Here is a 952,073-nt window from a genome sequence, read left to right on the forward strand (position 1 = left end):
GGGCAGGGGGGGCTTTTACAGTCCGTGGCTTGGAGAGGAGGTGAGTGGGTTATTTGACTCCTTGGTGGAGATATCAGGGCATCCTGGGGTGGGAGGCAAGGCAGCAGTAGTGCATGCACCCATATCTGCAGCGGGGAGTGCTGGGGCTGGGATTTTGGCCCAGGGAAGGGGCTGGAGGTAGTGGGTTGTGGGGGGGGGGGGGTAAATCTCCCAGCCCAAGCATGGCCCCTGCCAGCTGTGCCTTCCTGGGCCAGGAGATCCCCTTCCAGATGGATAACTCTATTGTTGATGGTGAAAAGAGTCCATTAGTCAGGATTAGGAATGGGGCCTTTGGGGATTAGCCCTGCACCTCCCACCCAGCCCTCCCCTGCTTCCCGTGGGTGCTGGGCTGGGGGGGGACCCATCTCTGCCTCCTTGGGGCACTGTTGTGTCCCCCCCCCTTCTGTTTTTGGATGGGGTTCTGGTTGAGCTGTGGGGTCGAGAAATGGGGGAGCGGGTGGAAAGAAGTAAATTGGGTCCTTGAGCGATTTGATATCCTGCTCCCCATTGCTTTTTCTCATGTGCTTGCAAACCCCCCCCCCAGCAGCAGCCCTGGGTGCACGGGACCGTGCTGCCTTGGCCACTGTCCCGCTGGTGGGCAACGGCTGCTGGAAGGGCAGAGGGACCCTTTGGGGCAAGCAAAAACCTTCCTGCTCTTGCTCGGGGCAGGCTGTGCTTTTGGGGGTGGCTGGGGGTGCTCAGGGCTGCCGGAGGGAAGGGAGTATTGTCCCAGACCAGGATTTTTGGCTCTTGGACAGCCTGGGAGTCCTTGCAGCCTCTCATTTCTCTCCTTAGGTACATCCATGCCCATCTCCCTTTAGTATCTGGGCTTCCTATGCATCCTTATAGGGCCCCAGTGAGGCTGGAGGGAGTTTTGCACATGGGGAAACTGAGGCAGGGAGATCCCAGCTGTGCTTGCCACCTGGCATGTGGAAAACCACATCTGGGATGACAACAGAGGCCGCCCTTTCTGTGGGGCCTGCAAGGAGGGGCGGTTGCGGGGGGATGACGCCCCGAATTTGGAGCCCCTTGTTGAATTGAGCGTGACTCCCCACATGCTCTGCAAAGAGGTGCCGGATCCAACCTCTGGCTCAGCAAACTTGGGGGCTCCTGGTGTGAAACCGGTGGCAATGGGAGCCGAGGGGGGGGCTTTTGCCTCCCCTACCCCTCCATCCCACCGCTGCCTTCGCTTCCCATTTCGGGGGGGCTGTCAAACCAGCTTTACCCACGGGCGAAGGGCTATGGGGAGACATGGGGGGGATGCTGCTGCTTCTCCGTAAGCCTGCGGCCGGGCTGGCTGCAGGGAGGCCCCCCCGGGAAGGCAGGAATGCGGAGCGGGGGGGGGCTGCCACTGAAACCCAAAACCTCCACGCAGGGGCCCCCGGTCTCGGTATCCGGACCAGCGGCGGCTGCAGGCGGGAGGCCCCTCGGAATTGGGGTGGGAAGGGGCTGCTGTGGGGCTCGGTGCCTGTGGGGGTGTCAGGGATGGGGTGGGGGGGTCTGGTTCGCCTGTGAAGCCCCCCCCCTTTTAGTGAAGGTGCTGGTAACCCCCTCCCCAGCCCCATTTCTGCGGTGCGTTGGTCGCTGGGGTTGAGTCGAGCGAGAGCTTCCCGGCTGGAAATGGAGGCAAGAAAGGGAATAAACCCCGGCTGATGTGGGGCTGGGGGTCCGGGGGGAGCGGGGCCTTTCCCTGGGCATGGGTGCGCGCCCCAAAAACTGGGCTGGAGATTGGGTTTCCTGCGCTCTGGGGAAGGCACTGGGTGCCCAGTGCAGGGCCACCCTGAGGGTCACTGGAGGGGATGGGACAGGGACTGGTGTTGCTTTGCAGGACAAAGCAAAGGCCTTTGGTGGGGAGCGGAGACCGTGTGTCGGGGGGGGCTGGAGCTGGATGAGGTCCTTGGTCAGTGTGCAAGCCCACCTGCGGCGTGCGCCTCAGTGCGTGCGAGTCCTTGTGCAGTGTGTGCGTTGGCATGCAAAATCTCACCTTTAGCGTTCACCTTGGTGTGTGCAATTCCTTGTGCAACAAGCGTGTTGGTATGTGTGATCCCATGTGCAGCGTGCACCTTGGTGTGTGTGATCCCCTGGGCGGTGTGTGCTCCCATGTGCGGTGAGCATGGTGGTGCGTGCAATCCCATGTGCTGTGTGCGTGCAGTTCCTTGTGCAACATGCATGTTGGTGCGTGCAATCCCATGTGCTGCGTGCAGTTCCTTGTGCAACATGCATGTTGGGGCGTGCAATCCCATGTGCTGCGTGCGTGCAGTTCCTTGTGCAACATGCATGTTGGGGCGTGCAATCCCATGTACAGTGTGCGTGCAGTTCCTTGTGCAACATGCATGTTGGGGCGTGCAATCCCATGTGCTGCATGCGTGTAGTTCCTTGTGCAACATGCATGTTGGTGCGTGCAATCCCATGTACAGTGTGCACCTTGGTACATGCGATCCCATGTGCAGCATGCACTTGGCTATGTTCAATCCCCTGCACAGCATGCACCTCGGTCCGTGCAGTTCCTTGTGCAACATGCATGTTGGTGCATGCAATCCCATGTGCTGCGTGCGTGCAGTTCCTTGTGCAACATGCATGTTGGTGCATGCAATCCCATGTGCTGCGTGCGTGCAGTTCCTTGTGCAACATGCATGTTGGTGTGTGCAATCCCATGCGCACATTGGTACATGCGACTCCGTGTGTGTTGGGATCACGCACACCGAGGTGCATGCAATCCCGTGTGCATCTTGTCACGCGTGCATCTTGGCGTGCGCAGTCCTGCATGCAGCGGGCGTCCGGGCGTGCAGGGCCCTGCGTGCAGCTCTGCGCAGTGCAGTGTGCATCCCAACACTGCCACCCAGCAGCCCGGCTGTGCTTTGCAGTGGGTTGCACGGGTGTTGCAGTTTCTGGAAATCCTTGGCAGGGTGGACAATATGGAGACGAACAAAGCGGCTAAGGGGAGTGAGGGTGGTGGCTTTGCTGCCTGCTCGGGTCCCCACAGGAGTGTCTGTGATCCCCTCTGGGCATGCTGCATCTCTCCAGGAGCAGATCCCTTGCTCTTGTGCATCACTTCCAAACACAAACGAGGATTCTGCAGCAATCCAGCAGCTGGTGCTGCAGGATTTGAGCCCAGGGTGGGAGTGAGCATGGCAGCAAGGGGAACTGGGTGCCCCAGTACTGGCCGATGTGTGCCAGTGAAGCTGGGGGCTTGGTGCCACTGTCGGCAGACTCCAACCACATTGCTCGGGCTGGTTCATCTCGTGCTGTGATTTCACGAAGTGATGGTGTAACCGCTATTTCATCACAGCCTGATCCAGATTGTGATACCCAGCGCAGGGACAAGAGAGGCTGTGGGTCCCCGGACCCCTGCCCCACATGATACTCTCAGGATCATCCCTGCTGGTGGGACTGGGGAGGGACCTGGCCTCAGCACAGACCCAATCACCCTTCACCAAAGCATGCAGGAAAACTGCGCTAGAAAAGCACAAACTACCCCAAAGCAGCCCTGGTCATCCCTCGGAGCTCCCTTCATCCCCGGGATGCTGTGTACCCCATGGCCCCGCATGCGCCTTCGATGCTGTGGGATGTCACAGAACATTTCCCCAGTCATTTATCGCTGGGGTGAATCATTTACTGGGGCGGGCAGGCTGCCTACAAAAGCCTCGTAACAGCCGGTGCCAGCTGAGCACGGCCAGGCCGGGGGGGTTCTCGCTCCCCGAGTAAAGCTGTGAGCTCAGGGGTCATCGGCGGTTCCTCTGCCCCATGCGGGGAACTGGTTGCACGAGGGGAATTTAGGGGACAGGGTGGACAGTCAGCGTGCGGACAAGATCGCTGCCTGCTGGGGCTGCCCATCCAGGCTGGGTTTGTTTAGCCAGGATTTGGGAAAGCTTGGAGTGAGAACCCAGCTGACATCCCACTGCTGGGGCGATTGCGGGGTTGGCAGTTGTCCTTTTGCTGCTTTGGCTTCCCCGTGAGTATTTTGGGGTGTTTGCCCCGTTGTGCAGGTGGGGATGCCACCACCCTGATCCCCTCCCAACCCTGTGGTCGGGAGAAGTCTCTCCGAACCACCGGGCACTGCCACGTCCCTGTGGCAAGGTGACAAGGGAGGTGACGGGGCCACCTGGACCAACACCCCAGCTGTCTCCCCCGGGGCGATGGGAGAAAATACCTTTTCCTCACACCCCGGGGCATTTAGTCCCGGGTGAACGCATCACGCGGGGAATCCCTTGCAGGAATGAGCTGAGCCCCGGCGGTGCTGAGCCCCGGTTGCTTCTCAAGGGTTCGTTAAACCACCCCGGGGCGGAGCGGGCGATCAGCCCTGCTTCCTGCACGGGGAAATGGAGGCAGAGCTGGGGCTGGAGGAGCTGGCGTGGGGGGGACCCAGGGATGCCCCGTGTCCCGCTCTGGGTATGGCTGGGGAAGGATGGGCCGGCTCAGGGGTCACCCTTGGAGTCAGCCCAGCACTAGGATGGGACCGGGATCCAGTCCCTGTGCTCCGGATGGGCTGGAGGTCCTTTATATTAATGATGGGCTCTGTGATGCTTGTCCCACGGGCAGCGAGCAAAACCTACCAAACTCCAGGTGCTTCAAGGTGCTCCCAGGTGCATTTACACTTCTGTGCCTCTAGACCAATTTTTTCTGGAAAAAGTGAGATTTCGGTGCCTGACCGACTGTGGTACCACTGTACCTGATGCCAAGCTTTCTGCTCGCCCCAGGGCGTGCAGTTCCCCCTTGGATCTCGTGCGGGACCACGGCAGCATCTCCCCAAGCCCACCGAGTCCGGCAGCAGCCTTCGGCCAAGCCCGGTGCATCGCAGCCGGCACAGGGTGCTTTCGGCACGGCGTTCGCCGAGGCAAAACCGTTCCTCCCTGTCCCCCCCCGCACGGAGGGGAACGCGGAGAGGAAATTGCTGCTGACGGAGCTGTGAGCGCTGCCGGACTGGGGATGACTAAGTTTGGCAGTGCTACCTGCCGGCTGTTTTTCCTTTTATGGAGGATTTGAGCGAACCACTGGAGCAATTCCCCGAGAGAACCCAAAGGGATCCACCCTGACCTTGGGGACGGGCACCGCCGGGTTGGGGACAGGGTGGCTGGGGACTAGGGTGGGTGGCGAGACGCTGGGACAGCGTGCGGCCGGTGGTGGCGGGGATGGACTCCCCCCTTCTCCCCATCCGGACGGGGCACCCGAATGTTTTCGCTTTCTATTTTAAGGAGCTGGACGCTGGCCCCGAGCGGAGGCCTGGCCCGCGGTGCCAGCCAGGGTGCATGGGTGCTGGCACCCTCCGTGTCACCCACCTTTAAGGTTACCTCTCTGTCCCACGTCCGTCGCAGCGTGGCTTTCCCGCAGGCTGGGGGTCCTGTGGGCACAGGGGTGAAGGGGACAGAGGCCGTGGGGAGACACGTCTCTGCAGGGGGATGCATCGCTGCAAGGGGATGCTGCTGCAGGGGCGGGGGGCATCATCTGCACAGGGACATGTTGCTGCAATATGATGGCATTGCAGGGGACACATCGCTGCAAAGGGGCACCCTGGGGTGGAGGGGGGGCCCACTGCTCAGCACCCCGGGGCTGTTCCATGGGGCTGAGGTGAAAACGGGGCAGCCTAGCTTCGGAAAGTCCCCAGCTGGTGAGAAATGCAGAGAAAGAGAAACAAAAATAGCACCTTTCCTTCCAGCGGCCGGGGTGACTTATGGGGCCAGGCTTTGGCCGGGCTCCCCCAGCACCCGGGGTGGCCACCCCCATAGCCCCCAGCCCGCGCTGGGGGGCCGGGACCGGGCTCCTCATGTTGTGTCCTGCATTCTTGGCATTATTCTCCTTTTTTTTCCTCCTTCTCCACCCCGGGGACGGGCTCTCAAACCTCTCCATTTATGGACAGGAGGTTAGGTCAAGTGGGAGGGTGAGGGGACGCTGGGGTCCCTGGGGAGGGACGGGGGTCCCGTGTGGGGGCCGGGGGCCGCGGCCACCCCTGGGGGCTCACAGCAGTGATGGTGTGTGGAAAGTTGGGGGACACCCAGGCATTGCCTCTGGGACCCCCATCGTGATGCCCTGTGCCACTGGGACCCCCACCCAGGGTGGTGGTTGGGGTCACCCTCGGCCCCCCTAGGGTGCTGGAGCACCCTGAGGTGCTGCAAGGAGCTGGGGAGAAAACAGCCCCTGTGGGTGGGGAGGGGTTTTTCCTCTTGTTTTATCATTTTATTTTGAAGACAAACGCTGCCGGCTTAGGGGTGAGGCTGCAGCAGCCAGTCGTCCCCCCCCGGAGGGGGGGAGGCTGGATGTGTCCCCAGCCCCAGGCCACCAAGGAGTCACTGGGCAGGGTTAGATGACTCCAAAGCAGCTCCGGATGATGAAATGTCCTGATTCATTCGAATCATTAATATTAAAAAAAAAAAAAAGAAAATAATAAAGAAGTGACTCAGGCAGTGGTACCCTGCCATTTGGTGGTGACGGAGCGGCTGCTTGGGGTTAGGCTTTTGGGGTGGATTTTCCCCCGGCCTATAATAACACCTCAGGGCGTTGCTGAAGGCAATGAGCCGGGGTAGAGGCAAATACCCAAGGAAATGTGCTGCTGGGGACAGTCCTCTTGCTCTGCTGTGCGAGGCAGGGCTGGGGAGCAAGGATGCTTTAAAGGGCAGCACATTCAAGCCCCCCCCCCCCAGCCCGGCGATGTCCCAGGTTGTCTCCCGGCTGGAGAAGGACTCAGCACCTCCTTGGGAAGGGCGAGATGGATGAGCCTTGGCTGTCCTTTGGTGTATTAACCAGCCATGCAGCCCCCCCCCCCGGGCAAAACCTCATCCCCGTGGGCTGGGGGGCAGAGGGAGGGACCCCAGAGACTCATCCCTGCACCCCGCGGGGGCCCATCGTCCCCTCCCCGGCTCCCGGCTGACTCAGCTGGACGGGATTCCCACAGTTTCCGTCAGGTGCTGCCTGGAGTAAATGGGGAAGAGGTTTCACAAGCCCCAGTAATTAATGCTAATTACAGAGCAGCAACATGGGAATCATTTCTTCCCCAGGTGCCCTTCCAAAAATGGCTTTCTGCAGGTGTGGCACCATCCTTCGCTTGTCATTAGGTGCTGCTCCGCCTCAGAAAAGGTGAAACCTTCGAAGGCTGGGACTGTGGGAACGGTGTGACGAGGGACGGTCCCCACAGCCCCGCGGGCACCCGGCCCGGCTGCGGCTGCTGGCAGCTGGGTTTGGCTGGAGGGCAGGGCTCACTCAACCCTGGGTCAAGACAACCCATGGGGAAAAAATACCGTCCGACCTCCTTGAGCAGCATGACTGCTCCTGGCAGCTGCCGGCAGAAGAATAAATTTATGGAGAAGGGGCTCAGAGTCCTTTTTTTTTTATGGCTTGGTTCTGCTGTCTGCGTTGGAGGGACAATGAGGTCCTCCCAGGACCAAGAGCTCACGCTGAGAGGGGCTGAGCTCCTCTGAGGCTTGAAAAAGATAGGGTGAAGGGGCTTAAAAAGCTTTTTCATCTTTGTTTTTCTTCTCCTTGCTGAGCTGGTCATGCTCAGACCCGCTGTGTGTGAAATATTAGAAATGAGGCAGGGTGGAGGTGGGCTGGGACACCTGAGCTCCAGACCCAGCTGCGATGGGCTGGAGGTGGCCCGGTGATGCAGGACAACAGCCAACTGCTGGTGGTGGCATCACTTCTAATGGTGAAAATCAACCACCCTGCACAGCAAAGTGCTGGATGGCTGCAGGGATCGGTCGCTCTGCTGGTCCCCCGGAGCCCCGTTTTGTTGTTTAAAATTGGGCTTAGAATTATGGGATTTAGGTCTCTACCCAACAGGGATGCTTGTGTCCTATTTAACTTAAGCCTCCGGACTTCTGTAGCAGAAGGAGATGAAGGGGCTGGTGCCTCCCTATTTGATGAAGAAGAGCGTATCCCATGCTGGAAACATCTCTTATTATTTAGGAGTGGAAAGAATTTCAAAAGACATGGTTGAAGCTCACAGAAGAGGAAATCAGACGGGATTAAATCCACCCAGAGCCAGTTTCCAGGTCGTTTCCATACTTCTTCTCCAGGAGGAAACGCTCCCGGTCCAGGGCCTGTGGGTGCTGCGACTCCCCGTCCCCAAGCCGGCCGGGGTGGGGACCCTGCAACAGAGTGGGGCTGGCGGGCGAAGCTCCATCCACACTGGGCTGGCGAGCTCAGAAACTGGTCCTGGCGCAGGAGAAACCCATCTCCTCTGCAGGCTCAGTGAGAGCTGTAGGGAGGTGACTGTCTGTGTGGTTTTTAAATAATCGTGACTTTGCTGAGATTATTTCTTTTTGATGTGTGCAGACTTCTCCCTCTGACTTTCCCTTTGCAGATTTTCCCTTGCAGCAAGGGGAGTTGCTGCGCGTATCCCAACAGATGGGTCTTCTCCCACCGCTCGGTCCTCGCTCCCGTCTGAAGGTGGGGAGGAAAAGGGCAACACCAAAACCAGTGCTCCTGTGTGCAAGCCAATTCCCCCAAGGAGGGTTGCTTTAATGAGATGTCACAGCTAACGAGTCTGCTGGCAGAGCGCTCATGGAGAAACGTGCTGGGAAATGGTAACGCAGCAAGTCTTGGCGTTGGGATCGCGCGGCTTTCCGGGCTGTCTGTCCCATCCCAGAGATGTGAATCCATGGGAGCAGCTGGGCAAAGAACCTTGCTCTCCACCCCAGCATCAGCTGGGAGCAGCTTGCTGACAGCCCCCTGCCCGCTTGCTATCAGGATGTGATTAGACCAAGCGCAAGAAAGATGCTTATCCAAAAAAAAAAAAAGGGATGGCCAATAAACTGGCCAAAGCAAATATTGGAAGCTCCCAACACGCCGGTCACCAGCGCAGGGTTCATTAGGTAGGACTGGTGATTTATGGGAGGAAATTCATGATGCTGGTGGGCTTGTCCTGCACTGCGAGACCCCCCCCTTGCCCGCAACCCAATGGAGAACATCAGCCTTGCAGAAGGGCTCAGGCTGCTGGCAGATCGGTGGCTCTCCTTTAAGGGCAGCTGGATTTGAAGGGGCACCTCAAAATCCCCAGGGGACGAGTGAGCATCCAAGGTCCTTTCCATCCCAGTACACGGAGACTTTGGGAGCTCAGAAAAGTTTTCACTGCTGAGCGTGGAGAGTTATCTGTCTTGGAAGTAAGCACAGGCTTCCAGCACTTCAGCAACTCGTGCCCTGGCATCTGCTGGAAGTTAATAAGCAAAACTAACAACAGAGCGTGTTGGGGCTGGGGGGGGGGTTTGTCTGTCATTGCTCCTCGAGCTGATGCACAAGGGACGGGAAATACAGAGACCTTTTTCCCTTCCCGTGCCTGCCCCAGGTATGGGGTGCAGGATGATCCGGGGCACCCATCCTGCTGGAGGGCACCCCCACCGCTCGATGGGGCGGAGGAGGGAGGGGATCATTTCTAAGGAGTATTCCTGGTGAATTTAGGGTTTATGAAGCGATGCTGGGGGGGAGCAGTGGGCCTCAGCTGTTCTCTGGTTTTTGGTTTCCACTGCCTCTTTCTCCGGCTGGTTACCCAGAGGCAGGGCCAGGTTTTGCCATTTAAGGCTTAAGTCCCCAGGTCGGCGGCTGTGCTGAGAGCTGCTGGGTAGGTCGGTCCCTCGGTCACTCTGCGTTCATTAAAACGTGTGCCCAGAGAGGGGTGGGTGCTCGTGGGCGAGGAGGGGGGACCCACGCCATCCCGACCTCCCTCCTTCCCGTGTCTTCTCCTTTCACCGACCTCTGCGTCAGAGGGAAAAGCTGAGGGGTCTGGGTTTGGTTGTAGAATGATGTGCCCCCACGCTGGATGGGCAGGAGAAAAACTTTCCTGGTCCGAGGCTGCAGAGTCCGGGCAGGGGGCTCTGGTCCCATGGGGCTGGGTGAGCAGCCCCCCCTGCCCGTCGAGCCAGCCCCGAGCGAGGGACCCAAGCCGGGTGATGCCAGGGCAAAGCAGGGACACTCCTGCCCTGCCAGGCTGTCACCAGGACTGAGCCCTGGCTGTGCCGGAGCTGGAGCTGCCCTGTGCTCGAGGCTTCCTCATTCCCAGCACCGCAGCTGGTCGCTGAGTGTTCCTCTTGCTTGTCCCTCCCTCCGAGCTCTTGCAAAACAAGAACAAGGGCTCCCAGAGAGTGAAAGGTGCCATGCAGCTATCTCACAGCCATGGGTAGTGGTATTGGGACCAAGGGGGCTCCTGCAAAGCCCCCGTAGGAAAATCACTCCCTTGTTTTCTGCTTGCTGGCTTGCCTCTTCCTTGGGCCGAGAAGCTGTAGAGACAGCAGCCACCCTTCATGTCTCAGCCCGTTTTCCGTCTGAGCCCCACCGTGGCCCTGGTGGCCCCCGTGTCTGCTTGGCTTCCTCTGCTGCCCATGGAGCTCCAGCGACGGAGGAGATCTGGAAGCCACTTCTGCAACCCCGCACGGCTCCGGCTCTGGTGTGGGGAAGGGAAGAGAGCAGGAATAGGGATATCTTAACCCCATTTTTTTGAAAGGGGCCAGAAGAGGGAGGGATGTATTCATACACACCTGCACAAGGCACCCCGGGCTCCCTTGGGGGTGCCTGGGCCAGGGCAGGCGGGGGTTCCCCAGGGCAGTGCCATTGCTCTGGTGAGTGCCACCTGCGAGCCGCGAGCCCTCGAGGTTTTAATGGCACTTCAGTGCATTTTTCAAATTTTCTCAGAGCCGATAACACCTCCACCACCCCAGAGGGGCTCAATGCCCGCCCGGGCACACATCACCCCCATGGGACAGCAGAGAGGGCACCCAAGGGTGGCAAAAGGATCCTGGTGCCAGGGGAGAGCAGAGGTTTGCCATCCTCTTCCTCGGGAGCAGGACTGACCTGACAACTCACAAAACGACCCAAGTCCCATCACACTTTCTCCTTCCAGCTCTCCATCCCACGGACCAGCCCGCGGTGGGATGAACATCGGGGTGTCCTTGCTGGTCCCAGGTCAGAGCTGGTGAGGAGTGGGCAAGGTACCTTAATGCGTCAGGGGGAGGGACAGTCAGCACATGACACCCACGGCTTTCGTTTGCCTTTCTCTTGAGATCTTATCTCCTGCCAGCAGGAATGTGTGAAATGAGCCAAACAAAGCACACACGGAAATACTGTCTCGAGTGAGGGATGGAAACTTCGGGGACAATGGGCTGAGAGGGTAATAAAATGCAGCGGGGATCGGTGCCTCTGCACACAGGCTTTGTGGCGGTGGTTTCCTTTCATCCCCAGTTTGTGTGCGGAGTGGTTGCTGGATGATATCGGAGGGATGATATCGTTGCAAGGTCGCCGGCTTGCACCCCGGTTTGCTGCAGATTTTGGCGAAAGCTGGACCAGAGGGGCTGGTTGGGAGCGGCATCACCCCGCTCTTACTGCTGCCATGGGGACCAGAAACAAGCCCGCTCTGCCTGGCACCAGGCAAAAACCTCCCGGTCCTCCTCCCCTGCACCCGCTCCCCAGCAGGGAGCCATGGTGGGGGGAGATGGGTGGCAGCTGGGTTTCATTTCTGGGGGCTCTTGTGGGAGGCTGAATCACCCCTGAGGGTTTATTTTAACCTGGAGGAGCACGGGGAGCGGATGGGGCATTGACAAGAGCAGGTCCCACTCCTCCATCGCCGACTCCCCGCCTGGGGCGAGCCGATTGCGTCAGGGCTCAGCACCGGCTGTGCAAACAGAGCCGGGGGCCAGCCCGGGCAGGGATGGAGCTGGGACGGGGCCCAGAACGGCTCCAGCGGATGCCTCCACATCCCTCTTTCTAGGAACGGGCAAACCCTGCCTCACCCGTCCGTTCCCCGAGCATCCCTGCGCCCGCCGGCGGAGGAGCTGGGTGCAGGTCTGGGGCTGCCGGAGAGGTGGGGGTCCCCGTCTGCGGGCGCTCAGGGCTGCCCCAGCAACAGCAACACAGCACGTCTGTCTCAGACCCCTCTCTTCCACTTAACAGCTAAGCCAACGTGATCCCCATCGCTGGAGGTAAAGGGCGATTACACCCCCAACCCCAAAGCAGAATTCCCTGCAGAGTCAGAAGTGCTTTATATTACCTGGCACGGGTGAGAGCGCCCTCCGGAGCGGGGGCAACGGGTATCCCCGCTCTCTGCTCCTCCGCTTCCCACACCGAAAACAAAGGCAGCGCTCCTCCCTCCCTCCCCGAGATGGGACAGGTGACCCCTGCCAAAGGCTTGAAGCCCCCAGATGGAAAGTGCCATTAGCCCAGCAGAGATCAAAGCGAATTTCCCGGCGTGCTTGGGTAGGCCAGGGTCTGTTTCATTTCCTAGGTACAGTATGAGCAGAAAACTCCATCCAGCTGCCTCCCTGCCTTTATCAGCGACCGAGAAAAATCAATTCTCAAAGTAATTAAGAAGCAGTTGAAAATACACCGTACGGCTCGGCATAGCACCGTGTAACACGCGTGGGAGCCTTTTGCCAGGACCGGTAACCAAAACGCGGGGAGCATCCTTTGCAGGAAAGTCCCTCCCGGGGCTGCATCGCGGCAGAGGGGTCGTTCAGTGGTGTTTGGGAGGTGATGCAGCTGGGGCCAGAGAGTTTAGACTTGCAGAGAAAGCCCAGGGAGAATCAGCTTTTTCACTTCCCCTTCTGTTTTTAGCTGGAGGAAATATCCCCCCGAAGTTGATGCCAGGCCTGGCTGGAGGGGCAGGGCTGCTCCGCTGCTCTCAATCCCTGCGGAGAAACTCTTCGCCCAGGGAAAGAGCCCAGCGTAGGGCTTAGTTTATACCCGTCCCATCGCCGTGAGAGAAGTGGACCCCAAAAGCTGCACAGGCTGGCCGGGAGGGCTGAAGCTGGGAGCCTGTCCGGCATTGCCCCGGGGGGGTCTGGCTGTGCCGGTGTAATCGTGCTGCGCTGGGGAATGACCTTGGGCTAATAACAATTCAACGCTTGGGCCTCACCAGCTCCTGCTGTCAAGGTCAACCAAGACAACACCAGCAGCACGTTAAGCGGTGGAGGAAGGGAGGGCTTTGCTCTGCTCCGGCCGAGCCAGCTCAGCCCAGGGAGGGTGGGAGGGCGGCACGGCTGCTGGGGACCAGTATGGAGCTGGGCAGGGGATATCCAGCCCAGGTACCGGCTGATGGGTTCTTACCCGGCCGCCTGCAAGGCTGGGAACGAAGCCCTGGTCTCCTGCCACCAGCGTGGACTGGGGGACTCTGGGGCCAGCATCATGATCTGGAAATGTTGGTGCGGGGGTCAGCTCAGGGGTACATAATGAAGGGGCTAGGAAAGGCACGGAGCGATGGGGCTGGAGGCAGCGAGGACAGGCACGGCTGGGGAAATGGGTGAAGAAAAACCACTGCTCAGGGCTTCAGCCCCTCCAGCAAAGTCTTGTTATCAGGTACAGCAGGCTGTAAACCAGGCACATGTCCCCTTCTACCACCTCTGCTACCTGGGCAGGGCTGTGCCCTTTCCAACAGCCTCAGCAAAACCTGGCACAGGTTGGCTATCGGTGCCCTGAAGATGGAAAGCGGTGAATTTATACAGTTTTCCAGCGTGATCCAATATAATGATTTACCTTGGGTGTGGATAGGTGTGGATGCACCGTTAGCCCATCCATGCGGATGCAGCAGATCAGGGGAGAATGGTCTCTTGCACATGGAGGTCTGCAGAGGGAAAGGTTTTCATCTCTCTCTGCAAAAGGCACTGATAAATCAGAGAGCTTGAGGATCAATACAAAGGAGCAGGAACGTCGGGGAGGGATGCACGAGAGTGGAGAGTGATGCTTAAAGGGGGAGAGGAGAATCTGCAGCTTGTTGGAGTCAGGAAAATGTCAGGGGCTGTTTTGCTTCAGGTTTTAACGCTGAAGGTGTCCCCATAAAGGGAGGGGTGGGGGCTGTGGTGAGGCCCCTGATCAGCTCCAAAGAGGGAGATGGGCTTGGGGTTCCCGATTAGATTTTACGTCCTGCAAATTCCCATTGCAGCTGCAAGGAGTGAATTGAAAAAGAGGAAGGTTCTGGGATGGTCCCTGTGCCTGCAAAATAGGGGATGTGGCCAGCACCTTTCCCTGTTCCCCTTGGGAAGTGGGAAGGGAGGCGAAAGGCAGCGCTCTGAAAAATCTCCGTGATTTTTGCGGGAGGGTGATTTAAATCAACTGGGCTGGTTTCAGAAGTTTCCACCTCTTTTCTCATTGTCACGACAGCAGGAGGGAGAGAACGGAGGCCTGAGTGCATGGTGAGGACAGCGATGGAGGAACTGAAGGGGATGTGCAGAAATTCAAGCCAGCCCCAAAAGCTGCTGGGATTATTTCCCCCCCCCTTGACCTTCCTCTCTCCAAATGTGCAGCAGACACCATCCCTGCCTGAGCAAAGGGCTCCTGCTGTAGGGAAAGGGCTGGAAGAAGCGAGTGGAAAGGAGAGCTCACATGTTGTCCCAAAAGTGCAGAAATTCAAGCCCGGCTATATCAGCCAGCGAAGGGCAGGAGAATCCTCCCCCGGATAGTTTTGTCCGGAGCTGGGGCGAGCCAAGCGCCAAGGACAAGCAGGGAGAAGTGAAGCAAAACAGAGAAACTCAGGAGCCTGCGATGTCTGTCCAAGGGTCACACGACAGCCGGGGGGGACTTCTTTCCTCGGTTCCCTTTTCTCTCCTCCTGGCTTTTGCAACAGCCCGGGAGCGGACGGGAGGAGAGCCCCGAGCCGTGGCCGGCGGAGCCGGCTCTGTCCGTCACAGCGTGCATGGTCTGGGCGGTGAACACGGTGACTGGCTAGTGGCTTTGCTATCAAAGTGTCTTCAGGCTGGGAGGAAGCGGTGGTGCCTGACCGTGTGCTGCGGGCCACATCCTGCCATCCCCACCGAGGCCAAATCCCACCGCCCCTGAAAGCCGGGAGACGCGGGGCCGGTGTTACTGCCCGCCGGATGCTGGTGGATCGATTGCTTTCTGATTCAGTCCAATAATCAAGAGATGCTAATTGCCCAGTAATTCCCCTCCCTGCCTAATGGGCTGTCTTGCATCCGTGGCTCCTCAGCCCCGCTCCACCCAACCGCCTCACCGGAATGCAGCGGAGAGGAGCATCCCGTCCCTCTGTTGCGCTCCCATCCAGCTGACCAAGACCCCCGTGAGTCACAGTGGCCTCCCCACCCGGTCCTGACCTCCTGCTGACGTTCCCCATCCCAAACCCATCACCCTGGTGCTATCGTACGACTTTTTCCCGCTGCTGTTTCCCGCGGACCCCTTATCAGCGCGTTTGTGGACCACGGTTTACACCCGCAAGGGCCATCAGCTGTACCCATGCCTTGTGGCTCCCCTTATTTGACGTATAATCTTCTAATTAATAATCAGCCTTTTCAAAGCGGAGCGCAAACATTAATTAATTCCCCGTGAGGTAGGTAATTAACAGCGATGACTCCCATTTTACTGCAAGGGAAGCTGCAATACAGAGATCTTCCACGATTCACCCGAGGTGGCAGGGAAACGACCGTGGAGGGGATGGCATGGTCCCAAGGTGGCCTGGCAGGGCAGGTCCATCACCACGGCCACCTCTGCCCTGAGGGATGAGGCACGGTCCTGGGGTGGCCCAGCAGAGCCCACAGGGCTCCTGGCTCTCCTCTCCACAGCATCCCCCCCGCAGCACCCATCTGGGAGCAGCCACGGTGCTGGGTTTTGGGGCACTTCCACCCAACTCCTGGGTAAGGTGCTCCCGGGGAAGGAGATGCTCTCCCATGGAAAAGGGCTGCTCCTCGTGTTCCCAGCCATGCCCGGTGTCCCAACTCTTCCCATCCCCCTCCATCCCCCCCCCAGGTAGTTGCAAATCTCCATTTCAGCAGGCTTTTGCAGGTTTCTCCTTGCTGTTCTCCTCCTTTGTTTGTCCCGCAGCAGGGAGCAATGCTTGGGGGGGGGGAGAAATCACGCCTGGGTCCTCCCCTCAGCCAGACCCCACGCTGGGGAGGGCAGCTGGTGGTTTGGGGAGGGACCCCCATCCTCCAGGCCCCATCCTCATCCTCATCCTCACTGTGGTCTCTGTGGCTCCCCAGTGACAAAGAGCTTGCTGGTGTGGGCTGCAAGACCCTGATGGCAGAGCTGGCTCCCCCCACCGTGATGCCGGGCGAGGGGTGTCCCGTGGAGGACAGGCATTTTTAGCATTTTTTTTTTTCTTCCAGGGGATTTTAATTTTTTTTTTCCCCTGTCATTGCTGTTTTCAAACCGCAGAGATTAGACATTCAAGGTCCCCACACCGAAGTCTGCGTGCTTCCAACCGGCAACAGATTGCGAGTGGCTGCTGCTACTTTACTTACAGGGCTGCTTAATTAACTTGATTAATCAGCCCGCGTTCGTACAACGCTCTGGAGACGCAAAGCCCTCTTGTCGCTGCTGCCTGCCGCTCCGCGGATGCTGCCCTCGCCTTTATTTCTAACCAATATTTGATCGTAACAGCCAAAGAGGGAATTGCAGAAAGGCAGCCCAGGCGGGAGCAGCCACGTCTCCCGCTCCTGCAAGCTTTCGATCAAAGAGGACAGAAACAAAATATTGCCCAAATCTGACCAAATCGCTGCTCCGGCGGTCACCCCCCCCCGCCAACCCCGGGGCAGGATGGGGAGCAGGAACCGGGACCCCTCGCTCGACTCGGGATCCGAGCGGGAGCCGGTGGAACGTTTCCTTCTCCCAGGTATCGCCGCCGCCGTAGGGACACGGCCTTTAACGGTGCCCGGAGGCGGCCACGATGTTCCCCGGGTGGGTTCAAGGGCCGAAGGCCTGGCAGGAGCCGTGTCGTGTCACCGCTGCCTGCTGACATCAGCACCGAACTTGGCCCCGCATCCCACTCCAAGCTGGGACACGCTGGGGGGGGGGGGGGTACTGGTGTTTGCCCCGTGTCTGGGGGTGCAGATGACCGGCCCTCCCCGTGGCCTGGGTGATGGGCAGCACTGTAGGCAGGAGCAGGCAGGAGCCAAACCCCCCCAAAACCCCTGGGGGGGGGCAGCGGGGTCCTGCAGCACCTTGCCCCCACGGTTACCCCCTTCCCCTCCCGGGGGGGGGGGGGGGGCTGCAGCTGCCTACCCGGCTCCCAAACAGCCCGGGGGCGAACGGGCCGCCCCCCCCCTCCTCCTCCTCCTCCTCCTCCAGCAACGGGGCTTTGTGTGAGGCTTACGGCGGTTCCCCTCCCGGGGGGGGGGCTGCCGGACCACCGCGACCCCCGGAGGGGGGGGGGGGGCGAGCACAGCGGCAACAGGCCCCTTCCCCAGCAAAGCAGAGTGAAACTATGGGGGATTGCACCCACAACACCCGCACCCCATCCCTGCCCGAATTTGCTTTGCCCCCCCCTCCAATTTTTTTTTTTTTTTTTTTTTTTTTTTGCAGGGCGGGCGGGGGGGGCGCTGCCGCGCGCGCCGCGCCGGGCGGGGCGGTGCGCGCGCGGGCGCGCCGCGCCGGGGAGGCGGGGCCGGCGCGAGGCGGGGAGGCGCGGCGGCACCCAATCAGAGGCGCGCTTTCCGAAAGTTTCCTTTTATGGCGAGGCGGCGGCGGCGGCGGCCCGATAAAAACAGAGCCGGGCAACGGGCGGGAGCCGCTGCGAGCTCTGCCTGCCTCCCGCGCGCGCGCGCCCCGTTCCCGCCGCCGCTCTCGCTCCGACCGCGCAACTCCCCGAAGGTGAGCGGGACCGGGGGAGGGAAAGGGGGGGGGGGTGGGGGTGTCTCCTCTCCGAGCTCCACCGTTAAATCGTTGTTATTATCGGTATTAGTTTAATTAAGCTTGTTGGAAGATGGCGTGCTCGCTCCCGGCGCTCCCTTTGTTTGCTGGGGGGGGGGGGGGAGTCCGGTCCGCTGTAAATGTTTTAAGGGATGTAGAAGGAGATGGCGCTTTAATAATAGTTTGGGGGTGCTGCTTGCGTGGGAGGGGGGGGTCGCCGCCCCCCCCCCCCCCCCGCTATCCGTGGGGCTAATCCGCCTCGGTAAGAGGATTGGTGGCGGCCGTGCACGGGGTTGGGGGGAGCGGGCGGTTCGGCTATTGTGTCCCCGGGAGCGACGCGGGGCGGGGGGGTGAATGGGGCTCGGGGCTTTGTCTGCTCCGCGCTGCACCCCCGCCCCCAACCGTCGGTGGGGGGGCTTGGGGGGGGTCCGCGGTCGGGCCTGGGGGCGTTGTCCCCCGTTGGGGAGGGGCGCAGCCCCCCCCAGGCACATGCAAAGAGCCCCGGTGGCTTTTTCTTGCAGGGGAAGGGGGGCGGCACCCCCTCCCGAGGGCGAGGTTGTTGCATCGGAACAAAAGCTGCACGCAAAGCGGGGGGGGGGGAGAAGGGGAAAAGCCCCCGTGTGCCCGGGTAGTGGCAGTGCCCTTGTGCAGGCAGGCTGCCCCGTGCGGGGCTGGGACATGTGCCGGCAGCTGCCGCCGTCCCCCCCCGCCCCCTTCCCCGTCCCCCCCCGCCATGCCAGCGGATTAAATCGGAGGTGGCGGAGCTGAGCTCGCCCTCCTCGGGGCAGGCGGCAATTGCATAAGACCCTGGCTTTAATCCCACCCGTGCTGCCGCCGCGCGGTGGGGCAGAGCCCCTTTCACCTTTGGCTAGCGGATGGGGCGAGGTGGCTACCGCTCCCCCCCCACCCCCGAGGCTGCAGGAGCCCCTGAGCACCGGGCACGACCCACGGGTGCTGCGTGGAAGCGCGGAGCCCAGGCGAGGCGTCAAGCCCCGCTGGCTGGGCACACGGCGGGGCGCTGGGGCGTGGCAGCCACGCCCTGCCGGGGGGGGAAGAGGGGCGTGGCCACCGGCATACCCCCCCCAAAAAAACTGGTGGCGGGCGAGGCCGGCGAGGCGTGGCGCTCTCCATCTATTGCCTTTTATGGTAATAATGCGAGAGGGCGCAGGGACTTCCTTTGTCCCAAATCCGTGCAGCGCCGAAATCTGGTCAGGCGTCGCACCCTCTAGCGGGCGCCGGGCGAAGCGGTGCCTCGCCGGCAGGAAGGAAATGGGTGGGGGGGGAAGAAGGTCCAGGGCGGCATCGCCTTCCCTTCCCCGCCCGCCGCGGCGGGGACCGGGCTCGGTGACTGGTGGGTGACCCGGTGATGCTCACGTCTCTTCTTCTTCTTCTTCTGCAGCCAGCCATGGATGATGATATTGCCGCGCTCGTTGTTGACAATGGTTCCGGTATGTGCAAGGCCGGTTTCGCTGGGGACGATGCCCCCCGTGCTGTCTTCCCATCCATCGTGGGTCGCCCCAGACATCAGGTAGGTGGCTGGGGTGCCCGTTAATGGGACAAAGGAGAGGAGTTCTCGGTGGAAGCGGTTCCCCTAGAGGGCATTGAGCTTCAAGAAGCCCTTTTATTTGGCTTTATAACACAAGAGGCTTCTGTGCTGCAACACAACTGGTGGGGAATAAGGCTTCCTGCGGAGCTTTTGTGCAGCGTGTGCTGGAGCAGTTGGCCAAATGCCTTTCTTGATAGGGTGGGGGCAGTAATTGGAGACCCGGTTTTGGGAAAAGCAGGTTATCCATCTCGTGGGGCTTGCCCTTCAGCTGTACTTACTGCTTATTCTTTGTTGTGCAGGGTGTGATGGTTGGTATGGGCCAGAAAGACAGCTATGTTGGTGACGAAGCCCAGAGCAAAAGAGGTATCCTGACCCTGAAGTACCCCATTGAACACGGTATTGTCACCAACTGGGATGACATGGAGAAGATCTGGCACCACACTTTCTACAACGAGCTGAGAGTAGCCCCTGAGGAGCACCCTGTGCTGCTCACAGAGGCTCCCCTGAACCCCAAAGCCAACAGAGAGAAGATGACACAGGTGTGTAAAGGTCTGGAGCTTGGAGCTACAGCAGATGTTGCTGCAGGCCAGCTCTCCTCTTCCATGTTGTCCTCTCTCCTCCTTCACCACTATTCTCCCTTTTTGCCATCTTTACAGGGTTTTCCTTTCCTGACCTGAGTCTCCTCTTTGCTGGACCTTGACAGGTTTTGTTTGCTCTTCTAAGCTGGCTTTCTCTGAGACTGAACTAGCAACTTGTCTAACTGCTGTTTCTGACTAGACACACTAATCCATTTACCAGCCTTGAGTGACTGTACTGTAGTTTACTTGGCATTTGTTTCATTCCTTGCTGTGACATGCGGATGGGTCTGTTGTGGTGGTGTCCCTGCTCAGGCTCTGACCTGGCAGGTGTGGGTGGAGACCAGGCAAGTTGAGCATGGACTTCGAGGGGGAGTGAAGTCTTATCTAGGGACAAAAGTAAAACCGCTTGCATGGACTTGGTGTAGACCTGTAGCGAGAACCCTGTTTTTTGCCATTGACTCAACCCCTTCTTTTCTCTCCCTAGATCATGTTCGAGACCTTCAACACCCCAGCCATGTATGTAGCCATCCAGGCTGTGTTGTCCCTGTATGCCTCTGGTCGTACCACTGGTATTGTGATGGACTCTGGTGATGGTGTTACCCACACTGTGCCCATCTACGAAGGTTATGCCCTTCCCCATGCCATTCTCCGTCTGGATCTGGCTGGCCGTGACCTGACGGACTACCTCATGAAGATCCTGACAGAGAGAGGCTACAGCTTCACCACCACAGCCGAGAGAGAAATTGTGCGTGACATCAAGGAGAAGCTGTGCTATGTTGCCCTGGATTTTGAGCAGGAGATGGCCACAGCTGCCTCTAGCTCTTCCCTGGAGAAGAGCTATGAACTCCCTGATGGCCAGGTCATCACCATTGGCAATGAGAGGTTCAGGTGCCCTGAGGCTCTCTTCCAGCCATCTTTCTTGGGTAAGTCCAACTCCTCTAGGACACCCTGTGCCCCTCAATGTTCCTTTCTGTAAAGGGTGGCCTGGAGACCATGGCAGCCAGTTACTGTATTGTTGCTGGTCCATAGCAAGCTCTGTGCTGTCCCACCAATTAGTCTCGCTTTCCACACAGCCTGAAGCTGTTTGTTTGAGGGACTTGGGACAGTAGAACAGGAGGTTGAGCCTGTCAGAACTGTGGCTATGTAGTGCCTTCCCACTGAAGGGGCTGCTGGTTTCTCAGTTGCCCATAGTAGCTCCTCAGGCCTCCTTGGCTGTGTCTGAGCCCTTGCTGACTGGGGACTTGCTTCTTCCTCACAGGTATGGAGTCCTGTGGTATCCATGAAACTACCTTCAATTCCATCATGAAGTGCGACGTGGATATCCGTAAGGACCTGTATGCCAACACAGTGCTGTCTGGTGGTACCACAATGTACCCTGGCATTGCTGACAGGATGCAGAAGGAGATCACAGCCCTGGCACCCAGCACAATGAAAATCAAGGTAGGATGGAGTCAGGGTAACCTCTCGGCACCCCCGTTAATGCTGAAATGCAGAGTGGGTGGAGGGGGGTAAGCTAAATTCCTGCTAAAAAAGATAGAAACCATACTTCTGTGTCTGGTGCGGCCTTAATGGCCTTGCTCTGGACAAGATGGCATCTACCCAACCATAGGAATAATGGGATTAGTGTAAATACTGGCTGCAAAGGTGGGACGAGGGAGGTGGATGTGTGAGGTGTCTTAAGCGTGTTCGGACTTCAGGGTATCTTGAGCAAGGCTAGATAAGGGAATTAGGCAGCTCCGTCTTGCAGGGCCATGCATGGGCAGTGAGTGTAGTATGACACTGTGTGTCTGACCGATTCCTCCTCTTCCCTTGCAGATCATTGCCCCACCTGAGCGCAAGTACTCTGTCTGGATCGGAGGCTCCATCCTGGCCTCCCTGTCCACCTTCCAGCAGATGTGGATCAGCAAGCAGGAGTATGATGAATCCGGACCCTCCATTGTCCACCGCAAATGCTTCTAAACTGGACTGTTACCAACACCCACACCCTTGTGATGAAATGAAACCCATAAATGCGCATAAAACAAGATGAGATTGGCATGGCTTTATTTGTTTTTTTTTTGGCGCTTGACTCAGGATTAAAAAACTGGAATGGTGAAGGTGTCAGCAGCAGTCTTAAAATGAAACATGTTGGAGCGAACGCCCCCAAAGTTCTACAATGCATCTGAGGACTTTGATTGTACATTTGTTTCTTTTTTTAATAGTCATTCCAAATATTGTTATAATGCATTGTTACAGGAAGTTACTCGCCTCTGTGAAGGCAGCAGCTGAGCTCGGAGGGAGCCCATGCCAGTTACTGGTGTTAGGTTATAATTGCTTGTCTGTAAATTATGTAACCCAACAAGTGTCTTTTTGTATCTTTCCGCCTTAAAAACAAAACACACTTGATCCTTTTTCTCTTCAATTTGTCAAGCAAGCAGGCTGTGTTCCCCAGTGATAGATGTGAATGAAGGCTTTACAGTCCCCCGCAGGGTCTAGGAGAAGTGGTGCCAGTATGTGGGGGAGGGAGGGGCTACCTGTACACTGACTTAAGACCAGTTCAAATAAAAGTGCACACCATAGAGGCTTGACTGGTGTTGATTGTTCATTTTCTTTCTTCTGTGCCACTTCTTGATAGTTACTACATGCTCTGATCTAGCCTTGCCAGGCTGCACAGGTCAGCTATCTGACTGGGGGTGGATGCTGGTGCTGCGGGCGGTCTGGTGTGCGAGCCAGATGGCTCATGGCGATACAGCAGGGAAGAACTGAGCCTGCCAAACCTGCACAGGTCTCCGCGGCTGCCCTGGCTGGAGCTCTCTGGATGCTGCTGGAGGAGCTGGGCTTAGTGGGGATCCAACTGCACCTTCTGAAATGCTGACTTGTGTGTGTCTCCTTAGCAGGGCAGTATGACTAGCTTTGGCTTGAAAGCAAGTGGGAGGGTGGTGGTGGTGCCATAAACATCGTGCAAAGCAGCTGGCTTTTCCCTTAGCCAAGGGTCCTTTGGCTAGTCTGCAGACCCTGCAATGGGGCAGTGTCCCCTCTTCTCCTTGCACCAGGTACCTGAGCTTTCTTTGTCCTGCTCCTGGTTTTCCCTGGGAGGGAGTCCTGTGTTCAGGCTGGGAGACTCATGCTCTCTGGCAGGCTGCTTGCTGGGTGGAGCAGCTTTCAGGTGAAAGCAAGAGAAAGTATCTTGTGAAGTGGAAAAAACTGACTTCAGAGAGCAGAGCCACTGGGCTGTTACACATGGCTGGGCAGGGCTGGGGCTGGGAAAAGGGCGTGGGGAGGGAGGAAGCTCTTGCGTGGTGAGTGACCCTTACAGCTCCAGGACTTGCTGTGGGCAGTGCAGCTCTAGCCCAGCCTCTGCCAGCAGGCAGGTTTGCACGGCTTCTTGGCTCTGTCCTGATCCTCTGGGCTTTTGAACCGTTGGTGAAGCTTCAGCCTTGTTTGATGGATCAAATTCTCCAGTTTCATGAAAAGGAGCAGCCATGGCGGGGACTCTCACAAAGCCGTGCAGGGAGCTGAGACCCTGTTGGGCACAGCAAAGCCTGCGAGCCCCAGGAGCTGGAGCCACTGCTGTGGAAGGAAGGAGACAGGGAGGACCAAGGCTGCCAGGTCAGGGACCAGGTGACACTGTGCGTTGCCAACTCGGGCAGACCAGACCTTGGAGCCTTGCTTGCAGGCGTGCTGGCTTCCCAAGGCTCCTCCAACCTGCCTGTCTTTGAAGAGCTAATGGCTGTGATTGTGTCATGCTCACAGCAGATGAAAGGCAGGGAACAGGCTCCGTTGGCTCTTTAATCCTCTGCCTGGCCTGATCCTGCTCCGGCATCATGCTGTGTTCAGGGTGGACCTGCTGGTTTCTGCCCTTCGTCATCTCCCCAGCCTCCCTCCTGGCTGCCCCGGGTGCAGTAGGAGCCTGGCAGGGCTGTAGGTGCAGACACTGGGCTGTGAGCAGACGAGTTACTGGAAGCACCAGTTTGCAACAGGGGAGGTGAAACAGGTTGGAGCAAGGCCCAAACTGGGCTTATAACCTGAGGTCTTGGGGAAATGGGGTGAGGAGGCAGCAATGGCAGCTTCTGGGGAGGGAGCTGGTGGGAGCAGGGCAGGAAAAAGGCCAGGAGGCAAGAAAAGATGATGACAATAGGGAAATGGGGTGCCTTTCTTCAGCCCTCCCTGAAATGGTCACTGATCGCTGTGGAAAAATGTGTTGAGACGCAAAGAACAGAAGAGATGATGGTGGCGGTGAGGGAAAAACCACAGAGCAGCAAAACGCCAGGGACCGAGAGCAGCTCAGGCAGGCAGAGGTGTGGGCACAGGGAGAGCGATGGGCTGGTGCAGAGCCGCTGGGCACAGGGGAGCCGGGCTCGTTTTCATGCTCCAGAGCACAGCAGGCGAGGCTTTCTGTTAGTTAACACTTTGCAGGGTGTTTTCTCTCCTTTCTTGCTATGTCACTTGCTGTTTCAGGCAACCAGCCCCCCAATAAAATGAGGCTGAGCCTTTCACAGCCCTTCCTGATGCCTCTCCGGCGGGAGGCTGCAGCATGCACGGCTACTCTGCAGGCTGCTCCAGCAAGGCTCAGTTTATTCCTCCTCTGGGCCATTACATGCTGGAGAAAAGAATGTGGCGTCGGGCAGGGAAGCCTGTGAGCATTACTCACTGCTCCCGACTCGGACGAGCAGGGGGGAGCCCAGGGTGGTTTCCTCTCAGGAACGCCAGGCGCTGGAAGAGGGGGGATTATTTTTTTTTTAACTGCAGTTTCTCCATCATTGTGTTTCGCAGGGCTTGGTTCACCCCTCGCTGTTTCACAGAGGTGGGGAAATGCCGAGGGGCCTGTCACGGGAAGGGTGGTAGAGGAGTTGGTTTAGCCATGTCCTGGTGCTTGAAGCCACCAGCCATGGGCAAGACTCAAAGGAGAAGATGTGTAGGGAATAATCAGTCCCCTGGCTACCTCCTCCTCCTCTCCAGCACACAAATAGCTGGGGTTGTGGGGGGACCAGGAGGTTTAAAACAGCCATCCATGGGCCAGGCTGAGTGCATCCCAGTCTGGCTCAGTGGTGGTGATGTACTGGGATTTCTCAGGCCGCAGAGACGGCGGGACTCAGCTGTAGATCCTTGCAAGCCACCCAGCCCTTTCTCGCCTCCCTTTAGCTGCCCGCGGGGAGCTGGCTCAGCTCAAGGGAGCTGAGCAAACACATTTTACGCCCTTTCTTTCCCCAGAGCTCCCAACTTTCGCTCCTGCTGGAGACAGTCACTGGCACTTCACCTGCAATTAGCTGGTGACCTGGAAAGTCACCTCGCTGAGCTGCTTATGGAATCAAGCCACCGCCAGGAATTAGTGCTGTCCTTGGCAAAGACGACAGTTGCAGCTCTCAGGATTTAGCCCTGAAGGGCCTCATTGTCTCTTAGCTGTGTCACGGAGTGTTGACTAGAAACGGTCCCTGGCTGGGGGGGTTCCATTCTCTCGTTAGGGAGCGTGTGCTGCTTCAGGAGAGGAGCCAGCTGGCTGCATGCAAAAGTCCCAGGAAATCCCAGAGCATTCAAACAAAACTGGCCTCCTCACAGAAGTCCCCTCCGAGGGAGCAAAGCGTCAGCTTCAGAAAATGGGCTTTCCGAGGTATCGGTTCAGGGATGGGACTGTGGGTATCGGCTGTGCTTGGGGCAGGAGGAGTCCTGGTCTTTGAAGCTGGTCTTTGCAGAGGGATTGCTGACCTGGAGTCTGCCCTGACTTGTATTATACCCATCTGTAAGCTACTTTAGGAGGCCTTACAGTATTAAACTGTATCAAGTATTGAAAATCACTTACAACAGTGGAGCTAGCAGTTCACCCAAGCATACCAAGAGCTCTGGCCACTGTAGTCCAGCTGGGCTTTAGTCATGCTGACAAAAAGATGAGCTGTCCAGACCATATCAGTCTTAAGAAGAATCAGAGGAGAGAAATGACCCAAGACTTTCCAGAGGGAAAACTATAAAATCCCCTGGCCAGTCTGGCCTTGAAGAGTTAAGAGATTTTTGTCTTATACAGAACAAAATATCTTGATACTAGCATTAATTTGTTTGTTTGCCCTCCTGGACTGGGACAGCATGGTATGTGCCTGCCTTCTTTGGGCTAAGAAAACTGTGTATTACTCCTAAGATGAACAAAGTCTGCCCTGAGACGGCCCAGCCCCGAACTGAACCCATCTTCACAGAAGGCTCCCAAGGGCCCACACTGAGAAGAGTGTTCCTGAAGCGAGGTACAGCAGGGAGGGTTTCTCCTCTCACTGGCTGGCCACCTCCCAGTGACCTTCACGTGAAATGCCGGAGTTTGGTGTAGCTGTTCATTTCCTTTCTCCTTTACTGCCCATCTGACGCCCTGCCGCTGCCTTGTGTTTAACCTCCGTGTCTTATCTATACCACCACATTGCTCTTTTATTTGGTGGATCATGAGTCCAAGTGCAGCTCCTCTTATGAACTGCTGGGAGCCTGGTTTCTCCTTGGGAGGTTCTTATACCTATCTCTGTTCCCAGTTCTTATTTGGGGTTGTCAACTGCTGTCTGGTCCATGTACGCCCCAGGGCTGGAGGGAACCTGTGGCTAGCCCTAATGCAGGCTGCTCCAGCCGATCTGGCTCTCTGGGCAGGGCTTTTACTCTGCTTATGGGCCTTGCTGATGATTTTATTTAACATTTGCATTGGAAATGCAGGTCTCCTCCACCCCGGTCTCTGCTTTCTCTGCTGACTGCAAATATGGTAGGTTGGTATTTTTCCCAGATGTCAAACAAGTCGGTCTTGACTGAAGAGCCTCCGGATTTAATTTGTCATTACCTTCTATTTAAGTGAAACACATGACAAACAAAGCAGGTACAGATTCTCTAACCGAGGCTCTCCCTCATCTGAGGGCTGAGGGGTTTTCCTCTTCAACTCCAGAGCCTTCTCACAGGCCTAGAAGCAAAATAGGTAATGAAGACTTGAGGCACTTGCTATTTCTAAGTGAAACCCCCAATCTACCCCTAATCTAATTCATGGCCTTAAATGGCAACAATCAAGCAGGAAGAAAGCAGCAACCTATTCATCTTCCTTTGTGGGTCATCTTTAAAACACATTTTCTATGAACAAAATTCCCGAAGCATACACGTAACTGGAAATTCCAGCGCTCTGGTCCTGTCTGTACTTGAGATTTGGGATGAGGAGCTGCTAGTAACAGTGCTGAGCCAGCTGCTCCCCTTGGACGTTGCTGTGTGCAATGGCTGCGCTCACAGCAGCCCTGGATGACTTTTGCACGGCCCTCTCCGCATCGGTGAAGCGAAGGATCGTATCTCATGCCCACAGCCCAAGTTAGAATATTTAGCCTGGTTAGAGCCCAGATTGATGATCATCGCACACATGACCAGCGAACCTGAAACCGACAGGTTTATATTTAGGGTTTTCCTGGGAGGAAGAGGCTGGTACCTGCAGCCCCCTTGTTAGCACCAAGCCGTTCAGTGCTCATGGGTATCCCGTCTTCCACACCCCGGCTGCTTCCAACCCACAGCATGAACCGGGAGAGGGTTCTTCTCCCAAATGCCCCGCCGCCTCCCCAGAAAACCAGGGTGCTAACGCAGCCAGCGCCCCGGGGGCCGCACAACAGCCCGGGGTGGGGGTGTCCCGCCAAACCGGCGGGGCTCCCTCTGCTCCCCGCTGAGTCACTGCTGTGCCCCGTGGCTCCTTGCAGGGCGGATTTACATTTTCAGAGCCGACTCAGGGCTTTGCGGAGCTCGGACCTGGCGTGAGTCAGCTGCCGGGGTGGCAGAGGGCCCGTGGCTGGGAGCTGCTGCTGCTGAGGGCGGAGGAGGCCGAGCGGGGGCTCGCCTGGCTCCTGCCATCCCCGACGCCTCAGCACTGGTGTCCTTGGGGCAGAGGCGAGGCAGCCAGGCTGCTGCCCGCTGAACAGTTCGGATTTCGCCTCCGCAGAGACCTGCCGCCCTCAAGATGAGGGCGTCCTCAGAGACAACCGAGGCGAGCGTCCCAACATGGACCCGCCACTCCCATCATGGCGGCGGCGCCGCTCTCAAGATGGCGCCGAACACCGGCTGGTACCTCCCCTCCCTCCCGCCGCACGCCAGGCCACGCTCAAGATGGCGGCGCGGGGCGGCCGTGGGGACGGCGGGGGTGTGGCGAGCCGCGGAAGCCGGGTCATGGCAGCGCCGGAAGAACCGTGCGGCGGCCGGGCCGGCGGGGAGCCAGGCCGGGACGCGGCCGGTTTGAGCGGTGCCCGGGGGAGGCGGCGGCGGCGGCGGGACCGCGCGGCCGCCGCCATGTTCCGCTGTGGAGAGGTGAGCCGGGGCGGGAAGGGGCTCTTCTTCCGCCCCGGCCCCTCGGAGGGCCGTTAACCGGGGCTGTAGCGGGGCTCGTCCCCTGCCGCCGTCTCCCTGGGCTGCGGCTGGCGGGGAGCCGGGCTCCCCCCTCAGGGATGGGGGCGAGGCGAGAGGGGCTGGAGCCGGCCCCGCGGGCGGTGAAGGGGCTCCAATGGCGGCGGCGGTGCCGGCGGCCCCTCTCCCCGCGGGGCCCGGCCCGGGCTGCCCGGCGGGGAGGGGAGGCCCCGGGGAGCCGGTTCCTGAGGCGGGCCCGCCGCCGTCTAACGGCGCTGGGTACGGGCGCCGAAATCGCCCTCCCCTGGGGTGCTTCTGTGGGGGTTTTACAGGGGCTGTGATGTGGGACCAGCTCCCTCCTTCCCTTCAGGGGATGCCGTGGCATTAATGCCAATTTGAGCTTTATTAAAGATGATGCTAAAGTCCCAGCCGCCCCCCAAAACCACCGTCATCGCGGTGGGGTGGGCTGGGGGGGGTCCCTGCACCGCGCAAGGCCGTGTGCGCCCTGTTGCCTTCTTGTCAGGCGGTCCTGGTGGGTTTGGGGTGCCTCTTGTCACCCCAGTGTCGAAGGAAGGGAGCGTGGGGTGGAGGAGCAAAGGGGTTCTCGTGTCCCCTTTGGAGCCCAGCTGTCAGTTGTGTGGTTTCGTGTGGTTAAGGTGTAAGCGTGTTGCACAAGAGCTATGGGTGATCCGGTACTGGACTGCAGTTTCCTTTGTGTGTATTTATCTATGGATCTCTCTCTCTATATGGTTATATAACTCTTAAGGTTATTGCAATGGATGGCACTTAGAGGAAAGGTGTAGAAAGAGACCGCTGCGTTATATTTAGAAAGAATCAGGGACAGTCACTTTTCCCATTGCAAAGTAAGGCGCAAAAGTGGAATGAACGTAAACATTTTTTTTCCTCATTCTAGAGCAGCCAACAGTGAAAGAGCAAGTGAAGGTACTGGGGCTTTGTGTGAGGTTTTGCACTACCTCCATATTGTCTTCTAAGGGAAAGCTTTTGGTTTCTTCACGCAGATGGAAGTACTTAAAGATCCAAGCATTTCTGTTTTGTCTCACTTTGTAAATCCTTATGAGACTCAGGGTATCTGTTTTCTCACAAGCTTTGCTGAAGTTTCTGAGCTCGTAGCTTTTCTTTCTTCTTTTTTCTTTTTTTTTTTTTTTTTTTTTTTTTTACCCCCAGGAGATCATAAGTGGGGAGAGCGAGGAGGAAAGTAATGGTGTCAACTTGATGGAGTTCTCAGATGAGATCCTTTTGCACATCCTCAGCTACGTCCCTTGCACAGACCTTGTCCTGAACGTCAGGAGAACCTGCAGGAAACTCGCAACGCTTTGCCTTGACAAAAGTCTAACCCATACAGTTATACTTCAGAAAGACTATAAGGTGGGGAGAGTAGCTTGTTTCTTCTGTTAGCTATGAAGACAAATCTGGCTTCTGAAAAAATGCCAAGAAGTAGAACTTTCCAATGTGTCTGCTTAAATGAAATGCTCTTGAACTCTGAAATCAAATAAACAATAAACTGTTTTATAAAAGCATTTGTTTTCCAGAATGCTTTGTTAGAACAGCTCTGTGCTCCCTTAGTTATATAAAATACGTTCAGTGAAAACTATCTTCTCTGTGTTTCTGGAAGCTAAAATTAAAGTAAATGTGACTTTCCATTTGTAGCTGTGGTTGTGTGCAGTTATCATTTTCTCAAAATACATTTTCCGTGTTGTTGTGCAAAAAAATCTTGTGCATACTGCTGTCAGGCATGCAGTCAGCTAAGCCAGAAATTGTATATATGTTACAACAAAAATAAAGCTTGGGAATGAAGGGTGATACGTTTTATGAGGACTGTATCACCAAGTGCAGGCAAGGGGAAGCCTCTCTCACTCATTTCCAAAAGAGGAAACTGGATGAAGGAGAATGGAAACATTCTTCTTTCAATTTGAGTTTCCGTAGATAGCTAGTTCTGCTGAAATAGCTTTGCTTTTAGAAAATGGAGATGGTCCTCCATTCCACTATCAGTTGCTGAACAGATTTGGCCTCACAGTCAGTAATGCAGAACTGCCCAGACTGAGAAGCTAAAGGAGGTGTAATCTTGAGTCCAAAGCATGGCAGACCAAGCCAGCTACCAGCAGTATAATAATTCTTAGACTGTGCTAGCATCCTGAGACCTTTGGATGAGCCACGTAATCTAAGTGCTAACCACTGTTATCCCCATCATCAGATGGGAAACTGAGTCAGTACACACCATTGCTGTATATCTCATTGAATCTGGTTTTGTTTGAGTACAGGTAAACAAAGACAAAGTGAAGCAACTGATGAGGGATATCGGAAAAGAGATTTACCAGCTGAACATGGCTGGTTGCTATTGGCTGCCCAGCTCCACTATTGATCATGTAACACGGTGCAAGAACCTGGTAAAACTGAACTTGTCTGGGTGCCACATCACCTCTCTCCGTCTCTCAAAGATGCTGTCCACGCTCCAGCACCTGCGCTCCCTGGCGATAGATGTAAATCCGGGTTTCGATGCCAGTCAGCTAAGCAGTGAGTGTAAAGCCACTCTTAGCCGTGTCTTGGAATTGAAGCAAACTCTTTACACGCCGTCATATGGTGTCGTTCCATGCTGCACTAGCCTTGAGAAACTGCTGCTTTATTTTGAGATCCTTGATCGCTCACGAGAAGGTTTTATGCTCTCTGGGCAGCTAATGGTAGGTGAGAGCAATGTGCCCCATTACCAGAACCTCCGCGTCTTCTATGCCAGGCTGGCTCCTGGCTACGTTAATCAGGAGGTGGTGAGGCTGTACTTGGCGGTGCTAAGTGATCGGACACCTGAGAACCTTCACGCCTTCCTTATTTCTGCCCCTGGTAGCTTTGCGGAGACGGGAGCCACTAAAAACCTCCTGGACTCTATGGCTCGAAATGTACGTCTGGATGCTTTACAATTGCCCAAAGCCTGGATTAATGGCTCTGGGCTCCTGCAACACTTGAAGTTCAACAACCCTTTCTACTTCAGCTTTAGCCGATGCACCTTATCTGGTGGTCACCTGATCCAGAGGGTTATTAATGGTGGGAAGGATCTTAAAAGCTTGACCAGTTTGAATCTCAGTGGCTGCGTTCACTGTCTGGCTCCGGAGTCCTTGTTTCGAAAAGCGGAAGATGACATTGACAGTAGCATTCTGGAAAGCCTGGTAGTGTCTTGCTGCAACCTGAGACACCTCAACCTCTCTGCAGCTCACCATCACAGCTCAGAAAGCATAGGGAATCACTTGTGCCAGCTTCTGTCCAGGCTAAAGCACCTGCTCTCATTAGCGTTACCGGTTTGCTCCATCACAGATGTTGCTGCAAATGCGGAAAAGCCTCCCACAGCATCTAATTTGGTGCCCCAGACGTTTGGAAGGAAAGTTCGGATTGGGATACAGACATATCCAAGGAACTTAGCAGACCAGGCAAATCGGAAGATAGAGTCTTCAGTATTCTGGGCTCTGATGGGAAGCCTCCGATTTTTGGAAACCTTGGAAATAATTGGGTCCAGTTTTTCCTCTGCGATGCCCCGCAACGAGCCAGCAATTCGGAACTCGTTGCCTCCTTGTGTCCGGGCACAAAGCGTGGGGGATTCAGAGGTGGCTGCCATTAGCCAATTGACTTACTTGCAGAGCCTCACCTTAGCACAACTGCCAAATATTCTTACTGGCTCTGGGCTTATTAACATTGGATTGCAGTGCCAGCATTTGCGGACTCTTTCGTTGGCCAACCTGGGCATGATGGGGAAGATGGTCTATATGTCTGCTCTCATGGACATGCTGAAACACTGCAAGTGTTTGAGAGATCTCAGGTGAGGGGCTGCTGTTGAACATCTCCATTTTGTTTGCAGATCTCCAGAAATGTAGTGCGTGGTTGGTTGTGGCTAGTCTTAAAACTGTGAGTGTTCCTGTTCTGGTCAAAAGTAGCTGCAAGGACTTGAAAACTGGGTATTTTCCTTCCTGACTTGTGGAGAATGGGAAGGCATCGCATGCTGTCCTTGAGGGCTCAGGATATGCCCTTTAACCAGTGTTTTAAGAGCAAAAAGTCTCTATGCTGCAACTGCCTTCCTTTTAGATAAGGAAGAGTGGATGCTGCATATTTGGGAGCTAGCAGCCTGTCAGGGCCAGGTTAAATAATACATGCCTTTGCTGACTTTTTGGCTTTGCGTACACGCACATCTCTTAAATTTCCAGGAAGGGACTCCTACAATGTCTAGGTAATGTAGAGTTCTCCTCAGATTTCCCAATGAGATATTTTTCTGCCTTTGGTTCGTATTAAAGTCTTGCCTTTTTATTTTTTTATTTCTTTTTCTTTTCTTGATAATATATTGAAAACATTCCAAATTTAGAGTTTGTTCTGTTGGCATTCCTCTCCTGGTAGGATTTAAAGGGTCCTACCAAGGATCTGATCCTAAAGGGTGCACAAAGGAGCTTCACGGTAGCCCAAATGTGCTTATGAAGGCAAGGGGCACGAACCATGATGGTTTCCTTGTGCCAGTCTATATGAACACAAATGTTATTACTTTAGAAACATGCTTTTTTCCTTCTTTTTTCCCTAAATCATCTTCTGTTGGTGAAACTGCTAGACCTGTCAGTCCCATTGTCATCCTCTGTTCACAAATGGGTGTAAAATGGCTAACAGTAGTAACAGCAAGGTCACTCCTGTGATCACAAAGACAGTGTGACTAAAATTATTGCTCATCAGCTGAGACTGGTGTTTGTGTGCATGTTCCTGATGCATTGCAATAGTGAAGGGAGCCAGGGTGGCTACAACACCTCAGGAGGGTTTTAATTTTCCACCACTTCCCATTTCTAGCAGGCAAGGAGCGTGTTGGTCTCTCATCTAAGGGATGGCAGCTTAATGGCTTGGGTCATGTGAATGTATCTTTAACCTTCAGGAGACTAAACAGCCACGGAAGAGCTAAGATCTGGCACAGGAGGTTTGGGTGTGCAGTGTTGCTTCACTCTGTCTAGGCCCTGTAGTTTCCAGAGACTTTGAAATGGAGGCCAAGAGCAATAAAGATGGGAGGCAGCGTAGAGCCTTGAATAAAGGACGAACAAGGGTGTCTCCTTGTAACAGCCAGGCTTTTCGATGTAAGCTGTCATTGTTCTTTCCTGAGTAAAGTCTAAGGTTTTATATAGGTTTAAGAGGATTTTAATGTTTAGCACTTCCTCCTGATAATGTAGTTTCCTTTTCATTTGGCTAATGCTCTGCTGCTTCTACCCTTTTTTCCCCTCCCCATTTTCCGGGCTGAGAAACTAGTTTAAGGGGATATTCCAAAGCAACATTGTCATCTAGCGAGTGAAAGGCAGTATTGCAAGTATGGTTGTCGCATCACAGAGATTAACCTAGAAACTTGCTGTAAGGTTGCAGGAGATTCAGTGCTTTTTGTCCTGAATTTACAGTGGACCAATAACGCAGTTGAAAAACTCAAGAGGCTTCCCATCTCCTTAATATTAATTTTAAGCTATTACCCAACGTGCTTATGGGCTGTTAGGATCTCTTCAGGCAATGCTACCTGACGGGCAGTCACTGGCTGAGTCTCTAAAGCAGAATTTATCAATTAACAGGATTAAGTTGCTGAGATATCCCTGCGTACTACAAAAGCCCATGCAGAGATTATCCAGATCAGGTTGGGACCGACAGCTTGTTATCACCTAATGGATTAACCTTCTTGGAGCTCTTGGCCTTGCTGACCCAATGACTGGGATTCCCAAGTGCTCTGTCTTGTAGTAAATCTGCACTAAGCAGATGTACTCTCCTGGTGACACCAACCCTGAGCAGGTTCTGCTTCCTGCAGACTGGTTTCTGTGAAGGAGTCATCCAGTTATGCTGCTGGTTAAAACATAGACGCCTTGTTGGTCAGGTATGGCTTCACCATGTCGTTTTGTTGTCCTGCTCTGGGCTGTGACGTAAGGTTGCAGATAGTCGTGATAGAGGATCCCATCTCTCTTCTCTGGGCCAAGTGTTTAAGATAAAGGTTGGATTGATGATGGTTATTCTTCCTGTGGGAGAGCAGTAGCTTTGATCCTTTGCCATCCTCTTACCGGAGAGCGCTGGTTGTGGTCACTCTCTTGGCTCAGAGGCCCAAGTTGTGCATCAGCATGCGTTCATTGTGGATTTCTCATGCCTGCTTCTCTCTAGGCAGTAAACTGAAGATGACTAGTTTGATCAGTGTTTGGTGCACTGGAGCAGTTAAGTCCTTAAATCCACATCAACTGCTCTGTGGATATCAGGTAGCAAAAACCAGGCTGTGCTTGTCATAAGACCAGAATGGATCTGCTGGTCAGACCTAAGGCCCATCTTACCCAACATGCTTTGTGGAAAACTTGCAAAACCAGGGTTACTCCCTGCGGGTGCTGGAATTCTGCAGTTTAGGGCCTTTCTGCCTATTTGTGTCCTTGTCCTTGAGCACACAGTGTTCAAGAGTAACTAGCAAGCAAGAGCTCTGAGCTTGCAATGTCGGGTTTGTTATGCCATACCGCTAGCGCAAGCAGGTAGAAGGTTATCGCATGTGTAAGTGAAACAGACGGTGGGGGACACTGGTTGCTCCATTTGCCAGCCCCCCATGAATGTGTTGTCTTCCCTCTTGTCTGAAAGCGGCCCAGGCATGAATTGCCCATTGACTTGTTTTTGTTTATTCTTGCAGGCTGGAACAGCCATACTTCTGTGCCGGCGCCCAGTTCTTCCAGGCACTGAGTCATTGCTCCTCTCTCCAGCGGCTTTGCATCGTCTCCCGGAGTGGGACTCTGCAGTCTGACGCAGTGATGTCATTCATGGCCAACTGCCTTGAGGTCATCATGTGCCACATGTTTATGGGAGAATCTCTTACCGTTTGCAAAAATCTCCAGCAATCTATTGTCCGGAGGTGAGTGCAGAAAGAGGTTGATGTGGGATTTCTGGAGCTGTTGAAGATTTATCTCCATTTCTTTGCTTGCCAAGGTTTATATGGCTTGGAGCACTTGTTCCAAGAAGCTAATAGGTACTGTGTAACTGCTTGGCACATGAACTAGCCTCTTATTTTAATAAGAGTGAATCAGTGAAATATTTGAAGGTATTATATGAATTTTTGATTCCATTCCCACCCATGTTCTCTGCAGTTCCGTTGGCTGAGTTGAAGTTCTGGATGTAAAGCTCCATCATAAATCAAATGACACTTTTTGTGTAAACAAAACATCTGCCGACATTTTAAGTACTGAAAGATTTGACCTTGAAGCTTTCCTCCTTTCCCACAAGTGACTAAGATAATTCTCTGTCCTCTAATCACTTGTAAATGTCACTTACTGATAATCCCCTGGCAGCGCAATTCAAAGCCTTTAAAGGGTTGTTGTGAAGCGTTTTTCTTTGTGGGGGGATGTGGGGTTGGGGGGGAGAATTGGTACAAACTGCCTTTGCACGTTTGGCAGTTCTTAAATGCATTTTGCTTGGCCCCTTGCAGTGTTCTGAGGCTCACGTGGTGGGAAACGTTTGTGTGTGAGCCGTGAACTGCATTTGAAAAGAGAGCCTTTAATTATGCTTGGCATTTTGAAATCTTCTGATAGTGGCAGTCATCTTACAAAATATTTCCCATGCAACAGACTTTCCATTATAATTTTTTTTTCTATAAGGCTTTTTCTCCGCCTTCAGTCTGTTTTCTTTGTCACCTACTGTTGCTTTGCCCTGTTAAGCTCTAATAAAAATTTCAAATCACATGGCATTATTACTGCATCCTAAAGGGTGCTCCTCCCCCCCAGCCTTTCTCCAGCTTCAAGCTGACTTATTACACTTGGCTTGTTTCCGCAGATCAAATCCAGAAGAGCCTATGACTATATTAGCTACCTACCAAACTGCACACGAGATTGTTCGTTACTGCCTCTAAAAGGCTCTGTGTCCTTCTGGGATAGTGATTGTTGGAAACATCCAAGTAAATTCCTTGTGATGTGACAAGGATTCTTTGAGTTTGTTTTTCACAGGGCTTCATATCTGTAAAAACATTTCATGGTTGATTTCAGTTGTGCTTTGGGGTATCCTTAGAAAGGACCAAAAATCTGCAGTTCCCATTTTTTATTTTGCCCTCCCCTCTGAGATGCCATTGCAGCACTGGCCAAAATTTTAATGTTCACTTACTGAGCAGAAATATGCTGTTCTGCAGTCTTTTCTCCCTCTTTTTCTCTCTTGTGGACAGATTCTCACTACATTCTGTGCCTCTTAATAATTTAAACCCTGGGAACTTTCTAAAGAGCAGCTGATGCCTTGTGGAAATGTTAAAAAATATTTTTATATTTAGCAACAGTTCTGGCTGTCATACTATATTTCTTCTTTTGTATTTTATTAATAGAGAAGTTTGTATGAAAACAGGATTTTTTGAAGTGTTGGTTTTTTTTTTTTCTCTGAAGAGAGCATCTGCTCCCACTGCAAATTCTACACCTGAAGTCATAATCCTCTGTGACATTGTAATTGGTGGCTCTGGAAATGATTTTGATGTCACGTAAGATTATGACTTCAGGAGGAGGATAAGCAGTGGGAGCAGATGCTCTCCTAAGCAACAAAGATCCCGTTCTCATGCAACTGTCTCTAGTAATAAAATGGAAGGAAAAAAATACAGAAAATGATTTGTAAGCAAAGCCTGGAGTCTTCCATGAGCCATCAGTGGGTCCTTAACCACGTGACTTTTCCAGTGTTCCCATTCTCATCCTTGCACAAATGTGCCTTCAGATGGGGTCAGAAATTGACTTTCTTTTGACTGCGTTTTGTCTGCTACTCCAAGGGCAAAGAGACGTGCAGTAAAATCCATGTGTGAGCTAGTTCATTGCTTAAACCTGTGGATAAGGCTCTAATTCACACAGCATGGCTTCCTCTAAAAATGTGCTGCTAGTGTCTCTTTAATCCAAGTTTCAAATTGGAAGAGCCCATTGGGTAGCAAGTTTGAAGTTATATATCCTTGTGCCAGAATGAAATAAGGTGATTTATCCTTTTTTTTTTATTATTATTATTTGTTTGTTTGGAGTATGTGCAGATGCTGCGTGTGTGGGCAAAACATGGAGAGTGGGTGGGAAGGAGGAGGCGAGAGGAGGGAAGGCAAGGCTGTGAGCCTTTCTTTGTTTGCTCCCTTTCTTGAGCCGGGGGAATTGATCCATATTCCTCAGGTCCCATTAAGGGTTAGAGTTCCTGTTTTAGGGCTATGGAGATGCTCTTGTTTAGGCTGAGAGCTGCCAAGCGATTGCTGGTCTTGAACAGGGAGATGGGGCCAAAGTGACTCTCATTGTCCCAATGCTTCTAAAAAGAGAAGAAAAGCGAGTGAGAACTGGAAAGGCCTAGGGCTGGGCATGCAACACTAGCTTGCTGCAGGTGGTAGAGCTGGGAGGGCTTGAAAACGCAATCTAGTCCGGTGCAATCCTTTTTCAGATGTGGATGTACAGGAGGGTTTGGATCACAGAAGAGGTTGGGACCGATTCAGGGAGAACAGACTGGTTTCAGCTGCGCAGTTGTACTGGAAGATGGTGTATATACAGGGTGTGGTGATGGGAGCTTGGGTATTAAATCTCCTGCATCACACTGATGGCTTAAAGCCTGAACTGATTCACAAACTCTTCCCTTTGACTGTAAAATAAGGTTAGTATTATGTATTTCTGTTCTACTGGCCCGAAAAGAGAGTTGTTCTCGTGTCTGTTAGTCTTGTGACAGCTCTAAACCAGGCTCTGTGGTGTCCATCTTTCTTGTGGGCAGTTTTCTGGTTGAAGTTTGCTGCTATTCGGGACAAATTAGTTTATGCATTTAAGTCATTAAAAGCCTCTGATTCAGTTCTGCCTCTTTTGCAATGAAACACACTAAGCAGAACAGCACTCATCTTGGAGCCCTCATCAGCAAACAAGAGGCTTGCAAGGGCAAGGTCTCCTCTGAGCTTTAGAGAAGACTGTTTCCCTCTGGGCAGATAAATCATTGCAGTGTTTTTCTTTATTCTTTTTTCTTCTATGTGAATGGGAGGGGTAATCTCCTTTATGGTTCAGGGAGATACTCTGTGCACATAAGAAGGGCCTAGTGGTTAGAGTGGGAGATGTGGCTTGAGTGATCCATATCCACTTCCCTGATCTTCCTCAGATTTCACATGTGACAGTGGTCTAGTCTCAGTTTCTCTGTAAAATGACATTTTTTTTCCTATCACATGGTGCTCAGCTGCTGCCGCCGCCACACTTCAGATAGTAGCAGATCTAACGAACACAATGTTTTCCCTTTTATGCTTGGACCCTAACTTTGCCAAAGTGCTTAGCTCCAAGCGCGTGTTGTCTTTGTTTAAGTAACTCTTCTGTTAAAACCACTGCAGTGGTAATTCCAGAAACACTAAAATACCACAATTCGAGGACCCACGGTTGTATGTAGGTTCAAGCGTGACCCCGGACGTGTTGCTGTGCAAAGAGGCTTCTCTGCAGAAAAGGGAGATTTGCTTGTCCCTTTTGGGCTGAGTTGCTGTGCTGGGATTCTTTCTAAATGCTTGCAAAGAGCCGTGTATGCAAAGCCCGGTCCGGGGGGGACCGGGCTTGCTTCGAACAGCTTTCCCCGAGGGTTTCCACACTGTTATTTTGTGAAATAGTCAGTAGATGGAGCTGTGACCTATGGAAGGTGTCCCACTGCTTACTGATGTGTTGCATGCTAAATAATCGTATTTATACGCCTGTATTTCTCTGCCCCAGAAATCTTGCGGGCAAGGAATTTGGATGACTTCAGGATTGCACAGCTACATAGCGTGGTTAGTGGGTACTTCACAAATGTGCAGGAGAAGTTGCTTTCCTGGTGAAGCTTACCAGCAGAAAACAGGCTGGGAGAGGGGATGGGAAATGCTTTGGCAAATATCCCCCTGGCCTCGAAGACAGGTTTTGTTTCCAGTGTGTTCCATTAGAATTTTGTTGGTTTTAGCTTAAGTGTTTAGATAGCTCCTATCATTGTAATGATTTCAAGGACTCTACAACACCAGACAATACAATCCTGTGAAAAGTCCTTGAAAACACACCTTGGAAAAGATCAAGAAAGCAACAATAAAAAAACCCCAAACAAAGCAAAACAAAAAAATCTCTGAGAGCACGGTGTCATTAGGGATTCTTCATACGTGGGGGGAAAGTGTCAAGGCATAGAGGCGAGTTGTGATTTATAGAAATGCAATCCAAGTTAAGCCACGGTAGAGAGCGTGGTCAGCAAGCGAAAGATCGTGGTGCAGCTGAAGTGTGTTTTGGGGAGGTGGGTGGGTAGCTGGGCTCAGCTGCTCATGTCTCCCAAAAGCGTTATTGTAATCTCCTGGGGTCTGATAGCTGCTGGGAGAAGGTGCAGAGGGCTGGGGCTGGCAGGGGTCCTGGTACAGCATCCCCCAAGAGCTGTGGGGTCGGAGTGGGGAATGGGCAGTCCTAGCTCAAGCTCTCTGCCCCTGCTCCCCTAGCCATGCTGGCTACCTGTCTCCAGCAAATGGCTTTGCAAAGCGAGTGTGCAACTTGGGTGACTCTGAGGGTTAACCAGTGCTAGAAAGTGCAGAGGATTTTACAATTTCAGGACAACCTGCCTGTTCTGGAGATCCAAGACCCGGAGAAAGAGAAACACTAACTTAACCTTCCTTCTGCCTGTGTCAGGTATGAGCACTGCTTAGTTTGAAGTGACATTCACAATAGGACTCCTGCCACTTTCCAGGAATAGCTATTTCAGTCTGCATTAGATCTTACTATTCAAGCTTCTGTAGCATTACCTAAATTTTCCCCAGCTTGTTATTGTCCTTTTTGAACATGAAAGTCTTGGCTGGATCTTACCTTTTCTTAAACTGCTGATTCCAGTGGCCCCGTGTGGCTGTGAGAGCCATGATGCTCGCTGAAGGGATGAAGCACCCTCCTGGGATTCAGTTGCAGAAATAGGGCTTCCAGGTGGGAGCATGGGGGTGAAACTGAGTATTTGGAAAGGGTTGAGTGAGCCAGTCCCTCTCCTGGCATTTAGCACAGGACTGAACTATCACAAATAAATTTTCGCTCACCTCGGAGCTAAGTGTTCCCCCCTCCCTTGTTGCTATTGCCCTGGATATCCCTGCAGTATTCCTCTTGCCTGGATTCTCATTGCGGGCTTGGCCTCAGAAAAGCCCTTTTGGGTAATCCTTTTTACTGTTAGATTGGGTGAGAGGCGGCTGTTAGGACAGTAAGCGAATGCAAGATCATCTTTGAATTCAGCAGAGTCCTCCAGCGTCCCTCCTGCACTGCCCACCTGACTGCTGCAATTGTATTGACACTGCAAAAAGCTGGTATTACCACCTAGGGCTTATTTGAGATTTTCAAGCTGTTTTTGCATCCCTTCACCACCTTCTCTTCCTTCTGACCTTGAAAAAGTCCCTCTCAGTACACTGCTGGCTTTCCTGGATCCCAGAGCCAGCACGGTAGCTGCCAATCCCACTCCGCTAGCCTAAGCATGTTGTGGGCTCAGGCCCTGCGTCTGATTGCAGAAGACTTAATGTATCGCTAGGCTGGTGTAGTGAATCATTAGCATCCTGTTCCAGCTTTCATTGTCTGTTTCATTTCCTGCTCTTGGAAACCCCTGAATCATTCTGTCACAGACTGAATAACAAACTGCATCCTTGTCAGCTTGCGTTACCCAAGAATTCCTCGGCGGGCTTGGCAAAGGCTGACTCTGCTTGAGGTGTGGCCCGGACACCTTTGGTCTACCAGGGTTGTTGTTTATGGGTGGGTTCAAATACTTTACAAGCCAGCACGGCTTGTGGGACCATCCCCAGTTTGGCATATTAATGTATCTTCTTTTGGGGGTACTAACATACCCCCTTCTTAAATGCATTCCTGCGGTTGACCCAAATGGCTTGTTCTAACTGCTAGCTCATGGGTTTTGAAGGGAATTCAGTCCTGAAACCTTCCTTAGTGGGTAGATTGGTTTGTGCATGAAATAGGTTTCAAGAAGTGTCCTCCTCTCTTTCTTGGCTGAGAAATAATATTGGAATAGCACTGTTGTGCTTTCTCTTCATGAGGGTGTAAAAGGCTGAACGGAAGCATTAACTGCAGCTTTAAAGCATTTCCATAGTAAAATAAATCTAATTGAGCCGTTATTGCAGTAGCTTTTTAATTTGTGGAAGAGATTAGGAAATAACTTTCAGCTTGCTCTGGCAGAGCACTCCCCTAGGACGTGTCCTGGGCGCTCTGGCATTGCTCTTTGGGTTCTTATTCCCTCCCCCTCTAATTGTCCGGTCACATTTGACTGATGCAGAGTTCAGCTGGCAAAATAATGCAAGAACCTCGATCTGCAAGCGTGTTTGATATAAACCTCAGTTCACAGGAGAAGTAGCGGAGTGTCATTCATGCCTTACAGAGAGAAACCACAGTAGAGAGATGTAATTTGCCTCTACTTGGGATGAGTCTGACATGTATTGCTCCTTCCCCATGGCACGATGCAGTGGCAGAGGATGCTGCATTGAAGATAATGGGAGAGTTGGCAGTGCTGTCTGCGAATGACTTCCAGAGTCCCATCTATACCCCTTTGTCTCAGATTGGAGGCTGTAGTGATGGGACTTAAGGTGAGGGGAAATCGCAGGCCTTGGGAGAATGCCAGTTTGTCCATGTAGACATGAGGGGATGGAAGACACCCTTAAAGGAAAACACTTTACGGAAGAAATATCTCATTGTGTGGAGTTAAGAGCAACCTGATGAATCACAACAGCTTTCCTCTGGAACTTTTGAAGTCCGTTTCTGAGGTTAGAAAATGAAGTCTGCTCAGCACTGGTACTCTGGCAGGGTTGGAAGTGAGAATGGCACTAAGGAATGGGTCTGCTTTAGAGTCAGTGTGTGGAGGCTTTGGACCCCTCTTGAGAGGCTTCTGAGGGATGAGCGGGGGGCAAAGGTCCTCCCTGCTCACAGAGGAATGGGCCTGGGGGAATCCCACCTGCAGTTTCTTTGGCATGGCTGGAAGATGCTCTGGAGAAGCTTCATTTTACACTATTGGCAGTCACTGTAAGCAAGGAGAGCTTTTGCAGTTCCCCGGTACTGGGTTCAGGGCACGGCCAGTGGAACAAATTTTAAGTGTATGTCTGGCCTTCCCTTAAAAGATGAGAAAAGTGTGTGTTTGTATGTTGGGTCATGCCACTTGTCAGCTGCTCCAGCTTGTCCTGGCATTTCCTCTGTTCTACCGTGCCATGCTTCAGGGACGGGAGTTTCCAGCCTGGCTCAGGTATGCTGGCTGAAGCTTTCAAGACAGATGCCATATTTGAACTTTCAGATGTGAGCAAGTCTTCCAGTGAAAACAGACTTCTGCTGTGCCTGGTGGAGGATTAACAGAGTTTTTGTGCATGTGGGCAAAAGAGCTGTGTACATGGCAGAAAGTGACTTGGTCTGAATGCCCTTCTCTTGAGAAACTCGGGCCTCTCCAGAAGCAGCTCACCAGCCTGGGGGGGAAGTCTAAGTGGAGGGGGGAGAAGGTGTGCAACTGCAGCAGAGACTGCGTTGCTACTGTGAGAGTCATGCAAACCACTGTCTACATCTGCTCTGTTCCCCCAAATCAAGCTTCTCCTGGTTTCCTTCCTTGCTTTTCTTCTTTAGAGCTACTTTTCCCATAAGCTCATCGCAGCTTGTGGAGTTAAAAAACGTGGCCTTGATCCACTCCTGATATGCCGTATTTCCTCATTTTATCTGGTGTGTGCTGCTTTTGTTGCCAGTTCTTAATTATACCACCTCGTGTGCCCTTATTCCCGCTTGCCAGCATTTGTGAAGTGGGATGTGCTGAAATGTCTGAATTTGGCATAGGGCTTTTCTTAGGTTTCTCTGGAAATCTCAAGGGGAAATACATTCAGCAGTCCCAAATACTGTCTTGTCCTTTCCTTTCCCCGTAAGGGAAGGTAAGTCTGAGCAGCACCTAACACAGTGGAGCTGTCATCTTCTGGGGTCTGTGGTGCAGAGAGTTGCAGGGGGAGCATAATCCATCGCTACAGGCTGGCTGGTGAGATTCTCCTCTGGCTTTGGGCTGCCCTTTAGCTCTATCAGCAAGTGGAGTCCTGGGGACTCACTGGCCTCTCTGGAGAGGTATGTCTGAAAACACACACTGCTAGAGTTTGCCGGGAGATAACTGCATTCCAGGGAGTGACTCTTTTGTCTTGCTAAAATCGAGGAAATCTGATCAAAGTGCAGCCTTGCTTTAGACTTTTTCTCTTTCTTTTTGACTTTGTCCCTGACCTACATATTGGATCCTGCCACGCTGGTTGGAAGTAATTGAGACGGTAGTGTTAGGCTATTTACCAAGCTGTTCACTTGAAAATAACCTTACTGCAGCCAGTCCACACCTGTTCTGGGATAATTTTGGAGACAAATAACAAAGTGTCATTAACCCTTTCAGTCACATGCAACCTGTTCAAGGTCTAACTGTAGAGTGAGGTTATACCTCTGCTGATGCTAGGAGGAATTTGTGACACAAGGTGCGCTTTGCTGTTTGTTTCCCAGCTCCATGGATGATTCTGGCCAGCTGCTGAAGTCAGGGCCACTATGTGTCCACATCTAAATGAGGACACTTCAGAGACCTCCTTGCTGCTGGGTGGTTGTTGGTTTGGTGTTGAGTCTGCTGGACCAGAGGCTATGCTGGAAAATATGTGCGTGTGGGGGTATTTTCTTTGTTATCCCAGTGGTTGTTTCTGATTAAAGGATCTGTTTTGAAGGGGCTGCTAGTCTGTTGCCTAGAAAACTTGCTTTCATTTAATTAATCATGATGAGTTTAGTCTGGAGGTTTTGTAGGGGAGAGCAAGCAAGCATATCCTTGGCTTTTCTCCCTTGGAAGAAAAGCAGGGTTTCATGTCTGAAACTGCAGCTCTTTTGTCTCCCCAGGTTGACATCCTTCTCTGTCCTTCGGGTTTTAATTTTACAAGCCATGTGCTTGCAGAGGTAGATCCAGTTTGAAGTCCATCCAGGTGTGGAATGAGGAAAGAACCGTCAAGAAGATTACAGGAGCTATTCTGCAACTCATTAACTCAATCTCTTCCCCTTCTTGTTATCTCCTCCCCATGCCTGGGGCCTTTCGAACTAGTGCTCTAAGTGCTTCTCACTTAATCTAGCCCACCTGGACAGGTGTATGAAGAAAGGAATTGCCTTCCGGGGAAGGACTAAAGGAGCATAGATTGCGGAGGGAGTCTGCTTTTGGGAACTGCTAATCCCAGTTTAACATTATGACAGCTGCTCGTTAAAATCAGGGTGTTTTTTAACAGGCAGTTAAAGGAGAGGCTTTGCACGCACATTTAGCTGAGAATAATAGTGAACCATGTGCATTTGATTTTTTTTTTTTTTCTTAAATCACGCAAATTGTACATGGAAAGAATTCTCCGGCGTCAACTTGCTGGGGTATGGAATTTACAAGGTTTGCAGTAACATACAGTTTCCTGTTGAGGGGGGGAGAAAATGACAAAGCTTTCTTTTTCTTTTTCTCTTTTTCTTTCTCTCTCTTTTTTTTTTTTAAGGTCAAGTTCAAACCTCTCATATAAATCCAGCCTCTTTGGAAGGTGTACTTACTGTGTGGGGGTTTTTCAGTTGTCTTGGTGGCAGATTGTCATGTAAACTTGTCTAGGTTCTCATTTTTATAGCTACATGTAAAGGCTGCTTATAAACTACAATTTTGTATACGGTGAGAAGGCAGCATGCAGATCTAATTTGGGAGAGTCTATATACAAAGAAAGAAGCAGAGGTTTCTTTGCCTTGGGGAGATGGCTGTTTCTTCCTAGCTGAACTTCAGTAAACTTGGTCTATTAACATGATTTTCTCTGCAGGACTGTGGTGTTGGATAAGAAACACGAAGAGCTGAGGCAGAGGTGGGACTATCAAAGAGACATTTGCTGTATTTTATGTAATTTCACTGCAGACTTTACCAACCGCCTCCCAGATCAGCGGTTATTTGCTGGTTGATTTCTTGTAGGCAGTGCTGTGGAAGTAAGAAACTGCGCAGCTCCTACACAAGCCCCCAGATCCACTCAAGGAGTGGTGTCCTTTTCTGCCAGCCCTTAGGCGTGAGGCATGAAGGGCAGGTCTGTGATGCAGAAAGATATAAAATTGCCCCAGGTAGCTTTGTTGCTGGAAATCCTTACTCCTGCAGCTACTTAGGTTCAGGCAAATTAATTCAACCCACCAGGACTGAGCAACTAGCCTTGGAATGGGAATTTCTCTGCTACAGATTTGCTCTACTCCAAATCATTTGTGGATGGGAATATCCTTTCTGTCTCCCAGGAAATGTCAGTCTCTCATGGCCTTTTCTTCAGCTGGCCGTATTGCTACCTGGGATTTTCATGTGTGTTTCCAGCAGCCAAATCTGCAGCCGTTCCCTTTCTGTTTGACAGAAATCTGGCTGTTTCAGAGCTAGAGATGAGCTGGGAATTTTCCAGACACACATCTGTTTAAGAGAAGTTTGAGCAGTGAACTCCTCTTTTGACCCAACACAACTTGGTTCAGCCTCAAGGGTCTGGTGCTGCCAGTTTGACTCTGCCTCCTTTAGAGTGATAATGAACTGGCCCTTGTCACACAGTTTGGAGGAAGCATCTTGGTGGCATGGGGCCAATAGTCACAAGTCTTTTAATCTTAAGGGTGTAACTCTTAAGCTGTAGCATAACTTCCCTTTACCCCCCAGCTTTAAAAGACAGAATTCTTGTTATGCAATGTTATCCCCCATGTTTTCTTACTCACCAGGTTGCTATCATGTAGAGCACTTGCTGATGGGGACCTGAGCTTTTTTTTTATGGTTCTTTTTACATTGTATAAATGGCTTTAATTTTTGCTGTTCTCTTCCTCTGCTCTGTAGTTACAACCCTGCTGCTTCTCTCTCATGTTGTCGTATCAGGCCTCTTGTTTGCAAGGTCTGGGATGTGTGCTAGAAGGGAGACCCAGTGGTGTGATGTTGGCAAGAAGAGCTGGGAGGGCAGGAGGAGAGTGGAGATTTCTCTGAGAGGGGACCAAAAGACTGAGGCTGTAGATTCAGAAACTGGAACCTAAAATTCAAGTGGCAAACAGGGATACTTGCTTGTGTTTCTGTTAGGGCAAATTCCTGTGGTGCCAAGACAGGTTTTCTGCAACTCGGATTAAAAAGGAGGCTGCAGTTCGTGCGCGCGCGTGTGTGTGCGCGCGCACACTTAAATGCTTATCTGCAGATTTGAGCTTTCTAAACTTGTCTGTGCTCTAATTGCAGAGTGTAGACTCTGCATGCAGAACAACCCAGCCTGAAGTGATAATCCCAGGCTCAACCCCGAGAGAATGCCTGGCACTACTCTGGCCTGATTTTCTTAATGGCTCTGCAACTTGCCACTGGTTTGTAGGTGGTTTAAATTGTTATCTCTGAGCACCTTGCCCAGCTCAGGCAGAGTGCTTAGGATCTCTGGTCTTCTAAGAATACCTATATGTTGTGATTTATTTATTAATTTTTTAAAACTTCTTCCTCCTTCCCCATGTTAGGCCTAATTTGGGCTTGCGTCAGCTCAACAGACTTGCTGAAAAGGAGTACAAGCCCAGCCTGCACTCCCTGCTGACACATGGAGAGGGGAGTGGGAGACCTTGACTTCCAGCTGCCCCTCCTGCCTCCTCTGAGCAAGCCTTCCTTGCCCCCACCACTGCATGATCTATATCCATGCAATCCCCTCCTCTTGCACTGGAGAATTCGTATTTTTCCTCAGCTAATAACCTGTGTCTGATTTAGCTTCCAGGCGGACCGCCCTGCATTAAATGTCGTCATTTTCCCTCTGCTTCATGAGGACTTGACAGAGGTCATCAGAGATGTCCCCATGCGGCACTTGGATGAAATTACCTTGTTTAAAAGCAGAGTGGCCGAGGAACCTCCCAACTTGTGGTGGTGACTGTCACAGCATGGAAAGGACAGTCAGCGTGAGCACACAAATAGCTTCTTATTGGCCTGGATTCCCCATCTTCAGCTCCTGGCCACCTCACTGGATGCTGTACAATCACTTTAAATAGGTGCAATTGCAAATTAAAAACAGCTGGTCCTTTGCAGTGGGGAAACACCTATTGGATATTGCTTGCATCTGAAAATCCTGTCTCAAAGGCTTCTGGAATCTGATGAGTATTTCCTTGTGGTTAATATGAATTGTTTTGTTATTTTACTGAAGTTAACGGTAAGAGAAACTGACTTAACGATGCTCTTTCCCCTGTGTCGCCTGGTGTATTTCCTAAGGGCCCCCATGTACTTTGGCAGTGTGCTTTGTGATATTGGTGGAAATCATTCTTTGCTTCTGTCTATTTTTGGCAAAGTAGAAAGCCTAAGCCAGCTAAGAGGCACAAAAATGTGTTGCTCAGTTAAAGTGCATCGCATCTTTTCTATGTTACAAATACGCATTTGTAGTCACACACATGCAATCAGAGATATTTAAAGAATTTTTTTTTTTATTGAGAAGTACCACAAGGACTCTTTTTTATTTTTGAATAACAAATTAAGGTCATTAGCACCTTGACCATGGTATGTTCTTGCTGATGCTGTTTCCATCAGTCTGGTGGAATAATTTCTCAGCTCTTTTGGAAATCCTTGTCCTAGGGTGGATGGTGCCTACAGTGAATAAGTTGAGGCTCAGATCTGATTTAAATGCAGTCTGTCTTGCAGTGTAGATGGGAATGCAGTGTTCCAGTTCTGTCCTTAGATCCCATGCCTTGAGCTCATGCTAATTTTAGAGATGTTATGAAGTATTTTCACAGTGTGATTTCAGTCGGCTTCTCTGCTCCACAGAACTTCCTCAGGCATCAGTAGTGGTCTGGATCACTTTCATATTGCCTTATTTACTGAGCACTTTTGAAAGCATCAGACAGCTGTACCAAAAGCCAAGTTACAAATTCCTGGAGCTACGTTTCTGGGTGGCAGTCGGATTTCCCTTCTGCTGGAGTATTTTGTGGTAGCACACTGGGTCTGTCTTCTGCAAAACAGCTATCAGCCAGGACTGTCTAACTTCTCCACCTAAACACTCCCTAAAGTGTTGAGCAGTGCTTTTCTGGGGAGGCCCAGTGTTGTCCAAAGATGATGTCCCCATCTCCTTGTTGGCATTTTCTACACAAGATGCTATCTCCCAAATGGTGTTCTGCCATCAGTCGTTCGTAGGAAGCCTGGACTGATGGGATGGATTTGAGAGCAAAATGCATCTCAGCTTTGGAGGACTTTCCCTCTTTACTTTCCCATCAGTCAGGTGTGAACCTGCCTGGAAATCTGTCTTGCAGGTGTAAATCTTGAGACAGACTGTGGTAACCCTTGTGCTCCGGTAGGTTATGGTGTTAACGAGCAGGTTAATGTTAGCCTTCTACTAGCACAGGTCTGTGCATTGCTAAAACTAACCCCTGCATGTGTTTGCTGTCTGCCCTGAGTTTCTCTCCCTTCCCTGCTCAGGACAGGGTGCCAGCAGCGGTCGCTGGTTTGCGGCCGGTAACAAGGTGGTGAGGCCAGCTCGTGCTCCTCTGGGAACGGCTGCAGCTGAGCTGCGATCACCTCCGAAGTATTTGAGACTCTGCCTCAGGTTAGACACCGTGCGGGTGAGTGCAAGGAGCTGGTGCCCTGTTCTTGGCATCCTGCCACTGTTTTCTCTCCCACTCTCCCAACGAGGTCGTTTTTTCTACCTCTTGTCATATTACTTGCCTGTTTGAATCCCTCTCTCCCTCTCCAACAGCTTCTTCTCTCCTTCTCCCTCACTTCAGCAAATCAGATGTACTTTTTGGCAGGAACACGAGCCACTGCTCTGTCCAGTTCTGGCCACTTCAGCTCTGCCTAGTTTTTGTCCGGGTTTCTTTCCTAGAATAAATAGCCAGGGTTAGGCAGCGAGTGTTTGCAAAGCTGCTTTCTCCTCCTTGTGCTTCTAGCCTCAGGGCAGGGTAGAGGGAAGGCTGAGGGTAGGGATCCAGCTCTCTGATGCCTAAGGGGACCTGTTTGGTCCTGTGGAGGAATCCCAATGTTTGGTACGTCCTACAGTAGCGAGGCCATTGCCATCCTCAGCAGGGATTTCCCCTCCACATACATGCTGTGGCACTGGCAAGAGTTTGGCAAAACCGCCAGCTTGCCTGTTCCTGTCCTGCTGGAAAACTCAAAAAACACCTGTTGCTTAATGGTGGTGTTAACCCTTTGGTCTTGGGGGTTAGAGTAACCTGATGAAACATGCTGTACCTTTTGCTTGGCAAAGCGATACCCATCTGCCTCGTGTCTTGCTAGATGGGGGCAGGCAATCAGGCATGTTTTATAATGCCATTATTCTGTTGCCTGGAGTATGATGTTTAGACATCTGTATTCATGCAAGCAGGTCAGAAGTCCTGATGCAAACGCTACCAGTTATAATCGGGGCTAGGAAAAGTCACCTACAGGCAATAAAGATAGCACCACAAATAGCGATAAAGAGCTAAAAACTCCTTCCACCCCCGACTCCCCAACTCTGGGCCAATGCTCGATATCTCTACTACAAATCCTCTTATGGTGAGTGAGAATTTCCGCTGCTTCTGCACTCCAGGCAGGATTCACCAGATGTTAATAATGTGCTTATTTTCTCTAAGTGCTATTTTGGCATCGGTGTTAATTACAATTTATATTCTGCAACATTTACACTGGGAAAAGAACCCACCCTAATAGTCCCCAATTGGCAGAGCCGGGCTATTAAACATAGCACCATATGTTCTGAGCAGAGCAATATATGGGACTCGGAGCCCACTCAGCGCTGAGACTCTGGCGTACAGCATTAGAGGAGGAGAGGAGAACGGAGAGATGGGTGTTTTGTTCCTAGCTTTTATTTAATATGAAATCCCCCCTCCTTTTCTCTGGTCTCTATCCCCTCTCTCCAGAAATCTCTCTCCCTCCCTCCAGAAATCTCCCTCCCGCTATCTGTGAGCATCTAATGAGGTGATCTCCGAGCCTGCTGATGCCACTGTCCGTAGTCTAAAATAAATGAATTCAATTACGGAAGGTGCCCTTCTTGCAAGGAGTGCCTCTGCAGGATTCCCAGTCCCTGCTGGCGTGTCTCTTGCTGCGCTCCAAATCAGACCTCTGATCTTTGGGGACTGCAGAAGAAATCTTAGCTTTGACCACCAACGAGGTGTCTGCGCTTCTTTGGGAGAAGGATAGTCTGGGACAAGTGCCATTAGCGTGTAAAATCAGAAGTTGTTTGCTGCTCTGCTAGTCTTGTTTAGCAAAGTAGCATTTGGTTCCTGCAGGCTGGGAGGGTCTAGACCTGAACAGTGACAGTGGTTTTGGTGGGGGGAATTGGGTAGGGCTAAGTCATCGGTGTTTCGGTAGGTTTCTTAGAAGGACTGTGGGTTAAAGGACTGCCTCCTCGGCCGTTTTACAAAGCTGATTTCATGGTTGCTTTAGAAAACGGCAGTGTATCCACTGCTCAGTTGGGAAAGGGGGCTGTGTGGCAACTGCCTCATCCTTCAGGAGAGCTTGGACTGCAGTCGCTCGTCTGTTGGGGAGGTGGTTCGGCAGGAGGAGAAGAGATGGGAGTGAAAGGAGGCAGGGCAGGACCGCGTCCCGGACCTCCAACTGGAAGCCAGACACACACCGTGAGACTTGGCCTCAGTTTCCCCACTTGTGAAAGGGGAGGGCTCACCCGCCTCGTGCAAGGGAGCTTGCAGGGGTGCAAAACGCTTTCCCCTCCAGACGAGGTGGTGCTGCCTTGGGGGGAGAGGGCAGGGCTGGGGTTGCTAATGCAGGCTGACGGGTAGCAGAGCAGCAACCCTGCTCGCTTTAATTCGCATGACTACCTCCTCCTCTGCTGAGGCGTGTGAGACTCCCAGGGGAGCAGAGCAGGATCTGTCCCTTTGCCTTGCTGATCTTCAGAGGCATGAAAGTCCTCGGGCGACGTACTGTGCATTGTGAGGTGCTGGGTACTTTCTCCCAGCAGCCCTTTTTTAGGACGGGGTATCCCCCCACAGCTGCAGAAATGTGGGACTTTTCCGTTTGCAGAGTTAATCGGTGCAGAAGGGTTATTTTGTCTGTTTAAGTGAGATGCGATCCCCCCTTGGCTGGTCCCAGCAGAGAGTGTCCATCCAAAGCTCCTCTTCCCTATCTGCAGGGAGACCTGCGCAGGGAACCATGCGAGCCATGCTGGGTATTGCAGAGGCAAATCTCCTTCCACTGCAGCTCTCCTGCCTCTTTGATTAGATGCGCAGGCAGCCGGGGTACTCTAGCAGGAGAATCATTTCCATAGAAACCAATTGGGATGTTGTACGGGGAATAATGATTAATAGTGAAGAGATGTTGCCTCAGGCCCTTTTCATTTTTTAGGGGGCAGCGAGGGACAAACCGGAGCACAGGTGGGGGGACAGGCAGGCTCGAAAACTAATGGAAACCATCCCTTCCATTAATTTCCAGGGCACCTTCCCCTCTTTTCCTCCTACCCTGCCCCCCACTGCTGCTTCCCAGCTTTCGTCAAATTTTCAAAATGGCTAACCTGGTTAGAAATAATCATAATAATAAAAAAGGATGGATGAGGTCTGACTACTAACATTGTTGCTGTTAGCAGCAGGATTTCAGCCATAAAACATGAAGCAAGGGAGGCATTGACCTTTCCGCTGTTTGAAATGAATGGAGACATCAATATCTATTGTTTTGTGGCATTGACCTCTGACGCTCTCGTTTCGCCCTCCCCTTTCTTTTTTTTTAATTTCCCCCTGACACTCGAGGAAAGGGGTCAGTTTGTACCATCTATTGATCCTGATCTTACTTGGTGATAGGGAAATAATTAGAATTTTAAAGATCTCTGCTGCACACTGGCAAAATACATACACAGACGCGCACGCTAAGCCCCCGCTTCCTGCGTTGCGTTCTCCCCCCTTCCTTGCAGAGATTCAAAGCTCTGAGATCTGAAGGAAGACAGATCAATATAGGTTTAATCATGATGGGGTTTTTATTTCAGTTTTTTAAATGGTAAAGTGTAACGTTTTATGTTAATGTTGTCGGAGTCTGGCTGCCTGGTGCCTTGTTTTATTTATTGTTTTAAGTAGCCCCTTCTTTTGTGAACTTCATCTATGTACAGAGAATGTGAAATCAGGCATTGCTAATTAGCTGTATGACAATTAAGTAATGTAGCACAAAACCATTAGGACACTGGATTTGTTTTTGAAGTTTGTCCTTTGAAGTGGAAGCTGCAACTCCCTGCCCAAGGCTGCTGGGGAAAATGTTTTTCTATCAAAACTTTCTTTGAAAATGAAATGTCAGTGTAAGAGTCCCTATTTCTGTCGTCTCTCCCTATAAACAGCGGGTGGAAATTGTTTCTCATTGTAAAAACTGCTGGCATTGATAGAAAGGGGAATTCAGAAAAGCATTAAATGGGCAGTTGGTCTCCAAACACCCTCGGTTCTGGTAGAGATGTTACCAGAACTGCTTTTTTAGCTTGTTTAAAGAGAACGGTGCTGCTTTAGGAGAGAAGACCCAGGTCACAACCAACGCCCTGGAGATGGCAAAGGGAGGTGGCCTTCAGAACTGTGGGTTCGCCTCTGATGCCTCAAGTGCCATCAGGATGCGGCGCAGCCTGGTCACAAATACCGACAAGCTCCTCGGTTCGGGCTCCTCCATCTGTGCGCTCGTTTGACACTTGTGTTTGCATCTGGCCTTTTGTTCTAGTAGTGAGTCGAATTCAGAATGTGCAACTTTCATGTACACTGGTGGCATGTAAAACTTCAAATAAAGAGTGAAACTGATTTTGAACCAGGTCTCTCTCATTGCCTCCTGCCTTTTACTTCCCTTTAAAACCAAAGCCCAAAGCCATCCTCCTAGGAAGCATGCTTTGGTGTCGCATTTTAAGTTCAAGCAATGTGAAGTGAGTTGCTGCGGTGAGGTGTACGTGGGCAGGGATGTGCCTGGGTGTAGCCCCACTCTGGACTGGGAGCTGTGGAAGTGTCACCCGCTGGGAGTGCTGGGGTGAGTGGTGCTGATGGGGTTTAGAGCCTTGTTCCCCCAGGTCTGAGGGTTGCGGATGCTGCTCTGTGCACCTTGGTGCTTATGGCTGTGGGCTCAGCTGCACGTTGAAGAAGGAGCTAGTTTGTGTTTAGGAAATGCTTTTCCTCCATGGATCTCCGAGCACTCAACTGCTGAGCTGTGTTGCTGTGGGACAAAACAACCGTTATCCCTGGGTAAGTGAACCAAAGTGACTTGCAGAAGGTCCGCTACTCTGAGAAACCCCAGGCTACAACATACGCCTTGCTCCGACCACTCCAACCCTCGGGCAGCAGTCTGGACCTGCACTGCTTCTTTGCGTGAAGCCAAGAGCTGAAATCAAGGGTCTGGTTAAATGTGAACTGGCGTGGCCAAAGTCCCATTAATGCCACCATGACTGCGTGGACGTAGTTGAGTTGGGATGGCTGAGGCTGTGGGAAGGGGAAGCCGGTGTGGTGGAAGCGGACAGCATGAGCTGCTTGTGATGATGGAAACTGCAGGCATTAACCTACCCTGGCAGCAGCAGTTCTGCCCTTGCAGCCACGGCAGACGTGTGGTCCCTGGATCCTGGGGGCCTGCAGTGGTGGCTGAAAACGTTATTGCCACCAAATATTGAAGGGGTGGAAGGGAGTGGGATGGATGTGCTGGACCACAGCCCTGTGCACGATACAGCTGGGGCAGTGCCAGCCTCTGGGCTTGCCTGCGCAGAAAGGCTGGTCAATGCTAAAGAAAATATACATCCTATTGAGCTGTCTGTTGTGTTGCTGTTTCTAGGGCACAGGATAGTGATACACGGGGAAACCTGGCTTCAGGTACTTGCAGCACCTACTTTGGATTAAAAAAATCCACAAAGCAAACATGCAGGAGGCACAGCTTGGTGGAAAATGGTGCAGCTCATGTAACCACATGCTTAAATCAACTCACCCCAGGTAGGTGAAGCAGTAGGAGATCACTCAAAATTGATGTGTGATCAGTTTTTAAAAGGTGAGTGCATCCGTGCAGGACTTGTGGTGGGACTGCAGGAGAGCACGTGTGCTGTGGTCTCTCCACAGTGATCCAAGGTACTGCACCAGGTTTTATTTCTGAGGGGATCATGGGCTCTCCTCTGTTGTTTTTCTGTTCTGGCAGGTCTGCTCACCAGGGCATGGAGCGGAGACCCTCCCTTCACCCCTCCTGCACTTGTGTTTTAAGTTATGGATTTTATTGTTCCAATAACTTTTATCTAAATGTGTTTTTTGGGGGAGGGAGGAAAGAGATAAGGAGGGAGGAGGCTGAGGAAAGAATGTGCTTTTGGACTCTGCTAAGCCTCCAGCTTATCTCCGGGGCTTGCCACGGGGTTTCAGCATTAACGATCCCAGAGGAGGACTTAAGGGGGAAATGGCTGAAAGGGACGTGGTCGATACGATACCTTGGTGGGAGGAAACCCGGGGAAGGCCCGTGCAGAGCAACCCTCTCCCCTTTCGGTACTGATCTTGTGCCCTCTGCCAGCTCGGCAGGGAGAGACATGACTCAGTCTCCAGAAGGGGGAACTGGAGCGGAGGTGTGAAAAGTCTGAGGGTTGAAGAGCTCAGCTTGGTAGGGGGAGAGATCTCCTGCGACCGCTTGGATGTCTTGGTGTGCTTCTGGTTTTGCCCTCACCTATACAGCCATTATTTGGGCAAATGGGGTATTGATCTCTGCGAGGGAGAGTCAGCAAGAGGCAATTCTGCTTGCTGTGGGGAAGGAGGAGGCTGGGCAAGTGCCTCAGACTAGATCATGGCAATCCAGGATGTGTTTAAAGAGAAGGAAAAATAAAATTGGGAAGGCTACTGGCTTGTTCTGTGGGTTTTCTCTCTCCTTTCCTGCCTGTCTCCCAATGGGGATGGGTGACTGCAGGGCTGGAGCCCTGCACCTCCAGAGATGCTCGATAGCCCCTGGGCTGTCAGAGACCTTTGGGCTCATGGCAGTGTGTGGATGTGCAGAAGACAGTTCCCAGATCCTTGTCGTCCTCCAGACCCAGCTGTGTGAAGAGGGTAGGGTGGGACCTGCTGGTGGAGAACAAGGCTGTGCCTGCTTTTGCTTGCTGTGTGAATGGGAAAGGAGACCTTATACTTGCAGGTCTGGGTCGTTAATGATTTCCCCCGCTTGCCAAAGTGCCATGCAGTGGGGCAGTGGCTGTCCCCTGCTGCCTTCCCCACCTCTCTGCCTCTGTTTTCTGCCCAGCTGGCTTTTTGCTGCCTGGTTTAACTGGGCTTGCTGGGCAGCAAGTACCAGCCTGCTGGGAAAGCAGCAGGCTACCACTAACATCGCAGCTCTGCAGCCTGCGCGTGTTGGGCAGAGGAGGGTCGGCGTTGGGGGGGCTGATGCACTCAGGGTGTGAAGAAGTCCTGGAGATTCAGCGAGGAGGCAGGGGAGAAGCATCTTTAACAATATTTCTAGCTGTGGAAAGAAGCTGGCTGGTAATTGTAGTTTTAAGGGTTTGGGGAGGACATTCAAATGGACCAGACGATCCAGTTCTCTTCTGCCTGGAGATCTGGTCCTCCTCACTTTGCAGAGTCTCTTGCTACTGGGTACCTGAGCACTGCAGGTCAAAATGGGAAGCGTGGATGAGCACTAATGCTGCTCTCTGGGCTGGTCCAGCTGATGTATTTTTCATAGCCCTTATCTCCCACCAGCTGCTCTTCAGCATTTGATGCGTCTTGGGTGACAGCACCTCGGGGGGGCTGGTCTGCAGGGTGCTGGCTAAAACACCTCCCAGACCCTCACTCTCAGCCTACAGCAGCGAACGCTTGTTTTTCCATCTGCTGGGACCTTGTCCGGGAGGTCTCTAGGCCTGGGATGGGAGGAGGAGATGTCCTTTGGGTCTGTGCTCTGAGTGCGACTTCTCACCCCCTGGATCAATTTGGGAGCGGCTTGTGCATCGCTGGCTCCAGGATGGAGGCAAGGGAGAAGGCAGCATGGAGGAGAAAAGCCAAATAGCTCCATCTCCCAGAGGCTTTGTCTGTGGCCGCAGGATGCAGCTGACAATTTGCAAGGTGCTAATTTTGTGCTTGCCACTTCCCAGACCCTAGAGACAGCCTTTCCCCGGGGGCTGACAGGTGAGGCAGAGGTGGAGGATGCGTGCACGAGTGAGAACCTGCTTGTGAGCAACATTCTGACCACAGGGATAGGTGGAAAGTCTTGGGAGAGACCAGGAGAGGAGAAATGGTGTTGTCAGGGCATGGACAAGCCGTAACCCTGGTTCAGTCCCCATGATCCAGCCCTTTTTGTGCTGTCCCGGTGGGACACGTGATGGTTCTCGTGGTGGTGTGGACTGTCCCATCAAGCAGAGATTTGGAATGGGGTGGTCCTGTAGTGCCATCCTTTGGTGCTGGGGCCCATGGTGGCTTTCTGGTTGGCATCAAAGTGGACTCCAGTGTCCCATTCCCATTTCACCGTGCTTGAATTTGCTTTCTGGTGTGGCGGTGAAGGCTTGCATGGAGAGGGAGAGCCACAGCGAGTGGAGAAGAGGAGGAAAAGGATGAGCTTTCTCTCTCCTATGAAGCACAAATGGATGGAGAAGTATTTCTGAACAAACAAGTCTCTCATCCCTGTCTCCTGGAAGCTGCATTATCAGAGTACCATCGCTGTCCTCTCTTCTCCTCCCCCCCGATGAATGGGAATTAAAAATACAACTAATAAAACCCTTCTACTTTCTCCAGGAGGAGGAAAAAAAAAGAAAAAAAAGCCTTGAAAATGCTAAAGGACATAAAGGGCATTCATGAAAGGGTTGGATGGTAGTTATTGCAGCAGGGGGAAAAACAACATTATTTCACTGTGCAGATAAAAGGAAGTGGAAAAGCAGCATATTTATAGCTAGGGAGCCTGGATTCCTTGTTAAGCCGCTATTATCAAATTAATGTCAAAATGCATCAAACAGGCACGAGTGTTCTGGGCCCCTTATGCAAAGTGCTTGCAAATTGGTTACAAATACATTTGTTTACAGGGTACGAGGCAGGAGCGAGCTAATTAGTCATTGTAGCAGGGTTGTTTTGTGTCTTTTTTTTTTTTTTAATTTTTTTGGCAATTACACAAACAAGCTGTTTTGAAGTATAAATACGCGCTGCGTTACAGCCCCTTTAAAAGGGAATCAAATAGAAATCGTGGGATGTGGAGGGCTTGACGTGAGCGGTGTGGAGCATCGTTGCCTCTCCTCCCTGGCCTCCGTGCGGACACAGCAGCCCTTGCTGGGAGCTCGGCTCCGGGAAGCGGTGTGAAAACCCATCCGAGAGCATCGGGAGGAAAATACGTGGGTGGAAAGGGAACGGCTGGTGTTTTTGGGTCCTCTGGGGGGCCTGATAGCTGCCCCTCGTGTGGGGCACGGTGCCGGGATGGGGATGGCTGTAGCTGCTCCAGCTAGCTGAGTACTTTGGATGCCATGAGGTTGCAGCCACGTCCCGTGCTGGGGACTGGCCCTTTTGGTACAGGACCTGTTAAGGATTCAGCTGCCCACCGGTATCGTGGGAATTCACTTTGAGCCTGGGATGTTTTGGGGCGCTTTGGCTATCAGCAGCAGCAGCTGCCAGCTCGGGTTATGAAGCAGCTTGTGCCCAGCTAGTGGTACCAACGCGGTTTCGAGGGATGCTTGGACTTAGAGAGCATCCCCTGGATGGGTGATGGCATCCACTTTGCATAAAGAAAGGAGTCCGGTGTGAGCTCCCCCAAGTGAACGTTGTCTTTGGGGCTTTAACCAAACCATGGGCTGTGCCTCCCAAACCACGTGAAGCAGGAAAGCTTCTCTGATCCTCAGCGGTGGGAATGGCTGGGGAGGGGAAATTGGTTGAGGGGCAAATGGAAACTTCCCGCTGCCCCACATCTTAATGAGTCCCGTTCTGGGAGTAAATCACACCTCTGCCACTCAGGGAAGCTGCTAATCGAATCTGCTCTGGTGGGGAAGGATAAAGCCAAGGGGAGTTTACTACCATTATTATTATTTTTAATTTACTAGGAAAAAGAAAGGAGAGAGGAAGAAACAAGTTATTGCCCCTCTCATGCTGGAGGCCCTAGCATTTCTTGGCAGAAGGTGTGCAAACAGCCCCGCGGCTGCTTCTCTGTTTGGATTCATTTCTGGTAAAACTGCCCTTCAGGCTGGAATAACCCTTCTGAGCAGGTCCTGCAATACCAGAGGTGCTGGGAACATTGAGTTTAATGCCGTCATAAAACCCTGCTGTGGTTTCCATTCCCTCGAGGGGGGCAGTGACCGTGCAGGACAGCTGTGCTCAGCACGGCTTTCATACCAGCGCTTCCCAGCCAGCAAAGCCTGGGGTGCATCAGCTCTTGCCATGGTGTGGATGGAGCTGGATGGCTTCCTGAGGTCCCTTCTGGGGTTGGAGCTTTCTTCTCAGAAGCCCCTGGGCTTGGTGCAGCTGAAGGGACACGAGCCCGGTTGAGCTCCACAAACCCCGTTCATGATGGTAGTTAATAGTCCCGAGTGTGATGAAGAAGTATTTTGTGTCTCCAGCCTCCCAGCTCTTCCATGGTTTGCAGATGTTGGGTGCAGCACATCACCGAGCTCATCTGGGTGGGAAGTGAGGACCACCGAGAGCGGTGGGAGAGGGCAGGGCTTTCACCAGCCCCCTGCAGATGCTGTGATGTTTGCACCAGGTTTTATTCTTTTAAAACTCAGGGTAACGTTTCTCTGCACCTAGGACCTGCTTTTTTAGTGGTACCTTCAAACTCCAAATCTCTCATTACCATTTTCTTTCTTGTCCCGTTGACTTTTGCAGGCTCATTTGCCACAGGGAGGGTGACCAACTCCGTCAGGATCAGGGTGTATGATTTTGAGGAATGTTCCTATTTCCAGCGTAATCCTACCCCTGCCCTACAAGCTCTGCAAGAGCACGGCTCAGCTGGTCAACAAATGTGTGAGCAGCCTATTGCAATCAGGCTTTAACTAAGTGCCCAGTTGTTTTAATCAGAATGTGTCTCTCTTCATTTATAGCAGGGTTAAGGCTCCGGTTTGACTGTCATCTCCTGTTATTGTTGGTGACCGTGTCAGGGGAAGGGATCTTGCTCTGTTTTGAGCAGTTGGGTGTTTCACGCCTGCTTTTCTCATGCAGGGTTGTGCCAGCATCTTCTTGCTCTGACGGTCAGGAGCAGACCTCAAATTCCCACCCTCTTTAAGTTACGCTGGTTTGTACCCTTCCTCTTGGATCAGTGCTGACCTTCAGCTGGTTGAGGTCTGCTGTCCTTCTCAATATTTTACTCCCCTTGAAATATTTGCCTTTCAAATGAAGTTCCCCCAGTGTCTGGTCTAATGGCACTGGTATTCATCTGCCTTTACTGAAAACGCTTCTCAAATTTAAAATTGCATTTGCCTTTTCACCCATCGGTGGCTCTCAATCACCTCCTGATGTCCCAACACACCTGGGTCCATTCTTGCCTCACTACTTTCCATACAGGCTGCCGCCTTATACCCAAAATTTGTCCTCGCTGAATGCATCACCTTCCCCATTGTGCTGCTGGTGGGAACCTCCCTTCCATCGTGCTGCTCCTCAGGGCCACCCAGTTCCCAGGGGAAACCAGCTCCTCCCCGACCCGCTGCCACAGGCGTTTCCTTTGTGCCAGGATTAGTTGTGATCCCAGGACTGATCTTCCTTTCTCAAAAAAGTCAGGTGGTGCTGGGGAAATCCAATATGATCTTACTCTCTTTAGGTGTAGGTGACAAAATGTTGGTCCCACATATATTTTTGCTTTACACAACATCTCTCTAAATGGCTTTTAGAGCCTCAATTTACTGCTGACGTTGGCCTAGCAGTCTTTCATTTCTCCCTTGAGTTGCTTTCCCCTTTCCTAATGCTGGGGACACCGTTTGCCTTCTTCCTGTGCTGTGACACCGCTCACATCTTGCTAACGCTGGCTACCCAAATCCTGCAGTTCCTTGAACTGCCTCCTTCGACGTTCTGCGCTGGAGGTTGAGGTGGTCAGATCTTCCGCACGTGTCCCTTACCAAGGAGGGTCTGTATGGACCTTCTGGGTCTGTATCACCTTTCCTGGGCTGCAAGATGCATGTAGTGAGAGCCAGCTCCTCCTGATGACCAACATGCAACTTGCAGCTCATCCCAGTGAGTGATGTGGAGGTGGTGGTCACCAGATAACTCAATGGAGCTGTGTTAGCTGGTGTGCTTACTGCATGAACCCTGTGCTGGGTTAACCACAGGAATCCAGCTCCATTTACAGTCTTGGATTAAAAAAGAAATCATCAAAAGACTTGAAGAAAGCTTTAAGGGTACGCAACTCGAAGGGCTTATAAGTTACAGCAGACCAGAGCGAAGGTGGTGCGGGCAGCCCTCCTCACCTCCTGGCAGTAGGACGCAATTTCTCCTTGCATTGCCAGGAGCCGCTTCTTTTTTAAGAAGACCAAGATGCTCAGGGTCTCCCCACTGCACCGGTCCTCTGGGAATGCCACGTGACTCCCGGTTTGCATTCTCTTTCCCTGCCTGCAGCCCTGCCGATGCCAGCATCGCCCAGTGCCTGGATCAGGCCAACTCAAGAACGATGAACAGCCATGCGGTGGTGAGCCTGGTGTACTGGTGCTGGCTGGGGCAGCACGGAGAGCTGGGCTGGAGGGTCGTGCTGTGGCGCGAGGGGTATCGCTTGGTCTCCTGGATGCCGCGCTGCACAGATTTGGGCGTTTACAAATGCTCTGTGGTGACGCTGATGGTGATGTTTCTTTGGTGAGGAAGAGCACAAACCGCCTTGGGATCACAGACCACGGCCAAGTCAGTGCCTTCTGCTCTCGGGGCAAGACGCCGTCTTTGATGCGAACACCTCGCAAAACCTTGATTTACACTGAAATGAGCCAATGGCTTTAACCTGGGGCTTCTGCGTTGGCATGTTGAAGGGTGCGTGTACACGCATGCAGGCGCTTTCCTGCCTCTGGGCAAGGATGAGAGAGCAAACGTGACAGATGTTAGTCACTGCTGGCGGTGGGGATGCTGCGGTGATGAGCACGCCAGGAGGACCTGAGCAGAATAGCAGCCGGGTAATGAGTGCAGGAGGAAGGATGGGAGTGGAGACAAGGGGAGAGCTTTTCAGAGCGGGTGAATTTTGGTTGCTTTCTGGTGAAACCTGTGGATTCCTTGGGATGGGGAAGGCTGGGAAGTGGCTCCAGGCAGCTGGAGCTGCAGAGTGTGATGGTTTTGCCTTGCTGGGATGGGATGATGGGGCAGGGCACAGACTCGTGCTCGATTTTTCTTCTGTGCTGTTAATTAATGTAGCAAAGGTGAACCCTTTCTTGGAGAGACAGGCGCTGGTGTTGTGTGAGAGCAGATCAGTGTGGCAGTGACTTCCAGGCTGCCTGGTGAACTGAAAGCCTTCAGTTTCCAAACGTGCCCAAAATACACAAGGACCATACTTGGTGTGTCCTTGGGTGTGTTCCTCGACGGTCTCCTCTCCCATGTCGGGAGGGGATGGCAGCGCTGCCCTTTGGTTCTGGCTCCTGTACCCACTGGAGAGAACAGGAGGTTCCCGTAGGATTGAGTTGCCCAAGGTTTCTTAAACTCTTGCCACAAAGAGGGAAACATTACAGTTGTCCAGTCCTTGTGCTTGTTGAGCAAATGGTCAAAGAATGAAGAGGTTTCCTCCAGGCTGAGGGACTGGGCTTGGGTCCTGGCTGTCGTCTGCCCAAAAGTGGCAGGAAAGGTGTGGACATATGGAGACAGTCACAACACCGGGGCTGGGGGACAGCACGGGCACACGGAGGGCTTGAGGACGCGCCGAGGGTTTGCTCGGCTCCGTTCACGGCTCGTGGTTCCCATACGGGGACCATGGAGGCGGCGATTACCCCGAACGTGGGAGCGAGTGTCGGGTGGTGCGAAGCTCGGCAGATGCAGGGTGCCTGCTGCCTGTCTGATAAGGCTGCGAGCGCTGCTGGCAGTTAATATTAACCGAGCATCCTCTTCCTCTGCCCGGGGAGGTCTGGGGGGACCCACGTGGCCTCACGAGGGCTGAGCCGGGCTGGGGCAGCGGTGTGGCCTCTCCCGATAAGCCACATCGGTTTCTGCTCCTGCAGATTTACAGCCGGGGAGCGGGGCGGTGGGTGCCGCGCTTTGCGGTGCGGTGATTTATAGTGGCTCAGGGCGGCAGCTGCTTTCCTCTCCGGCAAGGTCTTGGCAATTGCACTGGGTTTTACGGCTGCCGTGACTAAGCCGTGGGCGAGTTAAAGGCTCAGCCAAGGTCACTGTGTGGTGGGACACAGGTGGGAGCAGGTCCCTTTCAGCTGTGGCTTGGAGAATGTCCCCGTCTCGGCGTGGGGAGGGCTGGGGCCGTTAGCATCCCCATGGAGGGGGCTGCCTCGGCTCTGCCGCTGTGAAGGGCTGGTTTCACGGCAGCGGGGATGATTTCAGCCCTCTGATCCCTGACCCTGCATGCTGGAGCCTGCTGAAGACACAAGTGAGATGAGTTTGAGGTTCTCAGCTCCCAGACCCACGTGGGAGGTGAGACCCCCACCACGAGCATCACTGGCCCCACTAAGCAATGCCTGCACTGCCCAGTTGCTTTTCCATGTGTCCCTTTGACGCAGACCGAGCAATGCCGGCAGGGATGAGCTGCGGCAGGCGAGGAGAGGGAGGATGATGAGGAAGGAAAGGTCAGATGCTATCGCTGCGCTCCCTTCCATGCGCCAGCTCCTGCTCGGGTGAGCTTCCCAGCTCTTCTGTTTTGTTTTAGAGGCAGCACGGGGGCCCCAGAGCCCTGGAAACTCTTTGCGCTTGGGGTTTTATTGGCATGTGGAAATAGTTTTGTCTGGTTTCAGATCTGGCTGATCACTAACCTTCCCGCTGCCCTCCCCCAGAAAAGGGCTGACAACCACGGGCGGCTCAACTGTGCTCGTCTTCCTCCCTCTTTCTTTTTTCTCCCCACATTGTTCTCCAAAATCCCAGCTGCTGCTTTTCTGCCCCCTCCCTTTCCTATCCTTGCACATCAGCTGGGATGGAAGTATCTGTTTTTTGTATAAAAGCTCTTTTTTTTTCATTTGTACTTCTCCCCCCATCCTGGGGGTCTCGGCCTCCACCCTGGGGTTGTGCAGGGACAGGAGCAAGAAGGCAGCTCTGGGCACCCTTGCTGTCACCCCTGGGCTGGCAGTGGCAGAGGGGGAGCCTTGGCAGGGGCAAGGGCACCAGCATCTCCAGAGCCCTCTTTTTTCCTTTCCAATGGAGAAGCCTGGCAGATCCCGGCGACCAGAGCTGCCACATTCCTCCCTTATTTATCGCTGGCAAAGCGCTGATGTGGGACATTCCTGGCAAGCCGTCTCCCACGGGACGGGATGGGACGGGATGGGACGGGGCAGGTCTCCTCGTGGCCGTGGGTTGCTCTGCGATACACCGCGGGCTCCTTCCAGGACCGTGTATTTATGTGCCAGTGCCTGGCTGCAGCTCCTGCGCTCAGCAGAAGAGCAGCCGGGTGCCAAACCCCATCCCGACTGTGTTCAGGCGGCCGAGCGGATCCCTCGGGACCCCCCGGCATCGATGGGAGCCTCCACCCTGGAGGGGTCTGCAGGGGGTACCCCAGCCCCGGGAAAGGGCTGCGCTGGGCTGCCCCTGGTTCAGGTGGTGAGGCGGTGGGGTGGATGCCAAGGTTGCTTCTGTGGTTGCTTTGGGTCTTGTCCTCAACCCTCTCCCCAGGCAGATGTCCCCACGACCACAGCTTGTGACACGGCCTTGTCCTCGCTCCTGGGCAGCCTTCCCGGCAGCCAGCGTCCTTCGCAGAGCCAGCACCAGAGCAAAACAACCAACCCTGCAGGAGGGGTTCAGGTGAAGACGTTCAGGCTCCGGCTCCCCGGGTTGGTGTTGCAGCCCCGGTGCGCACCGGGAGCCTCTGCAGGTGCAATGGGAGCCTTGCAGAGAGGAAGAGGAGGAACGGTAGTTTTGGGGGAAAAGAGGTGGATCGCATTTGGGTAGTGGAGGAAGGAAGAGTTGGTTAAGTGGGAAGGACCCTGAGCAAGTGTGATCCACGTGAGACGGAGGTAGGAAGAATCTTTGGAATTGGTTATCCGTCATCTTGCTGTTGAGAAAGCCTCCTCCTGCCATCCGCCTGGAAGGTCCTGCTGAGCGCACGGGTTGACCACGCGCTTTGGGCCTTCCTGCTTTGTCAGCAGTAGACGTGTAGGACACGGAGCTCTGGACACCTCCGTGGCGTGGTAGGATGTGATCTCAGGAGCTGGCGGCCATCGTATGGGATGACACACCAGGAAAGAGGGAGGGCCCTGCTCATCCCGCAATGGGCTCCGGTAAGGAAGACTAGTGAGATAAATCCATGCCGATCCTTTCATTGTCCTTCAAAGAGTACCCTCGGAAAGGGGATACAGCCAAGGCAGTGGACAGCGAGACCAAGCAAGCACTGGAGAGGCATGACCCACTTGATACCTAAAGAGATGCTTGGTGTGAGCTGCTCAGGGGGTCCCCAATGTCCCCATCCACCCTTCCTGGCTGCTGGCTCTCCTTCCCATTGCCCAATGGCTTTTTCCACCTCCAGTCTTCCCACCCAGCCCACAAAGGCGCCTGGGCAGCCTCAGCAGGGAGGAGGAAACTTTCCCGGACTCCCAACCTCAGCCCCAGGATCGTTCCCTGTGCCCAAGCCTCTGCCCGCATCTCCCCTCCTGCCAGGGATGCTGCCTGCCGCTCCTGCCTGCTTACTGCCACCCCTGCCAGTTTGCGGCGTGTAATAAATTGCTCCCTCATCAAATTTGGGCAAAATCATGTGGATTAACTCACCAGGACCATCTGTCTGGGCTGTCCCAGCTGAGGTGGAGGTGGTTGCAGGCTGAGGATCGCTTGCCTGAATGTTCTGGGAGCTGGCAGGAGCCAGGTGAGGGTGAGGAGCAAGAAGTGGAGGAAGGCAGCGTGTGACACCCGCAAGCAAGTCCCTTCTAGGCAGTGGGAAAAAACTCCTGTGGGCTTTGTTCTCCTTTGGGTGGGCTCTGGCAGCTCAGAAAGCAGCTTAGATTGGTCTGGTACCTCCTTCTTCCCCGTATGCCTCTCCACGGGACCGTGCCTCCGAGTTAGCATCTCCCTGGGTGATCGCTCTTTTTTTCTTTTTTTAAAAATAATTTTAACTGTATGATGAGCAATTCAAGGGAAAATAGAAGAAATGCTTATTATTGCTGAGGATCTCAACCCAGCCTGAGGAGATGTGTTCCTTTTGTGTAACGAAACATCCGTCAGGGAACAGTCATGCAAATTCTTTTCTCTTTTCTTCTTTTTACCTCTTTCATTGGTCTGGAGCCTGTAGCAGTTGGCTCAGGGAAAGAGAGGTTTGTTAATTCAGGAATCTTGCAAAGCCTTGGTCGGTGGAGGACGCTTGCTGAAGATCCTGGCTCGGGGCGATCCTTTGAGGGGGACCGTGGCAGCGTGGGAACTGGGAGAGGTGTTTGCTCTGGTCCCTGGGCACTGTGTGGTGCCCAGAGCGGCTCTGGGAAGGCAGGAAAGCGGTCGCCAGCTCTGCCAAAGCTGTTCTCCGCCGTGAAAAGGGACAAGGACCCTTGGTCACGCTGCTGGGACAGTCACCACCAGCGCCGCGTTCCTGGGTTGCTAGCCCTGAGGAGCCAGTAAATGTGAGTTAAACCCTTAAAATCACAAGATGGGCTTAAAAAAATCCAACTATGAGATTGTATTCATTTTTGTTGTTATTATTAGACTCTTCGGTACGTCTGGGTGTTTTCAGGAGTCACCTGCCAAGTTTTTCTCTGCAGCTGGGAGGTTTAAGGTCCTGTAGCTTGCAGTGGGGTGGGTTATTGCTGTTTCTTGTTAGAGAGAGGTGACTCCAGCCTGACCACGGCTGTGCCTTGGGAAAGGTGGCAGGCTGCCTTGCGTGGTTTGAGTCTTCTTCACCAGTCTGTTCTTCTGGGAACAAAAAGTAGACAGAGCTGCCTGGGCAAGAGCCAGAAGCCGGTGCTGTTGCTGCTGTGGAGGATCTTCTGCTCCCGTCAAGGGGAAGAGCCAAACCTCCCCGGGAGCAGGAGCAGGTCCAGCAGCCAGAGCCTGAGGAGCCACAGCATGAGGTTGTTGCCGCTCTCATTCCCTGCGTCCCTGCAACGCCGCTTCTCTTCTTTTCTGCTGGAAGCATTGCTTTGTCCTTCAAGAAAATTTCTTTTTTGCCTGAATTGAGTATATTGGGTTTTTTCCCCCCAAAGCCCGTCTCTCTGTGTCTCTGCAGGCCAGCTCTGGTTTGTGTGCGGCAGGCAGGGCGCAAGCCCTCGGGCTGATGACTCCAAATGAGTTAAGACAAGTGTGGGTGTCCCCACCACATGGGCTTGTGTGGCTGTAGAAAAGCCACCGAGCAGTCCTGCTGCTGAGCGAACCGGGGAGACACCTCATTAAAACAATTTTGAAGATATTCATCCAAACAGAAATGTGAATTTATTTTGCTCACGCTGTCTTTCCTTCGGCGTTCTCTTCTACGAATCTCCCAGCAGATGAATTTGCTGGTAGGAAACAGAAAACCCGGGCATGTCCAGGGGCTCTTGGTTGGAAATGGAGCTGGGTGGTGGAAACCCAACAATCCGGTGCCTCTTCTGCATCCATCCGCTCGCTTCTGCATCGCCTCCGGCCGCGGGGCCCGTTGCAGCTCTGGGTATTTCTTGCGCTACAGATGCTTAAATAGTCATAACAACACCGTGTCTTCCCGAGCCGTGGACTCATCCTGACGATGATTTTTCCTGTCGTTTCAGGTATTGCCTCCTTTCCCCGGGCTTTTCCTCAGCCCAGCAACGACTTGTCTGAATAATTCAACTAAAAATTCAGGATCGCAAATAAATAAGGGATAATTGCTAACAGCTCGCAGACAATCCGCTGCCAGAGGAAGGCTAAACTCCTGGTGAATTATTTATCCGCTATGAATTATTCGCTCGGCCCTGTTACAGAAGAAAAGCTCCTTCCCAACCTTTGCCTGCCAAACGGCCTGGCTGGGGGCAACTCTCCTAGTGCTGACTCAGTTCTTTCCCCACGGCTCCCGGCTCCCGCTGCCTGCCTGCCTGCAGCTCCCGTTGCCTGCAGCTCCTGTTGCCTGCACCACCCGGGGCTTGTCGGGATCCGAGCCCTCTTTTTCAGCCACGCTGGAGCGGTCCCGCTTCCCCGTGGTGTGGCCAAGCCCTGGCATGAGTCCCATCAGGAGGTGAAGGCATCTTTCTGATGGGGTCTTGCACCCTGTGCAGGCAGGAGTCCCTCTGAAGCAGCTTGCCTGCAGGATCGGTGTTCCCATTACACTCCCTGCCTGCGGGCTTTGCCTGCGCCTTAGGGAGAAGGTCTGGAAGTTATCAAGTCCTTGGGGAAAAAGGCAGCTCGGCTCCAGAGCGCTGCAGCCCATGGCTGAGCAGGACCCCGTCCTCCGGTGGTAGCATCAAGGAGGTGCTCATCTCTGTGTCTGGGGTCACATACGGTGCCACTGAGTGTTTTTGGCACGTGGAAAAGCTCTGAGCAAGCTTCTCTCCTTCGGGGGGCAATTTGGGGGTACCCCAAGGCAGCTCCAGCCATGCTGCTGGGTGCCTGGGTGTCTCCTAAAGCTCCGGGTCACACTTCAGGGCAGGTACGAGGGTCGTACTCCCAAACCATCCTCTGGCTGCTGAAATACGTCTCTCCACGGCAATCACATGCTCCCTTACAACGGGAGCCTGAGTGGCTCTAGTTGGGGGAGGTGGAAAGGGCTCCCTGGGGGCTCTTCCCACCTATGAGCCCTGGAAAGAGCAGCCGGTGCAGGGATGGAGTCAGGGATGGAGTCAGAACAGGGGTGTGGGCTGGAGGTTTCCTGCAGGATGCTCGCTAGCTTAAATGCGGTAACACTGTGAAACAGTCCGTGACGATGTCTCTCTCAGCCTGCTCCGGAGCAAGTGCCTCCGGGCCGAACCAGGTGCCTGGGAGCTCTCTCTTGGCCATGGGTGATGGCCTCTGTGGAGCAGGACTCACGGGCATCCCGCTGCTCATTCCTTCCTCCGGGAACACAGCTAGAAATTGCCCTCAGAGGTGAGGAGCCGCCCACCTGGGCTCATCAATCTCCGTTTGCATCCAAAAGAAGAAAAAAAAAGATTTAGGAGAAAGATCAATATTCAAAGAGCTTTTTTTTTTTTTTTTTTACACGTTCCTCTGGGGTTAGGAAACTCGAGGCAGGTACTGGGAATAAATCCTCCCAGCTACCTTGATGTAAATCAGGAGGAAGATGATGGATTTATGGGAGTCGTGTCTGATTTACGCTCCTGTGTCTGGTCCCTGCAGGTCGGTGCGTGCCCCTGGGGAGGCGAAGAGCCGGATGGGGACCGGAGCTGCCGCCGCTCCTTCCGCCACCAGTCCCCCGCACCGGCATCCTGCTACAGCCGCGGTGGGACTGGGGCTGGTGTGGTGTGTCCGGGTGAGTTTTCTTTGCTTTTTAAGCCCAGTTCAGGGAATTTAGGTATTTTTGCTTTGCCTCTTTCTGCTGGTCTTCAGCAAAGCACGTCCGCTTGGGCACCAGTCCCAAAGCGTAGCGATGCCCTGCTGGGGGCTGACTTTCTGACTTGGTGGAGAAAAAGGCTTTCGAGTCACTCCCAGTGATGCTCTCCCCCTCCATCTCTCCCATCCCAAGAGCCGGTGAGGACTTATGCCGGCAGGGTTGGTGTCTCCATGGAAGAAGGGGAGACTCTTCCTTGGGAAAGTTCTTCTCCGAGGACTTTGAAAGGCTCCTGGGGGGGTGGCGATGGGGGGGCTTTATCCAACTCTGGGGCTCCCCTTATCAAATCATCCCGGGTTCCCGGCCGTGGCGGGGCTGGGGAGCTGTTGTTATTCCTCTCATGTAGCAGGAAGGATTTCTGCGAGTGCCATAAACCTGTCACGTGGGCAGAGCCTGGGTGAGCTCTAATTGCTTCTATTTGCATAATGAGGCGAGGCTCAGCATCCTGCTGATATTTGAAAGAAGAAAATCAAAATCAGCTCTAGATAAACAACTCCCCCCCCCCATCCCTACCCCCACTCCTAATTTGCACATTTTCTCCCTTAATGCAGGTTTTTCAGCTCTTTGGTCTTCTCGGGAGCACCAGGACCCCCCTGGGACCCCTCCCCAGAGAGCATGGGTGCTGGGGGGTGTGTGTGGGGGGGTGCTGCCCCTTTCCTCTGTCTGAAGTGGTTTGGGGGCTTTGCCCGGGGCTGGCGGTGGGGGACGTGGTATGGAGGTGTCTGAATGGGAGCTGGAGAGGATTTGGGTGCTCTTGGGGCTGGAAATGTGGAGCCCCGGCTGGAGCTGGGAGCCCCCGGGCTCTGTGCGTGAGTGGGGCTTGCTCATGGCGTGGGGCTGTCCGGTGCCGGAGGGTCTGTGACCAGCCCAGGGCTGGCGGGTTTCCCTGAGTGGGAGCCCAGCAGATGTCACTGCATCCCAGTGTCACTGCATCCCGGCATCACTGCATCCCAGTGTCGCTGCATCCCGGTGTCACTCCATCCCGGTATCACTGCATCCCAGTGTCACTCCATCCCAGTGTCACTGCATCCCGGCGTCACTGCATCCCAGTGTCACTCCATCCCAGTGTCACTGCATCCCGGCGTCACTGCATCCCAGTGTCACTCCATCCCAGTGTCACTCCATCCCGGTATCACTGCATCCCAGTGTCACTGCATCCCGGCATCACAGCATCCCGGTGTCACTGCAGTCCCTGTGGGGACCGTCCCACCTAGGGGACAAGGGCCAGCTGGGGTGCAGCCCTGCTCACACACCCCATGCTGGCCCCAAGTGTCCTGCTGGCTTCTGGGGACCTGCCAGGGATGGGGTGGGATGGGACGGGACGAGACAGGACCCTTCCTCACCTGCGAGCCCCCCGGGGTGGCAGGAAGGGCTTCGCTTGCACCCCAGGTGTTGCTGGCTGGGGGGATGCTCCTGCCCTGGGGCCCTTAGAGGACCTGGAAGAAGGTCCAGAAGGACTTTGAAGAAGGGATGATGACCCCTGGCTGGGCTGTGACACCAGCCCGTGTCCCCAGATGTGCTGCGCCTCTGTAAGCCCTTTTCCCCACTCACCCACAGCCCAGGGGACCAGGAGCATCCCTGCTCCTCCTGTCCCCAGGGTCTTTCCCAGCGGCCAAACCTGGGTGTCCCCTTGGCGCTGGGGGGACCTCGGGCATCGCCAAGACCTGCTTGGTGCCCATGGCTTCTGGGACCCGGAGGGGCTGTTCTCCTGGTCGGGGTGCCGGGGGGATTTGCACTCTTCGCCCCAGGAGGGACAGTGCCTTGCTCGCTTGAGGCCAGGTAGCAGACACTGCACAGGAACATGCTGTGTCCCTTCCCTGGGGGACGGGGTGAATCGTCTCCTTCCTCCTCCTCTTCCTCCCCGGCACATGGGCTGGTATCCTCTGAACCCTTTGCTGCCCTTCAGGGGAGAAGTGCTGACTCCAGATGTTTCCCTAAATGAGAACCTTCTGCAAACAGTGCCGGTTTATTTTCATACCGAAAGAAAATGAAAGGGCTGTTATGATGACGATCATTAATGTTTTTGCAGCCCGTGTTTGTAGCGGGGGCTGCTGTGCCGATGGGATAGTGGATGGAGAGACAGACAGACAGATGCGTGGGGAAGCCGTGTCCCCCCTCCATCCTCTGCTCTCCGGGTGCATCGTTGGGCTGGTTCGCTCTGGCCAGCTCCATCTTATCCCAGCTCTCCGGATTGGGGATGGAGAGTGAGCCCTGTGCCTGTGGTCTCCGCTCCCTCCCCCAGCCCTGGTGGTCCAGGGATGAGCTGAGGGGGGAGGACCGGGACCCCCGGGAGCAGGGACTTCATCTCCGTGGCAGCAGGAGCACGAAGCGCCCATGCTCAGAGATGTGCAAGGGTAAAAGGACAGAGGTCAGAGAAGAAATCTCCACATACGAGTGTTACCAAGAGTGAGCCCTTGTCTGAACGCCCGCCAGGGCTCAGCCACTCGCTCCAGGTGTGGCCGAGGGTCCCCGAATCGCTGCTGTGGCCCAGGACCCTGCCTGGTGTGGAAGGTCAGCACCAGCCCTCTCCTCATCCAGCTCCTGTTTCTGTCTAAGCCCAGTCTCTGGCTGGGATGCTTTTGCTGCTCCCATGGTCCCCTCCAACATGAGCCGTTACCTCCCCCTAACACCCATGTTACTTGGGCTGCTGATAGCCCACGGCTCAGACAAAATCAGCCGGATCTGATTGAACATTTGCTCTGCTCCTCCAAATCCACCAGCATCCCACCTGCTGAGCCCAGCCCATGGACCGGCGCCTGCTCTCATCCTTTTTGCTTTCTCGGCCCGTCGGTCTTCAGTGACCTTCAGCCCGCGGCAGGGCTAGAAGGACAGGGGAGATCCGGCTGCCAGCGCTCGCTGCTCCCTCTGCTCTCCTGCCCGTGCCAAACCCGCGGCCGGGGCTGCTGCCAGCATCCCCATCCCGGACCGCGGAGGTCCCCCATTCCCTTGGCCCTCATGGTATGCGAAAGTCCCTCCTCGGGCTGGTGTGCCAAATGGGAAAGAAGCAGCAATGCTTCCCCCTCATCCCCTCTCCCCATCCCCTCCTCATCCTCTGGCCCCTGGTGAAGCCGAGCGGGGCAGGATGGAGAAAAGGAGGAGTACCCTCAAAGGTGGAAAGAAATCCTCCCCGGCAGCTCTTAACAGGGGGGAAGGAGGGAACAAGATGGGAGGAGAGGTTGCGAGCACGACATAGCCCATGCTTGCAGCAAGCGAGCGTGTGTGTGTATGCACGCCGGCTTTCCATCAGGCTGATAAAAGGACTGGGAGCTCTTGAAGCCGAAGCCAAGGTGAGTAACCTGTGGCTGTCCTGGGGGACATGGGGGGGGGGAAGGCCTGTTTACTCAAGAGCAGCAGGGATGCTCTGGCAGGAGCTGGGGCTGTCGGTTCTGCGGTGGTAACAGCTTGCTGAGGAGGGGTTGGGTTTCAGCATCCCAGCCCGTGCCGTGAGGAGGGACGCCGGCTGGGCAGCTTGGCTGTCACCCCCCAAATCGGTGGTCCGGGGGGATGCATTGGCTGGAAGTGCAGGATGGATGGGGGTCTGCCTTCTCCCCGGGTCCCCGCGGCTGAGCGGGGGGTGCTGGGGCTGGTCCCCGCCGTGGTGGGGCTCCCCCCGGCTTTGGTGGAGCAAACACAGCCCAGACACCAGCTGGGAAGCGGTGGCTTCATGCTGACCTGGGTGAGGGGTCTCTACCCCAGGTGAGGGGTCTTTGGTCCCTCTTGCCCTACCAGCAAGCGGGTTTTTTCCTCCTCCCATGCAGACAAGAAGCTCCCATTGCCATTGCACAGCTCTTTTTGCCCTGCCTAGGGTCTCGCTTGCACCCTGCCTGCAAATTTCCAAGGGTTTCCTGGGCTCCCTCATCACCCCCATGTTACATTTGGGATTTGTATTTAATTCTTATTTATTTCTTCATAGGTTTGTTCCTGTCATTGCTGCTGTTCCTGGCCCGGCTTTCCAGCAGGTTTGCTCTGCAGAGAGCTGCAGGTTGGCTATGAAATATGACAAAGCGTTCATTTAAATGCACACCATGATGTCGGCGAGTCCATTAGGGGAATTAATTTGAATGGTTGGCATTTAATAAACAGCCTCGTCCCTCCTCTCCCTCCCCCCCCGTCGCCATCTCAGAAGGGTTAAAAAGAAACCACATGTGGATATTGGAGGGAGGGGGGGAGCAGGTATCTGGGTCTGGGGAGGTGGGGAATAATAAAAGAGAGCTGGTGTTCTAGGAGGAATTGCAGTTTGTTTTGTTCACGGTAAAAAAAAGCACATGTGGAAGGGGGCCGAGCAGAGCAGTTTGGGTTCATGGGGGGTTTGGTGCGTGGAGAAAATGGGGGGATGAAACAGCGATGGGAGCCAGGGAGGACGCGCTCCGGCCGGAGGGTCCCAGCCTGCCTCCAAACAGGCTGGGCTGGGGGGAGGCGAGGGGCTTCGAAGGACGTTTCTCCCCATATGGTGTGTATTACAAGCTCCTTTCTAGTTGTAAAGATTAATTTAAAGCCTTTCTCACCTCCCCCCCATCCCTCTTTCATTGACAAATGAACATCTGGGTTGAATGCTGCCCAGATCCTAATCAAAGCATTTTTTCAGGGCCGTTGTCTGCCTTTATGGCTATCTGCTTTTCGGATTCTTTGCAGTTTCAATGCACTTGGCAATTCAGCCTGTAAATACCCCTCTCCGGGATTTATGATTCGGGCTAATGTGATTTTTCTCTTTGCCTCTTGATTCGTTTGTTTGGTTTAGTTTAACGACATTTTCTTGTCTGTGCATAAGTTAGGGCATGAAGGGATTTTTTTTTTTCCCCTCCCCTCTTTGCAGTGGGTTATTAACAATTAGCAAAAATGGCTTTTTTTAGGGGGGGCTACGCTGGCTGATGGGGGCACCGGGGAGCCAAAGGCAGCCCTGAATCCCTGACGAGCATCCCCCGGTCATCCCAAACCATCTATTTTTCTTACAGAAAGCTTGTTTTTTGAGGTTTTGCCGAGAAAGCAGCTTTTCGTCAAAGCGAAGCCGAGCCCCTTCCACGATGCTCAAGGGCTTCTCTGGCGGGGAGAGGCAGCGCAAGCCACAGCCCAATATGGAAAAGCCATTCGCTCCCTGAAACGATGCTCGAGCTGCTGACCGAGATGCCTGAAAAATAGGGAGTGTTGTGACTGGGATCCCATTCCCATCAAACTTGATTTTTCCCCTGCAAGCTCCAGTTTGGGAGTTAAAGGATTAATATTTAAAACCTAGCTGGGATGTTGAGTAATGTTCGTTGTGTCCCAGGTGCTATAGGAAAGGATAGTGCTTGAGCCGGGGCAAAAAGGCAGAAAATTCCCTTTAAGGCAAATACAGGGACTCGCAGGGGACGTGACATGGGGTGCCCTGTGTTGGTCCCCATCCCTGAATGAGAAGAGAGCTGGGAAACAAAAAGACAGTGTTTTTTGGGATATATTCAGAGCATATTCATTCCTGCAGCAAACCTTCCTCCTCGCCCTGGGCTTCCCCTTCCTCTGGCAGAACGGTGAGGCCAGTTATTTACCCCGATGGACGCCTTAATTAAGGTGTATGATTTCAGGCCATTTAAACCATCAAGGAGAGATCTTGTTTATAAAGCAAGTGCACGGGGTAATGGCAATATTAATTAAAAATGTTCTCCTAAGTGAGATAAAAATACACCATGGTGGAAAGCGCTTTGCTGCTCTTCCTCGGCTCTCCAGGACGAGGGGTCACCCAAATCCCGGAGCCTCCTCCGGTGCTGCAGGGATGGGTACCATCCACCACCCTGACCCTCTCCACCGAGGATGTCGCTGGGGAAGCCGAGCTTTGGCTGGGAAACTGGAGCGGGTTAGGAATGGTGGTGGTTTACACCGATTTCCAGCTTGAAGCTGGTGTGGCTGTTCCCCCGCACGGCCAAAAACGCATCTTGGTTATTGCAGGGAGAGCTGCGGCTGCGGAGAGCATCCTTGCACAGGGTGGGGAGCGGTTTTGAGCAGATATGGGTAATCCCCCATCACAGGCGCGGGGCCTGTTTTTCCCAAGAAACTCTGAATTTCCCAGAAATACAACGAGCCAGGATGCAGCAGGCAGGTCCCTGGCAGTGGATTTGGGGGCATGAAGAGCCAGAGCCGCACTCCTGATGGGTATGGGGCTGAGGTGCTCCCCGTGCAGAGCTCCGGAGGTAGGGAAGTGCCTTCCTGAGCACCCGGAGGAGGCTCTGGGGTGATTTTTAATTTCTTTGCGTTTTTGCTCCTCGTTTTTAGAGCGCTCGGCACCTCCTGCCTCTTTTTCATCCCTTTCCTCCTCGACACTCGCCAAATAAGCAGCGAGCGCGGCCACCGACCATGGGTCTTCCCAGCAATGCCATCGCCGCCCCGTCAATCTCAAGGTCAGGGTGAAGCCTGACGTCGGTCCGCAGCTGAGCCAGCACATCCGTGGGGCGAGAGCGGCCACCGGCAGCCCCGGGGCGAAGGTGAGGTGGATTTATGGGGTTTCATATCAGCGCTATCGATCGGTGGGGCCGTCTCGGCGGGGGGGGGGGGTTTGGATGCTGAGGTGCGTCGTGGCCGAGGAGGCTTTTTGGGGAGGGGGAGGAGGGAGGCGGTGGTGTCTGGGGGTGCTGGGGAGCCCTTCTCGATGTCCCCCCATGGAGGAGGACGCGGTACCCGGCAGCCGCGTCTCCAACCTCATCCCTAACCCCATGTGTCGGGAAGAGCGGGAGAGGGCGGCCGCGGCCCCGCTCTGAGCTGCTGCCGAGCAGAGATTTGCAGCTGAACTCTGCTCAGAAAGTTGCTCTCAGCCTTTTCTCATTTCTTTCTGGATTTAAGGAAGCTTCCAAATTCCTGCACAGCCAAATCCTGGCTGGGGCTGCCAGGAAACCCGGCCAGCAACAAGTACGTGCCGTTTCTGTACCCACAACACAGCCAGTATTGCTGTTATTCTGCGGGTGACGATGACGGGACGGAGCTCCAGCCCTCCCAAGGATGTGATCCCGTCCCCTCCGGGGCTTCGGCCGGCACCCTGCCCTGGGTGCTGCCCCGGGGAGGGCGGTCAGGGCTGCGGCGTTGCCTCCCCTTCATCGCCACCTTTTTATAAACAAACAAAAAAAACCCCCCCACCCCACCCCAGATTCCCTAAACTTTACCCGCCCACCCTCCCTGTAACCTCCCGCTTTCCCAGTGCATGGAAGCACATCGCCTTTATCCATTCCCGCCGGGATTTACGATCCCCGGGACTTCCTGCGCTGCCTTTCAACGCGCTCGCCTCCTTCCCGCCACCGATAAATCAAACCTGTTTGTTTCGGGTTGCTCCTTCCCCATTTCTTTATTTATTTTTATTTCTTCCCCTGCCACTGCCTCCCTCAGTCCCCGAGGGTTTGGGGGGACACCGGAGGCGCGGGGGACAGCGGCAGAGCAGTGAAGCAGCCCTGAGGCCACGGTGAGGGTACACATTGGATCTCCAGGTGAAATGTTGGTGGCCGGGAAAAGGGGGATTGGGAAAATCCCGCACCGCTGGTACAGGCTAAACATCGCTCCCCATGTCTAAACACCACCAGGATGCGGCCCCGCGCCCGGAGGTCCTCAAAGCTTGGGGCTTTCCATTGAATCCATCCCAGCATGATCCCAAAGCAATTTTACTGGCAGTCTCGGGAAAGCCCCCCAGCAGGGTCAGGCATCCCGAGCCGGCGCCGAGAGCGGCGCAGCGAAGGTGCACGGGGCTGCACACGCAGTATCCCCCCAGCCGAGCATCCTCCCGGCCGTGGCGGGGACGGGGAACCGGCTCCGGCCGAGCCCACCCGCGGGACGCCTGATCTGGTCTTTCCACTGGTGACTCACGGAAAAATACTTGTTTTGCAGCGACCGCTCGGCATGATGGGTGTTTCTGCCTTCGTGCCTCGCTCTCTTTTTTTTTTTTTTTTTTGAAAGATCTTTGGTATGAAAACATCTGGGATCCTGACCTTCCTGCGGAGCTTGCCTCACCTGAAGGCATTTTTCCCCCCCCACATGTGTGCAGGGCTGGCTGTGCAAACCACGCTCCGGCGGCTGCCTGGGAAGCAGCCCGGTTGCGCTCCCAGGTTTCAATTTTGGGGGGTTTATTATTTTTGAGTGGCTCTTATACAACAGCGGAGGAAGCTTGGAGGGTTTCCACCGCCCTGCGCCAGTTCCTTGCGTGCTGGTTTCGGCACGCCTGCCAGTGCCGCCGGCTGTACCGGGACCCCCCCAGGGCTCTCCGCAAGGTTTGAGGCACAACCTGGGGTGATGGGGCTGGGGACTCAGCCCAGCACTTTCTGGGTGTCCCCACTGTCCCCAAGGCCAGGCAGGACGGGGTGAAGTGGGACCTCGCTGCGTGGCTCGGCACCTTGCTGCCTTGTAGTGAGCAAGCAGGATCCGCCAGTAGAATTGGGTTAAAACACTCAAAATGGTGAATGATGCTGATTTACGCTTCAGGTTTCCAGCACTGCGCTGCTTCCCAAATACTTGCCTTTCACCTCTTTTTCCCCCCCATCCTTTGGAGGGCAGGGATGGAGCACAGCCCCTTCCCAGTGGGACCAGCCCATCCCAGCCCCGGCCAGTTGCAGAGGGAGCCCGGGGCAGCTCTATATTTAACTGAATTGGCTTTTGTAAATGTTTTTTCTTGGAAACAGGAGTGGAGAGGGATGCTCCTCAGTGCTCGCCGCCGCGAGCTTTCCCGCCTGACTTACCACATCTTCACCCTTTTCTCACAGAGCACCGACCCTGCCGCTGCTCTCTGGAAAGCAGATTAGTATTTTTTTGGGGGGGGGTGGGGGGGAGTTTAGTTTGGAAGCTGGGATGGAAAATTATTTCCAACCCCCAAATTAGAAACAGAATAATAATAAAGCGCCTTGTTTTGGAGGGGACGGTGTGTGTCATCCCGCAGCAATGAGAAGCTCGTGCTGAAGAGGAGCAAAGAGCTGTGATTTATTTTTTAATGCTACCCAAAGGACTGACTTGGCTCCGGGATGTTGCTCTCGCTCCCTTGTACCCGTCGACGGGGATGGCTGAGCTGCCATGGGCAGGGGACACCCACAGGTGGGTACCCTTCCAGTGGGGGGGGGACACCTATCACCCAATTTAGTTGTCCTTACACTTGTTTTTGTGGAGAAAAGGGGAATGTGCCGTGCGGTTTTCTGCCCTGCTCTTCCGGAGGGGGTTCAGATGGAGAGCTGATGTTAAGTGATGGGACAGGAGCCAATATTTTGCCGTGCTGGGCTGGAGGGAGGCGTGAGCAGGCGATGGTTTCTCCTTGGGATTTTTTTTTTCAATGCAGTGGATTAGAACGATTTCACTGTGGGTTGCTCTCTCTATGGTCCCTATCCCCCCAAAACCATCAGGTCCTATGAAAACTGGGTCAGACTCTTGGAAAAAGAAGTCACGCTGGGACAGTGGCTGGTCCTGCCTGGGATGGGCTCATCCCTGTGATCACCAGCCACCACAGCATTGCCAGAAAACCCTTAAAAATAATACATTTTTAAAAATTGCAAGGGATTCTCCCCATGTGCGGGGGTGGTGGCTGCTCAGGGGCTCAGAGACCCAGTTTAAAGTCTGAATTCCTGCTGCAGAGGAGCCTTCACCCCACTATATTTCTCTCCCCATCAGGTATAACACGTTGTGCACCCAAAAGCGATGCCCAACTCGGGGTGCCCCGTCTGCCTTCGGGGTGCCCCCAGAGTGGGTTTGGGGGGGAGCAGTCTGCGTGGAGCCAGTCACTGCGATTTAATAAGACACTTATTGTATGTTAAATATCAACAGCTGATAGGAAACATGTGTCCCAAGGATTAACAGCCATGTAAAAGATAAAGCAGTGAGTTAAACCTCCAAACAGCATGTTTCAAATAACCCACCACTGGTGCAATGTGCAATAACGGGGGTAATAAGGCTTGGGACGGGGAAGGTAAAACGTGTATCGCAGATCACCATGTCCTGATAACCTTGGGACGGGGCTGAAGCCGGGTTTTCTCCCAGCGAGGTGATGCCCAGGGATGCCGGATGGCACAGGAGCGACGTCAGCTCCTTCTTCCCCCATTTCTTCCTCCCTTTCCACCTCTCCCCCTTCTTCTTACTTTTTTTTTCTTCCCAGGCCCCAATTTCTCCCCTGCCGAGGCAAATGCTTTGGCTAATTAGCAAAACGTGTCAAAGAAAATGATTAATGTCCCGCGAGGAGGTTTAGCTGCCTTTGTGCCGGCGTTGCCTGACTTCTGCTCTTAAAGGTTTTATTAAAAGATAAGGGAGCTTGTGATGGGCGAGAGAAGCATGTGCTCTCCTGGGTGTTAAAGGGTCGGAGAAGGGGGGGATGCGGGGCGGATTGGGGTCACCCTCGGAGGGAGAGGTGAGGGCTCATGTTTCTCTGCCTCTGTGAGCGACCGTCACCGTGGTGTCTGGCCTTGGCAGGGGAAAAGACATTAAAAAAACGGCTGAATGCCTCCTTTATTCTTCCAGGGGCAGGTAATTTAATCTCATCAGCCAGGTTATGAACGTTTCTGTGTTACGGGGTTTTGCACGGGTGCGTGCTCCGGGAGCGATGCTTTAGGGGGTCTCGGGAAGGGGATGCTCGGGGTGGGCGCCCCAGGTCGGTGCCGAGCCCTGTCGGCTCCTGTCCCGCCTGCCAAGGGCAGCGGTGGCAGCAGGGACAGAGGTGCTCGGGCACGGGTTTGCCGGACCCTGTGGGCACAGGGGTGCCCGTGGTCGGGCTCGAGCCCTGTGGGACATCCCTGACGCTGTTTGCTGTGGGCTGAAACCCTCCACCCCAGCTCCATCCCCGGGGCTGGGTGGGCAGCAGAGGCGCAGGCAGGGAAACTGAGGCACGGTCCCACTAGGCTCCTGCCAGGACCACCGTATGCAGCATCTGACTGTCCTCATCTCTCATGGGTTCAGGCATGTTTTCATCAACGCCTAAAGCACGACCAATCCAGCAATCCCTGAAACGCATATTCCCTGCAACCCAAACCTCTGCAAAACCCCCAAACCAGCAGCCTTTGCCGTGGGGTCTTGCAAAAAGCAAAAGTTACGTGGCAGCTGCCACTGCGGGAACACATGAACCGGAGCTGGCAGTGCCACAGCATCCCCGTGCTGTGCCGAAATCCCAGCCAGGACATCGGCCCTGGGAGCCCGGAGAGGATGAGGGTGGTGGGAGCGCCATCACCAGCACACTTCTTATTTTTTTAAATAGTGAGCGATTCCAAAACCTGTCAGACACCGATATCTGCAACTGCAGAGGCCTGAGCCACTCGATGCATGTCAGAGGGGTCGGTGGGGGTTGGGGCTGGCTGGCAGGAGCCTCAGTGGGGGCTGTGGGGGCTGCTCCGCAAGGTTCTCCTCCAGCAAACAGACCTCTGGGCTTAATAAGCTATTTGTAAAACTCACTCTGGATAAACAAGAGGCCGTGTGTCAGGCTGAAGGCGGCCTCGCAGGGCTCCGCCGTGCGGGGTGGGACCTCAGCGCAGAAATATTTTCAAGATAAACAGAGGAAAATGAGTCCTGGAGGAGGCCGGAGCCACTGGCAGCAGCACGCCGCTCCTCTCGGAGATATTTCGGGGCAGGAACTTGGCTTTCTGCATGCCGCGGCTGAAAGATGCTTTTTTTCTTTTGCCTCCAAAGGGAACCTCGCGTGCTTCTGACTCAAAAATAAACCCGAGGAGCGGTTGGCATTGAAGACAGTGGTGGGGAGAGGTGCAAAGCCTGGAGCTTGCAGGGGAGTTTTGGGGTGAGGGATGCAGCCGGGATGCACGGCTGCTGGTGCAGGTCCCCCTCGGGCAGAGCTGCCCTCCCTGGGGAACCCCCATGGGGCAGCCCCCGAGGCCGAGGTGGCAATATCGGTAATATCGGCAATACGGGCAGCAGAGCCGCCTTGCCGGGCTGTTGGTGCCTCCTGCCCTCCGTCGACTCCTCCGTTCCCCCATGCAGGTAGAGGCAACGTAGTGGTGCGCAGGGTGGGATACGGGCATCGCCCTGCCCTCTGCCTGGCCTTGGCCAGAGCTCGGGAAACGAGCTGGGGTCCATCCTTCCATCTCCTCCATCCCTCCATCCCCTCTGTCTCCCCTCCATCCCTCGCTGTCCACCTGGAGCAGCAGCAGAGGTGATGCTCTGGCAAGGTGGGACAGGGGACAGGCCGAGTGCCCCGGGAGCCCGATGGGCTCTCGCCGCAGCATCCCTGCATCTCGATGGCGATGGCTGAAACGCAGCATCCGTGCTCGAGGCCGGGGATGGCCCAGCGGCGGCTGGGGCAGCGCGGTCCCGTCTGGATGGTGGCAATCTGGCCCCCTGGGAATGCTAAAGTGGGCAAACTGGGGTGGGGGGGAAGCTGTCCCTTCTCCTTGTCCTGCAAACCTTGCAAACCTGCCTTTGGCCATGGGGCTCGGTGACGGTTTCCTTCTCCCCTGTTATGGTCTGGAAACTCTGCAACCGTGGGGCGATGCTCGGCTTGGGGCACCACGGCTGGGACCCGCCGGCAGCCCTGGCAGCTGAGATCTCCCAGCGTGTCTCTCCCTCTCTTCCCCACCCCCAGCAAATTTAATTAAAAGTCATTCAGATTCCTTTGAAAGAAAATGTCATCCGTCGACACAATTACACTTTAACTAACCAAAGCTGTTACAGTTCCTATATATATTGGAATCAGCCTGTCGTTATTAGTTCTAAGTAAGTAATTTATTCCCATTATTGTGTTCAAATTACAGGATATTACCCCCTGGGGAAATAATCCTGTTATTTGAAATGTAAAAAAGAATTCACATGGACAACAATGGGTTCCTAAATGAACCCAACAACAGTCCCCAATCCAAGTGCGGCATCACTTGCCTTGGATAGAAAAATATAAAGTTGCTTTTAAAAATGCTCTTTTCTCCTCTCTTTCCTCCTCTTACCCCAATAGAGGTAAATAGGGCTCCTCCTCTTCTTCAAAAGCCTCTTATTTATTGAGGGAATTCTGGATGTGCAGGAATTTGATGGGGAGCACGGGGTGGGGGGCGGACGACAGATGTATATGTGTGTGTCCCCTTATTGTGGCAGTGGGAGGGGAACCCTGGGATGGTGGGATGCGAGTGCCCGGCACAGCCCGGCGGGTTTCTGCCGGAGCTGGGAACCGTCGTTTTTCTCTGGCAAAGAGCTGCTGAGCCTCTTTGGAAACACTGTTCCCTTGATCAAGATCTTCAGCGAAGCCAAATAACAGCTCGTCTCTGCAACACCCAAACATAAGCAACTAATTTGGACCACCGAAAGGAAAAAGGGGGAGGAAAAAAAAAAAGAAAAGAAAGAGAAAGAGGAGGAAGAGGGAGGGGAGGGAAGAAAATCAGATACACTTGTAACCTGATTACAACAGCCAGCTATGTGTGCAAAATCACAATGCAGCTCTATAATTAAATCTCTCTTTCCCCCTCCTGCCGAGCTCTTTCCTCTAACAGGCACGGTACAAAAACAGTCGTTAGGACATCAAATTCCAGCTCCGACAAGAGGGGACTTTTTTTGTCTATAGCTGCTCGGCTCGTCTTTAAGGAAATAGTAATTATAAGCCCAGTGCTGCCGGCTGACGAGCTTTGTGGAGCAGAAAGGGCTCGTCTCGTCCAACCGCTCCTTCCCCCTTGGCTTCACTTGGGGCCGTGCAGAGGACTGGGGTGATGGGAAAAGCGAGGGGATAGCCCTGGGAGCCAGCCATGGACACCCCCCCTCCTTGGGTTGGTGTTTGGGGTGAGAGGAAACACTGGGGTCTAATAAGATGCTCGAGGGCTTGGAACCACAGGTATTTCTTCCCCTCTTGCACCGCTGAACCCATCTCACGTGTTTAGCATCAGCAGTTTGGTACCCGGCGTAGGCTGTGGCAGGGGACTGCCAGGCGGGTGTGATCGTTGGATGGACGTATAAAATACCCAAGAGGGATGCGAGGAGCCAGCGCCTTCGTGGACACGGGGAAAACTCCTGCTGCACGGGTTTCCCAAGGGTTTCTTCCCTGCCCGGCGCTCGGTTTCTCCGTATGGCGGTGGCGGATCCTGGGCCACGAGGTGATGGAGGGATGCTGCGGATGGGGCCGGCTTGATGGACCCCAAAGGGAGCGGGGAAAGGAGCCTCCGGCACGGTGGCTGCAGGGAGGGCAGGACTGGCAGCCTTCCCTCCCAGCCCTGCCTGTTAATGACTTTGATTTACTCCACGTTCGTCACAGCGGGCTATTCCCATCCCTGTGACACCCAGCACGTGCTTTTGCTGGCAGCTGCAGGCCGGATTCAGCCTTAGGGACCCATTTCCTCGCGGGCAGGTTCCTGCTTGCTTCTTCGGGGTATTTTTGGGAACAGGTTTTGCATCCCGTCTTTTTTTCTGCTAGCAAGTCTCGGGGGGGGGGTTGAGCTTCTTGCAATGACAACACGTCTGGTGCAACGACTTGCAGCATGGTGGGGAGGGAGAAGGAAAAAGCCTGGCAGCAGGGGACCCAAAAATGGGTCCCAGTATGCAAGATAACTACCACCGAGGTAGGATTTAGCGAGCGCACCTCGTCGTGGCAGGCTGGCACGTGCAAGAAAGCAAGACCAAGCACACACGCAGGCTCTGCAACGCACGGCGTGCGACATGGAAATTCAGATGCTGTTCCAATAAAGCTGTGGATGTTTGGTTTTAATGGCAATTAACAGCTGTTAAAAGGCGAAAGATCTATTCTAATAATACCTAGAGCTTCTGGTGCCTTTCATGAAGGGATTTGAAAATACGTTTGTGAGTGTTAATTTTAAGCCACTATAACGTACCCCGGGGAGGTGGATGGGTTTACCTTGTTTTCAGGCAGGGAAGACGAAGCAGGCCAGGGCACGGAGCGGGGTCGAGCATTTAATGCCGGCAGCGGTGGTGAAATCCCTGCCTGGCTCTGGAAGAGGGACAGGACCAAGCCAGGGCCCAGCCGGCAACATCGAGGCAGTTTTCACTGGCATTTCCCTGGTCTTTTATTTTTTGGGGGGGGGGGAGATTAACTTGGTGCAAAAGCAGAGGCACTTGCGAGTTTAACCTTCAGCAGGACCCTCGTGCTGGGGGGGCACGTAGCAAAACGTCTTTCCCTGGGAGATGCTGCAAATCTGGATTTTCCAGTTCCTGGAGGGCTCTGCTTGTTTAAATTAGAAGCAGATAGGAGAGGTGAATTTTAAGAAGGACAGAGCAAAGGCACACAAGTATGCAGTTAACTTCTAAACTTCTTTCTCTGGATCTCCCGCTGAGTAAATGCTTTAGGAGCTTCAAACCACAGCTTTTAATATCTCCTTAACATGCCCCGCGATTCCTTTCCCCCTGTCAAAACGGCAAGAGCAGCTGTGAATATTTTCCATTTTAAAATGTTTTGTATGCATACGAAAGTACCTGCAGCTCCTGTGGGCCGGGCTACGGAGAAATGCTGAAGCCAAGGGTATCTATTTTATATCAAACCTCAAAATAGCACATGCTACTGCCTCTCGCTCGCTCGTGTCCTGCATCCAGGAGGGTATTTTTGATTTAACTGACAGATCAAGGGAAAAATCCCTATTTCACTCTGTTGATGTAGAAGATCTTGTCATTCGGAGCTCAGTATTCCTGTTCACCTGGACGTGGGATTGTTTTAAACTCACAAATGCAGAATCTGTAATACTGGGTTGTTATATAGGGATTGCAGATTTGGGGAGGTTTCCCATGCACGTTTCTCTGCTAAACCACATTTTTTCCGCTGAAAGGTGTAACTGCCGTTTCCGCGCCTTACAACCAATTTAGCGGCCGGTCCGTAGCCGAAAAACGCAGGCAGTAATTACAGCTTTGGGATTCGTGCTCCTCTCAAAGCTCTCTATGGGTTGTGCATGTCAGCCCTCCTCCCTGCCTATTTTTTCCTGGTCTTGGATGAAAAAAGCTTATTATTGGGTAAAAGGGAAAAAAAAAAAAAGAAAATAAACCACCCCAATCTATCAAAGATGCAGTCTAGCTGTGACAAAAGCCCAGTACTAGGGGCTTCGTGGAGGGTGTGAGAAGCACGGGGCACCCAGCATGGGGCAGATCCTGACATGGGGGGGGTCCCAGCTCGGGGTTTGGGGGGGGACAAGCAAGCGCACAGGTGGCAGAGCGGGAAAGCAGGGAGGATTTGTGCATATGCACCCGCCGTCCTGTGCCGGGCAGGGAAAAAAATCCAGCAGGCTTTATTTGGACTTGAAAACCAGACTGCGGTTTGGGAGACGTTTGGCTTTCCAAACCCTGGAGCTGCGGGATCGGAACTGCTGTGAATGGGGCGGTGGGGGGGGGCGGTGGGGGGCACCACCCGTGTCCCTGTGTGTCACCCCCCCAAGTCCTTGTCCCACGCCGGCGGGGCGGTGGGTCAGCGGGGCCGGGATGGTACAAGGATGCTGCAGCCTTCAGCTGCGGCTGGGCATTGGGTATGGCCCCTGGGGGGGACGGGGGGGTGGATTTCTTGGGTACCCCCCCTGTCCCATGCAAAGCCCACAGCCAGGCTGAGCGCAGGGTTTATAATCAGCCAGGATTTATGGAGAAAAACGAAATCCCGAGCTGTTCTGATCATTAATCAGGAATTCTTTGCTGGGTTCCCAAGCTGTTTTCCCAGGGATCTCCCCATGGGGACCCCCCAACCCGCAGCCCCCTCCCCATGGACGGCAGCTCTTTCCTTGCAGGCAAGGGGGCGGGGGGGGGGGACGGCGACCCCGGGCTTTTGAATTAACCAACCCCCCCCATCGATGAATAAGTCCCCCAGGATTCATCGGAATAAATCCCAGCAGGGACCCCCTTGCCTTCAAATACCCACCTCTGGTTTTATTTGGGGGGGACGGGACCCCGCTGTCGGTCTCGGTTCTGCTTTTAAGATTGGGAGGGGGGGCAATGAAATCAGGGCAAAGCTTTGCCGACGCGTTGGGATCGTCCCCGTCCGTGTTTTAATGTGATTTATGCCTGGGTTTCTAAATCCAGCCACTGACTGCACGCTTTAAATATAGCTCCAAAACCAGCCTGAAAACGTGTAGTAAGCACGTTAAAAACGGAGATCGCTGGGGGGGGAGTTATTGGGGGGGGATGTGGGGGGGGTCCCAGCAGATGGCTGGGGATGGGATGGGGTTCCAGCGGGGCCTGCTCCCAGCCCGCCGGTGCAAAGTTGAGCGCTGGGTTTGCAATGAACGGGTGAGTCGTCGTGTGTCCCCCCCCCAAAAAACCTTGGCAGCCCCCCAAACCTTGGCAGCTCCCCAAAACGGGGGAAGATGCATTAGGGATGGGGGGGGGCATCTGTTTGCTTTGCCTCCCACGTCTCCAGACAGGTCTCCCCCCAAATCCCAGCCCACCCCCCCCACCTTCCAGTCCTACCTGTATCCCGGGATTGGGGGGGGGTGCGTGGGGGGGTGGGCTGTGAGCTCCTGCCCGCTCCAACGCCTGGAGACAATTTCGTATTCGACCGGGGGCGCGGGGGGAGAGGGGAAAAAAAAAAAGGGAAAAAAGAAGGGAAAAAAGAAGGGAAAAAAGAAAAAAAGGGAAAAAAAAGGAAAAATGGGAGAAAAAGGGACAAAAAAAGAAAAAGAAGGGAAAAGAACGTAAGGGGAGAGGTGTGAGGGCGAGGACGCGGGCGCGCAGGGGGGGGCGGGGGTGCCCCCTCCCCGGGGCGGGGGGCGGCCCGGGGGCGGGCGGCACCGTGGGAACCTGCCGGGAGCCCGGGGCACCGGCACGGGGGGGGGCAACGCGGTGCTGAGCAAGGGGCTGCTGGCGGCCCCCCCCCCAGTAATTTTTTAATAAAAATGGGTATTTTTAGAGACAGCGGGGTTTGCGGTAAAGCTTTGCGGGGAAAATGTTGAGAGCGGCCGCCACCCCCTAATTTCCCCGGGACCTTCGCGGCCCCAGCCCGGCGCCCCCCCCCCCCGAAGGGGGGGGGGCAGCTGCAGCTGGGGGGGGTCGGCTATTCGGGAAAATAACCGGGAGAAAAGAGGGGGAGAGGCGTTAATGTGGAAAATGATGGGAAAATGGTGCCCGCCCCCCCAGGGCAGAACCACCACCGCGCCTCGGAGGGAAAAATAATAATAATAATAATGATGATAAAAATGTGTATATCTAGATTTAAGGGGGGGCGGTTTTTTGGGGGGGGGGGAGGCCGCTCGGTGCTTTGCAGCAGCTTTGCCCCAGCCCGGAGCTGCTGCTACAAGATGGCTCCCGGCCGGGGGGGGAGGAGGAGGAGGAGAGGAGGAAGGGCCGGAGCCGCGGGGGGAAAGGGGGGGGACGACACGGCCCCCCCCCCCCCGCCACGCCCGGGCCGGGGTTTTTATTAGCATTTTCCTGATTTATGGCATGCCAACCCCCCGTCCCGGGGACAGCGGCGGGGAGGTCCGGGCGTGAAGGCATTAAACATTTATAAAATATGCTTTTAAAGCCACATAAAAGCGATCAAGCCATTAATATCTCTCTCCCCCACTCCCCAATTCCCCCCTTTTTGGTTTACTAAAGGAAAAAAAAAAAAAAAAGCCCTCCCCCTGGCAGCATCGGGGTTTGAGCCCTCGCCTCTGACGCAGCCGGGTTTTGCTCTTAGATATAAATAAAAACATGTATTTTTATTTTTTTTTTCTCTCTCGCGTTAAACCCAGCGCCTTTCGGAGCGTGAGAGCTTTTCGAGGAACGCGGCTCCGCTTTTCTTCAAACGATTAAAAATAAGCAGGAAAGTGCCGGGGGGGGGTGGTGGGTGTCGCGGCGGGGAAGGGGGGAGTCCGGGGGGGGCCCGCTCCTCTCCCGCCTCCGCTTTTGGGGCCATTTCTCCCGTTTTCTGGCCACTGCCCCGGCGGGCGCCTCGAAACTCTCCTGCCCGGGCGTGCGGGGGGGCGGCTTTATTATTATTATTGTTATTATTATTATTTTAATATACACCGGGATTAAATTAGATTTGCCCCTCCCCCCCTTTTTCGTTATAAAACCCGATTTTAAAAAAGTGTTAATTAAAGAAGCGGGACGGTAGATCGGGCTGTATGGGGGGGGGGCCATTGGCACCGATGGGGTGTCCGCTACCCCCCCCCGGGGGGGGGCGCTCGGTGTTGCACAGGGCTGGGCGGAGAAGGGAAAAATAAAAAAAAATAAAAAAAAAAAGAAAAGTAAAAGTTGGGCTGGACGGCGGGGAAGAACCAAAACCCGGGCGGGCAGCGGAGCGGGGGGGGACGACGACGGGGACGGTCCCCCCCCCGCGGGCAGCGCCGCTTCTCCCGCCCGTTTCTCGCGCTAAACCCAGCTGGAAAAAAACGGAGTTTTGGTGAAATCGGAGGGAGGCGGGGGGTGTCTCCTCCCCCGGCCTTCCTTTTCACCCTATTTTTAAATTTTTGGGGGGGGGCGGGGCCCGCAGGGAGGGAAGGAGACCCTCTCCCCCCCCCCCCCCAGCCTCTCCCGCTCTCCCTCAAAGGCCGCTTTGTCCGCGGCGGGGCCGTGGGAGAGGGCCCGGGCGGCACTTCCCCCTCAGACCTTCCCGGGGGGGGGGCGGCGGCCCTCACGTCCCTCAGCCGAGGCTTGGCGGAGGGGGGGGGGGGGAACGATTTAAACCCCACAGATAATAAAGGGTAGGGGGGTCGTGGGGCGGGACCCCCACCTCCCCGGCAGCTTCCCCAGAGCGGGGTGCGGGGGCCAGAACGGGGACCCGAGGCTGCTTCCCCCGCCAACCGCCGCCAGCCCCGAGCGGGAGAGTGAGGAGAGGAGGGGGGGGGGGCCTGGAAACGGCGGCGGGGAGCGCCTCACCGTGAGGGGCGGGGGGGGGCAGCGGGGAGCCTGGAAACTGCCGCCTGTTTACCCGGCGATGAGTGGCAGGCCGGCCGACCAATGGGACGGGCGCGAACGGGCGGCGGGCCCGCCCCGGTCGCGCCGAGAACAATGCGTGTTTCATGGCCCCGGCGCCGCCGTTTTCCACCCCCCGCCTTTTTTTTTTTTTTTTTTCTTCTTCTTTCCCCTCCCTCCCGCCCCGCGCTCGCGCTCTCTTTTTTTTTTTTTAATTTTTTTTAATTTTTTTTTTTTTTAACCTCCTTTTTTTTTAAGCGCCGCTGAGCCGCGCGCGGGGCCGGCCAGGAGCGGGGGGGGTGTGTGTGTGTGTGTGGGGGGGGGTGTGTGGAGGCGATGCAGCAGCTCGGCGGGGCCCCGCCGCTCCATGGCGCGGCCACCGCGTCGCTCCCGCGTTAGCCCTGAGGAGCGGAACGGAGCGGAGCCGGGCGGCGGGCAGGGCGGCGAGCCGGCACCCCCCCGCCCCAGCCCCGCACCGCCGCCATGCCCCGCGACCAGGCGGCCTGACCGCGCCGAGGTAGGACCCGGTTCCCTCCCCCGGAGCGGAGCGGGGGCGTCCCCTGTCCCGTCCCCGTCTTCCCCCACCCCCGCCCCCCCCCCATCCCGCCCTGCTTTTTGCCCCTTTTTAGCCTTTTAAAAATTTTTTTCCCCCTTCGTTTTAGTAGTTACAAGCCGGGATCCGGCCGCTCCCGCAGCCCCGGGGTGAGACTCGCCCCGCTCAGCCACGCAGGCAGGATTTAATTTAATTTTTTAATTCCACCCAAATAAAAAAAAAAAACCCAACCAACAACCAAAAACAAGGCGGTGGGATTTTTCTTATTATTTTGCATTTTTCCTCCCTTTTTTTTTTTTTCTTCTTTTTTTTTTTTGTTAATCATTTCTTGGCCCGGCACCCCCCCCCTCCCCCGCGCTGGCAGCGGCCGGCGAGGAGCCGGGAAGGGCGGCGGAGCCGGGGCGGAGCGGAGCGGCGGCTCCCGGGGCTCCGGGAGCGCTGGGGAAGGGGGGGGGGGAGAGAAGAACCCACTTTATTCCCCGCAGTGTTTATTATTTCTCGGTATCCCGGTGCAAAACCCGACGGGCGGGGGGATCGTTTCATCAGGCTGCAAGTACAAATATATATATTTTTTAATATATATATATATATTTTTCACTCTGTCGGGAAATAATAATACGTGTTTTGTTTTCCCGAGCGGGAGCGGCGCTGGGAAAAACGAGAGGGGGGGAAAAAAAAAAAACCAAAACCCACCCAAGCGGCGGTTTGGAGCTTTGGGAATGGGGGAAAAGAAGCGAGAAACGGAGCTGGGGAAGCGATGCCGCCGCCGGAGCCCCTTCCCCGGCGGGAGCTGCCTCCCGCTGCCCGGGGCGGCTTTCGGCGGGCTAAAGCAGCCCCACGGAAAAAAACAAAAACAAAACAAAAAAAAAAGGAATTTTTTTGTTGTTTTGGGGTTTGTTTTGGTTTTTTTTTTGTGTTTGTTTTCTTCCCCTCCGCGGAGAGAAATGCCATGCCGATTCCCCGCCGGGTCGGTCCCGCCGGAGCCGGGCTGCGGGCGCTGCGGCGGGGCGCTCCCCGGCTTTGGGGGTGACAAATTTAATACTTTTTTTGAAAAAATTAAATACTTAAGGTTGTTTTTTTTTTTCCCGCCCTTTGCCACAAGTTTTCCTTGGATTATTATTCCCTCTCCACTCCCCCCTCCCCCCCAGGTCGGGAAGGTGAGGGTGGGTTTTTGGGGGGTATTTATTGGGGGTGGCTGGGATCGGGGGTCGGGGCAGGTTGGCTCACCGCACCCCCCTTCTCTCTTGCAGGCAGCGCCGAGACCGCCGCGCCGGGGCTGGCTCCCTGCACCGCGCCATGGGACGCTTGGACGCCTTATTTTTGAAAACCATCTGATTTTTTGGGGGAGGAGGAGGAGGAGGAGGAGGGGGGGTGGGGGGGCGGGGGGGGGGGAAGGCGGTGGCGGGGCACCGACAGCGATCCGGGAGACTCCTTGAAGCCGGCGAGTGGATGATGGATGGCCGAGATTTCGGGCCCCCCCGCTCGGTACACGGTCCCCCTCCGCTGCTCTCCGGGCTGGCCATGGAGAGCCACCGCCTGGGAGCCACCGGCCGCCTGGCCCCCGCCGCCGGTCCCATGGCCGCCGGGCTCCCCGCCGCCCTCCAGCCCGGCAAGTTCCTCGCATCGGGCATCAGCCTCCACTCCCACCCGGGTAAGGCTCCGCGGATCCCCCCCCCCACCTTCCACCGGCAGACCCCCTATCTTCCCTCCTCTGCGGGCAGCGGCCGGTGCTGCGGACCCCCGGGGCCGGCAGCCGGCGGGCTTTAAGGGCAGAAAAATATAATAATAATCATAATATAGAGATGTACGCTTGCAGCTTTTTCGCATGTTTTCCCTTAGGGTTTTTTTGCTTCGCCTGGCTTTGGTTTGGAAAAAAAATAGGGGAATGGGGAAAAAAAATAGGGGAATGCGGGAAAAAAAAAAGGGAATGGGAAAAAAAAAAAAAGGGAACGGGGACAAAAATCGCTCCTAACCGATAAAAATATTCCCCCCCCCGCCCAGCGCACGGTTTTGTTGGCACCGAGGAAAATCCCCGCCGAGGCGGCTGCGAGTGTTTTGTGGAATAAATCCGAGGAATAAAGCCGATTTTCGGGAAAGCTGGGAGAGAAGCAGATCGGGGTGCGGAGGGGACGGGGCTGCGCTGGCCCGCCGGGTGCTTCACGGCCGGGCAAAAAAACACCCTCGGGCTGGAGAAAGGGGCAAAACGGCGCAGTTTTGGTAATTTCCCTCCGCGCCGGCGCTCGGGAAGGGCGGGCGGTGCAGCCCGAGCCCAGCCGCGGTCCCTGCCTCCCCCGGGCACCGCTGCCGGCAGTGCGGGTTTTGGTGTTTTTTTGTGTTTTTTTTTTTTTTCCTTGGTAATTATTATTTTTTAAACCTGCAAACAAAACTTCCATCCAGGGGCTGCTCCCTCCTTGTATTTTTTCCCCTTCTCGACCCACTCCATCCCCGGGCAGCTCCGCGACTGCCTCTGCATTAAAAAAAAAAAAAAAAGCAGACGTTGAAATGTACAGGCTTTATTTTTTTTTCCCCACTCAGCTTTTTATTTATTTGCTTAAATTCCTTTTTTTTTTTTGAGGGATTTTTATTTTTTCCCCCTTTGCGAGCTCCCTTTCCCAGCGACTCGCAGGGGGGGATAACGCGGGGTCCGGCAGCCGCCGGGAGGACGCTGCCTGCACCCTCCTGCCCGCACTGCTGCCCGTTGTTTTGCCGAGCTGCCGCCGAGCTTGCCCTGGGAGGACGCGAGGGATTTCTGACCGTTTGATTTCCGTCTCTGGCTCTATTTTTTTTTTTTTTTTTTTCCCCTTTCTTTCCCCTGGGCGTGGAGAGGTGACTCGGAGTTTACTTTAGGCGTTGGGAGGGTGACAGGTTTTGCAATAATAAACCTGCTTTTCTCCCAGCCGCCCGGGATGAATGACTTTGAAATTTGCAAACCTGATTGCCAACATCTGCAGAGAAGGAAGCAGCCCGAATCGAGGGAAAAAGATTTATTAGTTTTAGACTAGGTGGCAGTGCCAATTTCCCAGGTGCTAAGAGGAGAGGTGTAAAGCGAACGGCTATGAAGCCAAGCACATGGGCAAACACCTTTTTTCCTTCCCTTTTGTCTGTTTTTTTTTTTTCCCTCCCTTTTTTTGTTCTCGGTATTTCCCCCCCCCCCCCCGCCTCCACCTCCTGCTAAAGCAGAATACAATCTCTGCAAAAATTTGTCTGGACAATCTCAAGCCAAACTGAGTGCGGCTTGTTTCTTTTTTTTGTTGTTGTTTGGTGGTTTTTTTTATTGGGTGATTTTTTCTTTTTTTCTTTTTTTTTGTTTTCTTTTATTTCCCCTCCCAAAGTTTCCTTTTCTGGTGCTTCCCTGAAATCCAGGCAGCCCGGGAGGGAGGTGCTGAGCTCCGGCTGAGCCGACAAAGCATTGCTCCCTGCCGCCGTCCACAAGCTTTCCCACTGCGCCGCAAGCCCTTGGGCTGGGAGCGAGCCTTGGATTTGGGGCCCTTCACAGAGGGAATGGGTTTTGTGATCCCTCCAATGTTTTTGGTTTTTTTTTTTTAATGTATTCTTGGTATTTTTATTTTCCTTTCTCTGAATTATTTGAAAATCTCCCCCATTCCCGCCTGCACCTCCGAGGTGCCCAGCTCTCCCCCGTGCGCTCCCCGGGATGATTGCTCGCAAAGCTTGCTCTGTGAGATCGGCTTCTCCACAGCATGGCAATTCACAACCAGACTAAACTGCATTAAAAAGATACGTACAATTAACAGTTGAAACTTCCATTATACCACAGCAGTGGGATAGGCAGGGATTATTATTTTTTTTTTTTACGGCTTTAACAGTATCGTTTGAAATGATGATTGCTTCCTGCTTCGGAGGGGCCCTTTGTAGGTTTGTGTTTGCAGTGTTGATGTTGGTGTGTGTGTTTTTTTTTGTTATTGTGGGTTTTTTTTTGGTTTGTTTTGTTTTTAGGAGGGGTTTGGAAGGGTGGAAAGCAAAGGCTTGTGCAAGGGGTTAAGAAAAGTGGGCAGGAGGCAAAGCCTTTAAATAGAGCCAGTTCAAACCGATCTTTAAATACCGCCAGGCTGAAGAAAGAGACTGTTGAATCCGTCCCAGCGTCCTCCTAAAATAAATACGCCCCTGTAAAAATAGCGCGATTGGCCATATTTGAGAATCCAGTTATCGCCGGCACCGACTCCTTATTTTTTCTCATACCCTCTGCTCGTTACGGCAGTCCGGGCTCTGCCCCAGCACCAAAATATGGGCGCCTGGGCTGTGTGCAGTGACCCCTGGACCCTTGGCTCTTTCCCTGGGGGGTTTCTCTTCCATGGTAGCGTTTCGGCCGCTGCCATGCGTGCAGGCAGGGGGGACGGGGACAGAAGCCCCTTTGTTGGAAGCACACGGAGGGAGCAGTGAGCTGGAGGCTGAGGCGGGAGGTGAGCCAGCCTTCGGCTGCGGGGCTGCCGTCCCGTGTCCCCCCTTATGCTCTTGGGCATCGCCATCTCCCCGTCCCCAAGGAGGGCAGGGGGGGTTACGGGGGCCAAAGAGCAGCGGGGTGCTCCCGACGGGCCCTGCCGAGGGCTGGGGGAGGAAGGTGACTGTTTGCAATGGAATTTTATCCCTGGCAGCGGCCGAGCTTGTCGGGAAGACCTTGCATAAAAAGAGGCTGCAATCGATGGAGTCGGGCGGCCGAGTCCGTTAAAGCAGTAACTCGCTCTGCTCTGCAGTCTGCGGCTCAAAACGTGGAGGGGTTTATAGGTTTGCTGCTTCCCTACCCCACCGTCTTCGGGTCGAAGCGAGGGTCCTGGTCTCGGCTCCATCCCGCGGTGGGCGCGTTGTCCTTGGCAGCTTCTGTGTTTTGGGGGAGGTTGGAAAAGGCTCCCTTGGACTCGATTGCGAAGGGCTGCTCTGGGACTGCGTCCCTGCCGAGCAGCAGGTCTGTGTGCGAGCAAATATGCACATGCAAAAAAGACTCTCTGAGTTTAAAATAATAAAAATCTGCTTTTTGCCATGTATTCAGGTATCCTTTCTTGGGTGGGATGCGTATGGGGGGGGCTACCGGAGCAGATCTGTGTTTGTATAAAAGGATGCCCAGCCTCTTCCATTAAAATATGCTTCAGAAACACTTTCCAGTGCCCGGGAAAAGGGACACACCTGTATGAGCAGAGCTGACTTTGTGCTAAGTCCAGCTCGAAAGCAATGGCTGAAAGGAAGGTGGTCAGGCGAGGGGAGCGATTTTGGTTTGCTTGCTTTCCTACTTCCACATTAGCATATGCATTCAAATGCAGGGATTTAAGGTGGATTGGAGACCATCCCTGCTTCCAGGCCTGTTGTGCCCAGGGAGAAGTTTTCCAGACAGCTGGGCCAGGTCGGAGCATAGGGAAAAAAAAAAAAATACCCTCCCCCCCCAGGATAGCTTTGCTGTGCCAGCAAAATCCCACTGTAGCCATCCTTATAATGGCAAAATTGTGCTTCTGCTGAGCCCGCAGATTTTGCAGAGGAGGCCTTGCCGTCGGCGGTGCCAGCAGAAGCACAATTTGCTCATCTAAACTGCATCCATGCTAAAATCGCTTCGCTGATAGGAGACGCAGGGATAGCACCGATGCGGTGCTGGACCGAGCCGTGCCCACCTCCTCCCCATAGCTGGGCTGGGAAGGAGCGGGCTCCCGGACCAGCAGTGGAATTTTTTCGGTTTTGATGCTCCAAGGAAAATACTGTCGGTGTTTAATGGCCCTTGAAATCGCGGTTCCCCCTCCCTGCCCGCCCAGGGGGTGGTGCGAGGGGCTGAGCGTGGGGGGCTCCTTGGGACGGGGGCTTGTGGTGTAACACTGGGAGGAATGTGGACTGGCTGGAGACCTGCCTGGGGAGATGTTTCTCCTCCCTTGGGCCCCCGGTGAAATTAGATGCTTTTTGATATGTGTTTTCAGGCAGAGCAGTGAGCGTGCTTGTCCCGATAGGGTTCGGGGAGGTGATGCTGGCCTGCGCGGGGCAGGGATGTTGTGCTCAGACCCGTCGCACTTTCCCATTTACACCCGGCATTCCCGGGGGCGGAGGAAGGGCTCGGCCATTAAATGATGCCCCTGCAGCTCCCTTGGGCCTGCCGCCAACTCGTAGGCCGTGAGCAAGGCAGGAGCGGTCTCCGGTTTTGCAGTGGGGATGAAATGGGAAGAAAAAAAGGGACTTCTGCATTTTTGCAGTCTCCCACCATGCGTTCCTGGGGTGCTGGGGATGTGTTTCTCTGATGTCCCCGAGGTTTCCCCGAGGTTTCCCCGAGGTCCTGGTGGTTGGGTGCGTTGTGGGGTGGCATCTCTGTCCTTCAGGAGGGGTGGGAAGGACTGTCCACCCTGTCCTCCAGCCCCAGTTGAAGTTCCCATCCCAAGTGGCAGTAGCTGGTGGTAGGGATGTTGGGCTTGGACCATGGACGAAAGCCCAAGAGCCAACGTGGTGACGTAAACTTGCTCGGAGCGAGGTCCTGCGGGATCCTCCGCTGTGTTAGGGTTTCTAATACCTTCCCCAGCTGAATGGGCAGGAGCCTGGCCCTGCCTCTGATACAGCGTGCTGGTAGAGATGTGCTTTATTAGCGTGGTTTCTAGCAGCCCTTCTCCCACACCCGGCAAGCCTTGCCCCCCACCCAGCACCGAGTCTCCTTGGCGGGGTTGGACAACCACTGGTCCCAGCCCCAGCTGATGGTGTGCCAGTGAAAATGTGATCTGGAAGATGTGCCGGTGTTAGAAATCCTAGCCGGGGATGGCATGGGGCACCAGGCAGGTCCCTGGCATTGGGGACAGGCTCCTGCTCTTTCCCAGCACAACAGCTGTTGGAGAAATGGAAATCGCCAGGAATTAATCTCGCTGCAGACATGGTTAGCAGAGCAGGGCTTTCGTAAGGGAAATTTTAGATCTCTTTCCTAGGATAACCCAGGGTAAAGCTGAAATTAGTTTATAATTATATAGTAAATAACCCCCCATCTTGTCATTTCACCATCTTCTGATGAATATGGAAATGAACATCGTTAAGGGGAATTAACATCGTTACGGCAGCCTTCCAGGTGAGCGCCTTGCGGCTCGGCCGCGGCTGCGACTGGCGGGAGGGTGTCGGATCACCTCCTTTAGCTGGGGTTAGTGCCCGACGAGTTGAAACAAGGCCCCGTGTGTTTTCGGCGTGTACTAAACTGGTCCAGTTAAAGCTTCGGGCGGGAGGTGGTGCAGGGAATCGGGGCCAGCCTGGCATGTGCTGACACGAAAGCTGCCTTGCCGGGACGAGGAGATGTTGGTCTGGGTTAGGTAACGTGATCCAGCATCGCCTGCTCGAGGTGCTGAGGACAAGGGAGTGCTTTGTTCTGCCTCGCTGCTGAAACGGAGAGCACGGTGGGCCCTGAACCGACCCGAAAATGCAGGCGGGGTTGGGGAAGGCGGGGGGGAGCCGAGGGCAGCTCCGAGCTCCCTGCCGGCAGGGCCGGGGTGAGGGAGCAGCACCGCATCCAGCTGTGGCAGCCCCTCGCTGGCTTTTCCAGCTGGGGATGCTCTTTAAAAAGGAAAGTTTGGGAGGGGAGCACTCCGGCCCGGCTGCCCTGCAGGGTGCTGCCTCTCCTTGGCCATGAGGATTTGGGGTTTTTCTTCTCCCCGCGTTTCTGGCTGGCTTCACTCTGGGATGGCACAACTGGATGTCTGCAGGCATCGCGACGCACCCACCGGCTGGGGAAAACCACCATCTCTCTCTCCTATTTATTTGCGTTGCTTATCGTTCGCTTCTCTCCAGCTTTTTAACACCAAGGGGATGGCAACCGCACAAACTCTTTATACCCATCCCCGTCCACGCTGGCTGGGGAGGACGGTGCGGCAGGAGCCCTGCCGTGCGGCAGCGCTGCGGCGGTGACAGTTGGGCTCTCTCCCCACGCCGTGAGGATCAGCTGTTGGGTGCACAATATGCTCCGGTTTTCCTCTCCAGCTGTTCTTGCTGACGGTTATGGGAAGCGAAAGGTAGTTGAGAGTTTGGTATCTCTAAATCAGGGAGGTGATGGGCAGAAAGGAGGGGGTGAGGGAGGGCTCGGTATATCTGAGGCTGTTTTTTGTTTAAATCCAGCGAGACTTGAAATAGTGGCAAAAGGATTGAAGTGACCTTGGGAATAAATTTTATTGCCAGCGTAGCAGTGGCCAAAGAGCCATTTTGAAGGAGCTGGATACAGGCAGGCAAGCTGAACATGGTGGGCTCGGAGCAAGGGAAGGAGTGATGCGGTATGTTTGGGAGAGAACGTGCCTTTTTAGGGGAATAACGGAGATTCCAAGGCACTCGGCCCCGTCTCTCTGGATCTGTATCCCCAGCAACTTCTGCAAAGGTTGCTCTTGCTTCTGCTGTCATCCATCTTACCCTGCCACGTTACTGCGAGCAAAGATCCCTTTTTATGTTTGGTGGTTAGATGCATTGCCCGTGCTTCCCTTTCTGCCCTTGATCCCTTCTCAGCAGAATTCCCTGTGGCTTGAACATGCCTTTAATACATTTGGTTTAATTGCTTTTAATTAAAAAAAAATAAAAATAATAATTGAAATGGCCAGTGTGTTTGGGAGGAAGGGTTTTGAAGGGATTTGGCTCTTTGCTGCTTGCAGGCAGTGCCCGTAGCAGCATGTGAATGAAATAGCCCCCGTATTACCACCGTGCAGAGTGTGTAAGTCTGGTGTTTTGTGTCCTCATCTGCTAGGTGGGGAGGCATCCTACATGCCACGTCGCACGCAAGCCAAGCAGGTAGTACTCCGGCAAGTAAAGATCCAGGCAGGCGAGTAAAGATGGGTGCAGGCAGCTTGCCGGAGTGCCGGTGAAAGCCCAGCACGCCTTTGCCCTGGCTGTGCTTTGCCGGGCAGGCACACCGCGCCGGGCTCCAGGCGTGCGCAGCGTGCCGGGGTTTCCCTTTGCAATCCCAGCGCTACAGCGGGGCTTTCTCCCTAATGAGATTAGCGACACAAAGCGGCGATTCTTCTGCTGCTTTTAATGGGTGTTGGGGGTTTGTGTGGGATCGGAAATTCCTAGTTTCATCAGATGAGCCCTCTCTGTGACTATTTTGTGGACAGTTCTTCCTTTCCTTGGCTTCAGGGCTGACATTCACATTGGCACAAGCTTTTTAGGCTTTCCCGTCCTGCCCCCCTCTGCCTCCCCTCCTTCCCAGCCCCAGCCATGGTGAATTTTATCTTCTTTCCTGCTTTGAATCTCACCGTCAACCCAAGCCGCTTCCATCTTGTGGAGGACACGAAAGCTCGGTGGCCTTCCCTGGCCAGGCTAAACGCAGCTGGAAGAAAGGAGAAATGCAAAAGTCACTCTTGAATCGTTCTTGCAGGTGCTTCTTGGTCTCCCTGGTTGAGATGTGCAAACACATATGCGCGTGTATATATACATATATAGGACATCCATCTAGCGCTTCACCTGACGGAGGGCTGGCTGTCCCTGCCTTGTGACATCAGGGCCAGGTTGGCAATTTGTCAAGAGCCCAAGGGCTGTGCTTCAATTTGAATATGGATTTGCATAATTCATCAGGAATTAAACTGCACCACCATAATATTTGCCTCTGCGTTTATCTCGCATTATCAGCGACGGGGAGGTGCGCGGTGTTGGGCGTTTGCCGGCCGCAAAGACCCCTTTGCTTCACGGTTCAGCGCTTTTTCAGTGCAGAAAAGGTGGTGTGGGCTGATGTTCGGGAGGATGTGGGGGAGGGCAGGAGCCTCTGGAAGGAAAAAGGGCTGAATGTGGGGTCAGGAGGAGAGGCTGGGAGACGCTGGAGAGCCTGAGCTTTTGAGCCTGGTTTCCTAAGGAAAAGAGGCTTATGGGATTGTGCTCCATCTGTGGATCTTCTTCTACCCCCAGATGTCTGCAGCCCGTTGCTGAATTTCTCCCGGGGTGGTTTTGGTCCCTGCAGATGCCGTGGAGGTCAGCGCTGGGCTCTGGCAGAGGGATGAGTTCACCCCCATGGCACACGGAGCAGTACATGTGGGCGTCTCTGGCTTCACCTTGCGCTTATCCCATCCTGGCCATGCCGTATCCAAGCAGGAGTCACGAAGCCGGAGCTGACTGAACACAGCTGGCTCATTGGCGATGTCCTCGTTCCAGCCCTGGGATGTTTCTTGGTGCCAGTCCCCTCTTGCTGCTGGGACCCCCGTGTCATGCGGTGGTTGCTGGCTGTTTGCTGAGCACTCACACGTTGGTGTTGCGGCGTTCAGGTCTGGTCGGGCTGCTGTGCCGCTTTGTGCCTCAGTTTCCCCTTGCAGTGCCACCCCCCTTTGCCAGGCGCTGAGCCACGGCAGCTGCTTTGCAAACAAGGTTTAAAATAAGCAGCGACGGAGGCTGCGTCTCCCAGGGCTTTGAGTCATCCCGGCTCGTGCTGACTGCGCCTGGCAGGGGCCTGGGAGGCAAAACAAACCCGCATCCAGCTGCTGCATCCCCGCCAGATGTTAGCGGTGGGGTGGCTGGTTGGGTTTTGGTGGTGGTCCTCCCGGCAAAGCGGATTGAGCTGCCGTGGGGAGATGCCAGCTCTCTGGTGGCCCTGGTGAAACCTTGGTGAAACCGGTGGCTTGGGGCAGTCCCCAGCTTGGGGACTTGCGGTCAGGCCACCTGATTTCTGGAGGAAAGGGCGAGATGAGCAGCCCTGGTCTTGGCACCGTGCGGGCTTAGGTTTGCAGAATGGGGGGTGCTGAGGCTCCTTCCAGCACGCCTGGGCTTGGGCATGGTGGGAACCGTCCTGGCTGTGAGCCCTTGCCGTGCTGGACAGGAGGACAGGCAGGGACGAACGCAGGGGTGATCCCACTGTGGCCCCCCACCCACCACCCCACACAGGGAAGGCAGCCGGAGCAGCGGGTGGCCACGGCCGGCAATGGGAAGCCGAGGGGTGGGGAGGGCAGGTGGCATTTACCTTTTGGTGGGCACCCCGGCTTGCGTCCGCAGGGCTGGCTGCTGCCCATCACGCAGCAGTGTTTAATTTCTCAATGGGAGAGCAGGGAGATAATGCTGCACAGTCCCATTTAACCTGCTGGTGACCTGGTCTTAAGTCATTGTGGCTGAAAATAGACCATGTTCCCTCCAGGGCACAGCTAATGGTGCTGGGAAAGCTGGGATCTCACTTTGAAGGCTGATTTAATTGCTGCTGGCAGGCACTCGGTGCAGGTGATGTGGGGACCGGCACCCGTGCCATCCCACAATAACCTCCCCCCACCGAGCTTCTGTAGCTCTCCCGGCTCTGGCAGCGAAGGGTAACGAGCTCTTTTCTAACGAAGGCATGGGACAGCGGCTCAGCCAGCGCATGGGTGTTGCTGGGTTAATTGCGCAGGCAGGGCTTGGCTTACCGGGAGCGGGGGCTCACTTGTTTGCGTCGCATCTTCTGCACTGAGTCTGGGTGATATAAAAAAAAAATTAAAAAAATGGAGTGGGTTAAATTTCTGTGCTTAGGAAGGAGGGGGAGCACCTGCAATGAAGGTGCGCGCCCGGTGCTGGGAGCAGAATCAGCCCTAGGGCCCCTGTGCCACCCACCAGTGGCTGGAGGGTCTTCACCGTGATGAGGGATGGACTAGAGCAAAGACATTTTGATGCTGTTCTAGAAAATCAGGAGAGGAAGGCGAGACTACAATCTAGCAGCCAGGTTCTGCATTCCTGGGGATTCTGCTAATCAGTTTGAGCGTTAAAATTATTATTTTTTAATTTCCATACAGCATCTTAGTAAATGCGGAGCTGAAGACCCCACTGAGTCGCTGCTTGCTATTTGAGGAAAGCTGTGTGGTTGCATAGTGAGAACCTGGAGGTTTTGGTCACCCCCGTTGGGGTGTCAGGTTTAATTATGCCAGCGGAAAAGGAGACTCATCCGACGTGGTGGGGGATTTCAGGCTGGGGGCGCAGAGAAGAAGCTTCTGCTGTAGCAGCCGACAGTGACCCAGGAGCGTTGACACTGCTTCGAGTGTTTGTGTGTCAGGACTAATGTGGGACCAGGTCAGTGCTCCCCACACCACGTGTTTCAGGCTCTGCAGACCGTCTGCGTGTCATGTCAAGGGTCCCAGGGGGTGGTTTCTGTCCTGGCCCCTCCAGCGGGAGGAAAAGCCACCTTCCCTCTGCCAGAGGGATTTGGGTCCCCACCAGGATGGCTTCTCACTGCCCCCCATGAAGACGCTGTCAGCAGGGAGCTGGTGGGTGACCTTGTGGGAGATCTTCAGGGCATCTTGTCGGTGTCCTTCTCTTGCGGCCCCAAGCCCTGAAGCGCCGGTATGCCTCGGATTGCATTTGCTTTGTTGCACGGTGGAAACTGAGTCTGCAGGATGCCGGGGGCAGAGCTGGGGTGTGAGCACCGAGCCTTTGAGCCCTTGCAGCCACTTCTTCCCATATTCTCCTCCTCTGCCGTCTCTGAGGCGTTGGGGCTGTTCCAGCTCCTCGGGGAGGAGGAGGTGAGCTGTAGGGCTCAGCCTGATGATATTTATTTCCACAGAGGCAGGGAACCCCCTCCATGCCCTGTGCACGCACCCTGCCCTTTGGTGTGCCTTGGCTGCGGGAGGCCCAGCAGCGCGCTGATTCACCGCGAGGGTAGCACGGCACTAAAATCGTGGCACGGCATCGGCACGGGGTAATGGCTGCAGGGGGGCTCCTCGGAAACCCGGCGGGAGCGCGTGGTGTTCCTGTGCTGACGCAGCTGCGAGCAATAGTAAATATTGAGCAAGAGCCACTTAAAAATAAAGCAGCCTGGACACAGATTACCATGTGGAATAAAATAAAATTAAAAGAAACAATAGAGGGTTTTGCTGAGCTGGGGGGAAACTCGCCTTGGCTTTTAAGGTAGTGATTTTTGCAGCTGAAGGAAAGTGGCGCAGCGGTGTTCAAGCCGGCAAAGGCCAGGAGCACGGACCCCCCGCCGGAGGATGCTGTCTCTGAGCTTGCCAGGGCCCTTAGAAGATTAAACGGGGAGTTAAATTGATCTGGCTGTTCTGGATCTGGGGGATGAGATTGAAGGCCTTCAGGGGATGTGAAGAATTGAGGCTGTAAATTAAGGCTTTGAAGCAACTGCCAGCCCTGTGGCATGGGGTGTAAATATGGCAGGGTCGGGTTTTGGGGCAGAGGGTGGTGGGTTGTGATGGCGGCAGCAGCTTGGGGCTGCGGGGACGGGGATGGGGACCGGCTGCTGCTGCAGTCCACGTGCATCTGATCTGGGGGCTTTGGTTTCAGCCCGGTGTGTTCGGGCGCTTGTACCGCTGGCGTCTCGTGTGTGGCACAGAGTCAAGGCGGCTCCGGTGCCTCGGGTGTCACTGGAGCTGCCCTGGCAGACAGGGGAGGAGGCGGCAAAGATTTACACTGTCAGCACTCCTGGCTCTCAGCTGTTTGCAGCCATAAATGTGTGCATGAGAAATAGCTGCGGCCGTGCCTCGCCGTGCTGTGTGCCGCTGTGTCGTGGAGCAGAGATGGGGAAGTGTGTGCTGGAGGGGGGAGCCCTAAGAAAGTCACCCCCGGGAAGCTGCTGCTTCTGCAGGGAGAGGATCGAGGATGCATTGATGATGGTGAGCATGGGCAGCTGGTGCTGGTACGGCAGCCATCCTGCCGGCGGTGGGAAGGGGCCCCGTGTGGTCTGGCAGCCAGCGGGTACTCGCTGTGCTTGGACTTCTCCTGGTTCCCCTCCCTCCCTGCGGGGGAAAGGAGATTCAGGAGGACGTAAGTGTTTATCCAGCTGTTTGTGGCGTGGACTGGTGTCCCAGTTGGCTGCTTGTGAGGCGCTGCAAGCCGGACTGGGGAAGAGGTGACCGTGCTCCCGGCCAAGGGCGGCTGTGGCTTCTGCTCCGTGCCAGAGCCCAGCAGCCAGCTGAGACCCCGGCTGCAAATCTCCCTCGGGTGCCCAGAGTTGAAAACATCCCATGGAAATAAACCCAAAGCCTTGCTGCTGTGTTTCCCAGCCCCTCTGGGCTTGGATCAGAGGGACCGTGGGGCCAGGCTTTTCGGCTTGGGCTCCTCTGTGGCCACAGCCCCTTGCGCAGCGCTGTGTGGTGCCAGCCTGCTTCCTGGCAGTGTGTCTGTCCATCATGGCCCGGGAGGATGGGGCAAGATGCCGGCGGTTGGAAATATTTCATAAGTGGCAGACACCCGTAACGGGCAGATGAGGCCGATGGGAGAGAGTTACTTCACTTCTCCCGGGGTACTGGAGGCCGCTGGCTTTCCGGTGACAGGGCTGTGGCTTTTTGGGCAAAGATGGCTCGTGCCCGGGGCTTGGCTTTGGGGTGCGCTTTGCGACCTGCATCGCATGTGGCTGCCTGCTTGCCTGTCCAGGCCACCGGGGCTGTCACACAGTTGTGTCCTGTTGCGTGATTCCCTTTGAGGTGACAGCAGGGTCGGGAGAGCCATTCCTGGGCGCTAGCAGAGGCTTTGCGGATGCTACTTCTCCCTGGTGCATCGGTGCTGCCAGCTGGTTTGGAAAACTGGACCAGGGGAGTAAATTCCCCATTGAGTGGTGTTTCTGTGTCACTCCTGTTTGCTCTCCGTGACCCTTCGTGGGTGCCTGAGTGAGCCGTCACCTCTGCGCTGGGTCAGCAGCCACGTGGAGGGCAGCGCAGGGATGCTGTGAAGGTGCCGTCCCGTTGCTTGTAGTCAGACTGGGGTGGAGCAGCTTTCCCAGCACTGGCGCGCACATGTCACATCAGGCATATAGCCTGGCTCGTCGGCCAGAGCCGTGTCCATGGGGGAGATGCGTTCAGCTCCAGCGTGTCCCCACCAGCATATCCCCATCCTGCCTGGCTCTTTCACAACCCGGGCTTGGCCAGCTTGGCCAGCTGGGGATGAATTTCAGGCCTGGGGACTGGCGGGGCCAAGGTGGAGAGAGCCTGCAGGTTAAAAACTCTGGGCGACCCGTGGCATGCGGCAGCCCGCTCTGCTGCGGGCACGTCCGCCCGCCCGCCCGCATTCGCCACCTCTGCCAGACGATGTTTTCTGGCGGCTTCCTCCTCCCGGGGAGCTTTGGGCAAACCCCGAGCGGGCTGAGCACGTGGGGCCCATTTCCCTCCCGCTTCCCCCGGCACGACCTCCGGCCTCCAGACGTTTGGTGTGCGGTTTGTGCGGTTGCTGGTATCTCATCTCTCCATCAGTCACATCCCCTCTTGGTGGTGAGTCACCCGGCCATGCCTCTTCCCCCTGCTCCCCATGCCGTTTTGGAGAGCTGAGCAAAGATGAAGAAGATGTTTTCAACTGGGCTGATACATCTGCACCCGCCAAGTTCCTCTAATAACAGCCCTTAGTGATTTACGTCTCAGTCATGCAAAGCAGGTATGTTTTATCATCTTGGAGCTGGGAAAGAGGAGGAAGGGTGTGTGTCCCCCCTCCATGCCCATCCACTACACCCACTGGAGCATGACAGGGGGAGCTCAGCAGGGACATGCATTTTGGCTGCTGGCTGTCGCCTTCCTGCAGGGTTAAGGTGGCTTGAGGACAATCTCTGTGCCCCTTAAACCCTTTTACCCTCTGAGCCGGGCTGCTTTGGATCGTGCATGCCCACACTGGCAAAGCACCCGTGTGGGATTCTTGTTGGTGGTGCCTTTCCCAGGCGGCCAGAGGCCGTGCTGATGGGCACGCGCGTTTGGCTTGGCATGGCGTGGCAGGGGAAGGGAAGGGGGGCACAGCCAGTCTGGTGCTGGCAGCGCTGCCGACTCTCACCTCCCTGCCTGTGCCGTGGTGCCAGCCCGCCTCTGGGCGAGCAGTTGGCTGGAGGAGCGTGGCTTAGCCTGCTGAGACCTGTCGGCGTGTCCCTGGGCGAAGCGGATCTTGCGCTGGTTCAGCAAACGCTCTGGCCGCGGGCAGATGGAGATGGTTGTGGTTTCCCCCTTTCCCCTCCCTTTCTCCTGGCAGAAGCCCATGGTTGGGGTGAGCTGTGCGTTGCTCACTGCGGTAGAGTTTCTCCCCTTGGCATCACTTTTTGGCACGGAGATCCAAGGAGGGAGTGACTTGCCCGCAGCCGCCTCCTGCAAATGCAGCTACTTAGCACATGGAGGAGCAGCTTCACCTCCAGGTCCTGCCCCGGGGAGTGGGGCAGCAAGTTTCGGGCTGTGTGCGAGTCTTACGCCAGCCCGTCAGCGTTGCTGCTGGCGGGCTGTACGGAGGAAGGGATGCTCTGGCAGTGCCTTGAGGTTGGATTTGCATTGGGTTCATCCCCAGGAAGGCTGTGGCTCGGATCCCTCTTCCCTGCCCCGGCTCTGGTTCTTGGCAGGGAACAGGCCAGGTAAATACAGCCTGGGCAGCTTCTCCTCTGGGCGCTTAGAAAGGGAAAACAGTGTTGCTGGTAAACCCAAGGCTGGGGTTCAGGTGGCTCTCTGGTTTTGCTACTCGTCAGCTGGGTGATGCAGGCAAGTCTTTGCACCTGCCCGTGCCTCAGTTTCTCCACCTGCAAAGCTTTGGGATGTGCATTGAGCCCCTGTGCTGGGCTTATGCCTCTCCTAGGAGCAGCGCTGCTCCCATGGTTTGCAGGAGGTGCTGGGAAGGGCTGCCCAGTACAAGGTGGCTTTGGGGCTTGGCTGGTGGCATCAGCTCAGTTCTGCTGCTGCTTCCCAAGCTGGGGTGGTGAGACTGCCTTGCAGGGTCCCCAGCCTGTCCACCTGAACCAGTCCCCAGCTCGGACTGCACGTGAAGCCACTTGTTAGCGCTCGTGCTCCCTGCTTCAGCACAGTGGCTAGAGAACCTCTGTGACAGCTTGTCAGGCTGGGCAGGTGGAAGGGATTTCATCCGTCCTTCAGCCACTGCCATCCCAGTTTCTCATCCCCTCGTTCTTTCGGCTGACCTTTCCACTACTGCTCCTCCTCCTGCAACCCCGGGCTGAGGCTGGGTCCCTGTGGTGTGATGTGATAATGCTGGTTGCGGAGGAAGCCCCAGAGCATTTGGGGCTGAGGCTGACCCTTATCCCTGGGTAGGATAAGATGCCGCAGGCAGGGAGCTGCCCCAGTAGGACCAGGAATGTAACCGGTACCAAAATGCCTCTTTGGGTACCAGTAGCTTAAGCTGTGTGCAAGTGTCCCTGTGCTGGATGGCAGGGATGGATCACGTCCCTTTCCTGGAGCGCTGCAGGTGGCTTCATGTCCTTGCACCATGTGCAAGTGGGGCCGTGCCATGGGCATCTGTGCATGGCGGTGTCTACAGCGTGGGATGCGTCTCGCCACGATCTCCGTGCTGGTGCTCTTGGTTGCTGGAGCGGCTGCAGCCGGGATCGAGGTCTGGCTGCAAGAAGGGGCTCATGTGGGGATGTCTGGGGCCGGGGCTGCTGGGCTGGTGTGGCATGGGGTGCTCCAGGGGGTTTGCCGTGCTGCAACCATGTGCTGTGCCAGATGGGACTCGCGTTCCCTCAGAAATGTGTTGCTCCTGCTCCAGATGCTGGCTTGTCGCCAGCCCAGCCGTGCCGGAGCGGTGCGGTGGAGGTGGCGCGGCGGAGGCAAACATGCTGTGGAGTGGAGCTGCTCACAGCTAAGCTGGGGTAGGCGCTCCTGGGTGCTACCCAGTGATCTCCAGCCCTGGAATAAGAAAAGGTGTTTGGAAATGCTCCAATGCGAAGGTTTTGGGGTTACCAAGGAGAGGCGTGAATGTGTGTGCATGCTCAGTGCCTTTACAGCACCCAGCACAAGATTAAACAGCAAGTTTTGCCTGCTGGGAATGGGCTCTGTGTTGAACTTTGTGGGCACAGCAGGTCCCCTGGTCCTGCCACTGGAGGGTTGGCATGTGCGGGTGATGCCGCTGGGAGCTGTCGGGCGATGGATCTGGGCCAGGAGCTGTGCGGAGCACCGTGTCGGTGAAGCACATATGCCGGGATGCAAACATGTATGCGAAAGAGATCCTGGCTGTCTAAATAATGTGAAATATTGACTAGCTCTCGCAGATGGTGCTCCACGTGCAGCTTCGGGGACTGAACTTCTCTGTCTCCTCTTGGGTTTCGGTGTGATGTTGTTTTGATCCAGTTGGATGCTGGACTCTTGACAAACTTGTTGCCTTGTTGCTTTCAGTGAGATTGTTGAATTTTGGGGAAGTTGGTTGCTAATGGGGTCTGAGGGGAAGGGAGGAGGCTTGCAGAGGGCTTGACTGGCTCCTTCAGACTCTCCTGATGGCTTTTTTTTGTTTTTTGAAATGATTGCACCAACTGCCATGCTGGTTTTAGCAGAGCGTTGGGGTTTGTAGTATTGCGCAGATGCCGTTTGGTGGCAGTGTTGTAGAGGAATTGCTGCCTGTAGCCAAGAGCTTGTGTTATTACCACTGTTATGGTGATTGTATTCATTGATGAAATGCTGATGATGATTATTTGCGTGAGGATGTTGCTGGGGGGCCCACTCTTGGAGGAGGCCCCAGTGTCCAGGACATAATCCAGACTGCTGGCAGCAGGGCCTTGGGGACATGCTGCTTTCCTATCAGCTCGTGGATGCGTGGCAGCTTTTCTGCTCTGTTTTGCCTTCCTCTGGGATAAGATGCTGGTTTTGGATACATGAAACTATGCTTTGTGTGAGCTGCTGTGGAGGATGCTCTTGCGTTTTCCCGAAGCCCGTACCTGGTGCTGGGCAGCTGCAGCGGGGACGGGCTGTGTTGGCAAAGCTGTGCTGGCAGGAGGGTCTTATCGCTGCTCAGGAAGCATGTTGCGGAGTGCCCTCACCCACAGGTCGCAGTACTTGTGATAAAACAGCTTATCGGCCAGGCAGTTTGGTCGTTCAGCCTGCAGATTTAAGGCTCTGCTCAGAAAGCAGCACGCTCCATTTGCAGCTCACCGGTTGCAAAGTTAGAGCCTTGCAGAGGTGCAAGGGGCGAGCTGGGGGACCCGCAGTGGGGGGTTGGTACCTTAAGTGGGGGCCCCGAGCAGCGCTCCCCACCATGGGCTGTGCGCGGTGTGCATTGCCGCATGTGTCCTCGCCGCCGCCGCTCCTGGCGTGCGAGGGACCGACAGCCACAACAGTCTGTGCTCCTGCGGGGCTCGTTCCAAGGCGGCGTGCCGCTTGGGCTGAAACATGTTTCTCTCTTCTGTTTCCCATTTTCTGCAGGCTTTTCCCATCTGCCTAATGGGCTCTACCCGTCGTACATTCCCCTGAGCCACCTCGAGCCCCCCAGCGCTGGCAGTCCTCTCCTGGCCCAGCTGGGTCAGCACAGCCTCTTCGAGTCGCAGAAAGGTGAGTCTGGGGCCCCGTGTGCTGTTCCCCTCGGTCACCCCTGGGTGCTCACCCTGTCCTTTGGGCTGGCTTGGCTGCTGGAGCTGCTGGATGCTGGGATGTTGAAGGTGAAGAGCAGGAGTCCCCCGGGGTTATCATCCAGGGGTGTTTCCTGGTCTTAGCAGTAGCAAGGTCTTGGATGTGGCTGTGCTGTAGGGAACCCAGCCAGGTCCCTCCATGAAGCCCCCACGTGCTGCTGCATTGCAAGGCTCAGCCTGCATCGGAGACAGGGCTGCTCTGCATCCCATCTGGGCCACGTGGAGGTACCTGCCTGGTCTCCTCTGCTCTGGTCCTTCCTGGCCATTTCTGAAACATCCTTGAAACCCATTCCCTCCTGGTTTGCCACCTCTCGCCTGTCTCTGTGTAGGACTGAAGGGGCTAGAGGCCCGTGGTAATTTTGTTGGCTTTTTCTCTGCAGATGGGTTCTACCTGTCCAGCCACGCGGGCCAGTCTGCTTTGCACCCACAGCCTCCCCTCTCGAGGACCGCAGGCAACCACACGTCGAGCACTTTGCTCCGGGAGAAGGACCTTGGGCAGCTGCACAAGAGCTCGAAAGAAGGCCTTAAAGACCCTGGTGGGAAGGAGCGGGCATGCCGGAGCGATCTGTCCCTGCCGTTTGCCAAGAAGGAGGGTAAGCCGAAGGAGGAGCCCCGGCCCCGCAGCGTGGTAGACCTTACGCAGGACACCAAGCCCGACAGCGACCGGAAAGTGAGCGTGGTGGAGAAGGTAGTGAAGGTCGGTGAGCGTCTTTCGCCGTTCCTGGCTGAGCACATGCCAAATCGGGGCGCCGGCGGCGGGGAACCCAAGTCCAAGAACCCGCTGCAGAGCTCTTCCCTCAGCAACTGCAACGGCGGCGGGGACCCCATGCTGAAGGTCCTGGGTGCCGAGCAGGACCGCTGTGCCAAGGATCCCGCTCGGCACGATGAGAACATGAGGCCTTCTGCGCACGCCCACGCTGAGCGGCTGAAGCGGGGGGAGCCCCTCCTGCCCTCCGTGGGCGCTTTGCACGTCTCCTGCAGCTGCCCGTCCCCACACCCCTCGCAGCCGGGGAAGATGACGCCGGCCACGACATTCCCTCCGCAGCCCGTCCATTCCAGCATGTACACCATCTTCCCGCCGGCCAAGGAGCTGGGGAGGGAGCACAAAGTCATCGCCCCCACCTTCGTGCCTTCGGTCGAAGCCTACGATGAGAGGAGCGGGCCCATCCAAATCGCCTCGCAGGCCCGTGACAACAAGGCGAAGGACAAGGACCTCGGGAAGGTGGGGGTGTTGCAGTCGCCCACGGAGCGGTGCCTCGCGGACGCCTCCCGCACGCTCTTGTCCCAGGACTTTTCTTGCCACAGTGATGCCAAAAGGATGGAGGCTCTGAGGGAGAAGGGCTCGGTGATCAGGGCAAACTCCATGGCGCTGAAGAGACAGGTCACTTCTGAGCCCTTCCTCAACCGGCCAGGGCTGGGCTCTCCAGAGAGCAGGGAGTTCCTGACCTCCAAGGACTTGCTGAAGCCGAGTCCGGAGGCAGAGCATCGCCCCTGCGAGCGGGACCGCTTCCAGAGATCCAGCTCCAAAGAAGCGGCGAAGGTCTACGGCACTTTGGACTCCTCCCGGCAGCACCTGGACCATGGTCAGCTGAAACCGCCTGAGCAGAAGTGGAAACCCTTTGAGATGGGCAACTTTGCCACCACGCAGATGGCAGTGCTGGCCGCGCAGCACAACCACGTCACCCGGGCGGAAGAGGAAGCCAAGAAGGTCTACCTTGACCCCAGCGGCTTGCCACGGTCCTCGGTGGTGGGCTCACGGGGTGCTGCGGACGTCCTCCACCCCGCGTCGCATGGCGAAGGGTCAGCCATGCAGAGCCTCATCAAGTACAGCGGCAGCTTTGCCAAGGAGACCGCGTCTCGGCAGAGCTGCGGCAAGAAGAGCCCCTTTGGTGGCTTGGGCAACGTGAAGTTGGACTCTTCGCAGCTGGGCGCCTCCAAAGTGCAGCAGCTGCTGCTGCAGCAGCCAGCGAAGCAGCTGAAGAGGGACCCCGAGAGACCCGAGAGTGCCAAATCCTTTGGTCGTGAGAGCATCGGCTCCCAGGGCGAGGTGGAGGTGAGGCACTTGCCCGTTGGCATCGCCGTGGCTGTGGCCCGGCAGAAGGACAACAGCAGCAGCAGCAGCAGCAGCAAACTGGGACCCAGCTTGGCAGACCGGGATCGCTCGCTGTCTCTCAGCAGCATCAAAGGTAGGTTGCCCAGACCCGTCTCAGGATTTCCCTGTAGGATCTGTTCCCTGGGGAGGGCAGCCACCCAGTGCAGGCTGTGTGGCATGAGCTGAGTTTGGCATCCTCAGCTCCCTTTGCCTCCCCTTCCCAGCCAAGAGCATGTTGTAAACCACAGCAGGGAGCAAGACTTCCCGTGCAAGAGGGAGTCCCCTTTCCCCCCTTCCATCCCCTCAGCCCACATCCAAGGACAACCCCTCTCCGTGTGTTTGATCCCTGTTAGCAAAGGGAGTGACAGAGAAACCCCTTAACGCGCTTCTGTGCTGGTGTTTTAATCTCATGGTTTTGATTTAAGCCATGGTGCTGGCAGGAGGGGGATGGCTCCAGCAAGCTTTTTGGTGCTCTGTTTGGCTCGTGTAGCAAGATAACGCCTGGGGGCTGCCCAGCATGGGGAGAGCTTGACTCTGGCGTGCCAAGGAGCGATGCCAAAGCAAGCGGCCGGCGAGCAATGGTTGGCTTTCCATTTTTAGCCTTCTCCTTTCCCAGTTTTCTGCCTTTGCCCCCCTCTCCTGAACCTCAGTGGTGAGAGGCAGTTTCTCCCAGTCAGCAGCCCCTCTCCCCATTCCCATCGCCTCCCGTCACCCTCCCCATGGCCAGGCGGGAGCCGACCGAGGACCTCGTGGGCAGCACAGGGAGCTGTTTGTTCAGCCGTTCAATCGTCGCAGACCCTCCCAGCTTGCGTTAAATGTAATTTACTGAGCCGAACTAAAAGGCTGCAAACAAGGGTTGAATTCTGGCAGGCCTCCGGGCTCGTTGCTAAGTGATGCAGTTGGCTTTCAGACAGAAAACAAGACTGCTTTTCTCCTCCTCTCGCCCCCCAAATGCTGCCCCCCCTTTGTGTGCCAGGAGATATTCGTCTAATAACATTAGCTTGCTTGCACTGAGTGGACGGTGCTTGAATGTTTAGACCTTTTAAGAAGGAGAAAGCAGGCTTTAGTTGGCTAATCTGTAGTATTTGGCAAGTAAAATGCAAGTATTTAGTGCTGGGCATGGGTTGTCAAGGAAACGGACCTAAGCCTTTCCTCCATGCATAACTGATTGAATTTTTCTATGCGGTCTGTGCGTCATGTTCATATATATAGACAAAATGATCATTCACTGTCCGGACAATCATTGGTCTGTACAGAAAAGTGACCGTCCTGTTGGCAGGGTGGGGGCTAGGAGGGAATTAGAGGAATAAGAAAGTGTGTGTGTTTGGATGGAGGATGAGAAAAAGATGATAAACCCATCTATAAATAACAGAGTGCAAGTAATGTGGATGGGAGAGGGAGGAGCAGAGATAAAATAACAAAATAATGTGTTTCTAATAAAAGGCTGGGGGCGGGTGTCAACTCACCTTGTGCCAAGGAGTGGAGGGAGGCTGCGAGTTAACCAAGGGCTTGCTCCATATTGCTGACACCGAACAGGCAGTTGGGCATCGATTGGGGAAAAGAAATAGGAAAAGGGGCTTCAAGGGGGGAAAACCTGGGCTAGGAGGTGGAAGGGGATTTGTGTGCAAGTGGGGATGCTGGCAGAGAGGCAGGGAGGGATGCTGGGGCTCCAGAGGGATTCACGAGCCCCTGTGCCTCATGCCGTGGAGGCTGGGTAGTAAAACTGAGCGACGGAGACTGCATGGGGCATCGTTCAGTGAGGCAAGGAGGGGCTGGTTGGGGACAGCCACTGCACGCAGTGTCCTGGCAGGGTGCAAGGGCAATGTGGTGACCTTGGAAAGTCCTTCGGGAGGGAGAGGTGTGTGCCTGGTTTTAAAGCATCTTTGCTTTCTGCCTGAAGCCCATGGAAGCAGCCGTGGGGAGAGGAGCTGGGAGAGATGTTGTCTTGTTCCTGGATTCCTTCTGACAGTAAAAGCTGAGGGAATTGGAGACTTGACAGCAAAAAACCCATGGGCTGTCCAGGTTTGTGGAAATACACAGCGGAGCCCTCCTTGAAAAGACTGCCTGTCAGCAGAATAGACTTGATGTTCAGAAATGTTTTCCCGTGTGCCAAACCTTATCCAGACAGGAGAGCGAGGACCCTGGAAAGGGCTGCCAGGGAGCCAGGGTGCAGCAGTGCAAGGCTGTGCTGCACCGCTGAGCCCTGCGGGGTGCAGAGCATCGCTCAGGCGGGGGATGTTCTGGCAGGGAGCACCGGGAGCAGGGGGGAAGCAAACACCTTCCTCCTGGCCCCGTTAGACTGGCTGGCTGCTCACTGAAAGCAGGGCTGGGATTTAGGAGTGTGTGGTATCACCAAAGCATAATACAGAGAGGGGCAACAGGGAATTGTGGAAAAAATGCATGTGCAAGAAAGAAGCTAGGGAAAAAAAAGGGGAAGAGCAAGCCTAAAATCAGGCAGCTGGGGTGAAGACCTTGGGTAACATAAGAGAAGGGTGGTCCCACTACCTGGTCCTGGCAGGGCCAAGCGACGCACTGCTTTTTGCTCCTGTGAAGGTGCTTCCTAACTTCTTGCAGATGCAGCTGCTACCATGCCAGGCTGTATTTGCCAGAGCTGTTCTGATTCTGGACAAGCTATTTCTCCAGCCAAACATCCAGCCCCCCTTTTTGGACTCTTACCCTCATCTGCCATATGTGTCCCTGCCTTGCCAGACCCTTTCTTGTTGCATGGCTCGGGGAGGATGCAGATTCCTGTTAATGGGTTGAATTGCAGAGCAGAACACACTGGTTTTGTGAGGGTCCGTAGTGTTGGTTCTGCCTGTTGCAGAAGGACAGGGATTCGGAGCATACTCTGTGCTCCCATGCTGGTTTACAGGAGCAGAAGATGCTTCAGAAGGTGCAGAGATAAAATCCCCTCCCCCCCGTGAGATGTGCTAAGCAGGACTGTGTGGTTTGATGCAGGGATTTATCTGGGCCTCGTCTCCTTCTGAGATGGGAAATCTTCCACTGTCCTTCAGCGAAAACGGTCCCCTTGGTCCTGTTGCTCTCAGGCTGGTGGCTGTCCTGTCCTGGGAGACTGGCCTGGCCTGGCGAGTGGGTCCGTTGATGGCTTGGAGACGCAAACCTCAAACCACATGCACCTCGCTGCTATCAGGAGCCACCTTAGTGAGAATATCCTGATCACATAGATAGCCTTGCCCAGTCCTTTAGGACTTGAACCTGATGTAGTCTTGGGGACAGTGGCATTTGGGTGTGCTGGCTCCCAGGGTACTGCCTCTCCATGCCCAGAGGAGCGGGGACAGCTTTCCCCAGACTGTTCCTTGTGTCTGATGGTGCTGGGTTCTCTCTTAAGGGCATGGACGCTCAGAAGATGACTGTGGGGATGAGAGGAGCCGCCACCGGGACAGCCACCTCCTGGCAGGGCGCTTGGAGCGGGATCAGGAGAAGCTGCTCAGGTGAGGGTTGAAGGGAGATGGGGTCTCTTGCTACAGTGCCACATGCCGTGCTTGGGGACAGCCTGTCCGGAGAGGGGACAGGGTGCATCCATTCTGGCGAGGCCGCTGGCACTAGCCTTGCTGGTGCTGAGAGTAGTGCTAAGTGAGGTACCATGGGGTTATAGGCAGATCCTAAATACGCAGCAGAGCAATCCTAATAGACTGCTGCAAATCCATGCCTGCTCCAAAGGGATGGAGACGTGGGATGTTTTATTGTGGACGTGATGTTAACCACCTCCATCACAGCTCTCCTTGGGTGTCTGTCCCTGGTTTGCAAACACGCTTGTTCTGCAGACTGATCCATACCCCTGGGCTCCTCCAGCCACACAGTAACCTGCAGCACTTGGGCACTCTCTCACTCTCTCTCTTGCCTCCTCCATCACCAGAGAGAGCAAGGAGCTGGCAGATTTTGCCCGGATACACCCCTCCGGCTGTGCCACGAACGGTTTGAACTCCAACCTCATGGTGACGGGAGGCCCAGCCTTGACAGGCTCCGGGCGCTGGTCTGCAGACCCGGCTTCGCACTTGGCAGCCCACCCCTGGCTCCCCAGGACGGGGAGCCCCTCCATGTGGCTGGCCGGCCATCCCTACGGTGAGTGCTCTGGGAGGGAGCGATGTGTCCATGGGGTGTTCACACCGATGCAGTTCAGAGAGAGGTGTTGCTAAGTGCCCGGTGAAGCTGCTGTCTTATCACGGGGGAAAGGGAAGAAGGTATTTTTGAGCAATCAAATGGTAGATGACTTCTCGCATGGGTAGGAGCTGCCTGCATCCCCTGAGTTGTGACTGTGGTGTTTCTTCTTCCAGGACTTGGTCACCCTTCCCTGCACCAGGGCATGACTCCAGGCTTCCCCCCTGCCATGGGGGGAGCTCTCCCTTCTGCCTACCAGTTTGCCAGAGACCCACAGTCGGGACAGCTTGTTGTGATCCCCAGCGAGCACTTGCCACACTTCGGTAAGGATGTGAGCGCGTCCCTGAGGACCGTGCTGTGACAGCTGTGGAGGAAACAGGCTTTGGAGAGGGCTAGATAGGACCATGGGGACCAGCAGCCGCAGCTCTAGGTTGGGCATGAGCTGGCCTCTTGTTAGGTGTGTTTCGGAGGTGGAAATCTGTAATCTTCAGCAGTGGCTCTTCGTCATCTGCAGGACCCCATAGAGTTTGAGTCCTTGGTTAGGAGAATCTACTCATGGGCTCAGCCAGGGAACGTCAAACCAAGGGTGCCTGGAGAGCAAAGCGAGTCAGACGGCGCCAGGACCCATGGGGTGGTGGGAGTGGGACTGCCGTGGGGAAGTCAGCATGCTTTCCCCTCTGCATTTCTGGTTGCGTTTCTGCATAGCCCAGTGTTTGGCATCCCTCACGCCCTGGGACTGTGGTAGAAACTTGTCCTGAGCAATCCTGAATCCTCTAGTCATCCCCATCCTCCTGCCTCCCTGACTGCATCTCTGCTCATTCCCCAGCGGAGCTGATGGACCGGGCACCTCCACTGTGGCCCGCCATGTACCCCCCGACCAGGAGCTCCCTCCAGCACGCTCACCAGCTCCAGCTCCTCTCTCATCAGCAGCTGCTGCGGCAGCACGAGCTGTACATCCTGCAGCAGCAAGCGGCCCACGCCATGGAGCTACAGAGGAGTGCCCAGCTCGTGGTACGTGTTCAAGAGCTTCTTGCTTGGGTGTGAAATGAGCCTGAAGTTGGAGTGTCTGAGGGGAAAAAGCAGCTGTGCCTGTGTTGCAAGTGTGTCTCAAGGGTACGGATGCATTGAGTGATCCTGCCCTGGTCCCTGGGATATGAGGTGTTCAGTGCATCCTGCACAGTTAGGGTGGGTTTTGGAGGGGTTTGGTGTAGAGCCATTGAGCAGTGCTGTCAGGAGGGCTGCCCAGCAGCAGCGCGGCCTTGACTCCTTCCCTAGGGATGTCTCTGTTTAGTTGAGTGGTTTCATCCCTGGTCACCTCCAAACAAACCTCCTGAGCGGCTCCGAGAAGCAGCTGCAATACTGACAGCAATCACACTGGGTCCTGGAGCCAGCTCCCATTCACCAAATGATTTTGGAAGTTGTGAGCTTTCGTTTGGGTGTTTTACACCCATTTAATTTTTGTAGCGGTCATCAGGTTTTCAGCCTTCATTTTACATGTGTGCTTGCTAGGCTGGAGGCTTAGAAGTAGAAGTGGTTTGCTTGGGTTGCAAGTGAAAGCTGAGACACCCTTCACATGGCTCCCAGAGCTGGGAAATTGTAAAGAAAGCTATGCCACATCAGTGTCACCCTCCATCAGGTTGGTCTTAAAATGGTGCTGCACTGGGGAACGTGTGTTTTATTCCAGTGCATATTTGATAAGACCATGTTTTGGTCTTGCTTGGTGGTAGGTCTGTGCCGCTTTCCAGGAGCAGGTAGAGATGCCTTGCTGAGTTTCTCTCTGTTCTTGTCGCAGGAGAGGTTGAAGGCGAATGAGCAGCGTGCGGATATGGAAGAGAAGGTGACGAAGCGGAGCCTGGACAGTGCCAAATCAGGCCTTTCCTCCTCTGCCCCGGGACTGGTGCACCGAAAACCACCCGTGCTGTCTCCCAGCGCCTCCACGTCCTACAGCAAGGCTGTGAGTCCACCTCCCCTCTCTCCCAGGGCCTCACCCGTGTCTGTGCTCAAAGCTGAGGTGATCCAAAAGATGGAGGAGCCACCTTCGCAGCCAGCCTACTCCTACCCCGCCACCCCCAGCTCCCATCCTTCCAGCCCGCCCCCCGCCTCTCCACCCCCTGCCCCTGCCATCCCTCCAAAGGAAGAGGCACCCGAGACCGTGGAGAAGAAAGACCTGGAGCTGGAAAAAGAGGCTGCCGGTCCATATCAGGCCTTGTTCCCAGGTAAGAGAGCCCTGCTTTGGCAGAGTCCCGTTGTGTTTGTGCCTGCTTCCCTTTTTCTCCTCGGCTCTTTCCTGCTTCCATCCCTTCCCCTAGAGAAAACCATGTAGCTCCTCTACAAGGCAGGGGAGAGGCAAGGACCAGGGGTGGTGTGATAGACTGGGATTGATGCCGGGGTCGTAGGGGCACCTGGGGCTGTCTTCTTCCCTTGGGTTGAGCCTGGGTTGATTCCCCCAGGGCTGAAGTCTCAGTGGGGGAAGGATGCAAGAGGCAGATCTCTCTCCAGTTGCAGGAGAGTGCTGGGAAGGTGCAGAAGGGACCTCTGGGGTGCTGCTGCCTGTGGCACCTTGGCCAGGAGAGAGGTGCCCAAAGCAGCTACTGCTTGAGAACAGGAAGAGACGAGAGATGATGAAAGCAAAGGGAACCCGTCTCTATGCCTTAGTGAGAGAGAAGGTGCTTTGGAGACCCGGCCATTACACAGCCTGTCCCTTCTGATATCTTGCAGAGATCCCCCCGGGATATCCATTCCAGTCCCTGCCTCCCTCCTTTGGAAGACACTATCCCTACCTCCTCCAGCCCACCGCAGCATCTGATGCAGATGGCCTGGCTCCTGACGTCCCGCTGCCTGCTGAAGGCTCTGAGCACATGGAGCTTTCCCCAGAGGTCAAGCCCATCCACCTGTCTCCGTCCAAAATGCTAGAGCCCATCCAAGCAGCAGCAGAAGAGGAGTCCTTGGAAGAGAGGGTGAAATCAGAGGTGCAGATGGAGGAAAGCCAAGAAAGCATCTGTGAGCAGGACATGGGCACTCTGAACATCACCACCTCTGCAGCCGTCCCAGTGCAGAATGTGGACAATTGCAATCTCTTGCTGCATCAAGGTGAAGCCCTGGGTGCTATGGAGCAGGACCAGGAAGACCTCCAGAGCTGCCCACCTCCTTACCAGGTTGTGGCGTGCCCTGCAGAAGCAGAGGCTCAGGCAGAGACCGGGAGCGGAGCAGAAACCTGCTCCATGCACATGGACTATGACGGTTCGCTCGTGCACGCGGAGAACGAGCCGCCTGAGATGGACTTGACACCCCAGCGGGAGGAGGCCTCCGTAGCCATGGATCTGCAGAGTGCCGATGTGCCCCGGGGGAGGGAGTTTCCCAACCTGCCCCCTGAGGAGGGGGAGCAGGGGCCAGAGATCCCTTCCTACACGGAAGAGGCAATCTCTTGTCAAATCCCAGCTCTGGACATCAAGCCAGGCGACCCGCTGGCTGGGATGAACGCTTTGGTAGCTGCCACAGAAATGCCTCAGGCTTGTTCCTTGTTGACTACCACCAGTGTCACTCCATCCCAGATGAAGGTGGAGGTGTTACCTGACCAGGCCTTGGAGCACTCCTTCCTGCAAGGGATCACTTTGCTGAGTGAAATTGCAGAGATGGAGCTGGAGAAACGGAAGCAAGAAATGCAGAGTAAGTCATGAGTGCAGAGTCTGGCCAGCCTTGGGCTAGGTTGGGTTTCTCTGCATATGGTCTTCCTGCGAGCAGAAGAGCAGAGGCACAGGTGGGATCTCTTGCAACCTCAGCCAGGCAGCAAGCGGCTGGTACTTTCGATGGGGTTGGAGCAGGGTTTTGTTGCAGTAGGCTGAGCTACGTGTGGCTTTTGTACTGCTCTCCCCTTCCAAAGGCCCTCGCCATGTCTAGACAGTTTGTGGTATGTGTAGCGGAAACAGAGCCCCACTTGCCGAGAGCTGCCAGGGTAACACCCTTCTGGCAGGCACTGAGTCTACAGTCTGTTGGGGTTTGGCACAAGAGGCCCCAGTAGCTCCAGATGATGCTTTCCAAGAGTTTGGCAGGTCCTGAAAAGATCTCACCTTCCAGTAACTTCCTGAGGTGAGACGTGATGGGAACTGCCAGTTGTGCCATGGCTGGGTACAACAGATCTCAAGTGGGGGCCAAGGGTGGCTGGGAGGCTCCTTGGGAGCTGCCGTGGTCCAGGAAAGGACATAAGCCTCTCCTTGTGCCTGCTGGAGGAGCAATCTTGGAATGTGAACCTCTATAGCTTTTTTTTCTGTCCTTCCTAGCAGGTCCAGAGAGTTTCCCTGTCCGGCCAACACTGGAGAGTTTGCTGGCTGCCAGCACCCACATGCTCATGGAAGTACTTTCCACCCCCTTTATGGAAAGTCTGAAAACCATCCGGCTGCCTCGAGAACTGAATCCCAACAAAAAGTACAGCTGGATGCAGAAGAAAGATGAACCCGTAAGTAGCTCTTAGTGTGGCTGAGCCTGAAAAGCCACAGTGCATCCACTCACTGCAGCTTGCTCTTCCAGCCAGTTTGCCACCTGGCTTGTGCTGCCCTTCTGCATTGAAAAAGCGACTCGGCGCTTCCCTCACGTCACGTTTGTAGCTGCACAGGAGTCGATGTGGTGCGATTTACCTTCCTCCCTTGTTTGTGAATCAACACCATTGAATTCAGCAGGACCCTCGGCAGCCCTGGAAGGGGTGTTTGTAATACAAAGCCAGCAGGAACTTGTATGTTACTGCTTTGGCAGGAGGGGATAAAAATAGTGTCAGGAGGGTTCGTTCTTGTTTTTTTTCGTTGCTGACTCTTCCCCATGGGAGAGACTGACAAATTATTTTGTACCCAGCAAGTAAGTGTTCCAAGACAGGGAATATTTTGATCGGTCTTTTTAAATAAGGGAAAAGAGACTCCATTTGTGTATTTTATCCTGCAGGTTCTTTTCCAGGGTTGCTCTCCCTCAAAGCTGATACCATCCCATGCACAAGCCACAGAACATCTTCGTTCGGCTGGTTTTGCTTGGGTACTGCTCTAGGGCTGTGCTTGTTGTGGGCAAGGGTGCTCTGCTCCACTGTAAGCATGAAGGGCTTCCCTGCCAGGCTGCGGATCTCGGCCATTGCAAGGGCACCCCAGCGTGCACCAGTCTAGTTGAGGGCCTGGACGTGTCCTGACCTTTTTGCCCCCTCTTGCCTCCCCACCCTAGATGTACTCCATCAAATCGGCCATCGAGAACATGGACGCGATGGAGCTGGACTACAGGATGAGGCTGGCGGAGCTGCAGCGGCGGTACAAGGAGAAGCAGCGGGAGCTGGTGAAGCTGCAGCGCCGCAGGGACTCTGAGTAAGTCGCAGGCTGCTCACTCGGTCTTTTTTTTTCCAGCTGGGCACTTTCACTGCCTCTCGGTCCGGGAGAGAAAACAGCCCTCCATCCCTCCCTGTCTTCTCTCCTCTCCTCCTGGTACGGCCCGCCAGAGCTTTGCACAACACACTCCTAGATTATGTGACACGACAACCTGATCACTGGTGAATGCAGCTGGGAGACCGTATTAGAGACAACCTTGGCTTCAGCAGCTCAGTTTAGCAGTTTGGTGGCAGGCGAAGGTTCTGGGTTGGCTCCCGTTCTTGCTTGCTTTCTTTTAATTTTTTTCCCTTTTTCTTCTTTTTGGATTTATTTGCTTTATTTTTTTCCCTGTTTGTTTTGCTTTTTGGTTGCAAAATTTGATTTTGCTTTTTTTTTCTTTGCTTTTTTTTTTGTTGCCTTGGTTAACAGTGAAGCGTATGGTTTTTTTAAAGGGAAAAGCATGACGAGAAAAGTAGAAGCTTGGCGAGAAGAGGCCCTGGAAGGCCCAGGAAGAGGAAACTTGGATCAAGCGCTCTGTCACCCATTAAGGAGAGAGGGAAGAGTGACAGCAAGAGTGGAAAGTAAGGCTGGAATTTGGGGAAGACGGGAAAATGACAGGGTCGCTGCACCAGGGTCTTACTTGGGGAGAGCATCTTGGATGCAGCGGGGGCTTGCTGTGGCGTTGTGTTGGCAGGCCGGTCTCTGGCAGCAGTGGTGTTGTGGAAGCGTGTGCATTTAATGTGAGTGTGTCCTTACAGTGGGAATACGGTGCCAGCGTCCTCCCTCCCCGCTGGTAGAGCACGTGTCTGTGGTGCTGGGTGCAAGTAGGACAGGCTGAGTTGAGCAGCAGTGAGATGATATGGAGCAGATGGCTGGGCAGGGACCTGTAGGTGAGCTCTTGGTGTTGGGGAGCGTGTCCTCGTGTGTTTTCAGGAGAGCGGACGGTGCAAGCGGGTGCCGTAGAGCTAATTGCAGGGATGTCGATGTAAAAAACTGCAAGGACAGGGCTCTTCCAGATTATCTACTTTGTAGGGCCTTTCTGCTGTGTTTCTGCTGTCTTCATCTCTGTTCCCTTAATCAGTGGGAGTTGGTTTCGCCTGACCTCTCTCTTTCAAGTGTCTGGATCATTCTCTCTTCTGCTTTTTTCTCTTTTGCAAGTCCAGCTGCTCTTGTTTGGACGCCTGGATCTCGCCACTGTTGGCCATCTAACCATCCATAGATGGCCACGTCTCTGCAATGGGAAGGCACTTCCAAGCTGCCTTCCTGCGTGCTATGTATTTTTGCAAATATCCTTTCAAGACTACAAATTAGATTCAGGTGCCCAGCTCCCACTGACCATGCGCTTCTGAAAATCTGTCCTCTTGGTGGCTCTGTGTTTTGCTTTTCGTGTTTGGGTGGCTGGACAGGCTGGAGGCATCCAGAGGTGGCTGGAGTTGTGCATGTGTGCGTGCGTGATCGTGCTGCGTATGCATGTCCCCGCATCACAGGAATGCTTGAGCAGCCTGGCGTGGGAGACGGAGATGCACCCTCAGCCAATGTCCAGGGCCTGAGGTGTTGGTTTAGCTGTCTGCGGAGGTCAGCAGAGAGGACGGAGGGGAGGGGAAACGCCTGGAAGCTGAGGAGGCTGCCCTGTGTCAGTGGCTTTGTGGTGATGGTATGACCTGGGCCAGCAGGCTGAGCGTGAAGGAGGCGGCGTATGAGAGCTTTTAGTGGAGGCTTGGTACAGCTCTTGAGGTGTCGACTGATCATCCATCAAGTAGTTACTGGAGACAGCTGGGGAGCAGTGAAAGTTGTGCTTATAGTCTCACCTACTTTATTTTTTGGTTTTTTTAATGATTTATTTACCCTCTCCTTTCCCCCCAAATCCCAAAGCGAGACCAAAGACGTAGATCGCAAATGCCTCTTGCAGAGGGGCCAGGCTTGTAAAGCAGATTGCCTGTCCTTTGAGCAAGCCGGTCCCTGCGGTGCCCTTGTCCCTCCATGTCACCTTGCGTGGCAGTTCCTTTCCAGCTCCTTGCTCATAGCCGAGCAACCAGAGCAAGTGTGTGGGCAGTGAGGCATTTCCCTGGGCCTTGGGAATCTTTCTCTGCACCTACAGAGTCCATGAAAGTAGAGGTGGGAAGAGACTTACAGGGCCAGCTCAGCTGCCTATCCTTCCCTCTGCTACTCTGTACCAAATCAGGCACTTTTCAGTGGCTGTTACTCAAGACACCAAATACTTCATTTCAGAGACCATCTTGCGGGTCTCTGATTTCAGGCACTCTCATCAGTGCTGGTGGCCAAGAGTGTGCAAGAAGGGCTCCTTGGCTCTCCTGTTTGGTGGAAAACCTTGTCCAAACTGCTGTCACTTCACAGTGGACTTGGCTCCTGCTGAGGATCCCCACTGTCCTAGGAGGCATTTAACTTCACTTTTGAGCTTGGTGGGGATCACAGGGAGGAAAGCCCCCCCACCTTGACCCATCCTGTACTTGGCTTGCAGACTGAGCAAGTCCTTGCTGCTCTCCGAAGACTCTGAGACTGGCGAGGGCATGAAGAAGAGGCACAAAGGGGCCCTCCCGGAGGAGGACGAGGATGTGGAGAGCGGCAGTGGCAAGATGAAAGGGAGGAACCAGAGCTGGGAAGAGCATGATGTGGCTCCCAGCTTCTCAAATGAGGTCAGTGCCCTCATGGGGAATATAGAGCCACAGGCCAAAAGCAGATCTCTTTCCTGTTTTGCTAGTGTTAGCTTGCAGTGGATAACTCCTCCTGATCTTAGAACGTCTGTTCTCAGTTCACGTGGGTTTAGAAGCTCTCCATGAGAGGACTGTGCAGCGGAGGGGTGTTTGCAAAGGCTAACATTGGCTTATGGAGGTTGGACCTCTTTGGTAGGCAGCAGAGAGGCAAGCGCCTTCAAGCCAGCCAGAGCATCGCAGTGTTGCACTAGCTCTGAATCCAGAGCAGTGCTTGTCTTACCCCTTTGCCTGTCGAGATAGTGGAGGGGAATGGACTTCCTGAAACGAGGGAGCAAAGGGAGCACAACCTTGCTATTTTAAATGCAGGGTTTTCTTCTGCTCCTGTTGAGGCAATGAGATATTTACTGGAGCTTTAAGCTTCTGATGAAATCCAAAATGCATACAGGCGAAGTACTGAGTTACAGCTGCTGTTATCTAGCTGTAGCACATGTAAAGTATATTTACTTTTTTCAAGAAGCAAGAAAATACTGAAGAGGATGTAACAGCGCTGGCTGTAATGCAGTGGTGCTGATGCTCTTGCTCAGAGGTATTTGGGTCTTTTTGGCATCCCAGCCTCTGGAGCTGGTTGATTATGTGGAAATCCATATTTATTTGGCTGGGGTTTTGGGTAAAGAAGATTTTTAATCCTCGTGATATGGAGAAAAGCTTGTAAAACCAACCCAAACATATCCTAAAAACCAGGAGGTGTTGAGAAAAAAGAACTCCAAAACATGTTGTTCTGTGAACATACTTCTTTTGGAAGAAAATTCAATTTCTCTAAGTTAATCTTGCAATTTTGTAGTGCTTGATAACGGTAAAGCTGTGCTGTTTGCTGACATCTTCCTCTTCTTCCTCCTTAGCACCATGGTGGGTTATGGCAACTGGGGCTTAAGACCATCATTTTGAGGCCTTATTAACTAGCGTGCATGAGAGACTGTTATGAGGGCTAGTAAAATCCCTCAGGCCTGTCATGATATCTGCTCTGTATTCACCTGTGTCTCTTCCTTTCACCTCAGCAGTTAAAGCTCAAAAAGAAGAAGGTGCCATCGGATCAGGAGCAGCTGGCCAGCAAGCTTGACAAGGCCCTGTCGCTCACCAAACAAGACAAGCTCAAATCCCCCTTCAAGTTTGCTGACAGCTCTGGGGGAAAGCCGAAAACTAGTGGAGGTGGCAGCAGGTACCTCCCACCCCACGAGGCTCTGCCGAGCAAGGAGGAGAAGAAGAGCCTGGCCAAGAACCTGGGCCTGTCACTGAAAACCACCAAGGAAGGTAAAAACAAAGTGGCTGCCAAAATGAAGAAGATGGAGGTGGGGTTAAAAGTCAAAAATCAGCTCAAGGTTTCCCATTCACCAGCAATATCTGAAGTTAGCAGCTACTCCTATAGTAAGTAACCCCTCATTTATCTCTTCTTACAGCGTACTCTTTTGTGGGGGCTTGCGGTGGGCGTTTCTGGCCTCTTGGAAGGGGTCTTGGAGATGGGTCTGGTTTTGCTCAGGAGTGAAAGGTGACCTCCTCCCTGGCTAATCAACGCTGCTGCATCTTTGGGGTCAGCATGCATTGTCCGCCCAACTTGCTGTCCAAGAGGTGGCCAATATCAGCGTGTCTCTTCCTGGCCTGTGTTGTACTGATGGTCAACAGGGAAAAATGCTTTAAAAAAGAAGTTGACCTACATTCTTGCTTTCGGTGGGAGTAGACACTCTCCTTCTACCTGTCAGATGAGTACTCATAGCCTCTGCTCCAGGAGGTGGTTAACGGTTCACTTCTGAAGTCTTGTTGAGTTGGGTGGGATTGGCTTTAGGATTATGTCATGGAGTCAGTTGGAGAAGGCAAAGTTTGCCAGGGGGCTCTGATGTTCTTGAGCATCCTCCTGCCCTTCAATGTCGTGGCTTGGTTCCTGGCTGACTGTGCTCAGCCTTCCCATCTGTCTCATCAGTGTTTGTCTCCACCCCAGCATCCTGTGTACGGATTGCTATTTCTGAACCCAAAGTGCACCTGAGGCAAAGGTTCCTGCAACTGAGCAGACCTAGGGACCCCAGTTACAGAAGGAAAAATCTGAATTGCAGATAGTGTTGGGAAGACAGTAGAACCAGAGGCAGAAGAGTCTTTAATGGTTCAGGCAGACAGTGGGGCAGAGAGCATGTGAGGGACTTGGAGTTTATGGTCTGAGGCCTGGTTGTGTAATTGTCTTAGCTCACTTGCGTACACATCTTTTCCTTTGCTTGCAGCTATTTAAGTCCCATGTTAAAACCCTTATGGGGTGTTTGTATGCATAACAAATATATCTCTCAGTGCAACACTGGTTTCGAAATTTCACTAATGAGGAAGATGATGAGCTAGTGATTCTCCAACGGAACAAATGTTTGGCATGAAATTAGCCATTTACGTGGCAAAATAGGAGCCATTGTGTCCAGTGGACTTGAACACAGCCTTTGGCTGATCGTGCTGTACGCACCACCCAACAGTTCTGTTCTTGAATGTGCTTCACTCCCATGGACAGACACATGGCTCCTAAGCTGGGAGCTCTGGAGCTAATGGGGAGAGGAGGCATGGGCTGTTGCTGGAGCTAAAAGCCTTGGCTCGTGGCAGAGGGAGCTTTTGCTGTGCCCTTGCACTTGGTACTGGGATTTCATGAACAAAAACTCTCTCCCGGACCTAATGGAGCTTCTGTCTAAGCCCTCCCCTCTCCAGCAAGTCTCCTGGTGTAGGAGTGTGCCCCTTCGCTACACAAATCTCAGCTCAGGAGGATTTTTGTCACTGAGGAACCGACTCTGAAATGGCTCAGCTTTGTTGTGTGGTTTTTCAACTGTGTGCAGGTTCAAGGAAAGGGCTTTAGCCTGTCATTTGGTCACTCAGGCGTGATGGATTTGGGGAGGCAGGTCGAGCATATGGCAGCACCTCCCATGACTGGTGGGCTGCTCTTGTGGAGGAGGAGAAGTGGGACTGGCGCCAAGTCCTTCTGCCTCCTAACCTCATGATTTTCTAGCTGGAGTCCTGAAAACCTTGGGCATAGATCCAAAGGGCGAGCTGAGCATCCAATTCCCACAGATTTTAACAGAAGTCAGATGCCCAAAATCATTTGCATATTTGGGCTTTGGGCCTCCTAAACTTGCTATCCCTCGTTTCTTCCTCTCCGCAACCAATGCAATGGAGGTGGGGAGCGATGCCTGACCTGGGCTGACGCTGGAGAGCATCTGCTGCTGCTCACAGGCTGGAACGGTCCCCGCCGCAATGTCTGTAACGTTGTGGAGCCGATGGTGCGTTCGCAAGCGGGGAGGTGACAATTTATACCCACTTTTATTGCATCCAGGGGTACTGTACGCTTTTTGTTCCACTCATCAGATGCCAGAGGGGACCGCTGGATAACTTCTCACCGCCCACGGGGCTTGGCAGCTTTGTAAAGCTGTGGTTCATGGACCGAGGAGCGGCTTGGTCCCTGCTCCGTTTCGGCGTACTTTATATTGCACACCGCAGAGTGTCTGCGGTGGCGTGTTCAGAGTTAGACATTTGGAGTAGACGCGTTGCCCGTTTGGCAGCTGGGCTCGCTCCGGCTGCCCATGTTGAAAACCCTCTGGGAGAGTTGGTTCATGTAGAAAAGTAGATTTAGGTCAGAGTGTTGAACATTACCATGGTTAAGACTAATTCAGATCGATGGCCCGGTTGTTGGCGTTGCTGTGCGGTGGACATCTTCATAGCGGAAATTTCTACCTCAGTTTTCTGCTCCTGAGCTAAAAATACTCCTTGGATCTTGTCTTCAGGGAGGACAGGAGTCATTTGGCCTAGGTGGAGAGTGTCTATTTCTGACCGAAAGAAGGAAATACGTATTTCTGTGTTATTCAGCTCCCGCTTGCTGAGCCTGAGACTTAGGATGGAGGGACCTGGCAGGGGTGGAAAACGGTGGCACGCGGCCCCTCCTGCAGCCACTTTCCCCTCCTGGTCTACAGCCTCTTTACAAAGAAACGCACCAAAGCACCCCCCAAAAACCCCCACCCCGAAAACCCCAAACCCCCATTCTCCGATGTAACGCTCTTCCCACCCGCTTTGACCACAGATACGGACTCAGAGGAGGAGGGATCCCTGAGGGACGAGTGGCCGGCGCAGCCCCCGTCTGCCCCCAAGCCGCGGCCGCCCGGTCTCTACAGCGCGGCGGCCAGGAAGGGTGGCCGGGCGGCCGGTGGCCCCAAGGCGGCCCCCCGCAGCGCGGCGGCCGGGCGGCCACTGAAGCCAAAGGCGGTGGCGGGCCGGAAGCAGCCATTCTGCCTGCTGCTGCGGGAGGCCGAGGCGGGATCTTCCTTCAGCGACTCCTCGGAGGACTCGTTCGATCAAGGTTACTAGCTTATAGCAAACACAACCCCAAACGCACCCCTCTGCCATGTCTGTGTGGGAGCGGGCGGGGCGGGGGGCGAGGGCGAGCGAGGGGCCTAGCGGGCCGGGGTCAGCCATTTTGATGGTCGGAGCCAGGGCGGCCATCTTTGTTCTTGGCAGCGTAGCCTGCTTTATCAGCCCGACGTTTATTTTTTATCCTTTTTGTACCTGTATCATTGTGATATTATTACTGGCTGGCTCTTTTAGAGCTTTTATATCAACTGGGTTTTAGTGTCCACCTCTCCCTGCTTTCCTGTTCCCTTCCTCCCTTCAGTTTTTCCCTCACTTTCTTCCTTGCTGCCACCACCACCATTATATTATTATTATTATTATTATTACTATTATTATTATTTTATTTCTTATTATTTTATTTTGGCATGAGCCTTGTAGAGGTTTGGAAGGAGCTTTCTTTTTTTTTTTAAATTACATTCCTTTTTGTTTTTTCCTTTTTTCTTTTTCCTTTTTTTTTTTTTTTTAATACCGGGATACTGTTGTGTGGCCGTGTGACTTGATGTTTGTACTGCAATTTGGTATACCAAGCTTTATTAAACATATCGAGTTCATTTTTAACTAAACCTGTGTACCTTGTCTCTCTTGCTGTGTCTCTTATCAGGCGATTAGGTTGCCGCTTCACTTCATCCTGCTCTGCATCCCCCTCCTGCTCCCACTCCCCATGAGTAGAACTGGAATTAACCTAGTCTGGGGTACTCTCTATTATTCAAATATCCCTGCTGCCTTTGTCCAGATAAAGCCTAGGCCTTTACCCCCCCCAACCCCTTTAATTTAATTCTTATTTTGTTCACCCAGTTTTGTTTTTTTCTTTTTCAGTTTGTTTCCTCTGTTGATAGACTCTCTCGAGGCAGGCAGTTAAAATGTGGAGGCGCTTGGTCCTTGTTGCTGCTGCAGGAGGGTGCTGGGTGTAAGGTCCCCATTATTTAACAGCCAGAAGTTTATCTTTTTCACTTTTTAAAATGTATACGGCAAGTTTTTGCCTCTCTTTTTGGGTGGTAATTTTTTTCAGATGCCCAGACGTAACCCATGGTGTTCAAGGATATGGCAATTACTGCATTAAATTTGACTCTGCAGTTTCCCTCCCTCACCCTCACCCCAATTTTTTTCTTGCAGCTTTTTTTTGTCAGCCTGTCATTAGTACTTCAGTAGGAAAAGAGATTACTTGAGGCTTTTCCTCCAGAGACACAAGGGGTTTCTGTTTTAGAGCGCACTCATTAAATAATAATCATGGGGAAAGGTCATTTTAATGAGCCCTCAGCTCCCAAAAGAAAATAGCTCGTCTGGGCTGAATGCTAAGCAAGAGCATCCCCAGTTGTTATCATCTAAGTTACACGGCAGATCTGGATGTAGTGCAGCAAAAGCCTTTTAGTATTTCACACTGCTCAGACGGCTGTTAATTGAAAACGGGGCTAGATAGTTTTGCTTTTGTTTTGTTTTTTCTTAGTTTTTTGATGTTAATTTCCTCCATGCACCTGTTTGTTTTTTCTTCCCTCCAAACCCAACCTCCAAAGAAAGATAATTTAAGCTAAAAAAAATTATCAAACACAGCAGAAAGATACAGAACGCTGATTTGGTTTGATGTGGCGCTGGGCTGGACCCACCAATGCATTTCAAAGAAAACCCAAAAAGAGAAATACACATTTCAGAAAAAAAATATTATTCTTTAGAGAACCCCAAGAGTTCTGGGGATAGTGGATTTTATGTAAGGGTGAGATTGCCACATTTCCATGAAGCATCTGCGTTAACTTCCACTCCTCCCTTCCCTGTTCCTTCCTGCATCTTTTCTTTGTTTATTTTGCTGCTGTTGTAAATTTTGAGGATATCAATCCCTTTTAGGTGCCAAGTTCTTGAGGGTTTTTTGGGTTTGCTTTTTGGTTTTGCTCCGGGTAAGCAGATAGGTAACTTGTCCCTAATTGGCTTTGTCTATTTTTCAAGTAACCTGTCTGCTTTAAAAAAAAAAAAAAAAAAAAATCCCAGTTTTATGGGATAAAATCCGGGGAGGGGAGAGGATATGGGAGGAGGTTGGGGAATCTGGAGCAAATGGGGAAAGGCATTGTAAATCCCTCTGGGGTGTCATTTAATGGTGGGGAAACCAAAGATGCAAAACCTCCTGGGGTGGGAGGTGGGCATGGACGGGGAGGTGGGGAGGGTTTATTGGTTACAGTTTTGTTTCTTTCTGCAAATGATTTTTTTTTGGTTGTTCTTTCTCAGAAGCATTACTTGAAGGGATATTTGGGTAATAGGGTTTCTAATGGCTTTCCCTGATACTAAACCGATTAATAACCTCAGCTTTTCTAGAAGTGCTCGCTTTCTCCTTGCAGCTGCTTGACCAACCCTTTCACCCCTGCCCCTATCCATGATGCTTTGAATGTCTGTGTCGGTCTCTTGCATTTGCTCTCACGCTGCACTAAAGAAGCAAAGTGGTTGGCTGGTTGTAGGGCAGACACTTCTCAGCGAGGGTCACTAGCCATGAACCCGAACCTTGACCATTGTTATGTAGGTAGGCAAAATAACTTTTCTTTATGTCATCTGTCAGCCTCAGATGTTTCGATGTTGCCTCCATGAATAATGACACGTAGCTCTTTGCATTCTCTTGGTTATTTTAATTTTTAAGATGATTGCTGTCCACTTTTGACTTTCCTCTGTCCACAAAGAGTCTTGCATGGAAGGTTTGCTTATGTGTATGTGTTCGAGGACTCCAGAAATGCTTTACCGTTTGCAGGCCTTCTTTTGGAGAACCCCTTAACCCAGCAAAGGGAAGGATTTGCAGATGGGTCCTAGATGAGAAGCCATGGGTGCTGCCTGCAAAGGCTCTGCCACTGTCCTTAGAGGTTTCTGGGCCACAATGCAGACTGTTCTAGTATCAGGGTAATTGCCTGGCCCTGCCAATATCTATGTCAGAGGTAGGAGTAGCTGCAGGAAGACCTGTTTGTGTCTGGTTTGAGGTAGAAGAGGTAGGGACACACTGCTTTCTTACAGACCAACCACCATGTTGCCATTCTGGTAACAGGCAAAGCTTGTGGTTTTTCATCCAGTGACCTTGGAGAGGAAACTGCTAATGTGGGCTAAAGCCATGTGGGACTTTTGAAAACCATCAGGATAGGTAATATCTTGAGCTTTCTGAGACCGAAGACCCATACTTCTTCCTCCTCCATACTCTGTTTTCCTTAAGAAATTAGTACCTACTTCGCTGCTCTCCTTTCCCTGACTTGGAGGAAGATTTTATGCCCGATGAAAAATAAAACGCAGCGAGGGATAACCGGTTCCCTTTACAGTCATTCCCATGTGATAGTTGTAATATTTTTAATTTTTTATAAGTACTTCTGGAGTCAGCAGCACAGCACATGGGGGGGGAAATATCTTCCAATTATGAGAATTGGCTTGTTTGGAAGAAAAAAAAAAAAAAAAAGGTACAGTCTTAAATTGGACATTCAAAAATAAGTAACTTCCAGAATTTGGACAGATCACACAAATCAGATGTCAATGACCCAGTAGCTGTCTAAAGTCTGCCTGTACTTAGCCTGCTTTGTATGCTGTAGGCCTGCTTGGTGTTATGAGAAAATCATGCTATTTTTTTTACAATGTGAAATGACTCTTTTAAGTGTGTGTTTTTACTCCCCCCTTCCCAAGCCTTTCCTCTCCACACCCCCCTCAATCTGTCTTGTTACATCAGTCTTTAAAAACCAAATTGCTTAACCAATTTCTGTTCATCATTAACAAATCTTCGTTTACTGCTCTCCAACAGCAAAATACCACAGCAGCTTAGCTGTTAAAAGCAATGAGAAAATTTAGTATTTTTAATTGGGTTTGGTTTTTAATTTAATGCAGGTAAAAATTTTAGAAAAAAATAATCTTCTGCAGTTTCAGTTTATCTGGCATCAGTAGCATTTAAATATGAATTTATTGTTTGTTTTGACTGTGGAGTTGTATGTACACGTGTGGTTGCGTGTGTGGGTATATACACACATATACATGCTCTTAAAAATGTCAGTTAGAAAAGATATTTTTAACTTGGAATATTTTTTCCCTTGCCTTTGCCCAGTGTTAACAGAATTACCGGTGAGGGAAAAAATGATTTTTTGAATGTCTTTTTCCCCATTGTTAACTAAAAATCACCTTTTCAGGAGAAAAAATTGAGGTTTCAATTGTGTAAAGGCATCTGTGCATGCTTCATTTTAAGCCCACACATAGTTTGGGTACAGTAGGAGTAAAACTCCTGCTTCACATTAAATACAGGCACCATGAGTCTCTCCAAGAAGCCATGCAGATGGCCATAGAGCACCAGCAACTTATTTTCACCGTGACCATAAATTTGGGGACTTAGTTTAGAAGCATGTGGGTTTGGAGCAGAGCCCCAAATGTGTTCTTTTTATTTCATTTGTTAGGTTTTGTACCTTGGAAAATCAGGAGGAAGAGAAGCAGGGATTGTGCTGTGCATGTAGAGTGGAGTTAGCAAGATCTGCCCTCGCCATGAGAAGTGGAGGAGGATAGATCTGTGCTGTGAATGTGTTAAAATGTGTTTATTTTCAGGCTGAAAATTGTATCTCATGCAGATAAAAATATAAGTGTTATGGTAAAAATGCTGACAAGAGACTATCTTCAGTTGTCTTTCCATAGTGTGACACTCTATATTTGAAAGAGGTTAGAATAACTGCCAGGTACGCTATTGTATCGTATGTTTTCTGTAGCGTGAGTAATAGCCACTTTCATCCTGGCTTTTAAATCTGCTTTACCTAGGTGCATTTGAAATACTGTAGCTGCTGGGCACCCTTATGCCCTCGCACGTGCAGAGTCTTTAAGTGCCGAAGAGGTGGTGCTGCCTGTGCTCGGCACAGCTCCTGGGCAGTCGGTGCAGCTGAGCCAAGGGTGCTGCAGGGGATTCCCGTGGGACAGGTCATGGAGGGATTTTCCTGCAAACTTTCCCCTTTTTTTGCCTGTTTTCCTCCCCACTGTCAGCTTGGCTGACTCTCTGACACGTGGGGCTGTATGGGTTGATTTGTTTCAATTTTTTTCTGGTTTTGCTGAGAACTGCTGAATTGCGGAGCCAAATGGGATGTGTGGAGGGGGTCTCAATACCCCATCGTGTGTCACTGAACTCGGGCATGGTTTTGCTGCTTTTCAGGCAGGTGGTTTCCACGTCTCAGAATAGCCGAGTTCATCTGGATTTGTTTTCTTTTTGGCAAAACGTGCTAGAAAAACAGCAGTTGTGCCCCCTTTTCTGGTAGGGGAAGGAATCTGATCCTAATTTGCTGCGGACTTTTTTTTTGCATGCGGTTTATATGCAAGGAGAGAGCAGGGCTGTGGCTTTCTTGGTATTTACTGCAGAACTGTAGGTATATCACAAGGAACCAGCCTAAGCAACTGAAATGGGGAAGGGATTTTTATGCAGTTAAAAATTAGTATTCTGTGACCATCTGATGTATGTTATGGAGATAAGCTCTCCTTGTTTAAAAAAAAAAAAAAATAGCTGGCCATTACTTCAGTTGATAAAATGCAAGGATGATAATACTGTTTTCTGACACTCCTGTTGCATGGAAGAATAATCCAAAGTGGAAAAATAACACTTGTGTTACTGTATTTTTTTTTTTTTGAACAATCAAGTGTTGAGGACGTTTTTATCTATCCCAGAGGGCGTACGTGAAAAGAAAAGGATTTTCATGTTCATTCCAGCTCATTTTGAAGGGATCTCGTTTCTCATTTGGCTGGCTTTCAGACGCAGGGATAGCGGCTGGCGGGGAGCTGGTGAGTGGGCTCAGGCGGGGAGAGCAGGGCTCCTGCTAGTGGTGGAAATTTTCCAGCAACCTTGATGATCCTACTTAAGCCCTCAATTTCAAGAGAAATGAAATCGCTTTTCCAGACCCACTTTTTGCAGTTAAATATATATATATATATTTATGGGTATATGTGCTCATATATGTGTGTGTATATGTATGTGTGTGGTATATGTGCATTTATGTAGTGACTTTTGCTCACCAGCACTAAATGGATGAGATGCTGTTAAAATTAATTGCCTTTGAGCTGATGACAGACTCTTGGGAAGTGCTGTGGGAAGGGAGAGGTGCCACTCTCAGAGCATCTGCCCCCAAAATACCTGCTGTATATACACCGTAAAGGAAAACCCCAGCCCACTGCTCTCTGCGGGTGTCAGCCGAGGCAGGCAGCAAGGCTGATTTCTTTGCCAGAATTAGATTTTGGCTGTGGGCAGCTCTTCCTGCCTGTTCTGAGCTGGGCTTCCCTAGCCTGAGCTGTAGAGAGGGAAATGAAAGGCACGGAGAGTTTTGAGGCAGAGTGTTTAGACACTCCTCCTTGTCTGCAACACTACCTACACTTTTCCCCCTTATGCATTCCAAATCCATTGCTTTCAAATTATTATTTCCCTCCCTCCCTTTGCATTTTTGCCTCCTGCCCCTTCTCTCTGTGTCCTCCTTGCCTCCCGCCGTGGCGCAGGCTGATCTCTGGTATTCCCCTTCCCTGCTGATATCTGATTCTGATTACGCTAATGGATTTCGTTATGGAGGAAGAGGTGGTGGGTGGGAGGGGAATACCACAGCTCCGAGGTTGGGATTTTCAAAGGAATTAAGCTTTTAATTCCTCCTGAAAGCTGCAGGGAAGGGGTGCATGGCATCCTTTTCAAATCTCTTCCAACACCCTGAATAGGTCCTCTTTGCCGTACCCTGTATTGCTGTGTCCTTCAAGGGTGGTGGTAGGCTTGGTGATACCGGCTGTATGGCTGCAAAGACACGTGTGTGTCCGTGGCCAACGTTTTCTGGCTCAGCTCATGGCTGGCTCAGTGCTACTTAGGTGAGCACAGAGCAGCATGAGAGTTATCGGTTCGGGGTGGAAATGCGGCTGATGCACAACTCCATGAGATTTGTAATGGACTCCCTCTTTTCTGCGTGCTAGATTCTAGCTCAGAGGAGGAGGAAGAGGAGGATGAAGAGGAAGAGGAGGAAGCAGAGGACTATGGGACGGATGGCACCGACAGGCTTGCATCGCCTGCCCTTGACGAGAGTGGCCTGGGCCTTCTAGCGAGGTTTGCCGCCAGTGCAATGCCCAGCCCCATTGTTCCCCCTCCACTTTCCATCATCCAGCTGGAGGCCAAGCAGAAGGCGAAGAAGAAGGAGGAGCGGCAGAGCCTGATGGGTGAGTTGCATGGTTAGGGTTGGTGCCATGGGGGCAAGGTGGAAGGTTCAGGAGGTCCCAGCTGTGCTGCAAGAGAGCAGGTTGTTACCCAGACACTGTCTTGCCCTTTCTTTGCTTTTGGCTGCTTGGTGCTGATGCTGAAGGCAGGGGGAATCGCCTGGCAGGAAAACAAGAACCAGTCATGGGTATGGCAGGTTTAGCAGCTGCAGCCATGGCTTCTGTAGGGGCAGTTGCCTGTGGCTTTCTCAAAGTTTCCTGTTTTCCTACCTGGCAAATCCTTAACAGTCATGCTGCAAAGGCAAGCGATGGGATACTGTGTCCCCTTGGACAGAGTGCTGAAGGCAGTGAAGTGCTGTTACATTTTAGGGAAGGAAGCATGTGCTAAATGCAGCTGATGTTAGATACGCAAGAGAAGCAGAGACACCCAAGCAGAAGAAAAACCTCTTCAATCAGCCCATCCCATCAGCTTCCTCATAGAAACTGGCCAGCGAGACTTGAAACAAGCATTTCTTCCTCTGCTCATGTGTTTGCATTGCCAGACCCTGTGTTTCTGTCCCTGTCTCTGTCTCAGTTTCAGTGTGTTACACACAATTGGGAGTTTAATTTCTTCCCCTACCCATGCCCTGCTGCACAAGTGCCCATTGGTGACATTGTTCCCGGTCAGACAGATCTATATGGGCTCCATTTATAAATTCTCTATTAATATTTATTAAGTGATAATGGAATTTATAGCATGCTTCAGAATGGAAAATGATGTCTTCCTTGGGAGCCTGGCTTGTTTTAGCACTGTTTCCATGCTATATTAGGCTTTTGCCAACTTGTTCCAACAGCCTCTGTTAAGAATTCATTGTCTTGTAACCTGTCCTCCTTGAAGGTGGAAGCATCTAGAAATTGCCTCATTCGGCAGTGAGAGAGGAGAAGGAGTGTTGTAATTTCCAATGGGTTTTTCATTTTGAGCCTTGCCAGCTTTAATTTTGACAGGCTTGCTCTTTTCCTGTTCGTGCTGGGGCTGTCTCAGGGGATGAGGTTTGGATAGAAGATGAGAGCAGGTTCCTGCAGACTGAATTTGCCCAGGAAACTAAGCATATTTGAGAGAGAAGGACTGAGAGAAGATGCTCTGCATGCTTGAGCCTCATGCGTTTTCATTTTCCCACATGAATGTTGTTCAGTCCCTTGTGTCCTTTCTCAAGGGTCTCCTGCATGCAGTGGTTATCACAGCAGGGGATGTTCGCTGTTGGGCTTGAGAACAGCTTCTGCCAACCTCCCTGGCATGAAGCGAGGCCTGATTTCAGACCTTCCTGGTGTGAAGGCAAAGTCATGCAGATGTGTGTGCAGAGAGGGGAGACCCACAGCAGGTTGGAGGAGGATACAAGAGAGACCTTTGGCTGATGCTGGTTTTTTGAAGAGGGAGAACCAGGTTCTGCTCATGTTTGTACACATCTTCCACATCTTCAGAGGTGCTGTGCCACCCCATGAGGTCCAGTGTCCTGGGAAATAAATGGATTTGGAAAATCTGGGCTCAGTCTCTTGTTCCAACATAGACTTACGGCATGATCTTGGCCAAGTTTCTTCCTGGCTGTTTATATCTCTCTGACGGCACAGTGCCTGTGCAGCCACAGTGCTTTGCCTACCTCCTGCCCATGTTGCTGGGTGTGTAGGTGCTGCCTCAGTTTCCCTTCTGCCCCTGGAAGTGTATGATCTTGCTCTCCTTTATGAAGTTCTGGGGAACACACTGAAGGTGGTGAACATCTTGGCATTACTACAGTATTTCAGGCCTCTGGGTACTGCTGTGCCTGTGATGCTGAGCAGAGGCCAATGTGAGGGGATTTCCATTTGCCACAGACAAAAGATCATTTACCTCTCTTGACTTTAAGGCGATTACCTGAGCCAATAAAAAGATCTGTGGTGTCTGTTGGCCCATGGCAAAAAATAAGCTTGAAATACGGGTTTATTCAATTTGTTAAAGAGATTGTTCTCCTGAAATGAAGGTGAGACTGGAGAGGACTCCCACTGGGTAGGGAGAAAGGCTCAGCTTGCGGGGTTCGTGCTTGGCTTCAGCTGAGCAACTCATTTTTGTAGAGGGGCAAATGTTAGAGTGTCTTTTCTCTTACGAACTTCCCTGCAGGGTTTTGGCTGTGGGAGAAGGGAGAAAATGGAGGCAAGGAACATACTGAACCACACTGCCTGAATGGGTGGGCTCTCGTTTGGGGCAGGGGAGACTTATTTTCAGGGAAATCAGTGTTTTATGGGACAGAAATGCAGATCTGAGGGATGTGGGTTGGAAAGGGGAACAAGTAAGGGCTCTGTTGAACAGGCACGGCATCTCTCATGGAGCCCAAAAGCTTCAAGCGGGATGTGGCCCCTCTTGGCTCAGCCAGGGCTTTGACTGATGGTTAAATCCTTTGCATCTAGGGACAGAGTTTGAATACACTGACTCGGAGAGTGAGATCAAGATCAGGAAGAAGTCGCCTTCAGGGCTGCTTCGGGGAAAAAAGGGGCCACTGGAGGCAAGCAGCATCCCGCCAAGCCAGGCCCCCAGCAGCCTCGACTCTGGATCTGGAAGCGCTGACAAGGCCAAGCTTGGGTCTGAGAAAGGCCGCAAGCTGAAGAAATTCAAGTCCCCCAAGGACTTGAGCTTTGAGTTTGGACTGGAGGCCAGTGACGATGACCTGTGGAACCGGCGCCGGAGTGAGCGGATCTTCCTCCACGACGCCACTATGTCCTCGGCCATGCTGACCCCCGCGGCGCCTGCCAGCTCCACTCCTGTCTCCAAGCCTGGGCGCTGTGGCAAAGGGGCACCCCTGAGCCCCAAAAAGGAGGGCAGCAAGGGGAAGGAGAGGAAGGAGCTAAGCAAGGTGAGGAATGCGCTGGCAGAATTGGTGTGGCACCCTTGGGAGCTGAGGGCGAGGGGAGAGCGATTAACTCCACTGGGGCAGAGGAGAGTTGAATCGTGTCGCAGCTGTTGCCCCAGTGCTGTTTGGCTGCCCCTTGTCACCTCTGCCAGCCCCACATACGCCCATAGGAGCTGTCAGGCTTGGGTCTGACTCGCAGGGAGTAAAAGCTTGTTGTGTTTAAACAGGGCAGGTTACTTGTGTCACCCTCCCTGTCCCAAATCCATCCTGCTTGGATTGGCCAGAGTGGACAATCCTGCATCAAAACATTTGTGAAATCTCTCTCCCGCTCTCTGCACAATCTTACTCGCTTGGTGAGCTGTGGCCCCCATGCTGGCCTTTAAGGCTCTTCAGCTTTTATACGGTATCTTCTGAGGGCTGTCCGTGGCTGGTGGTGGCAGTGATCTCTGGGTTGCTGGCTCTTCATCTTGGCTGAAAGCTGGGCTCTCTCTGGCTCCAGTTCAGTTCACAGCAGCATTATGGAGGAGCACTGATTGTGGGGACAGTTAAAGTTAGTTGTGACATGAGGCCAGTTAGGATCTTCTTGGAGCTCTTTGGTGGGCAGGACTTGCTCTCCAGGGTGATGAAAAGCTCTTCCCAAAATGCGTGAAGCCTGAAAGCTGAGCTGGGAGATGTAGGACATAGTGCGGTCAGTGAACTAGCTGCTGGCTGAACGTCATCCTACCTGTGCACAGCCTGCTTTGCTCCACCTTTCCCCTCTCCCTGGGCCCAGATCTTTACCAATCGGAGTGTCTTCTTTATTTCTAGCAGCGGAAGAAGGGTAAAGAAACACCCTGCTGCTCCTCTTCCTCATCCATGTCTCCTCCTGGGATCCCTAGCTCGCCATCTGATGTTCGTGTCACCCTGGCGAATGCCCTGAGCTCCACCAAGAAGAGCAAAGCCAAGGTGAAAGCCAAGGAGGTGAAAAAAGAGGTGAGGGGCTGGTTCTAGTCTGGGTGAACTGGGTGGCTGGCAGAGCCCTGCTCTTTTCCTGGACTGTTGCAGTGTGAGGGAGGGAAAACAGACATGCAGGTTTTGCTGGGTGTGTTACAGGCAAAATGCTCATTGGAGAAGCCTAAAATCCAAGAAAGACTATCAGGTAGTACCTGCTGCTACCATCTGGCGTTCATTTGCCTTCACCCCCCAAATTAATGAGCAGGCAGGATTTTCTCTAAGGCCACCACAGGGTGGAGGGAGAGCCTTCATGGATAGTGAGGACCAAGGAGACGGTGATGGAGTTGCCTTGCTCAGCACTGGGTGAGCCGGGTCACAACTGGTTTGTGCTCCATTGTTGTAGCCTGTCTTCTCTCATTACACACCTTACTGCATCTTCTCATGTGATTTCTGAGTGTAATGCTTATGGTCTGTGTGTAACGGATCGTGGGGCTTTGAGAAGAAACAGGAACAGTGCCTGCTGCCTGCTTAGTGAAGACAGGGTCTCAGGAGCGCTGTGCAGAGATACGGTGAATGGAGAGCAAAGCTACAGCTGTCTTTTCCACAGCATCTCTCCTAACCTTCAGGAGTGAGATGTGGCTAGGATGCGTGAAATAGCTTTTGGTCAGCTGTCAATGATGCTTGGGGATAAACCCAGAAAAGCAAAGGTCTTTGTTCAACCAAAAAGCAAGTTTGGGTACATCCACTTAACTCTCTGTGTGATTAACATTGCTGAGGATGGAGACAAGTTGGTCCCAATATCCTCAGGTTATTTGTTGCTGGAGGAAGGTGAGATGGGATCAGACCGTTGCCTGTTGTCATCCAGCTGATGTGCTGCTTGCTCTCCTGCAGAACCGAGGGAAAGGAGGAGCTGTCAGCAAGCTCATGGAGAGCATGGCAGCAGAGGAGGATTTTGAACCCAACCAAGACAGCAGCTTCTCAGAGGATGAGAACATCCCACTGAGCATGCTGGTCGAGCGACCTCCCACACCAGGTGAGGGCAGGAGGGGCCAGGGACCTAATTGTACAGGTAGAAGAGCTGGGCGAGTTTCCTAAGGCTGCTCAGAAGAGGACTGTGCTGCTTTCACACGTTCCTCATCCAAAGCCGTGAGTCCTTGGGGTGGAGATACCACTTTTCCAGTCAGTTTGGCTTGCCAAAACCAAGCCTTATCAGAGTGGCCCACTGTGACATCTCGATGAAGCCCACTCTCTGAGCTTCCCTATTTTCATTTACTGGTATATTATTATTATTACCAAGAGGGAGGACTTTTTATTATTACCAACAGGGCAAAATGTTTCTCTGCCAGGAGCTAGCCAGAGAGAGAGCCCTTTCTGCAAAGGGCTTACTGGCCTTTTCCTAGGGGAGGGTGATGCTGGGAGTACGAGCTTTCCCTCTCCCCTTGCTGTTGCTTTTTCATTTATGGTGCTCTCTAATCCCCACCTTGCTCCAACACCTCACAGCTCCCCGCTCCTGCATAATTGACAAGGATGAGCTGAAGGATGGTCTGCGTGTCCTCATCCCCATGGATGACAAGCTGCTCTATGCCGGGCATGTCAAGACAGTGCATTCACCAGACATGTGAGTTGAGGGGCTACCGTATCCGCCCAGGCTCTGCTGGTGAATGGGGATGTAGCTGATGCAGGGGTCAGTTTGGGGGTTGTGTAGAGCTGGCTGGAGAGAGACTGACAGAGTCTGGCGGGGGGGAAGGAGAGTTCACTCTGGTTTATCAGTGCTGAGGAAAATCCAATTACCTCTCATTAAATGCTCTCACATATACTGGTGGTACGGCTCAGAGGGAGGTGTTAGCTGGTTGGGGTGATGTCTTCCATGTGCCGTGTCTGACCTGGCCTTTGTGTTTCAGATACCGTGTAGTGGTGGAAGGTGAGAGGGGAAACCGTCCCCACATTTACTGCCTGGAGCAGCTCTTGCAGGAAGCGGTATGTGAGGCCAAAGGGTGCCTGTTCTTGGTGCCTGAGCCCTGTTTTGGGGTGGAGGACACTTCCAGCTAGCCTCCTCCTCCCCTAGCTGGGGCTGCAGGGATGCCCTGGTCCTTCCTCTGTGGCCAGCCTGGGCAGAGCTCCCCTTGGTGTGGGTCGCTGCCCCGTGGCTGAGCTCCCCCACTGGCAGTGGGCACTAGGCCTGTATGCCAGCAGGGATAGTCCTTCACGCTGCCCTGTGAGCAGCAAAGAAGCTGTCCCTTGCCTTCTCCAGAGCTGCTTTGCTACACACCAAGTGTGGTGGGATGGTCTGTGCTGGTTCCAGGAACATCAGTAATTGCCTTCCTCTTGCCCCGAGCAGATCATCGACGTGAAACCACCTTCAGTGCGATTCCTGCCTGAGGGCACGAGGATTGCAGCCTACTGGAGCCAGCAGTACCGCTGCCTCTACCCAGGGACAGTTGTCCGAGGTAAGGACACCCTGACTGCTCTGCACTGTGAACCAGGGATGTCTCAGTCCTACATGTCCTGAGGGATGTCAGGCTTGTCTGGGGAAGCACCTGAAATGTGCTGTGAGTGTCCTGGAGGTCAGAGCCTGGCCCATTCCTCTTCTCCAGGTCATGCCCAACTCAGTCATGGTGCTGGTTTAGTAACATCCTGTTAGTCCAGGAGGTGTGCTCTCATAGGAAGAGGTCTGAGCAATTTAGGAGCTTAAAATATCAGAGAAATTTAACACACTTCAAAAAGTCACAGTTAACTCCAGGCACCAAAGATATCGGAGGTTGTGGAGGTTTCTAAATCACCTGCGCTCTCATAGCTTTGCTTCTGATCAACTCTCCCATCTGGTCCTGCTAAAAAGCCAGTGAAGAGCTCTGGACAATTCTACCATGACTGGTCTTGCTTTTGGGCTCTTGGTCACACTACATGTGTATAAGGGAAGAATTACTTATGAGTTACAGACCAGTGATGCTGATGCAAGAAGAGAGGATGGGAACATGGCTTACTTCTCTTGGAGAGAAGGTGAAAGCACCAGCTTGTGATTGCTGAGAGTAGTTACAAAATGCAGGTCAAAAAAAAAAAAAAAAGATACTGCAGTGAAAACAGAGAAGTGGATTTCTGCAAGAATAGAGGAAGATAAGGAAAAGAGGTGGGAAGTCAAACTGGAATGGTTGTTATGTTCTGGAGCAGTGCTGCTGACTGGGAAATTTTACACTGGGTGGGCTGGTTTAGTATTATCAGGGACTTTCTGTTGCAGTCTGAGCCTTCTGTGCTCTCCCTGCACAGCCTAGGAAAGGTGAGGACGGGATGCTTTGGAGCTGGTGCAGGATCCCTGTCTTCCCCCACGTCCCCACTTCCCTGGCAAGGGGGTTGTGCTCTGATGTTTGTCCCTAATCCCATCTTCTGCTCCCCCAACAGGAGCCCTGGATCTGGAGGAAGATGGTGATCTCATCACAGTAGAGTTTGATGATGGGGACACAGGACGTATCCCGCTCTCTCACATTCGGCTTCTCCCACCTGACTACAAGATCCAATGTGAGTCTTGCTGTTCAGTTTTTTTGCATGGCACTTCCCACTGTGAAAAGTAGGGAGTTTCGGTCCACCTGCCTCTGAGATTTTGGGACGAGTTCACAGACTTGCAATCACAAAGATTGCACCATCAATTATGGGCATGCAGAGCTGGTGTGGGATATAACCCACAGGGAAAAAAGACCCAGTCCGTATTGCAGAATTGGTAGGGATACGTTCCCTGTATTGCATCTCTGTTTCATGTGTTATCTGACTGCATTTGACTGTGTCTTTGACCTATTCCAGGCGCTGAGCCTTCCCCAGCCCTTTTGGTACCCAGCACCAAGCGCCGTAGCCGTAAATCCAGCAAAGACACTGGAGAAGGAAAAGAGGGAGCTACACTGGGGTCAGAGGAGCCTGTCTCAAAGGGCAAAGGGCGAGGAAGAAAACCAAGTGTCAAGGCGAAAGCTGGTAGGTTATCACCCCTGCCAGACCTGGAGTTGAGAGAGTCCTTGCACAGTTCCCCACCGCTCTCCCCACATTAGAGCTGTTGCTTGGGGCAAGATTTGGAGGGGAATGGATGCACTGCTTGAGTGCAGAGCATCCATGCATCAGCTTGCTCTGCTGTGGCTAGTTTGCAGGAGGTTGGCTCAGAAGCTGGCTTGTGCTCTGAGAGCTTCCTCCTGTCAGTCAAGGCTGCAGAGCAGGGTCCCTTTTTCAGCTGAGCATCTCAGCAGCCATCAGTAGGGCCAAAGATGCAGGAGATCTGCAGTTTGGTTCCCCTGCAGTTGAAGCAGCATCGCTTGGCATTGCTCATCAGCTACTCACAGGCGATGGCATCAGGCCAGGCTGCTTAGTAAGGCTGTTCAGTGAGCAGTGAGGACCTGTGCCTCTGTACCTAAGCAGTCAGGAACAAGCCACCCTTGGCCAGAGACTGGTCAGCACTGGTGTCTGGTTGTGTCTGAGTTAATAAAGCCTATCTGGATGGATACCATCATGCCTTTGTGTTTCCTCCCCTCTGCAGAAGAGGCTGCCTTGCCAGAAGAGAAGGATCAGGTTGAGTCTTCACCTGTTACCTCTTCAGTCCCAGAGAAACCAGCTTGCTTGGGCAAGCCAAGCATGAAGGGGTCGCGAAAATCGCAACCGCTGCCAACTGGAGGCTCTCCGGCCCCCACAGAGGAAAAGAGGTCCAAAGCCAGCAAAATGAAGATCTCCACTAAGCTGCATAGCCCCCCGCAACCCGCTTACCAGCCTGCTGTGTTCGGCAGCATCCTTGGCACGGAACCTTACAGCGACCTCCCAGGGACGCTGGCGGCCTTCGGCTCTAGCGATGCTTCGGCGTCAAAAACCAAGGCCAAGAAAGGGCGGCCCACAGAAGAGACACAGGAGTTTGGTACCATGGTCAAGGCTCAGAGGAAGCATGACAACGAAATCCTGATCAAGCTGGACCATGAGGGCGTGATGTCTCCAAAGACAAAGAAGATGAAGGAGGCAATGAGGATGCTGGAGGACTCGAACCTGGCCAGTCGCAGAGACGGCAAGAGTCTCTTGGGGCTGGGCTATCCCCCTGCAGTGGGTGCGGAGGGCAAGCAGAAATCTTCCCGAGCCAAAGCAGCTGAGGGAGACCCTTCCCCTGCCAGCTTCGGAGGAAAGTTCGATGGCTCAGCAGAGAGCCTCACTGCTTCGAAGGACCAGGAAGAAAAGGCAGCAGCTCCAGCAGCCGTGGAGGAGTCTGAGAGCAACAGCAGCGACAGCAGCTCGGAGTCAGAGGGAGAAGAGGAGGCTGAGAAGAACCGAGGGGAGGCCCAGGACAGCAGCTCAGCCAGCTCGAGAGCATCCACCCCTCTGTCTTCCTCCAATTCCTCCTCCTCTTCCTCTTCTAGCAGCAGCTCGTCTTCATCCTCCTCTTCCTCTTCTTCCTCGGCCTCATCAACCTCTTCTTCATCGAGCTCCAGCTCTTCTTCCTCCTCCACTACGGATGAAGACTCCTCCTGTAGCTCTGATGACGAAGTAGCTGAGGCCCAGCCAAGTTCCTCGGTGCAGCAAACCCTCCCACCCAAGCAAACCAAACAGGCAGGGAAATCCCGCGCGTCTTCCCACCCCCAGAGCCAGAAACAGCCGGCGCAGCAGCCGGTGCAACAGCCGGCACCGCAGCAGAGCGGCAACAAGAGCAGGCCCAAAAAGCGTGAGGGCATCCACCTGCCCACCACCAAGGAGCTGGCCAAGCGCCAGCGGCTGCCGTCAGTGGAGAACAGGCCCAAGATTGCTGCTTTCCTCCCTGCACGGCAGCTGTGGAAGTGGTTTGGGAAACCCACGCAGGTAAACAGAGCCTCTCCCACCGCTCCGTAGTGCTCGGCACTGGTGTTTGCCTTGTGGTGCCTCTTACCCATGCCCTTTGCCTTCTCCTGGGGTGGTGAAACTCTGGTGGCATGGTGTGTCCCCGGCCAAGGTCTCCAGTTTGCAAGGAGATTGGGGTTGGTATTTGCTGTGTCTGGGGGAGCCATCCTGCATGGTGTGTCACTCTGCCCCGTTTCCTGTGGGAATGCCTGTGGATGCTGTGGCTCTGCCGACAGCGAAGGGTGGGATGCGGGACAAGGCAAGCAGTGGTGGGTGGGGAAAACCTGGGTGATCCCTGGCTGCTCACCTGCGCGATCCTCTCTTGGCAGAGACGAGGAATGAAAGGGAAGGCCAGGAAGCTCTTCTACAAGGCCATTGTCCGGGGCAAGGAGATAATCCGCATTGGAGACTGTGCAGTCTTCCTCTCAGCTGGCCGCCCCAACCTGCCCTACATTGGCCGGATCCAGAGCATGTGGGAGTCATGGGGGAACAACATGGTGGTCCGAGTCAAATGGTTTTATCACCCAGAAGAAACCAACCCTGGGAAGAAACTCAACGAAGGCAAGGTAGGCTGGTCTCCTTTGCCGAGAGGGCTGCAAAGCTCCTTGTTTCCTTTTGTTTCCCAGTATGAGGAAAACACCCATGGCCCAGTTCGTTACTGGTACTGTAATGGGGGTGGCCTCATCGTTTCACGTTTTGGGGTCTGCCTGTGGTGTGGAGAAGCGTGGTGTTTAACCCTTGAGCAGGGGAAGGGTGGGTTTTATCGTACTAGGAAATAAAGACTTTTGTGTCAGTTCAAAGAGTGACAAGAGCCAGATCAAGTTTTACATGTAAGAATGACTGGCCTGGTGCTCAGAAACACTAAATTCTGCACATGTGTGCAGTGTGGTTTACAGTAGGCTCTTAGTATTTATTACCAGTAGCTGTGGACAGGGGTTGAGGTTGTAAAGGCACGTGTGGTGGGCAGGAGATGATAGCATGGAAAAAAAACTAATTCACCTGCTTTTCCTTTTTGTTTTCTCTTCCTCTTGGGCACAGCGCTGGGATCAGAAATCGGGCAGGAGTCTGTCCACAGCTTTGCAGGCATCCAACCAGAGGAAGGACTTTATGGAGGTTGGTGAGGCTGGGGGAGGGCTGGGAGGGGATGTGGGGGACTCTGTAACAAATGCTGCTGGGGAAATGCCCCACGAGCTTCTCTGGCTCTTGCTTTTTGCCTCAGCTGCTGAGTCTGCAGTGCCCAGGACTTTGGATGGGTGTTTCTGGGAGGGTGGGAGTAGCTGCTGGTGTTGGGAGGAACAGAGGGCTGGTATCCAGCACCCGTCTTTGCATTTGCATCTTTGAAGTGAGGATGACAACCTCCTGGCCTCCGTATTCCCCTGTCTGTGCGCTCGGCAGTCACAGCATTCCCATCAGTGGGAGCTGAGTGAAAGCGAGAACTCAGGTTTAGTGCACTGGATGGAGTGTGTCCGCACTGCCCGGGGGCCTGTGCAGATTCCCAGTGTCCGTCCCCTGGGCGGGCAGTGGAGATGAGTGGGGTGTTCTGCTCGAGTGCGAGCACAAGCCCTGGCCAGTTGTGATGGACATTTTTCCTGCATATTGAAGATGATGCTGTAAATGCTGTGAGATCTAATTGCTCCTTTTCTTTCTGTCTCCCTCCTTTTGTTCCTGTAATGCAGCGAGCCCTCTACCAGTCCTCTCACGTGGATGAAAACGATGTCCAGACCATCTCACACAAGTGTCTTGTTGTTGGTCTGGATCAATATGAGCAGATGCTAAAGACGAAGAAATATCAAGACAGTGAGGACCTCTACTACCTTGCAGGGACCTACGAGCCCACTACGGGCATGATCTTCAACACCGACGGGGTCCCTGTCATCTGCTGACCGCCCAGGGGACATGTGCCACCCCCTGGGAAGGGACGGGACAAACCTGAGGACGTGCCTGTTCAGACGACATGATTGTTTCTTTCAATGCTCATGACTTCTGTGTCACACTACAGACAGGAGAGCGCGAGAGACACGAGGAGGAAGGAGAGGGCTGAAGAAAGGGGTTGGGGAAGCAGTTACAGGACTTGAGGAAGATGCCGTTGGGGGGTGGTGGTGGTGGTGCTTGAACCCCAAGGCTCTTCTGGAAGTGGCTTTAAGTAAGGTGACACTGACCAACTTCTCCCTTCCTCCTTTTGGTCCAGGAAAGCACATGGGTCTCGTGATCATTTCACCAGCGGGACCCCCCCGGCAGGAGGGATCCCTTTTGTGTCATTTGCCCCCATCAGTAACTCGGCAGCCGCATGTACGTGGAAGGACAGCCGCTAGCCTTCTGCGTACGCTCCTCTCCGTCCTTATATTCCCTTTCCTGCTTAGTTTCGCATGACCCTTTAGGAAGGACAGGGTGAAAGAGAAAGGAGATGAGTCTCTCTCAGCGCCTCGTCTCGATCCTCTCAGCGCCTTTTTGCGGTTCCCTTTCCCTGGAGGCCCCCGGCCAGCAGCGTAGAGCACGAAGGGGCAGAGCTGGCCCCAGCACGGAGATGGCAGCAGAAGTCCTCTGGGCTGGGAGGAGCCGGGTGGAAGACGAGCCAACATCCAGTCTGGGATACTGCCTCGAACAAACAGTCTGAACCCACTTTCCCTGTTGCTCTGTGTCCCTTCTGCCCTGGAAAGGTGCCGGGGGGAGCAAGCGCATGGCGATGGGGTGACACTTGGCGAACAAAGAACTCGTCTTGGAGTGTGCAGTGAAGGGGGGCAGGAAACGACTGGGAAAAGCTGCTGCTCGGTGCTTGGAGCAGAGGAGACCACAGGCCATTGGATTTCGGCATCCCTCACCTGGCTTTACCCCCCATGCCTTGCCTGAGCAGAGACGTGGAGCTGCTGGAAAGCCCTTGACCATCATTTGAAGGGAATGGGGATAGAGTGTGAAGCCCGGCCATGCCCACCTGCGGCGTTTCCACAGCCAGAGCCCCACTGCCACCTTGGGCTCAGGGAGGGGACCGTTCAGCTTGCTCCATCCAGCCGGCCAAACTCCCCATGGCTCCCGGAGAGCCGCCACCATTGCCTCCTCACTCCCTCTGCGGAGCTGACCCACTGTCTCGTGGGCACACGCCGGAGCCGTGGCATCACCGCTGCCACACCAGGGATGCACCTGGCCGGAGGGGACGCCGGAGGAGAACCACGCAATGATGCAACATCCTTGCACTTAAAACAAAAAAAAACCTCCAAGAGACGCACTGATCTTTGCAACTACCGACTCGCACTACAGATTGCTAGGACACGGAGCGGGGCCCGGCTCGGCCGGGAGTGACGGCCCAGGCTCTGGTGGGGAGACGCTTAAGACAAGGACAGATTGGAAACTATCCGCCCTGGTACCGGCTGCGTACCAGAGACTGGAGGCCGGGGCTCAGGGGAGAGGGACGCCCCTGCAAAGTTACTCCTCGTCCTTTAAATGAACCACATGGTGCTGAGCTCGTACCATCTCCAACCCAGGCCACCGGTGCCTCGGCGCAGCGGATAGTGACGGTTCTAGCCTGTACAGTTTTAATGTACCAAAAGACTCTTTAGCCCTCCTGTATTATAAGTCTTTAAATGGATTCAACTTTTTAATTATAAATATAAATATAAATATATATATATAAATATAAACTTTTTAAAACTGTGAAAAAAATTATGAAATTATAAAAAAAAGAAAAAAAACAACGACAGAAATGAACACAGTCTGACGTTTAGAATATTATTTTTTATTTCCTGTTGGATTGTGATTGTAAATGATCTGGGAACAGGCACACCCCCCACGCTCAAAGTGTACTGTACTTCTAGAAGCAAATTGTGTGAGCATATTTTAAAGAGCGAGAGAGAGAGCGCGCGAGAGAGATTTTATGCTAATGTTAAATAGAAAGCACTTAAAACCCACTGCCTTCTATGGAACACAAGGATATTTCAGACAATCGAGAGGAAAGGAGAGCCAGGTTTTTGTCTTTTTTTTTTTGTTTTGTTTTGTTTATGTTTTGTTTAAAAATTTTTTTGGCATTCTGTTTGTTGGAGAACTCCGTGTGATCTTTTTTCATAAAAAAAAAAAAAAATTAATTGAAAAAAAGCAAACCAACGAAGCATCTTTCTTTGTCTCGCTCGTCCTGACTGCGGGGTTTCTCTCCACCTTGGTGGCAATGATCGCTTTTTGGCTGAGCCCCTGCCTTGTGGTTGGGGAAAGACCCAACCAAGGCGTCGCGTGGCTCTTCGGGGAGACCCCGTCCGTCTTACAGTTCCCCTGTGGGGTGGCACCGATGGACAGGATCGGACCCCGGAGCAGTCGTCTCTGCTCACAGGGACCTGTGGGGCAGGAGGTGCGAGTCCTTCCCCTGCGACCACTCTCACGGCAACTCCCGTACCCCCGAGCCCTGCAGGGACGATGTGTTGAGGATGAAACGCTGGATTTGCTCTTTTTGGTGTGAGCTGCACTTCCACCAGCCGAGGGCTTGGCATGGCGAGACCCTCTGGTGCTGGTGGGGCCGGGTCGAGGGTCCGAAGCCTGGTGCTTGCTTCCTCCTGCTCCTGCTGCTTCCAGCCCTTGGGCTTTGCTTCCCTGGGAGGTGCCACCCGCCGACTCCCGGCACAGCGAGGTGCCGCCGGTCCCAAAAAGCGGCAGCCTCTGCTGTTCGCTCCTTCTCTAGATGGTTTCTGCTCCGCTCAGCCCATTCTCTCTCCCTCTTGCTGCCCGTAAAGGTGTTGCACTTCAGCAGCAGTTTGCAGGCTGGCACAGGTTCGATGGGACCCGGTGACAGGTCCAGCCACCCCAGGTGACAGAGGGGACCCTGGAGATGGGGAGCAGCACAAGGGGCACCCCGAGACCCCACAGGACAGGCAGCAGGCATCACCCTGTGTGTGTTTGCCAGCCCAGCCCATCACCAGCAGCCAAGTGCCTACAGTGCCAGGGCCGTGCCAGTGCCAGTGGCACGGCTAACAACCAGGTATCGGTGCAAAGACATTTAATTTGGCGTCGGCTTCATTTATGTCCTTTGCACTAAATCTTGAAGCTCAGCAGTGGCAGTGCTGGGGCCTCGAGAGACCCCCCCCCGCTTCTGCCCCATTGTGATGGGGCAGCATGGGGTACGGGGAGGCAAGACCCTGCCTCTCGCAGTTAGGGGGGCAAAACCAAGACACAACCAAAAAAAAAAAAAAAAAAAAAAAAAGATTTTTTTTCCAACCAGCAGAAGTGAATTTGGTCTTTTACACAGCGATTGGTGTATGAGGGGAGGGATCATGATTTCAAGCCATTCTTGGTGAAAACCTGCAGCACCATCAATGAAAGCCAAGACCCACCTTCCCAAAGCCACCAGGGACTGAAGGAGCATTTCCTTCCTCTCTTGTTCCTCCTCTTCCTCACCAGCCCTCCATCACCCTTCTCCCCAGTGCTGGTCCTATTCCCTTTGGGATTTGGCAGTATTTTCTTCCTCCTGGCAAGGGCTTGGCTCAAACAGAAGACACCCTCCCCACACCTCCACTGGAGAGCTGCACATCGCTGATGGGGAGCCCCCCAAGAGCAATGGGACCGTCCCCCAGGCTGGGGGGAATGTCACCCCAAGAAGTGGCCCTGCACAGCGCCTGGCTGGGCAGCACGGGCCGTTTCGGGATGCCACAACCCCATGCCAACGGGATGCCTGTCCCTGTCCGCCCTGGGACAGCTTTCTGGCTCCAGGCTCCCTCCCTGAGGAGGGACACGGACCAAGCGGGGCGGTGGGGACCATTGTGGGAAGCAGGTCCCATCTTGTCCCCATCGCCCCACCCCGGGGCTCAGTACCCCGACGTAAAGGAGCCGTTGGAGGTTTCGGTGTAGAAACAGGTACTGTGGGACGTACTGGTGAGGCTGTAGGCAAAATACGCCACAGCTGAGCCCAGCGTCAAGCCTGTCATGTAGGACACGGTCATGGTGTTCCCTGTGGAAAGGGACACAGGGCGTCAAGGCGCTTTGGCCGCCCTGCATGGGATTCCCAGGAGGGCTCGGTCTTACCTGCCAGCTCCCGCTGCTCGGGGCTCACTTTGCCGGCAGCCAGGATCATGGGGACGCTGCCGAAGTAGCCGTTGGTGATGCCCATGAGGAGGGAGAAGATGCAGGGCCAGGCGGGGTGGCTGAAGGTGGGCTTCCCGTTGGGGTAGACGCACATGATGAAGAGGGGGATGAAGACCACACGGAGGCAGGAGTAGACGAGGAGATGGGTCCCTCTCCAGTCGTAGGGCAGGGCAGCCAGGATCTGCAGCGAGGGGCAGAGATCGTGCTGGGGGGGGGGGGCTTGAGGAGGCTGGGGAGGGCAACACGGTGCCCAAAATGGGGCAGCAAGGAGGAGACGAGATGGTGGAAAGCCCAACGGCTGCAGGAGCTCAACCTCGGCCATGCCAGTGAGCTGCCTTGCACTGGTTAGCTACCCATGGGGTGGAGATGACCCTTGGTGGAGCCAAGCGGCTTTGAAAGAGGACACAAAAATGAGGCAGGCCCTCACCGCACTGGTGTTGGCCTCTCTCCTACCTTGCCGACGAAGTCGGAGAGGTTGAAGATGGCCATGATGAGGATGGGGAGCCATTCCCCCAGCGTGCAGTTGTGGATCTCCGACTCCAGCCCGGGAAAGAGGCACAGCGTGATGAAGTAGGTCATGGCGATGGAGAGCATGTAGGCCCAGATGAGCCGGGACACGACGTAGCGGTGGAGCAGCATGTCTGGCAAGGACAGGCAGCACAGCTCAGCCAAAACTCGCAGCCCTCCCCTTGCAGAGCCCGAAAATCTTGCCTGCACCCCAAGGGTAGCTTCCAAAGCTGAGATTGCCCCATGGTTTTGGGCACGTTGAGAAAGGGGTGACCCTTCCCCAAAGCCCCAGGCCACCAGTCACTCATTCTGCCCCACAAAATGCTGCAAAACCACCCGGTTGGCTCGTCCACCACCCACCTCTGAAGCTGGGCCAGCTCCTCTTGATTTTGGGCCGAGGGACATCAAAGCGCATGTAGGTGCCGCTGCCGGCCAGCTCAGCTTCGGGGCCCGGGCTGCCCCGGGGGGAGCTCGACGGCCCCCGGTGCCGGTTCTCCTGGGTGGGGGGAAGAGGGGACGCCAGCGCTGAGCTCCGGCGGTGAGAGGGACCCAGGGGCCAGCGGGGAAACCCACCCTTGGCTTACAAATCGGACATCCTCGGCGGTGACATCGTGGTGGACACGGTAGCCTGTCCCGCGGTCGCCGGCCCCCCGGGTCTCGGGGAGACCCTTGTGGGAGCAGGCTGTGTAGTAGCGGACGAAGCGGGTGCGCTTCACCAGGAGGTGGAGGATGAAGCATGTCAGCTCCATGCCAATGGATATGAAGAAGAAGATGACCGTGTTCTCCTTCTCATCTGACAGCAGCAGCTTGGTGAAGATACGGCTGAGCGAGATGATGACCCCAGCGGTGCCTGGTGGCATGGAAGAGCTATCGGCACCGGGTCCCGCTGAACCTCGCGGCTCAGGGACCCCCGTCAGCCCCCCACCGTGTGGATGTGATGCCTCCAGGTGTGGAGGAGCTACCAGCGGTGATTTTTGGGGTGATGAAGCCAGCTCCTGGCAGACATCCCCAACCCCAGCTTGGCATGGCACTGCAGTGGGTCTTGCAAGTGACTTTTAGAAACCATTAAACATCCCGGTTTGCTGGGGAGCACCCTGGGGTGCCCGTGATCTGCTGGCAACCCGGCTGGGCTGCGCTGGGGAGAGTGGGGCCCCGGGTGCGACTCACTGGGACCCCAGGAGAAGGCGCAGGAGGGTCCCCCCGAGCAAGCCCATGCGGTCGGAGGTGGACGCGGGGCAGCAGAGCGGGTACTTACTCTCGCCCGTCATCACTCCCTGCGTGTAGCGCTTGGGCAGGAGCCCCGTGTAGCCGTAGAAGCTGGATTGCTGCACTTCAGGAGAGATGCGCCGAGGGGAGAAGGAGGGATTATTGCTGCAGCCGAAATGCCAGGTAGGGGAAAGAAACCCAGGTGGGAGCCCATCTGCTGTGCCATCCGGGAGCCGCATCCTTCCTGAATAGCCGCCGCAGTGCCCGAAGCCTCCTTGCCCCAAAAGCGGGGGGTTTTGTTTTTTTTTTGCCCTCCCTGGATGCCCCACCATGGCTGTTCCCACCAAGAGTGGCCACGGGTGCAGGGGCTTGGGAAGCCACCATGGGGGCTCAGAGAGCAAAACCGTCACGGTAGCCCACATTGGTGGTGTTGGGGACCAATGCACGACTTGGTGCTGGTGCCCCTGGCCGGTTCCGCGGTGCCTGAACAGAGGTGGAGGGGATGGAGCAGGGACACGAGGGTCAGCTTATAGCAATCAGAGCAAGAGGTTGTCCCAGGAGACCACGGCTCTTGGGGATGGGGCTGTTTTCCCACCCCATCTGAAGGGCTGTGCTTGCCAGCCGCTGTCCCGCATACCTGTGCAGCCAAAGGCCACCACCCCGACAGCGACCAGGTTGATGGCGTAGGCTTGCCTGCGGGTGAAGAGCTCCAGCCAGACGTCGCAGATGCTGACAAAAAGCAGGGGCCCCAGGGCGAAGAGATAGCCTGCGGGTGGGAGACGGAGGCGGGTGGTGGGGGGACAGCACAGGGCCGGCACTGCCGAGGGGCGCGGGGACCCCCACTCACCCACGGAGATCCGGGTGTGCAAGCTCAGCAGCTCCACCAGCGCGTTGTTGAGGATGACGGCCACCAAGGCCACCAGGATGTAGGTGAGGCTCATGTCGAAGACGATGGAGGTCCCTGCAGAGAGGCAGGTGATGATGGGGGATCATAGAATCATAGAATCATAGGATCATTTCAGTTGGAAAAGACCTTCAAGATCATCGAGTCCAACCATTAACCATGCCCCCTAAACCATGCCCTGGAGTACCTGTCCACTCGCTTTTTGAATACCTCCAGGGATGGTGACTCAACCACTTCCCTGGGCAGCCCATTCCAATGTTTGACAACCCTCTCAGTAAAAAAATTTTTCCTAATATCTAACCCAAATCTCCCTTGCCTCAACTTGAGGCCATTTCCTCTTGTCCTATCTCCAGACACCTGACAGAAGAGACCAACACCCACCTCACTACAACCCCCTTTCAGGTAGTTGTAGAGAGCGATAAGGTCTCCCCTCAGCCTCCTCTTTTCTAGACTGAACAACCCCAGATCCCTCAGCCGCTCCTCATAAGACTTGTGCTCAAGACCCCTCACCAGCTTGGTTGCTCTCCTCTGGACACGCTCTAGCAGCTCAATGTCAATGGCAGGGGTCCAGCTCCCCTGGAAGCGGGGCCAAGCTCTCCCCAGGTTTGGGGGGGCCGGGAAGTGCTGCAGCTGCTGGAGACCTACCTGGGTATTTATGGTGCAGGTAGTCCACATCGGTGATAAAGCTGTTGTACGGCAGGAGAAATCCCACCCCGGCCAGCAGCATGGCAAAGTAAATCCCATGGTATCGATCCTGGGGCTCGGGATCCTCAGAAACTGCCCCAGAAGGGGAAAGAAAAAGACATGACAGTGCCACTGCTGCACCCATGGGACCTGCAGCAGACCCCAGCACGGAGGCAATGAATGGTGCTTTCACATCCTTTATGGCAAATGAGGGGACGTCCCACCCACAGCAAGCAGCCCAGCGCCCCACAGATCTCACAAACAAACAGCCCCAGCCCTGAGAAACTCCTTCCTAAATAGAGGCGTTTCAATGAGAGACCCAGGAGGCAGGAAAACACCCGGGCTTTGGGGGCTGATGAGTTTTAATTGCAGTCTAATAACCTGAGAGCCAGGCAGTGTAGGTAACAGCCAAAATCAAGGTGCAGGAGGGGTTGGGGGGGGGTGTGGAGGCAGACAGGGCTGCCCCGGGATGTGGAGCAGGGCTGGGGTAAATCCTGGGAGCATCCCTGAGCCCTACACTGGGAAGGGTGAAGCTGCAGGCTGGGGGAGAGCCAGGGTGTGAACCCTCAGCTCCCTGCCAACCTGCAGAGCCCACTGCCGCGGCATGCTGTGGTGGCTCACATGGGTACAAACAGGTCTGAAAAAAGGCATTAGGCATTTTGATGGCATTTCAGGCCGTTTGTGGCTATTAAACCTGTCCCAGGAAGGTCCGAAATGGGTGGGAAACCAGCAGGGAACTCCTGCCATGCCATGCCTGCCCTCACCCGGCTCCATGAAGGTGAGGATGCCCTTGGCCTGGCTGCCCCGCTGCAGCTCGTCCTCCTCCAGCTGGTAACTGTCGAAGCTGAAGCTCATCACCACGTTGCCCTCCGGCGTTCCCGCCGGGCTCAGCTCCTTGAAGCGCTCGGCTCCCACCGAGCCCATCGTGGCCCACCTGGGGAGGGGGGGAGAGCAGTGACACCCCCGGGGCACACAGGTGGGTCGTGGCTTCTGTGTGTCCCCATCGTCCGGGTGATGCCAGGGGTCTGTAAGGGATGGATGGCATGTGGGTGGCCCTGAGCCTTCCCCACCCCACTGTATTGCTGTGGATCCTATGTTTTTTCCACCTGGAAAGATGTTTTCCTGGAGGAGAGCGGGGTCCCTCGACCCACCGGGCAGGAGTTTAGATTTGGGATGGTGAGCGGTAATTGGGGGGATCCACGTGAGCCACCCCTGAGGCACAGCGCTCGCCCCAGCCTGGTTCAGCACCTCACTGGGATGCCACCAATGCCAAACGCTGCTGCGATTTCCAAAAGCAATTAGAGAAATTAATGGGTGAAAACCACTCATGGAGGGTGGCTGCCGGGGAAGATCCCGGCTGCCTTGGGAAGCCCTTGCTCTCTGCAGGCAGCACGTGCTTACTCTGGTTTATGCTCTTTTTCAGCATCTCTGCTGCCTGGGGCTGGGGCAGAGCCACCGACCTGGGCAGACACACTCCTGCAGCCTTTTCAGGGAGAGGATAGGATACGACCCGGCTTTTAAGGCCAGCATTTCGGATCTGCTTCTCCGAGGGACCATGGCAGAGCAGGGAGACGCTCAGAAAGCTGCCGGCGAGACCCCAGCAGCATGCCCGAGACGGTCCGCACCAAATGCATCCCCAAACGAGCCCCCAAAACCCCTGGGCATCCTCCAGCGACCCTACCAGAGCCATCCAAAATACGGTTCATCCCTCTGGGGCCATCCCAGCCCAGGCCTTGGGGAGCAACCCAGGGCAGCGAGGGGGGCTGCTCTGTATTACCGATGCCAGTCGCTAGATGCCAGCCTGCCTCCGCGCCCGCCGCCCGCAGACCACCCAGCTGGCTTGGGGGGGGTGGGAAAAAAAAATAATAATCTCCTCCAAGACAGCAGGTTGAGGCAGGCAAAGGAGGGAAAAAAATCAATGAGTGATTTCTCTGGTTTCCCTGGCAGATGTGGCGTTTGCAGGAGCAGAGAGGATTTCCAGCATCTCCCGGCTGCCAGGATGGGTCAGATGCTGGGGGGGGGCCCTGGGGTGGGTGGCAAATGTGGTACCCACAGACCCCGTGAGCGCAATCGTAGAGCCTCAAATGCATCTGCTCGCTGCAGGGACTGGTGGCACAGAGCAGCGCTGCCACGGCCCCGAGGCCGTGCGGAGGCCTGGATGGGGCCAGGCTGGGGTCCCCACCCTGCACCACACCAGGGTGGGCCCCAAGACCCCCCCATCCCAGAGCCCCGCGGGCAGGACAACCCAGCGGGGCACGTTTCGGCTGGGCACACCGCTGTGTCCCATTGCTCACCCAGGAGCTGGCTGTGATCCCCTCCACCGAGCATCCTCCTATGCCTGCTGCTACTCCAGGCAATAAAGCCCAGTGGGAAGCAACTCCCGGGATGCCGGGAAAGCCTGTTGCAGGGTTTTTCCATAGCAGAGATCCCAGCTGGAGAACACGTCGACTGGAAACACCCCATACCTACTGTGGCCCAAACTTCTTGGGGCTGGGAGCAGAGCGGGATGCGCTGCACAGCCACGGTGCTGGACCAGCCCTCCAGCACCCGTCCGCCTCGCTTCCTCCGAGCATCCCTGTGCCGCAATAAATCGGATTTTCCCCTCCCTTTGGATTTACACCCATGTCCATGGGAGGGGACTTGGGCCCTGCCGTCCCTCTGGACCCAAGGTGGGAGGGCAGGGGGTCCTCCATCACCACCCAGGGGTGGGGGGTCTCACCCGGGGACAGGGCACCCGTAGGACCGGGTGAGCAGGGGACACATACCCCACTGCACCCCAGTGCCGGGTGACCCCCCCCAGCTACCGCAGAACCCCCCCTTGCCCCGTCAGGGCAGAGAAACGATTTTTTACTCTGGCAAAAGGGTTCCCCCCCCCCCCCCCCAGCGACATCTTGCAAGCAGCAAAGTTGCAATAAACAGAGGGAATTCAATAACACCCCCCCCCCGGTCCTCGGGCTGAAGGAGAAGGTCCTTGCTGGAGAGAGAAGGAGGATAAGGAGAAGGAGAAGGAGGAGAAGGAGGAGAAGGAGAAGAAGGAGAAGAAGGAGAAGGAGAAGGAGGAGAAGGAGAAGGAGGAGAAGGAGGAGGAGGAGGAGGAATCCCGTCCCCGGCCGCGCCCGGGGGAAGGATGCTCGGGAGCCGGGGAGGGCAGGGGGGTTCGGGGGAAGGCGGGGGGGGTCAGGGGAGACATCTCCCCGTACCTCACCCCCCCTGTCCTCACGCAGGCGGTCCCGGCCGTACCCAACAGGTCGGCGGCTGCTCTTACCTCCCTCCGCCGCGGCGGCTCTGCGGCATCCGCGCCGCTCCCGCCCCGCTCAGCACCGGCGGCCGCCGGTCCCCGGCCCCGCCATACCGGCGCGTCCTCCGGGGGAGCGTGGAGTGTGTGTGGGGGGGTCACCAGGACGAGTGCGGCGGCTGCGAGAGAAAAGCAGAGGCGGCCCAGGCCCTGCCTCCCGCCTCCCCTTCACTCCTCCTCCGCTCCCCCCCCCCGGTTTCCCCCCCCACCCTCCCCCGGGGTGCGCACCGGGAGCGGGGGTGCCCCGAGCATCGACCCCCCCCGCCAGCCCCGGGCCGCCGGGTGAGGGCTAGGGGGCCCCCGGGGGCCACGGGAAAGGTTTTTTTACCCCGTAGGCATTGCCTATAGGTGCTTTAAGGGGGATTTCGGAGGCCTGGAGGTAATTGGGAAGAGAGATTAATTAGGAAGAAAGGCCTGGTAATTTCATTTAGGACCTGAGCTTTGCAGGGGCAGGGTCCTTCCCACCCTGCAAATGGTTTTGGCATGAGAGGGGCCGAGAGGGTCAGCGTGAGCTGTGCCATGGATGGACGGACAGATAGGATGGGTGGATGGATAGAGGGACAGACAGAAGAGTAGATGGATGGACAGAAGGACAGACAGATGGATGGATGGATGGATGGATGGATGGATTGCAGCTCTGGCTAGCAGAACACAGCAATCACCCAGCTTTTTGGGGAAGCAAGTGGGGGGGGGGTCTCTGCTCCCCAGCATAACCAGTGGGTGGAAGCAGAGAAGGAAGGGAACTAACAGCGTGGGGTGGTGGGGACATCTGTCCAGGGAGAGGACACGTGTCCCCAAGGAGGGTGCTCCAGGCAGGGACACGGCGGTGTCCCCACCCCTCCTGAGCTGGGTGAACCGGCCAAGGCTGCAGGCACCATCACGGGGATTTGATGCTAGCGGGTTTTCTCGCAGGAGCAGCAAGGCACAGGGTGGGGGACACAGCAGGTGCCCCCTCCCACCGAGCTGGGTGAGAGCCCTGGGGGACCAGCCCTTGCTGCGTTCTCCCCACCCGGAGCGTGGGAGGATGGCGGCAGCGGGAAGGAGAAGAAGTACCATCCCCGCTCACACGCCATGGCTGCAACGCGCCGGGCTGTGAATTACAATCTTCTCACAGTCAATAAACGCTGCGTTGTATAAATCAGAGTGCGGGGCCGGCGGGATGCGCTGCTGCCACTCACGCCAGTGGAAATTAGAGGCAAAACCGGCTGTGCCTCCTCAGCCGCCCTTCGGCCGGGAGCAGGGCTGAGCAAAGGGGCTCCCGCGAATTCATCGCATGGAGGAAAACAGGCCAGGTGGAAATTTCCATCTTTTCTCCTTGGCTGAAATAGCCGGAGTTTGGCTCAGACCAAACCAGACTGCTGCGCCAAGCTCTGCCTGGAGCCAAGGGCTCAGCTTTCCCTGCTCTCACCTTGGCTGAGCACCTGCACAGCTCAGTGCATGAGTGCAAGGGGGGATTTTTCAGGCTGCTTGCTCCGGATGGGTTTGTTCAGCTCTGATTTGATAGTGCCATTGTAAAACATCAAAGAACCTCACTCCTCTTGGGGTTTGTCCCCTTGCCCTACACCAGACCCCATCACTCCCTGCCAGGTACCCTGGAAATTTAAGAAAAGGGGGGGACTGGGGCGGGGGGGGGGGTCCCTGGTCACACCTGCCACTGGTTGGCACACAGATGGTGTGAGTACTCTACAAAAAGAGCAGGATGAGCTGAAGCATATGTGCGCTCGCCTTTTCACGGCACTTGCCAGGCAGAATTACTCACCGCCTTCCGCAGGGATTCTCTCCACAAGCTGGTTTTCCCCATCCCGAAGCCCCAGGTACAGAGTTGGGGGGGGGGGTCCTATAAAAGCAACTGAGCTCAGGGGAGCATCTCAAAAAGCACTTGCTGTTCTCTGAGCCGCAGGGAGATGCTGCGACCAAACACCTCGTGGCAAATAACAAGCCCCTGACTTTTACCGTCCTGTCTAAAATCATGCGACCTCTTGATCCCCATTTTGGGTGACAAGGGGGTTCCCTTTCTGCTTTTTGTACTATGGGCGCAATGGGGCTGTGCTGGGGTACCCAAAGCTACAGCTTGGCGGGTTATGGGGGACCCCAGGGAGATGAATCCGTCAGGGTGAACTTCTCCGAGTGCTTTCTCTCTGCTTTTCCCACCCTCAAGGGCAGTGTTAGACCCAAACAACGCTGTCCACCCTCCCAAAATGCCCAAGCTGCCTCCCGAGCATGGGCAGGCTGAGCCACCTCTGCCCGACGGGGGCACGGGGGGGGGGTTGATCCTGTGAGCTGGGCTCTCCCTGAGTTTTGCTGGGCTCTTCAATTTTTTAAGCTGGCCCTGAATAATTCAGCTTTGATATAGCTGGCTTGAGGTTGGTGAGCTCGGATGCTCCTTGGGTTTCTGCTTGACCCACTTTAACAGCCAGAAAAACCTGCCAGGTTCTGAGTACGATGGGGCAAAGCTGGCCCAGACACCCCAATCCCCATGGCAGGAGGGACATCCCCCGCCCCAGCCCCATCCTGGATTCTCCCCTGCACCCCCACATCCAACAACATGAGCCACAGAGCATTCCTCACTCGCACCACAGCTTTTTAGAGGTATTTTTGCCGCCTTCCCTTTTCCTGCCTCTCCTCGCTGTGCAACAGCTCCCGGCACGAGCGGGTGCATCTCGGTGGCGTTTGCCGGATTACGAGGAGGGATTTGCTCGGCTCCGTGAACCAGCTAACACCCTGCAGCCACCTCGCCACAGGTCCGTGCTATTCAGAGCCTCACCTCGCTTTCCTGGAGCCTGGTCGAACACCGATTAATCCCGCCGGGTGGAATAAGACGCTGCTGATTCATTTGGCTCAGAGAGGTTGGATTAGGATGGTCTCCAGAAATCCCCTATATTGCAGTTTTTTCTTGCCCTTCCAGCGGAGTCAGGTTTTTTTAATCATTGCTGTTGCGGAGATGAGAGCAAGGAGAGACCTTTCAGGTGTCTGCATCCCACCGCACTGCCAAAAACCTCAAGCCACAGCTTTAAACCCTTGGGGAGTGCGGGAAGTGGTTGTCCCTGCTGTCCCCATCCCCGTGGGCGCAGCCACGAGCCGTCCTTTGGTTAAGGAGCACCAAAACCCGGCTCCTTAACCAAGCCGTGCTCACCCTGCCAGGGTGCCCTGGGCATTCTGTCCCCAATGCCGTGTCCCCTCTGCACCAGCCGGGGTGGGTGACACCGTATCTGTGATATTGCTGAGCGGGGGGGAACCAGGCAAAGGGATGAAACATCTGAGCCCCCCCGCCCTGCTCCAACACCCCCACGCTCAGTGCTCCCTGGAGCGCTGCGCATCTATTTCACTTCCCGGGAAGGGGAGGCCGTTCCCAAGCCTGCAATCCCTTCTTGGAAAATCTCCTTTAAATAGCATCGCAGCCTTCACATCCTTCCCTGGGGTCTGCTCCCAACGCCAGCCGAGCGTGCCGTGCCGGCGCTGGGAACATCCTTGGCAGCACCGGCTTTTCACGGAGACGGTGGAGATTAATCAGGGATGTTGTCTCTTGGCCAGAGTCACACTTGGGGGATTATCGGGGCCTGCGAGAAGCGGGGAGTAGCCAGGGAATTTGTTCAATGCAAGTGGAGGGGTTTGTTGCAATCCGATTGTAGGCGAATAGAAATCCCCGGTGCTGGCGGGAGCTCGGCACTGGAGGCTGCGGGGATTAACTGGGTTTTCTCCAAGCTTTGCAACAGGACTGGGGTGGGAGGAGGACTTGCTCTAAGCCCAAAGCACTAGGTTTAAATGCTCCAGGGAGATGCAGGGGCTGACCTGAGCATCAGCTTTTGGGCACCCAGCCCTCCTCCCAAGGCCACGGACCAACTTCTTCCACACGGATGCTCCAATTCTCCTGCAAGGCGTTACTCTGTGTATCCCTCCCGTCCCCGTCAGCTACACCAGCCTGGGAGAGCTGGAGAAACCCAGAGAGGATACCCACAGCTTTTGCATTCCCACCCCCCCTTCTTTGTTGAAAGAGATTTGCATCCATCACTAATTAATCCAAGATGAGCTGCTAATTCAGCTCCTTGATTGCAACTTTGCATAATTGCAGCACGCACAGGCAGAGCAGCAGGACGGAATAAAAAAGGAGACAATCAGTGGTGGGTGCAGAGGAAAGAAGGGCCGAGAAGGGCCGGTTCAGCTCGCTCCCACTCACCGGGCTATTTAAAGACTCAGGTTGAGAGAAGAGATTTTTCTCTGGAAGGAGAAAATGGTGACAGCCATCCTTGGATGGGTTTTTTTTTCCCCCGTGCCAGGCTCACAAAGAGCCTCGCCAGCAGCCACAAAGCCTGAGCCCCTCTGGCGATGGGGAAACCACGAGTTACAGGCAGTACAGTCCCTTTGGCTATTCCTATCGTGCTAGCACATGCTGCCCTCCTCCCCATGCTTCCCTTTTTCCAGTGTCCAAGCGGTTGTCCCTAGGTTTCAGAGTGAACGCTCCACCAAGGTGAGCAGGGCAAATGCATCCCCCGGAGCCAGTGCTCCAGGCTTCTCCCCCCACACTGGGTACCTTAGACCCCCGTGGCCACGAGGGCTGTTAAAACCTCCCCCAAAACAAGACCCAGACGAGAGCGAGCTGGGCCTGCCAGCAAGGTGCCACCTCCTCAGAAAGCAAACCAGCGGCGCAAGAGGGGCCGGGCAGCACTGCCCAGCACCATGGCAATGGGCAGAGCCACCAGCTGAGCCGACCTAAGCCCTTGGCGGCACAATTAGTGGGAAAAAAATCTGCTTTTCCTGCCAGTGATGCGCAAAGCTGTTCCCACAGGGCTCCAGGGCACGGGTGGGCACCCAAGGGTGGTGCGCCTGCTGCCATGCGGGCAGGCGATATGCAAGCAAACCGATGCTGATATTGGCTCGTGGGTTATTTTGCCACCCGCCTCTTCCTCCTGTGCTCACATCTCACCCACAGACATTTCCCCCCACCAGCTTAACACCTCCACACACCCCTTCAGCACCCCGAAAGCTGAGCGACAGGGCAGCAAACGGCGGCAGACAGGTCAGCCCCACGCTCCCTATTCATGTTTCGCCCTGCAAAAGAAAAGAGCTACTTTCAGCTCCAGCCTTTTCTCTAGAAAAATGCAGCTCCCAGCCCAGGGGCCCCTTCCCTGGCCCCATGGCGAAGGCTGAAAGGGGGCTTGGGCAGCCAGGCTGGCCCCACTGCCCCTCTTAATCAGCCAGGGCATGCATGAAGCCTAATGCCGTCGCAAAGATTTCGGCACTATTGACACACACGGCGCGTTAAACGCCTTACGGGGGATTTGCATAAGCTTGGGGAGGGAGGAAGAGCGCGGAGAAAAGTGTCGACAATGGGAAAGTAAATGCATTAAAGTGCTTAGGAAAAAAAATCTGATAAAGGAATAAACCAGTTAAGGGAATATATTACTCGTAGCCCAGTTATTCAAATCCTGCCTTATAGGAAATCCTCTTAAAGCGATCACCTGATTGTGTGTTAAATTCCTAATTGAATAATAAAAGAATTATGTATTTCTTCCATAAAGGCACAAAGATGGGAGCCCACGTGGATGTTCGCTTTGCAAGGGGAGCTGGTGGTAGAGGAGATGAGGGGAGAGGGGTCCTGGGGCAGCAGCACCATCCAGGAGGGATGTGGTGGGAGATCTGGGGACGAGGAAGGATATGGGGTAGGGAAGAATGCCTGGGGAAGGGGAAGGCTGCAGCACCGAGCGCTTTTGAGGGCAGCGGAGGAAAGCTTTACTAGGAAGGGTTGAGGAGTGATGGTGCCCAGGGGGAGGAGAAGGACCCGATGGATCTCCAGGGCTGCAGCAGCGTGGGGCTCCCAAAGGATGAAAACGCACCAAACGTGACTCCTGCCCCGGAGCCGCGGGGAGCACAGCAACTGCAACCACCCAGGATCCTGGCGAAGGGAACTTTGGGGGGGTTACAGCAGCCCCTGAAGCTGCTAAGGAGCAAACGGGGGCCCACGTCCAGCTCTGGGGTAACCCCACTGGTGACACAGGTCCTGCAGCAGAGACACGGTCCCCGCCGCCCACCCTGCCCCACAGTTTTCCCAACCAGGGCTGAGGGCGATGCCTGCACGGCCTCTCCTGCTTGCTGCTGCTCTTCCCCCTGCCTCCACGCTATAAATAAGATGCAGTTAAAAAAAAAAAAAAAACAAACCAACCAAAAAAGGCATCACTGACACTCAAGAGGTGAGGGAGAACAGTGGGACTGACATGCACCAAACCCACGGCCTGCATGGGGTGGGGAGGGGGCGGGGGGGGTGACAAAAAGAAACAAAAGGGCTAAAAATAGCCCTGGGAGCTGCTTTCTTCCCGGAGATCATTTTTCTACCCGGCTGTTTCATTTCATAAACAGAATTATTTATTTATTTCTCCCCCTCTTTACTCCACTTTTTTTTTTTTTTTTTAAATTCAATACCACCACTTTACCCATCCCCACATCTCTTTTAAAAGCAAGTTAAAAAAAAAAACCCCAACACCCAAAACCAAGACAAAAACCCCCAACCCTCTTGATCGCTCCAGCAAAGGCTTGCGTTGCTACAGCTCTTTATAGGTAATTGAATATCCCAGAGTGCATCTGCTAATGCAAACTCCAATATAAATAAGTGGCAGCGGTGAGCTCGGGGAGGGCAGAGACAGCAGCTGAGAAAACAAAGCGAGCAGCGCCCAGAAAACCCCAGCCAAGCTCGGTGCTGCCAGAGGCTTTTTATTAGGCAGAATTGAATTGCCAGGGCCAGGCTGAGGTCCCACTCCTGGGCGAGCGCAGGAGCTGGCAGCAAGCGGGGAGGCAGGGTTTGCAGAGAAATGGTTCTGGAGTTATCCTCGCCGCAGCACCCTTTCTAGAGCCAAGCTTGTGCACGGCTCCGGGGTGCAAAGCCCCCCGATTCCCAGAGGGGACCCCCTGTCCCCCTTAGCCCAGCAGGTCCCCCACAGCCGGAGCAGCTCCAGCTCATGGTTTTGCACCATTTGCAGCTCCGGCAGTGCCTGTACCTCCTCGATTCAGCATCCTCCAGCAGCACAGGGAAATCAGGGACGGCAGGAGGAGTTAATTTGAGCCTGCAGAGGCCATCTTTCTGTGCATGCGTTGTTTTGTTTCCAAATAGACTTTTCATAACTAATTTCAGATGGTAAAAAGAAATAGCTACGTCTTGACCTCTTGAAATGCAAATTGCCTTTTGCCCTAGGAGAGATGAAAGGCTGTTTCCTATCTGAAACGGTAAAAAGGAGCGAGATAACGTCTCCTAGCTCTGCCTCCCTGCTTTCATTTTCAAAATTGTTTTCGGGTGAAGAGAGAAGAGATATTCTCTGCGATTTCACTGTGCTTGTTGCCCATACAGAGCAAGCACGGGGTGCTGAAGGGCCGGGGGGCACCTGGAGCAGAACCCCCTGTACCCCAACAGTGCGTAGGGAAGGGTCGCGGCGTAGGGTTTGTATTTCCCTACAAACCAGACCTACTCCAGACTTCAGACAACAGCCACGGTTGTGGGACCAGGTGAAGCCCAGAGCTTTGCCCCCCTCCTGCCAGGGCTCAATTTTTGGGATCCCATTCCAACAGCCGCAATACAATTTGTTCAGGGAAACACGGCAGAGTAGTAGTACAGTCACTGGCTTAAAGACACAGCTAAAACCACCACCGCTCTGCTATGGCCTGGCCCCACCACAGTCCCCCCAGCCCAGCCCAGGCGCAGATAAGCTCCTTCTCCATCCTCCCAGCAGCTTTCCCACGCAGGAGGCTTGTGGCACACACAGCAGCCAAGAGCTCTCTGCCTCCTGGAGCAGCTTAAGCTCAATGGGTGAGGGCAGACACAGACCTTTAGGGGTTGATTTTTTTTTTTTTTTTTTCCTATCTTGTTCTGCTCTGAGTCATGGAGCACCAGTGCAGAGAAGGTGCCCTGAGCACGCACTGAAGGTTGTTTCTGCTCTGAGAAGGATCAAGGGAAGGAGCAGGGATGCAGCAGGGAGGAAAGGCTGGGATGCTGCTGGGGGAAGGAGCAGGGATGTGCCAGGTGGAGAAGGCTAGGATGCTCCCAGGGAAGGGAGAAAAGAGCAGGGATGCTCCGGAGGGTGGAAAAGGCTGGGATGCTGCCAGTGAAGGAGCAGGGATGCTCCTGGCCGGGGGGGAGGAAAGGCTAGGATGCTGCCGGGGAAAGAGCAGGGATGCCCCGGGGGCAGAAAGCCGGGACGTTCCCAGGGAAGGGAGGAAAGGACATGGATGTTCTCGGGGAATAAGGCTGGGATGCTGCCGGGGAAGGAGCAGGGATGCTCCTAGGGGTGTGGGGGGGGAAGTTTGGGATGCTGCCAGAGAAGGAGCAGGGATGCTCCTGGGGGGGGAAAGGCTGGGGTGCTGCCGGGAAAAGAGCAGGGACGCCCCGGGGGCAGAAGGCTGGGACGTTCCCAGGGAAGGGAGGAAAGGACATGGATGTTCCCGGGGAAGAAGGCTGGGATGCTGCCGGGGAAGGAGCAGGGACGCCCCGCACCACCATCTAGCGGCTGCGCAGCGGCAGAGCGCGGCCCCCCCCGCCCCAATCAGAATCAGAAGGCCCAGGCTTCCGAGTGCCCTCCCCAGATAAAATATCAGTCCTGATCCGGAGCTGCCGAGAAACCAGCCGGTGAAGTGCCAAGAAGGGTTTTGGAAGCACAGCTTGCCTGCCCGGGGGGGTAGGAGGGGAAGGCAGCAACAAGGGGGGGCTGCCTGCAGGTGGGGCACCCAGGAGAGGAGACGCTAAGCAGGTACGTGCCGTGCCGGCACCCAAAGGTGACAGTCCGTACCCACTGTGCGGACAAGGTGGGTCCGTCGCCCTGCGTCACTCCATGCTCCCCGGCATAGCCCCCCACCCGGACCTGTGCAAACACAAGCCTCCCTCTCCCAGGGCCTTCCTCATCCCTGCAAGAGAGTTTCCAGAATATCAAAATACTGTCAAAAGCCTCTAGCCTGTTTTAGAGACTTACCTGGACTTAGAGATCTTCGAATGCTTTATTGCAACCTGTAATTTGTAAAACTCGCTGCTAAAAAACCAAAACGTAACAAGGTGCTTGGAACAGCAGGCATCAGATTTCCTCAACTCCAGCAGGTTGGGCAGAAAGGCCTCATTAGCTCACACTGCACCATTAATTAGCTAAAGAAGTCTCTGCCAAGGGCCTGGCCGAGTCTTGTCTGGGGCTAGGTTAGACGCGGTACGCCAAAGGTGCGTGCTCAGGGACGGGCGAGCACGCAGCCGGGAGCGGGTGCTTCAGAGGGACAAGCTGCTCCCAGACGAGGGCAGGATCAGAGCAGCGCTGGTGCTCGCCTCTGCCTGCCGCTCCCCCAGCACCACCCCAGCATCTGCTTTCTACCCGCTTGCTCTAAAAAACAGCGATGCTGCATCAAAGGGGGTTTACTGCAAACCAGCATGGCTGAGGTCGGCGCGAGCCTGCCAGGGCCGTTCTGCCCGGTACCTCTGCTCCCAGCAGCACGCTCAGCACAGCCACAGCCCATGAAGTTAGGCTGTTTATACCAAAATTGTGCTCTTGCTCAGAGTTCTTTCGTCTTGGAGTCGAGTCCTGCGTAGCAAAGGGTCTCAGTGCCTGATCACGCGGTAGACCACGGCAGCACAGCTAAACCCAAAAGCCTACTCACTACCAAGAGAAAGCGTGCTGGGAAGGAACACAGGCACGAGTCCACATCTACCATTGTAATAAGATAAATAATTGGAGATGAGATTTCTTAGTCCCTTCCCTGGGTATTCATGCTTAATGGGCCAGACTCAGTAACAGCAGACAGACACAAGACTGCCAATCTGAACGCAACCACGGCTGCCTAGTTCAGGGCTGTGTTTTGACCCATTATTTACAGTTTTTCCCATGCTTACTGGAGAATATTCTGCTTTGCTCTCCTACGGCAGGAGCAGAGGGGCAGTCAGACCTCCCAAAACATCAGTGGGTCTGGACGACCACATCCATGCGGGGCGTGGGGGACAGAGGAGCTGTTGGTATCACCACTGTGGCTGGAAGTTGCTGCCACTTACTGAATCCACCAGCGGCTTCTCTCAGATCTTCAGTTTGCTCCAGGCAGAAGACGGGAAACGTCACCAACAGCTGAATGAACAGTTTAGAAACACTCATCTAAGCTAACATAGCCTACTTTGCCCGAAGCAAAAGGAGGCACACAAACAGCACTGACAGGACAGCATTGCCCTCCAGAGCTAGATCAGGAGAGGAGACATCTGCAGCTTCACAGCTGAGGCCTCGCTATGAAACAGTCATGCAGGAGAACAAGGAGAGTCTCATCGTTGCGTGCTCCACCATTGCTAGCGAGAGCAGAAAGGCTTTTTCTCCTTTTGTCGACCCTGATCAAAGTGTTTGTCGTGGCTTTGCAAAAGGAAGGATACATACAGAAGCAGGAGATGCCTCCTCACCCACCTGCATGGGCTCGCTCCAGATCTTCCTCCTGGGCTTGAAGGCGAGAAGCAACAAGCTTGGAGTGACAGCACAGTGAGCAGGGTGCATATTTGAAAGCACTGCTTCAGATGCAACCCATAAAAGAAAGAATAAAGGAAGTTATCTAAACTCACCTGAGGAACGTGAGAAAAACACGAGTGCAAGTCCCGAGAAGAGCAGCTTTAAGGAGGAATAAGAGGGAAAATTACATTTGCAAGCAAAACATGCCAGGAGAAACTCAGCTTGCCCTTTTCCAGTCCCTGCAAAACCCAAGCTGACGGTGTCTTTCGAGAGTGGCTACAAAGCACAGCTAGGACTCAGGGCTTATTACTGCTGGTGTTTTGGTTTGGGCCACAGAGTACAGAACACATGTAGCGTCACCCTGATCTTATCTGGCCCCATCTCCAAGCAGCAAACAAAAGGAAGAAGACACAGAATACTTATCACAACACAGATTTAATTTCTTAGGCAGTTATAAAATTACAAAGAGCGATGGGCTAGCAGTGAGAGCCAGACACTTGGTGAGGCGGAATGTTAGACAGATTTTTCCACTTATCGACACAGATACCGAACACATTAAGTGAGCACTGCAGGATGCAGGGTTTTTTCCAGGTGAGGAAGCAAACGCAAGAGCAAATAGATCCAAGTAGACAAAGGGTTGAGTCAACGCCCCATAGAAACCCAGAGCTACAGGTTCAGGAATAACTCCCCACTCCTGAGAAATGAGTCGGACACACGCAAAGGCAGCGCAAGGGGAGTCAGCATACAGATCGCTGCAGCTGCATGGTCAAAGCCACAGCACTGGGACATCTGTAACGAGCACAACTGTAGCTATTTGCAAGCCAGAATAAAAACTTCTTGTCCGTTATTTTCAAGGCAGTGTCAGATGAGATTTGCCAATTTGAAGAGTGTTAAAATGAAGGCATGTCATGGTTAGAAAAATAGGAATTTGCTGAATTCCTTTGGTTGTGCAACTGGAATCTGAAAGGATTTATTTATAGTCAGAGCCATGCTTCCTTCATTGCAAGCCTTTCACAGTGCAGCACAGATTCCAGAAAAAGAAAGGCCTGCTCTGCACATGTGGAAAAGGCACTCTGCCTTGCTCTCAGATGTTAACAGGTTAAGTCAAGGTGACTGTTAGCCAGGACAGCTGGAGCACAGAATAAAACTTTCCAAACCTTGGCAGTGATCAATCCCCATCAATGCTTTGGACAAAGACTTCTGTCACTCTGCAAACAGCAGCAGAGCATCTGCACACACAAGTGGTATACCGAATAGCTCGGCAACCTACAAAGAAAGAAATTCTACCCTCTTGCTGCATGTTGCTTTGGTGCTAATGCCATTATTAGAGCCAAGAAAGCACAGCATGGGATGTAACAAAGACTGCTCTGCTGATCGGTTTCTCAGGGCTCTAAGCTAACCTACTCACCGAGCTACTGGCTGTTCAGTTCATTCCTCCCTTTTTACTATTACACATAGGTCAGATGCGAGTTTCCTCTGTGGAGACACCTGTTGCTGTATTAAGAGTCTTCTCAGATACTTATTTGCGTTCAGGCAGACTTGAAAAGCCACCACCTCTACCCCCACCCTCTGCAGAAAGAGGCCCAAGAAACTCACTTGCGTAGGACCTGAAGCAGCAAGGTACGCACACACATCTGATCCCACAGGGAGCACTCGCACAAATGTCTTGCTGAACAAGGCCGCAGAAGAAACAGCTTTTACTAACCTCTTTATGCTTTTTACTTCCTCCTCCTCTGCCAGGCCCAGCCTTTCAACTGCTAGATTTGTATCTATCACTTGTATTTTGGAAACAGTGACATAAGAAGAGACCGGAGCAGATAAAAGCTTTCTGCCTCAGAACTTGAAATACTAAGTAGGGTAAACAGACAGATGTCGAGACAGCAGCAGAGTATGTACACTCGCTACCTATTTGCACATCAAGAGAAACAGCTCCTTCCCTACGGTACTCACTGGGAACAGATCCCACTGCAATCTAAGACCTGAGTTTAGGATTCCAAGTTTGTAAGTGTTCCCCCCTCCCCAGCTTTGGTTGTTTCAGTTGTCTATCTCTGCCCCCAATCCTCTACTGACTTAAAAAGCTATCAAGAAGTGCAGTCTGTATCTAGAGAGTGACACAGAACAAACACCTTCCAAGGAAGGTCAGTCTAAAACGAGAGGGGCTGTATAGGTGTTCCCATATTGCATGGCTAGAAGCCCATGGCCACAGCACAGGGGTAGAGCCTCCTTGGCTTACCCTGGGGAACCCAGGGCTGTTAGACCATCAGAACAGAAATGTTTAGACACCACCTGATCCACAGAGCATAACAGTGCAATCACATGCTCTGTACTCAGGTGAGGATGCAGCTGCAAACAGCATTTCTAGTATGTTTAAGAAAAAAAGCCCCATACATCTTTGTGTCATTGGGATAAAACCCCAACCTGAAAGGCTTCTAACTTTGGTAGCATACCACAACAGGGTGGTTACTGAGGGCCAAAGGCCATCAGAGGGAAATGATATTAGTCATATTTTATCTGAGAAAAAGTTTATATCCTTATAAAATAAAGACAAACTACTGTCACCACTCAAATACACTGTCAGTGGGGACCAGAAACCACCTACTCCACCCTACTAGCTCCATGCTGGCTGATCACTAACCCCAGAATATTAATACTTTTGCTCTCTAAAAAGATTCTCCCAGTTACAACAACAACAAAAAAGACAGATACTTTAACTGGCTTCCAGCTTCTACTTAAGAATGAACCAAGCAGGGCACAGCGATTCAACAGTCAGTGTGTGGCTCAGGAGCAGGAGCACACTACAGCATATGGAAGACACAAATACAGTGAATATGGGATCTCCAACTCACCTGTGGAAGATAAGGTGTGAAAGTTAAGAAGAGGGTAAAATTAGTACAATAAGTGTTCTCATTTTTTAGCAGTAAAAGTTAGTAAATACATTAAAGGGTATCTTACTATGTAACATGGCCTTCGTTACACTCAAGAGTTGTAAAAATTGTGTGCTTAGGAGACCTGTGTTGCTTATGCCTGTTTACTGCTAACTCTACTTGTGGAGTCTATGCCACGCCTCCAAGTATGTTATCAGGAATGTTACCAGCTTTAGTCTGGAAGGAAAAGACATCTGACAGTTCCTGGGCGGTTCAGTTTGCCAGCAAATCTCACTGAGCTTATTTATATTTACTTCAAGACTTGTATTTAACTCTGCAGTTATGAGCTCCACAGCAAAACTGATAGCACTTGCAGTAAAAAAAAAAAAAAATTCCAGACCATGGAATTTAGTTGTCAGCCAAAGCTTAAAGTCAAAAGACTAAGTGAGATTTCAGCATGGTTCAGTGGTTTGCTTTGAACATGCTGGGTTCTGGAGAGGACACCACAAGTCACACCAGCCAACTACTTAGGACAGTCAAGGATTTTCCGTGAATAAACAAGCCTGATCCCTTCTCTCCCACACGTGCTCATACAAGAACATCTTCCACTCACACAAACTAACAGTAGCCTTGCTGATACAGGCAGCTCTCTTGGTAGGGGCTACCATCATCTTCTGCACTTTTAGAGGAAGGGAAAGCCCACCTGCCCACACAGGGCTTTAGGGACAAAGACCACTGCCTGCTATTGCTTGAGAGAAGACTTGTTAACAGTACCAAATCCTAAAAGCACACCACTGTCTAGTTGTGGTAGGGAGTTCACACATAGCTGGAGTACTCAGCTTCTCTCCTTCCCTCAAGATCTGCAACTTCCTTGTCTTGTTTTTATTTTATTTCTTTGCAAGCAGTCAGTAGAGGGAAAGGAAGCAACCCACACTGCTACACAAAAGGCAAAGCAGGCTCATTTTGGCAAAGGAAAGTAACACTCACCAAGTACTTTGCTAATCACTTGCTCACTAACTGTTATCCAAGACTTAAGAGAAGGCACATTACAACCCTAAAAATAGTCTGCAGCACTGCTCAGCCTTGGAAAGCCCTAGCTGGGGTCAGGGCAGTTAAGGATTTATTCCAAACCTGCCAAAGAGACAACCAGTCCTTGGAGTGTATCACAAAAGGTACTCTGATGAAAGAGGGGGAGGGAAAGAAAAAAGAAAAAAAAAAAAAAAAAAAAGAGAGCAGCACTGTTATCTAGCAGAAGAAAATTAATCTTTCAAAATCATTTATATTTACATTAGTATCTGGAAAAAAATCGTGAACCTTCAACTATTGGAGCCATACACTCAGGCCCAGACTGAAGAGAAGCAAGAATTGAGAGCTATGCCTTCCAGCTGAAAACCTTAAGGCTGTTTAAAGAGCAGGACTGCCATGCTCTGCAGGGACTTCCCTCCAGCCTGACAGATTCCTTGCTTTGGATAATTTAAAAAAAAGTATAAAAAAAGGTTATTGCTACTCTGCCAAGGAAATAAGACAATCTACAGGAGAGAAAGAAAGTGCATTCCAAGTCTTCTCTAAAAAAATCCACAAGCTTATCAGCCACTAGGGGCTGTAGACACCCCAGTACTAAAGGTGTACAAACAAGAGTCTCTAGCAATTCCTGCATTCTAGCTTTCTTCCTGCAGCAATTCCTTTTCTTCCCTGTAAAGGCACTTTCTATATTCTATATCCTTACGCAGGGAAACACTTCCAGTTTTCCAGCCCAACAAACAGAACAGTCCCACAAATACACAACATTCAGAAGGAATTTTAATTAACAAAATGGTCCAGGAAAGGGGAGGGAGAACCCAAAAAACCAGGCCATTGCATTTGAAAGGTTGCATGTCAGTCACTAGGTATGCCTGCAAGCCCATGCACAGGAAACCATTTGGACCTTTGTCAGTGCAGAACTAGTCTCAGCTTCCAGAACCACTTCTCTACTCCTTCCTTATATAAGCTAAATATTATATACATATATAAAAAAAATACAAACTTGAGTTTGTTATAAAGTGGCTTCTCTCTCTCCCCCTCCTATGCTTGCTTGGCACATGAACGCATGCAAAGCTAGTAGGCTCTGAGGGCTGCACAAACAGCAGGTTTTGGCAACAAAAAAATAAACACAGCTAAAATAGATAAGCAAGATTAAAAGCCACTGAATTGAAAACCATATATTTTTCCAATTGTATAGAATTAGAACTACAGCTACGACTTAAAACTGTAAGAGTCTGTCATCCTCTCTCCCAACTCATGTCAAAGTTCATAGCAGCATAACACGAGATTCCTCAAGAAACATCAAGCCAGTGTTCTCTGCTTCAGGAGTGAGTTCACAGGTCAAAGTTTAGTCCGTCCGAAGGATCATGGGAGGATGCTCACTGTCTTCATCCAATCTAAGTGAGTTGGTTTCATCTTCCAGGCAAACTCCACCCACGGCACCCAGGTCATCCGTATAGGCTGGAGAGAAAGGAACAAGTAGTTGGGGGATCAGCAGCACAAACTAAGGCTTGGATCTAAAGTGAATGATTGGAGCTGAAATACCAGACATTACTTGCAACAGTTTCACTGCTACCCTATGTTTGCTTTCATCATGATTGTGTTTCTCCAAGCCAAGTGCAGTTTATAATCAAAATTAAACTACTCTGCGTGGGCGCAACACGTACTTGTGCTTTGGGCAGGCTGATGTTCTTAATCTCCACCCATGCATTACAGCTGCAACTGCAGTCTTGAGGCTATACATGCAGACAGTCCTTCCTCTGCAGCTGAAGCACTGACCTGAGTGCCAAAGATGGTAGAAGCTCCACTCGAGCTGCAGCATTAAGCAAATTCTCATTCTCTCAACTTAACAGAGCAGCAAATCAGGCTAAAAGGTCACTGTTCCCATAAAGGAATGGTAAGTGCTCCTATCAACCTTGTTAAAAAAAAGGGGGGGGGCGGGGCTATAGTTCAGATACATTGCATGAGGTCTGGATGCAGGACTCCTGTACGAAATAGTTATGTTAGGGCATCTCTAGAACCATTTGGCAAGTGCTGCAACTATCACTAATCAACCACAATTCAAGACAAAGCTCTACGCAAAGTAGCAAAGATGACTGATCCATCTATAGGAGGCTACTGTACAAGTGCTCTTTTCCTACTGCTCACCAATGCTCCACATCACACCCACAGTTATGAGAAGCTCAGTGTCGAAGTAGACGAGCTCACAGCCATCTAGAGAGAAGCAATACGCAGAGGTGCTCTCTGCTCCATTTCCAGCCTTCTCCTTACCATGCCTTGTGGGTGAGGAAGGCACATATGTACCTTTAGTCACAGCAGCACTGTACGTCTGCGCTACCAACGGCCGGTCATGGGATGCAGACTCCAGAATTTCGTTGGCTGGCTCCATACTGCCATCAAGCCTACCAAGCAGAGAGAGGTTAGCTGGAGAGGTGATCTACCTGTGCATAATACAGCTTTAGTCGACAGCTACAGAAGAATATCTCATTAGATATGCAAGAATAATACATATATATATGTAACAGGAAGAACTTGGTCCCTCCATTCCAGAGGACTGTCAAGATGGCACTTGACAACATTTCATATTTAATACTGAAGATGCATCAGTGACATGCTTGCCTCTGACATGGCATCAGAATCTAAATCCTAGTAGTCGATGCTGTGAAAAAAAGACTCAAAACAAGAGCGCATGATTAAAAAAAAAACCACACAGTAACCATTCCAATCAGCAATATTACAGATTGTCTTTTGAGCTCTGTCCACAACATAAGTGGTTGCTTCATACACATATACTAGAAAACCCTATAGTGAAGGTATTAAAGTATTTCAGAGATTAAGAACTTGATAAAAACTTCCCTCTGAGACTTTATTTCATCTACAAGTGAAACCAGAGGTCATACCTTAAAATGATCAGATAAAGGTATGATTTTTGACCAGTATTATAGATTGACCAAAGCTGCAAACCTGAATTATCTTCACAAGTTATCAGCGGCTTTAATCCTATGATTGATCATGTAACTAATCCGACTATATTACCCTAGCTTTTCCTGCCAAACATTATTAAAAAAATAACAATGCTGGGTCGTATTTTCCTTAAGTGTTCTACAGCACTGCTACCGAACTTTAGTTGGCTGGCCTACATGCAATGAAGTTTAATAAGGACACTGGTAAAGACAGAATACAGAAAAATTCATAGGCCAGATTCCCCTCTGTGAAGTCAGAGCAACATCTCTTTCTCATCTCTGTAACCGCTTCATTTATTGATGAAAAGGATTGTGTCAGACGTTTCAAGCTCTTGTTTAAGTAACTCGACTCAAACTGCCAAGAGGAAACAGGATCATACAGCTAACAGCGATTGAACCTTCACTGCGATCGGACAGTGTTAAGTTTCTGCTGGTAAAACGGTGCTTAATGTAGTAGATACTAGGAAGGAAGGCGCAGGGGGATTCTGAAGTTACTCATTCATGTCAGAGGTCTGGAAAAAGATTAGTTTAAAGAAATGAGCTGTTCCAAGTTAGACTTTTGTACAACAGAACTAAGTTTAAGAACAAACTGGATTTTGTGAACAAATAAAATACAACAGTCCTCAGCTAATGTGGACTTACTTGTGCTGCTTCATTAGTGTGCACTCTCCTCCTTCTTGAGGATCTAGGTTGTACATGTAGAGATACCCATCAGCAGCTCCCACTAATAAACGAGGGATCTTCTGGATTCTAGAAAGGTTTAGGGGAGAGCAACAGATTAATAAGAACTTAAGAAAGCACACTCTCCTCCCCTCCCATGATTTTATGCCATTACTTCCCACACTCTTACTCGTAGACAGAGAACACTAAGTTAGACAGAGCACCTAGGAAAAAACTGTGTGTAAAAAAAGGTAAGGCATAACCACACTTCGGGGCTAATGGGATGCCACAGAAATTGAGCAACTTCTATATAACCCAGTAAAACAGATTCAGAAGTTACCACCCTGTTACCAAGCTTTGTGCAGCTCCAGAGACAAATATTCTAACAGGAAGTATTTACTTATTTCAGAAATGTTACAAGGCTTAACTATTCCTTAAAGGGTGCTTTGAGATCAGAGGAGTGGGAGTACAGACGTGAAGTCAATTTAGCATAAAAACTGTAAAACCCCCACAAAATAAGCTTACTACCGCTCAGCTTATTGCTTTGGTAGCTGTGCCAAATGGCACCTGCCTTTGGTGAAGACAGATTAAAGATTCTATTTACCCCTCAAAATTAACTTTAATGAATGCTATGCTGTTTCAGAGACAAGAACAACATGAACTTGCTTTCAAAGACATCTTTAATGGTTAGTCTGGATTGCCTAATTTTGCAATTCACTAACACAACACAGAGTATCACTCCCCATAGCACTAACGGAAGCAAATGCTGTAAGCCCATGGGTCTGTTCTCAACACTCTTCTTTCAAAATTAAAAGACATCTTTAAACAACACTTAGAAATAGTCTATTCTCATCCAAATAGTATGCCTTTTCCTCCTCCTCCTCTCATAGGACTGTGAGGTGTTAGCTCTAACACATTGCTCTTGAATGGGAAGAGGATTTGAAATGATTACAGGCGATCCATTGCTGTGTGTACTACCCGCTCTGCTGGAGAGGAGGTTATGTCCTACGGTGTCAGCCTCTCCATAGCCCAACGCGGCAATCCAGTGGGTGATGAGTGCAGGCTCAATTTCTTTACTCACGTGGCAAGTGCACAGATGTTTTTGTGCCCACAGAATGGCAGGCGGACTGTAGCAAAGGCTCTACCCTGGTTGAACATTTCTGTTACTTGAGAGGGCAGATAGCTTGTTGAGGCCATCAACACTTTTCCAAAGTAACCTGTCCAGGTTGTAGGCTCTTCCTGAGGTCTACAAATCAGGAGAAAAAAAGTGACTGACTTCGCTTTCACATTAGAAAGAAAGGTGTGTAAACACTTTTGAAACATTTTTCTAAGATATTAAGCAGCTATTTGTTTCTCTTCAGAAATAACTAACACCCCTGAGAACTCTAATGCACTCCATTTATGCTACAGGGCACAATGTATCCTACAGTACCCTCAACCTGTTATTTAAGCATGTTTGACTGTAAACTGATACTTCTGCTTATAAAACTGCATTTCCTAAGGTTCATTATACAAAAGCAAGATCTACCAGAAAGTGCTACACTTCCAAGATTTTATTCAACTGTCTATCACTAAGCAAATCATTGTTTCCAACAACTTCCGCAGAAATGCAAGTTAAGACTGTCCACTCAAATCACAAATAGGAACATTTTACAAGCTGATGCCCTTTAAAGCCCTATAGGCAGTTAGAAGGCATTGCTGAGATAGCTCTTCCCATATGGATGTGAGAAGAGGTGAAACACAAATGTAACTGAAAATATTACAACTGCTCCACATTCCTCTGCCAAAGATGGCCAATTTCTCTTCAGCAGAAATACCTTTTCTGTTCACCAGGAGAACAGTACAGAGCTCAGCTACAGTTGCTGATTCATAAGTGACTTCTTAAGCCCTTTACTTAACAGAAGTGTTCAAAAGAAGTCTGTCCACACTTTGGAGAACTCATCCTGTTGCGTATAATTTATTTTAAGGCCTTTTCCTTGAAAAATCTAAGGCAACTCTGAAACATACTTTTCTTTCACAGTCTCAAGTTTGAAGATATGCACCGTCTCTGTGTTACTGGATGCAGACAGAAACATGCCATCCATGCTGAAAGCCAACGAACAGATGCTCACACACCTAGGGGGCAAAAAAAAGGAAAAACAATGAAGCATTATTTTTGACATTCAGTACTGTACCAAATGGTGTAAGAAGAAAGCTAGTGTTAACTAACTCATGCGAATTGACTTAAATGAGAATATTACTTCTCCATTTTGGTAGGTAGGAGTCTTTCTGAACATTCACCACTAAAGAGCTCCATAATGTTCACACAAGCTGTACTGTGAGAGCTTGGAGGAACTGTGGCTGCATGGTAGACTCACCTGCTCTTCCTCTCCTGTCAGAGATTGCAGGTGACTCGCAATTAAGCTGGAGTATTTGGCTTAATTAATAATTAAGCAGATTTCTCAAGTCACCACTGCTTCGCAAATAAGAAAAAAAGAACATTTCCATAGTAAGTATTCTGAATGCTCTGATACCTTCTTAAAGCCCTTCAAGAGCAAGATCCCCATTAAAGATGTTCAACTCTGATGTACACCAGATATGGGGGGTTAATTAGTAACAATCTGAACTCAGTCTTACCTCTGTATAAAGTACAGTAGAACTAGAGTTGCTAGTTACCACAAATCATAGTACCATTTCACAATGGCTATCAATGATCACAGCACTAGCAGGATTTAGAAGAGAGAGAGATTATTAGATGTACTGCCTCCAATCGCCATTAAGAATACAATTTATCTTACAAAAGGTGACCCACTTTAAACAAGTTCCCTCACCAATAAATTTTTAAAAGGCAAGAGGGAGTACAGTTCTGACAGGGTTGATTTATGGAATAGCCAAGTCCAAAGGAGTGAAATTGGAAGACATTCAAGCTGAAACTGTTATAAGTGTACAGGCAGGGATGAATAAAGATGAAAACAGGCAAAAATCAGGATGCCAGCTCAATTGCAGAACATACTGGAGATCTACCATACGGAATGAGCTTCAGATAATTAGCCCAGTTGAACTTTACCTCTTCACTCCCCTTCGGAATTCAAAGAGTTTCTGTCCCTCTGGAATGGAAAACACTCTTATTACCGTCCCCTGTAAAGAAAAAAAAAAAATTATTTGTTTCACGTTCGTTCATTGTGTATTAGCTCTAGTGAGCAGAGTACAACTACAAGCAGCAAACCATTTTGCTGTTAACTTATTGCCGTTGATGCACACCACATACTAGCATGAAATATTTATGGAGCTTGTTCGTAGGATGTGTTTGAAGAGCAGAGAAACAACAAGAGGTGGGAGCTACTAATGTAGAGAACAAGCTATGCATCAAGAACAGCCCTTCTTATCATATTTGATCATGAAAACGACCACCCTAGATGAGTACCACAAGCACAGTCACCTGGATGTCTTTGTGTCTTTATCAGACGCAATCAGTTACACTTTTATATTCTAAGCTTATTACCCAAAGAGCAGAGGCTTCAGACTTTTTAGATGGACAATTTGTCATTGTGTGCCAAAGACTGGCAAGATACTTCTCTCTGTTCTGACTTTAGCCGTCTTGTTTTCATTAGGAAGACAGCATCAAGACAAGACAACTAATTTCTAGTAAGTATCCTGCACTAAAGGGAGAAACACTTAGAGGATTGCCCTGATTACAGCCAGATTAAAATGTATTTATTTAAATAACCTTATTATCCAACATTTCACAGCATGGAAATTGTGTCAAATATCATTAACAGTTCTTAACTTAGATTTGCCATTATAACTGTAAGCCTTTTTTGGCACTCGCGCATGGAATTCTGCATGCTTAAACTTACTTAAAATGCTTAGAAACAAATTTCATTTTTATCACTGTTGGCAAGTCAATAAAAAACCACCTTACCTTTTCTGATGCAGTGGCAAGTTTAGTACCACTTGCGTCAAATGCCAAAGCAGCCAAGGGACTATCATGAGCTGGGATCATATTAGCAGCTCTCTGCAGGAGTGAATCAATAAAGTATAACCTTAGTACAGTACAGGTTAAAAGCTACATGTTTGCAGCTTGAGACTGCATATTTAAGAGCATTCAAGGCAAATACGGGTCTTAAATATTGAAGCTGTTGTCCATAAAGTGTTTCAGTAATTGCTAAGTAAAAGTACATAAAATTATCACTGAAGCATGTGCATAGAGAGTACAAGCAGTAGGATACTTAAAAGACAATTAAAACAGAAATTACTTCACTTCGCTCCGCCCATTTGCCCAACTCTACTCAAATCTAATATTAGCGTCTGTGTTTTCTTTGCTGACGTTCTGCGAAGCCTAGCTATGAGAGATACTTCAAACTGATGTAGGGGAACCTAACTGAGTGTCTAGTAATTCCTCTCCAAGCGAGTTAAATCGTTTCCAAAAACTGCATCTTTAGAAGTGGAAACAGCATTCACAAAGATCCTTACCAGATTGATGGTGTCAAAGACTTGTACTTCTCCAATAGTTGCACTTCCTGGATAGGCCAGGTAGCAGTTATCATTATTTATTGATAAAGCGCACAACCCTAAAAGGGATGCAGAAACAGAATTAGAAAGAGGCAAATTCCAAGACTTATGCAGCAAAACTTTCTGATTCTGCATTTGAATATTACAAAGATAAATCAAGTTATCCTCACAAGGTATCAACAGAAACAGAACAAGGATGAGTAATCTCAGAGTCAGCCTGCAACATACTCAACTATTTAACGTAAGTTAAAATTTAATATAAAGTAGAAAAGGAAGAATACCAACAGAGCTACAGTAACTGATTAAGCAGTAGAATTTTCCATGTCTGCCATGACACCTAAAGGATTAACCTGATAAAGCCTTTAACCATACCAAGTGCTGGCAAAATCCAGTTTGTATCTCTACTACTTCTTTCTAACATTTCAACACATCCACTCTAGGAGACTAAAATACTGGGAAGATGCAGTTTAAGGCAGAGTCTGCTATTTGTTCTCAAAAAGCTCACCTGGATTAAATGGGTAGGCTTTAAGACAACACTCATGTATTTAATTTGTTACTTTTATTTGGAAGTGGAATTAACAATGCTACAGTTCCCTCTAGGAAACGTTGTACGTTGACACAGAATGCACTTTTCAGAGTTATGCTATCTTCTAACAACATACTTACCGGCAGGATTGGGAGGTGTCTCCCTGATTGTATGTAATACCTTCATGTCTCGTATGTTGTGTATATAAAGAGACTCTTCCAGGCATACTATCAGCCTCTAGACAGGGGAAAGAGGATGAAATGCTGATATCAAACTGGAGTTTACATTAATTTATCAATCCTAAAAAATTGTATCCAAAAAAGCAGTAGGTACCTTCCAATAGAGAAAAGGTTGTACCCACCTGATGGGAAGAAATAAGAGTCTGACAGAAGATACGCAAGTTACACCTCTTGACAAGGTTTCAACAGCGCAATACTACACTCGGTCACTTGAACTGACCAGTGCACTTGACTTTCCTCAACCATGCTAGTACAAATTGATTTAAATGAAAATTATTTACATTACTAGTTTAAGTCAGCAAGCCAGAAACCTTCATTTAAAGCTATTTTAATTCTTATTCTGTACCTGCCCTTATGTATTTCCCCCCCTCAAGAGGCCAATTCACATGTGGAAATAATTTTCTATTTTGGCTAAACAGAAAAAAAAGAGAAGACTTTTTTTAACCATTTATAGAGCCTATTACTTATAATCATTTGTGAGGGGCTTTTTTTTTTTTTTTTAAACTTTGATTAAATTCTTCAACATCTCATTTACACTTTCATAGACTACATCTGGATGACTAACAAGATGTTACTCATTTAATGCTACCTCACTATGCCAAAAATCAAATTAACCAGTGTTTCCCCTTACAGTTTTAAAGAGGAATCCCATCCTCCCACACCTGATCTTTGGGGGCAGGAACGGACACTAAGAAAATTTCCTCCTCCCAATGCCATTCTCTCTAATTTGAATGAAATGGTCGAAGACGGAGAAGTCTGTCTTTGCAGAAGAGCCTACTAATGATTTAGCAATACAGCAAACTATGGTTCCAGGTACTTAAGTCAAAAACTTCACCAGTTCAGTTGGTTGGGTTTTTTTTTTATTTTTTAAAAGAATTCAGCAAACTATATTTAAAAACATAAAAAGTGAATAGATAACAATTTTAAGTTTAGGCCTGAACAGAAATTGTCAGTTTCACATACTTCCATCATGAGATGATTCACACTGGGAGGGATCTCAGGAGGTCTCTAGTCCAACCTCCTACTCAAAGCATGCCCAGCTTACTCAGGGCATTTTCCTAAGTAAATACATAAACATAGAACCAAAAATACTTAACAAAATACGAGTACTGAGATGCCATACAGAAGCTACAATTGGAAAAGTACAAGTTAATTTCAAATAGCAATTCTGTCACCAAAGGAAGAGACATCAATCAGCAGAGGAAGTGCCAGAATAAGATCCACAACCCCTTCCCGTGTTTTCACCTAGTCAAAATTACTACTCACCTGTCTATTGAGTTTGACAGCCAAGATGGTGTTGGAGTAACTGTAGTTGCAAATCTCTGTCCCCTTCTTAAAGTGACAAACTTTCAGCTTGCGTGGAGCTTTAAGGCTAACTATGGCCACCAGACTACTGGAGAACAGCCTCTCCACAATGCACACATCTTCTGTGTCAGCTGAGGAATCACAATAATGAGGGAGAAATACAGAGGGAGATTTCAGGGAAGAAGAATGATGCACATCAACAGGAAATACTGCCTAAGAAAATACAGTTTAACACCACAAACATTCTGCCACAACAGCTCAGAGTCAAGGTGGGATGCAGGACAGGCTTTTAAAGCAGAAAATCTACATGGTGAATGCTGATTTACACCGATTTCCTCCCTGCTCCCCACCCCGAGGTGTCATACAAGTTTATGTTTCAGAGCAGAGTATCTACTCCCCCCCCGCCCCAAAATGAGAAATACAAAAAATGGCAAATTGTCAAATTCTGGAATTCTACAATCTTCTCTTATCTCTGTAGAAACCTAGGTAAGCAAAGGTTTTTGTTTGGGTTTTTTTGGTGTGCTTTTTGTTTTGCTTTTAGAGCTGTATTATGCATGGAAGGGTTTTTGATGACCAAAACCATTGGAGTTTCTGCACACCTCTCCATGAGGAAAGAAAGGTTATTGTACTCAAAGAAACTAGTAAACTCATTTGTTATAAGACTGCCTCAGCCACTGATTAGTATTTTTACACATACCATCTTTTACGTGACAGTCCCTAAAAACAATTGGTACAGGAATCACCAAAGCCCAGCATGTATGCATAGCCATAAAACAGCATTACTTATGTCAAGCGTTTACTATGGAAGCACTGGAGGCAAAGGAGGAACACAAGACACCATTCAAAATATGGGGAAGTCAGCAGGAAGGAAGAGAGTCCAGGATCTCCGGCAAAGAAACCCCTTCAGAGCATTCGGTTATAGTACAGTATTGGACCAAGCTGGTTAGGAGTCCAAGTCCCACCACCAGTTAACCTGGCATGTGTGCCTCCCCCTCCCATCCCCTGAAGCTCCCCTCCAAAAGCCCCAGAGACACAGTAGACATGGTTTTCACAGCAGGAGAAAGCTGGAGTTTTACCACTCTCTGCAGCTCTCCCACAGCTACCAGCTGCTACTGGCTACACCTGCCCTTCCACTGCAGAACTGAATCAAGACAAGCAACTTGAGCCTTTAGCCTTGATTCATCAAAACAACCAAATTTTTCAGAAGTCAGTATCTGGATTAGCTCAATGTTTAACACATTCCAAACTGTAAAACTGCCAGTAGAAAAAAAAAAACCAAAATCAAAAAACAAAAAAGCTTTTTTTCTGTAGGCTTCTGTTTTGGCCAAGAGGCACATTAAATAATTAATTGGCACTGTTCTCACCACCAATGACAGAAATTCCCTGAAAAACGTTCTGTCCAACATTCTCAGCATATGACAATGTCATCACTGTGTGACATGTCTGCTTTGAAAGTGCTTTTTCTGGGCAGTTATTTCAAGAAAAAGAACAGAAAATATTTAATGCTCTACATTCTTTTGAGGGAGAGAGAAAAGTAGCCTTCTTATGGAAGAGGAGCAGGTTTATGCTAAGCATTTTCAGTATTCTTTGCAACATAATTGACTTTTATCTAAATCTCGTATTTAATATGGTACTTTTCCAGAGAAGAGAAAACAGCTCGCAGAGGCTTTGAAAATTCAATTTCCTCAAGCAACAGGGGATAATGCACTTTAGCAACGACTTTGTTTTCAAGGAATTGTTGCCCATTTTCCTGATGCCACACACAACACATGAAAAAGATATTCAAAAATCTGCTTCAATAAATTTACACATAGACTTTCAAATGCAGAGGTCCATGTTCCTTGAATCAGACTAGTAACAGAAAAGATTCTCAAATATTTTACAGCATAGGTTTTCAGGTTTCTATCTAAGCCTGGAGTCCTTCATGATGATGGCATCCTTTTACAAGAGTCAGAAGACCAGCACCCAGGTGACCCAAACCCCACAATCTGACTGCTCCCTGCTCCGGGGCAAGCACAGCTTCTTTCCCCATTCAGGGGCAACTGTGTTAAGACACAGCTTCTGGGATTTATTACTCTCCCAGGCAGGCAAAACTGGTATTTCAGAGGAGGAACAGCAGCACAGATTCAGATGGAAAAAGTGCTGTCCTATGCTGCGCTGGTGGGAAGCGTAGGCAGCAGGGAAGGCACACAGGGAAGAGCACTATCAAGAACTAAGCAGTCACAGACAGAATAAAAAACTTTCAACAAGGAAAACGCTTCAAAGGTATAGACAATCCTTCAGTCTCACCGTAAAAAGATTTGCTATAATACAGATAGTTACCTTTAGAGAAAAGCTTTGTGATGGGCTTTTAATTAAATTCACTTTAAAAATACAGGATGCACCTCTGTTCCTTTGTCTTCTCCTAACAGGAAGAAGTGATAAAATCTCTTCACAGCTGCCAAGTCATGTATGCTTCCTAACAAGCAACCATTCAAGTAGAGTACCAGGCTATACTGCACATCCTACATTCAGCTGACCTGAATTAATCATATGTTTAGAAGCACTAGTTAAGTCCTATAGCAATGCTGTTAATGACAGGGTTTTTTCTATTTTTCTATACACTACACAAGTGAGCATTGCCAGAAACTCAGATTCAAAATACAGTATGAACATAAAGAAGAACTGCAAGACGGTTTAAGTATCAGCAGTGAGGGGAGAACAAGCAAATACATAACAAGAGCAAATACATAACAAGATTACAGTTTCATAAACACAAGCATGTAGCATCACAGACAAGAGCTGGTTAGAACCAGCTAGATTATGATCAGCCATGCTTTTTATTCCATTTTTAATCCAAGAACATGAAGCATGTTATAAGCATTCATTAAGCCTTAAAGCACCCTTCAACCTAATACTTATTTTTACAGGGGGTCAACTGAGCAGGGAGTTAGGCGATTTGTACAGAATCACAGTAGAAGTCAGTGATGGGAGCAGACAAAGAAACCTCCCATTCCTTTCAGTTGTTCTCTCAAACACAAGACAGCTGGGGCACATTCTGTAGTTTACTTTAGACACCTACACAAGAACTGGCAGATCAAATATTACAGAAGAGAGGGAGGGGTCCTTAAAAGTGCTCACTCAAAACAACACAAAGTCTTAGACCCACTTAAACTAAATTGGGAGGCAGGAGGCACACGTCTGGGAGGCCTCAAGCTACCTTTCCCTGCAGAAAGGAGGCACCCAATACACCGGAAGCCCTCCAACCAGTTATTAAGTTTTAAACAGGCATGGTTTGCAAGCCCAAGACTGAAAATTATTTAACTGCAATCACAAAATGAAGATCTCAAATATTTCGATCTGCTGCAGACATTGCATGCCCTACGAGCAAAGGTCAGGACAGGCTGGCTTACACAGCTCAAACCTTCCCATTTTCTACTAAATGTTACCTCACACTCTGTGCTCTGTATTTACAGACTTAACACTCATGGAAGAAAGCTTACAATATCGAAGAGGTTAAGCCAATACAGGCATCCCAGAACAGTCTGAAGACAAGACTGGAATCAGCAGGTTTAAATTCTAATCCCAGCTTCTTTATCAGTTTATTGCAATATTGTGAGCAAGGCACTTTATCCAATTTGTAATTTTTCTTTCAAGGACTACCTTGAAGAAGCAGTCCTGCAAAGTTCAGTTCAGTCTCTCTCAGTGTGTTTATTCAGTGTCTCGTGTAACAGGAGTCATCTTCACCGAGTCTCCTGGGTTGATATCAGGCCAGATACTGTAAGTGCCTAACATACTACTGAGGTCAGGTACATAAACTCAACAGCATAAAATGGAATTCAAGCCACCGATTAACCAGTACAACCAGACCATGACTCAAACAGGCAGGTGTAGCTGCAACACAGTTTAACCTGACCACAGGTGCCTAATTTGAACCTCAGAATTACTTCTCTCCATTGACTGTATACAGAATCAGGCTGTCACCACAGATAATAGGTGATCTGAATCACACACCATCTTCAAACTTAAGATGCCACAGGGTCAGTTCACTTAGGGTATGGAGTCTGAAGACGAGTCTGTTGTGTAGCATGGTACATCAGGATCCTAGTATAAATGCTGACATCATAGCTACTGGTACCATCTGTTCACATGGAGTTTACAAGCAAGCAAGGATACTCATGCATAGCGCTCATTTTACTTATTAGCACCTCAAAAAAGGGAAGTCTACGAACTGCTGGTAAAACAGGGGTTACCACTTCTCCCCCACACCTCCCTCCATTTCATCTCATATCCTACTCAACTGTGACCAGCATTGAGAAGTTATGGGAATTTGGATTATTCACCCTTTTGGATGAGTAAACCTGCAGCTATCACGTTAAAAATTATTTTTCCAACAGCAAATATCAGGATTAAAGAAAAAGATAATCAAGGCTTTGTTTTCTTATTTGATAAAGGTATATTAGTGGTTGCCTGCCTCAATAGCCAGCATAAAGACCCAAAAGACACTCTCCCACACCAGTAAATTCTCTTTTTTTTAATGCCCAGCTGCTACACAACCTGGCTATTGGACATAAAATTAGAAAAGCAAAGAGTTCTCCTCATAGCTATTACCAAATTTCACAAAATACCAGCTAAATTTAAATACAGAACACTGATATATAGTTTTACCCTGCCAGCAATCATTTTGTATTTATGTGATATTTCATCAGATACTTAAGGTTCCTCTTATGTCAATTTCAAACAACCTGTGAAAAAATGAAACATGTCTTATTCTTCCCAAATTCAGCCAACTGAGGGGATAAAAAAAAGAAAAAAAGAAGATACTCACTGCATTCATAGATCTGCTCTAATTTGTCCACAGAAGAAAGAGAGAAGAATTTGTAGCCTGATTTACTGCCAACTGCAAGGGATCTGAAAAAGAAACAAGCCAGTTAAGAACATAAACTAAATCAGCTGTGATTACCCTTGGACAGATTCCTACCCTATTCTAAAACTCCAGTTGGGTTAGCTCAGTACAAAGAGCAATAAAAAGCTTGACCGAAAAAGCCACGATAGACACAGATAGCTTCCTCAACTCTGAAAAGGCCAAATAGCTTCAGAATTACCCCAGGTGTGGAATCCTGCTTCACATTTTATGAAATGAGAGTTCACAGCTTAATGTAAGCCTACTGCCCAATTCATATTGGTGATTCCTCCACACAAACTAAAAGCTTTAGCGTGGAAGAAAGATGATGACTTGAATAATGTAATGCAAACCAATTACATCATTGCCTCATCATTAGAGGTGACCTCCAAGACCTTTTAAACTGAGCTGTCTGGGGATTTTTTGCTTTTGATACTGTAACCTTCCCCAACCACCCCAAAAGAGCTTTCATATTAAAAAAAAAAAAAAAGGAATTAAAGACTGCCAACTCTAATTTTCTCTGGTTTTATTTGATGACATTCTAGCACCTCCAAAGAACATTGTTAGGTCTCAGTCTTACAAATACTCATGCCGAATCTTTGATCAGAGGAGCCCTCTTAAAAATCCTAGTCACTGATGTTAAACAGATTTTAACAATAGTAGAACATTAAAAAGTGACTACAAACCCTTCTTTCCTCCATTAGTCAATTTTCACACTTAGCTCACAGACCATTTAATTGCTTTTCCAGTCAGACTCAAAGACAGGTCTTAAATTTTAAGCTAGAAAAACCTTTAGGCTTGTCTTGCAGGTCTTTACATATCAAGGCAGCAGAAAATGGCACATTCTTATTTTCCCCTCCCCATGCAGAGGATGATTTTATGCCACAGAATAAGAAAATTAACAGTCAATACAGTTGTGCAGAAATGTATTAGTATGCTTATAGTTCATATATTTCTTACTGCCAGGACACATGGAGAAAGACTAATTAAATTCCAATAAAATGTATTTTGATATGCCAAACTGTGGCAAGTCATTCAATACAAGGCTCAAACCCCAACGCTGCCAGTCAGCCTGCCAAAATGCCCTTCTGAACTCAGCAAGAGGATTCTCTATAATTCAGATGCACTAACAATTAGCTCTGCATTTAGAACACAATACAGATTCCTAGATTTCTTGCTCTTTCCGCATTTTCCTCTCATGGCTCCAAAGTGAGCCCTTTTTAAATTTCAAGGTACTCAGAAGATTAAAAATTGTTCCTCAAATGGCTTGCCCTCTGAAATTAAGATCCCAAGCTATAAAATCAACTTCTGTATGATGGTATGACCTTCTCTTCTACAAAAAAGTACAACTGGCACAGTCTGGCTAAGAAATTATATTTGAGAAGGTTTAAACCTTCAAATTAAAATATGCACCATCCAGGCAAGAGAAGTAAACCTCCTCAGATTCAATAACCAAGATATGAAAAAAGCATATTAGGCTTAGAGACAAAGAAGCAACCATAAAACAAATTTTTGTTGCTGCTCCTCTAAGTCACCTTAGAAATAGTGAATTTAATTTTACTTCAGACAAAATCGGTATGTTCAGCAGACTATATCTGATTAGTTGCCAAAGACGCTTCAGTGTTTTTCCTCAACTACTTTTGTACAACTCAATGAAAATCCAAATTCTGTGAAAAAAATATGAAACTGTAATTTGGGGGAAAAAAAAAAAAAGTAATGAGTTAGCTTTTCCTAGATCATCTACTGCTTCCCTCAAAAGAAAGTTTAACAAAAGAATGACATTAAAACTGTCACTTCACAAAGGTAAACAAGCACTCAGTTGAGTTAAAAATAAATGGAGTCACAAGACTCCTTGCAATATAAACGATCTACAAAAGACATAGGATGATTTCCTCACAAAGAATTCCACAAAGCAGCTATTTGTGCGTGTATTACTAGGCAGAATTGATTCCTGTATCGTACTTGCAGCTTTAAATACAGAATATTGCTGTATCTATGTCTTACTGACAGTATCACTGAAACCAGCAAGGAAGCCCATTTTTCTTGTCCTACCAACTACCTATACCTCATTTAAACAAGCTTTAGACAACAGCGAAAGCAAGCTGCATACACGATAAAAATCATTAGACTGAGTAGAAGCCAAAATGAAGATGCACAGAACGGACCTTTCCATCCATGGCAACTGCTTTTTGTTATTTCTTTCGGGATCAAGGTGATGAAGTCACAAATCATTTGCTTACACAGAACAGTTCCACTCGGTATAATTAAACCTGTTTCAGTATACAAGTGTAACTGCAGAACAACCCATTTTTCTTCTAGAACAGCATTCTTGGTTTTGGAGGGATTGAGTTTGTTTTGGTTTTCTTTTTTTCTTTTTTTTTTTTAAATGTACTCTCAAATTACTTCTTATGAAACTATTGGAAAAAGGCTTTTTATATGTAATAAGAGAACTCACTAGGCTGTTATACCAGCATAATCATAATGATTTAAATCCCCCATCTTCCCCCGCACTGATATTACACTTAAGCCCTTAAGACACCTGATAGCTATCTAAATGACCAAATCCACAAAACAAGTATCAAGCCAAAATTACCTCGCCTCCAAAAAAACGTGCAACCATACGGGGAAGAAATATGATCAATAAGCCATTCAGCTATTGCTCAAATAGACAGTGGCCAACAAGAAGCTACTGTAGTTTATCAGCAGCTCTTTTTTACAACATGGGTGTTATGCTTTATTATCACCAATTTTCAGAAGCTGATGAGACTGAAATTGAAAATAAAATAAATACAAAAAAATTGCCTTTTTTCTAACATTATGCTACACACAGGTGTTTTTTTAGCTTTATTATGTGTAGCCTCTATTACACACCTTAGACTGTAGACTTTGAGCTATTCCATCAACAAGGTTGTCTACTCAGTACAAAATTACCAATATAGCCATGATTTATGAAACTGTGTTTACCCACTTTTTTCAAAGATAATACTGTAGTCTGATTCAAGACTACATAAATCTTGAGAGTATTTTCAAGAGCAGCTGTCATAAATAATTAAAACTAACCTCATCAAGCAAACAGTGTTATGAGATCTTTCACATACTCATTTCAAGATGCTGACATTCTCTCTAAGTGCACTCACCTAGAGTGGGAAATCAGCTGGTTCAATCTCTCTGGCTCTTTAGAAACAAGTTTTTCAGATGGGTTAGAATCACATAGGTTTTCTCTTACTTCTTTAATATACACACAGAAGGAAGAAAACCAGTTTTTCCCCTTCCATATCATAGAGGACCTTAACTATTAATCAGAAATATTCTACATTAATCAGAAAGATCCTACTAAGGGCAGCTCTCTCAAAGATTAAAATCAATTGCAGCTGCAGTATAAACACAACTCCATAAGTCATTACTATTTTAAAAAACTGGTTAATTAAACCTACTTTCATTATGATACAGTCACATTATACTAATGCTCCACCTCATTTCAAAACCAATGTAAATTTCCAAAGACAAAACATTTTGTGAACAAAGGCGTATGATGAAAAGGGGGAAAATAATAATAATAATAAAACAAAAATCAGTGAAATGACATAAGAAAAGAATTACTAAGGAAACTTACTTTGCTTTATTACTAAGGAAACTTACTTTGCTTTATTTCCCCCTCCCAAATGTCTGCTGAAACCAAAGTCGTAACATCTCACAAACATGTCTTAATAGAAGGGTCAAGAATGTCATTATTTTGGACAAGAGCTAGATATAGAAACTCATACGTTCAACAGATTTGTCAGCAACACTCTGACAACCCACAGGAGATTTTCCCATTGTTCTTCCATTCAAAGAAAACCAACACAAACTTAAATCTGCTACAGCTAAAGGAGACCAGACTTGCTCATCACTTAACATGCAGCAATAGGCTGGGACAGCAGAAAGTTCATAATCCAAGTAAACATCACTACTCTCAGGCCAAATTCCCATCCAAATTGTCACACACTGAGGAACAGTTCATCCAGCAAGCCCACCTCCGCTGCTATCTCCACTGCAACAACAGCAAGTAACACAACATACGATTGCTTCTCTCAGCTATCTTCCCTGAGCATGAGCTACGTGACTGCTCCTTCCTTCCTTTTTTTAATTTACTTTAAAGCGTCCTTGGAATAAAGAGCTCTCCTGTCCTCAAGGATCATGGGTGAATGACACCTGAACCTAGGAGAAACAAAGGCAGAGGAGTGAATGCTCAGCGCCTAACTCTTGTTCCTTTCACCACAAGCAGTTTACTACAGATATCCAAACATCACATAGTAAGGGAACTAGAATACAACTTCTGCAACATGAGGCATGCTATACAATTTTAGAGCTACAAGCATTTGCTCAGAACATAGAATGAAATTGACTTATTTGGGAAAAAAAGGGCAGAATTAAATCAGAAAGAACAGATATATGGACTGATACCTGTCACATGTAGCTCCAAACATAAATGAAAGCAGAGACTAAGGAAGACCTTGCAAATAAGGCATACACCAGTGTTTTCATTAGAAGTCCAAATGAAAGGCTTCCTTTTGTCCTTTCATCAGGAGTCTATTTTCAAAACTACAGCAACTATTTTGTTTCCAAGTGCTGTCACGTGATTACTTATTTTTAAAAAAGGCAACTAAAACTTCTCTACAGTCTGTTGACTTGCATTATTTCACAAGCAGGTTCTTTGGGGTTTTTTTCTTTGGTGTTTTGTTGTTTGTTTGTTTTTTCTTTTTTTTTGTAAATTGAGTCTGAACACCATATAAGTTAATTTTTAAGTTCTTCCAAAGGCATTTCTCTGGGAATATTTGTGTTACAACTTAAAGACTGAAACTTTTACCTATTTTATAGATACATATAAGCTTTGAGATCTTGAAGTTATGCTTTGCTTAAAAAGTTATGAACTTCTATTACATTACCCATTTCCCTTATGAGTTTTAAAGCTTTTATGAGTTTGTGAGGTGAGTTTAATTTTTCATAAATGCATCCATGCTCAGTTTTAGTAGTTATCCCAGAAGCAATACAAACAGCAGTCAGGTTTAAACGGTTCTTCTTACCAAATATATATCACTAAAGATCTCCAGCTGCTAAAACATACCTAGCACTGAGATCACCCACAAGCTTCTACTGCATGGTTTTGCTAGGATACCTGAATTCTGATCGGTTACTTCACTTTCATCTGCAAGCTGGAGCTTCTGCCTCTCAATCAGAGAATGCCAGTCATGCTGAGTTGTGCAATGATTGATTCACTGGGGAAAAGGGCTAGGTCCAAAACAAGCACACTAACATCTTCTGAAAATTACCTTCTGCATATTTTTTACTTAATGAAAACATATTATATCAAAGAGAAGCCACAAACCAACCGCTTCTGCCGCATTATAGGTAGAGTGTTTTCAGGCAGAGTTCCAGTCCCAGCCAATAATTCAAAACTCTCATGTAAATAAAGCTTAGGGCAATATGGAATAAAGAGGCAAGACAACACTTGCAATAACATAGATACTATTCCAAGAGACAATGTTACTACATACAGGACCCATGAATGAACACTAAAAAAAGTGTGGGAAAAACAAACAACTAAAAGCAAGACAGAGGATATCTGCATCAGTCACCAGGGGCTGCAACAAGTGGGAAAAGCAACAGCAACTTTTATGTTGCCAACATTCTTCAAACTACCAGCAATGCGATTTCCCAAGACTAAAAGCCATCATGAAGCTCATCCCCTTCCTACAAGAGACAATAATTAATTACCAACCCTTCATAAAGTCTAGGAAAAGTTAGCCTGACACCTATTTTTACCAGCAACAACTACCATCTTTTTCCTAATACAAGGCAATTGGCTCTGCTGTCTAGGTAAGCAAGACATATTTGAGCATGAGTGGAACTGACACCTTGTTCAGTTGAAGGTAAAAGCTTTAATTCTAATAACAACAATGCGCCCATGTCATTTATTTTCCAGCTTTGTCTGTCAGCAATTTTTCTAATTACTGAAGCACACCTTAAAACATGATGCGAGCTCTACTGACTGTGAAGATGTAAACAAAGCTTGTCTTTCATATACTGGCTGAAAGAATATGCATTTGTTTACCTTGCCCGTCTGGAGAAGGACTCCAGTTACTTGTAATATAAGTTGAAAATAAGCAAGCTTTCCAAGGCCCAGCATGAGAAAGTGTAATTCATTCCTACTAAGTTTTTTTCAGCTCTTCTCACCCGGTAAACGGTGATCTTCCACATATATAGAATAACATACTAATAAACCCAGAGAGTTGACTTCTTGTTTCTCTATTCAAACAAGAAACTAAGAGAAATCACAAGTAGGGAAAAATTAAAAAAAAAAACAACCCAAACAAAAAACAGCCAACCCCCAAAAACCCCAAACACTTCAGTTTAAAGAACTTATACAACCACTAAATTCTACTCAGTTTAAGAACTAGAATGTAACTTGGTTATTTGGGTCACTTACCACATCAGACAAGTGTTTTACGAAGAAGCTGCGCTGCTCGCAGACATCTGCAAAACTTGTTTTATACTTACTACTTTTCTTAGAGAGGTGTCTTTGAGACATTATTAGAAAGAAGGGATACTTACTCAACATCATCCAGCCATCTCATTTGTCTCAAAGTAAGTGGCCTTTTAAATTATTCTCACGATTTTGAGACAAGAATATGAAACAGGAGCCTTTTTATATTTATGTCATTTCTATAGTAGACGTGGCACTTCGGGACATGGCTGAGTGGTGGACTTGGCAGTGTTAGGTTTACGCTGCACTCGATCTTAAGAGTCTTTTCCAACCTAAACAATTCTGTGATTGTATAATGGATATCTGAAAATGCAAAAATATTCAAAAATGACGCAAAAGACCTAGTAATCCAATACTTTGAATTGCAAAGATATATGGGCCAGGTCTGGATCACATAAAAAGATACATCACCAAAATTCTCATCAGCTAATCTCAAGGTGCTTTACACATATAAATAATATTAAAAAAAATTAATCTACCTGCACAATGGACATTAGCATGCTGAATACCAAAAAAAAAAAAATCAGCTATAGCACAGAAACTGAAGAATACTTTTTGGATATTTAGAAAAACAAAATAGGAAAAGTAGTGAAGTAGCATACACAGTTGAGGAAAGAAATCATTAGACAGTTGTCGTCCGCCCCCCCCCCCCCCCCCCCCAAACTCAAAGTTAAAAAGGAATCACACTTTACTCTTCCTGGAAGAAAGATTCCAAGGTGTACAAGCCAAAGAAGACCTAGATAAGCTTATATTACATTTGCTATCTTTTTATTTCTGTCTTGGGTTTGTTATCAAGTCAAGCCTGCAGCTCTCTTGTTCAAAAGAAGTTTTTTGACACAACTCAGTGATCTTTAAATGTATACAGCTCTCCACAAAGCTAAGCTGCAACTGAAAACAGGCAGTTGCTTTAAGGAAGGAGAAATACTAATGCTTTTAGATCACCAACGTTGGACAGCACAGTTTAACTTTAAAAACTTATATAATGACCTTTATAAACTGCGAAAGAAAGAGGTGACAGATTTCCTAGTTATTGTGACTTGTTTTATCCAGTAATAGGTAAAAAATGGATGGTATTGGAGCAAAACATGGGCATGTTTTATATGCACAATGACAGAGCAAGCTCTGTATGGTACTTGATGAAAACACGTGAAAAGTAGGAGCAGAAGTCTTTGGCTTGAATCCATATACAGATAATGATTTACTTACTAATACATAGAAGAATACTGCTCCCCCCCCATCATTTATCATAAGTTATTTACTGTTAAAGTCTCTCATCTCAAGTCTATCCAGCTCCACTTGTTCACCTCTTCACCCCCAACAAAACCTACAAAAGCAAACAGAGTATTTCCTTCTGTCATGTGACCTTTCTCCTCAATCTTGGCAGTCACCATAAAAAAAAAAAAAATCTTCTCGCCTTCACAATTCCCATGTGCTACAGTACATGCTGAAGACAGTCAGAGATCTCTCTTGTAAGGACAAGATATCATTGCTCGTAAAACGAACAAATAAACTGTTAAAAGAAAAAAACACCACTGCACACGTGGATTACGCTCTGTGATGCCAACCTGAGATCATTTCCTCTTACTCACTTCCTAAAACAAAACTCCTCCTTTCTCAAGCACAAGTTCTTTCGGTTATTGCTCCCCAGTTTCATCTCTTAGGTATTTCAGACAGTCGAATCCTTCTTTAAAGGATCTTTAGTGCTCCAATTCCAACTACTAGGGATTTCTTAAATTGAAAAATATTACTTTTTCATACCCCATATAAAAATTATTATGCATTAATCCAAATATGCTGCAGCAGTTAAATAATTTGCAAGATGTGCAGCATGAACCACCTGACTGTTTCTAGAATTGAAACACGAATAAGTACAACTTCAAGGACTACATGAGAAAGGCCTCTTTTTCAAAATCAAAACCAAAAGAAGCATGGGATCATAAAAATACTTCTAAGCCTAAGGCATACTGCTTCAACACTGACAGCAAGTGAAAATAAAAAAGCCTTATGAAAAGATAGCTATAACAAGCTTTCAGATAAAGTCTTTGCACCTCCTGGAAGACTTGGGTCTTCACGTTATCTCAGGCCCTCCTCAAAGCTGGGCATCAGGAAGCAGAAGCAGCCCTCCCTCCCTTTCCCAACGCAACAACGAGCAATGCCTCACAAGTACCAGAAACAAAACCTCCCCAGGTTGTTGACCTGGGGGAGGGAGAAGGCGATATGCTGCAACCACAGCTCAAGCAGCCCATTAGCCCTCCGCTGCGTGTCCCTACGAGGGCAGCCTCACACCCTGCAGCTCCGCACACGAGCCGGGGCGGGGGGGGGTGGCTGTGGTGGGGTTGTTTCCACCCCTCCTCGCTGCAGGGAGGAGGGGGACCTCGGCCCCACTCCGTGGCAGAGAGGCCAGAGCCTGCAGCGGGGCTCCCTGTCATGGGAAGGGGGGGCACCAGGGAAGGGGGGACCCCGCCACGCCCCCCCCCCCCAACAGCCAGGCCTCCTCAGCGTCCCCCGGCCGCAGCCCCCCCTCAGGAGCCCCCTCCCCACGCCCGGCCGCGTCCCCCCCCCCCAAGTTCAGGCCGGGCTCTCCCCCCCCCACCTCAGGCCGGGCGCCGCCCCCTTACGTGTTGTCCTGGTTGAAGTTGGCGAAGAGCAGATGGCCGCTGCCGGCGTCGCCGCTCTGACTGGCCAAATTCATGGCGGGATGACCCTCGCCACCCCCGTCCGGCGGGGGCAGGGGAGGGCTGGGGAGGGGTAAACGCCTCCAGCAGGCAGAACACCTCAACCCCGGCGACCCCGGCCCCCACCGCGGACCCGCGGCCTCCTCATCCCCGCCGGCCCCTTGTTTACGCTGCGGGCGGCGGAGCGGCCCCGCGCCTGCGCCGACCCGCCCCCGCCGCCCGCCTCTCCTCCCGGCCACCGTACTGCCACCGCGCATGCACCCGGCCCGCCAGGAGAGGGGGGGGCGGGCGGGAGGAGCCGCGCATGCGCTCGGGTGGTGGCGCCGAACTTGGTTGGGGAAAAGGCTGGAGGGGGTGGTGGGCGGGCAGCAGCTTTCTAAAGCTAAGCAGGGCCCGCGGGGGTCGGCGGCTGGATGGGAGACGCATAACGCTGCCGGCGGTCCCCACCTCCGGCGTGTCCCCGCTGTCCCGCAGCCTTGACCGCGGCCGCCACGTTACTGTCACGGTCCTGCAGGGTCAAACCCTCTGCAGTTCTGCTTCGTGCCACGGGAGGTCCCCAAGGCTCAGCAGATGGGACGGGGGCTCTGCTCCTGGGGGCAGCCCCTTCTCTGGAACTCACAACTGAGTGCAATGGCCTTGTCCTGGCCAGGGGTGCATCTGTTTTTGGGGGTCCCCAGCTTGCAGGGCAGCCAGGGGTGGGCAGGAGGCAATTTCAGAGCAAGGGGAAGTCGGGGGCTGCCGGATCCAGGGAGCGGCTCGTCAGGAGATAATAGAAATTGCGGGCAAAAAAACCCCAGGCAACTGAACTATAGGAATGTCTGGAAACCGGATCGAAATCAAGGGCTTGGTCCTGAAAAGAGCTAATCTCGGGGAAATGAGCCACACTGGGGAGCGCAGGGTGTTGGGGTTCGTGCCTCTGGGGCCAGCTCCTCCGGGAGGGTCCGTGAGTGATGCACGTGCAGCGGCGAGGGGTGATGGAGCCATCTCCTCCACCGGTGCGGCCAGCCCCCGATGTGTAAGGGACCCTCCGGGCTCCCCCACATTCAACTGCCCTCCAGATGCTGGTGAGGAGACTCCTCCAAACGGCTTAAACCCAAGCGGCCCTGTCCCAGCACCCCGCTGCTCTGTGTCCCCCCTGCCACAGCCACCCCCCGAGCCAGTCCTGCCCCCCCCATCGCCCCCCACGCTCGCCTCTGCCTCCGCTACGGCTGCTGCCAACCCATCCGTGTTGGTCCTGTAATTCCTTCTACTCATCCAAAGTTTCTTCTCCTGCGGGGAGGCTTTTCCTGCTAAGAGATGGCAGATTTTAATCTCAAATTGTCTTTTTTCTTACCTGCTGGTTCCAGCAGCTTAATGTGCAGGAAAACCTTCCTCCCCGGGAAAATGCGATTATAGCGTGCGCTGCCAGGAGAGCCTGATGCCACCGTTGTAGCACCCAAAGGCGCAGATATTCACACCGTTCACACCTGGGATCCCGCTGGGACCCAGCATCAGGAGCAAGGGACAACACACAGAGGTGTCTCCAGCTATGAGACTCCTGCAGGGTTTGGGGTTTTGCATATTTTGGGGAGCAAGCAACCCTGGTCTTCACGACCCATTCCTTCTCTAAAGGAAAACTATGCAAGACCCCTCCCCTGTTTTGGTGACATTACAAAAATGTCACTGCATTCAGGTGTACCTGAATCTTGGAAACTCTCCTTAACATCATTACAATTACTCAGATCCTTGCAGCAGGGATGGAGGAAGAAAGAAAAGCAGGGTGGTCTCGTGGCCAGCCAATACGTGAGGGGAGCTGCCATACGGCGAGTGGACACGTCCCGACGGGGTATAGGTGGTGTGAGCGTGGACATCTCCACATCCCACCATCGAGCTGCTCCTGGCTGCCTGCGATTCTCCAGCCGCCAGGTTTGGAGGCAGCGCTGGGGCTGGAGCCATTCCCCAGCATGATGCGTGAGGCTTTGGTTGCCATAACAACTGGATTCAGGCTTCAAAAATAGTAACTTATTTTTCATTCAATTTGCCTTTTGCCCTCTGAGACAGATCTATTTCGGGACTGATGGTTCACTTCAGGTGTCCCTTGCCAGCACCCCGGCTGCGGGCTGGGGGCTTTGGGGATGGGGGTTATTCTGTTAAACGTGATTTATCACCGTTTTCTCTCCCTCCCCTATTCAGGCCCAGAGAAAAGGTAGAACAGGGCACAGGCACCATGAAATAGCCTTTGCCAAAGCCTCGTCATCTAGAAGGCTGGGAAAGGAACTTGAAAAAAATCTTCCCGGCTAAGTGGCAGAGCGTGGGAGAGGTTTTTGGAGATGATCTCACTCTGCATCTCAGCTTGGACCTGTCAGTCTCAGCCAGGGCTTGGCTGTCCCAGATACTCTGGGAAGGTCCTACCAAAGATGGGGCTTATTTTGTTCCCTCTGCACCTCTTGGATCCCGGTATCACCAGCCTGGTCCCCAGTGGTGTCTTCCATTCATGATGGGAAACATGCAGGAAGGTTAACCCCGCTGCTGGCTCCCGGCAGTGGGGAACTGGGGTGCTGCTTCTGTGCGTTGAGGACACTCCACAAGGCAGCATGCATCTGGAGCATCACCCCTTTTGCATGCCCTGGGGAGACGAGCTGCTTTTGGAAGGGGTTGCGGAGGGTGTCAGGATTAATTCGTGCCTTGAGTTAAGGGTTCCCTTAATTTTTGTCTGTTTTGGCTTTTGGAAGATGTGTGTGTGCTTCATTTCCCATGGAAATGGCCATACAAGCATAATCCTTCATGTTGAGATGTCCTCAGCTGTTCCACCTTCCTCCCATCAACGTTATTACAGCATCAGCAAGGAAAATTTGCGCTGGGGAGACCAGGACTCTCCTCCTCCAGTTACTGCTGACCTTATATCACCTTTCTTGTCCCTTAGCTGCTGGCTTGAAGGTGCCTGCAGTCTCTGGCCCAGGTTGGGCACAGATGATGCCCATCTGCCCCCAGACAAGACCCCATCACATTTTACATCCCCTTTCTGAGCTGCCCAACCTCAGATGTATGTTGGGCGTTCAGCTCCTGTGAGACCCTCCCCGGGTGCTGTAGAGAGTGGAAGGGTGGAGGCTTAGGATGAAGATGGGTTGAGGATCCTGGGCTCTCCAGTCCTTGCCTTGCTGTCGTGCTGCTTTGTCCCCCTTCTCCCGAGCAGAGAGGGATGGCTGGTGGGAGTCGTGTCCCCACCACGGACACCCTGCAGTGATGGGGCTGGGGCCGAGCTGCCCACCCCTGCCTGGGCCCCTGGAAAAGAATAGAAAAAAAAAAAATCATTACAAACAAATAAATAAAAGCAAAGCCAAACAAAGCAGCTCCCTGGGGATGCCGGGGTGGGCTAGCCCTGCCCTGGGGCAGGCAGAATGCAGGCAGGGATTGCTCCGTGCCCCTCCGGGGGGACCCGGCCGTGGGCAGCGTGGCCGGGGGAGCGGGCAGGCTGCCTGCACTCGCCGCTCCCCCCCCCCCCCTCCCCCGATGCTTTAATCACATTTTCAATTCAAATCTGCTGCTATTTGATCCTCTGGGGGTGGCGGCGGGGAGCGGGGGGGGGGGAATATTTTTAGCTGTGCTTAAAGCTGCCGGGGCGGCTAAGGGAGATCGTGCAGGTTGCAGTGGCCGGGCAGAGTTGGACGGGATCTCCCCCCCCTCCCTTTTTTCTTCCTCCTCCTCTTTGCACATCTGAGGGCGGCCGCGGGGCTGGCTTCCCCCTCCCGGAGGTCGCCTTTGTTTTCCCGGTGTCGCTCTCCCGAGCAGCCGGGGGGGGCGGGAGGGGACCGGGGCCGGGCTGGACCGGCCGCCCCTTCTCCTCCTCGCCCCGCCGGAGCCCGCGGAGTTGGTGCGGTTCCCCGGGGGCCGCACTTTCCCCCCCCCCCCCCCGGCCCGGGAACTGAGCACCCGCCGCCCCCCCCGGCCCGGGACCCCCCATGGCACCGCCGCGATGTTCGCGTCCCGGGTCCTGGATTTCCAGAAGACGCGCTACGCCAGGTAAAGCCGTCGGTGCGGCGGTCCCCGACCCCCGGGTACTTGCGGAGCCCCAGGACATCCCCAGCCCCTTGGCCGGGCTCGGCTCAGGCAGGGAGGGAGCCCGAAGGGACCTTCAAAAGCTGCTGGGTACCCCAAAGTCCAGGGCAGGCGCGGGCTGGTCTTTTGGGAGAAGGCTACCCGCTTTTCTGCATCCCTAAGGGATTCAGAGCATCCTTGGGAGCCCTCGCTGCCTTTTGCTGGGTTTAACTTCGCCGTTGTTCTCTCGCTGCTGGGGAAACCAGGAGCCCGGCTCCCCACGGGGACAGACCCCACTGCTGGCTGCAAACCCTGCGTGGAGGGACCAGCGTTGCCCAGGGTCCCGCTGCACCCAGGTGAAGTCCCCCAGCCTGGACCTGGGGGCTCCACGGGACTCCCATGGGATGCACCGGTGGTGGATCCTTCTCCCTCTCCATGAAATACCCAGGGAGGTTTTCCAGCAGCAGCAGGCACTTGTTTCAAAAGCTCAGGTGTGTTAGGAAACCTCATGGCATTACCTGTGTGGGGGGAAACCTGAGGACTGCTGGGCTCAGGTCAGAGGGCACTCGGCCACACATGCTGCTGCAGGATCAGATGTGGCCTTTTGGAGGGAGCTAGTGGGTGACACGGGGACAGCGGCTGCCTGCAGCCCTCCAGCACGCCGGGTGGCCGAGGATGAGTCAGATCACACAGCGCTGGGTGCTGCACGGCCAGATGGGGCTCAGAGGGGTGCTCAGTTTTGCACCGAGGACAGGCTTTGCTCCCAGCTCCCCGTGACTGCGGTGGGGATGTTTTCATGGCTGCGGAGGGTCCCATGGGCCGGCACGGTTCCTGGGGGCACTCAGCTCTGCTGCTGCCACTGCCAGACTCCCAATGGTCTTGTTAGAGGCAGATACCAGAGAAAAACTTGTCTGGAAAGAAGCAGTGATGGCGTTTCTTGCCTGCTCCAGGCAGTAGCATCCCTGAGGGATGTTTGCCTGGGCTGGGTAAGGGCAGGAGACCTCCCTCCCACCCCTCCAAGCCACCAACTCCTCTCCTTCCAGGTGTCCCACTGGGAAAATCCACACTTGCACCTCCAAAAGCTGCCTGAAACCTGTGGGCACTCAACCATTTTGATGCTGTAGCTGCCTCCTAACTTTGCCTGGGGGAGATGCAGCAGGTCAGTCCAACGCATCTGGTACAGAACTCCTTATGAAAACAGAGAATTCAAAACTTTTTTTCCCAGCTGGCATGCAGAGGACAGGGCCAGGGGGAGATGGAGCCAAGTGAAACTCTCTATCCCCAGAGCAGGAGGAAAACCGTACCTTTGCCCCATGGCAGTGGTGCAGAGGCTCGCTGGGAGCTGAGCAGTAGAGCAGGGGCTGCCCCCTCTTCCCAGTCCCCCCCCAGCAGAACCCATCTGCCAACCTGTTGCTTGATTTATCAAAAAATCAGCATGCTTAAGCCTTGTCATGGTCCTTTCTGGTGACAACTTGTTACAGAATGCCTTGCAGGGATAGAGCCGATGTACAGGGCAGGGGCTGTGGGGCAGGGAAGGGTTAGGTCTGCTGGGCATCCTCCACCTCTCGCTGGGTGCCAGGGCTGGAGAGGGAGCAGGAGGAGATGGGTGCTTCCTTGGCTTTCACCCCAGGACACACCAAGGCGGTCTCCAGCGCGCGATGCTAACCCAGAGCTTCCTACATCGCCACAGAGATCCTCTTAGCCTAGTGCTTAAAAATAACAGTTGGCTAATCCCCATCCCCCCCTGCGCTCCACGCACAACAGTTCTCCTCTCTGCAGAAACGCTCTGCTGTGGCATATCCCAAAAGTAACCCTGAAAGCTGTTCGTTCCTTTGTGCTGGGGATGCTCTTCCAGCTTCCCTGGGCTGCAAGTAACATGGACCACGCTCTCTGATGGGGATTGGGGTGAGCAGGAGCCACAGGGCTTACAGCAGCATATGGCCTTCAAGGCATCAGAAGCATCTTGCAACATGTTTTCAGAGGATGAGAAATTCTTGCTTGTGACCTTCCTTAAAAAAAAAAAACCACCAAAAAACAAAACCACAAAAAACCCCAGCAGAAAGTTTTCCTTGTGGTGGAAAAGCCTGGAACAGCTTCATTTTTAATGTCGTTTTATCTAATTTCAAGTGAGGACCAAGAAAGGAGGAACTTGGCCATTGATGCACCCGCCAAAAGGAATAAATAAAATACAGCGTGGTGATGAAAGACCTGTTGTGTGAAAGCTGCAGCGAAGGCACCAGGCTTTGAACAAAGAGATGAAAGGCAGCAATCAATGTGGGAGCATTTTGTGAACTGCCAGGAGAAAACTCGGGGCTGGAGGGGCACCGGGGTGTCCCCAAATCTTTCCTGGCTGGGCTTCAGAGACAGAGCATCACAGCTGGGGCAGAGGGGAAGAAAGCAAAGGGAGGGGGCCATCACCATGGTGGGAATAGGGATGCATGGCAATGCTGTTTGAGCAGGTTGTGGTTATAAATGAGGCTCTCCGTGGTTTCTGCTCTGCTGTGGGGTCCAGGGGGCTCTTCTGTTGTCTGCCACTGTGCGGAAAGGGAGTTAAAAAGCACGGCTGCTGCAAGGCTTTCCCTCTCGCTCACAGCCTGCTCTGTGGCAAGTGATATCCACCTCCTGCTCGAGAGGCCGAATTCAACCATGAGACCGGCAGCAGCACACGGTGACAGGGTGCAAGCAGATGCAATTCCTCCTGCTTTATCCATCCACGGGATAGTTATTCCCCGACTCTCCCTCCACCCTTTCCTCTCCTCCTCCCAGCTCACTGAAATGGTGCTGGTTTCCCCCCAGAGCAACAGATCGGTGCAAGTCGCATCTTCATCACTTAAACTCATCGCCCAGGTTACACTGAGCCAGTAACCGATCCCTCCCTCCGCCTCACCGCCAGCTTTGACCCTGTTTTGGCCCACTTTTTACTCAGACATAGTCCAGTGCCTCCTGCTCACCTAGCTGCCATGGGACTGCATCTCATCCCCAATCTCCCCACAGGGACGCAAAACACTTCCCGGATTTTAGCCATCCAGAGCTGTAATTGAAAGGAAACACAATTAAGCAGGGAGCTGCTGTATCTAACCAGCTTCAGCAGCTCTGAAGCAGCTGGCAGAGAGGGGTTTGCTGGGAACTGCAGGCTACGCAGGGCACTGAATCATCCTAATAAACTGATAGCAGTTCACGATTTGATTTGCTCATGTAAAAAGCTTTAAATCTTATTGCATTTGCTTGTCTTGCCCTGCACAGAGTAACACAGCCAGGAAAATCCACATTAATTTCTCAGCCCAGAAGCAGGAGGTTAGGGAAAGCAGGGGCCTCTGTAGGTCTGTGGTCCAGACTTGTCCTCACCCGCCCGGCATCCACAATGTAGACACTGCCATCTCCTCACCGGCACGAGGGGATGGAGATCTGAACTCTACACTTGCTCAAAAGCAAATTCTCTGAGTTTGGGGAAAAGCAGATGGGAAGACCTTTGTTGCTCCCTGCGCCTGTAATTACTGAGCAAGGAGCCATTCACCAACTCCTCCTCCAGCATCTCCAGGCAAGAGAGGGAGAGGAGAACCAGCAGGAATAGGAGGGAGAAAAAAACCATCAGGGTGCTCAGACCCCAACCACGAGAAAAACAATGCCACTCTGACAGCCTGAACAGAGCTACCACATTGGGAAGATCTGGTCTCTGTTTGCTTTGCAATGAAAGCGCGAGCAGCCCTCACCTGCTCCCACACACTGCCAAGATGCTTTCCAAGAGCTCTGCTTCCCCCACAGTCCGTGTGGGATGAAGCAGTGAGAAGGAAAATACTTTCAGCATCGGTATCGCTGCTCAAGAGGCAGGGGCTCCTCACCATGCAAGCACCAGCTCCATCCCACCATCCCCAGCAAGACCTGCCAGGCTGCCCCCAGCTGAGCAGATCCCCTTGCTGCAAAAGGCACTGCTCCAAGAGATGGGGAGGCCCCCAAAATACCTAGGGAAACCAGGATCACCTGATGTCACTGACCAATTCCATATTGGTTGCTCTGTGGGGCCAGGTTGACTCAGGTACTCTCTTAAGATAGCACTGGTAGGATTCATCTCATGTAAGTTTAGGTGCCCAGGGTGCAGTTATCATTGGAGCCAGGTATTTGGAAGGCAACAAGTACTCAGAGCATCATTTGCAATGGGATATTCCCTCAAACTGCCCCATTCCCTCCTTTGGGAGAATCAGTGGACCCAACAGGACAGGCTCAGGTAGGGATCACGGCACTGGAGATGTGCAGCAGCAGGCAAGCCAAGTGCTGTGCTTTTGGGGATGGACAGTCTCTTGGCTGCCTGGGAAACAGATGCAAGATAGTCTTTTCCCTCCTTAGCTGGTGTTGGATATCAGCTTGATGTGATTCTTTGACACAGCTCGCTACGGCCAGCTTCACGAGGTAGCGGCCAAAAAGATGCATGGGAAATTCAAGCCACTGCCCAGCGCAGCAGGTCAGTGAATGTGAGAAACAGGGCTCTGCCAAGACTGCTCCCAGGCTCGCCTTCCCCTCCTCCTCCCTTCCCACACCCCCAGCTCCACAGTGAGACAAAGCAATGCAAACCAACTACAACTCCTGTGGAAAGGAAGGGAAAAAGAGCACAACTGTTATTCCAATTCATTGCTCTTAAGGGGTGCTTGGCTGCAGCTGCAAAAGGAAATCAGTTGAGTACCCAGAGAGATGCTGCAAGGGAATAGATGCTCAGAGCAGGGGCTAAGCAAGGCAGAGGAGACACGACCAAAGACACAGAGCTCAGGTCTCCCTTTGGGGGTTCTCCAGGTGTAATTGAACCTCAACATTTTCATGCAGTGAAAATCCAGAGTCCAACAGGCTCGATGTGATACACTACAATTTCTTATGATAACATGATACCACAAGCATCATATTCCTGATGTTTGCTTCAGATGCCAATTAGTTGAGCTGAGCAGTGCTGACCTTTGGGAGAGTTTGGATCCAAGTCTGTGCTACTGTTCAAGTTTATAGTCCAGGCTTGCTGCTGCCAAGGAAAGGATTTTATGCAGGGACGGATCAGCAGGTCAGGGGCAAGGAATTACCTCCTCTGCTGTGCTGTGCTGAGCAGCACTGGCTGGTACCATAGCATTAGACACAGCCCTGCCCTCTGTTGCAAATAACGCCAATAGAAATCCTAGTATCTGCTTGCCTGGCTGGTGAAATGCATGATTCTCCTTCCATGCCTTCGTTGTCCAGAGGCATTTGCTGAATAATTTACAGATATCATTTGTACTTGAGTAGCATCCAGGAATCCTCAATGAGAGCCAGGCTCTGTCTCTTGGGGGGTGCTATGGGGAGACCCTATGGACCTCAGAAACCACGACCTGCCCATGTAATTGCACAGTCACAGCAGCAGCCAGGGTTAGAGGCTGGGAAGGCTCCAGCCCCCAAACTGCCCAAATCCTTTGCCAGCAGGCAGAGGGGCCAGTGGTCACACTCACTCCTGCCCACCTTGGGCTGTTGCAGAATTTAAGCAGGCAGAGCCAGCTGAGGATTTGTCCCACTCAATTCTGTGCTCAGGCCAATGCAGGCAAGGCAGCAAGGAACACGCACAATGACTTTCCAAACAAGCAAAGAGTGAATAATAGAGAATTTTCAGTTCTGGAAACAGTCCTCCTAACATTCACGAAACACCTGGGACATCAGAGTCATTTTGTGACTAATCAGCTGTTGTTGGAGGTCTCACGAGTACCAAATGAAACAAGAAGTCCCAGCTCAGAAAGTAATTTGGGAAACACTCACCAATCCCATCTGTTGTGAATAAACAAACAGCTCTGCTGTAGTTGCAGGGTCATGAATTGCCTTGGAAGAGTTAGAGATACCATCTACATAAAGAGCAGAAAGCCTGCCGGAGAGAAAAATAAATATCCCTGCACAGAGGACGGGAATATGGATAGTTATGGCCCTGCTGGGAATTACCTGCTGAGTTTCCACCCACCAACCAAGCCCTGCTAGGTATATATGGGCTCTTATGGGTGCAGAAATGGTCTATGTCTGCATCCAGCCTGGCTTGGAACCTCCTGTGCTTGTCTCTGCTAGGATGAGGAGCAAGGAATAGGAATCAGATATACCCTTGGTGTGATTCCTGGTGCGTTCAGGGAAACAGCAGCATATTCCCTCCTGCCAGCCTCAGCCCCTCATGTACCCACTGCCGTGGCAGCAGGAGGTGCTGGGGGGTGTGTGCGTGTCTTCCCTGTCCCTTCGCAGGGAATATCTGTGCCTGTGGTTCGGAGCCAGGTACAGCACTGACATGGCTGAGCACATGGTCCCTGGGAGCATCCCTAAGTCAGCAAGCAGACTTGTTCAGCGTTTCTCATGGCATGCAGGCTATATAGTGCCAGGGGATGGTCTACAGCCAGCCCAGGATGTTACCACATGTCAGAGTGCTGGGAACAAGCAAAATTGGGATGAGGTTAATCAGAGGTGATGAATGACAATTCAATCTGCAGCCCACTTTGACTTGCTTTGTGGAAGCAAGGCTTGCACCAGGGGCATCCGGGCAGGTTACTCCAGAAATCTGGTCATCCGCTAATTTACCCATAAGAAAGGTTGAGAAATGCTCATCTGGATGAAAAGTCTTTCATTTTCTGCTCCCTACCCAAGCTGCCAGCTCTTTGCACGATGCCAGGAAGCAGTACAAAAGAGAATGTTGCGCTGCCTTGCTCCGTCAGCCTTCCTGCCCCTTCTCACATGGGATGGGCTGGAGTCAAAGGAGTAGCCCACGGAGCAGGCTTGTCCCAGCTGCCCCTTCTCCCCTGGCCCAGGGAGCCGACCTGCAAGCTCACAGCACACACAGCTCAGCTTTCCAAATCAGGAGTGCCATATGTTCGCATAGGAGCATGCAAGCACTGAGGAGTAGGCATGGAAATAGAGGTTTGAGCTCTTAACGGGGGTGCCACACAGCCGTGCACATGCCCGTGTGGGTGGCTCTGCAGATGGCAACACTGGGCAGCATCAGCCTGAGACTTTGCATTTCTGCTTCCCAGCGGCAAATGCTCCCATGTCAATGGGTAGGAAGGAAAAGCAGGATTTTTCAAGTGCTCCTGGGCTGCATAAAGCAGCTTTGGGGTACTGGAGAGTCTGGGGGCTCTGCACTGGGAGCTGCAACCACAGGCGAGAAGGGAGGGCTGCTGAGCCTTTCCCACATCACCGAGTTGCAGAATTGATGTCCTGGAATCGAGAGGGGGCCCTGAGCACATCCCTGCTGTCCTGCTCCGTCTCCTGCATCCCGGGACCATGCCCTGTGCGTGAGCAGCACTCGGGGCCGTACGCTGCACTAACACACACAGCTCCCCAGGACTAAGCTAATTACGAACCACAGAGGAGCTCAAGGGGATGAAGCCTCTTACCAGGGACTGCAGCTGGAACATTACCAGATTACAGGTCAGAAGCAGAGCACACGCCAAGCCCCAGCTTACAGGAATGCTGCTGCAGCTCACATGTGAACACAAGCCTGAGGACTAAGCCCCGGCATCTGGACTGGTTGTGCAGCCTCCGGGCTCATTAGGGCAAATCCAGACCACACACTGAAGAGGGATCTGGGGCCAGTCTGCCCTACAGGGACACATCTGCTCCATCGCTGTCACCTCAGGCATCACAACACTTGCTCTACCAAGGGACAACCCAAGGGGCCCCAGCAGGACTTACCACCACTTCTGGTCAGCATCCAGCAAATGCTTTCTCCATCCTTCCTCTCTGACAAGATACCACCATCAGGATACAATCCTCTTCTGTTACTCTAAAAGCAGTTGCAATACCTGGTCACAAGGTGAAGGAGAAATCCCCTCCCTTTGCAGTCAAATCCCCAAGAACTGCCCAGCAGGGAACACAGCCGGGGAATACCCCAGCTCCCAGAGCAGGAGGACAGATTGACAGCAAACTAACACCCCACCCTCAAAGACATTAGACCAAATCCTGAGCAAGCCCAGCCCTTTTATAAGCCATTTGCAGGTGAAACCTGTAGACATTAGCTGGTTTGGGGAGATTCACATCACCTGGGAGCAACCTTGGACACACCGGCTGCTCCTTTGTCCCTGCAGCACCCAGCCCACGGTGCAAGACACGGCTCTGGCATTTAGTGCTTCATGGGTTGTGAAGGGGATGTCTTGGCTTTTCAAGTGTCACGGCCATGGCTGCGGCTTCAGCAATGTGCAGGGGGAGCCCAGCTCCTCAATGCATAGATGCACAGCCACGTGTCTTGTAAATAGCCTGATTTATAGCAGGGTTAGGGGTGTCAGGTGTTGGACTGGCTGCTTCCAAGAGCAGGGATGAGCTGCTCAATGGGAGTAGAGGCAACCCCCAGCTTACATCTCCCCATCAGCGTCTGAGTCGTGATTTTACACCCTCCTCACATTATCCTTCCACCAGCTCACCTAAAGCATGTCAAAATTATTATCCTCATTTGGAGAGGGGGGAAAGGGGGGTGAGAAGGAAATGAAGTGACGTGGCAGAGGCCAGCCAGAGAGTCAGTGTCAAAGGCAGGACTAAATGCCCCCTCTCCCAAATCGCAGCCTGGCCTGGGTCTCTGTTAGGGCTGTGCCCCCCGTGTTTGTAGGGGACAGCTTTCCTGCAAAGTGTCCCATGGCTCTGCCCGCATGAGTCGGAGGTGCCCATGGAGTGGCTGATGCAGGTTGTCTTGGTGCCCCCAGGAGAGGTCAGATGCCCAAATGCTCACAGATAAGCCCTCCCAAGGAATAATTTAATTTAATCCTCTTTTTACCTTCTTCTCCCCCACCCTGGCAAAGCAAGAGCAAAGCAAATCTGCATGATTTTTGAGCTCAGAACTTTGTCCTTGGATAAAAGTCTTTAAAACACTCACTGCCACCCCCCCCAAAGCCACAAAAAAACAGAGTAGAAGAAAGAGAAGGAGAAAGAAACAAGCCTGGGAAGCCGGCTCTGCACTTTGCCCCGGCTGCCTGGGACAAGGGGCTCTTTGTTTCCCTGGCCGGAGCCTGCTGTACTGGCCCTTTTCAGTCTTCCTCCCTGGGAAAGGGGCCAGGGGGAAGCAGGCACAAGCAGGGCAGGCAAAAAACCTGCGGCTGCAGTGAATAAACCCTGCTCGGACCCCCACCAGGTCCCCCCATCTTCATATAGCTGGTCCGTATAGTGTCTGCCAGAAACAGTACCGGGGGAAAAAGGTGCCCGGGTGACCCTTGGGTCTCTGCTTCCCACTCACTACCCCTGAAAATGAACATGCTTGTGTTCCTACCACGCAGGAGGTTTTAAACTTCTCTGTGTCTTTTGGATTTTGCAATCCTAAAGCACCTGCTAAAATGCAATGAAGCACTCAGCTGGTGTATAATCACCTGCCTGCAGCTTCCCGGACCTGCCATGCTGAGCAAGTCACATTGTTGTGGCTTTGCTGGGTCCCCAAGCACGTGGCAGCATAGGCTGGGAGCTACTGGGGACAAGTCGCTCTCGTCTCCTCCCACCCTGGGGATACTGCCAGGGTGTCCCCAAGTCTACGGGCGCAATGACACGGAGCTGGCGATGATTGTGGATTCAGCCAGCTGGGCAGCACACTTGCTGCAGGGATCAGATCTAAGCTTGGAGAGGTGTTTCTTCTCTTCTTCTTATATTCTTGCATTGAAAAATCCCAGAGCTCTGCCTCACTGCTAGCAATTCCCCTTCTCCCAACCCCAGTCGCACAGAGCTGGGGCTCTTGGCTGTTCTGCACTTTCATCAGCTCTAACAAGAGTCGCAGATGCCCTCTCCAAGCGTGTCTGTCCATCTGTCTGGGCTGGAGCTCAGCTTTGAGGCTGGTTTTGCACACCAGTATGGCAACTTTCTGCAGGCTGGGAATGGTGCAGGGCTCTCCGTGCCCTGCTCTGTACCCATGCCGGTGTGCACAGGGGTGACATGAACTGGGTGGATGCTTGGCATCCTGGGATGGGACTCATCCTGCCCTGCCAGGAGACATGCAAACACTGGCTGCTACTGTGCTTGTTTGCACAGCTCTGCTCCTGAGCAAGGAGTACCACAAAAATATGCCCAACTAGCCCCAAAATGCAATGCTGGCTGCTCCAGGAGGACCACGCTGCACCCAGGCTGGCCCAGCACTTTGCAGCCAGGTCCCACATCCGCAATGCTCTGTTTCCCATCCTTCACAGATGATGCTTATTAGAAAGCAGGGCAGGAAAACAAGAGCAATCTCTCCCCAGGTCAGAAAAAAAGTTCCTCCTCAAGGCTATTTCTCCCTCCGGGAAAAGCAGGCGTTTGCAGTGTGCTGCACCAGCATGGCTTTGGGCTCCAGGGACACACACACTGTTCGACCTCATCCCGTGGGGATGGTCCTTCCCGGCCTCTCCATCCCTGTACCAGAGCTAGGGAGGATATTTTCACCCCAGGGATCCCTTCCCAAAGGGTCCAGGCACCCCTTGGCCCTGGAGGAGGGGGCTGTGGGAACCGGTCCCACCGTTGCTCCCCATTACTGCTCTGAACAGCAACCACCAGAATGGAGGGGAGACGGTGTGGGGCTTTGTTAAAATAAATAAATTCAAGGAAAAGGCCTCAAATGTGTTTCCTCAGCAACCGCGACGTCACACGGGATGTCTCGCCTCCTCCCTATCCTGCCTTCTTATTATTAAAAGGGAAAAGAAAGCAAGGCAGAAAGTGAAGGGGAGCTGGGGACAGTCTCCTGGCAACACTGGGGACAGTAATGTCCTCCTGCCAGGGGGACATGGCTCCAGCATGGGGAGCCCGGCCAGCCCTTGTGGCTGGAGCGGCAGGATGGGGACGGCATCCCTGGTGTCCCCTGGGATGGAGGCGACAGCACGCTGGGCACTACCATGTCCCCAGGGATGCTCGGCTGCTTCCCAGCCACGGTAGCCTTCTTAAACCCTGATTTACCCAGTGCGGGTCCTTGATTTGCAGAGCAGTGGGAGCTTAGCCCCTCCATTTCCCCCTCTTAATTCAAGAAATTTTTTGGTGACGATGACCGCCACACTCCCCCAACACTCAAACTCTCATCATTTGAGCTATTTAATCCATCCTGGCTCGGTTTTAACACACAGCAGTGAGCGGCTCAGGCAGTGGGACTGAGCAGGCAGGAGCTGGCAAAGGAGTCTGCGCGGGCATGGGTGGCTCGGGGACGGGGAGAGGGGACTTCTACTGCCTTTCCCAGTGCCCTGGACCAAGGGGTCATCCTGTGCCCAGCGGCAAGGTCCTGCCAGCCCCCTCGCCCCCTCGCTGGGCACAGCTCAGCTGTGAAACGTGCCGCAGATGGTGCTGGAGCCGAGAGCAAACGGGGTCAGAAAGCAATTAGCCCAGGTCCTGCAGGGCAGCCCCACCGGTGCCAGCGCAGCTCGGCCATCCTGGAAAAGTCTTTAAAACCCTGATTACCAGGAGCAGCCAGGGAAGGGTCCCTCTCTATTTGCCCGTTTCTTATGCCCTTTTGCTAAGCCTCCACTGCTGGCCTCTGCCAGAAGAGGACACTGAGAAAAGCAGCACTTTGCTCTGACCTGTTATCATGGATGCACATTTAATTTGCCTCTCAGTACAGTGTTATGTACCTAGCAATGGACTAGCCAAATCCAACACTATTTTTTATCGCCGTGCGTTGATCCGACAGGGGAAATCGATATGTTCCTCTGACCGCCAAGAGCAATCTGATACCTCAGACTAAAAGAAACAGAAATAAAGATACAGGTTTCCAAGGGAGCGCAGCGCGGTTTCCCCCTGCAGCAATCTGTGCTGGGACGTGCGGCCCCCCCGGCTTGGAGGTAGATGCAGGTGGTACCCAGAAACCAAAGGCATCATGGGGATACCCTCATCGGAGCTGAGCATGCTGCTGTGACATGAGGGTGTCACCGCTGGAGGGGGTCGAGGACCCGCAGCATGTCCCCCCACTACCCCGTGTGCCTTTTCCACTGCTGAGGCTCTGCCCACCACTGCCGCTGTCTGCCCTCTCCTGCCCGCAGCAGCAGGCAGAGCTGGCTCCTGCCTTCTGCTCTCCAAGCAACAGCAGCTACTGGGAAATGCTTCAGCCTGAGCTGCAGCCGAGCAAGACCTGGGGTCCTGGCGTTTGGGGCCAGCCAGATGGACAAGCCATGCCCAGTGCCAGGGTCACTTCTGCAGGGCAGCTGGAGCAAAGCTGAGCCGAGGTGGGGCTCCAGGTTGGGGGGCTGGTGGGTGTCCCTGTGCAGACCCCTCCAAAAGGGCTTTCCCCCAAACCATGTCCCCTGAGCGTGTTTCTCTCCCTGCTTCTCGCCGCAGGTTCATGAATCACCGCGTCCCGTCCAACCGCAGGTACCAGCCGACGGAGTACGAGCACGCGGCAAACTGTGCCACCCACGCAGTGAGTTCCTGTCCCTGTCCCAGGGTGAGGGAGGACGGTGCTCAGCTGTCCAGGGATCCCCTGAGGAACCTCAAGGAACACCTAAAAATGTCTGTGTTAAGCCCTGGAGCAGCTCCTGAGGGTCTCGGGGCTGTGATGAGGCAGATATGCTCCAGGTGCTCACAGGGAGCAGGGGTACTCTCCCTCTTTCTGCCCTGGGAAGCTGGTGTACATCTCCCTTGCTCTCCCCCACCATGTCCCCAGGGAAGCTGGCTGTGGGCTCAGTGAAGCAGGAGTATTTTGCAAAGCTCCCTGAAAATGGAGTGTTTTTCACAGCGGGAACGGTGACAGGCACCCCATGGGGCTGCCTACGCGGCAGCGGGAGCGAGCGCTCCCCACATCAGGGTTTCCCTCGGGAGCTGGCAGCTCCCACTCTGAGCCCTGGGAGATGATTCAGAGGTAGCCATCCTCCTTGTGCCTTCCTCCTTGTCCCCACCTCCACCTGGAGAAGCTATTTTGGAGCTGCACCACACAGGGAGAGACCCTGCCTGGCCCTTGCGGGTGGCCAGCCTGCCCCTTATGGGTGGTAGCTTTCACCAGAAGCAAAAGAAACACCTAAAAGGAAAAGCAGAGACTGTATTGTAGCTGCTCAATGGAAACACAGAGAGTCGACAACAGGCTTGCTTCTCCCTTCCAGTTCTGGATTCTGCCCAGCATCCTCGGCAGCTCCATCCTCTACATCCTCTCTGACGACCAGTGGGAAACCATCTCAGCCTGGATCTATGGCTTTGGCTTGTCCAGCCTCTTCATCGTCTCCACCATCTTCCACACCATCTCCTGGAAGAAGAGGCATCTCAGGTACCAGCCGTGATTGCCTGGGGCTCGGGAAGGGGGAGAGAGTCCGGAGGCCCCCAGTGCTGCAGGCTGTGACCCGTCTGTCTGTCTGTCTGTCCCGCAGGACCATGGAGCACTGCTTGCACATGTTCGACAGGATGGTGATCTACTTCTTCATCGCGGCATCGTACGCTCCCTGGTGAGTTGCCGGGGGGTGGGGGCCATCGCTTGGCCCCACTGAAGGGGAGAAAATCAGCCTGGCTCCAACAAATTGGATTTCGTTCTCTGGCTTTGGCTCTGCTCGAGGCTGTACCCTACCCTTTTCCACAAAACCTTCCTATCCTATAGATTTCAACCCCTTTAAGTTGAAGTTACAAGTTGGGGACACCCTTTGGTGGGACAGCCATGGGGGTGAGGGTGGCATTTCCCTGGCACCTCGCTGCCCGGACCGGGGTGCTGCCCTAGACCCGCCTCACCGCAGACCTGGGTCTTGCAGGCTGAACCTGAGGGAATTGGGTCCCTGGGCCTCCCACATGCGCTGGATCATCTGGATCATGGCATCTATCGGGACCATCTATGTTTTCTTCTTCCACGAGCGGTGAGTGCCTTTACCTGGTATCGCAGAGCCCACCTCAGCTCTGCCAGCCCCTCTTAATGCCCTGACAGTAGTCAAGCTGCAGGGGAGAGCAAGAAGGATGGAGATAGACACAGACAGACAGACAGACAGATAGGTACAGGGTCCCTGGGCAGCCTCCTGGTCAACTGGCAGTGGAGAGCTTCCTTGGACCACGTCCTTCCCCATCTGCACCTTGGTTTTAGGAGCTTTGGTGGCAGGGATGTGGGAGCAGGGATGTGGGAGCAGGGATGTGCTGCCATGAGTTGCTTCTCCCACATGGTGGCACCAAATAGAAAGCAAAAGGCCCCCGATGTCTCCCCGAAGTCCCAAGCTCCTGGCCCTGAGCTGGCAGCTCCCAAGCCAGGGTGGGGGTCCATCACCCCCGGAGCAGGGTGCCAGCCCCTCTGCGGTGGTGTGGCTCACACATGAGGACATGGGACCTGCCGCGATGGCACCTCCACCCCTTTTCCCGTAGCACGGCAGTGGACATTACAGGCGTCAAACTCACTCAACGCTCCCTCTGCACCTACCTCCAAGCAGCTTCTCTGTCGGTCGCAGGTACAAGCTGGTGGAGCTGGTGTGCTACGTCATCATGGGCTTCTTCCCTGCCTTGGTCATCCTCTCCATGGTAAGCCACTGCTGGGAAGTACGCGGGCTCAGTGCGAGGGACAGATCCCAGTGGGGCTGGTTTGTCTCCGGTGGGTTGGCATGGTCCAGGCTGCGTGACGGATAAAGCCATCCCCAAACGCGATGTGGCCTGGCGTGGTTTTACAAGTGCTTTGAGTGCCCAGCAGATACCACGTCCATCTCCAGCGGACCTCCTGCCCGGGCTCCGTTGCGTTGAAATCCTCCCAGCAAAGCAGGGCTGCTGGGTTCCCGCTGCCTTGCTGGAGGGGAGGGTGTAGCAGAAGTCAGAGCGAGGGTCCTGCCTGCACCCTGCAGCTGGGGCCACGCTTTTGGTCTTGATGGAGCGGTGGCCATCACTGAGCCCTGCCTCCCTGCTTGCTCCCAGCCCAACAGGGATGGCCTCCCGGAGCTGGTGGCCGGTGGACTCTCCTACTGCCTGGGCATGGTCTTCTTCAAAAGCGACGGTCGCATCCCCTTCGCCCATGCCATCTGGCACCTCTTCGTGGCCATTGGAGCTGGCATCCACTACTATGCCATTTGGAGGTACCTCTACCGGCCTGGCGCGCTGGAGACTAAAACGTCCCGGTAGACACCTTAAAGACATCGTTTGCACCAACTGGCACGTGGGGGCGTGGAGGGGAGCGGGGAGGCAGCCTGCACCGTGGGCTCGCCCCAAATCACCCGCTCGCCCCATGGGCAGCAGCTGCCGGTGCCCTTCCTGCAGGGACAGGAGAGCCTGGAGGTTGATTTTAAACAGATTTTTCTTTTTTAACCTCCGGAACTGTTTATTTTTTTAGACAAAGGTTTTGTAACATGGTGACCGACCGCCGGGCTGCGGGCGATAGGGAAGCGACCCCTCCCTCACCCGCCTGACCCTGAGCATCCCGTGGGAGCAGAGGCCCTGTCCCTACATGCCCCTGGCTAGTGACACCCTGGGTTTGGCTACTGGAACCCTTAGCACGGGCCACCCAGGGGACTGGAGGGGTTGGAATGGAGGGAGAGACCCAGCCTCTTTCCCCTGGGAGGGGGGCACGTCAGCACCCCTGCACCATCGGGGCTCGGCTCCTAAATGGTCCTAAGTCATGTCAGCATTAACCGCCCCCTCCCAAGTTCTTGACGGGAAGGTCCGGAGTCAACAAAGCCTTACATGAGACTGAAATTTGAATCTCTTCCAGAGTCCCTGAGCACTGGAAAACCCTTTCTCTAAGCCAGTATTAAGTGCACAACTTGGTACATGCCCCCAGATGGGCCCTGGGTCATTCTCTCCCTGGGGTGCTTTGTTTTCCTCTCCTGTCTCAGTGCCGGTGGCAGCCCTGAAGCACGGCCCTGCTCCCGGGCTCTGCCACGCACGTGCCTTCGGTGCGGAGCAGAGGGGGGATCCAGCTCCCGGCATCCACCTGGCTGGGGTCAGCCCATCCGCATCAGGGGATTTTTCTTTCTCCTCAAGAGAGGGAAGCGAACCTCCTTGGATTGGGATCACGGGGCTGCCTGCCTTCTCTGCTCCCGTTTTGATGATGAGCCTATTGCTCATCATCAGATTTAATTCCGCTTTTGGGAGGATTTCCGACATTCCCAGGAATGCTGCAGGGAAGGGACGCATCCATGTGGTGCTTGGAGGTGAGCTGTGACGGGGACATCCTAGTGATGCTTGGTTTTTAAATGCCTAACCACAGCTCCACACTGCTCTCCAAGGCAGGATAATGAGACATGGAGCACCCATCCAGCCGTCAGGAGCATCCCCGACGGTGCTGGAATGGGAAAACCATACCCGGTCCTACTCCCCAAACACACCGGCAGAGGTGCTGGAGCCAGGAGGGTCTGGGACATGCTGGGCTCTGGTCCGTGCCGGGCTCTGGTGTGTGCTGGGGTCTGTGCTGGGAGCGGGCGGGCAGAGCAGCGCTGCTCTCAGTCCTGCCTGCACCTTCCCCAGGAGCCCCCGAAGGCATCGATTTCCCATCACATCTTTTTGGCCTCTGGATTAATCGCAACTGCGGCAGCCTTGGCACGATGTGGCAAGCGAAGGAGATTTATGGCCACTGTCCCACATCTCCTGTTTCTCCGGCAGCATGCCGAGGAGCTGAGCTCCCAGCTCTGCCCCACCACCCGCAGAACTTAGAATCCCCCCAGCCTGTGCCGCTCCAGGACCGGCTCTCCAGGGCCGTGCCATCTTGCAGCAGATTACCAAAGAGAAAGCATCTGGATACTCATCCCCTCCTGACGTGGTGGCTGTGGTCACCAGGTCAGCAAAAAAATCTGGTGGGTTTTCACCTCCATAGGCAGAAGGTTCCTAGAAGGGGCTCTGGGTGCTGTGCCCAGCACCCCAGCCTGGCATGAGGCTGCTGGGGGGGTCTCTGCCCGGGGCACCCCAAAGCAGCCTTTGGGCTGGGCTGCCTCTCAGGGTGACGGGTGGTCTTAGGGACGGGGGGTGAATGACTCGATGTGAGCCCGGTCTCTGCTGCTGCCTCTCCCAGGCCCCCAGGACGCAGCCCTTGCTCTGTCACCTACCGCAGATGGAGGGGTGGAGAAGGACGAGCTGTGAGTAACCAGCAGTTGGTGGAGCATGTCTGGGGTTGGAATAGTGGGATATGGGGGCCCAGAGTGGGAGCTGCCATTTTTGCTGTCTGGCAAGTCATTACCCTTCTCCGTGCCTCAGTTTCCCCATCTGTAAAATGGGGGCAAAGACACCGACCTACCTCACAGGGCTCATGTGAGGACCCCGTGAAGCACTTGGAGGACAACTAGTGCTTTACAAACACGTGCTTCAATTTTCACTGAGTCTGGGGGCCCGGATTTCCAGAGCCACCGTGGGGCACGGTGACAACTGTGGCTCAGTGTGCCCAGGTCTCCTGCTCCGTCACTAAATCCCACGGGGGAACCACCCTGGGGACAAACCGTGCACACAGCAGTCCCAGATGCCGGGCAAACATCCCTTGGCAGGGGCTGAGGATGCCCAGGGACCACCATTCTGTTTCGTCTGCGGGTGTCATCCCACGGGATTTATCTCGGAAGCTGTTTTGCCACTGGGGGCTTTTGGCCCTAAATTTGTCCCGGGGGCTCCCGAGGCCCAGGGAGGTGACAGAAGGACTTTTCCGAGGCTACTTCATCTCAGCCTCCTGCTGAAAACCCAGGGCAGATGCCTGGGTGGGAATGGGTGGCCAGGCTCCATCGGGGACATTGCTTCCTAAATCCTTCCCTTGCAAAGCAGGGTGGGGGGCACAGAGCAGGTTATCGGATTGTCCTCCTATTTTATACTAATTTTAAATGACTCGTAATATTCAGGATGCCTGTGGAGGAGGCTTCGAGGGATCTTTTTAGCATCTCGTGTTTTTCACCATCCATTCTTGTTCAATCAGTATTTTATATTTAACGCAGTATTGGGTCAAATAAAATATAAGGAAGATAACGCTAGTGAATATTGTTTCCTGTGGAGTAGGATTGAAATAAAAACTCAAGATACCTCACTATTGTCTGCTTGTTAAATCAAAATTAGTTTCCCTGCAGCATCTGGAAATAAACCCATTTTCTATCTGACTTGCCCTGCATGGCATCGCCTCCCAGTGAGCAGAGGAGCTACTCAACCAGCTGCAGCGAGGTCCCGCTCATGGCAATGGAGCGCTGAGCACCCGCTCATGGCAATGGAGCGCTGAGCACCAGCTCACCTTGGTGCATGGATGGTGTGGCCATCTGCTGGCTCGACTTGCCGGGGGGGCCAGCGTGGCTTTGCCCTTCACACCAGCTGCACGGGGAAATTTGGAAGGCTGGCGACGGGTTGAACTCCAAGCTGCAGAGTTTCCTTAAAATAAAATAAATTAATGAGTTTGCTGACAGCGGCCCTGTGCTCGACGGTGTTGGCTGAAGGCCTTGCCAGCATCTCACCAAAGTGGTTTCAGCGTAACCACTCTGCACGCCCGCTCTGGCTCTGTCATTTCCCCTCCTGTGGTGGCCGAGTCTGCGGTTGACGTATGTCGAGCCCAGGGGCTGCCACCGCAGGGGAGGAAGGGTGCCAGATCTGGGGAGGAGGAAAATCTGTGGCAGACCAGGCAGAGGGTAAGCACTGCTCGCTGCGGACCCCAGAGGGGACCACCCCCCCCATCACCCACCAGCTCCCACCAGCCTCTCCCATGGGCACCGGCTCCTCTTGGAGAGGGAGAATTTGTCCCCATCCAGGGAGCCTCCCAGCTGGTGCTGCCTGCCCCGGGCTCCGCACATCCAGTGCCTGCCCTGTCGCTTGTACCTCTCCATCGTAATTATGCCGGGGCTGGATCCCCCAGAGGCTGCGACGCTCAGCAGCTTTCCCAGAGAGCTGGGGAGGGTTGCCTGCTTCCAAGGGCAGCTGAACTCACCCCAAAACCTGGCCCACAACTTCCACCTTGCCCATAATTTCTTTGCTGCTGGCGATCGGGCTGGACTGGGAGGCCTCCTGGCTTTGCTTTGCTTTCATGCTGTCATTCCCAGAGGGTGTCTGGGTGGCAGACCCACCTTCCCACCCAAAGCGTAACCCCTGCACCACCGAGCAGCGAAACACCCCTTTAACCAAAAAGAGAATTTTTAACCGAGGGAGGCAGAGCATCGGCGACCACCTCCTCTCGAACAACTCAGCGCAGTCGCCATCCGTCCCTTCCCCATTTCAACCACCAGCCTGTGCTCAGCCACAGCACTCTCCAGGGCGACTTTGGAGCTCGTTTGATAAAACCTGTTTAGCCAAAGCCGGCAGCTGCCCACGCCGCCTTGCCTGTCTCGCTCCCCGGCATTTTAATCGGGCGCCGTGCCCAGGCACCGGCGGGCAGAACCGGCCACCGTCAAGCCGCGCCTTGGCCGTTTATAACACCCGGCCGAAAAGCTGCAACCCTTCCACCCGCGCCCGCTCCACGCGTGTCACCTCGTCCCGGGATGTGCTCGGCGCTGCGCGGCGGGCGGTGGCACAGAGCGGCCGCAAGGGGGCGCCGCAGTGCCGCTCCGCTCCGCTCCGCCGCGCTCCGCCCCGGCGGCGGGACGCGCCGCTCAGCCCCGGCGGCTCCGGGCGCTGCTGCCGCCGCCGCCGGGGGCCGCGCCGAGGCTGCCCCGCCGAGCCCCGCACGGTGAGTATCGGGGGTGGGGGGGGGTGGGCTGGAGAAGGCAGACCCTACCCGAGGTACCCCCCCTTTTTTTTGGGGGGGGGTGGTGGGGGTAGGTCTCTCCTGTAGCATCCCCGAGACGCCCCCTCCGCGCTGACCCACCGCACCCGGGAGCCTCTTCCCGGCCGGTGGGTCCCCCCCCGCCCCGCTTGCTCGGATGGGAATGTTTGTTTCTTGTCCCCTTGGAAAGTGGAGGCGGGAGGAAAGCGGCGGGCGAGGGTTGAGGCTTGTCCGGTTGCCGTTGGAGACCCGACCTGCCCTGCTGCCAGCCCAAGAGCACCGGGCAGCGGGCAGGCAGGGAGGGCTGTGCTGGGGAGAAGCAGCACCTTGGGATCCTTGTCCCATTGCCAGGCACCTGGGGATCCTTCTCCCCATCGCACATCCCTTGGGATTCGTGTCCCATGGCACACCCCTTGGGATCCGTGTCCCATTGCACATCCCTTGGGATCCTTGACCCGTTGCACAGCCCTGGGGGTCCTTGTCCCATTGCACACCCCTTGGGATCCTTCTTCCCACTGCACACCCCTTGGGATCCTTCTCCCCATTGCATAGCCCTTGGGATCCTTCTCCCCATTGCATGCCCCTTGGGATCCTTGTCCCTTTGCACACTCCTTGGGATCCCACTGCTATTCCACGCACGCTGTTTCACCTGTATTGAGCTGCTTGGGACTGTTGTGGCATCCCAGGCCTTGGCAGGGAGGTGCCAGGATGGTCTGTGTCCCCAGGAGGCTGGAGCAGTTTCATGCTGAGTTGTAACTTTAACAGAGAAAGCTCAGGGGAATTTGCTACTTGCTTGGGAAGTGCTTATTTTCAGCGCTCTCCAGGATCAGTTAATTATTGCTGGAAAAAAATTATTGCTAAGATCTTATAATTAGGCAGCCTACCGAGACTCTGCTGCTTGGAAGGCAGCAGAAAGCAAATGCTCTTTGTGAAACGTTTCTTGCGTGTGTGTGTGAATAGAGCTGCCCGGGCAGAGGGCTGGCATTTGTACTTGCGCATTACCGGAGAGCTGATGCACGTTGGCGGCTCAAAAGACCCTGCAAAATAATGAAAAAAAAAAAAAAAAAAAAAAGGCAAGAAAAGAAAACCTGCTAAAAGGCCTCCTGTTGTCCTTATAGAATCGGGTCCCAAATCATTATAATCTATTTGTGGAGCTATAGCTGCCTTTAGGACAAACTGTTAGTTCATCTTTTGCAGGACCAGGACTGCCTTTATATCCTGTTTGAACAGTCCCTGGGCCGTGGGGTCCAGGGTGCTACCGCAGAGTGCCTGCTGCTAATAATAACACGGTAAGGAGTTTACCCGCTCTGATCCGGCTAAAGACGGCACCGAGGCTGGCATCGACATTATCAGCCTCCTATCTGTCCCGAGATTAGACGGATAAAACTCACACAAGAAAAGGTTGGGCTCTGAAGCGGAGACTTGATCCAGAATGGAAGGGAGCGGGGGCTCTGATTCAGAACGGAGGGGTTTGGGCTCTGCCCTGGCAGCCTCGGCTGTAGGGACGGGATCTGCAGAGGGGCAGGATTTGGAGCCGAGGAGCGCACGTCAAAGCCGCCGCGTTCAGGGTGTTCTCATTTCCTTTGCTCTCTGAGTTATAATTTGTTCCACATTGCAGTGCCGGGGCGGCCTCTCCCTCCGCTCGCAGCATCCAGGCTGCAGTCGTTGCCATTAGACCGAGGCTGTGACTCGAGTGGTTTCCGTCCAAAAGGGAAAAAAAAAAAAGAAAGAAAAAAAAAAAAGGGAAATTTTTCAAATAGAGATCTGAGGAAATAGCTTTTCTGGTTGCTGTTCTGGGATGGTTATAGCTGAAATCTCACCGCCCATCCGTGCAGAGCTGCGTCTGTGCCGGGAGGAGCCCCGGGGAAATTCCAGGAGATTAAAAAGTGTTTTAATAGTGTTGCTGCTCTTCCCAAAAGGTAGTAAGATGACCTGGTAGCTACAGGTTGATTGGCTTGATAGCATCCCCCCGGGGAGAAGAGGGAGAAACCTGGCTCAGGCTTTAATTGATTAAAGACTTCAGCACTAGGAATAAATTCCTGCCATCCAACGTGGCTGTATGGAAAATAACTCCTGGCAAGTAGAAATGATTTCAGTCTCCAACACAAGAGGTGACTCTCTGGCTGTAATACACTTTTGCGATGCATTTGAGTTATGCGAGGTGATACTCTTGTAAAAATCTGCACTTTCCAGTATTAAAAAAGTCAGTCCAGTCCAGTATTTAGAGCTGACATTACACAGCGTCAAGAAAGCCAGTATTAAATAAACCTGATCCATTTCAAAGGCAGTTATCAGAGGAGATTATCACTGCTGGGCACTGCTAGCTGGTAGCATACCCTCTGCATTTCAGTACTTTTATTCTGGAAGGAGACAGAAATGATTTCTGGAAAAACCTGGGGCTGACCCAGAGCAGCACAGTGTTAATAGTTTGTACAAATCCGGACGGTAAACCGGGCGAGCGAAAGGCATCCTAATTGGAGTGGAATGGAAAATGGAAATCTTTTTGCACCCAAAAATAATAACCGGAGTTGTTTTCCTGTCCCTAATCTGGATGATAAATTTTCAGCAGGAGCTGCTTGCAGATGCTGAGAGAGGCAGCTCAAGGGCTCACCGGCTCCTTCCTCCAACGGGAGCTGCCTGGGGGGTGGCTGTGCATCTGTCCCGATTTCTATGCTGGAGAATTGAAAATTTTCAGGGTAATGGGAAATTTTGCTCTGGAAAAAATAGCAGTTATTTGCATTTTCGGTCAGGGCACTATCGGAACCGAATTTGGGCTTATGACGGCCAAACCCAGTCTCTCCACCTCAGTGGAAGGGACTGAGGGGCTGCAGAAAATGCCTTGCAGTGAGAGACAAGACCACTATTGGGTTAGTCTATTCAAAGGGAATCAAATCAAAGGGAAGGAGGGGGCTTGACTAAAGCATCTAAATACTCTCACAGAGGAGAAAATACATGGTAGCCAAAAGCTCGTTAATTGAGCAGAGAAAAGCATGACAAGAATCAATGTCTGGCAGCTGAAGCCAGACACATTGGAAATAAGGCATAAATATTTAACCAGCGGGAGCGATTAATCATCGGAAGAAACTGCGAGCAGCAGAGGTGGGTTCAGCATCTCTTTGCCTTTCACATCACGACCCATCACCTTGTGGAAAGTTTCTCCTGTAGCCCCAGTGGTGGACCAGCAAGAGGGGCTGGATCGAACCCATATAGAGGCTTGGAGTGATTTAATTTGATGGTGCATTTGTCTTATTCACGGTGGAGCCACAGAAAAGAGTATTTCTTGTGCCCTGCTGGCTCTTTCTGAGAAACACCCATGAAATCACTGCAGGCACTTTGCAGGTGCTTCTTTTCTCTTTCTTTTTCAATTACCAGTGGTCGTTTTTCCACAGATCTGTGGTGGGAGGGCGAGGGGATGGTGTTTGGTGGCTCTCCTCAATGTCCAGCAAAATAGACAGGAAAAAACAATCTCGGTGAGCATCCCAGCATGCTGTGGCTACTGGGGGAAGGAGCTGGTCCAGAACTCGTCGTTCACCCATGGGCGAGAGGGTCCCCAGCCTGGTGTCCCTGGGGACACATGTGCTTGGGAGAAGGAGATAAAGGTCACGGGGTTGTTGCTGGTCCCATCTCCTCCCCTTCGCCTTTCCTTTCTGATAGGGTTTCTTTTCCTCTGGCTGTTCTCTCCCTGCCTCTTTGCGATGGGGTAGATGCTGTCGGTGGGCATCGCCGTGGCTGGGTTTGCTCCATCTGCCCCCCAAGGCTGCCGTGTTCCTGCTGCGATGGAGCCTGAGCTTGGGGCTGGGCTGGTCTTCCCCATCTGCGGGCTGTGGCTGGATGAACATGTGCAAACACACGTGTCACCAGCCACGCGTGCCCCACGGCTGATGTGCCCCCTCCATCCCAGGTGTCAGCTGCTCTTACGTGCAGCAAGCGCTTGGGCTGTTTGATTTGAGGCAGGGGGAACATAGCGAGATGCTGAGCTATAGGGGATATATATGTGGCTCAGTAGCCTGCATTGCAAACGCGATGCACACCGGGAGCGGAGTTGCAGCATCTCCGAGCCCTCCAAAGCCACCGCACTGTGAGCAGCCCAGGACCGCTCCTCCTCTTCCTCTTGCAGAGGTGTGACGGACACTCGCCCGGGACGATGCACGACAGGGGGGAAGGCCCGTTTTGAGGAAGATGATGAATGGAAGGAGAAAAGGCATGTGAGAAGGATGGCAAGGTAAGGGGAGGCTTTGCGTGGGTGCTGGGTGGGGGCAGTGGGAAGGAGCTGCTCACCCGTGGTGGGAGCAGGAACCTCAGAGCCTGCAGGAAAGTCCCCCGTGGTTGCAGAGTCGGTTGTGCTGGTGGAAGGACATGTGGTGGCCATGTGAATACCAAAAGCATTTGTCATAGCTCTGCAGAATAAATACAGACAGTGCTGGCTGGGGAAAATAGCAGGTTTTGGTGTGGCCAGGCACAGCGTGCAAGGAGGTGGAGGATACCTGGTAGAGATCCCGCTGGGAGGCAATCACAGGCTTTTGGCTGATTACTGTAGAGTTGTTAGCAGAGATGTCATTGAATGCTGAAGAAAGGGACTCTTTGGAAAGTCTGGGTCACACTTCTGTAGCTGCAGGCGCGTGTCCTCCAACAGCGCACGGCTGCGACGCTGCGGCTGGGGAACCAGGCTGCCTGCAGCGAGGAGGGGGCCCACCTGGGCTGGGGAGGTCCATGAGCACGAGTCCCACCAACCTTTGGAAAGATGTGCCCAAACAGTTAACGCCATTGCTGGCTTGTCCCCAGGTAGCTGGGTCCAGCTGGAACATCCCTGCTCTCACAGCAGAACCCAACAGCATCACACGTACCACAGTTTTCTCTTTAGCCTCCTTGGAGATGCCCGTGACCAGCATGCCTGAGCGCACGGATGCGAGAAGAGCCCATTTCATTATCATCTTATCATGTCCGTTAGAGTCCTCAGGGGGATTAAGACCATGTGTTACGCCGTCTTTGGGAGAAGGCTGCGATTTCTCAGGTGACCTGGGCTGGTGCCTGGTGAAAGTACACCAGTGTTGCTCCAGATGTTGTTGAAAAATAGGGTGGCCAGGCTGGAAGCTTCTTCTGATCCAGGCTTCTTATTTTTTCCCCTGTGAAATGCCTTTGCCCCTGCACTCTGTAGAAGCTGTGTTTGATAGAAAGAGGAGGAAAATAGCTGAGCTATAAATAACATATTCAAAACCAGGCAGGGACCTGCGAGAAGTGAGGATGCTGCCTCTGTCTGTGATGTGGGCTTGGAGGAAGGACTGTACCGCCAGCAGATGTTAAAAGGTTTCCCTTTGTGCTGGAGGTAGTTCAGGGTAGAGGAGATTAAATCCACAAATTGAAAACAGTGGTTTGATGACAAAGTTTTGACTTTTGCATCCTTGATGGCAAGGACTCGTAGGGACACAGGGGTATTTTTTCTTCTGGTCGATGTTAATGAGGGCTGGCAGGGCTGTGCTAACAGCCTGGGGCAGCGGTTCTTCAACCCGACCGTCTGCCAGTGCCCTGACCTGCTCCCCAGGTCGGGTCTGCCCTGGCACTCCTGGGAGATGTCACACAGCAGACGCCAAGGGATGTCCCCAGGGATGTCCCCAGCAGGAGCAGCAGCTCTGGGCTCGGCTGGAGGAGGAGCAGCGGCATGGGGGGAGCCATAGCTCTGACCCCATCCCTGCCTCAGTTTCCCCAGTTGCAAGGTGGGAGCAGGAACAGCCTTCCCCAAACCCAGCAAGTTGCAGTGAAGCTGTTGGGGCCAATGCTCGGTTGGTGAGGTACAAAACACAAGATGCTAAGCTCTGCTCTCCAGGCTGATTGCTAAGCCTGGTTTCGGCGAGCCAGGGCCGGAGCGGCTGCCGCCTTCCCTCCCTGCCCCACAGCACCCGGACGGCCGCTGTGTCCTCGCTTTCAGAGCCAGTGGGTTGGGAAGAAAGACAAACCCCAGCATTTTCACGGTCCTGGTTGGGGGGAAAAAGGGGTGACGCAGGGTATAGCAGCATCGCACAGCTCCCAGCCACGTCCTGCAGCCTTAGTGCTTGCTGGTGCCTCAGTTTCCCCATCTGCAGCGTTCAACGGGTCTCTGGTCCTGGGATGGGGAGATGTACACCCTGCAGAAATCCTCCGTGCACAGCAAGGAGGTTGTTTCTGGGTTAGAAGGTGACCTCTTCCATTAGCAGCAGGGACGCTTTTTCTCCCTGAATTAGATAGTGGTTTGGAGGCTTTCCAGGGCCGACATCATTCTGCCTGATAGCGCTGGGTTTGCTCTGGCGGCGAGATCCTGCCGGAGCGAGATGGGGCTGCAGATGCAGCAAGCTGCCGGTACCCCGCATCTCCCTGGCCGTGCACAGCTGGATCACGCCAACTGCTGCATCAAAGCGCTCCGTTAGCTGCAGATGGGATGTTTTGGGGGTCCTCTGTGTGTGCACCGAGTCCCTGCCCGTGCCTGTTCCCTGCACGCGGGCTGCACGTTATGAATCTGGAGGTGAGGGAAATCCCTGTCCTGTCTGAATCAGAAATGCTCAAATTCTCTTTCCGGACCTTCGCTGCCAGCAGTCTGCGGTGCAGCCGGTGGCGTTATCAGTGCCGTGCAAGGGCCGGCTGTTTGTGCATCCAGGATGCGATTTCAAAGCCGGCCCCAGATGTCGGCAGTGACATCGGGCAGGACCGCTATCTGCCTAAAGCCAGAAGAGCATCACGGTTTCCAGCGCGTTCCTGGGGACCGAGGCGCACCGGGAGCTGTCGCATGGCTGTGGCCGCATCTCCTCCGGTCGTTGCCCACCCAGGGCTGCCCCGAGCAGCCCTGCCCCGGCTAACGTGACAAGGGCAGCCTTGTCAGTGATGCCACCGCATGCTTTAACATCCTCCGCAAACTAGCAACAGCCAAGAGATTTGTCAGAGTCAGGACATTTTTAGAAAGGCTAATTAAAGCCCGTTTTCACCCTTGTGCCTCTCGGTGAGCAAAAAGCATTTAGTGGTGACCTCAGAGTGACTGAATTTGCACTTGAGCTTTCTGTTTCACCTCTAAAAAAATGGGATTGCTCCGTAAACTCATTAGTGAAAGTAACTCCTGACGCCTTGGCTCCTGACCAGGATGGGCCCCGCCAAGTTCCACTGGGCTCGGCTCTCCTCCCACTGCATTTTGCTTGGGCAAGAGGGACCTCTTAATACACACGAAGGAGAAATTTGGGGCCGCTCCAGGCTACGTTTTCAGGGACGAATCCATCCTGGGGTAACGGTGCTGATGCCAAGAAGCCCTGCTGAGCTTGGCCGCTGGTGTTTTGGGTTGCACAAGGGAAATGGCCCTCCCTTGCCGCTGTCCCTTTGCCACCCTTGGAGGTGACAGCGGCTCCTCCACGGCCACCAGTTCGTTCCTGCTCTCTCTTCCCTGCTGCACATCTGGCCTGCAAACCTCTGACTTTCCCCTTTTTCCTCTTCCCTGCCCAGCTGCGGCCCATGACGACCTCACGCGCGATGTTTTATGGGTCCTCCTCCACCATGACTCCACCATCCAAGAACCGGCTGAAGCGCCAGAGCCGGATTTTCTCCCAAGTCTTATACCGGACGCTGAGCTACAAGGACCGGGGCTCAGCCTCCGCTTCCCCGGCAGCCGGTGAGGATGACCCGGCCGAACTCTCCACCCAGCTCTCAGCCCCCGGCGTCCTGAAGATCTTCGGGGGCAACATCTGCGCGGGCACCAACTACAAGAGCGTGCTGGCGACGGGCAGCTCGGGCGCGCGGGAGCTGGTGAAGGAAGCCCTGGAACGCTACGGACTGAGCCAGCTCAGCGCCGGGCAGTACGCCCTGTGCGATGTCATCGGGAGGTTCGAGGGCCCTGAGAAGCAGTGGCAGACGGAGGGGCTGAGGGTCCTGGGTGACCACGAGAAGCCGCTGCTCATCCAGGACCTCTGGAAGCCCAGGGAGGGTTTCTCGCGGCGGCTGGAGCTGCGCAAGAGGGCGGAGGTGGAGGAGCTGGCAGCCAGGGATGTGGACACCACCACCGCAGGTCAGAGCTGGGTGCGGGGCAGGGAGAGGGTCTGGGGAGCTGTGACCACCCCCCGAGCTGCCTGCGGGAGATGCACCCCACACCAGCAGCTTTTACCCGTGTTTTGGGCATGGGAGGGGGTGGTGCAAGTGGGAGGATAGCCCCATTTTAGCTGCAAGGCTCCTGGGTAGAGTTGGTACTCCGTGCGTAAAGGGAAATGTGACCTCAAATATTTACCCCAGCCAGTCTAGGCGTTCATACCAAATTCCCCATCGCGGCTGGGCAGCAGCAGGCAAGACCATCGGTGTTGCCCGCTCTTCCCATCACTGTGAACCAGCGTCATGGTGTCCCATGCCTTGGCACAGCTCTGTGCCTCGCAGAGCACTGCCCTGCTCCCCCATCTCCCCGTGAGCATCCCCCAGGCTGGACACCCTGGGCAAATCTGCAGGAACAATTAAGCAAAATGAAAAGCTAATGAAGAGAGAGCAATGTAGGGCAGGAGAACCCCCCCGGAGATGCCAGATCAAGTCCAGGGCTGGCAGGAGGAGATAAGTGCATCATTAGGAACCAGCAGGTTAATAAGTGACCCCAGTGCAGAGTAATGAAGTTTTCCTCCTCCCACCCTCAGATAAAAACCCCATGAGGATGAGGGCGGAAAGGCTTAAAATCAGATTTTTAATTGCACAATGCCCTTGGTGGGTCTGACCTGCTGACGGAGGGGTCCGGATCAGGGTCTGGAGGTGTCGGCCAGGGGGTTTTGCTGGGATGGGCACCGAGCGCTTCCTCACACCTGTAGGAAAGGGTTGCGATTGTCAGAAATAACCTAAAAATGGCGTAGGATTACCCCAGGCGTTCAGCAAACGAGAGCCAAGGTTCCCCCACCAGCAGTGGAACAAATGGCCCAACCTGTCCCACGCCAGCGGGGACAGGGCTCCTTTCCCCATCTGCTCTAACGAGGGCTGGAAGGAGCCCAGGCACAGGGCACGAAGGAAACCAGCCGTGCGCGTTTCGGGGGAGTACAGATGCTGCTGGGGTCCCACCAACTGCGGTTTGCAATTGCGATTTTGCCTGGGTGCCCCAAAATCTGAACGTGGGGTTTGCAGCTTTGCGGGTTGCTTGTGTTGTGGGCAGGTGCCCATCAGCACGAGGAGCCGGGGATGGGCTCACGTCCTGCCTTGAAACGAGAAGGACAGAGGAACAGTGGAAAATAACCCAAAGCCCTCATATTAATGCTATGCAGGGTGGTCTGCTGGCACCCGATGGTGAGACAGGGCTCCCTCCATCCCTCGCCGTGTCCAGTCCTTGTGTCTGCTCAGGGAGGGGATGCTACAGGATCGGTCCCAGCTCGCTGCACGTGTGATGCAAACAGAGAGAAAGAAGCTGCTGCTGCCGGTGCCCAGGCCAGGGAGGGGGCTGCAGAGGTAGATGTTCTGCTCTTCTCTTCGGCTCTTTCTCCAGCCAGGATCAGAGAGATATTATGTGCTTTGGGAGAGCAGTGACTCTAAAAACAGCTTCTTTTGAAGCGAGGAAAGGGCAAGAGCCAAGCGCAATGGTTATAGCACACGGCAGGGAGGGCCACGTGGCAGCTCCCTGCCTGAGCCCAAGGTCACATCAACTCTTGGCCTCAAATTCTCCCCCTCGGCTGCAGCAAGCAGCGTTCCCACCCATGACCTGGATCCTGGGTGGGCTGGCAGCTGTGGGGAGGGTAAGGCTCCCATGCAGCCCAGGGGAGAAGCAGGCAGCGGGCTGTCCGGTGCGGGAGCGGGCAGCACGGAGCTGGCCTGGGCTCAGCACCCTTCGGTGGTTTCCCATGGAGGAGCAGTTCCTGACTGGATCGCGTGCCCTGGATCTGGAAATAAGCCCATTACACTTTCAATGTAGATATCGCTTCATTTGTCTCAGCACTTCTGGGTGGGGTGGTGGAAATTCTCCATTTTTTAACCTTCAGGCATTTTCCATAGCTGACCAAGCTCTTCCGAGACAGAAAACCTACACCCACGTTTGTTTAGGCTGTCTGCTCTGCAGACTACGCAGCTCTTATTTGTCTTACCTGTTAAAAATCTCACTCCTGCAGCCCTTTCTTTCGGTGGCACCAGGGCATCTGTCACCGGTCTCACCCCATGCTGGTGGCACTGCCCGAAGGGATGCTGCGGGGATGGGACCACGCTTTCCCACCGCATCCGCAAGCTGCCGGGGATGAATGGGAGTGATGCAGCATGTCTGGGGGAGGCATCTGCTTCCCCCTCAACCAGCACTCCAAAAAGACACAAAACTCCTCGTGTGATGGGGACTGACTGCGAGTGCCCTCAACCGGGGTCACCCTTGTCACCAGCCTCAAGCTGGCAGAAGTCCCCTTGCCAAGCATTAGCTGCCTGCCCAGGGTCATGGGGCACTGGTGTGGAAAATGCAGCATCTGGCAAAAAATAAAGGGACTTTGGGCTTGCAGCTCCCTGGGGAAACAAACAAACAAACAAACAAACAAACAAAACTGGGATGCTGCAAAGCAGGTTCCCCAGAGAAATACCTGCAGCGCCCTTCCCCATGCAGGGCATCACTGGAGCGGCAGGACTGGGACCACTGGTGTCACACAGGCTGGAGCATCACTACCCACCCTGCAGCTGAGCTGGTAGCTGGGGGAAAGGCTCCACACCCATCTGTGACCTATTAGCAAATAGCTTAAGAGTTTTATCTGCTCAGTTATCCATTATCCTAATTAGTTTATTAGCTGCTTCCCCCTGGAGAGGAAGGTGCTCACTCCTCACGCCACTAATTAGCAGCCCAGGTAGAGCGTCTCTGCAGTAAACGAGGCTGACGCCCTCTCTCACTGCTACCTCCAGCCCCACTGCTTTTGGGGAGTGATGAGGCAGCGGTTAGGGAGCATCTGGGGAAAACACCCACAAACTGGAGGGCACTGGGACAGAGGTGCAGTACTTGGCATCTTTTCGGCAGTCATCTTCCAAAACCGCCCCATTTTGCACCACGTCCTGAGCTTGCTGGAGCTTTCCTGGGAGACTGGAGGCTGAATTGCGTGCACGCCTCAAGAAACTTAGGAGTTAAGCCTGTTGTATTAAAAGATGCTCTGCCAGCTACCTCTGAGGAGCTGGCTTTGATATACTTTAGCACGACTGCATCCAGGGAGGATTCCCTGCAGGGTCTGTGTAGCAATTACATTAGGAAGGACTAGCCTGGCGTTAGCCCCTCCTGGGTAAATTCAAAGCATTACTTCTTTCCTGGGGCCTGTGGAGTTATTTATTGACTGATTTATTTCTCAGCCAGGAAAAGGGAACCTCTTTCCTAGGCTGAAAGAGAGGCAGATCCCAGCTAAGATCCCAGGAAGGTTTCCCCTCGGGATGCAGGACGGGTTTAGAGGCAGCAGTCTGGCGGGGTCTGGTGGATGCTGGCCGGGGGGTGCGCGGTGTCCCTGCCTGGGGTGCCCAGCTCTCCCTAAGGGACAGGGTGCCATCCTGCCCCGTTCCCATCCGCATCACCCTGTGGCTTCAGGAGCTGCCGGCTCTGCCCCGGCCATGCTGTGTGGGGGATGCTCGTGCAGCGTTTTGAGCGGGATAACCTGCACGCGCTCGGGAGGAGAGAACGGTACCAGAGGATCGAAAAAAACTAACCGGGTTTATGGAGGGACTTTGTTATGCTCAGGAAAAGAGCTGTGTTTATCTTTCCAGCGCAGCTCCGGGGTTAGCGGGGAGCCTGTAACGGGGGCTCTATCGGCAGTAAAAAAGCAGCTTTTTCCTACGCAAAATAAATACAGAAGCTTCCTTTCCCCTAGATAAGGGACCGGTGATGGCGTGTCTCTCCAGGCAGTGGGACCCCAGTCCCAGCAGCCCCCACTCCCTCCCGGCGCAATGAGCTCCAGCAATAGCTGCTCCCGAGGATCCGGCCCTTCTCCTCCTCCACTCCCACGGGCCAGGCTGGGACCTGCATCGCCCCAGTCGTGCTTCATCCCTTTGGCCCATTTCCATGCTGCGGGTTGGAGACGGGGCTCCTGGGGGGAGCCAAGGCCTCCTGCGGACACGTTTGGGGTGGCCTTCGGCATCCCCAGCGGCACAGCTTGGGCTGTGCTCCTGCCCAGGCAGGCTTGTTGCACCCCCCCGGATTTCACATCTGCGGGACGCAGGCGTCCCGTGCTGTGCCGCTGGCCATGATGGGGACGTGAGCAGGGCTGATGATTGCCTTTTTAAGAAGGACACAGGGCACTGGACGGCCAGGGGTGGCTTGGCCATGCCTTGCCCTAATCCCAAGGCATGTAAACAGCAGGGGCTATTTTCTCCCTCTCCCCATCCCCATCTCTTTCATTTTCCCAGCAAAGGAGCGCTCGATTTAAAACAAACAAACAAAAAAATGTCTTTCAGAACCGGCAGCCCATTCCTCACCAAATAAGGCAGATGACATTTTTTTGGGGTCTGAGCTTGTGAGTGTCCCTTTAAGCAGTGCTGGGCACTAGGCTCTCCGCTCTGCCACCCCCAAATCTCGCCGGCTGTCCCCAAATCTCGCTGGCCGAAGCCTGCTCGCAGGTCAGCCGAGCCGTGAGTGGGGCTCTGGCTCCGTGCTGCACCGATGCCGCTGCAGTGCTGCTCCCACAAGCAAATCCTTTAGGTTTTTTTTTTTTTTTCCCTTCTCTTCGTCCTCCCCGAATGCCAGCGACCTGCTCCCAGGAGGCTGCCCACCCGAGGTACGAGCATCGCCCATCGGACCTGCAACTTCTTCTTATTTCTCCTGCAGAGCTCGAGCCACGCTTGCAACACAGAGGGGGCCCACGGGGACCCCCCCCAGGGCTGGGGACCATGCGAGGGACTGCTTTTGCGGCTAGGCCAGGCCTATTCATTTGCTCTGGCTCCCATTCGTCTTGTGGACAGCTCTGTCTGAATTGATGCTTGGGAGAAGTTAATTACAGCTTGCTCCTGCGGCAGGCAGGCGGGCAGGCTCCACTGCAGCTCACAGCTCCCATGCCTGGCTGGTGCTTGGGGGGGGACCCTGGGGCTCCCCACAGCTCCTGCTTGCTGCTGGCCCCCGACTGCTGAAGGTCTGAAGGCAGCATCCAGGCTCTTTTTTCTGCAAAGATTGAGCTCAATTTCTTTTTAGCACAGATTTTTTTCTCCTCCCTGAGCCCTGGCAGCGTGGCCGGGGCGGGTGGGGGATGCTGCGGACGCTGAGCCCGGCCCGGCTGCCCCCCCCGGTCAGTGTGGGCTTTGGGGGCCGGGGAGGGCTGGGGCATCCCCTTTTCGGTGATGGCATTGGGGCACGAAACTCTCCACCTTGGATGTCCCGGCGTCACCCTTCGGGGAGGGTGAAGAACCAAGGGACATCAGCCCAGGGAGGGTGCGCGGTCCTGGAGGCGGCGGGGGGGGCTTTCAGCCTCTCCATCCCCTCTCCCACGCTGCAGCATCCCTCCAGCCGTGGGGTACTGCGCCTGCGGGGGGTCCCGGCGAGGTGGCGAGGACTGAACGCCGCTTTTCTCCCCCTCACCCCCCCTCCCACCCTCCCAATTCCCCGCAGGCATCAACGCCCAAGCGCGGAAACTGCAGCGGCACCGGGCGCGGGGGGCCCGGCGGCCGCCGGCGGGGGCTGAGCGGTGCGGTCCCCCCCCGGCCCTGCGGCGCAGCCTCAGCGAAACCAGCCTGGGCAACCCGGTTCGAAGGACCGGGACGGGGACCGGGATCGGGATCGGGCCCGGGATCGGGGAGAGGCTCCAGCGGCACTGTTCCACCCTGCCCGGGAGCCCGGCGGCGGCGCGGAGCGGCGGCAGCATGCGGTACTCCCTCTACCAGTCCCCGCACCTCCTGCTCCTGCAGGGCTACAGCCAGCAGCATGTAAGCACCGCACAGGCTCTCCCCGCACCCCCCCGCACCCCCCCATCCTCTGCTTTCCTCCCCCAACCCACCCAAATCCCGGGGAAGAGGGGCGGGGGGGGGGGGGGGCTGCTTGCATGGCCGGAGCTGCTGGGGTAAGGAGGGGGGGGTGGTGGCGAGGAAGAGCATCCTTCAGAAAACGAGCCGGGCCGGCTTGGGACTTTGCAGTCTTGTCCCCAAGCTTTGTCCCCGAGCGCGGAGCCAGGACCCGCGACCCCCCCCCCCACCCCCGGTTAAAGCCGCAGAGGGAGGCAGGGAAAGCCCCGGAGCAGCATCCCCCTTGCCCCGGCACAAGGGAGGCCCGGTGTTGCGGGTGATGGCTGAGCTGCCCCGTCCCCTGTCTGGCTGCTTCATTAGTGGCAAACGTAATGAGAGGCAGCAAGGAGACAGCCCGTCTGGGAGCCTCTGCTCCCCAGCGCTGGAGGCACTTGGAGAACTGGAAAGGACTGGGACGGCTCTTGTAGTTAATGGCTACTTCGTCCCCGTTGACTATCTGGCTGGTCCAATCTTTCTGGCAGGGTGACACTGGCACTGCAGCCCTCACCCGTCTGCACCCATCCCGTTAGTACAGCTGGGGAAACTGAGGCACGGGGTGGTTATGCGAGCTGCCTCGGGGTGTGCGGGCAGGCTGGGGGAGAAGCCGGGGCAGGGAGCGGCTGCTCTGACCGGGGTCTCGCTGTCCTCCCCCGGGCAGAGGGATGCAGGCATCCCTGCAGTCTGGGGGGAGAAGGTGGGAAGGAAAAGCAGCTGTGGGGGTGAGAGGTGGAGGGAGGGCTCCCTCTGCCCAAAGCAGCTCCATTTACTGCGTGCCCAAAGTTATCGTGCCCATTTATTAGCGTACCCAAAGCAGGGATCACTGCTGTCCTGCTCGACAGCGAGGAAAATAAAGAGAGAAACATGTTTCTGCCATGCAAAGGTGCAGCAGGCGGGGGGATGGCCGGGGACAGTGGGAGGCTGCAGCACCCACCGCACTGCAGGGAGGAGGGTCCCTTCTCCCCACCCTCCGGTTCATGCCGCGTCTCCCCGTTTGGCAGGACAGCTTGGTTTACCTGCTGAACCGCGAGCAGCACACGGTGGGCCAGAGGACGCAGGCGAGCAAGCCCAGCATCAGCCTGTCAGCCCCCGACATCTTGCCCCTGCACTGCACCATCAGGAAGCTCCGACCTTCCCGGCATCGCTCAGAGGAGAAGCTGGTGCTGGAGCCCATCGCAGGTGCCGGCATCTCCGTCAACTTCGCCAAGGTGGCCCGGACGGTCGTGCTGCGGCACGGGGACCTCCTCTCCCTCGGTCTCTACTACCTGCTCCTCTACAAGGACCCCATGAAAGCACAGCCGCTGCCGGCGCAGACCCTGCTGAGGCTGCGAGCCCTGCACCCCACCGTCCCTGAGGGTCCCCCCGTCTGCGGGGCGTGCGGCAGCCTGCTGAAGGAGAGGGACCCTGTCACCAAAAAGCGGGGTCCCTCGCCTGCCGGCGGCCCCAGGGTGCCCCGCAGAAAGCTGCTGCTGGAGTTCGAGCCGGCGGCCGAGGACGTGCTCCTTCGGCGCATCATGACCCTGATTGAGCCGGGGGGGGACGACCACAAGCTGACACCCGCCTTCCTGCTCTGCCTCTGCATCCAGCACTCAGCCACCAGCTTCGAGCCGGGTGACTTCGGGCAGCTGCTGCTCAAAGCGGCCAAAATGATCCAGAGGACGGTGTGGGTCAGTCGGCGGTGGGACAGGGGTGTTGGTGGGGTGGGGGTGTTGCTGGACCCCCCCCAGGGGCTTCCCCCGGCCCGGCCCCCAGCAGCAGCGAGTGCTGATCGGGGTGATGCTCGTGCCGCCCCGTCCCGCTGGTTTTCATTTTGCTTTCCCCTTCTCTCCCTGCCCAGGAGCGGACACGGGAGCTGGCTGAGAAGCAGTCCCAGCAGTAAGTGCAGCCCCCTGCCCCTCCTTGTTTTGCCCTGAAAGGGGGAGAATTCAACTCGGTTCTTCCTCCCTGAGCACAAGGAGTCCGTGTCTGGCTAAAACCACCCTCCCAGCCTGGCAGCACCGGTGCACGCTGAGTTTTCCTGCTCAATCCCACTCATTTGGTGCTCTGGTCCTTTCACCACAGTGCTTGCAAGGCCCCTGGCTTGGGAATGTGTGGGGCTGGAAAAGCAGGTGAACTCGGGGGAGAATAGGACCTGCAGCAGCTCTGGGGTCTTCTCCAATCCAAGACCTGGCCAAGGCTTTGCACGTGGCTTCAGCATCCCTGAGGGATGTGGTGGGGATGGCCCCGGCCCGGGGTCTCACCCCGTTCACACTGGAGACCCCTCTGTGGTGCAGGGAAGGGGCTGGCATTGCGTGTGTACATCCAGGGATGGTGTCCCAGGGTGGGGAGCACCACTTTGGGGCTATCACAGCGGTGCGGGGGGCTGGCTTCCCAGCCATTTCCAAAATCCAGGCTCCAAAGCAGCATCTGGAGAAACTGTTGGTGCTTGCTGTGAGCTCTCCTTTAGGACAAGCTCCGAGGATGCTTCCCAGGCCTTTTCTATAGCAGGAAAAAGCAGTTCAGCAGTTGAGAAACTTGCCAGATGCTTTTTATTTATTTTGTTTTATTTTTGAACAGCCCAGTGCAGGCGGGCTGGGTTTAACCGTCCAGAGCTGGCAGGAACAGCACATACTTCTTGGGGAGAGCTGTTTTTCAGCCATGAGTATTTACTGCAATTCAGCTGTATTAGGGGGAGTCTCCCCCAAAAGTGGCACCCCACAAAGACCAGGTGGCTCTCGGCCAGCCCAGTCCCTGCAGGGTCCCCTTTGCCATTCCGCAGAGCAGGAACCACCAGATTTTGGTTGTAAAGGGTCTTCCTAAGGGAGGTGCTGGGCTTGGGGGTGAGGGATGGAAAAAGCTCTTCAGCTGTCCGGCATTGCCCCAGGCTGGCTGTTTTCTCCCCAAAAACTTGAGTGGGGATGTCGAGGAGTGGCAGCCGTAACGCTTGCTGTGTCTCCCCAGCCAGGACCCTGCTGCCCTGTCCCGCTTCACCATCACGGACCTTCTCCCAGACCTGCAACACATCCTCTTCTGGATGGCCAACGCCATCGAGGTCCTCTACTTCATCCAGCAGAAATCGCCCACCTACATCCAGAGCATGGAGGAGGAGCTGGACGTCAGAGGTAAGGCTGGACGCAGCATCCTGCTTGCTTCTCCGGCCGGAGCGACTTTGCTTTGCTAATCCCCGGTCGCAAGCGATGGTCAGTGCCCCTGAGATGCTGCTTTAACCCCCCCGTAATCCTCATCGGCAGGGATGTCTCCGCGGTGCAGGCTGGGGTAATCTGTGCGGGAGGAGCAGCCTTGCATCGTGCCGTGGTGCTGCTCGGTTTCAGGACCAGGGTGTGTTGCATTTGCAGCTGAGCCTCCCCTTTCCACCACAGCGGCTTGTGGTTAATGCCTCGGGGGTGGCTTTCTGCCCCCCCCCCCCCGCTGCTGTGGGGGCACCTGGATTTGCAGGCAGCCCTGCAGAATTGCTCACTGGTGAGCCTGTGTTAATACCAACAAAAAAAAAAAGAAAGAAAAAAAGGAAAAAGGGATTAAATCAATCAGCCTCAGAAACCTTCTGCTCTATGCAGCAAGTTAAAATATCCGTAGGCCAGGCAGGGTCTTGGAGGGACAGGGCAGAGGCCACCGTGCTGCAGCACCGGGCTGTGCTGCCAGCGGCGTTGTGAGCCGTGGGAGACGGCAAGTGGGCGCTCCGGGATGAGAGGAGCCTCTTTGCCCCTTGGGAGGATGCCAGGGTGGTGATGCCAGCCCGGGAGCACTAATAACGCCCACCCCGGGGATTCGGGGAGCAATGAATTCAGCCTGCCTTGCTGCTGCAGGTTTGCTCCCCCATCCTCCTCTCCATCCCGTAGGCTCCAAGGAGTCTCTGTTCTCCTCGACCATCACAGCCAGCGAGGAGGCGATGACGGTGCTGGAGGAGGTGATCATGTACACCTTCCAGCAGTGCGTCTACTACATCTCCAAGGTACGTGCTCCCCGGGGAGGGCAGCAGTGTCCCATGGGGCCCGCACGAGCATCCCCAGCAGCTCTCGGGCTGCACAGGAGGGTTTTTTAAGCTTTCACTCTTTGGCAGTTGCATCATGCCGAGGTGTTTTCCTTTGGGCTGAAATGCCCTGATTTTTTGGTCGCGGCCCAGGAGAAGTATTGAATTACTGCGGTGTGTTTCCCTGCCTGCAGTGCAGCGGCTCGGGGGAGGCATTTGGGGAGAGCTGCTTGGCTCCGGCCAGCGCGGCATAATGGTGCGATTCAGGGCGTGATGGAAAGGGGCCCCTGGACCGTCGCCGTTGGACCGCGAGAGCCGGGCAGCATCGGAGCGGGGAACAGAGCGGGCAGTGTGAGGCAGGAGAAAGGCTGCTGTGTGCGGGACGGCCCTGCCTGTCCGCTGGCATCGGCACACGGGGATGCAGGGGTTGCTCCTGCTCCGCTCTGCCGGAGCGGCACCCTCCTCCCCAGGACCCTCGCCTCCCCCTTAGTCTCGGCAGAGGTGGGTGCTAGGTGCTGCTCTCCCGTTTAAGCAATAGGGAAAGGTCATCCTCATCAGTCACCGTTTTTCTTTCACCCTCGTGCCCAGCTGATCGGCTGCTGCCCTGGTTCAGATCGGTTTTCAGATCCTTTTAGCTCAGCCGTCCCACGCTGTCACCTCCAACTGCTAAAAGCAACAGACACGTTCATTTTAATTTTTTTTTAAACACTTGCACAACACCGGAGCACGTCGAAGCAGGGGGTAAGCAGGATCAGCCCCTTGCCGGAGCAGTGCCAGTGGGGTTTGCTCAGCTTGTGGAGGTGAGGGGGTCGGAAGGGTTTGGCTCATTGGGAGAAAAAAAAAAAAAGAAACAAAATCAGTCTGCTGTGAACTTGCTGCTCTCTCTGCAGTGTCTGTACGTGTCGCTCCCTGCCCTGCTGGAGTGCAACCCCTTCCAGAACGAGTGCCGGGAGAGCTGGCGGACATCCCCGCCGCTGCCCGAGGAGCTCCGCAGGGTCGTGCTCATCTACCAGGCGGCACTGGACCTGCTCCGCCAGTACGAAGTGCACCCGGAGATCACCTCCCAGATGTTCGCCTACCTCTTCTTCTTCTCCAACACCCTGCTCTTCAACCAGCTCCTGGATAAGGGTCAGTCCTCCTTGAACACCCAGCCTGAACTGGGTAATCCGTAGGGGACCAGCCCTTTGGGAGACTCTCCAGTCCATCCCAGTGCCACCTCGGGGGGTACAGGAGGCAGGGGGCTTCAAGCAGCTTGAGGGGGCTGGAGACGGGCAGGTCTCAGCACTGTTATGGGAGGCCAAGCACGGACCCAGCTGCTATCTCCAGGGTCCCCATTCCCAGGAGGGGTTTAATCCCACGAGTGCCCCATCCTCACCCCTGCAAGAGCGCTGCCCTTTTAGCCTGAGCAGAGGAGGCTGACAGCAGTTCAGAGGGGCAGCTCATTAATAAACTACTGCAGTCTGCTTTGTAACTGAGGTGCTCGTTAGCCCTCATTAACACAGCAGCCTCGTTGCCTGCTGTTAGTGCCAGGCGAGGTCCAGCCACCACCCGGCGTTACAGCTCTGGGATGCTGGGGACATCAACCTGGATTTATTTTGCTGACCGGGGGCAGCTCTACCCCTGGGGCAGAGGCTGGGCTCCGGCCAAAGGCTGGGGGACCGGGGGGGGGGCCGTGTCCCCGACACGTGCTGACGGATGCTCTGCCTCCGCAGGCTCCTCTCTCGGCTGCTTCCACTGGTCGCAGGGGGTGAAGCTGCGGGCCAGCGTGCGGCTGCTCCTGGAGTGGCTGCGCGGTGCCGGCTTCGAGCAGCTCGCCCAGCAGTTCTTCGCCAAACTCGCCAGCGTGGCCAACCTGCTGGCCATGCCTGGCTCCCAGCTGGTCCAGGTGAGGGATGCCCGGCCGGGGGCTCGCGGCATCGGGATGGGCACGGGCAGGAGAGACCCCGCTCGGCATTTGGGGGTCCTTGCAGTGATACGTCCCTTCTGCAACCTGTCACCAGCTGCCCCTTCCTGGGGTGGTGGGTCTGTGGGTAGGCAGTACCGAGGAGGGGATGCTCAGGTTCACTTCGTCTTGCCCAGCCTCTCCCTCCCACCCCCCTCGTGAGCCCCTGCTCCTCGGAGAAAGCGGCTCCTCACCTCTGCCGTTCGCCCCGCGCTCTGTCTCCTCGCTCAGATGACCTGGCCGTCCCTGCGAGCCGAGTTCCCGGCGCTGAGCCCCGCGCAGCTCCACCGGGTGCTGAGCCAGTGCCAGGCGGTGATGGATGTGGGCTGCATCGCAGCATGGCAGCCCGGCGAGGAGGAGAACCCGGCCACCTTCCAGCCCGGTGAGCCCCTGGCTTCGTGCTCAGCGCTGCTCCGGTCACCATGCTCTGGTCACCCACAGGCTCCCTCCAAGGTTTTTATGGACAAACCGAACAGGCAATTCCCTTCCCCTCCCTGGGGCTCCTGTAGTAACTGCAGCGTTCAGGAACAACCACGGCCCTGCAATTCAGATATTGCAAAGGATGCCAAGCTCACTCAGAAGGCCTTGGGGCTCTTTCTGTGCTCCCAAGCGAGGGATGCTGCTGCCTCGCAGCTCGCTGTGTCCCCGATCCCAGCTGGGATGGCCGAGAGCCGGGAGTTGGGGTTCAGCCCGGGCCAGTGCTAGCCTCCCTCCTTCCACCTTTCAGATGACATGCTGGAGTCCTTCGACAACCACCCGCCCATCGTCCTGCCCAGCGGGGGCTTCAAAGTGGACCTGGAGGTGGAGACGTTGGACGACAACATCTACCGGCACCTCCTTTACATCCGCCACTTCCTCTGGAGCCTGCGGAGCAAAAGCCCCCACGCCAGTGAGGGGCCAGGCTCAGCACCCCCAAAGGTAGCCTGTACCCCACGGAGGGGCTCTTTCTCTCCAGGGTGGGCAGGAGAGTCTTGGGTCCCTCTGGAGATCCCTCCGAGCCCAGCGCCAAGGGCTTGCTGCCCTCACCTGCAGCCCGGAGCTGCGGCAATGCCCTCACGTAGAGCTGCTGGAAGGATTAGTGCTGCTAATCCCCCAGCATGGGGGCTGTGGGAAGGTGAGCTGGAAGGACAGGCTCGTCCCAGCAATCTTGTTAGTGGGGAGGAGGGAGGAAGGGGGATGTCTGCAGGCAGCGCTCCCCTTCTCCCGGCGTGTTCCCCTGTCCTCCCTGCCCTGCACCCTGCCTGTCCCCAGGTAGCCAGGCGGACTTGCACAAAAGCGCTAATTAGCTAATGCCTATAAAGCACGGGGGGGTGAGACGTGCTGCGGGTGCTAAGCTCAGCTGCCATTCATCTCCAGCTCCCCGGGGATGATGATGTCCGTCCAGCAGGTCCCCTTCTGCTCTCCCACCCTGTCCCCATCGACTGCAGGACCCACAGGCACCGCTACCTCCTCCCATCACCCTGGGGCCACATCACCCAGTTCTGGGGCCACAGGAGGAGCCATGCTCCACTGGTGTGTCCCCCTCCGGTGAGATCCCCCAGCAGGGACATGACCAGAGTCCCCTCCTGGCTGGCTGTGAACATCCCCAGCATGGCCCTGGCCACAAAACTGGGGTGTGGGAGCTCTGCTGGGAAGCCCGGACAAGCCCTGGCCGTGTCCGAATTGCCAAGGCTTTGGCTGGAGCCGGCAGCCGTCCTGCCTGCAAAGCAGACAGGGTAGTGGGGTGCAGGTAAGGTGTGAAAAGCACATGCAAGGGATCCCACAGAGCATTTTTCTCCTTCTTAAGAAAGAGGCATGCACGACGCCAGATGTCCTGGAGGTGAGCGAAAGCCCGGCTGCTGCTGCCCTGGGGAACACCATCACCCAGGAGGACTACTGCTCCCTGGGGGGCTGCGCCGAGCCGGAGGGGAACCCCCTGCTCAGCCTGGCCACCAACGGCTGCCCCTGCGAGCACCCCGCCGGTGAGCCCCAGCTCCAGGAGAAGCTCAAGCAGCTGCAGCTGGGCAGGGGTCCGGCCCCCAAGGCTGGCGGGGCACCCACGGACCCCTCCTGCCTGCTGACGCCACCCACCACCCCCCTGAACTTCGACTCCGGGAGCCCGGAGTCCCCGCAGGGCACCGGCAAGGGGCTGCAGGACCCCCGGAGGAACGGGATGAATGGCACCAAAGGCAGCACCCCCGAAGGTACCGAAAGCTGGCGTTGCCCTGCTTTGGGGGTGCAGGATTGGGGCACGAGGGTGTTTGCTGCCATTCCGCTGCGCAGCCCCTCCCCGCACACGCGGTTCCTGCGGGGACTTGTCAGTGCTTGGACAAGGCAGGTGAGAGCAAATGAAGCATCTCATCCAGCTCCTGCCTTGGCAGAAAACCAGCCCTGGGGCTACGTGAGGTCGGCTTTGATGGGGTTTTGGGGGGCAGCTTTCTGCGGGAGATGATTGTGAGGCTGGGTTTGGGTGATGCTAGAGGGGTAAGCTGGCCTCTCCACTGCCAGGATGCTCACCGACCCCCTATGACTACCCCACGCCAGAGTCTTCCAGCCGCAGCTCTGCCACCGATGATTTCTGCTACGTCTTCGTGGTGGAGCTGGAGAGAGGACCCATTGGGCTGGGGATGGGGCTGATTGACGGCTTGGTGAGTTCTCACCGATCGCGGGACAGGGCTGATGCTCCTCCAAATAGCTGGAGTGGGACATGTGGGACATGTTTTATACCCCAAGAAAAACCAGCAAAGAAGCTAATGGCTTCCCACGGGAGCTAGTCTGCTTCTCCTGGGGAAAATGAGACACAGAGTGATTTATCAGGAAGAGCAGATCTCTGGTCCTGGGTTGCTGTGCCGTGCATGCAAAGTCCATCACAGCTGTCCTGCAGCTGGAGAGAGCAAACGGGCTCAGCGCTCTTGTAGAAGGAAAATGACTCAGCCGAGGTCTTTCCTCCACCCTTCAGCGGGTGGCAAGGCAAGCGGAGGGGAGCAGGGAGGCTCGTGGGGTGCCAGAACAGAACTCATTGCATAAGGTGGCGTTGCAGTCTGGCTTAGGGCAGTGGATCATCTTACTAAGTGGCCTTTCACGGCAGTGCATTAGTCAGTAGGAAACAGGGCATCACCGAGCCCCTGGGACAGCCGTGAGCAAAGAGCTCCAATCCCAAGACAGCTGCAGGTTAACGATGCTTTGCTCTTAATTAAATTGAACAAGAAAATATTGCCCCCACCTCTCCTTTCTGTGTATAAATTGATATAAAACTGAAGGCTCGCATTTCCTTCCTGTTACTGTTAGTGACACCGTCCCCAGCACCCATCCATCAAGTTCCCCAGAGCCTTCAGGGTCCCACCTGGCATCAGGCACCCGCTTGGCTGTGAGCCACGGGGGAGAGTCACCCTGTTTGGGGAGCTCAGCCCTTTGGGACCACAAATCTTTTGTGTCCCCTCTGCCCTGGCTGGACGCTCACCGCCTTTCCCTGCCAACAGCACACCCCTCTCTGCTCCCCGGGGATCTACATCCGTACCCTCATCGAGGACAGCCCCGCGGCCGCCGACGGCAGGCTCTCCATCGGGGACCGCATCCTGGCTGTCAACGGCACCAGTCTCATCGGGGCAGACTACCAAAGGTGAGTTGCATCCCGCCGGAGGGCCCGGTCCGGTATCGGCACCGTGGGAGTTACTGCTTAAATCCAGGTTTTCAGCTGTTTTGCTGCAAAGAACCGAACGGGGTCTCTGAGTGCCTGGTGCTACGGTCCTGGCCAACAACGCAGAGGATGCTGCGGTATGGGCGAGCTGCAGCGAGAGGAGCGAACTGCCCAGGACACTGGAAAGGGGGCAAGGCATCTGGGTGACAGGGGTTTGGAAGAGGGATCAGGAGCCTATTTGGGAAACAAATGCGAGCTCCAGAGGTGGATCTCAGCAATGCGGAGTTGCTCCCCCCGCCTCGAAGGCAGCGGGATGGGGCAGCTCGCACCCTGCCTGCCTGCCTGAGGCAGAGCCCAAGGTGCCCACGGGGCAGAGCAGCTCAGGGCTCATTCCCCCTTGTCCTGGCAGCACTTGTGTGGAGGCCAGGCTCTCTGTAAAGCTACAGGCAGCAGAGAAACAGACTCTGCTTGTAGCACCGAGCAGGCACAGAGCAGAGGGTGCAGGTGTTTTGCAGATGCTGGGTGTTTTGCAAATGTCCGTGACCTGGCAGGCTCCTGGGGGGGCTGCCAGCCTGCAGGGAGCCAGAATTCACCTCCTTCCCTGTTGCTGCTCTCTGCAGTGCGGTGGACCTCATTCGCTCCGGAGGGAAAAAGCTGCGGTTTCTAGTTGCCAAGTCGGACACGGAAATAGCCAAAAAAATCAGTTCCAGCTCCTCTTCCTCCTAGTCCTTGTGGTACAAGGGTTCTTCTGCAGCAGCTTGCGGGTGGAGCTCTGGTTAAGGCTGACCTCGGGGAGCCTGGAATGCGAGAGGGAGGACCAAGACTCCACAACTGCCCTCGATTTGCTTTTCGACACCTTGCCCCTGCGCCGCAGCAGATGCAAGGATATGCAAGGGTGGTGCACGCTTCTCCCACTGGGAGCATCATTCCTGATCCATTGCCTGTCCTCACCTTATACCCTGTGTCATCCTTCTCGGGAGCCTTCCTGGTCCTTTGTCCCCTCTGGCAGGGGGCAGGAAGGGGGTGCTCCCCCCACGGGGGCTGTAGGCAGGCTCTTCTGGTCCTCTAGGCTGGCAGCCCTGCGTGATCTTTCATGCTGGTAGGCAGAAGGCTTGAAACACCTTTGGGATTTAAAGATTAGCATGTGGGGCAGGCCTCGGCTTCGCTGTGGCAGTGGCCGCCTGAGGTGCTGGCGCGTCAGGCTGGAAAACGGTGCCCAGCTCTGGGGGTGGTAAAGGCAGCACAAGCACCCAGGAGCAGGATTCCAAGCAGGATGCATTGCTAGGAGTTAAGTTCCCTGGTGCCATACCCTAAGTCAGGTGCCTTTGTGCTGCTGGGCTACAATCACGCTGTCCCCAGCCCTGCTTCGGGGTGGGAAGCAGCTACAGCAAAGGGCTGACACCACCAGCAGTTCCCCGTGAGTCCTGGGGAGAGCCCCTTGAAGAAAAGGACTCTCTCGCCCTTGCTCATGCAGCTTTATTGCCCAGCTCTGGCACCACAATCCTGGCAGAAGGCCCGCAGGACTGACCCAGCAGCGTGGGGCATTCACAGCAGAAAACTTCCCCACGCGGGAGCTGTTGCCCTCTCCGAGGGGCTACGGCCAGGTTAGTGCTTCTGTGCCTGCCCCTGGTCCCCGAGAGCCAGGAACGGTGGGTTTGTGCCACCAGGAACCCGAGCGAGCCCAGCAGCGTGCCGTGCCAGACCCCAGCTGTGGCTGACGCTGGCCCAGGCAGACAAACGACATCTTGGCACCGTGTCCTGGCCCTCTCCCTCCGGCTTTGCCAGCCCATTGTAAGGCCGCCCTGTTCCCTGCCCAGCTCAGAGCACCTCAGAAGTGTGTGCTGCTGGCATGCCGCCGGGTGATGATGGGCAGGAAAGGCTCCCTTTGGAAGGTCAGTCTTGAATGTCCCAGAAACAGCTCTGCTATCTGCTGACAACAGCAACGGTGTCAGCAAAGCTGAAGTGGCAGCTCCACCGTGCGGCTGGCCAGTCCCCTGCACACCCGGCCTCCTGCCTGCCAAGTCCTCCCTGTGCTTTTAGCAACATTAACGGGATAAACCCGACCTGATTTCCACATATAGACAGATACCAAGACCTAGTTTAGCTGAACCCTATTAAAACAGCCTGCCGCAAAGCCCTACATCACACCCTGCGCTTAAACCAGCATGGTCTAGGCTCTGGCAAATCAGATATTCACACGGCATCTCGCAACAGTGCTCTGAGGATTGTGATGCTAAAAAGGGGATGCTTAACAGGGTTGGCCTTAATTAAACCTCACTGCTGTAGTTTTGGTTTCTGTGCTTCTTGCACTTTGCAAAAGGAGACAGATGTCAAAATAATCCACGCAGGGGAAACACTCCACTACTGGACTTCAATGCAGCTGCCGTTTCTAGGGCAAGATGGACAAAGCACCTTCACCGAGACACTAGTGCCTTGCTTCTCTGCTAGGCCATGCTCGTGCCAACTGGCCTGGGGTGCTGCCCCAGCAGGCACTGGGAACAATGCATCCCTCCTGCCACTGACTCAGCTGTACCAGGCAGGCGAGCAAAGGCTCAGAGCCCCACCGGGCTCCTGGTGATTCACTCGACTTTAAATCAAGTAGGTATCTTGGCCTGTCATCCTCCATGGAGCTCAGCAGGTTTGTAGGGCAGGAAAAGGGCTGCCTAGAGCCCCTGGGCAAACCGCATGTACTCCTTACTCCTCCCTGCCCAGGAGCCAGGGCTTGGGGGAAGCTTGGTTTGCACTAGACAGTACTGGGGCTGCACCCTGGTGAGTTCCAGCAGTACCAATGCAACCCTCTGCTCCCCACTGAGCCTGACCCTCCAGGCACCCCTGGAGATGGGAAACAGCCCCAGAGCTGTATGTTGCTCACAGCGCAGTCAGGTATTGAAACAGACCGTAAATAAACCCTATTTACTAGTGTGCATGAGGGCTTGCTTCTCCTGGGTGGAGCAGTGGAACTTATTTACTTCCCCCATTTGTTAATACTGTACAGCTCGAATGTGTATAAACTTCTCATACAGAACACAGCATGGCGCCTGTTTGACACGGGGCTGATGTATATTAAGAAATGCTCTTGGTGTCAACAATAAACTGGATCAATAAATCTCTCTAAGCTCCTGTCTGGTAGCTGTCTCTTGGATCTTGACACGTTCACTCTGATGGTAAGACAGAAAAGCAGCAAGGGCTGGCAGCAGACTTAATGGAGTCACTTCTGCTTTCTCCATCTTGCACAGGCCTTTGCTTGGCTGATCTGCTGCAAGCGGAGAGGCAATAAAAGAACCAAATGCATAGCCAGGGTGTAGCGAGGGCAAAGGGGAGGGAGAAAAAAGTCAGAGGAGGGGAGGGAAGAAGAAGTACATCTCCAAAGGGGCACGGTGTGCTGGAAGGGTATTAATGCATGCATTCACTCTCCTGCCACATTCACACAAATCCACTGGGATTTTCAATCCATACCGGCCAGGGAGAGAAAAAACAAGGTTAGGAGACGGAAATACAAACAGCCTCAGACCAGAAGAGCAGCCTCAGTTCTACTTATTCCTGTTTTCTGTCTCATTCACAATCATTTGTTCCTCATTTCCAGTTCAGAGCAGGGCCTTGGCCTTGAGTGTCAGCAGTGTCCGATGAGTTACAACAGAGGCTGGAGCCTCTCAGATACCTCATGCCCTCACCCTGGCATGAAGCCAGGTGTTGGCTCTAGGAGACGGGTGACTATCCTCAGGGCAAAAGGGAGGGAGTCATTCACCTCTCTCTGAAACCGTGTACTGGCCACGTCTACAGGGGGCGTGAACACAAACTGTGCCACACTTGGCATTTTCAGTAGGTTCATGAGCTCAGTTGCGCGGATAAGGATCGCCTCAAGGTCCTCCTCGCAGTAAACAGAGGTGACAGCAGGGCTCTGCACAAATGTCCTCATCTTGGACAGGAACATGGACACTCTGCAGGAGAGAAGGACACGGACATCAGCTGACAGGACCTTTGCACCCAGCAAGGTCACTACTTAAGCCTGTGTACTCCAAAAGATTTTGCTGCAGGTGAACACCAGATGATACCCCAACCCCTCCTCCTGATGCAGAGCGTTAGTCAGCAGATGAATCCCACTTCCCCAAACTGTGCTCCTCCACAGCTTGCTTCCTCTGTCCTGTTTCAGTTTCAGGTTCCATCAGCTGCCAAGCTTGATTATTTAGCACTCGCGAACATCTGTGTTTGGACCCATGAGATCTGCATGTTTCAGCCCTTTGCCCTTCCCTGCCATCCCTCCTCACCTGGGGATCAAGTCCTGACTGCGAGCTGCCAACTTGGTCAAGGTGGCCATAAGGACACTGATGGCACGAGGTGCGTAGCTGGGGGTGCTGGCCAGTGGTCGGAGCTGGGTGATTTCAAATAGCACGGCCTCTAGAGTCTCAAAGAACCGGTTGATTTGCTCCACAGTGCAGCGCTTGTCATAGGACACAGACATGTACTCTCCAATAGCCCAGACCTGAAGCAAAGGCAGATGTGCTCAGAGCAAGCAGAAGGAAAGGGAATCGAATGATTTTTAGAGAATAGCAAATCAGATTAGCTAATGCTAGGACAGAGGAGAGGAGGAAAGGGAAAGTGACCAACAGACTGCACCGCAGTTGGAACAACCTGTGGCAGAAGCAGGAAGGCCCTGCTTACCATGTGGGTGAAGATAGCCTCCTTGTTCTGGATGTTGCTGACTGTTCCTGAGAACTCCAGAATCTCCGTGGACAGTTCCACGACGAGTGCAGGGCGCAGCTTGCAGAGCATCACCAGCTGCGAGCTCAACACCCTGGAGGAGAGAGATGGGCAGAGCTCAGACCACGGGCAAGGCGGTCATCACCAAACCGAGGAGGTGCTGGCAGCACCCAGCCACTGGCAAAGTGGCTGTACACTCAGGATGTTTCCAGCAGGGCTGAAGGTGCAGTCCCCATTTTGTACCCTCCAAAGATGTGTCACAGCAGGGACTGGGGCACAACTGAAAAGGCTCCTGGGCTGCCCTGGGATGCCAGGCTGCAGCCAGCAGAAGGGCTGGGAGCTTGGCTGGGCCTCCTGTCCCATCTCACCTGTACACATCATCTTTAAATGCTGGGATCTCATAAAGCTGGTCACTCCTATGCAGCAGCAGCACCACCAGCTGGTTTATCAGCGGCCCATCTGCAAACTGGAAAACAGCCCTTGTTTCAGCAATACCAGTGAATTCCAGAAGCCAAAACCCAAACTAACCAGCCAGATAAGACAGGTGGCACAGAAACAGCCTGATCTAGCAGGAGGGCAGCAGTGCACAAAGCAGGTATCAGGCAGTCATTCTGCTCTTGCCCACCTCCATTATAGCTGGCTGAGAGAACAGTGTGGAGCCTGATACTGCTCCATGGAACTTTTCTGCTTCTCCAGATGAAGTAGCTAGCTCAGTGCTGCTTCATGCCAGTATTAGACCATCCCACCCTTCCCTCATGCACCCCTCTGTTGAAGCTGCAGCGTCTTAACAATTTTGCTTCTACAACTGCTCTTCACATAACAAGAGATCCCCGCGGCACGACTGGGAGCCAAATTCCCCTAGGAGGGCCTACCTCTGCCACCTCCCTGAAAAAGAGCTCCAGTAAGACAGGGACAGTCTCTGCACATTGCACGACTCTTGGGCTGCTGGCCAGGGATCCCAGCAGCTGCCGAAGTGGAATCAGCCTGTGGGCAACAGAAGAGTTACTGTTGAAGGCTTGTTCCCAGCTACTCTCCTGGCTGCCCTTCCCTGTACCCCTACACAGCCTTTGAGTGCTTGCCAAAGCTAACACAGGGGAGATCAAATCCACCTCACCCCAGCTGAAAGCAGCTATGCCTTTCCCAGTAAACCCAGTGCTGCCTCCCAGAGCTGGATGGCTGAATCAAACCCTCATGGCAGCCTCCTACAGCAGCCTCCTACCTCTCTGGGGCATCCTCGGGAGCAGACTTGGTGCGGAGGAGATACTGGAACATGCTCTTGTAGAGGGGATGGCGAAAGGCTTCCAGACAGGTGGCCGGCTTCACAGCTGGGTCGATGGCAGCCCTCTCAGAGGTAGGAAGAGCACCTGACCTAGCAGAAGACACACACAGAATGTGCTGCGTTATGAGAATGGGCCAGGCCATAGCTGGAATCTTGAACAATGGAATAACTCCCTTTCCACTGAAACAGAGACAGCAACTTGGTCTAATCCAGGCCCTCTGGAAGCCAGAGAACCAGGATGACAGAAAATGATGAGCTTAGACCCCACCGGGGCTCAGCCAATAGTTCCAGAATTGCTTCTCTATCACTCCTGGGAAAGGGGAAAATGGCGCTCTGTATCCCTCAGCCATCAAAGCCCACCATCTTGCCTCTAGGATGATTCCCTTTTCTAAGCACTCCAGAAAGAGCTGCTAATGTCAGGGAACACAAGGAAGAGCAGAAGTACAGCAGTGAGAGCCAGTCCCAGTCCTATCCCATCTTGCTGGGGACTCACAGTTCCTAATGACCTCAGGAAGAAACCTCTGTATGCCTCCAGGAGAACAAAGCCAGAAAAGAAGGGTAAGAGCAGGGAGGGAAGACCAGGTAGCCCACACCTCTGTGTTGAGGTGGTGGCTCACGGCAGACACTCCACATGTGGCAACCATTTGGAGCTGGGTATGGAGAGGGGAATGACAACAGCTCCCTGAGCCCCAAAGACAGTCCAGTACTGAAGTGTAAGAGCTGGTCACCTTCTCTTCCTATGCACAGCACACGACTAGGAAAACCAGGCTGACATCTGTGCAGCTTTGTGTTAACCCAGCTGTAGCAGATGCCTCTTGTTCTGTGACAGCAGCAGCCAGAGGGCAGCTGAGGCTCAGAGAAGCATGTACTAGGCTATGGTCAATGTCAAGACCTTGATTAGCAAGCGACAGGAAGGGAACGTAGCATTACCTCAGCTGGATGTCCAGAGCTGCTGTCAAACAGGGCAGGTCAAGCAGCAAATGGAAGATCTCAATGGCTGTGCCTGCATCCAGCAGAAATGGGAGAAGGTCCACAAACTCAGAGATAAGGGGTGGGCTGTTCCATGCCAGGAACTGCAAGGAACAAGCACAAACTGCTGCACTATCCCTGCTACTCCATCACACACCCAGACGATTCTCACACTGTGACCAAAAGGGACAAGGAAGGGAAAGTCACTTCTGAAAAGCAAAACCAGAGAAGTCTGAGGGTTTAGTCAAAACCTGGGAGGCTGCTGGAAGCTCAACACAGGCATCTGGCAGCTGGTTCAGTGGCTGCCAAGCTGCAGCTTATTAAAGTTTTCCAGAAGCCAAGTGCTGTATCCTAACTGTGTCCACTGCGCTTCCCAACCCACTGGCAGTAATACTAACGCAGACTCTCCTCTACTGGCAGTGCTAATCACACCCAGAACCTTCTTCCCTCTTCAAACCCACACTTGCTTTTATAACAGTCCTTCTTGCCTGTGCTCTTCCTAGCACTGCCACGGAGGCACACGGAGGGCTCTGGGGTGCGAACAGAAAGTTCTGGGGCACAGAAAATAACGTGCAGCAGGCTCTCTCCTGTGCTGCTCCAGCAAGTTGTACCTTGAAGAGATTTGGGAAGCTCTGCCTGAATATGCTGGAGGTCTCGGTGAAGAGCTGGCTGTTGTCTTTGCAGAACTGGACAAATTCGAAGGCCAGTGATGGGTTGTGGAAGAGCTGAGCCGGGATATCAGTGAATAAGTGTTTGTAGATTGCATCAGAGTCCACAGCTGCCATTTTGCCTGGGAGGACACAGCACGTTGCTGAGCACAGCCCACCTGGCAGCCCTGCCAACACGGGCTCCAGGGGCTAAGCTAAATCCGAGTTACGTTTTCCTAAGGAGCACAGGACACCCCAGTTCCTGGGTCTCCTGGAGTGGGATCATCCATCCCAGAGTACAGCCAAGGCTGAATTACCAACTCTGGCAGCCAGCAAACTGCCAGGACAAAAGGCTGTGCTGAGTATGCAAGACCGGATCGTGGAGGAGGGGGTGAGAGCTGATGACTCACTGTGGTTCAGGAAGAACTGGGCAATGGGCAGTAGTGCCCTGGCGTAAGTGGCATCCCCACAGATTCTGCCGTGCAGGATTTTCAGGAAGGAGACTGCGCGGTACACATAGGAGGAGTCCTGTTTGCAGATGATGTCCATGATTGTCACCGCCTCAATAAGACACTGCAGGAGAGCAGAGAGCCAGATCAGAGTGGGCAAAGCCACAAGCCCCAGAGCTTCAGCCCCACCTCTGTGTACTTACAGCTTTCTGCAGGTCTCCATCATCTTTCTTCAGGGGTCCTGCCAGAGAAAGGAGTCCACGTTAAACTCTGAGTCCAAACAGGAACACTAGGTGGTCAGTTTGAGCACTAACTCAGATTTCAGGACAGGTGGGAACACATACTGATCCCGATTCTAGGCTAACAAGAACCAAGTTCCACAGCTCCCCCTGCAAATGAAGGGTAGGAGGCAGAACATGGCCATTGCCTCCAAATCCCTCCCAACACCCCAGTGCAGGGCTGGTCAATGACTTGCACCAGGAGCTGCAACAGGTCCCATGCCTAGAGCCTGACTGCGGACTCTAGGGAGTGAGATCCCAGCCCAAAGAGGCAGTGAATCAGAAACATTTTCAACACTACCAAGAGAACTCCAAGGAGGGATCATGGCAAGACTCACGGCGGTTGCTCTGCTCAATAAGCCGCTGGCAGTACTCAAAGGCTTTCTCCCGCAGACGCTCCTTTGGGGGAAGCAGGCGACTAGATGTGGACATAGTTGAGACCATGGACATAACAGACCTGTCCATTCCTGATTTGTCTTCTACAGAATAAAGGTTACCACGTATCAGCTCACGTCATGGGCAATGTAACCCACACAGCTGCCCAGCAAGAGCAAGGGAGCTGTCTGTCCCCAGGTGAACTACAAAGAAAAGGAGGCTGGGGAAGAAGGGAGTGTTACAAGAACACTAAGGAGATGCTGTCTCCCACCACCCAGGCCTTTTTTCTCAGGGACCCGTGGGGTTTTGCCTGAAACCAGGGGACTCACTGAACGAATAATTCCTCGTAGAAGGGTCAGCAAGGATCAGTCAGGAGGTTTTGTGATATTCCTTCCCAAAGTTTCTCTGCTCCTAGTCCAGGAGCTCTAAACTCTTGCCCACATTCCTGCCACTTGCTGGGTTGCTGGTACAGCCACCTAATCATCTCAGAGCACACGCCCTCTTGGGGGTGCAACCCACATTGGCCTGCAGCCCTTCAGTTCGTACCTGAATTAGGAGTCTTGCCCCCATAGCACAGCAGCCAATTTCTCAGCATGGAGAAGGCTTGCACATTGAGCCACTGGTCCTGTGTGTAGTACTGACCCACTGAGAGCACCGTGAAGAAGTCTGTGGCAATGGCACCATCCACCTCTGTGACAGGACCAGGCTGCGAGAAAAGATGCAGCAGGTCAGATCCCCAGAGAGAGGCTAAGTGAGAAGGCAGGGAAAACTCCACTGAGCCCACGGAGACAAGTAGCCCTCATTTATATGCACTATGGGGCCTGCAGGGGAGCAGTTATCCAGAGAGAGAAAAGCCAACTGTGTTGGATCCTTTTCCCTAGCTGAAACACTCCAAACTTTCCCACTCTCTGACACAGGCCTCATTAGCAATCAACTTTTACTCTGAGGTACATGGTCACTGAAAGACTCTCCCCTCAAAACTACTTCAAGCATCAAAGCTCTGGCTCTACAGCAGAACTCCTAAATCCTAGACCTATAAATCCCCCTACTTCGCTTTCCTATGCGTCTTGACCACTTACCCCACAAAAAGTGACAAAGAACAGCAGCACTTCTAGGTTACCATTTCCCAAAAGCAGCTGATTCTGGGAACCTGAAACAGCAGGTAACTAACAAATGCCCCTGTGAGATGACCATGGCAAGTCAGCACTTACCTGTCTGGTTCTGGGATTGGAGAAGAAGCCTCCAGAGGGTTGAGCGACTCCTTGATGAATACTCGCATACCTCAGCCAGTCGGCCATCTTTTTACTGACTACATTGGTCTGCTCTGTACAAGAAAAGTCACGGGGTCATTGCTAAGTCGGGCAGAGAAGCAGCCTCTGCAACATACCCCTGCTACCCCTCAATTGCTGTGCTTTTCCTCCAGCTTAGATCACTGTCTCTCTGATCCAGCAATCAGTAAAGAAACTGGTACCCCAGGGTGGATGCCCTATACTCCTCCTCATACTACTTCAGAGTCCAGGATCGCTCACACTCATTTCAGAGCTCTGTGTCCTTTTCTCACTCCTAGCCACTGGGTCAGTCTCATTATTGTTTTGCCTGCTTCCTCAGACAAAAAGTCAGGGAGTGAGTGCTGGAATCAAGGACTTCTGATACCGGATCAGTCAAGAGGTACTTGCTCCTTTGTCTCCATCCACAGCTGCTATTAGGAGGAAGGTGCAAAGATACTGTCAAATCTATTCAGGCGGCGGCTGGCTTCAGCTCTGCAGAGAAAGGCACAAATGCCTCACAAAGAACACGCAGAAGCTAAGGCAGCAGTCCTGCCTGCTCAGCCAGCCCATACACCCCGGCCCAGCGTCCTCCCCAAAGCTTCTCCTGCATACTGCACGACGTGCGCAAACCTCACAGGAAACTCCCAGAAACAGACTCTTGCTCACAACACAGCTTCTCACCGTTTCAAGCCTGGAATGCTCTCCTTCGGTTTACTCACCAGGGCATATCGCTCACCACTACCCATACAGTCCTGCCTCTCCTATGAAGAGTACCCCTAGTTGTTTTTGCTGCTCTCTTGCACAGATACACAGGCACATCTCTGTTTCTGTCTCTCACTTTGCTTGATGCTCTTCAGGATAGCTACAACTTCACACCCCTACTGCACCTGGAGACCTTAGCTAGGGAACATGTTACTGTGCTAGAAATCCGTAGAGAACAGAGGCTTTGGCACCCAGAAGGGGCCAAAGCAGCTGAAGGCCCAGTCCCATTTTTGAGTGGTGGAATACATCTCGCCCAGTTAGTTCACTTTCCCTGTGACAGAGATGTCACTTTTAACAGCAGTTTCCAGTCTTACTCCTAGCCAAAGCCTTCAGAGAGCCTTCTGATCACTACACAGATCACAGCCAGATGGTAATCTCAGGCCTTCCTGTACATTTACCTTCAGTTAGAGATTCTGGTGAAAGACTGATGACATTTGACAGGACAGGAAGAAGGTACCGAGCACTCTGACCCTCAGGCAGCCTTCTTTCGAGGACTTTTACAATACGCTGCCCCACAGCAGACACTTCAGCCTTCTTATTTCCCTTAAAAATAAAGCACAGGTAAAGCCAGGCAGATAATCTTCTACTAGTGCTAGAGACCAATACCATTCAAATTCTTCCATCAGGCATTAATATCAATGTCAAACATAAAAAGAACTCACAGCACAGGCTATTTCACCACTTTTTACAGAGCTCTCCTGCAATGTGAATTCACAGATCCCAGGAGGGGAGGGTACTTTGATGGAACAACAGGTTTGTGGACAACCATCACCTGAAGTGGAAATTAACAACTGCAACGGATGTCTTCAAATTAAACACTGTGATCCATCAACTCTAGAGCAGAGAGTACTAGCACTAACTACTCCCCATGCGGTCAGTTTGTGAGTTCAACTGTTAAATTAGAAATTTACGAACAGAAAATGGACTGTTTTAACATGTCCTAGGACTCTCTGGTTAGTCCATATTCTCACAATGTGGAAAATAAAGCAGCTTCCTCTTTTGGAGGCTGTTATAGCTGTGGGTCTGAGATGCCGTCAAACCCTTCTGCCCAAGACAACTTTGTTAAAGATGACAGGCGGACCCAGACTTCTGACAGGTTTTCTTTCTCCATGAATGTCATCATGCCAACAAAAAGTAAACCTTCTCTGCTGCTCAGGGTCTCGGACAGCTGGCTGCTGAAGGCAGTGAACAAACACCAATCTCTGACGCTCCTCACCTAATAGTCAGATTTGTACCAGATCACTAGAAGGAATAGGAAACCGCAGGTGAGCTTCCAGTGAGGAATTTCATGGGGGAACCTCACCCATGACAAGGGCTCATTTCTGTGCTTCTCTCATGAATAGACGTGAATAAATCAACCAAAGCAACACACAGACAAGGAAGTTTTAAGGTTCAGGGATGGGGATCTATGCAGTGAAGGAAAATGGAAGAGACAAACCCACTCCTCCCGCAGATACACTGCTGCAGTCCACTGCAAATGATGGGGCTACTTATGTGTGTTGCTGACGCATGTCTTATTGCTCAGAGGAAAACCTGACTGAGCTCAAATCAATGGCAGGTTTCCAGCTCCTAGTGCAACACCAGAGGCTGTGTTTTCTGGAAAGCCAAAAGCTTTACTAAAAGAACATCAGCTTTGCAGACCCAAGGGGGGCAGGGGGACAAAGAGAAGGAGGATGGTTTCCACCCAAAGCAGTGACAAATGAAAACATGCAGAAGATGTTTTTAAAGGCTCTGCTGAAGTGTGGCCATTTTCACGAGTGAGGCCGCTGCTCACTGCACCCCATGTTAGAGAAGTGATACTGAAATGGCTAAAATATAGTAAGTTTTAGTAACATCAAAAATAGATGAAAACCTCTTCATGGTTTTAGTTGTAATCTAACAAAAATTAACACACAGGGTATGTTTTTACACTGTAGAACTGCAGGACACTCTCAAGGCTGGATATGGGAGAGAGGTGCTTTGTAAGGCAGCACATAAGTAATACATCACTGTTTTCTGTTTCTATGTTTTCATTTCCTCTAGCTAAGTAAGAGTCAGAGGAGTGATCAGAAATGGAGGAGGCATTTCGAAGCACACAGTGAAACTCAGAATGAGAAGTTTCAGAAAAATATTTTATCTTTAATAGGCGCAATAATAGTAAAAGAAGAAGTAGAAGAAGATAAAAAAGTTTCCAGCTTATTCCCCAGAGGGCAGTCAATGCAAGCAGCACTCAAAACAGGAGGGTCCTCATGTTTTCTTCTCCATGGAGAATCTAGATCTTTGAAGTGCCATCCACATTTATAGCCCTATGTCGTTTATAGGTTCTACGTATATTTTTTTTTTTTTTACATTTGAACATGAAAGCCGGTACCAGTAGTAAAAAGAAAAAGTAGTAGTAATAAATTCACTCTCAGATGTTTTGCTCTACAGGTTCAAGCAGCCCTGACCTGAAGTCTATTACAGCAGCTAGCACCAAAGTGTTCCTTTTTGCTTCCAGTTAGTTACAAGTCTGCTTGAGGTCCTCAGTCTCTATACGTCACAATTTTAAGCAGTCTTTGTTATCAAATACTGAACACAAAAAAAGTTGCTGTTTTTTCCTACACAAAGCAGAATAATTAGGTTCCTTAAATGAACGCAGAAATGCTTCTACTTTTTCCTAGATGCTTTCAACTGATTTTCACTGTCCTTAAGCTCAGCAAACAGGGAACAATCAGAGAGCAAATCCATAGTGACAAAAGAAGATTTCTGACTTGAAAGGTCATTTACCTGAGCCAAAAGAACGGAGGATACCAGGCTCAAGAGCTTTGTATCTTGAATCTCATCACAGGAGAGGATCAGATCATTGCAAGGTGACATCTCTCTCAGGATGGCTGCACATAACACCTGAATCTGCTCAGGGCACTTGGACGAACACAGCACTGTCTGCAACAGTTCCACAAACTTGCCATCGAGCCTGCAAGAGTCACAGTAAAGCATCACTGCAAGGCAAGGAAAGATTCAGACGTTTATTTCCTGCATATTCTTGCTCTTGGGATGATCTCCCTTAACAGTGACCCTGCCTAATGCCATCTTATCATCTTCCCTTCTGAATTTTGTTCTTTAGCGCAGCTTGAAAGAGCGCTCAGAGACACAAACGCTTGTTACTCTCACTGCAAAAGGAAGTAAGCACCTTCTGCTTAACAACAGGGAAAAAAACCCTTTACGCTTATATCGAGCTCGGTGTTTTCAAAACAGAGTGCTTTCTTTAAAGCACTAAGCCACCCCCCCGCCTTTTTTTTTTTTTTTTTTTTGTCAAGAAAATAACGCTTTGCTTCTTGCGAACGACGGAGAGACACAAGGCCACTCACTTGCGGGGGTACTTGGTGGCGGCGACGGCGAGGTGCAGCCTCTGGAGGCAGTCCGCGGCCTCGGGGCCCAGCTCCGGGCCCTGCAGGACGGCGGCGACGCGGGAGGCGAATCTCTGCAGTTCCTCCTCCTGGATCTCCCTGGCGGGGCAGCGGCCGTCGGGACCCCGGCCGCGGCCGGTTCCTGGCCCTCCTCGGGAGCCCGGGGCTGGAGGAGCGGACCCCCCCCACACCCCCCACACCCCCCCGCCACGGTGAGGCAGCGCCGGGGCCCGGCTCCCCCCTCAGCCCCGGCCCCAGGCCCCGCACCTCCGGCGGGACCCCGGCCCGCCCTCCCCCGGTACCTCAGCCCCGCCACCGCGGGTACCTCGCCTGCTTGAGGAAACTCTCGGCCGCCGCCGTGAACATGCCCGATGCTCCAAAGCTCCCCCGCCGCCTCGGTACGCGGCCAAAGCGGCCCCCCTTCAGAGGCGGGCGGTCCGGGCTGGCCAGCTCCGGGGGGAACGCGGCTGCCGCTGCGCGAAGGTTCCGCTTGGCGGGGAAGTTCCGGCGGGGCCGGGTCCCGCCGGCGGAGAGGAGGGAGGGGGGATATCCCGCACTGATAGCGTGTGTCCATACTTTTCGTGTGGTTTGTTCTAACTTTCATGGTTTCGATATTTTCTACCTGCTATGAAGACTGGTTTGCTGCTAGATGACTGTCTAAGGGAGATTTGATAAATGATCATATATTAACGTTACGGTTGGAACAACAGACAAAGGGTAACCGGGGAGATAATTACAAAAGTGTAGTCAAGTGATTAACTAGTAATTATTCATAAGTTTTACAGTTCTTTGCTCTTATGACTAGATGTTCCTGTACGCTAGATGAGAACAACATTGAAAGTGACCACGTATGATTGAAACTGTGTTAAGCTTCAAGATCAAAGAACAAAGACAAGAATAAAGACCTCAAGGACAGCCAACAAGAACTTCAAATGGGTCAGTGGTCGCAAAAGCAGCCCTTCGACTCAAATGGATCCTTCACTGCGCATGATCGGATGTAGGCAGTACTATGATAATCAGTTGCAATCATTTTTATGTATATGTATACTAGTCTGATTAATATGCAATTAGTTTCTCTATATAACCTGTTTGTGCTACAGCTATGTTATGCACACTAGGTGGAACTATCCCCTGTGCATCTAGCGCTGCAATAAAGAATGCCTGCTTTCTAAAACTCCAAAACGAGTCGTAGAGAGTTTCTTCGACCGGCTTTTCGGTATCAGCATGGCATGAAGGAGAGCAGCTCTCGGGACTCAGACCTCTGGGGAGCAGCACTGCATGGCAGAGACACGGCAGAGTTTGGGGTCTCAAGAGCGTGATGGTAAAGATGCCTTATTAGCCTTTCTGGCAACCCATTCAAAAAACCGATGCTTTCCAAAAAGGGCAAGAGGTGTTTAAAATAGCTCCTCAGCAGGTGGTCTGCAGAGCTTCCAAAAAGGTTAAAAAGGTATTAACATTTCTCCATTAGAAACATCTCTCTCCTCCTGACTGCTAATAAGGCCGAAGCTCTGGCTGCCATGCTGTGCATCACCCTGCAGGGAGGAGAAGATGTCACAGGAGGAAGCTTGGCTCCTTGCCCTTTGGTACTTCCCTGCTCTACACCCCCCTGGCATTACAGTTCATTAACAGCATGCCTTGGCAATTAGCCAGCAGAGCATCAGGTCCCTTCTGCCCCTCCAAAGATGCTGCAGCATCCGTCACCCCAGCCATTAACAGCCAGAGCTACTGCAGGCACCAGGCTGACATGCAGAGGCAGGCAAGCATGAGCATTCCCATTTTTCCCTGCACACCTTCTCAGCCGGCTGCATCAGAAAACATCCCTGATGCACGTGGGGAGCACAAAGATAACAAAAATTTTAAAAGGTGCCAAAAACTGGCTCTGGCTGAGTATCTTTGCTACACTGTGCACAATTTATTAAAAAAACAAAAACAAAACCCAACCCAAACATTAGTCAAATACAGCTACTTTATATCAACTGAGGTCTTAAAATACATTCCTATTCAATTTTGAAGCTCAGAATGACTTTGCTTAGTCAAAATAAACCCTGAACTTAAACTGTAGCTCCGTTAGGAGGGAGGAAAAACTTAACTATAAGGTAGGTGGAAAAGAACTATTGTCTGACCTCATATGCTTAAATGAAACAATTATTATAAGTTACAAGGAAGTACAGTGAAATAGTTTATCTTTCAAAATAACAATGTTTCACTTCATGACAAAATGAAAGCTAGAGCTGGAGGAATGTTTATAATCCCCAGGGGAAGCATTACAGCTCTCAAACACACACACATACAGATGTTCACTCTGCTGCGAGTTAACAGCTTCCCAAATAACTGACACAGGATCAAAAGTAGGGTATCTGTTAACTCTAAAACAGTGCAAGGTGTCCAGACATATACGTCCCTCCTACAGCATCTAATGAAAAGAATAAAAGGAAAAAACTAAAACAGTCTGTCCCCTCACATTGTAAGAAGGGGTAGACTGTACAACACAAACTGCTGCAGGAATCTTAACTCCCCTACGGTACTACACTGGAAGGATGCAAGTCTGTCACTCAAAAGCAGCAAGCAATTTCAGGGAATTTTCTCTTTCATATATAATTTTATTTCTGGTTATAGAAACAAATGCTAAGAGGAGAAGCAACATTCCCCAACCACATACATCAAATTAAGGTAACAGAACAGAACAGTTAAAATAAATGAAAAAAAAAAATAGTAGAAATTTAAAACTTTGTTATAGCTTTAAAATATTAACGTTCTTGATACATTAGAAATCACATTCAGATCTCAAATTACTTAAAAAATGTATGGCTCCATATTAAAAAAACCAAAACCACTGTATCCCATTTGATGTGGAAATGCAGGTCCTGCTCCTCGGATGCTCATATTTGCCGTCTCCCCTGGTGAGCAGCAGCCTCCTCAGCACGACCAGGACACTCTCCCACCCCTCGTGGGTGCCACAGTCTGCCTGTGCAGTTAAGCATCTCACAGGAGCAGTGCTGCAACATGGCCAGATAAAGATGAACTTCACATCCATTGCCCCAGATGGAGCTTTCTTCCCCCATGGGATACACACCTGCTTTTTAAAAAGCACTGATAACAAAAACAAGTCACAAAAAATACTTTTGATATCAGCTGTAAAAAAAACCCCACAAACCCCAAAACATCTGGCTGGAGGTGTCTTGTACAGGCAACACAAGGAACTGAAACGCAAGCATGGCTTTAGTTACCCCATCCATTCCCATCTTTAAATTAAGTGCCAAATCTAGGTGAAAGGGGTAAGGCTCCCCCAGATCTCCATCGCAAAACACTTCTGTCAAGCCAGTGAAGTATTTCAGGTCCTCGTCTCACTGCAGCCTTCCCCTAAGGACTCAGTGGGAATGCAGATCTGCAGAACAGGGGGAGATTCAGATTTTTCTGATTTTTTTTTTTTAAAGTAAATATTCAGAGTTGGATCTGAATTTCCAGCTTTACCATCCATTGCTCACATACATCTTCTGATTTATCTCTAAACAGCTTTTAACAGTCCTTTGGATAACAGTCCTTTGGATAGCTACAGACTCTTAAATGCTCTTTTTGGCTACACAGAGGCTGGCTGGCAGGCTGGACAAGGCCAGTCTCATTGCAGTACAAATGGCATGTCCAGAACCCAAGACAATATACAGTCTTGTAAGATTTTTGTATTTTAAAGCCATTCCATTTTCTGTAGCAGTATATTTGAATGAGTTTTTTTTTTTTTTGTGAGGTCCCCCCCCTTCTCCATTTTCTTTCCCATTAAAGCAAAAAGATCTTACAAACAATACTCTGATTCCTTCTACTTCAAGCCCATTTGGCGGGGGGTGGTGGTGGTGGTGGTGGAGAGAGATAAAGCCAGTTTAGGTTTACAGTAATTAATTTGCTACAGAGCCAACTTGCCTACTTAGCAGCCCGTCCACCTCCAAAGAGTGGCATATAAATCAGCAGAACATTAGGATGTTCTGCACCAGACTTTTAGCAGCAAGGCAGTGAAACAGAAGGAAATCTCGCTTTTTCTGCTCCATTTAAATCTCATTTGTCTTCAGCGAACAGACATTTCTCCCCAATGCTGCTGTTCACTTTAAGGAAGGCTCTGTTTCAGACTGCTTTAAGTGAAACCGAGGTGGGGCAGAAGCAGGGCTGAAAGGTCTAAATCACAGCAAAGGTGCATTGCTTAACTCAGTGGTAGACACTAAGCAGTAACGCAATACTAGGGGAAGTCTGGTTTTCACATGGGCTGTTTTCTGCTGAGGAGGAAAGCTGTTTCCTTTCACTGCTCCTATTCTGGTTACTATTCTTACCACCAATCCTGTCCTCCCTTAAGTATCAAAGCCCGATCACCAGACAGTAAGCACTGTGGTGAAGCGTTCACTCAGGTCCTTACAGAGAAAGGAATTTCTATTTCTGGAAGAGCAATTAGGATTAGTAAGCCAAGTATCTCACCTGCTTCTAAGAATAATTCTCAAAAGGCCCAAGTGGGTCAAAACACACACTTCTGTGAATTTAGTGATCCTTGTGGAGTTAAACTATGACTGAAATTTGGCCAGTTAGGTAAAATTTACTCCCTGTGAATGGGAACACTAGAAAAACTCTCATGCATTTGTTTTTAAGGGGATATACACACACACCTCACGTCCCATGAAAAATTAGAAGCATCATAAAAGGAGAATAATCTCACCACAGAGCAAGAGAAACTACTTCATAGTGCCTCAGTGTTAGCTTAGCCACCTGACAAACAGACAGGGAGGAATTCCTCAACCTTACAGAACCCTCATGGACCCTCCCATTAATTTCCACCGTTAGAAATAAGGTCCCATTACTTACAGAGCAGAATCTGTAAAGAACTCCCCAATACCGCATCTAGAGATAATTCGAGACAAGAAAGGAGTCCAGCTTTCATTAGTGCCATTTGGGGGATTTTTTTTTTTGCCAAAAGAGCAGCAAGGACTGGGGTTGCTAAAAGCATGACAAAGCCAGAAGCAAGGCTCCTACACAAGGAAGATGCAAGTACCAAGTCATCTCTTCTGCTCTGCGAGAGGAATGAAAGCAATCACTGAAGTAAAGCTGCTTCTACTGGCTGCTCACATTTGTTACAAAAATAGGTACATCATTCTTTTAGAATCAGTGCCTGGTGCAGGAATTTACCAACATACTGTATAAAAGTCTGTGTAAAGTACCATTTAAGGGAAAGAAATAGTCATGGACCATTTATATATCTATATTGACACACACACTCACCCACACACACATTAATAAATATAAATTTTATGTTTACACAGATCTAATTTAATATTCTCTGAAAAAAATATTTAAAGGGTTTCTTCCTTAGCTGCCACCCATGAATTGTCAATGTTTTTTTTCTATCTTGAGAGCGAAGGGGTAGACTTGGCACAACTACCCTCAGGCTCTGAAAATTAAAGTGACACGTAAGGAGAGGACCAGCCATACATTCTGAAGGATTTTAATTCAGTGTTGGTAAATTGAAAAGGTATCAAAAGAATTTTCTGAACATATAAATACAAAGGTTAAAAGTTGATTAAAAATTTGGAATTTAAATATAGTGCTCCAACAAAACCAAGTATTTTTCAACATGTCTTGCTCAGGCCAAAGTAAAATGCTCACTGCTGTATTACTGCCCCATGAAAGACATCCTAACAGAGAAAGCCCACCATCACAGCTAGGTATTTTCCACTGCTGATTATTATATATGCATATATCCACACACGTGTACACAAACACAGGCATTGTCCTGTAAATAACCCACCTAGCAGAGAGAGATGCTGATCTAACTCATCACAGCCAAACAGCCGCTAGGCAGCCAGAGAGAGGGGCTCCAGCATGAAGTCACAGCTACATTTTTATCAGGTGCAGATCAAAATGCAAGGAGGTATCACTTCCCAATCCCATCAGTTCCAGCAATCCAGATGACCTTGTAGTGTAACTGTTTTCTGCAGCACAGCTGGCTCCATTGTAAGCTACACTTTACAACAGTAGTGTATGCTATAGTAGTAGCAGCTTTGGCATAATTTTTCACCCAGAAGGAAACAGAAGAGTTACATGACTGAACAATCTGTTGTATAATTGCGACCTAATACACGGATTTTCACCAGATGCAGACCTTCAAGCAATGGCATTAAATTAGGAGCTGGATTAAAGGACTCTGGAGTTGACAGAAACAACTACAAATAGAGGGGAAAAACTGTGATGGGGAGCAGAAACAGGAGCTGCCCGAGAGACCAGCTGGCAAGGGAAGACAAATCATTTGCTGCAGGATGGCATCTGCAAACTCAAAAGCTCAGTGTGCAGCAAAGGCAAAATTATGAAGCCACTCATGTTCCTTTAGAGGTTCATGTTCCTTTAGAGGTTCATTCTTAATGCCCTAGTCCATCTTATTAGCAGCAGAACTGAAAAACCTGGAAGATTTTGCATCAGGGTAGAAACTCAAGGCAAGTTCCACATTGGATTGAAACTACCATTTGATAAGGTAAAGCACAGATATTTTTAAAAGTCATCAGGATCCTTCAGTGCTGCCTCCTGTTCAAAAAGCTCCAAGACCCAAGCTGGCACTCTTCCTTGGAAGAGAGGGACAAGATGGTTGCATATGTACAAATGCAATCCAGAATATTTCCAGTTCACTCTGCAACTCTTGTTTCTTACACTTGTCTTCCAGCAACAGACGAAAGAGGTACTGGGCTGTACTCGCAAAAGTGTAGCTAGCAGGCCGAGGCAAGTGATTCTTCTTCCATTCCACCTAGCATTTCTCAGATCAGATCTGCAGTACTGTGCCCAGTTTTGGGCTCCCCAGTACAAGACAGACAGGGACCTTCTGCAGCTATTCAACCTGATGCCCCGGGGGCTTGAGCACGTGATGTAAGAGAGACGGAGACAACCAGGTTGGTTCAGCCTTAAGAAAAGGAAGCAAATGGGGAAAATCTTACTGGTGTCTTCAAATACCTATTTGGAAGATGCAGAGAAGGCAGAGCTAGGCTCTTCTCAGAGGTGCAATGTGATAGGACAAGAGACAAAGAACACATGCTGCTGCACGGGAAATTCTTCTCAGATAGCCGAGAAAAAGTTTACACCTCATGGGTGGTCAGAGTAGAACAGGGACCAGAGTCATGGAACCTCTACCTCTGGAGACATTCAAACCTCAGCTGGACAATGTCACAGCAACGTGATCTAGCTGGACCTGCTCTCAACAGGAGCTTATAGCAGAGACCTCCAAAGGTTTCTACCAAACCCAAGTTATTCTATATTTCTACACAGCTACAAGTGGCCAAAGGCAGAGACAACAAAAAGACATTTGATCTTCCCTAATACTGCAGTTCTATGTGATCTCTGTTTATCACAGTCATAAACTATAATTTATAAGTCATAGTTTAAACGTCAGAAGCAAGGATGGAACAACCAACCAGTTGGAATTTAATCCTTAGATGCAATAAGCTTGAAGAAACAGCATTTGATCCTCTATGGAAAGGTACAGAACTATTGCTAGATTAAATCCTTGTCATCCAAGATCCCCAAACCTAGGTAAAGCAGAAAAATGTTTCTCCTTTCACCCTACATTCTGACATTCATTTACATGCTAGCATGCATCAGAGTGATACCAAATACCTCACTGGGAAACCCCCTTGTCAGAGATGAAAAGTTCCAACACCAATTTAACATCCCCAGTGGTCAGTGAAAAGTGTCCCACACCACACTGTATGAAAGTTCAGGTCAGATGCTCTCACTTGCTTAGATATAGGTCCCTAACCTTCTGTGCTTCAATTTTTATTTTACTGCTGGCATGTCCCTACTGAAAAAGGGGAAAAAATGCAGAAGTTAACTCTGAATGACAGTTCTAAGTCAGTACACAAGACAGATGTCTAAAACATGCAAACCAAGTTTACTCCCCCAAAACCTGAAGCCAGACTGTGACATTGATTGCAAAAGCACTGTAAAGGCTTCAGCTGTTATTTAACTATTTCTTACCTCTTACGAAGCTTTAACATGTCTCTGAAAACACACTCCTGAACAAGCTGTGCCCAAGAGTAACATGTCTAAAACACAGCATGAAAATTAAATACAGGGTGACCAAATTGACCTCTCAACCTGCTCTGGAACACCATGTATCCCACAGGTATTTTCATCCTTGAGTCCTTGGGCAGAGCTTAACGCAAGGTGCTGTTCCTGCCAGTGGATAAAAATGACTAGATATGCTACAGGGGACAGTGTTAATGGTATGGGGGAGGGAGGAATATGGGAAGAAAAAGGAGTTGAAAAGAATATATGAGCTAATCATGAACTTCAATTTTGTGCTCAGCACTGCGTTGTGTTATCACTAAGTCAGATTAAATTGATCTCACTGTAAAAAGCTTCCTGTATCACAAGAGCCAAGGTCAAGACAAAACAATAACTAAGGAATTCCAGTGCAATAGAACCAAGAACAACTGCATTCAGCTTTTACAAATGGAGGCAAAAATTGCTATAAACTGACCACAATCAAAGTAAAGTTAGTCTTTGTCATTGCCCAAGGTAAAAAAAAAAAAAACCCAAAGAACAATAGGGAATGGTGAAAAGTGAATTCACACATTAACAACTCGGTTTTAAAGTCTAAGTTATAGCAGGTTAAATATTCAACATGCCTTGACCTTTGTTATACAGACAGCAGAAGATGCAGTGAAGCCTCCTACTCCTCTTCCCCTCAAACCTCCCTCAGTTAATATAATTAATTGAGGACATGAGATGCAACTTTTTACACAATAAAAACAAGTTAGACTATTAACTTAAAATAATCCGAGTACTGCGTATAACCATTAAGGTAAACATTTTCTTTATAGTTGAAGACTTAATTCTACCCTCACGTTAATTTTCATTCCTCTGCAATGCTCAAAACTGAAAGCCTGGGGAATCAGGAATGATATGTAAAGAGTGGTGCTGTCTTCCAGACAGAGCAGTGTGTTGAAAGAATTAATCTGGAGGCCTGAAACAAGATGTCACCATCTCATGTGTTCCAGATGAGGACTACATTTTTTCCACAGCTCTCAACGGGATTTAGTAAGGACTGTTATTTTACCTTGTATCAGGCAACAATATAGGCAACACATAGGCAAACCTACAAAAAAAAAAATTTCAAGTGGCATGGCTGCTTCCTACAGTAGCAAGGGAGATGCAGCAGACAAAGCAAAAATCCTCTGATAGGATGAACTGACAAGCTCCAGACACTTCAAGCAGAATGGGTGAACAGATCAAAGATATTTGCTTGTCCTCAACTCACATTTTAACCAGCAGGCATTGTAAGCCACAAACAGAAGAGTGAGAAAGTGTTATTCTGTTCCAAATACATACAAGGCAGATCTATACCTGCAACCTGAGGAAGGACTTTCAAGAGGTATCTAGAAAGCAGCACCTGGTGTATGAAAACACTGTCATTCAGCTGATGTATTTCTATGGTGCTGGACTAGTTTACAGAAGCTTAGGGCCTAGCTGTTTAGACTTTCCAAGAGAAAAGAAGCAGTAAAGAAAAATCCACGAAACTTTGGCAGCCTTACATCCTGAACAGTATTCTGTTGGTCGCTCATCTTGCGCTGACTCACCCAAAGTACTGGAAACCTAAAGGCTCCTCCGCTTCAGGAAAGCTCCCTAGCCTCAGGGCTGTTTGAGGCATGCCTGTATCTAAACCAGCAGTCATCTGAAAGTAATGATTAATCACAGATAAACTATGCTGCACTCTCACTTGTGCGTTCTTCCTTGAAGTCCATTACATTGATTTCTGGCTTTGAAAAGGCTACAGAAAACAGAGCTAATCTGTGTGCTTTTCCGCTATGCCACACCTAGCCTTCCTAGCAGGAAAAGTGACAGCTGGAGGCCGGCCTGCTTCAATTACTTTGTGGCCTGTAACAATCCTCCTTCACAAAATCATTTCAAAGTACTAAAAACTTGTCACTAAAGGCACACACCCAAATTATGAAAGCCTAGCTGTAGATAAATGAACTGTCCTGAATATTTTGTGTGTCTCTAACTGCAGAAAGTAACTGCAGATCACGAGACCAAGAAATTCTTTCCTTCTTTCAGAAGTATTTCTCACAAAACAATTGGCTTGAGAATAAAACATGGCTGGGTTTTGTTCAAGCGGTGGGACTTGGCTATTGAATAGGATTTGGCAAAGAGAAAGGAAACCTAGAAGGGAACAAATGATGCCAGCTGTTACCTTGCGGATTTCCTCCCCCTCCCCAGATTCCAGCAGACATTGAACGGTTGTGTCTTGCCCCCTAATCCCCGTGGACATACTGACAGTATCATTTACTGCACACTGGGGAAATCTTTTTGCAACATGTTTATGCAGTGGGCTTGCCTCTCTGCTCTGCAATAGCATTGTCAGACTGTACGAGACAGCAACATGACAATAAATCAGTACAGATAGGGGGATAACCTACCAAAGGCATATCCCATCCCTCTTAAGTCTCTTTTGCCATTACCAAAGCCATTTTCTAATTTATAAGATCTCTGCTGTGCTGCCAGAAGACACATTAGCCAAGGGGATTGCAAACAGGCATAAAACCAAAGGGGTTAGTTGGAGGCTACGCAGGGGTTGATTTCTTTGCCAGTCACAGGGCATCACATGCACCCACTGTTCCACATGGCTGAAGTGACTCAAGTCTGCTTTACTTGTAAGACGTACTTGTACTACACGAAGAGAGCATGGAATACAGTTTGAGTAAAAGCCTCCTCCTACTGGCCAACCCAAATGGTCCTCAAGGGAGGAGAGATGGGAGAGGGAGCCAGGCAATGAAAGGAAACCTCCAAATTCCTTTTGGAAAAACCTGTTTAAGACATCCAGTGATTTCTGCCACATGGAAAACAATAGGCCTCTTTTGCCTTGGTCTCTTACACCCTTACAGAATTTGTAATAAACACTGTATGAACTCTGCTGCCTCTCACCCCAGCTCTCAACTTCCCTCTCAGAAGAATAATGCAGGAGCTTTGCTGTTAGCCATGGCAGAGGGTCAGTGACAGACTCCTACCCAGCCCTGGCCTCCTGACCATCATCCATCTAGCTGAGGACCATGCTACCAGCAGGAGGTGAAAGCAGACTGTTTTAGTGCAGAAGACCAACCAGTATTTTCTCAAGTTCAGAGACAGTGGCAATGTCTTCGCCTACAGTGCTATTTTGAACAAAACCTGGTGCTCCAGCACAGGATGTGATCAAATGCACACAGAACCTTTTGGAGACACCCTTCCCCATGTGATCCTCAGTCATCAAGGTACTTTGGCTGTTGTCCAGAGCAAGTGATGAATAATTGTAAGAAATCATTGAAGGTACAAAACCCTTTGTTTTTAATATCTTTACAGGAACCAAATTAATACAGTTCCTCTGTCATCTTATTCTCCCTCAGAGGGAACGGAGAGAAATTGCATCTGGAAATCCAGGTGGCTGAGCCCTGTAACTCTTCCTCCTGAATCCCCACATAAATAAACATTCGTTCATATTCAGAATTTTTCTGTTCTAAAAAACAAAATCATTTGCCTTTTTCTTTAAGCTTGGTACCATGTTTCTTTAATGTTGTTGTGAGATACTGCACCCATCTTTCAGCATCTGATTGCCTTAGGTGGCCTTTTAAAAATGGTCCTATGGTTCAAAGCTCTGAGAAGCACAGTATTAAGGCATAGAAAATGAGGAGTTTTCTTTCCAGGGAGCAGACTGTATTTGTGTTACATTCCTTTAGATGCTGAACTGCAAATTCCATCCCCTTGGAGCCAAAAGGGGAAAAGACAGTTAAAAATATCCCAGCAGTCATACAATCAGTTGTCTGTATTTTTTTTGAATCTTTTTAAAAAAAAACAAAAAGGAAAAAATATCCCATAGGTAAAGACAGAACAGACTTCCAGATATGGGTTCTTGGGAGGGGTTTTCCATTCTTTTTGGCACCTTGTGATTCTAACAGCTGTTGTCCTCCCATTTAAAAATCTGACTTTAAAAAGAGCTCTTTATCTGCTATGTTTTGAGCTGTTACAGTTGTGATTTGTTTTCTTTGAAAGCTGCTTTAGGGCTCCTGCCATCCCATGCCCACCCCGCATCACTCCAGCTCCTCCCACCGGTTCTTCATTCACTGGTTGCCTGTCCTTGTGGCATTGTAGACGTGATGACTCCAGTTTGGGCTGGGACTGCTCCGCTGGACTCTTCTATCCGGGGTCTTTTGACTTCAGGCTCATTGGAAGAGGCTGCTGCTGTCTCTTCGGTCCCTGTCTCACATACCCGGCTGACTACAACAGGAGTGGATGAGCTGGCCTGGGCTGCAAGAAGCTGCAATGGATTTGTAAGAGCTGGGAAGTAGGACAAGAGAGAGAAAGAGAATTAATGTGATAAAGTAGCACAAGTGTTTGCTATTCCAGAAAGCAAGAAAACAAAACACCACAGTCAAATGCAATAGCTGGCACATATTCAAGTGTTGTTTTCAAGTCCATTTTGAAAGGCTTGCTAGCCTTGCCTCTCCCTCTCCACCCAGTATCTCAGCTTTGTGCAAGTTTACCAAACTGGTAATAACCCCTTTCACAGAACTTCCTTCTTCCTATCTGTTGTCAAACAAGGCATTGCCAGCTAAGCATTCATCTCAGAAGCAGAGGATCAATCCCCTGTTAAAATTACAACACACGTCCTCTTTGAAAGGTATGTTTTCTGGCCACCTACAATCAGAACTTCCTGCAAGCAACGACATCTGTGTCCTGTGCCTTCAATTTAGAGGGCTCCCTTTAGCCCTGCTTGCACAGTAAGAACAGCCAGTCTCTTGGGAAACTAGATTAGAATCCAAATATTGAGTATACTAACATCTCAATTGTAAAAGGGGCAGGAGACAGCTTACCCCAGACAACCAAACGCGTTCCCGTCAGAACTGGGATCAGAGCGTAGGAATTTCTGGCTCCCAATCTTGTATTCCAGTACTGACAAAAGATCTCACACTCCCATTAATAAAAGTGGTGAGAAAAAAAGATGATTTAAGTAGCAACCCTCTGTAAAAATGTCTACAGTTCCTAGTTCCAGACAGAGAATGTGCTTACACACTGGCTTTGGCACACAACACTGCTTGGAAAACAAAACACATGCAGCTTTTGGACTCTGCATCAATCGGAGAGGCAGCCAAAGGGGACTCAGGAGACAGAACATCCTCTGCCCTCCAGACTGATTTGCAAAGGATGGAATGACAGAACATTAGTGGTGTGTTCACTGCTAAGTGCATCAAAAAAGGAGCCCTAGGATAAATAAACAAAGCAAACAGAACAAAGGCCCTCAAAGCCCAGCAACTTCTACCAAGGCATGGGAAGGAGGCTGTAGAGTATCAAGAGGATGAAGGAAAAACCATAGGGTAAGGATGAGGGCAGTCACCAATTACAGTTCAGCAACTTAGAGAACCTAAACCATGCAGTTGAAGAGAAATCAACTTCATACAGGCAAGAGTCAAGAGACTCAGACTCTGTTTCGTGAAGCAGAAAATTCACTACCACTTACAAAAACCCATGAGGCAACTGGAATACTTTCCAGTGTGATGAGAGCGCTAGAAAAATTTTGGTGAGATTAGAATATTTTAACATAAAGGTGTTAAATAAAAAAACTTGTCTGATTCTACATTAGACAAACACTACTGCTGGGTAGCAGCAACTCCACCTATCTGATCTATTTAATATTTTAATAGCCCAGTTGCATAAAAACCTTATCACTATCGTTTTTTCATTGCTCCAATAAGATTCCTGCAATTCAAGTGCAAGCCAGGTGATACTGAGAATAGATGTGGCAGAAAATTCTGTAGAAACATTCCTACCTTCATGAAAGCCATCAAAATCCCACCAGTGCCCTTCATTTCAAACTCCCCATAAGCACCAGCCTGGGACAGCAGAGGTGCTTAGTATCTCATTAAAAGGGCTGTAAGAAACCTGGATATTACCATCCCCAGTCATCACCCTTAATTGAACAAAACCTAAAGTGCTGAGCAAGCAATAAGAGGAGGCTGCCAAGACATAGCTAGTATGGGATTTTAAAGATCAGGCTTGACAGATAACTAGAACACATCTTGTATATAAAAAAGTCCTACATTCATTCACCTGATGGAATAGATCTTACTTCTTTCAGGCTCTAAGACCTTAAGATGGGAAAGCATGTTATTTTCTTAATACTCTATGGAGTCATATTTCACAAGATCTAAAAAGCACCATGGAAATTTTATTATTTGGCATGCTGAAAGCAAAGCCTGTTTGTCAGAAGAAAACAAATGAAAACAGGCTCTACAGAAGAATCACTAACGCTTTCAACAAGTAACCCTCAAAAGGTAGAGAGTGTAAGTAGAAATAAATGCACAGCCAAGGACAAAGGAAAGACACTGGACTTTTCAGAAGCAATGCTAGATAGCAAAACTTTTCCACTAGGGAAGGTGGACAGAAGGATATCTACCACTGACATACACAGCCTCAGAAGCTGAAGAACTGGAATACCTTTGAATTGGACACATGGAATAACTTGATATATACTAAGAAGAGAAAACCCTTACAGCTTTACAACCTAACTGCTAAGCTCAGAGAGCAATCAAAAAACCAGAAAGCAATGGAAACAAAGCCTACCATAAGCGCTGCCAGTGATGCTGTTGGTGGGGATGGCATGCTTCCCGTTCTGAGTGACTGCCCGCACAGGGAGCTGATGCTGTCCAATGGTCACTGGAGCTGCCTGCTGAAGGATCGTGACTGTCTGTCCTGGAACACCCTGTGCCATTTGACTGGCGACTGTCTGAATAACACGGCTGGCTGTAGGTATTGTGGCAAATGCAATCGTTGGCTTTTCATCCATGCCTGCTTAAGAGTAGAACAGACAACAATCATTTACTACCCTGGCTTAGGAGCAAGCTTTATTCTCATTAACATTTTAGCAGTGATACATACCCCAGGCTTACAGAGGTGAAATACCTCAGCACCACAGAAGGTCAGGGATGAGTATTTGAAAACACTAGAATATTCTCTATTGCACATATACTCTCTCAATATTAAGAACATTTTTCTTATAGCATAACCCACTCAGCCCCACCCCCCCAAAAAATCAAGATTATAAACTTGACCCTTTGTCCTAAAAAGGCATCATCTCCCTTATTGTCCATATCACAGCTATAATGTGCCAGCAGTCACTGCAAATCTCATAGCTTACTTTGTAATTACAGCCAAATTGGCCTTATTCTCAATACCACACAGCAGGAGAAGGCATTAAGATATTAAACAATGCCTGGAGCCCAAAGTCTGCAACAGCTTGCTGTCAGGCCTGCACATAGGTTGATTTACAAGGAGGTCTTCCCACAACTGCAAGCTTTTGCCAGCTATGGAAGTATAGGCAGAAACCAGGAGGGAGGAGGAGAAAAAAAAAAAATAAAAAGGAGGGCTGAGTTCCTGGATAGAGATAACTGTTTGAGAGCACTCAACCACTTATCTCACTTCCCAGGAGAAGTAAGGGGTCAATTCAGCAGGTATGCAACAGATACAGGACAACCTCCTGCTGGGCATGCAGGAAAGGAGAGCCACTCTTCTCTTCCAGGGGCTCTGTGGGTCTCAAAGCAGAGAAGGCAGGCAGGAAGCACAAACTCATTAGTCCTGTAAGAAGAGAAGACTTCTCCCATTTTAACATTAGTAGACAACAAGAGTGGAGTTAGATGGGACATAAGCATTGAGCTGAGACCTGCAGGCAGGCTGATGAGAAGTGGGGAGAGAAAAGGCAAGGAAAGCAGGGAAATTAGGAAGGGAAATGGAGCAACCAGGAAAAACAAAGGGAAGGTAGAGACTAGAAAAGGATATGAGTGGGAATAAGAGAGGGACAAGTAGAGAAAAAACAAGTGACAGCAAGAACTGGTGAATGAAAGAAGGGAGCAGGTGACAGACAGGCAGCTGCAACTGTTAGCACTTCAGGAACATGTATGGTATTCAGACAGGAATCTCTAGAGAATGCAAGTGAAACTCAAGCGGGATAACCAGCGCTGAACTAAAAATGCCAGTGGTCCTGCTATTGCAGTAGGGGGAGACCTTTGTAATTTTTTTCTTTCCCTTAGAGAAGAACCATTGCCCCACTGCCCACATAAAAGCAATCAGAGTAACTAGTCTTGCTGCTGGTACAACACACATCTATCTTGTAGCACTAAGCCCTTCTGAAATGGCAAGCAGACAAGGTGGTGTCTAGATCACAGCAAGAGAACATTTAACTCACTAAATCCCCCAAGGCTGGAATTTCCAGCTTAGGAAAAGACAGGCCTTTGTTGTAACTGGTTTTTGAAGATTGCTTTAATGGGGCACTGCCTGCACTTCCAGAAGCACATGCTTTCCTCTAGGAATCCAGGCCTGCAGAAAAGAAGGGCTCAGTCATTTATTTACAGGGCAATCCTGAAGCAGAGAGTTTCAGCCTTTCCCAGGCCACGTCTTTTGGCCAGAAAAAGCACACATTTCCATAGCACATCCAGCTGACCAATACACAGGCATAGTATTGTTATTGGGGATAATATACATATTTAAAGCACTGCATGTTTTTTCAGCCTCCAAAGTCTGTTAGATTTGTTCCCCACAGGAGACAAGGGAACACAGTTGTCCTGCTCACTGGTGGAGACAAATGGATGAGCTTATTTGGTTTAAGAGAAACATCTTTTATTAAGGGCTAAGCACACAGTGAGTGAAACAGTTTCACCACCCACCCCCCCAAGCCTGCTCAAGACTTATTAGCAAAATAGCAAGGGAGGTGAAAAGCTACCTCGGTGGTCACCAGCTAAGTCCAACACTGCTCCTGCAGCTTCATGAGCTCCTCCTGCTGTGCCCTGATTTGTGAGGATGTATCCATTTGCAGAGTTTGCAGAGGAGGTCACAACTCGGACCATTGTAACAGTGGGAGCTTGTTGAACTACGTGAATTGCATGGCATGAAGGCTGTTGAGAAGTCACTATTGATGCTGGCATATATGCGACTGGTTTTGCCACCAGAGTAGATGGTCGGGGAGGAACAGCCATTATCACTGGCTGGGCACTGACTGGAGATCCTAAAGAGAAGAGAGAAGCATACATTAATAGGAGAGGCAAAAAGGCCTCCATTCCTTTCACCTATGCACTTCTAATCTGCAATACTCAGTCCTTCAGCACTGGCAAGAGTTGGGGTAGGGAACAAAAAATAAGGCTTCAAAAATACCACCTTCAATCTTCTCTTTCCTAACTTACAAAAACCTTACTTGCCATCTGAGCACATTTCTGTGAACAAAAGCCACAATAAGCAAAAAAAAAAAAAAAAAGCTTTACTTAACAAGCTTTGCCTTCCAACTTCACCAGGAACACATCACACCAGTTACAGCACAGCTGACAAGCAGTGACAAGCAGATACTTACCAGGGGTTAACAAGTTACCAAGGCCCTGGCCACAGCACCACAGAGCTCTGCATAGCCAAGCCAATCTTATCCAGAAGTAAATTAGTGTGAGCGAGCTACACACTACCATGGCTACTCTACTGTCAGCTCTTCAGAGCCACCTAGTTCAAGGTTAGCTCATGTGTTTCTACACATTCCTTTATCTCCTGCCCTCATCCAAAGGCTAGTAAGAAAATGGTCTGAAGTTGCATATGCATCATCAGTTTCTAACAATGAAGTGGAAAGAGAGACCTAGATCCTTCAGTAACACACTTGCAGAAGCATTCCTGCGGTGTCCTCAGTGTGGCACCTGGTACAATTGAACAGTCACCCTCTGTGAAACAAGAGCTACTCACCAGGTGCACTCTGTGAATACCGATACTCTGGAACTGAGGCTAACTTTGACCCAAAGTCGTGATCATGTGGAATGGGTGAGCCCTCCCGTGACAGGCACTCTGGAGTCTGTAGGCCACTAGAGTGAGGGGACAGCAGGCCAGGGTGAGTAGGGGAGGCAGGAGCACTCCTGAAACACCAGAACATAGTGTTGGCAAGTGTAGATGCATTTCGACCACAAGACAGCAGCAGAGACCAAGAATTATCTCCAGTACAGGATTCTCTAGCAGAAAGACAGCCTTTCTTCCACACTACCCACTGCAGTCTTTGTGGGAAGAGTTGAAAGGTACACAGTAACCTCACAAATGCTCTAGCACCAAATACTGTCATATTGTTCCCCGCTGAAGGAAACTGGACCCTTCAGAGTATGCTTAACATTTCATTTTAAGACCCACTGCTGACAGAGAAGCTGTAAGTGCCTCATGTTCAGATCAGTTTTATGATTTCAGGCCATTCTCAAAGGATATTTGTCAGTTTTTGATGGGGAGAAGAAGAAAGATGCAATGTAGAATATAACGTAGATGCAAGTATCTGGCCCTGCATATGCTTACAGAGCAGTTGCTCCCCCTTCTCCCCGTTGTCTCCCTCCCCAGCCACTTGGTTCCCCACCTCTCGTTCCACATGGCCAAACACATTAGGAATTGAACATTTCTTTAATGACAAACAAGACAGAGCAGCTGATCAGCTGAAAACCTTTCCTCCTGTTTCCCCATTTTAACAGAGAAAAGAAAAGGGGTGGGAGGAACATTACATGAAACTGCTCCTGTTAGTGTCGAATTGCAAGTCTTATCCTCACAGCTTCAGGGCTCAGAGAAAGATGTCATTGCACACAGCTCCTCTTTTGCAGTTACACCGCTGACTAGAGCAGCTACACAGAACACCCCACATTGCTTCACTGCTGTCAACCATCACCAACCTGATCTTCCCTATAGGAGAGTGTTTTAAATACCACAAAAGTGATTCCCACTATGATCTAATCTACATCTAAACACAGCTTTCCTGAAATGAGAGATTGGCGTCTGAAAACACTCACTCCAGTGATAAGTGCATTGAATTTCTTTGAAATGATGCCAAAACAGATATGTTATTTGATGCATTTTTGTAGTTTGGTTCTGGATTTTTTTTTTTTTGGTAAACACTTAAGAAGTCAGAACAATTTTCAGATTATGCCTCAGGACTATCTAACTATGTTACTTCAACTATAAACAGGAGTAAAGTTTGCTCACTGTACTTCAGGAGAAGTTTTTGGTTTTTTGTAATGAGTTTGGCACAGAGATTAGAGGAAGTTGAAGTTACCTGGAGGAGAGAGGCCCAAAAGGTGTTCGGAAGCAGGACACTCCTCTTTGCCTTCGTTTTCTGAATGCTTGCTCTACTAGTTTGCCTTCAGAGGCAGGGTCAATTCGCCAAAAGGAGCCTTTTCCAGGCTCCTCCTGGGAGCGTGGGACTTTAATAAAGTAACGGTTCAAAGAGAGGTTGTGCCGAATGGAATTCTGCAGGAAGCAGAAGAATGAGATGATTATTTTACCATGAGGAAGCATATAACAAAGACAAATGGATTTTGCCACACAGCTTGGAAAAACAAAATCCACACTGCCAGAATCAGTGTTGAAGACAGAAACAAGTCAACTCACATAGCTCCAAAGGCACAGGAGAACTGCAAGAGAAAACCTGGGGAAATGTGTCAGTTTCTACCAACCATGCTGAAAGATGGGTTTGCTTGGTACTACACCATCACTTAAATACATCTGGAGCAAGGCAGTGCAGTGATTTTTCTGTGGAAAGCAATGAAAGCAGAGCTTTTGCTGAGGCATGGGGAAATCACTGTAAACCACATCAGAACTCTCTGAAAAGACAGGCTTATTCTAGGCAAGCAGAAAAAAAATAATGCCTGAGCCTGTGCTAACTGCTTACCTGCCAAATGATCACTGGGGTGCCCAAACATGCCCTAAAGGACACTGCATCTCATGGTAATCATAATGCAAGCCAGCCAACATGCGCTCAGACAGCTGTCTCTTAAGGAGAATCCATTATCTATGTGGCACTAGTCTAGCACTGTACGGGTCTCCAGATGTTGACAAAACTATTTATCCTTTTCATTGCAAAAGCCCACCTCTCACTGGGTGTAGCACTGTCTTTTGGGCTAGGGGAAACGCTCAGTAAGGCCAGGTATGCACAAGCTCATTCCTTTTCCACTTTCAAAACAAAACAAGAGCTTTTGTAGCAGCTTTAGACAAGCTCTTCACAAGCGAATGAAGCCTTACAATGCCACTGGTATGGGAGGGGAAAAGACAACTTCAGCCTCCACTGAAATGCAGCTCTCTTTGAAGCAGGACGCAGCAAGTGGTTCGCAAAGTACAACTCTGCCGAGCAGGTTAAGGCAGGAAGTGAATTCCACAATTAATTAGAACTGCAGGGAAAAGCCAGGGAGTCAGAAATGTATTTATTCCAACTGTACTCAAAGTGCACCAAGCAGTACTGCTCCTGCCAGTTGAACACAATGAAATCAGCAGCTGCAAGAGTCTTTCCAGCTGTATTAGTATATTATATTCAAATGACAACACCCATTTCAGAGGTGCGATGCCAAGAAAAAGTCTGAAAGCAGGTGGAGCTGAGGTTTCTGGAACTCAGAAAGCAGCCCTCAAGTGAACATTTAAGCTTGATTTAGCATGTGTTAACTAAATCCAAACTCTCCTACGAAGCTGGTCAGATTTCCTTTAATACCACAAGGAAGGCACAGACTCGAAATTCCCCAAGTTCCCATTCTGAGATTCAAAACTTGCGAACTGTGACTTAGGCAATGCAGTCGATACAATGGGAAAACAAAACATCTGTGATGATTTAAGGTGTTATAATTAAAAACTGGAACCTCAGTTTTACGCTGGCATCTTCTGCTTGGACAGATCACACCAGAGACAAGGTGAAGGATTAAGCAAGATTCAGGCAAGTATCTGGGCAGAGGAATGACTGACAGCAAGGATGTGGAAGAATAAAAAACAAAAACCAAAGACACATGACTACAGCATCAAAAGGGTTTCAGAAAGCAGTGAGCCCAATAGTAACACACTACATTGCCCTAGAAAGTATTTAAAAAAACCTAATCACCCACAAACTAGTTATCTTACATTAAACAAATTCACTCTGGGAATAGTCAAAGCAGCTCTATTCCCAGTGCCCCAAATCTTTAATAAATGCATTTCAAAGCAGATAAGCCCTGTCAAAGTAGTTTAAAAGCTTGTCAGTGTCAAGAACTCACCTGCCAGCCTTTGTCAGCAGTCCTGTAATATGGATAATGCTTGGTAATGTGGGCATAGATCCCACTTAGTGTTAATTGCCTATCCTGTGCTGAAGATATAGCCTGCACAATTAGCTGAGCATAAGAATAGGGTGGCTTGGACTCATCCTAAGGAAAAAAAACAAACAGAAATGTAGTCATTAACAAATAATTCCTACACTGGAGCGTACCAACCACCCAAACTAAAAAAGCACATTGGGCTGTAGTTTTCACAGATGTTAAGAGAGCATCAGGGGCAACTAGGAGCAGCATCACCCTCTTCCCTTTCACTCCTGTTTTATACTGCCACCTCCCAATTTAGCACAAGCATTTTTGTGCAAACAGGACTATAGGACTGAGCCAGATTAAAGTATCTCCTTCCCTCTCCCCATAAACACACACATAAAAGCTAACTTTAATCTGATTCCATTCCCCACTGAATTTATCACATGTGCTTATATCAGGCACAAGGAACTGGATCAGGACAAGCAATTGGAAGCAAAGAGTTAAGAGGGTGTAGGGTACGTTCACTGCTTTCAGTGTTCATGAAACTAAAGCCTTCAATTCCACCCAGCTACAACTACACTTTGTTAGAAAGGTCTCATGGAAGTATGCTATCAGCTCTCCTCCCAGCAACAAGCCCAACATGAAACTTGATCTTGTCCCTTCCCCTCTCCAGCAAGATTTGTTTCATTCTAGGAACTTTAATCTGTTTGCCAGATCTCATATTCCCAGCTCTTCATATTACTCCATCAAGAACAGCCCTTCTTGTCTCAAGGGAGAATTCAATCTACAAAAAAAAAAGCCATCTAGTATTGTGCTTCTCCACCCAATCCCAAATCAGGTGGTTTTGGATATAGACTTTTAACTTTGATCTGAAGATCAGCTCACCAAAATTAAATTCTATCATTATAACCAAGTTATTTTTTAATCTAAATTCCACTTGCTACTCTCCTCATTTAACGCTTGCTCAACAGGCCTTCGTGTTTGTTTTAAAGTCAGACTACAGATTTCTCATGGCAAGGATCTGGTTTCTTTCCCTGCTTCTCCTTTCTCCAACTGTGTTTTGAAAAATACCATTAATTAAAAGGAGAAAACAAGACTCTGAATTTTAATGCACTTCTTTACGTGTTCTTGATTTATCAAACAAGCAAAAAAGTTCTTCTCGCCTAACCATTTTAGTGAATGACTTGAATACATTTGGGGCAGCTAAGCAAGCAGATCTATCATCTACCACTACTAATAAGACGCTGGTTGGAAGGCATGGTCTCAAAACCCTGGAGGATGCTGTATACAGCTCCCTTATGGCCAGGGTATTCTTAGACCCCTTTTAACTATATCTAGCACTGGCAATAAACTGCCAGGTCTTAATAAGCCTCCTAGTGAGCACTGCTGGGTAAAGTAATGTTTCTCTGAACCTTTGGGCTGTCCCCGCCAGATGCATCTGCCTGCTGTTCTGATGCTGCTTTTGCGGCATACTCTGCTGCCAGCTGCAGATCCGAGGTAATGTTGTGAACAAAACGATATCCTGAGGATCCAGCACCACGTGGACTGGCTGGGCAAGAGTTGGGAACACTGGAGAGGCAAAAAGGAAATACAGTTATTCATTACTTCATTTATTAACAAGACACATAGTTCTTATTCTCTAAGGTACAGTAAAGTTCCCAGGTCACTGAGAAGCGGATATGCACTGGACTTATTTTTGCCTGTGGCTTACCCAAAGCACAGACAGATTGAGAAAAGCAACTGTCAGACATAAAACTGGTTTATCTACAAAATCCTGACACCACCTCCACAACACACACTTTCTGCAATCACAAGACAGCAGAGTCTCAAAGTATTAAACAACTCTGTGTTTAAAGAAGCACTTAAAACAATGAGGAACTTAAAACAACATACACTGTATCAGGGATGAATACTTAACTGAATAATAGCTTGCTTTTCTAACTTGTGAATGAACAACACACCACTCTCCTTATAAGACAAGTAATATTTAATCAATCCTTCTAACAGATATGGGCTATGTTCTTTTACAGTATCACAGTTAAAGTATCCAGTGCAGGCATCTGCCATGAAGGTCCCCGTCTAACGCAACACCCGAGCTTCAGAAAAATCATACCCTAATCAGTGCCACACAGCTAGAGACAGGCATTTCCTTGATTCAACAGCAAGCAAATGCAGCTAACAAAAGGGAGCTGCAATCACTAGTATACAACACTGAAGGTAGCTCACTCATCAGCTTTGGCTAGCACGGGGAAAAGACACATTTAGGGTCCCAGGGCCACCACAAGATGGCATTACAGGACCAACTACTGAGCAGGAAAGCCATGCTAAAGCTGATAAAAAGCTACAAACAAATAAAAGGTGGCTATAATTTGCAGCACCACTCAGCACACAGAAGTGAGTGCTACAAGATGAGAACTAATCAGAAAGGCTTGTCTAGGGATCACATATCCTTGATTTGTGGGGTTGGAAGGACAAGAGGAGAAGGATGAGTCTGGGAATCTGAAGTTCCCTTTCTCCGTCTTTCCTCTGTTCTGTGCTCTCTGGCATTAAGGGGTGCAATGACAGAGCAGCATGACGCATAGCCAAATCCCAGGATTACATATGTCTTCTACATAAGAGCAAAGAAACAGTGAACAAAAAAGCAAAACAATACACAGAAGATTTACATAGCAAAACAAGCAGTTCAGATTGTATGAAAAGATGCAAACTGAAGCCCACAGCTGGGAACCAGAATTCAGTAAAACTGGCATAAACAATCCTCTTACCAGTCAAATGCCCAACAGCAGTGCTAACCCTGACACAAATAAATGCAGTAACTGACACTCATCAGAGCACTGTGCTAAATGCTGCACAAAAACCACAGAACATGGTCCCTTCCTCGAAAAGGTGACTGTCTAAACAGCTTCCCACACACACATGTACACATGCAGACAGAAGGGAAACAGTGCGACAACCCTTGTTTGCTCAACGGGCAGTACCTTCGGTGCATAAGCAATCTGACAGTGTAAGGAATGACTGTTTCCTACCACAGTCCAGCCTGTAAATGAGAAGTGCTGCTTCTCCTTGTGGTGTCTTTGCAAATGGCTGCAGTGCTGAACTCAGCACAACCGAGACTGATTTCTTTTAAAAGTGAATTACAGGATGGGGGGGGGGGGGGGGCAGAGAAGAGGGAAAGGGCCACAGAAATACTCAACCACAACAGAAGTTTGCAATAGGAAACCCAGCCTCACCCATCTCCCATATACTAGCCAAAGTGTTGCACAGCACCTGGTAACCCTTTCAGCACTCATTGATAGTCCTTGGCATGAATGGGTGATGCTGTTCAGAAGCGCAGCAGGAGGTGCAGCTTTCAGGAGGTGCAAAGTATATGATGTTCATGAGTCAATATGTATAAATCTCCCTTTGCCAGAAATAAAGGCATTTCTTACCTAGTCTTTCAAAAAGCAGAGACCTGTTTGTGCAGGAAAATGAATCAAAGTTCATTATTCCATGCTTTGAGCCCACTTGGGAAGTGGATAATGCTAAACCACAGAAGACACTCTTGATGTCTTCATATTCACATGGGGAGCTGGTGTGATTTAATTATTCTGCTGTCATTTTTCAATAGCTTCTCCACATACATTGCCTATAATGTGTAGATAATTACAAACAAAAGCCATTTTCATACACGAAACAATGACAAACCAAAAACACAGCAATTCTTTTTATCTTTATGTTTGGCACCCGAACAATTATTGTAACACACGGATGAGGTATGGAATAGGATGAAACAGAGTTTTCTGATTTTGTTCTTTGTCTGCAGAAATACATGAACAGCAAGCCACAGAGGCAGTACCCAAAACTCAGGTCAAAGATATAGAAGAGAGAAAAGTTCTTCAGTAAATCCATGCTCTGCACAGAGCTGAGAGAAAAGTTCTCCAGTAAATCCATGCTCTGCACAGAGCTGTATTTCTTCACTTTTAAAAAAAACAAAAAAAACCCAAAACCAAAAAAACTAGTATGGCTTCAAAGATCGTCCCATCCAGTTCAGATACAAGAATGGATTAGCTTCTTCAAGATCAGCAGAGCAAGTAGTCCAGCTTTTGCTGTTCAAATTTTAGCTTCTGAGGTTGATAATGAGTTGATAATGAGTTTTAAGCACGATCTCTTGCTTTAAAAAAAAAAAAAAAAGGAAAAAAAAAGAAAAAAAAGAAAAACAAACAACAAAGGGAGAAACCCTTACCCTGCAGGGCTGTGATCTCCAACCTAAAGTGTTGTTAACTTTTAGAAAAGCCAGCCTCTCCCAGTAGGTAGTCACTGAAGAACACGATAGTCCCCTAAAGAAGCATCTATTGCTTGGGACAGCCACAGCAGTAACTCAGGATTTGGAAGAGGTATTATTCTTTTACCAGAATGGAACATTTGTCCAGGTAGACCTGCTTCCTTTCAGCCTGGATCAATGTTCAAATCAAGAAACATGGGTACAGATCAAACAACAGGAACTTTTAGCTGCTCCATGCAAAGAGACAGGGTAACACACAGTGCTAAGCATTCAAGCTCTCAGTCAATCATAAGAGAGCTTTTCAGAGGGAAGGGAGAAAGAGCTGACTACTGGAAAAAAAGCAAGGAGACACAATCTGTTATCCCCCCAACATGGGACAGAAAGAGTGAAGAAACAGGTTTACTAAAAATACCCCTCTGAGGGTTAAGTTAAAATTAAACATTAGTGCAGTCAAAAGAAAACAAGCAAACACAATGCAGTGACATCAGTTTCCTGGAGTTCCTGGAATTCTCCTCACCACCCAGAGCCGGGGGCCGGCCAGGGATGCTTGCATGCACTCACACCCCCTTTAAAAATATTAGGGAACAAAGAGACTTCTCCCTACAAACACCTGTTTGTGCTATAAAACAAAAATCAAGTGTGGGGACAGTGATTACGATTTGCTGGATATTAATATTGCATCAATACTTGGCAATAACTTGATCCACTTCGATACTATAACCTTTTACTGAAAAAAGTATAGCTAGGTCTGCAATTTCACCCAGCTCTCAGACATCCTAACTTACTGCTGTGATCCATGCTTACTGTCCATGCAGGCAATCTTAGCTTACAAGCAACCCAAGCTTATTTGGGTTAAGCTTGTCTGTTACAGAAGAGAACATTCTGGAGAGGAAGCAAGTGTTTTATACCATTGAAAAGACACACAGAGCACATAAGCAAACCAGCTGCAGTTACCCAGTCTTAATCCCGTAGCACCATGGTTAATGCCCCCAGTCCCAAAGATGTTTGATACCACTGAGGATTCAGCATCTCAACTTGAAACACTGACTACAGGCAGCCATTGAGCTGCAGTTCCCCAAATACCATGCTGGGAGTCAGCTTCAGAATCAGACTACAACCACGTGCTGAATCATATCGGTCCTTTGCAGCATGTTTTCCATTTAATGTTTAACCCTTCTTCAGCTGGAATGCCAGAAAGATGAGGGCTGAATGCAGTGCCTGCAATACATTCACCCATGTAACACGCAGAATGCCTTTTAAACACAGGGCTTAACTTCTGGCTATTAAGAACGTAACAGGTCTTTGTAGCATCATGATTCACTTTCAACTCCTGCCAACAAGAATCTAGCTTCTCAAGTTCACAGCACTTTCTAGCAACAATTAAGTCTTTAAACACCAGCTATTAGCGAATACATACAACTTACTGCATTTGTGCTGGAATGTCCAAAATCAGTTTGCTTTAACTAAAGAATCAGAGTGCAAAAAATAGGATGTACCACTGTGTGCATGGGGCGTCCATACCCAGGATGCTGTGTGTCATTTGTCTCTTCTCATTTCAAAAAAAGGATACAGCAGATCCAGAGAAGGTACTGACAGGGACAACTAGGATGATCAGAGATACAGAACAGATTCCATAAAGGAGACAAATAGTTTAAGACAGAAGCTGAGGTGCAAGGTGACAGAGCCTATAAAAATAAAGCCAAGAGGACGTGTTCAGCTCCTGGCCTCTTCCAATAGAAGAGATGGTGAACACGAAATGAAACTAAGTAGCATGTCCAAAACAAGAGAAAGTGCTTTTATGTTTGTAGTTACACTGTGGAACCACATGCTGTAGGACAGGGCTGATGCTAAAAGTTTATGTGAATGCAAAAGGCCATTATACAAATTCTTGGGCAAAAGAGGAAGACGGGGAATCCATCAAGGGCTTTATTAGATAGATGGTCAGGAAGTCCCTGCTCTGAGGCAGTCCCTGATCCAAGAAAAAGGTGGAGGCAGACTGCACTTAAGTTAGCATTACTCTATTTTCTGTGTTCTTATATTACCCCAAAGATACCCATCTGAGGCAGAATACCGGGCTAGAAGGATCTGGTGCCTGAGCACATATAGAGATTCTTATGCAAAAGCTTCCAGACTCTCTCAATACTAGCTACATTCTACAAACTGGGAAGAAAAAAATAAAAATGAAGCAACAAGTGGTTAAATGATTTATTTACAGTCATATTACAAGTCTATGAACAAACTGGGAACAGAAACACTCCCAAACTGCAGTGCCAATCTCTCCAGAAGGAGGGGCAGTAGGAAAATGCAGGGAAGTTGCCCTATTACTTAATTTGATTCTTTTCTGCAAGAATGGTATCTGTAGGGATCAAGTTATAGGGGCTTAATTTAAGCCAGGTATATGGATAAAGCACATACCCCTCTATGACAAAGAGGAAAGATTACCTGGGATCCCACATAAAATTGTTCACCTGACTTGGCATCTGCATTGCTAAGGAGGAAAAATCCCATCTCTTCGACTTTGTCGTTTAGGATATGGTATGCACATAGGCAGTGCCTTTGAAAAACACTTAAGTGCGCATTTGTGAAGCAGGTACAAGAGACATAGCAGTGATAGAGTTAAAACCTTGGCAACGTTGCCAACATACAGATTCCTGTCTGAATAAGCAATTTTTTTTAAGCCCCTATTGAATACAAAGGGAGAGTCCCTGTTTCTTAAAATCTTCCTCAGTCTCCTCAAATGCAAATTGCAGGTGCATTGCCCTGCACACAAGGACTATGGTTTGACAAATGCCACAAACCTCAGACTACCCCTGTATTCCATTTCATGAGTCTGCAAGAAGGGGCACCAAAAGACACAGGGACACTTTTTACACGCAATAAGCGAGAATCAGGTCAAAGTACAGCACTTCAGCTTGCGAAATGAGCATTTCCATGATACACCAATCAGTGATAATGGGTGAGAATCCTCTGCCGCTCTCTCCTTCCCCAGTCTAGCCCCAACATTGTAACTCAAAGAAAGGCAAGTCCTTGCACGTTGCATGTTTCAGACAGGTTTCAGAAACAATCACAAGTGGTGAGACTGCCAAACCAAGCTGGATTTTGATGTGAAAGGAAAAAATCTGAGAGCTACCCTGCCTGCTTAACACCGAAGAAAAACAAAGCTGTTGAACAAGCCACAGTGAAAGTCAGCTACCCGCAAAGGTTGAAATTCTTATTACTTGTCTGTGCTCCAGTGGTTCCCCTCTTCAAAAGGAAGTGAGCTCACTCCGACCGTGAATTCAGTGAACATTTTCAGGGGAAGAGGAAGTACTCATATAGCTGGTGACATCTGCAACCTTTCCTCCAGCACATGGCTTGGCACATCTCCTCTAGCACATGGTCCATTATCTGAAATAAACATGCGTAGGAACTCCCAAGCCCAGTACAGATTGTTGCTTTTCTTATGTGATGTATATGCATCACACTAGTTGGCTTGTGGTTTGGAGACAAGGGTGATTAAAAATAATCACCAGTCTGTCCAATTGTGGGAGTTACCCGAGCTGTATATTCTGCCCGAATGCAGGAAGTAATGGATAACCGAGACAATGCAAAAGAGCCTGCAAAAAGCCTGCCTTGGAGCTCTTCACCGGCTCTTCAGTTAAATGGCTAATAGTGCTATAGGAAGAAGGAAAGCCTGAATGAAATAGAGCAGGCAATATTTATGCATCCTGTTCCAGTGAGTGAACGCATCCACTGAAGTCAGGGTTCATTCAGCTTCCCACTACATACCTTTAGAGGAAATGTGCAAGTTCAGATTAAATCCAATCCCAAGTGTTCTGAAACAGTGTCGTACGGCTGTCCTAGAGCCTATTAGAAAGCACTCCCTTTTTCCAAGCCAAGTCTGAATCAAAGCATAGCCAGCATTTGCATGTCATCTATAACACAGCTCACACCCACACAGTCTTCTATCATGCTTTATGGAATAAAAGCTCGATACATAATTTATCTACTACACACTCTTGGAAAGTAGTAATTACATTATACATGCATAAAAATCAGACAATGAATTTAAATGACCTGTTAAAGGCCACAAAACAAGTTGGTGGCTAAGCCAAGATAAGTGCAGTTCCTGGAGTGCAGGCCTCAGTAATTCCACTATCAGAGCATGCAACATGTTACTGAACTAAATTTGCCTAGTGAAAATAAGGAAAAAAGGTTTAAAGAATATAGCTTATGAAACCATGGCAATTCAGCTCACATCAAACTTATAAAATAGAAGATGCAGAAGGATACCAGCTGATCTTTCATTATTCATACCATTAAATTAATTGTAAACTATGTATCGACCCTTCTAGCAACCGCCAAACATGGGCAGGCACATAAGTACTAACAATTAAAGTACAAATTGGGGTCCACACACAAGTATGTACCAGTTTAGCTATTAGCACAGAACCTCACCAGACACTTTCCAAACAATGGTTCTCACAGAGCTCTGAGGGCTCTTCCTCCTCCATGTCAAAGAATTTTTTTTTTTTTTTACTGATAAAGACCATGTGTGTGAGCTAACTATCCATGCCCTTTCAGTGAAAAAACAAACAAAACAAAGTGTTCAAGCCCAGTCATTCTGGTGCAGAGATAAGCCAGAAGTAGCAGCTGTAAAATATGAATAACGATACTAACCTCCATAGTACAGCATTTAATATTTCTTTATTGTAGCTTTTTTAAATATTTATCAGTGAGAACATAATTGCTGTTTAGAATAGGGAAGCATGTACAGAGAAATAATTTCATCTTCATCAATACTAAAAAAAACCAACCCTGCGGGGCAGTGCTGGAAAGAGATGCTATTTGGAAAACTGAGTTAAGTTAATACTACAGGGTCATTAACACCAACTGGAAGATAATAAAAGGAAAACTAAATACTGTAAACCTAAACTCCAACTTGGCATGACTCTGAGACCAGGAATAGGCTCCTACATCACACCTTGTCCCTGTGGATCTGTTTATAATCCAAGCACAAGCCACTCTGGGGACTAGATTGCAACACGTTTATGGAGTCACATTCATACACATATCATGGACATAACAGCAAAACCAGGCAAAGCTAAGTGTTTGTAGCACAGGTGAGGAACTTCGTATCACCAGTGTCACCCAGAGAGGATCCTCCAAATGCAAGCTGCAGAACCTTAACACCATGTACCAGAAGACCGTCCCTTAACTCCTTAAGTTGTGAATCAGTTGTATCTCCCAGCAGGCAGAGCTGAATTTAACCAAACTACACATGGCTTTCACACAGCTTTTCAATGCCTTGAATCTACTGAGAAGAGATTTGGTGCTACTCTGCCCTTTCTTACGTGGTGTAAAATGGCAGGCTGTTTCTATCAATTTCTTACAACCACAGTGGCCTTTTCCTTTTTGGAACATGCAAGTCTGACTTTTTTAAAAGGAATTTTGAACTCAAAGCAGGAAGAAATAAGCCATGCCTGTGTGTAAGCCTCACAGCATGCTGCCAACCAACATGTTCCCTTAAAGCTGTACAACAGCATTCAAAACACATCTACAAACGGCCCCTCCCGGAGATAAAATACCTAGCTAAGAAAACAGTGGACACATTTCTCCCTAGGAGTAAGCAGGAATCTTGCTTTGCAAAGCTGCTGAGGGTGGCAGGTTTGGTTTTAACTAAAGCTCATTCCCTCTCTAGGCGGTGCACTTTGCAGAGGGAAAATAAATAGGCTGGAACAAACCCAGAAGCTCGCAGGGGGGGAACCTGCAGGGAAGCAAGCTGCAATGTAAACAGGGAGGCAGAGCAGGGCCGGGGGTCAGGAGGGCAGGGCTGGATCTGGCAGTGGGAGCGCAGGTACAGCCCCTGCCCTGCACCGGGACAGAGGCAGGAAAAGGGGGCCAGGAGCCACTTTCCAGAAAGGAAATTTCACCCTGCCCAGGATTTCCAAACTGCAATAATTTTCCATGGGCCAATCAGGGAGGAGCGAGGCAAACACACCAAATTAGGAAAGTAAATACTAGAAGGGGGAGAGGGAGGAGGAGAGCCCAGCTCATGCAACCACCTCCCAAAGCCAGAGATGGGAGCGGGGTGTGGGTCCCATGCTGTGCCCCTGCCAGCCCTCCCAGCCCTGCCCTTGGGACGGGGGAGAGGACACTGTGCCAGCCTCACCCACCACTGTGAAGCCACCAAGATAGCAGAGCTGCCCTGAAAGCCAGATGGCCAGAATGCATAGCTACATGCCCCCCAAAGAGCATTCCCTTCTTTCTCAGGCAGAAACACCCAAATCACTTCCCAAAGCCTGGCCCACAGGGTATGAGAGCTGCAAGACCCTTCCAGGGGTGAGGGGAAGGTTGAAGGGGCTCATCAGGGATGTTTACAAACGTGTCAGCCCCTCCTTTGTAAGAGGAACTCGGAAACGAAAGGGGTTTGGCAAGTGAAACCTCAGATGTCTTTTGAGGTTTTCTGAAGACTTGGCTGGATTAGCTTCTGCTCAAGACAAACGGATGCAATCATTAATCATCCTTAGTAAACACACTGTTAGGGGCAGAGCACAATTCAATGCTACTATTTCCACTTTCTCCTTATGCAAAAGAAACATTCTCGGGGAGTCAAATATCAGTTGCAGGCATATGCCAGAGTCAAAAGATACAGCCTCTGTTAGTAACACAAACCACACTGTGCTGCTTTGCGCAAGATGACTGAATGGAAACTAACTACCATATGTTGGCAAAGAAACCATTCCCCTCCCCTCCCAGCAACAAGCTTCATCTAAAAAGGGAAGGTTAAATATAAACTAAAAGCAGGGCCTGAACAGAGGGCTAAAACCACAGCTACCTCCAGCCCCCTCTTTCTAGAGTATCTGCACTGCACATCTGTGCAGCTCTGCAAGACTGGCGGAAAAACCCCAACAAGCAAGCGCCTCCAGACCTACGCAAAACAAAACTGGCTTCATTGTGACACTGAAGTAATTCTCAGCCATGTACATTTGAATACTACTCACTGAATTAGTGCTATCAGAAGATGTTTGTGTATTATACCTTTTTACAAATGTACAGACAAGAAAACAAACCAAAGGCTATTACTATTACCAGGTACACTCTTGCTATTCTGAGGCCCTGCATGCTTTAAAACTCTAATACATCATCCTATACCACGAGTCTACTTTACTTTATAAAATTTACTGTACTTCAAGTAACAGCTTTAATGTTAAAAGAGATTACACTGCAACTCCATAACATCAACTCTTTGCCGAGAAAGAAAGAAAGAAAACACTCCAGACAGTAACTTCATGTTCAGGTTATTTCTATTGCACATTCATGAATCAGGTAATTTACAAAACCAGATACTCACAGATGTACATTCAGGTTGCTACAGCCCCTCAGTACGTGGTCAGCATCCTACCCCAATTTCCTTCTATTCCCAGGAAACCACGTGCCAATGGCCACCCTTGTGCCCAAGTTCAGATAACACCAGCACTACCCAGAAACAACAGAATATTTTTGACATAAAAATAAAACAGGCAGGCTTAACATAGAAAGTATTTGCTTGCTTTCTTTTCTCAATGCATATAGGTAGCTCTTCATAGATATTTCTAATTCCACTGCCAGACTAGTAACTCTATAGCGTGAAACTAACACTCAAGTTCCCCCCTGAACCCTTTGAGCTCTTAAACAAAACTCTTCTGCCCAACTTCCAGCCACCATAACAGTTTTTAGCAGCCTTCCATAATTTTGAACACCAGCTATTTAACTAGCTATTTTTAATAGGGCATTTCATACGCACCAAGTATACCAAACAAAACATGGCTGACAGACTGATGCCAGAAAACACAGATGGAGTTTCCAGAAAGCACACTTTGGATAGTTAACATCTTACCTGATAGTGCCTGTGGGGGATGGGAGGGGACTGACCACACTCCGGAGATCCGGCTCCGGGATGTGAATCTTCAGAGGCGATATTTGAGGGTAAAGTGGCCGAAGGGGAGGCGATGAGGCTTCCTCTTTTGCTTCCTCTTTATGGTATAAAGATGTGAACTGGATCTTTATAACCGTGCTAGGGAATCGGAAAGTACATCTGTAAGGGAAAGAAAGGGAAAAGTCAGTTTCACACACGATACTAAACATATTTAAGTGTTTTTGTATGCAACTGGTGAATCATTAATTCATTCATAGCACAGAAGTCCACCATTCTCTAGGGCATATTTCTGCCCAGTGTCCTGTGCAGAATTACTGATCATTCATAAATCTCTGTAAATGTATCATAGTGTATCATGTATCACCTAGTGATCAGATGCAAGCTGAAGGTTTGGGTAAGTTAAGTGATTTCCCCAAGGCCATGTATTCAATCAATGACTAAGCAAGATGCAGAACCATAATGACAAACTCTTGGGTTCCTGCTATATCAAGGACTCAGATTTATCTTTTATTAGCTCCTTGCACATAACTCAGGAAGATAGAAGTTACTAGAAAGAATCAAACAACAAGCAACATGGAGGAAGAAAGCCATAAAATCCAGACAGAGCAACAAACAGCCTCCAGGTAAGAAGAAAGTGCTATTTAAAGACTTGCCTCTACATATTGTATAACTAATACCCATTTATATCTCTGCATATGATGCTAAAGGATCATGTAGCAGGTTTCAGATTAAAATACATTCATTTAGCAGTGCCTCCCTTTGGACAACATGGGTTATTGCTAGCAGGGTCAGAACAAGGCCCTTGCAAGCCTACAGTGCCTCATTTCTTCTCTAAATAACACTTCTTTCCCGTTGTTATTTAGGAAGGGGGTGGGGTGGGGAAATCACACATCTACAACTATTGCCTCTAGGAGATGCTGGGAAATTCAAAAGGAAGCAAGCACTGACATTTTCCATATTTGAACAGAAAGCTTTCTAATTTATAGTATCTACAATAGGCACAGGGCTGTAAGAGTGAGTGTTCTGCAATTCTTCTTATTGTGCTTTAATTAGACAATAATGTGCAATCAATACAAGCTTTCCAGGGATCATTTCACTGATACTAAGGTTAAAGCAGCAGGAAATAAAAAACAGGTTTCACCGTGGGAAAGGCCAGCACAGCACAGTAATTGTGCTGGCTTCCAGCATCTTGCCTATAGAAGGAAACGAAGGGACTCGGGCAGTGTTATTCTAGTACTGTAAGTGCTGGCGTAGGCTGAACATAATTCTTTTAACCAGTGCATTATTGAATCCTGCCAGGTAATAGAACAAGGTGGCAAGCAAGTAAATCTGTATTTGTGACCACCTTATCTTAATGCTGCTATCAATAGAAATGCAGAGAAACATCCTGTTACAGCTCTAAAAACATACTCTCTTGCTCTTGGTTCTTCTGCACAAGCTAGTTCTGCTGTAATGTTCAGAAACCTGCCGTGAAGAGTATAAAATTATCATTCAGGCATGGGAAGCTCATTCCCATCTCCCACCTCATCTCTCAAATGAGCTGGCTCAGCATTCAGCAGCTTGGACTTACAATGGCTCTGCTACATACAGCAGGAGTTTGCACTGCATTTAATTCACTTCAGAGGTCCTGCCACCTGCACTCATTAATGCATTAAATAAGAACATCATTGCTGGCAATGCAGCCTAATTGTGTTTATCTAACCCTTCTAAACAGGATTCCCTGCAGACTCAATACAAACACACAATTCAAAACAGCAGAGTGTCTGTGCCTTGCAATGTCTGCCAGCAGCAGGCACACAGCTTACTGAGATGGACCTGAAGCAAGGCAGTTGAACCACTACTCTGGATTTAAAGCTTTCATACTGCCACATGGATTTTCTTGTAGGAAAAAAAAAAACCAAACCCAGAGAATACATAAATTCGCAGTGAGCGTCACATGAACTAAGTAAGGCTCAATACCAGTATGAGCAAAACTTCATCATTTCTCAAGCCCTTACAGGGAAAAGCTGAGCTTTCTTTCACAGAGCAATGGAATTCTTTGCTGTAACACCAGGTGCTCAGCATTTTTCAACATCTGAGTCAAGGACAAATCAGTCCTTGTTTAACAGTGTTCAGTGCAATCCCAACCTGCTGCTGATCTCAACAGGCCTGACTGCACAGAGCCCTAAGGCAGTTATGCAGCACTGTTGAGGCCAGAAGATCCCCACTGCAGCTGCATACCAGTAAGAAGCTCTATCCTGCTGCCACGTAAGTCTTCCCTTTCAGAAGGGTCCAGTAATGCAAGATCCACATCTCCTACATGTTACTGCTTCCAGATGATGGTGCAACTAACCCCTCAATTCTACTATACTCACTGATGCTGTAACACTGTTACACAAGGCAGCAATACCTGCACCCAAAACACTGCAGTTCCATCAGTCTGCAGGTATGGGCAATCTTAAGAAAACCTGTTACTTTTCCAAAACCATGAGTCAACCTGAAATATGAAGTCTAAACTAACCCAGTAAACGTGTGCTGAAAAGGCCCATTTAACAATGCTTTTCCCTGAAAGCCTCCCCAAAGCCACCCGACGCAGCCACGTGACTTACCCGCATCTCAGATTGGAAAGAGGGAAGAGAAACAGAGAGGCTGGGTTGGGCTGACTACACAAGCAAACAATTTGTAGGCTGCTGTGATTTCGTTTTTAGAAAGACAGGCTTCCCAATCCACTAAAGCAGAACCCAGGACATACAACTAGCTTTCACAGAATATGCTAGCTAGCATGTACATGGCCATTTTGTAAGGAACCAGTCCCAGAAAAATCAGAGAGTGGATATATGCAAGGGTGCTCACAGCTTTAGAAGGCTTCTGCAGCCTGGTCTGTGCTGGCTTCCAGTATTGACGCTGCCTGCAAAGCCAAGGTGCCAGTAATTTATCCGAATTTATGCTTTTAGTGCTGTAAAAACCTGGGACCCAAGAAATGGAAATGCAATGCAAAATAGATTGTAAATTCCTGCAAAACTCCTCCCCTCCCTCAGGGGTGAGAAAGTGCCTGGGATTAACATTATTGTTCCAGTCTCTATCACAACCACCACAGTAATGCAAACAGTGACAACAGCACAGCCCAAGACATTACTTCAAATCAGCATCAGCATACACACACTAATACTGGGGAACTGTGTCAATGAGAAATGGGAAAAGCATGATTTCTGAATCATCTTGTCACAGGAAGCTCACTTTTCATTACACTGAACCTGAATGCAGTTTTAATGAGCTTTTCTAATTGTTCCCTTAATTAACCTCTTTCCAACCAAAAGAGGATAAACTCAAATTGTATCAGGTAGTCCTATTTAGGAGTGAGGCACATTAACGCAGGATTTAAGCCTATGAGAATTATACTTCTACAGAAGATAAGCAGGACAAGACAGCCCAAGCAGAACAGAGCATGCATTCCTTAAGATTACTGTATATATTTCAAGTTATTTAAACTGAATTATACTATTTGAGCCATGTTACATGATTCTTATCAAAGATGCATAGCAATTACTACTACTGCTTAACATTTCCATCATGAGAAGATCAATCTGAAAGCACAGATTAGACTCAACATAAAAAGCATAATGAAGTTAACTGGTATTTCCAAGGGTGCCCAAGAGGCAACTCTTTTAAGCACCTTTGAAATTTCCAGCTGATTAGAGGGGTACATTAATGGTCTGCAAAATCTCTTGGTCTTGGTACAGGCAGGAAGCAACCTGCACCAGTTCCAGAGCTGCTGAGTTTTACTCAATAACCTGTTACAGACAGGTACATCCTGCAGTCCCTGGCCATATAAACCATATGTATTGTACTCATACAGAGCCATAGTATGTTGCATACATCAATTCCTTGTGGGAAAGAATTCCCATTTCTCTAGGATGCCTTGCAAGACAGTGAGAATAGAAAGGGTTTTTTTTGTTTGTGTTAAAACTAAAAACAAACACACACACCCCAACCTCCATAACCTCCATAAGCTGCATAGAAACAATTCTTGCCTTATTAGATTACAGGCAGGAGAAAGTCAAAGAAAATGGATTGCTGGCTCCCTGCTGCATGCTTGAGTTCACAGACTCCATAGCACTCGCTGAATGCATGCTATATATACATTGGAGACCAAGGGGAAGAGAAGGAGTGCACATGCCACACATGGTTACAGTGATATAAAAGATGTTGCTAGAATTGTTTTAAACAAGACAGATTTTCCAAAAGTTTCCTGGACAAGCTCTTCACACTGACAACACAGCACCCATGCTATTAGGCATCCTTCATGTGGTGAACCAGTGACAGTGACCACAAGCATTTCATCTACATAAGGTCTGAAAATAAAGTGCTAAGAAACACTAGACTTTACATAAACAGTCACCCCTAAAGCAGACTTCAGGAAAAATGGTTACGTAAAAAACCGAACAAAATTACTCCATACCCTGCATGACTCTAAGAAGCAGACATACTCTCCCCCTCCTCAAAGAACCTTTTACTCACGGATGCAAAGGAAGTGGAGATGCATTTGCCAAAACATAGTACCAGGTTCAATAGAAGCTATTACAGTCACCAATTTCTTTGTTAGAGCACCCTGAGTGCTGTTCAACACCAAATGACTTCTGCTAAGATCTGCTGCATAAAAGCAAGAAAAGGCTATTTAAAGATTTTAAAAAGAGACAGGAAAGTGTGCTGGATTTATGTTTTTACATTTACAACATGGAAAACACAGTGACAAAATGCAGAAGACAAATAATGAAAAAGCCAAAGTGAAACATATATATAAAGTATATATATACACAAATATATATATAAACCCTGGAATGATATTTTTATATATTATGTAATATATAAAAGCATGTGTTATGTTATATATAAACATCATTCCAGTTTATTATGCAAAAGGGAATAACCAGAAAAGTAAGTTGGAAGACTGCTACACATGCATTGTCATCAGCAAGTACCATCTTTGTCTACTTTATCTTGCCATAATTTATGAAATCCTGTTATTCCTGAATGTTGCAGATATAAAAGCACCAGTAGCATGTGTTACAAACAGTGCCGAGGTGCAGGTCAAGCGAGAAACACTGTAGGAAGTGCTTTGTTAAAAATAACACTTTTCACAATTTGAATCAGAACAGTAACACAGACCCAAGGTTCCATTCAAAAACATAGTTAAGCATCATTGTCTCCCTTTGCCACAACTGCCACTTTTTCTTTTTAAACTTGCAGATACTATTACCATACCAGCGACTCTCACTATCTAAATCTTTCCCTCTGCCACTCTGACTTTATCAGAAATTGTGTGGCCAGCAGGACCAGGGCAGTGATTGTCCCCCTGTACTTGGCACTGGTGAGGCTGCACCTCGAATACTGTGTTCAGTTTTGGGCCCCTCGCTACAAGACAGACATTGAGGGGCTGGAGCGTGTCCAGAGAAGGGCAACGAAGCTGGTGAAGGGTCTAGAGCACAAGTCTTATGAGGAGCGGCTGAGGGAACTGGGGTTGTTTAGCCTGGAGAAAAGGAGGCTGAGGGGAGACCTTATCGCTCTCTACAGCTACCTGAAAGAAGGTTGTAGTAAGGTGGGGGTCAGTCTCTTCTCCCAAGTAAGAAACGATAGGACAAGAGGAAATAGCCTCAAGTTGTGCTGGGGAGGTTTCGACTGGATATTAGGAAAATTTCTTCACCTAAAGGGTTGTCAAGCATTGGAACAGGCTGCCCAGGGAACGGGTGGAGTCACCATCCCTGGAGGTATTTAAAAGACGTGTAGATGTGGCACTTCTGGGACATGGTTTAGTGGTGGACTTGGCAGTGCTAGAGTAATGGTTGGGCTTGATGATCTTAAAGGTCTTTTCCAACCTAAACGATTCTGTGATTCTATGATGCGAGGGGACAGTAGCCCAATGCTTAAGGATGAGGCAGTTATCTCTACAATCAGTAAATACCTTGGATTCAGCAAAGGTGATCAGCCAGAGCTCTAATTACAGCAGCACATGTCTTGAGGAAACAGAACTATGTCATTACTAGCTGAAGTTTGACCAAGGATGTCCACAAACACCCTTGTAAAAAAAAAAAATTCCTAAACAAGACCCACACAACAGCTGTTTCTGTCCCCTGTAACTTCTCTGAAACCAATTTGTTTTGTGTCAATTACATATAGTTCACCCAGAAGAATACGGTATTATTTCCATGCACAAAGTTCCAAAAACAAGTTGGGTTTCTCAGCACAAGTGAGAACTTCCCATCAGTCATCTTTGTCAGGCTATTACCATTACCAGTTATTTCAAGGTACCTGACATGATTTTACCAGAGGGCAAGGTGGATTCTTCGCACACCTTCAGTCAACATGTAGGATAAATACCAAAATTTCAGGCCACAATCCATGTGCAGGTACTGTACATAGCAGCCATAACAGAGAAGTGCCCCAATTACCTCCTGTAACTAGTTTTCTTCATCTTCCGTAATCAGCTAAGGGAAGAACCACATGCCTGCGTCTATGAAAATCAAGTTCCCATTAAGGCATAAATCCACTCCCTATTCCCATAATACTTTGAAGCAGTCTGAAAGGAGGTGCCTTGGACAACATAAAAGACTCACTGGGAAAGTTTAGACACCAGTTCACCCAATATCAAACTAAATTTGGTTAGAAAAAGATAAGAGTTTGCTTCACTTAACTAAACATGTCTCTAAGCCCTCAAGGTCTGCCCCCAGAGAGATAAGCAGACTGAGACAAGAACTACCTCAGATTCACATTTCTTCAAAAATAAGGCTCTGATAATTGCTGTGACCACTGCAAAACAGCTGAGCTGGGAACATTTATCGACCAAGATTCATTGCTTTGTGCTAACTGCACTCTGCCCAGGGAGAGCAATGCTCTTCGAAACTTCAGCTTTTCTACAGCAAGCCTCGCTGCATTAACCAGCAAAACCCAAAACACTTCACCTGCAGAGTATTTAGAAGAGTTTTGCCCCATTTCAGGAACTAAAATAACCAAATTAATTTTCTGCCTTCACAAAAATAAACTAGACCCTTACTCCCCAATAGCAATAATCATCAGAAGTATTGTGCTCAAAATTATTACTTTGCTGGAACTACAGCTGTTTGAAGCAGCAAGGTGGGCAAAACACAAGTAACAAAACCACCTTTCAATCACAAGTGAATTAAAATTAGTATTAGTTTGAATGAATGTCATAAAACCATACAACAAGCTCTGAAAGCTGTCTGAGCTGTCACAGGAGATTAGGTACTATTCACCCCTCCTTTATAATTGAATAATAATAATAAAATCATCCAACATTTCCTGTTCCACTCCCTACCCTAGATTTCCCCCCCCCCCCGCTAAATAACACTTTGTAAGCAATACCAATGAGAAACCAGTTATATCATCCACTTGGCTAGTGCTATCTGCATTCCAAATGAAAAAGTTAATTGCACTGAGACTACAGAAAGAGATCTGGAGGAACGAAGACAAATACATTTTATTCTCTTAAGTCTAAATACACATTACAAAACAAGCATGTACCTATCACCATGGTAATTTAAGAGTCATTATAATTCTTTTCTTTACACATCTCTTTAGGCTAGGGGACACAGGCAGCATAACTGCCAGGTTTTTAAGAGTGCTTGGTTCATTTTGGAGGTTACTGCAGTCTTAATGAGTTTTCAGCATCTGTTATTTCCCTTTCAATTGCTCTACTGATCTGACCAGATTTAACATAGAAGTCCTACTGAAGGCCTACCTAAAGTCCTTTATCAAACACACATCAGAGAAATATCTGTAACATGGTGGTTGGTAAAATCATTTGTTGCATTCATGAAGAGATAAGCAAAGGGTCTGCAAGAAATGGTGAAGCCCAGAATCGACATTTGTTCCTCCTGTAATGAATCGCTCAATCTGAAGAGAAGCAAGACAAGCACATTGCCAGACAGCAGCAGCAAAAGGAAATAAACTGCAGAGCTCCCTGCAAAAACGCCTCTGGTACTATCCACTATTGTTTAATTAGAGGAAAAGCTATAAAAGTCACCATCAGTGTTTTTAACATAACTGAAGGAAAACTAGATTTAGAAAGTACTGAGATTATCCACAAATAAAGGAGTATACCATTCTCCATCACCGCTGAAAACAACAGAGCAACCCATTGAAATGTTTGGTCATAATTATTCTGTAAGTCACAACATGAGTTTAGGTCAGGAGGACTGGTTTCTAACCCCACAGTTACCCTGCGCTCACAAATCACTTGCCTGGCATGCTTTGTAACACAATCGCTTTATTTAATATATACTGTCATGCTTAACATTGCAGATATGCAAAGTACATATATCAGCTGAGACTGAACTAAATTTGTCTGTGCATATGTGAGTGAGCTCAGGTTTAAACTAATTAGTTGAATTAAAGAGAGAGTGGTCTTACTTCTACTTCATGAATTTTAAATTTTCTTCTGTTGGGAACTTTTTCCAGAAAGTACCAGCAACTATTTCCACTGCCCTGTTACACCAGACACACAAGTAGCTCAACTTCAGTGTACTGGGGTCCCTGGCATTAACCACTTAGGTATCATTCCTATACTAAAGCTAATGTAAACCTAGTTTTAGTAAAGGCAGACTCACACTGAAGTAATCAATTCCTCATACCTGAATCCAGTGGAATTAGTATCAACCAGCCTGAAATTCCAGCTTACTGGAAGGATTTTCTGTCCTTCCCCTGAAATGCATCTGAGTTAGCTGGAAATTCTCCTCTTTCCATGGTCACCCCTGGACTCGCTGGGATGAGTAACCAGACAACTGGGTAAAAGCCTGCAGCTCAGGAGGACAGCCCACTGGTTTCCTCTGCCTTAAAAATAATATTCTCCCCAAAGAGGTACCAATTATGCCACTCAATCTCATGCAGATTTATTTTAACACAATCTAAATCTGTTTCTCAGCTTTAAGAGGCATTTTCTTTACCCCCCCCCACCATTCCTCCCCCTCAGCCATTTCCTCTCAGTGTCACCCTTGTGCCAATACTACCATCCAAACCACTGCACAGCAACTCAAATCAGGTAGCTGAAATAATTGATTTCTTTTTTTGTTGGGAGTAAGGTGCCAGGCAGATCAGATCCCTTATCTTGCCTTCCACATGGCAACACAGGCACCAACACCAACAGAGTCAGTGGAGTGGACAAGTATCAAGCGGAAGAAGGAAAGGAGGAGGTACCAGCAAAAATGTTGCAGATTTATAACAGACTATAAAAAAATGAAGCATGTAACCACAGACTCAGATTTAAGCATCACATGATCTAAACACTGCCTTCTCATTTCACAAAACGAAACGCAATTCATTCATTTTGAGAAAAGCTCTGGTCTTTACCAGGTAAATCACATCAGCCACCATGCTGATGCTCTAAGGCTGGAAATTTTCAAAAGTTCCTGAAACAGAAAAGTCACGATTTTTTGATTCAGCTTAATTATTTCAAACTCAAAGTCACTCAGCTGTATGCAAGAGGACCAAACAAAGACTGAAAATGTTTTCTGCATTCCAACAAGTGCTTCCCGTGGCCCTGTACCCATGGCAATTCTCCCGTAGCAACCAGCAGGTCACATCTACAGGAGCAGGAGTGGCTTTGTGGTTGTCTCAAATGGGATATGCAGGCTCTGCATGCTGCAAAATAAGTGCTTTTTAGTACCTTCATGCTTCCAGAGTTTATTCGCTAATTGTCCTTGAGAAAAACAGGTGCAGTAAGATGGCTGAACACGGACAATGCTTCAGAAAAAAATTAAAATTGCCATTTCTCTTTGTCACAGACAAGATCTTTTCCCTATGCTACTGTTTACCTGGAAGCATACACACAGTAAAGGATTTTTTGTCTTAATGGGAGGGCACCACTGCTTACACTGGTATTTGCCTACCACTGCATACTACCATGTTTAAAACGAGGTTTCCAACACAGCCAGACAAGATTTCAGATGGGCAAAGAGCGTGTGCAGGCAAGTGTATCTATTTAAAACAAATACTACCAGCAGCATCAGGCAAAACCACAACTTATGAATAGCTACGTCTCTTAAAAGCACCCAGTAAATTAGCTGTAATGAATGTTTCTATTGAGCTCAGTTGCACAGGGCTTCCCTTTATGCCATTTCATCAAGGTTCAAACACATTGAGAAACACTTCCACGCAGAGGCAGATTTTCAAATACGTATTTTAGCAAACTCCTTTGAAGACAGCAATGTTCACAGGAAAGTTTGGGCAAACTCTGGGATTCCTCCCACTGCCAGCACCATGCACACACAGACATACACAAAAATTATTTTTGTTTCTTCAGTCCCTCCAGACTCCGCAGACATCCCACTTCACTGTGCTGATGAACAGCAAGGTCTCACCCACTGCCCATCCCGGGAAAAAGCAGCAAGTGAAACTGAGCCAAGCAGGTGGTGGAGGGGAAACAGTATAAACACCCCTAGACTGATCAGGAAGGCTAAAAAGGAAAAGACATACCAGAAGCCTAACCCAAAGAACATTAAAATGCTGGTTTGGTTCATACGTATCATCTTTAAAAGTCCACGGGAGAAAACAAGCACTTTTTTTTTTTTTTTTTTTTTTGAGGCTGCAACAACTAGATGTTAAAAGCAAAACCTTCAGGAGAGTTTGCACTATAATACCATGCTGTGACACTTCAATAATAATTTTATTCTACACATCTTCCCTACAATTTCTTATCTAGCAAACCTTTTAATTGCTGTCACAGAGCAAACTGATAAATCAAGCAACACCACTGACAAATAGTTAATTTTTCATTCAAGTGAGAACATTCGAGGCTGTTTCACACTGAAGAATTAGTAGTGAAGAATCAAGAGCTGTATTTTTTTTTTTTTTTTACATCCCTTACATCTCTTTAATAACGTTCTGATTTTACTCTTTGAGAATTATTTGAGACATCAAGCGCAGCTTCACTTCCAGATACTCCCCTTTGAGGAGTACAGTACAGGAAAGGAAAAAACCCACATAAGATATTGTAGCTGACGTTTTTTCAGTGTAATGAAATACCACAACAAGGTCAGGGAATAAATTCACAGGGTATCAAAATAGCATCTCATAGAAGAACAGGAAAGAAATCACCGAAACTGCTGAGAACAGTGTTTCAATCAGCTAATGGAGAGCCAGCAGGAATAGTAGGAGGTTCCCTCTGAAGTCACCACCCCGCCTGGGAAATTCACATTATGGACAGGTCTTTTCCAGATCCTATCTGCAGCTTTGCGGGATGGGTCTTATAGCAATCCTGCTCAGTCCAATGCCAAAAAACCTCCACCAGAAGCTGCTCCAATCTCCTCCAGAAAGCTATTAGAGTGCAAAGGGCCAGGAATGCAAGTTTCAAAAGTGACCTTTCTGAAACTTTTCCAGCAGAAAAGCTGAAAAAGAACACCTTTCCACTGTAAGCCAGCTAGCAGTGTCTTTTATTCACTTTAATGCCTGCAAAAAAAGCTGAAGGATATTCCTGAAACACCATCATTATCACCACTTATTTACAAATTCAGTGGAACACCGGTCAATCCACACCTGACTAGGGATTAATTCACTTACTTATCTATTTAAAACATAGAAAACCCCAATCATAAACACGTTAAATTAATCCAGAAAAATCTTGACAATTATTTCTAGATGGATTATAAACATGTAAGACAATCTCAGAAATGAAGCCTTGGTATAATTAAAAGAATATCATTAACAGGCTTTTATACCAAATACCATTAAGGCAGAGTTTTGGTACTTTGATCAGGGAGTCTGTCAAAACCCACCACAAAGACCGCCTTTTAAATATGCACGCCAAGACAACATGATAGTTACTTGGTGTCCATCCACCAGGCACAGAGAAACAAAGAGGTGGTGCTATAATTGTACCTCACTTAGCTTCACATTTCAAAACATTGGAGTCAGTTTCAAAATATGCCATTCACTCCAAACCAGGGCACAGGGCTTGCTATCAGAAGACAAATTCCTCTTCCCCTCCCAAGCACTCCTATTCCTTTAAAAACAAGCAAGCTGCAGTTCAGCAGCACATAGGGCAGATTACATTGGAGTACAGCGAGTCTGAAGCATCGCAAGATCCAACTCAAGTCTGCCGACGTGCTAAATGCATGAGCCTAGAAGGTCTTACCTACAGCCACAAAAATCAGACATGATTTTACATTAATATAAATTAATCTGCAGCCTCAACAGTGACATCTGTCTTTTAATCAATATTGACTGGGGGTTTTCCTTTGTCTTTTTATTATTAAAGCCCCCCAAAGGCAAATTCTGGCCTCATTTCCACCATGCTGTTACAGAGCTGCTCTGTTCCCCTGTGTAGTCCTTCCTGTAACAACTTCATGTCTCTGAGCAAACTGTTAAGATACAGTGAACTTTTTTCCATGTGTCATATGGTAAGCCATGTCTTAACCCAACACCACTCTGCCAGTCAATTAAAGTCTATCTCATTTATCATGCCTCTCAGCGTAACGACAGTGGGGAAAAATTTTGCAGTTGCATTCCCAGGGATGTCAACAGCTAGCTACCTGTGGAAAACATTTAGTAAGCTGCCCTTAAAGTCTAAAATTAACCATAAAGCTACTGTTTAATTTGAAGCTTGGGAATAGGAAGGTGTTTTAAGTGTCAGAATGAGTGGCCTGACATCAAAAACTTGGTATGAAAGTTTGCCACCGAAGAAGTGGGCTGGCACAAAGAGCAGACGATGCTTTTGTTTAAATGAGGTTGGCTGCCAGCACCAGAAAGTTTCACTATCAGCACTGCAGACACCTGATATCATCTGTAACATACAGCAAGCCTATTATGTTATTTTGTTGTGTGTATGGTTGTATACATAAAAATAACGATAGTTAAGAGACTCTATAACACTCAACAGCCTGTGTACCACTGCTGCTCTAATCAGGTAGTCTAGCCTGTAGAGGTCTAGATCCTATCTTAACCATTTCTTCACTAGCCAATAAATATTTGATCTTCAGAGAAAATGTATATTACATGCAACATTTTTGTGTGTGTGTATCTCACTTTTATCATCAAGTCTTACAACTGCAAAAATCTCTTTCCATGTTAGGCTGATCAATCTGTTAATTTTTTTAGTACATTGTCAGCATTGTGTTTTAAGTTTTTTCTTAAAGCCTGAAAAATATCAATATCTGTGATTTTAAAATAAACAAACAAAACCCAACATGCTAAATACAGACTCCTTCAAAAGCTAAACAGCTATTTAACACCTCTGGTTTGTATGTAGCTAAGAGGGGCCAGGAAACAAATTGGTTTAGCTTTAGAAAAGATTTTTTTTTTAATGAACTTACCTTCTTTCTAACCCTGATATTTTTCTATTTTCATTTGAATTTATTTTCCTAAATAGAACTCATCTTCCCGTCTTCTGTTCTGAACCTCCTTGCCTTCCATATAACAGCATTGGCTTTTAAGGGGTAGGCGTCTTTTTTTAAAAGGATCCCTGCTTAAAACTCTTGTAGGTCATAACCCTATTAGCATGTTTCAAATCCTGGTCTCTCTCCTCAGTGGTGTGCAAGCCTCTCCCACTGACAGAAAAATAGTGGTCCCCTGCTCAAGAGCCATGGGATGTTTTCAGAATCCCAAGCTCCAAAGGAAGGAGTGCATCACCTACATACACTCCCTTGCTTGAGCTTTTACTGTACAAAGGAAAAAAGACTGTGCTGACAGGTATCAGTCCCTAGCCACCATGCTTTTGAACAGCAGCCTGTCTGACACACCACAGCTATTGCACAGATATGTGTACAACTTCAGTAACATCACTATCAGCTGGAAGTAGACACAGATGACCAGCCAGCCACTCCCTCCTCCCAGCCTCCTTTATGTCAATAAATCTTAACCTGGCTGTTTGAGCAATGTTTAATCATAAACAGTTTTGAACATGCTCCAGAATATAAACAAAGGTGAGTAGGAGAAAACCCGAGAGTCCAATACCGAGAATCGCTTGCAACTTGCTCCTGAACCAGGTAACAGAGAGCAAAGAAACAAGGAACTGTTGAGGAACAGACTACAAGCACCTGGTGTTCATTTAAAACAACCACCATGCAACAACAATAAAGTGTCCAGAATTGCAACCACAGAAGGATTTCAAGGACTAAATGCATTAACATTCTTGGTTCTCTTAAACAAGGAAAGAAAGAAAAATTAAATTGCTTAGAACACCCACTTAGATGCATGGAAATAAACTACCCTCACTGATCTCATCCCACTGCCACTTCCAATGCAGTCATCTTGATTCCCTTCTGTGTTGCTAATCAAGCTAAAATTAACTCCTCTCCTCCTGCTTACCGCACATACTAGCACCACAAAAATCAACACCGGGGCAGCACCAATTGTCTCTCTCCACAAGTGCAGCCCACCTTGCTTATGTGGTAAATGTATATTTAGGACCTACAGGACCTGTCGTGGGATTTTAACTGCATTCATTGTGGGGCTGGATGGCTGTTTAGACTGGGCGACAGCAAGTAGCTCTTACAAACCTGGTTCAAATACTTCTGAACACCTTCTAGTCATTATTGGCCTCTACGGACCTCTGTAGAATGGGCTGCATGAAAATGGGGATTTCAGTCCTGTTTAAGCCAATGTACATCTTAGAAGAATCAACCTCATACTCGTCGCTCCTGCTTTGACAGAGTGTGAAGATGTGTCTTAAGCCAGCGTTTCCACAAAGCCCTGGAGGACTCTTCATCAGCATGGCACTTAGTTAAACTGTTTGGGACATATACAGAGGACACAAATTCATTTTACATGGTTGCCACTCGGACAACATTGGCAAAAATGTACATACCGTATCCTAGTGTTCAGTTTTAAAGCAGCTCCATTTTAGATCTCAATGTGACATTTCAAAGGCAAAAAAGCCAAATCAAAACAAAATCCCGATCCTACCAGGTAATACCCGTTAAACAAAGCTAAACTACCGATCAAATTGGCAGAACTATGGAGTAGAACAGAAGCTTAAAAGAAAAAAGCACTCTGTGGAGATAAATGTTCTTCAAGTGTGTGTCTGACAGCAGCCAAGGTTTTATGCTATTAAAAAAATACAATACACACCACAGTGACAAACGAGGTTACTCCATCCACCCCCATGCTAACGTGCTGTCCCACTAAGTTAATTCAAATGCACAATGAAAGGCAACTTGTATGAAACAAAGTAGGATGAGACTTATTTCTATATTCTGCTGTTACCACCCTTGTCCTACATCTATCCTTCATGAGACGGTGGCAAACTCTCCACTGTAGGGCTGAAATGGCAGACGCTGCATACAGTCTTGGATCAGGAGTAAGTTTTGCTCAGCCCTTGCCAAGGGCTCACAGGTACGACGCTTCTCAGCTTCCTGTAGGACTTGTAACATCCCACTTTCCCCAGTCCTAGGCCAGTACTGCCAAACCACAGCTCTCAGCCCCAATGATGACACACAGCCCCTGGCTGCTTCAGGACCCCTGGACCATGGCTATTCTGGCAGCATCAGGCAGTGAGTAGCCAGTCTGACATTGTTTGTTTTCCAGAGATGTCACAGAAATGGCAAATACTAGCTCTGTAACACACACATTTGCCCACAGTGTTTCTGCACCAGCTGCACCAGAAAAGGCTGCCTAGCCCCCATTCATGACATGCTGAGTTCTCCCCTCATCCAAGACAAACCTTAAGATAAGAGCCTAAGTCTGACTTCCATTCTACCACAGCAGAGACCACAAGAAGTGACTCAGCAGAGCGTGGTCACCACCAGCATCTCTCACTCCTTCCCTGCTTCTGTGAAATTCAAGAGCCCTTCTGAGAGACTTTCCAAGCCTCTGCTGCTCACACTGATCTTGGTTAAAACGAAAAAGGTCAATATTAACTATTTTCCTTCTTTGCTCATCTTGGCAGAAACACTCAACTAAGTATGTTTCTCCCTCAATCATAAACCTCAATTAACACCTACCTCAGTGCCAAAAAAAGCCCCACCTGCACCCACGCTCTGGGGAACTTCCCTATAACAGCTTCTACAAAGAGTTCTGTTCTCAATAAGAAATTAAGCAGTACACCAAGAATTAAATACGTAGTGACAGCATGGAACTAACTGCAGTGCCACAGCTGGCCTCTACAAGTAGCACTGCTTATTCATTTCCATACCTAACTCAGCACCAAGCATTTTAAAACTTTGCTCTACTGCTGGGGAATTTCCAGCTTGCCACAGATGCTGCCCCTTTCACCACAGAAATCTGGCCACGGCTGCCACAGGCAACATGCAACTTTGATTCTACCCCTATTTGCATCCTACCTCCCATCTTCTTGGGAAGACTCTTCCTTTATTACAACAAGTATCCAGATCCTTGGGAAATTTTTATGCCCTGGAGAAGGAGGAGAAACTAACCATTTGAAAAGTTCAGTTCATAAAATCTCCTAATAACCATCAGAGAGAGGCACTTGTTTCAGCATCTTTGTTGGATACACTACAGCAGTTTAATTCTCCTGTAAATCTCATTTGCAACGCCATCAACTTTCTTCTAATGGGCCATTCACCATTGTAGGGTTTGCTTTCAAGGAGCCAGCCCACCTCCTTGAAAGTTCTCACAAGCCGTCTAGAAGACTTTCCCTTCCAAATCTAAGGAACTACCTATAAACACATTAGCAAAGGCTGTGCAAAACAAAATAACCTCTGTAAAGCTCAGGAAAAGATCCTAATTCCCACATACATATGCCAGAAAAAGCTTGCATGTGGGATGTTACTAACCTTTGAATTCAATCAGACTCTCTAAGAAGGCTCTACCACGCAGAGCATGACTATGATATATTTTCCTTTGAGGCTGGTTCAGTTCATTTAGAAAGTGATTTGAAAGAGCTAATGTACTATTTATGTACATTATAAAAAACGATCCATATGGAGTCAGACTTTTTGCAAAATGTTCGCTCAAGTCCTTTCCACTCCCTCTGAAGACATTTCACAATCCATTCGATACCCAGTAGAGGAAGCCAGCATTACTGTTTTAAAAGCAGCTCTGAGGGTAATTTAAATGTTTTAAAATCTGACATCTTCTGGACTCGCAGCCAAATAAACATTTGGGGCAACACAGAGCATCTCTCACACAAATGTCTACAAAGTGACATCCACCTGCAGCCTCCAAAATACTGACATTGAAAGTAAAGGTTAGAAGACCATCCTAGGCACAACCTTCCTTCCTGTTAAAGAGGAGGAAAAGAAAATTTTACTGTGATTCAGGAGGAGATGATGTACTGGACTGGCTTGTGAAAGACAACCTAGCGGGATATGGCTGAGATTGCAAACAACGTAAAACAATCCCAAGATTATTAAAGTATTTTAAATCCTGCCAGCATATACGACTGTGCTGAGGGGTTTCTTCCTTGAAAGGAGTTTAACCAACTAAAGTGACAATGACTCTTGCAAAACAACAGCACGTACGTAAGTTGCTGCCGCAGGGGTTTCATTATTTTTAAATTGGGAAATTTCAGAGAGTTAACTTGTCATATTACTGGCATATTCTAAATGCTCCCCTTCCTTTGCTTCAGTATAGTATACAGAATTAGGGAAATATTTTACTTTAACAGATGTATCTTACCTGGAAGCTTCATACAAACTTCATAGTTTGCAATATCAGCTTTTTGAGGAACAGGATTCTAGCCCTTCTCTGCTACAGGTTTGTTTAATAAGAATTGTCATGCTTGCAATACTATCTGGTGGAGCACAAAGCAGGATGAAATTGAGAAGAAACTGTGAACCACTTCGAGAAGAGGATATACCCACTTGTCACCGAGAGACCTCACATTTGGAATCACTGTCCATCAAAACAATTTTGTTTCCCAAATTCATTCTGTGGCTCTGTTTGCAGTGAAGCACTGATCTGGGACACTCAACTGTAAACAGATCATGTGCAAGTCTAAACTACTTGATTGCGCCTATTTCTAACAGCCAGTTTGCATAGGCCTTGTTTACACAAAATACAAGAAATGCTAGCAACACTTTTATCAAACCACTACACAGTAGAAATTTTCTCCTAAGAATTCCTACGCCTGAAGAAAACTTCAGTGCTTGCCTTAATATTTCATAAAGAAAGACATTAGCAGCAAAACATGTGCCAGCCTTTCCTTTGCAGGTCTTCCCAGTGCAAAAAGTTTTATTATGGCTTGTCTCTAGACTGTCTGATGGAGATGCAGTGGAAGAGAGTGATTATACAGCTAAATGGACAAGACAGAAGGAGGCAAAGCCACCCAATTTTCAGGCTTGTTGACAGTCAACACCCCTTTACGCACGGTGGGCAGGCAGCCAATCCAAGGTACACCATGTTACGCAAGCCATGAAACAATTAAGAAAAGAAAAAGATCAATAAATAAATAGCAGTTGGCACATCTCCCACACCAAAAGTCTACCTTTACTAGTTTGGGCTACACCTCAAACTGAATATGAAAAGAAAAAACATTTTTGGTCTACCCATCAGGTGGAAACAAAATTTGCTTTCTGTGTCTAGTCCTTTTCTCCTCCCACACAATCAGGATTTTGAGTGTTTAAGAGTCCATAGTTCTTATGCCCTCGAGAGAGGAAAGGCCTTAAGTTGCTCAAGAGCAATTCCTTTAGCAAGTGCACAAACTGGCTCTGCAGGGAGTCCAGTACTGCTTAGTCAAAATGTTGGTGGCTTCTGTATGTGGCCTTAAGGGAGATAGAAGATTAAAACAGTTTGTGTGGGAAGACTTCCCAAGGCTCTCTTTAAAGTGGCACAAAGCAGAAAAAAGGGGTACAGCTATAACATTGTATTTCAGAGAAAAGGGGAGGGAAGTCCTTTTCCACAGTGCTTAGACCACCTCTGCAAAGTTTTTTGTCTCCTCATTCTGTTCTAAAAGATGGAGTGGATTGTACTTGTACATGAAAAGAGTCTCTTATACTAGAAGATTCTTGAAACAGGATAATAAGTAGTAACAATGTGCTTAAAGTTTTATTCCACTTACCCTCCTATCCTAATCACACAATATATATTAACAGAACCAAAGACTGTCCATATTTGCTCCCTCAGCTAAGGCAGAGCTCCCAATTAATTTCTACATTATTTCTCCCAAACTGTCAAAATGTCCTCAAACAACGTGAAAATTACATATCTGGTACATTTAAAGTAGGGAGGAAAGCCACCATAGTAAATCGCACATAGACAACAAATGACAACCCAAGAAATTAAACTCACTTTTAAATTACTAAAAATAGATTGGGTAGGGAGGGAAGGGACTATCAATCAAATCTTACTTAAGAGCTGCTGAATATTCAAAGAACAGGCTTCTAATAGACTGCTCTCTCAAGACTGCTTGAAATTTTTATGATAAAAAATGCACGAGGACATGAAAAAAGGAGCCGTAGGATAACGAAGAGGAAAATACACAACACAGAAGTGGATACAGAGTATTAATTAGGCCATTAAGATCCTTAAATGTTTTACTGTCCAATAAAATATGTATTTCATAAAAATTAAGTGCCATGCAGAAGGAATGCACACATGCATTTTATTGAGCTGTTCTGAAGAAACTGAAAGCGTGAATTACTAGCACAAAACTATTTGTGAACAAGAGTGAATAGACATTAGTAAAATTGTATCTGTGCTATGAAAACAAAGAATATACGATTGGATAAAAATTTTTACTCACATTTACCTAAGTGGGAGATTCAGCTGCTCTATAAGCATCTCGTCAATCTGCTTTTATAAGGAGTCTGCAGTCAACTGAAATAGGGAGACTTATAAATACTTGAAAAAACTATTCAGTGATTAATACTGAATTATTGACTGAAGTGAATGCATTACGACAACACAATAATTTGTACTCACAATTAGTCAATTAACCAAGTCTGGAAGTACATTAAGATGTCTTTTCATAGCCCACATTCAGGAGACAAAAAAATGCTTCAACTTTTTCATCTTACAGATTTGTCAAAAAAAAAAAAGTAACTGCAAAATGACACACAGATCTCCAGCTCTCTCTGTTTCTTCGTGTCAATCTTGCAGTCTGTTACATCAGGGCCCACCAGCCACTCCCGATGCATAAACCAACGTTTAAAAGCTACCTAAGTTTACTAGTCACAAAGCACCACACATTTGCTGCCTGTCCTAGACATACGCAATTTTAAGACAACAAAGACCTTAACCACCCAATACACTATGGACTAAGCTCTACAGAGTATTTAGCTTTCATACTTTTCTTTCTTTAAAGTAGGAATCCTGAAGTGGATATCCTAGCCATGAGTCTGCAACCTCAGGAAACTCTTAAATGCACGGGGACTGAACCAAAGACACATACCATAAAACAAAGCTGGTGTTAGGTATGGCTACGTGGGAGAGAGGCTTCTGTGCTCTGCACTGCTGTTAAGAAAAAGGAAAGGAAAGAATCTGTACTAAGAGCAAATGAGATAACTCCTCTCCCTTTTCATTAACATCGCCAGCTCAAAAGCACATGATTTTTCTTTTTTAAACCACATTTCCCCTTGGATTGGGAAGGGAAAGCTGGCTCACCACATTTAACCAGCAGTAAGGTGAAGCTTGGTTGTTAAGCATTTCTGGTTATGGTGCCCCTTGGCTCTGACTGCAGAACGCTCAGACACTTATTAGAGCTAGAAGGAGCTCAAAGTAAATTAGCACGTCAGAAGACCGGGTATGGAGCTGAGTGCTAGTAGAGATCCACCTTGAATAAGAAAGCCAGCTGGAGCTAACTGTCATATCTCAAACAGTGGTTTAACAAGCATGTAATGAGCTTGTGTCCCCTTTGTTACCCCAGAGTATCAGAGTGCAGCCCCCCCAAAGCACACAACACAGTCACTGACCTCCACACTGCCACTGCTGCAAAAATTGTCAATAGCAGACACTAATTACTACACATGGGCCAGTAATAAGACTCTATTTGCATGGCATAAGTAGCAAATTCAAGTAGTTTCCTGTTCTTTACCAACATCCTGTTGCCACATCTACTCCTCCAGGAAACTGCAACACTGAGCAAGAGAATTTGGCATCCCACAGAACAGCTCTGACGCCAAATGGCTATCAGAGCACAGTTACTAAGAGCTTGCTTACAAAGAAAACAATCACATTAACCTTGTTGTCATTTATGTGTTCAGTTATTTGGTGCAAGACTGCGTGTCCCGTTTTCAGGGGGACAAATTTTCATTTGTTACCAGAAGTCAAAACAGACACTCTGCAGTCAGTATGCTCACACAGCTGGCACCAAAATAAGACAGACATTACTACAGATTTCATCATTTTTATTCCCGTTTTTGTAAAAGCAAAGACTCTCACGCTCATTCATCCCCTAGATTTGTATAAAAACACAACAGTAGCAACTGGAAGAATCCCCCAGTCAGCTAAGCATACGTGTCATGATTGAGAGTTTGTTAACACGAAGAAGTTACACCAGCATAACTTGAAACTACATTTAAACCTTTATAGCTGAGACTCTGCACAAGAATGTACAAGACAAGTGTGGCATGTTCTGGTTAGATTAATCTTTTCATAATCAACACATCGGCTAAACTGAACCAAGCTTGGTTTAAAAGAATACATAAGAGAACATACACTGAGTTTTGCATAGCCTTAGTTTATATTCACAATCTGATTTACAGCACAGCTATTTTTGAATCAACAAATAGAGCAGTAGTTTCACCAGAGAAACTCTCCTTAAACATATAAAATAACCCATGACAAATTGAGCTGCTTAGCCAAAAATTATTACTTGACATAAATTCATACTTAAAATCAAGTAATCCTTTATCACCATCTTGCTGTGCAACAAAAAAACCTGTTCTTAAATACAGTCTTTGAAATCAAATGAGAGCATGAAAAAATATAAGACAAAACACTAAGACAGCAAATCTTTAAAGAGTTTCTAGCGAGAGTAAAACCACCATCCACAAGCGGTAGCAAACGATGCAATTCAAACAAAGAACAAAAAAATGGTTGCAAATGCAGATTACGCAATATTTAAGAAGTAAAACTACATGAGGAGTTATCAGAGTCAACATACATATGCAGCATTTCAGAAACAACTAGTTCTGTAGTCGTGGTTATGTGGTCAAAGCATTTCCTTAGTATGTGTATGTACAGCTTGCAGTTCCCTCCGAGATGTAAGGATACCCGCACTCATACACACCATGATGGCATTGTTCTAACCACAAGAATGGAGGCTGAGTGGTTAGTGAGGTCATCAAAACACTGCAATACGTTGTATGTTTCTCCATTTTTCTAGATTATGACAATTTTTTGAACCTTTATCAGTGCCTCGAGTTACTGGCTAACAGACTGTACCACCCCCCTTATAAAGGGAAATGAAAAGACTGTTGATCTAGCTTTCAATTTTCCGTTTGGTTACTAAACCCCAATGGCGGAGGCACCCCCACTACCCAAACGCCGAAGTGAACTTGTGTACTCACAATACAGAAAGATTAATGCATGCATAAAATTTTGCGGGATCAGCACCTTGATATGTGCTCAGAGTATTGGACTATTTATTTTTATTTTTGTCAAGTTTATTAAGTACCTAGGAAAACACCATTACAAATAAGGCAGCATGCTCTTAATTCACATGCACAGTAAGTTTTCAATTTATAATGGGGCTTATATAAATTTTTTTTCATTTTAACTCCATGTTTTAATTTAATTTCATACATCCATGTATTTACTTCCCTTGTATTTTATGCTCAAACTAAAAAAAATCCTCCATTTATTTCTTCCATTTCCTAAATGCTAAAAGAACTACAGGTTTAAAAAGCTTATTTTTACGCTTAGAAATCTCATACTGAAAGTATCCATTTACAATGGAAAACACAAACTTCAGGCTCCATTAATAGCGCTACTGCAAAAATACAAAACGGTCACAGAAGCAATAAGTAAATATCCCACAAAATATTCCCAGACAAGCACCATTTTCCAATCTACTGAGCTCCCAGCTCAGAAAGCTCAAGTGCTATTATCAGGCTACGCTCAATCAACACTTGCAATTTTTAGTCAATAGAACTTTTGTATGTGGGAGCATTTGAAAACCTGACCCATAGCTGCTTAAAATTCAGGTTAGCAAGCTTAACTTTCAACTGTTTCAGTTCCTTTGGTTCTGGGGGCAGGGTGTGTGTGTCTATCAAATAAGTGCTTATTTTAGTTACTGGAAGTCTCTAACTTGTTGTCACTTCTTTCAAAAACTGAGTCAATTTTGAAGATAACAAAGAAAAAGTTAATAATTCAGAATTAACCCGATCCTGTAAACATCTGATTACACTGTAAATTTGAAAAAAATACAGTCTTCAGCAGGAAAAAGTACTCCAGCTAATGGTTCCTGCTCTATCTTATGTTTTTACTCGTATCAATAGTTTTAAAATCTAGTGCATATCCTACTGATAGTCTTGAGTTTCTCTCTTTTTTTAATAGAAAAATACCCAGATATTTATCCACAGATTTCCAGCTTCCACTAGCACAGCTAAAAAAGTTTCTAGCAATCCTTAATTTGATTTAAAACACTTATTTTTTTTAACATAAGTACTTCCATAATTTCATCTTATTTGTAATGCCTGCTGTAGTGTGGCACTTGTGTTAATTAAATAGATTAAGGGGTCTTCAGCTGTAGTGCGAGCCCTTCCACCCACTTTGTTTCTAACTGTCATTAACCTCTAGGAAATGCCCTCCTTGTTGGTCATCATTGTTTAATTATACTTCATAGTTATGTCATCACAACTGTGAAATATAATCTTCCATAACAACACAGCTGTGAAATACGATACTCCTGCCCAGCAGTGAAATTCTCGTTACAGCAGATTATACATACACATGATGTCGATGGAGGAAGTGATACGAAACTTTTCAAAGGCCCTTGATTTTGAACAGGTCTATTGTGTTAGGAGGGACGTACAGTCTTCGAGAAAGGTCTCAAACTCTTCCTCTTTCCTCCCTTCCCCACCCCTCCTGACAAAACTTTCCATTATTTTTAGGAATAACTACTTCTAAACTTAGAAGAGGGCTTATAACAGAGAAGTCTTAGGCAGAAAAAGTGAAGTGAGAAGATACCTCAGAAATATAATCTATGAGTCCAGGATCTATTTTTTAACAAATAGTATGAATTACATCTGAAAGACACTTTTTTTCCTGGAACTCTCTGCTTCCATTCATGATCTCATGATGCACAAGCATCTCCTTTTCTTGTAACATAACAGCAGCAGTGACTGCATTGATCCGAACAAAATAGGATGTGCATGTTTCTGCTATCCTTCACAAGTGGGGGAAAAAAAAAGGGGAGGGGACAACTATTCAAACAACTGGTTCTTAGAAGATTACCAGCAAGAGCTCCCCACATCACAAGGACCTCCCATCTAAATCGTTGAATGGAATGGCCATTAATTCCTGAAATTTAACATAAACCATACATTCTGCGGGTACATGGAGAAGGCGCGGCTGTATCAAACAGGGCAGTAGTGTTACCATAAAATAATATTCAGAAAAAATTGTGGTTTGTACCATAAAACCTGTGTGGTACAAACTATCTTCACTTTGTCCTACTTTTGACAATATTAGTTGGCTAGCAGTAAGCATACAGGCTTCTCTACAGATGAGAAACGGCACCAACCAGTGCTTTGTTTTGTTTACTGGGGGAGGAGGTATGTGTACTTGTGTGCATGTGGAGGGGGGTGACTGGGAGAGAATTGTCTGATTTTTCAAGAGTGGATATAACAGCGGACAGGAGAACAGTTTAAAGGCTCAATCATGACTGTGTATACAAAGCTTCAACAGATTTTTTTTTTTTTTTTTTTTTTCCCCCTGGTCTGGGTTACAATCCCTTGACTGGCCAGTAGAAGGCAAGGAGTTGTTTACCTGTTAGAAGCAAGGGGGCAAATTCCTTTAGATTGATGCAAAACGTTTTCCTACTCTGGAAGAAAGGAGGAGCATCAAGTTTATTTATGTAGCTCAAACAGCAGCCAAGCAAAGAGGATGCCTTATTGTGCAGAGTTCATAACTGCAATTAAACTCCTCCCTTTAAAGCGACAAAGAAGGAAAATTGCCATTCCCATTCCAGGAGTCATGAGCAAATGGAAGGGGAGAGAAACAAGCAACCAAGTCACTGCTTGAGAGAGTTTTTGAGCACAATGCTTATGATTAATCAACTGAAGAAACAGAATGACAGGGAGGAGAGAGCTCACACAGATAAACTCAGAGCCAGAGGGAGCAACAACAGAAATGCCCTGGGCTTCCGGTGGTCTTGTTTTACAAAGCAAGATTAATTAAACAGACACTAAAGGACATCTCTTTTAGAAAATGGAACACGTTACAAACCAAAACGCCTCAGAGAGCAAGTAGCTAGGGAGTTATAACTAAATTACTAAGTACAAAATGAAGCAGCCTGCAGAGGAAATGAGTAATTAAAAAACCCTCCCCTGAGCAACAGGCTGGTGAGAGAGGGATAACTCCAGGACCCTGGTGCTGGAGGTAAACGGTACTGAAGCCAAAAACTGCCAGATGAAAACAGCGTTTTATACAAACAACAACAAAAAAGCCTAGTGGAACATCATAAAAACCCAATCTCCTGCCTTTACAGCGTGTTTTCACTTAGAGATGGCATTAGACACAGTCCGTCTGGTACAACCTGAAGAGATGCACGCAGGAATTACATCACCCACCACTACCACGCTGCTGCCCCTGGGGTGAAAGCACTGCAGTCGTTGGACAGTGCTCAGCAACCATAAACAATGTTTTCAGAGGAAGAAATAGATTAACGTCAACCTCATTCTTCTTTCTGCAAGACAGTTTATCTAAAACACAGCACAGACAACTACCTCCCTGCGAGCACAGAAAACCTTCCACATCCCTCTCCCCTTCCTCAACCAAGCAAAGACACCCTGACCGCCTCCTCTCCAGGGCTCCTGGTGAGCAACATCACCCCTGGCCTGGCCTGACTCCCTCTTTTTTCTGTTAGCCCAGAGAGACACCAGGAACAACACCCAACTTGCCAACCCTAAAAATAAGCACTCTGGCAAAGTGGTTTTCCAACTTTTTCCACTAGATCTTTTCCAGGGAAGACAAGCCCTGGGTGTAGCAAGTTTTAGCCCACTGACAAGAGTCCTTCTTCTCTCATTTATCTTTTGGAAACCCCTTAAGGGCCACCAGTTGAATATGAGTCTGCTGGCAGGCAGGCATGGAGGACAATGACCACAGGGCACAGCCTGCTGGAGGGGCACCCTGCGGTGAGGGGCTCACACTTTTTCCCCAGCCATGGCTCCCTCAGAGAGAGCAGCCCCAGCCCTGACAAACATCATCCCCTTTCTCAGTCGCGGACGGCAACAAGGCCAGGAAGGTGAGGAGATCCCTTGTTGATGTTGAGGTGGATGTCGAGCGGATCCACTGGCAGGTCACCAGGCAGACATCCCTCAACGCCACCTCGGGCCCTCCATCAGGGCAGGGTCCCTCACCCACCGTGACCAACTTCAAGCGAGGGGCCCCTCACCATCCCCTCAGGCTCTCTGCGGTCTGGGGAGGGCCTCAAGGCCACCTTCTTCAGAGGCAGCCCCTCACCGTCCCCTCAGGCCCTCTGTGGGCAGGGGGGGATCCCTCACTGTCCCCTTCATCCGCGGTGGCCCCTCGCCATCACCTCAGGCCCTTCTCCTGGCAGACCCACGTCCCCTCCGCGGGGCGGAGGCACCTCACCGTCCCCTTCTTCTTCTTCGGAGGTCGCTCTCCGCCCCCTCAGCCCCTCTCCACCCAGACCCGGGTCCTTCTCCGCCCCCTCAGGCCCTTCCCCGGGTCCCTCCCCGCAGGCCGCGGGGCTCTCCCTCCGGAGCGGGCCCAGCCCCGCGGGCCCCCGCCGCCCCCGGCCCGGCCCGGCGCCCGCCTCGGCGGCACTCACTGCGGCGGCAGCTGTAGGGCCGGGCCGCCGCGGCGCTGGAAGGCGCCGTCCACGAAGACGCCGTTCTTGCCGAGGCAGCGCAGGTAGAAGTGCGGCTCCTGGAAGCTGAGCTGCAGGTGCCGCCGGGAGATGAAGCTGGAGTGCCCCATGTTGACGTCCACCGAGCCCTGCGAGGAGTTGCGGCCTATGGTGACGGCCGGCTGCCGCATGAGGAACTCGAACTCGCGGCCCTGCAGCCTCGCCAGCACCGGGCCGGCGGCGGCGGCGGCGGGCGGCGCGGCCGGGGGCGGCGGCCCGGGAGGGGGCGCCGCGGCGGGGCTGCAGGGCGCCGAGCGCAGCGCCAGCAGAGCCCGCGCCCCGCTGCTGTCCTCCCCGACTTCGGCCATGTTCCCAGGCAGGGAGCGAGCCAGCGTGCCGGCCTCCGGGGCGGAGCCGGCGGGGCGGGAGGGGGGGAGAAGCGGGGCGGAGCGGGAGCGGGAGCCGAACCCGCCGCTGCCGCCGCCGCCTTCCCCTGCCTCCCCGGCAGCACCGCCGGGCCCGGCCGCCCAGCAGCGATTTATGGCGCGGGGCGGGGGCGGGCAGCGCCGGGCTCGGCGGGGACGCGGCGCCGCCTGCAGGCCCGGGCGGGCCGGCTGCGCCGGGCCCCGGGCCCCGTTCGTCGGGCAGGTGCTGAGGGAGAGACCCCCTCTGAGGGGACTGCGGCCACCTCGCCCCCGACCCTGGCAGAAAAATCGCTTTCTGCCGGGTCCGTGAGTTGAATCGCCTCAGAAACCGTCCGTCCCCCGCCCCGCCGCGCTGCGCTGGAGAGGTGCCCCCACCCCAAAAACTGTCCCCGCTCGGGGGTTTCTGTGGGGCAGGGACACATCCAGCCCCACGGCCGGGCCCCGGGGCATCGCCCGCCTTTCGGCACAGAGCTGCCGTGGGTTCAGACCGACTTAGGCCGAGTGGAGCGGCGCGTTTTTGCCTCTTCGTGTCATGGCACCGAAACCCCTCCGCGCTCTTAGGGGGGGATTTAATGGCAACGCGATTTTAATATCCCTGGACTGCTTGCAAAGGCTTGCTGAACGGGGACATTCATCCCCGATACAGAAAGGTGTGAGTTTAAAACACCTTAACACGCTTTTATAGAGGTTTTTTATATATATACGCACACACCCATATATATATATGTATATACTCATATAGCGTTTTTAAAATATACGGCTTTAATCTCGTATAGTTTTTCATTATAAGGGAGCGTGTGTAGGTTGCTTAGCTCGCATTACACTATTTATTACTTCAAATTACTTTTTATATTTTTTTACATTATACGAGTTACTTGTATGAATGGCAAAGGTCATGCTTTTTGCAACAGCAGCATGTATTTGGATCACGTATACTCTATACTGGTTAGATTATCCAGATTAAACAGGTGAAACTTTTCTGTATAGGTGAGCCAGTGATACTTTGCAGAATCCCGAATTGTTAAGTAACCAGAAAATACAATGAATTTGACAATCTTGGGAGAGGGAGCAGCCGTAATTGCTTATTGCTTCGGCTCCTGTGGGGAATGTGGCAGCTCGTAGCAAGGCTGCTTGACAGTTTAGAGGAGATGGGGAAAAAAAAAAATCCCCTAACTGGTCAAAAGTGCAGAGCAAATTTCAGCTATGAAGACTGCAATTAAATGAGCTGGAATCTGTCCAGGACCACAAGGTTAACATCCCTGTTCCTGGAACATCTTCCCTGAGATGTTTAATGACTGCTGAGCAGTCGGGACCTGAGTTAGACATCTCACCCGAGACATCATCTTCAGTAAGAGTGCTCTTTGCCACTACAGTTCAATACCAACCGAGAGGAAGAAAGAAAAGGACCGTCTTACAAAACACCAATACCGCTTCCTATGCAGCAGAGTCTGCTCTCCAGCAAGGCTCAGCCGAGCCAGGCACAGCAAAAGGTTGCAGTCCCCAGGGCAGGAGAGGGAGAAAAGGAATCCCCAGAAGGGGCATGGGGAGGAGGGAGGTGATCGCAAGAAATGGCCATCCTGCAGGCCTGGAGTTAAATTGCAGCCGAAATAGTGCTCTCAGACGGCAAGGAACAACTAAGCGGGGTCACGGCACAAAGCAGCGGCATAACCTGGACGCCGGTGCAGAGCTGCTCCGCTCGCACCCATCTGCCTGAGCATCTCTCCTGCTCCAAACTGCTCAGCATCAGCAAACGCTCATGGCCAGAAAGTAAAACGTGGCCATCTGGTAGGTGAGAGCCAGTTGCACACTGCCTGATGGGAGAGCTAGCTCAAGCCTTTTGCCTGTTCACACCAGGACAAGAGTGCTGCTAAGTGTGCTTAAAAAAGGGACTCAAGCTGGTAGGCAGGTGTGTGGGAGCAGGCAAGGCGAGACCTCATATCACAGCAGCGTTTGACCTTTCAAAAAAAAGAGAGACCAGCTCCGGAGAGATTTTAGTTCAAGTCTAAAGCTTTTCTAAAACCCCAAATGGTGACATTTGACCAGAAGGACCCTGAAAGGATCAGAAATAGGGTGAGGCTGTTACCAGATGTTGTCAGTAAATGTTTCCACGGCTGCATGGGAAAACGCGTTGTGGGCAGGCCAGCTGGCAAGGCAGGAGCCAACCCTGGCATGGGCAGGAGTGGGGTGGTGGTTCTAAATACAGGAGTTGCAGGCAGCCCTGTGGACCCGTCTGATGTGGGGCCAAGAGGCGTGTCGCTGCCAGGGCTGGGCGTCATTACCCATCCCACATTGGATACAGGCTACGGATTTCTGCAGCTCCAGTCGGGGAATAACCCCAGGGCTGGCACGTGAGGCTGGCTGCGAAGATCCTCGCGCTGCTCAGAGGCTTCTCGGGCTCCCGGCGCAGACCCAGTGCAGCCTCGCTGCTCCAGGGCTGCCGAACTGGGGACGCCGATGGGCACGTCCGCACGTGTCACGGTCATTCTGCAGCCACCAAGACACTCCCACCGCACCAATCAGTGAGATTCTTTTCCTAACAAGTCTTTTTCTTTCTGCCTGGACATTTCTTCTGAGTGGAATTTGCTGCTTAAGCCAGCACCGCCGCCGAGATAAACCCCAGCTTCATGCAAAATGTGATCAAGCGGTGTACAGAAACAGGATTCCTCCGAGCTGCTTGATGGGTTGGTGCTTAGCATCGTGTCTCACCAGCCCATCTGCCTGTGGCATCCGTTCCCTAAGCTCCTTGCACTGTGAGGAACAGAGCGCTCTGCTCGGCTCTAATCCACCCTGCAACGGCATCAAACCAAGGGCCCTTCAGACAAGGAAACGCTTTGCGCTTCTCCAGTCAACTAATCCTGCTTAAAGTCAAGCCGGCTGCCCCACTGTAAATGCCTGACGTAAATGCACTCCAAATTGTTTGAATTAAATTAATCTCATCCCGTATGGCTGGATTGACTTTAAAGTGGTTCATTTTCCTCGGCAGGGTTTTAGATGGGTATGTCTGCAGGTGTGGCTGAACTTCCTGACTCTACAAGTTGCCTACCAAAATATTCAGGTGGCCGGGAGCTGCCAGCCAGGTACCGTGAGCTGCGGGGAGCCGAGGGGAGGGAGCAGCCCCGGCAGGAGCTGGGGAACAGTACAGTCCTTGTGCCACCCCTGTGATGTGCCAGGCACTGGTGCAACGCTCGGATGCGGGAACGGCACCTTGGCCATCCCCAGCCATCTGAACTGGCCAGCTGTGGGCTCGCTCCAGCCAGGACTGTGCTCGGGCACTAGCATGGTGCGACACCAAGACCCTGTACAAGCATGACTGCTTGTGCACATGCAGAAATAATCCCTTCTGGCACTTAGTTTGTAGAGACACCTTGAGCCATTTTGAGATGCTGCCCTGCTCCGCCACGTCTATGCAATAGGGCAACCTGAACCAGGAGGAGAAATTAAACATTCAAACGAAGCAGCTGGGAAGGGGACAGCGAGAGCAGAAAGTAGCTGGGATAGAGTCGACGTTAATCAGACAGCGGTGCAAAACCTGACTGTCCTTTGTCAAATATTTGTCTGGCAGTGTGTCATCGCTGACTGTCTCAATACAGCGATATATGGCAGCAATCTGTTCTGCGCTATCAGTTGTGGGCAAATGAATGTAATGGGTTGTTATGGTCACCCAGATACCACCACATTGGGCAAACACAAATCTTGCAAAAACAGTGATAAAGGGGTACATTTCTGCATTTATCTGCTGCATGGCGTCTGCTTAAAAACACTTAGTTTCTGTAAGTGAAATGCTGCATTTCTATAGCAATTCTGATGCATGAGACTGAATACATATTTATCAAGCCCCAATTCAGCAAAGAAGCTGCCTGGCTTCGACACTGCAGGAAATCTCCTCTACCCCCAGACCAAAGTATAATTGAAAAGCAGCTTCGACAGAAAGGAACGATGTGAGCTGCACGCTGGGCGTGAGCTGCTTAATATATTTACCCAGTAGCTAGACAACACATTGATGCTCACAATGAAAGCTAGCCTAATGCGCACAGTCTTGACCCAGGGAAGGAGGAGGAGAAGAGTGAAAGAAACCAATTACTCTAAGGAAAAGAGACGCTGCTGTCTCCAGGCTAGCCCATTCCAGCATTTCTCCTGAGCGCGGTGCCAATCTGATGGGGTTAAGGGCGATAGGGCTTCCACTGATGTAAAGTGTGCATCATTAGCAAGCGAGCAGAGAATTCAGGACCCGCACCACACAAATACTTCGATAAAATACAAAAGAAGAGGGCAGTGTTCCCTCAAATTCCTGCCCAGCTCCCCGCAGCGCTTTTCCCTTTCCCTTCCCTCAGCCATCAAGTAGGTTTTGAACACTGTTGTGGTTTTTGTCCATACTGATTTGAAGTAACGTAAGTGATAAACAATGTGCCCTGTATCTGTGGAGCTACTTTCTCCAATGCATCTGCACTCGGGAGCAGCCTCGCTTCTTTCTCCAGCTGGGTGGGTTTTAATTCTGCTTTGTGTCTCAGGGAAATCACAGTGCTGTAACACTGGAGCAAAAAAGGGTTTGCACTTATACACGCCTGGTAGGATTTTCTTAACCAAGCGGCTGCAAGAATTTAAATAAAATTCATTGTTTTGAAACATATTCAGGTGCATGATAGTATCTGTCTCTCACACACACACACTCTTGCACAGCGTCTAACCCAGCCTCCCATGGGCTTTCTACCTGTTTTCTCAATTCTGTTGCATGATCTGTGCTTTTTACCCCGATCCTTATGTCTCTCCAGTGACGACCCTTGGTCCTGATTTGGGGCAACCGGTATAAATCTGCCTGCCTGCAGAGGCTGCATCCACAACACGGATCTCTGACCAGGAGGGCACCTGCGAGGCTCGCAGTGGCATCAAGGGTGTGACCTGCCACTGAGGGTCTGGGGAGCACAGCGGAGCCCTCATCCCATCTGGGACACCCGTAAATACCCCTCCTCAATTAGAACAGCTTTACAAATCTTTCACAGCAGCTCTGAGCCAGGTTTTAATCCAGATGGCCTGATAAGAAAGGGTTGGCCTGTGGAGGAGGTGATACACTGGCAGAGGAATTCTTTCTTCTCCCCGCACAGCTTTTAATCAGCAGAAGGTTGAAGAAAACAACACCAGTGAGCCAGAAATGTGGTTGGGAGCACTCATGGTCCCGAAAGCTCACAAAGGATGCAAACCCACCATTTTTTTCCTAATGCCAATAGGCTGCTATGCTGAAGGGAGCAGCATCAGAGACAGAAAAAGGCATGCAAACAGCGGGACGTAGTGCAAGGGGGGCATCACTTAAAACCTGCTCGGTCAGGGCTGCTTCCTGCAAGGTGCTGTGTGCTTCGCGCTGGGTGCTGAGCAGTGGCCTTGGTGCCTGGTGACATGGGGCTAAATGAGATGCTGCATCTGTTAGCTCCCTCCCAAGAGCAGCACAGCCTGGAAAGATTGTTCTTTCCATAGTAATGAATTTTTTCATTTTTAAATCAGCTGTGATCCTGTTTACTGTAAACTCCAGTATGCTGGAAATGTTTCTATCACAGTTTATTTAGGTTTCACAGGGATTTTTTTCAAATCACACTTATCAAGAATGTATTTTCACAGCAAGTTCTCTGAAATACAATAAAGTCCTAGGAACATCTGATGCCCAGACTCTGCCATTCCCTAAGATATTATATGATCTGCTCATTCCCCATGCAGAAATGCTGTCGCTTTTCTAGAATCCAAGCCAGAGCCTGTCTGATGTATGATAGCCCATTTTGGAAAGCCTTGAACAAGACCATTTGTTGTCGAGATAATTTTACAAAAGCAATACCATTTCATGGGTTGCAGTTAAAATAATTCGTGAAATTTACACTGGCCTGTGCGCTTTGAGCTTTAAACCCGCTTAGCTAACTTACTTTCATTTTGGCTTGAAACTTAGACCTTGGTGAAATACACAACACAAGCCAGGTCTGAATTATTTGCTTTAGTCATTTTTGAACGATCTCATTTTCTCACTTTCCATCAAAGTGAACAGAGGAAAAAAAACCCCACAATACTTTTCAACAGCTAAAAACAACTGAACCAATAAGTATAAAATCTGATACCAAACATGAAGCATTTCAGCCCCAAATGACTATGGTTTTGGACTTTTATGAGCAACTGTAGCATAAACTGCCTGTCGCTGCTGAAAACAAGCTCCATGCATTGTCTGGAGGGTTGGAAGCAGCCGCTCTTAAATATCTTGTTTTAACAACCTGCCCGAGAAAGTAGAGGAGCCAGTAAAGCTACAGAATTTGCCCTGTTTTATTACAAAACATTTAAACAAAAAGCACAGGACCTGCACATTTACTGTCCCAAACCTTATATCATGATTCACACTTACGAGGATGTATATATCATGATACGCAGCCAGCGTAACATGCTGCCAAAACCGCAGTGGTCACGCCTGATCCCGACTTCCTTCCCATATTTTTACAGGCATAAACCACACAGGCAATCTGGAATCAGATCCATAACCAGCAGGTTATGTGTATAAATGGCCTCCTTGCTATGTCATCTCTATGCTGCGACCCAGCAGCCTGGACCCTGCATTATCCCGGGCATCGGAGGTGGCTGCGTTCAAGTGCTTCTTCAACAAATTCCCCCTCCAGAAATGGACAGTGTCCTTTTCTCTTTTAATCAGCTATCACCTATCAACAAGCTGGATACCGAAAACTTTCCTTCTGAATGGGAAAAAAACCCACTGGGCCAAGCCATGCCAGGAAAAAAGGAAAAGGTCTGGATTCAGCCTTTCTTGCCCTGCTCAGGGCTCCTAGCCTGGAGCATCCCGGGGCTGCACGTACATGGTGGACACCCTCCTGCCTGGGCTAGACCTAGAGGAAGGATGTGGTGGCCAGTCTTCATGTGGCTTTGGTTTTTCTCAAGTAAGGGACAGTGGACCGAGGGCAGAGGTGAAGGGTACAGTGCCCTGACATGGACCCAACCAAGGTGTCCAGGGACCCATGTGGGAATAGCCCTGGACTTCAGCTGCTGCATAGCATCCCAGTAGAGGAAATTTGAAGTTGCTGTGACCTATTCTTGGCTTTGGCCGTTAATGGGTTATCCTTGAAGTAGGAACTAACAAAGGCACTCGTAAACCATATTTGCTTTCAGTGGGTCCTGAGCATCCTTTGGGATCACTGGAGCCTCTCAGCAGGGAGCAGGTGCTGGAGGAAGGACTTCTGCAAATGTCCTGCTGTTTTGCGGACACCTCTAAAGCACTGAGCAAACCTAACCTTTGATTATATTTCCAGCACTAACGCTGGTTCCCAGCAAAATCCTGGGTTAAGTGTGAAACTCTCTCCTTTTCCCATTCTGCGCTCCCCTTTTCAGTTGGTTGCATTAGTTAAATATGTTAGTGCAATGAGGGCATTTGCCGTAAGTGCTGGAAACCCCTGGATTTACAATCATCATGCGTCACTTTAAGGGCACACTGTCAACTTTAGAAAAACATCTGCTATAAACAGTTTTACTTACTTACATTACTAATAATAACCATAGAGTATTAAAAGTGAAAGGATTTTAAAAATCCAATTTACTTGTCCTTCAGCTTGGCCAGTGAAAAAATCAATGAAATGCATCTCACTTTAGTTTAGAGTAATTTTCACTTACCAGTTTCCTCATGCTAATGCCTTGCTTTACAGGCAGGAGGGGACATGTTTACCTGCTTAGAAAAAAACCCTGTGCACCCTGGAAATTGAAAAAAATAAAACCCCTCCAAAAACAGGGAGAGAGAAATAAGGCGGCATGTAAACATGTCTATTGATTTTTTTTTATAAATACATGTTTTATAGAAATGAAACGGTTGCTGAATTTAACCAAAGGTCATTTCTTTATCAACAGAATAATAATCATGTAAGAGTTCAATCGTTGAATCGAATTCAGTTTGTGTTCACAAGAGATTACTATTAGGGAGTAATATTTGATGAAACTAAGGGTGTTATTTTTCTTTTAAAAGGTAGGATTTAAAACCCCCAACAGTTAAAAGTAACTTATAGAAAGTTTGGGTCTTGGACAAAGTTTGAATTAGCCAAACTAAAAGATAAAAATAGGAGCTCTGTAGCCTTCAGAAACATTGACTGTAACCCCAAGGGCTTGTTTATGCTAGGGTTATATGTTCGCTTGGGGCTAGAGAGGGAGAAACCAAGGGAATGTGATTTGAAACAGATTTATGCATTTTGGTATCCTTATTTTCTGTACAGCTCAGAGCAGAAAGTAATTTGGTGGATGTCATCTCCCAGCAGCCTCCTTCTACCTGCCCGTCGCTCCACCAGCAGACTGTCCCCATCCCGTCCCCGCTCAGCATCTGAACTTTGCCGGCGTGCAGAGATGCGAACCAGCCGCCCAGGCGAGACTCAGCAGTGCCACAGCCCAGCCGGGGTGAGTTTTACCGACCATCCAGGTCGTGCCAGTTTAATGCGTCACCTCGACAAGCGCAGACCCCAGGGTCTGCTGCTGCAGGACCTGGGACCCCACAACCCTGAACCCACTGATTCTGGGGAGCTGCACATGTGCCAAGGGCCTTGCCAGGGTGGAGCTGAGCGACCAGCCCAGGCAGCGGGGGACCGGGGGTCGCAGGTCCCCCCAGGCTCTCTGAGCCATGCTGGAGCCCACGGTCCCTTCAGCCCTTTTAATTCCCAGCATCAGTCACCCTGGGGCGCAACCCTGGGCGATGGAGGCAGCCTTCCCTGGAGGCACCCAACATTAGGATGGCAACATCTGGTTGTATTGAATCCTTTCTGTCCCATTCATCTAGAAGTTGCTTTCCCTCATCATTTCTTTCCGTTAGATGTTTGCTCAGAAGCCTGCCGTAGGCACGCTGGCCGCCAGCAGCCAGTTCCTTTTGGAGGTGCCTGTTTGGAGCCTCGGCACGTTCACAGATAAGCGTTTGTGTTGCTACAGCTGTCTGATGGCACGGAGACCACCCCTGGCAGCGCGCTGGCTCACGGGGTACGATGCAAGAGCTTATTGCTAAATGCCCATCATGATAATTTGGTATTTCCCCCCCCTCCCCGTATCCTGGCTATAGTAAATTGGAGTGTTGCTATCTCAGGCTTCCTCCGTGCTTCTCCTGGAGCTTCTAGCTAAAATTTAGCATTAGCAAAATGTGCCTCTGGAATAAGGCCTCGTAAAATATTGTTAGGATTGCTAGGCAACCCGGAGGCATGTTGGGAGCTGAAAGGAGCCTAAGTGGGCGTAGCGAGCCTGCACTGGAGTCTCAGATGAAAAAGAGGATATTCTTTGTTTCTCCATGCTAGCAACACTTTGCCTTTGATTTTCTTTTGGAAAGAGGTTGAGATACACTGCTTCCACATGCACAAAGGTATGTATCTGTGTAATTGTTGGTGCGGTGGCCTCTAACCTCAGATTAATCAGCTAGATGAGAAATGCACCTATCCGGGGCTTTTCAATAGCAATAAAAGTAAAATGAAGTTTTTATGGTCACGAAAATATCCATATTCCAGCTGCTTGCATCTTCCAAGGGCTCCTTTTGCAAGAAAGAGGGGCCATGCTCAATAATAACGTGTTTTATGTGGCCACCAAGGCGTTGCCTGAACCCCTTCTGCACGCTGCAGTGGTGCTTAATGCAAACTGACTCCGGAAGGAAGGGAAACGAATAAAAAGCATACAATTTATTGGCAAGGTCTAACACGAGTAATCGGCTATTTGCAGATACATGCACAAGAATAAAAAGAAAATTGAAGTAGGCTTGCAAGAACAAGGGGAATAATCACTGTAGGTGTAAACAGGGAAGGTTTACTGCTGATATTGTTAGCTAGGAGGCTAAAGTGACTTTCTGGTTTACCCACTCCTGCCTGCAGCACAAGAGCAGGGGATGCTGCCCCTTCATGAGGGCACATGAATCTGCATCTCATCCCTCCAGGAACACCTTGGCTTGCCCAAAGAGCTTTAGCCAGGCAGGTTCCAGCCTTTCCCTGGGCAAGCCTCCTGCTTTGCTTCCACCCCAAGCCAAGCCTCCAGCAGGCAGCTCTACGCCATACTTTCCTTAGTGGAAAACTGGGAAAAATACACACACTTTGGCAGCAAACACAGCACCCACGTGCTTAAGCTGCCCTTGCAACTCCTGCTTTTGTCCCATCCGTCCAGCATTGCTAAAGGCAAATCCTGGCAGCAGGTCCCGCAGGAGGTGGACGTGCCTCCGCTGAGAAAAGCTGTACATGCCAGAGGCTGGCCTTCCAGCCAAGCTGAGTGTGCAATTTGTTTCCCAGTGCTTGATTTAGCATATAATTTTCTGTTAAAACAGCTAGTGGCCAAGCTGACTAATGCATCTATCTGCAGAGAGCCTGTCCGGCTCCTCCGCACGAAGGGCTGCTCTCACCAAATCCTTTTGAGAGGTCACGAACAGCTCCCCCTCAATCTCCAGCGTTTTTGGGTGGCTGAAATCCCTTATTCAGGAAAGCCCACCCCACTTTCCTCCCATACTCACACAGGGCTTCGTCTGCTCTGTGCTCAGACCGGGAGTAGTTACTCATGCAAGACACTGCATACTCATCACCGCAAATGGGGGTCACTAAAAATTAATGGTGAGAGTAGGAGCCGATGATTCTGGCCCACCTTTTGTCAATGAAAACATTTCCCAAGCATCCAACCCTCCTAGATATTCCCATACAATATAGAAAGGGACTGCAATAAGCTAGATATGCATTTCCCAAGACCATTAATGAATATTACAATAATGCTCTTGTTGGGATCAGGCATCCCACACGGCCTTTCTGTTGGAAGCTGCTCTTGAGCTTGATCTTGAAAAACAGAGAACTGATGGGAACAAAACTCGGATTTCCACAGTATTACAAGGTTTCTTAGATAACTACATATGGCATGCATATGATATCACTACATCTTTTATTTCTCATATCCCTTTCTAGCTACATTCAGGTCAGGAAAGCTGCCTGTGAGGTATTTATCCATTGCTGGCAGTGAACTGGCTGTGCTAGTTTTCTGCTCTGTTAGCATCGCAAGTCTCATGGTACATATTTCAATACCAGATGGCCGAGGCCAAAGCACTTGACACTGCCGCACAGTTCCTCTGCCCCTCCTGCCAAAGGATGCTGGTGGGCCACGAGGAGCACAGGGGGGTTTCTCCGGATTTAGGGCTCCCCACCTCCTCCGACCTCCATCTCCTTCCCCAATTTCACAGGTCAATTTTGAATGCACGTGAGATTGGGCCAAACCTGGGCTTTCTCTTAGTTTTCTCAGCAAAGGTCCCTCTTCAGACTGTGCCAGAGATGAGCTGGTCCTCAGCATTATTTTAGTGGTAATTTTAATAAAAAGTGTGGCAGCTGGAAGTGTAAGAAGAATGGGAGCCAGGCACCTTAAGCGATGATAATTGCAGACTTGGAGCAGTGCTAAGAGTTAACAGAGGGACGTTTAATCCAATTCTCAGCTTCTATTTTAGGATCCTTTTAACTTTCCAAATCAAAAAAAGGAAGAGGGGAGGGGAAAAAAAATAATCCCCATCACAGTGCAATTTCTTAAGGTTGTTCACAGCCCAAAGGTGAATTTTTGTGCGTGTGAGGAGTTTGAAGAAAATCCATTCAGCTGTTTCGGAGCTTTCAGAGCATGAAAGCAACATCTGGTTTAAAAATCAAAAATAAAGAGAAATTCCCTTTGCTCATCAGAGTCAAAATGGGTTTTGGTTTCATGCCTCTGATATAGTATATCTTGAGCTGTCCCCTGGAGAAAGCTGGCCATTTCTGTATTGATTTGGAGGGGATGAAATTCTATTGCAAACCCCCTAAAATTAGGGACGCCCAGACAGGAGGGCAGGTGGGACTCACACCCCAAGCTCCTCCGCTCCCATCCAGTCCAACACAACACGGGCCACGGTCCCTAAATTGCCAATTTAATTCATTGTACTAAGGTTTCTCCCAGCCTGCTGCCTCAGTTGGTTTTTTTTTTTTTGGCTTCTGGTTTGATTTTTGCAGTGCTGTTTGCTGTGCGCAGCGCTGCGCTATAGATGGCAGTGCAGGATGGAAATTGCAGACCCTTCGCTCTTTAATAACAACCCTGGGCTGCGATGGCTCCTACAGCTTGTCCCGGCAGCGGAGGCCAACCTCAGATCCCTATTTTCTGCAGATCTGCCTGCGAATCTCACTCAATTTTTTAATCTGGTTATTAATAACAACACAAACGCGAGCCCCAGAATTTACCGTAGGCAAAAGTGACAAGGAAGCTCTCCTCAAATTAACTGCTGCTTCTAAGAAAAAACACAAATGCTCAAAATCCACTGGCAAATTTGGCCCTGATGTTGCAACACAGGAATATTTTGCATTTCAAAGGCGGCAGGCAGCTGATTTCTCTGTGCGTTTCTCAGTGCAAGATCACATCTATGAAAAGACTCTGCTCATACTGGAGTTCTGCTGCTGTAAATGAAAGCATGCACCTTCTCATCATCTCATTGGTTATTTATAAGGACACTAAAATCTACCCAAATGTAACCATTTTCAGCAAATTTTGCCCATTTTGTTCTCCCTTTTTACAGTTCCCTGGAGTTCTGGGACTAAAAGTAAGAAAAGAAGCAGAATCCAACTCAGTTCTGCAATAGGACATATAATGCTGGCAGGAATAGGGATGCTACCAAAGAGATCATGATGGGAAGTGAAGAATATCATAAACAATTACAGCAACACGCTTTTGAAAAATCCCTCCAGGTACCCAGCTGCATCTGTTGATGCTTAAACACCTTCAGAAATCTGGCCAACAGCCCACTGCTCAAGATGTTAAAAAAAAAAAAAAAAAAATCAGCAAAGGGTAAAAGGCATAAGAAAGACAAATTCCTTTTGCCATTGGCAAGATGAAAGGAAACCCCCAACTTTTTTAATGAGTGGGGTGGAGAAAACTGCAAACAATAAATGCCATGACAGTTGTCCTTCTCTTCCTTCGGAAAATGGAGCTGGATCGGTATTAGGTACCAGCAGACTTTTTTCTTTCACCTTCGATGAACGGTCCGACAAAGAGTTCCCCTTCACCTGCGCTGTCCCAGAGCTGGATGGATGAACTGGCATAGCCCTCTCTGACAAGGAGATATGCAGCACTTTTCTCTTACAAGATTTTAATGGGATCTTACACATCAAGAGGATTCAAATGACAAGAATGAATGGCAGTAGTCAACCTCATGGCTTGATATTCTGATGAAATGATGCCCTGGCATATCCATCACACTGTTCTGTTGTCAAGAGAACTCCCAACTCTGGAAGATGAGTGTGTTTTTCTTTTACAGTGTTAAAAAAAAAGAAAGAGGGGTGGTCGGGGGGAAAGCATCTATCCTCAAGCCTAACTACTACATAAATGTAACTGAGACAAGACATGGCCAGATGCACAGGATCTATGGTTCAGCTCCAAACAGGGAGGGCACAACTGCGCCTGGCTCCATCTGAAGGCATGTGCGTGGGGTGAAACCCGCACGGCGTGCAAGCGCAGACCTGGGACTTTGCAGAGCACAGCAGGTGAGACAAGCCGCAAGACTGAAGGAAGATTCATTTCTTGCCGGCGGCATATGTAGACTTCTTGTGCCAATCCCTGTACATTCACCTTGGAGAAGCAGATGCGGACGCGAGTGAGAGGGAGCAAGATGTAAGCCTGAGCGTGCACGGAAGAACCACGGTGAGGATATTTGCTAAGCACGGGGCTGGGGAGATGCAGGGATGCAGATCCTGATGTTGCCCAGGCAACACTCACTTTTGCAAGGTGCCCCTTTGTCTCTCCTGATTTTTAAGTACGTGTCTCACTCTAAAATGCAGATTCTCCAAGCTGTAAATAAGACTTATTATCTCCTAGTGCTCTTTCCCCGTATCTTTTCAGAGCTTGTTACCAGCAGCACTGCTTGTGGCTAGGTAATGCAGGAAATTAAAAGCAGTTCCACAACTGCGGCTTTTGCAGGGTGGGAGAGCAGATCTCCAGAGAGAAGCACAGGTAAGACGTGGTGCCTGGGACGGTGGGTGCAGGACACCCTGAGCTGCATTGCCCACCCCGCCGAGCGAACGCACCGGCTGCAGAGTTAGCAGGATTTAAGGGAAGGACGAGCCTTTACAAAAAGCCTTGAGTTTATCCTGCATAAAGTCCTTTCAGAGCCCCCGATAAAGTCGCGTATCGTGTTGCTGTTATTGCTCTGCGCTGACTGCAGGGCTTCATACCCAGAGCATAAGGTTTAGTGCTGGACTTCCCGCAGGTTACATTTGTGTGCAATAACCAGCGTTTGCCCCCTCCAGACTGCTTTAGAACTTTAGGGTTGATGTCTCCCAGGAAGCGTTGGGGACAGTCAGTGTTTTCCCACCATGTCTCATTTCCCAGGATGTAGCACCGTGGTTCGCACTAATTATGGGACACTGATCCCATTATTGTGGAGCAAAATTACCAAGTGCTGGAAAGAGCACAACAAAAACCGGTGGAGTGGGAAACTTGAAATGAGGTGGAAGTAATATCTGCTGCATACGGGAGGCCCAGATTTGCTAATTGGACATTGCTGAGGTCAGTAAGGTGGAGTGAGGAAAGGAAGACATCGTGAGTGAGATGAAATTACCCTTCCTGATGAAGAGGCAGGCAGGAGATATACTGGGATAAACTGTCACTCTGCATCTCCCAGCCAGAAAACGGGATTCAAACACAGCGAGAGAGGAATCACGGCAAGTAAGAAACGTCTTCTCTGAGCGCGGAGGTGGCACAGGAGGAAGTGGGGCAGCTGGAGAGATGTATTTGCATTTGAAGGAGTGGGGAAGGAGGAATGCAGAGCAAAGGCATGAGCTCTGCTGCCTTGTTTAAAGCCCTGGAATGTCCTCTTCACCCCAGCCCAGGCGGCTGCCACAGTCCCTGTGAGTCCAACAGCCCCTGCGGGCAACGTGACCTGCCCCGAGCGCGGGGCAAAGCAGGCAGCAGCCAACTCATTTTCGTTGTACATAGCATTTGGTCGCCCTATTTTGCTGCTTTCCCTTTGATGCAATGAGCCTGTGGGGAATAAAGCTCAGTGGGAGATTGCTTACGTGGTTTCTAACCCATTAGTTTCTTTTATTGGCTGTTGCCTCAATAAAAAAAAAAAGCAAAAAAAAAAGAAAATCAAGGAAAAGTAGTTCAAGGTGTGAAGAATTCGTATGGCAGGAAAATATATAAAATGTTATTGGCTCTGTCCCCCTTGGCTTCAACCTCAATCATCTCACCATGCTGTGCATTTATCCTTCTATTATTACAAATAATGACAGGGAAATTTTAGCTAGTCGTATGCAAAAAGCCAGCCTGCTCCTCTCCCCTCCCCAACGAGAACCATCCTGGCTTGAGCTCACATCGCTTGGCATCTGATTTCAGCCTAGCAGGGTGTTTCAATACCAATAAACATCTTGTTTTCATGTGAAGAGCTGTTTCAGCTACATTCTTTCCCATCTTTTGTGAGCATCCAAGGCTCTGTGTAAAACTTTTTATTGATCACATAAATAGCAGCTCTGCTTCCCTACAGGCCCCGACTTCACAAAGTGTTTTGATATCTGGAGAATGAAAGGTTCAATAGAAAACTAATTCCCTTGGCTTCCTGGGACTGTAAACCCAGGGCTGCTAGTTTCTCCTCTCCTTGGCAGAGTATGGTCCGGGGAGGAGAGTAGGGGAGGAAGGAGATGAAATTTTATTTTGTCCCGGGTGTGTTTAAGGTGGTTTAGACATGGGCACACAGCTAGTCTGCAACAAAGGCAGAAGCGAAGCCACCGCGCAGAGCGCTGAGAGGCGATCATTAAAGATTTAATTGGTCTGAAAGCATCCTGAAATGCAAAGGAGAGACCTAAACCACACAGCTTTGAGCAGGAAGCCTCCCAAGCTGGTGAGCACGGGTGGCTTTGCTGCTTACAGACACTGGTATCGGCGTGGTGGGCAGTCATTTGCACTGCCCTCGTGCCAAGAAATTCTCCAGGGATGGGATGCTCTGGCCCCACTGGTGAGAAGCAGCTCCCTTCACCCCTGGAGAAGCTGTCTTGAGCCACCATGTCTCACGAGCACAGACCGAGACCTCTCCTTGCATCTGCATTTCTCCAAGGCACTGCTGAGACATGACAAAGGACCGCCGTGAAATCCGTGGCCTGAAACCCAGACGAGATCCTTCCCGTCCGTGTCCTGGCTGTCAGACCCATTGCACCGTCACCGTCATTTGTGCAAATGAGTGAGAGCAAACACAAAACCTCTTCAACTGCAGCCATGCGGAGCTCGCGGGGAAGAAGATTAATGGGAGCTACCAGGGAGCCTCATCAGTCCTTGTTCAGGAATCAGAAATCCCAATCGAAACCTGCCGTGACTCATAGCTATGTGCTGGCACAAATTCGACCTCGTTTGGATAACAAAGGGCAGATCCTGTTCTGAGCTGTATTATAAAACCTTTGTGACTGTGTGTTTATCGCAGCAGGCTAAAAGGGCACCAGCAACTTTGCTGACCTTGCTGCTTGCAGATGACAGTGCACGACAGCCCCAGAGCCGACAGGGCTGTGGCAGTGGGTTTTGGAAGACGCGATGCCAGAGGTAACGCCTGAACCCCTCTGCGGCTGGAGGGTCCCAGCCCAGCCCGCCAGCCTGGTGCTGAGCCACCAACAGATGCCCCAAATCAGCACAGCCCTTGGGTAAAACAAAGCTGCCTTCCTCCGTTGAAGGTCTGGCCGGCGATGGCAGCAACGGAGGGCACGAGTGGAGCGATGGCGAGTGCCCCGTGAGATGGATGGGAGAAAGCGTCCTTCACAGGTATAAAGTCTCCCCTCATCTCAAATGCTACACTGTCAATTAATGACAGCGATTTGAATAGCAGCAATTACTTGAGACCCACATGCCTTCGGAGAAGGGAAGATTTGAGGTGTCTGTGTTCAGCTCTTGGGGCCAAAGAACGGACTTGTCTCTATCTCTCGAGGTCCTACCAGGTCCTCTGTGGGGACCTACTATTAAGCTGTCCTTGTCCATGGAGAAAAAGATACAGAATAATTTGCAGGCTGGAATTTGGTGGCCAAGCCGAAATCCAACACCTGTTTCACCTAAAGTACCTACTCAGATAACTGCTTTTTAAAGCCTCACCTACAGGAGGTGATGATGGTGGGTTATGGTTTTTTTTTGTTTTCTTTTGCATTAGTGATTTTTGAGATTTTCAATAGATTTTCTTACAAGGAAAATCCACTCACAAATGTAAAGGCAAAGCCTATTTCCGCACCAACGTTTTCCCTTCTCTGCTTCTCATACAACTTTATTTGTAGGTTGGTGATAATGAGAAGTCTGCTGCTATTGATTTTTTAAAAAACATATATAACTTTGAAACACTGTAGATATTGCATGGACTTTGGAACAAGATAAAAAGAGGTAATCACATTCGCAGCCTCTCCAGCCCTTTAATTAATCTGGACAGCAAAGTCTAGCTGTATTCCTAGAACAAACTGACTACCTCTCCTGAATATTCTCATTTTCTAGAGAGATGTAAAGATACTTGAGGTAAATCAGCACCCCACAGGGATCTAACTTCTGACACAATGTTTTTATAACAGACAGGAGAATTGACGTGACCCTGCTTCTTTGAGACCAACCGCTGCACAGCGCTGTGGAATGGGCTGGAAAACAGAGAAATATTGGTTTAACTTCTGCTAAAATAGCGAACAGTCTCCCTTTCTCAGAACAACCTTAAGATGGAGCAAAACAGTTAAGCTGTAAGAATGTACCACAGAGAGAGAATAATAGAAATCAGAAAATGAGAGGGTTACAGTCCAGCTTCCTAGTGACCTGATTTTGGGCAAAATCTTTTATTCTGGAAGAGCTTGTCCCTACATGTTGGTCCTCAGGTTTGCACAAGACGCTGGGGCCCCAAATCCCCCCAAATTCTCCTGGGGATGGTGCAGAGAGGATGAGGGGGTCGAGCCAAGCCGGTGCTCGGGGCTGTGGTCTGCAGAGCCCGGTGCTGCCTTCCTCCTCACCCTTAGCTCCGATGAAATCAATGGGATTAAATGAGCACAAATGAGAACGGAGCTGGCTCCTTCGCTGCTGCGGTAAGTCAGCGTGGAAGCTGGCCTCGATACATCTATCTAAAGCTCTCTATTGAATCTCAGCTGACAGCGCCAATAATGATAATAGATATGGCCAAAGCCGCTTCGCATTTTCTTTGGAGGAGGCCAGGTTCCTCCTCCCTGCTTACAGACAGGCTAACCACGCTGCCAGCTCTTGTCTCTCAGGCATTTTGAGGGTTCGATGAGCAAACCGCGCTCCTCACGCTGCCAAAGCCCAAAGGGATGACAACGGATGACCTAGGTACCCCGCACAGTTAACCCAAGCCCTTACTGGGGTTTTTGCAGGATCCCCTCTGGGTTCAGAGGCTCGCTAGGACCCAGGGGCATCCCAAGCTTCACCTTTAATTTAATCTGAAACTTCCCCAGCTTGGATTAATAAAAGAAATGGTACCGCTGGGATGCCACAAATGCATCCCGTGAAGGTCTTCTCCAGGAGAAGGCTGCTGCTGTAGGTCCAGCCAGCTCCCAGCCCACAGAGCCAAGGACAGAAGCGCCAAGGACACGGTGTGAGTACAAGGACACGGTGCGGGCATGGCTATGGCTGAAGACACAAAGCCAGGCTAAGCTAACCCAAAGCTTCGTAACGTAAAGTCAAGCCACATCAACACGAAAGGCCTCAAGAAAAAAAAAAAATGCAGGAAAGTTAAAGTAACTGGACTTCATTATGACATTATCCACACACACACGCTGAAAATCACTTCTGACACTTTGACCCTGCAGCCAGCTATGCCAAGTTAACCGTGCCCAAGCACCACAGCCCCGGCGGTGGGGTTTAGCAAGGCTCAGGTTTTACCCCATCTCACAGCCCCTGCTGAGCTCAGCTCTGCTGGGGATGTGTCACTAAACAAGCTGGGTCAGGTAGCAATAGAGTAGCTCAGGGATGTTTATAAAACCAGGGGAGATGAACCCTAAAGGAGAGGGCATCCCATGTGTTTGGGGAGCTAAGTCAGCAGGGAATAAATTGGGCTGCCTGCAGTAAGTGATGCTTCAGGGAGGCATAAAGCAGGGAAGCAGCTGGGGCACGCGCGGCCATCCCCGCGCAGGGTCTCCGGCACGTTCCGTCTTCCCTGTGTTTATGCTGGTGACTGCGAGCTCTCCAGAGCATCATCAGGTTTTATGGCGTGTACGCATTATTAGTGCTTCACAAGTAAATAATGTCATATTTCACTGTTTATTGCTGAAAATGCACAGTAAAAAGCTAAAGCCTGAAAAGTGCAGAAAATAATTTATGTGGGAGGAATGAATTTCCCATCATGTCAAACCGCTGCCAGAATTTATCACAGTGCCCTTCAATTTGGGTCTTTGTCCAACGTTTTAAAGGTCTGTCTTTGTCATACATATAGGCTTGGGGAAGCTGAAGGTTATTGGGAAGAGCAGGAATTGCTGCTGGTGCTGGAGTGAGAGGGAGAAAAGCGTATGGTGGGGGGCTCCAAAGAGCCCTTTCCTCAGTTAATACAGAAAATTAACGGCACGGTGGCCACCAGGAACCATCCTGGTGAAGGATGAAATGGCAGGAGGTTCAGCATCAGCTCCGAGAGCGGCTGAACTTCGCATTATATCTGCAATTCTTGAAATGCATAAATCAGCACAGAGGTGGACAAGGGCTGCTGGCCGGACTGTTTGTAATGATCAATATCTCTTAATTAGGGTCTGATTCTCACTCTTCACTCAGACACTCAACACCTGTAACTCAGCTCACAGATGTAAGGATTTCTCGGGAGTATAAGGATTACAGGATGAGGCCGTGAAACTTCAGAAAAAGGTTTTGAAACTGCTTTCCCTGCCACTGCTTTTTCCTTGAGAACCTGCCACACTGCTGGGCAGGAGCATCAGCCTAAGGGAATAATTGTGTTTTAAAGCTACTATTTCTGTCCTTGCCATTTATACATGCCTTGTCAGATTTGCACCTGAAGTCACCTCCGAGGCAGCGGTACCAGCCAGCGTGGAACCACAGCCGGAGCTCTCGGGTTAGAGCATGCCGAGCTATTTTCCAAAATACACTTGTCTCTAGATTAAAAGAGCAGCAAGAACAGCCTACAAAGCTGGGGGCAGCGCAAGTGTCCTTGCTGCGGAGATAAGCTCTCTGCTTCTCAAAGCTCCCGAAAGATTTGGGGCTTTGGGGCTGGAGATGCCCTCATCGGCCAAGCCAGGCATTCTGCATACAGCCAGGGTGCCTCCTGCCAGGGAATGGGAGCTGGTACGGATAGGTCAAAAGCTAGAGGGGCACAAAATTGCATAAAAGCACAGAAGGCTCAAATAGAAGTCCCCTGGTTTGGAGAAAGTAAATGCCTAGTTTCTTGGGACTGGTGGAAATTTTTCTGGTGGGACCCATCCTCTCCCACCCCTCTGTTTGGGATTTCCAGGCTCAGGGATTTGAATACCCTCACACAGACTAGTAACTGGTTAAATACTCAACAAGGTAAACTGCATGGGCAAATTGGGCAGAGAGAGATGTTTCTACATGCAGACCTGAGATCAGAACTTGTGACATCCCAAAGGACTTATTCGCAGGAGTTCCTGAGTTCAGATAAGCCAGTTCCAAGGACTGTTTGACCTTGGTCCATGCTACTGGATACTTAAGACTAATTTGCCCTCTCAGACTTGTTTCCAATCTGCAATAGAGATGATACAACTTTTTTTCTTGTTTTCTTTCTTTCTTTTCTTTTTTTTTTTTTTTTTAGAGCGTAACTATCTTAACACAAATGCATACTAAAAAGGACTTATCACAGAGTGATTCAAACAACAGCCTGTATAGCTGAGGTGACCTAAATGCCCAGGTATTTTGCTCACGTAAGATAATTTTAGGGACTGGTTCTCAAAATAATCCCATTTACTTTTAACAAAAAAAAGGTCTGACTTAAAGCTGAAACTTTAGACCCTGAGGAAATGCTATTTAGAAAACAGAAGAGAAAAAGGATATATCAGGGTGCACTGACATGTGATAGGAAAATAACCTTAAGATAATCCTTTTCTAGCATTACAGGTAGCTGGGCGCATATCAGGTAGCTGACCAGAGGGAGTGGGGATGAGGGAGCAGCAATTTGGAAACACTCCTATTCAAGTGAAAAGCGTTAAAAACCAACCATCTTTGTTATTGTGTACAGCCCTTTCCATGAACATCCACGCATGACAGCCCTGACATCGACCGCTTTCGCACATCTTCATCGTGAGAGGCTGCCTCATCTATCCCAGTCCACCAAAGAGCGATGAAGAAAGCAAATCCCCCCCGGTCAGATGATGGAGAGGCAAGTGATCTGTGATCTAAAAGCACACTGAGAAAGGATTACTGGTTTCTTTTATTACAAATGCTGGAGTCTGATGATCCTTACTAACTAGTGTAACTACAACCACAGTGGAGCTGAACCTGCTGAGATACAGTCAGAGCAGGTCACCCTGTGGAAAGCTGCAGTGGTGACAGGGACACTGACCGAAGACATTACGTTATTCCTGCTTTAGGCACAATCTTACGCAGTGCTTTGCATAACAAAATCCTTATGCTCCGGATGAACAGTCTGATTTGTCACCCTTTAAAAGATCCATCGCTCTGAATGAGTCAAGTGCGCTGACTTCACCAGGCTGTGACATACCAATGCAGAAGTCTGACTTTGCCAAAATTATGGTGTAACAAAGCAGCACTTGCACGCAACTGCCCCATCAAAGTGTCCTCCCCCAAAATATCCAGGAAAGATCGTGATCTTACACCTTGTATTGGAAATACATCTCTTCTAGTTTGCATTTGTCCAGGACTGTTGTTGCTGCTCCCCTGTGGGACGTAACCTTGTCTTTCATTGCATGGTAGGTAAGAAGTCATGTGCGGAGCTAGCAGGCTACTTCATTTTTTTCTTAACTCATTTTATGAGGTTAAAGTGAGAGAACCTCAAATAGACATTTGTTTTGGATTGGGCAAAAGAATGCAGTGCTCAGAGTTAATTAGCTATCCAGATATCATAGAGCTTTTGTAGCTGTCATTTCTTAGAATGAAAAGGAATACAATGATATATTGTAAAGATTATGTAGGAAGATCGGTATGTATCAGGGATATTACTTTAACTGAAAAAACATCAGAAAAATGTCCTAGTTTCTGTGTAGTTCCAAAGCTCAGTATATGGAACAAAACATCCAGGGGAATTAATTACTTTTTTGTTGAGGTTTTTTGTGAGCTTTTTAAATCCCAAGGAAATCTATGTGCAGGAGGGTATCAGTCATCTATACAAAGAACTACATAAAGTATCATTAGAGACCCCTCCAAATACATTGATTTTTTTTATCCAGAAGTAGTGTATCAATATTTCAGCCATTGACAACAAAATGTAGCCTTCATTATGAAGTATTTTCCTATGGGCAACTAAACCACTGTGTATCAGGGAAAATAAATAGTTGCTTCCCTACATCTTCTACCTATGCAGAAAGTGAACTCCTCACACTGCTCTGGCAGAAAAGCGTTGGTAAATTTAATGTATTGGTCCCTCCTCCCACCAGCAGCTGTCTTATCTAGCCCCATTGTACGTTATCTGAGTTTTTTTCTTTCTTTTAACCTCATGTTGGGAAGACTTCTGAGCTTTCCAGGCCAGGACTGTGCTCATTTCCAGCCTAGCATTTATTTGTGGCTGGGTTATACCCATTTGTCTCTGCGCCAACATCGTTATTTGATTAAATAGCTCTTCTACCTGGCATTTATCTCATAGCAACCACTTTCCAGCCCAGCTATCACTTAGCTAGACTAAACAAACAAAGGATTTGGGGGGCACATCTCCAAGGGAGCAAGAAGTGCCACTGATAAGCTGGACCCCCCCCTAATTGGACCCCAGTGAGCTGGTATGTTCAGCACTGGGCTGCTCTGAGGCAGGCACAGAAACGAGCTCCCATCCCAGAAGACCTTATGGCCAGAATGTATAATAGTATACCTTGAACTACAAAATCATTGCTTTTTTTTTTTTTTCTCTCCGCCTCCTACCTGGTTGGTTTATTCCAAGAATCCTTTTTAATGTAGCTGTTCAGGCAATTGGGTGTAAAGCCCATTCGTGCGAGTCTCTTGGCATACAACTGGCTGATAATATTAGCATCGTTGACTTAAAAAGGAGGTTAAACACAGTCTGCATCAAAGGCCCTGAGATCTTCCACTGGTTTGTTTCATTAATTTGTCCTCTTGAAAAAGAGAGCCTTAGCTATAAGCTTATTTTTGTTTATACTTCCACTTATGTTAAACTAAACGAATGTGTTTCGTTCAGCTCAAGGTAATTTTACTCTTAACTGTTCTTCTAGAATATCTTAAATTACTTATCAACACCAAAGCTAAACCAGTTCCACTGCTTGCCAGTTTGGTGTTTCTCCAGTGCAGAAATCTGCCATCTCCCATACAGATTATTTTCTGAGCTCTGCATGATTAGTAGCATTTTTTATGATCTGTATCTAGAGAGTTTAAAGTACTCCGTAATGATACAACTCCCCAGCAATATTTATATCCCAAGTAGCACTGCAGAGTCTCTACCGCAATGGGTCCAGCACTGGGAATCTAAAACAAATTCCCCAAAGTATCTCAGGAGAATGTCTTTCATGATCATACTCAAAAGTGAGTTAGACCTAAAGATTCAGGCTTATCCTGGCCCTCCTTATTCCTGTGCACTTCTTTTCATCATGAACACAAATGCTACCTGCTGTGGCTTTTTTTTCTTTTTTTCCCAATAGCTCTTTCTCTTCTGAACTGCTCTTTCTTCTCCACACCTGTGCCCCAGCCATAATTGCTATTCTACAGTGTTTTTTTTTTTACCCTACATCATTTGGTTTCACAGCTTGTGGAAGAAATACATGTTCTTCCATGTTACTGCCCAGCCCCCTGTGATTATTATACAAGAAATCCCTCCTGCTCATCACACCTTGTTCACAACCTGGATTAGGAGCACTCCTTTCATTACACTGCAAATAACAACGCGGTGTTATTCGGCTTTCCCGAAAGCCATTAATCCATTAATCTGAGCTACTTAGGGGCATTAGAAATGGAAAAGCAGCTCAGTTCTCTTCTGAATTTGCTGCAAACTTTGGCTTTTTAAACCTCTCACCCTCAGCCTGTGGCTGTCCTGGGAGCACGGTGGCAACATGGGAGTCACCATATGGTGCAGCAGCCGAAACGACGAGGGTGAGCATTGCATATCCACCGTGCGCTGCACCTCGTGTGTGACATTGTCACCCATGAATGAGACTAGCTGTGTCACTAGCAGGGTGTTCTCCCACCGGTATAATTGTACCTTCTCCCGCCGCCGAGCAGCGTGCCTCTGCTCCAGGCGCCCGGGGCGGTGGGCTCACCAAAACCTGTGATGGGATGCAGCGCACTTCAAAATGTCCAGGAGAAGCAGAGGACGGGTCTAAAAGCCTGTGGTAGTAAGTACTAAAGATGCCTTTAGTAAGGCATCTAAAGGACTAGGATAGGGTGAAGGGAGAGTCGTGCTGGCTCAGCGCAGCTGCATCCAGGTGGGCAGAGACCTCGGCTGGGAAGGGAGAGGGTAGGCTGGGGCTTGGCCATGCGGTTCTCCTCCTTCCCACCATTTCTGGGAGGTGGGGGTCAGCCTTGGCTGAAGACGATGCCAAACAGCTGAGGTTTTTCATCCCTCCCAGAGATGGAGGGCAGGAGGAGAAGTCTTCCCCGGACTCCCCTCTGAAGGTGCCCAAGCCACCTCTCACGTACGACTTCCCGGCTGGCTTGCCATAGCCCTACCAGTTTAGGGGACACCACAGCCTAGAGTTGGAGGTTTACGGTTTTAATATAGGGCAAGTCAGGGCATAAATCCATCTCTGAGCTGGACTTACACATCACGTGAAAATTCGTCATTTGTTCCCGGGTCATTGACTTTCCTCTGGCATGGATTAATCACATGAGGTTGGTTTTTTTTTGTTTATCTATCAGCTTTCTCAGCAGGATGGTGGGTTTTTGTTTATTTGAAGTCAATAAGCACAGTCCATTTGGCAGAGACCATAAGACCGCAATGCAAAACCAGCAACAAGACTTTGCCCCTATCTGGTTTTTTTAGCAAGTTTTTCCAGAGACTATTCTTACCCTTAAAAATGACCCAAACAGGACAAGAATCAAAGGTTATTTTTACTGAGGATGGAGAGCCCTACAGCAGTCCTATTTCATGAATAAACTGTATTAACCTGTTTCCCAACACGGTGAGTCAGGAACATTTGGTGCCCAGTAAATTCAGATTTCAAGGCTATGTCAAAATGCACAAAGCGGAAGCCTGGAAAAACAATCACTGCTTTGACAAGGTCCTGAATGGGAAAGCATCTATTTAATCACATGCTCTTTCAACATCTCTGAATCAAGCAAGGTAGGATGTGACACAGGCTTGTATAACTATGCCATGAACTTGCCTCTTCATGTCAAACTAAAGCAGCCTGTGTTTATTACAGAATAATCTGCAACTGAGTTGTCTCTGAAGGTCAGAGCAAAGGCCAGGCAAAGGTGAAATGAGATACAAATGCTGCTGAGCTAAGTCAGATGATGACTTTCAGAATATGTCTTGTATCACCATGTGGACTAAGGTGCACTTATCAGTCAACCCAGCATGAATCACAGCAACATCCTTGGAGACACGAGGCATTTGATGTGCCAAATATTTATAACATCCAGCTATTTGCACCCAGTGCAGTCAGTAAACTGCCTTTTGAAGATGGCAGCTCTGCCAATAGGAAGGGAATTGCTCATTTTAGAGTTCTGATGAAGCCCTAAAAATGCTGTAGTACACATCTGTGCAAACCACATAGCCTCCTGCCCTAACATTATGGCCACTAACAAACACCATCCAAATAGCCCAGTAATCTTCTCTTAGCACATCCATACCTCTAGGATGCTATCACTTTTCTGCACCATCCTTACAGGAGAACCATTATAAAATTTGTGTTTTCTTTTTGCCAGCTGCTGCAGAAGGGTGGGTGCTGTTTTTATTCATGACCCATGAGCTGGTGTTTTGGAAATGGTGGTACTTTAACTGCTTACAGTTGTGGTACGACAGTATTTCTCTTACAAAACACTTGGCCACAAAGCAGCAAACAAGGTGGACTTCTAAAGCCTTTATAAGGGGCAAATTCCTGCCTTTGTTAGAAGCTGCTTCTGACCCATGGCAGGCAGAAGCAGGCAGCACTTGCTCTTCACAACACAGAAAGACAGACATTTTAAACAAAATCTTGAATTCTGCCAAAGTTAATTCAGCTGCCAGAAGAGATCTTGTCATATATTGTATGAATAACCTTTTCACTTCTCTTTCCCTTTTGTAAACCAACTCTGACACCTGCTTTGGGATTAGGCTTTTCATTGTAACTTGATTTTATTTATTTTGGTGTAGGAGCCCAGGAGCATTACTCAGTAAGAAGTCAGTTATTACTTACTATTACAACAGAGAAACTAGCTGAAACGCCTAGCAATGTATGTACTAAATAATTTGAACCTTAGACAGTTCAGCCAGGCATTTACCTAGCACATGAATCATGTTCTTCAGATTAGCATACTTTGCCACCTTTGCCTTCCACTCCTGCTCCTTCACGACAGAAGGACAGCCCCTAAATCATGTGATTGGACACAAAAGATTGCACGCTGCAAAACACTCCTATTTCCCACAGACCCGGGACGAACACGTCAAGACAGAACTCAAAGCCAACCAGAGAAGAACCAAGATGAACCTTCTTTCCCTCTTCTCTACAGAGACATGGGCCCTTTTGCTTCTTTTCATAGCCCTCCTGGTAGTGTGAGTAAAACATTCTTTATTGGTTCTTTTCTCATGCCATTTTGCTGTTCTTGCCATTGTTCATTTTCATGCAACTAGTCTGCTGAAGAGCAAACGGGTAGGTGTGATTTCCAGACTTCCATCCTCTAATGAGGCTCTGGAAGTAGCAGAGGAGTCTAAAGACTGTACAGACGCATGATCTTGCTCCAAGGTTTGGAGTATTCCCATGCACTGTTACAATCTTGCCGCTAAGCATCAAAGCAATAATTGAATAATAATGGTGCCAGGCATTCGTTACCAGCAGAGTGCTGCCTTCAGCGAGGCTTGTGATCCATTAGGTTATTTTCCACAGAAATACAGTCTAAGGAAGGCTGTGCCTCCCTGACTGAGGTTGCCCTACGGAGGAGAGCAGGCAGTAGATGACCCTACTGCACGACCCGCAAAGGTGGAGAGCAGCAGAAAGGCACCAGAAAAAGAGCATTCATAGGATCAGTTCTTAGTCTCCCGACTCCTTCCGTAGTGCCCAGGTAAGATGCTCCACGCACAGGCACCCAGACCAGGAGGGATACTTTGCAGAAGCTAGATTTGCCACGTGCCTGCAGGGACAGCATCCCAAGCCTGTCCCCACAGCCCACCCTTGCTGGGGAAGAAACGAAGCCCAGAGCAAGGTCAGCTCCCTGCTCCTGGCTTTTCAGACAAACTCCAGCAGGCAGAATTGTACCCCCGCTGCTTCAGAGGGGCTGTGCTAGTGAGAAAATGCTTTCGTCCACTTTGCTGATACTGTTCGGCGCTGCAGCATAGCAGGGCTGGCTGAAAACCCCCTTCTGCTGGGACATACAGTGTTTCTGCTGGCAGCCCCTGCCAACAAGGCTGGACTGACAAACTTTGCAGTGTTGACAAGCCCTTAGGCAGAGACAGCATGTTGCTAGCCATAAACCTTAACGATTAATGTGGTGCACACGAGCACAATCCATTTGTCTGCCCTGGCAATGCTCCAACCACAGCAGTTCAGTAAGCTCTGAAACTTTTAGCCCTGTTTTTCAAATCCTTTCCTGTGATTTGGATCACTTAAAAGCCTGTTTGGGGCAGACTCTTAAAAAAAGAAAAAACCAAAACCCCCCAAATCCACCCTCCTTCTTGACCCAAACCCTCATATTTCAATAACTCTGTGGCCATCTAAGATTGCTGGTTACCAGACTCCCACCTTCTGCAGCCACTTGCAATTTTTTTGTGGCAAAAGGGATGAAGCCCAGATCTCTATGCTCTGACATCTGAGCTAAAATAAGTATTTCACTGCCCATTAGCACAGGGAGGTTGTTCAGATGCTTCTTGTCCATCTGGGGCAATGCTGTTCCAGTTCACACGTGAAGGAATATCAGGCATTTCTGGTTCACATCCACGGTAAGTAGTAGTAATGATTATTCTGTGGCTTTACACTGGATGGTCCTTCTCAGCCTGCAGAAAACCATGTCGCGTTTTAGTCGTAAGAGCATTAGACTGCATTTTCCTGGCCATATTTCAAATGGATTAAGCCTAGCCTACGTTCCTATACTGTTTCTGGGCTTTGTAACCAGCCCAGCCTAACATTTGCTGGTCCCCCCGCAGCCCTGGCTGCCCATAAACATTACAAATGAGAACCCACAAATGTTTTATACCTAGTACTAAATTAACATTTGACAGAAAAGTTAAACATTGACAAACAGAGCTCTGTGAAACCTTTCTGCACCTGCAAACACCCCATTTCCTGGGGTTTGCCTCCCGTTTGGACCACAAGATGAGGTCCGCTTTTGCGCTCTGGCAGAACCTGTGCTGGGGGGACTGATCTCATCTGGGGTCCCCCAGATTTAGGAAAGTATTACTAATTGCAAGGGAAACCCCCTTAAGTCTCAGCCTAGACTCCGGCTTTTCAGGAAAGCATCCACAAGATGCTGGCTGGGCGGCTGCTGCCACATGGCCCGGAGAGGACCTCTGATAACATCCTTCTGCCAAACCTTTGCAGTTTTACATCCCTTCTGCAACAAACTGCTCATTTGGGAAGCTGCAGCTACTAACGAAAAACAAATATTTTGAGGAGCTCTTTCAACACAGCCAAAGACAAGCTTCAAAGGGCTGCAGCCCAGGCCCTTTTTGAGAAACAGAAGGCCCCGAGGTAGAAGTAATAACTTTACAGCTGCCAAAAAGGGTGCTTCAGAGGAAAGAAATCTGCAAAGCTGTCAATAAAATCTAAAGAGAAAACCATCAAGACAAGACTTCCTGATGCACCACTGAGCTAACGCCGGGCTAAGGGGAGGGAGAACAATAAATGAAATTAAAGTGCAGCTTGACAAAAGCCTTGTTTGGGACATCACTTCTGGCACTGCTTTGATTTGCCTTCAATAAAAACATGTAAGCTTGGTGTTCCTTCTTCCAGCTCCCTTTTCTGTCTCTCCTTTGGTTGCCAATGAGCTCCTCTTTTGACTTTTACTAAAAGCTTCAAGGTCCCGTTTCCACCACAGTACCTATGCCTTTAGGAGACAGCTGCTTTTACATCAAAGTGCTCTCTCTGAAGCTCTGTGTGGCAGCATTGAGCCTTACTATGTTTATTAAGTAGTTTTTACAGGGTAATTTTCTTTTGGGCCACTTTTTTCCAGCTCCTGGATCAAGCTCCCCTACTTAGAGCCAAAGGGACATCGCTGCAGTCTCCAGGTCGAGGAGAGCTCGCAGCCCCAGTGCCACGGTGATGTAGCACTCAGTTGTCTTTTCTGTCCCACAGATATGGGACCTGGCCATTTGGTTTCTTCAAGAAGTTGGGTATTCCCGGGCCAAGACCTCTGCCTTTTTTCGGGACGTGCCTGGAATATCGCAAAGTAAGTGACTAAAACCTTCCTGGCTTCAGAAATACCCACCTTTGCTCATACAGCTGTAGCTAAAGATACATGGCGATGATAAGTTATCTCCAAATGCCAAGCTCAGCTCTGATGCACAGGTTGTGCAAAGGCCAGCGCAGGATAAGGGCTCAGTAACGCAGACCGTGGGGCCTTGCCCTTACAGCATCGCCAAACGAGCACTCGTGGGTGGCTGATTTACAGCCGCCCTTTACCAGCATCCTGGCAAACAGCTCATTCACAAGCACGATGTACATTTACGCTGTCCTTCATGATGTTTTTGGAGAGGAGGAGAGCTCAGAAGGCAGCTCTGAACATCAATTTACGGATATTCCTCCCAACCCACCATCTCCAACATCATCACCTCGACTGCACTGTCTCAGAGAGAATTTTTAAATTGCTTTCCACAGGGTTTCTTGGAGTTTGACAATGAATGCTTCAAGAAATACGGGGAAGTCTGGGGGTGAGTATGAACCACTGATCTCTTCCTTAAGGTAAAACAAGAATCCATACAAAGGGGAGAAAAATTCACTAGGAAAGCTCCCTTTTCTCTACTGCAGCCCTGACGGTCCCAGCAGGATGAGTACAGCAACAATAAGGTGCTCGTGATGGCTTACATTAAAGCCTGATGATTGCAGGGCAGTGCCACTGTCATGCTATGTGGAAATTGCTTTGACCTATACTATGAAAGCTGTTTTAAAGCTGATAACAAAAGGCCCTCACCTGCTCCTAACAAAATCAGCAGCAAAACTACTATTTACTTAAGGGAGAATCTGGAACCAGGAGGTTTACCAACAGCAGAGGAACATGAGTGACTCCCAATATTGACTCCCAAAGTCTGCCGATGTCCTCGTGCTGCTGATCCTTACCTGCTGCGGTGCGAGCTAGTGCAGCTATCGTTGCTCTGGACACCTCCTATAGCTTTTATCGCTGCTGTTGTAACTCGCATATCCTCTAATGCATCCATCGGTCCCTATAGCAACTTTAAAAAATGGAATCTGGAAAAGATATCTTTACATAAATGGCGACAGTGCATAAATCCGCTTAATCTACATCTGTTCCAGGAAAGCATTCAGAACTGGCAGCTTAAAAAAGACAAAAACAAGGACTGAGTTTCATCTCCAAGGATATTTTGGTGCTGTCAGCCCAAGTCTCCAGACACCTTTCCAGAGCCTGAAAGGGGTCGAACAAGTTGCCTTCTAATACTGTAATGTGTTTAAGTGCCTGGAAAAACACAGAGTCAGGGAGGAAGTGAAGACACTTGCTTCATTTAGTACCTGGTTCTTTGAGGGTCTGAGCCCTGCTCATTTCCCAGTGAATTTGGAAGGTGTTTAGCCCCCTTTATCATTTACAAAACCAGGTGGAAGAAGGCCTGGAAGTCCTTTTCCATCTCTCCTTTCTACATTTCTCTGCTTAGGCATCTACAGGACAGCAAGGCTGGTGATGGAGGAGCATTTGTTTAACACATTTTGTTTCATGGGCATCAGCCAAGCCTTGCACTTCAACTGTCTAGGGGTGTTTATCTGTCTCCTTTTCTCCCTCTGCCAGGATTTACGATGGCAGGCAACCTGTGCTGGCTGTCACGGACCCCCAAATCATTAAATCTGTGCTGGTTAAAGAGTGTTACTCCACCTTTACCAACCGGCGGGTAAGAGCAGAAGAATCGTGATGTTCCACAGAGTCCATAAAATAAAGTACAGGAGGAGACAAGGATGCCAACCATGTAGCGGGGTTCCCATAGGGGACGAGTGACTGCACTATAGGGATTACTGTAAATGGCCACTGTATGTCACTGTTCCCCTGCCTTACAGCCTGGGGACTGCATACCCAGGCTGGCAGAGGAAGCTCTTTGCCTGCACATCAGAAGAATTCTGCTCTCACACCTATATGCATCTCTATCTATATATATATAGATATTAATTTGAATCTGTGTGAGCATTCAGGAATCTGCAAGGGTCCAGCTAGCACATGTGCCACCAGCTGGGATGCAGGCTCTGGGTGGCACGGTTAGGTGTGGGTACATACATATGGGTGTCGGGCTTGTTGGATTACTTGTTCTAGACGTGGGAATGGCATCTCACAGATGGTTTACTGCAGGAAAGGGGATTATTTACGTATGTGTGTCTTGAGAGAGGCTGTTTGTAAGGCCTTAGCCTGCTGCCAATAGTAATGCCCTTGAAATAGCCTGGGCAGGGACTTGCATGCTACATTCCCATCCTTGCAAGGAAACTGCTGTCTTTTCTGGGATTAACACCTTGCCTTTTTCCCCTCTAGCATGTAGAACTAGCAGGGGTGCTGAACAACGCTATCTCATTAGCTGAAGACGAACAGTGGAAAAGGATTCGTACTGTGCTCTCTCCAACTTTCACCAGTGGGAAACTAAAGGAGGTAAAACACGGAGGAGCAGGTACCAACTAAATCAGAAAGTCAGTAGACAGTGTTATCAGGTTGAGATTGTCACAGGGGTCTGATTTCTTTAGTCAGAGCGTGGCAATGAAGCTGGCCTGTTTAATTTATGCCTAATTTAAAACAAAAAAGGCTTAAAATAAAACCTTAGCAGAAAGATCTTATTTGTAAATATTCATGAAACTCCCTGTAGTCTTCATAAGCCTGTCTTAAAGAAGTAAAATGTACTATACTTACGTGACCATATCTGGTTTGTGTTACAGATGTTCCCTATAATGAAGCACTATGGGGAAGCTTTGGTGAAAAATGTTCAAAAGCGAGTGGAAAAGGACAATAGTCTACCTGTAAAGGAGTAAGTAGCTGCTAGGAGCAGCAGGCTAAACAGCAAACCTTGTTAGCAAGTGTTGCAGTTCATTCGTTACTGGCAACGCAGATCGCTCGCTGGGTAAACCAGACCTCTGAAATGAGGAACAGGGCTAGCTGAAAGCCTGGCTGGAAATTTGAAAGGGAAAATTTAAGCTGGGATGTTAGTGAAACTTCCTATAGGCAGAGACCCAGAAAGAAGTCTTCTAAAGGTAATTAGATGGGGAGAAAAATGCTCCAGCACAGCTTTGGGAATCCACAGATCTGAGATAACCCCAAATCCACCAGGAAAACCTAGTTTTCCCCTCATATACTCAGGATCTCTGTGCACCACCACCTTATACCACAGGACACTGGGGTTGCTGGCCTCTCTGCTCACCCCCCAGCACTGTGGGATGCTCATCCATCACTTGCCCCATTGCTGGGAGGAGTGGGAAGGGAGGCTGTAGTGTGGCCCTGGGTGTGTCATCCTCATCTGTGCCCTCCTTGCGGGCTCTGGAACAAAACCCATGTATTTCATCCCCAATTTCAAAGCACAGATGCAGAAGGGGCAGCTGCACACCAGTAGTCACACACCAGCAAAGATCTCCCCTACCAAAAACCCCATAAGAAGAGAGGGCTTGGACAGTTTGTAATATTATAGGGCTGTGCTGAGTTGAACAAGACCATTTTTCACAGCATGTTCAAAGCAAAGCGTGTTACCACTCCTCCCCAAGAAGCTAACATGCTCGAGAGCTACATGCTGACCTTGCACTAACCTGTTCATGTAGTTACATGCTGTTTTAAAATCCTCAGAAAAGCTGTCCGATTTCAAAAGCCACACAGGCTTGAAACCAAAGCTCTCTAAAAATCTATCCCTTTCACTATAAGTGCTTTTCAGTTACCGTATAGCCAATTTCCTTTTCAAAACCAGGGCAGGAGGTCTTACAAGAATTTATATTTGAATGTCACATAGGCATTAGGAAAAAATACATTCACTTGGTCCAAATATTGAAGCACAGCCTATCTTTTCCACCTTTCCTCAGCATCTTTGGAAGCTACAGCATGGATGTCGTCACCAGCACTTCATTCGGTGTGAACATCGACTCCATGAACAACCCCAAAGACCCCTTTGTCAGAGAGATGCAGAAGCTGGTCAAGTTTGACTTTTTTGACCCACTCTTCATCTTGATAGGTAAGTGACTTTTTTGTTGAAAACTTCATTCAGGTGTCAGAGTACTATGGAAGTGTGACTTTAGTGAGCATATCAGAGACTGGTGCATCCTATACATTAACCAATCAACTACTGCTCAGATAACTTCACTAGCTAGGATGGAAGTCCTAATGGCTCTTGTCTCGTCGTTTCCTTGTTGTTAGCTTCATGCTAAAACTCTGGGAGGGAGATGGGTAAAAGCTTCCTCCACCTTTGGCATCCACAACACAAGAAACATTTGAACATCCCAGCCCATATCCAAATAAGTGCTGGAAAATGATTCAAGGGTTGAAAAGCAAGTTCAGCTGTGCGGCTTGAGAAGAGTGGTGCTGTCTGAAATGCATTTTCTGGAAGAGAGTGCTGAGTGGGGACTGTAATTAGATGCAATTTCCTAGCAGTGCAACAGCTTAGCAGTGATGGTGGTGGACCTTAAATCACTTGCAACCTTAAATCAAGATTAGACACCTTGCTAAAACACAGGAAAAGTTGTGATCTGTGCATAGAGGAGGTTCTGGTGCTGTAGAGTTTATGAATCTATACACAAGCTCAAGATCCAGTCTCTATGATGAAGGAAATGCTCTGAAGGGGACTTGAAAATGTTTGCATGAACACAGCATGGCAGTGACATAGCTCAGCCTGAAAAAAGAATTCAGAATTTGCAATATTTCTCTTCTGAGCCACATTCCTGTTGTAGTGCTGTAAAACGTACAGAAGTAACCTGTCCTTAGAAAACAGTGCCTTAGAAAAAGAAGGTGGCATATGCTTCCATCATCTCTTAAAGCAATGATTATACCCAGCTCAGTTGTGCCCATCTGACAGAAACTTGAGGGAGGGTTGCATCAAGACAAACTATCCCAAGGGAAGGAGAAAGAGGAAAAAAGGCAAAGTCCAGGCTTTTCCTGGGTAAAGAATTCAGAAAAGGAAATAATTTCTCAGTAACATCGTTACTTCCTCAGTAACTTCCATAGCTATCTTATATGAGGTGGAGTTTGTTTACCATGTGCAATTTTATTCTCAATTTGTTTTTCAGTTGTATGCCCATTTGTTATTCCTCTTTTGGCCAAGATGAATGTAAGCTTCTTCCCCAGGGATGCAGTAGATTTCTTCGTGAGATCCCTCTCCAAAATTAAGCAGGATCGTGAAAAGGAGGCTCACAAGGTAAGTGAGCGTGAATTTGCTAGTAATTGTGGCTGAAAATACACTTAAGTGAAATATAATTAGGGTGATGATATCAAAGGTGAAGCCAAAGTACAATGACTCAACAAAACCCTGAATCTACTTAAGCGTAAACACTTCCTTTTAGTAGTCAGAAAAGCCCCACCTGACCAGTCCTGGCAGAGAAGCAAGTGGACTTTATACATCCGTGATCTGAAGCTAAATCCAGATAAAGGCTCAGTAGAATTGGAATAAGGCTTGGGTTTGCAGAATTTGTAATAAGTCAAAGTAAGAGACTCCCTGAAGAAGATTAGGCAGAGGATGAGAGAGAGCAGAGTAAGCAGCACAAGAGCAGCAATACCACCTTTCGGGGTTGTGCCTTCCCCTCTCACTTTTTAAAAATTGAAGCTGCTTCTTGGCAAAATTCTCCCTTTTAGAGTTTGGATTGCTTTCCCAAAATTCATTCGAGACACTGCTCTCCTACCCAATGGCTTCACAAAAAGGACAGATAGGTTTCCAAAATAAAAAAAAACAGTGTTAATGTTTTTCTGTAAGGAAGTCACATGCATTTTGGGGACGCTTTCAGTTAAAAAATTATGCTTGGGCTATGAAATCTGCTTATCTGAGCCCTCCAAGGGACCTGTCACCAAATAAACTCTCCTGCTTTTCTTCTCAGGGCAGAGTAGATTTTCTGCAGCTGATGATCGAATCCCAGAACTCAACCAGCCACAAGAGCAATGAAGCGAACCACTCATATAAAAGTAACAACATCAAAATACGCAGCACAGGAACAGGGGCTGCGGGCGTGAGGAGAATATGGGGAGCCGTTTCTCAGAGAAAGGCTCAATGGGTCACCACCACCTCCACTGACCAGCTCCAGGCAGAAGTCTGTCCCTTGTTGCCAGCACCAGGGCTGAGGGGAATCCCCCGGGTCCTTTGCCAGGGAGTAGGACTGCCGTATCAATCATTTATACCCAGGAAAATATCTGGCTCCTCTCTCAAATCACTTTTTCCAGACAGATAGCAGTGTAGCTCTAAATACGTGATCAGAAAATAACTGCAACCCCACCCGTTGCTACCTCTTCCTTGCTGAGACCATCAGCATCGGTTTTGCTCATCTCCCCGCATCCTCTCTCCTCGCAGCCCTGACCGACTCAGAGATCCTGTCACAAGCATTCATCTTTATATTTGCTGGCTACGAGCCCACCAGCAGCACACTTTGTTTCCTGGCATACGAGCTGGCCACGCATCCCGACGTGCAGCAAAAACTGCTGGAGGAAATCGACACTGTTTTACCCAACAAGGTAAGGGTACATTGAGTGATGGCGAAGACCCTCTGACCCCGCTGTCCTCCTTGTTCAGTCAAGATGATGAGAAATCTTTAGCTCCTAAACACCCTGCCCCTGGGATCTTGCAAGTGCTCTAAGAGGCACACGCTGAGACAACTCAGCCCTGTAGCGATTTGCTTTTGGCAGCTGAAACCTTCCAGGCCACCCCACTGCACAAACCCATTTGACTCACGCGCAAAGTGGGTGTGGATTTCCAGGCATTTCCATCACTCAGGGATGGAAAATGAAATCAATCGTGCAATTTCTACCTTGCGTTTTGTTCTACAGTGAGTCCGAGTCGTAGCTGGGGCAGTAGGGTTGGGGACACCCTGGTCTCAGCAGTCATTTTAGGACAATCCAATCCTCACGCCAACATACCTGGTCACCTTTCTCTTGTCATCCTACAGGCTCCTCTCACGTACGAAGCAATGATGCAATTGGAATATCTTGACATGACAGTGAGTGAAACCCTTCGGCTCTTTCCCCTTGGAGGACGGCTTGAGAGAACCTGCAAGAAAGACGTAGAGATAAAAGGAGTGACCATTCCCAAAGGAACCGTCGTTATAATCCCAGTCCATACCCTGCACCACAACCCCAAGTACTGGCCAAACCCAGAAGAGTTCAGACCAGAAAGGTACAAAAAGCATAATGAAAGGGAAGAAATAGCATGCTTTTTCCTCACATAGTAATTAAGTATTAATCTCCAATTATCTTCCTAACTGTGTTCTTCCTATCTTTTTACAAACAATACCGATGAGAAATTGCAGGCTTGTGGGAATGTCATTTTAAGAAGAAAATGAGCTTTGCACTTAAAGCAGGTTTTCAAACAACATAATCTTATTGGGAGAATAACATTGGTACCTCACAACATCTTGTACACAGTTTTTAGGCTTGCTGAGAGCGGGTAGTTGGTGAGTTTTTGTAACCGCTGGCCATCCTTCTGTATAGTCTTCATTGCTGAACCTGTGTCCTTCACACAGGTTTTGCTACCAAATATACCAGAGTTGATCCTTCCAGAGTTGGCTTCCCTCCTTGCTTTCAAGGAGGTGATAACTTTTCCCCAGTTGGTTATTTTTTAGAATTGGTCTCTACCTCTCGTTCCCAGTAAGACTGAAGCCATAGGCTGCTCCTAACCAAGATGACTCCTGGTTTCTCTCTCAGTAAACACAGAAGACAGAAAATACCAGTCACTTTGGGAGAGCATGTTGCCTAGATTTTCACCTTGCTTCCAACTTCTACTAGTCTGGATGGACAGAATTAAAATCAAACACTCAAGTGGGATCCCACCCTGTCCTGGACAAGGGCTCTGACACAGCACTCGATTGCTGGGGTACACTGAGACACCTTAGCAAAAAACCAAACAAGTCTCTGTAGGGCACTAGCAAGAAATCTCTGGACAAGTAATACAGATATGTAGCTTTTTGATTTTTTTACTGCCTTCATTTCTTTTTCCCAACCATGTCATTGTCCAGGTTCAGTAAGGAAAACAAAGATACCATAGACCCGTATATGTACCTGCCCTTTGGAGCTGGTCCCAGGAACTGCATTGGGATGCGGTTTGCTCTCCTGACTCTGAAAGTGGCCATCACCATCCTATTGCAACATTTCACTTTCCAGACCTGCAAAGAAACTCAGGTGAGGAGCACATTACGTTTTGAAACTCGCACGTGAAGAGCCAGCTGCCTTGTTTCTCACCGCGGGTGCTAACACCCGATGCTTTGCGCTTTCAGGGGTCGTACGCTTTCAGGCACTACGGATCAAGTTATGTCCAAACCGTGGCCAAGTGGCTTTCCTTTAATCTCTACTCATTTAATTTGTCTATCTCCAAGTGTGTTTTTCCTCTTATTGTTGCAGATCCCTCTCAAGCTGAGTGCACAGGGATTCTTAAGACCAGAGAAACCGATTTTTCTGAAGTTAGTCCCCCGGACCAACACCGCACCTACAGAGGCGTAAAACCCGGCTGCGTCTGCAACAATTCTCCGGTGTCTAATGAGTGCTGTGCTAACAAAGGGAACACGCATCGCAGGAAATCTCTCCTACACGTACAGACACAGAAGAACAGCTCTAGTTAATTCGGGAAGCAATTACTACATATTTACTAATAAACATAGCTGTCAGAAATGTAATGTGGATCACTGGGCAGTGACAATACACAGTCCCCTTAATTTTGATTGCAGAAAACAAGAAATAAATCCAAATGAGAAGCTGATCATCCACTTACTTCTAAGGGGACTTCTCCATCTGGAGAGAAGGAATTACTATCGCATCCAAGAGAAACAAGGTGTGATGGAAATTCAAATCACCAGACCTTGCTGGGCAGGGACGGGTGACGTTCTTCTTGGTGTATTGATGCTTGAAATTTCATGTGTTATAATTGAGATGACTGGTGTGAGACTACATCCTAGTTACCAAACCTCTCTTGTGCCATGTGTTAATTAAACTAAAGTGTGTACAAATACTGTCATTAAAAATGTTTGAGAGCTGCTGTGTTGTGTATAGCAGCTGATCACTTCCTATTTAAAAACCGTATTCAGCCTCAACCCTTGAAATTATCCATGTACATTGCTTTCCACTTAATTTAATGAATCTGATCCTTCATTTAATGCGATCAAATCCTCCCATTTGTACAGTATTTTACAAACACTATAACTCCCACCTCTTAGTTTGATTAAGAGGTTGCCTTCAGTTCAGCACTGGCCAACTCTTTTCCACACTGGAGCGAGCGGACAGATTGCAGAGAGCAGCAGGAGCAGCTCACAGGAGGTGGTGACAGCACTGCAGGAGGGTCACTGCTCCTGCAGAAATTGTCTGGACACAGCTTGTGGCTGAGCCTTGCCTCCCAGAGCCACGGATGGGGTTTACACATCGCCCGTGGTGGGATGGTAGCCTGCTGCGAGCTGCTTTGCTCTCAAACTGCTCCAGAGCAGTCTACGGCTTGGGCCCTATGGGCTGGTCCTGCCATTAGCGTGATGCTTTGACCAAAGGACTTATGCCATCCCTGACCATATAAACAGGGAATATCAAAAAGCAGGTGGGAGGCTCTCCCAGACCTGAATTTCACACACCAGCTAACCCCAGTATATCGTGCTGGTCCTGACACCCACAATCCAAGGATGCTAGTAAAATGGGAAAGATTTTTAGAAGAGCTGCAAACCAGATCAAGTCAATCCTTAACCTTCTCCCAGCATCCTTCACTCCAAGGCAATATTTTCCAAATCATGGTCTATAATTTTCTCCCACGGCCACATGCTTTTCTCTTTAGTCCGGCAGACAAAACTGCAACATGACCCAAATGCTGCAATCCAACATAGTACAAATTTATTCAAGAATTCACGTCCATTCTTTAACAACAATGGCATTTAAGGGATTTGGGAGTGGTCAGCAAACAGTGCAGTGGATTCCTGATCACTGGAAATCCCCAAATCAAAGCTGTCTATTTCTCAGGAAGATACAGCAACATTCATCAGGCTCTAATTCAAGGCTAAGCAGCTTGTGCAGTCCCAAAAGGCAGATAAAACAACTATAGTGCTCCCTTCTGATTCATCATCTGTGAAAAATTGTTTTGGTTTTGCTATGTACACAGCAAGGCATAGTTAGGAGTGCTGTCAATAAGGCCCCTCCTCAGTTTAAACTGTTGCTCATCTCTTACCAGGGGTTAAAAATCATCAGTGGAAGAGCCAGGCCTGTCTTACCGCTGTAATGCTGCAGCAGCTCTGATGGGGAGAGTGTGATGCCCCTGCATGGACAGACTAGTTAAAAAAAATGCATTTTCCCCATGGAAAAATAGTGCTAGGCAAAACTAACTCCAGATTCAAGGGAAGGGAAAGAAAGGGGAAGCTATCGTGAAAGCAGCAAGTCAGCTACATGCCAAACAGCTGCTTTGAAGTAAAGAAAAGTCATTTTGGTATCTCATGAACAAAATCCAGTGCCTTGGCATGGTGCTCAGAACCAGAGAGGGTTAATCCAGCTGTACCCCAAGACAGGCAGTCCCTGCCCAGCACGTGGCATCTCCGGGAATGAAGTCATTAGCGTAGCTGTACAGATCATTCTTCCAAATGTGAAGAATGTGACTAATTCTCCAGCTTCAGCCAATTATGACCTGCCAGGACTATCATAACAGCCCATAAATAATGTGTAACAAAATCATGGTAATGAGTCTTCTAGAAGAAAATTAGATCCTCTGTGTCTTAACTCCATAAAATTACTTTGCTTATAAGGGCTGCCTCCGTCATTCCCAGCACTTTCCATTGCTTCACTGGCCATCTCTCAGAAATGGATGTGACTTGGCCAGGACTCTACTGGTCCTGCTGGCTGCACATTCATCAGATTTGTTTTCACTGGTTTGGCCATTTCCTCTTTAAACCAGACATATCACTGCTTAACTCGACTTTCAAATGTTTTCACTGATAAAACATATTTACTTTATCTAGACCTTGCCGATTCCTTTAACTGTTTCAACACATCCTTGGCAGGCCTGGGACATCGTATTGTCCCAAGATAGCAGGGTCTTTGTCAGAGGAAACAGCTTCCAAATGCAGTACAAGGTAGAACTTAATTTTGGGGACACTTCTGTTTCACTTCCTTGCCTAAATCCTCCCAAACCCTAAGTAAGAAGGAAAAAAGAATGAAGAAAAAAAATCAATGTTACATCAGCATTTTAAAAAAAGATGCTTTTCTTAAAGATTTTACAACTGTGTCTCATCAGAGAAGTTATTGTCAAATCACCGTGCAAGCATGATGGACTCACACCCCGGTAAAACACTAGCATCACTCACAAAGACTTCTATGAGTATGCAGAAATACATTCCCCTTAATACAGAAAAGCGTGCTGGGAACTTTCCAAAGGAGATGTATACCCCATGATATGAGAAGTGTTATTGTATCAGTCCTGTTAAAAGACAAAGATGGTTATAAGTGGGGAGATTTGTTTTCTGTTTCTCAGTTAACTATAGCAGAGTAACCATCAATGTTACAGTAACTTGCCTAAGTGATGTAATACTTCCAGTTGATTGCAATGATCAAATGGATTTTATGAAAAACAGGTTTCCTGCTTACAGCAGAGGGATATTTCATGTGCTTCACCAAGTCAGTTATTAGGTGTTTCAATACCAGGCTGAACCCTGACAGATAGAAGAATGGTCTGACTATTACCAAACTAAGTGTCCCTAAAGTATTGAAGTCTTTTGCAATTCCACCTTGCCTTTAAAGTGAAAAATGAAACATTTCCAGGCATATTTCACCTGAAAGAAAGAATAGGCAGCATTGCTCCTTTTGCCTTACCCTCGACTGAGGCACAGTTTCTCTATTGATACTCTGGCATCAGAAGCCTACAAGTCAGAAGGTGCGCAAATGAAAAAGCTGGCATGCAGAATTTGTTTAGTTCTCGCAGCCCCTCCTTCCTCTCTCCATCTCCCTATTAGAAGTAACAAGCCAGCATGGGGAATTACCAGGGTATGACAGATAGCTTGGAAATGTGGAAAACCTGCAACTGAATTTATGCACTGACATCACCTTTGTCTGCTGTAATGGAGAGAATTAGGCATATTGAATCGCTCACCATACAGATATGGAATTTTGAAAACCCTTACTGTTGCACAAATGTTGACAGGATATTTTATTTACTGCATCATTAAAGGTTAAAGAGACTCATTCTCCAGAGGATTCATTTTTTCAGCCCTTAATATCAATTAAAGCTAATTTCAGCTCTACCCTAATGATTAACATAAAATATGGAAAAAGCTCTAACTGAGCATTTCTGTTCATTACTTCAATTCTCTTGTATTGCTAGGGCACTTTATAGGTACTGATGCAGCATTATATCACCCATGACACAGTTAATTTTCCCCTCTGAGCTTTTTTGTTACTGAACACTTGAAGATGTTGCAAAGATGCACAAAACACCTTTGATGACATGGATCAAAGTTTTTATTTAACCAGTTCATAGTTGATGATCAGTGATGTTCTCTATGGGCTTTCCTACACAGCTGGGTACAATGTCTAGATAGAAATTTATTTTGTTACATGGCCTACAGCTTCCATATCATCTATATAATGTATAAACATACCTTGATATATTTGTGCAGCCAGAAGTTTGCAAATGGAGTGGGAAGGACAATATAACAGTTCAAGGGAAAATGAAAAACCTTGCCTGCCACTTATGAACTGAAGCTAGTCCAGTACAGCTGGATGCATTTACCCATCTTTGCTTGGCAAAATACTACTTCCATCAACACACCATAAAGTGCCCAGAAAAATAAGTTACAGTCCATCCCCTGGACTATATCAGGGCTTTGTGCAGCCCAGCTGAGAAGGCACATGTGCCACCACACGGCAGCTCCCCCATCCTGGGGCTGTCCAGCTGGTTTTGTTCTGGAATTGTAGGTAATAGGACTGGAAAATACTTTTGGAAAATAGACCACACAGACCAACCGCCAGCATGACGAGCGGAGTCTTGCACTAAGCTGCCCCAAGCTTGTCTAACCTTTTCAGAACTTGTCTACTTGTATCCTAATTTTAGGGTATTTATTGTTAACAAAAACACTAATCTGGGATCGATCTGTATCCAAAGGTCACAGCAAAAGCCAGAGGGAAGGTGAGGAGCAATACAGATGCTCCTAAGAAGGTCAGCTGCTGCCACTCAGGCTGCTCTCTGGTGGTAACCACACATCAGTCAGCCCACCAGTAGCCCTAGCAACATCCATGGAAGCGAGCAGATGTCTGATGCTCCCAATAATTATAACAAACTCCAGTAGAAATCAGCAGGATGTAGAAGCTGGGGACACGCATTTGCAGATTCCCTTTGCCAAGAAATGAAGTGTTTCCCATGCTGGCTGTTGTACTCTCATGTCCTGTCACATATAGCTCTGGCCCAGGACTCCATACTGAGCTATGTGCATCTTCTCAGACAGGTCATTGAACCCACCGCTCTTGTTTTCCCTCATCTTTTCAAGACCACGGGTGGCTTTCTGCTTCCTCCTCCTGAATTTTCATGTTTAGCTTTCAATGACTGGAATTCATTTGGCTGGGAGTAAGTGAAACAGCTCTCTTAAGTGGAAGAGCTACCTAATAAAGTTTTAATGGAAGATATTATTTCTGTTCTTTACATTACATTAAAAGCCAGTCAGGAAATGAAAGCCCAGGAGGGTTAGGCGTGTTGGAAACACTCAGCAAGATAGTCTTTTCTTCAGGGAGTTCACAGTCTAAATGTTGCCCTAAGAAACAGAATGTGCAGCAAACAGACAGCTTGTGCTGTTACAGACTTAGCAAGCATGTGTAGATAGATATAGATATATATATATATACACACACACACATATGTGTGTGCATATATACACACACAAAGGGCAGAGGGGTATCTATTTTGTCTTTGGAGAGACCGTCCAGTGCTGGGTCTGGTATCCACCTGGGCAGTGTCTGGGGTGAGAAGCTTGGTGCCTAGACCATGGCATAGTACATTTACCTGCTCTGCACCACCAAGGTGTACAACTGCTCTTTACCAGCAACATTTAAATACCAAACCCACTGCCATCTTCAGGGGCTCTTTTGTGCGACTTGAATAGAATTGGTCTGTTTGGGCTCTTCACTTACCCACAACCTGAATTTAAGAAACCTTCTCACCACTATTTCCTAGCTGTTATTTTCTTGCTGTGCTAAGCTTCTGTGCAACAGCAGCAAGAGCAATTACAGAAATCTGTTTTCAGTAGCAATAGCAAAACTGAGCAGTTCTCAGCTTCCCCATGGAGGGGCAGTGACATTCAAGCACGCATCAGGAAAGACGATTAAAATGGGTCAAAAGAGTACTATAAATTTTTGAAACATTGGCCTTTGAGTTTAAAAAGTTGACCTTTCAAGTTTTGGTTGGTTGAGAAGGACCATATTTAGTTATTGATGTTTAAGATGGTTTTGTACCAACTTAAAAAATAGTATTCTTATTTTTTAAGATGGAAAGCAGAGATTTACGCTGTCAGCAACACTGAAAACTATGAAATGCTAACACTTAAAAATCTTCCCTCCAGGTAAAGTATCCAAGTACTTTCAGTCCTTGGATCTGGGCTATTGCAGATCCCAGCCTTACACATACCTGTCCCTAACCCATGTTGCTAAGCCTGAAGAGATGGCTCTCAACACATCCAGGCAGAGCTTGGGTCCCAGGACCTGCCACAGACCTCAGGGCATCAGATGGGTGAAGACTATACAGATACTCATTAATGGCTTTCACAACTTCAAGACTCAGCATTTATCAGCACTTAGGTTTATGTGGAGATTGTCATTGAGAAGTAAAATCATCCCCGATAGAAGTCCGCTGTCCTCTTTAGTGTCCAGTGCAAGAGGTCTTTTACTACTATTTATCTTACAAAGGTCTTGATCTGAAGTGATGATGGGTGACAAAGATCCAGCCCTGGAAGTTAGTAACTTACCCCCAGTAAGTTTGCAGATGACACCAAGTTGGGCGGGAGTGATGATCTGCTTGAGGGTAGGAAGGCTCTACAGAGGCATCTGGACAGGCTGGATCGATGGGCCAAGGCCAATTGTATGAGGTTCAACAAGGCTCAGTGCCAGGTCCTGCACTTGGGTCACAACAACCCTGTGTAATGCTACAGGCTTGGGGAAGAGTGGCTGGAAAGCTGCCCAGCAGAAAAGGACCTGGGGGTGCTGGTCAACAGGTGGCTGAATATGAGCCAGCAGTGCAACCAGGTGGCCAAGAAGGCCAACGGCATCCTGGCCTGTATCAGGAATCGTGTGGCCAGCAGGAGCAGGGCAGTGATTGTCCCCCTGTACTCGGCACTGGTGAGGCTGCACCTCGAATACTGTGTTCAGTTTTGGGCCCCTCGCTACAAGACAGACATTGAGGGGCTGGAGCGTGTCCAGAGAAGGGCAACGAAGCTGGTGAAGGGTCTAGAGCACAAGTCTTATGAGGAGCGGCTGAGGGAACTGGGGTTGTTTAGCCTGGAGAAAAGGGGGCTGAGGGGAGACCTTATCGCTCTCTACAGCTACCTGAAAGAAGGTTGTAGTAAGGTGGGGGTCAGTCTCTTCTCCCAAGTAAGAAACGATAGGACAAGAGGAAATAGCCTCAAGTTGTGCTGGGGAGGTTTCGACTGGATATTAGGAAAATTTCTTCACCTAAAGGGTTGTCAAGCATTGGAACAGGCTGCCCAGGGAAGTGGTGGAGTCACCATCCCTGGAGGTATTTAAAAGATGTGTAGATGTGGCACTTCGGGACATGGTTTAGTGGTGGACTTGGCAGTGCTAGAGTAATGGCTGGACTCGATCTTAAAGGTCTTTTCCAACCTAAACAACTCTATGATTCTATAATCACCACCCCAGGTCAAACGCATTCAGAAGCTGTTTTAAACTAGCAAAAGGCAAACTTCCAAATGCCAGAGCATCAATCTTCACAGGGACCCAGCATGCCCCAAGGTGGAAGCAATCAAGTTGCTGCAACAAGAACACAGTGCTTCAAAAGACAGAAATCTGCAATGGTGTCCAACAAGAAGCCATCACAGGGAAGCGGTCGGACCCACTGCTGTGCTAACCCAGCTCTAAGGACAGCAAGAACAATAAGAAATTGAAATGCACGGTCACAAAACCCAGTGCACAACAACTTCTGGCACCGGTTTGGTTTGTTTATTATGAAGCCACATCGGCTTTGTGTTGATTTTTCTGCCTTCTCTCTGCTTGCTGGCAGCAGCTCTAGAGAAGATCTTTGGCATTTTGCTAAAAGTTTCAGATATTGGTTTCCTTTGCAGCACCTGCTCCTTTGCAAGATGATAGAAGCTACCTCCAGGCTCCCTCCCTGAATATATGCTGCAGCTACACAGCTTATTGTTTGCCACATTTACTTAATCACCAAAATGCTCGGTCTTTAAACCTTGTTGTCTCTGCCCATCTCCGTATTGGCTCCCAGGTAGACTTTGAGACCCAGCAGCCAGTCCCGCCGGGCTGTTCAGCCCCAGAGGAACGTTCCCATTCCTTAATTCACCCCTGAAGCCACAAGCGAGGAAAATAAACCCATCGATCAGCTTCTCCTTTCCTCACTCCTCATATTGAGAGCTGAAAGAGCAATGCAGGAACAAACATCAGGCCAAACGGCACTCGGCTGAACACGTGTCTGAGTGCGACCCACACGTGCCTCTGTCCCAGGGCAGTGATTGCCCGGGCAGACTAATCTCCAAAGTCCTAAGCTTTTCCTGACAAATAGCTGCTGAAATTGTTGTCCATTTGAGTATTCATCTTTCATTTGTAATTTCATTTTAAATCCATTTTTGCAGGGTTTGCTGGCCTTCAACCAAAATTGCTTTCAGAAATACGGGAAATCTGAGGGTGACTATTTTTCCTAGGGAAGCCTTAGCTCACTGCAGCTTCTAAAGCACAGCCAACCATCCAAGTGAAAGGGTGTGATTCCTGGGAAGGGTCCATCAGAAGAAGCAATCTTAAAAGCACATTATGTACTTGTTAACCTGGCCTGCCAGGTGAGAACCCCAAGGACTTCACATCTGAAGGCTTCCACTGAAAATCAGTAATAAAAAAAAAAATAATCTGGTTTTGAGAGAAGTGGGATCCAAAAGAATTTATAACTCGGGTGGTTTCTCAGTTAAAGTTTTGCAGAAGTGGGTGTGCGCAGCCAATGCTGTGCTGAGACACAGGGAAGAGGGACAGCAAGGCAGGGAGCACCAGCTAAGCCGGCTAGAAAGGATCTGCAGCTTCAGACGCATCGCGAGCAGTAGGTGGGCTTTTTGAATAAGGAGAAAATTCATTAACTTGATGTCAAAGATCGCACAGAATTTAACGAAATCCTTAAGTAAAAGATGCTAAGCGTTTCTTAGGCCTCCTGGATCTTTCCTTGAAGATCTGCAAAGAAATGTGAAGGAACTGCTCCACTTTTAGTACCATGCTGTGAGATTAGATGCTATCCTGCTATACATTCTTTTTTATAGCCCACTTTCTATTTTTATTCCTGTTCTACTGTGGAAGTGTTTGCTAATAATGTATGATAGGATGCTTTGTCATGAAAAAACCTTGTATCATTTATCTGTTTCTGAAAAGAAATTCTCAGTACAAATCTAATAAGGAAAAAAAAAATCCTATTCTAGCTCCTGTTGGAGGAAAAGGATTGATTTATGGAGAGAGATGAAAAGCACTAAGTATGTATTGCTTGGCAAAATGAGGAATTGTAGAGAACTGTCTTTATGCATTTGAAGGGTGTAAACATCAAAGAGGCAGAGGAGCTATTTAGAGCATTAGGAGGAGGCACATCTAGGAGACAAGAGCTGAAATTAAATGAACATCATTAACTTAAAAATCATACTTCTGCCTGCAAATCTATTTCCTGGTATTATTACTTGTAGCACTCTGATGAGTATAAATGAAGCTTATAGAAAAAAATATCTAATCTATTTTTCATATCTGATCAGCAGACCTTACTGTAAAGTTTATAAAGCCCAGATCCTGCAGCTATTCCTGAAAATCTGGGAGAAAAGCATCATTTAAATCTCCCCTCCCACCTTTCTATTGCCAACGAGGGTTGATCAGTATGATGGATCACTTCCAACCTCCACCCCCCCCCACACCCCATGCTCTCTGATCGCAGCCTGTGTTGCCTATCTGGGATCTGACTGATTGAAGCTGTGTGGGTGTAACACCTTTTACCCCAGCGGAGGGATAAGTTCCCAATCATTAATAACCTTTCTGAGAAACAACAGCATCCTTGCTCCCAGCCTGCAGGAAACCCACGCACGGTCCTACAGGATGCCCAAACTTGTCTGCCCAGAATTCAGTTAATTGTCCACTGTCCTGAGATAAAGCATCGGGGGGGGGGAAATGCTCTGTAGGATATAAGCATCTTTGCTCTCATCAAGGCTTTGGACTACACATCAAAAAGCTGCTGAACATCACGCGGCCCGACGGTGTAGAGAGATCTCAAGGACAAAGTTTTGCTCTCCGGTAAATCAGGCTTTGCGAGCTGCCTGTGCCCATCTGCGGGAGCGGGACGGCGGCAGAGCCGTGCCGGGCTCCGTCTCAGCCGAGCCCTCCGCCGCTGCGGAAGCGGAGAACACGCCAGCGCTGCGGGGTCTGCGCATCCATATGTATGTGCTTGGATAATTGGAAATGTCATGCAGCTGGAGGCTCGCAGACGAAAAATATAATTTGGTTACATACCTCCCTTCTGATTCCTACCAGACAGCCCAGGATAACAAGACCTGCCCCTCTCTATGCCTTCATTTCTCAAAAAGCATTTTACAGCTGACCGATGCTGACGGTGACAGGGGAGGACTCCCTGCTCTCAGCCTCCCCAGAGAAATCCTCAAATCCTTCCAGAATTACAGATTCATTTTATGTTATTTTTTTTTCTCCCCAGATTTTTAGTTTAAGGGGGATACTGGACTCTGCTCTCATGTTAGCCATGAAAAAGAAGTAAAGAGGCTTTCTGGGCTCCCTCACTACCTTTGCCAGCAGGAAAAGGGGTAAAACCCAGGGGAAGAGGCAGCTAAATTGCGACATCAGAGCACAGAGGCCACGAGGGCTGTGACTTTGCAAACGGCCTGATCCCTTCAGTCAGAAGCCAATTCATCATTAAACACAGCATTTCATGTGCATAAATAAAAAGGAAGGAAAATGATTGCAATAAGCTTCTGATAATAGCCAAGATTCACAACTAAATGTGCGATATTTTAACAGAAAACATATATTAATGTAAAATAAATGTGGTGCTTGTGAATGACAAGCTCCGATTTATATTCCTGATGTTTCCAGCCCTAAAGCATCATTGTAATGAAAAACATTCAGAAGTAAATAGGAAAGGATGAACCTCTACATGCAAGAAGAGAATTACACTGCTTCCCATGCCCCTGCCTGGGGGCACCAGGGTCCCACACTTGTTCACATCCAAAACCATCAGATCCTAAAGGAATTGAGTTTCTGATGTAGTCGCAGCTCTGTGCAAAGCCTGCGCAGCAGGTTGATGAAAGGTTAGCTAAACCAGAGGCCGGCAGCCGCGGTGCTCCGGCACGGGGCTGTGGCTGGGAAGGGGACACAGACGGCTGGGGCAGGGCTGTCCCCATCCTTCCCAGGGCACCCCCCTCTGCAACCCTTGCAGCAAGCTCACGCTTATAGAGCGTGAGCCACAAAAAACCCTTAAGCAAAGCAAAGCCAAGCCTTACCGTACCGGCGTTAGGTGGAGAGGATGATGGGGGTCCGTGGTCAGGCAGGCACATGGCTGCGCTTGCACTGGAGACCTGCACTCCTCCAGCTGAGCTCGGGGAGAGGACTACTGGTGCCAGGCTGAGCTTAAATAGGCTCTGGACCCATGGGTGGGGGTGGAGAACCCAGGTCAGGCTCGTTAGGGTCATTAAGACCTGTCAGTGCCTTGGCAGGTTCATGCTCTGCCCAAGGCTCTGAAACTCTGCCTGCCCCCACCCAGCCGTGCTGAGGATGCAGGAGACCCTCTTCCACCCTCAGCAGGAGGAAATCTCTGCCTGACAATTTAGGGCCTGTCTATTTGCGGTTTGAGTGTCTCCAAGCTTGGTGCATGGGTAGGAAGCAGAAGATTATAAAAGCCCATTTCAGGCCTTAAACACTAAATCTTTGTTATCTTTTCCACCCTTTTTTCCCCAGTGTGTTTGGATGTGACAGCCTGGATGTGGCACCAGTACTTCAGAATGGGCACCGAGAAAATGAGCAACCCCAGCATCCCCTTTGTCAGGGTAAGGAGTAACTAGTTAATTTTGAAGTTATTTTTTCCTTTTTCCTCTTAGCAGCAAGAGGAAAAAAAAAAATTAAAGTAATACTTCAGCTTTCAGGTGACTGGGTCGGACTTTTGATGATCAAATTCTGTGATCATCCATACCCAGGCTTCTCTTGCTGTTTGCATTTAGCTAGGGAAGAGATCAGCTTCAGTAGCCAGTGGAATCAGTGCATGTAAGAACAAAATCGGGTCCATCTAATATATAGCAGGTAGGAAAGACCATAACAGAGCAGCAGCTTGGCAGTGGCTCCTACGGCACGGGATGTGAGAGACATAGGAAAATTCAAGACGGTCAAAGGGAGGGAGACCATCCAAGAGTCCAAATATTTTCATGCTGGGCTTCCTCCGTCCTTTCACCTCCCCTTAACGTGAGTACAACATTTTCACTGCAGGCTTTCATAAACTGCAACAATAACTGGAGCAGAAAGGTAGTAACCCGTACGAGGGCCAGTGCGTAGCTGCATTGCCCGCAGGAGAGCTGAAGAAGAAATCAGCCTGCCGTGCGTTTCCTGATGCTGCAGGCTACCGCAGAAGATGCACCATGCCAGGGCATGTGGCTTTGTAAGTGAGAGATGAGTCCATTTATTTGAGGAGTTAATTTGGCCTGGGGCTAGTGCTATTTAGAATAAAGTTGGACTCAGTGACCTGTGGAAAGCACTTGTTCAGCACCTGGTTCAGTTAAGAGCCCAATTTGCAAACAGTAAAATCTGGATGCTCTACCAACCAGCACATGTCCAAACGCTGTCAGAGTTTACTGTTGAGGTTAGGATTTTCCTGTCTCTTAATGAAATGGACTTTTGTTCTCAGGGTATCGTATCCATTTCACAACGCATTTCACTGTCTTCTAGATGAACGTCCTTTCCTAAGTCAGAGTGAATGTGAACATCCTCCCCAAAATCTCTGAAGCTCTTCTTGTGGTCAGTTATTAAAGCAAAGGCACAAGAAAGATGCTCAGAGGTGAGGACATCACAGCGGAGCAAGGGACGTCTGGGTGTGGAAGCACCCGGCAGAGAGGAAGAACTGGAAGAAGGCGGCATGAAAGGCTGCCTTGTGCTGCTGGTCCCTGTGCTAGCAGGTCATGGAGATCACAGTGCATCACATGCAGGGCACCCAGACCAAAAAACCCACGGTACACACTAAAACCCAGCCAAGAGAAAGGGCAGACTGATGAATGAGGCCATTACAGGTGATGGGGGACACAGACACAAAGCAGAGGAGTTGCAGTGTTGCTTAATGACTCGTGTGGGGGTGTGGGAGAAGATGGAGAGACAAAACATCCCAATCACTGTCAGCTCCTAATGGGTACAATATGCTAATCCGAAACTCAGCAGAAGGTCGCTGGCCGCAGGAGAGCGCAAGGAGGAGCCAGCAGCCAGCACCCCTTGTCCTCGGTGTCACCGCAAATAACCCTGAACCACCTACACGCACACCGTGGTGCTTGGGGGCACGTGGGGCTGTCGGGGAGTGAAAGTAGGTTTGTTTTACAAGTTCACCTTCCTCCACTGCACCGCCTTGAGCTGAGGTTTGCCGCATTAGCTGGGCCATACTGTAGCATTAATTGCTACCCAGGAATTGTATGACGAGGATTTTGGAAGCTCACTCACCTCCGTTGATCTCCCCACCTGTGTTGACTCTGAAATTGTGGGAAGGGGATGTGTGGCAGGACTGTCCGCGATGGCTTCGCTCTCCAACAGCTATGCTCAGAAATCCTCGCAGGAATCAGTCTGCGGCACCGCTGTGGGTGGCTGCTGCCTTTCTCTGCCCAGGGGTAAGTTTCTTACGGTTGACAATAAACTCTACGGGCTTAAACATAAGTCGGGAAAGTAAGAAGCTAGGTTCTCATCTAAAGGCAGCATGACAAAAGGCTTCATCATCACCAGGCTTCTGGAGGGAGGGCAGCAGATCTGCAATTGTTCACCTAACTCAAGTGCAGAGAGACTGTTCCTTTGCAATGTGTGCATAGTCTTTTGCATGAGAAATTCTTGTAAGAGAAGTAATTATAGAAAAACGTGTCTCCTAACTAAAAGAAAAGGAAAGAAAAGAATAAGCACGTATGACACCACCTGGGGTACATCAATCAGAGCAGACCAGTGAAAGATAACAAGATGGATAAACTCTTCATAGGAGCCGCCAGCTATTTATCTAAATTGCATTTCTAGGCACTGTTGAGAAACACTCTCCCTTCTTTCAAAGGACAGATGAAAGCGGGACTCCTGTGATGTCTCTTCCCCTCATCCGTTCTCACACATCCCCACCCATCTGGGAACTACTCTCTGCTTTGGGAGCCCAGCAGCTGCCTGTTCACCAACCCACCTAACACAAATCGAGCTCTTCCCTCAGGACCAAATTTACTGCTTTGGTAATATTTTGGCATCTGCTTTGGCAAAGATGGGCTAATTTGAAATCCAAACACAACCGTTTAAACCCTATTCCAGTCTTGCACTGGATTTATACTGCTTTGGGGGTAGGAGGATATGGGGAATATGCTCTCCGCATCGTCCTCTTCATTGGGTAGCAGAGCTGCACTGCATTCATTCATCCCTTAGACCAAGAATGTTTCACCAACAACTGATTTAATTACACGAAGCTTATGCAGGAGTTACAGAGGGATTATCTGGGTTTTATCATGGTTATTATAGAAAATTATTGTATTGTTACTATTACAGAGTTACAAAAAGTAAAGAGGAATCACAGGAAACTTGGCAAGAGCTCATTAGCAGTGTGGCGCAGTCTGCAGGAGCTAATTAAAAATGCCTATACCTCATAATAACCATTTATCTCATCACAGCCTCCATTCTCTACGTCTCTTTCTCTGGATAGAGTGAGAGGGAATGATCTCTCCTCACCGGTGAACGTGTATACAGCAATACATACTGAGTACAGCGTAATACAGATGGTTTTGTTCCACGATATGAAGCCACCAGCTCCGTTCTTGCCTGCCTGAGCTGTGGGCTGCCTGTCCTTGCTTGCACACAAGGCCACATGAGATGCTCAGGGATTTCCTAGAGTCACTTCGAGAAGCATCTCAGCCAACCGTGCCAGGCTGAACACGAGAAGATGGAGACTGTAACCCTGCTACAGGGGAGATGCTAGTTGGGAGATGTGAAAACAGGATTAAAACAGCATAATAACACAAGCATTTACATTTACTGCTCTCAAAGTCTTACAGAAGTTGCTGGTAACCCTGGTGTCTCTGTTTCCAGCAATCCGTTGGTCTGAATCGCTTACTAGGAGGGCAGGATTCTCTCAGACAACATCTGTATCTCTTCTGTAGGATTTCTCTTTCTGCATGCTTTCAAAGCAAACAAAAAAAATGACCCAGCTCCCAGTTAATCTGTATTATCTGGAAAGATGAAATCAAGGTGAAATTCAGTTTGTCAACAGGGGTGTGAAAGCTGACAGGAGATGGATCGGAACAGGCGAACGCTAGCTGTAGTATTGCCCGACAAGTCATTTCTCACACTCATGTGGCTTGGATGCAGATGGATATTCTTGAGATGACATTTGATGAACTTGTTTTCTTTTGGAGTTTGGATTGACGGGGTCTGTAGGAAAAGCAGAGAAATAAATCCCAAAGGCTGTGACGGTTGTGATACCATTTTCTGTTCTGCTCCATGGTACTGGCCAGCATGGAGGACACCAGAGCCAAGAAGCAGAGCTAGCCTGCCTCACTCTCCAGGGAAAGGAGGGTACTTCTATTTCTTAATCCATCCTAAAATATCAGTCTCTTGGAAACAAATTCCTTGTCATGTTTACTCTTTGCACACATTTTCAGTAAAGCAGATGGAGTGGATGCTGAATAACGAAATCCTTGAGCCTGTAAAATCAACCTCAGCAGCACTGAGATTATGCTTCTCATGACAGCAAGGACCAAGTCTGAAGTCCACTGGCCTCCAATGTGACCTGGCTGATCCTCAGTCTGCCAAGACTCTGCTCCTCTGTTCAAGAGTTTACAATCTCTTGGCCAACTAAAGGCTCTCCCCCCTCCCAGCCATCTCTTTGTCACCAGTTGAGCATGGTTTTACCGTGTTTCTTTGATCGGATAGAGTTCATGTCCATAAGCTCAGGCAGAAGTCAGAACTATTTTGCACCAAGCCATATATTTTTTTATTGTTCCATCCTAAGGAGAACCTCTGTTAGCTCTCCTATTATTATTATTATTATTAATGCATGTGAACATAGATGATCAGATGAGTACTGCCTGCTCTTAACCAGCATATACAGTCGGGCCTCCTTGGCAACTGGGAGCACTTTTTCTCGAAAATGATCAATTAAACCTCACCACTATGCCTGTTGGGCAGGCCTGTCTGACACTCAGAAAAGAAAACCAGGTACTGAAAATCCTGGCACTTCCCCCAGAAATATCATCCTCTTTTTGAAAACAATACGAGAAAAATCAGGATTTTGTTCCTATAACTTATGCACACTTTCCCCTTTTCAGCTTTCCCTGCCAAACTCCATCCTCAGATGCATTCCTGCCTGAAACTGTGTTGTATCAGCCTGTCTCCCAGACATCCTCTGCTTTCACAGGCAGTTTCAACCACACGCAGCAGCCCAGCTGCTGCCCCAGATGGGGAAACGTCTTTTCACAACAGCAGCAGTCAGTAAAGTTTGTGGTGGGTGAAGCAATCCCATGACTCACTTCCATGGCTTTTCCAGGAGATGCTGGAGACAGAGGCGGGACATTGAACTGAACTGAGATTTCCCAACACAGAAAAGAGTCGAAAAGCTGTTATATTGTTTGGGTGGCCAAACATGGGTCATTTCTAAATGTAGAGCATGCTTTTCTCCCCCTGAAATCAGACTACCTACTAAACCAAACCAAAAAGAAAATTCCTGGTGAAATCAAGGTGGGTCAGCTTTCCTGAAATGAGGACAGTTATGAGGGGCATGAACTTAAGCTCCCCTTTGAGTTTATCTGTCCTGGTACCTGGGACCAGACTGAGAAAAGAGGCAGGGGAGAGCATATATCCCATCAGATCCTGTCCTCTGAGAACGGCCCTGGGAACCGAACAGGGATGCAATGCTGCAAAATCTCACCTGAAAAAACCCCAACCCCACAAGTCTGATGAAAAATCTAGATTTTCTTGTGGTAAATTGCTAAAATAGTAATTAAATTAACTATATAAGTTGTTTCAGAATTAGCAGAGATAAACACAGTGGTATAAACTGTAATACAGGCTAAGACAGACAATAACGTAATCTGCAGGATATTACCTGTATTCAGTGCGTGTAGCATGAGGTGTATTGACATACACACGCAGTGGAAATAAGCTGAAAGGAAGAAAGAGCGCCGAGCGGTGAGAAATTAGGAGACAGAAAAGAGGGACAGGGATTAACTAGTATTAGTGCTGCTTTCAGTCACTGGGTTCCCTATAGAAATTAAATGGCTTGACTCATACCAAGTTACCCATTATCAATACATGCCGTCGCTTTCATCCCTCACTTTCCTGGGCAGGCAGCGGCAATGTCCTTGTGCTGAAGCCTTGGCTACAGCGTAGAGGGGTTAATTTTCTCTCACTCCCCATCTCTTTAAATATAACCTATAAATTTGATTGTTTGCTTGTTTTTATTACAATAGCTGTAGTTCTTCTGGAGAAAATACGCCTCACACCAACACAGTGCAGTTTTCCAAAGTGAAGTTTAAGCCTCTTCAGCAAATTTAATGGTTACAGGTTTTAAACCTTACGATGAGGGCAATAAGCTATTATTGGCCACAGCATAAAAGCAAAATACAAGCCCTCACAACCCAGAGCCTGCAGCTCCAAAATATGGATGTAACATGACAAACTTATATATATGTAATCCTTTGTATAGCTGTCATATATACATGTTACACACAAATGGTACTTGCATACATATAAATATGTATACATACATACATATACATATAGTTGAAGTGGCCAGAAATGATATCTGAGCAAGACAAGTCTCTCTTTTTCATTACCACCTGTAATTCCACCTGGGCTCATTACTTCTTTCACTGAAGTAATGAATAAAGTAATAATTCTCCCTAAAAGCTGTGCTGCATATTTCACATCTTGAGCACCGGTCTGGCACAGCAGTGGAGCACTGGGACGGGTGTTAGGAGTGGTTAGATCCAGGTATAAGAGCTGAACTTTCCTCCCTACCCCAAATTTAGAAGAAACCCAGCAGTTTTAGGAGATTTACATTTATTTTCATGCTGTAAGCCAGACCAAACTGGAGCTGCGGGGAGGCTGCAAGCATCTGGAGCTCTTCACGAAGCCAGTGCTCAGCATGAGCTGGAAACTTGGCCTTGTGTCCCTGAATAAGCCCAAAATAGTTTGTCCATGGGGACTAACTGACCTCCGTGCTCCCTTCCTAACTCTGTGTATTTTATCTGATGGGCTTCACGGGATTTCCTCCGATTATTGCAAAGGCCTCTGGAGATACATTCAAAAGGATCCTGAACGCCTGTAAAACCTCTCCCTGTGAAGTCAGCCCGCAGAGAAACATCACGGAGGAGATGTAAATCTTGGGAGGTTTTATAGCAGCTCTTCCAACATCTGTAATTCTTGTATCAGCAAACACTTTACACGTTGCTCTGGGAGCGGGGTGTAGAGAAGGGAGAGTTATTTCAGAAAGCAACTACTTAATATCTACAGCTCTACATGACAGCCAAAAAAATGTAATCCCAAATAACTTTTCTAATTCGAACTGTACTAAAATGTGTGTGTATATACCTATATATCTATATATAAAGTAACAACATTTCACTCACGCGGTCGTTTTCCACTGGCTGGTCATGGATAAACTCTCAATCATGTCCAGACCCTGCTGTGCTACCAGGAATGCTGGAAGAGGTAAACAGTTAAATACTTGCGCTGGCTCTCTTCTAGTGGTTTTCCTTCCTAAAAAGAGGAAAATGATTGCCCCATTCTGGATGCAAAGGAGATGTTTGCGTTAAGAGCAGAGCTGCACGAGGAGTTTCACTGGGTGGTAACAGAGGCAGCAGAATGTGGGTGAAAAATGAGGGAACGAGAAGAGAGTTTTGGTGCATGTTGGTATTTTGATAGTATTCCTAATTTTGGCCAGAATAAAAACTCAGACTGCTTTAGCTGCGGCGGGGTGATGGGTTTGTAGCTGTGGTGGTTTAACTCCAGCCAGCAACTAAGCACCACAGAGCCACATGCTCACTTCCCCCCCCGCAGTGGGACGGGGGAGAGAATTGAAAAACAGTAAAACTCGTGGGTTGAGATAAAGACAGTTTAACAGGACAGAAAGGAAGAAAATAATAACAATGATGATAATGATGATAATAATAATAAAATGACAATAATAATAATAAAAGAATTGGAATATACAAAACAAGTGATGCACAATGCAATTGCTTACCACTTGCCGACTGATGCCCAGTTAGTTCCTGAGCAGCGATCCACCCCCTCTGGCCAACTTCCCCCAGTTTATATACTGGGCGTGGTATGGAATATTCCTTTGGCCAGTTTGGGTCAGCTGTCCCGGCTGTGTGCCCTCCCAACTCCTTGTGCTCCTCCAGCTTTCTTGCTGGCTGGGCATGAGAAGCTGAAAAATCCTTGACTTAGTATAAACATGACTTAGCAACAACTGAAAACATCAGTGCGTTATCAACATTCTTCTCATACTGAATCCAAAACATAACACTATACCAGCTACTAGAAAGAAAATTAACCCCATCCCAGCTGAAACCAGGACAGTAGCCTATCCTACAAAACCCAAATGTGTTTTGTATAAAGCGTGCCATAGCAATGAGAGGAATCAATAGAGATGCCTCTGCATGTGCGTGTTTTATATTAAGACTTAGTTGATGACTTCTCATCGTTTGAAAGAAATGTTCAGCCTCAGTGCTTGAAATTATCCAGCTGCAGCATTTTCTACTCAATCCAATCTCCAGTTAATTTGATCCTTCATTTATCTTGAACAAAGCCTCCTAATAAAAACATTTGTATTACAAATGATACACTTGATCAATGGGATTGCTTTAGGCAAGTGTTTGATAATTTGAACACTAGCTATAAAAAGTTCTCATTTCATCAGTGTAGCTGGCCAAAATTTGGAGCAAGAGAAAGCCCCAAACCTGTACATCACTAAACAAGCCAGACTACAATTAAATATCAGGTTATTTAGATGTTCTTACCACCATTACTGTTAGAACTGGCTAGCGTAATCTGCGTGATATTAGCCCTAATTATTTTCGGTAACACAATTAATTATTTAGTTCACTCAAAGTGACAAGAATGGAATGAATCAAAATAAAATGCTGGCTGGGTAGGGAACTATTAATTTTCTTTCAATTCTGTAATTCCTTTGGTCAAATCAATGAGATAAATATGCAGATGGGAAAAGCCGAAGAACATGAACAGTATCCAGGTCCCATGCAAGTCAGCAGATGATATTAGACCCTTTGCAGGGGCTGGGAAGCTGCCCTTGGGAGCATTCAGGTCTGCTGCATTTCTGAGATGGCTTTTCAAACACACGAGAGCTTCAAGGTCACGGGCTGCTGCTATGGGTGGTATGTTCTCCCACACCCCCCCCAGGCTTGGGTCTGAAGTAGGAAACATTATCCCTTGGCAGCCAAAGTGGATTTCTGCTTTATTGCATCTGTTGCTATCCCTGGATGCTTTGAGAAGCAATCATGGTGCCTGGAATTTTGGCCTGTGTTTATTTTCATTAAGGGTGGTATTAATCAACATTTTCCTCTGGTCTCCACAGACTGCTCAGGGACGCTCTTGGAAAGCAAAGACAAATTCCAGGTCAGGATTCCTGTTGTTTGCTATTATTATATGTGAAAAGTGAAATCATTCCTCTCTTTGCTCAGATTTCTACATGAACACGCTGAAAAACTTCCAGTAGCTCCAGCATCCCTCCTGCACTTTGGTCAAAGAGCTTTATTTTGACACAGCTACCAGCAGATGTATTATGAAAAAAGTTCAGAAGGTCTAAAAAATGTCCACAGTGTACATCGGGCTATTTTATTTTGTCTCTTCAACCCTTTTAAATCAGCATTTTTAGGACTTCATTTAAAATGGAAGACCAGGAAGCAGCGCGGTGAGGACTCTCTCCTGTCACATTGTGCACCGAGTTGTACGACACAACAGCCTCAAATCTCTTTCAATCCATCACTTATTTCCCTCTAGAAACTTTTTTTCGCTGTATTGTCTTTGACTGTTATTTATTTATTTGGTTAGTTGACTTCAAGGGACATTTCTCCTGGCTGGATAAAGACATTTTATAAACAAATGCATGGAAACATTTCTGATAACGCTGCAGAAACAGCCAGCGTGCTGGGTCCCCGTGGGCAGGTAATGCTTTGTGTCATCCAGCAGCCACCGCTCTGCTCGATTAAGGAGCAGCATTTTTCACAGCCGGTGCGGCTGCTACAACAACAGGCCCCAAGCAGCGGCGAGGACCAAAGCGGGAGGAATTAAAGGGCTGCTCGAGGTTCCACAGGGCTCTAAGGACTCCCCTGGGGAGGATAAAAAAGAATTAGAAAGGGCTTTTATTGACGAGGATATGTTGCTTGTGCTTTGATACGCACACAAAGGAGAGTAATTGTAAGTATGGGGAGGAAGGTTCTCCGTGGCTGAAGCTATCGTTTATACCCTGCGGAGAGTTAAAAAACCCCTCAGCTAAGAACTTGGGTAGACACTCTACCTCTTGTAGTGTTTTACAAGCCACCCCAAAAGGCCCAAACAAGGGTTACTAAATAGGCAGAAAGGATTTATAAAGCAGCAATAGATAACGTATTTTTCCACCCCCCCCCGCCCCGTTTCAAAGAGCTCCACGTCTCCCACAGCACCCCGAGGCACCGAGAGGGAAAGATGTGAATCGCTGTCAGCAAAACCTATTCTGCAAAAAAAACCACCTTTGGGTGAGTCTGCAGCTGCCGAAGGAGAGGCAAACGCGGCGGAGGCATCCGTTCAGCGCCTGGAGAGGAGAGCATTTGCTTCGAGACACCCCGACGTTTACTTTGAGTGAGAAATCATCGCTCTAGCTGTAATACTTCACGAGCGAGACATATCAAGTGAATGGAATCCACAAAAATGAGATCGTTAGCATAACTGAATACGCTCTTCTTTCCTTCAAGAATGAAAAATATGAGTAATTCCCTGGCAAAGCCCAATTACAGCCTGCCAGCACTAGCACATGGGCTATATCTATTATGAAATAATAAGATAACATTAATAAGATTCCCAGAAAGAATATTAGACAGCCAGTCTCCCAACTGCATACAACCGGACTAACTATTCAGGCTGTCTCCTGCCTGCGTAGCTCAACACTTGCCAGGTCTTTCTTGTCATCTTCAGCGGGAAAAGTTCAGGTCTACCAGCTTTTAAGCAGGAGGCTCTGAGTGGGAAGCGGGATGAGAGCTCTGGGAGTGCTGAGAAACACTGAGTAGCTGCTCTCTTTTAAGGAGTTTCAGTATCAGGCATAAATGTGAGAGCTACAGCAAACAATCACACAGCTCGTGAAACGTTACTGTAGATGCAGAGCGATGCTGGCAGCTGTATATTGGGTCATTAACCTGAGCGCACAGGCACGGCTCAGACACGTGCTGACAGTGCTTCCAGCCTCTTGCTCCGAGAGTGGCTGAATAATCCTTTTTTAGCCCACTTCTTTGCATCCTGAGGCTCATGACCCTGCATGCACACGCAGCATCTGGACTTGTTTCATGGGCGTATCAGCACAGGCAAGGAACTGGGCTCGTGGTCTTTCGGATGAACATCACCCCTCCTTCCTGAGATACCTATGGAGGTAAACTTAAAAAAAAAAAAAATAGACAAAAAGACATACATATAGTTGAGCGTGACATCACACGTTGCTCAGAAGCCTGGCAGGACAGGAGGCAGCTGAGATTTCCATCACTATAATTTAGCAAGATGCATCTCAGGCACTGGCAAGGAGCATCCAGCTCTCCAGGACCAAGGACACGTTGATACCAGCAGTCAGACACCGCAAGTTTGGCAGGTGGCTTAATTGGCTCCACAGCCTCCCCGGCCCTTGTCGGGGAAAGGAAGATGCCGAGTCTCAGCACAGAGGGCTGTAATGAGGATTAATAAGGCGTGTGAAGACGCTCTGTAATTGTCCGGCTGGCTGTTTCCTTTGCACCTTATGTTATCATTTATGCTCATGCAAAGTGGCTGTAAAATGCTCCAGGTCTGATTCAATATAACTCTGCAGACTATTCGTACAGGTGTAAATTGCTCTGTGACTTTCAGGGCAATGTCTAAATGCAAACTAATCTGATCATCTCTGTTGTCTTTTTTTTCCTTTTGTAAACTCCTCTGCAGCCAGTTGAACATTTTAATGCCCGATAAGCTACAAAATATTAGGTATTTCATGCATGAGCTTACTCCTCAGAAACAGAATTTGCAGTGCTGGCTCCAAGGAGGGCTGGAGCTGCATCAAGATGCTGTAGCTGGGCCACCAGCATTGTAGTCCTGTGGGTTGGCCACTGCCCACAGCCACAAGACCAAGCAGAGGAACATTCATATCGTAAATCTCAGGGGCTGGTGCACAGTGACAGCGAGTCTGAACCCAGGAGAAGCCATGAAAAATGAGGTAATGACATAATTTTGGAGGGAATGGGCAAAAAGCGATGCCTGACCTTGCACCAGCCATAGGAAAAAACAACTGCAGACCTATGGCAGCTGTAAAACGAGCCTGAACTAAAATGTATGAGCTGATATTACAGGGAATAACCCTTAAAAGGTGGAAGGCTTTGATAGACGCACTCCTACAGGTAGCTTCAATCCCTGGCAGTTGCAAGGCTTCAATAATGAATGTCAGACTGCTGGCCAGCTGCGAGGGGAATAAACATCTATTGGCCTTCATTGGAAGTAGCATCAGTTTGACATATGACATTCAAATGATATGAACTTTAAAAGCGTGGTTAAATGACTGCTGTTTGACTTGAAGCCTTGAATTCACCGAAGCAGCATCGCAGCCGCTTACCTTAGCTCTGTGGGGGATTGAATCACTGGACTTAAAAATGAAAGCTCAAAGTGTTTCTGCAAATTTAGTCCATGGTATGTCATGTGTCCAGCTGATAGCGTACGTGTGCCTGAGTGATTAGAGGGGTAAAGATGAGGTCCTTCTGCCATTGTGTCCTTTGACTCTGGAGATGACTGCTGCTGGCACACGTGGGACTGAGGAACCACAGAGGTGTCTCTGTGCGACAGACGGATGGGCACAGGCTGGGGGGGGAAGAGAAATTTGGGACCATGGGGTGGAATGGGGTGGGAAAGAGGGGTTGTCCCCACCTGGTCCTGGCCCGTGGTCTGGCACTCCCTTCTCCTGGTATCCTTCACCTCCTCCACGCTGGTGGGTTCCTCTTCAAGGCTCTTCTGCATTTTGCCTTGCAGGACACCAGCCCAGCCTGCACCGTGTCCATCACCAGCTCGTTTTTGAGTTGTCCAAGAAACGAGCGCCGCAAAGAATTTACGTCTCTATTTTAGGAGACCTCGTTATGCGCTTGTTACATTAGCCTGTCAGCTTAATACTAGCAGTCACAACACTTTCATAACCTACCTGCTGAAGTGCTTTTGCTTGCGATCCTCACACTAAAACAAGAGCTCAGGACCAAACCTGCTGCAGGAAAAAATCACTGCTTCCTGACCTTTGGGCAGACTCTGTGGGCTGATGATTCCATTGATTTTAACCGAATGGAGCATTCAATAAGAGCGTCTGGAGGCCTGTCTCTCTTCAGCAGCGGGTCCGGTACAGCACCAGCAGCAATAATACAGACAACCTCTATGCAAGCCTGGGTCAGGGTCAGGAAAGCTCAAAGCATCTTGCAAATTGTGGCAGGCACGACCACTCTACCCGGGACTGGCCTGAGACCTCCCGCTTGCCAGCTTGCACAGCGATGGGAGAAGACCGAGAGCAAAGCACTCGAGCGCATGTTAAGCCTGGCAGCGATACCACTTCAATGAGCGAGCACCATGTTAAGTGCAAGTGGGTGCTCTCGCTTGAAACCAGCCTAAATAATTGAAGCATGAGTCAATGGGGCCAGATTGGAATGATGCAACTTGGTGGTGGACTACCCTTACGGAAGGAGCTGTTGCTAAGCTGAAGCTGTGTTTGCATTTAGGAAGCAGTGCTGTGCTATAGGAGGGGGATACGCAGAGCAAAGGAGTTGATGCTGAGGGCCCTATATTCATCCTATATGTTTTTTAGGGGGAGTAGAGGACTTACTTCAAGCTGTCAGCAGCTGGAGTATGTTAGATGAGCTCCTGAAGCACTTCTGCTTTAGTGTCATCCAAAAGGAAACCCATTTGGTCACGCTGTGATCTGAATCAAAGCATGGCATAAGGTGGACGCACACCAAACTTCACTATTGCCTAACTGTAAATAATTTTTAAAACAATTTCACGGGCATGTAAACTGAGGCACGTGGCTGTTGAAGAGCACAGCTTTATTTCACTTTGGGGGAGCGGTGCACGCTCTTTACCTCTGGAAATCGGACCAGAAGGGGTTCACATAGAACAACCCCCAGATAGCTGCTCGGTCTGGAATAAAGCCAAGAAACGGTGTCCTGTGTGCTGTGCCTGCTGGAAAACTCACTGTATCCGAGTGATTCCCCACTGCAAGGTCCCCTCCAGCCACTCCACAAAGCCAAAACCTGATGGCAAACCTCCCTCTAAGACAAGTGGGAACCGATGAAGGTGTGCACTTTCTGCTCTTAAGCATGACTGAATTCAGCAAAATGAAGCTGAGATTTGGCACACCTCGGCATTGTTTTGTTCCTTGCCGGAATCCCGTGCAGATGCCAGGAGATAAAACAGTGCTGCGTGTTCACTGGTTGGTCTCTCCGCGGGTACGTCGGCGTTGCTGGTCGCAGCAGCTTGCTCACCCGCTTCATCGGCACGGGGTGCCATCAGATGAAGATGCCTTTGAACAGAGATGAGAGAGGCTGAAATCCTTTGACATCTGCGAGTGAACTGTATATTACCAAAATGTTAAGCAGCTTTGTGAGAGAGATTATCCTGAAGGATGTTTTCCGTAGTGTTGATATTTGTACGCGACTGATTAATTCCAACACAGGCACGGAGCGAGGAGGCAAAACCCTTCCCTTGCTGCCACCAGGCAAGCTACGGCCTTCGCTCCAGCAAGGTCATTAATACATCCCTGACCTGTGACACTGTGTGTGACTTTGTCACCCTCATCTTCATGGTCACCTCTCAAGGCAGAGACCTGAGGATTTTCCATGCCCCTTTTTATGAACTGCTGTGACGGTGCGGTCACTTTTTGGCTGTTTGTTCTCCAGGGGTCTGACTGCTTCTATATTTTGTCATTCTCCCCTGAGATGTGCCATCACAGTCAAACACAGTGCCATGGCTTTAAAAAAGGGGACAGTAACAGCTGAAAACGAAGATGAATTGTCACTTTGGTACCTTGGTGGCAGAAAGGAGCTGCGCTGCTGCAGGTTACGAAGGCAGAAGGGGAAGCCGTGGCTGCCCGAGCTGCCGGGAATTTTCTGACCCTCCCACCCAGCTCTTTGGTGACTCTCTAGAGAAGCAGCCTTACTCTTCTACACTTCCAGTCAAGGGTGTCTTTTGCTGGGGAATTTAATCTGCTGCAGAAAGGTTATTATGGCTCTTTTGGGGTTTTCTACTCAATTCCTAAAAAGTATAGAAAGAAAGCATAAAAAGAATATATAATAATATATGTATAATATATCTATCTGTATATAAAAGAATATAAAAGAAATATAAACACTGCTATGTAGCGAATAAAGTTCCTAAGCCCAATTTTGCAATAAGAACCACTTCACACCATCAATGACTCCGCTCAGCCACTTATTTTGGACTGTTGTATCTTACAGTCCGCATCTCCAGAAGCAGCTTTTACTACTGATGATACACTTAGGGATTCATTCAGGATATAATGAGTTTTCACCTCCCAGGAATCCAAGCACCAATATATACACTAGTGGCTGGGTTGGATGTATATGCACATGCAAGTATTTCACCCAGTGCTGAAATCTGACAGTTTGGAAGCAGAAGACATCCTCCTGTAGAAAGGTACAAAAAAAGCAGGTGCATGAGAGGTTTAGGAGAGAGCATGGAGAGCACTTTGAACCCTGCATGAGGTCAGCTGCTCTGCAGCATGGAGCAGATGCTGGAATCAAACCCCTCTACTTTCACAGAAAGACAAATGCTTGCCTGAGACTAGCAAGACCACATCCTCAGTAATTTGTGGTGCTACAGGGTGACGGCGAAAGGATGAATTGCAAAAGAGAACTTCTGTCTCCACTCTGTGGCACTGATTTTTGAGGATCCGTTGAGGTTCCCACCGAAGAAGTGAGGAAGCCCAGCTGGGAGAGGTGATGGCACCACATTGTTTTCTGGCCGATGGCTTACGAGACGTACAGATGGATTCACTTGTGTATGGAGGAAAGAGCAGAAGCAGAGACTGGCATCAATGGGTTACAGAAGAGGTACGTGAGCTTTTTATTGCAGTTAGCCCTCCAGTAGCAGTTTCTGGAGGAATGATATGAAATGTGAGCATACAGATCTTCTAGGGTCTAAAAAATGACAGAGCCTAGCAAGACTGTCCAGCTCTCAATAGCCAAAGGCAACACCTTCTTCCAGAATAGGGTTCTCCAGGACATCTGAAGGCTCTCAGTGCTGCACCCTGCATCATTATTAATTCAGTTAAGTTGGTCTTATGATGGCCTAATATAAATCAGAGACTAAAAGGTGTCACGACAGCAGTATAGATGGTGCCTGTGTTGACAGTCCCTTCTATTGGAGACGGCTGCACGCCCGCGGTAAAATAAGCAAACAATCAGGAAACACATGAGGGGCACTTCTCTCCCACTCTGCAAATCTCAGTCATTAGGGGTAACTGCTTGTCTCTGGGCTCCTCCAGTTAACTCATCTGGACTCTGAATCACGCAAAAGCCATCTAAGATCATAAGAAAAATCTCAATAAATGAGCATCAGAAAATTTGCCGCAGGCGTTCATTCCCGCAAGGAGGCAATCATTTTAACACTGCTTAGGGTCATAGCACACAGCTGAGGAAATAGCCCCGGACAACTCTGCATTCCCAGGAGAATAAAACCAGAAGACATACAGAGTCACCCAGCAGGCAGTAGGAACTGGAGCAATGGTAGCATTACTTAACTATGTGCAATTTGCTCTCCCTATCTTGATTTAAATTACACTGCCAGAAGAGACTGACAGTGTCTGGAATCAAATTGCTTAGAAAAGTGCCTCTTCAGAGGGAGAGAAAAAAATTGCCCAAATAACTTGAGTGCAAATGGTCTTGCAAAATGCCTATTGTGATCGGGGACAGTGGGATCTGGGGCTAGTTTTCATTAGGATAATGCTCATGTAATTATGCTGGACTAAACCCCTAATGCCCTGTTGTGAAATGGGGGGGTTGCACCACTGACATTTCTACAGCGCACACATCAGTCTGGGTCTCCTCTCAAGAGTTAGAGGAGGCACCATCAAGCAAGAGTCTCTGATCTGTTCCTGCTTCCTTCACTTCTCCAGATCAGCGTGGGCTCTGGGGACCATCTTCAGGACGATGGGCTTCTTCGGTTGCATGAAACCTTTCGTGTCCAGAACCAGCGGGATCTTGAGCAGGAGGAAAAAGACCAAAAGAGCCACATAAGCTGGGAAAAAGGACAGTCATGACGCTGACAGGACCCCTACAGCCCACATATGTCTCAGCCACCCCTTGTTTTCAAGGCATTTTCTAACTTACAGATGTACTTATGGCAGGACTATCGCTATTGCTCAGGCAAAACAGCTATGAGCTGGGATTTAGTAGCCCCCAGCTCTTGAATGAACCGGTTAGTGAATTCTGGCTTTCACATGGCGTGGTAGGAAGACCTGCACTGATCAACAGGCTGCATGTGGAGGGAAAACCAGCCAAAATCCATCTGGGGAGCCACAGCTAAGGAAGGGCATGCAGTGCCATTTTGTTTAATGGTGAAGTGTCTCGGCGCTAAGTGGAGCTAGATCGTAATGGGAGCTGGAGGAGCTATAAGCTCTCCAGGAAGAACGAAACTAACATTGCTGCTCAGATGGAGTACCAAAGAAAAAGCATCCTCATACAGACAAGTGACGGGCTCCCCGGGGTGAGCTGGAAATCTCAATGAAAAGAACATTTAAAACTGGTGTTGGAGGGAGTCATCTTGCAGGGGAGGGAAGAGTGTTTTACCAAGTCTCCTCCATCAATTCGATGCGGCTCATATCCCAGGTCTCCTTCTCCCCATCAGGACAAGGGTAATACACCCCAGCCCGACAAGCTACATTAAAATCCCCATATCCCAGTAAGCTTTGTTTCAGGAAATTTAAGCAATGTGGCTCGGAGCCCAGTGTGCCATCAGTGGATAAGTGAGAGGAGGCTGCAGCTTCCATATACGTATTCCAAAGGGATGTTCCGGCATGAATTTTTCCCTCCTGCTCTGATCTGATGTACGTGACATCTTCTGTAGAAAAAAGGGCTGAAAGAGCCCCATAAACCTATGGGCACCAATAATACAATACATATTTAACTTGTCTCCTTTTAATTAAAGGCAGTTGTGAAAAGAATCAATTTTATGGATTGCAGAGGACTAGAAAAATGTCATTAGACTTGGGGGAGGGTGGATAGGTCACTGCATTGTTAATGGACTATTACAGTCTTTCACCTCCAGGTTACTAGTTGAGTTGCAATCTGAATCTGCAGAGATTCCAGCTGAGCACCCGTGCCAAGTAATAATTTAATAAGGATTTTTCAGTTTCTTACAACAAATGTCCTTTGAATACACTTGCTGCCCCCCCGCTCCGATTTCCCAAGCTCGCCTTGTGAACAAAATGTATTAATGGCAATGCCTTTTGCAGCAGTCAATGCAGAAAGCCGGGTCAGGGTTGGAAGCTAACATCAAACATAGTGCTACCTGCCTCTGAGTCATAGGGAGTTGTCATGTTTTCAGGAGGGCTTGCTTGGCATCATACAATTTCCAACAGCCATTGCATTTACTTTATGTCAAACAGCCCCATCTTGCAGGGCCTGACCCATCAGCACCGAATGTGGTGTTCACAGGGATCCCGGGCAAAACCAAAACGTGGTGGGATCCTGCATAGCCTCAAAGAGGGAGAGGGTTGCCAATTCAAATTTAGCTCAGATTGTTCTTGCTTGAAAATTGTTACCCTTTAGAGACTGCCTGGTGGCCCATAAGAGACGAATTTTAGCGTCTTGGGACCTCTCACAGAGAATAGCCACGTTTGTGTTGCAAAGCGCAGCTTTGGAGCGGGCTGGGGGAGATATTCCCTTTCTGCTCTCTAGAGCAGGGTCTTCCTAAGGCAGGTCAAGGCAGACCGGCAGTGCACCATGGGGGAGCGAGCACCCCACAACTTAGGTGCACCCAAAGAGAGGCAGAGGACTTCAGGGATTTCAGCCTGACATTTTCCACCAACATTAAATTTCCTTCTGTAGAGGCTTGAAAAAATGTATCAGTAACTTGTGGTGAACCTTTTAAATTAACTGAGAAGATTTAAATACAGTTATTCCCATATGCCTCTGTAAGCCACAGTGAAATCTTCCTCCCTGATCTCTGTGTGAAGTAGTAAAACCCCAGTCTGCAGACAAGGTTCAGCGGTCCTGAAGCTAGTGGTCTCTGAACTCCTTGGGGAAGAGAGGGATTTAATGTGCATGAGAGACAGTTCCCCGTTTGTCCTGAGTTATAGGCAAAAGAGAGCACGCAGGACCATCTCAGTGGGACTAAAGGGCAGATAATGAAACACATGATCCCATATCCTCACCGGAGTGTCTTTGCAGGTTCTGAATGAGAATTTTTGCAACAGGACGACCATAGCCACTTTCACGATGAGGAGAGCAAACCTCATTCCTATGCAGTTCCTGGGGCCAGCCCCAAATGGCAGGAAGGTGTAGGGGTCAATAGACTCTTTGCTCTCTTTACTGAACCTGATTACAACAACAAAAAAAAAAGTTAGAAAGAGCTACTGTTCCAGGATGTGTCAGCTTTCAGATCCGAAGTGATGAGGGGTCTGGGAAGGCAAAAGCTTTTTGTGTTTCTGTGCGCATTAGAAGAACCCAGCTGAGTCCCTTCTTTCTGTCTCAATAGATACCTTATGCCTCTGCTTTTATCCTGCTCTTTGGAGTTGGTTGTGCATCTCCAGGGGCAGCAGGTGAACAGGGAATACCTGAAATATGCTAATGGATTTCATAACTACTCTTTTCTCAGAACTTCCTCTCAGCTCAAAATCTGAACCCAGATTTCAAACCCTAAACCACACAGGTTACAGCTTCACGTCTTCCCTTCAGATCAAAGGACTGAGCGAACACAAAGACGTTCTCCCCCTGCGTGACTAAAGGGAGGGTTGCTTTTGAGACATGCCAGCCATTCCTCTCCTCGTCATGAAAAACAGGGAAGAACAATCAGCTTCACAGAGAAATTTGCCACTGAGCATTTTCAGTAATACTTCTTAGTGATCAGTTAGTTTTCATGTCAGAAAGCTTTTCATTCCCGATGCATGAGGTCCAGCTACAAACCTCAGCCATGCTAAGTCAGCAGTGAAGTGTCTTGCTACTGAGACGCCAGCACATCCCTCTGATGAACTCCCAGCAAGGCAAGTGATCCCTAAAGAGCTCCTGCCCAGCTACCCGTGCCCCGTTTGTCAACTGGAGTAAGGATGCAGCTACTGGAGCAACTGGTGTAACCTGCCCATTGCCAGAGTACTCCATTTGGGTGGTTCCTTCTGCGTTCAACACAAGGTGACCGTAGGGATCCATAGGCGATTTCAGCAGCATCCATCCCTCTCCCTAACTTCTGCCTGATTCTGCTGCCATGTTTTGTCCCAAAGGTCACCCTATCCCCACACCGGGGTTAGCTTCCAGGGGTATATCAACTCCTGGTGCGAGGGCACAGATCTGGTCTTTCTCTCTCTGGACCAGCCCTCAATGTCTTCGTGGCAGCCTGAAGACTATCAGGCCCAAGGTCTCCCAGGTCTGCCTTGGGCGATTGCCTCATTTCGCAGGGTCTGACATGACTCCTAAGCAAGGATTGTTTCATAACTTGAGTTGAAAAATGAAGTTTTTTTCCTACCCGTCTTTGCCCTTCCACTGCTGGTTTGCACGGCATTGTGCCAGTCACCCAACGGCTCTTGTTTTAATATCTGGCCATAAACCCCTCAGTGTTACAGCTGCTGGGAGCTGCTCTCACTGTCGCTCCCTTCAATGCAGTTAATTAAATTCCATGCACAGTTTATGGATGTAGATCATAAAACTCCCCTCACGGTAATGCTGAGACTAGATGTCAGACAATGATAAATGCCTGATTTAAATGTTATAATCATGCATTCCCCACTTTCACTGCCATTTCCACTCCCAGGGCTGAGGTTGAGCGTGCAGCTATTCCCCCCGCCTGGCCCTCACCTCTCCGGCCTGAACTCCTCCGGCTCTGGCCAGTACCCCGGGTCACGATGCAGCACGTAGGCTGGGACCATGACCACCGTGCCCTTCGGAATAGTCACACCGTTGAGCTCCACCGTCTTCTTGCAGACCCTCTCGATCCGGCCCCCGGGGGGGAAGAGCCGGAGGGATTCGTTCACCACCATATCGAGGTACTCCATCTGCGTGATGGCGTTGTATGTGGGAGTAGCCTGGGGAGAGGAATCGGGACGGCTGTGAACACGGGACTTTGACCAACACCCCCGCAACGCTTCCCCTTCGGGCATCGGAGACCAGAGGAGGGGAAATCTCAGTGCCAGCACCTCCTGCACTCTGCTTTTTTTCCAACCTGGCTTTTGGCTGAGGGTCTACAAGGCACGGGTGGGAACAACCCCAGCATCTCCCCACCCTCCTTTACCTTTTTGGGCAGGTTTGCATCGATCTCATCCTGGAGTCGCTGCTGCACGTCAGGGTGGGTGGCCAGGTTATACGATATGTAGCTGAGGGTGGAGCTGGTGGTCTCATAACCAGCAAAGACAAACACAAGAGCCTGGGCCAGAATCTCCTCATCACTTAATGCTGAAAAGAGGCATAAAAGCGCATGCAAGAAGCTGAAAACTACAGTGATTAATGCTTGGGAATTCAGGATCCCACTCGTCAGTCTAGGTAATGGTATTCATAACTACTTAACAGTTGGTAAAGGAAACATGCAGCTAACCCTCCCGTACCACGAAGGGGTGGATCTGGCAGTGCTGTACAGGCAGAAAACCGCTGTCAAGATCAGCAGTGTTAAGTTGCTTTCTTTAAGAGCAGAATCAAGGTATGTGCAGCCTAAGCCTGATTCAGAAAGTGTCTGCTGTCTTCTGGGACCATGCTCCTGGGCCAAAAAAATAAGGGCACGTGCCAGGAAAAGTTAGAGATGAAGAGATGTCCAGCAGCTCCTCTAAATCATGAGGTGAGCCTTGTGCTGCTGAGGGATTAGTAGCCCTGAGCATAACGTGGCAGTGGTAATAAGGCCAGTTCAGGATTTAACGCTGGTACAGCAGCAGTGTCCAAGCATTGCCAGGGTGCAGCCTGCAGTGCAGGGTGCTGTACAAATACCCTGTCCTGGCACCTCAAAAGTTTACAAGCATCCTGCCTTGATTGAGGTTGATGGATTGGGACTATGCTTTGGCTGAGCCATTATTTTCTGAATCTAAGAGTTTAACTAGGATGCAGATCAGAGATGAGCTTACAGATGAGCAAGGTACATGCAGCGTATGTATGTGCTTTGTGTGCTTTATGAAATACAGCCAACATCGCTGGCCTTCAGAGAAGATAAAACAAGAAAAGGGAGTAAGGAGATATTCACTCTGTTTGCTCTTTGTTGCACAAACAGACCTCTGGATTTATCCCAGGAAATGGGATATAATAAAATATGGCTGATGCGTGATAAGCATCATTACAGCCCCACTACTAAGACCTTGAATCTCCCATAGGATTAATGACTAAAATCCTCTCCTACTTCATTTCTTTAACCACACGAGGAACTACCATGCTTTCTGCTGAGAGGAGGACAGATCTCAAGACATACATTTGTACGAGTCGGTCTCAGCAGACTTGGAGCTGTCACGTGAGCTCTGCGAGTCAACCATGAGTTGCAAGAAATCAACCCGGTCCTGGGGAGAAACAGAGGCAGTCAGAGAAGATGTGGGTGGGGAGGAGGCAAACCTTGCCCAGCACAAGCTCCTTGCTGAGAGCCCTGCTCCATTCACAGCCCCAGCAGCAGGCTCACAGCTTCAGTGCACTTTGAAGTTCACACTGGAGACCCTCTGTGAACACAGATACTTTCTCCATATGGAAGCCCAGGCAGGGCATGTTTCTGGCCCTCCCCAGGTCTGATGAGCTGGGAGCTGTTATGGAGAGTAGGCGATACACCACAGCTTCTGAAGTCGCCACCAGGTCCCTCCTGCACTCAGAAGGACAACACAGTGAAGAGAGAAGACCACCTGGGCTGGACCCACCGTGCTGCTGCCCTTTTCTCGTTCCTTCTTCATTTTTGTGAAGACGCCCTTGAAGAAGTCCATGACCTTTGAGGGTAACAGAGTCACATTCATCTTTTCCAGCACTGGGATAACAAAGGGGAACAACACTAAAAGGAGATAAAACAACAACATATTTTAGCTCAAAGGGGCCCAAGAAACTAAAAAGCAGCACAAAGCATAGAAAGGAGAGGGGTAAATCTGAACTCTGGCCCAAAAAATTTCTTTTTGTTGCCTTCAGCTCTCTTTCTACCTAACCATGGCTGGCATGCAATAGCACTTGAGAATCTCCTCGGTATATCACTCTATGGCCCCGATGCCACACGGAGTGCAGCTCCCTGGGACAGAGAAACTCTCCATCGTGTCTCTGCAAACAGGGTCTCTGCTTGTAGGAGCGTGCTGCAAAGATGCACATGGGCTATAAAAATCTTGACTGTGGTTTCCCTGGGGAACTGTTTCTACAGATCTGCTGGGGTGAATCTACTCCTGCAAGGTGCTGAGCATCTCCCATATGGCAAAGAGGACTCAAAGCTACTAAGGGAGCTACTGGGAAATGCAGGTGGTCACCACCTCTGAGATTGATTCAGGCCTGTATGAGACGAAGTGTGTCATACCTAAGAATACAAACACAGGGTTTAGGAAATTGAATTTGAGAAATTTCTTAATGTTGGTGACGAAGGGGTCACTGGGGTTGCTCATGGAGTCAATATTCACACTGAAAGAAGTGCTGGCCACCACATCCATGCTGTAGGCTCCAAAAATGCTAGGTAGAGAAGAAGGGAGAGTGAATGAGATGAACCCAACCAGAGTAGTGAATAAAAGCCCACCTAGGAACAAACCTTGAGAGAGGGAATCTCTTTTAATCAAGGACTCAGTGCAAAGTCCTAACATACCAGATCCAGTCCTGATCTGGTAGTAACCGTCATTATATTTTCCCAAGTTTCCCCCGTTGCATTCACCCTCCCCAATTTTTCTCAGTGTCAAAAACCTAGGCTGTAGTTGGAAAGCACTGAACTGCAGTTTGAGGTAACAAAGACTGTATTCTGATTTCCATCTGTAAAAGAGATTGTAAAAATGACATCCCCAAATACCACATCTTGCGGGGCTTCTGGAACGGGCCCTACACCTTCCTCAAAATTCATCCCCAGTAAAAAGAAACAGGGAACAGAGCATAGTTACTCCGTTTGAGCAGAGCAGAGCACAGCAAGCCCACCGCTGAGGAACACACCATGCCCATGACCACTATGGAGTTTGCCTCCATAGTTGACAAGGGATCTATGCTGCAGCATGGAAAAGGCTCTCCAAAATGGCCCCTTACCCACACCGAATACAAACTTTTTCTTGTCAGCCCCCCACAGTTACTTACTCCTTCACGGTCACGAACTCATCATTAGCCACTTTCTTCTCAATGTTTTTCACTAATTTTTCACCATAGTGATTAATGATAGGGAACATCTGAAATGCAAATCAAAGCAAAAGGCACTGTCGACTCTTTCACCTCCACCAAACAAGGCTGGGCAACTCCGCACTGCCGTCTGCCACTTGCCAAGTCTTTGGCTTGTGGAGGAAGGGCAGGCAAGGGGAAGGTACCATTTCCAAGCCTCAGACTCTGCTTTCTCACATCTTAATAACCAGTCCACAGAGCTCATATGACTATGATTGAGCAAGGTTCTCCTCCCAAAATCCACACGCAGCTCCCATTCCAGCTGAGCATCCACTCCAGCTGGGAGTGAACATGGCTCCTGAGAGCATGGAAAATGGGCATCCACGGTCTGAGTGATGCGCTTAGCAAGGAGAAAATACAGGTCGTAGGGCCAACAGCCTCAGCTTGCAATACCTCGTGTGCCATTTCATCCCCCATACCCTTCTCCTGACTCCCTCCCCGTGATGGTAGACAGCCATCGTGTTGCTGAACTGCACCCAGCAACGCAGGTGCTCAGGGATGTGGTCTTGACAAATGGGCGACTTCCCCGTTTGAGGGGAAGGTCTGCACTCAGAAATGTCCCAGTCCTCCTCCAGCTATTGATGCAAAGTACCAGTGGCCTCTGCTTTACCTCCTTCAGCTTCCCACTGGTGAAGGTTGGAGACAGTACAGTACGAATCCTTTTCCACTTCTCATCTTCAGCCACGTTGAGGGCCGACTCCAGGATCCCGTTCAGACCGAAGTTCTGCACAGGGAGAATGTTACAGCAAAAGGCACACGGTTATACAGGGAGATGGGTGAAGGTTTCCAGCCCCCTTCCACATGACAGAAATACAAAAAAAACCCCACCACAGAGTGTTGACTTGGTCCCTAAAGTCATATCAGCTCTACCTCAACCAGCAAACAACAGAAATGGAAACAAAAGTGTGAGAGGCATAAATGACATCAGCCCTAGGGTACATCCAGGCTGATGTCCCAAAGTCCCAGCCCGAGTGACCTCTACACCTCCCCAGCAGAGTTTTGTTGTTGGTACCATCATTAAACCGGGGCACAACACAGAGCAACTACTTGCTGAAGGGCTCAGAGAAGAAAGACAGAAACCAAGAAGAAACTCCTTCTTCCTTGCCGCACGCGCTCTGTACTGGAGAGCAAAGCACAGCACTAGATACCTACCCGGCGATTAGTAAAAATGGCATAGCACTCTTTCACCAGGATATTTTTGATGAGGACGGGGTCCAAAACGGCCAGCACAGGCTGCCTGCCGTCGAAAATCCTAAGCCAAGAGAAATCCACAGTCAGTCCATTGCTCACCGTCAGTTGGAGCAAAAGCAGCCTGCTTTGTCTGTGGCCAGAGCCGTGCACATTGACTGTTGGAGCCCAAAGGGTTTGGGCCAGCTGAGTCCCCTCTGACAAAACAGCCAAAGGGAGGAGGCTGAAACTGTTTTATTATGTAGTAAAACAGGAGAAAGAGAAATAAAGTGCCGAACACAGACAGCATGAGCATTTCTAGCAATCGTCTGTGGTATTAGAGAGTTGCCAAAGCAGTGAGGGTTTAGATAAAAGGCAGCTTTTGCCACAACATTGATCCCCTGCACTTGGGCTGTCTGAGCTCTGTTTCCGCAACTGGTAGCTGGTGTCAATAAATCCATACCGAATAGCCTGCCTGTGGGGTAAAGAGATTTCCCTGCCTGGCCTACGAGGCAATGAGAGGGGAAAAACTCATCTGTCTCCTCCATTTTCCAATCAACAGAGACAGAAAAACTTAAAAGCCATGGCGTGGGCTAAAGGGCAGGGAGCCTTGGGCCACAGCCGAGGGAAGCTGCCGTCTTCAAGAGGCTTGAGAACATTTAATCTTTTGAAAAAATGTGCTAGGTTTCATGAAGCCTCCGAGGACTTTTTTTGTGCAACAATTTTGCTTCAGTTTGAGAGGTTCTCAATAGAAGCATGATAAGAGGCCCCTGCACAAAACCAGCGCTGTGCAGGGAGCAGGGAGGAGGGAGGCAGGTTGAAAGGTAGCTCGTGCCCCAGCTCTGGGAGAAGCAGGGAGCAAGATGAAAAACACTGCGGCAGCCTGCAGCTTGCTTTCTGCTCAAGACAGACAGAAGAGCCACTTCAAAGGCATGAGGCTCAGTTTGACACCAAGCAGTGGAGGTTATTTTCAAAGCTTATGCAAACAAACGACCCCCCAAACTGGCCACCATCATCCCAGCCCTGCGTGGTATTGAAATCCCAGCAGGAGAGAAGCCTTGGACAGACGGCTGGAGACTTTCCCAGTGGTGAACCTGGATTTTTCTAAGCTGTCACTGCTGGAATTACAGTGCTGAGACACGGTGGCAACATACCTCTTTCCATTCTATTTTGGGGCCGTGGAGCACCCCAAACAGGCAGTTTTGTTCTGCAGAAAGGAACTCACCCCCAGATTTTGCCATACTTTTCAAAGCACATCTGATCAAAATTCAGGACTCCCTGCAAAAGAAGAAAGGGGAAACGAAGTTTGCCAGGGAAGAGTGATCAAAGCAGGTCACAGCTGGCAGTGCGGTGCATCCCACAGACCCATTGTAAGTGGTAGGGGTTGGGGGGTGCATGGTAGTTCTTAAGAGTCGCATAGACTCTTAGGGGACATTTGCACTGGAGGGAAAAAAGAGAGCAGAGAAGGGGGAAAAAAAAGCCCTTTCAACTTCCACTAGGCAACCTGAGCTAAAAATGTAATGAAGACAAGCTACAACAGGGTACACAGTTTTAGCGTGAGCAGAGTAAGCAGGCAGAACTAGATCCCAGGGTGTCCTCAACGAGTTAGAGCTGCTACTGCCTTGTCCTCATGAGATCTTCCACTGCAGTCACTGAACCGGGGTGACGATGGCTTTTTTGTTTTGCTTTGTTTCCTTTAAGGTTTTAACTGATGTTACATGTAAGGATGAAACTTACGGGACACATAACACTCACCATGCATCAACTAAACCATTAGTAAGAGACCATGTGCATGCTGTAAACCCAGAAAACACAAGCTAAAACACCTCTTTCACTGAAGCTAATACATTTTATTCTGCATTTGCAGTCAGTTGCCTGGGACCAGCTACTACCTAGTTATTTGGTAAGATTAGATAACATGATAATATTTGAGTTTTATTTAGTAATCTATTTGTCTGGCTTAGTCTCTGGCTGGCCCAACAGCAAGTGGCTGGATGGGGCATTGCTGGGGCTAATTCAGTCTCTTCATGGGAATGACACAAAGCACAAAGAAACATGCAGTTCTCAGAAATTAGCAGTCTTAGCCATCTCTCCAATATTTTTTTTCCTTTGTTTCCAATAGAACGTCAGCTGCTGGGGAGCAGGTAGAAACCTAGGGAGAAACTAATAACTTAAATTACAAAGTACTTGAAAAACACAGCACACCTCTTCCAGGTCAACCCGAATTTTTGTGTTCTCTGTGTGTCCAAAGAGCTTCCTACCTGAAAGCATAATTTCCATCCAGCTGAATCAAGGGCAGAGGAAAGAGATACCCAAAGGATGGGAAAACCAGCACCAGCTACAATTAAATACCTAAGGCAGCTACAGAGCAGCAGCTGGCAGTACTCACATGCCGGTACTCCAGGAAAGTTCCCAAAAATGGCAGAGGCCGTGGCCCAGGAATGCCCAGCTTCTTGAAGGCCTGGAAGGGCCATATCCCATAGCTGCCAAGCAAAGAGCATGTGAGATGCATTTATGCAATGAAAAGAGCAGGTTCTTCATCCTGAGCACAGCGAACAGCTTAAATAACTGGTTCCTGTCACCCAGAGAAAGCTGAAATTATGGACCAGCAGCAGCAGACCTGCTGAGGATACTCTCTTCCTGCAGTAAATGCAGGATCACTTGGGGTACAAGATAATTCAGGGTACATTTTCATACAAGACAAGGGCTGAAAGGAGCTGCAGCCCAGCCTAGGCAAACACGGTGTACCTGGGCACCTCAGGTCTTTATTCAGGGGCCTCATTTAGTTCCCCAGATCAGACAACTGTCACTCAGCTGACTGAAGAGAGATCTCAGAGAGATTAAGTTCTCAAGCTGAAACCTGCCCTTGTGCTTGTCTTTGCAAAGACCTACTCTGATGCTCAGGTGTAGAGCCACAGCAGCACAGCAGCCGAGCAGGGACATAAATTACAATAGCAAAATTAAGTTTTTGCTTGTATAGCTCACTACAGCTCCCCTGAGTGACATAAGCAAAAGGGCAATTTTGCCAACATAACTATTTAAATGGGGGCTTCTGCTGGCACAAGCACATAGGCAGACATAGACATCACCCACTGCCCTGCTCCCAGCTTGCAGAGCCCGAGGACACCCCATCTCCTTTGCAGCCAACCAGAGCTTGCTGCGGTTAAAAACATGGAAGTTACTTCTCCTTTTGGATCTGCTGAAATAAGCAAAAAAAATCAAGAAGTTCCTTTTTTATTTCCCTCCCTGTCCAGCCCAGCTTCCTCCTTCCCTTCCAGCTGGCACAGGGAGGGCACTGGGGAGCCTTGCCAGCCCCTCTTTATCAGCCCTTGGCTCTGCCTTGAAGGTAGCACAGGAAGACCGAGGATGAGTTTTTTAACACTAATTCATGTTCTTGGGCACTTCACACTGAGGGTGATGGCCCCAGCCCCTCCCCAGCTGCAGGCACAGGGTTCTCCTCCTCCCCGGTCACCCCTGGGGACCAGCCTTTACTTACAGGACCAGGAGGCTAAGGAAAACGATGAGGAGCAGCCAAGTGACAACAGAAAAGTTTGGCAGGAGATCCATCGTGTCTCCCAGCCTGCCCTGAGAGCACGAAGCTCCTGTGAAGCCGCAGCCTTGGTTTATGAATTTTTTTTTCCCTGGCCTTTAGCTGCAGCCACACTCACATGACACGAAGGAGGAGTTGTCTTGTTTGCTCGGTTGCTCAAACTTTAACCCTTGGGCAGGTTTCTCCCTGGATTGGGGTGTCAGTAAGATGCGCAGCCCCACATATCTTGAGATTGAAAACTGCTGAAAGAACAGTTTTTACAAGAGAAAGAGATAGTTAAGAGCATCAACTTCCTTAACCCCTTCCACCTCTCGCCCGAAAGCTGTGAGGTTCACGTGGGGCTGAGGGGGAGCCCCCGGCTGTTCCTGCAGCAGCAGCAGCGATGCTGAACCAGACTTGCTCTCCCTTACCGTCTCCAGTCTCGCTTTTGCCAGCTTCGTCGCTTTTATTGAGGGATGTAATCAGGAGGGCCAAGGAACTGCTACTGTCCTCCCACCCAGCCCCCGGGGGGGTTCCCGGCTGCGCAGATAGACCTTCCCTTGTGCCTCCCCCTCCCATCCCCATTTATCTTGTCCTCCTGCACCTCCTATATAGGATCCAGGAGGGAAGGGGACTGGAGGGGACAGACCTGCCGGGAAACACTTGCCCAGGGCTGAAAGGGGTCTGTTGTCCTCCGGCAGAGCCCTCTGGACCTCAGACTCAGTGGGGAGAAGGATACGGTCCTGTGGCGGCACAACCTGTGCTCGCACCTGAGCCTCTGGGAGTTCTGCCCGACGTCCCGCTGCACAGATCGGTGGCTTTGCTGACTCGCCTGCCTGCGACTCAAGCCTCAGAAAGCCACCACGGGCATGTGGGCAGGAGGTGTTGAGGACCGAGCAATCCGCTGGCACGGCGAGCACCGCGCTCGCAAGGAGGTCAGCCAGCGCCAGCACTCCCCAGCCGCGGCGTTTCGGGATGGGTTCCCGTTTCCCTTTCGCCCCTGACTTTCCGTTTGCTCTCAGGCGTGGGATTGCACAAGGTGACTTTTGTTGTTTGGCTTTAGACAGCTCAGTGTCCTCCCCAGACACACACACAGGGGACCGGCTGCTTTCTACCGGAGAAACAGGGGAAATGCATTACGCATATGGGCAGACTGTGCAGTGCAACCTCCCAGTTTACTCCCAGCCTATGCAAACTCCCCGTGCAGGTGGGCGGCTGTGGGGATGGGTCAGGACATGGTCTCCTTTGTCCCTGTCACACTGGGAAGGGCGACGCATCTCCTTCTCTGTACAGTCCAGCGTAGCCCCCTTCCCCATGTCCCCTGAGCCCACGAGTAGACCTGCATGGCCGAGGGGAGACGAGCCCCATCACGCTCCCCTGCCCCAGGCATCGCTCTTCTGCCTTTGGCACACTTGGCCTTGAAGAAACCCAAGGGCTTCTACAATTATCCGCCAGTTCGTGCAGGCAGATCGCATGTGGCCATGCCCACAGGCCAGCGGCGTTTTTTGCCTCTGCCCAAACATTTATTTTGCCTCATAAAACACATGGAACGGGTGCTGAGCTGCTGGGGGGTGCAGGGTTCACCTCCACGCCCGCATGGAAGAGCCGAGCGGCAGCGCTGCTGTTTTTGGAAGGACAATGTCTCAGACCTCCCCAGTTTCACATGGCTGTGATGTGCTCGATGATTCACATAATCAGTGGCTGACAGCATCAATTAACCGGTGTATGGAAGCGTGTGCCTGATTTTTGCTTCCCCAGGCTGCTCTGAAGAGCTGAACCCCGGCAGCATGCTGCAGCAGGAACTTTATTCTCCATTTTATGTGTCTCCTCCTTATAAGACACCTTGTAGCAGCCATACCCTGGGAGTTATCCTTTATCGTTGCATCCAAAGGCCGGTTCTCCCCCTCACGGGGTCCCATACTGGAAAGACATCAAGAACTGCGATGAAAGACAGGAGGAGAAACCAGGTGCTGGGGCAGCAACTCCCTGGCTGGGATTAGCTGCATTTCTTCCCTCGCACAAACCCTTTGATTTTCCAATAACCTCTGCTAACAGCTGTTGTGATTTCACAGCGGGAAGCAGGTTTATGGTTCAGTATTTTCTCCCCTCTCAGACAGAAACCGAGGCAGAGCCAGACTTTAGAAGAGAACAAGGATGTTAGCTACCCTCAAAAAAGTAAATAATCTGTGCAGCAACTTCACACTGCAATGAAATGGCTCATTTGTCCAAAATAGGTTTGAGTAGGAGCAATCGACTGAGCTAGAGGTGTCACTCTAAGGAGAAGAAGGGATGCAGAGCCCCATCAAACCTGCGGTGCCCTGTCACGCAGGTGGGGCGAGGGGACAGTGACACCGTCCCCCCGATGCATTTCACATCGGGAGCACTTCTCTTCCCGGCAGTGACGCTCTGCTAACCTCCCCGTGACCCTACGGCGATGAATGCTCAGGAGAAGAAACCCGTACGGCTGGCGGCGGGGACGTTACTGCGCAGGGCTCCCGCAGCCGGGCTCGGCAGCATCCCCGCCGGGTACCTGTGTGGCTGGTGAACTTCTGCAAACTCCTTATTTACCTGAGTTTTGTTTTGTTTTCTGCATGTGTCTCAGAGCGCCGCTGTCTCCCTAGCTCCACGGATTTGAGAAAATTATAGTCGATAAAAAGTCCACCCTCCCAACCAAAATTGCTACCACGACTCAGAGCTGCAGGTGGGGTGATCCTGAACACTCATTGTCAGACAATTTTATACGAATTGAATGTACTCAAGTGATGCTTTTATACTTACGCAGTCCTTTGGACCAAATGCGATGGTAGAGTGTGTACTTACTGAGGCTATTTTTTTAACGTGAATATCACTGAAATGGCATCCAGGAGGGATAAAGCAGAGGGGAAGGCTCTCCAGATAAGGTTTCCTGGCAACATTTAAAGAGTTTTAGCATCGTGGGCAAGCAAACCACACAACAGTGCTGCAGGCGAGGCTGCCGCAGCATCCCAGCACCTTGTCTAAGGGAAAGGAAGAAAGTTGCCCAAGTTTGGGCTACACAGCTCTCACCTGTCCAAGGCTGGTGACCCAAGAAAAACGTCTTGTGGTACTGAAAGGGGGAGCGATGAGGGCTCCCCACCGCACTCGTGCAGCAGATGTGCTAAAACGAGTGAAAAATAACAGCAGCAGCAGCAGCAGACTGCGAGTTGACATCAATGCTGCTTCTAATTTCATGTGTTTCACAAAATTGTCACTTTATTTTCCTCCTCTCCCATTTCAGATAATAACTTATTTAATAGGAAACATCTCCGAGAAAGCTGTTAAACCCCATCAGTAAGAGTCACATCAATGGCCAGCGATTTCTTTGATGCACCGGGCTACGGGCACGGTTATGTATTAGAAGACAGAGATGGTTTACAGCCCTAGTGATGTTTCCAGGGCTAATGATCTGTACCCGTGGAGGATCCAGAGCCGTCCAAAAGGAACCTCCTCCTCCAGGTCATAAGCAGATGTGGCCTCGGCCCCTCTGACATCACCCTTCTTAGTGACACCAACACAGTACCATTGCTTTCTCCATTAATAAGAAAACCCAAGGACTCTGAAGAGGCTTGCAGGAGCCCTGGCAATATGCACAGTGCTATAAAAAGAATATATATTCTTATACCCTGGGGAGAGGAGGAGTGACTCAGGGCGACCCCATGGCCCCACATGCCTCCCACGTTTGTCCGCTGGCCACCACATGGTCCATCACACTGCGGTGGCTCCTGGTGTGTTTGCTCCTGCCGCACCACCCCAGCAACAATCTCTGTTCAATATTAACTCGCACGCTAGCTACCACTCCTTATTGCAGCAGTGGCAGGGTGCCTGGCTTTCACGCATCGGATGCTTTCCCCGTGTTTGTGTTACTGTCGTCCCGAGGCACAGCACCCTTCCGCTGCGGCCAGCACCCTGCGCTCCTCTCATCTATGCCGAGAGGGGACGGGTGGCCAAGCGAAGTAGATACGTGGGGATTCAAAAGCTGATGGTCACCATGGTTAACACAAACAGAAGGGGATTTGAGCTGTGGTATCTGGCCGTGGTCGCTGGTAGTGTCATAGCTGTAAAAATGGGACAATACATCTTAGCGCAACTGGGGAAACGACGACTGAATTGATGGGGCATAGAAGATGATATTAAACTTCATGCAGAACTCCAGAGGAGCAGGGCTGACAAATGAAAACCCCTTCTGTTTGTAAAAACTCCCAGAGAGACAGAGGGACAAAAAGCATTAAAGTACAGAGTCCTCCCTGGAGGAGAGGTGATTTTGTCACTGTCTGGTTGGCAGGACTGAATGAGGCCAAGGGGAGAGAAGTCCTGCGTGGACACAGACCACTGGGTAGAAGACCACCCCCAGGAGACACATGCTCTGCTACATCTCAGGCTTTTTCTTTAGCTGCTGTATTATAAGCCCAGACATTTTCCTTTCCTCCCCATGATATGGAAAAAGTCATGTTGTAACACACAACAGTCTTCCAACAGACAGAGCAAAATGTCAGTCTTGTTAAAAAATAGGCTTTTATTCAGTGATTGTCCCATCTTTAACAATTCCCTTCTTATGTTCCTCTCGTCCCACAAATGGGATCACGAGCTGTTTATTTCTGGCTCTTCCTTACAAACCTTGCTCTCAAAATGAGCCTCTTGAAAGGACTAAATGGGAAAGCACCAGATGTACGACTTCCTCAAAGAGCTCCAGCAGCCGGGGGATGACCGAGGGCTGGCACCGGTTTCTGCCTTCCTTCTCACCGAGCCCGAAACCACACAGTGCTTCATGCCCGGGTATTTCTGAGACCTCTGCAGAGCTAAAACACCACATTGCTCCTTTCATCCAGCAATGCTGCTGAATGCTCCTGAAGCGTCGACAGCTGAAACCCATCTCCCTTTCACTCCTCTATAATTTCCAAGCAAGGATGGAAAATTAGAAGCTACAGCCAGCATTACAGCATAAAACCAATTACAGAAAGCATGGAGGGGGCAGTGCTCTGTGCACTCCCCGTGCACTCGGACACCAGCTCCTCCAAGAACAACCTCTCCTTTGCCCGTCTCACGTTGTACCAGAGAAGAACTTCTCTCTTTTCAGACCTCCCAGCTGGTAGCTCAGGCTCACTCGAAGAAGCAGCCAGCGCTTTCCAGAAAGTGAAGTGGCATTGCCACATTCGCAGTGACCTCGATTTCTGCCGAGCCACTTCCAAATCAGAAGTCAAGCCAGGAAAAAACAAAAATCATGACACAGCCCTGAAGACATCAGCTTTAAACACACAACATACAGCCTTTTCTACCATAATCCCTTTACCTCCAAACCCACCCTATCTCACGAGGACACATGTTAAGAACAGCCCGGTGGGTGTAATCCATTTTAGAGCCAGGATCTCTGCTCGGCCAGATCCGGCACTCAGAGCAGCGTCTCTGCCCAAGGGCAAACTTTGGCCCATCACTTTTGTCTCCAGTGCTTGGGCTCTGGTTGTTTTTTCCAGGCACATCCTGTGCATGGACTAAGGGCAGGGATGAAGCTGTTTGGCTCGTGATTCATTTATTATCGCGGACTCCCTATCAGCAGGTCCCGACCATGTTCGGGCACAGTCCCTCCCGAGAATCCAAGCAGGTATGGCTGGATGCTTCTCACTCAACCGCACCAGGAGGATTTTTCTATAGCAACTAAAGCCAGGTGTTTGGCTGGTTGGATTAACACTTATTTGCTTCATGAAATGGGCTTTATTGAAAATGAGTATCTTTTTCTAACCTCTTTAATTTCTTCTGTGGTGCAGAGACAGCTATGGATCAATGAAAGTGTCTTCATCAGTCACCCTGGATGGTTTTTGCTGGATGGAGAATTGAAATGCTGAATCCTTCCTCTGCCGGTCCTTTCCATGGTGGGGGGTAAAACATTTCCTAATTTCCATCAGGTTACATGATGTTTAACCCCAGAGGACACAGTCTCCCAGCAGACTAAGTCACAGTCTCATAAATCAATCCGGAAATTTGCCCTGCTTCATCCCAAATTTTCCACAGTTCAGCTTCTCTGATGACTCCAATTGCCCTGCTCCTCCTCTGCTCCCCACCTCTGGGGTGTTTATACCAATCAGATGCACTTGTACATACATTAAGAATAACCCAAAATTAAAAAAAAAAAGTTTGTATTTACAAGTTGAGTCTTGTACTGTTGGAATTAGACTCTAATTAGGTCAGTCATGTTCCCCTGGTAGGGTAAGAATGATAATGCTGGAAAACAGACAATTTCTAGCGACCCCAAAATAACTCATCCTGCTGTTTTGTAAGAAAGATGTGTTTTCTTCACTCTGCGCTGAGGACATTTGCAGTCGAGGCCACTCGGGCACGCTGATACGTGTCACACACACTGCAGCTTGGTCCCACAGGCAAAGCTGGCCTGTGCCTCAATTTCCTCCTACCAAAGGAGGGATATTAATGCTTCCCACTTTGACAGGGCTTTGGTGAGGTCACCTGTGTTTGTAAGGCATTTTATCACTCTTGGCATGAGGCCCCAGGCTATATTACACATGCTTTTTTTCAGACTTGCCTTTTAGCCTTACCCGCACCCACTGTTTAGCGCACAAAGTGCAAGCACTTGCATGAACTCAGATTATCAAGGCTCAGGTTGAAGAACAAGCCCATGGTTTCACCACTGTGTGCACTGTTGCTTTGCTTGGGTGCATATCTGAACCGGTTCAGCACGAATGCTGCACTAAACCCTCTAGAAGTTGCACAATGCAGGGAAGTACCTCTGAATGACATCGCGGGTGTTGGTCGCTTCTTCCTCTGACATGTCGTCACCATCACGCACCGACAGTTTGCTCGTTTCTCCATCTACCGGTGCAGATTCTCCGATTCTGCAAATGACTTTACCAGTCAAATTGAGAAATTTGCCTTGTAAAATCTCGCAGACTGACTTCACAAGTCAGACTCATCTGACTTAGGATTATCCTAACTCGTTAATGAACGGTGATAAACATGCCAATTGCCTACTTAATGAAGGTCTCTACCGGCCTGGGAAGTCGCCTTGGCTTAGAGGCACATGCCCTGTATTTCCAAGGAAACAAGACAGCAAAGCAAAAGGACCCTGCTCTTGGGGCACAGTGGAAGCGAAGAAAAACTCCACAAACACGTGCGTTCAGATAAAGTTCCTTTTGATTTTGTGGGAAACGCAGGTTTGAAATGAAAATAATTGACGAGGCAAGAGGAGGAGAGAAAAAAAAATAAAAACAAGAGGCAGGCTTTAAAAAAATGAAAATAAAAGAAGCAAGGAGAAAAAATAAATAACCCTGGAGCAAAAATGCAGAGGGAAGAAGAGGAAGCAAATGAGACAAATAGCAGGAAAAGGGACAGTAATGAAAGCCCAGATTACTCAATTCAGTCAAGCCATTGCTTGTGCTGTTCGGGGCAGGGCGGGAAGCCAATCTGTTTTCTCTGGTATTGTTTAGGCTACAAATGCCACGGCAGATTTCCCATCCACTCCCGTGTTTATGTCCATGCTCCAATCCTAACCACAAAAACATGTGTGGAGGAAACACGGCCTGAGAAGAGTAAGGGCTGGAAGTGGGAGGATGATACACTCCAGAGCCAAAGGACCTCAAAAAAGCACTTCTGCATCTTATGGCAATTTTGCAGAATAACGTCTCGTTCACTAAATGCTACGGCATGAGGATTTTCATCTTCAAAATGGGTACATTGATACCTCTGGGTTATTACAAGCTACCAGCCGCAGAGGGTTGCCTGTATTTATACAACACTGCATTATTTATAATATCCCTTTCAGGAGCAGGAAAATACGAGTGCTCTCCTTAGCAGTTCGACTCCCCCCCCCCCCCCCCCGAAAACATTGATTTCTCACCCTCATTTCTCCCACCAAAGCTGTAGCCGACCTGACTGTGTTTAGTTTACTTCTCTAGGCCAGATGCTCAGCTGGTGAAAAGCACCAATAACCACCCCGGAATAACAGAGCTGCCCTGGTTTCCACCAGCTGGGATCTGGTCCGGCCTCCCCAACATCAGCACGTTTGTGGGAACCGATTAACAGCTGCTACAATGCTACAGGGGAGGACAAATATTATTTGCGAGGCGATGAAGGTGTACAAAATGGTGGCCCCATGGGTTTCCATTTCTGAATAGGTTTCGACTCTCCTCTATTAAGAATCTGGAAGAAGTTTATCACCACAAAATAACAAAATATTTAAGGCTGATCAAATTTTGGGTGGAAAGTATTTGAAAGTGTCATTTTAGCTAAAAAGCAGCAGGGGATTATAAGATTTTACAGTCCAGAACTAACAGGGAAGAATTTCAGCCTGTGTTAAGTTTTCACCGACCTGAGCTGTTAACCCGTGAGCACGCTGGCAAGGCACCCAGAAACTTCTTCAAGCCAAAAATAACAGAAGAGGCTGGAAAACTTTTTTTCCCCTCCCCCAAATAAATGTACCAAGGACACATGTGTTTCAAAAAGGGTTCTTTTAATTAGAAGCAAGTTTGCAAAAGAAGAAGTAACTTTCTCATATAAAATAGTGGAGTGGTGAAGGTGAGGCTAACAAGAGGTGTGGAACAAAAATCCAGGGCAAATCCCCAAGGAGACACTGAAGTAAAAGCAACGATCCAACAACCGTAGTACACCAAAGGGTAACTCAAACACAACTGTGTAAGGTGGTCCTAACCCTAAACTGACAGCAGATACCAAATCAGAGGACGGACTCCATCCGAAGAGTGTCAAAGTGACCGGCTACAAACTCACCGTAATACCATGTCCTCGCATCTTTCTGCTACCCAAGAGCTCCCACCGCACCGTGACAGGTCCCAGCGCTGCCCAGGAGCTTAACGACATCAAGGGGGGAGCGCTGGTGGCACTCCCACCTGCAGAATGCCACCACGTTGCGTTAGCAGAAAGGTTTCATCCCCAGATCTAGAGAATCGGACATAAATGGGAAAACACTTTGACATAAAGCTCTGTAACCCCATTCCTGTCTCTATCTCCAGCAATTCAAGCCCCAGAAAGTGCACAGTGATCAAACAGCATCAAAATAATGAATTTCCTGCCAAATCTTGAGGCTCCAGGGCCGTTTAAATGGGCAGGTGGCAGCTTTGAGAAGATAAAATTCTGAGTCAGAGCCTGAATCTCAAGTCGCAACGGTATTTCAGCCCGTGTTCAAACATGTCTCACCTGTCCCATGTGTCGTGTATGTGCTTATCGGTTGTGGCTCTCTACTACCGAGGGTGGCAAAATTTACACCCTGACAAAGCGCAAGCCAACTTTATTTGTCTGGGAGGGCTGGGGCTGGAGATGTGGGGGAGAAGAAACGGAATACAGAAATACGAAGAACCGAAAACCCGACTTGTCAGGTGGAGCCATTTAAGGCCCACGCCCAGCCCAACATGTTCAGTCTTGGGGTGAATGTGCTCCTAATTCAAGGGTGGCTTTCCGTAAGGAGGTTTCAATGGATACTGTACAACCACATCCTCATGCGTGTGACTTAGTGTAAACACCACAGCAACATACCGCTCCCCATATGACCTCTAGTAACGCTATGGTGATGTACGGACTCCACACATGCTGGCAAAAACCTATAGAAACAACCTAAGAAATGTGACTGAACTAGCAGGAACTCCAGGTTGAATGAAGCTGTTTGCAGTACAACCTGCCCATCTAGCAACTGTTCTGTGATGGCTTTTCCTCTCCAAATATAACCCCTCATTGCATGTGCCCTTCTGGCTCCTATTGATAAAGGAGATCACTAAAGATAGGAGGTCTTGGGATCATATTCAGTCTTACATGCCACAGGTTCCTAGGACTTCAAGATTTCTAACAGCCCTGTCAAAGGTTATCTTTCCTGGGGGGTTTTGTTTGTGGTTTTTTTGGTTTGTTTTTTTTTTTAAGTTTTCTGATAAATTCCTTTTCTAAGAGGATTTTTCCAAAATAAGTTGCCCTGCTTATCTGAAAACAGCAAGTGGGAGAAGACACTAGTGCTCTGTATGTATAAACAGCTCGCTCTCCTCCCTTTTTGGAGAGCAGATTGGATAATCTTTGGATGACCCAATAGATTTCTTGAGGGAAGCAATGACAAGGATAATAAATGTATCCCCATGTCAAGACAGACTTGGATATTTATTCTAAACAATTGCTACAGCAGCTTCTGGCAGAGACCCGGGTATAAGCAGGAAAAATGAGATCTTGGCCCATCTACAAAGCATCACTGGTTTTAACACTCAAAATGAAGAGGAAAAAAAAAAAAAATCCTTTGGGGTAATGGATTAGTTTCTTTTTCTGTCTGTTTTTTTTCTTCTCTCCAGTAATGCCAACTGCTTCCAAAAGTGGGATCGCCGGTCGCAGCGTGATTCCTTTAGTAAATGCTGATGAAACCCCTTCGCTCTGTGCTCTCACTTCTCCCTGCCCTCCCCACGAAGGGGTTTAACACGGGTGACTCCCAGGGTGGGGAAGAAAGAGACTGTCACTGGTGAAAGTCAAACAGTGCCCTCTCCTGTCCCATCTCACCGCTGCTGCTCGCACCCCAGCAGCACTGGTCCTGCACCAACATCCGAGCATTGAAAGATGGGAATGGAAAATACTCCACCCAAGGGTGCGGGCGATGGTGGGGGACACACCATGCGTGATACGGACTTTTGGGGGATAAAATGCTCCACTTCGAGTGGGCTGGAACAGTGCAGCTCCTTCACTTATGTGCACTGTTGCACGGGATTTATGACAGGGACAACCTGAGGTTCGGTGCCTTTGGGAGTGCCAGGAGCATCACTGATGGTGGTGGCTGGTGTCACCTCAGCCCTGGGAGGGGGGTGAAGTCTTGGGCACTTTTTTGCTGCAGGAAATTGGATATTTCCATGGCTATTGCAAGAAAAATGAGCTCCTATTAAACTGTTCCCTGAAACGTCTCCCTTGGTCATTTCATAACGCTGCTTTTATTTTTTAGTAACAGCCACCAAGAGACCTGAGAAACATGGGAAAGTAAATAAATAAATACAAATAAAATATCCTAAGAAGGTGTTTTAAAACAAGCCTTCATTTTTCAAGACTGTTCTAAACAGGAAGATGGAAACAGAAGTGGATTTGATGGGTGAAGTTATTGTAACATGACAACTAATGTTTAAAAGTTATATTTCAAGGCTGCGATTCCCAAAGATTACAGCTATGAAATACAGCTTTCTTGCTAACTGACGGAGCGCTTCCTTCCAGATAGAACAATTTACCTGATACCTGAGCTAAATAAAACCTACCCATTAATCATATTTTACGAGTACAGCGTGTTAACAAGAAGGCACAGGCATCATGCATGTAGCTATACAGGATCCTGGGCAGCAGAACACACACCCTACGCTCATCTTAGGGGTGAGCAGGGCAGTGCACTTCCACGCTCTGCAATTGCCTAAGTAAAATAAACCCACATGTAAGAAAAGCCAACTCCTAAACAAAACATAACCAAGAATGACAATAGCGTGGGCTGGAACGGAACAGAAATACCTCTGTTCGGATCAACAGGTCCTAAAGGAATCACACCTAACCTGTTGTTTCAGTAGCAGTCAGAAGAAAAGGGCCATACAGCCAACTCAGTAGGTCCTCAGCAAGCTCAGGCTTTTTGGTTGCAGATGGTTCTGAGAAAAAAGGAATAGCCTCTTCTCCTCGTTTTGTATAGAACGTGCTGCTCCCCATGTTGTTCTTCAGCGGAGCAGTGGCCACAAAGTCCGTTTCTATTAGTCCCCAAGGTTTCCTCGCTTTTTTGCTCAATGTGGTATCAGATCAGCCCCAGGAAGAAACTGCACCTTACACCAATTCAGATCTGGCAATATTCAGGAGATATGGAGCTACTCGCGCTATGCTCTCCTTTGGAGCAAACTCTTCGGTGTTGGATCTACTTTCTACTAATCTATATCCCTAAGTCCTTAGTGGTCCTTGAAAGGCTCCTCCTGTAGCACTACCTCTCATACCTGTTGGATAAGCGCCATTAAAATTCCAATAGCAATTGCATTGCTATGTCACATGTATATAAAACAAGGTGTTTAAAATACATAATCTGATGCAGGAAATAACAAAGGAGAAAGAAAACAGATCAGAAAGTCACGTAGATAATTTTGTCTAAGAAACAAAAAACGCAGGCTGAAAACAAATTTTTCTCAGTTCAGTAATTAAAGCAAAGTCCATATGGCTTAATAGAACAGTCAAAGTGCACAGAAGGCAGTGGGGTTTTTGTTTGCTTTGCATTTCTCTTCGCAGTAAGCTCCACATCATCCTCTTTGGAGCCCCTTCTCCATCCCACACACATCCTATCCAGGTGCAGAGAGGGGGATGGTTCACAGGGTTTTGGCTCAAGCCCGTGTCTTTGCATCTCCCTTGCCATCTAATGAGCTATGGATCATTATCCCAAACTCAAAAGCCCTTAAACACACCCACTGGAGTTTTTGGTTTTGAACTTTTTCTTTCTGGAGCCTTTGGAGAGGAACAGCAATCCAGCGCCAAAGCTATCCAGAATCTGTATGCACCAAGAGCAGCAGCGCTCGGAGGCAGTGCCAAAGAGTAAAAGCAGTTCTGAGATCGTTTGCCCTGTCCAAGGGGCACTGAAAGGGCTGAGCTTGCCCTTGGACCTCAACTCTTCAGGTGAGGTGCCACCAGGCTACTTCTAACCAGCGCCCACGGGCAGGAACAGGCAGCCACCACAATCAACGCCAGGTTGGTTTCAACAACCTGCCTTGAAGCCATCACCACCCAGTGCCACAGCTGTCCTGCATCCCTCCAGCGGGGACAGGGACAGTTTGCAGTAGTAACACACGTGCCCTGATGGGACGTTAGCAAGCAGCAGGATACCAAGTTTCCTGGCTGACCTAGGTCCACCGGCGAGGAAATGCCAGACACTGGAGTGGCAAGGACTTGCCTACTTCCAAATTCACCTTTCAAACTCTTGCAGTGAAAAGTCTGGTGATCCAGGACTGTTGCTAGGTCTGAGAGCTGGACTTGGATTCTTTAAACCCCTGACAACTTCCTTGCGAGTAAACAACTTGCTGCTCAACATGACAGACTCGGGAAAAGGATAGAAAAGAAGAAAATAAAAAGGGGGCTATACAAAAGGATGGAAAAAAAACTGAAAATCCCCTCTCTTCTTTCCAAAGGCTATAGCTTCAAGTGCACAAAGCAGACTGTAAACGTGCACAAGGTAATTCATGACCCTAATGCTTGAAAAACCTGGTTAGCTTTATTTGGAGACACTTTGTTGCTTCTCCCAGATACAAAGCTGAAGAATCAATAAAAGGCACCTGTGGACACCAAAACTCACCCAGTCTGTGTGATGTGTCTTTGTACTAAAAAAATAAAATCAAACAAACCCAGCTACCGTGTACTTTTTTACAGACCAGTAAGCAGCACTGCAGAGTCTGGGCGAGAAAGGATGCTCAACTTCAATTGACAGGGCAGGATAACTTTGATGATCAAAACCCTCATCAATTAGTAGACTCTCTAGCTTGTCACTGCAATCTTAATTGAAAGACTCCTCTGGCTTGCTGGGTTGTGTCCTTTGACTTTTAAAAAATGACCGATTCAAATGGCACATGCAGTCCATGAGGGAGGATTAGAGCCACGCCAAAAATAAACTGACCTTGCATCTGAATTCTTCCCACTTGCTTCACCCTCCGCTGCCTACAGTGATTTTTTTGAGCCATCTCCTCTTCCAAAGGCCCTGGAGTTGGAATATTTAAAAAAATGCAGCAGGTCCCACTTGAACAAGAAAGGAAAGCAGGTCAGTAATTCAGTATAAGTACACCAGTAGTGAGCCTAGAGCAGACACAGTGACGCATCTGAGCCTAAATTGATCAGCCAGTGCTCCTAATGTGGGGAGCAGCAATGAGGAGAGGAGAGAGGAGGTGTCTGCTTTTCACATAAGAATTTGTCCCTTTTCTATGTTTTCCTACTTGACCTTGATGACAGGGAAAAATTAAAAAGGAAAAAAAAAAAAAAAAGAGTAGAGACAAAGGAAGAAAAAGGAGCCTGGGAGGTTTTATGTTTTCTCTTCAAATCACATCACAAAGTCACTCATTGCATCTAGGGAATTCACCTCCTTGTTTGGGAACAGGGGGACAGAAGGAGGGGAGAGAAAGAAAGAGGGAAGAGAAGGGCATGGGAGCTGCTTCCTGAAGCAGTGTTACAAAAAGCGGTTAAAAAACCCCTACTATTCACAAGTGGTTAAAATCATCACTTTTCAGAATTCCTTTTTTTTTCTTTTTTTTTTAAACAAAGGTTCAGCTAGTTCAGCTCCATATTTTTAGAGTTGATTGTCTTCAGAAAAAAAAAACCAAAACCAACCCAGCCTCATCCGTGTTCCCATCCGTTTCTACCCTGATAGAGAAGTTACCCACAGTTCACCGCACCAGTCACGCACACACAGTCACTGCGACGGGTCTCCCCCGAGTGCCGCCGGCGGTTCGGCTGGATCCTCCAGCCCCGTCTCAGACGAAGGAGGAGAACCCTGTCACTGGAGTCCGGGAGCCGGGCGCGGGCTGTCCCGTTGGGGTGTACACCCCTCCTGAGCTCTGTGTCGTGATGACAGTCTGGAAATAGGGTTCTGTCTCGCTGGCGGCGCATTCCTCGTATCTATAGGATGCCGGGTGCTTCACCCCTTTCTGCTGCCGCTTCCAGGAGTTGTAGTACGTGGGGTCGCTCATGTAATGGTTCACAAAGGAGTGCTTTGGCAACTCGTCTTCGTAATCCGAGTCAGTGGCCTGGAGCATCAGGAAAAAATAAAATAAAATAAAATAAAAAAATCAGCAACTAGCACCTCTGATTTAGCCTGTTCCACTCTAAAAGAAATTAGAGACAAGTTTAATATCACCAGCTGACAAAAGCTGTAACTTTAGGGTAGGACGGTTTGTAGTCCAAAGTGTAATACACGCTGGACTGGAGAAAAGCACTGTGCTCTGGTTTAGCCAGGCTTTGCTGCTAGAGGGAGAGTCCCCTGACGAATGCTGGTGATAGGAGATGCAGAGAAATCCCTTCTAATTCACTGCAGAATGAGGCAGTGGGAGCTAGGAGTTCCTGTTTTGACAGAAGATGCAGGGAAATGTAGAGACGTCATAGAGAAACCAACACCTTTCATTCGCATAATCAACAAGACTGCAATTACCATTGAGAATATCTCTTCTTCCGATGCAAGGACAGAAAGAATGTCTTCCCTGCAAACACACTGAAGTTAGCCAGACGTGCTGTTGTTTGTGGTGGTCAGACCAGGCCACCTGCATAGTACTCTGAGTTTGGCTTGCAAGCCCCATTAAGTATTGAAAATTAGTTATATCGCTGAAAGGGAATTAAGCAAAATCACAGGGTTTTTTTCAGGCAAACAACTCTATCTGTACGTTCCAACTGATTATTGGTGGTACAAGGCGCACAACCAGCGGCGACAGAAGAAGGAGAATGCAAAATCTGGAAAAGAAGAACTGCCAGGCAGGAAGGGTTGCCTTCTTGGGATGGCTCAGGCACAGCCCTGTGTTCAGAGCGGATCCTACCCCTGAAACATTTATGCATGGTGGCTGGATAGCTTCAAAGCTCATATCAATATCGAGTGGGAGCTCTATTGAGATGTAACCAGATAAGCTTTGTGCATCTGTCTCTCCTCTGCAGTACTGCTGCCGTGATACAGCTGGAAGAATCACAGGGGGCTCGTACATCTCCTCCGAGTACAGAGACCACAGCAAAGCCTTGGCCACGGTATCCAAGCGCACATTTTCCTTCTGTTCCCCCTAATGTTCCCACCAATAACAGCCACATCCCATACAGCATACAAACATTTACCCAGTCATTTCCATATCTCATGCCTTCTCTCAAAATCTCTGGGTTGAGCATGCAAAAGCTTTTATTCCTTTTCTTCCCCCTGATAATCTGCATGGCCAATTCTAAAGGCAATTAAATATCAAAGTAGTAGCTGCCTAAGACATACGAGAGAGACACGGGTAAGCGCAGCTCCTAACTGTTAGTTGCTGCAATTAGTTTCAAAAGGTTGGTATCGTTCTGATCTATGACACCACACAGCACACACACATCCTTCTTGATCCTGCCTGCCACACAACTGGTCTCTCCTCCTCTAAAGCTCCTTTTTAATGGTCTCTGAAGAACAATCCTCAAATGCCTTGCGAACCATCATTTGAAAAGGGCACTGCATCCATCATCCCACTTCCTTGCTTAGATAGCTGCTTCGATACTATCTCGTGTCCATTTTCCAGCATAGAGGGTGATGGACAGAGCTGAGAAATTTTTCCCAGAGTTTTCCAAAAGTCTAAGCAAAGCAGCTCTTTACAGCTTTGCAAAATTTCCCTTCCACTATTACCCATGCTTTGGCTCTTTCAGAATTACGTACTGCTTGATTATTTTAAGAATGCAAAGCTTCAGGTGCCTTGACATGTAATTAATATTACAACAAAACCCTACCAGCATTTAATAATTGTTCCAGAAGGAATTCAGCAAGTCTATCTCCTAGAAAAACGCTCCTTTGTACCAGCTGCCAGCCTCGGGAAGCCAACACCCGACCCCCTCCAAAGACTCTCCTGAACAGGTGGGTTTTGCGGCATGCCTGGAATATCCCCAGATTTGGACCACTTCACAGCCAGTGGGTGCAGAGAGCAGCTCCAGAGTCTTGGCATCGCTGCAGGGAACATCCTGCCAGCACTGCCCTGTCTATTTTTGTAAGGGGCTCCAACAAGAGTGCCTCTGATGACTGCAGATGTGGCAGCATGGCAGAGCACAGCAGCAATAGCTCGGGCAGGCTGGTCCTCAGCTGCAGATGGAACCAGCTTTACCTGCAGACCAAAAGATCCCCCCTGATTTTCTCTGTTTTTATCAAGAATTAAGGGTTGCACCTGGCACCAGCCTACATCTCCAAACATTCTGCTGCAGCTCCATAGTCTAATGTTAAGGTAAAAAGTGCTTGGGAAGCTGGAGGATGATGTGGGCATCCAGAAGAAAAGTTTCTACATCCTGAGCAGAGGCAGGTGGTTACGGATCACTCACCAGAAGCAGCACCTGAAGATGTGAACTCCTCTAGCTATTGTGGATGTGCTCCCTCCATCAAAGGCACGACGCTACCACTGCCCTTGCCTTGTCTTCTGACTCCTTCCCCAATCCCCCATCACTCTTACTGACTCGCACACGCTCAGCCATCCCCCAAAGAAACAAGCCCCTGCTGAAAAGACGGATCACAGCTGAGATGAGGTGTCATAAGCGTAAGGAGAAAAAACCCCACAAACTTCTAGTGGCTCCTTACTGGTCTTCCTGATGTCCCCACAGACATACAGAAACATAAAGACAACTAAAAGGCTGGAAGCTCTAAGAAGAAATGTTGAGAAGCAGCTGTATCCAGAAGACTGACACACGACTTGATAGGTATAATAATACTGATGCAGCCACTTGATTTCTGTCCATCGCTAGCAGAAAAATACTTACCCACAAAACTAATATAATTTCTGTACCTAAGCCAAGTTCTTTCGAGATTGCCAGAAGTCAACATAATAAAGAGGAGAAACACTGGGAACACTTTAAATGGGCTGCTGCCATTTGAAATACAGCGTCACTTGGATTTGCCATGAACAGAAAGAGGGAATTTGAAACAATACCACCTGCTAATAATCTGTCCACTAATTAGTCCATTATACCAACTGAAAGAGAGCACTAATTTGGTGTAAATAAGGCCAGTGCCTTTCAGAAGCGACTTTCATGAAACACATACAGAGCTGTGCTAACTTCAGCCTTTCACCATCATTAGCACTAAATGCTGGAAAGGATAACCTATTTGTTAGCGTCCATACAATGTGTTTTCTTTGTGTTTCCTTCAGAACAGGTAGGAACAGAATATTTCGTCCATGTTTCTAAAGTATCTTCTAAGGTCTGCTCCGAACAAGGTACTAATAACCACCCTTACCAGCAAGGAATTCTCTGAATTGCCAGCCCCCATCCCTCTCTGCCCTGATGAAAATCAAGGAGTAGCAAGATAAACACCTGTTTTGCATGACAATACAGACAGCTTATACTAGAGGATTACTTTTTAGTGGTTTTTAAACTATTGAGTAAATAGAAATGCTGCAGGGCTTTTTGCTTTGTTTTCAGTTTTCTCCCTTCCCTGCGACTGTGGCTTTGTTACCTTGGAAACCTCCATAGGCTGGAGCATGATTGGGTGTGCGGTGACATTACAGACTGTCAACCAAAGGTGCATGGATGCCTATGAAACAACAAATACAGAAAATGAGAGGCTATCTAAGTATTTTATTGATAGCACGAAATGCACAAGTGCTGTTCAGAGGCAAGTCAGCGACCAGGGTTGGCTAGCTTAGTCAATAGGAAATTTGAAAATAGTTCCAATTATATATATATTTTTTTTTAAAGTGACTGCACAAGAAACAACCTTATGAGATTATTTCTAAAAATGTAGATAGCAGCAGTTTCTTTTGGTTGACATGAAACGAATATGCTGTAAAACAGACAAGGTAACCTAGTAGGCAAACAGATTTCTCCGGACATGGGAACACTTGGTTATTTCATGTGTCACCTGCAGCTGGTTTCCACACGGTGCCCAACTTGTCAAAATCATGGAGAACTTCACTGGAAACAAGTTAAACCATATTCCCTATTAAGTGTTAAGTGGAAAATTATTATATCTTCCTACAGAGCTGAGAAAGCAAAAGTCAGTTAGACTGCAGAGGGCAGATGGGAAAACCAGAGCATCGCCAGCGTTCAGCACTGACTGATAATGCGCGCAATCTGTGAGAATATTATCTCCTGAAAACTGTTTTTGGGAGACCACAAGGACACGTGAGAACAAACAAACACAGACCACCCTCCCCTCCTGTAACGCTGCTCTTCCATGGCTGGATGACATCGCAGATATATCCTCAAATTTCTGTACACGGTGAACACCAAATTTCTTCAGAGTATCTGTCTCGAGCCTCGTCCACTTGACTCATTATCTAAAAGCCTATTATTATTAATCATTTAGAAATTACACTCTTAGCACTCTCTTGCTCCATACCTGTCAATTAAACTACTTTAACCTCATTAACAGTATTGGTGCTTGGCTTTCATGACATGGCGTAAGTTAACAACTTGATTTATGAATATTAAGAGTACTACTTGGTCTGCTTGATTTTCTCTTTGTTTCTCTCTTGCTTTCCTCATCAGGAGGGAGCTCGGAGGAAGGCTCCCAGGCAGCTGTGTTGTAAGTGCAGTCAGTCAGCCCGAGAGTTTCTCGCAGACTTCTTCATGTTCAGTAAACCCCATGAGACTTGAAGCCAGTGAGCTTCCTTCTTTTCCATATAAAATCTTGACACCTCAGGCAACAGGGGTAAGACTTAGCAGCAAGAAGGTGGCATGTGGGTTGAAAACAAAAGCAGAGTGTTTGGCCCTGCCTGCCCTTACGTGCATCATATTAAGTGGAATTTGAGATCCACACAAAGATGTATTAGAGAAAAACAGCAGCAGGACCCCCTTTGCTGGAGAGGACCCAACCTTGTAGAGCTCTTATATAAAAATATATCCTTACCTCTTCCTATAAGGGGAAACATTTCTGCCTACTAAGAAAGATGGAAATTCTGAAATTCTTGGAAAACAGAGCTTGTCTGTTAAGATCTCCTTTGAGAACAAAAGCAAAAAGAACAGAAAAGACACACAGGAAGAGCTAATAGGTACACAAATACCTGAAAAGAGAGTGGTCAAACATCTATACTCACCTCTGCCCCAACCCACCCGCACCTCCTGTCTGAATCAGCCAACGTAAACAGCATTTTCAGGCTGATCAAAAGGCAGCATCTCCTATTGCTACCTCTACTGGGAGCGTATTAACATTTCATGGCTAAAAGCACTCCCCACCACAAAAAAAGCCAAGCATCAAAGACATCATACAGAAGGGCTGCATATCTAAGCCCCAAGGAAAAACAGGAGGCACATTTTGTGCACATACTCAACATGCGCACACAGATTCACAAAAACACTAGAATCTCAATTGAGACCTTCAGGCTTGTCTGCAATACACAGTAAATAAATAATATTAATAATAGCCTGAGAAAAAGAAACAAAAATCACTTTCTTCTCTGTTGTACAAACAGTGCATATAGAAGGCAGTAATGACACCCTGCAAGTAGACTTTTGCGCATTACCAGGAAATACCACATGGGGCATTGAAATTAATGTCAAAAGGTGCCAGTGCTAAATTCATGATCATGCTCAGCACACTGTTTTAACGACAGGTTTAATGCTGGGTTGTTACAGTGACATGACCAAAGCACTATGGGTTTAATCTGGAGGGTAACGCTTGTGCATTGCGTAGACAGCAGCTTGAGCTACACCAAGGAAAGCTGCCTGTACGATGGGTCGGCCACAGGGCAGCACAAAGCAGCAGGCTGTCCATGGTAATTAACAGGAGGTGAGAGCTAGGTAGCCAGGAAAAGCAGCTGTAGCTGCAGGTGCAGAAAAGCTACAGATGAAAACTGTCATCTTTCACTACTTGCTGCTCTTGATTTATTCTTGCTAGAAGGGTCAGGTTTGGAGTGGTTTGGCCCACTGCTCGCTTCTTGTGCTGTCAGTTCAGATTTGTCAGGATCTCTGCTGACAACACACGATTTTAGAGACAGGTTTACCTTTCTATCCCTTGAAGTCTGTCTATTCAACCCTGGCCACTGCTGGACTTTTACAGACCACAAGCACTTTCTCTCTTCTTAAAGGGGATACAAGACACAAGATGGAGCACTGCCAGATGGATAACGCCAGCACACACCCACGTTCCTTGGAGAACAGAGTCTAAAGGCAACCCGAGCAGAAGGCTCCTCTTGAGTTAGTCTAAGGCTGCAGGCTGGGGTGTTCAGAAACCTGAACGCTAGGCTCTCACAGCCATAGCCATGTGCTCCCTGGCAGGTTACTCGCTCCCCACTTACTCCCTCTGTAACAGAGGCAGCAGTTCTCACCACCCAAAACCACTCGTCCGAATCCTGGTGTTTGCTGTAGCTGCCTAAAAAAGGCACTGTGAAAACTTCAAACCACATCTCATACTTCAGTCAGTGCAACAATCCAAAGTGTGTCCCACCTTCAACCTCATCCAGACGGTAGCTGCAGCCAGCTGGTTATTTTGCAGCATATATACATTTTCCCAAAAGTGCTCCAAGTTTACAGCCCACAGGCAGAAGGGGACATGCAGCCCCTTCCAGAGAGGTCAGCACACACTGGCTGACTGATTGCACTTGTCTTTCTACATAACACTGGAAAACTGTGACTAGCTGCCAAGGCCAGGTCTGGAATCTGCCCTGGCTGGGTCCTGCTTGTCATTCTTTCCCTTGACATTTTAATTTTAAGGTGTGATGCGAACAGCCTGGTGAATTGGACATTTTAAAGTCCCCAAGACAGCGACCACACAGTATAATGCAGGTATGGGATTGGGACTTTGAAGACTTGCCAGGATTCAGTGGGGAAATGAATGTCTGCAGTGACTGGGCAACGTTTGGCAAGGCAAAGGGAAACCCTTACCTCTGACTCCGAAACTTCTAAGGGCTTCTCGTTCAGGCCCAAGCCCTCGGTCAGCACAGCTCCGTTGTACTTGTTGCAGATATCCTCATCGGAGTAGTGCAGCCCCCCTGGGCTTGGGCGAGGAGGAGACCTAGGAAATGTAAAGGGTGAGTGAATGGGATGTTGTCATTTCTCTGAAATGACACAATTAAATCATGCTTAGAAGCCAGAATCACAGCCTGGGGCAGCAACTTGGGCATTAAAGTCCTCCCTAGGTCCTCCAGACAACAGTCTCATCCTTTTGCCTATTTAACAGTTGCTTGAAGCTAGATAAAAAGCCGTTTCCAAGAGCGAGGTGTTCCCAGCTTCTTACCTGGTTCCATTCTTCTTTGAGAAGGTGCTCTTGATATTCAGGTGTCTGCTGTTGAGCTCCAGAGCAGTGAAGCCTCCGTTATCCAGGGTGACCGACTCTTCCACATTGGAGATGGTTTTACCTGGAGTCAGGCAATGAAAAGTTCAGCTGAAACAAAGGCACTTTTTCCCCAAATACAACTGTACGAGCTAACTTTTCCTACTTTATGTTTTATGACATCATTAATTATTTGAAAATCTCTTCACCTTTCTTACTGGCAAATGAAAACAATCAGAGTGAAGGAGAGGAGCTTATCAGGAGTGTGAACGGGCAGAAGGAGCCAAAAGAGGGGAAAGAAGGAGTCATGGATGGATGCATTTCCTTCGGAGGTAAGTATCTAAAATAGCACAGATGAACTGTGCTCCAAAAGTGCTTATTCTTGTCTTTTGACTATAAATAGGAACCAGGTGACTAATTCAGGTGGCCACTGAAGATGTCCTAAATGAGGACAGCTGTGAATCATGTTCATGCTGACTGAAGCAAAGCAAGAGAAAGTAAAACTAAGGCAGGCAGAAAAAGAGGAAAAGGAGGGAAAAAAAAAGGCAGGAAAGAAAGCAAGAGAAAGCGTAAGTGGATAGCAAATGGGAAAAAGATGTCAGAGCTGTAATGAGGATAAGATATAGATGTGAGAAATCACTGGATGATGTAAGGCAGGGAAAAGGACAGGGGACTGGCAGAAGAGGGAAAATACTGCAAAGTATATTATTTCTTGTGATCAAATATAGCAAGAGCTTATTCTCTCCCATGCTTATTCTTTGTAATCCCAAAGGTGTGAGCTCAGCTCATGTCCCGGGCAGAAAGACCAGTTGCATATTGCCACTTTGCAGCAGACAGGTACTTTATCCTCGGCTTCAATTTAAGTGCTACATTAAGACTCGGTGTGAACACTGATATCCGACAGCACAGGTCAGACCTGTCTTTTCATGTCTGTCCCCCAAACACAGAGCAAAACTAAGAAGATGAGAGATTTCCTATGAGCCATGCATACAAATATGTAATAGTATTAACTTGGTAAAATGCCACGGTATTCATACATCTTCTATCTCATGGGACTGAAATCTGATTTTCTAACACTTGTTCAAGTGAATTATAAAGAAAGAAAAGATCTTCACTTTGGGACTGAATTACTAAATACTGCCTGGAAGACTTCTTCATTACATTAATCCCTAAGAACGGGTAGTGCAAAGACCCATCCACCTGATCCTACTCATTAATGTGCCTTTTTTGGCATCTCCTGGCATCAGAGCAATTTCTTTCTGGAGGTGGAGAAGGCTATCAGAGAAAAACACGTGTGAGCAACCTTTCCAGGACTTTATCATGTAAGGAGAAGAAAAGGTAAAAACAATATTCAGAGCTCAAGAATTAGGCATTTTGAAAGGGGACTATTTTAACATTCCTAGTTATAGAGCAGGTGGCTCCTGCTTCCCTTCAGAAAGGAGACTAGTAAAAATCGTCACTAAAGACAAATTCAAAGCTTGATGCTCACTATACCTTAAAGTCTAATGGGTCCAGATAACCAAGACACCTCCTAGCTGTTTGGCCCCCAGCCCAGCAACTGCAGCTTGGCTTAGGGAATGAATGTGAGATGCAGGGCACTCTATTTAACACAGAAGAGTTGTGATATAGTCCTCACACATACAGACCTAGAATATTTGCATTGGGTACAGCCATGGAAAAGCAGAATCTGTCTCCTTCTCCCCATCTATCAGGGAATGACGACAAAGGTAAATGAAGTCTCAGCTCATTCCTTTTTTGTGGTCTTCTGCCAAGCATTTGACCCAGACTCCTTAGCTTTTGCTACAGTCCCTGGAACTTCCAGATGCCCATGGCTGGTTAGAATCCAAAACCTGATAAGATCAGGCACTCTTTGCCCAGTGTGGCTATGGGCAAAAGCCATTTCTACCAAACGAGACAGCAGAAAGATCCAAGTCTTCTGCCAAACAAAATACCTATAAAGAGAGTCCACGCTGATGAAATCAGGGGTTCAAAGGGAAGATATTTCTAATTCCCACAGCTCTTGAGACTGTGTGCACAGCACAGAGCCAGTGCCTTACCTGTGCTGCAGTTCTTGTACTTCTTGCTCTGGCCATGCAGGACCAATGCAAACACCACCAGGAGGATGAGGATCAGACTTGAGAGTGCCATCACCAGCAGAAACCACCACTCCTCATAGAAAGGGGCTTCCGTTTGTGCTGAAAGAGCAAAAAACAAATAACAATTCCTCTTTATGCTCCTTCAAAATTTTCTCCTCTTCCCACAGTGAACGATGCATCTATAATAGCGTTCAGGAGAGAGAGATGTTCAAAGGAGGTAACATAGTCTATTCTGCAGTCAGGCTTTTGGGGGGCTTGCTGACACTTCTAAGATGGCAAAGAAAACAGGAGCATATCACGGCTCAAACACACCCGCAAGCATCTTTCACACACCCAGAGCAGCACTCCAGAATCCCTTAGCTAAGAAGAAGTTATCACCAAGTGAAGAGAGGGAGGTTTCTTCCCACAGCTCCACGCACCTACGTTTCTTGACTACTGCGGTACGCTTAGTACTCCCTGGGTCAAAGGAACCACTAATAGGTCTGTCATGACTCACGATTATTCCACTTTTTAAGAGGCTTGCCTCGCCAAAATGCTGCTCAGTGGCTCTTTGAAAAATACAGCTAGTGCCAGGGAACAAAGTACACTTGGTTCAGTATCTTTCAGTACCTCCATTAACTCCAATTTCCAACATTCACTGCTACTCTATATCGTTTCCCCATCAGCTTAGCCAAGCCTGATGTGCAGCACATGGGTATCAATTCAGTTGCCTGGATTTCGCGCGATCTCAAGTAATTTCATCCTATTTGACCTCAATTTGAGACGCAAAATGAAACCAACTTCCCCTTTCTAGAGTTATCTCGCCAGTCTTGGTTTAAAGTAGTAAGTATTGTTATTTTCTTGCGGTGATACTCTCTTTGTCAGCATCCCTCGGCTTTGTGAAAAAATGCTGCCACTGGAGCACAAGCCAGCAGTTGTATGTAAGTTCCCTATAGTCCATAAGGTAGAATAACACCCGGTAGGAATGGGCGATGCCAGAAGACCAACTTCAACCCCTCACTAACACTGAACCCAGGCGCTGTCTTTCCCCGACTGTCCTGAGCCCTGGATCTAAACACAAGTCTGTTGTAAGCCTGATGATATGAGCTCAAATTTGTTCCAAATCACTGGGTATTCTGCAGCAGTGAAAAGTAGCCACGATCTTTCTTTGCTAGGAGGCCGGTCCAGGCCAATAAAGCCCTAAAGGCAAACTGCACAAGCCATGCTGGACTGAGCAGATTCAGTGCAATTTATACCTCCCTGTGCTAGCTGAAGTGGCCAGCCTAAAATGCTTTATACTTTTATGACTGTGAATCTCAACAGAAGCCTCTTACTTTCATGCAGCAATTTGAGATGAACACTGAAGCATCAAAAGGAGGTGAATTAAATAGTTCTGTTCAAGTGAAGAACTTACAAACAAGTGGTTTATTTATAAGAAGCATCACAAGGAGATGCATGCTCAGCTTCAGAGGAATAATGTCTTCCAGGAAAGACTGACATGACTGTTGACCCTTTACATTGTGTTATAACCTCTGTGAAACGACACATAGGAAAAACACTGACTCTCGGTGTTTGAAGTGGGTTGTCTATGCCCTTGTCCTGAAGGAGAAAAGCAAGGGTAGCACTCGCACTGAAATCCATAGGCAGCTCCCACAGGCTAAGTGGTTAATTGTGTAAGGACAAACGCAGCCGTGATGGCGATAGCAGCATTTACTACTCTTGCCTGCTGGGTAACTGTTGAATGGCGTTTATGCTTTTCACTGGAGAAGCAAAGAGATAAAAGCTACTCTAGATACTGGAGCATTGCCAGGTTCTCAGGAATCTCCAGAATTTCAAACCACAAAGCCGCTTTATCAAGTTCTATTATCCCTCTTGCCTGTCTTTGCTGACACAGCAAGGATGAAACCTATTGCTCAAAAGCAACCTGGAGCACAGCTGTCCCTGCGAGGGTAAGAGGGGACCTGAGCAAAGCTTTCACGAGGGCAAGCTCTTCCACTTCACAACAGGCCATTGAACTTGAGCTGCCCAGACGTGGCAAGCTGAATGGAATTTGCTTTTTGAGGTACTGAAGTTCCTTCAGAAAACCAGAGTGCTGGGCTGCTCAAAGGGATTTTGGAACCCATAGCCCTGTTTACTGGGAATAAGCACAAGCAAGCAGGGAGGGTGGGAAGCTCCTGAGAACATCACCAACTGGAACTGCCAGCCCAGAGGATATCAGGAACAACTTTGTGAAACTACACTTTTATATTTTTAAGAGCTAAATACAAAATAACACAGAAAATCTTTATCAGAGAACCCTGGATAAAAAAGGAGGAAGCAGAGCAAACAAAACAACAGGCTAGGAAAGGAGAAAAAGCAAACAAATTGTTGACTGCGTAAATTAGTCTTAGGGCAAGAGATTTTACACATAAACACTCATGAAATTTCTGAGAAGGTTCTTTGTCAAACTTAACAATGGCATACATGCATTCTTCCTCTTGAGAGGAAAGCATACTGTAATAGCAAGTCTTGATTCACCACTATATTACTCTGGTTTTATCCTAAAACAAATGAAAACAAGCTGCCCTTGGTTATTTGTTGCAACTAGAAAATCTGGGTGTGTTTTTTTCACCTCTTCCCCCACAGCCCCAAGAAATTCCATTAGAAAAGATATTTTAAAAAACCCCCGTGATTACCTGATACTGCCACAGAGGGAACACTTGGTTCTCCATAGCCAAATTCATTGACAGCCACCACCCGAAATTCATACGTCACACCCTGTTTGAGTTTGTCCAAGCCGACTGTGTAGGAGGTAGCACTGCGAGGGATGTCCTTCACAAACATGTCCCACAGTCCTTCATCTAGGAAAGCAGCAAGGAAAGAAATGGCATGAACTGTGCGAAGTGGCACTTTCTTCTGCTCACTGAAAAAACTTGCCATTAATTGTGTGCTTCAACCGCAGGCAGCGGACATGCTTACCTGAAGGCTGCTCAGCGATACACACAAATGTCAGAATGCCCTGCAAGACCCCGTCTGTAAAGGCATTTATTCATGATGGGGTCTTATAGCAGCCCAGATGGAAGAGTTCTCCTCTAAAATCTGCAGCAGCACCCACAGCGACCTGAGCTGGCTAGAGCAGCTGCCAGCCATCTGGGTCCCTCCTGATCAGGTAAGGTCACCGCATCAGCATGCCCGTTATTCGACAGAGCACGTAAACCCAAAGCAACCTGCTATGCTAATGAGTCCTAATCGCACAGGGTTTGCCTGCTTTTTACATTGCAAAACTGACTTCGCTACCAAAGTGCGTAGGCTAGGCTTTGCAAACTAATGTAAGATTTGGGTCTTGGCAGGAGGTACCGTGGCCTTGCACGAACTGGTGCCTGGTGGACTGGTGTGACTGGAGTGCTGCTTGCTTTACAGTATCAATAGCTATATGTCCTTCGCATGTGCTGGCCCACAGCGTGGCACGGCCCGCAAAGCAGGACAGCCGGCGCTCCGCTTCTGTGCCATGCATCTTTAAACAGGAATGAGTTTTTGTTTGTATTATAAATCTCTCAAAGTTTTTAGAAACACAATGCCATTCCAGTAAGAGTGTTTCAGTAGGGTCTTCTCAGTTCTCAGCAGCCGTACTGACATAGATCCTGATGTGCACCCTGACCAGGCACCGTTCTGGTCCCTGATCCAACCCGTCATCTTATATTCACTTGACTGCAATGGAAAGAACTTTCAACAAGGTGGATCCTGTTACCAGTAAGAACAAAACCAACAATAATTAAAAATATCAGACAACAATTTAGAGTGCAGAATAAACGGACTGCTTTTCAGTAACAACTGGTGCCCAGCACTTTGCTGACAAAATGGAGTTACTGTCTACGCATGGGGCCAAACTCTCAGCTAGCCTAAGCCAGCGTAGCTCTTATAGATCTGACCTCACGAGGATCCCATGGGGCTTTTACTTCTAGTTATCAAAGCTGTTCAATCAATGTCTATTTTTCTCTGCATGTCCCACAGCAATGGGAATACAATGATAACCCCTGCATAGATAGGACTCCAGCACAGGAGCTGCCTGCTTTGAAAGAAAGTCCTCTGCGCTGTGAGATTCGAGCATCAGCACGACTTCTGTAGCTTGAGGTGTTATCGAGGTAACAATAAAGCAGGAGCCAGCAGCACTACCCTCAGCGACTTGTTCCGCTGCTGCAATGGAAGGCAGGAATCTGCTCTCATTTGCTTTGCATCTACCTGAGTGTAAACTAATTGGAGTCACCGCGGCGATTCCAGAACTGTGCTGGTATAACAGAGCAAAATTTGGCCCTTAGCCTACTTCTGTGCAACAGAGAATAGCAGCAAAGATGGATTGATTAACACTGCAGGTGCATTTCCATCTGCATGTTTTAACTTTGGCATCAGTAAATATTGGCTTGGTAATTTGTACCGTGCTGCACGTCTAGCAACACACACAATGACTAACAACCCCCAAACTACATCTTTTCTGATCATGAGGATTGGCAGTCTCAGTGGATGCAAAAAGCAGGCTGAAATGTTATTGTTCCAGCTACATTTGAGAAATACCAAAGAACAATAAAAATAGGTAATTTTTCTGTCACGCTTAAAATTCAGACCAAGACATTATTCACCCGCATGATCAGAGTATAATGAAGTTATCATAATGTACCATTGTTATGTATTAGTTGGATATTACAATGGCTATAAAACAAGAGATAAAATATTGACTTCCCTTTTACAGGGCAATAGAAGGCTAGATTATTTCTACCACGTAAACTTACAGTGTAATAAAAAGGGAGTTTGGGATTTGGTTTCTCAGAAGAGGGTGGAGCCAGGGATGCACTTTCAAAGTTAGATTGTTGCAACCACCAATACTAGGAAGATGCATATAAAATATTGGCATAATTGCTAGAATTGCCTGAGCTTTCACAAACACATTTGTAAACAGCAATAAGAGAATTTGAGCCCATGGTGAATTGTCTGAAAAGCAATTTATTTGCATTGAAAGCCACTTAAATGGGGGAAGAAAAGGCAACAATAAAAATGAATGTTCAACACTCACTGCAACAAACACAACTGTTCACACACGCACTTTCTCATTTTCTCAAACCTATCAGGGTGCACAGTGCAGAATATCCAACAGACCAAGAAGCGTAAATTTAACCACTCTGTAAAGCTTGCAGAAAGTTGGGATAACTACCCTTGAGAAGTCAGCGTTACATTTCCACCTCTCTGTCCCCTTGGCTATGGTAGCAATGGTGTGGGGCAGCAAAGGCTGCCGGTGGATGTTTCTTCAGAGGGATTCTCGTCTCGCAGCGACTCAGAGATGCTCTGGCTGGTGGCCATATCTTCTCTGGCCCACCTCCCTTTCATTCATTGAAAGAATCTTTGCCCAGACTTTCTTTTCTGGGGTAGGAAACAGGGTTTGGCCAAGGCAGGACCCAGCGTGTGATCCTTGGGATCCCAGTGAGGTGCTGATGCAGCTACAGTGGTCAGAAATCTGCACGGTGGCAGCCTGGAAAGGGGGACATCCTTATGTCTCCCCCACTGCTGACCCCAAATCAATGCTATGCACAGGACAGGCTGTGGCTCCCCAAGTCCTGGCCAACAAGGTTTTTAATTCCAGAGCCTCAATTAATTTACCTTCTCTCCATATGGACTATTCAGGCCCCTCTTTGTAGACAGAGATCACAATCAGATATATCCAAACTAAAAAAGCATTTTATTTCAGTGGTGAACTTTGAGATTAAATATTGAACACACACTTGTGAATTCATTCATGGCATCTCTTCCCCCATCCCTCAAAACTAGGTTTGCTCTAAATGTTAGAAGTTCAGCTGAAAGAGAATTCGTTAGAAGGTCACCTGTGATAGCAAAGATTGGCCTTTAAGTTCAGTAGAAAATCATTAGTACACTGTACACAGTATTTTCTACCCAGTTTAGGGAGGAAAGGTGCACATGCCATGGTTGGGCTACCAACTGGGTATTAACTCATAGAAACCATCGAGAAAAGCAAAGTTTGCAACACCGGACTCCCGCAAAATTTTCTTTCAGTAACACCTGTCCCTTTCTTCATTTCATATTGCCTTTCACGGGGCACTCAGCTTCTTAAAAAAGCCCTAAACATCTGATGAAAAAGGGAGGGCTCCTCAAAAAAATTTTTTCTTTGCTTCCTGTTCCTATAAACGCTTCACCAGACCCTGCCCCAGCTGACGTGAGATTTGATCTTTATCCGCCAGCCTTGACTTCTCCATCCAGTTTGGGACTGAGGCACATGCGTGGGGAGAAGATCTGAATGACAGGGGAAGGTGAAACCACCTCCAACCTAAAATGATGTCCAGCCTGGTCCGGCCACCCTCCCGGCCATCCCGTGTCAGCGAGGAGCAGCACTGGAGGCTGCAGCCATGCACAGCACCCCCAGGCTAGCCTGGTTTCACAGGCAATTAATTGGGGTCTCCACGCTGAATAAAACCGTCAGTCAGTAACGAAGGCTCCCGGCTCCGCTAACTCAGGCCACTAACAAACAACTGCCGTGCTGCGGCTGGGGAGATGGAAAGCTGTCGGTTATTCGGGTCTTAAATACCAGCCTTCCCCTCTTGGAGTGAGAGGAGAGTCGTGCCATAAAACTTTCTCCTAATTACACATTAGGAGGTTTATGAGGGGAGAAGCTGCTGAGAGTTACGGATCGGCTGAACACGAGTAGCGTTCCTCCCGTGGAGGACAAAATTAAAATGTGGTTGTATTTGTCAGAGGCAAAGGGCTGGATTATCATGCAAACTAGTGAAAGGACAAGAATGGGAAGTGAAGGCTGACAAACTGTCAGCCTCGGCATGTTGTTCGTGAGCAGAAGCGAACCAAAGGCCCCATGGCAGATGCCGGCAATGCAGCTGCACCCTTCACTTTGAATTTACTGACTTTTGCTGGTTTGTGTCCATGTTTGACACTGCGCTCCCTCATTTGTTTAAAAATAAATAGAAGAGGAGGAAAACATAAAAACATTACTCAAGACACCAGAAAGGAAACTAAAGTGAGATCTGCCCTTGGGGTGTGGGAAGCAAAAACCAGCATTTATGGGAAGGACAATCCCCACTCCAAGTAGATGGGTTCTTCCCCCAAAAGTCTGCTGCCTTCACGGAACTGATCATACGGGGGAGCAAAAGAAAACACTTTCCTGACTTGTCTATATCCTAAGCTCATGATTTGTGGCTGATCCAAGTTTAACCGGCCCATTCATGCCAGCCAGAGTGCTAGAAATATTATTGTTGGAAGCATGTTAAGATGCAATTCTCTCCCACTGGGCTTAAGTCATCCCCTGCTTGGGAAAAGCAAACAAACAAAATCCAAAATGCACGATGGGGAAAGGAAGCAGAAGAAGAAATGTTCATCGACTTGACTGGGGTCGGAGGCTTTTCCTGAGGTGACACAAGCCATGAAGCAGATTGACCAAACACCTACCTGGCCGCCCTGCAGCTGAAGAAGACAGAAGCAGGCCAACGCACGCATGAAAGTCTCATGCTGGCAGTTACGTATCCACACGCAAACCTGGCAGCGTGGATCCCTAGGGCGTTATGCAGAAAAACCTCCTTTGTAGACAGGGGATAATTGGGAAAGGAGGTCTGTGTGAGACGGCTTAGTACGTTACAGGCTGCGTGCCTGCCACTGCAGCACAGTCCAGAGAAAGGAGCCTTGGATGTGGCATGGCGTTGGGAAAAAAGGGGTGAAACCAGCCTCTCCACTCCTTCTGACAGCACTGGGAACCTTACCATCGTTGTGCCATTTCTGTCTTCTCCTCTGCACGTAGAAACCGAGGACACGACGTAATGCCCATTCCTTAGCCAGCCTAGTTGATGTCTAGGGAGTGCTTACGACGGCAGTGACAGAGGCTGCTTAATTGCATTTCTTGTAATGCACAAGGAGCTAAACTGGAATCCATTTCTCTGGGGACAGAGAAGTTGAAGGAAAAGAAAAACTCTTCTGTTTCTGTAATGTCTTCCTCTAGCACAGATCACTCTGGAAAAAATATTGGCTTGCCTGCTCCATCCCTGTGTCTGAGTATATTAAAAATGCAGAGGAGGTAGTCAGCCTGGTCACCTTCCATAAATCCGGGAGAGAAACGGGGAGATCAAATGAACAATCTCAGCTGCCTGCTGCCACCATTGCTAAACCCAGCAGGGCAGCCGGAGCCCTGGGAGACACAGCAGGGCACCGAAAATTTCAAAGGAAAATGACAAAAGGGGGTAGGGTTTGCCATTTCTGACAGAAAGCCACCCTCCTACTCTGATGGAAGGGTCTTGGCAGGGAGCTACAGCAGGGAAAATGAGATGATACAGCATTTAACGTTTGGGGTAATGAGGCCTATAATAGATGACACTTGAGATGTGAAACACTAAGGTAGCGGTATTGCATTTAAATATTGGCAACAAGCTAAAGCTTTTCATCTGTCTGTTCAATGCCCCTTTTTTGATCTCAGAAGGATGAATATATCTTTTCCTTCCTTGATTTTATGTGAAGGGCACAAGTCAACTGCTCTTCTCTTGGACAACAACTCCTTAAAAACAAAGGTTGCTCCAATCCACGCTCTACTACCCATATAAATCAACGTGCAAAAGCAAATTCTTAGAATGATATTAAAACAGAACCTACTCTGAATGACCAGCCCTGACAGGAGGAATTAGTTCCCTGCTTTTGTTAAGCTCGTAATTCAGATTTCAAATTCCTCCGTGCAGAGATGAGGAAGAAAAGCGGCACGGAAAGGAAGCCGACGCTTGGGTGAAATAAGCAAACGTTCCAATTAGTCTGTCTCCTCTCCTGGATCACATTTCACGCTTCCTACAGCTGCAACCAGAACGAAGGATGAGAATCCAGCATACAAATGCCTAGTTCATTTGCTACAGCAGCATGAATAGGATTAAAATAATCTGAAGAGGAATTAAATGCCTCAACAGTCAGGTTGCAAGAGCAGGAGAATAAGACCTCTTCTGTGTGTTTCCAGGATCAGTGGAGTGGGGCCAGCAGAAGTGACCCAGGGTTAATGCAGCTCAGACTTGCCTTGGAGGGACTATTTTCTTCCTACTCAAAAAGAGTGGGCCACAAATCCTACATCCTTAGCCATGAACTGTAAAATGTTTGTTCACATCCAACAGTGAGACAAGCCCAGGAACATCAGATGAGTTTGCAATGTCACCACGCACACAAGTTGAATTTCCAGCTTGCAGGCAATCTGTACATGGGCTGCAGGTTTGCCCCTAAAATACTCTTAACTCAAAACACCCTGTCTGGGGAAATGTAAGCTCGCAAGTGAACTTCAATGAACAGTTTTGATTTAACTTGCTATCTAAACAATGCTATTCAAAATAAGACAGGAAATTTCTTACCTATGAAGAAATAAGGGCAGAAATCAATAAGCTGACGTAAGGGAAACAGAAGCACAGCAGTGTCATGCCTCTAATTAAAAAAACCCCTTGACCTCTCTGAGAAACTCCAGTACTTTGAGAAGGTACACATTTTCCTTCACTTTGTTTTGAAAACAATTGTCAAGCTAAATGACAGAAATGAGGAAGAAGTTTCAGGGTCACAGCAGAGCCTCACTACAGAGCAAATTCTATCAGATGCAGGTTTGGAAATCTGCATCTTCAGTGATGACCACAGAAATGCAGGCAATAATTTTGTTACTGGCCTGGTTAAACGTAATTAAAACCATGGGTTTTCAACACAACCTTACATTCAAGACATATACAAGAAACAGTTAGGATCCTTTATATAATCAAACAGATAAGCATTCATTTAATCAATATATAATCAAGCAATGTGCAAGCACCTAGAAGTAAAAAAGGAAAGAACAAGCAGCCAACATGGATATGTCAAGTATAAATCATGTCTAATTTCCTTCTGTGACAGGGTAGCAGACCTTGTCAATAGAGGAGAAAGAGCAGACATCATCTATCCTGACTTCAGCAAAGCTTTTGACATCGTGACATTCAAACATGGCCTATGTGAAACAAGTATCTGGTAGATGCATCACCAGCTGGAAAAGTGTACTCGGCGAATGGTTATCAACATTCACTGTCAGAGCAGAGGGAAATTATCAAGTGAGATTACACAGGGGTCTGGCAGCATTCACTGGTTTTTCTTAATGACTTGGTTGCCAGAAAGTGTGTGCTTATTGAATTTGCAAGGGGTACCAAGCTGGGAGAGGCTGCAAACAGGCTGGAGCATACAGCTACTTTCAAAATGTCCTTGTCCAATTGGGGAAATACTCTGGAAAAAGCGGAGAGTAGCTTCAGTAAAATGCAAATCCCAGAAGCAAAGGAGTTCTGGGAAAGCACCAAGAAAAACTGTGGTGATGAGGGGATTCCTTTCCCCCCCCTAATGCCCTGCCTGCAGAACACAAGAACAAACAGGGAAAGCAATGTGTATGCAGTGCTGAAGTCCTGCCCCTATTATTATTAACAGTAAAACAGTAATTAGCGGCTGTGTTCTGCTGCAGAAGAGGACAGATTTCTATCTGCAGTCCTCAAAATACAGCTTGCAAGTATTTATTAGTCCTTGTGCATGAAAGATGTTGTAAGCCTTTAAGTGAGTTTTAATTATTAACTATATTAGCTCATCAGTTGGATGATTTACCAGTGATGTAGCACAGTGAAAGCCAGAGCACTCAGGGTAATTTTCTGTGACTATTCCTAAACAGGAGAAAATCTGCTAAACCACATAATAAACCAGCAATGGTTTAATACTGCCTGGCAACAGTGTTCTCTCACAAAATCCCCATACCTTACTGGGATGACAAACGATCTCTCCACTGTGGGATGGGATATTATCTGTTTTTCAGCGTGGACTGAAGGAAGGGAACTCATGATGTCAACCTCTCTTGTTTCCCATGGCTTACCTGAGGGTCGTGCCTCTATAATGTAGCCAGTTGTGGGTTTTTCTCCTGAATCTCCCTCAGTCCATTGCAGTGTCAGCCCAGAAGCAGATTTTGTCACCAGAATTTCCTGAGGAGAGCCGGGAGACCCTAAAGGATGAAACGAGAATAGCAAATGGTGGTGGTATCACAGACTGCAGTATTCTTCATTTTCTCTACTGATATAGGGGAAAAAAATTATCTAGAAGTATTAGTCAATATATAGGCAACATAAACCAGTTCAATAGGCTATTGACCTAAATTTTTCACTGGTTCTAGTACCAGCAGTTACATGCCAATGGCTGGGTTTTACAGATAACTGTGTTAAGAAGGAAAGAGAAAAAACCCTCTTGTTTTAACCATGAGCATATCTGCAGCATTTGCACGTTGCCACTGCTGTTTCTGACTTCGGAGGCGAAACCAGTCTCCAAGTTTCAGGGAGAGGTTCGTGGGGACAGCTGCCCGCCCATTTGCTTGGGAAGATGCCATGGCCACGTTAGAGAGGATTCCTGCTTTATACTGTCTGTGGTGGGACATGAGTGTTAAACTGTGGAGCCACAGTGCTGCTGTGCCAGATAATGGCTACAGAGGGTACGGTGATAAAATGAAATCTTGCTGGCACCCAGAAGAGTGGAATTGCCAGATGTTGCTCTGATAGAGGGGGGCAAATATTTCCCTGAGCTGGAGAAGAAGCAAAAATCAGAAATGTAACCATTGCATTGATGTTCTGTGATTTACTGGACAGGCTTGTATCATTGGAGGGCATTTACCTTGTCAGATTATCTGTTTATGAAAATCACTGATCAAATAAGAAGGCAAACTCTTTTGGTACACACACTGAACCAAGCTGGTGTTCAGCCTGTAGCTCCTCTTGACATATCAGGAAATTCGCAGACCTCTCCCTCTGCATAAGCCAAAGTGTCAGGAGAGAATAATTGTAAATTCTTTCTGGCTTTACATCCAGGAACCTCTGCTGGTTTTGGCAGAGTTATTCCAGTTCTGACTCCACTGCATAGCAGTACAGTCAGAATTATGCACCGCGCTGTCAGGCTGCAGCATTGAAATCCCTGGCTAGCCCATTTGTGTTATTATTTATTCACGCTGTTTTGTTTATTCACATCAGACTTCTAGATTTCAGGAAAAAAGGAAACATGTTTTTCATGAGCAGTTGCGAAACCCACTGAATCATGTCCTGAGCTCCTGTGACTCAGCTTCTCCTTGGCTTGGAAATTCATGTGAAGCCCTGAGTGCATTATTCCCCGCTGTTGGACCGTGTTTCTATGACTGATCTGGCTTGTGACATGCTTTTATGGTTCCACTTACCTTCTGCTGGTCCAGCTGTGACGTTGGCTTGCAGTTCAGGTCCATAGGCGATGGTTCGGGCTTGCACTCTGAATAAATAGGTCATGCCCTTGGTGAGATCTCGGACCTTCAACCAGCGTTGCCAGTTCCCTTTAATGTCCACGGTGACCACCTTACTTACCCCTGGAAGAGCCACACAGATAAAAAAATAAGAGAAGGTTGCAATGCAAAAAAAGAAATCAAGTGGAGCTTATTACATCTAGATGGTAAGTAAAATTATCTAACAGTTTGCTAAGAAAGTATTTCTTACAATTAGCAGGAGTTTAAGTAGTGATAATAGCCAATTTTCAGCACTGATAAGTATAATTAGAGTTTAAGCTTGATAAGTGGGTACTGACAAGAAAAAAAACCTTACAACACAACTGGGAAATTACCAAGAGACTACACGCAACTTCACTAATTACTCTGGGAAGAAAGGAGGAGGTAAACGAAGAGGACTGCATGTTGCAGATTGCTTCCTATACAAGCATTTCTCCACTGTTTCTTTGCCAAGTAACCTGCAACATTGCCTGGAGGAGGAAACAAGGGCCAGGTTCTTTCCTTTCATCTCGTCCTGTCATTTCCACCATCACCAAGTGAATGCAGAATGAAAGATGCGTATCTCACAGGTAACTTGTGGGTACAAATGCCACTGCAATAGGGGATGCAATCAAAGCACTATTAGCTTGGACAAGGCTGAAGTCACGACCTGTGTTTCACTCTTCTCACTCTCTAAGAATTTTTCTTACATGGATGAATTAAAATCAGTGCTGTTTCCTTCATCAAGGTTCATAGCTAGTTTCACGTTCAGGTTCTCAATGCTGCATAAAGGGCAGAGCGGCAATGAGTGCTTTGAAAACAAAAAATCTAGTTTTCACTGGAATTTTCTAAAAGTCAGTCAACGGAAAGGATTTGATTTATAAAATATTCTACAGAACAGAAAGTTCAAGTTTACAGGGTCCTTTTGGCATATTTCTGGTTCTGTACACGTACATAACACATTTCAAACGAAGAAGATAGGAAGTGGGAGAATGTTTTTCCCACTAGAGAAGGCTGCTTGCTAGTTTCTCTTTCCAGAAAAATGCAGAAGGAAGATGTTTTTCAATCCAGATGCTTATTTTATGCAAATCAAGATGATGCTTTCAGTTTTTATCAGTTAAATAAAGAATAATGTCCAAGCAATTTCTGTTCAAAGTTTTCTCCCAGATACAATTTATAACTCAGGGAATCTTTCCTTGGTTAACGACGAAGCAGTAAAAGTGCTCCCTCCTTCCCTAGGTGTACTATTTCATTTCTCTGAGACAAATCAGGAAGCATTTGTCATTTTGAAGTTATGCTCCAAAGAAAAGGAACTGTTAAAAAAGGCTCCAGGGCAATTTTGTTGTCTATTATTGTGTAAAACATAACATTGTAAAGCTTAAACAATAAAAGGTCAAACAGGGAGAAGACTGTGCTAAAGAACAGATCGCTGTTAGAAAGTTTCGCAAAATGCGCAGGTTTTAAGCAGGCTTGTGAGTAGGAAGGCAGGAGGCGTCACAAGAGCGAGGATGCTCAGCTGAAAATCGCGAACGGGTGAGAAGTCAAAAGATGCAGGAAAAAAGCTCCAGGGGGTCTGGTCCATCCATATTGTTGCATTGTAGCGCTGGCATGGAGGAATGTGAGACCTGGGGCTGGAAGGACCCTCCGGGATCGCGGGGTCTGGCAGATGCCGGCCCCACAAGCCTCGCTGCCTGCATTCAGCACCATTACGTGCTCCATCTTCAAATGAGTTTGGCTTTACCTTGCTCTCTAAACAAAGGAGCACGGCTTTTCTAACGGAGGAAAATGATGGCATCGAGGGAGGTGTTACTTACCATGGCGGGAGAATAAATAGGTTTGCTGAAAGAAAAACGTTGACACAAGAGCAAATGGGTAGAAACTGGAAAATAAATTTAGGCAAAAATTTAGAATCTGAGGAAAAGCCTTCCATAGCCTCTCTGCTCACATCAGAATCTTCTACAGGGGAGGGAAGGACAAACTGGAGTCAGAGATAGCACAAGCAGAGGTGGGGAAGAGAAGAAAAGAAAACAAAGATTCTGAGGATGTTAAGTCAAATGCCTGCAGAGAAAACATGATCTGACACTTCCATATTTTCAGGGGAAAAAATGTATTCTTAAACATTGTGTAGGAATGAATAAAAGACAGGAAATGCCCAAACAGCCTGAACCTCCTGCATACCCCGTGCACAGTTCTTGGTCAGAATTAGAAAAGCTTTCTGCATTAGCTCTTTGTGCTTAGACCTGCCAGCCGTAAAGGTTGAAAGTGCTTTTATTCTCATGTTTTCATTCCTGAATATAACTTTCTCAGTGCATAAGACATGGATATTCAGACAATATAGATCTTTAGTCCTTAAAGAAGCAGCAAATACGAGTGATTGATATCCTTATTTCTTTCGAAAAGAGTTTAAAATGGATTAGTGATGGCTGAAATTACTCTCCCTACTGTCACACTGCCAAAGTTGGACATCCTATTGAACTATTGGTGATCTACCAGGAATATAAAAATATTAGTGAGACCATCCACAAACTTTGTTATCTTTTCTAATTCACTTTTGGAATGAATTTACATTTGTTTTCAGAGAAATTGTCAAATCCTTCTCTGTTGCTGTTCTGGCAAATTAATGAAACATTTGTGGCCACCACATTGTTGTGGTCTAGCTTAAACCTAGTGCTGGGTTAAAGATGCTGCTTGAAAACTCCACATAAACAGACACAACTAAATTTCTATCACAGTAATTCTCCCTTGTCAAAAGTGGCAGTGGTACCAGTGACGACTAGCACATTTGATGCCCGGGCAATCTTTGCGATAACAGAAGTGACACATGATGTGATAAGCGACACAAATGTGTCTGACGACTATTCTGGGACAGAGCCTACTCAGCAATTTCAAAATGCAATGCAGGGAGACAATCAGGCACTCTCAGGCTGAGTTTCCTCTTTGCCCATACCAGGTAACGATGGCCATAAAATGACTTTTCAAATTACACAGAATATAGTTTGTGCAAGAAAATGAAAGAGGACAGACAAAAGCTATATTCCACAATATTATAGTTTGCTGAACAGTTTTGGCAAAAGCGGAATTGTTTTACTTACCCTCTGCCACCTGGCTTCTCTTGGAAAACAGCAGAGAGCAAGTAGGAAATTGGGCAGACATAAAAGATACTACAGTACTTTTCTATCATTTCCCCATGAATATGTATGATCGGAGATCTTTCTTACCCTGGACGGGAGCCAAAGGTTCATAGACTACTCGATAACCCTGCAGGACTCCGTTTGCTGCTGTTGGCTCACCCCAAGACACATTGAGTGTAGTGCAAGTGATTTCAGAGAACGCCAAAAAGCTGGGAGCACTGGGTGCTGAAAGGATTACAAATAGATTGAATTGCAGTAGGAGTAGTCAATCTGATATACATATATATTATAAAATATTGGTTTATTCGCCCAGCCTAAATCTAAAGAAAACAAGCTGAGAATGGGATTTGTCAATTGTATCCAAACGTCCTGTAATCAATGAGAAACCCAGCCTGTCCTAAAAAAAGCAGCCACTCAGCTGCAAAGCTGAACCTCAAAAGCAAGCACGGAGATCGGACGCAGAAGGGAAAGACCCTCAGAAGGGTGCTAATGTGAGCGTACAGCCCCAGCGCACACCTCTTCTTCATAGCCACCGACAAGGGCATTGCCTTCGCCCTGTGCTGGAGCGCTCCCACCACGGTCACATCCAGCACAGAGACAGCTCAGTCTGACTGGGTGGCTGCTGATCCAGCATTAAAAAAAAAATTAAAGAAAAAAAAAAAAAGAAGTAATTATAAAAAGCACAATAATTCTCCCACAGGACTCTGGGCAATTCCCAGGCACTGGAGATGAGTTCCTTCAGATTTTCAGATGTGATAGCAGAGGCCAGAAACAGACCCACAGACAATTTCCTTCCAGACCAGCTTGTGAAAGGACTGGTCCTTGTGCCAGCCCGTTCTCATTTCTGTTGTATCGCTCCCTTACTTGATCCCTCTTTTCCCCTCCGAGACTATTACAATGTAATGACCCATCTGAAAGCTAAATCTAAACACCAGTGCCCTCCTGCGTCCACCCATTTCCCTTAGCCACTGTCCAGTTACATGCTGGTCATCACCAAGTCCGTGCTTTGAGACAAGACAACGGTCCCGTACCCGCCTGGTGCGTCCTGCCCTGCGAGGGGCTGCTCCTGGGGCCGTCCCCGGCTGCGTTGAAAGCGGAGATGCAGACCATGTACTGCGTGTGGCTGGTCAGGTTTTTGAGCCGGACGGTCGTCTCCGGGAGGAAAAGGACCTTCACTTTCTCGGTGTCATTTTGGATGTCGCTCTCCCAGTAATAAATCTGTTGGGACAGTGAAATGTTTTAGTATATGCTACACCTAGAAAATATCTGGGCATTGCAGCTGTAACAGATGAGGAAGATGGTGCGGTCTTGCTCTGGATGACTCCGTTAAATGGGATACTAATGCTTTTCACCATGTGCCCGATCTTTTCTCTTCCTTTGGCAAATTCCCCTGAGTTCAGTGACTGTGTAGCTGAGTATATCACTCAAAAATAGAGCACAGGCTGAAGAATATGGCCTAATAACAGCAGATATAAGCTGCCAGAGTTCAGCAACGAGAGGTCAGTTTTTAAATTCTCCCTGAAATGCTAGCTGCCTGTCAGCACTGGCATCCTGATACGATGCTCCATAATTCACCTCTGCATGCACACAACAGTTTCACCAGTTGTGTTCGCAGGACAGCTAAGCAAATGCCTTCCTGAAGAAGGTAATAAAGACTTTCCCTAAAGTTCCTTGAGGTACTTTTCCCCATTCTTCCCTTACATAATTTGTATCCTGATGCCATAAAATTAGGCTTTGGAGAAGTCGTTTCCAAGAGGAAAAGTGGTGCCAGCCCTACTTATTGGACAGGCCTGGCAGCGAGAGCGATACAGCAGGCCAAAGCAAGCCAGAAAGTTGAGAGAATGAGCCAAGGCAAGACTCCACCTTGGCTCTACAAGCCAAGCTGTTGGAGCCATCTATATACATACAAAAGGAAAAGAACATGAATTGATATATAAGGATGCTTGTTACTGCCAAGAAGGGATGCCAGATTATTCACGTTGGCTTGGCTTTTCTTTGCTTATGGACCTAAATTCACGGAGGGAGGCAGAGCCAGACACTGAACCCAAGCCAAGCTCCAGTGTTTGTAGACTTGCCCATTTCCACTCTCTGAGGGTCCATTCTCATGCTGGAGAAGCTAAACATCATGCCTCTGCAACGTGCTCATCTCCTATGAACCAAATGCAATTAATACCGTGATTTAATTCTGTTAGAGTTAAGGAAATGAAATAATTCTTCCGAAATCTGACCTGGCCCAGGCTTCTAGCTTGGAGAAAGTTCTGCTTTTCGTAATGGCTTGCAACATTTGATAGATAGAAAGCTCAGTTAATTTTCTTGAATACATTTCTTGCCCCTAGCTCTTGCGTGTCTGTTGCTTTTTGGAGCAGATTATGTTGCCTGCATAAGTGGAGCTGCCTCCTTATCTGCATACCCTGTTTCCCTATGCTCTCCTTCTCCACAAATAGCAACGCACTTTTCCTCCCCCTCACGTCATTCTGTTTCTTTTGGTTTTGGGACTTAGTGCCGTTTCCGTACTGCAGTCTGAGTGCTCTTTTAATTTGCCTTACGCAGTGAGGGCAACAGTAGTTTGTAGAGCTATCTCACAAGTAATAGCAGCGCCAAGCAAGATAAATGAATCCAGTAGAAAGAGAAGAATTGCCTTGTAGCCTTGGATGTTCCCATTTTGGCTGTCGGCAGGAGGGGGGTCCCAGGTGAGCTCCAGCTGGCTTGCAGAAAGGGAGTTTACTTGGATGTTCTGGGGGGCCAGCGCTGGTGCTAGAGAAAAAGGAAAACAGAAGAATTAATAGTGACAAGCAGAACTAGTTCATATCCAGGTTGCAATTTGCCAGTTGCGGAAGGACCCAGGACAGACTCTGTTTACGCCCCGAGTCAGCTACCAGAGTCAGCCCTGGAGGTATCTGTGTCACCGGGAAGGCTCAGCACACGTGGACCACGAAGCCGCCGAGCCTCCGGAGGTGGTTATGTTCTCTCCTGCACAGACCGGGTTAGACACTGAATCAACTCAAGCCCGCCAGCAGCTTTGGAAAAGAAAGGAGAATTTTGTCTTCGTTCTACGGTAACTTTGGGGGGCTTGCCTTTGGCTGTGACACCGCGCTCCTGATCGACCCCTCCTGAAAGTCACCGGGAGCAAGGCAGCCCCTTTGCCGCCGTCAGCCTGGCCCCCCACTCAGCAGGCAGTCTTTCTAACAGCCTGTTCGCAAGGCTCCAAGACTTAGGGCCAAAATACTATCTAAAATTACCTTCAACACCATTCAGACGCTAATCGATTCAATGAATATTTAATGTGTGACAAAATGACTTTTTAGTTTGCTACTCACTAGCTCTGCTTTGATTATACCTTCACATACAAATGCTGGCCCTCTTGACAATTCTTCTTTGCGTTGTGCTGTGCTAGAAAAGTAATCCTTGAGTGCACCTGGGTCACACCATCCTTCCCTTTGTCAGGATCCAACTTGGTGCAGGTGGATTTTCTTCCCCAGCAGCTAGCAAGGACGGTCTGTTTTCCTGACCTGCTGTCTCTGCCTCCAGCAGGTCTTAACAAAACAGCACATGTTCTGTTTACAGAAAAGGTGCCGAAGCGTGTCCTGTTCAAACTCCCGAAGTAGGAAGAGAAAGGCAGGGCAAAGGGTACACTTCTCCTTTCTCCGTGTTCACGGTGCCATAGCCTTCACCCGGACCGCCTGAGAAAGTTGCCTCTTTTCTCTCTGCCGCTTTATGGGCCATAAATAGAAGTGATAAAACATTCCCTACTCGAGTTAGATAGCCCCGGTTATCTGTTCCTCGCGAGACTTCTTTCTTTAGAGGGAATGACCTTCATAAGTCACACTTTTCTACCGATACTCCCTCCCCCCAGAGTTATAAAATAAAATAGTAATTAACACCCACTCAGCCTGACACCAACTATTTATTTTGTTCTAACTGTGTGGTTTCCATATTATCACTGCCCACCCTGCCGTTAATGGAAATGTTAATAACCAGCGCCAGGTTGTTGTGACAGATGCTTGGGCTCATTATCAGAAATTCTTATTTACCGCTCCATTAAACGACAGAATCGCACAAAAAAACAATTCAATCAAAACTAACTGGAGGAATTTTAACAGCCACATTAATAATCCAAAACATAAATAAAGTTAATGTCTTTTGCATGTTTGCCATCGGCAACTCTATTGCAAAATTATTGCTGTACAATTAAAACGTAAAAGGCAAAATTGAAAATAGCCTTTATCCCAGTGCTCAGTTAAAACTATTTGTTTATTATATTTTTGTTGTTGTTGTTTCCTTTTCAGCTGGATGTAGCAAATGCACGAGGTGACAATGACCATCAGTAAAATACAGCTTGTTCGCAGGGGTGCACTCATCTAATCGCTGCCCTGTCTTCTGCACTTTGCGGAGGAGCGAAGGGAGCAGCTAGCCGGCCGGCTGCCTGCGTTCAGCGCAACGTAGCAGCGTTCTGTTAAGGACCAAAAATCTCAAGATTTTGAGACTTTCACAGCACGCATCAGAGTGCGAGGCCAAACTGATCACACAGTACAAACCTGAAAATACATCTCGGAGATTTGCAGATGATGACACGCTCAGGGAAACGGGAATATGTACAATCACAGAAGAAAATGGATCACTTTAGCAATGTGTTTTCTTTCTAGGTAGTGACACTACTGTTTGTCCTGAGCTGACAGCTTCAACGTGCTCTCAATAGCCAGCTCTGAAGCAGTACCTACAATGGCATTTTTCTTTGGATCCCATGTGCCAGCCTGCAACAATTGCCGCTTCCAACATGGGACCATTAGAAGAGCCTGCTGCCAGAAAAACACCGCTTTTCCTCAAACCCTTTTTGGAGCACATCTAAGGAACACAATGGTTAAAAACTGCCAGTGATCATTCTCCACTGACACTCTCACTGCTGGAGCTGCACTTTTGCTGGCATGGCGGTGGAAAATTTGATGGGAGGAAAAAAAAAAAAAGACAATGTAGAAAAAGACATTTCTCTTCACTACCCCAGAGCCTCCATGAGATGCAAATTGTTTGGTTTTGTGCCCTGTGAGTCTGTCCCTCTGTTCAACTTTCAAAGGCTGATGTGTCCCTCCTCTTCTAAGCACAGATTTCTTGTTGACAGCAAGGGACAGCAGAAAAGTGCTGCTGACGCTTGATGTGGCTCTGTGCAGACAGCACGTTACATTAAGGGTGAAATGAAATACTTTAAAAAGAAGGAAACACATCCCTAAAGACTCTACCTGTTTGAAACCCCAAACCATTCACTGAATGTATGGACAGGCTGTACCAATAAAAGCAGGCACATTTAAAAGGTGAATTCAAAAGCCTTTTACCTTCTAGGAATGCAGAGTTCAAGATTACTGAGCTCTCAATTTTTTCACAGCTGTTGAAATCACGCATACATAAAAAGCAAGGTTAAAGCTGCATACCTCATACTGCTGTAGGTGTTAGTGACATTACCAACTATAGGAGGAGCGACACAGACCCCTGAAGGTCCCAACTCAGCTCTTGGCAGGTGGAAAGCATTTCACTTTCCCTGAAAAAAAAGTACGTATTCAGGAAGTCTAATTCTGCGCACGTATCCTGCCTTGGAATCTCATGCAGATATGTGTAAACGTTCCTTTTCTCATCTGATTTCTGTTCACCTTTGAGATTGTCTCCTTGAAACTCTCAGTCAAAACTAAGGAGAAAGGCTGAGCAGGTTGTATAGTAATTAGTAAAAAAAATAACAACTATGGACAGGGATGATGCTGGCAGGATCATGTAAAGACAACAAATCTATCTGGAAATGCAGTGAGAGTGTCAAAATGAGCCCATGAATAAAGTTACACATCTAAATCCACATTTAAACATATCACTGCCCTCATTTTCCAGTCATACTGAACAGCCTCTGCTCACACTGCAGTCAATTTGAGCTTGCAAATGCTTACAACCTTTAAAGAGAAGGTGCTTAAAATCCCCAGTGCACCGGAGCTCCGTGCATTGCAGAAGGTTCACCTCAGTTTTTCTTGCTGCTTGCTTGGGATATTTGCTCTCTGGGCTGTGTGGCACCGAGAGCTTTTCATCAATACGAAACTACTATTCCTTTTCTCAGTGACAGTTGCCACGATGCTCTGTAGTACAGGTAGGCTACAAATCCTTGTGATTCATTGCGTAAACTTAATAACTGTTTTTATGAAGCATTCCTTGCTGCTCTTACATCTGCTCCAATTTCTGGGTAGCAAAGGATTTCTCCTCTGCTGATTTTCTAATTGTTTCTGTAATGCCAGTATTATGTCAGGAAATTCACAGACAAGTCTGGGACAAGATTGCCTGACACTCATGCTATTTAAATAAACACGCAGGCAAAAAATGAGGAGAAAAATGCAGTGAAAGAGACTGAAGATTTTCTGTGCATCAGCTTGATCCCACAGTTCCAAGCAATCCCAAGCAAATTTCTCTTTTGTAAAGACCTCTGATCCTTTTCTATCTAGCAAGCATTTCCCCCCCAGTTCATCAAAGCGTGCTTTTGTGAACATGCTTGCTTTTATTCCCTAGTAATCAATATATTTGCATTTTGGTGTTAGCACCTAGAGGCCAGAATCTCATTGCACAATGTGTTGCATAAACACAGAACAAAGAAATGGCTCCAGGCCTAAAAAGCCTCTAATCTGTATGTCTACACATTATAATGGAGGGGTGGTTGCAGCATGTTCTGATATCAGCTGTAATCTTATCTACCTAGTGAGTAACAACAAGAGAGAAGACACAGCAATATTCAATGTAGCATGTGCTGACAATGAAAGCATGCACATGCAGCACCTCCAAAGTTTACACACTGCTTCCTGGCACACACAGTCATGGAAAACAGAGCTGGAAAGGATTTGGAGACGGCTCAGACAAGCCATCCTCCTGCGTCATGCCGGGATCAGCTTGGCTGGTCAGATGTTTGTGTCATCTTGATCACTGACCTCTTTCCAGATTTCCCTGCTGTCCCCACACAAACTCTGCCGGTGTATCCCTATTTTAATAACTCTTAAAATAACTCTCAGCTTTCTGCTGCTGCTTTTTTTTTTTTTTTTTTTTTTTTTTTTTTAGTTTTTTAGCCTAAACCATCCTCGCCGTATTGAAGTTCTGTCCCTGCAGTGCCGTGGAGAACAGATTGTTTCTTCTTCTGTCGCAGCCACTGCCCTCAAGTTATGGCATAGATAAGCAACAGTTAAGTGGATTATAAAAGCCAAACACAACAAAACAAACAGAAGGTCACCAGATAAAACAGCAAGACTGATCTGCAGAATGGGTAAAGCGAAACACAAGGGGTTTTCTAGCAGTATGGGCTTAGAGAAGGGATGCAAGGATGGTACCTCCCAAGAAAGAACAAAAAGGCATATCTGCGGATGTTTGCAGTCACTCCTTCCACCAAGGAAAAGCAGCATGAGAGAAAAGTGTTGAGTGTTTATTGGCCATTTTCTTACAGTGTCTGCGAAAGAGAGGTGGGAGCGAGGAACGCTTCCCTGGTGCAGCAGTACCTCTGTGCCATCAGGAATGCTGCGTGAGCGATGCTGATTAGTTCAATAACAATTAGTTAATTGTGCTTCAAAAACAGCTACTGTGAAGCTGCTTTCCGCTGTGACAAAGCAGCACAAGCTATATTTAGAATGTAAAAGATGTTTCCCACCAATTTCTGGCTGTTTTAAGCTAGGCTATGGTTTGTGATGGAAGTATGCGCTTTTTCCAAGGACTGCACTTTCTGGGGTTATTCAGATGTATCTCAGATGCAATAAGACTGGCATCCACATCCTTTGTCTGTGGGTCTTATTCCCTCAAACGCAACTCTGTTTCCTAACATTGGACCTGAGTGCTCCTACCCTCTTATTCAGACATGACCATCTGGCACCAAAACCTAGCGCTCTGCCAGTTCTTAACTTCGTCAGGCTTGTGTCGCCCTGCGACTTGAAACGAGTCTCAGGAAAGGAGCTATCTGGTCTCTCCCATCTTTGAGAAGCCCAACCTCCCACTGGGTGGGGGAGGAGGTTAAAGCAGCTGGAAAAGCCAGGTTTTAGTAGGAAATAACCCTTTTTCAGGGATGTTGATATATGTGTTGATTTACATGGTTGTATAGGCCAGTGTAAGAGAAATTGAAATATTTCCTACTGTACAAGAGACCAATGGAAGTCAATACAAGAAGAACTTGAACAACATCTCTCTCACCCTCATGAACACTGATAAAGAGGGAGCACAATCTAATTGATGCAAAAATAGAAAGATAAACAGACAAGCCTACCTTGGTGGAGAAGAAGGGGTGGAGAGGAGAAAGAGAATAGCTGTCAGGACGGGGACTTTGGGAATCTAGCACACTCACAATTGCTTCACTCTGTGCCATGTTACCTGGGAGGGCAAACACTTTGTCTCCTCCATATATACTACACTTTGTACAGTAGCTGTGTATTGCCACATCAAATTTTTAAGGATATTAAAGTCATGAAAAAGCATAAATAAAAGCAGCTGCAAATGATACCCAAATGTAACATCCCCAGCTTCTTTGCTTAGCACTGGGAAGCTTCCCAGCGTTGGCTAGGCATGTCTTCAGCATCTGCAGAGATGGAGGGAGGAGGCGGGGGGGAGGGAGGAAAGAGGGAGAGGTGACATTCACTGCGCATATTGGAAAAACATTGATATGAAACAAGGACTAGAAATGGAGTATCCTTTCCATGGACCCAGACTCTAGGAGGTTATCTGCCGATGCCATTTTTTTGAACTGGGGAGGCAATCATGTTCTGAGGAAACCTCCACGGATATGACTTATTCATGAAGAACCTTCATAAACTGGCAAGTGACTCAAGCAGAAGTAATTCTCATCCTGTCCCTCACCATCTCTTCCAGTGGTGGTGAAAACACTGTGGCTGCGATTACTAATCTTTTAATACGGGGTTCAGATTTTCCAGTGAGCCTTGTGCAATCCAGGATTTTCATGGGGCCAACTCAATCCGAGTGATGCAGAAAAGGTTACCGTGATCTCATTACAATGCCTACAACCGAGGCGAATCTCACAGAGCGGTACTGCGAAATACTTAGAACCTGCAAACAAAGACTACATGCTTTTCTTTTGCTGAAGCCCACAGTTCTACTTAGCTAACACAAACCTAAAACAGGCTATCACATTGCATACGAAGATTATCCATCAATGGACTGAGACTGCCTGGCCCAAAAGTAAAAAACCCTTACAGAACTGTCAGACTGCCTCTAGAAAGGGCATACAGGTGGTTAAAACAGGAAGGGGGAAAATAATAAAATGAGCTTTTTCCTCTATTTCTTTTGTGTCAACAAGGATATGAGCACACGCAGGCAGGCAGCCCATCACTCAGCAGAGACAGACCCACGAGCAGGAACAGCAAGAGTCTGACAAGCATTAGGTATGCGCAAACAAACATACAGGCGTAAAACTACAAGCTAAAATCCCCTCTCACTTACATCAATGCAAATTAGGGTTAGCTCTGCTAAAGCTAGTAGAGCTAACCCAGTGTGAAAGTTGTGTAACTGAGAGCAGCGCCAGCTCTCATGAGTGCAGAATTCACCCCTCAGGAGGTACTGAAGGGTGTTCAAGGGTGCAAGGGATGGTGAAGAACTGCTGAGTGTTTGACGCTTTGGCCTGATGCTCCCTCAGGTGCACCGGGAGGAGCGGGAACAGCACCGGGTGGGAAAGCAGCGCTCTCAACTCTCTTGAAAAAGTCTACCCGTTAGACAGAGGCAAAATTACCTCCTTCAGATTACTTCCCCGTGTTCTCTGGTTCCCAAGACTCCTCCTCCTCCATTTATAGTCATGTTCCACTCACTATAATTTGTTAATCCCACACTCTAATATCATAATACCACAAGTTCATGGCAGCTGACAAAAGCATCCACTTAATGTTCACTAACAGTAACGGCAGCACCTACTAAAGCCTAATAAGCACCGACAACTCCTTATGCTCCACTAAAGTCAAGAGAGTGTATCAAATAATTAGGGTGAATCTCCACTGGGTTTGCCATATACCAAATGTTAAAAGCCGTATCAGAAGAAAGTCAAACTGAGCAGGTGAGATCTGCCACTGCGATAACCTTTTGCTGTGGCTTTAATGCAAGTCTGGGTAGCTGACCCCCATGAGGGATTAATTTAGGATTTACAGATTGCAATGGTCAGGGAACCCCAGGGAGCCCATGGAGGACTGTGATCTTGTGCTCCTGGGGAGAGAGAGATTAAATTTACATTTTCTCCACTCTGAGTGAGAGTTTTCTCTTTCAGTGTTTGTTTTGCAGTCCTAGCATCCCTGAATCCATCACTGTGGTCCTATACCCCCATATCATCTCAGTGTCCGGATCGCTGTGGCCAAAATAGCTTAGAATATTGCTAATTCATATTTCATAGGAAAAAATGGCAACTTTTTTGTTTTCAGTCTACAACAGGCAACCTGAAATGCCTCCAGTTCCATGATTGACGATGGATACAGCAAACAGATGTCAGAAAAGAAAACCAACTGTGTTTCTCTACAGCTGGCTTCACAGCAAAGCCGTACAGAGGAGGCAAAGCCACGGGAGTTGAGACCCATATGAAAACACTTACAACATTTTGCTCGCATATCCCAGGATGACTGAAAACAAGCGGAGCAGGACCGCACAATCAGAGGAAATAGAAATTTGGCTGCAAATATAACCCTTTAGTCAAAAATACTCAAACTCCAGCCCGTGTCTGCTTGAATACGAGTTATCAGCCAGGGCTTCCCCGCTTCTTTACCAGTGCAATTTATGGTCCGTTTTACTTTACTACTGATGGCTCATGTTTTTGAAAGGAAGGTTAATTCCTTTGCTTTTAATGGAGTAGCTCTGCTGTTAGTTCTATAAGGCTTTGCATACACGATCAGGCTTCTCATCCCTCTGCCCTCTGTGTACTGTGCAGGGATGTCCCTGCACTCGGTTCTTCACAGGACATATAACACTGCAGCAGAACAGCTAATTTGTCCTACCACTCCCACTGCTGCTTGCACCAACTACAGAACAAAGACAGGAGTCCTGATGATGAATTTGAGTACGGAGAGTCTGTCGGTCTCGGGCTACAGTCAGTACTGAAAATCGACATCAAATTGTTGGGTTTTTGAGATGGAAGTTCATCATCTGAGCAAAACGTCGCATGGCAATTGCAGCCCAACACCACCCACACCCGAGGCAGAGATAAACAAGCACAGTTGATCAAAAACTGATGATATTTTTGCTTGGACAAAACCATCTTTCCTACATTGAGACGTGATAAAAAGAGGCAATTACACTAGAGCTAAGCAGGAGCTGCCACACTGTATAAAGCATTGTGCTGTACCAAAGGCTGCTTATGACCAATATTAACAACTTAATGAGCTGTTAATGAGGTGCGCATTCAGCTTTTACTTGCAGCATGAAAACATTGCAAATCATTTTAGGGAGCTTCTGGATTGCCAATGGAGAATTAAAGATGTCAAATAAGCCCATCAAATCTATGTCTCAATCTGGACACTGCTTTCCAGTGCATTCTCTTAAAATTCCTTTTCCTATATGGTAGAATAACTTGCTTTGACAGCAGTACGACTCTCACTTAGACTTTGCTTCCTTCTGCCTTGACATTAGATTTCAGTCTCCAGAGAGCTGCAGGGATGTCTTTTTGACATGTTGACATTAAGGACACTTCTTCCACAGACTCACACTGGCACAGTTACTTTCTGTCTTACCATTATAAGAGCAGCTACTGAGCTAAGCTACCAAATTTGGAAGTTTAATTATGAAACCTTTGTGCTCATCTGTAAGTAGTTTAAGAACGTAAAACAACCCTTAAAAAAAAGTAGCCAGTTTGAATAGGAAAGAGAGCCAAGGTTTATATAGAAAATTCATATCCATAATTCCCCAGCATTGCAGCAATACCAGAAACACACAAGGAATGACTAATGCTCTAATGTAGGCACACTTCAGTTTGTTATTTTTTACTATCCTGTCACAGCCCTGCAGGATTAGATAATGCAGCCGAGTGCTATCTATACTGCTATTACCACCAGTGGAGCTGCATTGATGGGAACAACAAATCCAAATTGGACTTGCTGCAAACAAGCCCCAAGTGGAAACCATGCATAGAGTGAGTCTGGAGGAGTTTAAAATCCACCCAGAAATACTGACGGCATGTACCCAGTGGCTGATCCTGCTCTCAGAAATGGAATGCTGTTGGGATACAGGCGTAATGGTTTCCAGCAATGCAAGAGAAACTGCAAAGAGGTTTATTTCCCAGTCCAAACAAGAAATGTCTCACCACTTTTTTTCCCTCTCCATCTTCCTATAGTTTCCCTTTCTTGCTCTGCTCTGACTTTATTCTCTTTTAGTGCACTGTTGGAGAACATGGCTTGGATCTTTAACTCCGAGCTCAGAGAACTTTTCCTTCCTTAGAGAGAAAGACACTGGGGACAGGATGAAAGCCCAGTGCCACTCCTGGAGCAGGGCATTCCCAGAACGGCTGTGTGTAAGGCTCATTCACAAGTGAGCATGATGTTGGAACAGCTCTGCAGATTCTTCGAATTTAAAGGGGAGGGGAAATGGAAAACCAATGTTTCAAACACCCTGCCACCCCCCAAAAGTAGCCTTTTGCTGATGTTCGGAAGTGTCAACAATTAAAAGGCAAATACCTTAACACTTCAAAGGCTTAGAGCTTTTAAAGTGCCAAGGAAGGTCAACCCCTTTGTTTAAAGCTTGAGCAAGTGAAACCACCAATTTCTTTATTATACTATTTTCCAATAGCTTCCCTCCATCCCATTTTGTTTATCAAGGGAAGATACCATCCCTAGGCTGACAGGTTTTAGACTACTGTGATGTGAAATGGCCACAATAATCCTTCTCTCCTCCAGTGGCATCGGGGATGGAAATGCCCACCCTCTTCTAGCTGTGCCAGTAGCGACGTGCTCCCTATCTGCATACCCACAGTCGCTCACCGAGAGACACGGCCCACGTGTCCCAAACAGATAGGAGAAAACAGCCACGGGGGCCGCAGCAGACTGATTGAAGCTGCCAGCTCTAATGCGTTGAAATGTTGTCATTCCTCTTGTAGGCTGTTAACAAGGAGGCACAGGGGACTTCTCCACACAGCATCTTCTCAGCTACATTCGGGGCAGGGAAGGAGATAAAGCTTCTGGGCTATAAGAGAAAGGGGGGCCCAAGGTAGTGCTGAGGGACTCCCTTCCCCAGAAATCGACCTGCGATGGGGAGGTGACACCACATAATGTGTTTTGTATGAACACACGGAACGAGTGAGGCCTGCAGAAAGAGATGAAAACACTCAGGGAAAAGGCAGCCTTGTTCTGACAACCTCTGGCATCAGCACAAATGACAAAGGGACATTGCCCAAGCACAGATAACCAGGTAAGAAGGGACAAGAGCGCTTTGCTAGAAACAGCTTATAAAGGGGAGCCAGGTGCCTGGAGTCAAGTCTTTGCTTCCTTACGAGGCTTCTTTCACCTTAGCATGGCTTCTTCTATTTTGTCTTCTCTTTCCCAAACCCAAATGACTATTTCTGGTCTTGGAGCTTTGCAGATGGTTTCTATTTCTTGCCTATAAAATGCTGGAGATGGCCAGGCAGCTCTGAGTGCTTCCCCTGACATTACTGGCAGAGCAGAGCTTCCCTCCGTGTGTCAGCTAAGGGTGGACAAAATAAAGTTTGTGAACTCCAGGAACACCTGTGGAGCTGCCAGCAGGAGGGCAGATGAAAATAATTGCAGATAACAGTGGGAAATTTATTTTGGTGTCTGCTAGCTTTGCACCAAGAGATAGATGCAGGTTTTTGAAGACAGTAAGAAAAGAGAGCTAAGAAGCAGTTGTCCCTCTGTTTCACTCCTGTTCCTTTCCAAGCTACAGTTTCAACTGGAAGAAAGTGAGGCAGCCAGGAAACCTCTTCTGAAAGATGATGGTACAATCAAGGCGGCATTTCAACGAAGGACTTCTAAGAAAGAGATCTCTGTCTCCCAGCTCTTTTTACTCCTTGCCTTTCCCATTGCAGAACCACCTCTCAGAGACCATTATTAAAAAGAACAACAACAAACCAGCCTCATCAGTTCTTGTAAATTCTGAAGGTCACCAATGTCACCATCAGTTATAATGACACACATCACTCCCTTCTTCACATAAATGGATTTACAACCTCTTTAAAGGCTAGTGTCTCTCAGTGCACTTCACCCCTTCTGCTACCTCCTCTCTGCACACATGTGCTCTCCTCCAGCAGCAGCTGCTGGAAGAAATTATGTATTCCATTATTTTTCATCCAGAACAGCTTTGCAGTATATGGGAGAAGCACTGGAGGCTGCAGGCTCATTAGCACAGGATTTGTATTGCTGCCTTCCATTTTATTCACCTTCCCAAATTAGGTGAAGCACACCTGCCCCAAACCTGTGATTTCTGTTTAATTAAAATGCAGGTAGCGGAGTCTCCTGAACTCCAGAGCCCACCACACAATCAGATAGTGACAGCGACCTGGTAGAATAATGCTCTTGATATAGTGGCTGCTCTAACAGAGTCTTAATTTCAGTCGAGCAGAACAGCACCTCTGGTAGCAGCTGCATTTAGGGCTGGGATGAATATCAGTACCCAGCCTCGCGCTGAACACTCACTGCCTTCCCAATCAAAGCCGGCATCCCTGACAGCTGAACTGTTAAACGAATTAACAAGGCGAGAAGGGGGCTTGCCGACGGGGCTGTGACTCCCTTCCTAATTTCTGCAAGTGATGGCTTTCAATTTTTCTGTCATTTGTCAGGAGATGCACATGGTTCTCTAACGAGCAGGGCAGAGCTGCAGCCAGCTCTAAAAAGGCAACGTTACGAGGATCTTCTGGTCCACGGATGAGAAGGATCCAGATGCTTGAGGCAGGTGGGGGAAGGACACCAGCTCTGTTCAGGCTGAGCAGGGAGCGCATCCTTCCCGGCTGCGCTGAGCGCAAGGACTCCCTGCCCGCTCTCCTGGCAGGGGGAAGAATTGCTCTCCACACCAGTGAGTTTTGCGAACGTCCAGGCAGAACTCATAACGGAGCCTTTGCCGGGGCTTTGATCTTATGGGTTACTGTAACAACAAAAAGGTTTTGCTCCACCTGTAGCAAAAAAACCCCCAACCCCAAACAAACAAAGAACAAAAACCCCAAAACACTTGCATCCAGCTCCTTTTATTCACCAGGCAAGTCAGGATACAGAGGTCTGCTGCCTACCAGCAGGTTGTTCTCTCCCAAAATTTCCTCCTGCCCATCAGTCAGAGGTAAGTGAGACCTGAGTGCTCGGGCTGCCCAAGGAGGCTGTTGGCTGAGGTGCAGCTCAACAGCACTCAAGGGCTCGAGAGAGACTCCCCATTCGGGTGCTTTTTACTCGTTTGATTGGCAAAACTGCCAGAAGGTTGGTTTAAATGGCTTTTTTCCCCAAGATTGTCAGGGGGCTCCATTGTCTACTGGAGCTTTTATTGTAAAAATCCAGATACGATGATAGGAAACTCTTCAAATCTAAAAAGGGGAGAGCGCAAGAGGGAAGGAAGGAATTACAGACATTCCTCCTTCTGCATTGCTCGTCTGGCTGCACCAGACACAGAAGCCGAACAGCCCATCAACTGTCAGTATTATTTCCAGGTGCCCCACGCTGTATGAAACACCCACCAGAACTGCAGAGAATTGGATGTTTTGACTGAGCTGGCCTAATTCTAGCACATTTCCCCAAAGGCATGTGCAGTATATCCCTTTTTACAACCAAGAGAGGAACATTCTCGCACCTACCAGAATTACTGCAACCCTTACGGCAGAATGAAGCACCGTTTAACAGTACTGAGACGTAAGTTATCTGAGGCTTTCAGACCGGGGACTGGTCCCCTTCGTTCATTTTGTGTTCAGTGCTATGCCTGTGTTGTCAGCACTTCTTGTTTATTGGGAAGGTTTTCTCTATTTTTAACATGGATGCTCCATTGCTGAAGCTAAGCAGACCCATTTTTTCCAGCTTGCTGCTTAACTGCCTTTACCATGGGTAAGAACATCAAGCAAACAATAACAACAAAAACTTGTATTTCCACAGCACACTTTAACTCAAAGGTGTCACAAATCAATTTAAAACTTAAATTGCAATACCAGCTCCAATCACTTTACTCACAGGATAAATCACAGCCAGTTCTGGAGGTGGAGGAGGCAGTTATATAACAAAGCATAATAACTTCACGCAATGAGAGTGAAAATCGGCAGGAAGATCCTACATTCATCATTTCTACCGCGTGAACCTGGATTGTCCCTAACCAGAGGTAAATCCAGTATTTCTAAAAAACCATCTGAGTCGCGCTATGACTTCAGATATACCAGCCCTGCCTGTGAAAGGAGGTCTCCTGGATATCTCAGTTTCCTCCCAAGTTCGGCTCCTTCCACTGCCCTGTTCCCTGACTGAGTTACGATAAGGAAGACCTGGACCGTGGGATTAAAAGACACGATATAACAGCATTTCCTTGTTTTCCCCAGGTGATTTTCTGTGCCGTGTACATGTGTATAAATGCATGTGCTGGCTCCATTTGCAGCAGTGAGATATTTAGCTCTGAAACAAAAATGTATTTTGAAGCCAGATACAGTTCGTTCCACTTGGGGCTTTCTTTGCTGCAGTTGCAGAAGTAAGTTGGAGCAGCAGCAAACTAGAAAAAAATGTAAATATTGCCAGCTGTCTCTCCAGAACCATGCTGCTCTGATTAATTTATGATGTTTTCAGAGAAAGATAGTGAATGTTACACCACATTTGAAATGAAAAGGTTAAGTAGAGTTTAAAAAAAATGTGCTTTACTTAGTTTTGAGCAATAGAATAGTTAATGAATATTAATAAAATGAATTAGTGCTGGGTTTGATAGCTTCTACATCCTAGCCTTGAGACAGAAGAACAAAAGCGTAATCAGATTCGTTCACGGCGGCAGACTGAACAACAGGAGGGTGCGTGTCGCCTATTCTTGTTCTAAGCTTCAAAAGACGCTGCTGCAGAAATTGATACCATAACTAACAACTATTTCGGCGCCAGCCTCTCTCCAGCTGGGGTCACCATAAATACGGCACCGCCACTGTGGCTGTGAGGAAGACATCAGCTATTCCAGTCCTGCACTTCTCAGCTAGAGTTACTGAGAAGAACAGACTCAGCTGCTGGTTATCTGGGCTCTGCAAAATCACCTGTTTCGCAAAGCATTCAAAGAAGTGTCTAGTTAACTGTCTCGTCCTGATTTCTGCCTCTGGCCTTCCAATGGAGGGATTTTAAAATGATCAGCAAGTTACATTTCATAAATACAGCCTGGATTCATGCACTAGATCCATAATAAGTAAAGGCACGAATAGTGCCACTGACCCTCAGCTTCTGTAGAGGCTGGATGCAGCTATAGAGTCTGTATGTTCCTGAGAGTAATCATCATCTGTGCCTTCAAAGCTAGCATTAAACCAGACACAGTGTCATCTTTACTTCCAAGAGCATAAAAATACAGCAAGGTGTGGTGCACAGGCAATGTCTCTACACAGAGAGCTATAAAATAAAAGAACCAGCTTTCCAAGTCTCCCTTGTTTTGTAGTTTTGTTTCTTTTCCCTTGTGGCTTTCCTGTGCTCCACTTTTCACTTCTTTAACTTGAGTCAATTTTTCCCTCAAGCTAATTTGGTATGAACAGTCATCCTCCTGCAACTCCAAAAATATTTTCTCTTCTTTCTTGCAAATGCCCTTTCTCCCCTCGTTCATGCAGACCAACTGGCTTTCAAATGGCAAGAAACTGTCACTGCCAACCTATTCCAGGAGAGGACGCTACAAAAAACTGTTAGCGATCATGACCAGGGAATTTTTCAAATCATCCCTTTCCTGGACAAATATTAAATATTATCTGGAGAATATTAAAATATGTCAGTACTTTAAAAAAAAAACAAAACCCACAACTCATTTTCCTTTTACCTACCTGCTTCGCCCACAAACACTTCCACTGGTGTGCTGGTAGGGCTCTCACCAATTACATTATAAGCTGTCATTAGTACTTCATATCTCTTGTATTTCTTCAACTCTGAAAAGGTAAAATATTATATTATATGTAATTATTTATACTGTATTACAGGTACTTTCTAGACTCCCTCACCTCTTTATCACCAGACCTCTCTCTTGTGAAATACAGCATTAAACAGTACAATTAGTGCAATCTCTACTGCCATCTTCCCTTAATTCACACATCACAGCAGGATTTGCATAATTATGAAGGATCTTTGCAATGAAATGGCAAGATTTTCTAGTGTTCCCTCACGGTGTTGCTCCAGTAAGAGGAATCATTCCTGATGGGTAACTAGCTAGAGGAACACCTCTAGGTCATTCTTAATGACAGAAGAAGGCAGGACTTTGCTTTGAATGTTCAACATATGGGCTCCTTTCACTCTCTACTGGTAGGAAGGAACATGGTTTCAAGCCTTTGCCTAATCCTAGGGACTTTCATCCAGGGAGTCATTTAGCAATTGCGCTGCTCAGGATCATCACTGCTGAAGGAGGGTGCAGAAGAAGATCTGCAGCAGGGAATCTGGTGTCCCATTCGAAGTACTGCATGGGTATCTTTTCCTTCAAAGGGACCACAGCCTGAACGGCAATCACAAAGAGAAAGGAGATTTTGAAGTCTAGACTCCATTTGGCCACCAGGCAACAAATTCCTTTGCTCACATATAGAAACTACTCTGACAGATGAGGTAGGAGAGCGAGAGAGAGCAGTGTGAAAAAATCTAGAAAAACCCAACTGTATGAAGGTAATTAGCAGATGCAAACGAGGGTGGAGGAGAATCATGTCAACGTCATTAGGGGAGGCAATGCCTGAGCAGTTTCAGATTTTGCATTTTCAGGATGAAAGAATCAATCCTAACAGAAATATTTATCATCTACAATATTTAACAGTGAAATTAGAGTAAGAGAGCAATCAATAACATAAATTGCCCTATTGAAATGAGCATTGAATTAAGACACGCATGGCCAGGTGTCCAAATTTCTTCCTTTGCCGATAATTTTCTCTGCTATCTATGAATCACATAGTACCCTTAACTCTGTGGCTGACAGTATGCCATCGGTTTGGTAAGGTTAAATAAGCCTAATCATACTGATTCGTCTAATTTCAGTTTCACATAAGTGTTTACAAGTGTTGTGCTCCTATATCTGACTCAAGAGTCCAGCATGATTCCCAAGTCTCAGGCATACTGTAAATGATATCCTATACATCACTAATTTTTCGATGTGATACCACTAAACTCAGATGGACTGCAAAACATGTAGCAAGCAAATTGGCAATAATGATGCTAAGTTCGTAAACAAACAAACAAAAAATGGTAAGATATATAGGATATAGTACTGGGCAGCTTGTACAGGGAAAGCTTAATTGCTGCCATGAAAAGCCACAAGGGAGATTTTAGCGTTAACTGGATGTGGAAGAAAATGGAACACATGAGAGTTCATGCATGCAAGTTTCAGTGGGGATAGGGCTTCATTTTTTTTTTTTTTAGCCCATCACAATCTGTGACTCAAAAGCCTTGGGCAAAACCTATCTAGTGAACCATCACCACCACAAAGCAACTTGCCTTTTAACTCTGTCGAATGCTATTTTATTCATTTCCAATTGAAAACACCTCTGGAGATGCACATAGATTCATTGGGCCCTCTCTAAACTGGCCTCCTACTCCATGGAATGCCTGAGCATTGCAATGCTTGAATCATAGGACTAATGATGTGATACAGCTAAACTCAGATGGACTGCAAAATATGTAGCAAGCGAATGAAAATTCATTTAGCATCAGCAATACTGGGTTGTTACAGTCAATAATGTTTTACCTTCCCAGCAGCCACATTTTTACAACAGCTACCTACTTGCATCATCAATGTCTCTTGATGTAGGGAAAGCAGAGACTTAAAGAAAAAGAAACTCAAGAAAGCAGAATCATTAATCTGTGTTGATTTCTGCTAGATCTGCTGAGGAGAACCATAGAGGTTTGCCTATAGTGTATTTTGAACCATTACAAAGAGTCTCATCTAAAGGCAATGTGCACTTACGTGTTAATTCATACGTCGTTAATGCAGAGCTGCTGTTCACTGTCTTGAAGCTGCTTTGGGCTATTCAGGGTAAGCAAAGCAGAAAGCTTGTTACAGTGCAAGGAAATAGTTATTGCAAATGATGTACAGCAGAGACAGAGGCAAATGATGCAGCACACACATACACAGCTTGAGCTTTAGGACTATACCTTGAAGGGCAATAAAATCACATCACACTCTCGTAACACATCAAAAGCATCTCGCTCACACAGGGCTGTTTCATTTCCTCCTCAAACAGAGAGTCTCACAAATATACAACACAGAAATGTTCTGACTTCTAGATTAAATAGAACAAATGAGTAAAAATGAAACAACTTCTAGGGGGCAAACTCTCAACACTGTATTACATCCTTATTTCTCAACATGCAAAATTAAAAACCTGAAGAGCTGCAGGATAAAGACCTGGAACACGGGCCACAAAGAGCGAACACTTACAATAGGACAGGACCCGTTTCTTTAAATGCGTGTTAGATTTCCCACAGTTTCACTTATAGAATTCAATATTCCTGCTGTGAGCGAATTCTAATAATATGCTAAGCTGTGCAAAACCGCAGGTCAGTGAGGAACAGAGGTGTTCTAAGGCGAGAATTGTCATATTATGAGGAGAAAGAGGGAAATTTTTCTTAAAATACACTTGTCTCCACCCCTTTCTCTCTCTCGACTCCCTGGAGAGGTACAGCACATTTTTTTTCTACTCTACAGCTATCAGGAACGTAGCTGCAGGGCCAGCCAAGAAGAGGGAAAAGAAGAAACAGGTGAGACAAGAGAACATCCAAAGTCATTATTTCATGATAATATACACAGTCAGTCATTCAACTTTTGTCTGGAAACAACCTTTATGCAAACCTACACCTATAGGAGCTTTATATCTCTACTCCGTCCTGGTTAAAACTCCGTAGAGTCTGAGAAGTCTCATTCAGCGCTGACCATGTAAGTGAGGTCAGAGTTAGGTGTTTACGTTATATTTAAAGCATCCACTTTTTCCACACCCCCACAAAGATCACTCTTGCTTTTGTAGAAACCACTTTTATGGGTTCCAGAAAACATGGAAGATGATGTAAGATACTAAAATAGTCTCACTCAACCCTATCCTGCTGCTCTTAGAGTGAGTATTATGTTATTCTGACTATTCTGCTGACATCAAACAGGACAAAAGCTGGTCCCTCCACGAGCACGTCTCATTGCTGGACCATATCGGTCAGGCTACCGAGTGCTCACATCTTTGCCTCCCATTATCTTATTCTGCCTATTCTTCCCTCTGATTTCCTTTCTAGCCTTTGTCTAAAAATCCTTTTCATTTTTCTATTATTCCTCTCCCTTTCCACCTTCTTTCCATGTGAGCCAAAAACCCCAGTGACTAACATGGCAAGCATGCACCTTAAAATTCTTGCTCATTTTTGCACTTTTCTTCCAAAATAGGGACAAGCACTTTGAAATTGTAAAGATTCTATTTAAAATTTCTCCTCGGCTGTTTTCTTATACTGCAAAAAGAAAAACAAAATGTCAATTATAAAAACTATTAAAAAATAGCAAGAAAGAAAATGGTTCCCAGCTGAGGAAAATGAAGTCTCTCTCTTCTTTGTCTGATGGCAGAACAAAGTATACCAGGGTAATAATGAAATGGAGGTAGCAGAAAGCAGGAAATCAGAGGATACATGGGGGACAGAACATCAATTCAAGCATGCTGGCATAGATTAACATGTACCATTACAAGCGATGCTGACCAGACAGAAGCTATTAGCATTTTCCAGCACCTTCACCCTGATTGTGTAAAAGCTAAATTATCCCCAGCACTCTTAAACACAATTGTGTGTTATTTCCACGGGGCAAGAGGTCATATAGCGTCTGGTGTAATGGCGGATTAGCATTCCGGGATATTATAGGGTCCAAAACACAGGCTTACGTGTGAGCTCTGCTCTTAAAGCTGAAGGGTTCTGGATGGTTTTGGATTCTGTTCCAGCTCCAGTGTCATAATCCAGCTCCCGATAGTAGATCCGGTATCCCAACAGCAAGCCGTTTAGACTCTCAACTTTGGGTGGCTGAAAAACATTCACATTAAGAATGGGCTTGTTAAGATGTGCATTGCAACAAACGTCCCTCGCAACGGGCAGTAGCTGACACCGGTCCTGTGCGAAGGGACACGGTGCCCTCTGGTGAAAATAGCCATTAATAATATACAGGGTCAAAGGTTGTGTAATTTGAAAAACACAAGTTAAAGGCAACTTTGATGATTTCACTCAGCCGTGGTGATTACAAAAGGTTCCTTACTTAAAAATTGACACCTGATGCGCTACACCAAGAGCTAAGCTCCCTTCCTTCTTGGTCCGCAGAAACTCGTGTGTGATAAAGAATATAAATAAGCATGTCCCTGAAAATGCATGTTGCTGGCCACCAACAGTGGAACAGCAAAACAGTATTTCATGTCTTCTGAGATGAAAAGAAATAAATTATTTTGTCAAAGACAGAATTTCTTTAGTGGCTATTTTCCTTGGGGACTGTTCATAGAACATTCTTCGTTTGGCATTATTTTACTGAAAGACTGATGAGAAAATAACAAAGAATTGGTGTATTCTGGCTTTAATTAGGAAGAAGAAAATAGGTCCAATAGCCTCAGAGAGGCATTTAGAGAGGAGTCACGGTATGATGGACTCTGGTGTGTTGCATAAGTCCAGTCCCACAGGCAAACCCAGGTCTCCGTAACAGCTTAGAGCAGTACAGTATGTATGGCCATTGGGCTGGTTCAGATACACTTTTTTTTTTCTTCTGCAACATCTTGGAAGACACTCAAAGACATAGCACCTCAGCAAGGATTCTTCAGCAGCCCCTCACATCTTCCTTCAGATACAGATATACAGCCAGTACACTGAAAAGGAGAATTTTATCTGAATGGCTCGTTTAAACAGAGACAAGCAAAGGGATTCTTCATGTTTGGGAAAAAAATTACTTTCATGAGTCTAATACAGGCTAAGAACTGCACAGAAGAAAAGATGCCCTGAGCCATTTGTCTTCTAAAGATTCTTGTGCTGAAATTTAAGGGGCTGAAAGTACAAATGAAAAGGATTTTAATGATGATCTCACCTTTAATCCAAAAAGATCCCTAGCAGTCTTGAGAACTTTACTGAGAAAAACCTTCTGTCCATTGTGGAAAAATTGAGTGCTGGTGTGAAACGCTGTCACAATAGAAGGTAATACCACATGTAATTTTAATGAAGAAAGTAAGAATATTTTTACAGGAAAGGAGGAAGATATTTGGTAATAACCGAGCATTCTGCCTCCAGAAATGACAAGAATTTTCCATTACTTCATTATGATGGCAGGAGGAGAGAGAGGGCTGTCCTGTCTCAGTGCAAAGGACTTTGCTTTGGGTGAGGGCTGAAGGAATTAAGTAGAAAGATTGCAGTTTATGGAAACCAAAAAAGAAAATTACGTGAACCAGAGTGTAAGAAAGGTACACAGCTGCCAGGAGCAGAAACTGCTCCTGCACGAAGCCGCCTTCTTTTGCAGTGGTCCTGCCCAGAGCCTGCTGAAAGCAATCCAAATAGTCCCAAGATCTTGCTGTACTTACTCTGCATGGTTGGAGAACCTCATTCATCATTGTGTCATGATCATTATTGTGCTCCATCCTTTGGAGAAGCTCTGACCAGCTTTCACTATTATTTAGCATCTGCATTACAGAATGGTCTAGGAATACAGGATTGTGAGGGGCCTCAAGAATCACCAGGATGAGGCCCTCCAGGCTGCAGAAAGTCAGCTGCTTCTAGTCCTTTTCACAAACAGAGCAACCTCTGCCAGAAAACAAGCTGATTTTTCTGCTTTCCGGTATTCCTGTTGGAAAGCCGGTCCAAGCCTCGCTACTTGGGCAGTGAGAAACCTTCATTTAGTTTCTAATCTAAATAATTCATAGCAGGTTTATAACCATTTGTTCCTGTGCTAACGTTGCTTTTTGGGTTAAATAGTTCTTCTCCCTATGGGGTGTTTACTCCCATGGTGTATTTTAAAAAGGGCAATCATATTCCCTCTCAGACTCCATTTTACATGGCAAATAAATCAACCTCTTGTACAACAGCCTTTCCTGGTCTCAGATTGAGCCCTTTGTCCAAGGGACTGAGCAAATAGACTGAACAAAGCGACAGCCTTCTCCAGGGCTGCCTGATGATGTGATCGCTCATGGACCAGCTGAAACGTTCTCCTCCACGAGGTGGAGAAGATGGAATATGGTTTACTGGCAATTACTAGTATATCTGCCACGATTTTTTTTTTTTTTTTTTTTTCTTTTCCAATCTTCTGACTTTCCTCTTTTGTTTTCTATATCACACTGAAGTGGCTTTAGCCCTGATGGTTCGCTAGCAGAGAAGGGCTCCACAGCATGGCAGTGTCCTTGTCTCCCTCTGTCCTGGCAGGGAGGAGTCGCAACGCAAAGCATGAGGACTACCTTCTCCAGAGACAGGGTAAAGGGGGGCACTGTCCCACCAGGACACATCTTGAGTGCATCACCACAAAGGAGGAGAGAGGCTGCAAGAAAACAAAGCCTATCCAGCATGGAAATAAACTTCACACAATAAAAAATTCCTGTGAACATTACATGGATTTGTATTTCTGTTAATTACTACCTAGAGGGAAGGTGCTCTTGGAAAGATTCGATGTCTTTTCCTATTTTACCTATTAATATATGGTTTTTTTCAATTTAAAAAAAGAAGTTGAGGTGGAATTCCTACAGAATCTTAAAAGGAAAACAGTGCTGAAGCTGAGAAAGAGACTGTTATTCCCTGCTCTGCCATATAACTGCCTAACAGATAAAGCTTCATTCCTTATTGTGATATAACACTGATGTGTTGATAGCAAGCATTGTTTTCTTATGCTTTCATGTGATTCTCCATTTTTTTCTTCCTTTAAATTTAGGACAGGAAAGCTCAGAAAATAAATGTCTTGAAAACTGTCTTTCCCCTTGCCATGGAAATGATGATTCTTTCCTGAAAAGGGTACTCTGCTAAAAGGTCAGGTCTTCCCCTTCCTATCTGTCTTTCATGGACAAAACTCTGCTTTTGATGTAATGGATTATTTAGGATTTTGTAGGAAGGCCTCAGGGATCTGCTGAAATAGGTAAAATGATTATGAGTGGCAGTCTGTAATGTTGTGCAGAAGTAAGAAACATTTTTGTGCTGTTTAAAAATAATTTAAAACACGACTAAAATGCAAGTTTGAATAATTGTTATCTCTAAGGTAGAAGCAGAACAGTACATGATCCTGATGTTAACTGTAACATCCTCCAGAACATTTGAAATAACCTTGCATTATTGATACAACAGACCTCAATGGAAATTACTTATTTTCTTCCTACTTTAAATTTAAAAATAACGGACTGATTGGACCAAGCAGCTGAAAGCACAGATAGTGCATCTAGAGTTTGTTTTGTGAATTATTAACACAACTCAAAGTTAAAAATTTAGCTTTGCTTGGAAATCTACTCTCCCATTTAGCTCGACTGCTGTTTTCAGTTTACATTATTTCTTAGGCACTGCTGTGAAACTTCCTCTTAATTGGAGGCTATTGTAGGAGTTGAAGATTTTTGTTTATTTGAAAAATATAGTACGGCTGAATTAGCAGGACCTATTAATATACATGTAGTAATGACATATAATCGCCCACAACTCCCTTGAGATGGCTCTGGCACAACAACCCCATTTCATTTTCATGAAATAAAAAGCATCCAATTACCTAAACAACTACCTATTTCACATTAACTACACACCAATAATCAGTCAATTGGGGGAATGTTTACTTCTGCAGTACATCATGCCTCACATCCTCTTTTTCCTCTCCTCGTATACCTTTTTTCTTTACTGTGGGCTTTAGTTGTAGGTGGGGTGCTAGATTTACATCTCTCCGTAATTCCTTTGGCAAAACAGTTCAACATGTCTTCTATTTGTTCAACATGCTGTAAGCAATGTTGTTGCTTAGTATTATGCTGTGTGAACTTGGGCCAGCAACCCAGCAGTACAGCCAGGCATATTTTTAAAGTGCTGCTGCATAGCAATAAACAGACCCTCATACATATATTTTTTTTTTCCAAAAACGCAAGGAGCCCCATCTGTACTGTAAACACGTATGTACATTTTTCACTCTAATGCAATCTGTCCAAAGCTATCCTTATTATGTTCGTGGGACGCTGTCCCAGGAGCAGGGTGGGCAGAGGCTTTCCAGGATAGGTTATGGATAACGCGCAGTACCCCACTGGGTTCCCTCTATTAATGCTCACTCTGCAAAAAGAAGCCTCAGGCACTGGGTCACAAAATGTTCCAGCATCTCCCAGGAGGCCAGTAGTGAAAGATAAAGGAAGGCAGAGGAAATGCCTGTATAAAACGCAGACTTGGCACGAATACTTTCACATCCAACTCAGAGATGTTATGGAGAGCTCAAACTTCCTTTCTCTCCTCTAAAAAAAATCTTGATTTTTAGCCCTCAAAGAGCCAAAAGGGCATGTGGAGTTCCTCAAAGGTATGAACAGGATCTCAGGCACAGCATGTACTTCTGATTATTTCAGCAGCTGAAGGAGGCAGTATGCGATGTGAACGAAAGTGAGCTTTTGATTACCTGATCTTTACCAATGCCGCACTCTATTGAATGTTTTCAATGTAAAGATGCACATCTATTGATATCAATGAAAGGACAGGAAAATCTGTACAAGTAATGATCTTGGGCATCGCTACAAACTCCTTTACCTCCCAAGCTTTCTCTCACGGGGCACAAAGTAAAAGCAACTATCAGAAATTTCCATCCATCACTAAAATATATGCCTAGATCAGGAAAACAAGAAAGGAGCTGCAGTCCTTCAACTCTACTACAATACTTCCAGCTCAGGAAAAACGTCCCTTGCAAGGTACCATTAAGGTCAACAAGTCAAAGCAACCAAAAAATTGTTCCAGAAACATCAAAATTTTTCATTTTACCTACCTGCCACTGCACAAGGACAGATGAAGTCGTGTGGGGAGTTACTAACACAGAACTGGGTGGTTCACCTGGAACTAAACAAGAAAAAAAGGTAACCAAAGCAGTTACAGCAACAGGGTGGAAAACGAGCAGCTTTTATTCATCAGATTCTCCTTCACTGCTGAAGAAAATCTTCTATCCCAGCTACTACGCGGTGGGTCTCAAAAGCAATGTGGTGGATATGAATATTGCAATCCAGGCAGAAGCCAGCCACTTCTCGTACATCCCTTGCTCTACCTGTGGCCTTGGCAACTTGAGCAGGAATAAGAGGACAGCTGAGGGCATAAATCTGGAGGAAGCTGCAGCATGCCAGCCGCTCACAAACAACTGGATACACAATTGAAAAGAACTTAAACCAGCTGCGTGTGTGCTTGAAAGCGTGAGCAATCCGCTCCCGAATTTTCCATGATATTTTTGCCACAGCTGGGGCAAGCCCACCTTGTTTTTAGGAGGCTGTGTCGCATAGTCACAGATTATTTTAGTCAGGACAGCTTGATTTACCACGGGTTAACCCATTCCTGTGCTCATGGCCTATAGCACGTACACACACACTATAGCAGCTCCCAGCTCAAATACGAAGAAGGGAAGGCTTATCAGGAGCTGACAGCCCTCCACAGTGCAATGCTCTAGTGGCAGCACCAGGTTTGCTCAGCAGAATAAATGTTCCGTTTGTTAAGGAGGTGAGAGGCTTTCACAGCGTTTCCCCGTTGTATTGTGAGGAGGCCAAGCACAACTCTGGATTCACTGTAGCTAAATTCAAAGAGGATTGAAAATAAAATTTTAAATTCCGAAACAGTGAACCAGTGCTGCCTCATTAGTACCAGTTATAGCCTGCACTGATACAGCAGCTGTTGTTCAGGAAGGTGGAGAGTCAGGATGGCTTTAAAAGGCTGCTAAGCACATTATTCAAGTATTACATGGGTTCTTGTTCAACTTAGGATACACCCGAGCTCTGTCTTCTGTTTTTCTGATTTCAAGATCACATTCTTTAAACATTCCTTTGCAAAATTGTTTCCTATTTTTATATCTCAATGTCATATTTAACTAGTCATTCCTTGAGCTGTATGAAATACTGGCTAATTCCTAGCACCACATATATATATATATATATGTATCCCAGTATTACCCCATTTCCCAGGCTAACGGTAAATACTGATGCTTTTTCACACTTTGCAGAGTTCCTTTCTCCATTCAAGACATCAGAGCTACTTCTGCATTCAGGCACTGACTTTATACAATCAAGGAATTAGAAGCTGATCTCTAAGGCTAAAAATAAAAGCCTTGTCAATGTCATTCACAGTTTACTAGCCCTGATCTGCAGGATTAAATGCTCATGTTTCCAGGAGGTTCATACTCTTTCTTACTTATACCTCAGCAATTTTGCCATAGTGCAGACTGATGTGGATGGTGAGTGAAAACAATTGAAGAAACTTCTTCAAATGTATGCATGGTTCTACATTTATTTTTAATGATCTCTTGTAAATTATTCAATTTCTGCAAAGATAATGGTTAGTGCAGGGTTTGGAAGCCAATCAAACGGAGTTTAATTCCATTTTGAGACTCCTGAAAGTATGATTCATTATCAGAGGGCACAGCAGGACACTTAAGGCTGCTGTTACTAATTCAGCCACATCTCATTACTACCTGTATCAATCTCCTATGAACAAAAGCGCAGTGGATGTTGAATTTTCACTCCACAGTCCCAGTGGAGAACACAGCGCGGCGGGTCCAGCGAACCGGGGAGCACTGGGGAGCGCCCATCCCACGGCGATGCCCCCAGCACCCCGCTCCTCCTCGCTTACCATCCTGCAGAGTCGTGACCGCCTCAGTCTCCGCACTGAAGTCGCTGTCTCCGATGTCGTTGGTTGCTCTCACTCGCAGTTTGTAAGAGGTGAACGGGTTCAAGCTGTGGAACGTAAAAAATAAGGCTGAGGGATGAAATCTCCCCGCACCATCGCAACTTGCCTCAGAACAAGCCTCTGCAGAGAACCTGCCCACTGGCGACTGAAGTCATTGAGCAGTTTTGTCTCTTCTCCACATCGCCTTTTCTTTGCAGCCTCCCCCCAGCTTCCTCATGACACGGGGTGTTCACACCCTTGCTACCATCAGCACCCTCTCAGATCTCCGTTGGCCTGAGTTCCTGAAAACACGCAGGGATTCATAGCTGAATTGGGCTCCAGAAAACAGCCATGAAGTTGCAGTTCACGGAGCAGCCTACGACTGGGGCTTGTTGGAAAGGACAAGATGTGCTGTTATTCGAGTTTTGCGTGGCTGTGCAAAACCTGGCTTTCAAGGTGCTTTGCCTGAGACAGCCTCAAACCAGATCTGTGGGTCAGCTCATCCTCAGTGCACGGATGGAGCTGACAGGTAGAGAGGAGGCAGGTAATCTGCCCAGGGTCGGCCAGCGCGCAGCAGGCACTGGAATTCAGAGCACCAGCCTTCTGACTAATTCTCTAGACCATACGGTTTGATCAGTGCGTTTTTTTCCTACTGAATTTCAAATTAATGCTATTACCTGGATTATTTAATAAAGACAGTAACAACAGGTTCCCTGCAGCTCTTTTATCTATGCAGTTATTTAAGATATGCAAAGAGTGATTTCCAGCTGACACAACCTTCGCAGAGATTCTTCTGTCTTGGCTTGGCAGGGGAAGGTGTGGGGGAGGCTGCCTTTTGAGTCACATGCAAAGGCTAGAAAGGCAGAGCTCTAAGTTACAGGGGATTTAGCTAATTAATTGGTAGTGTCTAGCCATCAGCTGGCAGATGCAACACTGACTACAAACCCAAGTAAAGTTACTTGTAAGGAATGATTAAACATCAAGGGATAATGCATTCTGATGGGCAGCACTCTCACATCATACGTGTACTACTCTTCTGGACTTTCACAGGAAAATGCTTTTAGCAAGGGCGAGAAGAAATCTTTTTCAGTAGTGCCACCCTATTAGGACACTGTTACTTACAGCAACTTGAATAATTTGAATAATCTTTCTTGATCTTTTGTTTTCAGTAATGCCAATGTCAAATCTAAATTACATAGGTTGGTTTCCCCGATTTTACAGGTTTTGACTAGAAAGATACTGGGTATAATTCAGGGTGGGTGTAACACCTCCAAGATCAATGAATCAGGTCTGTATTTGTACCTATAATTGTCAAGTTTTCTTTTTCTGCACAGTTAGACGAAAGCATAGCAATGTATCTCTATCTTCTGGCACATGATCAGCGAGCTGCCATACACCATCGCCACTGATGCTTTTATAACAGACCTGAAAAATCTGTATCTGAATGCTCTGAATACTTGATTCTCCAAAAGCTCATGGCCTTTTAGAAATAATCTGATTTGTACTATCTCGTCAACAGAGGAAATGGACAGCAAAACAAGTGCCTTCTCACAGACATTCAATTGCTTTCGCAGATGTTACAAGGACTTTAATTACAACAGCATCACTGAGGATATAATGAAGCCTGAATAACAAAGTTTAAACATTCTGATGCTATCTATAAACTTTGGTATGGAAAATACAGATAAAAACGGTTCTCATTTCATCTGGAAAAGCTTATATAGAGATAATTGCAATGCAGTATTGAGAGTGGATTTTAACATCAGTCACTACTGAAAGGATTTTTCACTAGTTGTATTTTACACAGCATTGTGTATCTACATATGGTTTAGCCTGAGTAGCATTATCTACAGTGCTGAGCTTTCAGGAAGGGCTTCAGAAAGACGCATTGCAATCCAACTTTAATTAGATTTATTGCATGACCTTCAGCAAATGTCTCAACTGCTGTTCATAACACCACCTCTAAAATGGGAGCAGTGACCTCACTTAACCTCTCTCTCCCCAAAAGACTGTGAAGCTGAGCAAGGCTTGCTTTGGTTTCCTAACTGTTGGAATTGGAAAGTGTGGGAATTTCTATGCTAGCCTGGGATCATATGGTACCTTTCAATAATGCAGGATGTTGCCTCGTGGCTGATGGAAGAGGAGTAGGTTTGCCAGTCTCCGTTTGGCAGTTCTCGCACTTGTACTGTAAAATATCGTATTGGTGAAGATCCATCACTTCCAGGGACCCACTTCAACAGCAGACTCCGTGACGACACATCGCTCTGGGGGGTCATCACCTGCCTGGGCGGTGCTGGTCGTTCTGCAATTAAACCATAATTTGGTACTGCTTTGAGAGGAAATTCAAGCTAACATAAAATGTGAAAGCCTGGCCAGATTTTCATAGCGATAATGCTGCAGGAGATTGAACTTTTGGATTTGCCCCCTGAAGTATACAAGCCATCCCATTCCTTAACCTTTTACTGCAAAGAGTAGCAGTAAAACTGATTCTTATCTCCATGTATAAAAGGTCACCATTGAATACACACCTTCCTAGCAACAGACCTCAAACTTGGGGGGTTCTAGGCCTGGCAGGTTAAGGAAAAATCATTAGGACCAGCAGCCAAGCAAACCAAGGAAATCTTTACTGACACCCAGCTATGCTTCTAGCTGCAGTTGCTCTTTTGACAGAATTTGCCTGTAAACTCGTTCACTTTTTAACCTGTGCTTACTACTTGGTACCACGGGACTACGTTCTCTCTGTGCTATCCTCTTCCACCAGCTGCTCCCCAGCCGAGGGATGACGAAGAGGAAGGGATGAGCTGGAACAGGCTGTTGTGCAGCAGAGTCCAAGCGCGTGACTTACAGCCAGTACTGAATTCCTGCACCAGCTCTCTCTGGCAAGGAACTGGGAGCCATCAGCAGCTCCTGCTGCTGCTTCCAAACCCCAGCTTGGAGACAGTGCAGAGCTGGGGCTTCAGTACCTGCTGCAGTTCACTTCCAGACCTCCCCAATTCTTCCCTTCATACCCACTAACCTTGAACCTGCAAAGTCAAACCAGCCAGTGCCAATGCTGAGGGAGATCTCTCCAGAGTAATTAACCGTACACCTTTTAGATGAGGCAGGGAATGGCAATGCCGGTGTAAGCATGCCAGTCCCCAACAGTTTCAATATAGATCTCCTTTCCCGTCACCGTGTCTCCGCACTCCATCGATTTCAATAGAGAAACTCTATAGAGTGAGGAATAATTGTTTAATTGTTTATCATGAAGATTATTGATTCTGATTAAAATGTGTGGCATGTAATAAAGCAGAAATTGATTGGAGACACCGCAGTGACTTGCTTTTGAGAAGCAATTCAATTCAACTTCATCAGCACTTGTTTCCATAAACACACCTCCGCCTGCCCAATTCCTCACAGTTCCGTACGGCGAGCACGTATTTCCCTGCCATCCCCTAAAACCATTTCCTATATGTTTTGGCATTTCTCTGCAGCATGCTCTTGCTGACATCAGTGCCCAAAGATTTGTAAGCTATTAGCTGGAGGAAGCCCTCAGTGCCAGCAGCCCGCAAGCCGGAGTACAATGCAAAAGGTCAATGCCTTACACTGACAGGCTGAGACAGGTATTCAGGGTTATTCTATCAGAGGAAGCGAGTGTCGTGCAGGGATTTAATACTCTCTGCTGATAAGCTTTAACCAGCTTGCAGTTTTGGGCAGGTCAGATCTTGCAGTCAGTCTCCCAGGACTGGGTTTCCTTCTGCTGCTAATGGGAGATCTTAAAATCTCCTGTATTGCAAGATATATATACTTCCTGACTGTTTGTACAAAAACATTAGTATAAAGAGTTTATTTATGGGAGTTTAGCCACAAGCAAATGCTGAAGTGAGCTGTTTGTGCAGGAATGTAAGGCCAGGCCATATGGCTCAATGGACTACTTTCGATTTTTTGCTACCTTTACATCTTCCGACTCAGTTCTGCCCTGATCACTGGTGTTGACTATTCTGAAGGGTATCACACCACTGTGGAGCACTACAGAAGAACCTCTGGGGAACACAGCTACAATACCACTTGGGATCTGTAAATCACAGGTATCATTGTAAAATGTAAAGATTTATATTGGGATTATCCAAGGAACTTAATGGACAAGAGTGACCAATTTTGTTAATTTTCAAGGGAATTTTTGTGCCTGCCTACCTTAGTATCAAGGACATCTAATGCATTTTTATTAATGGAAATTCAGTATCTTTTTACCATATTTATTGTCATGTATACAAGTTTCAGGTTTGTTTATTTACTTGTTAGCAGACTAGCTGCACTGGATAAATTTCTTTATCATCTCCTCATATCAATCTTGGTGATGGGAGATTACACATTTTTCTCTCTACACTTTACATATGGGATCACTTCAGCTAAACCTCAGTGCCTTGGGACTCGGTTCCATAGCGTGCATAGAGACACAGCAGAGCCATCCATCATAAAGAGAAAAGGTTCATTTTATACTATGACTTGCCTATTCAAGATAACCCTACAGCATTGATAGCAACGAGGGATCATTGTTCCCGCAGCGGAGCTGGGAGTTCTGCCTTGAGCTATTGTGTATCCAGCAACAGCTTGTGCACTGTCTGGGAAATGTGAGCACTTTTTTTTGAAAAGGAGAGGCTCTGAGCTTTGAGTATTCACTTTATTGGCCATGGTGGGTTTGTTTTGAAACTTCCACATGTTGGACTTTAAACTTCCACTTTGACAGCAATCAGACAGGGGTGGAAGAAACCTTGAGCCGATAAATCTCTTTGATGGACAGTATCTTTAGTAGAGGCACTTTAAGTTTCCTACTACAGCTCTAGAGGTTCTTTCTCTGCGAACTGCACTGTTATGCACCGGGAAGGCTGCACATGACCTGGAGAGCTATGCCAGTGGGAATTTTAACACCAACCAGACAGGCCAGAAGTAGTTGAAATGCAACCCACAGGCCCTCACTGCTGGTGGTTGAACATCAGGCCAATGTCCTCTTTTCTAAGAAGTGTTATAGGAAAATAATAAGGAAGACATTGTGAGCAAATAGCACGGGAAATCCTTACTCTTGCACTAAAAGATCTGCAAGGTGTAGAAAGGACTTAAAACAAGAGATTGCTTAGTAGGCGCATTTTGAGAACTAACAGTAAATATAATTGGTTGTATTATAGTGCAAGACTTGGGCAAGAGCCAAGACCAGGCACACAAGCACATGCAAAAGTGCTAACAATAGTTGAAAGACATCTATAGAAGTCTGCCCCAGTTACCTCCTGAAGCGTGCTTCTCTCCGAACTGTGATTTTTATAAATCGCAGAAGTTGCATGGTTCTAATTTTTGAGGGAAAAGGTTTCTTAAAGATCAATATCCAGACAGCACAATGGGTCAGAGCAGCATGTGGCACAAAATCCAGCGATGCACAAGGGAATGATGCTGGTAAAGTTACGCTGGCTAGTTTTGACTTTGCCAGCTCAAGAGACCAGATACATGCTTTGCAATGGAACATGACATATAGTACAAGACCAGCAGAAAACCCACACTCCTGTTCTCTACCAATATATACTCTTTTAGCTCGGGATTAAAAAAAAAAAAAAAAAATCTTCATGCACAAGTAGAAAATATAATTTTTCTAACTGGCAGCTCTAGAGATCTGTTCTAAGACTGGAGGATCAAGCAGTTACTTAAGCCAAAGCATTAGAAACAAGAAATGATGCAGAGCAGATTCTGTAATACCTTATATGTCTTTCACGTTTTGATATATTTGGTATCTAAGCATCTGGTTTCATTTATACACATGTAACTCCTGCTTTCTTCAAGTAGGTTCCCTACAGAACAGAATTTGACTGGAGATTCAGAATGTGAATAACCATTTTATGACTGATGCAAGAAGCAGAAAAATTCTAGGCAATCCAGATGCAAACACTCTGCTTGAATGTGTGGCAGTGAAAGGCCAGAGTAATTACTAACACGTTAGGTCAGGACTCAGGCACAATGGAGGAGCCGTAGAGAAATCCTGCAACATCACCGCCTCTCATTTTGCCTTCCCTAATCAATATAATTCATCCATCACTTACTTTCTTAAGATTGCAATCTTTCTAGAAAACGAGAGAGCTGAAAAAAAGATCTGACTGCAGAAGGAGGCTGCATCTGGCCAATATAGCAGCTGATGGAAAAATCAATCTCCAACAGCCCGGCAGGTTAGAAGAACTGTGTCTCGTAAAAGTCTATCTTGCTCACCAGGTTTCTCAAATCATGATGTTGCTATGGTTTGGGGCAGGTTTATGGGGTGAGAAGCAGGAGGTGTACAGGCTGTAGCCTGTTATTAAAATTCCCCTAAGTGCAGCACAGGCTCCGAGGCATGCAACAGAAAGTACCTCAACCTGTGGCTGCAAGCATTACCTCTTTTTTCTGTTGTGATCACTGTGGCTTCCAGAGGCTCCCCCCAGCCCTGCCTGGTCTTGGCAGATGTCCGAAAGATGTATGCTGACTCAGGGGTGAGATCCGTAGCAGTAAACTGCCTGACTGTCGAGCCAACCTCCACCGTCGTGAACTTGTTAGGGCTGCTGCTGGCCAGACGGTAGGCAATCTGATACCCTGAAATCACAGCATCAACAAGAGAGAGAAAAAGGGTTAGGATTTTTTTCTAGCAGGGACAAAAGATTACCAAAACTATTAATTTATCATAATTACTTGTTTATATGAGACCAGAACAAAGTAATGTATTTCCTTTAGTGTTATAAAACTCTGCTATATGGCATCCCTCCCTCAGCCGGGTGCTGTACCTTACGATGGAAATCACACACAGTGGCGCACATGAGGGTCTACTGAATATTATCTGCCATGAAACTGGTTTCACTTTCCGTCCTTTATACCAACAAGATACAAAACCAGTTTAATCTTTCCTGAGCAGACTGGTACCTTTCCGGAAAGGCAAAGGAACAGAGTCCGTGCAATTAATGTCACCTGGTTGGGCCAGTTCAAGACAACGCTCTCTCTTTCAGCTTTCCACCCAAGCACACACGTGCATGTGTATGCACACACGCTCACACGCTGTTCTGCCCTCTCACAGTTTCAGCATTGGCTCAAACTAAAGGTTCTTCAGCTGCAGAGCAGCTGGATTGCCCAAACCGTGCAGGCTTCGTACCACTCAAGTAAAGGCTTGCTCCTGCTTTTTGCACTTGCCTTTTTCTCAGCTCTCCCGCTCCCCGGTAACTGTACAGCGAGTGCCAGAACTGGCAATAAAAGCATCCTTCTTCGGTCATTCAACATTGCTGCCCTTGCCCACAGCCCGAGGAAGAAGCCTGCAAGCTGTGAGGTCCTGCTTCAACCACACAGCACTTAATAATCAATTTTGTTGATGCCTGTAAGTGATAACCCCCCGTTCCATCCTGCCTAGCAATTAGGAGTTCACAGTTTAGCCTGTATTATTAATGATCCAGCTGTGCAAAGAAGGGCTTCCAGAGTTCTCACGCACCACTAGCAACAACTGTCCCCCAAAGAGGATCTGCCAAATGTTCAAATCCATTCTGTAAACCCAGCAATTGAATCAGGCTCTCACTTCTGGAGCCCGATGGTAACTTTCAGTCCAGCTGCTGACTTCCAAAATCAATTAATACCAGAACTGGTGTGGGGCTTTATTGCCCAAGCTGAATACAGTTGTATGATTAAACGCTTCATGGAGTTACACAGGGCAGAGGGCAGCCAACAAATCCAAATCAAACCAGCTGAAAACAAAACAGTCATGACATTGTCTGCCAACCCTCTGCTCATCTTCCGAATGACAAAGGGGTCTGCAGCACCTGAGACCATCTCTTTCTCTTGGAATTAATATCCCAGCTAGAGTTTGAACTCCCACCACGTTTTGGCTGTAAGAAGAACAAGGGGATCCAAACCTGGCTTGCTTCATTCGTGAAGGTCAGTGCATGAAAACTGAGGGTTTTATCTTACCTGTGGCTATTAGACAAAATCAATGACATTTATTTCCCACTGTGAATATGCAACAATTGCCACATGCCCACTCACAGAAAAAGCACAAACAGAGTTCCTGCACTCTCTTGAACGAATGCCATACTTGTGTGTGGTGCATGCTGTCACGAACAGTGGAATTTAATTGGGATACAGATGGTATTAATTTTGGTGTGCTGACTCTCATAGTGCTATTGACGATGCACCAGTGTTCCTCGTCCTTTTTTCTTCAGCAGCTGCTAGGGGATGTGGGGCAGCAGCCATCGCTGTCTCACAAGGAATAAATTTGATTGCATCGACACCTCGAAGAGTGACTTGCCTTTTCCGAGCCGCCTGTGGCTTCAGCCCGAGCTCCCGCAGCCTGCCATTACAAACAGGTTTGGGTACAGAGCCAATTCACCGCAGTGCTTTAACGCGCTCCGGACACCCGCGTTTGAAAATGGGCATCAGCAGGGAAAGGCTCCCAGCGCCCGAGCGGGCTCACCTCGTGCTCCTGGGGTACCCTCACACCCCGCAGCAGTTGGTGTGTCAGGCGTATTCTGACAGCAACATTTTCACAGCTGGGTGGATAGCAGTAGACTACTAGATAAAAAGTGGCCTGATTTTTCAGAGCTCCTGAGCGTGCTTAGATCCCAGCAAAGCCTTAGGGTCTTACACTTTGAACATTTCATTTTTCCACCTGCAAAATACCTCCTTTTATCCATGGCACCAGCTCTCCCATTACTGGTCCAATATATTTCACCAAAGTATTTCTGTATCTTTAGTACTATGGTATTTTGATCTTTTTTAAAGTCCACAGAAAGACAGCTTAGCAATGGGGAGAAGGAATGGATACACTACGATCTTCTTTTGTTTATACAGATGTGAAGAACATGGGAGTGAAACTCCGGTGCAGGATCTCAATAAGGGTGAAAAATAGTCAAAGAAAAGCGCTGGGGAAATTTTTACAGCAGCAGGAAAGATGAAGGAAGAAGCAACTAAGATGGCTAAAGAAGTTTGATAAAGGGACATAAGACATAAAGAATAAGACCTGGAGGGAAACAGAGAATATTAAAAGAATAGAAAAGTTGATTTATCTAGTTATTAAAAGATAAGTATGATATCTGGGACATATCTTTGTCGAGCAATTTCCTCTCTTTTCTAAACCTTTGTAAAATATAAAGTGTAGTTAAAATGTAAGGAGGGAATAGAAAGATAAGTATTTACTGCTAAATGGTGCTACTCGTGCTAGAAAGCCAATTACAAACATGCTCAGATTAGGCAAAGGAACACATACATATCTAGGCCATTATAATAACTTACACAAGAGTGGATCCTTGGCTAGTGTAAAAACTAATTTAGCCATGACAAAGAAAAAATCACTTGTCACAGCCTGTCTCTCTGACAGGGTCCACAAACTCCCTTTCAATGCATCCCTGTGAAAAACAGTATCAGCCCTCACTGTCCTCTCCTACATCTGCCGTGTTGGCTGACAGGCTGGGTAAATATCTATTTTCCTGGATATCTCAGGCAGAGTTTACACAACCAAAGGTGTCACCTTTACAGATGTCCTCAGAAACTCAACACTTCCCTCCATCTGATTCAAAGGTACATATCCAACCTCTGCACCTGAACTCAGCTCGCTTATTGCTACCTACAAACCACCTGAGAGATACCCAGTATCTCAATTTTGATCCCCTCTCCTGTCAGATGGTTTGGGACAGCCAGGATACATACTGGCATAAAAAGCATTACTTTTCTTTTCTCTGAGTGACACAGAAGGCACAATATTTAAACTACAGCTTCCATAATAATTAGGGCTAATGCAAGATCAAAAAGATAAAATTATTAAGTTGATGAACTTCAGCAACAAGGGATGGGAGAAGACAGGAAATGTTAAGTGAAATCAAACGAGGCAAATCAATAGAGGTAATTGGAAAGTGTTAAAAGAGAAATTAATGTATGCTCGAGGGCTATAAGAGGCAATAACTGCAATTGCCGCAGTGGAGGAATAAGGAAGCTTCCTTCCCTTACTAGATTACGACAATAAGATGTTGCAGATATCTTAGATAAAAAAAAATTTTAAAACCTCAAAGGTTATGAATGAAAGAAAAATCTTTAAAAGGTGACCAGAGCAAACTTTTTGGGGAGAGGAGTATCTTACAGATTGTGAAGTATCTGGATGGTCAACAAGAAGAATTCATATTGTTTTCTTAATCCCCCCCCTCCCCCCCAGCATTAGATCCTAAATTTCTTGTGCTTTTAAGAGTTCTGCCATTCACCAGGCCAAAACAGCATTAAAAAAAAAAAGCCCTGACAGATCAACTCTTCAGGAGTTTACTTATTCATTGAAACTAGGCTTATTTTTTGCATTAGCATCTTTTTAAGTATTTTTTGCACAACTGCAAGCAGTTTCACGAGCTACACTTTCTGAACTCAATAAATGGCAACAGTCTGAACTGCCTGTTAAATGTTAGGTCATTGTAACACAACCAGTGGATTCCCCAAAGCAAACAGGCAGGGAGATGACAACACATCATGAATATAAAAAAGCTTTCAAGCTCATCACCATACAAAGCCCTTCAGAACTGACAGCACCCGTTCATGCAGGCCATGGTGCAGCAGAGATACAAACACTTATTAATTTGTCACAGAACTTCGGGAAAGCCAAATGATATTGGGAGGTTACGGTCTGCCTGGCGGAGCAGCAATCCAGTTTGTTGATTTTACCGCTTATCTGTTTAAGGGCCAGCGGGTGTGCAAATGCGGTCTAGGATCAAAATATGAATTTGCAAACATGGATTACATCCAATTTTGGTTCTAATTCTCAGTGGAGTTCTTACACTCTTTTGCAATAAGCTTCAGGTAAACGCTAAATACAAGGATACCATGAGGAATACTAACCAGGGCCTGAAAGGATGCGGGTTGAGCTCTTGTTTTCAGGGGAAGCTCATAGCTAGAAGTGCACATCTGCACATTAATGCATCATTTTTCTTTAATGGTATTTGAAGGAACTGTGTTGGGTGCTAGCTGAACTGAGTGCAGAAGACAGATTGAAGCCTCAGATGGTTAGCATAACATTCCCAAAAGGAGAAATGGAAATATCTAGCAGTCTTCCACAGTAAAATATTTAAACAAACAAACAAGTGGTTTTCCCTCTTGGTGCCCGCCAGTATTTCATCCTGCTAATCTCTCTCTGAAATGCTAGAACATGTTTTGATATAGATTACAAAAATGTTAGCTGCGAAGGTGCTTGTATACTCAAGAGGACAAAGCTAGCAGAGCAGGAACATGAGTTCAAAGGCTCTGAATATAAGTTGCTCTTGCAAAGCAAGTATTTTTTCTTTCCAACCTCACTAGTGAATAGAAGGGCACTGTGCAAAATTACGTTAACTTATTTTTTCCAACAACTCTACTACAGTGCAGTTGACCGTGGAGGCTACAATAGTGTTTTGAAAGTTCATTACAGTAATAGGATTTAAAAGGTGTACAGAAATAAAAAATAAACTTGCAACCTTTACTTAGAATGCTATACATTGGTTTTTACCAGTTTTTGAAGCAGATCTCACTTCTTAGGAAAGATCACAGAAGTACCCAGCATGAGTAATTTTTACTTTTTCCCTCTGACATTAGCAGCTAACTACTTCCTCCATGAACCTCAATATTTCTACTATTGAAAAAATAAAAGAGTGAGAACTGTTCAATAAAGACAATGGACTTCAAAGAGGTAGACTGGGGGAACTGGCAGGTGACATCCCCCTGGGAAGGAATTCTAAAGGAAAAAGGAATTCAGGTTAGCTGGCAGTTTTAAAAGAGACAAAGAAAAGGTACAACTACCCCAATGCAGACAAAAGATGTTAAGAGGCCAATATGTTTGCGTTCAGAGCTCACTAATGACCTGAAAATCAAAACTGAATTGGACAAAAAGTTGAAACAGGACACATGTCTAAGGGAGCGTATAAATAGACAGCACAAGCATGTAGGGACAAAATCAGAACCGCTACAGTGCAAAGTGAGTTATAACTTAAAGGGCATCAAAGGCAGTGAGAACAATTTTATAAATACATTAGAAATCTGAGAGACAGAAGGAGGACGTCAACTAGTGGGAAGAAAAGATGAGCACAAGACAGGTGAGACAGAAAAAGAACGGAAGGCAGATACCTCTGTTGCTTCATTTTCACACACACAAAAAAGTTGATGTTGACTAGATACTTAACACAAATTAAAACTGACAACAATATAAGTAGGGATGTAGGCTAGAATAGAGAACAGGTTAATGAGTATTTAGTTAAGCTGCATGTAATCAAGTCAGAAAGGCCCGATGAAATTTGCCCCACAGTGCTTATATAACTAGCTGGAGCCATCTCTGAATAATTAGTGGTTATCTTCAAGAGCTTGTGGAGGATAGGTGACATCCCAGAATATTACAGAAGGCCAGAGTACCCTGTCTTTTAAACTGGGGAAGGACTGACCAGAGGTATTATGGACAAATCAAGCTAAAGTTCAATACCCAGAAAGATCCTGGAAAAAAACATGAGTTGACATATAAGCATCCATGAGGATAATAAAGTGCCAAGGAACAGCCAATATGTATTTGTCTGGAGCTACTAATAAATATCAAATAATCTATTTTCCATTTTGACAGTGTAATTGGCCAGGTGGGAAGAGTAGATATGATCCACATTGACTTTAAGTAAGGCTTTAACGTGGTTGCACATAGCCCCATCAAAAGCAAACATGAGAAACAGAATCTAAAAAAAATACTACACATTTTGACCTGAACATTTAAAAAAAAAAAAAAAAAAAGTCCAGATGTTATCAATAGTTTGCTAACAAACTGGGAGGACTTATTAAGTAAGTTCTCATGAGACCTCATGAATGAGTCTGGTTCTGTTCAATATTTTCATTGATGACCTGGCTGATAGAATTGCCAGTCTACTTGCAAACTCCAAAAATGAAACCAAAATTGTGAGTGGCTGTGCTCACTTTAGAGGACAAGAGTGTCATTTAAAGTGATCTTGATAATGAGGAGAGATGGTCTGCAATCAGTAAGATGAAATTCAATAAAGGCACCTGCGAATCCTCGCACTTACAAAGAAAAAGCTTAATGTACATATATATATGAGGGACTGACTGACCTGAAGTGTACCACAGAAAAAGGGTAAGAATTAACAGTGGGTCATAAGCCTACTTAGTTACACTATCAGTGTTCCAAAAGAGTCAGGTCAGGACAGTATCTAGTATCCTGGGATGTGTTACTGGGAATGGACTGGGCAAGACATCGGAAACAACAGTCTACCTGCTAAGCATGCCAAGCATTCTTTAAAGGGACACCCTTCCCCTCTCCTTCCAACCCTGCATTTGTATGATTTTATCACCAATGTAGTGGCAATGAGTAAGAACCAACTGAAAAGGGGATGCACTGCACCAAGTGCTCTGCAAAGACAAAATAAAAGAGAGTTCCTACTCCACCAAGCCTGCAACTTCAGCAAATACAGCTGATGAAGTGCAGCAACGTGAGACATTGGAACACAGTTGGGAGAGAAAAATCTCGTTTGTACTTTCTCATCATTTCTATCGAATGATTTTTTTTCTCCTTAACCACATCCTGTGATTCAAATCCCAATCTCTACTGAGAGCAAGTTCTAGGACACACAGTTCCTTAAAAAAAGCAACAAAACAAACCTAGGAGACAACCTGGAAGCCAAGCTTCCTTGAGCTGCAGAGAAACCCTGCGTGGATCTCTCTCTGACAGCTAACCGCTGCCAAGCTTCACACAGACTCTTTCTCATGCTCAGAAAATCCCTGCAGCATCTGCCTTTGGATCCCATTTGATGATTTCCTTGCATCTTCAGGCATTAGCGTCACTTTGGGAAAATACACACCTGAGCAAACACTTTGAGTTCTCGAGTCAAGATTTAAACACAACGCAAGACCGGTTCTTTATTTAAAGGGATGCCACCAACGCAGTAGCATTTGAAGTAGGCGTCCTCTGCTCAACAATGAAAGCTTTAGGAAATACTGCTAAAAGACTACCTGTAAGCCTCAAGGATGGCAGTGAAATTAGAAGCAGAAAGGCCTGGCAGACTGCGAACTAAACAAAAACCAAAAGCTTTTGCCTCTATTTTCAGAACTGAGAGACAAGTCTTTACTCACCAGCTAGAACTACTGTAAAATGTGTTTAACATCAGCAGACAACACAAAATTGCTGGGTAACTTTAGCTACTTTAGAGGCAAGAGTGGATTCTTACATTGTAAAACTCTTCACATTTTAAGTACAAGTAGCAGCTGGTGTACATATTGCAAAGGCAACCCAGGAGTTATGAAAGCAGGAAGGTAAGGTTTTTCACAAATTCCTGTTGTGCCTTGCTGCCTGCCTCTGTTTCCCTTGATGAAAAGCCAAATATGAGTTAACTACTTGCGACCTGTCAGATAGTATCAGCCAAATAGCAATAAAGCAATAAAATGGAAGCACACCTGAAACCAAAATATTGGGCATGCCCAGCAAAGGCGAGTAGGGGGAAGGAGGGGAAAATCCAGCTCTCCCCTGCTGCAGCTCTACAGGCAGTTTGCCCAACAGCCAGCCAAACAGGTTACAAAACCAAATGCAGATGGGAAGAGAGATGACAATTCAAACACAGTGCCATGAATGACATGTAATTCTGGCTCAGGAAAACACACACCATGGAGCCAGGCAGACTTCTCCTCCTCACCACAGGGTACCACGTCTCTCAGCTGACACTGACATATTTTCTTTTCTTTAGCCACGGATTTGCTTATGAGTGGTTTCTAATCTGACATCCAAGCGGAAGGAAAACCCAACAGCCTGAGCTTGCTCTGGTCTCCAGCTCTCTCCTCCCAGCCCTGGGTTTGCTGCTCCCTCTTACCCAGAATAATCCCATTGGGCTCCTCCGGTGGCTGCCAAACAATCCGTACAGATGTCAGCCTCACCTCGGGGAACACCAGCCTCACGGGCGGCCCAGGAGCTGGAAAGAAAAACAGAGATTGTGCTAGCAAGCATTGCACGTGAAAGGAATTACAAATTTTCTGCTCACCTTGCATAGAAGGCAGCCCAAGCCGTATCTCACCAATAATAAGTAGATGGTCAGGAGCGCCTACGTACGTATATAATGTACATTTATTCTGAGGAACCCTGTCCATGGCCAAATGCCTCCAGCACCCATGGACACCAAACACGACACAGAATGAGCGCAACCTACAGTGTTTTACCGCACCTGTGAAACGCATTTAGCAGGATGCTCTGACAAAGGAGCCCTGACCTCTGCGAGAGTTATCTCCCAGCAGCGGAGCGGGGGGTCCCTGCGAGCCGGCTGCACCACTGCTCGGTAACTGGTTACATACTACAAAGCAAGCCGCCGAGCTGCCTTTACAGTGAGTTATGTGTCAGCTTAATCCACTTCATACCTGTTGGAATTGAATAATAACTCCTCTCTGTGTCACCAGCACCAGCTTTGAACTGCCTTCTGATTTTACATGTGCATTTTAAACACTCGGGTCTGAGCAGGAGAACCTGAGGCAGGTGAGATGCACGTTAATACAGACGGCTGGTGGCTGCACTGACCACCCCAGGTTCACGAGGTGAGGAGATGCTAATTCATACATTAGCATCCGTGAAATTTCCCCTTCAGCACAAATTCCACCTGCATTACCCCTGATGATACTTTTAATTAAGTTGAGCCCAGAGGAGACACAACATATTTATGTCAGGGGCATGGAGATGGAAGAACAATTTGTATCATTTGCCAACATGTACTTAAGGAGGGAACTGCTATAATGGGGTTATCTAAAACAAACAGTTTTAAATATTTCTCATTATAGTCCAATATGTACAGTTCAGGGAGTGCTTTTTCTCTCCCTGTAGAGTTCTGCTAACAGTAATTTCTCTTTGTTTCCTTTCAAAGAAAAGCCAAGTCCCCATGCAGGCAGTACGCTGAGAAAATGGCTAAAAAAATGTCAGGGAGCTGCTGTCCCTGTTTCCATCCCCATTCCCGTCCCTGCACGCTCTTACTCCTTCCCTGCACTCCATAGAAAATGTCTTTTTAAGCCAGAAGTCTGAATGTGTTTTCAGCCCAACCAAATTACCTTAATGAAGTTGCCTGTAGAAACCAATGTTTGTTTATTCCATTACTATTGTGAAAAACATTTTGATGAAAAAAGACTTTTTTTTTTTTTGGTTCATCTTCATTGGGAGCAATGAACGGAAGCCTCTCACACTGATACTAACCTTCATTTAATACTGAAAAGGGAATGAAACTGAAAGTAACTTTAGCATCTACAAAGCCAAAAATATTTTAAGGGTTGAACTAAATTTCTGTAAAATCCATCAGCAGGAATGCTCCCATGACACCAATGTGTTCAGACAGCACCATGGTGAGGGGCTCCCTTGGGTTCCTTCAACACATCAAACTGCACTCGGGAGTCGCTGAGCTCATGGCAAGTGCTGGAAGCAGTGGCAAAAGGAAGGTGGTATGATCATCTTCCAGGCTCGATACCTTATTCTTTTTGGAAAAAAATGAGAATGGATTACTGATGTTACAAATTCCGTATCTCTCCTTCAGTCCAATCAGACCCAGATTTGTTTATTGCTTTCAATTGCAGCACTCTACTTTTTTTTTTTCTTTTTTTTTTTTAAGAGCATGACTGAAATTCAATAGGAATTTATAATTGGGCTCTAAAAATTGTCTTCAATAGAAATCGTCTACACGGAGCTTTAGAGTACAATTTTAGAAGTTTTTTTTCTCTTCATCAGCTGCAGGGAAAGAAGAAACAGGGGACTTTGGTTTTCTGTGGTTTTGCCAGATCCTCAGCCCATGACCAATGGAATAGTGCTGAGTTATACTAGGTAGGGACCAAGTCCTTTAGGTTCAAAGTTGAAGAAAAAAATTTTTTAAAAATCCACATAGGCTTAGTTTGGGCTGTCATCTACACTTGCATCACTAAAAGAAAGCAGCGTTAAAAGGTTGGATCAAACAAGATACTTATTTTGGTAACCTGTAAACTTACCATCATCCTTGGTTCTTTCTATAACTGCAGGAGAGCTGGGGACTCCATCTCCAATACGAGTGAATGCCAATACCTGGATCTCATAGAGCACGTATTTCCGCAAGCCAGACAGCAGGAAAGACTGAGTGTGGTTACCTCTTACTATTTGGCTTTTTTGTTCGGAGTCTAAATCTTTTGCTTTGAACAGTATCTGCAGAATAAACGTATGTGAAATACAGAAAGAAGAAGATTGTTACATGAGGACTGAAAAGAGGGGTACGCATTTCAGATTCCTCCTTTTCACAAAATATAAAATGATATTATATCCACCAATCACCCCTTTCAAAACCAGCACACTTCCTACATCTTCTCGAGCTGACTTACGAATAATATAAATATCCAGCAGGTGCATAACAAATAACAAGTGCAAAAACATATCCAGGTAATGCATTAAAAATTAAATAAGCATGAAACTCTAGTTGCATACCTTGTAACCCAGGATGAGACCATTCTGCTCGGACTCAGGGACTGCGGTCCATGTCAGAAGGATCTGGGTTGAACTCACGGCTTCAGCAGAGACATTCTCAGGAGGAGCAGAGGGAACTGGAATCACACGGCATTACCAAAAAGCAGAAATAGGTAAGACATACCAAATCATTTTGCTCTTATAGCAATCCCCTATTTGCTTGGGATTGTTCCAGGATCCCACAGAAGAGTATTCAAATCCAAAAGCACTGGAATAGGTTCTAGACAATCCCTTCTTGTCTTGTATTCATTCTACATCTTCTTTATATTTCAGCCTGCTTCACAATTTCTTGCCAGTTCATCTCAGAAATCACGACGTTTGTAAAGAGCTAAATATTTAATACTAATCAGTGTCTACAGTCAGAGAGTAAATATAGGCAGATATGAATAAATTTCAAGTTCTATATATTTGCAGTAATTAGAATCAAGTTTAAGTTGCTGGACTTCTACAGAAGTCTATCTCCTAGTATTTCTCTCCCATACATTTTATTTCCCTATGCCAAAAGCCAGAAATCTTTATGAATGGGAGTTTATCTTACGGTACAATCTGTTCTAACACGAAGTTTTACGCCACCCTGCCTTCCTATATTATCTGAAAGGAAATTACAGCATCTTGTCTAGAGTTAGCAATAATTTCAACCACTGGATTGCACTCCCAGTTCAGTAAGAAGTTTTTTAACCTCTAAGCCTTTTGATTATGTGATAGTGCTCAACATTTGCAATACATCAATTATAGATGGACACGTTAACACAAGGTGTATTTTCAGGGACTGATACGGTGTAAATGAAAGATATGCCTATTTCATTTATGTTCCAAAATTGGCTCTTATGAAACTAGAAACATCATTAGAACTGATGGCACAGGAACACTGTAATTTTCTCTGACTCGAGAGAAGAGCAAACTTGCATTTTCTAATGCCATTAAAACCCTCACTGCTGCAGAACAACCACACAACTGCAAGCTTTTGTAGGCAAGCTTAATAGCATGCCATGTTATGCAAGCAGAATTTGAGGCTATTTTTAAGAGTTCACATTTTATGCTGCCCTTTTGCATTTTTTTTCCTGTGGCATTTCCAACATCTGAAGGGTACAATCTTTTCTAAAGCACGATACACCTGTCAGACCTCAAGAGAACATTTCACCGAGTTATGTTACACAAGCACTTATGGACAGTAAGGCTTGTTTAGGTCCTGAATATATCACAAAAAGGAGCACAATTCTCTGCCAAAAGTAATGCTTTCCTGGATGTCCAAATGAAAGAACAGATCCACTGTTTTGAAGGCGAGCTCCTGAAGCTCCTAGCAACGTGAACGAGATAATGAGTATGACACGAGAATTAATATAAATTGAAAAAAAACCAAAAACAACACACCGCCCCCCACCCTTGTGCACTCAAGGTTAACCGCAGAGATAGTAATTTCTGAAACAATTTCCCTGTTGCCAATTATTTGGGACATGAGAAACAGAGCACTATCTCACAGCACTGCAGCAGACTAAAATCCATTTTTTTTCCCACTCCAACACTGAAGTGCTTTTTCTTTTTTTTTTTTAAATCTTCTAGATTTATCCCCCACAAGAATATAATTATGTTAAAGGGAAATAGATTGCCAGGAGCCATGAATGTCTTTGGATAGCTGCCATAACTTTATCTGTAGATCTTCACAAAGACCTACTCCCACATGAATCACTTCTGGAGAGAGAAAGGGTGGAGGTGGGTCACAGGAAACCAGGATGCGTAGAGGAAAGAAGCCCTTTCCAGCTACATTTATTTTTATTTTATCTGGTTTGAAGTCTTTCAAGAGAGAAAAAGTTTCTTTATTTTACAAGTATTTCTTTTCCTCTTTGATCAGCAGCCACGAGATTTCCCAAATTCACAAAAGGTGGAGGCTGTGCCCGGGCTGGCCCTGCGTGCATGATTGCTTTGAGGTGTGTGTACGATCATGCTGCTGGCAGGGGAACTCGAAAGCTAACAAAGGAGAGAATGGTCTATCTGAAGATTTATTAGCCCAGACTCCTCTTAATTCCCAGTGACAGCCAGAGCAGCTAAATGTCCCCTCTCGCTAGAAAGGAATCTAAGTCCAACGCCTAAATGGCAAAAATACTTGTGTTCACTGAGTGCGCTTTAATTCTCCAGTTCTCATGCTAGTGTTGAGAATTTTATTCTAACATGGATGTATGAATTCAGGACCTGCAAGAGATATTATGGATCTTATTGTTGCCAGTCTTTTATCAAGTAACAGACATTGATCGACCCTTTAAGAATGAATTGAAACGTAACCTTCATTTCTTCCGACCCTTATCCTCTCTCAGGATATCATGATTCAAAGAAATTATAATTTGCTAAGACTAATTAGTGGCTTGAGTGAGGCATATAGATCCCTCGTTCCTCTGCGAGTTCCCTTCTCTAATGCTGGTTTCCTTAACTGTTGCACTGAAGACTTTGTTACAGGCTCCAAAGCTGAGTTCTCATTAGTAACCTGCAAGAACAGCACAGAAGCCAAGCAACAGTGTCCAAAAAAATCTCAGAGCTTTAACAAAATGAACCAGAAACACTGAAACGAAATGATGAGCTAAGATCAAATGTAGGAAATTACAGAGTTACTGGCACTTTGCATTGGAACTTCAATAAGAACTCAAGTTTTTAAGGTTATCCATGTTGGCATCTAAGATCATGCATCTTCTTTCTACATCTGACATAGCCAGATTTGATATATAGCAAATGATGCTGTTTTATGTCTCTAACTGGGCCAAAAGCAGCTTTTAATAAGCTAGCCTGTATTCTGGCTTTCTAAGAAAGCTAGATAGTGGGATGCAGTGTTCTCTCCATTTTTGCAGCTCATTTTAGCTGAACATCCAGCACTGTTTTTTGAAAGCAAAAATTAAAGTGGCATATTGTACATCTGATGTCAATTAAGAAGTGCAAATTTAGAGCAACCTTTATGGCAAAAGTCGCATAGCTGCAGTACACAACCATTTTGCCTATAAAATTAGATACCGCAGGCCAAATTCTCAGCTTGTATGAACTGACAAATCCCCACAGTGACATTGGACCACATTTGAATTATCAAGCGATGCTTTATCACACCACAGTAACTGCTTCATGAAGGTCAGTCTCTGAAACATCAAAAGATTGATCCGTGCCATAGATATGTGACCATGCTTGTATAGTAGCTGATTTTGTAATACAAATATACACATTCATGTAGCTGAATATTAGGAGCCCCCAAAATATGAAGGCACTGGGTTAGGTGTATTTGAGATTAATTGTTTGAAAATAAGAGGGTTTGTATCTAAAAGGAAGCAGACCTGTCAAGGTTGTTTTAATACATCAGAGGTCTTTGCATTTTCTTACCTTCTCTGTATTGTACCTACTATCATTGTCAATTTATTGAGTGGTAACTGAGCTTGTTACTTGGCAGTTATTTTACACTGTAAAATTTAATGAGTTATTTAATTTCTAACATTATAAAACCATTTTGGATTGATAAAACCTGTCCTGTTTAAAAACCCTAAATCATCCCCCTCCATCTTCAGCTCCTTCCAACCCTATCCCAGAGTTTCATTTTAGGGTTTCCTAACTGTTTTTCAAGCCTGGGTTACCAAACCCCACGGCACTGTTTATTCTCTCATAGTTTCTTTGGTTTCAATATGTTTTATATTCAAGATCTTCAGAAACCAGAGAGTACCTGTAATGGCACGCTCCTTTATTGTTAGCATGTGTGCTCGGTTATTAGTGATACGATTTCTCATCCTATAACGAACAGAATTGTTCATGCACAGCTTTATTTTCAATAAAGATTTTGGACTCCAGTGGCTGCACTGTCATTAGGTACCACAAGCTGATTTAGTGCCCGGACTAACTTCTTAGGCTCCTTGGACAGCGTAAAACACAGAACCGTGAGTTCTGCCAATGAACCACCACACGATCCTGGCCAAGACACCTCTGGCCAGCTGTGAGGGATGTTTACAACCTGCAGCACCAGGCAAAACCAACTTCCCTAAGACCTTGTGCCTACGAAATGGAAAAAGAAATATTGAGGACACCTGCTTTTAAAGTACTTTGAAAACAGAAGCGATAAATAGAATTTTTCGTATAGTTCAGAAGACAGACCTAAAAATGCTTTGACCTTTCTCTCTGGCTCCAGATATCTTTTATTTGCCTTTTAACCCCATCTGACTGTGCATTCAGGTTAACTGCAGATTCCCTGCAGTTCTCTCATGCAGCTTGCTGCTATGCCAGTGCTTCTTGTATATTCTAAATCTAAGAAGATACAGCCAAAAGTCTGAGCCCTGACTTGCTCTATTCACGAAATCAGATGTTAATATCAAAGAAAACACATGGAAAAAAACAAATGAGTCCTTATGGCCTAGATCACAGCTTTGTGTTATTTTGATCCTGGTTTCTGTGTGCCTCCTACAATCAGTTTCAAGTCAACCTTTTAATACTGCAAGAGAAAATGCCAAATACACACGTAACCTCTGATCTTTAGATGCTGAGCAAGAGCACTATAATCCTAAGGTTTTATGAAATCACTTAATCTTAGTATTTACTACATTTCAAAAGAAGTGTTTGAAGAGCAGCAGAAAGGAGAAAGTGGAGAACGCAGTATCTTTTTTATTACGATACAGAACACTTCAAAACTATTTTGTCTGGGTCCTGCTATCTCTAAGCCCAGCGCAAGCACACCTTGTTTAAAATACCTCTGGCAATACCTTTCCAATTACTACTTCCCAAAAAGCAAGACTTTAATGGCGGGGGATGACTTTGTTTAGCCTTCTCCTCGGCTAGTTCAAAGGACAGTTATCTGAACGAGCAGACCAAATCCTGCCACGTACAGCACGTTCACACTTCCCAGCAAATAACGCTGCGTGCGTGGTACAGAGTGCACAGACACGCATATGTGTGCCTATAACTGTAGGGCATGCATAGGATTAAATTCCAAAACATTTTTAATGAAGAAATATAGGAAAAAATAATACAAAAAACCCCCAGCGTTGAACCTTGCATAAGTACAGGTCACAAAGAGCTTCTATTATTAAACTTCTAAACCATATATATCACCCATTTTGTTATTTACTTGCAATATAAATTTTAATTTATCAGGTGCATGTAGGGTAAGTTTGGAAACAGGTTTTGTGGAAGTTAACAGCTAGAGAGCAGCTTTTCAAGATCTGTCTTTACTGTTGCTACTAAGCTAACAATTTATTGTTGCCTGAGATTGAGAGTTTGCTTCTGAATATTTGATGTCTCTATGCCAGTATGGACAATTCAGCTAGACAATACAGTACTTGTGCTCTAGGTCTACACGCAGGTTATGTCTATATAGCCTTGTACACACAATTTTAGAAGGCAGTTTTGAAAAAGTGTCATCAAAAGCTCAGATAATTATTTTATTTCTGTGTGGCTAATCAGCTCTCTAAAATAACTTCTGCCCTTTTAGAAATATTTGGTGCTTGAAATTAAATTTCAGATAACCACAACTGTGAGAAAAATCTGCTTGAGCCCAGAAGCAGACAGGGAGAGGGGGAGAATGAGGGGCAATGGGGTACTGGGGAGGGAGAGGAAACATGAGAAACCTGCTCAGCCAGAGAAGGCTGTATGCAAGCTTCTCGCTCTGTTGTCCTTACTGCTGCCAAACGAGGGCAGGAATGGGGAGAGGTTGTTTTGTTTGCTTTAAATAAATAACCTGCAGGTTTATGCATGAAAGCAGGGTAGGAATAAAATAAATAAATAACTCCCTCAAGTATCTATATGTCTTTTTTCCTTCAGTGCATCTAGAGATTGGGGTTTTTTTTGTTTCATTTTAGATTTAATGGATCAACAAGCAAAAAAAAAAAACCAAAACCCAAAAAAACCACAAACCAAAAAAAACCCAAAGAAACAAACAAAATGAACAAAAGGGCAGAAAAATGCTGAAGTTCTCGGATGTGTCCTTCACAGCAGACATAGAGCTTTGACTTACCGGACTCCCGCGTACGACCTCTCACTACTTCGCTCCATGGTCCTGCCCCGATGGCATTGAAAGCCTGGACCTGCAGTTCATACTCTGTCCACTCCTCCAGATCTTCAACTGTGTACTCTCTTTCCAATCGGTCATTAATAACCTTCATCAGGGTGGGAGACTGCAGATCCACACGCCAGAACTTTATCCTGTACCCCACTGACTCTGGATTGCCATTATACTGTGTGTCAGGGAGGGGCTGGCAAACGACAAAGAAAAGCGCAATATTCCTATACAGAACACATTGCCAGGGCTCTCCAAACTATATACCAAGGCAGTCTGAACTCCTATAAGGCCACAGGAAGGCAAAAAAGATCAAGAGGTTGATCTTCTGTTTTGTTTCACGATCTCTAAATTTCTGTGTTGCTTGAAATTTTCTTTTAATTTTTACCTTATTTTTGAACCAAATAGATATGCTCACAGAACTATGCCATTTGCTGTGGGTGTATCAACAGAGATGATATGAATACAATATATTTCAGAGCTTTGTGATTAATTATGGAAATGAATGATAAATTGCTGAAGCATGTGACAAATTCATTTATCGTACATTTTTTACTGTTTTTACTGACTCTCTGCCTACTCATTTATCAGCAGAGATTTATTCTAGTATTCTAACTCCCCAAGCAATTTCAGAGATTAAAATATGAAATAATTAGCCTACTTCATGAAGTTTAGAGTTTTTCTCCATAAAACTAACTACATGACGCCACGGATGGCTGAGATTCAGTTCTGAATCACTGGGAAAGTTTGACACACATTAACATTTCACAGCTTAGAAGACTGTATCCTGCAGGCAAGCAGGGCTAGAAATGTGACCCTTATTCTGTAGGAAGGAAGGAATTCCCAGCTCCCAGGGGGACAGAAATTCACCTGCAGGTCTTGAAAAAAAGAGATTAAACACTTTCAAATACTGATGTTATTAAGCATGAAAAAGGTGTATCGGGTCATTTTTAGCTGTGGCTGTTGCTCCTCCTGAACCCTGCACAGTTTGACTCATGAAAAACAGGCTTCCAGGTAGCACACCAAGGAAACACAATCTTACGAATGTTTTAAAGTCTCTTAAAACAACCTGGAGTTAATTTTTATGCAAGATATGTGGGTCAGGATATAGAACCAAAGGTTTAACGACGTGGGCATGTTATTCACATGGTAAAGCCATGAGTGAGTTATGGGGGTCCTATCAAATGAACCGCAATGGCTTTTCTATGGATAGTGAGGTGACACCTTCCAAGTCTGATGTTTTGGTCTTTCAAGGTGCAGAATTAAGCGCAGTGTCCCATTGAGAAACTGGAATTATTCCTTTCTGACGGGAGAAAAACCCTTTTGTTTCTCGCCTGATTTTGACTTTCAGCCATAATGAGTTTATGCATGGAAAAGCTAACATTTGGGCAAAAGGAAACCTGTGCTTCATCAACTTCACACCACAGTAACCCCAGTGGAAAATTCTGCCTAACAGGGGAGAAGAAAAACCATTCCGGAGCAGGTTAATTGCCAAGTAAATCCCAACGTGGCAACTCTGCAGGTAACTGAGACAGTCAAAGGGGCACAACAATGTCATCAATCACTGCATCTTTGCAATTAATCATTTCTTTCTACGTTTTATCACATAGCTCCACGCCCTTGCACATAAATATAATCTTCCTACAGGAGTGTAATGTGCAAACTTTGCTGCCTTTGAACCACAGCTGTTCGGTACCTGCAGGACGATTGCCAATGGCCAGCGTGCATCTTCTGGGGACTGTTTTGTACAAAGCAAACAGCTGAGCCCTAGGAAACTGCAAATTAGCTCAAGTATTATATTCCTGTCCCACGTGTTGACCCAGACTGTGGGACTAGAGAGTCTCAAAATTCAAGGTTTTACACACAGGCATATATTCCCCTGATGAAGTGGCAGAAACAGTGGCAGTAGGCAATTTATGTGATTAATAAGGCACTTAAGGCAAGTCTCAGATTTCGGACTATTCTGAAAAAGGAGATAACGTTGCTGTTATTCCCTACGCTGAACGCAAGGAAAAGGCACTCCGGAGCGCTGGCCTGACCCCCTGGGGAAGCAGCCACGTCCCGAGCACCAGCACCCCGGCTCCCCTCGGCCCCCCGTTCCTCCTGGCCAGCTCACCACCCATCGCAGCCACAGGCTGGTCTCGCTGGCCGTCCGCACGGTCACGCTCCCGGGGGCAACATCTGGCGGAGCCTGCAGCGTCTGGATGACGCGGGAGGGCTGGCTGAGCGGGCTGGAGCCCACCACGTTCACCTGCCGCATCCGGAACCTGGAGCGGAGGAAAGATGCGGTGCATGCTGTAACAGCTCAGAGAATGATACCTCTCTTTCCAGAACAGGAAAAAGATGGAAAAATACAAATTAGGTCTTTCTAAATGTTCCACAAAGGTCGGTGTGTGCAGGTCCCCTTTGTATTCGCTGCTGAATGCTTTATGGTAACCGCTTTCAGATCCTCTCAGGTATTAAAAAAAATGAAAATGAGATTAGCTTAGGGTCTATTAGAAACTTAGGTATTTGTGTGAGAAATTTATGTTAATTATACCAAGCCTGATGAGCTTATGCTAGCAATAAGTGATTTTCTCTTGCGATGCTTGTACAATACATTCAGAAAGGTATTAAAATATCAAACTTTGGATATTCTCATTCCCTGTCAATATAAAAAATATACTAGTGATAACATTTCCCCTCAATTACTGGTTGAAAGAAGATGATTTATCCCTGTGCTGCATTTTCAGCCTTCCTGCACAAGACAGATTAAGCTATTTAATATGGATATGTGTCTTTAAAAAATACCCTGTCTGCTTGAAACCACCTCTACTACAATAGAAATCCCTACTGGGTCACGAAAGATTTAGAGAAATCTTTTTTTCAGGAAGCACAAAATAATTAAGACGTGCTGTACATTTCAGATACTCTCACCCGTCACAAGCAATTAGAGGAATCCAGCACTTGCACATAAACACATGACCTGTTCATACTAAACACTTAATTTTTGGACCTAATGACTGAGCTTAGGAAAAGGGTGAGCTAGTCGACATAGCAGTGTTTATTTATCTGCTCTGATTTCCCTAGAAAATGCATTAAAGGAAACGCATTAAACAAATACTGTCCTTGATTTCACTCGCAAACATTGGCACAAAATATAGAAAAGAAGCTGGCTGATAAAGATGTGGTCTGATAATTAGCTCTCATGATGTATTTCCTCACTGGGTAATGACTAAAGCCGACCAGAGGACAACAAATCCATTTGGCAACAACTTTCTAGGTTTCAAAAAATTGTATAAAATTGCTCTACACTGAAACAAAACCAAAAGAGCTTGTATCTGTGCATGCATGAGAGAAAAAAACTGGCAAAATTCAAGGAGCTGCTTTATGATGAAAACTGGACACGTGAAAGATCCCAGCATAACTGGGATCATTCCAGAATTCAATGGATACAAGAGAGAAATGAGATGTAGCAATAAAATGAACCAAAAAGTTTAAGAATAGAAAAAAAAAGCCCACGCCAAATTCCTTATATACTTCCTCATTATTTTTTATCTCAAAGACAATTCTCCATACACCTGCTAGGTGTGTGAGTCTTTCTTATTTTGCATGGACACGGAACATTGAACTCTGGTACGACCTGCACTTTACTATTCACCTCTGCCTTTTCAGCTTTAAGGATCCACCTTTACGAGGAGAGCAAAATCTTCTCAACCTGAAGATAATTTTCCTAAACCTCTGCACCAGAAATCTCTGCTCAAGCTCAAAAATTTTCAAAGAGCTTTTAGTAAATGTACAGCTCTTGAGGATGAGATGTAAAACACTGCAGTGGGGAGTTTGTGAGAAATTCAATATGTTCCTAGGCTTCTAAAGGAAGAAAATTAGTGTACCAGCACTGAATTAGTTGTAAACTATACGAGCTTTACTCGATTGCACCTACTACTAGTTCGCAACAGCACATGGGCTAGCTAATAGGCCCTTCAGCCAGCGCAAAATGGACAAGTTTCTAGTAAGCTCATTTAACATTTGCCACTATATCTCCTTGCAACCAGCCTTTACATCAGCAAGCTATTTCATGAAAGTATTTTTCATTAGGATTGAGTACCTCAAATTCTCAAATCTTGTCTATACTAAAGCAACACATCACTTGAATTGAATTGATTTAGAAATCAATCTCGTTTAACTGGGGTGCACCCATAATGTAGATTCACTTCAATAAGTTTAAGCACTGCATATATCTATTAAGCTTAACATGGTAAATTCTTATAAACAAAGGTTTCATTTAACTGATGTTACCAAATTAAGCTAAATCAATAAAACGATGTTTAAACTGGTGTAAATATGTAATTACAAGTTTGCACCAGTTTAACTACAATTGATTTGTCACTGACTGATATTACACTGGTGCACCCTTTAGACGAGGGAAGTCACAGGATATCAGGTACTCGTAAAAGCATTTCATTGTGCACTTGCATTTCTTTTTTAATATTATGAACTGTATTGTATGTAAATTACAATTAACAATATCAGACGAGTAATTTTAAGTATAAACTGTGAAAACAGCAAACCTGTTCCCTTTTGTTCAGATTATAAAACCCAGCCAGCTGTTTCTGATTAGGAAAGCTGTTCCATGCTGCTATTTATTCATTTTTTTCACATTGCAGCTAATTACCTGCTGTTCTTACCTGTAATGAGTGTAAGGAGTAAGGTTCGGTACCTCCAGCATCTGAGCATCAGGTTCATTCTCCACCTCACAAAGACTCACCCACTCCTCTTCATCACCCAGTACACCAACCTGTATGTGGGAAAGGTAAGAAGGAATACAAAGCAGACTATATATAGATATATATAAAGAATTATATATATAACCTCTTTTGCAATGTGTGTCATCACAACAGTGGAAGGACAAATGCTTTTAAATACATATTATACAGTTAATATTAATTTAATATTAATTTTTATATGACAAGGCACTGGTTATTTGTAAAGCAATAACACAGCCAAGTTAGCCAAGTTTCCTTGTATCTGTTGGGACTTCATTGGGATCCTCTAATAAGATCTATTCCAGAAAAACACCATGAGAGCGCTAATACCCTGTTCAATCTCGCTGCCACAATACAAAAGTATCAAGTAGTAATGTAACAAAATGAAAAATAACCTTGATAATAACTCACAGGAACTGATGCATACTAAGTAAGTCTCGATGGAGGCAAAATGCCACAGAAATGAAGACAGAGAAACAAGAACAAAGTCAAAGGACAAAAGTGTTTTAACCTCATCTGCTGTTCTGCACTTAGGCCAGACTTTTCCACATGCAATCCTTTGTATTAATTAATCACAACGTGTTGCCCAACATAGTCCCTCACCTACGGCAGCGTTAGAAGGGACAAAACGGTGATGAGAATTGAGAGCGTTACTTTCCACATAGCTTTCTGGAGATAAAACGAAGATGAATCAGGACTTAAAAGGAAGTCAACAAGGCACGACAGAAAGGTCAGCGTCTGGCCTGGGACCCTTGCAGATGGCAGCGGCCGCAGGCAGGGTTGTGTGTGCAAGAGCCACAGTAGGAGCGTGCAGAAGGAGACAGAAGAGAGGTGGGAGATGGCTGGGCTTCACTTTGGAGATTCACAAGTGCTGAAACACAGGGGATCTCGGACAAGACTCCCTGATATAACTCCCTAGCACTGTGCACATTTAATCTGGTGTTTCGACCCTACCACAAAGGGCAGTACCTGCAGTACAGCTCCCTCACCCTGCTCTGGTATCCGCAGTCCCGGGCTGCAGGATATCGGAGGGTACACAGGCAACTATTCCCTTTAGTGTCTATTTACAGACTTAATATCCACGAAGATGCCTAATCCTTTTTTAACCTGCTGACACTATCTCCTCCTACAGACTGCTGTGGCAACAAATTCCAGAAGCTCACAACCCACTGTGTAAAGAACTATTTCCTTTAATCTTTGTTAAACAGATCCCTTACGAGTTCTGTATACTAGTTACAGCCATAGACACTGTCAAAGCACTTGATAGGGAATGTAGCCCAAAGTATCTAGCATACCCAAGTACTTCAAATAGAAAATTAGGTTTCATTCACTCTTTCTTTTTTTTTCCCCTTCAGGAGAAGCAGCCTGATTTATTTATAGATGTTTTAGTTCTTCGCTCACCCAGGACTTAATGTGCTGCATATTTATGTTTGTGCATGAAGAAATGACACAAGGAAAATTAGGCCAAAGAAATAAGTTCTGCATTGCACTGTGAAAAGAAGCCTCTGTGATCTTCCTAGCAGAGGACCTCTTTCATGGAGGGATGTGGTTGCACAGGTCTTGATGGGCCTTTCAGTCTTGTTGGTTATCAAGGACACTGCCACACACCAAACAACATATAAAATAGATGTCAGTGAAGATTATGGGCCTTTTAAAATTCCCAGTCCCAACTGAGCTCCATAAATTTTAGTAAAGTCCATGGATGAAGAAGCTTCAACGAAGCAAGTTGAGACAGGTCTGCGTGGTAAAACAGAACAGCCCCAAACTGAACCCAGAGAACAAAGAGATGATAAAGAGAATTTAAAAAAAACAACCCAAACCTACATGAACAAAGAAAGGAAGAGAGGGTTGATTTCAGTCAAGGAAACAGAGAACACTCTTGATTAAAAGAGTTTTTGATTAATACTGTAGAAAGTCTATAGTAAACGCTTATTTTTGCAAAACTCCTTGCTCTTAACAGCAGCACCTCAAAGTGCTGCAGTAATTGTATAGCAACAGTCCGCAGTGCTTTGCAGGCTGCAAATAATCTCCAGTAGTGAAGTTGTCGTCTTTTTGTATTCTAAGAACAGTAAGAGCTTTTTAAAATATTTCTTGCATAGCGGAAAAAAAAAAAAAAAGACCCCAGGTTTCAGTTGTTATGCAGCAGCAGGCAGGTCATTAATACACATTAAGGACCACATGGTTCAGACCCAGAGGCCCACAGGGCTGTGAACAATTGACATTGACTCAAGCTTGAGAGGTGTCCAAAACCCCCCACCTGTTTTGCAGCTAGACATTTACCAGCCGGCTGCAAAGGTAGAAATATTAAGGATCTTTTACTGATGGAGAAGCAGCGAAAGCTTCTATGTGCCCAGGACTACAGCAAGCCCCTCCAAAGCTCTTCCAGGAGACAGCTTTCTGGTTGTGAATGCTCTCCCTGGTAGGAACGACGGATGCAGCGTAGGAAGAAATGGCAGACATCATCCAAGCCTGGCATGTTGGTTGTTCCCAAGATCAAAAGCCAGCTGGTAAACAGGTGACCACTACCTCTATTGGGAGGTGGGGGACCCTGGGCAAAGCAGGAGCACAGACAGTCCCAATTAACTGCTTTTAGACTGATTTTCTGCTGAAAGGTAGTGACAGAGAGGCAGCAAAAAAATCAACCACAGGCATAGTTCTGTGGTTCAGCAAAAGTTTTCAAGAAAAGTAGATCGGGAACTTGCTTTAGTTAGAATAATACCTTGTAAAGTTCCCAGGATCTGGTGCCAGCATTTGAGAAACTAACTCCAAGTGTTAGATCTTCTACTGAAATCAGTAGTATATTTTAAGAGAGTGCTGCTTGTCTGGGGAGTTTTTCCAAAGTAAGAGGACTGAAGGGTGACCAGCTGTAGGGTAGCTTGGTGAACAGCCTGGGGACTTCTGCATGACCTCTGACTTGTGTGGCCAAGCAATTCGAGGTCAATGTTACTCAAAACAAGTTTCATTTATTTAGCAATAAACTCAGAAATAAGTCTCGGAAGAGAACCTTCAGTGATGGACTTTGTTTTTTTTAACTTCCACAAGATCTACAGTAGATTCCAAGTTTCAGGCTCCTGAAGGAAAAGGAAATTATTTTTGCTGAAACACTCTGATGTCAGATCAGAGGAAACATATCAGTTTCAAGAATCAGAGTACAAAGGGATTCCCACAGGGCAAAAAGAACTACGGGCAGTGGTAAGGATAAAAGACTCCTTTGAGGGGCAAAAGAGTCCACCACGAGCCGCTCTGCATAAAATAAATTTAGAGGCTTCTTTCTTGTAGCTGTTTTTTTGGATAACAGTGTATGCAAACTTCAGAAAAGGATTATGTTTGTTGACAAATGCACACATATTCGTGTGTGCATTGTTTCAGGAGGCAGATGAGAACACCAACTGCTTTTCTGTTACCGTCGGCATAAAAACTCCTTAAGAAATGCACTCTGCATCTTAACAGTTCTCCGTACAATAGGGCCACAATCCCCAGGAGGCCCCAGGACTGCCACAGTAAACACACCTATGTCCACGGAGACCCTTCCTATAATTGTCAGTAACGATCAGCCATCGCAAGTTAGCACATATTCATTCCCATCTCTCAGCTGTTCCCAAGGCATTACATTCAATAAAAGGGCATACTCATTTATTATTACAGAAATGAGACAGTATAAAACAATATTGGAAGTGATGTCAGAACCCTTTACTTCTCTGTAAATTAGTTTCTCCATTTCTAAAAAGGAAAATGTTACATATTTTATAAAGTGACTTAACATTTTCTGGTGGAATGCACTATATGAGCAAAGTTGCAGAATTTTGACGTAAAAGAAACCAAAAATAATTAAAATTTGGAATGAAAAAATCATTTGCTGCGATATTTTGTATAAGACAGTAATGCTTCCAAAATTTTGAACAGTTATGAAGTACTAACTGCAGGAAGGGAAAACACAATGTTTCTGTACATTATAGAGGTACCCTGTGTTCTACTATAGTTCAAGATATGTCAGAGTTTTCATTATAGAGGTCCATAACTCACACACTTGAAATCGCTTTGGGAGAAATTTGGTTCACAAGATGTCAGCCTGGGTGCAATTTTTTTCCTTACAAAATCCTTAAATCGATTCAGCCATTTTTGATTTAAAGATTGGCAACAGCATAAAATTGTCAAGAGTTTCAGACACTTATTTACCAGCTCTGAAGTAAAAACGACACCAAGAGAATCACCTCATACAATGGATGAATCCTATCTGGGTCACTGACTTAACCCACAAAACCAGATAAAGTCACGGTTAAAGTTACAACATCTTTCCCAACTCACAGCTTTACAAGCGAATACAGTGGTAATACTTTAAAGGTTTTACTACTTTGAAACTCTGCTACCGCTCACCATGATATTCATACAAAATCTCTCTAAAAACAGCAGAAAGGCTTTAAGCAAAAACTCGCTATATTAGCCCATATACTCATGGCTCCATGGCTTGCAATACCTCTTCATAAGTGGCCTTCAGCCGTTCCACAGGTCTTCTGCTGTCTGCACAATAACATTAATCACCAGAAAAACACACCAAACTTGGCAGAAGTTAGCCCAGCTTTTCTAGTCAGCCACTGGAAAGCTTGATGCTGTGGACCGAGCACCCACCAAGGCACAGTCATGATGATATCATTTATGTACTTCTCCTGACAAACTCCCAGGAAAAATTCAGCATGAGAAAAACAAGCTGAAACTGGATTGCAGCAGATAGAGGGTGCAAACATGAAACCATGTGAACAACAGCAGGGATTCAAAGTCATTCTTGGTTACGAATTGCCAGAAAAAATGTCTACAATATATATTCTGACTGCATCTGAGAGTACAGGATGATTGGAAGGATTTACTGAAATTCTTTGGGGATGAGCACGTTACCTGTGAATGTCAATGCCACAAGACATTTACTGCTGGTCCCTCTGAACAAGTGTCAGCAGAACCTTTATATTACATTAGACCCTCTTCTCTTTAGGTTATACTGTATGTAACGGAAAAACGACGTTAAATATTTTTTTAAATAGCATTGGTACTTTTTTGTAGTCTGTTTGGAAATTCAGTTTCCTCCAGTCCTCTGAGTCTAGATGGAGAAGAAACAGCCTAGTGATTTTTAAGAAATCCCTTCAGAAGTACAGAATGTAGCTTCACTAGAAACACAGAAATGGGATGTTTAATGCTTGATATTTCAGTATCTACCAACACTAAAATCTTAAAGACCTGATTCCCCTCTCATGTTCATTGACATAATTGAGAATTAGTTCCACAGTGGCTCCCGTGAATTTACACCCCAGAACAAAAAGCAGAAGCCAAGGCCAGATGTACAAAATTTCACGTCAACTGGAATTCCCAGCTGTGTCTTTCATCCAAATTGTTCATGAAGCATCAGACTTCAAAAATGGCACTTGGCCAAAACAGAATACTTGGAACATTTTCTATACCTGCCCTTATTAAGGAAGCTTTCTGCCACATAAAGGAACAAAGAAGAAAAACATGTTGGTGGCAGGTTGTTTGCATGTGTGAATATAAAATAGCTGAAGTTTGTCTGTAAGGACTCAGGCATTCAGACTAAAGGGTATATTCCCCGTAGAGATGGAAGAGAAGACACAATATATAAGGGATGTCCAATGCAAAGCTATCACCCAGCTGTACAGAGGGAGACACAGATGAAGTGCACGACAGTACCAAGTATTTGTTGGTCATGCTTTGTCATGAACCCACCACCAGCAGAAGTACCAGCAGAGGGAACAGACCTGTGGGGGAGATCCACCCAGTTCTCCTTCCAGGAGGGATCATACTGTACAAGGTCTTAGTACACTGCAACATACTTTTTCCCAAGCTATTAGCTGTTTTCAGCTACTCTGCACCTTATTGCAAACTTTCAGAAAGGCTAATGGTCAAAAAATTTGCAAATGGATGGCTATATAGTCCCTGTACCAACTTGGACAGCATCTTTATTCTCCAATTCAACTGATCAATTGCAAAGTACACTAGAACATACAGATACGTGTTTTATAGTTAAATGTGATCCTATCACTCAGCAATACCACCTATTTTAAAATCACAGTATGCAAACCCACACCTTAAGTGGCTTTTAATTTAATGCTAAGGCATGAAACGCTTAACAGTGCGATTAAAAGCTGCACATGGCCCAGTGAATTAAAGATCCAGAAGGAAAAGAATCCTCCCTATATTTCTGTTTAGAAAATACTGTTGTAGGTTGGGTATAACCACTGCCCTTCAATCTAACATAATCCTAAGGAACAATTATGGTAGCCTGTGCTAAAATACAGATGTTGCAACAGTAGTCTGCATCCCAGCGCAGACATACCACTGCTTAGAACAGACTACATGAAAGGCATAAATGAACACTGGGGTGTCACCGGCAGCTGTTTTGTGAAAGCTTGCGTGTCTTTGATCACTGCTCCCACTACCATGTTCTCATCCCCACCCCTTGCAATGGTTCTCTTCTGATCACACACACAGCCTGCGCAAAGAGTTGATCTCTACAAAACTCATTTGTTCTTGGCTGGATCAAGTCTCGTAGCAGCACTGGGTATGATCACGCCAGAATCAGTGCATGCAGAAGGCAGGAGTGAGAAAGTCTTGGTAAGAGCGATGGGGATGAGGAGAGGGAACGGGAGCAGGACAATGAGAGCTCTGGTTTAGATTGGCTAAAGGCGCTGTGAAATTGCACTTTAAGAGAGAAAGAGTTTGAGGGGACTGCTAGCAGAAAGGGGCTGTGAACAAAGGATTATATGCAGCTGTCATCCTGGAAACAGGATTTGCTATATCCTTAAGGAGTCACCAACTTCTCTGCATACCTGAAAAAATTTTTGTTAATCCTGTGAGCAAGAATCTTTTTTTTTTCTTTTTTCTTTTTTTTTTTAATTATATCCACTTGGAACAACGTTCCGAAGCTAAACAGTGAGGTATGGTGCAGAAGAAACTTGCAGGGTAGCTGTGGTGAAAAGAACTGCCCCGACTCCAAGAAGACTTTGGCTGTCCTCCTTCCCCAAATGGAACAAATATTCCTGGATCCAGGATCTATCAGAACCACTAACCCCTTGACTTTTCTAGCAACACATGAGATGTTGATGAGGGTTTGTGAACAAGAAAGATTCTCCCTTCCCTCCCTGCACACCAAGAACCTTTCAACCACTATTTGTACCCAGAGCTCTTCAAGGATGCAGACAAACTTCATGGTAATTATTATTGCAGTATTAAAACATTCACATTTATTTCACTTCAGTGGCGTTCTGCAACTCACAGAATTAACAAATTCCTAGCAATATCAATGCAGTGCTCCAACATAAAAATGCTCCTCAGAATGTGCCAAGCCACCATATTACAGGATTTCAGTGTTTAATTGCATAATATGCAATAATGTGTATGTAAACGGTACAAAATGTACCGACTTGTTCACAACAATCTCATTACCAAGAGAAGTGATTGTATCAACATGTCTCAGTGGTGACGGTGATTTAAGAAGTCCAACATTTGGTCTTAAAAACAGTTTATATTATTTATAAAGATCTGTGGGTGGAAAGGAAGAAGAAAAGCTCATCTGTCAAGAGAACAAATGAGGAATATATAACTCCTCCAAGGCATAATGACAGCAGAAAGAGGGATATTGTTTAAAGCTGATGAAGAAGAGAATTCATCCTATTCATATCTAGAGGCCTGGATAGAAAACCTCGGTATATTCCATTACAAGATAGAAAAATACACTCAGTCTCTCGAATAATGGTATCTTTACTGTTCAGTGCAATTCTTTCTATACTTCTGACTCCACGAGATAATAATTCCAGGTTTCCATCTGGTTTGAAAATACACCTAAACAGAACCTAAAGGTTTCAAATCTTTTTTTAAATAAAGGGATGGACTTAAGCTCTGCTGTATGTGTTGCTTATGATGCATCTGGTGCTCTTCTGAACATAAGCAAAGCTGCTTTACAAAAATCCATGTGAATTATTTAAAGGATAAGCATTCTTACATATATATATATATTATATATCATATTTTTCTTTTGTTCTTTTGAACAGAAGTTACAGCATTCATATGACCCCTTTCTCACCGGCTACCACAGACATTTCTCAGCTAAGCCTCTCGAGCTCCCTTGCATTCCAACCTTTCCAGGACCCCCTGAACAGCTACCACCAGGCCATTTACTGAAAAGCTTTGATCCGAAGTTGGATTACAGTTTTTGTACAAACAGCAATGCACTCTTTCGTCCACTTTTAACTCCTCAGAAACTTTCTTAAGAGTTTTTTGTCAGGGACATACCTGGCCTTCGACTATCCACTTGGAGATGGAGGTTTTGCCGTCATACCCTGGCCGGAACTGAAGCGTGGCAGAGCGAGGGCTGATGTTGGAAATCACCAGGTTGGATGGAGCACCTGGAAGCTCTGAAGAAATAGAAATGTAAATGAGAAGTGGAAATGCTCTCCGTCTAGGGCCCAGTAACACAGGTTGACGTTCAGTGTTTCAGTATATAAAACACCTTGGCAACAATTATAATAGAGCAAATAGCTTTGGTGGTTTTTTTTTTCCTTTGTGGCAGAGTACTACATACAGCGTTACTGTTTTTCTGCTCTGAGCACGCACCACATTTTTAAGATCAAATGAGAAAAGAAAGAGCCCATCTACAGAATTACAGCTACTATTTTAGACAAGTTGCACAACCGACAAAGCGTGGTTGCTCGGAGAAAAGGTACTTCCCAGCTCCAGATCTGCCAGTCACTTGCCAAGTCACCTAATTCCACTGTACTGTTCTTGCAGAATTAAGTGACAATAATTTTTACTAACTTCTCAGGGTACATACAACTTTAATATACTAACGACAAAAAAAGACTCAAATTTTGGGGTAGCGTATGGGAAGATTTTGTGATTCTTATATTGGCCTATAATAGATGGGTTTTAGAGGACATTTCTGATGCCTGAATAAAGTAGATGATTTTTTTTTAAATTTCTGTTCCACATAAAGAGGGTGACCTTCTACAAGGAAAAATCTGCAGCCCCAATCAGATCTTTGCCTCACATCAGTCAAGCTTACAGTGGCATTTACATTTTTAATATTATCTGAATTATCAACAAAAGCAAGCCCAGGAAAGAGATTAAATATAGATTGTTTAGAATAAATTCCCAATAGTACCTGCATTCATAAGGAATGGAAATTACTGTTAGAATCAGTAATCATTCACAATGTTGTACTATGTGCAAATGCAACAGGCAAAAAATGGGCAGCTTTTTAGCATATTTCAAGTATGCATGAATACACAATATTTCTTGATTCTTACTTCACGTTTGTGGGAACTATGATCGATAAACTAACCCTGACCAAGTAGGATAATGCTGTTATCTGGCTAACAACAGGGAGCATGGCATCGATCCAGTCTACAACTTGTCACAATTACCTATGATTAGGGAAGAGAAAGACAAACATAATTCAAGACATACAGAAAAGTTCAAAAATACCGGAAAAGGGAAAAACTGGATTACCATCAGTGATGTACAGTAACTACTCCACTTTGGAAAATTCTACTTCTATAACCTATAAATTAACTGAAACTGCTTGTTTGAGGTATGAATTGCCTTTTTAGTTTGCTTTCTATACTGGATGAGGGAAAGTGGAGAATTTTAAAAACAAAATGCAAAAAGGCTAAATTTACAGGTGCTCAGTTACACGGTAACTCAGACAATGCAATACAGGGCTAACGCCTCCCAAATCTTTCTCAGGCCACGACTCTCAAACCCTATAAATAAGATTTCAGTTTCATTATACAAGTGTCCTCTCATAGATGACACAAGCTATACTACTTAAAAATGGAAAAACCTTTCCCTTTTAACATCATCCAAACTTTATTCTTCCCCTAAAGCAACACTTTTTGAATTGATTCAGGTTTCATTCTTATGTTACCTTTGTAAATGTCAAGAGATTCTGTGTTTTATCCACTTTATTACCTTGTTGGTTCCTTCTGCCATCCCTACAACTTTTTTTGTATTTGTATTAAACAGCCTCAACTTTCTGGTAATTTCAAACTGCAATTGTGGTCATGTTAACTTTTTAATCTATCCTAAAACTTGAATTTAAATTATGTGGTAAAGAATTCCAATGCTTTAGAAATAAAACCATTTTTATTATTACTGAACCAAAGTAATTTGTGATCTTTGGAACATAGCAACATGAAGAATCAGCCCATTTTGATTTGTTTCGTGCAGTTTCACCAACCTGGGGGCACACCAGAAGAGATGGTGGAGGACGTGACCCATCCGCTCCCTTTTGCGGTCACAGCTGCCACCTCGATTGTGTAGGTGGTGAGAGACGACAGCCCCGTGATCTTGTACTCCAGCGTCGTGTTGGGTAGCGTGCGGGCAAGACGAGATTCATTCCTGCCATACACCTCCCAGGAGATCTGGTACCCTGGAAAATAATACACAGAAGTCAGGGGGCCATAGCAGTGGTGGAGTCTACTTTTTCTTCTAAAGCACGGTTATACAACAACCCAGAGACTGGTGAATTCCTGCATCTGCAAGATTTGCTGGTGGTCAATGGTGGTATGACTTGTTTATTACTCTGCTCCACTGTGGTCACCATTTATAAGCAGAAGAAAAAAGTTGAAGTAAACACTGGCTAAAATACCCAAGTATTTTTCTAATACTGTTATTTCCAATAAGCAATTGATGTAGGTACCCCATGGGGTATCATCTGCCCACCAGGTTACAGATGGGGGAGGACATGGAGTCTCAACAGACTGTGTCTTTTTTCTACGACGATACAGTGCTTGCTATGAAATGGCTAGGAAACCTGGGGATAATCTCACAGAAGGGTGGACTTACATTCTGTGAACTTGGCAAAGCAAATAGGAAGAAACACTGGAAAATATAACATCATCTCACCAGCTGGAATATCTAATTAAAAATCTATATGTGCTTAGCAGGGCTACTCCCTTTCCAGGCCGAAGTAACCTTCACTGCTGTATATCCAGAAATACTTACAAATCTGACAATAACAATCAGGCAGGAACATTGTGGGAATCTTCCAGGAACTGAAAAACCTCTACTCCCCACTGCTTGTTCCTTGCACAAATCCTTTAGCAGGGTGAATCATTATCCTTCCTTTCAAAACCATAATGTAGCCAATGTATTGTCCAAAACTGCACTCACCCTGACCTCCATATTATTCTTCTAACATAACCAGGCTTTCCTTTTTATCACTTTTATAACCATTTGCCTTCCAAGAATTTTTGAAACTTTCTACTGTCTGATTTGCTCAATTTTACCTCCAAACCTGCTTGTCCTCCTCCTGCCCAGTCCCACTTTATTCTCGTTCGAACCCATTTGAACCTCACTGTGCCAGTCTCCAGAGAGTGTCTCTGAAAAGTTTGCTTGATTGCAGCTTTCTTTGTGATTTGACTCAGGGGGGGTGGGTGGGGGGAAATATACATAGCTCTTGAATGCCTGTGAAAGGGAAGTGAGTGAAAAGGACTAACAGAAAGGAACCCCACGGAGTGAACCATGCATGAGGCAAGCTGGCTAGAGAAACTCCCTACTGGGTTCCTGTTCCCATCATCTAAGATGAGGAATTCAGACCAGCTGGGGGGCTTGAGGTTTCCCCCTGCTGGTTTTGGTTGGTTTTGTTTGGTTTTTTTTGTTTTTTTAACATGATAAGCTGATTACCATACACAAATTGACACAGCAAAATACTTTATGGTATTGATCAACAGGGATACATCATCTTATGAACCAAAAGCACAGCAAGACAAATATTTCTGTGAGAGTTTGAGAGGTGTGAGATGTTATCCTTCCTCCGGTGCTAGCTGCCATCACTGACAGATTCCTGTTAACCTATTTTTGCATGAAAATGGGCTCAGAGTACTCACAGTCACTAATTATGTTTCAGGTGAGGGGGCAGTGATAAAGAGCAGTGATACTTCAACCATTTCAGCTACACCGAAACCACTTGTCTGAGTATGCACTACCTAGGGGTAGGGGAAAAACTCCAGAATGCTCATCCGGAGCCAGTTTTAAGTAAGTGTCTGCATGGGAATTAAGTCAGTCAGTAATTTACCAGTATCTCAGAGACACTGTGGTGGTTTTACGCTCTCTGAAAAGGCTCAAGAATTATTTACCAGCAATCAGAGTCTATGTAGCCCAGGCAATATTACAATCTGTATGAAGATTTGACAAAACTTAAGGATTCTATTGCCTTTATTAACAGAGGGCGAATAGAAAGATGGGGGATGACTGTCCACTCTATTAGATGCTCAGTGAAGAGGCATGAAGGAGTTGCAAACAGAACGACCATCACAAACAGCACTTTCTTCCAAAAGCCATGGATGCTACATTCGCTCTAGACGGGGCAATGTGGAAGAGTGAGAACGAGTCCAAGGAAGGTGCGGTTGTCCTTCTCTCCGCTTCCTAACAGAGGACACAAAACTAGCAGCCAGCAGAACGTCTGTATGCAGCCACGGACGGAGCAGAGGCTGGGCAAGGGCCACGCTGCGGCTCATCTGTCTGCCCGGGAGCTGCGGACGACCCTGCTACGTCTGCTTGGAATCCTGCACATGGGCTGGCAGAGGAATCAAGAATCATCTCAGAATAAAACAAAATGGATTGCTCAAAGCAATAAATAACCAGAAGATAAGCAGGGAACTTTTAATACTCTCCCTATCCATTTGTTGCTTACAAACAATAGAAAGTTTCATCCACCATGCACTAGGCAATCTTAAGTGACTGAGATACCTTCTCTCCCATTGAGATAAGCTTTGGATATACATCAAATGTTGGTGACTATTCTTTGAACATGTTATGTTTTCTCCCTTGTGACTATAGGGATGAGACCCAGCTTTCCCACCCATTAGGCACATAGTCTCTATGTATTTATTCACTGAAAAAATGTTCACCAGGAAAAATATCATGAGTTCACATGCAAATTGAAGAAAAGGCAGAAAGGCAGCAGTTACTGTTGGATATTTCACTCCCAAAAGTATAGTTAAATTCTAGTCATATAAAAAAAACGCAAACAGGATATACATACATACATACTGAGCAGACACAAAGCCAAATGTAATCACGCATAACAGAAATAGATGAAAAAATGCTGAAGGAAAAGAACAACATCCACCGTACCCTCAAGTAGCACTTAAGCCACAATGACTGACAGATGGGCAGAACTTTAGGACATGTGGTTGGTAAAAACACGCTTTCTGTTTTACAGACGTGATCGCTGCCAGAAATGTGCACTGGGGAGTCCAGCCGGCCTGGGCTGAGTGTTTCCTCTGGCTTCAGCGTAAGTGAGAATAGGAAAGGTGCCACAGAGCCTTCCCGTCCGCTTTGGCACTACACCCCCTCCACAAAATGCTGTCTAACAGAAACTAATGACCAGAGGAGTTTCAGAAATAATTTTCGGTTGATCTGGAGTAAATTCTCTACAAGAGAGCAGTATACCCAATCACAAACTGTCCGTCTACATCCAGGTCCTCATAAATCAATGTTTACTGAGAGAACGAGGAAGACACTGAAATTTACAGCAAGAGTAATGGGCAATTTCCCAGAGCGGGCTGGCTGCTGGGCACCACCCTCCGCACTTTCCTCCTCCGAGCTCTGGTGCATGGAACAAGAAGGTCCAGTAAAGATAGCCATGAGCAGAAACGATAAATAATTGCCTCCCTAAGCACTCAGATCTCCAAGCAGCCCTCTATAAACCTCTGAGGTACTCAGGGCATGAACAATTTTGCTGTACTTTTCTTCCATCCCGAATGCAATTTGCGTCATTAAGGACGTTTCTTTTTCCTTATAAACTTTGCTGGGCATATTTATGCTGGTGTTTCTTCATGAACAATAGAGCTTCTTGAGTTAATTCTTTCTGAAACAATTTACCCCAAACATAACACAGTCCATGATCATGCTCCACCAGGTTTCAACCCATTCTGGGAGGCAGCAGCTTGTTTCTAGCAAAGCAATTCTGCAACACCAGAGCACAGTGCTGCTAACTTGTGCGTAACAAGGATGAGTATTACATCATCTTAGATAGCTAGACTTGGATTTAGGTACCTAAATTTAAGCACTCGGGCTTGAAGGCTTTGGCCATCTTCACTGAATCAATACTGCTTTGCTTTCAGAAGTCATTAGTTTCTGTTCTCGAACCACTTAAATCAATGCATATTTCAGGAAGGTTACTATGGTGTAAAGGCATAAGATGATCTGCATAAGGACTCCAAATATACTATAAAGAGCACAGAAAACACATGTACAAATGGTGCATGTTACAGATACACAGAGAAAACATTGACAAGTGCAAGTGCTATCAAAACAGTTAGACCTGTCAAAGTTAAAATGCTTCAGGAAATGAGACTGATAGAACATTTCCATGTTCAGGAGCCAGAAAGTCTGATTTTTTTTTTTTTTTAACTCCTAAAATTTATTTCTTTTTTTACTAATTATAATATAATTTTTAAAAAAAATAAAAATTAAACATTTCAATGTCAATGCTCCCAAAACAAAATATTTTGATCCATGTGAAATGATATGCTCCCTTCCCAGCTATGATTTTTAGCTCCGTTGATTTAAAATCTGGGAGTTTTCTTGCACTTCAAAACCTTGAAAGCCTTTGTTAAATGGAATGTCCATCCTGTGCAGCTGTAATAGTTTCCCATCTGAAAACAATATTGCCTCTGTTGATAAGAACTAGAGTTTTTCTCAACTATTTATAGCTTCCTTTATGAAAAATAATGAAGTTGCTGACGTTGTATCTACACTGGCATACAGTAAATAGATAAATAGCTTGTCAAATGGCAAGCTCATCAAAGAGAAACAAGAGAGTTCTGAACTCTTGTGATGGTTTATACAAAATTAAGTAACGACATGCAAATTCTGTCACGCAGTCCACAGCCAGATCACTTAATCGCAGATAAAGGGTACCACTGATTTCAGGCTTGGTCTTGATTGCGAATCTTAGCCACGCCAATCCAGATCTTGCAGCTGTAAACTCCATGTAGGAACCCCCCACCTTTGGGGCAAAGGCCAAACACTGTCTCACAAAGTTTCAGAAATTTAGTAACACAGGTGGAGGTCACAGAAGATTTAACAAGACCAGAAACTCCATGGGGAGCTGATTTCTAATACAGACTGCCTTTTCAGTGACCACAATCATGAGCTGCCAGTAATTGGACCCATACTTTCTCTTATGTGCCTTAGCTGACATTTCAATTACCCAAAAGAGGGACCAGGAAAACAGCACTCGCAGTAGCCAGTTCTCCCTAAATGCTCTATTATGCAAACATTTTTTCACTGCAATGATACATTCCACCACACACACTTAAAAAAAAAAATAAAGGAGATAGCAGCTGATACTTGCCTGTAATGATGCCATTTTTCTCTACAGGTTCTTGCCAGCTGACCTTGAGAGACGTGTCCAGAATCTCAGTGAAACTCAGGTGTCCAACTGCTCCTGGCTCTGGCAATCAGAAAAGGAAATCTGTTAACAGGAGAACCCCACTTACTTTTGATCTGATTCATGCGGCAAGGTTAGGGCTGAAGAAATAAAACACTGAGCCGGGGCCAAGGGATGCCTGCTGGAAACATCAGTGAGAGCTGCAGGGGAGAGGGGAGAACGCAAGGTGTTAAGAAGCACTCTGGCTATCATCACATAAATTATTTTATCCAGTCATCATCCTAACTGTGCAGAGAACTAAAGAGAGTGGCAGCAGGAGGCTTGCACGCAACTTGTTCTCTGCCTCTTTTCCTGATCTAATCTAATTAGAACAATCAAGCTAGCAATCCTGGAAGAAATTGCGTTTGCTGTTTTCCCTCAATGACAGCATGCGGCATTTACCTGTGCTGCTGTGTGGAGCTTATCTGGCCTTAGGTGTGTAGCAACACCACCGGCATCCCCCTCACCTGGAAAGAGCGTTTGGCCTATGCAAGGTCAAAGCAAGGACAGAGTCACCGAGCCACTGCTTGGGTAGGTTCTCTCCAAACAACTCTAAAAACGTCCAACATAATGGCAACTGTCTTCTGTAAAATGAATACAAGTGTGTGAAACTTTTAAAGGATTTTTATGATGTAGCTCAAGAGCTCTTAAAAATTTCAGCTCCCTAGTGTGCAATGAAAGAGCATAAAATGGAATGACTGTCAAGAATATGCCATCCTCCCTCAATTTTGATCTTCAAGGAAGACATCCTGACTGATTTTTGATCCAACTGCTGTTCTGTCTTCAATCGATGTACTGGAAAAAGGAGTTTTTGTTCACTTTATATTCACTGTGCTTCTGTCATTGGATCCCTGCCCGAGTATCCTCCAGCTCCACTGACATCAGTTGGCAATTTCTCGTCTGCAATTTCATATTTTGTTTCCTCTTCACTTTAGTCCAGTTTCTCATTCCCCTCCAGCTATGATAAAAAACCCCCAAAGCCTGCCAGTAGGTCGGCTACAACCACATTTGCAATTCTGCAATCCTAGTGAGGAAAGTTTCCAAATCCATTCTGTGGTATCTAGTAGTCAAAGCATTACAGAAAGAACTGCTGATCTGGTAGCGACCTCAGGAATACCCAACAAGAGCACAGCAATTATGCACTATTCAGGACCATGTATCTGCAGACATGCAAACTACATACTCGCAAAGCTTTACTCCAATTAGCTCCTGCAGTTGCAGTCCAATTTTAATGTCATAATGAAAAACAGGTGCAGGTTACTCCAAGCCAGGACACAATGCTTCTGACTGGATGTCAGATTTTATTTGACCTACAGTTCATCAGCAAACAGATCTGTTTGCACTATTTTTTTTCTAAAAGATTGCCTAACTTTGCTATACAGACAGAAAATTATCACCTGAGAACATGAATGACAGTCCTTTCGAATCTTTTTTCCCACCACATAAATCCTGAAGCAACTTAGATTCAACAAGTTCTCTGCAAAGATGCATTACACCATCCTGCACTTAATTTCTCAGTCACCACGAAAACCGAGGAAAGCAATTCTGAAGGGTAAAAAAAAAAAAAAAAATCCTGCTACTCGCTACTTCTGAGGCTCCTTGCAGCATACAGCTGCATATGCCAAGAAATGTTTTAAATGTTTTACAAAATACAAGGGTGGCTTTCTCTCGTTTTACGTTCCATGATGGAGTTTTCTTGTGCTTAAAATGGCACGTGATCTCAACATTTCCCTGAGACACTCTCAATGTCTTGACTGTGCCCCTTCTCCCACTTTGTGTGAAGTCTTTAAGGTTCATTTCTGCAGCCAGAAATATTAATAGTCTCTTTCCTCTTCCCAGCTGATTAATTTTCATGAAATCTTAGGAGTCTCTTATCTTTGGTTTCCTACTCTTCTGTACTCAGTGAAATTAGCCACAAGGTTCAAATGTCGTTGGAGGGAGAAAGACAGATGGACCTAAGACAGACAGTCAATTACATTTACAAACCATGGTTGTCAAAAGCTTCATTTCCTTACGAAAACAGGCATAAAAGTTAATATTACACATAGGAACCTAATGCGTGTTTCTTTTTCCTCCATGCCTTTTGATTTAACCCCAGATAAACAAGTATGAGTTCATATTAATGGTTCACATAGATTCCTGGTAGTTAAATTGCTATCTCTGAGATCTTCTAAAGAGCAAAGGTTTAAGTCTACAATCTGGTCTTGGGGCACAGGTCTAGCATATGGAGGAGACTAACCACAAAAGGAAAATCCATGGGAAAGTATTTAATTTTCTTCATGTTCCTTCAAGAGTATCTCATGAAAAATTGGATTAGCACTTTGAGCCTCTCTTCTGTGAATGTTAATGACAATCAGATTTTTCTTGATGGGAACATTGACTAACCTAAAAGATCCATATTAAGGCAAATTAGTATTTCTAAAAACTATACCTTAATGGATGTATTAGACATTTTTAAATTCTGATTTGGATTTGTAAATGTGCAGCAGTGTTTATGATGCTATGTGACAGGAAGATACTGAAGCACTGGCCAGAGCCAAGATCGCTGTGGGGACACAGTTAGCTGTGAGAGCCACTGCAATTTAGTTGTTATCTGCATCAGACACACGTGAGACTTGCTAGTCCCAAATATGTCTTGAGCAAACACTTCCAAGGGGCCACAGAGGCCAAAACATTTTCTGATGCAGGAAATAATTTATATGCTAAACTATCCAGCTCATTATACTTCATCCTGACTCCAGTTTTGCAGAATAAAAGTTACTGCATTGTTATGATCCTGGTTCTTTTATAGAAACACTTGCAATATAACACAGATACAGACATTTTCAATATATTGAGTAACAGAAGGAAAAAATCGTAAATTAATCATTGACCTCCACAGGAAATTCCAGTGCTCAGTTCCTCAGAAGATCAATTCACATTTATTTGGATGCCTGAACATGGATTTAAGAGCATAAGGGTTCACAGACATAAACAACGTGTTGTGTGTTAGCTGAACCAGACTATGAAGGTTTCAGCTTCTGACCAATGTAAAAAAATTCATCCGTGTTTAGTCCATAATGAAAAAAAATATCAAATATTATTCATTTGCCACAGGCTAAAAGAACACACATGGACAACTGGCTGGGGTCATCGTCTGATGCAAAGTAACTTGACAAGAGACTGCAAACTGACTGTGAACCTGAGGTCAAATTTTAAGCCCCCAGATTTGAAAATTCTGTCTTTTATATCCAACCAGACAAAATCCGAGCACTGAGATCCTCTACCAGTGCTGACTACTCACTGTCTTCAAGGGTGCGCAGGAGCTGGGGTGGGCTTCGTGGTCCATCGCCAGGTGTGGTGAAACACAGAACCGATGTATAGTAAGTAGTGTATTTCTTCAGGTTGGTGATGCAGCCACTATGAACACCGTGAAAATCTGGAGCAATGGTGACCATAGCCACAGCCTCTGGAGCATCCACCGGCCATGCTAGAAGCTAGAAAATTTAAACACAGATGAGCTCTCATTACAAGTTGTGTCTATTTGGAGTCAAAGTATGCTTGGCTGCCAAAACCATCTTAATCTGATTGCAAAAAACCAAGCAATGCTGTTCAACTACTGTCAGCTCTGACGCTGAACAGATGGATGTAACGCTGTTACTATGATAACTGGAGGGATGTGTATAATACTCACTAGTGACGGGGGATATACCGATACCGTGGAGGTATTGCGATTCTCAATGTCTGCTACTGAACAATGCCAAGTTTATTGCGAATTATTATTTGTATGACACAAGTCTTTTGTCTCTCTCTGGGCTGCTCCAACCAGCCTGGACAGTCTCTGCTGCTGAAAGGAAGCCGACGGAAGAAAAGTACTTTCAGTGCTACTCTGAGATAAATGTTTTATCTTATTTTGGGGTTCCTTTAATGATCCCACTGGCTGGCTGGGGAGGTTAGTGGGATAAAGGGGCTGGGGGGGTGACAACACGTCCTCTTCCTCTCCCGCAGCCCCCCCAGCACCCCGTTGACCAGCCTAGTCTAACACGCTAAGGCTATTGCACTGTTCAGCGGTTTGGGGATATCCACGCTGTGAATGATTCAAGTGGTTCTGGAACTACAGAAAGAATAGAAAATGGTTGTAAAGATGATTACTACAATTTTCAACACCTGGGTCCCAAAAGTTAGACTCCTGAAGACATTTTCATGGATTTAAAATAGCGTGCTTGTCAGATGTGCTTAGTTCTTCTAGGTTTCATTCATCTCAGTGGATCTTCTGGGTGATCAATAGTTTTTAGAGTGGAGTACCTTACGTGTAGGTACCTAAATGAGGACTTAAAGAATTCATTTTTGGCAAATACTTTGAAACTTTAAAACAATTTTTGAAATCGCCTTAACGGCTTAGCGGTCTAAAGCTTTAAAGTGCTTATGAAATTTTTATTTTGTCCAAAAATCCTTATCGTGTGGCTTATATAAGCATGTTAAAATTCTAGGCCTTAGTCAGTATCTGTGTAAATCGTGCTACTTATATTGATTTCAGGCTCATAAACATGAATAGATGCCTGAAATTAATGAGCCATATTTGACACATTTAGCCAATGTCTATAGTTTCTGATAATCAGAAAGCACAGTTAGAGGACTATAAGGAGTAATTTTGTTAGGAGTATTTCGTATTTGAAAAGGTGCGCTTTACAACTTCTTGAAATGCAAATAAATTTCAAAGAAAAGATAAAAATTGAAAATGATTGATGGGATAGTAAGTTTTATTTTCTTTTCTAAATCACCTCTGTGGATTACAATTGGCATTTATAACTTCGGAGGACTGAAATTCTCCTTTTTTAGTACATTTCACTGCATGTTCTTCAGGAAACATGCAGACAATACAGGTGAGCAATTCTGTCAGTTAAAGGAAAAATGGGTTTAATTCTTAAGAAAAACAAAGGCCTAGCTTTGACTGCTAGTAATATACAAATCATACAAAAAACTATGCTGCGGAAGTAACTGACAGAAATACTCTCACACAGTCTTCAATACTGCAATTTGCAATACCTGTGAGAAACAGGAATGGTAAAGCTGTTGCAATCTACTGCAATCAAAGAAATCCAAAGAAAGAGAAATTTGGATCATTTCAAAAGTTTTCACTGACCACTGACAGACACAAATTATGATTTTAGTTATTTTATACCATTGCTAAAGAAACTGAAACATAAATTAGAGGTAGCTATGAGGTGAGACTAAGGATCTTTAGACTGAAACTCTGAATAAAACAGAGAATAAAAATCTGAAATATGACTTTTGCAAATCTGACTGAGCTCACCTTGCTTGGACTTGCACCAGAAAATTACAGTGCATTGCAGTCCACTGAGCCAAAAAAGTGCTTTTATTCTCCAAAGTCTGAAGAGAAGCCAAGTACTACTTCCCGAGGTTTCAGGATATACTCCTGCAGCCCTGTCAGTCACCTAGTCTTGAGAACTGATTCTATCTCTGGGAAAAACAGACATACACATCTACATGTACATAGTACTTCAGCAGCGGGATTCTGAAACCACCACTGTTCTTTATGAGAAATATATAAATCTGGTCAAAAATACCAAAACTCCCATGCATATCTCACAGTTTCTCCATCACTTTGAAACCTTCTTAGAGAAGGATCAAGTCTTCTGAAACTTCTTAAATCCACCTACAACCCCGCAATTCACAGCTTGTCTTCTGAACTACACATCCTTCTCAGCCCATTCAACATTCCTTCACCCAACACCTAAATCAACCTTCCTCCTCCCTGCTCATAAAACATACCCGTCTTCCCTTTTCCTGTGCTGTGATTCCTACAAGATTTCTCTTTGTTCTTCCCATGAATGTTTTTAAACTGTTCATTTATTATGCCCCTGCTGCTGAACCACTGAAGGAGTTTCTATTAAGCAGTCCTTCCTGAGAGACAGAAATAAACCACTCCAGCTACCTTCTTAGCATACACTCCACTGGTCAAAGTACCAACAAGTGCTCTGTTAAGCACTCTCTGCTCTGCGTCCTGTAATAGATATTGCCAGTTGCCCCATCAACAGGGACTTATCACGCTAACTCTGTGCCATCAAGCATGATTAATGAATTTTACATTCCTCTATCTCCCAAATCATCACAGTGGGAAAGTTAAGACAAACATTTAGTGCGACGTCTTCGTTCCTAATGAAATGAATGGGAATTTTGCATTAGAGTAAATAGAAATCTCAAGGTTGATTTTCAGTGGCACAATGAACATATCTCCTGTGCTGACTTTCCAAACTGTTTGACATTGAACTGGTTTTGTGGCTTTGGAAACTCTCCAGGTAAATGACAAAGGTATTAGGACTTCTAGCCTTTGACACAATCCCTTTTCAGAACTTCCATAAGTTGCAAATGTTAGGAGCAACAACTGCTCACTTCTCTCCATGTTACCTGTGTAAGATACCCCTGAAAATATACAGTCACTTTGGAGATTCAGAGCTTATTAGCTTCAACGTCTGTTATATACCAGGACTGTTAAGGCAAACATTAATTTAAGTCACAGAAATCTTGTTTCTATTTACCTTGTACCCTTGGTTAATGCCATTGATGAACTGTTGGGGTGGAGGGTTCCAGAGGAACTGGATGGTTGTGGAGTTCACGGCTTCGACTTGCACGTTCTGCGGCGGAGCTGTAGGCACTGCTCCCAGTCAGCAGAGAGGGAAACAGAATAAAACAGAGCGGAGGATGGATGAGGGGACGAAAGAGAAAGATGAACACAGAACCCACTGACTGCCACTCGCGAGTCACAAAGTAATAACAACCTTGAGAGAAAGATGTACTTCTTGTGAAACAGTAACCAGCAATGATTTGGAAAGAAGGGTAATTGGGTTAATTTCTCATTCTGTATTGGAGATTCTTTCAAGGGGAGGGGATGAAATGATTTCTGAAGCTTATTATTCCACAGATGAGTTTCTCATAAAGACTTGAGACAGAAGCTAGGTAATGATAGGTGAACACATCTCTTTCAATTATCCGTGACTGCACAGAGAATGAACAGTTTCAGAAAGAAATTTCTCGAGTCTTTTGAAACTGCGCAATTCCCCAGATCAGCCAAGCAAACATGGAGTCCACACAATTAAAAGTTCTAATTGTGAATTATACTCTGGCAACAGCATCTGTTTATTATTTACTGCTGCTTAAAGAATTAGGACCAGTCATATCACATGCAATAAGGATTTTTCTTGGGAACTGGAGATGTTCTCGTTTTATCTTGATATGATATGCATTCATGTATATTGAATTGATTATATACATTCTGAGTCAATACACCCTCTAATCTACTAAAAGTTGCATAAACATTTTATGCCAAGCATTTAATTAGACAGATGTTTTCTCAATACAAAAGAAAGCATAGAACATAAAAGCATACTGCCTTCAAACAACAAAAAATAACACCTAAACATTTTGTCATTTAATATAATGTCTCTTTAAATACCTTCCAGGCAATTTCTTCAACTTATTGCTTTAGGATGTCATTTCTATAGCTCTCAGAGGAAAGAATACTAATAGGTCTTCCTTTCTGAAATTACCAAGCTTATAGTAAGTTTAAGAAGAAAACTGCTATTTGAGTATAAAAAATGGACTAATACCCTTTGAATCCTATAAAATAAGTTTAATAAAGCTTCACAATTATTCCTATTGACAGCCATGTGCATTTGTATTCTACGAAAGAGGAACTATCCACAAGTGGAAAGCTTTGTTCCTTCTGCTTCCAGGAGAAAGTTTCTACCAAAGCCCAAAGACCTCTGCTTCTAAAAAGTATCCACAATTCCCACTGAGAAATGGCGGTTTGCTCCATACTTTTCAAAAACAGGTCATAAACTTTTAAAGCTTCAAAGTACTTTTGGAAGATGAGTCTTTGTATGGAGAAGAAATCAAGACACTGAGCTCAAAAATGTAAAAATGCCCCTTTTTCCACCAAAAGCTATGTTTGTTTGAAAGAGACATAAAGGGGCATTATTCTTAACTGGTGTACAAGCTATAGTAAGAGTGGAGCCAACAGAGCTAGGACAGTGTACACTTATCAAAGACATCCACAACCTAGAAATATCAACACAGAAAAATGGAGAAATCCTCAAAGATGTCAAGTTTGAAATGACAAGAACATCCACTTTCATGCCCTGTGTCACTAAAACTCCCTGATGACTACACCGTGGCTTGACAATTTAGCTCTGTGCATTTTTTTAACCTCAGAAACTGCATATTATTCGGAATTTTCTTGCCCTAATTTAAAACCTGATGTCACAATTTATGAACTATGCGTAATTATTGAGTTCTAAAACCAGAATTTATCTGATACTGCTCTAAATTTTCATTAGAATCTGGGCCCTACTTCCTGACATGTATCGTAATTCCCTATATGCTTTTGGAAGGTTATAATACTATCTTAATGACCTATAGACATCATAAAGTTTTTTTTTTAGTTAAGAGATTCACCAAATCATCCTGATATACAGTCATAAATATTAAAATCTCTCTACAGTCATAACAAACAGCTTTGGCTACTACTAAACGTATTTTTTCTTATTCATGTTCTTTGATGAAACTGTTTATTATGACAGCCACAAGATATATTTCAATTTGCTTTTGCGTGCAATACTTTGTATAATTAATGGTTAAATTGAATAAGATTTTTTTAAAATCAAAATTCTTACTTTCCTGCATATTTTCATATTCAGATATTGTAGCTGCCAGAGATTTTGTTATTGCAGAAGAAAATTGTATTAGAAGCCTTCAAGTTAGTTTGTTATCAGAAAGTCTCTGGGATATCACTGATAGATTAATCTCCTGTCAGGAAGGCTAAATCACCTGAGCATCATCCTCTCCACTCATTCCTCTTCCTTCTGTTGAACTGCTACATTACAACTCTATTTATATGTGCTAGGTTGATTTTGTAACACAATTATTGTACAGAAAATCTACACGTAACCCATGTGTCGCCACTGACAGCCACGCTTGAAGAAGTGCAGAACTTCGGCAGTGGTAGGAAGAGTCTGTTTTTCCCAGAGCATAAGAAACACGTACAGGTGACCCGAGAGTTAACAGTAAATCAATCCCAGCAGGACACTCCCACTGCCTTTATCGTTTTCCTGAAACACGCACATTAGCATGCACATTGCTGCTTCATTTCTGTGGGCATTATTTTCTTTAGTGGAGGATCCGATGGATGCTGTACAATGAATAGCAAATTTCCAGTGATTTCAGTATCACAAGGATTTTATTCTAAGGGTCTGATGAGTCTTTTAGATACAATTCAAAATACTGCAAATTTTTTGAGAAGAAAAAACCTGCATCAGCAAGCTCCAAGTTTTCATCTGCAGCCCTTAGAGTCCTCAAAAAAGCTCAGGCAAGCACTTGAAGATAGGTTTATCCACATTTATAAATCTATAGTAACCAAATGCATTAGTTATTTCTTCTTAAAAGGGAAGTATTTTTCTTTCATTAGGAAATAATTTCCTGAAACAAGAATAAACCATCATAGCAGAAAAAGTACCTGATACAAGAAGAAAAATGGTAAGAATTATGAACAGAAAACATAAAACCTTCAGAATGTTGGAAATCATGATTTATATTACAATTCCTCTTTGGACACTTTTATTGAAAAATCAACATCTGCGTCTCAATGAATGCATTCAAAAGATGGAAAGAATGTGGTCCATCTGATATCCATAAGCTTAATTATACTGCAGAAGACATAATATAATACATTTTTATATTTTTAAAATCAGTAAAATATTGGCTTTATAATCTCAAATTTACTTCAAAGTGCCAGTATAAAGTTCTCCTTTTATGTCCTGATATTAAAGACTTCCTTGGGTATCTGAACAGTTTTGCATTTAAAAAAAGAAAAGAAGTTTGACAGAAGCTAAATCAGAATTGACCTTCTGGTCACTTCAAAACTCAAATACTTTTCCAAGATCATGGTTAGTAACTTACTGAAACTGCGACTGTCCACATAGAAGATTTTCTAATTTAGTGGTAGATATCTATCCGCTTCCTCCAATTTCTTGTTGTCAAGCGGTACAGAAGCTACCAATGTCAAATAGGTGTTTCAAGAGTAATCTCCAAGTATTTACATGCTTAGTTTTTAAACCTGTACTTCACCATGTTTGCAAGTATTCTTAAACCGTCTCACAGTGGAGACCCATCTGGGAGTCATCTTGGAATTGCAGATCAAATTGGTCAGAAAAAACAACTGTTACTTTCTTCCCAATAAAGTTCACGTGGTTGGCAATCTGTTAAGAGCTCAGCCCCCGGGACTGCAAGTTAATGCACAGCATTCTAAGTAGAAAAGGTCATGGAAGCACTCTAGATAAAAGCCATTAAAAGGGTTTCGCTGATGAGAGAATTGAGAGAAGAGAAAGCATTAAGGTTAAGCATGTGTACATGTAATTATTCTGTCTCTAGCTACGTGCAAATAGCATGTAAACCCCGCAGAGATTCTGACAGCCAGACTACTGGTCTTAAATATAGATCTTCAACAGAGGCTTGTAGAAAAGTCTCCCACTCCTCCGGAGCTCCTGACCTTTGAGGTGGCAGCTTCCATGTCTCAATAAGGCAGGCTCGGGGAGCTGCAGGTTTTCCTCTATGTGAAGATTTGGTTGTTCCTTTGATGCTCTGGCTTGAGGTGCTAAGCTGCAGCGGTGGGGAGAGTCCACCGCGGAGGCATGCAATTCCTTCTGTGAAGCCTATTCCCCGTTGTTCCCGGCTGACATCCTTTGCTGTGCTCTGAACTGCAGCAGCTGCGTAGAAAAAGTGGTCTCTGCAATTCTATGCATGCTGATATTTGAAATTCGGTAGTGTGAGATTTGGCACTAACTGATGAGTTTTGCTTCTTGCAGTTGGGAAATGCCTTCTTCCTTTCTTGCATGCCTCTCACAAGGACAAGATTTTACTTCTTTATTAAGAGCTGGGGGCCAGGGGCCTCAGCGAGACAACTGCTAATTTCACCACCTTTGAAATAATTTACAAAAAAAAAAAAAAAAAGCAGCAGTAGATGGCAAATGACACCCAACAGTGATAAAACACAAAATCCAGCCACTACAACTCCAACCTGCTTCTGCACAGGAGCAGCTGCACCCAAAATGCCATGGATGCTCCAAGGCTGTTGGTAGCTTCCCCAAAGGAAGTGAATGAGGATCTTTAAGATGTTTTTGCCAAGAAAGCCTAAGGGAGAACTAAGGGAAATCTCTTTTCACTGAGATAAAATTGAATAGTTGCAGGGGACACTCCTTATTCAGAGATTCTTTTTTCACGATTTTTTTCCTACATAAAGTAGGAAGCTTTCAGTTAACCAGGTTTTCTCTAGCTCTTCTGTCTCAGTCTTATAAATTTCTCTGATTCACCTCCTACTGCCTGAGGAAGAAACTACTTTGGACCTGGCTGAACAGACTCATCTTGCTTTTATCCTTCTCGCCACACCATCAAGACTCACTAGTCTGGTGACTCTCCCACTCTTTTATTCAGGAAGGGCCTTTTGCTTAGACTTCCCTGGCCTTTCAAGGTGTCCATGCACAGCATAGAAGGGAAAATAAACCAACATTGAACCGCATGTTAAGACCTATGAACTTTAGGACATAAGACTGGCTTTTGGGATATGCATCAAAAGAAAGACATAGCACTTAAAGTCGAAACAAAAGAGGGTTAATGTCAATGCAAAGAGCCTAATGAAAGCTATGTCTCTACTCATAAACCTTGCCTTGCCTAAATCTAAGGAGTGGTGGGAGTTTTTCAAAGAGAGAGAAGTTCAGAAGTATTCATGCTAGTGAGATAAAATGCACAGACCCACAGTAAATGATGGAAGCTTCTGGTTTCTCAAATCAACCTGCAGGAAAAGGTAAACATGTCCAATAGTACAGAGACAACATCATCACCATCCAGAAAGATGTTTATACATCTCACAAAGCTATTCTTATATGAAAAGGTATTGGGAAACTTCAGTTTTTCATATGGCAATGAAAAGTCCTGCAGGAGACTGTTTAAATAAGTAAAAATTGCCCTATGCAGAAGGCTGGCACAAATCCCTGTGAAAAGTAACATCAAAGTAAGGAATAGCTGGAGAAACTCTGATGAATAAAGACCTATATATACAGAGCATCAAAGGATTAGGCTGAATATCACTCTGAAGATACTTTCAAGATTTAGAGACAGTCAAACTGTCTGACCCTAGTGCTAGGATGTTCAGTGCTTTGCCAGTAAGTCTTTCTGACATTTTATCTAACTGACATTATGTGCCAGTTTCTCTACAAGTTTAGATCTTTCAGCATCTTGTGAGTTTGGCTACGTTCTAGAAGTTGGTGATTTTTGAAGAGCTTTGAGTAGCTGATTAGTTATCAGTGGCTAAAGCAATGCCAGAGGACTAATAAGGGATTAATAGACTAGGTTCTGGTGTAAATGCACAGCTTATATGGCCAGACAATATTCCCTATGACAAAGATGCCAATGTGCTGATCTGCCTCTGCCGATGGGTTGATCTGCTCCCAGTGTTCATTTCCTGCCAGGCTTTGACTGCATAGGACACTTGATTAATATGAGGTGTTTCAGGTATTTTTCATCTGCAGACAGACAGGTTCTTGCCAGCATAGCTCACATCATTTAATACACGTCAGAATAGAGGCAGCGGTGGTGGTAGTAGGAGAGGGGGATGGATGGGAGTGTGTGTCTTTGACATTTATCTCCACTCATATTAAAATCGGAATATGATTTACAAGCCAGTTTTACACATGGCTTTTTCTTACTCCTGCTGGTTTGGTTTAGGAAGGACATTCTGGAGCAAGAAACAGCCACTGGCTTTTTCTGTCATTTCCCAACTACAACAAAGATAAAGGAGCAGAGTTTCGGACACTAGCGCATTACGTGTGGAGACTTGATATTAATCCAGTTTCAAATGACACCGATACCAACAAGCCTCCCTTTTCAACTCTAAATGTAAAAAGGCTTCAAACTCTTTTTAGAACAGACCGTATGCTTCGGGTGATTTGCACAGAAACCCAGCAAGGCATTCATTAGGAGATGGCAGCATCCATGAAGTAGTTATTTACTGCTATTATTAAATACTGATACAAAGCAAATAAGAAATATCCAGTTTTTCTTCTATGTCTACCCACCATTGAGCATTCAGGAACTACATAAAGACAAACAGGCCACTGCAGGTTGTCCTGCAGTCTAAACACTCTTGCTGATTAATATGAATGCAGGACTGACTACACTTAATTTATAACAGAGGATTTATATCCTTATAAATGACAACAGACAGCCAATCAATAAAGGATGATAATAACAGCACATAATATCAAGGGAAATTAGAGTCAATTGCAGGGTTTAAGAAAAAGAGTGTGAAGTCCAAACCTGAGTCTTAATAGATGGAAGGTTAAGGTGCTATGATAGCTTAAAATGTGCAAATAAACCAAATAATGAATTACAAGCGTAGTCACAGAAGAGATTCAAATTCTGTGTGCAAACCAATTCTCAGCAGAGATCTGGTCTTTAGTTTGATACAAAACATTAATCCTGGCTGCAAGGAGAAGACTTTAAGAAAAACATTTCAAGGTCTGCTATAAATACTTCTAGAAAGAGGTTGAGTGTGTCTAGACTCCTCTAAACCGTGAGACTTTACATGCCCTAAGACAAAATATAGATAGCTTCCTTCTTTAATTGTTGTGGTTAATTAGTGTTGCATATGAATAATCTTTTCTTAAAGATCTCCCTACACCTCAAACTGTATCTAATCATGTTATAATGTACTCCTACTAACAATTAACAAACAACTACGTATTCTTCACTGATTGTAAATTAACTGATGTACTGTAAATCTGCAAGTTTTTAAAATAGTTTAATTGTTTTACGACCAATAAAGTAGAGACCATGTACTGTCCAGCGCTCAGAATCCAGCACAGCCCTGCAATTATGGGAATATATGAAAGCTTTAAGGGCCTGGTACTTAATTATCCTACAGATTTTTATACCAATCTAGAGGTGTAAACATGCCTTACACTGGTTGTAAAAAGTAATTACATATCCTTTTGTTGATGTAATTTATACTCTTCTTAAAGCACTTACCAGAAAGGCGTGGAGGAGCTGTAGCATAAAAATCAGGGCTTTAAAGAACATTTTATCTTCCTCTTCGCAAATGTCTGCACCATTCCTGAAATGCTACAAAACACTTCCTCCACAGGCTGTATTTCTCTCCCTACAGTTCCCTTTCAATTTATTCCATATTTCTAAAACAAGGTATTCTCTGATTATCAGAACTAATGCAGCTGGTTTACTCAGCTTTTGTCTCCTATATTGCATATGTGGCATACTGCATACCTTGACCGCGATAAACCCAATTCCCTGCCATATTTGCTCTGACTCTCCCGGCAGAGTAACCTCAGCCCCTGCCTGTCACACGACCTATAAATCCCTTCCACGGGACCCCAGACCTCTTCAGCATTTCTATTTATTACTTATGCTGCGGCCAACTCTGACCTGCAAGTATGGTAACATGTCATCACGAGGGGCAACAAAAAGAGATAATTTTTGAATTCACTCACAGCTTTTTCTACAACAGAGATAAGAGCAGGGTCTCATCTTGTCTCTACTTAGGCATTGGAAATTTGTAGGTGTTTCTTATCCCAAGCTGTCTATCAAATTTGACTGAAACGACCGTTTGTTTTACAAGTTGTTAGAGTGCATCTCCTCAGGAATCTGTGCTATAAACTGTAGCTATAAAGGATATATTGGTCCGATTTGCTCACCTCCCTGTAAAGTGTACTCTGCCACAGGTCTGCTGAACGCTCCCAGCCCAGCTCCATTGTAAGATGCCACCTGGATTTCATACTGGGTCCAAATGATCAGGTCTTTCACTAAGCAGTAGTTGATTTCTGCACTGGTGATGTTCTTATACTGGTATTCTCCAGGGAGGCCGGCCAGGCGATACCTACCATATGGGAAGAAAAATTTGCTAGGTAATTAGATGGTATCAATTATAGCAAATATCCTGACTAGCAAAATAGCTTCCTTTGTGAAGAGGCAATATGCAAACTTTTACAGCAGAATTATACAAAGAATAATGAAAAATAATCAGAAAGAACACACTAACTCCTGATAAGACCGTATCATGTTTGATTGCTATAGTATTTATAATCTGATCTCACCGAGATTACATGCTCAGGGCTAAACAAAACGGGTATTTTATTCTGGTTTACGGTTGCAGAAAAATTACAGCTTTTTAAATGTGGCTTGTCTAGTAAAAGCTGTGATTTAGTAGAAAAAATAGCCCAGATGTGATTTTTATCAGGGTGCTGCTGTAAATCAGCTTGAGAAATGTATTTTTCCTTCTCCTCTGAAATCTGAAGAGGAAGAGCTCAGAGGGCTCTGACCTTCTAGAGTCTCAGGCATTGCTGTCTTTGGCTTCCACCAGGATTTACTTCACAGAATGATTAAAATAAGGATGGAATATAGTTGAGACTGAAGGATTGGTTAAGCATTGGCATGTCAGGAGAAGGACTGTACCAAATACAGAGAAGTGGTAAACATCCTGACAAACTTTCTGCTGAGACATGGGAAGCTGAAACACTGAATATATTTTCCCAGGTAAAAACTGTATTGCAGAAAACAGACGCCCTTTGATGTGTCTCTTTAGGCCAAGAAACCATGGAGAAGAACTAAATTATAGAAAACAAACCTTGCAAATCTGTGAATGTGAATAATACTGTTTGTTTTCCTTCCCTTAGGAAAATGGTACAATGGATGATAACAATATGCTAATTCACAAAAAAAAATCAGAAAAACAGAGGCCAAGTAAGGGGCACAAGGCATTACTATTCCATGAAAAAGACAAATATGGAAACATTTGTATTTTTATTCACCACACAGCTTTTATGCGCTCTTACTCATCTTTTGCTTCACAGTAATCACCAAAAGCTTATTGACACAGAACAATTTCTTTGACATCTTACAGTCTGATTTTAAATTAATCTAAGTTAAATTGGTGCAGTTTCTACAACCAGACACCTTCGTGTATTTCAGCCATAGATTTTTGTTCTAAAGTCTTCTTATAAAGAGATCACTTCTTAATCACTGACAACCCCTCTATTTTCTGCTGAGGAGCTGCTTGCCTGACCATATTTTGGCATACTTAATATTTGTAATGCTACACTGGTGTGATTCCATTTATGAAATACAAATGGAAATAAAGAAATATCAGCCCTCAGCTGAGTTTATTGAATGTCTTGATCTTTTTCTACTTTATGCAATATCTACCTTTTTCTTTCTTTTGTCTCCTGTGAAGGGTGTATGCTTCCTGGCAAAGTCAATTCTTTGTGCAGCAATGTTTTGCCTCACACCTAGGAGACAAGGAGTAGAGCGCTCCTGTGATTTAATCTATTATGCTGTTAGCATGGCAGTCCTCTAAATGCAATACTCCCAGTGAGAAAAAGGGCAGAGGAAGGAGGCCAGTTCAGAAATGTCATGTCTTCATGATTTTTCTCACCATGGACTTTGATGTATACTCCATATGACTTGAGCAGTGCACCTTCACTTTTAAAGATCAGGTGTTCCATCCATTTAGTATCTTGCATGTCTTGAGCATTGGGTCTTTGGGATGCATGGTGGTTTTCATTTTCTTATACCCTAATTCTACAGAAATCAGTGCAGGAAGACTTTTCTCCAGCACACATTGCTGTGACCACACAATTTGACTTGGAAAAACGGCCTGGTTTATTACCTGGGACAGTTGTGCTTGTATATGATAATCTTAAATTCCTGTCAAATAAATGGTTTTTCTGCTCTGTAGTCAAGACAAAGCATGTAGACATCAAAAATGTTCACAGATTGAGCATAATGAATATGATCACTCTCTATTAAAATGGAAAGAGATGTTACAGTGAGGACAGGGATCAATTATGCTGATAGATGTTGTAGAAAATACTTAAGTTAAACATTATTGAAAATGTTATATGGAGAAAACAGATTGCCAGAAATAGGAGGCTATGGGATTGCTTTCTCAAAGGACTTAATGCTGAGACTGGGTAAGATTTACTGGGAATAGCTAAGGAATTAATCCTATCGTCGAGTAGACCAGTTTGAAGGAAAGAACTGTACAAACAACACTTGTACCTTGTGCAAATAGGTACCCAAGTCTCATGACAAGATTCTAGCTATAGACAGAAGTTAAAGCACCTTTTCCCACCTGTCACTGATGACTAGCACAGCTTTCAAACTGAGTACAGCTCTTAAAACTGCAGGCACTTGCACAAGTGGCTCACCACTGTAATAAGCTCTGTGCAGGTGACAGGGAGATTAACAGACTTCAACTCTGCCTGCAGAGAGAAGGAACTTTCCAGCACTATTTTGGGAGCTCACCAACACTCTCAGCATCACAAAAGCATTTCCATCTATGCCAGCAAAAGTAGGAGCACAGCATGAACAGGATGCTGGCATTTAAACTGTAGCGTTTAGTTATCTTTTAGCAGGTCTGGAGAACACTGTATTAAAAATGTCAGCAGCCTGCCTACAATAGGCTGTAGCCATCACTTGGAAATATGTCAGCGGTGGTGCAAGGCTTGGGAGTTTCCCATAAAACCTCTAATTTAGATACTGCCTCCCTTACTAAAGGTGCGGCCCTAGCTGGCTCCTAGCACTGCAGGATAAGGATGCCAAATGAGCAAGTAAGCTGTAGTTGAACTGGGTAGGAGTGAATAACTGAGTCCCAAAGAATTACAAAAGGGAAATGCTCTGCAAAGTCTCTCAGTGTGGCAACACCCTTTCCAACACAATAAATCCTGTGTAAGCAGAAAGACGTGACGTGTTCGGGATTCCCAGGTACCTGCCTGAATCTGTTTCTCATGAATAAATACAGGCGGGGCTGAAAGAATCTTGCTCAGCTGACGGATTTTCAAAACCAAATCAAGGTCTGCCACAAAGCATCTGACCTGTCATTCCCTCTCTCCATTTTGTTTGGCACAAACCTTAAGTTTATTGATTCTATTCTCGCTCTTCCATAGTGCAGGAGCCCTGTTGTGTCTTTGATAAATTTAATTAACCTTTCTAGCAGGAAGCTGAGATTGTAATAAGCAAATATACACCTGCAACGCATAGGCGGCACTGTACCAACTTCCCATGTGAACACTTTGAGGACTTGGTGCTTCACTTCACTTTGAAAATGGAAAAAGGCTATCTGGATGTTGAGAGTCTCCATCGGGAGCTAGTCCACTTAGGCAGTCCATTCGGAGTAGCCAACAGGGACCCCAGCTCACTGACTCTCTAGTACAGACAGGCTGGAATTTAAGTGCCTGCACCCTTGTGGCCACCTGAGCAGAGGTGTTTTCTCATCTGCAATAAACCAGGGCAGCCACAGCATTTGTAAATAATAACTAATATATTTAACAGAATTAGAAATAGTTTTTAATACGCTCTTAAGTCACACCATTCTGAATTCCCTCATGCACACACGGATCTACCTCCAGACTTCCCAGGTTAGAAAATGACTTACCTTAGGATGTACCCATGAAGAACTCCATTATGTTCACTCTCGGGAGGAGGCTGCCATTGGACCATGATGGACTGATTGGTGCGCCCACTGGCCACTATGTTCTTAGGTGGGGCACTGGGGGGCTCCTCAGGTAGCATCAACCTAAGTACAAAAGAATGTGGTGGAGGTGGGTGTTGAAATAAATGACAGACAACATTTCTATTTCATGTATCCACTCCATGTGAACCAGTTTCTTTTATCAAAGGCTGATGACTAGAAGGAAATATAACGCTGATCAAACTGCTGAAGACATAGATGAAATAGTTACAACAAATCAACATAATAGGAAATCAGTTAAGCAAGCAACAAGACAGACAGCTGAGGTAACCTTATTCTCTTTGAATCACCCAGGCTGCTACAACTCTTTAAAAAGATTACAAGCCTGAATGAGTTAGAGCTCAGGTCCAGTGTCTGTGACTCCTTCCAAATTGTTTCTTTCAGCTCTTTCAATATTTTTCATATCAAACTCCTACATTTTGAAAAAGTCATTTAGAGTTCAGCTGTTCTGCAATTCAAGCTCACAGCAAGCTTTGGTTCACAGAGGAAGGGGGAGGCATTTGAAACTAAATTTGATGAAGCCATCCTTCTATGTCGCATCTGGGTGAATTCCAGAAGTGACATTGCAATGATTGGGTGAATGCCGTACTCCTTCCTGGGCTAACTGCTGTGGCTTTGCACAAGAGCACAAAAATATTTCCAAGTTTCTGCTCAACTGGTACTCTGGAAATAGGAGGGCACCTCTCCCATTGTGTGCTGATATCCTGCATCGTGGAATTGCCATTATCACCAATTACTGACAGCTGCAGAGCACTCTCCAGAGGCCTGGGTAATGCTAACAGCTCCGTTCCCCAATTATTGTGCAAAAAATAACTTGATTTTATTCACTGACAAACAATCAGCAGTTTTTTCCTCCAAATAATCCTATGTTATTGTACCTTTAGTAGACACATATTTATTTTTACTGTACCTGCTGGTCTCGGAGCTGTACTGGCCCTTTCCCACCTGGTTAACCGCACACACCCTAAACTGGTAGGTTCGGGCTGGAGTCAGTCCGCTCACAGTGACACTGGTCATCTTTGGGTCAAGATTTGATAGGTGAACCTTCCAGGGAGAATCTGTTGGAATAATTTACATGTGAAAAAAGGTGGAAGTGCTTGTTAAAAGCCCTGCAGAAGTGAGAAAATGCCTCTGACTGCTCAGAGCTCTTTGTGCTTGTTTTCCTCAGAGGAACTTTGGGAAGAAGTTTCTTTTCAGCAGAAGAAACCTTCCTGTCAGCCCACACGGTTATGCAGATTGCACATTTGTCTACTGGAAAGTGATGCTGCACATGTCATGGCATAATAAATAAAAACTATATTCATTAACATTTTAATAAAAGAGGAAACAAGCATGATAAAGACAGATGGGCTGTGTATTTCACAACCCATCTGTTTGGCAGGCCATTACAACACCACACCCATGAGTGGCTCTGGTGGAAGGACTGTAATGAAATTCGCAGTCAGTTTGGAATATCTTCCTACCCAGCTTGCAAGCAGGTGTAGAAGCGTGACTCTCTCTGCCAAATCAGCCCTTTGCTGTAAGACCTGAGAAAGCTTCTGCTGCGGATTCTACAAGTCTGCAATTTTTTTTTCCAGAGATAGTATATGGCATTCGGTCTAATCATTTCCTAGGAAGATTCCCTGGTATAAACAGCCCTGGCAGCACTATAAAACCCTTGTTGTCAGTTCACATACTTGACGTACCGAGCTCTCCTCTAATGCCCAAATTACATTTTCAAGTTTTCAAAGAGGTCAGAAATTAAACACGTTGAAAATTAAATATCCTGACTTTTCTTCATAGCCTGGTGTCACATATTCTCCCCAAAGTCGTGACTGAAATAGTCAGGGAGAAGTGACATTTGGTCTGTGTTGCAACAGTACAGCAATGGAATCAGCCAATTTAAAGATTTGTTCAGTTTTTAAATAATACCAGCTGTTTTCATGCTCCCTGCTCAAAATTACTAACACTTCTGGAAATTACTGAGGAGCTAGCTGTAGATTTTGGCAACGTATCTGTGCATGTTGCTCATCAGAAGTGCATTGCAGCTCCTGGCAGGTCACCTAGACGTCTGCTTGAAAATGAAGATGAGATGTCCCAAATGCGGAAGGCTGCTAAACTTCACACCAAGATGTAAACCACTAATTTAGTGCTTTTCTGGCAGATTCCTTAGCCAGTTTAAGTCCTCTAGGGTGTGATACCAGTTGGGCTATAAACACCGCATCTTTGAATTACTCAAAATACATTTATTCCAGTAACGGCTTTCCGAGAACAAAGTCTTTTTGAACGGGAAAACTGACACAGCAGAATACTGGGAATGCTGGAGAGGGACATTTGCACAGCAGTCAAGTTCCGTCCTTGCCAGGTGTTGATGATTTACCAACAGCCACTTCGGCTGCAAGATCTTGATGGCAATTCATCTTAGCTGAACGTTGAACTTCTTTTAGAAAGACCTGAGAGGAAGCACATTTACGTTATCTGGAAAAGCATTGGTTAGGAGTTTTTTGCACCCTAGTTCCTTCTGATTTTTATCAAGCTTCTCTTGAGACTTCACAACCAACTGTTCACCTTGTTACAGCCAGAGTGCACAAATACAAATCAAGGTAAGCCGAAGTTAAGGTACGGCTGACTTAGTACGTTGCCTGAAGCAGCTTCCTGAGGAAAATGGAAGAGCAGACATCAACAAGAGAGTGAAATACCCTTGTATGAGCTACTTGGGTAGTGGTCCATTTCCTAGAGCATTTCATTTGTTTACTGCTAGTGTAAACACCACCTGAGAGTGCTTAACCCAAGCAGCTCAATGTAGTGAGCAGTTTGATTCAACAACAGGGCCTATTAATCTCTTCAGCACCTTGGGGCTTTGCTCTGTTTATATGCTGCATCTGTAGAATACTTTATTAATTCTTTTTCCTCTCCTGGTGGAAGATAAAAGATCTGGCAGGAAGAGAGATTAAACTGAAAACTAATATAAACGAAGCCTATTCATCTCCTGGGCACTCTGATTCGTAAAGGAAGGTGGTTTGGGGAGGATTTGCTTGCTCATGGAGCAGTGGATACAGTGAGTGTGCAGGGTATCTTTAAAATTTAAATGTCAAGTCTTTTTTTTTGACAATCAATAAACTAAACATTTCGAAAGGCTGTTCTCCCTCCTTAAAGACACAACAAAACCCAGAATTGCACAGAAGCTTGTTTTACCACTGAGAAGAGCAATTCTGACATCAGAAACATGCCATAAAATTTTCGACACCGACTCTCTTCTCCTCCAGGGATGACTGTCACTCGCCTGTCCCAGGAAGCCTGGAGAAGCTCCATGGTGACAAAAGACTTGCCAGGTCAAACTATTAAATAAGCCTCTGTTAGATGGAACAGACTGTGCTAATCTTTCATTTAACTTAAGCTGCCCAGAATGTACTCTGGGCTTTGCTTGCTTGCTCTTCCGCTGTAATTGCTACTGTCTGAAAAACTTCCATGTTTAGCAGTCCATCGTCTTAAGGTTATTGGGTATTTTGAATTAACTCTGATTTCCTCTCCAAGTTAATTTATTGGAAACGAAGAATCTCACAGGCTACTCTCCTGTGAGATTGTTTACAATGTGATTTGGGGGGTTTTAGAAATTACTTTTGTTCTGTCAAGAATTTTTGTATGCACTTGTGATACATTTAATAACACTCGTTACTCACCAAGAGGCATTTCTTCTATATTTCCCTACCTACCTTACAATTCATGCGTTAATTGCAAATTCCTCAAAAATCATTTCTAATTTGATATTGCACATTAGATCTATTGCAGAAAGCTGGGTTTTGCAGGTTTGGAGTACATTTCCATCTCCTTCCCTCTCCAGGGGGTTTTGCATAGACGGTAGTATTGGCACTTGCCGTACTGCTGGAGTTTACTGAATTCATTTTTCAAATCTTCATGACAATATGATATTGCAAAAAGTTCAAATAAAAATAAATGGTTCATCCTTTGTTTGGTAGGACTTCAGCAAGATCTACCAATGGCCTGAGAAAAAGTATCTTTTAATGCTATCATATATAGATCTGAGTCACAGTTGTAACAAACAACATAGTTTAATTTTGCAAAGATTTATCAACGTGTTCAATTTTTATCATTTGAATACTCCTACCAAATACAGGATGACAATTCATAGGGCTTAAGTTAAGCATGTGTAGATGCTTTTCGTAGGAACTTTTATTATCTCCTCACTGGCACAACATGATGAATCTGAGTTATATCATTACATCACACAGCACAGATATCCCAGAATACAAAAAACGAAAAATGGGCTTTTATCTTAATTGTACTCAGCAAAATTCTTTAAGTATTAATTCATTTCTTCAGTTAAAAGACAATTCAGAATAGTTTTTGATTAATCCCCGAAATCTAACCTCTTTGGAATAAAATAAGCATATCCCCTTCTAACTCCACGAAGATACCTCATTGGAATTCCTAGGTATATCACAACAGGGGCTAAACAGGTCATGAAACATCCAAAAATTATATTAGTGCAAATGACAGCAATGCATGGTACTATTTATTTGAAAATCCTATTTCAAATTAAGGTTCACATTCCTGGCTCTGTGTGGGCAGGAATACTTAATGACTGTGTTTCCCTGGAACTGTGTTTTTCAAATTAGATTATAAATTTGCCCCCAAATGTTTAAGGCCATATGTCTCAAGTCACCCACAGACACGGTCTACTGTGAATACTTGTAATTTGAGAATCATTGCATTGCGCCAAATACATTCATTTTAAAAATTAGGTGACTAGAGTCATTCATATTTCCAGCAATTTATGTGCACGATCTGCCACTGTTTTTTCCTCTAATTAAAATAAGGTTTTTATATCTCTTTACTGAATTGATATTAATGAAAAGGAGTTCTAATCCATGCCAGGTGGAGTCACACGCCTCTCTCTAACACAGCTAGTAATTAGTCCCCTGAAATTTACACTCATTATTTTGAACCCTCTTCAGCTATTTCTCTGAAACAGATACTGTTATTATGTATTCATTTATGGTACGTGCTTCAAAATGTACAATGGATCCTAAAGCTATTAGGAAATTATTCAAAGCCAAACAGCTAAAAAAATGAAGAAAACTAGGCTACGTTTTGGCACCTGTAACTGCAAAGCAAAACCCATGTATTAAAACTCCACAGAACTAAGAACAAAGTCTGTGCAGCTTTGCTAACTGGAAAATAAATCATAATTCTGATGTCCCTCCCTAACCTTTACATGTACAAAAGCAAATGGGGATTAGGATGTTAAGCATATTGCACTGCTGCTGCCAGTGAAAGAGCTACAGAAGCAAGCAGATGAGCTCACGGAGGACACATGCCGACTCCTTGACAGTTGCTCTTTCTGCGTCACAAACAGGACTGCCAGAAAACCTGAAAGGAAATCTTTGAAAAGCAAAAAGAGATTCTGTACCATCGTATCAGACAAAACTATACCTATACAAGATTAAATGTCAGCTTCATTCATAAACATCACTTGGGACGGGTGGGAACAGAGGAAAGGTGGTGTTTTCTAAAGGAGTAGGAGGTCTGTAGAAACTAAATATTAACCACACACTACTGAGATCAAAATAACTCTGAAAAACAAACACTTCAAGGAAATAAAAAAACCAAGACAGTGACAATATGCAGACATTAAAGTCAACTTTCCAAACCAGTCACTGTTGACATTGTTCTACTATTCTGTTGGCATTTGTAAAGCTGAGCAATAATATCTGAAATGAGAGAACACAGCAACAGTGGAATATTCAAGGGCTTAGATTCCTCTCTGTCCTACTTCTATGAGTAACCATTTAGACATTGTACATAAAAGCAAAGTAAATAAAGATGAAGATGAAAACTGAAAGGACAGCAAGATCTAGAGTATTTCTGGGAGTTAAGATGCTCAATTCACAACAGACCCAGCCTGTGTTTGGTTTTTGCAGCTGCAAGCTTGCTGAAGTACATATACCTATGATTTGTGATAATGAGACTCTCTCAGTGGTAGATTGCAATGCCATCAGCCAAAATTATTGGATCTGTCACAGACTGAGCAAGGGTTCACAGGATCCTGTGGAGTTCTGAGGGACTGTCTGCATGATTTCTGCAGAAGTATTGTTGATTTTTGCTGAGCCTTCTACAAATTTCGGTGAATGAATTATGGCATTTTCAAAATGATGGCACTTTTACCCCATTCCTACACTAGCACAACTGCAAAGCATCCTTGCTAGAAAGGCACTTGAAGACCTTTCAAACTTCTCCTGGCACCGAGTGAGCTGCCTCTTCTTTTAGTGACTCTTCCCAATCAATGCAGCCCAGCACAGGACTCAAGCGCATACGTTCTGCCAGCTCTGTGCTGTCTCTATGCAAACACAGCTCTAGTAACTTTGCATCATTTTCCCAGACTGGGACTTCGTTAGCTTGTCTTTGTCAAAGCCACCGGGAAACATGAAACACAAGGGTGACGTCCCTGGGTGAAAGAACAGGTAAGGAAAAGCAAAAAGGCAGTTACTGGCCTGTAGTCGATAGGAGGAGAAGGAGAGAAGAGTGAAAATAAAAAAGAAGGTGGTGATAAAAAGGTAGAGAGGGGGTGTGAGTGTAGAACGCTGAATTTTCTCAGTCATTTGTTACAAAAACATCAGGAGTCTTTGCTTGAAAAGAACTGTTTTAAGGACAGCAGTCCCAGGCATGACTTGGGATTTCTGCTAGGATTAGAAAACTGCACTTTGCTTAACAGATGTCAAGATCATCAGTTCTGGGACCTCCACATCAAAAACTTATGCACTCCAGCCTGCAAAGCAAAAGGGTTGTATGTGATCTGAAGCTCAAGTTTCACTTCAAGCTCTCTGTGTGGCAAAACAAAATGCTACTCTGTAGATAATCAGAAATCAGGACTGTTTCACATTCAGTTATGCAGTGGCTAATTTCCACATGTCAGAAAAAGTGATGCTCTTAATTTTTTCATCAAGAATCAATTGTTAGGCTTGGATTTCCAGCTCCTAGGGTGACAGAGATTAGAAAGTATTGCCAAGGTGACCGGTTTCCATATAACCTCATCTTTCTATCAACTCCTAAAGAGGCATTAGCAGTGTCCCTGAATAACCTTGCAAACCGAGAGCCACAAAGGACCAGACATACAGCATGACAAAACTATGAGAAGTGGCAATTCACAATGACCAGGTTTGTAACCCCTGAAGGTAGATATTTGGCTATCTTAGTTAAGCATCCTCAACCACCCAAAAGAAGGGTGTAAAATGATAACCTAGGGAAAGCAGAGAAAATATATGAATGCATATACAGATAAGATAGTAGCTCCTATTGACATTCAAGTTTGTTCCTCTGACAGACCATCAGTTCCTTATATTATCATTCTGCCTGCATTTTTCAGGTGAAATTGGGGCTCTGAATGCATCAAGATATCTATGAAACCAGAACAAAAGACAACAATGGGAAGAAATAAAATATGACTACTACTATTTTACAAACACTGAACAGAAGAACCGAGGAATGAGCTGTTGTGCCTCAAGTCTGGCTGGCAATGCCAGAGGTGGAACTGAGGCTTTCCTGTACAACAATTCCACCATCTCAGGCCTCTTTTTGTTGTTTAACTCTTTCAGCATGCGAATAGTTGAGTGTAAAACCCAGGGGTTCTCCTTTGTGCACACTGTCTCTCGTTTAGCAAACAACGGTAACATTTTGTTAGTAGCTCCGGTAAAAGGTGAGTCTGAAGGAAGGCTGAGTAATTAAGAAGAACATGAGGTTGAAACATATTTGACTTCACTCACTGTTCTCAGAGAGCTCGACCATGTAGTAGAGAACAGGGCTGTTTCCATCAAAGGGGCGCACCCAGGAGAGCATCACGCTGCGGCCGTATGAGGAATTTAGAGTGGCCAGAAGATTCTGAGGGGAATGAGGCAGCTCACTGTTAAGGAAAAGAGAAGGGAAGAAAAAACAGCAGAGAAAAATCAATCTACATTTTCATTCAGCTACAGTCTTACAGGCAGTTAAAGGCACATGACATCAGACTCGTATGATGATAGATATAAAACTACCAGCAGCTATTGTACAATTAAATAAATGAAAGACATCTCTGAATTCTTCACAATTTTATCCTATTTGGAAAAAAAAATAATTTATGCTAAAAGTCCCAAGGCTGATTCTTAGAACAGCTAATGGAAATGTTGCTAAATGTGGAAAAAAGCCAATTTTCATACTGTTTTTGATTGAGACAAGTTGGTCAATAAATTTCCTCTCTCACTTTTTCCCCTTCTTACAATGATATCCTAGCAATGTGACAGAAGCAATACGTATAAACAGTAAAACACATGGGAGATATGATTTAACATGGAATTTTTCATACTCAAGGAAGCAGAAGACATTGACACTATCCATACAGAGCTACTAATCAAAATTACCATATGTATTCTTAGGCTACAGCACAGCTTGATTTACTCGCGGATTCAGGCTTATCCTGTCACGGGTAGAATCTTTCCTTCCTATAATAAGGATTTTTTTGGAAGCACCCAACCAGAAAACGTAGTGAAAATGCCTGCAGAAACCCCATGGAAATACAAAATGAAACATTAAAAAACAAAAATAAAACAGCAGCTCAATTAAAATGTGTAATTTCTCCACATAAAGGCAATTTGCGGAAAAACATTTCATTTGTACTCATTGGCTGAAAGTCGGAGGCTGCATAGTGCAGTGAGAAAACTAAATTCTGCTGCATCCCTTAAATGCTGATCTGTATTAAGTGATAAGAGCCCTTCAGCCATTATACTTGAGCCTGATTTCTGCTCCTCATCATCCTGGTTCCTAAGGAGGACAAGGATCTCGGAGGGAATGAAAAGCAAGGAGGGCCAGTTTTCACCCATTCAGTCTACTGTTCCTCCCCAGGGTAACTCTTCCTCGGCAAGGACCACTGCTCATCTGCTCTGGCCAGAGCAGAAAGCCACAAGGGTACTTCACATGCTTCACTTAAAAACGTAGTAATTTCTGGTTGTAATGTATCATGCTACTGAAGGCTTACAGTTATTTAAAAACTGCAACTCCTTAGCCACTCACAAAAGTAAACAGACTCTGGCTTTAAGCCAGAACAATAAATATGTCCTGGATTTGGGTTTCTGCTGGAAGATTGAGGAACATATGGAGAGCCAGACAATAGTTTTACTATTTTTCTGTTAAAACTGTGAATGCTTTTGTTTCCATGTTTATGATGGCTACACAATGTGGAGTTAGCACAAAAAAAAAAAAAAAAAAAAAGGTTGCTGGAAGAGCCAAAGAGTGGTAAGAAAAACACACAGATAATGAGACAACACAAGTGGAAGACACTCACTTGCTCAGGTCTATCTAGGCTAGAAAGGTTGATGCTTCCTAAGGCTAAACCTGAGACTCAAAGTCTTGTTTCATCTCATTTGACTTTAAATGCCTAACCAAATTAGCAGCATGGCGACCCCAGGCTCTTTCTGTAGTAAACATGAAATGGCACCTCAGGGTGTGATTCAGATCTTGACTTCATTAAATCACTTGCTTAAGATGCCTTGACTACGAGAAGTTTAGGCTGACTAGGTTTTCACTTAGATCTGGGCATGCACCAACCAGGCTCCCGACTTCTGATGCACAGACAGATAAGACAGGGTTGCTTTGGGGCTAGAAGAAACGTCAGGGACAGAAAAGAGTATGTATGGGCCCAATGGAAGCAGATTTTGAACATAGCACTGCAAAATTTTGCATAAATAAGTTTAGGGAAGAGGGGAACCTGGAAACAAAGTAGGAGGGCAGCTGGCCTGCAAGACAAGATGGCAGAATAAACCTGTCGTTTGAAAAGTGTGGATTGGGGGTTTAAGATATGGCCATTTACCCAGGGACTACAGGAGCGCGCTACTTAATTTTGAATGAAACATTAAATTATAATAAACATTAAACCTCCACTACACTTTATCATTATGTCCTAAGCAAGCTGGTTGGGAAAGTGTTTTTGTGATTAAGCTGGCAAAGGAAATTACTGAAGGAAAGGGAGTGAAACATCTTGTTGTAACATGGCTTGCAGAAGTCCCAGTCCTGACTTCATTTATCACCAGGCCCTGTGGGGAAGAGCTCAGAGATGGGATGTGGCTTCAGCTTCTTCCAGAAGACAACGGTCACACCGGGAGCAATGTAGGGGTGATGGGGAGCTCACAGCAAACTTAGCCCCATGTAACTCCTGTTCTGGGAACTAAACAAACACTCCTGGCATATATTAAGGATATTTTCAGGGTGTGCATTTACTAATCTTGTTTCCCCATATATTTAGAAGGGCTGAATTAACAGCTCATTTGAGGACAGAGGCTATGTGACTAAGAAAGACTTTACAGCTCAGTCTCTTTTTCTTAGCATACAAGTCTCAGAAGACTTTTGGAGGAGAGAGGACATTCCCTCTTTCATGTTTTTTAAAGCACAAACTAAGTTTAAACATGGGGGTTTTTTGCTTAGGATTTGGGTTTAGTTGATTACTCTCTTAGATTGACACAAAATGGTAAACAGCAGCGTGAAGGAAACAGGCACTTTCTGTTCAGAAAAAGATTGAGTAGCATGAGTTGCAGCAGCTATACAGTACCCCTATCTCTGCTAATATCATATTCTTTAGCCATATGTGTCCACACCGAACAGCAACAGATGGTGCTTACAGATTTAAATCCCTCAAGGCAGACATAACAAGTGCCTAAGAAACACACCTGGACAGAAATAAATATTTAAAACTACAAAGATACTTCAGCACAGAAGTGTACTTCCTTCTTCATAGTGTACAAAAGCAGAGGATTAATAAATAGTAATTCTTACTTTAGCAAGCACTTAGACTTTGTCTCCCTCTCATTTTCTACCACATACTGTGTGGAAGGGATGATAAATGAGACCTGCAAACCACCATCATGAATATTCACGCTCTCAAAAGAGATCATTGCTTCTTTTTTTTTCCCTTTAAGAAAATTACTTTTCCTTGCTGCTAACATCCAAGAAATCATTGCAGGGAATGGTAATTTCAACCCTTCTTCAGGATGAGAAGGACCTCAGACTAGAACTGCTCAACTCCTGATACACTAAGAAAGCGGATGAGGTTCAGACAATAACACACAGGGCACAGAATCGCCCTTGATCGGACACTGGAAGTTTAATTCCAGCATCATTATCTTTCTTTTGTTCACTGAAGCCCTAAACAGGAAACATATGAAGATTTTTCAATATAGGATATCTTAAGACTCACTCCTCTAATGCTGAAGAGTTGCATGGAGGCAAGTTTTCCATAACTTACTTTGTGTGATAGCAAAATACGTATATGGATGCTTTTAAATCCGTAATTGATAGATAAGCCCAGGGTTAATGGCATAGCCACCAAGGTGACCTGAGGGGACTCTGACAAAGCAATTAAAATAGCGGATTTGCAAGAAAAGAACATGAAGTCATTGTGACAATCTAGGAAAGAAATATTAGCTAGTTGCAGATGATACACATTCAGAACAGAAACCCTAATGTTTTGAGTCAGCTCATCACTGCCAGAGGGCAGCTGAAAAATTCACTCAGCAAACACATAGAGTGTTTTATAAAATTAGCTAAAAGCAGACTATTTGCTGAGGGAAATAAACCAGACATGGTTTGGAGAGATTTCTGAGAAAAATGATCCAACAGCAGGTAATTAGAGAGACTGTGACTGAAGAGGGGATTACTAAAAACGCAAGGGAGATTAAACAAGTTTTCTTGTCAGTTTATAAAAAGCCCCGCTCCTATTTCATAAATGATTTCCTAAATCAGGTCCACCATACAAGTTTTACTCAGGAGCAGGTGGTTCATCTGCTAGGCCCGATAACATGGCAAGAAGTTGAGGCAGGAAGCCTAACAAAGCACTCAACCCTGATGGCTTTGCTCATAAAAGTTTATAATGTTTTAAATTAAGAAACATGTCATCTGTTGCTCAGGACTTTCCACTTTCTCTTGCAAAAGAATCCTTTCCAATTTCTAAACACAGGAAGGATTCTTGAAGGCATCCATGAGTTTTGAGGCTTTTTGTCTCTTGTAGGGCTGTAACGAGGTGGATTTTTGAAATTAAAGGCTTGCTAAGTCCCAGAGCGTGCAGATTTGTTTCCCGTTTCATTTTGGTGGTCACCACAAGCTCAAATCTACAGATGACTTGGGAAAGGCTTTTGAATTTTATGCTTTCTTTTTGCTAAAAATACCTACTTTTCTGATATACCTTCAATGATGAACAGACACAATTGTATTTCCGAGTGTATTTCCGGGTGGTATTTCTCTTTTGAGCATCAAGCATGTTTAGACTCAGCAGTGAACGTTATTTCTTGGATGACATCTCAATAGAGAGCTTGGAAAAATAAATAGAAGCTTTCTTTCTAGTGAGGAAGGAATAATGTATTTTCAAGTTTGACATCCTTCCTGTTTTCAACTCCCTGCAGAAAGGAAAAGAGATTGACTGTTGGAGCCAAGGGATATGGGATCCATATGAAGATAAGTTTGTAAGGAGACATCATTTTGATTTGTTAGTCTGCATTGGTCTTACTGATTTTATTTTTAGTAATCAAGCTATTTTTTATGGGATATATTGGGAAGAAATGGGAAGTAGCAGCAATTACAAATACTTTAGTAAAAAGGGTATCAAAATTCATGTCTAAATGATTGACAAAGGCAATACCGTGCATTCTTGGCAACCCACTGGGTTTTATTATAAGTGGTTAGCTCCCCTATCCTGCTTTTGAAGAAGACGAAACAATAATAGTTCTTTCTCTGGTGAAAGAGAACTGAAAGAAGACAAACTCGCTGCCAGGAATAAATTGTCTATTTTTGTATTACATTGTCCTTCCCATATTTTTGCATAGAGAAAGAGCCTAAAAGATTTTACTATATGTTGTGACATAACAGAGACTTGTACAGGGCTTTGATTTTCCAACAATGAAGCATTACCATACTTTTCAGTCACATTCATACAACAAAGAGATTCCGTAGTATGGACTGCAGACTGGCTGATATTGAGCAGCAGGTATCATCAGGCATAGATAGTGGTAATTCTGCATATTTTATATATACTGAGAACCCTCAGGGTACTTTGAGCTGGAATCAGCACAGTTCCCCGTCAGGTGAGTGATACGTTGTGACAACTCAGCTTACGCAGCTTTAGGAACAAGCCTCTTTTCCTCTCTACGTATTTCAGTATGATATTTACAGGACTATAGAAGTACGCTAAATGAAGCTAGGATGTTTCATAACATACAATCATTTCCAGGATCAAATCCTATGACTTGGAGGAATGCATGAGAGGCACAAGCTCATCATCAAAAGACCTGCAAATATTTCTGTATTTGCAGTCAAGAAGCTCTGCTAGGAGGAAAAAAAAAAGCAAGTAAAAAATTAAAATCTATCTCTTGCAGAAGAGAAACATCACTCGCAAATGTTTTACCTCGTGCAAATCAAATCAAGTGATGTACATGAAGAATAAACACATTTAGAGGGAAGACAAATGAAGGAATAGAGTATCTTGACTAGCAATTAGTTTCTGTGCCCAAGTACCATCAGTACAAAATTGATGAGCAAGGTAACCTTTGGCTGCACTTTAGCAAGTTCTTCATTAGTTTTCTGGCTTTCCTTTTCAAATATTTTATTTCTTCATAGACACGCTGAGAAAAATGATCCATCCTGCTTGCACCACCAATGTATACCACGCTGTGCTATCGGCGTATGTTCTTCTAGCAATAAATAGTACCTTTTTCCCCAAGCCTGGCTTCCAACTAGGGAAGACAAAGGAAGAAAAAGTTTTCTTCCCTTCTTTTCACAGATTAGAAAACCAGACCACTCAGAGATTAAATAACTGAAGGTCACCCTGAAGGTCAATGGTTTTGAATTGAATCAGTCTTAATAGAAATCAGTAACAAACTTATTTGTGCCTTTGGAAATTTCTTTTGACGTGCCTAGAGGTAGAGGAGGGACATGCTTGTTCCTGGGGGCAAAAAGGTGGCGAGACAACTGGGGCTCCTAGATAAAGCTAGGTAGGCTACGATATTATCCGTTGGTAGACTTCTCCAGTCTGTAATTGGTTGAGGGGCCTCCTTTGAACATTTGTCTGACATTAGTGCTACTCAAGGCACTGAAGTGTAAGTGCTCATCGATGGGAATGTACATGCCCTGTTTGTTAATGTTCTGCACAAGAGAATTATCTGGGAGAATAGGGAATGTTATAGATCTGTCATTCGTATATGAGCTAGAATTTAATTTAAGCTTTACTTCAGACATTTCCTTTCCACATATTTTCTTCTTCATTTCACTTCTGTTGCATCATGTATCTCTATTTCTCACAGATTTGTGCTGCTGAGCCAAACGATAATGATGAAAGCTGCAAAGGAATGCAATGGTTTTTGGCATTATTGCACTACCTGCAGCACTACTTTGAAATAAAATGTCACAATTCAAGGTATGATTGAGTGACTTATCAGTTACTGAAGTCCTCTTAAAGAGTGGGTCTGATGTATTTCTTTAATTCCTCCAGGAAAAACAGGTGATAGGCAATCAGCAACAGAACATCGGAGGAAGCTGAGATACAGGATTAAGAGCCAGTCTCAGTGCATGGGGAGCCAGCCAACACAACTGGAACAAGCTGGGGTGCAGGAAAAGCAGCCTCAGCAATGTACACAAGATGTGCCTCTCCCAGCCAACTTCTAGCCCAAATTTTAGGGAGCATAAAACTGTTCCTCACTGGTCAATGGGGAACTGCAAGTAAATACATCTGCTGTGCTGTACTGGGTTGCATAGGGCATCTTTTGCTATTTAGGATTAAGAAATGGTCAGACTGCCGAAGTGTTTAGCACATGTTTATAGCTTTGCTTTGAAGTCCAGGTTTTAACATTCTTTTCAGTCTTTACTCCATAATTTTCTGCCCTCCATTCAAAAACCGCCTCAGAGAAAAGCAAGTATGGTTATATAGTAGCAATATATTTTGAATTGTCTTCTGCTCTTGGATTCAAACCAGCAGCAAAATGCACTCTGGGAGGAGAGCTGAGGAGTGCTTAATTAGAGAAAGAATATATGACTGCTCTCTGAAAATGGGCATCTGATCTAGCCTTGGCACTGTCAGAATAATGCTGTATCAAACAGCCCTCTGCATAGCAAATCTCAGAGGTGAACTCGTTACACTGCCAACAGCAGAAGTTGCCATCTTCTCAGAGAGATCAGGCATGACCAGCAGAAACAGATGCAATTGTAGTTAAATTAAAGCATGCGGTACTACTCAAATAAATAAAATAAAAAGTCTACATAAAACATTACCTTCTTATTCATCTGATCTGCTCCACACATGTACCAAAACCACAGTTGTTGCTTTTAGTGATAAAAATAAAACAGAAGTGCTCTTCACCCCAGCGGAATGACAGAAACAGAAAATATGGAATCCCGTAATGACATTTTTATAATCCTTTTTCAGAATTGAACTGCACTTTAAACATTTTCTTGTTTTTATTTTTAAAGATCCTTAGGAATAAAGAAAGGCATACATAAAAATATTTTTCCTGGGAAAAACTATGTATAGAGAGAATTCAAGAGTAAGCAATGCCTGTACAGGGACCAGCTATTCTGATATATGTTTAACAGAGAAAAAACACTAAAAGGAGGAAAACATTTTCTTATCACCTTGGCATCACAGCACAGCACCTGGGCTTTATGGGAAAGCCCTTCAGCATGGGATGACAGAAGGATTCAGGTTGGAAGGGACCTCAGGAGGTTTCTGGTCCAACCTCCTGCTCAAAGCAGGGTCAGCCATAAGAGCAGACCAGTTTATTCAAGTCTGGTCTTGAAAACAGGAGACAGTGTTCCAGATGTAGACTAATAAGTGTCAAATAAAAGGGGGTAATCATGTCCATCAATCTACTGTGCTCGTGTTAACACAGCCCAGGAAGCTGTTAGCCTTTTTTGTTGCCAGGGTACACAGCTGGCTCACGTTTGCTGTCTACCAAGATCCCCAGGTTCCTTCCAGCAGAACTGCTACCAGCCAGCCAGTGCCCAGACCATATTACTGCAAAAGGTTATTCCTCCCCAGATGCAGACGTTGCATTTGTCCATGTTGAATTTCATAATGTTCCTGTTGGCCCATTTCTCAGCCTATTTAAGTCCCTCTGAATGGTGGCCCTGCCCTCGAGTGTATCAACTGTCCCCCATCCATTTTGTGCCACCTACAAACTTGATGAGCATGCACTCCAACACCTCCTCCAGATCACTGATATAGACGCTGAACAGAGCATCCCCTGTGGTAGTCCACTTGTTACTGGTTTCAATCGGACCACCACCTCTTCACTGTCATCCCTTGAGCTCAATCACCCAACCAGATGGATATGTATACACAGTGATTCAGCAAGATGCAGTTACTTGGAAGTAACTTCCAAGGCTCCAGTTACTTGGAAGCCCAAGCAGCATGGCAGCATGCAAAAGGGAAGACATTTCAAGGCACTTTAATTAGAAATGAACCAGGCTTAATTTCCCCTAAAAAAGCCCACACGAAGAATCAAACTTACAGACTCCCCAGATCACCTAGAATGAAATGCCAGAAAAATGCCCAAGGGTATCTGAAACTAAGCATAGTGTATTTCTAAGACGGAATACTCACATCACTTCTAGTCGAGCCATTCTGGAGTCGTTTCCTCCAAAAGAAATAACCTCACAGGTATAGTCTCCAATGTCACCCGACCATGTCTGACTGATGAGGAGGGTTCCATCTTTCTCTACTGTGATCCTAGAACTGCTGGATGGATTTATTACAACACTGTCCTTCTTCCAAAGATACCTAAGTATTACAATGTTTCGGTTATTAATTACTCATAAGAACATCAAAATAGGTTTATTTGAACTGTGCTGTAAGGTACCAGCTTCTGTAATCACATGCTAAAAATGACAGGCCCCTACAGTTACTTTCAGGAGCAGTGCCTCTTACAAATTTAAGTTTTAGATCAGTGACCAGAATGAGAAATGTAATTGCATCCAAAATACTATATATTTTATAAACAATACTATACATTTTACATGGAAAAGGTGAAATACTCATAAACGTCCAAGTTCTTAAGCCCACCTTCACCAGCATTTTAAGCTAGAACATCATACTCTGCAATTAACAGCTGAGGTGGTGGCCCATCTCTGCTAAGGCCGTAATAACATTAGACTGCCATAATCAGAAACATCTTGAAACTGCTGTGGCAAGGTTTATTAGAGCTCATCCATCAAAACACACACATACCGACACGTCACAGAGATGCGTATAGCCCATGGTCCTACAATAAAGTATCTCTACGTGAAATTTTTACGCCTGTATTTCTCTTTCCAAAGTTCTTTCTGCAGTTCACCCTTCCAGCACCCTCCAAGCTCTTCCTTACATTTTCTTTTGTTTGTGTTGCTTTCAGACTACATGAATTTTTGTGGCAAATGTATTTTAAAATTATTATCTTCCTCTATCTGCTCTAGTGCAAATTTTAATAGTTCAGACAAATTCTGTTTTCCTTTACACCGTTAAAGCAGAATATAGACCCTAGTTATTAAGGTGTTTCCAAGAACATGAGCATCTTTTGTGTGGCTTTCGTGCACCCCAATGTAAACACTTCTGAAATCCTACTCCTTCTCTTTGGCTTTTACTCTCATTAAGTATCAGCTTCTGACAAGTTGGTTTTATTGATAGTGTATTAACCTTGACAGTAAAATCATGGAAGGCTATATTGAAGTCATGAAGTGGAACCTAGCTCATTGTAAATAATACATAAGGCTGAAATGGAAGATGGGATTTATATGATTAATGATACAGTGTACAACCTTATAATGCAGTAATCAGGGGTCTGGTGTTAAAATCTGGGGTCCTGAAACTTTTCACCTAATGCTGTTCACATAAGCTTATAAAATTAAGCTCTGATAAACCACACAAACAAGAACTGACACCACCAACCTGATTGAAATTCTAGGATCATGAGTCGCTTCACATCGCAGAGTGGCTGTGGTTCCTTTGATCACAGTGCTATCCTCAGGAGGGCGAACAATGAAAGTGCGATCTGAAAGGAAAACGAGCCATAGTTCAGGTGAAATTACAGCATTTTGACTTGGGTATTCACTCACAGAGCAGGCAACTGAACATTTGTCATTCAAAGCAAGCAGGCCATTCCTCTTCAAGTCTTTGCTGTGAAGGCTCCCCTCTCTCTAATGTCATTGTGTCAAGAAGAGGTGGTACACTGTGGGGTGCAGAGAAGCAAAAGCAGCAGAGGGCACGAGTCCGAGTCAGCGGTGATCTGAGTGGGAAGAGTGCTAAAGCTGTACTAACTCTTGCTTGTCTTGCGGTAAGCATCTATGGCAACTCCCGAAAGTCGTAAGGCAGCAAGTATGTTTGCAATGCGTTATGAATGAATCCAAACATACACTGAGTCAGGAAACAAGTGACACTATTTAGAGCAGGGAAAACAAAAACAAAGAAAATCTGTGCAAAGAAGAATACACTAGAAAAATATCCAGAGAGAGGAAAACTTAAATGGCACCCTACAATCTACAAGTCAAGTCCAGGAAAGAGGTTAAAGGAGGAGGAGCTTCTGGTAGTCTGAATTTTCCATAGAAGAAAGATATGCTGTTTACTCAAATGTTTCAGAACATCTTTATTCAAGCACCTCCTGGAGACCCAGAACACAATAATTGCTGTAACTACAGCAACCAGATCTGGTGTGAAAGATCTCTATTATGCTTAACACACAGTAGCAGCAGCAGATAGCATCAGCTGAAGCAGGTAGACAACTAGGATGAGTATAGAAGATATGTGGATAATGTTAATCAGTCCCAAATCCCTACAGAGATAATCAGCGTCTACTGAGATATCTCATACATGCACAAGAAGGCATCATCAGCAAAATCAAAAGCTAACTCTAATAGCATGGAATTTTTAGCATTATTACTGATGTACTTATGTATGCCTTCTAGCTTTATAATGGTGCTGTTGCTACACAAATATTAGGTTACATTCACTTTTCTTTTCCCTCTCCAATGCAGTACGATGAATAGGAACTATCTTTAATACATATAAGAACTGTGCCTTTGAGAATTAATAGGATCTCCTTTACTTGATCCATACAGTTGGATATCATTCAGTTTACAACATCCTGATATGTATACCAACTTTATATTGTCAATAAGATATAAATATGACGGCCATATGACACAAGTACATTACATTTACTGCCAGTATTGTTTTCGGGTATTCCCAAGTTCAAAAGGAAAAACGTTGCTGATTTAACTTGCACAGTTTTGGGATTAACAAATGCCAAATATGTACCACACATCAGCAGCATAATCAGTCCTTCGAGTACAGGAGAGGAGAGAGGGCCACAACACTTCTGTATTTATCATCATCACCTTCATTGTTTTTTAATTATTTTTAGTCCCAGCTCAGGGATCATTATTTCATACCTTTAGTAGCAAAACCCACGTTACACTTCAATTTAACTCACTTAGGAGTAACACAGGTGAACCCATTGGATCAGACTCTCTTCCACGACAGAAGAAATAAAAAAATAGAGATCAAGGGCAAACGGTGAAGGACAAAATCATCTCATGGGTTGCTCTGTGCCGTGCCAATCTGTAGCATGAGACTAGCTGAAGTCTGCTGTACTTTGGTTTGGCTTCCAACAGTGCCCAGGGCCACAAAGAAATACAAAGGTATGAGGAAAATCATATCCATTGTAACTGTGGCTACAGCCTTAGTAACAGCATGGGCTGGTCTATACTGCCTGCAGACTCCTGGAGGCAGAAACCAACTGCAAATAGCCAAATCTACAAGTTAAAAGGTCTGATTTGCAATGCGAGATTCGCCAAGGCAAAACCTGAGTAAAATTGTAATTGTGATTGAAGCTCTATTTAAATACACTTCCTTTCACAAAATATAGAAGTTTATATGCATAATTTTACAAATAAAAAGGGTATTTGTGATAGGTTTCCTAAAATAGATACATTATTCCTATTAAATCATACAAGTATCTCTATTAACTAGAAAAGCATAATTACTTCTGAAAATTTCCTGAGCATACAACAAAAACTGATTAATACTTGATTAAAGTTAGACTTTAAACAAAGAATTATCCTTACTCCACACTGTCAGCATCACAAAAGCACTCAGAGCTCCTTCAGAGTTGACTGCACAGCAAGTATAATTGCCGGCATCCTGAAGGAAAACGGGTGTTATCTGGAGCCCTCCAGATTCAAGAAGAATGAACCGAGGAATCTGAACTGAGCCACTGGCTAAGATCTGTTTTCCTGAAACACAGAAGGGAAAAACAGCGTGATTAGAGTCACATAGACTGCACAGATTAAGCGCTGCAATTCTAGTTCTTCCAAAAGACTATTACAGCCTACCCAGGCCACTGGCTCACAACAGCCCCACAACAAACCCACTGCTCGCAGAACCAAAGAAATGAAGAAATATGCACTAAATGGATCTGCAGAATCTCAGTAATAGGGATGGACAAGAAAATGTGGATTCCAGCTTTTCCACAACAACTCTAACAACTGGCTACCTTTCTTCCATGAGATGGCAGGTTTTGGAGCCCCTGAAACTTCACAGGTTAGCACTGCAGTCATCCCCTCTGTAACAGTGGTATCCTCTGGAGGCTGTATAAATGCTGGTTTAATATCTAGAATCAGAAATTTGAAAAACTCAGTGCATCAGCTATCAGAAAGATCCTTTACCTATTATCATGGACTACTTTACATCCACTTTTATAGAGCTGATCATGGAGAAGGACACGACAATAATACATGAAAACCTTTCAGCAGTGACTGTAACCTTTCATTATTCATCTCCTAGGAATTGTCTAATTCAGTTTATTACCTACATGGAAAATAAAAATCTATCAGTGCTTGTACATGTACAAGATGGCTTACAGGAAAAGAAAGATAAAGCTCAAAATGAGTGTTCAGGGGGAAGTTGAGAAATCTAGATAAACAAAACTATTTTCTTTCATCTTCATAACAGAGTTCTTTAAGATGAAAAGCAACTTGAGAAAGGCATTAACTTTGAAACTTAAATGTCAGCCAAAAGAATTTAGAACCTGAGTCTTATCCAAGACATTTTCCAAGTTTCTTTCTCTCTTATTTTCCCCCAGCTGCATTTTATTACATTTTTTTTCCTGCAGTTTCCTAGATATATATGGAACTGGGGCTGATCTATTTTCTGAGGCCAGTAGGAATTCTGGTCAGTATGTGTAAACTGCTCTTGGGCTAAAGATCAGCTTCCTGAAGAGGAGTTAGTGTTACAGAAATGCCTGTTAATAATTGCTTTAAAAAGAGACTAATAGGATTTGTAATTCTTCCATAGAGAAGAGTGTACTTCATTAACAAAAACATTTAATCAGGTTTTTTGGCCCAAAAAAAGACATTTAACTTGAACTTTCTTTCTTTCCCCTACTAAATGTAGCTGTAGACAGAAGGCAGATAAAATGATACCGTGCACAATCATGAAGCAATAGCTCAAATTCAGAACAGAATTACATTAGAGTAGAACTAAATTATTAAGTATAAAGGAAAGATGAAAGTATTTCACAATTAACCTTTCTTCTTTTTCTTTTCACTAAGGTCTCCTTTTTTGCATGAAATAGGAGAGTTCACCTCAAGCCCCTAATGTCACGGAAGGTTTTTCTACAGGCTTCAGCAGACTGTGTTCAGGCCACAGAGGGCATTTTGGGGTACCTTACAGCTAGGGCAGCTACACGACAAAAATCAAGGTTCTGTGAGTCGAACTAAACAAGCACAGAGTGGTGGAGAAATCTGATGGATTTAGGATCACCGACAGAAATGACAAGACAAGTCATCGATCTCCTATCACAACTCCTTACTCACTAGTCACATCCAGGTAGGTGTATGTCTGTATCTCCCCGGCTTTATTACTAGCAAAACACTGGAAGATTCCAGCATCCTGAGGACGCAGCGCGTGGATCCGCAGCCCACCACTCAGCAGTACTTTGTAGCGGGGGTTTTCCAGCTTGCTGAGGGGAACAGAGTCTTTATACCAGACCAGGGTGGGAATGGGAACACCTATTAAAAAAAAAAAAAAAAAAAGAAGAATTTAACTATTAGTCTTTGCAAAACATGTTTTAGGGAGTCAAAATACCCAGTACTGTTATGGTCATATCCTTGGTTTCTACACCAATTATTTATATTTTTTACAAGCTGCTTTTGATAAATGGAGGCTGCATCTTATATTATCAATGGTGATAATACACTACAGAACATGTGGGAATAAAACCAGCAAAAAGTGAAAGGGGGAATGTTGAGAAAACATGTTATCAAATTACTTTCTTCACCCGATCATATTTCATGCTACTATAAAATAAGATTTACAGCAATTTCTTGTTGAAAGCCAGAATCACGCTACTTAAACAGCAGCAGTGTGGCAATGCAGCAAGTCTATAAGACTGCTCATCCCAAATAAGATTCTTCTGTGCTACTGTAGCTAAGATGTCAAAATAAAAAGGAAATGGCAAATTACACATAAAAAATTAAGTGCTCACATGGCTGTATTCGAGTCCTAATTTGGCAGCTTAGTTTGAGCTGATGTACAAACAACATGTTGCCAACAATGGGATAGCTTTAAATTATTATTATTTTTATTCATTCTCAAGCTTCACCTGTTATTTGAAAAATGCAGACCTTAGGAGAAACAAAAATCCTACCCTAGATATAACTTACAGTCCCATTTATTCCTGTTTTCTTTCATGTGCATGTTCTACAAACCCTGACACAGTTATTTCACACATATTTTTGCTGCAGTCATATCCCAGTCAGCTGGGATGAAGTGGCTGTAAATTTAGTATATACAAATAGCATAGGATTCTCTTTCCTTTGAGAGATGTCAGGGGCTTAGAACAGTCACACACAGATGTTCCCGTCCCACTCCTCATATAAAACAATGTTTTATCTTTACATCCCTAACTTATCAAATGCTGAGGACCCTATGCAGGGATTGAAGTGAAGCAGACATTTTATTCTGTGACTGGATAATCACAGGATCACAAGGGTATCAAAGCTTATTTAAGTTATCTCAGCCCCAAACACGGCATTTTCATAATCGGTAGCTATTTTTAAACACATATCACTTAAAACATCAGAGCTTCACGTTCCCTTGTAATAAGGTAAGGAACTATGGACTTAAATTCATGGGTGAGTGAGATTTGCCCAAATAGAGAAAAGCAGGGTATCACAGAAGCATTAAGGATGGGATGTCACTGATAAATTGAGCATCTGCAGACAACGAATTTCACTGCAATGCTGGCAATGATTTAAGGTTCTCAGAGCAAAAGTGCTACGGGAAGATCCATAATATCATCATTATCATTTTAAAAGTCTCCAAGTTAAATACTGTTGTATTATACTTCCATTCACATCTTCTCTCAACATACTTACTCTCTTTATACAGACAAAAGCTGTATTAACTCCCGGAAAGAATGTACAAACAATGTATGGAACGATTGAAAACAACATTCAATTGCTGCTGTTACTTTTATAAACATGTATCATCTACTACAATCACCTCTGATGCTTTTGTTCTGCTGCTAAAATAAAATGTACTCATAATCTAGAAGGTAATCATCTCAGGAAGAAATCCACTACGTCTGATAGAGAATAGACGTAGCGTGGTATCTTGCAATAGGCATAATTTAAATTTCATACAACAGCCCATATACAGAATTAGCGTAAATTTCAATGTTCAGAATTCTCGGTGAGAGTGTTATTCATCTCTTGAAAATCCTCCTGGGCAAATACAAATTATCACTGAGTAATGAAGAAACAGATGATGCAAAATGGAATAGTTCTCCTGATGCTGAGAAGCCTGGAAATGATTTCAAGTTTAAATAATAGCAACTCCATTTTCCCACACATTAGACTTGATAGGCACCCAGGAAATAATGAAATCCTGCATTCAGTACACTCAAACCTTCAACATTGGTGTCATTCCATAAATCCCATTCTACTAACAGTATTAGCAAACCTCCTAATCCTATAATCACTGTGAGATACACCTTCCTATCACCAACTCAGCTGACAAACTGAATATTACCATCTCTATTTTTCTACATTTTGGTTACGGATATCTTCCTCTACTCAAAGTTATGAGTCTGAATAATAGGATCTTATCTAAGCACTCTGATGCCTGTCAGCAGCATTCATTTGGGCTTTAGTGATCTTCCCAGAGAGATTTGTCTTCCAAGTTGTACACATTTTCTCTTATCATTTTGCTACCTTTTTGGCTATAAAAATAGTTAAAACCAGCTTCCTTTCTTCTCCCCCTCTCCTACCCCACAGCCTTTCCTCTCCCCATACCCCCAACGGAATTTTGCTTCTTTTCCTCTCGAAACACTTCTGGTGAAAAAACTATGAACAGAAGAAAACACTTCAAAGACCTTTTAGACTATACCTTTGGAAGCAGTATCAGTCCTACCTTACAGTTTGAGAGATTACCGAGTGGCCTAAAAGACTAGTAATAATAAATAAAACAAGCTTATTTCTCAGCATGTATGCAGCACTACTCATTTTTTACAGACAAATTAATCTAGTGTTATGGAGAAGGGAAGGCAGGAAACCGAGACTCTGGTTCTGGCTTTGCCACTTTCTCTGTAACCTTGGACAAATAATTTATGCAATCGGAGGCTCAGTTTCCCCATCTGTGAAACAGATGCTTGACTCTTTGCCACATTTAACTTACTTAAGAACCTGGATAAAAGACTTGAAATATTCACTGTGTCATTTTTGTTATTTATTTTTTATAGCCTCCTCTAGATCCCAGTGGGCTACTGGGGAATCCCAAAAGCATCTTTCCATCTACTTGTCTAAACAGGTAGAACTAAAGTCCAATTAACTGTGCTCCCTAGACACCACCACTGCTGTCTGCAACTCTAAACTTTCTATAGGCAAATAAGAAAAAGCATTTAAAGGAAACCCACTGAAAATGCAGGCAGCATCAGCAACTGCTGAAAGATATACAGCAGAGCATGGTTACTGTGCAGTCTGATACACTGAAACTCCATTACAGGGAAGTATAAAGCTAGTCTGTGCAAGTTGCAATTTTATTTACAGTTAATCTCTGCTTATACTGTGAAATTAATCTGTCTCTCACGCATTCAAAGTGCACCAAGACTTGGCAAATGGGCTTTGTGCACAGAACTTGATGGGGCTGGGGGAAATACAATCTGTCTTCCTATTTGTAGCAAAGGTACAGGGCAGCTTTGCAGTTCCCCTAGTGCTTTATTCTAGCTCCTAGCTCAGTGCAGGGGGACAGCAACCTTCATTTACCCTCTTTTTAAATGCTGGCAAACGCCAGATTTGTGCAATAATGGATCAAAACTCCTCTATGTTTAATACTAGTACCAGCCCCTTATAAGTCTGTGTTATAGATACTCAGCAAAATAATCCACGTGAAGACAGTTTCCATGCTCCTGCACCACATCCATCAGCAAATCAGATGTGCGCTAGAAGAGTTCAGCAGAAATAATTTTGTCTAGTAAGGGCTCCCATATCTCCAGTAAGACCTCATCTACTGAGATTAGTTATGAGTGCCCTATTAATCCCCTTGGGAGCTAAACTGCTCAAAGAAAGAGTTAGGGTAGAAGGAAGAGTTAGAAGTCAACCTCTTCTCTCCCTGATTCCTCCAGGTTTCGGGGGTTTTTTTGTAATACATGAAAAACATTTGAGACAGCAGATAGGTTTTTTCAGTGACAGTGAGACAGTTCAGAGGTTCATTAAATAGTTGTGTAGTATTGAAAAATTTTTCAAAAAAATCTCAGAATGTTTTTTTAACTCAGTTTCCCTAATAATACAACATTTAGTTTTAATTCTGCTACTTGAGAAACCTTCTCCCATAAAAAAAAAGCCAATGTGTTTGTCATAACACATGCTGAAATATAAAGTTGGTGGCACATGACCAGAATAAATGTCTATCTATTCACATTTCCTTCCTTTGAAATTGTCTTTTCTTGGATGCTCAGGCACAAAATGCAAGAGCAGCGCAAGGACAGAATGCTATTTCCACCTTCTCAGCTCCAGTAATCTGTGCTTTAGCTATTTCCTGAGCCAGAGGTTGCATACACACAGCTGTGTTTAATAGTCCTTACTGGATTTTTGTTCCATAAATTTTGTTTGTTTTTCTAAATAATTTTTATTTCTGATCTTAACTACTGCCTGGACCAATGCCTCCCCAAGGTTATGTTCTTGAAAAAGTACTATCTTTCCTTTATCGTACATCTCCTACCTGAAAAGTTAGCTGGGTGCCCCCACTACTTCTTGCACTAAGCAATACAGAATCATCTTCTCCTACTCACCTAACCACATGGCACCTGCCCTTCAGTCATCTCTTTCAGAAAGTGTTCCAGTCAATTTGATTTTTCATTATTCAAAACCTATGGTAGACCTCTGATTATACCATTCTTACTTTTGTGTATCTTTTTTAGTTTTTCTACATCCCTCTCTCCAATAGAGTGATTAGAATTGGGTGAAGTATTTGAGATGGGGGTGCCCCATGGATTCATACAATGGCATTCTCTTATTTTTTTCTCTATTCATTTCTTCCCAGTACCTAACATTTTGAATCACGCCTTGGCACTGAACTGATGTTTTCGGAAGACATACCTTTTCTGCATAGTAATAAGAAACTTCATCTCTGTCAATAATTTCATCTGCCAGTTTATTGTCCAGTCAGTTCAAATCATCAGAACCTCCTGCAACTCTTTTGAGGTCAGTTTTAACATTGACTATCTTGAATAATTTTATATAATCAGCAAATATTACCATCTTACTACTCACCCTCTTTTCCAAGGCATTTATGAGTATGTTGAACAGCACAGGTTCCAACAGAGATTCCTGGGGCACTCCACTGACAGCAGGTTCTGCTGTATTTTGTTTAAAGAGCTACTAATTAACAAGACCTCGTCTCTTATAACCTGATAGCTTCATTTCTATAAGAGCCTTTTGGTAAGAGACCTCACCAAAGGCTTCTGAAATTCCAAATCAATCAGAGCACCCTTACACACACGCTTGCTTATCGCACTATTTGCAAAGCTTCCTTCTAGAAAAGCAGTGTTGGCTCTTTCCTACATAAAGCATTAAAAAATGCTTAAATCATAGTGGAAATAATATAATCACACAATAAAGAATACCTTTATTGGCTCTGATCTGGAGAAAGAACCCATCCAAACAAGCTGTTAGTTAGGTTTGGATGGTTTTTTAATCAAGGTTGTGTACTTTTTACCTAAGGATCTCATGACATTTTTATGTACCTTGCTTGTTAAACTCAGCATCGGGGAAAGTGAGACAACAAAAAGTTCAGCCGCTTGCCAAAATCATGTAGCAATTCGGTGACATAAACAAACCTGCTCTGAGCACAAGACTACAATGCCTCCTATCTTACTAGAGTGCTACAATAGGTGGTGCTTCTATATTTCTGGAACTAAATCTTAAAAATCATTTTGGTTTAGGCAGAATTCTAGACATTTGAAACCTTTTATGTTATTAAAACATCTGCCAATTAAAAACTGCTTGTAATAGTCCTCCTGCAGAATTCTTAACTACACTTAAATGTCAGAGTTACTGACATGTCTATTCAGTATAAAAGTTCCATAACTTTTACAAAAAAGGACATTTGAATTGTTGAAACTATTGACTGCTTGCACTGCAAATGTTGGGTTCCATAACCATATTTTCACCTCAGCCAATTTTGTGGCTCAAGACACTAACGTCTGTTGTATAGCGACGACTACAAAGCAAAGACAAGCTACCAGAGGGAACGGAGCTGGAGTTGCCCTGCTCAACAGACAAACGTGAACTTGCCGGCATTACTCATGTCTAAACTAAACTACAAGGACTGCCCAATTTTCCAAGGGCAAAGGCCATCCCTCTCCCTTGTACCTGGGATCTGTGATAATTAGCAATAATGCAGAGGCCTCAAAACATTAAAAGCTTATATAAGATGCTTTCTTCAGTACTGGAGATACTTATATCATTCATCCAAGTTTGAAGAGGTCTGCACACTCACCCATTGCCTGGCACAGGATGTCCACGTCTTTCTCCACTTCAGCCAAAATCACGCTCTCGGGTTCAGCCGTAAAATATGGTGGTTCTTTAGAACGGGGAAAGCAAACAAAAGTAACCAAACAAAGCCACAGCAAAATGAAAAAGAGCTGTTGATTTAAAGATATTCATCACATAACCTCTCCACATGCATTGTATTTAATATAGTGTGTTACAAACAGACTACTTTGTCTAAGTTTGTCTATTTGGAGGTGCTTTTTTTGGTAGTAAAAGCATCATAAAAAAAAGCCAACAATTTTTGCTATGCTGGGTACGAATTCCAGAGAGTCAAGTCAATGTAAGGTAAGATTTAGGGGTTTGTACTGCAAATTAATACTCAGAGCAGGGGCTACTTTTCATTTTATAGGTCTGAATCATAGAACATTTTAATTCTTCGTTCAAAAAGTCCCTCCCGAGAGGTTTATAAAGGTTTATATTTACAACATAGCATTTTATAGGATAGTTTGCTTCAGTATCTAAACTAAATTCCACCTCGTGAAGGCATGAAGCATGTCAAATAAAGTGCCATAGCATGTCAGAGAGCCAACATCAGAGGACAAGTGTGGCGTAATTAAAAAAAAAATTCTTCTCAACTGTTTTATTTCTTGAAAGCAAACAAATTTAATGCTTTAATTGAAGTTATAGTAATAATCATAAAAATCCACACTTTATCATTAGGACTAAAGAAAAGATATTAGACGTTTAATTAAACAAAGACAAGATTCCAGGAATTGTAGAGTACGCTGTCATGTAACTCTTTCTTCTATGCAGCATAAAATTGAAGAGCATCATGTCAAAGTCCCACAGGCATTAAGGTTGCAGTAATTATCATGGTAACTAAAAACTGTCATAGTCTGTTCAATGCAATTATCATCTGAGTACTGGTTTTAGAAGTATTTTATTTGATTACAACTAGAGTTCTGTTGTAGCATAGACAAACTCACTGGAAAGTTTTAGAAAATACAAAAAAGACAATATAAGTAGCTTGTGAGAACAAGTTACTTGTATTTGCATTTTAAGGAAACCAAGTACATTTGAAAAAATGCAGTAAGCTACAAGATCATCTGAGCTGACCTTCTCTCAAATCTCTTCACCAACCGTGCCTGAAAACCAGATATGTAGTTTGTATTGTTGATAGGACATTAGTATTTTCATAAATAATAACAAAATCATAATCTCATCCTTCAAATTCTTATTTCTCCTGCTACCACCTGTAGTATAGCAAGAGTTGCTATCATTTCACAAGGATGCCATGCCATGCCAGCAGGTACACATCAGGAAGCACCCGACTGGAGCACAAACCCCCCTTTCCCAGCACTCCTTCCCGATAACTACAATAAAATACTTGCTTGAGTGTACAGAACTGGGGTCTCATTTGAGCACCAATGGATATTACAATTCTGTATTCATTCCAAATAAAGTCAATCAATATTAGTCTTCAAAATCCTGTGCAGAGGAGGAGGCAAGGTTGCAAAATAGCCTAGAATACTCATTTACCCAGCAAAACCATTAAAACAAGCTACCTGATTTATTATATTCTAATCATATACATGTGTTAACATTATTGATCCTCACTGCCTAAATATAAAGCTATTAATAAACATGCATAAGTTATGATTTATTGCGTATGATCTCATGAGTTAATCTAAACAACAAATTGAAAAGCTGAACATTTAATTGAAATTCACTGATGGCACACTGTGTTTGACATGTTTGATCAACTAAGTTGCTAGGTCCTCTGCAATTCATCTAAGTCCATGTTTTAACTATGAGTACACTCTTTCTTCTCATGCCATCCTCCAAGACTTGTCTGATGTTTTCCTTGCATGCCACTTTCCAGAATTTTATCTTTTTAATTTCCGAACTTTTAGCATAGTGTCCTTACTTACCTATCTATCTGTCTGTGGACTCACAGGTAAGTGTCCTTCTGTCCGTCTCTCAAAATAAAATTTGAATCTTTTGTTCTATTGCAATTTATTTTGATTGAGAGGGGAGGAAAATCGGAAAGGTGGCCAAAGCACCGCAGGAGCAAAACAGTATCCAGACACATACTCCCACATTCAGATACTCAGTTCTAACTTTGGGCTGCTTTTATGGATGTCTCTTCAGTCAGTAAGGTTCAAGTGTATTTTCCTCCTTTTCAGGAACTCCTGACCTAATCTTCCACCCTCCCTTTTATAAGGCACTCTGACCTTAACGGGCCAATTTCTAAACTTGGCAACCCTCAGCTGCCAGCTCTCAAACTTCTTCCTAGATCAGCAACATATTCACACACCAGTGATAAATTTGCAGATTTATCTTCAACATGGGCCTGCAGTCCAGCTGCAAAGAACTTAATGTGACCTCAAAGATGCTAGTGGTTCCATGACCACTGCTTAGGTATTACCGTTACATACAGTTTCTGCAGTTACACTTGGCATATTTATACAGTCTGCTTCCCAGTGCCTCTCCCAAAATCCTATCCTGCAATCTGTGCTCCTTCCTTTAAATCCCATACAGGCTGTTATGCCACCCTCGAAGAAACTTATTACATTAAGAGATGCTTAGGTGAGCAGGTATCAAGCAATGAATTACCTGACAAGGAACTTGAAGTCAGTGACAACTGTCACTTAGCAAATTGGACTGTGAAGTTATAAAAGGAAGATTCACATCAGCTTTTTTTGAAAGAAGCAGGATGAAGCTGAAGCAGACAAGACAGAAAAAGAGCAGGAGCAGCAGAAAGATGCAATCTAAATGCCACAGGCAACTCCTAGAGGACTTTCAGGGTGTAGGTGTGCCAACAGACATGATTTCCCGTCTTCATCAAGCCCAGACCGACCTTTTCCCTTACACTAAAGCCTGCTGAATTCCATTGTCACAGACACTGCAGCAGCTGGAAGCCCTGCCAAATGCTACAATTGACATAGAGGGGTCGAGAGGCTGAGGCAGCAACGGTCCATAGTGGGGTCAGATCTTAGTCTTGAGTGATAAGCAACTGATACAGAAAACCTTCCAGAAGCAACTCTACAATTTACTGATTGTTAACTACCTGCTTCTGCTGCCTGGAGTTAGAAATAAGCCTGGATGCAAAGACAGGACTCATTCATAAAGGGATTCCGGAAGAGCAGAATACCACACGGACAACAGTGCTGTGACACCCCAAGTCTAACATAGATGGAAAATCAGTCTTGGTGGTTTGAAGTATTAGAGAATCACAGCAGTATTGGTGTAGGTATACTCTTAGGGCTTTGAGGGAAATGAAACAGTGACTTCATGCAAGCTGTGCTGCTTTTCCACAGACACGTGTCCTACACTAGCAACACGGATGCTCAAAAGGTCCTTTGCAGTGAAGGTCTATGGCTTTGACAGAACTCAGGCTGCAAAAGAAATAGCTCCAGTTACAGGTGCTAGACAACTGAAATCTAGGCTCCCCACTTTTCAGATGTGTCAGATGTATCACCTGCACATCAGGGCTGTGCCTGAGGGCCTGCAGGGCCAGCATAAATTCTAAGTGAAAAATGCAGGGTATCTCAATTTGGGTGCTATACTCCACCTGGTGAATAACTATCAGAAAGGGGCCATAAAATGCAGCAATATTTACAGGGGTCAGGTGGCATTCTGAAGGGGCATTCTGGCTGTCTGTATATATGACTCTACTGCATATTTATAAGGCTTGGTTTGAATCACGCAGTATGAATTTGAACATTTATTGTTGTAGGCAATAATCATGTGTTGAAATTTATAATATGTGTGGTGAAATTACAATGTCTTCCAAACTACATCACACGCCAGACACAAGCCCCCAGACATGGCAATTTCTAGGAATGACAGTAGTCTGTTGGTATCAGGTCAAACATTTAAATTTTTTAAAAATTATAGAATCACAATAGTTAGAACAGGAAAGGACCCACTACACTGAGTTCACCCTCCTGGCAGTGCAGCGTGCTATGCAATAAGAGAAGTCACATCTCCTATTAGACTGAAAGAAACAGATACTGTATTGTTCGGATATTGTACTGGTGTTTGACTGATCTTAACTAAAAGGTCGAGAACCAGCAAAGGGGAGGAAGAATATTTGAATATAAATGCATGCTTTTAATAGTTGTTGAGGGTTTCAGGGGTTTTTTGCACCACAGACAGCATTGAAAAGATAGCCTCTCTGCAAAGCCCTTGGGAGCCTGCAAAATTTGATACTGTTCTAACTTCCCCCACGCAGAGTTACATGGTCACTGATTTTAACATTCAAAAGATAGCAGTCAGCATCCATTACATACCCTTCAAGCTGCATTGGAGATATGTGACCTAATCCTAGATACATACATGAAAGTCAGAAAGAACAGAGAAAGCCCCAGGGGCTCCTCCAAAGCTGAAATTCCTGCATCACTCAGAAATTCAGGCCTGCATATTTAAGAGGAAAATTGAGCCTTAACATGGAAGCCTTTCTCTAGCATTACCATAAACTAATTTATTTGGTGAATATCCTGTAAAGGAAGGGGAGCTGGAAACTTGAGAGCCCCTTGTAGGTACAAAGTCCATAACTCCACACAGTAGGTCAGACTGTCCGTGCTGGGAGAGAAGCCACGTTGTACATGCAGGTATAACAGGTGTCTTGGAGCAGGATTTTTCTTTGCATGAATATCGGGTTAAACCAGAAAGAGATGAAAAGGTACGCTTAGTTTCTTGCTACTACCCCTACTGCGAGCTGCAGTCTGTGTGTTCTAAAACCTTATACCAGCGCAGGGAACACATCTCCTCTTTGCAGAACTGAAAGAAGGGGGAACTTCTGAATGTCAGAGACAGACCTGGACTTCCCAGAAGTCCCATTACTTCACTGTCGTATAGGTCCTGCGTGCATTTGGGCCCAAGGCAACATGTCTGCGTCCATCTCGAGAACCTCTGAGGCTTGCCAAATCTATAATTGCCAACATTTCTCTGCTTTGAGCCCAAACTGAAGTTTCGGCAAGTCCAAAGACTTTTTATATTATAGTTTTCCTGAAAAGTCTTATTCTTTTCTTATGCACAGTACGTGAATGCAGTCATCACAGCCTTTTCTTAAGCACAATACGTGAACACAATTGTCATGAAAAAATTCTTTCCTCTGCTTTCAAAACATCATTTGTAGTGTTTCAAAGTGTCTAAGCTAGAGCCACGAGAGCTGTTGTTTACAGAGATCTGAGCACAAGGTATGGAGGTGACTAGCTACAGCAGAAAATAACTTCTGTTCTGGCAGTTATATATACATTCAATGCAAATTCATGAATGACGGCAGGGCACAAAGAAGGCTGTTCTGCATCTCGACGCTCCTGGAGAAGTACAGTGAAGGAGGAATAGCCCTATAGTTCATCTCAGAGCCTAGCCAGGTGGGCCCTCCATACTAACATTATAATTTTTCTGATGTGTTCCTGAATCCCATGCAGCTGTATCCTTTGTACCTGATGAGAACCAGGGCAGCCTTTAAGAGAGACACAGACCTACAACACTCCCTTATCATCCTATTTCCAGAAAGAAATCTATCCAGCCGGGCTGTAAAAATTCTCCCTAGGAAACACCAAGATGAGAATACTATATCTATTGATGTAGTTCTTTGGGCACAAAACTCCTCCAAAAAGATGGGAAGCCCTCTACTGCGACTCTGCTTTATTCCATCCTATTCCTTTGAACAGGCCAAAAGGGCTTCAACACCTCATCACACCAGGCCATTCCTTCTAATTGTTTTTCTCCTCATTTTGTTCAGATTTTACTTTCTGACTGCATCTAATTTAAAGAGCAGTATGGATTTCATGTAGTGGAAGGGTTTCATTCCTCATTTTCTTAAGCTCCTAAAATTCATAATTTCCCATAGAATAATCACTTAAAAAATGACTCTTGCAATTTGTCGCTAACAGAACTTGCAAAACTGGAGCAAAAGAATTTAAGACTAGCTCAATTTTCAAATTGGTTTGTTCATGAGATGACTCCTTAAATTACTTAATCTTCAAACTGTTAGTGATAAAACAAATGTGCTCTTATCTAATCTGCAACAAATCTTTCCCAAACTGTTACTCTGCCAACTGAGGAACATGCTACCCTTTAAAAATTTATAACAACTGCAGCTAATAAAACCAAGGTTTGGAACCACCTCAGTTTATCTTTGCTGGAAAAATATGAAGATGTCAGAAAGCTCTTTGCCACATTCAGAAGAAAATTGCAGTGCAGCACAAGACTAGAGGATTTTTTTCTTGCTTATGCAGTACTACTTTATTACATTAGAGTTTCAGATTTTTCAAATATTATTGTGATTTTAGTTTACAAACTGAGATGTAGTCTCAGAAATATTCAGAAAAAACCTTCAGAGATAATATGGTAGATCACAAATAATAATTTGAACTGAGTACATGCCTTTGTACTAAGTTCCACTGCTTTCTAGTAAAGCTCTTGTCACCATGAGCCCACACTCAAATTGTGTGACTTCCCTTAGCTGGGAAAGGCAAGGACTGATATATTTGTGAAGAAGCTTTGATTAAGTCAGTATTTGTGATATCTTTGATGCATCTTTTTATCGCTACCCCTATTCTACCTGTTAACAGCAAAATATTTTTCTCTATTGATCCACAAAAGCCCTCATTACCATACTATTGAGGGTCTGTATTTGATTTATCCCAATCATTTTGAAAACAAGCCTCTTCTATTAACACAATTCCTTTTGCTATTAGTCAAGACCCCTTATTAAGTCCACACTGTGCTATTCTCCCAAGAAGTACAGCTCATTATCAGGTCACTGTCAACATGCACACATTACAAATATTTTATGCATGCAAATGGACAAGCATCCTTGATTCTCTGGTAAGTACTACTCCAATAGACTATGATGGATACGCCGCCAAAATCCTTAGGTTTGAATCTTTTCTGCGCTTTCCTCTAGAACCCATCCCTTGACTAATTAAATGACAGCCAGATCCATCCAAGAATTCTAAGGCTGAATATAAGTTATGCATTAACTACTAATCCTTTGATTTGGCTTCCCGTTTAGAATTAGAGATCCATCCTGCAGCTCAAGAAACTCATAAATAAAGAAATCTATCAGGCTTTGCTGACACATTGAGTAAACACCTGCAACTGAAGTGTCTTGTTCCATCAGAAGGAAATAAAAGTAATTGGTAACCAATTTGTTTCTGCTTTCTTTCATCTGCTTGTTCTTATCTACAGGCCTTTTCATAACTTCATTCCCTGACAGTCCCCTAAAACTGGGTAAGAAATAAATAAAACATTTAAAAATAAGAGAGCAGATAAGCTATTAAAGAAAGGCAGCACTGCTAGTTTAATATGGTTCCCCAATGATTGTTTCTCAGTTTTATTGTAACTGTATTTAAGAATCTTTTACATTAACCGAGAGGCTGCTTTAAGTATTGCATTAGACTGGATCTGACAGCACAGCAGCAAAGTTAAGCTAGTTACAATAAAATCTTATGAATAAGGAAGAGTTTAAACAAAAACCATAAATAAGTGAAATCCGTCTCTGCTCCTTAAAGAGAAGGGAAGCTGCAAGGTAATAATTCTGAGAAACAGAGTACAAAGAAAAAGACTGGAACCAAACTTAATCCAGTAGGTAATAAATAGAGAGACAGTGCTACAAATGAACCTGGAACAGAGCTTTGTAGAGAGAAGAGCTGTGTTCTCCTTTAGCATGAACTACTATAAATTACTTTAGTAGAATACAGACCACAGAGCAGTCTTTAAAATTGTATTTTCAGAAGGCTAGAAGAGTGTTGAGAACTGTGTGCTGAATTCCCTCTGCAGTGCCCTACAGAAATGCACGTGCATGAATTCCGATCAACGCTGAGACTTGTATCATTGCCAGAGCAATAACCTCTCCAGGACACTTGTGCAGTTATTACTGGGACTATTACATAAAAGCTAGACTTTACACAATCAGCTGTGGCTTAAAACATCTAAATGTCTCTGCTCTAAAACATCTCTTTTATTCTAAAAGTCCTAAAAAAACTCTACACTGTGTGCAGTATGCTAATTTGCGTTATTATATCAGGATATGACATGCATGGTAACTAGCATTCCCAAATGACAACCTTCTTGCTACAGCAAAACTCCAACACAGAGGTGATGGTGGAAACAAGCATTGAAAGGACACCAGTGTCCCTTTAAAAATATTAAGTCCAAAGTTTCCCTTGGAGTCAAAGGTCTAGCACGTAGCACCAATTTTAATGGTATTTCCTTCTCCCTTTTGTTGCCTCAGTAATGATATCTGCCCGCCTGTGTGCTCAGGAACGTCCTTGGCCCCCCGACTGACACTTGGAGCAGACAACACACCGAAGTGCTCCTAAAAGGCTTCTTTCAGAAATACAGGCACTTGACATATTAAAACTAGATGTAAGCAAGCTGGGAGTTAATCAGGATTTAATGCATCTAAAAGCCAAGATGTGGAAGCTGCCCAATAAGGATTTTACTGCTGTATTTCCCCAACTTCTGATTAAATGTATAGTTTCACAGGGGATTCAGAATCTCATCAATGTTTAAAAAAAAAATAAAATTAAAAAAAAAAAAATCTATTTGATGAATTTATATTCATGGGGAAGAACAGCTGAATTAATTTGGAAGATAACCCTCCTTCACCTCCTTTGTTCTGTTCTCCGAAGAAAGGTTCAAATGTAAGGTCAATGAAATATTAAGATATCAATTTTATTTCCTATTATACCTCAGTCCAGAGCCTGTTTTACTAAAAAAACACATTGCCTTGAGAATTACCCATTATAGAAAGGAAGGCTTTTGCTCTTGCTGGTTCCTCTGTGCTGTCTCGCAATTTCGCTTCACAGAAGTACATCCCCACATCAGCAGAGGTTGGGTTGGTGATAGTGAGTCGTCTCCCAAAACTGCTAATGCCACTGGTTATTTTTACTCCATTTCTCTTCCAGGTCATGCTCAGTCTCTCAAGAGGTCTGCCAAGGTTTTAAAAACAAAACAAAACAGGAATACAACAATAAAATGTATATATTAGAGAATAATCTTGTCTGCAGTTATATACAGATTATAAAATTTCTCTAAGTCTTCCTCTATCCCTGACATTCACTATTAAAAAGTAAATGCATATATAACTTCTACACATCAAGACTACAGACTGCTCAGGTGGCATTATGCAAGTACAGTTAATTGATACAGCAATACAACTTAAGTGCTAATAATTTGATTTCTCTGAGCAAAAAGAGTAAATACCGCTATGGGAATCAGCTGCATAAGAAGTGCTTTCATTATAACTCAATTACCAAAACAATATTAATCATATCAAGAACATCTCTGCCCTAAGAGTGGAAAGCGAATCAGTTGGTCTCCTTATCATCCGAGGACCTCAACTATTCACTTCTGCTGGAATTCAATGCTATTCAAGGCCAACTAGATGGAAACATAAGAGGAATGCTGTGAACTCTGTATTATGGTGCATTATGAAGAGTTGAGCAATAATCACTGTAAAATAAGAGCATCTGTAATAAATTACTTCATAGGAGAGGCTCGCTAATTTATTTACTGAGAAGCACAGACTGTTCAACAATATCGCCTTTCACGTCAACAGGCAATATAGCCAAAATTTTATTATTAACCATTAACATAACTTTTTCCTTAAGACAATATCTGCTGGTTGAACAACACTATACTTCTCCTTACCGTGTGAGTAACAGGTGGGAAAGTAACTCTGCCTATATCCTTATTGGGCCAGAAAAATCAATATGTTTAATTCAGTTATGTTGGACAAACAAGATTATTCGTAAAGTTACTTTGAAGAGCAAGCATTCTGCTTCGATCATTAAACTAATAAAAAAATGAAAATAACTTCCTGTGTCCTTCTCAGTAAAGGACAGTGCATTAAAACTGGTTCTTTATAACCCCCCTGCGGCTTTTACAATACCTTGCATTGGCCACGCACTCCAGCGTGACTTCGCTGCTCCCTGCTACGACGCTAGTATTCTGTGGAGGGATTACAATGACGGGAGCCGCGGTGTCAGACGGGTCTGTGGCACCTGCGTGGGCAGAACGAAACCTCGTGAAGACTCTGCGCATCTGCAAACGGCGAGGACTGACACGTTCCAGGCAAAGGATCTTGTCAAGCGACGCAGCTGCAAACTTCACTCTTCAACCTCACCATGGCTTTTAATCTCCTCATTAAGGGGAGATCTTCAGCATGGCCATTTTTGATGGCTTTCATTATACTGTACAAACACACTGTTTCAATATACCCAGCTTGGTATCATTCAAAACACATAACTCGCAAGAACTACTCCCAGATGGAGTGCAAGGGCCATTCTCAAATAGAGAGCAAATAAATTAAGCATCCTAAAGGTTTTCTATTGTTGAGCACTTTTATTTTTATCAAACACTTGCTGACTTATATTTTTAAGACCTTTTCATGTTTTGTTTAATCTTACCACTTCCATACCATTTCAAAAGAGTCTGCCAATACTCATGTTAGTTCTTTAAAAAGATTTTACACACTGGGGAACAAATATAAAATTAACAAAGCAGCATATCACAGCAACTTCAATCCCTTTTTCTTATCAGGAAAGTAAATAACCCAAATCTGCTATTCTTTTGTGAGGCATCACACTGTAAATAATTTAGCTTATGCAACAGTCAGCAGACACTTAAAAAATGGTAAAAAGGCTGCTTGTAAATTTTCTCTGTATACATTTAGTAAGTGAATTAAAATACCCATGTATTCATAGGTACTTTGCTTCAAGCAACTCATTTGGGAAAGAAAAATTAGCTATTTTTTAGCTTGAATAACAGAGTAATAAAATTTTCTAAAGATACAGAATCCAATAAACGAATTATAGGGAAAAGTAATGAAAATAAAGCTAAACTGATGGAAGAGCAAGCCAGTTCATCAAATGTTTTCTGCAAAGGAGGCTAACCCGTGCCCATTAAGTAGAATGTGAAACTGGCAAATACAAGGTATGAACCCTGACATTCTCTTTTAAAATAATTCCCTAAAGCATACGAAATGGATAGAAGATTCTTTGCTTCTCTTGTACCCGGCATGCCAAAAGCCACTGACAGTAGATTTTTCTTGTTGGATAGACAAAGGTTTTGGCAATGGGGCTCAAAGTTCACAAGGTTAGCAGATTTCTGAACTAGTGAATGACCAAATTTTTACCTTTTGACATTTTTGTAATTGGTAGCAAATAGTGTACTATGGAAGATAAAAGCGTGTAGTATAATTTTAAAACCTTAAGAATACCACCCACACTTCTGAATAAATTCAAGCATCCAAGAATAGTACTTAAGGAAGTGGTAAGGAGATATTTATTTCTTCCCATAAATATGCTCTGTTGACCTGACACAGCATCTATATGCAACTTGCATGAGATCTCAAAAACCAAGCTTTTAGTAGATTTCATTTCTGCTCCACAACATTCCTGGAAATATGATGCTATCAGGTAGCAACTCTATCTTCTAAGAAGATTTCCATGGTGGTCTTAGAGGTATTCATGGCAGGAATTTTCCAGATAGTAATTGAAAAAATAGAAAACAAGCTGCGATCAGATTAGTAGCTTGTTACTGATGAGACAGAATAACCTCAGCATTACTGTTCACTGCTACTTCTGCACAAGATGAAGGTTTACAACAGTAAATGCTAAAACATCAACAAACAAGTTACTAATTTGGCAGTAATCATTTCTTATCTACATCTGGAAAAGAGGAAAACCACTTGTTTGACTTATCAGCTCCCCTGAAGAATGGCTCAACCCCACTAAAACCAGCCAACGAAGAGAAGCCAGCTTTGTTGTAACCCCTAGGAGTTCACCACATGCCAGTGGCTCTTTGTGCAGCGAGCAGATAAGCAGGGGAAATAGAAGTGCACGTTACTCTGCCTGCAACCAGGAAAACATAAGATTTCTTTGACTTTCTTACTGACCGTAACAAGAATCTAAACAAAGTACGTGCTTATCTTCATTTTGTACCATCGCGGAAAGAAATCTATTAAAAGCAGGCTGCTGATATAGATTTTGAGTGAGTGAACTAATATGGATGTGATACAGAGGGCTCATCTAAATGGTTAGTGCTTGGTTTCTAAGTAATATCGCTACAAAGGTCAGCTGCAGATATAACAAGCATACATAGAAAACAACAACATTTCAAAGCATTATCTAAACAGTACATAAACAGCACGCATATTTCTATTCCATATTCAAAGACAGTGAAGTTTCCCATTGCAGCACAAAGAAACCACTTGCCATAAACCACTGGCCTCAATCCTGCCAAATAAAACTCAAGAGGGACATTCCCATGGTTCCTTTTGCAGGGGGTAAGTTTGCAGCTTTGTTTTGTAGTTAATCAAAATATCAAAGGAGGAACTTGGTTTTACTTTAGAGTAAAAGTCTCAATAGGGCTGTAATGTGGAATGTGTGTGTTGCCCCATCCTTTCAGAACTTCATCCTTTTTTAAGAAATCCACAGGTTGGAATATCAGAGTAGCCAGGCTCCTAATCTAGCTAAGGAGTAACACTGTAATTTTGTTTTGATGATGTGACACAGTAAATCAGACTTCAGTTGGGCTGTGGAAGGTAGAGAGTTTCTCAAACAATCAGATAATGAAAAACTACCCAGACTTTCCAAGTTTCTTATCCTACCTGTCAATAAAGCTACTCCATCCCTCTCCTACCTCCCAATGCACTACACTGACATGATTTTACTTGACTGGTGCTACACTAAAATACAACGCAGAATGTCATTTTTAGTAAACAGACATTTTCTTTGAAAATCCTTTGTAGAAAACAACTGAATTTTTTTCTCTTCACTGTTCCTTTTTCACTTCATCAGACTTCTTCTTGTCCCAGTTTCCTAGGTCTCTGCTGTTCCCTTCTGGTTTTTCATCACCTCCTCCTCTTCCTCTGCCTCCCCTCCCTCAGGCAGCTTCTCTGCATTCATCACTGACCATCTCCCCTCCCTGCCATGCCATAGTCCCCTATAGATGTTTCACAGTAAGAACTGCTCAACTTCCCATGTATCCTTTATTTTAATGACTGAGCTTCAGTTTCTCTGAAGGAAATATTTATTAAAGACAATGAAATGGGAGAGCAATACAAATGCATACAAGAACACAGTTATAGTGAGATGAATTTGCTAATAGGGGACCACCATTCCCACCCATATTCTATCTTTCTGAAAGAAAAGATCTTCCTTCCTTTCTATCTGCTTTTTGAACCCCTCCTCTCAGCTCAGAAAGCAAAGCAACATTAGGGAAAAACACTGACCCCAGAACTGTAGCCAAGGGATGCCTCACCACTGGACATAATAAGTCTGCGGGGAACTCGTAGGAAGCTGCAGAGACAAGGCTGATCAGCACTGAAGAACACTTAAGGAATGTGCTCTTAAATCTTATTCTAGCCCTTAATAGATGACTGGATGGAAGGACTGCCACAGGCAAGAATCCTAATCCAAACAGGGACTTTTCTCCAAAAAAGAGCACACACTGTTGTTTGGTTTGGTTTTTTTTTTTTAAATTGTATCTATTTTAGCCACAGCACTCACAGTATTTCCAATCTTCCCTTTGCTTCTAAACCTTCTCATTAGACACTGTATTAATTATTACTGGTATCTACCAGGGCCCAGTAACTGAAACGCCTTCAGGACCGGCCCCAACCAATTTTTGAGGCTTGATTATCGTAACTCCAAAGGCTCTGACTCACGAGTGGAGGGAGCTTATCTTGGAGCTGTTTCAGTGGTTCCCATCCCCAGCTGCTCACAAAGCAGTTGGTGAACTGCTGCCATTTACAGCCCAAAATATTAAGGTAAATTGGCATCAATATTATTTTTTTCCATATTAGACTTTTTTAAAAAGGAGAAAAAAGAGCCAAAAAAAGAGCCAAAAAAACCCCCTAAAAATAGAAAATGGAAAAGAAGATCTAGGGTTTTTCTGTCTGTCTAAACATAAACTCCTCTCCAGACTGTGGAATTCAAGAATCTAGCAATCCTGCACAAAGCAGAGATATATTGAGGGAAGAGAGAAAAATAAAGAGTGAACACCTCTTGCACGGTCTATTTGTTTTTATCACCAGTGGCTGTATATGACTGCACAACGCCAATCTTGGATCACACTGAACTTCCCCCTTCCCTCCTCCTGTCTGACCAAGAATGAAACCCGTCCCAAGTGGTCTATAACACAAGGGTTTTTTTTAATACTGACAAGCTGTAGAATTTTTAATCTGTTATATAAATACAATAATTATGGAGACTGGCCTATCATCTCTGAAAAGACAGTGCTTTTATTTCACTGCATATATTGCTATGTAAGGTACAGAGAATTTTAAATATAATTTACAGTTGGTAAAGATCAGAGACTTTATCAAAGCCACTTGGGTGCTTAATTTTCCCAACAGAGATGAAATCCCACTCGGGCCATATGACTGAAAACATAAAAGGTGCTTTCCCCTTCAGCAATATATAAATATTAGGTTCTTCCCCAGATTTTACATTACGGCATGCAAAGTTTATCTGTATCTGTGTTTGCAGTGCAGAATATTAAGAGTATTACTTCAATGGATGCTCAAATTCATCTCAGAGAGATATGGGGCAAACCAGCCTTAATAGGTGAGAGCAAGTGTTTATCTCTTGAGAAGGAGTAATAGCTTGAGTTCAGACTAGAGAAAAATTACAGGTCTTATTTTTGAGGCTTGCTTATAGGTCCCAACCCTCTGAAGACACTTAATACAAACAAGGTGACCATGGGTAGCAGGAGGGAGGATCGCCTAAATAATCACCCAGATCACCCTCATTTACTTAGTACGGGGTAGAGCCTGGAACGTGATGTTGACTGCTAGTCATTCCTACGCTTAGTGTTAGCTACTACTGCAATTACTTCTCAGTGTCCTGTTTTCAGGGAAGAAGGAATCCCACGGGAATCAGTATGCAAAAATGGATTTACTTCTTCATATCATGAAATTTGTCTATGGGAGAAAAACACTTCACAGAAAAGATCACCAGCACACTACCCTCAAGCTCATGGAGAAATTGAATACTTTAACAGAACTCTGAAACCATTTATAAGTTATCCTGGGAGAAAAAGATTAGAAAACCTTCACCATAAACTTCCTACAGACTTTCAGACTTGCACAGTATGCAGAAATGCCTTTGCAATTACTATGCAGGATACATGCAAAGCTTCATGTTAGCAAATTATGGATACCTATATTAGAAAAAAGCAGAATAGGAGATGAGTCCAATACAAATAGCAAAAATATTACATATAAATAGTTCAACATTATGGCATCAAGAATGTGCAATCTCTGCCTGTGTAACATAGAATATGAGAAAAGAGGAGAAATGACAATCACCCAGCATCTCAGGATTGCTCGAGGGAAAAAAAAAGACCTTACAAATACAAACTGTCTAATGGAATACATTTCACTTTTTCCAGGTACAGCCTGCAGATTGTTTGGATTATCAACCCATACTGGATTAATGCCCCTTTCCCTTTTCAGTACAAGATACACAACAGGAATTGGATCCTGATCAATAATAGATTAATTTCCCTTCCCTTTTGCAGTACAAGATGCACAACAGGAACTGGAGCCTGATCAACAGACTAGCAAATGCTGACAACCACCTGCGGGCACAAGAGAGAAGCATTATGCAAATAATGAAAAAAAGTGTATTTCTCAATCATAAAACTCCATCCTAAAACATGGCTTGTCTTATTTGTTCCCTACTTATTAGAGTGATTATTAACAGGTTATACAATAGAAGAGCATTAAGACAATAAAAGCTACCACTTCATTTTTTCACTTTTATTCTAGCAAGGACTGTATTCATTTTCAAGAAAAGGGAAATATGTGATGCTGCTGTGCACTACTGTGCACTGTACAGGTCTCTGCTCAGATTTCTAGACGTAAAGAAAAATAACAGACTTCCCTGTGAGGACTCTTGGTCACATTTGTTTAGTTTGATGAATAACATTAAAACTCCAGACAGTGCTTTTTTGAGTCAAAAGTACATATTTATAAAATAATTAGCAATCTAATGGCACAGAGTTGGTGTATGAAGAATTATGACTTTTCAGTACCTGAGGATATCTTAAGACTCCTCAAACATGTACGTATTAACATACTTTCTGATCTTGAACCTTTGAGAAACTAGACTATAGCCTCAAAAAAAGTAAACAAGCAACAGCATAAAAACTTAGCTTTGTAGATCAAATTTATAGGGAAAGTGGCCTTGTTGTTTGAATCAATCACAGCAAGTGAATTCTTATATATACAGTCCTCATCTTGATCCACACATCAGACATGACGACATATGAATAAAACACCAGATAGGAAAAAGGTTTACAAAACACAACACAAGCAGAACAAGTGAACAATCTAGGGCAGTTATATTTATTGACTCAATATACTCTTGTCAATGTGACTAAGCTTTGCCCACATCAAATCAAACATGACTCATTTCCACTACAAGTAAAATTAAAAAAAAAAAAAGTGTAAATAAAATAATAAAACCCAGAACAAAATCCAGCAAGTAGATCACAAATTAAATACCCAGTGTATGAAGGGGAATATGGTAAAGAGAATTAAATACCCAGTGTATAAGGGGGGATATGGTAAAGAGAAGCAAGTACAAAAGATTTCATCAACAACTGTTGAGAAAGCCTTGCATAAATTAATCTTGGCTGAATTGCCCATGTCTTAAAGCAGTGCCTGAAAACCTGCACTCCTTCCTTTTCTATCCACCCCTTCTGGGCCTGTGGGATAGGCCGTGTATGTTACAACAGTACTTCTGATGCATTTAACTTTGAAAAATAAAGTTACCCAAAGAAATTAACCTACAAAATGTGTGATTTACCCAGTCAAGCTTGCAATTCTGCAAGCAGTTCAAAATGCACTTAACTTCAGGTACTTGGTGGTTGGTTTGAAGAGAGTAAAAATACTTACGTTCCTAGTCCAAGTAGATATATAATATTACAGAAAAACAGTCTTAAAGGAGAAAGTGGAAAAAATATATTAATTATGCAAAGCGTTGGCAAGAAGATATTTAATGTGTATGGAGCTTCCTGCTAACTGTGTTTGGAGCAGAGGGCTAGAAAGCACCTCCTGGGTCAGCCTAGTTCCCTCTCTCTCTGACGTCCCATCGTGCAATCCCGTTTCCAAATGTACCGGGGCTTGTGGTAAAAATACTGAGGTTTTTTAACACCACTTTTCTGGTTGGAAAGTTTCCTAGAGCTTTGTTGTTCAACCTGTTAAAACCATTCCTAATTTCCAGCTTAAATGTATTCATGGCCAATGTACCCCATTTGTTCTTCTGCCAAAGCTGTCCTTTAGCTTAAATAGCTGTTTTCTCCCTCTGTGTTGTTTATGTCCAAAGTATTTATAGAAAACAATCATACTCCTTCACAGTCTTAATTTTACTTAGCTAAATAAGCCAAACTTTTCTTGTCTGACAAGTTTGAAAGGATTCACTGAAATATATACAAACAAAAGAATAGGAGCAAGGGTAAAAAAAAAAAACAAACCAACCTAGTATCACACTATCAATGTTTCCAAATGTTTAAACAAATAACAGCCACATTTGTAACAGCTTTTTTTCCCCTTTGTAAGGACTTTCACACAGACTGCAAGAGCTGTTAGTTTTAGCCCTAGGGAAAGATTAATGGAGAACTCGACTCTATCCACAAGATGACTTATACCCTTTTTTGTGTAGATACTACAGCAAAGAAGAGCTTTATATCTTTTATTAGATAAAACAGAGCCTAAAATACAGGTTGAGAAGCTTCTAAAACCTTGTAGAGAGATTTTAGGGTCTATTCCTGGGCATAATGAGACACGGAGGCATAAATACAGTTGATTTACAAACAGAAAATGTGTTGCTGGTGGTGCAACACTGCAGTGCTCAAGGCGAGGAACCACCAGTGGGACGGTTCACGGTGAGACAGTGTCTCCAGCTTGTCTCTCACCAGTTCTGCTCCATAGACTGGGACAGGGATGGGAGATCTGCCTTTTTTTTTTTTTTTTCTTCTCCTGATTTTGCCCTTTTTTCCACAGGCCATTAAGTGCAGGTGACCCAGAAATTGCTATTTGGGGGCAAGTCCTCCACAAAACAGACTTGTTCCTCCTCTTCTCTACTACCAGAGGTCTACAAACCCACTTGGTATTTTAGGACTACTTCAGAAATAAATTTCTAGTGTTGTCCCATGTAGTTTTAAGGAAATTAAGCCACTGCTTAGTTACACAGCTCCCTGTGATGATTCAGCAGCTAAATTCAAAAGCAGACCAAATTTCTGCTCCAACACTCTGAAATTCCCTTGTCACAACTCCTCGTGCAAAAAGAGCAATTTGGAAGTTCAGTCTCTGTCACTGACCTGACCTTCCCCCATGCACAGTGAGGGGTTTCTTTCTGCCTAGAAACTTATCATCCAGCACATCATTAGAGCTTTTAACATGAAAAAATATATAGCCTCAAGCTATTCTAGCTAAAGAACACTCAGGTGGCTTTTCAATTCACCAGATAGCTTTAATATTGGCTCTATAAGTGGATAGAGTGTGTAATCTTATTCAACAGCAGTTAAAAGGGGGGGAAAAAAATATCCCTGGTCTAGCAGTGGAATGTATTAGCCTCAGAGTCATCTTCAAAGTGATGCAAGAGGCAACAGGTAGAGCAGCCCAGTGCAGCCAGCCAGCAGGGCGAGCAGCACCTCTGCAGTCAGCATCCAGAACCTTTGGGTTTTTAGCAGTATAATCCAAAACATGCTTACGTTTAAAAAGATTTTAAAATAACTCATCAGTGGAAATTATTTTTAAGAGGCTGTATATTTTTACGATGCACTTTAGTGCATCGTAAGAGAAGCATCCTTTTAAATATAAACAGGCATGCATTTAGGAGGAGGAGGAAACAGGTTTGAGGGATCTGGCAGCAGTTGCATGGATTTCTGCAGCAGACAGCAAGAGTCACTTTCTCCTGAGGACAAAACCAAGCTTTTAACAGCTTACAGCCTTGGGGCTTCATGTATCTGGATATTTACCACTGGCCTTCTTAATAAAGGTAAATTAAGTTAATAAACCACACATCAGTAATTGGACGTTAAATAAACTAGAACCATCGGTGAATCATAATGTCCAGAAATGCAAAATTCAGTGGTGAGACAAGAGCTGAGAGAAGAAATGAAGAAGGAAAGCTGAGCTGGGGACAAGGCTGCGTTACAGGACTCAGAGAACCACTGCTATTTCAGATGCTGCAGTTCTCACCAGCAGATTCTGGTTTACTGTCAAGCAGCAGGAAAGAAAGAGAAATGAGAGACAATAAAATGCTGTCCTCTGTTTTCAAATGTATCTTTGTATGTGGCTTCATTTTTTTTAATAAATGCATTTCTTAACTCCTTACTTTGGCACAAATAAAATCATACAATTGACAATCTAGTTGCTCGTTCTCCTTTAAACTTGTAATAAGTCTAAACACTCTTCTACTTAGAAATGAAAGGGTGGTAACAAACAAAAAAAGAGAAAAGAGGAGGAAAAAAAAAGAGCCGTTCTCATCTATCCTTCACCAGACTTAAGTAGAGAAAAGCATCTGCAGTGACTTCAGGGGAAATTATTTAAGAAATGCCTTCAAGAATTTATTTTATGACAACAACAATTGAAGCACTATTTTCACAGGGAAGATTTAAGATTAAATATGCTCCGTAGAGCATAAACCAAATACGTACGATTGATCATATGTGAGTTTCTAAGATCTATTTCTTTGTAGCATTTCTTTAAATGAACCTGATGTTGTGGTGCAGTACATTGGAAGCAGACACTTACCCATATATACTGATCATCTGACAAATAGTACTGATGAAGCTAAAATTAATTTCAGTTATGCTCCAAGTTTAAAAAAAGCTGGAATTCTCTAGCATCAACTTAGATTCAGAAGAATGCTATTAAATACCTGGCAAATACATGAAGATAATAAGTATTATTGGATTTTAGAGATTTCCTTAGGCCTGGATATCTACTGTACCTGGCTGCTTGTTTAAAAGTCTGTAATCTTCCTGAAAGATTAAAGAAAAGAATTTAAACCTGCCCTCACTGAGAATAAGCAGAAGACAAATCTGAAAGTGTTCCACAGTTGATCTGTCCTTCACAACGATGGAAAGGGCTTTTGTGTCACAGAGATTTGATGCCAGTAAATGCATACAGGCCACCAAATCGGCCATCATTATCTAAAAAGTGTACATAAGAGACACTCACTTAAAGCCGTACAAGTACATTTTTGCAGTTACTGGATAAGCAAGGTGTTGATCAAAGCTTTCTCCAGAAAATCCAATTTAAGAGCAGGGATTAAAATTCACTACATATAAACATCTTTGAACATTAAAAGAAAAAAAAAACCCCAAACAACCAAATTTAAAAACCTGCCCTCAGATCCCAGATGCTACAGGCACGGAACAATTTAAGAAGGCTTAAAGAAGAGCACTTCTACAGATATTTATAACATTGAACTAAATAGGCAGTTTGGTTCTTTCTTGCTGAACTACTATTCAAACCAAGATGCACTCACCGAACAGCATTTTTAAGCTCAAGGTCAACTCTTGCTGCATTCTATTTATACATATATATGAGAAACATGTTTTGGGATCCAGATTGCTACCTTGCTCCCAAAGGTCTGCTATTTCCAAGTCTTTACATAAAGAGAGCAGATCTGAAAAACAAGATACCCCACAGCCTTCTTCCAACAGCTAACTCAACTCAACATATGGAATGACTTGTCAAAATAATATTTTGAGAAATAGGTTATCAGGGGCCTCAGGTCCACTCCATATGGTCTAAAGTTCTCCATCCCCCTGACCATAACGTGCTACTTTGTCCACTTTCTTCTATAAAGGGATACAATCCTTAATAAAAGCAGAGTTGTTCAGGTCACAGACATTCAGAAGCAAGTAAAATTTCATTTATATATTTAGAGTACCATAAAATAAAAAAGCGGGGCAAAACCACTCACACAGCAGAGCTCAGAATCCAAAGAAATATTTTTCTATCAAAAGAAAGAATTTTTCTTCCTCTTTATAGCACAGATGTTCTTCTAAATAAAGTGCAGCTTTCCCTTTGCAGCCTTTGTGATTATCAATCTTTGGTTATTTTATAATATAAGGTTGCCTCAGACCTCAGCAGGGAGAAAAATACACATTGCTGTATTTCCTCTGTAGCAAGAACAAAACAAGTGTGAAAGCAAAGAATGTTCCAAAGGAGCAAAGAATAACCCTGCTAAAGAAAGTCTACAAACTTATTCATTCAAAAATAATTCCTCAGATGGATAAGCATTTAATTTTCTGAAGTGAGAATAAACCAGTGTGTCTCTTCTCTGGAAGATGGAACAGGTTTTTGTATCTGCCTATTTATACACAGTACATAAATGCCTTCTCAGAGAATGCTGCAAGTACTGTAAAAAGAAATCTAAGGGGAAGTTATTACTCAAGGCTCTTTGTTAGTATTTCTGCAGCATGGGTAGTGTCAGCATTGTTAAAAATAAATTGTTAGTCGTACCTTACTTGGCCAGTACAAATGCTGTTTGCATTAATGTACTTATAATTTCCTATCTGCTGTTCCCAGATAAGAGAGGAGTTTAAGAGTATGATGTCTTTTCGATCTTGCACTGACTTCTTCCCCTCTCCGGAAAGGGCTGGGTCACTGTTTTCAGCTGTATGGATGGCAAACAGCCTCTCCTGCATATGACAAGGACTTGTCGCTTTGATAGTGAAAAACCAGAAGCTTATTTCCACAGGGTGCTCTTGTCTCCCAGCTCATCCAAAACTTTGCATTTCATGCTGCTTCTTATTTGAAATTTCTGTCATCATAATATGACACTAGGATGTCACAACAGAATTACAGTTAATAAGGAAAATTAGGGGGAATAAATGAGAGATAAAATGAGAAAATGGTACATTAGGAAATGTGCCGTTGTCTAAGACATGAATTTATACATTGTTGAGATACAAGTGACATCTATTTCATTTTGGTTTAAAAAGAAATACATTCAACCCTAGGTTTAGAAACATACTGTCACTTTCCAAAATGTCCTTGGGTTATCAGTTTGCAATTAATTGGCAACGTGTGATTAGGCAGAACACAACAACATTGTTTAGATTTAATCAACCCATTTTATTCAGATTTGCCCCGAAAATAACACTTAACAACACGATTCTGCTATCCAGATGGTAATGGGCTGTGTTAGTGCAGAACTATCAAACATCAGAGCAACTACAACAGTACAAAAATGTTGCAGGGTCCACTTGACAACAAAACATTGTCACTTGCCTTCCCTCATACACATACCATCTCCTAAAAGTACTTACACAGAATGAAGAAGGATGAATCACTTCACTTATATACACACATAAAACGCATTTAGGTATGGATTAAAATTACACTAAGCAGCTAAAACGAAACTGGAAGCCAGGATGGGAAATGCTGGCTGTAGCTAGCACCTGGTCCCTGAATTCTGTAGGGGATGCCAGTTCGCCTCCAGTGCGGAGCTAGTTTTGCCTTGTTCTGCTTCGTGACTTCTGTCCGGCTTTTTGATTGTGCTATTTGTTCTGCAAACTCAGTGCATCCATACCTATCTTCAGCAAAAGAAGATACTACATGAATAAATCACACATAATATCAAAAGCTAGTGCTGGCCTCTCTACAGGCTGCTGAAAACACCCTATGGAGTGTCACATAATTGATTTATCTCCTCTCCTCTCTTTCAAAAGTAATTATAAAGAAGAGATTAAGGTGTGCCAGACCATTTGGCTATTCGGGAGCCAAAGAATTTTACAGCATAGACCAAATTTAAGACAGTAAAATGTGTTACCTACTGAACCACGAAATCTCCGAGAAAACTCATAAATACAAGCAGCTTTTCAAAATAAACCATCATCTCTCCCTCCTACTGCCTCCAAAGCCTGTAACCCCAAACACAAAAAACCTGAAGAAAACAAAGCCCAGTGATATATAAAAGTACAACTGAAGCATTTTTGACATTTCTCTATCACTCTTAAAAATAGTAATAATCTTGAGCTATTGAAGTTGCTGAAAGAAAATAAAAATCAATGCATTTTCACTTAGCGCTTTTGGAAAAGAAAAAGATTACTTGGTATTTCAGCAAAATGCTTTAATGCAGCTTTGTAACAGAGCCCACCATAACTTACAAATAAAGCTCTTCACACTCAAGCATTTACTGCACCCCAGAACTTGATACTTGGAAGGGAATAAAGGCAAGACTGCACTTCCCAATGTAAAGTGGGCAGAGCAGTTACTGGTACCAGTATCATGTCCAGGCTACATAACCTGCAGTGTTCTGGGGCTCTATAAACAGCTGCCCTGTGATCTCATGTGGCATACACATAAGACAGGGACTTTAGACATACCTACTGAGGATTTTATACATGTAATAAAGCAATTTATTTCACACAACATGGAAATTGCCTTGGGTTTATGCTTTCCTTGATTACCACTTAGCCTCAATCCAGCAAGCAATGATGCACAAATTGAGATTGGGGGTTTGTTGTTAATTGGGGGGAGGCTGTGGGTTTGTTTTTTGTGTGTGTGTGTGGTTTTCTTTTTTAATAGCATAAATGGAAAAATTTACAAGCTTCAACTTCAATGTGTACCCAAAGCTCTGGAAATGTGGGCTTTTAAGTATTTCTCTGCATTTCCCATTTTTTTGCTGGTCACAAATTTTAGGTTTGTAACCATGTGCAGGATAAAAATGACCAGATTTCTGATAGACATTAAGAGTCTTCTGCGAATCATTTTAAACTACTCAAAGCTGTCTTTGAAAGTGGTAAACAGTTGAACCTTCCCTTAATACAGGCAGGGTGAACATAAAATTGTACATTTTATAGTAAATCACACATCACATATAATAATTAATAGCAATCGCCAATGTAAAAGACAACAAGAAAAAATAGCATCTTGCAAACAAATCTGTTTCTTGTCTCATACTGGAGAACTAGAGTCACCAAAAATGCTTTAAAACAAATGTTTATAAATGCCAACAATTTTTCTGTTGTTTCTGATTCTTCACTATGCATACAAATGCATAAAATGTAAAACCCAGCAAAGAGGTAAAGTGGAACATTTAAAAAAGCTGATTTAATTCTGCACAAAACCTTTACTCCTACCATTAAAAAGTACAATTTATTACCACTGGAAAGCATAAGGAGTAGAAAGTGCTCTTGAAAAATAATAACTGCTTCTACCAGCACACCAGAGACCTCTACAGAAGACGTAGGAACCATTATCTCCATTTTACATGTGGTGAAAATGAGGCAAGGACAAACATTACTGAAATGAGGCTACAGCAGGTGAAAGTCTGACCTGTTTACTATGACCTTTTAACATTTTAGGCTATACTCAAATACAGGATGGAAAACTTTTTTTTTCTTTCCAATCTCCAACTGGAAGAAGAAGATGCTATATAATATCCATGGGGATCTTGCAAGCTCTGAAGCTGTCTCCCCTTCTCACACACCCTTTGCAGGTCAGCTCTCAGTTGAAAGATTTGTTAATGTGATATGGCAATCTAAATTAAATTCTACTGCAAATTTTCAGACAACGCTGGACAGTTATTCACTGCATCTCTGGTCAAGAGCAGACAGGATAGGGGAAAAAAAGACAGTGTATTCTCCCAGGTTTTATCATAGGCAACGCCAGTATGAGCATAAACCAGGCAATTTGCATTTCTCAGAGTTAGTGTTTCAAGTTGCCTGCAAACTCTGGCACATGTGATCACAGCAGTTTAACTGAGCTTTAGCTATTATAAGCATTACATATGAATGCCTAAACCCTAGATCATAATGTATGTTAAGGCCATTCAAACAGCACGTTACATTCTAGTGTTAAAAATCTGCTTTCCTGCTCCTCTATCTCTACAGTAGTTTTCTGCCATACCTTTCTTTTGTACTTTATCAAACAGATCAAATGTATATAGTCAACATATTTAAAGATAAAAAAGCCAAAATGAAAACCAGTCTGAAACATCCCAGAACATGGATGCAGTCGGTGGGTAATTCTGCTGTTAGCGAGCACTTGGACTCGCTGCCTGCCCTGCCCTGAGACCGAGCCAGCAAAGGAGCCCGGGGCCGGAGGGACCGCTGTGCTCACGCCTCTGAACTGGGTCCTGCCAAGATGCAAACCAGCAGCATCTCTTTGCCTTTCCAATTTTCCTGTGAACAAAGACATGGTCAGTGTCACACGCTCAAAGAATCAACTCTTGGCTGCTATTTACTTCCACAGAGCAGTTGGAGGAGCATCAGTCCCAGCCGGGACGTGGGCCAGTGCTGCCGAAAGGCCAGCGCTGGAGCCCGGAGCGCACCAGCAGGCTCTGCAGCCTTTTCCTCCCTCCTGGGTGTCACTGCCTGCCGTCAAGGTCAGGTCTGACATGGCACGGCTGGATAACCTTGGATCAGGCTGCTGGGAAAACAACTAAATTGTGAGAGTTGTGTGAGAAAGAGCTGCGAGAAATCTCATCCGGGTCCTCCGCCCATTGACAGAGGAGCTGCATCTAAACTCAGGACCTCGGTCCTTGCCTGAGCTATGTCGTAGGTATGCTCGCACCCACGCCTTGTACCTTGCTGACCTGACCTCCTGGCTTTAGGTTGGACCTGCCCTGCCACTATGGATTTGTCTGGTGAGGACTATTGGGCATATCCCTTCTTCAGACAGCGTAGGGCTGGGTCCCTCGTCAGGGAGGACCTTGCTGCTGCTGCCTTGCTGTCAACCTCAGCTCCTGCCTCTCCTCTTGCAGACCAGCTTGCCCCAGCTGCTCCCTGACAGCCAGCATTCAAACAGCAGGCTCAGGATTTGCCACTTTCACATGGTAGCAAGGCAGGTTAATGTATTTCTTAAAATCTGAGACCATTAACTTATTGCTCAGATGTAGCTCTATCTGTAACCACTTGGATTAGAAGCTCAAAAAAATTAGGTACAGATGATGAAAGGAAATACCACAGCATCAAAACACACACATAAAAATAAGGATCATCTACCTGACCCCTGAAAAGCCTAAGCCTGACCCTTGAGAGCCAGTGGCAAGCGATATCTCTTGCCTCAAAGAGCATTCTTCTGAAAACTAAAAAATGGTTAAATGAGATGCTGGGTAAACTGCTGTTGCTTTGCTTATCTTCTGAGTGTATTGCTGTCAACAGCTGGATGAGCGCGCTAGGTATAACAGGCTGGGTGGACAGGGCTACTGGCATATCACGGGTAAACTACATATACTAGTACACTATATGCTTCAAAGATAATTTATATTAGGGAAGTCTCCTGGGTAGGAATTCCATTTTTTTTTATTTGCACACAAAAATGGTTTCTGAAGACATAAGTTAGAATGAGTTTGTTTCTCACTAATCACTTGATTACCACAACCAAAAGTTGGAACTGGGACAAAAGTACTTAGAGCTTAAATGACAGATGTCATCCCATTTCTGAGAGGATGTTAAGGGATATTCAAGAAGGGATATGACTTTCTCTTTAGAAAGAATGAAAACTAAATTGAATTTTCTCTCTGTAACCTTTATGAATCACAGTTTCCCATTTGTCTGTGGTGACAGATTCCTGTATTTCCCAGAGGAAAATACAATTTTCCTTGAGGAAGGGGAAGCAAGAGAGAAAGTGAATCAAAATGTTTTGTTTCTTTCAGTTCTTTCAAGGACCACTTTCTAAGGAAGCAACTTGATGAATTCATCCATACGGCTGCCCCTTCCCAGGGGTCTTGTACTTACAGATGTATCTGCAGTGTGGGATTAAGCTCCCTAGGCCACCAGAAAGGAAAAGGGACACAATAAATACATTAGTATTTAGTACATCACTCTTTAACATAACTTTGAAGACTTGATTCAGCAATCCATCAAAAAACTATTCCTTCTAATGGAGGAATATTAATATGAATTTGATCTAGATGTTCTCCAGCCCTCTCCAGATGTTCTTCTGGCCACTGAGTTATTCCTCTGCTCACTGACAGAGTTCACGCAGAGCTGTCTCACTGAACACACGCATGCATACATCTGCATACATTTGGGCAGCTTTAGGGTAGGGGTTTTTTCTAGACCAAGGACTAAGAAAATCAGAGAGTAAGCAACACCCTGAATGCTGGGGATGCATAGAATGATCTGTCGAGTTTCATAAAAACTTCTCCCCTTCATGAATGCCCCTGGTTTGGGAGGAAAAGACTTTTTGAAAGACACATTACTAACTTTTATAATGAAGGCTAGAATCCTCAACCCTTCTCATAACATTACAGGAAAAGCATCCGAAGATGAAAAGGCACATTCAACAAAGCACAAATATATGTTACCCTTATTCGATGATCAGCTTCAGGTTAAACCTGTCTGCCTTGAGACTGGAGATTAATAGTGATAGCTTCTTTTAATGACTGTAGAAATGCCACAGTGCCTGCCAATAACAACTTGAGCAATGAACAGGTTGCTACAGAATGTATTGTTTATGCACCACTGACTGCAGTCTCTATACAGAAAATTTAATAGACCCTTTTTTCCCTCTCAGCAAGCTTATGCGGTTGGGGATTTAGAACTGCATTACTCCTTATGACCTGACTTATTTATCATGTCAATCATAGTAATGATGTGTCAAAATTATCACAATTCTGAAGCTTTCCTTTTATCATCATTTTGGGAGTGTTCTTTCTCAGCATTATAAGTACATATGACAGAAGCGACATCAGAGGCATAGATTTCATGCATGGCTCTAACAAAATCACAGGGTTAAATAGCTACTTCTAGAGCCAAAGCACCATGGAATAACTTCTTCCATTTTTCTAATTCAGTTCTTGTAATAGCAGCTAGACACACAGCTGCAACTGCAATTAAGGAGAAAAGATGGGGAATAAAACTGCACAGAGTCAATTGCCAAAGGTCAAATTAAGATGCTGGAATTTGCAGGTCCTGACCCACCTAACACCATGCACTTGGCCTTCTGATACCACCAGTCAGATTTAAAATTACAACTGTAGCAATTAGTAAGACTGAAGAATTAGAAGAGCGGGTTACTTATTGGTGAGATTGTCCTTCCCTGTCTAAGCAAAAAGCTTCGTCAAGGACTCCAGTTAGGGAAGGGAAAATAATGCAGATAGAGGGATTTAGCCCTTGCTGATACAGAAGTTTCAGACAAGTGTGCATGCAAGGTCACAGCCAGGCTGATGAAGGTGACTGTCTCAGCAGCTCAGGTGCGGCATTCCTCAGAAGAGATTTCTGAACAAAATACCGGACTGCATCAACACCAGGTTATTGACTCAGAGAAATTAAAGGATGAGAAATAGTTAACCACAGGAGTTCTGTCAGAGGGACAACATATATTCTTTTGGTTCAATTTTCTAGAGCCTGAGGTCTGAAAGAGATGGAAGTCTCTTTGAAAGGGTCTGGACAGCATTCTAAATTTCATGTACCATAAGTTTCTCTCAGTCACAGAAGATTAATTCACCATTTATTCTGTAGGCTAGCAAGAACTCCGAAAGCAGGTAGTGTGTGCTGTCCTGGAGGAGAGAGACAGCAAAACCCTCTGGGGCTTGTAACTGTGGCTGAAACCATTTTTAAATGTAGTTACAGTCAAAGAGAGTTTTAACAAGTTTGAATGCACACCTAACATCGTTACATCCTGAAATATGGATTGTCTAACCAGTAGCCTGTGTTGCAGCATAATTTTTGCTACAATAGCTGTCTGAAATGATACTGAACCCCAGCTAACTCTAGACAGGTTGAAAAATACCTGTCAAGTACAGTTCTGGCAGCATCACCATGAAGCCTGTTTGAAGTGTCCAACCTATGTATCAGCAAAAATACATAGCTTAATAAAGACTATTAAAACAGAAACAGCTTGTTCTGTGGAAACTCTGATGGAGCTGCAGAACACTTGCTGCTGCATTACAAGGGTGAGCATGTCTCAGAGGACCCTAGAATCAATAAAAGAGAAATGGCATGGCCCTCCACCAGGTAGAGGCAAGACAGACAGGTCCACAAAACGAACTGACAACGGATGGCAAGAATTGCTTAGTTAGGAGAAGTAAAGCTGTAGGAGCAGTTACTCACTGGAAGGAGATTTAAGTTAAGCATATAACCTAATGTTATTCCAAAAATAATTACAAGCAAGCAACCCTAAGCAAGATCTCAAAAAAAAAAAAAAAATATTTCTAAATAAGTTAAGATTTGGGCTGGAATAGAATGAACATTTCACAATTTAACGTGTAGAGTATTTGCTGGTACTCTGGGGTGCTTCCTTTGGAAAATAAATTACAGTGCAAAAGCATTCTCATGTTGCAGATTCACTGGACTTTCAAGCCTCAAAACCAATCCATCCTCACCTCAGGGAAACCCATCTCCTTAGGGCACTTCTTTGAATATTTGGGATTGTAAACCTCCAAAGATAACCAATGCAGACCTGATCGCCAACTTGTCTACCACATCTTGTCACCCACGTACTAACAAAATGTTTAATGTAGTCATCATTTTAGTGTCTAGGATAAGAAAGGAAATCTTGGAACTACATTTCTAATTCCCAATTAAAAGATAGATTTTCAAACCTGCACTCACAAAATTATATTCATTCTCACGTGCAGATACATACCCTTGTAGAGAAGCCAAGATTTGTTCTTTGTCTCTATACAGGTTTAGAACTGCACACTACTAAATATAGGCATAATGGGTCAGATCATCAGACAGAATATTTTTGTACTGATCCATTTAAATTCAGGAGACAAAGTAATTTATTTTGTCTCATGATTTGGTGTATATCTATATCTGTATATAAATCCAGTCATGATAACTCCATCTCTTAAAGAAATGCCGTTGTCCAGAAGTGAAGGAATGGTTTGCCGAATGAGTAATTCCTGACAGAAAATGAGATTCGTTCAGAACATGGTTTGAGAGGAAGCTGATGAGCACTACTGCTTGGTTGGAGTTTTCAGGCTAAAAGTCACAAGCGCCTGCTTCAGCGGAGAAGAGTTCCCAAGGGGAAAAGCTGATGAAGACCCACAAGACTACCTGCTGCAGAAAGGGTCACCTTTGGAATGTGACAGCAGAATCGTTAAAGCCAGGACATGAGACCACAGGCCTTATCTTAAGGTATAAATCCAATTTAAGGTTCATGGGTTACAAGAAATCAAAATAAAGTCAAAATAAAGTTCAAAGGGAGATCAGTCTAGACCTGCCTACAGCAGGCATCTCTTCTCCTATGGCCAAAAGAGTTTGAGAATTGCTGTCACAATTATGTTAGCTATACATTTATAAATAACTGCATTTCAGGGTTCATATTATACCATAATTTTATGGCTAAGAAAATACCAGCTGGCCAAACAACTGCAGAAATGCATTTTAACCTGCTCAGTGGCACACACAAACACCCTCCCTCTTTCTTTCCTTTTGGAGATGTTCACTAATTTGACAACAAGCTTTAATATTCATAAGGTAGTAACTGTAACTGTTATAGCATTAAGATCAATTTTCATTACTGGTGCCATGATTACCTTTCATTCATACCCCGAGACAGCCCTTCTAAAGGGGAAGTGTTTGCAAAACAAGTTATATTATCATATATTTGTGCTTTCTTGGTCAAAAAGAACAGCTGGAGAGTTAACTTCTAACAGACCTCAATCTTCTTTTAAAATTGATTTTTGCAAGTGAAAATTGTAGTCTTACTGTTTCAATACCTTAACTGAGAACTGAAGAAGTTGAAACATGTATCTCGATCTACTTAAATAAAAGGTAAAATTAGCCAAAGTCTCTGCAAGAGTAGAATCTGTAGCACAAGTTTCATCTAATTACTTTCCTGCCATTGAAGAGTCCTCAAACGTACTCTGGTGTCTCTTGTTCTGTTCCTGAGATACATTCCCGATTAATCGCTCGAAGACTGAAGTACTTTGGTGTTGTGCTCAATATAGGATATCTCAGTGAAATTTAATGACCTATTATATACAGAAGGTCAGATCAGATTACTGCATACTTTCATATAGCTTCAGATTAAAAAAATCTGTCATCAAAAGACATGCTTCAGTATCTATAGAAACAACTCTACAATATCCTCACCATTTCATGCTACAGCCATCTACAGCTAGATTGAGCACAACAAAAGCAAGTGGCAGTGAGAGTATCACATGTACCTCTCCAATTCTCAGCCCAGCGCAGCCCAAGCCCAAGGCATACTCTGGAACAGCGTGGGGAATGCTCCGGAATGCCTGTGCTGTGTCTACAGGTACATCACACCAAAGGAAAGTCTATTTATTATCTTTGCTGTGCCCCCTGTAGTGCTGGTAACAGCAAATAAGCTGCGTCATATTTCTCAGGAATTTCCAAATAAAGTATCATCTCCATTATGAGCTCAGTGGACAACAAAAGTGTGAAAGTATTTCATGAGGTGAAAATAATATATATAAAATTCACAAAAGCAAGAAAGCTTGGTGTCTTCCTTAATATCATATTGAGGCTGAATTGGGTTTCATGGTGGTTTAATCAATATAAACCCACTTTAAAAAAATAACATCATCTTGAGTGACTTAAATCTACAAAAGTGAAGAAATTAGCCAATCCGATTGTACGGATCATTTCTCAACGTTCCATTTAGCTTTTAATTACCCAACAGACTGTAATAGCTGCTTTGGAGCTATTACACTCCATCGTGTCAATTTGGCTGCTACAAATGCACAGCACAAAGTCCTCAAGCTAAAAATCATTATGAAATTATTGTTGAAAAAGATTGTTGGGCATGTGCAATAGCTAGCTTTTGAACTTCTATGTTTTACAATTTCTCTTTTTTTATAAATAGCTAAAGCAATTAGATGCTGTTATGGAGCTATTCAAAACCTTTCAGTTTTGAGATCCAAAGCATTTCTTGAGTTATAGAACTGTAAAAATTCAGTTAAATTGGCAAAGTTCTGTTTGCAGTCTGTCATAGCCTCATATTTTCTTTTTACTTCTGTATACAATCCATTCAAGTCATATTTTTTACATAATGTTCCATCAGATAAAACACCAGAAAATATTTTAGAAAGTAAATGCGAGAAAACTTTGAAAAAATCAGGTCTGCACTAGAAGCTGCAGAATACCAAGAAACCGATGCATGTATAGATGAACAAAATTCAAAGCATTAAGTAGCACACCCAGCCTTTCCTGGACACTAGATTAAAAAGGGAAAGAAAGAATTTAGGAACACGAGAATGCAAAGATAAATGAAGCTTCATGTAAATCACAAGCCTAAAATAACAAGGAAATTGTATTTGTGGGATTTGCAGATAATAAGCAATCAAATGGTTTATGGATTTGAGAGAAAGCCAGCTGTATCTAGGTGAGATTTTCTCAGTTGTGCTCCCCAAATCACGGAAACTTCTGCTCAAAGCACAGAATAGACTCAAACTGGAACGGAGTCTTGTCTAAGACATGGACTAGGACTTCACAGAGTAACAGTTCATCAAACAAAATGAAACAGACTGACACCATCTCAAAGATCTTGCAATGCAAGTATAAGACAGAAGTCCTCCTTCCAAAGCTGATATTGCCAAACAAGAAAGCAGAAGGAAATTTTTCAACTCTATTTGACAGCATATTAACTTGCTGGATCATGCTTAAAGTTTCTTGCAGGCATCCCAGCACAGAAACACTTCCAGGTTTTTTGTAGTACTAATGAGACAAATTCACAGGATTAGGTGGGGTTGGTTTTTTTTTCTTGAGTATAAGTCAGGAACAGCATAGGAATTAGTACAAGTGGGACTCTTTGAAAACAGAAGCAGCAGGTAACAGGCTGGCAAGTGGCTGACTGGAGCCAGGAGTTGATCTCTCCTTGCTGCCCCTGGGATGGGAAAGATCATAAACCACCTCAAAAGTGGGGAAGAGGGAGACAAACTGTGGGACACAAAACATGAGTGTAAACATCAAAGCCATACTCAAGATCAGCTTTCTGAAGTCTTTAGACAACAACAACAAAAAAAGCAGCATTGCAGTAATTGAAATATGAGTTAAGAGCTTCGACAAGAGTTTCAGATTTATTGGAAAGGCTGTATCATCACAGGACTATTAAAAGTAATAGGAATTTGTAAATAATGGATACAACATAAATACAAGGGATCTAGAAAGATGACAGAGTAAGTAATTTCTAGACACTGACATCCTTTAGGACAAGCAGCATGTTTACGTTCTCTGGGGAATTGGAAAAGAATGAGAGGAAGAGGTGTGGCAGGATCTGTAAAAACTGCCATGGCAAGATAAATCTGAGTTTTCAAAAGTGGTTGAAAAATGGCTGATAAATATCAAAGAGATTAAGAGGAAGGGCAAAAAAAAGATAGCCCCAGAAAGCTGAAATAGGGATAAGGTGGGAGTTCTCTCAAAGAGTGATTAGATTGATAAGAAATCAAGCAAGGATGGTGTCAAAGAAGCAAAAGCAGTCAAGATTTCAAGGAAGAATGCACTAAAGCATCAAAAGAGATTACTACTCCTTTTGTTATTTGAACTGGTGTTAAGGACCAATAGCGAAAAGCAAAAGATCAGGTGAAATAAGCCTCTGTACTATCAACTTTTACATAAAACTAACAAAGTTAAACATCTTGGATAGACTGTGTACTTAAAATACCAAGAAGTTTACCAATTTCCCTTTATTATTTCACTATTAAGAAAACAAAGAAGAGCACAAAAGGTTTAGAGAAGAAAGGTACAGAAAGCAAGTCCTTGGAAAGGGCTGAAACATAGGACCTCAATTTTCAAATGGATGCAAAACCAACTAGCAAAGCATCGAAGGTGAAACGTGACTGTGGTGACACAGAGAAACTTACTGAAATACTTTCATTATACAACATGGAAATTAATGCTATGAAAAAATTAAGGCATCAAAAGTTTTCATTCCCATAGCCGTGTATTTTAATGATGCTGACTGGCTTTATAGCATGCAGACATTACTACTAGCAAAGTCAGTTCACCAGAAAACAGAGGCCTTTGTAGGCAGAGAACAATTTGGGTGTCTGTAACTCTGCTTGAAAAACAATTTTTTTATAAGAGGTGGCTATGAAACGCTACTGTTGGGGAGTGAAGTAACAACACAGTACGATAGTCTATTTTTGTTTTCTCTTTAAAAATGTAAGAAAAACTAATCCTGCAATTCTGCACATTGTTTGCTGAACACAGACACAAAGTACTGCACGCTCCACAGAAACCTGCTGATACAGCACAGTGCCAAAGAGCCAGGCACATAGCGCGCGTGGCATCTCCTACAACACAAAAAGAAACAGTTCTTCCACTGCTGCTTTCAGGAAAAATTAACAACATTCTTGGACAGCTTCTCAGCTGTCCAAAATATTCATTTCTACCAGTCTCCTCTCTTACTTTGCTTTCAAAGAAATTTTACCTCCCAGGTCACAGAGGTACGATACACAATTGGAGGTGTACATCTGAGAGGTATCTATAACTAAAAGAAGAGGCTTAACTTCCACCTGTTATTAACAAGTAAATATAAGGGAGGAAGAAAAAGCAAAATTACATCTCAGAATATAAGAACAATCAGCATTTTGATTATCAAGCATGAAAAGGTGCACAGCTCAATACAATGGACAAATATACACAGCGAGATAGCCAAACTCTTATTAGGCTGAATAGAGATGTGTTTTGAGTAACAAATACAACACACAATGCTTTTTTAAGCCTCTACACTCCTTAGGTGAAAGTTAATTTAAAAAGGTCACTGTCAACATAGGAAAAACGTGTCCTTGCTCAAAAACAGCTCTTTAATGTTTGGCTATCATCATTTAAGACACAGGTTGCGCAGACTGGTTTTGCAATTAAACGACACTTTTAAAAATTTCTTTCATAGAAATATAAAACAATACGCTTCTCTCACTATTGTTAGGGCCTAATGTCTGTCACCTGATGCTCTCCGAGTTGCCAGTATACTGACACGTATATGAGATTTTCTCCCTGAGGTGTTCAGAAGCGAGAATCTTACACATTTCTATTCTCAATACCAAGCTGAAGCCACAACTTGGAATTGTTGTACCCTGGGAGGAAAGAGAATCTGCTTCTCACTCTCACAGCCAACTCAGGTCACTGTTTCAACCTGTTAACCTTGGAGGTTTGGCTACCAGTCATAAATGCCTAACATCTCTTTCCTAGATTAACACTTCTACAAATATCCTAAATATTATCTTACTTTATTTTGACTTTAACAAAACAATAATTAAAGTTTTTGTGTTCACAGACTAGTTTGGTACGTACTTTATAATATCAGTCACAAATATAAAAAAGGCCTAGTTCAACTCTTTCAAATATTGTGAAGTTATTTCCAAAGATTTGGATGATAGCATAAAAGAACATCTTTCAGAAACTCTTGATTTAAATAAAACCTTTTAATACTGGGGCATAATACCTCCAGGTGTCCATCTACCTGACCCGTAGAAAATCTGGCAGAACTATAGGATAGGTATGCTAAAAGATTCAGATTTTTTTCAGAATGAGTACTGAATCTACACTCTGGATGATATTTTGGGATCTAGGAAGTACAATCCAAGACTGACTAGAAAATGGCACCACATGATACAATTTTAATTGTATTTTCCACAAGATCACTTGCTCTAGCATTAATGTTAATCAGTACATATTATGCAGCTAGATAAAAGTCCACATGAAAGTTCAGTGAGATGCAGAATCCCATTTCATTTCACCCCTTAAACTATTGTGCAATTTGTTATGAAACAGATCACTAAAAATGTAATTACAAAAGTACCTGCACTATACAAAAGAGAAAGTAAAATGTTTCCTACATATAATCTTATAGCATAATTAGGGCAATTCTGGATTACAAGTGATACACAAACCACATGATAAATAATGCACATAATTTTTAGATTACACTGCTGACAGCATTTAACTTCAGCACTGCTGCAAGACTTTGATCTAACATCAATATAACTGACTGCAACCCTTTTGCATAATTGCCATCTGTAGAAGAATCTAATTAGACCAAGAAATATTAAAATAGTTTTAACGGTTAACATAAAGCTTCATGAAAACAATCACTGCTGGTTCAAGGACACAATCAATAGCCTTTAGTTTGAAAAATATTGTGGTTACAATTATAACTAGACTGGCATTCAATCCATCCTCTCTCCTTTTTCATAAAAATCAGTATCTTGAAGAATGTTCCTATGGCGCTACATGCACTGTAATTTTTCACTCTTTCTCTAAATCTCATAAAATGCGCTGTAGATGGCCCCAGGAGCAAACACAGCAAAGATGAAGTAAAACTCGAAAAGGAGCTGTCTAGTTTAATCTATGAATGTTCACAGCAAGGGCTTCGTGTAGAAATTTGTAATCAGGATTTCCACAAATGATGGTGGCAAGGTTTCATTGGAACTGGTGTTCTTGTCATCCGCAGAGCCTGTCACAGCAACCTGCGAGCATTTGCTGCTTCTCTGATTTGAGAATCCCCAAGCATTATGTTTCTCCCCAGTGCCCAAACACACATACTATATCTTTCTGTTTAGAAACCACCCCGGCTTAATAGCCACACATTTGTTATGCTCTGCAGGGAGAAGTGCAATATACACTCAACAAGCTTCTATAGTTTCAAAAATGCTAACCAAAAACCTACCAAATTAAATCTGTCCAGGATACAAGTTAGCATGTCAATTAGGAGCAAACTCTTTGCATCTGTGATGGGTAGGCAAGGGACCAGGGGAATGCCTGGGAAGGAACACTAGTTCTCAGAATTTCTAACAAAGATGACTTCACTCTAGGTAAACAAATAGCATCGAGACTATGGGTCTTGTTTCTTAAGCGCATTCGTGGAATAAAAATACCTTAGAAGCAGGAAAACAAAAGCTACCCTTCAGCTACCCCTTTTCTCTAATCTTTTACTTAACTTGTATACAATTACTTCAGTGTAGTTAGCTTCACAAGGAACGGGGTGGAATTTTCATGGAAATTTCAGGCAGTCCAAGGCCCTTCAGCATATCTGCTGAATGGCAGTGACTCATATGAAAAACACGAAATGGTGACCTACACTTATCTATGGTCACCTGACAGAACCACATCCTGATTCTCATCCACAGTACTAGAGAAGAAATATATACACAGCTTGAAAGGTTACCTTTCCTTGCTGTTGCCAGACCCCAAACAACAGCTAGTTCAAAAACATTCTCTACCAAATGAAAAAGTAACTCAAACAACGATAATCAATTTAAACTGGTACAAGAAAGAGAAGAATAGGTTCCTTCTGTCCCCCTTACATCAACCAAACCCTTCAGGCAGTTTTCAGCCTAGTTTTCAGTGATGTTTTCTCACCTTTTATTCTTTCCATTCTCATATTTACCTGGTGTACAGCCTGTATATGAACAACATGTCCAGAAGCATCATCTGTTAAAGCACACTCACCACAGGGGGCTATTTGCACTTTTTCATCTAGAGCATCCTCTCACTATCTAAGGTAACTCTTCTCACCGTTATGTTTATGAGAGGCTTCAAAGTTTGAACTAATGACAATCAGTACCACGAGATTTATCATCATCCTACACACGAGAGATTTTCAGCAATGATGGGGAACCAACATGACCAAGGCACCCGCAGCCCTCGTGGTACGTGCTGTACCAGATCACTTGGCCCCAATGGTACCAACACTGGAGCAAGGAAGAAGGTCAAGCAGCACGTCTTTCCCCTTCCCCTCACAAAGAGCTACAGCAGAGGATGGTCATTTTGTGTGGATCAGTGGATCCTAGAGAAGAAGCAGAGAAGAAAAGGAATTATGCTGGAATGTGAGACTTGGCTGAGGTTTGGGCTGAAACCTCCACGGTGCAATCTCAGCTTCCACAGTCAGATCAGACCAGCCGAGGTCAACACAGAAAAGACAGAGTGACCTCTTGCCCAAAAGGTTTAATATTAACATTGCTATCATGTGATACATTGTAAGTTCATTATCATGGCATATTAAAACAGGCCATTTATCTGCATAATCTGGAGCTTGAACAGTGATCATTACCTTCTCAACATTCCTTAAAAACAATAAAAAAATTGCTTGCAAATCAAAATGCAAACACTTCAGTAGCACATAGAAATTGTTCTTCCCTGATAATTTATACATATTTTGCAATTTCAACTTAGGGTGATGTGTGTAGGAAGAATAGGAGGGTGGAGGACAGAGATGGGTTTTATATCAACAATTCCCATTAACATTGATGGGAATTGCACCCATAAAAACTCTGGTCACTGATGCTTTTCTTTACTCATTAGGTAATTTCCAGCATTTTATTCTTCTGGTTTATGTTCTCTGCCCTATAATTTCCAATGTAGTGTTTAGGTTCTGCCAAAAAGCTTGTGTGCTAGCTGCCTCTTGCAAGTAAATAGCACTGTGATGAACTTCGAAATATCTATTTCTCCCATAATTGTTTGCTACCAGTCAATGCAGTCCAGCAACAGAAAAAATGAGGAAAATACATTGCAAAAAATTAGCCGATTCAAATACTTCCTGAAAATATAGGTATTCCACTACACATTTTCATTACCAGCAAAAAAACCTAAGGAAAGGGTATGATTCTATGTCATCAAAAATAGCTGTCCCCAGCTTGAAAACTAAGGGACTAAGATCTGTATGTACGCTATTGCTTTCTGGTAAGGGGAAATAAGGCAAGATCTGTCTTCTCTCCTCTCTCTCTAGCATAAAGTTGTTCAGTGATCTTGCAGACAGCACGTTGGATATGGCATTCGCAGTTCACTTGAATGTCCGTAGTAAAATATTTTGTCTACAATGAAATCTGTGAACACCATTTTTTTTTATATGATTTATGTATTTATTTTTAAAGATTTGACCCTCTGATTAACTGTTTCTATAAGAATGCCTAGTGCACCATGTCATATGCCAGGGGTTACTGGATCAGGGAGAAAGGGACTGTTACTTCCAAAATACCAGATGTTTCTCAAGATGGGAACACAAAAAATGCAAGGCAACACATTATATGTGCAAATTTCACTGGTCTGCCAGGATCGGTACACCTGGTCTTCAAGTAACTTACCCAGATCAAGTCACAATCACTGCTGATAATCATCCTTCAACAGACCGATGTGGATCAATTTTGATGTTAAGTGCTTCTGCCTTACTTTATTATACCATTGTCCCCTAAAGATGACAGATACTGAGGTATTTTAATAGAAATTATTTGACACAGCTCTTAAAAATTCTATAAAATAATTATCCTTGTGTTGTATATAGGAGTCAATTTTGTTAAGTGAGAAGAGCATGGGACTGGGAGTTACAAAACGTGATTTCTAACCTTGTTTCTGCCCCTGATTCTAAGTGATCTTAGGCTAATCACTTTTATCTTTCTGTGCATCAGTTTCTTCATTTTTATATTGGAATTAATGACATGCACCTTGGTAAAGACTTTTGAGGAATACTGATGAAATGCATTAGATATGAATCAGGCCTTATTATTAATAATAGTAAATTGCTTTGGGATCCTTGGATGATAAGTGCTATTTAAATTCAAAGAAAATATTAGTACTTTAATTGCTTCATCTTTCAGATCTACCCCAGTTTTACTTACACACTGACAGGTAAATTGAACTCAAATTCCTTCATAGCAGATATACAAAGTTATAAGTGTAAAAAAAGGTACTAAAACCCTTACGTTATTACTGTTGCAGCTTCCAAGGCTTTAGAACATCTACTTTGTACTGCTGAAGATCTCACATGGCAAACATCCAAATTTTATACGGCTGTTGGGATATTCAGTATTAATGCAATCTTTTCTGCAAATGCTGAAATCCCCTAATTCCATCAACAGTCAAACTTCAAACCTTCCATTTATGCAATGTTTTATCAAAGTCATTACAATTGTGATGAAACTGCTATTGTTTTGAAATGATATACTGAACAAAATGTCATTATCAAGTAGTTTCACTGAGTGAGTGGAGAACAGAGCCATAGTCTATTAATGTATCGCCATTGATTTATTCACTAATGTGCCCTATATTTTCATCCACAAAAGCCTTTGTAAAATCCAGTGTCTATTAGTGCAATTATCCAACGTAACTACTCTGCAGGGCACAGCTCATTATGTTTCTTTTTTTGCTTTTAGTGCTGAATGCTGCCAATAACATCCGGGCTACAGGAGAGCAGACTTCAATCAGCACGTGACGACAATAAGAGAACAAGCACAGCGCTGGCTTTGGTCTGCTCTGAATGGGAGCTTCACCCACCGTCTTCATAACAAACTGCAGAGAAAACAACTGTAAACTGATATTATCTTCTCAGCGGTATCCAGTGTTTGAGAAAGAGGCAACAGGCACAAACTGAAATACAATAACTTCTGTATAACCATAAGAATTTATTTTTTTTTTACTGAAAGGGTGATCAAACACTGCAAAAGGTTGCCCAGAGATGTTGAGGACTCTCCATTCTTGGAGATGCTCAAAACCCAACTGGACACAGTCCTGAGCAACCTCTCTAGGTGACCTGCTCTAGCAGGGGGTTGGACTCCAGAGGAGCCTTCCAGCCTCATCCGTCCTGTGATTCTATGATTATTAATTCCTCTCAGATCACCAGGCTGATGACGTGTGATCTATATTCACTACTGGAAATTAAAGAGAGCAGCTGCAAACACTTAGAAACCTGACTGGTTATAAGAATACTTCCCCTTATAAAACACTGCAGAGAAAACTTTATTTTTCCTCTTTACACATCCTCCACCTGAGTGAAGTAAAGCATAAACACGGCTCTTTTTAGCCATCCTAATTCTGACAAGACAGCAATGACAGACTTAATTACTAATCAGTTTGCATCAGAAATTTTCAGACCAAATGCGGAGTGCTGTATCACGCACGCAGTTCAATACAGCCAGAACCAAAATTTTCCTTATTTCAGAAATGTCTCTTTTCCTCAAAATTATCTAGCCAGAGACTGCTGCCTTACTACAGTGTTCCCTTCCAGGAACATTATTTCCTCATTATAACCCAGATTCCAGGTTGAAAATGAGAAAAGGAAAACTCACGGGTTGCCTGAGTCTCTATTAATTATTGAAGAATCCCTGCCTGCCCCAGCGCCATGTTCAGACAGCTTGTCTTCGCACTTCTGAGAAGCAATGAGAACTCCATGGGAAAACAGTAACACATTTTTGTTTTGTTTAATAACAAAACAAATCAATTAGATTAGCAATGATGGCCTTGCCCCCTGGCACTTCTGAGGAACTTCTAGGGAATTAACAAGCGACCAGCACTTATGGCCTAAAGCAAAACTCCTCCAGGAGGCAGGTAGCTAAATGAGTAGCCTAATTTTCAGTAGTATTTGCTTCCCAATGGGGAAGAAAGTGAGAATAACTATGCAGAGGAATTCGGATAAAAAACTTTTTTTCCCCATCAAACAATAATAATTAAGCCCCTTCTCGTAATTTATCAAAATTGTGACACCAGACTAAGCAGCTGTCATTTCTGTTCAGTTTAACTTCTGCATTTCAGTGGAAATGATTTTGGAGTTCAGAACTTGTACATTTTTTATAGTTTAAGGTGCTGCTACAATAAAACCAGCAAATCAAATAAAGCTAGCATGCTGTTTAGGGCTTGAACTATATGCCCTGAACAAGATCTTAAGTATTGCTAATATCCATTTCATTTCCAAAACAAATTTAAAAAAACACATGCATATGTGATTTCCAGTATCTAATTTCCCATACAAAAGGATATGGACAATGAGAAATGCATTATTTAAAAAACAAAAGGGCTATGTTCCAGCCATACACTACAAAGATTTCAGCTACTTTTATAATTGGGTTAATTTAAAACACTATCTACTTACAAAACATTGCATGCAAAATGTATTGTGCAGAATAACTACCATTTGTTTTGGTCACATCAAAATATCACTCAAAAAACCATTAGGGTTTTTTTTTTTTTTGGCTGTGATCCTGTAAAGCACCATCTTCTTCCCGAGACAAAAAAAATTATGTTGTAGAACATGTAATTCATCTTGCCCCTGGATAAAATGACCGCTATGGAACAACCCAAAAACTTCTACCACAGAGGTGAAACAATGTACGTTATCACAAGAAAAATCTAAGTTCCTTGACAGCACTTTATCTAAACCCAGTGGTTAAAGCCCAAATAATAGTATCTTGAATAATGATTTTTCTTCATCATCCTAAGAGTCAAATTATGCAATATTATAAATCTAAGATTCCCAGAAAGAAAAGGTTTGTCACCTATTCCTTGAAAGCTTGTCCTTTAAAGACCTAATTAAGTATCTCAGCAATTGCTAAGCTAACCAGTCTGCCCAGGTACTGCAGCAGGCAGGACGATGCCACAATAGACACAACTCTCATGCGATAGCACTAAACATAACAGAACTGCGCAATAAAAACCTTTTTCCTTTGAATTCTTGGCTTTTACTGGATTAAGTGAAAATCTTAACATGGATTTTATCCTGTTCTACTCTAGTGTGTGTTTGCATTTTTTAAATTGCATTTAATATTTTTCTGTAAAAAGTTAGCAATGAGAGACTGACATGCTGAGGATCTGTATGAAATGGAGTATACAGTGGTGTTTTATTTTTGGTTTTTTTGTTTGTTTTTTTTTAAACTCCCATTGGCTTTAAATAGGAGGCTTCATGGTTTGGATGCTGTGGATTGCAACATAACAAAAAAAGAAAGCGACAAGTTAGCAATTCCTAACAGATGCTTCTAGAAGAAAGGGTTTGTTTTGTAGAAGGCAAAAGTGTTAATATCCTCTGCGCATTTCTTAACTTTTAGATGTTATCAACCATGAATGTGAGAAGCAAGAACACAGAATAATCTCATGGGATTAACCAAAATGTTTGCTACAGGGACAAAACTGAAAACTCCCCAACACTTTTTTCTCCAAACACAAATACAGCTGATACGTTTTCTCATGAGATGAGCCCACTATTAACATCAACTTTTGTATGAGTGTCAGCTCTGCCTTTTTAGCACTTTTAGACTTCAGTCTCAGTGACAGACATATCTCTCACCATTTCTAAACTTGAAAGCATTGCAGAATTAAGTTAAATGTGATAGTAAGCAGCATCATTTACAGCATTGCCTTTTTAAGGTGTTCAGAATGTCAGCTTTCAGTAAACAGCTAAAAAGCTTTTTCACCTTAGTTCAGAAACAGAAAAAAATACTTTTGGAGTGTTTGGTGTTTGGGTTGTTTTTTTTTTTTGAGAACTAAAATTGTGGCAGATTGAAGTCACACCGGAAAAACATATTCCGGGGTCCAATAGCCTCTCTCCACTTTGTGCATCTGTCTGGCATGTCAAGACCTAATAAGAACAGAGATATGTTTTCACCATTACTCGGTACAATCCTTCTGCCCTCCTGTTCACCTACTGATCCCCAGAAACAGCCTCTCTGTTGCTATTGTACAAGCCCTGGCTGATTGGTGGCACTCTCTCTCGCCCAGCATTTTCCAAAATAGCCTTTGTCTGCCGTGGCCATGCTGCTGCCCTAACCAGCTGTTAGAAAATGATCAAAATGGGCCAATTATTACTCCAACCAAGAAATATTCTTCCACCAGGAATAAGAAATCACATACATATCGCCAGCCCCAAAGTACGCAAGGAAAATTACGTTCATTAAAAATCTTTTCATAATGACATCCTTACTATCAAAAGGCTCAGAGATGATTGACCTTGGTGTCCAGGATTAAGCCAGCATTATTTTTCTTGATTACCAGCAGCAGAATAGTGGGGAAATTATAAAGCTATTGAGAGGATTAATACAGCCCTGATCTCTCTCTCCTGGCTCTTTATCTCAAGCGATTAAAGTTCTCTAGAAAAAAAAAAATAGTCATGTAGCATACGCCTGCTGCCATGGAGAGATACAGTATCAGCTCCATGCATCAGCTCCCCATGACAGCCAGGGCAAAGGTTAATTATGCATTCTGTATATAGTTTTAATCACTTTAATCAGATCACCGCTCTGCTCCATCTCAGGCTATAACTTTCTAAAAGCAAGAGAAACACTTCAAGCATGGCAATGTTTGTTTTAAACAAGGGGAGGGGGAGGAAGAGGAGGAAACACGCTACATTAACCACAAACAAAAAAGACAGTGCAAAACCTATCGACCGAACAAGAAGACTAAGCCCGATCATTTGTGTGAACAGAGGCAGAATGGCACAGAGCGGTCAAACAGAGGACGTAAGGTCCTTTTCCAATTTAGAGATATACCCCGATAGCTTTCTGAGACTCTGGAACAAAGCACATTCTCAACACACAGTCTTCATGCTTCTCTCCACCTTCGTCTCCGCTTTCAGAGCCTTACTCCAGCAAAGGCAAAGGAAAAACAAGTGGACTAACTGCACAGTAACAGGAAAAGCCACGTTAAAAGAGACGGAACTAACTGGTTGGAAATCACAGGAGTCATAGCTCTCTACTCTGACATGGGAACAAAGGACCACTCCTTTTAAAACTTCTGCTGTGATTATTATAAGCTCTATTCAGTGTTTTGTGCTTACATCTTACACAGACAAATCTCTCATTTATGGGCATTTGGTTTGAGAAGAAAGAGTTGAATAGGGCTCTGTTTTTTTTTAATTAAGGAATATTGGCCCTCAGGATGAAGGGAGGAAGTGCCATCCTTGAAATGAAGTGGGAGACAGAAGTCTGCCTTTGTTCCCTTCAGAGCATACAGAGACATTGTTATATTCTATTTAAATATTTTCAGAATGGGTGGCATGAGGAGAGCGTTCAGGCTTCTCACCAGCAGCCAACGTTTATTACAACATAAAAAACCACCAGACATGGATGGGTTCTAACTTTTAACAATATGATCTCCAAGCCAAACTTGTCCTCATTACAAGGCTCTTTCACATCACCAGACATCCTTTTAATACGATGTCCACATTTTCCCTGCCAGATACAGTTTTCAGGGTACTTTACTGTCAGAAAGCAGAACACCAACAATATCATTCGGCCCCAAATAAGCTCCTTTTTACAAAACCATCCAAAATATTTGACAGTTCTTGTGGACTCAAGGCTTCTGCAGTGTTTTATCGAGCAAGGAGAACCCTTAAAATTAATTTATTTCCCTTTACTTCATAGCAGCCCATCAATTCTTCTCTATATAACATTTTGGATATACCTGGCTATTAACAGGGGACTTTAAAAGTGTGTAAAGATAATTTATTAATTTTATTTTTAAATCCAGCCATCTGGAGCTATGAATATATTTAGCAAATTACATAAGACCAATATTTAACAAAATCCTCCAGGCCTACCCAGAGGAGAACTCCATCATCCAATAAACCAACTCATCCTTAATCCTAAGGCTGTCATCTTCTGTTGGTCCTCACTTTTTCCCAGGTGCATGAACAAGCCCACATTTGAATTCCTTTTATTTCTGCTTTTTCTTCATAATCAAGAACCTATGTATTTTACCTTGTAAAATCCAAACAAACAACAAAAAATTCATGTTTTGGGGGCCAGGAAACAGGAAGGAGGAAGGAGACACACCAGAGAAATTTTCCTATGCATATTTCTAAAGATGGTTCCAGATCTCTGACCTCAAACCTTCATAGAACTATCTAGCTCTGGAAGTGGTCTCTACATCTTCCTGTGCACAGGTGGAGAATGACTTTTTTCTAACAGTTACTGAGCATCCAGGTACCAAAGGTAGCATAAGACAAACCATGTCTTCTCACTGTCTGACCAAGTTTGAAATGGATGCCAAGAAGAATAGATAGCCTTTTAGCAGCACCTATTTTTCTACGGAAGAAGTTGTCACAGTTACAAGGCAGGAAGTTCTGGTCAGTTTTAGAATAGAGTTCTTCTTCACCTGTATATGTCTGAAGCCAAACACCTCAACCAACTGGAAGTGAAAGACTGAAAAATTACTTTTCTGACATTAGTCGACAAACCAAAACATTTGACTTTCCAAAAAAACGTGTATGGTGAGAGCATTGGTCATGTCCATTGTATGGTAGAGTTTCTCTCTGGGGGGAAGAATCTGGGGGAGCTGAGAAAGACAACAGGATAATTCCAGGGTTCTGTCAAAACTGGAGTTAATAAGGGCAGGGTCAATTCCAAATGTCACCATCTCTTTATGTAACAAGCACTATTGCAGTTCTAAGATAAAAATGCTCCCAGCTCAAAGATTTTGCAAGTTGATATTATCACTATCAGAAAAACCACTTTAGAGCTCAGCAAGTAATGAAACACCTTTCAAAAGCAACTTAAGAAGAGGGGAGGTAATAGCAGGGGAAACGACACTGCTTCTCAGGAAAGATGCTGCTTTCAATAAATAAAACAAATGGCAAAACAAAACAAACCCTATTGCACAGAGAATGACCTTTAAGTGAGTTTAACCTTAGTTCAGTGTAAAGGAAATTAAAGTTTGTGGTACTGATGCAGACATAGTCAAAAGCATCTTGTGCTGGCAGCAAAAATTCCCATTGCTGCTTTTCTTCTGACCTTTTGCATCTAGTAGGAGAAGAAAGGAAAGAGAAGGAAGACCATCTGGATTTCCTGTAGACAAGATGTCTGCTAACATACATCATGACCCAGCTGGTAAATAAAGAAACCTTGCAATAGTCATGGTAAGCGAAAACCTGTATTGCTAATACTATTTCACTAGGTCAGGTAGTAACTCTGCATATACTCCCCATTCTCAATAATCTGCTCATTGTCTCCGGGGGAAATCAGATTTAACATTTATTTGCCCTTCAGTTACTAGAGGAACAGACTGCAGACTGTCCTTTTTCCCCAAGTCATTAGAAAAGCAGCCTTTCTAAGCTTGTTTCCCTAAGAAACTTGTTCTTCCATTTCTTGATATGACATTTGTCCAAAACGCTGTGTCCATCAACACAGGAAAGGAAACTAGCTCTGGCAGAAGATAAGACCCCCACCTCCCACCTGTTCGTCACCTATTGCAATTTACTCTCTTCCTCGAAATATGTGCTCTAGGCATTTTCTGGTCTCACGCAAATGTCTTCTTCTTCCGCAATTCAGTCTGCGTGAAACACTACCATGGCCAATCTACTCAGAGAGATCCTTTCCATTAATGATTTCAGAATCCTATGAGAAAATGATAGTTATGAGGAGGAAGAGGAATTTTTGGAATGTTTTCAAGGTAGTTGTGATCAGTAAGAATTCCAGGTCAACAACCCAAACAAACACACAATAGATACATCCCTAGAGAAACTGAATTTTTTTTTAAATAAGATTCCTCAGCCACTGTATTTCCTATATTAAGAACCTGCGTGGAAGACTGCTAGAATAACATGAACTACCTTATTCACAGAAGAATTCCACTGCAACATATTTATTCGAATCGTGCAACACCTAGCAGGGACTTTGGATGACACTAAAATAAGAATGTTACTACAGCCACAGAACCACTGACTCTCTTCTCACAGTAACTCCACAATACCTTCATAATACTTCACGATACTGTTGACAAACTCGTGGCGATACCCATGCTGCTCAAGTGGTCTGAGAACAAAGCACATCTGTATTGCAGATGCCAAATTGGGTTACAGTCTGAAACTTGCTCAGTCCTTCAAATACATCAAGAAATCTCTGCCCAGTTAGACCTCAGGGTGCACAGTAAGTGGATACACAACTTGTCAAGAGCACTTAAAGCCTCAGATGAGTTTAAATAATGTAAACAATCTCATACATTCCTGCAGATAAGAGTATACCTTTGTTTTGGAACTCCTATTTTACTCTGTGATTTGTGTTAGTCTCCTAATCACAAAAGTTATCTTTGTGAGATGTGTTTATGTAAGCCTAGAGATATGTCCGTGGCCTAATCTCCACATGTTCAGTACTCTGCACAGCATTCCACAAATGCAACAAATTCCCAGTTTTAAACAAGTGCTCTGTTAGATTTTGTGAAGCTGTGCAAGGAAACCCGACACCGATCATTATCTGCCCTGCTGCTCTCTGTAAGCTTATATAGCTAGAGTAAAGCAAGTTGTCATTTCTTCTATGTACAGAAATATCTGACTCTTCAGAATATCACACTCTTGAGAAGAAGTAATTTTCTCCCCTTCCTGACCTGCACTGGGCTGGCTTTGGCAACCTGCACATCTCCAAAGACTTTCCCTTGCAAAAACGTACTTATTCACCTAGCTAGACTAGGTAACAAAGGCAAATAACTTAAGTACAGATATTTCTTGCCTCAGAAGAGGAAGGTGGTGTTCATGGAGGATCCTGCCAGAAGCAAGATAAACCAGCAACTCTAGGTAGCATACAGTACTGAATTAAGAGAGTATTAACACTAAGGGTCCTTAGGGAACATCATATATTTCTCTCAAACATACCTATCATTATGGATTTTCTTAATTTAAAAATGAAATGCAGCAGACAACACCAGTAATAATTACCTTTATGATAATGCCATAACCCATTTTATTGCTCTGAAAGTCAAATATATTTATTAAATCTGCATAAATTACAATACTATTAAACTCTAATTTACGTGATACTGTGTAAATGAGAGACTGGTTGGGCCTTTATACTAGTGTGTTCTAGCAGATAGGATGTAATTCATATTTGTACAGTGACTGTACTTTTAGTTTATTTCATAATAACATAACTTACATTTCAAAACATACTAAGCCATTAATCAAGTATCACCAACACTATAAAATCAGCCTTCTGTAAAGTAAATGTGGATGAGGCAGCCTTATTTCTTGCTGATCAAATAAAGTTCAGTTTTCTTAAGGAGACAGTTTCAATCTCACTTGACTGAAAACTTTGTTCAAGAGTATTTAATAAACCCAGTAGTACCAAGAGACACACACACACTATGTAGAAATGATACCATTTATAGAAGGAAGTTATATGGTACATTTTCCAAAATCAGTGATTGGTGACAGCCTTGTTTACTGCTCATTAATAAAAAAGAGAGGTATCACTCCTGCTGGATACTACGAAGGTTTCTTGTTTACTTTTCCTTCCAGTTACGGTAATTGACCTATAAGTCACCAGAGTTCTGGACATTTATGCTGAACTTTGCACAGAATGCAGCAACAGTCCTTCAGCGTGGCAGCTAAATATGTCAGGATTAACATTCTGCTAAATATTCAAACACTAGCATTGTAAGCTGGGGGTTTATGAGAGGTTTTATGCAATTTGTGGATTCTGATCAGATCTGGGACGATATAAAGGGTAAGTAAAGGTCTGTCACAAATCTCTCTGCTAAGCTGAAAATAAAAATCCTACCAAACCTAAAAGTCTGGCTTGAGAAAGGCTTATGTAATAAGTCTGGGATATTTCTACAGGCTCTTCTCATTTGAAGTCAAGCAAAATACCAATAACTTAAAGTAATACCACTCGGTAGCAGAAGACACCACCACAGGATAATTAGACCATTAGTTTGATCGCACAGAGATGCTTTTCCCTCCCTGCTTTCTAGAAAGGTTGTCATCATATGGGAACTTAAACCGTTAATTCCTGGCTTCTAGAAAGTCCAAGATTTTTTTTTTTGTGATCACTAGATGTAAGTACCCAATACATGCTTGGACAAGTAACTGTAAATGAGTCTCTGCCTTGAAAATCCAGACTCATTTTAAGCACAGGGAGGAAAAATACTCCCAGTACTAGATCTTGCACAGTACACTACAGAGCTGTCAGGCAACAGTCTCCAAAGCTCAATATACAGTACTTGTATGACAGTTGTTAACTACAAACCTCTTCCAAAACTGTCCTAGCAAACGTCTACATTGTACCCTGCAAACCCTTGGCAATTTAGTAGCTGCCTCAAATCGTTTTTCAAAGCAGATTTCTCCTTTTACATAGCGATGGAATAAACACAAACTCTTCTAATTCAGTAATCAGGACAGATAATTACATCCTCTTAATTGTTTTCTTTTTCCAGCTTAGGTTCATGTTGATGGGAGATGGTAAAATTAGTCCACGAGCCATCTGAAGTTTGCCGCTTGCTGATTAAAGCCTTAATTGATTCAGAATGTTTTACAAATCAATCTCTGAATTACTTCAGGATCATGGTGGCATATTGTAAAAAAGAATTCACACACACCCTCCCCTTGTGAATGAGAAGCACATTCCCATAAATCCTTAACTGCATAAACAACTTGGTTATGTTGTTTTCAAAATTGACTGTTTGGTAAAATCATAGCAAAACGGCAAAATGAAAACTACTTACAATAGTAACCTGCTGTGACTTACAGAGAATCCTTATTCTTTCCTAAGCTTACTTTGTAATTTCTGAATGGATTACATGTGATGCATTCTTGAAAAAAAAATAATAAAAAATAATAATGTAACCGTCCCCATCTTCTGCAAAGTTCATAAAACCGCGATCTACAACCTGATGGAAGCAATGCATTCAAAGCCATATGTGTTGCTGTGATTCAGCACACTCCTTCCCTCAATCAGGATCCCCACTTTTCACTGAGATCTTATATTACCTATCATGCAGTTTTGGTGAGCTTTGCACATTTACAGAGACTGCTCCCCAGGATTCCTTTCTGAAATGGATTTTAAACTTCCCACGGTGATCAAGGATGAAAAGGACAGATATCTTACATTGTTCTTGAAGCCTTATCAAAAGGAACAACACTGCCTCTGAAGGCAAGCCCCCTCTTTCCATATTGCTGAATTTGCAAAGGACAGAGTAGAGTATGAGACAACTTTGATGCAAGCCTCTCTTCCTTTTTCAATTGATTGTTCAGTTCAGCTTACCTTTACCTCATTCCAACCACAAGCCCACTACAATTAAGGTTGTAGAGACCACTTAAACCACACCACTGTACCTTTCAAAAAGAAAAAAGAGGGGGGGGCTTCTGTCATATATTTCAAAAGCTGACGGATTTCACAAGATGTACTATTCTTTACAATGCACATGGTCTACAATAACTGTATCCCCCCTGCCCCCTTTTATTTCTTTTTAATAGCTATATCTGGACAACATAATAGGACGCTAAAATGAGCTAAACTGCAGAGCCATTTGATTATAGGCCAGTGTTTTTCCAGAGACCATTTCTTCTGGAGACAGAAGGGTCATCAGCACATACAGGTTTGCTGGTTTGCTGTTTGCACTCATTCACAAAACTTTCTATAAATCATATAGCTTATGCCGCACCATGAAGGTTAAATTTACTTTTGAACTTTGTTATTAAAAGATATGACTGGCAAACTTTGACATCAAAAATATTACTTAGGTAAATAATATTCACTTCTGATGAATATTTAAAAACTACCACCCAGTTAATGATTAGCATTTATGACAAACACAGTATTTTCAGTATTAACACAGAAATGAGTTTTGTACTTCCCATTCCACTGGTATACTGTGTTATGAGGCATGTGTAAATACTGTATTAAGATACTAAGTAGTCATCAAGGTTGCTCGTGACATTGTGAAGTGAAACTGAAATGATGTACCTGATTCACACGAAACTAAAACAGGATAAATCGACCTGTTAAGACCCAGTCTTTTAAAGATTGCAATAAAGTTCTGTCAGCTGCCTTCATAAACCTATACTTTAAACACGCATTCTCCTTTTCCAGAAAATAGCTTTATTGCTTTCAAAGTAGCAAAATACAGCTCTGAAAAGAAGTTGCCTTAAAGAAACAGTGTTTGCAAAGGCTTGCAGGAAAACAGCTTGGTTGTTATTCACAGTAAATTCATAATTTGTATGTTTTTAAGTTTCACAACTCAGAAATATTTTGACAAAATTAAAAACACCTCCTCTGATATGTGCAGTGAAAGAATGAACCAAGAAAAACACTATCTACCTGCATCTGCTAGCCATAAACTCCAGATAAACAGTGTTATTTCATCCCTCTCCTTTGTGAGCACATATGCTATAGCATCTCATACTGCCATGCTAATTAGAGGTCTGTCACTTCTTCTATTACAAACACCCTTGGAAAACATTTGTAACAATCTTGTAAAAAAAATTTATCTGTGAATTTTTAAAATTACACTGCTTTTTCCATCTTTAAACCATGAAGAAAAGCCCTCGTCAAGTAGCCCAGCTGACTATTTCTGTGGCACTGGTAGCGGCAAGGTATTGACACCGTTACAAACTACAAAAAAAATGCGTAACTGTCCCAAACTCGTTTTTTCAAAATAAAATCTGCATTATACTCAAGATAGGAATTCAGCAGTTACTATTAAGTCCAAAAAGGTCTGCCAGATTCCATAATATTTCTCCTCATTAGCCTGTGAAGTGCAAATTGCCCTCTTCATCAATGAACATACCAGATCTGTCAGCCACAATTTCATCAAAGGCAGTCTCCTCTCCTTATCACATCTAACACAAGTCTTTGTTTGCTGACGACATGGCCAATAGTACTAGTTTTCAAACGATCCCAGGCTCTCAAAGTTGCAACACACTATAACAATCATATAAAAAAAAGTATTCGATATCCTTTCCAAAAAGCAAAGTGGCAACTGATAATCCAAATTCTATCAAGATGCTTTCAATTTTAAGCAGTCTGCCACATTTACTATGCTTATATTTCATACAAGACACTTCTTGAAGAGTTAAAACTTACATGTTGTCTTGAGGGTGGAAAAACATTATCATATTCTAATTCACTGTGCCTTTCAATAGGAAAAATCCGCCTCTTTTTTTTTTTATTTCCTCGTAACTTCTTGGGTATTGTCTCTTTGCATTACAAGATGGAACTTGTCTTTCCACAGTTAAAGAGAAGTGCTGAGCATCTCTTTAGACCACCTATCCCTTAAGAACACACCTGCTGCAGTGAACCAATAATAAATGTTTGAGTATTTTTTTAGAATAGCTTTTTAAAACACTTGCATGGTACAAATGTTTTCGTCAAGGTGGCCATAGACCAGTTCCTAAGCCAATATGGCTAGAAATAAGTGTTAATGCAGTAGAATAAGCAGAATTCTCTTTCAAATTTACCAAGGGAATGCCCATAAGTGAAATAATATTAATTTAGATGAAGAATCAATGTGCAACAAAACCACTAACGTAACAATGACCACAAAATTCAGGCAAGCAGAAATATTATCTGAAGGGGAAAAAGCTCCTCAAATGATTAAACAAATTATTCCCGTCACACCAAAGGTAATAAACAACAATTGCAAAATACATTTATATAAATCTTCACAATAAATCCCATGGTGTTTTACAGTTTAAGAGAAGATTAGATAGGTCATCATGAAGTTTGAGATCAATACAATAATAATATGTTGAAGTATAAGCAACCATACAAAATTCTTCTATTTGAAAGCATGAAATTAGTCCAAAAATGATGAGTCTATAATCACACTATGCACAAGAAAACAATCCCTCAGGCTCTAAGTTCACAAGCTATTTAGACATATGTGAAAGCTCTCTGCACGTGTATTAAAATATACATGTAAGTAAGCACAGCTCAAAACGAAGACATTTATTTTTCAGTCTTCTCTACCTTTATCTTTGTTTCCATCTCAAGTTTCCACTCTAAATTATGGAACAAAATGAACCTTAGATTTTTCAACTAAAAAAAAAAAAAATTTCCCACATAGCCTTTGCTTTGTGAGATAAAGTTCACCAAATGAATTTAAGTCACTCCACAGTAATTCTTGGCCTCGTTCCAGGGTGATGTGGAAAAGAACATTTGTCATAATCACTTACAATTGGAAAAGAACAGGAAAAGATCACTGTTAATGACACAGCATCGCATGACATAGGGGACTTTGCAGACCTATCACTGCTCAACGATGACAGCGATGGACCTGGGATAACATTCTATATAAAAGAAGAGCGAGATGCAGCAAGTTCTCTGCACAGAGGGATTTACAGCCTAAAAAAGGCAGGTATTTAGTTCCACCTCCTTCAATACAATGGGTCCACATGAATTATTTTGCTTCTTGGGGTTTTTTGGTTGGGTGGTTGATTGACTGGGGGGGTTGGATGAGCATAGCATGCCTGCGAGATCCTCTTTGTATGCAATTATCCTCAGCATATTCACTTTCCAGTTTCACGGGCCTTTTTAGCTAGCTTTTACAGATTTGATTTAATATTCATAATCACCTTGAAAAGGCCATCTGCAATTTTAATCACTCACTACCAATTACTTTCTTTAACAGCTATGACAGTATCACTCTTAGCGATCTGATAAATCCACAAGGATAGCTGAAGGCAGCACTGGGTGTGCAGTTTCTTTCCCAGCATTTGCAGAAGATACAACATTGCTGGCTTTTTAAGCCTTCACTGTCTTTCCTAAGTCAGGTTTATGAGCACATGGCTTTGCAGAGCGGATCAAAATATAGCCAACACGGAGTAAGTAAGAAAGATTTTCTTTTTATCCCTCCTTAGTGCTTAAGGAACAAGTGGGGAATAAAAAAAAAAAAAAAAAAAAAAAAAAGAGACCCCCAGGCACAACTTCTCTTGTCTTTCCTTCTTCAGGCAACACACTGTCCACTGCGGTATTTTCCCTACACACAACAGCAGTAAGCTACTTGTTCTCTGCTTGTAAACATTTAACCACAAACATAGCTGGCCAAAAATTTAATAACAATTTTGCACAAACAGGGCCTTAGAGACTAGGACACGTGTGCACCTTCCTGGCTGCTGTGTTCCTTTGTTTTTATCACAGAAAGCTTACAGTCCTTTAAAGACACACTATTTAACGATGATGTTCTCCCAGATTATGGGAGTTGTAACTTTGTTCACACATTCCATAGCTAAAATGATGTATCCACCGTAAAAAGGCAGAGTTTTGGATTATGGATTATTTTTAAGGGGCTTGAAAGTATAGGCAATAGTCTGCGCATAAAAAGAAATCGGCATTTCTATCACCTTACAGCACAATCTGTAGGGGGAAAAAAAAAATCAGAACTTGGATTACTCTGATGTCTACCCACTCCCTAGATACAAATGAGAATATGTGAAACTGAGTAGTACAAAAACGAAGGATAACAAACATCCTGGATCGGCAATTTACAGCTCCCGGGGTACAACCAAGTGGACAAGAAATCGATGCAGCTTTTATGTACATCAGGTGAAGCAACCTGGGTTACAGTCGAGTCTGAATTTCTCTTCCTATTACAAATGGGTAGGACGGTCCAATTATTCTACATTACTTTAAAATTCATAGCAAGTCCTTACTAAAAATCTAAAAAAGTTTCCAATACTAAGCTTTTTTTGTTAAAATTTGGAGAAAAAATTGGTTAGCTGATTTATAAAAAACAAACCTAGTTGGACAGTTTATAAATGAGTAACTTTCATCTTGTCTACTGAACAAAACAACAGTAACAATCAAATTAAATACCTTACTTATCATAACGTGTCTATACAAAGAAGAATATTTAAAGTTTTATAGATGACCTTGAATCTTGCATGTCCTGACCCTCCAATGCTTAGGTTGCAGTCGTAAACACTATTTTTCCATTTTTGTTCATACACAGGCTACTGCCTGCACTTTTGGAATTACTTAGACAAATCGCATCTATCTGGCAGAACGATGACACAGACATGTGAGGAGTTTCTATCCTTATTCAGTTTTCCTGTTCTGTGGTGTATATTGAGAAGAAATTAAAAGCATCTTTAATATGAAGAGCCTTAAAAACGATAACCCTCAAGCAACCATATGTTTGTGAAAGCTCAAGATGAAAATTAGTTTTTGTAAATATGCTGGGGGCGAGGGGGGGGAGTTCTGCCACGCAGACCTTTAGCATGTATAATATAATCTTTAGGATATATTTAGGCTTTTGCAGTAACTGAGTAAGTGCAAAAGTTATTCTATTAAACATCTGTTTTAAGCATATTTATTATTCCTTATCTATACTGTTTATAAGATATTTCAAGCTTGCCTAATACAATGACAGTTTAAAGAACACCATCAAATAGTTCCTAAATTACTTGTTTTCTAAATTGAAGAGGGAGTCCTACTCCTACATAAAAAAACCCCTACTGCTGCAAGTTTATCCAGTTCATAAGAAATAAGATGCTCCTTGCTATTTTCCTAAGCAAGAGCTTTGTATCTTTTTACCGTCTTGTTCACAGACCAGCCAGGAAAACCTGTCTCATTACAGAACAGTATAAAACTATCACAGACATATATTACATGGATGTTTTTCTCTAAATGTGATTTTTTTTTTTCCTTAAAATAGCATGTTTAAGCTAAAGCTCACTTCAGTAAGTTACAGATTCTTACTTTTTTTTTTCTTGGTAAAAAGCACCTTTAGTAGGGTTTACCAACTTTAGATAAATGAAAATTATACTTTAAATACATCCAACTGTGTAAAGATGGGAAACAAAGCAAAAGATTTCAAGTCAGCTACTTAGAATACTCTAGGAGTATGGCACAGCAGAACAGGACTCATAAGAGATCAAAAGGTAATGCTCAAAAGGGGTAAATTGATACGCGAGTCTCCAGTAGCTATTCCTTTTAAAGCTTCAGAATTATGATACTTACATAAACTGAAATGCAAAGCCCTTTACAAATGCCTACAAATCGCTATATTTCTGTCTCCTCTTTTAGAAAGTGCAATGTATCTTGGGTGTACATGATAACAAAGAAATAAACAGTTCTAGGGAAAAGATTGTTTGCCAGTCCTACAGTCCTGGGAAGTGGCCAACATTGGATGTTGCTTGACTTCAATAAATCTTCTGAGTTTTATGATTTCTATTACTGTTATCATATTATTTATCTACTTACTAGCTTTAATTTTCATAATATTATCAGTACATATTAAAAAGTATTTCAAAGATCCCAAAGTACTAAAACTTAAAAGTACTGACAGCTACTACTACTCTCACACCAACAATTAGAACTAATCATGAGTACAAAGTATTTAAACAACAGTGAGAAAATTAGTTCACTTCTCACTGCAATGAAATAGAAGAGAGAAACTAAACAGAAATATTTTCATGGTAGAATGTGGTTAAGTTGGAATTGGACTATACTATCAATTTTACCATTTTCGCCCATGAAAGTTGATTCAGTCTTGAGTAACCAGCATCATCTTTTTATGTCTGATCAAAACAATGTTTATTTCAGCAGCTTCCTTTCATCTTATTTCACACTGGAGTATTAGTACAAGACTGATAGAAGAAAAACACCTATCAAAAATGATACTTTCTTTGTAAATTCTGCAGCATTATTTAAAAAAATTGTAGGTGAATCAGTGAGACCGAAAAGTCTGCCTGTTGAACTAGCAATACTTTTCTGTCCAGAAAAGTTTTCTGGCATTTCTCTTATGTTGGTCTTCCAACAAATCATCACAGTTTGTTCAAGATGGCATTTTCCTGGATGGCATGTATAATTGATGTATGTCACATTTTATAAAATGATTGCAAGGTAAATTCAATTTTCTCTTTTCCTTCTTTGTGTCCTCTAAGAATCTCTTATCTCCACATATCAATTACAGAGCAGTGACAGAGATAGGATACAAATCACTCCGATGAATGTAATAGCAAAAGTGATTAGAGATAGGGAGAGATTAATTGCATGTGTCAGATATAAATAAAAGGTTTAGGAGACAACCCAGGATTTTGAGAGAGTGTGTGTGTATTCCAGATCTCTTACAGACACAAAACCCCAAACCTTATAAACAGACAAGCGTAACAAGAAGCTATGTTAAAATAATAAGTTAGATTATAGAAACTTTAGCATTTGCCATTTTTTCAGAGCAGCATGCATAATGTATGTACATATGCCGAAGGAACATATGCTCAACTCGGGTGCATTTCCCTAGCTTCACCAGCTAGTGATGAGTCCCCATAACAACAGGGTTGTATTGTTGCATTTGGGAGAAAAGGAAGGAACTATTCTTTACATAAAACATGGATTTAAAGCTTTATTACATTTGTTGATGCAACATGATGAAAATTAAGTGCCATATATTTAAATATGTTTTATGCTGATTTTGGCTGTTTAAGTTCTCTTCAATAGTAAGATTGAAAAAAATCTTACAGAAAGTTTATTTTATTATCTTTCCATTGCAAAAAAACTACTAGCAGAGGAGACACTAGTTTCCTGGGACAGAGGCTGCAGCAGATGGAAAAGTGCACCATGTGTGGCAATAAGTATTATCAAAAATACTCCAGAGGAAGAAGAAATTGGAGACCAACCAATATTTCTGCTATCTATCAGAAAAAGCACCAATAGACTATTTGGGTAAAGCCAAAGAGTAGCTCAAGCTGTCACAGAGGTTTCTTGGCTCATCTTTATTATTCCTGCAGTTTAGCAATCTATCGTTTTAACCACAGGTTTCCCTCTATATCAGAAGAAAAATAATTATGGAAAAGATCTGGCTGAAGCTTTAAAAAAAAAAAAAAAAAGGCACCAACAATGAAATTTGGAGTCCAAGAATGCTGATAAATCCTGAACATCTGTTATTTCTTTGCAGTGTATATAAAATGATTCTACATTGCAATACAAGTATCACCTTTGCAGTAGATAATAGCGTAAACCATTGAGAATATCAGCTTGCACTGAAATTCCTAGCTCTGGATAAAGGTTAAACTAACATTTGTTCCAATATATCAAAACCAAATCTTTAACACTAACTCAATTTAATTCTTTTTGTTATAGCTATAATTGTTACTAAAATGCATTTGACTTAAATATATACATACATATATCTCATAAGCATGGTTAAGTTGTACTCAATCTATTCTCAAAATAACAAGAAACAAAGATCCACATTTAAAATTGTACACCCTTTAGTATTGGAGCAGATTGGTGCTACAACTGAATAAAAAGCATTAAGACAGAAAGTATTTTACCAGGGTATTAAAGATGGCATTTACACAGAATTTATCCTTAAGGTTCAGTTTTAAATCCTGAACACTTTTACAGTCTCGTTCAAATTAACTTTTTGGATAACAAAAGAATGTTAAGTGACCATCAAAGCGAATGGCACATATTTACTCATAAAACCACCCATGACACAACCACTAGGGTCTCCTTCCTGGAAATTCTGCTTGACAAAGAGAAAGCAAAGTCTGTGTAGAAAATGGGGAAGGAAAGAAATGTCATTATTTCAAAGAGTGACTTAAAACCACTGCAGAGAAAGCTGAGCTGTGCTACATTGGACTTCGCCAGTATTTGGTCAGAACCTCAGGCGATCATGTACAATCACGGCACAGAAATGCAATTTCATTTCATTTCATTTCATCCCATGTTCCTTCTTCTTCCTTGCAAAAAAACCCCAAAACAAACAAAAAAAAAGGCAAAAAACCCAAAGCATCATTGAAGCACTAATTTCACCTCAACAGCACTGACCCAGAGAGGCTAAGCAAAATAAATTCCCTTGGCATGAACTAAAAACAGTTTGACAAGTTTATATAGCTTGCGTGAATTTGACCTCAGAATAGAAATATCTATTCCCTGGGGGTGCCAGCCCTTTCCTTTTTTTTTTTTTTTCCTGCCTACACCTGAAAGCTGGAACTAGCTATGAAAAATTCATGCAGCAGTGTGCTTGAAACGTATCCATGAAGGATCCTCAACATCTGCTGACTTGAACAAACCTTGATGGTTAATATGAAGAATTATGTTGGTGAAATGCTCTGTTCCAAAGAGAAAAATGTCTGCTCAGAATCTTCTGAAAACTTGTCTTCTTAACAAACCTGACAGAAGGATGTCTAAAGTAATATTCTACCAAATACACCGACAGGTAGTATACCATTTTTTCCCCCCAATTTCTTTCCTAACAATGTAAAGAATATTTCATTTTTACAGACACTGAAAGTGACCTAAACATCTTGTGCTATCATAAGAACCTTTCTTTATAACAGAAAAACAAACAAAAACTTTCAGTGCAAAATCCGTACCCTGCAAGTCTGAAATACGACTCTTCCCTTCTGTAAAATTTATGTTCTGATACATTACACTGAAAAACAAAATAGGTGCCAACCAGAGACAAACAGGGTCTGTTTAGCCTCATGTTAATGTCTGCCGTAGCGGAATAAAATTCTTCTTGTTGCAAGTGGAAGCTGGGCAGAACAACATGACACCCTCGTATTTTAAATTAATTGCAATGCAACCAAGCCAGGAGTTTAATTTTCAGTCCCCAACTTCTTTTTTTTTTTAAGACACTTTTTTTTTTTAAGCATTGCCAGTGCTCAAGGGAAAAATTTATCTTTATTAAACAATAATCAGCTTTATTATCTTTGACTCTTCAGAAATGCTGGCTGGCAAGGTTTTTAAAATTTTCATCAATCTTGTTTTCTGTTTTTACAAAGCCTGCATCAGAAAAAGACGTCAGTCTGCAGAACACTCTGTATCTCCTAGTGTCATGAATAGGTCTCAAGACTATCTAATTTACTAATAAATCTATTGAAGCGACATGTACCTCAATATTTCACAGCTTAACAAGAAGGTCCAGAAGCGAGGCCCTGAATCGCAGTTCCAGATGATTAGCGCTGCAAAACCAATTGAAGCAGGAGTATCTAAGCTGTCAGAACAGCTTACACATACCCACCTTTTGCAAACTTGGCATTTAAATCATTTACTGGAGACCCTTTCTCAAATTTTTCATAAAATGCTTCAACTAAGGTCTGAAATAGCAGCGTACAGTGTTAAAAGTTTCTAAGACTGGGCCAACGCAGCTTACATCTACAGGACTGCATTGAAATTAATAATAGAAAAATTTCAGCAGGGCTTTTTGAACTTCTTCTAAAGCAGCACCAGAGTCTTGCCACATCATTATGTAATAAAGTAACAAGGACACACATTGCGTACATCGTGGTGAATACTTCAGCCAGCTCCTTACCACGATAAAAAAGGTTCATAGGGAGCTTTTTTTTTTTTACTCCCTCTAAAAAAACCCCACTTCTTAAACTCTGGACTTATATATTAGAAATCCTTACGGTTTTATTAAGAAGCTCTTAACACACCTGCCTCCTCTTTCCTCCAAAAAACACCTTCATGCATAAATGGCACAGCCTACAGCAAGGTACCAGGTATCAGGTGTTTGGGGGTTTTGGGGGGTTTTTTTGTTTGTTTGTTTTAAGTTCCATACTACAACCATAAGAGGTTTGGTGCAGAGTTTCAGAGAAATTTAGCTGATACAGAGTATGGCCTCAAAGGAAATAAGACTTTTATGATGGCCTTACTTTATGAACACTTTGATCTTTAAGTGTCCTGCCAACACTAGTAAGATGAAAAGCATGTCACTTTACCCCCTGACAAGCCAGAGTCTTTAGGAAGAGATCTGACCATCTGCATAGGTCTGTCTGCGGGAGAATGGGCACGAAAGAATAAAGCCTAAAGAATTAAGGATCCGTTTAAGATATTATCATCAAATTTATTGTTGATTAGATGGAAACAGGAAAGAACATTAAGGATTTCCCAACTGTTTTTGTTGAAAAGTAATATTTACATCTAAGAAGCTTGTGACAGCCCAGTGACATATTAACTCTCACACCTCTCTGGTTAAGTTGGGAAGTTCCAGCAATGCAGTTAATACTGAAATCCTCCAAAACAGTAATAGTGAATTTTCAACAGGGATTGAATGTATTTGAGTCAAAAAGCAAACAGTTTTGTTACCATTTCTGTTGCCAAACTCTTGACTTTCAGACTTTCCAATTTTCCTAGCCAAAATTTTGTGTTATTTACACGAAAGCTGGGACAGATGGTTAAAAAAAAAAAGGGGGGAGGGGGGCAAGATTTTCATTAGCTTGGTATACAGTTCAACTGATTTTAAGACATGTTAAATTTAGGACTAATTTATGACATCTCATACTAATTTCAGATATGATGTTATTCCCCATATGCTGCCTGTTGGACATAATTTTTGTTTCACCAGAGCCTGTCACCTCAGAGATGATCTAATCCTCTTGAAATCAGTGGAAACATATCTACTTGAAAGAAATGACCATTGTATTCAAGCATAGTTGTACTGGACCTTATGCTGTGACCTGGACATTCAAATTAAGACACATGGTTTTAGAGGGCAGGCATGCAGAACACCACTGTTTAATGAAGCTAGGAACTCAGCTGTTAAGGAAAAATACTGCTCATATTTGGATCTTCTGAAAGAGCAACCGTATCTGTTGGCTAATAAATATACTTTGCACTAAAGATGTAAGGAATGAACTGTCACAGTAACACGTACTGGATATGTATCTGAAAACACCAACGTGTCCTAAAGATCTCTTAATTTTCATTAAACCCAGGCATTCTCATTCCTACGTTTTCAATGTCTGACCAACCTCAGAATGTAGAGAAAAGCAAAGCCAAGCACAGCAGAAGCAACACCGACAAGCCAGAAGGCTTTCTTTTGAAGCTATTTTCCAACTTCCATGCATTACATTTGTAATCAGGGGGTGATGGCTGGATGTACGACTTCATGCTGTTTGGCACTTAGTGAGCTATAGGTTAGACTGACAAGAAACAAAGAGTCTTTACCTTTAAATACTCAGAGCCCTACTAGAGAATTCATCGTGACTGGAGCTTTTAGACTGTATTTTTGAAACATGTTCAACATCCTCAAATCTTCTTATTCAACATGTATCAAATATAGTTATTAATTGAAGGACGGTTTAGTATATGTTCCAGATGTCACTCAAACTCCATTTACTTCCAGCCAATTCAAGGCATTAACTTTAATCTGCAATATAAGGCCCTATAACTCATCTTCTGTTTACCCCAGGGCTATACCTTTCTCCTACTGTCACTCTTCTATTTTGGACCAGAACAGGACAGCTTACAGCTTTCTCAGTTGTTAGACTGATTCTGCAAATGTCCTTTTCCTATAGGCTGGAGCAAGTCTGACACTGATATCCTTCAAGGACTAACAAGCTATGCATATCTAACATGGTTCTCAGTGGATGACTGCCCTGGGAATTATCTATGTTTTTTCTTCCTTTTGCCCTCAATAAAAGTGGCAATACGCTGGCTGCATGCTGAGTCATGTAGCAAGGTTGTACTCAATAATTAATATGTTATCTACTCACACAGAGATTAGATATTCCCCATTACTTGTGGTTTATTTGATTTTGATTAAATTGTTTTTAAATTTTATACATGTCCTAATGGAAAATGACAAGTGTCATCACTCTTAACACCTGATAAGATTCAGTGACAATTCAGTGCAATATCTTCCATACCCGGATGTACCTTTTACAATCTGTTTCCAACCACTTGCTGGAATTCTTTATTACCCTTCCAAAAGACATCATTTTTCTGCAACTATTCTCTGCATATTGCCTCAGGACTATATTTTTGCCTGATTATTTTCTGTTACCCGACCAAAAAGGTTTATTCACTTCTGTCTAATGTACCACATATGTTTCTTCCTCAGATCAAAGTTCAGAATGACCATGTTAATATCATTTTCTTTACAGACACTGTAATGCCTTTCGGCCAGGGCCTTTCTTCAACACACACAGCATTAATAATTCTGGATATCAAGACGACAATTTAAAAACCTCATTGGCTAATATTCATTTTAACAAGCAAATCCATTTTTGGCTTTCCATCTTGCTTCATTCTTCATTTTCTTTTATCCATTTAATCTTTCCTATTTTTCACATTCCAGATAGACTTTGCATTCACAGTATCAAGTCTGTATGCATTTTGAAGTGTTTTCTTTTCCATATGCCCGTATTACCTTCTGCTTTGCATAGCACTTGTTATGCATGCATGATCACAGACTATTTCTAGCATTAATTAAGATATGAAATTAAAGTGGGAAGTACATTATTGGTCACAAAATACAAACAATACAAATTTCCTTTAAAAATGAAATTACTAAAGTGTTAGCAAACCTCTTTATACTGTCAGAAATAATAATGTTTACAATCTACACACCACAGTACAGCCAGAATTCACAGGTGGATTTGGAATATTATTTCCACTTCAGAAAGATACACATAAACCTCTGAGAAGTTCATTTAGTTTATAAACATATCTGGGAAGAAAACACAGGTTTGTCTCTTCTGCTGTCTGTTACACCATACAGCTTCTGCCTTCACTGACTCCTAAAAGCCCACTAACAGGGCTTCCATTCTTTGTGTAAGAACAGCTTTCCTTGAAATCTGATTAGGAATTTTAGCAGAAAAATCATATTTTCTTCAAATTAAATGTTGCACAGGAACGTAATGTTTTTGTTGAACTTCTGACAAACAAACCTAAGCATATTTCTGGAAGCAATTTTCCAGTTTCCCCGCTCAGAAACACAGACTCCCAAGTTTTGCGGTTGTAAGGAAACAAGCTATAGGGATCGTCTCAAATCTAATGGTATCCAAGATCAAGAGATCTTGGGCACCTCATCATGCCAACTGATCAAGAGCTAAAAGTCTTGCATCTTCTAGAAACCCAAACTGTAAGAGTAGCCTGTCAGAAAAGCTGCTCATGTCATCAACAATTTACCCAGTCATCTCTTCCTTGTCTCTACGTAGAGTCAAAAATAGAAAAGTCCACACTCGTACAACAGACTAACATACTCCCTGTATCACTGCTACATTAAAAACACCTTTACCAAATGCCCTCAGAAAAGGAGTCAAACCATTCTACATAATTACAATATTAATTTTTCATACAAACACATTTACTAAGTGTTTCACAATAGTTTACACATGCATATTTTTGCTGAATGTGCATGTTGGTATATTTAGTGTGCAGTCATCTTCCTGACCCTGTGGCTCTGCTGCTTTTCCCTCCCCTTTGCTGTAAAATCTGCTCATGGAATACCTCTGCAATGGCAGGTGTTAATACAATTTGCGCAATGTAAAATAACAAGTAATAACAATGAAATGCATGTTCCCTGGGACCCTGTGATAACTCCAGGTAAAAATAATGCCATAGACTGGGAATAGACTCATTAATAAAATTGCACTCAGAAGAGTGACTTGTTTACCTACGCACGATGGAAAACAATACATTATAAACCCCTGCATTAAAAAGAAATTATGATCACAACTTCACAACAAACAGCGAGGGATATCATGTACCTGCTTTGCACAAAATAAAGCACCAGACAAAAGGCTTTGAGGGTGATTTGTCGAGGGCGTACAGTCTCTTAGGTCCCTCTTATTGCACAAGGTGTTCAGTGTGCTCCAAACCAAGCGGAAAAGCTGACCTCCATTAAAGATCCAGTCCTTTGTAAGCAAGGCTCTTTTTATTAAGGCAGACTTTTATGAATACTGTCTGCAATCTCAGTATGACAGCATATTATCCAGAATTTGAATACTCACTTGCTACGCTGAGATGAATAAACGGACTTGTCTTGTTCTCCCCATTCTTTTCATTGACCGCCTGGACATAGTAGCCTCCTGCATCGGTCACTGATGTTGCAAGGACGACCAGCTGATTCTCCAGTGTGATGGCTCTATTTAGGAAAGAGAAAGATCGCGCTGAAACCAGAAGAATGTTATCCAGTAGGCAAAAACCATACAACACCTCAGACTTGACAGACTGATATATATTCATTGGTCATCTAAATCAAGATGTTGGGGAATCAAGACCAGCCTGATTTCAAACACATTCACGAGTAATACTTAAGATCTTTGATGCCTCTAGGCCTTTTCTGTTTAGATCATGTAAGATGCTTATGGTGACATGCAGAAAGCTACAACATGTGAAGCTAGAACAGTTTGAATGGCAATAAGAAGTTACACAAGAAATGGCAAATGACAACAGAGACCGATAGCCTGCAAACTGCATCATATAGGTTGACGACAGTCCTGGCAGTATGCTGCAAAGTCAGTTTTATTGAAAACCTTCTCAACAAGTGAGAGCTAGCTTATTAAAGACTGACACTCAGGGAATAACAACACATAGTTTAGTGAATAAAAAGTAAGTAAAAATCAAAGGCAGCAGAACCTCAGAAGGTAGACTTTCTGTATTTATGGCATCACTACTTATCTCAGCATCACAGACAAGAACACTGGCAAGATAGAGCCTAACTGATATACACAGATGATTTGTGTGTAGATAGGGAAGGAAGAGTTTTCATTTTATCTAAAGCAGGTAGGAAAGCACAACCCTGTAGTTAACACTGGTGTAGGCCTGAAGAAGTCAATAAATGTCATTGTATAACACAAGTCTATTCTTGCTTAGGGCTGCTATATAACAAATGTCTCTACAAACTCCCTTGTAGGCACCATTACCCATTTGCACTGCAATAGGGTTGGTTAGTTCACATTTTACATTCTTCCATGGTCTTTTCTTGACTATAAAAGATAAAGGTTTAATCTAGAGACAACATGTAAAAATTTAAGGGCTTGACTGAACAGGACATGTAAAATTTAAGGGCTTAACTGAACAGGACACAGGAAGCTCAAAAACCAGATAAGAATAAAAGAACACGTAAAGTTCCAGAGAAAGCCTGTGGAGCAAAGAGCTGACACTAATACAGACTGGGACAGGCACAAACTTGGAAATCTGAATGCAAAACTTGGAGCAAGAAACTCCTACCTTCACTTATATTACTTGATGAGAAGCCCCATTGAGTTCGGCTGTGCTATTAGTCATATCCTTGAGCATGAGGTTGAAACAACATATAAAATTATTATACTGGATGAAACAAGTTCATACATCAATAGGCCTCAAAAAGAGTCAGTGCTAAGTCAAAGTATTTGTACACTAATCAATCAATGAACACTCCTGCATTTCTTCCTCCTGTTTTGACATGGTGTGGTTAATATTAATAATTCACAACTATTTTGCTTTTGAAAAAGCATTTAAAAGCAATAGGGGCTATCACACATTCCTACTGTAGCATACTAGTTTTTATACATAGGAGGGAGCATAGAAAATTAGTGAGAACATAGCAGTTTTCAAAGGCTGCGTGCATTTTATTGATATCACTTCAGTTTTCTAATGTGGATACAAAGAACACTGAACTTCTGTAAAGCTATCAGTAGACACCAATAAATAAAAACCTCCTGAAAAATATAAAGCTATATTTTCAGCTCTGAAATCAGTCATCGCACATCAGCTAAAGATCCTGTTTACGTTACCTTTATTGACAGTTTTTATTACGGAAACTACTAAAAAAAAAAAACACAGTATGATTTTTTGCTTTATTCAATGAACCTGTACTAGCTTAGTTGACTTAGAAAATTAATGAAGGAAACTGTGATAGATTTACAGAGTGGGGATATAAAATGCAATTAATATGACATTTGATAAAGCAAATAAAGATAAAATTCCAATGAAGTGCTAATAATTGAATATTAAAAGACAATGACATTTACATTCATTTCTACTTTAGTTTTAAAGAAAGCAGCATTAAAACATTGAAAATACTGAAATATATTTCAGACTGCTTTGATGTCAGCTGCAACTGTACCCAAATTTTTAAAGGTGATCCTTGAATATGGGCGAGATGCACACTGCTACTATCTGTATTAAACTGGCTGGAAATTCTGACAATTAAACCATTATACTCATCATATACTAATCAAGAGCAAAGGGAGTTAAGATACTTTCATTAAGAAAATTGTTCAAATTGAAGATTTTTTTAAAATTATAATACACAAATATTTATTGGAATGTGAGCAAAATGTAACATTTGTGAGTGAAATGTAAGTAAATATTAAAGATAAAATGAATATAAGTATATTTGAATCTAAAAAGATCAGTGCAGAAAGGCTAAATATTATAAATTCCATGTTCAAAACAATGTGAAAAGTTTGATGTTAATTTGTATAGAAAAAAGAATTAGAAAACAAAGAAACTACTGAAGACAACTCTTTGGGGTCATCAATTACATAGTCAAATTAATGTTAAAATAGAAACCCCCAAATGAGTTATTGATATCTTAATAATTCTCTGAAAAATAGAACGTTTCAATTTCATTAAGTAACAGACAGGTATAGAACAAGACACAAGCCTTACACGCTGCAGACTCTGGGAGTTTTATTGAGATCAAGCATGAGCCTTGTGCATCAGGAAAATCAATTAGTCCCATTTTAAGGACTCATTAATTCCAATGTTTCTAAACCATCTGACGATTCATGCCCCAGCCCTTACCAGGGTTGCAGCCACTTTTTGCACAACAGCTGCACAGAATGCCCTAAAATTGGCTTAACATGTTTTCCTGGGTTTATTGTTTGTTTTCATTGTCTGATATAACTTTTAAATTATGACAGCACCACACTAATGTTCCAAGGAAAATCTGATTCCCGGCTGCTCAGTTTACCAGCATATTTGAGGAAGACGACTGCAGCAGATGGAATGGACCTGTCAGTAATTCATACCCAGCACAGAATTCGTGAAAAATATAAATATTGGGTTTTTTTAAAGCAATATCGAACTTAACTCAATCTAACATTTTCAAGACAGGAGCAACCAGCAAGTAAACTCAGCAGACTGATCCTTTGGGATTCCTTAAGCATAGGGAAAGGAACATTTTAAATCATACATTTTAATAGAAGAATTTTTTCAAATTTCTCTGGAGCTCAGTGGAAGCCTGTAGGGAACAGCAGCCAATATACAAACAGCAACATACATGTCTGTGAGTAGTAAGCAGTTATAACGGCAGATTCAGTATTATGATGTCCTACAGGCATGTCAGTGATACCTTTACCACAAAAGCAGCCAGAGACTAGAACAGATTGATCTGAAAGGAAAGGCGAGTTGGGTCTTTGAAACTACAAGCTGTGTTCCTGACATGCTGCCTAAACAAAGACTATGGTCTGGCAGGATGGGAAAAGGCAGTAATGATGGAGACAAGTCATTTTATATACCCAGGTCTTCTGAGTATCTGAACATGTAAACGGGCACCTAATGAGGTTTTCATCACTTCCGTTTATTGCAGCCAGAATTTAGCACTTAGATACGCTCTGGGATTTTTAATTGCAGCCTTCCAAATTGTCAAAATACTGTAAAAAAATCTGGTGCAAATAATATCTAGATTTGATCTAAAGCTTATGGAAGTTATTGTGTTAACATCAGCGGAACATGAATCAGGCCTTTAGAAGTAAAGGGAATTTTCCAAAGGGGATACCATTATTAAGGCATTTAAGACAAAGTTTTTGGAGTTAAATGCATTTTTCCTGCACTGAAAATTGCATCATTTATTAAAATGCTGCAAACGAACTCTTCAGTATCTTAAATAGGTGGATTTCCATTATAATGTTTTTTATGTGGAAGTACCAAAATCTACTCTACAAGTGGATAATTCCCCAAAGTTAGATATTTGTTAGGTTATTAGTCTACCAGATTACACAATAAATAGATAATACTAGGTTATAAAAACACCATAAAATGAAAATCAGGGTAACCTGATTAGGCTTTCTCTTAGCAGGCTGCCATCTGCTCATGAACCAGCGTGCAATATTTTAGTACAAAGGCCTTCATAAAGCTTCTTTTCCAATATTATCTCCAGCTAACACGAATATCAATCCCCCTTTACAAGATATTTTTTACTAGAAAACCTCTCTTCCCCTTCTAAAAACTTGTCCACATGACACAGCAAGCACCAATCTTTCTCCATGAGCCTGACACCACACAGTAACAGTGTTGTTAATAGAAAAGGGAGATTATGGAGTAATAACAACATAATTAGTGAAGGACTTCCCCCATGGATTTCCCCTTTTGGAAAAACATACAGATACATCGCAGTCAAAACCACAGCTGTTCAAGTGAAATCCTGACTCAGAGTAGTGCATGCATGGCTTAACAGAGTGAGCATTTCACCACCCATGTGTCTTCCAATTCTGATGGGGAATTATTAATCAACATTATTTAAATACATGTCTTCCACAAACAGTCCATGTTTTTCAGGACTTAATCACAGCACAAAATATTAGTGTATGTGCTACAGAGCAACATGGCCATAGCAACAAAACACTAAGACCTGTGACTGGGTGCCAGTTTCACAAAATATTATTCAGGGTCCAGGTATATTGTTACCGCAAAACAACCACCTATTAATAAAAATTTTATACTTACACAGCCGCTGAATACCAAGTATAACTACACAAATTAATGCATTGATTTTACAATCAGTGCTAGTTTATACTATTGCTTCTCTAGCTATGCCATGGCACAACATGTGCTTGTGGGAAGTGACTGGGATTTCTAGTGATGAAAGGGTGCCAAGGTTACACAAGAATAACCAAGGCAGTCCTAATTGCCAGGCAGAGGTTGAATACAGTCGTGAAATGAAGGAAGACTAGCTATTGACAGGTTTAGCAGATATATTTCCAGGAGGAAATGAGAGAAGGGGCAGAATTTCCATGTTTTAAGCTTGGCTTCCTTAGTCTCTAGCACTAGTTTTGGAGCGTGCAAGGTCTTGGTTTAGTAAGGCTACAAACATTATTCCCCACGTTTGTTCATGAACACATTACACAAAACTTGTTCTGTGTAAAGTGAGTGTAAGGCTGGAACAGAAGTGGATGGAAAACAGTACCTGACAAATCGTCAGTGATCCACTACCTGACTGGAAAGCTATACCAGGTAGAAACCCACAGGGTCTGTCTTTGGCCTGGCATTATTTAATGTTTTCATTGTTGTTTGTTGACTGAATACAGATTTCACTTACTAAATCTGCAGATAAAGTCCCAAAGACTCTGGAAGACAGAATTAGAATTTCAAATACAGAAGACCTGTTCAAGCCTCTCCACAAGACTGAGGTTCGCAGTTCAATGAGCAAGTTCAAAACACTGTATTTGAGAAGGAATCATTGACTGCAAAACAAGCAAACCTCACAAGAGGGTGTGCAAACAGCAGTATCATTAGAAAATTTAAGAAATAACCCTGTTTCTCACACAGTGTGACCTTCACTCAGTTTTGGCTATCAGATTTAAGCATGTGGGATAGTCAAGAAGAATAAAACCCCAAAACCACACCAGAACCATCCACTCCCCCCCCCCCCCCCCGCCCCATCCAACCCCAAAGATTAATCTAGAAAATGTGACATGCAGGAGAATACTCAAAAAACCCAAAAAAGTTGTCACAAGTGTCTTCATATATGTACAGGACTGTTACAAAAAGGTATCTCAGATTTAAGCAGAATCATCAAATATTGAGTCTTGTGATAAAAATCTTAGCAGTTTGCCCTCGCAAAAGCTTATTTTCAGTCTTTGGAGATAGGGGCTCCCAGAGAGGATGCTCAGATGAATTATCCCAAGTATATATTTAAAATCATGCTCAAATCAAGCAATTACTGGCCTAGAGTTTAAAAAAATCCCACAAAACAAAACCCAAGATAATCACTACATAACTGAGCAGGAAAGAGATGTTTGCAGTGAGAGACAATGCTACCAATCCAGAAGCAAGCAATTACAGCAACGAACTAAGGAATAATATTCATAAGTGTGCTACTTATGTTAAAATGTTCTTTTTCTCCTCCCAGGTTTTCAGCAGCTTCAATTCTTATTTAATGCAACTTAATTATTACCACATAACTCTACTCCTTTGGTTTTGTTTTTTTTTTAAATTATTATTACATTTTAAGCAACAAGACTTGGTACAGCTGATAGAAGTACCTATATGTGCTTAAATCACAGCTCTTGGGTGTTATCTTACTGCGCCACACTGACGTGTGCCTGGATGTGCTACTCCAGCAACAGCAGTCCTCAAACTAGAAGAAAAATTCAGACTATCAAGACAAAATATACAACTCAGTCAACAACAGAAACCAAAGGCTTGGAATAAAATAAAGTCAATTTTCTCCAGTCTCCTCCTCTTATAAAACTCTTACTGCATTCAAGACTTTTGTAAACAGACCATCTATTTTCTTCTCTCTCCAGTTCATCGTATAATCAACACATTGAACTCCACTTGTGACATCACTATCTGTTGCTATGGACATAGCTAGCAACCACTAGAAAGAAGAATAGTGGAATTTTTTTAATATAAATGGGTTATTTAAACAAAACATTGCAGTTAAAATATATCATAGGTTGTTGATCTACACAGCTGGCCGACTTCACTGAAAGCAAGCACAAAGACTATTTGTAATCATTTGGGATTTTATAGTTCAATTTTCAGATAGACAGACATGAATATTGCTCCACTTTATGATATTTCTCCTGAATTGATTATTAAAGGTGCTGTAGTTTTTTTAAACACTGATTTTTTTTTTTTTCCCCCCTTTCCTTCACTGTGAAAGGAAAACTTCTGTTATCAAATTATATCTTCACTTCTGATAAAACATGTCAGCATAATGGTATGTGGTATAGTGGTTTGTAGTCAAGTATTAAAGAGCTTCCTGTTGAATATTGTATCTTCATCCCATTATTTCACTAAGATATATACTACAGAATAAAAAAGAATGCAAGGCATGACTGTGAACTGCACTAACTATAAAACAAATGAGCAGCGGCACGGCCCTGTCACAGGGCAATGCACTGAAGAGATAATTGATTATACAACAGTGACAAAGAAAACTTCAACCTCTTAACAGCATATTTAACAGATACATTTAGACATGCCACAACTGTGCCTACCTGGATGCTCTCAACCTCTGTTTATTCATGTTCCTGAATCTTCCTCAGCACCATCTCTGCCATTTTATTCCTGATTCCACACATACCTCATTCAAAACCATCTCCATTTTCACATAGGTGTAGCTGACAATAAAATTTGGCACAGTTGTTGCTGTATAAGCATACCTAGTCTCAGGGACTCAAAAAATCTGTATCAGAACAACTGAAGTATCCACACAGTTTGGAAATAAAATTTCAAATCTCAGGTCAATGCAAATCTCTAATACATTTGGTTGGTTTTCTCAGTTGAAACAAGTCCTTCTTCAGCAGCTAAATACATGCACATGAGTATAGCTAAAACTGATACACTGAGTACACAGAGCATTGACAGAAATAGTCTGGCTGTAATCATGAAACCTCATGGCAGCTGCGTATCAGTGAAGATGAAACAGCCCCACACATGTGGAAGACCTCAAGAGGACAGCACCTGCAAGGACTGTTTATTATCACATGAGCCAAAGGCTTTGTTTTTCTTCTAGTGCCAGAAAAATATATATCCATCTTACAAACACTACATCCAAACTTACCACACTAGTCCTACAAGTGAGAAGAACAGTACTGAATTAGCTACTCAACTCCTTTAGGTGACCCAAAATTCAAGTATGTTGAAATAAATGGGAGAGTTTCAAGGGAGAGGAAAATTTGTACAGACATAACTTATTACACACTTGTTTTGAGGAGTAGTAGGGAGTGTTACACTCCAAAACTAACAGTCTAGTAGTCCATTAGTTTTCAGATGCATTACTTCTCCTTTTAATAATACCAAATCTTTAAACGAAGAGCATGGATATGATAAAAAGTGGCAAATGACCCATGCATCAACCTCAGCAGCTGCCATCTGTACAAAAAGCAGCCGTACTGGGTAGCAATAGAGCAATTTATTTAAACAAGTTTTACTATGAAAGATAATTAAAGATTTAGTGGCCTGGATCAATACAACAGCTAATGGTATCTATGTACAGTACTGCAGTTTGCTGAGACTAGCAGTTGTGTTACTGCTGCAAATTCATTGTACAGTGTTATTACACAGTATCTTAGGTTTGCTGTCTATGTCAAAATAGGAATTTTGTGTAGTTATTTCTACTCACACACCATTAAGACATATACTCTTGTTACACAGCACAAATTGAGCACAGGTCCAGGAGCCAAGTACATCCAGGTTTTGCCAGTGATACATAGCCTTGTGTGAGTTATTTAGCCTTTTGGTCTCTATGTTTTGCCAAGAGAGAAAAAGGATAATACGGGTATGTATTTCTTTTAATGCTGAAAAAATTATCTAGAGGTTTAAATAGTTAATACCTCTAGCACTCAAAAGATGTAGAGGATTACATAAGTACTAAATCTTAATACTCTTTACTCCCCCCCCCCCCCCCCCCCCCGCATTTCAGTTTGACTGGCAGGCATTTCATTACAACTTTAGGCAAAGCAACTTCTTGCTTTCCAATTTTCAAGTGCTTTAACATCGCCTGAACTATACACACCGGACAGGTGAGGACTGGTGTTTGGAAAGCAATGCTCTAGTAACTCATGGTGTTGCACTACTTCTTTCAGCAGAATCCCCTCATAGTGAATACAGATGCATTTAGTAACAAACACATCTACCACGGACTCCGTAAAATCCTGGTTATTATTGAAAATACAGCGGAAGAAATTTTGAGTCAGTCAATCACAGACTTTTCTTTAATGCCATTAATGCAAACATTTCAAAGCACTTCAAGTTAGTGACAATAAAACATAAAGAAAACACTGGTTAAAAAACCAAATGCGCAGAACTTCAGCAGAAATTAAAAAGGAAGCAGTGACTCCCTCTTTCTATCATAAATAGGCCATGCAGTGACATAAAAGCAAAGCCAGGTTGGACACATTCAACCATATGTTGAACATACATATGAAGCCAAACACTGGAAACTTTGGAATAAAAAGAAAACTGTGTAACATCACAGCAGCATTTTATGTTATGGTTTCCACCCAAACATCATTTCCTGTCAATACTGTGTGAAACAGAGTACAGTAAACAACTGGAAAATATTGCTTTATCAAGAGCATTTTATCTGTTCTGTTAGGTATACAATACTAGTCAAAAAATTAACACAAGCTGAAAATTTTTCAAAAAGAAAAGGAGAAATATGTCTTTCCAATAATGAGGCAAACATACACAAAGCTGTTCTGTAGCAAAGCCACAGAATTCTAAAAGGTGGAAAGCGAAATTATGAGAGGGTTTATGTAAGAGATTGAGAAGATAAACGCAGTTATAGCTAAACCTAACTATTTGATCATCCCTTTCCCAGGCAAAGTAACACTACATATATTAGAATCTATGAAACCTCAATGTGAGCATTAGCATCTTTTAAAATGAAGTGCCCTGGAAGATAGCCTTTAGACATTCAGAAGTATAGCTCCCTTTGGGGATCCATTTGTATGTTGTATTTGAAACCTGGTTGCAGCCCTTGACTCCAAAACTCATAAAGAACACTTCAGTGGCCAACTAAAATGTAAATAATGCATGATTAAAGGAGCAACAGACCATATAGATTTTTTTTTTTTTGCTTTCAACTTGGGTGGTGTTGCCAAAACCAGGAAGATAGGTAACCTATCAACTCCATTTATTTTTAAATTACTTGAAATCAATACATGGGTGTGTTTGTATGACTTACTGCTTGTTTGACTTCTGAGTCTAACGACACAAATTTCCTTGCAGTGGAGCAGCGACATATAGTCAGGACTCCTGGTTGTAAAGCTTAAGGAAGTCAGAAGGCCACAGCTTGTGTAGTAAATCTTGTCAGTCCTCTGGTAGAATGACAGCAACTTCTACTTTAGAAATAGTCCCGGAGGTAACATAGAAGGCAAAGAACTTCAACTTCCTTCCTTCCAATACTGAAGCTATAAGCACCACACATTCCCTCTAATGAAGAGCAGTAGAGAGTACGCATCTGAGAGACTGCCTTGTTTACATTTGTTGGATGATCCATAAACACTATGCCTATTGAGCAGGCAAATGAAACCCTGAAGTGTCAGTAGATGCAGTTCGGTTTCTTTGATTTTATGGCTACAATATGCTTTGCAGAGCATTTTTATTTTCAGTGCTGAAGAAACACTCAGCTATGAGATACATGGCAAAAGAACTCACAAATCCTGGAAAAGACGCATGCGTATTGCAGCCTAGCTTATATTCCCGGGGTTGTGAGCAGAATGTTCAACATCTTGCCGATGCAAGTAATTCTACATAATAGTTACACCAGAACAGAAAACCTCTGATGCCCCCAAAGTGTTTGCTGCAATCTGTCTTCACATATTTATCTCCTTACTTGCAGACATTTCTGCTGCAGAGGTTTTAGGGATTTGCTCCTGCAACGCAGCAAAATGCTGCTCCCTGTGATTCCCCTCATCTGGAGAAGAGGTGCTATTACTGACTTAATGGACAGTAGACACAACAGTCCCATCACCTTCAGTTACTGACACTTTTTATCCACTTCACCCTGTAATGAGGATCTCTACTCACTCACATTTACGTAACGGCAGCATCAGCTATCCCCTAATCCTGCAACACATTAAAATGGAAAGATAGATACAGGAAAACATTAAAATGCCCTTATCGCTTGGCTGCAGGGGTATAAACTTAAAATAGGAGATTGTTTTTCTGTTGAAAACAAACAAATAATACATTTACTTAATTTTCTTCTTAAATAATCCTTGTGAGTGTTGAAAGGATGCTTTGATTATTACTGTAAAGATAAACAATGAAACATTCCATTATATCTTACCTAGGTTAGATAGAAACAAATTCAATTCCTTCCTGTACATGTTTTTCCCAGGTGCATTAACACACTTTACATTCAAGAACCAACTTTTATTACAAGCTGAGTGTGTAGGGAACAGGGAGATAGGGAAAGAAAACAGAATGAACAGAATGCTAATGAGAAAGAAAAATACAACCCCGACAGCCAATGTCTTTAATTAAAAGGACACCTACGTTTAACTTCCAAGTCCTTAATCCTGCTGTTACTGAACTCAGAAGATGGAAAATAGAAACAATGCTCAAATAAACCCTGCAGGCTACTTTGCTAAAGCAAATGTGAAAATTAACCTCTCATCTACTAAGATAAAAGTGTGGTACAAAATAATGACAAAAAAGGGTTGTATGAGAGCCAGAGCAGTGAGGCCAGTGATAGCCACGTACAAACTTCAGAATGAAGTCTTGAAAACAGAGCTAACGAATAAGAGATATGGAACAAGACAGTCACACAGGACGGTTAGGTAGACTCCTTGTTTGTTTTCTTCCCTGTATTCTTTACCCCAAAACTAAAAGCAAAAACATGCATTTGGTTATACTGCAGCCCTTCCTGAATCACGTCAAACAATCAGAAAAATTACCATCCGCAACAAGTCTTGTTAACTTATTAATAATAAAGAAACACAAAGACAGCTTCTTGCAGGTTTGTACTACTTCATAAGATAGACTCTCATTTGTTGATAAGATTCTTTATACAAAGGACAGAAGCAAGTTCACATAATAGCCTTGTTTTGAGGTACCAAAAGCACATTGTGCAAGTGCTTAGTATTTAACCCTGAACAGAAGCTGAACACGTACCCAGGGATTGTAACTTTTCTTAAGGCTAAAACAATTACACAGGAATGCAGGCTCACAGTTACTCAATACATACAAGCCTACACTTCAGCTCAATACACTCTCTGCAAAATTAAGAGACCACTGGGAAAAAGAAAGTCATGGAATGGCTCGTTTCTAATTGAGTACTTGTGTATGAGAATGAGCAGAAGAGAGGGCACACATCCACACTAAAACACACAGATACACATCTCAGGAGATGTGTCAGAGCTGCTTCTTGATTGATCCCTCTGTCAGCTGAAGTACTGAAGTTCCTCCTTCAGCTCATTCAACAGACTGAGTTTCTGAAGTAGACACTTTAAATTCTGTTCCCCAGTGCCTCAAATGAGCTAGTAGTGCCTACATGAAGGCAGGGATTGTTATAATCACAGAATCAATTTTTAAGACCTAATGATATTGCTCTACAGATAATTTCAGCGTTCTCAGTTTAGATGACTTCACTCAAAAGGTCATGAATATAACGCGTACCTTTTCCTCCCTCTTTCTTTACTCTTCACTCCACAGTGGCAGCAACTGAAAAGGAACATTTGAGAAGAGAACGCGAGTTACCTCGCAAGAGCAGAAGCAGCACCACCACCACTAACACCATCTCACTGGCTTCTCTCCTAAAGCCGCAGAGGGACTGTCAGTTTAAAGAAACTCCTCACTCCAATAGCACTGGAAACAGAAGGGAAAAACTCTCCACCAAAATCAACACTTCAATAAGGGATTTTTTTTTTCTACATTCCTATTGCTGCTCTGATGCCTCAAGGATATATCAAAATATTTGTTGGTAATCTCTATGGCAAGAACAACATTAATATAAAGCATTTGCCTAAGAAACACAATTTTCTTTCCCATATAAAGCAGCTAGAGATTTACTAATGTTGCTGAGCCACCTGAAACCCTACTCTTCCACCCCATCATCATTTTCTGCTACGCACACTTCCAGCCCCTGACACAGTGGTGACTCTGTAGACATGCAGCCCACGCTGCTCAGTCTATGTTACACGTCCCAACTCTGAGACAAACTGCCAGTGAACCCACTTATGGGAGCCTGCAGCAATATGTAAAGGCTAATGTTAGCATGACCTGTGAAGATGGATGAGCAAACCCCAAAGCTCTGAATTTCAATGCTTTATTGCTTTAAACCATATTTCATCCACTTAATGTAGATTTAAAACAGGTCCTTGAGACTGCTTTCAACCAAGAATGTACTTTAAGAAGAAAAGGACATAAAACACTTGCTGAAACACAATTTTAATTCTACATGCCTAACGTTTCCACGTTCCCATTATTTTCTGCAAACATTTACTTGTAGTACCAACAAATGCAAAATTATGCATGTTTATTGTTCAACTGAAATTACCTGACAAGGTAAAATGGTGCAGAGGCCAACCGGTCAGCATTAAAACAAGAGCTGCTCTGTTGCACTATACCGCAGAAGTACAAATATGGCCTGCGTCGTATAGCAGCACCTGACACTAGGAAAACAAACACGCCATTTTGAGTAGCAGAACTAACAAGGCCTTTTCTCTCACAAGTTGAATCTTATGCCCCTAAATCTTCCCACCATCACCACCAAAAATAAAAAAAAAAATTAAAAAAAAAAAATCAGACAGAACCTTATCTTCTTTAACACTAACTCTACAACCCCACTACCCTCCTTTGCTACCTCCAGCCATAAAACACCTGGGAAGACTTCCCACTCGCCTTCCATCCTCTCTCCGAGCTGCCCTCCTGTTTTCCAGCAGTCAGCCCAAACCCTCTGAGCTCTTGCTTCCTCCACCTCCTCTGACTGTGTGGCTGAGCAAGTGGTAGCACCTGCAGCTCATGTGGAGATAACTGCAAGCTGATGAACTCAACTCAGCTCAGCTGAGCCCCGCTGGCAGCAGGCTTTCTAGCAGCGGGGTACCTCTTTGGGGCTTTTTTCTCTAACCCAGCATCCGATTCCCACAAAGATTGTGGGAACTTCTATTTGTACCCTCTGCTCAGTGGGGCTAATTTTGTCCCGCAGATTCAAAAAGATTTTGTAGGAAGAAACCAGAGGCAGATGTGGACAAACAGAACAATGCTACATAACCTTCAGTCTTTCAGGAGGAACCTTTGTAAAGATGTCCACACCGTGCCAGATCCCATTTATTTCTTCGTAGCTGTAGTACTTTGCACAGCGTCGCATTGAGTCCCGTGGATAATAATCTATCTTCTCATGACAAATTCCAGTGCTCCCATCACCTCAGAGCGAAAGATCCATGCTTACATGATGTTTTTTCATGACTGGATACGGGTCCACATAAACTTCTGATTCCAGGATATATGGTCTATATATATTGAATATACCTCTCTACATATTCTATGTCTATAGAATAGGTATATGGAAAGATATCTATATCTATAGAATATTATCTATAGGTATTCTATATCTATAATAAGAAATCTGTAAGATATTCTGTATCTACAAGACAAGTTTCTGTTTGGAGGTTTGCGTTACAGAATCTAAGCTATTGTTAATCAAAAAAGACACCACTCAAATTATATTTTACGCTAGTCTTTTTATTTGTGTCCTCATACTGACTGTGTTTCATTCTTTAAACAGTTGCTTCAAGAACTCTAGGGAGAAGAAAAATGTCTTACTGTTGAGGATATGCCTGCTCTCCTATTTGAGCTGTAAGCTTTGCTTCCAACAGCCAAAGAAGTAGCAGGGAAGTGGAAGGTTAAAAACTTTGCATTTCATCTCTGCCAAAACAGTAAAAGAAAAATGAGATTGCTGAATAGCTGACAATGACTGCAGAATCAACACAGCAGTGATCTGCCTATAAGCTGCAAAGGGCAAAGCCAAGGCATCTGCTTAAAAGCTTATACCAACTGTGGGATAAAAAGAGTAAGGAAGCCACAATAAAATGTAATTATTACAGGAGCTATAATTATGGCACTATTCTTTGGCATATTCAATGTTGTGCACATTAAATGTTGTACACTGTGAATATTTAATGATTATATGCTTACTCAGAGCCTTTATTGTTCTTAAAATACAGGTATTTTTTATGTATTAAGAAGAAATTACACATAATTTTTGTCCTAAGAATCTGCAGTTGAAATAGATGGACAACATTCTGTGAGTCTTCTGCAAATTTAAATCTCAACGCTTTGGAAACTGTGTATGTTTACAGCCACTGCATGTCAATTTTCAGTACTTTTTGAAACAATAATCCACCATCTTGACCTCAAGAAAACAAAATGTAACCTCTGAGTGGTCAATTGCAGCTATGTGCTGTATTATCATCTATAAGAAGTACCGATAAATAGCTACCTCCAATTACTCTGGTTGTAGCAGGTCTCTAAGAAGTCTAAAAAACCTTCGGATACATGCAAACATTCTTCAGTAATAACAAGCAAAAGATGTATTTCTGCAATAAGAAATAGGAGGAAGCATGATTCACCAAGTGTCAACATAGCATAAAACATAGTAGTTTCTACTAAACTACTTTTCTATAAACCATACACCCAGCAACCATATAAAGAAGACGGATTTTAGCATGCAATGTAGTATAACAGGGGCCAGACATACAGTTTTCAGTGTGGTATAAAGATATAGGTGAAAAATTATTAGATTTTTCTAGTATGCATTGAGGCTTTAGTACAGTAAATATTGGCAATGGATTTATTACGTTCTGCACATTGCATCCTTACCTGAATGGAGACCACTACAACTTGATGTATCTGGTTTTTATATTAGAAAAGACTGACATTTTAAAACAGCTTATTTAAATTTTTTGTCAATAGTTTGGACTGTTGTGAGATTGCTAATACTTTTGCTCAAAATTTGACTTTTTCCAAAGGTTAACCTTTTAACCACGGCAAACTCAAAACAGAAGGAAGAGCTTCCAAGACTGCTGGTTGGCTCATCATATCAGGATGGGAATCTTGCAGATCTTACAAATTATTTCACTTTAGCAGTGAACCGCTGATAACTCTTCTCAAAGTACAACGTTGCAGTTTTCCATCCCTCTCCTAGTGACTTCTGGCAAACCAGACTTTCTTGCAACTTACAAGGAGTATCAAAAGCCTTGCCAAAATTAAGATGTGTGACATCTGCTGCTCCACTTGTATCTACAGAGCCTAGTACCAAACTGCAGAAGGGTTCAACACAATCCATTTCTGACATATATATATTGGTTGTTAAATGACCTTTCTTTTTTGATTAGGAGATTAGAATTAGTTTCTTTGGTTGCTTATTACAGTATTTTTCTAGGAATGAGAGGTAAGCTGACTGACATTTAATTTCCATATTTCTTTTTTCTCTTCCTAAAAATAGGCATGACATTTCCTGGTGTTTTGCATCCCAAGCACACGTTCTGCACTCATTCCCCAGTATAACTGCTAACAATTCCAAAATTGTTCAGTAGGTTCTCTACGTAACCTAGGTAAACTTCACCTGGCCAATCGATTCAGAAATATTTAAGGTATGACATCAAGGAAGAGGGATAGTTATATATGTAATAAAGAGGAAATATTGCTTGTTTTCAAAAGCACCGTGATGTTCTCATGTTTTTTATTATTACTTATTTCCAATTTATTATCTCAGCAACACCGAATGCTCTATCATTCTAACTAGCTGGAGAGCACTTCTGATCCTCAGGATATGGTTTGTGGCCTTGAAAGGATATTGAGTTAAAAAGAAAATTAATATGAACTAAATTAAGCCTCTCAATGCATGCCTTACTTTTTTAAACTGAAGTTAAATCATGTTTGATAATGCTTCCCTGTGCCTCCATGGCTTTGGTGTCTCTGTAAGCAATCCAGAGATGGGCGCTCTGAGCATTTGCCGCTTGCTCTTTTCTGCATATGCCCACAGTTCTCCATCTGGATGACTCCAGTCATCCAACAGAAGTCTCAAGGTAAGCCTCTGACTCTGGGAGCTCCTGAGAAAGTAATTTAGATGCTTGCTAGAGTAGCTGCTGAAAATAAGAGATTTTTTCATCCTGTGCTTCATAACACTCCAGATCAGGACAGAGGGAATGAAGAACATTAAAACATAAAAAGTGAGAGCAAGTCCCATGTCTGGAAGTCAGAATCTCTCTTTCCCTGCTCTAGAAAATGTGGGGAAGGAGGGAGAGATGTGAAGAGAATTTTTAATTGTTTTCTACAGATACAGCATAACAGGAGAACATGACAAAGAATGTGCTCCATAGCATTGCCTGGGGCCTCTTGACCATCAATTTCTTGCTCTCAAACTAAAAAAAAGCCAGTTGATGTTGTCCTTTGGGGTTATGAAAACTATTAAAACATTGATAAACCTCCGCTGCAGCTGTTTGCAGAAAAGAACATCAGCAAAGAACAGCAGCATAGGAGCAACACAGCCCCCCCGAACACCTGGGTAAGTTACATACTAAATATTAATGCAAATTCCACACACAGATAATTATTCAGTAGAATTACATAACTAATTAAGGTAACTAAACACATATAAAGAGGACATTTACACAAGCCTAGTTGTTTGTAGCATTTCTTCAAATGACGTTCAATAAAGTTGCAAGTGCACTAGGGCCAGGAATGGGAATTCTTTTGTGTTGAGAAAAGGATGTTGAGCACGGCACTGAAGAGCAATCTTATTTGCAAAGTCTCTCCATTTCCCGGTCAGCTCTGATATCTGGGGTCACAAAAGTGGCATTTTGTTTGGTGGATAGGTTTTTGCAACACAATGAATGATTTAACATTTTCTAACAGTAGTGTTTGTAGTATTCGAGGTTAGCCCATTACATGGCCTTCTACCATTTGATATTTAAAGGCTTGCAGATAATTGTGGAAGACTTTGCATATTACTTGGTAATGTGTGTACTGTTCATAAATATGTATTACCTGGTGCAGTGTGTGTACCATTCATAAAAGTTTAACAGATCTAAGCATTACCTTAAGAAGTACAAGAATTGTACTACATATTTGTACATTTATGAGCATATATATACTATCCTTGTAAATATATTTATAAATGAAAAGGAAATAGAATGGAAAAGGGATTTTTCTAATCATACCTTTGACAAAATAATGGCATCATTATCCTTCCTACAATATGAAACTGTAGAATATTGCACTTTCAATTATATAACTTCACTGTTTGTTTCTGTAAAACATTTTCTTATACCTGACCGAATTGTATAAATGTTATTTTAGAACTCTAAAAAATCTGCTAATTTGAGAAAGTAGTGCTCTAAAAATATGTCTCTTATCAGGGTTTTCCAGGAAGTAGATGTAGAAAGGGAGAACTAATTCTTAGATTATGCAGTGTACTGATAGGAAATCCATTTGATTAAAAATATAGAAAAACTGTTTTTTTCACCAAGCCATACATTTGATTTGTCTTCTTTCCCCAATTTTGAAACTAAGCTCCAACTTGTTGCTTTATTTTCATTGCGTCTTTTATGCCTCCAAGTCTAATGAAAAAAATCTATAGTCACCTAAAATATCCCGTTTGTCACTATGCAGCATACCATTGCTGCTCAGAACTTCAAAGCATCAGGACAGACCAAATTGGGATCCTTCTTTTTCAAAAGCACTGGCTCCATGAGATAAGAAAATCTTCATTAGCTGCTTGCTTTATGGAGACGATGAATCAATTAAGCAATTCTAAATCCACGCAACGAAGGGCAATAATATGAATGTATATACTAGATAACTAGCAGTTGTAAAACTTTAAAACTTTCCATGGTTTAGATGCTGCTGATATCAGAATTGGTTGTATGATAACTTTTTGTTTACTGCAGTCTTTGCAGTCTGACTTTTATTGAATAGCAGTGGTATATGGTCATAATCCAGACTGCTTGTTTTGCCTTTCTAGATATTTTCAAAAAGAAGGATTTGGATGACTGTTTTTTATTTTCAATGAAATATTTCACAGATGAGAAAAATTCAAATGATGTATGGTGAACATTTGCATTCCATAGAAAGTATCTCATGTGATAAGACTTCTTAGTTTTCCTAAGTGGAAGCATTCCAATTCACTTTCTGGTGTTTTGAATTGAGCTGCTGAAAAGATAGTACTCAAAGATTCTTACTGTGGGAAATAAATTTAAATCATTCATTTTCTGAAAGGGCTTGAAGAAGTAGTTTTCTTACGCATTTATTCTTTAAAATTACTTAACTTAATACAGTCAATGCCACTGTTCTGTTGTTCCCCTTTTAAATTTATTTTTAGCACCAATATACAAACAAAGCATTATGACTATAGAAACCACAGGCTGGTTTAATGTGGAATTAAGAAAATGCAATGTTAACAGGGGCAAATGGGAAGATATTGTTTTTAAGTCACACATGTAGAATAGGCAGAAAAAAACCAGGTTGCATTAAATAAGTTTAAATTTAGATATGATACTGCAGTGCTCAGTAGCATTTTGCAATACATATGAGCTTTAATAAATACAACAGTATGGTGGAATTATTAGAAATCTCAAGGTAAACTAGTGACTTCATCCAAAGCTGACTATGTGTAATACAGCAGAAGTTATTTTACGTGATGAGAGTGATGACCCATCTAGATAAAATTACACCTTTGCAAACTTTTTCTCAAAAGAACTATTACTCCTGATTAAAGATACTGATTTCAGTTAGAAAACCCAAGGTCAAAGTATTCTTGCATACCTCCTGAAACAATTATATCACCAATGCACAAAGGGGCCATCACTGGGAATTTTCCACGGGAAAGGAATTAACCCATTTGCTACAATGTATTACAGGGAAAACTCACCTAAGTGTGATATTAAAAAGTTATTCTGGAACAACAATAGAAGAAAGAAAGTCTCTTTTTTTTCTAATATGGAAGAATAAGTGTTTTTTTCCTGAATTATGAACCTGAATTTAGCAACTAACAAAGTCATAATTATTCTCAAAATCAGAGTGAGCAAATATATGATTAATGTTTTGGGCTTTTTTGCTGCATACAAGCGGCAATTCTATTATGCATACAAGCTGACAGCAATATGTATATGTATGCAGTCTATATATGATTGTATGAATTAATATAATCCCTCGACGAAAACAGAAATAAAAATGGAAAATTGCAATACATTTCTTGTCAACTACGGCAAATACCAATTGTATCTTCTTTGACTAAAGCCAAATTTTGGTTCTCCTAACTGATATTGGTCCAGCTTCATTTGACCACTTAATACACAACCAAAATTCAGAAGATTCAAACAATTGCATAAATAGATCTAAAGTGTGACACACACATGAGCAGACCATTTTGTGTTCTTTTTATAAGCATCAATTTTCCCAGGACAAGTCCTAGTATCTTCATTACACTTTCTTTCTTTGTTTTCTCTGCTTCAACCTTTAAACTTTTTCAGAAGAAGTTCTGAGGTATTTTTTAACAGTTGATATGATTGCTGCAAATGTTGTGGGTTACAGGAGTACAGAACAATCACACTTTCTACATGGCATTAAACAGGCCTGCAGCTACATGCAAACATCTACGTGTTTCTCTATCAGCCTATATAAACATCCAAACATTCCCAAAATCTCTGGCCAGTACTTTCTTTCTAAAAATTAGTATTGCAAACATACAGCATGTAATATAGAACTTGGTTTCCGATAGCAAAAATGGAAGTTGTAGCTATATTTGAAAAATGGAGAACTAATTAATGAGGATTTAAATAGGACTTTAAAATGCAAATACTGCAAGTTGGAAATCCTGTGGAAGTTGGCCTGCAAAAGAAAAGTCCTGAGTATCTAAGGGAAGAGGCAAAAGACCACCCATATCCACATGCAGCCACTGTGATACAGTTATTAAAGGTGCTGAGAGGAATTCAATTTCAAGACTGGAAGCAGAAATATCAGGCATGAGAGGGGATTTCTGCAGAGACTCAAGTAACTGCTTTGGCTTACAGATATTGATCAGAGCATGCAGATGAAAGGCAAACACATAGCTGGTCTTACAGACAAACCAGAATGTTATTACTGTAACAAAATCAAGCTATCTGCTTTTTCCCCCTTTTAATTAGATACTTCAAAAAGCATGGAGTGTACAGATTCTCATCATTTCACCAATAACTGGAAGTAAATTCTCTCTTCAGTTTAAATGCAGGATTAAGCCCATTGCTGAATCAGCTCACCCTGCCTCTGGAAAAGCTCAGACTGCTACAAATTTAGGAACTACTTCTTACAGATGCAGAGTTAGTCAGAATATATCCTGTATCACAGTTGCCTCAGTTGCTAGGCCTTTTAGCTTTTGCTTTTAAGGTACACAAGCAATGAATTGCAATAAGTCAAGCTTTCCATGTTCTTCCAACATTTATTTTCTTTCTATTACTGTTGTTTTGAAAGTAACTGTGCCACAACAATCTTGCCAGGAAGCCCCAAAAGCCTGTCTGTCCTCTGAACACGTTTGAAAAGCAGACGTTCCTGCTTGACTCCAAGAGTTGATTGGTCACACTCGCCATATCCTGGAAGTATGGATAAATATACTATAATAGAAAAGGGCAGGGCTGGGAAACTAAGGGCAGGGGGCATCACTTCACCTATGTCCCCTCCTGCTACACATAGAAAGAAATGAACATGTTTTGGCTTTTCTTGCATATATATTTATGCCTTAGAATTACAGAAGTATAAGGAACTTTCTGGTGCGCTGTTACTGCAGACAATTAATGCCCAAATATGCAATGTATCTGCCATAAACAGCCTCTCTCAGCAGATTCTGAAGCTGCTTAGGTACTGTGCCATTTCATTAATCAGTGTTTGCCTGAGGCACAGCACATGAACTCACCTAAATTGCTGCCAGGGTTCCTAAATCATCCTTTGGCTTCCTAGTACGTTTCAGAATGAGAGTTACTCTTCAGTCGCTATCCTACTTAGCGCATCCATTCATACAACATCCAAATGTATGCAGTACACACACAGCAGACAGCAGGCAGTTGCTATTGTGTATGTAAATTAAGTCTCCTAAGACAAGGTGCAAGAGAGAACATGACTTGTTATAGACAATGAGTGGTGAAGAAGATATGGCGAAGGAGACTGAATAAACATTACTTTATCCAAGACTGACTGTAAACTATCGTTCCTTTAAGGCAGAATTTGACAAGAATTCTGAAAATGTTGTCAGATAATTAGAGGCAGATGCTACAATTCCTGACTTTAAAGGAAGTCAAGAACATTTAATACTTTGCACGATCAGGATATTAAGCAAATCTGATATGAGATGATTGTATCATATATGAGAAACAAGGAGCTGTGTTCTGCATCCTTACTGCAGCTCTATTAAAATCAAAACCTTGTCTGACCAAGGAAGGAATATTCAAAGGATTCAGACCTCACGGTTTCAAAGTATCTGCTTATCAAAGGTATGTTTTTGTGCACTGCAATGAATGAACAAATAAGCTGCATAAACTTCAGGTATTTCAAGTATGTTACAGACTCAAAGATGATACCCTTCTCATTTTTTATTTTAATTCAAAAAATAATTGATTTTTTTTTCTTAAACACATACCCACACTCTATAGATCCAGAATACTTAGACATGAGAGTGCTGTTGCCAAGTCTTCTGGCACTGCCATTTATGGCTAGATCCTGGGGAATCTAAAGTATGATGATCTAATGTTCCCTGTTTTCTGTTAAAATCACCTCTTATTGTTTCATATTATAATCTTCAATAGGTTATATGGCCTTTTAATTAAAATTCCATTTCAGAAACTAAAACAGCATCTAGAGATCTACATTCTTTAAAATAAAAAGGTGATGCTTAAATAAGCAATCCAGTAAGAGTGGAAGGCTGAGACATCTTGGGGAAGAGTACCAGAAGCCCTAATGGCCACTACACAATTTCCAATCCCAAGTAGTAAAAAAAATCCACAATGAATTCAGTTAAAAAAAAAAAAAGAAAAAAAAGCACCTAAAAGAGGAAAAAAATTCCAGATGTTTAATGGAAAACAATTTTTTCTCTACATAGCAGGTGAATGTGAGATGGCTTTTGACATCAGCTCTGACTACTTAAAAAAAGCTCTTTTTGTACTGAACCTGCCAAAACAGCTCTTGCTGATGAGTTATGTCACTGGAATGTAGTATTTTGATAATGTGTGGTAAAAAGTCATCACCCTATTTGATAACATGGTAGCAAAAATAGCTGAAGCAACACTGAAAAGCAGCTCACTTTGAAAACTACTACAGTAAGGAAGTTTCATATGGAAAAAATTTTGTGCCATTATTTATTTTTACACATTATGTCCCACAAGTGTTAGACTGTTCACCTTCTGACATAGACTAAAAGCTCTTACTGAGTTCACAGACATCAAAGACTTAGGGAATTCCAACACATGGCTTATCTCTTGCACATAACAGTATTTTGTAATAATGGAGAAACACTACTAGCAAGTGACGATCATTAACACATCTGAAACATACTACTGAGATGTTTTCAAAATTGCCAGTACTGTATAATATTCTTCCAGAATATAAATAACAATTAGAGCTTCTAGAGGTTAGCTTGAATTAAAAATTTTCAATATACTGCACTGATACTATCAAAATCACCAGCTACACACCGCTTCTGATACCTAGAAAAGAGACTCGAGGTTATCCTCACTTTTTGCCCCTCAGGATCATTTGTAATCCTGGAGACCATAACACAGAAGACAGCTTTGACTACAGCACTCGCCCACACAAGAGCAGGGATTTATTACAGGTTCTTTTTAAACAACTGCAGTCCTAATGCAATTCACTGCTCCAGCCTAAGACCGACAACCTGGTATTCTTAACATCTGTACTTTTTCTATTCAAAATCTATTTCACCGATGGATGTCAAACCACATTGCAAGACAGATTGGATGTTTATTTCATAAAAGTCAATATACAGAATAACTTTGGGCAGAAGGACAGAAAAGAAAGGGAAGAGGGAAAGAACATTAATAATTTAGCACTGTCTTTGTTAATTTAGTATTACGCTGAGGTATTCTATTAAAGTGTCATGTACTAAAAGCACCTCTTCGAAAGGGATGCCAAATTCTCCTCAGTGTCAAGGAATTTAAGCCTACAAAACAGATACCTTAGTCTAAAAGCATTTAGCTACTTTGTATTCCTGCCTGCTAATGTCTCATGTGAATTGTTTTTAGTGGTAAAATTTTGTCTATAATGTGCAAGCATTGCAGCACTTTGAAGTAATGAAACCCAATGGACCCTTCAACCTTATTCTGTTTATGTTATATAATTATAAACTCATTATTTTTATATAAAATGCTATTCTAATATAAAGAAAGATGCTACTAGATATAGCAAACGTATCTGTCAATGCTGCAAACCAAACATATATCTGTCCACTACACTCTGATGACAACTGGTCTGTTTGGAATGGAAAGGAAATTTGTTTTATGATCATGAATAGCAAAATTCAAAATTAAGCTGAAAATTAAGCTGAGCTCTTTTTCTGCCTCTTCTTCATCCTCACAAGCAATAAACATTCTGATACATAAACCCTGCTTACTTACACATGTGCAATATCACTGACTGCAAAGTATGCCGTAATGAACTCTAGCACAACCACTGAGCCACGATTTTGCCACTCCTAGTAATTCTTCGCATCATAGACCTGAGCACAAAACTCATATTTTAAAAGCATTGATTACTGTCTTCCCTTATACTGGTATTAATACCTAACTTTAAAGCCCCATTACTATGTATGTATTCAAATTATTTTTTCAAATATGCATTACTTTTCACTTACATTTTACTATATGCTGCTTATAGGCATTTCCTATGTTATTTTGGCTAAATTAGTGAACAAAACTCTAAGGACTGTGTTTAATCCCTTTTATCTCTCCTCATTATAGTCACTATTAGAAGAACAGCTTTATATCACTGGGATTTCTTATCAATTGCATAATTTTGTCAGAAGAATGACTATGACAGTCAACACCACAGTCATTACTATGGTAGTTAAGCATCAGGAAGAGAATCTCAGTATGCTCTAGGTGTGTATTGCATAACAAAACAGATAAAGAACAGAATATGCATGCATAGCAATATATTCACTGCTTCGCAGATAACCGCATCAATGGTACAAGAGATACCAGCACTAGGAAATCTATTTTCAAGGCAGCTGGAATCCTGCATGTGAAATCCTTACTCACTCATGCAAGGAGAAAACATTTTTGTTGTAAATTTTCAGGAAACTGAAAGCTACTTGTGAGGAAGCAAAGGCTTGTCTAGGAACAAACTGTATCTGCAAGATAACAACACAGAAGTATGGAACTCAAATTACATGTACACCATTACTATAATCAACACTGGGTTTTTTTTTCTCTGACACTAAGTTTTGTGAGACGACTACATCTTGCTGTAAGTATATTGTGCCTAGTACCTTGAACCAACATCATATGATCCAGCAACGTAACTGTTCTATTTAAACCTGCTGTCAAAGCACGCTAATAGGCAAGCCTCAGTGAAGAAATAAGGAAAAAGGCATAGTTGACCAATAAATTATTTCTCTGTATTACTATTATTTTTTATCTTAAAACTTTTCTCTTGCAAGAATTTTAAAGCAGTTTATTTTTATGATGTTTTATTTGTTCTGTAGAGTACTGCTTCCGAGTGGTGTCTACACTTCAGTTAATATAGAGTAATCCTGTTATACAATACAAGCCTGTATTCTCCAGAGTTTCAAAGTAACAGCTTTTTTGTTCAGACCCCAGAAGATAGTATGTTTCTTCTGCTGCTCTTCACACTTCCAGCTGCTTTGACAGTGATGGCATTTACAAGTGGGAAAAAATGGTTAATAAAATTACAAGTATCTGCTAAACAGGGATTCAGACAGTAACGTACTGTCATCTTGGTCTCACTCTGACATGGAAGAGTCATCCTTCTGAAACCAAAATCCTGAGGGAAGTCAAACTACACACTTCCAATTCCACCTGGCTTTCACGTTCACTCTTTATACTGCAGATACAATTCTTTTTTAAGACAGCACGTGAATCAAGTGCAGGAAAGGACATATATGATCAGAAAGAATTGCCTCACCTCTCAAACCTTAATTAATCAATTTTCCATTTTTATATCATGTCCCCAGGTCCCTTTAATAATGACTGAGTGTTTGAAGGTAAAAGCTGCACTTATTCCAAACGCATGGCAAGGTTGCAATGGTAAGATCAGTTTTCTGCTGCTAGTATTACACAGAATTGTGTTCTGAAGATTATGGTATGAAGCAATTTGCAATAAAGAATATATGTGTGGGACAAAGCAAAATTAGCTTTTAATGTCTTTAGTCCCAGACAAATATAATTCATGTTGTAGTAAGGATATGAGATGCGCACACATATGTCACTGTGCCTGTTAAAGGTTCTATTTTTAAATAGACAGCTCTAGCAGAGGGTCCGAGATCTGGAGGAAATATTAAGATATGAAGACTCAAGATAAAGCATTGCCTGCCTCATAGGCAAAACCAGCAGGTAGGAGAGATCTCAGACACAGGAAAATAAATTCTCAGTCTTTCCCAAATAGCTTCAGACAACTATATACAACTAAATCTGGACAGTCCTGTTGAACCTGGTACTCAGAAATTTCAGTTGCTTCCATCTGGACTTTTGGCCTTGAGAAGAGAATGAAAAATAGGTGAAAGAACAGAGGGAAATCTTTGGATGGAATTTTAATTTTCAGTCACTGGATGAGAGGACTGAACCATGTTGGTACACATAACTGAAACATATGTTTGTGTATATGTGATATTGATGTTGGTTGGTGGATAAGGAAAGAGCAACTGACATCACCTACCTGGAGTTGTGCAAAGCATTTGACACTGTCCCACACGACATCCTTGTCTCTAAATTGGAGACGCATGGACTTGATGGATGGACCACTCGGTGGATAAAGAATTGACTGGATGGTCACACTCAGACTTGCAGTCAACGGCTCGATGTCCGAATGGAGACCAGTGATGAGTGGCCTTCGTCAGGGATCGGTATTGGGACCGGTGCTGTTTAACATCTTTGTCGGTGACAGGGACAGTGGGATTGAGGGCACCCTCAGCAAGTTTGCTGACGACACCAAGCTGTGTGGTACGGTCGACACGCCGGAGGGAAGGGATGCCATCCAGAGGGACCTTGATGGGCTTGAGAGCTGGGCCTGGCGAACCTCATGAAGTTCAACAAGGCCAAGTGCAAGGTCCTGCACATGGGTCGGGGCAGTCCCAAGCACAAATACAGGCTGGGCAGAGAATGGATTGAGAGCAGCCCTGAGGAGAAGGACTTGGGGGTATTAGTGGATGAAAAACTGAATATGAGCCAGCAATGTGTGCTCGCAGCCCAGAAAGCCAACCGTATCCTGGGCTGCATCAAAAGCGGCGTGACCAGCAGGTCGAGGGAGGGGATTCTCCCCCTCTGCTCTGCTCTTGTGAGACCCCACCTGGAGTACTGCCTTCAGCTCTGGGGCCCCCAACATAAGAAGGACATGGACTTGGTGGAGCGGGTCCAGAGGAGGGCCACAAAGATGATGAGGGGGCTGGAGAACCTCCCCTATGAGGACAGGGTGAGAGTTGGGGTTGTTCAGCCTGGAGAAGAGAAGGCTCTGGGGAGACCTTAGAGCAGCCTTCCAGTACCTAAAGGGGGCCTGCAGGAAAGATGGGGAGGGACTCTTTAACAAGGAGTGTAGTGACAGGATGAGGGATAATGGTTTTAAGCTGAAAGAGGGTAGATTTAGATTAGATGTAAGGAAGAAGTTCTTTACTGTGAGGGTGGTGAGGCACAGAACAGATTTCCCAGAGAAGCTGTGGATGCCCCATCCCTGGAAGTGTTCAAGGCCAGGTCTGGTGGAAGGTGTCCCTGCCCAGGGCAGTGGGGGTTGGAACTAGATGATCTTTAAGGTCCCTTCTAACCCAAACCATTCTATGATTCTATGATAGGTAAAAAAATGTTGGGACATACAGTTGTATTTTACACATTATATGTCCCAACATATTTTTTATTAAATATAAATACCAATAAATACCCCAAATACCAATGTCTGGTACATGTAACTGGATGTCTAACTCGCTATTTAAAAGTAAAAGCCTTACTGCATTACTAATAATTGCACGCATCCAAATTTCTCTTTTTCTTCTGTAATATTTACAAAAACTGATAAAAAAAATGTAGCATTTGGAAAATAGTGTGTCATAATGGCTTTACTGCTCCTGGATACAGTTTTTGTTCCTAAGTTCAAATAATAAAAAAGAAATATATGTTTTCCAGTCATAAATATCATTTGTCATCCAGTGTCTTGTTCCCTAACCAGTCCCATTGTCTCACAAACAATGGAGTGGATCCAGTTTATGTTCCAGCCATTTTTAAGGTCAGTTTATATTTTGTGTGTCTTCTCAGCACAGCTTAGCACTCAAGAAGATTTCTAAACAAGCCCAGTCAGTCTCTGGAGAATGCTTACTTTCGTAGTTTCAAATCTTAAGAAAGAGTAACTTAAATTGACTTGCCTGATGACATTGTGGTATATACCTTCCAAAGTGTCTTTTTCTTTGAGTTTGTTTTTGCCTGTAATCAGCATCCTTGCAGTAATCTTATCACTGTCAATCAGGATGAAAATATTAACTGGGGAAAAAAATGTCCATTTAGACATCCTTAGTTTCATCAACTCTCTAGAGTTTAATTATGAATAATATTAATGTATAGGCAGAGATTTATGCACTGTGTGAATAATACATACAGACAACAAAAAAGAAGACAGAATCAATAGTCAACTAAACTACAAGGGTCAGATGAAGATTTTCTGGAAGTTAAAAAAAAGAAAAAGATTTACTTAGTCTTACTTACTCTTCAGTGATCACTTCTGAATAAATTCATACTATCACTAGAAGTAGTATAATTTATTTAGAACTGGGTAGAAAGGTAAAAGACATAAACCAGCTTTTAACTACAGCTCCTCAGAACATACTACTGAAGACTACAATGTGTTTTGAAAAAGGCTTTAAGGATAAGAAGAAAAAGATTTTTAAGGTTGAAATAAATATTTGTAGATAGTACACCCTCAAGAGTTCCTGTTTACATATTGAGGCATATTTTGTCAGCAGAGAAAAGCATATTAAATACTTTCCTGTTTTTCCTTTATGCACAACACAGTTTTACAGAAGGGGAATGCAGGAGCAGGTGGCCACCATTCACCACTCCTCTCCAGCATATAGATTTCAATCTGGATCAAAATATTAGAATGAACACTTGAGTTTAAGAAGCACACCCACAAAACTAAAGTGGTATTTTCCTTGCAATAAAGATCACTGATGTCCATGGAAGGAATCTAGAGTACTCTATCAACTGGGACAAAGATTTACGAGAACAGGAGAATAGAAGAATATGGTGACTGCATTTGTAAGGTTGCTGTGCATTATTCAACTAAAAAACCAACAAAGTAACATACATCATATGTGAAATTACATATTAGGCTTTCAAGTAAAGTGCTAGCATAAAGTTTAAGCTCTAGCTTCTATCTCCTGAGAATTCAGAATCATATTCAGAACATCTTCCTCAAAGTTCACAATTCTCATGGCAGTTCCTCTTCCCACCCCCAAAATCTTGTCTTTCAGAGCACAAGCTAAGGAAAAGGTGCTTTTATTTGTGGTCTGCATTGGATTCGTGACCATTTAACAACAAAAATAAAATCTTTGTGAAACACCACTCTGCTCTCTGTACTGCCTAAGCTGCTTCTAGCTCTTCTGCACAAAATTTTTGAACTTAAAAAACCAGACTTTAAACAGGGTCAGAAGATGCACAAGACAGACAAATATTTTCTTTCCGATGGTTTACAATGTAGCCAACAGGAAGCAACACCTAAAGGACAGACAACTTTCAAAATTCAATGATCGAATTTAAAGACCTGATGACTTTTTTCTGGGGTATTTTTGTGCAAAAGAGAACTAGAAGAAAGCATAGTTAACAAACTCCTGGGTCAGACATTTCTAGTCCTTACTATGAATTAGGTGAGGCAAACAGGAAGGCAGTTTGCAGAAAGAACTGATTCTGAAAAAGCTTTCATCAGCTGCACTGGGAAAAGCTGTTTGAATTTCAAAAAAACCATTTTTCTCCATCCCTGTAGCACCAGCTAACTCTCTAATCTCAAATCTTTAAAATAAAACATCCAAGGAACGGGAGAACATGCAGTTTGCAGGTAATGATATTTGGACTATATGTCTGAGATGGATCAGATTACTGAAGCATGAATTCACAAAGCATTCAAACTGAGATAGATGAAAAATTAGTTTGCATATTTTATATTACCAATGTATATGAAATACTAAGGAGGTGAAGCTGATCTTATTACACAATGACAATATTTTCTGCACATGGAAAGTTCTGGTTAGCTTGTTTGTACAATGCAAGATGCCAGCCTTCAAGTACAGAATGTTACCTCTGTCACTGAAAAATGTGGCAATTTGTCAGTGATGTCAATCTCTGAACATATATCAACATTAGTATCTTTTATATAGTCATTAGAAGCCTAAAAGGTGCCAAACACCCACAAGCCCTCTTGAAGTAATGTCATTAAACTATGTATGCAGATTGTTTGAGAATTATAGTTTTAGTCTGTTAATTGTCAACTAATGTGTTTGTTCTTTGGCCTACAGAAAATGAGTAACAAAGATTTACTTCAAGGTTTTCTCCCTTGGATTTCACATTTGATTGTTACGATTTTATAAGTAAATAGTGAAAAAATACTGTTAGGCCAGAAAATGGTATAAAGAAAGACAAAAATGTGCTTCTCCCAATCTTAAAGAGATATTCAAGTTTTATACCATTGTAAATAGAATTACATCATAAAGTTTGAGAATCCATTCCTAAGTGTAAAAGCTGAAAACTAAAAACTGTTCTAACAATCCCATGTCTAGCAAACAAACTGGCAGAAAAACTGTGAAACACAGCAGCTGACCTATCTCTAACTGAAAATAATTTCCTAATTTTAATAAAGCAAAGATCCCCATTAATGTGTCAGACTACCTTCAATATTACCAAAATACAGAATACATCATATCTAATTGAATGAACGAAATTCAGTCATCTGCCATTTGATCAATACTGTCAGGAGACTGACACAGTTCCAACTTAGTGGAAACAGTGGATTCCTCTAAAAAAAAATCAGTTTTCTTTTCTTTTTTTTTTTTTTTAAAGCAAGCAAGGAAAAAATAGTCAAGAATCTTAACATGGAATTTCTTTTTGTTATATCCAATAAATTCAATTATCATTCTAAAGAGTGTTTTATTAATAACATTCAGCTTCTTTAGCAAGACTTCCATTTTAAAAATAGATTAAATTAATTCTTTTTTTACCACAAGACTTTTACATTGTCTCCCCTATCAGAAAAAAATTTAATGCAGATTCATAAAGCTGGCTGGATACTAAGCTACTCTCCAAGCTCACAACACTGCAAAGAATTGTGCTCCTGTAGCTCCACTGAGTCCACTAAAGACAGAAGTGCTTGCAAACTCATCTACAAAATCCCCTCTCTTTGCTTATCCCTGAAATTGTTCAGCGTTTTTCAGCTCCAAATAGCAGACAAACATAATCCAGTCCCTCTAGGAGAAAAGTCAATCTTTACAATTTGCTCAGTTTAAGAAATCTTCATTATCAATGAGTATAATACTGAGATTTACTATATCATGAAGTTCCAAAGCAACAATTTCATATCCATCCATTTATTCCTCCTAAAAGTTCTAGCATATTAAATGCTGCATTATCTTTCTACACTTAAATTTCAACTCCTTTAAAGTTTGGAGAAGTTTTTTACCACTAATTACTATTATATCTGTGTGGCAAATGGATTTTTAAAGCTTCCTTTAGTCACTGACAGGGCAATATGAAAAAGATTGTTGCAAGAGAACACATTTTTGTTAATTTGAAGAGAACTCCACTGTTATGCCACCTCCCCTTTAATCCTCCAAACCAAATGATTATCATAACCTTCCACTCCAGCACTAAAAATGAAAATAGGAAATGCTACACAAAGTCTAGATGCATCCCCAAACACATAAACACCAAACACATACGTTAGATCCTAAATTGCCAGAAATCCTCTTTCATTCTGCACTGTGCTTTTTGTACCCAGAGATGGAAGAGTACATTATGATATATGTGAGTTTTATTATTATACTTCCTTTGATAATGCCGAAGCATTACATATGATACTTCGGGTTGTTGCTTCTTCTAGTGGTACAACATGACAAAAGATCCGTCATGTGGTCATAAGAAGCTGTACTAATGGATGAAAAATGACAAAGTTAAGACATTTTTGCAAAAGAGATCAGTTTTGAACATTTTTTCCCCACTCTTATATTTACCTCAAACTTTCAAAAACTGATAGAACCACAGACATTTGTACATATGTGTAGTTACTGGATTTTGTTCCAAATTCCTTTCAGTTCCTGATGTATCAATGCCAGAATATTTCAGTTGCTTCTGTTCAAATTCCTGAGCCTTCTAGGTTGCCAATGTCTAATTTTTGACCACTCTGATTTCTCGTTGTCCAAAACCTACCTTTTCTTCACTGTTTCTTGAAAGACAACTTCAGTTTAGGATGTACAGACAACAGGGAAAAAAAGAAAATACGTTAAAGTAGAAAAGAATAGTCAAAGCCTAGGTAGCAGGTTAAAAGGGAATAAACAGCTCCATAAGCAGGGGAATTAATAAAGCCTTGTCTCTTCTCAGATTGTACCTTCAGGCTGAGCTCCCATGTGGATACTCTAATGTCTAAAAACGACTGTAGGTTTTCTCACACTAGATGCATTATTGGTCTCTCGCTTCCATCCAGCTTCACATTATCATCAAAACTTTTTAGAATTCAAGACACCTCTTCCTCTGTCAACTTCCATTGAAATCAGCCTCGAGCTTCCAGAGGGATTCTGGAGGCCAAGAGCAGACAGTGTCAGAGAGATAGAAAGGTGTGGAACTGGGTGAAACCCAATGGAGATGACGGACAACAAAAGGGGAAGTAGGAAGTTGGAGGAGGTTTTTTATTATTATTTCTTCTCAATGTTCTTTTGATCGTAGAACCCAGTTTAACATCCCTCTTTTCGATTGAAAATGTAAATCAAGTTACTGAAGTTTCCAGTTTCAAGTTTTGTAGATAAAACTGTTTCTCCTTATTTAAGTTCTTGAGTAGAAGATACATTAAAGGGAGGTGAAGTGGAAAGAGATGGTAGCTTATTATCCCTCTTTTACTTTTTTGTTCAATGCACGTTTCCATTCTATGTTTATTTTGCAATTCAGCACACTACCTGTTACTAATTTTTGTCATTTTGTCTGATTTTTTTTACTATTTAAAAAATTAATTATATAGATTATAATGTCTGAGTGCAATATGGTGTTTTTCACTACTGCTTTATTTCCTACATGTCCGTAGCTGCTAGTAAGAGTTAAAAAAAAATAAAAAATCTTCAGCATTATCTGCTGGAGATACCCCATATCATAAACTTGTTTCTTACAGGTTACCAAACTATCAACATATGTGCATGATTTTGGTCACTCAGAGCCTTGATTAAGCTTCAGTGAATGACAAGAAGTGAGATGCCCTCTGAGCCCCTGGTTCCCAAGCCAGTGAGCCATCAAACCTCTTTCATGGGCCATCCAGTCTCCCTAACTAAATTCCATTAAGGGGATATTGCTTCTGCCCGATTAATTCATTTTCGTATCATTTCCTACAGTAGTGTACCACTCTTGCCTTATTCTACCATCTGAATAATTCAATTTTACATATTTTGCTTCCCCACTGAGTTGATTCTATAATTTCCCCATCTTTCTGTTTCTTTTGCTGTACATTGCTTTCATGTTTCCTACTGCTTCTCCAGATCTCGGTCTTTTGAATCATTTCAGTCCCCTCTGTACATGTTCCACTTCTGTATTGTGAGATACTCCCCTCACTCCTTTTGCATTTCTTCTGTCCAGAAGATTATGGATTTACTGACCTCTGACATAAGCGGTAATACTCAGCAGCAGAAAAGTCAATGTACCAGGTAAACGAGATGACTGAAGTGCTGTGTGGCATACCTGGGGGAGAGTCACTAACTAAAAAACCATGGCCAACAGTGTAATCGCTTTCTCATTACACGCCACAGTTTGCACATAGCTTATTATAATTCACATTGTTAGATATGTTCAATATAGAACAGACTGTTTACTTCAGAGATGTAAGCCTATGCACATCTGCAACTAGCCGTAGCCGAGAGCAGAAAGAGATTAGGAGCAATAAAATCATAAAAACTGGCTACCAAATAAATAGGAGACATAACAACCCATTTCTGAAGAGGAAACTGGTGACGGCTCCCTGTGCTGCGATTCGCTTTCAAAGTCACAAAACCCCTTTTGAACCTCTTGTATTCCCCTGACTAATGCCATCATTATTTCAACACTGGCTGTTCAGAGCGAAACAGGTGCTATCTTGTCAAATGAGACTCTCCTGCTTTCATCATCCCGGAGTTATTCACTGTGTGTTGTTACCACTGACAAGGTTTTGGGTTGCCTGGATACCAGGTCATGCTGATATAACTGCTAGTGATCTCTGCATAACCAAACTTTTTTGGTGAGAAGCAAGTGAGGGGAGGAACAGTGTGGAAAAGAATTGTTTTATTCCCATATGTCATCCTCCCTGCAAAAGAAGTTCCACGAGCTTATCTCAGAGGGCAATGGAGAAAGGGCTGGTGGAATGCTTCCAGCGCCTGATTAAAATGATTCACTCCATAATAAGCTAGCATTTCTAGTCCCATTTCTAAAAGCTTTTCTTCCTCACTACTTACAAGTCTGCTAGATTCCTGAATAGAAGGGAAAGATTAATCTGTGCTAAATTACCTGATGTGGGTTTGAAATTATTCTGACAGAAAAGTAGAACGAAGTTTGCCCAAGGAAGCAAAAAATGTAGTATCCACCCCCCTCCTCCGTTATGAATACCACATGAGCCGCCAGCACCATCCAATTCAGAGAAATACTTATAGTTACCTCAAAAAAGTAGTTAAATTCAGTTGAATCAGATTTTTGTTCTGAATTTTCTTTATAACTCTTACGACAGATGGCTTTCAGAAATAATGTTTTTCAGCCACATGCTTGCCTAAACTTTCCCAGGAACTTTTTCTGTAAACAAGATATGTGTAGAAAGACTGCTATAGAAGAGGTTTTATTTTACGCAAACTGCTTTTTGTTTTTCATAGCAATGAAGTTTTATTTATAAAGCAACATTTTCCATTGAGATGCTGGAGGCGCATCTTGTTCCTTTCCTGGAACAGGAAGGTTTTTGAGAGTATCGCTTTAGACAGACAAAAGCCCGACCTCACCTGCAATTTCCTGCACAAAAATCTATGGCTGAATTCCCTACAACGACTTTTTTTTAAATGGTTCAGACTTTCAAGACACAAATTGTAAATCTCCAAATTTCTTAAGACGTATACAACAGGGAAATCCGTCTTACTCAATCAATGGCACTCATTCTCATGTAGCCAGATAAAAAGGTTTCACCTAAATAATACAGTTTGGCAGCTTGCTCAGGCATATCAATTGAAATATTGAAGTTGATTGAAATGCTCCTCAAGCCTTTAATATTTTAAGCTAATGTTATATGGAAGCCATCATCTATCATACACAAGTTTAGAACAAGGCAGGCTTAGCCAGCTAACAAGCTTTTCTTGGATGATGCCCTCATGATTTTGGGCAGGCAGGGTTTAAAGAAGTCATGAAAACCACCTGCTTTTAAATGCAGAAAAAGATGTCCAGCCATGCACTTACTTCATCTAGTCTGTTAATTAAAACAAATCTTCTCAGTACCTTGAAGAAAGTAATTATTAAACACAGCAATTAAAACATATGGATAAACGCTCTTGGCCACAACTGGCGAAAAAAAGATGCAAAATGGGTGAGGTAGTATGCAAGAATTAAAAACATGTTTTCATTTCCAACCAAGCAAACAAAACTTCTTTAGAGTCCTGGGTATCATAAGAAAATTAAATTTACAACAGATACAAAAAGGAGGCATGTAGGAACAGGGGAGGGAGGAAGTGAAGGGATAGAAAGGAAGAAAGAGAGCTGGCATGTGGTGGAAAGGACAGAAACTGAGAAGGAAATGATACAACAAATTAGTTAGAATAGATGTGATTTTAAATGCATTAATATAAAGAAACTGCAAGGAAATTAGTGGATTATTTTACTAATCTCAATCCATATTGAACGGATAACTGTTTACAAAGAAACAGTTTTATTCTTATGTCTTCAACAAAACATTGCATCACTTTCATTCAGAAAGAGATATCAAAATCATAGAAGTTTGTGTCAGAGTTAATGTGTATAGTATATCATGAATCATATAGGAGGAGTTCCTTTGACTTCCTTCTCCTTTGGCTGCTATGCAATTGGAAAACTAAAAGCCTACGTAGGGAAAACAGTGATGATGCAACTTTAAAGTGCAGCAGTACATATTTTCAGAATTGAAATTAAATGGGAAGAAAAAATACTTAAGAAAATGTACATATCAAGTGAATTCCTGCCCAAAGTCTTTCAGATTTTTTGAACATGGACCCATGACTCAAGTAGAGCCGTAAAATTCCCTGAGCCCCTGATGGGCAACACTAATAGGCATGCAACTTGCAACACTTTTTAACATGTATTTTTAATTTAATCCATTAGAACCACAAAGGAATAATGTATTAAAGTGATAAGTCTGTACATTCAGTAAATAAATATCAAAGTGAAAGTCATGAAAGCTTTAGGAAAAAAAAAATACAGTCAGAAAAGAAAAAAAAAAAAGAAATTTAAAGCCCTTGAAGGAATACATCACAGAAAAAAATAAATTGATCTACTAAATTAATTAAGTAAATTGATTGTAAAAATTTACTACCCTATGTAGTATAGAATAAGTCTCATGGGAGGTAAGTTAGCAGAGTCAATTCGAGCCTTTCAACCATGAGAAACTTATAAAGCACCTCATAAACTCTTTCAGTAATACTGCAGAAGAAAAAGAAAAACTTTCTATACATGCTAAATACCTCAAGCAATAATCTACAAAGTACATTCCTGCACTGCTTTTTGCTAAGTGTTCCTAGCTTGTCCATTTTTATTAAAACCAAAATAACAAAATATATCATTCTTCCAATGCACATTTATTTAGGTATGTTCACAGTACGTGAAAATTTCTGTATGAAAAGTATCTACTTATTCTCCTTCTTTTAATTGACTTGTTGAGCCTTTTATTCATTAGATAAAACTAAAATCATAACTTCAGAAACTCACCAGTTTTGGGAAGCAAGCACCTTCCTAAATTTCCTATCCCAAGCTTTTGACAGAAAAACTGCCTGTGAATAATAACCCATTCCTCTTAATCACAGAACCATGAATTATAGGACCAGCTATTTCTAGAGCAACCCTAAGAGATCATCTGGATAAATCATCCAGTTTAGGGCACGACAGCAATACCTAGATTATTCCAAAGAGAAATTTGTCTTATCATACTTACAAAAATTACCTGTAAAGGATACGTCAAAAGCTTTCCTCACAGAGGAGTATCAGCATCCATTTTTTCTTTTGGTTAGAGAAATCTGCCTAACCCAAATCTTCCTTACAATAAATTATGCTGATTTATTTTCTTGTTCTATCTCCTTTCCCCACCAGCTATAAAGAAAAACTGATCATCATCCACTTAATAATCTCACATGTGCTAGAAAATGTTATCATGTTCCTTCCTAATCTTCTAAAACTAAACAAATCCCATCCCTTCATCTTTTCATCATTTGCCAGTTCTTCTGGGAGAACTGCTTACTTCACAGTGACAGTGTCTCACATCTTTGAGGAGATTTGATCTTTTTCCAGTTAACCTGGCAACAGACACAACGAAAGCATTTCTAAATTCATAAAGAACTGGTTGTGATCATGAAAAGCACTTCAGTCAATGTTTCTAATAGATATGCTAATTAACAGAGATAACCAGTCTTAATCAAACTAATTACATTACAGATTAAAGGTATTGGGAATTTAACACAGCTTCTTCTACGTATCTATGTTACATTATGGTGACCTTAAGCAGCAGCCTGGAATAAATACGTTAATACGTTTCTTTAAGGAATTCTTAACACAGAATTTAACTGTAAAATTTAAAAGACAAGAAATAAATAAGAAGAATCATAGTTTTTATAATTTCCATTCTTGTTTAGAACTGTGGGGAAAAAAACCAAACCTGTCAGCTCTGGTAAAGATCAAGATATTTCTCAGAATCACTGACTTGAATTTCAGTTTCTTGTTATTGATTCACGGACTGTGCACGTCAGGCCAGTGCAATGGCTCACAGACACAGGGGAGCTGGAGGCGATGCTAGCAATACATAACCTGTTGTACTTGGGGCATTGCAGCTTGACTATTGGCATTACCTGCCACCATGGCATCCATGCATCGTGCAGCTTCAGTATGACAGACGATGAGATCATTTTACAGGAAGATGGAGGCCATGTATCCTGGCAGAAAGGACTGAGTTCAATTAAGCCAGTGCAATCGCTCTCCCAGAGATGCTCCATTCTTTACATCACCCTGAAGGTTTCAGAGCGCACACTGAAACTGTGTCAACAAAGGCAGATGAACAACAGAGCACGGAAGTTTTTCGGCTGGTTGAGGGGTGTGTAACCCTCTTCACAGCTCTCGCTGTCCATCCAGAGGGTGTTCAGTTCAATTCAGCACTTCCTTCTCACAAAACATCTTGACATCTCTCAAACTGCCCTGCATAATTTTTTATAGGAAAGCTGGTCCAACAAGGTGATTCTTAATTGTAGAGTGCATGAAATCACCGTCTGTGCAGCAAGACGTATTTTATTTATTGCCTTTGTTGCAAAAATCTCACTGCTCCTCTTAGATTGCAACCTCTTTGCTCTCCCCATTTCTGATACTGAGTGGTGTCCTCCTTTTTGACCTTCTGTACCAGAGCTTTACATAAGACCATCTGACTAAGGTCTGAGGTGTGGAATGATAAAACTATGGACTATAAAATATTCTCCTTACCCATTTTTTTTGTTGTTCCGCATTATATTTTGTTTGTTTTCACATTTCCACAATAATAAATCCCATGACAGGATCACAGTGTCATTGATACCAAGAGGTTTCCACGGTAAAGAAAAGTAGGAACATAAAACTGTTAAATGTCTGTAGAAGCTAGAAAGAAAACAACGTAGTAATTTTATTTTAATTGCTACTCGCACATTGTCTCATAAGGTCAATTTGAAATGCATATATTTAAACTAATTAACCAACTTACTTGTAAACATTGTATTTGTTCTTCTGCAGAGAATAAGAGTTGAAAATAATAAGGCAACTACAGCTTCTCTGTACTACATAAATTAATACAAACACATAGACATGCACAGAAGAACAACTACGGGAGAAAGGAACAGTGAAGGAATCCTTTCTGTGTACTGCAATTATACTAGTAAATAAAGTAAAAACATCTAACATTTCTCAATATTCTTGATACGACTCTGGTATTAGCACTGAAATGGGCAAATAACGTTTATTTCGGGTGCAAATGAATAATGCGCCTATTGACGCTTTCACCCTAACTATGCCTCTAAGATGACTGTTGCATGCTTCTATGGAATAGTACGCAGGAACCCTGATAACTAAGCTCTCTTCTCTCCAAAGACAACATCATATAAACTGAAATAGTCTAAAGGTAACAAGGGTAATCAGTACCAATGTGCTACCAATCACCAAAAAAAAAATTGTCTTCCAGCCTTTTCCACCTATAGTCATTGCCTAAAATGACATAAATGAGGAAAATTATTGTTTATGTAGCTGTTACTACATTGTATTCAGAAATCAATAATCTAGGTCCCAATTCTGAAAAAAAAAAAGTGAACATTTCCATTCTATCTTTGTAGATGTTTTCGCACTCTTCCAATTCATAAGGATATCAGGTTCTTGTCTAAAACAGACAAAATTCTGAAATCAAGTTCCACGTCACAACACTTCTCAATAAATGAAGTTTATAAATTAAAAGAAGCTGGATGAAGGCTCAGTCTAGTCACATAATACATTCTGATTTTAACTAGAAATGGATGGTTAGTGTGATAATAACTCCTTATCTTTTTAATCTTATTATGCCAATTTAGGCTTTCTTTGTACACTGTGAGGCCACAGAGTGTTTTAAAACATTCAATTCAGTGTAAGACCTATACTAGGAGATACACAAGCTTTTCCACAAGCAAGTTTAGTATCTTTAGGCACAAATCAGAAGTTATATGTAACATGGTGTAAATTGTCCCCACAAAGATTTACTTTAAGTCCTTAGGTCTACATCACCCTGTTCTTTATGAGATGTGCAAGAGTATAAAATGGTTGTAACACAGGACATGCACATGTGAAGAGGCAAATTAAATGCCTGATTAAAGAAGTTAGTACCCTTACTGTTCGTTCTCCTCCTCTTCTTTAATTAGCTTCTTAATTGCTCACTTGTTTGAGCCAGCTTGGTAACTGAATACATCTTCACCAGCTGTAATAGGAGCTTATACTTCTATGTATACATGCAGACACTTCGATTTAGATTTCTTAACCTGGTTTAGATTGATTTCCTCCCGAGATTTGAATCACTTGCCTAAAACCAGGCATCTAGCGCCATGAGAGGTGACTTGGGATTTGACACTCCACATGGTAGAGTACACACGACACAAGACATAATGGAGACCTATGTCCTCCTGAAGCTGCAGCTGGAGGCAAGAGGGACAGTGCAGATAGTCTAAAATGGCACCAGACACTACCTTCAGGCAACTGACTCATAACTTGAGTCACTGTCAACACTCATAAAACCAGAGAAGCTGGAAATAAATGGCAAGAGACATAAAGTACTGAAGAACTGATGGCTGCTTAGATGATATTCTTCTAGGTGTCAGATAAGTTCACATAGGCTGCCTCAATCATCAGTGCGGCAGGTCCGAGTCTAACAAAGTATGGAAGGGATTCCACTAGTAGCAGAGACTGATGTTAGACTGTCATAATTTCTAAATTTTATCCTCTAATTCAGTTTTTCCTGTAAATATATGCTAGATATGCTGGTTGGGTCTTTACAACAAGCAGCAGGATTAATCCAAATCCTATTTCCATGTAAATGTTCTTTTAACAGGCAGGTAAAGTTGTGAAGTCTATCTCAAAGCATCAACTGAAATTTTTTTGCTAGCTCAGAGAATGTTTTTATTCTATCCTTTCACTTGTTTAAAAAGGCCTCTGGCCTGAACATCCTTGTGAGCTAAGTAATCTGTTCAGAGTTATTTTCTAACAAAACTAAGAATTTACTGCTATTTTTTCTTGCTGATGTTGATATGCTATCAAGATGAGAATTGACTCTGTAAGAGAATGCTGCAACATACACAAGTAACCTGAAGCTAAAATGTAGCCAAACAGCTACAGGCAGCAATAAGAGGGTGCAAAATATCACATGGTAGAGACTCTCCTGTACTTATTTTATGTGGTTGGTAAGAACTTGGGAGCGATGGGCCTCTCTGGAGCTAGGCTGAACACACCACTTCTCCTTCCCTGCCTCCCAGGCAGAGGTTATTAAACCACAGGTCAGCTCTCTACTTGTACAATGTCAGTTCAAACTTATTAGCTCAAATCTTTCCCTGTGGTTTAAACCAGGACAGCAGACTTTGCCCTTAGGCACTTGGGGAGCGTTCTTACGGCCAGCTCTGCTGTAGGATGGCAGTCTCTAGCTGAGCAGGGACACTGATACCAAAAGGCATAGTAACTTCTTAAATTACATCAACCTACTGAAAGTGAACATAAGCCTAAGTCCTAAGTGACCCTGTTATATTTTTGGAAGCAGTCAGTGTTTGCTCTCTTCTGTTTGATGGGAATCTGGGCAGGACATTGAAGCATCAGTCTTCCTCTGAGGAGTCAAGTTTACTTGGAAAAATTACTCCAAAGAAAGGTCAGATGTAAACTTCAGTGTAACAAATATTTCATAAAAGCAACAAGTAAGAACATTCTTATTTTAAGAGACAATAATTATTCTGGCCAACTGTCCCTCCTGTACACAAGTGCTGAATTTTGGAGGCTCAGGAAGAGTGAAGGAGAGATTTCTTACGACACTTTAGTTGACTGAACGCTAATCCATTACTTCAGTCAATTTAGCTCCTGCTGATTATATTATTGGTGACTAGCTGTAACTACTATAATATACTAACTACTATAATATACTGACCTTTTTGTTGATACAAAGTTTCATGTGCAGAACATATTTTTCCATTATCTGACATCATTACTAATGACTTGCTCTGTTACCCTTTAGTAAGCTAGAGCAACTCTATGAACACTATTTTTCTAACCTGATTAATAAAGGGTTCTACATGGGAAACTGCTAAGCTCCCTCAACTTCTGGACCGAGCTGAAAGCATTCAATAGCTTGTAGGAGTGGCCTACAATGAACAGCCACCAGATAAAGATTTCTCTGTGCTCTACAATTGCTTCAAACTAGGAAGCATTAACCTTAAAACTGGACTGGAACCGAAGTACCTGCAGCAAAAACAAAAATGTTTTATACAAGATGTAAGAGCATGCAAAGGAAGCTGCTGATAAACACAGCCTCATCAACTACCACTCTACTAAAAACATCCAGTGGAAAACTAATTTTTCTTTTTTTTTTTTCCTTATTCTGAATGACAATGAGTTTGTGATGACAAAATTACCATCCTTTCCCATGGGTTATGAGTGCCATTAGAGGAAAAGTAACACAAAAAAATCTGCTTTAATTACTACATCTGATTATGGTTAAATTAACCAATTTTAAGTTTACAAAAGGTCAGGAAGTTTCTATGTTTCTTCACACTAACAAAAGCACTCAAGTTCTACTCCAAGCTTATCAGTAGTATCTCCTGAAGAATATCTGTACTGAAACACTCCAAAAGAAGTGCCAATTTATATATTTCTGGCCACAACATGCAAAGTGTTAAGTTCTGTCAAGTCGCACTATTTGCCACTGTAAGCTCATTATACTAAGCTTGAATAAGATAAGGACTAAAGGCATAAATAACTGATATAGTTTACTATTGTGGTTTTGGAGTCCTGTTTAATGCAAACTATATTCTGAACCAGCTCTCTCATCTCATGTTAAAAAGTGCCTCACTCGTGAATAGTCCTCAAGACACCATGAAATCTATTCAAGGTTACTCCAGCCCTATGCCATAATCAGTTATTCTCCTGTTAGATGTTACTATAACTTGAGAATTATTATTTGATAGAGGTTAGCAACACAGTACCTGATTCACACACATCATCGTTTTCCTTAGAATCCACATCTGGGCTCTCTCCTTAACCTGCTTGCAACCCTTCCAGCCTACTCCTCCTCCTTCTAAGCCTATTTAACAAATACTTAGAAAAACTTCTTAGTACTCGTATTTTATCTTCACAATCTTTTATTTAGATCAGCTAAAGACACAGTGTTCAAGTGATATTTATATTCTTGTGATTTCCATCATCTTATTGTAGGAGATGACAGGTTGACTGCAAGATGTGAAATTTATCTACATAAAGCCCTTTGTGAAGATGCATAGGAAGGTGAATCTCAGTTACAAAGCAAATTAAAACATACTGCATTTGAGCACAACAGAATCGTGACTGAACATGTCAGAATATGCAAAGGAAAAAGCAAACCTGTCATCCAACTGTATGCTTCAAAGGTGCTTCTTTTCATTTCATCCCATTAACCATCAGAAAATGAATATGAGGGAAGAAATTCTCCAAATAGTAACTACTTGGAGGAGCTGATAAAATTTAAACCAAGTAGATTGTGCCAAACTGACATCTAAAATTACAGGAAATGGTTGCCTTCATTTTACTTATGGATAATATGCATCCTGTAACACCTGGTAAAATAATTTACGTGTTGGCCTGTTTCAGAACACAATATATTTGACCACATTAAGGAGGGATTCTGTTTTCCAAACATTTCAAATAGTGCTTATAAACATACCCATTAGAAACAACATGTTAGCTGGGAATAGTCTTCCAGTAATGCGGATACAGCTACCAATAGCTTTTCATCTTTATTGATACATTTGTTATTTCTACATAACTTCATCAGTATGTGGTGAGGGTTGTTATAATTGCTGGTTGTTGTAATTCCCCAATATTAATGCTTCTAAATAATGTGGGGTTACTCTGTTTATTTTAAACCATCTCCAGTTACGCAGATCTCCAAAAAGTCATTTCATGTGTCACCACATTTACATTGTCACCCTGAGCCTTCCATGTTTACAAGTCCGGTTTCAATGGGACAGTTCACAAATCCCTCAGTATATGGACAGATGATCAGAAATGACAAATTACTGCAGCTTAGAGAGTCTCTACTAGTCACCTGAGCCATGACAGCCGACTGTGCATATCCTCTTGATCTGCTCAATTTACAAAGCAAAACATACAAACTTATCTATCTTCAAGGTAGTCACCAAAGGCTTATAATTAGGTATAACAAAAATAATTTAAGCTAACCCATTTTTAATTTGTAACTGGACTGAGTAAAGAACAAATGCGTAGTTAATGAGTTTCACAACCTTCAGTTTCTATTTTAGATTTCTAAAAAGCACGGTGCTTGTCATACAGTTCTGGCTTTGCTCTTCCTCTAGAAGGCAAGCGTGTTCACAGTTTTGGACTCAGACTAGCTGATAAGATACGAAAATGGAAGCTTTTCAATAGATTTCTCAGAAGTCAGAGCGCACTGTATCAGAAGTGCTGCTGGTTCTGGGATCTAGGCAACCCAAAGAGCAGAACACTGGGTACTTTGACTCTGTTCAGGAACAGGTAATAGATGGATGTCAAATTCGGTCATAGAATGGGGTATCCCAAAGGATGCGAAGAAGCCACTGGAAGACCAGCAGCCCTTGATTAAGTCACGACATTTATCTGTCTGCAATGTGAAATGAGGTTAAGCAAACAGCTCTTGAGGGAAGGTTTCTTGAGGTCTGCCCTGTATCTCTGACTGTACAAGCGATCTCAAGCAATTCCTCAACTACAGAGTTCTGAGAGGCTTTTGTGTCTATCTTGTCAGTGACTTAACAAGATCAGCTATAAATTGAATGACATGACTAGTGAACAGAAGTTTCAGGAAAGATAGAGATTGCTTTTTTTTTTTTTTTTCCTTAACCATAAAAGCTTACATTCTGGAGACCAAGTTGGTAACTGCTACACAAAGCCCGCAGCTGCTTTTCTGCTATGGATCAACTCAATGCAAACATTGAAGGATACAGCTCCATGGATAAAAGCACTTTTGGGAGAAACGGGGTGACTGACAGGAAAGCTGGAATATCACTACTCAGGTATCACAATGATGAGGAATCTTATAAAGATACTCTGTTCTTCTTTTGACTTAGCTGGGGAAAAAAGCAGCTCAGGAAAGCAAAAAATCTGTACAAAGGTGCGTAGCAAAACAAAAATATGCCAGGGAACTCCCTGCAGAGCAGGGGCCTTTGCCATTTCTTCTGGGCTGATTACTGCAAATATGATCTAATATACAGGAAGACCTTCTGAAAGGAAGGCCACTTTATAGATCATGGTTCAAAAATGGGCGGGGAAGACGAACTGAAGAAATGACAGATGGAAAGATGAAGAGAAAATATGTGAAAGATATAGGAAAACCAAATAAAGGAAAACTGAGACTTGTAAGAATCAATAAGAAAGTAATAAGGATTTATATAAAAAGGCTGAAAAAAAAGGTGGAGACTATAAAAAAAATTATCAGCACTAGAAATTAATCCTAGTATTTCTTGTTGCACTTTTCAATATTTTCCATTTCTTTAAGTCTTTCTAGCACATCATCTTTCATTCTAATTCTGGGCTTTTCTCCTTAAATGCCAATGAAGCCTTGCAAACATGTTTTCATCTGTTTAACTGGATGAGAAATACATCTCTCATCTCTCTTAAGTGGTTGCTTACTTTCAGTTCTTTATTCCTTTATTCCTGTGACACTCTTCTTCAAGGACTTTTCTGTATTAGAACAAACTGAATGACAATTAATTTAGCGCACTTATCACATTTGTACCAGCTAGATACTCTCCAGATTCCTGAGTAGGAATAATTTTGCTCTCAACAAAGGCAGACCCACCATTTTTGGTGCAACAGGAAGCACATGTTACTTGATAAGTGAAAATTCTTCCCAAGAGATTAAAAAAAAAAAAAAAAAAGAAAAATTGGTTGAGATGGCAAATCGCTAAAAAATTTTATTGGAAGTTCTGAATTTTCGCAGCAGTATAATTCTGTGTGACAATTTGAGCATGAATCTGACTATAATGCAAACACTTACAATGATTAAAGTATTTAGATGAAAAGTCTCCCTAATTTAACAGACATTTTTGACATGAAGAGAAGGTGTAGAAATCTTCTGCATCCAGTATTTGAGGGAAAAAAATGTGAATTTATCTCAGAATTTTCATTTCCTGGTCACTGGACTGTGTAACTGTTAACATTTTCAATGGCTATTTGGATAAATTAAAGCCAAATTTTATGTTACAGTTCTAAAACCAGATCTTATACTTTCTGCTACTGTAAAACAACATATAATGCAATTTACTAACTGTGTTCCCTGTTTAGTGATTCTGATTATACATTAGATCTGTACACAGAAACAAACAGCAGTCAGATAAAATCAATGCAGCAACAAGATCCCCTTTTAAATGAAAAGCATCTCAACTCTCCTTTGCCATGCAAACAATCATTGAGTGGTACTTTTTCTCAATGTCTATTTATGATGCAAGCCAAAATGAGAAAATCAATGCCCTTCAACAGAGGGAGCATCAGTGCCTCTTTGTAACCACAGTAAACAACCCATTCTTGTTCCTTATCACAGCCATGCCACTCTTGTAAAGCTTAAAAAACACATTCCCAGGAATGTCAGTCAGAAGAGGAAGCCTCTTTAATGATCCTTCACTAGGAAAGAGGTTATAAAGCTTTTAACAAACAGTTCTTATGTTCTACTCACAGATTCAGAAGATCTCCTAGGATATTGATTGCTTTGCTTTGTTTTATCAGAAAGCAAAAAGTAAAAACTATGTAAACATAAAAAACCCTGGTACCACCAAAATTCACTGGAAATGTTACATCTATTTTTTTAATCTGTGATTTCTTTGAGTTTGATCATACAATTAATCCTTATTTCTTATAAAAGAATAATTTTACCTAGATAATTGAAAGGAGTCACAAGATATTAGAGATTTTGAGAAGGGTAGAAATAAAGTTGTTCAGGATATTTCATTCTAAACAAATTTGTCCAAAAAATCTTACACTTGGGGCTTAACAGAAGCTACACAATGTACACATTTGCCACTGACTGTAATTATGTTCTGTTGTGCACCTTGCTGATCTTGACTACAATTTGCAAATGAATGGTGTAAACCAATCCATTTCTCACTAAAGTCATTAACTACTTAAGACTGTTCAGAAAGCTACTGAGAGTTTTGCTAAGATTAAAAATAGAAGAATTTAATATAATTTTCAGCATCAGTACAGAGTGTAAAAACACTGAATGAAGGGTTAATTTGCACTAGTAGAGAAAGCCAAATAAGAGATGACACTTGGGCTATGAGACTGTCTTCAGGCTGTGGAAAAAACAGAATATATTTTCTCATAGCCCTAAGAACAGCTTACAGCTGAAATGTCTTCTCTAATCTTATTGTTTATTTCTAATCTGCATTTATTATCCTCTTTGCTTTTATTTTGCAGCTAACATCCTCCTGCAGGACCCTATTTGTCTCCAGATGTTGATCAGTATACATTCTTTTTACTAAATGTCTTCTGGATCTAAAGCCTTTTTCATACTGGGATTTGGTAATCATAACCTTTTATATCTTCTCTGTTAGTGTAAGCCTACTCCTCACAGGAACAAGAAGTGATGACACTCAGTGGAGTAAGATGTCATGCAAGCACATGCTAAGGAATTTTTTTGTACGAGATTTTGCAAATGTACTTTATTGTAGGATTCCGGCTGGCAAGTAAAATGGAAAATTTATAGTTCATTCCACTCCCTTTCTTAGTGCTGTGTAAGTACATTCTAAAGCAGACTCAATTTAATGTTTTATGAAATTGGATTTTGACTGCTGTAATTTCAGATACTTAATTGCAATTACAAGCTCTGTTTTTAAAGAATCTGTAATTCAGTAGAGTCACATGGTCCGAAAGGCTTCCTCCTGAAGAAAACAGTAAATATAACATAGCCTAGAAATGTTTACCTAATAATATCTTAGATGTCTCTGCTGTTTAGCATAGAAGATAATCATCAGGCATGGAAGTATTAGAAGCATTCAGTAAATTCCTCATAAGAAAAGTGACATTTTGTTTAGTTTTCTATTGTCATCTACTCTTCCATGGCTGAGGAAGGAGGTTTCAACTGTCAACAGTTCTATAGCTGATATCCAAATAACCCAGGAAACTGCTGGAGTTTGGAACCTCTCAACAGAGGAAGAAGCTGATGAACTGTGTTTTAACCCAAGAAAACATTCCATGCTAAACATAGCTATTCAGTGCTTTTGCTGATGATTCATGAGTTATTGCTATGGATTGATGCATAGCTAATCCATCTTCCGAGTGGAGCGTCTTTGTAACACATTAATCCTTAATCAGCTCAACGCAGTGATGATAGGGCAGATTGTGAAAATGCTTCAGCCAGTGTACAGTAGAGTAAGAGAGTTCAAGAAATTTCTTCCACTTGAATTAGTAAAGGCTTAGAATTTTTGCCAACACAGTAAATTCAGTTAGAGATTTAAAGGCATTTCTGTATCAGCAAAAGCCACAATATTTAAGTACTTGTATCAGTAATATCTGTATAGGGATGGGTGAATCCTAATCCTGAAGAATCCTGGTTTTTAGTGATTAAAGGACAATTTATTTCAGGATACAGGTATAAGCATTCCCATATTACTAATGCACAGCTTTATCTGTTAGGAGATGCTGTCAGCATAACACCCAGGAAACCTTTTCTAACTTAGTCCTTTGTGAAACAGCCTAGAAGAAAAGATGAAAGAAATAAAAGAAACATATATTGCCCTCTTTCTGAATCAAGTTTAGAGAGTCAGATGAATACCCTGAAAGATCATACAAAAAGTTTTTACTTTTTTTTTTCCTTCCAGAACTCCTGGACTCAAACACTCATCCTCTACCAGAGAAAGTGCTACCTCTTGATCATTAATTGCTGGCCAAGTTTCGGGTTTTTTCCCTTTTTTGAAAGAGCCTCCATTTTTCAACCAAATGTCATCCTGTATTTACCTTGTCTAATATCTCCAGATGTTTGCTTCAGTCCTTTAGCATTCCATCAAATTTCGTATGAATGTTACCACAGTGGTATTTTGTTTAGTTTCTTTCCTAGACAATTTCTACAAATATTAAATAGGAAAGACATTTTCATAGATCTGTGTTGTCATATTGAAATAGTTCACTGTTTATATCAAATTTTCCTCCAATTTTTTTACTAAGTCTAAATTTTTGAAGAAAAAAATCATAATGTTGTGAATATGCTACCCTCCTGCTTCATAAGTGCACAAGGTACATACAATCCTTTTGTTTATTTGTAATATTCCTTATGTACTCTGTGCTAAAGAAATCACATTTATGACTACATAAAGCTGTATAATAATTTTAATAATATTTAATAACAGCAAAAACCTGGTAAATTTATGCAGGCAGGCAATATCAGCAGGTTCAAAATAGGATTAGACAAACTCATGGACAGCAAGTCTGTAACCAGATACTAAAAGAACTGGGCAGGAACGAACCCTCCAGCATACCTAATCCAAAAATTCTGGATGCTGGAGGAGAACAAGGCAAAACAGCTGCATGCGCTCCCTAAAGAGCATCTCATTTTGCTAGTGGCAAGACAGAATACTCGGCTTGATGGACCATTACTCTGAGCCAATAGGGCATTTCTTATGTTCTAATGGAAAACCTAATTTATCTTTTCTAAAAGCCAATTAGATACCATAAAAGACAGATATTATTATCAAGTTAGGACAATCTGTAAATGGAGAGTCAAAGTTAGTAGCAGTTAGAGAAATGTAACTCATGTTAATTGAATGCTAATTATATGTGCAATTATTTTGGATTATACTGAGCAGTAAGACAGTGTGTTAGAAGTTAGTGTTCAGTGGAAGTCCATCATTTGAAAATTTGAACAAAGTAAAATGATCGGATTCCCCTATATCATTTTACATATATTTTTCTTTTGTTTTTCACATTGAATGATTCAAGCTCATGTACAAAACTTCCCTCCCATAATCTGTATTTCAAGGACAATTACAATGAACATGCAGAGGTGGAGAACTGGTCCCTTTTTACCTAGTAGGGTTGCAATGCAGAAAATACTAATGATGTGGGAAATTCCTGAGGCATATGGGGAGATGGGATATATGTCATCCTACTTCAGGTACCATTTTACAGAACTATCTGAAATACATCCTAAAGTTCCCAACTCATCATTCAGAAAAGTAGAGTAAGATCTGTGAAATAAAAGGGTCAAAATTCTGTAATTTCTATGGTTGTGCAAACACAGCTTCATCAAGGGCCAAATAAAAGCACAAAGCCCTAGAAGCCTTAGAATAGCAACTCAGATCCTGGACTAGCAGGGTAACACAATTTGAATTTCATGATATGAATCTAAGCTAGCAAATTTCTGAAAATCACCTATAAAAGGTAAAATACTGATTTATGCAGTAAATAATGAAACCCTACAATCCATGCACTGCAAGTGAGAGAAAAAGGGGAAAGGAAGGCAAAAGGAGTGAAGGAAGGAAAAAAAATTACATTTGGTATTAGGAAATTCTTCGTATTTCTACTGTTCACTGCTTTGCTTTTCTAATCTGTATCATTTCATTGAAGTTGGTTTAAAGGATGGTATTTTCTCACCTTTGTCTTAACTAAATCTGTATGCCTGACAATTTTAATGGTATTTCACCTGAGAAAATATTATCCTTTACACATCTTATTGCTCTTTATGCTAATTTTTTTCTTAATTTAAAACGGAAAAATATCAGGTCAATCCCTAACACAGATGTCCTGGAATTAATGTTACATATGCCAATTTAGCAACTTTTTCATAAGTTTCATTGATCTGTCTGTGGAAAAAAGAAAAGATGTAAAGGTTTTATTAAAAAAAAAAAAACTTAGATCATAGAATATGGCATTATCATAACAAAAAAAAATAGTTACTTAAACTGTTTAATGCTACAGAGGAGGCCAGAGAATGCAAACAAGAAATAGATGTTTCAGAGGGGTATTAATACTAAACATTTCAGACAACATTTTCAAACAGTTGCTTCCTCATTTCTGCTTCACCAGTAAAGCCATGATAGAAGCAATGAATCCAGGTACTATACTTTCAAGAATCATGTTGTCTAATTGGTATAGGAAAACCTAAATAATAAGCAGCTAAAAATGAATATGATTACCATTTTCTCTCCTAGCACCCATCATCTTAGAGCTGGACCAAGGGAGACTTAAGGGGAGGTAATTTACCTGGTAAAGCCCTGGTCCAACAGAAAAAAAAAACGCATTGACAGCAACACGTGCTCCATTCCCAATACCAGCTGCTTAAGTAAGCGCCAACATCAGGCAAGAGGGTCAGAAAAATAGGTGAGAAAAATTGCTCTAGTCTTTCCACATTATTTCCAAAGTCTATCTTACTAGCTGAATCTGCATACACAGAAACAAAGCTCAGGCAGAAACAAACCAGTAAATGACACTCTAAAGAATTAAAGTAGGGTGAATTTACCATTTTTTGTTGCTACAGTGCCAACTGAGCCATTCAGCTAATCTGCCCAGGACTGATGTCCTCTAATGAGGTTGCCATTCAAGTCATACTTTCTGGTTTTTTTAAGGACTGGAATTACACTGGCAGTCATATAAACCTTTGGATTTTACCAGGCTTGAAAGATTTGTTAAAAACTAACATTCGCAGGTAAGAACCAATCAGCTAGGTTCTTTGACACACTTAGAATAAATTACCAGGTAAGCCTTCTATTTAATGCACACTATTGTATGGGTTCTACCTTTCTACCTATTTATCTAATTCCATAGCATTTGTTCTAAATATGGAACACTTACGCCTATTCTAAATAAGTATTTCTAGTTTGCATCTAACAATAATCCATACCTGATTTCGTTTAGATTTGCTCCTGATACATTTTAAAGCTTTTGCATTGTCCAATACCTTGCAATGGAATCAGCTATTAGTTAAATCTGAAATTTCTCCTTCATCAGTGCCACCAGTTTGCAATTCGTGCAGGGGAAACATCTTTTCATGCAATTCAGTGGCACATCAGTGAAGACTGTAACAGCTTGTGATTCTCAGTCCATTTTTATGGAACAGTCGAAATAGAGCAAAGTAGGTCAGCATCATCCCTCCATAAGGTTTATCAGTAAGTTCCCTAAGTGAAAGCTCAAACACTAGATCAAAGCCACACCTAGACTGACACACTCAAGGATCCCTCTAGGATGTGCTTCCTTATGAAAAACTCTTGTTAGGTTCCACAGGAGCTTAAAGCCTGCACAAATGAAACAGTAACATTTCCTTGTTGTTGTACTTTACAGCTCCCTGAAACATGCTGTTATTCTCTCCGAAGACTGTAATTGAAAGTTATAAGTTATAAAAACTGATTTATTCTTGCTGAAGGACTATTTAAAATGATCTGAACTAACTGAAATTTAAAGTTTAAAAACCACATCAATAGTTCTAGCCTCAACATTTATTTAAAAGAGGTTTCGAACAGAGCAATATGATATAATTTAAAAACGAATTCAACAGTTGTTTTTACTCCCTCAGAGAGCAGTTATTGCCTGTCATATAATTAAGTGAATATGCCAGTGACAGAATACACAAAGCAGCAGGGAGCACAGGAAAATACTGAAGCTTCTTGTAGTCCATGAGCCTTTCAGCTCACCACAGTGAGAAAAACCTGTCTAATATATTAGAAAGACAGAATTAAAAGACGTGATCAGAAAAACAAGAAATTGCCAAGGAAACGCTCTATCAGTATATTTCATACTGAGTGTGAATCAATCCAGATGATGCTCAGTGAATTTTATGACACACTACAAAACATACCGTAACACTTTATCTCACATAAACATTTATTTAAAATCGATAAGTCAGTTAAAAATAATAATATACCTTGAATAGCTATGTCAAATGAAAGATGATCATATAGCTTCAGTCCACACTGAAGACTGTAGTATCAAGAATTCATCTACTCTATTCAAATCAGCCTAATGTGCATGTACAGCTGTAGACACCTTTGACATTATTTTGTCTTCAATTATGAGACCCTTTACAATAAATAAAAGGAAATAGGAGGTTCTTCCTCATCTCTAGACAGGAACAAAGGGAATAGGAAGTTTTGGATTACTAAATTTTGCTTTTGAAACAAATGTCCTTAAAAGTTATCGTTCTAAATATCTGGATTCCTCAAAACAACAGGAGATGCTTAACATTGCAACTACAAAGCCAGGAGTCTTCCCCATGAGATACAGAACTGGCTTTAGCACATCATATTTTGGACACCACAGCAGCCAGTAATGCTTCCAAGAATATTTATTAGCCTGTCTCAGCTCCACTGTCACTGATCTGGTGACACAGTATTCTCTTCTTAAGCAATGCCATCAGAGATCATTGTTTGTGTTCACAATAAAACTGCAAGTATGTTAGACTGAAACATGTTAGCCAAAGATATTTTTGTCTACAATTTTTTTGAAAAAACCTTATAAAACAAGATTCTTCTTGGAAAAAAAAAAAAAGACCTTTTCACAGATTTGGGTATTGTTTCATTAAGTTTCAAAATATATTCAATATTCCATCCCCTCGCATAATAATATTGCTCAGTGTTTCTTTTCTCTTTTCTTCATACATGATAAAGGCATCCAAGGCCAAAATTCAGACTGCTTTTGAGGAGGGGAGTTGATCCTCAGGGAAGTATTACCTTCCTTCAAATCTTTCTACAGCCTGTGCGGTAAGAGGCTGCTTGCCTTAAACACTGAGTGTGGACATATATATCACATTACTGGCCTGTACTCAGTCTATGAAAATTGTGAAAAATGTACCAAGCAGTCCAGATTTCACATTGGTAGACTCCTGGCAGAAATGCTTCTCTGAACACCGAGTGATCTCTAACCAAGATTCATGAGCGCTATGGAAAACAGTTCCTGAAAGGAACAAAAAGAGATCAAAAAAAAAAAAGGTTTAAAGTAACATCAAATCAATTTATCACGATAACTGACATCCAGGTTAGAATGATAGCACTGCTACGTTGGCACTGCCTGTTCCCTTCCTTTCTGGCCATTTCATCTATTTAAATTCCTTAAGCCCAGGATAAGTTTCTTCCTGTAGTGGAGGACACTATTTGAACAAGTGGTCTACCCAGTACGGTCAATCAATAAAACTGCCAGAGCTCCTGGCAGCCCTGCGACCGCAGGCTGAGTAAGACAAGGGAATGGCTGTGTCCGCGTGCATCTATAGGAGCTGTGGAGGAGATCAGTACAAGTGAGAGCCAGCTGCAGGTTTTTCTCAGTCTTCCACTTCAGGTGGGCTTCACAGCGGGTATTTCTTCCATGGTGATTTTGCTACGGCATTATTTATTCCCATATTCTGTAAATATATTTTATTGACTTTTTTTTTTAATCTATCATTGAAAATTTTGAAGAAGTTTCATGAAAAATGCCTTCAGAAGCTTAGCCTAAAATGGCAGAAGCTAAAAATGAGACCCCAGCATAGAGGTTCACATGTGAGCAAAGTTAATAACACACTAACCGCTTTTCAAGAATGGAAGCAATTCTTCATGGTCTTGCCAGGGGAGATAAGCACAGTCACATAAAACTAAACTCTGACACCAATCTAATTGGGCCACCAAAGTCATTGATAACCTCTGCATGTGGCCATATCCTACTGTTGTTGAAACAAGAATATATTTTGAAGAAACATACGGTTTATGACAGAAATTAAGGTGTGTCTCCTTAGAGCTGAGCTGCTGTTATGTCACCTGTGATGAATTCCACCATTCCAAATCCAGAACTAATGAGCAAATTTTGGTCCTGTGACTCTTATTGCTGCAATGCTCCACACATGAGAACATTTTTCTGGAAGCTTCCAATTACCAGGGAACTTTTCTTGGGGATTTTTTTGTACCATTGATAAAAGATAATCGTGAAAAAAGAACTACGGCTACTAATTGTTGAAGTTGTAAAGGAATATATTGAGATGATTATCGACTTAACGAAGCTGGCATTAACATGCATTTTCCTGATCTGCTTACTCTGTGTACTGTGTCTTCTAACTGGATAATACGCTGTGTTTTTACTCAGCCTCAGTAAATAACAGACTGATCTCTCTTGTCTGCAAATGACAGCAAACACAGTTCCAGGAAAAATAATAAAACAAGCAAGCACAACACGCAATGCAAGTATCAACCACTTCAGTCCCAGTGAAAATAAGCTTTATAGACAAATGCTTGTTTCAACATACTTAAATTTGATGCCAATTTGTAATTACAAATCTAATTCTGAACTATTTACTAATTAAAAATAATATAGGGTGCAAATTTCACATTAATGTCTTTTTTCAAATGCAAATCCACACAGATTGATTTACAAAGCTAAGTTATGTGCAGCTTCTGAGGAGGAAAAACTAAAACGATCTGTTAAAACAGTCCACCCTTCCTCTAATTTCAGTAAAGTTTACTATCCTTGAACAAGTTTTCGATGCATTTTTTCTTGTTCTGTCTTTATTTACTATATGTATTGAGAATAACCTTTTTCCATTGAATGAGCATAGAGGGAAAACTGGTTGGTTTTGGCTTCCTACCATCAGTCTACCATAACTGTTCAAAACTTTGCTGGTGAACACCCACTCTTTTACTTCATGTATATATTCTGGCTTCATCTCATCTTCCTGATATAAATCCTCCTTTCCAGGCTCTGGAAATTTTGCAGCATACGTCTTAAACCACTTTTGATCCCTTGATGGATATAAGCACACCCTTGCAAGAAAAAACAGTGAAAGGCCAGAGCCCTAGGTCTAGACTACTATTTGGAAGTTCCTAGTATGAAGATTAAGTGTGAATATAAAGCATTTAAGGATGCTTCCTAGAGTTCATCAGAAGGCTATGATCTTATGTGGACATAGCCAGGCTAGTACTTCAAGTTGTGCCGTGATGAGCAAACTAACGAGGACTAGATGGCTTTTAAACATACTAAATGTAGCATATGTTACTCTTCCAGGACAAATGATCTGTCAGTAACAAATACGGATGATGAAAAAAACCTAATCATTTGTACAGTGTATACAGAAGAAATTAACTCTTGAGTTCCACAGATGATCAGAGTGTAGCAGTTCTTGGCATAAATTTATTATTACTTATGTTCTAAATGCTGTGCACATAGTAACTGATTAATCTCACAAAATGTGAAGTAGATTTGTAAGTATTAGCATATGCCCTGAAGCATAAGATTTCATTACCTTTACCATTATTCTAGCTTTCATAAAGATAAGTGCTAACAGTAACATAGAATGATCCAAATGAAAAAGAGGTGGTTACCTGCAACTAGAGCATTTGACTTGAAAATTTTCTAGGAGCGGCAATATTCCAAAGCTTGAGTGCAAACACACAAATAAACATTTATGTAAAACTACTGAACATATCAGTGATACAACTAATGGTAAAAATCCCCAACCAAACAAAACCAAAAACTGTGGGTTTGGTGTGCTGAATAAAGCTTTTCTAATGCCACTGCAAATGGCTGCAAATTCTGTTCCAATTGCCAGGAAGAAAACTAAAATGCACAAAGTACAAGACATAGTACAACTGTCTTTCCACATTCCAAAAATATTAGGACATTTTCCTTGTCGTTCTCTGGATTACTTCTGTTTCTGTACCCTGTACAGATTTGACCAATTATATTGGACAATTCTATGTGAGTATATACAAATAGATATCCGTAATGGCATTATAACCTGGTTTTGTCCTTTTTTAGGGCACCTAATATTATCTTCACTATTAAAAATACTACCTAATGGGCAGGTGTCTACATTATAAATAAAGGAAATTAAAGTAGAGATTTCAGGTGATACAGTTCATTCCTGCTCAGTATTCTGAGCAGGAAAATAGTATGTTCATTACAACATTTAGTTAGAAACGTTACCTAGAAAACATGGATATGTGGTTCCAATCTGTCAAATCTTTGAAAACTCCACACAGAAGTCATTGCAGAAATAAAACTTCTTAATGTAGAAGCAGTGGCCTGAATTTTATGGAAGTATAAATCTAATTTCAGTTTTAAGCAGTTGATATTTGTAACACAATTATTTTCATCTGGGAACCGTGAAGGGAAGTTGAAAGATTTGTAAAAATGTAAAAGAGCCTCTAATTCTAAAATGTACCATTAAGAATACAGTCAAGTGATTATGTCACAAATGCCTTTAAAATCCAACTGTGCTGCTTTTCTTTACTGCTTAGCAACTTTTTCAAAGAACTGTAGCATACAGAAATGTTTTCTTGCAAAACCTGTTTATTCAATTAAACAATGCTTAAGTAAAATATGCTTTTTAAATCTTCAGATAGAGATCAGATCCTATAAATATTTATGCAGATAAATGCAGTAAGTTCATCACATGCTTAAAGAGAAGTACACAGTTTAGCACTGTTCCATAAAACACTATGCAGGGATCATGCCTGTAATACAGTAAGAAAAATGATTCAAGGAATCATTAAGCACCCAAGTCTCCTAAGAATACCACAAAAATTACCCTGAGAATCTGAGTTTTTACAATAATTAAAAAATGAAATGAACTTATATTACACCCTTATTAAGTTTGCTAAGTTGTATCAACAAAGGAGTGGGTGAAGGAGAACTACATGGTACTACATTAGAACTTTCAAAAACTCTAACAAGCTGCTATTAAGAAAACCGCATTCTCATAGAATAAGGTGCAAAATAATGAGATGGATTAGAATTTTGACTGAGGTAAAAATAAACACTACATACAAATGGTTAATTCACAGTTTGGCAGAGTTAATTCTGGACAATCCTGATGTTCCTATAATTGGCTGATGTTGAATGATTAAATTGTGACATGGAAAAATCGCAAGGCACAAAGCAGTATTTATCTACTCATGACAATTGAACAAGGAAGGTTGAAAGGAAAAAGAAGCATTAACTAATGTAAAACACGACAGGGCTTTGGAAAGAATAACGTAAGCCATTCCCATACCAAAATGGCTTAGAACAATTCTGATATAAATTAGTAGGCAACTAAATCTTCTCTTCTGTTTTTTTCTGGTTTGAGCCATTCTAGAAAGGTTTCCATTTTTATTCTCTTTAGTTATATAGCCACTGATTCTTCTCACTACGTTCACTTCAGTTAAAATGCCACTGATACCACAGAACTGAGACTGACTCAGAAGACCTGGGTTACTCACTTCCCCAGGACTCTGCAAAGGAGCACCTTGTTGCTATCATGGGTCATGACATGGGTTGGGGAGGTAATACTTTACTGCTCGAAAGATTGTTATCTCCCCACCTGAACATACTCCAGCCTCTGCATACATCTGCCGTGCATACCTTCCCCTCCACTTTATGGCTAGCATAGCACAGGGTAAAATAATCTGTAATAGTTACAAGATGAAAGTACAAAGAGCTTCTTAAGTGTGACTATATTAAAGCAGTAGGGAACTGTTGGAACAGAAAGTAAATGTCAAAGTAAGAGGGTGCACCTTCAAAGCACACCCAATGCATTATACTTAAAAATGTAAATTTAAAAGACTTATTAAAATACTAGATTTTATACTAGCATTTATAAAGCACAAGCTCAGAGTCCTTTTCATAATTCTGGTAACTCCCTTTTGCAGTTTAATAAAAGAAGATATTCAACATTTGCATGTGAGTAAAGACCCAATGGCCTTTTTTTTTTTTTTTTTTTGAGGTCTGCATGCGAGTAAAAAATGCAACCCTTTGGAAAGCACTTTGATGTTATACAAAGGAAGGTTTCATTATTATATTATTTGAGAGGCATAAATGAAGTATTAGAGAATTAAAAAATTTAAACTATTAGCAAATCATCTGGCATCTAGCTGGGTACCTTAGATCTGTTGTCATACTGTTTGGCTGTTTTACATCATGCATATGCTCTTTATATTACACAAGTTATATATGAAAGAAAGTGCAGCAAATACAATGTGTCATCTTTGCTTTTTGTGCATAACAGTCTGTCTGTGCTATCTGATACAAACCTATCAAAAGATTAAAAAAAGTACTGCATTTGATGAACATGCATATTTTACTATAGAAATTATTAAAATTCACACCTACCAGTAACAGAATGTATTAGAACAGATTAAGTGAATATCCCATTGGGTGCAGCAGGCTTCAGAGTAGATGACAGCAGTCTCAGAAACCCCATAATTCATTACTATCTCCCAGTGAGAAAAAGAGAACTCTAAAAAGTGTTCCTCAATCAGAAATTTTCCTACCAATGAAATAATTTTGCTTAAATAATTAAAAATATCATGAATGACATTCAAATTCTTTATTCATCCAGTATTGCCTCTATAGGTTTCACAAGAGGAAGCAAGGTATACTTTACACTAGTTTTTCCACTTACATGCTTGGTATATTTTTCCATTCTGGAATTGTTTCCTGAAAAAAAGTGGCTTCCCAAAGAGACAAGAGAATGACAACTGAAATTGTACCTTTATGAATCTTGATTAGTGAACCTTCAGCACCATAAAGTTTTTTATTTAGTGAAATTAACACTGACAGCTATGGATTAGAAGCTATCAGGCATTAAAGTATTAAACCACCATTTCTCCTTATTTCACTGAAACAAGAAGATTTTGCTAACTCCCTGTTTTTATTAAATAATCAGTGGCATATTAGCCCATTTCTTGTACTGGAATTTTTAAATCATTAACATACAATAAAGGCCTACTTACAAGATCTGTTCAAGGTATTTTCACTACTTCCACTAAAAGGTTTCTTAAAAATAAATAAATTTCCTCTTCAGATAATGCCATTGAAACCATAGCTGGGTCCAGTCAATACCAGATCTAGGACCCAGCAAACTGGTTGCACAATATTCTCTGCTCACGCTCTCTTGCTATGCACCCTTAGCCATTACTTGTCAGGTATTTATCATCCCCCTCATTGCAGCATGTTTTTAACTACACGTATGTATGCAGACAAATCCATCCCCGAAAATATAGCTTGTTTTGTTCATAGTTACACTAAATGTGAAGAGATTATTGATAAACAAGCTGACACAAAGATGTGAGGGCAGATATTTAGTTTAAAAAGTGGGTTTTGTGGTAAATATTGTAACAGTGAATTACATGATGTAAGATCAGTTCCTGTGAAAGAACAGACTACATAAAGAAGCAAGAACTGAGAATTTTCAAGGCACTTCCACTAACCTCTGCACACTTTAGATTTGGGACAGAAAGAGTTTGTGATGAGGGGTACAATCAAAGATAAAAAGATTAGCCACTTGCAGCAGAATTAGCACTGGAGTACTTTTATCTTGGGATCACCTCACAAATCAAGGAACTGTGTCATTCTACTGAAGGACAGTTAATTTATCTAAACGTGACCAAGTAAGATCCAGTGTATTAGTAGCTGACAAACAGGGCTAGGGAATGTTTTTGCGAGCTTTTACAGTAATTTTGTGAGATGCTTCACGTTAGTGGAAACTCTTTGGAGATAATTTGAAAGCCTGGGGAAATGAGCATTTCTCCCCTTGCACCTCAGCACTAGATGGAGCATCTAACAATTTCCTCTCTTCTCCTATTTTGCAAGACAAATTATTCTCAATTTCATTCCAGCATGTTTGTTAGGACATATGATCTATTTTGCCCCCAAATACTTCCTTGTAAGCCAACTTCCAGCTGTGATGACAAAAATAGTATTAGAAGATGGGAGAAGATGATAGGGTTCTTTGTTTGGTATAAGGTCTTGTAATAGAACAGCTTTTCAAGATTTGAGATTTGTCTTAAATGGCTGCCTCGCTTCTGAACCAAAATAATGACAAGCTACAAAAAGTAATGGGTTTCATTCTAAAACAGTTGGAAGAAAAAAATAAAAGCTGGCTCGATATGCGTATTAATACTACATTCAATTAGTTGCCCAATTATTCTCTTTGATACTCAAATACTCCACACAATCCCCAGCAAAACAGCATATTTAAATCCACACTACTACTAATTTGGCAAATGGGCTTTATAAATGGTGGTGTTTATACGACTACCTTTTTTCTTGCATTTGCCTCCTTTTCTTCTTCCCAGACAGCCGTCTGTGCTGATGTATGGTCAGTGCAGACTCAATCCAGATTTATGCTTCTCTTCCAGAATTAAAGGTAACGCTTTCATCACGCAGGGAGCACCAGGGAGCAGGATGGGCACATCTGGCCCCACTCACCAACGAGAGGACAGCAGATGGGGCCAGCTGCAGAGGAAGGCGGCAGGGAACAGCAGCAGTGTCTGGGCAGGAATTGAGCAGCAAGTACTGGACCCCTGAGTTAGGGGGTCCTGCAGAGAAGGTGACAGAGGGTAGAGAAACTTTGGTAGAAGATTTGGGCAAAGAAGAGGAAAATGGGGGACAGAGGGCAACAGCTTTGATGGGAGATAGTAATGGAAAGGTAACAAGGTGTCTCAGTGGAGAGGTGAGGAGAAGGGGATATGTCTGAGCTGGGAACAGCCTGAGAACCTGACAGGAATAGTTGGAAGGCAGGAATTACAGACGGAGAAGTTTCATGGAGCTCTGAAATAGCAAGAATGAGCAGAACTGGAGCTCTGGAGCAGGAAGATGAGCTGCAGGCTTGGGGAAATTGTTGTTCTGGGGCAAAAGGCATGGAGGAAATAAGACTTTGGAGAGCAGAAACTCTGGAATAAGATTACCAAGGGACAACACTTGACACCCTTAAAAGTGGGAGCCTCCACCTGTCTTTTTTCCCCTCAAGGCAGGACATTTTTCCATTCTTTTTTATTACAGTCCTAGTTAGAAGTATAGTAAGGCCACTTGATGGAAACATCCAATATTGACTGCATGTGTTGCAGGTTATTGACATTTTCTCTCTCCTTGATCATAACATTTCTGCCAAGTTGTGAAAAATATGAATAAAAATATAAATAAATTAAAATGAAATGTACATAGAATTTCAAAAGTGTATTATGAGGTTGTTGCTGCAATATCTGTTGGGTAAACAGAAAATGCAGCTGTCTAACAACAGCCATTGAAATTTATAAGTACCCCAATAAGCTCTGCTTCTTGTTGCTGCTAAGGCCGGTTTCAGTTCCCATGGAAACAGATGATGGATTGCCAAAAATGAGATTTGACGTTTTAAAATAATCAGTGATTTGAACTAGTGATTATTATGAAAGTATTGCACTCTTCTTCCACTGAAGAGGTATAATGCTGCAAGTAGGAGAAGAACACATGGCAGCTGGCAGACAGCAACAGAGTTGCTAAAATTCTTGCAAATGGTATTGGCTGCTGAATGACAACAGCAAATGCAGTTTCTTGAAAAATCATTGAGTAAAATCTGGCAAAACTCTATTTTAAAAAGTTAATAGCCTTTGAGGTTTTGGAGAAAAATACATAAAACATTGTTGTATGGATCTTAGCTTCAATGCTTTCAAGTGCTCTTCCTAAATAAGGTCTCCTTTATACCTCTATTTTGAGAATTCAAGTAGCCAGGAACATACAAACTAGAAATTGCTAGATATTTCTTCTCCTGCTTTTTGAGCTATGAGTTTATTTTTCAATTACACATTAGGTTCCAATCCTACAAATAAGCCACTACAAACAAAGACAAAATGTTGGCAACGTTCAGTTTTCCAGTGACCAGAGGGTAGGTTCCAGGGGGAACGTATGTCTGGGAGGGATCAGTGGCAATATGGAGGGTTTTGGTGGGAGTTTGGATTGAGAGGATCAGTAAGATGTTGGTGGAAGAAATTACAGAGGAGTGAGGCAGCTCAAGAAACGGGCATGGGGGCTTTCTGATCTTCTGGGGAGGCTGGCTTTTGTTGCTGTGGGGCTTCACAATAAGATGGTGACATGAGCATGGGCCACGCTCTCAGGACACTGGCACTCCTTCTGCCATGCGAGTGAAAGCTGAAGACCACCACTCCCAGACCACAGTCTTCCCAACTCCTCCTCATCCAACCTTTCCTTCTGGGATTTGCAACCATTTCCCCAGGCCACAACATCTTTAAAGTTACTCTCTGTGTCTTTTCTTTCCTCCATCAGGGTTGAACAACACAATCCATCTCTCTCCCAGTATCCACAGACTTCACAGATGCATCTGTCTTGACCCAACTATGGTTTTCTTCATTTCTGTGCTGACAGCATATATCAGCCAGGTGGAAGGGGAGGACAAGCACAGACTTCCTCCAGCATTTCCCTTTGTTATCCTTTCCCCGTGCCACTGCTATGATGAAAAGTAGGCTGATCTATTCTACTCTTTCCCCACTCTAGTGACAGGAATTTAGAGAGAAAAGCAAAGAAAATAAAGCTGAGCAAGCAAGTGGTGGCTGTGGTCACCCAAATAAAGAGATGCCTTGTTTGTCTACTTTTAGAATTGGTCCTGACATGTAAAACAACAGATTTGTGTAATATATAAAAATAGCCACAGGCATATATTAAGAAATAAAAGGTAGTGCTAACATGCAGCAGACAAATAGATTTCATATGAATATTGGCAGAGTTTGACTGTTTTTTCTCACTTCTAACTGCAAGATGCCTTTACAAAGTTTCACCAGAGCCAAAAATCACCCCTCTCATACAGATCAGATAGACCCATGAATCTCAGAAAGGGCATTTACAATTTATTTAAATTCATTTGGAATCTGTTAGATGAAGGCCAAACACAAAACAGCTAAAGATTCCACTCACAACTAAGGATCAGAGATAAGCCATAGGCAGACTGCCAGCTCCTTCCTTTCTCTGCAGCATTAATTAAAGTAAGGTCTGCTTCACATTTGCTTCCATGTACCAAATTTTTTAAATTCAAGTTGAATACTGTTAACAAAGTAGACTTGATGCAAATCAACCATGAAAGCCACAATAGAACCCCAGAGTGCAAAGTTCTGTGGGTTTTTTTCTTCCTGAATCAGACAACAGTTTTCAATATGAAAGTAAATCTGCCCAAATGTTAGGCTTTTAAAATTATTCTACACAAATCTGTATTATACAATTACAAACTTGTATGTCTTAACACCTTTGTACATCATATAAAATGCACTAGAATTATGAGGAAGGACAGCATTTGTCCATTTCTGCACAGAAAGAAAATTAATAATCCTTTGTAGTATACAGCCAGACGTACTGACAGATACATTTTCTTCAGTCAGTTTTGATTAATAAAAGTTAATTGGTAAACATAAGACATTACCTTCTGCTATATTTGATAAGTCACAAGCATTTTGCATCTATTTCCATAAAAATAGAGATATGTGAGGGATCATAGGAGATAAATTGTTCCCAGGGATTTGTGAACAATTGCCACTTTTTAAGCATAAAGCAATAGTTTTCTTCTGCACATTTGCTCTTAAGAATGACTGCAACAATTTTAAATAGTCTTATCTTGGCTGCATATTAAAATACTTCCGTTTGTAGACAGAGTAGTTCAAAGATGGACAGAAAAATGTTTTTCTACAAAAGTATGTTAGTTGTTAAAGGACTATATTTGTGATTTGTCCCTAATATCATAATTAGTTCTGATTAGGAAATGCAGCAGATGCAAGAAGTGAGCCCCAAAGTACAATGACAATGAGTCTTCATACTTACCTACCTCTAAATTGGATATAATTTTTAAAAAATAGTGTGTAGTTCACTTTCAAAGAGTAATGTTATTAACACTTTTTTCATAGTCCATATTTTTTCTCTCTCAAAGTACATTCGTCCCCAGAAAGCAACAAACTCATAAATCAATTTCTACTGCAAGCTGTGATAACTAAATCATACTTAGAGCAAAAAGGTTTCCTTCTAGTGACACTTCCATTCCCTTTGTTTTACAAATTCCAAATCTATGATTAATAAACGTAGCGGCACATAAAATGATTTTGTTCTTGAAATGTGATCATCTTAGGAAAAACAAAATCCAACAGTCAGATTTTCCTCTTAGACAGTGATCTTTAAAGTTTTATTGAAATTTACAGCTGTTGAAGATTGTGCTGAAAGACACTGTGAGCAGCTGAGGCCCATTAAAACACAATATTAGTTCCAAGCATCCACTCTTCTTCTGTGGAAAAAATATGGATTTTACAGTGCTAGCATAATGGCAGCAACTTCCCCTGGCTTATGAAAAAAATATATATTAAAAAAATCCTCTGTGGTTTGTGGTCCAATTCTGTTATGAAACATACTGGTCAAATCCCAAAATGTGGCTCGCATCTCATCAGTCGGAGTGTCTCTCTTGGGAGGAATCCACTTCTAAATGAGCCTTGCTGTAAAAGGCATGTACTTTGGCAGCAATTTTTTTTCTATTGTCCCTCTTCCACCCTAGGATGGGCTGTGTTGCTCCTTCACGCCCTGCACCCAGCACATACATGGTCCCCAAATACGACTCAGTCTTCCTCTCCCTTCATCTAAACAACACACAAGATTTTACCCTAAAAGTTAAGAGGTCTGAATAAATTAATTTTTGAAACATATGTTTAAAACCTGTGGCAAACAAATTATGAGCAGAGAGAAAAACAGTGAGGTTGAATCTAGACAAGTCAAACAGCTTTAGAAAATAATCCTGGGATTTGCTTACCCTGAGGTGTTAACGTTTTCCTCTACTGAACACAGTAGACAATAATACTCAAAACAGTCCACTGACAGCATCCAGAACTACTCAAACTGAGTACTTGAAGACATGATGGGAGATTTCCCTACAGTCTTTCATATGCATATAAGCCTTGGGGATAACAGTAAAATTTTGTGTAAGATGATTCCTAGTGCTGCCTGTTCCTTCAAATTGAAATTACTCAATGCAGAAGTTTGGTTAAATAAATGAATAACAGGATACTAATGAATTGCAGTTTAAGGAAATAATTTAATTCTACAAAATATTCTTCTTTTTCAGGTGCTGACTTTAAAATTAATGTGGAGCCTGTAAAAGGTACAGACAGATAAAAACAGCTTATACGTTTTTTGCCACGTCTCTTATTGCTGAGAGGTGTCACTCCATAATGTTAGCAGAATTAAGAGATCTGCAAACTTTTTTTTTTTAAGTATTGCTTAGCTAATACACTGCAGAGTTGACAGCCTCTGAATTTATTGTTCACTAATGCTAATCATCACAATTTTAATTAAAGTATTATCCGGTGTATGTGAAAAGTAATTATGTGCAACTAACGTAAGTTGTATGACAGGCTAGTATTTGTAGAGAAATGCATTGCTGGCACTAGAACTGCTCATATAAAAATGAAGTGGTGTTTGTTTTAAAGTGAAAAATACATACATGGCACATTAAGTGAGCTGCTATCATCAAGACAAAACCTAATCTAATGCTCACATCAGCCCCAAATTCGATGTATTATTCCTAGATATTTTATTTTTTCTCATCCTTTAAAGCCTATTTAGCTACAGCTACCTTTTTTGAGACTGTCATTAATATATTTACAATTTTGCCTTAACAAATGGCTAGTAAATCTGCACCAGCTTTGCTTATTTGCAAGGTATTATGAGTGTTCAAAACCACAGCAAGTCATATTTGACAGTTGCTTGTGCCTAACATATTTTCATTCCACAATATGTCAGCACATTTATTCACTATAAGAGTTAGTAATGACCAGACATATTCAAATGCATAATGAATTGTTCTTTCTGAAAAAAATAGATATTAAACTCATGTATAGCTAAAGGCAATGCAATTCATCTTCCCTGTCTAGTGGGATGAAGTGCATTTGTAAAGTGTTTTGGTTCATTAACAGTTAACTAAGTGACAAAATGTCCAGACAGCTGAAAGGGACAGCCCAGAAGTGCCTTTATATCCCAAAAATGAACCTTCCTGTTTCATGTCAGACATAATTCCACTAACAAAAGACATGAATTAATATTCATCTAACTGCAGCTTACTAGGGGAAAAAAATAGTTTCAGTGTAAGAAAGGTAATGAAGACAGTAATAATGTCTTCATAGTAGAAGTTTTCTTCTTAAAGAAGAAACCAACAATAAATGAATTGATGGCTAGAGCGAACCTTTTCAGTGAAAAAGTCCTTCACTTTGAAAAAGGTAAAAAAGTCCTCTAAGAGTACGAAGAATTTAATTCCTCAATACCACAACTGAAAGGCAATTGTAGACTTTGACGGTGCTACTGTCCTTTGTGCCTCTCCAACGTACTGTATATGCCTAGTGTAAAGAAAGTTAAACGCACTCAGCTTTTAAGTCTGATGAAGTATACCCAGGCAAGGCAAGCTGAAGGCTTTACATCTCAGAGTAGCAATTTCTTTTGATGAAGTTACCTTTAGAGAGGCTATTGTTTTCTGTAAGATGTGAGGGGAAACAGGTGAAATAATCCCATCAGTCAAGACCCTGGATAACAGTGCTGCTGTAATTCCACATTAGTCTACTGCTGTGTTTGGAAAACATTAATCTGTTTAGGTGTAACGTGAAGTCTTTTCTAAAACTTCTTGGGAAATTTTCATGTAAGATAATAATAAAAAAACATCTCCAACCCTAATTCCTCTCCTTGCTTATTTTCTCTTGCTGTTGATCTTTTGGTCTTCTCTCTGATTCTCCACTTCATACTTTCCTCGCATGTACATAGCTTCCTTCTGATGATCTAGAAACACCTCTTTAAAATATAAAGCTGAGGTTTTGGTGATGGATAATGCACAAAAGCCAAAATGAATATACATGCACACTGTACTAAGTGGGGGGAAGGGGGAGGGTGGGCAGGCAGGGATTTTAGGACTTAAATTTATAAATACACACCATCGTGTTGCACTAGCTCTGCTGCAGATTTGTTAGTTGCCTTAAGTCATAAACTATAATGACAACCCCATGAGTATATGCAGGCCATTTGCTTCACATTCATATATTATACAGGGATTTGTTGACTTTACATGCCCACTCATTTAGGAGAAACTTGTCATGCTATTCTTGTTTTTATCCAGGGAACCTTAACAAAATATTATGGCACCAATACCACTAAAATGGGATTTAATACATAGTTATTTGCTGCAAAATTCAACCATGAGTTACGCTACCAGTTAAATTAAACAGAATATGCCGTTTGAAAAAAATTGCCTATGATGTCTCAAAGAAACTTTCACTCAGAAAATATCACAGCCATGCACACTCACAGAGTAGGATTACCATTCTGACTAGAAAAAGGTGAAATCTAAGCTATATGCTGAATCTTTTCTTTTTTCCCCAGGCTAAACAATTGACACTTTTCAGCCTAATGATCAGTAAGAGAAACAGGAAATTACAGGTTTGTTACACCCGGTCAAGTTCAGGAATAACCGCTCTGGTGAGACCCCACCTGGAGTACTGTGTGCAGCTCTGGAGTCCTCAGCACAGGAAAGACATGGACCTGTTGGAGCGGGTCCAGAGGAAGGTCATGAAAACAGAAGACTGGAACACCTCTGTTATGAGGCAAGGCTGAGACAGCTGGGGCTGTTCAGCATGGAGAAGAGAAGGCTCCTGGGAGACCTTATTGCAGCCTTTCAATACTTAAAGGGGGCTTATAAGAAAGACGGGGACAAACTTTTTAGTAGGGCCTATTGCAATAGGACAAGGGGTAATGGTTTTAAACTAAAAGAGGGTAGATTCAGACTAGATATAAGGAAGACATTTTTTATGACAAGGGTGGTGAAACTGGCACAGGTTGCCCAGAGAAGTGGTAGATGCCCCATCACTGGAAACATTCAAGGTCAGGTTGGACAGGGCTGTGAGCAACCTGATCGAGTTGAGGATGTCCCTGCTTATTGCAGTGAGGTTGGACTAGATGACCTTTAAAGGTCCTTTCCAGCCCAAACTATTCTATGATCTGTTAGAACTGGCAGCTGCATTAATGTGTATAAATAATTATTAGAAAACACAAAGAACAGATGAGAGTCTTATTTGACATATTGTAAAGTATCTTTAAAATACTACATAAAGCGATACCACAATCTTTTGACAATTCAGCAACTCTGTTATCTTGGCTCCCTAGAACTACACTACTTGTGGAATGCTGAATAGCTGGCAGAACCCCACCCCATAAATGTCCTAAATACTGGTAAACAGTGAAGGAGAAAGACATCAGCATCTACTACCTTAAACCTGCCAGGTAAACCCTACTGCAGAGCCAATTAAATGACATTCCTTGAAATATCTTAAAAATTTTTTTTTTCTCAGAACTAGTCCTTACTTTTGATCTTTCATATTTCTCACAGAAGGACAACTCAGCACACTCTGTTTCCACATCAGTGAAATAAATTCATTCTAGTGGTGACAGTAGCTCTCTGTAAATAAGCATCAGGATCATTATTATGGCATAAAAATGGTGCAATGTTAAGTACATGTACATTAAGGCTTTTGCATGAGTAAGAGTTAACTTGACCAACTATTTGAATGAATTGTACCATAACCACAACTACTGTCCCCAATTTTAGCACTGTTTATTTCCCCAGTCTGCATACACTGCAGCGATGTTACTCTCAGAAATCATTATAGCTGGCAGACTAGCTGATTGATTTAGCCAAATCATTGTAAGCTTGTTTAAGAGGATTAAAAAAGCTTTATATTGATTTAGCAATGTAAGGTACTTTTAATCAGTTTAAAGAGCATCTATACAAGGTGGTTGTATCAATTTAACCGATCAGTTTAGCAGGTGATCCAGTTAGATTGATGCATCAGTCTAACTGGATCACCTGCTAAACTGATTGGTTAAATTGATACACCTCTGTGTACAGAAAACATGTCAAATGCACAACTTGCTCCACAGATAAGAAACAGAGGTCCCATAAGGTATTTTTACATTTCTCACAGTTTTATATGCATCCTCTCCGTGCCTCATGTTTCCCGTATTTATAGGGCTGCCATATTTACTTCCAGAATTTCACAGACAGCAATATGTGAGTGGATGCTATATGGTTTTTCCAATACTTTGAGGGAGCAGCAGAACTACTGCACATAGAATGTACTGATGATTGGTATGTGTACCATAAATCCGTCACTTCCTGAACTTACCAGGCTTACTACACAACATATATCAAACTTCCAAGGAGGTTCACACTTTCAGCATGTGTACTTCTACTGCGAAAGTATTCAGAAATTGCTACACAGGCCAGACAAATGTCCTCAAATTCCTTTCAGACAAAATTTCTGACCAGGGAAGTAAAATATATGTGCAAACCTTTAGGTATATTTCACTCCCACTATAGAACACAGTTTTACAGTTTTTCCATTTGTAAGCATTACCACAGCGCTAAGAATTACAAGTGATTTTACCTTAACTATCCAAACAGGGTAGAAGTAAGAGTAAAGCATAGCATACCAAAATTAGGATTTTACATTAACGAATATACCACACACATATCTCTACTTGCAGTTTTCCCAAACTGTAAGAGAACTCACACAAATCTCACTTTCAGACATTGCATGTTTGCCTAGGTCACTCTTCTGTTCCCCCATAATAGTTCCCAAGAAACTGTCTGATACCTGGATAACAAGGCTTTTTCACCATCTGCAAATTTTTGATTTGCGTATTCTCAGCATTGACAAAAGAAAATTTGTAATGTGGCAGGAGTGGAGGAAGTAGATTCTTAATGGTTAATAACTCAGGATTTGTCACTTAGCTCTCTTCAAGAGATTGCCCAGAAACCCATTGTTTCATCTTCCAGCTGTTTCCCATCAAATTACTATTAAATTATTCATAAATTATTACATAGTTTCTTCACATCCCTGCAATACTAATTTTAACAGTTTCAAAGAGCCTGTAATACTAGTTTTCAGGTTTAAAAAATGCAGCAGTAAAATATACAGTACGGATTAATAAAATTAAAATCCAGGAAGGGTTTTCCCTTTACAATATAAACTCTAAAGACTCACCACCCCTTCGGGAACTTAGCAATATCCCATTGCCAGCAGTTGCTAGCATGTCTATCCCTTCAACCACATGAAAATATAACACACCGATAAAAATAACCACCAACATTCTTGGCATTTCAACAGTTTCCTAATAAATTAGGCAAGTAAAAAAAAGATTTTATCTATGTTTTTTAATGTTACCGCTAACCCCTTCAGTCTCTAAATAAAATTGTGCAGGTAAAAACACAGGATGGCTTCATTACTGTTTCAGGAAAGGATAAATGAGGACACCTTGAGATAATAAGTAATCAAAGTGCAAGTACTGTGCCATTAGTGGGTGAGTTGCTAATTAGTCAAAAAGAAATAAAACTGTCATTGTAGGCTAAAAAGATAAGGAAAAAATGAGCAATATTTAGAATTGTATCGTGAGGAAAATAGTATTAGGCATAACTCTACGTTAAAAAAAAAATCAGTCTCATATATTAAAAAAGAAAAATCTCAGTATTCATTAAGTTAGTCCACTCAAGTAAACGTAATCGAGACATGAGCATTTACTTTTCCAAAATGTATCATGAAAATGAATAGCGTGAAGGAAGTGCAGACATTCTGCATATCTAGTCCCTTATGCTGCACCAGGACCATTAAAACCACATGAATTATTTTGTCAAACTGCTTAGGAAGTTCAAAGATGGTCTTTAAATAGTCATTTATCTCGAACTTAGTATGAACAAGGCTACTTTATTCTCTTTAAACCTTAATTAGTGTAGTTAAAATGTAAGTTGCGTTATCAAATATAATTAATCATATTTTAGGTAGGGGGTATTTTGAGCTTTAAATTGACTTACATTCTGCTGCTTGGTATAATCTTGTGCCCGTCTCTAAACCATGTCACTTGTGGTCTTGGATAGCTGAGTATGTGTAGGAAGTTTAGAACTGCAGCTTGTCCTTGAGTCACTGTTTTTCTCTGGTTTGTGTCCATGAAATTTCCCATGTCTGCAAAGAAAAAATTATACTAAGAGTCCTGGAAGTTCTTGTCTGTCTCCCCATTTCTTTTCAGCGGACAGAGAAATAACTGTGCTTTACAATAGTCATTGGCATTGCTATAATTAATCAATATGACACTACAGATTATGAGACAGTTTTGATTAATACAGATTTGGATGAACATAAGGCATAAGGCAAATCCAAGTGCTGCTGGTGCACACAAGAAGTACATCAGTCAGCAGTACTGCATGGCCTCAGTGTTCTCTTGCAATAACTGAGTGTTTTTAACGGAAAGTGACATTTTAATGGAGGTTTGTTTGTTGTTTTTTTTAAATAACTCCTTGCACAATATAAAAGAAATTCCTGTCCAATGCAAAGGAATGCAAATGCTGTATATAATTTTATCAATTTTTTGGTCACCAATTTTTTTTTTTATCCTTTGAGCCATAGCTACACAAATAGACAATCAGCTGCATCACTTGTACACAAACCAATGTACAGTCAGATCTATGCAAGTAAGCCATTATACCCAAATGGATATCAAAATAACAAGGCTATAGTCATATTGGTAGCTATTAGTTCTTCTGGCACTACACTGTGACTTAGACTAGATCTCTGACATTTACAAAGGCATCAGTAGTATTAAAGAGCAGCTTTTAACAAAAATTTTAATGGAAGAAAACTGACTGCAAAACTTCTGTCTCTGAAGGTTTTATTTCATAGACAAGTTCACACATCTGTGGAGGTCTTGTAAAAATTCAGTGAACGTTTCCTTCTTGTTCTTCTTGTTGAAGCCCAATAGCATCCTGGCTTGTATCAGAAATCGCATGGCCAGCAGGACCAGGGCAGTGATTGTCCCCCTGTACCCCAGTACACTGTACACCAGTAGCACTGGTGAGGCCGCACCTTGAATACTGTGTTCAGTTTTGGGCCCCTCGCTACAAGAAAGACATAGAGGGGCTAGAGCATGTCCAGAGAAGGGCAACGAAGCTGGTGAAGGGTCTAGAGCACAAGTCTTATGAGGAGCGGCTGAGGGAACTGGGGTTGTTTAGCCTGGAGAAAAGGAGGCTGAGGGGAGACCTTATCGCTCTCTACACCTACCTGAAAGAAGGTTGTAGTGAGGTGGGGGTCAGTCTCTTCTCCCAAGTAACAAGTGATAGGATGAGGGGAAATGGCCTCAAGTTGTGCCAGGGGAGGTTTCGGTTGGATATTAGGAAAAATTTCTTCACCTAAAGGGTTGTCAAGCATTGGAACAGGCTGCCCAGGGAAGTGGTGGAGTCACCATCCCTGGAGGTATTTAAAAGACGTGTAGATGTGGCACTTCTGGGACATGGTTTAGTGGTGGACTTGGCAGTGCTAGAGTAACGGTTGGACTTGATGATCTTAAAGGTCTTTTCCAACCTAAATGATTCTATGATTCTTTTGCCTTTTGTATCACATTCCTATCCATTAAAATAAACAGGGCTGTAGGCTCCTACCTACCCTCGAAATGACTTCTATACATTTTAATTTGCTTTAAACCAAGAAACTGACACCCACACATGCAGAACTATTCTGATTTCTGCCACTGAATTCCCTTTTTTTTTTTTTTTTTTTTTTTAAGGACCACAGGTTCTTTACAAGTTCTCTGCTGCAGAGGGGGATGCAAAGGACATTGAAACATCGAAGACTACTATCAGGTCTGTGGATGGCAGGAGATGAGAACAGACAGAACAAGAGCAGAAATTAAAAACACATGGTATTTTAAAGAAGCTTTAATCATCTTTGTGATTTTCAAGTTATTTATTCAGACATAATCAGCATTGTACTTCCTCTGTTGCTCCATATTTCTTACAACTGTAATCAGATCATCTACTTGAAAAGAAGTTTCAAACCGTGTAGGTGGATCTAATTAACTTCACTGTCATATGATTATTTTAATCTTCACAATCCAAGAGTTTTTAAGCCCATTCTGTAATTAAGATTTACTCAGCAGTTTTCTCACAAATATCTGTTCCCATACGGTTAAGTAATATGTTAGCATGTGTTGAGAACATTTTTTCAATTATTTAACAAGTTCCCTGCTACTTCTGAGATCCAGGACATTGAAAATACCTCAAATCTTTCTCAGCACACATTCTAATTGTGCCTTTCAATTTTTCACTAGAGATCTTGACTTTAAGTGTATTGGGAAGCATTCTCTATCCAGTGGCAAAAATAGTTCATTTCCTGTGACATCTAACATACAGTTCCCCGTAACTCTTGATGACTGGATAAGATGACTTTAGTAACCCCTTGGAATGTTGCTTTCTGATATGTTTTCAAGAATAACCAAAAAGTAAAATATGGTAAAATATCAGGTACTTCATTATATCTACACAGCTTAAATCAATTAATTTAGATTGAAAAAAGTTAAAATACAGAAAACAATCACATGGTATCAGTAGCTACCCTGGGTGGAGGAGAAAGAGGGTATTTAAAACTTGTAGAACACTTTAATCTGCAGGAATAAAGTGCAAGTCTGACTGACAAGTTTCACTATAGAAGCCATATATGCCACTATAGGTTCAAGACCAAAGGTCTCCCAAGCCATATAAGATCTGCTTTGCTTTGTCTCAGTGTCTTTTATCAGTGAAAATAAATAATAAATAGACTGCTTAATTCAGAGAAGTCTTAAGAGATAGCTTTTTAGCCTTGTTCAGAACTACAAATTAAATGGGGGAAAAAATTAAAACCGAAGTAAACAAGTACATTTCTTTCTCTCTCAAGAACAACCAAACACACACACAGAAAAACCTGGAGAAACAAAACACTTCACTGCAAATCTTTTCCTCATTCAGAGGGGAATAAAGCTATCTTTTCAGGAGACAAAATTCTTTAGCAGCAGTATCAAGGTAAAGTATTCCTGTGCCTCCTTCTCACTATCGTTCCCGCAAGTACTTCCTCAAGAATTGCTCCCTCCACTATGCCAGTACAACTGCCTGTACAGCTGTGTAGGGAATCAGACGGGGGTGGGAAAGAACTATTTTAACAAACCCTACAAAACAATTGTTGTTTTTTTTAAATTTTGGAAAAGCTTCCCAGTCCACAGCTGCACAAACAAGTTTTCCTGCTGAGCCTAAAGGCATAGTGTGCTACATTGCAATACAAGACCGGGAATGATTAGTGGGATGGATGAGAAAATGGGTACGTTTTTCTCTGGTACTGCCACCAAAGCCTTTGTTCCCTGAAACCACACCTGTAGATGCAACTCCAGAGGCATCTAAGCTAATCTAATGGCTCCCTGCTGCAGAATGAGAAGCATCTCACCCTCACCTTCCCCTGTTCCATCTTCCCCTTCTAACCTCATTGGAGGTCCCCCACCCCAGTCATAGTTATGGTCACTCGCACCAGCTTTCACTAGATCCTCTGTGACATGATAAAATTCACTAAACCAGAAGAATAATATTTAGAAAAGTATTTGCAAAGGTCTGACATACATCAGACTGAGCACAAGATCACTGGGAGGTGTATACAGCAGGGGCATAAGAGTTGGTAGAAGGCAGGGAAGGAAAACCCCATTTTAGCAGCAGTTTATTTTTACATTAGCTCCCAGCATCTCTGAAACAACACCACTGAGAGATCAAACATCAAATTACCAATATTACTGACATTACAGATATAGTAACATAATTTACCATAATAAACTGGTGAACATGATACCAAAACTTACATAGTATCATTTGCAACTGTTTTTACTTTAAAACACAGGAAATTCCATGTAATTTCCCTCATGACATAGTGATTAACTTGAATCAGTTCCTTGGAATTGGGTTTCTAATAAATAATTCAATTTATCTAAATTCCACTTATCAAGTGACATTTACTACTACTGAATTTCCAGTTAATGACCCTGAGGAAGAGAAATTTGATCCATGTATCAGATTGCTTGCAGTATACAAATCTGTCTTTTTAATTTTTTTTTTATGTTTTTACTTTGAAAAAAGAATAAGGCCTAATTTTATTATTATTTCCAAACAAGTTATTTGGATTATATTTTCTATAAGTTAACTGAAAAAAAGAAAACTAGAGTATACGATCATTTCTTAGGTCACATTAACTAGCACTAACTCCAGTTTAACATTTCCAAATGGAAGTTAGATATCAAATCAGAGGCCAACTCAAAAATTCTGCATAGTCCAAACTAAAGCAGTACAGACATTGGAGAGTTTGGTTCAGAAAAGTGTTGAGAACAGACTTTTAAAGTTTCGTTAGCAAGGTTTTTGTTGTGAAACAGCTTATTTTGTATCACAAGGATTATGATCTGAAATCTTCACGGAGCTATCTCCACCATACCGTTTTCTTTCAGATATCCTCTGCTGTCCTCTGGGCTTTTTGTTGTTGTTGTTGTTTTGATTGATTGTTTGTTTTGTGCTATATGGCCTTTCTTAATCCCTGCATACTCAGGGAATGGTATAATGGTTTTCTTATGCTACAGCTATCTCCAAATGATCTCGCTTTGATGGCTTTGAATGGCTCAAAGCTTGCTTTAATGCTGCACCGCTTTGAACTGCTTCCCAGAAGATAACTAGAGTAAGTGTGAAACTTCTCGTGAAGCAATAATTTTAAAATTTATTAAATATGTTATCTAATAACTTTTCAGACTAGCAAATGCTATTGGTATGTTGGGTTTTTAACGCACAAAAAGAATCGGTTAGCTAATGAATCACAGAGTAAATTCCATTCAAACATACATGCCACTTGAACTTCAGATCTCCTTTGCAGCAATGCCCCCATCCTGTTCCGTACGACACATTGATAAAAGCCAGCATCAGACCTCTGCAAAGCTGGGATGATGTACCTATAAGACAAAATGCAGAATTACAGTGCACTTCTTCCTAAAGTCAGATCAATGCTACTTTATGTGGCATTTCTTATTTCTCTTCTAGCATTTTACACATTGTCTCAAATGCTTATTGTATTTTTTCTTACAAACAGCGTTCTCATATAATCTCTGGTCTTTGGCTACAATATTGTCTGTACTGTATAGAAGAAAAAAAATACTTGAAATGCATAAAATATCTTTCAGTCTTAAGATCTACATTTGATAAATGCTAATTAGTTCTCCATAAATTCTCTTGAAATATAGACTTAAATACTTTCTTTAGTTTTATCTACCGCCATTCACAAGGCAAAGATGCCTGGTAATTTGTTCAGAGGTGGCACAAGAAGACTGCAGTCTAAATGTAGGCACTAGGAAGACTTGCAAGAAATACTAAAGCTTTCCAGTGAAAAAAAGATGGTTACTACACTGTGTGACCACTGTAACTCAGAAGAATACTGGAAAAGACAAAGTGCACTGTATGTTGTATTTGGTTTGCCCTTCACTATGCTTAAAAAGTGACTTAGTCCACTAATGCCCACCTTCCTCATTCAACTGTATCTGATTACTCAACATGAAAATGAGTTGATAGGCACAGTTTTAATGTGAATAAAACACATGAATAATATAGATAATCCTGCATTAAACAAACATTAATCAAAGCACATATTCTCCCGGTCACCTTCTGGAGATATTATGGTAGGATTAATGAAAGTCTTTATGAAAAGATAAGGAAAAATAAAACTGCTGAATTTTAATCTTCAGAATTTAATTCCCCTAAAAGAAAGCATCTCTTCTCATACTCACATAGACTATACACACGCACATACAGAGCTTAATATCTGAACAGAATCAGACAGCATAAAAACAAAGGAGGTAGACGAAATCTCATTTAAGTGATAAATGAAGACTATAATCACTGCATTATAATTACAATCAAATACACTATAGCAAATAGGTCAGACAACCAAATACAGTGAATTAAAACAGCCCAACACCATGGACAAATTTCAGCAATCTACTATGACTCCTAGGAGACCCTGGCTTCCTAAGTATACGAGTTGTAGGCAATTGTGTTTTCTGTCTGCCTGTGTGCCTAAGCTGACTCCTTGTGACCTCCTTTGGAGCAACCGGCAAATTTTCTCCAGTGATTATGACAATTTGTACTGGGAAGATAAGGAAGACTCAAAACAGTGCTCTGTTTGGAAGCAGTAAACCCAACCGACAATCAGCACACAAATACTTGCTGGCCAGTGAGTACATAACTCTGAATTAGCCATGCTGCCTCTTGCCTGATGAGTACGAGAGTGAGAAAATAGGTGAAAATACAAGGCATAGCATAGAAATCAATAGGACATAAGGCTTCCCTAGTTCCTTACAGAATAATTTCTTTTTCTGCCAGGCAGATGACTGTTGCAAAACATCATTACAAAAAAAAAAAAAAAAAATTTAAACATTCTGACAAATAAATATTGACAATTCATTTTTACAGTTCATTCTACCAAATAGTTTATAGCTTAACAAGCTTTTCTTTCTCCCATAAAGATTTAGTATTGTACTTGGCTAACATATTTTCCTCTGCTTGTCTACTAAGTAGAGCTAAAATTAAAGGCTTCTTTCTTTGGTATTCATCTGTACTAAGTCAGTAACGCAGAGTTAGTTTTTCTGTCACTAGGACAAAACAAATCAATTAGATCAGAAGTGTCCTACTTTTGTTTTCTTTTCTGACTTATTACTGTTTCAGCAGGAAACATTCTTTATATGTTGCCTGAAGAAAAGAAAATCTTTTAAAAGTTTACAGTGAAAATCCCATCTACCTTGGAAATGACAAATGCCCAAACCTACTGAGCAGTTGGCTCCTCAGCAGACCTACTGGGTAATAACGTGCAGGTAAGGCAAGCAAAATGAGAAGAATTAAATAACAAAAGTAAAAAAAAAGATACAACACATGTTTATATTATTTGAGACGAACTTGAAAATTACAAACCTGGGCAAGAGATAAATAGATATTAATGGAATTCCTAATCCTGTGTTTACAATTTTAAACACTCTTTATGCACCTCATATGTCTGATTATTTTTTTAAAATATGCTTTTCTATTGACCTAACAGTCAAAATACTGCTTTTTGTGCTATGCTTTCACCATTCCACTTATTTTCTGATATGCAAGAAGGGATAAAAATAGTGCTTTCTAAATTCAAAATAAGATTTTCTTCCACAGAATGAATTTATATCAAAGGTTAATACAATTTTTTACAGTGATAAGACATATTTTTGCTTTATTTTTGTCTACAGTCTAACTTTCAAGATAGAAGATCTTCTGATTGTATAGATGCCAGGATGCTACTTAAGGTTTCTGGGGATCTGTGCAGGTAGTTTAGAAAGTCAGACCAGACAGTTTCTCTGTTTTGAATGGTACAGCCAACAAGAAACAGGCTGTTTAGAAAGTTTCCACAGAAAGATGGAAAGCAACAAGCATAAAAGAAAGCTTCAAGGGAAGTCTTCCAGAGCATAACATGCTTCAACACCAGGATTGCAACGAGTTACGAGTTTAAGGATGAAGTGGTCTCCAACACCTAAGGAGAAATGCTAGCTAACGCTTATGTTTCACACCGAATTTCAAATTTACACCCTCATTTTAAATGCTCTAAAAGTTAAAAGTGAACCTACAGGCTACAGGTTTTTAATAGCCATAACTGTGAAGGCAGAATTAAAAACCAAATGTATTTTATTAGATAGTCATATAACTTATTATCTATTCAAACTTTTTAGCAAGGGACTTATGCATCAACTAATCTAACTTTTTTTATACAGAATAAAATTAAAACCTGTCCAACGTTAAAAACACAATTATAATGATCAGACACTTTTAAGTAGTTTGGGAGGAAAATGTATTGCTGCTTAGACATAACTTCAGTTTCTTAAATTCAAATAAATTAGTATTTTCAGGCCATAAAAGCAAATATGGAAGACAAACCTGCTCCAGAACTTAACTCAAAAGAAAACAAAGAAAAAAAATAAGAAAAAAGTGACTGCCTGAACTTTAAAGGCTCGTAACTTATAGACATAACCAAAATTGCTACTGCAGTCAGCAATATTGATTTGTTTTCATTACATGTATCTCAGATCACAAAGAATTTATAAGGTTGTTTTATAAATTCTTAATACAAACTAGTATATGCACAGTCACTGTAAAAGCCAGGCTGTGCACATAATCAGCATCATTATACAAAGAAAAGCTGTTCATTCAGGGTCACCAATGTCAAAATGCAAAGACTCCAATTAGTTCTTTACTCTCTTGGTGTGTTATAAACAGCTTTGAATATTTTCAGCCTGTTACAATATAGACATTACTTTAACTGAGACACACTAAGTAATATCAATTACCAAAAATCTTTGATTGATGATTCAAATTGCAGCAGAAGTCGCTTACACAGGAAAGATTCATGCATTTAAACAGAGTATTTACCCAAGAGAACTGCAGAGCAAACTATTATGGGGTCAAAGTTTAAATTTTGCAACTGGAATTTTTATGTCTAAGCATATCTTTTCCTTGCTTTCATTCATCCTAATGCACCTATGCTATATAATCCTTTTGGGAAGCTTAAAGCTTTGCATTTCTATAGAATTGAAACGCTGTTTGGCTTATCTCAGATTGTGGTACAGTAGTAGTAGTAGGGCTGCAACTTCTAAATTAATATTTTCTATCAATGTTATTTTATCATTATAAACCAGTAGTTTCCTATCTTCTTCATCATCCCTGCAGCAGATGTTTTAATTAGAAATAGAAACAAGAACAACATAAAAAATGCAAAATCAATAAATATAGCTTGTATCATGACCTGACATTCACTAGACTAAATTAAGTCTAATGATAAGAAACAAAGTACTGTATACCAGTATGTATACAAACAGCTTGGGAAAGGTATTCCAATACACTGATTCTAACTTGCACTGCAATACACAGTAAAATCATAATTTTGTATTAGGATGTGCACTTATTTAAGAAATACTATGGCGTTCTGATCTTAGTTTCAAAACATCACACGTCTTACTCAAGTTTCTCCTAGGATCATGAAATGCAAGTCTCCCAATGACTAGCACATCTACAAAACTTGAATTCTAACCTTTGCTTTTGTTGATTCCATGTTCATGTGTTTTGTCCTCCCACACCATTTGTCTTACTTTCTCAGCATCTTATGTGGTTAACAGCTGTTGTGAGCTCCTTCTACCAAGAAACTACAACAGACTGCTGTTGTTGGTCAAAACAAGTGGCATTTACACAAAGTGATACTCAAACCTTCTGTGATTAATTGTGCTATTAGGTATTTTTTTTATTTTCTAGAAAGTATTCACAAATCTCTTCTATATGTGTGTATGGCTCATTTTGAGGTATCAGCATCTCTCAAGGCTTGAAAACAGCAACCATTAATAGTTGCAGTTACTCAAGACTAAATGGTCTGATCTAAATCAGAAGTCTTTAATTTCTAGGAAAGTTCATATAGAACTGTATGTTTGGTTTGAAACATAGTTGCTAAATACTTTATGTGCTAAATGACCCAAAAAAGTTTTAAAACATTATTTAAGGGACTTTTTTCCCTACTGCTCTGTAAATGTGAATAACATTGAAAACAGAACTAATGTTAGGTTACAATTTTGAAAACCTTTGATAAAGGTAATTACGGACTACCTTATGTAACAATATAGGACTTTATATCATTATCTGCATTTTTATACTAATCTATACTGTAATTTCTGTCCATAGTGATGGAGCACAACTTTTCCCTACCTTAAGCACTGTAATTACAAAAGTGCAGTTTTTAGCTTGCTTTGCTAAAGATACAAGTGTTATACGAGGGCTCCGTCTGTCACATATCCACCCCTTATAACTTCTGAATTCACTAGGTAATTTCGACAAAATTTGAAAGCAACAAATAAGTTGCATAAATATTAAATTTCTGTAAGTTATAGAAATTGCCAGTTGCATAGGGGAGACCCAGCTAATGCTCCCATTAGAGAAAAGCATACAAAACCTGGCTGTTATACACTTTGATATTTGGCCAGCCATCTGGTGCCTATCAGCAAAAATGTAGCTCTGATTAGCCACAGTGTGGTTTTCCTCTTGCTTGATGGGATGTATTGCAGAATGGGGAGGGAGTCAGTGAGGTCCTGGGAACAAAGTGCATAATCATAGAAGAACAGTTTGTTAAACTGCAAGATTAATTTTCGCATTCTCAGAAATGAAACCAAAAGTTCCATATGCAATTTAAGACAGACCCCATTCTTCTAGATCTTATTGAAAAGAATAGATCCACTAAGCTTAGCTTTATTCAAGGATGAGTAGCACATCATACGTAACATTTAGCTAAGGAATATGCCTGCTATTTATTACAAATACATGTAAGGTTACATCTCCACCAAAAGGCATTTTTGGTACTTAAAAATTTTATGTTAAGACCCCTGTTTTGAAGTGTGAAATATCATTTTTAGCAAAGGAGATTCTCTCATAGAGATCTTACTTGTTTACAAAAAAGTCTTCTTTCATGAGAAAAAACATTGTCAATGTATCAGTATCTACAAAGCTGTTTTGAAGTATTGGGGATTTGGGGGTGGTGGTGTTTGTTTTGGGGTTTTTTTGCAATTACACTTAGAGAAGGCTATTATATAGTTGTTATTTACTTATATTCACTGGAGTAGGCGGTTATTTCACTGTCATTGTGTAACCACTTAAATTCCAAGGGCCAGCTGCCTTCCGCAAGGCAAGTAAGTACGAGTCGATTTCCTTCCAAGTGTATCTGGGGCAAGCCTGGTTCAGTCTTGAAGTATGGTGCAACATCATCTGAAATACAAAGAGAAAATGGGTTTGTAAGCTATTTAAGCAAGTACAGTACAAACCACCAATATTTAGCTCATTACTTCTCAAAATGGCCATCGTAAAACAAGAGACAACATGATTCAGTAGTTAAGGTTTGCACTGTTATATTCATAACTGAGCTTTATCTTTAGAGGCAGAATTCACAAGATCTTGATAACCTTAGTCTTTGGTACTTACTTAGAAGAGAAGTGGCCACTAAGACAAGATTTTGTCCATGCTTATTGTTTATACATATGAGAATTTCAGCACTGTCTACTGTGGCAGGCAGTGAACAGCCCTATTGGCTTTTTTTTTTCCCCTCTCCTCTGTGGGGATTAAATCCACTCAAAGCTCTTTTTTTTTAATTCCTTGAATTGAAACCAGAAGAGTAATCTTGGATAGAAATGATTATCACAGCAAGAAAAGTCTCAGGGTAAATGAAGAATTTTGATAGAAAAAAGAGTTTAGAAAAAAACACCTCACAAAATCACAAGATTAAGGTGTTTTTCAACGTTATTGCCAACCAAAATGTGTTAAATTATATTACCTGAAACCACTAACAGATTTTGAACTAGGGTACTTCAATAATGTTCAAGGGTCACATGTAGTCTCAAACTCTTTTCCCCCATTGATCACAAATGCTCAAAATACTCCAAGCAGTAAAATTCTCAACTGGTGAATTGCCAAAGCTCCACTCAAATGCAGATTTATTACAAGTCTACATCTGCCAGAGACCCACCCCTTGCCACCTCTGGAAGATGGTTTTCACACTTTCTGCATCAAATTTCTACTTGTAACTATGTAGGAACTACAGATTTTATCTTAGAAGTTTACAAATACCTTCTATAATCAAAATTAACATGTTTATGTATATATATATATAAAATACACAAGTTACATTCAAAGTCAGAGATTTAATACAAAATATGGAATAATATTTAATAGGTAGACGTTACTGCACTCTGCTTTTTAGGAGTGCAGTGCATGTGTGTGTATCTTATATATAAAATACAAAAAAAAACCCCAAAAGATACACAAATGTTGTCCCAGTGCAACTAACCATTCAGTTAAATTGCTAATTTTTCTTTTAAAAATTATTTTAGATTAAGCTCAGGTATTTTTATACTTGCTATGTAAAGAGTTTAAGCTATCTTTTACAGTTTATGGGGAAGTGACCTCATCTACTATTGAAGGCTGTCCGAAATTTTTGAATCCCCAGGTCACATACTATAATCTTTAATAGCTGATAGCCACAAGACAGCAACCACACACATTAGGGAAGAAGGAGCTCAAGGCCAGAGGTGTCAGTGGCTTTCAAGGTGCCCTAGTGTTCCACTGAAGACTGGGACAGCAGTGGGTGTGCAGCTCGGCCTGGTGATGCCAACCTCTCTAAGTCCTTATCTTTCACTTTGCCTCTTATCAGGGAATTTTTATTACTTTGCAAACCACAAAGCAACACAGACTCATTATCAGCCTAATCGTACAGTCCCAGGGTAGCAGCTGCACTTCAGCTGAGTGCGGTCAGGGAGTCACAGGTTGACTTTTGCCAAACTGTTTGCTACAATTGGCTATAAAGTTGAACCTCAGCTGCAAACACATTTGATGATTTGTATTGACAAATTGTCTCCCTAGTTTTTAGAATTTAACTTCAGAAAGATACAGTTATTTCTGCAGGAAAAAGCACATCATCTTAAAGCAATACTTACAAACTATTACACAAAATCTGTCCTAACAAACTGAATTAAAAAATGTATTTTGAGGTAAGGCCCTCTTTTGATTTTTTCAAATGCCTAGTGATTAATGGCTAGTGCAGATCAGTAATATTTTCTTTAAATTGGATACACAGGAAGCTATGACAATTCAGCACATGAGAAAATAGCAACAGTTCCAAACTAGCAGATAGTCCCAGGCAAACCAAAGATGGTTTTTGCACTTCTCCACTCTATTATGTGATTGAGATTACATTCTGCAAAGCTTTTTTCTTGTTTTAATGACTGCAAATATTGTGAAGAAGTCTTATCTCAATTCCCATTTTCTCCTAGCTAGTAAAATCAACCAATACTTTAAAACTTTATAAAGAAAAATTTTAGTCAGAGTTAGATAATGTTAGGGTGAAACACAGTTACTTTACCCAGAGCAAAAAGCAATTTTTTACAAATATATTTCTAAACAAGTGAGGAAATGTTAAATCCTTTCAGAGGCTTCACATATATTTTGGGGAGTCTCCCTAAGGAGTTATGAGACAGACGTTCTACGCTTGCAAGATTAAAGGTGTCAGGCTTCCTCTGGAGATGAAAAGGCAGCAGCAGGGAGTTGTGCTGGTATTTAGGGGAAGGGGTTGTAACAGAGCCCAGTTGGTAAATTGAAATGATTAGTGCTGAGTCCCCTGAAAACAATGACATTTACCTGCTAGTATATAGAAGCTCACGAAATGAGCTTGTTAAATTATTCCTTCCTGAAGAAAGTTGAGCTGTTCAGGGAGACTACAGTGAAACTGCTATTGGCACTATAATCCTCTACCCGAGTAATTTGTTGATCCTGTTTTTCAGTGATTTAAAGACTCAAGCAGCATAACCTCCTTCATTATTTCACTCTGAATTATCCACTCACTCCTTCTAACTTACGTCTTTCCATGAAAAAATTATTTATCTGAAAGACAAAGACTGCTGCCCACAAGTCTGTCATTCAGCCCTACATTTCCTACTCAAATATTCCAAACCCAGTGATGCTGCAACCCACTCAGAGCTATCTCCCATTTAAAGTATCAGAATCAAGCTGGTATTACATGAAAATGATTCTCAAAAGTCAATCCAATTCTGGTAGAAGCTAAAATTTAATAGACCTACGGGAATATTTTTATAAAGAATATAGCATGCTTTATAAATTACCCCAGCTCTCTGGAAGATTTACTTAAACCCTTGAAGTAATTTTATCTTCTAATCTTTTATTCCTGACTTTCTCATCAATCACATACCATCAGTTTATCAAATTCAATTATGTAATCAGAGCTCACTAAATATTCACTGAAAGCAGAAATGAAAATAAAATACTGAGCAAAGATTCCATGAAGAGAGGTAGCAGTAAAGCTTTGATGACTTTGGCATTTCTGCAGCACAGTGCTGCTCACACCTCAGACATGATCAAAACGGTGCTGCACCCTAAGCTTTACATCTTTAAGCTGTAATGGAAAGTAGATTTTTAAACTGGACCTACAAGGAAAGTTTAGTCCTCATAGAGCATCCCAGGCAAACAGGAAAATTGGCAGGAAAAATGAAAGCCATCTCAGAAAGAAAATTGTAGGAAAGGAATAACTGGCTAAGGGATGGAAGATACAAGGGCGTCATTTAATAGGTATGAGATACTCCCACTTTATTAATTAAATACAGGAAGGGCTCACCATAAGGCTAACCTTGGCCAATCAAGGATTTAGAAGCCATGAGAGCATCTCAGTTTTTATTCTCTTGAAGGACAGAGCAAAAAGCTAATAAAAACCTATCTGAGTCCTAGAAATAGGAATAATGAAATACTGGAATTAATATTCTTAGCTAAAATAGTTTTCTGCCTGCAAAAAAAAAAAAAAAAGCAACCATTCATGCTATACACTGTTGCTTTCTTCTAAATGCTAAACGTCTTAATACTTCCAGCCTCTCTGGTTCTTCAGCTACGCCGATTTAAAAATAAAAATAATAATAATTAAAAAAATTATCTGAGTTGCAAGGAGGAGTGAAAGGACAAGGTGCCGATCTGTTGGCACATATATACAGCTTCTACAAATTTTCATTAAGTCTGCTTACCAAACTCGCTAAGATGCTGACTAGCGCAGATTTATTTTTATGTAAAACTTAAGAAAAAATAGGATTTAATATGCCAAAATTATCTGGAAGTTTGCTCCAAAATATGTCTGCCTTGCTTTTGTGCATCATTAAACTGCAAGAGTTCCATTACACTGCCAGGTTAGCCACCTATTTTCTTTCTTTGGTACATGCAAAGCTTAGATGGATTTTATCTTAAAATATAGATTCAGGACCTAATTCAACAATGCCCGTACACTTTTGTTCGGATTAATGCTGACATTTAAATACAAAAATGGTGCTGTATGCATTGTTATCTACTTTGAGCTTCTCCCTAGCCCTAGCAGATGAGATATATCACGGAAAAGCTGAGAGCTCGCTCATACTCTACTCTCCCTGAAAATCATGTTCAGGCATGAACTTACAAATACAATCTGAAAGAGGAGAAGGCAGTCTGACTGTACAGCTTTGTACTGAATAGAATGTAAACAAAAATTCCAAGAGTGGCTGCTCGTTAGTTAACCAAGGGAATCTAATCTCATAAGGATAGCGTGAGTGACCATGACTTCAGAAACTGAGGAGAGTACCATCTCGGGGACCTCAAACATACCCTCTAATAAACACATTAACAAGGTTTGGCTAATGATTCTTAGCCTCTAACAGCTTACATTTGTAAAAATGCATAAAACAAAGTCAGATTAAATAGATCTCTCAGTTACTACAGGGTGGTGCTACAAGACCTTGAAAGCAGTCTTGCAGTCCTATCCCTCAGGAATTCATATATTTTAATTAAAGATGCAATTTGATCTTGAACACCTCTATCCTACTGAGAAAATGAAAGTTACCATACTCCAAAGAAGTACCACATCACCTTCATCAGTAAAAAACACTGAAACTACCCTGTTAAAATCTCAGCATTTTTTTCTCCAGAAATGTTGGATACCAACAGTTACAGGTAAAATCATGTGCTCACATCTTGAGAAAATCAGTTACTGTAGTCCTGAATACACTCAGAGGAAGAATAATATAGTGAGTATTATCTCACTAAGATGAGAGATCCCCACTGCCATTGCTATTTGTCTTTGTTATGTATCTCTACTTTTAAGTCATTTTTAGGTGTTTAAATATTATTTTAATATTGAATATTAATAGTAGATTAACCTGTTCATAGATCAGCAAGTCAGAGCAAATACAGCTCAATCACTAACAAATATCATTTGAGCAGCTCTTTTCATCACTCAGTTCACCCAACAGATACGATACTGAAAATAAATTTTTGACTGAGATACATTTTTCAATAAACCCGAACAAAAATACAATTGGTTTATTAAAAAACACACCTATATTGATTTTAGCTTATTAGTCCCTAGTCAAAGCATGATGCACATCACCCTTTCTTCATATGCATGTCTAAAGCTACAATCAACTGACACAGAAAAATAAAGAATAGAGTATCTCTGAGGAGTTTTCCAGGAAAATGAGACTAGATAAATAAACTACATACAGAAGCTGAATGATCAGCCCAGGAGAAGTGCAACAATATAGAAATGCTTTTGCTCTCGCTGTTTGCAAGGAAAAGGGATGTGAGCCATCTTCAGGTAGGTTAATGATAACAGCCACAAAAAGAGTATTTGAAAAGATGCATCCAGGGGATTGAATGCATAATACAAAAGTATAGTTAAATTAAAAAAGGAAACTAGAGTCAGGAAACCCAAACTAAAGACAGGAATAATCTTTTCAGTAATCCAAAGAAAGTAGGTACAACTATAGACAGCAGAATCCCATCAAGAACAGATTAAAGTTCAGCTGTGACTTTCACAAGCTGATGCTTCAGAGCACATACAGTTGAGTACGAGCGTTTCTGTACTGACTGACAGCTGATAACCGCAACCTTCTGGGGAATCAGGACCATTTTCTTCTTATTCTCAACTTGGATATGGAAAAGATTTTTCTCTTTTTCCTTTTCAAAAGGACCTTTTAATCTTATTATCTTAGTTCCTGCTACGCATTGCATACATGTGCTAGCTCTGGACGCAAGCTGTATTCTCCTGTGGAAATGAACTTCAATAGCTTATATGGCATAAGAATTTGGAATTATTACATAGTAAATCTTGGGAAATGTACCAGGAAGTCAGCTAGAACTCGGATGTATTTGAATCAATCTTCTTCTGAATTCAAACCTTCTAAAATGCATTGGTGAGATGTTGTGAAAGTTAGTATATGATCTATTCATAAACTGTCAACAATGTCAAACATACATTAGAGCATTCAGTCACTTTAACTGTATTGATTTGCAGGAAGGCTATTCTACCAAAAATATTGGATATTTGAGATTCAAATTTTCTTGGTTGGAAGCGTGACATAAATCACCAAGTACAACAATTAAATTTAAATTGCATTTTACTACCTCATTCTAAGCCTGGATTTGAAAGGACTGATGCATCATAGTGAATATTTCATTAAAATATCAGGTTATTTTTCAAATATAGTGCCGTAGTTAAGAATTTTCACCCAATGGTATAAAGCATTCCCTTAAAGTGGATTTCCTGAACTTTTGTCAAAGACGATATCTGATTTTATATCGGAATAGTACTGAAGCAACTGTATTTAAATCAGTCTTTCTTCTTCAATTTCATAAGTCAAGTAAATGAGCCCACACTACCCATTTTTGTCCTCCTATAGATAAGAAAGATAACCTGCTTGCTGGCTACCTCTACTATAATCTCTAAATGCAAATACAGTATCAGCTGAGGTTGATGGATAGTGCTTTTAAAGGCTTAATTGGGGATGGAATTAAATTGTTTTAGGACTCAGCAAGTTCTGTGAGGAAACCTACATATTTCTAGAACAAGTGACATTTATTTCTTTTAAATGCACAGTCACTGGGAGACAAGATTTCAATGGGTAACTTTTTTCGCCTTGAATAGGTCAAACAACTAATTGGCAAGTCAGTTATTGGGTAATTGCCAATCATATATTTGATTTGGGTGGAAGAAATATTGAACTTAAGATTGCACACCTGTTGCATGCCATCCCAAGAGGAAAACTAAACATTCTGTAATGTATAGTTATGATTAGCTTTCAACAATTCAATAGAATACGAGTCCCAAGTGGCAAGAATGAGTGTTTCACACTGATAGTTAAGTAGATTTAATTAAAAATTCTTTTTATTTTTAAATTGAAGCATCAGTTCTCTTATTTCAGAATTACCTAAACGGCACTGCAGATTCTATTTTGCTTCTAAGCTCCTCATTTCTTGACACTAACAGATCAAATGTTTTTCCAAAATATTGACTAATACATAGTATTGTTTAAAAGAACAAACATCACAATTCATTCCCTTAGAAACTTCTGAAGTTCTAAGATACACACCATGAAATTACTTGTTACAGGAAAACCTGTTTTAATAATTCCAACCTTTCTGCCTTGTTTTAAGGCACAAACATTTCCTGTTATATCTCTTAGGCTTCTTCCATTTTTCCCTACAAACAGCTTTAGATGAGCCACAAAAATATATTTGCATGCTATGCGGAGACAAGACAAGAGAAAAAAGCTAGACCAGTTGTTTTTATGATAAAAAAGAACATCTTACTATCACCAGTTGCTTAAAAGTCCTTAAACATAACCTATTCTTTGCATTCATAAAATCTACTCCCTAAGACTCTGACATCTATTTAAAGATCATCCTTTCAATCACCACAGGATAAATTCTTGAAGAAGAATTCCCTTTTGAGAAAAGATTTATTGAGTTTTATTAGAAACACTCAAAACAGAACTGAAAGGAGGAGGGCCCACAAAAGCACAAAAGAGTTTTTACAGGACCTGCATTCCAACAGAAAAACAAAGACAGTGGTCAGTACCATCATTCCATTTAAAATTCAACATAAAACTCTGTTGGTTATCCCCAAATACACTGAGAAAGATTTTCCCACATGCAATTGTATCATTCTTTTCTTAAAATTGATTTCTTTAGCAGACCAGCCAAGGAGGGAAAAAAAAAAAAGTGCTGATATCATTTTAGCTGAGCCTCAAGCAGCTCCTGATGTATTAACCTAAAGCCCCACTAAGGTTTCCTTTTCCTGTTTAATTTCTACACCTCATGTTTTAGTTCCACTTTCTGACCTCCTATAATGCTTCAGTTGTGTCAGGGCAAAAAAAATTGGTTTGCTGTGTATCAGAAGGCAATCACAATTCATAGTTTCATGAATTCACGGAATATCTGCTGTAAGATTAAAAATCAAGAAGCTACAGATGATGTTCTTAAGTTATATTTAGTGTAGTTCATCCTTGAAAAAGGCTGCAGAATTATTTTTGGAAATATTCATGAGGATATCTTAAAGAAAGTTACAAATGTACAGAAAGAAAAAGGCACAATAGCATACAAAGCGGGCAAATAAAAGAGAACCCATTAACTATCAAAACCAAAACAAAACCTCCAAAGAAACCTACAACCTCTCTGGGCTGAATTTGGTATCAAAGCGTAACCTCCATGCTTTTTATATTCTCTTTGTATCTAGTGATGTTTACAGAGACTTGTGGAGCTCTCAAGGAAATAAGTTGTGACTGTTAGAATCTTGGCACACAGCAGATGGAAGGCAAAACTGCCTTACAGAAAGAGAATCCAAATAGAGCAGGATTTCCTTCATTATTTTAACTGCAAAGGAAGGTACTGTGGCTACTACATAATCTACAATGTCCAACTACTGTAGGGCCAGTCTGATCACACTGATATCTATCCATCTATATATATATATGTATATATGTATCTCCAGTAAATATTCCAAATGACATCAGGATGAAGGCAAGATGAAACCCTACAGATAAAAACATAAATATGCTTTCCACAATTTCATCCTTGGTATAAGAGGCATTCTCAGTTGGTTATTTTGTAGAAGATAAATCAAAAAGGTAAAGAGCTGACAAGTGTCTGGAAGTACCAGAACAGAAACATGAGTGCAGCAGGAGGAAACAATGGCACAGCAAAGGCACCGCCAGACTTGAAAGCCACATAAAGCCACCTATTTATTATTTCAAGGGGAGAATTATTTCTAAATAGCAAAGCAGCTATGAATATCCATGGAAGATATAAACACACATCTCTTTTGATAAAGGGGACTGAAGAGGAAATGATTCATGCACAAACCTTTGTTAAAAAACGCCCACTTCTTACTGCTATTGTTATTTTGTTTACATGTAACTTGTAATTTTCTTTTTTTGCCCTTTGAACATGAAAAATATAAATAGGTTTATAAGGCCTGCCTCAACAAACTCAATTCAAAGGATCTCAATGGTGCTACTGAATTCAAGGGTGGTAAGCACATGATCATACGCTATACTGAACAGAGACAGGATAGTTCATATCCTTATGTGATGCTGAATTAGGAAAAAAATGCAATCAAAACACAGTCCAAAGTTCACAGAACCCAACTGAAATATTTCCATCGTGATAAGCAAACTCTGGAACAGGCACCTGGTTAGTGCTTGAGTCAGAAACAGAAGCACAAAGTGATCCTTGCAGAGCTCTGAGTATCTCCTTGCATAATTTGTGTAGACAACTGGATAATACACTCTACATGCAAACAGGGAGATACACCTTTGCATGCTTTCATGCAGAAAAGCAGGCACTAATTAAGGGCCAGATCAAAGGCTCTTTGAAAACCTGACATAAATTGGCTGCCTTAATTTTCCCTAATATCGTCAGTTATTTCTGTGTCTTTTACACTAAACCCTTTCAGAACTATCCAAGTGGCATTCTTTCACCACCTCAGGTACCCCTGAGGATACATATATCTAGAGACTATAGAATTATTTTCAACAATACTGACAAAACACATAATTTCGTCTTGGCAGAATTGGAAGAAACACATCACTGTTCTTGAAAACATAACTTGACATATCTGAAGGCAAAAAAAGGAGTTAGTTTATTAATCTGGATATTTTATTTAATTTTCTTTGGGTTATAAATAAGCAGCAAGTTAATACTGTTTTCAACTTTTGTCAGTTATAATGTTAATTACATGTACTGGATTTTATAAATCAATACTTCTTACATAAAGTGTTATTTAACTTGCCAAGCGTAGCAATAGATCAATGCATTTATTGTTCTTGCTAACATTGATGGATGAGATACACCAAAAGGATATATAAAGGAAAAATAAAAGATTTGTAAGTCAGACAGGGTTAAACCCCAGTTAGGCAGAGAGGGAACTTAAATAGTGTTTTGAAAATAACATCATAACTACTAAGGTTTGAGAGGTTTTCTTCTTGTTTTGTTTTTTGGAGGTTTGGGTTTGTTGGGGGGTGGGGTTTTGTTTGTTTGCTTAGGTTTTTGGGGGGGGGGGGGGGGAGAGGGTCCTTTGGGTTTGGTGGTTTTTGTTTTTAATGCCAAGGCCTGAAGCTATCACAAGCAGATTGTTCTGCATACAGAACTATTATATTAACTCTGTGTATCCTATAGGACGTAGGACCAATGAATTGCACCTCCCAAACGTTTAAGTACATTTTTACTAAAGTACCGTATTGCTATGTTCAGCACACAGTACCTCTATCTAAACAAGGCCAGGTTGGATGGGGCTTTGAGCAACCTGGTCTAGTGGAAGGTGTCCCCCCCATGACAGGGGTTTGGAACTAGATGGTCTTTAAGGTCCCTTTCAACCAAAACCATTCTATGATTCTATGATACTAGGTGATCAAAAAAAATAAAGCATAGTTAATAATTACTTTACTATTTGCAAACATGCTACACTTAATCTGCTTAAAATTTTAAAGGATGTACCCGAAAAATTTTGATCGTAAATCAACTTCAAATATTGCATTCGCTGCACTATGAATTGTAATAAAACAAACACTCAGTTAAAAATCATTCTAAGAGCTAGTACTAATGCACCCAAGCATCTTGAAGGGATATACAACTCACAGTGTTACTAATATTCATTATTTGTGCCATTTGTAAAGAAGACATTAATTATGTTAAAATTAGGAAATTCCAAAGAACTGAGAGCTATTACTCTGTATGTAACAACAGCAAATCAATAAAATATTGGTTAAAACCCATTATCAGAAGCGTGTATATATACAGAATGTATAATTATGTACTGAAATAGAAGGGAAAATTGTTTTCCTTCCAGTGTGGACAGATTTCTCAGGACAGAAGTAATAATTGCACAGTATGTTATTTCAGATTCATACAGCAGACAAAAAAGTCCTTTTATATAAAAGATTATCATCAGGAGGAGCTTTTTAAAGTTATAAGAGGTTAAAGAATGTAAACCTGAAGAGGTGTTAGCCTTTGGAAGTAATCCATGTAATCATTATATTTTAGTGCAACTCATCTGACTAGAAAATAAAAAGAAACCTCTGTGTTATATCACCACAACATTAAATTAAGTACAAGTAGGCTCTACTTCATTAGTTCTATTACTCTGGGAAATAGTCATGAGAAGCAACAAGTAATGACTACCATCTAGTAGTCGTGTTAACATGTTTATGAGCAATAATTTACAAAAATGAATAACAGAAAAAGAGTGGTGAGTCTAAGTCAAAGAAAAAAGACCGTTTATAAACTTTCCCTCAAACCTCGTTGGAAAAAAGATGAAATTCTATTTAACAAAAAATTTTAAAGCAAAAAAAAAAAAAGAAACCACTTAGTCTACTAGCTAAGGCACGTCTTGGAGAACAGGGTAATACCTTTCATGAGACTGCCAATTAATGCAAGAAAAGTCAGGAGATTGTCTTCAGAGTTTGAGTATTTTGTCTGAAGCAATCAGACAAAAGACTTCCCTTCACAAAAAATCATTCTTCTAAGTTGTTAAAAGGAGTATGGGTATAAAAGCAAAAGTGAATCAACTCCTTTAGGTAAAGCTTAGTTTTGTAAGTTTGGTAGAATTTTGCTCAGTCACCTTAAAGAGATGAGAAAATATTATTCAAGTGAAATGTGGGAATTCTGCAAATGTAACCTTTCTGTCCAACCTTAAACTGTGAGTCAGAAGACAGGAAGATACCATGAGTGACTGGCCGAGAGATATTATACAGAACTTACTTGTAGGAATACAATGTAAAGCTTAGTCCCATCTCACTGGTGCATAATACACAAGTTGACAAAGAAGAAAACAACCACCACACTCCTACACGTTACAATTATTATACTATATCATAATCCTACTCTCATGCAATCCAAGTCAGAAGTACCTGATCATTTCTGCTGGAGCCTAATCAAATAAATACAGATAGTCTTGCTAAATCCCACTTAGTAGTGTTAAACAAATGAAGAGCAAACCTCTACTCTTCACTTTGAACCCAGACAACCTGACAATAATGAAGATGTATATTCAAAAGGAATACGGAATAAGCCTCTTGATTCACAAGAACTCCTGTATCCTCTAAGAGTTAAGCTCTGGGCGGGTTTACAAGTTCTATAAAATTGCTCACTGGGGGAAACAATCTGCCGACTTAATTCTCTGCAGGATTTCACAAGTCCCTCCAGTCATCTGTTTCTGCTGTATACATTCACATACATCATCAAGCTGACAATTTAGAAACTGGACCAGATGGATGTATAACCCAAAAGAGTGTTGTTTGTTAAATCTAAAAGCTATTAATCAAAATAATTTCCTTTATTAAACTCTGTGGGAGAAAGGGACAAATATAGTTGACGTATTACACATATTTACCAGGAGTGCATCACAGGACAATACAGACTGAGGTTATTTTCACAGGCTCCACCAGAGAAAAATGTTGATAGCAGAAATGTTCTTCCTAAAAAAAAGCTGATTATTGCAGGACAAAGAAAGCAGGAAAGGGCATCCTAAATGTTTTCCTTGAGTAGATAAGGCATGTTATTCTTTTTTCGCCAGAGGAAATAATCACATTCTCTGAAAGGACTGGCAGCTTCAAGTTATTTTTAAACAAAGAGCAGTTCTTTGTCTAACATGAGCACTAACTTGTTTTAGGAAAGCAATGGGTGAGACTAGATCAACAAAGTTAGCTTCACCTTTCACCAGACACTTAATGCCAACCCAGCTGGAAAACAGCCTGGGCTATTTGAGGTTTAAGATTCACAAATGATACTTACTGCTCGCTCTCTTCTGCCTGAAATTCCTTACATGTTTACATAGAGAACTAAAAAATATCAATGTATACTTCCTGGTTTTCCAACCTAAAGCTTTACAATAAAATCATTTATCTGAAGCACATTCAAAAACATTCCAATTCTAACAGAAAAAAACCTGTACAAACAAATTGCAGAAATAGAGTGCTCTAGAAATACCTGGAAAATGGTTTCTTAAATATCAAAAGATGATTTACAAAAGAAAGGAAAGCCTGTAGCTATTTGCTTAACAGACAAAATGAGAGATTTTTATAGATTAACTATTTTGGAGGAGATCACTGAACCAGAACACAGTTCTAATCCTTTAGTGATACTCTGATACATTATTGCAAACAAACTTCATTTTGCAAGTTCTAATTGCCAGGTAGAACACACCTGCTCTGGCACAGCAGGAATTAAAGTGACCCCAGTAAGCGAAGTTAGAGGGCAACCTCCCGGGCACTTCCATTCTTTCACTTCCTGTCCTAGTGTGAATAAGAAAAAGCAAAAAGCGCATGTAATGTACCTGTTCTTATTCTTAAAGGAATTACCATGTGAATTGCAAAAAATAAGAGAACAGTTTGGCCCAAATATCATTTAACTTTCTGTGGTATATTCCAAATACCCTACAGTTATCATTTTAAGGGCTTATCACATAAATACTCCTATTCATACATTTTTCACAACCTGAGCTTGTAGTTGATGTAGTTTATAAAAATGTCTTTTACTAGCATAGATTTTAAAAGGCTTGTTTACAGAGTAGATCTTCTGAAATACACGCTCAACCAGAAACCCTGTCTGACTTAAAAGTAAATAGACTGAAATGCTAGCACATTATTACTGGCTCATTAAGAAGCAAATTAGTTGTTTTTCTCTTTGTTTAGCAATACTCAACAGGTACTTATTTTGACACAATTTTTATGTGAAAGCACATTAAATTAACATGTTCCATGGTTACAGGAAACACTTATTGGACAAAGGCCAATCCAGCAGCCTCACCACAAAAATGACAATTTCTAAATTAAAGTAACCTATGTTAAATTACTTAAGATGCTTCTCTACATGTGCTTCTTGCCAAGCCATTGTATCTGACAAAAGCTGACAATTTCTATCCTTCTACTTCATATTTACAATGTACCTCAAATACAACTTATTATTAAAATAACTAAATAAAATCAATAAAAATAGTATACATGACAAAAAAGCATGACCAGAGTTGACCTTCTCTGCGTATGCGACCAAATCATGAAAATTGTGCATGCAAAGTTCAGCAATAACTTCTGTTATTTCTCTTTACTATGTATAGAAAACAAGTTCTATTAATAAACAGTCAGCCTAAATTAGCATTAGCATAATATTTACTTCATTTAGACTTTTGGCCTTTAGTTTGTATCATCTTAGACGTAAACAAAAAAAGTGCAATAATGGAAAATAAAAATGAAGCAGTAAAAATAACATGATGATAGATTAAAATATATTGTTCTAGTTGGGAGTCAATAGGGCAAATGCTTTATAAAAATTATGTTTTCCTTTGACAAAATCAGTACAATACTTGCTGGTACAAGCAATAAAAAAAAAAAAAACCACAACCCTCCAACAAAACACTTCCGACTTCGCTTTCCATTTTAATGGCTGCAGGCAAAATTCAGAATACATTTGTCAAGATGATATTATCAACCCAACAGGGGCATGCCTGACTTGTTCTACATTTGTTCTGAAAGTTCACTTTTAGAGGCCATCAGCCAAGAAAGGAGAACACAGCAAACCAAAATCATTCATACCAGACAGACACAGGAATATACCTTCAAATATTTAAGAAAATTTTCAGTAAATATTATCACATATTACTCTGCAAGGCATCAATCAAATTCAGTTTAACATTAAAGACCAACCAATCTGAAAATTAAAGGTGATTCGCACTCTCTCTTTGCTCAGTTTAATGAGACATCCTAGTCTGATCTGTGACAACTAGTGCCAACATCTTTAACTTTTTTCCTGACATCTGAAATTGATTTCAAAGACAAATACTTGAGAAGGCAAGAATACTACAGAAAAGGACATAAGAAAAGCACTGTAAAAGAGAAAATCAAATATATAGTCTTAGTTTCCCCCTCCGCCCCGCCCTTTGGTACTTAAAAATCATCTGCATCATTAAGCAACTGAAAGAAAATTCCATTAAAAATTCCTAAATGTATCTGAACCTTATTCTTGTGCCTTTGAAATGAATACCAGACAACTATATTAAAAACAATTCTTTGCTGTTATACGTTGTTCGTGCTCTATTTTTGTTCTCTTTAATAATACCTGGACAAGGTTTTTTCACATACTTGGTGAAAGCCTATACTTTCATGAAAATACATGCACGTATGTATGTGGTTTTTTCTGTTTCAATTTCTTAGATTTCTTCTTTTGCAGACTAAAATTTATATAGAGCGAACAAATCTATTACAGAGATCAAAAAAACAATCACTTGAATTGTGTAATTCTATGATTTGCCCTTAGATTGAATGAATGCATGGTTAGTTGACCTAACTGATAAAAACAATATTCACAAAATTTTTTAAATGTCAAAAAAAAAGCCCAAGTCCTTATTAAACATACACTGGCTGCAAATGCAATGAACCCTATGCACTGAGGCTCTACATTAAGAACCGCTACAGAAGACTATTGTAACAGGAATTACCGTATCATTTAATGGATTTCAAGGATAACACAGAATGGGTTTGGGCTGCTTAATTTTAATGAGGGCACAATGATACTAGGGCAAGAAGCTTCACTTTGGCACCAATACAATGCTTGTAAGAGAGGGATTTCAACAGCTGTCCTGTACAGATGGTTGCTTTTACTTACAAAGCTTTGAACTGAAGAAAGATTAAATCTATGGATGAGGGACCTTTACCTTGCTGCTTTGCTTGCATAGCTGGCAGAGAAAAAATAGCTAAGATAGATTATAATAAATGTCTTGTTTATCTTATGCACACAGTATTCCTTAAATGTACAAAACACAATGTTTATTTGATTTTAGCAGCATGCAGTTTCCACTGAGCGCCCTGGAATTCTTCTGAAAAAATAAGAAATTTCAGCTTTCCTGAATTCCCGTCAGAATGTCCAGTATTTAAAAAAATGGGAAAACCAAACACATACAAATTACACAGAGGAAAAGAATCTGAGCCAAAGTCAGAAGTAACCACTAAAAAAGCAGAATGCCACACATTGCATTACTAATGGCATATGCCTTTGTTCCAAGGTAATCAATCCTATTTTTCATTGCAGGTTGGAAGTCTTGAAAGAGTCATTCCTGGGAAAACTGCTGGTTTTCTTTAAAACAAAGCATAATAGTGAAGGATTCAATTTGCTGTGTTGACATAACCTTAGCAAGCAGCAATAAACACTATTAAGTGAAAATGTATTTGTATCGAGTTCACAAAACTCAGAAACTACTGTGCAATTCTGACCCGAGGTTTCATTTTTGAAAGCCAGTCTCCACACTGACTTTTTAAAGATCTTGGTGAATTCCTTGGTTTACTACAACCGTTTACCGCAAATCGTTGTCTGGTAACAGCTGTTTGCATGTCACAAGAATATCCACATCACTAATAGAGGGGTTTTTGAGCCTTAAAATTGGGTATCAATATACTAGATAAAGAAACTACAAAATCCATGGAAGCTATCACACAACTTCCAGCTTTTACTTCTAATGAGTGCTTCTGTTGCACACCAATGTTCAAAGGAAATATTAATTAATTCTATTCTGGCAGCTACATGCTATTTGGAAGCCAAAATGGATAGAATCTGTGGACTTCTAAGGTGAAATTTTATTTTAAATTGTACAAGAGAATTTGAGAGCTCTAAATTCTCCCAAGAGATTTAAAACTGAAACTGATCTTTTGGTTTTATCAACTGCATTTATAAGAGAAATACCTTTTTATAAAGAGAAGTGAAACAATAAAACACTACTGAAGCACAAAAAACAAAATTCTGGAAGTCAAGGAAGTTCAGCTATTTGTGTATTCTTTGGAATTATAAACTTTGCTGGAAACTCAAAACAATATGTTTCTCATCTTCTTACAGTAAACAAATATAAAATGCACCCAACAAGCAGAAAGGGGGAGAAGAGTAAAAGCTTTGAAATACAGTGTATTTCTTGGTCTCAGTGGGTCAAGATATTGGCATAAATGATCTTTAAAACAAGAGAGGCATACCAGCAATTTCTCTTAATTTATGATTACATTTCACGAGTAGATTCTAGATCAATTGTTTTCATGGTAATTATTGCAGAAGGCCATATACTAGCCTCTTCCTTTTATAAAACCCACTTGGAGGACTCTGTTTGTGGTATCAGCCTATTGAGAAATGATTTTTGAAAATGTGATGAGTTATGTTTACATCTTCATGTGTATCCTGTAGAATACAAACCTCAACAGATCACATTTCTCCTCCCCCTCGTCCCTCAGGGGAATGCAACACATTTCAAGATGGCCTGATTGTGAATCTTCTTGCTAAAGTCCCCACACTGATATAATTTAAAAATCTGAATCAAGAAACCATTCAAAACTACATTTTCTCCTCATTGTTCAGTGAAAGAATGCTGCATCGGTGGTTCCACATTTTCCTTCTGATCTGTTTAACTCAAACATGCTTTTTGTAATGCCACTGTGCCTTCAGACACCCAACTATTATCAATATAGCTACAGGATGTATCAAATAACTGCGCCTGCTTCATCTACTGAGCATCGACCACCTGAGAACAGACGTCCACTTTGCATTTCAGTGCTTACTGAACACTTTTGAAAGTGAACTGAGAGAAACGGAAGGTACCAGACATCTTACAGGCCTAAACAAAAATACCCACAGCAACTATGCAAATAAAAAGAGCAATATCCTCTTTTATTCTGAAGGTGTCATCAGGGACAGGAATTATAAAGTATTTATATTGCAGACTTTTAATAAACAGTGCTGGATCATTAATGAAAATAAGCTTCATGAGTTCAAAATAAGTCTTTGTATACTCATTATTTTAAACTGTCATACTTCGTCTAAATTGATGCAGTTTTTCATTTTAATGGCAAGTGTTTTTGCCATATATTTCTCTATGCAAAAAGACTTGAACGACTCATTTTTGTTCAAGCTTTCAAAAAAAATATTTACCCTCAAGCACAGATCAGCATAAAATATTTCAGCTCAAAATTCAAGCAATTAAGAAAAAGTTTTCCACAGCCAAATATGCCCTATAAAAAGTAAACATACGTAGGCAAAATAAATTGGAGTAGCTACACCATCACAATGATATAGGTTTATGTAACAAAATACACATTTAATGCTTTCCTTCTTCTTAACACTTGCTGTCTGTTTGTTACTGAACACTGAAAACAGACTTTTTTCCTCCCTGAAAATTAGACATTCCAGTCACTAAATTATAAATTTTATAAAAATTAATCATTTCTTTCATGGGAACCGTTGTTGGTCTAAACAAGCTATTTAATAGAAAATGTAATAACAGTGTATCAGTTCATCTTTCTCTCTATTGATACAATGATTACAAGTTACATACATATATATCTATAGCTATATATATCTCAATGGACACATTATGAATCCATTTATTATCAAGGGATGAATTACACATGAATTCATAAAGAAAGAAATCAGCATGGATCAACAGGGTCCACAGTATGTAGTACTGCCACTGCTTGAAAGAAATCAGCAGTAGAACAAAAGATGCTTAAAAGATACCTATGTTTTGGAGAACACGTGGGTAAGCTGTAAGAAAACCAGCTTCATCTATTTAAACAGCAAAGAAAGAGAAGATCAGCAGAGACACTGCATACATTTAACACAAGAAAGGCATGGTAAGGGGGCTGACTGTGAAATACACTGGGTGAAATCAGGTTAGCTCAAGATCAGTGGAGAGATGGAAAACAGAACGAGAATGATCAGAAGCAGACTGTGTCCCGAAGGAAGCACTCATGTCTGAGATGAAAAAAGATCAAGAAAAGAGACTTGAATTCTTAAAGGAACACTGGCTCAAATACTGAAAATAATCCAAAATAGAGAGGAGACTCACGGTAAATTTTCAAAAGAATTTTGATTCTCTGTCTTTAATTCTCCTAAAATACACAATATACAACACAATTTCTCTTTGCCTTAACCTGAGACCCAGAACTTTGCATGGAAATTCCAAAATCCAAATAAGGTCTACTAATTCAACTACATTCTGTTCATGGTGTCTCTGGTTAAAAAAATAGTGAAAACTAGTATGTCTTTAAAATCAGAGAAAAGCAAGCATGCATGAAATGGAAAATATGGATTTACAAAACTAAGTTATTTTTTATTTGCTACTTATTTCTTTAAACTTTACAGACTCAGAATATATATACAGACATCCATTAGTAACTCCTTTAATTATGTTGACAACTAAAGGCAGACTGGTGGGGGTTTTTTGTTTGGTTTCTTCCCCCCCCGTTTTTAATTTATTTTCCCCTTTCCCCCCAGCTGCCATAGCCAATGGAAGCTACTATGACCACTCCTTTCTCCCCAGTACACACCTTCAAATCCACCCTTGAAGACAGAATTTCCCAAGTGACTGTAAATTATTTCCAAATTAGAGCCACCAACTGCACTGATATAAAAAGTTCATTTCTTTAAGCCCGCTTGAAAAGCAAACTTTCCTCCCTCTTATCTCTCCTTGCCACCCAAATAATAGATGACAGTCATCTGTTTTATGTTAGACTATCATTCCCAGAACTCTCATGCTGATTCATTCTCAGCTTTCACAGCACAGGCACAAGTTGTCAGGAAGAGCTATGCTGGCTTCGTTTCCCATATGGAATCCAACAGCTGGAGTTCATTCATTAGAGCAAGCAAAAAATCCTGATATAAATTAAAGAGAGCAAAACAACACAATGACAAATACATCTTCCTGTACCTGAAGTACAACGCTGAAAATTATTGTAAAGCAAGCACATTGTTCTGTCAGCCAGGGAATTAATAAAGTCCAATTATCTATGGATATGCTTGTGTCTATGAAATCCCTCTATTTTCAAATTCCAATGACCCCAAAGTCTTCCCCTTCATTCATGACTGCCTAGGTACCATTAGTCCAGTTCCACACATAATACCAGTTCCCCTCCACATCCCTATACCTTCATTCTTCATCAGATCTAGTTTGCTCTGTCTCAACCCTCAATCCCCCCCACTGACACTTTACCAGGCTACTGAAATTGTGAGATGCAGCAGGAGGTTCCTACTTGCTGTTGGGGCAACTAGTATCAATACCCTGTCTGGCAAGCTACTAAGTCAACCACAGACAGTAATTGCTTAGATTGTATTTCATGGGAGCAGTAATTTGGGTCCCCTATACTACCCAGCTACCAATTTTCAGGAACTTAAGGAAAATTAAAATTGAAGCTTCTACCTTAGACAAATGATAATCAAATTATTTTCCTGTCTCTAGGTTATTCTTAAACAAATCCAATTATTTAGATTTTATTAACTGAACTATCAACTTTAACAGCTCTTTCAAATTAGCTACTATGAAAACTTTTATCCTCAAAATAATCAGCCTTCTGCTAGTAACATTTAAACATGGTGTGTAATACTTCAGAGGTGATATTGATGATTTAATGGTTTAATACAGTAGCATGCAATCCTTTTCACAGTTTGGATTTTGTTGCTTCCGAAAAAAAAAAAAATCTACTTTAACATAAGATTTCAGAAGTTTAACTACTACCAAAATAATGAGAAAACATAATACAGTATTATTTAGTTTCAGGAGAGGAAACTGCCTAGAATAAGGAAGCTTATTAAAAGGGCCAGAAAAGTTAAACAGCAGGATAGAGAAGGCTAGCAAGAAAAGGTCCTTCAAAACATTAAAGTTCAAATGATAGAAAGAAAAAAAGAACACAAAACCTTGTGTGGTAAATGTAAAAAGAATACCATGAGGGTATCCCTGCCCCCCTCCCCCCCCAAAAAAAAAGTTTCAAGAAAAACTTAATAACGCCAAAAAAACCAAACAAGCAAAAAAAAAAACAAATGCAGTTTTTCACATCCATTTGGAAATGATATATATTACAGAACAGACCATTTAACCACTGGTTAATGCTTCTTTTACAATGAAAAGGGACTTCAGCACAAATAATAATGATGACCACTGACTAAATCTTCAATGTTAAACAGCACATTGCAAGACTAATCAAACATTAAGAGAACTATTTAAATATAGATATTTGAAAATTGGTGAGCCACCTGCTGATTTAAACTCTTGTGTCTGTCAACAGCAAAAACACTCTCCCACTCTAGGTTTAGTATGATGTTTCAAGAATTTTACAAACCTGGAAACTGCAGTAGATTTTATCATCTGCCACAATACCGCAAAATTTAAACACAAGGTGGCTGTTTGGCTGGTGCAAGAAGCATAGCAAATACTATTTGACCAGTGAACATAGAGAATCAACAAAACAACTTTTTGTTTTAATCAGGAATGGTTTTATTGTTAAATGGCCAAAAGAACTAAAAGATAATTTGAAGATTGTCTGATAAGCTCAGAAGCTAGGGAGAGATAGTACCACTTCAGTTTTTCACTCTGTCCTTCAACAGAAAAGTCATGTCTTTTAGGATAAAGAAGTTCTACTGTAGCTATATAGTTACTGTTATTTCTGCTGTAATAATTAATATATCCATACGAAAAATTTTAGTATTGCACTGACAGTTACCATGGAGAAAACTAAGTTTGGCAATATTCCTCAATTTTTTACTCCTTTCTTTCATTTTTAACCTTTTACATGAAATTGATCATAAAGTTTATGCTAGAGAAAGCTATCAGTATCTGATGTAATTTTTGTGTATGCTGCTTCTTTTTGTTCCAGGAACAAGAATCTGAATATTAAAATTCAATGTACTTACAGTTTATTTAGGTGGAATAATTTGAAGTGGGAGATATCATTAAGAAGACAGCTCTTAGATGAGTCATAACTTTTACCTTAGCTGAGCAAAAACTAACATTGCTGTGTTGCCAAACAGATTGAATAAGCAGGATGGAAAACCATGAAAAAGTAGCACATCAATACAGGAACAAACAGAACTGTCCTTTAAATATGAAACAGAGAAGAGTGCACTATATTTCAGAGGGATATTGATCTTAGGAACACTGATGACAAAGTGTCCTAGTGCCTTTATTTAAAGGAAGGTTTCAATGAAATTGCTGGTCTATTTTTTAAAAATTATAAAAAGAAGCTATAAGACTATGCATGATGAATTGAAAAAACTTCTGATGGATGTACCGTATACTTGTGGATCAAAAGATTTAATGTAAGAACTGTAAAACAGTAACTCAGATAAAAGTCAGACTTGCAAACACCAGATACAACAGTTCAGATTTATCACCAGCCTCCACCCTCATAATACATCTCCTTTGTCAAGTTTTAGAAATGACTACCATTAGTGGAGCCTTGGCCTTGAAATTGTATTAGTAATCAGACATGACACTGTGAGTGCCAGTCAAAGTTGACTGATTAGAAAGGAAACACACAGAGAATGGCATGCCCAAACCAAGTGGTTTACTACTTCTAGCAAGAGAGTTGAAAATAGTTAGCTTAAGGGTAAATCAAAAGACCTGGCAAAGAAAGATTATGCTGTAAGAAGGATCTAGACCTGTAAAATTTTTTATGCTTTCTGGTTCTTGCTGTGTGCACTTTGTACCTTCAGAAAAGTGAGTAATTGATGCTTTGCTTTGGTGATGCTGGTTTTGAGTAATTTTCATCATGTTGCTAATCACAGACCTAGAAGTGAACAGCTTGCAGATGCCCAATATAATTGGGCATGTGGTAGTAAAATAGCTAGAAAAAAAAACATCCTCTAGGAAAACGAATACAAAAGTTTCAACCGGAAGTGGGAAAAGTGAAAAGAAGTATCACTCAAGGTATGCAATGAGGGGAATCTGAAAGTGTAAGAAAGTTTCACCCATCACCATGACACACCTAATAAGGAAAGACCTAGAACGAATGAAATAATTCCTTCTGCACTACAGGCAGAGAACCCTTTCAAATAGAATTATTTTACGAAAATGCTGGATTTAAAGCCCATCTTCCCCATCCAAGCTACCAAGGGGGTAAGAAATGCTTAAACGTGCCTGGGGGCTTCCCAGGCCGATTTAATTCAGTTTTGTTACACAATCTTTTCAAGGAAGATATGCTGCCACTACAATTAAGCAAGTTACTTTTTCTAGTTTATTATTTATGATTTTAATATAACGTTTACACTTGTACTATATCATTGCAATCCATATCCTTGTATCATTCTGTCCTATGAAGCAAAACTGTTGAAGTGTTTAGCAATTTACCACTTTGAATTAAATTACAAATTCGCCTGGAAGTTGGTTTTTATACTTTGATCTAAAACTATTACCCAAGTCTTGTACAATGTAATTAAATAAATTAAACCAGGCCTTGGGGACCTTTTGCTCTAAAATGAAATTTCAGATCCAAAAAGTGCCTGTAACCTTTACTGTAACCATGTCTACAATGCTACTTGTAATTTCACAACTAATCAGATCTTGACGGAAAGGCAGACACTTGTTGATGAAACTCCTCCTTCCTGATATCCCCAAGGATAAATTCACCACATCATGATTGAAACAAATCATATTCTATCAGATCCCATATTTTTAAAAGGGTATTATGAGTTTTGAAGCAAGGCTTCTGGAATACTGCTGCTCAGTTGTAACACATGGATATCACTACCCCCTGCTCCTGCCGCTGGACTGGTCAGCTCATTGAAAACACTTCATATTCTGAGACATGCAACATTTTGCTTCCAATTCACACACCTAAAAATCAGGCTGATTGCAATACCCAGGTTAGTAGTGACTAGCCATAATAAGTTAGTACCAAAAAAAGTACAGTTGAAGCACTAGTGTAAAAGGCCAGCTTTAAACATGAATCACTGACCTTGTGAATGAAGGCAAATATTTTTTAATCCTACCTCTCAAAAAATATCAATAATCACTAATCGAAAAGCAAGAATTAACTGGACAGTAACTTATGTGTCATTATGAAAATACAAACCCAAAATGTATGCAAAAAGCTATACTCATAATGAATGTAAGCACACAATAAAATATTGGCTCAAGACAAACACAAGAGCCAGTCACAACAAATTTTTACATGACAGCTGAAAATTTCACCTTCTTCTCCCCTCGGTTTATTAATCGGGGTGCTTAACACAGTAGTGCTACCATGTGCAGGATACGTGATTTCATCAGTTTTTACACAAAAGTAATAGGCAGATGATGACATACCAGCTGAGTGTAAGCCTGATGCCTTGATTCCTCCCCGTAGAAGTACCTATGAGAAGCTCCAGCTGAACTCGGACATAGCACTGGAGCTGGGGTACCACACATGTCTGAATGTCAGTTCAGAAACGGTGACCTCCAAAAGCAAGAAACGGCTACCATCCCCTGTTAGCGTATCCTCTGATGTTATTTGGTACTACTGACACATTAGAGTTTAATGGCTGTCAGTGGCTATTGATCAAATACATGGTTTTGCAAACCTGGATATCATCAGCCAGAAAACTGCAAGAGTCAGTAATCACTGCTCAAGACTTTGCATACTTCACTTAACATGTTTTTCTTCTCATTAGAATGTCTTTTATATGAACGACATTGAGCAAGAGAATGTTCTGCCATCTGAAAAATTTGTAATTTTGTCCACTGAAATAGGATCATCATCTCTCAAGGGTAGCCTACCACCTTTCTGCCTCTGCCTGACAATCACCATGCTCATGTACTCTGACATTAGCAAAACGCTTGCCTTCAAGGTGTTCCTATTCAAGGTGGCACCATAATTACATAAGCATCAGCTGTACTCCTTGAAGCTCTGTAAGAGTAAGACCTGATTTCTCACCCATTATCATACCTTCTTTTTTTGCCAATTAGGCAATAGTTTGAAAAGCACAATAAATAGTTCTTTTACAGTCAGTTGGACAGCTCATATGTTTTAACTTAAGCAAGTACTAAGTACTGTGCTAAAGTGAATCTTCAGTGATCACTTCATTGTAACTAAAGACAGAATTATCAATAAAAAGATATTGTACAAAAAGAATCCTTGTGGAGATTCAAGGCAAGGGTTCTAATGCAGGTATTTTTGTTCTTTTCAGCTACAAAAATAACATACTATCCATCCTGAAACACAAAGGTAACCAGTGAAGTATTATGTTATTTGCAAAAGGTTCACTTCACTAGAGCAAAGTGGTTTATTGTTTTTATTATTATTATTATTATTAATTTCAGCTACTTCTGTATATTTCAGCTTTGAAAGCAATACCACACAGCATCAAAACGTGTCTATGAATAACGAGCCTGTACAAGAATTACAAATGAGGAGATATTAAGATAACATTAATTCCTCCATATGAGTACTTTCAAAGGTCATCTCTGGGTTTTTTTCATTTCTCCAAGCATGATCTTACCTTGTCCAAAATACCTCAGGCTTCTATTCCATTTATTTAGTTTTGCTACAGACTAGGAAAAACTATAATGCTACAGTAATTTGGTCTCCCTAGCAGATGAATCAATATGTCGGAAGAGCATCACTAATTATAATAAAAGTATGCTCATTAATAATATTATGCATTTTCACGCATACCTGAATTTTAATTTTTCAAACACATACCCCAAAGAATATAGTTACAGTGTACCTATATGAATACCACAGTATGATATCAGTGCATAATCTCAAAGTACCTGCATTCGGGGAAGGCATATATAAACAAATACATTTGTTGCATTAGAGCCAGAAAACTACATAGTCAGCATGCAGCAAACCAATACATTCAGGAAAATAGGTAATTTATGTCAAGCATATAAACAACAACAGCCACTCAAAACCCTCTTGCCAAACTCTGCAGTTTGATTATGCCAGCCACTCTATTTAGCAGTTGGGGGTACAGACAATCTTACTTATTTTGCATCTAACAATAAAGAAACAGAAGTCATCCCAGTTTCTCCACTGTTTTAGTCTTTTTGTCCCCATAGTGAACTAAAATTTTGAGATATACCAAGTGTAATTGGAAGAGTTAGAAAGAGGCTTTTTGATCTCCTAGTTCACTGCTCCTTACAGAGCAAAGCACCAGAAGAAATGACATTTCACCTGAGCGCCAATGAACCAGGATACTCCAGTATTTGCAGTCTTATCTTTATAGATACGATTCAATAATATGAGCATGCTGCCACATAGAAAACAACTTTACTGAAGGTCAGACATGACATAACTCACTAGGAATTAAAGACCTGCATGAAATAACTGCTGCTTCTTACTTACAAATCCATTAAATGGGTTAAAAGTGACTTAAACTATTGAGTCTCAGAGGGGGTTTTTGTATCTTCCAGGTGATCTTTTACTCACATGGTAACAGCAGGTAACAAGATGCAAAAATTTCTGTGTCTGTTCCCTCATTCTCCAGAGGCCTAGTGCCTCTGTGTGACTTTGTACAGGTTATAACCTCTCTGGATTTCATTTACCCATCTCTAAAATGTGAATAATGCTTAACTTCCTCCTGGGAATTGTGTGGAGGCTTAGAATATTAATCCTGGTAAAGTGCTTTGAAATCAGTGAATTGAAAACAGCACAAAGCACCAAGTTTTATCTTGTGAATCCATTTCTTATTGCCTTTACCTTGTCAAGCTCATACAGAATTAACTATGATCATTTAAATCAGCATAGCTTCTGCAATAATAACCTTGCCTACTTCAATAATTAAAAAAAAAGATTATAAAGGTAAAGTAACTTAAACCAACACTTCAGGTTTTTCTACTTACAGATGTAATACGTACTGTGATATTACATACTGCGTTTCTCTCATGCCAGTGCTGTGTTTAACACTTACAATGGCTTCTCCTCCCTGGCCTCTATCTAGATGAACAGTGTTTAAGGAGCCTTCTGAAAGCAATAATCTGTTTCATTATGAAAACCTTCTTTAAAATGGTTATGAAGTGGCCCTAGTGGATGATTTTCTATGTGGATATCAAAAAGCTTTTCCTTATATCTTTTTATGCATAAAATATATTAAGTACTTCAATTCTGTGGAAGATGAAACATTTTGTTAAAAAACTTAGCAGGTATCACTATAAAATGTAAAATATTTTTCTAGTTTCTCTATAAATTAATGACCTCACATTCAGAGCTAAAGAACAATAAAAATCAATGTTTTGCTAAAACCCTGCTGATGTCCGTTATACATAAATACAGTGGGAATCTGTTTGATTTAAAAAAAAAAAAGTAAAAAAAAGCTTAGAATTCACAAGAAGTATTTATGTTCTGAAGTGAGTTCAAAGGACTAGAAAAACCTGAAGTTACTTTCACGAGAACTACTTATATTACATTTGTTTTAAACAAACCCAACAGAATGTGAAATCCAATAAAACCCAGTAAAATATGGGTGAAAAATCCACAATTAACCCCAACATTTACAATACATATAGACAACTAGCTAGAAAGAAACTTCATGAGCTAAGCAAGCATCCAAATGAGCAGCTGACTTTTCCAAAGCTTATTTAAACATTTTAGTACTTCTGTTTCACTTAAATCACATCTGCTTCTGCCTGCATCTCTCCCAAAATTCTTGTGATTTCTGCATGACCAGGTCACAAATAAGCGATTTCTTCTGCACTCACATCAGCTAGGCCTTGATCATCAGTATCCTGGCATCAGTAAAACCCTTATAAATGGTCATGAAATGTCAACTCTTTGCTGTACCCTAACTCCACCTTGATCTCATGGAATTTCCAATACTGTTCTTTTGCTACAAGTTAGTCTAGATAGTCCTCTTCAAATGTTCTCCAGAGTATAAACATAAGTAAATATGATTAAGTCCATTTTGTACTACATCATGAAAGGAGTTTATCGGTTATGACACCGCATTAGAATCTGGCTGGCTGACAAGAACAACCCCCAAAGTACACAAGCCAGTGCAGTACTGTATTTACAGCAGAGATTGGGGCAGTAAGTCGGTTGAAGTAAGAGACAATCCCCTGTGCAAAGGTGGTGGACCAAAGGGTTCTGTAACAGATCTTTCTCAATAATCATACATTTTGATCTAGCAACAAACAGTAACTGAACTACATTTTTACCACTGTTGTCATTCATCGTGTTAAAAAATAGCTTTAAAATCCAAATCTGCCTTTATAGGGAATGTTAAGAAAGAAATTGGTAGAATTTTAGAAATACACTGATCAGAAACATGGATGAATTTTTGTGACAAAGTCGCAAGTTTCGGCATTAGATTTAATAATAATAATTTGTTAAACAGATTCCTTCAACAATGAAAGAAAACAACCTAAACATTCATTCGCTAAAAACTACACAGGAAGGCATTCATCTAAGTTTGCTGTAATATAATTTAAAAGCAGGCTTAACATAATGGCAGTTAAATCTCTGAAAAGCTACTCCACATTGTTCTATATTGTTTTACTGAACCCATGGGAATATGCCTTTCTGTATGTTTTAGTGATGCACACAGCTTTGACGACACTTCAATTATCTCTGGCTGAAATTGAATCTGTTAAGAACACTGTAAACCGAATAATCCAATTCCTCCTAATACACCAGGCTGAATCCCTAAGCCCTAATGAACATTTTTCCTTTTTCATTCCCTCTCCCTAGAGCTAACTAAATTGTTGAGTCAAGAACCTAGCAATTACGTATCATTTAAATATTTTTATTTTATATGCATTTATCATTTGCAAGTGAGGACATGATTGCAGTAAGCTTCCCAACAATGCTATGTGATTTTAATTACCAGAAATCCAACACGGCAGGTGAAACAATGCCATCAATATCCAAAACAATGCACTGAACATGGCTAGCAATATTGGAATTACAGGAAAACAAGATTTATAGTACAGGCCATGTGTGTGGGTTTTTTTAAACAATGTATCTTTATGCACTCTGTACTTCATACATAAAATTTTATATGAAAAAGAACAAAACAAAAAATCAATGCCTAAAACTTTAAATTCCTGGTCAGCATACATTCTCCAACAAACCTGAGAGTCTTAAATACAACACAGTGTCAAGAACTTACTAGTTTTGAGGAGACTTCATATTACTCATTACTCAAACATTTTGTAAAACTCAGCTGGACAAAATAATGAGCAACCAAAAAACAATAAAACTAAAAAAAAAAAAAACTGTGATGAGATCTTTTCGTGTGCAGTTAAAGAACTTATTTTAAAATAGGGTTAGTGATCCTAAAACAGTGGTCACAATACATAGTGATCTCAATGTTTTTGAAGAAAGTCAGACATGTCCCAGGTTTCCAAAAATACTTACCAACTGTTATCAAAGCAAATGCACATTTAGTGAGTCAGTGTAATCTTCATTAAACGTTATCAATACTTATTTATCTCTAAAAATAAACTGTAAATCCCAGTAAGTGCCTTTTCAAAAACAAAATGCATAGCATTTAGAATAGTATGCATTTGAAGTTACTAAAAGCCATTTTAAAAGGATGTGATCTCAAAAAGCATTACCTTTCAGCTAATAATTTTCACTCTTACAAGTTTTAAAGTACTTCACAGTGTATTCAGTCTGAGCAGTAAAAGTCAGTAATTTTTAAGATAAGTAGCAATATTGTATCCAGGAGAAAAAGTTGGCTACAAAATGCAAAATCTTGGGAACCAAAATTGAAGAGTGGGAAGGCTGACAGGGATGGGCTCTCTTTACTGTTAATTTTCTACTTCAAAACAATTATGCTGTAGCTTTCCACAAATAATCAGATCAGCAGGATGACAAGACCCACCTGTTACTGCAAGCCTGCAACACATATACAGAATCAGCTTCTGTTTGAAATTCAGCCAAAGTCAAGCAATTAAATAGAATTGCTCTTGAAATGTCTGGTATAGCGCTATTTTGGAGAATCCTACAAACTGCTGTGGGTTTTCAGGTTATTGCTTAGAATCAAGGTGATTCAGTGATACAAGTTACTGTAGTTTCTCTGAGGTCATTACAGATTTAAGCAAAAGCAAGAGCAAACTGCAATATTAATATTCAAACAAGCAAAGCTTGTTTTGATCAGTATTATTATATTGACCAAAATTTGATGATACTTTAAATACCTAATACAAACTTCTCCAGGAAGTAATTTCAATCAATATGAAAACATTTGATTTACAAGGCAGATATAAGTTGGGTCCACAGTAATTGAAAAATACCATCTTCCCAGAGCTATATTTTCCAAACTTTGGTTCTGTAAGATCTTCAAGATACTTTGATGCCTTTATCCTTGCATGTTACAAGTAAGCATCTCAGTTCAAAGAACAGCAAAACTCTTACCTTTACTTTTGGTGACTGTATGGCCTATTTCAGCAAGAGATGCATCTTTCCCTGAACTTTTAAGCCAGTCTAGAGTAATCTCCACTCCCTTCCTCTTAGGCAATTTGGTATACTTTGATTTTTTTTATTTAATGCTGCCATTGGATAATCTATGTGAATTTCGTATTAGTTTAAATATCCAATCACTGTGACTAAGAATGCTCTTCTGCAAAAGAATTTAAAAAAAATATTTTTCTACTCTTTTTTCAATAGCGAATGTAAAGGTTAATCTGGTGATACAGCAATCAAAACAAAGCGTCACAGCATGGCGGTATTAGTTCTAAGCTTCACAGAACTAGAGAACCTTGAGTACAGGCAATTAGCAGACACCTAGGACAATAAGAGTGCCTTCCTACATGCTCATTAACTCTATTTAGACAAATGAGTTATGTCAGTAATTTCCACAAGGAGGCATGTATAACCTTGTTCAGGAAGTGGACATCTTAACGTACTCTTATTTCTCTTTACCCAGAGCTAAGTTTTCCTTGGGTCTTGCTTCTTCGTTTCAAAAAAAAAAAAAAAAGTAAACAAGATTTTTCAAAGGAGTCTGGTATCTGGTCTACTTTTATACCATCGTTAATTCTGTGCCTTTCATACTTTAAATAATCTCCTTTTTTCTTAAAACGTTTCTCACTGAAGTTACATAAATGCTCTTCTTCTAGCCATCCAAGACATCTGAGAAACAAATAGTAGTTTTGCAGTTATTTTTACATTTTACTTGCAAATTTTACTCTGCATTTGTTCCAATATCGTTCCCTTTGAAACCATCCCTATTGATGCTACAGAATGCAAATTTCAGTAATCTCCTTTTAAAAATTTCAGGTGCCTACACATTTTCGTGTGAAAATACATTGATACCATCAAGACCCTTGCACCTTTTTTGGCAAAACTATAATATAGTACAACAGGATTATGAGTAGAGGTGACTTTTGGCCTAGGCAAAACAGATAACTGACATTTAGCAACTGACTCCTTGGGGGAAAGTAAAATATTTTCAGCATGTGATACCATGACCACTTGCCTGTGCAAGAGGCAGCAATCAGCTGTGCAGCAATACATACTCTCCCGAACACTAATAAACATCTGCAGCACAATATTCTTTTCCCACTGTTTTCATAACCCAACTCTTCATTTCCTGTGTTTCTTCTTTCTTTTGACAGCATCTTAATATCCCACCTGACTCCTCACACCCACTCAAAAACTCCACTGAGATCACCTACCTCCTGTTACCCACCTGACTCTTGCAGAGAACTTCTGTTTTTGCACAAGCATATTTTGCCTACACTTCTGAGAAGCCTTTCGACAGCTCTCAAAAAGATGTCCTTTAGGACTATCCACTCCCTTTTCCTACTGGTTAAGATAAACAATGTTTCCAGAGATCTCCCAGGTAACTCTGTTTCCCAAGGAAAACATTAAGTAGGAATAAAAGGACTGTGTTGTCATTTTTCAGATGAGACTGAAAAATTAAGCCCTGAAAACTGATACCCATTAAATAACCTGGGGGTGGGGAGATCTTTGTAAGAGGGTGGTATCGTAGTGAATTAATATTTGGTGTGTCTAACGCTTCAGGGTTTATCTGAAGCTCAGGACACAAGTCTCTCAGGGTTGTCTGCAAACACTGCTATACTCAAGATTCATCACCTTCAGAATAGAGGGTGCTTTGTAATTGTCACTGTCATGTTGATTCATCCACAGCCTAATAATGTACAATTAATGCTTACTTAACTACTTTCACTTAAAATTCTCAATATGTGCCTTAGTCATTTGACCCGGATAGTCAAGTGTTCAGAATAACTCCATAATGGCTTTACCTGAAGCTAGGCATCCGGGATACTTAATTGAGACAGTCCCCAAACTCCCTCCCTTCCAATTCAGACTCGATCTGCAAAGGATCATATGAACTGTAAGTTTATCAGTGGATCCAAGAAGATTCTTCCTGAATCTAGGGGGCCATCAATGCTTATTTCATTTCTGCTTGCATTCATCCTGGAGCCATCCATTCCTCATCCAAGCTGAACTGTTCCCACTACATAGTTGAGTAATGACTCCTTTAAAATATATAATTCATTGCATACATACTTACATTATGTAGTATTTTATGTGCCGCCTTCTTTCCATTAGGAATACACGTAAAACGCTGCTAAGACAAATGACACATAGTATTAAGCTATTCTGCTTTAAAATGTTTGAGACAAAAATCCTCCCTTTCCACAGTTCTATCACACATCACAGTATCACGTACCTCAAGTCCCTCTCCAATTCTTACAGATTTTCAAAAGATAAAAAGGAGAGTTGGGTCTTCCCTATGTGATTCTGAAAATCTTCCCTCTGGAATTTCTGAAAAGTGCTGAATTGATACCCCTGGATGTTAAACTGCTTCATCCTCAAAAGAGGTACAAAAAGCAAAAAAAATGCTAGTTTCCTTGTAAATGTCCTCGTGGTGAACTTGAAGAAATCATCCTGAGGAATGAAAACACAGTTCAGCCCCCATGCCCATTCAGTTCTTGAACTACACTGGCTGCTCGGCTGCTTCAGTGAGATACCACATTCTTCAGTTTCTTTGGCAAACCTCTGGTATTGCATCGCTGTACAAGAGTAGCAGGTCCTGGAGACAGCAGCCTTTTAGTTCTCAGTGAAGTGATTCTTATTTACTGCTTAGGCATATTTCAGAATGGAAAGAATTTATATATTCAGCATTACACAATCTCTCCATGACTGTCTCTGTACTACATATGCTGCAGAATATCTAGTGTAGGATTTATGCTTCACTAAAAGCAATACCTTTTTAATAACATGTTAAATAACAAATTTAAATTACAAATGTAAAAGATGAAATTAATTATCAAGTTTTAATGTCAAATATATTGTAAATGTATAGAACATCACCCCTGGCCAGCAGGAGCAGGGAGGTGATTGTTCCCCTGTACTGGGCACTGGTGAGGCCGCACCTCGAATACTGTGTTCAGTTTTGGGCCCCTCACTACAGGAAAGACATTGAGGGGCTGGAGCGTGTCCAGAGAAGGGCAACGAAGCTGGTGAAGGGTCTAGAGCACAAGTCTTATGAGGAGCGGCTGAGGGAACTGGGGTTGTTTAGCCTGGAGAAAAGGAGGCTGAGGGGAGACCTTATCGCTCTCTACAACTACCTGAAAGAAGGTTGTAGTGAGGTGGGTGCTGGTCTCTTCTGTCAGGTGGCTGGAGATAGGACGAGAGGAAATGGCCTCAAGTTGCGGCAAGGGAGATTTAGGTTGGATATTAGGCAAAATTCCTTTACTGAGAGGGTTGTCAGACATTGGAATAGGCTGCCCAGGGAAGTGGTGGAGTCACCATCCCTGGAGGTATTCAAAAAGCACGTAGACAAGGTACTCCAGAACATGATTTAGTGGGCATAGATGATGGTTGGACTCGATGATCTTGAAGGTCTTTTCCAACCTAAATGATTCTATGATTCTACCACAACTAAAAAAAAAAAAAAACATTTATTTACTTCTGGTTTGAAAATAAATATGAAAAATGTATAGGAATATACAGCCAATTTGTGCCTGTTAGTTACAGCTATTGAAATATTACAAGATATTGTTAGATTGTAGACAGAAGTATCTACATATATATTACATTTACATGAAAATAGTGACAGTTGGAGAACCGGATAAAATATTTATCTTTTATTTGGAAAATTGTTGAAAAGATCCTGTCGCTCTTCAGGACCAGTGAACAGTTATTTGCTATCTCAACCACGGTGAACTCCAGTTCTGTTCTTATCTTTCTGGAATTTGAGTTGCCTCAGACATTTAAGGCTATGTTTTGGAAAGACAACAGCATTTTGCTACCAGAAGACACATTTTCAGCTTATGTTTTACAAATCAGATTGAAATGAGAGAAAAAACACCCTAAAGGTTAAAGTCTCCAAATAAAATGTCTATTTAGCTGTGAGGTTTAACAGCACCGAGCTTTGGAGGATCACTTTCTTTAAATCAATTATGATCAATACAAGCCAGATGGCTAGCCTGTCACACTGGATAGAGCTGTCTGTATGATAAGGTCACTGCATCTGTCAGTGGGAAACTGCTGCAAAGGCGTCACATCTAAAACTCCCCATACTCATAGCCCATCTATTTGAGGAGAGTGCATCAGGGATTACAATGTGCAGTGAAGGAATTAGATGAGGTTACCACATTTGACAGCGTTTGTCAAATTATCTTTTACCACCTTTGTGGAAAGATACAAGAAATAAAACTGCTGTATTACCCCTTTAGTCGAAAGAAATTTCTAACAATTTTCTCCCGTGGGGAGGTATTTTCTTTCCTTGTATTTTCAAACAACATTTTGACGTAATCTCTCACAGACAGTATAATTTTAATGCACACCATACTGTGTATCAGCTATCAGTAAAGTTATTACCATAATTAAATGTCATCTCTTTGAAGGGGACAAAAATTGCAAGTTCCTGCTATATCATAACTGGTATTGTCCAGCCACTTGTAAAATAATCTCTCCTGCTGCTCCAGAAACTCTAGAATAGCAATGATTACCAAGCTACATTACTTTTATCATTTTTGCTACTGTATAGATGGTGATACACACACTACCACTATGAGGGAAAAAAAATAAGAAAAAGTTAAACACTTTTAAAATCAAGTACTAAACTGTCTTCAAGTAAGGTTTGAAAATAACCAGGTGTTTTCTTCGGTGTTTAAACATCAGGTTTGGTTATATATACCAAATTACAGCAGATTAAAATCTGCTGCTCTTTTTTTTTTTTCTTTCTGATGGCCTCACTTAGAGTCTTACTTCACTTCCCTAATACCATAATTAAAAATACCAGAACTGATATTACTCAACTGAAAAGAAACTGATGTATCTGGTTTTTTTCCCTAAGATATGGTTTAGAATAAGTACCTCTGTGTTGTTTAATAGCCTGAGTACTAATAAATAATTTAGTACAGAAACAATTTAAAATATTCAAACATTGTTTGAATGGGACACTTAGTCCATAATTTACATACAGTAAATTACTCAATAAAATTGTTTTCCATTCATGTTCTTTTTTCATTGTTTCAAAGAACAAAAGAAACAATGAGAACAAAAAAATTGGAACTATCCATCCTCTCACATTAATAAATGTTCTCACCACATGTGAAGAAAATTAGAGCTACACTTCATAAGTATATGGGTGTAATATTAGTGTTTAAAAAAATACAGAAGTATTTCTCTGCTTAACTAATAATGCTTTATGTGTGTTCCCAATTGTCATATTTATTGAACTATATGGTTTTAATAGCTAAGTAGGCACCTTCAATGTTGAATGTGTTTGCAATACGAAATTTCTCAGATTTTCAGATACTGCAAATTTATTAGATTCATAATAAGTAATAAAACATGACTGTTAAAGTTTAAGACATGCAAACTAGGCAGTTTTAGAGGAAATGTGTGAGCTAGGAAAGGCTATTCATTGTATGTCCTAATCTTAAAGTCTAAATTATTGTTTAAATCTTATTCTATGTTCAGCTGGTTTCTTCCTTGATAACGAAAATAGTGTATTCTTCAGGAAAACACATTTGGAGGGCCTAGTTTTGAGCTCCCAGCAGAACACTGACAAGACAATTTTTTATTTCCTGGACAAGCAAATCTCCATTTCATCTACATTTTACCTACTAAAATGGTAAGAGACTTACGCATCTTTTTTGACTTGTCTGGAAGAATTATAGCAACACTTCGGTTAAACTCCAGAAAGTTGTTCATTTTTGTACAAAATAATCTGTTACTGAATTAGAGCAGTGGTATTTTTCATTCCACTGACTTCAAACAAAGCTTAAAATATCTGGGTGAAATGAAGAAAAGTCATCCAAATAAACCAAAAAGTGTTCAAGCTCTCTGGCAGTCAACAGAATGCCTTCTAATGCATTAATATGTCTATACCATTTTATTCACACTGCATTAAAAGAGGCATGACATGGTCAGCATTTCTCAATGAATAAGTAGAAAATCAACTCCTTTTATCACTGACGTTCTAATTCCAAAGCCCTGGGGTTTGATACTAGAACACATGAAGTTCTTGCCCTAATGTCTCTCCCAGTCCCTTAGTCTGACATCAGACTAAAGAAAATCCTGGATATTGACTGCTTATTGCTGAACACTTGTTTTGTATATAGAATTAGCAGAGATATATCTGTTCCTAAATAAAAGCAGAAGGCATAAAATTGCTTATAGTAAGCACTGTCATAATACAAACACACAAACTCAAATTTCTCAAGTCCCATGCTCTGTATTTCTATTTAAAAATTTAAAATTACCATTTTTAAATGAACGAAAGACTTGCCACTGATACATCCTTCTAAATTTACACCTTCCTGAAGAGCTTCTATGCATCCCTTTAATTAACAGATGAGTCTGAGGAGTCTTCATGGGAGCACAGTAGAGGAAGAAAAGATTAACAAATTAAGTACTGAGGATATGAAACAGAGAATGCCTCGCTAACATCTCCCTTTAAGCAAAGGCAGGCATCATAGGAAAGAACTGGAAGTATGTAGAGCATAAAAGTCACTCGGAGGAATTTATGAAAATTACAGCAGAATATACAACTTCGTTCCTAAATTCAGTAGAAAGGTTTTCCTTCGATTTCATAGCTTTGAAACGTAAACTCAAGTCTAAACAAAGTGCATAATGTGCTGAAGGCTCCACACAGCACAGGTCTTCTGCAGAAAGCACAAGAGATATGCTTGCTACTTATATGCATTAAGTGTGGTTTAAGATTTGAAAACATGAGAAACACATTTCATGCTGATCTTCATAACCAAGTGAAGCTTCTGGTTCACACAATGATGGCCACTGATTTTAGTTGATTTTGCTAAAGATGCAATTTAACCTTCTCTCCTATTATTTTGGAAATAATTTAAAATAGCTACTTCATATTTTGGTAAGCATACATATAAATTTATTATTTCACTTCGTATTTCCACTAATCATCAATGCAATACAAAGCAGGGATAAAGACAAAAATTTTCTATTTCAACTGGCTAGTTCCACTGACCCTGAACAAAACACATTTTCTTTATTCTCCCATTTCTGCATGTAAAAAAACCAAACAAACAAAAAAAAGGAGAATAATAATACAGAGAGTGTTAATTTTTTTTCCCTCAAGAAAGAGTTTTAAGTAACAGTCTACAGGCTACATAATGGTCAGAGCACAAGTACTAGACAAACTGTCAGCATTAAGATACAGCATCTAACTTAACGGTAGAAATGTTTTACTCCAGTTTATGCTCGGAAAAAAATCTTAAAAGTATTTCAGCTCCTCAGTAGGTATCAACCACAAAAGTCTTTTCAGAGGGGAAATGTGATTCTTTTCCGAGTTGCTTTCCTAAATTAGTTCTCTCCACAGGATTGAGAAGTGAAGCAGGAATTTACGAAAAAAATACTATTTTCTGTGATATATGAACAAAGAAAAATGTTTTAGTACTCATTCACAAGTGGAGAGTTCAGGTTCATGCACAAAAGATAGTTTAAATTTTATTAAATGGAGAGGTTGGGGATACATTAGATATGCAGGGAGACAGAAATGAAAAAGAAAACACTATTTTCTAGAGTCAATAACCTTATTCCCTTACGTCCAGCAGGTATAATCGTAAAACTCTGTTTGATAAATCTGCAACTTAATCATATTAAAAGACTGATGGGATCTTGAAATTTCAGAAAGGTTATAGAACAAAGCAAGCAGCTTGATCTCAGTCAGACAATCTGAAGGCGGGCAAAGCACAGCACTCAGTGTCAAAGCAGAACACATCTGGGGAAGAGACTGTGCTTCCAACATCACTGAAGGGACTTCTTCATACTCTGTCTCTCAGTTTTGCAATGTAAGAGGTGGTTTACAAGCTGTAATTGAAATGCTGAAGGACAACGGCAATACAGGGTATAATTCGCGCTACAGTGCTGAACGTGACCACAGCTTTAAACTTGCAAGCTTAGGTACCAATAACAGCATATCCATAGGAGCACAAAGCTGCTGTGATTTGGAAAATCTGTGAAAGAACTTGATGAAATACTCTGGTGGCTATCTTATGCAGTATATTGGGCTGCTATAGCTATTTATGGCTAAACTGGTGCTGTTTTAAGTTAGCTACTTTAAAATCAGACCCAAAAAGTCTTTACAGCCTGTGACGCTGGTCAGATCCTATTTGTAGCACAGGCATATCCTTATCTTACCTTCCATTAGTATTTGGTAAACTAACATACAGGATGTCTTTGACATTCACCTTGCTGTATTTATTTATCAATCAGCTCTGTAGCTTCAGCAAAGGATTACTGGAAGATATACTCCACAGCCTTGCTTTAAATACTGCTTTGTTTTGGCTCAATCTGCAGAGAACAATAGCATGGTATTTCTTGAATGGCTGGCAGTTAAAAGTTGGGGTCTGGCTGCTTTGGAAGACCTTCCTATCCCTATAGGTTTTTTTATAGGATGGGGTTTTAACAGCAGCACCTCTTTGAGTGGTTTACTTTCTGGGAGAAAGAGATGTCGGCCTGTAATTGGGGTATGGATCTTGACAAATGCAATAAGGACCCTTAATGGCACAGAGACATTTATTTTCTCGAGGGATAAGTACTTGTGAACTTTGTTGGTGTTTAGGAGCAAAGGAATTAGGACTTAAAAATATGATCTACAAGAAGTCCTTCCCAGATGGCAAAGAAAACAGGACAACCTAGAATAATTTCTTTAGATTCAACTAAGCAAACAAACAGACCATAAAAATAGTAATACAATACTTCTTTTCACATTGGGATGTGATAACAAAAAAGTAGCAAACATCTCTAAAGACCTCAGCAAGACTGACAGCTGTCCTCTGAAAGATAAGGGAGAATTGGGGGACGTAAACAGAATCATTATTCTTTCCTCTAATTGCCATTTGATGAGGAGGAATATTAATCTAAATTATTCCTAGTCCCTTCAAGAGACATTTAGTATCTCAGTTACTAAGCCTAGCTAAGGCAGCCTAGTGGCTATAGAACTAAACAGCTACTGACAAGCCCCACACTATGCTTGTGGTAATTTCACAGAAGGCAGATTTCACAGCTAATTGGAACCTAAACCCCAACATTAGAAGAAAAAATACAAACAAGAAGAAAATGCATCATATATCATTCTCAATTATTCCTTCAATACAAATAAAACAATAACAGCACTTACAGGAAACCATCCAGCAATTAGGTCTTTAAGTATATTAACCTTTTGTTGCTTCAGACCCAATGAATATAATTGGCTTTAATGGAAGAATGTTTTTCAAGCTTCCTGCTTAGCATATTCATGTAAGCAAACATTTTATGTGACTTCTTACTTTTGCAAAAGCTTCTGTTGTACATCTCTGGCTAAAAGACAGATCAGTGTCTAATTTTAAGTATTCATGGCTTAATACGCCGTCTTCATCAGCTTATACTTACCAGATAAATAATTGATATGGCATTAATAAAAAAGAAGTTGCTTTTCTAGAATTTTCCCTACCTTTTATTTCAAATAATCAAAATCCTCAAACTATAGAATGCTTAGTGAAATAGTATGAGGTATTTAGATCCTAATTTTCAGAATTTGTTTCTTCAAACTCAGGACAATGTAGAAGTGCAACAATTTCCTGAACAGAAAGCAGATCTACTAGTTCTTTGACCAAAATAACCCCCGAATCAACCAACTTCTGTCAGGGGTTCCAGTGTCGATACCTAGCAGACACAAAATGTACAGTAGTATTTGGAAAGAGATTTTTTAAAGTGAAGGACTGATGCGTAAGACATTTTCTCAAGGACACTACCGACATCCTATGACAGCTCTGGGCATTCACTTCAGAACAAGCTGTCTCGTTCTTACCTGAGCTATTCAGTGTGAAATCCTGCTCTGAAAAATGACGTGCAATGATAAGAACATCTTCATCCCTTGTGTCTTAATCAGTTAGTAACAAAAGTAAGGTTAATAATTCCACTACAGTACAGTGTTATCATGCTGTATAAATTCCTTCCAGATGTTAGTAGTAATACCAGTGTGTCATGACCTCAAAAAAAAATTTATGTATATCTACCTACACCCTTAGTGCAAGCCTTTTAAGCACCCAAATTATGGGAGAAAGAACTTATTAGAAAAATTATAAATATACATTTGAGACTGCACACCTAGATATCCACAAAGTTCTGAGCATGGGAAAAAGTTACAAATTCTTCTCAGCATTCCTGAATGTATTCACATCATAGTCACACTTACTTGTAATGTGATACAAAAGTCATTACCTCCAAGATAAACTGAAAAAGTACAATTACAAAATCATCCAATTTAATACCCAGCAATATCGTCACAGCAACCTTCTCTCATATCATGTCTATTCATCAGAAAGGCTATTTTAATTTGAGGGGGCTGTCATTATTATTTTGGCATAACAGTGGGCTGAATCTGATTGCTAGACAGCACACAAAAAGTGTACAGATAGAAATACTGTGCTGTGCAATCTATTCTAGCTACCAATCCCTATTATACTTTTTCTTTCAAACAGCTCCTGCAGCTGATACCAAAAGCTGCCTTGCCAGCCACCCTACAAGCAGCATCTTAAAAACTGTTTCATAGCTGCTCCTACATCCAGAAAGCTTCACTGTATTCTGAACATGGTCCTACCCATGGACATTCTTTCTCGTACTTTGTATTAAATATCAGCAGTTGTATGCTTCACTAGTTAACAGTGGCTTTAGTGGAAGTGAAGTACACCATGAAGAAACGCTGCTATAGTACTAACTAGGAGAAATAATGGAGCATTATTTGTACAGAAAGGTACATTTCAGCCAAGCTACCACTACACAGCTAATAAAGCTAAAAAGAATTGATCGCAACTCCATTTCTTGGAATGGTAACTTTTATTATTATTATTTTTTAACATGAGGAAATTTAAAGAAATGTAAATAAGAGGCAATCAGCATGAAACCTTATTTTACCATAGAGACCTAGATGGAGAAGGAGCAAGAAAACACAAGATGTGCAGTTCTTACATATAAGAACAATACATTCAAATTTGAAGTGTGGAGGGTAGGGTAATGCTTAACTTTGTTTACATAGTACTGTTTTAACTTGCAAATCCATATAATAAAAAAAAAAAAAAGATGCAAGTTATTTCTCATAAACCTCACCATATAAATGATGCAAACAGAATGAACCAGAACGGGAAATGTGAAGTTCTTGTTTACAAAAAAAAGTGAATTTTAACAATCCATTAATCTATCATTGCATATCGCAAGTCAAGCAATTTGCAACTGAACATGAGAAAAACTTGTATAGGTCACACCTGCTACTTACAAAGTGTTGACATTCTTGCCATGTTTCACAAATATACTGTCAAAATTTGTAAGTACAAGACAAATTTATGCAATTAAGTTTTTGTTTGGATTACTAAAACAAGCCATAATTGATTGCTCATATTCTTTATTTCATTAATGACTCTCTAATTAGCAAAAACTTATCAGTATCTGTGGCTGGAGGGTTAGCAGTCAGTGATAGAAATACAGGTGTGAAATAACCCAATTTATGATATCAGATGATGTTAATGATTTCACACAAAGAAGTAAGGTCCCATGAAATACACTCTCGATTCCTATTACTACCTACTGACAATCACAGGTTTATATCATTAAAAGATTACTACACTTATCTTCTCATTAGTAGCTAATTTCACTCATTCCTCTTGCCAAACTAATTATAAGAAAATTTTTCAGGCTGAAATGAATTAATAGGGCACTTGGACCCCACTCATTTTTCTCATGATGAAATAATTAATGAGCACTTATACACAAAAATCAAAATAGTTGTGTTAACTAATTAGTAACGCTAAGGACAATAAAACCTGTAATACACTAGAAGTAATAAAAACTGCTTTTAAGTGAGTAATAATCATCAGATTTCCCTAACTTGCAGTTGTATTATTAAAAAAATCAGAGAAATTAAAGCAAAATATGGCTATTGTTATAAAAATATTTCCTTTTCAAAATCTCAGTAGCTGTTCCCCAAAATGGAAAATGTTAGTAACAGTGCACCCCTGAAGTTAGTACAAAAAACAGTGTTTTCTTTGAGGTATTAATGATTTAGAGGGACTGATTAGCGAGTTGTTGAATTTCACTGATTAAATTACATTGGTTTTGTCAGAAAAACAAATGGACAATATTTTAAAACTCCACAGATACGGTGTAAAAGCTGTTCCTGCTATATTGCATCCACATTTAATATACACGCCACCATGCAGAGAAGACTGGTAAATACATGGTGATCAGGAATGCAGGTCTTACAAAAAAATAGCCTTTAGAGTGTGAGACTGTTTTGCCACCAACAAAAACAGCCTATAGCTAGTTGACTAAAGGCATTCTATTGAAAGATGAGGAAACTCGAATTGATACGTTAGGACTTAGAAAAGAACTGCATCAAATGGCACGGTCTATAAAGTACCCAAACTGATTGTGTATACTGTCCCTTTTGGTAAACAAAGTTCTTGTGCCTCTCTTTACACTCAAGAAAAAGTTGGATTCATTTGTTTCTGAGACAGAGATATTGTGATCTCATCAGTAATTAAAGTAAAAAGCAATAATGAAGAAACTGTGATAAATAAGGCATTTACGGAATCCGAAAATAAAAAAAAGACATTTCAGCTTACACAGACCAAGTAGCTCAGAACAGCACAACTGGAGGTACCAACACTCAAATGAAATGCAGAACATATCTGACTGGTAGTGGCCACATTGCAACAATGGGTAAATATGTCCAAAGTACATAGGCTGTAATAAAATTTGGGGATTTTTTTGTATGAAAAATACCTATTTGCAAATTATAACTATTAAGTCAATCATATCCAGAAATCACAATGCATTTCTGCTGTTTATCCCTGCTGAACTCTATACAAATGGTTACGTTACTTTAAAAATCCTTCCTCTACCACCACCCAAGCAGATATTCACAACTACTGAATGCAAAGTGACTGATTTAGGGGTCTAAAACAGGAACATGGATTATTTGAAATTTCAGTACAAATATGTGGTCTCAAAGGAAGAAAAATGTAAACACATTTTCAAATTAAAGGCACTGGAGGTACACAGCTACAAATTAATGTATCATTTAAATTTTTTGGATTATAGTACAGTCTGTAAGCATAGCAGACTGTTTTTAACTTGCATAAGCAAATTTTGATTTATCTGAACATCAGCACCTCAATATAAAGTCAAATTCAGATTACTTAGAGACATATTCTGTTTTAATTAATTTATTGGAATCAAGCCCCTTGTAAGTCTTTTTAAACATAATTTTGTCCAGAGGGTACGAGATTCATCATCCCTCTGGATTTTAACTACCATAAAATGTTCCACAGAGAGCTGGTTTGGTTTCTTGGGTTTTCTTTCCAAAGGGCACCATACACCTTCTTGCATTTTCAGGTTTTGTGTAAAAAAAAAAAAGCTATGATCACAACTCCAAATCTCAGTTCCCTAAAAACAAACAAACACCACCTCACCCCACCCCCAACCACTATCTGACTTGAAATCATAGGCAGTATTTTCATTGGGAAAAAATGCCTGATAGCTTTCTTTTTAATCTATCTTTACAAAGCGCTCTGAAGATGAAAGAGGTCTCACTCAGCTGCATTTTCATGCCAATGGCTAGCAGAAAGAATAGCCTTCAAGGAAACTGCTCAGTGAATCCCTAAGTAATCAGGCAGCAGAACAGACTATAAAAACCTTCAAAAAGGTCAACGGATATGGGGAGAAAAGAAAAAAAAAACCAAACTACCCTTGACTTAACTTTAAGGGGGTTTTGGTTCAGGTTTTTTTTGTTTAACTCCACTACCCTGGATTTAACCGCTAGCTGTGGAATTTAGCCATATTTGGCAGTAATTTCTCTAAAATAAAGAAATGTGTTAATGAAAGAAACAACTGCTGAGAAAGAACAAGAAACATGCAAAATTCAAATCACTGCACTGTTTCTGTTCAAGATAAAATGCCTTTTGTTTCTTATTTCTAGCACTACTGCTTAAGCAAATATTTAAAGAACAACAGCAAAAATCCCTCAGGATATTAAGAAATCAACTGAGCAGATGATTAACCTCACTGTGCATTTAATATAAACAATTAACAAAAAAATATACAGTGCTTCATAAGAATCAATTAAAATTGTCTTTTTGTAGTATAATGGGAATCTAACAAACTAATTCTAATCACATATCCACTATCACAATCTGAACAGATCTTATTCTTAACTATCTCATACATATTGCACTCATTTATCCTTAGGAGGCTCACATGTGTTGTTTACCTCCATTTCCACACAAAATTTCCACGTGAGCATTTATGCAACACTCATGTCATGATTTTTGAAGTATCTCGGACTTATCAAGCCAATGGCAATTGTACTGCATTAATGGCCTGGTCACACACAGTAATTCTGAATCAATTCTGCATGTGCCATGAAGTTGAACTGAGCATGGACAACTGCCAAAATCTTTTTCTACAAAAACATAATTTCCAAATGGAACAAGAGAACCAGCGCAGTACAACCAAGCATGTAGAATGCTAGAACGAGTCCATGCCCTTCATATGGAGCCAACAAAACAAATGACATTGAGATTATCCTTAAGAAGCTTATTAGCTTTCCCTGCATTGCATATATTATTATATGTTTATTCCTCAACTGAAATAATTTGCAAGTTTTCATTTTTTTACATAATTCTTTTCCCCAAAGTGATTTCATAAACTTACATGCCTGTGATTTATTCTAAAGCTCTGTTGTGATGAAAGGTGACCTTAAACCTTCAAGATCAGCACAAGGAGCACTGCAGTCATATTAGCACTAGTCATATGAGCACTTCCAGCTTCCTCACCCCTCCGCCCTTTTCCTGTTCGGATGTATTGTGAAGGGTCCTGCAGCAAGTTTTTCATTGAAACACCAGAATTACTTTTAAAACATTGAACTGATACCTGAGTTATGAGCAGGAGTACTTTTTCTAGCACCATTTAAACTGACAAACAGGAGGAGACAGCTCTACAGGATGCCTGACAGATCTTGAAACTCTGTACTACTGGTTTCAAATGAAGACAAAGCAAAGTGCTTACTAAGAATACCTAGGAGTTTTTAGACTACTTTGTATATAGGCCAAAATGTACTTGAGATTGCAATTCTTTACATCAATCCTAAATTTTAAAAAATAGTCTATTACAACAGGTTTAAATAAAATTTCCTAAGCTTACCTCAAGAACTTTAAAACAGTGGTTCCTCCCTTCATTCCACTGCCCATACAAGCTTTAGAGATGAACAAAGCATTAAGATAATGCTCTCGATGAATCTCAACAATGTAAACAGCTTACATGGCTTCTGTAAACTCTGGTCTTCAGATAAAACACAACACTTGACTGTCACAGTACAATCCAGTCAGGCTTATGTCTGGGAGCTTAACCAGAGGGCCAGGTCTCCTTTCTGGCTATACTATTAAACGAGAATGGTCCAGGGACCACAGCCCTGAAGGAAGCTGGCACAGGCTGGCTCAAATCCTTACTGCATTGACAACACATTTCTAGAGCAGAAACGTTATGTTACGCAGTAATGGGCTGTGAATCTCCCTGGGCTTACTGCAGATGCTTTAAAATATAATTTTCTGTGTATTTTTCTGGTCAAAGTGTGTGGAACTGTTTCAGAGCATTGCTTTTAGAACCTGGAACACAATTCTTTTTTGCTTGCCTGAAGTTTGAAATAAGGACATGATGTGAGGGCTTTTGGACTGCTGTATTGCATTTTACTCTGTTGTGTTAGTGACTGAGGACAAACCAAGTCTGGCACAACGTGGGGAGGACGTGAGGAGAAAAAGATTTAAACAAAAACCCTACTTGTAAGTATTACTAGGGAAATCCAAAAAACTGTGTATGATGATTCAGGATTAATTGCAGAACTACTATTTATACCACATCACTTTCATCACAGATGCACTCCTACATTTCAGAATAGACCCAAAGTAAACATTATGCTTCACAGTTAATTTTAATGGCAAGATTAACCTCATTACTGGAATAGCACTCAATCTCAAGTATGATCCACAAAGCACAAATTCTATAGCTGCTAGGCAGACTGAAAAATCTAGGTGCAATTCAGTCAGTTTTGAAAGGAAATCTCTTCATGTATCTAGCATTCAGTTCTTCTCTTCTAAAATATTCCTTATATCCAAGATGAAAAACAGTTGTCTTTGTCTTCAGAGGTATTTCACAGAACTTGCACTGGCTACGCACTACAGCACTGGGAAACCAGTGGGGCCTCCTTGTTTGAAAGGTTCTTATCAAGACTAACCAATGTTTTGAGCAAAAAGAATCTGTACCATATGCACCATTGACTTTGTTGTTCACTTTTTAATATTATACATTAACATCAGCTCTGCAAGACAGTTTGCATCCTCGTTCATACGCCAGCAAAGTAAGAGAGAAATTAAAGCAGATGCTTAATGAGTGTTCTCAAGTTCAGCAAGGACAACACTGATATTTATTTTACCTTCCAAATACTGTTCCCTAGCTGTAGCTGCCTCAGGGCATGTAGCACGTGTTCTTTGACAGACAGGATGCTGTGAGCTTCAGAGGTGTGACAGGCAAGAAAGCCGCCTTAGACCTTCCTGAAGTTTGAAGAAACTAATGTGGCACTGAGAAGAATCTTTGAGATTCTACATTTTCTCTGGTTCTGGAGACTGCTAGTTTAAAATAATAAAATGTATACATGTACGTGTGCCCCTCTGCTTTCCCCAGCTGCTGGATTTTCATTGTGTGTTTGCTGTAGGGCATCCCCCTTCCAAGTCACAGTGCTTTCTACTAACGGCATGCCTCAAGCTCTGTGTCATCTGTCTGTTCCGGTGCTCCACAATCCAGTCATCAATCCACGAAATAACTTTTTCATAGCCCAGTATGAACCAGTCACAGTCACACGGCTACTTCTCCCCCAAAATTGATAGCATTTACCCCATTACATCACATTTCAACTAAGAACTCAACTTGCAAGAAAGAGACAGCAAGTGTGAGAGAACAAGAGCATGCTAGAGAACAAGCACGAAATGAGCAAATGAAAGTGCACGAGAAATCTCTGGGGAAAAAAAAAAATTGTAGCTAGATTAGGAAACAACTGGATGCAATTATCTCATTAAATAACTGATACAGGACAGCTGGTTTTTTAGGGGTTTCAGACCATCTTAACCAGGATCAGTCAAATGAGTACAGAAAGGGGGGAAAGAAAAAAAAAATCAGCAACAGCTCACTTAAAGAATTCCCAAAACAAGCAAACAACAATCAAGATAGCAAGAAAAAGCATAAGAGAGAAGTTTCCTGTCTCTTCCAGCTTGATGTGTTCCTTCTGCATTCTAATACTGAACTAAGTCTTAAAGGAAAGGGTATCACAGACTTCAGTTAGGACAGAAATCCTTCCTGGGCTGGGAGAAAGGGGAGGAGGCACCATGAGCTTTCACTGTCTTATTTCAACATATTAATTCATAATCTCCTTCTGATAACATATCCCATTGCTCATCTTCCTTAGCATAATACAAGGACCTGAATTACTATCTCCCAGGGGACTGAGCTTGATTTAACTTCTAGTACTCTGTACTTGTGGCAGGTGCTAGGGCCACTGTCAACTGAATGAAAATTAGCTGCTGCCTTGACCACCAGTGCAACAGAGAAGGGAGGATATCTAAAAAATTCTTTGAAGAAGCACAGAAAAATATTCTTAAGAAAGTGGCGTGACAGGCTGCTCGTGAGTGAACTCCAAGTTGATGACTCACACTTTTTTCCCTTAGATTAACTTGTTTTCTTGATGTTGAAAAACAAAAACTGTATTTTGCTAAATTACTGATTATTGCGATCCCATTACTGCTGAGTCAGTTGTCAGCTCACAGTTTTTCTCAGACAAGCACAAATAAATCAGGAATATATAAAGTAAATCAAAGAAAGGAAGCATAAAATAGCATGGGAGTAGAATTTACTGTTCTCCCCTAGGAAAATTCTCTGCCATGATTTTAGGCAGGCTACAAAATAAAGGAACTCAGGAGTTTTTCCATGATGTTCTGTTTTAAAATTGCTCCAACAATTTAAAATATGATAATCTGAGTTTTTGAAAACTCGAAGCAACATTGGTAAGTTTGTTTGTATACTCTGTAACAAATTTGACAGTAGTTTGACTTTCCAGTTACTTCCTTTTAAGTTTTAATCAAACCATCTTAATACTTTAAGAGTTCAGCTGTAATGTTATCTTGTCACACCAACATGCATTTCAAAATGTAGATAAGTAAAAATTATTCAACCCTTGGATCATACACATCTCAGCTTGCTTGATTAAACCCCTCTTTGAAACTTACTCATCTTTTGTTCAATCTCCAGTGAGCATTCCTCTAGTATGCTGTGTAAGAGGACACAGCTAGCCATTAGGGAGTCTAAGGAAAACAAAACAAGACAAAACAAAAGAAAACCCCAACACAAAAAATACTGAAATACTACAGGAAAAAAGAAAAACAAAAAAACAAATGTACAAGCAACTGCAAACCCTTACCCCTCAGCATTCTTAAAATATCACTCAACTTCTGAAACCCTGAAGAATATATAGTGGTGTTCAGTCTTTGTGTAGGGAATACTTCACGGCATCCAGAAAAAGGCAAGAGAAAAGCAGGTGCTAAGCATGTCATTTCTGAAAGGAACAAGAACAGCTAAGAACCACTGGTCTAGTAAACATGTCAGATATTTATTTCAGGAAAATACCAAGTTTGAAAACTAGAATTTCAATTGCACATTTTAATCTGTCATTGTGTGTTTGTCAATGAGTATGCTCAAACATTAATATATGCCACATTACTAATACAAAAGAAACTACCAAGACTTAGTATTTCACAGAGAAAAAAAGCAGAAAAACAACACAAGACAGTTGAATGAAATTAAGCTCCATAAATACATTTTGATGAGTTTCTAATGACAGGCCCTAAGTCTAAGGGGTCATAACAGACCCATGAAATTGTCACATAATTCATTTGCACCAACTTGGATCCCTCCAGCTCATTTAAAATTAACATTTGTTAACTTTAAAATCTATAAAAAGCAAAACCTGTGGAGAACATACCACTGCCATAACAGTTTATACCAAAGGTCAGGCTGCTCTCAGACCATGTCTGTCTGACACTTCTTGTGAGCAGGGACTACAGCTCACAGGTCCCATAAATGTCTGCATGCCTGGCTGCCATTACCAGCACTATTATTTTATCTTGAACAGCTTATTCGCTCTTTATACTAACCACTGCTACATGTGCAAGATGAATAACTGTAGGACTAAAGGATGAAGTAATTCCTTTTTCACTTCACTGTCACCTACAACCTAGAACTGTGCAAGTCACAACTGCCTCCAATATCACATTTCTTCCTCATAATTCATAAGAATATTAAATAATGCCCTAAGTCTGCTAGATAGATTGTGTATTTCTAGAATGCATACACATTCATAAAAGGTGAAGATGCTTTTTGTCCTTTTTAATATGATAACAAATATTCTCATGAATCACTGCTAAACCTTACAATGGCAGTAATGATAAGCTTATACCAATATATAAAATATAGGTTTAACCAAGCCTATATTCCTATTTTATATTACCTTATGATCAAAAGAAATGAGAGCCACTTGAGTTTAACTATGCATTCTTACGTATAGCTTAGTTAATTCAGCATGCAAGGCCAACAGTCTGAAAGTCAGCAAGACTCAAGAAGAAACAGTGAGCAACCCATATGTACCATAGTGTGTAAAATACTTAAACCTAGAATTTCTCATACTTTCAATATTGTGTATTAATTGTGGGGTTTTTAATTGATCAGAAATGGAAAGAAAATACATCCTTATTTATTCAAGAACCATTTTGGTTAAAAAATTAAATTTAATTCTTAATGGTATACCACCTTGTCTTAGCTGCATGGTGAGACACACACTGTAAATTCACTTGAATTTCTCCTTCAAACATCTTGTAGCTAGAAAGATTCCTTTGTCAGGAATCAAAGGCTTCCTAAAGATGAATGAACTCAGCACCAAGCTTTTGATTTGGAGATATTTACCTACTTATTAACAAAGGGAAACAATACAAAGCACTGATCAACAGCAGAATACAAAATACCCAAAGCCAGCTTGTTCATGACAGAAACAATGCAAGTTTTTTAATGCAAAAGTTTTCTGAGAAGAAAAGCCTTACACACAATTTGCTTCGACACCAATAAAACTAATAATATCTAATGTTCATAACATCTAGGGTCAGTTTTTTCACTCTCCTTGTAAACTGGAATTGTATTTACATCCCATTTCCTAGGAAAAAAGCAAGATCTTATAACCTATCAAAAAAAGTCTAAGACACACATTTCTGTTTTGAACAAAACCAAACGCTGCCAGCTGTAAGACCTGTGCATCTCCACTGGGGGATTCCAGTGAACTAGATAGCGGACTAAGTATATTACATATCTCTCTGATGCTTACTTATTTTGTTTATAAAAATCAAAGAGTACTTTTTTTTCCCCCTCCTGTTCTTACTGTAGGTTATGGAGTGACCCTCCATGGTGAGTTGACCCCAGACAGCAGCTAAGCACCCACACAGCCACTTGCTTGCTCCCCCCACAATAGGACGAGGGAGAGAATGAAGCAAAAGTGAGAAAACTCACAGGTGAAGATAAAGACAGTTTAATAAGTGAAGGAAAAGGGGAGGGGGAACAAACAAGTGATGCAAAGACAACCACCCACCACTTCCCACAAGCTGACTGATGCTCCCCCAGTCTCTAAGCAACAACTACCTTGGGAGACAAACCCCCCCACGTTGTTTGTTTTTTAGGTTTGGTATCAGGATTTATTGCTGAGCATAATGTTTTATGGGATGGAGGGTCCCTTTGGCCAATTCAGGTCAGTTGTCCCGGTTGCATCCCCTGTCTACACAGTAAGAGAAAGCCTTCACACTGGGCAAGCACTGCTCAGCAACAGCCAAAACATTGGTGAGTTATCAACACCGGTTTAGTCACAAATTCAAAACACAGCACCGTATGGGTTACTATGAAGAAAGTTAACTCCATCCCACTACCCAAAAGCATGGGGCATAAGTTATTAATATATAATACCAAAGACAAGAATAGATCTGTTTAAAATCCTCTTTCCATCTGCCTTCTATACAAATGTCAGTATTTGCTGTGAATTCCACTTGTCATAGCCAAATTCTATGAGAATTTCTTAAATCCAAAAAGAAAAATAGTCTGTTTTAAGTAAAATCTTCTATGATTTCAGTAACAACCTCCATGGCTAAAAATGCTTTAAAACATCAGGAATTCTTTCTGTTATCCCTCTCATTTTACTCTTCCTAGCAATGTAGATTACAAATATTAACTTATTTCTGTATCCCAAAGAACACCAGTAAAATTCTCTCTCATCCCCAGAGTAACCACAAATTTAACATTCATGCAAAAGAAATGTGGACACTACAGTATTGAGTCAGGTACAGTATATTTATGTTAAGCCATTAAAAAGCATTTACTGTATTTATTTCTGCAAATATCCTGCCTGCCTACACATTTCAAAACTTTATGCTCCTATACGCAGGAAATATATGTAAATGGAGTATCTACTGTAAAATACTCATTTTCTGCACTTCTCTTTTTCTTGGTTGGGGGAAGAGAGAGGAACTAAAGATTCTATCATCAGCTTGAGACAGAAATATTATATACGCTGGGTTAACTTGAGGAATTAAAATGTCCCTTGGTTATCATATTCCAAAGCAAAACCTATTACACTTATTCTGCATATATTATGAAAGTTTTAAATCCCATCTGACATAAATTCAATTAAGCACATCCTTAGAAGACAGTTGTACAGGTAACAGAATGACTCGTAAGGATGTTTAAAACTTCATTAAGGGATACAGGTAAATTGTATTAAGATTTATTCAACTAACTCAGCATTAAAACAATTCAAATACACTCCTTTAACAGGAATCGTGTTAGCTGACTAAATCAGTCCTTTCTGAAAAGCAAAGGAAACATTGGGGAGCACCCAGTTTTTACAATTCCTTTAGGTTTTCCTTGCACACAGTCTAAATGGCCTTATCCTGGAGCCATGTCACCGTGAGGACACAGAGGCCACCATCAAACAGGTATTATACGGACACAGATCCATATAATATCAGCTGTACTTTCACACCCTCACGTCTTCACACACCCAGTGCCTCTATGTTATTAACAAACATAGCACAGTTCTTTCAAAAAAAACATCCACAGCACTTTTATTTATAATTTTATATGGGAGGTTGGCTAGTATTTGAGAACCTGCCTCTTGGGAAGTAGCTCGAACACCTTGGAGCCAGGAATTCTCCATACGAACAGGAACACGAAGACCATGTTTTTGCAAAGGCCATGAGAAAACTTACATATATGTAGGTTCCTCAATAGATGGGTCACCTGGTTTATATGAAGACTGAAGGAGAATGCTGTATCCAAGTTATAAAACTGCAGCAAGTCTAATGCCATGCCACAGTTAGGAACAATCAGCACAGGCAATGAATGTTACGAGGGATGTGAGGGACTGGCAGTCAGATATAGACAGCAGGATCCAAAAATCAGGATAAAAATCTGAATAATTTCAGTGAGATTACACACATGCAAGTGAGAGAGATGGGGTTACTAAACTGAATTTAGGAATGTGTTATTAAGTGAATGAAAATAAAATTGGAGTACATCACATTACCTATAGAAATTCCAGAAATTATGACAAAAGTGCTTAGGTCACAACTAGACTCCATATGTCTACTGTCTAAAGCATGGAGTCAAGCAGATAAACCAAAAAAACAACCCATCAAAAAAAACCCTCTTAGCTCTGAGAAAAGCATGTTTTACAACATAATCCTTTCAAGTAAAGAGTTGTATACAAGTTCCTTCAAAACACAACTGGTGATTTCCCACTAATACTGAAGAAAAGTGATGCTCTTGATCCTTCTCTGCCGTTTTAAAAAAGGCCATAATGACATATTGCTAAACAATATAATTTAAATAATTTCATATATACAGTGGTTTTGGAAATAAGTTTAATATAACTGTTTTCAAAGTATTTCCACAATTATAACGAAAAATTATCTTTAACCTGTATATAGAAGCCATCAACAAAACTACCTTAATCACAAAGCCAATCATTTACAGAAGACTCTTTTATCAAAGGCTGGCTAGTTTGACAATACTGTTGAGGTTTATAATTAAGTACTCTATTACTTTAAACATTGTCACTTGTATATGTTAAAACATTTATGAATACACTTCACTGGCATCCAGTTTAGGGTACTTTACCATTTTTAAAGAAATTTCATCAGAGATCTTAAATTGGAAGTACTGTTCGGGTAATACGGTTTCTTTCTTTTCCTCTACCCACTCATTATGGAAGAGTATCTTTTATCAGTATACAATGCATCAATAATTCTTTTTACCAGCTCTCAGAAGTAGCATATATTTGATTTGTGGTTAAATGGGACTGAACAAATATACTAGAAAAGACCAATGAGAAAATGAATTGAATGATTAAGGTCAATTTGTAACCACTTTTATTGTCTGCAAAATATATATATAAAATATTAGTAACAAAACAGACTAAAACATTTTACTAAGCTAATTTAGCAGTCAATCAGAGCAAAACCCATATTTTTTATAAAGTACTATAGCTACTTTTCATATTCTGAGTTCGAATCTCAGGAACAATTTCAGTATATACATTCACAGTGTCTCAAAATATATCTTTTCTTTATGAACTGTATAATTTCAACCACCCTGCCAAGTAACAGAACATCCTTTTCAAATTAGAAAAGTGCATTTGGAAGAGAAAAGCTCTGCTACTTAACTTAAAGTTCTGTATCTTGTCTCAGCAGAGCAGCATCATTGCCTTATACAAAATCTGTAAAAAGATTTTTACCCTATATAATGCATTGATTACAGAAACTGTGCACTGGCAGCTGTATCTGCCAGGAAAGTTCTGCCAGACTGGTAGCTTGGTCTTTATGTAAAGGATGGGGTTTTGTCACAATGACAGTTATTGCGATTCCTGAAATTCACATTTGTTCCTGTAGGTTATTACAAACTACTTGAACACTTGTGAGGATATATGCTTAATCTGAGTTTTCATTCAAATTAGTTTCACTAACTGTTAAAAAAAAAACCCAGAGTTTTAATGAGTTCTAATGGATCTGTCTTTAAAAGTTGTTAATACACTACTTTCTAAACATTTTTTTAATCTGTTTTAGCTATCTATTTTGCCATTCTTGGAAGTAAAGTGAGTTTATTCTAAGAAATAACAATCTTCTTCCCGGTACAAAGACAATATATGGATTATCTGTAACTTATTATACAAGAAATACAATTTTGTTGAATTTAAGTGTACCATAGATCTTTTCATCTGTCAAAACAATAATTTCACACTTGTTCACTCTAAAATAAATTCTGATTAAAACAAAATAATTGGAACAATGGCAACACTCACTGATATAAAGTTCAAAGCAAGAAATTACTTTCAGTTGTCTTATATCAGAATATTTACAAATATTATTTTTAAACAAAACCAAAATAATATCTCCAGCATCGAAGCATCCTTTTCTTAGAAGCTAAAATGAAGTCAAGTTTTTAATTTACTTCTTAAACAATCATACCAATAGTGATAACAGATGCACCCTTTATCAAGGCAGAAAAGACATCCTGCTGTGCCTATTCATCAAGAATATGAGGCTATTACGACGTTGATAGTTTAAAAGTGTTAAGTTTAGTCTTGATTATGCTAGTGGAAAGTGAAAAATGTCTCATCCTTCCATATAGCTGGAGCCCTTTTTGCTGTCTTTCTTTCCTTTTAGGGAGAAGTAACAAGTAAAAAGTAAGACTACTAGTTAGAGCATAGCCAGAAGGTCAAGGGATGTGATTGTTGCTCTCTAGTCAGCACCTGGGAGGCACATCTGGAGCACTATATCCAGCTTCCCATACCCTCACACACAAAAGACATTGACAAAGTTGAGCTACTCAAACAGAGGACCATCAAGACAGTGAGAAATTGGAGGAAACACTGTATGGAAAGAGGCTGAGAAAGCTGGATTTGTTGTACAGACTGAAGAGAACGTTCAGACAGGATGTGATTGTTTTCCTCGACTACCCAACAGCAACTGCCTTAAAAAAATGTTTTAGACTGTGCTAGAAGGACTAGCTGCAACGTGTAAAATTCCTGAAAAAGGCAGATCTGCTGACACAGTGAAATTAAAAAGAGTATATATTGTTGACTTCAGTATCATAAAGTAGCTATGCCTTAACCTTTTGAACATTCAATCCCAGAACACCAGCTAAATTAATGCTTAGGAGTATGTATTACCTAATATGTATGAAACGCATACGCAAACATTTTGTGTGTGCTTTCAGCAGCCACAAAGGTTAATAAACTTGATCTTCAGCGGGATCATTAATAAACAGGGCTGTCTCTCAAAGCACAGGAGAAGGTTCTCCAGTTCCTGTCCAAAAATTCATTTGATATTTATCTTTTTGAAAAGAAAAACTAACAATTCCATTTCAGCAGTGATAGATGTATTTTCCACCAAAGGAAATAAGAGAGGAGTAGTGGAAGACTAAATGTATTCAAAACCGAACCTAATTTTGTTCAGGCTTTTTGGCTCCTTTTAGTAAGTATGATGGGAAGAAGTAGAGCCCTTATTAATAGCACAGAAAGCATAAGGTCCCTTGAAAAACTACTGCATAGAGTTAATTACTGAAAATGGAAAATGTCCGGTTGTTTATTGATTATACTATTGTATTTAAGAATACCCTTACATATAAAGTACCAGTCTGGGAAAGTGATATTGATTTCTAGCTTGATAATTACAACCCAAATAGTCCCTTTGTAATACAAAGCTTTATTCAATAAAATATTTACCATGAAGTTCTTTGGGCCATACAGTACAATCAACTACCCCCCATGATCTCTTATAGCAGCAAAACATTAACATGGATATTTGAACAAAACTGGTGGCGCTTTTTTTGTTTATTTGGGCTTTGGCTTGTTTTGGTTGGGGGGCGGGGTGTGTTAATTCCTAGGGAGAATTCTTTTTATTTGCTTAAATAACTGAAAGCATGAATGCTGCAAAGAAATGTAGAACTATAAAATACTAGTCACCTTCTTCACCATGGCAGAGCACAGTTACATATTCCAAGCTTCCTACTTGCATTCAGTAAATAATCAGCCTCAAAGTGAGACTTCCAAATCCTTTTGAGATTAAAAGGTAAAATTAACATATTAAATATTTAGTATTTTTTAATTTCCCAGTAGCCTACACTTCATTGCCTTTAAATAATATTGCACTCAGTATAGTGGTCTCGGTATATAAAAACAAGAGAAATACAGATACTAACACGGGTAAACAAAATGTAATTTTATCGATATTTATTCCTATTACAAAGTACTTTTTCTGAAAGAACAGTTGATAATCTAATTAGAATGCACTAAAAAAGAATGATTGATAACTCAACTAAATGTTACCTCTTCCTTATCATAATTTGCTTTATGATTACCTGTAATTAGAGATGACTTTCAATCAATTTAAATAAATCTGCAGCCACTTAATGAAAAATAGTCTGAGAACGTTTCTCAGTCTCTGTTTCTCAGCAAGGAGGGTCAGCAGGCCATTCGAATACTAAATCTGAATGGCTATAAAACAGTATTCAGAGTAAGAAAGAATATTTTATTTTTATCCACCATACCAACAATGAAATGAAAATATACTCAGTATACTAATTCTCATTCAAAATTGAAAATAAGTTTAAAATAATGTATTCTAAGATAAGCTTTTCCAATATAGGATGGATACACAGGTCCAAATAATAATTTCTTAGATACTATTTGTCAGAGTTCAGACAAGGTCAGTTACCATGAATCTTTTTGGCAATAAAATATAACAAGAATAGATGTCTGTATTAAATATTAATACTCTTTATACAATGTAATTAATGTACAATGCCTTGTGAAAACATAAAATGCTGACATATTTACTCAAAAATATGTACATTGTCTTAAGAAGTTAATTTTTTTTTTTCTCTCCTCATTAAATCACTTCACTCCTTTAATAGGGAAATGTAATGCTGCAGAAATAAAAAAAGCAGAGATAGCCATGACAGCATGCTGGTCTGTTCCACTATACTAGAGGAAAACCTAGCTGCATCTTTGAAACCACACATTGTAGTCAAACATTCTCCTGAAAATTACATCAAGCAAAGAACTGGAGCTTTGTCACTCCTCAAAAGCCCATTCTATACATTGTTAAAGTTGAAACTTTAAATCTTTAAAAAAGGCAATATTATGAAGTCTGTCACTTGCTGTCACCATAGGAGTAATTTTAACTTTTACCAGAACATTGTTGGCACCCTGAGTTCTACCCACAGGAAAAATAAATACAATTTGTGACAGAAACTAATATTTCTAAGTCAAAACCATTTTTCCATGGTAGTTGCATGAAGTAATATCAATATGTGTTATTTTATAATATACATCATTTGGTAAAGATCAAATTGGAATGGCATATGAAGTTTCTCACATCTTTTAAATTTGTTCAGTATATTGACTATTTCCCTGATTCATGTACTGAGAGGAAATGCTGGTGATGGCTACGTAGAGATCTTCATCTGTGGTACAGGAAAATCTCTCAGGTCTAATGGTTCTATTCAATAATCTCTGCAAATAAGCATTTACAGGTCGAAATGGGAAACTACGAATCTACAAATGAAAAATGCTCACCAAATATTTTGTAGAAAAGTGGCACAACAGTATTTGCCTCTGTTTTATTTGATAAATTCTAATGAGAGTCCTTCAAAAGGAGATCTGAACATCATTTTTATGCTACCAACAGAATCAAAAGCTACGTGGAGAAGCATTTACCTTTCCAAGGTCTTTATAAGTTATTACATTACTTTTACGGTTATTAGGAATCTTGCATTTAACAACCCTTCTGAACTTGAATTAGTACTTTTAAAAATCAGACAGCAAAAAGTTCAGAAAAAGCCTATAGTACAATAGTATTGCAGTGTTGTAGTGGTACTCGTTAAATGCCCAGTTAACTAGAAAGAAACCAGAGTTTGTGACCTGTACTTAGGTTATTTCACTGTTGACAAGAACCCAGCCAGGATTTTCAAACATTTGTGCCCAAGCTCAAGAAACCATATCAAAATATACCTCCAGTCCTCCAGACACTTCCGTAAGTATTTTGATTATCTGAGAGTGATCATCTTGAAGTGAAGTATGTACATAAAATGAGGAAATGCAAAAGTGGTGATGCCTGTGATTTCAGTTCAGCACTTCAGTCAAGGTGAATTCTTATTGTGCAACATTAAAAATCCAGTCACTCAGGCAACTGTATCTTTATTTGTGTTAAATTTAGACAGGCATGTATTTATATGAACATTATAATTTGTCTCTACAATGTTTGCTTCTAAGATGCTGCACAGTCAAAATTTTAAAAGTGCTACTCCTGCTATATTTAACAGCCCTGTATTTTATACAAAAAAGAGCTGCTGTATTTTGCGTTTCCACGTGTTCATAAATTATTTCAGAAAAGATAAGACAGTACCCCTCTAAGATGCTAGATCAACCAAGAGTTCATTTCTTAAAATTACTCTTTATAAAAAAAAAAAAAAAAAAAAAGCTGTAGAATATCCTATTGGATCAGCAATTAAAAACAAAACCAAAAGACATACAGACTCTTACCACGTCTTCAAGTAGAAGCCAAAAGGCAGAACATCTCTCTCTTTCTCTTCTGCTTTCAGTTGAGGATTTTTTTACCATTTAATACATATTCTCAGAACAGCTGCTAGGTTTGTCTTACATGAAAGACACAGTAACAAGCTCACTCGATGTGAAGTTACTGAAAGTCCAGTACCGGGTCCTCTGGGATGACAAAACCTGTGAAGGCATCAGTTTATGGCAAGGGAGAAGTGCATAGGCTACCAGCCTCCCTATTGCTGCAACATCAGTGCAGATAAATCTCATTTTATCAGCTATTTTATACAGGAGGTTTCAGGTACTACAGCAGTATACAATAAAGAAAAGTTCAGTACCTATGGAGCAGTTTCACCACACCCTTTATGGTACTGGACCAAGAGATATAAAAAGACATGATTAGCATCTGAAATCACCCTTTCAATATAACAGCCAAACATACAAAACAATCTTTCTACTCTCTTGGTAGCAGTTTGGTATCACTGTTGCAACAGCAGTGCAGTTTTGAAACAGCACTTACAACTTCACTGCGTCCTTGCTAATGCTTGCGTCAAGCCATAAAGGTATAAGTAGGTTCAGACAGAGAACGGAGAATTCTCTTTGTGAGGAATGCAAGCAGACAACTGCTACCACAGCTTCTTTTTGTCTGAAAGTCTTTGGAAAAGTCTAAAACTCCTGCCTTGGGTATTACTGCTTTTGGGGGCTGGAATGACTCTTCTCTAACTGGTTCTTATGCAATTAGCAGGAATCTTCACATGATCATGGTATGTTCTTGTGTTACACAAAAACATCCAGATCAAAGTTCAGAGGTTATTACTTCCAACAGACTTCTATTTTTCCAGATTAATGGATCCAGTTTAGAACAGGACAAAAACAGTAACTCTATCAATTATTTTTATTTACCTTTTTATTTTTATGGTCCGGACTGAACTTGTTGAGGTACATCTAGTATTCTACTAGACAATGCATTTTAACATGGATCTTTATTTTGCCTCATGTCCAGTAAACAAGATAGTCTATTAAAATGACTACAGAAGCTACTTCTGTATGGACAGGTATTCCACCTGTGTTCCAAGCCAAACATAAACCCATTCCAGTTTGGAACTACGCAGGCAGATTAAGGCGGTGCAGACTTTCTTGTTAGCTCAGATATACTAACACCCTACTTGCATATTACATTAACACATTCCACACAAATTCTGGACCCAGAACATAAGGACAAATGACTGCACAAGAACCTGCATTTGTTCTCTTCGACATATCAATTGCCACACAGCTAATATTAAACAAAATAGCTGGGTTTGCTTCCACAGTTTAAATGATGGTAATTATTTTAGTTGTGTATCCTCGCTTTTGGAGATTGTCACTTACTTTTCCTCCACTTGCTAGTTCCACATGAAGCCTTCTTTCGTAGTCAGGGGTATATATATACACATTTTATTACGTGTTAGAAACTACAAAACTCTTAAAGAAAAGTCATCTCCAAACCTATATTCAGTTAATAACATTTAAGAATAATTCCAGAGAACCTGATAACTTGATTGAATGAGTTCATTTTCACTGTTTCTTATCTTGGCTTTAACCATAAAAGAACATGTCTTATTATGACAAGAACAGCTCTCGCACCTTGAAGCCTCTATAATTCTTCTTTGAATCGCCATCATTCTTTAATATGTCCTATCATATATACCTGAGGCAATACAGTATTAAACTACCATTTTAAAAGTTTGAGTTTGCCATGTGTATTGTATTCAGTGTCTGCACTAATGTGAACCTTTTATTGAAGCAATCACATGCTGTATAGGATACAAATTATCAGCTTATACAACTGTATCAAGCATCAGTATTCTGGACATAGTAAGGATAGACAATATTTATTCTGGAAACTTGAAAAGAAGAAGAAAGTGACAGAGAAGCCCGACTGAGAACAAAGATAAGAGGCACTATGTTGATCTTCTTTCAACTCCCTACAATCCAATCAAAAAAAAAAAATTAATTTTCTATATTAAAAATGGTAGTTGAGCTGTTGCTTACTCTACCAATGTTTGGATCATGTATCAAGAGTCTAGGAGATGCTGCTGCCATGGTCTTCACAGTAAGTTTGTGAAGTTTTATGAAACAGACTCAGCTGGTGCATAGAACTTAGTCTTGTTATTTGAATGCATTGCAATACACTGTAATCTGTCTGTTTTCCAATGTATTAGATTAACATTTATCTCTTTAAGCACACAGCTTATCTGTCAAAAAAATCCTCTACAGTCTGGAGCTATGTCTCCAAACAGAGCGTCCTAGTTCCACACAGACTGTTATTTAGTGTCCCAATTTTCTTCACTTTGATAAAGAGGAAAACTATTCATTTCTGACAAGTTGATTAACAACAATCAGCATTATTTTCAGAAAAACAGATCAGCTATTCCCAGAAAAGCTGCAAAACTATTCTCCTCTATTTTTTGACATGGCAGAAATGTACATCAATTCCAAATATGAATGGCAGTGATAAAGCAGAATAAAAGTAGGGTTACTTGTGTAAGAATTACACCTGCTAGCAAGTATTTTCATGCTCCAAATGCGTGACTTGACCCCAAAATTGTACTTTGAATGGTGAAGTATTTTCTACAGATCCTAAAGCTTTCATTTCAAAATAAATCTTTTTAACCTTATAACCGCAAAAATAATCTCCAAAAACTAGGTTGAAGCTGTTTCGCTATATTAGCAAGAGTAATAAACATACATTTGTCTTTGTCTTTCCTATTTCTATTCTCTTCTACCATAATAATGTGTAACACAAGCCAACTAATCTCAGGAACCGTGCGTGTTCTCATCTACTTAACTATGTTTGTTTTTATTGCTGCATCATGAATTACTAGGTCGATTTCGACTTCCACGTTCCCATACAACTCCATTGCTTTTTCAATTAATCCTAGAACAGGATTCAAAAGATGTGCTGCTTCACAGTAAATCTGTTTCAAAACCATATAGTTCTGCACTCTTATGTGTTTTTCTATCTAGCTGATAACTGCGGAGTTTCTCCATCCAGAATTGGATATTAAAGATCAAAAGGAATCATATCTAAACTCCTGAACTTGTTACAGACATAATCATCTGCCCACAGAGGTATAGTTACAGTATCAGAATATATATATTTTTGAACACTTAAATTATGTAATATTTTATTGTTACTATTAGATTGTTATAGATTAGATTGCTATATATTATATATCATTATATTATATATTATTGTTAGATTAGGGTTGCTATTGAAAAAGTAGAATACTATTAATAATAAAGAATACTAGTAATAATAAACTGAGGAATATGCAGCATATGATTTTTGTTTATAAAATTATATATTCGGATTGAAATTCGGGCTATTGCTATCAACTTATATTATGCCATAACCTGTGTGAAGGCTAACGAATTCTTATTTACCATGGCATTCCTGGCTCTAGTTTGAAAAAACAAAGGATTCTATGACAGGGAAAAAAAAGAATCTGCAGGTAGCTTCAGATCGGAGGAGCAGATTCAAGTAGGCCCTAACTTCCTATGCCTTATGGTTTAATAGCATTGTTCTGCTATATCATGAACGACTGGATAAGTCTTGACTATCATGATTACATACATAGTATTCTTCTATAAGCAGTATTCCAAGAAATTTTGTACTAATTACAGTAATGTATTGCTTAGTAATTTGTACGCAAATTTCAGAAACATTACACCTCTGTGACTTACATCTCAAATAGATGTACAGCATCTTAACCAGAAACAGAAAGTGATTGTATAGAGCTATTTTTTCTTTTAAGATGGCGAATTTATTGAGGAATTAAGTACACTAATAGCAACAAAGAATATTTGACTTCAAAATTTCTAACTTTGTCCCTGTTACTCAGCAGGAGATAACTTTCTTCTTCAGAAAACATTCTTTTCTACCATTTGCATACATTTCCAGTGGATTAATAGAATACATGGTACGCATTCAAAAACTTTTGCAAAGCGATAGAGAGGGATTAGATCTGATGACCATTATAAGTAACTCAATGTGTTCAAACTGGGAGGCCTTAAATTTTGAGAACAAGCAACATAAGCTTATTAATAAGCTAAAAAGTTTCCTTTAATGCACAAAACTAATGGCAGTACCAGTATATTTACTTTTTTTTTTTTTCTACAGCGATGGGTTTTTTTCCTCAGGAGTTGGTTGCATAGAATACTTCTATGGCAAGAAAGATATGATTTGAGGACATTACAAAAAAGATGACCAAAGGACTCCAGAAAGTACTTAGTAATTAGCAATGATTCTGTCCACAGATATCATTGAGAAGTGAAACCCACCCATTCCAGATCAGCACGCTGTAGATACAGAAGTGTTGCTTAAAAGTATCCTCTATTCTGAATGCCCCTCATCTGCCTGTTTGTATTCAGAACACTCAACACATACCACTACAATAATTTAAAGCAATATTATTCAGGTTATCTTTTAGATTATTATGATCAAATATAAATAGGTCAGTTTTACTCTGCTTCTTCACTGATGGAAATTTTGGAAGCCAATTTTTATTTTATTATATACAGAAGTCACATCTTCAAACATCATGACACTCTTTGAATATCAGTGTCATAAACAGGACTCAAAAATTCAAAGATAAAAATGAAAAGCTAGCATGTGAATTTGTGCTGAAAAGCTGGAATCATATGCAATCCTAAACCACAACAGGAGGAAGACAGCTTATCATGTTCCTTTGTCCACATTAAAAAGTCACAAAATAATACAACCTTGCCGGTAAGCCGTGATCTTAAATATAATTCTAAAATATCCCAGTTGGGTACAAATGAAAATGATACAGCAGTGGTACTGTAACATTTTAAGAAAGTTATGACACCAAACTGAATACAAAGTGCACTATATCTGTCATTAACCAGTGCTACACGTTCTCCATGTGAGTGATCACCATAATTCAGTTATAGCTTAGATGTCACAATCAATGCCTTATTCTATAAATTAAAGTTATGATATGATCGATTTGACTAAGAGTTCTTATTAACTTTAATTTCACGTCCTCCAAAACACTTGCAAAAAACATTTTTTTTTTTTTTTTTTTGAAACACCACATTTCAAAGGAGTAGTCACAATACGTATGACAAGATTTATCTTTTAGACCTTCTATGAAAGCAACTGGGAAAGGACAACAGAACACAATATAGCTAATCCTGCATTAAAAAAAAATAAAACAAATTCATTTCTAAATGAAATCACACTGCTCCATAAAATGAGATGTAAAACTTGTACGGTATTCATAACATACTTCCACTATGTTTTTTACTAGGTAAGTGAGAAATTTTGTCTTAAAAACAAATCCAAAAATACTTGATGAATTTCTTAACATGAAAGTAAAAGTACACCAGTATAAACCACCTCAGTTTCAATGATGCCAAAACCCTGCCATAGCCTTGAGGCAAAAAACCTGTAATTCCTACTTTAAAAATAAACTTAGACTATCTGGTCTTACCAACAACAAATTGAACAATCTTGAAACACAAGTAGTTGATGTAAAATAAAAGTAGTTATATTAACTGTAAAAAAATTACTAAATAAATTTGAGGAAGCCCACCTCTCCATATACAACTGCCTTCCTTTCTGTATTAACAACATTAAAAAACATTGTGGTTGTGGGGTTTTTTTAATAAATGCAAGTTCCACAAAGGATCAAAATATTTTTTTGCCAGTAATAATTTCTCTCATCTAAATCCAATACAAATGAGAAAACTAATACCACATTACTGACTTATTAAACAGAAAGTTTTTAATTGAACTTCCCCTTCATTTGCTTGCAAAACTGGAGCTGAAATCTCTTGCCAGTTGCACCACCTTTTTTAACACATGAATACTTTCAATACTGAGAATCCACAGAAATATGATAAATATAACTTAAACTGACAAAAACTCCAAAGAAACAGCATTTTGCATTATTAGCATTATGCACATAATCTCTTGGTGCCATTGGAGTTTTCCTCTTATTCTCCTTTGGGGGGGGGGGGCAGGGAATCCATTCTTTTCTATCTATCCAGGTATTTCTTTTCCTACTGGAAATCTAAAATACCTGAGCTGGGTAAGTTAGCCTTATTACCTCCCTCAGTCACCTCATACTCCAGAATTCATTGCTACTTACAAGCAACCAGCTGCAAAACCAATTGCCATAAACAAAAGGGAAATCAGAAGCATGCACTAAAATGGAAAAAAAGCTATAGGTCGGATATCTCCATCCTTTAGATTTGAAGTCTTAAAGGACATTGCCTGGAATTAGTAATGAGCCAAAGACTGTAAACTGCTAGTAGTATTTGTAGCAAACCAAGACATGAGATGGGAGTTTCTTTCTACAAAAGAAAACAAAACTCCATCAGAGAAGAAATGGGCATTGCACACTGCCAGGAAGGCAGGCAGATATTAGACACAACTTCCTTTTTTTTTTTTTTTTTTAAATTTTTATCCTTTTAAGCATAAAGACTCTCAAACAAACATTCTTTGGGAAAATGAAGTGACGGTGAATTATTGCACAGCCAGACCACGTGCAGGAATTCCTTTTATCTGACTTCAGCCATCTCCATTGCTATGTTTTTCCTCAAATACCAATTTCCTGAAGTCTCCTGTTTTCCAGAAAGAAAGAGGATATGAAGAGAAGACAATATGAAAGAAGTTTTGAAAAAAAACTCTTACCATGAAACAGAAAGAGGACATGTGAAAAAAAATAAATAATATTTTACAGTATTTATTATTTTTATTTTAAGAAGTGGGCAGCATTATCTGTGGAAGATGAGCAGAAAAATCAAGTAGCAATGCAATGCAGAACACCTGGCTCTGCAAAAAGAGAAGCATATGGTTTAGCAGAACATCTTGCAATGGTTAGAGAGAGAAAGGATCAAAGATCATGTATCAGCACTGTCAGTTTCCTCAGGATGATGTTTTTCTACTCAGTACATTGCAGATCTAAAGTACCCCAAGCACTAAACTTCCAGAGCAGGCTATAGAGCTGCTTCATTTGCTTGGAAAAGGGGAGTACCTGATCCACACGACAGCACAGAGCTTAAGAGGTAATTTCATTTTTTCATGAGATTATTAAAGACCAGGAAAAATACATCAGTCATCTTCCACAAGGACAATTGTAACCATCAATTTTTAAAATTGTTTTTTAAATGTCATAGCATGTCAAACAACTGGTGAGATTCCCCAGTCTCAGGGGAGCACAGCAAACTGAAAGGTTGGCATGGGAAATAGAGTTTTCTGACCACTGTGTAGTCTCACAAGTTATAGCATTTTAGAGACAACATTGAGCTAGCTGTCAGATGGAGTGCAACAGACTTCAAAACCATTATTTTTTCACTTTATTCATGATCTTTCTTAACTGCCCAATACAGCCTGCATGAAAGTTGCCAGCATGCAGGTGGTATTTACACTGGCAAGTTTATACACCAATTCTGATATTTTAGGCAGTCTTTTCTCCCTTCACAGCTCCACAGCAATCCAGTAAGAATCCTCACATCACTAGTTCAAGCTTCCTTTATTTTAATGGGAAGTGAACTGTTTCAGGTTCTTGCTATTTATGCTCACTTAGGCTCTAATTCAATGCTTTAAGAAGAGAATCATGCAACCATAATGCAATTCAGTGGAAAGTTATACACAAACAAAACCAAATACACAACATTAACTTCCATGACCAAGTTATAACACCCCTCAATACTAAAAGTGAGAAGGCAGAATCACTTTAAGATCTCGCTTAATGAATACTAGAAGTGTACAGAGCATTTTTGAGACTAATTCATAACTATATAGAAAGCAGATTTTCTAGATAGTTATATAGTATGCCTGTTAATCTGTACTTAATAGACTATGATCTTAATTTATCTCATGATAAATCAGCTATCATTAACTTTCTGACAATTTTATAGTAGAAGAAATTCAGTCACCTCCTGTCTTAACTTTTTATCTAAATAATGTGGTTTCTGTTCCTAACGAGGTATGTTCAGCTGAGCAATATTTCACTTTAACAGTTTGGGGGAAGCAAGGTTGGTAGGCATGCCTGCACCCAAGTACAATGACATGCAGTGTAAATCTAAATTATTTATATATACTTGAGAACACTGTGTGGAATCTACTGACTTGTGAGAATGCAATAGTGTTATACATGAAGTCTTTGAAATGCCCCTATTTTTTAATCTATCTTAGTCATAATGGTACCCTCTGAAGTGATTTATAAAACATATTATATGACATTTTAATCATCACTGGCAATGCCTTTTCAATCTGGCAAGCAAACCACCCACTCAACCAAAAACTCACATAAAATATACTTGTGCAACACAAAGTACACTGCTTCTTTCGTAGCTTCCTGTCTAAGAGCAAGACTTGCTAGCACAGAGTCTACCAAAATCAAAAGTTTTCATACCATTCTCTGTTAATCCTGTCAGTAACATGTATCAAATATTACATATCAAATATTATTTTTAAAAATACAGAAGAATAGTATACAAGACCAGAGATTCTGAGTCTTACTAAAGACATAAGACTAAGAATTCTGAGTTAATTGTCGGTTCTGACTGTCATTAATCTCTAGTTTTGGTTGAATTGCCTTTTTTTTTGGCCTCGGTTTATTTCCACAGTCCATTGAAGGATTAGCTCAAGCTTATAAACCATTTTAAACAAAAAGGGATTTCCCTATAATTGCTAACTAATACAATTACTGATGTCTTCCTTCTGAACTGAAAGAAAGGAATTCTTTTGAATAAGAGTTGGCTTTTACAGCATGCTTGTTCTGATTATAGTTTTTTATGGCCCAGTAACAATGAGGAAAGCATTTAAACTGGCTTTACCATTTATATTAAGTATTTTTTAATATATGTAATGTACAACTCCTTGGGATCCAATCTAGTTTTCTTTCTCACTCAAAGAAAAATAAAAAATATTTTGAAAAAAATCTTTAAAAGGTTTATGGTAGGCAAAAACCAAACAAAAAACCCAAATCCACCAACCAATCTTTGCTATGACAAATGGCAATCAAGAGTCTCAAATGAAGAGTTTTCCTAAGGTATTTTCATAGGCAGATGGTTTTTTCAACTTGCTTAAACAGGGTAACAACATTTTTGTCTGAATGTTGTCTGAAACTCAACCCATGTCCTTAGAAACATTAGCAGTAGACTACTACTAACATTAAGGTACAGTTCACTATGTAATGATGGCAAAAGAGTAGCTCTCCATCTACTTCATCAGTAATCTTGGCAGCCACAACCCTAAATCTGTGCCAAACATAATTTGCATGGAGAATCTTCTGCTAGTTTCAGATAAAAATGAGATGAAGCTGCATCGCAAAAAAAAAAGTCAGCCAGAACTGCAGTTCTTCCTCATTTTTGAAAAAACAGATTCTACCCAATGACAATGTATTTACTGATTTAGCATATATCGAAAAAAGAAAAAAAAAAGAAAAGATGAAAGGAAGGATAAAAGGACTTCCTGGCTTTAGGATCTTACCAATTTATTAGAATAGTTTGTTAGTGAATATAAAACAGAGTGGAAAAGCACAAAGAAAATCAGTACTTATATCAAATGACCTTGGTCTATTCTTTCCAATAAGGATTATAAAACAATGGTACATGAGTAAAAACAAGAGTACTTGGAAAAATGAATCTTGGCACGCTTTTCCAGAGACTCACCTTTTTAATTGCAATTGCTTTTAAGGCACATGAATGGCATGAACTTCTTCATATGAAATGAAGAAGAAAAGATATTGCAACAACGTGAATTGTAAAGGTACTCCAACCTTCCACATTCTCATCCCACACAGTAAGTAAAGTGAAAGATAAAATATACTCTCAAATCAAATAGACCTATCGTTTTAAAGAGAATTTGAAGCCTAAGCAAACACAAGATAAATACCAGGTTGTCAAGACTTGTAATAAAACTAAGATACACTAAAATAAAGGGGCAGAAAAACCACAGGAGGGTTCACCGAGAACTAAGAATTTCAGCTGCATCCAAAAAACAATTACTGCTTTAACAGGAACTAATGAGTTCCAAGTAAAAACACAGAAAGAACACAAAGGTATTGAAACCACCTGCACTGTGATGCCCTTTAGCACCCCTGTCCTGCAATTCATCAAACAAAAAAGCAAATACTACTCTAGCTAGTCCCTGTTAGCTCTGTTTAAAATTTGTTAAGTTCAAAAAGTCAATTCAATGTACACCCTCAGAGTTCAAAAATTATAGACTTAATACAGAAGTAATTGATAAGACAAATACTAAAATATTAACTAAGAGTATAATTTAAAAGTTAAAATTTAATAAAGACATACATAATTTTTACATTACTGATACTTTTTTTTTCTACTAACATGCAAGGTCTCCTTTGTTCACTAAATCAGTGCAGAGCTGTTGCTCACGACTTCAGTCAAGTACAAATCCTCTACTTTAAGCAGATCAACTGCATATAATATCACTAAGTTCCTACCTTTTACAAATTTAAATATCTTGACTTACTTTTGAGCCAATTCATTACTTTCAAAGCTATAAACATCCTCTTAGAAAATCTGAAAACTAAGAACTACTTTAGGGTTAAAATTTTTATAGAGCCTTCATGTACTGTTGAGAAACAAGAGATTTCAGCTAGAGGTTGATTTATGCTCTTCTGCACTTGTCATTTCCTTCCTGCGACATCAGCTCATTGCGTGCACATGCTTGCATTACAGAATTATTGCTATGTTAACTTCTAATTAGATATAAGCTAACTTTCTTCTAACACAAGTATGAAAACATATTAAGGCGTGCAATGCAATTTTTACTTTTTTCACCCTTTATTTCCTTCACCAGTTGATGGATATCTCTTTTCTTCCTATCATGGACTATCAGCATCCTAACATTGTAAAAAGTCTAGATACCTTAACAATTAGATAATTTTTTTTTTCTGTTTCTTTCACCCCTTGTGCACAGCTGGAATTCCAGGCTTCTATAACCAAAAGAATAGAAAGTGTATCTGGAACAGCACCTATTTTCCCCACTGTCTCATTGCAGAACAGTGGGAAGGGGGAAATGCGTCAGCTCCGTGCCTCACTCATTGTATACACCATAAGAACTGGGAGTGTACACTGTAAGACCTGGGATCTATGCCCACACATTATTTTTTTCAAGAGAACTCAGGGCTGTACAATTCCCAGTTCTTGTCTTTCGCAGTTCCTTCCCTTTCTGCCTCTTCTAGCAAGCTGAAAAGAATCTGAATTCTGACCAAAGACTTACCCATCTTGGGACATTTTTCAAACCAACCCATCTGTCTAGAATGTAGTATTTTAGTGTTCTTACGGAACGGAAAACTGAAATGTCCACATGTATTAGCAGTATTGTCCTCCCCCAAACACTCTCCTGGATTTAATTTCTTTCAATGTACTGGAAGGGCAAGTATTTAACAGGATTTTCTGACATATCAGTTCTTTTTTTTCAAGTTGAATCACAGTGAATTCATGTGAAATCCCTCTGCTGGCTGACAATAGCTAAAAGTTAGTGTCTGGTAACTGTCTTCCCTAGATAACTCCATTCAATTGTTTGTAATTCACTCAATTTATTTGGGCTTGGCAATCTTATCTGACCAGCACCTCTTACTTCTTGTGTTTTCCTTCCCTTTCTTCCCCCATGAAATTGCCTGAGCCCTACTCAGTTGCTACTGAATATGTAAAAAACATACATATTTTTCATTACATCAGAATTCCTCACATTATCCATGCAGGAATACGGTTTTTCTTTCCAGGTTACTGAGCAGAAAGTTTCTCCGAGTCTGCAATTTGGAAAACCACAAGCTTCCTGATAAACTCCTGGACATCCAGCAATAGCACACTTTTTTGTTTCTTTTTTTTTTTAAACCAACTCTTGTAAACTTCTCTACAAAAGTCAACCTAAAGAACTTAATTGAATTTTTTTTTACTGAAGTGACATCCCATTCTAAAGGCAAAACAGAATAAAAAAAGAAGTGCAAAAAATTAGTTTGCTTCCACAGAGACCAAGAGATTTACTATAAAACAGTAGGAGCAATGTCGTGGCAGTAGAACCAAGCTGTCTTGCTCCATAGAAAGGCATGTCTAATTGACATTGATCCACCATAGTACACCAAAAGCCCAGGGAGTATTAAGTGTCTCTCTCTCTCAGAGCTGGCTGTACATATTCAGCATAATTCTATACCAACAAGGCACATTTGAAAATGAGAATTGTGATTATCTATGCATCGTCTTTGTCTCTTTATAGTAGTTTGTGGAACTTGCAGTGATGTGTAGACATGTTTGAGGGAACTGGTGTGACTAAAACTAACAACAAAGTTTCTAGTTAACAAAGTTACACCTTGGCTTATTGTAACTGCAATTTTCAAACTGTTTTTTCCTCCCTCAGCTGTCTGCTGAACTCACTTGTGCTGCTAGCAGCCATGGACCTTGACAGATATATGGAATCTAATTCCCTCTTAGACCCTCTTAATACATCACTCATTACTTTATTTATTTATTTTTAAAACAAGTACCATACCTTATTGACAACTCTCCCAGACAATTCCCCATCCAGTATTTTACTATAGAATATCCCAGGATCAATAACAGAAACCTCTCATATGGTAGGAAAGTAAACATATTGAGAAGTAGAAAAAAAAGAATTGAAATGAGATGACTGACCTGCTCTCCTTTAGTGCTAACAGATGTTTTGCAGACCACACTTTAAGTATTAGGGGTTTATTTTTTGCCATTCAACCCCCCCCCCCCCCAAAAAAGCTATAAAACAGGTAGTATATAAATGAGGAGCAGTAGTGAGTTCAGCTTTGGTATAAGTGGGAATACACCCAAATGGATTCCACATCCATTCCAGATCACCGTGGCTACATCAGCAGCCAGAACATAACTGGATCAAGAAACAGCAGAGCTAGTCAGCTAGTTAGTAGCTACCCTCATGAGCTGGGCTCTCAACCATACTGGTGATGCCTAGAACTGGCGCCCACTTTTCTTTACTACAGGAATTGTACAGCACAGGGTAACAGAATGAATATGTGCTCTATGAACTCTATAAAGAGCTCAGTGATCAGGGAAAAGAAGACCTGGGCTTCCAGCAAAAGCTAAAACTAATAATAACTTTACAAATGCATGTGTACATTTTGTAAGTGTAAATACAGTTTAGCACCTTTAAAACAACTTCAAGTTTCCATATGCATATCACGTTTCCCTGTGCATCAGAGCCATTTGGGGGTTTTGGGGGGTTGTTTTTTCTGCTCCATCCCCAAAGACACATTTCTTTTTAGGAATTCCATAGAGCTTTATATAAATAACTGCTTTGGTAGGCTTACAGTCAGAACAAAACCGCAAAAGAAACCATGATGTTCTGCAAACTCCAGTCCTCGCTATTCCTGAGAAAGATACAGTACAACAAATCTATTGATTTGTCTGTACATTCTTTAACAGTCAAGCTAAAAGCTCAGCTTTTTTACACTTGGAAGAAAGATTAGCAAGTTAGCCATGCTAAACTTTTTCTTTCAAAATTCTAGCATAGCTTTTACATTTTCTTCTGATTAAAAAAATTAGTGATAGTTATCTCAACATCTAAAGGACTCAGACATGGTGTGATTGGTCACATTCAGACCATTTATTGGGTGTGCAGTTGTTGATTGCAGATATTGATCCCAGTCACATAATAACACTGACAAAAATGAGCTATTTTTTCAGCCTGCAAAACCACTTCTCAGCCTCTTACCATTTTGGTACCTTTCTTCCAGTTGTACACATATTACTTTAGTTACGAGAATAAAAAAAAAAGCACAACCATAAAACTCCATTTCGTGTTCAATTTTAGTAAAGCTCATTATGAATCTTAAGGATACAAGTTACTAAATTTGTTTTGCTTTTCCTCTGTTTGAGCAATACAACATTTCTTCAAAACATCATGATTCAAAATTTTTTTTGCAATACTCTAAATTGTAATTAAAATAGCATCTTGTACTGAGACATGAATACAAGTAATGACCTGCTAACAATCTTAAATCTACATTTAAAAATTAAGAAACATGTAATTGTAGCTGTCAGCTTTCTTGCTTATATAATCTGTCTAAACAACTATATGCTCACTATCTAATGAGTAACAATTTGGTAAGTTTACAATAACAGGTTATGGGTAAAATTGTTTCTTTTCCCCCTCCTCACTTTTCCCTTTTTTCTTTTTCTTTTTTTTTTTAATCAGAATCCACTTCATGCTGTAACTTGAAGAGCTCTTTCTTATCCTTCCAGCACCAACATAAACCTTCACTTGTGAAAATTACTTTTTGGAAACCTTTGTTTTACACTTTGATCATTATTTATTTCTGAAGAAAACCAATAAACATAGCAAGTATAAACCATTGTTGACTTCCTTATATCTGCATCACCCTAACACAACATCTCAGATCAGTATGAAATTAATTGAAATCTGTTATTGACTCTGAAACCTAAAGATGGCAATTTAGACGTCAACGTTAGCTAACTTGATTTTAATGTTAACGTACAACAACTATGACAAATGAATTGATGACATGTACAAATTTCTGACATCTGTAACTTTGGACAGCAAATGAAGTTGACAAATGTATCTGATGGCAAATATTATGTGACTCCATAATTAAGGATGTACTGAAGTTTGCACTGAAACTGCACTGGAATAACAGAGTGATTTTTCCACCGACTTGCACACTAGGTAGCTATTTTCAGTTATGTGAAGTACATGCAAGTTCAATCATTAAAAAACCCTACAATCTGATCTAGCATTGTTCTTCACCTATTTCATACAGGTGCAAAGCAGAAGCAGACACTATGAACCAGACACTAATTCTCCATCTTGACAAATAAGCAAAAAATAGTTGAATGTTTACCTCAATTATACCAAGTAGTGACCAAAATCAGTTTCATGAATGTTCTATAAAAATTATGAAAATTTATAAAAACTTTTCATTCTTATTAATTAAAAATCATTGTTAGTTTTAACGATTCAAAAGAAATATATGAAAACAAGTATTTAAGTAATTCAATTCCTCACTAAGTTATAAATACAAACAGAATGTGCTTTCTATACCTGAGGACATCCATTTTCCTCATTGTTTTTGTAACTTAGTTATCATTGCACATACAATTCCCCATCACAGACAAGGGAGTTTGCCCCACTGTGTAAAAACATAGAACAAAAGATAATTGGCAAAGAGCATACTAAAAAATTCCAAGGAGTTCTTTTTAGACCCATTTTTAAAGATGCACATTCAATAACACTTAAGCATATACTTTGATTAAGTCCATCCATTAAGCAAAGCTTTTCATAAAATGTTTAATTCTAGTTGATTTCCCTGAGACACAGGCATCATTAGACACAGTCCCAATGCAAGTTCAGCTTTGTACACACTGTCACGGGTGATACTGAGGCACATGACAGGAACAGACCTTCAGCACAGGACTCTAATTTGGGGTATGATACACACTCCAGAAGCTCTTGTACAGCAGTTTGCTTCCTCAAACAGGTAGGGTTGTGAAGCTGGAAAGTAGCCATGATGCTACAGTAGGAACAGTGCTGAAGGGCAAGGAAAAGGGAAGCAGGGACTAATTTGGAAGGTTTATGTGCCTTTAGCTCCTCTATAATTCCAAAGCTGGTCTAAAGTACAAATTTAAATAATACCATGAACTGGGCAATAGTCCTTCTGAGTCTATAAAAAACCCCAAATGTCCTATGAACAGTCACTTTTCTGTCCCATTTTTGGATTTCACCACTCAATTTGCCATTCCTAAACTGTAATCACAGATTATCTAGTTATAAAAGCACCTTCAGTGAGTACTATTTACATACAGGAGGAATCTTCAGCTACAGAATCATGATCCCTCTCTACCTGTACTACCTGTAATAACTGCTTGAAATGTGTCATCAGAATTTAGCAAATGAAGAATACAATCACAAAGCTACTCTCCATTATGCTTTTTGCAAACACAATAAGCAAATAACACAAGTCAAAATTCCGCTATATTATAATTAGTACTCTAAATATGTTTTTCTAAAAGAAAAACTTTCCATAAGGTGCATTGCTGATAGACATTCTTAGTCTCCTCTGGGTACTTAGGGGGTTGGGGGGGGGGGGGGGGGTAAGTGCACTTTTCTTAAGAGTACAGCTGATAAGGGGAAAATTAGGATTCCAAGGTATCAGTCAAATTTATTTCACATTTCTTGGAATGTCCAGCATAATCCACTGAGCAGATTGTTGTAGATCTAAGTTTTGAACCTTCTAACTCCTACATTTAAAAACCAGACCATAGGAGAAAGAAATGGTTTAAGAATAAAAATAATTTATTTGATTCCTTTAGAAATCAGAATTGTCATCACGAACAACTCCCGTTTTAAAAAATATACATCAAACTACTCTGCCTTCACAGGGCATACTCCTGTTTCATTTGAAGAAAGATAATCATATTTTTATGTATGACCTTTACAGCCTCTTTGTCACAGCTCAATAACAACTTCCTGGTAATTTCTTTCCACTCAACATTCAACCTTACTTCAGTAAAACCATAATAGAAAACTTCAAAAATTCATATAAACAATGGCAATTCTAGCAAATGTTTAACTTAGGCTTTTCCACCTCTCAAATTAATATTAGATTTGACTTCTAGGCAGTTGAACGTAGAGAAAGCATAGGCAGACTAAAGTACTGAAAACACTCTAATTTTAAGAGCATTAACAAATATAGCCACTGTGTTATGTCAAACACTACTCATTTAAGTTAGAGCTAACTGATATTTAATTATTACAAAGATTTTGCTCTTGTGTATATTAGCTTATCAGAGATTGATAGTTCTAAGGGCTTTCACAATGTTCAAACCATATTTTTAAATGAAAAATAAACCTGTGAATCTCCATAAAAATCATGAGGAAAAACTAGTTTAAGCTATCGTAAGTTTTTTAATCATTGCTGTAATCAAAAAAACTATCTTTCTTTTTTTGATAAATACTGTCCTACACTTACGGTTTTCACATTTGACCAGAATGACAGTGTGAAAAAGCTGTTGTTAATCTTATTCATTGATAATTCCTGTTTTACATGATATGTACTGCCGTCTTGTGAATTAGCTTACAGAACATGTAATTACTGAAAGAACCTGTGGTATTTAAAATAAGGGTAAGGTTCCACATACCTTTTCCTCAGTAGCAATGCTGACTTAAGGGTTTTCCATTCCTCCTACTCTACTACTCATCATTGTCCCCATTCTGCCCTTCACTTGTACTGCACAACTGTTTGTAGGGCTGCATTGTGAATGTGACTGGGGAACTAATCCAGGTTGGGAAAGGAAGGGGAAAAAAAAAAACAAAACCATAAATGAGGGAATGATTAAATCAAATCAGCTTCCTGATTCAGTTCATAGCGTACTCCCAGAAATAGCTATAGGAACACATCTAAAGGGACAAGGTGAGTAAGGGTAGGCATAAACAGAATGGATAGTAATATCATAAGCAAATGTTACTGCTGAACACAACTTATGGTAAAATTAATGATTATAAAACTGACAAACATTCCAGAAATTCTACATTTCAAACTTTCAGTATTTTAATTAGATTTTTTTTCCCCCAATTATTCATTTAAAAAAAAAAAAAAAAAACAAACCCAGTATTTTTGCCATTCATTCTTTCTGCTAAAAAAATACATTCTTATCCCTCTCAAACAAAATACCTGTATGTGTGCATCCTGTGAACAGCAAAGGGGTACTAGAAGGGAAGATTTCTTAAAGACATCTCATCTTTTAATATTTGTCTCTTATTCTTCATCCTTCCACAGTCATACACAGCTTAAGACCACTTCCCACCCCTCCTAAATTACTAAAACCATATAGAATGGATTACAAGGTATGAAAAGCTTTCACCAAGTTTCTGTCTGTGACCAAAACCACTGTTATCACACTACTGTTTACCTATTTTACTTTCTAGAACGGATTGACTTTTTCAGCAAATGCCAATATTTAAGTAATAAAAAATAATTACAGAATATGATTAGAATTTGCTATTGAAAGCAGGAATGTGAAACAAATTTTAATATCTAGAAGGCCAAAACTGTGCCAAACTCTACAAAGGTATTCACAGATTTTATCATGGGTTTATTGTATATTTCTATGTATTAATTATAAAAACATTGTCCAGATCTAACTGTGGCTTCTGTAATTATTACATTTCAGTAATGCAAACACCATCCTTTAAAAAAAACATACTTAATGGAACAATTATAAACAAACATTCAAAACAAAAGGCAAAGTTATAACAACCCAGAACAACCTGTTCTTCACCTTTTGAATTTTGAAAATGTGACATTGCCAAGACTGCTGTAATATGCACCATACAAAAATTTTAGATTGTGGTCGATTAGGACCATTAAAAATTAACACTAACAAAAATGAGCTTCATAGAAGAGCAATAAATCAGGGGTCACTGCAGAAACATATGAAACAAGCCATAAAACCAGAAAATCTTTAAGTGTGTTTCTTTCCCCAGACCTGACTTCAGTATTCATGCAGTACGTGCTTACCGATCTATCTCTCTATTTGAAGGCTCAGACCCAATGTTTCCATAGAAGTACTGGTTCATAGTTAATACAATTATATTGTATTTCTACAGAAGTTCTCCATGACTCACAGTAATCTTTTACCTCAATTAACAATTTAAGATGTAAAGTATGTGGGCCATATACGTAGATTATAGACCACAGCTGGCTCAATTAAGCTACACAGAGTCTTCCAGACAGAAAGATGCAGGCATCCACTGCACAAAATATATGCAATAGTTTCAAAGGTTCCTAGAAATTCTGAACTTGCTCAGTATGCATGACTCAAATACAGACAGAAGTCCATAACATAGTTTTCTAAAATATTAGACTTTCTACATAGCAAATACTGAAGTTGCACAAAATGTCAAGTGGTGTCCAAAAGTAAATTTAGCTTTTCCAATAAGCACAGTTAACATGTCTGGGACTGCCTAGTATGCAGCAGTCCAGTTCTGATTACCAAGCAGTAGCTGTGTCCAGAAATATTGGGCAAATGCAAGAGACATACACACATGTAGACACACTTAAACATGTGTGCATGTGTGTGTACTTTTGCATATATAGACAGATATTTCTCCAGAAAAAACAATCCAGGAAGAGGAGGACAAGCTGAGGAATCCTGATCATGCACAGCTGTATATTTACACCAGCAAGACTTTTACCCTCTGCAGTTAATATAGTAAATTAAATTTATGCTTACCTGTCAATTTGTTTTCTGAGAATTAGCACCTGCTCAAGAGCTGAATTAAGTTCCTTCAAGGCCCTAGAGCAGTCAGTATGTCTAAGCAAGGGTAAAGGAACCCAGAGAGAGTGTTCATCTAAATTTAATATCTCTATGAATATATAATATAGTACATCATATAGTAAAACTGAAGAACTAAATCTTGTAGTTAACGTTGTTTCCAAAAAGAATTTAGAAGCTGCATACATAATTATGTGAAGATGACATCTGGTTCTATAGCAGAAGATACTAATTTGAGAGAAGTCAATGAGATTACATTGGAAGACTGGAAACAGCCATAAAGCTAAACATGAATTTTTGTGCTGTCCTTCCTACTAGTTTTTATTAAGTTTATATTTATTCTTTTTTAAATTTATTTATGCATATAGCAACTTCATAGCAAAAGTCTGCCTTTGAGATCTACTAAAAATGTAGCTACATTTCCATATAAAATTTGCTATTGTACAAAGAGCATTATCCAGAAGATGTAATGGGGCTCCCTGGTGGAAATGATGGGTGTCAGAAAGATCAACGAACACAAAGTTTAAACAGCACACTAAATGTAGCTTCAATGATAGACATAGCTCAACTTTGATAAAACTCAACCACTTCACATTTTTAAGGGTACTTCTGCAAATAAATACTCAGAAATGTTACAAACAGACTTTTAGAAAGCTAGTCTTAAAGCACCTTAAATTATGGTGTGGCTACCTCTTCTCACAAATAATGTAGCCCAAAAAGGATTAGGAATAACTACAGAGGAAAATAAAGCATGACTGTGGAACACATAAGAACACTATGTTAGTTTTAATCTAGCTAACAAAGGAAAACGATCAGTACCAATATGGTGGCACAGGCTACTTGGATTCCATTAAATGACTTGAAGACAATGAAAATAACAGGCACTACATTTTTCTTTGGAAAATTAAACAGCTTTCATGTTAGAAGTAGAATAGTCTAGAAACAGAAAAGAAAAAAGAGAGTTACCTATTCTGAAAAAGAGTATATAAAATCAAAACACTCACCACTGTGTGGCAGCAAATATGAGTGCAGAAAAGTTTTGCTCAGGGTGACTGTCCTCTGATATGAGTCAGGGCACTGTACCACTGTCCACTCCCTGCTCCATGACTTAAGCACCAGGATCACTGGTATAAACAGAGAATTAAAACCACAACAGTGGCTTCCAGCTCAACTTCGTTGGTGAGGAAGAGTGGCAACTACTTTATTAAACAGCTCCTCCTCCCTTCTCTTGATGACTGTTTCCCTTCCTCTTACTCCCTTATTGTTACCCCAGATGTCCTGCTAGTACTATACACTAGCATCACTATAGTATCTAATTCCTTGAAGTAGTAGAGACAATAGAAATTTAAATCTAAATTGTTGGGAGAATTATAAAATTAAACTAGAAGTTTATTCCACAGAATAAACATTGGCTGAAATGATCTCTGATGTAAGATGCAAATTTTGGAAAAATGCTTCAAAACATTGGCAAGATTTTTCCAAGTATCAAGAACAACTGCGGTATTTTCTAGAACATTCTGCAATTAAACTGAAACAAGTATTGAAACACAGGACAGCAGTAGTTCTGTCAAGACCTGCATATGAAAGCAAGCAAAATTCCCTAGTTAAAAAAGTGCAGAGTAGATGAATGTGTCAGTAGTTAATACTGAAACATGCAACAACCTATTTCTGTTTTCACATATCCATGCAGCCCAAACGGACAGAATTATTCACTACAGCAAATACTCGATGAAAGATATCACTGTCTGTTAGTGAGGGTTAAATAGCATAAAAAACATGACATAAACTTCAGGAGTGCACAATGATGCATACAGACTTTTGTCCAAAGCACAAGGAATTATTTATACAAACTGAATTAACAGTTAAACAGTTGAAAACTGACCATTTCACATATTCCAGGTCAGAAACATTGTGTAAATATTTTCAATCAGCTGAAGGGCAACAGTAGGGCAGACACATCACCTTACAACTTAACTATAAAGCATCATATTACAGGGTCAAGAGATTATTACAAGTGGTGCAGGGTTGGGGAGGCTTTTTATTTTGTTTTAAAGATTTGAAAGGGAAGAACTGATACTATAAAATTGGAAAAAATCCTACAAGAAACCGAATGAGATCTTGCCTTTGCATATTTAAAGTGCCATTTTTTCAAGATTCTCTACAAAACTGAAATTCACTGGGGAGAGAAACAAGCGTTGCTTAAACCTCATTAGAAAAGTATTTCAAGAAAGAACACTGTCTTTTCTTTTTTTTTTTTTTTTTAATAACATTGTAGCAGGTTTTTTTTTACCTTACAGGAATAAGAAAAGGATTGGGATACTACTAAAATAACAGTAAAAAAAAAAAAAAAGTAAGTGTTACTACAATTAAAATTGAAGCATCAACTATACAGACATTTGCCTGAGAAAATAATAGGTCAATGATTTAGTATAGGCATTTTACTCTATGGAATATAAAAATATCACTTGTAGTAATTTTTATTATTAAAAAGGACTAAATTGCATTTGGCTACAGTTTTGAGTTGATCAAATAAAACAATATAATACAATTATTTTTCATACAGTTGTATGTTGATTTTTAAGCGCCAATAAAATTAACGATACAGAAAGGTTGAAGACTGTCATCTTATGTTTTATTGTTTATATTGTTGATTTAAAGGTTAAGATGGTAAGATCAAAATATGATAGGTATATTGGCCTCAGGTTTTTTCAAACTTAAAAATACATACTCTTTCTACATTTTTTAAGTAATTAAAATCAACACTGTAATCTGACGTACCTCTAAGGATCATTCCTTAAGCAGGTAGTGCAAACTGATGGACTGACTTACAGAATCACTTTACAAGTAAGGAGTTACAAATTAGCCTGATACAGTTAATATCTAATACCTTTACTTATTTCAAATTCAACAAGGAAAATTTTCTTCCAGTAAACACTCTGTGAGAACTTAAGTTTATCCCGTGACCTTTAATAGTTTGCCTACATCTGCTCATTTCATTACCTCCATTTTCTTTGTGCTACAAACATAACCAGATCTGATCCTCACCATGTCTTCTGCCTTTTGCCCTTGTACACTTAACAATGAAATGCACATTCATGTATTACTGACATCTACAATACCATGATTTTTACTTGTGTTTTCAGCATACTCTCAGGTAGAATACTTACTTAGGCAGCAATGACTTTTTGCACAATAGTCAAAAAGAATTTCATTCTCTCTCTTAAGAATGAAAAAAAAATTATTTTAAAATATGCAAAATATTTATATATAAAATATATAAACCAGGAATTTCTTATGAAGTAGTACTGGAGTCTTCCTTTGAAGACTGATAGATGGTGTTTTGAGCATCAGTAAATCATAAGCAGCAATAATTCAATGATATGTTTAACACACATTTTTTCATCACATTATTATTGAGTTAGGACTATGAGTGAGGAAAAATGAGTGTCAAGTTCAGAAAAAACACTCACTGTAGGTTTTAAGGTAAGCTCTTATACCTCTGAAACATGATCCCCACCCCCACCCTGACTGTAGCTCTAAGATCCATTTTTTAATCACATATTGCCAACCAATGTTTATGTAAACCTCTGAGGTCCCTGGAACAGTGCTATCATAGCCTCTTCACTGTCCTTGTAAAAGTTGATGAAATCTATTCATTTATATATATTCATACATGTAAAGAATGCTAAGGCAGAAAGCCGATTTCATTATTATCTTAGAATACAAAGTACAATGCCAGCAGGTAGTAATCAGCAACTTCATACTCTTATGAATCCCTAACTACTTCACTCTAGAACAAACTGTTTTAACAATTTGTTTACTGCAACTGTACTAAACTCAAATATTGGTCCCCTTTCTTGCATCTTTAAACCACTTTAGGACATAAATTTTCATTGGCTTTAAACCAACATAAAACTAAATGACTTACTTAAACGATAAACATTTTTCTACATTTATTTGGTATCACCTTCAAATAATTACAGATTCATATAATATCAGAGGGCTTCAATCAAGTATTTTAGCCCCTGCCAGTCCCAAGACATCTTCATAACACTATTCCTTACAGACTCATTTTACTTATGTTTAGAGGCCAGCAGAATTCACAACCGTTAAATCAGGTGAGATACTACAATTTATAAAGTCACGATATTCCATTACATGTGGAATTCCTTGTTGACTGATGATGTTTTCATGTGTTCTAGTGAGGTTCTGAGCTTCTACTTGGCACAAAAAAGTTTAATGAAATTCTGCAGTTGAGAATTTATGCCTGTCCGCTATTGCACTAATAGAAAGGAATCAAAAGTGGGAGAAACAGGTACAGAATTTTCAGACAGCTTTCCTGTGTTTCTATTGATCAAAAATACATTTCTTGGACTATTCTCTCCCTGACTGTACACTCAAACACTTCAGAAAGGAAAATGACTTCACCTAGCAAGATTGTTCCCTACTTGGCAAATTTCTCCTTCCTACTTCGGTTCTTCTAAGGATTGCTCTGATTGCAAGAACAAAGCACTCAGCTTAGGTGAATAGATTCACTGACTGCAAATGAAGTGTCTTCAAGATTTCCTTTTTTAAGACACTTTGCTGCCAAAGTCTCATGATTCCTTCTCAGGGATGAATTAATCTTCCTGTCAGGTTTCACTCTTCAGAGGAAATCTTTCTCTCTGCAAATATCATTGTACCTTTTGCTAAAATTTAAGTTTCATCTAATTTTGTTACTTGAATAAAAGAAGTGTTTTCATTTTGAAACCTGTGATGTTTTAAATATTAACTAATAAAATCAACTTTTTGCCACAAACTACTCATTCAAAACTCAATTTTGCAATATTGCACTCAAATTAATAAAAAGCTTTTCAAAGAAAGAGGGAGGAAGCTCTCTGTAATTACAAATTTTGAACCTTGCCTAGGCTTCTGATTTGCCTTATCTCATTTTAGCTTTTGTTAGTTTTTCCCTAGATTGCTTGCACACTTAATAACAATATTTATTTTTTTAAAGCAGAAGCAAAGTCTGATGAAACACCCACAGAAGGGCAACATGCAGTATTCAGATTCATTATATAGGACAAATCCAAATGCTGTGTAGATAATTGAGAAATTTGTGTCCTCAGAGAACACTACCACAAGCTATTCATCCAAGGAATACCTCGGACCAACATTCACTTCCTCATCCAGTGCCTCCAGTATTCAGCATAAAACTTCAGAAGCAAGTATATGGACCTAGAGTCAGTAAAACCAAAGCGCTCTTAGAGCTGACATCTTCACTTACTCCAGCGGTATTTTCTGATGTGTCTAGTCTAGCTTCTCTACAAGATGTTTTCATTGAAATTTTTTTCCAAGCAGCTGTGTTTTTAAGAGGTCAACTCTTGCTCAGAAACAGCCTTGCTTTTACCATTAACATTTCAGAAGACAGGCAGAAGTAGGAAAATTTTCTCCCCAAAAGTGTTTCTCTCTGTAATGTCAACTCTAGAAATTTAGCACAAAATGACGTTTCCTCATTAATTGGGAAACTATATGGATTTCCATACTTTCTTATCCCTCACTGAAAGTTGAGGGGAAAAAAAAAAAACCAAAACAACCCAACTAAACCAACTTGCAGACAAAAATCATGCCTATGGCAAAACTGAAAAAGTCAACATTCCCAAGAAACAAAATTCTTGAAGTTTGAATTTTTATTTTTTAAGACCCAGGTTTTAGACAAAAAATGTGTTCTATCTGCTGTTTAACATACCTGATGTTTAACTTTCTGGATCCTCTTGAAAGCAATCTATAGCTGGCCAATCCGATAATTCAAAGAATTTTTAATGTACACATTGTGGATTAACAATTTCCATGAACTTACACTGACATCAAATGAAAACAAGTATTTTTCTTGAAATGTAGTTGAGTCTTGGGTTGACACTATTCTTTTCAAGACATTTTTAGATGTATTCAGTGAAAACCACCCTTGGACAAGAACTTCCCTTTCCCTTGCCCAAGGGTTTGCTATTTGTACACAGTAAGAATGTGGTGTATTTTTACTTTTCAGTTCCATTTTTTAATTAACAAAAAAATGAACTCCCTTTACATTTATCAAGCCTTGGTCTATTTACAATGAAGAAGTTAGTTCATCATCTCTAGAAGCTCCAAGAGTCCTAAATAAAGCAGCACAAAAAAAGGAGATATAATACTAAGTTATACAAATAAAGGAAAAACGCCTATTTGACAACCTGGTTACAAAAAAATAAAGGTACTGGACAAATCCTTTATTAGTGCTTTACCAGTTATAGAGTTACTTGAAAGACATCACAGTGGCTTGGTTGAAGGCCAAGCCTTCTTCCCGGAGGGTATGGGGTTTTTAGCTTTTCTGCTAACCAACTTGCCAGTACAGTACAGAAAACTACGTTTTATCTCATTCAGAAGTCTACTAAAAGCTTTTCTAAGCAACAGTCCTAATTCCATATTGTGTTCAGATGTGAAAAAAATGTTTAAATTCTATTTCACAATACAATCAACCATCACTTGCTGCCACAATACTTGACTGTTATAAAAAACAGAAGACATACATACACATGTATCAAAATAACGTGATTTGAAATTTTAACATATACCTTATTATTTTTAACTAAGGGTCTGAAAGAAAAAGTGTTCTCATTTTTAATTCATTGCTAATTGGATTGATAACTGCATCAAAACAAAGTAATTCAAGAAGGGCATTCTATTTCTTTGGATTAAGCAAAGGGTAAGCCCTGAGAATGGGGTCTCAGAAACTTAAGAAACAGGTGTTTACTGAAAAGTTACCAAACCAGATATAGGCATTCACGACATCAAGGAACAATTTTTCCAACACTGAAGAAAAAACATGAATCTCCTTTTTCCTGATCTTAAGCAAAACAAACCAACCCACCTCACCACCCCTCTCCCAAAACCAACCAAAGCTTTGCAGGTAAGCAAACAGCAAAACTTAGGAACAATTCTCTGCTTTCTCTATTTAAGAACATAAAAGTGTTTCTTCTTAATATTTTAGGATAGATCAAAGAAATCAAAATTGAGAGACTCCTGGTAACAATCATACAGCTAAATAAGGTAAAACCATGGCTTGTAGTAGGGAACACCTGAAAACAAGTAGAAGTCTAGAGAGCAAAGAATATATGAAGCTAATCTAGAAAGAAGATGCTTGACTTTCTTTCAAATACAATATACTTAGTAATTGCTAAAGGTGCCAAAATTATTCTTCCAGGTACTTAAACCTATGCCAATGCAAATTTCTATACACTGCCCTGCCCCAACTTCATTCAACAGGAAATTGGCCTAAACTCTACTGCAACAGCAATGAAATTATTCCTATATTTGCAGCATTAGAGCATAAAAACCATGGTGTAAATCTGAAAGGAAAAAACATACATAAGTTAAGAATACTACCTGATGTCATTCCATCTGACTTTTTATTTTACTGTAGACCAAAGCCAGGAGAGAAAAGCTCAAGTGTATGCAAGTTGACACAATTTGATCTTAAAAGGCACTTTCACATGTCTACTGGATAATAAGAGAAAAACTGATTGAAAACAAGAGAGGAATAGATAAGGCTGGCTACTGGTTACTACTACCATGACTTAAATCAAATTCAGAGTATGTTATCATAGCATGCTGACAAGCAGTTTGCAGAAATAATTTGTGCAATCAAAAATGAGTGGGTAGGCCAAAAATAATGTCAAGTTGGCTGTTTAAACAAATAAATAAAAACAGTCAAGCAGCAATGTCCAAAATAAAAAAAGCTTCACTGATTGTTCAAGTCATTTAAGAATATAAGGCCATCTGAAAATAATGTTCTACAGTGTTTGATATTACATTAAATTCTATTTTATTCATACACACAAGTTACTCCAGTATTTTGAATGAGATAATGCATAGTTGTTCCTATATATTCAAGAAAGAATATAATCACATCCAAAATGCAAACATTTTGACTTGAAATATTTGCTAGCAGAACAAAACTATTAGTATTCATAATGTGTCTTACATTAAACATAAACACACAATTATAACTAACAGAACCAAATAACATTGGAAATGAGCTGATGGAACTCTTAGGATTCATTTTCTGCTAAAGTAAATTAAAAAGATGCAAATTAAAAAGGTACAGTAACTGCTGTGGTTACAGTGTAAAAAACAATCACTTAGATTTACCTCAATATAAGATACCTGTCATATTTTCTGGGCCAATTTTTTACTGTATTAAAGAAAAGGATCCAAGAAGGTGATTCACCCTCTCTAGCTGTCCTTTTCTCCTATTCTTTGTACTCTAATGGAAGTATTAGACACTGCAGAAAGAATTGGAAGAATTGGAATTACTATAAAGCATTTGCGTAGTCTCAGAGCTATGCATGGCTTCTCCTACTCCTGTGACCCATTCTGATACTATGTAAGTAAATCTTCAAGTTTATTTTGGAGCAGAATACCCTCCACTTTAAAGGAAAAACTCAAAGATATAAATTTTAAAAAAAGCTGATTTATCAAGGTGAAATAATCAAAAGGATATTAAGGATGCAGCTGTTGCAGACGTAGCTGCATAGGTGCAGCATTCATGGTTAGAAAGGGAGGGAAATTTTAGAAAGATTCTACTGAAGGTTTTTTACTGGTGGGGATTGGTGCCACTCAGAGTAAGAGATGCCTTGGTAAGAAAAAAAATATTAGTAAAATATTATAGGATGTGTAAACTCAAATATGAAATGTGGACAGGTTCCAAGTGAACCCAAGCCTCAGGAGTCTGTGCTCATTCACTTTCTTCAAAAATCAGGAATTCAGATTATCCTAGAGCTGGCTGCACAATCCCAGGGCCTCACATCACACCTGATGCAGGTGGGACATTTGAACCTCCCAAAAGCTACAAAATTAACTCCTCTGCTGTAAGGCCAAGAGAGCATGAGAAGAGGTGTAAAGCAAGGACAGCAGAAGAGCTTTAAAAATATAGAATGTTTTTAATATCTAAATAATTGGCTAGATTTCACATTCTACCCCTGCCATCTTCAATTACCACGTTATAATTCATACACTGTTAATTCTTCAATAGTACTATATACACCCTGTTAGTGAGGCTAGCACAATCCAGAAACAAAAAAACAGCACAATGAAAGGATAGAAAACTTAAATGAAACATTAAACCTAGGTACTAGTGAGGATGACATTTAAACTAACACACGTAATGCTAAAACTAGAAAATTCCCTTCTATGTTCTGTACTGTTTGTATTTTCTGTAAATAAGGCTTCAATAACTAGATTTTTTAATTTGTCCTTCAAGAAAACTTTATTGCATACATACATAATATAATTTAAGCTTGCATCCAAATCATTATTTAATTAGACAATAAACCCTCCTCCCTCATACTAACAGTAAATAACATTTATGTATGATTATTTTGCAATGTTTCCGCACCGTGTTAATTTTTTTTAGCATTTCAAATTTAGATTTTTACTGTGAAATAACCTTGAAGAGCTAGTTGCAGCTATTTTTTTAAGCTTAACAACAGCTACAGTTCTCCTTAGCTATTTGGCTTAAAAACAATTTCCAAACTGACTTAAGCTGTGTAAGTCAAAGATTTACACTTTCAACTAATTGAACACTGAAACTAAATAAAGCATCAACTTTCTTCTTCATCAACATATCTTTTTGTTTTAAAAGACCAGGAGTTTAGTTGAGATTAGAAACATTTGAACAGGTAAATAAATAAATAAGGCATGACATTTGTGTCTGAATACAACAATAACTTATCCATCCTGTGATGTCTATCTTACAAAAATCTGAATTAATATGCAGTTGCTATAGGAGATATATAAAGAACAGAAATTCTAATACGTGGAATTCTTACTACTACACTAGTTGTCTGGTAATAAGACTGATATCTACTCAAATGAAATGAAAACCAAGGAAGCATGACTGCAACACCATCCAACTCTAACCACTCTTGCATTGTATTTGGACTTCTGAAGTTTTGTCTCTTTGGGGAAAAAACAGATTCCTAGTGTTTTCCAAGCTGTTATTCATTGACCAATATTAAAAGATAAGTGGTTAAAGAAACAAAATTAACATATGCATAGAGAAGAACCACAAGTATGAAGTGAAGTTACTACTTGGGATGCAGTAAGTTATCCCATGATCTCAAAAACGTACAGATATAGTTGCATAAAACTCAGTTATTCCTGCAGAATTTATAAATGTTCTGAAATATCCCAGATAGTCACTCTGTGTTCCCAACATAGTTCTAATTTTTTCCTACTACCCTGTCCACACATTTCATTAACATTTTCCCATATAAATATATAGGTGCTGTAGACATCTATGTGGGGAGAGTTGAAGACCATCTATCCTGCTGAAATAAAGAACAAAATTCACAGGAACTTCAGTGGGGTAGGAATTTAACCACAATTTTTCAAGTTTAACTAAAAAAACTTATTCAGATTCTTTAGGGAATGTTCTAAGCTCTGCCATTTTCAACGTATATAGAAAGGCAATAAATTTCATTTTTCTCCAAACTGCTATGAGGCAAAACCTTCACTATGACACATAATTGATAAGAATACATCCAACTGTCACAGTGTTTCAATTTGGAATGTTTCTAATTAAATTTTAATTAAAACTGGCACTTTTAGGAGTATGTATACCTGCTATTCTAGAAAATAGAATCTTTATAAAAAGTATAATTTTATAAGAGAAGCATGAGAACTAGGGGAAAAAATGACTGCATACTTTTGAAGTTGTTTGTTAATACTGCTTTACCAATATAAAGAAAAAATTAACTTTTAAGTACGTAAATTTTCCAGATCATGATCACCTCACTTAAGTATAAATATTTTAAATTTCACTCTGGCCACAGGAATCCCATTTCCAATCACAAGAACTGAGATTACTTTTTCCAAAATGACAATTTCTTGAATTTGCTTATAAATATACAACTCATTCTCCTTTCTCTAGCTGGCGGCTACTTCACCAATACACAATGTGATGGAAACAAATGGACTGTCTCTTCATCAAAGTAAAAAAAAAACCCTAGGACTTTTGGAGATTCTCATTTATTTCTGTGGACATAAGGAGGGAAAAAAATGTAATAAAGATACAAAAAATACAATGAAAATTGAACTAATAATTAAGAAAACCACTGGCAACAAAAATCTGGAAGTATGTGACAAAGTATCAAGGTTGTTCTCTCAAAACAGAGAAATGAGAAATTAGGACAAGTTATTGATATATCTTCTTATGACAGCAAGCAGATTTTTTTTTTTTTTTTTTAAAGTCCAGCCATGTGCAGAAAAACAGAACCACAGTGGCTTGCTCCTCACTTGCTCCTTAATAATTTTATCTAGACATGTTGGAAGCAGTGGGAAAAAGTACCTGAAAAGGGCACTAAAATGCACATCTAAGAAACATGCAGTCATTCATTCAAGAGTTAGTCTCCTAAACAATAAACCAAGTATTGTTTTTAAAGCAAATCATTCTACGTACAAAGGATACTTTTCTCTGCGTAAGGTGGGGAACTCAGAGTCAGTAGAACGCACAGAGCGCACTGCAGCTAGCTTATTTCCAACCAAAATGAGTGCATGTTAAAAAATGGGAACAAGTGTTATCTATTTATTTTTCAACTGCTGTATACAAAACCCTGTTCTGAACCACTAAACTTTGCATCAGCATCTGTCTGAATAATTTTCCTCTCTCATTCTATTTCACAAATAAAGACAAACAATAACTGCTTATTCTGTCTGCAGTACCTCAGACTTCCTCCTTCCCAACAAAAAATTACCTCTATACCTTGTTAGTCAAGCCTCTGTCATCTAAATAAAAGCTCACCTAAAAATCCAGATAAGAAAACTGCTTTCTTATTTTCAAAACTAGATAAAACAATAACATTCATTTGAATGGGCACAGAATACTATCTGAAATTTATTTTAAAGGTCAAAGAATTTCAAAGAATGAAAGTTTTGGTTTTAAATTACTACCTTACAAAGAAAACTAAATCCTGACACTCAGAAGTAACTTTTGCAATTCTTAAAATTCTTTTTCCAAGATCACGAGGTTTTAGGTCTATTTCTTAAAGTAGTTATTTTTAGGCAGCATACTTCAAACTTTCAGTCTTGGTAAAGTATATAAAACAAATTAATTCAAACATCAGAAAATAAATCTACTTACAGTTCATGCACAAATCAGTTTTGCAGCAAGTTACTAACTACTTCTCTTAAATATATATTAGTATCTTCATGATGCTGCAATTGATACGCACTTGACCTGAGGCAAATTTGGTTTTTTCATGCTTCGTTATCTACACAACCACATGTTAAACATCAGCTAATCAACTGTATTATATGTCTAAACATGGGTATTTTTGAAAAGACAAAAGTTTGAAAACTTAGATTTAAAAAACAGAGTATTTTTCAGTAATTAGATCAAAATTGCTATTTTGCTTTTCTCTTCAAACGGACAGGGGGAGGTGGGGGGCGGGAGGTGTGGAGGGGGAAGATTGACAGAGATTTCTCTATCCCTTAGGGGTTAACATTTGTATAGCTGTCTCTCTTTGTTGGCACAACCCAATTTGAAAAGAAAGAACCATCTGCCCAGCTGTCTGGAATCCAGCCCTGTCTGATAATTCCCATGTTGAAAAATAAACATTTCACAAAACCCACGCAGTAAGGAAACCGATTTACTTTTCTTACAGCTAACTAGGCTATAAAGCAACACCTTTGGAAGCCATACAAAACACTGAAACTTTAATTTTGGTTTGAAGCTCTGATGTTTTCCTTTACTTTTCTATTGCATACTATTTTTTAGGAGTTGCAAGTTTTGCAATTTGACTCATGAAATAGAGCAATTACATTAAAAGACTCGATTAATGCAGTTGTTCCAGTTTACTTGATTACTACCAGCACTACTGTGAATGCTCCCAAGGAACAAGTGATACAAGTACGGTATTTTAATAACAATTCTGGTATGCAAAAATTAATTCAGTAAAAAGTGTATAAAGTGGTATTAATAACATGTTATGGAGTGACTATCAGAAAACTCTATTCTTGTGTAAATAACTTAAAACAATTGGTGTCATTAGTTTTTTTCCAAACATTACAATTACTGTTCAGACCAATTCAAGAGAGGGTAGAGGATACTAAATTAAAGATGTTTAGGAACTTGTATGTAAAGAAATAGCTTTATTTTATTATTTTTTAATCTTTGTATTTCAGCTCAGGTTTTAGGTTCAAGAGAGGGCATGGGAAAAATTGTTTTCTTATGTAGCAGAGTATATTTGGACATAGTAGATCTAGTCAACTCCCTTGTCTTCTGAAGTTCTCAAACATTAGCTGTATGAAGACTAGCTACTCTCAGCTTTTACACTTCAGTAAGTTTAAGACTGAACTAAGCATACTTTTTGGCCCTTCTTTTTAAAACTCAATAGCAAGGAATGTTTTCCAGATTCCAGAAAAAAAAAAAAAAAATCCAGAGACATACAGCTTAGCTCTCAAACTAACCCTGTCACACAGGCCTGTGCTTCAGGCAGTGTTTCCTATTGTTTCAATTATCATTAGACAGAGTACTAATAGCTCCTTCACTTAGTCTGAATGACCAAATGATACCTTACGACTGTAAAGGTTATAAAACTAGGAAAAAGGCTTGCAACTGTGTTGTATTAAAACAATCTCTATATTAGTGCTTTAGGATATCTCATGTATTCTCAGCTAAATTAAATTTAGAATGAAATAATACTTAAAGTTAATCTGTTTAAGTATCAGAAATCAAAACTTCCATAAATGGGCTATTACATTTGTACACCAGTTCAGAAAACTGTAGATAATCTAGTTAAAAGATATTGCAATATTTTTTTTCTCCTTTTCTGCTTGTTAAAGTGAACAGAGTTAGACATATCTTTTCCCACCAATTTTTCAGTCTTTCTATCAGGATTGGACACACTACATATTCTTAGATTTCTGCATTCAGAAGCTATGTCATCATATGCAGTGTCAGTCAGAGGGAACTAAGATACTTATTAAATCACAACTAATTTATATTCTTTCAAAGTGGATGTTTGTTCACATCAAAGAAAGTAAGTATACTGCTGCACCCTTTGCCCATAAGGTTGGGCAACTCTCCTTGCCTGTTTGTTTCTGGCAGGGGGAAGTAACTGTTGAGACGAGTCAGATATGTTTGTGAGGCAATTTTCTTTATTTGTAAGAAAAGTATATATACCAAATACCTTTTCCTTGAGCAGAACAGAAAGAAGTTGGAAGCAGCAATTTCCTTCCATAGCGTCTCCGCCTCTTTAATGGAAATTAGCTTCTTTTTCCAAATAACTTCCTGCCAGGGATATAGCCATATTGCTTCTATGACTATTTCCCTCTTGTACCCATGATTTCTGTTTTCTTTTACACACACAACTGCTATGAGTCAAGAACTTTTGCAACAACCATTTAAAGAAATCTTTCCAGATATACATAGTTTAGGTAGCATATGCACATCAACCTCCTCATAAAAATGGGCTAAGGGAAGAGATTACTGCTTATGGCTGGGAAAGGCTCAGCTTCTAGTCCAGCACTGTCAAAGCACTGTGTCTTCAGTATACCCATTAACACCATGAGATAATTGAGAACTACTAATATCCTATAAACATATGTATAATGATTTCTGTGATCTAATAGCACAATTAAGCCGTTGTCCCATTCTTCTTCAGGACTGTCTTGAAGTTTGAAAGTTGCAGACTCCTTCACCTTTCTTCAGTGATTAGTCAAATGGGAATGAAAAAGATCACATCAACTATTTTTCCCTTTTATTTCTTTGCCAACCAAACAATGGATATTTCAAGCAGGATTCATCAGAATAAATAAATAAATAAAAGAAATAGAGACACTGCATAGCATTATTTGGTTTTTGAAGGGCCTCAATACATGTTAGCTAATTCTCCATCTGAACCCTGGCACAAAGCATTGGGAGGCATTAGTTTACAGAAAAAAGTTAGTTTGATCACGTTCCTTAAATTGCAGAATTCTTTTTTCCAAAAATAGCAACAGCTTGTACATATATGTCATGCTTTAACCCCAGCCAGCAACTAAGCACCACACAGCCACTTGCTCAGTCCCCACTGGGTAGAATGGGGGAGAGAACCGGAGGAGTAAAAGTGAGAAAACTCATGGGTTGAGATAAAGACAGTTTAACAGGTAAAGCAAAAGCCACGTGCGCAAGCAAAGCAAAACGAGGAATTCATTCACCACTTCCCATGGGCAGGCAGGTGTTCAGCCATCTCCAGGAAAGCAGGACTCCATCACGCCTAACGGTGACTCGGGAAGACAAACACCATCGCAGTGAACATCCCCCCCTTCCTTCTTCTTCCCCCAGCTTTACATGCTGAGCATGACGTCATATCGTCTGGAATATCCCTTTGGTCAGTTGGGGTCAGCTGTCCCAGCTGTGTCCCCTCCCAACTTCTTGTGCACCCCCAGCCTACTCGCTGGTGGGGCGGGGTGAGAAGCAGAAAAGGCCTTGACTCTGTGTGAGCACTGCTCAGCAATAACAGAAACATCCCTGTGTTACCAACACTGTTTTCAGCACAAATCCAAAACACAGCCCCATACTAGGTACTATGAAGAAAATTAACTCCATCCCAGCCAAAACCAGCACAAGATAAAAACATCATCCTTACAACTACTAACTGTAGACAAATAAACAGCCATTAGGTATGAAAATGGTCTTCAGCCACTCATTTTCTACCACAGAGATTTTGTCTAGTGCTTATTCCAACATACTGTCCCACCTAGTTTGAGAGGGTACTTACTGTTAGCATAAATTTAACATGCACTATGAAAAATATCCCAGAATTATGAACCAAATCTCTTCCCTTATCTTTCCCTCCCCTTCTAATTACAAGCTATTTATTATGCTATTCTAGACTATTTATTCTCATCTTTACCTCTGCATCCTTCCTATTGCAACACACTTTTATCTGCTCCTCTCCATCTTCAAACAGCAAGTGGAAATTTTAGTACTGAAATATTTAATTTTCCTGTTCCAACACTATGTGCTCTGTCCTCTGACTTCTCAATCCTACAGCAGTAATATGCTCAGATTTGTATGCACAAAAAATTCACGATATAACCTTAACACACCATATGAAAAGGGAGACTACTCTCCTCTCTTTGACATGATAATTAAATAAGAGAAATGTAACTGCACTGCTCCCAAGTGCAACACTATTATATATCATCATATATCCAAGATTAATTCTTCACTTGAGTGGATACCAGGCTAAATTCAGACGAAATATAGTAAATTAGCTTTTGCACTTCATTAATACTGTCAGCTTCACTCTAATGTCCAGTACATAAAAGATAAGAAGCTTATGAATTTAAAATAACAAAGAAAACCCCCAAGCCCCCACCACACCACAAAAAAACCCCACTAGATGACAAAACAAAGAAAACAGAAAATGTATTGGATTTAAAATATATAATTTTTAGACAAAAAAAAAAGTGCATGATGTTGAATTGCTAAATCTTAATTCTTCACTAAATAATGTTTTGCTATCTGTATCAGGTCCAAACTCAAAAGCATACTATTTTATAGTGTCTGAATTGATATAGCACTCTTTCTTAAATTTCAAGGAAAAAAAAATTGTGTTGATTCATGAAAAATTATTCAGTGGTCTCACACCAATATAATACTCAAAGAAGATGTGAAAGAAAAGGCAGAGCACGATAAGCATCTGAGATGCTGAATTCTATGGAACTTTGTCAGCAGAGGCAAAATATTTAGAGGGAAGTAAGCTAGGCAGATAAAAATCTTATCCAGAACTTCCATAGGTGTGACAGGCAGTTTCAGGACTGTGGAGTAAAAATTCAGAATGCCAATACATAAATAATCTTTGCATCATGAGTACCAGATATCTATTAGTAATCCTCTCTTTATTCAGGAAGGTAAAAGAATTCAGTTACATTTCAAAAACATCAGTCTTGTTGCCATAAATTGCTTTCCTGAAAACAGCTAGAAAGCCGGTTCACGTTTTCTACTTCAGAAGTAAAAGATGAGAATATGGAGGCTGGGAAACTATAGACTCAAGATAACTTTTTGGAATTCTCATAAGCAGCAACGAAAGCCATGATATCGCTGAGAAGTCAAGTTAAACTTCAGAAAATCTGACCCAAATAGAAACCACACAAAGTGTGATGGTTATCACAAGCTTTATATGTTATGAGCACAATTTTTTGAGTTGTCAGTTGAAACACAGACCAAAACCAGCTTACTCACACTGCAGTAGCAATTTGTCTACCAAGGAAGCTAAATCTCCATAGGCATGGCTCTAACATCACCAGTCCTTTTACTTACATTTACAGCTGGATGTAAAATACATGCCTAAGCTCTATAAATAAATAAATCACTTGACTGGCGCTACATGATAGACACACTGAAAATATGCCTGACCATTTTATATGTAGCTATGGGAAGAGTGGCCTTAGCACACTAGTTTCCTGTGCAGAAAATTTTTCTACTTTATCTTCTTCAGAGACTAGCCAAGATTCAGGAACAGAAACTATGCTATATAATGTATCTTAAGTTCTCAAAGACAGATAGATGTATGGAATGAATTTTGCTGTATATGACTTAAAATGGCCTTTTGCTGCACAGGTATCCTGAAGAAACAAGCGTAGCAAAACACTGTAATCTCATTAAACAATTAAACAATTAATTTTTTTTAATTAAAGTTTCATCTAAGGTTCCAACTGCTATTACTCCAAAAAACCCCCCACCTTATGCTGCTTTTCAAAGACATTCTGATTGACTGCAGAGTATAGAAGATCTCTCTCTTTGATACATCAAGGAGGTATAATGCAAAAAGAGGCATTATTAAAAACTTGATGGCAAAACCAGGCTTTCTTCCTTTTTCTCTCTTGTTAGGAAAAATCCTCAGTTTAAATATCAACAAAATTCCTACTGAAAACAAGAGCCTTCATAAGGACTGTGATGTTGTTACTTCAAAAGTTTAAGGAAAACATTTGTCTTTTAGAGAAGGCTTTTGAGGCTTCTAAATTTAATTTTCTTCTTAAAGGTGAAAAGTAAGTTCACTTAAGCATTCCATGTATTATAGTTTGAAAATACATTTCCAAATATTTTCATAAAAATGAAAACCTTATAAAAACTATCTGCTGTTATTATACTGATTAAAATGTTTCTGTACAAATTAAGCAAAGCCATTTCGTGCTGGCTGGTTATCCTGACAAGTCGTTTAACTCCCTATATGTAAATTAAGTGTGTGCGTGTGTGTACACTTGCACACGTGTTGACTGGGGATTACTTATATAGCTAGCAATGTTTCCTTAAGCTCCTCACAAAAGGGAGGAAGCTACATCCCTGCAAAGGTCATAAAAGAAACAGCAGCACATTCCCAAATACCTGTTCAAAGGCAGATATACCAAGAATTACATGAGAAAAGAGTAAAAGAGTTTTTCAAGAAAGTGAAAGCTTTGTGTGTTGAAAAGAAGGGAACTGGAATTACTAAACACTGAAACATTATTTTAATTAAATACTAATAAAATTAGAAGGACACCATAAAAAAGAGAAAACCCCTTAAAATCCAAACGTTGAGGACCTCAAGAAAAATTCCCCCTACCAAGATAAAGGCAGACTAAACTGCCTAATTATACATAAAATAGAACAAGTCTTGCTGTAGTGGAGGGTCCTGCCAGCAGGCTAAATTACTCAGCCTTCTTATCCACAAAAGCTGACTAATCTATTACTATTGTTAACAAAACAAACCAATGACACACAAAGCATTGTTTCATCTTCCAGCAGACAGAATGCTAAAGTCTATCACCTACTAGAAGTACCTAGAGTTGAGTGCTTCAGGTTCTATTTACCAGAAAAGAAAAACTCTCAGAATTTGTATGGGCACAGGAAAAAAGAAAGGGCAGGAGGGGTGGAGAGTTGAGATTTCTATTCAACCATTTCATTTAACATTAACAAAATGATAAATTTTAGTACAAGGCAGGAGGTAGGTAATCAGATTGGATACTTGGTGAACACTTAACAGACACAGGATATTTAGAAAAAGACACACTTTGGATAAATGCATAGTTTCTCATGGTTGGTTCTCTTAAAATTACAGCTTTGGTGTTCATCTATAACAAAATCTTTTCCAAACTCATTGAACTGAACTTCCAAGTACAACAGCAGCTTTGCTCATTTTGTTACCACTAGGCAGGTAAATAGACTGCATTGCTTCTTCCAGACAGTCAGAGATCTATGAAGGATAATACAAAAGACAAGTTCCAATAAAACCGTGACTCTGTGAAAGTTACTGGGACTTCAGCTGTTTATTGAATGTAGTAGAGGATCTTGCATGAAATATTGCCTTCCTTGAAATGTAAAGACCATTCTCTCAAGAAGGTAACTGGATAGCCAACAAGTTATTAGTTATCCAAAAAAGCTAATTTTTAGCTCATCAAATCCTTCGACAGGTTAAACATGTCTCCTCACCTATCTGACATGTGTTTTTATGACAAAAATCAAATAGGTTATGATAACCTTGCACTATATGTTGGATTAGTCTATACTGCTCTGGGACTGAAGGGAGAAGAAAAATCCACTTCACAACCAGAAAAAGAATTGTAAAACATTATCTTAGGAGACCTCTTTCAAATGTTAAGTTCTTACTCCTACATTAAATCGTTCATCTTCCTAACCTGAAACACACAGAGCCTCACACAATGTGTTGAAAGTATTTCTACCATACACCGTATAGTCATTCTTCTGCAAGTACACGAAAGGATTCTGCGGTCATTTGGGCTGGACCAAACGAGCCTCTACTCTGTAACCCTTCCAGTGCGCTAACAGAGAGGACCAACTAGATCGAACGCGCTTATTTAAATAACACCGAAACCGCCTGGGAACTACACCCGAGACCGTGCCGCCGAGGCTCCGGCCCTGCAGCGCGGCCGCAGCTCCCGCGCGCCGCGCCGGGCCGGCGCAGCCGCAGCCGCCGCCCGCCTTGCCCTCTGGCGCCCTCTGCCGGCCCTGCCGAGGCTGCCAGGCGGCGGTTTCCCACCGCCCACGCCGCCGGCACCCCGCGGGCGCTCTGCGGGCAGGGGCGACGCGGGCCTTCCCCTTCGGGCGCTCGCCACGCTCCACATACACGCCCTTCCGCTTCCCTTCGACTGGTTAAGCTCCAGCGCTGGCCGTTCGTTTCCTTCGGGCAATTTCAGAACGGTGTGATCCCTTTAGCAGAAGGCCGTGGTTGGCGGGGCCCGATCACCCCTCGGGCGGTTTTGACCTCCCAGGAGCGGGAGGTACTGCAACACGGTTCTCCTCCCGAGCTCCAGACCTGTAGCCGTTCCGATATACAGCTTACTAACTCTTCTATAGAAGAGTTGAGAACTGAAGCACAAGATAACGTCACACTTTAAAAGAAGTCACTCTGAGAAGGCTGTATGAGATACCAATATGTAAGGAAACAATTTTCTGCCATTTGTCAGTTCCTGTGCACCTTCCTCCTACTCTGGAGTGCTCTCGAGAATTTAGGATTCCAAACTTCTTACCTTGGGTCTCTGATCTTCCGGCTTCTCCTGAAATGCAGACTCCAGTCCTTCTCCAGCTTTCTATTTAACACATGCACACACAAAACCCCCAAAACAAACAAAAAAACCTCCACACAAACAAAAACAAAAAAAATCCCATCCCATTCTAAAAGACTACACTTCTGCTCTTCTCTTTTGCTCCATTACTTTTTTAAAACCCCACTCTGGTACCTTCTTTCCCTCCTCCAATACAAATGACTCCTCCTCCCTGCAGATAAACGCATCCAAACAGTCGTCTTCCAAATTAAATATCTTTAGCATTTACTTGGGAAAAAAACTAAACCCTACAAGTCAAAGTAACAAAACAATGTAATTTTACTTGAGCCCCACATAATACTACATTAAACACTGAAATTTCCTGTGTTCTCTACACTTCAATATATTTACTTTATAGCTGGCCTGGAAGCATTCTGACAATGCTTAATGCACTACTACGAAGCAAGGAGAACAAAGCTAGATTTCAAGCTCTGAAAACTGGAATTTTACATCTGAATTTTACTTTAAGGAATAAGTTATTGGTGTTTCCTCCCCAGCTGAACAGCCCTCAGGTATAATGGGGGGGGGGGGGGGGGAGGAGGGGGGGAATGCTGGGGTGTGTCTGATACTTAGCAAACAAGTTCAGATTCTGATTAGATACCCCTGAAAGATGACTGGCCTAAAACATGAGAATATACTGAGAACACATCAGACTGAAAAGAATCAAGTCTGAAAGGAGCATAAAACTTCACCCACCATCTCTGACTGAAGGCTGCAAAAGTGCAAATGCCTACAGAAAGTTGTTTTTTTGTGGTGGTTCTTTGGTGGTGGTGGTGGTTTGGGGTTTTTTTTAAATGAAGGTCCTAATGGCTAACTCTTCCCCAGCACTCTTATGACTTTCCAAGCGGTTTCCCAAAACTTGGCTGAGTAATCTATTGAGGACACAGTTTGGATATTTGTTTACAAAAGACAGCTCAGTTCAGTTCTCCTCAAATTTCAATGCAAGAAGCATAGGCTCATCAAAACCATGAAACAGAAAAGGATTATGTATAGCAGGTGTCTGAAATACCATCTACTTTAGCAATCTGGAGTACTGGTAGCAGCAAAAGCAATTAGACTCTGAACTCAAGAAAATTCTGTCTTTACAGCTCTGATAGTTAAATAGTGAACAGATTGACAATGGAATCTCTGGAATCTCCCTTACTGAAGTGCTTAGAAAGCAGATTAAATAAATATCTGTCAGGAATTGTGTTGGTATGATTGATCCTGTCAGAGCCCAGGAGAATATACTGTTGAACCTTTGAATCCCCTTCCAGCCCTCCTGCTTTTTTCTTCTCTTTGAGTCAGTGAATTGCAGCATTTGCATTATTGTATTTTAGTTAATTTATCTTTTAAAAACACACTCAAAATTAAGCATATTCAATTCAGTCATGAAGCAGCAGATGAGCATAAAAAGCTCACAGCCTTATGGCACTGGTGGGGAAGAGTTAGACTGGAAGAATGCGATTTCAGCAAGGCAAGGTAGGCGAGATAGGCTGACAGCGAAGGGGCTCAGAAGCAGGTGTGAGGAGATGGAAAGGTGCACTGGTGCCAGGAAACTGTATCTGAGCCAGAGAGCTGTTTGCTGTTCCTGCCACTGATGAAAAAGGGCAAGAATAAGAGAATTGGCTGCCAGTGCTAAGAAAGTCTCTTTACCATAGTGCTCATCCCAGAACAGGATACTGAATGTGTAGCAGTGTCAACCAGCAGCCAGGTCTGGCTGTTCCCAACGGGAAAGCAAACCAGGAGCCAAGCATGACCCCAGCACAGGGGGTTCCCTCCGCACCCAGGGTGCAGTCCCATAGCACTTGAACACAGCGGGCAGAAAGAGGTGCTGGCAACGTAATCCATTGGCAGTCCCAGACAAGACAGGAGATAGCGGTACGCAGGTAGACCAGCCAGAGGCAAAAAGAAATGGGTACAGGGACAGCACTAGGCACAAGTTACAAGGCACATCTGAGGGGCCTATCCCGGAGACAAGCCACCTACCACACAGGCCTGCGATCTATCCAGGAAGCAGAGCAGGAGGCAGGCACACCTACAACAGAGCTCAGGCAAGGACTGGAACACCCACCCAGGCCTGAGCTGAGATGGAGCTCCTGGGCACGGGGGCAGAGGGTGTGGGTGGAGGGCACTAGCCAGGCCGGTCAGGAAAATTAAGACCTAATGTCCTCAAGGCCCTGACAGGTAGCACACCTGATCTTCATGTACATTGAGAGAGGCAAAACTGACAGGTGAACCACAGCCACACCTTAACAGTTTATTACTCTAGATAGCTGCTAATTCTGATTAGCTGAAGCTTGTATCTTACTAAGTGCAGATCACTTTGTGTTAAGATAAAATGAGACTAGAGACATTAGTACAAAAAAGACTCCCTGACTATAGAGCCAAAACATGTGATAAAACTTCAGTGATGCTTCTGCCAGTTTTTGCATAAATATTAAACTAATGGCCCAAAAGTACAAGAAATTCTACGCACTACTCAAAATCTAAAAAAAAATTCTAGAGCAAAGCCAACAAAGACTAATAGGATGTTTTCCATTTACTAAGAATAATTTACAGAAACTTTTCATTATGAAAGACCTCAAATGATTGGGAGGTTTTTTTATACAAATGATGATCCAACTTCAGTAAGATAAAGCATGCTTGACTTATCAATAATATCACTTCTCCTGTAGTTGAAATCAAGCTTTTGCTGAATTTGGCCTATAAACAGAGTATTCCTTTCATTAATTTTAATAAAATTGTATGGAATCATCATTCAATGATTTGGGGATGGAACTTAGCTAAATGAAAATCATAATCAAACCAACCTTCCAAAACCAAGAATAATGAATTAATTCTTGGAAGTGTTCTTCATTATCAAATTCCAGCAAAGAACCCATTAACACTAAGAGTCAAGTCAAACTGCCTATAGTCTTTCCCTGGCTTATCAAGTATCTCTCTTGTTGATAAGATTGAGAAAACATTTGTAAGAAAAGGCAAAAGTATCCATGTAACAATATTTAATTGCTTCTAATTTGAACAGAAAGGACTTAACAAGGAAAGCAACTATTTTTAACATATTCTAACATTTAAGATCTAACAAATGGGTATATGCCATACCTAACTTTTTGACATCTGCTTTGGGCAGTTCAATTCACAAATCCAGCTTCCGTGTCAGTTAAGAAGAGCTGGGCACTTGAAATTCTCAGTAGCTACTATGAACAAGGAGTAGAAAATGTTGGATGTAAGGTTAGCTGGAGCTAAAAGTTAACAAAGGGTAGGTTTGAAAACCTACTTCTCCAAGACTCAGATTCTTGTCTACAATGCTGAATCATTTGCTTATACATAAAAGCTTGAAAACCCTTCCTGCATCAAAGCTACACAAGTACTAATAGTAAATACACAGGCATTGTCCTGTGATCGTCCATACTGACGTGCTGTTAGCACAGTCCTTGGCATAGTTTTGGTGATACACCAGTTATTAGCCTCCCAAACTGTGCTTGGACATGCTTTCAGTGTAGTGTGTCTACTAGGGGCTATTTCCAACATACATATTAGATGTACCCACCTTGTTTTGATAGATAAAAGAATTTAATATACAGATTCTATTGTATTATATATCATGTTCTATGCAATATGTGGTTCTATCATGCCAAATGGCTTCAATGCAGAGAACAGGCCTGGTCCATTCTGTTTAGCAACACAGATGTGCTATTAGATTCTGCAATTGACTCCCGGCAGAGAAAACTAGTCTTGCTGCTTCTTCCAAAGACCCAGTATCTTTCTCTCCAGGATATGAAATGTGGGTTCAGTCATGTCCCTCAGCACAAGGAGTTCAAATCTGAAATTCTTGTATCCCGTTCCCTGAAAAGTGCCTATAACATGAGGCCACAGGACAAGGCTGGAAGTATTTTCCATTATCCAGCTGAAGCTATCCTTTGTACATACTTCCAAACAGAGAAGAGTCAGTGGTCAAAAAGGAAAGGGCAAAAGCATACACACACAAACAAGAGGGATCCTGACTCTAGCATACTGAGCAGGAAATTCTCAAGAGGGAGCAGCCTTGAGTTCCTATGCCTGCCCCTAATATTGTTTATAATGTTTTTCCTCTATTTGAAATTGTACATATGATCTGGAGGGTAGGGACAAGATCATGGAACTTCCCACTTTAATCAAGTGTACCTGCATTAAGCTCTGCACTATTACTGCTACATTATTGCAAGTTACCTGAGATAGCTTTTCAGTTTAGAAATGTTATCTCTGCACAGCCCTGTAAAAGGGGGAACAGAGGTAGATCAACAGGCAGAATACACTAAATTTCAAAAAAGAAAAAAAAAAAAAAAAAAAGACGACAGATCTCCTTCCATGTAAACAGCAAAATTAACTTTTTTTCCCTGGAGCTTTTTTTGTTCATTTAGTTCAAGTTTTTTATTCATTGGCTCTATACTAGTAAAAACCTACAAAATTTGAATTTTGCTTCTTTTACTAAGACAATACTGTGCTTACATGTGGCTAAGCCTTGATTGATAGATTAAGGAGAAATTTCAGTCGATCTTTTAAACTTGCTTTGTGATTTTCTTTCTTGACACTACTCCATCCCCCTAAGAAAATAATCTTAATTCCTTCTACATTAATTATCCTTATATAAAACTATTTAAAATATAAACATATGTTTAACAGAGCTTTGCTCTTTTATTTGCAAGTATTTATCTGCAGTTTTTCCATCAGACCAAATGGGCCCAAAAGAAGTGCTGTCTGAAAAGGAACAAACATACAGTTAACAGAATCTACAAGTCCTCTTCAAACAGCTGTCTACTTAAATACAGATGAATACCCCAGATACTTCTCAAAAGTCTTATAAGTATCATGCCACTGAACTTACTAATTTTCCCTGCCAATTGTACATTTTTATGTAACAGTAACTAGGTTGATGTCAAAGAACTGAAACAAAATTATATACCATATGTCATACCAGAAGCAGGTTATAAAGATTAGCATATTTACAAGACAAAAAAATGCATTTTAAGTAATGCAAATACGAAAAAAAAAATCTTTTTATTTGTAAAAGCATTTTTTTCCCAAATCAACTTTAAGTATGCTTTTCTATTTTACTTTTACAAGATCAAAGAAATTAAATTCCATCCTGTAGGAAAAATCTTAGAGAGGGTAACATCTGATATTGTGCAAAATGTCAACAATCAATAATTTATCCTTTCCAACTGCAATGCTAGAATAATCCATTTCATCCAAGATAAGACAGAGAAGTCAGTCAATTTGGTAACCGTCATAATGGCCCCAAACATTCTAAGTTGAAAACCATGTAGGGCAAGAACTGAACATATAACTCTAACTAAAATCCAGTATTTTTGACATGAGCCTACTTTTGCACATTTCTAATTGAATATCTTGATTGATTTAGACAAACTTTTTCAATCAGCACTTCTTAAACTTTTTAAAACCCCATTTAAAAATCTGAAAAGTAGTGCTAATTGAAGATGAACAATTAAAAGCATGTGTTTTTAGCAGAAAACCAATACGCAAATTGTTATTAAAAACAAAGCTAATGGATAATTAGCAAGCTATACTTACCTTTATTATGGTCATTAACTCTCAAAGCAGCAATACAGTCAGAATAATATTTGCCTACCTCCTGGAGACAAAGCTGATGGACTAACATGTACTTCAATGTATTCCACATGTATTTTGTTATGTTGCCTTTGGTGATAATATATAATTTAGCTAAGCCAATTTAACATCAATATCAAAATAGCTTGCCAGAGGAAACTGAAATATATATTTTGCCTAGTAGGAACATATTTTTTTATACAAGAATCCTCACAAAAAATTGTTACAATTCTCTAACAAAATTTTCAAAATGTGAAAAATTACTAAAAGTAACTTTAGATTAATAATTAAAAGTACCGAAAAAATTATAAAACTCCTTTTGATGATAAGGCCAATTTTTCCCATTACTAAGGCATTCATTTTAAGAATCCAAAGCTGTGAGTAGCAGATTTTTATATTATTAACATTGCCATATGAACTAGTCAACATAATAAAGTCTCTAGTAAACTCTGATCAAACCATCTGCAAAGGTTTGGTTTTTCTGTCTTTATAATTTTCTTCACTTAGACTGAGAGTAATCTCGTCTTCATACACACTTTATGATGCACTGCTAATAATCTGTAGTAGAATTAATAGGGTAGTTTCCAGGAAGTAAGCAGTACAGCTACAAGAGTATTTTTGTTGCACAGTTCTTTCAACCTACTATTCATAGGTAAGAAAGTATTTTAATTTCCCTAAATAGCTGATAAGTAATACAGAAATATGCTTATTAAAATCTATTTTTCTTCCCTTAAATGATGTCATATTGTCAAATGGATACAAAAAGTGAATGAATGAATAAGTATTTGCAGTAGCAATGCAATATTGATACTGTGCAAGTGCTTCACCAGCACTTGCTCCGATTATTTTGCCTTGGAAGAGTTTGCATAGGTTAATTGTTGAGAACAATTCTGTGGATGATGCATGAAGAGAAGAAATAGGATCCAAGATGGTGAAACGGCCATCAAGGCACTAAAGAAGATAAATGACGAAGGATTTCTCTTCCACTGTAATCACAGTAATCAAATAAAACTCTTCTACCTATCTCCAGTCTTATAAAAAACACAGATCAGAGGGGATCCAGAAGACCATGTTTGGTAAGTAAATATCCTTTTTGAAAAAGAGATGGAATGTGCCATACTTAAGTATCACAACACTAATCCTTGTTTGATGTGCAGAAACTTGTGGCTTACATGCAAATACAAAGGTTCGATGTTCATTTTGATAAACAGGTTAGACTAACTGAAACCCGAGACGCTGAAGGGTGAGAGAGACTTAACTGCATAGGCTTCAGGATTACAGCAGAGCTCTACGCCTCTGGAGTCCCCAGAGACTGTTGCTCTAAGAGAACCTTCTGCTCTAAGAAAACCCTCTGCAAGAGCCAGCACCTTTTAGCTGGTTTTCCTATTGAACTTTTTTTCCCTGTAACTTACAGTTTGGGGTATGTATTCTATTCTCTGCCCAGATGGACAGTGTCAGGAATTTATAGATAAGAACTCAAGAAAGATCCTTCATCTTCCAGTGTGGAAAAAGCCATTTATGCAGTATCTCTGTTGTCTCCCACACAGGACATCCTTTCTGCTAATAAAAGTCCCTGCAGTAGGTACAAAAAAAACCCAACACCACAACAAAAAAAAAAAATTAAAAAAAGGCAGGTGAAAAAAAGGAGCAGGGGTAAGGGAAAGCTCTGGAAATATGGGATGCTGGTTTTTCTAGAAAGGACTGTAATTAGCCTAATAACTGACATGTGTACTATATAAGGAAAAAAAAAGACCTTTTTGTGCTACGTGACTATGTAATAATGGACTTCACTTTTTTTCCCCACAAATTTAAAAGCACACTTAATAAATGACCAATAGTGATGATAGACTATCCTTTACCAAGGACTCAAAGAGCAAAGGTTTCAAAGAGCTTGAAACCTGTTGCCTTTAGCTTTCTTCAAAGATAGTATGTCTGAAAGATCCAAACTCTTTGTTTCTGACAGAACTGCTGCACACACAGTGATATGAAAAAGCACAACTAAATAATTGAATAACCACAAGTATTTTGACTCTAACATGATTACATTTCACAATGCAGATTTATGAGATTCAAGATCTCCATTTAAGATCATGCCATTTCATACAGTTTCTCTCAGTCAATATAGAAGGTACAAAATGAAACTACATTTAGATGCAGTCATAAATACAAATTATGCTTAGAAATCTGAAATTCAGCAATATATGCATTTAAATCACAAAAATTAATTTTATACCACTCTCCAGTAAATTACAGCATCACACAAAACACAAGATACTGATATTAATGTCTCTATCTGAAACAAAAAAGAAAAATTCCTCCCTGTTGTATGTCATTTGGCTTAAGAACAGCATCTTAAATGTTTATTAAGGTCACAACATTTTAGATAATTACTTCAATATCATTGTTTTCACATAGTTTCAGACAACTAAGAAAGATTATAAAGGAATATTATGTGTTTAACAGCAACAAATATGATCTAAATGTGAAGCTAAAATTCTTAAAATATATTCTGATTTTCTCTAATATAAAGAAAATTAATAGCCAGATAATTTTGTGGGGGAAAAAAAACTTCGAAAGGTCTATATAATTAAACGTGGATTGACTGCACATAGCAGAATGAGGTTTTTAAAACTCAAACACTGTACAAAGTTAAATGTTTAGACTTAAAATATCAGAAGCATTTTAAAATGGATTTTGATACATTTATGTGAAATGAGAACAAATAAACCTCACAAAAGGAAGGAGGCGGCCTCCAAAATGAGTGTTTTAAAAACTGAGATGTTGTTAGATGGCCTTAGTTAAGGCTGGGCACTATTCATACTATTTCTGTAGCTTACCTCCATGGTTTTTTTCTTTGCTTTATCACTCCATTGCTTCTGCCAGCAAAATTTAGAGGAGCAGGTGAAGGCAACTGAGTAGGGAAGAAGGAACTATGAGTGGAAATTATTGCTAGAACAATATTTTCCTTCTTACACTGCACCCTGAGGGTCACAGTTCTGAACACTATAAGGGTGCAAATATTCAACTCAATGCCAAATGACACAAAACATTCTTTCAGATATGTTAAAATAACCTGTTAAAAAAAGAGTTATTAAAAACAGGGCAGAGGCATTAAAATGTAATTTTGGAAAATATAATTATGCAAAGCACTAATATGCTTAATAATTATATGTTAATTTAAAACTTCTTTCTATGTAGATGTAATACTTTGTCTACAAAAACCAGAAAAGTAAAAGAACTTCTGACCAGCATCAGTATAGGACTTCAGAGGGCTTGAACACACTGAAGGCTTCAAAAATCCCCAACATATCAATCACTATGGACAGTTCTTCATATGTACAGTAAATTCTACTTGTCAGCTTACTACATGAGCTCTGAATAGCTATGTCTTGTGTTTTATTTGCCTTTATGCAGCATATGACCAAGCATGCATACACACAGTTTACTCAGCATGTAGCCATTTTTCCAGAATTTCAGGGCAGCTGAGACTGTTGGATGTCTGGACAAGTGACTGAGAGCTGCAAATAGGTATGAAATCAACATTTGCCTTTCACACAGTATATAAGATTTGACTGAATTATGAGAAACCCATATCTGGCAACTCTAGTACTGGTTTTGGGAGCTCTTTCAGTCAAGGCAGTCACATCCTTAGAACAGCACTATATCTGGTCTTGTAATAAAACAAATAGCAAACATTTTCTTTCTTTCACAAGTTAGATAATATCCACTGTCTTTGTCACATGTTAATAGTTCCAACAGAACTCTTCTGGTAAACACACAGATATGGATGTTAATTAAATTCAACTCAAGTGTGAGTGACAACTAGATGCATCGCACGTGCCCAACACCAACACTCACTAAGCAGTTATAAAAAATGTGCAATATGCCATAATTTACCAAAGCACCAATACCTAATCACTTCATGCTGCAATGAATTTCAAGTAAACATGAGTAGTTATGCCATTAATTCTAATTAACTGACAGCTAACAGTTACTCCGCTATAGTGAACATTTGCACAAAAGCTGTTTTATCAGTATTTATAATGTCCAGCGGCTCTACAGAAAGATATTTAGAACACTAAGAATTCTTGTAAGAATTGTTCTTATATGTAAGAACATTTGTTCATATGCAAGTGTGGAAGTCCAAAAATACTCAGCACTGTATTTTTTATATACAATATGAAAACTTTGACCTCATTTGTATTAAACCATCAGGACAGATATTAAATAATATCACTGATCACTTATTAACCTAATAACTCTTTTTGACCAGACCGCACAAGCACAAACTGACAGTTACTCTTTTCTTTTGTTTTCCAAGTCAGCTAAGTGATCAAGAGGAGCTAAGCTTTTTGTTATTACCCAGCTGCACTAGCACATGATGATTGAAAACTTCTGGGGATGTAACTTTAGGTAAGATCAGAATATACCCTAGCGGAGAGGTTTTTCACAAGCTGAAGAGTTTACACTGGCACTGATGTAACTGAGCCACAGAATAAAATTAGAAGATTAAAAATACCATCTCCTAATTCACCTGCTACCAATTCATACTGATAAATCACTTCCCTTTATTACTGTACTTGCCAACAGGTGAAAGCTTTTGTATTTTGTCATTTGTAAGTATACAAAAATAACTCCTACTTACTGATCTTTGATTTAATCCTTGATTTATTAACTATCACAATGAAACTAACAATTTAAAGGGCAATGAAAACACAATCCTACTTAGTGAGAGTAGAACCTAGACCAAAGAATATCCTTCCTTCACTGAGCCTGCTTGAACTCAGCCATTTAGGGAAAGCCACCACTGTTTCTGAGGTAATTTTAAAAGCTCTATCTGCCTACAGCTTCGTCTGCTGACAGTTTTTAGTTTCGTTTGCCTGTGTTTTAGTTGTGTTTATGTGTCTTCTCACTGACTGCCAACTTATAGAGGAAATTGCCTATAGAAAGGAAATACTAGAACAGATGTATTCAGCATAATGTCAAATGTATTAAATAAATTGGAAAAAGTTTTATGTCTCTCTTCAGTCAAAGAGCATTTAGGGTGAAAGTGATACCACATTTGTTGGTGAAAGCTATTTTGCAGGCATCAAGCTTCTATTCTGCATTGTTATAGATGAAAAGTATCCATCTCTGCCCATGAGATAAGGATGGTCCATTTGCAGAGCCATCTTACATTTTCTCACTGGCTGCTCCACTGATTTTTTTTATAGTGGAGCTCAACAATTTGAAAATGTCAAAAAACTAAGTTTTAGATCTTACCTGAATTTCTGTAACAGAATTAATAAGATTTGCACTCTTCAAATTTTAACAGGCACAACAGTTAACATTGCAGATTTTTATTGAAACCAGTATGCCATAAATATGTCTGTTCAGGTTTTGGGGAGCAGAAGACATAGCTATACCCAGTATACAAAAGCTGAAAATTATACTAATGAGAAATGTGAATGGGATTGACATGGCATCATTTTAATTATGATACACTTACATAGTGAATGTAACATTGAATTACCAGCACTGAAAACTTTTGAGTTTGACATGACTGTCATTAACTCAGAATTCTCAACTGAAGATTCAGAAAAATATGCATAAATATTTGACCCATTAAATGCTAATAATAAATCATATGTAATGAAAATAATTAAATCTGAGGAAGATTGCTATCAACACTAGTATAGAAGAACTTGAGGCAAGATGTTAGGTACTACATAAATAACTTCAAATTTTCAAAATGCACAGGTATGAAATCTACCTTGCTCTGTTACTCGTTGATACTTCAAGCTTGTGGATAAGTGGGAGATTTATCCTCAGAGTCACCTGAAATTCTTCTGCTGATGACTTCATTAAACAATAACATCACCAGCCTATTTTGTTAATTGAAGTAAGGTAGAATCAATTAACCTATTCTCCCATTTCCATGAACAGAAACAATTAAAAGTGAAATTTTAGCCTTGTTGTATAGATAATGAGCACTAGCATGATCAGGCTCTGTGAATAGGAAACACCTTCTCTCAGTCTACAAATTTCAAGAAGTTACTATCTAAAATATGTATTATTTTCAAGAGGAAAAGAACCCCACAGACCTCTCAGTAGTTCTCAAAAGCTAAGAATCTTGCATGCTAGTTCCAAGAAAAAAGATAGCACAGAACTTAAAAAAAAAAAATGTTTAAGATAACTAGAATATTATTTTCTTTTTAAAATATGTTATTTTTAAAATGATGGCTGCACATGCCAATGCAGGAAATGAATTTAACAATGATCCACATAGTTTTCTCTATTTAAGACATGTCCAATGTTACTTGAGATAAAGAAGTAACTAGTTATGTTTATTAAAAAGAATTCTAAAGGGAAATGGAAAATTAGTTGATAGCATTTACCTTAAAATCTGGTGTTTGAAGTGGCACGTATTAAAATGGTTTTAAAAAGTAATTTCAGTTACTCCCTCTTCAAAAACAAATCTAACTTCTTCATGGCAATAAAAATAGCAAAAGGAGAAACACAGGAGTTACTATTCTTGATCTCTTGCCTCTTAGTCTTATGTAACATTTTTGAAAAACAATGCCTGGGATAATCTACTGTTAAACAATCTTTCTGATTATCTGTCGTGAACAAGGTCTTCCAGCACAATAAAAGCCCTGCTTCAGATAATACAAGTGTCCTAGAAAAGCTATTCTGTGTCCAGTTAGAGGATAACTAAGGAATCTGTTCTACATTTCGCATCTAGAATCAGGGGTTTTAAACTATCACCTCAGTCTTTTATTAACAGTAGGCATTATTTGTATTACAATAGCATGTAGGAGCAATAATCAGAGACCAGAAGCACTTTGTTGTAGAGGCTCTATCAACCTGGGACAAAAAGATAAAGCAAATAGAGGACAACAGTGAGACACACAGATGGGCATACATGTGAACAATGAGACAGTCTTCATCATGGGACAACAGCATTTCCAGTGCATTTTCAGGTAGGCTACTGTAAAAGGTTTTTTAATGCATCATAGAAAAAAAAAAGAGTTCTTGAAGACTTTAAAGGACACTCTTTGTTCACAGACAAAGAGTTTCTCCTAAACAATAGGGACAGCAGGGAAGAAAGCACAAGGGTGCTATTTTGCAAATGTTACTTTAGCATGATAGGTTAGAATCTGAGTTTATTCAACTTCTTGATACTGAAGGAAAGAAAAGAGTCCCAAACAATCTGCAAGAAAAGTTAGTTGTACCTCTACATGCACAGATTCAAGAGGACTTAAAATTATGCTAATCAGTACACACATTTAGAAATACTGACAGAGAATTACCCTTACCTCCTCCCACCCACTTCAACACTACAGCAGTGTGTCACTTGCCATGTGTCATGTTATGATAAATGTATTATTTTTGAATTACAAGTATGGCATAGCACCATATATTTCTTTCCCAATCACCACATACCATTTAGTTATTTCAGAAGTATTTAGTCATGAATGTCCTTTGCACTTCTTGACAGATAAGAAATAAGAAACAAGGAACACTCCCCAATGTGCAAGATAGTAATGACACAAATATTAGATGAGCAAACAGTGCCAGTATAACAAAATGCATTTTTTCTAAACGTCTGAACATCTGAAATATTTGCATTATAGTTCCATTGTTTTCTTAGTACGTTCCCTTAAAAGGTAGCATTGCTACTGAGTAAATGTCCTATGAACTCAATGCCAAAAACACCTATCAAAGCCACAACATTCTCAGCTAATAAATATAGAAAGTTAGACAAATACGAATCTGAGGATGAAAGTCGTGTCTACCAGATCTTCTGATTCTTTGTGTAATAATGAGTTACAAACTTCAATTTCAGCCTGGAATCAATGCGGGACTATTTTGGCAACATGTACTGGAGCTATGTATCATTATTCTCTACTTTCTGGTCCAAAAGGGCTATACCCAACAAATTATTTTTTAGATAACTTGTTAGACCTAGGAGTTTATTAGAAAAATATATGGCTTATGTCTTGAAAGACCATAAAGTGGTTTAAAGAGACCTAAGGGACAATGATTTATCTACCAGAATCAACCTTCTCTTCAGGCTGCAGCAATAGAGCATAGAAATGTGAAAAACAGGATTAAAGATTCAAGTTATCTGCCTAAAAACCGCAAATGCATTATCACTTATCAAAAATGACACTTCAAAAGTTATCTGGATGGTGTGACATAAGATTGTACAATCCACTTCCACATTTTGCATAAAGTGGTGTTAAAGACTTCCTTTTATGAGAGTTGTTGGAACTCATACCACTATTTTACCTGCTGAATCTGCCTATTAGATACAAATGTTAAGACGTCATACCTGTGGAATTTGCAACTTAAGTTACAGTTTCTTTTTTTTTTTTAAGAAAAAATATATTATTCCCATTATCAGTCTTGAGAATTGAGATATGTGGGGATTAAGGGGAATATTCATATTACCTAACTTTAGCACTTACCTTACAAACTTAGGTTAGGAAGACTTTAGGAAGACTCCATCTAACAGAGGGTAAACTCACTGAAAGGGTCTTTCAGAGAAAAAATCCAAAGTTAAGTCTTCTAAACCACTCCTTTAAAGGCACTAACCTTTCTATTTTCTACCCAGGAACAGCAGCCTCCACGTGTTTGTAAGAAGTTAGGCAATGTACATTCCCTTGTGTTTTGTCTGAGTCTGAAAACTCTCTAAGAATTTAAGCTGATCTTAGTGATGGCTGCCAGGGTCATGCCCTCTGGCCATGCATTCCCATCACCTCTTTTGCTTTGTCCCTGATGCTTGTGTGACCCCAGTTTGAGCTAGTTCAGGGAGCTGAACAGCTGAAAATTAACTTTAAAAACACTTCCCTTAAAAGGCCTAGATCTACATTTTCAATATTAGTGAGGGTGTCATTTGTCTTACGCCTCAGGGGCATTTCACAGATAAAACATATGATTAGCAACAGACTAGTATATATTCTAGTAACAGATTTATTATTTTTCTTAGCGAGGGCAGAACAAAAAATAACCCTTAGTAAACCAAAAACACTAATGCTCAAGATACGGTATACAAATACCATGTGTGTCTAGAAGCTAACTAATTAAGTTAGTATGCACATTAAAATAAAAGGTTCTTCCCTTCTAAGCCATGTAACCCCTTAAGCTCAGACCTGCAAGTGCTCCATGAACTAATTCCTACAGAACCTATTGGAAGTTCCAGGGCCGTGACATTTCAATGACCATGTGCATAAAGGAATAGGGAAGTTTTACTTATATGAAAAAAAAATTCATCACATCTATTTAACACCTATTTATAACCAATAAACTGAGAAAACAATACACTTCCCGTAAGAAAACATGCCAACTACTAAACACCTCCAATTTAATAAATTTAACTAGGCTACATGTGAGGCCACTTATCAGAAGAGTCCTAGGGAATGGAAATTATGAAATTGTCTGAAATAGTCTATAACAAGACCAACATCAGCACAGACAGAAATAACTCCAGAAACCCCAATTTCTTCAGGAACAGACCTTTCATGGAGTTATATTTTTGTTCTGCATGAGCTATATGGGTGGTGAAGGGTCATCTTTGAGGCACATGGAGCGAAGAGTCTTTATTCACTAGAAAATACTCACTCAATAGTCAGAAATAGAAACCAAGTCTCACCAATCACCTGCTTTCCAGCTGTAATAACTGCAAGTAGTCTAATCCAATGCCACGCTATAGCTGCTAACAGTTCTTCCTTTAGTCCACACAAAAGTCGTCTTGTGCTGAATTTAAAAGATTTGAAGTAAATGAAAGATGTAGCCAAGCACTGACAAGAAAACAAAATACTGAAAAACTGATCAGTGAGCAGTATTCGGTCTTATTTCTGACTAATGTAGAGAGTAAAATAATATGTGTCAATTTAAATTTAATCATAATGCAGATGCATAAAGAAGTCAGATTAAAGATGCACAAGCTACCTTAGTTCTGGCATTTTCTAATCTCTGCACAAATCTTACAAAAATTATTCTAGTTTATATATTACAACTTCAAGAAAACACAATTTTGAAAAGACCAACAAATCATCAATTTGTTCATTAAAAACTATTTAAATACATATTGTGTATGTACATGTGCAGAGGGAGAAAGAAAGGTCTATTTCTGCAATGAACTCAGTCAGCATGAACAAGATTTTGCTCCATGAGGAATCTAATTGCCTCTAGTCTGCCCACAGATTTATTACAGCAAAAAGGTTCAAGTGAACCAAATAACTAGTCCATTCAGAAAGTGATGCTCAGGTAAAACTGTATACAAAGTTGCTAAATGCATTAACATCTTTTATTTTAATCAAGATTGTGTTCAAGACTTGTACGCATGTGCTGGTAAGAACAATAAAACACCACCACCACCAAATCCCTCTGAGACATACGAAAGCCCAAGCCCTTCACTTAACAGCTTCCTAATAATTCACTTTAAGATTGTTTATTAAAATTTCTGTGGTTTGTTTAATCAGTCAGACAATCTTTAAAATATTAGCCAATATTTGTCTTTGTTATTCAAAATATATGACTATGCACAGAGATGACAGAACCTTCCAGAACAACCTTTCAAGGACTATGAGCCATAGACACAGATTCCCTTCTGTTCTTCTGAAGTGATGTGAAAAGTCACACAGCATAACTGCCACAACCTCTCTCTCCGTACCTAGGTCATTCCTGGTCTAAGCATCTACTGGTAGTGCATGAAAACAACATTGATAAACACCTATTACATACGGTCTTTCTTCACCTCTAATATTACTGCACTCTAAAGAAACTATCGGAAACTCTGTACTTAAGATGTTAATAGATAGATATACATATCTCTTTGAACTTGCTTTGAGAAGTCTTGAGAAGTCATTTTTCAGCAAAACATAAGCATATAAACCAAACCTAGATTTACCACAGTACAAAGAGTTGGAAGTCACATGATATGGTCACAGAAAAAGCCAACTGTCTCCACGCCATTTCTATTTAGAGTAGGCTTGTATCTACCCCTCCAAATCAATTTTTTGTTATAATTATATACAGAAAGAATTCACCTGTTTAAAAACCAAGACATGCTTAAGATGTTCATCTAAAGAAAGGGAACACAAGAGGTAAATCCAATACAAATTTATGAGTTTCCAATAAACAGTAACAGAATCTTTTGGAATTAGAAATGCATCATTCTACCTTTAATTCAGAATGCTTTTCACTCTCCAGTAAGTATTGCCCTCACATTTAACTGTCTCTCTGTCCTTCCAACAACTAAATACTCTATACAAGTTGCTTATCATGTCTGCATCTAATGCAATTTGAAATTTGCTTGAAAATGCTTCCTACACTTAGCATATTTATAAGTTACACCAGATCAAATATTTAAATTAAAAAAGTTGGGCCCCAGAAATATTTTCTTCTATCTTCCATGTCACAGCTTCTGTCAAAGCGTAATAGATATCAATATCACCTTAAATGCACATTCAGGTACATGCAGAATTCTGAATTACAGATTTGACCAAGTAGCATAAAAAGAGTACACTTCCATTGCTGTAAAACTAAGAAAAATCAGACAAGCTTCTCTTTCTTAATATTTAAAGATACCTATCTCCTGTCGGAGAAGCTTAAAGCTTTGCACTGCTTTTATTTATTTTAAAATCATTCTGAACAACAGCCATCAATCCGAAGAAGTATATTTTCTAAGTATTGTTTCACTCTTCAACAAAAGTAAGACATTGGGAAGGTACTGAAATCCATTAAGATGCATGTGGAGTAGCCTCTAGCAACTTCCAGCCTGTTTAAATAAGCAGAATTTTTCTGTTTCCATACAAATATTCTGGTATTTTAGTAAACATTTTGTACCTCAGTAGACATCAGTGTTTGTTAATCTCTCACCTAACTAATAAATTCCAATCCTGCAACGAGCCCAATGTATTCAACAGGACTATGCCCAGGCATGCTAGACCACTGAGCTAGAGGTCACTGCAGGATAACATTCTTCTCAGTAGTTAGTTACTGTGTCGAAATGATTCACTTCTACCATAACCCTGCAAATTCTAATTTGATAATTATAGCGATTATCAATTAGCATCTCATCACTATTTGATGACACACAATGACTTGAGGCTAACTAGCACCTAATACTCAAATTTAACAAAAATGCCATGAAAAGAGGCATCATGGCAGAGGCTAGCAGGCATTAAGAACGGAGTAAACAAAGAAATGTGCAACAGTTTTCAGACTCTTACAGGTTAATTTTTCCGACAAGCTTCCCATTCACAGATGGGCCAATGTAGTAAACCGGGTGAGACACACACATAGTCTAAATGGCGTTTATGCATATCTGCAGCCATTACAGAAGCTGGAGTACTACTCTAGGCTACATTCATAGGACAGGCCACAACCTTTGTCATCTCTATGTTTCTTCCACCCAGAAAAACCACTCCCATAATGAGAAGGTCTGCACTAACAATACTAAGGTTCAAAGAAAATACTTTATTATTCAGTACAATAAACCACTGTGTGCTTCATAAGAATTAAATTCACTTTGAAAAGGAAAAAGAAATCAAATAAATTGTTATATCTAATTACATACCACAACTACCAGAAGACAGAAAAGCTAAGTACAAAATGAATTTACAAGTTGTTTTATCTACAGTCCGCCTCTAGTTCTGCTGTTACATGGATGATCATTCAAGTCTAGAGAATACTCAACCAACCTGTTGGCAGTTGAAAACCTTTTCTTCCATTCACCTTACAGTATAAAATACTTTATCTCAACGACTTTATCTAATCTGTTTCCTATGAACTAAGAACCTGCATTTCAGGATGCCTGAAATATTTCTTCAATGCTGAAATAGTTATTATAGAAACATTAGCTGGTTATAGCATAGTATTATGATTCATTCAAAATAGCCATGGCCCATATATTTAGCATGTTCATTTTTTTATCACATAAAAAGACTGGAGTCATGTAATTCTCTCATGCGTATGACCACATCATTCCATTAAAAACTTTCTGTGGGCTGTAGCAGAATTTCCATTTTCACCAAGGACTTTTATAAAAAACTGTCATCTTCTCTCTAAGGTAAATTTTTGCATAAAAATTATGAATGTATTAGAATCCATTAGAATTCAGAGTGCAAAAGAATCGTAAGTTATAAATGAATACAAATTTTGTGAAAACCTAATAGAAGCACTCTGCATTAAGACCTCCATGCTGGTTTATGTATTGAAGAATTTTTAGAGGACTAACTGTAATTTGCGTTTTCTGCATTATATAAAAATAAAAACGTATTTTGTTTCTGCATTATATAATTGTTTTATGTTTCATTGCTTAATGTCTTCTAAACTCTATACCTTTATCTGCACCAATATTTCTCAGAAATAATGTATCTTACTCTCTTCGCTTCCCCTCCCCCTCTTAAATACTTATGGGTAAAACTAACTTGGTGTTAGGACTTTAGGATAGTTTGTAAACACTACGTAACCCCCTGCGATATATATTACCTAAAACTGATACTACTGCAAATGCTTAGCAGTCTGAAATACGCTATTGAAAAATTTTTCTATACTATGTGGTAAACAAAAGTTTCCATTCACTTTGTATGGCTAGTTTACTACTAAACCACAGAAAACTGTTTTACATGGCATCTAAATTGATTCCTGAATCACTGGCACTTAAAACTGCCTTATATGAAAAATTTTTGCCTTTTTAATCTAAACAGCAAGAATCATCAGCATTTGTCTTCCAAAATGAAGCATCATGTTGGCATCTATCAACAACAACTACCAAAAGAAAAAAAGTGATGGGAATTTTAATTGGCAGAGGGAATTATTTCAGGTATGTCTTGTTTCAGAATAACAATACCCTGTTAGGGCTTGCAGGCCTCAGCATAAGTAGTTTGGGAATAGCAATGACAGCATAAACAAAGCACTGAAAAAGGTTTATGAGGGTGGAGTCCATTAGTAAACACCTGATTAAAACTCTTCCGTATCCTGCGGCTCCAAACTTTCTGAGGATACAGTAGTAAACCCTGAGCTGACAAACTACAGCAGACTTGGCTTATAACCCCTCCTCCTCAACACACAAGCCCATCCAGTTATTAAAACTGAAGGCACCGTTGTTCCCTGTGAAATACTTGAAAACAAAGAACTAAAACACAAAGACCATTCCCCTTCATAGAGTATTAACTTCCGCTTTTAATAATTAACTCATCGTCCCACACGATACAGTTCTGCATTGTCCAACACATACCACTTCAGCCAGACAATGCACACAGCAATAAAACTCAATCCAGCAAAGAAAGTGAAAGCTGCGTTTGTTCAGCCTGTTATTTGGCGCAGCCAACTGTAATGCTTCTGCCTGCCATTTATTGTTTACTCTGTCAAAGGATTATTAAGAATTAAGCTACATTTGGCAATTTCTTGAGAAGGGAATTTACATGCAAAGTGACTGACACTTGATATTTAAAGTCTATTGGTCGACTCTGACCCTTCGTTTACAAGTGACTCATTTGACTGCAAGGATCTCTGATGTGGAAATGCTCAGATACGAATCAATTGCAGTTTTTGTCTCAGCTAAATGTTACTTGGCAATCCAAAAGAAATGAACAATGCTCAAACGGAGGTTCACATAGAATAGTACTCATATGTTTAAAGAATTCCATTTACATGCCTGATTTAGTTCTAGTCGGCAGATTTATGACTCCCCTTCTCCTAATAACTTATCTCAGTGCACAGTGTTTTTAAACACACACACACACACAAGCAGCAGTTAACTCTTTTGCTGCCTAAAAGAACAGAAATGTACGGACGTATTTAAGTAAATAAAAAAAGCAGGTGAGGTCCCCATAGGGCTTTTGATTCTCTGTGGGAGGTTGGGATAGGGGAAGGATAGGACGAGAAAGGGAGAGAAACATGTAGGTACAGTTTGCAAATCCCTGTTCCATAAAGAAACGATTGTGTGTAAGAAACGACCATTCCTACATGAAATCAGCTCAGTGCGAATTCTGCAGTTTACCTCTGGAAAGGGTAAAGTAAAAGGGTTTCTCTGTACCCGAGCGAGATTCCCTTCCTCTTAGAAGGCAGATGCAGCATTTCTATAAACAAAAATGTCTCTAGCCCTACCTTGTGCCAGTGCTTGCAACATGTGGAGCTGAAGCAACAGAAACGCCCACCATCCCCGACAGAAGATGAAACAGAAGTTTAACTTTATCATCATTCCGCCTCGCCTGCTATTCCTTCGGGCAATAATTTCGCGATCCACCCTTCTTTCAACCGTTATTGCCTCACTGATCCCCATCCGATCCGACTGCCTGCCACTCCTGACAGCGCTTTGGTCATTGCTCATTCCGCACCCCGAGGCCGGGCTCTCTGTGGTGGGTTGGGAACATCGCCCGCTGCCTTTGCCCAGGAGTTTGGGGGGGACTGAAGCCCCCACTTCACAGGAACGGCGGACTCTTTGATTTGTGCTCACTTTGCATGCAACCCGAAAGCAGCCGTCCGCGTGCCTCCCGGTATGATAATCGCCACCTAAGTCAATGTTTCTTGTGGAGGTATTGATTGCACCAAAACAACCAGTCAGAAATGTGAAACACATGTTTCTCTGCACTGTCACATCCAATGCCTTCAACAGAGAGGGAGTAAGTTTATTGGCGTCAGTATTTCAGTAAATCCGGATCCTTCAGCACATCGGTAACAGAAACAGAGAAAGACTGATCCATCTTAGCCACCAGCAGACAACCCAAGACAATCCAAAGAGTACCTTTCATACCGCAACGATGATGGAAACTGTTACCCCTGTGATTTTTGTGAAGCGTGGTGAGTTTTCCAGCATGTGTCCCATTCTGCTGTAAAAACCTTGCGATGGAAGTGTTAAATTCTCGTAGAAGGGGGGAAAAAAAAAAAAGCGTCAAGGAAAAAAAAAACCTAATTGAAAGTGTCTCGCTATTCCTTGTGCTAAGGATTTATTTCAGACAATTTCAAGATTAGCCATGCAGACAGGGTAGTCTCCAGATATCCCCGCAAAGCTCTGCATAGTTTATATTAATCCGATTTTCTTTTGGATACAAATCTCTACCGTCAATAGAAGGGTTTGAAGGGTCCTCGAGCAGGTAAATTGAGCAGCTCTGGCTGTGATTCCAGCTCGCTGTGCAGTCAGTCAGCCACAGGCCAGCGGCAGTGTCACTTGAACTCTCACGTTCAGCCGGAGGTAGGGAAAACCTCAGTTGATCATATCTCCCTCCTCCTCGAAGACTGGTGCTGGTCTCTTTCTTGCAGGGAGACCACGACAAAAATCACCTCTAACATGTAAAGCGCTTTTCTTCTGGCCGGCTACGGACGCAGCAACGAAACAAACCCTCAGCTGGTTAGTGTCCGGAGCGGGGGGAGGGAAAACCTCCCGAAACAAACAGCAACAAGGTGAAATCCTTCCAGCTTTGCTTAGATGGACTCCTGCTTTCCTTGTTTATGCAGCCCAGGGATCCTGGTTCTTCCTCTGAGCCTCTCTCCCTTACAGAAGCTGTAAACACAAGAGGCAAAGCGCTATCACAACAGCAGCAGCGGCGGCAATAAAACCGTACCGAAAAAAAAAAAAAAACCAAAACCCACCCACCAAACAAAAAAGCGCTGAAGGTTTTACATTTAAACAATGCATCGGGGGTTCTTTCAGTCCCGCCTTCCGTAAAGGGAAAAGTTTCGTGGGGGATTCCCTCCCCCCCTTATTAAAAAGAAAGAATACGAGTAGTTATAAAAGAAGTACACCCAGGATAAATGCAAGTTAAAAACAAAGCACCTAGGCGCGAAGTTGATCAAACAAAAATCTTGTCAGCTACCCCCCATCCCCCCTCCCCGAAAGACAGCCTGAACTTTTCTCGCCTCCTTCAGCACAAGCGCGGTTTTAACCCTCCCCTGGCAGCAGGCTCGCACTTCACCCGCCATCCCTCCCGGGCGCCTACCTCGCCGTCTCCGCCCCGCGTCCTCGCTCCCCTCTCACCTCCCTCAAAACCGGCAGACACACTCCCCGCCCCGGCCGCCGCGCCTGCGGGCTCACCTCCCGTCTCCCTTCACGCCTCTCCACAGCCCGCGGGCCCCCCCCACCCCCAAACACACGCCGCGCCTCGTCCCACCTTCCCCTGACCTACACCTCAACGGGGCTGTGTCTGGGGGCGGGGGGGGGAACATCCTCTCACGGAGCTGAGGAGGAAAGCTGCTGGATGGGGAGGGGGGGTTATGTGTGTGGAACTGTCAGGAACGGGCGGGAGGGCGGCACTTCCATACAGGTTTGCCCGCCGGCTCTCCACAGACGCCGGAGGAGGAGCCCCCCCCCTCTCCGCGCGCGCACACACACACTGCCCTGCCGCCAGCGCGGGACCTGCCCGCAGCCGCCTCAAACGCTGTTCGCCCTAACGCTCCGCTCCTCCCCGCCCCCCCCCCCCCGCCGTCCGCTAGCACCGCCTCCAGCCAAACCGCTGATTGGGCGGCAGGCGCGCGAGGCCGGAGCGCAAGAGCCCGCAGCTCGCGCATAGGCGGGAGGTGAGGGGGGGGGGGGGGGAAACGTCGTCCCGCGTCCCTGCGCTGAGCTTTAACGGCCGCGCGCGTGCAAGCCTTGAGGGGACGCGTCACCGCTCGTCCCCGCGCCGGCTTAACGGCCGCGCGCGTGCGCGCCTTGGCGGGACGTTCTCCCGCGTCCCCGCGCTCGCTGCGCCCCCTAGGCCTGTGAAGCGCCGCCGTTGCCGCTGTGGCGGCGGCTGCCGCTGGCAGGGGGCACGCCAGGCACGCCCAGGAAGGCTGGGGTGCGGCTGCTTCAGCTTATACGTTCCCGGCAGCTATTCTTTTTGGCAGCGCACTAGGAAAATAGCAGGTATGTGACAAAGCCAGGGAGCCGGGAGGTGCAAATTAACCCCCCCCTTCCTGCTCTTCGTGTTGTGTTTAATTCAGCCTGCGAGGCTGGCAGCGCAGCAAAGTTTCTGAGCTTGCTTTGGTTTTTTTTATTCAATGAGTTTAGCGAATGTTTGAGTGGAAGATTGGCAGCCAGCTGCTGCTCTTTTTCCCTTTTTGACAAGCTATCTCTTACGATATAGTCACGCAGGCAAACGTAGTAAATTCTCACATCAAATGCAAGGTCATTTTTTGGTATTATTAACGGTTGGCATTACAGGTTTCTAGCTGAGGTACGTTTTTCAAGAAAACACCTTTTTCTTATGCCTTTGCTATTTGATAGCATAAAAAAGGTAAAGCGTCTTCACTGTTTCTACGCCACCCCAGTACAGGTGAACAGCATTTACTCGTTCTGTGGCAATGTCTGCCCCGTGCATGTAATGTGTGCTCCTCAGTTGCACCCTCTTCTATCCAAGCCATCAAATCCATGCAAACCACTGGTCAGTTTTTCGTCTTGACCATCCCTTCGTATCTCACAGGTAAATCTTGTCTGCCAGATTCTCACCTGCACTGGTGCCCATTTCTCGTAGTATCTAACAGGCTATTGAAGTTTACGACATCCATGTTCTGCCCTTCCTTCTTCCCTGTGTGTGAAAGCTTGTTGCTCCTATGCTCTAGAAGTTGCTGTACTTAAATTCTTCTCGTGTTGTCATCTTTTCCCGGTAACTAAAAGACATGAGCTGTACTTCAAGAGCTGTCTCTTGCTTGTGGTCAATAGAGTGTAAATAGCAATTCTGTTGTATCTCTCACGTCACACTTTCCTTTTTTTTGTCTGTAGACCACATGAATAATTATCTACAGATATCAGGACCCATTGCTTATGATTTTCCTTTCCATATGTCCGCTTTGAGAACAATGCAAAGTGAACCTAGATTGTTTTCAGCTGGGTTGAGAACTGACCTCAAGGAAGTAACAATCTGTTTGTAACTCCCATTGTGCCATTAATAGTAGTTAATTTACTGCAGCACGAAGAAACTTTATTTAACTAGTAATTTTGGGTGGGACTGATTTACCTTATCTGGAAACGGAAAGTATATTTAATTGTGCATTTGGTTGGGGTTTTTTTTAAGTACTGTTAACAAAGGAGCACAGGGCTGCTGATGGAAATTTTAGTTTTCAGATTTCAAATTCAGTTTGATTGCTAGGGGAAAGCACTCGGTGCTTCCTTATAAATTCTAAGGAAGACAATTTGCGGTGGTTATGTTATCATTGTCTAAAGTCTGCTGAAAGAGTCATTATCAAACTGTTAAGTTTTAAAACCAAGATGCTACAGAAGAGAAATACTAATTTCTGTTACCTTGTTTAATTTTAGTGAAAGCTTGTTTCCTCTTGGAGTTAATACATTTTCCTTGTAGCACTTTAAATCTGTTCAGTGTGCAAACACAAGAATAGGAAGCTAACCTATTTTCATCATTCAGGCCTTGCTTTTTAAAAATTATTTAAATATGGTAGTGTCTTTTATAGTTGCTAACTCCACATCTTGGGTGAAATGTTTTCAGTTTGTTATTTCCTTATTTTTAAGAATAACCATGTCCCTTTGACACGTCACAGAGGACAACATTTGTGTTGTGATTTTTTTTTTCTGTTTGCCTTGGTTGCAATAACTGTACTTAATAGTGTTCAAACCAGAAAAAAATTAACTGAAGTCTTGTTATCTAGATTAGTAAAAGCATTTCACCATTTTAGTACCTCTGTTCCGTACTTGCTTCTTCACCCTCCCGCATGCATGTAACAAGCGAGGAACTGAACTGTTAAACATGAAGCAGAAAGACTAGTAGGAGAACAGCTCTCCCACCTGAAAAAGCAGAAACAACAAATCTGATGCTCATAAAGACAGAAGAAAGGAGGGGATTGGCTTCCAGGAATTTTAAGAGTAAGTAAAAGAAAAGAAGCAGCAAGGTAGTTAGTTTCACTTAAAGGTGGAGAAAATGAGGTAAAAGAGGGTTTTTTTCCAATGACTGTTGTGTTCTGCAATGAGGTGTGAATGTGGTAAGTCTTCTATGGGCTGCAGACTTTTGTATAATTAGTACAGAATGGTGGGACATCTTATTTACATAAGTGGTGAGACAATGAGACAAAAGAAAAAGGAATAGAAGGGTCCACTACTCAAGACAGGCCACTTAATGAAAGGCAGCTTTCTAGGCAAGAAAATGGAATCATGAAACTACTTCCAGAGGAAAATCTCACCAGTGTTGTACAACCTTAATTCTTAGTTTCTTTTTACAAGATTTTACATCTTCTAGAGTATAGCTTATTGACTCTTTCTAGCATTTGGAGTTAGCTAAACTCCTTTAGAGAGAGCATTCTCATTTACAAATAATTTTATACACTTTTTTGAGAGGTGTGCAGCATGTTGTTTTGATCTAGTGTATCTCCTGATGCAGTCTCTGGTTCTTGCAGTCATTGATGGGTACTCACCAACTGGGGTGTAGATTATACCGAATGCTAAGTTTTTTCAACCAGGTAATTCCTATGGTTTGCTTGCCTATTTTAGTCCTGTAAGCCAAGTAATTATCTTGCATTCATTCTTCTACCAAAAAAACCCCCCACTGATTAATTTTGTATTGTGTAGTATTTTCCATCAGTGCACTTTCTTGGATGATGACTTACTCTACCTGAAAAATTTAACTGGTAAAGGAAAAACCCTTACCAAAAACTTTGAAAATTAAATGGAGAGAGATATGAACACTTTAAAAGGCAAAATCATAATATACTATTGCAACCTAAAAGGTAACATTCTAGTAAGATCTTAATCATACATAATGTAGAACAATTAATATTGCTAATTCCTTGGATAGAAGGCTTTCCTACAGAAGGCATAGATCGTGTGTGTACCCTGAAAACACTGTTTTGTGGTTTGTTCCTGCACTTCCGTTTTCCTTCACTCAAAAACTTAAAGTGCAAACCTTAGGGCAAGTGATTGCATTGACTGCTACATGATTGTCCCAGAAGATTTTTATATTGCCTTTCCTTTTCTCCCAAGAGGGACAGAGCTTTAGAAAACAATGAGTATGTGAGTAGAAAGTAACTTACTTTCAAATGGGATTGGTTTTCAGCATACTAAATCAACCTGAATGCAGTAAACTATTGGGAGGGGGCTAAAATCTTCCTTAACAAGGGTATATTCCCAAGGGTCACTAGCCAGCTGCTTTGCTTTTATGGTGTAAATATGCTTCTACATCAATAATAAACATTGGAAGAGAGGAAAAAATAAAAATCACATTACACAGCTGGAATTCTCAGGGGAGACATTAAACAATGACTTCACCACACTTCTGGAAGTATCTTCTGCAGTGAATGCTGTTGCAAGAACAAGAATAACTCCCGTTAAATTTTATTGGACTTAAATAACTTAATATGGTGTCAGTTATAAAGCCCAAAACAAACAGAATGACAGATTTTTGTTTTCTCCATGTGGTTTGAATTTACATAGAAGAAATTAGAATTAGATTTATACACCTCTTAGGTCTGATTTTAAATTTAGAAATGCTAGCAAATTCAGCGTTAAATGCCTTTGCTTGCTGGTTAATATGGTTGTGCTTAGGAGTCCAGGAACAGACAAGGTACAGTTCTAAGGCACAGCGGTAAAAGTTGAGGGCAGAGTGAATACATTGAAATGTATGTTTCATGGCTTTTATGAGTCTAAGAGCTATCCTGATAGAGCTGTAGCACAGCTGTGTTTGTGTTCAAATACAGTTAAGCTGATATGGACAATGTCTGTACAGTCAGGAGAAGGGGCTAGTGTAGTTTCTGAATTATCCCGTCTTCTGTATTGTCCCAATGTAACAATAGGCTTTCCCATTTAGCTATCAGAAGAAATTCACGATGACCTAGCCACGTCGCCCTGCTGTGTTTTATGGAGTAGAGAGTTAGCAAAGTAACATAAAGGATCAAGACAACAGGTTCTGCGTTTTTGAAATGTAGACTTTTGAAAACATTCTTAGAGCCTCCCAGAGGAAGACTACAGGGGCTGTAATGATTCTACTCCAGACAAGTTTGGCTAGAATGTAGAGAGAGATCTTTTTTTAAGAAGTCTGTGTCTTCAAACACCAGCTGGTCTGGCTATCCAGCCATGGGTTGCAGGGATTGCCCTTTCATGATTCAGATGATGCCCCAGGTACAAGTGACCTGAGCACTTTAAGGAATGTCTGAAATTGCCCATAAATACTAGGGAGGACTTTGGACAAAGACTAAATCTTTTGGTTGTACCTAACCTTTATACTTATGAGTGCCATCTTGGTAACTTTCTCAACCTTCTAGTTGATCAGGAAAAAAATAAATAAATAAAGCAGAACCTGAAACCATAAGTACAAAAGAAATCTACTAAATTGCAACTGAATATTACTACTGAAATGCATTAATGCATCAACTTACACTTGATCACACTAGGTAGAAGACTTTCAGAGAATACCATCAGACTATAGTGAGTGTGGTGTTAGCTGCTTTTTTTTTTCCTCCTTTTTTTTTTTTTTTTTTTTAATCCAGAACTGAACCAAACCCCATGCACAACATTAAAAGGTACTGGTTCTGCAGGATGTGTTTCAGGTAGAACATAAAATGTGAAGTGCTTAGAAATGAGGTTAGATTTCATGGTGTTTTCCATTTTTCAAAGTAGTAACTTTGATATTTAAAAAAAACCAAAACAAAACAAAAAACTGAAGTCATTGTATACCATGCCAGATCCAGTGTCATTTCTGTTGGTTACACATTTCTTAATTTCCTGATTTTCTTTTACTAAGATGCTATAATATGACCATGGTTTCACCCAGAGAGGATGCTACTTCAACAGTTAGTGAACTGATTATTGTCTCCCATATGCTTACTCACAAAGATATTATGAAGACTTAAACAACATTCTTGCAGTCCCTGAACAGTGTTGTAGAAGATTGTGTTTTTATCAAGTGCATGGGTTATTTTCAGATGCAGTATAAACACCTTGTCTTAAGTAAGTAAAGACATCTGTTGAACATTTTGTGATGGGATTACTTTATTACTGTGAAGAACAGTGTTAAATGTATACATGGAGATCATATTCCAAAAATAGCATATTCTTGAGATACTGTAATTAACTGAGAAATGCAACATAATAGATGTGATGAGTTAGTTCATTATTACAATCCTACATTTTTCTGAATTGATTGACATGGCTCTAATGGAAAAACCTCAAAAGAAAAATCCCATTTATGGTAGTGTAATAACAAGAAGGAGGATGAGAACAATTACTACAAGGGCTTGAGCAATCACACTTACTAAAGGGGGCATAACATCTCAGCCATATTACTGCTTTCATAGTCTACAATTTGCCCATCATATAAAATGAACAGGTCATGAAATGAGAAAGTAAGCTTTAAAGAATACACAGAAGGTATTTACAGCAACTGCAGCATTGGCCACCTTAGTTATAAATTATTTTATTCTCCATAGGATATGAAAAGGTATTGATTAGTAGTGTTTTAAATTAAGATTCAAATCCAGAGGAATCTGCCACTATGGGGACTTCAGCAGAGAGTTTTCTGCCATAATGAGACCATTGCTTGTCTTTTAATGACATTTTGGCTTTGTCAATCTTTTGGGCCTGCACAATTGTGTATCCAAGAATTTTCCAGATTTCTTGATGACTGCAGTTGAGACATCAGGCTTAGATCCCATAACTCCAGTTTGCAAAAATAAAAAATAGACCAGACTCTGTCAGTTCAGGGAAATGAAGTAAGGGGATTAACATGAGTGAGCCAGTGTGCCATCTGGTTTTCACAAGTACTGCTATTTTGGCATATAATTAAAATTGTCCCAAAACATTTTTCCCCACTTATTTGGTGCAGAGGATCTTCACCAGCAGGTTCTTATCTTTAGCAGCTAAAATAATTTATTTGTCACCACTGTTCTCCTTGGCTGCATCCTTGTGTATGTCAACTCACCCCATCTCTTGACTGACTGTCTGTAATTCAACTGGCATCTAATCAGTGCTTCACTGCTTTTCAAGACTGGTTCTTCTCAGTGCGGTGATTCTTCCTTTCCTTATAAGGGTTTTTTTGTTGGTTTGGGTTTTTTAGGATGATCAAAAGCAATTATATTATATCTTTGAATCTGTTCAAGATAGAACAAGGGTCCAGATTAAACACTGAAGAGCTTTCTTTTCCACAGGTCTCTTACCAGGATTCTACTAACAGAAATTAATTTTGTAGAAATCCAGGCTATGGACACGGACAGCACATTTTACCATTCTCATAGCTTTAGCTCAAAGTTATTATTGCTGTTCTGTGCTCAGAAGGGAAGAATGCATACTAGTTACAGAAATTTTATCTTAATTTCCATAGCAATTAAATATTATTTTAAAAGACTAATCTGAAATATTTTCTAAGTGATTCACTTGGGTGACACCCTTGCACCATTTTTAGGAAAGCTGTGAAAATGTATTTCAGTGTGTATTAAGGTCTTTTTATTTGATTCAGATTCAAAATCTCACTTTTCAGTAGTAAACACAATATGAAATGCATATTCCTTGAAAAAACCACCCACAACAAAGGAATTCACACCAGTGGTAAATTTAAACTGCAGTAGAATATTATAATAGCTTTGACTGCAGTAGCTGAATTAAAGGAGAAATATTGGAGTAAAAATAAAATAAAACAATCTTTATTAAAGAAATTTGTGTTTTAAAGAATGTAGGAAAGCTTTGTGGTTATTTACATAGAAACCACTGATTTTTCTTAACTACTCAGTAATGCATCTATGCAGTAATTTGGAATGCTTATACTTAAAACAGATGCCAGCATTATTCTTCAGAGAGTACTCAGAACAGAGTGAGTGCGAGACAGATGGATGCAGAAAAATCAATAGTTCAGAGAACTACATCAGATGCACGCATTTCGCATAGGTCAAGTTTGATGAAACCTAAGTTTCAAGAATCAACACTTCTGATGTAAATAATTCACAGTAATGGAAAAAAACCATTATGCCTATATGGGATGAATGTAAATACACTTTTAAAATAATTGTTCATGAGTTATAATATGCTCTAACTCGTGTAGTTGGTTTATACGTACATATGATTCTACTAATACAGGGTTTTGGGACAGGAAAAGATAGGAGATTTTTCTTCTAGTAATAAGTTTAGCAACATATGGAAAATTTAATGAAATTTAGAGTGGCAGTTGCAGTAAAATAATGCTACAGATTTTTTTCTGTTTTAATGAATGTATTGTAAAAAACTATAAATCTTCACATTAATATTTAAATCTGATCTCATTCCTGACTTTGTATGCATATCATCAGTTTTTAAGTATTCCAAGATGACTATAATATGACCTTCTTTTGGGAGCAGCTCCACAGTGCTCTCATAGCTACAAGAGGAAAATGTAAGTACAAACTACAAGGTGAGATGACATGCTATATAAAGCACTCAGTAATCAGGACAGGACTCCTGTTGCCTTAACAGTGAAATAAAGTAAGGCTCAGCCCAGTCTGGATTGCTACAAAGAAATAGAACTTAATTCTGATCTAGCATGTTAGTTGAACTGGTGCAACTCTACAGATTTTGGTGTCGTTACTTCTGGTTTATATTGGTAAGGTGAAAAAGACACGGAAATTCATGTCATTTTTTTTTCCCAGACCTATAGTGGATTCCAGATCAGACAGTATGTAAGATTAGAATAAGGGCTACTTTGTTTTGCTGAGAATGTATAGCACTGCTTTTAATGACAGTCTTATAAAGGAGCTTTTAAAGTCCCCTCAGAAGGACAAAAATTAAGCAGATAAGGGTGAAACTTCAATATTGAGTTGCAACTTGGGTTCATTCACTCACAACTGAACTAAATTATGAAGTTTATAACCTTAAAAGCCTGTAAAAGCCTAACTATTAGTAAGTAGGGCTAAACAAATTGAAAGAAGGCGGTGCATACATTACCCCTTATAGACACAACTCTTGTTTACTTTTCTTCTGTGTTTGGAAAGAAATAGTGATGTATTTCTTTGTTAGTCAAAATTAATACTTTTTAAGAGTCACAAGGAAGAATGCAAAATACATTCAAGTTTATAATGCTTGGATAATATAATATAATACAATGCCTGGGTATACAAGGGATTCTTAAAAGAATTGCCCAAGAAGTTCTGTGAACTATCAGTGTTTTTTTTAATGAATCTTGAACTCCCATTAAAAGTTCCAGAAGAGTGGAAAGAAAATCCAGTGTAAATATTTTAAGGTTAAAAACAATGCCACAACTAATCCCAGACATGTTAATTGAGGATCAGTTCTCGTGCACTGAAAGGCTGGTTAAGATGGACACAGTAGAAACAAAATTAACAATCAGTGTTGATTGATGTGATTTTTATGTAAAATAGATATTGAACAAGCATGCTGGTGATTTTGATGAGATTGCAAGGTTGACAGATAATCTGCCATTGTGTGATTTAATGCACTTTGACTTCAGCACTGTCATTTGGCCATAACGTCTTGCATGATTATGGTTTTAAAAAGAAGTGTGTTATCTGATGTTCAACCTTTTAGATTAGAATGATAAACTGAAATAAACTTCAGAAAAATCATCATCTGGTTGAAAGGTGTGTGGAAGAAGTGTGTGTATGGGGGAACTTTGTCAGATCCATTTTTTGCCCTGATGTTATTCAGGATCCTTCCTGGAGAATGATATTCTGATAGATCTTTAAACTGTCAGGAAAAGCATGCCTGGGGAAGGGAGGAAAAAAAAAAAAAGCTCACAGTTGGAAAGTGATGCTAAATTATTTCAGACTACAAATAAGAGTAGGGGTTGTCAACAGTGAATTTGCATCTGTATGGTGACAGTTAGAAAAAGCTCAGCTGAGGCAACTGAAAGTGTGAAATTAGAGAACATAAATTGAAGAATGATAAATCCCTTTGTGGATGCCATCATTCCTGAGTAATGTGAGCTCTGGTATGCTGGAGTTCAGAATTTAAGGGATTTTAACATCTGAAATGAAATAATCTACACTGAATTTAACATGTTTAATTTATTGCTGGTGTTCACCAGATTAGCTTTCCTGATCTATCCACTTAGACCATTCCAGTCGGTAACTGGTCTTCAAATACTTTACCTAGAAATGCAATGGCTTCCCTGTCTGTAGAAGACATTGTTGCTTATTTAGAAAATAATCTGTAAATAGCATATTTGCTATTCCTAATTAGATATTTCTTCATGTTCAGTATTGTTTCCCAATAAAAATAATAGTTGTGTTAGTATTCAAACTAAAAAAAAAAGGAAATGTTTGTGTACAGTTTTTAGCTTTAAAAGTTAGAGTTTGCAATATAGGCCAACATTGCTTTATCAAACCTTAGAGAAACCGTTACCTCACAAGCTGGAGTGAAATTCTGACCTTATCAATGGGAGCTTGGCCATTAATTTCAGGGAGAAGAGAGGAAAGAAAGTTGCTATTGCACAGTGGTTGATTGTTCTCAGTTTTGCCTGAATCCAGTGATCTTTGTTGATCATGGTAGCACCTAAAGAATTACTCTAAAGTGCAACAAAGAAAGAAAACAAAGACACTAAAAAGTTCCAAATTCTGAGAGAATTGTCAAGACAAAAACAAGATGATTGTGTTGGGGACAAAAAGAAAGCCAACAAGGAAAGACATTTACAATTAATTCTTAAAAAAATAAATTTCCAATTAAATTTGTGTGTAAAAGGCATTGCAAAAAAAGTTTGTTTGGAGTCTCCATATTTCTCTTATTTACAAGAGAAACTTTGCTTTGTGGCATTCTTTGAACAATGCCTGCATCTTGCTTTTTCTTTCTCGATTCTTGACCTCAGCCTTTCAAAGGGAGATTTACGCAATGTCTGAGACATCTTACAAACACAGATTAATAAAAAATAAATTGGCCTTGGATGTTAGCAAATCTTAAAACCATATGTTCAGAGAGTTCTTTCATTCAGTCATAATTAGTTTTATTACAAAATGAGTAGTGTTAATCATTTGGATACCTGGATGGAGTCTGAATCTTGCTATAGGTGTTTGAAGTCTTGGGGAGTGAGATGTGGCCTTTCTACTTTCACTATATACATCAATATTGAGACTAATTCTGCCCATTGTCATAATGATATAAATCCAAAATAAGGCCTTAATACTGCGAGGAATTAGTACATATACTCAACTTCAGGCAAGGGGCAAACCCTGTGTATTACAGCAGTAATATATACATGCTTAAGTTCAAGCAGATGAATATCTCTGCAGGATTTAATTTAAGCAGACACCCCTAGTTTCAGTGAATGTCACCTAGAGCAGAACTTGGTGCTATGGTTGGAGACATTGTACCTCGCTTACTGTTATTGGTTGATCTCTCTAACAAGTTGCAGGGGCTTACAGTCACTTAGCGTTCATTATTTCAACAAAAACTCATTAAAAGGGATCCTAAAAAGTGCTGTAGCATAGGTGATTATAAAAACTCTGAAAAAAGAACGAACAATACATCTTAAATTGCTGCTTAAAATATGGCAGATATAAAATTTTTAAATTACAAAGCATTTTAAATTATTCTATTTTTAGTTACTTTAATATATATTTTTAAGTAATATACATAAATATGTCCCTAGAAGAACATCAAAGGGGTGAAAAAGAACCCTTGTTTTAGTCGTACTCATGTGCTGACTAGTTACACTTTGCCTTGGCTCCCTGATAAATATTTAGGTGGAGAGTAATTCTGAAAAAGAAAAATGGAAGAGAAGCTTTCCTTCTAGCACATTGCAGTATATTGCCTTATGACACAGCTAAGTATAGCTAATTCATTTGAAGCAAAGGGGTTATTAAGATGAAGATTAATGCACAAATAACTCTTATTCCTGGAACCTTACTGTGATGCATAAGCTCACAAAATCTGTTGCATGGGAGGGTTTACAACTGTGCCCAGTGTAGCTGTGATCTTTTTATCAATGCAATAATACTCGGGGTACTCTTCCAGAGGCTGTTGCAGAATAAGGGGGGAGGGCCTAGAGTTTATCACCACAAATGTGTAAGCGTGTATACTGGAAGAAGAATAATTGTACCTAGGGTTCAAGATAGCTTATGATTGCAAGAGGAGTTAGTACCTTGTTTCCATGCTGATAGGGACAGTATAGAGAAACCACTAAACAACAAATGGGAATTGTTTTTTCTATTGTTAACTGTGGTTTATAAATGGCTAGATCATTATGGAGTGCTTTTGCTTTGTTTTGCCTTTCTTTGGAGAACTGGGTATTAGGTAGAAACAATATTGTGATTTTTAGTAGATCCGTGATCTTGCCCTGGATAACCCCCCTGTAATTTTCTACATGCATCTATGTGTATCTTATGTCTAGTATAATAATTTGTAGTAATATATCAGAATGTCCCCCTAGTAAGGTTAGGGATAATAAACTGGTTTTAGTAGTTCCAAGGTCAAACATTTCTTTCTATGAAAATAAAAGATAGTGCTGCATTACCTTGTCAAGTTAATACAGTGTGATAGAACATCTCAGGCAGCACATCCTGAAAGACTGTAAATGTCTAATAGATTTAGGAAAACTGTACCTCAGGGAACATATTAGGAAGAATTCATCAATGGATCAAGACTGTCTTGGAGCCTTACTTATTTGGGACCAGCACAGTTTTAAATTATTACTTTCTTAAGAAAAGCCTCAAGACAAATTGTATTTCCTAGATTAGCTTTACAAGAATGGGTCAATAATTTCTATTGGAGAGTTTCGAGTTTTTTGTGTGTGTTTGGTTTGGGTTTTGTTGGTTTGGGTTTTTGTAAACGCTGGCATGAGCAATTTCAATAATTTGAACTCTGTAATTAAGTTTTGAGTTTTTTTCCCAAATGATTTTCAAATTGCTTAATGTGCTGTTTATAGTCTGTCATTCTTTACAGATGAAATCGGACGTACCTGTGAAGTGTTTTAGCAGTGTGCCTCTAATGACAAAGAATTTTAATTATAAAATATGGGTTTGCAGGTTTTGCATTAGACACAAAATTAGCAAAGCGTAAAGCTTGTACACATGTTCACACATGTATAGAACATCAACAAGTTTTCATCCATAGTTGTGTCTCAATGCATTTAAACATTTGGAATCAATACTGTTTTAAGGGTAATAGCAATTAATAAGAATTCTGCTGTTCTGTGTGCTTTGACTTGTTCCTTTTACAGCTAGTCCCTGTGAAATCAGTTACTCTATATTTACAATGTGACCAGAGTAGGAGAAACTGGCTTCTATTTAATTTTCATGTATGATTGAATTTAAGTTCTCTCATGCAATTTATAGGGATTTAAACTGTTCTGGAAAACTCGTTCAAAACAGCTGGCCCACGATTTTACCCTGTGGACCTTATTCTCCATTTTATTTTCCAATAGAATTTCACTAAATTCAGTGGAGTCTCACCAATGTAAAAATGGTGTGATGAAAAGGCAGCTCGTGCTCTGTTACTTTCTAAGAAGTCATGCAGCTAAAAGAAGAGACATAAATATGTACAAACATGAAGTAACTAAAGAACATAGCTTCAGATATTTGTAGGCCTCCAAGCTAATAAATCCCATGTGAACTTGTTTTCCTGCTTACATGCTTTATAGCTATGTTTTTGGCCCAATTCCCCAGAAGGAATGCCTAAAAGGAAATTGGGCAGACATTGGATGCCCCAGTTCGGAAGCGTGTTCTTCAAAAGTTTCACTTAAAATGCATGAGGTTTCAACAGTAAGATTTGCAAAGAATTATAAAGTTGTCTTTTTTTACATATGCCCAGAAGTAGGCACACCTGATCTTCATCAGGATCTTTCTTTTGCTGTCTCTTCTCAGAAGGGGCAATTTGAAACCTCCAAAGGCTGCTTCTTACATTTAAATATCCATTGAATGAAATTCATAAAAATTCCTTGGAGCAGAAGTTGGAATTCAAGTTGCCCAAATTAGTGCCAAATTCTGTAACGAAGTTGTAGAACCATGCTCCTTTTTGCGCTCTCTTTCTCTCTGACATAGTTGATTCATTCTTATAAAGTTGAGCAGCTTCAACAGCAAAGAAGAATGCCACCCCTAAAAACTCCTGGAAACTTAAAAGCTTTGGAATTCTTCAGGCTAATCCTTCTGTAGATGTTTCACCCATTAGTTTGTGGTGGCATCGGTATCTATATCCAGTAGCATTTGAACTTGAATCAGGAGTGGGCTTTTGAAGTGAATCTACCAGCTGTCCATATTTAGCATGTGTTTTGCATTATGGACTAGTCTTAGTTCATGTGAACTGGATTTATTGCAGATAAAACTAAACAGAGAGATGCTCAAGTGTTCAGTTCATGGGATCAGACAAGAACAAGTCTGAAGTAAATCCTTGTGCAATATGCATAAATGTTGGGTCCTCAGCACCAGTTGTTTCATTTTGTTGATCCACTCCTGTTGCGTTGCATTGACAAATTTTTACAAGACTTCGTTCTTCTAAAAGAAAAGCAGGGTCATTTGTTCCCTTTTTTAAAAGGAATAGCAGTTAAGCTTGGGAAATATTGTAGGCTACCAATCCTAAACCAAGATAAGCATATTCTAGAATCTGCAATTAGAAGTCTAAAACCTGGAAAGAAATGAAGCTTAAGACATGCATCTTACTGTAATATTTTCAACTGGCTAGCTTTGGTGGTTACCTTCTCAGCTGGTTGGCTGTTCAAAATTCCATGTTGAGGTGCTTGATTTTCTTCTGTGCATTGTATAAATAGTTAAAGCACCTAGCATGCAGTTATGGATTCTACTGGTTTCTGAAAATTAAAGCTTGAGATGAGCACTGCAATAACTATGACTCTTTTGTGAATATAGTCTTTAGTTTAGATTGTGTTTAATAAGAACCCCTTAATGGCAGTCCATAAGGTAACAATTTGTCATTCTTCAGGTGCAGTCTTCCTTCAATACAAATGTCAAAGTTAAAACCTTATTATGTATTGACACTCAGCTATATTAACCCTATTATGTTTATGCTGTTTAAAATCATGATGGACTGTAACACACAACTTAAACAGGAAGGCTTTATACTGAGGCACAGTTAAATAGGATTAAGTTAATAATTCTGCAGTTCTGGAGTAATTGCTATTTACAAAGCACAAACTGTGGTTTACTGATGACATCATTAGAGACTTGCTTTAATTAAACTCTGTATTGCCTGTGTTTTACTATGACTGCCTCTTGCTGTAATTTGGTTTGTATAGGCCACTCATTTGTAAACTGGATATTATTGCAGAATAAGACTTGCTTATATTTTTGGTGGCCTATGTGCCACACAGTAATTAAGAACAAGTTTAATGTTAACTATGTGTTCAGCAGTTTTGTTGAACTGTTGCTTCTTTTATTCCCCTTCATTAAAATTCATGCCTCAAATAGACATAGTAAGGATCTGATTCTTGCAATCTTATCGATGTTGAGTAATGACTTAATTGCTAGACTATCATTTTGACATAGACTATTCTAATCTCAGAACAAGAAAAAACAAATGCAGGTTATTTAGCAAGCTGTGTTCAAGCCTAGAATTAAAATGTTTTGACAGTATCACACAGAAGAGGAAGTAAGGTTTTATATTAGCCTTTATCATCAAATATAAGCCATAGTTTGCAGCACGTGGAAAGGAATGGATGTGACTTCTGTATCAAGTACCTATTGATTTTTAGTGTTGAGAAGAGTGACCAACCAAAATGAATTTGGAGAAACATAGCATTTTTTTCCTGATACCTGCAATTGTCAGATCTCTAATTTTGTAGTTCCCATAACAACATCCAAATGACTGAAAGCTCTCTACTGTTGCTGTCCATTGAACCAACGGGATGTGGCAGGCTATTGCTCCGATTTCCTTGTTTCTCTGAGAAAGGCAAGTGCTTTGGGAAGCTGACTTCCATGTTTTGCTCTAGAAAACAAACTTTACTGCTATTCGCTCTATTTTCCCACCTATAAAAACAACAAAACCAAAATATTTAGTGTTGGGAAATTCTCACATACTGTTTACAATTCAGGTCTTTGTTCTCCTTTTAGTACCCAGAGAAATACAATACAGCTATATATTTGTTGCTTCAAAATTATAGCAACCAAGAAATAAAAATATTCTTTTTGTAAATAACATTTTATTCCCAAGTAAGTTGTATCAGCTCAGGCAGAACAGCAGCAGAATCCAGCACATTAAGAGGTTGAGGGACTATTTCTTCAAAATATTTTTAATCCCTTGGGATGCAAATTAATTAAGAGCATGTAAATGCTTTAAAATAAGGAAATAATATTTTTGTTGCCTGCAACTTATGCTTTGCTAAGTCAGATATTAATTTCCCAAAACCTTTTTTTATTCTCTAAATAATAAAGCAGACAGGTGCATGAAGTAAACCTGATGCTGTGTTCTGAGGTCTGTTTGAATAGAGTGGTTTAGTCCAACAAATTGACAGGACTCGTACTTCATCTAGTACACTGACACTACAACTAGTTTGTTCTGCCTTGAATTTGTTAAGACCTAGATAGGAAAGGGATTTAAAGGTTGGGGAATATTGTTTTGTTTATCCTACTGGTGATGAAACTAACTCTCTAAATATCTGATGGCAACCTGCTATTTTAGAGATAAAAAATGCCTGAACTGCCTGTGAAATAGTGAATAGCCTACTTTGCAAGTAGCCATGATCTTTAATTTATTTATTAAAGTTATTTTCATAGAATATCTATGTTAAACCTGACAGCTTGATTGCACTGGGGTCTTGCTCCAGGGCAGCTATTTGGATGCATCATGAACAAAGAATATCAACACAAAATAATTTTGCTGGAATAAAAAGTCTGTCTATCATGCTGTCCATGTTTACTGTCTCAAGTGCACAATTCAACAGTTTTGTAAAATTGAATAGTATATGCTCCAATTCTCTCTTGGAATGTTGTGATGTTAGGAAACTATTGTATTTCTGTGCAGAAGGAGATGGATCTTTATTCCATAGCAAAGCCTTGCCTAGAGCATTATGATTTTTCCCTACCTATATGTTTAATGTATGTTCCTATATACAAATTACTGTTAGGCCAAACCTCTTCACAACCAGCTTATAGTGATCCCTTGCAAACTGTCATTATGTTAATCAAGCAATTTTTGTTACCCCCCCATACAAAACACTAAGCCAGAAAGGAAATAAGTTTGAGAATACGTATTAGCATCCTCAAAATGCACACAAACAAAGGTACATATTTATGTCAGGAAAATGTAATAGTTATTCCAAAAACAAGAATTAAAGACCCAGAAAATTACATTAGCATATTTGGGCTTAAGTTGATCTACGAGGCATGGAAGCAGAGTTAGAGGACTGAATAGTCTGTCAGTGAAACTTAAGAATGCCAACAAAGAGGAAAATGTATCTAGAGTTTTGCAGCCTACTTCAGAGTGGTATGTAGCAAGGAAACAGCATTGTCACCCTATTAAAAAAAAAAAAGTTAAAAACCTCTGTGTTAAGTACATAATTGCAATGAAAATATTTTTGTAGCACTAGTTTAGATAAATCTGGGTTATAAGCATACTCTTTTTCTTTTTTCTTTTTCAAATATACTTTCTTCGACTTCAGGGCATGCCTACAGCATGAAATTGAATGAGGAACAGAGACCCCCAGTATAGCAGGAAAGGCCAGGAAAACTCTGGAAGAAGTAGCTGAGAACCTGAAATGGTGTCTTCCAGTGCTACATTGCTCCATGTGGTTGTTTTAGCTTGGATTGGACCAGCTCAGGTACTTACGTGTGGTTCTTGGCTGTCTCCTGCAGCATTCCATCACTGCCGCAGCAACACAGTTAAGACTGTTTTGATGCCTTAACAATACATGTCCAGGTCTTAACACGTTTGGATTTCATTTGGGTCTGATCTGTACTGTTATTAATGTGGAGATTTATAATGCTGGACATTATGTTTAAAATTCCTCTTTAAAGGTTTGGAGCTTTACCTGCAATTTAGCAATAGGCGTGTACAGTCTAAGTTACGTTGTATTGTGGAACTCAAATTTTAATCTGTTTTAATCAATTTTACCTCAGAAAATAACAAATGGGTTTCCTTGCAAATTTTACGATTCACCTTTTTTTAGATGTAGCAAGCAGTTGGAATCCTTTTTACAAGTGCAAAATACAACTCCATCCTAACTAACTGTGAAACTGTGACCTGCTTCTCTATAATTAATAGTTATCCATATGTTTGCTCCATGCTTTACAAAATACAGACTTCAGCTATATGCCTGCTGTTTTTTTCCCATGGGCTTCATGCTCCAGTCAGTGCAGTGGAGTGGTCATACTTGCTTAGAGTATGTCTGGATAGCACAGTAACTTGGTATGCAGAAATTCCCATGCAAGCTCTGAATAAGCATTTATGCCTGAACTTAGAAGTAGGCAGTTCATAGCAGCCAAGAGCTGCAACTGCATTGGGAAGTCCAATTAGGTTTGACTGTAGTGTGTTTAATGTGTCAGTTGGACTAGATGATCATTGTAGGTCCCTTCCAACTGAACTATTCTATTCTCAGTGTAGATTGAGAATCTTGCAGGCATTGGCAGCTAAAATCAAAGTCTCCAGTGAGCTATGCAAGTTCACTTTTCAAAGATTTACAGCAACTAAATTTGGGCAAATTTTCAGAAGAGTGGCAAAAGCCACATCCCTGAGGTGAGTAATGGGTGCTTGCCAGTATCTCAGTTACATGTTCTAGTCCATGAGTCTTAATGTTGTTCATTCCGTCATTGAGTTTCCTCTTATATTTTTATAGCAAATTGTACTATATGTAAATTGCTCAGTATCCTTTATTTTTCTTGCTAGACCCTTTAGTTTACTAAAAACAAAACAAAAAACCCCAAACAAAACCTCACAGCCTTGATAATAATAAAAATTATTATTATTATTATAAAAAGCCTTGATAATTGATAAAAAACAGAAAGAGCAACAAAAGAAAATCTTCAAATATAGATCTATTCTTTAGGTTTTCGAACTGCAGCCTCTTTGAGAAGTTCATTGAAAAGTCTAGGTGAAGGAATAGTGAGAGTGCACCTGTCTCTCTTAGGTGACATTGGAATAATTAATTTTATGAAAATGACTTCTATTGGAGGTTAATTTATTTTGGCTGGCAGTCACATACATTAGTAGACATATCTAATGCTGCAGTCAGTCTGAACTTTATTTAGAATAGTTTATTTATATCTTTGGGTGATTTCATTGCAAAGAGATGGAAGACTTTCAGGATCATCAAGCATGAACATTTTTTCCCAGTTTAAAAAAACACAAACAAACAAAAAACCCCCAGAATTTTGCCTGCTTGAATGTTTTGGCCTTCTGGTGTAAAATGATTTCATTGCTTTCACCAGTGAAGCTTAAGCAGCTCCTTCAGCTGATACAGTTGAGTTCTTTGTACAGTAAGCAAACACCAGGTATCTCTCCTCTAACCCTCCTGTGTGTGTCTATAGGGAAAAGCAGATATGTTGCATAAACTCAGCATATAAAGTAGTGTTTGTATGCAACTCAGATGACTTACCTGTTCTGGCCATAATTTGGTGTTTACGATCATCTTACTTGTAAATAATTTACTGACACAAAAATGGCCAAGCACAATAATATAGTATGTATATTTTAAATGGCTCTGATGTGGTAGAATGGAATGACTCCGTACATTAGGAAGTAGAGCAAACCTGAGGATATTTAGTGGGTTTATATACTATCGAAGTCTGAAAAGTCCAGCTATAGAAAATACTTTACATGCCCATTTCAACTGTATTTTTTGAAAGTGTATATTATGATAATAATTTCCCAAGAGGTAGTTACTCCTTATGCTTTTTTTATGCATAAGGATGGAGTCTAGCATAATTTTTAAGGCTTAGTTTTAACCTAGTTTATCCTTGTGTTCCCACTGACCTGAGCTAATCAAGGAAACAAAACTGGTGAATTGTGTATTTGTATAATTAAGGCAATGCTTGGCTTCCTAAGTTTGTGTGAAAAGCAGGTTGAAGGTATTTAGGGAGAAAGAGAACATGCTTATAAACATACTTCTTATAAACTTATAGACATAGGTAATTTCCCTGTTTTGACCATGTTGTCCAGTTTTCTTATGTACTGAAAATCTCCTGATAGTCTGATGTCCTTCCCGGAATAGAAAGTCTCATGTTATCTGATTAGACTCGGGCATTCTGTAGAGTGGAAAACAATGATTCTTCCTACCCTGATATATGAATGACATATGCTATATCATTCACTTTCATAACACTTTTCTGTGGCTAGGATCCAACTGTTGGATGGAATTTATTAATTTTAGTGACATCAACCTGTTAAAGTGTCAGTGGTACAAAGTCAAATAATCTTTTTATGCAAGCTGATTGAATGATGTTTCCATTGTTCATTCTGCATCCTTCAGAAAGACATTTTGGGGCAAAAAGATTAAATCAGAAAAGAAGCAGCAAGAGAAAGAGCATTATTAAGAAGTGTTGTGATCATTGGAGACTTAAAGAATCTTTTCCATATACTTAAAGAGAGTAATGGAGGGATTTTAGTACTAACAAACACAGGGATCACAAGTTCAGCATAGCTCCCTAAATTGAGGAAAACCTAAACCTAACCATTCCAGTTAGAACCTCAGAATTTATACTGAGACCAACTCACCTTTATGGTCTTGGAGGAACATTGAAAGAGAAATGCTTGCTCAATTATCTTGGAGCTATATTATTAAGCATATATTGAAGTATGTTGTTGTGCTCCCCAGGACTTCAGTCTGTGACCTCTGTTCATACAAACCACAGAAGAATCCATCATGAGGCTGGCTGACAGCCAGTCTACATGAAAACAGCTGGCATTAGATTAGAATGGAAGCAGTGGGGTTTGACTTGTTTCTGCATTGGCCTGGAAGAAAATAAAAATACTAGTTCAGACAAAACAAAAAATACAGCTGTGAAGCAAAGAGAGGAATGATGTCAGAGTTCAAGGAGTGTCTGGATGATGGTCTTAGTCATGTGGTTTAGTTCTAGGTAGTTCTGCGAGGAGCAGGGAGTTGAACTTGGTGATTCTTATGGGTCCCTTCCAACTTGAGATATTTTATGATTCTGTGAGTGCTTTAGACATAAAGGTGAAAGACCTTTACTGTATGTTGATGAACCTGTGAAACACAGCAAGTTGTGTCATTGATATATGCTAGAAATAGGACTTCTACCTTATGAGTCTGCTTCAAAATAAGATTCATTTCAATGAACAAAGCTTTCCTCTCCTATGTTTCTATCAACTATGTATGTATAAGCATATGCAGAAACGGAATAATTTCCAAAGAACACAAGAATTGCAGCAGAACGATATTTGCAGATAATAATAACTAAACTAATTCTGCAGAGTCATTCTTGCCTTTTGTTTTTGTAGTCATTCACGCCTTTGTCGAGTAAATATATATACTGAGAGAGAGATATTCAGTAGAATCCAATGGAATCCTGGTAGTGGCATTTTAGAATCCTTTTTGCACCCACATGGCAGGCAGTGAGAGTGAGGTCTAAGCTGTTTAGAATCAGTATCTTAATTTAGGCACAAATTTGTTCTACTTGTGTGGAATACCTGAGATATTTAAATGCAGAATGTGTATCCTGACTGTTTTCAGATTTAGGCCCAAATATGTGACCCTCAAACAGATATCCCTACAGAAAATTAAGCAGAGAGATGTATTTCCAATTACAATTCAGTAGGTCAAATGGTGGGTCAGCTGTTCCGTCCCCTCAAAGACAGCTGAGATGAATGGAGCTGAGTGTAGTTTGACTAATGCTTTTCCCTTCAGAGATACTTTATCTAGGATGAGGCTGTGGTTCCCATAGCTCCTGCCACAATGCTAGCCACATGGAGTTAAACTGATTTTTTTTTTTATTTTTTTTTTTAGTTATGCTTCAGTTTCTCAATTGCAAGAGTCATAATATCCATTCATCATGCATTCTCCTTGGTTATTAACCTGGAGTAAGAATCAGTTCATATTCAGGGAAACTTTCTTTAAAGCTCTGGGGATCAGAGTTCTCAGTGTAGTCCCCCTTTCTATAGATTTTGCAGATTCTATCGTAAGTGTCCAAGGTCATTGAGAAAGGGAGGGTGAGAGACAGATGATGCTAATTCTGCTGCTGTTGAAGTGTTATGTTGGAATTGACCTGGAAAACAATTCCCTGAAGAGCAGTAGGGTGTCAGTGCGAACTCCTGAATAAAGAAAACAGTGAAACTATCAAACTGTGCCAAGTGCCATCTTTTTCATCTCCTCTAACTGTTAAAAGACTAAGTAGTGTTGTTCACGTAGCAAGAATCTATAAATCCTCTCACTAGAGGTTCCCCATTAGAAGAATGATTATTATGGTAGTAGTCTAGCAAACCTAATGTTTATTAAAAAAAAAACACAAAATGTATAGGAACTGTAGTAAGTATATCACACTCTTTTTCAGAAAGACTTTTGAAATCCCCACCCTCTATAGTAGTCCTATGGTGTCAGTTGGCAATACCATGATGTATTTGCAAGGAGGCTGATGTTACATGCATAATATAGCACATCACACTTGCTGAACTTTGACTGTTTGAGAACTTCTTATGGAAAAAATATCCACAGCAGTAGAAATAAATTTTCTTCTTCCCCCTGCCCCCCTTTTTTCACTGTTTTTCTTCTTTTCCCTGTTGACCTAATTCTTTTCCATTGGTTTCCTTTAGGCTTTCCCTGAACTTGTGGGCATATGGTTTTTCAACTGTAATTTTATGCCAGATACAAAAATTAAATGTGTCACAGGAAAACACTGCTTCACAGGAAAGGTGCTGGCTTACACTACAAGGCTTGCTAGAATTCAGACACCCTTTTCTCCCAGTACAAAATACAAGATCTTGCAAGGGCAATAAGAGAAAGGTGACCTTTGATCTAAGATGTATTTTGTCTAGTTTCTGTTAGGTCTTAGCCTTTAAGTATAAGGTAAGTCTACCTGCCTTTCCCTCTTTAAAGAAACATGTCTCAACCTGGTGAACTGCATCAGCAACTCTGACCAGAAAGAATATATTCCCTTTGGGTTAACATTTGTGTGGATACTGCCTTACAGTCCTTGTACCTGTAGAATAATACAAGTTTTATGTCTGAATACCATTCCATGTTTCAACAGAAGGTGCGATGCTGACATCACAAAAGCTGGAGCAATTTATAAATGGCAGCAGGACCCTATGATTAAATTATAGGCTTACTATTTAGCCATGAAACTATATATTGTTATTGGCCATGTGCATTAAGAGAATATCAGTGGTTAGCCTGCAGGGACTATAACTTGTAATTTACTTTGCAGGTGGAAAAAGTTTATAGCTTGAGAAACTGTGTGTGTGTGAAATCATGTTTGTGCCATTGTGTATGAGGAGGGGAGGAGGGAGACAGGCAGACATTAAGGAATTTTTTAGTTTAATGGAAAAATCTGTGGAGTATATGAACATAAGGTAGAATGCGCCTCTTTTTTCTTTTGTGTTTGTACAGCGTCCTGTTATCTGCATAATTCTGGAGCCGTCATAGCATTATGCACTTCTGCGGAATAGTCCTTCATCTGTAGTAAGGCAGTTTCGTGCTTGAAAAGATGCAAAAAGGCTTCCTATAAATTTTTCACTTAGCATTATTAAAATATACATGTTGCTCAAAAAACATGCAGTATACTAAAGAACATTTAATGAATGTCATATAAAAAGTTTTGTGTGGTAACATGATTATTACATTTTAGGTGCCAACTAAGTGAAAGTGAATTGTGTTGCACACAACTGTCATGTTCAATAATAAAAAAAAATCAGATTATTATTAACACTATTGATGCTATTGCACATTCATTTAAAATAAAAATTATTGCTGTGCTACTACATGATTTCAGTTGATTTGGGCTTTCACAGTGAATATTGCAAAATCTCTTCTACATTTTTAAGAAGCTAAGAATTGCCATGACAGATCAAACTGCTTGTTTGTTTAAGACTGTATCCTATCTGACATTTACAAGCATAAAACATATTGGTGACGGGTAGAAAAAAAAAACCAAAACCCACAAGGTGTTTGTGTTAACAGATACAAAGTTGGCTTAAAGTCTGAAGCATGTGGGTTTGTATCCCTGATAATTAGCTTTATTCTATCTGATGTAATTGTGGGTGTTTCTGTGTAAATGTCTGATCCTTTATTTGAATTCTACTTAAATTGTGGCATCAGATTTCTTGTAGCAATGAGTTTAGGTAGCAAATGATTCATTGTAGAAATTATTTCCATGCGTTGTCATGAAAAGTCACAAATGAGACTAATGAGAGGTTCACAACATTTTATTGGGGAAGTGCTTTTTTAAAATTAAAGGAATTTGCACATTTTATATGCATACTTATCCAGATACAATGCATGTGCAAAGGTAGCATATTTAAGGCAATTAAATAAGCATTTAACTTATTTATGTGAGCAGTACACTTCAACATGGGTAGTTATCACAAACAAGTAGTTTGTGATAAGCAGCTTCCACTAAGTCGTAGTGGACTATTCCACAACTGAAATTCTATGAAATTATTAAAACATGCTTATGCGTATGCCTTGCAGAATCCACAGTTTAAAAATAAGGCAGAGGATTCAGTGATACACTGTAAGAGCAAGGGTTATAGGGTCATTTCCAACAGTAAATTATTCATGAGGATCAATTAAGCAATGTTTTTACTGTTCTTTGGAAATGCAAAGCTTCATGGAAGTACCAAGTCACAGTATTAAGCCATGAATTTTAGTTTTCTGAGATCTATAAATCAATTCCTACCTCTAGTCTTCCTTCCTTTGTATGGTGCAATTCTCCATTATGTACCACAATTTTTAGTCTGTTTTCAAGAATAAATAGCCAGTGTTTGCTGTAACCTCCACAAGACAACACTGACAAGAAATAATACTACTTAAGTAGCTTCTTGCTATATGTAATAACCCCACCCTCCATTTTCTGTATGTTGCCAAGCTGCTTTTCTTCCTCAGGAGCCTGTTTCCTACATTTCAGTTGGCAGTGAATAGTCAGGTCAAGATAACTGTGTATTTGTTATAGGAATCACGACATTGTGGCATGTGCTGTAAGACCATGGCATGCTTTTAATACTGTATAGTTTGACATGACATATAATGCAAGCCAGTGTCAATGAAGCAGAAAACCCCCAAAACAGTGTATGACTTCTAGATGGGATACTGTTGTGGATTAGGCCACAAAAATATGCTATTCGTTCTTGTTTCACTGCATTGTCTTTTTATAGTGGTTGTTGTGGAGGTGGTCAGCATCTACCACAAAGTCATGTTTGAACACATCATCCCCTAAGATCTGTGAATTGCAGTCATTGTCCTGACGGCTTAAATGTTATGGCCATAAAAACCATTGATATAACACCTACATGCAGAAATGAAGTTGGGAATGTCTCAAGAGTATGACCCTAGCCCACAGATTTGTTGACAGAAACGTTAGAAACTAAGCCAACTTCACTTAGGAAGATCATGTTTTTAGCCCATTGTTGTCCCAGATCACCCATGCACTTATAAAACTACAGCAGATGGTTCCTTGTGTTTGCACAGCTGCCAGTACCAGTAGTAATAACAATACTGCTTTTCACTTTTATAATACCTTCCATATGACAGTCTCATAAAGGTGCATAGGTTGCTCTGTGGTTTTGTGCTGTCTTGGGGAACACCCCTTGGGGACATAATTTACCAAAGGCCAACAGGTTTTCTCCACTTTATGTCCCTGTGCCTAGGCACCAAGGCAGCCCCTGGTTACAGGTCTGCTTGGTACTTATGGCTTGTTGTTGCCTAGCTGCTTTTTGTTCATACACGATCTTCTGACTGCGTTTTTGCAATGTGTTTTGATCATACCCCATTTAGAGATCTCAGGATATATTAGATGCTGCTGAAATGGTTAGAGGGGTCGACAACAGTGAACAGGCTTATAACTGAAATTGGTGTTTTAACTGTGTCACCATACTATATGTAATATGTAGGCCTGTTTTATGATTTGCCACTGCAAAACAGAAAGTACATGTTGGTAGATCCATATAAGTTTTGGGTTTTAATGTTGTATGGGAGAACAGTTTCATTTAAAAAGTCTGTATGAACACTTGCATTCCCCACTATACAAATCATATATGAATGCATATTTATAGAAATACGTACATGTCTATGCATACATGTATATCTATAAAGACAGTCTATATATGGCATGTGTTGCATGCATATTTGTAGACATAGCTAGATAACAGGACTGTACACTTAACTTGTCCTCTATATAGATATGTATGCATCTGAAATCAGATTACTTTTCTGCCCTATCTTCCTTTCCATTAGAGAAGGGACAACTCTCTCCAATACTGCTATCAGTAAGCAATACCCCATTCAAAATGAGACAGAAAAGATCAAAGCAGAACAAAACACAGTATGTCTGAGACCTGTTGCTGAATGATCACCTGCCTTCATCAGGAAAAGGAGGAGAATTTGGCACCGGGTAGAGAGATCAGTGCAATGAATGGAATGAATGTGCCTTTGACATATTGCCACGCAGCTGCAGTGTGGAGTAGGAGGCTACTGGGAACGACCTGGCCAGTAAGGAGTCCAGCCTCATCTCCAGTGTAATGGAGTCTGTGCTTTGTCCATCCTACACTGTGCAGCTGGGAGGGGTTTTGATGGGAAGGCTCTCTTCTGTGCCTGAGTGCTTGCTCTTTTTCTTTGGTCCTTATTGTTTGACATGGTAGAAAGACATCTGATAAACTTTGCCTTGGCAATAGGAAGACTATTAATACGAAAGTGGAGATTAATAGAAATATTAATATTGATTAATAGACAGATCTGAGGATCTGTACGTCAACTGAAAACTTTGGCATGAGTTTGGCTTGGGTTTACCACGTATAACTTTGGAATTTTCTAGAATTTTCTTTGATTTGTAATACTGGAGTTTAATTATGATGTGATTTCCTTTCTTTTCTTTGGCACTGATTGGACTGTTTTCATTGTTTTCATATACTTACTAATTTGGCATGTTTTCCTCTTCTCCCTGTCCTTTGCATGAAAACAAAGTATGTGCTCTGAGATCCCCAGACTACTCATCAACCTGTGCATCATTTCCAATATTTAAAAAATTAGAATTTCATAAAAATAGAAAAGAAATATTTCTCTCTCTGTATGAAAATAATATTACTATTTCTAGTGAGGGATGTTCAATGTTCAGGGAAAACTCCAGTGTCTAGCTTAAAAGTAAATAAAAGCCTCTAAGCAGGCTTTCATGACACTCTATAAATGAAAACATGTGGGGAGAATGGGTTTTATCATCCACTTTCTTTTTTTCTTTTTGTTCCTGTTACTTCCTGCTTCTCACTTGACTACATTTTCTATCCAGTGAGCAGTGTATTGGAGTTGTTTTGCAGAAGTCCAGCTCCAATTTCACTCAGCACTGTAAGCTGAGCGTCCTGAGACTTGCTAATTGGACCGTTTCAAAACAGTCATGATTTTTTTTTTTCCACTAAAAAGCAGTCCTGCTAGTCTCAATGTACAGAAAGCCTCTAAAAAAAAAAAACTAAACCCTTTGCAGTCACAAGAGCATTTTTGTTTTCTTTATTTGATAGGGTTAAGATGAATGCACCATTATTCAAAAAGTTGTGCACTGTAGCTGTAAACCAGCTGTTCTGATAAATGGAAAAGCTCTGGACAGATCAAATACACTACAAATGCCAGAGCCTACCTTTTACTGTGACATTGCTGGAAGGTTGCCTAGCTGTTATTTCACCCTTTTTCACTGGCTCCAGGCTTATACATGTACTTATATTTTATTTTTCAGCATTTATTATCTTTTAAAAAAATAGATACGTAATTAAGAAGAAACAGCCTCCGTATAGAAACTAATAAAGTGAAGATGATATGGCTAGCAAGCTAAAAGTGAGCTTATTTTCATTAAAAGTACACATCATTTAGTATATCTGCAGCATCCATCAATAAAAGGAAAGTGAAAAACAAAAATAGAAGAACAAAAATAGAACAAATAGTGGGTTAAGGCAGAAGAACTCTGGTTGACAGAACTCCAGTTGCCAATATATAAAAGCGAATGGCATATACATTGTTTTGAGAGCATATGCTATAAGTCCTATTAAAGGAGGAAGGGTTTTACAGAGCTTTTAAATATTCCCAGAGTTCTGGAAAAGGTCTTGGAAATGCATGTGTAATGCTTTTCATCCAAAGATCTCAAAGTGCTATGCAGAGTGATGAATTAGGACTCAGAGTAGTATTAATATTTACTCTCTCAGCTGAGAAGAATTCTGTAATGCTTTAGCAATCAAGAACATCCTACATCTATATTTAGACATGCAAGGACATGATTTTCAAAATTGCTGAATACCTGCTATTTTTCAGGCAGGAGTGATTTAGGAGTATAAATACTTAATTTTTAAAATCTTGGACAATGCTTGATAAAGTCACATATTACAGAGCTATCAGCAGTAAATTGGCAGTTAACGTTGCATTGAGATTTTTATACGAAGTAGGACTTGCACTTTAATGAATGAATTTACTCTCCAGAATGGTTCTGTTCATAGGAAAATTGAATTTCCTATGAAGTTTTTTTTAATAAAACTTTTGCTAACTTTTTCAGAATAAACATTTTAAACATTTAATATTTGAAATATTGTCCTGCTTTATCACATTCTTTGTTTTCTTTTCCCTGAGTTTTAAAGATAGCAGTCCCCACTGCAGTTAGCCATGTCTTTGCCATTTCCAGAATTGATTGTTGATGTGTACTCTGTATTGGAGCAATACTAAAAGATCACTCTGAATTCTTAGCCATGTAGAATCTTACTTCTTAGTGGAGCAAATTATCTTTGTTCTTTTTAGTTCTAATTGGCTTCCAGTTTGTTTCTATGTACAATTTAATCTATATAATGTTTGCAGTGGTGTGAATCCAACATAACCTAGAGATCATCTTTCTTTAAGTCATACCTACTCATTTGAAATAACCTGAGAATCAAAAATGTGTTTATCAGGAATCAGAAACTAGAGCATTTTCCATTGAGGAGCAATTAATTTATTTCCTTGGTCCACCAGAGCCTAAGTGCGTTAAGCTTTATAGCATCCAGTAAAACCCTGCTTTTTCCCAGGGGCAAGGTAAAAGACAGCACAGTGGATTCAATGGATTACACATTGAGTGACTGGAGATACTTTGTTTTCAATTTGTATATAACATACGTACTTTCTAAGTATTGCAGATTACCAAGAAGTTCATCAGTAAACCTACTAAGAAATAAGTAAAAGCTTGCTTGCCAAATTAAGAATTGAAACCCATTAAGTTATTATGGAAATTCATACCATCTTTCTAATTTCATGAAAATAATTGCAAGCAAGCTTTCAATTGTGAAGTGAAGATTGTAGGGCCATACCTAAGGTAAGCAGTTCAACAAAGCCTCAAAGAAACATGTATTGCATAATGAACATAGAAAGCAGTTAAAATCAAACATCACGAGTTCATCCTTTTTTTTTTTTTTTTTTTTTCTTTAATCATTTTACAACTATGTTCTCTGGCATTAAGGCAGTTTGGCAGAAATTACAATACTGGAGGGGAAATGGAAAGCAGTAATCTATAGGATTCTAGATGACAGTCCTGGGCAGTAAAAAGCACACAAATGCTAATTACATAAAGAACAGGCACAACTGCTGATCAGGATTTATTAGAGCCTATTTTGTCGACAAATGAATATCGGTGTGCCTGGAACTGTGTACACATGGTGTGCTCTCAGGGTCATGGTATCTCTGGAATCATGCAGAAACGTGCTTTGCATCACACTGAGTTGCACTTCCAGAACTGTATGGACCTCTGCCATATGTCCGGGGTTCTGGTGCCTTTAGCTCTTTTTTGGCCTCATGTTTTATATCTAGAACTGTCACTTCTAATGTTGTGATGGCTCATTATACTTCCAGAATGTTTGAAAACCAGCAATTGACAGATTTACAGCACAAATTATAAGACGCACATGGAACAAAAGAGCAACAGTAACCAAAACGAATGTGTGTTCATAAGGAAAAAAAACCCAACAAAAAACCCACAGCCCCACCTTTTTACTCCTTATCTTGGAGTGGTGTATTGGGTTTGTGTGGCAAGGTTGGTGAGAGGGGGTTACAGGGATGGCTTCTGTGAGAAGCTGCTAGAAGCTTCCCCTATGTCCGACAGAGCCAATGCCAGCTAGCTCCAAGACAGACCTGCCGCTGGCCAAGGCCAGGCCCATCAGCGATGGTGGTAGCGCCTCTGGGAGAACAGATTTAAGAAGGGAAAAAAAAGTTGCTGTGGAACAGAAACTGCAGCTGGAGAGAGGAGTGAGAACATGTAAGAGAAACAACCCTGCAGACCCCCAGGTCAATGAAGAAGGAGGGGGAGGAGGTCCTCCAGGCGCCGGAGCAGAGTTTTCCCCCCCAGCCCGTGGGGAAGACCGTGGTGAGGCAGGCTGACCCCCTGCAGCCCATGGACATCCACGGTGGAGCAGATATCCACCTGCAGCCCGGGGAGGACCCCACGCTGGAGCAGGAGGATGCCTGAAGGAGGCTGTGACCCCGTGGGAAGCCCGTGCTGGAGCAGGCTCCTGGCAGGACCTGCAGACCCATGGAGAGAGGAGCCCACGCTGGAGTAGGTTTGCTGGCAGGACTTGTGACCCTGCGGGGGACCCACGCTGGAGCAGTCTGTGCCTGAAGGACTGCAGCCCATGTAAGGGACCCACACTGGAGCAGTTAATGAAGAACTGAAGCCTGAGGAAAGGACCCACATTGGAGAAGTTTGTGGAGGACTGTCTCCCATGGGAGGGACCCCATGCTGGAGCAGGGGAAGAGTGTGATGAGTCCTGCCCCTGAGGAGGAAGGAGTGGCAGAGACAAGGTGTGACGAACTGACCGCAGCCCCCATTCCCTGTCCCCCTGCGCTGCTGGGGGGGGGGGGTTAGGTAGAGAATCCGGGAGTGAAGTTGTGCCCAGGAAGAAGGGAAGGGTGGGGGGAAGGTGTTTTAAGATTTGGGTTTATTTCACATTACCCTACTCTGGTTTGATTGGCAATAAATTAAGTTAATTTTCCCTAAGTCGAGTCTGTTTTGCCCGTGATGGTAATTGGCGAGTGATCTCTCCCTGTCCTTATCTCAACCCATGAGCCTATTGTTGTATTTTCTCTCCCCTGTCCAGCCAAGGAGGGGAGTGATAGAGCAGCTTTGGTGGGCACCTGGTATCCAGCCAGAGTCAACCCACTACCAGTGGTTAGTGCAATTCTTTCTTTTTTTTTTCCCTCATAAAGCGATCTAACAAAACCTATAACCTGCAATAAAACAATTTCTGCAGGAAAAAGTCTATGAAGAGGGTTGGGTTTTTTTAACTGCATCATTGGTTAATCATAGGCAAGTGCAGGTATCCTATATCCAAGTTCTGATCTTTTGCTAAGTAAATTACTTACGAGGTATTATCAGTGACTGTTCAGCACATGACAAGTTAGATTGCAATACAAAGAGAATTTTCCCTTTACAGAAATATAAATTTTGCTATTTAATTATTTCTTACACCTTTTCAAAATTTTGATATCTCATCTGTCCTAAATAATTTTGCAAGGCCTGAAGGAAATTATGTAACCCAGTTGAAAAAGAAGGTTAAGCAGTTTACATCATACACATCAGATTCAGTAAGTGTATGTATGTAGATGATACAGGACTGTTTGTTGTTGGGTTGAGTTTTCTTGACTATATAGCGTTAAGTTAGAGAGGGTTGTTGGGGGAAAACATGGGAGATCAAGCAAAATTGCTAAGGATAAGTTACCACCTTAAAAACACATCAACTATCTTTAAGAAAATAATTGTTGGGCTCTTTATTGGGAAGGTCCTCCTGTCATTCTTTCAACAAAATTAAGCCTTACTCTGTCATGGTGTAAAATCTAAAGGATGGTGAACAATTAAAATGTGTTCCACTGAAAGAAGCATGAGATCATTTGTTAAAACCTTGGGGAGGATAAGCTGACTAACACAGAGGCTTTGTTGAAAGGTGTCTCAGGAAGCTAGGCTCCCAAAGGAACATGAGAGATAAAGGGAGATAAGCTTTCTAGTAAATACTTGATTTCTTGTGTTACAGTGTGATCCTATTGCAAAGAAGGAGGAGTACTTTGCTTTAGCAGGCCCATACGGTGCAATCAATACATTAACGATCATAGCCTCCACCGGACAGAGTCATGGATACTGAATCCAAATCAGGCTTGTGGAAGATAATACACGGGATTATTACCTGTATCCTGTTCTAAAAGTGATTCCATTCAAAGAGACCTTTTGAGGCTTGTCATCAGTGGTCCTGGACTCAGGACAATTTAGGAGGGAGAGAGCAGTTGTTTGTCCCGACTTCTATATAAAATGCTAGCACTCTTGCCTTTGCCTGGGCAGGAGAAAGAAAGAAATCCTACTTACCTAAGACCGTACTCTCCTCACTGACTGAGGGAGGAACAGTTTTGGTTCTAATCTGTTCTATTCAAATTCTTGTGCCATTTGCATCATGATAATACATAAGCCCATTCTAGAAATCCAGTAAGTCGTCATAACTTTCAGCAGTAATTCATTCTGTCTTCCCCCCCATCTTAAAAAATCAGTAATGGATTAAAATTATTTTTAATGATTGTACTTTGGTTCATCCTTTTTTTCTTTAAAAAAAAATAATGAAACAACGTTCTGTGGAGTTTCTACATGCAAAAGCCAATAGAAGATTTGTACTTTGCTCTTGGAATGGAATTGAGGAATGTTAATGATGATTCTACAATCCTGTGGTGGTGTCTGATATTAACTCCTGGGGAAAAAAAAAAAAAATCCCTTCTCCTGCACAGAAAAGCTATTCTTTTCATGCAGATACACCTGTCATTCTGGACATCTGAAATTATGACTATGTGCCTCATCCTGTTGAGTAAGGAAATGATTTAGATCAACACCTCTGCCCAGCAAGTACCTGGGAAAGAACCATCAAGTCTAGATTTCTGTAACATATTCTAAATTTTCCTAGTTAAACTGGTCAAGGCAGTCAAACATGATTTGTCGCTGTGAATGCTTATGAAACATTTGTAGTCATTCTACATTTCATGACTTGATGGCAGTTTCTGGTAAAGTATGAATTAACCAAGCACGTGTCGGCATTGGTTGTAATGGGAGTTTGGTAGCTTTAAAATGTGCAAATCCTTCTTTTCTCTACTCCTGTAACAGATAGACTTCTAAGATATTATTTGTTCTCCACTAACTGAAACATTACCACATTTGTTTTCAAAATGTTTAAAGTGGAGATTGCCGTCAGGCTAAAAACTTTTATTACAAATGTTTGCCTCCAGCAATTTTTTACAGTTAAATTAAGCAAGGCTTATAATTTAAACACTGATAGACTTTTTATTACAGCCACACCAATGTGAGAATCCCTGATAGAAGTTTTTTTGAGATACTTCTGAACTCGGAAGACTTATTTCTGTCCAGCTTAATTTTTAACAGCTGATCAGCTGGACGACAAATTACACTGGTAATTCTAAGCTGGAGCTTCTGTGTCTTGGCTGTGGCCATATAGGACTATCTACCTCACCAGTGATGGTTTTCTATTTGAAAAAGAGTTGAAACTAATCTCACAGTGTTTTCAAAAATTTACATTTCCAGGGAAAATTAAGAGATTGCAAACATAGACTCTTTCTTCCTTAATTAATTTTTATCAAAGAATTTTTGAAGACTCTTATAGGTAAATTTGCAAAGATGCCAGGCAACAACAGCTGACTTTGGAAAGACTTGCTTACTAGCAGCCTATGATAATTTTAACCAGATTTTAACCACAGTGTTAATAACGTATTTATAGCACAAGTTTTCCTGTGTTGTTAGCGTTGGTGAAAAAGGGAGGTAGTGCTCCATAGTTTCACCAGGAAAATAACTGCATTCTGTAGCAGTGGGAAGCGTGGAAAACCCTCACGTCAGTAAATACACTTTGAATCACCATCCCTACTTTTCACTGTGAAGTTTGCAAGAATGAGGGCATTACAAGATTCATGTACTTACATTTAAGATTTGGGTATGCTATACGTTGCAATTCTTTCAGATTATTAGAGCTGAGTACTGAAAATCTCTAAAGTCTAATAGTTTGGGATCTAAGGGGGGTTTTGTTTGTTTTTTAACTTGACCAGGGACTGAACTCTCCATATCTGCTTTCAGTGTAGCTCAAAGTTCAAAACTGTTCATTTCCTTGCTCATTTTTTTTATGCAGACAAAGCAAAACAAAATACATCAGCTGTAAAATACCAGCTGTGAGTGGATGATGCTTTTTAATGAGTGAATGATTCAGATTCTCTGCTCCTTTTTCTGTCCTCCAAACCTGCTTTTGTTAACCAGTTTAAATTTGAGTGTTTTGCAACAATATAGGTCATCTTTGGTTAGTCAGATTTACAGGAGATAAATCAAATACTATGAAGAGCATATTGTGCAGAAATGAGCATCATGAAGATGTCCAGTAAATGGGACTTTGATATGTACAGCTCACATTTGTTTCTTAACTAAACATTGAAAAACAAAAGTCTGAATTTTAAGTTGGAGCTGACCTCAAGTGTTTTGTTGTATCCACATCAGTTCTATAGTTGCTCCCTGCAACTTATCTCTCCAGATTCCTCAACCACCCATATTATCACCCTTTTATTGCTCGTCATTGGTATAGTGATGTTAGCTGTACACAGTGATTTACAACAGGTTGACTATCACATATAAAAGTAAATCCTTGCTTCAGGGGATTTGCAGATTAAAGGCTTGAGCGATGCCCATATTCTGAGTTTATAAGAACGAGAATATAGAATAAGCACTATACACTGCCAAAAAAGTGTTAGAAAGTTGCATGCTATGCAGCATTTCCATGACTGGGATCAGTTCCTCAGTTTCTTCACTACATCCCTTATCAGTTGCTTACCTTTTGCATGGCACGTTTATTATGTACCCTCCCTTTGCATGTAGCTTTCACAGCTTTATTATCCTGTGCGCACAGCCTTCCGTAGGAGTTGGCCAGCTGTGTCTTCTTACTGGGGATCCTGGCTGAGAATAATAATGATAATGAGATGAGGATATAGATATCACATTGCTTTGAGTGACTGCATGGCGACCACTTTTGCCAAGAGTTGATTGTGAACACAGCTCTTGGTCTTTCCAGAGCAGGCTCAGTGATAGCTGACAGTGAGATTGCTGCCAACTGCAAATTTTGTGAACCAAAACAATGATTATGTTACAATGGACTGGAATTCTAATTGCAGCTAAATGCATGTTTTCTGTGCCACCCTTCTGCTCTGGCCTCATCTCTAATTCTTAAAGCAGAAGCTAGCATGTACTGTTGATCCTTCTGAATTGCGGTGAGGGAGTAAAGCTGCCTATTGATGCATTTAACTTCTTTGAATGAATGATGCTTTATAATGAGTGAACAACCCAGACTCCCTTTCATCTCCTTACATGCTAGTTTTTGATATTCAGTATGTGTATTAGAGCATAGTGCATCATATGAAACGGAATATTATAACCAACTTCTTCACATTTGGGATGGGAGAGCCAAGTGGTGAGATTAGAATGGCTGCATCCCAGAGGCAGGCTCAAACTGCCTTGATATTGTGCTCTGTGTCAATGGTATGTAGTGTCTGGGTAGTGATTTTCACAATAAGCTAATCTTGGTGGAGAGAAAAGCAGAATAATAAATTCAAAATTGTAATACGAAGCTATTCAAACAGAGCAATTAGCTTTTTCTTCTCCAGCGTATAATACAGAACAACAGAAATTTATCTTTACCAAACCCTAAATACAGAGGTCTGGGAGGGTAAAGCAGCCAACTGACAAGAGAAACACGAAGTCATGAGGAAATACCAAAAGTGCACCAGTTTTCAGTTCATCCTTCAGAAAATAGCGTTTGGTTTTTTTTCCCAGTTGCTTTCAAGCATTAGAGGTCAAATGACAGTTGATTTGTTTTTCCCCCTTAAAGCTGCCTCCTTTCTTTGAGGAAGCACCCTTCATGACATGCAGCTAAGAGCTGGCATAACCCACTCAACTGTTGTGTTCCCCACTTCCCTTCTAGCATGGTATGGACCATGTTCTCTGTTGCTGAGTATACTAGGAAAAGTGATGTTGAATGTTGCATCTTCCTGCGCTTCTAATGTAACATGAGAGCAAGAGACACTAAAAGCACCCGCCTTTGTTCGTTATTATTTTTTTCCTGGAGCTTGCTAATTAAATCATTAAAATTTTATCTTCACTTAACCATGGATAAAGCCTTTTGAAACATTTAATTAGTATGCTGCAAGAGATACGTGTGAAACCAAAAGCATTTATATGGGGTGAATGACTAAGAAAGATAGATTGAGAAAAAGAATATATGAGAATGCATTTCCTTGCAACAAAGCTGCCCATATTTCCAAACAGGCTGTAGATAAAATTATACTGTTGTCAGTAGGTGCAGTTCCAATTGAGACAGTGGCACTCACATGAGAATACCAATAGCTAGCTCATAAATTTAAGTGCAAATATATTATAGGTATATTTTGCATTGCCACGTGTCATAGTTTTCCTTTAGTAGCATGGTGAGGGAAGTTACAGCCCGTCACGGAACTTGTGCATCCGAGTCAGGTATTGCAAAGGTGTTCTTTGTTATAAGCTAAAACAGTGCAATGTAATTTTGATCATAACATTTTGATGCCCCATACAATTTTGCTATCCATGTCATATTTGTTCTGCAGTTCCTTCACCTGTTTTATAGGGAAGAAAAGCCTGACAGTACAATTAGGCAGAAGAGAAGAATTCCCGTCTTTCAAAAATATTTGCAAGAAATTGAAAACAAGAATAGCCGTTATTAAGGGCACTGATGTGTAATTCTGCGGTAATGTCTGACACAGGAATCAAAGTCTGTGCTTGAAGTTGGAGTGGAGTTCAAATCTGAGCCTCATACATCTCAGTGAATGCCAGTTTGTTGTATGTGGGAGCTACTACATTGCACAAGAGAGAGGTGGGAAATAGTCCCTAAGCAAACATATATTATATTGTAGGAAACTTTGGGAGGCACTGTATGGCAATTTCCAATTCTGTTCTGAGTGTTAGGAGTCCAACTTCTTTGGGGCAGTTTTGTTCAAGGAAGGAGGAAAGATCAAGGAAGGCTCATTACTCTATAGCTGCTTTTCCATCTCCTCTCAAAGGAGAGTATTTTTTATTTTCTTTTTTAACTGCACCTCTGTTCTTTCCATAAATAAATTTCTTCCTGGCTGTTTTGCTGACAGACTGGCCTCCTCCAGGCATTTCTCATACGTCAAAAAAGTTGCAAGAGTTGTGCAGGAAACAACATTAAATTAGAATGAAGAAGAAAAACACTTCTGTTTTTGCTCTCCTTTTCCCTATCTAACCTAAACACTGCCTTTACTAAAATCTTATAAGGTCTGCAAATATCAAAACATCTTGCAAAACATCATTGCTGTTATTGTGTGAGGTTATAGAAGTGCTGTAATAGGGATGTGCGCCTGTCAGCTCTAATAATGCATAATGATACAGTACTCTATTTAGAAATGGCAATGACAGCTATTAACCTATTCTGTTTGTTATAGGATAATAGTGGAGAATAATCCCTTGATTTTGGTTAAGCACCACGAGAGTTTAATGCTGCCCTAGAAGATAGAATTATTGGATTCATTTAAAGGAAATTGCAAAATACTTTTTGCCTACATCTTTATTTTTAAAATTCTGTACTCAGAATTATAGTTCTGCAGTTTGGACCAAGATTTAAATTCACTGGTGAAAAAGAGGGATCTTAGTTTTATTTGATCTGTACTTTTCAGTTCTCAGTTCAGACATTAATTTTTTTCCTTCAGTGAAACTTGATTTGCATTTAGTCCTGAATTCTCTGCATCTTGATTAATCGGTGAAGCTGTGACTCTGACTTAGCAAGACTATCTTGGCTGAAGCAAAAAAAAATGCCTACATTCCTCCTCCCCACCCCACCTCCTCCATTCCATACTGATGGTGTTGAAGTCAGGGGTTTTCAACCAAACTCATTGTTCTTTCCATTGATCTTGAAGGTAAATCATACATTTGCTAATGCAAACCAGGTAATACTGTATTTCCACTTTCATTCACTCTTTCTTCTCTGAAGCTGTATACAGTGGTATGAATCTGAGATAACTTGCCTTGGATTTTAAAAACCTTTTCATGTGACAGGAAAAATAGTTTACCTAAATTTACGGCAGCTTTTCCTTCTTTGACCCAGTATAGGCTGATGTTTTTGAGACTACAGACATCATTAGACATGGATAGCTGTTGCATCAGATCTACTCCTATTCTGACTTGGTGTGGCACAGACATGCCGTCTCAGTTCACCTAGGAGGGGTGACTAGATGGAAGCCTGGCAACAGCAGAAACACTGCCACCCCCCAGCATGTCTAAGTGCCTCTGGATCACAGCTGGTTCATTATGCAGGCGGAACAAAGGGTTCTCAGCAAATGATTGTCTGCAGTTCACCATTTAGGCACGTCCTGTATTTTCTCTCTCCATGTATAGAATTAGCTAATGGTCCCAGTCAGTGTACGGGACTGAACTGTAACAATCAGAATTGAGAAGGTCACCAGTGTACTCTTTCAGCCTGCAGAAGAAAGATGGGACCCTATCTCCAGAAATTCCAGAATAACTCTGCAGTATCCAAAATCTTTATAATGGTTTTCTTTTGTTTCTGCCACAAACTTATTCACATCGGCTCTTTACAAACAGAATTTGTTAGTGTGATGTAGGTGTAATTAACTTGCATCAGGCTGCTTGAAAATCGAAACTCAGAAATACATAGATGGTATTTCCTTCAGGTTCTTCTGTATTCCTCCTCCCAAATAATCCTTTGTTCCAAATAAATGATATTGGAATTATTTAAAAAAAAAAAAAAAGCCAAACAAGAAAATCCATTTGCAGTCCCCCTGAGATTTACCCTGCTTGTGCATTCCGTCATTGGTGTATTTATTCATATTGGAGTCAGAGGCTCACAATAGAGCAGCTAAATATCAGCACAACACAGCTGCAGACTCCAGCAGTATGTATGATCATTTATAAATTGCTGATCAAATTCTACCCAGAGTTACATTTATGCAATACTATTGACTTAAATAGGGTTGTCTGAAAGTACTAAGGACAGAATGTGCCCCCTCAAATCTTTCATAATGTTGAGACAGTTATCCTTTGATGACATCAGTTTCCCCACATATACTATGGAAGAAGTAATCATTATTAAAACAGCAATACAAAACACTATTATATGTTCTTTTTCAGCACATAGATAAAAATACTTTACTTGTATTTGTTTCGTGATGTAGTTTATTTGAGGGGAATCGCATTGTAAGTATCAAGAGAACTGGTTGCACTTTCCCTTATTTTCCCTAACTAGAGTAAACTCTCAGGATGCATCAGGCTTTTATTTCTGAAAGAGGAGCTTCCTGCTTGCCCAGCTCACATCACCTCTGTTTGAGAACTATTCTCTTTCCTTTTACGATCATCCAGTAACAGCTTAACGTGCACAGCTGCTGCTCAGGATTCATACCTAGGCTCTCCTGAAAGTAACATTGACAGTCATCCCCAGATTTCAGTGCTTCATTTATACTCGCCTAGACAAATGGAGAAGTCAGCCCCATAGAGCAGCTAGAACAGAGCTGGTCAGGCTGGCTGCAATGTCATTGCAACTCCTGAGTCTTGGGAGCATTCTGCATCCCAGGCTGTTCCTAGGACATACTACCAAGTATTTCTCCTGCTCTACAGGCATCTTCTATTGATGGGCAAGGTACTGCCCTTCCTGAGCAGACACTAGCATTCTGCAGCCAAGGACCCTGACTTATCTTCTCTGTCTGTACCACCAAGGTGGTATAGGGATGGATGAACTAATTGTAGGACTAGGACGTTTTAAGGCTGCAAATTGTTGCTTTCTTGGGAGCGTTTCAAACATGAGTACTGAGTTGCTTTTATTCAGGAATCTCAGCAGGCTTTTCCATGAGTTGACAACAGAATGTTCTTACAAGTCAGTAGGAATTGGGCTTTTGTTGTTATTCTTACCCTGCTCTTTACTAAGTGGCTACTGACAGAGCAGTGTAGGTGCAGCCATGGTACGTGCATCCAGGCAGCTTTATGACTGCAATCTCATAATGAGAATGAAAAATGTTTTGCAAGTTTCCTTCTCCTTTTCTTTCGGGAAGAAACTATCCCACTGTCAAACCGAGATGCTCAAGGTTTCACCCACCAGAAAGAATAGTCTTGGAAGGATCAGCAGGCTCAGCAAGCACATGTGTTGAAGCAGGACTCACTCTAAAGTGCTGAGATCCTTGTTTTGGAAATGGTTTTTGAGCTTACAGGTCACGTTGGGATGAGCAATATTGACATGAGTAATGTGAAAGTTTATAGCAACATTCTATAATTGCAAATTCTGTTCCACTGAGCTAAAACTGGATTATTCAGATAACAAGATTCTGTGACTTAAAGATCTTTGGAGCATGATAGGGATGGAGGAAAATCTACTAACTACTTGCTGTTGACAGGAAGACACCTGGCCCATTCCCCTACCTTGGCAGATATGTCAAATTTGAATTATTCACCTGTTTTAGTTACTTATTTTGCCATGAACTCAGAGCCATCACTGCGCAATTACCATTTCTTCTCTGCATGCTTAAAATACGAAAGCTCAGTGTTTGCACTCTGCTTTGCATCAGCTAACTTTCTGAGTCTGATAAGGAAATCAAATTCCAGCCTCTCAAGCAGTTTTATCTATTTGCAAGTTTTTCAATCCCCTCCTCATCCCAGTGTGGCAGGCTGTCTTGCTAACAAGTGACTACCCAGTTTAACAAAACAAAACAAAAAAATTATAACTTTTGCAGAGCCCATACATATCTGTAGATCTTCTGTTTATTTAATTTTTTCATTTCTTGTTCAGAATGAGGATTTTGCTGGTGAATTATTTATATGACAACAGGAAATGAGAGGGGGAGTGGTGTGAAAAATTTCCATAAAAAGCTCATGCAGTTTTCAATAGCGTTCAGTAAAAACATTTTTTTTTCTTTTCTTTGCAAGTTTCATTTGTATTTCGTCACTAGAGAAAGCTGCCACTGATTTAATTTAAATATTTATACAGAAATGCAGTTTAAGATACATGTATACATTATGAGAACCACGCATGTAGGAAGTTTATATCCAAATAAAGAAAGGGAAAAGTTGAGTCTACAAACATCAACTGATTCCTTCTTTGCTACTTACCGGCACCTGCAGTGGAAATAACTTTCCACTAAAACTGAGTTTTTTGGTCAATGTCAGTCGTAATGAGACGGAATAAATGCATCTTCCATTTGTTAGCAAAATATACAAATTGCACAACACAGCAAATGAAGAACGGGATGGGATGGGAACAAGGGGTGTCTTGTTCTTCTTTTCACAATAAAGGAAGTATTATTATAACTCTATGAACTGCAGCCATTCCCAGTCTTAATGTAGTCAGCCGTAGAACAGCCTTGATTGTGACAAGAACTATATATGAACCATACCTTTTTTAAACTTCACTTCTCTAGAAAGGCCTTGGCCATGACTTCCCTGATTCTTCTTGGATATTTTCTATCTTTATTTCCCTTTTGTTGTTTTACTAGCAATCCTGAGACAACAAATGGTGAGATAACATCCTGTCTGTTTGGCAGCCTGTCAGCGAAAGGAGATCTGAAATGAAGAGAACCTTGCAGCTCAGGGTGGGCAGGGTTAGGTAGCTCTGTGTGGATTTGTCCAAGCATGAATATGGAGAATTGAGTAAAAGAGAGGTAAAACCCCAGGTATCAACTACTTAATTCTGTCATCTACCCTGACTTAACTAATTCTTGCGTCATCCTTCTACTCCTGTTAGCTTGGGCAACATGCAGAGTGTTATGCCAGCTTCATCGTTATGGCAAAAGAAATCAAGCGTTTATAGGAAAAGAGAAAGAAATCTTTTTTGTTGCATATCCTTCCATCTCTTACCATGACAGCAAGTTGAGAATTCTGTGGTTAAACTGAAAAAGTATACCTTGATGGAGAAATGTCTTCAACGCTTTTCTTAGAAAGGAAGACAAACATGTATGACCGTCTCTCCTTTACACAATGCCTGCTTTTTGCTTTGATGAACAAAGTTCTGTATAGTATAGGCAACTCCGAGAAGGTTTCTGGAATGGAAATGAAATCTCATGGTATAGAGTGGCTTCCTGCATAGTGGGAGGGTTAGAGTTTCATGTTTGCTTGAACGTTTGGTAGAAGGTTGCTTCAAGAATAGCATGCTTGGACTAAAGGATATAAATGCATCCTAAAATCACCATTTTGATGGTTTCCCATATGCATTCCTGTGGTAGCCTTTTCCACTGGAGCTTGGAATCTCAACATGGCTTGCATAGCTTACCAGTTGCGAAGTGAACAGGCAGCTGTAAACAAGTGTCTGATTAGGTGACAGTTGCATAAATTTAGCTGTGTATTGCGTGGTTTCTAAATACCCCAGTAAATAAGATACTTTTTTTTTTTTTTTTTCCTTTCAGGCTCAAGCTTTCTGAAATCTCTTATCAAATTGTAACAATATAATCTCTTTCCAGAACTTCAGGATAAACAGAGCAAGGTCATTGCATCTGAAATCCAAGCATCTTTTTCACCAGTGGGGTTTCAAAATAGGTGGAAGGTGTTATTACATAGAGAGTGATTTATTATTTCACCTCCGCCCAAGAGTTCCAAAGCATGCAGAATGGCACTAGACTTTAAATCGACGTGTGTTCATTGACATATACAGAACGTATAATACATACATTGGAATGCATATTTTAGCATTTGTACTTAACATTATACTTAACTATGTATGAAGTTCCATTGCATCCTGACTCATGGTAGTCTGTTCAGACCATGCTGCATGCATAAGAATTCCCTTATTGTGTACTTGTGTCACTGATACAGTCAAGACACTTCTTCAGTAATTGTTCCTCCTAAAGCACCATAGTTATGTATCATGGATATATTCTGTAATGTTACAGCTTCCTAAAGCAGCTATAATTGTTCTGTTACTACTGTTAACATTAGATAAAGAGAAAGCAATCTTGTGGTATGGATGAATTTATCAGAATCAAAAGGTGTATGTGGTTCATCCTGCCTGAAGTAAGCAGAATGGTGAAGTAGATCTTGGAAAGAATGGCACAGAATTCAGGCATGTTTGGAAAGAAAAGGGGAATTGCTGTAAGTTATTTCAAAATAAATAATATAAACACTGTCTTTCCATACAGTTTTGTATCTGACTAGATTTAGATTTTACGTTATTAGTTAATTATAATGAATAGGAAGCACTGGGTACACGTGAAAATAATTTTAATGTCAAGGAGTATTTTCCATCCCTTGTTCATCTGCTGGCGTACTGTGTTTATAATAAATCAGTATATCCCATTCAAATGTAAGTATTTTCTGAATCTTCAAGTGGTAGAAACAGGGATTGACAGTAAACTATTCTAAATTGCCATGTGAATGTAAATCCAAGACCTCCTTCCTACTGTACAATTTCTGAGTATGTAACCAAATAAGTAACTAATTTCCTTAACCTATAACCCCTGCACCACATTTGTAATGGTTACTTTTGTAAATGATTATAAAGTAGCTATGCTTCCCAATATTAAACATTATATGAAATAAATTGCATCTGTATTTCTCTTTTTTATTCCATTACAGTATTTTTAGATGGATAGTATTTTTAAGAACTTTGCTTGACAACTAAGTTCATTAGTGTATGCTACTGTGATATTTATTTTATAATGTAATTATATTCTCTTTGAGTTCGTATGTATCACTGTTGCAAACGTTATTCCACAACTCCTCTATGCATGGGTTTTTTTGTGATGCTTCTTAAGGCACGCACCTATCTTGACTATAGGACTGCATTGTTAAGCAGATGATATCCGCTAAATTGAGATTGCCCTGTGTAAGTACTTTAACAGATAAAAGAAATAACACATTCATTTAGCAGGATGGATCTATTGCTGCCACTCACCACAACTTCATTTGAAATTGCAGTCATTTAGCAGTGAGACTTGGAGTAAATAGAGGCAACCAGAATATCAACGTTTCTGGGCAGCTTGTAACCTATGAGGTTTTGACTGTGAAGTTAGCTACACAGAATTTCTTAACCTCATAGTCACATTCAAATGCTTGCTTACCTAAAAATTCTGAAGTGCCATAAAGGAATTATTTCATCAGATCTTCAGAATCACTAGTGAAATGTAGTGAATAGGTCCTTCAGAAAAATAATTATAAAACTCCACCTCCAGCTCAACAAATGAAGCTCTATGCTTTCTTTTGATTTTATTTGCTAAACTAGTAGTATAAATGCATTCTTGACTCCAGGGCCATTAGGTGGCACACTTGGGCTATGGGTTTGGCAGGGCATGCCATGAAATTGTGTGGAACCCAAAGTAGAACTGATTAATCACACATCTTGTAATTTATAGGGAATGAAGCAGGGAGAATGCAATAAAATTACATTTAGACATGAGACATTGTAAATATTCTATCAGCTGGAAACCAATGAGCTTTCTGCATCTTTCTTTTTAGGGCATTAGTAAGGTGGTGTCTCTGGGAACCTTGCACTACTTACATGGATTTCATTACTGCAGTAGTTGAATTCTCAAGTACACAACTTGCAGTGAAACCAATGTCAGTTAGATGGACATATACTTCGGAAGATCTCCAACTGCTTAGAAGAGGGCTGCTGGTTTTGTTGTTTAAAAAACAAATAGGCCAACAAGAACTTAAATTATTTACATTTTCTCCAGTTAGAAGGTTTATTTTTGGTATGGCTGTGCCATAGGAGTTACATAAACTGTAGAAAAATGCATCCTTGGGATTACATAGGATTGTTATACAGGGTTTAGTGTTTCTAAAGTTTGTGGAATTTGAGTAGGACAATTTCTGAGGTGAAGAAACTGAGAAATTAATACAGAATAATCTTTTACTTGTATCTGTGAAACCTTTTTGTCAATCCCATTCCAATTGCTAATGATTTCCAGAGATCCAACTCATGTTAAATTTGTTTCCTGTTCTCATAAGCTTCCTTCAGCTGTCTTGACAGTTTCTTTATTCCAATGGGATATAGCTGTCATGTGAAGTCCTAATTATGGGTAAATTAAGTGTCATTATTACTTATTCACCTTAGGCAAAGAATGTTCATTTGGACAGTTTGTGTAACCCAGCTTTCAGATAGCTAAAGTAAAACTAGTGGAGAACCGTTCTGAACACTACGACAGACACCTGGGATTTCACAAGCATGTGGATTTTTTATTCTCTAAGCCATGCAGCACCAATATGAAAGTAGAGTTCTGGGATGACATCTTTATGGTATCTTGCATCTTTTGGGTTATGATACTTTGCTCCAGTCAGAATTTGTTCCCAGTGTTCATTAATAACAGAATGAGCTGCAGAAATGACATCTGAAGGACACCATGTGTTGCTGACTCTTGGCCTAGGGATGATTCCTAATGCAATCAAAGGAAGTGTGTGTATTCCTGGAATGTCTAGTGGAGCATCCATTTTCATTGGAAGGAGAAGGAAGTCCAAAAGCTCTAAGTTTGTTTAAAAATCTAAGGGAAGAGGCCATCCATAATGAGGAAAGTCAGTGTGGGTGCACATTCTTCTTCTCCCCCCCACCTTATGCCAGAACCCCTTTAGCTTTCCTCTGGCTTAGTTTTAGCCAGCTATTTTGTATTATATGGCTATACAGTATCTAGAGCAAGGGGGTCGCACCCAGATGTGACTTGTAGTGCTACTGTATTAAGAAAATAAAAATAAAATAAATTAAAACCAAAATATCAGTCTTAGCATATGTGCATGACTATGACTCTGAGTTTCCATTTTGTCTGGAGAGAGAAGCTTGAGTTACTGTGATTCCTGCATTTGGCCAGAGATCTTCATTTAAGGTTTTAAATCATCTGAAATTCCTTTTGGATATGATTGTGCACACATTCTCACCTATCTGCATTCTGATGTGAGAATTAGGTGCTCTGCTTATATGGACTTTGGAATATTTATTTACATTTAAAATTTCATGGGTTTGGGTGCATGTTTGTGCATGACAAGAAATGAGTGGTGTTGCAGTTGCTTGATGAAGGTGATTAGTTAGCATGGATGTTGTATTATGATTTCAAATTCTTTTGGCAATAAAAATCAGTTTCCAGGGAATATCTTGATGGGGAGTGTAAACAAACAATAAGTATACAAATAACTAGGCATTGCTTTTCATTGGTAAGGGAAGATTTTTAATTTATGATTAGGTTACAGCTACTAATTTAAAGCTCTTAAAACATTTAGAAGGAATGCTTTGAAATATTAAAATACTTGAAGAAATAGCCTAGAAAGTGGTAGTTTTACCAATTCACCATTCATAGTCTCTCTGATGCTTCTGCCCTCATTAGAAATAAGTAGTGTTATTGTAGCTAAGGGGGTACAGGCTGAACTAAGGCAAGGATCAATAAGGACAAGAACAGTGTCCAAATGATAAAAGTTTCCATCTAGCTGCTCCGTTCTTCAATTTCCTTACTACAAGTAGCCTCTCTAAGAGACGTAACAGTGCAGCAGTGAAGTATACTATAAACTTGAGAAAGATGAATGATTCTTGTAATTTCTATCATAAATCTGCCATGCACAGAAACAGAGTGAAATTCAAGCTCTGTTTTAATGATGACCGAAGAGGGAATCTGCAGGAGTGCCACATGTTTGAATTTTGGTGTGTTGACAAAAGGGCTATGGCTTGAATAAGAGGCAAGCTACAAACATCAGTCCCAAAATATATTGATAAATATAAATGCTAAGAAGAAGCACTTCAGGACTGAAATAGGAGCGAGTATTGCAGAACCAGAAAGAAACACACTGCTAAGCACACTGGTTTACTGGAAAAGCGAGCGATACTGCTTAAGATACGTTGGCAGAGTTGATGAGGCTGGGACTTAGACGAGTTTCAAATCATGATTAAGGAGTTTTAGCAGACCTCCTGAGGACTAAACAAATTTTCTAAAAATACAACATAAGCCATTGTGTGAAAGATATTTGAAGCTTTTTATTCTAAAAGTGAGAAATGTTACCTTTTACTCTATTTGTATGAGAAAAGAAAGAACATTAACTAATTGGTATTCAAATAGTGATTGATCCTGACCCAGTTCTTAGCTGTCTCTTGTCATCCTCTCAGACAATCGAGCCATTATTCCAGTTCACATAGCTAATATTTACATAACCTGGGATGACAGCAGGAGGGAGGTTCACGTAATGAGCTCTTGCCCTCCCCCACCCCCTTGCATTTTAGTTAAATGCCTCTTTACACTTCTGCACCTTTGCTTCCGAAACTTTTCCTGTGGGCCTTTCTCCCTGCACATGGCCAGCAGGACACCTAATTTGGTACGGACTCAACAGCCCATGTGCTAAAAACATGCTGAATGTTCTAGCCACAGAAAAGCAGCTCTCTAGTGACTAGTATTGTCACAGAGTGCTGGCTTCTGGTGTGTTACAGGACAGCACAGCTGAGAACATTGGATTTGGTTTCTACCTATAAGAAGATAAGATCTCTGTGACCCGGATATTAGGGAGAAGGCGATTTATGCTGTATGAGCTTCATTACTTAATAATGTGCTAATTATTTTGATCACCCCCTGAGAAATTCTCTAGCAGTATGAAGGTACCTCAGTGCCAAAAGAAATGTGACAGCCTTTTTTTTTTTTTTTTTTTTTGAGATCTGCGAAAGGATATTTTAGTGGATATTGTGATGAAGGGTGTCACATGGACAGAACCAACTCTATTTCCGATGTAAGTGTTCTGCAATCAGTGGACTGAGAGCAGGGATTAATTTTGCCTGCTCTTTCCAAGAGGTGAAATCCCCTCCGCACTCGGTGTGTGTGCTGAGGATCTGGGCTCAGGCACCAGGTTGCCATACAGATGAACTGCGGCATGAACGCTGCAGCAGCTCTGCAACAGCGCAGGCAGAGCAGGAGCTGCCTGCGCAGAACTCAGGGTTAAGAACTGCCTGGTTTGAACATACGCATTTCTAAATATGAAATATTTGTGTCTCACATTTTTTTTCAGCATGGAAAGAAGGAGGCTTTATTTCAGTGATGTATTTCTGTGGCATATGCCATAGCATTGTTCCACAGATGCTATCACCACCACCATGTTACAAAAATAGTCTTTTTCAAAGCTCTATGACTGCTCACAAGAAGCCCGAACCTCTCATAACTATTCAAAGAGATTTGTAGAGGAAAACCATACTCTTATGCTATATTTGGAAGAAGGCAGCATTGTGCAACTCCTCCTCTGCGTGTTCGTTTCAACTTGTAGTAGTATGATGCAACAGTTCTTCCTGGTATTGTTGCTTCTGGAAATACTGGTGCTGCATTACTGAACCATTATGCAGGTCTGCGTAGTAATGGTACAGCATCATCTTGTCCAGTGTTGCAGCACAGTCTCCCAACAGGACAAGTTATAAAAGTGCTTTCTTCTTTGCTATTTGTTCTTTGCGTGTATACACGGGCACGCAAACACACAAGCACCTTGCAGTTTCTGTATGTTTTGTATTTTACATGCTGTAGCTGTACGTGTTGTGCATCTTTAGGCATTTTTAACCATATCTTATTAAAGAATGATACATGAAGAAGACAACTATATTTATAACAACAAATGCGTGTGCAGCAATCAAGTACATAATATTCAAATAATGAGCAAAAATGCCTGTAGTGATATCCAATAGTAGAATAGTTGTTGCTTTTTCTGTACTGTGTTGAAGTGGCAGAGGGGAAATGGTGATGAAGATAAGGATAAAGACTAGTGGCTGTGTGGCATTCCTGATGCACTGCTTGAGGGCTGATAACAGGCTTGGGTTTAGAATTAGTAGAGAGAGTCTATAAATCAGACAAGTGCTTGGAAATTCTGATCTTATATGTTTGGCCTCTGGGATTTATTTTTGTTTGTTTGTTTTTTATTGATTTACACACAGTTAATGGCTTGCTGGAATTTACTCTTAGTCTGATGTGGGATGTAGGGATATAGTATAAGGGAGATACCTCCTCCTTTCAAATCCCAGAGTTGCTGGAGGTTAAAACCTTGTAAAAAATGTGCAACAAAGGAGTGTTAAGAAAAAATTGCCCTCTATTTTCTGATCCCAGTCACTTGACATAGATCCAGGTTATAAAAATTGAATGCCTCTTGTCACGCGGGTAGATTATTATCCATGGACTGGAATGGTTGCTGTCACTGTCTTACCTGTGATACCTTCCTTTTCCAAATTTCAATTGCTTTGCTTTAGCAAATGAAAAGTAAGTGTTTATACTGAATATAGGCATTTCTATTGTGTACTCTAAATACTAATTCTGTGAATAACTAAGAGAAAACTTTACTCCCACATTTGGAAATCTTATCTTCATTCTTTTTGCATTTGGTCATTATGTGCATTCTTAAGGAATACAAATTTTTATCTTCCTCCTCTTTTCACTTCTGAGTCCTTTTGCAGTTCAGAAAAGGAAAGTGCTTAGATATGTTTTTCTCTTCTGCTTTCAGATATTATTTTAAAGTAAACATCACACCTCATCAGATCAGAGATTCATTATATTCCTACTAAAGGAAACGGGATTTAAGGATATACTCAAATTTAAGAACTTGATTACATTTGTTCAGACATGACTTTAGTATCATCTATCCTTGAGTAAGACAGAAGGATTGTCTAATTAAATACAGTAAGTGATACTTTTCAACAGTTTCTAAAAGAGCTACAAAGCTACATTCTTCAGAACTTCAGTGAGACCAGAGCATCTGATTCCCTTAGTTGCCTTTGAAATCTGTACTGCTGTGCATGAGGGGCAACACACACCTTCAAATGAATCAAGGATGCAAAGGCAACCTCAGCTGTGTCGTTCTTGGGCTATGAGGTGATTAGTTTTACAACCCTTTCTTATGCTAGCTTGGGGAATGGAGCATTATTCATTGCAATGTTGTGCACATTACAGTTCCAGAAAAAGCCCTCGTAATTCCTGGGTATGCTATTATACACCTAAATCAGCATTCAACCTGATGTTGTACTCATTGATTGCAAGACGTCATGTACAAGAATATCAAAATTCTCCAGAAATACTTCAGGAGGAGCCAGGATCAGTGAAAGTCAATGGACTTGGGTATGTCTAGGGTATGTTATTTTGTCTGAAATACAAAGCAGGTCAGGTTTGAATTACAGACCTGTAATTGATTCTTTGGGTTCTGTTTATTACACAATCCGCTGGATCCCTTCTCCCATAGCTTATGATGTCATCAGAAGCCCCAATGGAATTAGGGCCCTGTAATTCACAGCACCTTTTATTATATGTACATACACACACACACGCATTTTTTTTCATACTTAGTATAAAATTGTAAGTGAAATTAAGGCCCAACCTGAAACTGAATTAAATTCCTGTGAAAACAATGGGTCATACAAAGAATATTTTATTAGAGTTGAGCTGTTTAGTGTCTCTAGATTCAAACATATACTTTGAGAACAATGGCAGCTGTGAATGATTGTAATGGTTCCTTGCTTGTAATCTAAAATTAAAAAAAGAAAACCAAAACAAAACACAAAATCACACTCCTTGAACCAAGCACGGGCAAGTGGACTTAGGTGAGATGGAACCTTGTGGTTTTTGAGTATATCACCTTGGAGGGGAACTGCTCCTCCAGTTGTGGACTAGAAAAACTGCTGCTATCTAAATGTGTTAATGTGATGTTTATCAGTCCTGGGATCTAGGTAAGTGTGGTTCCAAGGAACAGTGTAAACGGTTGCATAGTTTATGAGTAGGGGAACCCAATATGAGTTTTGCAAGTCTTCCCATGTACATGACAACCAGTCACACTAACTTATGTTCAGTCTAAACCATAGTATTAAAGTGAAGATTTTGAAAATGTTGATTCCCAGCTCTCTACGAGGATGAAGTGCACATTTTGAGATCCCATACTTTGCAGAGCAGTAGATTTTAAATCTGTCAGTGGTTCAGCATTAGGATACCCACTACAGACATTTAAATAGTGTCATTTGATTAAGAAATAACTATACACCAGTGAAAAAAAAATTTTTTTTTCATTTCTGATTAAATAAAAAAGCAGCAGTATGGAACCACTTCATGTCTTAGCAGATTAGAAATAGTGCTATTGGTAATGTCTCAGTAGTTGGGAGTGTGAAGTATAAGAAATTTTCTTGGTCATATGATGGCAGAGATATGAAAATGTGTGCATCGATCATCAGGTGTACAAACAGAACTGACAGTGATCAGCACTGACTTTAATTTTCACAGCTTTTGTCAGTTTTAAGTTACATTTATAAAGATGTTTTAACATAGTTTTCCAAAAGTAATAGAATCATGGAGAAGAAATGATACCATATGTCATATAAACCTGGATGTAAGAGGTACAATACTGCAGTAATGGGACAGCCAGCCTGCTGGGATACCTTTGTAAATGGAAATTGATTTTCTCAAGGATTCTTTACTGGGTGAAATAAATTAAATATACATTTAGTTTTACCAGTTTAAAAACCTCTTTGTTAAAATAAGAACAGTGATATAGAGACACATTCTAATAAATTAAAGCAAGATAAATTATATCCAGCAGCTTGCTGAATACCTGAACTTATGAGGTTTTTTAAAATCTGGAGAATACAATAGGGGCCTCACAGGAAGATAGCCTGCGGATGTCACTGAAGCACTTTGACTAGTTACAGATTATTTTAGCTTTGATGATGTAACCATGTGTCTAGGCTCTTTTTTCCTCTTTCGCTTTATGCTTTTAATTTGATAGGATTATTCTTGTGAATATTTGAGTTGGAGTCAGTTTGGTTTAGGTCCATAGGCCCAAGTATGACCTTAGAAATAAGACAGTCAACCTCCAAATGCTACACAGTTTCTACTCAGACACTTAAAGTTAATAGGTTGTTAGGACACAGATGAAACTGTTGTACTCATTTTGCTGGTATAATTTACTACATTAATGATCAAAAAAGAGTGAAAAAAACAGAGTAAAAATGTTAATTTCAAGCACCATTACAGAAATACAATACAATAAAATAAAAAATCAGATAAATGTTCATTTGCTGTAAACCAATGGCTGTTAAGAGCCTATTGCCCTAAAGCAAGTTATGCTTGTAGCAGCAGCAGACCTAGGTCACTATCATTTGTGAAATGCAGATTACTTATTGGGGATTTTTGTTAATGTTTTAATAGAAAAAGGGGGTGATTTAGATAGTGTTTCTTCAATAATGAAGAGTCGTCATTGTTATGGTGATTGTGTTAATACACTGCTGCCTGTTGCTTTAGTGGCTAAGGCATTCTTGAATAAATATAACAGACTAAAGTCTCAATGTAACTCAACAGTCAGTGTCTTCTGCATCCCAGGCTGGTGCTGGGTAGCCAGTCCTCCAGCTCCAGTTGCTCTTGTTCATGGTCCTACTTATGGAGCTCTCCCTTTCAGCCCCTGCCTTTGTTAGCAAATGGGATTTGCGCTGTGCTTGAAGGGCACTGGTAAGCCCTGGTATAACACATGTCCATTGACTGACTCTGCCTGTTTGCTGGCAGAGCTGATTCTCTAGCTGAAGATGAAGAGTCACGTATTCTGGTTTACTTGTTACTGGTTCAAATGTTGTTGCATCATTGACCTATCACAGTAACGTAACTCTTTCCCAAAGACCAAAATTGAACTGCAATCCCTGACAAAGTTCACATGTATAAAAAATTTACAGTACTCAGGTGACCACAGTAGATCCTTCTGTAGCTGCTTCCCTCTGATGAAAATTATGTATGAAGTAGAAAGTAAGCCATACCAAATATATGCAGCATTCAGGGTTAAAACTGAGTAGCATTTGTTGAAACATGGGTCCTTTGAGAAGATTTCAGTCTCTGCAGCATTAGTCAACTCAAAATAGGCATCAGAGCTGTTTCTCTGGTAAGAATTAGAAGGCACCTTAACTGTTCAAATTTTTTTAAAAACTCAGGTATGACAGGCTTGCTCAGGTTAAAGCGGCTGTGCATACTTACATCTCAGTCTGGATCTGAGTCTTGTTAATCGTTTGGTTTGCATTACTTATATCTAAAAAATCAGTCAGAAAATTTTTTGAAAACTAGCTCAAGTACTGAAGGTATAGTAGGAAAAATGTAATTTGGAGTACATATTTTTTTTAAATAAAATAACTTCTCCAGTACTCTTTTGCATAACAAACAGGCCTACTGACACTTCTGATATACTTCATGCATTCTGACATTTTTACATTTTCAGCCAGATAAACATGCAGTACACAGCAGAAGTGATTGTATTAGCTGCTTAGTTTCTGCACTGCCTATTGTATTAAATAATGGCTTAGAAAAATAAAATAAATCCAGTTCATGCATAAAGGTGATTGGAGTGGAATAATAATTATGTGCATAAGTTCAGACCTCGAGTGTAGTACCTTATGGGAGAAGCCAGACTCCATGTGCAGTAAACTCATGCTCCTATCCTATTGAACACAAGGGAAATTTAGATCTGGAGTTTGAGCACGCTGTATCAAGTCCTGTCTGTGGAGGTGTGGACCCAGGCATTTCTTGCTGAGGGATTCAAGTGAGCTCAACTGTTCTTCCATGAACACTTTCACAACGAAGGTTATGCAGAAGTTTCTCTCACGATGAATTAGAGCAGATGATCTGCTTCCTCCACTCTCCTTACATCTTAACTTACCAAGTATTCATTGCTGTGGATGTCCATGCATAAAGCACCCCATTGCATAGCAGAAAAGCCCCACTCACGCAGCATTTGTACTCATGTCAGCAAGGAATAAATTATTCTAAGTCCTTTTTATGCAGGATTGAGTACACTTTGCAGATTGTAGGGCTACATGTGCAAATATCCACTCTGGGGAGCAGTGCACTTGTAATTGGTAATTTGCCCAGGTATCAAGGAGCTATTTGTGCTGGGAAACATCACGCATGATAGCAACTTTTTTTCAGAATTAGAGGGTATGGTACCTAATTTTGCATCCTGTTCATTTTTATAGGTGTTTTTGCTGTGGTAAGGTAGCAAGATTAAATCTACTAATTTCTGTGGTGCACTTGGAATGCAGATGAGGGTATACTACAGTTTCATGAATAGGGAAACTACCAGAAAAGTGCAGTGACTTGGGTCTACAAACCTCTCCACTTTCAGTGTTGTGAAAAGCATAGGAATGGAACAGGACAGTGTAGCATAGTATAGAACAGAACAGAATAGAAGCAAAGCCTTTGCTTTCTTACCTGTTTGCATCCATTTTAGCTTCTGAGAATACATTTCCTCTTTAAATGGCAGGAAAAAATAGCCCAGAGAAGCTCATAGAAACCTTAGGAAAGATTTAAAATATTCCATCTGTGAAACTGTTTGCGATTAAAATATTGACACGTAATCAATAAACCTATGAAATTTTACCAAAGATAACTCTGCAGTAGTTGCAAAATTTTGTAGGATAATTAATATTGGAATAGTATGAATTAATTTAATCATAGTATTTAAAATACATGCATAGAGTTTGGAATTTTTTTGGCAGAATAGTAAGAAAAGACACTTAAGAGAGATGAGCATTCTGCTTTCTCATGGTTCTCACATAAGTTTGTGCTTTCCAACTTTCTAGGGCATTCTTCCAGTAAAGAAAGCCCAATGAGCTCTTTCTGTTATAGGAGTCATTACTGTCAGGGACTGAGCTGTAAAGAGAAATGTGGGTTTGTGATGAAATGAGTGGAATTGGAAGGGTCCAAGATTATTCCAGGATTTTATTTTGCCACAGGTGCACATATATTTGTTCTAAAATAATTTCAAATAGAGTTTTTAAGCGCATTCTGATTTTATTAATTTTGAGGAATTGTTTCAGCATTTAATATAGGAATTTGGCTATAGGTTTGCATATATTTCCACCCAGAATCTCTTTAAAAATGAGATGAAGCAAAAAAGTAGATTTTTTGACATATGGCTTTATATTACTAGCAGTAGTTCTGAGATGATATGTTTATTTATCCTCTCCTATATTTGATCACAGCTTTCTTGTGAAATATATGTGACACAGACAATGACAATAGCACAGCAATAAGGGAAGAATGTCTGATCACCACTACCATAACCCAGACCCCCAAAAGAAATCCTCACCTCATGAAACTAAAACTTTAAAAAGCAGCAGTGTTATTTATGATGTTCACAAACAAGCACACTGGAAGTCAGGGAGTAGCTAAGATAATATCAGTCTCTCAAGGTGTAGATATTAGCCATAGCTGTATTTAAAATTATTTCTAATTGGAGTGTGATTCTGCATATTTTGTACCCTTATGCAAATGCAAAATGCAGAATGCAGATAAGGTTCTTAAAAAGAGACGTTCAGAATAACATACACTTGGAAAACACAGAATGTGAAATCCAGAAGCAGTTGGTTGTTATTTTTCTCTATTCTGTAGGTTTTCTGTTGACCCAAAGTGATCTGTTCCTGTATGAGCCTAAAGAGAAGACGCAACCTCACTAGCATTCACTAACATTTTGGAGACCTACTCCGTGTGGACTGCTGGGGTTTGTGAATTAGCAAATGCTCTAAATGAATGCAATAAAAATAAATCAGGGATGCTGCATTGCAAGATGGGCTTTGTTCATTTATTTCTGACACAAATAGTTTAGTTTTAATTATTTATAGTACTTCGCAGTGCATTGGTAAATGTGCTGCAACATATTTTGTAAAAGTAATGAAGTCTTTGAAATAGCAAACCACAGTACAGCTGTCACACCCGTTTGGTACGGTGGGGAGCGACCACTGCAGGCAGGGGAGAGGGAGAGGAAGGTAGCGTTTGCTTTAATTTGCTTGTGGTATGGCAACAACTGCACTCACAGACTTTGTGATCTGGACATCTTGTTTCTATTCACACTGGCAGATGGAACTGGCACATCAGGTGCAATTCAGAGCTGAGCGCCTTGTGCTGGGGATTATGCAATGTTTTGCTTATAAAAGGAGAGCTGCTGCTAGCCCTCCTAGCCCAAACTATGAAGCACACTCAGTGGCTGAATAAATCGGCGTCACGCGTGCAGATAGTAAGTAGAGAGAAGCAAGTAATACCAAGGCAGCCAAGACAGTTGTACTGCTGGTGTTGGGGAAGACTAAACGGAGACAGCAAACACTGTAAATCGCTGGGCATATACGGGAATAAGAAGTTAGAAATTGCAAAGTCTGTACATTCTCTGGTTTCCTATTTTCAGATCATTGCCTGCTTTCTTAAGTCGGCATTGGGAAACAAATAAGGACCTGGGTTTGGAGGCAAAGTTACCTCAAATAACCCCAAATCTCTTTCATATGATTTTGCATGGGAACTAAGGAATGGAATTGTCTCTTTTCATGCAAGGATGAGGAAAAGAGTAGGGCAGTTGGGGAGGAGAAAAATAATCTTAAAAAGAGGCAAGTATAATAATTTAATCTACGGTAAATACAAAAGAAATGAGCAGAATTATATTTTAATCCACATTTCAATTTATACAGAGCCTGAAATTTCACTTTTGATTCTGACTCTGCTAGCTCCTATGAGTTTGTAAACACTAAAACCATTCCATTTTAATTTTCTGGGTTTTATTTTTAGTACTTTTTGTATGTTTGAAGTCATTAGCTATCTGAATAAAAAGCTAATATATGATATGACCTGCTCTGCATCCATGTGGAGGTAATGGAAGGTATCTAGTATGGTGGAGAGATTGATACAACTTGCTTGAGGCAGTGAAAACAGCCATACAAGCACATCATGGAAGAAGTCTTATTTTTACCTTTCATGTGAAAAAAACCCTACCCCAAATGCTCTCCTTTTCTCTGGGTCTGTTGTTGCACTGATAATAAAGTGGCTAATGTCTTACCCTGGATTGGATGAAATGCTGGATTTGCACAGCTATTTATGATGTATGTTCTTTATCCTTTCTCTCCTGCTTTTACCTTGCTGTTTCACAGTATTGATATGTTCAACACTGGAAATAATGCAGAGAAATTAGTATCTTCCTTTTACCACTTTATGATATCAGAGATATCAATATAAATATGGAGATGCTATACAAAGGCAAACGAATTTAGTATGGATTTATACATATGTAAATGTTTTACTTCTCAGTAGTACTTGCCACCCTTTGCTGCAGCAATCATGTTAATCTCTGATGATTTGGGGGAAGACCAGAAATATTAATGAATAGTACAGCTTGAGTAGGTCCTAGGATCTTAGAATTTATGGAATAAGCTTTGCAGGCTACTTTATTCTAATGTCTTTCTCATGAAGCCACTTTCCTGGATTAACATGGGATGTAAAATACAAGCCTTGATCCTGATCCTGCAGAGACTTATTAATGGCCTTAATTTTATGCACTGATACTTCAGTAGGACTGTTCACAGTATGGAAGGGTAAGAACTTACACGAGACTTTGCAGAATTGAGGTTCAGAATGCTAATTTTGTCTTAGTCTTCTTCCTTAATTATAATAGTGCACTATTTTCAGGGACAATTGCCAGCTACCTCAATTACAGATAGCTACAGAGCAGCAGGTTGTGTTTGTGCATTGATCCTACAATCTCTGACTTTACAACCCTGGTATCATCCAGTACTGAACCTACAGACAATGCTTATTCTTATTTTCTCTTACTCTCTTTTGCACCATGACAGAATTAATTACCCTTTGCTTCTGACAATTCCAGCAGCATAGCTGGATGCTGTCTCCTCTTCCTCCTTTTCCCTTCCACAGGAGCGTTGAGTATTCATTCAAAAAAAGAGAGATGCTATCATACCCAAAGGTATCTCCTCCATCGAAAGTCTCACAGTGGGTTAATCTAAAACCTGTAATCAGAAAGAAGCAGTTGGCCTTGTAGTGCCCCTTCCTCTGCTGTCAGGGTCATGCCAGAAAATATCCTTCCTTACTGCATTACCTTCACCCCCTCACAGCATATGGAGATATTCTGAATTCAGCTAAAAAGGATGTATATGTTTTATTCCAGAAATAAGATTTTTCCAGTGTCTATACCATGTACAGAGTCCACTACATATCCTGATACTTCTCCCTATCACCCCTCCTCTCTTCAAGGACAGCAAGTTCCTACAAGGTCTCCTGTAATGGTCATGCTTTCCTCTAGGCTTGTCATAGCAGACATTGTGTTCCTGCTTCCCTATTGTAAAATTGTTGAGATTTATATAAACAAAAGTAGCTGTCCCTGGTACACTGCTTCATCCAAGTGATGTAAAGCTAAAATGTTACAGATAAGCCTGCAGTAGTTTTGTAGGGATACCATGTAATGAGCCGATAAACCACACAGTTACTGCATTCTCAGATGTCATTTACTTTCTCCAGGGCAGGGAAAGCCAATATGGGGTGAGCAGTAATGGTCTCCAGCAACTATAAAAGCAAAATGAAAAGTGACACTTTTCAACTCAGCAAAAAATAAAAGTGAGCTCTCCTTCTCCACTTCTCTGAACACTTGAGTTTTAGCTTCCAGCCAGGGCTGTCAGTTTAGACTAGACTCAGCAAAGTGAAAGCCTCTGCTGAAAGCATTGTATCATCATCTTAATCTTTCTCCTCACTATTTCTTTCTTGTTAATTCATCTTTACTAGGCCTTTATTTACTTACTATCATACTTGTTTTGTTTCTTATACCTAAGGCATCCACAATGGTTTCGCATATGGAAAAAAGGTTGGACCTTGATTTTAATGTAATAAGGATCAAGTTGTGCTATGTCTTAGAAGGGCACTTCTTGTTTGCCTATAGTGAGAATGTCTGTGTCTATTCTGTAAAATTTCAAGTCCTGTTTTTTTCTGCATGTGTACGTCAATATTACTGAGCTTCTTTCTCTGGGAAAAATAGTAACTGTTGAGAACCTCAGAGGAAGGGCTCACAGAAGTTTACAGTACTATTTATAGCAAATGTCTATTTCTTAGGTTTTGCTGAAAGCAGAACACTACCACTATCTTTAGAAATGTAAACTGATTTCTGGTCTGTTTCAAGAAATGAGTACAGAGTCTCCCCCATTTTCTGCGTATTTGTACTTTCATCACTACTGATTCTTCTACACCTGCTCACCAGCCCATTCCACCAATGCTCTGTGTCCAGGGTTTGGTTTTCTGTTCTGTCCTTTCACTTTCACCAGCTCAAGTGCAATATTCATATGATTTTTTTACTACCTCCAGATTCCATATTTAGAGCTTTCTCTTCTTCCTTGCTGTCATCTCTATAAAGCCATCAAGTACGAGTATTTCTCATGCAGGTCTTAGGCCAGTGACTGCTGTATAGTTTTTGGACCAGAACAGTGTTCTGTACGTATAAAATAGTTCTAAGACAATCTCACTACCATTCCTTTTCCATTAGTTTTTTTTTGCTTCCTTGTCTATACAGAACTATGGAGAGCTATAGCTTTTGGCCAGCAGATCTTCATCTGCTGGCTACTAAGTGCTTGTACATTTGTCTTTTTGCAAAGGGTTAAGTTTCTTGAAACATACGTACCCATCTTCGCTACTCTTCTCTTGTCTCCAAATCCTGCCTGTTTCCTACGTTATTACCTAGTTACTTTGCTTGTATTTCCATATACAGGCTGTGTCCAAATGTGAAACATTTGCTAGGCCTTCTCTATTAAAAAATAGATTAAATGGGATTATACCCCTATACAGAGGATTACCCACCCTCTTTCTCATCCTGCATTAGATTCCAGAAAATTGCAGTCTGTCTCTTTGTTACTGTCATGTGTTGGGTTAACTCTCTGTGCAGAGAACATTTTATGTATACTTACTATTACAGTAGGATATTATTTACCAAAGTTAATTTTGCTCGTACTACAGCACACTTGAAAGTAAACATGCAACTTTTAAAAGTGTATAGGGATCCTCCAGTGGGTAGTAATTTTAACTAAGTTACAAATGTTCAAGAAGTCCAGTCACACATTAAAGAGAGGACCAGAAATACCTTGCTGGACAAAGCTGGACTCAGATACAGCCATAATTAAACCACTGCTTGTTTCAGGGGTCTCATGAAAGGGCATCTGCTGATGCCTGTACAGGGTTTCTGTAGTAGTTTGTTTCAGTTCCAAAAGCTGGTCACAGTTCTGCCATCTGTCTTATTCGCATATCTGGCAGGCAGAACTAAAGATAACATTAGTGTAAAGGTTTCCAGCCTGTTACAAATGCAAGTCTTTTTGTTTCCTTCCCGTTTTACCCTTCCCACTCCTCTTGCCTGCACATGGTCAAAGAGTCAGGCGAGGACTTCATGTTTTTCTGTAGCATTGTGCTTCCTGAAAGTGGACCCTGAGGTGCTTAAGCTCTGCTGGACTCTAACCCCCAATCACATGCATGAAAACAATTCTGTTTAATTGCCTCAGGCACCCACCTTTTTTTCCTTTTTTATTTACTTACTTTTGAATTCATTCCCATATTGGAAATAATATGTACTTAATTTAAGAATGTACTATTACTGAAATCAATTTTTATATAAAAAGACTATTTCTAAAACTAAAAGACGGAGAAAAATCAGATGCTCTGTTTCAACTACTCCGTCTGACTTTTTGTGAGCACCTTGCATCTAGCACTCACCAGAATCAGGCTCTGTAAGAACAGAATAGGACAAAGATTTCAGAGAACGCTTACTAGGAAACCAGTTCCCTATGTGTCAGTAGAAGACTGATAGTTTTCTGAATACCTTAGCTCTCAGCCTTCATGACAACCTATCATCAATTTGTTAGTCTTTCAAGACCCAAACCATAGTATTCTTCAAACACTTGACTTTTTCCCTGGGAAGCTAGCACAGCTAGAAATGGATTACTGACCATTCTTGAAGGAAGTTTTCCATCTTGTTTGTTAAGTGGATGATGCTAAAAAAAACTTGAATCACCTATTAGTGAGCTGTTAAATACAGTGAAAGCAAATATACTCCCACGCACACATTCATTTTTCATGATCAGAGAAATACAACAGCCTGTGGTATAAGACATGCATGATTTCTATTCAGAAGAAAGGAAGGCAACTCTCTAACAACAGGTATGTAATTAGTAAAAGGCTGTATGGTGGTATATTTTGAGAAAGAACTATTTCATTGTGGATAAATCTTCAGGATTAGTGTGAGTAACAGTTAAATTCCTTAATTATATTGGAGTAGAGAAAGAGCTCAACAGATCCATGACACAATATAGAATATAGTTTGTTTCATCATGTAAGGATAAGAATTTGATGCAGTAGTTGCAAGGGGAATATGTAATTCCCTAAATCCTAATATTAAATGGTAGTTCCCTCTTTCTGTCAATGTTCTTAAGATTATTGCTTCTCTGTCTCACCAAAAGTCCAATTTAGGAGTCACTGGGGTTTCTTAAAATTTAGGTCTTTTACTCACTGGAAGTTTAAGCCTAAAAGTTTCTAAGCAGTTCTTCATATTTTGGTGAGCTAACATAGGATAAATGCATAATTTGATGTCTTTTCAGAAATAGACAATATTGTTTCTTTGTTTTATCCCAAACTTCTTAGACTCTTAAAGAACACAGTGCAGTGCTCTAAATTTTAGACAAATATATTTTTTTTCAGATTAAACTCTTATATGACGGGACTGTGTCCATCTCTAAGTCCTTTCCTTCCTACATACAAAATATAACACAGGCATACTTCTGTGAATGAATGGGGGTCAGAAAGCTCAGCACTTGTGTGATTTACACAAGAGTCAGGTAATTTACACATTGAACCAGGTAATTAGTGCAATGTATCATAAAATCAGAATTCGGTTTTATTAGAGGTCGTTAGCTATTTATGTAATAAATTAAAGAAATTATTACAATTGTGACAATTTGGATCTACAGACAAAACCCTAGACTTAGTCTATGTATGCTTAAATTTATTTCATTGCCATTAGTTATTTTGATATGTGGTATCTGCGTTCTGTTACATCAGGTGAATCAGAAGTGACTCCATGAATGACAAGTGAATTACTGTTTATTACAAAGTTTATGGCCTGTAATGTGTGTGGGTATATGAGTATTGGAATGAAGTGAAATGAAAGTCCTATATATAGATGTAAAACTATTTAATATTCTAACACAGAGTTGTCATGCAGTGAGAAAGCATAGCTTTCAGAAATCTATACCATTGTTTCAAAGAGAAGTATTAAAAATTCAAAACCAGGTATTCATTTATGGATCAATAAATAGCAGTCATATAGTTTTATGGCTATGTTTAATCTCACATATGTAAAATCTTCAGTGATATATGACCACTATTTATATGCATTTTAAGAGCTCTTCTACAAGAATGCTTAGCTTCCTTCCCTTGGGAGCTACACAGTTAAAAGGAAAACGAACATGAGAGCTTGGAAGAACAAATACATCCAAAGATGAAAAAATAATTTATAAGTAACAAGTCATAGAGAAATCACACATACTGATCAAGTATAACATCAAGATTTTTATAAGCTGAAGGCTGTTGCTGTAAGCCATGCAGGCCAGTTCAGTCTAACAGGCTGTTAAAAACGACTCAAGAATTCTCCACTACCTGCTGCTTCTGCCCTCTTTTCCAGTGCTGCACTGCTCCTGCTTCAGTAGGCATTCCTATCTCTTGCTTGGAACACATCATGTGTTCATAACCTGCCTCTGAAATCTCTGCTTTCAAAAATTATCATAGCTGTTTTGGCAGAATACCCGTGCATATGATGCTGGCTGAATCTTGTTCTATTTTAAAGGAACAATAAGGAGAAATAAGGCATAACAACACGGTAATATCTCAGTCTGACCTCTGCTCTCTGATAACTTTTCCATCAAATTACTGACTTAGCCCAAGTTCCTTTTGGCAAATTCCTGTTTCATAGCCTTATCCATGTCTGCTCTGTAATGAACCAGCTTATGTTCCTGCAGTGGTTTCTTTGCAAGAGAGGAGGTGTGTTTCCTTAAGGATGGGTTCAACTTCCAACTTTGGGAAGATACAGTTTCTGTTCTCTGGCAGAGATGGATTGTTGGTTTGACTCAATATAGTAATTCTTGCTTTTATAACATTTACTTATGATATGCTCACATGGGGTTTCATGTTCCAGTTTTGACACATCTCATTTATATAACAGTTTCAAGTTCAAAGATGTCACGATTCTCTTTACAGATGAGGAAAGTGAAGCACTCTTAGATTATGTGAATCACAGAGGATGTCTGTAATGAAATTTTAAAAGTCCTTAACTTTCAGGTCTGTGCTGCATTCACTGGATATTTAAGCTATGGAAAATGTCCCCTTACCATTCAAACCATGTGGATTAATATATAACTCTTGTTTTAGATATTGCATCACTTATTAATTAACCCTAATATTATTTTTTCTGTGAGGTATATTGTCTCTTTGAGCATAGCACTTAGCAGAAGTTTTCCTCCTTCTGACCTTCTAAAGAAGCTGTACTGAATAAAAAGGGAGAAAATGTTGAAGAATGCAAGCCATTAAAACTCTGCAGTTGTTTTCAATTTGTCTCTATTAAAAATATGCATACATTTTTAATTAGAATAAATGTTGACCTATAAAGATGACAAGAAACCTTCCAATTAAAACAAGCAAGAATAAGTAACTTGCCTCTTCTTGCATCTAGTAAATTACAGGTTTGATAGATTATCATTCAGATTCCAGAGATGTTAAATCCTTTACAGTCTAATAATCAAAATACATATTGACAATGCTACTATTGTATAAGTAGGGAAAGATGACCTTGAGTTTTAAGCAAAAAAAGAGATATGGGACTGATTAATTTGTTTAGAAAATTTTTTAAGAAAAGCGTTGAACTAAGATTATTTTTTTCACTATATTTTCTAGTGACAACGATCTGAACTCTGTTGAAGTTTTTTTGCAATAATAGTGATTAGATTCCGCCCTGTCCCCCTTAATTATAACAATAAATGTTATTTTATAAGTGTTTGCCTTGATTTATTAACTTTTGCCAGTTTTTTTTTAAATAGTCCATAAGATTTTTTATTTTTAAATTAAACTATGTGAAAAAAATGTATTTTTGTCAATTTTAAGGGGGAATAACTATTCCTTTCTTATGTCCCCAATACTTCATCTCATCATCTGTTGAGTATGGATATGAATATCTAACTCGTTGATTGCTGTGTCTAAGAATTATTTGTCTGGGAAGTTTAAAGATCCTTGGATTTTAAGCCCTATGGACATATAATTAAGAGCATAAGGAACAGCGTAAGGACCTGAGCTATGGCTCATACCCAGTTTTGATGAATATGTGCAATGAAAAGAGAATGGTTTGAGTAATCACTAAATTAACTCTGACTTTTCTAGAAAGGGCATCACAGGGTCTGGAGCTTCCTTGCCTTTGGCCCCAAGAAGAGGCAGAATAGATCTGGGTTCTTTGCTTCAGTGGAGGCCAGATCTTTTGGCAAGGCATTATCCACTGTGCTGGGCGTTGTGAACCCAGCTCCTGGAATGGATTTGAACCTAACTTTTCCATAAAAAGGAGGGCTGAATATACTAACAGCTGACACAGACAGATAAATCCCATAATACTGTCGAACTCGACAGAAACTGTACATTTTGTGCAAAAATACGTAAGCCCCAACGCTGTCAAATGAAAGAGAGAATTTCATACTATCTGTTCCCCACTGATATATGATTGGCTGTCATCTTATTTCATAGTTCAGGCAATTGAAACACTGTTTAAATGTGTATCATAAACCTATAGATGAGAACATTTCCCTACTGGATTTAAACTATTACCCCCAAAGGTGTTAAAGAAACCCTGCTGTGTGACGCTTTTTAAGATCAAGGGGCATTTTTGATGTTAATGCCTAGAAAAGGCAGATGAACACTAATAGCTGCTTATCCACAGGCTGGTGAATTGAATAGGGAAATACTTCTGTTCTGGAAGTCAGGTCTCCAGAGAAAAATGATAAATTATGAGCATCTATAAGTAAGAGTGATAGTCTCTAAGGATAGTTGAGCAAGGCTGATAATATAAAATATGTAAAACGTGGAAAATATTTAATACTTCTGTTTCTTTGCTCTAAAGAGTTGGAGGGGTTGTGTTAACAATATATACGGTGCTACCGTGCTCAGGCGTGCAGGAGAAAGGCAATATATTAATTCTCAAATCACTAGTTTGTGAAATGCATTTCTGGTATCCAGGGATTTTCAGGACTGTTACATTGATAAGGAGTCAAGGGCAGTCTCCTCATGGGCTGGGATGGCTCTCTTGGGAGAAGAAAGAAATAGAAGAAAAGGAACAGCAGATTAAGAGCTGGACAGTTTAGTGTTTCTTTGCTTCCAAATGCTGAATTTTTTTTTTTTTTCAGCTCTTCAGTCTGCAACTATTTAAAGCTATCCAGCAGCTTCTTTTCTGAGTTATCAGCACCCTCCTGAGTGCTGATGAATCAACTCTGTAAAAAGGCATTCTATAGGAAGTCATGGTGTACAAGGAGAACCTTCCACGGGATAAACAAATTTTACATAATTCCTGTGGGACATACAGAAAGAGAAGCTTTCCCTATAGACCCCAATAACAATGTTATGGTATGAAAGTCACTATGAGCAGAATACTTAGGAGGCCAGCAACAATGTGGAGGAATATCTAAGATTCCAGGTCTTTTCCACTGTTTGATTACCCTAATAGAATAATAGAATAACCTTGAAATTTTGCTGGCTTTTTTATGCAAGGATCCCAAAGTAAAAGCCTGGAGGAAGGGAAGGTGCAACACCATCAAAAAGCTTAAGATGCACTTGTTATTCAGGTTTTACCATCAGGGCTCAGATCATGCAGAATTAGAACAACTGGAAGGAACTAAATATGCTCTCCTTTTCTGAAATCTCTTTGAAAGACGGAGACAGCTAACATACCAGGTGCGTCCTGCCAGGTGACTTTCATGTGAGGGGAGTTCCTTTGCAGGCAGAGGTGCAATTTATTGCTTCCTGTACCAGGTTTAATGAAAGAAGACTGAGAAGCCATAACAACAACAACAACAAAAAAGTATTGTTACCCCCTAACTGGGCAGCTAGCTAAACTGAAAGTTCCAGTGGATTTTTTTGGTTATAAAAAAAGAAATAGATGACAGAGACAGCTATGTCTTTGACGCAATTTGGTTTTCTTACCAAAAAAAAAAAAAAAAAGGAAAATTTCCTTCTTCCCTGAGTGGATTTTCTTGAATTTTCTGGTTGCCTAACAGAACATAATTATTTTCTACACTTACATTGTGTGAAACACATCACTTCAGTCTACCAGCCTCAAGGAACTGTAACCTCAACCATAACATTTTTATAACTTGAGACATTTATAGCTTGAGAGAATTTTTTAAAACTGAAAACTGGGATTAAGATTGTAAATTCTTATAAAAGAAAGTTGATACTCATGATACTCAGTTACATGTGGCTTTGTGATTGATGACTGGATCCTGCTCAGCTAATCTCAGTTTGCCAGTAAAGTCTTTATGATTAGGAGAATTTTAGGTCCTTTGAGTTCCAGTGCTAGATTCCTTAAAGCTCCTCAGGCTTCACTGGATAATTGCTGCATCTCTAGGGCATCACTTTAGGCCCAGGGAAACGTGGGATCTTCTTTAAAACAGTTATTGTACTTTTTGAAAGCTGTTTGTAATCTACAACATTAAGCAAAACAAAAGCAGAAACAGGAACAAATTATATCTAACATCTTGCTTGGCTCTGGAGGGCAGTTTTATAGTCCGCTGTCTGATATCCTATTTGCTGATGAAATTAGGGATAGGAGGAGAAAGCTATAATGAGACTTGGTGAGTTTTGACTTGATTTTCTAGCATGTTTTTCCTTTCGGGTTAGGAACCATGTGTGGAGGATCTGTGGTTTTTAAATCGAAGTGAAGCCACAAAGCTTCCTGCCAGCAGAGTTCATTTCTCTGGTTGTGCTTAAAATGGTTCCTCTGTTGCACGCATGAATCAGCTTCCTCTGTGAAAGCAGTAGAAAACTTGGCTCAAAAATAACTTACGTTGGTTTTGATGGAATAATTGTAGGCCACGATTCTTACAGCTATATTTCACAGCTTTTCTCCAAGGTTTCGCTGGCTTTCCCCCAGTCAGAAACTGCAGAACCTCACCATGCAGTTGTCACATGGATAGATTTTTGGCTGCTCAAAGCAGGAAGCTTTCCTGCACCTTGTCACATGCAGCTCGCAAGTTTGTTCAAAGGCAAATTTTGGTAAAATTGCACAAGAATATAAGTAGCACATAATAGTATAGTCCTCACTGGAAAAAAAATTGGTAGGGGTGTAGCATGTTCTGCTGTTGCTCAGCGGGAGACAGAAATTCCTGCCTGCCTTAGTCTTTGAGCTCTTGATTTAGAGAACTGGAATCCCTTCCAATATCATTTTTATGGCTAAACTTTGGCCCTCACCAGTCCAGGTACAGGTGCAAACACTTGAAATTAGAGGAACGGTAAGGGAGAATTAGAGCAGAGCTGCCCCACACATTTTGCTGCCTGGAATTTTCATGATTTTCATGGGGTTCAGGTTTTCAGTTTGGTAAGAATGCTTTTGAGTGTTATTGTAATGACACTTTGAGCCATGTATTTTCTCCCTTACATTTCTTCTTTTCACTTAATCATCTCACTTCCTCCATTCTGTTGTCTTTGACGCTGCTGTATCCTTTGATAGTTTTTCCACTGTACTTTTATACTTACTTTCCATTTGTTGTGTTTTCCTTTATTCTCTAACAACTATTTTTTCCTTTCTCATTCTCTCACTCCATTGCTATCATCATGCTTTTTCCCTTCCCGCATTCCTAAATGACCTATCATAGGTCACTTACGCTTATTATTCCTGGTGTTTCTGCTATTATTTCTGTTAGTTCCTCTCATGAGATAAAACCATACTCATGCACTTATTCACATAGTTGCTTTTCTCTATCGAAGGTCACACTCGCAAACATGCATCCCTATTAGACACATGTAACTCTTCCTTCAAAGGGTCTTTCCTCTGATTCTCACATACTCAGGACCTATTGCTGACTCCAGTGAGGCTTCACTTGTGTGTGTCTACCCAGTGCAAAGGGGAAAGCCTGGGGAGAGGGTGGGAGCACAGCGATACCTGTGCCTTTACTTTCCCCTGGAGGTCTAATAGGCAATAGCAGAACAAGAACCAGCACATCATGCAAGTGATTGAAGCTAAGGATCCCTGAGCAAGATGGCAGCAGCACTGAAGGACGTTTCTAGCAGTGATGGTGACTCCTGGTCCTGCAGGACTGGAAGAACAGTAAGGGAAAGGACTGAGTGACTGACTTTGCTCTCGTTGGCTTGCCTGTGGAGGGAGGCTCTTAGTTGCAGCCTAGCAGGTAAATGTCCTTAGTGAGGCCCACCAACGGTTGGATTTGCGTGTGTGGCCTTAAGCCTGGAGTCCAGCATTAAAGCAATACAAGATACTGCGGCTTCTTTATGTCAGCAGAGACTCCCTTTGGAAAATACATTGTTTAAAGTATCATTCAACTGTAGAATAATCTAATGCTTGCATAAAGTAAACCTCATTGACTACCTTTTTAGCAAAAGCAGTTATTAATAAAATAGATGCTTTCTTGAAAAGCCTTTGAAACCTTGGGAAAACCCAGAACTCCTGCTGCCTGGAACTGTTCTTGAAACTGTTTTGTTCAGTCCGTCCTTTCTTTTTTCTTTCCTACCTGCTTTCTAGCCAGCATGTGCACTGAGAATCAAGGGCTGATGCTGTGTGGTTGGACAGGCACAGCACCACTAAGGTTTCCCTTTTGCCTGAGGGAAACGTGCACTAAAAGTCTGGAGAACTAGAAGTGAAGCAGTGGAGACAGCCTACTTTTTCATCTGAGCCAGTCGTTTGTGCTGCTGCTGAATCTGCCCACTGTTCTTCCTGGGGAAGGGGCAAAAGTGCCTCTTTATTTGCTTACATTGGTACTTCAGGGCTCTGCTGTCACCTGCATGCAGAGTCATTTGCAAACAGACTGTATCGCTGGGGAGCAGAAATGTGTTTTTTTTTAAACCCTAAGCAGATTTATAGTCTGGTTTCCTGTCAGATCTTTGCATTTTCCTTCTCCGCCCCTCCCAGCCTCTGACACACTTTTTCTTACTTTCCGTGTCGCTCTTTGTTCATTCTGATGCCAGTGCACTTGCTTCCTTCATTCCCGATTCTCCGTAAACTTTTGGCACTTTAGGGGCCCGGGGGTGTTTTGCTCCTTGTGTTTCCTTTACTTTTCGACAGCTGCAGAGCACAAATAACCTCTCCAAGACTCCTGGAGAGACACTGACAATTGCATGGAGGCGATGTAGAGAGGTTCAGCCTGAAGCAGCTGCAGCAAGACAGCCCGGTCACTCATGAGCACCCAAGGTAAGGAAAGCAGCTGTCAGATCAGCTCCACCTCACTGCTGGCTAGGACAGCACTTGACTCTAATCACTACAAGTTCCACTTTCACCTTTAACCTTTTTTGTGTTCCTTTTCAAGAGTATGTTTCTTTGAAAATGATTGCATTCGCGCCTTCCTCGCCCTCAACAGGTCTCATTGTACTTTGCATGCACAGATACTTGGAGCTCAGGGTTCGGTGAGGTAAACAGGCTGTAGCTGGAGGTGCAAACGTGTTCTTAAAGAAAGCGTGCACTGGGAAGGAGAGTTGAAATGGAGGTCTAGAGAGGGGAGATGAAAGGACTGATCATGAGCACTGATCTCCAGGGAATTTCTGGTTCTACCCATAGTCTGTTGTGCCCTAGCCTTTACTTTAAATCTTTTCACTGGGGATTTATGCTTTCTGTTTACTAATAAAATCTTTCTTCTTTGGTTTTTTTTTCTTCTCTCTTAATTTGTTCTTCTCACTTCCTTTATTCTTCTCTCAACCCTAATGAATCTCTTATTATCTTTTTCACCATCTTTTTATGCCTGTTTTTCATCAAGCATATTTTCTGTGACAAATGTTTCCTTTGTTCATTCCTTTCCTTTCCCTCCACCTTCTCTTTCTTGCCTGTGCAATAGACTGTACATCCTCCCCCATGTTCTAAATTTTTCTCTCCTTCCCCTCTGTCAGTTCCTTCTCTGTCTTGTGTTCCGCTTTCCCATTGCTCCTCTAGCTTCTCACATGCACTCCTACTTCATACTCCATCTGCTTTCTCATGTACACAGCATACATTGCTGCCTCGCAAAGTTAATTTTGCACGCACAGTGGTGTTGTCTCTCCACTGGATTGGCCTTGCACACACATTCTGCTTTCCTGTCTGCCCCTTTCATGTACATGTGCAGGATTTGCATATTTGGAGGTTTGGGGATGCATCCCAAAATACAAGACCTTTATACTTGCACAGCTTCCTTCCAATTCTCAGACTCATATTTAGTCATTCACAACAAATAACTGCTATCATCCTGTCTCTCTGTTTCTTTCTGTCTCACAAACAGAATTTTCTAACACCTATAACACACCACAGCTTCCTCTCCACTCACAAAGACAGCCTACCCTGACTTTGTATATTCTGTCCCTTCTCTTTCTATCATCCCACTCCTTCCTAAATCCTTACCGCAACTCTCCACCAGGTTTCTCTATCTGTTTTTATCTTGATGTTGCATTCATATTGGGAGGAACTACTGATGCAGATGGTCTTACTCTCTGCTGTCTTAGCATCCCCACTGAGTACCTGTAGGGGAACTGGAGGAAGTATTGCAGTCGCTCAGCTTCTCTTTCCTTTGCAGAATATGCAGGCTGCAGCAGGTTAAGTGCTTAGTGATGGGACTGAAAGTAGATGAAAAAACAGGAAAGCACAATTCAAAATGTCTCTGGAAAACTGTAAAAATAGTTCTAGTTGATCATAAGCCTTTTTACTAAACTTAATAAAGTTTTAAACTTCCTGCCCCATAGCAGAACTTCTAGTCTGACACTGGTGTAGTTTTTTGTCCTGTTGATTCCCATGGGATTCCCAGTCTCGGAGGTAGAGGTTCTCAACTGTGATGCTGTAGTGGGAGTCACTTTGCTCCTAGGATCTGGAAATGGGTCATTTCTTTTATACCAGATATATTGGTGAGTCACCAAGATCAGGCATGGCTAATAACTGCATCCAAGGACAATATCTGGTATTATTCCTTGCTTAAGTTTGTAAGCTTTGAACCAGATATGACAAATAAGTACAGTTCTTTGATGAAGCCTTTTAGCCTCACCTTCTTAAGCAGGACTATTGAGACTGAAGGTTTTATTTCTAGGGATGTTCTGATGTGGGCTTTTGGGGACTGAATAAAGATCACTTATTAAACTCAGCTGAATTAATAAGAGAATTATTTTGTGCGAGAATTCTCTTAGTGATCTGTTCTGCTCTCTCAAATTGTCCATCTCCTTATGAGTGAAAGGAGCTTAAGTTTTATGTTTGCAATTATAATATATCCTTTCTGATTCAGAGCTAGCAAACTGTGGCCTTTGAGCTGTGAGCATTCTCTTCTGAATACAGAAGCAGGTACATTAAAATATCTTTGTCTTTCGGATCTTGCAAAAAGTCCACAAGCCGAGAACAATAAAATACGAGATGTTCATTTTATCCATACAGGACTAATATGACTCTGTCTTACTCTGTTACAACTCATCTTGTGATGTGAAAAGTACTTGTGTTCCTTTTAGTCATTCTGCAAAACTTGTATGATGATTTTGTGCTTTGTTTTTTTCAGTATTCTATGCCCCCATTACTGGTTCTTTTTGTAAGGCCTTGACGTCTCCCAGAAATTGGCTCAGACACCATCTCTTCTCTCTCCCTCCCTCCTTTTTCTTTTTCATCATGATAGTTTGCTGTCTGTTGAGTTAAAAATGGGCATTGTCAAAGTTGGGTTGCGACAGTTATAAGGGGACCTGGAGCCAGAAATTCTTTTTTTTTGTGTGTGTGTGTGTGTCTAGTTTCTTGAGTCGTGTGTCTGGCAGAGGAGAAATTTCAGCTGGAAAGAGCCTGGAAACTTTCCATCCTCCCCAGCAAATTGGTATATTGAGAGGGCCAACCCCACAACAGAAATTCAGAACTGCATGTTTGACTCCCTGTTCTTATGCAAAGTTACTTCCAATTAGATTTAACTCTGAATTAAGAGAAAAATAAACTTTCAACATGGGTGAAAAGAGTACCATCTGACTGCATGTATCTGTTAAAATTAAAGGCAATTTGAACCTTCTCTAGAAGGATGCATCCCAAATACCTGGGATATGCTGAAGAAATCTGAATGTGATATACCAAATGACCTTGGTTTATATGCTGTTGCTTGGTGAAATTTTTAATCAGATATATGGAATGATTGCTCGCGGAGGATATGATTTATAGAGATCCTTATTTGTCCCAATATTATGCCTATATCATTGAGAGAGAACAAGCTACCCACTTTTTAGCAGATGTCTCAACTCTCTCTTTGATACTGAAATGCATGTTTCATGAAATACTGTTTCACTTAGATGTTGTCATTAAGGTTGTGTAAAACTGATGGTGGAATTTGACCTATGGCAGCTTTCTTCGTCAGCAGCCTCCATAGCAATCTAAACTTAAAAGAACAAGGAATATGGGACCAGGCCTTGTGACTTTCAAACTGGAGGGTAAAACCATAAACCTCACCAAGTTTAGTTGAGTTTTGCCACTGATACCAGCAAGAAATTGGTTTTGTCTTGGCTGTTTTGTCACTGCTGTCTGTAGGATTTGCATTCTCAGAACACTGTCCGCTTTGCTGAGAATACAGTATCTGCAGTGAATCTGCAATTCCTTTTTCAGAACAAATGATGGGGTTTTCTCAGGTGTATATGTAATAAGATTCTCCATCTCCTCCCTTCCCCCAAACTCTCTCTTAAGTGCTGCCTTCACCCTCTAGTCTGGGTCAGTTATTTAATGGCAATGAACATTTTCAGGAAGGTAACCTTTCTGCTTGTGATTTGTTCAAGGACTCTGGAATTATAATGGTTGCTGTCAAATGTATATAATTGGTCTCTGTGGCACACATCCAACGAGTGATAAAAGCTTCTTTCTCTCTACTTCTTTAGTCAGTATTCTCTCCGTATATTACCCTCTCATTTTTCCTCCTCTCAGGCAAAAGGAGAATACAGTGCCAGTCTGTTTAAAGTGCAATTTGACAAAACAGCAGATCTGCCATGTACCCCGTCATGGTGTGTCCCAGCTGTGGGCAGTGGATTACTCCTTGGCAGGAGGTTTTCACACTGACTTTAGTTAAACATAAAGGTATTTTCTGAACTTTGATTTTGAACACCTCTCTTCCTTCATAATCTTCTGCCAAATATTTGGGCTCTAGGCATGGTGATTGTGAGTACCTTGAATTCACATGCTTAGTGATCTACGGGGGGTACATTTAACATTTTACCAGCGGGTAAGGCCTTTGTACTTTTTTATACAAAAGGCAGACACAGAGGGGCTTTTTTCACGGCTCATAAAAGTACATTACTAATAGCACCAAAAGTTGGCAAAGTGTTGTGCATTGTCTGCTATCACTGCTGAACGTGTAGTGAAGAGAATACTCTTCTTACGTTAGTCCTGCAAAACCTATTTTATCTCCAGTGCTGGATGGGGCATTACTTTCTAATGCTGTCTACTTCAGTGAATCTATTTAGCAACTCAGGAGGAAAGACAAATTTGTCAAATCTCACTGGAAATCTATAAGAAGTGTCAAACAAAATGCCATAACATTCTGGTTTTGTCAAAAGGGTAAATGTGTATACAGCTATGTATGTGATATTATTTGTAGTAATTGTTGCCTCAGTGAATTTGCCTGTGTAAAGTAACATTGTATAGTATTAACGGATACGCTTGTTCTGGTCCCTGAGGCCAGTTTGGCCTTACCCAAAGATACCTGTTATTTGCCCAAGTCTGATAGTCAGCCCTGTTTTTTGTAGTTCAGGGGAGGAATACAGCTTCAGTGTAACCTATGAAAGGATTCCCACTGGCCTCCTGAGCGCTGGTTGTTTGCTGGCAAATTTTCCTCAGGTTGTAACTGAGGCGCTGAAGAGTAAATTTAACACAGGGTTTCTTTTTAAAATGGGATAAGGATTTTTTTTTCCATTTGAATGCAGAAAAAGCTGTATGCTAGCAGTACATATATGGTTATCATTAGCAGTTAATGGATTGTTTCCACTTCATTTTTTACAGCTCTATATGTGTATAAACATTTCTAATCTAGCTGTGCCCATACTTGAAATCAGTGTGAGTATGCTTAATAGCTTGTTACACACATTTAATATATTTGAGCACAAAAGTACGTTCCTCCAGGGTTTGAAACACCAATAAAGAAACCTTTCAAATGTTTCCTTCTGTGAATTCTGAATCCTGAGCAAAGTGGGAAAACACCCAAAGGTTGCTTCAACTCTTTTTCTAAAGATTACACCAAATATACTTCATTTCCAAACTACAGTGCAACTGTTGATTGAATCTTTTCTTCTTGATCATGAACTGAAAGATTATCACATTTATAAGATCATTTGAAGGCTTTTGGCTTTTAACATCTCAATTAAAATACCTGTGACATTTACCATTCACTGACTAAACTTGTCTGTTGCATGAAGTCTGTGTTTAAAAGAACTTTTCCTCCCTGGTTGCAATTTTGCATGGATCCTCTCCAAAGTCTACTGGTGCATCCCAGTCTTTTACAAGAACAAGTCACAGTGTCTATCCAGCAGCTGCTGCCTGCATCTCTATTTCTTGGCTTCTTCTGAAATGTAGAATTATAGAATTGTTTAGGTTGGAAAAGACCCTTAAGATCATCGAGTCCAACCATTAACCTAACACTACCAAGGCCAACACTAAACCATGTCCCTGAGCACCGCGTCAAGGTAGTTGTCATTCCATATGTTTTTCGTAGTTTATAATGACAGAGTTAGTGACATCATCAAACTTATTTCACTAATGACTCGCACTGACCGAAAATACAAAATTCCATAAACTTTTTCCACCTTCTTTGCTGTTGCTGAGCTGATTTTCTCCTGGTAAAAAAAGCCAAGCTTAAGATAAGACTCTTCTCTGCTACTACACTGCTAGTCTTCCTTCACAGTTCTTGCCAAAAGAAGTTAAAATAAGTCACAATATTTAATTGCTCAAGAAGATTTTGGGTGTGTTTCATCCTTCCAGTAACATATTCCTGTATTTCCAGTTACATATTTTTCAGAAAGACCCAAGGCTAACTAGTTTTGTTGTAGAAAGTTTAATTTCCTTCTGTCTTTTATTCTCTCATTTTTGCAATTTATGCCATGAAAGATATCAATGCGGTATGAAACAAAAAATATCTAAACTTTTGTGTTAGGTCAGAAAAGAGTGTGTTTTTCATCTGCTTTAGTTGTTAGAAAAAAGTGAAGGAGTATTACATTTCCTGTAAGGCTGGAAACACTGCATCATTTTTTGTTTTTTTAATCTGCAAGTCTGTGGTCCAAAGGAAAAGTGATACTTGGGCATTTTCATATGGAGCGTTACAATACAGAATGGTGTTTTTGTGACTTGTCCATATCCATAGTGAGAGCAGTATCCAGGCAGTTTTGCTGGATTAAATGCTATTGACACTTTCACTGAATCACTGAACAACTAGGGTTGCACACCTGGGATAGTGGTGTGTGGCTCAATAGTTACTTTAGAAGACATATGAGAATATGATATCAAGACGGACTGAACTTTTTCACCGGCAAAGGACAACTGGAAAATGCTAGGTCTAAGGCAGAAATGGTCAGAATTTGAATGCCACTTTGAAGGCTGTGAATCAGCACAGATCTAAGAACAGTCTCTGCACAAAGGGATCGGAACAGTAAAGATAATTTGAACATTCAACTACTGTGAAGAAAGAACATGAGAAAAGGCAGAGGGTGGTCTGTTACTGTTATTTTGGTCCTCACGGGACGTCCCAAGTCCTCTCTACCTTCAGTCTGACCCATTTGTCTGACTTGCCTCACTTGTCTTGTTTAATATCTCCTTTCCTCTTCCTCTCTGATTCTGATTACCATCCCATATATGGTAGTTTCATCAGGTGAGTGAAGATAACTAGCAAACTTGTCTCTATACAGCATGCTTTGGAACTGAAGGTTATCTGTCACCTCTGGTTTGTGACTGATCCTAAGGGAAATGGAGCAATGCGTCAAGCACAGCAAATGTAAGAAAAAAAAATCAGAGGGAAGGCAGAGATAGGCCATTTTGCTTTAGCAAGGTTTCTAGACGTCACTGACAAAATCATATTTTCATCTGGGAGATTCTTCCACTTCTTTTCTTTCCTCTTGTGGAGAGTGCTTAACGCATACAGCTGGCTGTAGTAGTCCAGGTTGTTCAGGTGGTTGTGCTGTGTTTCAGACAATGTGGTCCAAAATTGATCCTCTGGTCCTGCATGTATTGCTGCTGTAAAGAGTCAGATCAGAGTATCAGACTCTGTGGGCTGTGCAGTGCCACATCCTGGCATTCTGTATGATGCTCTACATGTCTAGAAGTGGGTTACTTCCCACCTTCCTCCAGCCCCCACGTGGAGGCATCGAACTCTGTAGTCTCAGACCAGAAATTCCTTCTGCTGTGAATTTGGCCTTACACAAGCCCAAGAGGCAACATGCAGCTGTCTGCTGCCCAAACCAGCAATCCTTATTTCCTTCAGAGAAAAACATAGTGAACTGAGTAAACACCTTCTGATGGTTGGATGTGGGTTATAGGCCACCAGCTGGACCGTTCTGTCCTGAAAACGAACAGCAACATTTTTGGCCAAGTGCTAAAAGTTTGCATATAGGAATCCAAAAAGAGCATTGGTTATTGCTTTAAACTTGCTTTATTCTTTAAAAATATGCTTTACCAGAATTATCCATTTCAGATTCTCAAACTGTGGAATGAGAAGGTTTAAATCCTTTTTTCCTTGCTAGGATGAGTGATGTCAGTAATATTAGAAAGAAACAAAGAGTTATTCTAGAAATTTGAACTAGGCTAAGTCTGATATACAGAGACTGACATCACCACTCCACTGAAGATAACAGGGACTATGCATATCAGTTGTTTGAAGAAAGTTGGTAGTCCTCACTCAGCTCACCTCAACTCTACCATTCACCTCATCACCACAACTGCTAATAAAATGTCTAGTGTTTCCCAGGTCAGTCTTGATGATAACATCTCTGGGTTGTGGCTGTTTGCTATTGCAGGTGAATGATAGTGTAACAGCAACGTAAAATTGTCCTCATGTATATGAAGCTAGGCAAAATAAAAATTGGTAGTGACTTTTGATATTTTTGACCTTGCATTTTGAGTAAATGTTATCACAGGAGAGAGCAAGAGGCAAAATTCTGTTTTTGAAAGACATTGTTTCTTTTTTTTTTTTTTTTTTTTTAGGTCAGATTTCAACTCACTACAATTAAAACTTTGCCAAATTTTATTTTAAAACTTTCCTGAATTTTATTTTTCTGGTAAGACTTCTATTTCCTAGTGATTAAAAAATTGTTGAATTTGTGGAACGGTACTAGGAAGTATTGTCTGAATGTTGCAGTGTCTCTGCTCTTCATTCAGATTCATTGCAACTGCTGACTCACTGCCTTATGTGGGACAACATTCCAAAAATGCTGAACAGCTTCAGCCTCTGAGGCCGGTTATGCATCTAGCAGCAACCCTGCTGAAGACCTGGCTTTGGCCACTTGTTGCTGTGTTTGCACTGCCTTTTGTGCCCTGTTGACACAAGCATTTGCAGAGTAATGTGGTGAGCTGGATGAAGAAACTGATTCAGCTGAAACTTAACCATGCAAAAAATTATTTTTCTTCCGCTGGACCACCTCCTCCCAATGAGAAGCAGGAATGAGCAGCCAGAATTAGGCTAAGGACTCTTATGATTTCTGAAAGTTGTTAAACTCCAAAACTTGTCAGAATTGAATCCTTAATCTCATATCTGTTAATGAGAACATAGGCTCCTGCATATTTTTATCACGTTTGAAAACAGGACATAGGTAAATTGGACTCTTTTTGCAATTTTTACCTTTTTTTTAATATATTAAATATATTTTAAAAGACAAAGAACATGAATACTAGAAAGGTGAAATATCAGTCTTCCTTCTCACAGCTTCCTGACTTCCAAGCAGGCAGGGATACTAGGACAGAAAGGGCTAATTCTAGGGGAGAGAAATAGTCAGGATGTCAAAATGTGGTTCTGCTTCCTTATTTTTACTTTCTCAGAGCCAACAGTTTTCTTGCTGTATGCAAGGAGGAAAATCAAGACAGAATCTAGAAAATGAACTGTTCCTAAAGAGGCTCCTTGCTGCTTTTCATCAGAATATAGACTGCCACTTCTACTAGGAGGCTTTCAGATGAGAGATGGAGGGAAATGCTCTCTCTAGGTTTAGCAGGGCAGCCGATCGTCAGAACCTGTAGGCTGTGCCCTGGCTTTTGGCAACGCGGGTACATGAGTATCATTTACCCATTCTGTCTGCTTATCCTTACAGCTAGTATGAAAATAGTGCTGTACTCATTGGCGGCTGCCCTGAAAACTGAATAGTACTTTTTAAAGCATTATGAGATCATCAGGAGAAAATGAGTCTGACAGCATCCAAGAAAGCTTCACTGTCCCTGAATTGCTCCTGCCTTACTACATGGAACATTGCTTGATGTATAACTTCTGATTTCCATTACTGATAATGAAGAAGAGCTGGTTTTGTCACGTTGCAAAGCAGTAAACTTTTATAATGCTGCAACCACATTCTTGGATGTTTCCAGATTTCAAGTCACATCAGAGAGTGTACAAGAATTAAAAACTTGCCCACCCATGAGTAACCAGGACCAGCACTAATAAAGCCCTTTTTACCCTAGTGAATGTTGTCATGGAGAGCAACCAAGGGGCATGCCCACACACAGAATTACTCCAAAAGCTTTTCTAGCAATCCAGGAATTATTAATAATTACTCGTGCTCAGGATAGGTCCTGTAAACACTTCCTCCCACACTAATTTGCTATGAACAATTTCAGTGTGAGTGTAAGGAGAAAGTACAGCTTTGTGGTTACGGTAGTTCATCAGCCCTTTCAGAACTCTCCCACGGCACTTGCCCACTTCTCACTGAGTCCTCTCTTCTGTGATGTTCTGTATTTTCTGCTCCCTCACCGAGGCACCTCGAGGAGCAACAGTAGAAGGACGCCTGTCCCTGCCTTCACCTCAGGTTACCATCTGTGTTGCTGTGCAGGGAAACATACTCATGTAACCCTCATGTAATCACACAGGCATGGGTGGGCAAAGACAGATCAAGAGCTCTTGTCCTCTCAAGAACTCCGCAGAGAAGATGGTAAAGGTAGCTCACAGCAGAGAGAATTTCAGCCAGTAATGCCAACATCAGTGCTGATGTCAGCCTAGGACATACCTTCTAAGAATGCTAATAGTGAAAAGGCTGGACACATTTCCTATTTTAAAGAGGCTTTTTAAATTCTCCATATGCTTCCTTTAAAAAAATTCCTTTAATCTTTTTGATGTTTGCAGTACCCTGGAGAATAATATGAGTTCTTTTCTCAGTTGATGAGTGTATCGCTTTTATAGGATTTGAAACACTTACTGACCTGGGTAGCTTATGACAAAATAGGATTTTCAATTCAGATCCAACCTGCTCTATCTTGCTTCTGTTTCTAATCCAGAGTGAACCTTATCTGTTGTTATTTTGTATTTCGCATGATGCTATATATCATGCTAGAGTAATTACTGCCACAGAAGATAGAAGGGCCTTGCCATGAAAGAACAAAACATCAACACAGCACATAATTCTTAAAAGATCTGAAACCTGAGTGGAGGAAAGCAGGAGTTAAACTGGCTCCTGCATAACAGTTGTTTTGTTTTACGCTTGATGTTCCATCCCTGTGCCTAATTCCTCAGTCTCATCTTCCGTGGTGACTTCATTAGCAATGAGATGCTAATTAAATTTCATATTTATGATTAGAAAATAAAATCATTGGACCTTTTTTAAATAGATTTTTATGAGTTTTGGCTCAGTTAGCTGAGTCAGCAGTATAGATTCTGCAAGGCTGAACTTACCGGCTTTGAAAAAAAAGATAAATAGGGCAAATAGCAATGGAAGGAGAGTCTAATCTGAAACCTCCTATAGTTTCTACACTGTATTAGTTTTTGAGCATAAGAAAAATAATTTTGTTTTTGTTCCTCATAGAAAGAAATATTGTTAGTCATGTAGAAAGAACCCTTCTTTTATTATGTCTCAGAGGGTTCAAAGCTTAAAATTTCATCTAATTCTTAAAATCTCAATTGTAGTTGGAGACAATATGCTGAAATGAGATTGATGCATCAGCAGCATTCACCATCACCTGTTAGCTAGCAAAATATTTATTTCAAGGATTCAGAAGGGTTAGAATTAACACAGGTAAGCACTGACACACAGTGTCTGCCCTCTTCCCTGTGGAATGTGTACCATTGGAGAGTTCATACAATACTGGAGAATCAGAACTACTTAAATACCGCTGCCAGCCAGATTTACAGGTGCTATATAGAGCAGTTTCTTATTCATGTAAAAATTAGCACCTCACAAAGCTTTAAAGGCTCATTTTTCAAATACTTAGCATTTGAAGAATGTTCCAGTTGTGAAAAGATTTTTGAAAGAGCTCAGCTTCAATTTAAGCGTGTAAGAAAGACCTGATTTTTAAAAGTGCTTAACACTCAGCAGCTCTGTGATTCATAACGCTATCTTATCCTACACTCTGAGGCAAGTCTTGCAAAAATCTGGCCATTTATTTTGATGCCTAAATGCCACCTACGCTCTTTGAAAATCTGACCCTAATTACGAGTTGTGCCCTTGAGTAGGAATGAGAAATAGGGGAAATCAATCCTCAAGTGTGGGAGCCATTTGCTAGTGCTCTTATTGCATGTAACCTTACTTCATACACAAGTACAACACTGCATTTAAAACAATGGCTTTTCTGCACATTCTGCAAATGCTTTTTTGTTAGCTTGTGGTACTTCACTCTATGAGGTACAGTTAATGCAGATAGCACATAGGGAATTGTTATGCTTCTAGGCATAAGTTAGGAGAATAAAACAAAACTTCCACTGACTTTTAGTTGGTTACCACCCTTTGTACTGTTAAACATCTTCTCCTAAAGATCAGGATTTGGGTGCATAGAATCCTGCAAATCTTGCTTTTGTAATATTGTTTGTAGATGCTGTTTTAACAGCAGCTGCCTGTGCTTAAAGACTGAGATGCTCACAGATGGAGTGTGATTCTGGCATCACTTCACAGTTGCTTTTTTCACAAATATTTATTTCCACAGTCAGCAGAGAATTCAATAAAATTCTCATACTTCTCCTTCTGTTGACTCATTCTCAAGAACCACACCCGGGTGAAGACGGATAGCCAGATTTCTTGCTATATTAGTACTTTGCCTCTTTGGTCTTTTCAAAAAATACTTGTTAACCATGAACTGAACTGGCCAGAGTTTCCTGATGAGACCAGGGTTTAGTCTCTTCCAATGGTTAGTTAATTCTTCTGGGATAAAGCTTTCCACATGAAAGCTTTACAGCATTTTATTTTGTATAATCAGAGCAATTGACTTAGTTATGGAGAAAGCAACAGAAGATGCTTGATTCCTTCTTGCAATGCTTTGAAGGTAGGAAATATAGAATTGCCAAGAATTTGGTATTATCTCTTCCCCAAGAGAGGTTACCACTTAAAGAAATAAATTACAGTCCCGTTAAGTAAAGAATCTGACAATTTTTGCTTTAAATTTCTATAGAAGTGACTTAAAGGAGCCCTTCTGCAGGATGGAAAGTGAATTGTCTCTCTGTTTTCCAGAGACTGCTTTCCTGCTCTTAATTGCAGGCCTTACAGTGAGGCTTCTTTGGTGACAGAATTGTTAATGAACCCCAGCTGTAGTATCTGCAGGAAAGGAGGACCTGTTTGAGGTACTCCTCAGGTCTTTCCTGCTCCATCCGTAGCGCACAGCTCTCTGTGGCTATGAGAACACTTCCTCTAAGACTGGTGTCGTATTTGAAAGTTACCCACAACCTCTGTTCAGAAGAAAAGGGAAGTAAGGCAGCCCCCAGCACCTTTCTGTCTACTATATATAGACAGTAAGTTTGAGAGAGAGGATGGTGGGTGTATGTTTCCGGAGCTATGTGACACAGTCCTGCGACACTGGTACAAGAAGAGAGAGGACACAGAGCAAGAAAAAGAGGAGGTGGCCAGAAAGCTTAAGTGGGAAAAATCTATTCATAAAACAAGTACAACCATTTCCATGTGAAAGGAGAATTCTAATTTCCAGCAGTAAAATAGCAAGCTCCTCCTGATTCCTGGTGAGGTTTTGTCCTTCCTAGGCCAGGCTGCTTGTGATCTATTGTAGACTTTTTCTTGTCAAATGGCATCCAGTTGTCTTCTGTGTGTTTTGTGCTCTGCTGGCTGAGACGTTCATGCAGCTTTAAGCAAGCTTACAAGGATAGAAGATTTTGTCAATGAGCAGAACATCAAGGACTATGACAGTCTGCGACTAGGAGTGAAGCTTACTTCTTCCAGTGACTTTGAGGTGGAAAGACTACAGGTATTTGTTATGCAAGGCATGTATGTCATTCTTCAGGCCACAGACAAACTAGCATGTGCAAGACAGCAGTCTGTTCTCTAACATTAGGGTCTATTTTAAAGTAATAGTTACAAAGAGGTCACAAAATGGAATAAGGAATACATACCTGTTCTATCCACGTGAAGTGTGTTTACATAAAATGAACAAAATGTATATGTGAATCACAGCAGCCATCACCCTTGGGAGACTGGACAGTGTATGATCCAACAGAATATATTGTTAGCAATTAAGAGCTAAACGTGAATGGATAAGTCTTCACAGAGCTAGATAGGGAGCTATTATACCTTTGCACAGTGCATTTAAGATATTTAACTGAATCGTATTTTCATCACAATCAATGCATGCTGCTATTATAATGCAGTAAACAATTTGCATGAGGGTTATTTTTCATGTGTTTGGAGTAGTATTGTTTGTTAAGATTGATCTTTATAGAAGGGTTATGAGAGTTGGCTTCTTATTTGTTCATCTTTGTATTTTGTGTATTTTGACTAACTGTAGGATTCTTAATGTAGGGTTCTGTCTTATTTTCCTGCCATGTTATAAAACCTGCTATATGAAATACTATTTTCAAACTTTCTTGGGCTGTGGTGAGTTACAGTGAGATTATCTGACAGTATTCAAGATTGGAGTGTAACCTTTTCTGTTGTAAGAATGGCCTACGCATTTACAGTCAGTTGTTGCTGAATTTGGAGATTTTTAAACTAGAATGCAGTCCTCCCATCTAATGTTCTGCATTATCCTTTGTTTGTGGATGAGAGTATCGCCTACAAGGAATCATTATCTGACTGCATGGAAGATGTTCTTCTCTGAGTGGTTTTTGTTATTTTTTTAAACTTGTGTAACGTAAGAGTTTGTAGAAAGTGTAAATTTTTTTAATAAACAGACTAAGTAGCAGTTTTGTATGGCAGAGCTACACTTCTTTCTCTTTTCCTGTTTTATGTGACTCGTTATATTAATAGAAGTGAAGCGTTAGTAACACCAACGAGAATCAGGCTATCTGTGCAAGGGTTATGCAAGTTTCGTATGTATGTATGTATCAGCTAATGATTCTTTGTCCTTACCGGGTTCTTATGTAGCTCAGTCTATGCAAATCCCTCGTGAACACTGGCTCTCTGTACCAAAGAATGTGCTGGGTTTTGTAATGTAAGCACACATTTACTGGGACCTAACCTACAATCATCAAACTCATTTGCATGTTTGGGCAACTTGAATTTTTAATGCCGGACTCCTCCTAATCACACAGGACTGTACATTTGCCCCCAGCTGTGCCTCCTCCTTCTCCTAAACTAGTGAGAATCTGGTTATCAATTGTAAAACCAGAATGAGTCAGTCTCAAGAAAAAATTAACCTGGGACCTAGTAATGGCTTCTGAAGCATTTGTTGGACCAGCATTCTCGTGAGCCCTTGGCAGCCTGGGGATGACAGCTTCTTTTTAGATCTTGGCTTTTAGCACAGATTAGTTGAAAGGAAATGCTGGTGTCAGTAGCTAATGCTGCACTCAAGAAAAAAAGGCCAGCTATATAAACATATTTGTACTACATTAGCACAGTGATTTCTGTTGTCCTCCTCATCATCATGCATAACAGGATGGAGGATGTGTAGATTAAAGCATTTAGTAAATGTCAGGCTTTCAGCTCTCCACTGCTACTTTGCAAATCTTTTCAAATAGATGCACTAAATTCCTGTGGTAAATTGTTTATTTAAATTATTGTGCCATTATCTTGATTTGCATGCTCAGAACTAACGCTAACTTCTAATGTGCCAGGATCTGTGGCAGGGCCTTCCCTATTTATCCCTTCATTTGCTTTGCACCCCGCGTTCCTTCCCTTTGCCTTTACTAAGGTCTTTCCTGTTCTCATCTCTGTCTTACTTCTGTTCCTCACTTTCATTCTGTTGAGTTCCCCTTTCTCTAACTTTCTTTTTCTTTTCCTGTTCCTTTTTTATATTTCCTTTTCCCTTGACCTCACCATTTTTCATCCCCAAATCTCGTCTTCCTCTCTCCTCTTCAGTTTTTTTTCTCCGTCTCTCATTGTTCACCTCCTCCTTTCTCATTTACTTTCACATGTATTATCATTTAATAATGGTAGTACTAACAGTTTCTGAAATCTGGGTATCAGATTCTTAAACAATGTGGGAAAGCAGAATAATATCCATCTAATCACCAGTGCAGACATTGCCATCTGAAGGGACAAATCTCTCTCCGTTGACCCTAGAGGGCACCTAAGCAACTAGTAGTGGCCAGAAACCAATCTTTAGAGGGCATTCTAAAGCAGAAGTATACAATGGTGGAATGAAGTTTTGAACAGACCACTTTCCATTCACTAGAGAGGAACTAGATTTCTAAGTTAAACTAGATGCCTAATTCAAATTAGTGAGATGAATCCACCCTCTAAATTTGCTTCTCTATCAGTAGTGCTTAGACAGTATGTTACTGAGGGAGCTGGAAGCATCTTCACTATATGTAGAAAATAGTGACCCATAGAAAAATGACAGAGTCGTCAAAACATCATTTAAGCTATTTGTACAGGAGGATTTTTCCATTTTCTTTGTTTATTATTGGTAATATATGTTCTACAACCAAATCTGATTGGGTGTTGCATGTTCGAGGTAGCATAATCTGCTGTTGGTTTGCTATTGAGACAAAATTAGTCATTTCCTTCCTGTGTGATAAGATGATAAGAGCTCTGAAGTTCTAAAGCTGGCAGACCTGAGGAAGATGTAGACTTTAGATATTCTCACCAGATGGAGTACAAAATGGGAAAGCATAGATCTCAGCCTTTTATGAAACAGAGATCGTTACAGGATCCTAATAAGTATTACTGCACTGATTAAGGTCTTTTGCAACAATATTTCATTGGGCAGAACAACATTTTTAATGTGTAAATATTTTTTTCCTCCAGAAAGTGATAGGTATTTTATAGAATTTCATACGCAATTTCAAAAGCAGACAAAAGCTAAATGTAATAACTGTGGAATTCAGTGCAAGGATTGTTCAGCTCTTAAGCAATATTATCCTGCAATATTGAAAAACTTGTGTGTCTTTGTTGCATAGCATTTTCTGGTTTAGGTGATACTAAGCAAACTGTTGGGTGTGCTGACTAACAATACTAATAATTGGTCCGTGCTTTATGTATGCATTACCCTTTCTTTTTTTCTCATATGGAGTTTTATATGGATCTGTTCTTAGGAGAGTAAATAAAGGCAAAGGAAGAGATAATTAAAGAGAGTTCCTATAGTATTAATTCTTCTGGCCCTCTTCTGTTAGGACAGGAATAGTGATTAGAGACAAATCTCTGATTTATTCTGTTGCTTTCTTCTTTTTCATAGAGCAGAGGTACTGAATAAGAGTAACATGATAGAATTCTTCATTTCTTTTTCTCTCACTTGGTTGTTGAGCTAATAGTTATGAAAATGAGGGGAATTTTCTTTCCCTCTTCTGCTTGTAGAAGCAAGATGAATATGCCTCCAAAGCTCTTTGAACCAGCAAGGGAGTTTGTTTTGGTTACCTCTGTCTCTCTTCTGTTCAGAAAATGGGAGTAGTATTTATGACTATAGCTATTATCTGGCTTCACTGAAGATCTAGCTTCACCTCACTGAAGCATTGCAAGTCTGCTACTGTTTGGGGTTTTTTTTGTAGGTTGTGTGTAACAGGAAGATTGACTCAATGGAATTGAACAGAATACTTTGTGTGAAAATAATCCTATTTTGTGTTTAAAGCTTCCTGTTCTTCTATTACTTTGGTATCTCTTATTCTGTATTTTTCTTTTGTATTTTGTTGAAACTGTGGTGTTCAGTAAGCTGGTTGAATCTTTTATATAAAGAGGGAGGGGGTTCTGATAGATTCGGAATGGTTCTTTCCATATACAGCCACTGTGACCTAAAACAGAAATACAGCCCAGTCCATTCAACAGTGCTGCTGGCTTCAGAAATGCTGCAACATTTGAAGTAATAAAACTGCACTAATAATAAATGTTTTTCTAGGGCCTTCCTATCTTGCTGGTTCCAAGTGCTTTGCAGTCACTAATTAACTAGTCCTACCTTGTCATAAAAATACTTCTTACCAGCCTTGTTTTCAGGAGGGGACACAGAGGTAGAAAGAATGAATATAAAGTGCACATTCTTAAGGGCAGATGAAGACACAGTCTCCTCTCCTTTGGGAGTCCAGATTTAGGCACCTGTATGGAAAAAATTTGCAAGTATAGCTAAGCAATGCTATGTAGCTTAATCAATGTTTAAGCCTTTTAAAAGTGGTTTTCAGTACCATAGAACAACCAGCAGTGCAGCCAACATAATTGGAAACTGCTGGTATTCAGCATTTCAGAAAGCCAGGAGTGCAAATAGACCTCTCCTGTCCTTAAGCAAAGGAATATAATTTCCTTATCACACCTTAAACTGTGACTTTCCTCCAAAATTAGAAATAGCTCTAAATCCCTTTGTGGTTTTGTGGTTCTCTGATAGTTCAAATCTGCACATATCCATACAAGCAGCTTTTGAGAAAATCAACGTGTTGTTATACTTTATCATGTGAGGTGCTATACAAACTTGAGGGAGAAAGGGTATTGCCCCATGAAATTGAGATACGCATAGAAAGAGGATGTAATACAATCCCCTCAAAACGTTGAGGATAATTATATGCACAGTTTTAAAGTGCTATTTTCATCTTTATTTTCACTTTAGAGTATGATAATTTATATGTAATCTTTTCCTGATTTATATACACATATTTAGTATTTAACCTAAACATCTGTTATTCTTAACTTATAATTTGCACAAATATTTTGTATGTTGTGGTTTCTTTTTAAATACTGCCAGTCTGTGAACATCTGTGGCAAATGCAGAAGTCCAAAATATTAAAATAGATCAGCTCTTCCAAAAAAACTTCCTCCTGCTTCTCAGTATGAGGACAATACCCTTTTTTCATATTTCACAAAGGAGATATCAAGAAATCAGAAAACGTAGCTGAAGCCCGCATTTGCAGTCTGTTACAAGCTGATTTCTCAGTATCAACAGGCTGACAAGAATTCAGAGCAAGGGGATGCAAATAATTAAACGGCTGAAGGGTTAATTTCTGCACCATCATGAAATGAATCACAAAAAATGAAGCTTTAGATGTGACCTGATGATAAGCACTTTACAGAACCCCTGGTTCTGAAGCCTGCAGGCTTTATTCCCTTGATCAGTGGAGAGTGTCACTGACATATGAAAGTGTGGAGTCTGAGTGAGAACAGGGAACAGCTTTAACTGCAAGGTGATTTGTTCAGTTGAAAAATATAACAAAAAAATAGCAAACACACAGAAAGATTCATTTGTGTGTAAGAGCCAAGAGAAGGATAGTCCCTGAGAGAGAAAAGGAGATGAGGGGAATAAAGTGTTTCTGTTAATGTAAAAAGGGATTCTCTTGTATTTGTCTGCATCTGCAGAGATCTTTGAAATAGATGGGACTAGCTGAGATTATTACTGGATTAAGATCTCCTGCAGTTAAAAGCTATTTTGTATACCAACTACTGAAAGGAGCAGCAGGAGAGCAATTTTTTAACTGCTGTGGTGATTCTTGTTTCTTTTGGGTTAATGTCTTGAAGTCAGTCCAAGTCTGTGACTTCACACCTGTGATTTGTAATGGACGCCATAGTATTTCTATGACATATCACAACTTCTGAATGTGTTAGGTTACAACTCAGGAGGTGTTGGAATCAGAAAGTAGATAATGGTAATAAAGATCAGATTAAATAAGTGATTACACATTTGAAAACATTTTAAATCTGTCATTTTTAATTTTACAAGTGAAATCAACTTTTCTGTGATATCACCACAGGAAGGAAGGACAGAAACGGGGAATAAGGTCTTTTAAATACCTAGAAAATGCAAGTGCTGCTGAAAATCTTTTAAGATTAAAGCCACTAATACAATACCTTTATTGGCTTCCCACTGAGTTTCAGTTGTCACATCTGTTTTTTGACCAGCACAACAAAATTTCAACCAATCACAAGCATTTTATTTCTTATTCAACATTATATTAAATACTAAATCAAAGAAATATTTGCTTACTAGAAGGGTGTTGTACTAATATCAGCTGTCCATTGCTATTATCTCTGGAATAGCTCCACAAGACAGTGGAGTTACCTGGGGGTTATACTCTTAGACCAGTCTGGCCAAAGAAACACAATAGAGGCAACACCTCAAGCTCTAGGAAAGAGGGGAGTGCTACCCGATATGCAGCAGTAATCCCTGAGAGGTGATGAACAGCACAGTGAGTTAGGAGAGAGCTTAGCTGTGCTCCTGGTATGGCATTTCCAAGGTGGAAATCCAAAGAAGAAAGCGAAACGAAGATTCTGAAATTCCCACATGGCAGTGAGGGACCACTCCACCAAATGTTGTTTCTAAGGGCTTGCTCCTGACAGTAGACTGTGTTTAACAGGAGTTTGCTACCAGAAATCTCCTTTTAAAATTCTTAGCCACTCATGCAATATACTTATTACTTTCCCATTAAACATTATGTCCCCAAAATAACAGTATGGATGTATTATGGCCATACACAAGGGACTATTTGATAAAGGTATTTTTAATGTCAGGTGAAAAAATGTGTTCATGTTGAGAATTACACTGATGAGTGAACTCTTCTTTGAATCATATAATGGAGAAATCCCTCACTAATGTCCTGAGGGAACTGCTGACAGTGTGTAATAATTTCTGGTTCGGTGCAGCAGATTACAAGATATCTTGCATTTTATGAAATTCAGGCACATGCTTCTTTTGCACTCTGAGTCCGTCTGTGAGCTTCCTGGTACGCTCCCCAAAATTAAAGGGCCTGCAACGCACCTTTTTTTAGATGCAATAGATAGCTGTGGCTGTAAGATTACTAAGGTAGTGTGTGACCTTCTGCTTTATTGCCTTCTACTCCCAAAAGTTCAGCTTCTCCAATTATGTAGTGTTTGTTAAATTCACCTTTGAAGTGAAATACAGTTATTTCCAGAATACGTGGTGGAGAGTAAGGTTCATGAGAATGTATGTGTACTTCAGATGAAGCTATTTCACCTTTAGCATTTCTCCTACTGCTACCTGCTTTATATAGCTTTTTCTATTGTTTTACCTTTATACTGTTCATTACTGCAGTGTCATCTTTACCACACGTAAATACTGGCATTCAGTAAGAATTTTCATCCAACTTATGAGGAGTTCATAAGACCAGATGAGAGATTTTCCCGTAACTACAGCTATGCCCCCATGATTCTGGATCCCGTTGAGCAGACCCAGTCTTCCTTGCCTTCTGAGGACTGTTATCTCTCCCAGCCCATTTAATAGCAGTCACTGGAGTAATGAATTTTACATGCAAGCAGCAGAGCAAATGCTAAATAAGTGGTTCCTAAGATGTGAAACTACAAAGAAAAGAACTCTGAGAGAGCTACTGGAGTACAGGAGAAAAACAAAATTGCCGGCAATACTCTCCTAACGTGTCCATAGTATGAGGAACCCATCAACATTTTTCTCGTAGAGCTATTGAACCCCAGTCTAGGATTTTGGACAATTTGGGAAGGCCTTTGAAAGCATCAAGCAAAAACCGTGCATTTTTGTAGGAGTATTCAATATTTCATTATGATAGAACACTGACAAACACATTATTTAGCAGATTAGCACTTTTGTTTTCAGTTTTCAAAATGAGGAGTTAATAGCCTCTGGCTATACAGATTAATAGCTGGTTTTGCCCAGTGATGTTCAGTGTAACACAGGCTGCTTTGCAGTTCCTAAAGTTGGAAGCTGAGGAAATTATAACACAATGGAGAGAATTCTTCTGGTCCAAGAAAAACATGTTGCTTTTGAGGTCTTCAGTTACTCATTACCAGCAAAGTCTCATAAAGCACAGCTCTCATCTCACATGACCCGAGAACTGCATGTTCTTTAACCATGGTCTCTGATGGGGTAAAATAACTCTTGAAATAGAAGGTTGTCTTCCTTGTGCCACCTGGTTCCCAAGATCTTGAGAAAGCTAGAATGCAAAATTAAGACTTGTTTCAAAGGTTAACATTTATTACAAAATTAAGAAGGAAAGATTTTTACAAAGTTTCTTTATTCTTAACTTTAGCACAAGTTTTCTCACCTCATTGTTGCCTGCCTCGTAACCTTCTCTAATGAGGTGGTTACAAATTAGGATTTGTCAGGAAATTGCTTAGCAAGCACTCAGAAATCATGTGATAACATTTGCATGAGTCAAGAACATTTTCAGACTTCAGTGATACAATGCTCATACTTATCCACTTACGCAGAGAAAGGCAAGGTCTGAACTCAAAGGTACTTGCATTCATGCCCACACATCAGTCAATCCACGTGCAGCTGCAGAAGGCAGACGTATGTAACTGCTTGCTTATGAGTTACCTATTCTTGTGGTGCAGTCATTTACATGTTTTGGCTCATCACATATATGCAGGAAAAAGTGCAGGTTAAAGTCAGTACAGCTGAGAGGAACAAAGGAGGTGAGAATGAAAGCCTTAGTTGCCTGCAGCAAGTATTTGTCTTTGCTCTGAGCTCTGCATGTTCGTACCCTTTCTTGCATTGCACCGTGTCCTTTACCATTTCTTCTATTATGAAGAGGGATTCTCTGACTTGTAGAGACCTTCATAAAGTTAGCTGAGCTACAGATTCATCACTAGAGAGCAATATGCAATAGTTCATAGATTCAGGATGGCACTTCTCTGAACTGTCACTTTCCAGATGAGCTGTGGACAGGCTGCACTTCAGTTCAAACAGTTTCAATATAGGGCAAATTCAGCATTAGTCAGAAGCGATTCTAAGCTCATCCTATGTGACATGGAAGCACAAAAAAGTAACAGGATAGAAACTGTCCTGTTTGATGTTCATTTGCCAGTTGTTTCCCTTGTTAAGGAGGAGAGCCAGAGATGGATGACTGCCTGGAGACACTGAAAGATGAGGAGGAAGCTTTGTGGGAGAACGTAGAATGCAACCGGCACATGCTGAGCCGGTACATCAATCCAGCCAAACTGACCCCGTACTTACGGCAGTGCAAAGTAATCGATGAGCAAGATGAGGATGAGGTGCTTAACTCACTTATGCTGCCCTCCAAAATTAACCGAGCAGGTAATTATTTTGTGAATGGCTACATCTGCATCCCTATCAGAACAGTATTATTTTGCTAAGTCTGGAGGGAGCCTGTATCAAATCACAGATTATCAAATAGAAACCCTATATCTCATTTACAGGAGATTTAATGTAAAGGGGGGGATCTGCTGCTGCTGCTATTTTGATAACAATGACTCTTTCCAGTGCTGTGCAGACTGGAGCTCATGGGGTTCATATTCCCATCAAAGCCTTGGCAAATATTTCAGTTAACACAAGCAGCAGCCACTGCCATTCCAAGAGTAGGTTTTCAGCTGTCTTGCCGTGCTTCGTGATTTGTCACTGAAGGGTCTGCCATCCTAGTGTTTCAGTACTGCCTGGTGAAGGCTGCACTGAATAACGTGTCTTTTGAAATTTCTGTTCCAGAGACCAATTTGCCCGCACTCCTTCAGAATAACAATCAGCACAAACATAAAGAATACGTGGCATTACTTTATGAGTTTAGCTGAACTCAGTTAATCAGACAGATTTTCCACAGCACATTGCTGTGGCAGAGACAAACCTTAAGCAGATTTGACTTCAGGGATACAGTACTTGCTTATGCTGCTCATAGTGCTGATATGTCACCTCTCTTTTCTCTGTACTTAGGCCGACTGCTGGACATTCTCCACACCAAGGGCCAAAGGGGCTATGTAGTTTTCTTAGAGAGCCTAGAGTTTTACTACCCTGAACTCTACAAACTGGTGACAGGGAAAGAACCTACTCGGAGATTTTCCACTATTGTTGGTGAGTAGAATCAATCCCAAAGGAGCCTGTTGAAAAAAGGACTACCTGGAAGACTGGGTTTGATTTTTCAGGCAAGAAATGGAAATAAAAGCTAATCTTGTAGTAGCATTCTATGGTTTTTCAGTCCCCTTCAATGCAAATGTGCTAGCAACAGGTAATATATAAAGAAAACAAACATCCCAGTTGTCTGAATGAAGCTGAAGAGCTTCAAATTGAATGATAGGCATTACAAGAATTCTCAAGATAAGAAACATTGGAACAGTGGACTAAATTACACTGATGACCTACACACATGCAGAAAATTTGAAGCATTCAGATCAATTGTACAGATTAATTTTAAAAAGTTCGTGTTATTTCCACAGGCCTGTCAGCTGAGCTGAAACAAGACAAGTGTAAAGGCTTCATATTCTATCCAGACAAGCTGTATGCATGTATATTGTGATTCTGGTAATAGTGTGCTGTGTAATATTTGTACTGTTGCCAGTCAGATGTACAAATATGTATGTATTTGTGCATATTCTGCACCTCTGTACATATTCTGGGACACCTGTTTCTGCTGATCCTACTTAGTATAAAGTTACTTTATCAGAAGTTGATAAGCTGTTCAAACATTTTCAGTGGAGGAGGGACATGAAGGCCTCACCCATTTCCTAATGAATGAGATCATTAAGCTTCAGCAGCAAGTAAAGACAAAAGATGTGCAGCGCTGTGAGCTCTTGGCTAAGTCTCGCCAGTTGGAAGATGAGCGAAAGCAGCTAAAATTGAACAAGATAGAGCTGCTGACCTTCCAGGAAAGATACAACAAGATGAAGGAGGAAAGGAACAACTACAATGATGAGCTGGTCAAGGTGAAAGATGAGAACTACAATCTGGCCATGAGATATGCCCAGCTGAGTGACGAGAAGAGCATGGCTGTGATAAGAAGCCGAGACCTCCAGTTAGAGGTGAGATAAATGCTCTGTGTGGCTTTAATCAGGAGCAGCAATGGAGAATGCCAGTGGCACTGGCAAAACGAAACCTTCTCTGATGGTAGAAAGGTGCAGAGCTCTCATTTGCTTTGCTTATCCAGATGATTAGAAGCATCACTGTACAGAAATGCCAACTGCAGTGATGTGTATTAATGACAGATAATTTACATACTTGTAATGGATTAACGGAACATAACATACTTAAAAACAAAATTTTAAAAACATGACTGTTTGCTAAAAACACAATTTTAGCTTTTCAGGCTCAATAATATCTTGGGGCAGTTATCCAGCTTTGCACTACAGCTGCTGGTGGTTTATTCAGAAAGTCTCACATAGAGCATTGGAACAGCTTGAGGCCATTTAGGAAATACAGAGAAATGCTTCAAGTGCCATAAAATTCATGCTTGTGTGTATGTCACAGATGAGATGGAGTAAACAACTAGCCATAGTGGATCTGGACACTGGAGTTTATTTTTGAACCAATGCTATTAGACGTTTTGCCCCACTTTGTTTTTTCACAGAGTTGTTTGCTCACTCCCCCACCTTACGCTGCCTTCTCTTGGGCTCGACATCCCTTCCCTGCAGGGAGACCGTTGCTGGTGTGGGATGGTTGGGCAGAAAGTCGTGTCGGTTTGTGCTGTGCAGCTGCTCGCAGTCACCAGTCGCAGATGTTACTGGCCAAGGCCCCTGGGCATCCTCTGGCCTTTATCCCCGTGCATCTCTCTGATCTCCAGGATATTCCCCCATTTTCAAATCTTTCCTCCATCAACGATCATCACCACCTTCTTCCCGGGCCCCCTTCTGCCTGTAACTGCTTTTTCTTTTGGGACCCCCTCTTTCCTATCCAGAACTCAAAGCCCCTGTTTTTCCCAATTCAAATAGTCTATGTATGTGCAAAAGCACAATGTGTGGTCAGTCTCCTAAGTGTTAGTTCTGTTTCATATCTCTTTATTTATTGGAGGACTGAGGATGTGCCACTTTTTTTTAGTCCAGATGTTACCAAAATTTACAGCCAGCCCATACCAGTTGTAGCTAGCAAATAGCAGGCTTCTGCTTGAGAGTTCAACAGTTTGATTGTGGACATTGAACAGACACACACATACACCCAATTATCTGCTGCTTGTTAGCATTCACAGTTTAAGCTATTTTTTCCACCTATGACCGTACATTTTCACCTGGAAGTGAGAGTGTTTTCAGAGCAGTAAATATGTGAGCTAGGAATGATTTCTTTCCTTTCCTTCCCTCTTTTTCCTCTTCACTGCTCCCTGGCCACTCTAGATTGACCAGCTGAAGCATCGCTTGAACAAGGTGGAAGAGGAGTGCAAGCTGGAGAGGAACCAGTCTTTGAAGCTGAAAAATGATATTGAAAACCGACCCAAAAAGGAACAGGTTCTAGAGCTGGAGCGGGAAAATGAGATGATGAAGACTAAAATCCAGGAGTTACAGTCCATCATTCAGGTATAAAAGCAGATTGCTACATTTAAAATTCCAGCCACTTCAGCTTACCCCTCCTGCTTCTCCAGATGATGGATTCTCAGCAGGCTTTGACCACTCCTTGCCTCCAGGCACCCCCACACTCTCCTCCCATACTCTCTCACACACCCCACATCTCTTCACAGCCTGCCTTGGTGGCTTCAGGATCTAAGTGTCTGGAGGAGGCTGTGAGAGTGGGACAGAGAAGCAGCAGGTGGTGACAGCTCCCATGTGTTTTCAGTAAGGGACAGGGAGTTGAGTATATAACAAGGAAACTGGTAACTATGGACAAAAGGAGGTGGCATGGTCTCTGCTACCACTCCTCACCTCAAACTCAACACATACTCCTGTTATAATGCTAGGAAGTGTTGGGTGAAACCTCTACCTGCAAAGTGTGCAAAGTTTGGAAAAACAGAAGGTTGATTTTACAGCTCCCAGCTGTCTGTAATACTCCTTGTACAAACACATGCATGAGGAGGAGTTCTACCAAAAAAAAAATTGTCATCTAATAAATCAAGCTGTACATGAGAGACTGGCTCTTTCAAGGTGCAGAGTGCAGCTGTTTAATTGCTGAGCATTCAACTCCGTGTTTTAGCCCTGCTGTGGTTCTTTGTACCAGTCTGTCACTACAAAGCTGTGTTAAATAGCTGGCCCAGAAATTTCTGACAGTGGCCCTGTGTACCCAGTTTTAGGCTATTGTCATATCTGTGCCAAAAAGACTTAATGAAGCAGAGGGTAGTAAAGGTTTCAGTACTTGAGTGGTCACTAGTTACCAGAATGCCCTGCAGAACGCTGCTGTAACTTGCACAGGGGTCTTAACTAACCTTTGTTTGGGCAGATAGGGAAAAAGGATGATATGCAGCAAACTTAGCACTGTGTTACTCTGTGAAGAGCTTAGCCAAATATTAGGATGTATGTGAGAGTGCTTAGCACTTTGCTGGAAAAGGCTTGTGGCATTTTAAAATGACACTTAAAAAGTTATCAATAGAATGCATTTCAGAAACGGCTGCAGCCTCTAGCAGTGCCTAATGATTTTTAGTTCTAGTACAAATCCAATTCAAAGGTTGAAAAAGGGTGTCGTATAGAAGGTTCTGGGAGTTCTGGTCCAGGTAGAATCTCTTATATTAATTGCAATGGTCTTACAGTGCCTAAAGGTAAACAGAGAAATAATAATGAAATACCTAAAAATAGGATTGAAATTTTTCCTAACTGAAAGGATAAATAAACAAAAGGCAGTTTGTTTTAGAAATACTTAGGTATACTTAGAAATATTAGGTAACCAAATATGTCACTGAAATCTCCAACTTAGTCTAGGTATTTTAAAAATAAATATGCATATTACTTGCTTGCATTTTGTGCCTTTTTCATCTTCCATTTATGGTTAATTTTGGATGGCTATTTATTTGTTGGAACCTGCTCTGGTAATCTTGTTAATTTTAAATCTGAAAGAAAAAATATTGCTGGACACTATAGAAAGTGAAGCAGTGGTACCAGCTACCCCAGGCATGTTTAATATTCTCTGAGCATAGCCCTGTAAAGCCTATGCATGCTTTAAAAATTCCCCTGAATGTTTTCTTAGGCCCTGCTCTTTGGCAAAGGGTGATTTTTGTGCTCAGTGAGAGCTGATTAATAGAGAAGAGTTTTGAATGCAGGGCTTGGAGTGAAGAATTGTCACTGCATCCAAAATGGATCAAATTATAGCCAGTACAATAAAACAGTAAAACAGTTCCTTCATCAGACTATTCTGACAGCAAGACAGCCTTTATTCATCTTTTCTGACACTATTTTAAAATATGAACAAATGTCCACCTCTTCTCCTGCTTTCCCATTGCAATACCGTGTTCATTTTCTATTCCTCTTGTTTGTTACTGTCTCTGTTACTTTTCTCCCTGCAATACTATTTTCTCTTTCCCTGGCCTGTCTCTTAAAAATGTCTTTCCTCAGGCTGACAAAAGGAGTTTGCCAGATTCAGACAAAGCCATTTTGGATATTCTAGAACATGACCGTAAGGAGGCACTAGAAGATCGTCATGAGTTGGTCAACAAGATTTTTAATCTCCAAGAGGAGATTCGTCATGTGGAGGACTTGAGAGACAAGGTGAGAAATGGAAGGATGGAAAGATGGATTATCTCAGGCTAATGCCCAAAAGACCTCTGAGAGCAGTGGTGGTTAACAGTGTGTCATTTCCAGTATCTTGAAGAGAAAGAAGATTTGGAGTTAAAGTGTTCAACACTAGGAAAAGACTGTGAGATGTACAAGCACCGTATGAACACTGTGATGATACAGCTAGAAGAGGTGGAAAAGGAGCGAGACCAGGTATCTAACAGTTAAAGTGGGGAAAATCAGTAGCAAAAGCCTGTATCTTGTATGTGTCACTTTGGGGAATTGTGGGTAATTGGACCCAAAATACCATTAAAAAATAAACAGTTACAAGAAATTGCTACTTGTTGGAATTTGCATTACAGTAATTAAACATGGGATAATATTGGGTTGTTTCCACAGCGTAGCATCTGGCAGGCAGGACTAAGATCTTAACAGCAGCTACTGCAGGCTTTATATTAGTGTCAAGTCATCTGGTTTGCACTCTGGAGCATTTTGCCACCAACCAAGAGGGAGCTGGAAATGAACCATCCTCATCATCATAATTTTTAATGGTACTACTGTGGCACATCCTGGTCCTAACTGCTGTGTTAATTGGTGAATGGTTACGAGTTCTGAAGTCCCTGTTCCAAACACCTTACAAACAAACCCAGCAGGAGAATGTGTCTGGTGCCCAGGTGCAAAAGAGGTTTCTTCTCTCCACTGCAGGCATTCCGCTCGCGTGATGAGGCTCAGACACAGTATTCACATTGTCTGATTGAAAAAGATAAATACAGGAAGCAGATTCGAGAGCTGGAGGAGAGAAATGATGAACTCCGAATTGAGGTGGTTCGGAAAGAAGCTTGCATTGTTAACCTAGAATGCAAACTCCGACGGCTCTCTAAGGACAATAACTTTCACGACCAGGTAGGGCTGAGGAAGACAGACATGAGTTCTTATTTTAAGACTTGCTTTTAAAAACATTTTGGTGTGGAAGGGAGAGGGGACTTTTTTAATTCCCTCCGTGAATTAACTGAAAAAAAATAACCTCCTTCTACTAAATGTCAGTGTTGTGAGGTCTTCACTGCAGTGGGGTTCAAGTTGTCTGTGTCACGCACATAGCTTCTCAAAGGCTGGCATTCCACAACTTGATTTTAAATGGAAGGGAAAGAAATGCAGAAAGACAACTAATGTCTACACTGGGGTAGAAACTACAAATACTTTTGAGGAACGTGTCCCAGTGAGCAGAAATCCCCACAAATGTTAATCTAAATTACTGATTTGGGTCTGGAGCCACATTCTGCGTGAGCTTCTGAAGCACTGGACTCACAGAAAGTTCAATCAGATTACTCTAAAGGGCAGTCTTGAGGATTTGTACCAAACTGGTCTCAGAAATAAAGTGTTTCCTTCTGATCTTTAGAGTTTGCCACGGAATCTACCCATTACCATTATTTCCCAGACCTTTGGGACTCCTAGCCCAAAAGCCAATGGTCAGGAAGCAGATGACTCCTCCACTTCTGAAGAGTCTCCAGAAGACAACAAATTCTTCTTGCCTGATCAAGCTCGACTCAAGAGAAGAGTGAATCTAAAGGGAATCCAGGTGTGTCTTAATATGAGGCTGGAATGACATAGTGCAGGGGCTGTTAGAACTAAGAGACATAATACACGTTGCGGTCATGCCTCTGAAAGTGCTGTGCTGTAAAAATAAGAATAGATATGATAGTGAGCTGTCAGTTTTTGCCCTGTGGTGATTCGCATCTTAAGGAGCAGATATAATCAGGCTTCACAGACCATTTTCTGCCCCTTCTCCCTATTTTGTGTATTATCCTTGCTTCTGCTCTTCATTCACATTCTTGGAGCGTTGTCAATAAATTGATTCTTTGCCTCCTTAACAGTAGTGAAAAAAAATGACATAATGCCCAAAGTCCAGCACACAAGTAACTGAAGGTGGGAAACGAAGCACTGGTGGAAAGGCTCACATCAGCTGCAAGGAGTAATAGAAAGAAATGGACATAATCTAGAGCAAAATTAACCGCCTAATTTAGAATTAAATTATGGCAATTTCCTCTCACTTAAGAGTAAAGGGTAGCAGGAGTTAGGTCCCTGAGTAGCTGCATTCGTACAGCTATTATCTGATGCTATATGCATGAATTGTAAAAAAATATACAATCTAATATTCGAGGGTTTGAGCTTCCCTTTCCTTTCATCTGCATTTGAATTCTCCCTGCCCTTCATAACCTTTCTGAGCTCTGACTGTCATTATTACTTATTGCAACAGAGCTGCATTTTTTACATTGCACACTCCAAAAGGATGGCTGTTGTATTAACGGCTGCCTGAAACCAGTCCCAAGGCACCCACTTCACCTTTTGTCTCTTTGTTCCCTCAGCAGAATCTGGAAATTGCAATGCATTTGGGCCAATCTTTTAAAAGTAGTTAGGTAGCTAACTCTCATTCACTGCAGTGGCATTTAGATACCTAAATATCTTCTAAATTTTGGGTCCTGTTGTTTACAGGAGGGCAAATATATTGCAGCATAACAGTGAAAAAGGGGTGAAAATATCTGGTTTACTGTGTGTGGCAAATGTTCTGGATTTGTGCTGATTTTTGTCCTCTTTCTTTTAGATAAATCCAAGAGCTAAATCCCCTGTCAGCATGAACAAAACATCAGAATTTCAAGGTCAGAAAGAGCACCCATATCCTTATTCCTTTTCTGTTGGTTTGTCTCATTCACTTAATCTCTTTAAGTTGTTTTAACAGATATGCCAACTAGGGAAATTCTTAACTAAGTTCAAGTCAGTAAAATAGTTTCCCTCATAGTTAACAATGTCATAATTTAAAGTAGTCAAGTGTTCTACCTGAATGTCCTCTCCATCCAAAGATACCTCCACAGACACACAATATTGCATCCCATAGCTTACCTAAATTTTCTGTTTACTCAATTTTCCTTTTAGTTTACAGAAATTTTAAAGTCATCGGTGTAACACCTGTACTAAAAATCATTATACTATTGTCCTTTTGCTGTCGGAAAAAGCCTTCAAGCTGAAAAGACCCTAATCTAGTGATTGTCTAATGAGTTTCTTTGACCTTCAGCAAAAGGGAATTAATTTTAAATCTAAAGCATTGCCAAGGTTTTGGGAGAGGGGGGTTTACCCACCCATCAGACAGCTGCCACGTTACCAAACTCATTGCTGTATACTCATGTTTGAGCTACTCCTAATTCCTCTTATTTATGTAACACTGTTCTTGAACCAAACGCCATCTTAGGCAGCGCTTCCTTTATTTGTTATGTGCGGCAGCGTGCTCACTGTTGTACAAAATATGATGGGAAACATGTTTCCTGCTGCAAGATATTGCATGTTAAACAGTATGTTTGGTATCAGGTAACGTGCAACATTAGTGCAAATTAGAGGTGCTGAGGAAGGGAAGGAGTCCACAAAGACATTCACACGGTGCTACCTGAGACTGCTGAGGTATCTCAAGCTTCTTGGTCCCCGTTGTAAATTGTTTGTTGTAAAAAAAGCGTAATTCAGTGAGCCAACCTTATTGCAGACAACCAGATTCAGACGATGAACTTAAAACATAAATTAATAAGAACAATCCTTCTTTAATTTGTCAAACAGTATTCGTAGATCTAATAAAAACATACAGGACAGAGTTGAAAGAAAAAGTTGGCAAGAGGCTGTCCAGAGTGGCGTGCATTTCTGTACTTTGTCGGGAAGCTGACGGGGAAGGAAAGGGAGCCTGAGCTGCAGGGCGCAGAGCGCATTCTGGAGCCTCTGTCCAGTCCAGGGTGGGGGAAACAAGAGAAGCTGAAATGGAAAGATAACCTAAGTGTTGTTGCAAATCTGTGGAAGACTCTGTATTGAAAGTGATCTGACATAATTTTCTCTGGTGTCTGTATTTTTCTCTGTCACCTGTGAGTGCAGCAGTCAGAGCACAGGATGAAGATGGGGCTGATGCCAGCAATGGCCGCACAGACACGAGTTCCTCTAATTCTGTTTCCATCAGTAACTCCATCAGCAGCTGCGAAGTCAGCAAGATTGTAAGGAGCCTTCAGATGCCTCTTGCCTGTCTATGACCATCTCTCCTAACGTGGTTCAGAGCTTTCACAACGCAGTGTTAGCACTTTGCTAGCATCCCAGCTGTGATCACATTCAAGGCCCTTGTCAGAAGCTCCCTTAATCCTTTTACCAGCTTTTTGTTAGAACCATGTTATTAGCCTTTTCCAAAATCACAGAATTGGTTTATGTTTATTTAAAGATATTTCAAATGTATTTATGACCTCTTGCTGTCTCCTTATGCCATTTCACATTTACTCTTAGAAGGAAGAGATTTTCTTTAAAAGCTGCTTTGTAATTTATTTAAGAAAATTTCCAGGGGTTTTTTGAGTTCTCTAATGCTTTTCCTGTCTATAAGTAATAGTGAGTGAGAAAAGGGGTGCAGATCACAGTTGGAAATTTCTGCACACCATAGCCAAACCATTTCTTCCCTGCTTGCTGTATCCCCATAATCTCCCAAGGTAGATATTCCATTATACATATGTGAGCACTGACACAGCAGGACAAGCAGACAGAGAGAGTGCTCTTGCAGAGTGTTAATAACAAAGAACAAAACATCTTTCTAGAACACCATGAAAAATGCTGCCCCCAGGAAATTAAAATTATACCCAAGAATAGCCAGGAAAGAACTCCCTGCCACTCGTAATAAGCTTAGCTGGGTTAGGAATATTCTTTGGAATATCTGTTGGATATTTAGATGACTTATACTGTCTTCCCTCTAGTACAATTCAGAGTTTAGTTTCCAGTGTACTAGGTTAATAATTTAATGTATGGAGTTCTGTATTTTTCTTCCTCATTACTACTATTTATGTATATAAGTATACATACATTCCGCTTTTCATCCTCTTCCTCCTATATGTCAGCTGTGCAACACAGAAGCCACACATCAAGGGTAAAGTTAAAATTGTTTGGTAAATCAGCCAGTCATGTGGTCACAGAAAGAGGTACTGTGCTAACACACAAGCTGCGCATATTGCTAAAATACTAGAATACATTAATACGAATACTCCTGTGTGTAGCATTCTGCACATCTAGAATCAATTTTTCTTAGCGTTGTGCGTGCTTCACAGCACAGAGTACCACTGGCAAGCTAGCAGGCTAATGCTTCTGTAAGTTAGAAATGATAGCACATTTAAGACAGATAACCTTTCTGTCACTTTTGTTTTTTAAAAGCAAACCCTGAGAAATCGCAATGACAGTATCATGTCTACCACTCCTGAACCTCCAGGAAATGATTCAATAGTCCGGCGTTGCAAAGAGGATGCCCCTCATTGCAGGTAGGTAGCCACGCTGGTGAAATATGCCGAGAAGCTGTTGTCACAAGGAGGAGGTAAAAAGGGCCATAGATGTCCTTGTGTCTGTCTCTAGTTGGAGAGGTCCTATTAGGCAGCAGGACTAACTTGCTGAACTTCTCCAGGCTGCAGTCCTTCATCCCTCGTTTTGTCCAAAACACTCAGGAGTCTCTGATAGTTCAGCTGGGATGAATGACAAAGTGATACTACTGCAGCACTGACTTTTTTAATGTACATAACAAGAAACTACTGAAATGACCAGGCACTGATGCTACTGGAGAATGTGCTCTACCTTTGCAGACTGATCGGGCTTCACTTTTTGCTTCTCAGCTCCATGCTGCCTGTGTCTGTGTCCCTGTCCTTTCCCCTTCTCTCAAAGCCCTTCCTTCTCCTCTGTAAACTGCCAAAATAGAGCAGAGCTGCTTGAATGTCTGTGAGGAATGGCGGGGAGAAGTGGAGGAAGGAGGCACTTTTTGTCGGGTTCAGAACTCTGTATCTCAGCATAGCAATGAGGGCAGAAAGATGCATTGCCCTCCGCTCCATCTTCTGCTGCAGCTTCCACTTCTGTCGGGTCACGGCCCTGCGGGTGAAATCAGATCAGCTGGGGAATGGGAAGTTAGCGGCAGGAAGGAGAGAGACCTTGCCTGCCTCACGGTCCCCTAAATGGCACTGACCCCTTTTAGAAAAGGTTTATAGCAATGCAATACTTGGACAATACTGTTTTGGTGCTGGTGTCAATAGTATCAGTGTTTGTATCAGAAATATCAGAAGATACAAGTACACTCCCTAAGGATCTCAAGCAGAAGAAGAAAAAAACAAAGCCCAAGCAAACAAGTTTAGAAGAAAGCAATATATGTGGAGTGTGGAGATCTTTATTAGATCTATTTTTTAGATCTAATCTTTATGAGAACTTTATATTTTTAATGCTTTTCAAAACAAACTCATCTCTGGCAGACTGCCACTTTTGCCTCTCTTTCTCTGTGTAAAGCTTTGCAAGACAGCTTTCCATTGAGGGCATCCTCAGCTAGTTCTCCCACATAATTTTCTAGGCTGCTGAGGATTTAGGCAGAGTTTATTCTAGTCTCCCTTAGCTTCTCCTATATCGTCCTCCAAGCCCCTTTTTAAAGTGTGTTGTGTTAATTCAAGATGGAGAAAAAGGGTTGTTTTATTAATGATTTGAATGTTTCGTGTTTCAGGTGCTTAACTTGAAAAGCCTTTAGCATGCATGAGTATTTAAATATTTGCAGTATATTACAGAATGCAGTAAAGATTACATGGATATTATTCGTCTTGTGGACTTATTTCACTACAGCTCTGACTATACCCTGTTCCATATATTAAGGCATTGGAAGACGGAGCTGTACTGAAATCTGAAAATTTTCCTCATGTTAGATACTCTTTCCCACTGGCATGTGGAAGGAAAAGGTACTGTGGAGCAAGGTCTGAATGTGGCCTTACTTTGTTGAGCTAATAATCACTAAAGTCAAGTATCTCATGCACATGCCCAAAAGTCCACTGTAGTTTATAACTTTATAATTAGCCTGCTAAGGTTTTTTAACTTGTTGGTGAACATAATCCAAAATAATTGCTATTTGCATGCCAAGTTGCAGGTTTCACAGTTCATCTGATCTTGATTTGCGTGGAAAAAAAGTGAGGTCATAATTTAATGTAGGAAAAGGTATATTATTTCCCTGCTTATGCATGGTATAAAAATAGCTGATTCTCCCCAGACTGGCTGCAAAAATTCACCCTTCACCTGAAGCCAAATATGAGGAATATCAGCTCCACAGGAGACCTACAAATCATTCTGAATGGGGAAAACAACAAGCTGTTATTTAAACAGCTTTGCAACCAAAGGACAAGCTTTAATGAAGTCCTTCTAGTGAAGCAGACAGATCACTCATTTGGCTGGATATTCCCAATATCCCTTTAAGAACAAAATTTTGGTGAATTTTAACTGTTTGTTTTTAAAGCCAACCCATCTAGTCATCCTTAACAGGAAAGTTTGTGTCAGTGGGAGCTGGACTGGGACCAGAGCTGTGGCATAAGAGTGTTTGTGGAAAAGCTTGGTACACCTTGCCATTCTGTTACTGTAGGTATCTGAGTAACCATGCGAGGTACCATTAAGCCGTTATAAAATGCTTCAAGTACCTTAAATCAAGCAGGTAAATTATTCCTTTACTGCTGCACCTCAGTCACTTCCCTTGCATTCACTCTGTCCATCAGTGAGCTTCTGACATTTTTGATCTATCATGGAAAAAAAAACATGCTGCAATATATATATAGTAGACATTATGCAACCATTTATCTCAGTGCTGAAGCAGGTGTGGTGCAAGTCACACATATGAGACCATCTGTCAGCAGCTTCCCTTTGTCTTCAGCAAAATCTTCATTCCCTCACTGCTGTTAGCAATTCTTCCTTCTGAACCATCTTGCTGCTTCACAGGCTTCCCATGTCGGCTGACACGTATTGTCTTCCTGCCATCTTCCTACACCTTCCCTGGGCCCACAAGTATGTTACTTGCTTATTTTTTTGCAGCTGTGCCATTGTCTGATGCAACACCTCCAACATCATTCTTTTTCACAGAAAGTGTTCCTCCTTCAGAACTTAATGAAATCTGCTGAAGTTGGAAAGCTGCTGCAAACTGGAAAGTGAACAGCTTTCTCTCTCTTCATTCTCATGCTTTGTTGTTTTAATTTCAGCCTGGTTGAAGAGGACAATGACAGCTTTGGATATGATGCTTTGGAGCTAGATGGTAAGCAAGAGGATATAATGTATACAGTTTAACTATGGGATCTATGTGATTAGCTCACCAGCTACAGATATTGTCAAATAATCAACTCCTGGTCTAAATAAGCTGAGACATATAGTCTGAGCAAAAATCAAGTCCATTCATCGTAACAAGAAAACAAAGGGTCAAACAGTGGTGAGAATAAGAAAGCAGTTATTTCTGAAGAACTAAGTGGGAGAAGGATTAGACTGAATGAATAGATGGAGGGTGCTTGGCTGAGGTTTGCAGGTTGATAAGAAGACCTCCAGCCTTAAAATGAGGAAAGCATCAAACTGAGAGGGGAAACAGTAAAGAAGACAGAGCCAGACTCTTCTCAGTGCTACCCAATGAAAGGAGAAGAGGCAATGGGCACAAACTAAAGAACAAGCAATTCCATTTAAACAGAAAAAAAAAAGCTTTTTTACTGTGAGGGTGGTGAAACACTGGAACAGGGTGGTCCAGAGAGGTTCACTAGTCTCCATCCTTGGAGATACTCAAAACCCAACTGGACAAGTCCTGAGCCATCTCCTCTAGCTGACCATGCTTTGAGCAGGGGGGTTGACTAGACAGTCTCCAGAGGTCCCTTCCAACTTGCTGTTCTGTGAGAGTGATCAGGTAGGTCTGGTAAGCACGAATGGCATTCCTTGCCATGGGCTGTGGACATGAATCATGCCTCTGCATCAGGAATGTCCTCCTTCAGCTTTGGCTGGGATGAATCAAACATTCATTTTCCCCTTTTCCCTCTTTGTCACTCTATCTGGGACTCATTTTCATTCTTGTTACTCTTTTCAGATGACAGTCATGACAGGCAGTCACATGGAGCTCCTTCAGTGCACTCTTCCTCTTCTTCTCATCAGTCAGAAGGCCTGGATGCCTATGAGCTTGAGCATGTCAACTCCATATTTAGAAAGTTCTCTCTGGAAAGGTATTTGGGATGCCAGTTTACCTACCTTAAACAGAGACTGAAGGGAAAGGCTACTATGGTAGAAATCCTCCATTTAACTATTAGTTGCTGAAGATATAATGGCAGGAATATGATGTCACAAGTTGTTATTTGACACATATATCTCATGATACTGTGCTAAGTCTTTACTTCTTTATGTCAGCAGCAGTATAACATGTTATTTTGGAACCCTTTCAATATCCTGTAAACCAATGAAGGTCATCCTAAAATTTCAAAAACTTCAAGGCAGACAAAATGTTCTAGAGGCCTAAATTTATCCTTGTGATCTTGTTATCTTGCTGCCACAGGTTGCTAGGTGAGGTACTGTTATACATCTGAGTTATTCAGTCATGTCAGAGTACTTGAAGCTATCCAGATGCTCTTCTCCAGAACTTACGCAGTAATGAGAAGGATTTCTTTTAGAGTTCTTAGATCCTAGTGCTTGATAACACTAAAAGTTTATTTATATGTCTCTCATTTATCATGCACGCATTTAAGTCTGGAGTGGTAGCTAAAAGCTGAGATAACTAACTGTAACTTCCTTTCATGAACACAGACCTTTTCGCCCCTCTGTCACGTCTGTTGGTCGCATTAGAAACTCCTGCCATACTATCCAGCGTGTAACACTGAACGGAGACAGTCTCAATTCAGAAATCACTCTGGTTGGGGGTAATGATAAAGGGAGCTTCATTAGCTCTGTCAAGACAGGATCACTTGCAGAGAAAGCAGGCCTTCGGGAGGGACACCAAATCCTACTGGTGAGCATAAAATCATCAACAAACAATATTGGGTGTCTGTCCACCTACATGCATGCACACTCACCACAATACTTTCCTTTGTTTCTTCTTTCATCTCGTATTAATGACAAAGCATATGACTCATGCAGAAGAAATTCTGCTGTTTGCTATGAAAATAAGGGAGAATAGTATTTACAGGCATACACACACTCATTTGCGCTTTACAGTAGCTCTGTATGGAAGAGATTAGAGCAACTGATGCTTTATTTAATACTGTATTGTATAGTGCAGCCCCTTTGAAAAGACTAGAATGGGATTTGCTCTCAACTTCCTAGTACTTTCCTGCCTGAAAGGAAGTTCACACTACTTAGCTTAGCATGATGACTCCTGAACCATTCTTTAGAGTGGCCTGTCTTGGGACTGGACATGTTATGAACAGAAATGGATACAGCTGCAATATGAATGGGAAGAAGGGCTGCACAGCTGCATAGCTGTCCCTGGCATCACATAAGCAGGAGTTCAACAGTGCTTCTGCTAAATTGCTCTTTGCTTAGTTTTCTCTCCATTGCCAATGTTCCCAAACCATTTTCTTATTAAAATGCCTCCAAGGGGAAAAAAACACCACAACTTATATTCCTGCACTACTTACTACTGGGATGCCTGGGATTGTCAAAGAGCTGCAGTTCTGTTGACAGCTAGCATTCCTAATTTGAGAGAAAAGAAATGAAATAATTAGAATGTAATCTGCATCCTGATAGCAAAGTATCTGTATTGTTTAATCAGAAGAAGATTATGCCGCTTAAAAAAGATGGTATGATTGACTTAGAGATTGAACCTGCACTGGAGAGTTAATATTTCTTTCATATCTAGTTGGAGGGCTGCATCAAAGGGGAAAATCAGAGTGTTCCCTTGGATACTTGCACAAAGGAAGAAGTTCACTGGACAATTCAGAGGTGTAGTGGTCCAGTAACACTCCAGTATAAATCAAATCATGAAGGTAAGACCAAAAGTATTTCTCATCTCAAATAGTCCCAGGTCTATTATACTAACTTGTCTGGATGAGAATGACAGAACTGGAATATCCTTTGTATTGGTATAAATCTGAAGCATGCCCACCGGTGCTAATTATAGCTACTCTGTGTAACTGCTCCAGGTTTTAGCTTTGTGACTGAGAACAAAAAAAGCTCATATGCTTGTCGCTACAGGACTCTAAAGAATTTACATGGTGGGCCAATAATGACATGACACAAAACACATTCAAGCTTATTTTTATGTACAGTTTTCTGTAATACAATGTGGTGAGCTGAATCATCTTTATCCAGCTGAAGTCAATTTAGCATTTACCTGATGGAGTTGCCCTGTTTATTACCTTTGTGGCTTTATCTTATCTTTAACAGCTGGAGTTCATGTGTGGTGAACAGAATTTGATTTTAGTGTTCACAGCCTGTAATGATAATTTCAGGTTATGGATCAAAAATTACATTCCAAAATCCATTTTTTACTGCTGTATATAAATTTGTGGGGTTTTTTTTTTTTTTAATGCCGGTTAGAGAATTTCAGCTGCATAGATCACACAGGAAGTGATGTCTTTGATTTTCTTTGATGTTTTCAAAGGTAGGAAAGACTATTCCAATTTTTTCTGAGCACCACTTACCTGCAGATATAGCATGTTATAGATTGTGGGAGTGCCAATTAGAGCTAATAATAAAGGGAATAGCTTGTCATTGAAATTGGTGGCAGAACTCAAGCTGTACTTACAGGATAGAGCTATAGCTGTGTCTGCGTCTTTGCTGACAAGTTCTCTGTTTCACAGGTCATGTGTGGAGTACTGAGAATGGAGTTACCTAAAAGTATCATTACTATAAGAATATTCTCACAGATTCTGATACCAGCAGCGTGAGCTGTTTCTGAATCAATGCCCCATTAGTGTCGTTAAGGCACAGGCCCGTTAACCTTGTTGTAACTAGTGTAACTAGCCCTCTGGAAGTATAAACCCTCTCTCGGAGGGGCCTCAGAAGTTTGTGCTGTGTGCTTTTCCCAGAGGATGCCCAGGAATGCAGGAATACTGAGCTTTGACCGGTAGCGATCATGCTTCACCCCTTCCTTCGCTGCTGCAGGTTACCGCAAACTGCTGTCAGAACTGGAAGAAGGGCTGATCACGTCGGGGGACTCATTTCATATCCGCTTGAATCTGAACATCTCCAGCCAGCTGGACTGCTGTTCCCTGTCAGTGAAATGTGATGAGATTGTTCATATTCTCGACACCATGTACCAGGGGAGGTGTGAGTGGCTGTGTGCCAGAGTTGATCCGTTCACCGACAGGGACCTGGAAATGGGGACCATTCCCAGCTACAGCAGGTGAGTGTAGTGCTGAGTGACCACAGCTGAGAGCAGTGGTTCTGTAAACAGGGAAATTAATAGCTGCTGTAAGGAAAGAGGTATATGTCTTAATTTTTGAGATAAGGCCTGGTGATGTTAAACTGTAATATGAGCTATAAAGCTTTAAAAAGGAGACTCCAGATGTTACCTGAAAGAATAATGTGGGTTTCTCAAAAAATATCGTAGGAAAATACGCCGTGGAGATTCTTTAATCCTTAACTGCACTGCAGTCTTGCTCATTATTTTGTTCCTGCATTTACTGTGTGATTCAGTCAGTCCTCACTGCTATTCCTATTTAATCTTTTCTGTAGGCACAGACCCATTGCAATCCAGCTTTCTTCGCAGTGGTTTCAAAGATATCTTGATCTATGTGATTCCTTCCTTCCTTTCAGAGCCCAGCAACTTCTTCTGGTGAAGCTGCAGCGGTTGATGCACAGAGGAAGCAGAGATGAGACAGAAGGCTCATATAATACCCTTCGGGCACTCCGGGTAAGTGTCTACAAAAAAGGTCACTGCTACTTGTTGTTCATTGTTAATTCTACAGAAAGTCCTGTTTACACTCTATGTGGGTTTTGATTGTGTGAGGCAACGGGCACCTTATGTTTGCTTTAAATAATATTGTCCCTGGCAATGGCCCTAGCTCTGGCACACTATTAACCCTTCCAGCTATGAGGGAGTACGCTTTAAAAGTCTAATATATGTTCTGTGTCTTAGTTAATCCTTTTCGTTCTTCTCTGCCTGTAAGCCTCTACTGCATCTTCATATCCACGTGAGGAAGAAGCTGTGTCCTTGGACTTAATAATCAGAATTATTTCTCTCCTACTGTGAACAAGCATCTAATCCACAGAGCTATCATTGTCCCGTATTAGAAAGACCTGTCTCTTCCAACCTACACGCTATGCAGAGAAGTGGGATTGTCAGGTCTTCACACACAACAGCCCTGCCGATTTCTCCTTTCCCTCAGTGAAAGTAATTTGCTTTTTCTTTCTTTAGACCCAAGAATTCCATCTTTACATAATTAAAAACTAACTTTCTGATATATTAGTTACTGTAAGTTATTTTTAGAGCTTGGGAGACATATATGCTTCTAACATTTGCAGAGATACTGTAGCCAGTGCTTGTATTTGATTTCAATCAAGGTTAAGTGTCACACATTCCTTCTGTACTGCAGTCCCCACTGATCAAAGGGACAGAGATCACTGGCAGAGATGCTAATGAAAGCAAAAGTTTTACATGCTATTTCTTGGTGCAGAAATTACCTCTTTCATAAGCTGTGGAGAGCAGTCTCCTGTGAAGAAAGGAATGTGGAAGAGCAGTAACAGAAGCGGTGTTTCTCAGCGTAGGCCATGCTATGTCTACAGTTTGCTTAGAGCATTGTATTTGGGATAGATATCAATCAATTACTATCCCTTTTATTGGAAATATAAAATACCTGCTTTCGCTTGTTCTGTTTCTCGAATGCTGTGATTTAAAAAAAAAAGGAAAGAAAAAAAGAGGGAGGGAAAGAAAAATTCCTGTGTTATTTTTTACTAGAATACATTGCAGCCAGAGGAGCCTGCCCCACAGAACGACCCAAAAGCCAGCCCTCGCCTATCCAGAGCAAGCTTTCTTTTGGGCCAAATATTACAGGTAATAAAGTTCAAATCCTCAATGAAATGTCTGAAATAGTGGGTCTGAACGGCAGATATTCTCAGGTTATCCTAATTTCCCCAGAAACCCCACCTCAGGTATAGAGTTTCTATCAGGATTTATTCCTATCAAAAAGAGATTTAATATATGAAAAAGATTAATGGGTTGTGTTTTCTAACTGCTCTTGTGATGTGGGGTGTTTATTTTTAAGTGCATGCCTTCCATTACTGATGTAGCTTGATGAATCAAACATGTCTGCCATCGTGCTGAAATGTGTTTTGCTTGAACCATAAGGACAAATCCAGTGGGCTAGACCAAATCCCCAAGTCTCTGTGAGATAAGGTTCCATCAGAAAATAGTCCTCTAATTGTAGGTCAGTGACTTTGCGCGTGACAGAGATTGTGTGGGTGAAAGATAAAGTCTTGTGAAGGAAGATGGTTGTGAAGGTTAGCAAATACACAGGAGGACGAATTAATATTTGGATAAAGGAGTAGTTGGGTGGATGAGGAATGAAAGCATGAAGCCTATTTCTTACTGTAAAAATGTGCCATTTGGGAGGTTTTAAGTCTCTCTGGTACAGCAAAGAAAAGGCAGAGGTTTGGGTATAACCTGTGATACATATGTGCAAATACTCAGAGTGCGTATGTTACTCTGCTGTGGACACATCAGTGCTTGTACTGGTGAAAGCAGGAAGCTCTGCGAAGAAAAAAACATGCCACTTAAGAACAGAGAACAAAATAAGAAATCCCAAAGGGGATTAACAAAAGCTGTGAATCAGATCTATGATATTTAAAGAGCCTTAGAATTCAGTCAGCAGATCCACGGAGTCTTGTCTTTGATAGACAGGTAATTCAGATCTCGTAGATAACAAGTCTGGGCTGACCAATACGTGGGAGAATAAAGAATGTGAGAAATGAGGGTCAAATCTCTTTGTTCACCTTTTCAGTTTGTCAGTAGGTCTGAAAACAAATATAAGCGTATGAATAGCAATGAGCGAGTCCGTATTGTCACTGGCTGCCCCTCTGGTCTGGCACGGACCTCATCTGAAGCAAAGAAGCCGTTGCCTGATAAACTGGAAGGTATGGATATGAAATAGTAGTAGCTTTTACACATGTGGCACTGATATAAAGGCCTAGATAAAGGTCTACATAACAGCATGGCTGTGAAAAATGTCATAGGTCTTTCCTATTAGTAGCATCTGTGGTCCGCTCTGTGCAAAAATTTGACAGCATCGGTGACCAAAACTGATTTTGCTAAAAGTGCTCGAGGCACTAAGCCTTCATGAGCAGGTTTAGGACACTGAAACTTCCTGTTTGGTTGGCAGTTCTTCCTAGGTGGTTCCTTGCTCTTTGTCCAAAAACATTTAACTCAAAGTAAGTCAAGCTAATAAGCAGAAAGATTCTCCAAGCAAGTGTCCTGTGAAACTATGAAATAATCTCTTGAAAGCAAAAGGCACTTGAATTCTTTAGTATTAGGTTGGACATCATACTACTACATATATAGTAAAGACAACCCTGACAAAAGAGAAGGGAGGACCAGTATGAATAACCATGTCATTTCTGGTTCATGTGTTTCTCCTTCTCTTTCTCCAAATACTGATGGAGAGGAAACCAGAGGATAAATGTCTTGTTCTTTATTCAGATTTGGATTCCGAAAGTGAAATCAATAAGAGGCTCAGTCTGATCCCTTATAGCTTGGTGAGACCGATCCACTGTGAGCGCAGGCGCCCTGTACTTTTCACTCCCACCATGCTTGCCAAGACCTTGGTACAGAAGCTTCTCAACTCTGGAGGTGCCCTGGAATTCAACATATGCAAGCCAGGTAATGGGATAAAAGAGGACCATGACTGTTAACCCTCAATGTTGGAAAGATGAACATATATATGCGTGCACACGTAGGGGCATACACATGCGATAGTTGCTTGCGGTACTTCAAGTCATATCAGAGTGATGCGTAGCTATAAATCCTGCTTTTTGAGACTATCTGGGATATTTGAATGTTTTTGAGACAGCCAGTGCACATGGTTATGAGATTCTGTGTCTATGAATATTATCCATGTGTATGCTGTGTGGTTGCTAGGATGCCCCTGAGAGACTGAAATGCTGTGAGTGCTCTTTCTGTTTGCATACTGTTTGCATACTGCATATCTAGGCAATGTGAAATTTTGATTAATTTGTTTCTAGTATTTGCTATTATGAGGAATATCTTCCCTAGAGCAACGTTAGGTTTCTATCTCATCCAAGGCTGTGAAGATTGTGCATTTGATCTACTCGAAAGACTGATTTTCTTCCATGCTAAGTATTTACTATTAAAGCAATATGCAGTACTGTGATTGCTGTAGGGCAGGATTGTATACAACACAGCATTAAACATAGCTGACGTTTCATTTTTACGCTAATATTGAATACCCACCGCATATTATGCAGTCTTACAGTTATCCAGACAGAGAAACTGAAAAGTTAAGTATTATAATAAATATCCCCTGTCTTGCAACATAAAACAAAAGCTTTGATGTAGAGCTGCAATTCACAAGGGGGCCAGTATCACACATTGCAACCTAAGCCAAATTTTTTGAAACTTTAAACACAAATGTTGGAACACTAAATCCTTATTTTAGGAGCCTATACTGAACAGACCTTATTTTTTTAGCACTTCTCAGCATCCTCCAGCCCTGAAATGTTACTAGTAACATTAGGTGCTGGAATTGTATTTACTGTTTTAATTTAATGCCTTCATAGTGTGGTAGTAATTGCCCAAGGACTCATTGGTGCAGGATATAGCTGAGATGCTCAGCTGTGATCAGATTAGGTTTTAATTGAATTCAATGGAAGAAATGAGGCAGCTGTTAAGACAATTCATTGCTCGTCTTCTTTCTCTGAACCATCCTTACATCCTATGTGAAGTACTATGGATAGTTTTCTAGGCGTGCTGCTGTTGTAATCTTGATTTTGTCCTCATCCACATCTCTTTCCAGATATTGTAACAAAGGAAGAGTTCTTAAGGAAGCAAAGAACAGAGACTATCATCTTCAGCAGAGAAAAGAATCTGAACACATATGAATGTATTGTACCTGCCAATATTGAGGCTGTCACTGCTAAGGTGCTTAGAGTACTCTGTATCCCTTCGATAGGCTGTCTGTGAATTTGTCTGCAATGTGTGTTTCTTCTTGAATAAGAGACTGACCAATTTACAGTTGCATGTTCTCTTTCTTGCCCACTGTCAATCTCAGATTTGTATTTATTCCCCCAAATGGCTTTTATTTGTGCTCTTGCTTTTCCTTTTCTTTTTCATCCTCAGCCATATCCTTTTATATTCTTGGTCCTTCCCTGTGATGACCCACATTGATGCAGCAAAACATTCTTTCATTTTCTATGCTCCATCCCTTATTCAGTTCCTTTTCATATCATAAGTATATATGAATGTGCGAGAGAGTAAGAGATACAAGGACCTAGACAAAAGAAAGGATAGCCTGAAACACAGACATGGGGGTGTACAGTACAAAGATAACAATGTCAAAGACAGAGATCTTACATCAAGTAGAGTAGATTTGATGCACAGCACAGAAAAAAGGAGAATTAAAGTGATGTTCTTTTCTCTCACAAGTAGTTGCAGTAGATGTTCTCTCTGAACAAAGAGCAAGTATGTGTATTTGTGTGTCTATGTAAAACTAGTATTTTATCATACTCTTCATCTTTAGATCAAACCATTTCTATTTTGAACCTTTTCAGAAAGCTATTAAGCTCAGCTGTTATTTGACTGACTAGTTTTAAACCAGTAGGAGGAGTTTGGACTTTAAATGTATATTTGATTAAAAGGTTTTAAATCCGTACGGTGGTAAATGGAGAGCTTTTCAGCTGACCCCATAGGGTGTGGATACCTTTATCTTGAGATTCCACAGCAGTGAATGTTCCTTTGTGACACTGTTATGACTTTGTTTTTAGAACAAGCATTGTCTCCTGGAAGCTGGAATAAGCTGCACAAAGGATTTAATCAAAGCCAAGATATATCCTATTGTTCTCTTTATCAGAGTCTCAGAGAAAAACATCAAGAGGTTCAGGTAACATATCAAACCTTTTGCATATTTGATATTCCGTCTTATTCAGTGAATAATTTTCGAGTCTAATAATGTTCTCACTGAGAGAAATAAAGAACCTTTTCTCTCTTCATCTGGTGCTTCTATGTGCACTATTTCCTCCCGTGACTCCTCCCTGAAATCTTACAACCGGAGAAAGTAGGAATTCCCCAAATCTAGCACTCTTTCACTGTCACTGATAGCAATGAGCATTGTGAGAGGATGAGGCTGAAGAATCTGTGGTTTTCTCCATGCTCAGCACTCCCACAGCATTTCTTAAGGTAATGCTAGCTGGAAGAGAAAAGGTCGTAAACACTTGCACTCTCCCTACATTCAATCCTTTTAAATTGTTTCCCCATAGCAAATACTTTTCCTTGGGGGCAGCATGGAGGTAAGAGGAGGATAGATGTGGAGTAGCTGTATTCTCCACTGCTTTTATTGCTTGTATATAGTCAGTAGAAAATAAATTCTTGATGGGACAGCTGGGACTACAGGATTAACTTAGAATGTAAGACATTTATTTTTGTTCTGTTCATTCGATACAGGAAATTATTGCCAAAGCCAGAGACTGAAGATGAGTTTTTACGTATGTGCCGTCTGAAGGAAAAAGAACTGGAAGCACTGCCATGTCTTTATGCCTCTGTAGAGGCAGATGCATGGAGCAGTATTGAAGATCTTATCCGAACAATAAAAGACAGGATTGGAGAAGAGCAGCGTAAAACCATCTGGATAGATGAAGATCAGCTATAAAAAACAATAAGTAAAGTGGAGCTCTTTGGTGACAGAAGGACATATCCAGGTGGAGCAGGGGCTCGCAGAATTCTCTGATTAGGTGCCCAGTGCTCACTCCTGTTTCACCCTTGCTGGCTGGGGACTTTCTGCTGGCAGAATGCATGTATGGAATGGAACTGGAGCTGCATTGAATAGCCAATGTCTCAGATGCTGGCAATCTAGGATGTGGGTCAGACCACAGCCACCACCACAACTTCTGACCCACCAGCATCTCTTAAGGGACAGCAGCTGTTCAACATGTGAGAAGGACAAAGATCTTGAGAGGGAGCTTGGGGTAATTTATTATGTTAAAAATATGGATCTCATTTGGCTCATTGAAAACTTCTGATGAGACCAGATAAGTGGAATCTAAGAGGAATAAAGCATGAGGATTGGGCTAAAGGATATGGAATTGAGATGTGCCCCCCACACCCCCTGAGGTGAGATTCTGAACATACCCAATGAAGGAAGCTCAAGGCTGGTTGGTAGCAACAGCAACACTACCGCTGATGGCCGTAGCAGCTCGGTAGCCCTGTTTCTCTATAACCATTTTAATCAGAAGAAAATAGCTATTATTCCTGGCATTAAAATGACAATTTTCCCTTCCTTTTTAAACCCCAGTTTTATTTAACAGTTTTGCAGGTTTTCTTTGTAGTCCTGGCACTTACAGGAAAATAGACTCCACTGTCCCAGTGGCACATCAGATCTTTCCAGATCTGTCAATGTTTCATTTAGTTTATCCCTGCCTCTGCGTTGTATTCATTTGTACATCTCTCGATTTTTAACATTTTTTACTTGTGGAAAATACTATGGTGCCTTCTCCAGACAACAGGTTTCTCTGTTTCTCCACTGAAATCTGTATTTCTCTACAACATCATTGCCTGCCAACATGCCTGCTCTCAACAGGAGGGACTGTTCTGAGAAGAAGAAAAGGAGAATTTCATAAGCCAGTAATCGCTGTGAGCCACTCAGTCCTTGACCTCTCTGCCGTGATTGACAGCAAGGAGACCAGCAAGCACCACACTGTGCTGTGGCCAAGTAGGATAATATTTTCAAAAGTGTGTACATGACTTAGAAGAACACATCCCATTTTCAAAAGCACTTAACTCCTCAGAGAGTTTAAGTTCCACTGATAATGAGTGGGACTTAGACTCCTAAATCTCTTCAGCCTTTTAAAATTTTTCCTCTTTACATTAGACACTGTATTGGGACTGCCAAATTGATTCAATAAAACTGACCAGATAATAATGACTTGCACAATTGCTGATCTGAAATGCAATAAAAATTGACCTACAGATGAAGAGTTGTACATCCCATTATCCTTGGACCCTTCATTCCCTGACATATCCCTCCCTTTTAAGATGCTTTTAATAACAGATTTACCTTTGCTTCTGTGTTCATCCCAAGTTCCTCATCTTGGTGCTTCAGGCTGGCGTGCAGCAGCTGGCAATAAAAAGACAAACGGAATCCAAGCAAAACATCTGGCCTGGTTGCTCTCACTAGATTAACTGCTACGTTGTCTTTGCAGTGAGCTTCTGATGTTGTGGGTGTCTCTCAGGTAGATTGGGTCGGTTCACGTTGGCTTGTGCAATTGTGCTTTTCTGCTCTTCCCTTTTATGCACATAATTTTTTAACTAATGGTATCTTCTAGAAGTCATTTATGTCACTTTACATCTAATTTCTGCTGCTGTGTTTCTCAAATTATTAACGTTTGAAAGACTGTTCATAGCTAGCATTTCTCAGAGAGTAGCTCTTTACCTGCCCAATGCCATATGTTTGGACTGTGCAAGCAGGGGGATACTACTATTTTGCAATCTCTTTACAAAGTGCGGGCTGCATACACAATTTGCAGCTCCCTCCAGGGCAAAGAATAACAACCAATTGGCATATATATAGAACAAATTGGATGATTCTTCAGAGATCCTCTGTAGCTCAAGCAGAAATAAGAAAACATGAGTTGGAAAAGCTAAGCCTTCCAGGAGCATTTTGCATTCATTCCTACTGTCCTGATAACGCAACCTTCTGTAACAGCTACCTGTGGTTTGTTACTGCCCCTCTTGTGACGGTTTCTGAGTCCACAGCTGAGCAATGGGAGGGACTGTAAGAACATTTCTGAGCTGCTTCAGCAAAAAGTTCAGCCAGGTCAGTGTCAGATCCCTTCAGAAGCAACCAGCTGACTGCTCACCAGACAGAACTCACAGAACGTCCACGTCCTACTGGCTGTGCCGTGGGGATCGGTGACATCTGGTGCAATGGCTAGAACAGATGGCTAGTGGGGCGGAGGGGATGAAGTATCTCAGGCTGCTCAGGGTGTTTCTGCAGTGATCTTCTCTCACCGCAGCTTTATTTCTGAGCCCTCTTTACAGGGACAACAGCTGTGGATGTGATTTATCTCACTTAACTTTAGACGTGGGAAAGGTATATGCCAAAGTCTAAAGGACATTCCTTTTACAATGAATGGAGATACACCTCCAAAGAGCTATTTGTCTAACTTACTGTAGATGGCTATCTAAGGATGAGATGAATTGCCCTCTGAACTGTCTGGGGTTTTTTTCATGGGCTATGGAAAGAAACTAGAGAATTAGCCTGGCCTTTAGCATTTAGCTTTTTGATCTGTAGTTTAGGACAGCTAAACCACCTTATGGGAAGAGTGGAACAAGAGACTGAGCCAGAGAACAACAAGAGATCTAATTATTTCCGTGAAACAAGAGAGGAGTGAATACATGGAACAGACTTTTCGTCTTGGTGTCCAAGTATATCTTCTGCAAATTCCCAGCTCTGCAGATACTATAAGGCATTGTGGTTGTCTACTCATGTGATGCAAAGCAACCAGACTCTGTTAAGTGAAGTTCACTGACAGAGCTGTGTGCTGTATCCTGCGTAACCCTCATCTCTCTTTGACTCGGTGGAGAAGGACTGAAAATTATATTCCCCCTTGACTTCTGGATGTGAACTCAAAGAGCAAATCTATAGCTGGAGTACGAATTGCAGATCTGCAACACAGCAAAAGGGGCCATTATCATTTACAGTAGCTGAGGAGGTGGTTCTGATCTAGATCCAAATGCTGTCCATCTAAACTGGAAGAAATTAACCTCTGCACCTTTTGAAATATATTCAAATCTACAGGCTTGAAAAGAGGCCACGAATTTCCCTAAATGTCAGAGTGTTGGAATCAGTGTGGTTTCCAAATCCTGAACCGGCAGATCTGAAGTGCAAACTTGGAACTTGGGCTGTAGATTGTTGCAGTATTTTTCATTCTGCTAAGCCTCACTTGTGAGGTATTGCTTTAAGCTATCAACCACTTCCCTCCTGACATATACATCCAATATATACAAACCTGGGCTGCTCACCACATATTCAAATGCCCACCTAGGCATAGCCAGCTTCAGTAGTGATTGTATGGTTGAAAAACTGGAAGCAATGATTAAGAAAACAAAATGGAAATTGGAAATGTTATAAATGTTTGTTGTAAACAGTATCACAACTGAATCCAAAGCAGACTCTCAGCCTGATCTCATCGAAGTGAAAAGATGTGACAAGTTTTATGTTGGATTATTCTTTGGGTGTTTTTATATTGTTAGACAGCACTTCGTATAAGATTTGTGAGCAATAACTGGACTTGCAGGTACCACTGAAATTCAGATAAATTGTCTAACTCAGTCTAATAAAGAGAAAAATTCAAGCTGCAGACCCAAGTTTGAACTGGGTGCTGTGCTTGGACACCAGAGTTCAGACCAAGCTGCCTGACAGACACATGTCTGGATACCAGTTGTATATGTCTACCTAAGGTAAGCAACATTTACATCAATCCATTTTAAAATCAAATCACTCAAGGTTTTTAATTGAAGTCTGGGAACATTTCTCAGCAATTTGAATTTTAAGTTAAAAAAGGAGTTAACAGAAAGTCTGGGCAGTTGCCCTGTATTTGGTATGCTACTTTTTCTGTAAAAAGGTGTAAAGCATAGGATAATAACCGCCTTTCAAAATCTATTATTGGAAAACTACTTCTTTCCTTTAAGTGCTCACAAGAGCTTGTTGAAAAATTTTCAGATGTAGATTGTTCTTTGGAAAATGTCACTGAAAAATTGGCCACTAGAAAATGCAATTGGAAAATTTTTCAATGGAATATTGTTCTGTTAGGAAATGTGTTTTCATCCAAATCAATTGTCTATGGAAATGTTTCCATTCTAACATTTCATTTTTTAAAAATTTAAAGTATTTCAATAATACTGAAGGAGTCCTTTTCAGTATTTCACATACTTTAAATGTTTTACCTAATTTTTTGTTTCTATAGTTGACATTTTTTAAAAGTCTACATTTAAACATTTAATTTGGTTGAAACACTTGTTGAAGAAAATTTTGTATTTGATGTTTATATACTACAAAATAATGGAAGTAATAGCTTATAGCTATCAGATGTGGTATAATGTCTATGATCACGAGAAAAAAAATCAAACTGAGTCTGGCTTTGCATTTTGTTTAACTCTGCTGCTAAAATGATGTATTATATAAGTCAGTATCATGCAGTTCAGCACGTTGGGGAATTGTTGCAGGTAAAAATTTCATGCAAACTTTATTACACAGAATTTGATATTCCTTTGAATCAGAATTCTGGCTGGAGGCTAAGCTGTCAATTGGTCTGTCTGCAGCACAGACAGCTCTGGCAGCACAATTTGCAAGGGAGTAGGAACACACACAAAGCAGACTTTTGCCTATGAACTTTAAGTGGAGATAGTTGCCAAAGCTGGAAAAATGCCTGCAAACCTGTTAGAGGTTTCTGTATTCTCTTATGCCAAGCTATTTTCATGGCCTAGGGTTCGAAAACTCTGCAGCAAGGATGAAGTCAGAGAGACACTATTCAGGTAGACTGACTTCAGCTCTGAGGGGTTCAGACTGTGTGAACCCTGGAGCTGTCACACAGGTTACAACACTGCATGGGCACATAAGGCTGAGATGTTTAAGCAGCAGTTACTATGCTGTCTGCTGGAGACTAGAAAAAGCAAGACACAGTTAGGGGTTTGGGACTACTGGGAGAGCAACATTCTAGGATTTTGCAATTATTTGAATTGAGTACTCCGAGTCATTCAGCATTCATCAGCTTATACTGTGAAGCCTATCAAATGTGTTCCCCTTTGGTGCTGTTTCTATCTCCCTTGCTTTCGTTCAGTTCTGAGAACTGAAGAGTACAGCACTATTTTGTGCTATATACCATTAAAAGGTACACAAGATTTCAACCTAGAGATTGTGAATCCTTTCTTATGAGTTACTTTGTTTTCCCCATTTCTCTAGCTTGCTCAGTTTCCAGAGTTCTTGTTTGCTCTCCACTCCATGTAATGTGCGGGCTGATGCAGGGTTTGTAGCCCTGAGATCCTTCATCAGAGCACTACTCTATGCGGTGGCTTAGTGCACTGAAAGATTAAGGAAAGTGAGTAAGTTGAAACTGTAACTCCAGAAAAACCTTGTGCTTTACCAGACTTTGTAGAAGAAAAAGGAGGCTCTCCCAGGGATCAATGCAATGTGCATTTTAACTTTGGAGACCAAATCGCGCTGTGATTTTTGGTTCAAGAGCAATGAATAGAGTTCTTTTGCTCTGGCAGCTTGGATGGCAGCACAGTCATTGCCTGGGACATCCCTCCTGGCATAGCAGGAGTTACTCAGACACTGCTGTGCGGGAGTCCTGCCCACACAGTACCTGGAGCAACCGGGGTAACCATTCTGTCTGACACTTCCCTGAACAGAAAACCTTATTCAGCCAACGCAGTGCTGAAAGACTATGACACGAAATTTCCTCCTGTATCTTTCAGGTACTGCAGAATTCTGCCATGTTCCCAGAAATCACACTTGATTTCTCTGCAAAACTATCTCTAGCTCTCAGGTATGATCCTGGACCCAAACACTGAAGAATCTGTGCCATTCTCACGGACTTTCCCCCGCCTATTTCTAGTGTGAATTTTGATCTCTGTCTCTGAGCCTGCAAAAGCAAACAGAAGGCCTCCCATCCCTGCAGTTTTCACCTGTAGAACTAATGCTTCTTTACAAAGAAGGTGTTGTTAACGTCTTTGTACAGATAGAGCAAGTGGACAGAGAGCTGATGTGGCTTGTCCACACAGGTCAGCGACAGCCTGGCTCCCCAACCTCTCTGCAGTGCTGGCTCCTCTCGGTCTGTCGTGCTCTAGTCTCAAGACTCTGAACAAGAGTTTAATGCAAGTCTGGCAGCTGTATCAAGGATTTGAGTGGTGGCTGCTCACCAGTGGTGAGATTTCTAGTTTGATTTGAGAACCCTACCAGTAAGCCAAGTTAGAACAACAGGAAGCTCATCCACCCTCCCTCCCCCGCCTCCTTTTTTCTGTTCCTCTGCTGCAGAAACTTTCTGATGTTCAGATCAGAGCTCTCCGGGGTTAAATGCACCATTAGTCACTGGAAAAAAAGGAAAAAAAGACCCTTTAAAAGCAGATGGTAGGTGATAGAGAACCTGTTTGAGAGTAAATATCTGCAACAGTATGTCTGCTTCATCATTATTAGCATCAAAACTGTCTGACAATTAGCAACAAATAGCAATGTTAATTTTCTTCCAAAATGCAGACACAGAAACTCAAAGATGGAGAGATGGCTCTATCGTGGGATCCCCCATCATGCCTGGGCAAATAACAAGACAGGACTGCCAGACAGTAAAGTACCTGCAACACCCAGTCCCGTCAGTATGGTAACAGTAGCCTGCAGGTTAGGGGTTATTAAGGGATACACAAGATGGTTCAGCTCTGGGCTTATCAATCAGAAATGTGTGCAAAATGGAGTGTTACCATCCCAGGGATGAAGAACTGGGACTGGGGCCAGGATCAGGCTGTTCACACCAGGGAAAATGGAAAGTAGTGTAAAGTAGTGGAGCTGGGATGGAGTGAGGAAGAGCCCTGGGATGCAGGATACTTCCCTTGCTATTTTCAGGGGATATATGAATTCATTGCTGCAAAGCAGTCTGAACAGTAACAGCTACCACTCCACCTGTCCCTCCCTCAGATACAGCAGCCATCCTGACTTTTCAGGGCACTGGCAAAATAGCTATTTTGCCACCCTGGCAAACTGGAAAAATTCCACCTGAGAACTAAGATGCAACTGTTTTCCCCTTTATTCTCTGTCCCATTAACTTCTTTTTCACAAGTTGGTAGAAAAGCCTCCTTGTGATCAGCAGTCAGATCTTGGAACCATTTCTTGATGACAAGTGTTTGGTATATCCAGTCCTTTGGAGAACAGCTTCCTTTTTCTGATTTAAATTCACTGCAACTAGTGGTCTCACATCAATTATGTACACTTCTCCTTCTCTCTCTGCCTGAAATGTCAGTGAATCTGATAATTTTTGCTCACAGAAGAAGTGGGGAACTTACAAGGATCTCTGGCACAGCCTGCAGTGACTGCATCTACCAAGGCATTAGCAAAACAGCAGGGAAACAGAAACAGGCACTGAAACTTGCTGAAGTTCAAAAACTGGCATTCAGAGAGTAAAAGTCCTAACATAGTGCTTAAGAAGGCACTGGGGCGCATCAGGACAGTGCTCAGGAAGGGCTACACAAGGCAATCTCTAGCGGTGGTCATGGGGACATCCAGAATGTTCAGGAAAGAAATAAACATGGTAAGAAATAAAGAATAATTCATAATTAAACTGATTTATTCCTGGCATAAATGGACACAATTCCATGACCTTTCAGTTCTGTCTAAATATGCACCAGAAGTAACTAAGCTGGGTATCGACTCTGACCTAGTTGGAGTTCTTTATAGTAACATTACCGTATTGTTAAAATACTGTTTTAAGAGCCAATTTTTGGTTGTTGCCTTCATTTTTGCACCCTAGAGAAACCCAGTGGGGTAAACTTCTATTAAATGAATGTGAAAAATTGATGCCTGGTTCTAAGTGCACATTTATAAATATAACATCAGATCCAGTGGCTTACAACAGCTTCTCTCCTGAACAGCTCTGCCCTCCAAGCACTGCCTACCCTGCTGTAGTAATGGTCTTTCTCTGACCAGCCTCTTGAAACAGTCATGCAGTCTTCCAAAGACAACCTTGTGCTGGTGAGATTTAGCTTCATCATTGTAGCATGTCTGCAGTGTTCACTTCGCCATATCCTGGTGCTGAGCTGATTTGCTCATTATCAGATTGCTGTTTATTAATCAAAGCAGTAACAATGGGACAGAGAAGCTGGAATACAGCGCAGACAGTGCTTCATTTGTTCCAATTGATTTTCCTATCACATTTTATTACTACTATTTACTTTGTATGCCTCAGGAAGATTGAACTGCACTGTGCAGTAGGGGTACATACTTGAATTTCTCTTCTTTTTAGCTCTTGCTGTTTCTGTTATGATAGTCAGAACAGTAGCTTCTTCCAGCAACTAAGCCATGACCTTCTCTGCTATAAAGCAGCACATGGAGATTTTGTGATAATTAGACTCCACCAGTGTGTGAAGTCCTGCAGGTGGAGTCCTAGGGAATTCCATGAGAGTCATGGATACTGCGCACATCTGAAAATTAGATCTCCAAGATGACATCTTAAGTTCTCAGCACTGACCAGAACCATTGCTGTAGCCAAAGCAGCTAGAAGGTATAAAGAAAGAGCATGCAGAATAGGCATACACGTATGCTTAGGCTAGGACGATTGGGTGGTTTCAGGATGAGGTTTTATCTTGCAGTAAAATTAATGGAGATGATGGTGATGAAGTTTTTTCCTGCTTCTTCCTAGCTGTTCTCTAATGTCCGAGATCACTGTTCACAAGCTGGATCTTGCAAACTTCAGCCAGCACATCTAAAACATCAGGGAAGACCAGATGATTACTGTCAGGAGGTATGTGGTGGTTTATGGAAGTTGACGCATGGGTCAACAAAAAGGCAAAGGATGGCACATGCTGTAAGATTGCATTAATCCTCTCCTTTCCATAAACAAGACTCACTGAGAACCAAAAGCAACTTAAAAACTGCCTGAAAAAAACTATCAAAATCTGTGGTGAAGCTCCTGTTTTCAGCACAGCTAGGATTTCACTTTAGAGATTTACAAGTGTTTGAACTATATTTATTCTGAAATTGCCCCTTTCAATGAGTACAACAGGAAACCCATGGTTGGCTGCAACTGTAGGTGTGAGATGCAGTTGCGTGGGGAGGTGATGAGAATATATATTTTTAAAAAAGCTTTGTTTTCTACATTAATTTTATAATTAGCCTAATTCAGAAGTGAGGAGGCAGCTAGCAGGTGGTAGCATGTGTCATTAATAAAGTTCAAGACAGAAACCACAAACAGTCAGCTGAGCTGAAAATTTCCGTGGGCTCTTCACTGTTACTGGAAATGTGACAGTCCCTCACACAGGAATTTCTTTCTTATCACGTGTTTTATTTTGCTGAGATGCTGTTTTGTAACTTAAGCAGAATGTGTGAATGTTTGTTTGTGCATGTGCAAACACGCATCTGTGTGCACATGTGCACCACACAACAGAATGAGTCTATATAGATGTGCAACATTATCTTCTTTGGGAACATGCCACATGACATCAGGTAGAATTTTTTTTTTTTTACTAGCAGAACTGCTTCTTTTGTTCTACTAGCAGAAGCTTTTGGTTTTTAGAGCTGAGTTGAAGTGCCCTGGCCCCCTCTCTGAAGTACATACGTACACTTGTCAGTTGTCCAACAGTGTCTGAGTAGTATGACTTCGAGTTTGTCTGATGGTTCCCTATCCTCCTGCAGCTGATGACCTTGAGCTGCACCAAATAATTATTTTCTCACTGGGTTTTTTCAGCAGCAGTAGGGGTAATTGGATGATTGTAAAATAGGACACTAGGCCACTAGGGGTTAAGTGAAAACTAAAATAATGCCATCTACAGGAACATTTTTTGGTCACACTTAAGGTCACAGTCAGATAAAGGGTTAGGAAATATCAGCCTGAGACACTAACATCACAAATGGGTTTCTGCAAGCACAGCTTGTGAGTGATGGGAGGGGGTGAGGAAGAAGGGAGGAGAATACACAGACACTGGTGGTGGATTTAACCTGGACTAAGTTCAGACGCCTGGACAAGATTCACTTGAGCAGTATTGATCAGAGTGAAAACATTAAGTATCTTTGTTAATCTGGCACTGTTTCATTCATGCTGTATTATTATTGTTATTAGAACCTGTGATTTACTGTGTCCAGCCTGGATCAAATTCAGCAGCTGTATTTCTCGAGATTATTTTTTCACCCTTTCTTACTGAAGTGCATTTATGGCAGCAAAAGTTTTACAGCTTTTTAAAAGAATGATGTCTCCCTCCAGTGGTGACGTGATAAGCTTCGGTTTCCAAAATCAATTAGGCCATGTGAGTCTGAGTAAATGAGTGTGCATGACAATACACTTTTATGTGAAATAATTTTGTGACACATCGAAGAAGAGAATGACCCTTCATTATTAGCCACCTATTTTTATAACGTTTCTCCCATTAGAACTACCCTGTCTCTTTGAAAATCCTCTCTTGTATAGCAAATTTCATTTTAATACTATTCATTTTAACAAAATAGTTTAATATATGCAAATAGCACTGAATTCCCACTTAATTTGCATGGTTTACTATATGAATAGTAATAGTTTCTATCTGCTGATTCCTGAGTTGTGCAATAAAATACTGGGTTGGGTCCCATCACCCTGTGGCATGAGGTAATACAGTGCTTTAGACATTTTGTAGAAAAAATCTCTTTGGATTAAGCTGTTTTCAGTTCAGAAGAGACATGTTCAAGCCCTGGTCACCTTGTAACAGAAAGCCATATGGTACAAGTGCACTGGGGTGAAGAGATATTGATTTACCTTCTGTAAAATAAATGTAAAGTCAAAAGCCTGAGCATTTTTCAGCACCTTTCCAGTACTCTGCCTGATTTGTGTGACCCTTGCTGCAAGCCCCAAGTCTCAGACCTTCCACCATACATCCCACACCTTTCTAATCACCTCTGAATTGCAGATTCATATTATGAGTTGCAAAACTTGTGTGGCCTGTGTTGTGAGCTGCAAGTACTCCCTTACTCATCCATTTTGTGTTCCTTACTCAAGGTCTCTATTTTTCCCATCTCTCTCCTCACATTTCCATATCTGAGAGGAACTTCATAAACCATTTTTCTTAACCTCCCTAGGCCTTGCTGTAGTCCCAGTAGAAGCAGTGCAATATTAAAAAGGATATTAAAATAGCAGAGTGATACCTCAACACAGGAAACAGCAAGAAACATTATTCTATTTAAACCAGTATTTAGTGTTAATTATGATTTTCCTTCCAGTAGTGAATAACCACTCAGTGCTGAAATTGGAAGACTTGCTCAGAAAGGGTTCCATGTGATTATTTGATTATAATATGTCAGTGGTGCTTGTAGTTACCATTCTGCTGATTTCATGCCAAAACAATGGGCTGTGATGGCTTGAGAATCAGCTAAACAGTTCCCCTTCTTCTGAGAATCATAAAGGGATTGGAGAAAACATATTTGAGCATTTTCTTTCTGAGCTCTTTCATCATCAGAACTGTGGTATAGAGTAGCTTTCTTCAGTGCTCGCTGTATCACAACCGTTTGCTAAAATATGAATATATTTTTGAAGATAAAATGTTATCTTGTCTCTTCCAGGAGAATGCATTCTCCTGTTTATTTTGGGTTTCTGGTTGTACTTTTGCCCTGTCACCCACAAATATTCATTGTATGTTTCTTCCTCCGTCTCTTCTAGCCAAGGTTATAAATTAAAATTCAATTTCATTAAAATTGTAAGTAATCATTCTCTGGCTCTCATTAGTAATGATTCGGTGCAGGGGGATCCCGGCTGCTCCCACAACTGTAATTCAATTGGACTCACCAGCTCTTGTTCACAAATCGCTTGAGCTGCACTTTCTTCACAAATTTATGGCATCAGCACTGTCCAGAGGTTGAATTACAGCTGCAGGTTTGATCAGGGACTGCATTATTCTGAATCTAATCCCTGCATTCTGACAGCAGCAGGGGGGAGCACTGTTGTTTTACAGGAACTGTGCATTGTTCTCCTGCTTTATGTCAGGGGCTGAATTGCCTTTGGAATCAGGAACTGTCAGCCCAAAGCTACAAGCGAACAACAAGCTCAAAATGACATGTTGTATAAATAACAAACATGGAGACAGTCAAAAGCCAGCACTCCTCCTTCTGCACTCTCCTAAATTACTGGAATGGTGATTGACCACAGACTGTGCTCTTGCATCATCAGATGCTACCCAAATATATTGATGCTCTCTGAATATATTGTTGAAATGTGACTCCCAGCTTTTACCCAGAATGAGGAATGTTGATATTCACTGGTGGCAGAAAGTCACTTAAACATTGATTAAATATTTCAGCCAGAAGCCATATTCATGCATTCATTCACATACAAGCCTTTCCTCCCGAGCAGTCATCTGCAACCTATGGCATTCTTGGCAAAAAGGGTACGTCAGCAGATCTGGAATGGCATGCAGCAGGACCTGTGCCATTTTCCACAGAGGTAATATGTCTCCCATCAGCTGACAGCCAGGACTTTGCCTCCTGCAAGGCAATATGCCCCCAAACCCACTTGTACCCACAAAGCCTTTACCCCTCCTAGAAAAACAGTATCGTCATTCAGCTGACTGAAGCAGGGACTCGTGGCTCTTAGTTTGGAATTGATCTTCATTAGGACTAGAGAGGTACACGCCTCAGGCACATTTAACCTCAGCTTAGAACAGGGAAAAAAAAATGGTGCATTGCCTTTGAAAGTTTCCCGAGCTTTAATGTATCCATACGCGTGTGCTCCAACAACACAGAGCAGATTCATAGCTACCATGCATCAGTATCTACTGCTCATTTAATTGAGCTTTACTGTTAAATCGCTAATGGAAATCACTGAACATGGGGCAATAAGGTAGCTTCACCACTGTTCTGCTTCTTGTGGCTTCTGCTAATTTTCTTGTGTAGTTTTGCTTGTTTTAATAGCAAAATCTGTCATATTCCAGTTTTGCACAAATCCTGGGAGGCAAATTACAAGAGATGTGGAGCAATTCCTGTTGACTTTAATGAGGGTTGTGTTTTTTAAAAACTACTTTGAGAGGAAAACTAAGGTCCTTTTATTTCTTTAGGCAACCTTGCCTTTTTTATGAGCTTTGTTGTTGGAGAGACTCTGACATGAGACAGGGTACGGGAAATGTCTGCTTTCATATGACAACTCAGAGCAACAGCATTTGGCTACTGGAGTGCTGCTTTTAGCTGAGCTGTCTGAATCACCTGTTGTGTGCAGTCCCTTGTGGCTGCAGATTCCCTGTGCAGGATTCTCAGTCTCTGTTTCCCAGGTGTGTTCCAACAGGTTTTCAGTGTATTTTAGTTCCTTCATTTGCTCATTTTTTATTCCTTTGCAAACTGAAATATATTTTTTCCATTCCTAATTAACTCCCTGCCACCCCACTTGTGGTAAAACCTGATTTATTTCTCCTTCTCTGCACTGAGAGGACAGGATACTTAATCTCCCTTGGGTGGACGCTGAAACACTGTCTGAATAAAATGCTGATCACTCATCTGGTTAGTTCCTGCCAGCTCTTCTCTGCATTCCTGCCACCTGGGTTTTGCATCATTTGCTCTCGTTTCTTTAAATGACAGAGTCCCTTCCTTCTCCGTTTTTGGAGACTAATAATTCCTAAATTAGCTAGTAGTTACACTTAGGTGTGCGTGTGAGTGTTTATCCTTTCATATTATCTGTAAGACCATGAATATTCACAGGCTAAAAAAGGATTGTTTGGATAAATATTTTGAAAGGGTATTAAGCCAATGGCTACAGTTTATTGCACTTGCTGTTCTTTTGGGACATTTTTGTGTGGATAGGGACCCACTTTTTGTATTAATGTCCGCTTGGTAGCTGCAGAGGAATAAAGAAGGCTTGGGATCCCCCCATCCAGGGAGCAATGAATACACATGTTGTAGAAACAAACAGATATAGCAGCCCAATGAATTAGCATTTTGAAAGCCTCTGTGTTTGATACCCATCTGCAAAGTAAAGAACGAATATCAGATACATGTGGATGCATGCATACATGTTTGCAGTGGCAAGCTCTTTCAGACGGCAAACACTCACTGTAAGTGCCAATGTTTTTGCACATCTTGAGAATATTAGTGTAAAAATGGAAAGAGAAAAGATCGCCCATCTGCAATGTGTAACAGAAAATTATGTGGGCAGAATGTACATGTGCTAAGTGAAGGAAGCCTGGTGAAGGGGGTGAAGAATCAAGATTTTTCTTCTTCATGCTGAAGTCTTGAGAGACCCATTTAGTGACATCTCTAATAGCACGCTTTTCAGATGCGCATCCATTCTGCCTCTCCTTTGAAACTAACCAGGGCTGAGAAACTTAACAATGAATTCAGCCAGAGGGCTTGGAAGCCTGGCCTGCCAGCCCATTAATGGTCTCAAGCAAATACTGTGGACTCAGTTCTATTTATTCATCCTAAAGTGTAGGTGTTAAGAAATATGAGGCTGGTAAGTGGGTGACAGGCATCTGCAAGCGTCACCTCAGCAATTCAGGTTAGCAGAGAGCCTTGGAGTAGGATTGTAAAAATTGCATCATTTGTAACCTTTTCAGCACCAGCGTTTTTAAAAAAAAACCTGTAACCAACAGCTTTCCTTTGGACATGAAGAGAATAACTAAAGAGAACATCTGTTTTCCCTTTAGATGTGGAACTGCAATAGCAAGCCATGCATAAATTTTATTAAGGCTTGCTAATTTCCTACGAGTTTGGGGAGCTACATGTTACCCGTGGAGATATTTGGCTCTGCATCACCAGAAGAAAAGTCATTTTAAAAACAATGCAGAAAAAATGGACATAGCTTGGCGGCAAACATGTTAGGTTCTGTTCTCAGGGAGCTCCAT

The 952,073-nt window shown here is 43.4% G+C and overlaps 13 protein-coding genes and 3 long non-coding RNA genes across 39 annotated transcripts; 8 read left to right on the top strand and 8 right to left on the bottom strand.

Moving 5' to 3' along the window:
• The first annotated feature begins 17,419 nt into the window (after positions 1-17,419).
• On the top strand, positions 17,420-22,277 carry ACTB (actin beta). The gene is made up of 6 exons (XM_052772810.1): positions 17,420-17,547; positions 18,986-19,114; positions 19,432-19,671; positions 20,195-20,633; positions 20,969-21,150; positions 21,526-22,277. The coding sequence occupies exons 2-6, from the start codon at positions 18,992-18,994 to the stop codon at positions 21,667-21,669; spliced, it is 1,128 nt and encodes a 375-aa protein (XP_052628770.1). The 5' UTR covers positions 17,420-17,547; positions 18,986-18,991; the 3' UTR covers positions 21,670-22,277.
• Positions 22,278-27,822: 5,545 nt separating this feature from the next.
• FBXL18 (F-box and leucine rich repeat protein 18) lies at positions 27,823-68,800 on the top strand. Of its 4 annotated transcripts, XR_008232824.1 has the most exons (6): positions 27,824-27,972; positions 29,194-29,394; positions 30,288-31,828; positions 34,667-34,885; positions 66,563-66,708; positions 68,100-68,800. XR_008232824.1 is itself a non-coding variant. In XM_052772918.1 (5 exons), the coding sequence occupies exons 1-5, from the start codon at positions 27,835-27,837 to the stop codon at positions 37,553-37,555; spliced, it is 2,253 nt and encodes a 750-aa protein (XP_052628878.1). In that variant the 5' UTR covers positions 27,823-27,834; the 3' UTR covers positions 37,556-37,974. The 4 variants fall into 4 exon arrangements, 3 of the variants coding, with proteins under 3 accessions (XP_052628878.1, XP_052628879.1, XP_052628877.1); XM_052772918.1 differs by lacking the exons at positions 66,563-66,708; positions 68,100-68,800 and adding an exon at positions 37,402-37,974 and having other exon boundaries at positions 27,823-27,972; XM_052772919.1 differs by lacking the exon at positions 68,100-68,800 and having other exon boundaries at positions 66,563-66,773.
• A 2,737-nt stretch (positions 68,801-71,537) lies between these two features.
• Positions 71,538-75,795, top strand: LOC128134915 (uncharacterized). Its single transcript, XR_008232879.1, has 4 exons — positions 71,538-72,292; positions 74,551-74,759; positions 75,115-75,180; positions 75,652-75,795. It is a non-coding gene; the product is annotated as an uncharacterized LOC128134915 (long non-coding RNA).
• Positions 75,796-80,405: 4,610 nt separating this feature from the next.
• LOC128134914 (uncharacterized) lies at positions 80,406-85,660 on the bottom strand. The gene is made up of 3 exons (XR_008232878.1): positions 85,591-85,660; positions 83,051-85,242; positions 80,406-82,605 (listed from the first exon to the last, which is right to left on the bottom strand). It is a non-coding gene; the product is annotated as an uncharacterized LOC128134914 (long non-coding RNA).
• A 4,298-nt stretch (positions 85,661-89,958) lies between these two features.
• Positions 89,959-147,212, top strand: TNRC18 (trinucleotide repeat containing 18). Of its 9 annotated transcripts, none has more exons than XM_052772297.1 (28): positions 89,959-90,221; positions 107,545-107,670; positions 108,128-109,933; positions 113,189-113,291; positions 113,717-113,922; positions 114,135-114,281; positions 114,785-114,969; positions 115,751-116,174; positions 116,677-117,624; positions 118,236-118,411; positions 119,155-119,291; positions 119,744-119,872; positions 121,771-121,945; positions 123,019-123,385; positions 126,051-126,326; positions 133,280-133,519; positions 135,932-136,374; positions 137,179-137,343; positions 138,112-138,337; positions 138,805-138,922; positions 139,206-139,281; positions 139,643-139,751; positions 140,698-140,814; positions 141,094-141,258; positions 141,812-143,106; positions 143,454-143,690; positions 144,163-144,237; positions 144,801-147,212. In XM_052772297.1, exons 1-28 carry the CDS (start codon positions 90,020-90,022, stop codon positions 145,005-145,007), a joined length of 8,880 nt encoding a protein of 2,959 aa, XP_052628257.1. In that variant the 5' UTR covers positions 89,959-90,019; the 3' UTR covers positions 145,008-147,212. The 9 variants fall into 9 exon arrangements, with proteins under 9 accessions (XP_052628257.1, XP_052628263.1, XP_052628260.1 ...); XM_052772303.1 differs by having other exon boundaries at positions 138,196-138,337; XM_052772300.1 differs by having other exon boundaries at positions 137,182-137,343.
• On the bottom strand, positions 146,831-158,747 carry SLC29A4 (solute carrier family 29 member 4). 2 transcript variants are annotated; one of them, XM_052772309.1, is made up of 11 exons: positions 158,539-158,747; positions 153,244-153,413; positions 152,441-152,572; positions 151,739-151,852; positions 151,529-151,657; positions 150,941-151,015; positions 150,270-150,535; positions 150,046-150,181; positions 149,632-149,819; positions 149,119-149,359; positions 146,831-149,044 (listed from the first exon to the last, which is right to left on the bottom strand). In XM_052772309.1, exons 2-11 carry the CDS (start codon positions 153,401-153,403, stop codon positions 148,902-148,904), a joined length of 1,584 nt encoding a protein of 527 aa, XP_052628269.1. In that variant the 5' UTR covers positions 153,404-153,413; positions 158,539-158,747; the 3' UTR covers positions 146,831-148,901. The 2 variants fall into 2 exon arrangements, with proteins under 2 accessions (XP_052628269.1, XP_052628267.1); XM_052772307.1 differs by lacking the exon at positions 158,539-158,747 and adding an exon at positions 155,745-155,860.
• A 12,102-nt stretch (positions 158,748-170,849) lies between these two features.
• Positions 170,850-194,567, bottom strand: WIPI2 (WD repeat domain, phosphoinositide interacting 2). Of its 4 annotated transcripts, none has more exons than XM_052772531.1 (12): positions 194,299-194,567; positions 185,083-185,165; positions 180,237-180,406; positions 178,872-178,968; positions 178,167-178,264; positions 177,616-177,708; positions 176,761-176,831; positions 175,722-175,829; positions 174,796-174,960; positions 173,697-173,804; positions 172,396-172,493; positions 170,850-171,552 (listed from the first exon to the last, which is right to left on the bottom strand). In XM_052772531.1, the coding sequence occupies exons 1-12, from the start codon at positions 194,370-194,372 to the stop codon at positions 171,440-171,442; spliced, it is 1,278 nt and encodes a 425-aa protein (XP_052628491.1). In that variant the 5' UTR covers positions 194,373-194,567; the 3' UTR covers positions 170,850-171,439. The 4 variants fall into 4 exon arrangements, with proteins under 4 accessions (XP_052628491.1, XP_052628490.1, XP_052628489.1 ...); XM_052772530.1 differs by having other exon boundaries at positions 172,363-172,493; XM_052772529.1 differs by lacking the exon at positions 194,299-194,567 and adding an exon at positions 188,295-188,452.
• A 3,464-nt stretch (positions 194,568-198,031) lies between these two features.
• Positions 198,032-216,196, top strand: MMD2 (monocyte to macrophage differentiation associated 2). Of its 2 annotated transcripts, none has more exons than XM_052773256.1 (7): positions 198,032-198,354; positions 210,598-210,679; positions 211,356-211,516; positions 211,617-211,691; positions 211,989-212,090; positions 212,584-212,736; positions 213,121-216,196. In XM_052773256.1, the coding sequence occupies exons 1-7, from the start codon at positions 198,308-198,310 to the stop codon at positions 213,530-213,532; spliced, it is 1,032 nt and encodes a 343-aa protein (XP_052629216.1). In that variant the 5' UTR covers positions 198,032-198,307; the 3' UTR covers positions 213,533-216,196. The 2 variants fall into 2 exon arrangements, with proteins under 2 accessions (XP_052629216.1, XP_052629218.1); XM_052773258.1 differs by having other exon boundaries at positions 212,667-212,736; positions 213,121-213,524.
• Positions 216,197-217,705: 1,509 nt separating this feature from the next.
• RADIL (Rap associating with DIL domain) lies at positions 217,706-244,376 on the top strand. Its single transcript, XM_052772767.1, has 16 exons — positions 217,706-217,813; positions 221,967-222,071; positions 225,305-225,863; positions 231,351-231,664; positions 232,738-233,403; positions 233,574-233,611; positions 234,677-234,837; positions 235,573-235,685; positions 236,594-236,831; positions 237,416-237,588; positions 237,877-238,027; positions 238,373-238,563; positions 239,432-239,828; positions 240,133-240,272; positions 241,104-241,243; positions 241,882-244,376. The coding sequence occupies exons 2-16, from the start codon at positions 222,036-222,038 to the stop codon at positions 241,985-241,987; spliced, it is 3,423 nt and encodes a 1,140-aa protein (XP_052628727.1). The 5' UTR covers positions 217,706-217,813; positions 221,967-222,035; the 3' UTR covers positions 241,988-244,376.
• Positions 244,377-244,785: 409 nt separating this feature from the next.
• On the bottom strand, positions 244,786-255,781 carry AP5Z1 (adaptor related protein complex 5 subunit zeta 1). 2 transcript variants are annotated; one of them, XM_052772768.1, is made up of 17 exons: positions 255,677-255,771; positions 255,313-255,450; positions 254,732-254,918; positions 252,385-252,529; positions 251,168-251,280; positions 250,503-250,662; positions 249,920-250,060; positions 249,507-249,544; positions 249,265-249,427; positions 248,819-248,997; positions 248,169-248,311; positions 247,179-247,328; positions 246,832-246,943; positions 246,328-246,425; positions 245,921-246,053; positions 245,527-245,741; positions 244,786-245,199 (listed from the first exon to the last, which is right to left on the bottom strand). In XM_052772768.1, exons 1-17 carry the CDS (start codon positions 255,715-255,717, stop codon positions 244,929-244,931), a joined length of 2,427 nt encoding a protein of 808 aa, XP_052628728.1. In that variant the 5' UTR covers positions 255,718-255,771; the 3' UTR covers positions 244,786-244,928. The 2 variants fall into 2 exon arrangements, with proteins under 2 accessions (XP_052628728.1, XP_052628729.1); XM_052772769.1 differs by lacking the exon at positions 255,313-255,450 and having other exon boundaries at positions 255,677-255,781.
• Positions 255,782-257,920: 2,139 nt separating this feature from the next.
• FOXK1 (forkhead box K1) lies at positions 257,921-315,908 on the bottom strand. Of its 2 annotated transcripts, none has more exons than XM_052772485.1 (9): positions 315,414-315,908; positions 288,533-288,730; positions 277,826-277,982; positions 276,390-276,536; positions 274,433-274,626; positions 273,100-273,266; positions 272,105-272,386; positions 269,953-270,180; positions 257,921-267,669 (listed from the first exon to the last, which is right to left on the bottom strand). In XM_052772485.1, exons 1-9 carry the CDS (start codon positions 315,797-315,799, stop codon positions 267,449-267,451), a joined length of 1,980 nt encoding a protein of 659 aa, XP_052628445.1. In that variant the 5' UTR covers positions 315,800-315,908; the 3' UTR covers positions 257,921-267,448. The 2 variants fall into 2 exon arrangements, with proteins under 2 accessions (XP_052628445.1, XP_052628447.1); XM_052772487.1 differs by having other exon boundaries at positions 269,953-270,177; positions 315,414-315,906.
• Positions 315,909-342,492: 26,584 nt separating this feature from the next.
• Positions 342,493-354,410, top strand: LOC128134526 (cytochrome P450 3A9-like). Its single transcript, XM_052772291.1, has 13 exons — positions 342,493-342,638; positions 345,370-345,463; positions 345,892-345,944; positions 347,030-347,129; positions 347,756-347,869; positions 348,151-348,239; positions 349,276-349,424; positions 350,473-350,600; positions 351,274-351,358; positions 351,741-351,901; positions 352,333-352,559; positions 353,398-353,560; positions 353,780-354,410. Exons 1-13 carry the CDS (start codon positions 342,568-342,570, stop codon positions 353,876-353,878), a joined length of 1,533 nt encoding a protein of 510 aa, XP_052628251.1. The 5' UTR covers positions 342,493-342,567; the 3' UTR covers positions 353,879-354,410.
• A 14,377-nt stretch (positions 354,411-368,787) lies between these two features.
• On the bottom strand, positions 368,788-373,367 carry LOC128134528 (uncharacterized). Its single transcript, XR_008232772.1, has 2 exons — positions 373,023-373,367; positions 368,788-369,211 (listed from the first exon to the last, which is right to left on the bottom strand). It is a non-coding gene; the product is annotated as an uncharacterized LOC128134528 (long non-coding RNA).
• A 7,727-nt stretch (positions 373,368-381,094) lies between these two features.
• On the bottom strand, positions 381,095-394,348 carry LOC128134527 (cytochrome P450 3A29-like). Of its 2 annotated transcripts, XM_052772292.1 has the most exons (13): positions 394,205-394,348; positions 393,098-393,191; positions 391,934-391,986; positions 390,694-390,793; positions 390,152-390,265; positions 389,464-389,552; positions 388,712-388,860; positions 388,080-388,207; positions 387,650-387,734; positions 386,495-386,655; positions 386,062-386,288; positions 384,429-384,591; positions 381,095-382,253 (listed from the first exon to the last, which is right to left on the bottom strand). In XM_052772292.1, the coding sequence occupies exons 1-13, from the start codon at positions 394,273-394,275 to the stop codon at positions 382,158-382,160; spliced, it is 1,530 nt and encodes a 509-aa protein (XP_052628252.1). In that variant the 5' UTR covers positions 394,276-394,348; the 3' UTR covers positions 381,095-382,157. The 2 variants fall into 2 exon arrangements, with proteins under 2 accessions (XP_052628252.1, XP_052628253.1); XM_052772293.1 differs by lacking the exon at positions 384,429-384,591.
• An 8,342-nt stretch (positions 394,349-402,690) lies between these two features.
• On the bottom strand, positions 402,691-821,907 carry SDK1 (sidekick cell adhesion molecule 1). 5 transcript variants are annotated; one of them, XM_052772288.1, is made up of 46 exons: positions 821,878-821,907; positions 819,954-821,346; positions 700,136-700,295; positions 694,329-694,435; positions 689,478-689,625; positions 617,819-617,952; positions 562,661-562,772; positions 561,508-561,698; positions 552,755-552,838; positions 546,571-546,765; positions 545,250-545,366; positions 544,822-544,989; positions 542,648-542,750; positions 541,328-541,504; positions 532,485-532,621; positions 525,635-525,782; positions 524,629-524,769; positions 520,892-521,073; positions 512,675-512,790; positions 509,419-509,611; positions 506,061-506,159; positions 500,934-501,125; positions 498,989-499,110; positions 490,619-490,728; positions 488,068-488,218; positions 485,910-486,147; positions 479,909-480,024; positions 479,443-479,632; positions 477,306-477,404; positions 468,874-469,068; positions 464,587-464,788; positions 462,451-462,554; positions 460,613-460,683; positions 455,565-455,700; positions 453,623-453,682; positions 451,512-451,613; positions 436,227-436,342; positions 434,620-434,806; positions 433,676-433,813; positions 430,401-430,562; positions 429,063-429,188; positions 420,871-421,035; positions 418,178-418,315; positions 416,085-416,205; positions 415,733-415,862; positions 402,691-408,960 (listed from the first exon to the last, which is right to left on the bottom strand). In XM_052772288.1, exons 2-46 carry the CDS (start codon positions 820,423-820,425, stop codon positions 408,688-408,690), a joined length of 6,828 nt encoding a protein of 2,275 aa, XP_052628248.1. In that variant the 5' UTR covers positions 820,426-821,346; positions 821,878-821,907; the 3' UTR covers positions 402,691-408,687. The 5 variants fall into 5 exon arrangements, with proteins under 5 accessions (XP_052628248.1, XP_052628247.1, XP_052628249.1 ...); XM_052772287.1 differs by lacking the exon at positions 821,878-821,907 and adding an exon at positions 821,783-821,836; XM_052772289.1 differs by lacking the exon at positions 821,878-821,907 and adding an exon at positions 821,620-821,657.
• Positions 821,908-890,742: 68,835 nt separating this feature from the next.
• CARD11 (caspase recruitment domain family member 11) lies at positions 890,743-938,498 on the top strand. Its single transcript, XM_052773174.1, has 24 exons — positions 890,743-891,014; positions 913,047-913,259; positions 913,887-914,024; positions 914,643-914,968; positions 916,271-916,450; positions 918,410-918,562; positions 918,656-918,781; positions 919,274-919,471; positions 919,965-920,144; positions 921,168-921,222; positions 922,472-922,587; positions 923,777-923,880; positions 926,599-926,651; positions 927,459-927,591; positions 928,166-928,367; positions 929,217-929,343; positions 930,464-930,704; positions 931,118-931,214; positions 932,259-932,354; positions 933,301-933,433; positions 933,996-934,175; positions 935,329-935,453; positions 936,296-936,411; positions 936,972-938,498. Exons 1-24 carry the CDS (start codon positions 891,002-891,004, stop codon positions 937,174-937,176), a joined length of 3,510 nt encoding a protein of 1,169 aa, XP_052629134.1. The 5' UTR covers positions 890,743-891,001; the 3' UTR covers positions 937,177-938,498.
• The last annotated feature ends 13,575 nt before the right edge of the window (positions 938,499-952,073 follow it).

Source organism: Harpia harpyja, chromosome 21, assembly GCF_026419915.1.
Source record: "Harpia harpyja isolate bHarHar1 chromosome 21, bHarHar1 primary haplotype, whole genome shotgun sequence".
Taxonomy (NCBI): Eukaryota; Metazoa; Chordata; class Aves; order Accipitriformes; family Accipitridae; genus Harpia; species Harpia harpyja.

What these genes read in the sequence shown, in the direction of transcription:
- ACTB (XM_052772810.1), top strand. Translation starts at nt 18,992, where the DNA reads ATGGATGATGATATTGCCGCGCTCGTTGTTGACAATGGTTCCGGTATG. An exon ending in TGGGTCGCCCCAGACATCAG is followed by an intron (nt 19,115 to 19,431) that starts GTAGGTGGCTGG and finishes TTTGTTGTGCAG; the next exon opens with GGTGTGATGGTTGGTATGGG. An exon ending in CTTCCAGCCATCTTTCTTGG is followed by an intron (nt 20,634 to 20,968) that starts GTAAGTCCAACT and finishes TCTTCCTCACAG; the next exon opens with GTATGGAGTCCTGTGGTATC.
- FBXL18 (XM_052772917.1), top strand. Translation starts at nt 27,835, where the DNA reads ATGGCAGCGCCGGAAGAACCGTGCGGCGGCCGGGCCGGCGGGGAGCCA. An exon ending in TACTTCAGAAAGACTATAAG is followed by an intron (nt 29,395 to 30,287) that starts GTGGGGAGAGTA and finishes GTTTGAGTACAG; the next exon opens with GTAAACAAAGACAAAGTGAA. An exon ending in CAGCAATCTATTGTCCGGAG is followed by an intron (nt 34,886 to 46,668) that starts GTGAGTGCAGAA and finishes TGTCTGATTTAG; the next exon opens with CTTCCAGGCGGACCGCCCTG.
- TNRC18 (XM_052772297.1), top strand. Translation starts at nt 90,020, where the DNA reads ATGATGGATGGCCGAGATTTCGGGCCCCCCCGCTCGGTACACGGTCCC. An exon ending in CCTCTTCGAGTCGCAGAAAG is followed by an intron (nt 107,671 to 108,127) that starts GTGAGTCTGGGG and finishes TTTTCTCTGCAG; the next exon opens with ATGGGTTCTACCTGTCCAGC. An exon ending in ACCTGACTACAAGATCCAAT is followed by an intron (nt 140,815 to 141,093) that starts GTGAGTCTTGCT and finishes GACCTATTCCAG; the next exon opens with GCGCTGAGCCTTCCCCAGCC.
- SLC29A4 (XM_052772307.1), bottom strand. Translation starts at nt 155,773, where the DNA reads ATGCCGCAGAGCCGCCGCGGCGGAGGGAG. An exon ending in CCTCACCTTCATGGAGCCGG is followed by an intron (nt 152,573 to 153,243) that starts GTGAGGGCAGGC and finishes CTTCTGGGGCAG; the next exon opens with TTTCTGAGGATCCCGAGCCC. An exon ending in GGTGGCCTTTGGCTGCACAG is followed by an intron (nt 151,016 to 151,528) that starts GTATGCGGGACA and finishes TCTCTCCTGAAG; the next exon opens with TGCAGCAATCCAGCTTCTAC.
- WIPI2 (XM_052772528.1), bottom strand. Translation starts at nt 188,437, where the DNA reads ATGATATGGAAGGGGAAAAACTGGTTTTCTTCCTTCTGTGTGTATATT. An exon ending in CTGTCAAACTCAATAGACAG is followed by an intron (nt 178,969 to 180,236) that starts GTGAGTAGTAAT and finishes TCCCCTGTCTAG; the next exon opens with AGGCTGATAGTATGCCTGGA. An exon ending in AACATCTGTGCACTTGCCAC is followed by an intron (nt 173,805 to 174,795) that starts GTGAGTAAAGAA and finishes AAACCTTTCTAG; the next exon opens with AATCCAGAAGATCCCTCGTT.
- MMD2 (XM_052773256.1), top strand. Translation starts at nt 198,308, where the DNA reads ATGTTCGCGTCCCGGGTCCTGGATTTCCAGAAGACGCGCTACGCCAG. An exon ending in CAAACTGTGCCACCCACGCA is followed by an intron (nt 210,680 to 211,355) that starts GTGAGTTCCTGT and finishes TCTCCCTTCCAG; the next exon opens with TTCTGGATTCTGCCCAGCAT. An exon ending in CCTTGGTCATCCTCTCCATG is followed by an intron (nt 212,737 to 213,120) that starts GTAAGCCACTGC and finishes GCTTGCTCCCAG; the next exon opens with CCCAACAGGGATGGCCTCCC.
- RADIL (XM_052772767.1), top strand. Translation starts at nt 222,036, where the DNA reads ATGGAAGGAGAAAAGGCATGTGAGAAGGATGGCAAG. An exon ending in TGTGGACACCACCACCGCAG is followed by an intron (nt 225,864 to 231,350) that starts GTCAGAGCTGGG and finishes AATTCCCCGCAG; the next exon opens with GCATCAACGCCCAAGCGCGG. An exon ending in CAGGCTCAGCACCCCCAAAG is followed by an intron (nt 238,564 to 239,431) that starts GTAGCCTGTACC and finishes CTCCTTCTTAAG; the next exon opens with AAAGAGGCATGCACGACGCC.
- AP5Z1 (XM_052772768.1), bottom strand. Translation starts at nt 255,717, where the DNA reads ATGTTCACGGCGGCGGCCGAGAGTTTCCTCAAGCAGGCGAG. An exon ending in TATTGAGCAGAGCAACCGCC is followed by an intron (nt 249,545 to 249,919) that starts GTGAGTCTTGCC and finishes TTTCTCTGGCAG; the next exon opens with GACCCCTGAAGAAAGATGAT. An exon ending in TTTTCAGGGAGGTGGCAGAG is followed by an intron (nt 246,426 to 246,831) that starts GTAGGCCCTCCT and finishes GCTGTTTTCCAG; the next exon opens with TTTGCAGATGGGCCGCTGAT.
- FOXK1 (XM_052772485.1), bottom strand. Translation starts at nt 315,799, where the DNA reads ATGGCCGAAGTCGGGGAGGACAGCAGCGGGGCGCGGGCTCTGCTGGCG. An exon ending in GCCCTACAGCTGCCGCCGCA is followed by an intron (nt 288,731 to 315,413) that starts GTGAGTGCCGCC and finishes TTTCCCTTACAG; the next exon opens with ATGTACTTTCCGATTCCCTA. An exon ending in CATCACTGGCAGCGCTTATG is followed by an intron (nt 267,670 to 269,952) that starts GTAGGCTTTGTT and finishes CCTACTTCCCAG; the next exon opens with CTCTTACAAATCCATTGCAG.
- LOC128134526 (XM_052772291.1), top strand. Translation starts at nt 342,568, where the DNA reads ATGAACCTTCTTTCCCTCTTCTCTACAGAGACATGGGCCCTTTTGCTT. An exon ending in AAATACGGGGAAGTCTGGGG is followed by an intron (nt 345,945 to 347,029) that starts GTGAGTATGAAC and finishes TCCCTCTGCCAG; the next exon opens with GATTTACGATGGCAGGCAAC. An exon ending in ACACTGTTTTACCCAACAAG is followed by an intron (nt 351,902 to 352,332) that starts GTAAGGGTACAT and finishes GTCATCCTACAG; the next exon opens with GCTCCTCTCACGTACGAAGC.
- LOC128134527 (XM_052772292.1), bottom strand. Translation starts at nt 394,275, where the DNA reads ATGGATCTCCTGCCAAACTTTTCTGTTGTCACTTGGCTGCTCCTCATC. An exon ending in CTTTCCTGGAGTACCGGCAT is followed by an intron (nt 391,987 to 393,097) that starts GTGAGTACTGCC and finishes CTTCTTTTGCAG; the next exon opens with GGAGTCCTGAATTTTGATCA. An exon ending in CCATTTTTACTAATCGCCGG is followed by an intron (nt 390,266 to 390,693) that starts GTAGGTATCTAG and finishes CTCCCTGTGCAG; the next exon opens with AACTTCGGTCTGAACGGGAT.
- SDK1 (XM_052772288.1), bottom strand. Translation starts at nt 820,425, where the DNA reads ATGTGTTTCACATTTCTGACTGGTTGTTTTGGTGCAATCAATACCTCC. An exon ending in GCATTAACCAAGGGTACAAG is followed by an intron (nt 509,612 to 512,674) that starts GTAAATAGAAAC and finishes TAAATTTTCTAG; the next exon opens with CTTCTAGCATGGCCGGTGGA. An exon ending in CCTGCGCACCCTTGAAGACA is followed by an intron (nt 506,160 to 509,418) that starts GTGAGTAGTCAG and finishes TCTGATTGCCAG; the next exon opens with AGCCAGGAGCAGTTGGACAC.
- CARD11 (XM_052773174.1), top strand. An exon ending in GCCGAGACCTCCAGTTAGAG is followed by an intron (nt 914,969 to 916,270) that starts GTGAGATAAATG and finishes TGGCCACTCTAG; the next exon opens with ATTGACCAGCTGAAGCATCG. An exon ending in ACCATTCCCAGCTACAGCAG is followed by an intron (nt 930,705 to 931,117) that starts GTGAGTGTAGTG and finishes CCTTCCTTTCAG; the next exon opens with AGCCCAGCAACTTCTTCTGG.